The sequence below is a fragment of the Pogoniulus pusillus genome, chromosome 13 (assembly GCF_015220805.1).
Source record: "Pogoniulus pusillus isolate bPogPus1 chromosome 13, bPogPus1.pri, whole genome shotgun sequence".
NCBI lineage: Eukaryota > Metazoa > Chordata > Aves > Piciformes > Lybiidae > Pogoniulus > Pogoniulus pusillus.
The window spans coordinates 25,060,565-26,138,470 of NC_087276.1; the positions used below are offsets into that span (position 1 = coordinate 25,060,565).

The 1,077,906-nt window shown below is 44.6% G+C and overlaps 12 protein-coding genes, 4 long non-coding RNA genes and 1 other non-coding gene across 42 annotated transcripts; 7 read left to right on the top strand and 10 right to left on the bottom strand.

Annotated features, from left to right (window-relative positions):
- The first annotated feature begins 539 nt into the window (after positions 1–539).
- Positions 540–58,535, top strand: TNRC18 (trinucleotide repeat containing 18). Of its 4 annotated transcripts, none has more exons than XM_064153626.1 (28): positions 540–816; positions 18,698–18,823; positions 19,203–20,999; positions 24,128–24,230; positions 24,917–25,122; positions 25,327–25,473; positions 25,970–26,154; positions 26,911–27,334; positions 27,853–28,800; positions 29,440–29,615; positions 30,418–30,554; positions 31,055–31,183; positions 33,055–33,229; positions 34,276–34,639; positions 37,155–37,442; positions 44,910–45,149; positions 47,437–47,879; positions 48,659–48,823; positions 49,661–49,802; positions 50,171–50,288; positions 50,584–50,659; positions 50,980–51,088; positions 51,996–52,112; positions 52,372–52,536; positions 53,045–54,339; positions 54,650–54,886; positions 54,985–55,059; positions 55,588–58,535. In XM_064153626.1, the coding sequence occupies exons 1-28, from the start codon at positions 615–617 to the stop codon at positions 55,792–55,794; spliced, it is 8,796 nt and encodes a 2,931-aa protein (XP_064009696.1). In that variant the 5' UTR covers positions 540–614; the 3' UTR covers positions 55,795–58,535. The 4 variants fall into 4 exon arrangements, with proteins under 4 accessions (XP_064009696.1, XP_064009698.1, XP_064009697.1 ...); XM_064153628.1 differs by having other exon boundaries at positions 48,662–48,823; XM_064153627.1 differs by having other exon boundaries at positions 25,973–26,154.
- A 2,359-nt stretch (positions 58,536–60,894) lies between these two features.
- Positions 60,895–70,626, bottom strand: SLC29A4 (solute carrier family 29 member 4). Of its 3 annotated transcripts, none has more exons than XM_064153630.1 (11): positions 70,451–70,626; positions 67,108–67,310; positions 66,339–66,473; positions 66,112–66,225; positions 65,903–66,031; positions 64,976–65,050; positions 64,325–64,590; positions 64,109–64,244; positions 62,880–63,067; positions 62,378–62,618; positions 60,895–62,302 (listed from the first exon to the last, which is right to left on the bottom strand). In XM_064153630.1, the coding sequence occupies exons 2-11, from the start codon at positions 67,298–67,300 to the stop codon at positions 62,160–62,162; spliced, it is 1,620 nt and encodes a 539-aa protein (XP_064009700.1). In that variant the 5' UTR covers positions 67,301–67,310; positions 70,451–70,626; the 3' UTR covers positions 60,895–62,159. The 3 variants fall into 3 exon arrangements, with proteins under 3 accessions (XP_064009700.1, XP_064009702.1, XP_064009701.1); XM_064153632.1 differs by having other exon boundaries at positions 66,339–66,470; positions 67,141–67,310; positions 70,451–70,625; XM_064153631.1 differs by having other exon boundaries at positions 67,141–67,310; positions 70,451–70,624.
- Positions 70,627–87,995: 17,369 nt separating this feature from the next.
- On the bottom strand, positions 87,996–113,566 carry WIPI2 (WD repeat domain, phosphoinositide interacting 2). Of its 2 annotated transcripts, none has more exons than XM_064153633.1 (12): positions 113,286–113,566; positions 104,510–104,592; positions 99,810–99,979; positions 98,501–98,597; positions 97,856–97,953; positions 97,329–97,421; positions 96,001–96,071; positions 94,710–94,817; positions 93,531–93,695; positions 92,441–92,548; positions 89,553–89,683; positions 87,996–88,742 (listed from the first exon to the last, which is right to left on the bottom strand). In XM_064153633.1, exons 1-12 carry the CDS (start codon positions 113,357–113,359, stop codon positions 88,630–88,632), a joined length of 1,311 nt encoding a protein of 436 aa, XP_064009703.1. In that variant the 5' UTR covers positions 113,360–113,566; the 3' UTR covers positions 87,996–88,629. The 2 variants fall into 2 exon arrangements, with proteins under 2 accessions (XP_064009703.1, XP_064009704.1); XM_064153634.1 differs by having other exon boundaries at positions 89,586–89,683; positions 113,286–113,563.
- A 1,727-nt stretch (positions 113,567–115,293) lies between these two features.
- On the bottom strand, positions 115,294–125,634 carry LOC135180849 (uncharacterized). Of its 3 annotated transcripts, XR_010304571.1 has the most exons (5): positions 125,400–125,634; positions 123,157–123,224; positions 119,819–119,879; positions 117,433–119,674; positions 115,294–116,514 (listed from the first exon to the last, which is right to left on the bottom strand). It is a non-coding gene; the product is annotated as an uncharacterized LOC135180849 (long non-coding RNA). The 3 variants fall into 3 exon arrangements; XR_010304573.1 differs by lacking the exon at positions 115,294–116,514 and having other exon boundaries at positions 117,197–117,788; XR_010304572.1 differs by lacking the exons at positions 115,294–116,514; positions 117,433–119,674; positions 119,819–119,879 and adding an exon at positions 120,871–121,717.
- On the top strand, positions 116,795–150,694 carry MMD2 (monocyte to macrophage differentiation associated 2). Of its 2 annotated transcripts, XM_064153639.1 has the most exons (9): positions 116,795–117,254; positions 132,052–132,133; positions 132,782–132,942; positions 133,039–133,113; positions 133,421–133,522; positions 134,709–134,778; positions 146,346–146,428; positions 147,303–147,407; positions 150,607–150,694. In XM_064153639.1, exons 1-9 carry the CDS (start codon positions 117,208–117,210, stop codon positions 150,614–150,616), a joined length of 735 nt encoding a protein of 244 aa, XP_064009709.1. In that variant the 5' UTR covers positions 116,795–117,207; the 3' UTR covers positions 150,617–150,694. The 2 variants fall into 2 exon arrangements, with proteins under 2 accessions (XP_064009709.1, XP_064009707.1); XM_064153637.1 differs by lacking the exons at positions 146,346–146,428; positions 147,303–147,407; positions 150,607–150,694 and adding an exon at positions 135,692–136,546 and having other exon boundaries at positions 116,799–117,254.
- LOC135180850 (uncharacterized) lies at positions 142,693–153,678 on the bottom strand. 7 transcript variants are annotated; one of them, XR_010304579.1, is made up of 5 exons: positions 153,522–153,678; positions 152,666–152,854; positions 151,865–151,933; positions 144,873–145,013; positions 142,693–144,247 (listed from the first exon to the last, which is right to left on the bottom strand). It is a non-coding gene; the product is annotated as an uncharacterized LOC135180850 (long non-coding RNA). The 7 variants fall into 7 exon arrangements; XR_010304578.1 differs by lacking the exon at positions 152,666–152,854 and adding an exon at positions 153,057–153,183; XR_010304576.1 differs by lacking the exon at positions 152,666–152,854 and adding an exon at positions 153,057–153,186.
- RADIL (Rap associating with DIL domain) lies at positions 147,319–174,481 on the top strand. The gene is made up of 15 exons (XM_064153635.1): positions 147,319–147,407; positions 150,607–151,165; positions 160,591–160,889; positions 161,957–162,616; positions 162,769–162,806; positions 163,796–163,956; positions 165,242–165,354; positions 166,234–166,471; positions 166,986–167,158; positions 167,428–167,578; positions 167,891–168,081; positions 168,877–169,270; positions 169,584–169,723; positions 170,514–170,653; positions 172,084–174,481. The coding sequence occupies exons 1-15, from the start codon at positions 147,372–147,374 to the stop codon at positions 172,187–172,189; spliced, it is 3,399 nt and encodes a 1,132-aa protein (XP_064009705.1). The 5' UTR covers positions 147,319–147,371; the 3' UTR covers positions 172,190–174,481.
- Positions 174,246–185,570, bottom strand: AP5Z1 (adaptor related protein complex 5 subunit zeta 1). The gene is made up of 17 exons (XM_064153636.1): positions 185,468–185,570; positions 185,081–185,218; positions 184,544–184,730; positions 182,993–183,137; positions 181,847–181,959; positions 180,519–180,687; positions 179,971–180,111; positions 179,553–179,590; positions 179,312–179,474; positions 178,872–179,050; positions 178,256–178,398; positions 177,610–177,759; positions 177,298–177,409; positions 176,807–176,904; positions 176,403–176,535; positions 175,568–175,782; positions 174,246–175,243 (listed from the first exon to the last, which is right to left on the bottom strand). The coding sequence occupies exons 1-17, from the start codon at positions 185,506–185,508 to the stop codon at positions 174,973–174,975; spliced, it is 2,436 nt and encodes an 811-aa protein (XP_064009706.1). The 5' UTR covers positions 185,509–185,570; the 3' UTR covers positions 174,246–174,972.
- A 10,286-nt stretch (positions 185,571–195,856) lies between these two features.
- Positions 195,857–248,062, bottom strand: FOXK1 (forkhead box K1). Of its 2 annotated transcripts, none has more exons than XM_064153641.1 (9): positions 247,550–248,062; positions 220,226–220,423; positions 209,096–209,252; positions 207,688–207,834; positions 205,744–205,937; positions 203,729–203,895; positions 202,752–203,033; positions 199,757–199,984; positions 195,857–196,890 (listed from the first exon to the last, which is right to left on the bottom strand). In XM_064153641.1, the coding sequence occupies exons 1-9, from the start codon at positions 247,939–247,941 to the stop codon at positions 196,670–196,672; spliced, it is 1,986 nt and encodes a 661-aa protein (XP_064009711.1). In that variant the 5' UTR covers positions 247,942–248,062; the 3' UTR covers positions 195,857–196,669. The 2 variants fall into 2 exon arrangements, with proteins under 2 accessions (XP_064009711.1, XP_064009712.1); XM_064153642.1 differs by having other exon boundaries at positions 199,757–199,981; positions 247,550–248,056.
- Positions 248,063–283,632: 35,570 nt separating this feature from the next.
- On the top strand, positions 283,633–297,353 carry LOC135180350 (cytochrome P450 3A29-like). The gene is made up of 13 exons (XM_064152713.1): positions 283,633–283,703; positions 286,710–286,803; positions 287,222–287,274; positions 289,016–289,115; positions 289,690–289,803; positions 290,062–290,150; positions 291,116–291,264; positions 292,412–292,539; positions 293,166–293,238; positions 293,586–293,746; positions 294,638–294,864; positions 296,508–296,670; positions 296,888–297,353. The coding sequence occupies exons 1-13, from the start codon at positions 283,633–283,635 to the stop codon at positions 296,984–296,986; spliced, it is 1,521 nt and encodes a 506-aa protein (XP_064008783.1). The 3' UTR covers positions 296,987–297,353.
- Positions 297,354–334,443: 37,090 nt separating this feature from the next.
- LOC135180854 (cytochrome P450 3A29-like) lies at positions 334,444–353,104 on the bottom strand. 2 transcript variants are annotated; one of them, XM_064153650.1, is made up of 13 exons: positions 352,978–353,104; positions 351,101–351,194; positions 348,911–348,963; positions 347,582–347,681; positions 347,063–347,176; positions 346,417–346,505; positions 345,743–345,891; positions 345,140–345,267; positions 344,713–344,797; positions 343,339–343,499; positions 342,352–342,578; positions 340,236–340,398; positions 334,444–336,844 (listed from the first exon to the last, which is right to left on the bottom strand). In XM_064153650.1, exons 1-13 carry the CDS (start codon positions 353,046–353,048, stop codon positions 336,749–336,751), a joined length of 1,530 nt encoding a protein of 509 aa, XP_064009720.1. In that variant the 5' UTR covers positions 353,049–353,104; the 3' UTR covers positions 334,444–336,748. The 2 variants fall into 2 exon arrangements, with proteins under 2 accessions (XP_064009720.1, XP_064009721.1); XM_064153651.1 differs by lacking the exon at positions 351,101–351,194 and having other exon boundaries at positions 352,978–353,057.
- Positions 353,105–369,855: 16,751 nt separating this feature from the next.
- SDK1 (sidekick cell adhesion molecule 1) lies at positions 369,856–880,420 on the bottom strand. 7 transcript variants are annotated; one of them, XM_064153643.1, is made up of 47 exons: positions 880,127–880,420; positions 878,189–879,592; positions 730,695–730,854; positions 723,573–723,679; positions 717,202–717,349; positions 625,857–625,990; positions 553,906–554,017; positions 552,743–552,933; positions 542,398–542,481; positions 535,787–535,981; positions 534,544–534,660; positions 534,116–534,283; positions 532,005–532,107; positions 530,729–530,905; positions 519,051–519,187; positions 511,702–511,849; positions 510,703–510,843; positions 505,510–505,691; positions 496,469–496,584; positions 492,794–492,986; positions 488,304–488,402; positions 482,437–482,628; positions 479,169–479,290; positions 467,805–467,914; positions 464,548–464,698; positions 461,778–462,015; positions 454,360–454,475; positions 453,918–454,107; positions 450,981–451,079; positions 441,085–441,279; positions 436,733–436,934; positions 434,642–434,745; positions 432,866–432,936; positions 426,567–426,702; positions 424,042–424,101; positions 421,668–421,769; positions 404,523–404,638; positions 402,904–403,090; positions 401,985–402,122; positions 397,819–397,980; positions 396,526–396,651; positions 385,330–385,494; positions 381,371–381,508; positions 379,287–379,407; positions 378,930–379,059; positions 378,495–378,581; positions 369,856–370,630 (listed from the first exon to the last, which is right to left on the bottom strand). In XM_064153643.1, the coding sequence occupies exons 2-47, from the start codon at positions 878,658–878,660 to the stop codon at positions 370,358–370,360; spliced, it is 6,915 nt and encodes a 2,304-aa protein (XP_064009713.1). In that variant the 5' UTR covers positions 878,661–879,592; positions 880,127–880,420; the 3' UTR covers positions 369,856–370,357. The 7 variants fall into 7 exon arrangements, with proteins under 7 accessions (XP_064009713.1, XP_064009714.1, XP_064009715.1 ...); XM_064153644.1 differs by lacking the exon at positions 880,127–880,420 and adding an exon at positions 879,868–879,975; XM_064153645.1 differs by lacking the exon at positions 424,042–424,101.
- On the bottom strand, positions 565,236–565,339 carry LOC135181001 (U6 spliceosomal RNA). The gene has a single exon (XR_010304641.1). It is a non-coding gene; the product is annotated as a U6 spliceosomal RNA (small nuclear RNA).
- LOC135180855 (uncharacterized) lies at positions 685,371–695,749 on the bottom strand. Of its 2 annotated transcripts, none has more exons than XR_010304582.1 (3): positions 695,659–695,749; positions 688,605–688,711; positions 685,371–685,510 (listed from the first exon to the last, which is right to left on the bottom strand). It is a non-coding gene; the product is annotated as an uncharacterized LOC135180855 (long non-coding RNA). The 2 variants fall into 2 exon arrangements; XR_010304581.1 differs by lacking the exon at positions 695,659–695,749 and adding an exon at positions 688,835–688,895.
- A 323-nt stretch (positions 880,421–880,743) lies between the features above and the next one.
- Positions 880,744–898,546, top strand: LOC135180351 (uncharacterized). Its single transcript, XR_010304405.1, has 4 exons — positions 880,744–880,923; positions 893,215–893,346; positions 896,925–897,038; positions 897,631–898,546. It is a non-coding gene; the product is annotated as an uncharacterized LOC135180351 (long non-coding RNA).
- A 44,411-nt stretch (positions 898,547–942,957) lies between these two features.
- Positions 942,958–1,007,706, top strand: CARD11 (caspase recruitment domain family member 11). The gene is made up of 25 exons (XM_064153653.1): positions 942,958–943,034; positions 951,756–951,881; positions 980,264–980,476; positions 981,090–981,227; positions 981,849–982,174; positions 983,583–983,762; positions 985,727–985,879; positions 985,973–986,098; positions 986,592–986,789; positions 987,254–987,433; positions 988,453–988,507; positions 989,782–989,897; positions 992,151–992,254; positions 995,752–995,804; positions 996,500–996,632; positions 997,202–997,403; positions 998,226–998,352; positions 999,448–999,688; positions 1,000,066–1,000,162; positions 1,001,216–1,001,311; positions 1,002,255–1,002,387; positions 1,003,211–1,003,390; positions 1,004,553–1,004,677; positions 1,005,518–1,005,633; positions 1,006,177–1,007,706. Exons 2-25 carry the CDS (start codon positions 951,869–951,871, stop codon positions 1,006,379–1,006,381), a joined length of 3,510 nt encoding a protein of 1,169 aa, XP_064009723.1. The 5' UTR covers positions 942,958–943,034; positions 951,756–951,868; the 3' UTR covers positions 1,006,382–1,007,706.
- Positions 1,007,707–1,033,780: 26,074 nt separating this feature from the next.
- GNA12 (G protein subunit alpha 12) lies at positions 1,033,781–1,077,189 on the top strand. 2 transcript variants are annotated; one of them, XR_010304583.1, is made up of 5 exons: positions 1,033,781–1,034,605; positions 1,047,085–1,047,300; positions 1,069,430–1,069,480; positions 1,070,316–1,072,604; positions 1,075,739–1,077,189. XR_010304583.1 is itself a non-coding variant. In XM_064153654.1 (4 exons), exons 1-4 carry the CDS (start codon positions 1,034,285–1,034,287, stop codon positions 1,070,883–1,070,885), a joined length of 1,158 nt encoding a protein of 385 aa, XP_064009724.1. In that variant the 5' UTR covers positions 1,033,781–1,034,284; the 3' UTR covers positions 1,070,886–1,077,189. The 2 variants fall into 2 exon arrangements, 1 of the variants encoding a protein (XP_064009724.1); XM_064153654.1 differs by having other exon boundaries at positions 1,070,316–1,077,189.
- The last annotated feature ends 717 nt before the right edge of the window (positions 1,077,190–1,077,906 follow it).

A 1,077,906-nucleotide genomic window follows, 5' to 3' on the forward strand; every position in this document is an offset into this window, starting at 1 on the left:
AAAGAGTGAGGAAAGTGAAAACGTGAAGGATTTTTAATCGTTTTGGTTCGGTCATGTTTGTTTTGTTTTCTTGCTTTCTCCGGGGAGGAATGCCGTGCCGCATCCCCGCCGGGTTCGTCCCGCTGGAGCCGGGCTGCGGGCGCCGCCGTGGGCTCTCCCCGCTGTAGTAGGGGAGACACAAATTTGACACCCCTGCAGAAAAAATAGCTTTTTAAAAATACTTCTACTTTTTTTTCCTTCCTCCGTCCTTTCCCACAAGTTTTCCGTGGATTGTTATGTTGTTACCTCCCCTTTCTCCCCCTTCTCCCCTTCCCCGCCCCAGCGGGGAAGGTGCCCGGTGGGTTTTGAGGGATGTTTTTTTTTCGGGGAGTCGAGGCAGTTTGGCTCTCACCACCCCCTACTTCTCTCTTGCAGGCAGCACCGAGACCGCCGCGCCGGGGCTGGCTCCCTGCACCGCGCCATGGGACGCTTGGACGCCTTATTTTTGAAAACCATCTGATTTTTTTGGGGAGGAGGAGGAGGAGGGGGGGTGGGGGGCGGGAGGGGAGGGTGGGGGGGAAGGCGGTGGCGGGCACCGACAGCGATCCGGGAGATTCCTTGAAGCCGGCGAGTGGATGATGGATGGCCGAGATTTCGGGCCCCCCCGTTCGGTTCACGGCCCCCCTCCGCTGCTCTCTGGGCTGGCCATGGAGAGTCACCGTCTGGGAGCCACCGGCCGCTTGGCCCCCGCCGCCGGTCCCATGTCCGCCGGGCTTCCCGCCGCCCTTCAGCCTGGAAAGTTCCTCACATCGGGCATCAGCCTCCACTCCCACCCGGGTAAGGCTCCGCGGACCCCCCCTACCCCTGGCAGACCCCCACTTCCACCCTCTGCTTTCCCTCCGCTTCTCTCCGCATGTGCTGCCGACTCCCGGTACCGTCGGGGCTTTGAACGCAAGAAAAATAAGAAGTATGGATGTCTGCTTGCAGCTTTTTCGTGTGCTTTCCCCACGGGTTTTGTGCTTCGCCTGGCTTGATTGGGGAAAAAAAATAAGGGAATGGGGAGAGCGAATGGAGAATGACAGGAAAAACTAGAGAATGGGAAAAACTGAAGGAGGGGAAGAATAGATGAGTAGAGGAAAAATAGGGGAATGGAGGAAAATAGGAAGAAAGTAGAGGAATCGAGGAAAAGTAAGGGAATGAGATAAAAAATAGGGCAATGGGGAGAAGAGTTGCGGCTAGCCGATAAAATTACTCCCTCCGATTATAAGGTCTTGTTGGCACCGAGGAGAATCCCCGCCGAGGCGGCTGCGGGTGTTTTGTGGAATAAATCCCGGGGATAAATAGGAATTTTCGGGAAAGCCGGGCCGATCGGGATGCGGAGGGGAAGAGGCTGCGCTGCTCCACTGGGTGCCTCACGGCTGGGCACAAAACCATCTCCGCGGGCTGGGAAACGGGGCAAAACGGGGCAGTTTTCGATGCTTTTTCGCTCCGCGGAGGACGGTGCAGCCCGAGCCCGGCGCAGTCGCCGTCAGCCCCGGGAGCGCTGCCGGTAGGGCGAATTCTAGTGTTTTTTTGAGGTTTTTTTTTGGCTGGTTGTTTTTTTTTTTAATTTCTTTTTTCTCACCCTTCGCTAATTATTTTTTAAGCCTACAAACAAACTTACATGCAGAAACTGCCCTCTCCTTACGTTTTTATTTACCCCTTTTCGCTGTGCTCTATCCCCCGGGCAGTCCCACGACTGCCTTTGCGTTTAAAAAAAACCCCAAAAACAGACATTGGAATGTACGAAGTTTATTATTACCCTCCCCCCCGCCCCACACACACAGTCAGTTTGTTATTTATTTGCTTCCACTGCAGTCTTTTTTCGAGAGATTTTTATTTCTGACCCCTTTCCGAGCTGCCTTTGCCAGCGACTGGCAGGCTGCACTCTACCCGCTCTGCTGCTCGCTGTGTTGCCGGGAAGCTGCCGAGCTGCTGCCGAACTCTCTCCCCGGGAGGACGCGAGTGATTTCTGACCGTTTGATTTCACTCGCTGGCTGTTTTTTTTTTTTTTTTCCCCCCTCTTTCTTTCCCCTGGGCGTGGAGAGGTGACTCGGAGTTTACTTTAGGCGTTGGGAGGGTGACAGGTTTTGCAATAATAAACCTGCTTTTCTCCCAGCCGCCCGGGATGAATGACTTTGAAATTTGCAAACCTGATTGCCAACATCTGCAGAGAAGGAAGCAGCCCGAATCGAGGGAAAAAGATTTATTAGTTTTAGACTAGGTGGCAGTGCCAATTTCCCAGGTGCTTGGAGCAGAGGTGTAAAGCGAACGACTATGAAGCCAAGCACATGGGCAAACACCTTCTTTTTCCCTTCCCTTTTGTCTGTCTTTTCTTTTTTCTCCCCCTCCTTTTTTTTTTCCGCGGGGTATCTCCCCCCCCCCCCCCCCTTCCTCCACCTCCTGTTAAAGCTGAATACAATCACTGCAAAAATCTGTCTGGACAATCTCAAGCCAAACCGAGCATAGGTTGTTGTACTTTTTTTTTAGCTGTTTTGTGTTGTGGGTTTTTTTTTTCTTTTTTCCTTTTTTTTTTTTTTTTTTCCTTTTTTCTTTCGCCTCCCAAAGTTTTCCTTTCTGGTGCTTCCCTGAAATCCAGGCAGCCCTGCAGGGAAGTGATGAGTTCTTGCGAAGCTGACAAAGCCCTGCTCTGCGCTGTTATCTGCGAGCTCTTGGGCTGGGAGCGAGCCTCAGATTGGGGGCCTCTCACAGAGGGAATGAGTTTTCAGATCTCTCCGATTATATTTCAATATATTATTTTTATTTCCCTGAACTCTTTGGAAAATCCTCCCTTATTCCTGACAGCTCCTCCGGGTGCCCAGTTCTCCCTGCATGCTCCCTTGGATGATCGCTCCCAAAGCTTGTTTGGTGCCAGTGGCTTCAATTCACAGCAGGGTGAAACTACCATAAAAAGATCCTTGCAATTAATCAAAATTCCCATTATATCCCAGCAGTGGGACAGGCTGGGATTATTAATATTACTTTTTATAGAGCTTTAGCAGTATTGTTTGCAATAGGGATTGTTTTCTGCTAGGAGGGGCCCTTTTGTAGGTTTGCGTTTGCAGTGTTGATGTTGCCGTGTGGAGTGTTTTTTGTTGTTGTGGGGTTTATATTCTGTTTTGTTTTAAGGAGGGGTTTGGATGGCTGGAAAGCAAAGGCTTGTGCAAGGGGTTAAGAAAAGTGGGCAGGAGGCAAAGCCTTTAAATAGTCAGTTCAAACCGATCTTTAAATACCGACCGAGTTGAAGAAAGAGGCTGTTGAATCTGTCCCAGCATTCTCCTAAAATAAATACGCCCCTGTAAAAATAGCAGGATTGGCTGTATTTGAGAATCCTGCTATCGTCGGCACCAATTCCTTGTTTTTTGCAGACCTTCTGCTCATGATGCCAGTCCAGCCTCTGCCCCAGTACCAAAACACAGGCATTGGGCTGTGTCCGGTGACCCCCAGACCCTTGGTTTCTCTCTGGGGGGTTTCTACTCTGTGGTAGCGTTTCATCTGCTGCCGTGCACGCCGAGGGGATGGGGACAGAAGTCCCTTTGTTGGAAGCACACAGCGGTTCAAGTGCCCCTCTCTGTGCTCTCACCCATTTGCCGTCTCCCTGTCCTCAAGGTGGGCAGTGGGGCTCATAGGGCTGGGGAGCAGCAGAGTGCTCCCAGCGGACTTTGCTGTGGGAGGAAAGTGACTGTTTGAAATGGAATTTCATCCCTGGCAGCAGTCGAGCTTGCTGGGAAGCCCTTGCCTAAAGAGAGGCTGCAGTCCATGGAGCCAGGCAGCCGAGTGCATTAAAGCAGAAGCTGGCTTTGCTCTGCCGCTTGCAGCTCAAAAAACAGGGGTTCATCATTGTGCTCTTTCTCTACCCCTCCGACTTTGGGTCCAAGTGAGTGTCCTGGGCTCAGCTCCATCCTGTGGTGGTTGCAATGTTCTTGGCAGCTTCTGTGTTTTGGGGGCGGTGGAAAGACTCCCTCGGATGTAATTGTGAAGGGCTGCTATGGGACCATGTCCCTGCCAAGCAGCGGGTCTGTGTGTGAGCAAATAGCATCCTCGTGCCAGAAAGGCTGAGTTTAAAACGATGGTAATAAAAGCCTGCTTTTTGCCATGTACCGAGGTATCCTTCTTTGAGTGGGATATGTATGCTGGGGGGGGTAGCTACTGGATCAGATCTGTATTTGGATAGAAGGATGCCCAGCGTCTTCCATTCAGACGCGTTTCAGAAATGCTTTTCAGTGCCCCGGAAAAGGGACACACCTGTACGAGCAGAGCTGACTTTGTGTTAAATTGAGCTCGGGAGTGCCGGCTGGAAGGAAATCGGTCAGGCAGAGGGGGAGAGATTTGGGTTCGCTAGCTTGCCTGCTTCCACATTAGCATGTGCATTCAGATGCAGGGATTTAAAGTGGGTTGGGGACCATCCCCGCTTCCAGGCCTGCTGTGCCCAGGGAGAAGTTTTCCAGATATCTGGGTCAGGTAGCAGTGTAGGGGAAGAAAAGATATCCAAAATACCCTTCCCCCTCGCTCAAGGGTAGCTTTGCTGTGCCAGCAAAATCTCACTGTAGCCATCCTTATAATGGCAAAATGGTGCTTCTGCTGAGCCTGCAGATTTTGCAGAGGAGGCTTTGCCGTCGGCAGTGCCAGCAGAAGCACAATTTGCTCATGAAACTGCATCCGTGCTAAAATCTCTTGGCTGGTAGGAGACCCCAGGATAGCACGGACACGACGCTGTACCGAGCCGTGCTCGGGGCTGGGAAGGAGCAAGGCTTCCGTACCAGTGATGGGGTTTTTGGCTGTGGTTTGACGCGGCTCTTTTTGGTCACGTTTTGATGCTGCAAGGAAAATACCATCGGTGTTTAATGGCCCTTGAAATCGCGGTTCCCCTCCATCCCTGCCCGCCCAGAGGGTGGTGCGAGGGGCTGAACGCGGGGGTCTCTTTGGGGCAGGGGCTCCGTGCGTAACACCGGCAGGAATGCGGCCGCGGCCAGAGTCCTGCATGCCGAGGTTTTTTCTCCTCCCTTGGGGGCCTGGTGAAATGAGATGCTTTTTGATACGCGTTTTCAGGCAGAGCAGCGAGCGCGCTTGTCCAGCAGTGCTCGGGGAGGTGATGCTGGCCTGCGCCGGGCAGGGCTGTTGTGCTTGGAGCCGTCACACTCTCCCGTTTACAGCCGGCATCCCCGGGGGCGGGGGAAGCGCTCGGCCATTAAGCGATGCCCCTGCAGCTCCCGCGGGCCTGCAGCCAATTCTGTGAGCAAGGCAGGAGCAGTCTTTTCGGATTTTGCTCTGGGGATGAAATAGGAGGAAGAACGGGATTTAGGTATTTTATGGAGTCATATGCTGTGTGTTCCTGGGATGCTGGGAGCATGGTTTCTCTGCTGTGCTGGCGTTTTCTCAAGGTCCCGCTGGTTGGATGGGTTGTGGGGTGGCATCTCCATCCCTCAAGACAGGTGGGAAGGATTTTCTACTCTGTCTTCCAGCGCCCATTGAAGTTCCCATTTTAACTAGTGGTAATTTGTGGCAGAGACGCTGGGCTTGGACTGCGGACAAGAGCCCAAGGGCCAATGTGGTGACGTAAACTTGCTCAGAGCAAGGTCCTGCGGGATCCTCCACTTTGTTAGGGTTTTTAATACCTTTCCCAGCTGAACGGGCAAGAATCTGCCCCTGCCGCTGATAACGTGGTGCTGGTCAAGATGTATTTAATCAGCGTGGGTTCTGGCACCCTTCTGCCCCCCACTCAGCAGTGAATCTCCTTGGTGGGGCTGGACAACCGCCATTCCTAGTTCTGACTGATGGTGTGCCAGGGAAAATTTGATCTGGAGGATGTACTAGTGCTAGAAATTCTAGCTGGGGGTAGCATGGGGCACCAGACAGGTCCCCAGCGCTGGGGACAGGCTCTTGCTCTTTCCCGGCACAGCAGCTGTTGGAGAAATGGAAATCACCGGGAATTAATCTTCCTGCAGACGTGGTTAGCAGAGCAGGGCTTTCGTAAGGGAAATTTTAGATCTCCTTCTTAGGATAACCCAGGGTAAAGCTGAAATTAGTTTATAATTATATAGTAAATAACCCCCCATCTTGTCGTTTCACCATCTTCTGATGAATATGGAAATGAACATTGTTAAGAGGAATTAACGTCGTTACGGCAGCCTTCCAGGTGAGCCTGGCGGCTCGGCCGCGGCTGCTGCTGGCTGTCGGATCACCTCCTTTAACTGGGGTTAGCGCCCGACGAGTTGAAACAAGGCCCTGTGTGTTTTCAGCGTGTACTAAACTGGTCCAGTTAAGGCTTGGGGCGGGAGGTGGTGCAAGGGATCGGGGCCAGCCTGGCATGTGCTGACACGAAAGCTGCCTTGCCGGGACGAGGAGATGTTGGTCTGGGTTAGGTAACGCGATCCAGCGTTGCCTGTTCAAGGTGCTGAGGACAAGGGAGTGCTTTGTTCTGCCTCACCGTTGAAACGGAGAGCACAGCGGGCTCTGAACTGACCCCGAAGGGCAGGCGGCGTTGGGGTGGGCAGGGAGCCGAAGGCGGCCCTGAGGTCCTTGCCCGTGGGGCTGGTGTGAGGGACCAGCACTGCGTCCAGCTGCGGCAGCCCTTCACTGGCTTTTCCAGCTCTTAAAAAGGCAATGTTTCCGAGGGGAGTGCTCCTTTCCCTGGCTGTGGTGATTTGGGGGTTTCCTCCCATCTCTGTGTTCCAGGATGGCACAGCTGAATGTCTGCAGGCATCATGACTCTGGAGAAAACCTCGTCCCACTCTGCTCTTTATTTGCTTTGCTTATCATTCCCCACTCTGCAGCTCTTAAACACTAAGGGGACAGCAACCACGCCAAGCCCTTGTCCCCGTCCCCGCGGGCGCTGGCCGGGGAGCCCGGCGTGGCGGGAGCCGTGCCGTAAGGCGCTGCCGCGGCACTGACAGTTGGGCTCTCCCCACGCCGTGAGGATCAGCTGTTGGGTGCACAATATGCTCCGCTTTTCCTCTCCAGCTGTTGTCGCTGACGGTGATAGGAAGCGAAAGGTAGTTGAGATTTTGGTATCTGTAAGGGAGGTGATGGGCAGAAAGGAGGGCGGTGAGGGAGGGCTGAGTTTATCTGAGGCTGGGTTTTGTTTAAATCCAGCCGGACTTGGAATAACAGCAAAAGGATTGAAGTGACCTTGGGAATAAATTTTATTGGCGGTGTAGCAGTGGCCAAAGAGCCATTTTGAAGGAGGTGGATGCAGGCAGGCAAGCTGAATATGGTGGGCTTGGAGTGATGTGGTATGTTTTTGGGGAAAATATGCCCTTTTAGGGGAATAACAGAGATTTTAAAGGCACTCGACCCCATCTGTCTGGATCTGTATCCCCAGCAACTTCTGCAAAGGTTGTTCTTGCTTCTGCTGCCATCCATCTTCCCCTGCCGCGTTACTGCGAGCAAAGAGCCCTTTTTACGTGTGGTGGTTAGATATATTGCTTGTGCTTCCCTTTCTGCCCCCCATCTCTTCTCAGCAGAATTCCCTGTGGCTTGAATATGCTTTTAATACGTTAAGTTTAATTGCTTTTAATTAAAAAAAATATAAAAATAATAATTGAAATGGCCAAGCTGCTTGGCAAGGGAGGGTTGTGTAAGGATTCAGCTCGTGGCTGCTCGCAGGCAGTGCTGGTAGCTGTGTGTGAACGGAGTAACCCTGTGTTATTGCCACGCCATGTGTGTGATCCTGGTGATTTGTGTCCTGGTCTGGGTGGGGAGACGTCCCACATGCCATGTCACATGCAAGCCAAATGAGTAGTACTCCAGTGAGTAAAGATCTGAGCAGGCGAGTACAGATGGGTGCAGGCACCTTCCTGGGCTGAGGGTGAAAGTCCAGCGTGCCAGAAGCTAGGCGGGAATACCAGGAACCAGGCAGGCACACCAGGAGCTGGACAGGCACACTAAGAGCTGGACAGGCACACCAGGAACCAAGAAGGCAACCAGAAGCTGGGTAGGAACACTGGGAGCCAGACTGGCACACCATGCAGGGCTCCCGGCGAGCGCAATGCACTGCTGGGGCTTCCCTTTGCAATCCCAGTGCTGCAGTGGGGCTTTCTCCTTAATGAGATTAGTGACACAGAAGTGGTGATTCTTCTGCTGCTTTTAATGGATGTTCAGGTTTGTGTGGGATTGGAAATTCCTGCTTTCATCAGATGAGCCCTCTCTGTGACTGTTTTATGGAGAGATCTCCCCTTCCCTGGCTTCAGGGCTGATGTTCATATTGGCACAAGCGCTTCAGGCTTTGCCTCCTTGCTCCACTCTGCCTCAATTCCTTTCCAGCCCCAGCCATGGTGAATTTTATTTTGATCCCTACCTTGAATCTCACCATCAACCCAGGCCACTTTTATCTTGTGGAGGACATGAGAGCTCTGTATCTTTCCCTGGTCAGGCAGGGAGGAGGAAGAAACACAGAAGTCACTCTTGGTTCATTCTTGCAGGTGCTGCTTGGTTTCCCTGGTTGAGATGTGCAGTGACATATGTGTGTGTAGCTACACATATACAGGGCACCTGTTTAGGGCTTCACCTGAGGGGGGCTGGCTGTCCCTGCCTTATGACATCGAGGCCAGGTTGGCAGTTTGTCAAGAGCCCAAGGGCTGTGCTTCAATTTGAATACTGATTTGCATAATTCATCAGGAGTTAAACCTCACCGCCATAATATTTGCCTCTGCATTTATCTCCTGGTACCGTCCGAGGTGTGTGGTGTTGGGCGTTTGCTGGCTGCAGAGACCCCTTTGCCTCATGGTTTGGTGCTGCATCGGTGCAGAAAAAGTGGTATGGGCTGATGCTCAGGAGGATGTGAGGAGGGCGGGAGCCTCTGGAAGGAAAAAAGGCTGACTGCAGGGTTGGAGGGAAAGGCTGAGCACAGGCTGAGCTTTTTGAGGTTGGTTTCCTAACAGGATCATGCTTCATCTTTGGATCTCGTTCTTCCACGCCCAGATGTCTGTAGCCCACTGCTGAATTTCTCCTGGGCTGCAGAATCCATGGCAGTCAGCAGTAGGCTCTGGGAGAGGGATGTGCTGTCCCCATGGCACACGGAGCGATACGTGCGGGCACCTCTGGCTTCACCTTGCACTTACACCGTCCTAGCCATGCTGTGTGTCCAAGTGGGAATGGTGAAGCCAGAGCCCATCAAGGACAGCTGGGTCATTGGCAGTGCTTTTGCTCCTGCGCTGGGGGTTTGCTTGCAGCCAGTCCTCTCGTGCTGCCTGTGTTTGTGTGGTGGTTGCTGGCTGTGTGCTGAGCATGTGCATGTTGGTGTTGGGATGTTCAGGTCTGATCCAGCTACTGGGCCACTCTGTGCCTCAGTTTCCCTTTGCAGGGCCACCCTCCTTTGCAGAACTCTCCCAGAGGTGCTGAGCTGTGTCAGATGCTTTGTAAACAAGAAGGTTTAACATAAGCAGTGATGGAGAGAGGTTGCATCTTCCAGGGCATTGAGTCATCCTGGCTCGTGCTGATTGCGCCTGGCAGGGGCCTGGGCGACAAAACAAATCCGCATCCAGATGTCACCTTCCCACCAGATGTTAGTGGTATGGTGACTTGTTGGGTTTTGGTGGTGGACCTACTGACAGCGCAGATCGAAGTGCTGTGGGGAGGTGCCACCTCTCTGGTGGCCCTGGTGAAACCAGTGGCGTGGCGCAGCCTCCAGCTTGGGCACTTGCAATTGGGCCACCTGTTTGCTGGAGGAAGGAGTGAGATAAGAGTCCTGGTTTGGCACTGTGTGGACTTGGGTTTGCAGAATAGGACCACGAGGATAATCAGAGGGCTGGAGCACCTCTCTTATGAGGACAGAGACTGAAAGAGTTGGGGCTGTTCAGTCTGGAGAAGAGGAGGCTCCCAGGCGACATTCTTGTGGCCTTCCAGTATCTGAAGGGGGCTACAAAAAAGCTGTGGAGGGACTTTTTAGGCTCTCAGGGAGTGACAGGACTGGAGGAATGGAGGAAAGCTGGAGGTGGGGAGATTCAGACTGGATGTGAGGAGGAAGCTGTTCAGCATGAGAGCGGGGAGAGGCTGGAATGGATTGCCCAGGGAGGTGGTTGAGGCCCCATGGCTGGAGGTGTTTAAGGCCAGGCTGGATGAGGCTGTGGGCAGCCTGCTCTAGGGTAGGGTGTCTGTGCCCGTGGCAGAGGGCTTGGAACTGGATGATCCTTGTGGTCCCTTCCAGCCCTGACTGATTCTGTTGGAATGGGGGGTGCTGAGACTCCTTCTAGCACTGCTGGGTTTGAGCATGGTGTGGACTGTCCTGACTCTGAACCTTCACCGTGCTGGGCAGCAGGTCAACCAGGGATAAACCCTGGGAGTGATCTCACAGCAGCCCCCCACTCACCACCCCAAGCAGAGGGGACACAACCAGGGCAGTGGGTGACCAGGCCAGCCGTGGGAAGCGGAGGGAAGAAGAGAGCAGATGGCACTTCCCTTTTGGTGGGCATCCCCGCATGTGTCCGCAGGGCTGACTGCTGCCCGTCAGGCAGCGGTGTGTAATTTCTCAATGGGAGGGCAGGGAGATAATGCTGCACAGGCCCATTTAACCTGCTGGTGACCTGGTCTTAAGTCATTGTGGCTGAAAATAGACCGTGCTCCCTCCAGGGCACTGCTAATGGCGCTGGGAAAGCTGGGATCACTCTTTGAAGGCTGATTTAATTGCTGCTGGCAGGCGCTCGGTGCAGGTGATGTGGGGCACCAGCACCCCGTGCCAACGCACAATAACCTCCCCCCCCACAGAGTGCCTCTAGTTCTCGGGGCCCTGCCAGTGATGGATAAGGAGCTCTGAGCTCTTTGCTAACAAAGGCACGGGACAGTGGTTCAGAGCCACAAAAATGGGGTGAGTCACATTTCTGTGCCTAGGAAGGAGTAGAAGCACCTGCAGTGGAGGTGTGTGGCTGGTGCTGGGAGCAGAGTAATCCCCAGGGCCCCTGTGCTGGCCACCAGTAGCTGGAGGGTCTTCACCATGATGAAGAATAGACCAGAGAAAAGGCTGTCCTAGAAAATCAGGAGAGGAAGGGAGGTGAGACTACAGTCTGCATTCCTGAGGGTTCTGCTAATCAGTTTGAGAGTTAAAATTACTCTTTATTAATTTCCATACAGCATCCTCAGTAAACGTAGAGCTGAAGAGCTCACTGAGTTGATTCCTGCTATTTGAGGAGAGCTGTGTAAGTGTAGTGAGAGCCTGCAGGTCTTGGTGGACCCCTGTTGGGGTGTCAGGTGTAATTATGCCAGCAGAAAAGGCAAAGACAGCCAACGTGGTGGGGGATTGCAGGCTGGGGACACAGAGGAAAAGCTTCTGCTGCAGCAGCCAGCAGTGACCCAGAAGTGTTGACACTAGTTGGAGTGTTCACGTGCCAGGATTAGTGTGGGACTGGGTTGGTGCTTCCCAGACTGCCTGTTTTGGGCTGGCTACTCAAGAGTCCCAGTGAGATGATTTCTGTCCTGGCCCCTCCAGAAGAAGGAAAAGCCACCTACCCTCTGCCAGAGGGATTTGTGTCCCCACCTTGGTAACTTCTCACTACCCTCTGTGAAGATGCTGCCAGGAGGGAGGTGGTGGGTAAACCTGTGGGAAATCTGGGTGCCCCAGTTCAAGAGAGACAGGGAGGGAGTCCGATGGAGGGCTGCAAAGGGCCTAAGGGCCCTGGAGCATCTCTGTGAGGAGGAAAGGTTGAGAGACTTTTGGGGCTCTTTAGCCTAGAGAAGAGCATCCTGAGAGAGAATCTTCTCAGTGTTGAGCAAGAGCTAGAGGGTGGGGAGCAAGAGGATGGGGCCAGACTTTTTTTCAGTGGACAGGACAAAGGCCAACGGGCACAAACTGGAACCCAGAAGTTCCATCTGAACATGAATAAAAAGCTGTGCTATGAGTGTGCTGGAACCCTGGAGCAGGCTGCCCAGAGATGTTGTGGAGTCTCCTTCTCTGGAGAAATTCCAGACCTGCCTGGACATGGTGATCCTGAGCAACCTGCTGTGGCCGCCTGTGCTTTAGCAGGGGGGTTGAACTAGATGCTTTCCAAAGGTCCCTCCTGACCCCCCACCGTGCTGGGATTCTTCGATCTTCAGGACATTTCACCGCTGTCCTTCTCCTGTGACCCTGAGCCCTGAGGCACTGATGCACCTGAGATTGCAGTTGCTTTGTTGCAGGATGGAAACTAAGTTTGCAGGATACTGGGGCCAGAGGTGGGGCAGGAGCACCTATCCCTTAAACCCTTGCAGCCACTGCTTTCCATTTCCTCCTCCTCTACCATCTCTGGGGCACTGGGGCTGTTTCAGCTCCCAAGTGAGGAGGAGGAGGAGAGCAGTGGGGCTCAGCCTGATGACATTTATTTCCCTGGAGGCAGGGAACCTTGCTTGCTCTGTGCGGTGTCCCTAGGCTGCAGGAGCCTGGCAACATGCTGCTTCACCATGAGGGCAGGGGGGGCACTGAAATCATGGCATGGCACAGCACTGGCACAGGGTAATAGCTGCAGGAGGGCTTGTTGGAAGCCCGGCACGGTGTTCCTGTGCTGACACAGCTGTGAGCAGTAGTAAATATTGAGCAAGAGCCACTTAAAAATAAAGGAGCCTGAACATGGATTCCCACGTGGAATAAAACAGAAGAAACAAGGGAGAGCTGCACGGAGCTGGGAGGAGAACTCGGCCTTGGCTTCGAAGGTGGTGATTTCTGCAGCTGGAGGAAAGCAGCATGGTAGTGTTTGAGCTGGCAAAGGCTGGGAGCGGAGGATGTTTTCCCTGAGCTCACTGGGGCTCTTAGGAGATGAGGAGTTAAATCGATCTGACTGTTCTGATCTGAGGGGTGTCGATTTTCCCTCTGTACTTGGCACTGGTGAGGCTGTGGCCGAGGTGCTTTGGTTGTGTCCTGGCGTGTTTGAGGGCTTGTGCCAACGCGTGTCTCGTGCGTGGCACTGAGTCAAGGCAGCTCCAGTGCCTCGGGTGTCACTAGAGCTGCCCCAGCAGGCAGAGATTCACACTGTCAGTGCTCCTGAAGCTCGGCTGCTTGCAGACATAAAGGTGTGCAGAAGAAATAGCTGCGGCTGTGTCTTGCTGTGCTGTGTGCCCCCGCGTCATGGGGCAGGGGTGGGAAGCTTTGTGCTGCAGGAGGGGTCTCTAAAAGAGTATCCTTTGGGAAGCTGCTTCTGCAGGGAGAGAATCAGGGATGCAGTGGTGATGGTGAGCATGGGACAGCTGGTACTGGTGCTGGTACTGGTGTGGTGGCTATCCTGCCAGAAGTGGGAGGGAGCCAGTGGGTACTTGCTGTGCTTGGCCTTCTGGTTCTCTCTTGGCTCGGACAGGGAAAGGGAACTCAGGAGGACAAAGGCATTTATCCAGCTGTTTGTGGCAGGGACTCATGTCCCAGTTGGCTGTCTGTAAGGCTCTGTGGGCCGGACTGGGGAAGAGGTGACTGTGCTCCCAGCCAAGGGCGGCTGCGGCTCCTGCTCCATGCCAGAGCCCAGCAGCCAGCTGAGACCCTGGCTGTAATGGGGCTGTAAATCTCCCTTGGGTGTCCAGAGTTGAAAACATCCCATGGAAATAAACCCCAAACCTCCCTGCTGTGTTTCCCAGCCTCTCTGGGCTCAGATCAGAGGGACTTTGGGGCCAGGCTTTTCCTCTTGGGCCCCTCTGTTGCCACAGCCCCTCGCCCAGTGCTGCATGGTGACAACCTGCTTCCTGGCAGTGCCCATCCATCGTGGCCCACGGGAGATGGGGCGAGATGCTGGCAGTTAGAAATATTGCATAAGAGTCAGAAACCTGTAACGGGCAGATGGGGCTGAGGGGGGAGAGTTACTTCACTTCTCGTGGGCTGCTGGAGGCTGTCAGTCTTGTGGTGACGGGGCTGTGGCTTATCAGGCAAAGCTGGCTTGTTCCCAGGGCTCGGCTTTGGGGTGTGCTTTGCAACTGGCATTGCACGTGGCCAGCATCTTGCCTGTCCAGGCCACCAACGCTGTCACACAGCTGTGTCCTATTGTGTGATTGCCTTTGAGGTGGGGGTGCTCTTTGCATGAGCAGAGACTTTGTGGATGCTGCTTCACCCTGGTGTGTTGGTGCTGCCAGCTGGTTTGGAGTGAATTTGGCGTTAAGTGGTGTCTCCATGTCACCTCCCACTTGCTGTCCTTCACCCTTTGCGGGTGCCCGAGTGAGCCATCACCTCTGTGCTGGGTTGGCAGCCAGCATGGATGGCAGCATGGGAATGCTGTGAAGGTGCCAGCCAGTCGCCTGCAGCCAAGCTGGTGTGGAGCAGCTTTCCCAGCGCTGTTGCACCAGGCATGGCTGGCTCATTGACCAGTGCTGTGTCCATGGGGGAGATATGTTCAGCCCTAGCCTGTCCCCATCCTGCCTGGCTCTTTCACAATGCAGTCTTGGCCAACTCGTCCAGCTAGGGCTGAATTTCAGGCCTGGGGACCAGGGGGGCTGAGATGGAGAGAGCCTGCAGGTTATGAGTAACTGGTGGCAGGCAGCAACCTGCTCTGCTATGGGCAAATCCACCCACCTACCTTCATCACCTTGTCCAGGCAATGCTTTCTGGTGGCTCCCTCCACCCAGGGAGTTTTGGGCAACCCCCAGCAGGCTGAGCACGTGGGGCTCGTTTACCTCCCACTTCCTCTGGTGAGACCTCTGGCCTCCAGACGTTTGGTGTGTGGTTTGTGTGGTTGCTGGTATCTCATCTCCCCATCAGTCACATCCCCTCTTGGTAGTGAGTCACCCTGCCATACCTCTTCCCCTGCCCCGTGCCATTTTGGAGAGCTGGGCAAAGATGAAGATGTTTTCAACTGAGCTGGCACATCTGCACCCGCCAAGTTCCTCTCATAACAGCACTTAGTGATTTATGTCTCACTTGTGTGAAGCAGGTACGTTGATTGTGTTGGAACTGGGAAGGAGGGCATGGGTGTGTGCATCCTCACTCCGTGCCCATCCACTGCACCCCCTGGAGCATCACAGGGGGATGGGAGCAAAGGTGTGCTGGTGCCTGTAAAGCGTCTTACCCTCTGAGCTGGGCTGCTTCAAATGGTGTGTGCCAATGCTGGCAAAGTGCTTGCATGCAATTCATGTCGGTGCCATTCCCAGGTGGCCAGTGGCCGTACTGATGGGCACGCTTGCTTGGTGTGGCAGGAAAGGGAAAAGGGGTACAGCAGGTCTGATGCTGACAGCACTGCCAAACTGCACCTCCGTGCCTGTGCTGTGGTGCCAGCACACCTCCAGGCAAGCAGTCGGCTGGAGGAACGTGGCTCAGCCTGCTGAGACCTGTTGGCATGTCCCTGGGTGAAGCAGATCTTGCGCTGGTTCAGCAAACGCTCTGGCCCCAGGCAGATGGAAATGGTTGTGGTTTCCCCCTTTCCCCTCCCTTTCTCCTGGCAGAAGCCCATGGTTGGGGTGAGCTGTGCCTTGCTCACTGCAGTAGAATTTCTCCCCTTGGCATCACTTTCTGGCACAGAGATCCAAGGAGGGAGTGACTTGCCCGCGGCTGCCTCCTACAAATGCAGCTGCTTGTTGCTCGGAGGAGCAGCTTCACCTCCAGGTCCTGCCCAGGGGAGCAGGGCAGCGAGTTTTGGGCTGTGTGTGAGGCTTACGCCAGCCCATCAGCATTGCTGCTGGAGGAAGGGATGCTCTGGCAGTGCCTCCCGGTTGAATTTACATTGGGCTCATCCTCGGGAAGGCTGTGGCTTGAATCTCTCCTCCCTGCCCCAGCTCTGGTTCCTGACAGGGAGCAAGCCAGGTAAACACAGCCCAAACAGCTTCTCCAGGTGGCAGTTAGCAAGAGAAAATGCTGCTGCTGGTAAACCCAGTGGAGAGATTCATGCATCTCTCTGGCTTTGCTGCCGGTCAGCTGGGTGATGCAGGGAAGTCTTTGTACCTGCCCATGTCTCAGTTTCTCCACCTGCAAAGCTTTGGGATGTGGTTTGAGCCCCCATGCTGGGCTTACATGTCTGCCACGAGCAGCACTGCTGCTGTGGCACCAGGAAGGGGTGTCTAGTGCCAGGTGGCTCTAGTGCCTGGCTGATGGCATCAGCTCAGTTCTGCTGCTGCTGACCAGCTGGGGAGGTGACACTGCCCCGTAGGGTCCCCAACCTGTCCATCTGAACCTGTCTCTAGGTCAGATTGTGTGTAAAGCTGCTTGTTACCACTGTGCTTCCTGTTTCAGCACAGCAGCTGGAAAACCTCTATGACAGCTTGTCTTACACTGGGCAGCTGGAAGGAGTTTCATCTGCCCTTCAGACACTCTCAGCCCACAGTTCCTCATCCCTTCTGCCAATCTTCCCTTTCCTCTTCCTTCTCCTGCAGTCCAGGGCTGGATGTGTTCCTGTGTGATCTGGTATAGGCGATCCTGCTCTGGCAGGGGTGTTGGACTAGATGGTCCCTTTCAGCCCCTAACCTTCTGTGATTCTGTGAGGCTGGGTTCCTGTGGTGGGCTTTAATAATTCTATTTGTGGAGGAAACTGCAGAGCATTTGGGACTGAGGCTGACCCTGGGTAGGAAAAGATATCACAGGCAGGGAGCCGCCCCAGTACGACAAGGAGTGTAACTGGTACCAAAATGCTTCTTTGAGTGCCAGTAGCTTAAGCTGTGCAGGTGTCCCTGTGATGGATGGCAGCCTGGATCGTGTCCCCTTCATGGAGCTCTGCAGATGTCTTCGTGTCCTTATACCACAGGCAAGTGGGAGCTTATCATAGGCATCTGTGGTCAGTGGTGTCTGCAGCGTTGGATGTGTCTTGCCATGATCTCCGTGCCGGTGCTCTCACTCGCTGGAGTGTCTGTAGCCAGCATCGAGGTCTAGCTGGAAGAAGGGGCTCATGTGGGAATGTCTGGGGCTGGGACTGCCAGGCTGGTGTGGCACAGGGTGCTCCAGGGGATTTTACTATGCTACAGCCATGTGCTCTGCCAGATGGGACTCGGGTTCCCTCGGAAATGTGTCGCTCCTGCTCCAGACTCTGGCTCATCGCCAGCCCAGCCGTGCTGAAGCGGTGCAGTGGAGGTGGCGTGGCTGAGGCAAACACACTGTGGAGTGGAGCTGCTCACAGCTAAGCTGGGGTAGGTGCTGCTGGGTGCTACCCAGCACTCTACAGCCCTGGAAGAAGAAAAATTGTTTGGAAATGCTCCAGCCTGAAGGTTTTGGGGTTACCAAGGAGAAGTGCGAATGTATGTGTACACTCAGTGCCGTTCCAGCAGCCTGCACAAGATTAAATAGCAGGTTTTACCTGCTGGCAGTGGGCTTTGCACTGAATGTCATGGGCACAGCAGTTGCCCTGGTCCTGCCACTGGAGGGTTGGTGTCTGCGGGTGATGGGAGCTGTTGGGTGATGGATGCTGGCCAGGAGCTGTGCGGAGCACCGCGTCGGTGAGGCACATATGCCAGGATGCAAACATGTATGCGAAAGAGATCCTGGCTGTCTAAATAATGTGAAATATTGACTAGCTCTCGCAGATGGTGCTCCACGTGCAGTTTTGGGGACTGAACTTCTCTTGTTTCCTCGTGGATTTTGGTGTGATGTTGTTTTGATCCAGAGGGATGCCGGACTCCTGACAAACTTGTTGCCTGGTTGCTTGCGGTGGCATCATTGCATTTTGGGGAATTTGGTGGGCTGGTGGGGCCTGAGGGGAAGGGAGGAGGGTGGCAGAGGGCTTGACTGCCTCCTTCAGACTCTTCCTGATGCCTTTTATGCGTTTTGTAAATGACGGCACCGAATGAGCTGGGTGCTGGTTCTGGCAGAGCACTGTGGTTTGCAGTGTTGAGTGAGGGCCGTTTGGTGGCACTGTTGCAGCGGAGTTGCTGCCTGTAGCCAGGAGCTTGTGTTGTTAGCTCTGTTGTGGTGATTTGTGTCCACTGATGAAATGCTGCTGATGATTGTTTGCGTTGCTGGGGGCTTCATTCTTGGAGGAGGCCCCAGTGTGCAGGACATAATCCAGACCACTGGCAGCAGGGCCTTAGGGATGTGCTGCTTTCATTTCAGCTTGTGGATGAGTGGCAGATTTTCTGCTCTGTTTCTCCTTCCTCTGGGATAAAATGCTGAGTTTGGATATGTGAAACTATGTTTTGTGTGAGCTGCTGGGAGAGATGCTTAACAGGTTGCAAAGAGATGGTAAAGTCTCATCCCTGGAAACATTCAGGGTCAGGTTGGGTGGGGCTCTGAGCGACCTTCTCTAGTTGAAGATGCCTCTGCTCGCTGCAAGGACTTGCACCAGATGACCTTTAAAGGTCCTTCCTATGGTTTTATGCTCTTGCATTTCCCCAGAGGCTGCCACTGGAGCTGGGCAGATGCAGCGGGGCTGGGCTGTGTTGGCAAAGTCGTGCTGGTGAGAGGATCCTATTGCTGCTGGGGAAGTGTGCTGGGGAGGGTCCTTGCCCATAGGTCACTGTACTGGTGATAACACAGCTTATCAGCCAGACAGCTTGGTTGTTTAGCCTGCAGATTGAATGCTGTGCTCAGAAAGCAGCACACTCCATGTGGAGTCCACCCACTGCAAAGTTAGAGCCCTGCAGAGACGGGAGGGCCGAGCTGGGAGAGCCGCAGTGAGGGATCTGTACTTGAGACAGGGTCCCCAGGCAGCGTTTCCCACCCTGGACCACGCATGATGTGTGCTGTCACTTGTGTCCTCGCAGCCATCGCTCTTGGCGCATGAGGGACCGACAGCCACAACAGTCTGTGCTCCTGCGAGGCTTATTCCAAGGCAGCGTGCTGCTTGGGCTGAAACTTGTTTCCCTCTTCTCTTCCCATTTTCCACAGGCTTTTCCCATCTGCCTAATGGACTCTATCCCTCATACATTCCCCTGAACCACCTCGAGCCCCCCAGTGCTGGCAGTCCTCTCCTGGCCCAGCTGGGTCAGCACAGCCTCTTTGAGTCACAGAAAGGTGAGTCTGGGTCATGTGCCTTTCCCCTTCGTCACCCCTGGGTGCTTACCCCGATCTCCTAGCTGAAGCTACTGGATGCTGTGATGTTGAGAAACCCCCCTGAAGAGCAGGAACCCTGTGGGGTTATCATCCAAGGGTATTTCCTGGTCTTAGCAGCACCAAGGTCTTAGATGAGGCTTCTGAAAGCTCCCACATCATAAGGCACAGCATGCATCCAAGACAGGAGTATCCTGCATACCACCTGGTTTCTTCTGTCCTGGTCCTTCCTGGCCATATCTAAGAAACCCTTGAAAGCTGTTCTCTTGACATCTCTTGCCTGTCTGTGTAGGACTGAAGGGATAGGAAGCCCATGGTCTTATTGTTTGCTTTTGCTCTGCAGATGGGTTCTACCTGCCCGGCCATGCAGGACAGTCCACTTTGCACCCACAACCTCCCCTCTCAAGGACTGCAGGCAGCCACACATCGAGCACTTTGCTCCGGGAGAAGGACCTTGGGCAGCTGCACAAGAGCTCAAAGGAAGGCCTGAAAGATCCTGGTGGGAAGGAACGGGTATGCCGGAGCGACCTCTCCTTGCCCTTCGCCAAGAAGGAGAGCAAGACGAAGGAGGAGCCCCGGCCCCGCAGCGTGGTAGACCTGACACAGGACACCAAGCCCGACAGCGACCGGAAAGTGAGCGTGGTGGAGAAGGCGGTGAAGGTTGGCGAGCGTCTCTCACCGTTCCTGGCCGAGCACATGCCAAATCGGGGTGTGGCTGGTGGGGAACCCAAGTCCAAGAACCCGCTGCAGAGCTCTTCCCTTAGTAACTGCAACGGTGGCGGGGACCCTATGCTGAAGGTCCTGGGTGCCGAGCAGGACCGCTGTGCCAAGGACCCCGCTCGGCACGATGAGAACATGAGGCCTTCTGCACATGCCCATGCCGAGCGGCTGAAGCGAGGGGAGCCCCTGCTGCCCTCCATGGGCGCTTTGCACGTCTCCTGCAGCTGCCCGTCCCCGCATCCTTCGCAGCCGGGGAAGATGACGCCGGCCACAACATTCCCTCCGCAGCCTGTCCATTCCAGCATGTACACCATCTTCCCACCGGCCAAGGAGCTGGGGAGGGAGCACAAAGTCATCGCCCCCACCTTCGTGCCTTCAGTGGAAGCCTACGACGAGAGGAGCGGGCCCATCCAAATCGCCTCGCAGGCCCGTGACAACAAGGTGAAGGACAAGGACCTCGGCAAAGTGGGGGTGCTGCAGTCACCCACGGAACGGTGCCTTGCAGATGCCTCCCGCACACTCTTGTCCCAGGACTTCTCTTGCCACAGTGATGCCAAAAGGATGGAGGCTTTGAGGGAGAAGGGCTCGGTGATAAGGGCAAACTCCATGGCACTAAAGAGGCAGGTCGCTTCGGAACCCTTCCTCAACCGGCCAGGGCTGGGCTCTCCGGAGAGCAGGGAGTTCCTGGCCTCCAAGGACTTGCTCAAACCTAATCCAGAGGCAGAGCATCGGCCTTGCGAGCGGGACCGCTTCCAGCGATCCAGCTCCAAAGAAGCAGCAAAGGTCTATGGCACTTTGGACTCCTCTCGGCAGCACCTGGACCATGGTCAGCTGAAGCCGCCTGAGCAGAAGTGGAAGCCTTTTGAGATGGGCAACTTCGCCACCACGCAGATGGCGGTGCTGGCTGCGCAGCACAACCATGTCACTCGGGCGGAGGAGGAAGCCAAGAAGGTTTACCTTGACCCCAGTGGCTTGCCACGGTCCTCAGTGGTGGGTTCACGGGGTGCTGCAGACGTCCTCCACCCTGCTTCCCATGGTGAAGGCTCAGCCATGCAGAGCCTTATCAAGTACAGTGGCAGCTTTGCCAAGGAGACCACATCCCGGCAGAGCTGTGGCAAGAAGAGCCCCTTTGGTGGCTTGGGCAATGTGAAGCTGGACTCATCGCAGCTTGGTACCTCCAAAGTGCAGCAGCTGCTGTTGCAGCAGCCAGCAAAGCAACTGAAGAGGGACCCTGAGAGACCTGAGAGTGCCAAATCCTTTGGCCGTGAGAGCATTGGCTCCCAAGGTGAGGTGGAGGTGAGGCACTTGCCCGTTGGCATTGCTGTGGCCGTGGCCCGGCAGAAGGACAACAGCAGCAGCAGCAAACTGGGACCCAGCCTGGCAGACCGGGATCGCTCTCTGTCTCTCAGCAGCATCAAAGGTATGTTCTCCAGGACATCTATCTCTGTGGGATCTGTTCTGTAGGGAGAACAGTCACTCAGTGCAGGCTGTGTGGCGTGAGCTGAATTTGGCATCCTCAGCTCCCTTTGCTTCCCCTTCCCAGCCAAGGACAAGTTGTAGACAACATCGAGGAGCAGGACTCTGCAAAGAGAGTTCCCTTTGCTGTCCTCACCTCTGAGGACAGCCCCTCTCCGTGTGCTTGATCCTAGAGATAGAGGGAGGTGACAGAGAGCCCTGAATCCACCTTTCTGCTGGTGGTTTAACTGCACCTGTTTGATTTCAGCCCTGGTGCTGGCAAGAGGGGGATGGCTCTGGTGAGATTTTTGGTGCTCTGCTTGGCTTGTGTATGTAGCAAGATAACATTTCGGGGCTGCCCATCGTGGGGAGGGTCATTACTGGTGTCCCAAAGGGTGCAAGTGCCTGGTGAGCAATGCTTAGCTTTCCATCTTTAGTCTTCACCGTTCCCATTTTTCTGTCTTTGCCCTCCTCTCCTAAACCTCATCAGCAAGAGGCAGTTTCTCCCAGCCAGCAGCTCCTCTCTCCCTGTTCCCATCGCCCTCCCTACGGCCGGTCGGGAGCCGACCGAGAACCTCGTGGGCAGCACAGGGAGCTGTTTGTTCAGCCGTTCAATCGTCCCAGACCCTCCCAGCTTGCGTTAAATGTAATTTACTGAGCCGAACTAAAAGGCTGCAAACAAGGGTTGAATTCTGGCAGGCCTCCGGGCTGGTTGCTAAGTGATGCAGTTGGCTTTCAGACAGAAAACAAGACTGCTTTTCTCCTCCTCTCGCCCCCCAAATGCTGCCTCCCCCCCCCCCCCCCCCACTTTGTGTGCCAGGAGATATTCGTCTAATAACATTAGCTTGCTTGCGCTGAGTGGACGGTGCTTGAATGTTTAGACCTTTTAAGAAGGAGAAAGCAGGCTTTAGTTGGCTAATCTGTAGTATTTGGCAAGTAAAATGCAAGTATTTAGTGCTGGGCATTGGTTGTCAAGGAGACTGCCCTAAGCCTTTCCTCCATGCATAACTGATTGAATTTTTCTGTGCGGGCCGTGCGTCATGTTCATATAGAGAGACAAAATGATCATTCAGCGTCGGGACAATCATCAGTCTGTACAGCAGAGGGGCTGGCCAGTCGGTGAGGTGGGGGCTAGGCAGGAATGAAGAGGAAGAAGAAGAAAAGTGTGTGTGTGTTTGGGTGAGGGATGAGAAAATGATGATAAAAAAGGCCGGCTATAAATAACAGAGCGCGGGTAATGTGGATGGGAGAGGGGAGGAAGGGAGGTGAAATAACAAAATAATGTGTTTCTAATAAAAGGCTGGAGGCGGCTGTCAGCTCACCTTGTGCCAAGGGAGGGACGGAGTGGGGAGCTCCACAAGGGCTTGTTCCCTCTGGCTGGCGCTGAAGAGGGTTTCAACTGGGGAAAATAAATAGGAAGAGGGGCTGCAAGGGAGGAAATCCTGGGATGGAGGGTGGAAGGGAGCTTGTCCGTGAGTGGGAATGCTGGCAGAGAGGCAGGGAGGGATCCTGGGGCTCCAGAGGGATTTGTGAGCCCCTGTGCATCGTTCCATGGAGGTTGGGTAGCTTAAATAAGCCACAGAAGCTGAGTGGAGGGCATCTTTCCATGAGACAGGGAGGGGCTGGTTGGGGGCAGCCACTGCATGCCATGTCCTGGTAGGTTGCAAGGGCAATGTAGTGACCCTGAGAAGTCCTTTGGGAGTGAGAGGTGTGTGCTAGGCTTTAAAGCAACTTTGCTTTCTGCCTGAAGCCTGTGGAAGGAGCCTTGGGAAGAGGAGCTGGGAGAGATGTTGTCTTGTTCCTGAATTCCTTCTGACAGTAAAAGCTGAGGGAATCGGAGACTTGACAGCAAAAAAACCCTCATGGGCTGTCCAGGTTTGTGGCAATACACAGTGGAGCCCTCCTTGAAAAGCCTTCCTGTCAGCAGAGTAGACTTGACATTCTGAGATGCGTTCCTGTGTGCCAAACCTTACCCAGACAGGAGAGTGAGGGCCCTGGAGAGGGTTGTCCCGGGAAGTCAGAGTGCAGCTGTGCGAAGCTGTGCTGCACTGGAGAGCTCTATGGGGTGCAGAACGTTGTGCAGGCAGGGAAGGAAAGAGGGAAAACAAGCACCTTCCTCCTGGCCCCTTAAGACTGGCCAACTGGTGACTGCAGGACTGAGATTTAGGGTTGGATCATGTCACCAAAGCACAACATGGAGAGAGGCAGTGGGGGAATCTGTTAAAAATGCATATGCAAGAAAGAGGCTGGGTAGAAGCAAGCCTGAACTCATGCAGCTCTGGACGAAGTAAGAAAAGGTTGGCTCCAGTACCTGGTCCTGGCAGTGCCAAGTTAGGTGCTGCTCTTCACTCCTGTGAAGGTGCTTCCCAAACTCTCAGACCCAGTTACTGCTGCACCAGGCTGTATTTGCATGAGCTGTTCCCATTCTGGACAGGCCGTTTCTCCAGCTAAACATCCAGCCCCCTTTTTTGGACTCTTGCCCTTGTCTGCTGTATGTGTCCCTGCCTCACCAGACCCTTTCTCATTGTATGGCTCAGGGCAAGGAGGTAGGTTCCAACAGCTTGATTGCAGAGCAGAGCATGCTTGTTGTGAGGGTCTGCAGTGCCAGTTCTGCCTGTTGCAGCCATACCCAGCGCTCCCAGACTGCTTTACAAGAGTGGACATTGATGCAAAAGGTGCAGAGAGAAAATCCCCACCCTGTGAGATGTACTAAGTAGGATTGAATGGTTTGATGCAGGGATTTAGCTGGACTTTATCCCCTTCTGAGATGGGAAACCTCGGCTTCAGCAGAAATGGTCCCTCTGATCCTGTTGCTCCTAAGCTGGTGGCTGTCCTGGGACAGCCTGGAGACTGGGTGCCTTGATGGTTTGGAGACACAAACCTCAAACCACGTACACGTGGGTGCTACTAGAAGCCACTTAGTGAGAGTATCTTGGTCAGACTCGCCCAGACCTTTAGGACTTGAACTTGATACAGGCTTGGGGACAGCTTTGGGTATGCTGTCTCTCAGGATACTGCCTCTCCATGCCCAGAGGAGAGGGGAAAGCTTTCCCAGACTGTTTCTTGTGTCTGATGGTGCTGGGCTTCTCTTAGGGCATGGTCGCTCAGAAGATGACTGTGGGGATGAGAGGAGCCGCCACCGGGACAGCCACCTCCTGGCAGGGCGCTTGGAGCGGGATCAGGAGAAACTGCTCAGGTGAGGATGGGAGGGAGATGCTATCTATTGCCACAGTGCCACAAGTCCTGCTCAGGGACAGCCTGTCTGGAGAAAGGGACAGGACTGCACCCATCCCAATGTAGCTGCTGGCACCAGCCTTGCTGGAGAGGATTAGATGACATAGTGTCCTTCTCTGGAGATACACAAAAGCCACCAGGATGCAGTCCCATGCAGGCTGCTCTGGGTGAACCTGCTTTAGCATGTTGATGATAATGTCCAGAGGTCCCTTCCAACCCCCACCATTCTGTGATTCTGAGTGGGATACCAAGGGCATATAGGCAGATCCTGAATCCATAGCAGAGCAACTGTGTTTGCTGCAAATCCATACCTGCGCCAAAGGGCTGGAGAAATGGGCTGGGTTATTGTGGACATGATGTTAACTGCCTCCATCAGGAGGTCTCCTTCTCTGGAGACTTTCCTGGGCCTGTCTGGATGTGTTCTTCTGTGACCTGAGCTAGATTATGGTCCTGCTCTGGCTGGGGGGTTGGGCTCGATAGTCTCTTTGGTTCCCTTTCAACCCCTAACTCAGGGCTGTCCTGGAGTGTCTGAGCCTGGTTTGCAAGCACACTTGTTCTGCAGACTGGTCCATACTTCCAGGCTCCTCCAGCCTTGCAGTGACCTGCAGTGCTTGAACCATCTCTCCCTCTTGCCTCCTCCATCACCAGAGAGAGCAAGGAGCTGGCAGATTTTGCCCGGATACACCCCTCTGGCTGCGCCACGAATGGTCTGAACTCCAACCTCATGGTGACAGGAGGCCCAGGCTTGACGGGCTCTGGGCGCTGGTCTGCAGACCCAGCTTCGCACCTGGCAGCCCACCCCTGGCTCCCCAGGACCGGGAGCCCCTCCATGTGGCTGGCCAGCCATCCCTACGGTGAGTGCCCCAGCAGGGAAGTGATGTGTCTGTGCTCTGTCCACACCCATGCAGAGCAGGGAGAGGTGCTGCTGAGCACCCAGTGAGACTGCTGCCTGATCACAGGGGAAAGAGAAGGAGATATTGGGAGATGGTAGACAGCTTCTCACGTGGGTGTGTGTTGTCTGCATCCCTTGAGTCGTGACTGTGTGTTTCTTCTTCCAGGACTCGGTCACCCTTCCCTGCACCAGGGCATGACTCCAGGCTTCCCCCCTGCCATGGGGGGAGCAATCCCTTCCGCCTACCAGTTTGCCAGAGACCCGCAGTCGGGGCAGCTTGTTGTGATCCCCAGCGAGCACTTGCCACACTTTGGTAAGGCTGTGAGTGTGTCCCCGAGGACCATGCTTTGGCAACTGTGGGTTGAACAGTCTTTGAAGGGGCCTGGATAGGAGTGTCCCTAGCTCTGGGGTCCAGCAGCCACAGCTCTAGTGTGGATGTGAGCTTACATCCTTAGGTGTGTTTCACAGAAGGAAATGTTGAATCTTCAATGGTGGCTTCTCATTCCCAGCATGACCCTGTAGAGTTTGAGTCCTTGGCTAGGCGAATCTACTCATGGGCTCAGACAGGGATAGTCAATCCAAGGGTGCCAAGCAAGTCAGACAGCCCCAGGAAGCATGGGGTGGTGGGAGGGTGGGTGCTGGCTGCTAAGTGGCAGCCAGCAGGTTTCCCCTCTGCATTTTCTGGTTGCATTTCTGCATAGCCCAGTGTTTGGCATCCCCCACCCTGGGACTGAGTTAGAGACGCTTGAATGATTCTGAATCCTCCAGCCATTCCCATCCTCTTGACTGCATCTCTGCTCATTCACCAGCAGAGCTGATGGACCGGGCACCCCCGCTGTGGCCTGCCATGTACCCCCCGACCAGGAGCTCCCTGCAGCATGCTCACCAGCTCCAGCTGCTCTCTCATCAGCAGCTGCTGCGGCAGCATGAGCTGTACATCCTGCAGCAGCAAGCGGCCCACGCCATGGAGCTACAGAGGAGTGCCCAGCTTGTGGTAGGTGTTCAGTAGCTTCTCACTTGGATGTGAAACAAGTCTGAAGCTGGGGTGTTTGGGAGGGGGGAGAAAGCAGCTGTGCCAGTGCAGCAAGTGTGTCTCAAGGGTATGCGTATGCTGAGTGATCCTACCCTGGTCGCTGGGATATGAGGCATTTGGTGAATCCTGCACAGTTAGGGTGGGTTTTGATGCAGAGCCATTGAGCAGTGTGCAGGGGAAATGCTCAGCAACAGTCTGGTCCTTACTTTAAGGATGTCTCATTGTAGTTGAATGGGTTCATCCCTGGTCACCTCCTGAGTGGCTCAGTGAAGCAGCTGCAATACTGGAGGCAATTACACTGCATCCCAGAGCCAGCTTCCACTCATCAAACCATCTTGGAAGTCATGAGCTTTCATTTGAGTGTTTTACACCCATTTAATTTTTATAGTGGTCATCTGGTTTTCAGCCTTCATTTTGCATCTATGCTTGCTAGGCTGTAGGCTTAGAAATAGAAGTGGTTTGTTCTGGTTGCAAGTGAAAGCTGAACCACCCCTCGTAAGACTTCTGGAACTGGGAGTTGATGAAGGAAGCTGATCACAGATGAGTGTCACTCTCCATCAGCTTGGTCTTAAATTGATGTTGCACTGGGGAATGTCCACCTTATTTCAGTGTGCATTTGCTAAGACCATGTCTTGGTCTTGCCTGGTGGTAGGTCTGTGCCTCTTTTCCAGGAGGAGCAGAGATGCCATGCTGAATTTTGCTGTGTTCTTTTTGTAGGAGGGATTGAAGGCAAGCGAGCAGCGTGCGGATATGGAAGAGAAGGTGACAAAAAGGAGCCTGGACAGTGCCAAATCAGGACTTTCTTCCTCTGCCCCTGGACTAGTGCACCGAAAACCACCTGTGCTGTCTCCTAGCACCTCCACATCCTACAGCAAGTCTGTGAGTCCACCTCCCCTCTCTCCCAGGGCCTCACCCGTGTCTGTGCTCAAAGCTGAGGTGATCCAAAAGATGGAGGAGCCACCTTCGCAGCCAGCCTACTCCTACCCTGCCACCCCCAGCTCCCATCCTTCCAGCCCACCCCCTGCCTCTCCACCCCCTGCCCCTGCCATCCCTCCAAAGGAAGAGGCACCTGAGACTGTGGAGAAGAAAAACCTGGAGCTGGAAAAAGAGGCTGCTGGTCCATATCAGGCCCTGTTCCCAGGTAAGAGAGCCCTGCTTTGTCAAAGTCCCATTGTGTTTGTGCCTGCTTCCCTTTTTCTCCTTGCCTCTTTCCTGCTTCCATCCCTTACCCTAGAGAAAACCATGTAGCTCCCCTAAAAGGCAGGGTAGAGGCAAGGACCAGGGATGGCATGGTGGACTGGCATCAATGCCTGGGTCATAGGGCACCTGGGGCTGTAGGCTGTCTTCTTCCCTTGGGTTGAGCCTGGGTTAGTTCCTCCAGGGCTGAAGGCTAAGTTCCTCTCAGTGGGAGGAGGATGCAAGAAGCAGATCTCTCTCCAGTTGCAGGAGAGTGCTAGAAAGGTACAGAAGGGACCTCTGGGGTACTGCTGCCTGTGGCAGCTTGGCCAGGAGAGAGGTGCCCAAAACAGCTACTGCTTGAGAATGGGAACATATGAAAGATGATGGAAGCAAAGGGAATGCGTCTCTGTGCCTTAGTGAGAGAGGAGGAGCCATGGAGGCTCAGCCACTACACAGCCTGTCCTTTCTGATACTTTGCAGAGATCCCCCCAGGATATCCATTCCAGTCCCTGCCTCCCTCCTTTGGAAGACATTATCCCTACCTCCTCCAGCCCACCGCAGCTTCTGATGCTGATGGCCTGGCCCCTGATGTCCCCCTGCCTGCTGAAGGCTCTGAGCACATGGAGCTTTCCCCAGAGGTCAAGCCCATCCACCTGTCTCCGTCCAAAATGCTGGAACCCATCCAAGCAACAGCAGAAGAAGAGTCTTTGGAAGAGCGGGTGAAATCAGAGGTGCAGATGGAGGAAAGCCCAGAAGGCATCTGTGAGCAGGACATGGGGACTCTGAACATCACGGCTTCTGCAGCCATCCCAGTGCAGAATGTGGACAATTGCAATCTCCTCTTGCATCAAGGTGAACCCCTGGGTGCTATGGAACAGGACCAGGAAGACCTCCAGAGCTGCCCTCCTCCTTACCAGGTTGTGCCCTGCCCTGCAGAAGCAGAGGCTCAAGCAGAGACAAGGAGTGGAGCAGAATCCTGCTCCATGCATATGGACTATGAGAGTTCACTTGTGCATGTAGAGAACGAGCCACCTGAGATGGATTTGACACCCCAACGGGAGGAGGCCTCTGTAGCCATGGATCTGCAGAGTGCTGATGTGCCTCGGGGAGGGGATTTTCCCAACCTGCCCACTGAGGAAGGGGAGCAGGGGCCAGAGATTCCTTCTTACACAGAGGAGGCAATTTCTTGCCAAATCCCAGCTCTGGACATCAAACCTGGCGACCCACTGGCTGGGATGAATGCTTTGGTGGCTGCCACAGAAATGCCTCAAGCTTGTTCCATGTTGACTACCACCAGTGTCACTCCATCCCAGATGAAGGTGGAGGTGTTACCTGACCAGGCTTTGGAGCACTCCTTCCTGCAAGGGATCACTTTGTTGAGTGAAATTGCAGAAATGGAGCTGGAGAAGCGGAAGCAAGAAATGCAAAGTAGGTTGCTGGGTGTGGGTTCTGGCCAGCTTTGGGCAGCTTGGGTCTCCCTGCACATGGTCTCTGTGCAGGCAGAGGGGCAGAGGCACAGGGTGGGAATCTCTTGCAACCTCAGGCAGCAAGGGAAGCACTGCCATGACTTGCAGGAGCGGCTGGTACTTTGGATGGGGTTGGGGCAGGGGTTTTGTTGCAGTAGGCTGAGGTACGTGCGGCTTTTGTACTGCTCTCCCCTTCCAAAGGCCCTCACCATGTCTAGACAGTTTGTGGTATGCGTAGCGGAAACGGAGCCCCACTTGCTGAGTGCTGCCAGGGTAACACCCTCTGGCAGGCACTGAGCCTACAGTCTGTCAGGGTTTGGCACAAGAGGCCCCAGTAGCTCCAGATGATGCTTTCCAAGAGCTTGGCAGGTCCTGAAAAGATCTCACCTTCCAGTAACTTCCTGAGGCAAGACGTGATGGGAACTGCCAGTTGCACCATGGCTGGGTACAACACGAGAGCTCGAGTCAAGGCCAAGGGTGGCTGGGACACTCCTTGAGCTGCCATGGTCCAGAAAGGGTCATCAATGTCTCCTTGTGCCTGCTGGAGGAGCAATCTTGGAAGGTGAGCTCCTATGGACGTTTTTTTTCCTGTCCTTCACAGCAGGTCCAGAGAGTTTCCCTGTCCGGCCAACACTGGAGAGCTTGCTGGCTGCCAGCACCCACATGCTCATGGAAGTACTTTCCACCCCCTTTATGGAAAGTCTGAAAACCATCCGGCTGCCTCGAGAGCTGAATCCCAACAAAAAGTACAGCTGGATGCAGAAGAAAGATGAACCTGTAAGTAGCTCTTAGCGTGGCAGAGCCTGCGAAGCATCCTCTCACCACCGCCTGTTCTTCAGCCCCGGTTTGCCACTGGCTTCAGCTGCCCTTCTGCGTTGGGCACTTGTGTTTGTAGCTGGGCAGGAGTCTGTGAGGGGCAATTTAGCTTCCTCCCTTGCTTATGAATCAACACTGTTGAGTTGAGCAGGACCCTCGGCAGCCCTGGAGGTGGTGTTGGTAACAGAAAGCCATCAGGAACTCCTGTGTTAGTGCTTTGACAAGGAAGGATAATAAAAGATAGTGGCAGGAGGGTTCTTTCTTGTTTTTATCTTTGCTGACTCTTGCCCATGGGAGAGTGTGACAAATTATTTTGTACCCAGCAAGTTAGAGTTCCAAGACAGGGAATATTTTCATGTGTCTTTTTAAATTAGGGAAAAGAGACTCCATAGGTGTATTGTGTTCTGCAAGTTCTTTCCCAGGGTTGCTCTGCCTCAAATCTGATAACCATCCCATGTGTAAGCCACAGAGCACTCAGGTGGTTTTGCTTGGGTACTGCTGTGCTTCGTAGAATCTGGAATGATTTGGGTTGAAAGGGACCTTTAAAGATCATCTAGTTCTCACCCCCTGCAGTGAGCAGGGACATCTTCAACTAGGTCAAGCGAGTGTTGTGGGCAAGGGTGCTCTGCTCCACTAAGCATGGAGGATGTCTCTGCTAGGCTGCAGATCTTGCCCCCTGCAGATAACCTCAGGTGCACACCATGCCAGGTGAGGGCCTGGATGTGTCCTGACCTTCTTGCTTTCTCTTGCCTCCCCACTCTAGATGTACTCTATCAAGTCAGCCATCGAGAACATGGACGCAATGGAGCTGGACTACAGGATGAGGCTGGCGGAGCTGCAGCGGCGATACAAGGAGAAGCAGCGGGAGCTGGTGAAGCTGCAGCGCCGCAGGGACTCTGAGTAAGTCGCTGGTTGCTCACTCGGTCTGTTTTCTTCCAGCTGGGCACTTGCACTGCCTCTCAGTCCGGGAGAGACACAGGAGCCCTCCATCTCTCCCTGTCTCCTCTCAACTTCTTCTGGTACATCCCACCAGAGCTTTGCACAACACACTCTTAGGCTGTGTGACGAGAGAACCTGGTCACTGGTGGATGCGGCTGGGAGACCGCGTTAGAGTCAACCTCGGCTTCAGCAGCTCAGTTTAGCAGTTTGGTGGCAGGCGAAGGTTCTGGGTTGCCTCCCGTTCTTGCTTGCTTTCTTTTCATTTTGTTACTTTTTTCTTCTTCTTTGGATTTATTTGCCTTCTTTTTTTTTTTTTTTTTTCTTTTTCCCCATTCGTTTTGCTTTTTGGTTGCAAAATTTGCTTTTTGCCTTTTTTTTTTTCCTCTTTTCTTTTCTTTTTCTTTGCTTTTTTATTTCTTTTGTTGCCTTGGTTAACAGTGAAGCGTGTGGTTTTTTTAAAGGGAAAAGCATGACGAGAAAAGTAGAAGCTTGGCGAGAAGAGGCCCTGGAAGGCCCAGGAAGAGGAAACTTGGATCAAGCGCTCTGTCACCCATTAAGGAGAGAGGGAAGAGTGACAGCAAGAGTGGAAAGTAAGGCTGGAATTTGGGGAAGATGGGAAAAATGGCAGGGTCGCTGCACCAGGGTCTTACTTGGGGAGAGCGTCTCGGATGCAGCGGGGACCTGCCGTGGTGTTGCATTGGCAGGCCAGGCTCTGGCAGCTGTGGAAGCGTGTGTGTGTCCTGACAGTGGGAATATGGTGCCAGTGTCCTCCCTCCCTGCTGGTAGAGCATGTGTCTGTGGCGTTGGGTGCAAGCAGGATAGGCTGAGTTGGGCAGCAGTGAGGTGATAGGAAGCAGCTGGCTGGGCAGGGACCTGTAGGTGTCGGGGAGCGCGTCCTCGTGTGTCTTCAGGAGAGCAGATGGTGCAAGCGGGTGTTGCAGAGCTAGTTGCAGGGATGTTGGTGTCAGAACCTGGAAGGACAGTGCTCTTCCAGGTGGTCTACTTTTTAGGACTTCCTCTTGTGTTTCTGCTCTTCCTCTCTGTTCCCTTAATCAGTGGGAGTTGGTTTCACCTGACCTCTCTTTCAGGTATCTGGATCATTCTGTCTTCTGCTTTTTTCTCGTTTGCAAGTCCAGCTGCTCTTGTTTGGATGCCTGGATCTGGCCATCATTTGCCATTTAACCATCTTTAGATAGCCAAGTCTCTCCAATGGGAAGGCACCACCAAACTGACTATCCCATGTGCTACATCATTTTACAAGTGTCCTTTCAAGAGAACAAATTAGTCAGGTGCCCAGCTCCCACTGACGACGTGCTTCTGAAACTCTGTCCTCTTGGTGGCTCTGTGTTTTGCTCTTTGTGTTTGGATGGCTGGACAAGGCTGTGGAGGCATCTAGAGGTGGCTGGAGTTGTGCATGTGTGCGTGCATGCTCCTGTTGCGTATGCATGTCCCTGCTTCACCGGAACGCTCCAGCAGCCTGGTGTAGGAGGTGGAGATGCAACCTCAGCCAACATCTAGGACCTGAGGTGTTGGTTTAGCTGTCTGTGGAGGTCAGTGGAGAGGATGGAAGGGAGGAGAAGTGCCTGGAAGCTGAGGAGGCTGCTCAGTGTCAGTAGTTTTGTGGTGGTGACGTGATTTGGGGCAGCAGGCTTAGTGTGAAGGAGGTGGCATTATGAGAGCTTTTAGTGGAGGCTTGGTAGAGGTCTTGAGGTGTTTCCTGACCATCCATTGGGTAGTTACTGGAGGCAGCTGGAGAGCAATGCAAGATGTGCTTTGTAGTCTCACCTACTTTGTTTTTTGATTTTTTTATAAGTTACTTATTCACTCTCTCCCTTCCCATCAAATCCCAAAGCAAGACTGAAGATGTAGGTCACAGATACCTCTCACATAAGGGCCAGGCTCGTAAAGCACTTTGCCTCTCCTTTGAGCAAGCCAGTTCGTACACTGCCCTTGTCCCTCTGTGTCACCTTGTGTGGCAGTTTCTTATCATCTCCTTGCTCATACCTCTGAGCAACCAGAGCAGGTGTCTGGGCAGTGAAGCACCTCCCTGGGCCTCAGGAATCTTTCTGCACCTACAGAGTCCATGAAAATAGAGGTGGGGAAAGACCTACAGAGCCAGTTCAGCTGTCTGTGCTTCCCTCTGCTGCTCTGTGCCAAATCAGGCACTTTTGGGTGGCTGTTGCTCAGGACACCTAATAAACTTCCTTTCAGAAACCACCTTGCAAGGTGTCTGATTTCAGGCACCCTCCTCTGTGCTGGTGGCCACAAGTGTGCAAGATGGAATCCTTGGCTCTCCTGTTTGGTGGAAAACCTTGTCCAAAGTGCTGTCACTTCACAGTGGACTTGGCTCCCACTGAGGATCTCCACTGTCCTAGAAAGTATTTAACCTCACTTTTGAGCTTGATGGGGATCACAAGGAGGAAAGCCCCCCACCTTGATCCATCCTGTGCTTGGCTTGCAGACTGAGCAAGTCCTTGTTGCTCTCTGAAGATTCTGAGACTGGTGAGGGCATGAAGAAGAGGCACAAAGGGGCTCTCCCAGAGGAGGATGAGGAGATGGAGAGCGGCAGTGGCAAGATGAAAGGGAGGAACCAGAGCTGGGAAGAGCATGATGCGACTCCCAGCTTCTCAAATGAGGTCAGTGCCCTCATGGGGAACATGGAGCCACGGGCCAGATCTGCATCGCTTTCCTGCTTTGATAGTGTTGATTTGCTCTGGATAACTACTCCTGATTTTAGAGCATCTGCTTCCAGTTCATACAGGTTTAGAGGCAACTTGTGAGAGGACTGTCCATGCAGCAGAGGGGTGTTTGCAAAGGCTAACGCTGGCTTATGGAGGTTGAACCTCTTTGGTAGGCAGTGGAGAGCCTCTGAGCCAACCAGAGCATTGCAGTGTTGCACTAGCTCTGTATCCAGAGCCATGCTTGCCTTACCCCTTTGCCTGATGAGATAGTGGAAGGGAATGGATTTCCTGAAGCAAGGGAGGAAAGGGAACACAACCTTGCTATTTTAAATGCAGGGTTTTCTTCTGCTCCTGTTGAGGCAATGAGATACTTACTGGAGCTTTAAGCTGCTGATGGAATCCAAAATGCATGTAGGCAGAGCCCTGAGTTACAGCTGCTGTTATCTGGCTGTAGCACATGTAAAGTATATTTGCTTTTTTCAAGAAGCAAGAAAAGGATGTAACAGCTGTAAAGCAGTGCTGCTGATGCTCTTGCTGAGAGGTATTTGGGTCTTTTTGGCAGACCAGCCTCTGGTAGCTAGTTGATTATGTGGAAATCTGTATTTATTTGGCTGCGGTTTTGGGTAAAGAAGATTTTTAATCCTCATGATGTAGAGTAAAGCTTGTAAAACCAACCCAAACCTATCCTAAAAACCAGGTGGTGGTGAGTAAAAGCAACTCCAGAACATGCTGTTTGAGGAACTTACTTCTTTGGGAAGAAAATTCAATTTTTCTAAGTTAAGCTTGTGAATTTGTAGTGCTCAATAAGGGTAAAGCCATGCTGTTCACTGACATCTTCCTCTTCTTCCTCACTGGAACCATAGTGGGTTATGGCAACTGGGGTTTGAGACCCTAATTTTGAGGCCTTACTAAGTAACGTGTATGAGGGGTAGTAAAGTCCCTCGGGTCTGCCGTGATGTTTTGTCTGTGTTCACCTGCGTGTCTTCCTTTCACCTCGGCAGTTAAAGCTCAAAAAGAAGAAGGTGCCATCAGATCAGGAGCAGCTAGCCAGCAAGCTTGACAAGGCCCTGTCACTCACCAAACAAGACAAGCTGAAATCCCCCTTCAAGTTTGCTGACAGCTCTGGGGGAAAGCCAAAAACTAGTGGAGGTGGAAGCAGGTATCTTCCACCCCACGAGGCTCTGCCGAGCAAGGAAGAGAAGAAAAACCTGGCCAAGAACCTGGGCCTGTCACTGAAAACCACCAAGGAAGGTAAAAACAAAGTGGCTGCCAAAATGAAGAAGATGGAGGTGGGGTTAAAAGTCAAAAATCAGCTGAAGGTTTCCCATTCACCAGCAATATCTGAAGTTAGCAGCTACTCTTACAGTAAGTAACTTCTCATTTGTCTCTTCTTACAGTGGGATCTGTTGGTGGGGGGTGGCTTGTGGTGGGGGTTTCTGGGTCTTGGAGATGGATCTGGTTTCGCTCGAGTGGAAAGGTGGCTGATGAATGCTGCTGGGTCTTTGGGATCAGCACAAGTTGTCCCTCAACTTGCCGTCTAAGAGGTAGCCAGTATCAGGGTGTCTCTTTCTGGCCTGTGATCGTCGATGAGGAAGAGTGTTTTAAATAAAGAGGTTGACCCACATTCTTGCTTTTGGTGGGAACAGACACACTCCTTCTACCTGTCAGATGAGAACTCGCAGCCACTGCTCCAGCAGGTGGTTAAAATTTGACTTTGGAAGTCCTTGTTGAGGTGTGTGGAATTGGCTCTAGTATTATGCCATGGAGTCAGTTGGAGAGGGCAAAGCCTGCCAGAGGGCACTGATGTTTGTGAGCTTTCTCCTGCTCTTCAGTGTCATGGCTTGGTTCCTGGCTGACTGTGCTCAGCCTTCCCATCTGTCTCATCAACGTTCATCTCCACCTTGGCATCCTGTGTAATGATTGCCATATTTGAACCCAAAGTGCACCTGAGGCAAAGGTTCCTGCCAGCAAGCAGAGCTGGGGACCCCTGCAACAGAAGGACAAATCTGAGTTGCAGATGGTGTCAGGAAGACAGCAGGACCAGAGGTAGAAGAACCTTTAATGGTTCAGGGGGACAGTGAGGCAGAGATCATGTGAGGGACGTGGAGTTTATGGTCTGAGGTCTGGTTGCATAAGTGCCTTAGCTCACTTGCATACCCATCTTTTCCTTTGCTTGCAGCTATTCAGGCCCTTGCAGGGTGCTTGTGTGCATAACAAATACATTTCTCGGCACAAAACCGGTTTAGGAATTCCACTGATGGGGAAGATGATGAGCTAGTGGTTCTCCAACGGAACAAATGTTTGGCATGGAATTAGCCATTTACGTGGCCAAATAGGAGCGCTTGTGTCCAATGGACTTGAACACAGCCTTTGGCTGATTGCGCTGTGTGCACCACCCAACGGTTCTTAATGCTTGATTCTGCTTCGCTCCCAAGGACAGACACATGGCTCCTAAACTCTGGAGCTAGCAGGATGAGGAGGCAAGGGCTGTTGCCGAAGCTAAAAGCTTTGGCTCATGGCAGAGGGAGGTTTTGCAGTGCCCTGGCACTTGGTACTAAGGTTTCCAAAACAAGAACTCCCTTCTGGACCCAAGGGAGTTCCTGTGTGACCCCTCTCCTCTCCAGCAAGCCTCCTAGTGAGTTCTTTGCCAGCTCAGGAGGGTTGTTGTCACTGAAGAGCTGGTTCTGAAGTGGCTCAGCTTTGGTGTGTTGTTGTTCAGCTGTGTGCAGGTTCAAAGAAAGGGCTTTAGCCTGTCATTTGGTCACTGAAGCGTGATGGATTTGGGGAGGCAGGTCGAGCATATGGCAGCACCTCCCATGACTGGTGGGGCTGCTCTTGTGGAGGAGGAGAAGCGGGACTGGGGCCAAGTCCTTCTGCCTCTTAACCTCATGATTTTCTAGCTGGAGTCCTGAAGACCTTGGGTGTAGATCCAAAGGCAAACTGAGCATCCTGTTCTCACAGAGTTGTAGCAGAAATCAGATGCCCAGAATAATTTGCATATTTGGCCTTTGGGCCTCCTAAACTTCCTCGTTCCTTCCTCTTCACAACCAACGCCATAGAGGCGAGGAGCGATGCTCGACCTGAGCTGGCACTGGAGGGCATCTGCTGCTGCTTATAGGCTGGGACAGTCCTCACCACGATGTCCTTAGCGTTGTAGTTGGTGGTGCATTCACAGGCAGGAGGGTGGTGGTTCATACTTGCTTTCATTGCATCTGGGGTACCATATGCTTTTTGGTACCATCATCAGATGCCAGAGGGGTAACTTCTCATCACCCACAGGGCTTGGCAGCTTTGTAAAGCCATAGTCCACAGAGCAAGGAGCAGGTCGGTCCCTGCTCTGTTTCAGTGTACATCTGAGGGGGCATGTTGGAATTAGACATTTGGAGTTAGATGGTGTCTCCCTGCCTGGCAGCTGGGCTTGCACTGGCTGCCTGTGGTGAAAACCCCTTGGAAGAATGGGTTCACATGGGGAAGGAGATAGAGGTCACGGCACCGAGCCATGGTTAAGGCTTGATTCAGGCCAGTGGCGTGGTTGGCATTTCTGTGCCTTTGGTGGGCATCTTCACAGTGGAAATGTCTAGCTTAATTTTCTGCTCCTGAGCTAAAAACACTCCTTAGGTCTTGTCTGGAGGGAGTCACTTGGCGTAGGTGGAGAGTGCCTGTTCCTGACCAAAAGAAGAAAATGCCTCTTTCTGTGTTCACTCAGCTCCCACTTGCTGAGCCCCAGACTTGCGTGACCCACGCGGGCTGTGGAGAACGGTGGCGCACAGCCCCTCCCGCGGCCGTTTCCCCCTCCCGCTTTGCCACCTCTTCACAGAGAAACACACCCAAGCGCCCCCGAGCCCCGGTGTAACGCTCTTCCCACCCGCTTTGACCGCAGATACGGACTCCGAGGAGGAGGAGGAGGAGGGATCCCTGAGGGACGAGTGGCCGGCCAAGCCCCCGTCCGCCCCCAAGCCGCGGCCGCCCAGTCTCTACAGTGCGGCGGTGGCCCGGAAGGCTGGCCGGGCGGCCGGCGGCCCCAAGGCAGCCCCTCGCAGCACGGCGGCTGGGCGGCCGCTGAAGCCAAAGGCGGCGGCGGGCCGGAAGCAGCCCTTCTGCCTGCTGCTGCGGGAGGCCGAGGCAGGATCTTCCTTCAGCGACTCCTCGGAGGACTCGTTCGATCAAGGTTACTAGCTTAATAGCACACGCAACCCCACACGCACCCCTCCGCCGTGGCTGTGTGGGAGGGCGGGCGGGAGGGCGGGCGGGCCCGGGGGGCGAGCGAGGGGCCTGGCGAGTCGGGGTCAGCCATTTTGATGGCCGGAGCCAGGGCGGCCATCTTTGTTCTTGGCAGCGTAGCCTGCTTTATCAGCCCCACGTTTCATTTGGCTCTCCTTTTGTACCTGTATCGCTGCGGTATTATCACCGGCTGGCTCTTTTGGAGCTTTTATATCGACTGGCTTTTAGTGTCCACCTCTCCCTGCTTTCCTCTTCCCTTCCTCCCTTCAGTTTTTCCCCTCACTTTCTCCCTTGCTACCACCACCACCACCACCATTATTATTATTATTATTACCATCATTATTATATTCTTTCTTTTGATTTTGGCATGAGCCTTGTAGAGGTTTGGAAGGTGCTTTTTCTTTTCTTTGTTTGTTTTTGTTTTGTTTTGCCCTTTTTTTTTTCTTTTAATTATTCTTTTTCCTTTCTTTTTTCTTTTTTTCCTTTGGTTTTTAATCCCGGGATACTGTTGTGTGGCCGTGTGACTTGATGTTTGTACTGCGATTTGGTATTGCCAAGCTTTATTAAACATACCGAGTTCATTTTTAACTAAACCTGTGTACCTTGTCTCTCTTGCTGTGTCTCTTAGCAGGCGATTAGGTTACCGCTTCACTTCATCCTGCTCTGCATCCCCCTCCTGCTCCCCCCACTCCCCATGAGTAGAACTTGGAATTAACCTAGTCTGGGGTACTCTCTATTATTCAAATATCCCTGCTGCTGTTGTCCAGATAAAGCCAAGGCCTTTCCCCTCCCCACCCCACCACCCCCCCCCTTTAATTTCATTTAATTGTTGGTTTCTTTTTCTCATCCTCATTTTATTTTCTCTGTTGATAGACTGTCTCCAGGCAGGTAGATAAAACAATGAGGCACTTGCTCCTAGTTGTCGCTGCAGGGTGGGTGCTGGGTGTAAAGTCCTCATTATTTTAACAGCCAGGAATTACTCTTGTTTTGTTTTGTTTTGTTTTGTTTTCCCCACTGGCAAGTTTTTTTTTTTCCGTCTCTTTTTGGGTGGTAAATGTTTTGTTTGTTTGTTTGTTTGTTTGTTTTTTTTCCCCCCAGATGCTTAGATGTAACCCATGGCGTTCAAGGATGTGGCAATTACTGAGTTAGATTTGACTCTGCAGTTCCCCTCCCTCACCCCAGTTTTTTTTTTATTGTCAGCCTGTCATTAGTACTTCAGTGGGAAAGGAGATTACTTGAGACTTTTCCTCCAGAGACACAAGGGGTTTCTGTTTTAGAGCGCACTCATTAAATAATAATCATGGGGAAAGGTCATTTTAATGAGCCCTCAGCTCCCAAAAGAAAGTAGCTCGTCTGGGCTGAATGCTAAGCAAGAGCATCCCCAGTTGTTACCATCTTGAGTTGCATGGCAGATCTGGATGTAGCACAACACAAGCCCTGTAGCATTTTGCCCTGCTCAGACGGCTGTTAATTGAAAATAGGGCTGGGTAGTTTTGCTTTTGTTTGATTTTTGCCTAGTTCCCCCCCCCCCCCCCCCATGTTAATTTCCTTCATGCACTTGTTTTGTTTCTTTTTCCCTTCCAAACCCAACCTCCAAAGAAAGGTAATTTCAGCTTAAAAAGAAATAAATTACCTAACACCAACAGAAAACGCTGATTTGGTTTGATGTGGCTCTGGTGTGGACCCACCAATGCATTTCAAAGAAAAGCCAAAAATAAAGACATGTTAAAAAAAAAAAAAGGCAAACAAAATAACCCCCACAAAAATAAGAAATTACTCTTTGGAAGACCCCATAAAACAAAAAGTTCTGGGGATAGTGGATTTTCTGAGAGGGTGAGATTGCCACATTTCCATGAAGAGTCTGTGTTAACTTCCATTCTTGCCTTCCCTCTTCCCTTCCTGCACCTTTTCCTGTGTTTATTTTGCTGCTGTTGGAAATCTTGAGGATATCAATCCCATTTAGGTGCCAAGTTCTCGAGGGGGTTTTGGGGTTTGCTTTTTTTGGTTTTGCTCCAGGTGAGCAGATAGGTAACTTGTCCCTAATTGGCTTTGTCTCTTTTCAAGTAACCTGTCTGCTTTAAAAAAAAAAAAAAACCAACCAAAACAATTAAAATTTTAAAAATCCCAGTTTTGTGGGATAAAGTCTGGGAAGGGATATGGGAGGAGGTTGGGGAATCTGGAACAAATGGGAGAAAATGCCTTGTAAATCCCTCTGAGGTGTCATTTAATGGTGGGGAAACCAAAGATGCAAAACCTCCTGGGGTGGGAGGTGGTCGTGGAGGGGGGGGGAGGCTGGGAGGGATTATTGGTTACCATTTGGTTTGCTTTGGAAAATGTTTTGGTTTTGGTTTTGTTGTTTTGTTTTGTTTTGTTTTGTTTTTAAGTTGTTCTTTCTCAGAAGCATTATTTGAAGGGATATTTGGGTAATAGGGTTTCTAATGGCTTTCCCTGATACTAAACCAATTAATAACCTCAGCTTTTCTAGAAGTGCTCGCTTTCTCCTTGCAGCTGCTTGACCAACCCTTTCACCCCTGCCCCTATCCATGATGCTTTGAATGTCTGTGTCGGTCTCTTGCATTTGCTCTCACGCTGCACTAAAGAAGCAAAGTGGTTGGCTGGTTGTAGGGCAGACACTTCTCAGCGAGGGTCACTAGCCATGAACCTGAACCTTGACCATTGTTATGTAGGTAGGCAAAATAACTTTTCTTTATGTCATCTGTCAGCCTCAGATGTTTCGGTGTTGCCTCCATGAATAATGACACTTAGCTCTTTGCATTCTCGGTTATTTTGATTTTGAAGATGGTTGCTGTCCACTTTTTGACTTTTCCTCTGTCCATGAAGAGCCTCACATGGAAGGTTGGCTTGTGCATGTGTGTTTGAGGACTCCAGAAATGCTTTGCTGTTTGCAGAATGCCCCGTGGAGAATCCCTTAACCCAGCAAAAAGGAAGGATTTGCAGATGGGTCCAAGATGAGAAGCATTGGCCACTGCCTGCAAAGGCTCTGCCGCCATCCTTAAAGGTTTCTGGGCTGCAGTATAGACTGCAGGGTAAATGCTTGGCCACAACCCAGCCAGCATCGCTGTCAGAGGTAGAAGTAGCTGCAGGAAGACCTGATTTCCCGTGGTTTGAGGCAGAAGAGGTAGGCACATTCTGCTTTCTTACGAACCAAACACCACTTTGCCGTTCCGATAATGGGCAAAGCTTGAGGGTTTTCATCCAGTGAGCCTAGGAAGGTCCAATGTGGGCTAAAGCCACCCAGGACTTTAGAAAACATCAGGATAGGTAACACCTTGAGCTTTCTGAACGTTGCATACTTCTTCTTCCTCCACACTCTCTTCTCACAGTATCACAGTATTATTAGGATTGGAAGAGACCTCACAGATCATCAAGTCCAACCCTTTACCACAGAGCTCAAGGCCAGACCATGGCACCAAGTGCCACGTCCAATCTTGCCTTGAACAGCCCCAGGGATGGCGACTCCACCACCTCCCCGGGCAGCCCATTCCAGTGTCCAATGACTCTCTCAGTGAAGAACTTTCTCCTCACCTCCAGCCTAAATTCTTCCCTGCTCTCCATTCCCAGACCTGGCAGATGATTTTACCCCACTGAAAAGAAGCAAACAGTGAGGGCCAACTGGTTCCCTGCAGTTATTCCCACGTGAGAGCTGTAATATGTTAAATTTTTCATAAGTACTTCTGGAGTCAGCAGCACAGCACATATAGGGGGGAGGGGGAGGAAATCTTTCAGTGACAATTGGCTTGTTTGAAAAAAAGGAAGGGGAAAAAAAAAAGAAGTACAATTCTGAAATTGGACATTCAAAAGTGAGCAACTTCCAGAATTTGGACAGATTTCACAAATCAGATGTCAATGACCCAGTAGCTGTCTAAAGTCTGCCTGTACTTAGCCTGCTTTGTATGCTGTAGGCCTGCTTGGTGTTATGAGAAAATCATGCTATTTTTTTTACAATGTGAAATGACTGTTTTTAAGTGTGTGGTTTTACTCCCCCTCCCACCCTCCCTCTTCCTAAGCCTTGCCTTTCCACACCCTCCTCAACCCGTCTTGTTACATCAGTCTTTGTAAACCAAACTGCTTAACCAGTTTCTGTTCATCATTAACAAATCTTCATTTACTGCTCTCCTACAGCAAAATAACCACGGCAGGTTAGGTGTGCAAAGCAAAGAGAACATTTAGTGGGTTTAATTGGGTTTGGTTTTTAATTTAATGCAGGTAAGAATTACAAGGAGAACAAAAAAAAAAGGGAACAGAAATAAACCCCAGAACCTTCTTTGACTTCAGTTTATCTGGCATCAGTAACATTTAAATATGAATTTATTGTTTGTTTTGGCTGTGGAGTTGTATGTACATGTGTGGTTGAGTGTGTGGGCATATATGCACATATACATGCTCTTAAAAATGCCAGTGAGATAATTTTAACTTTGATTTTTTTTTTCCACCCCTCTCCCTCCCCCCCCCCTTGCCCTTGCTTAGTTTTAACACAATTACTGTTGAAGAAACTGCTTTAATGTCTTGTTAACTGAAAAAAAAAATCACCTTTTCAGGTGCTTAGTTTTAACACAATTACTGTTGAGGAAACTGTTTTCTTTTAATGTCTTGTTAACTGAAAAGTCACCTTTTCAGAAGGAAAAAAAAACCCGAGGCTTTAATTGTTTAAATGCATCTCTCTTCATGCTATATGTTAAACCAACCCACGTAGAGTTTTTGGGTATGGTAGGAGTCAAACTCCTGCTTCACATTAAGCACAGGCATCGTGAATCTCTCCAAGACACTGTGCAGATGGCCACAGAGCACCAGCAGCTTCTTTGCCACCATGACCATAAATCTGAGGGCTTAGTTTAGAAGCATGTGGGTTTGGAGCAGAACCTCAGATGTGTTCTTTTTCCTTTCAGTTGTTAGGTTTTTTTGTCCCTTAGAAAATCAGGAGGAAGAAGAGCAGGGATTGTGTAGTGTGGAGTTAGCGAGATCTGCCCTTGCCATGAGAAGGTGGAGGAGGAGAGATCTGTGAATGTGTTAAAATGTGTTTATTTTCAGGCTGAAAATTGCATCTCATGCAGATAAAAAAAAAGTGTTTTGCTAAAAATGCTGACAAGAGACTATCTTCAGTTGTCTTTTCCGTGGTGTGACACCATCTATTTGAAAGAGGTTAGAATAACTGCCAGGTGTGTTATTGTATTGCACGCTTGCTGTAGTGTGAGTAATAGCCACTTTCATCCTGCCTTTTAAATCTGTTTTACCTTGCTGCATTTGAAATACTGGAGCTGCTGGGCACCTTTTTTTGCCCTCATAAGTGCACAGTCTTTAAGTTCTGGGGGATTCATGGGGCAGGTCATGGATTTTCCTGCAGGGTTTCCCTTTTTTTTGGCCGGTTTTCCTCCCCAGCTCCTCAGTGAGCCCTTCTCAGCTATAGCTTTGGCTGTACAGGTTGATTCCTGTCTCCCCCTGCCCTCCGTTTTTTCTTGTTGTGCTGAGAATTTGCTGAATTTTGAAGCCAAATGGGGTGTGTGGAGTGGGTCTCAGCACCCTGTGGTGTGTCATTGAGCTCAGGCAGAGTTCTGCTACGTTTTCAGGCAGGTGGTTTCCACATCTCAGAATAGCTGAGTTCATCTGGATTTGTTTTCATCTTGGCAAAACGTGGTAGAAAAGCAGCAGTTGTGCCACTTTATCTGGTAGGGGGAGAAATCTGATCCTAATTTGCTGTGGATTTTATTTTTTTCTTGCATGTGGTTTTTATGCAAGGAGTGAGCAAGGCTGTGGATTTCTTGGTATTTACTGTAGAGCTGTAGGTTTAGCAGTATTTTTTTTTTATATCACAGGGATCCAGCCTGGGTGACTGAAATGTGGAAAGGGTTTTTATGCAGTTAAAAATTAGTATTCTGGGACTATCTGATGTATGCTATGGAGATAAGCTGTCCTTGTTAAAGGGAGGAAAAAAAGATAAATAAATAAAAAAGCAGCTGGCCATTCCTTCAGCTGGTCAAATGCAAGGCTGAAAATGCTGGGGTTTGATATTCCTGTGATTTCTAATGTCACAGAATAACCCAAAGTGCAAAAATAACACTTGTGCTACTGTAATTTTTTTATATACATGTATTTTAAAACAACCAAATGTTGTTGAGGATGGTTTTTATCTATCCCAGAGGGCATACATGAAAAGAAAAGGATTTTCGTGTTCATTCCAGCTCATTTTGAAGGGATCTGGCTTCTCATTTGGCTGGCTTTGAGCCGCAGGGGCTGGTAAGGAGCTGAGTGGGCTCAGGCAGGGAGAGCAGGGCTCCTGCTAGTGGTGGAGATTTTCCAGCAATCTCGGTGATCCTGCTTAAGCCTTCAATTTCAAGAGAAACGAAATACCTCTTTCCAGACCCTTTTGCAGTTATATATATCTTGATGAGTATATGTGCTCATATATGTGTGTGTGTGATGTGTGTGTGTGTGTTTGTGTAGTGTCTCTCGCTCACATCACTGACTGGATGAGATGCTGTTAGAATTAATTGCCTCTGAGCTGATGACAGACTCTTGGGAAGTGCTGTAGGGAGAGAGGTGCCACTCTCAGAGCATCTGTACCCCTAAAATACCTGCTTTATGCACACCATAAAGGAAACCCCCAGCCCACTGCTCTTGGTGGGTGTCAGCTGCCGCAGGCAGCAAGGCTGATTCCATTGCCAGAATTAGACTTTGGTTGTGGGCAGCTCTTCCTGCCTGTGCTGAGCTGGGTTTCCCTAGCCAGAGCTATAGAGAGGGAAGTGAAAGGCATGGAAGAGTTTAGAGGCAGAGTGTTTAAACACTCCTCTTTGTCTCCAACACTACCAACACCTTCCCCCCCCTTAGGCGTTCCAATTCCATTGCTTTCAAATTATTATTTCCTCCCCCTCCCTCCTCTGCATTTTTGCCTCCTGCCCCTTCTCCTCTCTGTGTCTTCCTTGCCTCCCGACATGGTGCAGGCTGCTCTCTGGTATTCCCCTTCCATGCTGATCTCTGGTTCTGATTATGCTAATGGATTTCATTATGGAGGAAGAGGTGGTGGGCGGGAGGGGAATCCCACAGCTCCGAGGTTGGGATTTTCAAAGGAATTAAGCTTTTAATTCCTCTTGAAAGCTGCAGGGAAGGGGTGCATGGCATCCTTTTCAAATCTCTGCCAGCACCCTGCTCTTCCCTCCCTCACCTTGAGTGGGTCCTCTTTGTCATTCCCTGTTTTGCTGTGTCCTTCAGGGGTGGTGGTAGGCAGGATGATACCAGGTACATGGCTGTAGACGCTCAGGTGTCCATGGCCAACATCTTCTGGCTCAGCTCCATTTAGCTGAGCACAGAGCAGCAGGAGAGTTACCAGCTCAGGGTGGAAATGTGGCTGATGCACAGCTCTGTGAGATTTGTAATGGGCTTCCTCTTTTCTGCGTGCTAGATTCTAGCTCAGAGGAGGAGGAAGAGGAGGATGAAGAGGATGAGGAGGAAGCAGAAGACTATGGGATGGATGGCACCGACAGGCTTTCATCATCTGCCCTTGACGAGAGTGGCCTGGGCCTTCTGGCGAGGTTTGCTGCCAGTGCAATGCCCAGCCCCATCGTTCCCCCTCCGCTTTCCATCATCCAGTTGGAGGCCAAGCAGAAGGCAAAGAAGAAGGAGGAACGGCAGAGCTTGATGGGTGAGCTGCGTGGTCAGGGTTAGTGACATGGGGACACGATGGAATGTTCAGAAGCTCTCAGCTTTTCTACCAGAGAGCAGGTTGCTACCCAGATGCTGTCTTGCCCTTTCTTTGCTTTCGGCTGCTTGGTCCTGATGGTGGAGGCAGCTGGAGTTGCCCAGCAAGGGGACAAGAACCAGTTGTGAGTATGGCAGGTTTAGCAGCTGCAGACATGATTTCTCTGGAGGACTTTCTCAAAGTTCCCTCTTTTCCAACCTGCTGGGTCCTTAACATTTAACATTCATGCTGGAAAGGCAAGTAATGGGATGCTGTGTCCCCTTTGACAGAGTGCTGAAGGCAGTGCAGTGCTGTTAACATTTTAGGGAAGAAAGTGTGGGCTAAAGGCAGCTGATCTTAGATACCCAAGAGAAGCAGAGACACCCAGCAGAAGACGTGCCCCTTCAATCAGCCCATCCCATCTGCTTCCTCCTGGAAACAAGACAGTGAGACTTGAAATCAGGACCCTTCCCCTGCTGTTGTTTGCAGTGCTGGACCCTATGTTTCTGTCCCTGGCTCAGATTTACGCATAATTGGGAGCTTCATTTCTTTCCCTCTCTGTGGCGTGCCGCACAAGTGCCCATTGGTGGCATTGTTCCTGGTCAGACAGATCTATATGGGCTCCATTTATAAATTCTCTATTAATATTTATTAAGTGATAATGGAATTTATAGCATGCTTTAGAATGGAAAATGATGTCTTCATGAGAGCCTGGCTTGTTTTAGCGCTGTTTCCATCCTATATTAGGCTTTAGCCAACTTGTTCCAACAGCCTCTGTTAAGAATTTATCACCTTGTAACCTGCCCTCCTTGAAACTGGAAGCATCTAGAAATTGCCTCGTGTGGCAGTTGGAAAGGAGAAGGAATGCTGCCATTTCCAGTGTGTTTTTCATTTTGAGCCTTGCCAGCTTCAATTTTGACAGCCTTGCTCTTTTCCTGTTTGTTCTGGGACTGTCTCAGGGGAAGAGGCTTGGGTAGAAGATGAGAGCAGGGTCCTACAGCCTAAATGATCTCAGGGAGGTGACTATATTTGAAAGAGGAGGACTGAGAGGAGATGTGTGTTGTACCTTTTCATTTTCCCACATGGGTGTTGTTCAGTCCCTCATGTCCTTTGTCAAGGATCTCCTGCACACTGAGGTTGTCGCAGCAGGGGTTTTTCACCTTTGGGTTTGAGAAGAGTTTCTGCCAACCTTTCTGGCTTAAAGCGAGGCTTGATCTCAGGTCTCACTGGTCTGAAGGCAGGGCTGTGCAAAGAGGGCAGGTCCACAGCACGTTGGAGGAGGATACAGGAGAGACCTTTGGCTGATGCTCTGTGTTGAAGAGGAAGAACCAGGTTCTGCTGATGTCTATACACGTCTTCAGTGGTGTTAGGCCACTTCATGAGGTCTAGTGACCTGGGAAATAAATAATTTAGAAAACTTAGGCTCAGTCCCTTGTTCTGACACAGCCTCACTGTATGACCTTGGGAGAGGTTCTTCCAGGCTGTTTGTATCCAGTGCTTTGCCTGCCTCCTACCTGTGTTGCTGGGTCTGTGGGTACTGCCTCAGTTTCCCTTCTGTCCCTGGAAACATGAACTTACTCTGGTTCATCAAGTTTTGGGGAAGGTAGTGAACAACTTGGCATTACTGCAAGGTTTCAGGCCTCTGGCTGCTGCTGTGCCCATGGTGCTGAGCAGAGGCCAACGTGAGGGGATTTCCATTTGCCACAGACAAAAGATCCTCTCTTGACTTCGGGGTGATTACCTGAGCCAATGAAAAGACCTGTGCTGTCTGTGGGCCAATGGGAAAAATTAAGCTTACATTATGAGTTTGTTAAAGAGATTGTTCTCCTGAAACTAAGGTGAGACTGGAGAAGACTCCTGCAGGGAGAGGTGGAAAGCTCAGCCTAGGGGTTCTTACTTGGCTTCAGCTGAGCAATTTCTTTCTGTGGAGAGGCAAGTGTTCGAGTATCTTTTCTCTTAGGAGCAGGATTTTGTTATGGCAGAAGGGAGAAGATGGAGGCAGGGAACATGCTGGACCACACTGAGTGGGTTTGGCTCTGTTTTGGGATAGGGAGATTTTTTTTTTCAGGGAAATCAGTTTATTATGAGGCCAGAATGCATCTTTGAGGGATGTGCAGATTGGAAAGGGGAACAAGCAGGGTCTCTGTTAAGCAAGCACAGCATCTCCTGTGGAGTCCAAAAGCTTACAGTGAGATGTGGTGCCCCTTGGCTCAGCCAGGGCTTTGACTGATGGTTAAATCTTTGCACCTAGGGACGGAGTTTGAATACACTGATTCCGAGAGTGAGATCAAGATCAGGAAGAAGTCACCTTCAGGACTGCTGCGGGGGAAGAAGGGGCCACTGGAAGGAAGCAGCATCCCACCAAGCCAGACCCCCAGCAGCCTCGACTCTGGATCTGGGGGCGCTGACAAGGCCAAGCTTGGGTCTGAGAAAGGTCGCAAGCTGAAGAAATTCAAATCCCCCAAGGACCTGAGCTTTGAGTTTGGGCTGGAGGCCAGCGATGATGACCTGTGGAACCGGCGCCGGAGCGAGCGGATCTTCCTCCATGATGCCACCATGTCCTCAGCCATGCTGACCCCTGCAGCACCCCCCAGCTCCACTCCCGTCTCTAAGCCTGGGCGCTGTGGCAAGGGGGCACCCATGAGCCCCAAAAAGGAGGGCAGCAAGGGGAAGGACAGGAAGGAGCTAAGCAAGGTGAGGAATGTGCTGGCAGAATCTATGTGGGACCTCTGGGAGCTGAGGGTGAAAGGAGGGTGATTAACTCCCCATGGCCAGGGGACAGTTGAGTCCTGACTCAGCACTTGCTCCAGTGCTGTTTGACTGCCCCTTGCCAGCCCTACATGGGCTGGAGGACCTGTCAAACTTGGCTCTGACTCACAGGGAGTAAAGCCTGTTGTGTTTGAACAGGGCAGGTTATTCCTGTCACCCTCCAAATGCATCCAGTTGGATTGGCCAGAGTGGGCAATCCTGCAGCAAACCATGAAATCTCTCTCCCACTCTGCATGGCCTTAGCTGCATGCTGAGCTGTGGCCCCCACACTGGCCTTTAAGGCTGTGTCTTTTGAGGGCTGTCCCTGGCTGGTGGTGGCAGTGTTCTCTGGGTTACAGGCTCTTCATCTTGACTGGAAGCTTAACTTCCTTCAGCTCAGTTCATAGCAGTATCACAGAGGAGCACGGATTGTGGGGAGGGCTAGACAAGTTAGTTGTGACATGAGGCCAGCTGGGATCTTCTTGGAGCTCGCTGGGGGAAGGTTTGATGGGCAGGAATTGCTCTCCAAAGTAACAAAAAACTCTTTCCAAAATGGAGCCTGGAAGCCAAGCTGGAAGAAGAAGGTTGTGGTGTGGTCAGAGGAAGGTTGTGCTGGACAAATGTCATCCTACCTGTGCATAGCCTGCTCTGCTCCACCTTTTCCCTCTCTGGGCTCAGATCTTCTCCAATCCTGTCTTTACTGATGGGAATGTTTTTAATTTTAGCAGCGCAAGAAGGGTAAAGAAACACCTTGCTGCTCCTCCTCCTCGTCCATGTCTCCTCCTGGCATCCCTAGCTCCCCATCTGATGTTCGTGTCAGCCTGGCAAGTGCCCTGAGCTCCACTAAGAAGAGCAAAGCCAAGGTGAAAGCCAAGGAGGTGAAAAAAGAGGTGAGGGACCGGTTCTAGTCTTGGTGAACTGGAGGGTCGCTGGCAGAGCCCCTGCTCCTTTCCTGGACTGTTGCAGCATGAGGGAGGGAATACAGCTGGACAGATTTTGCTGGGTATGTTAGAAGGAAAATGCTTCTCTGAGAAGCCTAAAATCCAAGGAAGTCGTATCAAGTAGTACCTGCTGCTACCATCTGGCGTTCGTTTGCTTTCATCCCCCAAGTTTAAGAGCAGGCAGGATTTTCTCTAGGGCTGCCACAGGGTGGAGGGAAGAGCTGTCATGGATAGCAAGGACCAAGGAGATGGTGATGGACCTGGCCTTGCTCAGCACTGGGTGAGCCAGATGAGAGCTGCTTTCTGCTCTATTGCTGTATCCTGTGTCTCATAGCACATATTACTGCATCTTCTCACATCGCTTCTGAACGCAGTGTCTCTGTGTGACAGATCCCAGAAGTGGATCATAGTGCTTGAGAAGAGGAGCAGTGCCTGCTACCTGCTTAGCGAAGTCAGGGTCTCAGGAACACTGTGCAGAGAGATGGCAAATGCAGAGCAAAGCTGCTGCTGTTTGCTCCACAGCATCTCCTTTGCCTTCCCAGAGAGAGATGGGGCTATTGTGAAATAGCTTTTGGTCAGCTGTCAACGATGCTTGGGGTAAACCTAAGAAAACAAAGATCCTTGTTCAACTAAAAACCAAGTTTGAGTACGCTTACTGAGCTCTGCGTGATAACATAGCCAAGGATGGAGACAAGTTTGTCTCAATATCCTCAGGCTGATTGTTGCTGGAGGAAGGTGAGGTGGGATCAGCCTGTTGCCTCTGACATGCTGCTTGCTCTTCTGCAGAACCGAGGGAAAGGAGGAGCTGTCAGCAAGCTCATGGAGAGCATGGCAGCAGAAGAGGATTTTGAACCCAACCAAGACAGCAGCTTCTCAGAGGATGAGAACATCCCACTGAGCATGCTGGTTGAGCGACCGCCCACACCAGGTGAGGGCAGGAGAGACTTTGGGGCTAATTGTACAGGTAGAGGAGCTGGGCAGGCTTCCCAGTGCTGCTCAGTGGAGATCTTTGCTGCCTTTACACATTCCTCATCCAAAGGCACGAGTCCTTGGAGTGCAGATACCACTTTTCCAGTCAATTTGGCTTGCCAAAATTATTGTTACATATTATTACGAAGAGGGGAAAATTTTCCTCTGCCAGGAGCCATACAGAGAGAGCAAGCCCTGTCTACAAAGGACTTTCTAGCCTTTTCCTGGGGGAGGATGGTGCTGGGGTTGTGAGATTCCTTTCTCTCTTACTGCCACTTCTTCGTGTGTGCTGCTCACTAATCCCCACCTTGCTCCAATACTTCACAGCTCCCCGCTCCTGCATAATTGACAAGGATGAACTGAAAGATGGTCTGCGTGTCCTCATCCCCATGGATGACAAGCTGCTCTATGCTGGGCATGTTAAGACAGTGCATTCACCAGACATGTGAGTTGAGAGGCTACACTATCCACTCAGGGACCACTCTGAGTGGGGATGTGGAAATGGGGATTCCAGCTGATGCAGGGATTGATTTGAGGGTGTGTAGAACCGGCTGGAGAGAAGCTGGCAGTCTGGCAGGGAAGGAAGCGCAGTTCACTCGGGTTTAGCAGCACTGAGGAAAATCCAATTACATCTCATTAACTGCTCTCAATTAAACTAATGGTAGGACTCAGAGGGAGGTGTCAGCTGATGGGGATGATGTCTTCCATGCCCCATGTCTGACCAGGCCTTTGTGTTTCAGATACCGTGTGGTGGTGGAAGGTGAGAGGGGAAACCGACCTCACATTTACTGCCTGGAGCAGCTCTTGCAGGAAGCGGTATGTGAGGCTGAAGGGTGTCTGTCCTTAGTGTCTGAGCCCTGTTTTGGGCCTGCAGGGGTGCTTGGGTCCCCTGCCTTCATGGCCAGTCTGGGCAGAACTCCCTTTGATGTGGGTCACTGCCATGTTGTTGAGCTCCTCCACTGGCAGTGGACACTAGGCCACTTAATGCTGTGCTGTGGGCAGACAGGAGGTGATTTCCCAGCAGGGAAACCTTCCCTTGCCTTCTGCAGAGCTGCTTTGCTACATGCCAAGTGTGGTTGGAGGGTCTGTGCTGGTGCTGAGAACGTCAGTGATCGCCTTTCTCTTGTCCCAAACAGATCATCGATGTGAAACCACCTTCTGTGCGGTTTCTGCCTGAGGGCACCAGGATTGCAGCCTACTGGAGCCAGCAGTACCGCTGCCTCTACCCAGGGACAGTTGTCCGAGGTAAGGCCACGCTGACTGCTCTGCGCTGTGATCCAGGGATGTCTTAGTCCTGCATGTCCTTCGGGCTGTCAGCCTTGTCTGGGGAAGCCCTGACCTCTGCTCTGGAAGTCAGAGCTTGGCCCTTTACTATAGGTCATACCGAGCTCAGTCATGATGCTGGTTTAGTAACAACTTGTTGGTCTGGGAGATGTGTTCTTACTGGAAGAGGTCTGAGCAATTTAGGAGCTTAAATCATCATGGAAATTCAACACACTTCAAAAAGCCAGAATTAACTCCAGGCATCAAAGCTTGCTGTCATTGTGGTGATTTCTAAACCACCTGCACACTCACAGCTTTGCCTCTGACACATCAGCCTGGTCCCGTTTAAAACCCAGTGAAGAGCCCTAGATATTTCTACCACGGCTGGTCTTGCTTTGGGATTCTGGGTTGCCACTGCATGCATGTAAGGAGAGAATTATTTGTGAGTTCTAGATCGGGGATGCTGCTGCAAGAAGAGAGGGTTGGAACATAGGTTATTGTTCTTGGAGAGAAGGTGAAAAGCAGCAGCTTGTGACAGCTGCGAGTAGTTACCAAATGCAGATCAAGAAGATACTGCGGTGAAAACAGAAGTGAATTTTGGCAAGGATAGAGGTAAATAGGGAAAAGAGATGGGAAGTCAGACAGGAGTGATGGTTATGCTCTTGGAGCAGTGCTTCTAGCTGGGAAATTTTATGCTTGGTGGACTGGTTTGTTATTACCAGGGACACTGTTGCAGAGCAAGCCTTCTGTGCTCTCCCTGCACACCCTAGGAAGGTTGTAGACAGCATGGTACAGGGCCTTGTCTTCCCCTAGATCTCCACTTCTCTGACAAGGGGTTGGTATTCTGATGTTTGTCCCTAATCCCATCTTCTGCTCTCCCAACACACAGGAGCTCTGGATCTGGAGGAAGATGGTGATCTCATCACAGTAGAGTTTGATGATGGGGACACAGGACGTATCCCACTGTCTCACATTCGGCTTCTCCCACCTGACTACAAGATCCAGTGTGAGTTTTGCTTTGCATGACACTTCTCGGTGTGAAAAACAGAGTTTCAGGCCACTTGCCTCTGAAATTTTGGGATTCTCAGACTTTCAGTCAAAAAGGCTGCACCATCAATTATGGGCATGCAGAGCTGGGGTGGGATATAACCCATAGAGGAATGTCCCAGTCCTTGTTGCAGAATTGCTAGAGGCATGTTCCCTATATCCCTTCTCTGTTGTGTGTCTTACTTGACTGCATTTGACCATCTCTTTGCCTGCTCTAGGTGCTGAGCCTTCCCCAGCCCTCCTGGTGCCCAGCACTAAGCGCCGTAGCCGTAAATCCAGCAAAGACACTGGAGAAGGAAAAGAGGGAGCTGCACTGGGGTCAGAGGAGCCTGTGTCAAAAGGCAAAGGGCGAGGGAGAAAGCCAAACGTCAAGGCAAAAGCTGGTAGGTTGTCACCACTGCTAAACCTGAACTTCTCCGTTCAGTCCCCTACTGCTCTCACCAAGAGCTCTTACTTGGGGCAAGATTTGGAGGGGGGAGTGCAGATGCATCAGCTTGCACTGCTGTGTCTGTAGCTTGCAGGAGGCTGCCTCAGAAGCTGTCCTGTGCTACAAGAGCCTCCTTCTCTTGGTCACCACTGCAGAGCAAGGTCTGTTTTTCAGACAAGCATCTCAGCAGCCATCAGCATGCCCATGTGCGGTTTGATCCCTCTGCAGTTGAAGCAGCATTGCTGGGCATTGCCCATCAGCTGTTCACAGGCACTGGTGTCAGGCCAGGCTGCTTAGTAAGGTTGTTCAGTGAGCAGTGAGGGCCTCTGCCTCTTTGCTGGTAGGGTAACTAAGCAGTCTGGAACAAGCCACCCTTAGAGGCAGGTCAGCACTGGTTGTGTCTGAGGTAATAAAGCCCATCTGGATGTATACGATCATGCCTTTGTGTTTTCTTCCCTCTACAGAAGAGGCTGCCTTGCCAGAAGAGAAGGATCAGGCTGAGTCCTCACCTGTTAGCTCTGCAGTCCCAGAGAAGCCAGCTTGCTTGAGCAAGCCAAGCATGAAGGGGTCACGAAAATCACAACCACTGTCAACTGGAGGCTCTCCTGCCCCACCAGAGGAAAAGAGGTCAAAAGCCAGCAAAATGAAGATCTCCACTAAGCTGCATAACCCCCCACAACCCACCTACCAGCCTGCTGTGTTTAGCAGCATCCTCGGAACAGAACCCTACAGTGACCTCCCAGGGACACTGGCAGCTTTTGGCTCCAGTGACACTTCAGTGTCGAAAACCAAGGCCAAGAAAGGGCGGCCCACAGAGGAAACACCGGAGTTTGGCACCATGGTCAAGGCTCAGAGGAAGCATGACAATGAAATCCTGATCAAGCTGGACCATGAGGGTGTGATGTCTCCAAAGACAAAGAAAATGAAGGAGGCGATGAGGATGTTGGAGGACTCGAACCTGGCCAGTCGCAGAGATGGCAAGAGTGTCTTGGGGCTGGGCTATTCCCCTGCGGTGGGTGCAGAGGGAAAGCAGAAATCTTCCCGAGCCAAAGCAGCTGAGGGAGACCCTTCCCCTGCTAGCTTTGGAGGAAAGTTTGATGGCTCAGTGGAGACCCTCACTGCTTCGAAGGACCACGAAGAAAAGGCAACGGCTCCAGCAGCTGCAGAGGAGTCTGAGAGCAACAGTAGTGACAGCAGCTCCGACTCAGAAGGAGAAGAGGAGGCCGAGAAGAATCGAGGAGAAGCCCAGGACAGCAGCTCAGCCAGCTCGAGAGCATCCACCCCTCTCTCTTCCTCCAACTCATCATCCTCCTCCTCTTCTAGCAGCAGCTCCTCTTCCTCTTCCTCTTCTTCCTCCTCCTCAGCCTCATCAACATCTTCTTCATCGAGCTCCAGCTCTTCTTCTTCCTCTACTACAGATGAAGACTCCTCCTGTAGCTCTGATGACGAAGTAGCTGAGGCCCAGCCAAGTTCCTCAGTGCAGCCAACCCTCCCACCTAAGCAAACCAAGCAGGCAGGGAAATCCCGTGCCTCTTCCCACCCCCAGAGCCAGAAGCAGCCTGCGCAGCAGCCGGCGCAGCAGCCGGCACCGCAGCAGAGTGGCAACAAGAGCAGGCCCAAAAAGCGTGAGGGCATCCACCTGCCCACCACCAAGGAGCTGGCCAAGCGCCAGCGGCTGCCGTCAGTGGAGAACAGGCCCAAAATCGCTGCTTTCCTGCCTGCACGGCAGCTGTGGAAGTGGTTTGGGAAACCCACGCAGGTAAATGGAACCTCTCCCACTGCGCCGTAGTGCTCGGTGCTGGCCTTTGCCTTGTGGTGCCTCTGAACCCACACCCTTTGCCTTCTCCTGGGTGGGTGGTGAAGTTCTGTTGGCCTGGCATCTCCCGGTTAGTGAGCAGATTGGGCTTGGCCTGCTCGGCCTGCATCGCTCTGCCCAGTTTCCTGTGGGAGTGCCCATAGATGCTGTGGCTGTGCCAACAGCAAAGGGTGGCGTGCGGTGTGAGGCAGGCAGGGATGGGAAAGACCCTGGTGACCCCTGGCTGCTCACCTGTGCAATCCTCTCTTGGCAGAGACGAGGGATGAAGGGGAAGGCCAGGAAGCTCTTCTACAAGGCCATTGTCCGGGGCAAGGAGATAATCCGCATTGGAGACTGCGCGGTCTTCCTCTCAGCTGGCCGCCCCAACCTGCCCTACATCGGCCGCATCCAGAGCATGTGGGAGTCCTGGGGGAACAACATGGTGGTCCGGGTCAAATGGTTTTATCACCCAGAAGAAACCAACCCTGGCAAGAAACTCAACGAAGGCAAGGTAGGGCAGTCACCTGTGCTGAGGGAGGTGTGAAGCTGCTTGTTCCCTTTTGTTTCCAAACACACAATTCTCTTTTTCACTCTTCCTCTTGGGCACAGCGCTGGGATCAGAAGTCAGGCAGGAGTCTGTCCACAGCTTTGCAGGCGTCCAACCAGAGGAAGGACTTCATGGAGGTTGGTGAGGTTGGGGGAGGTCTGGGAGGGGATGTTGGGGACTCTGTTACAAATGCTGCTGGAGAAAGGCCTCCCGGGCTTCTCTGGGTTTTACTTTTTGCCTCTGCTGTTAAGTCTGCAGTGCCCAGGACTTTGGTTGGGTGTTTCTGGAAGGGTGGAAGTGCTGCAGATGGTGGATGGATGTTGGGAGGAACAGAGGGTTGGTGTCGAGCAGCTATCTTTCCATGTGCATCTTTGAAGTGTGGATGACAAAGCTCCTCTCTTGGCAGCTGTGGTGTTCCCATCAGTGGCTTCAGGTTCAGTGCATGGCACAGATTGTGTCCAGGCTGACCCTGTGTCTGCACATTCCCAGTGTGCCTGCCCTGGGCTGGCACTGGGCGATGAGCTGGGAGTTCTGCCTGAGCATGAGCACAAGCCCAGACCAGATGTGGTGGACATTGTTGCTGCATATTGAAGCTGATGCTGTAAACATTGAGATCTAATTGCTCTTTCTGTTTCCATCTCCCTCCCTCTGTTCCCATCCTGCAGCGAGCCCTCTACCAGTCCTCTCACGTGGATGAAAATGATGTCCAGACCATCTCACACAAGTGTCTTGTTGTTGGTCTGGATCAGTATGAGCAGATGCTAAAGACAAAGAAATACCAAGATAGTGAGGACCTCTACTACCTTGCAGGGACCTATGAGCCCACTACGGGCATGATCTTCAACACCGATGGGGTCCCTGTCATCTGCTGACCGCCCAGGGGACGCATGCCAGCCCCTGGGAAGGGACAGGACAAACCTGAGGACGTGCCTGTTCAGACGACATGATTGTTTCTTTCAATGCTCATAACTTCTGTGTCACACTACAGATAGGAGAGCGCGAGAGACACGAGGAGGAAGGAGAGGGCTAAAGAAAGCGTTTGGAGAAGCAGTTACAGGACTTGAGGAAGATGCCCTTGTGGGGGTGGTGGTGCTTGAACCCCAAGGCTCTTCTGGAAGTGGCTTCAAGTAAGGCATCATTTGTCCGACTTCTCCCTTCCTCCTTTTGGTCCAGGAAAGCACATGGGTCTTGTGATCATTTCACCAGCGGGGCCCCCCAGCAGGAGGGGTCCCTTTTGTGTCATTTGCCCCCGTCAGTACCTTGGAAGCCACCTGTATGTGGAAGGCCACCTGCTAGCCTTCTGCATATGCTGTTCTCCGTCCTTAGATTCCCTTTCCTGCTCAGTTTCGCATGACCCTTTAGGAAGGACAGGGTGGAAGAGAAAGGAGATGAGTCTCTCTCAGCACCTCGTCTCGATCCTCGCAGCGCCTTTTTGCGGTTCCCTTTCCCTGAAGACCCCCAGCTGGGAGTGTGGAACATCCAGTGTAGGATGGTGCCTTCCCACTGCCTCCAACAAACAGCCTGAGCCCACTTCCCTGGCACACTGTGTCCCTCCTGCCCTGGAAAGGTGCTGGAGGGGCAAGTGTGTGGCAGAGTGGGTGAAGCTTGGCAAACAAAGGACTCGTCTTGGAGTGTGCAGTGAAGAGCGCCAGGAAATGACTAGGAGAAGCTGCTGCTCAGTGCTTGGAGCATAGGAAACCACAGGCCATTGGATTTTGGCATTCCTCACCCAGCTTAACCCCCTTTGCCTTGCCTGAGCAGAGCTGTGGAGCTGCTAGAAAATCCTCACCCACCATTTGAAGCGAGCAAAGACAGAGTGTGAAGCTTGGCTGTGCCCACCAGCAGCATTTCCACAGCCAGAGCCCCACTGTCACCTTGGGCTCAGGTCATTCAGCTCCCTCCTTCCATCCAGCCAGCCACCCCATGGCTCCTGGAGAGCCACCACCTTCACCTCCCTCCCTCCCTCCCTCCCTCCCTCCCTCCCTCTGCAGAGCTGACCTGCTGTTTCACTCTCGCTGGGCGCACACTGAAGCCATGGCATCACCACCACCACCACCTCAGCAAGGTCACCCATGGCTGGTGGGGGACACCAGAGGAGAACCACGCAACGATGCAACATCCTTGCACTTAACACAAAAAAACCTCCAAGAGACGCACTGATTTTTGCAACTACCAACTGGCACTACAGATCGCTGGGACGCGGAGCAGGGGCCGGCTCAGCCGGGAGCCAGGGCCCAGCCTCTGGGTGGGGAGAGACAAGGACAGATTGGAAGCTATCCGCCCTGGTACTCAGGGCTACCAGCTGAGTACCAGAGACTGGAGGCCAGGGCTTAGGGGAGGGGGACACCCTTGCAGAGCTACCCCTCCCTCCTTCAAATGAACCACATGGTGCTGACCTCCTACCATCTCCAGCCCCCGGGGGCCTCCAGCGGATAGCAACGGTTCTAAGCCTGTACAGTTTTAATGTACCAAAAGACTCTTTAAAGCCCCTTTCCTGTATTATAAAGTCTTTAAAAATGGATTCAACTTTTTAATTATAAATATAAATATAAATATATATATATAAATATAAACTTTTTAAAACTGTGAAAAAAAATAATGAAATTATAAAAAAACAGAAAAAAAAGGAGGAAGAAAAAGGAGGAAAAAAAAAAGGAGGAAAAAAAAGGAAAGAAAAAGGAGGGGAAAAAAGGAAAAAAAGGAGGAAAAAAAGGAGGAAAGAAAAAAGGAGGAAAGAAAAGGAGGAAAAAAAAAAAGGAGGAAAGAAAAAAAAGGAGGAAAAAAAACCCCAACAAAACAACCAACAAACAACAAAGCACCACAAAGAAAAACAAAAACCCCAAGCAACAACCAACCCGAACAACAGAAGGAAACAAGAAGCAGAACGACGACAGAAAGGAAACACAGTCTGACTTTTAGAATATTATTTTTTATTTCCTGTTGGATTGTGATTGTAAATGAAGCTGGGAACAGGCACACACACACACACATAACCCTCCCCCTCCCTGCCCCCCCCTCCCCACGCTCAAAGTGTACTGTACTGTACTAGAAGCAAAATTGTGTGAGCATATTTTAAAGGAGTGAGAGAGAGAGAGATTGAGGATGCAAGCAGAAGAGAGAGAGAGAAAAGATTTTATGCTAATGTTAAATAGAAAGCACTTAAAACCCACTGCCTTCTATGGAACACAAGGATATTTCAGACAATCGAGAGGAAAGGAGAGCCAGGTTTTTGTCTTTCTTTCTTTATTTTTTGTGTTTGTTTTGGTTCTTTTATTTTTCTTGGTTGGGTTTTTTTTTTCTTTCTTTTTTTTTTTTTTTTTACATTTAAACCGATTTTTTTTTTTTTTTTTGGTTGATGTTGTTGTTGTTTTTGGCATTCTGTTTGTTGGAGAACTCCGTGTGATCTTTTTTCATAAAAAAAAAAAAAGAAAAGAAAAAAGAAAAAACCTAAACAAACAAAACAAAAAAAATGAATTGAAAAAAAAAAAGGCAACCCAATGAAGTGTTTTTTTTTTCTTTCTTTTGGGGTTTCTTTTTGTCTCACCTGTTGTGATTCTTAAGGGGTTTGTCTTCTCTTGTGGGCAACAGAATCATTAAATGGTGGGGGTTGGAAGGGACCTCTGAAGTTGTATCTAGCCCAAACCACCCCTGCCAAAGCAGGTTGGAAGGGACCTGTGGACATGTTCCTAGCCCAAACCACTCCCCTGCCAAAGCAGGTTGGAAGGGACCTGTAGAGATGTATCTAACCCAAAGCACCCCCTGCCAAAGCAAGTTGGAAGGGACCTGTGGAGATGTACTTAGCCCAAACTACCCCCCTGCCAAAGCAGGTTGGAAGGGACCTCTGGAGATGTATCTAACCCAAACCACCCTTGCCAAAGCAGGTTGGAAGGGACCTGTGGAGATGTATCTAACCCAAACCACCCCTGCCAAAGCAGGTTGGAAGGGACCTGTGGAGATGTATCTAACCCAAACCACCCCCTGCCAAAGCAGGTTGGAAGGGACCTGTGGAGATGTTTCTATCCCAAACCACCCCCTGCCAAAGCAGGTTGGAAGGGACCTCTGGAGATGCATCTAACCCAAACCACCCCTGCCAAAGCAGGTTGGAAGGGACCTCTGAAGATGTATCTAGCTCAAACCACTCCCCTGCCAAAGCAGGTTGGAAGGGACCTCTGGAGATGTATCTAACCCAAACCACCCCTGCCAAAGCAGGTTGGAAGGGACCTCTGAAGATGTATCTAGCCCAAACCATCCCCTGCCAAAGCAGGTTGGAAGGGACCTCTGGTGATGCACCTATCCCAAACCACCCCTGCCAAAGCAGGTTGGAAGGGACCTCTGGAGATGTATCTAACCCAAAGCACCCCCTGCCAAAGCAGGTTGGAAGGGACCTCTGGAGATGTATCTAACCCAAACCACCCCTGCCAAAGCAGGTTGGAAGGGACCTGTGGAGATGTATCTAACCCAAAGCACCCCCTGCCAAAGCAGGTTGGAAGGGACCTCTGGAGATGTATCTAACCCAAACCACCCCTGCCAAAGCAGGTTGGAAGGGACCTGTGGAGATGTATCTAACCCAAAGCACCCCCTGCCAAAGCAGGTTGGAAGGGACCTGTGGAGATGTATCTAACCTAAAGCACCCCCTGCCAAAGCAGGTTGGAAGGGACCTCTGGAGATGTATCTAACCCAAACCACCCCTGCCAAAGCAGGTTGGAAGGGACCTCTGGAGATGTATCTAACCCAAACCACCCCTGCCAAAGCAGGTTGGAAGGGACCTCTGAAGATGTATCTAGCTCAAACCACTCCCCTGCCAAAGCAGGTTGGAAGGGACCTCTGGAGATGTATCTAACCCAAACCACCCCCTGCCAAAGCAGGTTGGAAGGGACCTCTGGAGATGTATCTAACCCAAACCACCCCTGCCAAAGCAGGTTGGAAGGGACCTCTGAAGATGTATCTAGCCCAAACCATCCCCTGCCAAAGCAGGTTGGAAGGGACCTCTGGTGATGCACCTATCCCAAACCACCCCTGCCAAAGCAGGTTGGAAGGGACCTCTGGAGATGTATCTAACCCAAAGCACCCCCTGCCAAAGCAGGTTGGAAGGGACCTGTGGAGATGTATCTAACCCAAACCACCCCCTGCCAAAGCAGGTTGGAAGGGACCTCTGGAGATGTATCTAACCCAAAGCAGGTTGGAAGGGACCTCTGGAGATGTATCTAACCCAAAGCACGTTGGAAGGGACCTCTGGAGATGTATCTAACCCAAAGCAGGTTGGAAGGGACCTCTGAAGATGTATCTAGCCCAAACCATCCCCTGCCAAAGCAGGTTGGAAGGAACCTCTGGTGATGCACCTATCCCAAACCACCCCTGCCAAAGCAGGTTGGAAGGGACCTCTGGAGATGTATCTGACCCAAAGCACCCCCTACCAAAGCAGGTTGGAAGGGACCTCTGGAGATGTATCTAACCCAAACCACCCCCTGCCAAAGCAGGTTGGAAGGGACCTCTGGAGATGTATCTAACCCAAAGCAGGTTGGAAGGGACCTCTGGAGATGTATCTAACCCAAAGCAGGTTGGAAGGGACCTCTGGAGATGTATCTAACCCAAACCACTCCCTGCCAAAGCAGGTTGGAAGGGACCTCTGGAGATGTATCTAGCCCAAACCACCCCCTGCCAAAGCAGGTTCAGTGATCCCTTATTGGTTTGTATTTGGGGTGGGAGCCAAGTCAGGCACTGTGTGGCTGGCTGGGGAGACCTCATCTCTGACAGTCACCTTGTGAGGTGGCACTAAGGAGTGGGATGGATGATGAGTACACCTCCTGGAGCGGATGTCTCTGATCACTGGGGCCTGTGCGGTAGAAGGTGTAAGTCTTTCCCCTGGGACCATGTTCATGGCAACTCCTTGAGTCCTGCACAGATGAAATGCTGGATTTGTTGGTTTTGGTGTGAGCTGCACTTCAACCGTCTGGGAGCTCAGCATGGTGCTGGTAGGGCCAGGTCAGGGTTGCCAAGCCTGGTGCCTGCTGCCTTCTGTTCCCACTGACTCCAGCCCTTGGGAAGTGGCACCTACCAGCCGGCACAGTGAGGTGCAGCAAGTCCCAAACAGCAGCATCAGCCTCTGCTCTTTATACCTTCTCGAGATGATTTCTGCTCTGCTCCGCCCATTTCCTCTCCCACTTGCTGCCCACAGAAGTGTAGCACTTGAGGCTAGCAGGGGTTTGGTGGGACGTGGTGGCAAGTTCAGCCATCTGAGGTGATAGAGGGGACTATCGAGATGGGGAGCAGGACAAGGAACACCCCAAACCCTCAAGAGACAATCAGCAGGCATCACTTTGTGCTTGCTAGCCCAGCCCATTGCCAGCAGTCAAGTAGTTTTGGTTCCAGGGCCATACCAGTGGCATGGCTAATGACCAGCCATCACTGCAAAGACATTTCATGTGGCATTGGCCTCATCTGTGTCCCTTGCCATAAATTCTGAAGCTCATCCAGTGGTCCATGAGTGGCATCTGCACTGCTGTGGCCTCAGATCCCCTTCTCTCTGCCCCGTTGTGGTGGGACAGACTCACAGTGTGAGGTTGGAGGAGGCAAGACCCTGCCTTGCTTGCAGTCAGGGGCAGGGCAAAAACAAGACACAAGCAAAAGGTTTTTTTTTTTCCAATCAGCAAAGCTGAATTGTGTCTTTTTTTTTTTGGCATATTTGAGTAGGGATTACAATTGGAAGCCAGTCTTGGTGAAAACCTGCAGCACCATTGATGAAAGCTGAGGCTCCTCTTTCCAGAGCCACAGGGGACTGAAGGTGTGCTTCCGTCCTCTCTTGCTCCTCTTCTTTCTCACTACCCCTCCACTGCCTTCCCCCCACCCCCAGCACAGTTCCTATTCCCTTTGGGATTTGGCAGTATTTTCTTCCTCCTGGCAATGGCTTGGCACAAACAGAAGACACCCCCTCCCCCCCAATGAACAGCTGCACATCGCTGATGGGGAGCCCCCCAAGAGCAACAGGACCCTCTTTCAGGGTGGGAGGAATGTCACGGCAAGAAGTAGTCCTTCTGTGCAGCATCTGATCTGGTTGGGCAGCATGGGCTGTGTTGAGATGCCACAGCCCCATGCCAACACAGTGCCTGTCTCTGTCTGCCCTGGGACAGCTTTCTGGCTCCAGGCTCCCTCCTCCAGAAGGGACAAAGGCCAAGAGGGGTGATGGGGAACCAGAGTGGGAGGTGGGTCCCATCATGTCCCCATCACCCCACCCCAGAGCTCAGTACCCTGTTGTAAAGGAGCCGTTGGAGATTTCAGTGTAGAAACAGCTACTGTGGGACGTACTGGTGAGGCTGTAGGCAAAGTATGCCACGGCTGAGCCCAGCGTCAAGCCTGTCATGTAGGACACAGTCATGGTGTTCCCTGTGGGAAGGGACACAGGCTGTCAGGGTGCTGTGCCCACCCACCATGGGATTCCCAAGGAGGGCTCAGTCTTACCTGCCAGCTCCCGCTGCTCAGGACTCACTTTGCCAGCAGCCAGGATCATGGGCACGCTGCCAAAGTAGCCATTGGTGATGCCCATGAGGAGGGAGAAGATGCAGGGCCAGGCAGGGTGGCCGAAGGTGGGCTTCCCATTGGGGTAGACGCACATGATGAAGAGGGGGATGAAGACCACACGGACACATGAGTAGATGAGGAGGTGGGTCCCTCTCCAGTCATAGGGCAGGGCAGCCAGGATCTGTGGGAGGGAGCAGAGATCATCCTGGGGAGGTTTGAGGTGGGGGGGGTGTCACACCTTGGTGCTCAAAATGGAGCAGCAAGGAGAAGGAGACAAGATGGTGCAAAGACCAACTGCTGCAGGAGCCCAGCTTGGGCTGTGCTGGTGAGCAACCTCACACTGGTTAGATCCCCGTGGGATAGAGGTTGGCCTTGGTGGCTTTGAAAGTGGACACAAAAAGGAGGCAAGGCCACACTTCCTTGGTGTTGACCTTTCTCCTACCTTGCCGACAAAGTCGGAGAGGTTGAAGATGGCCATGATGAGGATGGGGAGCCACTCCCCCAGAGTGCAGTTGTGGATCTCTGACTCCAGCCCAGGGAAGAGGCACAGAGTGATGAAGTAGGTCATGGCGATGGAGAGCATGTAGGCCCAGATGAGCCGGGACACGACGTAGCGGTGCAGCAGCATGTCTGGTGGGGACAGGCAGCATGGCTCAGCTGAACCCTGCAGCCCTCCCTTGCTGGGGACAGGCAGCACGGCTCAGGTGAACCCTGCAGCCCTCCCTTGCTGGGACAGGCAGCGTGGCTCAGCTGAACCCTGCAGCCCTCCCTTGCTGGGACAGGCAGCACGGCTCAGCTGAACCCTGCAGCCCTCCCTTGCTGGGACAGGCAGCACGGCTCAGCTGAACCCTGCAGCCCTCCCTTGCTGGGGACAGGCAGCGTGGCTCAGCTGAACCCTGCAGCCCTCCCTTGCTGGGGACAGGCAGCATGGCTCAGCTGAACCCTGCAGCCCTCCCTTGCTGGGACAGGCAGCACGGCTCAGCTGAACCCTGCAGCCCTCCCTTGCTGGGGACAGGCAGCGTGCCTCAGCTGAACCCTGCAGCCCTCCCTTGCTGGGGACAGGCAGCGCGGCTCAGCTGAACCCTGCAGCCCTCCCTTGCTGGGACAGGCAGCGCGGCTCAGCTGAACCCTGCAGCCCTCCCTTGCTGGGGACAGGCAGCGCGGCTCAGCTGAACCCTGCAGCCCTCCCTTGCTGGGCACAGGCAGCACGGCTCAGCTGAACCCTGCAGCCCTCCCTTGCTGGGCACAGGCAGCACGGCTCAGCTGAACCCTGCAGCCCTCCCTTGCTGGGACAGGCAGCACGGCTCAGCTGAACCCTGCAGCCCTCCCTTGCTGGGCACAGGCAGCATGGCTCAGCTGAACCCTGCAGCCCTCCCTTGCTGGGGACAGGCAGCACGGCTCAGCCGAACCCTGCAGCCCTCCCTTGCTGGGCACAGGCAGCACGGCTCAGCCGAACCCTGCAGCCCTCCCTTGCTGGGGACAGGCAGCATGGCTCAGCTGAACCCTGCAGCCCTCCCTTGCTGCCGAAGGGGAGCTCGCCCCGTGGTTTTGGGCACACTGAGAAAGGCTTGACCCTTCTTCAAAGCCCTGGGCCAGCAAGCACTCCTTCTGCCCAGCAAATGCTCGAAGCCGCCCTGCTGGCACGGCCTGCCCCTCCAAGCCCACGCTCACCTCTGAAGCTGGGCCAGCTCCTCTTGATTTTGGGCCGAGGGACGTCGAAGCGCACGTAGGTGCCGCTGCCGGTCAGCTCAGCGTCGGGGCCTGGGCTGCCCCGGGGGGAGCTCGGCTGCCCCCGCTGCCGGTTCTCCTGGGGAGAGGGGACAGCAGTGCTGAGCTCCAGGGGCGAGAGGGACCCGGGGGCCAGCGGGGAACCCGCCTTTAGCTTACGAATCGTATGTCCTCGGCAGTGACGTCGTGGTGGACGCGGTAGCCAGCCCCACGGCCGCTGGGCGCCCGGCTCTCGGGGAGGCCCTTGCGGGAGCAGGTGGTGTAGTAGCGGACGAAGCGGGTGCGCTTCACCAGGAGGTGCAGGACGAAGCACGTCAGCTCCATGCCGATGGAGATGAAGAAGAAGATGACCGTGTTCTCCTTCTCGTCTGACAGCAGCAGCTTGGTGAAGATTCGGCTGAGCGAGATGATGACCCCAGCGGTGCCTAGCGGCAGGGGAGAGCTACCGCTACTGGGGCCTGCTGAACCCCGCAGCTCAGGGTCAGCCCCCCCGACTGAATGGATGGGATGCAGCCAGGTGTGGAGGAGCTACTAGCAGTGATTCTGGGGCAATGAAGCCAGCTCCTGGCAGACATCCACGCCTCATTTTGGCATGGCAGCACAGTAGGTCTAGCAAATGATACAGAAACCATTAACCACCTCAGTTTGCCTGGAGTGATCCGCTGGCAACCCAACTGAGCTGTGCTGGGGACAGCAGGGCTCTGGCTGTGAGTCCCTGGAGCTCCAGGAGAAGGTGAAGGAGTGACCCCCCCAGCCCCATACAAGCCCGCGTGGTTGGGCATGGAGGAGGGCAGGGGTGCAGGTACTTACTCTCGCCTGTCATCACGCCCTGCGTGTAGCGCTTGGGCAGCAGCCCTGTGTAGCCGTAGAAGCTGGATTGCTGCACTTCAGGAGGATGCACCGAGGGGAGAAAGAAGAATTACTGCTGCAGCCAAAACACTGGGGAGGGGGCAGAGACCTCAGGGGGACCCCACATGCTGTGCCAGCTGGGAGCTGTGTCCCTCATAGAATCGAGAAGGTTGGAAGAGACCTCCAAGCTCATCCAGTCCAACCTATCACCCAGCCCTATCCAATCAACTAGACCATGGCACTAAGTGCCTCATCCAGGCTTTTCTTGAAGACCCCCAGGGACGGTGCCTCCACCACCTCCCTGGGCAGCCCATTCCAATGGGAAATCACTCTCTCTGTGAAGAACTTCTTCCTAATATCCAGCCTATACCTACCCTGGCACAACTTGAGACTGTGTCCCCTTGTTCTATTGCTGGTTACCTGGGAGGAAGAGGCCACCCCCAACCTGGCTACAATGCCCCTTCAGGTAGTTGTAGACAGCAATAAGATCACCCCTGAGCTACTGCAGCACCCAAGGCCTGCTTGCCCCTAAAGTGGAGGGGCTCTTTGCCCTCTCTCACTGCCCCACCATGGCTACTCCCACCAAGAGTGGCCACCAGGAGTAGAGACTTGAGAAGTCCTAGTGGTGGCCCACATAGCAAAGCCATCAATGGTGGCTCAGATGGGTGGTGTCTGGGGAAAACACGTAGCTTGGTGCTGGTGCCCTTGTCCAGTCCTGCAGTGCGTGGATGTAGGTGAGGGGGACAGAACAGGGATATGAGGGTCAGCTTGTAGTGATCAGAGCAAGGAATTGTCCCCAGACCCCATGGCTCTCGGGGATGGGGCTGTTTTCCCAGTCCCTGTTGGAGGGGCTGTGCTTGCCACAGTGCCAGCAGCTGTCTCACATACCTGTACAGCCAAAGGCCACCACCCCGACGGCGACCAGGTTGATGGCATAGGCTTGCCTGCGGCTGAAGAGCTCCAGCCAGACATCGCAGATGCTGACAAAGAGCAGGGGCCCCAGGGCAAAGAGGTAGCCTGCAAGCAGGAAATGGAGGCAGGTGGTGGTGAGACAGCAGGAGCTGGCACTGCCAAGGGGCATGGGGACCCTCACTCACCCACGGAGATCCGTGTGTGCAAACTCAGCAGCTCCACCAGCGCGTTGTTGAGGATGACAGCCACCAAAGCCACCAGGATGTAGGTGAGGCTCATGTCAAAGACAATGGAGGTCCCTGCAGAGAGGCAGGTGATGGGAGGGTGGCAGGAGCCTAGCTGCCCTAGAACTGGGGCCAAGCTCTCCCCAAGTTTGGGGTGTCTGGAAGTGTTGCAGCTGCTGGAGTGCTACCTGGGTATTTATGGTGCAGGTAGTCCACATCGGTGATAAAGCTGTTGTATGGCAGGAGAAACCCCACCCCAGCCAGCAGCATGGCAAAGTAGATCCCATGGTATCGATCCTGGGGCTCAGGATCCTCAGAAACTGCTGCACAAGGGGAAAGAGAGAGAAAAAGTCTGAAAGTGGCACCACTGCACCCGTGGGATCTGCAGCAGGGCCCAGCCTTGGGGGGATGAATGGTGGTCCCATATCTTTTATGGTAGATGAGAGGGTGTTCACCCACAAGAAGCAGCTCAGCACCCTTTGGATCTCACAAACAAATGATCCCAGTCCTGAGAAACACCCTCCCCTCGATGAAGGAATCCCAAAGGAGAGGTCCAGGAGGTGGGGGGGAGACCCAGAGCTTTGCAGGCTCTGGTGAGTTTTAACAGTAATTGAACAACCTAAAAGCCAGAAATAGCCAATGTCAGGATGCAGGGGGGGTGGAGTTGGACAGGCCTGCCCCAGGATGTGGAGCAGGGCTGGGGTAAATTCCAGGAGCATCCCTGAGCCCTGCATGGGAAAGATTGAGGCTGCAGGCTGGGGATGAACCATGCAGGAGAATCAGGGCATGAACCACCAACTCCTTGCCAAGCTGCAGAGCCCACTGCTATGGATGCTGTGATGGCTCACATGGGCACAAATAGGTCCCCAAAAAGGCTGTTTAATGTCATTTCAGGCCACTCGTGGCTATAAACTTATCCCAGGAAGCTCCTAATAGAGTGGGAAGCCATCAGGGAACCTGGCTGTGGGTTGGGGCTGTGCCTGCCCTCACCCGGCTCCATGAAGGTGAGGACGCCCTTGGCCTGGCTGCCCCGCTGCAGCTCATCCTCCTCCAGCTGGTAGCTGTCGAAGCTGAAGCTCATCACCACGTTGCCCTCTGGCGTCCCCACCGGGCTCAGCTCCTTGAAGCGCTCAGTTCCCACTGAGCCCATCGTGGCCGACCTGGGAGGGAGAGTAGTGACACCCCTGGGACACATGGCTCCTGTGTCCCCTCCTGGGGATAATCCCCCAGGTAGTGCCAGGGACAGATGGCAAATGGGTAGCCTGGAGCCTTCACCCTGCCAGCCACAGATTCACAGAGTGGTGGGGGTTGGAAAGGACCTTGGTTTAGTTCATGAGAAGGGTTAGGTGATAAGTTAGACTTGATCTTAGAGATCTTGTCCAACCTGCTTAATTCTGTGGTTCTGTGTGACTGCTGAAGATCACCTAGTCCAAAGTACCCAGGAAGACATCAAGGTAGCTTGTGAATGCTTCTGGAGATGGAGACTCCACAACCTCTCTGGGCAGCCTGTTCCAGTGCTCTACTACCCTTGAAGTGAAGAATCTTCCTTCTGTTTACCTGGACCCTCTTGTGTTCCAGGTTGTGTCCACTGCCCCTTGCTGCTGGATGCCACTAAGAAGAGGCTGGCTCCCTCCTGGCACTCACTCTTCAGCTGTTGATCAGCATTGAGAGGATCCTCCTCCCACCCACTCTCCTCTTCTCCAGGCTAACCAGCCCCAGCTTCCTCACTCTTTCCCTGTAAGGTAGATGTCCCAGTGCCCTCTGCTTTTTCCACCTGGGAAGATGCTTTCCCTGATGGCAGCAGGGTCCCTTGGATTCGAGGTGATGAGCAGTGGTCGGGGGGAGGTTAGCCTAACGTGAGCCACCCCAAAGCACAGTGCTCAGCCCAGCTCAGCACCTCGCTGGGATGATGGCACCTCTGAACACCACTGTGATTTCCAGAAGCAATTAGAGAAATTAAGGAGTGAAAGCCACCCACGGTGGGCGGCTGCCGGGGAAGAACCCAGCTGCCTCGGGCAGCTCTGGCTCTCAGCAGGCAGCACATGCTTGCTCTGATTTATGGCCTTTCTCAGCATCTCTGCTGCTCAGGGCTGGGGCAGAGCCACCAAGCCCTGGCTGACATGCTCCTGCAGCCTTTTCAGTGAGAGGATGGGATGTGAGCAGAGTTTTAAGGTGAGTAGTTTGGATCTGCATCTTCGGTGGACCATGGCACACAGGAAGACGCTCAGAGAACCACCAGAGAGACTCCAGTAGCTATCCAAGAGAGTTTTCACCAGATGCATCCAAAAAATGAGCTCCTCAGACACCTGGGGACCTTCCATCAACCCTGCTCAGATCCACACAAGTCTCTTCTGGGGCCAGCTCAGCCCAGGCCAGGGCAGGGTGGGTCTGCTCTGTATTACTAGTGGTAGTTGGTAGATGCCAGCCTGGCTCTGTGCCCACCACCCACAGACAACCCGTCAGAGGGGGTGGGGGGGGGGTGGTGGGATAAGAAAGCCTCCTCCAAGGCAGCAGGCTGAGGCAGGCAAGGGAGCAAAAATCAATGGCAGTGATTTGTCTGGTCTCCCTGCCAGACACAGCGTTTGCAGGAGCAGAGATTTTCCAGCATCTCTCTGGCTGCCAGGATGGGTTAGATCCTGGGGGGGCCCTAGGGTGGGTGGCAGATATGGAGGCCACAGATCATGAGTGGAAATGTGGAACCTAAATGCCTGCTTGCTGCAGGGACTGGTGAAAACAGAGCAAACCTGCCATGACCCCCAGGCTGTGCAGATGCCTGGACAGGCCAGGCTGGGATCCCTGCTCTGTGCCCTGCTAGGATGGGCCCCAAACCCCCATCCCAGAGCACCACAGGCAGGACAACCCGTCGGGGCATGTTTTGGGTAGGGATACTGCTCCATCCCATTGCCTGCGCAGGAGCTGGTTGTGATTCTCTCTGCTGAGCACTGTCCTGCTCTTGATGCTATCCCCCAGGCAATAAAACCCAGTGTGGAAGCATCTTCTGGGATGCTGGGAAAACCTATTGCAAGGCTTTTCCATAGCAGAGGTCCCATCTGGAGAACATGGAATTACAGAATCATTTCAGTTGGAAAAGCCCTTTAAAGATTGCCAAGCCAGACCATTAACCCAGCACTGCCAAGTCACTGCTAAACCATGCCCCTCAACACCACATCTACACAGCTGAATCTCTCCAGGGGTGAAGACTCCACTACTGCCCTGGGCAACCTGTTCCAGGTCTCGACGTTTCTGAGGAAGAAATTGTTCCTCATGTGCAACCTAAACCTCCCATGGTTAAACCTCCCTAACTCCTCAGCTAGTTTTGTGCAGCCTGTGTTTGTGATGGTTAGTTCACTCTGCATTTTTTTTTGGGGGGAGCAGATTTCCTGGCTTGCCATAAAGAGTTTCAAAACCATCTACAAGCTCCAAAAGCCTGAGCACAGTTTATACAGAAAGCAAATACCATTCTGGCTGGAGATAACCTATACCCACTGCAACCCAGACTTCTTGAGGCCCCTGGGATGCTCTGCACAGCCTGGGTGCTGGACCAGCATCCCTGTGCCACAGTCAGTGGAATTATGCCCTTCCTTAGGCTTGACACTCCTCTACACGAGGAGGGATTTCGGTCCCAGGGTGGGAGACAAATACAGAATCACCTGACTGGATAAGACTTTAAGATTATCGAGTCCAGCCACAACCTAACATCTCCCTGTAGACAACTGTTAGACCACGTCCCTCAGCACAGCATCTGAAGGTCTTTTGGACACCTCCAGGGATGGTGTCTCCACCACTTCCCTGGGCAGTCTGTTCCCGTGCCCGATGCCCCTTTTGATGAAGAATTTGTTTATAATCTCCACCGTAAACCTCCCTTGGTGCAACTTGAAGCCATGAGGAAGAGGAGGAGATCCCTCCATCACGACTAGGGTGGGAGGTTTCACACAGCGATAGGCACCCGCAGGACCTGGCGGGGGACGACGACGACCCCAAGTTCCTAAGGGCGCCCAGGCGCTGCAGACTCCCCGTTCACTGCAGATCCCCAGGCACCGCAGAACCCCTGCCACCCGTCAGGGCACGGAGACGATTTTCCCTCCGGCGAAGAGTACCCGACATCTTGCAAGCAGAGAAGTTGCAGTAAAGGGGGGGGGATTCGACACCCCTAGTCCCCGGGCTCCTCGCTGGCAGGGAGCCCAGCGCCCGGCCGCGCCCGCGGGAAGGATGCTCGGAGCCCGGGAGGACAGGGTGGGCTCGGCTGGAGGCGGCTCCCCGCTCCCGCCCGTGCCCAACAACAGGTTGCGGCGGTCCTTACCTCCCTCTGCCGCGGCTGCTCTGCGACACCGGCCCCGGCGCTGTGCCCGCTCCGCCCGGCTCAGCTCAGCCGGCTGCCGGTCCCCGGCCCCGCCATGGCCGGGGAGCGGGGTTGAGCGGGGGGGTGGGGGGGCACGGAGCGGAGTGCGGCGGCTGCCGACCAGCAGCGGAGGCGGCCCCGGCTCTGTCTCCCGTCCCCCCGCCTCCTCCCGCCTCCCGCCTCCTTTCTCCCCTCCTCCTGAGCTCCCTCATGGGCCCCCCCAGCCCTGGGGCGTTCCGAGCATCCCCTCACTCCACCAGCCCCGGCTCAGGGGAAGGAGGCTGGGTTAGCCCCGGGGGCCGCGGGAAGGGTTTTTCCAACCAACCAAGCACGATCATCCCCCTGCCTGTAGGTACTGCCTAGAGGTACTTCAGGGGGATTTGGGACGCCTGGAGCTAATTGCAAAGAGAGATCGATTAGGGACTTGCATTTAAGACATGAGCTTTGCAGGGAGAGGTTGTAGTACCCTGCAAATGGTTTTGGCATCAGAAGGACTGATGGGGTCAGCAGGAGTTGCCCCTGGGGTGGGTGGATGGAAAGGAAGAAGGAAGGAAACCCAGAAAAATAGATGGATGGTCAGAAGAATGAAGGGATGGATGGATGGATGGATGGATGGATGGATGGATGGATGGATTGCAGCTCTGGCTAGCAGGACACAGCAAACCCCCAGGGGTTTAGGGAAGCAAGTGAGAAGGTTCTGCTCCCCATCATAACCAGGGGAGAGAAGAAGGGAACCAGCATAGGGCAGTGGGGATATCTGTATCATCTGTAGACGCGTATCCCTGAGGAAGATGCTCCAAGCAGGGACACTACCTGAAGGGACAGGCAAGGACAAAGACACCATCTTTCCCCACCCTTCCTGAGCTGAGTGAGCTGGCCAAGGCTGCAGGCAACATCACAGGGATGTTTAGAATCATAGAACCTTTTTGATTGGAAGAAACCACTCCATCAGTCCAACTGCTAACCCAACGCTGCTAGGAAGTCCACCACTGAGCAAGGTCCCTCAGCATGTATGTGGCTTTACAATCCCTCCAGGAATGGGGACTTCAGCACTGCCCTGGACTGCCTGATCTGGTGCTTGACAATCCTTTTGGGGAATATTTGTTCCTAATGTCCAACCTAAACTTCCCCTAGTACAGCTTGAGGCTTTTTCCTTTTGTCCTATCACTTGTTCCATGGGAGAAGGGACCAACTCCTACCTGGCTCCAACCTTCTGTCAGCCTCCTTTTATCCAAAATAAACAACTCCAGTTCTGTCACCTGCTCCTCACAAAACTCAACTTCCTTGCTCCTCACAAGACTGTTCTCCAGACCCTTCACCAGCTTTGCTGCCTTTCTCTGGACCCACTCCAGCACCTCAGTGTACTCTTGGAGTGAAGAGTCCAAAACTCAAGAAGCAGCCTCACCCGTGCCAAGTACAAGGGTTGAAGGCTGTGAGGAGCCAGCCCTTGCTATGCTCTTCCCACTCAGAGCACAGGAGGATGTCAGCAGTGGGAAGGAGGAAAAGCAGCATCCCTGCTCTCACGCCATGGTTGCAAGGCAGCAGGCTGTGAGTGACAATCTCCTGGCAGCACTGGGTTGTACGAAGCAGCGTGGGGCCGGTGGGATGCGCGGCAGCCGCTCACGCCAGAGGAAATCAGAGCCCAAAGTGGCTGTGCCTCCTCAGCCACCTTCTGCTGGAAGCAGGGCTGGGCCAAAGGTCCCCTGCAAACCCATGGCAGGAAGGAAAACAGGCCAGGTGGAAATTTCCATCTCTTCTCCTTGGCTGAACTGGCCTGAGTTTGGCTCAGAGCAATGCAGGCTCTGCGCTGAGCTCTGCCCTGAGCCAGGGGCTCAGCTTCCTCTGCTGCTCCCTGGACTGAGCACCTGCACAGCTCCATGCACTGCTGCAAGGGCACTTTTTGAGCTGCTTGTTCTGGATGGGTTTGTGCAGCCCTAATTTGACAGTGCCATTCAAACAATCTCCAATCATCTTGATCCTCTTGAGGTACAATCATCTTGCTTCTCTTGTCCCTTTGCCCTATGCCAGAGCCTGTCATGCCCTGCCAGGTATCCTGAAGATGTATGAGAAAGGGGCGACTGGGGGGTGGGGGTGGGGGGTGTCCCCTGACAGTGACTGCTGCTGATTGGCACCCAGAGGGTGGAAGAGTTCTGCCAGGAGAGCAGGAGAAGCTGCAGCATCTGTGCATTTGCCTTTTCACAGCTTGCCAGAGAAGCTCTGCTGCCTTGGGGCTTGCCAGGCAGCATTACCCACTGCCTTCTGCAGGGATTCTCCCCATCAGCTGCTCTTCCTCATCCCAAAGGGATGGGGCTGCTGGGGCTGGGGGTGTGTTTTAAAAGTGACTGAGCTCAGCAGAAGATGGGGAACAACTCAGTTCCTGAATGTGCTTTGTGTTCTCTGAGCAGAGGGAGATGACTGCCACGAAACACCTCATAGCAGCCTTATGAGGAGAGGCTGAGGGACCTGGGGCTGCTTAGTCTGGAGAAGAGAAGTCTGAGAGGTGATCTAATAATGCGTACGGGACGGGGACACAGGCTCTGCTCACTGCTCCCTGGGATAGAACAAGCAGCAATGGGTGTAAGCTGCAGCACAGGAGGTTCCACTTCAGCACAAGGGGGAACTTCTTTGCTGTAAGGGTCACAGAGCACTGGCACAGGCTGCCCAGAGAGGTTGTGGAGTCTCCTTCTATGGAGTCCTTCAAGGTCTGTCTGGATGTGTTCCTCTGTGATCTGTGCTAGATTGTGTGGTCCTGCTCTGGCAGGGGTGGGGTTGGACTCCATGATCTCCTTGGGTCCCTTCCAACCCCTAATATCCTGTGATCTGTGATCCTGTGAAGAACAACTCCTGACTTGTACAGTCCTGTCTAAAAATCACACAGCCTCTCGATCCCCACTCTGGGGGACAAGGGGGATTCCCTGTCTGCCAGCTCTGCTGTGGGTGCAGTGGCACCATGATGGGCTATATGCTGTGGCTTAGAGTGCTATGGGGGGACCACAGGGAGAAGAATCCATTGGAGTGAGCTTCTTCAAGTGCTTTGCCTCTGCCTTCCCAAGCTCCAAGGGCAGTGTTGGACCCAAACGACACTGTTCACCGTCTCAAGGTGCCCAGCGTGCCCCCTGAGCATGAGCAGGCAGAGCTACCTCTGCCCAACAGGGAATGTGGTCCCTTGAGCTGGGCTCTCCCTGAGTTTTGCTGGGCTCTTCAATTTTTTAAGCTGGCCCTGAATAATTCAGCTTTGATGTAGCTGGCTCTGGGTTGGTGAGCTTGGATGCTCCTTGGGTTTCTGCTTGACCCACTTTAACAGCCATGAAAACCTGTCAGGCGTTACGTGCTGCGCCCAGTGGGACAAAGCTGGCCCAGGCACCACAGTCTCCGTGCAGGAAGGACATCCTGCACACATAACCCCATCCTGAGATCTCCCCTTGCACGCTCACATCCAACAGCATGGCCCACAGAGCATCCTTCACCCAAACCACAGCTTTTTGGAGGCATTTTTGCCTTCTCTCCCGGTCTCTCCCTGCTGTCTCGCAGCTCCCAGCACAAACTGGTGCATCCCAGTGCCCAGTATTTACTGGGTGATGAGGAAGGATTTGTCCATCTCCATGAACTGGCTAACACCCTGAGGCTGCCTCACCACAGCTTCTTGCTATGCAGAGCCTCACCTCATGTTCCTGGAGCCTGGTGGCACGCTGATGAGTCCCGCTGCTGGAGTGAGACACTGATGATTCATTTGGCTGAGAGCTGCCAGGTCAGGATGGTCTCCAGAAAGACCCTGTATTGGGGTTTTTCTTGTCCTTCCAGCAGAGGTAGGTTTCATGAACTGTTGCTGCTGCAGAGGTGAGAGAAAAGAAAAACCTTTCAGGTGTCTGCACCCCATCACACTCCTAAAAACCGCAAGCCGTGGCTTGGAACTCTTGGGGAGCACAGGAAGTGAATGGGATGAAGGTCAACAAGGTCATAGGTGCTGGGTTCTGAACTTGAGTCACAACAACCCCATGCACTGCTACAGGCTTGTTGAAAAGTGGCTAGATAGCTGCCTGGTGGGAAAGGACCTGGAGGGGCTGGTTGACAGGCAGCTGAATGTGAGCCAGCATGTGCCCAGGTGGCCAGGAAGGCAAATGGCATCCTGGCTTGCATCAGGAATAGTGCAGGCCCCTGTCTACAGCACTGATAAGGCCACACCTTGAATATTTGGTTCAGTTTTGGGCCACTCACTCCAAGAAGCAATTTGAGGTGATGGAGCCAGTCCAGAGAAAAGCAGCAAAGATGGTGAAGGGTCTGGAGAACAGACTTGTGAGGAGCAAGGAAGCTGAGGTTGCTTAGCCTGGAGAAGAGGAGGCTTAAGGGAGCCTTCTGGCTCTCTACAGCTCCCTGAAAGGAGGTTGGAGACATGTGAGGGTTTTCTCCCAAGTTAAAAGTTGTAAGACAAGAGGAAATGCTCTCAGGTTGCACTAGGGGAAGTTTAGGTTGGACATGGGGAATACACTCGTTCCCAAAAAGGTCGTCAAACCCTGGAATAGGCTGCCCAGAGCAGCACTGAGGTCCCCATCCCTGGAGTGCTTGAAAAGCTGTGCAGATGTGGTGCTGAGGGACATGGCTTAGCTGTGACCTGGCAGTGCTGGGTTAACAGCTGGGCTCAACGGCTTCAGAGGCCTTTTACAACCAAAACCACCCTGCAGTTCTATGATTCTAAGTGTGCCCCAGGGTTCCACGCCCAATGCCATGTTCCCTCTGCACCAGCCAGGCTTAGTGACATCTTACCTGTGACTGCTGAGCAGGAAGGAGCAGGCAAAGGGATGAGTGCCGGCCCCTAAAGCACCCTGGGCAGAGCCGGCCCCGGGAGCACCCTGGGCAGAGCCGGCCCCAGGAGCACCCTGAGCAGCGCCGGCCCCGGGAGCACCCTGGGCAGAGCCGGCCCCGGGAGCATCCTGGGCAGCGCCGGCCCCGGGAGCACCCTGGGCAGCGCCGGCCCCGGGAGCATCCTGGGCAGAGCCGGCCCCGGGAGCATCCTGGGCAGAGCCGGCCCCGGGAGCATCCTGGGCAGAGCCGGCCCCGGGAGCACCCTGAGCAGCGCCGGCCCCGGGAGCATCCTGGGCAGCGCCGGCCCCGGGAGCACCCTGTGCAGCGCCAGCTTCGCACGCAGGCAGTGGGGATTAAGCAGGGATGTTGTCTCTTGGCTGGGGTCACACTCGGGGGATTATCGGGGCCCACGAGAAGTGGGCAGCAGCCAGGGAATTCGTCGAGTGCAAGCGGAGGGGTTTGCTGCAATCCGCTTGCAGGCAGCAGAAATCCCTGGCGGCGGCGGGAGCTCGGCGCTGGAGGCCGTGGGGATTAACTGGGTTTTCCCCAGGCTTTGCACCAGCGCTGGAGTGGGAGGAGAAGCCGCTCTGAGCCCAAAGCGCTGGGCTGAAAGGCTGCAGGGAGATGCAAGGGTTGAGATGAGCATCAGCTTTGGGGCACGCAGCCTTCAGCTCAAGGCCAAGAACCAACTTCTTCCACGTGGATGCTTCGATTTTCCTGCTGGGGGTTGCTCTCTGCATCCCTCCAGCCTCCAGCTCTGCTAAACCAGCCTGGGAGAGCTGGAGAAACCCTGAGAGGATACCCACAGCCTTTGCATTTCCTCCCCCAACACCATTTCTTTGTTGGAAGAGATTTGCATCCATCACTAATTAATCCAAGATGAGCTGCTAATTCAGCTCCTTGATTGCAACTTTGCATAATTGCTGCACGCACAGGCAGGACGGGATGAGAAAGGAGACAATCAGCAGCGGGTGCAGAGGAAAGCAGGGCCGGGAAGGGCCGGTTCAGCTCGCTCCCACTCACTGGGCTATTTAAAGACTCAGGTTGAGAGAAGAGGGTTTTTTTTTCCTGTAGAAGGAGAATTTGGTGACAGTCAACCTTGGATGGGTTTTTTTTTTTTGCCTCTCATGCTGGGCTGGAAAAGGGCTTTGCCAGCAGCCACAGAGCCTGAACCACTCTGCCAACGGGGAAACTGCATAGAGTCACAGAATGGTTTGGATTGGAAAAGACCTTAAAAATCATTGGGGTTGGACCTTTGGAGGTTCCTTCCAACCCCTAACATAGAATCATAGAATCAGTCAGGGTTGGAAGGGACCACAAGGATCATCTAGTTCCACCCCACCCTGCCATGGGCAGGGACACCCTACCCTAGATCAGGCTGCCCACAGCCTCATTCAGCCTGGCCTTAAACACCTCCAGGGATGGGGCCTCAACCTCATCCCTGGGCAACCCATTCCAGGCTCTCACCACTCTCATGCTCAACAACTTCCTCCTCATGGCCAGCCTGAACCTACCCATCTCCAGCTTTGCTCCATTCCCCCCCAGTCCTGTCACTCCCTGATATCCTGAAAAGTCCCTCCCCAGCTTTTTTGTAGTCCCCCTTCAGATACTGAAAGGTCACAAGAAGGCCACCTGGGAGCCTCCTCTTCTCCAGACTGAACAGCCCCAAATCTTTCAGTCTGTTCTCACAGCAGAGCTGCTCCAGCCTTCTGATCATCCTTGTGGCCCTCCTCTGGACATGCTCCAGCATCTCCACATCCTTCTTGTAATCTTGTAAACTAGTTCCACCCTTCCTGGAGTAAGCACTGCAGGCTTCTCCCCCACCCCTGGGCACATTAGGACCCTGTAGCCATAGAAGGCTGCTAACCCCCCAGCCCCCCAAAGTAGACTCAAAGAATAGAAAACTGCTCCTGCCTGTAATCTGCTACCTCCTCCAAGAGCAATCCAGCCATGCAAGGGAGTCCAAGTAGGGTCACCCAGTACCATGGCAATGGGCAGAGTCCAAGTAGGGTCACCCAGTACCATGGCAATGGGCAGAGTCCAAGTAGGGTCACCCAGCACCATGGCAATGGGCAGAGTCCAAGTAGGGTCACCCAGCACCGTGGCAATGGGCAGAGTCCAAGTAGGGTCACCCAGCACCGTGGCAATGGGCAGAGTCCAAGTAGGGTCACCCAGCACCGTGGCAATGGGCAGAGGCCAAGTAGGGTCACCCAGCACCATGGCAATGGGCAGAGCTGCCCTGGCAGAATTAAGAGGAAAACCTCTGCTTCTCCTGCCGTGATGTGCAAAGTCGTTCCCACAGGGTTCTGGGGAGTGAGTGGGTACCCAAGAGCAACACACCCTGCACATCCAGTGCAGTGTGGGCAGGTGACATGCAAGCAAATCAATGCTGATACTGTCTCTGCTCCTGTGCTCACATCCTACCCACAGACATCCCCCCCCTTCCCAGTTTAACACCTCCACACCCACCTCCAGCACCCCAAAAGCTGAGCGACAGAGCAGCAAACAGCTGCAGACAGCTCAGCCCTTCCCTGCCCAGTCACACTTCGCCCTGTAAGAGAAAAAAAATCACTTCAGCTCCAGCCTTTTCTCTAGAAAAATGCAGCTCCCAGCCTGGGGGCCCCTTCCCTGGCCCCATGGCAAGGGCTGAGAAGGGGGCTTGGCCCCCCTCCACCCCTTTTAATCAGGCAGGGCATGCATGGAGCCTAATGCCGCGGTGAAGATTTGGGCACTATTGACACACACGGCGCGTTAAACGCCTTACGGGGGATTTGCATAAGCTTGGGGAGGGAGGAAGAGTGCGGAGAAAAGTGTCGACAATGGGAAAGTAAATGCATTAAAGTGCTTAGGGGAGAAAAAAAATATCAGATAAAGGAATAAACCAGTTAAGGGAATATATTACTCTTCGCCCAGTTGTACAAATCCTGCCTTATAGGAAATCCTCTTAAAGCCATCACCTGATTGTGTGTTAAATTCCTAATTGAATAATAAAAGAATTATGCATTTCTGCCATAAAGGCACCGAGATGGGAGCCCGCCAGAGTGCTTTGCTAAGGGGGAGCTGGAGGCAGAGGAGGTGCAGCGAAATGGGTGCTGAGGCAGCATCACCCAAGAAGGGAAATCAAAGGCTGAGAGCAAAGGGAAGGCTGAAGTGCCTGTGGGGGCAGTGGTGGAAAGCTCTGTCGGGATCAGCTGAGGATGCTCAGGGGAAGGAGAGAGATTTGATTGATCTCCTCCAGTCGTAGAATCATAGAATCAACCAGGTTGGAAGAGACCTCCAAGATCATCCAGTCCAACCTAGCACCCAGCCCTGGCCAGTCAACTGGACCATGGCACTAAGTGCCTCATCCAGGCTTTGCTTCAACACAGGGTTGGACTTGATGATCTGTGAGGTCTCTTCCAACCCTGATGATATTGTGATACCTCCAGGGATGGTGACTCCACCGCCTCCCTGGGCAGCCCATTCCAATGCCAATCACTCTCTCTGGCAACAACTTCCTCCTAACATCCAGCCTAGACCTCCCCCAGCACAGCTTGAGACTGTGTCCCCTTGTCTTGGTGGCTGGGGCTCACAAAGGATGATGCTGCACCAAATGGGACTCCTGCCCTAAAGATAGAGAGAGCACAGCAACTGCAGCCATCTAGGATCCAGGCAAAGGGGATTTAGGAGATGGTTATAGCAGCTGCTGAAGCTGCTGAGAAGCAAACAGGGGCCCGTGTCCAGCTCAGGGGTAACCCTACTGCTGACACAGGTCCTGTACGGCCCCCATCTTGCACCCCATTTTCCCAGCTAGAGCTGAGAGTGATGCCTGCATGGCCTCTCCTGTCTGCTGCTGCCCTCCCCCCTGCCTCCATGCCATAAATAAGATGGGGAAAAAAAAACCCGCTAAATAAAAGCCTCACCTGGCACTCAGGAGGTGAGGGAGAAGAGCGAGACTGACATGCACCAAACCCACAGCCTGCATGGGGCGGAGAAAGGGGGGGGGAGAAAGAGAAACAAAAGAGCTAAGAATAGCCCTGGGAGCTGCCTTCTTCCCGGAGATCATTTTTTTACCCGGCTGTTTCATTTCATAAACAGGATTATTTATTTATTTCTAGATCACTTTACTCCACTTTTTTTACTTCTTTCCCCGCCCCCCCCCCATTATTATTTTATTCAACACCACCACTTTACCCATCCCCATATCTCTCTTAAAAGCAACTCGAAAAAAACCCCAACCAAAACCAAACAACACCCCCCCCTCCCAAATCCCAACCCGACAACAATACCTAAAACCAAGATAAAAAGCAAGCCCCAACCCCCTTGATTGCTCCGGCGAAGCTCTTGTGCTGCTGCAGCTCTAAGTAATTGAATATCCCAGAGTGCATCTGCTAATGCAAACTCCAATATAAATAAGAGGCAGCGGTGAGCTCAGGGAGGGCAGAGGCAGCAGCTGAGAAAACAAAGCCAGCAGTGCCCAGCAAACCCCAACCCAGGCCAAGCTTGGGGCTGCCAGAGGCTTTTTATTAGGCAGAATTGGATTGCTGGGGCCAGGCTGAGGTCCCGCTCCTGGGCGAGCGTGGGAGCTGGCAGGGAGCAGGGAGGCGCTTATTGAGTTATCCTCGCTGCAGCTCCCCTTCTAGAGCCAAGCTTGTGCATGGCAATGGGGTGCAAAGCCACCCGCAGTTCTCAGGGGACATCCCTGTCCCTCTTAGCACAGTAGATCCCCTATAGCCAGAGCAGCTCCAGCCATACAGAGAAGCTGCTGGTTTCGCACCTTTTGCCTCTCCAGCAGTGCCCTCACCTCAGCATCCTCCAGCAGCAGCCAGGGAAATCAGGGCTGTCAGCAGCAGTTAACTTGAGCCCGCAGAGGCCGCCTTTCATGTGTGTGTTGTTTTGTTTTCAAACAGACTTTTAATTCCTAATTTCAAATGGTAAAAAGAAAAAGGACTAGGTACGTCCTGACCTCTTGAAATGCAAATTGCCTTTCAGCCCGGGAGAGAGATGAAGGGCTGGTTCCTATCTGAAACGCTAAAAAGCAGCGAGATAACGTCTCCTGGCTCTGCCTCCTGCTTTCATTTGCAAAATTGTTTTGGGGTGAGGGGAGGAGAGATGCTCTCTGTGATTTCTCTGGGCTTGCTGCCCGTACAGAGCAAGCACAGGGCGCTGAGAGGCCCGGAGGCTCCCCCGAGGCATGTGTACCCAGATGATACACAGGGAGGGGTCACACCATAGAGTTCGTATTTCCCTACAAACCAGACCTACGCCAGACTTCAGAGTTGTGGAGTCAGGTGAAGCCCCAGAGTTTTGCTCCCTTTGCCATTGGCAGGGGCTGCCCAGGGAGGTGGTGGAGGCACAGTCCCTGGAGAGATTAAAAAAAAGCCTGGATGAGGCACTTGGTTCCATGGTCTGGTTGATTGGACAGGGCTGGGTGCTAGGTTGGACTGGATGATCTTGGAGGTCTCTTCCAACCTGGTTGCTTCTGTGACACCGTTTCAACAGCTGCAATATGATTTGCTCAGGAAAACATGGCAGAGGGGTGGTAGGGTCCCTGGCTTAAAGACACAGCTGAAACCACCACTTTTGTGCTATGACCTGGCCCCACAATCCCACCAGCTCAGCAAAGTTGCAGATAAGGCTCCTTTAGCCTCTCAGCAGCTTTCCCACACAGGAGGTTTGTGGCAGCCAAGAGCCCTCTGCCTCCCCGAGCAGCTTTGGCTCAGTGGCTGGGTGAGGGCAGACAGAGACCATTATTATTGTTTTTCTGTCTTGTTCTGCTCTGACTCACAGAGCAGCAGTGCAGAGAAGGTGCCCTGAGCACGCACTGAAGGTCTCTGCTGCAGAAGTAGCCAGAGGGATGTTCACGGTGGGGGAAAACGTCTGGGAGGCCGTTGAAGCAGGATCGGCCATGCTCCAAGGGCAGAAGGCTGGGATGCTGCTGAAGGAGCAGCAGGGATGCTCCAGGGGCAGCAGGCAGGAATGGGTCTCGAGAAGAGAGGAAAGAGGATGAATGTTCTAGGGGCAGGCAGCCAGGATGCTGCGGGGAAGGAGCAGGGATGCTCTGGCGGCAGAATGTTGGAATGGTTCCAGGGAAGGGGGTTAAAAACATAGATGCTCCATAGGAAGAAGGCTGGGATGCTGCCGGGGAAGAAGCGACGATGCTCGGGGTGCTGAAAGCTGGAATGGCCCCAAGCAAGGGAGGGAAAGAAGATGGATTATCCAGGGGAAGAAGACTGGGATGCTCCCGGGGAAGATGCAGGGATGCTCTGCGGGGGAAAGAGCCTGCGACTGTCTCAGGGAAGGCAGGAAATAAGACGGATGTCGCAGGGCAGGCGGCCGGGATGCCGCCGGGGAGCAGGGACGCCTCGCACCACCATCTAGTGGCTGCGCGGCGGCGGAGCGCGGCCCCCGCCCCGGCCCCCTCGCCCTCAGGCAGGAGCCCCAGGCTGCCACAGGGACATCGCTCCCGCTGCCCGGGTCTGGAGCTGCCCAGCGACTACAGCGAGGCATCAGGTTCTGCTGCCCTGAGGAGGCAGGAGGGGAAAGGGGCGCCAAGGGAGATGCTGAGCAGGTCTATGCCACACCGGCACCTAAAGGTTACAGGCTGTAGCCATGGTGTGGACAAGGTAGGTCTGCTCCTGTGTCCCTAAGCACAGCTCCATCACAAATACAAGTCTCTCTTTCTCTCTCAGCACCCTCCTTGCCCCTACAAAACATATCCAGAACATCTAAACCCTGTCACAGCCCTCCAGCCCGTTTTATGGCCACAGCTGCACTTAGCCATCTCCAAATCCTTTGTAATAACCTTTAACTTAATCAAGCTCAACGACTGAAAAAAACCCAAACCCAAGCCATAAGTAGATGCTGGAACAGCAGGGATCAATTTCCTCAACTCCAGTGGGTTGGGCAGAAAGGCCTCATTAGCTCACATTGCACCATTAATTAGTAAAACCTTCTCTGCCAAGGGCCTGGCTGGGACTTTTTCAGGGCCAGGTTAGCTGTGAAAGGTGCATGTTCAGGGACAAGGGAACATTGAACCAGGCATGGGTGCTGCAGGAGAACAAGCTGCTCCCAAGCAGAGGATCAGAGAAGCTCTGGTGCTCACCTGTGCCTGTTGCTCCCTCAGCACCACCCCAGCATCTGTTTTCTACCTGTTTGCTCTAAAGGATCAGTGATGCTGCAAAGGAGGCTTGCTGCAAACCAGCAATGCTGAGGTGGGGGGCAAGCAGCACGCTCGGCACAGCCCATGAAATTGGGCTGCTTACAGCAGAGCTGGCCTCTTGCTCCAAGTCATTTCTTCTTGGACTTGAGCCCTGCATAGCAAAAGGTCTCAGCATATGGGCACACAGTGGACAACCACAGCATGGCTAAACCCAAATTCCAATCCACTTCCACGAGAACCCTGGGAAGGGAGATGGGTGTGGGTCGGTGTCTACACTTGTAATAAGATAAATAATTGGAGATGAGATTTCTCAGTCCCTTCCCTGGGAATTCAGGCTTAATGGGCCACTCAGCAGGAGCAGACAGATGAGATTGCCAGGCTGAACACAGCAGGGCTGGCTTTCAACCATTACTGACAACTCCCCCCCATGCTTACCAGCAAGCACTCTGCTTTGCTCTCCTAGGGCAGCAGCAGGGGAGCACCGAGACCCTCCCCAGAACATCAATGGGTCTGGATGATCACATCCACTCAGGGTATGAGGGACAGTTGTTGGCGTCACCACTATGGCTGGGAGTTGCTGCCACTTACCGAAGCTGCCAGCAGCTCCTCTGAGATGTTCAGTTTGCTGCAGGCAGAAGACGGGAGATGTCACCAGCAGCCGAGCACACAGTTTAGAAACACTCATCTGAGCTAACAGAGCCAATCTTGCCTGGAGCGACTGCAGACACACAAACGGCACTGACAGGGCAGCATTGCCCTCCAGAGCTAGATCAGGAGAGGAGACGTCTGCAGTTTCACAGCTGTGGCCTCTCCATGAAACAGGCAGGCAGGAGAACAAGGGGAGACTTCATCACTGTGTGCTCCACCATTGCCAGCAAAAGCAGAAAGGCTTTTTCTCTTCTCATCCACCTCGATCAAAGCATCTGCCGTGGCTCTGGAAAAGGAAGAGGACACACAGAAGCAGGAGATGCCGCCTCACTCATCTGCATGGGCTCACTCCTGATCTTCCTTCCAGGCTTGAAGTTGAGAGGCAGCAAGCTTGGAGTGACAGCACAGCAAGGTGCCTGTTTGAAGGCACTACTTGAGCTGCAGCCCATAAAAAGAAGAGTGAAGCAAGTTATCCAAACTCAACTGAGGAGCAGGAGAAAAATGCATGAGTGCAAGTCCTGAAAAGAGCAGCTTTTAAGAAGAAATAAGAGAGAAAACTACATTTGCAAGCCAGATGTGCCAGGAGAAACTCATCTAATCTTTTCCTGGTCCCTGCAAAGTCCAGGCTGACAGTGCCTGGTGAGAGCAGCCACAAAGCACAGCTCAAACTGAGGGCTCATTACTGCTGGCATGTGGGTTTTGGGCCACAGCGTACAGAACACACCAAGCACCACTCTGATCTTATCCAGCCCCATCTCCAAGCAGCAAACAAAAGGAATAAGACACAGGATACTTATCACAACACAGATTTAATTTCTTAGGCAGTTATAAAATTACAAAGAGCAATGGGCTAGCAGTGAGAGCTGGACACTTGGTGAGGTGGAATGTTAAGACAGAGTTTCCCACTTATCAACACAGATATTGAACAGAGTAAGTGAGCACTGCAGGATGCAGGGGATTTATTCCAGGCGAGGAAGCAAATGCAAGAGCAAATAGACCCAGGTAGACAAAGGGTTGAGTCAACACCTCGTAGCAACCTGGAGCTACAGGTTCAGGAACAAGTCCCCACTCCTGAGAAAGGCGCTGGACACATGCAGAGGCAGTGCAGGGGAGGGGAGGCAGCGCACAGGTGGCTGCAGCCGCCTGGCCCAAGCCACGGCACTGAGACATCTGGAGGGAGCACAGCAGGAGCTATTTGCAAGCCAGAATAAAAACTTCTCAGCCTTTATTTTCAAGGCAGTGCAAGACGAGAGTTGCCAATTGGAAGAGTGTTAACATGAAGGCATGTCATGGTTAGAAAAACAGGAATTTGCTGAATTCCTTTGGTTGTGCAACTGGAATCTGAACAGATTTATTTACAGCCAGAGCCTTGCTGTCTTCACCGCAAGCCCTTTGTGGTGCAGCAGATTCCAGAAGAAGAAAGGCCTGCTCTGCACGTGTGGAGATCACACTCTGCCTTGCCCTCAGATGTTAGCAGGTTAAGGTTAAACCAGGGTGACTGGCAGCCCTGACAGCTAGAGCACAGAATAACACCCCTCCCAAACCCTCTGCAGTGATTAATCCCCACCAAAGCTCTGGACAGAAGACACTTGTTGCTCTGCAAGCAGCAGCACCTGGCACACTGAACGGCTCAGCTACCTAGAAGGGAAGAAATTCTGCATCTGACTGCATGTTGCTCTGGTGATAATGCCATTGCGAGAGCCAAGAAAGCAGAGCACAGGCTGCAGCAGAATGCTCTGCTGATCAGCTTCTCAGGGCTCTTTGCTAACCTGCTCACGAACTGCTGGCTCTTCATTCCTCCCTTTTTGCTGTTCACAGAGGAAACTTGCATCTGACCTGTGTGTGACATCTGTTACTGCGTTGAGTCTTCTCAGCTATTCACATGCATTCAGGCAGGTTTGAAAGCCACCACCTTTACACCAGGCCTCTGCAGAAACAGGTCCAAGACTCACTGGTGTAGGACCCGCAGCAGCCAGGTGCATGCACAAGTCTGATCTCTGAGGGAGCACTCCCACCCATGTCTTGCTGAACAGAGCCTCCCAAGACCCAGCTTTTACTAACCTCATTATGCTTTTTACTTCCTCCTCCTCTGCCAGGCCCAGCCTTTTAACTGCTAGATTTGTATCTACTACTTGTGTTTTGGAAACAGTGACATAAGAAGAGACCAGAGCAGATAAAAGCTTTGTGCCTCTGAACTAGAAATACAAAGTAGGTAAACAGACAGATGCCAGACAGCAGCACACTCACTACCTAATTGCACATCGAGAGAAACAGCTCCTTCCCTATGGAACTTGTTGGGAACAGATCCCACTGCAACCTGAGTTTAGGATTCCAAGTTTGTAAACACTTCCCCCCTCCCCAGCTTTGGTTGTTTCAGTTGTCTATCTCTGCCCCATACCCTATACAGAGCTTGAAAAGTCTGTACCTGGAGAGAGACAGACACAGGACAAACACTGTCCTTCCAAGGAAGGTCAGTCTAAAATCAGAGGGGCTATGTAAGTGTTCCCATACCCTGTCTGGAAGCCCATGGCCACAGCCTCCTTGGCTTCCCCTGGGGAACCCAGGGCTGTTAGAACATCAGGAGATAAATGTTTCAATGCCACCTGACCCACAGAGTGTAACAGTGCAATCATATGCTCCATACTCAAGTGAGGATGCAGCTGCAAACAGCATTTCTGGTATGTTTAAAACTAAAGGAAACCCACAAAATAAAAGAACCCAAACCCAAGCAGACAACTTTGTGTTACTGGGATAAAATCGTAACCTGAAAGGTTTCCAGCTTTGGTAGCATACCACAACAGGGTGGTTACTGAGGGCCTAAGGCCATCAGAGGGAGATGGTATTTAGTCATATCTTAATCTGAGATAAAAGTTTATCTCCTCATGCAATGAACTTAAGACAAGCTACTGTCACTACTCTTAAACACAGTCACAAGCCACCTGCTCCACCCTACTAGCTCTATGCTGGTCACTAATCCCAGAGTATTGATGATTTTTGCTCTCCCCAGTTACAACAACAAAAAGATGCTTCAACTGGCTTCCAGCTTCTACTTAAGAGTGAACCAGGCAGGGCACAGCAATTCCAGTCAGTGAGTGATTTGGGAGCAGGCTACTGCATGTGGAAGACACAAACACAGTGAATGTGGGACCTCCAGCTCACCTGTGGAAGGTAAGGTATGAAAACTAAGAAGGGGGTGAGATTAGCACAATAAACGATCTCAGTTTTCAGCAGTAAAAGCTAATGACATTAAAGGGTCTCTCTCACTGTGTAACATGGCTTTTGTTACACCTGAGTTGCAAGACTTGTGTGCTTATCAGACCTGGGTTGCTTACATGTGTTTACTGCTAACTCTGCTTGTGGAGTCTATGCCAAGCCTCCAAGTGTGTTATCAGGAATGTTACCAGCTTTAGTTTGGAAGGAGCAGACATCTGACAGCTCCTGGGTGGTTCAGTTTGCCAACAAAGCTCACTGAGCTTGTGTTTACTTTGAGACTTGCATTTCACTTTGCAGTTAGGAGCTCCACATCAAAGCTGATAGCACTTCCAGTAACAAAAAAAACCCCAACCCAACACAATTCCAGACTACAGAATTTAGTTGTCAGCCAAAGCTTAAAGTCAAGAGACTAGAGGAGATGTTGGCATGGCCCAGTGGTTTGCTGTGAATGTGCTAGGCTCTGGAGAGGACAACACAAGCTACTCCAGCCAACTATTCTGGACAGCCAAGGGTTTTCAGTGAACAAACAAGCCTGATCCCTTCTCTCCCATACGTGCTCATGTAAAAGCATCTTCCACTTAAATGGTCTAACAGGAGCTTCCCCAACACAGGCATCTCTCTTGGCAGGGGCTATCACATGCTTCTAGAGGAAGGGGAAGCTCACACAAGGCTTTGAGAACAAAGAGCACAGCCTGCTATTCCTCAGGAGCCTTGTCAGCAGTACCAAATCCTAAAAGCACACCACTGCCTGGTTGTGGTAAGGAGTACACACAGAGTTTCCATCCTCCTCTCAAGATCCACCATTTCCTTGCCTGTTTCTGCTTTTCTTTCTTCACAAGCAGTCAGTAAAGGAAGCAATCCACATTGCCACACCAAAGGCAAAGCAGGCTCATTTTGGCAAAGGAAAGTAACACTCGCTAAGCACTTTGCTCATCACTTGCTCACTGTTATCCAAAACTGAAGAGAAGGCACATTACAACCCTAAAAATAGTCTGCAGCACTGCTCAGCCTTGGTGAGCCCTTGCCAGGGTCAGGGCAGTTGAGGATTTATCCCAAAACTGCCGAAAGAGACAACCAGTCCTTGGAAGGTACCACAGGAGTTACTTTGATGAAAGGGGAAATAAAAACCCAAAGCAAACATTAAAAGCAAAGCACTATTATCCATCAGAGGAGACCCTGAAGAAAAACTCACCTTTCAAAATCATTTATATTTACATAGGTAACTGGAAAACAAAAATCAACAACCTTCACTCTTAGAGTAGTTAACTCAGGCCCAGACTGAAGGGAAGCAAGAAGTGAGAGCTATGCCTTCCAGCTGAGAACCTTCGGGCTGTGTAAAGAGCAGGGCTTGCCACACTCTGTAGGGACTTCCCTCCAGCCTGACAGAATCCTTGATTTGCAACATTCAAAACAAGTATAAAAAATGGTTATTGCTACTCTGCCAAGGAAATGAGACAATCTACAGGAGAGAAAGAAAGTGCATTCCAAGTCTTCTCTAAAGAGTCCCCACAAGCCAACATGGACTTTGGGAACCCAAGCACTGAAGGTGCACACACACAAGAGTCTCTCAATGCCTCCTTCCTTCCAGCTTTCTTCCTGCAGCAAATCCTTTTCTTCCCTGTAAAGGCACTTTCTATATTCTAGATCCTTACGCAGGGCAACACTTTCAGTTTTCCATCCCAACAAACAGAACAGTCCCACAAGTACACAACAACATTCAGAAGGAATTTTAATTAACAAAATGGTCCAGGAAAGGGGAGGGAGAACCCAAAAAAAACCAACCAACCACCACCCAAACCACCAGGCCATTGCATTTGAAAAGCTGCATGTCAGTCACTAGGTATGCCTGCAAGCCCATGCACAGGAAACCATTTGGACCTTTGTCAGTGCAGAACTCATCTCGGCTTCAAGAACCACTTCTCTGCTCCTTCCTTTATATAAGCTAAATATTATATACATATATAAAAAAAATACAAACTTGGGTTTGTTATAAAGTGGCTTCTCTCTCTCTCCCCCTCCTATGCTTGCTTGGCACATGAAGGCATGCAAAGCTAGTAGGCTCTGAGGGCTGCACAAACAGTAGGTTTTGGCAACAAAACAGAGAAATAAAAAGAAAGAAAGAAACACAGCTAAAGTAGATAAGCAAGATTAAAAGCCACTGAATTGAAAACCATGTATTTGTCCAATTGTATAGAACTACAGCTACGACTTAAAACTGTAAGAGTCTGTCATCCTCTCTCCCAGCTCATGTCAAAGTTCATAGCAGCATAACACGAGATTCCTCAGGAAACATCAAGCCAGTGTTCTCTGCTTCAGGAGTGAGTTCACAGGTCAAGGTTTAGTCTGTCCGCAGGATCATGGGAGGATGCTCACTGTCTTCATCCAATCGGAGCGAGCTGGTTTCATCTTCCAGGCATGCTCCACCCACGGCACCCAGGTCATCACTATAGGCTGGGGAGAAAGGAACAAGCAGCTGGGAGATCAACGGCACAAACTCGAGCTTGGAGCCAAAGCCAGTGATTAGAGCTGAAGTAATGGACACTGCCTGCAACGCTGTCACTGCCACCCTATGACTGCTTTTATCATGACCACAGTGCCCCAAGCTGAGAGCAGTTTATGCTCCAAGTTCAACTACCCTGCACGTGCACAGCACAAACCCCTGCTTTAGGTAGGCTGATATTCTTCTTAACCCTACCCATGCACTACAGGAGCAACTGCAGCACTGATGCTACACGTGCAGGCTGTTCTTCCTTTGCAGCTGAAGCACTGACCTGACAGCCACACAAGAACAGCAGAAGCTCCACTAACAGCTGCAGCACTAAGTAAATTCTCATCCTCTCAATTTCACAGAGCAGCAAATCAAGCTAAAAGGTCCCATAAAGGAACTGCAGGTGTACTTACCAAACCCTGTTTAATAAACCCAAGGGGTTATAACCCAGGTGCTTTGATCAGGTTTGGATACAGAACTCCTGTATGAAATAATTGTGTGAGGGCACCTCAAGAATCACGTGGCAGGTACTGCAACCATCACTTAACCACAATTTGACACAAACTTCTACTCAGGAAGTAGCAGAGATGAATGATCCATCTAAAGGAGGCTACTGCACATCACAAGTGCTCTTTTCCTACTGCTCACCAGTGCTCCACATCACACCTGCAGTTATGAAAAGCCCAGCGTCGAAGCAGACGAGCTCAAGCAGCCATCTAGAACGAGGCAATGGGCAGAGGTGCCCTCTGCCCTGTCTCCAGCCTTCTCCTTACCATGCCTTGTGGGTGAGGAAGGCACATATGTACCTTTAGTCACAGCAGCACTGTACGTCTGTGCTACCAACGGCCGGTCATGAGATGCGGACTCCAGAATTTCGTTGGCTGGCTCCATACTGCCATCGAGCCTGGCAAGCAGGAGAGAGGGGTTAGATGGAGAGGTGACCTGCCTGGGTCTACTACACCTTTAGTTGACAGCTATGGGAGATTATCTCATTAGATGTGCAAAAATAATATATACACACACACACATAAACACATACACACACAACATGAGGGCCCTGGTCCCTCCAACCTGTCAAGAAGGCATAGAATCAACCAGGTTGGGAGACCTCCAAGATCATCCACTCCAACCTAGCACCCAATCCTGTCCAATCAACTAGACCATGGTACTAAGTGTGCCTCATCCAGTCTTTTCTTCAACACCTCCAGGGATAGTGACTCCACCACCTTCCTGGGCAGCCCATTCCAATGCCAATCACTCTCTCTGGCAACAACTTCCCCCTAACATCCAGCCTAGACCTCCTCCAGCACAACTTGAGACTGCATCTCCTTGTTCTGTTGCTGGTTGTCTGGGAGAAGTGACCAACCCCCACCTGGCTACAACCTCCCTTCAGGTAGTTGTAGACAGCAATGAGGTCACCCCTGAGCCTCCTCTTCTGCAGGCTAAACACCCCCAGCTCCCTCAGCCTCTCCTCATAGGGTTTGTGTTCCAGGCCCTTCACGAGCCTTGGTGCCCTTCTCTGGACACATTCCAGTATCTCAACATCTTTCTTGAATTAAGGGGCCCAGAACTGGACACAGGACTCAAGGTGTGGTCTGACCAGTGTTGAGTACAGGGGCAAAATAACCTCCCTTGTCCTGCTGGCCACACTGTTCCTGATACAGACCAGGATGCCATTGGCTCTCTTGGCCACCTGGGCATGCTGCTGGCTCATGTTCAAACACTATCTACCAGTACCCCCAGGTCCCTTTCTTCCTGGCTGCTCTCAAGCCACTCTGTCCCCAGCCTGTAGCACTGCTTGGGGTTGTGGCCAAAGTGCATCCGACCACACTTCACATTTAACACTGAAGAATCATCAGCAACACGCTTGCCTCTGACATAGCATCAGCATCTAAATCCTAGTAGCTAATGTAAAGAAAAAAAGGACTCAAGAGTGTGATTAAAAACCCCACAAAACCATTATCAGTAGTCAACATTATAGACAGTCTCTTGAGCTCTGTTCACAACAGAATCACAAAACTTTAAGAGGTTGGAAGGCACCTTCAGAGATTGAGTCCAACCCACCTTGCCAAGGCAGGATCCCCTAGGGCAGCTCGCACAGGAGTGCATCCAGGTGGGTTTTGAGTCTTCAGAGAAGAAGCCTCCACAACCTCTCTGGGCAGCCTGTCCCAGTGCTCTGCCACCCTCACTGTAATGAAGTTTCTCCTCATGTTGAGGTGAAACCTTCAATGTTCCAATTTGTGTCAATTGCTCCTTGTCTTATTACTGCTGACCAGCAAAAAGAGACTGGCCCCATCCACTTGACACCCACTCCTCAGACATTTGTATACATTAGTAAGATCTCCTCTCAGTGTTCTCTTCTCCAGACTGAAGAGTTTCAGGTTTCTCAGTTTCTCCCCCCGGTTTCCCAGTGAAAGTCGAGGCATAGGAGGTTCCATGTGAACCTGAGGAAGAATTTTTTCCCTGTGAGGGTGACAGAGCGCTGGAATAGGCTGCCCAGGGAGGCTGTGCAGCCTCCCCCTCTGGAGATATTCAAGAGACATCTGGATGCATTCCAGTGTGATCTGCTCTAGGTGATCCTGCTCTGGCAGGGGGGCTGGACCAGATGCTCTTTCAAGGTCCCTTCCAGCCCCTGACATTCTGTGATTCTCTTGAAGCAGTTGCTTCATCCCTATATAGTAAAAAAACCTCTAGTGAAGATATTAGAGCATTTCAGAGATGAAGTTGATAACAACTTCCATCTGTGACTTTACTTCATCTACAAATGTAACTAGAGGTCGTACCTTAAAACATTCACATAAAGGCATGATTTCTGACCAGTATTAGAGAGACTGACCAAGGCTGCAAGCCTGAATTATCATCATAGTTATTGGCTTTAATTCATAACTGATCAGAAAAGTAATTCAACTACAGTACCCCAGCTCTGCCTGCCAAACCTTATTAAAAAATAACAAGGCCTTGTCATATTTTCCTGAAGTGTTCTGCAGTGCTGCTACAGAACATGAGCTGGCTGCCCTATATGCAAGGAGGCTTAATAAGGACACCAGTACAGAGAGAATCCAGAAAATTTAGCCAGAGTAACATCTTTATCCTCTCTCTAACTGCTTCATTTATTGATGAAGAGGATGGTGTTAGATGTTTCAGGTTCTTCCCTAAGTGACTCGACTCGAACTGCCAAGTAAGAGGAGCCAGGATCAGAGAGCTGACAGCGATTGATCCTGCACTGCAATCAGACCCCGTTCAGTTCCTGCTGATAAAGTGGTGCACAGTGCAGTAGGTACTAGAAAGGGCAGGCACAGGGGGATTCTGAAGTTACTCATTCATGTCAGAGGTTTGGTAAAAGATTCATTTAAAGATGTGAGCTGCTCCAAGTTAGACTTCTGCAAAACAGTACTAAGCTTAAGAACAAAGCGGATTTTGTGGGGAAAAAGACCCTCAAAACCCACACATCACAGTATCACAGTATTATCAGGGTTGGAAGAGACCTCACAGATCATCAAGTCCAACCCTTTACCACAGAGCTCAAGGCTAGACCATGGCACCAAGTGCCACGTCCAATCTTGCCTTGAACAGCTCCAGGGACGGCGACTCCAACCCAAACAGCAACAAGATCACAAAAACAAAGCAAAACCACCTCAGCCCCAAACTAATGTGAACTTACTTGTGCTGCTTCATTAATGTGCACTCTCCTCCTTCTTGGGGATCTAGGTTGTACATGTAGAGATAGCCATCAGCAGCTCCCACCAATAAACGAGGGATCTTCTGGATTCTAGGAAGGTTTAGGGGAGAGCAAGAGACTAATAAGGACTTCAGTTCTGTATCAACACATGCTATTGACCTCCCATGATTTTAAGGCCTTATTTTCCACACTCATGCTTCTAAGACAGGGGAACACTGTTAACAGACAGTGCATCTAGGAAAGAACTGTGCACAGAAAAAGCCCAAACCAGAGTAAAGCAGAACCACACTTTGGGGCTAATGGGGCACCATAGGAATCGAGCATCTTCTACATAACCCAGTTAAACAGGGCAAGAAGTTACCACCCTGTCATCAAGCTTCATGCACCTCCAAAGGCAAAACATTCCAACGGGACTGTTCCTTATTTCAGGAGTGTTACAAGGCTTAATTATTGCTTAAAGGATGCCTTGAGACAGAGGAGTGACAGCAGAGACATTAAGTCAATTTAGCACTAAAACTATAAACCCCCCACAGAATCAGTTTACTAGCACTCAGTTTATTGCTTTGATAGCTGTGCCAAACGGGACCTGCCTTTGGTAAAGACTATTATAAAGATGAGATTTAGTCCTTAAAATTAATTTTCATGTATGCTGTGCTGGTTTAGAGACCAGCACAGCATCAGCTTGCTTTCAAAGGCTACTTTAGGCTGGGCTGCCTGATTTTGCAGTTCACTACACACACCACGCTGTATCACTCCCCCCCAGCACTAACAGGAAGGAATGTTCTCAACATTCACCTTTCAAAATGAAACACAAACTTTCAAAACCACTTTAGACTATCCTCCTCCAAATATTGCACCTTTCCCCCGCTCCCCTCACATGACTGCAAGCTGTTGGCTCTAACACATTGCTCTTCACTTGGGAGAGGCTTTGAAATGATTACAGGATAATCCATTGCTCTGTGCACTGTCTGCTCTAGGGAAGATGAAGCTGTGTTCTACAGTGGCAGCCTCTCCACAGCCCAACGTGGCAGCCCAGTGGGGTGGTGAACACGGGCTCGGTTTCTGTACTCACGTGGCAAGCGCACAGATGTTTTTGTGCCCGCAGAAGGGCAGACGGACTGTAGCAAAGGCTCTACCCTGGTTGAACATTTCTGTTACTTGGGAGGGCAGATAGCTTGTGGAGGCCATTAGAACTTTTCCAAAGTAACCTGTCCAAGTTGTAGGCTCTTCCTGAGGTCTAGGAGTCAGAAGGAAAAAACACCTGTGACCGACTTTGCCTTCATGTTAGAGAGAAAGGTGTGTAAACACTTTGAAACAGCTTCTTGTTTTTCAAGGCACTAAGCAGAAACAACAGCTTTGAGAATCAGAGTGTCAGGGGCTAGAAGGGACCTCAAAAGATCATCTAGTCCAATCCCCTTGTAGAGCAGGATCACACAGGAATGTGTCCAGGCAGGTTTTTAGTATCTCCAGAGAGGGAGACTCCACAACACCCCTGGGCAGCCTGTTTCAGTGTTCTGTCACCCTCACAGTGTTTACATGAAACTCTAATGCAGGCCCTTTATGCTACAGGGCACTGTGTGTCCCACCATACCCTCAGCCTTTTATTTAAGCATGTTTGATTGCAAAGTGATACTTCTGCTTATAAAACTGCATAAGGTTCATTATACGAGAGCAAGACCTACTGGGAAGTGCTACACTTGAAGACTTTATTCTCCTGTTCATCACTAAACAGATCACCCTTTCCAACGCCTTCCACAGAAATGTAAGACTGTCCTCTTGAATCATGAATAGAATCACAGAATTAACCCGGTTGGAAAAGACCTCTAGGATCATTAAGTCCAACCTATCACCCAACCCTTCTATTTAACTAAACCATGGCACTAAGATCCTTGTCCAGCTTCCTGGAACATTTTAGAACCTGGTGTCTTTTAAAGCCCTACAGGCAGCTGGAAGGCAACGCTGAGATAGCTCTTCCCATCATGACTGTCAGAAGAGGTGAAACACAAATGTAACTGAATGCTGAAACTGCTGCACATTCCTCTCCAGAGGATGGGCAGTTTCTCTTTGGGATCTTTTCTAGTCCCTGGAAGAACAGTGTGTAGCTCAGCTACAACTGCTGATTCGTAAATGACTTCTGCCCTTTACAGAAGCATTCAAAAGAAGTCCGTCCATGCTTTGAAGAACTCATCTTGAGTATCATGAATTTTAAAGCCTTTTCCTTCACAAACTCTAAGGGACCTCTGAAACCTACTTTTCTTTCACAGTCTCAAGTTTGAAGATATGCACCGTCTCTGTGTTACTGGATGCAGACAGAAACATGCCATCCATGCTGAAAGCCAATGAACAGATGCTCACACACCTAAGGGAGGGAAAAAAAGAGAAAGGAAGCCAAATGAAGTATTATTTTTGACATTCCAGTACTGCAGCAATTGGTGTAAGAAAGCCAGTCTTAACTAACTCATGGGCATTGGCTTAAAGAAGAACATTACTTCTCTGTTTTGATAGGCAGGGGCCTTTCTGTACCTTCTCCCCTAAGGAGCTCCATACTGCTCACAGAAGCTGCACTGAGAGAGCTGTGGCTGCATGGTAGACTCACCTGCTCCTCTTCTCCTGTCAGAGATTGCAGGTGACTCGCAATTAAGCCAAGTATTTGGCTCAATTATTAATTAAGCAGATTCCTCAGTCACCACTGCTTTGCAAATAAGAAAAAAAAAAAGAACATTTCCACAGTAAGCATTCTGAATTATCTGAAACCTTCCTAGAGCACCTCAAGAGCAACATCTCCACTAGTGACATGACATACACCAGGTACAGGGGTCAATCAGCAACGATCTGAGCTCAAGTCTTACCTCTGCATCAAGCACAACTACAGAGTTACTCCTACCACAAGCTATAGTACTGTTCTTCACAATGGCTATCAACGATCACAGGACTAGCAGGATTTAGAGGAGAGAGACAACATTAGGGGTACTGCCTCCAATTGCCCTAAGAATACAACATACAGATCCTACAGAAGGTGGCCTACTTTAAACAAGTTCCCTCACCACTACATTTTTAACAGGTAAGAGGGAGCATGATTGTGGCCTTTCAGTATCTGAAGGGGGCTTGGACTACCAAAAAGCTAGAGGGACTTTTTAGGCTATCAGGTAGTGATAGGACTAGGGGGGATGGAGCAAAGCTGGAGATGGGCAGGTTCAGAATGGCCATGAGGAAGAAGTTGCTGAGCATGAGAGTGGTGAGAGGCTGGAATGGGTTGCCCAGGGAGGCGGTTGAGGCCCCATCCCTGGAGATATTTAAGGCCAGGCTGGAGGAGGCTCTGGCCAGCCTGATTCTATGATTCCAACAGGATTGATTTGTAGAACAGCTTGAGTCCAAAGGAGCAAGAACTGGAAGCTGCTCTAGCTGGAACTGTTATAAGCCTACAGGCAGGGATAAAGGAAGATGAAAATAGGCAAGACCAAGGATGCCAGCTCAACTGCAGAACACACTGGAAATCTACCATAAGAAATATGCTTCAGATAATTGGCCCAGGTGAACCTTACCTCTTCACTCCTCTTCGGAATTCAAAGAGTTTCTGTCCCTCTGGAATGGAAAACACTCTTATTACTGTCCCCTGGAAATGAAAATAGAATAAATTAGTTTTTCATTCCAAGTTTGATCACTCTATTAGATCTACTGAGCAGAGTACAACTGCAAACAGCAAAGCATTATGCTGTTAACTTATTGCTGTTGATGCACATCACACACTGGCATGAAATATTTATGGAGCATGTTCGTAGGATGTGTGTGAAGAGCAGAGAAACAAGAGGTGGGAGCTCCTAATGCAGGGAACAAGCTATGCATCAGGAACAGCCCTTATCTCTGATGATGAAAATGACCACACCAGACAAGTACCACCAGTACAGTCATCTGGAGGTCTCTGTGCCATTATCAGATGCAATCAGTTACACCTTTCTAATCTAAGCTTATTACTCAAAATGCTGAGGCTTCAGACTTTCTAATCTACACAATTTAGATGGGCAATTTGTTACTGTGTGCCAAGGGCTGGCAAAGCACTGCTCTCTATGCTGACTTTAACTGCCTTGTTTTCATTAGGAAGACAGCATCAAAACAAGACAACTAATTTCTAATAAGCATCTTGCACTAAAGGGAGAAACACTTAGTGGATTGCCCTGATTACTGCCAGATCCAAATGTGTTTATTAAAATAACCTTATTATCCAATGATTCACAGCATGGAAATGGTGTCAAATAGCACTAACAGTTCTTAACTTAGATCTGCAAGCCACCTTTTTTGGCACTTGGGTGTGGAACTGTGTGTGCTTACAACTTAATATCATAGAATCAGCCAGGTTGGAAGAGACCTCCAAGATCATCCACTCCAACCCAGCACCCAACACTGGCCAATCAACTAGACCATGGCACTAAGTGCCTCATCCAGGCTTTTCTTGAACACCTCCAGGGATGGCGACTCCACCACCTCCCTGGGCAGCCCATTCCAATGCCAATCACTCTCTCTGCCAACAACTTCCTCCTAACACCCAGCCTAGACCTCCCCCAGCACAACTTGAGACTGTGTCCCCTTGTTCTGTTGCTGGTTGCCTGGAAGAAGAGACCAACCCCCACCTGACTACAACATCCTTACAGGTAGTTGTAGACAGCAATGAGGTAACCCCTGAGTCTCCTCTTCTCTAGGCTAAACAATCTCAGCTCCCTCAGCCTCTCCTCACAGGGCTGTGCTCAAGGCCCCTTACCAGCCTTGTCACCCTTCTCTGGACATGTTCCAGTATCTCAACAGCTCTCTTGAATTGAAAATGCTTAGAAACAAACAAATTTAATTCTTTATCTCTGTTAATAAAAAGCCACCTTACCTTTTCTGATGCAGTGGCAAGTTTAGTACCACTTGCGTCAAATGCCAGAGCAGCCAAGGGGCTATCATGAGCTGGGATCATATTAGCAGCTCTCTGCAGGAGTAAATCAATAAAATATAACCTTAGCACATGAAAAAGCTACGTGTCTGCAGCTCAAAACTGCACATTTCAGAGTATTCAAGGCAAATATGGGCCTTGCATTACAGAAAACAGCTTCAATATTTGTTCCAGTAAAGGTTATGAACATAAAGCGATCAGTGAAGCATGTACGTGGAGAGTACAAGCAGTAGAAGGATACTTAAAAGACAATTCAAACAGAAATTACTTTGCTTCACTCGTTTGCCTAACTCTGCTCATCAAACCTGAGTGTCTATTTTCTCTGCCAGCTGTCTGTGAAGCCAAGCTGTAAGAGGTGCTGCAAACAGATGTAGGGGAGCCTAGCCCAGTTCTAACAATCCTTCTCTGAGGAAGTGGTTTCCAAAACCTGCACATTTAGAAGGGGAAACAGCAGCCACAAAGACCCTTACCAGGTTGATGGTGTCAAAGACCTGTACTTCTCCAATAGTTGCACTTCCTGGATAGGCCAGGTAGCAGTTGTCATTGTTTATTGATAAAGCACACAAGCCTAGAAGGGAAGCAGAAACTGAATTGGAAAGGAGCAGATTTCCAACACTGAGGCAGCAAAACTTTCTGATGCTATGTTTGAGTATTATAAAAGCAACTCAGGTTATCCTCACAACACTATGAGTAAATCTCAGAGTCAATATGTAACATTTAATATAGAGTAGAAAAAGAACACCAACAGAGCTACAATAACTGATTAAGTAGCTGAATTGCCCCTGTCCCTCATGACTCTGAAGCTTGATAAAGCCTTCAGCCATACCAAGTGCTGGCAAAGTCAAGTTTATATCTCTGCTACTTCTTTCTAACACTTCAACACATTCACTCAAGCAGACTAAAACCCTGGGAAGATGCAGTTCAAGGCACAGCCTGCTATTTGTTCTCAAGAGCCCCACCCGGATTTTAAACAGGTGGGCTTTAAGACAACTGCTTCTGTGCTTCTCACTTTGATTTCACAGTGGAGTTAATCTTACTGTTCCCTGTAGGAAATGTCACAGGCTGACACAAAATGCACTTTTCAGAGCTATGCCAGCCTCTGACACCTCACTTACCTGCAGGATTGGGAGGTGTCTCCCTGATTGTATGTAATACCTTCATGTCTCGTATGTTGTGTATATAAAGAGACTCTTCCAGACATACTATCAGCCTCTAGACGTGGGAAAGAGGATTAAATGTTGATGTCAGAGTGGAGTTTAATAATAATTTACCATTCCTAAAAAAAAAATGCAGTTTGTACCTTTCAAGAGAGAAGGGGTTTGTACCTACTTGATAGGAGGCAATGAGTCTGATAGAAGATACACAACAAACACCTCTTGAGAAGGCTTTGACAGTGCAACACTACACTCAGCCACTTGAACTGACCTTCACTTCCCTCACCCACACCAGTGCAAATTGATTCCAATGAAAATGATTTACATTACCAGTTCAAGTCAGCAAGCCAGAGACTTTCATTTAAAGCTTTTTAATTCTTATTCTGTACCTGCCCTTATGTATTTCCTCCCCTCAAGAGGCCAATTCACACATGGAAATAGTTTTTTTGCTTTGGCTAAACAGAGGGAAAAAAAGACACAAGAGTTTTTTAACCATTTATGGTGCCTGTTACTTAAAATTATTTGTGAGGGGCTGTTCTTTTTAAAAACTGATTTCTTCAACATCTCATTTACACTTCTGTAAGCTACATCTGGAAGACTAATTTTACTCATTTAATGTTACCTCACCATGCCAGAAATCAAATCATAATCCCATATGATTTTAAACATGAGTCTCATCCTCCCACACTTGAGTTGTGACACAGGAATGGACACTAAAGAGTTTTTTTTCTTCCTTCAGATGTTGTTCTCTTCACTTTGAATGAATTGGTTGAAGGCAGAGAAGTCTGTACTTGCAAAAAAGCCTAGTAATGATTTAGTGAGACAGTAAAGTATGGGTTCAGGTATTTAAAAACCTCACCAGTTCAGTGATTTTAAAAAATAGCAATTCAAATTGTATGGAAAAGCATAAAAAGTCACTATGTAAGTTTTAAGTTTAGGTCTGAACAGAAACTGCCAGTTTCACAAACTTCCACATTTGGGATCATAGAATGATTCACACTGGAAGGGACCTTGGGAGATCTTTAGTCCAATCTCCTACTCAAACTATACCCATCTTACTCAGGGAATTTCTTAAGTAGATACTCAAAGAGAGAACCAGAAATACGAGTACTGAGATGGCACACAGAAGCTACAGCTGGAAAGGCACAAGTTCATGTCAAATAGCAATTCTGTCACCAAAAGGAAGAGACAAAACCCAGCAGAGTAAGTGCCAGAATCAGATCCGCAATCCCTTCCCGTGTTCAACTCCCTTGTCAAAGTTACTACTCACCTGTCTATTGAGTTTGACAGCCAAGATGGTGTTGGAGTAACTGTAGTTGCAAATCTCTGTCCCCTTCTTAAAGTGACAAACTTTCAGCTTGCGTGGAGCTTTAAGGCTAACTATGGCCACCAGACTACTGGAGAACAGCCTCTCCACAATGCACACATCTTCTGTGTCAGCTAAGGAATCACAATAATGAGGGGAAGAAAAACACAGAGGGAGATTTCAGGGAAGAAGAATGAAGGAAACATTGTCTAAAAAAATTTAAGAGCCTAATGCCACAAACATTGTCACAACAGCTCAAGCTGGGATGTGGGAGAGGTTTTTAAAGCAGAAAAATCTATACAGTGAATGCTGATTTAAAGATCTCCCCTCTCTTGAGGCATCTTGAAAGTTTATGCTTGGGAACAGAGCAGCTAATCCTCCTCCCCAAGATTCCACAGCAAAAAAAAAGAAAAAGGCAGCACAAAACCATCTCACTCCAGCATTTTACAGTCATATCTCTGCAGAAACCCAGAACAACAAAGGGGGTTGAAGTTTTGGGGGGTTGTCTGTGTGTGGCTTTTGTTTTTCAAGCTATACTACGCATGGAAGAGCTTTCAGATGACCAAAACACCTCGGGATTTCTGCACACCTTTTGGTGAAGAAAGGCTGTTGCACTCAAAAGAAGCTGGTAAACTCATTGTTGTAAGGCTGCTCCAGTCACTGAATAGTATTTTCACACATACCATAGAAAAGACTGGACAGTCCCTAGAGCCAATCTGCACAGGAATCGCAGAACCCAGCACGTACACACAGCCGTAACCCAGCACCACTATGTCAAGTGTTCTACTGTGAAAGCACTGGAGGCAAAAGGAGGAACATGTCACCATTCCAAATGTGGAGAAGACAGCAGGAGGGAGAGCAGTCCAGGATTTCTGGCAAAGCAGCACTCTCACAGAATTTGATTACAGTACTGTATAGGACCAAGCTGGTAGGAGTCCAAGTCTCCTCACCAGTTACTCTGGCATGTGCACCTCCCCCTCCCACCCCCTGAAGCTGCCCTCCAAAAGCTTCAGGGACACAGTGGACATAGCTTCCACAGCAGGAGAAAGCTGGAGAGTTTCACCACACATTGCAGCTCTCCTGCAGCTACTGGCTATGCCTGTCCTTGCATTACAGGACTGAATCAAGACAAACAACTTGGGACTTCTGGCCTTGATCCACCAAAACAACCAAGAAGTTCCACAGAAATCAGTGTCTGGATTAGCTCAATGCTTAATACAATCCGAATCATAAAGCTGCCAGTGGAAAAAAAACAATAAAGCTTATTTCTGAAGGCTTCTGTTTTGGCCAAGAGACATATTAAATAACTAATGGGCACTGTTCTCTCCTCACAAATGACAGAAATTCCCTGAAAAAAAAGTTCTGTGCAACATCCTCAGCATATGACAGTGTCACCACCTTGTGACATGTCTGCTTTGAAAGTGCAGTTATTTCAAGGAAAATCTCAGAATGTGTTTAATGCTCTGTGCTCTTCTGAGAGAGAAAAAGACAGAGAAACAGCCTCCTTATGGAAACAGAGCAGGTCTACACCAAGCATTTGCAGTATTCTACTCCGCATAGTTGACTTCTACCTATGTCTGCTATTTACTGTGGTGCTATTTACTGTGGTACTTCTGGGAAGACAAAACAGCTTGCAGAGGCTTTGGATGTTCAGTTTGCTCACACAACATTTTAGCAATGACTTGGTTTTCAAGGAATTGTTCTCTGTTTTTCTGATGCCTCACACAAGACATGAAAAGGAAATAAAAGAATTCAATCTGCTTCTCTGAATTCGTGCATAGACTTTCAAATGCAGGGGTCCAGGTTCTTTGAATCAGACTAGTAACACAAGAAAAGATTCTCAGATATGTTACTGTGTAGGTTATCAGCTTTCCATCTAAGCCTGGAGTCCTTCATAATGATACAATCTTTTTATAAGGCTCAGAAGACCTGCACAGAGACCCAAAAACCACAGTCTGACTGCTTCTTGCTCCTGGGCAAGCACAGCTTCATTCCTCACACAGCTTCTGGGATTTGTTAACTCTCCCAGGCAGGCAGAAGAGCTGGTATTTCAGAGGAGGAACAGCAGGTAGTCAGATGGAAAAAGTTCTGCTCCCATGCTGCTTTGATGGGATGTGTAGGCACACAGGGAAGAGCACTTTAAGAACTAAGCAGTCAGAAGGAAAAAAAAAAAACAACAAGCAAAACAAAACCCAGACAACTTTCAGCAAGGAAAACACTTAAAAAGGAATAGAAAATCCTGCAGCCTCACAATAAAAAGACTCACTATAATACAGTTACCTTTAGAGAAAAGCACTCTGATGGGCTTTTAATTAAATTCATTTAAAAAAAATACAAGATGCAGCTCTGCTCCTTTGTCTTCTCCTAGGAGGAAGAAGTGATAACATCTCTTTGCAATTGCCAAGTCATGTATGCTTCCTGAGGAGCAACCATTTGGGTGCTATACCAGGCTATACTGTACATCCTGCATGCAGCTGTCCCAAATTAATCATGTGTAGCAGCACAAGATAAGTCCTATAGCAATGTTGTTAATCACAAGAGGTTTGGGTTTTTCTTCTATTTTTAATCTTCTCCTTTACACCACACAAGCAAGCATTGCCAGAAACTCAGATTCAAAACACAGAAAGAACAAAAAGAACAACAAAACGAGTTAAGTATCAGCAGTGAGGAGAGAACAGCAAATCCATAACGAGATTACAGTTGCATAAACACAGGTATGAAGCATAGCAGACAAGAGCTGATTAGAACTAGCTACATGATGATCAGCTGTGCTTTTATTCCATTTTCAATCCAATAACATGAAGCATGTTAGAAGCTTTAAAGCACCCTCCAATCTGATAGTCATTTTTACCAGGAGATCAACTGAGCAGGTAGTTAGGAGATGGTACAGTCACAAAAGTCAGGGTTTGGGAGCAAAGAAACCTCCCAGACCTTTCAGTTGCTCTCTCAACCAGACAGCTAGGGCATATTCTGCAGTTTACTTTAGATACCTACATCTGGCAAGTCAAATCCTACAGAAGAGGGGGAAGGGGTTCTCAAAAGCACTCACTGAAAACAACATGAAGTCTTTAGACCCACTGGAGGCAGGAGGCACATGTCTGGGAGGCTTCAAGATACCTCTCCTTGCAGAAAAGGAAGCACCTAGTATACAGCATTCCTTCCATTTGCATATCAAGTTCTAAACAGACATGGTTTGAGAGCCCCAAACTGAAAAAATATTTAACTTCATACAAGAAAAAAACCCCACCCTAAACATTTAAGAACTTAATTTTTAGATCTGCTGCATGTTACCTGCCCCATGACCAAAGGTCAAGACAGGCAGGTAATACACGGATCAGACCACTAAATCTAGTGTTACCTCACACTCTGTGTTCTGTGTTTACAGACTTAATACCCGTGGAAAACTGACAATATCAAAGAGGTTAAGTCCATGCAGGCATCCCAGAACAGTCTGAAGTCTGGAATCAGCAGGGCTCAATTCCAACCTCATCTGCTCTATCGGCTGATTGCAAGACTCTGAGCAAAGTGCTTTATCCAACCTGTTCTTTCAAAGACTCTCTAGAAGAAGCAGTCCTGCAAGGTTCAGTTGAGTCTCCCTTGGTATGTTTCATCAGTGTCTCGTGTAACAGGAGTCATCTTCACTGAGTCTCCTGGGTTGAGATCAGGGTAGATACTGGAAGTGCCTAACATACTACAGAGGTCAGGTACCTAAACTCAACAGCATAAAATGGAGTTCAAGACACCAACTAACCAGTACAACCAGACCGTGACTCACACAAGCAGAGGTAGCTGGAATACAATATAACCTGTTCACAGGTGCCTAATTTGAGCCTCCCAATTACTCTTTTCCATGGACTGTATGTAGAACCAGACTATCAGCACAGGTAAGAGGTGATCTGAATCACATCATGTTCAAATGTCAGATGCCACAGGGTCAGGTTTGCTTAGAGAACGGAGTCCAAGGACAACTCTGTTGTGTTGCATGGTACACCAGGATCCTACTACAAAAGCTGACATCATAGCTATTGGTACCACCTGTTCATGTGGAGTTTACATAAAAGCAAGGATACTCTGCATAGCATTCATAGTTTACTCATTAGCTCCTCAAAAAAAGTCTGAATTGCTGGCAACACAGGATCTCACTTCTCCCTGAAGCATCCCTCCATTTCATTATATCCTAGCCAGCTGTGATCAGTACTGAGAAGTTATGGGAATTTGGATCATTACATCTGTCACTATCACATTAAAAGTACTTTAGCATTAAAGAAAAACTTAAGAAAGGCTTTGCTTTCTTATTTGGGAAAGGTGTATTTGTGGTTTCCTGCCACAATAATCAGTGTAAAAACTCAAAAGACACTCCCACATCAGTAGTTTCTATTTTTAATGCCCAGTTGTTCTATAACCTGGTTATTTGATGTAGAGTTTAAAAAGCAAAGAGTTCTCATAGCTGCTACCAAATTTCACAACCTTCCAGCTCAATTTCAATACAAACCACTAACATATAGCTTTACCCTGCCAGCAATCAATTGTTTTGTATTTGTGTGATATTTCAACACATGCTTAAGGTTCCTCTTATGTCAATTTCAAATAACCTGTGAAAAAAATGAAGCAGGTCTTAGTCTTCCCTAATTAAGCCAACTTGAAAACGAGAAAAACATACTCACTGCATTCATAGATCTGCTCTAATTTGTCCACAGATGAAAGAGAGAAGAATTTGTAGCCTGATTTACTGCCAACTGCAAGGGACCTGAAAAAGAAACAAGGCAGTCAGGAACATAAACCAAGCCAGCCATGATTACCTTTGGACAGATTCTTATCCTACACTACCAACTCCAGTTGGGTCAGCTCAGTAAGAAAAGCATTAAAAAGCCAGACCAGATACAGATAGGTTCCTCAACTCTGGAAAGGGCAAACAGCTTCTCAACTATCCCAGGTGTGGAATCCTGCTTCACAATGATGAAATAAGAGATCACAGCTTAACATAAGCCTACTGCCCAATTTCTGCTGGGGATTTCTCCACACAAACTAGAAGCTTTAGTGTGGAGAAAAATATGATGACTTGAAGAATGCAATGCAAACCAATTACATCATTGCCTCATCATTAGAGGTGACCTCCAAGACCTTATAAACTTGGCTGTCTGGGGATTTTTTGCTCTTTGTACTGTAACCTTCCCCTCAACAACCCCAAAAGAGCTTTCATATTAAAAAGAAGGGAGAAAAAAAAAGCATTAAAGACTGCCAGCTCTACTTTTCTATGCTTTTATTTGATGATATTCTAGCACCTCCTAAGAACATTGTTAGGTCTCAGTCTTACAAATACTCCTGCTGAATCTTTGATCAGAGGCACCCTCTTAAAAATGCCAGTCACTGACATTAAACAGATTTTAACAATAGCAGAACATTAAAAAACTGACTGCAGAGCCTTCTTTCCTCCATTACTCAATTTTCACACTTAGCTCACAGACCATTTAATTGCTTTTCCAGTCAGATTCAAAGACAGGTCTTAAATTTTAAGCTCCAAAAACCTTTAGGCTTGTCTTGCTGGTCTTTACACATCAAGGCAGCAGACAATGGCACATTCTTATTTTCCCCTCCCCGTGAGGAGGATGATTTTATGCCACTGAAAAGGAAAATTAACAGTCAGCTGGGTTGTGCAGAAGTGTATTAGTCTGCTTATAGTTCATATATTTCTTACTGTCAGGATATATGCAGAAAACTTAATTAAATTCCAATAAAATGTACTTCAATATGCCAAGTTGTGGCAAGGCTCAAACCCAGCCCTGCCAGCCAGCCTGCCAAAATGCCCTTCTGAGCTCAGCAAGACCATTGTCTACAATTCAGAAGCATTAGTAATTAGTTCTGCATTTAGAATACAATACAGATTCCTAGAGTTCTTGCTTTTTCTGTATTTTCCTCTCATGGATCCAAAGGGAGCCCTTTTTAAACTCTTAAAGTATCCAGAAGATGAGAAATTATTCCTCCAGTGGCTTATTCTCCGAAATTAAGATCCCAAGCTATAAAACCAGCTTCTGTATGACCTTCTCCTCTAGGAAAAAAAAATACAACTGGCATAATCTGGTTAAGAAATTCTATTTGAGAAGGTTTAAACCTTCAAATTAAAATATGCACCATCCAGGCAAGAGAAGTAAGTCTCCCCAGATTCAATAACTGAAGTATTAAAAAAAGCATATTAGGGTTAGAGACAGAGGAGCAACTATAAAACAAAATTTTGTTGCTGCTCCTCTAAGTCACCTTAGAGATGGTGAATCTAATTTTACTCCAGACAAAAATCAGTGTACAGCAGACTGAATCTGATTAGTCACCACAGTGCTTCAGTGTCTTTCCTCAACTACTTTTATACAACTCAATGAAAATCCAAATTTCATTAAAAAGAGAAACTGTAATTTGGAAAAAAAACAAACAAACAACGACAAACAAAACAAAACACAAAATAAGTTCAGCTGCTTCCCTCAAAAGGTTTAACAAAGAATGACATTAAAACTGTCACTTCATAAAGGTAAACAAGCACTCTGAGTTAAAAATAAATGGAGTCACACGACTCCTTGCAATATAAACCATCTACAAAAGACGCAGGACGATTGCCTCATGCAGAATTCCACGTAGCAGCTATTTGTGAATGTATTACCAGGCAGAATTGATTCTTGCATTGTACTCACAGCTTTAAATACAGAATATTGCTGTATCACTGTTTTGCTGACACCAAAAATAAAGCCCATTTTTCTTATCCTACCCACAGCCCCATACCTCATCTAAATAAGCTCCAGACAATGGCAAAAGCGAGCTGTGTACGAGATAAAAATCATTAGACTGAGTAGCAGCCAAATGAAGAAGCATCGAACAGACCTTTCTATCCATGGCAACTGCCTTTTGTTATTTCTTTCAGGATCAAGGTGATGAAGCCACAAATCATTTGTTTACATAGAACAGTTCAAGTCAGTATAATTAAAGCCATTTCAGCACACAGGCAGAACTGCAAAATAACCCATTCTTCTTCTAGGGCAGCATTCTTGCTTTGGAGGGTTTGTTTTGCTTGGGTTTTTTTTGTTTGCCCCCTCCCCCTTTTTTTCTTAATGCACTCTCAAATTACTTATGAAACTATTGGAAAAATCTTTTTATATGTAATAAGAGAACTCACTAAGCTGAGTTATAGCACTGTAATCACAGTGATTTAAATCCCTCATCTTCCCCCACACCAATATTACACTTAAGCCCTTAAGATACCCAATAGCTAAACGACCAAATCCACAAAAAAAAGTTTCTAACCAAAATTACCCCATCTCTGAAAAAAAAAAAGTGGAATCATATGAGGATGAAATATGATCAATAAGCCATTCAGCTACTGCTCTGATAGACAGTGGCCAACAAGAAGCTTCTGTAGTTTATCAGACGCTCCTTTTACAATGTGGGTGTTACGCTTTATCATCACCAAATTTCAGAAGCTGATGAGAGGCTTAAATTGAAAATAAAATCAATATCCCCCAAAATAGCCTCTTTTTCCCTTCTAACATTATGCTACACACAGGTGGCTTTTTAGCTCTATTATGTGTAGCCCCTATTACACACCTTAGACTTTGAGCTATTTCATCATCAGGGTTGTCTGCTCAGTGCAAAATTACCAATATAACCCTGATTTATGAAACTCTATTTAGCTGCTTTTTTCAAAGATAATACTGCACTCTGAATCAAGATTACATGAATCCTGAGAGTATTTTCAAGAGCAGCTGTCAAATAATTAAAACTAACCTCATCAAGAGAGCAGTCTTAAGAGATATTTCACAGCTTCCTTTCAGGATGCTGATGCTCGCTGTGAGTGACACTCACCTAGAGTGGGAAATCAGCTGCTTCAATCTCTCTGGCTTCTCAGAAACAAGTTAGAAACAAGTTTTTTCAGAAGAGTTAGAATTAGCTTTTCTTTTCCTCCTTTAATATACATAGAGAAGGAAGAAAACCAGTTCTTCCCTCTCTGTATCATGAAGAACCTTAACTATTAATCAGAAATATTCTGCATTCATCAGAAAGATCCTACTGAGGGCAGCGCTCTCAAAGATTAAAATCAATTGCAGCTGCAGTATAACCACAACTCCTGAAGTCATTACTATTTTAAATAACTGGTTAATTAAACCTTCTTTCATTATGATCCAGTCTCATTACACTAATGTTCCACCTTGTTTCAAAAGCAATGTAAATTTCCAAAGACAAAACATTTTGTGAACAAAGGGTTAGGATGAAGAGGGAGAAAATAAACATGAGAGAATAATCAATGAAATGACACAAGAAAAGAATTACTAAGGGACTTACTTTGCTTTATTCTCCTGTCCCAAACCTCTGCTGAAACTGAAGGTGCAACATCTTACAGATATAATAAGAGGTCAAGAATGCCATAATTCTGGACAAGTCCTAAGTTCAACAGATTTGTCAGCAATGCTCTGACAACCTGCAGGAGATTTTCCTATTGTTCTTATATTTAAAAGAAAATCTCCAAAGAATTGCTACAGCAAAGGGAGATCACACTTGCTCATCACTTAATGTGCAGCAATAAACTGGGACAACAGAAAGTTCATAATCCAAGTAAGTATCACTACTTTCAGGCTAAATTCCTGTGCAAGTTGTTACATGCTGAGGAACATCCCACTGGCAAGCCCACCTAGGCTGCTGTCTCCTCTGCAACCACAGCAAGCAAGATGATGTGTGACTACTTCACTACCTTGCCTGAGCACCAGAGATACACAACCTTTTTTTTTTTTGGGTGTCTAATCAGCTTTAAAGCCTCCTTGCAATAAAGAGCTCTCCTGTCCTCAAGGATCATGGGTGAATGACACCTGAACATAGTTAAAATACAGGCAGAGGAGTGAATACTCAGCACAGGAGTGAATGCTCAGCACCTAACTGTCTTTCTCAAACAGTTTACTACAGAGATCCAAAGATCACCTAGTTAGGGAACTAAAAGACAGTTTCTCCCACTGCACAACTTCAAAGCACCTGCTCAGAACACAGAATGAAATTGATTTATGTGTGGGAAAAAAAAAAAGGGCAGAATTATATCAGGAAAAAGAGATAGGAATTTACACCTACCACACATAAATGAAAGCAGAGACTAAAGAAGACCTTGCAATTAAGGCACACATCAGTATTTTCATCCCAAGTCCAAAGGCAAGGCATCCTTTTTGCACTTCCATCAGCAGTCTGTTCCAAGTCTCTAGTGACTACTGTGTTCCTAAGTGCTGTTACATGATTCTATGATTCTAAAAAAGGTGATTAAAACTTGTTTATAGGCTGCCCACCACTGTTATTTCACAAGCAGGTTCTTTGGGTTGTGTTTTTGTTTGGTGTTTCTAAGTTGAATCTGAACTCCACAGAAGGCATTTCTCTGGAAATATTTGTGTAACCATGTAAAGACTGAAAGTTTAACCCATTTTATAGCTACACAGAAGCCTTCAGATCTTGAAGTCATGCTTTGCTTAAAAAAATAAAAGTCACAAACTTCTGTTACCCCCTGCATTGCCCTTAAGGGTTTTGAAGCTTGTATCAGCTTGTGAAGAGGGTTTTAATTTTTCATCAAGGTATCTGTGCTCAGTAGTTCTTCCAGAATTAATATAAGCAGCAGTCAGGTTTAAGCAGTGCTTCTTACCAAATATCTCTTGTTATCTAACTGCTAAAACACAAACAGCACTGAAATCACCCACAAGCATCTGCTGCCCGGTTTTGTTGGGATACCCAAGTTCTGATCAGTCACTTTGCTCTCTGCAGGCTGAAGCTCCTGCCTCTCAGAGAATGCCAGTCATGCCAAGTTGTGCAATGATTGATTCACTGGGGAAAAGGGCTAGGTCCAAAACAAGCACACCAACATCATCTCAAAATGACCTTCTCTGTGTTTTTACTTAATGAAAACATACTATATCAAAGAGAAGCCACAAACCAATTGCTTCTCCTGCATTATAGGTGGAGTGTTTTCAGGCAGAGTTCCAAACCCAGCCAGTAACTCAAAACTCTCATGTAAATAAAGCATAGGGGAACATGGAATGAAGAGACAAGACAACACTTGCAATAACGTAGACACTGTTCCAAGAGACAACGTCACCACATACAACATCCACGAATGAACTTCACAAGAAAAACAAACAACTAAAGGCAAAACAGAGGATATCTGCTTCAGTCACCAGGGACTGCAGCAACTGGGAAGTGGAACAGCAACTTGGAAATGCAACAGCAGCTTTTGCATCGACAGCATTCTTCTAACTACCAGCAATCTAATTTCCCAACAGTAAAAGATCACCTCCTTCCTACAGGAGACAATAATTAATTAACAATCCTTAATTAAGCCTAGAAAAAGTTAGCTTGTACCTATTTTTACCATTACCTTGTACCACTTTTACCATCAATAGTACCATCTTTTCTTAAAACGAGGCACTTGTCTCTGCTGTCTAGGTAAGCAAGACACACTGAGCATGAGTGGAGCTGGCACCTTGTTAAGTTATGGGTATAAGCTTTAAATGCAGTAACAATGCATCCATGTCATTTATTTTCCAGTTTTGACTGTCAGCAACTTTGCTAATTACCAAAGCACACCTTAAAACTGACTGGAAAGACATAAACAAAGCTTGCCTTTCATATACTGGCTGAAAGAATACGCATTTGTTTACTTTACCTGTCTGGAGTTACTTGTAATATAAGTTGAAAGCAAGTAAGTGTTCTGAGGGCCAGCATGGGAAAGTGTAATTCACTGCTAATAAGTTCTCTGCAGCTCTTCTCACCTGGTAAATGGTGACCTTCTAGACATATAGAATAGTATACAAATAAATCCAGAGAGCTGTCTCCTTGTTTCTCTGTTCAAACAAGAAACTAAGGTAGATTACAGGTGAGGACAAAGAAAAAACCTCTAACTCCAGTTTAAAGAACTTACACAGCCACTAAATTCTACTGAGTTTAAGAACTAGAATGCAACTTGGTTTTTTTTCAGGTCACTTACCACACCAGAGAAGTGTTTTAGTAAGAACTTGCTTGGAAAGACATCTACAAGAATTGGGTGTTTTTTTCCCATACTACTATTCTCAGAGAGATTTCTTTGAGACTCTATTAGAAGGAAGAGATACTTACTCAACATCACCTAAACCATCTCTTTTGTCTCCAAGTAAGTGGCTTTAAAATTATTTTGAGACAAAAATATGAACAGAAGCCTTTTTTATAGTTATGCTGCTCTCCTAACATTACAAAATACATTACACAAAAGGCTTATCCCAAGACTCCAAACTATGAAGATATATGAGCCAGGTCTAGATTACATAAAGATACATGACCAAAGGTGCTTTGCATATATAGAAATAACACCTAAAAATTTAATCTTCCTGCACAATGGGCACTAGAATGCTGGGGAAACAAAAATCAGCTATAGGATAAAGAATGAAGAAAATATTTTTTCTATTTCTGAAAATTAGATGGGTAAAGTAGCAAAGCAGCACACACAGTTCAGGAAAAAAAATCATTAGTCAGCTGTCTGGTTTGTCCTCCTATACCTCAAAGTTAAAAAGAACCATACTTTATCCTGAAGAGAGATTTTAAGGTGGACAAGTCAAAGAAGGCCTAGACAGATTAATACTACCTTTCTTTTTACTTCTGTCTTGGGTTTGCTCTCAAATCAAGCCTGCAGCTCTCTCGTTCAAAAGAAGTTTTGTTTGGTTACAATTCAGCAATCTCTAATTCTCTACAGCTCTCCCCAAAGCTAAGCTGCAATTGAAACCAGGCAGTTGCTTGAAGGAAGGAGAAACATTAATGTTTTTAGATCACAGTGTTGGACAGCACAGTTCTAACGTCAAAAAACTTGCCATAATGACCTTTATAAACTTCAAAATAAACAGGTGGCAGATTTCCTAGTTATGATGACTTATTTTGTCTAGTAATAGGTAAAAAATGGCTGGTTTCTGAGCAAAACCAGAGTGTGATTTCTGAGCACAACGACAGAGAGAGCTCCAGGCAGTACTTGACGAAAAGTGTGAAAAGTAGTTGCAAAAGTCTCTGGCTTGAATCAATATATGGATAATGATTTACTTACAAATACATAGAACACTACTGCTTCCCCCTCAGCATTTACTGCAAGTTACTGTTAAAAAGTGTCTTGTCTCAAGTCTATCCAGCTCCACTTGTTCATCTCCTGAACCCCACCAAAACCTACAAAAGCAAGCAGAGTATTTTCCTCCTGTGATGTGATCTCTCCTCGATCTGCCAGTTCCATTAGTCACCTCACCTTCACAAATACCATATGCTACAGCACATGCTGAAGATAGTCAGAGATCTCTCCTGTGAGGACAAGATACTGCTGTATGTAAAACAAATAAATAAGTTGTTAAAAGAAAAACCACCACCACCACACACGTGGGCTATGGTGTGTGATGCCAATCTGAGATCATTTCCTCTTACTCACTTCCTGAACAAAACTGACTCCTTTCTCAAGTACAAGTTCTCTCAGTTATTGTCCCTCGTTTCATCTTTTAGATGTTTAAAACAGTTGTAAAGGATCTTTAGTGCTTGAATTTTGCTATTAGAGATGTCCTAAACTGAAAAAATATACTGCTTTTTAATACTCTCTGTAAGAATTGATATGCACTAATCTAAACACGCTGCAACAGCTAAATCACTTGAAACACGTCCAGCACGAACTGACCATTTCTAGAATGGAAACACGAATAAATGCAATTTCACAGACTACCTGAGAAAGGCTTCTAGAAAAGCCAACATCAAAAGAAGCACGGGCTCATAAAAATACCTCTAAGCCAAAGGCACAGTGCCTTTGCTGTCTGAGCTGCACACAGGCAGCATGTAAAAACAACACAGCTCTATGAAAAGATAGCTATAATGAGCTTTCTGGTGAAGTCTTTGCAACTCCTGGAAGAATTGGGTCTTCTTGCTACCTCAGGCACTCCTAGCAGCTAGACATCAAGAAGGTGAAACAGCCCTGCTTCACTTTCTCAAGGCAAGAGCAAGCAATGTCTCTCAGGTATAAGGCGGCGAAGCTCCCCAAGGCAGCGGTCTGGGGGAGGGAGAAGTCAATACGCTGCAATCACAGCTCAAGCCGCCCATTAACCCTCTGCTACGTGTCCCTAGGAGCGCGGCCTCACGCCGTGCAGCTCCGCACAGAACCTGGAGGGGACAGTGGGGCTGCTCCCCCGCCTCCTCGCTGCAGAGGTGAGGATGACCGCGGCGCTACTCTGTGGCAGTGAGGACACAGACCGCGGCAACGCTCCCTTCCATTGCAAGAGAGGGACCGGGGGAAGCAAAGATCCCGCCACGCCCCCTCCCCCATTCCCAAGGCCCAGGCCTCCTCCTCAGGGTCCCTCGGCAGGCCTTTCCCAGCCGCTGCCCCCTTCCCGCGCCCGGTCCCCCCGGGCCTTCCAGGCTCGCCTTCAGGCCGGGCGCCGCCCCCCTTACGTGTTGTCCTGGTTGAAGTTGGCGAAGAGCAGATGGCCGCTGCCGGCGTCGCCGCTCTGACTGGCCAAGTTCATGGCGGGACGGCCCTCGCTACCCCCGTCCGGCGGGGGAGGAGGAAAGAAACGCCTCCAGCAGACGGCACACACCTCAGCCGCGGCGGCCCCGGCCCCCGCCGCACGCCCGCGGCCTCCTCATCCCCGCCAGCCCCTTGTTTACGCTGCGGGCAGCGGAGCGACCCCGCGCCTGCGCCGCTCCGCCCGCCCCTCCCGGCCACCGTACCGCCGCCGCGCGTGCGCCCGCCGCGCTGGGAGGGAGGGGCCGCGCGTGCGCCGCTCCGGCGGCGCCGAACTTGGCTGGGAGGGGGCGGGGCAGGGGCGGGGCGGTGGGCGGGGCAGGGGCGGGACCGTGCAGCTGAGTGGGGCCCGGGGGGGCGGCGGCTGGGTGGGAGATGGTCAGTGAGGACGGTGGTCCCCAGCTCAGCTGCGCCCCCAGCCTCCAGCGTGGCTGCCACCTTACCGGCACGGTCCCTCCAGACACCGCCGGCTCAGACCCGGCGCCGTGCCCGCCCCTGCAGTTCTGCTTCGTGCCACGGGAGGTCCCCAAGGCATAGCAGATGCGGCAGCAGGGCTCTGCTCCCGAAGGCCTTGTGGTGATCTGCCTTTGGGTGACTCCAGCCTGCAGGACAGCTAGAAGCGGGCAGGAGGCAACTTAAGAGCGGGACTCGTCCCGGGCTGCCTGATCCAGGGAGCCGCTTGCCAGGAGCCAATATAAACGGCAGGAAAAATAGCCTAGGGCTACTGAATTGGGGATGTCTGGGAAGGGGATGGGCATCAAGGGATTTGTCCTGAAATCAGTTAATCTCCGGGAAATGAGCTGCCCGGGGTGCTTGAGTTCATACCCCTGGGGCCAGCTTCCCCAGGAGTGCTCATGCGTAATGCACAGGGAGTGGTGGGGAGTGATGGAGCTTCAGCTCTTCGGTCCCCTGATGTGTAAGGGACTGTCTGGGCTCCCTCACATTTAACCACTCTCCAGCTGCTGGTGAGGAGACTACTCCAAAAGTCTTAAATCCAAGCAGCCCTGCACCAGCAGCCACACTGCCTTCACAGATGGGCTGCCCCGAGGGGCTCTGGGTTCTCCTCCACTGCACACTTCCAAAACCTGCCTGGATGTCTTCCTGTGCAACCTGCCCTAGGTGCACCTGCTTTGGCAGTGGACTTGTATTAAAGGATCTCCAGAGGTCACTTCCAACCCCTACCATTCTGTGCTTCTGTCCACTCTGCTACAGTGGTCTACAGCAACCTCCAGGCTGGTCCTGCCCCTTGACGCTGCCCTACATGCTCACCTCTGCCTCCGCTACAGCTGCTGCCAACCCATCTGTGCCCCATAACTCCTCCTATCCCTTCCAGTTTCTTTTATTGAGGAGTGCTTTTTCCAGCTAAGAGAAGGCAGATTTTTATCTCAAATCCTCTCTTAATGCTCAGAGAAACCTTTCTCCCTCAGGAAATGCAGTTATGGGGAGCAAGGTGCAAATACACTCTTCACAACTGGGATGCACAGAGGTGTCTCCAGCTATGGAATTCATGCAGGGTTTGGGACTTTGGGGAGGAACCAATCCTGAGCTTCATGACCCATTCCTCCTCTAAAGAGAAACTCTGCAAGATTCTCCCATCCCATTTGGGGGCCATCAGAAAAAATGTCATTGCAGTCAGGGTAGCCTGAACCTTGGAACCTCTCCTTACCATCATTAGAATTAATCCAGATCTTTGAAGAGGAAAGAAAAGCAAGGCCCAGAGCCAGCCAATATGTGAAGGGAGCTGCCATGCACGGAGAGCACATGTCCTAGTGGGATACAGGCGATGGGAGCGTGGACATCTCTGCATCCCACCATCTTGCTGCTCCTGGCTGTCTGCAGTTCTCCAGCCTCCAGGTTTGGAAGCAGCACTGAGGCTGGAGCCATTCCCCAGCACCATGCACGAGGCTTTGGTTGCCATAACAACTGGATTCAGGCTTTAAAAATAGTAACTTATTTTTCATTCAATTTGCCTTTTGCCCTCTGAGGCAGATCTATTTCGGGACTGATGGTTCACTTCAGGTGTCCCTCACCAGCACCCCCGGCTGCAGACTGGGGACGTTGGGGATGGGGGTTATGCTGTTAAATGTGGTTTATCATCGTTCTCTCTCCCTTCTCTATCTGGGCTCTGAGAAAAGGTAAAGCAGGGCACAGGCATCATGAAATAGCCTTTGCCAAAGCCTCGTCATCTAGCAAGGCTGGGGAAGGAACTCGAAAAAAAATCTTCCCAGCTAAGTGGCAGAGCGTGGGAGAGGTTCTTGGAGATGATCTCACTCTGCATCTCGGCTTGGACCTGCTGCTTTCAGCCAGGGCTTGACTGTCCCAGATAGACCTGTAGGTCCTGCCAAAGATGGGGGTTATTTTGTTCCTCTTGCCCCTCCTGGATCCCACTGTCACCAGTCTGGTTCCTGAAGGCATCTTCCATCCGTGATGGGAAATGTGCAGGAAGGCTGATCCTGCTGCCAGCTCTTGGCCTTGGGGATTCTTCTTGAGGACACTCCACAGTGCGGCAGGCACCTGGAGCATCACCTCTTTTCCATCCCCTGGAGGGATGAGCTGCTTTCTGAAGAGGTTGCAAAGGGCACTAGGATTCATTCATGTTTTGAATGGGGTTCTCTTTCTTGTCTGGTTTGGCTCTTGGAAGATGTGTGTGTGTGAATTCCCATGGAAATGTGGCCTTTGTGTTGAGATGTCATCAGCTTTTCCACCTTCTTCCCATCAACCTTATTAGAGCATCACCACGAGGTTGTACTGGGGACATCAGGGCTTCAGTGGCTGCTGGCCTCATGTCACCTTTCTTGTCCCTTAGCTGCTCACTGAGGGTACCTGTAGCCTTTGGCACAGGATGGGCATGGATGATGATGTCTATCTGCCTGCAGACAAGCTTTCAGCGTCTTTTATGTTCCCCTCTCTGATCTGCCCAGCCTCAGGTGCATGTCAGGGTCTCATTTTCCTGGTGGTATAGAGGATGGAGGAGTGAAGGCTTAGGATGGAGATGGGGTGAGTATCCTCCTGGTGTCTCCGGTCTTTGCCTTGCTGTCCTCCTGCATCTCCTGATCAGGCAGGGATGATGGCATGCTGGTGGGAGTCGTTTCCCCACCCACAAGCATCCTACAGCGCTGGGACTGGGGGCAGAGCCTCCCACCCCTGCCAGGGCCCCTGGAAAATAACGGAAAACAAAATAAAATCATTAAAAATCAAGTAAATAAAAGCGAAGCCAAACAAAGCAACTCCCTGGGGATGTCGGGGCGGCCTGGCCCTGCCCTGGGGCAGGCAGGGATGCAGGCAGGGACATCTCGGTGCCCCTCCTGATGAGCCCGGCCATGGGCAGCGTGGCCGGGGGGGCGGGCAGGCTGCCTGCACCCTCCCTCTCTCCCTCCCTCCCTCTTCCTCCCCCCCCAGATCTTTAATCACATTCTCAATTCCAATCTGCTGCTATTTGATCCTCCGGGGGTGGCAGCGGGGAGGAGTGGGGGAGGAATATTTTTAGCTGAGCTTAAAGCTGCCGGGGAGACTACGGGAGATCGTGCAGGTTGCTGTGGCCGGGTAGAGTTGGACGGGATCTCCCTCCCCTCCTTTTTTTCTTCCTCCTCCTCCTCGCACATCCGAGGGCGGCAGCGGGGCCAGCCTCCCCATCCCAGAGGTCGCCTTTGTTTTTCCCTGGCCGCTCTCTCGAGCAGCCGGGGCGGGGTGGGAGGGGGCCAGGCTGGGCTGGACCAGCCGCCCCTTCTCCTCCTCACCCCGCCGGAGCCTGCGGAGTTGGTGCGGTTCCCCCGGGAGCTTCTTTCCTCCCCGACCCGGGGCTGAGCAGCCACCGCCCCCTACCCCGGGACCCTCCATGGCACCGCCGCGATGTTCGTGTCCCGGCTGCTGGATTTCCAGAAGACGCGTTACGCCAGGTAAAAACCCTCGGTGCCGGTGATCCCCGACCCCTCCCCGGGGGCTAACAGAGCCCCAGGACAGTCCCAGCCCCTGCCTCGGCTCCGGCGGGGATGGAGCCCTAAAGGGACCTTCAAAAGCTGCTGAGTGCCCCAAAGCCCGGGGCAGGTGCGGGCTGGTCTGCTGGGAGAAGGTTACCTGCTTTTCTGCATCCCTAAGGGATTCTGAGCATCCTCTGCCTTTCTCTGGGTCTAACTTCACCCTTGCTCACCCGCTGCTGAAGGACCAGGAGCTCAGCACCTTTTAGGGACAGAGCCCACTGCTGGCTGCAGACTGTCCCTGGAGAGTCCCTCTGTGTCCAAGTCTCACCATGAGCAGATGAAGTACCCTCCAGGTGGGTCCTAGCCTGGACCCGGCTAGATCCATGAAGCTTCCCATGGGATGCACAGGTGGTGGATCCTTCTCCCCTTCCATGAACTACGCAGGGAGAGTTTTCCAGCAGCAGGGACTCGTTTCACCAGCTCAAGGTGTGTTAGGAAACCTCGTGATGTTGCCTGCATAGGGGGAAACCTGAGGATCGCTGGGCACAGGTCAGAGGGCACTCGGCCACACGCTGCTGTGGGATCAGATGTGGCCTCTAGCAGGGAGCTGATGGGTGACGTGGGGACAACAGCCTGCAGCTCTCTAGCATGCTGGGTGACTGAGGATGAGTCAGATCACAGAGTGCTGGACATTTCATGGCCAGACAGGGCTCAAGGGAATTCTGGAGGGGGGTGTAGTGTCAGTCATGTGCCAGGGACAGGCTTTACTCCCAGCTCCCCATGATTGTAGTGGGGATGGTTGTGTGGCTGTGGAAGGTCCCACAGGCTAGCACAGCTCCTGGAGGCACAAGGCTCTGCTGCTGCCATTGCCAGGCTTCCAGTGGTCCTGTTAGAGGCAGGTACCAGAAAAAAACTTGTCTGAAAACAAGCAGTGAAGGGGTTTCTTGCCTACTCCAGGCATCAGCATCCCCAAAGGATGTTTGCCTGAGAGACTTCTCTCCTACCCCCACAAGCCACCAGCACCTCTCCTTCTAGCTGTTCCATGGAGAAGATCCATACTTACACCTCCAAAAGCTGTCTGAAACATGGAGACACCTGCTCAAGGACTATTTTGATGCTGTAGCTGCCTAACCACCTTTGCCTGGGAGAGATGCAGGAGGTGCCTAAGTCTGTGCAATGCATGTGGTGCAAAACTACTTCTGACAACAAAATTCAGAACTTTATTTCCCCACTGGCATGCAGAGGAGAGGGCCAGGGGGAGATGGGTCTGGGCAGAGCTCTACACTCCCAGAGCAGGAGGGAAAACTATACCTTTGCCCCATGACAGCAGTGCAGAGGCTGGGGAGCAGAGCAGGGGTTGCCTCTCCTCTTTAATTCTACCCCAGCAGAACCCATCTGCCAACCTGTTGCTTTGTTTATCCCCAATCAGCACATTCAAACCTTGTCATGGTCCTTTCTGGAGACTTGTTGAATGGGGACAAGGTGCTAGGGAGTGCAGGGCATGGGAAGGGTCAGGTCTACCTTGGCATACTTCATCTCTCACTGGGTGCCAGGACTAGCAGGTATTCCCCTGGCTTTCACCCAAAGGCAGTTGCCAGCACATGATGCCAACCCAGAGCTTCCTACATCACTGCAGAGATCCTCTTAGCCTAGTGCTTAAAAATAACAGTTGCTAATCTCTGTCCCCTGCTGTGCTCTACACACACCAGCTCTTGTGCCCGAGGAAATGCTCTGCTGTGGCACATCCCAAAAGAAACCCTAAAAGCTGCTCTTCCCTTTGTGCTGGGGATGACCTTTTGGTTTAACTGGACTGCAAGTTACAGGAACCAGGCTCTGTGATGGGGACTGGGGTGAGCAGGCACCACAGGGCCCACAGTGGCACATGCCTTTCAAGACATCAGAAGCATCTTGCAATGTCTTTTGAGAGGATGAAAAACTCACTTGTGTCCTTTCTTAGGAAAAAAAAAAGGCAGAAAAGTTTACCCTGTGGTAGAAAGGCCTGGAACAACATCACTTTTAATGTTGTTTCATCTAATTGAGTGAGGAGCAAGGAAAGAGGAACTTGGCCATACACCCACCAGAAGAAATAAATAATGTGGTGATGAAAGACCTGTTGTGTGAAAGCTGCAGCAAAGGCACTGGGCTTTGAACAGAGAGATGAAAGGCAGCAATCAATGTGGGAGCATTTTGTGATCTGCCAGCAGAAAACTTGGGGTTGGAGTTGCACCGAGGTGTCCCCTCCTCCTGGCTGGGCTTTGGAGATAGAGCATCACAGCTGACGCAGAAGGGAGGAAAAGCAAAGAGAGGAGGCTGTTGCTGTGGTGGAAACAGGGATGCATGGCAATGCTGTTTGAGTAGGTTGTGGCTAAAAAATTAGTCTCTTGGTGGTTTCTCCTTTCCTGTGAGGTCCAAGAGACTCTTCTATCACTTTCCACCGTGGGGAAAGGGAGCTGAAAAGCACAGTTCTGCAAGACTCTCCCTGTCATTCATAGCCTGCACTGCAGCAAGTGATAGCCATCACCTGCCCATTAGGCCAAACTCACCCATGATGCTGGCAGCAGCCCACAGTCCATCTGCTACCAGATGTAATTCCTCCTGCTTTATCTAGTAGTAACTATATGAGATATTAATAACAACTAGATATTAGATTATTAGCAACAACTAGATATTAGATTATTAGCAACAACTAGATATTAGATTATTAGCAACAACTAGATATTATTTACTAGGAGTAACTAGAATAGGGCAGCTATTCCTCCACTATTTCTTCTCCTCCTCCCTCCTTCCTCCCAGACCACCAAAATGATGCTGGTTTCTCCCCAGCACAGATCAGTGCAAATAGCATCTTCGTCACTTAAACTCATCAGCCAGGTTACACCAAGCCAGTAACCAATCCTTTCCTTCACCTCATCACCAGCTTTAACCTCCTTTTTATTCAGACAGGGTCTGGTTTCCCTTGTCTACACAGCTCAGCCCCAGCCTCCCTGTTGGAATACAAAATGCTTCCAAGACTTTGGCCATTCAGACCTGTAATTGAAAGGAAACATGATTAAGTGGGGAGCTGCTGTATCTGGCTGTCTCCAGCAGCTCTGGAGCAGCTGGTGGAGAGGGGTTTGCTGGGAACTGCAGGCTGCACAGGACACAATCATCCTAATAAATTGATAACAGCTCAAAATCTGAGCATGTAAAAGGCTCTAAATCTTACAGCATTTGCTCCTCTTGCCCTGCGCAGAGCAACAGACTGGAGAAGCCAGGAAAAGCCACATTGATTTCTCAGTTATGGAGAGCAAGAGCCTCTGTAGGTGCATGGTCCAAAATTGTCCTCATCATCTCAGCATCTGCAGTGTAGACGCTGCCACCTCCTCACTGGCACAAAGGCACAGAGATCTGAACTCTATAATTCCAAGCCTGGGGAAAGGCAGCTGGGCAGACCTTCCTCCTTGTAATTACTAAGCAAGGAGACATTTTCTGATGACTCCTCCAGCATCTCCAGGCAAGAAAGGGAGAGAAGAACCAAAAGCAATAGGAGAGAAATGGGGGTGCTCAGACCCCAAACACGAGAAAAACAATACCAGGTTGTCAACCTGGTCCCCATTTGCTTTGCAATGAAAGTACAAGCAGCCCTTGCTCACACATGCCAAGATGCCTTCTAAGAGCTCTCCTTCCCCCACAGCCCATGTGGGGTGAAGCACTGAGAAGGGAAATGCTTTCAGCCTTGATGTTGCAGCTCAGAGCTGCTCAAGAGGCAGGGGCTCCTCACTGTGTTGCTGCCACCATCCTCAGTAAGACCTGCCAGGCTGCCCCCAGCTGAGCTGCCCCAAGAGATGGAGAGGCCCCCAAAATACCTAGGGGAAAACCAGGATCATCTGATGGCACTGACCAACTCTGTACCATTTGCTCTCTGAGGCCAGGTTGACTCAGATACCTTCTTAAGATGAGATTCATCTCATGTAGGTGCAGTTATCCTTTGAACCAGGTATCTAGGAGACAAGAAGTATTCTGTGGTCATGTGCAATGGGATATTCCCTAAAACTGCCCTTTTTCCTCCTCTGGGAGGCTTGAGGGACCTGGCAAGAGAGGCTTAAATGGGGATCACCACACTGGAGCTGTGCAGCAGCAGGCAAGCCAAGCCCTGCACCTTATGCTTTTGGGGCAAGGAGAGGCTGACTGGGAAATGGATATATGATGGTCTTTTCCCTCCTTCAGCTGGTGTTGGATGTCAGCCTGATGTGATTCTTTGGCATAGCTTGCTGTGGCCAGCTTCATGAGGTATCAGCCAACAGGGTGCATGGGAAACTCGAGCTGCTGCCCAGGGTGGCAGGTCAGTGAATGCAAGAGGCGAGGCTCTGCCAGCACAGCTCCCAGGCTTGCCTTCCCTCCTCCTCTCTTCCCACAGCCCCGGCTCCACAGTGAGACAAAGAGATGCAAACCAACTACAACTCCTACAGGAAGAAAGGCACAAGAGCACAATGGTTATTTCAGTTCATTGCTCTCGGGGTAGTGCTTGGCTGCAGCTGCTAAAGGAGATTGGTGAAGTACCCAGAGTGATGCTGCAAGGGGATAGTTGCTTCAGGCAGGAGCTGAGCAAGGCAGAGAAGACATGGCCAAACACACAGAGCTCAGGTCTCCCTTTGGGGTTATCCAGGTGTCAAAATGTTCATGTAGTGAGGATCCAGATTTGGATGGACTCAGTACCACACACTGCAAATTCTTGTGCTATTCAGTGGTGCCCTGCCATGGGATGAGGGACAATGGACACAAACTGGAACCCAGGAAGTTCCATCTCAAAATGAGGAAGAATTTCTTAGCTGTGAGGCTGCTGGAGCACTGAAGCAAGGTGCCCAGAGAGGTTTTGAAAGTCTCCAGAGAAGGAGACTCCACAATGTGCCTGAGCATTTGCCTGTGTGGCCTGCAGTAGGCAACCTTGCTCTAACAGAGAGGCTGGACCTCCAGAGGTCCCTTCCAACCCCTACCATTCTATGATAACATGATACCATGAGCATCAGATTCTTGATGTTTGCCTCAGATGCCAGCTAACTGATCTGAGCAGGGCTGACCTTCAAGAGTTTGTATCCTAGTCTATGCTCCTGTCCAGGTTCCTAGTCTAGGCTTGCTGTGACTGAGGAAAGGATTTTATGCAGAGAAAGATCAGTAAGTTATATACAAGGAGTCAGCTCCTCTGCTGTGCTGAGCAGCACCAGCTGGTACACAGCTCCAGACACAGCTCTCTTGCAAGTAATATTAATGGGAATCCCAATACTTGCTCTCTCTTGCCAGTACTACTAATGGCAATCCTGCTATGCACTGGCCTGGCTGGTGAAATCCATGATTCTCCTTCCATGCCTTCGTGGTCCAGACAGCTGCTGAATAATTTACAAATAGCATTTGTACTTGAGTAGCATCCAGGAATCCCCAATGAGAACCTGGCTCCGTCTCAGAGGATGCTATGGGAAGCCTTTATGGACCTGAGAAACTGTGTCGTGCCCCTGTAATTTAACAGTCACAGTGGCAGCCAGGGAGAGAGGCTGGGAAGGCTGCAGCCCCCAAACTGCCCAAAGCCTCTGGCAACAGGCAGAGAGGCTGCTGGTCACACTCACTCCTGCCCAGCCTGGGTGATGGCAGAGTCTAAGCAGGCAATCTAAGCACTAAGTTCAGTGCCCAGGGCAATGCAGGCAAGGGAAGGGACATTGACAATGACTTTTCAGAGAAGCAAAGGGTGAATAACAGAGCATTTTTAGTTCTGGAAGCAGCCCTTCTAACACTCATGGAACACCTGGGACATCAGAGTCATATTGTGACTAATCAGCTGTTGTTGGAGGTCTCATGAGTAGCAAAGGAAACAAGAAGTCCCTGCTCAGAAAGCTATTTGGGAAGCACTCACCAATCCCATCTGCTGTGAATAAACAAACAGCTCTGCTGTAGTTGCCTTGGAAGAGTTAGAGATGCCATCTACAAAAAAAAACCAAGTAGAAGGCCTGCTGGAAAGAAAAAGAAATCTCCCTTCACAAAGGATAGAAATGTGGACAGTTATGGCCCTGGTGGGAATTACCTGCTGAGTTTCCACCCACCAGCTAAACCCTTCTAGCTCTGTCTGGGCTCTCATGGGTGAAGAATTGGTCTATACCTGCATCCAGTCTGGCTTGGAGCCTCTCACACTTGTCTCTTCCAGATTGAGAAGCAAGGAATGGGAATTTGGTACACTCTTAGTATGGCCAAGGAAACAGGGGAATACTGGAACAGGCTGCACAGAGAGGTTGTGGAGTCTTCTCTACTCCCAGACAATGAGCAATAGAACAAGGGGACACAGTCTCAAGTTGTGCCAGGAGAGATCTAGGCTGGATGTTAGGAGGGAGTTGTTGGCAGAGAGAGTGATTGGCATTGGAATGGGCTGCCCAGGGAGGTGGTGGAGTCACCATCCCTGGAGGTGTTCAAGCAAAGACTGGATGAGGCACTTAGTGCCATGGTCTGGATGACTGGACAGGGCTGGGTGCTAGCTTGGACTGGATGAGCTTGGAGGTCTCTTCCAACCTGGTTGATTCTATGAAAACCTGCATGTGATCCAGGGCAACCTGCTCTGGGTGACCCTGCTCTAGCAGGGACATCAGACCAGATGAACCCCAGCACTCCCTTCCAACAGCTACCATGCTGGGACTCTGGGATATTGCCTCCTGCCAGGCTTGGCCCCTCGTGTACCCCACTGCTCTGGCAGCAGGATATGCTGGGAGCTGCCTTCCCTCTCCCTTCGTGGAGGACATCTGTGCCTGCATTTTAGAACCAAGTACAGCATGGGTGCAGCTGGGCACATGGTCCCTGTGTTGGAGCATCTCTAAGTTGCCAAGCAGACTCATTCAGCATTTCTCAAGGCATGGAGGCTACATAGTGCCAGGGGATGGTCTGCAGCCACATGTTAGGATGCTGGGAACCAGCTAGATCAGGATGAGGGCAATCAGAAGTGATGAACAATACTCGATCTGCAGCTTTGTGGAAGCAAGGCTTGCGCTGGGGCATCTGGGCAGGCTACTCCAGCAGTGTGGTGATCAGCTAATTCAGCCAGGAGAAAGGTTTAGATGAAAAGCCTTCCGTGCTCAGCTCTTTACCCAAGCTGCCAGCTCTTTGCACGGTGCCAGGAAGCAGTACGGAAAACACTGCGCTGTCTTGTTCCATCAGTCCTCCTGCCCCTTCTCAATGGGATGGGAGGGAGTCAAAGCAATAAACCCACGGAGCCAGCTTGCCCCAGCTGTCCCTTTTCCCTCAGCCCAGGAAGCCAGCCTACAAGCTTACAGCACGCACAGCTCAGCTTTCCAAACCAGGAGCTCCATATGCCTGCGTAGGAACACGCAGGCACTGAGGAGCAGGCATGGAAAGAGAGGTTCCAGCTCCTGCTGGGATGCCACACAGTTACACACGTGCCCATGTGGGTGGCTCTGCAGATGGCAGTGCTGGGCAGCATTAAGCTGAGCCCTTGTGTTTCTGCTTCCCAGTGGCAAACACTTCCATGCCAATGGGTAGGAAGGAAAAACAGGATTTGTTGCGTGCTCCTGAGCTGCAAAAAGCAGCTTTTTGGTACTACAGAGTCTGGGGGCTCAGCACTGGGAGCTGCAGCCATGAGGACAGAGGGAAGGGCTGATGAGCCTTTCCCACATTATCACATTGAGTAATTGATGACCTGGACTGGAGGGGGGACCCTGAGTGGTCCTACTCTGTCTCTTGCCTCCTGTGATTGTGTCCCATGAACAAGCAATGCTTTGGGTCCTGCACAACAACATCACACACTGCTCCCAAGGACTGAGAGCATTACAAAACATAGAGAAACTTAAAAAGGAATGAAGCTTCTACCAGGGACTGCAGCTGGAGCATTACCAGATCGTGGGTCAGAGGCAGAGCACACAGTAAACCCCATCTGACCAGGGATGCTGCCATAGGAGCTCTCACGTGAGCAAGCCCCAGCATCTACACTGTGTGTGCAGCCTCTGGGCTCATTAGAGCAAATCTGGACCATGCACTGGAGAGGAATGAGGAGCCAGCCTGCTCTGCAGGGACACAGCTGCTCCAGCACTCTCACCTCAGGCATAACAACATTTGCTCTACCAAGCAACAACTCCAGGGGCTCCAAGCAGGACTTACCACCACTGCCAGTCAGCAGCCAGCAAATGCTTCCTCCATCCTTCCTCTCTGGCAAGACATCTTCACCAGGATACAATCCTCCTCCATCACTCTAAAATCAGTTATGATACCCAGTCACAAAGAGAAGGAGAAATCCTCTCATTTTGCAGTCAAATTCCTCAGGGGCAACACAGCCTGGAAGTGCCTCAGTCTCCTGGGCAGGAGAGTAGACAACCAACAAATCACCACCCCACTTGCAAAGGCATCAGCCAGCTGCTGGCCCAGCCCAGCACCTTTATAAGTCATTCACAGGTGAAACCTGTAGACATTAGCTGGTCTGGGGTGATTCACATCACCTGGGAGCAATCTTGGCTGTAGAATCACAGAACTGCTTTGGCTGGAAGAGACCTTTCAGACCATCGAGTCCAACCACTAACCCAGCACCACCAAGTCACCACTAATCCATGTCCTTCAGCAACACATCTACACAGCTTTTCAATCCCTGCCTCCATGGACAGGGACTCTACCACTTCCCCAGGCAGCCTGTTCCAGGGTTTGACAACCCTTTTGGGGAAGAAACTGTTCCTAATGTCCAGCCTAAACCTCACCTGGTGCAAAATGTTGTTGTTCCCTCTTATTTTATCACTGTGGTGCAACACACAGCTCTGGCATTTAGTGCTTCACAGGTTGTGAAAAGGATCTGCTCTCTCTTCAAGGGACATGGCCATGGCTGTGGCCTCAGCACTGTGCAGGGGGAGCTCAGTTCCCCAATGCACAGGCACACAACCACGTGTCATATATATGGCCTGATTCACAGCATGGTTTGGTTGGACCAGCTCTTTCCAAGGACAGGGATGAGCTGCTCAGTGGGAGCCCAACTCATGCCTCTCCATCCATATCTTGGTGATTTTCCACCCTCACATTACCCTACCACTAGCTTGCCTAAAGGATCTCACCTGGAGAAGAGGAAAGGGGCTAAGGGAGAAATGATGTGGCAAGGGCCAGTCAGAGAGTCAGTATTGACTCAAGCTGCAGACTCCACCAGGGCTGTTCTCCCTCCATGTGTGTAGAGGACATCTTCCCTCCAAAGTGTCCCAAAGGCTCTGCCCATGTGAGTGCATGGTGCCTACGGAGGGGGTGATGCCAGCTTGTCTTGGTGCCCCCAAGACATGTCAGATGCTCAAATGCTCACACAAAGGCCACTCCAAGTGTGGCCAGCAGGTCATGGGAGGTGATTCTCCCCCTCTACTCCGCTCTGCTGAGACCCCACTTGGAGTACTGCATCCAGTTCTGGAGCCTCCATTACAAGAAGGATGTGGATGTGCTGGAAAGTGTCCAGAGAAGGGCCACGAGGATGCTCGGGGCTGCAGCAGCTCTGCTGTGAGGACAGACTGAAAGAGTTGGGGCTGTTGAGTCTGGAGAAGAGGAGGCTCCCAGGTGACCTTCTTGTGGCCTTACAGGATCTGAAGGGGGGCTACAAAAAAGCTGGGGAGAGACTTTTCAGGATATCAGGGAGTGACAGGACTGGGGGGAATGGAGCAAAGCTGGAGGTGGGTAGGGTCAGGCTGGACGTGAAGAGGAAGTTGTTGAGCATGAGAGTGGTGAGAGGCTGGAATGGGTTGCCCAGGGAGGTGGTTTAGGCCCCATGCCTGGAGGTGTTTAATGCCAGGCTGGATGAGGCTGTGGGCAGCCTGCTCTAGGGTAGGGTGTCCCTGCCTATGGCAGGGGGCTTGGAACTAGATGATCCTTGTGGTCCCTCCCAACCCTGACTGATTTTATGATTCTGTGATTCTGCCTTACCCTGGCAAAGCATCAGCATCCATGATCTTTGGGGTCAGGACTTTGTTCTTGGAAAAAAAGTCTTAAAACTCTTTAAAAACTCTAAAAAGTCTCACAAAGTCATAATCCTGCCCCCCATGAAAACTCCAACCAAACAGGGTGGGAGAGAGAGAAGGAGAAAGGAACAAGCCTGGGAAGCCAGCTCTGCACTTTGCCCTGGCTGCCTGGGACAAGGGCTCTTTGTTTCCTTGGCCAGAGCCTCATGCACTGGATCTTTTCTGTCTCTCTCCCTGGGAAAGGGGCCAGGGGGAAACAGGCACAAGCAGGGCAGCAAAAACCCTGGGGCTGCAGTGAATAACCCCTGCTTGGACCCCCACCAGGCCCCCCATCTTCATGTAGTCAGTCTGTATAGCAGCTGCCAGAACCAGCACTGGGAGAAAAAAAAGAGGTGCCTGGGAGCTCCTTGGGTCTCTGCTTCCCATGCACCATCCCTGAAGAACAACACAGAGTTGGAGAGTGGTTTGAGTTGGAAGAGACCCTCGAAAGGTCACCTAGTCCAACCCCACTGCAGTCAGCAGGGACATCTGCTGCTAGAGCAGGTTGCTCAGTTCCCCAAACAACCTGACCTGGAATGGTTTCAGGGATGGGGCATCTGCTAGCTCTATAGGCCACCTGGGACAGTGGCTCACCAGCCTCAGGGTGAAAAATTCCTTCCTTAGATCTCCCTCCTTCAGTTCAAACCCATCACCCTTGTCCTTTCACAAAGTCTGTCCTGCTAAGAAGTCTGTCACCATCATTTTTATTGGTCCCTTTAAGTGCTGAAAGGCTACAAGAAGGTCTCCCTGGAGCCTTTTCTTCCCTTGGCTGAACAACCCCAACTCTCTCAGCCTGATCTGACAACAAAGGGGTTCCAGCTGATAATTGTTGTGACCTTCTCCAGATCTGCTCCAACAGGTCCATGTGTTTCTTGTCCCGAGGACTCCAAAGCTGGACACAGCCCTTCTAAACATCTTTGTATTCCTGATGTGCAGGAGGCTTGGCAATTCTCTCTGTCTTTTGGACTTTGTAGTCCTAGAGCACCTTCCAAAGTGCTTTGGAGCACCCAGCTGGTATGTAATCACTTGCCTGTGGCTTCACAGACTTAGTGTGTTGGGTGAGCCACAGCACTGCAGCTTTGCTTGGTCCCTGGGCTGGTGGCAGCATAGGCTGGAGGCAGTTGGGAGAAGTTGCTCTTGTCTGCTCCCACCCCAGGGGCGCTGCCAAGGTGTTCCCAAGTGTGTGAGTGCAACAGCACGGAGCTGGCAACGGTCCTGGATTCAACCAGCCACGCAGGAGACTTTTTCAGGCATCAGATCTAAGTCTGGAGAGGTGCATCCCTTCTTCTCCTTATTTTCCTGCTTTGAAAAACCCTGGCTGCCAGCAGCTCCCCTTCTCCCAACCCCAGTCACACAGGACTGGGGCTGAGAAACACACAGCAGCCACTCCCAGGGCTCTTGGCTTTCATCAACTCTAATAAGTGTTGCAGGTGCCCTCTCCAAGTGTGTCTGTCCATCTGTCTGGGCTAGAGCTCAGGGTTGAGGCTCATTTTACACACTAATATGGCAAGTTTCTGGGACTGATGCAGAGCTCTTTGTACTCTGCCTTGCACCCATGCCAACATGCACAGGGATGACATGAGCTGGATTGTCACTTGGCATGCCAGGGTGGCCTGGGAGATAAAATGCCAGGAGAGAAGTGATGGTGAGTGTATGATTGCCTTCTCACCCCTGAGGAGTGAGGGGCTGCAGGGAGCCAGGGACTCATCCTGTCCTGCCAGGAGACGTGCAAACACTGGCTGCTGTGTGCCTGTTTGCACAGCACTGCTCCTCAGCATAGAGGAGCACAAAAATGTGTCAACCTAGCCCCAGAATGGGGCTGCTTCAGGAGGGCTCTGCTGTACCCAGGCTGGCTTAACACTTCTAGCCAGGTGCCACTTGTGTGATGCTCCGTTTCCCATCCTTCATGAGATGATGCTCATTAGAAAGCAGGCCTGGAAAACAAGAACAGGTTTTTCCCCAGGTCAGACAAAAGTTCCTTCTGAGGGCTACTTCTCCCTCTGGGAAAAAGCAGGTGTTGGGTGTGGGGCACACATGCTCTGTGACCTCAACCTGTGCAGAGAGCTGGGGTGGCCCTTTCAGGCTTCTCCATGCCTGTACCAGAGCTAGGGAGCACATTTGCACACCAGGGACCCCTTCCCAAAGGGTCTGAGCGTCCCTCACTCCTAAGGGAGGAGGCTGTGGGAGCTGGCCCCGCTGCTGCTCCCTGTTACTGCTCTGAACAGCGAGCACCAGAGTGGAGAGGAGCTGATGCGTGGCTTTGTTAGAACAAATACATTCAAGGAAGGGGCCTCGAACAGGTTTCCTCAGCAACCATGACGTCAGGCGGGGGGTCTGGCCCTCCCCTCCCCTTATCATTTAGGGGAAAAGAAAGGGAAGCAGAAAGCGAAGGGGAGCTGGGGACGGTGTCCTGGCAAGCCAGGGAACAGCGATGTTCTCCTGCCAGGGAGATGTGGCTTCAGCACTGGGAGCCTGGCCAGCTCTCACGGCTGGAGCAGCAGGACGGGGTGGGCATCCCTGGTGTCTCCTGGGATACAGGTGATAGCATGCTGGGCACCACTACATCCCCAGGGATGCCTGGCTGCTTCCTTGCCACAGCAGCCTTGCTAAGCTCTGGTTTGCAGGGCAGTGGGAGTTTGACCCCTCTATGTATCCCCTCTCAAGATCTTTTTGGGTGAGGATGACCACGCTGGGTCCAGCAGTGCCAGAGTCCAGCAGCAGGCAGGGCAGGGACTGGGTGGCTGTATGGGTGGTCATTGGCTCGGGAGCACCTTGCACACCTTCTCCTTTTGTGGCCATCCTCCCCCCCAGCTCAAACCCTTGCCACTTGAGGGATTCAAACCATCCTGGGCTCACTTTCAATGTCTGAGTGGCCCAGGTGGTGGGGCTGAGCAGGCAAGTGGAGACAGGTGAGTGCGTACGGATGTGGGTGGCTTGGGGAAGGGGAGAGGGGACTTCTACTGCCTTTCTCAGTGTCCCAGACTGAGACAGTGTCCCAGGGGTCACTCTGTGCCCAACAGCAAGGTCCTGCCAGGCCCCGAGGCCCTTCGCTGGGCACAGCTCAGCTGTGAAACATGCTGCAGATGGTGCCAGGGCTGAGAGCAAACAAGGTCAGGAAACAATTAGCCCAGGTCCTGCAGGACAGCCCCATCACTGCCCACTTAGCTTGGCTGTCCTGATCTGAGCCACATCAGAAGTCTTCAAAGCCCTCAGTGCCAGGGGCAGTCAGGGAAGGATCACTCTATTTTCCTATTTCTTGCTCCCTTTCACTAAGGCAAAAGAGGACGCTGGGCAAGGTAGCACTTAGCTCCAACCTGTTAGCATGGAAGCACATTTAATTTGCCTCTTAATAGAGCATTATGTACCCAGCAGCATCCAGCCAAGCCCATGCTATTTTTCATTGCTGTGTGTTGATCTGACAGGGGCAATCGATATGTTCCTGTGAATGCCAAGAGCAAGCTGATGCCACAGACTGAGAGAAGCAGAGATAAAAATGCAAGCTTCCAAGGGGGTGTGGAGGGTTGTGCTCCCCAGCACCTGTCTCTGCTGCCAGGAGGTAGATGCATGTGGGACCCAGAAACCAAAGACATCACAGGGCTACAGCTGTCAGAGCTGTATACTTCTAATGAGTAACTGCTCACAGCAGTTAAATATTTGTGCCTTGTCTCCAGTGTGTCTGCTTTCATAGAATCAGCCAGGTTGGAAGAGACCTCCAAGATCATCCAGGCCAACCTAGCACCCAGCCCTAACCAATCAACTAGACCATGGCACTAAGTGCCTCATCCAGTCTTGAACACCTTCAGGGATGGTGACTCCACCACCTCCCTGGGCAGCCCATTCCAATGCCAATCACTCTCTCTGCCAACAACTTCTTCCTAACATCCAGCCTAGACCTCCTGTGGCACAACTTGAGACTGTGTCCCCTTCTCTTGCTGGTTGCCTGGGAGAAGAGACCAACCCCACCTGGCTATGGCCTCCCTTCATGTAGTTGTAGACAGCAATGAGGTCACCCTGGAGCCTCCACTTCTCCAGGCTAAACAACCTCAGCTGCCTCAGCCTCTTCTCATAGGGTTTATGTTCCAGGCCCCTCACCAGTTTCGTCACCCTTCTCTGGACACATTCTAGTATCTCAACATCTCTCTTGAATTGAGGAGCCAGTGTCCCTGCTGGATGGACTGGGGACAAGCAGCAGGTCCTCTCCGTACCCCTTGTGGTAGTACAAGGGACAAAGGAAGCAAACTAGAACACAGGGAGTTCCAGCTCAGCATGAGGAAAAACTTTACTGTGAGGGTGATGGAGCACTGGAGCAGGCTGCCCAAAGAGGTTGTGGAGTCTTCTCTAGAGACTTTGAAGACTCATCTGGACATACTCCTGTGTGACCTGCCCTAAGTGATCCTGCTTTGGCAGGGGAGTAGGACTTGATGATCCCTGGAGGTCCCATCCAACCTGTACCATTTCATGATTCTATGACACACCAAGTGTCTTCTCCACTTCTGGGGCTTCTCCCACCACTGCTGTTGTCTGTCCTCTCCTGCTTGCAGCAGAGGGCAGAGCTGGCTCCTGTCTTCTGCTCTGCAATCAATGGCAGCTACTGGGAAAGGCTTCAGCCAGAAATGCAACTGAACAAAACCAGAGGTCCTGGCATCTAGGGCCAGTCAGATGGACAAACCATGTCCAGTCCTTGGGTGAAGTGGGGTCCACTCTGGGGGGGCTGGTGGGTGTTCAGTGCAGACTCCTCCAAGAGGACTTTCCCCCACCCTGTTTCCTGAGAGTGTTCCTCTTCTTGCCTCTTGCTGCAGGTTTATGAACCACCGTGTCCCATCCAACTGCAGGTACCAGCCGACCGAGTACGAGCACGCAGCCAACTGTGCCACCCACGCGGTGAGTCCTTGTCCACATCCCAGGCAGAGGGAGGATGGTGTTCAGCTCTCCAGAGATCCCCTGAGGAATCTCAAGGGGCACCTGAAAATGCCTGTGTTCAGCCATGGAGCAGCTGCTGAGCCTTCTGGGGCTGTGATGAGGCAGATGTGCTCCAGGTGCTCCCAGGGGATGAGGATGCTCTCTCCTTCTTCCTTTCCGGGGTAGCTGGTGTGCATCTCACCATGGGCCCGTGACCCCAGAGGCTGTGGGCTTAGTGGAGCAGGAGTGGTTTGCAAAACTCCCTGAAAATGGAGTTTTTTCCACAGAGGAATGGTGGCAGCCACCCCATGCGGCTGCCTATGTGGCAGAGCAAATGAACACTCTCCACATCAGGGTTTCCCCTCAGGACCTGGCAGCTCCCACTTCAAGCCCTGGGAGATGGCCCAGAGATAGCCATCCTCCTTGTGCCTTCCTCCTCCTTTCTACCTCCTCCTGGGGAAGCTATGTTGGAGCTGAACCACACAGGGAGAGAGCCTGCCTGGGCAGTGCAGGTGGCAAACCTGCCCCTTATGGGTGGAAATTTTGAACAGAAACACCTGAGAGCAACAACAGTTGCTAGCTACTCACTAGAAACACAGGCCAGGCAGCAGATAAACTTCTCCCTTCCAGTTCTGGATCCTGCCCAGCATCCTCGGCAGCTCCATCCTCTACATCCTCTCTGATGACCAGTGGGAAACTATCTCAGCCTGGATCTATGGTTTTGGCTTGTCCAGCCTCTTCATTGTCTCCACCATCTTCCACACCATCTCCTGGAAGAAGAGGCATCTCAGGTACCAGCTGTAGTTACTCAGGGCTCAGAAAGAGAGGGTCTAGAGGCCGGCCCATAGTGCCACAGGGAGTGACTCTTCCATCTGTCTGTCCTGCAGGACTGTGGAGCACTGCTTGCACATGTTCGACAGAATGGTGATCTACTTCTTCATTGCTGCCTCATATGCTCCCTGGTGAGTTGCCAGCAGGTGGGGGCCATCACTTGGCCCCAGTGGTGGGGTGAAAATCAGCCTGGTTCCAACAAAGAGGGTTTTTTCCCCCCTGGCTTTGGCTCTGCTTTGAGGCAGTCCCCTGCCCCTTTCCACAAAAACTTCCTATCCTAGAGACATCAACCCCTTTAAGCTGAGGTTACAAGCTGGGAAGACCCATTGATGGGACAATCATGAGGGGGAGGGCAGCATTTCCTTGGCACCTGGCTGCTTGCAGCCTGGACCAGAGTGCTGCCCTAGACCTACCTCACCACAAACATGGATCCTGCAGGCTGAACCTGAGGGAGCTGGGTCCTTGGGCCTCCCACATGCGCTGGATCATCTGGATCATGGCTTCTGTTGGGACTGTCTATGTCTTCTTCTTCCATGAGCGGTGAGTACCTGCACCGGGCGCTGTGCAGGTGGGTATCGCGGAGCCCAGCTCAGCTCTGCCAGCCCCTCTTACCGTCTCAACAGTAGCTTAGGTGCAGGAGAGGAGGATGGGGATAGACAAGCACAGGTTAACCTGCAGTGGAGAACTGCTTTGGAGCACATCTTGCCCCATCTGCACGCTGCCTTTCGGAGTTTCGGTGGCAGGGATGCGGCAAGAGAGCAGCAGGAGCAGGAGGCGCTGCCATGACTCTCTTCCTCCACACGGTGGCACCAAAGAGGGAGCGAAGGGCCCCAGCCGCCTGCCCGGAGCCCTGAGCCCGGCCCTGAGCTGGCACCGCCCGAGTCAGCTTTGGGGTCCAGCGCCCTCGCACCTGGGTGCCAGCACCACAGCAGTGGTGTGGCTTACGCATGAGGACATGCGACCTGCTGTGCTGCTACTTCTACCCCTTTTCCTAGAACATGGCAGTGGACATGAGCGAGCAGAAAGAAGCAGCAGAAGACTCAGATGAGCTCAGCCTAAATAAGGAGGCACAGGCAGCATCCATGAGTGATGTTAGAGCAACCATCAAGCCTATTCCTCCCTAACCGGAGGGCCTTTAATCCCCTTCACCAACCACCCAGTGTGCACCATGGGCACTCACCTGTGATGTTGGGAGAAGGATCCCTCTGCCCAGTTGGGCAAGCCTGGAGCTTTCCTTTCCTGGGGCTGATTATAAAGGGGAGTGGGCAGGGAGGGCAAAGTGGTCACACCTGGGGTGGGAGGAGACTCCAACAGCACCCACGTGCTCTGTGTTTGAGGGATAACAGGAAGATGTGGGATGGGAGGTGAGGGGGAAGGGGCAGGTATGGTGGAAAAGGGGAGGTGATGCTGAAAGGAAGGAGATGGAAAGGAGGAAGATGGGGAAATAGATGGTAAGGAAAGGAAAGAGACGGGGGGAAGAGGAGATGGAGAGGAAAGGAGGGAGATTGGGGAGGGAAAGCAAAGATGGAGAGGAAAGGAGGAAGATGGGAATTAAAGCCAAAACTGGTCTGTAAAATAGAAAAAAGGTGCTCCTGCTCTGGCAGGGGGGAGTTGGACTGGATGATCTTTTGAGGTCACTTCCAGCCCCTGACATTCTGTGATTCTAAGCATAAAACTTGGCCCTCCCTCTGCATCTGTCTCCAAGCAGCTTTTCTGTCCACCGCAGGTACAAGCTGGTGGAGCTGGTGTGCTATGTTATCATGGGCTTCTTCCCTGCCTTGGTCATTCTCTCCATGGTAAGCCACTGCTGGGAAGCACATGGACCCAATATGAGGGACAAATCTCAGGAGGGTTGGTTTGTCTCCAGTGTATCGGTGTGGTCCAGGCTGTGTAGTGGATGAAGCCATCCTCAAATATCATGTGGCTCAGCTTGGCTTTGCAAGTGCTTTGGGTGCCCAGTAGATACCACCTGTGTCTCCAGCAGACCTCCTGACTGGGCTCCATTGCATTGAAATCCTCCTGGCAAAGCTGGGCTGCTGGGACCTTGCTGCCTTGCTGGAGGGGAGGGCATAGCAGAAGGCTTGTGTCCAGTTCTGGGCCCCTCAATTCAAGAAAGATGTTGAGGTGCTGGAACATGTCCAGAGAAGGGCAACAAAGCTGGTGAGGGGCCTGGAGCACAAATCCTATGAGGAGAGGTTGAGGGAGCTGGGCCTGTTTAGCCTGGAGAAGAGGAGGCTCAGGGGTGATCTTATTACTGCCTACAACTACCTGAAGGGACATTGTAGCCAGGTGGGGTTGGTCTCTTCTCCCAGGCAACCAGCAATAGAACAAGGGGACACAGTCTCAAGTTGTGCCAGGGTAGGTATAGGCTGGATGTTAGGAAGAAGTTCTTCACAGAGAGAGTGATTTCCCATTGGAATGGGCTGCCCAGGGAGGTGGTGGAGGCACCGTCCCTGGGGGTCTTCAAGAAAAGCCTGGATGAGGCACTTAGTGCCATGGTCTGGTTTATTGGTTAGGGCTGGGTGCTAGGTTGGACTGGATGAGCTTGGAGGTCTCTTCCAACCTGGTTGATTCTATGATTCTATGGCAAAGTGAGAGTCTTGTCCACACCCTGCAGCTGGGGCCACGCTCCCGGTCGTGGTGGAGTGGTGGGGAAAAGGCAAGCATGCCATGAACATCACTGAGTCCTGCCTCCCTGCCCACTCCTAGCCCAACAGGGATGGCCTCCCAGAGCTGGTGGCTGGTGGATTCTTCTACTGCCTGGGCATGGTCTTCTTCAAAAGCGACGGCCGCATCCCCTTCGCCCATGCCATCTGGCACCTCTTCGTGGCCATCGGAGCTGGCATCCACTACTACGCCATTTGGAGGTACCTCTACCGGCCCGGTGCGCTGGAGGCTAAAACGTCCTGGTAGCTGCCTTAGAGACATTTGTGCCAGCTGGCACGTGGAGGCATGGAGGGGAAGGGGGAGACAGCCAGAGCCGTGGGCTCACCCTGAGCCATCCCCTCACTGCATGGGCAGCAGGTGCCGGTGCCCTTCCCGCACAGCCAGAGGAGCCTGGAGGTTGATTTTAAGCAGCTCTTCCTTTTTTAACCTCGGAACTGTTCATCTTTCTAGGCAAAGCTTTCAGAAGGTGGTGGTTGACTGATGGACTGCAGGCAATAGGGGAGCGACTCCTCCTGGGGGGGCTAGGGGAGGCTTCCCTCACCTGCTGGCCCTGAGCATCCTATAGGACCAAGGGTCTTGGCCCACATGCCTCTGGCTAAGAACACGCTGGGTTTGGCTACCAAAGTCCTTAGTGAGGGCCACACAGAGGTCTGGAGGTGTTTAGGTTGGGGGAGAAACCCAGCCCCTTTGGTCCTCCCTGGGCATACGGCTGCCCCAGCTGGGAGGGGGGCACAACAGCATCCCCACACCACAAAGAGTGGTCCTAAGTCCTGTCAGCATCAATTGCCTCCCTCCCAGGTTCTTGATGGCAAGGTCCAGAGTCAACAAAGCCTAACATGAGATTAAAACTTGAATCTCTTCTAGGGCTCCACAGAGTCTGGAAAGCTCTTTCTCTAAGCCTGTATTAAGTGCACAGTTTGGTACATCCCTCCTAGATGGGCCTGTGGACCCCCCCTAGGCATTTTCTTCCTCTTGTTTTCATCTCCAGTCCCAGTGCCAGCAACAGCCCTGAAGCACCCTCCTGCTTCCAGGCTCTGCCACATGTGTGCCTTTGGTGAGGAGCAGAGCAGGGATCTGGCTCTTGGCATCCACCTCGCTGGGGTTAGCCCATTGACACCAGAGGATTTTCTTTCTCCTTGAGGGAGGGAAGTGAACCTCCTTAGTCTGAGATCTCAGGGCAGCCTTCCTTCTCCACTCCTGTTTTGATGAGGAACCTCTTACTCAATAGCAGACTTAAATTCACCTTTGGGAGGAATTCTGACATTCCTGGGAATGCCAGAGAGAAGTCTCTGTGTGATCTTCAGATGAGAGCTGTGATGGGAAGGTCCTTGATGCTTGTTTTTAAAATGCCTAACTATGGCTACACAGTGCTCCTCCAGGCAGGAGAAAGAGCCATGAAACAACAGCCAGCCACCAGGAGCAGCTCCAACACTGATGGAATGGGAAAACCACACCAGATCCCACTCCCCAAACAGAGCTGCTGGAGCTGGGATGGTTTTGTGCCAGACTTCAGTGCATGCCAGGGTCTGTGAGGGGAGCCAGTAGGCTGCTCTCAGCCCTGTCTGCCCTTTCCCCAGGAGCCCCTCAAGGCATTGATTTCCTATCCTCTCTCTTTGGCATCTTGATTAATCACAACTGCAGCAGTCTTGTCATGACGTGGCTAGTGAAGGAGATTTATGGCCACCATCACACATCTCCTGTCTCTCCAGCAGTGTGCCAAGGAGCTGAGCTCCTGGTACTCCCTTAGGGTTCCCCCAGCCTGCAGTGGTCCAAGACTGCCTGTCCAAGACCAGGCCATTTTGCAGCAAAGAACCAAAGAGAAGCATCCAGACACTGGACACCTCCTGGCAGAGAGGCTGTGGTCACCAGGTTGGCAAGAAAATCCAGTGGGATTTCACTTCCATAAGGGACTCTGGACACCCAAGCCTGGCATGGAGCTGCTGGGAGGTCTCTGTCCAGGGCACCACAAAGCAGCTTTTGGGCTGGGACATCTCTCAGGACAATGGGCAGTTCTAGGGGCAGAGATTAAATGACTCAGTGCGAGCCCAGTCGCTGCTGCTGCCTCTGCTAGGCCCTCAGGTTCCAGTCTGTCACCTAGTGCAGATGGGGTGGGGGGTGGAGAATGCCAAACTGTGAGTAACAAGCAGTTGGTGGAGTATATCTGGGGTTAAAATAGTGAGATATGGGGTCCCAGAGCAGGAGATGCCATTTTTCCCACGTGGCAGGTCACGACACTTGCCTGTGCCTCAGTTTCCCCATCTGTAAAATGGGGATGAAGACATTTCCATGCCTCACAAGGCTCATGTGAGGACTCTGTGAGGCACTTGGAGGACAACCAGTGCTTTACAAACACGTGCTTCAATTTTCCCTGAGTCTGGGGGACCAGATTCCCAGAGCCACCACAGGCTATGATGACAGCTGCAGCTCATTGTGCCGAGGTTCCCCCCCCCAGCTTCTCCATCACTAAATTCCACTGGGGAACCACCCTGGAGACAGACCATCAGTCCCACTCACTGGGCACACACACCCTGTCAGGGGCTGAGGGTGCTCAGGGTCCACCATCATGTTTTGTCCATGGGTTTCATCCCAAGGGAGTTTTCTTAGAAGCCATTATCCCATGGGAGGCTTTTGGCCCTAAATCCAACCTGGGGGCTCCCAAGGCTCAGGGAGGTGCAAGAAGGACCTTTCTGAGGCTTTTTCATCTCACCCTCCTGCTGAAACCCAGGGCAGGGCAGACACCCAGGTGGGAATGAGTGGCCAGGCTCTGTTGGAGCCATCACCACCCTGCCTTGAGCCCAGATTTGCCAAGTGGGCTCCTCTGTGATAAAGAAGTCCCCATTCTCCTCTTGCTTCCTAAACCCTTCCCTTGCAAAGCAGGGCGGGAGGCAGGGAGCAGGTGATCAGATTGTCCTCCTCTTTTATACTAATTTTAAACAACTCCTAACACTGAAGGTGTCTGTGGAGAAGGGTCTGAAGGATCTTTTTAGACTCTCATGGGTTTTTTTTTCATCACCCATTCTTGTCCAATCAGTGTTTTGTATTTAACAGAGCGTTGGGTCAGATAAACACCGCGGTAAGGAAGGTAACGCTAGAGAATATTGTTTCCTGTGGACTAGGACTGAAATAAAAGCTCAAGATACCTCACTGCTGCCTGCTCGTTAAATCTAAATCAGTTTCCCCGCAGCCTCTGGAAATAAACTCGTTTTCTCCCTGTCGTGCCTCGCATGGCATCGCTCCCCGGTGAGGACGGGAGCCGCTCGACAGCTGCAGCCGCGCCCCGCTGGCGGCGATGCGGCGCTGAGCAGGGACTCACCTCGGTGCGTGGATGGGTCCTGCCATCTGCTGGCTCCTCTAGCCGCGGGGTCCAGCGCTGTTTTGCCTTTCACACCAGCTGCACGGTGGAAATTCAGGAGGCTGGGGGTGGGTTGAGCTTCGAGCTGCAGAGTTTCCTGGAGAGCTGGGCACAGAGGAACCAGAGGAAGTTCAACAAGGACAAATGCAGAGTTCTGCACCTGGGGAGGAACAATAAACTGCACCAGTACAGGCTGGGAGGTGATCTGCTGGAGAGCAGCCCTGTGGAGAGAGACCTGGGAGTGCTGCTGGATGACAAGTTAACTATGGGACAGCAAATGTGTCCTTGTGGCCCAGAAGGCCAATGGCATCCTGAGGTGTGTCAGGAAGAGTGTGTCCAGCAGATCAAGGGAGGTTCTTCTTCCCCTCTACTCTGCCCTAGTGAGATGTCATCTTGAATACTGCATTCAGTTTTGGGCTCCCCAGTTGAAGAGGGGCAGGAATCTGCTGGAGAGGGTCCAGTGGAGAGCTACAAGGATGATTAGAGGACTGGAGGGCACTGCCTGATGAGGAGAGGCTGAGGGACCTGGGGCTGCTTAGTCTGGAGAAGAGAAGACTGAGAGGGGATCTAATCAATGCTTATAAATATCTGAGGGCTGGGGGTCAGGAGGTGGGGACAGGTTCTGCTCACTGCTCCCTGGGATAGGACAAGCAGCAATGGATGTGAGCTGCAGCACAGGAGGTTCCACCTCAACACAAGGGGGAACTTCTTTGCTGTAAGGGTCACAGAGCACTGGCACAGGCTCCCCAGAGAGGTTGTGGAGTCTCCTTCTCTGGAGACTTTCAAGGCCTGTCTGGATGTGTTCCTCTGTGATCTGTGTTAGATTGTATTGCCCTGCTGTGGCAGAGGGGTTGGACTCAATCTCCTTGGGTCCCTTCCAACCCCAACATCCTGTGAGCCTGTGAAATGCACTGGTGAGTGTGCCCACAGCAGCCCAGTGCTTAGTGGTGCTGGATGAAGGGCTTGCCAGAACCTCCCCAGAGCAGTTTTAGCATAAAGCCCTACTCGTTCTGGCATTGACATTTTTCCTGTGGTGACCAAGTTCATGGCTGAGGTGTCAAGCCCCAGGGCTGCCACTTCCAGGAGGAAGAATGTGTCCAGGGAGAAGGAAAGCCTGTGGCAGCCAGACCGGAGGGTGAGAACTTCTGTCTGACTGCAGAGAGGAAATCGACTATCGGCTCCCACCAGCCTCTCTCATAGGCACTAGCTTCTCTCGAAGAGGAAGAACTTGCCTTCATCCATCGAGTGTGCCATCCCTGGCCTCTGCACAGCCCCAGCCTGTCCTCTGCCTCACATCTCTCCATCATAGTTAGACCAAGGCTGGGCTGTTTCCCCCAAGGCTGTAATACTCAGCAGCTTTCCCAGAGAGCCAGATAAAGTTCCCTGCTTCCACGGGCAGTGGAACTCACCCTGAAACCTGACCCACAACTTCCACCTCGCCCATCATTTCTTTGCCCCTAGTGATTGGTCTGGCCTGGGAGGCCTCCTGGCTTCACTTTGCTTTTACACTGTCGCCCCCAGAGGGTGTCTGGCTGACTGTCTCACCTTCCCTCCCAAAGGGAATCCCCTTGGGCTGAGAAACCAAGAAGAGAAATTCTGACCAAGAGGCAGAGTATCAGTGCTTACCTCTTCTGCAACAGCTCCCAGGTGCAGCCACAGAGTCACAGAACTCTGGAAAAGATCTCTAAGATCATTGTGTCCAAACATTAACCCAGCACTGCCAAGGCCACCATTAAACCATGCCTCTCAGCCACACATCTACACAGCTTTGAAAGCCCTCTTGAGATGGGGACTCCAGCACTCCCCTGGGCAGTCTGTTCCAGGGCTTCACAGCTCTTTGGATGAAGAAACGTTTCCTAATGTCCAACCTGAAAGTCGCCTGGTGTGACTTGAGGTCTTTTTCCCCTTGTTCTATCAGTTGTGATTTGGGAGATCAATCTCCACCTTACTGCCACCTTCTTTCAGGTAGCTGTAGAGAGTGATAAGGTGTCCTTCCAGCCCCCTTCTCTCCAGGAAAAACCACCCCAGTGTCCTCAGCTGCTCCTCACAAGACCTGTGCCCTAGTCCCTGCTCATGATCCACCCCTGCCTGATTTCCACCACAGCCACAGCAACCTCTAGGTCATCTTTGGAGATTGCTCTCTAGAGTTATGGAATCACACAGTGGTTTGGATTGCAAGGGGCCTTTCAAGGTCAACAAACCCAACCCCCCTGCAGTCAGCAGGGACGTTGGCAACCGGAGCAGGCTGCTCAGAGCCCTGCACAAACCTCAGCTGGACTGATTCCAAGGATGGGGCATCTTCCACCCCTCTGGACCACTTGGGCCAGTGTCTCACCATTCTCAGTGTAAAAAAATCTCTTCCTTAGCTCTAGCCTGAATCTTCCTCTTTTAGATTTAACCCATCACCCCTCGTCCTGCCCCAACAGGCCCTGCTAAAAGGATTTTCTCTCTGCTTTTCCTCTCCCTGACAGGCTCTGCAGATGATCAAACCTGTTCAGCCAGCGCCAGCCGCTGCCTGCACAGCCCTGCCCTCTTCTCTCCCCAGCAGTTCTACCGATCGCCGTGCCCTGGCCCGCTGGGAAGAGCCGGCCAATGCCACCCGTGTCCGTTCCTCACACGGGCTGGGGAGGCGCAGCCCTCCCCCCCACCCGTGCCTTCTCCGCCCGTGGGCCCGTCCCGGGGATTCTCGGCGCGGCGCGGCGGGGCGGGAGGTTCTGGAGGCTGGCCGCAGGGGGGCGCCACAATGCCGTTTGGCTGCGCTCCGCCGCGCTCCGCCCCGGCGGCGGGACCAGCCGCACAGCCCCGGCGGCTCCGGGCGCTGCAGCCGCCGGGGGCCGCGCCGAGGCTGCCCGCCGAGCCCCGACCGGTGAGTACCGGGGCGAGAGATGCGTGTCGCGGAGAGTGGCTGAGACAGACCCTACCCCAGGTACCCACTTTTTTGGGGAGGGATGTGGGGAGGGCAGATCTCCCGTGGGGCTTCCCCGAGACACCACCGTCACTCGCTCCGCGCTGACGCCCCACACCCGGGAGCGTCTCCCCGGGATGGGGCCATCAGGTTTCACTCCCCTACCTTGCTTTCTCGGACTGGAATGTTTGTTTCTTGTTCCCTTGGAAAGTGGAGCCAGGCGAAAAGCGGCAGCTTGTCTGGTTGCCGTTGGAGACCCAACCTGCTCTGCCGCCTGCCGAACCGCACCGGGCAGTAAGGGCTGTGCCGGGGACGCGCAGAGCCTCGCGATCCTTGTCCCAGTGCCAGGCACCTGGGGAACCTTCTCCTCATTACATACACGTAGCATCCTTATCCCACTGTATATCCCATGGGGTCCTTGACCTATTGCACATCCCTTGAGATTCTTCTAAGTGCCTACCCCTTGAGATCCTTCTCCCCGTAGCGTGCCCCTTGGCACCTCTGTCCCATTACTCACCACTTGAGATCCTTGACCCATTGCACGCCCCTTGGGATCCCACTGCTATTCTACAAACGCAATTTCACCTGTCTTCAGCTGCTTGTAACTGTGGTGGCATCGCAGGCTTTAGCGAGGTGGTGCTGGGATGGTCTGTCCCCGTGAGGCAGGAGCAAACAGTTTCATGCTGAGCTGTAACTTCAGCACAGCAAACTCAGGGGAGTTTGCTACTTGCTGGGGAAGTGCTTATTTTCGGTGCTCTCCAGGATCACTTCATTATCGCTGGAGAAAAAGAAAATGATTGCTCAGATCTTATAATTAGGCAGCCTACGGAGACTCTGCTGCATCAGAAAGCAAATGCTCTTTGTGAAATGGTTCTTGTGCGTGTATGTGAATAGAGCTGCCTGGGCAGAGGGCTGGCATTTGTACTTGTGCATTACCAGGGAGCTGCTGCACGTTGGCGGCTCAAAAAGACCCTGTGAAATAATGAAGGGGGAAAAAAAAGGCAAGAAAAGAAAACCTGCTAAAAGGACTCCTGTTGTCCTTGCAGAACTGTGTCCTAAATTGCTGTAATCTGGTTGTGGAGCTGTAACCTTTAGGACAAACAGGGAGTTCATCTTTGCAGGACCAGGACTAACTTTATATCCTTTTCGTCTGGTCTCTGGGCCATGGAGTCCAGGGTCCTCCTGCACAGTGCCTGCTGCTAATAATAACGTGGTAAGGAGTTTAGTGGCTCTGATCCGGCTAAAGACGGCAGTGGGGCTGACATTGACATTATCAGCCTCTGATCTGCCCCTAGATTAGGTGGATAAAAATCCCACAAGAAAAGGCCAGGCTCTGAAGTGAAGCCTTGATCCTGAATGGAAGGGAGCAGGGACTCTGGTTCAGAACAGAGAGGGTTTTGGGCTCTGACCTGGCAGCCTGAGCTGTAGGGATGGGATCTGCAGAGGGGCAGGATTTGGAGCTGAGGAAAGGACGTCAAAGCCACCGTGTCCAGGGTGTTCTCATTTCCTTTGCTTTCTGAGTTATAATTTGTTCCACATTGCAGTGCTGGGCTGGCCTCTCCCTCCACCTCCCAACATCCAGGCTGTGGCTGCTGCCATTAGATCAATGCTGCCACTTGAGTGGTTCCCACTGAAAAACCTAAAACCCAACAAAACCACAACACACTGCAAAAGAAAACTAAAGGAGGGGGGAAGCAAAGGAAAGGAAGAAAGGAGGGGGGAAGCAAAGGAAAGGAAGAAAGGAGGGGGGAAGCAAAGGAAAGGAAGAAAGGAGGGGGGAAGCAAAGGAAAGGAAGAAAGGAGGGGGGAAGCAAAGGAAAGGAAGAAAGGAGGGGGGAAGCAAAGGAAAGGAAGAAAGGAGGGGGGAAGCAAAGGAAAGGAAGAAAGGAGGGGGGAAGCAAAGGAAAGGAAGAAAGGAGGGGGGAAGCAAAGGAAAGGAAGAAAGGAGGGGGGAAGCAAAGGAAAGGAAGAAAGGAGGGGGGAAGCAAAGGAAAGGAAGAAAGGAGGGGGGAAGCAAAGGAAAGGAAGAAAGGAGGGGGGAAGCAAAGGAAAGGAAGAAAGGAGGGGGGAAGCAAAGGAAAGGAAGAAAGGAGGGGAGGGGGGGAAGAAAAGGAAGGGAAACATTTCAAATGGAGATCTGGGGGGACAGATTTTCTGTTTGCTGTTCTGGGATGGTTACAGCTGAAGTCTCACCACCCATCCATGCAGAGCTGTGTCTGCACCAGGACAGACCCCTGGGAAATTCCAGAAGATTAAAAAGTGTTTTAATAGCGTTGCTGCTCTTCCCAAAGGGGAGTAAGATGACCTGGTAGCTACAGGTTGATTGGCTTGATAGCATCCCCTGGGGGAGAAGAGAGAGAGAACTGGCTCAGACTTTAATTGATTAAAGACTTCAGCACCAGGAATAAATTCCTGCTATCCAACGTGGCTATATGGAAAGTAACTCCTGGCAAGGAGAAATGATTTCAGTCTCCAACACAAGAGGTGACTCTCTGGCTGTAATACACTTTTGTGAGGCATTTGAGTTATGTGAGGTGATATTCTTGTAAAAACCTGCACTTTCCAGTATTAAAAAAGTCAGTCCAGGCCAGTATTTAGAGCTGACATTAGACAGTGTCAAGAAAGGCAGCATTAAACAAACCTGATTCATTTCAAAGGCAGTTATCAGAGGAGATTATCACTGCTGGGCACTGCTAGCTGGTAGCATGCCCTCTGTGTTTCAGTGCTTTTATCACTAAGCTGAAAGGAGATAGAAATGATTTCTGGAACAACCTGGGGCTGCTCCAGAGCAGCACACCATTAATGGCTTGTACAAATCTGGATGCTGAACTGGGTGAGCAAAAGCTCACCCTAACTGGAGCAAAATGGAAAATGGAACTCTTTTTGTACCCAAAAACAATAACTGGAGCTGTACATGTTTTCCTGTCCCTAATCTGGATGATAAATGTTGGTCTGGAGCTACTCACAGATGCTGGGAGAGGAAGCACAGGGGCTTGTTGGCTCCCTCCTCCAGTGGGAGCTGCCCTGGGGCGGGTGGAGGCTGAGTGTTTGTCCTGATTTTCTGCACTGAAGAATTGAAAATTTGCAGGGTAATGGGAAATTTTGTTCTGAAAAAGAAAAAGTGGGGGAAAAGAAGAAAGGAAATGAAAAAAAGAAGGCAGTTATTAGTATTTCTGATCAGGACCCTCTCAGAAGGCTTATGACTGCCAAACCCAGCCTTTCCATTTCAGTGGAGGGGATGTGGGAACCGAGGGGCTGCAGAAAACATCTTAGAATGACAGACAAGACAGGCAGACAGTTAGTCTGGTCATAAATCAAACCCAAGAGGAGCAAGGGGGACTTAATTTAGGCCTCTAAATACACCCATGGAGGAGACAAGACATGGTAGCCAAAGGCTCATTAATTGAGGAGAGAAAAGCATGACCAGAGTCAATGTCTGGCAGCTGACATTGGAACGAGATTTAACAAGGCCAAGAGCAGGGATCTGCACTTTGGCCACAACAACTCCAAGCAGCACTACAGGCTGGGGACAGAGTGGCTGAGAGCAGCCAGGAAGAAAGGGACCTGGGGGTGCTGGTAGATAGTAGCTGAACATGAGCCAGCAGTGTGCCCAGGTGGCCAAGAGAGCCAATGGCATCCTGGCCTAGCTCAGGAACAGTGTGGCCAGTAGGACAAGGGAACTTATTCTGCCCCTGTACTCAACACTGGTCAGGCCACACCTTGAGTGCTGTGTCCAGTTCTGGGCCCCTCAATTCAAGAGAGATGTTGAGGTGCTGGAAGGTGTCCAGAGAAGGGCAACAAAGCTGGGGAGGGGACTGGAACACAAACCCTATGAAGAGAGGCTGAGGGAGCTGGGGGTGTGCAGCCTGGAGAAGAGAAGGCTCAGGGGTGACCTCATTGCTGTCTACAACTACCTGAAGGGAGGTTGTAGCCAGGTAGGGGGTGGCCTCTTCTGCCAGGCAACCAGCAACAGAACAAGGGGACACAGTCTCAAGGTGTGCCACAGGAAGTCTAGGCTGGATGTTAGGAGGAAGTTGTTGGCAGAGAGAGTGATTGGCATTGGAATGGGCTGCCCAGGGAGGTGGTGGAGTCGCTGTCCCTGGGGGTGTTCAAGAAGAGACTGGCTGAGGCACTTAGTGCCATGGTCTAGATGATTGGCTAGGGCTGGGTACTAGGTTGGCCTGGATGATCTTGGAGGTCTCTTCCAACCTGGTTGATTCTATGAAGGCAGACACTGGAAACAAGGCACAAATATTTAACTGCTGTGAGCAATTACTCATTAGAAGAACCAGTGAGCAGCAGAGGTGGGTTCAACATTGCCTCGTGGAAGTTTCTCCTGTATCCCCAGTGCTGGGCCAGCAAGAGGGACTGGATTGAAACCCTCACTGAGGCCCTGATTAGTTGATTTAATCAGATGCTTTGTTTGTCTTTAATCACAGTCGAGCCAGGCAAAAGAACCTTTCTTGTGCAGTGCCAGCTCCTTCCTAGAAACTCGCAGGAAATCACTGCAGGCCCTTTGCAGGTACTTAATTTTGCTTTCTTTTTCGTTTACCACTGGTCACAGTCCCATAGATCTGTGGTGAAGGGGTGAGGGGATGGTGCTTGGTGGCTCTTCTCAGAATTCAGCTGAGATTCAAGAAGAGAAATCTTGGTGAGCATCCCTGCATACTGTGGTTGCAGAGGGGAAGGAACTTGTTGTTGACTTCTTGTCCACCCTAGGACAGGAGGGTCCCCAGACTGGCATGAGTGGGTCACATAGAATCAACCAGGGTGGAAGAGACCTCCAAGATTATCCAGTCTAACCTATCACCCAGCCCTGGGTGATACTCATCCCAGCCCACATATGCTTGGGAGAAGGAGATAAAGGTCATGTGGTTGTTGCTGGTCCCATCTCCTCCCCTTTACCTTTCCTTTACAGTAGCCTTTCTTTTCCTACAGCTCTTCTCTTCCTGTCTCTTTGTGATGGGACAGATGTTCTTGGTGGCCATGACCATGGCTGGGTTTCCTCCATCTCTTCTGCAAGGCTGTCACATTCCTGTTGTGGTGGAGCCTGAGCTTGAGGCCAGGCTGGTCTTCTCCTCCTACAGACTGTGCCTGGGTGAACACATGCAACTACAGGCATAACCTGCTAAGTGTCCCCTCTGCATGATGTCCCCCTTCCATCCTGGGTGTCAGCACCTCTCACCTGCAGCAAGTGTTTGGGCTGTTGGGTTTGAAGCAGGGGGAACACAGTGAGAAGTTGAGCCCTAGAGGGTATGTGGCTTAGTAGCCTGCATGCAAACCTGGTGCACATCAGGAGCAGAGTTGCAGCATCTTTGAGCCCTCCAAAGCCGCTGTAGTGTGAGCAACTGATGCTGGTGAGCAACCCAGAACCACTTCTTCTCTTCCTTTTGCAGAGACGTGGCAGACACCCAAGCAGGACAATACACAACATGTGGGAAGGTCCTTTCTGAAGAAGGCTATGAATGGAAGGCAAAAAGGCCCGTGAGAAGAATGGCAAGGTAAGGGGAGGCTTTGCATGGTAGGAGTGGGGACCTTGGTGCTCGCAGGGAAGTCCCTGGGCATGGCAGAGTTGTGGTGATGGCAGGACGTGTGGTGGCCACGTGAATACCAAAGGTGTTCATCATAGCTCTGAAGAATAAATATAGGCAGTGCTGGCCAGGGAAAATAACAGGTTTTGGTGTGATGAGGCGCAGCATATGAGGAGGTGGAGGATACCTGATGAAGATCCTGCTGGGAGGCAGTCACAGGCTTTTGGATAATTAGCTTGTAGTCATTAGCAGAGGTATGACTGAAAGCTGAAGAAAGAGACACTCTGGGAAGTCTGGATGTGCCTCCATAGCTGCAGGCATATGTCCTCCAGTGACACAGTAAGGGAACGGGGCTGTGTGTAGTGAGGAGGGGGCTTGGCCAGCCCGGGGAAGTCCAGGAGCTGCAGGAAGATGTGCCCAAGTCATGAATGCCCTTGCAGGCTTGTCCACAGGTAGCTGGGTCCAACTGGAGTATCCCTGCTCTCACCACAGGACCCAACAGTATGGCACATGCCACTGTTCTCTCTTTAGCCTCCTCAGAGGTGCCCACCACAGGCAGTGTGCCTGAATGCATGGATGCAGGCAGGGCCAATCTTGTTATCATCTTACCACATCCATTAGAGTCCCCAGGGGGATTAAGAGCGTGGGTTACACTGTCTTCAGGAGGAGGTTGTGATTTCTCATGTGACCTGGGCTGATGCCTGATGAAATCACACCTGTGTTGCTCCAGATGTTGAAAGAAGTGAGGTGACCAGGCTGGAAGCTTCTCCTGATCCAGGCTTCATCTATTTTCCCCTTGAAACATCTTTGCACCTGCACTCTGTAGAAGCTGTGTTTCAAAGAGAGAGCAGGAAAATAGCTGAGCTATAAATAACACATTCAAAACCAGGCAAGGACCTGGGAGAACCAAAGATGGTGGCCCCACCTGTGATGTGGGCTTGGAGAACGTTAAAAGATTTCCCACCAGCAGATGTTAGAAGGTTTTCTGTCTGTGCTGGAGGTAGTTCAGGGCACAGCAGATTAAATCCATGAAACAGAAACAGTGGTTTGATGACAAAGTGTTATCTTTTGCATCCTTGATGGCAAGGTCTCATAGGGACATGGGGTAGTTTTACTTCTGGCCAACGTTAATGAGGGCTGATGGGGCCCTACGAACAGCCTGAGGAAACTGCTCTCGAACCTGACTGTCTGCCAGTGCCCTGACCTGCTCCCCAGGTCGGGTCTGCCCTGGTGCTCCTAGGATGTCACACAGCAGACACCCAGGGATGTTCCCAGGGGTGTCCCCAGCAAGAACAATACCTGTGGGCTCAGCTGGAGGAGGAGCAGCAGCATCGAGAGAGCCATAGCTCTAACTCCATCTCTGTTTCAGTTTCCCTAGTTGCAAGGTGGGAGCATGAAGAGCCTTCCCCAAATCCAGTCTGTTGCAGTGAAGGTCCTGGGGGCTGTGCTTGGCTGGCTCAGCAGCAGATTGCAAGCTCTAGGCAAGTAGTTGGCCCTGATGATCTCAAAGGCCTCTTACAGACTCAACAGTTGTAAGGTTCTGTGTTTCTAAACCACAAGACACTAAGCTCTGCTTTCCAGGTTGATGGCCAAGCCCAGTATCTGTAAGCCAGGCAGCAGTGATCTGCTGGGCCTCAGGGGCTGCCAAGTCACCTTTGTGCCCCACAACACCTGGACAGCCACTTTTAGAGCCAGTGGGTTGGGCAGAAGGACAAATCCCACTGCTTTCACAGTCCTGGTGGGCAGAAAGGAAACGACTTGGAGTGTAGCATCACTGCAGGATTGCGTGGTTCCCAGGAGTGTCCTGCAGCCTCAGTGCTTCCTGGTGCCTCGGTTTCCCCAGCAGCAGCCTCTGGTCCTGGGATGGGGAGATGCACACCCTGCAACAAAGTTGTTTCGGGGTTAGAAGGTGACCTCTTCCATTAGCACCAGGGACACTTTTTCTTCCTGAATTAGATGGTGGTTTGGAGGCTTTCCAGGGCCAACATCATTCTGCCTGATGGCGCTGGGGTTGCTCTGGTGGTGAGAACCTGCCTGGGATCTGCAGGGCTGCAGACGCAGAAAGCTGCTGACAGCCTGTGTCTTCCTGGCTGTGCACAGCTGGATCACTCCAACAGCTGCATCCAAGCACTCTGCTAGCTGCTGATGGGACATTTTGGGTCATCTGTGGATGCACCAAGTCTCTTGCCAGGCCTTTTCCTTGTTCACGCTGTAAATCTGGAGGCGAGGGAAGCCCCCATGCTGTCCGAGTCAGCAGTGCTCAAGTTCCCTTTCCGGCCCTTCCCCGGCAGCGGTCGGTGGTGCAGCTGGTGGTGTTATCAGCGCCGTGCAAGCACCAGGTGCCGGTGCATCCAGCACGCAGCTTCAGGGCTGGCCCCAGATGCTGCCAGTGACATCGGGCAGGACCACTGTCTACCGAACAGGGCCACTGTCATCTACCTAAAGCCAGGAGAGCATCAGGATTTCCAGCCCGTGCGTGGGGACTGAGGTGTGCCGGGAGCTGTCGCACAGCCATGACCACCTCTCCTCCGGGGGCTGCCCACCCAGCACAGCCGTGCCCTGGCTGCCACGACAAGGGCAGCCTTGTCAGCGATGCCACCACGTGCTTCAGCATCCTCCGCAAACGGGCAGCAGCCAAGAGATTTGCCAGAGTCAGGACATTTTTAGAGTGGCTAATTAAAGCCTGTTTTCACCCCGTGCCTCTCGGTGAGCATTTAGCAGTGACCTCAGAGTGAATTTGCTCTTGAGCTTTCTGTTTCACCTCTAAAAAAAATGGGATTGCTCCATAAACTCGTTAGTGAAAGTAGCTCCTGATGTCTTGGCTCCTGACCAGGATGGGCCCCGCCAAGTCCTGCTGGGCTCTGCTCTCCTCCTGCTGCATTTTCCTTGGGAAAGAGGGACCTCGTAAGCACATGACAGAGAAATTTTGGGGCTGCTCTAGACTACGTTCTCAGGGACAAAACCATCTGGGCTAACAATGCTGATGCCAAGGAGCCCAGCTGAGCTTGGCTGCTGGTGTTTTGGGTCGCACAACGAAAATGGCCCTCCCTTGGCGCTGTCCCTTTCCATCTTGGAGGTGACAGCGGCTCCTTCACAGCCCCCAGCTGGTTCCTGCTCAGCACAGCTGGCCTCCAAACTGCTGATCATCTCCTTTTTCTTCCCTGCCCAGCTGTGCCTGATGACAACCTCACGCACAATGTTTTATGGGTCCTCCTCCACCATGGCTCCACCATCCAAGAACCGTCTGAAGCGCCAGAGCCGGATTTTATCCCAAGTCTTGTACCGGACCCTGAGCTACAAGGATCGGAGCTCACCCTCCGCGTCCCTGGCTGCTGGTGAGGATGACCCAGCTGAGCTCTCCACCCAGCTCTCAGCCCCAGGTGTCCTGAAGATCTTTGGAGGCAACATCTGTGCAGGCACCAACTACAAGAGCGTGCTGGCGACAGGCAGCTCGGGCGCACGAGAGCTGGTGAAGGAAGCCCTGGAGCGCTACGGGCTGAGCCAGCTCAGCGCTGGGCAGTATGCCCTGTGCGATGTCATTGGGAGGTTTGAGGGCCCTGAGAAGCGGTGGCAGACAGAGGGCCTGAGGGTCCTGGGTGACCATGAGAAGCCACTGCTCATCCAGGACCTTTGGAAACCCAGGGAAGGCTTCTCGCGGCGTCTGGAACTGCGCAAGAGGGCAGAGGTGGAGGAGCTGGCAGCCAGAGATGTGGACACCACTACCGCAGGTCAGAGCTGGATGTGGGGCAGGGAGAGTCCAGGGAGCTGCCATCTCCCTAAGCTGCCTGTGGGAGATGCAGCCCACACCAGCTGCTTTTACATGTGCTTTGGGCAGGCAGAAAGGGGTGCGAGGGGGAGGGTAGCTGCAGTTTAGCTGCAAGGCTTTTGGGTAGGCGGTGGCGCTCAGCGCCCCCCTGCAGCATTTTGGTACCTGCAGCCTCAGAGATTTCCCCCAGCCAGTCCTAGGTCCATGCCAAATCCTCACTTGCAGTTGGGCAGCAGCAGGCAAGACCTTCAGCATTGCCCACTCTTGTCATCCCTGTGAGCCAGCATCATGGTGTCCCACACCCCAGCATAGCTTTTGTGCCTGGCAGAGCACTTCCCCACTCTCCTGCGCCCACATCTCCCTGAGGGCATCCCCCAGGCCAGACACCTCAGGCAAATCAGCAGAAACAATTAAGTGAAATGAGAAGCTAATGAAGAGAGAGCAAAGTAGGGCAGGAGAGCTCCCTCGGAGGTGTCTGACAGCCCAGGGCCAGCAGGGTGAGATAAGTGCATCGTTAGGAATCAGCAGGTTAATAAGTGACTCCAGTGCAGAGTAATGAAGTTTTCTTTCCCCCACCTTCAGATACAAGCCCCACAAGGGTGAGGGCAGAAACGCCTTAAAAAGCAGATTTTAAATTGTGTGATGGTCTTGTGGCTCTTACCTGCTATTGAAGGGGTCTGAGTCAGGCTCTGGAGGTGTTATCTAGGAGGCTTTGGGAGGTTCCCCACACCTGTGATTGTCAGAAATAACCTCATCACGATGCAGGATTACCCCAAGTGCTCAGCAAACGAATGCCAAGGTTACCCCTCCACCTGCAAAGGAATGAGTGGCCCAACCTGTCCATCACCAGTGGGGGCAGGGCTCCTTTCCCACCCACTCTAACAAGGGCTGATTGTGAAGGAAACCAGCCATGGGCGTTTTGGGGGAGAGCAAATGCTCCTAGGGTCCCACCAACTACAATTTGCATTTGTGATCTTGCTGGAGTGCCCCAAAGTCAGACTGGGCAGCTTTGGTGGGTGTAGGCAGGTCCCCAGCAGTGCATGGAGGCAGGAATGGGCTCACTTCCTGCCGTGAACTCAGAAGGATGGAGAAACAGTGGAGAACTGCCTCCAGCCCTTGTATTAATGCTGTGCAGGGTGGGTGCGTGGGCACCTGATGGCAAGACAGGGTGCCCCCCATCCCTCACTATGCCCAGTCCTTGTGTCCAAGGAGGGGATGCTACAGGATCAGTTCCAGCCTGCTGCACGTGTGATGCAGAGGGAGGGAAATGGGCTTGGAAAGGATTTGGAAAGGTAGATGATCTGCCCTTCTCCGTGGCTGTTTCTCCAGCTGGGATCAGAGAGCCACAAGCACTCTGGGAAAGCAGTGACTAAAAACAGCTTCTTTTTAAAGGAGGAAAGGGCAAGAGCCAAGTCTAACGCTTTCAGTGCGCAGTGGGGAGTGACACGTGGCAGCTCCCTACCTGAGCCTGAGGCCACAGCGAATCTCAGGCGCACATACTCCCTCTTGGATGCAGGAAGCAGCATTTCCACCCATCACCTGGGTCCTGGGTGGGCTGAACGAGCAGCAGGCTGCATGCTGGCCTGAGCCTGGCACCCTTCACTCATTTCCGATGGAGGACCGGTTCCTGCTGGGATCGCATGCCCTGGGTCTGGAAACAAGCCCATTGTGCTTTCAGTGTAGATACCACTTCATTTGTTTCAGCACTCCTGGGTGGGGTGGTGGAAATTCTCCATTTTTTAAACCTTTGAGCATTTTCCATAGCTGACTAAGCTCTTCCGAGACAGAAAACCTACACCCACGTTTGTTTAGGCTGCCTGCTCTGCAGACTACACAGCTCTTGTTTGTCTTACCTGTTAAAATCTCACCCCTGCAGCCCTTTCCTGCAGTGGCACCAGAGGCTCTGCCACCCTGGGCTGGTGGCACTGCTTGGAGGGATGCTGCAAGGCTGGGTCCACACTTTCCCACCTCATTTGGAAGCTGCTGGGGATGGATAGGAGCGATGCAGCATGACTAGAGGACACATCTGCTTCCCCCTCATCCAGCACCCAGAAAAGACACAAAACACCTGGGGTGGTAGGCATTGATTGAGTGCCCTCCACTGGGTTCACCCTTGTCATCAGCCTTGAGCTGGCAGAGATCCCCATGCCAAGCATCAGCTGCCTGCCAGCGTTGTGGGGTGCTGGTGTGGAAAATGAAGCATCTGTGCAAAAAAAAAACCCAACCAACCAAAAGACTTTGGGCTTATGGCTCCCTGGAAAGGAAAAAACATATCAAACAAACTCCAGGGCTGCAAAGCACACTCACCAGGGACATACCTCCTCTGCCTTTCCCCATGCAGGGTGTTGTTGGAGCTGTATGACTGGGAATCACTGGTGTCAAGCAGGCTGGTGCAGTGCTGCCCACCCTGCTGCTGAGCTGGTAGCTGAGAGAAAGGCTCCACACCCATCTATGGCCTAACAGCAAATTGCTTTGGAGTTTTATCTGCTCAGTTACCCATTATCCTAATTAGTTTAATACCTGTTTCCTGCTGAGGAGGAAGGTGCTCTCTCCACATGCTACCAATTAGCAGCACAGGTGAGAGCATCTCTGCAGTAAAGAGGCTGATGTCCTCTCTTGCTGCTACCCCCAGCCCTGACCTTTTGGAAAGCAACAAGGCAGAGGTAAGGGAGCATCTGAGGAAAATACCCACAAACTGAAGGGTGTTGGGACAGAGGTACAGCATTTGGCATCCTTATGGCATTCCATCTGCCCCAACCAGCCCCATTTTACACTCTGTCTTGATCTTGCTGGGTCTTTCCTGGAGGCTGAGTTCTGTGCATAACTCCAGAAATACAGCAGTTAAGCTTATTATACTAAAAGATGCTCTGGCAGGTACCCCTGAGGATCTGGCTTTGATATGCCTCAGCATGACTGCATCTGTGGAGGGCTCCCTGCAGGGTCTGCAGAGCAGTTACATTAGGAAGGACTAGCCAGCACTGTGTTAGCCTCTCCTGGGTAAATTCAAAGTATTTCTTATTTCTTGGGGCCACTGGAATCATTTATTGTTGATTTCCCAGCCAGGAAAAGGGATTACCTTTCCTGGCTGAAAAAAAAAGGCAGATCCCAGCCAGGATCCCCAGCACCACAACTAGCAAGTTTCCCATGGGGATACTGTTGCGGAGGGCAGAAATAATTCGTGGCCGAGTCGAGAATTTATCAAAAATAGATATTTTTTATTTTTACAAAACCCGCCCCCACAACTATATATACAAAGATTAATTTCGTTTAATAAACAGGTTAAGTTGCATGAGAATTCTACGAGGATACCATTAATAATCTGACTATATATATTTAGAAGTCAGTTTTTGGAAAAGGATTCTGCTATTAATTAATAGCGGTTTCTTACTAAATTAAGCTAAGCCAAATAACTCACTCAGGCTGGCTCGTGCAGTCGGTCTTCCTCCTCCAGCGGCTACAGGAGTCGTTAAGAGTCGTTAAGGGTCGTTAGGCAGACAAAGGTGTGCCTAACACCAAGGCAAGTCCTTTGGTCTCTCTGCAGTGCAGGCACAGGAGAGTGAGCGAACTCGTCCAGGCACACGTAAAATCCAAAAGCGGGAACCCCAAAGGCGGGAAGACCCCCAATATTTATACCCTTCGCTAGACAAAGGGCAGAGTTACCACACTTTAGGCGCGAAAGCGCACGGCCAATCCCAGCCTGGCTCCAGCGCGGGAACTCACGGGGCAGTCGCCGCCCCCTTCTCGGCTGCAGGGCAGGCGAGGGGGGGGGAAACCAGGCGGCTTTTCCCCTTTCCCCCCGAAGTCCGGGCAGGAGAGGAATTTAGGGGTACAGGACTCCAGGACATCCCACCCCGGTGGTAATGAGCATCTTTGTCTAGAACTTGAGTGAGAAGTGATCCCCCTTCAATTTAGGAACCTATTAATATATATATATGGCTTAGCCTTTTCCAACATTAACAATAGGTAATACATTAATCGCCCCAACAATATTTAACAATACTTAACAAGGCTTAACAATAGCCCAAACAGTATTAACAAAGCTACACAGTCCATTTGAAGATTGCTCTGTTCCTGGTAGAGCAACCAAGTTCATGGCAGAGCCTTAGATGCTCTGAGTCCATGGCTGGAGGTCACAGTCCGTGGGTCCGGATGCCATCATCCACTGGCCACCCCGGTGATATGACTCCGTCTCTCGTGTAGCTGGCTCTCCTTTTCCCAGGTGCTGGTCAGGTGGTCAGGAACTGGTCCTCTGCCTCGACCTTAACCTGTAAGGAGACAAAATCTGCCTCGGCCTATAAAGGCCAGGCTTAGCAATTAATAATTGGGGACGATCCACCGTGCACTGATCCGGTGGCCTTTTCCATTTGCATCTAGGGCTTCCCAGGCATATAAGCCTCTGGGTTTACCCCATGCCATTGGCACTACCCCTATAGGTTGGCCTTTTGTACTGGGGCAGGTGGTCAGTGACCACGTGGCTCACCTAGGCAGCAGGTCTTTATTCTGGGGGCTTCTGTAGCTCTCCCCGTGACTGCTGACCATTAAAAGCTGCCGAGCCACTATTACAGTAATTCAGTGTTTTGCCTCCCGTGTGGGAGACGAGAAAGGGTTAACCTTTCTGTCTGGGGACGAGCTGCAGTTCCCAGCGGGGGGGCCGCCGCTTCTAGGCGAGCCACTCTGGGAGCCACCGCTGGGCTTCTCGCGGCTGCCTCTGGGTTTTGCAGCCGATTTCTGAAGGCACCGCACTAGATCCTTCAGCTGCCAATCTGCCAGCTGCCTTAAAACAGTTTTTGGTACCCCTAAAGTCAGGGCTTGTCTATACCAGCTGTTTTTTCCTCTGGGTCTCCAGTCACTCTGTGGGTCTCTGCCCCTTCCCCTCGGGGAGAAGCCTGAAGGACCGGTCCCCCTGGGGGGGCAGTCCTGCACTGGCCGGACCTGCCTGCGCAGAGTCCTGGGATTTTCTGGGGGAGAAGCACGAGACTGTCTCTCCCCAGCCCCTTTTCCTTCAGGAGACCCAAACCCAAACTGCAGCCCGTGGGCATTCAAGTCAGTTAACAGTTCAGCCCAAGTCATTACGTGCTCTTTAGCACCATCGTTCTCTGCATTTTCTCCAAGCACACGTTCAATTTTCTCAACATTCTTCATTAGTTGGATTTGCAGAGTTGCTGGCAAACCCTTCATAATAGGGTGCAGTCTCTCCGGGTCCACAGGGGCATAAAACGGGCAATCGTAATGTCCCTTATCATAGATAGCCTGGACACAGGCAAGTCTGCGGAGAGCAGTGATGAGCTCAGAGGAGCTGGTGACCTTTAGTTCCGTCGGCTCCCCCCGGTAGGCTGGGCGGACACTGCTTGCCCAGTAGGCTATCCGAGCGGTGAGGCTGTGTGTCCCCTCGGGTTCACGTGTCAGGAACACATCGTCCCCCCAGTCTCCAGCAGCTTCCTGCGAGTCTAGAAGGACCCGGTCCCCACCGGCTCGGGACACTCGATACACATAGTCAGCGACTGAGTCCTCAGGATCTCTCGCATATTTGACTTGTAAGTCACTGAGCTGTGCGTCTGTGAACTGTTTTTTGATAATGGTGGTCCCTGCACCGCCTTTTCTGCCCTTCACGGACTCAATTCTTATCACAGGTAACACGTGCCTCTGCACCGTGGCGCCCTCCTCACCGGAGCTCTCTTCGCCGCTAGCTACGGGAGAGTCCGGTCGGGACCTGCGCTTTCTGCGTGGCTTTGAGGCTTTCTGCCGCGCAGAGGCATGTGCAGAGGAATTCTCTGAGTCTCTGGCAGAGTCTTTTGTGCCTGGTTTCGGGGAACTCCTCTCCCCCGAAGAGCCCCTCGGGGCATTCTCTGCCTTTCTCCCCGATTCCCGCGAATCACTCCATTCAAATTCAGACACGGAGACCGAAGAGGTGGTGTCTGCAGGCGTTACAAGCCTTTCTTTCATCTGGGCAGTCAGTGCCGCGGTCAGGCTCTTTGTCTGCGCCAGCATGCTTTCCCATATACTTTGGCATTTAGCTTTTTCGGCTAATAAATCCTTTTCCAAGGCCTGAATTCTTTTTTCATAATTTTCAAATTCGGCCAGAGTCTGGGTCACGACTGACCCCAGAACAACAGAGAAATGCTCCGTTGGAGACTCAGAAATCACAGGGTCTGAGCGCTCAGCTAATTTCTCCAGGATTTTCTCCGGATTTTTACAATTTTTCTGAGCCCAAATTAAATCAAGCCCTGTGATTAGGCATCCCTTTTCTTGTAGAAATTCTATGATTGAACTACCCTGCATACACTGCGCCATAATGTTGCGGAGGGCAGAAATAATTCGTGGCCGAGTCGAGAATTTATCAAAAATAGATATTTTTTATTTTTACAAAACCCGCCCCCACAACTATATATACAAAGATTAATTTCGTTTAATAAACAGGTTAAGTTGCATGAGAATTCTACGAGGATACCATTAATAATCTGACTATATATATTTAGAAGTCAGTTTTTGGAAAAGGATTCTGCTATTAATTAATAGCGGTTTCTTACTAAATTAAGCTAAGCCAAATAACTCACTCAGGCTGGCTCGTGCAGTCGGTCTTCCTCCTCCAGCGGCTACAGGAGTCGTTAAGAGTCGTTAAGGGTCGTTAGGCAGACAAAGGTGTGCCTAACACCAAGGCAAGTCCTTTGGTCTCTCTGCAGTGCAGGCACAGGAGAGTGAGCGAACTCGTCCAGGCACACGTAAAATCCAAAAGCGGGAACCCCAAAGGCGGGAAGACCCCCAATATTTATACCCTTCGCTAGACAAAGGGCAGAGTTACCACACTTTAGGCGCGAAAGCGCACGGCCAATCCCAGCCTGGCTCCAGCGCGGGAACTCACGGGGCAGTCGCCGCCCCCTTCTCGGCTGCAGGGCAGGCGAGGGGGGGGGAAACCAGGCGGCTTTTCCCCTTTCCCCCCGAAGTCCGGGCAGGAGAGGAATTTAGGGGTACAGGACTCCAGGACAGATACAGGGAAGGTTTAGAAGCAGCAGCTTGGTGGGGTCCAGTGAGTGCTGGCCAGGGGTTGACCAATGTCCCTGCTTAAGATTCCCAGTTCTCCCTAAGGGACAGGGTGTGACCTTGTTGTAGAAACATAGAATGGTTTGGGTTGGAAGGGGCCTTAAAGATCATCCAGTTCCAACCCCCCTGCCTTGGGCAGGGACACCTCTCACTAGACCAGGTTCCCTGTCCAAGCTGGTCTTGAACACTTCCAGGGAGGGGACATCCACAATGCCCCTGGGCAACCCGTTTCAGTGTCTCACTGTGCCCTGTTCACCATTCCCAGCCCTGCCCCATTCCCACCTATGCTGCCATGTGGCTTCAGCAGCTGCCAGCTCTGACCACCCTGTGCTGGAGATGGTTGGGCAATGTTTTGAGTGGGCTGACTTACACATGCTGAGAAAACAGTACCAGAGGGGACTGAAAAAATCCTAACTCAGTTTGTGGAGAGACTTTGTTATGCTCAGGAAAAGAGCTGTGTTTATCTTTCCAGTGCAGCTCTGGGGTTAGCCAGGAGCCTGTGACAGGGACTCTATCAGCAGTAAAAAAGCAGGTTTTTTCCCTACACAAAATAAATACAGAAGCTTCCTTTCCCCTAGATAAGGGACCAGTGATGGCATGTCTCTCTGGGCAGTGGGACCCCAGTCCCAGCAGCTCCTGCTCCATCCCTGTGCAATGAGCTCCAGCAGTAGCTGCTTCCCAGGATCCAAATGATCTTCCTTCTCCACTCCCATGGGCTGGGCTGAGATCTACATTGTCCCAGCTGCCCTTCAGCCCTTCGGCTCATTTCCCTGCTGTGGTTTGGGAATGAGGCTCCTGGGGAGGGTCAAGGCCTTGTCACTGGCAGGTTTGGGGCTGGCCTTTTGCATTCATCATCAGGCAGGATTGTTGCACCTCCCCCTCCCAAGATTTTCCATCTGTGGGGCACAGGCATCCCGTGCTGTGCCACCATCCATGATGGCAGCAGAAGCAGGGCTGATTGCCTTTTTAAGAAGGATGCCTAACACTGAACTGCTTGGGGTGGCTTGGCCATGCCTTGCCCTAATCCCAAGGCATGTAAACAGCAGGGGCTATTTTCTCCCTCTCCCACCCTCCTCTTCATCCCAGTCTCTTTTCGTTTTTCCAGCAAAGGAGTGCTCCATTTAAAACAAACAAACAAAGAAATGTATTTCACTGGCAGGCCATTCCTCACCAAATAAGGCAGATGACATTTTTGCCTGGGTCTGAACTTGTGAGTGTCCCTTTAAGCAGCCCCGGGCACTGGGCTCTCTGCTGTCACCAAATCCCGCTGGCTGTCCCCAGATCCTGCCGGCCGAAGGCTGCTCGCTGGTCGGCTGAGCTGAGCCGTGAGCAGGGCTCTGGCACCGTGCTGCACCGACATCGCTGCAGTGCTGCTCCCACAGGCAGAGCCTTTAGCTTTTTCCCCCCCTTCTCTTCATCCTCTTTGAATGCCAGTGACCTGCTCCCAGGAGGCTGCCCACCCGAGGTACGAGCATCTCCCACTGGACCCACAACTTCTCATTTCTCCTGCGGAACTTGAGCCACACTTGCAGCACGAAGGAAACCGGGGACCCCCCTCCCCCCCCCCCCCGCCCCTCCAGGGATGAGGATGCCACAGGAGAGGCTGCTTTTGCAGCTTGGCCAGGCCTATTTACTTACTAAAGCTCTCCCATTCATCTTGCAGGCAGCTCTGCCTGAACTGATGCTTAGGAGAAGTTAATTACAGCTTGCTCTTGCTGCAGGCTCCACTGCAGCTCCCAGCTCCCATGCCTGGCTGATGCTTGGCGGGGACCGGGAGGAAACCCTCCCTGCAGCTCCTGCTTCCTGCTGGCCACTGAGTACTAAAGGCCTCAAGGCAGCACCCAGGCTTTTTCGTTTGTGTGGGTTTGTTCCTTTCTTTCTTCCTTTCTTTCTTTCTCCCTTCCTTTCTTTCTCTCTTTCTTTTTGTGTTTTTGTTTGTTTGTTTGGCAGAGATTGAGTTAAATTAGTTTTTTAGCAGAGGTTTCCTCTTGCCCCCTCTAGACCCGGTAGTGTGGCTGTGGTGGGTGGGGGATGCTGGGGATGCTGCCCGGCTGCTTCCCAGTCAGAAGGTCTGGGGACAGGGAGGGCTGGCAGCACCCCCTTTTTTGGTGGTGTCATTGGGGCAGAAAAAACTGCCCCATCTTGGTGTGCTGGTGTCAACCTTCGGGGAGGGCAAAGGAGCGGCGGACATCAATCCAGGGAGGGTGCGTGGTCCTGGGGAAGCTGCAGCATCCCTCCAGACGCGCGGTGCTGCGGCTGCGGGGGGGCGCGGGGGCTGGGGGGGGGGGCCCGCTGAACGCTGCTCTCCCCCCCTCACTTCTCCGTCTCACCCCCTCCAATTCCCCGCAGGCATCAACGCCCAAGCACGGAAGCTGCAGCGGCACCGGGCGCGGGGGGCCCGGCGGCCAGCGGCGGGGACTGAGCGACGCGGGGCCCCCCCAGCCCCGGCCCTGCGGCGCAGCCTCAGCGAGACCAGCCTGGGCAACCCGGTTCGGCGAGGTGGGAGCGGGAGCGGGAACGGGGAGCGTCTCCAGCGGCACTGCTCCACCCTGCCCGGCAGCCCGGCGGCGCGGAGCAGCGGCAGCATGCGGTACTCTCTCTACCAGTCCCCGCACCTCCTGCTCTTGCAGGGCTACAGCCAGCAGCATGTAAGCACCGCGCCTGCTCACCCCCACCACGGCACCCCCCGGCACCCCTCTGCTTTCTTCCCACCACTCCCAAATTCCCGGGAAGGGGGGGCTGCTTGCATGGCCGGAGCTGCTGGGGCAGGAGGGGGTGGTGGTGGGCGGCTGGTGTGGAGGGAGCATCTTTTAGAAAATGAGCGGTGCCAGCTTGGGACTTTGCAGCCTTTTCCCCAAGTCTGTCCTCGAACCTGTCCTCAAGCCCGGCAGGGTGTGCAGAGACCCCCGAGCAAAGTCACAGAGGGGCACGGGGAAATCCCCGGAGGAATGCACCCCCGGAGCAGCACCCCTGCCCTGGCAGAAGGGACACCTGGGTTTGCAGGTGATGGCTGAGCTACCCCATCCCTTATCTGGCTGCTTCGTTAGTGGCAAATGTTAATGAGAAGCAGCAAGGAGACAGCGAGTCTGGGAGCCTCCGCTCCCCAGTGCTGGAGGCACCTGGAGAACTGGAAAGGACTGGGACAGCCCTTGTAGTTAATGGTTATTTCGCCCCATTCAGCATGTAGCTGTTCCAATCTTTCTGGCAGGGTGACACTGGCACTGCAGCCCTCAACTATCCACAGCCATCCAGTACAGCTGGGGAAACTGAGGCACGGGATGGTCATGTGAGCTGCCTTGGGGGAGTGTGGGCAGGCTGGGCAACAAGACTGGGGTCTCACCGTTGTCACTCAGGCAGGAGGATGCAGACATTGCTGTGGTCTAGGGAGAGAAAATGGTCAGGAAAAGCATCTATGGGAAGTGGGGGGGTGAGAGGTGGAGGGAAGGCTCCTTCTGCCCGAAGCAGCCCTGTTTACTGCATGCCCAAAGTTATTGTGCCTGTTTATTAGTGCACCCAGAGCTGGAAGTGCTGCTTTGCTGCTCGGCAGCGAGGAGAATAAAGAGAGAAATGTGTCTCTGCTGTGCAAAGGTGCAGCAGGAGGGTGGGTGGCCAGGGGACAGTGAGGTACTGCAGCACCCACTGCACTGCAGAGAGGAAGGTCTCTTTTCCCCCCCACCCTGCTCCTTGGTTCATGCTGAGTCTCCCCGCTTGGCAGGACAGCTTGGTTTACCTGCTGAACCGTGAGCAGCACACAGTGGGGCAGAGGACGCAGGCCAGCAAGCCCAGCATCAGCCTGTCAGCTCCTGACATTCTGCCCCTGCACTGCACCATCCGAAAGCTCCGACCTTCCCGGCACCGCTCAGAGGAGAGGCTGGTGCTGGAGCCCATCGCTGGTGCCGGCATCTCCATCAACTTCGCCAAGGTGGCCCGGACAGTCGTGCTGCGGCACGGGGACCTCCTGTCCCTTGGTCTCTACTATTTGCTCCTCTACAAGGACCCCATGAAGGCGCAGCCGCTGCCGGCACAGACCCTGCTGAGGCTGCGAGCCCTGCACCCTGCTGCCCCCGAGGGTCCTCCCGTCTGCAGGGCGTGTGGCAGCCTGATGAAGGAGAGGGACTCTGCCACCAAAAAGCAGGGACCCTCCAGTGGCCCCAGGCCACCTCGCAGGAAGCTGTTGCTGGAGTTTGATCCATCAGCTGAGGATGTGCTGCTGCAGCGCATCATGACCCTGATCGAGCCAGGGGGCGACGACCACAAGCTGACACCTGCCTTCCTGCTCTGCCTCTGCATCCAGCACTCAGCCACCAGCTTCGAGCCTGGCGACTTTGGGCAGCTGCTGCTGAAAGTGGCCAAAATGATCCAGAGGACGGTGTGGGTCAGTTGGTGGTGGGGTGGGGGCAGTGGTGGGGTGGGTGTCTTGCTGGGTGGCACCGCGGGTGCTTCCCTCAGCCTGGCTGGTTGGGGTGGTGCTCGTCCTGCCCCGTCCTGCTCGTTTACGTTTTGCTTTGCCCTTCTCTCCCTGCCCAGGAGCGGACACGGGAGCTGGCCGAAAAGCAGTCCCAGCAGTAAGTGCAACATGCCACCCTGCCTTGTCTTGGCCCAAAACAGGGAGAATTCAGCCCAGATCTTCCTCCAGGAGTGAGGGGCATCCATCTTTGGCTAAAGCCACCCTCCCAACCTGCTGGCATGGCTGCATGCTGAGTTCTTTTGCTCAGGCCCACGTTTGGCTCTCTGGTCCATGCTTGCAAGGCTCCTCTTTGGGAACATGTGAAACTGCAAAAGCAGGCACACTCAGGACCTGCAGTAGCTCTGGGGAGCTTGTCCAATCCAAAACCTGGTCAAGACTTCATCATCCTCAAGAGATGTAGTGGGGATGGTCCTGGTGTGGGCCTCCAGTTTTCCCACACTGTAAAAACCCACCTGTGGAGCAGGAAGGGGACTGGTCTTGCATGTGTGCATCCAGGGATGGTAGCATAGGGTGTTCCAGGGTGGAGAGCACCACTGTGGTGGTGCAGGGAACATGGCCTCCCAGCCCTTTCCAATATCCAGGCTCCAAAGCAGCATCTGGAGAAGCAGTTGGTGCTTGCTGTGAGCTCTCCTTTAGGACAAGCTCCAAGGATACTTCTCAGTCCTTTCCTACAGCAGGAAAAAGCAGTTCAGCAGTTGAGAAGCTTCCCAGATGCTTTTTATTTATTTTGCTTTATTTTTGAACAGCTCAGTGCAGGCAGGCTGGGTCTAACCATCCAGAGCTGGCAGGAGCAGTGCATACTTCTAGCAGAGAGCTGCTCTTCAGCCACGAGTACTTACTGCAATTCGGCTGGCTAGGGGGAGCCTCACCCTAAAGTGGCACCCCACAAGGGACAGATGGCCCTTTGCCATCCCACAGAGCAGGAACCACCAGGTTTTTGCTTGAAAAGGGTTTGCCCAAGAGGAGTGCTGGGCTGAAGGGATGCAAAAGCTCTCTGGCCTTGCCCCAGGTTGGCTATTTTCTCCCCAGAAGCTTAAGTGGGGATGCTGAGGAGCAGTGGTCATAACGCCTGCTGTATCTCTCCAGCCAGGACCCTGCCACCCTGTCTCGCTTCACCATCACAGACCTTCTGCCAGATCTGCAGCACATCCTGTTCTGGATGGCCAATGCCATTGAGGTCCTCTACTTCATCCAGCAGAAATCACCCACCTACATCCAGAGCATGGAGGAGGAGCTGGACGTCAAAGGTAGGGCTGGCTGCAGCTCCCTGCTTGCTTCTCCAGCTGGAGCGACTTTGCTTTGCTAATCCCCAGGCACAAGCTGGGGTCAGTGCCCCTGGGATGCTCCTTGAACATCCTCCCCCCCCCGACACACACACTGATAATCCTTACCAGCAGGGACATCTGTGTGGTGCAAGCTGGGCTAATCAATGCAGGAGGGGCAGCCTCATGTCCTGCCGTGGTGGTGCTTGGCTTTGGGGACAGGTTCGTTGGGTTGTGTTTGGGCTGGGCTGTGTTTGCAGCCAAGCCTCCCTTTTCCACCAGGGCGTCTTGTGGGTAATGCCTTGGGGGTGGCTTTCGGCTTGCCTCCACCTGGCTGCAGAGCTGGGGCTTGGGTTTGCAGCCAGCCCTGCAGAGCTGCTCGCTGGTGAGCCCATGGTAGTGCCAGCAAAAAAAACAAAGAACTCAGCAAAGAAACAAAAGGTATTAAATTGGCCTCAGAAACCTTCTGGTTGATGCAGCAATTGAAAGTGTTCGTAGGCCAGACAGGCACATGGAGGGCTGTGACAGAGGCCACCTGGCTGTGCTGCCAGTGGTGCTGTGAGCTGTGGGAGGTGAGTGGTAGGTGGTCTGGGATGAGAGGAGCCTCTTTACTCCTGCTGGGGGAATGCCAGGGTGGTGATGCCAACCCAGGAGCATTAATAACCCCCGCTGAGGGGATGGTGTCCAGCTCTGGTGTCCTTAGGACAAGAATGATGTGGATCTGTCAAAGCAGGTCCAGAGGAGGTCACAAAAATGATGTGAGGGCTGGGAACCCCTTTGCTGTGAGGAGAGGCTGAGAGAGTTGGGGTTGTTCAGCCTGGAGAAGAGAAGGCTCCAGAGAGACCTTCTTGTGGCCTTTCAGTACTTAAAGGGGCCAATAAGAAAGGTGGGGACAGACTTTTTAAGCAGGGCCTGTCATGACAAGACAAGGGGTGATGGTTTGAAACTGAGAGAGGGAGATTCAGACTAGAGAGAAGGAAGACATTTTTTTATGCTGGGGGTCATGAGACCCTGGCCCAGATTGCCCAGAGAGGTGTCAGATGTCCCACCCTTGGAACCATTGCAGGTCAGGTTGTTTGGGGCTCTGAACAACCTGCTCTATTTGCAGATGTCCCTGCTGACTGCAGGGAGTTGGGCTGGATGCCCTTGAAAGGTCCCTTCACACTCATACCAGCCTATAATTCTATGATTCTATCCTGTGATTTGGGAAGTGAATTTGGCCTACCTTGCTGCTGCAGGCTTGCTCCTCCCTCTCATCTCCACCCCATAGGCTCCAAGGAGTCTCTGTTCTCCTCGACCATCACAGCCAGCGAGGAGGCGATGACAGTGCTGGAGGAGGTGGTCATGTACACCTTCCAGCAGTGCGTCTACTACATCTCCAAGGTAGGTGCCTCCTGAGGATGGCAGCAGCATCCCGCGGGGCCAGGACAGCATCCCCAACCGCTCTGGGGCTGTGCAGGAGGTTTGATTAAGCTTTCGCTCCTTGGCAGTTGCATCACACCGAGGTGTGTTCCTTTGGGCTGGAGCGCCCTGAGTTTTGGTCGCGGACCAGGAGAAGTATTGAATTACTGCGGCGTGTTTCCCTGCCTGCAGTGCAGCGGCTCAGGGGAGGCGTTTGGGGAGGGCTGCTTGGCTCTGGCCCGTGTGGCAATAATGGTGCAATTCAGGGCACGATGGAAAGGGGCCCCTGGACCGTTGCCGTTGGACCGCGAGAGCTGGGCGGCATCGGGAGCAGGGAACAGAGCAGGCAGTGTGAGGCAGGAGAAAGGCTGCTGTGTGCACGGGCGCTGGCATGCGGGGATGCAGGGGATGCTCCTGCACCGCTCTGCTGGAGCAGCATCCCCCTCCCCAGCGCCCCTGCCTCCCCGTCAGCCTCCGCACAGCTGGGTGCTAGGTGCTTCTCTCCCATTTAAGCAGCAGGGAAAGATCATTCCCATCGCTCCTGGCTTTTCTTTCACCCTCGTGTCCAGCTGGTTGTTCACCGCCCCAGTTCAGAGCAGTTTTCAGATCCCTTTAGCTGAACATCCCACGCCATCACCTCCAGCTGCTAAAAGCAACAGATACGCTCATTTGCCTTCCTTTTCCAACGACTGTGCAACACCAGAGTGCACAATGGCAGGGGGTAAGCAGGATCAGCCCCTTGCTGGAGCAGAACCAGCAAGCTTCGCTTGGCTTGCGGAGGTGAGGGGGTCGAAAGGGTTTGGCTCATGAATAAAAAGCAACCGAAATCAGTCTGCAGTGAACTTGCTGCTCTCTCTGCAGTGTCTGTACGTATCACTCCCCGCCCTGCTGGAGTGTAACCCCTTCCAGAACGACTGCCGGGATAGCTGGCGAGCGTCCCCACCGCTGCCCGAGGAGCTCCGCAGGGTCGTGCTCATCTACCAGGCAGCACTGGACCTGCTCCGCCAGTATGAGGTGCACCCAGAGATCACCTCCCAGATGTTTGCTTACCTCTTCTTCTTCTCCAACACACTGCTCTTCAACCAGCTCCTGGATAAGGGTCAGTCGTCCTCAAACACCCAGATTAGACTGGGTAACTCATAGGGGACTGACCCTTAAGGAGACCCTCCAGTCCATTCCAGTGCCACCTCAGCGGGTACAGGAGGGAGGGTGCTTCAAAAGTGGCTGGAGAAGAGGCAGGTATCAGGACTGTTATGGGGAGGCCAAACACAGATCTGGCTGTCTCCAGCGTCCCCAGTCCCAGGAGGGGTTTAACCCTGCAGGAGCACTGCCCTTTTGAGCCTGAGCAGAGGAGGCTGAGAATATTTGAAGAGCAGCTCATGAATAAACTGCAGCCTGCTTTGTGGCTGAGGTGCTCCATTGCCTGCTGTTAATGCCAACCAGGTCCAACCACCAGCAGGAGTTACAGCTGTAGGATGCTTGGGACATTAACCTGGATTTATTTTGCTGCCCTGTAGCAGCTTTATCTCTTGGGCAGGTTGAGCTCTGGCTGAATGACTGGGGACTAAAGGACTGTTCTCCAACACATGCTGATGGGTGCTTTATCTCCACAGGTTCCTCTCTTGGCTGCTTCCATTGGTCTCAAGGGGTGAAGCTGCGGACCAGTGTCCGTCTGCTCCTGGAATGGTTGCGTGGAGCTGGCTTCGAGCAGCTCGCCCAGCAGTTCTTTGCCAAACTTGCTTGTGTGGCTAACCTGCTGGCCATGCCTGGCTCCCAGCTGGTCCAGGTGAGAGATGCTCAGCTTGGGTCTCCCAGCATTTAGATGGGCACTGGCAGGAGGTGCCCTGCTTGGTGTTTGGGGGTCCCTGCAGTGATATGCCTCTTCTTCTGCAGCCTGCTGCCAGCTGCCCCTTCCTGGGGCTGTGGATGGGCAGTAGTGAGGAGGGGATGCTCAGGCTCACTCCATCTTGCCCAGCCTCACCCTCCCATCACCTGCCTTCCGATCAGGAGAACAGCTTCTCACCTCTGCCGTTGCCTTGCTATCTCCTTGCTCAGATGACCTGGCCATCCCTGCGAGCTGAGTTCCCAGCGCTGAGCCCTGCACAGCTGCACCGGGTGTTGAGCCAGTGCCAGGCAGTGATGGATGTGGGCTGCATCGCAGCGTGGCAGCCCGGCGAGGAGGAGAGCCCAGCCACCTTCCAGCCTGGTGAGCCCCTGGCTTCACAGTCAGTGCTCCAGTTACCTGCAGGCTCCCTGCAAAGATCTCATGCAGAAAACAAAAGAGGCAAATGCCTTCCCCTCCCCAGGGCTCCTGTAGAACATTAGGAATAACCACAGGCCCATGATCCTGATAGTGCAAAGGATGCAAAGTGCCTTCTGAGGGCTTGGGCTCTCTACATGCTCAAGTGAGGGATGCTGCTACCTCACAGCTCGCTGCTCTCAGCATGTGGCTGAGACTGGGAGGCAGCAGCAGGATTCAGCCCTGGCCATCACGAGCCACTCTCCCTCCACCTTTCAGATGAGATGCTGGAGTCCTTTGACAACCACCCGCCCATCATCCTGCCCAGCGGGGGCTTCAAAGTGGACCTGGAGATGGAGACATTGGATGACAACATCTACCGCCACCTCCTCTACATCCGCCACTTCCTCTGGAGCCTGCAGAGCAAGAGCCCCAGCACCAGCGAGGGGCCAGGCTCAGCACCCCCAAAGGTAGCCTGTACCAGAAAGAGGGGCTGTTACTCTGGAGACCTCTGACTCAGTGCCATGGTCTCACTGCCCTTGCTCGCAGCCTGGAGCTGCAGCAATGCCCTCAGGTAGAGCTGAGGGAAGGATTAGTGCTGCTAATCCACCAGCCTGGGAGGAGTGGGAAGGTGAGCTGGAAGAACAGGCTGGTCCCAGCAATCTCATTAGTGGGTGGAAGGGAGAAAGGAAAGGGGGATGTCTGCAGGCAGCACTCCCCTTCTCTCTGTGCCTTCCCCCGTCCTCCCTGTCCCTACCTTGTGTGAAGCACTCATTAGCTAATGCCTGTGAAACACGGGCAGGGCGAGACGTGCTGTGGGTGCTAAGCTCAGACACCATTCATCTCCAGCTCACTGGGGAAGACAGCCCTCCAGCAGGTCCCCTTCTCCTCTCCTGCGCTGTCCTCATCAGCTGCAGCACCTACAGGCACCACTACTTCTTCCTGTCACCCTGGGGCCACATAATCCAGCTCTAAGGCCACAGGTGCTCTCCCTGTGTCCCCTTCCAATGAGATCCCTCAGCATGGACATGACCAAGAGTGCCCTCCTGGCTGGCTGCAAGCATCCCCAGCATGGCCCTGGCCACAGAATTGAGGTGTGGGAGCTGTGCTGGGAAGCCAGGACAAGGCCTGGCAGTGTCCATATTGCCAAGGCTTTGACTGGGCCCAGCACCTATCCTGCCTGCAAAGCAGACAGGGTGGTGGGGTGCAGGTAGGGTGTGAAAAGCACATGCAAAGGCCCACAGAATGTTTTTCTCCTTCTTAAGCAAGAGGCATCCACGACGGCAGATGTCCTGGAGGTGAGCAAGAACCCAGCTGTCACCCTGGGGACCACCAGCACCCAAGAGGGCTACTGCTCCACGGGGGGCTGTGCTGAGGCAGAGAGGAGCTCCCCTCTCTGTCTGGCCAACAATGGCTGCACCTGTGAGCGCCCCACCGGTGAGCCCCAGCTCCAGGAGAAGCTCAAGCAGCTGCAGCTGAGCAAGAGTCCAGCTCCCAAGGCCAGCATGACACCTACAGACCCCTCCTGCCTGCTGACACCACCCACCACCCCCCTGAACTTTGACTCTGGAAGCCCAGAGTCCCCACAGGGCACTGGCAAGGGGCTGCAGGACCCTCGGAGGAATGGCATGAATGGCACCAAAGGCAGCACCCCCGAAGGTACTGAATACTGGCACTGTTTTGCTGTAGGGGTGCAGGACTGGGGCAGAAGGACTGGGGCACGAGGGTGTTTGCTGCCATTCTGCACGGCCCTGCCTGTACACAGGATTCCTGTGGGGACTTGTCAGTGCTTGGACAGGGCAGTTGGGAGCAAATGAAGCATCTTACCCAGCTCCTGCCCTGGCAGAGAACCAACCCTGGGGCTTTCTGAGGATGGCTCCCATGGGGCTTTAGGGGGTAGTTTTCTGTGGGAGGTTGTGAGCCTGGCTTTGGGCAATGCCAGAGCAGTAAGCTGGTCTCTCTCCACTGCCAGGATGCTCACCGACCCCCTACGACTACCCCACACCAGAGTCTTCTAGCCGCAGCTCTGCCACCGATGACTTCTGCTATGTCTTCGTGGTGGAGCTGGAGAGAGGACCCCTTGGGCTAGGGATGGGGCTGATTGATGGCTTGGTGAGTTCTCCCCAGTCATGGGACAGGGCTGATACCTCTTTGGGTAGCTGGACCTGTGGGACATGTTTTATGCCCCAAGAAAAGCCAGCAAAGAAGGTGACAGCTTCCTACAAGAGCTAGGCTGTGTCTCCTAGAGAAAATGAGGCACAGTGAGCTGTCAGGAGGAGCAGATCTCTGCTCTTGGGTTGTTGTTCTGTGCATGCAAAGCCCATCACAGCTGTCCTGCAGCTGGAGACAGCAAAGAAGCTCAGCAGTCTAGTGGAAGGAAAATGACTCAGCTGAGGTCTTTCCTCCACCCTTCAGTGAGTGGCAAGGGAAGCAGAGGGGAGCAAGGAGGCTCACAGAGTGCCAGAACTGCCCTGCCAGAGATAGTTCTCGTTGCATAAGGTGACGTTGCAGCCTGGTTTAGTGTGGTGGATCAGCTCACTGAGTGGCCTTTCATGGCTATGCATTAGTCACTAGGAAACAGGGCATCACCGAGCCCCTGGGACAGCTGGGAGGAAAGAGGTCCCATCCCAAGGCAGCTGTAGGCTAATGATGCTTTACTCTTAACTAAATGGAACAAGAAAGATTGCCTTTCCCTCTCTGTGTATGAATTGATATAGAACTCAACTATTAGCAGTGCTGTCTCCAGCTCCCATCCATCATGTTCCCCAGTGCCTTCAGGGTCGCACCTGGCATCAGGCTGAGAGCCACCAGGGAAAGTCACCCTGCCTGGGTCCCTTTGGGACTGCCAGCCTTGTGTGTCTCCTCTGCCTGGCTAGTCACTTAGCAGCTTTCCCTCCAACAGCACACTCCTCTCTGCTCCCCGGGGATCTACATCCGCACCCTGATCGAGGACAGCCCCGCGGCCGCGGACGGCAGGCTCTCCATCGGGGACCGCATCCTGGCTGTCAACGGCACCAGTCTCATTGGGGCAGACTACCAAAGGTGAGTGGCACCTTCCTGGAGGGCCTGGTGTGGTATCAGCATTATGAGAGTTCCTGCTCAGTCCAGGTTGTCAGCTGCTTGGCAGCAAAGAGTTGAACAGGGTCTCCAAGTGTCCATTGGACACTCCAAGTTGGTCCGAGTCAACACACAGAGGATGCTGTGGTAAGGACAAGCCACAGAATCATAGAATCATAGAATCAACCAGGTTGGAAGAGACCTCCAAGATCATCCAGTCCAACCTATCACCCAGCCCTAACCAATCAACTAGACCATGGCACTAAGTGCCTCATCCAGAGAGGGGAGAGACCCCTGCAGGATACTGGGAAGTGGGGAAAGCAGCTGTTTGGAGGGGTTGGAAGTGCAATCAGGGAGCAAGAGCACATTTGGGAAAGAAATGTGAGCTCTAGAGGTGTGTCTCTGCAAGGCAGAGTTGCTCCAGCCCCACTGCAGGGTTCCTCTCAAAAGCAGTGGGATGGGGCAGCTTGCATGCTGCCAGTCTGTACAGGTGAGGGGCTGACCTCCTGGAAAGCAGCCTGGTGGAGAAGGACCTGGGAGTGCTGGTGGACAAGTTCACCACAAGCCAGCAATGGGCTCTTTTGGCTAAGAAGGCCAATGGCATTCTGGGGGTGCATTAAGAAGAGTCTGGCAAGCAGGTCAAGGGAGGTTCTCCTCCCCTTCTATTCTGCCCTAGTGAGGCTGCACCTGGAGTACTGTGTTCACATTTGGACTCCCCAGTTCAAGAGAGACAGGGAACTACTGGAGAGAATCCAACAGAGGACCACAAAGATCAGGGGACTGGAGCATCTCTCTTACGAGGATAAGCTGAAACCCAGGGCTGTTTAGCCTAGAAAAGAGAAGACTCAGAGGGGATCCCCTCAATGCTGATCAATATCTAAAGGGTCAAGAGCATAAGACTGGGTGGGCTCTTCTCAGCGGTGCCCAGTGATAGAACAAGGGGCAATGGGCACTAACTAGAACACAAGGCCTCACTTAAACTCCTTTACTTCGAGGGTTACAGAACACTAGAACAGGCTGCCCAAAGAGGTTGTGGAATCTCCTTCTCTGGAGACTTTGAGACTTGCAAAAGGCACCTGGGCACATTCTTGTCCAACCCAATCTAGACAAACCTGCATGGACTAAATGATCTCCAGAGGTCCCTTCCAACCCCTATCATTCTGTAATTCTGTCTGAGGCAGAGCTCAGCTGCCCATAGGCTCAGGGCTTGTCCTTGTCTGGGCAGCACTTGTGTGCAGATTCAGCTCTCTGTAAAGCTACAGGCAGAAGAGAAACAGACTCTGCTAGTAAGTAGGCACAGAGCAGAGGGTGCATGTGCTTGGCAAATGGGGATGCTTTGCCAAAGGTCAGGGTCCTGGGGAGCTCCCAGCCTGTGAGAAGCCACAACTCACCTCTCTCCCTGTTGCTCTCTGCAGCGCAGTGGATCTCATCCGCTCTGGAGGGAAGAAGCTGCGGTTTCTGGTTGCCAAGTCGGACATAGAAATAGCCAAAAAAATCAGTTCCAGCTCTTCTTCCTCCTAGTCCTTGTGGTACAAGAGTGCTTCAGCAGCAGCTTGCAAGTGCAGTTCTGGTTAAGGCTGACCTCGGGGAGCCTGGAGTGCAAAAGGGAGGACCAAGTCTCCACAACTGCCCTGGCTGTGCTTTTCAACACCTTGCCCCTGTGCTGCAGTGGATGAAAGGACAGACAAGGGTGGTGCATGCTTCTCCCACACTGCACCAGCTGGGAGCATCATTCCTGATCTATTGCCTGGGCAAGCTTCTGCTGTCCTCCTCAGAAGCTTTCCTGGTCCTATGTCCCCTCTGATAGGAGGCAGGAAGGGGATGCTTCCCTCGCTGGGACTTGCAGGCAGGCTCCTCTGTTCCTATGGGCTGGCAATCCTGCACGATATCTCATACAGATGGGCAGAAGGCTTGAAAATACCTTTTGGATTTATATAGATTAGCCTGTGGGGCAGGCTTAGGCTTTACTGTGGCAGTGGCCACTTGAGGTGCTGGCACACCAGGCTGGAAAAAGGTTCTGGGGGTGAAGTCAGTACCTACAGGCAGGACTCTAAGTAGGATGCATTGCTAGGAGTTAAGTTCCCTGGTGCCATACCCTCAGTCAGGTGCCTTTCTGTTACTGAGCTGCAATCACACTGCCCTCAGCCCTGCTTTGGGATGGGAAGCAGCTACAGCAAAGGGCTGACACCACCAGCAGTTCCCTGTAAGTCTTGGGGAAAGCCCCCTTGAAGAAAAGGACTCTATGACCTTTGCTCATACAGCAGATTTATTGTGTGGCTCTTGCACCACGAACCTGGCAAAAGGCCCCCAGGACTGACCCAGCAGCTCAGGGCATTCACAGAATTTCTCCCCGACAGGAGCTGTTTCCCTCTCCAAGGGGCTACAGCCAGGTTAGTGCTTTTGTGCCTGTTCCTGGTCCCTGCAAGCTGGGAACGGCGTGTTTATGCCACCAGGAACCTGAGCAAGCCTTGGCAATGTGCAGGGCCAGACCCCATCTGTGGCTGCCACTAGCCCAGGCAGATGAAGGACATCTCGGCGTTGTGTCATGGTACTCTCCCTACAGCTTTGCAAAGCCACCCCATTTCCTGCCCAGCTCGGAGCATCTCAGAAATGCATGCTGCTGCCGTGCCCATGCGTGATGACAGGCAACAAACGTTCCCTTTCAATGCCCCCGGACCAGCTATGCTGGAGTGGCAGCTCCACCATGCGGCTGATGGATCCTATGCACACACGACCTGACTGCCAACTCTTCCCTGTGTTTTTAGCAACCTGAACGGGATAAAGCCAACCTAATTTCCACATACAGACAGATCCAGAGACCTGGTTTAGCTGAACCCTATTAAAAGAGCCTGCTGCAAAGCCCTACGTCACCTCCTGCACTTGAACCAGCACAGTCTGGGCTCCAGCAGCAAATCAGACATTCATGAGACATCTCACAACAGCAGCATGCTGAGGATTGTGATGCTCAAAAAACTGGATGCCTGGCAGGGCCGGCTTTCAGTTTTGGCTCCTGTGCTTAGCCTTGCACTTTGCAGAAGACAGATGTCCAAACAATCCACCCACAGGGAAGTGCTCCACTGCTGGATTTGAACGCAGCATGGTCTGCCAGATGGACAAAGCACCTTCAGCCAGACACCAGTGCCTTGCTTCTCTGCTAGGCCATGCTCACACAAACCGGCCTGGGGTGCTGCCCCAGCAGGGACTGGGAACAAAACAACCCTCCTGCCACTGACTCAGCCATACCAGGCAGGTGAGCAAGGGCTCAGGGCCCCACAAGGCTCCTGGTGATTCACTCGACTTTGAACCAAGCAGGTATGCTGGCCTGTCATCTATGGAGCTCAGCAGGTTTGCAGGGCAGGAAATGGGCTGCCTGCAGCTCCTGGGAAAACTGCATGTACTCCTCACTCCCCTCAGCCTGGGAGCCTGGGCTTGGGGGAGGCTTAATTTGCACTAGACAGGACTGGGGCTGTACCCTGGCAGTGGCACCAGCACAGCTCTATGCTCCCCAGGAACCCATGGGGGATGAAACAGCCCCAGAGCTGTGTTGCTCACAGTGCAGTCAGGTATTGAAACAGACTGTATATATACTATTTACTAGTGTGCATGAGGGTTTGTTTCTCCTGGAAGGAGCAGCAGGACATATTCAGTCCCCCCACTTGTTAATACTGTACAGCTCCAATGTGTACAAACTTCTCCAGTGGATACAGAACCCAGCATGGCTCCTGTCTGACACCAGGCTGATGTATATGGAGAAATGCTCTTGGTGTCAACAAGAAACTGGATCAATAAATCTCTCTAAGCTCCTATCTGGTAGCTGTCTCTTGGATCTTGACATGTTCACTCTGACCGCAAGACAGAAGAGCAGTGATGGCTTGCAGCAAACTTAATGGAGTCACTTCTGCTTTCTCCACCTCACGCAGACATTTGCTTGGCTGATCTGCTGCAAGGAGAGGCAATAAAACCAGCACGTCCAAGGCCAGGGTGTTGTGAGGGCAGGCGGAAGGGAAGAAGCACATCTCCTAAGGGGCACAGCGTGCTAGCAGGGTAGTAAATGCATGCCGTCACTCTCCTGCCACATTCCCACAAATCCACTGGGATTCCCAATCCATACTGGCCAGGGAGAAGCAAGACAAGCTTAGGAGACAGAAATACAAACAGCCTCACATGGGAGAGCAGCCTCAGCTCTGCTTATTCCTGTTCTTGGTTTCATTCACAAGGGTTTGTTCCTCATTCCTTGGCTTTGAGTGTCAGCAGGGTCCAATGAGCTACCACAGAGGCTGCAGCCTCTCAGCAACCTCATGTCCTCACCCTGGCATAAAGCCAGGAGTTGGCTCTAGGAGCCGGGTGACTATCCTGAGGGCAAAAGGGAGGGAGTCATTCACCTCCCTCTGAAACCTCGTACTGGCCACGTCCACAGGTGGTGTGAACACGAACTGAGCCACGCTGGGCATTTTGAGTAGGTTCATGAGTTCAGTTGCTCGGATAAGGATCTCCTCTAGGTCCTCCTTGTGGTACACAGAGGTGACAGCAGGGCTCTGCACAAATGTCCTCATCTTGGACAGGAACATGGACACTCTGCAGGAGAGAAGGACGTGAGAATCAGCCAGCAAAACCTCTGCACTCTGCAAGGTCACTTCCTAAGCCTGCATAACCCAAAAGACTCTGCTGTAGGTGAACACCAGATGCTACCCACCCCCTTCTCCTCATGCACAGAGCATTAGTCAGCAGATGGATCCCACTTCCCCAAACTGCTCCTCCACAGCTCACTTCCTCTGCCCTATTTCAGTTTTGGGTTCCACCAGTTGCCAACCTTGATAATTTCACACTAGCAAACATCTGTCTGGACCCACAAGATCTGCAAATCTCAGCCCCTTGCCCTTTCCTGCTGTCTCTCCTGACCTGGGGATCAGGTCCTGGCTACGAGCTGCCAGCTTGGTCAGGGTGGCCATGAGGACAGAGATGGCACGGGGCGCGTAGCCGGGGGTGGCGGGCAGCGGGCGCAGCTGGGTGATTTCAAACAGCACAGCCTCCAGAGCCTCGAAGAACCGAGTGACCTGCTCCACCGTGCAGCGCTTGTCGTAGGACACCGACAGGTACTCCCCAATGGCCCACACCTGGAGAGAGGGCAGAGGTGCTCAGGGGCAAGAGAAGAACGTGTCCAGAGAAGGGTAACAAAGCTGGTGAAAGGCCTGGAACACAAACCCTATGAGGAGAGGCTGAGGGAGCTGGGGGTGTTTAGCCTAGAGAAGAGGAGGCTCAGGGGTGACCTCACTGCTGTCTACAACTACCTGAAGAGACATTGTAGCCAGGTGGGGGGTGGCCTCTTCTCCCAGGCAGCCACCAACAGAACAAGAGGACACAGTCTCAAGTTGTGCCGGGGAAAATACAGGCTGGATGTTAGGAGGAAGTTGTTGGCAGAGAGAGTGATTGGCATTGGAATGGGCTGCCCAGGGAGGTGGTGGAGTCATCATCTCTGGGAGTGTTCAAGAAAAGCCTGGATGAGGCACTTAGTGCCATGGTCTAGTTGACTGGCTAGGGCTGGGTGCTAGGTTGGACTGGCTGATCTTGGAGGTCTCTTCCAACCTGCTTGATTCTATGATTCTAAGGGCAGCCCAGTGATTTCTAGGGAACAGCACATCAGAACAGATGCTAAGAGAGGAGAGCAGGAAAGGGGACTGACAGATTACTTCACAGCTGGACCAATGCGTGGCAGAAGCAGGTGGACCCTACGTACCACGTGGGTGAAGATGGCCTCCTTGTTCTGGATGTTGCTGATTGTTCCTGAGAACTCCAGAATCTCCGTGGATAGCTCCACAATGAGTGCAGGGTGCAACCTGCAGAGCATCACCAGCTGTGAGCTCAGCACCCTGGAGGAAAGATGGGTAGAGCTCAGACCACACGCAAGGTGGCCATCACCTCATCACCAAACTAAGGAGGTGGTGGCAGTGCCCAGCCATTGGCACAGTTGTTGTACACTCGGGATGCCTCCTACAGGGCTGAAGATGCAATCCCTGTTTTGCACTCTCCAAATGTGTGTCGCAGCAGGGACTGGGCCCCACAGCTGAAAAGGCTCCTGGGCGGACCTGCACTGCCAGGCTGCAACCAACAGAATTAGCTGGGCCTCCTGTCCCATCTCACCTGTACACATCATCTTTAAATGCTGGGATGTCACAGAGCTGGTCACTCCTCTGCAGCAGCAGCACCACCAGCTGGTTTATCAGTGGCCCATCTGCAAACTGAAAAAGAGCCCTTGTTTCAGCAACCCCAGTGACTTCCAGCAGCCAAAACCCAAACGAACCAGCCAGGTAAGACAGCTGTCACAGAAACAGCCTGAGCCAGCAGGAGGGGAGCACTGCATACAGCAGGTACCAAGTGCTCATTGTGCTCCTCTCCACCTCCTTTATAGCTGGCTGAGAGAACAACGTGAAGCCCAAAATTGCACCAGGGAGCCTTTCTGCTTCTCTGGATGAAGTAGCCAGCTCAGTCCTGGTTCATGCCAGTGTTAGACCATCTCACCCTCCCCTCATGCACCCCTCTGTGGAAGCTGTATTGTCTTTTGCAACTGCTCTTCACTTAACCAGACATGCCTGTGGTATGGCTGGGAGCCATACTCTCCAAAAAGGGCCTACCTCTGCCACCACCCTGAAAAAGAGCTCCAGTAAGACAGGGACAGCCTCTGCACACTGCACAACCCTTGGGCTGCTGGCAAGGGATCCCAGCAGCTGCCGAAGTGGAATCAGCCTGTGGGCAACAGAAAAGTTACTGCTGAGGGCCTGTTCCCAGCCACTCTCCTGGCTGCCCATCTCTATCCCCCTACAAGGCCTCTGAGCACTTGGCAAAGCTAACACAGGGAAGAGAGCAGGGAGAGACCTTCCCTTGCAATCCCAGAGCTAGACAGCTGAACCAAACTCTTTTGGCAGTCTCCTACAGCAGCTTCCTACCTCTCTGGGGCATCCTCTGAGGTAGACTTGGCACGGAGAAGATACTGGAACATGCTTCTGTAAAGGGGATGGCGAAAGGCTTCCAGACAGGTGGTTGGCTTCACAGCTGGGTCACTAGCAGCCTTCTCAGAGGTAGGAAGAACAGCTGACCTGGCAGGGGGCACACACAGAATGAGCTGCATTATGAGAATGGGACAGGGCACAGCTGGAATCCTGAACAATGGAACAACTCCCTCTTCATAGAAACAGGGACAGCAAATTGGTCTAATCCAGGCCCTCTGAAAAACAAAGAATCAGGATGAGAGAAAATCATGAGCTGATCAGATGCCTCAGGCTCAGGCAATAGCTCCATAATTTCTTCTGTATCACTCCTAGGAAAGGAGAAAATGGTGCTCTGTATCCCTTAGTCACTGAAGCCCACTACTGTCTTGCCTCTAGGATGAGTCTCTTTTCTAAGCACTCCAGAGAGATCTGCTCATGTCAGGGAAGACAAAGAAGAGTAGAAGGTACAGCAGTGAGAGCTAGTCCCAGTCCTATCCTATCTTTCTGGAGACTCACAGTTCTTAACAGACCTCAGGAAGAGACCTCTGCATGCCCACAGGAGAACAAGAGCAGGGAAGAAATAGGGAAGAGAAGGTAGCATTACCTCAGCTGCACATCCAGAGCTGCTGTCAAACAGGGCAGGTCGAGAAGCAAATGGAAGATCTCAATGGCTGTGTCTGCACCCAGCAGAAATGGGAGAAGGTCCACAAACTCAGAGATAAGGGGTGGGCTGTTCCATGCTAAGAACTGCAAGGAACAAGCACAAACTGCTGCAGTAGCCCTGCTACTCCACCACACCCCCAGACAGTTCTCACACTGTGAACAAAAAGTGTGGGGGAGGGAAAGTCACTTCTGAAAAGCAAAACCAGAGAAATCTGAGAGTTTGGTCAAAACCTAGGGTGCTGCTGGAAACTCAACACAGGAATCTGACAGCTAGATTAGTGGCAAGAAAGCTGTAACTTATTAAAGCTTTCCAGAAACAAAGTGCTGTATCCTGTGTTCACTCTGTCCCAACCCACTGGCAGCAATACTGGCAGTGCTAATCAGACCCAGAATTCTCTTCCCTCCTCAAACTCACACTGGCTTTTGTAACAGTCCTCCTTGCTTCTGCTCTCCCTAGCACTGCCACAGAGGCATGTGAAGGGCTCTGGGGTGCAAATAGAATGTTCTGGGACACAGAAAGCAACATGCAGCAGGTTCTCTACTCCAGCATGCTGTACCTTGAAGAGATTTGGGAAGCTCTGCCTGAACACACTGGAGGTCTCAGTGAAGAGCTGGCTGTTGTCCTTGCAGAACTGGACAAACTCAAAGGCCAGTGATGCATTGTGGAAGAGCTGAGCAGGGATATCAGTGAGCAAGTGCCTGTAGATTGCATCGGAGTCCACAGTTGCCATTTTGCCTGGGAAGACACAGCATGTTACTGAGCACAGCCCACCCAGCAGCTCTGCCAATGAGGGCTCCAGGGGCTAAGCCAGGCCTGGGTTATGTTTTTCTAAAGAGCACAGGATGTCACAGCCTCTGGGTCTCCTGGAGTGGGATCATCTACCCCAAACTACAGCCATGGCTGAATTAGCAGCTCTGGCAGCCAGCAAACGGCCATGATGAAAGGCTGTGCAGAACATACAAGACCTTGGGGGAGAAGTAAGAGGTGATGACTTACTGTGGTTCAGGAAGAACTGGGCAATGGGCAGCAGTGCCCTGGCATAGGCAGCATCCCCACAGATTCTGCCATGCAGGATTTTCAGGAAGGAGACTGCACGGTTCACGTAGGAGGAATCTTGTTTGCAGATGATGTCCATGATTGTCACTGCCTCAATGAGACACTGCAAGACAGCAGAATCAGATTAGGGTGGGGGAAGCCACAAAGCTCAAGAGCTTCAGCCTCACTGCTGTGTACTTACAGCTTTCTGTAGGTCTGCATCATCTTTCTGCAGAGGTCCTGTCAAAGAAGAGTCCAAGTTAAAATCTGAGACCAAACAGGAGCATCAGGCTGTCTATCTGAGCTCTAAGTCACATTTCAGGACAGATGGGAACACATACTGATCCTGATTCCAGGCTAATGAGAGCCAAGTTCTGCAGCTCCCCCCTGTAAGTCAAGGATAGGAGGCAAAACACGGCCATTGCCTTCAAATCTCTCCCAGCATCCCAGTTCAGGGCTGATCAATGACGTGCATCAGCAGGTGTAGCACGTCCCATGCCTAGAGCCTGACTGCAGTCTCCAGGGAGTGAGATCCCAGCCTCCCACTCCCAGAGAGGCAGTGAAGCAGAAACATATGCAAGAGCCAGGGAACTCCAGGGAGGGTTCAAGGTAAGACTCACGCCGGTGGCTCTGCTCAATCAGCCGCTGGCAGTACTCAAAGGCTTTCTCCCGCAGACGCTCCTTTGGGGAAGGCAGGCGACTAGACGTGGACAGAGTTGAGACCATGGGCATAACAGACTTCTCCATTCCTGATCTGTCAACTACAGAACGAAGGTTATCATGTATCAGTTCTCATCACAGCCCATCTAACCCACACAGCTGCCCGACAACAGTAAGGAAGCTGTCTGCCCCCAGCTGCACTGCAAAGAAAATGAAGCTGGGGAAGAAGGGAGCATGACAAGAACCCCATCACCCAGGACTTTTTTCTCAGGGGCCCATGGGGTGTTGTTTGAAACCAGAGACTTACTGAACAACCAATTGCTTGTGGAAACATTAGTAAGGATCAATTGGGCAGTCCTGTGATACTCCTTCCCCAGAGTTTCCCATCTCCTAGTCCTGGACCTCTGAATTCTTGCCCATATTCCTGCCCTTGCTGAGCTGCTGGTGCAGCCACCATAATCCTCTCAGGGCTGCAACCCATGCTGGCCTGTAGCACTTCAGTGCATACCTGGATTGGGTGTCTTCAACCCCTTGCCCCCATAGCAGAGCAGCCAATTTCGCAGCATGGAGAAGGCTTGGACATTGAGCCACTGGTCTTGTGTGTGGTACTGACCCACTGAGAGCACGGTGAAGAAGTCTGTGGCAATGGCACCATCCACCTCTGTGATGGGTCCAGGCTGTGAGAAAAGATGCAGAAGGTCAGATTCCCAGGGAAAGCCCACATGAGAAGGCAGGGAAGACTCCACTGCACCCAGAGAGACAAGCAGGCCTGCAGGGGCTGCAGGGGGGCAGTTCTCCAGATACACAGCCCAGCTGTGTTGGACTCTTTTCTCTAGCTGGAATGCTCCAAACTCTCCCCCTCTCTGACAAAGGCCTCACTTCCAATTGACTTTTACTCCAACATACATAGAATCAACCAGGTTGGAAGAGACCTCTAAGATCATCCACTCCAACCTAGCATCCAGCCCTGTCCAATCAACTAGACCATGGCACTAAGTGCCTTATCCAGGCTTTGAATGAACACCTCCAGAGATGGCGACTCCACCACCTCCCTGGGCAGCCCATTCCAATGCCAAACACTCTCTCTGTGAAGAACTTCCTCCTGACATCCAGCCTAGACCTCCCCTGGCACAACTTGACACTCTGTCCCCTGTTCTGTTGATGGTTGCCTGGCAGAAGAGCCCAACCCCACCTGGTTATGGCCTCCCTTCAGGTAGTTGTAGACATCAATGAGGTCTGCCCTGAGACTCCTCTTCTTCAGGCTGCACACCCCCAGCTCCCTCAGCCTCTCCTCACAGGGCTGTGCTCCAGGCCCCTCACCAGCTTTGTCGTCCTTCTCTGGACACCTTCCAGCACCTCAACATCTCTCTTGAATTGAGGAGCCCAGAACTGGACACAGTACTCAAGGTGTGGCCTGACCACTGTTGAGTACAGGGGAAGAATAACCTCCCTTATACTGCTGGCCACACTGTTCCTGATCCAGGCCAGGATGCTGTTGGCTCTCCTGGGCACACTGCTAGCTCATGTTCAGATACTATCTGCCAGCACCCCCAGGTCCCTTTCTTCCTGGCTGCTCTCCAGCCACTCTGTCCCCAGCCTGTAGTGCTGCTTGGGGTTGTTGTGGCCAAAGTGTAGAACCCTGCACTTGGCCTTGTTAAATCTCATCCCATTGGCCTCTGCCCACCCATCCACCCTGTCAAGGTCCCTCTGCAGGACTGGTGAGGAACAACAGCACTTCTAGGTTAATATTTCCCAAAAGACACTGATTGTGAGAACCCAAACCAGCAGGTAACTAACAAATGCACCACAAGGTGACCATGGCAACCTAGCACTTACCTGCTTGGTCCTGGGACTGGAGAAGAAGCCTCCAGAGGGCTGAGCCACTCCTTGCTGCACACTGGCATACCTCAGCCAGTCAGCCATCTTCTTACTGACTACATTGATCTGCTCTGAAGAATAGAAGTCACAGGGTCATTGCCAGACTGGGCAGACAAGCAGTCTCTGCTACCCCTCCATGACTGTGCTTCTCCTCCAGCCTAGATCACTGTCTCTGTGAGCCAGCAATTACTACACTGAGGTGGACGCCCTATATTCCTCCTTATACTACTGCAGGTCCAGGATTGCCTACACTCATGTCAGAGCTCTGTGTCCTTTCCTCACTCTCAGCCACTGGATAAGTTTAATTATTGTTTTGCCTGTTTCCTCAGACAAAAAGTCAGGGAGTGAATGCTGGAACCAAGGACTTTTGGTACCAGCAGAGTCAAGAGGTACTTGTTCCTTTGTTTCCACCCACAGCTGCTATTAAAAGGAAGATTCAAAATCATTGCCATTATCTTCAGGCAGTGGCTGGCTTCAGCTCTGCAGACAAAGGCATAAATCCCTTGCAGAGGACATGCAGAAGCTAAGGCCTGCTCAGCCAGCCCATACACCTTGGCCCAGCAGCCTCCCCACAGCTTTGTCCTGCCTGCAGTACATGGCACACAAGCCTCACAGGGAACTTCCAGGAACAGGCTCTTGTTCACAAGACCTCACCCTTTTAAGCCTGGAATGTCTCCTATAGTTTACTCACCAGTCCTGCCTCTCTGATGAAGAGCACCTCTAGTTGTTCTGTGGCTCTTCTGAACAGTTACAAAAGCATGTCTCTCATCTCTCTCTATTTCTGTCTCTTGCGTTGTTTGGTGCTCTTCTGTATAGCTACAACTTCACACTTCTCCTGCATCTGGAGACCTTGTACATGTCACCCTGACACATCTATACAAAACACACTCTGCACACTGCAAAGGGCCAAAGCAGCTAAAGGGCCAACCCCAGCTTTCAGTGGTGAAAAACATCTTGCCTAATAAGTCTACTTTGCTTGTGGCAGAAATGTCACTTCTAACAGCAGTTTCCAAGTTCTACTCTGAGCCAAAGCCTTCAGAGAGCCTTCTGATCACTACACAGATCACAAACAGAAGGTTATCTCAAGCCTTCCTGTATATTTACCTTCAGTTAGAGATTCTGGTGAAAGACTGATGACATTTGACAGGACAGGAAGAATGTACCGAGCATTTTGACCCTCAGGCAGTCTTCTTTCAAGGACTTTTACAATACGTTGCCCCACAGCAGACACTTCACCTTTCTTGTTTCCCTTAAAGATGAAGTGCAGGTAAAACTAGTCAGACAATCATAGAATAGAATCATAGAATCGACCAGGTTGGAAGAGACCTCCAAGATCATCCAGTCCAACCTAGCACCCAGCCCTAGCCAGTCAACTAGACCATGGCACTAAGTGCCTCATCCAGTCTCTTCTTCAACACCTTCAGGGACAGTGCCTCCACCACCTCCCTGGGCAGCCCATTCCAATGCCAATCACTCTCTCTGTGAAGAACTTCCTCCTAACATCCAGCCTAGACCTCCCCTGCCACAACTTGAGGCTGTGTCCCCTTGTTCTATTGCTGGTTGCCTGGGAGAAGAGGCCACCCCCCACCTGGCTACAGCCTCCCTTCAGGTAGTTGTAGACAGCAATGAGGTCACCCCTGAGCCTCCTCTTCTCTAGGCTAAACAACCCCAGCTCCCTCAGCCTCTCCTCATTGACTTGTGCTAGAGATCAGGACCACACAAACTCTTTCATCAGCAACAAACACAAAAAAAACCCTGACAGCACAGTCTGATTCTACAGAGGTCTGCAATAGGAATTCAGAGACCCAGGAGGTGGAGATGGAACAACAGGTTTGTGGACAGCCATCATCTGAAGTGGAAACTAACAGCTGCAGTGGGTGCCTTCAAATTAAACACCACAATCCATCAAATCTAGAGCATAGAGTACTGACACTAACTGCTCCCCGTGTGGTCAGTCTGCTAGCTTGACTGTTAAATTAGAAATGCATGAACAGAAAACGTAATTCTAGGACTCTCTGGTTAGTTCACAGCCTCACAACATGGAAAATAAACCAGCTTACTCTTTTGGAAGTAGTAAAAAAAGAATAAATACTACAATTCCAGCTTATCCCTCAGAGAGCAGTTACTGTGGGCAGCAATCAAACCCAAGAAGGTTCTCAGGTTTCCTCCGTGGAGAATCTACCATCTTTGAAGTGCCAACCACATTTACAGCCCAAGGTGTTTTATAGCTTCTCTTTGTTTTATGTTTGAACAGGAAAGCCAGGACCATAAAATTAGAAAAGCAGCAGCAATAAATTAACTTGCAAATCTTTTAGCTCTCCAAGTTCAAACAGCCCTGGCTTGATGTCTATTATAGCAGCTAGCACTAAGTCACTTTTCTCTTCCAGTTAGTTACAAGCCTGCTTGATGCCCTCAGTACATCAGTTTTAAGCAGCTTTTGTTTTCAAACACTACCCATACAGAAAGCTGTCACTTTCTTCCTACCAAAGTAAAATAATTAGCTCCTTAAATAAACACAGAAAAGGTTTCTGGTTTTGTTTTTTTTCTAGATACTTTCAATTGATTTTTGTGTTCCTTAAGCTCAGCGAACAAGGAACAATCAGAAAACAAATCCATATTGACAAGGGAAGATTTTGGCCTTGGCAGATCATTTACCTGAGCCAAAAGGATGGAAGACACCAGGCTCAAGAGCTTTGTATCTGGAATCTCATCGCAGGAGAGGATCAGATCATTACAAGGCGACATCTCCCTCAGGATGGCAGCACATAACATCTGAATCTGCTCAGGGCACTTGGATGAACACAGCACCGTCTGCAACAGTTCCACAAACTTGCCATCCAGCCTGCAAGAGTCACAGGAAAGCATCACCAGAAGGCAAGAAATGATCCAGACATTTATTTCCTGCACATTCTCGAGATGATCTCCGTTGAGGCTAATGCCATTTGATCACCTTCACTTCTGAGTTTTGCTTCTCAGCACCGCTCGAAGAAGCACTCAGCAACACAAACACTTGTTACTTTTCACTGCAAAAGGGGACAGGCAATAGCGGGGAAGAAAGGCAGAGAGAGGTTTGACATTTATCAGGCACTCAGTGTATCACTACTTAGTGCTAAGTTTGGGGATTGGTTCGTTTTTTCCCCATGAAAGCGGTGCTTTCCATTTTGTGCGCATCAAAGCCACGAAGCTGCTCACCTGCGTGGGTATTTAGTGGCAGCGACGGTGAGGTGCAGCCTCTGGAGACAGTCCACGGCCTCGGGGCCCAGCTCCGGGCCGCGCAGGAGGGCGGCGACGCGGGAGACGAACCTCCGCAGCTCCTCCTCCCGGATCTCCCTGCCGGGGGAAGCGGCCGGCAGGACCCCTCCTTAGAAAGCATGGGGGTTGCACCTCACTCCACTCCCACCCCCGGACCCCCACCCCAGTGAAGCCAAGCCCTGTCCCGGCTGCCCCTCAGCTCCGGCTCGACTCCCGCCAGCCCCAGGCGCGGACCTTCCGACGGCCCCCGGCCCGCCCTAAGGGCGCCCTGTCGCCCTCCTGCGGCCTCTCAGCATGCACCCCGGGACGCCAGCTCCCCGCCCGTACCTCGCCTGCTTGAGGAAGCTCTCGGCCGCCGCCGTGAACATGCCGAACGCTGCCCTGCGCCTCCCGCCGCGCTCCGCGGCCCGAGCGGCCCCGCCAGGCAGGTGCGGTCCGGCAGGGCCAGCTCCGGAGGGACGCGGCCGCTGCTGCACGAAGGTTCCGCCTGGAGGGGAAGTTCCGGGAGGGCTGGAGCGTGGCTGGTCGCAGCCTGGAGCCATCGGGAGCGATGTCCGCAGGGAGGAGGGAAGAAGGGGTAAGGGCAGAATCCCCTCCCTTGATTATTTCAAGAGGGTGCTGCTGTTTTGGTGAAGCTTGTCCCTGGTGCCATCCCACACAGCATGGAGAGCAGCTCTTGGGCTCAAAGCTCCGGGAAACTCCATCTGATGGCAAAGGCAGAGCAGGACCGAGGGCTGTGAGAACGCCATAAAAGATGCCACATTGGCTTTTCCTGCAGTCCACCCACAGAATGCTTGCAAAGAACGGCAAGAGGTGTTAAAAACAGCTTCTCAGCAAGCGGGCTCCAGAGCTTCCAGGAGGTTAAGCAAGCATTAACTGCCATCAGAAACGCTTCTCCCCCTGCTTGCTAACACACCTGAACCTCCCCTTGCCATGCTGCTCATCACGCTGCAGGCAGAAGATGTCATGAGAGGCAACTTGGTGCTCTGCCTTTCGGTACTTCCCTGGCATTAAAAGGTCATTAACATTGCTCCCTGGCAGTTAGCCAGCAGAGCATCAGCTCCTTTTTGCCCTCCAAGGACAGAACTGCAGCAATGCCCCAGAGGCGTATCCGAGCAGCAGGTTTCCCCCTGTGCACCTTCTGTGTTCAAATCATGCCTGATGTATGGGCAGAGCCAGAGATGTGACCATGCTGAAAGATGCTAACCCCCAGTCATCTGCTCTGGCTGAATACCTGTGTACACTGTGTGCTATTTGATGAACTTTTGTTTACATGTTAGTCAAATGCAGCTACTTTGCATTAATGGATATCTTAAAAGATGTTCCTACTTCATTTTGGAGCTCTGAATGGCTTTTAAGTTCAGGGTTTGTTTTAATTAGAAGGTTAGCTCAGGAGCACAAGGGAATAAAAGCCTAACTACAAGGTAGGTGGACAACCAACTGTTTTCATAGAATCATAGAATCAGGGTTGGAAGGGGCCACAAGGAGCATAATCTAGTTCCAACCCCCCTGACATGGGCCCCAGCCCTAGATCAGGCTGCCCAGAGCCCCATCCAGCCTGGCCTTAAACACCTCCAGGGAAGGGGCCTCAACCACCTCCCTGGCAACCCATCCCAGCCTCTCACCACTCTCACGGTGAAGAACTTCCTCTTCACATCCAGCCTGAACCTACCCACCTCCAGCTTCGCTTTTCTGACCTCATGTGCTTAAACGAAGCTATTACAGGGAACCAGACTGAAATAGTTAATCTTTCAGAACAACCACCTTTCCCTTCATGACAAAACGAAAGCTAGAGCTGGAGGAGTGCTTTATAATCCCCAGGGGAAGCATTAGGGATCTGAAACACACACTTGTACATATGTTCAGTCTGCTGTGAGTTACCAGCTTCCTAAGCAACAGGAAAGTGATAAAAAGCAGGATATCTGTAACTCTAAAGCAGTGCACAGTGTCCAGACATAGAATCATAGAATCAACCAGGTTGGAAGAGACCTCCAAGATCATCCAGGCCAACCTAGCACCCAGCCCTGTCCAATCAGCCATGGCACTAAGTGCCTCATCCAGTCTTGAACACCTCCAGAAACAGCAACTCCACCACCTCCCTGGGCAGTGTACTTCTCTCTTACAGAATTTAATCAAAATAACAGAAGGGAAAAAACCCAAAACCACAACTAAACCAACTCTGTCTCCTCCCTTTGTGAGAAAGGGAAGCTGCTGCAGAATCTTAGCCCCAGCCCACTGCTACAGCTGAAGGATTCAAGCCTGTCACTCAAAAGCAGCAAGCAATTTCAAGGTATTTTCTCTTTCATATATAATTTTATTTCTGGTTATAGAAATAGATGCTAAGAGGAGAAGCAACATTCCCCAACCACATACATCAAAATTAAGGTAACAAACAGAACAGTCAAAATAAAAAGAGAAAAAAAAAAGTATAAATTTAAAACTTTGTTATAGCTTTAAAATATTAATGTCCTTGGTACATTAGAAATCACATTCAGAGCTCAAATTACTGTAAAAAAAAAAAAGGTATGGCTCCATATTGAAAAAATCCAAACCCACTGTATCCCATCTGATGTGGAAATGCAGGTCCTGCTCCTTGGATGCTCTTACTTGCCATCTCCTCTGGTGAGCAGCAGCCTCCTCAGCATGGCCAGGACACGCTCCCACCCCTTGTGAGAGAGCCAAGCCATGACCTGCCTGTGCAGTCGAGCATCTCAGAGGAGCAGCACTGCAGCATGGATGGATAAAGATGAACTTCCTATCCCTTGCCCCAGACAGAGCTTTCCCCTTTGGGATACACACCTGCTTTTTAAAAAAGCACTGATACTGGTAACAAAACCAAATCACAACAACAAACCTCACAACCAACCAACCAACAAAAACCTCAAAACTTTTGATATCAGCTGTAAAGAAAACCCAAACCAAACACAAAATGCAAACCAGCTGGCTGGATGTGTCTTGTACAGGCAACACCAGGAACTGAAATGCAAGCATGGCTTTAGTGTCCCCCCCCCCCCCTCCATCCATCCCTATCTTTAAATTAAGTGCCAAATCCATCTGGGGGGGGGGGGGAAGGCTCCCCCAGATCTCTGTAGCAACACGTTTCCATTGAGTCATTGTATTTCAGGTCCTTGCCTGACTACAGCCTTCCCCCCCAAGGACTCAGGGGGAATGTGTACATGCAGAACGGGGGGAGATTCAAATGCTGAATTTCTGCTTTTTAAAAAGCAAATGTTCAGAGCTGGATCTGAATTTCCAGCTTTACCATCCACTGCTCAAGGACATCTTTTGATTTACCTCTGACAGCTTTTAACAGTCCTTCGGATCGTTACAGACTTCTTCAGTGTTCTTTTTGGCTACATGGAGGTTGGTTGGCAGGCTGGGCAACGTCAGTCTCAGCATGGTACAGATAGCACATCCAGAACCCAAGACAATACAATCTTGTAAGATTTTCATATTTTAAAGCCATCCCATTTTCTACATCAGTATACTTGAATGAAATGAAAAACCCAAACATTCTGTCTTCTTTTCCATCAAAGCAAAAATATCTTACAAACAATGCTCTGGGAGTCTCTGTACTTCAGACCCACTTGGAGGAGAAAAAAGAGAAGAGATAAAACAAGTTTAGGTTTACATTTTCTCCAGAGTCCACTTGCCTACTTAGCAGCCTGTCCACCTCCAAGGAGTGGCATATAAATCAGCAGAACATTACGATGTTCTGCACCGTAGACTTTTAGCAGCAAGGCAGCAAAACAGAAGGAAATCTCACTTTTTCTGCTCCATTTAAATCTCATTTTTCTTCAGCTAACAGACTTATTTCTCCTCAAATTTGCCCTTAGTTTCAAGAAAGGCTCTGTTTCAGACTGCTTTAAGTGGAGCTGAGGTGGAGTAGAAGCGGGACTGAAAGGTCTACATCACAGCAAAAGTGCATTGCTTAGTTCAGCAGCAGACACAAAGCAGCAACCAAGTACTAGAGGAAGCCTGGTTTTCACACAAGCTGTTCTCTGAGGAGGAGGAAAGCTGTTGCCTTTCATTGCTCCTATTCTGGTTAGCCTTCTTACCAGCAATCCCATCCTCCCTTAAGTAAACCTCCCTAATCACTGGAGAGCAAGTACTGGTGTGAAGCACTCACGCAGAGAGAAAGAAACTCCTACCTATGGAAGAGAAATTCGGGTTAGAGGGACAGGTATTCTCTGGTTTTAGGAACAGTTCCCAAAAGGCCTAAGTAGGTCAAAACAGATGCTTCTGCAAATGTAGGGATCCCTGTGGGGTTAAAACCATGACTGAAATTTGGCCAGCAATGTAAAATTTACTCCCTGCGAGTGATGTTAAACTCATGTTTGTTTTTAAGGGGACTTACACACACCTCACACCCCATGAAGAGATAGAAGCACCATAAAAAGGAGAATAATCTCACCACAGAGGAAAATAAACTATTTCCACTAGTGCCCCAGTGTTAACTTATCCACCTGACAGAGGCAGGCAGGAATTCCTCACCTTAAAGCATCCTCATGGATCCCATTAGAAATAAGGTCCCATTAGTGACAAAGCAGAGTCTGTAAAGAACTCCCTGATAACACATCTAGGGATAACTCGAGGCAGGATTCCAGCTTTCAATAGTGCTAACTGGGGGGATTTTTTTTGCCAGACAAGGAGCACAGACTACAATTGCTGAAAGCCTGACAAAGGCAGAAGTAGGGCTGCTACACAAGATGCAAGTACCAAGTAATCTCTTCTGCTCTGCAAGAGGAACGAAAGCAATCACTGAAGTAAAGCTGCTTCTCTGGGCTGTTCACACTCCTTACAAAACACAGGTATGCTGTTCTTTCAGAATCAGTGCCTGGTGCATAAAAGTCCTTGTAAAGTACCACTGAAGAGAAAGAAATACAGGGACTATTTATATAGCTATATTCACACACACACACACACACACACACACACTCACACATTAATAAATATAAATAGCATGTTTACAAAGATCTGATTTAATATTCTCTGGAAAAAAAAAGCAACCTGAAAGGTTTCTTCCTTAGCTGCCACCTTTAAATTGTCAATACTTGTGGTTTTTTCTACCTTGAGAGTCAAGGGGTAGATCTAGCACAAATCTTCTAGGCTCTGAAACTTAGAAGTGACACGGAAAGAGGGGAACAACCATACAGACTCAAGGGTTTTAATTCAGTGTTGGTAAATTGAAAAGGTATCAAAGGAATTGTCTGAACATATAAATACAGAGCTAAAAAGTTGATTACAAATTTGGAATTTAAATAGAGTGCTCAAAAAACCCCCACCCAAACCCCACCCCAACAAGTATTTTGCTCAGGCCAAAGTGAAATGCTCATTGCTGAGTTACTGCTCTGTGAAAGAGACCTGAACAGAGGGAAACCACTGTCACAGCCAGGTTATTTCCCACTGCTGCTTAACCATGTATGCACATACCCACACCTGTGTGCACAAACACATGCACTGCCCGGCAAACCACACATCTAGCAGCAAGAGATGCTGATCTCTTCACAGACCAATGGCCACTAGGCACTCACAGACAGTCACAGCTGAACTTGCATTTTGATCTGCACTTGGAGGCATCACTTCCCAACCCCATCAGCTCCAGCAATCCAGATGACCTTGTAGTGTAACTGTTTTCTGCAGCACAGCTGGCTCCTTGGTAAGCTACACCTTACAACAGTAGTGTATGCTACGGTGGTAGCAGCTTTGGCATCATTTTTCACACAGAAGGAAGCATAACTGCAACTGAACATAGAGATTCTCACCACATGCAGACCTTCAAGCAATGGCATTAAATTAGGAGTTGCATTAAAAGGACTCTGGAGTTGACAGAAACGACTACAAGTAGAGGGAGAAACCCACGACGTGGAACAGAAAGAGGAGCTTCCCAAGAGACCAGCTGACAAGGGAAGACAGATCATATGCTGCAGGATGGCATGTGCCAACTCAAAAGCTCACTGTGCAAGGGCAAAGTTACAAAGCTGGTCGTGCTCCTTTAGAGGTTTACTCTTAATGCCCTAGTTCCACTTAGTAGCAGCAAGACTGGAAAACCTGAAAGATTTTGCATCAAGGCAAGTTCCACAATGGATTGAAACTATCGTTTGATAAAGTAAAGCAGAGATATTTTAAAAAGCTATCAAGATCCTTCAGGGCTGCCTCCTGTTCAAGAAGCTCCAAGACCCAAGCTGCCAGTCTTCACTGGAAGAGAGGGACAAGAAGGTTGCATGAGGACAAGAGCAATCCAAGAGTGATTCCAGAATGCTCTGTGATTCTCATTCCGTACACTTACGCTTGTCTTGCAGCAAGAAACCAAACAAGCTGTGAGCTGTACTTGCAGAAGTGCAGCTAGCAGGCCAAGGAATGGATTCTTCCACTCCATTCAGCATGTTAGATCACATCTGTAGTATTGTGTGAGGATTTTGAGCTCCCAAGAACAAGATAGACATGGACTTTTTGCAGCAATACCACCTGATGTCTGAGGGGTTGAGCAAGCGATGCACAAGAAGAGGCAGAGACAACTAGGCTGGCTTGGCCTTAAGGAAAGGAAGCAAATGGGGGGGAAAGAAAAATCAACTACCTATATGGAGATGCAAAGAAGGCAGCACTAGGCTCTTCGTAGAGGTGTAATGAACAAGAGGCAACAAACACATGCCCAGGACATTTTTAGCTGAGAAAATATTTTCACCTCTTGGGTGAAAATAAAACTCCAGTTATGGAGTCTCTACCTCTGGAGACCACCAAGCCTCAGGTGGACAAGGTCACAACAGGAGATTACCTCCAAAGGTTTCTTTCAGTCCAAGTTATTCTGTAATTTTAGGCAGCTACAGCTGGCTGATAGCACAGGCAACAAAGAGATGTGACCTCCCCTTACACTGCAGTTTTATGTGACCTATGTTTATAACAGTGATAAACTATAACTTAAATAATAGTCTAAACCTCAGAAATAAAGATGGGACAATCAACCAGGTGGAATTTAATGTGTGTAATAAGCTTGAAGAAAGAGCTTTTGATCCTCTATGAAATGATAGAGAGCTATTGCTAGACTAAATCCTTGTCATCCAAGACCCCCAAACCTAGGCATGGCAGGGAGACATTTCTCCTCTCACCCTGCATTTTGACATTTATACTCTAGCACACAGAGTGATATCAAATGTCTCACTGGGAAACCCTCTTGCTAACATAGAGGAAAAGCTCTAACATCAGTTTAACATCCCAAGTGGTCAGTGAAAAGTGTTCCACACCGTATGAAAGCTCAGATGTAAGTTCCTGGCCTTCTGTGCTCCCAAGTTTTATTTTAGTGCTGGCATTTCCCTACTGGAAAAGGAGAAAAAAGTTCAAGTTAACTGTGAACAACAGTTCTAAGTCAGTACACAAGACAGTTGTCCAAAACATGCAAAAGAGAGTTTACTCCCCTCAAGACCTGAAGCCAGACCATGGCATTGACTGCAGAAGCACTCTAGAGCTTTAACCTGTCTCTCAAACCACACTTTTGAACAAGCTGTGCCCAACAGTCACATGTCTAAAACAACAGCATGAAAAACTGAAGTACAGGGTATCAACACTGATCTTTCTCAACCTGCTCTGGAGCTCCACGCTTCCAAGAGGTATCTTTGAATCCTTGTGCAGAGCTTAATGTAAGGCACTGCTCCTGTCAGTGAATTAAAATGGCTGGATATGCTACAGGGGACAGCATTAATAGCGTGGAGGGAGGAATATGGGAAGGAAAAGGCATTGAAAAGAATATATGAGCTAATCATGAACTTCAATTTTGCACTCAGCACTGTGTTATCACTAAACCAGATTAAACTGATCTCACTGTAAAAAGCTTCGTGTTATCACAAGAGCCAAGGTCAAGACAACACAATAACTAAGGAATTCCAGTGGCATAAACCCAAAACCAACTGTATTCAGCTTTGAACCGAGGCAGCAAAAGGTGATATAAACTGATTGCCGTCAAAGCAAAATTAATCTTTGCCATTGCCAAAGATGAGAACAAATCAATCAATAGGGAATGGCAAAAGGGAAATTCACACATTGAAAACTTTGGCTTATTTATTTCCTAGATGTAAGTTATAGCAGGTTATATATTAAACATGTCTTGGCTTTCCTTACACAGACAGCAGAAGATTCAGTGAAGCCTCCTACTCCTCTCCCTCTCAAACTCCCTTCAGTTAATATAATTGAGGACATTATATGCAACTTTTTAGATAATAGAAACAAGTTCAGTGACCAATCTGAAAGAATCCATGCAGAACCATGGGAAACATTTTCCTTCTAGTTGAAGACTTATTTTCACCATCACATTAACTTTCATTCCTCTGCAGTGCTCAGAACTGAAAGCCTGGGGAAATCAGGGCTGATACGTAAAAATAGTCAAGCTGCCTTCCAGACTCAGCTGTGTGTGGAAAGAATTCACCTGATGGCGTGAAACAAGATGTCCCCTTCTCATGTGTTCCAGATGAGGACCACATTGTTCCACAGCTCTCAACAGGATTAAGGAAGAACTGTTATTTTAACTAGTATCAGGAAATGATACAGGCAAACTTACAAAGCAAATGTTTTCAAGTGGCATGGCTGCTTCCTACAGTAGCAGGGAGATGCAGCAGACCGAGAAAGCAAAAATCCCCTGACAGAGCAAACTGACAAGTTCCAGACACCTCAAGCAGGATGGGTGAACAGATCAAAGACATTTGCTTACCCTCAACTTGCATTTTTAGTAGCAGGCACGGTGAGCCACAGAAGGCAGAGTGAGAAAGTGTCATTCTGTTTGCAATACTTAGGAGAGATCTACACATGCAAGCTGAGGACGCACTTTCAAGAGCTACACTAGCAGCAGCTAGTGTACAAAACTGTCATTCAGCTGATGTACTTCTATGGTGCTGGACTAGTTTACACAAGTTTAGGGCCTAATTATTTAGACTTTCCAAGAGAAAAAGCAGCAGTAAAGAAAAACCCACAAGATCCTGGCACCTTCACATCCTCAGCAGTATTCCATTGGTTGCTCATCTTGCGCTGACTCACCCAACGTACTGGAAACCTCAAGACTCCTGTTTCAAGGAAGTTTGCCAGCCTCAGGGCTGTTTCAGAGGCGTGCCTCTATCTAAATCAGCAAGTTGTGCTTCATCACAGAAACTGTGATGAACTTTCACTTGTGCATTCTTCCTTGAAGTCCATTTTATTGAATGCTGGCTTTGAAAAGGTGACAGAAAACACAGCTAAGCCTTGTTCTTCTCTGCTATGCCACACCTAGCCTTCCTAGCAAGAAAGGTGACAGCTGGAGGCCAGCCTGCTTCAATTACTTTGTGCTCTGTAACACTCCCCCTTCACAAAATCGTTTCAAAGTACTAAAATCCAATCACTAAACTTGTCACTAAAGGGACACACGTAAATTATGACAGCCTAGCTGAAAAGAAATGAACTGTCCTGAATATCTTGTGTGCCTGTAACTGCTGAAGGTAACCACAAATCATGAGTCCAAGAAATTCTTTCCCTCTTTCTGAACTGCTTCTCACAAAACAACTGGCTTAAGACTAATACACGTCTGGGTTTTATTCAAGTGGTGGGACATGGCTATTGAACAAGATTTGGCAAAGAGAAAGGAAACTAGAAGGCAACAAGTAATGCCAGCTGTTACCTTGGGGATTTCCTCCCCTTCCCCAGATTCCAGCAGACACCGAATGGCTGTGCCTCACCCCCTAATCCCCACAGACATACTGACAGTATCATTTACTGCACACTGGCAAAGTCTTCTTGTAACATTTTCTGCTGTGGGATTGTCTCTCTGCTCTGCAAGAACATTGTCAGACCATGCAAGACAACAACCTGACAATAAATCAGGACAAATGGGAGATAACCTAGCAAAGGCAGATCCCATCCCTCTGAAGTCTCTTTTGCCATTACCAAAGCTATGACATTTTCTCAGTGAAGAGATCTCTGCTGTGCTGCCAGAAGACACATTAACCAAGGAGACTGGAAACAGCCATAAACCCAAAGGCTGGAGGTATGCAGGGGTGGATTTCTTTGCCAGTCACAAGGCATCAGAGGCACTCACTGTTTCATGTGGTTGAAGTGACTCAGATCTGCTTTACTTGTAAGTCATACTTGTAGCACGTGAAAAGCCTGGAATACAGTCTGGGTAAAAGCCTCCTCCTACCGGCCAACCCAAACAGTCCTTGAGGGAAGAGAGATGGGAAAGGCAGCCAGGCAATGAAAGGAAACTCCCAATTCCTTTTGGAAAACCTGTTTAAAGAAATCCAGTGACTTTTGCCACATGGAAAGTAAAAGGCCTCTTTTGCCTTAGCCTCCACACTCTTGCAGAATTTGCATTAAACACTCTTTGAACTCTGCTGCCTCTCGCTCCAGCTTTCAACCTCCCTCTTGGAAGAACTCACAGGAGCTTTGTGGTTAGTCACGGTAGAGGATTAGTGACAGACCCCTACGTGGCCCTGGACTCCTGACCACTGTCCATCTAGTTAAGGACTACACTACCAACAGGAGGTAAAGGTGGACTGCTTTAGTGCAGAGGACCAAGTTCACAGAAACAGTGGCTGTGTCTTCACTTACAGTGCTATTCTGAACAAAAACTGGTTCTCCGGTACAGGATGTGACCAAACACACAGAGAAGATTTTGGAGACAGCCCTCCCCATGTGATCCTCAGTCATCAAGATATTTTGGCTGTTGTCCAGAGCAAGGTGATGAATAACTGTAAGAAATCATTGAAGGTACAAAACCCTTTGTTTTTAATATTGTTACAGGAACCAATTTAATACAGTTCCTCTGTCATCTTATTCTCCCTCAGAGGGAATGGAGAGAAATTGCATCTGGAAATCCAGGTGGCCGAGCCCTGTAACTCTTCCTCCTGAAGCTCCACATAAATAAATGTTCATTCATATGCAGAATTTTTCTGGTTTAAAACACAAAAATCATTTTGCCTTTTTCTTTAAGCTTGGTACCATGTTTCTTTAATGTTGCTGTTGTGAGATACTGCACCCATCTTTCAGCATCTGATTGCCTTAGATGGCCCTTTAAAAATGGTCCTACGTTTCGAAGCTCTGAGAAGCACAGTATTAAGGCATAGAAAATGAGGAGTTTTCTTTCCAGGGAGCAGATCGTATTTGTGTTACATTCCTTTAGATGCTGAACTGCAAATTCTATCCCCTTGGAGCCAAAAGGGGAAAAGACAGTTAAAAATATCCCAGCAGTCATACAATCAGTTGTCTTTTTTTTTTTTTTGTTAGGGTTTTTTTTTGAAATTTTTTTTTAAAAAAGGGAAAAAAACCATCCCATAGGTAAAGACAGAACAGAGTTCCAGATATGGGTTCTTGGGAGGGGTTTTTCCATTCTTTTTGGCACCTTGTGATTCTAACAGCTGTTGTCCTCCCATTTAAAAAACTCTGACTTTAAAAAGAGCTCTTTATTCATTAGGTTTTGAGCTGTTACAGTTGTGGCTTGTTTTCTTTGAAAGCTGCTTTAGGGCTCTTGCATTCCCATGCCCACCCCACATTTCTCCAGCTCTTCCCACCGGTTCTTCATTCACTGGTTGCCTGTCCTTGTGGCATGGTAGATGTGATGACTCCAGTTTGGGCTGGGACTGCTGCACTGGACTCTTCTATTCGGGGTCTCTTGACTTCAGGTTCGCTGGAAGAGGCTGACGCTGTCTCTTCGGTTGCCGTCTCACACACCCGGCTGACTACAACGGGAGTGGATGAGCTGGCCTGGGCTGCAAGAAGCTGCAATGGGTTTGTGAGAGCTGGGAAACAGGACAAGAGAGAGAAAGCATTAATGTGATGAAGCAGCATGAGTGTTTGCTATTCCAGAAAGCAAAACATCACAGCCAAAGGTGATAGCTGACACATACTCAAATGATGTTTTCAAGCCCATTTTGAAGGGCTTGCTAGCCTTGCCTCTCCCTCTTCTCCCACAATTTCAGCTTTGTGCGAGTTTAGCAAACTGGTAATAATCCCTTTCACAGGAGAACTTCCTTCTTCCTATTCATTGTCAAACAAGGCATTGCCAGCTAAGCATTCGCCTACAGAAAGCAAAGGTCAATCCCCTGTCAAAATCGCAGCACACCTCCTCTTTGAGGGGTGGTAGTTCTCTGGTCACCTACAACCAGAGCTTCTTGGAAGCCACAACATCCACGTGCTCTCTCTTCAGTCTTGAGGGCATTCTTTAGCCCTCCTTGCACACTAAGAGCAGCCACTCTGTTGGGAAGCTAGAATCCAAGTACCAAGTGTACTGACACCTCACTTGTAAACGGGGCAGGAAAGAGTTTATTCCAGATAATCAAATGTGTTCCCATCAGAACACAGGAATTTCTGGCTCCCAATCCAGTATTCCAGTACTGACACAAGATCTCACCCTCTCATTAATAAAAGCGGTGAGAAGAAAAAGATGATTTAAGTAGTGACCCTCCGTAAAAATGTCTACAATTCCTAGTTCCAGACAGAGAATGTGCTTACACACTGGCTTTGGCACACAACGCTGCTCAGAAAACAAAACACATGCAGTTTCTGGAATCTACATCAATCAGAAAGCCAGCCAAAAGGGACTCGGGAGACAGCACATCCTCTGCCCTCCAGACTGACTTGCAAAGGATGGAATGACAGAACATTAGCGGTGCGTTCACTGCTGAATGCGTCAAGAAAGGAGCCCTAGGATAAATAAACAAAGCAAAAAGAACAAAGGTCTTCAAAGCCCAGCAGCTTCTACCACAGCATGGGAAGAAGGCTGCACAGTATCAGAAGGAACCAAGGGGAAAAAAAAGGGGAAGGATAAGGTTAGTCATCAATTACAGTTCAGCGATTTGGAGAACCTAAATCATGCAGTTGAAGTCAACTTTGTCCAGAAAAATAAAGGCTCAGGCTCTGTTTTGTGAACCACAACATTCACTATCACTTGTGAGAAAGAAACCAAACCACCCCTCAGACTCAACTAGAATACTTTCCAGTTTGATGAGAGCACTAGAAAAAAATTAGTCAGATTAGAATATCTTAATACTGAATTGGTAAAAATCTGTCTGATTCAACCTAAACAGAAACTAATGCTGGGTAGAATCACAGATTCAGCCAGGTTGGAAGAGGCTTCCAAGATCATCCAGTCCAACCTATCACCCAGCCCTGTCCAATCAACTAGACCAGGGGTCCTCAAACTACGGCCCGTGGGGCGGATATGGTCCCCCAGGGTCCTCAATCCGGCCCGCAGGTATTACAGAACCCCCCTGCCTGCCCTCTTCCCCCCCGCCAGTGGTTGGGAGGGAAACCAAGCAGCCACTTGCTGCCACTTAATCCACTGGCCGGCGTCCGCAGCCCCCAAGCACCCACCGGGACTAGGCTGGAAGCAAACCATAGTCCATCTCCTGACACTACTGGGCTGGAACCAAACCATAGTCCATCTCCTGACACTACTGGGCTGGAACCAAACTATAGTCCAGCCCCTAACACTACTGGGCTGGAACCAAACCATAGTCTGGCCCCCAACAGTGTCTGAGGGACAGCAAACTGGCCCCCTGTTTAAAAACTTTGAGGACCCCTGGACTAGACCATGGCACTAAATGCCTCATCCAGTCTTTGATTGAACACCTCCAGGGACAGCGACTCCAACCACCTCCCCGGGCAGCCTATTCCAACAGCAAATCACTCTCTGTGAAGCAATCCATTTAGTAACTTGATAACCCACTCACATAAAAACCTTATCACTACCATTTTTTATTGATCCAGTAAGTGCCCTGCAATTCAAGCGCAAGCCAGCTGATAGCGCAAAGAGATGTAGCAGAACATCCTGTAGAAGCAGTCCTGCCTTCATGAAAGCCACCAGAATCCCCCCAATGCCCTCCATTTCAAACACTCTCATAAGCAGCAGCCTGGGAAAGCAGAGGTGCTTCTCATCTCATTGAATAGGGCTGTAGGAAACCTGGATATTATCCAGTCATCATCCTTAGCTGAACAAAACCTGAAGTGCTGAGCAAGCAGTAAGAGGAGGATGCCAAGACACTGCTAGTAGGGCATTTTATAAGTCAGGCTTGACAAATGACTAGAACACATCCTGTATATAAAAAAATCCTCTATCTCCTCACCTGATAAAAGAGATCTTGTTCCTCTCAGGCTCTAAGACCTTAAGAGGGGAAAGTATGTTATTTTCCTAATGCTCTATGGAGTCGTATTTCACGAGATCTGAAGAGCACCGTGGAAATGTTGTTATTTGGCATGCTGAAAGCAAAAGCTGTTTGTCAGAAGAAAACAAATGAAAGCAGGCTATACAAAAGAATCACTAACACTTGCAACAAGTAACTCTCAAAAGGTTACCAAAAAAACCTCTGGAAAGAGAGGCTGAGTAGTAATAAACACACAGCCAAGGACAAAGCAAAGACTGGACTTTTCAGAAGCAATGCCAGATAGCAAAACTCTGCCGCTAGGCTAAAAAGAAAACAGAGGCAGACAGAAGGATATCTACCACTGATATTTACAGCCACAGAAGAACTGGAATATCTTTGCTACTGAACACACGGAATAACTTGACACAGACTAAGAAAAGAAAAACCCTTGCATCTGTGCAGCAACCAAAGTGCTAAGCACAGAGGGCAGTCAAAGGCCAGGAAGCAGTGGGAAGACGCCTACCATAAGCGCTGCTGGCGATGCTGTTGGTGGGGATGGCGTGCTTCCCGTTCTGAGTCACGGCCCGCACGGGCAGCTGGTGCTGTCCAATGGCCACTGGAGCTGCCTGCTGAAGGATGGTGACCGTCTGGCCTGGAACGCCCTGGGCCATCTGACTGGCAACTGTCTGAATAACACGGCTGGCTGTGGGTATCGTGGCAAATGCAATCGTTGGCTTTTCATCCATGCCTGCTTAAAAGGAGAACACACAACGGTCAAGGAAGCAGATCTTTATTATAAGAGTGGTGAAACATTGGAACAGGTTGTCCAAGGAAGTGGTGGAGGCCCCATCCCTGGAAATGTTCAATATCAGGCTTGATGGAGCTCTAAGCAATCTGCTCTATTTGAAGATGTTACTGCTTACTGCAGGGGATTTGCACTAGATTATCTTTAAAGTTCCCTTCCAATCCAATGGATTCTATGATTTCCTCTGTTCTCAGTAACATTTTAGCAGTGATACTTCCCTAGCCTCATGAATGTTCTGCACCTGGATTGGTACAAGCACAACGTCAGGCTGGGTGGTGAATGGCTGAAAGCAGCCCTGAGGAAAAGGACCTGGGGGTCTGGGGTGATGAAAAGTTCAACACGAGCTGGCAGTGCGAGTGCAGTCCAGACAGTCAACCGTGTCCTGGGCTGCATCAAGAGCAGTGTGGTCAGCAGGGCAAGAGAGGGGATTCTCCTCATTCACTCTGCTCTCGTCAGACCACACCTGGAGTGCTGTGTGCAGTTCTGGAGCCCCAGCACAAAAAGGATATCGAACTGTTGGAGTGAGTGCAGAGAAGGGCCACGAAGATGATCAGAGGGCTGCAGCAGCTCTGCTATGAGGATAGCCTATGACAGTTGGGACTCTTCAGCCTGGAGAAGAGATGGCTTCGAGAAGACCTTGTTGTAGCCTTCCAGTACCTGAAAGGGGCCTACAGAAGGGCTAGGCAGGCACTATTTACAAGGTCTTGTAATGACAGGATGAGGAGTAATGGGTTTAAACTGGCAGAGGGGACATTCAAACTAGATGTTAGGAAAGGGTTCTTTCCAGTGAGGGGGGAGAGACAGTGGCACAAGTTGCCCAGGAAGGATGGGGATGCTCCCTCCCTGGAGGTGTTCAAAGCCAGGCTGGATGAGGCCCTATGGCAGGGGGTTGGAACTGGATGAGCTTTGAAGTCTCTTTCAACCTAAACCATTTTATGATTCTATGTGAAAAAACCTCAGCACCACAGAAGGTCAAAGATGAACATGTGAATACTCTAAAATATTTTATATTGCACATACACTCTAGCACTATTAAAAACATTCTTCTTATAGTATATCCCATTCAGCCACCACCAAAAAACCAAATCTAGATTGGAAACTTGACCCTTTGTCCTAAACAGGCATCATCTCCCTTACTGGCACATTACAGCTGTTACATGGACAGCAGTCACTGCAAATCTCATAGCTCACTTTGCAATTACAGGCCTGACTCTCAATACCACACAGCAGGAGAAGGCATTAAGATCTTAAACAATGCCTGGAGCAAAGAGTCTGCAACAGCTTGCTGTCAGGGCTGCACAGAGGTTGATTTACAAGGAGGTCTTCTCACAATTTTGCCAGCTATGCAAGTATAAGTGGGAGTTAAAAAAAATAAAGAGGAGGAGGGTTAAGTTCCTGAATAGAGATAACTGTTTTGAGAGCACTCAGCCACTTATCTCACTGCCTAGGACAAGTACTGGGTCAATTCAGGAGGTATGTAACAGGACAGCATGCAGAAAAGATGACCACTCTTCTCTAATAAGGCCTCTAAGTATTTCATAGAAGAGGCAGGCAGTAAGCACAAACTTGTTATTCCTGTAGGAAGAGAAAATGTCTCCCATTTTAAGATTAGTAGACAACAAGAGTGGAGTTAGATAGCAAGCGCTGATCTTACTTGAAGGATAAGGTGCTGGTAAGCAAGGACAGAAAAGGCAAGGAAAGTAGAGAGATTAGGAAAAAAAAGGGAGAAACCAGGAAAAATAAAGAGAAGAGGTTAGGAATAGGAGTGAGAGAGGAAGAAATAGGGAAAGAACAGGTGACAACAAGAACTAGTGAATGAAAGAAAGAGGCAGGTGACAGATAGGCAGCTGCAAGTGCTAGTGCTTCAGGAGTATGTATGGGATCCAGACAGGAATTTGTTGAGAATGCAAGTGAAACTCAAGCAAGATAACCAATGCTAAACTAAAAATGCCAGTGGTCCTGCTGTTGTGGGAGGGGAAGGTTTCTGTCTTTTCTCCTCCCCCCCTTCCTCTTAGAGACCATTGCCTCAATGCCCACATGAAAGCAATCAGAAAAACTAGTCTTGCTGCTGGTACAACACACATCTATCCTGCAGCACCAAGCCCTTCTGAAATGGCAAGCAGACAAGGTGTTGTCTAGATTACAGCAAGAGAACTTTTAACTCAATAAATCCCCCAAGGCTGGAATTTCCATCTTAGGAAAAAAAGAGACCTTTGTTGTAACTAGTTTTTGGAGACTGCTTTAATGGGGCACTGGCTGCACTTCCAGAAGCACATGCTTTCCTTGAGGAATGCAGGCCTGTGAAAACGAAGGGCTCAATCATTTATTTACAATCCCATCCAGAAGCAGAGAGTTTCAGCCTTTCCCAGGTCATCTCTTTGGGCTAGAAAAAAAAATACACATTTCTCTAGCACATTCAGCTGACCAATAAACAGGAAGAATATTGATAATGAGGATAATAGAAATATTTCAATTCCTTCACATTTTATCAGCCTCCAAAGTCTGTTAAGAATTGTTTGTCACAGAAGGCAAGGGAGCACAGCTGTCTTGCTCTTCGGTGGAGACAAAGGGGTGAATTCTTATTTGCTTTAAGTTTTACCTGGAGAAACATCTTTTATTAAGGGCTAAACACCCAGTGAGTGAAAACAGTGTTTGACTGCCCATAATGCTGCTCAAGATTAGAAGAGTAGAAAAGGAGATGAAAAAAAGCTACCTCGATGGTCACCAGCTAAGTCCAACACAGCTCCTGCAGCTTCATGAGCTCCTCCTGCTGTGCCCTGATTTGTGAGGATGTATCCATTGGCAGAGTTTGCAGAGGAGGTCACAACTCGGACCATTGTAACAGTAGGAGCTTGCTGAACTACGTGAATGGCGTGACATGGAGGCTGTTGGGAAGTCACTATGGATGCTGGCATGTACGCGACTGGTTTTGCCACCAGAGTAGATGTTCGTGGAGGAACAGCCATAATCACCGGCTGGGCACTGACTGGAGATCCTAAACAAAGGAGAGAAGCCCACATTAGCATGAGAGGCAAAAGGCCTCCATTCATGTCACATGCACGCTTCTAACTTGCAGCACTCAGACCTTCAGCATTGGCAGAAGTGGAGTAGGCAACAAAAACTAGGGCTTCAAAAATTGTCACTTCATTTTTCTCTTTCCCAACTTACCAGAACCTTGCCTTCCATCTCAGCACATTTCTGTGGTTAAAAGCCACCATAAGTACATACACAAAAAAGCTTGAATGAGCTTTGCCTTCCAGCTTCACCAGGAACACTCTATACATCAGGCCAGTTACAGCACAGCTGACAAGCAGGTATTTAACAAGGCTTAACGAATTACCAAAGCCCTGGCCATGGCACCAGACCTCTGCACAGCCAAGCTGATCTTCTTCAGAAGGCTGGTAAATCAGTGTGAGCAAGCTACACACTACCGTGGCTACTGTGCTTTAGATCCACCTAGATCAAGGTTAGCTCACATATTTCTACATATTCCTTTATCTCCTGCCCACTCATCCAAAGAGTAGTAAGAACAACGGTCTGAAGTTGCATATGCATCATTAATCCCCACCAACAGAGTGGAAAGACCTAGATATTCCTGTAACACACTGGCAGAAGCACTCCTGCAGTGTCCTCAGCGTGGCACTCGGTGCAAACCAACAGCCACCCTCCTGTGAAACAAGAGCTACTCACCAGGTGCACTCTGTGAATATCGATACTCTGGAACTGAGGCTAACTTTGACCCAAAGTCATGATCATGTGGAATGGGTGAGCCCTCCCGTGATAGGCACTCTGGAGTCTGTAGGCCACTAGAGTGAGGGGACAGCAGTCCAGGGTGAGTAGGGGAGGCAGGAGCGCTCCTGAAACAGCAGAAGGTAGTGTTGGTACACGTAGATGCCTTTTGACCACAAGACAGCAGCAGAGACCAAGAGATATACTTGGCTACAGGATTCTCTAGCAGAAAGACAGCCTTTCTTCCACACTACCCACTACAGCCTCAGTGAGAGGAGGTGAAAGCCACACAATAGCCTCACAAACACTTTAGCACCAAATACTACCTCATTATTACTGGCTGAAGGAAACTGGGCCCTTCAGATTTGTTTAACATTTCATCTTAAGACCCACTGCTGGCAGAGAAGCTCCCAGCTGTCTCAGGTTCAGATCAGTATAATAATTTCAGTCCATCCTCAAAGGATTTTAGTGATGAGGAGAGGAAGAAGAAGAAAGACGCAAGCATCTGCTTCATATATGCCCACAGAACAACTGCTGCCTCTTCTCCCCATTGCTTCCCTCCCACCTCTGGTCCCATGCAGCCAAACACATGAGGAATGAAAAACTTATTTAATGACAAATGAGTGAGAAGGTGATCAGCTGAAAACCTCTCCTGTTTCCCTGCTCATTTTAACGAAAAACAAGAGGTGTGGGAGGAATGCCACAGGAAACTGCTCCAGCTAGCGCTGAAACAACCCCATGCAGAGATACAGGCTGGGGTCGGAGCGGCTGGAGAGCAGCCAAACAGAGAGGGATCTGGGGGTGCTGACTGATACCTGCCTGAACATGAGCCAGCAGTGTGCCCAGGTGGCCAAGAGAGCCAATGGCATCCTGGCCTGCAACAGGAATGGTGTGGTCAGCAGGAGCAGGGAGGTCATTCTGCCCCTGTACTCTGCACTGGTTAGACCACACCTTGAGTACTGTGTTCAGTTCTGGGCCCCCCAGTTTAGGAGGGACATTGAGATGCTTGAGCGTGTCCAGAGAAGGGCGACGAGGCTGGGGAGAGGCCTTGAGCACAGCCCTACGAGGAGAGGCTGAGGGAGCTGGGATTGGTTAGCCTGGAGAAGAGGAGGCTCAGGGGTGACCTTATTGCTGTCTACAACTACCTGAGGGGTGGTTGTGGCCAGGAGGAGGTTGCTCTCTTCTCTCAGGTGGCCAGCACCAGAACGAGAGGACACAGCCTCAGGCTGCGCCAGAGGAGATTTAGGCTGGAGGTGAGGAGAAAGTTCTTCACTGAGAGAGTCATTGGACACTGGAATGGGCTGCCCGGGGAGGTGGTGAAGTCGCCGTCCCTGGGGCTGTTCAAGGCAAGGTTGGACGTGGCACTTGGTGCCATGGTCTAGCCTTGAGCTCTGTGGTAAAGGGTTGGGCTTGATGATCTGTGAGGTCTCTTCCAACCCTGATGATACTGTGATATGCAAGTCCTGTCCTCACAGATACAGGGCCTAGAGAAGGCTGTCACTGCACACAGATCCTCTTTTGTAGTTACACCACTGACTTGAGCAGCTACACTGAGCAGCCCCCATTGCTTCACTGCTGACAACCACGATCAACCTGATCTTCCCTATAGGAGAGGGTTTTAAATACCACAAGATTTATTCCCACTATGATCTAATCCACATCTAAACACAGCTTTCCTGAAATGCGAGATTGGCATCTTAAAACCGCTTACTCCAGCGATAACTGCTTTGAACATCTCTGAAGTGATGCCAAAACCTATCTGCTATTTGATGCAATTTTTGTAGGTTGGTTCTGGATTTTTTTTTTCTGGTAAACGCTTAAGAAGTCAGAGCAATTTTCAGGTTATGCCTCAGGACTAATTATATTACCTCTCAAACTATAAACACAAGTGAAGGTTGCTCACTGTACTTCAGGAGAAGTTTGTTTGTTTTCTTTCTAATGTGTTTGGCACAGAGATTAGAGGAAATTCAAGTTACCTGGAGGACAGAGGCCCAAAAGGTGTTCGGAAGCAGGACACTCCTCTTTGCCTTCGTTTTCTAAATGCTTGCTCTACTAGTTTGGCTTCAGAGGCAGGGTCAATTCGCCAAAAGGAGCCTTTTCCAGGCTCCTCCTGGGAGCGTGGGACTTTAATAAAGTAACGGTTCAAGGAGAGGTTGTGCCGAATGGAATTCTGCAGGAAGCAGGGGAAGGAGATGATTATTTTGCCATGAGGAAGCATGTAACAAAGATCAAGGGGCTTTGCCACACAGCTTGGAAAAAATAAAATCCATGCCACCAGAATCAGTGTTGAAGACAGAAACAAGTCACTCAACTCAGACAGCTCCAAAGCCACTGCAACAGAAGAACTGGGGAAACGTGTCAGAGCTTCTACTAACAATGCTGAAAGACTGTTTTGCTTGGTCCTACCCCATCACTTCAATACATCTGGAGCCAGGCAGTGCAGTGACTCCCCTGTGGAAGGCAATGAAAGCAGAGCTTTTGCTGAGGCAGGGGGAAATCACTGTAAACCACATCAGAACTCTCTCAGAAGACAGGCTTTATTGTAGGCAAGTGGAAAAAACTGCCTGAGCCTGTGCTAACTGCTAACCTGACAGATTACTGGGGTGCCCAAACATGCCCTAAAGAACACTGCACCTCATGGCAATTGCAATGCAAGTCAGCCAATGTGCCCCCAGACAGCTGTTTCTCAGCAGAATCCATTACCTGTGTAGCACAAGACTAGCACAGCACTCCAGACACTGACAGGACTATGGCTCCTTTACTCTGCAAAAGTCCACCTCTTTCTGGGTGTAGTACTGTCTTTTGGGCTTGCTGAGCCTTTCCCTAGCCCAAGTATGCAAAAACCCATTCCTTTTCCACTTTCAAAACACAACAAGAGCTTCTGTAGCAGCTTTAGATGAGCTCTTCACATGTGAATGAAGCCTCACGATGCTACTGGGAGGGGAGGGGAAAAGGCAACTTCACTCTCTACTGAAACGTAGCTCTCTTTGAAGCAGGACACAGCGACTGGTTTCCAAAGCCCAATTCTGCTGAGCAGGTTAAGGCAGGAAGTGAATTCCACAATTAATTAGAACTGCAGGGAAAAGCCAGGGAGCCAGAAATGTATTTATTCCAACTGTACTCAAAGTGCACCAAGCAGCTCTCTCCTGTCAGTTGGTCACAACAATATCAGCAGCTGTGAGAGGCCTTCCAGCTGCATTAGTGTATTATATTTAAACGACAGCACCCATTTAAAAGGTGTGATGCCAAGAAAAAGCCTGAAAGCAGGTGGAGCTGAGGTTTCTTGAACTTTGAAAACAGCCCTCGAGTGAACATTTAAGCTTGATTTAGCATGTGTTAACTACATCCAAACTCTCCTACGAAGCTGGTCAGATTTCCTCTAATACCACAAGGAAGGCCTAGAGTTGTAGTTTCCCAAGCTCTCATTTTGAGACTCAAATTTTGCCAGCTCTGACTTGGACAATGCAATTGGTACACTGAGAAAGAGACCAACTGTGATTGGAGGTATAATAATTAAAAATTCGGGCTCAGTTTTAGGCTGGACATCATCTGTTTGGACAGATCATACCAAAGAGAAGGGGAAGGAATAGGGAATATTCAGGGAAGTATTTGGACAGAGGAGTAACTGATAGAACAGATGTGGAAGAATAAAACCAAACAAAAATGAAAGGCACATGACCACGGCATTAAAAGGGTTTCAGAAACCAAAGAGCCCAATGCTAACAGACTACATTGCCTTAGAAAACATTTTAAAAACCCAAACTCATCACTCATAAACAAAGTAGTTATGTTAAACAAATTCACTCTGGGAATAGTCAAAGCAGCTCTATTCCCAGTGCCCCAAATCTTTAATAAATGCATTTCGAAGCAGATAAACCCTGTCAAAGTAGTTTAGAAGCTTGTCAGTATCAAGAACTCACCTGCCAGCCTTTGTCAGCAGTCCTGTAATATGGATAATGCTTGGTAATGTGGGCATAGATCCCACTTAGTGTTAATTGTCTGTCCTGTGCTGAAGATATAGCCTGCACGATTAGCTGAGCGTAAGAATAGGGTGGCTTGGACTCATCCTAAAGAAAAAAGAACAAGCAGAAGATTAGTCATTAATAAGGAATTCCTGCACTAGAGTGTAGCAGCAACCCAAACCAAAAACCACACTGGGCTGTAGTTTTCACAGATACTAAAAGAGCAGCAGGGACAACTAAGAGTGGCACCATCCTCTTCCCTTTCACTCCTGTTTTAGCACTGCCAGCTTCCAAATTTCACACAACCAAGTGCATGCAAAGAGGACTATAGGACTGAGCCACATGAAACAATCTCCTTCCCCCTGCCCAGAAACACACACCCAAAAAGCTAACTTGGATCAGATTCTGTTTCACACTGATTTTACCACACATGCTTACAGCAGATATAAGGGATAGGATCAGAACAAGCAACTGGAAGCAGAGTTAGAAGGTGCATGGTTGTTCACTACAAACTAAAGCCCAGCTACAACTGCACTTTGTCAGAAAGCCTGCTTGCATGAAACCTATCAGCTCTCCTCCCAGCAACAAGCCCGAGATGAAACTTGATCCTGTCCCTTCCCCTCTCCCTCTCCATCAGGATTTGTTTCATTCTAGGAACTTTAATTTGTTTGCCAGATCTCGTATTCCCAGCTCTTCGTGTTACTTCATCAAGAACAACCCTTCTTGTCTCAAGGGAGAATTCAACATACAAAAAAAGCCATTTAGTGTTGTGCTCCTCCTCCCAATCCCAAATCAGGTGGTTTTGGATCTAAAACTCTAACTTTGATCTGAAGATCAGCTCACCAAAATTAAATTTTAGCATTATAACTAAGTTATTTTTTAATCTGAATCCCATTTGCTACTCTCCTCATTTAGTGCTTGCTTGACAGGCCTTTGTGTTTGCTTCAAAGTCAGACTACAGATTTCTAATGACAAGGATCTGGTTTCTCTCCTTGCTTCCCTTTTCTCCAACTTGCATTTTGCAAAACACCACTAAATTAAAAGGAGAAAAGATGACTCAGAGCATTAATGCACCTCTGTATAGGTTGATTTATCAAACAAACAGAAAAATTATTCTTGCTTACCCATTTTTGTGAACAACTTGAATCTATTTTGGGCAGCTAAGCAAGCAGATTCATCATCTAACACTAATAAGGGGATGGTTTGAAGGCATGGTCTCAACCCCCTGGAGGATACTGTATACAATGTCCTTATGGCCAGGGTATTCTTAGACCCCTTTTAACTGTATCCAGCACTGGCAATAAACTGCCAGGTCTTAATAACCCTCCCAGTGAGCATGGTTGGGTAAAGTAATGTTTCTCTGAACCTTTGGGCTGTCCCCGCCAGATGCATCTGCCTGCTGCTCTGATGCTGCTTTTGCAGCATACTCTGCTGCCAGCTGCAGATCCGAGGTAATGTTGTGAACAAAACGATATCCTGAGGATCCAGCACCACGTGGACTGGCTGGGCAAGAGTTGGGAACACTGGAGACACAAAAAAGAGGAAACACAATTATTCATTATTTCACTTATTAACAAGACACACAGTTCTTACTCTCTAAAGTACAGTAAAGCTCACAGGTCACAGAAGCAGATATTCACTAGACTTGGTTTTTGTCCCTGTGGCTTATCCAAAGCTGAGACAGACTGAGAAAAAAGGAGTAAGGGATAAATTGGAATTTCTGCAAATCCTGACACCTGCCACACACACACTTTTGGCAGTCACAAGACAGCAGTCTCAAAATATTGAACAACTCCTGTGTTCAGAGAAACACTTAAACCAATGCAGAACTTAAACCAACATGCCCTGTGTCAGGGATGAATTCTTTACTAAATAGCTTGCTATTGTAACTTGTGAACAAACACTACTCCACTCTCCTTGTACCACAGGTAATACTTAATTAATCCTAACAGATGCAGGCTACATTCTTTTACAGCAGGCATCTGCCGTGAAGGGCCCTATCCAACACAACACTTGAGCTTTAGAAGACCATACCCTGATCAGTGCCAAAGAGACATCTCCTGGATTCACCAGCACACAAATGCAGTTAACAAAAGGGAGCTGTAATCACTAGTATGCAATACAGAAATGCAGTTAACAAAAGGGAGCTGTAATCACTAGTATGCAATACAGAAGGCAGCTTGTGGGAAGAAGACAATATTCAGTCAAAGAGCCACCACAAGATGGCATGACAGGAACAGCAACCGAGGAGGACAGCGGTGCTAGAGCAGATCAAAAGCTGCACAAACAAATAAAAGGTGGCTGTAATTTGCAGCAACACTCAGGCACACAGAAGTGAGTGCTACGAGATGAGAACTAATCAGAAAGGCCGGTCTAGGGGTCACACATCTTTGATTTACAGGGTGAAAGGATAGGAGAAAAGGGATTATCCGGGAATTGTCTATCTCTGTTCTGTGCTGCCCAGCATCCAGGGGTGCCACGTCGGAACAGCAAGGCACAGGTGAGTCCCAGGATGACATGTGTCTTCTGCGTAAGAGCAGAGAAACAACGAACAAGAAAGCAAAACAATACACAGAAGATTTACATAGCAAAACATGCAGTTCAAATTGTATGAGAAGATGCAAATTGAAGCCCACAGCTGGGAACTATTGAGTTCAGTAAAACTGGCATAAACAAACTTACCAGTCAAACGCTCAACAGCGGTGCTAACCCTGACACAAATAAACGCAGCCAGTGATGCTCAGCAGAGCACTCTGCTAAACGCTGCGCAGAACGACCCCCCAGAAAAGAGTCCCTTCCTCTAAAAGGTGATTGGTTAAATAGCTTCCCCCACAAGCACCTACACATGTGGACGGCCAACCCTCCTTTGCTCCCTGGGCAAACCGTTTGTGCACAAGCACTGTGACAAGGTAAGGAATGATCGTGTCCTAGCAGGGTCCAGCCTGTAAGCTGAGAAGTGCTGCTTCTCCTTGTGGAGTCCTTGCAAATGGCTGCAGTGCTGAGCTCAGCACAACACAGACTGGTTCCTTTTAGAAGTGAATTACAGGATGGGGGGGAGGGGGTAGGCAGGGGAGAGGAAAAAGGCAACAGAAATATTCAGCCACAACAAACCCTTGCAGTAGGAAACACAACCTCGCCCATCTCCCGTATACCAGCCGTGCACAGCGTTGCACAGCATCTGGTAACCCTTTCAGCACGCACCCATAGTCCCTGGCATTCAGAAGTGCAGCAGGGGGTGAAGCTTTCAGGAGGTGCAAAGCATCTAATTGTTGCTGAGCCCCTGTGTGTAAACCTCTCTTTGCGAGAGATAAAGGCACTTCGTACCTCCTCTTTCAAAAGCAAGAAACCTGTTTGTGCAGGAAAATGAATCAAAGTTTGCTATTACAGGCTTTGTGCCTGCTTTGGAAGTGGCTAACGCTAAACCACAGAAGACACTCTTGATGTCTTAGTATTCACATGGGGAGCTGGTGTGAATTTAATTATGCTGCTGTCATTTTTCAATAGCTTCTCCACATACACACTTCTTAAAATGTGTAGATAATTACAAATGAAAAGGCATTTTCATACATGAAACAATGACAAACCAAAAACACAGCAGTTCTTTTTATCAGTGGCTTTGGCACTCGAGCAATTATTGTAACACAGGGACTAGAAATGGAACAGGATGAAACAGAGTTTTCTGATTTTGGTCTTCAGCTGCAAAAACACACCAACAGCAAATCACAGAGCAGCAGCCAAAACTCAGGTCAAAGATATGGAAGAGAGAAAAAGTTAAAAAGTTCTTCAGTACTTCTTTGCCTGTTCTATTTTATTTTACATGAACAAACCTCCTCTATTGGTATGGCTTCGAAGACTGTCCCATGCAGCTCAGATAAAAGAATTGATTAATGTTTTCAAGATCAGCAAAGGAAGCAGGTTTTCCACTTGTTCAAATTTTAGTTTCTGAGGCTGATCATGAGTTTGAAGTGTGTTTTCTTGCCCCTCCCCTCCATTTAGTAAAAAATGAAATAAAAGCAGAAATCACAGCCTGGCAGGGTAAAGGATCTCGAGTGTTGACCGAGCCCTGCCAACCTAAAGTGTTGTTAGCTTTCTGAAAAGCCAGCCTCTCCCAGCAGACAGACACCAAAGAACATGAGCAGCTCCCTAAAGAAACATTCACAGCCATAGATTTGGAAGTGATACTGTTTCTTTTCTACCAGGACAGAGCACTTTTATCTAGGTAGATCTGCCCCTTCCAGCCTGGATCAATGATCACATCAAGAGGCGTGGGTACGGAACTAATACCACAAACTTTCAGCCACGCCATGCAAAGCAACAGGGTAACATATGTTAAGTGTTCAAGCTTTCAGTCAATCATTCATAGGGAAGGGAGAAAAAGCTGACAACTGGAAAAAACAAGGAGACATAATCAGTTCCACTGACTCCCCATGGAACAAGAGGAGTGAAGAAACAGTTTTACTAAAAATAACCCTCTGAGGGTTAAGTTAAAATTAAACATTAATGCAGTCAAAAGAAAACAAGCAAATACAATACAGTGACATCAGTTTCCTGGAGTTCCTGGAATTCTCCTCACCACCCAGAGACAGGGATGCTTGCATGCACTAACATCCCCTTTAAAAGTATTATGGAACAAAAAGGTTTTCCTCCTACAAACACCTATTTGTGCTATAGAACAAACATTAGGTGTGGGGACAGTGATTACTATTACCTGGATATTAATATTGCATCATATTTGGTGAGAACTTGATCTGTTTTCATACTACAACCCACTACTGAGAAAGGCATAGCTCTCAGAACCCCTAACTCCCTGCTGGGATCCATGCCTACTGTGCATGCAGGCAATCCTGGCTTACAAGCAAACCAAGGTGACTTGGGTTAAGCTTGTTTGTTATGGAAAGAAGCATTCTGGAAAGGAATCAAGTGGTTTATACCACTGGAAGACTCACAGAGCACAAAGACAAACCAGCTGCAGTTACCTAGTATCTTAATCCTATGGCACCATGGCTAATGCCTCAAGTCCCAGAGATCTTTGATATCCACTGCAGAGTCAGCATCTCAACTTGAAACTGCAGGCAGTCAGTGAGCTGCAGTTTCCCAAATACAATGCTGAGACTCAGCTTTAGAATCAGACTACAACCTTGTAGCTTGTTCTCCATTTAACACTTCACATTTCTTCAGCTGCAAGGCCAGAAAGAGGAGGGCTGAACGCAGTGACTGTAATACACTCACCTGTGTTAAGGGGCAGGATGTCTTTCAAACACAGGGCTCAAGTTCTAGCTATTGAAAACGAAACAGCTCTTTGTAGAATCACTTTCAACTCTTGCCAAAAGGAATCTAGTCTCTTAAGCTCAAAGCACTTTCTAGCAACAGTCAAATCATTCAAGATCAGCTGTGGGAGAGTATGTACAACTTACTGCTGAAATGTTCAAAATAGGTTTGTTTTAATGAAGATGTACCACACTCTGTGTGTGTGGTGTGTCCACAATCAGGATACTCTGAATTACTTGTCTCTTCCCATTTCAAAACATGAAGGATGCAGCAGACCCAGAGAATCTACTGACAGGGATAACTAGAATGATCAGAGACACAGAGCAGATTCCATACAGGAAACAAATAGTTCAAGATGGAAGATGAGGAGCAAGGTGACTGAGCCTATAAAAAGAAAGCCAAGAGGTGCTCAGCTCCTGGCCTCTTCTGAGGAGATATGGTGAAGCACAAAGTGAAACTAAGCACATCCAAAACAACAGAAAGTGATTCTACAGTTGTTGTGGCATGCTGTAAGACAGGGCTGGTGCTTGAAAGTCTGTGTGAATGCAAGAGGTCTTGGGGAAAGGAGTAAGATAGGGAATCCACCAATGGCTCTGAGAGACAGATGGTTGGGAAGTCCCAGCTCCTGACCCAAGAAAATGGTGGGGGCAGACTGCATCTCGGTTAGCATTACTCTGTTTTTTTTATGTTCTTGCATTATCCCAAAGACATCCATCTGATGCAGAATACTGAGCTAGAGGGATTTGCTGCCTGAGCACATATGAGATTATGTAAAACACTCTTGACTCCCTCAGTCCTAGCCACATTTGACAGAATGGGGAAAAACAAAACAAAAAGCCTCAAAACAGCAAAGGGTTAAATGGTTTATTTATGGTCACATTACAAATCTATGAACTAGCTGGGAACAGAAACACTCCCAAACTCCAGCACCAATTTCCCCCAGGAGGAGAGGCAGTACAAGAATGCAGGAAAGTTGCCCTATTAATTTCATTCTTCTCTAGAAGAAAGTTATCTGTAGGGCTCAAGCTACAGAGGCTTAATGTAAGCCAGGTATATTGATAAAGCACCTATCCTCTCTATGATGAAGAGGAAAGATTACCTGAGACACATAATTGCTCACCTAAATTGGAATCTGCACTGCTAAAGTGGGAAAAAACCCCAACTATTTCCAGCTTTGTGGGTTGGGATATGGTGGGCAGTGCCTCTGCAAAATGTCTGAGTGCACATCTGTGAAGCAGGTACAAGAGACATAGCAGGGATAAAAGCTGCAACCTTGGCAACACGGCCAATGCACAGATTGCTGCCTGAATAGGCAGTTTGTCTGAAGGCCCTATTGTGTACAAAGGAAGAATCCCTGTTTCTTAACATCTTCCCCAGTCTCCTCCCCAAATACAAATTGGAGGTGTGTGGCCATGCACGAGAGCACTATGGTTAGAGAAATGGCACAAACCTCAGACTAGCCCTATACCCCTTCCAAAGGTCTGTGAAGAGGGGCACTGAAAGAGACAGGGAGGGTTTTTACATGCATAGGCAAGAACCAGGTCAAAGTACAGCACTTCAGCTTGCGAAACGAGCATTTCCATGATACGTCAATCAGCAAGAATGGGTGAGAATCTCTCCTTCCCCAGCCTAGCCCCAAAATTCACAACTCAAAGAAAGGCAAGTCCTTGCATGTTTTACATTTCAGGTTTCAGAAACAATCACAAGTGGTGAGACTGCCAAACCAAGCTGTATTTTGATGTGAAAGGAGAAATCTGAGAGCTACCCTGCCTGCACAATGCTAAAGGAAAACAAAGCTGTCGAACAAGCCACAGTTGGAGAAAGTTGAAATCTTTTATTACTTGTGTCTGCTCCAGCAGTTCCCCTCTTTGAAAGGAAGTGAGCTCACTCCAACTGTGGATTCAGTGAGCATTTTATACTGATGGGGGGAAGAGGAAGCGCTCATGTAGCGGGTGACATCTGCAACCTTTCCTCCAGCACATGGCTTGGCACATCTCTTCCAACACATGGTCCATTATCTGAAATAAGCATGAGTAGGAACTCCCAAGCCCAGTACAGACTGCTGCTTTCCTTACATGATGTATATGCATCACACGAGTTGGCTTGTGGTTTAGAGACAAGGGTGATTAAAAATAATCACCGGTCTGTCCAATTGTGGGAGTTACCCAAGCCATATATTCTGTGTGAGTGCAGGAAGCAATGGGTAACAGAGACAATGCAAAAGAGCCTGCAAAAAAACCTGCCTTGGAGCTCTTCACTGGCTTTTCAGTTAAATAGCTAATAGGGCTATGCGAAGCTGGGAAACTGGAATGGAACGGAGCAGGCAGCATTAATGTAATCCTGTTCCAGTGAGTGAATGCATCCACTGAAGTCAGGGTTCAGTCAGCTCCCCACCACATACCTTTAGAGGAAATGTACAAGTTCAGATTAAATCCCAAGTGTTCTGAAACAGTGCTGTTAGGCTGTCCTAGAACCTATTAAAAAAGCATTCCCTTTTTCCAAGCCCAGTCTGAATCAAAGCAGAGCCAGAGCTTGCAGGTCGACTGTAACACGGCTCAGACACACACAGCCTGTCACGCTTTACGGAATAAAAGCTCAATACATAATTTATCTACTACACACTCTTGGAAAGTAGTAATTACACTATGCATGCATAAAGATCAGACAATGAATTTAAATGACCTGTTAAAGGCCACAAAACAAGTTGGTGGCTAAGCCAAGATAACTGCAGTTCCCGGAGCGCAGGCCTCTGAGTAATCCGCTACTGGAGCGTGCAATGTGCTGCTGAACTAATTTTGCCCAGTGAAAATAAAGAGAGAAGGAAATAAAGTTTAGAGAATATAGCTTATAAAAGCAGAGTAATTCAGCTCACATCTTCTGGTTTACTATTCAAGCTTATAAAACAGAAGGTGCAGAAGGATACTCTGTCATGAAAGGCTGAGAGAACTGGGTTTGTTCAGCCTTAAGAAGGCTTAAAGAAGACCTTGTTACCACATACCAGTAGATAAAGGATGGCCACCACGAGGATGGATTCACATTGAACAGACAAAAGGTAATGGGCACAAGTTACTCCTAGAGAGGTTCTCAGACTCCAGAAGAAAATGTTTCACCATGAGAACAGTCAGACATCGGAATCACTCCTAAGGGAAGTAGTGGATTCCCCTACACTGGGCAGTTTCAGGATTCAGTTTGACAGGGTGCTGGGCCATCTCGTTTAAACTACACTATTACCTAGAAAGGTTGGACCAGATGATCCTTGGGGTCCCTTCTAACCTGGCATTTTGTGATTCATGCCATTAACTTAATTGTAACTCAAGTACTCACCCTTCTGGCAATAGCTGGACATGGGTGGGCACATGAAATACTAATAACTGCCATACAAACTGGGGTCCACACACAAACTAGTTATCAGCACTGAACCTCACCACTTTTCAAGCAGAGGTTCTCACAGGGTTCCAATGGCTCCTCCTCCTACATGCCAAAGAATGTCTGAGGTTTTTTGTCTTATCAACTGATAAAGATTGTATGTGATCTAACTATCTGGTGCACTTTCACTGAAAACACAAATGAGTACAAGACAAAGTGTTCAGACTCACAGTTGTTCCGGTGCAGAGATAAGCTAGAAGCAGCAGCTGTAAAATATGAATAATGGTACAGACCTCCATAGTAGAGCATTGAGTATTTCTTTGTTGTAGCTTTGTATGTTCTCACTGGTATGTGTGTATGTGTAACTGCTGTTTAGGAACAGAGAAAGATGTACAGAGAAATAATTTCATTTTCATAAATACTAAAAAACCCAACCCTGAGGGGCAGTGCTGGAGAGAGAAGCTATTTGGAAAACTGAGTTAGACTGCTACTTACAGGGGCACTAACACCAAGTGAAAGGTAATAAAAGGGAAACTCAAGCACTGTAACTCTAAACTCCAACTCAGCATGACTTTGAGACTGGGAATAGGCTCCTACATCACATCTTGTCTCTGTGGATCTGTTTTATAATCCAAGCCCAAGCCACTCTGGGGACTACATCGCACAACACATCCACATTGCTAGAAACACTAAGCTTTGCTTGGATTTGCTCTAACTCCACAATATCAGAGGTGAGGAACACTGTGCCACTAGTGTCATAGAATCAGAATCAGTCAGTTGGAAGGGACCACAAAGATCATCCAGTTCCAACCTCTCTGCCATAGGCACAGGCACCCTACCTTAGATCAGGCTGTCCAGAGCCTCATCCAGCCTGGCCTTAAACATCTCCAGAGATGGAGCCTCAACCACTTCCCTGGGCAACCCACTCCAGCCTCTCACCACTCCCATGGTGAAGAACTTCCTCCTCGTGTCCAGTCTGAACCTACCCAACTCCATCTTCGCTCCACTCCACCGAGTCCTGTCACTCCCTGAGAGCCTAAAAAGTCCCTCCCCAGCTTATTTGTAGGCCCTCCTCAGATGCTGGAAGGCCACATCCTGGGAGCCTCCTCCTCTCCAGACTGAACAGCCCCAGCTCTTTCAGTCTGTACTCCGTCTGTGTCATTCAAAGAGTACCCTCCAAAGGCCAACTGCAGAACCAAAAGACCATCCCTTAAAACTCCTGGAAGTGTGACTCAGTTTTATATCCCAAGGGGCAGAGCTGAATTTAACTAAACTACACATGTTTTGCAACACAGCATTCCAATGTCCTGGGATCCAGTGGGAAGAGATTTGGTGCTACTCTGCCCTTTCCCAGGTTGTGTGAAACAGCAGCCTGTTCCTACCAATTTCTTACAACCACAGTGGCCTTTTCCTTTCTGGAACATGCAAGTCTAGCTTTTTTAAAAGGGAATTTTGAACTCAAAGCAGGAAGAAATAAGCCATGCCTGTGTGTAATCCTCACAGCATGCTGCCAGACAACATTTTCCCTTAAAGCTGTACAATGGCATTCAAAACACATCTGCAAATGGCCCCTCCTGGAGATAAAGCACCTAGCTAAAAAAACAGTGGACACAATTCTCCCTAGGAGTAAGCAAGAATCTTGCTTTGCAAAGCTGCTGAGGGTGGCAGGTTTGGTTTTGTTTAACCAATGCTCATTCTCTCTCCAGGTGGTGCACTTTGCAGAGGGAAAATAAATAGGCTGGAAAAGGCCCAGAAGCTTGCAGGGGGGAACCTGCAGGGAAGCAAGTTGCAGTGTAAACAGGGAGGTACAGCAGGGCTGGGGGTCAGGAGGGCAGGGATGGATCTGATGGGAGCACAGGTACAGCCCCTGCCCTGCGGCAGGGTGGAGGCAGGAAAAAGGGGCCAGGAGCCACTTTCCAAAAAGGAAATTTCACCCTGCCCAGGATTTCCAAACTGCAATAATTTTCCATGGGCCAATCAGGGAGGAGCAAGGCAAACGCACCAAATTAGGAAAGTAAATACTAGAAGGGGGAGAGGGAGGAGGAGAAGGCAGCTCATGCAACCACTTCCCAAAGGCAGCAATGGGAGAGGTGTGTGGGTCTCATGATGAGCCTCTATCAACCCTTCCTGCTCTGCTCTAGGGAGGGGGGAGAGGACAACGTTCCAGTCTCACCCACCACTGTGAAACCACCAAGACAGAAGAGAGCTGCTCTGAAAGACAGATGGTCAGAATGCGTGGCTAAATGCTCCCCAAAAGCATTCCCTTTCTCCAACTGAAACACCCAAATCACTTCCCAGAGCCTGGCCCACGGTGTTACCAGGGTTGCAAGACCCTGCCAGGGGAGAGAGGAAGGCTGAAGGGGCTGAACAGGGATGTTTACAAACGTGTCAGCCCCTCCTCTGCAAGAGCAACTCGGAAACGAAAGGGCTTTGGCAAGTGAAACCTCAGATGCCTTTTGAGGTTTTCTGTGTCTTGGCTGGATTAGCTTCTGCTCAAGACAAACGGATGCAATCATTAATCATCGTTAGTAAACACTCCGTTAGGGGCTAAGCACAATTCAACACTACTATTTCCACTTTCTCCTTATGCAAAAGAAACATTCTTGGGGAGTCAAATATCAGTTGCAGACATATGCCAGAGTCGAAAGATACAGCCTCTGTTAGTAACACAAACCACACTGCACTGCTTTGCGCAAGATGACTGAATGGAAACTAACTACCATATGTTGGCAAAGAAACCATCCCCCTCCCCTCCCAGCAACAAGCTTCATCTAAAAAGAGAAGGTTAAATATAAACTAAAAGCAGTGGCTGAACAGAGGACTAAAACCACAGCTACCTCCAGCCCCCTCTTTCTCGAATATCTGCACTGCACATCTGTGCAGCTCTGCAAGATGGGTGGAAAAACCCAAACAAGCAAGCGCCTCCAGATCTATGCAAAACCAGACTGGCTTCGCTGTGACACTGAAGTCATTCTTAGCCACCTACATTTGAATACTACTCCCTGAACTAGTGCTAACTCCCAGAAGATATTTATGTATTTTACCTTTTTACAATTTACAGACAAGAAAGCAAACCAAAGGCTGCTGCTATTACCAGGCACACTTCAAATACTCTGAGGCCTGCACATTTTAAAACTCACCCTACACATGAGTTTTCTGTTCTAAAATTAGTTACACTTCAAGTTACAGCTTTAATGTTAAAAGAACTGCACTTCTATTATGCCAGCTCTTCACTGAGAAAACCAGAGAGCGCTGCAGAAAGTAACTTAATGTTCAGGTTATTTCTGCTGCACGTTTGTGAATCAGATAATTTACCAAACAGGATACTTGCCCAGATGGACGCTCAGATTGTTACAGCCCCTCAGTACATGGTCAGCATCCTAGCCCCATTTCCTTCTATTCCCAGGAAACCACGTGCCAATGGCCACCCTTGTCCCTAACTCCAGAGAACACCAGCACCACCCAGCAACAACAGAGTATTATTGAGATAAAAATAAAACAGCCAGTCCTAACATAGAAAGGAAGAATTTGCTTGCTTTCTTTTCCCCATGCATATAGGTAGCTCTTCATAGATATTCCCAATTCCACTGCCAAAGATAGACCAGTAATTCTATAGTGTGAAACTAACACTCAAGTTCACCCTTAAACCCCCTGAGCTCACAAAAGCAGCCCATGTGCCCTACTTCCAGCCACCACAGCAGGTTTTTTTGCAGCCGTCCATCGTTTCTCACATTAGATATTTAACTTCTTGTTTTTCGTGGTGCCCATTATGCCTCCCAAACAGAACAGGGCTGACAAGACCGATGTCATAGAACACAGAAGGAGTTTCCAAAAAGCAGTCTTTGGATAGTTAATATCTCACCTGATGGTGCCTGTGGGGGATGGGAGGGGACTGACCACGCTCCGGAGATCCGGCTCCGGGATGTGAATCTTCAGAGGCGATATTTGAGGGTAAAGTGGCCGAAGGGGAGGTGATGAGGCTTCCTCTTTTACTTCCACTTTATGGTACAAAGATGTGAACTGAATCTTTATAACCGTGCTAGGGAATCGGAAAGTACATCTGTAGGGGAGAGAAAGGGAAAAGTCAATTTCACACCCAACGCTAAACATATTTAAGTGCATTTATGTGCAACTGGCGAGTCATTCATTCATTTCCAGCAGAGCAATCCACCATTCTCTATAGCACCTTCCTGCTCAGTGTCCTAGCAGAATTACTGATCATTCATAAATCTCTGTAAACATATCATTGTGTATCATGTATGACCTAGGGACTGGATGCAAACTGAAGATCTGAGTAAGTTAAGTGATTTCCCCAAGGCCATGCGTTCAGTCAGTGACTATGCAAAATGCAGAACTATAATGACAAACACTTGAGTTCCTGCTCTATCAAGGACTAGGATTTACCTTTTATTAGCTCCTTGTGCACAACTCAGGAAGATACAAGTTACTAGAAAGAATCGAACCACAGGCAACATGGAGCAAAAGAGCCATAAAGTCCAGACAGCAATAAACAGACTCCATGTAAGAGCAGGCAGCGCTATTGACAAACTGGCCTCTACATACTGTATAGCTGAAGAGCAAGTCTGTACATGTTGTATAACTAATACCCATTTATATCTCTCCAGATGATGCTAAAGAATTGTCTAACAGGTCTCAGATTAAAATCCATTCATTTAGAAATGCCTCCCTTTAGAGAATGTGGGTAATAGCTAGCAAGCAGGGTCAGAATGAGGCTCCTACAAGGCTACAGGGCCTCGTTTCTTCTCCAAGTAACACTTTTCCCAATTGTTACTGAGGAAGAAAAGAAATAATCACACACCTACAAGTACAGCCTTCAGAAGACATTGTGAAATTCAAAAGGAAATAAGCATTGCCATTTTCCATACATGAACAGAAAGTGTTCTAATTTATAGTGTCTGCAACAGGCACAGAGCTGTAAGAGCGAGTGTTCTGCAATTCTTCTATTGCACTTTAATTAGACGATAATGTGCAATCAATAAAAGCTTTCTAGGGATCATTTCACTGACACTAAGGTTAAAGCAGCAGGAAATAAAAAGCAGGTTTCACCGTGGGAAAGGCCAGCAGCGCACAGTAATTGTGCTGGCTTCCAGCACCTCGGCTATAGAAGGAAAAGCAGTGGTGGTGTAGGCTGAAGGCAATTCTTTTAACCAGTGTGGCACCAAATCCTACCAGGTGACAAAAGAAGGTGGGCAGCAAATATATCTGTATGTGTGACAACCTCCTCTTAATGCTGCAAGTGGTACAAATGCAGAGAAACATAGAATCATGGAATGGTTTGGGTTGGAAGGGATCTAAAGATCATCTAGTTCCAACTTGTACATCCCTTTCAGGTGCTGGAAGGCCACTATGAGGTCTGCCCAGAGCCTTCTCTTTTCCAGGCTGAACAGCCCCAACTCTTGCAGCCTGTCCCCATAAGGGAAATGCTCCAGTCCTCTGATCATCTTTGTGGCCTCCTTTGGACCCACTCCAACTGTCTGATGCCCTTCTTCTGCTGGGGGCATGTCTTATTACAGGCTTGAAAGCACGCTCTCTTGCTCTCAGTTCTCCCACCCTAGTGAGATCTGCTGCAAAGTAATGTTCAGAAACCTGCCACAAAGAGTACAGAATTATCATTGAAGCAGGGGAAGCTCAGTCCCATCTCCCACCTCATTTCTCAAATGAGCTGGCTCAACAGTCAGTGGCCTGGACTCAAAACGGCTCTGCTACGTACTGCAGGAGTTTGCATTGCATTTAATTCACATCAGAGGTCCTGCCACCTGCACTCATTAATGCATTAAATAAGACCATCACTGCTGGCAATGAAGCTTGATTGTGTTTATCTAACCCTGCAGACTCACCAAAACACACAATTCAGAACAGCAGTCGCTGTGCCTTGCAGTGTCTGCCAGCAGCAGGCACTCTGCTTACCAAGGTGAATCTGAAGCAAGGCTGTTCAACCACCACACTCTGGATGGATTTCATACTGCTGCATGGATTTGTTTGTAGGAAAAAAGCAGAGAATAAATAAATCTGCAGTAAGCATCATACAGATCAAAGCTCAATACCAGTATGAGCAAAGCTCAAGCTCTCAGCAGGTAAAAGATGAGCTTTCTTTCACAGAGTACTGGAATTCTCTGCTGTAGCCAGGTGCTCAACATTTTTCAACATCTGAGTCAACGACAAGTAAGTCCTTGTTTAACAGTGTTCAGTGTGGTACCAACCTACTGCTGATCTCAACAGGTCTGACCACACAGAGCCTAAGGCTATTTAGCAGCACTGTTGAGACCAGATTTTCACTTCAGTTTCACACTAGTATGGAACTTTATCCCAGTGCCACTTAAGTCTTCCTTTTCAGAAGGACCAAGTAGTAAAATATCCACTCCTTCATCTTCTACACGCTACTGCCTCCAGGTTATGGTGTAACTAACTCTTCACTACACTTACTGATGTTGTAACAATGTTAGGGTGCTAGCTGCACCCTAAACCCCCTGAAGCAGCCCCTTCGGTCTGTGAGCAGGGGCAAATCTTAAGAAAAATCTTTCTCCAAAATCGTGACTCAGCCTGAAATACAAAGTCTAAAGTAACCCAGCAAACGTGTACTGAAGAGGCCCATCCAGCAATGCTTTTCCTTGAGAGCCTCCCACAGATATCTGATCCAGCCATGTGACTTACCCACAATCTCGGACTGGAAGAGGGAAGAGAAACAGAGAAGCTGGGCTGGGCTGACTACACAAGCAAACAATTACTTGGCTGATGTAGCTTTGTTTTTAGAGACAGGCTTCGCAATCCACTGAAGCAGAACCCAGGACATACAAGCAGCATTCACAGATGATGCCAGCTAGTATTACATGGCCGTTTTGTAAGCAACTGGTCCCAGAAAAAACAGAGTTAAAACACACAAAGGTGCTCGCAGCTTCAGAAAGTTTCTGCAGCCTGGTCTGTGCCAGTTTTCGGTATTGACATGGGTGGCAAAGTCAGGGTTGGGGTAATTTACTTGAATTTATGCTTTCACTGCTGTAAAAACCTGGGACTAAACAAATGGAAACGTAATGCAAAACAGACTGTAAATTCCTGCAGAACTCCTCCCCTCCCTCAGGGGTGAGAAGGTGCCTGGGGCTAGCGTTATTGTTCCAGGCTCTATCGCAACCACCACAGCAAGGCAAAGTGACAACAGCACAGCCCAGACACTGCCTCAAATCAGCAGAGTAATACTGGGGAACTGTGTCAATGAGAAATCAGAAAAGCACGATTTCTCACTCATCTTGTCCCAGGCTCACTTTTCTTTACACTGAACCTGAAAGCAGCTTTAATGACCTTTTCTAATTGTTCTCTTAATTAACCTCTTTCTGACCAAAAGAGGATAAAAGCAAATTATATCTGGCTGCTCTAGTGGGGAGTGAGACACATCGGCAAAGGAGTTAAGCCTATGAGAATTTTACTTCTACAGAAGATAAACAGGACAGGACAAACAGCCCAAGCCAAACTGAGCATGCATTCCTCAAGATTACTGTGCATATTTCAAGCTATTTAAACTGAGTTAGACTATTTGATCCATGTTGCATGATCACTATCAGAGATGCTTGGTAATTACTACCACTGCTTAGCATTTCCATCATGAGAAAAAGATCAATCTGAAAGCACAGATTAGACTGAGCACAAAAAGCATAATGAAGTTAACTGGTGTTTCTAAGGGTGCCCAAGAGGCAACTCTTTTAAGCACTTCTGAAATTTGCAGCTGATTAGAGAAGTAAGTTAATGGTCTGCAAAATCCCTTGGTCTTGGTATAGGCAGGAATCTTCAGCTCCAGAACTGCCGGGTTTAGCTTGATAACCTGCTACAGACAGGGACATCTTGCACTCCCTGGCTACATAAGCTGTGCTATTATAGTATGTTGCATATATGAATTCCTTGTGGAAAAAGATTCCCTTTTTTAAAGGATGCCTTGCAAGACAGTGAAAATAGAAAGCTTTTTTTTAGTTTGTGTTCACATTAACACCACACAAATACCTCCCCCCGTCCTCCATCAACTGCATAGAAAGAGTTTTTGCTTTATTATATTACGGGCAGAAGAAAGGAAAAGAAAATGGGTTGCTGGCTCCCCACTGCATGCTTGGGTTCACAGAGCCTATAGCAGTTGCTGAATGTATGCTATATATACATTGGAGACCATGGGGAAGAGGAGGAGTGCACATGCCACGCATGGTTACAGAGATATAACAGATATTGCTAGAATGTTTGGTTTTTAAATAAGATCCATTTTCCAAAGGCTCCCTGGGCAAACTCTTCACACTGACACCACATCACCTATGCTACTGGGCATCTGTCATGTGGGGAACCAGTGACAGGGACCACAAGTATTCCATTTACATAAGGTTTGAAAATAAAGTGCTAGGAAACACCAGGCTTTATGTAAACAGTCAATGCTAAAGCAGACTTAAAGAAAAATGTTAAAGTAAAAAAAAAAACAACCAACAGAATGACTCCATGCCCTGCATGGCTCTACAAAAAGCAGACATTCACCCCCTCCTCAAAGCATCTTTTACTCACTAATGCAGAGGGCACAGAGATGTCTTTGCCAAAACCTAGTACCAGGTTCAATAGAAGCTATTACAGTCACCGACTTCTTTGTTAGAGCACCCTGACTGCTGTTCAGCAGCAAATGAATTCTGCTAAGATCTGCTACATAAGAGAAAGTAAAGGCTATTTAAAGATTCTGAAAGGAGACAGCAAGCTGTGCTGGATTTATGGCTTTACATTTACAGTATGGATAAGCACAGTGACAAAACAGGCAAATCATGAAAAAGCCAAGGTGAAATATTTAAAACAGACCACACACAAAAAACGCATACATAAACCCAGGAATATAAGTGACATATTATGCACTATATAAACACATAATATATATTGCATTATATATGATCATGATTCTAGTTTATCACACAAAAAAAGGAATAACCAGAAAAGCAGGCTGGCAGATGGATAGACATGTGCTGTCACCAGCAAGCTGGTACCATCTTTGTCTCTTACAATGTGCCACAATTTAGAAAATCTTGTTATTCCTGAATCACAGAATCAACCAGGTTGGAAAAGTCCTCTAGGATCATCAAGTCCAGCCTATCACCTAACCCTTCTAATTGACTAAACCATGGCACTAAGTGCCTCATCCAGCCTCCTTTTAAACACCTCTGCCATCTCCCTGGGCAGCCCATTCCAATGAGCAATCACTCTTTTCATGAGGAATTTCTTCCTAAAATGTCCAGCCTAAAACTGCTCTGGTGCAGTCTGAGGCTGTGTCCTCTTGTTCTGTCACTGGGTGCCTGGGAGAAGAGACCAGCCCCCACCTGTCTACAACCTCCTTTCAGGTAGTTGTAGACAGCAATGAGGTCTCCCCTGAGCCTCTTCTTCTCTAGGCTGAACACCCCCAGCTCCCTCAGCTTCTCCTCACAGGGCTGTGCTCCAGGCCCCTCATCAGCCTTGGTGCCATTCTCTGGACATCTTCAAACACCTCAACATCTTTCTTAAACTGAGAGGCTCAGAACTGGACACAGTACTCAAGTTGTAGCCTAACCAGTGGTTAGTGTTGCAGGTGTAAATGCACCAGCAGCATCTGCTACACAGATCTTTCCCTCTGCCACTCTCAATTTGTAGCAGCAACAGGATGGTCAGCAGAACCAGGAATAAGCCTTGTTTGGCACTGGTGATGCTTGCAACACAAATATTTGGTTTAGTTTTGGGCTGCTCACTACAAGGACAATGAGGAGCTGGGGCACCTTTAGAGAATGGTAACAACGCTGGTGAAGAGTCTAGAGAACAAATCTTATGAAGAGTACCTGAGGGAATCGGGATTATTTAGCCGGGAAAGAATCTAGCCCTGGAAAGGCAGCAGCTCTTGGGAGACCCTCTCACTACAGCTCCCTGAAAGGAGGTCCAAGTCAGGTGGAGGTTGGTCTCTTCTCCCCAAGGAACAAGCAATAGGACAAGAGAAAATGACCTCCAATTGTACCAGGGTAAATTTAGGTAGGACATTAGGAACAATTTTGTCCAAAATGGTTGTTAAGCCACAAACAGGCTGACAAGGGAAGTGGTGAATTTCCCATCCCTGGAGGGATTGAATCGACAGTGTTGACGTGGTGCTGAGGGACATGGTTGAGTGGTGACCTGGCAGTGCTGGGTTAATGATTAGGTTGGAAAAGACCAAGAACAAAACCAATGATTCCATGATTGCATGTGAGGGGACAGCAGCCCAGCTCTTAGGAATTAGACAGTTATCTCTACAATCAGCAAATACCTTGGATTCAAAGGGAAGTAGCTAGAGCTCTAATTACAGCACATGTCAGAATGAACAACTATGTCATTTCTAGCTAGTTTGACCAAGGATGCCCACATCAAAACCCCTTTAAAAAAGATCCCAAATGACAAATCCCAGACAACAGCTCTTTGCCTGTGCCCTGCATTGTCTCTGAAACCAAACTGTTGTGTGTCAATTACATATAGTTCACCCAGAAGAATTCAGTGTTATTCCCATGCACAATATTCTAAAACCACACTAAGTTTCTCAACTCAGTGAGAATTTGCTCTCGGACACCTTTGTCAGGCTATTATCATTACCAGTCATTTCAAGGTGCTTGACATGATTTTCCTGGAGGGCAAGGTGGATACTTCTCACCTTTTCATTCAACCTGTAGGCTAAATACCAAAATTCCAGGCTACAATGTGCAGCTACTGTATACAGCAGCCCTTATAGACAAGTGCCCAAATTACCTCCTGTAACTAATTTTCTTTGCCTTCTATAGTCAGCTAAGGGAAGAAGCACATGCATACATCTATGAAAATTCAGCTCCCATTAAGTCATAAATCCACTCCCTATTCCCATAATACTTTGAAGAAGTCTGAAAGGAGGTGCCTCAGATAACATAAAAGACTCACTGGGAAAGTTTAAGCATTGGTGCACCCAATAGCAAACTGAATTTGGTTAGAAAAAGATAAGAATTTGCTTCACTTAACCAAACAAGTATCTAAGCCCTGAAGGTCTGCCCATGGAGAGATAAAAGCAAACCCAGACAAGAACTACCACCTCAGATTTCCATTTCTTCAAAAACAAGGCTGTGATAACTGCTGTGACCACTGTGAAACAGCTGAGCGGGGAACACTGACTGATCGAGGAACACTTACTGACCAGGACTTGTTGCTTTGTGGTGCTGCAGTCTACCCAGGGGCAGCAACACTCTTCCAAACTTCCAATACAGTTCCACTGCAAAATATTTAGAAGGATTTCTCATCCCTCTCCTTTTCAGCAACCAAAACAGCCAAAGCAATCTTCTCCATCCTCACAAAAAAAAAAACAAACCCAAAACAAACACTAGACCCTTAGACCCCAAGAGAAATAATCATCAGAAGTATTGTGCTCAAAATGGTTGTTTTGCTGGAACTATCGATGTCTGAAGCAGCAAGGTGGGAAAAAACATGAGTAACAGAGCTACCTTTCAATCACAAGTGAATTAAAAGGAATTTTAGTCTGAATGAATGTCATAAAACCATACAAGCAGCTCTGAAAGCTGTCTGAGCTGTCACAGGAGATTAGGTACTATTCACCCCTCCTTCATAATAAAATAATAATAAAATCATCCAACATTTCCTGTTCCACTCCCTTCTCTAGGTTTTCTTTTCCCCTAAATAACACTTTGTAAGAAATATCAATAAGAAACCAGTTATATCATCCACTTGGCTAGTGCTATCTGCATTCCAAATGGAAAAGTTAATTGCACTGAGAATACAGAAAGAGTTCTGGAGGAGAGAAGACAAATAGATCTTATTCTCTTAAGTCTAAATACACATTGCAAAACAAGCATGTACCTATCACTATAGCAATTTAAGAGTCATTATAATACTTTTCTTTACACATCTCTTTAGGCTGGGGACACAGACAGCATAACTGCTGGGTTTTTAAGAGTGCTTTGTTCATTTTGGAGGTTACCACAGTCTTAAAAGTAAGGAGTTTTCAACATTTGCTATTTCCCTTTCAATTGCTCTGCTGATCTGAACAGATTTAACACAGAAATCCTACTGAAGGCCTACCCATAAAGTCCATTATCAAACCAGAAATATCTGGTTGATAAAATAATTTGTTGCATTCATGAAGAGGTAAGCAAAAGGCCTGCAAATAAATGGTGAAGAATGGAATCCACATTTGTTCTTCCTGAAATGAACCAACTCAATCTGAAGACAAGCAAGAGAAGAATGTTGCCAGACATCAGCAGGACAAGGAAATAAACTGCAGAGCTCCCTGTAAAGACAACTTTGGTATTATCCACTGTTGTTTAATTAGAGGAAAAGCTGTAAAAGCTGCCGTTTGTGTTTGTAACAACTGAAGGAAAAGTAGATTTAGAAAGCACCAAGATGATCTACAAATAAAGGAACAGTGCAATCTCTTACTGCTGAAAAGACAAAGCGACCCACTGAAATGTTTGGTCATATTTATTCTCTAAGACACAATGTGAGTTTAGATCAAGAGTACTGGTTTCTAACCTCCCAGCTCCCCTGAGCTCACAGATCACTTGCCTTGCATGCTTTATAAACACAATCTCTTTATTTAATATACACTGTCATGCCCAACGTGGCAGATACACCAAGAAATGCATACATCAGCCCTGACTGAACTAAAATTGTGTGCATATGTGAGCAAGCTCGGGTTTGATATAATTAGCTGAATTCAAGAGAGAGTGGCCTGTCTTCTACTTCATGAATTTTCATTTTCTTCAGTTGGGAACTTTACCCAGAAAAAGTATTAGCAACTATTTCCATGTCCCTGTTACACTCTATGCACAAACAGTTCAGCTTCAGTGTACTGAGGTCTCTGGAATAAACCACTTCCTAGATGCTGTTTCTGGACTAGAGCAAATGTAAACCTGGTTTTAGTAAAGGCAAACTCACGCTGAAGCCATCCTCATACCCTGTTCAGTGGAATTAGTATCAATTAGTCTGCGATTCCACATCACTGGAAATTTCTTCTGTTTGTCCACTCATATGCATCTGAGCTGACTGGAATTCCTTCTCTTTTCACAGTCACCCTGAACTCACTGGGATGAGTATTTGGACAACTGAGTAAACCTCTGGAGCATGTGTATACTGCCTGCTGGCTTCTTCTCCTTCAAATCTCCACAAAGAGAGAACAATTAAATCTTAATCTCATGTAGATTTATTTTAACACAATTTAGATCTATTTCTCTCTGGTGTAAGAGGCATTTCTTTTACCCTTGCTGCCACTGTTTCCCTTCAGCCATTTCCTCTCAATAGTACCATCCAGATCACGGCACAGCAAGTCAACCCAGAGAGTTGAAGTAATTTCTTTCTCTATTTGTGGCAACACAAACACCAAAAGAGAAGGTGGAAGGCACATGTCTCAAGGAGAGAAAGGAAAGGAGGAGGAACCAGCAAAAATGTGGCAGATTTATATGATCAGAACAAAACAGCCATGGACTGGGATTTAAGCATCACATGATCCAAACACTACCTTCTCCTTTCAGAAGAAAAGGAAATGCAACTCATTCGTTCTGAGAAAAGCTCTGGGTCTTTCTCAGGTATATCACATCAGCCACCACGTGTCTTAAAGATGGAAACTTTCCAAAGTTCCTGAAGTGGGAAAGTCACAGTTTTAGGGGATTCAGCATATTTCAAGCCCAGAGTTACTCAGCTGTATGCAAGAAGACCAAAGACCAAAAATGTTTCCTACATTCCAACAACTGTGTCCTGGGGTCCCTTTCCCATGGTAATTCTCCCATAGCAACTGCCAGGTCAGACTGCAGGAGCAGCAGTGGGTTTGTGGCCAACCGGGATGTGATAACACAGGCTGTACATGCTGCAAAATCAGTTCCTTTTATTCCCACCATGCTTTCAGGGTTTATTCACTGACTGTCCTTGAGAAAAGCAAGCATGGTAAGATGGCTGAATAAGGACAAGGCTTCTGAAAAAAATTACATTGCCATTGCTTTGTCACAGACAAGATCTTTTCCTTAAGCTCCCTGATACTATTTAGGTGGAAACATGCACAAGAGGAAGGATTTTTCCCTTAATGAAAAGGCTCTACAGGTTACACGGAGATTTGCCTAACATGGCATATTACTGTGTTTCAAACAAGGTTTCCAACACAGCCTGACAAGGTTTCAGATGGGCGAAGAGCGTGTGCAGGCAAGTGTATCTATTTAAAACAAATACTACCAACAGCATCAGGCAAAACCACAACTTATGAATAGCTATGTCTCTTAAAAAGCATCAAGTAAATTAGCTGTAATGAATGTTTCTATTGAGCTCAGTTGCACAGGGCTTCCCTTTATGCCATTTCATCAAGGTTCTAACACATTGAGAAACACTTCCACGCACAGGCGGATTTTCAAACAGGTATTTTAGCAAACTCCTTTGAAGACAGCAAGGTTCACAGAAGAGTTTGGGCAGACTCCAGGATTTCTCTGCCTGCCAGCATCATGCACATACAGACATATACAAAAATTTTTTGTTTCTTCAGTCTCTCAAGCTTCTGCAAACATCCCACCTCAGAATGCTGACTAACAGCTGCTGCCCATCCTGGAAAAGGCAGTGAGTGAAACTGAGCCAAGGAGGTGGTAGAGCGAGCAGAGTATAAATCCCCCTAGGCTGATCATGAAGGCTAAAAAGGAAAAAAAGATACCAGAAGCCCCACTCAAAGAACATCAGAATGGTGGTTTGGTTCATATATGACTTCTTTTAAAGTGCACAGGAGAAGACAGTCACTATTTCCTTATTTTTTTTCTTTTTTAGGATGCAATAACCAGATGTGAAAAGCAAAACATTTGGAAGCTTGCACCGTGATATCATGCTGTGAAACGTCAACAATCATTTTCTTCTACACATCTTCCCTACAACAAACCTTTTAATTGCTGTCACTGAGCAAACCAATAAATCGATCAAACACCACCGAGAGAAACAGTTCATTGTTCAGGCAAGTGAGACTATTCAAGGCTGTTTCATACAGGAGAATCAGTAGTGTGAAGAATAAAGAGCTCTATTTTTATTTATAATTACCTTACATCTCTTAAATATTGTTCTGGTTTTACTCTTTGACTTGAGACTGACTCAATTATTAGAGACATAAAGCATAGCTTTCACTTACAGACTCTTCCCTTTGAGAAGTAAAGCACAGTGTAGAAAAAGAGAAGGAAAAAAAACCCCAACAAACAAACCAAACACCAAACCACATAAGATATCGTAGTTGTAATTTTTTCAGTGTAATGAAATACCACAACAAGGTCCTGGAATAAATTCAGAAATAGCATCTGACAGAAGAACAGGAAAGAAATGACCAAATTGCTGAGAAAGGTGTTTCCATCAGCTAATGGGAGAGCCAGCAAGAATAGTTGGAGGTTTCTTAGAAAAAGTCATTACCCTGTCTGGGAAATTCACATCGTGGACAGGTCTTTTCCACATCCCCAGCTTTGCAGCATGGGTCTGTAGTAATGCTGCTCACTTGACTGCAAAGAAAGCTACCAGAAGCTGCTCTGGCGGTGTTCAAGAAAAGACTGGATGAGGTACTTAGTGCCACGGTCTAGTTGACTGGATAGGGATGGGGGATAGGTTGGACTGGATGAGCTTGGAGGTCTCTTCCAACCTGGTTGATTCTATGATTCTATTGAGAGTACAAAGGGCCAGGAATGTGCAGTTTCAAACATGACCTTTCTGAAAGCACTCTAAGCCAGTCAGTAGACCTTTTGCATTCATTGCAATGCCTAAAAACCCCAAACCAAACCAAACAAGGAAAAAAAAAAGGCAGCTGAGGGATATTCTTGAAATTATCACCACGATCACCACTTAGTTACAAACTCAGTGGAACACTGGTCAATCCACACCTGATCAGGAACTCATTCATTTCTCCATTTAAAACAGAAAGAAAGCCCCAACTATAAACACTTATGTTAAAATTAACCCAGAAAAATCCTGATAATTGTTTCCAGGCAGATTATAAATATCTGAGATGATTTCAGAAACCAAACCTTGGTATAATCCAAATATTATCATTAACAGGCTTTTATAACATATGACTTTGTAACAGAGTTTTGGTACCTTGATCATGGACTCTGTAAAGCCCACCATAAAGGCCAATCTTTAAAACGTGCATGAAAAGACAACGTGGTAGTTACTTGGTGCCCATCAACCAAGCATAGAGAGACAAAGAGGTGCTGCTATAATGGATACCTCACTTAGCTTCCTGTTTTAACACAGTGGAGTCAACTTGAAAATATGCCATTCACTCCAAATCTGGGCACAGGGCTCGCTATCAGAAGATGAATTCTTCTTCCCCTCCTTTACAAACAAGGAAGCTGCAGTTCAGCAGTACGTAGAGCAGAATATGTGGAGTGCAGCCAACCTGAAGCATTGCAAGCTCTAACAGTTTGCCAGTGTGTTAACAAGCACCTAAGCCTTGAAGGTCTTACCTATACCCACAAAAATCAGAGGGAATTTTGCATCAATATAAATTCATCTGCAGTATCAGTGACATTTATCTTTTAATCAATATTGGTTGAGGGTTTTTTTTGCCTTTTAAAATTTATTTAAGTCTCAAGAAGGTGAATTCTGGCTCTACTTATACCACATCATTACAGAAGCTTCTCTGTTCTCCTGTGTAGACCTTACTATAAACAACTTCATGTGTCTGAGCAAACATAACATACAGTGAGCTTTTTCCTGTGTGTCATATGGTAAGCCACGTCTTAACCCAACACCACTCTGCCAGCCAACTAAAGTCTACCTCATATATATCAACCCTTGCAGTATAATGATAGCAAAGAAAAACCTCGCGGTTGCATTTCCAGAGATGTCAACAGCCAGCTACCTGTAGAGAACATTCAGTAAGCTTTCCTTGAAGCCTAAAATGAACCATAAAGCTCCTGTTTATTTTGAAGCTTGGAAACAGGAAGGTGTTTGAAGCATCAGAATGAGAGGCCTGACATTAAAAACTTGATATGAAAGTTTGCTACTGAAGAAGTGGCCTGGCACAGAGCAGACTATGCTTTTGTTTAAATGATGTTGGCTGCCAACACAGAGAATTTTGCTATCAGCACTGCAGGCATTTGATATCATCTGTAACACACAGCAAGCCCATTACATTATTTTGTTGTGTGTGTGGTTGTATACATAAAAATAACAACAGTTAAGAGACTCTAACACACATCAGGCTGTGTACCACCGCTGCTCTAATCAGGTATTCTAGCCTCTACAGGTCTGGATCCTACCTTAACCATTTCCTCATTGAACAGTAAATATTTGATCTTCAGAGAAAATGTAAATGAAGTGTAACATTTGTGTGTTTGTGTATCTCACTTTCATCATCAAGTCTTGTAACTGCAAAAATCCCTTTCCACGTTTAGGCTGATCAATCTGTTAATTTTTGTTAGTATATGGTCAGCATTGCAGTTTAATTTGTAAATTTTTCCATAAAGCCTGAAAATTAGCAGTATCTGTGATTTTAAAATAAGCAAGCAAAACCCAGCATACTAAATAAAGACCACATAAAGCTAAACAGCTATTTAGTATCTCCAGTTTGCATGTAACAGGGCCAGGAAACCAAATTGCTTTAGCTTTGGAGAAGATGGAGGGTTTTTATAACTTACTCTCTTCCTAACTCTGATTAATTTCAATTTATTCTCCTAAATGGTGCTAATTTTTTCACCTTGAAGCTTTTTGTCTTCTATATGACACCTTTTAAGGTGTCTGCCTTTTTTAAAAGGATCCCTGCTTAAAAACTCCTGTAGGTGATAACCCTATTACCATGTTTCAAAGCCTGATCTGCCTCCTCAGTGGTGTGCAAGCCTCTCCCATTGAGAGTAGAATAGCGGTCCTATGCTCAAGAGCCATGGGATGTTTTCAGAAACCCAAGCTCCAGAGAAAGCTTGGACATCACTCCAAACACTCCCTTGCTTGAGCTCCTCCTGTACTGCACAAAGAAAACAGGGCTGCTGACAGGGATCAATTCCCTGCTGCTGTGCTTTTGGGCAGCAGCCTGACACACCACAGCCTTTGCACAGGCACACATACAACTTCAACATCATCACTATAGCTGGAAGTGAACGCAGATGACCAGCCAGCAACTCCCTCCTCTCAGCCTCCTTTATGTCAATAAATCTTAACCTGCTTGTTTAAGCAATGTTTAATGATAAACAGTTTAGAACATTCTCCAGAATATAAACAAAGGTGAGCAGAAGAAAAACCGAGAGTCCAGTTACGAGAATTGCTTGCCACTTGCTGCTGAACCAGGTAACAGAGAGCAGAGAAACACAAACTGCTAAGGAACAGAATACAAGCACCTGGTGTTAATTTAAAGCAACTACCATCCAACAACATTAAAGAACCCAGAATTGAGACCACAGAAGGATTTCAAGGACTAAATGCATTAGCATTCTTGGTTCTCCTAAAAACAAACAGAAAAATTGCTCAGAACACCCACTTAGATACATGGAAATAAATTACCCTCATTGATCTCATCCCACTGCCGTTTACAATGCAGTCATCTTGATTCCCTTCTGTGGTGCTAATCAAGCTAAAATTACCTCCCCTCCTGCTTACTGCATGTGCTAGCACCATGAAAATCAACACAGAGGCAGGGTCAATTGTCCCTCTCCACAAGAGCAGCCCACTTTGCTGAGATGGCTGATGCACACTTAAGACGTGCAGAACCTCACATAAGATTTTTAACTGTGTTCATGATGGGACTAGAACATTTAGACTGGGTGACAGAATAAGTACCTCTTACAAACCTAGTTCAAGTACTTCAGAATGCCTAGTCATTGTTGCCTTCTACAGATCTCTGTAAAATAGGCTCTCTGAAAGTAGGGATTTCAGTCCTGTTCAGCTAGTGACTGTCTTAAAAGAACCAACACCACATTTGTCACCCCTGCTTTGACAGAGTGAAGATGTGTCTTATGCCAGCACTTCCACAAAGCTCTGGGGGACTCTTCATCAGCGTAGCACTTAGTTAAGTCTAGGGAATATTTAAAAGACACAGAAATCCATTTTATGTGGTTGCCACTCTGACAACACTGGCGAAGAACTACATACCATATCCTAGTGTTCAGTTTTGAAACTGTTCCATTTTAGATCCTAGTGAGATATTTCAAAGGAAAAAAAAACCCAAAAGCAAAACAAAATCCCAATCCTACCAAATAATACCCATTACACAGAGCTAAAGTACAGATCAAATTGGTGTATCTGTGGAGTGGAACAGAAGAAAAAGGGAAAAAAAGAAAGTAGTCTGTGGAGATAAGTTTTCTTCAAGTGTGTGCCTGACAGCAGCCAAGGTTTTATGCTATCGAAAACACACAATATGCACCAGAGTGACAAGCAAGGTTATTCCATCCACCCCCTTGCTAACTCACTGTCCCACTAAGTTAATTCAAATGCAGAATGAAAGGCAACTTGAATGAAACAAAGTGGGATGACACTTGTTTCTACATTCTGCTGTCACCACCCTCCTCCCACACCCAGTCTTCAAGAGATGGTGACAAACTCTCCTCTGGCAGACACTACATACGGTCTTGGATCAGGAGTAAACTTTGCTTGGCCCTTGCCAAGTGCTTATAGGTATGAAGCATCTCACTTTCCTGTAGGACTTTTCATGCCCTGTTTTCCCCAGTCCTAGGGGAGTACAGCCAAACCACAGCACTCTGCCTCAGTGACGACAGCATTCAGCCCCACTGGACCCTGGACCATGGCTATTCTGGCAGCAGCAGGCAGTGAGCACTCAGTCTGACATGCTGCTGGTATTCCAGACATGTTACAGCAATGACCAATATACATGGCTCTGTAACACACACATTTGCCCACAGTTTCTACACCAGAAAAGGCTGCCTAGCCCCAACTTGCAAGACACTGAGTATTCCCCCCCTCCAAGACCAACTTTAAGATAAGAGCTAAGTCTGGCCTCTATTCTACCACACCAGAGACCACAAGTGACTCAGCAGAGCATGGCCACCACCAGCATCACTCACTCCTCTCTTCTGTGAAATTTGAGAGCCTTTCAGAGAGGCTTTCCAAGCCTCTGCTTCTCACATCGATATTGGTGCAAATTTAAAAAGATCAGTATTAACCATTTTCCTTCTTTGCCCGTCTTGGTAGAAACATTTACCTAATTACATTTATCCTTCAATCACAAACCACAATTAACACCTACCTCAGTGCCAAAAAAAGCACCACCTGCACCCACACTCCAGGGAACTTCCCTTTTAACAGCTTCTACAAAGGGTTCCTTTTTCAATAAGAAATTAAGCAATACACCAAGAATTAAATACATAGTGACAGCATGGAACTAAGTGCAGTGCCACAGTTGGTCTCTGCAAGCAGCACTGGTTATTCATTTCCACACCTAACTCAACACCAAACATTTTAAAACTGCTCAGCACATGGGGAATTTCCAGCCTGTGGCAGATCCTGCCCCTTTCACCACAGAAATGTGGCCACAGCTGCCACAGGCAACATACAACTTCAGTTCCGCTCCTCTTTTCACACTACCTTCCATCTTCTTGGGAAGACTCTTCCTTTATTACTACAAGTATTCAGAAACTTTGGGATTTTTTTCTGCTCTTGAGGAGGAGGAGAAATTAACCATTTGAAAAGATCAGTTAATAAAATCTAATAACCATCAAATAGGGACATTTGTTTTAACATCTTTGTTGGATACACTACAACAGTTTAATTCTGCTGTAAGCCTCATTTGCAATGCCATCAACTTTCTTTTAATGGGCCATTCACCACCATAGGATTTGCTTTCAAGGAGCCAGTCCATCTCCTTGAAAGGTCTCAGAAGCCATCTAGAAGACTTTCCCTTTCAAATCCAAGTAACTACCTATAAACACATTAGCAAAGGCTATGCAAAACAAAATTACCTCTGTAAGGCTCAGGAAAAGATCCTAATTCCCACATTCACATGCCAGAAGAAGCTTGCTTGTGGGATGCTCCTAACCTTTGAATTCAGTCAGACTCTCTAAGAGTGCTCTAACACACAGAGCATGACTGTGATGTATTTTCCTTGGAGGCTGGTTCAGTTCATTTAGAAAGTGATTTGAAAGAGCTAATGTACTATTTATGTACATTATAAAAAATGATCCATATGGAGTCAGACTTTGCAAAATGTTCGCTCCAGTCCATTCCACTCTCTCTGAAGACATTTCACAATCCATTCAATACCCAATAGAGGAAGCCAGGACGACTGTTTTAAAAGTGGCTCTGAGGGCAATTTACATGTTTTAAAAGTTGACATCTTTTGGACTCTAAGCCAGAAAAACATTTGGGGTAAAAGAGCATCTCTCACACAAATGTCTACAAAGCGACATCTACCTACAGCCTCCAAAATACTGATATTGAAAAGAAATGTTAGAAGAGAATCCTAGGCACAATCCTCCTACTAAAGAAGAGGAAAAGAAAATCATTTTATTGCTCTGGCAGGGGGGCTCTGGACCAGATAATCTTTTGAGGTCCCTACCAGCCCTTGACATTCTATGATTCTATGATTCAGAAGATGTGCTGGATGGGCTTATGAAAGACCACCTAGCAGGAAATGGCTAAGATTACAAATGATGTAAAACAATCCCAAGATTATTAAGATATTTTAAATGCTGCCAGCATCTACAACCACACTGAGGGTTTTCTTCCTGGAAAAGAGTTTAGCCAACTGACTTGACAATGATTTTTGCACAATGACTACATATGGAAGCTGCTGCTACAGCGGTTTCATTATTTTTAAACCAGGGAATTTTAGACAGTTAACTTGTTTTATTACTGGCATATTCTAATACTCCCCTTTCTTTGTTTCAGTACAGTATACAGATTTAAGGAAACATTTTAACAGATATACCTTACCTGGAAGCCTCGTACAAACTTCATAGTTTGCTATATCAGCTTTTTGGGGACTAGGATTCTAGCCCTTCCCTGCTACAGGTATTCTTTTAATAGGAGTTCTCATACTCGCAATACTATGTGGTGGAGCACAAAGCGGGATGAAACTAAGAAGAAACTGTGAATCCCTTGAATAAAAAGGATGCAACTGCTTGTCACTAAGAGATCTCAGATCTGGAATCACTGTTCAGCAAAACAATTTTTTCCCAAGTTCACTCTGTGGCTCTGTCTGCAGTGGAGCACTGATCCGGGACACGCAATTGTAAACAGATGATGTGCGAGTCTAAACTACTTGATTGCGCCTATTTCTAACAGCTGGGTTACATATACCTTGTTTATACAAACCAAAAAATGCTAGCAATACTTTCATTCAACTACTACACATCAGAAATTTTCTCCTAAGAATTCCTATGCCTGAGGCAAACTTCAGTGCTCGCCTTAATATTCCATAAAGGAAGACATTAGAAGCAAAGCATGTGCCAGCCTTTGCCTTCCCCTGCAGGTCTGACCAGTGCTAGAACAGCTTTCTTACTGCTTGTCTCATTAGACAGTGTCTGAGGGCCACATGGTAGGAACGAGATAATAATTATACAGCTGAATGGACAAGGTAGAAAGAGGAAAAGTCACCCAATTGCTGGGCTTGTTGACAGTCAACACCCCTTTATGCATGGCGGGCAGGCAGCCAATCCAAGGTACATCAGGTTATGCAAGCCGTGAAACAATTAAAAAAAGAAAGAGATCAATAAATAAATAGCAGCTGGCACACCTCCCACACCAAGAGTCTACCCTTACTAGTTTGGGCTACGCCTCAAACTGAATATGAAAAGCAAAAACATTTTTGGTCTACCCATCGGGTGGAAACACCATTTGCTTTCTCTGTCTAGTCCTTTTCTCCTCCCACACAATCAGGATTTGAAGTGTTTAAGAGTCCATAGTTCTTATGCCCTCAAGAGAGGAAAGGCTTTTAGTTGCTCAAGAACAATTCCTTTAGCAAGTGCACAAACTGGCTCTGCAGGGAGTCCACTCCTGCTTAGTCAAAATGTTGGTGGCTTCTGTTTGTGGCCTTGAGGGAGATAGAAGATTAAAAGAGTTTGTGTGGGAACACTTCCTAAGGCGCTTTTTGAAGCTGCATGAAGCAGAAAAAAGGGTCCAACCATGATGTTGTATTTCACAAGGGGAGGGATGTCCTTGACCGTAGTGCTTAGACAACCTCTGCAAGGCTTTTGTCTCCTCATTCTGCTCCAAATGATGGAGTGAACTTGTACATGAAAGTAGCCTCTCGTGCTAGAAGATTCTTAAATCACGGTAGCAAGTGGTAACTGTGCTTAAAGTTTTCTTCCACTTACCCTATCCCAATCATGCAGCATATACTAACAGAACCAGACAAAGTCTGTCCATCTTTGCTCCCTCAGCTAAGGCAAAGCTCCCAATTAATTTCTACATTATTTTTCCCCAAAGTGTCAAGATGTCCTCAAACAACATGAAAATTACATATCTGGTACACTGAAAAGAGGGAGGAAATCCACTGAAGTCAATCACGCATACATAACAAACGAGAACCCAAGAAATTAAACTCGCTTTTAAATTACTAAAAATAGATTGGGTAGGGAGGGAAGGGACTATCAATCAAACCTTACTTAGAGCTGCTGAATATTCAAAAGAACAGGCTTCTAACAGGCTGCTCTCTCAAGATAGCTTGAAGTTTTTATGATAAAAAATGCACAAGGACATGAAAAAGGAGCAGCAGGATAAAAAAAGAGCAAAATACACAAGATAGAAATGGATACAGAGTATTAATTAGGCCATTAAGATGCTTAAATGTTTTACTGTCCAATAAAATACATATTTCACAAAAATTAAGTGCCATGCAGAAGGAATGCAGACATGCATTTTGTTGATCTGTTTGGAAGAATCTGAAGACATGAATTACAAGCAAAAACCATTTGTAGACAACAATGAATGCACATTAGTGAAATTGTATCTGTGCTATGAAAACAAAGACTATGCTATCAGGTAGAAATTTTTACTCACATTTAACTGAGAAATTCATCTGCTCTACAAGCATCTCAATCTGCTTTTATATGGATCTGCAGTTAATTGAAATAAGCAGATGTATAAATAACTGAAAAAAATATTCAGTGATTAATACTGAATTATTGACTGAAGTGAACACATTAAGACCCCATAATAATTTGTATTCACAATCAGTCGATTAACCAAGTCTGGAAGTACATTAAGATGTCTTGTCATAGCCCACACTCAGAAGACACACATATAGACACAAAAAGCTTCAATCTTTTAATTTTGCAGATTTGTCCAAAACAAATTACTGCAAAATGACACCCAGAACTCTGACTCCCTGTGTTTCTTGTGTCAGTCTGGTATATTAGTGCTCACCAGCCACTTAAAATGCACAAACCAACATTTAAAAGCTACCAGTTTCAGCAGTCAGAAAGCACTGCACAAGCTCAGTGGGCTTCTTAGACATTTACTGCCTGTCCTAGACTAATGCAGTTTTAAGGCAACAAAGACTTTAACCACCCAACACACTATGGACTATGCCCTACAGCTTATTCAGCTTTCCTACTTTCCTTTCTTTCTAGTAGGAATTCTGAATTGGATACCCTAGCCATGACTCTACAATCTCAGGAAAATCCTAGAAGCAACCAAAGCTGGTGTCAGGTATGGCTCCACCCGAGAGAGGTTTCTGTGCTCTGAACTGCTGTGTAAGAAAAAAGAGATGAAAGAATCTGCAATAACAAATGAGATAATTCCTCTCCTTTTTCATTAACGTTGCCAGCTCAGAAGTACAATTTTTTTTTTATTAAACCACATTTCCACTTGGATTGGGAAAGGAAAGCTGGCTCATCCACATTTAACTGGCAGTAAGGTGAAGCTGGGTCTGTTCAGCATTTCTGGTTGTGGTGCTTTTTGGCTCTGGCTGCTGAACACCCAGATGCTCCTTACTCATCAGGAGGACTGACACAGAGCTGAGTGCTAGTAGAAATCCACCCTGAATAAGAAAGCCAGCTGGAGTCAACTGTCAAATCTCAAAAAGTGGTTTAACAGCCACCTAAGCAGCTTGTGTACCCTCTGTTACCCCAGTATCAGTGCAGCACCCCTCCAAAGCACACATATGAAACTCCACGCTCTGCAACTGCTTCTGTCAACAGCAGAAGTCAACACTGAGTTACTACACGTGGGCTGGTAGTAAGACTTTATTTGCATGGCGTAAGTAGCAAATTCAAGTAGTTTCCTGTTCTTTACCAACATCCTGTTGCCACATCTACTCCTCCAGGAAACTGCAACACCGAGCAAGAGAATTTGGCATTCCACAGAACAGCTCTGACGCCAAATGGCTATCAAAGCACAGTTACTAAGAGCTTGCTTACAAGGAAAACAATCACATTAATCTGTTTGTCATTTATGCTTTCAGTTACTCAGTGCAAAGTGTGTCCTGCTTTCTGGAGACGGGGGGGGGGGGGGGGGATAAAAAAAAACAATAATAATAATAATAAAAAAGGATTTGTTACCAGAAGTCAAAACAGACACTTTGAAGTAAGGATGCTCACACAGCTGGCACCAAAACAACTGAGATATGAATTACTAGAGGTTGTCTCATTTTTATTCCTGTTTTCATAGAAGGAAAGACTCTCATGCTCATTCATCTCCTAGATTTTATATAAAACCACAGCAGTACCAACTGGAAGAATCCCAGAGTAGGCTAAGCATACATGCCATGATAGAGAGTTTGTTAGCACAAAGAAATTATACCAGCACAACTTGAACCTGTATTTAAGCATTTATAGCTGAGACTCTGCACAAGAATGTACAAGTGTGGCATGTTCTGGTTAATCTTTTCATAATCAGCACATCAGCTACACTGAACTAAGCTTGGTTTAAAAGAACACATAAGTGAACACACACTGGGTTTTGCATAGCTTAGTTTATATTCACAATGTGACTTACAGCACAGCTATTTTTAAATCAACAAATGGAGTAGTTTCACATAATGAGGGAAACTTTCTTTAAACGTTTAATATAACCCATGACAAATTGAGCTGCTTTGCCAAAAATTATTACTTGACATAAATTCTGCAATTAAAATCAAGTAATCCTTTATCACCATCTCGCTGTGCATCAAAAAAAAACCTGTTCTCAAAGACAGACTCTGAAATCAAATAAGAGCATGAAAAAATACGAGGAAGCACTAAGATAGCAAATCTTTAAAGAGTTTCTAGTGAGAGCAGAACATCCATCCACAAGTTGTAGCAAAGTGAACGAGGCATTTCAAACAAAGAAAATGGTTGCAAGTGCAGATGATGCAATATTTAAGAAGTAAAACTACACAAGGAGTTATGAGATTCAACAGACATATGCAGCATTTCAGAAACAACTCTGTAGCCGTGGTTATGTGGTCAGAGTATTTCCTTAGCATGTGTATGCAGGGCTTGCAGTTCCCCCCGAGATGTAAGGATACCCGTACTCACACACACCATGATCGCATCATTCTAACCACAAGAATGGAGACGAAGTGGTTACTGAGGTCACCAAAACACTGCAATACGATGTACATATCCCCGTTTTCGTAGATTATGTCCACTTTTTGAGCTTTAATTGGTGCCTTGAGTACTGGCTTACAGACTGTACAATCTCCCTTTGAAAGGGAAATGAAAAGGCTGTTGGATCCAGCTCTCAGTTTTCTGCTTGGTTACTAAACCCTAATTGTGGAGACACTCCAACTACTCAGACACTGAAAGGAATATATATACTCACAAAGCATAAAAGTTAATACACACAAAATGTTGTAGGGTCAGCACTTTGATATGCATTTAGGGTACTGGACTATTATTTTTGTCAAATTTGTTAAGCACCCAGGAAAATCCCATTAGAGCAAGCTCTTAATTAAACTTCATATTCAAAGAAACTTTCCATTTTTAACGGGGCTCATATGAATAAATTGAAACACAGAGTTAAAACAGTTGGGCTCAATCTTAGATGTCTCTTCCAACTGAAGCAATTCTATGAAAATCATAAAACTATTAATTTCATGTATCCATATATTTACTTCCTTTGTATTTTATGCTTAAGGAACGCCTCCATTTCCTAAACCTTCAAAGAACTGCAGGTTTAAACACTTATTCTTACACTTAAAAATCCCATGTTAAAAAGTATCCATTTACACAGAAACCCACCAACTTCAGGCTCCATTAATAGCATTATTGCAAAAATACAAAATGGGCAGAGAAGCAATAAGCAAATATCCCATGAAATATTCACGGAGAAGCACCGTTTTCCAACCTATTGAGCTCCCAGTTCAGAAGGCTCAAGTGCTATTATCAGGCTACGCTCAATCAACATTGGCAGTTTTTAGTCAATAGAACTTTTGTACTTAGGACCATTTGAAAACCTGATCTACAGCTGCTTAAAATTTGGGTGAGTAGGCTTAACTTTCAACTGGTTCAGGCCCTCTGCTTTGAGGGATGTGTGTGTATAAAGTAGAGGCTTATTTTAGATACTGGAAGTCTCTAACTTGTTATTGTCAAAATTTTTTTTTAAAATTGAGTCAGTCTTGAAGATAACAAAGAAAACTTTAATAATTCAGGATTAACCTGACCCTGTAAACATCAAATTATGCTGAAAAACAAAATAATGTCTTCAGCAGGAAAACTGCTCCAGCTAATGGTTCCTGGTGTATCTTATGTTTTTTCTAGTATGAATAGGTTTTAAAATCCTGTGCCTATCCTACTGATAGTCTTGAGTTTCTCAGGTGGCTTGGGTTTTTTTAATAGAATACTAGCCACATATTTATCTAGAAATTTCCATCTCCAAGTAGCACAATCAAAAAAGAGAGTTTCTACCAATCCTTAATTTGATTTAAAGTACCTACTTTTTACATGCTTCCATCATTTTGTCCTGATTTACACTTGCAGTGCCTGCTACAGCATGGTTCTCACATTAATTAAACAAATTAAGTGGTCTTGAGCTGCAGTGCAGACCTTCCACTTTTCCACCTATTTTGTTTCTGTCACTAACCTTCAGGAAATGCCCTCCTTGTTGGTCATTAGTGTTCAATTATACTTTACAGTTAAGTCATCACATCTGTGAAACATAGTCTTCCCTGACAACACAGGTGCGAAACACAACAATCCTGCACAGCATTGAAATTCTGGTTATAGCAGATGATTGATAAAGAAATTGCTATGAATTTTTTCAAAGGCCATTGACTTTGTGTTAGGAAAGATGCAGTCTTCAAGAAAGCTCTCAAAAACTCTTCCTCTTCCCTCCCTTCACCACCTCTGCTGACAAAATCCTATGTAAATATCAGGAACAACTACTTCTAAATGTAGAAGAGGGCTTATAGCAGAGAACTTTCATACAGGAAAGGCAAAGCAAGAAGAAATCTCACAAAAAAAACCCTACAAGCCCAGGACCTTTTTTTTTTGTTTCACAAATTATATGAATTATAGCCAAAAGACACTTTTTTTCTCCCCTGGAACTTTCTGTTTCCATTCACGATCTCAAGATGCACAAGCATCTCCTTTCCTTGTAACGTAACAGCAGCAGGGACTGCATAGGTCCGACAGAAACCACAATTTGCATATTTCTACTGTCTCTTAGAGCTGGGGGAAAAAGGGGGACAGTTATTCAAACAACTGGTTTGTAGAAGACTACTACCAAGAGTTCCCCACATCACAGGGACCTCTCATCTAAATCATTCAGTGGCCATCAGTTCATGAAATTGAACAAAAACTGTGTGTTCTGCCAGCACTTGGAGAAGCTGTGGCTGTGTCAAACTGACTAGTAAGCATTACCATAAAACAACATTCAGGAAGAAAACTGTGGTTTGTAAAGTCTGTGTACCACAACCCATCTTCATTTTGTTCTATGTGTGGCCATTGTAGTTGTTTGGCTATAAGCAAAAAGGCTTCTCTAAGGAAAAGAAATAGCACCAACCAGCACTTCATGTTCTGTTTACTGAGGGTGGAGGGAGGATTTGTGTACGTGTTTGTGAGTGTAGGGGGGGATGATTGGGAGAGAATTGACTGAATTTTCGAGAGTGGAGATAACAGAAGACAATGGTTTAAAACCTCAAGCAAAACTGTGTATACCAAGCTTTGACACGATTTTTTTTTCCCCTGGTGTGGGTTAAAAACCTTTGACTGGCCAGCCGAAGGGAAGGAGTTGTTTACCTGTTAGAAGCAAGGGGGCAAATTCCTTTAGATTGATGCAAAACATTTTCCTACTCTGGAAGTTAGAAAGGGAGGAGCATCAAGTTTATTTATGTAGCTCGAACAGTGGCCAAGCAAAGAGGATGCCTTATTGTGCAGACTTCATAACTGTACATCAAACTCCTCCTCTTTAAAGTGCTGAAGGAAAATTGCCAATCTCACTCCAGAAGTCACGAGCAAATGGGAGTGAAATATGCAACCAAGTTGCTGCTTGAGAGAGTTTTCAAGCACAATGCTTATGATTAACCAAGTGAAGAAACAGAACGACAGGGAGGAGAGAGCTCACAAAGATAAACCTAGCGCCCGAGGGACTGACAACAGAAATGCCTTGGGCTTTGGGTGGTCTTGTTTTACCAAGCAATATTAATTAGACACTAAAGGACATCTCTTTTAGAAAGCGAAACTTTACAAACCAAAATGCCTCAGAGAGTGAGCAGCTAGGGACTTATAACTAATTTACTAAGTACAAAATGAAGCAGCCTGCAGAGGAAATGAGTAATTAAAAAACCCTCCCTTGAGCAACAGGCCAGTGAAAAAGGGATCACTCCAGGACCCTGGTGCAGGAGGTAAACATTACCAAAGCCAAAACCTGCCAGATGAAAACAGATGTTTTATACAAACAACTAAAAGCCCAGTGGGACATCGTAAGAACTCGACCTCCTGCCTTTGTGGCATGTCTTCACTTAGAGATGGCATTAGACACAGCTAGGTATGACCTGAAGAGATGCATGCTGGAATTACATCACCCACCACTACCATGCTGCTGCCCCCGGGGTGAAGCTCTGCAGACGTTAGACAGCAGTCAGCAACCATAAACAATGTTTTCAGGGGAAGAAATAGATTAAAGTCAACCTCATTCCTCTTTCTCAGGAGAGTTTATCTGAAACACAGCACAGCCACCTCCTTTATAGCACAGAAAACACTTCGGCAGGCCTCTCCCCTTCCTCAAAGAAGAAAAAGCACCTTGGCATCTGCTTTCAGGAGGTACTGGTAAGCAAGATCACCCCTGACCTGGCCCAACACCCTCTTTTTTCTCTTGCCCCACAGAGACATCATGAACACCACCTGTCTTGCCAATCCTGAAATAAGCCTGGCAAAGTGGTTTTCCAACTTTTTACACTAGATCTTTTCCAGGGAAGACAAGCCCTGGTAAAGCAAGTTTTAGCACATTGACAGGAGTCCTCCTTCTCTCATGCTTTTAAAACTTCTTCAGGACCACCTGGTGAACTCTTGGCCGGGCAGTATGGAGAGGATGATGACCATGGGGAACAGCCTTCTGGAGAAGGATCCTAAGGTGGTGGGCTCACACTTTTTCCCAGCCATGGTTTCCTCAAGAGGTGCACCCATAGGCCTAGCCCTGCTGAACATCAGCCCCTTTCGAAGTTGCTAACGGCAGGAAGGTGAGGACGTCCCTTGCTGACGCTGAGGCAGATGGACACCCCTCACCATCAGCGCTCTCCAGCAGGTGAGGCTCACTTTGTCATTGCACAGAGGGTCCCTCACCCATTATGACGAACTTCAAACAAGAGACCTCACACCATCCTCTCAAGGCTGTGATCTGAGAAGGGCCTCAAGGCCACGTTCCTCAGAGGCTGTCTTTCATCATCCCCTTAGGCTCTCTGTCCTGTGGGGAGGGCCTCAAGACCACCATCTTCAGAGACAGTCCTTCCTCGTCTCATCAAGGCTCCCTGCGGGCACTGGGGACCCCTCACCGTTCCTTCCATCATCGGTGGGCTCTCAGGTCCTTCTGGCAGACCCAGGCCACCTCTGTAGGGCAGAGGCACCTCACTGCCTACTCAGTGAAGCCGGCAGATCTCCCACCGTCCTTTTCCTCCTCCTCGGCCCCTCTCTACCCAGATCCACGTTGCCTTCCCGGGATGGAGGGGTCCCACTCCGCCCCTTCAGGCCCTTCGCCGGGTCCCTCCCTATAGGCCGTGGGCTTTCTCGTCTCCCTTCGGAGCCGGCCCAGCCCGACGAGCCCCCGCCGCCTCCCCGCTATGCTGCCGCCCCCGCGCCCCCGGCCCGCCTTGGCAGCCACTTACTGCGGCGGGAGCTGTAGGGCCGGGCCGCCGCGGCGCTGGAAGGCGCCGTCCACGAAGACGCCGTTCTTGCCGAGGCAGCGCAGGTAGAAGTGCGGCTCCTGGAAGCTGAGCTGCAGGTGCCGCCGAGAGATGAAGCTGGAGTGCCCCATGTTGACGTCCACCGAGCCCTGCGAGGAGTTGCGGCCTATGGTGACGGCCGGCTGCCGCATGAGGAACTCGAACTCGCGGCCCTGCAGCCGCGCCAGCACCGGGCCGGCGGTGGAGGCGGCGGCGGCGGGCGGCCCGGCCGGGGGCGGCGGCCCGGGAGGGGGCGCCGCGGCGGGGCTGCAGGGCGCCGAGCGCAGCGCCAGCAGAGCCCGCGCCCCGCTGCTGTCCTCCCCGACTTCGGCCATGTTCCCAGGCAGGGAGCGAGCCAGCGTGCCGGCCTCCGGGGCGGAGCCGGCGGGGGAAGCGGGGCGGAGCGGGAGCCGAGCCCGCCGCCGCCTTCCCCGGCAGCACCGCCGGACCCGGCCGCTCCGCAGCGGTTTACGGCGCGGGGCGGGGGCTAGCAAGCGGCTGGCTCCACGGGGCCGCTGCGCCGCCTGCAGGCTCAGGCTGAGGGCACCGGGCCTGGGCCATAGTTAGGCTCTTCGAGCCGGTGCTGAGGGAATGACACCCTCTGAAGGAGGTGCCGCCGCCTCGCCTCTTAGCCCAGCAGGGCAACCGTTTAGTGCCGGGTCCAGGAGCTTATGGCCTCAGCAACTGTCGCCACTATGAGCTGGAGAGGTGTCCCTGGTCGAGGCTCTCAATGGGACACATCCAACCTCAATCGGTCCCTGCTCGGGAATCTCTATGGAGCACTTCCACCCCGAAATCATTCCTGCGTGGGACCCTCTATGGGGCACATCCACCCACAACTGTCCCAGCTTGAAGCTGTCTGCGGGGCACTTCCACCCCAAAACACCTGCTTAGGGCCTGCCGTGGGGCACATCCGCCCTATGGCCAGGCCCCAGAGCATCATTGTTTCAAATCAAAGTCCAGTGAGAAGACATCTCACTGCCTATTCATATCATCCCACCAAAACCACACTACTTTGTTAGGCAGGGATTTAATCACAATACGACCTTTGTATCCCTGGGCTTTGCAAAGGCTTGAAGAGGGGAGGGAGGGGTTGTCCTATATCCTCACATGTATATCCTCATAGAGTGTTTTTGTACTTGGATAGCTTTGTCTTATAAGGGAGTGTGTGTGTGTTTGGCTTGTATTACTTCAAATTGCTAATTGTTTTAGTGTAAGCTACTTACCAGAATGATAAAGATGAACAACAGCATGTTTAAAAGACAGAGAGGTGGTGCTGAGGGACGTGTTTTAGCACCAGACTTGGTAGAGTTCAATAACGATTGGACACTAAGGCCTTTTTCAACCAAAATGATTCCATGTCTTTGGATCATGTATACTCTACTGCTTATTATCCAAATGAAACAGAAACAAAACTTTTCTGTATAGGTGAGCCATTGGTACTTTGCAGAATCCTAAATTATTAAGTAACCAGAAAATGCAATGGGTTTGAGGATCTTTGTAAAAGGGAGCAGCAGTAATTGCTTCTTGCTTCAGCTCGTGTGGGGAATGCGGCAGCTCACAGCAAGGCTGCTCAACGTCTTACAGGAGATGGGGAGAAAAAATCCCCTAACTGGCCAAAAGTGCAAAGCAAATTTCAGCTATGAAGACTTAATTAAATGAGCTGGAATCAGTCCAGGATCAGAAGGTTAACATCCCCGTTCCTGGAACATCTTCCCTGAGATGTTTAATGACTGCTGGGCAGTTGAGACCCGAGTTAGACATCTCAGCCGAGACATCAGCTTCAGTAAGAGTGCTCTTTGCCACTACAGGTCAATACCAACTGAGAGGAATAGAGAAAAGTACTGGTTCATGAAACACCAATGCCACTTCCTGCACAGCAGTGTCTGCTCTCTGGTGAGACTCAGCCAAACCAGGCACAGCAGATGGTTGCAGTTCCCAGAGCGGGAGAAGAAGAAAAAGCATCCCCAGAGGGTACATGGGGAGAAGAAATGTGGTCACAAGAGTGGCCATCCTGGAGGCCTGGAATGAAATTACAGCTGAAAGAGTGCTCTCAGATGATGTGGAGCAAGAGTACACAGCAGCAGCATAACCTAGGTCCCAACCGGGAGCTGCTCTGCTTGCACCCATCTTGCATGAGCTCCTGCCTTCCAAATGCTCACGGCCAGAAAGTAAAATGTGACCACCTGGTAGGTGAGAGCCAGAGGTGCATGCTGCCTGACAGGAGAGCTAGCTCAGGCCTTTTGCCTGTTCACACCAGCATGAGAGTGCTGTTAATGTGCTTTAAAAGGGACCCAAGTGGTAGGCAGGTGTGTGGGAGCAGGTGAGAGGTGAGAGCTCATATCAGAGCGGGGTGTGATCTGCCGATAAAACAACAAAAAAGAGAGAGCGCAGCTCCACAGAGAGTTTACTTCACGTCTTAAGGCTTTTCTAAACCTAAAATGGTGTCATTTGACCAGAAGGACCCCAAAACAATCAGAAAGAGGGTGAGGCTGGTACCAGACGTTGTCAGGAAATGTTTCCTCAGCTGCATGGCAAAACACGCTGCGGGCGGGAGCCAACCCCGCACAGGCAGGAGCAGGGCGGCGGTTCTAAACGCAGCAGTTGCAGGCAGCCCTGTGGACCTGTCTGATGTGGAGCCAAGAGGCGTGTCGCTGCCAGGGCTGGGTCCCATTACCGCTCCAACGCTGGATACAGGCTACGGATTTCTGCAGCTCCAGTCAGGCAATAACCCCAGGGCTGAACGTGAAGCTGGCTGCGAAGGTCCTCTGGCTGCGCAGAGGCTTCCTGAGTGCTTGGGGTGAGCACACACAGCCTCATTGCTTGAGGACTGCAGAGCTGGAGATGCCAATGGACATGTTCACATGTGTCACAGTCACTATGAAGCCAGCAAGACAATTTTGCTATACCAATCGATGAGATTTTTTTCCCCTAGCAAGTATTTTTCTTTCTGTCTGGACATTTCTTCTGAGTGGAATTTGCTGCTTAAGCCAGCACCACTGCCGAGATAAATCCCAGCTTCATGCAAAATGTGATCAAGCGGTGTACAGAAACAGGATTCCTGCAAGCTGCTTGATGGGTTGTGCTTAGCATCGTGTCTCACCAGCCCATCCGCCTGCGGCATCCTAAGCTCCTTGCGCTGTAAGGAACAGAGAGCTCTGCTCGGCAGCCTCCAACGCTCTGCTCGCCTCTAATCCACCCTGCAACAGCATCAAACCAAGGGCCCTTCAGACAAGGAAACGCTTTGCGCTCCTCCAGTCAGCTAATCCTGCTTAAAGTCAAGCCAGCTGCCCCAGTGTAAATGCCTGATGTAAATGCACTCAAAATTGTTTGAATTAAATTAACCTTATCCTGTATGGCTGGATTGACTTTAAAGTGGTTCATTTTCCTCGCCAAGGTTTTAGATGGATACATCTCTAGGTGTGGCCAAACTTCCTGACTCTACGCTACCTACCGAAATAATTCAGCTGCCGGCCAGGTATTGTGACCTACAGGGGGCTGAGATGGGGAGCAGCCCTAATGGAAGCTGGGGCCAGGATGGGGGACACAGCAAGTTCCATGTCCCATCACTGTGATGTGCCCAGGCACTGGTGCAATGCTGATATCTAGGAACAGCACCTTGGCCATTCCTGGCCACCTAAACTGGCCAGCTGTCAGCTCGATCTAGCCAGGGCTGTGCTTAGCCTGGTGTGACACCAAGACCCTGTAAAAACATGGTATGACACCAAGACTCTGTAAGAGCACAGTGTGACCCCAAGACCTTATACAAGGATGAAGTTCTTTACAGAGAGTGATTTGCTGTTGGAATGGGCTGTCCAGGGAGGTGGGAGTCTCCATCACTGAAGGTGTTCAAAAACAGACTGGATGAGGCACTTAGTGCCATGGTCTAGTTGATTGGACAGGGCTGGGTGATAGGATGAGCTTGGAGGTCTCTTCCAACCTGGTTGATTCTATGAGTTTATGATTATCTCTCCTGGCAGCTTGTAGAGACCACCTTAAGCCACTTCAAGATGCTGCTGTGCTCTGCTGCATCTGTGCAACAGGACAACCTGCACTGGGAGGAGAAATGAAACATTCAAAAAGCAGCTGGGAAGGGGACAGGAAGAGCAAAAAGTAACTGGGCTAGAGTCGGCATTACTCAGAGAGCAGTGCAAAACCTGCCTGTCCTTTGTCAAATATTTGTTTGGCAGCCTGTCATTGCTGACTGTCTCAATACAGCGATAGACAGCAGGAATCTGTTTTGCACTATCGGTTCTGGGCAAATGAATGCAAAGGGTTGTTATGGTCACCCAGATACCACTGCACTGGGCAAACACAAATCTTGCAAAAACAGTGATAAAAGGGTACATTTCTGCATTTACCTACTGGATGGCATCTGCTTAAAGCCACTCAGTTTCTGCCAGTGAAATGCTCCCTTTCTTTAGCATTTTGTATGGCCACTGCTCACTATTCTGATACGTGAGACTGAATACATATTTATCAAGCCTCAATTTAGCAAAGAAGCTGCCTGGCTTCAACACCACAGGAAATCTGTTCTACTCCTAGACCAAAGCATAATGGAAAGGCAGCTTCGGCAGAAAGGAACAGTGTGAGCTACGCATTGGATGTGAGCTGCTCGATGTATTTATCTGGCAGCTAGACAACACATTGATGACCACAATGAAAACCATCCCTGACCTGGAGAAGGAGGAGGAGAAGAGTGGAGGAAAGCAATTACTATAAGGAAAAGAGACTGCTGTCTCTGTGCAAGCTTGGCCCAGCATTTAAATGGAGATTGGTGCCAATCTGACAGGGTTAAGGGTGATAGGGCTTCCACCAATGTAAAGTGTTCATCGCTAGCAAGCAAGCAGAGATGTCAGGACCTACATCAGATAAAAAATTAGCTAAAATAAAAGAGAAGATGGCAGTGTTCCCTCAAATTCCTGCCTAGCTCCCCACAGTGCTTTCCCCTGTCCCTTTCCTCATCCATCAAGTAGGTTTTAAATGCTAGTGTGGGTTTTTTTTGTCCAAACTGATTTGAAGCAACGTAAATGATGAACACTTTGTCCTGTATCTATGCACCTGTGCTCGAGAGCAGCCTCATTTCTTTCTCCAGCTGGGTGGGTTTTAATTCTGCTTTGTGTCTCAGGGAAATCACAGTGCTGTGACACAGAAACAAAAAGGGGTTTGCACTTAAACGTGTCTGATAGGATTTTTCTTCCTAAGCAAGCAGCTGCAAGAAGTTAAATAAAATTTGTTGTTTTGAAAGATATTCAGGCGCGTGATAGTATCTGTCTCACGCACCCTCGCATGGTCTCCCGTGAGATTTCTCCCTGTTTTCTCAACTCTGTTGCACAATCTGTGCTTTTAACCTCTATCCTTACATCTCTCCAGTGACAACCTTAGGTCCTGATCCGGGGAAGTTTGTATAAATGTGCCTGCCTGCAGAGGCTGCACCCACATCATGGGTTTCTGATCCAGGAGCAAGGCTCGCAGTGGTATCGAGGATGCAACCGGCTGCTGAGGGTCTGGGGAGCCCAGCAAAGTCCTAATCCTGTCTGGGACACCCATAAATACCTCTCTTCAACCAGAACAGCTTTATAAATTGTTCACGGTGGCTCCGAGCCAGGTTTTAATCCAGATGGCCTGATAAGAAAGGATTGGCATGTGAAGGAGGTGATACACTGATAAAGGCATCCTTTCTTCTCCCGCACAGCTTTTAATCAAAAGAAGGCTGAAGAAAGCGACACCAGTGAGTCAGAAAAGTGGTGGGAGCAGTCATTGTCCCAAAAGCTGACAGAGAACACAAACCCTCCATTTTGCCGCCGTGCTGAAGGGAGCAGAAAAAAGCATGCAAATGGTGGGACCGAGCACTTAAACCCTGCTCGGTCACAGGGCTGCCTCCTGCAAGGTGCTGCCTGCTCCGTGCTGGGTGCTGAGCACAGCCGCCCCAGTGCCTGGTAGATGGGGGCTAAATGAGATGCTGCATCTGTTAGCTCCCTCCCAAGAGCAGCACAGCCTGGGAAGATTGTTCTTTCTGTAGTAATGAATTTTTTTCAGTTTTGAATCAGCTGTGATTTTGTTTACTGTAAACTCCAGCATGCTGGAAATGTTTCTATCACACTTTATTTAGGTTTCACAGGCATGGTTCCCCCCCCCTCCCCAAATCACACTTATCAGGAATATATTTTCACAGCAAGTTCCCTGAAATACAATAAAGACTTAGGAACATCTGATGCCCAGACTCTGTCATCCCCTAAGATATTATATGATCAGCTCATTCCCTGTGCAGAAATGCTGTCGCTTTTCTAGAAGCCAAGCCAGAGCCTGTCTGATGTATGAGAGCCCATTTTGGAAAGCCTTGAACAAGACCATTTGTTGTCAAGATAATTTTACCAAAGCAATACCATTTCATGGGCTGCAGTTAAAATAATTCATAAAATTTACACTGGCTCTGTGTGCTTTGAGCTTTAAACCTTCTCAGCGAACTTACTTTCATTTTGGCTTGAAACTTACACCTGGGTGAAATACATGGCACGGGCCAGGTGTGAATTATTTCCTTCAGTCATTTTTGAATGATCTCATTTTCTCACTTTCCATCGACGTGAACAGTAAGAAAAACAACCCATACACTTCTCAACAGCTAAAAACTATTGAATCTATAAGTATAAAATCTGATATCAAACATGAGGCATTTCAGCCCAAAAGGAATATGGGTTTGGACTTTTATGAGCAACTGTAGCATATACTGCCTGTCGCTGCTGAAATCAAGCTCTATTCATTGGCTGGAGGGCTGGAAGCAGCTGATCTTAAATATTTTGCTTTACAGCTTGCCTGAGAATCTAGAGGAGCCAGTAAAGCTAGAGAATTTGCTCTGTATTATTACCAAACATTTAAACCAAAGCCACGGGACCTGCGTGTTTACTGTCTTAAACTTTATATCATGATTCACGTCTCTGATAATTGTATCTGTCGTGATACACAACCTGTGTGACATGTTGCCAAAACCCACAGTGGTCACTCCTGATCCCAGCCTGCTTCCTGTATTTTCACAGGCACAACCCCCACGGGGAAGGTCAGGGCAATCTGAAATCAAATCCATGACCAGCAGGTTATGTGTGTAAACAGCCTCCTGGCTACATCACCTCTATGCCATGACCCAGTAGGCTGGAGCCTGCTGTGACCCTGGCCACCAGTGATGGCTGTGTTCAAGTGCTTCCCTAATAAATTCCCTCTCCAGAAATAGACATCCTCCTTTTCTCTTTTAATCACTTATCAGCCCGATGGATAACAAAAGCTTTCATTCCACATAGGAAAAAAAAAACACTTGGCCAAGTCATGCCAGGAAAAATAGAAAAGGTCTGGGATGCAGCCTTTCTTGCTCTGCTCAGGGCTCCTGGCCTGAAGCATCCCAGGGGTGCATGTCCATAGTAGACACTCTCCTATCAGTGTTAGACCTAGAGGAAGGATGTGGTGTCTGGTTGGCATGTGGCTGTGGCTTTTTTCAAGCAGAGGACAGGAGACTGAGGGCAGAAGTGAAGAGTACAGTGCCCCAACACAGACCCAACCAAGGTCTCCAGGGACTCATGTGGGAATAACCCTGGCTTTCAGTGACTACACAACATCCCATTGGAGGAAATTTGAAGTCACTCTGACTTATTTTTGACTTTGGCTATCAATGAGTTATCCTTGAAGCAAGGACTAGCAAAGGGACTTGTAAACCATATTTGCTTTCACTGGGTTCTGAGCATCCTTTGAGATCACGGAGCCTCTCAGCAGGGAGCAGATCATAGAATCATACAATCAGCCAGGTTGGAAGAGACCTCCAAGATCATCCAGTCCAACCTGTCACCCAGCCCTGTCCAATCAACTAGACCACAGAATCATAGAATCAGCCAGGTTGGAAGAGACCACCAGGATCATCCAGTCCATTCTATCACCCAGCCCTGTCCAATCAACTAGACCATGGCACTAAGTGCCTCATCCAGTCTTTCTTTGAACACCTCCAGGGATGGCAACTGCACCACCTCTCTGGGCATCCCATTCCAATAGCAAATCACTCTCTCTGGGAAGAACTTCTGCTAACACCCTCCTGTTTTGCAGAAACCTCTAAAGCACTGAGCAAACCTAACCTTGGATTACATCTCCAGCACTAATACTGGTTCCCAGTAAAATCCTGGCTGAAGTGGGAAACTCTCTCCTTTTCCCATTCTGCTCTCCAGCTTTGTTAGTGCCGAAAGCAGTGGAAACCTCTGGATTTACAATCACTGTGCATCACTTTAAGGGCACATTGCCAGCTTCAGAAGAACATCTGCTATAAACAGTATTACTTACATTACTAATAACACCAGACAGTATTAAAAGTGAAGGATTTTAAAAAGCCAATTTACTTGTCCTTCAGCTTGGCCAGTGGAAAAAAAAAATCAATGAAATGCATCTCACTTTAGTTTGGAGTAATTTTCACTTACCAGTTCTTCCATGCTAATGCTTTTGCTTTACAGGCAGGGTTGGGGGTGGGGGGAACGACTACACAGGTTTACCTGCATAGAAAAAACACTGTAGCAGAAATTAATGATTGGTTATGCATGATGACTGTTAATTTCTGTATGAATATTAAGTTTTATTATTAATATTAATAAAAAACCCAGAGAAAATTCCCTGAGGTTCTTTGGATTTTCAGTTGACAGGAAGCAATTGCACAGAATGAAACAGTTCAAACCATCAGAACTACCTGAGGGGTGGTTGTGGCCAGGAGGAGGTTACTCTCTTCTCTCAGGTGGCCAGCACCAGAACAAGAGGACACAGCCTCAGGCTGCGCCAGGGGAGATTTAGGCTGGAGGTGAGGAGAAAGTTCTTCACTGAGAGAGTCATTGGACACTGGAATGGGCTGCCCGGGGAGGTGGTGGAGTCGCCGTCCCTGGGGCTGTTCAAGGCAAGGTTGGACGTGGCACTTGGTGCCATGGTCTAGCCTTGAGCTCTGTGGTAAAGGGTTGGACTTGATGATCTGTGAGGTCTCTTCCAACCCTGATGATACTGTGAACTTGGAAAACAATAACGTGAGAACAGGGAAAATTCTAACTGATGCCTATGGAGTCTTGGCATTCACCCCAGCAGATGTACTCACGGCTCTTTGGGCCCTGAGTGAGTCTCCTGTATCAAAAGACACTTTCAAACTCGCAATGATGCCAGGGTAAAACACAAATATTTCAGGCAAAGGGAAGAGATGCTGCTAAGCTGGCCGCTGGGAGCTGCACACACGTGGCCGGCTGTTAATGAACCACAAAGGAGGGGAGGCTCAGTACAGACAAAGGCTGAATGAAGAAAGGCAGAAGGAGAAAAGCAAGTGTAGAAAGGCACGGTTTCTAAATCATCCCTTCATATACTTGATTTGAAAATCAAAAGCAGCTGTCTACAACTACCTGAAGGGAGGCTGTAGCCAGGTAGGGTTGGTCTCTTCTCCCAGGCAACCAGCAGTAGAACAAGGGGACACAGTCTCAAGTTGTGCCAGGGGAGGTCTAGGCTGGATGTTAGGAGGAAGTTGTTGGCAGAGAGAGTGATTGGCATTGGAATGGGCTGCCCAGGGAGGTGGTGGAGTCGCCATTCCTGGTAGTGTTCAAGAAGAGACTGGCTGAGGCACTTAGTGCCATGGTCTAGTTGACTGGCTAGGGCTGAGTGCTAGGTTGGCCTGGATGATCTTGGAGGTCCCCTTCCAATCCCTGCTCAGTATCTGAACTTTGCTGGTGTGTGGAGATGTCAATCAGCCACCCAGGTGGGACTGTGCAAACAACAGTGCCACTCCTAGCTGCAGTGAATTTTACCAGAGGTATCCCATCCAGGTTGAGCCACTTCAATGCATCACCTTGAAAAGTGCAGACCCTAAGGGTTTCCTGCTGCATGCCCTAGGAGACCACAACCCTGATTTTGAGGAGCTGCACATGTGCCTAGGGCTTTACCAGGGCGGAGATGTGTGACTAGCCCAAGCAGAGAGGGAGCAGAGGGAGCACATGTGCCTAGGGCTTTACCAGGGCGGAGATGTGTGACTAGCCCAAGCAGAGAGGGAGCAGAGGTCATGGTTTCTCCCAGGCTCTCTCACCTGTGCTGGAGCCCATGATCCCTTCAGCCTATGCCCAGCATCAGTCACTTTGGACTGCTTCCCTGGAGGCACTGAATATTGGGATGGCAAACTGGTTGTACTGATTTCTTTCTGTCCCATTCCAAGAGAAAATGGACTCAAGCTGTGCCAGGGGAGGATATTAGACTGGATATTAGGAGAAATTTCTTTCCTGAAAGAAAGGTTGTGAGGCACTGGAACAGGCAGCCCAGGGACATGGCAGTCACTGTCCCTGGAAGATGTAGAAATGTGGTGCTGAGGGACATGCACCAGTGGTGCTTGCTTAACAGTTGGTCTTGATGATCTGAAAGATCACCTCCAACCAAAACAGTCCTATGATTCATCCATAAATTGCTTTCCCTCATTATTTCTTTCCAGAAGCCTGCAGTAGGCACACTGGCCAGCAGCAACCAGTTCCTTCCAGATGTGCCTGTTTGGAGCCTCAGCACATTCACAGATACACATTTGTGTTGCTCCAGCTGATGGCATGGGCACCACCCCTGGCAGCATGCTGGCTCATGGAGTCTGATGCAAGACCTCATTGCTAAATGTCTGCCATCATAATTTGCTATTTTACTTTTTGTCCTCCTGTCTTCTGGCTCTTCTAAATCAGTGAGATGCTATCTCATGCTTCCTCCCTGCTTCTCCTGGAGCTTCCAGCTAAAATTCAGCATTAGCAAACTGTGCCTCTGGAATAAGGCCTCATAAAATATTGTTAGGATTGCTAGGCAACCTGGAGACATGTTGGGAGCTGAAAGGAGCCTATGTGGGTGTAGCACTGGAGTCTCAGATGAAAAAGAGAAGGTATTCTTTGTGTCTCCATGCTGGAAACACTTGGCCTTTGATTTTCTTTTGGAAAGAGGCTGAGATACACTGCTTCAACCTTACATACCTACGTAATTGTTGGTGCAGTGGCCTCTAACCTCAGATTAATCAGCTGGATGAGAAATGCACCTACCCTGGGCTTTTCAACAGTGAGAAAAGGAAGTTTTTATGATCATGAATATAGCCTTATTCCAGCTACTTGGCTCCTTTTGCAAAAAGGAGAGGCTGTGCACACTAATTTCTTCTGTGTGCCCACCAAGGTGGTGCCTCAGCCCCCTCTGCACACGGCAGTGGTACTTAAGGCAAACTGACCCTGGAAGGAAGGGAAGCAGATAAAACCCACACGATTTACTAGCAGGATCTAACACAAGTAATCAGCTATTTGCAGATACATGGGTAAGAATAAAACCAGAATTGAACTGGGCTTGCAAGAGCAAGGGGAGGAATGGCTATAGGTGCAAACAGGTGAGGTTCAGTACTGATTTTGCTAGCAAAGAGGCTAAAGTGAACCTGCACCTCATCTCTCCAGAACATCTTGGCTTCCCCAAAGGGCTTTAGTCCAGCAGGTTCCAGCCCTTCCCTGGGAAAGCCTTCTGCTTTGAAACATAGAATCAACCAGGTTGGAAGAGACCTCCAAGACCATCCAGCCCAACCTAGCACCCAGCCCTAGCCAATCAACCAGACCATGGCACTAAGTGCCTCATCCAGTCTCTTCTTGAACACCTCCAGGGACAGTGACTCCACCACCTCCCTGGGCAGCCCATTCCAATGCCAATCACTCTCTCTGTGAAGAACTTCCTCCTAACATCGAGCCTATGCCTCCCCTGGCACAACTTGAGACTGTGTCCCCTCCTTCTGTTGCTGGTTGTCTGGGAGAAGAGACCAACCCCACCTGGCTACAGCCTCCCTGCAGGTAGTTGTAGACAACAATGAGGTCTGCCCTGAGCCTCCTCTTCTGCAGGCTGCACACTCCCAGCTCCCTCAGCCTCTCCTCATAGGGTTTGTGTTCCAGGCCCCTCACCAGCTTTGTTGCTCTTCTCTGGACGCATTCCAGTACCTCAACATCTCTCTTGAACTGAGGAGCCCAGAACTGGACACAGAACTCAAGGTGTAGCCTGAGCAGTGTTGAGTACAGAGGCAGAATAACCTCCCTTGTCCTGCTGGCCACACTGTTCCTGATGCAGGCCAGGATGCCATCGTCTCTCCTGGCCACCTGGGCACACTGCTGGCTCATGTTCAGCTACTGTCTACCAGCACCCCCAGGTCCCTTTCTTCCTGGCTGCTCTCCAGCCACTCTGTCCCCAGCCTGTAGTGCTGCTTGGGGTTGTTGTGGCCTCAAGCCAAGCCTCCAGCAGTCAGCCCCATGCCATACCTTCCTTAGTGGAAAACCTGGGAAAACATACACACTTTGGCAGGAAACACAGAGCCCAGCTGAAGCTGTGCTTGCTGCCCTTTTGCTCCATCTGTCCAGTGCTGCTAGAGGCAAAGCCTGGTGGCAGGTCCTGCCAGAGGTGGACGTGCCTCCACTGAGAAGAGCTGTCAGTGCCAGAGGCTGGCCTTCCAGCCAGGCTGGGTGCATGATTTGTTTCTCAGTGCTTGATTTAGCATATAATTTTCTGTTAAAACAGCTAGAGGCCAAGCTGGTTGATGCTTCCATCTGCTCAGAGCCTGTCCAGGTCCTCCACATGACGGGCTGCTCTCACCAAAGCCTTTTCACAGGTCATGCATGGTTCACTGTCAACATCCAGTGTTCTTGGGTGGCTGAACCCCCTTATTCAGGAGGCTCCATCCTGCTTTCCTCCCATATCTGCACAGGGCTTCATCTGCTCCATGTTCCCACTGGGAGTAGTTACTTGTGCCAAACATTTCATCAGGTCAAATAGGGGTCACTGAAAATTCAAGGTGAGAGCAGGAGCTGATGGTTTTGACCTATCAGCATTTCCTGTTGCCAATGAAAATATTGGCCAAGCATCCAATGCTCCTGGATATCCCATACGACCCAGAAAGGGGCCCTAGTAAGCTGGATATGCATTTCCCAAAATCCTTAATGGAAGGTTGCTGGAATCAGGTGTCTTGTACCACCCTTCTATTGGAAGCTTCTTTTGAGCTTGATCCTGAAAACCAAAGAATTGATAGGAACAAACATTGGATTTCTGCAGTATGACCAGGTCTCTTAGGTAACCACATATGGCATGCATATGATATAACTACACTTTCTCATGTCCCTTTCTAACTATATTTAGGTCAGGAAAGCTACCTGTGAGATGTTTATTCATTCCCGGTGGTGACCTGGATGTGTTTTTTCCTCCCTGCTCTGTTATCATCATAGGTTTCATGATACATATTCCAGTACCAAATGGCCCAGACCAAACCACTTGATACTGCTGTGGCATTCCTCTGCTCTCCTCCCAAAGGATACTGGTGGGCCATGAGCAGCACAAGAGGGTTCTCCTGATTTAGGACTCCTCAGCTTCTGCGACCTACATCTTCTTTCCCAGTTTCTCAAGTCAGTTTCGGAAGCACATGAAATTGGGCCAAACCTGGGCTTTGTCATCGTTTTCTCAGACTGTGCCAGAGGTGAGCTGGTCCTCAGCACTATTTTAGCAGGTTATTTTAATAAAAAATGTGGCAGCTGGAAGTGTAAGAAGGATGGGAGCCAGGCACCTCAAGAAATGATAATTGCAGACTTGGAGCAGTGCTAAGAGTTAACAGAGAGATGTTTAATCCAATTCTCGACTTCTATTTTAGGATCCTTTTAACTTTTTAAATGGAAAAAAAAAAAGGGGAAAGAGAGGAAGGGGGAAGAAAAAATAATCTCCATCACAGTGCAATTTCTTAAGCTTGTTCGCAGCCCAAAGGTGAATTTTTGTGTGTGTGAGGAGTTTGAAGAAAATCCATTCAGCTGTTTCAGAGGTTTCAGAGCATGAAAGCAACATCTGGTTTGAAAATCAAAAATAAAGAGAAATTCCCCTTGCTCATCAGAGTCAAAATGGGTTTTGGTTTCATGCCTCTGATTTAGTATATTTTGAGCTGTCCCCTGGAGAAAGCTGGTCATTTCTCTATTGTTTTGGAGGGAACAAAATTGTGTTGCAAGCACAAAAGAGAAAAATCAGGAATGCCTAGACAGGAGGACAGGTGGGACCCACACCCCAAGCTCCTCCACTCTTGTCCAATCCAACGCAGCATGAACCATGCTCCCTAAATTGCCCGATTTAATTGATTGCAACTAAGGTTTCTCACAGCCTGCTGCCTCTGTTGAGGTTTCTTTTGCCTTCTGGCCCGCATTTGGCAGTGCTGTTTGCTGTGCTATAGATGGCAGTGCAGGATGGAAATTGCAGATCCTTTGCTCTCGGATAACAACCCTGAGCTGCGATGGCTCCTGCAGCTTGTCCCGGTGGAGGAGACCAACCTCAGATCCCTGCTTTGTGCAGATCAGTCTGCAAATTGCAATCAGTAATTATCTTTCTAAAAAAAATGTTTAACCTACTTATTAATAACAACACAAAATTCGCCCCCAGAATTTAGAGTGGGCAAAAGTGACAAGAAAGCTTTCTGCAAATCAATTGCTGCTTCTAAGAAAACACAAAATTGCTCAGAATCACTGGCAGATTTGGCCGTGGTGTTGAAAAGCAGGAATATTTTGCATTTCAAAGGGAGCAGGCTGTTGATTTCTCAGTGTGAGATCCCACCTATGAAAAGACTTGGCTCATCCTGGAGTTCTGCTGCTGCAAATGGAAGTGTGCACCTTTTCACCACCCCATCAGTATTTCTAACAACATTAAAATCTACCCAAACGTAACCATTTGCAACAAATTTTGCTCATGTTTGCTCTCCCTCTGTGCAATTCCCTGGAGTTGTAGGATTAAAAGTAAGGAAAGAAGCAAAACCCAACTCAGGCCTGCAGTAGGAGATGCAATGCTGGCAGGAATAGGGATGCTACCAAAGAGATCATGATGGGAAGTGAAATCTACCCAAACTAAATCTACCCAAACATAACCATTTGCAACAAATTTTGCTCATGTTTGCTCTCCCTCTGTGCAATTCCCTGGAGTTGTAGGATTAAAAGTAAGGAAAGAAGCAAAATCCAACTCAGGCCTGCAGTAGGAGATGCAATGCTGGCAGGAATAGGGATGCTACCAAAGAGATCATGATGGGAAGTGAAACCTACCCAAACTAAATCTACCCAAACGTAACCATTCGCAACAAATTTTGCTCATGTTTGCTCTCCGTCTTGTGCAGTTCCCTGGAGTTGTAGGATTAAAAGTAAGGAAAGAAGCAAAACCCAGGCCTGCAGTAGGAGATGCAATGCTGGCAGGCATAGGGATGCTACCAAAGAGATCATGATGGGAAGTGAAAAATATAATAAACAATTACAGCAAGATGCTTTTGAAAATCCCTCCAGGTACCCAGCTGCATCTGTTGATGCTTAAACACCTTCAGGAATCTGGCCAGCAGCCCACTGCTCAAGATGTTAAAGAGGAAGGAAAAAAAGGAGAGAGAGAAGAGTAAAAGGTGTAAGAAAGGCAAATTCCATTTGCCATTGGTAAGATGAAAGGAAAACTCCAACTTTGTTATTGCTTAGGCTGGAGAAAAAATGGCAAACAATAAATGCCATAACAGTTGTCCTTCTCCTCCTATGGAAAATGGAGCTGGATCAGAATTAGGGCTTTTTTTGTTTGGTTCACCTTCTGCAACTGGTGCAAAGAGCTCCCCTCCACCTGTGCTGTCCTGGGGCTGGATGGATGAACCGGTGTAGCCCTCTCTGACAAGGAGATATGCAGCACTTTTCTCTTACAAGATTTTAATGTGATCTTACACATCAAGAGGATTCAAATGACAAGAATGAATGGCAGTAGCCAACCTCATGGCTTGATATTCTGATGAAATGATGCCCTGGCACATCCATCACACTGTTCTGCTGTCAAGAGAACTCCCAAATCTGGAAGATGAGTGTGTTTTGCTTTTACAATGTTAAAAAAAAAAAGAAGCAAGGAGGAAAGAAGAAAGCATCTGTCCTCAAGTCTAACTACTACAGAAATGTAACTTTGAGATAAGACATAGCCAGAGACACAGGATCTGTGGTTCAGCTCCAAACAGGGTGGGTGCAACTGCACCCAACTCCTTCTGAAGGCGTGTGCGTGGGGTAAAGCGCACACTGCCTGCAAGCGCATACCTGGGACTTTGCAGAGCACAGCAGATGAGACGAGCTGAAAAACTGAAGATTCATTTCTTGCCAGCAGCATATGTAGACATCTTGTGCCAATCCCTGCACATTCACCTTGGAGAAGCAGATGCAGACGTGAGAGAGAGGGAGGAAGGTGTCAATCTGAGTGTGCCTGGAAAGACCACAGTGAGGATATTTGCTAAGCACAGGGCTGGAGAGATGCAGGGATTAGATGCTGATGTTTCCCAGGCAACACTCACCTTTGCAAGGTGCCCCTTTGTCTCTCCTGATTTTTAAGTACGATGTCTTCTCTAAAATGCAGATTCTCCAAGCTGTTAATGTTGTTATTATCTCCTGCTGCTCTTAACTTGTGTCTTTTCAGAGCTCGTTACCAGCAGCACTGCTTGTGGCCAGGTAATGCAAGAAAGTGAGAGCAGCTCCCCAACTGTGGCTTGCACAGAGTGGGAGAGGAGATCTCTGGAGAGAAGTATAGATAGGATTTGGTGCCTGGAGCCAGTGAGTGCAGGACATCCTGAGCTGCCTTGCCCACCCTGCTGAATAAACACACTGACTGTGCAGTTAGCAGGGAGAGGATGAGCCTTAACAAAAAGCCTTGAGTTTATCCTGCATAAAACCCTTATTCCAACTTTGAGAGCCCCTGATAAAGTTGCAGATTGTGTTGCTGCTCTTGCTCTGTGCTGACTGCAAGGCTTTGTACCCAGAGTGTAAGATTCAGTACTGCACTTCCTGCAAGCTGCATTGCTGTGCCCTCGACCCTGCTTTGAAACCTCAGGGTTGATGTCTCCCAGGAAGCACTGGGGATAGTCAGTATTTTCTCACTGTCTCTCATGCAGCACCGTGGTTCACCCTATTTATGAGACCCCGATCATATTAGTATGGAGCAAAATCACCAAGTGTTGGGAAGAGCACACCAAAACCCCGTGGAGTTGCAAACGTGAGGTGGAAGTAATATCTGCTGTGCACAGGAGGACCAGATTTCCTAATTGGATATTGCTGAGGTCAGCCAGGTGGAGCAGGGAGAGGATGAAGTTACCCTGCCTGACGAATGGGCAATGCAGGAGGCTTACAGGCTTAGCGTGAAGACCATGCCCAGGGCTTCACCACTGTGTGCTGCCTTGAGCCAGATCAGCCTGACTCATGCTGCACTGAACCTCCTAGATGTTGCACAATGTGAGTAAGTACCTTTGAGTGACATCAGGGCCCTTGGTGACTGCTGTCACTGCGCAATGGTTTGCAGTTGCCTCATTTCTCCATAGATGGGTGCAGATTCTGTCATTCAGCAAAGAACATCAAGAGCTTCAGTGCTGCTGAGAAATTTGCTTTGTAAATCTTCACAGAGTGAGTTCACATGTCAGGCTTGTCTGATTTAGGATTATCCTAACTCATTAAATGAATGGTAGTCATCATAGAATCATTCAGGGTTGGAAGGGAGCACAAGGATCATCTAGTTCCAAGCCCCCTGCCTTGGGCAGGGACACCCTACCCTAGAGCAGGCTGCCCACAGCCTCATCCAGCCTGGCCTTAAACACCTCCAGGCACAGGGCCTCCACCACCCCTCAGGCAACCCATTCCAGCTTCTCATCACTCTCATGCTGAAGGAACTCCTCCTCACATCCAGTCTGAATCTCCTCACCTCCAGATTTTCTCCATTCGCCCTAGTCCTGTCACTCCCTGACACCCTAAAAAGTCCCTCCCCAGCTTTCTTATAGGCCCCCTTCAATTACTGAAAGGCCACAAGAAGGTCACCTGGGAGCCTCCTCTTCTGCAGACTGCACAGCCCAAACTCTTTCAGTCTGTCCTCATAGCAGAGCTGCTCCAGACCTTTGATCATCCTCGTGGCCCTTCTCTGGACACACTCCAGCATCTCCACATCCCACTTGTAATAGGGGCCCCAGAACTGGATGCAGTACTCCAGGTGGGGTCTCAGCAGAGCAGAGTAGAGAGGGAGAATCACCTCCCTCAGCCTGCTGGCCACACTTCTCCTGATGCAGCCCAGGCTCTGGTTGGCTTTCTGGACTGCAAAAGCACACTGAAAGCTCATATTGAACTTCTTGTCCACCAGCACACCAAAGTCCCTCCCCTCAGGGTTGCTCTCAAGCCAGGCACTGCCCAGCGTATATTGGTCCTTGGGATTGCCTTGACCCAGATGCAGAACCTTGCACTTGGTCTTGTTGAACCTCGTAAGGCTGGCTTGGGCCCACCTCTCCAGCCTGTCCTTCTGGATGGATCCTTTCCCTCCAGCATGTCAGCCACACCACACAGCTTGGTGTTGTTGGCAAACTTGCTGAGGGTGCACTCAATGCCATTGTCCATGTTGCTGACAAAGATGTTAAACAAATAATCTCTCTTCCCCACCCAGCCACAAAATGGGACTCAAATTTACTGAGAGAAGAATAGCAGCAAGCAAGAAACCTCTTCACTGAGTGTGGAGGTGGCACAGGAAGAAGTGAGGCATCTGAAGAGATGTATTTGCATTTGAAGGTGTGGGGAAGAAGGAATGGAGAGCAAAGGCACAAGCGGCACTGCCTTGTGTAAAGCCTCAGAATCATAGAGTCAAGCAGGTTGGAAGAGACCTCCAGTCCAACCTAGCACCCAGCCCTATCCAGTCAACAAGACCATGGCACTAAGTGTCTCATCCAGGCTTTGCTTGAACACTTGCAGGGACAGTGACTCCACCACCTCCCTGGGCAGCCCATTCCAATGCCAATCACTCTCTCTGGCAACAACTTCCTCCTAACATCCAGCCTATACTTCCCCTGGCACAACTTGAGACTGTGTCCCCTTGTTCTATTGGTGGTTGTCTGGGAGAAGACAACCCCCACCTGTCTAGAACCTCCCTTCAGGTAGTTGTAGACAGCAATGAGGTCACCCCTGAGGCTCCTTACCGTAGTCCAGGTAGCTGCCGCGGTCCTCATGAATACAAGAGCCCCTGCAGGCAGCATGATGTGTCCTGAGCATGGGGTAGAGCAGGCAGTAGTCAACTCATTTTTGCTGTTACATGGCCTTTGGCATCCCTATTTTATTGCCTCCCCTTTGTTTCAAGGAGCCTGTAGGGAATAAAGCTCAGTGGGAGATTGCTTACGTGCTTTCTATCCCATTAGTTTATTCTATTGCCTCAATGAAAATAATAACAACAGCAAAAAAAAAAAAAAAACATTAAAGGAAAACAATCAAGGAAAAAATAGTTCAAGGTGTGAAGAATTCCTATGGCAGGAAAATATATAAAATGTTATTTGCTCTGTCCCCCCTGGCTCCAGCCTCAATTGTCTCACCACGCTGTGCGCTTATCTTTCTGTTATTACACGTAATGAGAGGGAAATTTTAGCTAGTTCTATGCAAAAAGGCAACCTGCTCCTCTCCCCTCCCCGATGAGAACTATCCTGGCTTGAGCTCACATCACTTGGCATCTGATTTCAGCCTAGCAGGGTGTTTCAGTACCAATAAACATCTTGTTTTCATGTGACGAGCTCTTTCAGCTACATTCTTTGCCATCTTTTGTGAGCATCCAAGGCTCCGTGTAAAACTTTTTATTGATCACATAAATAGCAGCTCTGCTTCCCTACAGGCCTTGACTTCACAAAGTGTTTTGATATCTGGAGAGTGAAAAGGTTCAATAGAAAACGAATTCCTTCAGCTTCCCAGGACTGTGAACCTGGGGCTGTTGGTTTCTCCCCTCCCTGGCAGAGTGTGGTCTAAGATAGGGAGCAGGCAGATGCAGTTTTGTTTGGTCCCGGACGCGTTTAAAGGGGTTTATGCATGAGCATGCAGTTGGTCTGCAGCAAAGGCAGAAGTGAAGCCACTGTGCAAAGAGCTGAGAGGCAATCATTAAAGATTTAATTGGTCTGAAAGCTTCCTGCAACACTAAGGAGAGATTTAAACCACAGGACTTTGAGCAGAAAACCTCCCAAGTTGGAAAGCATGGGTGGTTTTGCTGCCGGCACTCTGGTATTGGCCTGATGGGCAGTCATTTGCACAGCTCTCATGCTAAGAAATTCTTCAGGGGTGGGATGTCCAGGCCCCATGGGTGAAAATAGGTCCCTTCATCCTTGGAGGAGTTGTCTCAAGCCACCATATCCCACAAGCACCAACTGAGACCTCTCTCTGCAGCTGCGTTTCTCCAAGGCAGCGTTGAGAACATGACAAAAGGACCATTGTGAAATCCGTGGCCTGAAACCCAGACGAGATCCTTCCCATCCATATCCTGTCAGACTCGTTGCACCATCACCTTTTGTGCAAATGAGTTGAGAGCAAACACAAAACCTCTTCAACTGCAGCCATGCGGAGCTTGCGGGGAGGAAGATTAATGGGAGCTACCGGGGAGCCTCATCAGTCCTTGTTCAGGAATCAGAAATCCCAATCGAAGCCTGCCGTGACTCATAGCTATGTGCTGGCACAAATTCGACCTCTTTTGGATAACAAAGGGCAGATCCTGTTCCAGACTGTGTTATAAAACCTTGGTGACTGTGGTTTTTATCACAGGAGTCTAAAAGGCACTAGAAACTTTGCTGACCTTGCTGCTTGTGCAGATGGCAGTGCCGTGACAGCCCTAAAGCTGACAGCGTGATAGTGGTGGCTGTTGGAAGAGATGTAGTGGTACAAGAAATGCCTGAACTTCTCTTTGGATGGAGGGTCTCAGCCCAGACCACCAGCCTAGTTACCACCAGATGTCCCAAGTCAGCATAGCTCTTGGGTAAATCAGTGCTGTCTTCTTGCATCTGAAGGTCTAGCCTGTGGTGACAGGAGTGGAGGGCACAACTGTCAGATGGGTGGGAGAAAACATCCTTTGCAGACAAAATCTCTGTTCATCATGAATCATAGAATCAACCAGGTTGGAAGAGACCTCCAAGATCATCCAGTCCAACCCAGCCATAGCCAGTCAACTAGACCCTGGCACTAAGTGCCTCATCAAGTCTCATCTTAAACAACTCCAGGGACAACAACTCCACCGCCTCCCTGGGCAGTCCTTCCAATGCCATTCATTCTCTCTGTGAAGAACTTCCTTCTAACATCCAGCCTAGACCTCCCCTTGCACAACTTGAGACTGTGTCCCCTTGTTCTGTTGCTGCTTGCCTGGGAGAAGAGCCCAATCCCACCCCACCTTGCTACAGCCTCCCTTCAGGTAGTTGTAGACAGCAATGAGGTCTGCCCTGAGCCTCCTCTTCTTCAGGCTGCACACCCCCAGCTCCCTCAGCCTCTCCTCACAGGGCTGTGCTCCAGGCCTCTCACCAGCTTCATCACCCTTCTCTGGACACCTTCCAGCACCTCAACATCTCTCTTGAATTGAGGAGCTCAGAACTGGGCACAGCACTCAAGGTGTGGCCTCGACTAGATGCTGCTCTCTTGACTAATGAGAACAATTTGAATTGCAGCAATTACTCAAGACCCACGCGCCTTGAGAGAAGGGAAGTTCTCAGGCATCTGTGTTCAGCTCTTGGAGCCAGAGTGCGTTTGTCTCTGTCCCTTGGTGTCCTACCAGATCTTCTGCAGGCATCTACTATTAAACTGCCATTGTGCATGAAGAAAAAATATAGAGATGAATTCACAGGCTGGAATTTGATGGCCAAGCCAAAATCCAACACCTCTTTCACCTCAAGAACCCGATCATGAGTACTCAGACAACTGCTTTCTAAAGCCTCACCTACAGGAATCATAGAATCAACCAGGTTGGAAGAGACCTCCAAGATCATCCAGTCCAACCTAGCACCCAGCCCTAGCCAGTCAACCAGACCATGGCACTAAGTGCCTCATTCAGGCTTTTCTTCAACACCTCCAGGGATGGTGACTCCACCACCTCCCTGGGCAGCCCATTCCAATGCCAATCTGTCTCTCTGTGAAGAACTTCCTCCTCACATCCAGCCTAGACCTTCCCTGGCACAACTTGAGACTGTGTCCCCTTGTTCTGTTGCTGGTTGTCTGGGAGAAGAGACCAACCCCACCTGGCTACAACCTCCCTTCAGGTAGTTGTAGACAGCAATGAGGTCTGCCCTGAGCCTCCTCTTCTCCAGGCTGCACACCCCCAGCTCCCTCAGCCTCTCATAGGGTTTGTGTTCCAGGCCCCTCACCTGAGGAGGTGCTGATGGTGAGTTCTGGGTGTTTTGTGCCTTGTTTTGCATTGCTAATTTTTGAGAGCTGCCATCATTTTTTGTTTCTAACAGGGAAAGGCCTGGCACAGACATAAAGCTGAAGCCAGTTTCCACACCAATGTTTTCCCTTCTCTGCCTCTCATACAGCTTTATTTGTAGGCTGGTGATAATGAGAACTCCACTGCTATTGATTTAAAAAAAAAACATATATAACTTTGAAACCCTGTAGATATTGCATGAACTTTGGAACAAGATAAGAAAAGGTAATCACATTCACAGCCTCTCCAGCCCTTTAATTAATCTGGACAGCCAACCCTTGCTCTACTCCTAGAACTTCTCCTGAGTAATCTCATTTTATACAAGGATGTGTAGCTACTCGAGGCAAATCAGCACCCCTCAGGGATCTAACTCCTGACACAATATTTCTGTAACTGACAGCAGAATTGACGTGGCCCTGCTTCTTTAAGACCAACTGCTGCATGGCTCTGTGGAATGGGCTGGAGAACAGAGAAATGTTGGCTGAACTCCTGCTAAAAATGGCAAATGCTCTTCTCTTTCTCGGTATGGCCTTAAGATGGAACAAACCAGCTGAGCTGTAAGAACATGCTGCAGAGGGAGAATAACAGCAAGAAGGAAATGAGAGGGTTACAGTCCAGCTTCCCAGTGACCTGATTTAGGGTCAAATCTTTTATTCTGGAAGAGCTCATCCCAGTATTAGGTCCTGGGGTTTGTACAAGACACCAGGGGCTGAAATCCCCTGTGTCATCTCCTGGGGATGGCGCAGCGAGGACAAGAAGGTCCAGCTGAGCTGGTGACCTGAGCTCTGGTCTGCAGGGCTCACTGCTGCCTTCCTCCTCACCCTTAGCTCCAGTGAAATCAATGGGATTAAATGAGCACAAATGAGACAGGAGCTGGCTCCTTTGCTGCTGTGGTAAGTCAGCGTGGAAGCTGGCCTCGATACATCTATCTAAAGCTCTGTATTGAATCTCAGCTGACAGCTCCAATAATGGTAATAGATGTGGCCAAAGCTGCTTTGTATTTTCTTTGGAGGAGGCCAGGTTCCTCCCTCCTGCCTGCAGACAGGCTAACAGCTCTGCCAGTTTGGATCTCACAGGCATTCTGTGGGTTTGATAAGCAAACTGCGCTCCTCATGCTGCCAGAGACCAAAAGGATCAAAGAGTCATTGAATGGTGGGGGGTGGAAGGGCCTCTGGAGATCTTCTAGCCCAACCCTTCTGCTAAAGCAAGTTTGCCTAGATCAGGTTGCACAGGATTACAATGCAGGCAGGTTTGGAAAGTCTCCAGAGAAGAAGACTCCACAACTTCTCTAGGCAGCCTGGTCTAGTGCTCCATGACACTCAAAGCAAATATGTTTCTCCTTAAGTTCAGGTTAAATCTCTTGCCTACTGGTTTGTGCCATTGCCCCTTGTCTTATCACTGGTCACTACTGAAGAGAGTAAAAGCATGACAAGAGTTGACTTCACAACCCTGCACAATTAACCCAAGCCATTGCTGGGTTTTTGCTGGAATCCCCCTGGCTTCAGTACCTTGCTGGCACCCAGAGAATCCCAGGCTGCACTTTAAGTTTAGTTGAAACTCTGCTGACTTGATTTAACCAAAGAAATGGCACCATTGAGATGCCCATCAACCTCTTCCCTTGGAGGGAAGCCAGCTCCCAGCCCACAGAGTCAAGAATAGACAGGGTGTGGACACGAGGACACAATGTGGGTATGACTATGCTTGAACACATAAAGCCAGGATGAGGTAACCCGAAGTTCAGGAACATAAAGTCAACCCCCATCAACATGAAAGGCTCCAAGATAAAAACCTCAATCCTACAGGAAAGTTAAAGTACCTGGACTGCATTAGGACACTCTCACAGAATCAGAGAGTTGTAGAGGTTGGGAGGAACATCTGGAGGTCACCTAATCCAACTCCCCTGCTAGCACAGGTTCACCTAGATCAGGTTGCAGAGCAATGCATTGAGATGGGCTTTGAAAGAAAGTTCACAGCACTGTCACCCTCAAAGCAGTTTTTCTTAATGTCAAGTGAAATCTCCTGTGTTACAGTAAGTGAAACCTCCTGTGTTATAGTTTATACCCACTGGTACCCACTGCCCCTTGTCCTACCACTGACCGCCACTGAGAAGAGCCCAGCCTCATTCTTATGGCCTCCATGCTTTAGATATTGATCATCACTGAGAAGATCCTCTCTCAATCTTCTCTTTTCTAGGCTACAGAGCTCCAGATCTCTCAGCCTCTCTCCCATAAGAGAGATGTTCCACTTCCCTTATCATCTTTGTGGCCCTCTGTTGGACTCTCCCGTAGTTCCCTGCCCTTTTTGAAATGAGGAGCCCAGAACTGGCTGTTCAGATATGTCCTCATTAGGGCAGAGAAGAGGGGAAGGAGAACTTCCCTTGATCTGCCAGCCACACTCCAGAATACTGTTGGCTGTCTTGGCCATGAGGGCACATTGCTGTCTCTATCCACCAGCACTCCCAGGTCTCTGCAAAGCTGCTTTCCAGAACACATTATCCATGGACACATGCTGAAAATCACTCCTGACACTTTGCCCCTGCAGCCAGCCATGCCCAGTTAACTGTGCCCAAGCACTGTGGCACTAGCAGCAGGGTTTAGCGAGGCGCAGGTTTTACCCCATCTCACAGCCCCCACTGAGATTGGCTCTGCCGGGGTCGTGTCACTGAAGCAGCTGGGTCAGGTAGCAATAGAGTTGCTCAGGGGTGTTTATAAAATCAGGGGAGATGAACCCTACAGGAGAAGCCATCCCATGTGTTTGGGGAAGCTAAGTCAGCAGGGAATAAATTGGCTGCCTGCAAGGAGTGACGCTTCAGGGAGGCATAAAGCAGGGAAGCAGGCGGGGCACGTGTGGCCGACCCTGCACGGGGTCTCCAGCACGTTCTGTCTTCTCTGGGTTTATGGTGGTGACTGCAGGCTCTCCAGAGCATCATCAGGTTTTATGGCGTGTACGCATTATTAGTGCTTCACAAGTAAATAATGCCATATTTCACTGCTTGCTGCTGGAAACGCGCAGCAAAAGGCTAAAGCCTGCAAAGTGCAGAAAGTAATTTATGTGGGAGGAATGAATTTCCCATCATGTCAAACCACTGCCAGAATTTATCACGATGCCCTTCAGTTTGGGTCTCTGTCCAACATTTTAAAGGTCTGTCTTTGTCATACGTTTAGGCTGGGGGGGGGGGGGGGGAGCTGAAGGTTATTGGGAAGAGCGGGAACTGATGTTAGCCCTGGACTGAGGGAGAGGAAAGCGTATCGTGGGAGGTCCAAAGGGCTCTTGCCTCACTCACACAGAAAATGAACAGCACATTGGCCACCAGAGCAAAGCATACTGTGGGAGGTCCAAAGGGCTCTTGCCTCACTCACACAGAAAATGAACAGCACATCGGCCACCAGCCACCGTCCTGGTGAACTGGCAGGAGGGCCAGCGCCAGCTCCAAGCTGCTGAACCTTATGCTATTTCTGCAGCTCTTACAAGGCATAAATCAGCACGAGGCTGGAGAAGGGGCACGAGCTGAGCTGTTTGTAGTGATCACAGAATTGTTTTGGTTGGGAAACGTCCCTTAAGAGCATCAAGCCCAACTATTATCTGACTCTATCAAACCTGATCAATACCTCTCAATTAGGGTTCCTAGCCTTCTCCAGAGAAGGGCCATTGGGATGATCAGAGGGCTGGAGCAGCTCTGCTGTGAGGACAGACTGAAAGAGTTGGGGCTGTTCTGTCTGCAGAAGAGGAGGCTCCCAGGTGACCTTCTTGTGGCTTTCCAGTATGTGAAGGGGGCCTACAAAAAAGCTGGAGAGGAACTTTTGAGGGTATCAGGGAGTGACAGGACTGGAGGGAATGGAGCAAAGCTGGAGGTGGGGAGATTCAGACTGGACACAAGGAGGAATTCCTTCAGCATGAGAGTGGTGAGAGGCTGGAATGGGTTGCCCAGGGAGATGGTTGAGGCCCCATGGCTGGAGGTGTTTAAGGCCAGGCTGGATGAGGCTGTGTGCAGCCTGCTCTTGGGTAGGGTGTCCCTGCCCATAGCAGGGGACTTGGAACTAGATGATCCCTGTGGTCCCTTCCAACCCTGACTGATTCTATGATTCTAGGGTCTGATTCCCACTCTTTGCTCAGACACTCAGTACCAGTAACTCAGGTCACAGATGTGAGGATTTCTCAGGTCTTTAAAGATTACAGGACAAGGGCAAGAAACTCCAGAAACAGGTTTTGAAACTGCTTTCCCCACCGCTGCTTTTTCCTTGAGAACGTGCTGCACTGCTGGGCAGGAACATCCACCTAAGGGAATAATTGTGTTTTAAAGCCACTATTTCTGGCCTTGCCGTTTATATATGTCTTGTCAGATTTGCACCTGAATTCACCTTCCAGGCAGCAGCACCACCCAGCATGGAACTGCAGCTGGAGGCAGCGAAAGCACCACAGCTCTCCGATGAAAGCACACCCTGCCAATAGACACTTCTCTCTAAATTAAAAGAGCAGCAGGAGCAGCCTGCAAAGCTGAGGGCAGAGCAAGTGTCCTTGCTGTAGAAATAAGCTCTCTGCTCCTCAAAGCTCCCAAAAGGTTTGGGGCTTTGGGGCTGGAGATGCTCTCATTAGCCAAGCCAAGCATTTCTGCATACAGCCAAGATACCTTTTACTAAGGAGGGGAAGCTGGTGTGGATAGGTCTAAAGCTGAAGAGATATAACATTACATATTAAAACAGAAAGATCCAATGAAGATCCTCTTGTTTGGAGAAACTAGTAGCTCCTACTAAGGAGGGGGAGCTGGTGTGGATAGGTCTAAAGCTAAAGAGGCACAAGATTACATATTAAAACAGAAAGATCCAATGAAGATCATCTTGTTTGGAGAAACTAGTAGCTCCTACTAAGGAGGGGCAGCTGGTGTGGATAGGTCTAAAGCTAAAGAGGCACAATGTTATATATTAAAATAGAAAGATCAAATAGAGATCCTCTTGTTTGGAGAAAGTAGTAGCTCCTACTAAAGAGGTGAAGCTGGTGTGGATAGGTCTAAAGCTAAAGAGGCACAATGTTATGTATTAAAACAGAAAGATCCAATGAAGATCATCTTGTTTGGAGAAACTAGTAGCTCCTACTAAGGAGGGGCAGCTGGTGTGGATAGGTCTAAAGCTAAAGAGGCACAATGTTATGTGTTAAAACAGAAAGATCCAATGAAGATCATCTTGTTTGGAGAAACTAGTAGCTCCTACTAAGGAGGGGCAGCTGGTGTGGATAGGTCTAAAGCTAAAGAGGCACAATGTTATGTATTAAAACAGAAAGATCAAATAGAGATCCTCTTGTTTGGAGAAACTATTTTTTTGTGGACAGGTGGAACTTTTTCTGGTGGAATTCATCCTCTGCCACACCTCCATTAGGGATTTCCAAGCTCAGCAATTTGAATATCAGCACACAGTCTAGGAACTGGTTAAACATTCAACAAGGTAAACTGCATGGGGAAATCAGGCAAAGGGAGATGGTTTTCACATGCAGTCCTGGCGTCCCAAAGGACTTAATTCACACAAGCTACTGAGTTCAGATAACCCAGTGCCTTTGACCTGGGTCCATGCTACTGAGTACTTCAAACTCCTTTCACCTCTCAGATTCATTGCCAATCTGCAAGAGAGATGATGCAACTTTTGCTTCTCTTTCTTTTACAAGTGCATACTAAGAAAGACTTATTGCAGAGTGATCCAAACAACAGCCAGTATAGCTGATATGACCTAACTGCCCATGTGTTTTGCTCACTGGGCAAAGGGACTGGTTCTCAAAATAATCCTATTTAGTTTTAACAAAAAACAAGGTCTGCCTTAAAGCTGAAACTTTAGACCCTGAGGCAATGCTATTTAGAAAACAGAGGAGAAAATGGATATATCAGGATGCACTGACATATGATGTGAAAACAACCTTGAGATAATCCTTTTCTAGCATTACAGGTAGCTGGGAACAGATCAGGTGGCTAGCTGGAGGGAGTGGGGATGAGGGAACTGCCATATGGAAACACTCCTGTTTAGGTGAAATGCATTAAAAGCCAACCACCTTTGTTACCACATGCAGCCCTTTCTATGAGCCTCCATGCATGCCAGCCCTGACATCAAGCACTTCTGCACATCCTCAGCATGAGAAGTTGCCTCTCACATCCATCAAATGCAATGAAGAAAGCAAAATCACAGAATTAATCAGGTCGGAAAAGACCTTCAAGATCACTGAGTCCAACCCATCACCTAACACCTTCTAATTAACTAAACCATGGCACTAAGTGCCTCATCCAGTCTCTTTTTAAACACCTCCAGGGATGGTGACTCTACCACCTCCCTGGGCAGCCCATTCAAATGCCAGTCTTTCTTACTGTGAAGAATTTCTTCCTAATATCCAGTCTGAACCTGCCCTGGCACAGCTTGAGGCTGTGTCCTTTCATTCTGTCAATGGATGCCTGGCAGAAGAGACCAACCCCACCTGGCTACAACCTCCTTTCAGGTAGTTGTAGAGAGCAATGAGGTCTGTCCTGAGCCTCCTCTTCCCCAGGCTGAACACCCCAAGCTCCCTCAGCTTCTCCTTACACGGTGTGTTCCAGCCCCCTCACCAGCCTTGTTGCCCTTCTCTGGACACATTCAAGCAACTCAACATCTTTCTTCAATTGAGGGGCCCAGAACTAGACACAATACTCAAGGTGTGGCCTAACCTGTGCTGAGTACAGGGTCAAAAGGATTTCCCTTGTTCTGCTGACCACACTATTCCTGATACAAGCCAGCATGCCATTGGCCTTCTTGGCCACCTAGGCACATTGCTGGCTCATGTTCAGTACCCCCAGGTCCCTCTCTGCCTGGCTGCTCTCCAGCCACTCTGTCCCCAGCCTGTAGCACTGCAAACCCCTCCTGGTGAGGTGCTGGAGGGGCAGTCTGAAAGCACACCAAGAAATTATTCTGTCTGCTTTTATTACAAACACTGGAGCCTCATGATCCTTACTAAGCAGTGTAACTGCAAGCCCAGAGTAGCTAAACCGAAGCAGGTCACCCCATGGCAAGCTGTGCTGGTGGCAGGGCCCCTGGCTGAAGACATGACGTTATTGCTGCTTTGGGTGCAGTCTCAGGCAGCGCTTTGCATAACAAAGCATGCTGCGGGTGAGCAGTTTGATTTGCCACCCTTTGAAAGACTCATCGCTCTGAATGAGTCAAGTGTTCTGACTTCACCAGGTTGTGACATGCCATTCCGGATGTCTTCTTGTAAGTGACATGCACAGACACTTCTTGGAATGATTTGTGCAAGAATCCATGGCACAATGAAGCAGCACTCAAATGCACCAGCCCCATGGAGACATCCTCCTTAACGCGTCTGGGGAAGCACATGAGCTTACACCTCGGGCCTGAAGTGTCCCTCTCCTGGTTTGCATTTGTCCAGGATTGTTGTTGCTGCTCCCACGTGGGATCACAGAATCACAGAAACATTCAGGTTGAAAAAGCCCCTCAGGATCACCACACCCAACCAATATCCCTACTATACAAGGTTCACGCTAAACCATATCCCCAGAGCACCACATCCAAATGACTTTTAAACACATCCAGGTTTGGTGACTCCACTACCTCCCTGGGCAGTCCATTCCAATGCTTGACCACTCTTTCCATGAAAAAGTGTTTCCTAATGTCCAGTCTAAACCTACCCAGTCTCAGCTTGAGGCCATTCCCTCTTGTTCTATCACTATGTTGCCACACCTGGAGGTGTTCAAGAATAGACTGGACGAGGCACTTAGTGCCATGGTCTAGTTGATTGGATAGGGCTGAGTGATAGGTTGAACTGGATCATCTTGGAGATCTCTTCCAACCTGGTTGATTCTATGATCCACCTGTGAGAAAAGATCAGCACCAACCTCTCCACAACATCCTTTTAGGAAGCTGTAGACACTGATGAGGTCTATGAAGGATGTAACCTTCCCCTTCATTGCATCACGTGTAAGAAGTCGTGTGTGTGGTTAGCAGGATGCTTCATTCTTTCTTAACTCCCAAGGTTAAAGTGAGAGAACCTCAAACAGCCATTTGTTTTGGGTTGAGCAAAAGAAGGCAGTGCTCAGAGTTAATTACTCATCCAGATATCATAAAGCTTTTGTAGCTGTCACTTAGAATGAAAAGGAATATAATGATATAGAGATTATGAAGGAAGATTGGTATGTATCAGGGATATTACTTTATCTGGAAAAAAAACCCCATCAGAAAAATGTCCTAGTTTCTGTGTAGCTCCAAAGCTCAGTATATGGAACAAAACACCCAAGGGAGTTAATTGCCTTTTTTTTTTTTGGTGCAGGGTTTGTTGTTTTTTTTTGGGTGAGCTTTTTACATCCCAGGGAAACCTGCATGTAAGAGGGTGTCAGTCATCTATACACAGAACTAGGTAAAGTATCATTAGAGACCCCTCCAAATACATTGATCTGTCATCTTTACACAGAACTACATCAAGTATCATTAGAGACTCTCTACTCTGCTCTGGTGAGACCCCATCTGGAGTACTGCATTCAGTACTGGAGGTCCCAGTACAAGAAGGATGTGGATGTGCTGGAGTGTGTCCAGAGAAGGGCCATGAGGATGCTCAGAGGGCTGGAGCAGCTCTCCTATGAGGACAGACTGAAAGAGTTGGGGCTGTTCTGTCTGGAGAAGAGAAGGCTCCCAGGTGACCTTCTTGTGGCCTTCCAGGATTTGAAGGGGGGCTATAAAAAAGCTGGGGAGAGACTTTTTAGGAGTGACAGGACTAGGGGGAATGGAGCAAAGCTGGAGGTGGGGAGATTCAGACTGGCCGTGAGGAGGAATTCCTTCAGCATGAGAGTGGTGAGAGGCTGGAATGGGTTGCCCAGGGAAGTGGTTGAGGCTCCATGCCTGGGATGTTTAAGGCCAGGCTGGATGAGGCTGTGGGCAGCCTGCTCTAGGGTAGGGTGTCCCTGCCCATAGCAGGGGGTTTGGAACTAGATGATCCTTGTGCTCCCTTCCAACCCTGACTGATTCTATGATTCTAAATACATTGATCAGTCATCTACACACAGAACTACATAAATATCATTAGAGAGCCCTCCAAATACATTGATATTAAAAAAAATTCCAGGAGTACTCTATCAATATTGTAACCACTGACAACAAAATGTAGCCTTCATGATGAAGTATTTTTCCTGTATCAGGGAAAATAAATAGTTGCCTCCCCACATCTTCAGCCTATGCAGTAAGTGAAAGGCAGAAGAGCATTGGTAAATGTAATGTATTTCTTCCTCCTCCTACCAGTAGCTGTCTTATCTAGTCCCATTTTACATTATCTGAGCTTTTTTTGTCTCTTTTAACCTCATGATGGGAAATCTCCTGAGCTTTCCAGGCCAGGGCTGTGCTCATTTCCAGCCTAGCATTTATTCATGGCTGGGTTATACCCATTTGTCTCTGCGCCAACATCATAATTTGATTAAATAGCTCTTCTACCTGGCATTTATCTCATAGCAACCTCCTTTCAGCCCAGCTATCATTTAGCTAGACTAAACAAACAAAGGGTTTTGGGGACATGTCTCCAAGGAGGCAAAAAGTGCTACTGATATGCTGGACCCCATCCCCTGAGCTGGACTTCAGTGAGACAGGATGTTGAAGTACTGGGCTGCTCCAAGTCAGGCACAGAAATGAGCTCACATCCCAAAAGGTTTCACAGCCAGAACATATAATAGTATACTCTGAACTACAAAATAACTGGGGGTTTTACTTATTATTTTTTTTCTCTCTCTCTACCTCCTGCCTGGTTTATTTATTGTGATCATCCTTGTAAACATAGCTGTTCAGGCAGTTGGGTACAAAGAACCTTCCTGCAAAGTCTCTTGGCATGCAACTGCATCAGGAATGGTGTGGTCAGCAGGAGCAGGGAGGTCATTCTGCCCCTGTACTCTGCACTGGTTAGACCACACCTTGAGTAGTGTGTTCAGTTCTGGACCCCCCAGTTTAGGAGGGACATTGAGATGCTTGAGTGTGTCCAGAGAAAGGCGACAAGGCTGGGGAGAGGCCTTGAGCACAGCCCTATGAGGAGAGGCTGAGGGAGCTGGGATTGGTTAGCCTGGAGAAGAGGAGGCTCAGGGGTGACCTTATTGCTGTCTACAACTACCTGAAGGGTGGTTGTGGCCAGGAGGAGGTTGCTCTCTTCTCTCAGGTGGCCAGCACCAGAACGAGAGGACACAGCCTCAAGCTACACCAGGGGAAATTTAGGCTGGAGGTGAGGAGAAAGTTCTTCACTGAGAGAGTCATTGGACACTGGAATGGGCTGCCCGGGGAGGTGGTGGAGTCGCCGTCCCTGGAGCTGTTCAAGGCAGGATTGGATGTGGCACTTGGTGCCATGGTCTGGCCTTGAGCTCTGTGGTAAAGGATTGGACTTGATGATCTATGAGGTCTCTTCCAACCTTGGTAATACTGTGATACTGTAACTAGCTGATAATATTAGCACTGTCGATTGGAAAAGGAGGTTCGACAGATCTATTGAAAGCTCTGAGAGCTTCCACTGTTTTGTTTTATTAATTTGTCCTCTTGAAATAGAGAGCCTTGGTTATAAGCTTGGTTTTGTTTATACTTCCCCCTGCATTAAAGTGAAGGAGCACAATTTGTTGAGTCCAAGGTAATTTTACTCCTAACTGTACTTCTAGAATCTATTTTCAAAGACTTCTAGAATCTATTTTCAACACCAAGGCTAAACCACTTCCACTGCTTACCAGTTTAGTGCTTCCCCAATGCAGAAATCTGAGCCCTGCATGATTAGCAGCAGTTTTCATGGCCTGTATCTCTGGAGCTTGAAGCACTCCACAATGATACAGCTCCCCAATATATTTACATCCCTGGAAGCACTGCTGAGTCTCTGCCTCAACTGATGCAACTCTGGGAATCTAAAGCAAATTCCCCAAAGTACCTCAGGAGAATCTTCCATATTCTGCTCAAAAGTGAGTTAGACCTAAAGATTCAGGCTTACCTGGCCCTCCTTATTCCTGTGCAGTCCTTTTCATCAGGAACACAAAAAGTTGCCTACTGTGGCTTTTCTTTTTGTTGCCAATAGCTCTTTCTCTTGTAAACTGCTCTTTCCTCTCTACACCTGTGCCCCAGTCATAATTGCTATCTTATATGATTTGGTTTCACAGCTTGTGGAAGAAATACATGCTCTTCCATTTTACTGCCCAGTTCCCAGTCATTGTTAGACAGAAATCCCTCCTGCTCATCACACCTTGTTCACAACCTGGATTAGGAGCAGTCCTTTCATTATGTTGAAAATAATAACATGGTGTTATTTTGCTTTCCTGAAAGACATTAATCCATTAATCTGAGCTACTTAGGGGCTTTAGAAATGGAAAACCAGCTCAGTTCTCTGATGAATTTACTGCAAACTTTGGTTTTTAAAACCTCTTGCCCTCAGCCTGTGGCACCATGGGACTTACCATATGGTGCAGCAGCTTAAACGATGATGGTGAGCGTTGACTATTCACCCCGCACTGCACGGTGTATGTGACATTGTCATCCACAGGATGAGACTAGCAGAGCACTCCCAAGAGCAGAAATTGCACCTCCATCTGGGCTTGAACCTTCTCAAGAGGCGATGTGCCCACTTTTCCAGACACCTAGGAACACCAGACACCTAAAAACCGTGATGGGATACAATATACGTCAGAATTTCCAGGAGAATGAGAGGATGGGACAGAAAGACTGTGGCAGTAAGGAATAAGATCCATCTAAAGGATTTGGATAGGGTGAAGGGACAATTGGGATGCCTTGATGTAGCTGCACTCCAGGCAGGCAGAGGCCTTGGATGGGAAGGAAAGGGTAGGTTGAAGCTTGGCCTTATGGTTCTCTTACTTTCCACCATTTCTGTGAGGCAGAGTTCAGCCTTGGCCCCTCAATTCAAGAGAGATGTTCAGGTACTGCAATGTCTCCAGAGAAGGGTGACAAAGCTGGTGAGGGGCCTGGAGAGGCTAAGGGAGCTGGGGGTGTTCAGCCTGGAAAAGAGGGGGCTCAGGGGTGACCTTATTGCTGTCTACAACTACCTGCAACAGAACAAGGGGACAGTCTCAAGTTGTGCCAGGGGAGGTCTAGGCTGGATGTTAGGAGGAAGTTGTTGCCAGAGAGAGTGATTGGCATTGGAACAGGCTGCCTAGGGAAGTGGTGGAGTCAAAAGACTGGATGGGGCACTTAGTGCCATGGTCTAGTTGGTTGGATAGAGCTGGGTGCTAGGTTGGACTGGATGATCTTGGAATTCTCTTCCCACCTGCTTGATTCTATGATTCCAAACAGCTGATGTTTCTTCTTCTTCCCAAAGATGAAGAGCAAGAGGAGAATTCTCCCCTGGGTTCCCCTCTGAAGATGCCCAAGCCACCTCCCAGGCTCCTGGCTGGTCATGTTTGTCCCTTAACAGTTATGAGGACTCCATAGCTCTCTCCACATGTGGAAAGAGGTACCTTGGAAGAACAATCACTCTTGTGACAAGTTCCAGTTTAAACACACGATCTTTCATCATCTCTAAAACAAGCAAGGCATGACCCAACACAAGCTTATACAACTATGTCATGAACTTGCCTGTTCATGTTAAGCTGAAGTAGCTTGTGTTTATTCCAAAATAATATGCAACTGAGTTGCCTCTAACAGCAAAGCCAGGCCAAGGTGAAACGAGTTTCAAACACTGCTCAGTCAGATGGCGACTGTCAGGATGTCTCTCTTATCACCATGTGCACTGGGATCCACTTATCAGTCACCCCAGCATCAATCACAGCAACATCCCCGGAGTCACAGACATTTCATGTTCCAGCGATTTACAACCCTCAGTTATTTGCATGCAGTGAAGTCCCTTTAGAAGGCAGCAGCTCTGCCAATAGGAAGAGACCTGCAGTTCTGAATGAAGCTCTGCAGATCCTGCAGTACGCATCTGTAAACACCGCATAGCCTCATGCCCTAACAGTGTGGCCACTAACAAACACCCTCCAAGCAGCCCAGTTTTGTCTACTGTGGTAAACTTCTCTTGGCAGGTCCATAAATCACTTTTGTGCACCTCCCTTACAGGAGAACCATCACAAAATTTGTCTTTTCTCTCTGCTTTTGGCTCTTTGCTGGCAGCTTCAGAGGAGTGGGTGCTGTTTGTATTCATGAGTGGTGTTCTGCAAACGGTGATATTTAACTGCTCACAGTTGTGGAACAACAGTATTTCTCTTACAAAATACCTGACCACAAGCCAGCAGACAAGGTGGACCTCTAAAACCTTTACAGGGGAGCATCATCTGACCGTCACTAGAAGCTGCTTCTGAACCACCATAAAGCTTCCTCTGCACGACCCAGAAAGATACTTAAAACAAAATCTTACATTCTGGCAAAGTTAATTCAGCTGCCAGAAAAGATCTTGTCACGCAATATATGAATAACCTTTTCACTTCTCTTTCCCTTTTGTAAACCAACCCTGACGCCTGCTTTGGGATTTACCTTTTCACTGTAACTTGGGTTTATTTAGTTTGGTGTAGGAGCCCAGGAGCATTGCTCAGTAGGAAGTCAGTTATTACTAGTACAACAGCAACAAAAAAAAACAACCCAACAACAAACCCTAGCTGAGATGTCTGTCAACATATGCATCAAAGAATTTGAACTCTAGACAGTTCAACCAGGCATTTATCTGTCATGCAAGTTGTGTTTTTCAGATTACCTTTGCCTTCCACTCCTCCTCCTTGACGACAGCAGGACAGCCTATAAATAGCATGACTGGAGACAGAAGATTGCACACTGCAGAACGTTCCTCACGGACCTGGGACAAGCACATCAACAGAACTCAAAGTCAACCAGAGAAGAACCAAAATGAACCTTCTTCCCTCCCTCTCTATGGAGACATGGGCCCTTGTGCTTCTTTTCGTAGCCCTTTTGGTAGTGTGAGTAAAAAAAATATTCTTTACTGTGTTTTTTTTTCCTGCTTCTGCCATTATCTTCTTCTTGCTGGTGTTCATTTTCATGCAATTGGTCTGCTGAAGAGCAAACAGGTAGGTGTGGTTTCCAGATTTTCAGCCTTCAATTAAGCTGGAAATAGCAGAGGAGTCAGTACAGACTTGCTCCGAGATTTGGAGTGTTCCCATGCTCTGTTAACAACCTCGCTGCTAAGCATCAGAGCAATCATCAGATAACAATGCTGCATACCACTGGCACTGGGTACCAGCAGGGTGCTGGCTTCAGTCAGGATCGTGATCATGTAGGCTGATTGCCACAGAAATACAGCTGAAGGAAGGCTGTAACCTGACTGAGGTTACCTTATGAGTAGATGATCCTAATGTCTGACCTGCAGAGAGGGAGAGCAGCAAAAAGACACCAGAAAAAGAGCATTCATAGGATCAGTTCTTACTCCTCCTGAGGTGCCCAGGTAGGATGCTTCATGCACGGGCAGGTGGATCAAGAGGGATACTTTGCAGGAGTTAGATGTGCAACACACCTGCAAGGACAGCTTCCTGTGCCTGTCCCCACAACCCAACCATGCTGGGAGAGGAAACAAAGTCCAGAGCAAGGTCATCTCCCTGCCGATGGCTTTTCAGACAAGCTCCAGCAGGCAGGCAGGAGGATACCCTGCTGCTTCACAGGAGCCATGCTACTGAAGAAATGCTTTGTCTGCTTTGCTGATGCCTTTCTGTGCTGTAGCATAGCAGGGTTGGCTGAAAACCTCCTTCTGCTGGGACATACAGCGTCTCTGCTGGCAGCCCTTGCCAACAAGGCTAGGCTGACAAACTTTGTAGTGCTGACAAGCCCTTAGGCAGAGACAGCATGTTGCTGGCCATAAACCTTAACGATTAATGTGGTGCACATGAGCACAATCCATTTGTCTGCCCTGGCAGTGCTCCAACTGCAGCAGTTCAGTAAGCTCTGAACTTTTAGCCCTGTTTTGTACAACCTTTCCTATGATTTGGATCACTTAAAAACACCCCCCCCTCCCCCCCCCCCCCCCAAATCCAAACAAACCCAAACCAAAACCAACTCCAAATAACCCCAAAACCTGCACCTCATTTATTGACCAGAGTCCTCATACTTCAATAACTCTGTGGCCATCTAAGCTTGCTGGTCTCCAGACTCCTACCTTCTGCAGCCACTTGCAATTTTGCTGTGACAAAAGGGATGAAGTCCAGATATTTAGGCTCTGCTTTCTGAGCTCACATGGAAATTTCACTGCCCATTAGCACAGGGAAGTTGTTCAGATGCTTCTTGTCTGTCTGGGGTGATGCTGTGCCAACTCACACGTGAAGTGGTATCTGATATTTCTGGTTCACATCCGCAGTAAGAAGCAGTAATGATTATTCTCTGGCTTTGCACTGAATGGTCCTTCTCAGTCTGCAGAAAACCATGTCATGTTCCAGTCATAAGAGCATTAGACTGTGTTTTCCTGGCCATATTTCAAATGGATTAAGCCTAGCCTACGTTCCCATAGTGTTCCTGGGTTTCGTGGCCAGACCAGCCTGGCATTTCCTGGTCCTCCTGCAGCCCTGGCTGTCCATAAACATTACAAACGAGAATCCACAAACATTTTACTCCTAGTACTGAATTAACTTTTGACAGAAAAGGTTAAACATTGACAAACTGAGCTCTGTGAGACCTTTCTGCACCTGCAAACACCTTGCTCCCTAGCACCTACCTGCTTGTCTGGACCGTAAAATGAAGTTCTCCTTTGTGCCCTGGCAGAACCTGTGCTGGGGAGTCTGCTCTCACTTGGGTTCCCCCAGATTTAGGAAAGTATTATTTAATTGCAAGGAAATCCTCTCCTCAGGTCTCAGTCTAGACTCTGGCTTTTTCAGGAAAGCATCCCTGAGATGCTGGCTGAGTGGCTGCTGACATGGGGCCCAAAGAGGATCTCTGATAGCATCCCTCTGCCAAACCTCTGCAGTTTTACATCCCTTCTGCAATGAACCACTCGCTTGGGAAGCTGCAGCTACTAACTAAAACCAAATATTTTGAGGAGCTCTTTCAACACAGCCAAAGCCAAGCTTCAAAGGGCTGCAGCCCAGGCCCTTGTTGAGAAACAGAAGGCCCCGAGGTAGAAGTAGTAACTTTACAGCTGCCAAAAAAGGGTGCTTCAGAGGAAAGAAATCTGCAAAGCTGTCAATAAAATCTAAAGAGAAAAGCATCAAGACAAGACTTCCTGATGCACCACTGAGCTAACGTTGGGCTAAAGGGAGGGAGAACAAGGAATGAAATTAAAGTGCAGCTTGACAAAAGCCCTGTTTGGGACATCACTTCTAGCACTGCTTTGATTTCTGTTCAATAAAAACATGTAAGCTTGGTGTGCCTTCTTCCAGTTCCCTTTTCTGCCCCTCCTTTGGTTGGCACTGAGCTCTTCTTTTGATTTCTGCCAAAGGCTTTAAGGTCCTGTTTCTACCAGAGTACCTACGCCTTCAGCAGACAGCTGCATAGAATCATAGAATCAACCAGGTTGGAAGAGACCTCCAAGATCATCCAGTCCAACCTAGCACCCAGCCCTAGCCAGTCAACTGGACCATGGCACTAAGTGCCTCATCCAGGCTTTTCTTGAACACCTCCAGGGACGGTGCCTCCACCACCTCCCTGGGCAGCCCATTCCAATGCCAATCACTCTCTCTGGCAACAACTTCCTCCTAACATCCAGCCTAGACTTTCCCTGGCACAACTTGATACTGTGTCCCCTTGTTCTGTTGCTGGTTGTCTGCGAGAAGAGGGCATCCCCCAACTGGCTACCATGTCCCTTCAGGTAGTTGTAGACAGTAGTTTTTGCAGGGCAATTTTCTTTTGGGCCACGTTTTTTCCCAGCTCTTGGATCAGCCTCCTCTTAGAGCCAAAGAGAGGTTTGCTGCAGTCTCCACTTTTAGGAGAGCTCACAGCCCCAGTGCCACAGTGATACAGCACTGGTTGTTTTTTCTGCTCCACAGATATGGGATCTGGCCATTTGGTGTCTTCAAGAAGCTGGGCATTCCTGGGCCAACACCTCTGCCTTTCTTTGGGACGTGCTTGGAATATCGCAAGGTGAGTGAGTGAAGCCCTCCTGGCTGCAGAAACACACACCTCTGCTTGTGCAGCTGCAGCTAAGCAGATACATGGTGGTGATAACTTATCTCCAAATGCCAAGCTTCACTTCAGAGAACAGTCTGGGCAAAGGCCACGTGGGATAAGAGCTCAGTAAACACAGCTTGGCAGGTCTTGCTAAATGTCACAGGGCATTTTCAGGTGCCATGGGGCATCTCCAAACTCATGAGTGGCTGATTTACAGCTGCTCTTAGCATCCAAGCAAAGAGCTCATTCACAAGCACGATGTATATTTATGTTATCCATAATGTTTTGGAGAGGAAGAAGCAGCCCTGACCCTCAGTTTACAGATAGCTCTCATAATCCACCATCTCCAACACCCTCCCCTCTGAGATAATTTAAAAATTGCTTTCTACAGGGCTTCCTGGAATTTGACAATGAATGTTTTCAGAAATATGGGAAAGTCTGGGGGTAAGTATGAACCACTGAAATATGGGAAAGTCTGGGGGTAAGAATGAACCACTTAAATATGGCCCAGAAAGCCAACCAGAGCCTGGGCTGCATCAGAAGTGTAGCCAGCAGGCTGAGGGAGGTGATTCTCCCTCTCTACTCTGCTCTGCTGAGACCCCACCTGGAGTACTGCATCCAGTTCTGGAGCCCCTATGACAAGAGGGATGTGGAGATGCTGGAGTGTGTCCAGAGAAGGGTCACGAGGATGCTCAGAGGGCTGCAGCAGCTCTGCTATGAGGACAGACTGAAAGAGTTGGGGCTGTGCAGTCTGCAGAATAGGAGGCTCCCAGGTGACCTTCTTGTGGCCTTCCAGTGTCTGAAGGGGGACTACAAAAAAGCTGGGGCGGGACATTTTAGGCTGTTAGGGAGTGCCAGGAGTGGGGGGAATGGAGCAAAGGTGGAGGTGAGGAGATTCAGAGTGGACGTGAAGAGGAAGTTGTTGAGCATGAGAGTGGTGAGAGGCTGGAATGGGTTGCCCAGGGAGGTGGTTGAGGCCCCATGCCTGGAAGTGTTTAAGGCCAGGCTGGATGAGGCTGTGGGCAGCCTGCTCTAGGGTAGGGTGTCTGTGCCCATGGCAGGGAGGTTGGAACTAGATGATCCCTTCCAACCCTGACTGATTCTATGAAATATGCAATGCATGCAAAGGGCAGAAAACTATCAACAGGAAAGCTCCTTTTTCCCCCTCTACCTGCGGCCCTAATGGTCCCAGCATGATGACTACAGCAACAGGGTAGTCATGATGCTTTACACTAAAGCCTGGTGATTGCAGGGCTGTGCCCCTGTCATGCTATGTGACAGCTATTTAACTTATCCTACAAAAGCTATTTTAAAGCTGATAACAAAAGGCCCTCACCTGCTCCTAACAATCAGCAAAATTGTTATTTACTTAAGGGAGAACCTGGAACTGGAAGGTCAGGTTACTGTGGTTTATCAACAGCAGAGGAATGTGAGCAACTCCCAGTACAGAGTGAAGAAGCAGATCCAAAGCCCACCAACTTCCTTGTTTCTGCTGACTCTTACATGCTCTGGTGACAGCTACACTTGCTGCCATTGATCTGCTCTGGGTATCTCCTATGGCTTTTATCACTGCTGTTAGAACTTGGGCTAGGAACTTACATCTCCTCTAGGATGCATCCACTGGTCCCTGTAGCAGCTTCAGAAGATGGAGTCTAGATGAGCTACCTTTACATAAATGGAGAGAGCGCACAAATGTGCTTAATCTACATCTGTTCTGAGCGAGCATTCAGAGCCGGCAGCTTAGAAAGACAAAAACAAGGACTGAGTTTCATCTCCAAGGATATTTCAGTGCTGTCAGCCCAAGTCTCCAGACACTCAATTCAAGAGCCTGAAAGGGGTCGAACAAGTTTCCTTCTAATACAGTAATGTGTTTAAGTGTCTGGAAAAACACAGGGAGTCAGGGGAGAAAGTGAAGACACTTGCTTCATTTACTTAGCTGGTCCTTTGAGGAGCTGAGCCTTGCTCATTTCCCAGAGAATTCTGAAGGTGTTTTGTCCCCTTTACCATTTACAAAACCAGACGGGAGCAGGTCTGGGAGTCCTTTCCTGTACCTGGGCATCTACAGAAGAGCAAAGCTGCTGATGGAGAGCATCTGTTTAACATGTTTTGTTTCACGTGCCTCGGCCAAAACTTGCACTTCGACTACCTGGGGTTGTTTATCTGCCTCCTCTCCTTCCCCTTCCAGGATTTATGATGGCAGGCAGCCTGTGCTGGGTGTCCTGGACCCTCAAATCATTAAATCTGTGCTGGTTAAAGATTGCTACTCCACCTTTACCAACCGGAGGGTAAGAGCAGAAGCATCACGATGTACCACGGAGTCCAAAAAACCATGTGGCAGGGTTCCCACGGGGGATGAGTGTCTGTGCTATAGGGACTACTGTAATTGGCCACTGTATGTCACTGTTCCCCTGCCTTACAGCCTGGGGACTGCAGACCCAGGCTGGCAGAGAAGCTGTCTGCCTGCACGAATTCTGCTTGCCCATCTATGTATTTATGGATGAGCTGGAGTCCGTGTGAGCATGCAGGAGTCTGCGAGGGTCCGGCTAGCACATGTGCCACCAGCTGGGCTGCATGGCTAGCTGAGGGCTCACACACACATGTAGGGGTATTTGGCTTCTTGGGCTATTTGTTCTGGGTATGGAAATGACATCTCACAGCTGACTCAGGAAGGGGGACTATTTGTGTGTGTGTGTGTTTGTGTGTGTGTCTTGAGAGAAGCTGTTTGTAAGTCCTCAGCCTCCTGCCAGTAGTAAAAACAGCCCTGAAACAGTCTGGGCAGGGACTTGCATGCCCATTCCCATCCTTGCAAGGAAGTTACTATCTTTTCTGGGGTTAACACCTTGCCTTTTCCTCCTCTAGCGTGTGGATCTGGCAGGGGAGCTGCAACATGCTGTCTCACTTGCTGAAGATGATAAGTGGAAGAGGCTCCGTACTATGCTCTCTCCAACCTTCACCAGTGGGAAATTAAAGGAGGTAAAAAAGCGAAGCAGGTACAAACTAAACCAGAATGTAGGTAGACAGTGTTGTTTGCAAGGGTCTGATTTCTTTACTCATACCCTGGCAATTAAACCAGCCTGTTTAATTTATGCCTAATTTGAAGTGAAAAAGGCTTGAAGAAGGAGTTTAGCAGAAATATCTTATCTGTAAATATTCATGTACATTTTGTAGCCTTCATAAGCCTGTCATAAAGGAGTGAAAGACTTAAGTGACTATATCTGGTTCGTGTTACAGATGTTCCCTATAATAAAGCACTATGGGGAAGCTTTGGTGAAGAACGTTCAGAAGCGAGTGGAAAAGGACAGTGCTCTGCCTGTGAAGGAGTAAGTAGCTGCTAGGAGCAGAAGGCTAAGCTGCAAACCTTGTTAGCAAGCGCTCAGGTTCATTCGTTACTGGCAACACAGGCGGCTTGCTGAGTAAACCAGACCCCTGAAATGAGGAATGGGAACAGCTGAAAGCCTGGCTGGAAGTTTGAAAGCTTAAGCTGGAATGTCAGTGAGATTTTCTAGAGGCAGAAACCCAGAGAGAAATCTTTTCTTTCCATCTAACTCCCTGTAGAAATGCTCTGGCTCAGCTTTGTAAATCCACAGACCTAAGATAACCACAAATGCACCAGGAAGACCAAGGTTTCCCTACATATAGTCTCTGTGCACCACAGGACACTGGGGTTGCTGGCCGCTCTGCCCACCACAGCTCTGGAGGACGCTCCATCACCTGCTCCATTGCTGGGGACACTGGGGAGGGAAGCTGTGGTGTGGCCCCAGATGTGCCATCCTGTGCCTCTGAAACAAAATCTATGCATTTCATCTCCAATTTCAAGGCACAGCTGCAGAAGAGGCAGCTGCACACCAGGAGTCACACACTAGCAAAGCTCTCCCCTGCCAAGGAGAGAGCTTAAACAATTTGTAGTACTGTAGGGCTGCACAGGGTTGAACAAAGCCATTTTCATGGCATGTTTGAAGCAAGGTGTGTTACCACCTCTCTCCAAGAAGCATGCTCAAGAGCCACATGCTGTCCTTGCACTAACCTGTTTGTGTAGCCACATGCTGTTCCAAAATCCTCAGGAAAGCTGTCTGACTTCAGAACCCACACAGGCTTGAAAACAAAGCTCTCTAAAATTCTATCCCTTTCACTAGAGGTGCTTTGCAGCTACCACATACCCAATTTCTTTTTCAAAAGCAGGATAGGAAGCCTTAGGAGAAGTTATATTTGGATGTCACATAGGCCTTAGGGAAAAATATGTTCACCTGGTCCATACTTTTAACCTGTCTCTTCCATCTTTCCTCAGCATCTTTGGAAGCTACAGCATGGACGTCGTCACCAGCACCTCATTCGGTGTAAACACTGACTCCATGAACAACCCCAACACCCCATTTGTCAGAGAGATGAAGAAACTGGTCAAGTTTGACTTTTTTGACCCAATCTTCATCTTGATATGTAAGTGACTTTGTTGTTGAAAACCTCACTCAGGTGTCACAGTACTATTGCAGTATGGCTCTAGGCAGCATTGAACTGGTGCATCCTATACATTAACCAGACAACTAGTGCACAGATAACTTCACTAGCTAGGCTGGAAGTCCTAATGGCTCATCTCATGCTCTCTTCATTGTTACCTTCATGCTGAAACTCTAGGAATGAGATGGGTAGTAATTTCTTCCACCTTTGGCATGCTCAATGCAAGAAGCAGATGAACATCCCAGCCAATATCCAAATCAGTGACAGATAACTTCACTAGATAGGCAGGAAGTCCTAATGGCTCATCTCATGCTCTCCTCATTGTTACCTTCATGCTGAAACTCTAGGAATGAGATGGGTAGTAATTTCTTCCACCTTTGGTATGCACAATGCAAGAGACAGATGAACATCCCAGCCAATATCCAAATCAGTGACAGAAAATGATTTATGGATTGGAAAGCAAGTTCAGCTATGAGGCTTGAAGAGAATGGTGCTATCTGAAATTATTTTTCTGGGAGAGAGTCCTGAGTGTGGACTGTAATTAGATGAAATTTCCTAGCAGTGCAATGGTTTAGCAGTGGTAGTGATGGACCTTAAATGACTTGCAGCCTTAAATCAAGGTTGAAAATATGGGGGATGGTTGTGAACTGCTCACAAAGGTGGTTCTGATGCTGTAGACTTTTTGGATCCATACATGAGCTCAAGATCCAGCCTCTGTGGTGAAGGAAATGCTCTGAACAGGACCTGAAATAATGTTTGTAAGAGCCCAGCATGGCAGTGAATAGCTCAGCCTGAAGAAAAGAATTCAGCATCTGCAATATTTCTCTTGAGCCACAATGTGCTGAAGTGACCTGTCCTTAGAAAGAGAAGGTGACATAGGCTTTGGTCACCTCTTAAAGCATTGGTTATAGCCAGCTCAGTTGTGCCCATTTGACAGAACCTTGGGAGAGGATTGCATCAAGACAAATGATCCCAATAGATGCAGAAAGAGGGGGGAAAGGCAAAATCCAGTCTTTTGCCAGGTAAAAAGAAATAAAGAAAGGAAATAAGTTCTCAGTAGCATCTCTGGCTATTTTATGAGGTGAGGTTCGTTTACACCGTATGATTTTATTCTCCATTTATTTTTCAGTTGTATTCCCATTCCTTGCTCCTCTCATGGCCAAGATGAACTTCAGCATCTTCCCTGTCAGTGCTGTAGATTTCTTCAAGAGATCCATCTTAAAAATTAAGAAGGAACGTGAACAAGGCACCCACAAGGTAAACAACCATGAATTTGCTAGCAACTGGGGAATAAAATACACCCAAGGGAAACATAATTAGGGTGATGATATCAAGGGTGAAGCCAATGTGCAGAGTCTGGAATCCAATTATAGTGTAAATACTGTCAGAAAAGTCTCACCTGTCCAAGGAGCAAGTGGATTTTGTACATCCATGATCTGAAGCTAAATTCAGATAAAGGCTTGGTAGGATTGGACTAAGCTTGGGTCTGCAGAACTTGTAAGAAATCAGAAGCAAGAGACTCTGAAGATTAGGCAGAGGATGAGGGAGCAAATAACGAGATCAGCACAAAAGCAGCAATGCTACCTTTCAGGGTTGCTCCTTTCCTTCTCACTTGTCAAAAAATGAATCTGTTACCCAGCAAAATTCACCCGTTTAGAGTTTGGATCCCTTGGAATTAATTGCAGACGCTGCTTTCCCACCCAATGGCTTGAAAAAGACAGATAGTTTGCAAAACAAAAGGCAAGTGTTTTGTTTTTCAACAGGGAAGTCATCTGCATTTTGGAGATACTTTCAGTTTAAAAATAGTGCTTAGCCTATGAAATCTGCCTATCTGAGCCCTCCAGGGGACTCACCACCAAATACTCTCCTGCTTTTCTTCTTAGGGCAGGGTAGATTTTCTGCAGCTGATGATCGAATCCCAGAAAGGGGGCTTTGAAGAGAATCACTCTTATAAAGGTAACAACCTACAAATACTCATCATGGGAACAGGGGTTGCAGGATTGAGGAGACCGACCAACTTCATGCATTAGTCTCTGTCCCTCATTGCCAGCACTAGGATTAAGGGACGTACCCCAGGATCATTTGCCATGCAGGAGGACTGTTATGTCCACCATTTATACCCAGGAAACATCTGGCCCCTCTACCAAGTGACTTTTCCCATACACTTAGCAGAGAAGCTATCAATGTGTTATCAGAAAACAACCCCAAGGCTACCTCAGACCCACCTATTGCTACCTGCTCATGGCTAAGTGCATCAGCTAACACTGGTTTTGCTCATCAGCTTGTGTCCTCTCTCTTTGCAGCCCTGACTGACATTGAGGTCTTCTCACAAGCATTCATCTTTATCTTTGCTGGGTATGAACCCACCAGCAATGCACTTGGTTACCTGGCATATGAACTGGCCACGCATCCTGATGTGCAGCAAAAACTGCTGGAGGAGATCGACACAGTTTTACCCAACAAGGTAAGGGGATAGTGAGTGATGCCACTGCTGTCTTTGTTCAGTAAAGACAATGAGAAATCCTTAGCTCCTAAACACCTTGCCCATGGGCTTTTCCAAGAGCTCTAAGAAACACATACTGAGACATCTCAGCTTTGCAGTGGTTTTGATTTGGCAGCTGAAACCTTCCAGGCCACCCCGCTGCACAGGCCCATTTGCCATACTCTGCTCTCATGCACAACTGGAATCATAGAATCAGTCAGGGTTGGAAGGGACCACAAGGATCATCTAGTTCCAAACCCCCTGCCATGGACAAGGACACCCTACCCTAGAGCAGGCTGCCCACAGCCTCATCCAGCCTGGCCTTAAACACCTCCAGGCATGGGGCCTCAACCACTTCCCTGGGCAACACATTCCAGCCTCTCACCACTCTCATGCTGAAGGAATTCCTCCTCGTGTCCAGGCTGAATCTCCCCACCTCCAGCTTTGCTCCATTCCCCCTAGTCCTGTCACTCCCTGACACCCTAAAAAGTCCCTCCCCAGATTTTCATGGAGAGATTGGTCAGGGACTGGAATGGGCTGCCCAGGGAGATGGTAGAGTCATCCACCCTGGATGTGTTTAAGGGTCATTTGGATGTGGTACTCGGGAATATGGTTTAAGGTGAATCTTGTAGAGTAGGTTGGATTTGGTGATCCTGAGGGTTTTTTCCAACCTGGACGTTTCTGTGATTCTGTGGATGTGGATTTCGAGGCATTTCCATCACTCAGGGATGGAAAATGAAACAGAATGCTCAAGTTCTACCTTGGAGCTTGTCCTTCAGTGAGTCTGAGTCACTAAGGGGAAGGAGGGGTTGGAACCATTCCAGCCTCAGCAGTCGTTTTAGGCTGATCCACCGTTCTCCTGTTGGCCTACAGGCTCCTCTCACATACGAAGCAGTGATGCAGATGGAGTATCTTGACATGGCAATAAATGAAACCCTTCGGCTCTATCCCATCGGAGGACGGATCGAGAGAACCTGCAAGAAAGATGTAGAAATTCATGGAGTGACCATTCCCAAAGGAACTGTCGTTATGATCCCACCCTACATCCTGCACCGCAACGCTGACTACTGGCCAAACCCAGAGGAGTTCAGACCAGAAAGGTACACAAAAAGCATAGCACAAGGGAAGAAATACCCTGCTGCTTTTTCCTCACGTAGTAATTAAGTATTAATCTCTGATTAGCTTCCTAGTGGTGTTCTTCCTATCTTTTTGCAAAGAATATCAGTGGGAAATTGCAGGCTCTTGGGAATGTCGTGTTAGAAAATGAGCTTTGCACTTAAAGCAGAGCTTCAAATGTACTCTGATGGGCAGGACAATTCTGATACCTCACAGTATCTTGCACCATTTCTTAGGCTTGCTGGCAGAGGGTAGTTGGTGAGTTTCTGTAACTGCCAGCCATCCTTCTGTGTAATCTTCTCTGTTCAGCCTGTTTCTTCACACAGGCTTTGCTGCCAAATATACCAGACTTAATCCTTCCAGAGTTGCCTTCCCTGTTTCCAAGGCAGTGATAACTTTTCCCTAGTTGATTACTTCTATAATTGGTATAATAAACTCATAGAATCATTGGATCAACAAGGTTGGGAGAGACTTCCAAGCTCATCCAGTCCAACCTATTACCCAGCCCTATCCAATTAACTAGACCACGGCACTAATAGACTGGTTTGGGCTGGAAGTGACCTATAGAGGTTTAGTAGTCCAAACCCAACTGCAGTAAGCAGGGACAACCCTCAACTAGATCAGGTTGCTCAAATCCCCAGCAAGCCTTACCTTGAATGTCTCCAGGGAAGGGGCCTCTACCACCTCCCTGGGCAATCTGTTCCACTGTTCCACCACCCTCACAGTAAATAACTTATTTCTACTGTTCAATCTAATTCTATCCTCCTCTAGTTTTAAACCATTACTCCTTGTCCTATTGCCACATGCCCTTGTAAACAGGCAAACCCTTGTAAACCATTGTATCTACCTCACATTGTGAGCTAGGCTGAAGCCACAGGTTGCTCTTAAGCAAAATGATTCCTGTTTTCCCTCTTTCCAAATACAACAGATGGTGAATGTCAGTCACTTTGGGAAAGCCCAGTCTGGACAGGCAGAATTAAAAGAAAACACCAAAGTAGTATCCCACCCTGTCCTGGACAAGGGCTCAGACTGAGCCCTTGGTGAGACCCCATCTGGAGTACTGCATCCAGTTCTGGAGCCCCTATGACAAGAGGGATGTGGAGATGCTGGAGTATGTCCAGAGAAGGGCCACGAGGATGCTCAGAGGGCTGCAGCAGCTCTGCTATGAGGACAGGCTGAAAGAGTTGGGGCTGTGCAGTCTGGAGAAGAGGAGGCTCCCAGGTGACCTTCTTGTGGCCTTCCAGGATTTGAAGGGGGGGGCTACAAAAATGCCGGGGAGGGACTTTTTAGGAGTGACAGGACTCGGGGGAATGGAGCAAAGCTGGAGGTGGGGAGATTCAGACTGGACGTGAGGAGGAATTCCTTCAGCATGAGAGTGGTGAGAGGCTGGAATGGGTTGCCCAGAGAGGTGGTTGAGGCCCCATGCCTGGAGGTGTTTAAGGCCAGGCTGGATGAGGCTGTGGCCAGCCTGATCTAGGGTAGAGTATCCCTGCCCAAGGCAGGGGCTTGGAACTAGATGATCCTTGTGGTCCCTTCCAATCCTGACTGATTCTATGATTCTAAGATACGTAGCCTTTTTGGTTTTTACCTGCCTTCATTTCTTTCCCCCAACTGTATCATTATGCAGGTTCAGTAAGGAAAACAAGGAGAGCATAGACCCATATACATACCTTCCCTTTGGAACTGGTCCCAGGAACTGCATTGGGATGCGGTTTGCTACCCTGACTCTGAAAGTTGCCATCGTTGCCCTATTGCAACAATTCACCTTCCAGATCTGCAAAGAAACTCAGGTGAGTTACTGCATGATGATTTGAAACTCACATGAGAAGAACCAAGTGCCTGGTTTCTCACCATGGGTGCCTACACCAAATGCTTTACAGATTCAGGAGGTCCACTTTCAGGCACTATGGATAAAGTTTGTCCAAACCATGGCCAGGCCTCTTCCCTTTCATCTCTACTTACATAATTTGCCTATTTCTAAGCATGTTTTTCCTCTTATTGTTGCAGATCCCTATCAAGCTGACTTCAAGGGGACTCTTAAATCCAGAGAAACCAATTATTCTGAAGTTCGTCCCCCGGTCCAACACCTCACGTGCAGAGGCATAAACCCAAGATGTGTCTGCAATGTTCTGCAGCATCTGTGGAGTGCTACCAAAGGGATCACACGTTGCAGGAAATCTCTCCTACGTGCACAGGCACAGAAGAGCAGCTCTAGTTAATTCTGGAAGCAATTACTACATACTTACTAATAAACATAGCTGTCAGAAACCTAACGTGGATCACTGGGCAGTGACAATACACAGCCCCCTTAATTCTGATTGCAGAAAACAAGAAATAAATCCAAATGAGCACCTGATCATCCACTGACTTCTGTGGGGACTTCTCCATCTGGAGAGAAGGAATTACTATCTCATCCAAGAGAAATAAGGCGTGATGGAAATTCAAATCAGCAGACACCAAGCTGGGAGGCTTGGCTGATACAGCTGTGTAGTGGTTTGGGTGTTACCCCCCCCCCCCCCCCCCCCCCCCCTTTGGAAATCACCCAGCCAGCTCTGGAAATTTGAATGAAGCTTATATTTACAGTTTAGCTCAACATAGAAGCAGATATTTACACTGTACACAGTTAGATACAGAAATATACAAGGTAAAAGGTAATACAGAAACACAACAGCCCTCCCAGAAACCTGAGTCCCCAGGAGGGGCTCCCAACCGCCCTGCTGCCTTCTCTCACCCCTCTCAACCTTACCCCAGTCCCAAGGAAGAATGGAGGTTTGGCCAGGGGGTTAGGAAGCAAAGTGGATTAATCAGAGAGATGGCAGAGAGGCTAGAGAGAGAAATGCAGCTCTGAGCTCCCCAGCAGAAGAACGACAACTCCTTTATCTGTGTTTGGGTTCTTGTTCTTATACATCTCAGCAAGCCTATGAGTGAAGTAGACATCAGCACTGTTTCTCTTTCACAGCCTGTGATCTAATCCTTCTCACCAAAACATTCTAGCTAGCTTCAGACTAGCACAAGCTGAAGGCTGTGCAGCCATCCAGTGAGACCTGGACAGACTGAGAGCTGGGCACAGAGGAACCAGAGGAAGTTCAACAAGGACAAGTGCAGAGTCCTGCATCTGGGGAGGAACAATAAACTGCACCAGTACAGGCTGGGAGGTGATCTGCTGGAGAGCAGCCCTGTGGAGAGGGACCTGGGGATCCTGGTGGATAACAAGTTAACCATGGCACAGCAATGAGCCCTTGTGGCCAAGAAGGCCAATGGGATCCTGGGGTGTATTAGGAGTGTGTCCAGCAGATCAAGGGAGGTTCTCCTCCCCCTCTACTCTGCCCTGCTGAGACCTCATCTTGAATACTGAATACTGTGACCTTGCTGGGTGGGAGTGGATGACTTCTCTGTTTGAAATTTCATGTGTTCTAATTGAGCTGACTGGTGTGAGACTGCATCCCAGTCACCAACTCTCTCTTGTGCCATGTGTTAATTAAACTAAAGTGTCTGCAAATACTGCCGTTAGAAATGTTTGAGAGCTGCTCTGTGTTGTGTATAGTGGCTGATCACTTCCTATTTAAAACCTGTATTCAGCCTCAACCCTTGAAATTATCCATGTACACTGCTTGCCACTTAATTTAATGAATCTGATCCTTCATTTAGTGTGATCAAACCCTCCCATTTGTACAGTATTTTACAAACACTACAACTCCCACCTCTTAGTTAGATTAAGAGGTTGCCTTCAGTTCAGTGCTGGCCAATTCTTTTCCATGCTGGAGTGACAGAGGATGGATTGCAGAGAGCAGCAGGAGCAGCTTGCAGGAGCTGGTGACAGCATTGTGGGAAGGCTCCCGCGTCTGGAAAAATTGCCTGGATGCAACTTGTAGCTGAGCCTTACCTCCAGAGCCACGGGTGGGGTTTGCACACTGCCAGTGGTGGGATGTCATCCTGCTGTGAGCTGCTTTGCTCTTGAACTGTTCCAGGGCAGTCTCTGGCTTGGAGCCTGTAGGCTGGTCTTGCATAATGCTTTGACCAAAGTACCGATGCCATCCCTCACTGTTGAAGCAGGGAATATCAAAAAGCAGATCTCCCAGTTCTGAATTTCACATGTGGTTAACCCCTGCATATTGTGCTGCTCCTGACACCTACAAACCAAGAAGGAAGCCAGTAAAATGGGAAAGGTTTTTTAGAAGAGCTGCAAATGTGAGCAGGTCACTCCTTAAACTTTCTCCTGGCATCCTCCACTTGAAGGCAATATTTCCCAAATCATAGTCTGTAATTTTCTCCTATGGCTGTGTGCTCTTCTCTTCACTCTAGCAGACAAAACCACAACGTGACCCAAATGCTACAATTCAACATAGCACAGATTTATTCATGTCCCTTCTTTAACAGCAATGACCATGAAGGAATTTGGGAGTGATCAGCCATCACTGCAGTAGATCCCTGATCACTGGAAATCCCCACATCAAAGCTGTCCATTTTTCAGCAATGCTCACCAGGCTCTAATTCAATAGTAAGCAGCTTGTGCTCTCCCAAAAGGCAGATAAAACAATTGTAGTGCTCCCTTCTGATTCATCACCTGTGAAAAATGGTTTGGCTACGTACACAGCAAGGCAGTCAGGAGTGCTGTCAATAAAGCACTTCCTCAGTGTAAACTGTTGCTCATGTCTTACCAGGGGTTCAAAGCCCTCAGTGGAAGAGTTGGGTTTGTAAAGTTGGAGCAGCTCTGATGGAGAGAGTGCAATGTCCCTACATGGACACCCTGGCTAAAAATGCCTTTTCCCAGTGAAAAAAAATAGTGCTAGGCAAACCCAACTCCAAATAAAAGAGAAGGGAAGGGAAAGCCATCATAGAATCAACCAGGTTAGAAGAGACCTCCAAGATCGTGCAGTCCAACCTATCCCCTAGCCCTAGCCAATCAACTAGACCATGGCACTAAGTGCCTCATCCAGGCTTTTCTTGAACACCCCCAGGGATGGTGCCTCCACCACCTCCCTGGGCAGCCCATTCCAATGGTAAATCACTCTCTTCATGAAGAACTTCCTCCTAACATCCAGCCTATGAACACAGCAAGTCACTCCCGTGCCAAACAGCTGCTTTGAAGTAAAGCCATTTTGGAACATAATGAATGCAACCAAACTCTTTTGGATGGTGCTGAGAACCAGAAAGGGTTAACCCAGCTGTAGCCCAAGACAAGGCAGTGGCTGCCCAGCTCGTGGCATCTCCGGGAATGAAGTCATTAGCGTAACCGTACAGATCATTCCTCCAAATGTGAAAAATGTGACTAATTCTCCAGCTTCAGCCAATTATGACCTGCCAGGACTATCATAACAGCCCATAAATAACGTGTAACAAAATCATGGTAATGAGTCTTCTAGAAGAAAATTAGATCCTCTGTGTCTTAACTCCACAAAATTACTTTGCTCATAAGGGCTGCCTCCGTCATTACCAGCACTTTCCATTGCTTTGCTGCCCAGCCCTCAGAAGTGGCTGGGACCTGGCCAGGAGTCTGCTGATCCTGTAGGTGTGCATTCATCAGGTTTGTTTGCACTAGTTTGGCAGTCTCCTTTTTGAGCCAGACATATCACACCTTATCTTGATTTCCAAATGCTTTCTCTGATAAAACATTTACTTGCTGTAGACCTTGCCAATTCATGGATTCATAGAATACCAGCTTGGAAAGGATCTCAAGGATCATAGAATAGAATCACAGAATCAGTCAGAGTTGGAAGGGACAACAAGGATCATCTAGTTCCAACCTCCCTGCCATGGGCAGGGACACTCTACCCTAGATCAGCCTGGCCTTAAACACCTCCAGGGATGGGGCCTCAACCACCTCCCTGGCAACCCATTCCACTCTCATGGTGCACAACTTCCTCCTCACATCCAGTTTGAATCTACCCACCTCCAGCTTTGCTCCATTCCCCCTAGTCCTGTCACTGCCTGATATCCTAGATCATCTAGTTCAAACTGTCAGGGCAAGAATATAGTTTAAATGAGATGGTTTAGCACTTCCAACTCCTTTAACTGATTCAACAGATCCTTGGGAGGTCTGGGCTGTCATGTTGTCCCAAGATAGCTGGGTCTTTGTTAGGAACAAAGGGCTTCTAAAGACAGTACAAGATACTTCTGTTTCACCTCCTTCCCTAACTCATCTCAAACTTTAAGAAAGGAAGAAAAAAAAAGAATGAAGAAAATGGAGATTACATCAACAGTTAAGAAAACAAAACAGAAGAAAAAAAGAAAGGAAAAAAAAAAGAATCTTTTTTTTTTTTTTCAAAGATTTCACAACTGCATCCCATCAGAGAAGGGGAGATGTAATAGCAGCCTTCCAGTACCTGAAGGGGGCCTACAGGAAGGATGGAGAGAGACAAAGGCCTGCAGTGATAGGATGAGATGGAATGGCTTCAAGCTGGAGAAGAACAGACTTACATTGGATGTTAGGAACAGGTTCTTTACCACAAGAGTAGTGGAACACTGGAACAGGTCCCCTGGGGAGGTGGCTGGGGCACCAATTCCTGAAGATATTTAAAGTGAGGTTCTACAGGGCTCTGGATAACTTGGTCTAGTTGAGGATGCCTCTGCTGGAGATTGGACTAGATGACTTTCAGAGGTCCCTTCCAACACAAACCATTCTATGATTCTGAATCTATGGTTCTAAGTCACTGTCTCGTCACCCTGCAGGTGTAACGGACATGGGGATGCTAAGAGGGCTGCAGCAGCTCTGCTATGAGGACAGACTGAAAGAGTTGGGGCTGTTCAGTCTGGAGAAGAGGAGGCTCCCAGGTGACCTTCTGGTGGCCTTCCAGGATCTGAAGGGGGCCTACAAAATAGCTGGGGAGGGACTTTATAGGCTATCAGGGAGTGACAGGACTAGGAGGAATGCAGCAAAGCTGGATGGGGAGATTCAGACTGGCTGTCTGGAAGTTCTTCACCATTAGAATGGTGAGAGCCTGGAATGGGTTGCTCAGGGAGGTGATTTAGGCTCCATCTCTGGAGATATTTAAGGCCAGGCTGGATGAAGCTGTGGGTAGGGTAGGGTGTCCCTGCCCATGAGAGGCGGTTTGGAACTGGCTGATCCTTGTGGTTCCTTCCAACCCTGACTGATTCTATGATTCTAAATCACAGGCACAGCTCAGAAAGACATGCAGAAATATATTCCCCTTAATACAGAAAGGCTTTCTGAGAAGTTCCCAAAGGAGATGGATACCCCCTGATATGAGAACGGTTGTAGTGTCAGTCCTGATGAAAGACAAAGACAATCATAGGCTGGGGAATTTGTTTTCTGGTCCTCGGTTAACTACAGCAGAATAACCATCAATGCTCTAGCAACTTGCCTAAATGATGTAATACTTCCAGTTGATTGCAATGATCAAATGGATTTTATGAAAAACAGGTTTTCTGCTTACAGCAGAGGAATATTTCATGTGCCTCGCCAAGTCAGTTATTAGGTGTCGCAATACCGGGCTGAGCCCTGACACATAGAAGAATGGCCTGACTATTACCAAACTAAGTGTCCCTAAAGTATTGAAGTCTTTTGCTATTCCACTTTGCCTTTAAAGTGAAAAATGAAACATTTTCAGACATATTTCACCTGAAAGGAAGAATAGGCAGTGTTGCTCCTTTTACCTTACCCTCTTCTGAGATGCAATTTCTCTATTGATACTCTGGCATCAGAAGCCTACAAGTCAGAAGATACACAAATGAAAGAGCAAGGATGCAGAATTGGTTTAGCTCTCATGGTCCCTCCTTCCTCTCTCCATCTCCCTTTGGAGATAACAAGCCATGGTATGACAGATAGCTTGGGAACATGGAAAACCTGTAGGTGAATGTATGCATTGGCATCACCTTTGTCTGCTGTAATGGAGAGAATTAGGCATATTGAATTGCTCACCACACAGATATGGAATTTTGAAAGCCCTTACTAGTGCACAAATGTTGACAGGTGATTTTATTTACAGCATCATTAAAGGTTAAAGAGACTCATTCTCCAGAGGATTAATTTTTTTCAACCCTTAATATCAATTAAAGCTAATTTCAGCTCTACCCTAATGATTAACATAAAATATGGAAAAAACTCTAACTGAGCATTTCTGTTCATTACTTCAATTCTCTTGTATTGCTGCAGCACATCATAGGTACTGATGCAGCTTTATATCACCTATGACACAGTTAATTTTCCCCTCAGAGCTTCTTTTTTTTTTTTGTTACTGAGCACTTGAAGATGCTGCAAAGATGCACAAAATACCTTTGATGATCTGGATCAAAGATCTTATTCAACCAACTCACAGTCGATGATCAGTGATGGTCCCTATGGAATCCCCTACATGGCTGAACACAAAGCCTAGACACAAATTTCTGTTGTTGGATGACCTACAGCTTCCCTATCATACAAGGTGTAAGTGTTCTTTGGTATGTTCACAGCATCACAGGATGTCAGGGATTAGAAGAGACTCAAAGAGATCATTGAGTCCAATCCCCCTGCCAGAGCAGGACCATACAATCGAGCTCAGGTCACACAGGAACACATCCAAACAGGCCTTGAAAGGCTCCAGAGAAGGAGACTCCACAACCTCTCTGGGCAGCCTGTGCCAGTGCTCTGGGACCCTTACAGCAAAGAAGTTCCCCCTTGTGTTGAGGTGGAACCTCCTGTGCTGCAGCTCACACCCATTGCTCCTTGTCCTATCCCAGGGAGCAGAGCCTGCCCCCCACACCCCCCCCACCCCGACCCCCAGCCCTCAGATATTTATAAACATTTGTTAAATCCCCTCTCAGTCTTCTCTTCTCCAGACTAAAAAGCCCCAGGTCCCTCAGCCTCTCCTCATCAGGCAGTACTCCTGTCCCCTAATAATCCTTGTAGTCCTCCACTGGACCTTCTCCAGCAGATCCCTGTCCCTCCTAAACTGGGGGACCTAAAACTGAACACAGTATTCAAGGTGAGGTCTCACCAGGGCAGAGTAGAGGAAGTGGAGAACCTCCCTTGTTTGTGCAGCCAGAGATTCACAGAGCGGAGAGGCCAACAGAACTGTTAGAGGGGAAACAAAAAGATTTGGCTGAAGCCAGCCCAGTCCAGCTGGAGGCATTCACCCATCTTTGACTGGCAAAACACTAGTTCCATCAACACACCGTGGAGTGCCCAAAAGAACAAGTTATAGTCCTTTGGATTTTCAGGGCTTTGCACAGACCACCTGGGACATCACAATTGTGCTGCTTTGAGGCCAATTGGAATATTTTAATGAAAGAAATGAGATCATTGGCTGTGAAAAGAAAATACTAGTGATGCCTATATTGCCCATTCATCCTGCTGAGACATAGAAAAACAAAGACACAAACAAAGACAAGGTCAGTCTGCTGCTGCCTGCTTGCCATATTAACCCTTCTGCCTGAACCTGCATATGCCTAACTAATCGTTCTGCTTCTAACACCTCTTGCAGACCTTTCCCAGCTCACCTTGCACAGAAGGGGGATTCTCAGATAAGGGAGGGGATGGAAAGAAGGTGGGAGGTGGTTTGAAAAAGCCCTCCTGGGTGGCTCTGCTGCTTGGGAAGGGGTTTTATATCTCTGTATTACTTTGAACTTGTATATGACAGTCTGTAGTTTTAAATATCTCTAATATATTGCATATATATCACAGTATCACCAAGGTTGGAAGAGACCTCACAGATCATCAAGTCCAACCCTTTACCACAGAGCTCAAGGCTAGACCATGGCACCAAGTGCCACGTCCAATCCTGCCTTGAACAGCTCCAGGGACGGCGACTCCACCACCTCCCCGGGCAGCCCATTCCAGTGTCCAATGACTCTCTCAGTGAAGAACTTTCTCCTCACCTCCAGCCTAAATCTCCCCTGGCATAGCTTGAGGCTGTGTCCTCTTGTTCTGGTGCTGTCTGCCTGAGAGAAGAGAGCAAACTCCTCCTGGCTACAACCTCCCCTCAGCCTCCTCTTCTCCAGGCTAAATATATATATATATGCTTGCAAACTGTGCTAAGCTATAAATACAGCTTCATTCCTTAACTTCCAGCTGGCTGAGTTTAGTCTGGGTGAATTCCTAACCATGTGGTGGGGGGGACAGGTAACTCCCAAGCCTACACAATTGGTGCCATACTACAGCTTCTCCATCCTGGGGCTGCCCAGCTGGTTTTCCTCTGGAATTGTAGCTAATACATCCATCTTTGGAAAAACAGATCACACAGACCAACCACCAGCACGGTGAGCAGAGCCTTGCTCTAAGTTGCCCTGATCTCACCTAACCTTTTCAGAACTTGTCTACTGGCATCCTAATTTTAGGGTATTTATTGTTAACAAACACTAATCCAGGACCGATCTATATCCAAAGGTCACAGCCAAAGCCAGAGGGAAAGTGAGGAGCGGTACAGATGCTCCTAAGAAGGTCAGCTGCTGCCACTCAGGCTGCTCTCCAGTAGTAACCACGCATCAATCAGCCCACCAGTAGCCTTAGCAACATCCATGGAAGCAAGCAGATGTCTGATGATCCCCATAATTATAACAGACTCCAGCAGAAATAGGCAGGATGTGGAAGTGGGGCACATGCATTTGCACAGTCCCCTTGCCAAGAAATGAAGTGTTTCCCATGCTGGCTGTTGCACACCCGTGCCCTGTCACACAGAGCTCTGGCCCAGGAGCCCATGCTGAGCTACATACCTCTCAGCAAGGTCACTGAACCCACCATTCCCATCAGCCCTCATCTTTTCAACACTGCAGGTGGCTTTCTGTTTCTCCCTCCTCAGGGGTAACCTCACTGCTGTCCACAACTACCTGAAGGGAGGCTGTAGCCAGGTGGGAGTTGATCTCTTCTCCCAGGCAACCAGCAACAGAACAAGGGGACACAGTCTCAAGTTGTGCCAGGGGAGGTCTAGGCTGGATGTTAGGAGGAAGTTCTTCACAGAGAGAGTGATTGGCATTGGAATGGGCTGCCCAGGGAGGTGGTGGAGTCACCGTCCCTGGAGGTGTTCAAGCAAAGCCTGGATGAGGCACTTAGTGCCATGGTCTGGTTGACTGGCTAGGGCTGGGTGCTAGGTTGGCCTGGATGATCTTGGAGGTCTCTTCCAACCTCCTTGATTCTATGATTCTCCTGGAATTTCTCACCTAGCTCTCAGTGACTGGAATTCATTTGACTGGGAGTAAATGAAACTGCTCTCCTAAGTGGAAGAGCTACCTAATAAAGTTTTAATGGAAGATATTATTTCTGCTCTTTACATTACACTAAAAGCCAGCCAGGAAATGAAAGCCCAGGAGGATTAGGCATGTTGGAAACGCTCAGCAAGTTAGTCTTCAGGGAGTTCACAGTCTAAATGTTGCCCTAAGTAACAGAATGTGCAGCAAACACAGACAGCTTGTGCTATGGCAGATCTAGCAAATGTGTGTAGATATATACACACACACACACATATGTGTGCACACACACAAAGGGCAGAGGAGTATCTGTTCTGTCTTTGGAGTGATTCCCCAGTGCCTGGTCTGGTATCCATCCAAGGATTGGCTGAGGGGAGAAGCTTAGTGCCTAGACCTTGGCACAGGAGATCTATTTGCTCTGCACCACCAAGGTATACAACTGCTTGTTATTAGTGACATTTAAATACCCCAAACACCACAGTCTTCAGGGGGTTGTGTCACTTAAAATTGGTCAGTTTGGGCTCTTTGCTAGCTCAAAATCTGATTTTAAGAAACTTTCTCACTCCCACTTCCTAGCTGTTGCCTTCTTGCTGTGTTCAACTTCAGTGCAACAACAGCAAGAGCAGTGGCAGAAAGCTGTTGCAAGAGCAGTTGCAGAAAGCTGTTTTCAGTAGCAGCAGAACCGAGCAGTCCTCAGGCTCCCCACAGAGGGGCAGTGACATTCAAGCACATATTAGGAAAGACAATTAAAAGGGGTCAAAAGAGTACTAAAAAATTTTGAAACGTTGGCTTTAGAGTTTAAGATGTCAGCTTCTCCACTTTTGGTTGCCTGAGAGGGACTGCATTTAGTTATTGATGTTCAAGATGGTTTGGAACCAACTTAAAAGGAAGACTACTTTTCTGAGATGAAAAGCAGGGGTTTAAGCTATCAACAACACTGAGAAGTATAAAGTGCTATCCTCCTTCAAGTAAAGCAGCCAGGTACTTTCCTGGGATCTGGCCTACTGCAGATCCCACCCTTACATATACCTGTCCCTAACCTATGTTGCTAACCTTGAAAAGCATGATTCTTAACACATCCAGCCAGAACTTGGGTGCCAACATTCTCCTCAGACAACAGCAGGTTGAGTGAGCGTTGATCTGCTCATGAGTAGTCACTACAGAGGAATCTGTACAGGCTGGACCTGATGGCCCAAGGACAATCATACAATTCAACAAGACTGAGTGCTAGGTCCTGCACTTGGCTCATTAGCAACAACCCCATGAATGCTACAGGCTCAGGAAAGAGAGGCTGAAATGTTGCCTGGTGGAGAAGAACCTGGGGCTGTTGGTTGACAGCTGGCTGAACATGAGCCAGCACATGCTCAGGTAGCCAAGAAGACCAAGAGGATCCTAGGCTTAGATCAGCAAGAGTGTGCCCAGCAGGACTTGGCACAGTGATTGTCCCCCTGTACTCAGCACTGCTGAGGCCACACCTTGAATTATGAGTTCAGTTTTGGATCCCTCGCTGCAAGAAAGACATTGAGGTTCTGCCAGAGAAAGGCAACAAAGCTGCTACGAAGGGTCTAGAGCACAAGTCTTGTGAGGAGCAGGTGAGGGAACTGGAGTTGTTCAGCCTGGGGAAAAGGTGGCTGTAAGGAGATCTTCTCTCTCTCTACAACTGGAAAAAGGTTGGAGCAAGGTGAGGTTTACTCTCTTCTCCCGTGTAACAGATGATAGGACAAAATGAAATGGTCTCAATTTGTGCCAGGGAAAGTTTAGGCTGGACAGTGGGAACAATTTCTTCCCCAGAAGGGTTGCCAAGCCCTGAAATAGGCTGTCCAGACTGGTGGTAGAGTTCCCATCCCTGGAGGTATTTGAAAGAAATGTAGATGTGATGCTGAGGGACATGGTTTAGTGGTGACTCAGCAGTGCTAGGTTAACACTTGGACTCAATGACCTTAAAGGTTGCTTCCAACCAAAATGGTTCTGTGATTCTATAATCACCACCTCAAGTCAAATATATCCAAAGGCTGCTTTATGCCAGCAGACAGCAAACTTTTAAATGCCAGAGTATAAATCTTCACAGGGACCCAGCAGGCCCTGAGGTGGAAGCAATGAAGTTACTGCAACTAGAACATGATGCTTCAAAAGACAGGAATCAGCAATGGTGTCCAAGAAGAAGCCCTCACAGGGAAGTGGTTAGGCTCACTGCTGGGCTGACCCAGCTCTAAGGACAGCAAGAACAATAAGAAATTAAAATGCATAGGCACAGTGCAGAGTCACCCAGTGCACAACAACTTCTGGCACTGGTTTGGCTTGTTTATTATAAAGCCACATTGGCTTTGTGCTGGGTTTTGTGACTTCCCTCTGCTTGCTGGCAGCAGCTCTAGAGAAGGTCTTTGGCAATTTGCTAAGAATTTCAGATATTGCTTTCCTTTGCAGCACCTGCTCCTTCACAAGATGATAGAAGCTACCTCCAGGTTCCCTCCCTGCATATGAGCTGCAGTTGCACAGCTTATTTTTGGCCACTTTTACTCAGTCATTGAATTCCTTGGGGTTTAAACTTTGTTGCTTCTGCCCATCTCTGTAGTGGCTTCCAGACAGGCTCTGAGACACAGCAGCTAGCCCCACTGGGAACACCAGGATGGGAAATGGGGACCATTCCCATTCTCCAGTTCACCCCTGAATCACAGAAGTTTAGAGGTTGGAAGGGACCTCCAGAGATCATTGAGTCCAACCTCTCTGCCAAGGCAGGATCTCCTAGGGTACTTCACACAGAAGCACATCCAGGAGGGTTATGAAAGTCTCCAGAGAAGGAGACTCCACAAACTCTCTGAGTAGCCTGTTCCACTGCTCTGTCACCCTCACTGTAAAGAAGTTTCTCCTCATGTTGTGGTGAAACCTTCTCTGTTCCAATCTGTAGCCATTGCTCCTTCCTTATTGCTGCTGACCACCAAAAAGAGCTTGGCCTCAGCCACTTGACACTCATTCCTCTGATATTTGTATACATTGATAAGATCTCTTCTCAGTCTTCTCTTCTCCAGACTAGACTGCCCCAGGGATCTCAGTCTCTCTTCATAGAGGAGAAGTTCAACTCTCCCAATCACCCTCATGGCTCTTCACTGGACTGTCTCCAGCAGGTTCCTATCTCTCTTGAACTGGCGAGCCCAAAACTGGACACAGTATTCCAGGTGTGGCCTCACCAGGGCAGAGTAGAGTGAGAGAAGAAACAAGCAAGGAAAATAAATCCATCAGTCAGCCTCTCCTTCCCTCAGTCCTCAAGTGAAGAGCAATGCAGGAAAGAACACCAGCCCAAACAGCACTTGGCTGCACACGCGGCTGAGCGCAACCCACACGTGCCTCCATCCCAGGGCGGTAATTGCCCGGGCAGACTAATCTCCAAAGTCCTAAGCTTCCCCTGACAAATAGCTGCTGAAATTGGTGTCCATTTGAGTATTCATCTTTCATTTGTAATTTCATTTTAAATCCATTTTTGCAGGGTTTGCTGGCCTTCAACCAAAATTGCTTTCAGAACTATGGGGAATCTGAGGGTGACTATTTTTCCTTTGCCAGCCTTATCTCCCCGCAGCCTCTAAAGCACAGCAAACCATCCAGGTCAGAGGCTGTGAGCCCTGGGAAGGTCCATCAGAAGAAGAAATCTTAAAAGCACATTAAGGGCTTGCTAACCTGGCCTGCCAGGTGGGAACCCCAAGTAGTTCACATTTGATGGCTTCCACTGAAAATCAGCCCTAAAAAGAATCTGGGTTTGAGATAAGTGGGACACAAAAGAATTTAACACTCAGGTGGCTTCTCAGTTAAAGTTTTGGGGAAGAGACTGTGCACAGCCAAGGCTGTGCGGAGACACAGGGAAGACAGCAAGGCAGGGAGCAGCATCTAAGCTGGCTAGAAAGGATCCACAGCTTCAAAAGCACCAAGAGCAGTAGGTGGGCTTTTTGAATAAGGAGAAAATTCATTAACTTGATGTCAAAGATCACCCAGACCTTAACGAAATCCTTAAGTAAAAGATGCTAAGCATTTCTTAGGCCTCCTGGATCTTTCCTTGAAGATCTGCAAAGAAATGTGAAGGAACTGCTCCACTTTTAGTACCATGCTGTGAGATTAGATGCTATCCTGCTATACATTCTTTTTTTATAGCCCACTTTCTATTTTTATTCCTGCTCTGCTGTGGAAGTGTTTGCTAATAATGTATGATAGGATGCTTTGTCATGAAAAAACCTTGTATCATTTATCTGTTTCTGAAAAGAAATTCTCAGTACAAATCTAATAAGGAAAAAAAATCCTATTCTAGCTCCTGTTGGAGGAAAGGGATTGATTTATGGAGAGAGATGAAAAGCACTAAGTATGTATTGCTTGGCAAAATGAGGAATTGTAGAGAACTGTCTTTATGCATTTGAAGGGTGTAAACATCAAAGAGGCAGAGGAGCTATTTAGAGCATTAGGAGGAGGCACATCTAGGAGACAAGAGCTGAAATTAAATGAACATCGTTAACTTAAAAATCATACTTCTGCCTGCAAATCTATTTCCTGGTATTATTACTTGTAGCACTCTAATGAGTATAAATGAAGCTTATAGGAAAAAAAATCTAATCTATTTTTCATATCCGAGCAGCAGACCTTACTGTAAAGTTTATAGGACCCAGATCCTGCAGGTGTTCCGGAAAATTTGGGACAAGAGCATCCTTTAAAGCTTCCCCTCACCTTTTGACTGCCAGCAAGGCTTGAGGAGTATGATGGGTTATTTCCCTCCCTCCTTTTCCTCTCTGAGTGCAGCTTGTGTAAGCTGTCTACAACTACCTGAAGGGAGGTTGTAGGCAGGTGGGGTTGATCTCTTCTCCCAGGCAACCATCAATAGAACAAGGGGACACAGTCTCAAGTTGTGCTGGGGGAAGTACAGGCTGGATGTTAGGAGGAAGTTCTTCAGAGGGAGTGATTTGCATTGGAATGGGCTGCCCAGGGAGGTGGTGGAGTTGTTGTCCCTGGAAGAGTTCAAGAAAAGCCTGGATGAGGCACTTGGTGCCATGGTCTAGTTGATTGGACAGGGCTGGGTGCTAGATTGGACTGGGTGATCTTGGAGGTCTCTTCCAACCTGGTTGATTCTATGATTCTATCCAGGATCTGACTCACTGGAGCTGTGTGGCTGTAACAGCTTCTATCCCAGTGCACAGTTAAGGTCCCAACTATTTGTAAGCCTTCTGAGAAATAACAGCATCCTTGCAGCCCATACAGGATGCACAAACTCATCTGGCCTGACATTCAGTTCACTGCCCACTGTCCTGACACAAAGCACCAGAGGAGGAAAAGCTCTGTAGGAAATAAGTCTCTTTGCTCTCATCAAGGCTTTGGACTATGCTTCAAAACAAACCTGCTGAAGATCACGTAGCCCAATGGGGTAGAGAGATCTCAAAGACCACTTTTGCCCTCTCCATTAGGCCAGTATTTGTGATGCCCATGCCCATTTGCAGGAGCAGGATGGTGGCAGAGCTGTGCCAGGCTTGGTCTCAGCTGGGCTCGCCATCACTGTGGTGGCACAGAGCACACCAGCACTGTGGGAGGCTGCACATCCATATGGATGTGCTTAGATAATTGGAAATGTCATGCAGCTGGAGGTTCACAGCTGAAAAACATCTTTGGGTGACGTACTCCCTTTTGATTCCCACCAGCCAGCCCAGGATAGCAAGACCTGCCCCTCTCTACACCTTCATTTCTCAACAACCATTTACAGCTGGCTGATGCCAAGGTGACAGGAGAGGACTCCTCGCTCTCAGCCTCCCCAGAGAAACCCTCCAATCCTTCCAAAATTACAGATTCCCTTTATGTTTTTTTTTTTGTTCTCTCCAATCTAAGGGAGACACTGGGCTTTGTTCTTGTATTATCCATGAAAAAGAAGAGAAGAGCCTTTCTGTGCTCTCTTGCTACCTTCACCAGAGGCAAAACCCAGGGGAGCAAAGGCAACTGCATTGCTAAGGCAGAGCACAGAGGCTTGCAAGCTCAGCTTCCCAAACGTCCTGATCTCTTTGGTCAGAAAGAACAATTCATCATTAAACCCAGCATTTCATGTGTGCAAATAAAAGGAAAGGAAAACGATTGCAATAAGCTTCTGATGATAGCCAAGATTCACAACTAAATGTGTAGTGTTTTAAGAGAAAACATGCATTAATGTACAATAAATGTGATGGTTGTCAATGACAAGCTCTGATTTATATTCCTGATGTTTCCAGCCCTAAAGCATCATAAGAACATTGTAATGAAAAATGCTCACAAGTAAATAGGAAAGGATGAACCACTGTGTGTGTCAGAAAGGAATTGCACAGCTTCCCATGTCCCTGCCTGGGGGCATCAGGGTCCCACGCTTGTTCATATCCAAAAACATCAGCTCCTGAAGGAACTGAGTTTTTGATGCAGTCCCAGCTCTGTGTAAAGCCTGTGCAGCAGGCTGAGAACAGCTCATCTGAACCACAGGCTAAGAGCTGCAGTGCTCAGGCACGGTTCTGTGGCTGGGAAGGGGACACAGAGGGCTGGAGTGAGGCTGTCACAGCCCTTCCCTGGGCACCCCCATAAGCACTCTGCTCCCACACTGCAACCCTTGCATCAAGCTCACACACAGAATGTGAGTCACAAACTCCATCAGTTTGAACCCTCAAGCAAAACAAGGTTTTAACATGCTGGCATTAGGGAGAAAGGTTACTTTCTGAAGATGGATGATGGAGGTCCATGGCTGTGCTTGCACTGGGAGACCTGCACCTCACCAGTTGCACTCAGAAAGAGGACTGCTGGTTCCAGGCTGAGCTTAAATGTGCTCCTTGGTTGGGGTGGAGAGTCCAGGTGAGGCTGGTCATGGTTGTTATGACCTATCAATGCTTGGGCATGTTCATGCCCTGCCCAAAGCTCTGAAACTCTGCTTGCCCACACACAGCCATGCTAAGGCCAAAGAAGACTTCCATCCTCAACAAGAGGAAATCTTTACCTGACAATTTAGGGCCTGCCTAGTTGAGTTTTGACTGTCTCCAGGCTTGGTGCATGGGTAGAAAGCAGAAGAATATAAAGGCCCGTTTAAGGCCTTAAACACTACATCCTTGTTATCTTTTCTACCTTTTTTCCCTAGTGTGTTTGGATCTGACAGTCTGGATGTGGCACTAGTACTTCAGAATGGGCACTGAACAAAAATGAGCAACCCCAGCAACTCCTTTGTTACAGCAACCCCAGTAACCCCTTTGTCAAGGTAGGGAGCAAGTAACCAGTTAATTTTGAAGTTACTTTTCCCTTTTTCCTCTTAGAAGCAAGCAAAAAAAGAAAAAAAAAATTAAAGTAATACTTCAGCTTTCAGGTGGCTGGGATGGATGTTTGATTGATGATCAAATTCTATGATCATCCATACCCAGGCTTCTCTCGCTGCTTCCATTTAGCTAGGGAAGAGGTTAGCTTCAGTAGTCAGTGGAATCAATGCACAGAAGAGCAAAATCAGATCCACCTAATGTATAGCAGGTAGGAGAGATGGTAGCAGAGCAGTGGTTTGGTAGTGGCTCCTATGGTGTGGAATGTGAGAGGCATAGGATAATTCAATATGGTCAAACAAAGGGAAAGAGACCATCCAATACAGTGAGCATTCTCATGCTGGGCTTCCTATGTCCTTTCACCTCCCCTTAATGTGAGCACAACATTTTCACTGCAGGCTTTCATAAACTGCAGCAATAACTGGAGCAGAAAGGTAGTAACTCGGAGAAGGGCCAGCATGTAGCTGCACTGCCTGCAGGAGAGCTGCAGAAGAAATCAGCCCTGCTGTGCATTTCCTGATGCCGCAGGCTACCGCAGAAGATGCACCACGCCAGGGCATGTGGCTTTGTAACTGAGAGGAGTCCATTTATTTCAGGAGTGAATTTGGCCTGAGGCTGGTGCTATTTAGGATAAAGTTGGACTCAGTGACCTGTGGAAAGCACTTGTTCAGCACCTGGTTCAGTTAAGAGCCTAATTTACAAACAGTAAAATCTAGATGCTCTACCAACCAGAACATGTCCAAACGCTGTCGGTTTGATGTTGAGGTGAGGATTTTCCTGCCTTCTACCGAAATGGACTTTTGTCCACAGGGCATCGTATCCATTTCACAACACATTTCACTGTCTTCTAGGTGAATGGCCTTTCCTCAGTTCTTTCCTTAAAAGGGGGAGTGTGAATGTCTTCCCCAAACCTCTGAGGCTCCCCTTGTGATCAGTTAGTAAAGCAAAGCCTTGTACAAGAAACATCCTCAAAGATGAGGAGACCACAGTGGAGTAAGGAAAGTCTGGATGTGGATGTCCCCAGGAGAGAAGAAGGTGTGAAAGCCTGCCTTTCGCTGCTGGTTGCTGTGCTAGCAAGCTGTGGAGATCACAGTGGATCCCACGCAGAGCACCCAGACCAAAAAAATCCACTGGATGCACTAAACCACAGCCAAAATGAAGGGCAGACTGATGAATGAAGCCATTACAGGTGATGGGGACAGAGACACAAAGCAGAGGAGTTGAAGTGTTGCTTAATGACTTGTGTGGGTGTGTAGGAGAAGATGAAGAGACAAAACATCCCAATTATTGTCAGCTCCTAATGGGTACAAAATGCTCATCTGAAATCTAGCAGAAGGTCGATGGGCCCAGGAGAGCACAAGGAGGAGCCAGCAGCCAGCATCCCTTGTCCTCTGTGTCACCACAAATACTCCTGAACCATCTATACACAGATTTTGGTGCTCAGAAGCACATGGGGCTGTCAGTGAGTGAGAACAGGTTTGTTCACCTTCCTCCACTGCACTGTCTTGAACTGAGGTTTGCTAAATTAGCTGGGCCATACTATAGCATTAATTACCACCCAGGAAACATATGATGGGGATTCTGGAATCTCACTCACCTCTGCTGATCTTTTCATCCCGGTGACTGTGCAGTCATGGAATGAAGACGCGTGGCAGGACTGTTTGGGATGGCCTCCTCTTCCAACAGCTGTGCTCAGAAACTCTTGCAGGAACAAGTCTGCAGGGGGGCTGCAGCTCTTCTTTGCCCAGGGGTAAGCATCTTCCAGTTAATAACAAACTCTATGGGCTTGAACATGAGACAGCAAAGTAAAAAGCTAGGTTCTCATTACAGGTAGCATCACAAAAGGCTTCAGCATCACCAGTCTACTGAAGGGAGTGCAGCAGATCTGCAGCTGTTTACCCAGGTTGACTGCAGAGAGACTCTTCCATTGCAATGTGTATATACTTTTGCATCAGACGTTGCTGTAAGAGGAGTAATTACAGAAAAACGTGTCTCCAACCTGAAAGAGAAGGAAAGAAAAGAACAAGCACGTATGCCACCACCTGGGGCACATCAATCAGAGCAGACCAGTGAAAGATAACAAGCTGGGTAAACTCTTCCTGGGAGCTGCCAGCTATTTATCTAAGTTGCATTTCTTGGCATGGCTAAGAAACATTCCCCCTTTTCAAAGGAGGGATGAAAGTGGGAGCCATGTGATGTCTCTTCCCCTCATCCCTTTTCACACCTCCTCACCCACCTGGGAACTACTCTTTGCTCTGGGAGCACAGCAGCTGCCTGTCCAGCTGCCCACCTAACACAAACCAGGCTCTTCCCTTAGGACCAAATTTGCTACTTTGGTAATACCCTGGCCTCTGCTTTGGCAGTGATGGGCTAATTTGAGATCCAAACACAACTGTCTTGCCCTGGATTTATAGCAGGAGAGCAGGAGGACATAGGGGATACGTGCTCCTCATCGTCCCCTTCATCAGTTACACGTGGAGCTGCAGAATGCAGAGCTGTGCTGCATTCATCCACCACTTAGACCAAGAATGTTTCACCAACTGATTTAAGAGCAGGAGGACACAGGGGATATGTGCTCCTCATCACCCCCTTCATCAGTTAGATGTGGAGCTGCAGAATGCAGAGTTGTGCTGCATTCATCCACCACTTAGACCAAGAATGTTTCACCAACTGATTTAATTACATGAAGCTTATGCAGGAGTTACAGAAGGATTATCTGGGTTTTATCATGGTTATTATAGAAAATGATTATATTGTTACTATTAGAGAGTTACAAAAAGTAAAGAGGAATCACAGGAAACTTGGCAAGAGCTCATTAGCAGTGTGGTGCAGTCTGCAGGAGCTAATTAAAAATGCCTATACCTCATAATAGACATTTATCTCATCACAACCTCCATTCCCTATGTCTGTGTCTCTGGATAGAGTGAGAGGGAATGATTGCCTCTCACTGGTGAATGCATCTACAGCAAGACATACGGAGCATGGTGTTAATACAAATGGGTTTGTTCCGGGATGTGAAGCCACCACCTCTGCTCCTGCCTGCCTGAGCTGTGGGCTGACTGTCCCTGCCTTGTGCACAAGGCCACACAAGGTGCCTGGGGACGCACAGGGACAAGTGCAAGGTCCTGTACCTCTGTCAAGGCAGTCCTTGGTATTAACACAAGCTGGGAGAGAATGGGATTGAGAGCAGCCCTGTGGAAATGGCTCAGGGGGTGCTGGTGGGTGAAAAGTTGGATGTGAGCTGGTAATGTGTGCTTGCAGCCCAGAAACAGGTCTGTCCTGGGCTGCACCACAAGAACCACTAGCAGCAGGGAGGGGATTCTGCCCCTTTGCTCTGCTCTGTTGACACCTCATCTGCAGTGCTGGGTCCAGCTCTGGAGTCTTCAGCACAGGAGAGGCATGGACCTGTTGGAGCGGGTCCAGAGGGTGCCACAACAATGATCCAAGGAACCTCTCTGCTACAAGGACAAGCTGAGAGAATTGGAGTTGTTCAGCCTGGAGAAGAGAAGGCTCTGGGGAGACCTTCTTGTGGCCTTTCAGTACTTAAAAGGAGCTGGTGAGAAAGATGGAGACAGACTTTCAGCAGGACCTGTTGTGACAGGACAAGGGATGATGGTTTAAAGCTAAACCAGAGCGACTTAGACTAGAAGGAAGAAGATTTTTACAACGAGGGTAGTAAGACATTGGCTAAGGTTGCTCAGACAGGTGGTAGAAGCCCCATCCCTGGAAACATTCCAGGCCAGGTTATTTGGGGCTCTGAGTAACCTGACCTACTTAAAGATGTCCCTGCTGACTGCAGGGGGATGGACTGCATGCCCTTTAAAGATCCCTTTCAGCCCAAAACATTCTTTAATTCTATGATTCTATGATCTCCTAGAATCACTTCAAGTATTTCAGCCAACCATGCCAGCCTGAATGTGAGAAAATGGAGATAATTACCTTGGAAGAGATGCTGGTGGGGAGATGTGAAAACAGTATTAAAGCAGCATAATAACAGAAGCATTTACATTCACTGTGCTCAAAGTCTTACTGAAGTTGCTGGCACTTCTGGTGCCTCTGTTTCCAGCAGCACCTCGGTCTGAAACGCTCACCACAAGGGTAGGATTTTCTTAGACAGCAACTCTATCTGTAGGATTACTCCTTCTGCATACTTTCAAAGCAAACAAACAGGGGAAAAAAATGGCACAGCTCCCAGATAATCTGTGTTATCTGGAAAGATGAAATCAAGGTGAGTCTCAGTTTGTCAACAGGGGTGTGAACGTTGACAGGAGATGGATCGGAACAGGCGAACGCTAGCTGCTGTATTTCCCGACAAGTCATTTCTCATGCTGGTGATGCCTGGTTGCAGATGGATATTCCTGAGATGACATTTGATGAACTTGTTTTCCTTTGGAGTCTGAATTGAACAGGTCTGTAGGAAAAGCAGCAAAATAAATCCAAAAAGCCATGATGGTTGCGATACCATTTTCTATTCTGCTCTGTGGTAATGGCCAGCATGGAGGAGACCAGAGCTGGGAGGCAGAATCAGCCTGTCTCCAGGGAAAGAAAGGCACTTACATTTCTTAATCCATCCCAAAATATCAGTCTCTTGGAAACAATTTCCTCGTCATGTTTAATCTTTACACACATTTTCAGTAAAGGAGATGGAGTGGATGCTGCATAGCAAAACCCTTGAGCGTGCTCTAGCTGAAGCCAGATGTAAAATCAGCCTTAGCAGCACTGAGACTGTGATTCTTAGGACAGCGAGGACCAAGTCTGAAGTCCACAGGTCTCCAATGCAACCTGGCTGATCCTCAGTTCTCCAAGACTCTGCCATTGGAATTGGCTGCCCAGAGGAGTGGTGGAGTCGCTGTCCCTGGACGTATTCAAGCAAAGACTGGATGAGGCACTTAGTGCCATGGTCTGGTTGATTGGACAGGGGTAGGTGATAGGTTGGACTGGATGATCTTGGATGTCTCTTTCAATCTTGTTGGTTCTCTGATAAGACACTCTCCTCTGTGCATGAGCTTGTACAATCTCTTGGCCAACTGAAAGCTCTACCCCTTCTCAGCCATCTCTTTGACACTAACCATGGTTTCACAGCATTTCTTTGAGCAGAGGGAGTTCATGTTCATAACTTCAGGCATAAGTCTTCCAGCCTAAGGAGAACCTCTGTTAGATTTCCTATTCTTACTGTTTCTATTCTTATTAATGCATCTTAACACAGTTGATCTGATGAGTAGTGCCTGCTCTTAACCAGCATTTAGATCCTGGCCTCCTTGGCAACTGGGAACACTTCTTCTGAACACACAGCAACTAAGCCTCATGACCATGCCCCTTGGGCAGGCCTGGCTGACACTGCAAAACCAAAACCACCTACTGAAAATTCTGGAGCTCTCCCTTCAAATATCATTCCTCTATTTGAAAAGAATATGTAAAAATCAGGATTTTTTTTTTAAATGGCAACAGATTTCCCTGCTGAATTCCATCCTCAGATGCATTCCTGCCCAAAACTGCATCGTGTCAGCCTGTCTCCCTGACACCCTCAGCTTTCACAGGCAGTTTTTACCACACACAGCAGCCCAACTGCTGCTTCAGATGGGGAAATCTCTCTTTTTGCAACAGCAGCAGTCAGTAAAGGTTTTGATGGATGAAGTAGAATCATAGAATCAGTCAGAGTTGAAAGGGACCATGAGGACCATCTAGTTCCAACCTGCTTGCCATGGGCAGGGACACCCTACCCTAGATCAGACTGGCCAGAGCCTCATCCAGCCTGGTCTTAAAGTAGTTTATTCTCCTTACACTGTTATATTTAGTTTAAACTACAAGAAATACAATTTCATTTTTCCTGATTTTCCAAAAATGTGTGTTGTAGTGAGTTTACTCTGGGGGGGCAGGGATCCACCCTAACCCAGGACAAGTCTAACACCACCATGGCCATTAATTCATATCCCAGACTAGCTGTGTCTACATGTTTTTTGAACATCACCAGGGACAGTGACTCCACCACCTCTGTGGGCAGCCTGTTCCAATGCCTGACCACTCTTTCATTAAAGAAATTGTTCCTAATAGCCAATCTAAGCCTCCTCTGGTGCAACCTGAAGCCATTTTCTCTCATTCGATCACTTGATACTAGGAAGAAGAGACCAACCCAACACCCACCTCACTATAACCTCCTTTCAAGTAGTTGTAGAGAGACAGAAAGTCTCTCCTGAGCCTCTTCTTTTCCAGAGTAAACAACCCCAGCTCCCTCAGCAGCTCCTCCTAGGACTGATTCCCCAGACCCATCAACAAGCTTCAGTGCTCTTAAATGAACTATTGGAGTAGTTTTAGCATTATAGCAGAGATAAACACAGGGATGGAAGCTGCAATCCAGGCTAAGACAGGTACCAGTGTAATTGGCAGGGTTTTACCCTTGTCAGTGCCTGGAGCACACAGTGTCCTGCCACACAGCACAGTGGAAATCAGCTGCAAGGAAGAAAAAAAAGCACTGAGTGGCAAGAAATTAGAAGACAGAAAGGAGGGAGGGGGATTAATCAGCATTAGTGCAGCTTTCAATCACTGTGCTCCCTATAGAAATTGAATTGCTCGACTCACACCAAGCTTCCCATTACCAATACAGGCTGCTGCTTTCACTCCTCGCTTCCCTGGGCTGGTGGCAGCAACGTCCTTGAGCTGCAGCCTTGGCTGTAGCAGAAAGGGGTTAATCTGCTCTCACTCCCAGTCTCTTTAAACATAACTCATAAATTTGCTTGTTTGCTTGCTTTTATTACAATAGCTGGAGAAAATACACCTCGCACCAATGCACTGCAGTTTGGCAAAGTGAAGTTTAAGCTTCCTTCAGCAAAGGTAATGGTCTTGTGTTTTAAACCTTACGATGAAGGCAATAAGCTATTATTGGCCATGGCATAAAACTGCAACACCAACTCCCCCAAACTCAGAGCCTGAAGCTCCAAACTCTGGATGTAACGTGACAAAGATGTATAGATGTAACCCTGTGTGTCCCTGTCTTACAATACATAGAGAATCATAGAATCAACCAAGTTGGAAGAGACCACCAAGATCATCCAGTCCAACCTAGCACCCAGCCCTGTCCAATCAACTAGACCATGGCACTAAGCTGTCCCTGGGGCAGTTCAAGGCAAGGTTGGACGTGGCACTTGGTGCCATGGTCTAGCCATGGGCTCTGTGGTAAAGGGTTGGACTTGATGATCTGTGAGGTCTCTTCCAACCTTGGTGATACTGTGATACTGTGTGATACCTCCAGGGATGGTGACTCCACCACCTCCCTGGGCAGCCCATTCCATTGCCAATCACTCTCTCTGCCAACAACTTCCTCCTAACATTCAGCCTAGACCTCTCCTGGCACAACTTGAGGCTGTGTCCCCTTGTTCTGTTGCTTGGTTGCCTGGCAGAAGAGACCAACCCCACCTGGCTACAATGTCCCTTCAGGCAGTTGTAGACAGCAATGAGCTCTGCCCTGAGGCTCATCTTCTGCAGGCTGCACACCCCCAGCTCTCTCAGTCTCTCCTCACAGGGCTGTGCTCCAGGCCTCTCACCAGCCTCGGTGCCATTCTCTGGACACCTTCCAGTACCTCAAGATACATCTGGTGCTTGCATACACAGAATTTCATAGAATTTTAGAATCAATCAGTTTGGAAGAGACCTCCAAGCTCATCAAGTCCAACCTAGCACCCAGCACCTTAGACAATCAACTAGACCATGGCACTAATATAAATACGTGCACAGGCAGACATAGAGTTGAAGTAGCCACAAATGATACCTGAGAAAAACACTTCTCTGGTTTTCAGCACCACCTGTACTTCCATCCTGGCTCATTAGTTCTTCCATTGAAGTAATGAATAAAATAATCATTCCCCCTGTATAGGGTTAACACTCCTGGGGGAGTAATCCTGAACCTGACCCTAGGGGTCTTGGCCACACTCCAGGTGATGGTTAGCCCACTCCCCTCACTTCCTGTGGTATAAAAGAGACAGGAGCTGCCTGTCTCTTCCTCTTTTCCTTTGCTCCCTCTTGACACACACACTCACACTGCATACCAGCACAACACGTGGCAGCCACGAGGCAGAGACACCATCACACTACTCGGGTTGTATCCATCCCTTGGTGTATTTTGCTGTTTTCCCTTCCTTATCTTTTGTAAACTCCCCTACCTCCAATACCTTTTCTAAGTTATTGTTAAACTTTTCCTTTTTAACTTCTAAATTGAGTGAGATTGATTTATTTGGGTGTCCCTGCCTTTCTCTCTCTCCCTGTCTTTTGGGAAAAGGAGGGGGAAGAGGGGAGGGCACTCTATAAATTCTATAAATTGTCATTGGGTCTATTAAATTTATTAGAATCTCTGGGAACCTGCATTTGAACCCAAGACACCCCCTAAAATCTCCACTGTGGATCTCACAGTGGAATGGGCTGCCCAGGGAGGTGGTGGAGTCACCATCCCTGGAGGTGTTGAAGCAAAGCCTGGATGAGGCACTTAGTGCCATGGTCTGGTTGACTGGATAGGGCTGGGTGCTAGGTTGGACTGGATGATCTTGGAGGTCTCTTCCAACCTGGTTGATTCTATGATTCACTGCTTGAGCACCAGCCTGGCACAGCAAAGGAGTGCTGGGACAGGCATGAGGAGGGGTTAGGTCGCTCTGCAAGAGCTGAACTGGGTTTCGGCCTGGTGGTGTAAAGTTTTGGCTTAAGGAGGTTCTGTGCTAGGCCCAAACTGCAGAACTGGGCAAGGGTTGGCTATAGAATCTGCTCATTGTCATCAAACTAGAGAACAGCAGATTTATATGGGTGTTAGGAACAAGTTCTTTACTCTGAGGGTGGTGGAACACTGGAACAGGTTACCCAGGGAGGTGGTTGGGGCCCTATCCCTGGAGATATTCGAGGTGAGGCTCAACAGGCCTCTGGGCAGCCTGATCTAGTGAGGATGTCCCTGCTGACTGCGGGGGGGGGGGTTGGACTAGATGACTTTTGGAGGTTCCTTCCAGCCTGGACCATTCTATGATGGCCACAAAGATGATCAGAGGGCTGGAGCACCTCTGCTATGAGGACAGCCTGCAAGAGTTGGGGATCTTCTCAAGCAGACTTTAAGGAGAGCTTGTAGCAGACTTCCAGTATCTGGAGGGGGCCTACAGGAGAATCATAGAATCAACCAGGTTGGAAGAGACCTCCAAGATCATCCAGTCCAACCTAGCACCCAGCCCTAGCCAGTCAACCAGACCATGGCACTAAGTGCCTCATCCAGGCTTTGCTTGAACACCTCCAGGGACAGTGACTCCACCACCTCCCTGGGCAGCCCATTCCAGTGCCAATCACTCTCTCTGTGAAGGGAGGGCTGGGGAGGGACTATTTACAAGTCTTGTAATGACAGGACAAGGAGCAATGGGTTTAAACTGGCAGAGCAGAGATTCAAACTAGCTGTTAGGAAGAAGTTCTTTCCAGTGAGGGCAGTGAAGCACTGGAAGAGGCTGCCCAGAGAGGTTTGTGGCTGCTCCCTCCCTGGAGGTGTTCAAGGCCAGGTTGGATGAGGCTTTGAGTGACCTGTTCTAGTGGGAGGTGTCCCTGCCTATGGCAGGGGGTTGGAACTGGATGAGCTTCGAGGTCCCTTCCAACCTAAACCATTCTGTGATTCTATGAACTTTCCTCTCTACCCCAAGTTAAGAAGAAACTCAACAGTTTTGGGAGGTTTAACATTTCTTTTCATGCTGTACACCAGACCAGCCTGGATCAAGGGTGGGGCTGAAAGCATCTGGAGGTCTTCACAAAGCCAGTGCTCAGTACAAGTTGGAAACTTGTGTCCCTGAATAAGCCCCAAATAGTTTGTCCATGGGGACTAACTGACTTCTGTGCTCCCTGTGTATTTTATCTGATGGGCTTCAGGAGATTTCCTCTGATTATTTCAAATGCCTCTGGAGATACATTTAAAAGGACCTTGAATGCCTGCAAAACCTCTTTCCCTGAGAAGTCAACCCATGGAGAAACCTCAGGGAGGTGATGTAAATCTTGGGAGGTTTTACAGCAGCTCCTCCAACATCTGTAATTCCTGTATCAGCAAACACTTTACACAATGCTCTGGGAGCAGGATGTAGAGAAGGGAGACTTATTTCAGAAAGCAACTACTTAATATCTACAGCTCTACAAGACAGCCAAGGAAAAAAATGTAATCCCAAATAGCTTTTTAAATTCAGACTGTATTAAAAGGAACCTATATATAAAGTAAGAGCATCTCACTCACATGGTCATTTTCCACTGGCTGGTCATGGATAAACTCTCAATCATGCCCAGACCCTGCCGTGCTACCAGGAATGTTGTAACAGCCAAAGAATTAAAGGTTTCTGCTGGTTCTCTTCTAGTGGTTTTTCCTTCCCCAAAAGAGGAAAATGATTGCCCCACTCTGCATGCAAAGGAGGTGTTTGGGTTAAGAGCACAGAGCTGCACAAGGACTTTGCCTGAGCGATAACAGGCGGCCAAATGTGGATGAGGAATGAGGGAGCATGAAGTGGGGTTTGGTGCTTGTCAATGTTTTGATAGCACACTTAATTTGGGCCAGAATTAAAACTCAGGCTGCTTTAGTTGAAGCAAGGGCCTGGGTTTGTAGCCTACCCTACAAAACCTGAATGTGCTTTGTGTAAAGCCACAGCAACGAGAGGAATCAATAGAGAGATGCTTCTCTGTGCATGCTTTATATTAAGACTTAGTTGATGACTTCTCATCATCTGAAAGAAACGTTCAGCCTCAGTGCTTGAAATCATCCAGCTGCAGCATTTTCTATTCAATCCAATCTCCAGTTAATTTGATCCTTCATTTATCTTGAACAAAGCCTCCTAATAAAAACATTTGTATTACAAATGATACACTTGATCAATGGGATTGCTTTAGGCAAGTATTTGATAATTTGAGCACTAGCTATAAAAAAGTTCTCATTTAATCAATGTAGCTGGCCAAAATTTAGAGTGAGAGAGCCCCAAATCTGTACATCACCAAACAAGCCAGGGTATAATTAGGTATCAGGTTATTTAGATGTTCTTACCAACATTATTGTTAGAACTGGCTAGTATAATCTGTGTGATATTAGCCCTAATTATTTTCAGTAACATGATTAATTATTTAGCTCAGTCAAAGTGACAAGAATGGAATGACTCAAAATAAGAAGCTGGCTAGGCAGGGAACTCACAATTTCCTCTCAGTCCTGTATTTCCTTTGGTCAAACACATGGATGAAAGAAGCCCACGAACACACATGTGGACAGCATCCAGGTACCAAGCAGGTCCAGAGGTGACACAAACACACATGTGGACAGCATCCAGGTATCAAGCAGGTCCAGAGGTGACACAAACACGCATGTGGGCAGCGTTCAGGTCCCGAGCAGGTCCAGAGGTGACACAAACACACATGTGGGCAGCATCCAGGTACCAAGCAGGTCCAGAGGTGACACAAACACACATGTGGACAGCATCCAGGTATCAAGCAGGTCCAGAGGTGACACAAACACACATGTGGACAGTATTCAGGTCCCAAGACAGTCCATAGGTGACACAAACACACATGTGGACAGCATCCAGGTATCAAGCAGGTCCAGAGGTGACACAAACACACATGTGGACAGTATTCAGGTACCAAGCAGGTCCAGAGGTGACACAAACACACATGTGGACAGCATTCAGGTCCCGAGCATGTCCAGAGGTGACACAAACACACATGTGGACAGCATCCAGGTCCCGAGCATGTCCAGAGGTGACACAAACACACATGTGGGCAGCATTCAGGTACCAAGCAGGTCCAGAGGTGACACAAACACACATGTGGACAGCATCCAGGTATCAAGCAGGTCCAGAGGTGACACAAACACACATGTGGACAGTATTCAGGTCCCAAGACAGTCCATAGGTGACACAAACACACATGTGGACAGCATCCAGGTATCAAGCAGGTCCAGAGGTGACACAAACACACATGTGGACAGCATCCAGGTATCAAGCAGGTCCAGAGGTGACACAAACACACATGTGGACAGCATTCAGGTCCCGAGCAGGTCCAGAGGTGACACAAACACACATGTGGGCAGCATTCAGGTACCAAGCAGGTCCAGAGGTGACACAAACACACATGTGGGCAGCATTCAGGTCCCAAGCAGGTCCAGAGGTGACACAAACACACATGTAGGCAGCATCCAGGTACCAAGCAGGTCCATAGGTAACACAAACACACATATGGATAGCATCCAGGTCCCAGGCAGGTCCATAGGTGACATTATCAGGAGCTGGGAAGCCAGCCTTGGGAGCACTCAGATCTGCTGCATTTCAGACACAGCTTTCCAATCATACCAGCTCTTCAAGGTCATGGATTGCTCTACTATGGGTGGTGTTCTCCTTCTTCAGGCTTGGGTCTAAAGTAGGAGATACCCTGTGGCAGCCAAAGTAGATTTCTGCTTTATTGCATCTGTGGCTATCCCTGAACGCTTTGAGAAGCAATCATAGTTCTTGGAATTTTAGTCTGTGCTTATTTTCATTAAAGTTGGTATTAATCAACACTTTCCTCTGGTCTCCACAGGCTGCTTAGGGATGCTCTTGAAAAGGAAAGACAAATTCCAGGTCAGGATTGCTGTCGTTAGCTATTACTGTATGTGAAAACTGGAACCATTCCTATTTTTGCTCAGATTTGTGCATGAACACACTGAAAAGCTTCAAGTGTTCCACCCCCACATCCTGGTTTTGGGCTGATGAGTGCACTCAATGATCTCAGAGTTTTTTTCCAACTGAAACAATTCTATGATTCTAGTATCAACTGCCCCTCAGTGGAAGAGCTTTATTTTGACCTGGCTACCAGCAGGTATATTATGAAAAGCAGATGTGTTATGAAAAAGAGTCAATGGATGGAAGCTGAGGCATAAGAGGTTCCATGTGAACCTGAGGAAGAATTTTTTTCCCTGTGAGGGTGACAGAGAACTGGAACAGGCTGCCCAGGGAGGTTGTGGAGTCTCCCTCTCTGGAGATAGTCAAGAACCATCTGGATGCATTCCTGTGTGATCTGCTCTAGGTGATCCTGCTCTGGCAGGGGAGCTGGACCAGATGCTGCTGCCAGGCAACTAGCAACACAACAAATGAGCACAGTCTCAAGTTGTGCTGGGGGAGGTATAGGCTGGATGTCAGAAGGAAGTTCTTCACAGAGAGAGTGATTGGCATTGGAATGGGCTGCCCAGGGAGGTGGTGGAGGCACCGTCCCTGGAGGTGTTCAAGCAAAGCCTGGATAAGGCACTTAGTGCCATGGTCTAGTTGATTGGACAGGGCTGGGGGATAGATTGGACTGGCTGATCTTGGAGGTCTCTTCCAACCTGGTTGATTCTATGGTATGATCTTTCAAGGTACCTTCCAACTCCTGACATTCTATGATTCTATGACAAAAGCTCCTAAGGGCTAAAAAACATCCACAGTGCTCATCAGGCTATTTCCTTTTGTCTCTTCCACCCATTTTAAATCAGCATTTCTAAGACTTCATTTAAAATGGAAGCTGAGGAAGCAGCACAGTGAGGACTCTCTCCTGTCACATCACGCACCGAGCTGTACAACCCAAGAGCCTCAAATCTCTTTCAATCCATCACTTATTTCCCCCTAGAAACTTCTTCCTTCGCTGTATTGTCTTTGTTATTTATTTATTTGGTTAGCTGACTTCAAGGGACGTTTCTCCTGGCTGGATAAAGACATTTTACAAACAAATGCATGGAAACAGTTATTTTTTTTTTGGATAACACTGCAGAAAGAGCTGGGTCCCCGTGGGCAGGTAATGCTTTGTGTCATTCAGCAGCCACCGCTCTGCTCCATTAAGGAGCAGCATTTTTCACAGCCGGAGTGGCTGCTGCAACAACAGCCCCCAAGCAGCGGAGAGGACCAGAGCAGGAGGAATTAAAGGGCTGCTCCAGCTTCCACAGGGCTCTAAGGACTCTCCCGGGGAGGATAAAAAAGAATTAGAAAGGGCTTTTATTGATGAGGATGTGTTGCTTGGGCTTTGATATGCACACAAAGGAGAGTAATTGTAAAGATGGGGAGGAAGGTTCTCCGTGGCTCAAACTATCATTTTTACCCTGTGGGGAGTTGAAAAACTCCCTCAGCTAAGAACTTAGGAAGACACTCTACCTCTTGTACTGTTTCACAGGACACCCCAAAAGGCCCAAGGCCCAAACAAGGGTTATTGAATAGGCAGAAAGGATTTATAAAACAGCAGTAGATGAGAAATAACTCACCCCCCCCTTCCTGTTTCAAAGCAGCTCACAGAATGGTAGGAGTTGGAAGGGACTGCTAGAGATCATCTGGTCCAACTGTACTGTCAGAGCAGATTCAACTAGATCAGGTTGCACAGGAATGTGTCCAGCTGGATTTTGAATGTCTCCAGAGAAGGAGAGTCCTCAACCTCTCGGGGCAGCTTGGTTCAGTGCTCCAGCTCCATAGCTCCCATAGCACCTCAAGACATGGAGAGAGAGGCTCTTGCCTGGAGGAGGCTCAGAGGTGACCTCATTGCTGTCTACAACTACCCGAAGGGGGGCTGTAGGCAGCTGGGGGTTGGTCTCTTGTGCCAGGCAACCAGCAACAGAACAAGGGGACACAATTTCAAGTTGTGCCGGAGGAGGTCTAGGCTGGATGTTAGGAGGAAGTTGTTGGCAGAGAGAGTGATTGGCATTGGAATGGGCTGCCCAGGGAGGTGGTGGAGTTGCCATCCCTAGAGGCGCTCAAGAAAAGACTGGATGAGGCACTTAGTCTAGTTGATTGGACAGGGCTGGGTGCTAGGTTGGACTGGATGATCTTGGAGGTCTCTTCCAACCTGGTTGATTCTATGACTCTACATGGAGAGGAAGGAAAGATCACAGTATCACAGTATCACCAAGGTTGGAAGAGACCTCACAGATCATCAAGTCCAACCCTTTACCACAGAGCTCAAGGCTAGACCATGGCACCAAGTGCCACGTCCAATCCTGCCTTGAACAGCTCCAGGGACAGCGACTCCACCACCTCCCCGGGCAGCCCATTCCAGTGTCCAATGACTCTCTCAGTGAAGAACTTTCTCCTCACCTCCAGCCTAAATTTCCCCTGGCATAGCTTGAGGCTGTGTCCTCTTGTTCTGGTGCTGGCCACCTGACAGAAGAGAGCAACCTCCCCCTGGCCACAACCACCCTTCAGGTAGTTGTACATCACCATCAGTAAAGCCTGTTCTGCAAAAAACCAGCTGAGTCTGGAGCTGCTGCACGAGTGGCAAAGACAGTGGAGGCATCCACTCAGCATTTGCAGAGGAAAGCATCTGCTTTGAGACGCCCTGACGTTTGCTTTGAGTGAGAAATGGTAGCTCTGGTTGTAATACTTCATGAGTGAGACATATCAAGTGAATGGAATCCACACAAATGAGGTCGTTAGCATAACACAATGCGCTCTTCATTCCTTCAAGAATGAAAAATATGAGTAATTCCCTGGCAAGGCCCAATTACAGCCTGCCAGCACTCACACATGGGTTATATCTATTATGAAATAATAAGATAACATTAATAAGATTCCCAGAAAGAACATTAGACAGCCAATCTCCCAACAGCATACAACTGGTCTAACTATTCAGGCTGCCTCCTGCCTGCATAGCTCAACACTCATCAGGCTTTCCTTGTCATCTACAGTGGGAAAAGTTCAGGTCTACCAGCTTTTAAGCAAGTGGGAAAAGGGTTGAGAGCTCTGGGAGTGCTGAGGAACACCAAGTAGCTGCTTTCTTTTAAGGAGCTTTGGTAGCAGCTATAAATGCAAGAGCTACAGCAAACAATCCCAGGGCTCGTGAAACGTTACGGTAGATACAGAGCGGTGCAGGCAGCTGTATATTGGGTTATTAACCCGAGAGCACAGCCACAGCTCAGACATGTGCTGCCACTGCTGCCAGCTTCTCGCTCTCAGAGTGGCTGAATCATCTTTTTCAATCTCAGTTCCTTGCCTCCAGAGGCTCACGACCCTACCTGCACACACAGCATCCTGCTTCGCGGGTCTGTCAGCAAAGGCAAGGAACTGGGCTTGTGGTCTGACAGAGGATCATAGAATCACTAAGGTTAGAAAAGACCTCTAAGATCAACTGTCAACCCAACACCACCATGCCCAGCAAACCACGTTTGAAAGTGCAATGCCTGCAGAGTTTTTAAAGACCTCCAGGGATGATGACTCCACTACTTCCCTGGGCACCAATCTCCCTCAACAAAAAACCTTAACAAAACCAACCAACCAAACTCCCACCCTCCAAAAAAACCCCCCAGTAAATCAACCCTGATGTTCTGATGAAAAATGTAGATTTTCTTGTGGTAAATTACTGAAATAGTTAATGGCAGAATCAGGGAGTCACAGAATTGTTTCATTAAGCAAAGACCTCTAAGCCCATCATGTTGAAACATTGACTTACCACCACCATGCCCAGTAAACCATGTCCCAAAGCACCATGCCCACACACTTTTGGAACATGTCCAGGGGTGGTGAGTTCAGCACCTCCCTGGGCAGAAATTGTTCATAACCTAACATCCCCCCCAGTGTAATTTATGACCATTTCCTCTTGTTCTGTCACCTGATACTAGAGAGAAGAGACCAATCCCTGCTTCACTGCAACCTCCTTTCAGGCTCTCCTGAGCCCCCTTTTCTCCAGACAAAATAATCCCAGTTCCTCCAGCTACTCCTCACAAGACATGTTCTTCAGACCCTTCACCAGCTTTGTTGGTCTTCTCTGGACACAGTCCAGCATCTCAATTTCCTTCTTGGAGTGAGGGGTCCAAAACTGAACCCAGCATTCAAGGTATGGCCTTATCAGTGCTGAGTGCATTAGCATGAATCACAGAATGTCAGAGGCTGGAAGTGACCTCCAAAGCTCATCCAGTCCAACCCCCTGCCAGAGCAGGATCTCTTATACCAGATCACATGGGAACACTTCCAGGCAGGTTTTGAACATCTCCAGAGAAGGAGACTCCGCACACCCCCTGGGCAGCCTGTTCCAGTGCTCTGTCACCCTCCCAGGGAAAAAAGTCCTCCTCGTGTTTACATGAAGCTTCCTATGCCTCAGCTTCCACCCATTGCCCCTTGTGCTGTCACTGGGCATCACCCAGCAGAGCCTGGCTCCAGCCTCCTGGAACTCACCCTTTACATATTTATAAACACTGATGAGGTCACCTCTCAGCCTCCTCTTCTCCAAGCAGCACAGCCCCAGCTCCCTCAGGCTCTCCTCATAAGAGAGATGTTCCATTCCCTTCATCAGCTTTGTAGCTCTGCACTGGACTCTCTCAAGCAGCTCTATGTCCCTCTTGAACTGGGGAGCCCAGAATTGGACACAGTACTCCAGATGTGGCCTTCCCAGGTCAGAGTAGAGGGGCAGGAGGATCTCTCTCAACCTACTATCCACACCCCTTCTAATACACCCCAGATTGGCACTGGCCCTCCTGGCCACAAGAGCACATTGCTGGCTCATGGTCAACCTCCCACCAACTTAGAACCCCCCCTGATCTTTTTCCCCTTCACTGCCTTCCAACAGGTCAGTCCCCAGCCTATACTGATACCTGGGACAATGAGCATCACTCTCCCTTTATTGACATCCCTGTGGAAACAGGCTCAAAATAATACATAAATACCCAAAGACATTGCTTCTACCTAGCACAACATCACACATTATCGACAAACCTGTGGGAAGAGGCTGAAAAGAACAAATAAATAAATAAATAAATAACTCCCCAAAGACACTGCTTCTACCTAGCACAACATCACACATTGCTCAGGAGCCTGGCAGGGCAGGAAGCAGCTGCGATTCAGAAACAGATGCACCTCAGGCACCGATAGGGAGCAGCCAGCTCTGCAGGACCAAGGACACGTTGATACCAGCAGTCAGACACTGCAAGTTTGGCAGGTGGCTAAATTGGCTCCGCAAGCCTCAGCGGCACTTGGCGGGGAAGGGAAGATGCAGAGCCTCAGCACAGAGGGCTGTAATGAGGATTAATAAGGCGTGTGAAGACGCCCTGTAATTGTCCGGCTGGCTGTTTCCTTTGCACCTTATGTTATCATTTATGCTCGTGCAAAGTGGCTGTAAAATGCTCCAGGTCTGATTCAATATAACTCCGCAGACTCTTTGTGCAGGTGTAAATTGCTCTGTGACGTTCAGGGCAATGTCTAATCTGATCATCTCTGTTGTCTTGGGTTTGGGTTGTTTTTTTTTTTTCTTTCTGTAAACTCTTCTGCAGCCAATTGAACAATTTTAATGCCCAATAAGCTGCAAAATATCAGGTATTTCGTGCGTGAGAAACAGAATTGAGGTTGCTCTCTTCTCTCAGGTGGCCAGCGCCAGAACGAGAGGACACAGCCTCAGGCTGTGCCGGGGGAGATTTAGGCTGGAGGTGAGGAGAAAGTTCTTCACTGAGAGAGTCATTGGACACTGGAATGGGCTGCCCGGGGAGGTGGTGGAGTCGCTGTCCCTGGAGCTGTTCAAGGCAGGATTGGACGTGGCACTTGGTGCCATGGTCTAGCCTTGAGCTCTGTGGTAAAGGGTTGGACTTGATGATCTGTGAGGTCTCTTCCAACCCTGATAATACTGTGATACTGTGAATTTGCGATGCTGGCCCCAAGAAAGGCTGGAGCTGCATCAAGATGCCATGGCTGGACCACTAGCACCAAGTTCCTGCGGGCTGGCTACAGCTCACAGCTGTAAAACCAAGGAGAGTAACGTTCGGATCATAAACCTTGGAGGCACAGTGAGCCCAAACCTAGGAGTAGCTGTGAAAAATGAGGTATCGACATAACTTCAGAAGGAACAGGCAAAAAACGATGCCTGACCTTGCCCAGACATAGGGAAAAAAACCACTGCAGAGCTGTGGCAGCTGTAAAATGAGTCTGAACTAAAATGTATGAGCTGACATCACAGGGAATAACCCTTAAGAGATAGAAGGCTTTGATAGACGCACTCCTACAGGTAGCTTCAACCTCTGGCAGCTGCAAGGCTTCAGTAATGAATGTCAGACTGCTGGCCAGCTGTGAGGGGAATAAACATCTATTTGCCTTCAGTGAAAGTAGCATCAGTCTGACATATGACATTCAAATGATATGAACTTTAAAAGCGTGCTTAAATGACTGCTCTTTGACTTGAAACCTTGAGTCCACCAAAGCTGCCTCGTGGCCATTTACCTTAGCTCTGGGGAGGATTGAGCCACAGAGCTTAAAAATGAAAGATCAAAGTGCTCCTGCAAATTCAGTCCACGCTGAGTTGTGTGTCCAGATGATATTATACATGTGCCTGAGTGAGGAGAGAAGTAAAGATGGGTCCTCCAGTTGTGCCCTTTCTTTCTGCTGCAGGTGACTGCTGCTGACAAACACAGAACTGACAAACCACAGAGCTGTCACTGTGTGACAGACAGGTGGGGGAGAGGCTGGGGGTGGTGTATGAAGTTTAGGATGAGAAAAATGGGGCTCTCCTCACCTGGTCCTGTCCCACGGTCTGGCATGTCCTCTTGGCGTCCTCCACCTCCTCCATGCTGGTAGGCTTCTCTTTGAGGCTGTCCTTCATTTTGCCTTGCAGGATGCTAGCCCAGCCTGCACCATGTCCATCACCAGCTCATTTTTGATCTGTCCATGAAATCAGTACTGCAAAAAATTCACCTCTCTATTTTAGGAGACCTTGTTATGCTCCTGTTACATTAGCCTGTCAGCTTAATACCAGCAGTCATAACACTTTTATAACCTACCTGCTGATGTGCTCTTGCTTGCAAGCCTCACACTGAAACAAGAGCTCAGGACCAAAGCTGCTGCAGGAAAAAATCACTGCTCCTAACCTTTGGGTAGACTCCACGGTCTGATTATTCTGTCGATTTTAACTGAATCGAGCCTTCAATAAGGGTGTCTGGAGGCCTGCCTCTTTTCAGCAGCAGGTCCAGAACAGCACCAGCAGCAATAATATGGACAACTTCTGTGCAAGCCCAGGTCAGGGACAGGAAAACTACAAGCATCTTGACTGAACTTACCTCTAAGTGATGCTAAAACCTTTAAGGATGGGTCTTTTCTCACCTGCTTAATTCTGTGAAAACCTAAGACAAGTGGGAACCAGCAAAAGTGTGCACTTTCTGCTCTTAAGCATGACTGAATTCAGGAAGGCGAGTTTTGGCAGCCCCCAGTGTTGCTTTGTCCCTTGGCAGAACCCCATGCAGGTGCTGGCAGATAAAGCCATGCTGTGTCTTCGCTGGTTGGTCTCTCCATGGTTCATCTGCTGCTGGTTGCAGCTCCTGCTCACCCACTTCATCAGTGTGAGATGCCAGCAGGTCAAGATGCCTTTGAAGAGAGATGAGAGAGGCTGAAAGCCTTTGACACCTGCAAGCAAACTGTATACTACCAAAATGTTAAGCAGCTTTGTGAGAGAGATTATCCTGAAGGATGTTTTCTGTAGTGTTGACATTTGTATGTGAGTGATTAATTCCAATGCAGGCGTGGAGTGACGATGCAAAACCTTCCCTTGCTGCCACGGGCCAAGCTACAGCCTCTGCTTCCACAAGGTTATTAATTCATCCCTGACCTGTGATGCTGTGTGTGACTTTTTCACCCTCATCTTCTCGGTCATCTCTCAAGGCAGAGACCCGAGGCTTTTCCATGGCCCTTTTTATGAACTGCTGGGAGGATGAAGGCACTTTGTGGCTGTTTGTTCTCCAGGGGTCTGACTGCTTCTATATTTTGTCCTTCTCCCCTGAGAGGCGTCATCACAGTCAAACTCAGTGCCATGGCTGCTAGAAAAGGCACAGGATCAGCTGAAAACGAAGACAAATTGTCACTTTCCTACACTGGTGGCAGAAGGGAGCTGCACTGCAGCAGGTTTCAAAGCCAAAAAGAGAAGCTGTGGCTGCCCAAGCTCCTGGGAATTTTCTAGCCCTCTCACCCAGCTCATTGGTGCCTCTCTAGAGAAGCAGCCTTACTTCTTCCCTACACTTCCAGTCAAGGGTGTCTTTCACTGGGGAACTTAATCTGCTGCAGAAAGGCTACTATGTCTCCTTTGGGGTTTTCTACTCAGTTCCTAAAACACACAGAACAAAAGTATAAAAAGAATATATAATAATGTATGCATAATGCATCTACTTATATATAAAACAAGAATAAAACCTGCCAGGTAGCAAACAGTGTTCCTAAGGCAAATTTTGTCAAAGGGATGACCTCACAGAAGTACTGACTCTGCTCAACCATTTATTTCAGACTTCTGTCATTTTAAACTCTGCACCTCCAGAAGCAGCCCTTCCTATTGATGACACACAAAAGGATTCCATCAGGATATAATATTTTAATTTCCCAGGAATTCATTCAATCAAATCAATTGCCAGGAATCTCAGTTCAAGAGAGATGCTGAGATACTGGAATGTGTCCAGAGAAGGGCGACGAAGCTGGTGAGGGGCCTGGAGTACAACCCTGTGAGGAGAGGCTGAGAGAGCTGGGGGTGTGCAGCCTGCAGAAGAGGAGGCTCAGGGGTGACCTCATTGCTGTCTACAACTACCTGATGGGAGGCTGTAGCCAGGTGGGGGTTGGTCTCTTCTCCCAGACAACCACCAATAGAACAAGGGGACACAGTCTCAAGTTGTGCCAGGGGAGGTCTAGGCTGGATGTTAGGAGGAAGTTGTTGCCAGAGAGAGTGATTGGCATTGGAATGGGCTGCCCAGGGAGGTGGTGGAGTCACCCTCCCTGGAGGTGTTCAAGAATAGACTGGCTGAGGCACTTAGTGCCATGGTCTGGTTGACTGGCTAGGGCTGGGTGCGAGGTTGGACTGGATGATCTTGGAGGTCTCTTCTGACCTGGTTGATTCTATGAATCTATGAATCCAAGCAGCATTATATAGGGTAGTGACTGGGTTAGATGCATCCCATATACATGCAAGGATTTCACTCAGTGCTGGAATTCGAGAGCTTGGAAGCAGAATTCATCTTCCTGTGGAATGGTACAGCAAAGCAGGTATGTGAGGTGGTTAGGGTCCTAGGGAGGATGGAGAGCACTTGGAACCCTGCATGGGGCCAGCTGGTCTCATGGCTGCAAGTACAGACACTGCAATCAAACGTTTCTCTCACAGAAAGACAAACACTTGGCTGACACTAGCAAGATCACACCCTCAGTAGTATGTGGTGATACCAGATGATAGGGGAAGAATGAATTCTCCAAGAGATCTTCTACCATCGTGGTGCTGATTTTTTTTGAGGATCCTGCCAAATAAGTGTGGAAGGTGGGAGAGGTTACAGCACCAGGTTGTTGTGTGGTCACTAGCTTATGAGATTCACTTTTGTATGGAGGAACCACAGAATGTCAGGAGCTGGAAGGGACCCCCAAAGCTAATGCAGTCCAACCCCGCTGCCAGAGCAGTATCACCTAGACCAAATCACACAGGAACACGTCCAAGACTGGCATCAGCTGGTTACAGAAGAGTTAAGTGAACTTTATGCTGCAGTTAGCCCTCCAGTAGCACTTTCTTGAGGAATAATATGAACTGTGAGAATACAGACCTTCTGGAGTATAAAAAATGACAAAGTCTTGCAAGACTTTCCAGCTCTCAATAGCCAAAGGCAATACTTCTCTTCCAGACTAGGCTTCTCTGGGACATCTGAAGGATCTCAGTGCTGCACCTTGCATCATTATTAATTCAGAAAAGTTGGCCTTACAATGGCCTAATATAAATCAGAGACTAAAAAGATGTCATGGTACCAGTATTGATGGTGCCTGTGTTGACAATCCCTTCTATGAGAGATGGCTGCACGCCTGCGGTAAAATAAGCAAACAATTGGGAAACACATGTGGGGCACTTCTCTCCCACTCTGCCAATCTCCAGTCATTAGGGGTAACTGCTTGTCTCTGGGCTCCTCCAGTTAACTCATCTGCACTCTGAATCACGCAAAAGCCATCTAAAAATCACAAGGAAATCTAAATAAATCAGCATCAGAAAATCTGCCGCAGGCTCTCGTTCCTGCAAGGATGCGACCATTATAACACTTGTCAGGGTCACAGCACACAGCTGAGGAAATAGCCCTGGACAACTCTGCATTCCCAGGAGAATAAAACCAGAAGACATACAGAGTCACCCCAGCAGGCAGCAGGCACAGGAGAGATGGCAGCATTACTTAACTATGTGCAATTTGCTCTCCCTATCTTGATTTAAATTGCACTGCCAGAAGAGACTGACAGTGTCTGGAATCAAATTGCTTAGAAAAGTGCCTCTTCAGAGGGAGAGGGGAAAGAAGGGTGGGGGGGAAAGAAAGCCCAAATAACTTGAGTGCAATTGGTCTTGCAAAATGCCTATTGTGATGTGGGACAGTGGGACCTGAGGCTCGTTTTCATTAGGACGGTGCTTGTGTGATTATTCTGGGACAAACCCCTCATGCTCTGGTTTAAAGATGGGGAGTTGCAGCATTGACATTTCTACAGCACACACATCAGGCTGGGTCTTCTCTCAAGAGTTTACAGAAGGCACCATGAAACAAGAGTCTCTGCTTGCTTCACTTCTCCATATTGGCTTGGGATCTGGGGACCATCTTCAGGACAACGGGCTGCTTTGGTTGCATGAAACCTTTAGTGTCCAGAACAAGAGGGATCTTGAGCAGGAGGAGAAAAAAAAAACACAAAAGAAAACCACAGAACAGTCATGTAAGCTTGGAAAAAGGACAATCATGATACCAAGAGGACCCCTACAGCCCACATACATCTCAGCCACCCTCTGTTTCCAATGTATTTCCTAGCTTCCAGGTGTACTTATAGCAGGACTACCACTACTGCTCATGTAGCTGCAAGCTGGGATTTAACAGCCCTCAACTCTTGAAAAGGCTGGTTGGTGAATTCTGGCTTTCACACAGCATGGTCAGATGAGCTGTACCGATCAACATCCCAGCATGGAGAGAAAACCAGCCAAAAAATCCATCTGGGAGGCCACAGCTAAGGAGGGGCAGGCAGTGCCATTTTGTTTAGTGCCAAATCAGTGCTAAGGGGAGCTAGACTGAAAAGGGAGCTAGAGGAGTGCGGTAGTTTGAGGGATCCTAGGTCCTCCTTAAAACTATAAGGACCTTAGGCCGACTGAGGGTGGAAGGGTGGAGGATTCCAGAAGGCCAGTTTGGGCCAAATGAGTCTTGTACTTATTCTACCTGATTGTCTTTTGTGTAAATGCTCTCCTAAAGAGTGTTTCTCTGAAATCAACCAGGTTGGAAGAGACCTCCAAGATCATCCAGTCCAACCCATCAGCCAGCCCTGTCCAGTTATCTAGACCATGGACCATGGCACTAAATACCTCATCCACTCTATTCTTGAACACCTGCAGGAACAATGACTCCACCACTTCCCTGGGCAGCCCATTCCAATGCCAACCACTCTCTCTGGCAACAACTTCCTCCTAACATCCACCCAGCACAACTTGAGACTGCGTCTCCTTGTTCTATTGCTGCTTGCCTGGGAGAAGAGACCAAGCCCCACCTGGCTACAGTATCCTCATTCTTACTGCTGGAAAGGGCTACGAGTCGATTCTGTTCTCCAGAACCAGGTAAGCTCATGGCCCAAACTGGGACAAGGAGGAATCAGCTCTCCTGGAAGAGTGAAAGGGAGATTGCTGCTCAGCCTGAGTAGCAATGGAGAAGCAATGGGCTCTGTTGGCGTGGGCTGGAAACATCAGTGAAAAGAACATTTAAAACTGGTGCTAGAGGGAGTCATCTTGTGTAGCAGGAAGGAGTGTGTTACCAGGTCTCTCCCCATCAGTGAGGACAGACTGGAAGAGTTTGGGCTGTTCAGTCTGGAGAAGAGAAGGCTCTTAAGTGGCCTTATTGTGGACTTCCAGTATCTGAAGGGGACCCACAAAAAATCTGGGGAGGGACTTTTTAGGCTATCAGGCAGTGACAGGACGGGGCGGGGAATGGAGCAAAGCTGGAGGTGGGCTGGTTCAGACTGGATGTGAGGAGGAAGTTGTTGAGCATGAGAGTGCTGAGAGGCTGGAATGGGTTGCCCAGGGAGGTGGTTGAGGCCCCATGGCTGGAGGTGTTTGAGGCCAGGCTGGATGAGGCTCTGGGCAGCCTGATCTAGGGTAGGGTGTCCCTGCCCATGGCCGGGGGGCTGGAACTAGATGATCCTTGTGGTCCCTCCCAACCCTGACTGACTGATTCTAATTCGATGCTGCTCATATCCTTCTCCCCATCAGGAGAAGAGTAATATTCCCTCAGCCCAACAAGCTATATTAAACCCTTACATCCCAGTAAGGCTTGTTCCAGGATATTTAAGCAATGTGGCTTGGAGCCCAGTGTGCCATCAATGAGGGGAGTGAAAGGAGGCTGCAGCTTCCATATACATATTCTAAGGGGATGATCCAGCATGACTTTTTTCCCCCTCCTTCTCTGATCTGATGTACATGACATCTTCTGTAGAAAAACGGGCCGAAAGAGCCCCATAAACCTATGGGCACCAATAATACAATACATATTTAACTTGTCTCCTTTTAATTAAAGGCAGTTATAAAAAGAATCAATTTTATGGATTGCAGAGGACTAGAAAAATGTCATTAGACTTGGGGGAGGGTGGATAGGTCACTGCATTGTTAATGGACTATTACAGTCTTTCACCTCCAGGTTACTAGTTGAGCTGCAATCTGAATCTGCAGAGATTCCAGCTGAGCACTCGTGCCAAGTAATAATTTAATATGGACTTTTCTGTTTCTTACAATAAATGTCCTTTGAATACACTCGTTGTCCCCTCTGCTCTGATTTCCCAAGCTCATCTCGTGAACAAAATGTGTTAATGGCAATGACTTCCACAGCAGTCAGTCCAGAAAGTCAGGTTGGAGTTGGAAGCTAACACCCCTGTGCTACCTGTTTCTGAGTCATGGGGAGTTGCCACGTTCTCAGCTGGGTTTAACACAGGATTTCCAACAACCACTGCACTGACTTTATGTCAGACACCCCCATCTTGCAGGGCCTGACTCGTCAGCACTGCATGTGGCGTTTATTATAGAGATAAAACCCAGACCTGGCATGATCCCACATAGCCCCAAAGAGGGTGAGAATCATCAAGAGGAATTTAGCTCAAATTGCACTGGCTTGCAAATGACTACTTTGGAGGCTGCCCAGTGGCCCACAGGAGACAAATTCTGGTGTCTTGGGATCTCTCACAGACAGATATTTGTGCTGCAAGGTGCAGCTTTGGAGCAGACTGGGCTGGCTGGAGAGGTACTCCTCCTGCTCCCTGGAGCAGGGTCTTCCTAAAGTAGATCAAGGCAGGCCAACAGTCCACCATGGAGGAGAGAGCAACTGCTTTGGTGTGTCCAAAGAGAGGCAGAGGACTTTTGGTAAGGGCATTTGATGATAAGACAAGCAACAATGCTTTTAAATTAGAGCAGGGTAGATTTAAGTTAGACATTAGAAGAAGCTCTTTGCTATGAAGGTGGTGAGACACTGGGACAGGTAGCCCTGGGAGGCTGTGAATGCCTCATTCCTGGAAGTGTTTAAGACCAGGCTGGATGAGGCTTCGAGCAACCTGGTCTATTGGGAATTGTCCCTGCCTATGGCAGGGGGTTGGAAGGAGATGACATTTAAAGACCCTTCCAACTCAAGCCACTCTGTTATGATTCTATAACAACTTCAGGGATTTCAGCCTCACATATTCCACCAACATTAAAACTGCATCTGGAAAGGCTTTAAAAAAGTATCAGTAACTTGTGGTGAACTACTTAAATTAACTGAGGAGATTTAATTACAGTTATTCCCATATGATTCTCTACTCCACAGTGAGATCTTCTTCCCTGATCTCTGTGTGAAGTAGTAACACCTAAGTCTACAGATAAGGTTTAGTGGCCCTGAAGATAGCGGTCTCTTAACTCCATGGGGAAGAGAGGGATTTTATGGGCATGAGAGACAGTTTCCAGTTTGTCCTGAGATCTAGGCAACAGAGAGTGGCCAGGAGCACCTCAGTGAGACTAAAAGGCAGACAATAAAGCAGATCATCCCATATGCTCACCGGAGTGTCTTTGCAGGTTCTGAATGAGAAGTTTTGCAGCAGGATGACCACAGCCATTTTCACGATGATCAGAGCAAACCTCATCCCTATGCAGTTTCTGGGGCCAGCCCCAAATGGCAGGAAGGTGTAGGGGTCAATAGACTCTCTCTTCTCTTTACTGAACCTGATTAGAACCAAAACAAGAAGTCAGAAAAAGTTACTGTTTCAGGATGTGTCATCTTTCAGCTCTGAAGTGATGAGGTGTCTGGGAAGGCAAAACTTTTGTTGTGCATACTAGAAGAGCCCAGCCAAGTCCCTTACTTCTGTCTCAGCAGCTACCGTATGCCTTTGCTTTTATCCTGCTGCTTGGAGTAGGTTGTGCATCTCCAAATGCATCAGGTGAACAGGGAATACCTGAAATATGCTGATGGGTTTCATAACTACTCTTTCCTCAGAACTCCCTCTTGGCTCAAAAACTGAACCCCGATTTCAAACCCACAGGTCTACAGCTCCACGTCTTCCCTTTGCATCAAAGGAGCGAGTGAACACAAAGACGCTCTCCCCCTGCGTGACTAAAGGCAGGGCTGCTTTTGAGACCTGCCAGACATGCCTCTCCTCATCGTGAAAAACAGGGAAGAACAATCAGCTTCACAAAGAAATTTGCCACTGAGCATTTTCAGTAACGCTTCTTAGTGATCACTGAGTTTCCATTTCAGAAAGCTTTTCACTCACGGTGCAGGAGGTCTAGGTACAAACCCCAGCCATGCAGAATCAGCAGTGAAGCATTACATTACTGAGACACTGGAGTAAGGAGCTGCTAGAGTAGCTGGTGCAAGATGTCCATTGCCAGAGGACTCCCATTTCATCACAGAATCGAGCAGGTTGGAAGAGACCTCCAAGATCATCCAGTCCAACCTAGCACCCAGCCCTGTCCAGTCAACTAGACCATGGCACTAAGTGCCTTATCCAGGCTTTGCTTGAACACCTCTAGGTATGGCAACTCCACCACCTCCCTGGGCAGCCCATTCCAACGGCAAATCACTCTGTGATTTGGGTGGTTCCTTCTTCATTCAACTCAAGGTGACCATAGTGGTCCAGAGGTGCACTTATCTCCCTTCCTAACTTGGAATCATAGAATCAGTCAGGGTTGGAAGGGACCACAAGGATCATTTAGTTCCCACCCCTCTGCCATGGACAGGGACATCTTACCCTAGAGCAGGCTGCCAAAAGCCTCATCCAGCCTGGCCTTAAACACCTCCAGGGATGGGGCCTCAACCACCTCACTGGGCAACCCATTCCAGCCTCTCACCATTCTCATGCTCAACAACTTCCTTCTCATGTCCAGTCTGAGTCTCCCCACCTCCAGCTTTGCTCCACTCCCCCATGTCCTGTAACTAACTTCTGATTCAGCTGCTAGGTTTTGTCCCAAAGCTCACACTCTCACACTGGGGTTAGCTTCCAGGAGCATTTCAGCTCCTGTTGCAAGGGCACACATCTGGTCCTGCTCTCTCTGGGCTATCCCTCAACATCTTCATGGCCACCTGGAGGCCAGCAGAACCAGGTTCTCCCATTTCTGCCTGGGATTGTTGTCTCATTTCACAGGGTCTGACAGAGGGACCTAAAGCAGAACCAAAGTCTCCCATGTCTGCCTGGGGTTGTTGTCTCATTTCACAGGGTCTGACAGAGGGACCTAAAGCAGAACCAAAATCTCCCATGTCTGCCTGGGGTTGTTGTCTCATTTCACAGGGTCTGACAGAAGCAGAGGATTGTTTCATAACTGAAGTTAAAAATTAAGTTTTATTTCCTACCCATCTTTGTCCTTCCACTGCTGGTTTACCCTACATTGTGCCAGTCACCCAGTGGCTCTTGCTTTAATATCTGGCCATAAACCCCTGAGTGTTACAGCTGCTGGGAGCTGCTCTCACTGTCGCTGCCTTCAATGCAGTTAATTAAATTCCATGCACAGTTTATGGATGTAGATCATAAAACTCCCCTCACAGTAATGCTGGGACTAGATGTCAGACAATGATAAATGCCTAATTTAAATGTTATAATCATGCATTGCCCACTTTGGCTGCCATTTCCACTCCCAGGGCTGAGGTTGAGTGCGCAGCTATTCCCCCTGCCTGGCCCTCACCTCTCAGGCCTGAACTCGTCCGGCTCTGGCCAGTAGTCTGGGTGACGATGCAGCACGTGGGCTGGGATCATGACTGTCATGCCCTTTGGAATGGTCACACCATTGATCTCCACTGTCTTCTTGCAGACCCTCTCGATCCGGCCCCCAACGCTGAAGAGTCGCAGGGATTCGTTCACCACCATGTCGAGGTACTCCATCTGCAGCAGGGCGCTGTACGTGGGGGCAGCCTGAGGAGCACAACCAGGATGGCTACACACATGGGATTGCAACCCCCCCACCCCAACTGCCCCCCAGTGCTTCCCCTTTAGGCATCAGAGACCAGAGGAGAGGAAATCATAGAATCAATCAGGTTGGAGGAGACCTCCAAGCTCATCCAGTCCAACCTAGCACCCAGCCCTGTCCAATCAACTAGACCATGGCACTAAGTGCCTCATCCAGTTCCTTCTTGAACACCTCCAGGGACAGTGCCTCCACCACCTCCCTGGGCAGCCCATTCCAATGCCAATCACTCTCTCTGACAACAACTTCCTCTTAATATTCAGCCTAGACCTGCCCTGGCACAACTTGAGACTGTGTCCCCTTGTTCTGTTGCTGGTTGCCTGGCAGAAGAGGCCACACCCCACCTGGCTACAGCCTCCCTTCAGGTAGTTGTAGACAGCAATGAGGTCACCCCTGAGCCTCCTCTCCTCCAGGCTAAACAGGCCCAGCTCCCTCAGCCTCTCCTCACAGGGCTGCTGTCCAGGCCCCTCACCAGCCTTGGTGCCCTTCTCTGAACACATTCCAGCACCTCAACATCTCTCTTGAATTGAGGAACCCAGAACTGGACACAGCACTCAAGTACAGGGGAAGAATAACCTCCCTTGTCCTACTGGCCACACTGTTCCTGATCCAGGTCAGGATCTCCGTGCCTCCTCCACTGCTTTGTTTCCAAGCTGGCATTTTGTTCAAGGTCTCTAAAAGGTGCAGCATCTCCCTACACTCCTTTACCTTGTTAGGCAGGGTTGCATCAATCTCATCCTGGAGCTGCTGCTGTACATCAGGGTGAGTGGCCAGGTTGTAGGACATGTAGGTCAGGGTGGAGCTGGTGGTCTCATAACCAGCAAAGACAAAGATAAGAGCCTGGGCCAGGATCTCCTCATCACTTAATGCTGAAAAGAGGTATAAAAGCATATGAAAGAAGCTAAAAACCACAGTGATCAACCCTTGGGAATTCATGATCCTATTTCTCAATCTAGGCAATGCTGCTGATAACTAGCTAACAGTTGGTACAGGAAACATCCAGCTAACTCTCTGCTACCACAAAAAGGGGGATCTGGTACTGTCTAGAGCCACAAAACCCTTGTCAAGATCAGCACTGCTACACTGCTTTCCCTGAAGAGGAGAACCAGGGTGTGTGCAGCCTAAGCCTGCTTCAGAAAGTCTCTGCTGTCTTCCAGAGCTATCTTTTGGGAACATGCAAATCAGCCAAAAAGAACCCAGGGGCACATGCCAAGAAAATTTAGAGACAAAGAGATGTTCAGTAGCTCCTCAAAGCCATGAGGTGATCTTGTGCTGCTGAGGGATTAGCAGCCCTGAGCACAATGTGGCACCATAGGATTTAAAGCTGGGATTGCAGCACTGCACAGCAAAGTGCCACACAAAACTCTCTCTCCAGACATCTCAGATGTTTACAAGCATTCTGCCTTGACTGAGGTTGATGGACTGGGACTATGCCCTGGCTAAGACATTATTCTCTAAGTCTAACAGTTTACCTAAGGCAAGATGCTCAGAGATGAGCAGCTCATAGAGGAGCAAGGTATTTGCAGCATAAGTGATCTGTTTGCTTCCTGAAGTACAGCCAACATTACTGGCCTTCAGAAATCCAACAGGAAGTGGGAGTAAGGAGACAGTCACTCTGTTTGGTCTTTGTTGCACAAACTAACCTCAGGATTTATCCCCAGAAATAAGGGAAGAGAATATGGCTGATGGACAATGAGAATCATAGAATCAACCAGGTTGGAAGAGACCTCCAAGATCATCCAGTCCAACCTAGCACCCAGCCCTGTCCAATCAACTAGACCATGACACTAAGTGCCTCATCCAGTTCCTTCTTGAACACCTCCAGTGACAGTGCCTCCACCACCTCCCTGGGCAGCCCATTCCAATGCCAATCACTCTCTCTGCCAACAACTTCCTCCTGATATTCAGCCTAGACCTCCCCCAGCACAACTTGAGACTGTGTCCCCTTGAGTATCATTACAGCCCTACTACTAAGTCCTTAAATCTTCTGTAAGATTATGGACTAAACCCCTCTTCTGTTGCCTCTAACCACGCAAGGAACTACCCTGCTTTCTGCTGAGAGGAGGACAGATCTTGACATACTTTTGTACAAGTCTGTCTCAGCAGACTTGGAGCTGTCTTGTGAGTCCTGTGAGTCAATCATAAGTTGCAGGAAATCAACACGATCCTGGGGAGAAAGAGAGGCAGTTAGGTCAGAAAAGATGTGTGTTGGAGGTAAATCTTGCCCAGCACAAGCTGCTTGTTGAGATATCTGCTCTATTCTCAGCCTCAGAAGCATGCTCACGGCTTCAGTGCATGTTGGGGTTCAGACTGCAGATCCTCAATACCCATAGATACTTTTTCCATGTAGAATGCCAGGCTGGGCATGTTTCTGCCACTCCCGAGGTTTGTGAGCTGGGAGCTGTTATAGAGAGCAGGTAACACACCATAACTTCTGAAGACGCCACCAGGTCCCTCCTGCACTCAGAACAGCAGAGTGAATGCAAAAGGCCACCTGGGCTGCACTCACCACGGTGCTGCTATTTTCTCTTTCCTTCTTCATTTTTGTGAAGACATTCCTGAAGAATTCCATGACTTCTGAGGGTAAGAGAGTAAAATTCATCTTTTCCAACACTGGGGTAGTGAAGGGGAACAACACTAAAAGGAGAATAAAACACAACATATTTTAGCTCAGAGAGGACCAACAAACTAAAATGTGCCACAAAGCATGAGAAGGGGAGAAGTGAATCTGGACTCTGACCCAGAAAGTTGGTTTTTTTTGACTTCAGCTCTCTTTTTTACCTAACCATGGCTGGCATGCCATAGAGATTAAGAATCTCTTCTGTGTATCACTGTAAAGGCACAATGCCACACTAAGTGCAGCTCTCTGTGACAGGGTCTCTGCTTGTGGGAGAGAGCTGCAAAGATCCATGTGGGCTACAGAAACCTTGACTGTGGTCTTCTTGGAGAATCATTTCTGCAGATCTCCTAGGCTGAACCTAACCCTGAGAAGTGCTGAGCATCAGCTGCATGGCAAAGAAGACTCAAAGGCACTAAGGAAGCTACCAGGGATTGCAGGTGGTCAGCACCTCTGACACAGATCCAAAGCTGTACGAGATGAGCTGTATCCTACCTAAGAGCATGAACAGGGGGCTCAAGAATCTGAATTTGAGAAATTTCTTCATGTTGGTGACAAAGGGGTCACTGGGGTTGCTCATGGAGTCAATATTCACACTGAAAGAAGTACTGGTCACCACATCCATGCTGTAGGCTCCAAAAAGGCTAAGTGGAGAAGCAGAGAGAGTGAATGGGATGAACACAGAGCAGTAAAGAAGAATCCCTGTAGGAACAATCCTTGAGAGATCTATTTTACTCAAGAACTCAAGGCAGTCGTAGGACTAGGCCTGACTTGATGGTAACCATCACTGCATTTTCACCAAATTTCCCTGTTGCATTCATCCCCCAATTCTTCTCAGGGTCAAAACTCAGGCTCTGGTTGGAAAGCACTGAAATGCAGTCTAAGGTAACAAAAGCTAAGGCTCTACACCAATTTCCATCTCTAAGACTGTGAAAGTGACATCCAAATATACCACATTTCACAGGGCTTCTGCAACAGGCTTGGCACCTTCCTCAAAAAGCATGCTCAGTAAAATGAAACAGTGAGCAGAGCACCGCAAGTCCTCTGCTGAGGAACATACCAGGCCCATGACCACTTGCCTCAGTAGTTGACAATGTTGCAGCATGGAAAAGTCTCTCCAAAATGACCCTGCCCCCACTCTTTCCAGTCAGCTCCACACAGTTACTTACTCCTTCATGGCCACAAACTCATCATTAGCCACTTTCTTCTCAACGTTCTTCACTAATTTTTCACCATAGAGCTTAATAATAGGGAACATCTGAAATGCAAACCAAAGCAAAAGGCACCGTTGGCTCTTTCACCTCCAAAACACAAGGCTGGACAGTTCCACGCTGCCATCTGTGACTGGCCAAGGCTTTGCCTTGTGGAAAAAGGGCAGGCAAGGGGAAGGTTTCATTTCCAAGCCACAGACAGCACTTTCTCTCATCTTACAGACAGCTCTTATGCCCTCCTCCCCAAATCCACACAGCTCGCATTCTAGCTAAGCATCCACTCCAGCTAGGAGTGAACATGGCAAACAGGTCCCTGAGGTCTGAATGATGTGCTTAGCAAGAGGAAAATACAGGTCATATGCCCAACAGCTTCAGCTTGTGCTGCCTTGTGTGCCACTTCACCCCCCCATAACCTTCTCCTGGCTCCCTCCCCGTGAGTGTAGACAACCACTGTGTAGCTGAACTGTACCAAACAATGCAGATGCTACTGGATGTCATCTTGACAAATGGGGTGACCTCCTCATCTGAGAGGAAGATCTGTACCCAGAAGTGGCCCAGCCCTGCTCCAGCTACTGATGTAAAGTACCAGTGGCCTCTGCTTTACCTCCTTCAGCTTCCCACTGGTGAAGGTTGGAGACAGCACAGTACGAATCCTTCTCCACTGGTCGTCTTCAGCCACGTTGAGAGCTGACCCCAGCAGCCCATTCAGGCGGAAGTTCTGCACAGGGAGAACGTTACAGCAAGTGTGACATGGTGACATGGGAAGATGGGTGAAGATTTCCAGCCACCTTCCACATGACAGATACCAAAAACCCCACCACAGAGCGTTGCCTTGACCCCTGAAGTCCTATCAGCCCTACCTTGACCAACAAGCAACACAAACGGAAACAGAAGTATAAGGGTCACAAATAACATCCACCCTAGGGTACATCCAAGGCTGATGTCCCAGTGGCCTCTACAGCTCCCTGGCAGACTCTCATTCTTGGTGCCACCAATAAACTGGGACAGAGAGCAGAGAGCAACTACTTGCTGAAGGGCTCAGAAGAGAAGACAAACCAAGAACAAACTCTCTTCTTGCTGCATGCTCTGTGTGGCAGAGCAAAGCATGGCACAAGATACCTACCCGGCGGTTGGTAAAAATGGCATAGCATTCTTTCACCAGGACGTTTTTGACAAGGATGGGGTCCAAAACAGCCATCACAGGTTGCCTGCCATCAAAAAACCTAAGCCAAGAGAAACCCACAGTCAGCCCATTGCTCACGGTCAGTTGGAGCAAAAGCAGCCTGCTGTGTCTGCAGCCAATTGTCCACGTTGACTTCTGAAGCCCAAAGGGTCTGGGCCAGCTGAGTCTCCTCTTGACAAAACAGCCAAAATGATGAGGCTGGAACTGGTTTATTATGTAGGAAAAATGGAGAGCAGGAAAGTGTCTGCCAAACAGACAGTGTGAGCTCTTCTAGCAGTCGTCTGCGGCATTGAAGAGTGGTCACAGCAGTGTGGGCTTAGATAAAATACAGCTTTTGCCACAGAATTGAACCTCTGCACTTGAGCTATCTGAGCTCTGCTTCCACAACTGGTGGCTGGAGTCAGTAAGTTCACACCAAATAGTCTACCTGTGGGGTAAAGATTTCCTTGCCTGGCCTATGAGGCAATGAGGGGGGAAAAACTCATCTGTCTCCTCCATTTTCCAATCAACAGAGACAGAAGGACTTCAAAGCCATGGTGGGGGCTAAAGGGCTGGGAGCCTTGTGCCACAGCTGAGGGTAGCTGCTGCCTTCAAGGGGCTCAAGAACATTTAATCTTTGAAAAAAAAAAGAAGTGTCAGGTGTCATGAAGTCTCCCAGGATTTTTTTTGTGCAACAATTTTGCTTCAGTTTGAGAGGTTCTCAGTAGGAGCATGATTAAGAGGGCCCTGCACAAAACCGAGGCTGTGCAGGGAGTGAGGAGGCAGGTTGAAAGGTAGCTCATGCCCCGGCTCTGGGAGAAGCAGGGAGCAAGATGAAACACACTGCAGCAGCCTGCAGCTTGCTTTCTGCTCAAGACAGACAGAGGAGCAGCTTCAAAGGTGTGAGGCTCAGTTTGACACCGAGCAGTGGAGGCTATTTTCAAAGCTTACAGAGACAAACGACCCTTCAAACTGGCTGCCACCATGCCAGCCCTGCCCTGCACTGAAATCCCAACAGGAGGGAAGCCTCGGAGAGATGGCTGCAGACCTTCCCAGTGGTGCACCTGGACTTTCCACAGCTGGCACTGCTGGAATTACCATGCTGAGACACAGTGATAGCACACCTTTTCCCCAATCTATTTTGGGGCCATGGAGTACCCCAAGCAGACAGTTTAGATCACAGACTGACAAGACTGCATTGGGTTGGAAGGGTCTCTCAAAGGTCATCTTGTCCAAGCGCTCTGTGGTGAGCAGGGACACCTCCGACTGGCTCAGCAGAAAGAAACTCACCCCCAGATTTTGCCATACGTTTTAAAGCACATCACATCAAAATTCTGGACTCCCTGCAAAAGACCAAAGGAGAAATGAACAGTTAGCCAGTGGAGAGAGATCAAAGCAGGTCACAGCTGGCAGCGTGGTACGTCCCACAGACCCATTGTAAGTGGCAGAGGTTGGGGGGAGTGCATGGAAGCTCTCACGAGTCAGGCAGACACTTAGGGGACGTTTGTGCTGGAGGGAAAAAAGAGCAGAGATTAAAACCAGCAGCACTTTCAACTCCTCCTAGCCAACCTGAGTTAAAAATGTAATGAAGACAAGGTATGACAGGGTACACAGCTGCAGTGAGAGCAGAGTTAGCAGGCAGAACTAAATCCCAGGGCGTCCTTTATCTTCAGCTCAACAAGTTAAGAGCTGCTACTGCCTTGTCCTCATGAGATCTTCCACGGAAGTGGAGTGATAATAGCTATTTTGTTTTGCTTTGTTTCCATTAAGGTTTTAACTGATCTTACATCTAAGGTTGAAACTTATGGGACACACAGCACTCGCCATGCATCAACCAAGGGACGATGTGCATGCTGTAAACCCAGCAAACACAAGCTAAAACAGCTCTGTTGTTGAAGGCAGCATTTTGTGCTGTATTTACAGCTGGGACCAGCTACTACCCAGTTACTTGGTAAGGTTTGGGAAGTTGGTAGTGCTGAAGTTTTATTTTGAAGTGAATTTGTCTGGATTAAGTCTCAGGCTTGCTGGGCACTGCTGGGGCTAATTTAGCCTCTTCACGGGGATCATAGGAAGCACAAAGAAACAGCTCTCAGAAATTAGCAGTTTCAGGCATTTTACCATTTCCTCCCACCTTTTGCTAGAATCACAGAATTAATCTTGAAGGTCTTTTCCAACCCATCACCTAACACCTTCTCATTAACTAAATCATGGCACTAAGTGCCTCATCCAGGCTTTTCTTGAACACCTCCAGGGATGGTGATTCCATCACCTCCCTGGGCAGCCCATTCCAATGTCAGTCACTCTCTCTGGCAAGAACTTCCTCCTAACATCCAGCCTGAACCTGCCCTGGCTGGCAGAGCTTGAGGCTGTGTCCTCTTGTTCTGTCATTGGTTGCCTGGCAGAAGAGACCAACACCTGCCTGGTTACAGCCTCCTTTCAGGTAATTGCAGACAGCAATGAGGCCTGCCCTGACCCTCTGTACAGGGTTAACCCTCCAGGAGGAGTGACCTAGGGCCAGGTTCAAGGTCACTCCTCCTGCAGGGTTAACCCTGGACAGAGGTTCAGGGCAGGACTCATTGCTTGAGGAATCCTGACCCCTCCCCAGGGGTGGGTCTGAACACTACCAGGTGATGGTTAGCCCACTCCCCCTTCCTGTCTAAAGGTCCATGAAAGCAGGGGGGATTTGCTGTTCTCTCTCTGCACTCCCTGCCTCCCTGCTTACCAGCATCACCATCCTGTCCCTGGTTCTCTTCGTCTTACCATGTGGCCATCTCCCACGAGGCAGACAAACCCACTGCCATCAAAATTGGGTTGTGTTGACACATTTTGTATCTTGTTTTCCCTTCCCTGTACCTTTGTAACTTCCCTACCTCAGATACCTTGTTATTTATTGTTAAGCTTTTCTTCTTTTAACTTCCAAATCAGAGTGAGATTATTTATTTGGGTGTGCTCTCTACATCTAATTCCTTTCTTTGGGGGAAGAAGGGGGAAGAGGGAAGGGCACTCTATAAACTGTTATTGGTTCTATCAAATATATTTGAGTCTCTGGGCATTTAAATTAGAACTGAGACAGCCTCCTCTTCTCCAGGCTGCATACCCCCAGCTCCATCAGCCCCCTCACCAGCCTTGTTGCCCTTCTCTAGACACGGTCCAGCACCTCAATATCCTTCTTAAATTGAGGTTTCCATTGGAACTTCAGCTGCTGGGAAGTAGGTGGAAATTCAGGAAGAAACTAATAACTTAAATTGCAAAGTAGCTGAAAAGCACAGCACATCTCATTCAAATCAACCTGAATTTGTGGGTTGCCTGTGTGTCCAAAGAGCTTCCTACTCAAATGATTGATTCCAGTAGACCAATTCATAAGCAAAGAGATGCACAAAGGATGGGAAAACTAACAGCTGGTACAAAGGATGGGAAAACTAACAGCTGCTACAAGAAAGAATCTAAGACAGCTCCAGGCCAGTGGCTGTCAGTACTCACCTCCCTGTATTGCAGCAAAGTTCCAAAGAATGGCACAGGCTGTGGCCCAGGGATGCCTAGCTTCTTGAAGGTCTGGAAGGGCCATATCCCATAGCTGCCAAGCAAAGAGCATAGGAAATGTATTTCATAGAATCATAGAACCAACCAAGTTGAAAGAGACCTCCAAGATCATCCAGTCCAAGCTAGAACCCAGCTCAATCCATTTAACTAGACCATGGCACCAAGTGCCCCATCCAACCTTTTCTTGAATACCTCCAGGGATGGTGACTCCACCACCTCCCTGGGCAGCCCATTCCAATGCCAATCACTCTCTCTGCCAACAACTTCCTCCTAACATCCAGCCTGTACCTCCCCCAGTGCAGCTTGAGACTGTGTCCCCTTGTTCTGTCACTGCTTGCCTAGGAGAAGAGACCAACCCCACCTGGCCACAACCTCCCTTCAGGCAGTTGTAGATAGCAGTGAGGTCTGCCCTGAGCCTCATCTTCTCCAGGCTAACTTAGGCAATGAAAAGAGATCCTTCATCCTGAGCACAGTCAATAGCTTAACTGGTTCCAGCCATGAAAAGAAAGTTGAAACTATGGAGCAGCAGACCTCCCTAGGAAACTCTTCTTGCAATAAATGTAGGTTCACTTAGGCTGAACAAGACCACAGGCTCACGGGGGTTGGAAGGGACCCAAAGAGATCATTGAGTCCAACCCCCCTGCCAGAGCAGGACCATACAATGTAGCTCAGGTCACACAGGAACACATCCAGATAGGCCTTGAAAGTCTCCAGAGAAGGAGACTCCACAACCTCTCTGGAGAGCCTGTTCCAGTGCTCTGTGACCCTTACAGTAAAGAAGTTCCCCCTTGTGTTGAGCTGGAACCTCCTGCGCTGCAGCTTCCATCCATTGCTGCTTGTCCTATCCCAGGAAGTGAGCAGAGCCTGTCCCCCTTTCCTGACCCTCAGCCCTGAGATATTGATAAAGATTTACTAACTATCCTCTCAGTCTTCTCTTCTCCAGATTAAAACAACTCAGGTCTCTCAGCCTCTCCTCATCAGGCAGTGCTCCAGTCCCCTCATCATCCTCACAACCCTCCACTGGACCTTCTGCAGCAGATCCCTGTCCCTCTTAAACTGATCGTTCGTGGCACACTCTGATCCAAGCTCTGAGAAGAGCTACAGCCCAGCCTAAGCAAATGGGATGTACTAGGCACCTTGGGGGCCTCATTTTGTTCCTGAGCTGAGACAACTGTGACTGAAGAGAGGTGTCGTGGGGACTTAGCTCTCAAGCTGAAAGCCATCCTCGTGTTTGACTTTGCACAGACCTACACACCTACTGCGATGCTCAGGTGGCAGAGCTGCAGCAGCAGCAGGGCAGCCGAGCAGGGACAGCAATTACTACAGCAAAATGAAGCTTTTGCCTGTACAGCTCACTACAGCTCCCCTGAGCCACATCAACAAAAGGGCCATTTTGCCAAAAGAACTATTTGAACAGAGGCTTCTGCTGGCACAAGCACATGGGCAGACACGGACACACCCCACTGCCCTGCTCACAGCCCTGCCCCCCTTTGTGCCAGGCAGTGCTTGCCGGGGTTAGAGCCACAGAAGCCATTTCTCCTTGTGCTTCTGCTGAGAAAAGCTAAATAAACAAATACAGCCACAAATTCCTCTTTATTTCCCTCCTCGCTCAGCCTAGCTTCCTCCTTCCCTTCCAGCTGGCACAGGGAGGGCACACGGAAGCCTGCAGCCGCCCTTCACCAGCCTTTGGCTCTGCCCCGAAGGCAGCCCCGAGTGCTCCGTCGAGCGACAAATCATCTGCTTGGGCACCGCCCACCGAAGGTGTCGGTCCCAAGCCCACTCCAGCTGCGTACTCAGCGGGAGCAACCTCTACTTACAGCAGCAGGAGGCTAAAGAAAAGGATGAGCAGCAGCCAAGTGGCAGAAGAGAAGTTTGGGAGCAGATCCATGGCGTGCCCTGGGCTGCCGTACGCCGCTCAGCACCGCTCCCGCTTCCGCCGTTCTTTTCTCCCCTGACCTTTAAGAGCAGCCGAGCGCACATGACCAGGAAGAGGAGGAGTTGGCTCCTGGGCTGGGTTGCGCAAACTTTAACCCTTGGACACCTTCCCGCCTGCACCTCGGTGGCAATAAATTGCCCAGCCCCACAATCTGCAGGTGAGAAACTGCTGAAAGGACACTTTCTGGGAGAGGAAACGATAGCAAAGGGCATCCACTCCTTTCACCCCATCCGCCTGCCTCTGTAGTCCCCCATAGGAGTCCTTTACCCAGTGCATGGAGCTGATCTGTAGCCAGTTGAGATACTGGCTATAATTTGGTTCTGCAGAAATGGGTGCTGGGTGAGAAATCACACATCTAGCACCTCGTTAGCTCGAACACCACCAGTTCATATCCACTACAAATAACACATGTGGCTGGGTGACTTTACAGCATAGAAAGCTTTGCACACGTGCTCCATCAATTACCTGATCCATTACACTATCACATCACAGTATCTCAGTATCATCAGGGTTGGAAGAGACCTCACAGATCATCAAGTCCAACCCTTTACCACAGAGCTCAAGGCTAGACCATGGCACCAAGTGCCACGTCCAATCCTGCCTTGAACAGCTCCAGGGACGGCGACTCCACCACCTCCCCGGGCAGCCCATTCCAGTGTCCAATGACTCTCTCAGTGAAGAACTTTCTCCTCACCTCCAGCCTAAATCTCCCCTGGCACAGCCTGAGGCTGTGTCCTCTTGTGCTGGTGCTGGCCACCTGAGAGAAGAGAGCAACCTCCTCCTGGCCACAACCACCCCTCAGGTAGTTGTAGACAGCAATAAGGTCACCCCTGAGCCTCCTCTTCTCCAGGCTAACCAATCCCAGCTCCCTCAGCCTCTCCTCGTAGGGCTGTGCTCAAGGCCTCTCCCCAGCCTCGTTGCCCTTCTCTGGACATGCTCAAGCATCTCAATGTCCCTCCTAAACCTCATCCATCATGCTATCACCTAAGACGTTATTCCAAGGTAGTCCTACATTTACATTTAAGTTCTTCTCCTAGAAGTGGATTACTTTATTGAGAAGTATAATCAAGGGGTCCAAGGAACTGCTACAATCTCACCCAGCCCCAGCTCCTGGAGGGTTTCTGGCTTCAGAGATCCTCTGTGCTTCCCCCTTCCACCCCCAATTATTTTGTCCTCCTAACTCTTGTTTAGAGGCACAGTCTCTTCCTCATGTTTCCCAAGCCCACCAGTAGACCCACAGAGCCAAAGGAGATGACACCCAGCTAAGGACCGCAGATGTACATCATGCTTCCCCGCACCTTCTGCCTTTGGCACGCTCAGCCTTGAAGAAACCCAAATGCCTTTGCAATCATCTGCCAGTCAGCAGAGGCAGACTGTGCTGGCCAATGCCTACAGCATTTATTTCACCTCATAAAATGTGTGCAGTGGGGGCCAAGCTGCTGATAGGTCTAAGAGTCACCTCCACACCAACATGGGAGAGCCGAGCAGCTCTCTGCAGGAAGCATGGCCACGCTGGGCTTCACAATTCACCTAACTGGTTTATGGAGCCACATGCCTGATTCCCACTTCCCCAGGCTGCTCTGGACAGCTGAACCCCAGCAGCAAGCTACAGTAGAACCTTATTCTCCATTGTATGGAGTCTCCCCCTTATAATACACCTTGAAGCAGCCATATGCTGAAAGCTACCCTTTCCTGATGAGTTCTCCCCATTGTAGGGTCATCAAGAACATTAAGAACTGCAATCAGAGGCAGGAGAAGAAACCAAGTGCTGGGGAAGCAGCTCCCCAGCTGGGATTAGCTGTATTTTTTCCCCTCACAAAAACTCTTTGATTATCCAATAACCTGTGCTAAGAGCTGTTGTGATTTCTCAGTGGGAAGAAGGTTTATGCCTCAGAATTTTCCTCTTTCAGACAGAAACTGAGGCAAAGTTAGATTTAGAGGAGAACAAAGATGCTAGTTACTGCCCCTCTCCCTCAATTAAACTGCAGCAACTCCACATGTGAAGAAATAGCTCTTTTGTCCGAAACAGGTTTAAGTGGGAGCAATCTACTGAACCATAGGTGATAGCAGAGAAGAAGAAAGGATGCAGAGCCCTATCAAACCCACAGTGCTCCATCATGCAGCTCAGTGGGGTGCACAGTGACCTCTGACCCTTCTCACATCAGGAGCACTTCACTTCTCAGCAGTGACATGCTCTGCCAAGCTCCTCATGACCCTACAGTGACAGATGCTCCAGAGGAGAAACCCATACAGATGGTGGCTGGGATGTTCCTGCACAGGGCTCCTCTAGCTGGGCTCTGCAGCATCCGAGCTGGGAGCTGTGTGTATGTGTGACTGCTGAACTACTGCAGGCTCCTTTTTCACCTGAACTTTGTTTTGGTTTTTGCACTGGACCATGTCCAGAGAAGGACAATGGAGCTGTTGAGGGGTTCAGAAAACAAGTCTTATGAAAAGCAGCTGAGTGAACCTGGAGAAGAGGAGGCTCACGAGAGACTTCCTTGCTCTCTACAGCTGCCTTCAAAGGAAGCTGTAGTGAGGTGGGAGTTGGTCTCTTCTCCCTAGTATCAAGGGGTAGAATGAGAGGAAATGGCTAAAGGTTGCACCAGGAGAGGTCTAGATTGGATACAAGGGAATTTTTTCTTCACTGGAAGAGTGGTCAGACACTGGAACAGGCTGCCCTGGGAAGTGGTGGAGTCACCAGCCCTGGTGCTGTTTAAAAGAGGTGTAGAAATGGCACTTGTGGGACATGGTTTCGTGGGCATGGTGGTGGCAGGTTGGCAGTTGGATTTGATCTCAGAGGTCTTTTCCAGCCTGAATGAATCTATGATGCTCTGTCTCCTTAGCTCCACAGATTTGAGAAAATCCTAGTCAACAGCTGCAAATCAAACCACAGTCACCTGCCAGCCAAAACTGCTACCACAACTCACAGCTGCAGGTGGAGTGATCCTGAACACTCAGTGCTGCAGAATTTTGTACAGCTCGAATGTATTAAAGTGATGCTTTTGTACTTACACAGCTTTTGGACCAAATGTGATGGCAGAATGTGTTACTGAGGCCATATTTTAAATATGAACATCACTGAAATAGTTGATTGTACAGGGCTGGGTGATAGGTTGGACTGGATGATCTTGGAGGTGTCTTCTAACCTCGTTGATTCTATGAAATAGCATCCAGAAGGGAGCAACACAGGGGCAAAGCCTCTCCAGATCATATTTCCTGGCAACATATTAAAGATTCTAGCATTGTGGGCAAGCAGATCACATGAGAGTGCTGCAGATGAGGCAGCCACGGGGTCCCAGCACCTTGCCTGAGAGAAAAGAAGAAAGTAGCCCAAGTTTGGGCTACACAGCTCTTGCCTCTCCAAGCCTGATGGCCAAGGAAAAACATCTTGTGGCGTTGAAATGGAGAACAATGAGTGCTCCCCACCATGCTCATGCAGCAGATAGGCTGAAGTCACAAGTAACAGCAGCAGCAGACTGTGAGTTGACATCAAAGCTTCTTCTAATTTCTCCTCTTCACAAAATTGTCACTTCCCCCCCCCTTTCAGATAATAACTTTCATTGAAGAGGAAATGTCTGAGAGAGCTGTTAAATCTCATTGCTAGAAGTCACATCAATGAGCAGTGACCTCTTCAGAGCACTGAGTTATGGCTTGGCTATGTGTTAGAAGACAGAGGTGGTTTACAAATCTAGTGCTGTTCCTGGGGTTAATGATCTGTGGAGCACCCAGAGTGATCCAAAAGGAACCTCCTCCTCCTCTGGTCATGTGTCACCTTGGCCTCAGCCTCTCTGATGTCACCCTTCTTACTTGACACTGCCACTGCTTTCTCCATTAATAAAAACCCCAAAGATTCTAAGGGGGCTGGTGGGAGCCCTGGTGAGATGCTATAAGACTAGCAGATATCCTCACACCCTGGGGAGAGGGGGAGTGACTTGGTGTGACCCCAGCTTCTCCCCATAGCAAGGTCTCCTGTAGTGGTTCTGGACACAGCTAAAACCATGACCTCACAGGCTTTGCACACTCATCCACTTACCACACATCAGTGGCTGCTGGCGTGTTTGCTCCTGCCACCTCACTCCACCTCAGCAGCAATCCTGGTTCAATATTAACCCAGCTATCTCCCCCTCCCTATAGCACCAGCACCTGGCTTTCATTCATCAGGTACTTCCCATGAGTTTGTGATACTGTCACCCTGGAGCACAGCACCCTTCTGCTGTGCCCAGCACCCTGCAAGGGGACACATGGCCCAGCAAAGCACACATGTGGGGACTCAGAAGCTGATGGTCACCATGGGTAACACAAACAGAAGGTGATTGGAGCTGCGCTGTCTGGCTGCAGTGATTGATAGTGGCACAGCTATAAAAATGGGACAACACAGAACAACTGGGCAATGATAACCGAATTGATGGGACTTGGGAGATGATATTAAGCCTCATGAGGAACTTCAGAGGAGCAAGGCTGGCAAACAAACACCACCCCCCCACCCCACCCCCACCCCCGAAAAAAAACCAGCCTTCTGTTTGTAAAAACTCCTAGAGAAACAGAGGTATAAAACCCATCGAGTTATAGAATCCTCCTCAGAGCAGAGGTGATTTTACTGAACTTTCAGACACAAGTCCTGTGAGAATGCAGACCACTGGGGTACAAGACCACCTCCAGAAGCAACATAGAAACATAGAATCAGTCAGGGTTGGAAGGGACCACAAGGATCATCTAGTTCCAAGCCCCCCTGCCACGGGCAGGGACACCCTACCCTAGAGCAGGCTGCCCACAGCCTCATCCAGCCTGGCCTTAAACACCTCCAGGGATGGGGCCTCAACCACCTCCCTGGGCAACCCATTCCAGGCTCTCACCACTCTCATGCTGAACAACTTCCTCACGTCCAGCCTGAACCTACCCATCTCCAGCATGCTCTGCTGCACCCCAGCTTTTGCTTTAGCTGCTGTATTGTAGACTCAAAAGGTTTTCTTTCCTCCAGGTGCTATGGGAAAAGTCATGTTGTAACACAGGACAGTCTTCTCACAGACACAGCAAGACGTTGGCCTTGTTTAAAGCCAGGCTTTTGTTCACTGATTGTCCTGTCTTCAACAATATTCTTCTTAGGGTGCTCTCATCCCACAAATGGGGTCAGGAGCTGTTTATTTCTGGCTCTTCCTCACAAACCTTGCTCTCAAGCGAGCCTCTTGAAAGGACTAAATGGGAAAGCAGCAGATGTATGACTTCCTCCAAGAGCTCCAGTGGGCAGGGAATGACCGAGGGCTGGCACTGCCTCCTGCCTCCCTCTCACCGAGCCTGAGAGCACACAGTACTTCATGCCTAGGCATTTCTGAGACCTCTGCAGAGCAAAAACACCATGTTGCTCCTTTCATCCAGCAATGCTGCCGAATGCTCCTGAAGCATCAACAGCTGAAACCCATCTCCTGTTCCCTCCTCTATAATTTCCAAGCAGGGGTGGAAAATTATAAGCCACAGTCAGAGCACAGAACCAATTACAGAAAGCAAGGAAGGGGCAGTGCTGTGTGCACTCCCCACGTGCTCGGACACCAGCTTGGACAGCCTCTCCCACACTGTACCAGAGGAGAAGTTCTCCATCTTTTCAGACCTCCCAGCTGGTGGCTCAGGCTCGCTTGATGAAGCAGGCAGCACTTTCCAGAAAGTGAAGTGGCACTGCCACGTTTGCAGTGGTCTCAATTTCTGATGAGCTGCTTCCAAATTGGAAGTCAAGCTAGAAAAGAACAAAAACCATGACACAGCCCTGAAGACATCACCTCTAAATACATGGTGGAGCACTGCTTTCTACCATAGTCCCCTCGCCTCCAAACCCACCCTATCTCACAGTGGCAGATGCTAAAACCAGCCCAGGGGGTGTAAACCCTTCTAGAGCCAGGAGGTCTGCTCAGCCAGAGCCCCCTAGGGCAGAGTCTGGCCCATCAATTCTGTCTCTGCTGCCTGGGCTCTGGCCATTTCTTTCTAGGCACATTGCCTGCATGGACTAAGGTCAGGGAAGAAGCTGTTTGGTTTGTGTGTCATTCAGCCTTGACTCCCTATCGGAGGGTGCTGGATGTGAGCCAGCATGAACGTGTTTTGCTGTGTTCCTTCCTGAGAGCCCAAGCAGGTATGGCTGAAGGCTTCTCCTCAACCTCACCAGAAGGATTTCTCTACAGCAACTAAAGCCAGGCGTTTGGCTCATTGGATTAACCCTTGCATGCTCTGTGAAGTGCATAGGACAAGCAGCAATGGAGGGAAGCTGCAGCACAGGAGGTTCCAGCTCAACACAGGGGGGAACTTCTTTACTGTAAGGGTCACAGAGCACTGGAACAGGCTCCCCAGAGAGGCTGTGGGGTCTCCTTCTCTGGAAACTTTCAGGCCTGTCTGGATGTGTTCCTCTGTGACCTGAGCTAGACTGTATGGTCCTGCTCTGGCAGAGAGGTTGGACTTGACCTCTTTGGGTCCCTTCCAACCCCTGACATCCTGTGAGCCTGTGAAAATGGACACTTTGTCTGTAATTTCTTCCGTGGTGCAGGGACAAGTATGGATTAGTGGAAGTATCTTCACCAGTCACTCTGGATGGATTTTGTTGGCTGGAGGACTGAAATGCTGAATCCTTCCTCTGCCAGTCTTTTCCACAGCAGGGGATAGAACATTTCCTAATTTCCATCAGGTTACAAGAAGTTTAATCCTGGGGGATAGCCTCCTAGTGGATTCAATCACAGTCTCATAAATCAATCTCAAAATCTGCCCTGCTTCATCCCAAATTTTCTGTAGTTCTCCTCCTCCCCTGCCTCCCTCCCACCTCAGGGGTGTTTATACCCATCAGATGTACTTGTACTTACATAAAAAACATAACCCAACACTTGGAAGAAGGGAAAAGTTTGTATTTACAAGTTGAGTCTTGCACTGTTGAAATTAGACCCTAATTAGGTCAGTCATGTTCCCCTGGTAGGGTAAGAATGATAGTGCTGGAAAACAGACAATTTATAGAGACCCAAAAATAACTCAGCCTGCTGGTTTGTGAGAAGGATGTGCTTTCTTTACCCTCTGCATGAGGACTTTTGCAGCCAAGGCCACTTGGACACACACTGATAGCAGTCACACAAACTGTGGCTGATCCCACAGGCAAAGCTGGCCTGTGCCTCAATTTCCTCCTGCCAGAGGATGCTGGGATGAGGTCATCTGTCTTTGTTAGGCATTTAGTCACCCTCAGTCTGAGGCTCCAGGCTAGATTACACAGGCTCTTTTTCAACCTTGTCTTTTAGCCTTTTATGTACTGCCTGTTTAGTGTACAAAGAGCAGGCATTTGCATGAGCTCAGCTTATCAAAGCTTAGCGTGAAGACCATGCCCAGGGCTTCACCACTGTGTGCTGCCTTGAGCCAGATCAGCTTGACTCATGCTGCACTGAACCTCCTAGGTGTTACACAATGTGGGAAAGTACCTTTGAGTGACATCATGGCCCTTGGTTGCTCCTTCCTCTGGTGAACTGCTGTCACTGTGCAACGGTTTGCAGCTGCCTCATTTCTCCATAGATGGGTGCAGATTCTGTCATCCAGCAAAGAACTTCATCAAGGGGCTCAGTGCTGCTGAGAAATTTGCTTTGTAAACCTTCACAGAGTGAGTTCACATGTCAGACTTGTCTGATTTAGGATTATCCTAACTCATTAAATGAATGGTGATCATCATAGAATCAGTCAGAGTTGCAAGGGACCACAAGGATCATCTAGTTCCAAGCCCCCTGCCATGGGCAGGGACACCCTACCCTAGAGCAGGCTGGCCACAGCCTCATCCAGCCTGGCCTTAAACACCTCCAGGGATGAGGCCTCAACCATCTCCCTGGGCAACCCACTCCAAGCTCTCACCACCCTCATGGTGAGGAACTTCCTAACATCCAGTCTGAATCTACCCATTTCTAGCTTTGCTCCATTCCCCCTAGTCCTATCATTCCCTGACATCTAAAAAAGTCCCTCCTCAGCTTTTCTGTAGGCCCCCTTCAGATCCTGGAAGGCCACAAGAAAGTCACCTGGGAATCATCTCCTCTCCAGACTGAACAGCCCCAACTCTTTCAGTCTGTCCACTTAGGAGACCTGCTGCAGCCCTCTGAGCATCCTCGTGGCCCTTCTCTGGACACCTTCCAGTGCATTGTTTCCTTTTCACAGCCTACAATCTAATTCTTCTCACCAAAATATTCCAGCTAGCTTCAAACTAGCACACTTCCAGCAGATCCATATCCCTCTTGTAACAGTGGCTCCAATGAACATGCCAATGGATGATTTTTTCACTTACCTGGTGAGGTGGGAAGGTGAGCCCCAAAGGGAGCTCTTGCTTCTGGTGCCAAGCACCTGACATGTGCCAGGCACGACCTGCTCCGGGGACAGCAGCAGGTGGGGAGTTTGACTGGGGCAGTGAACCTGTCAAAGCGCAACGCAGGTGTCCTTAGGCGAGCTCAGGGAGGATGGAAACCTCCCGTGGAGCAGAAGGGCAAAAGCTTGCTTGATCTTGATTTTCAGTAGGAATACAGACCGTGAGAGTGGGGCCTCATGAGCCTTCTGGCTTTTTGGGTTCTAAGCAGGAGGTGTCAGAGGAGTTACCACAGGGATACCTGGCTTGTGGCAGCCAAGCGTTCACAGCAACATTGCTTTTTGATCTTTTGATGTCAGCTCTTCCTATCATTGTGAAGCAGAAGTCACAAAGCATTGGATTGTTCACCCACTAATAAGTTCTTCACAGAGAGAGTGATTTGCCAGTGGGAGGTGGTGGAGTTGCCATCTCTGCAGGTGTTCAAGAAAAGACTGAATGGGGCACTTAGTGCCACGGTCCAGTTGACTGGATAAGGCTGGGTGATAGGTTGGACTGGAGGAGCTTGGAGGTCTCTTCCAAACTGGTTGATTCTGTGATTGCCTCTACCAGCCTAAGAAGCCAGTGGCCACATTGCCTTGGCTGTAGAGGGATGTGCCTTGCACTTCCAAGGAGACAAGACAGCAAAGCAAAAGGACTCCTCTTGTTGGGGCGCTGTAAAAGTGAACAAAAACCCGACAAAAACATGTGTACAGATAAAGTTCCTTTTGATTTTGTGGGAAATGAAGGTTTGAAATGAATGTAATTGGCAAGGCAGGAGGAGAGAAAAAAACCAAATCTACCCACCATGCAAAACCATCACCAAAAAACCCCCAAGAGATAGGGCTTAAAAAAATGCAAATAAAAGGAGCGAGGAGAAAAATTAATAACCCTGGAGCAAAAACACAGAGGGGAGAAGAGGAAACAAATGAGGCAAATAGCAGGAAAAGGGTCAGTAATGAAAGCCCAGATTACTCAATTCAGCCAAGCCATTGCTTGTGCAGTCCAGGGCACGAGAGAAGCCAATCAGTTTTCTCTGGTGGTGTTTGGACCGTGGCAGATTTCCCATCCACTCCCACGTTTATGTCCGTGCTCCAGTCCTAACCACAAAGAACAAGCACTGAGGAAACATGTCCTGAGAAGAGCAAGGGCTGGAAGCAGGAGGATGATACACTTTGGAGCTGAATGGCCTTGAAAAAGCATTTCTGCATCTTAAGGCAATTTTGCAGAATTATGTCTTGTTCACAAAATTCTACAGCAGGAGGATTTTCATCTTCAGAATGGGTACACTGATACCTCTGGGTTATTACAAGCTCCTAGCCGCAGAGGGCTGCCTGTATTTATACAACACTGCATTATTTATACTATCCCTTCCAGAAGCAGGAGGATACCAGTTCTTTCCTCAGCAGTTTGACTTTTTTTTTTCCCTTCTCCCACTTGAAAACATTGATTCCTCGCCCTCTTTTCTCCCACCAAAGTTGTAGCTGACTTGACTCCCTAGTTTATTTCTCAAGGGCAGCTGCTCAGCCACCCTGCAATAAGAGAGCTGCCTTGGCTTCCACCAGCTAGGGTTGGGCCTGGCCTCCCCAGCATCACCGTGTCTGTGTCTGCTGCAACTTGCACCTATTGCTCATTGTCCTATCACAGGAACCAAGTGAGAAAGGCTGACCAGGAGAGTGGGGACAGGCTCTGTTCACTTGCTCCCTCTGATAGGACAAGGAGCAATGGGTGTAAGTTTCAGCACAAGAAGTTCTGCCTCAACACAAGGGGGAACTTCTTTACTGTAAGGGTCACAGAGCACTGGAACAGGCTCCCCAGAGAGGTTGTGGAGTCTCCTTCTCTGGAGGCTTTCAAGGCCTGTCTGGATGTGTTCCTCTGTGATCTGTATTAGACAGTATTGTCCTGCTCTGGAAGGGAGGTTGGACTCGATGATCTCCTTGGGTTCTTTCCAACCCCTAACATCCTGTGATCCTGTGAACCCATTTACACTGCTACAATGCTGCAGAGGAGAACAAATATTATTTGCAAGGGGACAAAGGCATACAAAATGGTGGCTCCAGTTGTTTTCATTTCTGGATGAGTTTTGACTCTCTTGTATTAACAATCTGAAGGCAGTTTAGCACTGCAATATAACAAAATATTGAATACTGCTCAGATGTAGGGTGGTAACTATGGATTCCAGAGTGTCACTCCTAGCACGGGGAGATGATAAGATTTTACAATCCAGAACTAACAAAGAAGAATTTCAGCCCCAGTTACATTTTCATTGCCCTGGGAAAGGCACCCAGATTTTTTTTTCAAGCCAAAAATAACAGAAGAGGCTGGAAAATACTGTTTGTTTTTCTTCTCCCACCCCCAAAAATAAATGTACCAAGGAGACACATCTTTCCAAAAAGGGTTCTTTTAATTAGAAGCAAGTTTGCAAAAGAAGAAGTAACTTTCTCATATAAAATAGTGGAGTGGTGAAGGTGAGGCTAACAAGAGGTGTGGAACAAAAATCCAGGGCAAATCCCCAAGGAGACACTGAAATAAAAGCAACGATCCAATAACCGTAGTACACCGAAGGGTAACTCAAACACGACTGTGTAAGGTGGTCCTGCCCCTCAACCGACAGCAGATACGCAACCAGAGGACAGACTCCATCCCAAGAGTGGCAAAGTGACCAGCTACAGACTCACCACAGTGTCGTGTCCTTCTGTGCTCCTGCTATCCGAGAGCTGCCGCTGCACTGCTACAGATCCCAGAACTGCCCAGGAGCTTGACACCAAAGGGACAGCTCTGGTGGCACTTGCCAGCTGTCTCACCTGCAGAACACTACCATGTCATGTTAGCAGATAGATACCATTCCCAGATCTAGAGAATTGGACATCAATGGGAAAACTCTTTGATTTAAAGCTCTGCAACCCTGCTCCGGTCTCTACAGCCAGCAGTTCAAGCCCCAGGAAAGTGCACAGTGATCAAACAGCATTAAGAGAATCAATTTCCTGCCAAGGATAAGGGTCCAGGGCCATTTAGAATGGGCAGGTGGCACCTTTGAGAAGATAAAGTTGTGAGTCAGAGTATTTCACCCCTTGTACAAACATATCTCATCTGTCCCACATGCGTCATGTGTGTGCTTATCAGTTGTGGCTCTCTACAACTATGGGTAGCAAACTTATCACCTTCACAAAGTGCAAGCCAGCTTTATTTGTCTAGAAGGGCTGGGGGTGGAGATGTTGAGGGGAAGAAAGGGGATAGAGAAATATGAGGACCTGCCTTGTCCGCTGTAACCCATGACCAGCTCAACATGGTCATGGGGTCAATGTGCTCCTAACTCAAGGGTGGTTTTCCACAAGGAGGTTTCCATGGATACTCTACAGCCACATTGTCATGCACCTGGCTTTGTGTAAACACCACAGCAATGCAGGCTTTGATGGTTTACTGTTAGACTCAATGCTCTTATGGATCTTTTCCAACCTAAATGACTCTATGCCTCTCCCCACGTGACCTCTAGTATAAACCCCACACATGCTGCCAAAATGCTATAGAACTCACCTAAGAAATGTGATTGAAGGAGCAGGAACTCTGGGTTGAAAGAAGCTGTTTGCTGTGGTGGCTTTTCCTCTCCAAACAGAACCCCTTGTTGCATGTGCCCTTCTGGCTGCTATTGATACAAGAGATCACTAAAGGTTATATTCAGTCCTACATGTCACAAGCTTCCAGGACTTGAGGATTTCTGCCCTGGCAAAGGTTGTCTTTGTTGTGGGTCTTTTCTTTCTTTCTTTCCTTTCCTTTCTTTCCTTCCCTCCTTCCTTTCTCTCTTTCTCTCTTCCTCTCTTCCTTTCTTCCTTTTCTTTCCTTTCTTTCCTCTCTCTCCAAGTTTCAATTCCTTTTCTAAAAGGATTTTTCCCTACAACAAGTTGCCCTGCTTATCTGAAAAGAGCAAGCAGAAGACACCAGTGCTCTGTATGTATAACAGGTTGTGTTCTTCTCCCTTTTTGGAGAGCAGATTGGGTAATCTTTGGCTGACCCAACGGATTCGTTGAGGGAAGCAGTGACAAGGATAATAAATGTATGCCCATGTCAAGACAGACTTAGATGTTTATTCCAAACAATTGCTACAGCAGCTTCTGGCAGAGGCCTGTGTATAAGCAGGGAAAATGAGATCTTGGCCCAGCTGCAAAGCATCACTGGCTTGAACACTCAAAATGAAGAGGGGGGAAAAAAATCCTATGGAGAAATGGATTAGTTTCTTTTTCTCTACGTTTGGTTTATTGTTGTTGTTGGGTTTGGGGCTTTTTCTTCCTTCCCTTTAATGATGCCAACTGCTTCCAAAAGTGAGATCACTGGCCACAGCGTGATGCCTTTAGTAAATGCTGATGAAACTCTCTGCTCTCTGACTCCCTCCCTGCCCTCCCCAGTCATGGGAGTGACTCCAAAGGTGGGGGAAATGCAACTGTAGAAGAGTGCCCTCTCCTGTCCTCTCTGATGTCCTTCCCTGTCCCTGATGTTGGTTGTGCACCAACATCAGAGCTGACACTCCACCCAAGAGCTCAGGCAGGTGTGGGCGGAATGCCAGGTGTGATGCAGACTTGTGGGGGAAAAGAAATGCTCCATGTAGAGCGGGTTGGAACAGTGCAGCTCCTGCACTTAGGTGCACTTCTGCATGTGATTTATGAGAGGGGCAGCCTGAGGATTGGTGCCAATGGGAGCGCAGGAAGCACTGCTGACAGTGGTGGCTCATGTCACCTCAGTCCTGAGAAGGGGGTGAAGGCTTGGACACTTTTCCTTGCAGGAAATTGGATATTTCCATGGCTATTGCATGAAAAATGAGATCCTGTTAAACTATTCCCTGAAATATCTCCCTTGGTCATTTCATGACGCTGTTTTTATTAACAGCCATCGAGGGACCTAAGAGACAGGGGGAAATAAATAACTAACTACAACTAAAATATGCCAGGCAGCTGTTTTAAATATAAAGCCTTCATTTTCCAAGTCAGCTCTAAACAGAAAGATGGAAATAGAAGTGGATTTGATGGGTGAAGTTATTGTAACACCACAACTAATGTTTGAAAGTCATATTTCAAGGCTGTAATTCCCAAAGATTACTGCTATGAAATAGCTCTTTCTTGCTAACTGATGGAGTGTTTCCTTCCAGATAGAACAATTTACCTGATACCTGAGGTAAATAAAACCTACCCATTAATCATATTTTACTGGTTAACATGGTGTACCTAAAGGCACAGGCATCGTGCATGTAGCTGTACAAGTGTGCCCAGGTGGCCAAGAGAGCCAGTGGCATCCTGGCCTGCATCAGGAACAGTGTGGCCAGTAGGACAAGGGAGGTTATTCTGCCCCTGTACTCAGCACTGCTCAGGCCATACCTTGAGTGCTGTGTCCAGTTCTGGGCTCCTCAATTCAAGAGAGATGTTGAGGCGCTGGAACATGTCCAGAGAAGGGTGACAAAGCTGGTGAGGGGCCTGGAACACAAACCCTATGAGGAGAGGCTGAGGGAGCTGGGGGTGTGCAGCCTGAAGAAGAGGAGGCTCAGGGTAGACCTCATTGCTGTCTACAACTACCTGAAGGGAGGCTGTATCCAGGTGGGGTTGGTCTCTTCTGCCAGACAACCAGCAACAGAACAAGGGGACACAGCCTCAAGTTGTGCTGGGGGAAGTCTAGGCTGGATGTTAGGAGGAAGTTCTTCATAGAGTGATTGGCATTGGAATGGGCTGCCCAGGGAGGTGGTGGAGTCACTGTCCCTGGAGGTGTTCAAGCAAAGCCTGGATGAGGCACTTAGTGCCATGGTCTAGTTGACTGGCTAGGGCTGGGTGCTAGGTTGGAGTGGATGATCTTGGAGGTCTCTTTCAACCTGGTTGATTCTATGGTTCTAAGATCCTGGGCAAGAGAGCACAAATCCTGTGCTCATTTTAGGGGTGAGCAGGGCAGTGAACTTCCATGCTCTGCAAATGCTAAAGTAAAACAAACCTACGTGGAAGGAAAGATGACTCCTAAGCAACACGTAACTGAGAGCGACCATAGTGTGGGCTGGACTGAGACAAAAGTACCTTTGTTTGGCTCACAGGTCCTAAGCTGTCATTTTGGCAGCTGTCAGAAGAAAAGGGCCATAGAGCAGGTGCTCAGGCTTTTTAGTTGCAGGTGGTTCTGGGCAAAATAACGAACAGTCTCTACCCTTGCTTTGCACAGATCATGCTGCTCTCAGTGTGGTCCTTCAGTAGGGCAAGGCCCACAGAGTCCATTTCCTCTATTCCCCCAGTTTCCTTGGTATCAGATCAGCCAGGGGGAGTAACTGCACCTTACACCATTTCAGACCTGGCAATATTCAGGAGAAATAGAACTACTTTCACTACACTTCCCTTTGGGGCAAAGTCTTCAGTGTTCCATCTATTTTCTCTTAACCTATATCCCTAAACCTTCAGTGGTCCCTTGAAAGGCTCCTCCTGTAGCACTACCTCTCATACCTGTTGGATACATGCCACTAGGATTCCAAGAGCAACTGCATTGCTATGTCACATGTATATGGAACAAGGTCTTTAAAAATATGTAATCAGATGCAGGAAATTACAAATGAGAAAGAAAACAAATCAGAAGGTCACGTGGATGTTTGTCTAAGGAACAGAAATCTCAAGACTGCAAACAAATTTTTGTCAGTTCAGTAATTAAAGCAAAGTCCATATGGCTTAAGAGAACAGTCAAAGTGCACAGAAGGCAGTGGAGGTTTTGTTTGCTTTGCATTCCTCTTCTCAGTCAGCTCCACATCATCCTCTTTGGAAGCCCTTTTCCATCCCACACACATCCTATTCAGGTGCAGAGAGGGGGATGGCTCACAGGGTCTTGGCTCAAGCATATCCCTTGCCATCTAATCAGCTGTGGATCATTATCTCAAACTCAAAAGCTCTTAAACACCCCAACTGGAGTTTTTGGTTTTGAACTTTTTCTTTCTGGAACCTTTGGAGAGGAACAGCAACCCAGTGCCAAAGCTATACAGAATCTGTATGCACCGAGAGCAGCAGTGCTCAGAGGCAGTGCCAAAGAGTAAAAGCAGTTCTGAGATCATTTGCTGTGTCCAAGAGGCACTGAAATGTGACAGGCAAGGCTGAGCTTGCCCTTGAGCCACAGCTGTTAAGGTGAGGTGCCACCAGGCTACTTCTAAGCAGCCCTCGTGGGCAGGAACAAGCAGCCACTGTAACCAACTCCAGGTTGGTTTCAGCAACCTGCCTTGAAGCCACCACCTCCCAGCACCACAGCTGTCCCACATCCCTCCAGAGAGAACAGGGACAGTGCTCACAGGTGCTCTGATGCAACATCAACAAGCAGCAGGGACACCATTTTTCCTGGCAGACCTACACTCACCTATGAGGAAATGCCAGATGCTGGAGTGGCAGAGACTTTCAAATTCACCTTTCTAACTCTCATCCAGGACTGTTGTTAATCCGAGGGCTGAACTTGGATTCTTTAAACTCCTGATGACTTCCTTGTGAGTAAACAACTTGCTGCTAAACACGACAGACTTGGGAAAAGGACAGGGAAGAAGAAAACAAAAAGGTAGCTATACAAAAAGGATGGAAAATAAACTACAGTTCCTCTCCCCTTTCCAAAAGCTACAGCTTCAAGTGCACAAAGCAGGCTGTAAACGTGCACAAGGCAATTCTGAACCCTAATGCTTGAAAAGACCTGGTTAGCTTTATTTGGAGACACTTTGTTGCTTCTCCCAGATACAAAGCTGAAGAATCAATAGAAGGCACCTGTGGACACCAAGCCTCACTCTGTCTGATGTGTCTTTGTACTAAAAAAATAAAATCAGATAAACCCAGCTACTCTGTACTGTTCCATAGACCAGTAAGCAGCATGGCAGAGGCTGAGCGAGGAAGGATACTCAACTTCCTTTGACAGGGCAGGATAACTTTGATGATCAAAAACTTCATCAATTAATAAACTTCTCTAGCTTGTCACTGCAATCTTAATTGAAAGATCCCTCTGGCTTGCTGGGTTGTGTCCTCTGGCTTTTTAGAAGTGATCCATTCGAATGGCACATGCAGCCCACAGGAGAAGATTAGAGCCACACCAAAAATAAACTGACCTTGCATCTGAATTCCTCCCCCTTGCTTCACCCACTGCCGCCTATGGTGCTCTTTGGATCCATCTCCTCTTCCAGAGGCCCTGGAGTCAGGAATGCAGTCGGTCCCATTTGAACAAGACACTGAACTGCTGCTGTTCAGTGTAAATGCACCAGTAGTGAGCCTAGAGCAGACACAGTGGCACATCTGAGCCTAAGTTGATCAGCCAGTGCTCCAAATGTGGGAAGCAGCAGTAAGAAGAGGAGAGAGGAGAGGTCTGCTTTTCACATAGAAACACGTCCCTTTTCTATGGTTTTTCTCCTTGACCTTGATGACAGGGGAAAATTAAAACATAAGTTAAAAAAACCCAAAAGAGTGGAGAAAAAGGAGCCTGGGAGGTTTTACGTTTCTCTTCAAATCACATCACAAAGTCACTCATTGCATCTAGGGAATTCACCTCCTTGTTTGGGAATGGGGAGACAAGAACAGGGGAGAGAAAGAAAGAGGGAAGAGAAGGGCATGGGAGCTGCTTCCTGAAGCAGTGTTACAAAAAGCAGTTTAAAAAAAACCCTTACTATTCACAAGTGGTTAAAATCCTCACTTTCCAGAACGCCTCTGTTGTTGCCCTTGCTGTTGGTGTTGTCCTGTCCTTTTTAAGCAAAGGTTCAGCTAGTTCAGCTCCATGGTTTCCCAGTTGATTGTCTTCTGAAAAAAGCCAAACACCAAACCACCCCAGCCTCATCCATGTTCCCCCAGTCCCGCTTCTACCCTGATAGAGAAGCTCCCCACAGTTCACCGCACCGCTCACGCACACACAGTCACTGCCACGGGGCTCTCCCGGTGTCGCGGGCGGTTCGGCTGTCGCCTCCAGCCCCGTCTCAGACGAAGGAGGAGAACCCTGTCACTGGAGTCCTGGACCCGGGCGCGGGCTGCCCCGTTGGGGTGTACACCCCTCCTGAGCTCTGTGTCGTGATGACAGTCTGGAAATAGGGCTCTGCCTCGCTGGCAGCACACTCCTCGTATCTGTAGGCTGTTGGGTGCTTCACCCCTTTCTGCTGCCGCTTCCAGGAGTTGTAGTACGTGGGGTCACTCATGTAGTGGTTCACAAAGGAGTGCTTTGGCAACTCGTCTTCGTAATCCGAGTCAGTGGCCTGGAACAGTGGAGGGGGGTGGGAAATGGAACAAAACAAATCAGCCATTAGCATTTTTGATTTAGCCTGCTCCACTCTGACAGAAATTAGGGACAAGTCTAATCTCGCCAGCTGACAGAAGCTGTAATTTTAGGGCAGGATGGTTTGTCGTCCAAGTGCAATAGATGCTGGCCTGTGGAAAAGCACTGTGCTCTGGATGTGCTGGTAGAGAGAGTCACCCAACAACCGCTGGTGATAAGAGATGCATAGAAAGCCCTTCTAAATTCACTGCAGAACCACGTGGTGGGAGCTAGGAGTTCTTCCTGGGGCAGAAGATGAAGGGAAGTGTAGAGGTGTCATAGGGGAACCAGCAGCTTTCAATCACAGAATGCATGGGGCTGCAACTCCATTTGCAACTGGAACGTCTCATTTTCCCTTTGACAAAAAGACAGGCAGAATGTCCTCCCTGAAAACACACTGATGTTAGGCAGACGTGCTGCTGCTGGTCGTGGTCAGACCAGGCCACCTGCACCGTGCTCAGATTTTGGCTTGTGAGCCCCATTAAGTACTGCAAACCAGTTGTACCACTGAAAGAGAATTAAGCAAAAGTCACTTTCACCCCCCCTTTCCTTCAGGCAAACAGCTCTGAATGTTCCAGCTGAATATTGGTGGTACAACAAGGCACACAACCAGCAGTGACAGAAGAAAGAGAATGCAAAATCTGGCAAAGCAGAGCTGCCAGGCAGGAGAGGCTGCTTCCTTGGGACAGCTCAGGCACAGCCCTGCGCTCAGGGCGGATCTTACCCCTGAAACATTTATGCACGGTGCTTGGATAGCTTCAAAGCTCCTATCAATATCAAACAGGAGCTCTACTGAGATGTAACCAGATAAGCTCTGCGCATCTGCCCCGCCTCTGAAGCACTGCTGCTGCGATACAGCTGGTGGAATCACAGAGGGCTCGTACATCTCCTTCCAGCGCAGGGAGCACGGCAAAGCCTTGGCCATGGTACTCAAGCGCAGATTTCCCTTCTGTTCCCACTAATGCTCCCACCAGTAGCAGCCGTATCCCATACAGCATATAAGCATTTACCCAATCGTTTCCATTTCTCAAGTCTGCTCTCAAAACCTCCGATTTCAGCCTGTAAAAACTTTTATTCCTTTCCTTCCCCTTGATAATCTGCATAGCTGATTCTAAAGCAATTAAATACCAAAGTAGTAGCTGCCTGAGAGAGAGATGGGTAAGTGCCGCTCGTAACTGTTAGTTGCTGCAATTAGTTTCGAAAGGTTGGTATCTTTCTAATCTATGACTCCACACAGCACACACACATCCTTCTTGATCCTGCCTGCCACACAACTAGTCCTTCCTCCTCCAAAGCTCCTTTTTAATGGTCTCTGAAGAACAATCCTCAAATGCCTTGCAAACCATCATTTGAAAAGGGCACTGCATCCATCATCCCACTTCTTTGCTTAGATAGCTGCTTCCCTACTATTCCGTGCCCATTTTCCAGTAGAGAGGGTGAGGAACAGAGCTGAGAAGTTTTTTTCCTGGAGTTTTCCAAAACTCTGAGCAAAGCAGCTCTTTGCAGCTTTGCAGAGTCTCCCTTCCACTCTTATGCAGGCTTTGCCTCTTTCAGAATTATGTCCAGGTTGGTTATTTTTGAGTATGCAAAGCTTCAGGTGCCTTGACACGTAATTAATATTACAACAAAACCCTGCCAGCATTTAATAATTATCCCAGAAGGGATTCAGGTCTGTCTCCTAGAAGAACTCTTCTTTGCACCAGCTGCCAGCCTTGTGAAGCCAAACCCAACTCCCTCCAAAGACCTTCCTGAACAGGTGGTTTTTGCAGCATGCCTGGAACACCCCCAGATTTGGACCACTTCAGAGCCAGTGGGTGCAGAGAGCAGCTCCAGAGCCTTGGCACCACTGCAGGGAACATCCTGCCAGCACTGCCCTGTCTATTTTTGTAAGGGCCTCCAACAAGAGTGCCTCTGATGACTGCAGATGTGGCAGCATGGCAGGATATGGCAGCAGGCAGCTCAGGCAAGCTGGTCCTCAGTGGAAGCAGCAACCAACTTTACCTGCAGACCAAAAGATCCCCAAATCCAGGTTTCCTCTGTTCTTATCAAGCATCAGGAGGGTTGCACCTTACCTCAGCCTTGTCGAGGTAGGCCTGATAGGCCCAAAAAAGGCTCAATACATGTCCTGGCTTGACCAGACAGGTTTTTTCTGCTCCGTGAGAGAGGCAACTGCAGGAAAGATGACAAAAGAACCTGGAGCCACTAAATCTAAGGACTCTGGCCTGCCCAGACTTGTCTTGGTCCTGTGGCAAACAAGGTAAACACACTTAGCTTGTGCCTGCCTTGTGCAAGGCCTATGCTTTTCCCAAATTTGGGTAGAGCAAGCCTATGGCTTCGCCTAATATGGTATGGTTTGGTTAACTGCCGTTCTGATTGGTTATTCTGTGTCCAAAGGGCAATTAATCTCAGCCCACATTGATAAAAGAGATAACACAGTGTGCTCTGCCATTGTATTTGTGCCTGCCGTTGCCTGCTGCCATTGCTTGCTACTGTTGTGAGTTTACCAGCAACAGACTCTAAATACCTCCACGCGATCAGCCTGCATAGCCAGCGAGACATCATGCCGAGACTGCACACCACAAGACGTCCTGCCTGCACCTGAAAGTCTCCTGCTAAGACTAGAAGTCTTGGAGACACATAGATCATCCAGAGAAGCCAGGAGACAAAGTCAGATACTGTCAGCCTCCTTTCCTCAGCAGCCTGGGAAGAATCAAGTCTCAGCGGCTGACAAGACAGAGTTCCCTGAAAGCATTTGGGTACTGTCTGAGACTGTGGCTAGCCCCATGTGCTAGTTTGAAGCAAGCTGGGATGTTTTGGTAAAAGAATTAGATAATGGGCAGTGAAAAGTAAACATGGTTGTGTCTCTTTGCTCACAGTCATGCTGAGAACTCTGGGAAGAAGAAGCAAAACATTCTCCATTTTGTCTTTTCATTCTGCCTTTGCCTTTAGACCTGGTCACATCTCATTAACCCTGCTCCCACTAACCTTGCTCCCTAACCTCTTGGCTGCACCTCTCTTCTTTCTGAGAACTGGGGTAAGGTTGAGAGGGCAAGGGGAGGTGTTGGGGTGGTTTGAGAGCCCCTCCTGGGGACTCAGGTTTCTGGGAGGGGAGTTGTGCTTTTGTATTGTTTATCCTTTGTATATTTCTGTATATAACTGTATATATTGTAAATAGCTGCTTGTATATTTGCTGCTGTAAAATAAATAGCTTCATTTATATACCCAGAGGCCGTCTGAGTTAGCTGGGGCAATTCCAAAAGTGTGGGGGGGTGGGTAAGAGCCCAAACCATCACACCCCACGAGTAAGGTAATAATAATTTTGGGAGTAAATACTTAAAAGCCTCTTTGTAATTCTCCACTGCCTTCTGCCATAAGCAGAAAGAGCTCTCTGAGCCCAGCTAGTGAGCAAGTGGTATACTGACCACAAGTGGCATTTGACCGCAGGAATCTCCTCTTCCAGTTAATGTTTCTGTATTTTGCTGGTTATGTCTACATCTGGTTATTAGCTGTAAAATGTTTCCATGACAGTGTGGAGAACTTATTAAAATTAGTGGTTGGGGGAGGTGAGAGCTCTGAATGTCAAAATTAATAAACAATATTAATTCAGAAAAAAAATCTCCTCACATTAATTCATTTCCCAAGCATCTCCAAGCATCCTGCTGCACTGTCATCATCTTATGCTAAGACAAAAACTGCCTGGGAAGCTGTGTGGGCATCCACAAGAAAATTTTCTATGACCTGAGCAGAGGCAGGTGGTTATGGGTCACTCACCAGAAGCAGCATCTGAATGCATCAGCTCCTCTAGCTATTGTGTATGTGCTCCCTCCATCAAAGGCACAACACTGCCATTGCCTTTTGCCATGGCTTCTGACTCCTTCCCCAGTCCACCATTACTCTCACAGAGTTGGACATGCTCAGCCACCCCACAAAGAAACAAGCCCCTGCTGAAAAGATGAACCATATCTGAATTGAGATGTCATAAGCATAAGGAGAAAAAAAAACCCACAGACTTCTGGTGGCTCCTTACTGGTCTTCCTGATGTCTCCACAGCCATACAGGAACATGCAGACAACTGGAATCTGCAAGAAGAAATGCTGAGAAGCAGCTGTATGAGGAAGGCTGACACATGACTTGATAGGTATAGTAATAGTGATGCAGCCACTTGATTTCTGTCCATTGCCAGCAGAAAAATCCTCACCCACAAAACTAATATAATTTCTGTACCTAAGCCAAGTTCTTTCAAGATTGCCAGAAGTCAACATAATAAAGAGGAGAAATACTTGGAAGACTTTTAGATGGGCTGCTGCCATTTGAAATACGGTGTCACTTGAACATACAATGAGCAGGAAAAAGGAACTGAGAACAATACCATCTGCTGATAATCTGCCTGCTAATTAGTTCATTATAGCAACCGAAAGAGAACACTAATTTGGTGTAAATAAGGCCAGTGCCTTTCAAAAGCAACTTCCATGAAACATATCCAGCTGCACTAACTTCAGCCTTTCACCACAATTAATAATGAAGCTGGAAAGGATCACCTGCTTGTCAGTGTCAACACAGCAGGTTTTCTTTGAGCTTCCTTTAGGACAGGCAGGAACTGACTGCTCTGTCCATGTCTCCCCATATCTTCTGAAGTCTGCTCTGTACAAGGTACTAATAACCAGCCCTACCAGCAAGAAATTCTTTAAATTGCCATCCCAGATCCCCCTCTGCCCTGATGAATATCAAGGAGGAGCAAGATAAACCTGTTTTGCATGACAATACAGACAGCTTCGACTGAAGGCTTACTTTTTAGTGGTTTATAAAATTATTGAGTAAATAGAAATGCTGCAGGGCTCTCTGCTTTGTTTTTGGCTTTCTCCCTTTGCTGCGACTGTGGCTTTGTTACCTTGGAAACCTCCATAGGCTGGGGTGTGATTGGGTGTGTGGTGGCACTACAGACTGTCAACCGAAGGTGCAGGGATGCCTATGAAACAACAAATGCAGCAAAGGAGAGGCCATTAGGTGGTTTATTGCCAGCATGAAATGCACAAGTGCTGGGCAGAGGCAAGTCAGCAACCAGAGCTGGCTAGATTAGCTGATGGGAAAGCTGAAAATACTTCCAATTATTATTCTTTAAAGTGACTGCATAAGAAACAACCTCATGAGGTTATTGTTAAAAGCATGGATAGATGCCAGCAGTTTGCTTTGGTTGACATGAAACAAATATGCTGTAAATCAGACAAGCTATCCTAGTGGGCAAAGTGGTTTCTCTGGACATGGAGAACCCTTGCTTAATGTGTCACCTGCAGCTGGTTTCCATGTGCTGCCCAACTTATCAAAACCATTGGAGGACTTTATTGGAAGCAAATTAAGCCCTGTTCCCTATAAGTGTGAAGTGGAAGTATGTAATAATATGTTCCTACAGAGCTCAGATAGCAGAAGTCAGACTGCAGAGAGCAGCTGGGAAGAGCAGAGCATGGCCAGCATGTGGTACTGGCTGCTAATGTGTGCAGTCTGGGAGAATGTTACCTCCTGAAAACTGTTTTTGGGAAACCACAAGGACGTGTGAGAACAAACAAACCAACCAACCAACCTCACCCTCCCCTCTGCTCCTGTAAAGCTGCTCTTCCATAACTGGATGGCATTGCAGATAAATCATCGAATTTCTGTACATGGTGAACACCCAATTTCTTCAGATTATCTGTCCAGAGCTTTGCCCACTTGACTCATTACCTAAAAGCCTATTATTATTATTAATCATTTAGAAATTACACTCTTAGCACTCACTTGCTCCATACCTGCCAATTAAGCTACTATAACCTCATTAACAGTACTGGTGCTTGGCTTTCATGACATGGAGTAAGTTAACCACTTGATTTATGAATATTAAGAGTACTGCCTGGTCTGCTTGGGTTTTTTTTCCCCTCCTTGTTTCTCACTTGCTCCCATCATCAGAAGGGAGCTTGGAGGAAGGCTCCCAGGCAGCTGGGTTGTGAGTGCAGTCTCACAGACTTCTTCATGCTCAGTAAACCCCACGAGACGTGAAGCCAGTGAGCTCCCTTCTTATCCATATAAAATCTTGACACCTCAGGCAAGGAGGGTAAGACTAAGCAGCAAGATGACATGCAAGTTGAAAGCAAAAGCCTAGGTTTTGGTCCTGCCTGCTTTTATATGCATCATATTAAGTAGATTTGAGATCTATACAAAGGTGTATTAGAGGAAACAGCATCAGGATCCCCTTTGCTGAAGAGGACCAAACCTGTGCGGAGTTCTTATGCAGAAAGGTATCTTTAACTCTTCACGTAACGGGAAACATTTCTGCCTGTTAAAAGAGATGGAAATCCTGAAATGCTTGGAAACAGCTGGTCTGTTAAGATCTCCTTTGAGGATAGAAGCAAAATAGAACAGCAAAGATAAACAGGAAGAGCTAATAGGTACAGAGGTACTTGAAAAGAGAGTGGTCAAACATCTATACCCGCCTCTCACCTCCTGTCTGTACCAGCCAACGTAAACAGCCTTTGCAGGCTGATCAAAAGGCAGCATCTCCTATTGGTACCTCTACTGGGAGCATATTAACATTTCATGTCTAAAAGCACTCCCCAGCCCCCCAAAAACCCCACCAAGCATCAAAGACATTATACAGAAGGACTGCATATCTAAGCCCCAAGGAAAAGCAGAAGCTGCAGTTCTGTGCACATCCTCACAGGCACAAAGAGATTCACAAAAACACCAGAATCTCAATGGAGAGCTTTGAGCTCCACTGTGATACACAGTAAATAAGTAATATTAGTAATAGCCCACGAAAAAAAGGAAATAAACCTCAGTCTCTTCTACATTCTGTGAACAGTGCATATATAGACAGAAAGCAGTAATGACACCCTGCAAGCAGACTTCTGAGCATTACCAGCAAATACCACACGGGGCACAGAAATTAATGTCAAAAGGTGCCAGTGCTAAATTCCTGATCATGCTCAGCAAACTGTTTTAATGACAGGTTTAATGCTGGGTTGATACAGTGACATGACCAAAGCACTGTGGGTTTAATCTGGAGGGTAACTCGCATGCATTGCAGAGACAGCAGTTTGAGCTGCACCCAAGAACGCTGCCTGCACAAGGGCTTGGCCACAGGGCAGCACAAAGCAGTGGGCTGTCCATGGTAATTAAGAGGAGGTGAGATGCTAGGTAGCCAGGAAAAGCAGCTGTAGCTGCAGGTGCAGAAAAGCTACAGATGAAAACTGTCATCTTCTTTCACTGCTTGCTGCTCTTGATTTATTCTTGCTGGAAGGGTCAGGTTCGGAGTGGTTTGGCCCATTGCTCGCTTCTTGCACTGTCAGTTTGGATTCGTCAGGATCTCAGCAGACAACACATGAGCTGAGAGACGGATTTACCTTTCTGGATTATCCTTTGAGGCCTGTCTATTAACCCCTGGTCACTGTTGGACTTTTACAGACCACAAACACTTTTTCTTCTCAAAGGGGAGATAAGACACGAGACGGAGCACTGCCAGATAAATAATGCCTAGCTTATGCCTACCTTCCTTGGCTAACAGAGACTAAAGGCAACCTGAGCAGAAGTCTCCTCTTCAATTAGTCTATGGCTGCAGGCTGGAGTGTTCAGAAACCTGAATGCTAGGCTCACACCCACGGCCATGTGCTCCCTGGCAACCTACTCATTCCCCACTTACTCCCTCTGTAACGGAGGCAGCAGCTATCATCAGTCCGGACCACTTGGAGTTCATTGCAGCTGTCTGACAAAAGGCACCGTGAAAACTTCTAACCACATCCCATACCTCAGTTGGTGTGCCAATCCAAAGAGTGTCTCACCTTCAACCCCATCCAGACAGCAGCTGGAGCCAGCTGGTTACTTTGCAGCACAGAGATGTTTTCCCAGAAGCGCTCCAGGTTTGCAGCCTGCAGGCAGAAGGGGATTGTGCAGCCCCTTCCAGAGAGCTCAGCACACACCAGCTGACTGCACTTGTCCTTCTATGTAATGCTGCAAAACCATGAATATCTGCCAAGGACAGGTCTGGAAGCTGCCCTGGCTGGGGCCTGCTTGTCATTCTTTCCTCTGACATTTTAGTTTTAAGATGTGATGGGAACAGCCTGGTGAATTGGACATTTAAAGTCCCCACGACAGACCAGCAGTGACAACACAGTATAATGCAGGTATTGGACTGAGACTTCAGAGGTTTTGCCAGGGTTCAGCAGTGAAATGAATGTCTGCAGTGGCTGGGCAACTTTGGCAAGGGAAATCCTTACCTCTGACTCTGACACTTCCAAGGGCTTTTCACTCAGGCCCAAGCCCTCGCTCAGCACAGCTCCGTTGTACTTGTTGCAGATATCCTCATCAGAGTAGTGCAGCCCCCCTGGGCTTGGGCGAGGAGGAGATCTGGGAAACATAAAGAGTGAGTGCATGGGAGGTTGTAATTTCTCTGAAATGGCACAATTAATTAAATCATGCTCAGCAGCCAGAATCACAGCCTGGGGCAGCAATTTGGGCGTTAATGTCCTCCCTAGATCCTCCAGACAATGGTCTCTCCTCTTTGCCTATTTAACTGGTGCTTGAAGCTAGATAAAAAAGCCATTTCCAAGAGTATGGTGTTCCCAGCTTGTTACCTGGTTCCATTCTTCTTTGAGAAGGTGCTCTTGATGTTCAGGTGCCTGCTGTTGAGCTCCAGAGCAGTGAAGCCTCCGTTATCCAGGGTGACTGACTCTTCCACGTTGGAGATTGTTTTACCTGGAGCCAAGCAATGAAAGATTCAGCTAAAATAGAGGCACTTCATCCCCAGATAAAACTGTAGGAGCTAACTTCCCCTTCTTTGCAATTTATGACATCACTGAGTATCTGAAAATCTCTTTAACTTTCTTACTGGCAAATGAGAACAATCAGAGTGAAGGAGAGTAGCTTATCAAGAGCATGAACGGGAAGAAGGAGCCAAAAGAGGGGGAAGGAGAGTCATGGATGCCTGCATTGCATTCAGAGGTATCTAAATCAGCACAGATTAACTGTGCTCCAAAAGTGCTTGTTCTTGTTTTTTGACTATAAATAGAAATCAGGTGACTAATTCAGGTGGCCACTGAAGATGTCCTAAATTGAGTGCTGTGAATCCTGTTCATGCTGACTGAAGCAAAGCAAGAGAAAGTAGAACTAGGAGAGGCAGAAAAAGAGGAAAAGGAGAGAAGGTTAAAAAGCAAGCAAGAAAGCAAGAGAAAATGGATGGAAAATGAGGAAAACACACAAGAGTTTTAATGAGGATAAGATACAGGTGTGAGAAATGCCTGGGCAATGTAAGGCAGGGGAAAGGACAAGGGACTGGCAGAAGAGGGGAAATACAGCAAAGTGTATTATTCCTTGGGATCAAATACAGCAAGAGCTTACTCTCTCCCATGCTTGTTCTCTGTAATCCCAAAGATGTGAGCTCAGCTCGTGTCCTGAGCAGGAGGACTGGTTGCATATAGCTGCTTTGCAGCAGACAGGTACTTTACCCTTGGCTTCAATTTCAGAGCTACATTAAGACTTGGTGTGAACACTGATATCTGACAGCACAGGTCAGACCTGTCTTTTCATGTCTGTCCCCCAAACACAGAGAGAAATGAAGTAGGTGAGAGATTTCCTATGGGCTATGCATACAAATATGCAATGGTATTGGCTCAGTAAAATGCCAAGGTTTGCATACATCTGATCTCTTGTGGGACTGAAATCTGATTTTTTTAACACTTGTTAGAAGTGAATTATAAAGAAAGAAAAGATCCTCACCCTGGGACTGAATTACTAAATACTGCCTGGAAGATTCCTTCTTTACATTAATCCCTATGAATGTGTAGTGCAAGAATCCATCCATGTCCTACTCATTAATGTGCCTTTTTTGGCATCTCCTGACACCAGAGCAATTGCTTGCTTGAGGTGGGGAAGGCTAGGAGAGAAATACACGTGAACAACCCTTCCAGGTCTTTATCATGTAAGGAGTAGAAAAGGTGAAAATATTCAGAGCTCAAGAAGTGGGTGTTTAGAAAGAGGACTATTTCAGCATTCCTAGCAGGTAGCTCCTGTTTCCTTTCAGAAAGGAGAATGGTAAAAATTGTAACTACAGGAAAATTCAAAGCTTGATGCTCACTATGCATTAAAGTCTAAGAGGCCCAGATCACCAAGACACCTTCTAGCTTCTTGGACCCTAGCCCAGCAACTGCAGCTTGGCTTAGGGAATGAATGTGAGTTGCAGGACACTCTATTGAATACAAAAGAGTTGTGACATAGTCCTCACAACATAGATTGAGAATATTTGCATTTGGTACAGCCATGGGAAAGCAAAATCTTTCTCCTTCTCCCTATCTATCAGTGAATGATGACAAAGCTAAATGAAATCCTAGTTCATCCTTTTTTGTGGTCTTCTGCCAGGCATTTGACCCAGACTCCTTGGCTTCTGCTACAGTCCCTGGGACTTCCAGATGCTGTCGTACTCAAGCTCATGCCTGGTTAGCATTCAAAAACTGCTAAGAACAGGCACTCTTTGCCCAGAATGCCTATGGGCTAAGGCCAATTCTACCAAACCAGACAGCAAAAAGATCCAAGTCTTCTGCCAAACAAAATACCCTTGAAGAGTGTCCATGTTGATGAAACCAGGGATTGAAGGGAAGACAATTTTCTAATGTCCACAGCTCTTGGGCATTAGTATGTGTGTGGCGTGGAGCTGACATCTTACCTGTGCTGCAGTTCTTGTACTTCTTGCTCTGGCCATGCAGGACCAATGCAAACACCACCAGAAGGATAAGAATCAGACTTGAGAGAGCCATCACCAGCAAAAACCACCACTCCTCATAGAAAGGGGCTTCTGTTTGTGCTGGAAGAGCAAAGAACAAATAACAATTCCACTTTATGATCCTCCAAAATTTTCTCTTGTTCCCCAGAGCGAATGCTGCATTTCTAATAGCATCCAGGAGAGAGGTGTTCAAAGGAGTCAGACTTTCAAGAGGCTTGCTGACACTTCTAAGAAGACAAAGGGAACGGGAGCTTATCACGGCTCTAACATCTCAACAAGCATCTTTCACACATCTGGAGCAGCATTCCACTTTGTGATAAGTTCTTAGCTGAGGAATTCTGGGGGGAGGGAGGTTTCTTCCCACAGCTTGGCACACCTGCATTTCCTGACTACTTTGGTATGCTTAGTACTCCCCGGGTCAAAGGAATCGCTAATATATCTGTCGTGACCTGTGATTATTCCACTTTTTAAGAGGCTTGGCTGGCCAAAATGCTGCTCAGTGGCAGCCTGAAAAATACAGCTGGTGCCAGGCAACAGAGTATACTTGGTTCAGTGCCTTTCAGTACCTCCATTAACTCCAACTTCCAACGGTTTCTGCTACTCTATATCATTCCCCATCAGCTTAGCCAAGGATGATGTGCAGCCTATGAGTATCAATTCAGTTGCCTAGATTTTGTTATCTCAAGTAATTTCACCCTGTTTGACCTTAACTGGAGATGCAAAATGATACTAACTTCCCCTTTCTAGGGTTATCTTGCCAGTCTTGGTCTAAAGTAATAAGCATTGTTATTTTCTTGAGCTTATATTCTCTTTGTCAGCATCCCTCAGCCTTGTGCAGAAATGCTGTTGCTGGAGCACTGGTCAGCAGCTTTATGGAATTTCCCTTTAGTCCATAAGGTTGAAGAAGACCTGGTAGGAATGGCTAGTGCCAGAGACCAACTTCAACTCCTCCCTATTACTAAACCCAGGCACTCTCCCCAGCTGTCCTAAGCCCTAGATCTGAACACAAGTCTGTTGTAAGCCTGACGATATCAGCTCAAATTTGTTCCAGATCACTGGGTATTCTGCAGGTGCAAAAAGAAGCCACACTCTTGCTTTGCTAGGAGGCCAGGCCAGGCTAATAAAGTCCTAAAGGCAAACTGCACAAGCCATGAGGGGCTGAGCAGAGTCAGTACAGCTTGTACCTCCTTGTGCTAGCTGAAGTGGCCAGCCTAAAACGCTCTATACTTTTACGACTGTGAATCTCAACAGAAGCCTCTTACTTTCACGCAGCAATTTGAGACCAACACTGAAGCATCAAAAGGAGGTGAACTAAATAGTTCTGTTCAAGTGGAGAACTCAGAAACAAGCGGGTTTATTGATAAAAAGCAGCAGAAGGAGATGTGTGCCTAGCTTCAGCAGAAGAGTGTCTTTCAAGAGTGGAAAGACTGACGTGCTTACTGACCCTTTACACTGCATTACAACCCCTGTGGAGCCACAGATAGGAAAAGCATTGACTCTGGGTGTCTGAAGTGGGTTGGCTATGCCCTTGTCCTGAAGGAGAAAAGCAAGGGTAGCACTCACACGGAAATCCATAGACAGCTCTCACAGGCTAAGTGGTTAATTGTGTAAGGACAAACGCAGTCGGGAGGGCGATAGCAGCATTTACTACTCTTGCCTGCTGGGTAACTGTTGAATGGTGTTTATGCTTTTCACTGGAGAAGCAAGGAGATAAAAAGCCACTCCAGATACTGGAGCATTGCCAAGTTCTCAGGACTCTCTGGAATTTTGAATCACAAAGCCACTTTATCAGGTTCTTTTACTCCTCTTGTCTCTCTTTGCTGACACAGCAAGGATGAAAACCCTTGCTCGAAAGAAACCTGTCCAAGGGCAGGCTCTGCAAGGGTAAAAGGAGACCTGAGCAAAGCTTTTAGGGCAAGCTCTCCCACTTGGCAACAGGATGTTCGACTCAGGCTGCTCTGATGTGGCAAGCCCAGTGAAATTTACTTTTTGAGGCACTGAAACCAAAGTGCCAGGCTGCTTGAGAGGGATTTTAGAATCATAGAATCAATCACGTTGGAAGAGACCTCCAAGATCATCCAGTCCAACCTAGCACCCAACGCCATCCAGTCAACTAGACCACGGCACTAAGTGCCTCATCCAGTCTTTGCTTGAACACCTCCAGGGATGGTGCCTCCACCTCCTCCCTGGGCAGCCCATTCCAATGCCAATCACTCTCTCTGTGAAGAACTTCCTCCTAACATCCAGCCTAGACCTCTCCTGGCACAACTTGAGACTGTGTCCCCTTGTTCTATTGGTGGTTGTCTGGGAGAAGAGACCAACCCCCACCTGCCTACAACCTCCCTTCAGGAAGCCTCTTTAGGCCATAGTCCTGTTTACTGAGCATAAGCACAAGGGAGCAGGGAGGGTGGGAAAAGCCTGAGAGCATCACTGATGAGCTGCTCTGATGAAAGGAGACTGAAATGGAAGTGCCACCACAGAGGATACCAGGAATAATGTTGTGAAGCTACATTTCTATATTTTTGAGAGCTAAAATAACACAGAAAATGTTTATCAGAGAACCTTGGGTGAGGAGGGGCTATGAAGGAAGCAAAAACCCCAACAGACTAGGAAAGGTGACAAAGCAAACAAATGGTAGACTGTAAATTAGTCTTAGGGCAAGATATCTCACATGTAAGCACTCATTAAATTCCTGAGAAGGTTTTTTGGTCACACTTTTAAATGGCACACACACATCTTTCCTCTGGACAGTAAAGCATGCTGTGATAACAAGTCTTGGTTCACCACTGTATCACAGTATCATCAGGGTTGGAAGAGACCTCACAGATCATCAAGTCCAACCCTTTACCACAGAGCTCAAGGCTAGACCATGGCACCAAGTGCCACGTCCAATCTTGCCTTGAACAGCTCCAGGGACGGCGACTCCACCACCTCCCCGGGCAGCCCATTCCAGTGTCCAATGACTCTCTCAGTGAAGAACTTTCTCCTCACCTCCAGCCTAAATCTCCCCTGGCGCAGCCTGAGGCTGTGTCCTCTCGTTCTGGTGCTGGCCACCTGAGAGAAGAGACCAACCTCCTCCTGGCCACAACCTCCCCTCAGGTAGTTGTAGACAGCAATAAGGTCACCCCTGAGCCTCCTCTTCTCCAGGCTAACCAATCCCAGCTCCCTCAGCCTCTCCTCGTAGGGCTGTGCTCAAGGCCTCTCCCCAGCCTCGTCGCCCTTCTCTGGACACGCTCAAGCATCTCAATGTCCTTCCTAAACTGGGGGGCCCAGAACTGAACACAGTACTCAAGGTGTGGTCTAACCAGTGCAGAGTACAGGGGCAGAATGACCTCCCTGCTCCTGCTGGCCACACCATTCCTGATGCCGGCCAGGATGCCACTGGCTCTCTTGGCCACCTGGGCACACTATTGGCTCATGTTCAGGAGGGTATCAATCAACACCCCCAGATCCCTCTCTGTCTGGCTGCTCTCCAGCCACTCCGACCCCAGCCTGTATCTCTCCATGGGGTTGTTGTAGCCAAAGTGCAGCACCCTGCACTTGGAGCTATTGAACCCCATCCCATTGGACTCTGCCCATCTGTGCAGGCGGTCAAGGTCCCGCTGCAGAGCCCTTCTGCCCTCCAACTCAGTCATATCTGCCCCCAGCTTAGTGTCATCTGCAAACTTGCTGATGACTGACTCGATGCCCTCATCCAGATCATCTATGAAGATGTTAAAGAGGATGGGGCCCAGCACTGATCCCTGAGGGACACCACTAGTGTATGACTCTGGGTGTATCCGAAAACAAGTGTAACCAAGCTGCCCTTGAGTATTTGTTGCCAGTAGGGAATCTGAGTTTTTCCCATGTCCCAGCCCCAAGAAATTTCAATGGAAAAGATGATATTTAAAATTGCTGATTACCTGATACTGGTACAGAAGAAGCACTTGGTTCTCCATAGCCAAATTCATTGACGGCCACCACCCGAAATTCATAGGTCACACCCTGCTTGAGTTTGTCCAGGCCAACCGTGTAGGAGGTAGCACTGCGAGGGATGTCCTTCACAAACATGTCCCACAGCCCTTCATCTAGGAAAGCAGCAAGGAGAGAAACAGCATGAACTGGGTGACTTGGCACTTCCCTCTGCCCCTGACAAAACCAAGCCATTCATTGTGTGTCTCAGCCACAGGCACTGGATGTGCTTACCTGGGGGTTGCTCAGTGATATGCATGAATGTCAGAATGCCCTGCAAGACTCAATCTGTAGAGGTATTTACTCATGGTGGGGTCTAACAATAGCCCAGATGCAAGAGGTCTCCTTCAAAATCTGGAGCAGCACCCATTGAGCTGGCTAGAACAGCTGCCAGCCATCAGGGTCCCTCCTGATTAGGTAAGGCCACTGTTATCAGCTTGACCTTTATTTGACAAAGCAAGTAAACCCAAAGCAACCTGCTACATCAGTGAGTCCTTACCACACACATCTTCCCTGCTGTTTACCTTGCTAAACTGACTCTTCAATCATAGAACCACGGCATGCATTGGGTTAGAAGGACCTTTAAAGCTTGTCTAGTCCAACTGTCTTTGCAGTGAGCAGGGACATAGAATCATAGAATCAGTCAGGGTCAGAAGGGAGCACAAGGATCATCTAGTTCCAAGCCCCCTGCCATGGGCAGGGACACCCTACCCGAGATCAGGCTGCCCACAGCCTCATCCAGCCTGGCCTTAAACACCTCCAGGGATGGGGCCTCAACCATCTCCTTGGGCAACCTATTCCAAGGTCTCACCACTCTCATGCTCAACAACTTCTTTCTAACATCCAGGCTGAATCTATCCATTTCTAGCTTTGTTCCATTCCCCCCAGTCCTATCACTACCTGACAGCCTAAAAAAGTCCCTCCCCAGCTTTCTTGTAGGCCCCCTTAAGATATTTAAAGGCCATAATAGGGTGACCTGGGAGCCTTCTCCTCTCCAGACTGAACAGGTGCTCCAGCCCTCTGATAATCCCCATAGCCCTTCTCTAGACATCTTCCAGTGCATCCATATCCCTCTTGTAATAGGGGCTCCAGAACTTCAACTCAATCAGGTTGCTGATGTTCAACTGGAACTGGTTGCTGATGTTCAGTCAGGTTGCTTGTTCAAATGGAATTGCAACCTGAGCCAGTGTCTCACCACCTTGCACATAAAAGAATTCTTCCTTATATCTAGTCTAAATCTCCCTCTCTGAGTTTAAAGCCATCGCCCCTCACCCTGTCACAACAGCCTCTGCTAAAAAGCTTTTCACTGAAGTGTGTAGGCTTTGCGAACTAACAAAAGGTTTGGGTCCAGGCAAGGAGTCCTGTGGCCTCATGTGAAGTGGTGCCTGGTGGATTGGTGTCACTGGGGTGCTGTTTGTGTCACAGTGTCAGTGGTGAGCTGTCCTTCACGTGTGCTGGCCTGCAGGCTGGCACCTCCTGCAGAGCGAGACAGCCAGCACCGCGCTCCTCTGCCAGGCATTTTTAAACAGCAGTGACTTTTTGCTTGTCTCATAAACCCCTCAGACTGGCTAGACACACACAATGCCATTCTGTTGAGGATGTTTCAGCAGGGTAATCTTGGTTCTCAGCAGCCATACTGACACTGATCCTGATGCACACCCTGAGAGGATCCTCTGGCCCCTGATCCATACCCGTAAGCTTGTATTCTCTTCACTACACTGGCACCACCTTTGAACAAGATGGATGCTGTTAGCAGTAGGAACCAAGCCACCTATAATTAAAAATGCCAGTCAATAATGTTGAGTGCAGCAATCGAACATGAATCCAACCAGAATGCAGTGCTGTAACAATTGGTAGCCAGCAAAAGGGAGTCGCTGCCGGCGCATGGGGCCAAACTCTCAACTAGCCTAAGCCAGCATAGCTCTCACAGACCTGACCACACAAGAATCCCACTGGGCTTTTATTTTTGGTTTCCAGAGCTGTTCAAGCAATGTCTATTTTTCTCTGCATGTCCCACAGCAATGGGAATAGAGTGGCAACCTCTGCATGGAGATGACTCCAGCACAGAGGTTGCCTGCTTTGAAAAGAAGCCCTCTGCACTGTGAGATTCAAGCACCAGCATGACTTCTGCAGCTTGAGGTGTTATCAAGGTAACAATAAAACAGGAGGCAGCAGCACTGCCCTCAGTGACTTGCTCTGCTGCTGCAATGCGAGGCAGGAATCTGTTCTCATTTGCTTTGCGTTTACCTGAGCGTAAGCTAATTGAAGTCATCGCAGTGATTCCAGAATTGTACTGGTGTAACAGAGCAAAACTTGGCCCAAGGCCTACTGCTGTGCGACAGGGAACAGCAGCAGAGATGGATTGATTAACACTGCAGGTGCATTTCCATGTGAACGTTTTAACTTTGGCATCAGTAAATATTGGCTCAGTAATTTGTACTGTGCTGCACATCTAGCAACACACACAATGACTAACAACTCCCAAACTACATCTTTTCTGATCAGGAGGATTGGCAGTCTCAGTGGATGCAAAAAGCAGGCTGAAATGTTATTGTTCCAGCTACATTTGAGAAATGCCACAGAACAATAAAAAAATAGGTGATTTTTCTGTCATGCTTAAAATTCAGACCAATGCATTATTCACCAGCATGATCAGAGTATAATGAAGTTATCATAATGCACCATTGTTATGTATTAGCTGGATATTACAATGGCTATAAAACAAGAGATAAAATATTGACTTCCCTTTTACAGGGCAATAGAAGGCAAGATTATTTCTACCATGTAAACTGACAATGTAATAAAAAGGGAGCCTGGGATTTAGTTTCTCTGAAGAGGGTGGGGTGAGGGATGCACTTTCAAAGTTGGATTGTTGTAACCACCAATACCAGGAAGATGTATCTCAGACTATAAAATATTGCCATAATTGCTAGAATTGCCTGAGCTTTCATAAACACATTTGTAAACAGCAATAAGAGAATTTGAGCCCATTGTGAATTGTCTGAAAAGCAATTTGTTTGCATTGAAAGCCACTTAAATGGGGAAAGAAAAGGCAACAATAAAAATGAATGTTCAACACTCATTGCAACAAACACAACTGTTCACTTCCTCACTCATTTTCTCAAACCTATAGGGCTACATGGTGCAGAACATCCAACAGACCAAGAAGTGCAAGTTGAGCCACTGTGTAGAGCATGCAAAAAGTTGGGAACGCCACCCTGCAGAAGCCAGCACTGCATTTCCACATCTCTGTCCCCTTGGTTATGGCAGAGATGGTAGATATTTCTTGGGAAGGATTCCTGTCTCACAGGGACCCAGAGATGATCCAACTGGTGGCCATATCTTCCATGGTCTATCCACTTCGATTCACTGAAAAAATCTCTGCCATAATGTCTTTGTGGGACAGGAAACAGAGCTTGGCCACGATTGCACCAGCATGCGAGCCTTGGCGTGGCAGAGAGTCGCTCATGCAGCTACAGCGGTCAGAAATCTGCAGAGTGGCAGCCTGGCAACAGGGACTTCTTTACGTCTGCCCCATTGCTACTGCACAAGTAGAATCATAGAATCAATCAGGTCGGAAGAGACCTCCAAGATCATCCACTCCAACCTAGCATCCAGCCCCATCCAGTCAACCAGACCATGGCACAAAGTGCCTCATCCAGGCTTTGCTTCAACACCTCCAGGGATAGCGACTCCACCACCTCCCTGGGCAGCCCATTCCAATGCCAATCACTCTCTCTGCCAACAACTTCCTCCTAACATCCAGCCTACATCTCCCCTGGCACAACTTGAGACTGTGTCCCCTCCTTCTGTTGCTGGTTGCCTGGCAGAAGAGACCAACCCCTACTTGGCTACAGCCTCTCTTCAGGTAACTGTAGTCAGCAATGAGGTCAGCCCTAAGCCTCCTCTTCTCCAGGCTGCACACCCCCAGCTCCCTCAGCCTCTCCTCACAGGTCTGTGCTCCAGGCTCCTCACCAGCTTCATTGCCCTTCTCTGGACACGTTCCAGTACCTCAACATCTCTCTTGAATTGAGGAGCCCAGAGAAATCTGCAGAGCGGCAGCCTAGCAATGGGGACTTCCTTATCACAGTATCATCAGGGTTGGAAGAGACCTCACAGATCATCAAGTCCAACCCTGTACCACAGAGCTCAAGGCTAGACCATGGCACCAAGTGCCACATCCAACCTTGCCTTGAACAGCCCCCAGGGATGTCTGCCCCATTGCTGCCTCCAAGCAAATGCTATGCCTGAGTACAGTCTGTGGCTTCCCAAATCCTGTCTAACAAGGTTTTAAATTCCATAGCCCCAATTAATTTATCTTCTCTCCATCTGGAATATCCAGGCTCCACTTTGTAGACAGAAACTGCAATTGGATATATCCAAACTTAAAACATTTTTTATTTCAGTGATGAGCTTAGAGATGAAATATTGAACACAAACACACACACAGGGACTCTTCTAAATTCATTCACTGTATCACTTCCCTCACCCCTCAAAACTAGGTTTGCTCTAAATGTTAGAAGTTCTGCTGAAAGAGAATTCATTAGAAGGTCACCTGTGATAGGAAAGATTGGCCTTTACGTTCAGTAGAAAATCATTAGCACACTGCATGCAGTATTTTCCACTCAGTTTAGGGATGCACACACCATGGCTGGGATATCAACTGGGTATGAACTCACAGAAACTGCTCAGAAAAGCAAAGCTGGCAACACAACTCCTGCGGTGAGGTGGTAGGGCTCAGCCAGCCCCAGCTCACACCTGGCTAATACCCAAGAGAGGTAGCACAGCTGGCAGCAAGCTCACAAATGCTTATTCTTCAATAACATCTGTCCCTTTATCTTTTGGTATGGCTTTGCACTGGGCACTCAGCTTCTTTACAAAAAACCCTGTCCTAAATCCCAGGCTCACAGGATGTTAGGGGTTGGAAGGGACCCAAAGAGATCATTGAGTCCAACTCCCCTGCCAGAGCAGGACCATACAATCCAGCACAGATCACAGAGGAACACATCCAGGCCTTGAAAGGCTCCAGAGAAGGAGACTCCACAACCTCTCTGGGGAGCCTGTGCCAGTGCTCTGTGACCCTTACAGTAAAGAAGTTACCCCTTGTGTTGAGGTTGAACCTCTTATGCTGCAACCTACACCTATTGCTGCTTGTCCCATCCCAGGGAGCAGTGAGCAGAGCCTGTCCCCCTGCTCCTGACCCCGAGATGTTTATAATAATTTATTAAATCCCCTCTCAGCCTTCTCTTCTCCAGACTAAAAAGTCCCAGGCCCCTCAGCCTCTCCTCATCAGGCAGTGCCCTCCAGTCCTCTAATTATCCTTGTAGCTCTCCGTTGGACCTTCTCCAGCAGATCCCTCTCCCTCTTCAACTGAGGAGCCCCAAACTGAACGCAGTATTCAAGATGAGGTCTCAGCAGAGCAGAGGAGAAGGAGAACCAGTGGCTGATGGAAAAACAGCTTCTCAGCAAAACACACTTTTCTTTACTTTTTGCTGCTATCAATGCTTCCCCAGACCCTCCCCCAGCCCTATTCCCTGCTGAGATTTGATCTTTACCTCCCAGACTTCTGCATCCAGTTTGGGAGTGAGGCACACACGTGGAGAGAAGAGCTGAATGACAGGGGAAGATGAAGTCACCTCTGCCCTACCATGATGTCCAGCCTGCCCCAGCCATCCCGTGTCGGTGAGGAGCAGCACGGCGTGGCGCAGCCATACACAGCAGCCACGGGGCAGCCTGCCTTCACAGGCAATTAATCGAGGTCTCCATGCTGAATGAAACTGTCAGGCAGCAGCAAAGGCTCCTGGCTCTCTCCCGGCTCTGCTAACTGGGGCCACTAAAACACAAGTGCCATGCTGTGGCTGCGGAGATGGAAAGCTGTCAGCTAGCGGGGTCTGAACCGGCAGCCTTCCGCTCTTGGATTAAGACACAGCCCTGCTGTAAAACTTCCTCCTAGTTACTCACTGGGAGCTTTATGAGGGGAGAAGCTGCTGAGAGTTAAGCACCAGCTGAAGGCGAGCGGTGCTCCTCCTGCAGAGGACAAAACCAGCATGTGGATGTTTGTGTCAGAGGCAAAGGGCTGGATTATCATGCAAACTTGCGAGAGGACAGGAATGGGAAGTGAAGGCTGACAAACTGTCAGCCTCGGCGCATCGTCTGCGAGCAGCAGCCAACCAAAGGCCCCATGGCAGATGCCGGCAATGCAGCTGCACCCTTCACTTTGAATTTACTGACTTCTGCTGGTTCCTGGCCACGTTTGACACTGTGCTCCCTCATTTGGTTAAAAATAGAGAAGGAAGAAAACAGAAAAAACATTCCTCGAGACACCAGAAGGGAAACTGAAGCGAGATCTGCCCTCGAGGTGTGGGAAGTGAATCCCAGCGCTTCTGGGAAGGACAACCCCCACTTCAAGTAGATGAGTTCTTCCCCAAAAGGTTTGATCATGGCATTGATCATCTTGGCCACTGATTTAACAAGGCCAAGTGCAGGGTTCTGCACTTTGGCCACAACAACCCCAAGCAGCACTACAGGCTGGGGACAGAGTGGCTGAGAGCAGCCAGGAAGAAAGGGACCTGGGGGTACTGGTAGATAGTAGCTGAAGATGAGGCAGCAGTGTGCCCAGGTGGCCAAGAGAGCCAATGGCATCCTGGCCTGCATCAGGAACAGTGTGGCCAGTAGGACAAGGGAGGTTATTCTGCCCCTGTACTCAGCACTGGTCAGGCCACACCTTGAGTACAGTGTCCAGTTCTGGGCTCCTCAATTCAAGAGAGATGTTGAGGTGCTGGAACATGTCCAGAGAAGGGCAACAAAGCTGGTGAGGGGCCTGGAACACAAACCCTGTGAGGAGAGGCTGAGGGAGCTGGGAGTGTGCAGCCTGCAGAAGAGGAGGCTCAGGGCAGACCTCATTGATGTCTACAACTACCTGCAGGGAGGCTGTAGCCAGGTGGGGTTGGTCTCTTCTGCCAGACAACCAGCAACAGAACAAGGGGACACAGTCTCAAGTTGTGCCAGGGGAGGTGTAGGCTGGATGTTAGGAGGAAGTTGTTGGCAGAGAGAGTGATTGGCATTGGAATGGGCTGCCCAGGGAGGTGGTGGAGTCACTGTCCCTGGAGGTGTTCAAGCAAAGCCTGGATGAGGCACTTAGTGCCATGGTCTGGTTGAATGGCTAGGGCTGGGTGCTAGGTTGGACTGGATGATCTTGGAGGTCTCTTCCAACCTCGTTGATTCTATGATCTTGGTGAGCAAAAGCCCACTTTTCTGATTTGCTTATATCTTAAGCTTATGACTTGTGGCTGATCTGTGTTTAACTGGCCTGTCCACGCCAACCAGTGTGCTAAAAATATTATTATTGGATGCATGTGAAGATGCAATTCTCTCTGGGCTAAAGTCATCACCTGCTTGGAATAAAACAAACAAACAAAACTCAAAATGTACGAAGTGGAGAGGAAGCAGAGGAGGAAATATCAGCTCATCGGGCTATGAAGTTGATTGACCCAGTGAAGTCACACTTGGTGTATTGTGCCTACTGGGCTCTCCAGTTCAAGAGGGCCAGGGAACTACTGGAGAGTGTCCACTGGAGAGCCACATAGATGATTAGTGGACTGGAGCATCTCTCTTTTGAGGAGAGGCTGAGTCACCTTCTCTGAAGACATTTAAAGCTCATCTGGTTGCACTCCTGTGTAACTTGCTCTAGACAAATCTGCATCAGCAGAGGGAGCAGACTAAATGATCTCCTGAAGTCCCTTCCATCACCCTACTGTTCTGTGATTCTCTAACCAAATACCTACACAGCTGCCCTGCAGCTGAAGATAGCTGAAGCAGGCCAACACAGGCACAAAGGTCTCATGCTGGCAGTTACTTATCCACAAGCACTCCTGGCAGCATGGATCCCTAGAACCCTATGTGGAAACACCTCACTTGTAGACAGGGGTTAACCGGGAATGCAAGTGGGTGTGAAACTGCTTGGAACTTTGCAGGTCCTGTGCCCATGATTAAAGCACAATGCAGAGAGAGGAGCCTTGGATGTGGCACAGGGATGAGAAAAGAGAGGGAAAAAACAACTTCTCTACTCCTTCCAGCAGCACTGGGAATCTTAACATTGTTGTGCCATTTCTGTCCTTTCCTCTGTATAGGAGGACTGAGGATGCGATCTAATACCCATTCCTTAGACAGCCTAACTGATGTCTGGGGAGTGCTTATCGTGGCAGTGATGGAAGCTGCTTAATTGTATTTCTTACAGTGCACAAGGAGCTAAACTGGAACCTTCTCCAAGGATGAAGAAGCTGAAGGAAAAGAAAACCTTCTCTTTCTGAATTGTCTTCTTCCTCCAGCATTGATCACCCTGGGAAAAATATTGGTGTGCCTGCTGCATCCCTATGTCTAAGTGTACTGAAAATGCAGAAGAGACAGACAGGCTGGTCACCTCCCATAAACCTGAGAAAGAAATGGAGAGATCAAATGAACGATCTCAGCTGCTTGCTGCTGCCATTGCTAAACCCATCTGGGCAACTGGAGCCCTGGGAGACACAGCAGGGCAGTGGAAAATTCAAAGGGAAGTGACAAAAAGGGGGAAGGGTTTGCCATTCCTGACAGAAAGGCACCCTCCTACTCTTATGGAAGAGTCTTGGCAGGGAGCTACAGCAAGGAAAATGAGATGATACAGCATATAACGTTTGGGGTAATGAGGCCTATAATGGATGACACTTGAAATGTGAAACACTAAGGTAGTGGTATTGCATTTAAATATTGGCAACAAGCTAAAGCTTTTCATCTGTCTGCTTGATGCTCCTTTTTTATCTCAGAAGGGTGAATATCTTTTCTTTCCTTGATATTATGTGAAGGGCACAAGTCAACTGCTCTTCTCTTGGACAACTCCCTGAAAACAAAGGTGGCTCCAATCCACAACCTGCTATCTCCATAAATCAATCTGCAGAAACAAATTCTTAGAATTATATTAAGCCAGAAACTGCTCTGAATGACCAGACCTGACAGGAGGAATTAGTTCCCTGCTTTTGTTAAGCTCGTAATTTAGATTTCAAGCTCCTCCTTGCAAAGATGAGGAAGAAAAAGTGGCACAGAAAGGAAGCCAAGACTAGAGTGAAATAAGCAAACGTTCCAATTAGTCTGTCTCCTCTCCTGGATCACATTTCACGCTCCCTACAGCTGCAACCAGGATGAAGGATGAGAATCCAGCATACAAATGCCTAGTTCATTTGCTACAGCAGCATGAATAGGATTAAAATAATCTGAAGAGGAATTAAATGCCTCGACAGTCAGGTTGCAAGAGCAGGAGAATAAGAGCTATTCTGTGTGTTTCCAGGATCAGTGGAGTGGGGCCAGCAGAAGTGACCCAGGGTTAATGCAGCTCAGACCTGCCTTGGAGGGACTATTTTCCTCCTACTTAAAAAGAGTGGGCCACAAATCCTACATCCTTAGCCACGAACTGTGACATGTTTGTTCACATCCAACGATGAGACAAGGCCAGGAATATCAGATGAGTCTGCAATGTCACCGCTCGCACGAGTTGAATTTCCAGCTTGCAGAGAACCTGTACACGAGCTGCAGCTTTCTCTCCAAGAGGGTCTTACTCAGGAAGCCCTGTTCAGGCAAATGCAGCCTGGTAAGTGAACTTCAGTGATGAGCTGTTTGAGTTTAATCTGCTATCTAAACCACACTGTTGAAATAAGACAGGATATTTTCCACCTACGAAGAAATAAGGGCAGAAATCAATAAGCTGATGTAAGAGAAACAGAAGCGTGGCCCTGTCATGCCTCCAATTAAATCCCCCCCTTGATCACTCTGTGAAGCTCCAGTGCTTGGAGAAGGCACACATTGTCCTTTGACTTTGTTTTGAAAACAATTGTCAAGTGAAATGACAGAAATAGGGAAGAAATCTCAAGGTCCCAGCAGAGCTTCACTAGGGAAAATATTCTATTAGATGCAGGTATGGAAATACACATCTTCAGCAATGACCATGGAAATGCAGGCAATGATTTTGTTACTGGTCTGGTTAAACCTAATTAAAATAATTGGTTTGAAATGCCACCTTGCATTCCAGGCACCAACGAGAAGAAGGATCCTTTATATAATCAAACAGATAAGCATTTATTTAATCAATATATAATCATGCAACATGCAAGCACCTAGAAGTAAAAAAGGAAAGAACAAGCAGCCAACACGGATATGTCAAATATAAATCATGTCTAATTTCCTCCTGTGACAGGGTAGCAGACCTTGTCAATAGAGGAAAAGGAGCAGGCATCATCTATCCTGACTCCAGCAAAGCTTTTGACGTGGTGACATTCAAACGTGGCCTACGTGAAACAAGTATCTGGTAGATGCATCACCAGCTGGAAAACTGTCCTGAGCGAATGGTTATCAACAGCCACTGTCAGAGTGGAAGGAAATTATCAAGTGAGATTACACAGGGGTCTGGCAGCCTTCACTGTTCTTTCTTAATGACTTGGTCACCAGAAAGTGTGCACTTAGTGAGTTTGCAAGGGGAACCAAGCTGGGAGAGGCTGCAAACAGGCTGGAGCATATGCCTACTTTTATAATGACCTTGTCCAGCTGGGGAAACATTCTGGGAAAAGCAGAGTGCAGCTTCAGTAAGATGCAAATCCCAGAAGTGAAGGAGATCTGGGAAAGCACTGAGCAAAACTGTGGTGATGCAGAGATTCCTTCCCCGCCTGCTAATGCCTTCCCTGTAGAACAAATGGGGGAAGCGATGTGTACACGGTGCTCAAGTCCTTGCCCTGTTATTAACAGTAAAACAGTAATTAGCTGCTGTGCTCTGCTGCAGGGAGAGGACAGATTTCTATCTGTGGTCCTCACAAAGCAACTTTGCAAGCACTTATTAGCCCTTGTGCATGAAAGATGCAGTAAGCATTTAAATGAGTTTTAATTATTAACTATATTAGCTCATCAGTCGGATGATTTACCAGCGATAAAGCACAGTGAAAGCCAGAGCACTCAGCCTCATTTTCTGTCTCTTCCTAAACAGGAGACAATCTGCTAAGCCACATATTAATCCAGCTGTGGTTTAATACTGGTTGGCAGTAGCATTCTCTCACAAAATCCCATGATTTTACTGGGATGACTGAAGGAGGAGAGCTCATGTCACCAAGCTTTCTACACTTCTTGTGGCTTACCTGAGGGCCGTGCCTCTATAATGTAGCCCGTTGTAGGTTTTTCTCCTGCATCTCCCTCAGTCCATTGAAGAGTCAGTCCAGAAGCAGATTTTGTCACCAGAATTTCCTGAGGGGAGCCAGGTGACCCTGAAGGATGAACCAAAAATAGCAAATGGTGGTGGTACCGCAGACTGACTGCAGTGTTCTCCATTTCTTCTACCAATTCAGGAAGCAAAAAATAATCTAGACGTGTTGGTCGACATAGAGGCAACATAAACCAGCTCAGTGGGCTGGTATCAGCAGCTACACATAAATTGCTGGGGTTTACAGATACCTGTGTTAAGAAGGAAAGAGAAAAAACCCTCTCATTTTAACTAGTAGCATATCTGCAGTGTTTGCATATTGCCACTGCTATTTCTGACTTCAGAGTTTGAAGGCAGCCTCTGAGTATCAGGGAGAGGTTCATGGGGCCAGCTGCATCCCCATTCACTTGGGAAGATGCCACCATCACACTAGAGAGGATTCCTGCTTTCTACTGTCTGTGGTGGGGCATGAAAGTTAAGCTGTGAGTTCACAGCACTGCTGTCCCAGATAATGGCTGTGGAGGGTGAGGGTACTGCGATAAAACAAAAGCTTGTTGGCATCAAGAAGGGTGGAACTGCCAGAAGCGTCTCTGATGGAAGACACAAATATTCCCCAGAGCTGGAAAAGAAGCAAAATCAGAAATGAGACCATTACTTTGATGTGCTGTGATTTACTGGGTAGGCTTGTATCACTGGAGGGCATTTACCTTGTTAGATGATCTGTTTATCAAAATTACTGATCAAATAGGAAAACAAACCCTTTTGGTACACACATTGAACCAAGCTGGTGTTCAGCCTCGAGCTCCTCTTGACATATCAGGAACTGAATGAGCCAAAGTATCAGGAGAGAATAACTGTGAAGTCTTTCTGGCTTTACATCCAGGAACCTCTGCTGGTTTCAACGGAGTCATTCCAGTTCTGACTCCATGGCATAGCAGTACCATCAGAATGATGCACCACGCTGTCAGGCTGCAGCTCTCAAATCCCCAGCTAGCCCATTTGTGTTATGATTTATTCACACTGCTTTGTTTATTCACATCAGACTTCTAGATTATAGGAAAAAGGGAAACATGTTTTTCATGAGCAGTTGTGAAACCCACTGAATCATGTCCTGAGCTCCTGTGACTCAATTTCTCCTTGGCTTGGAAATTCATGCAAAGCCCTGAGTGTGCTATTCCCCACTGTTGGACCTTGTTTGAATAAGTGATCTGGCTTTTATGGTTCCACTTACCTTCTGCTGGCCCAGCTGTGACGTTGGCTTGCAGTTCAGGACCGTAGGCGATGGTTCGGGCTTGCACTCTGAATAAATAGGTCATGCCCTTGGTGAGATCTCGGACCTTCAACCAGCGCTGCCAGTTCCCTTTGATGTCCACAGTCACCACCTTACTTACCCCTGGAGAAGCCACACAGATAAAAGAATCGGAAGATTGCAGTGCAAAAAGAGAAATAAAGGGGAGCTTTTTACATCTGGATGGTAAGTAAAATTATCTAACAGTTTGCTAAGAAAGTATTTCTTACAATTAGCAGGAGTTTAAGTAGTGATAATAGCCAATTTTCAGCACTGATAAGTATAATTAGAGTTTAAGCTTGATAAGTGGGTACTGACAAGGAAAAGAACCTTACAACACAACGGGGAAATTACCAAGAGACTTCTTGCAACTTCACTAATTACTCTGGGAAGAAAGGAGGAGGCAAACGAAGGCGACTGCATGTTGCAGATCACTTTTTAAGCAAGCATTTCTCCGATGCTCCTTTGCCTCCTAACCTGCAACATTGCCTGGAGGAGAAAACAAGGGCCAGGTTCTTTCCTTTCATCTCCTCCTGTCATTCCCACCATTACCAAGTGAATGCAGAATGAAGGATGCCTTTGTCACAGGGATCCTGGGGATATAGATGCCACTGCAACAGGAGGTGCAATCAAAGCACTATTAGCTTGGACAAGGCTGAAGTCATCACTTGTGTTTCATTCCCTCTCTAAGGAACTTTTCATACATGGATGAATTAAAACCCGGTGCTGTTTTCTTCATCGAGGTTCAGAGATGGTTCCACATTTAGTTTCTCAGTGCTGCACTAAGGGCAATGAGTGCTTTGTAAACAAAAACGTGGCTTTCATTGAAACCTCCCAGCAGTAAGCCAATGGGAAGAATTTAGTTTATAAAATATCTTCCAGGATGAAGCTGGAATTTACAGTCTTTTTGCCATTCTTCTGCTTCTCTAGACATGCATAACACATTTCAAACCAAAACACAGAGCAGAAGAACGTTTTTCCCACTGGAGAAGCTTTCCTGCTCATTTATCTTTCGACAAGAATGTAGAGGAAAGATGTTTTTCAATCCAGATGCTTGCTTTATGCAAATCAGGAGGATGCCTTCAGTTTTTATCAGTTAAATAAAGAAAAATGTCTGAGCGATTTCTGTTCAAAGTTTTCTCTCAGATACAATTTATGTCTCGGGGAATCTTTTCTTGGTTAACGAGGAAGCAGTAAAAGTGCCCCCCTCCTTCCCTAGGTGTACTATTTCATTTCTCTGAGACAAATCAGGAAGCATTTGTCATTTTGAAGTCTTGTTCAGCAAAAAAAATAAAAAAATAAAAAAGGAACTGTTAAAAAAAAAAAGCTCCAGGGCAATTTTGTTGTCTATTATTGTGTAAAACATAATGCTGGAAAGCTTAAACAATAAAAGGTCAAACAGGGAAAGGACTGTGCTAAAGAACAGATCGCTCTGTTAGCAGAATCATAGAATCAGGCAGGTTGGAAGAGACCTCCAAGATCATCCAGTCCAACCTAACACCCAGCCCTATCCAGTCAACTAGACCATGGCACCAAGTGCCTCATCTAGGCTTTTCTTGAACACCTCCAGGAATGGTGACACCACCACGTCCCTGGGCAGCTCATTACAATGCCAATCACTCTCTCTGCCAACAACTTCCTCCTAACATCCAGCCTAGACCACCCCTGGCACAACTTGAGACTGTGTTCCCTTGTTCTGTTGCTGGTTGCCTGGCAGAAGAGACTAACCCCCACCTGGCTGCAGCCTCCCTTCAGGTAGATGTAGACAGTGATGAGGTCAAGTGAATGTGAAGGTCTGAAGAGGTGTCTTGGGAGTGGGAAGGCAGGAGGTGTCATCACCATGGTGAGGATGCTGGAGATGTTCAAGAAAAGACTGGGTGAGGCATTTAGTGCCATGGTCTAGATGACTGAATAGGGCTGTGTGCTAGGTTGGACTGGATGATCTTGGAGGTCTCTTCCAACCTGGTTGATTCTATGATTCTATGAAAATCATGACTGAGTGTCTTCAAATGATGCAAGAAAAAAGCTCCAGAGGGTCTGGTCTATCTGTGTTGGTGCATTGTAGTGTTGGCATGGAGGAATGCAAGACCTAGGGCTGGAAGGACACTCTGGGATTGTGGAGTCTGGCAGCTGCCTGCATTCAGCACCATTCTGTGCTCCATCTTCAAATGGACTTGGCTTTACCTTGCTCCCTAACTGAAGGGAGCTTCTCTATTGGAGGAAAACCGTGACACCAAGGGAGGGATTACAAGCATGGTGAGAGAATAAACGTGTTTGCTGAAAGGAAAACGCTGTCACAAGAGCAAATGGGTAGAAACTGGGGAATAAATTTAGGTTAAAACTGAGAATCTGAGGAAAATCTCTCCATAACCTCCCCACTTGTATCAGAAATCTACAGGGAAAGGAAAGACAAACTGGAGCCAGAGATAGCAGAGGCGAGGAAGAGAAGAAAATAAAGGAAAGATTCTGAGGGTGTTAAGTCAAATGCACACAGAGAAAACATGATCTGACACGTCCATGTTTTCAGAGGGGAAAAAGTGTATTCTTAAACATTGTGTAGGAATGAATAAAAGGCAGGAAATGCCCAAACTGCCTCCATCTCCTGCATACCCTCTGCACATTTCCTGGTCACAATCAGAAATGCTTTCTGCATTAGCTCTTTGTGCTCAGACCTGCCAGTCGTGAAGGCTGAAAGTGCTTTTATTCCTGTGTTTTCATTCTTGAATATAACTTTCTCAGTGCAGAAGATATGGATATTCAGGCAATATAGATCTTTATTCTTTACAGGAGAAGCAAATACGAGTGATTGATAACCTTATTTCTTCGGAAAAGAGTTTAAAATGGATTGGCAATGGCTGAAATTGCTCTCCCTGCTGTCACACTGCCAAAAGTTGGACATCCTATTGAACTATTGGCCATCTACCAGGAATATAAAAATACTAATAAGACCATCCACAAACTTTGTAATCTTTTCTAATTCACCTTTGGCATGAATTTGCATTTGTTTTCAGAAAATGGTCAAATCCTTCTATGCTGCTGCTCTGGCAAAATAATGAAACACTTGTGGCCACTCCATTGCTCTGCTCCAGCCTAAATCTAGAGTTGGGTTAAAAAGGTGCCTCCAGGCAGTTTAAGAGGGACAGGGATCTGCTGGAGAGGAGCAGAGGGCTACAAGGATGATTAGGGGACTGGAGCAACGAGTGATGAGGAGAGGCTGAGGGACCCAAGGCTTTTCAGTCTGGAGAAGAGAAGACTGAGAGGGGATTTAATCGATGTTTATAAATATCTGAGGGCTGGGGGGGTCGGAGCGGGGGACAGGCTCTGCTCACTTGCTCCCTGGGATAGGACAAGGAGCAATGGATGGAAGCTGCAGCATAGGAGGTTCCAGCTCAACACAAGGGGCAGCTTCTTCACTGCAAGGGTCACAGAGTGCTGGCACAGGCTGCCCAGAGAAGATGTGGAGTCTGCTTCCCTGAAGACTTTCAAAGCCTGTCTGGATGTGTTCCTCTGTGATCTGTGTTAGATAGTATTGCCCTGCTCTGGCAGGGGGGCTGGACTCAATGATCTTTTTGGGTCCCTTCCAACCCCTAACATCCTGTGATCCTGTGAAAACTCCACACAAGCAGACACAACCACATTCCTAACACAGTTATTTTCACCTGTCAGTGGTCCCACTGATGACTAGTACATCTGATGCCTGGGCAATCTTTATGATAACAGAAGTGACACACGATTTGATAAGCGACACGAATGCGTCTGACGACTATTCTGGGACAGAGCCTACTCAGCAATTTCAATGCTGGGAGACAATCAGGCACTCTCAGAGCTGAGTTTCCTCTTCACCCATACCAGGTAACGACGACCACAAAATGGCTTTTCAAATCACACAGAATATAGTTTGTGTGAGAAAATGAGAGAGGACAGACAAAAGCTATATTCCACAATATTAGAGTTTTGGCAAAAGCACAATTGTTTTACTTACCCTCTGCCACCTGGCTTCTCTTGGAAAACAGCAGAGAGCAAGTAGGAAATTGGGCAGAGATAAAAACATACTACAGTACTTTGCTGTCATTTCCCCATGAATATGTATGATCAGAGGCCTTTCTTACCCTGGACGGGAGCCAAAGGCTCGTAGACTACTCGATATCCCTGCAGGACTCCATTTGCTGCTGTCGGCTCACCCCAAGACACATTGAGTGTAGTGCAAGTGATTTCAGAGAAGGCCAAGAAGCTGGGAGCACTGGGTGCTGAAAGGATTACAAACAGATCGAATTGCAGCAGGGGTTGTCAGCCTGATACGCCTATATATTATAAAACATTGGTTCATTTACCCAGGAAACAAATTGGGAATGGGATTTGTCAATTGTATCCAAACATCCTCTGATCCATCAGAAACCCAGCCTGTCCTTAAAAACCCAGACACTCAGCTGCAAAGCTGAACCTCAAAAGCAAGCAAGGAGATAGACTACAGATTAGAGGGACCCTCAGAAAGGTGCTGTGTGTGCATACAGTTCAAGAGGTGCACCTCTTCACAGCCACCAGCAAGGGCATTGCCTTCATGCTGTGATGAAGCCACAGTCACATCCAGCAGAGAGGCAGCTCAGTCTGACTGGGTGGCTGCTGAGTCAGCTGAACAAAACTGAGGAACTGAAAAAAGCACATCAGTTCTCCTCAGGACTCTTTGGGCAACTCTCAGGCACTAGAGATGAGAGTTTCTTTGGATTTGCAGATGCAATTGCAGAGGCCAGAAAAAGACTCAAAGACATTCTTGTTCTGGACCAGCTTGTGAAGGCCCTGTCCCTTCTGCCAGTCAATTCTCCTTCCCTCTGTGCGACTCCCTTTCCCACACTGTCCCCTTATTTAAAGGTAGTTTTTCCCCTCCAGGACCACTACAATGTAATGACCTATCCAAAAGCTCAATCTAAGCACCAGTACCCTCCTGCATCCACCCATTTCCCTTAGCCGCTGCCTGGTTACATGCTGGTCGTCACCAAGTCTGTGCTTGGAGACAAAACAAGGGTCCCATACCTGCCTGGTGCGTCCTGCCCTGCGAGGGGCTGCTCCTGGGGCCGTCCCCAGCTGCGTTGAAGGCGGAGATGCAGACCATGTACCGCGTGTGGCTGGTCAGGTTTTTCAGACGGACGGTCGTCTCCGGGAGGAAAAGGACCTTCACTTTCTCTGTGTCATTTTGGGCGTCACTCTCCCAGTAATAAATCTGTTGGAACAATGAGGTGAGGTGGCACATCCCACACATAGAAAAGATCTGGTTGTCACAGCCATGAAAAAGGAGGAACGTGGCACAGCCTCGCTCTGCGCTCCCCCGTTCAAAGGAGACACCAACGCTTTTCAGCACGTGCCAAATCCCTCCGAGTCCAGTGACCCCCATGGCTGAGTACATCACTCAAAAATCAAGCACGAGCTAGAGAATGCGATCTAATGACAGCAGGTACAAACTGCCAGGGTTGAGCAAGGGGAGGGTCAGGTTTTTAATTCTCCCTGAAACACTCACTGCCTGTCAGCACTGGCATCCCGATGCAGCTGTCCATAATTCACCTCTATGTGCACAACAGTTACCCTGTTTGTGTTTGCGGGACACAAATGCCTTCCTGAAGAGGGTAATAAAGACTTTCCCTGAAGTTCCTTGAGGCACTTTTCTCTATTCTTCCCTTACATAATTTTCATCCTGATGCCATAAAATTAGGCTTTGGAGAAGTTGTTTCCAAGAGGAAAAGTGGTGCCAGCCCTACTTATTGGACAGGCCTGGCAGCAAGAGCATTACAACAGTCCAATGCAAGCCAGAAAGTTGAGAGAATGAGCCAAGGCAAGACTCCACCTTGGCTCTACAAGCCAAGCTGTTAGAGCCATCTATATGTGTACAAAAGGAAAAGGACATGAATTGATATATAAGGATGCTTGTTACTGCCAAGAAAGGATGCCAGATTATTCACATTGGCTTGGCTTTTCTTCGCTTATGGACTTAAATTCATGGTCAGAGGCAGAGCCAGACACTGAACCCAAGCCAAGCTCCACTGTTTGTAGACTTGCCCATTTCCAGTCTCTGAGGGTCCATTCTCATGCTGGAGAAGCTAAACAACATGCTTCTGCAACGTGCTTGTTGCCTATGAACCAAATGCAATTAATGTTATGATTTAATTTTGTTAAAGTTAAGGAAATGAAATAATTCTCCCAAAATCTGACCTGGCTCAGGCTTCTAGCTTGGAGAAAGTTCTGTTTTTCCTGATGGCTTGTAACATTTGATAGATAGAAAGCTCAGTTAATTTTATTCAATACATTTCTTGCCCCTAGGTCTTGTGTGCCTGTTGCTTTTTGGAGCAGATATGTCGCCTGCGTAAGTGGAGCTTCCTCCTTATCTGCATACCCTGTTTCCCCATGCTCTCCTACTCCACAAAGAGCAAAACACTTTCTTTTTTATTCCAAGCCCAAATCTCATCCCCTCCCTTCCCCCCACCCCCCCTTCTTTTTGTTTTTTTTTTGGTTTGGGGACTTGGTGCCATTTCTGTACTGCAGTCTGAAAGCTGTTTTAATTTGCCTTATGCAGCGAGGGCAACGGTAGCTTGTAGAGCTATCTCACAAGTAACAGCAACGCCATGCAAGATAAATGAAAGCAGTGGAAACAGGAGGATTGCCTTGTAGCCTTGGATGTTCCCATTTTGGCTGTCGGCAGGAGGAGGGTCCCAGGTGAGCTCTAGCTGGCTTGCAGAAAGGGAGTTTACTTGGATGTTCTGTGGGGCCAGTGCTGGTGCTAGAGAGAAAACAAAAGAGAAGAATTAATAGTGACAAGCAGAACTAGTTCATAACCAGGTTGTAAATTTCCATTTGTGGAAAAACCCAGAGCAGACTCTGTTTATGCCACAAGTCAGCTGCCAGAGCGAGCCCGGGAGGTGTCTGCGCCACAGGAAAGTCTCGGTACACGTGGACTGAGAACCAGCTGAGCCTCTGGTCCTGGTTATGTTCTGTCCCACACAGACTGGGTTAGACATTGAATCAATTCAATTCCTGCCAGCAGCTCTGGGAAACAAAAGGAGAATTTTGTCTTCATTCTATTGTAATGTCTCAGGCTTGCCTTTGGCAGTGACATTGTGCTCCTGACCAACCATTCCTGAAAGTACCTGGGAGCAAGGAAACCCTCTGGCCTTTATCAGCCTGGTCTCCTCCTCAGCATCAAGGCTTTTATCATAGCCTGTTTCCAAGGAACCAAGCAAGACTCACGAGTCAAAATACTGTCTAAAGTTACCTCTCCATACCTGGAAAGATTCCAGGTCATACAGACTGGGGCCTTGAGCAACCTGCTCTAGTTGAAGATGTCTCTGCCAACTACAGGGAAGTTGGACTAGGTAACCTTTAAAGGTCCCTTCCAATCCAAACCATCCTATGATTCAACAGCTTTCAGTGTCCTGCTTTGATTACACCTTCCCAAATATGTGCTGGCACTTTTTGACTCCTGATGGCATTTCTTCTTTGCATTGTGCTGTCCTAGAAAACTAATCGTGGAGTGCACCTGGGTCACACCATCCTTCCCTTTGTCAAGCTCCAACTTGGTGCAGGTGGATTTTCTTCCCCGGCGGCTAGCAAGGACAGTCTGTTTTCCCGACCTGCTGTCTCTGCCTCCGGCAGGTCTTAACAAAGCAGCACGTGTTCTGCTTGCAGAAAAGGTGCCCAAGTGTGTCCTGTTCTAACTCCAGGAGGAGGAAGAGAAAGGCAGGGCAAAAGGTACACTTCTCCTTTCTCTGCGTTCACGGTGCTGTAGCCTTCACCCAGACCACCCCAGAAAGCTGCCTCTTTTCTCACTGCCCCTTTAGGGGCCATAAATAGAAGTGATAAAACATTCACCACTCGAGTTAGATAGCCCCGGTTATCTGTTCCTCTGGAGACTTCTTTCTTGTGGAGAGAATGACCTTCATAAGTCACATTTTTTTTTCCTACCAATTCTCCCTCCCCTCAGAGTGATAAAATAAAATAGTAATTAACGCCCACTCAGCCTGACACCAACTATTTATTTTGTTCTAACTGTGTGGTTTCCATATTATCACTGCCCACCCTGCCGTTAATGGAAATGTTAATAACCGGCGCCAGGTTGTTGTGACAGATGCTTGGGCTCATTATCAGAAATTCTTATTTACCGCTCCATTAAACGACAGAATCGCACACACACACACACAAAAAAAACCACCCTACCCAAAAAACAATTCAATCAAAACTAACTGGAGGAATTTTAACAGCCACATTAATAATCCAAAACATAAATAAAGTTAATGTCTTTCTTTTTTTCGCACGCTTGCCACCGGCAACTCTGTTGCAAAGTTACTGCCGTGCAATTAAAACGTGAGAGGTGAACATCAAAGATAGCCTCTGTGCCAGTGCTTGCTTAAAACTGTTTACTGGTTGGTGGGTTTGGTTTTTTTTTTTGTTGTTGTTCTTGTTTCCTTTTTTTTTTATAGTTGGATGTAGCAAATGCAGGGAGCTGGGGTTGTTTAGCCTGGAGAAGAGGAGGCTCAGGAGTGACCTCATTGCTGTCTACAACTACCTGAAGGGACATTGTAGCTAGGTGGGGGGTGGCCTCTTCTCCCAGGCAACCACCAATAGAACAAGGGGACACAGTCTCAAGTTGTGGCAGGGGAAGTACAGGCTGGATGTTAGGAGGAAGTTCTTGATAGAGAGAGTGATTGGCATTGGAATGGGCTGCCTGGGGAGGTGGTGGAGGCACCGTCCCTGGAGGTGTTCAAGAAAAGCCTGGATGAGGCACTTAGTGCTATGGTCTAGTTGACTGGCTAGGGCTGGGTGCTAGGCTGGACTGGATGATCTTTGAGGTCTCTTCCAACCTGGTTGATTCTATGATGCTATGACAGCAACCATCAGTAAAATCCCAGTCATTCACAGAGGTGCGCTTGGCTCATTGCTGCCCTGGCTCCTGCGCTTCACACAGGACCAAATCACAGAATCCCAGCATGGGGGGAGGGGGAATGGGGTTTGAAGAGATCACTTAGTACAGGCCCCCTGCTAAAACAGGGTCGCTAGAGCACATTTGTCCAGGATTATGTCCAGGCGGGTTTGGAATGTCTCCAGAGGAGGGGACTCCGCAAGGTGTGTAGGCAGCCTGCTGCAGCGCTAGCAGAGGCAGCTGGCTGTGCTGAGTGTCACACTGTGCTGCTCTGCTAAGGACCAAAAATCTCAAGATTTTAAGACTTTCACAGCACGCATCAGGGTGTGAGGCCAAACTGATCACACAGCACAACCTGAAAATACACCTCGGAGATTTGCAGATGATGGCATGCTCAGGGAAACAGGAATAAGTACAATCACAGAAGAAAATGGATCACTTTAGCCACATATTTTCTCTCTAGGTAGTGACACTACTGACTGACAGTGTCCCGAGCTGACAGCTTCAAAGTGCTCTCAAAACCCGGGTCAGAAGCACTATCTGTAACAGCCTTTTTCTTTGGATCCTGCCTGCCAGCCTGCAACAATTGCTGTTTCCAAGATGCAATCGTTAGAATCATTGAGTGATTTTGGTTAGAGAAGACCTTTAAGATCAGAGTCCAATCATTGGCTTAACACAGCCATTAAACCACGTCCCAGAGTGTCACATCTAGATGTGTTTCGAACGCCTCTAGGGATGGTGATTCCACCACCTCCCTGGGCAGCTCCTTTCCATGCCTGATCACTCTTTCAGTAAAGAAATTGTCCCTAATATCCAATCTATGTCTCCCCTGTCACAATTTGAAAACTGGCATGTGCAGTCCACTGCCAGAAAACCACAGCTTTGCCTCAAACCCTTTTTGGAGCATGCTTAAGAAACATACTGGTCAAAACCTGCCAGTGATCATTCCTCACTGACACTCTCACTGCTGGAACTGTGCTGTTGCTGGCATGGCAGTAGAAAATGTGATGGGAGGAAAAAAAACAACGACGCAGAAAAAGACATTTCTCTTTGCTACCCCAAGCCTTGCCGAGATGCAAATTGTTTGGTTTTGTGCCCTGTGAGCCTGTCCCTCTGTTCAACTTTCAAAGCTTGATGTGTCCCTCCTCTTCCAAGCACAGATTTCTTGTTGACAGCAAGGGACAGCAGAGCAGTGTTGCTGATGCTTGATGTGGCTCTGTGCAGACAGCACATTACATTAAGGGTGAAACGAAATACTTCACAAAGAAGGAAACACATCCCTAAAGACTCTACCTGTTTGAAACCCCAAACCACACTGAATGTATGGACAGCCTGTGCCAACAAAAGCAACTGCATTTTAAAGGTGAATGCAAAAGCCTTTTTTACCTTCTAGGAATGCTCTTCAAGATTACCTGAGCTCTGATTTTTTTTTTTTCCATGGCTGTTGAAAGCACAACTACATAAAAAGCAAGGTTAAAGCTGCATACCTCACACTGCTTTAGGTCTTAGTGACATTATCAACTATAGCAGGATTGACACAGACCCCCCGAGGGTCCAAACTCAGCTCTTAGCAGGAGGAAAGCATTTCACATCCTCTGATTAAAAACACCCAGATATGCATTCATGAAATCAAATTCTGTGCACGTATCCTACCTTGGAATCTCATGCAGATATTTGTAAACATTTATTTTCTTATCTGATTTCCATTCACCTTTGAGTTTGTCTCCTTGAAACTCTCTCAGCCAAAACACAAGGAGAAAGGCTGAGAAGGTTGAGTAATTAGTGAAAAAAAACAACACCACACAGCTCAAGATTGGATGATGTTGGCAGGATCACATAAAAGCAACAACTCTATCTGGAAATGGGGAGTGTCAAAATGAGCTCATGAATACAGCTACATATCTAAATCCACGTTTAAACCCATCACTGTCCTCATTTTCCACTTGTACTGCGCAACCTCTGCTCACACTGCAGTCAGTTTGAGTTTGCAGATGCTTATAACCTTTAAAGAGAAGGTGCTTAAAATCCCCCGTGGCCTGCCCACACCAGAGCAGAGCTCCATGCATTGCAGAAGCTTCACCTTAGTTTTTCTTGCTGCTTCCTTGGGATATTTGCTCTCTGGGCTGTGTGGCACTGAGAGCTTCTAATCAATGTGAAACTCCTATTCCTTTTCTCAGTGACAGTTACCATGATGCTCTGTAGCACAGGTAGGCTACAAATCCTTGTGATTCATTGTGTAAACTTAGTCACTGTTTTTATGGAGCATTCCTTGCTGCTCTTAACATCTGCTCCAATTTCTGGCTAGCAAAGGATCTCTCCTCTCCTGATTCTCTAATTGTTTCTTGTAATGCCAATATCATGTCAGGAAATTCACAGACGAGTTTGGAACAAGATTCCCTCATACACAAACCACTTCAAAAAATATGCAGGCAAAAAAAGGAGAAGAAAAAAACGCAGTGAGAGAGACTGAAGATTTTTTGTGCATCAGCTTGATCCCACAGTTCCAAACAATCCCAAGCAAATTTCTGTTTTGTAGAGACCTCTGCTCCTCTTCTCTCTAGCAAGCATTTCCCCACCCCAGTTCAGCAAAGCATGCTTTTGTGAATATGCCTGCTTTCATTCCCCAGTAATCAATATATTTGCATTTTGGTGTTAGCACCTAGAGGTCAGAACCTCATTGCACAATGTGTTGCATAAACACAGAACAGAGAGGCAGCTCCAGGACTAAAAAGCCTCTAATCTGTCTGTCTACACATTATAATGGAGTGGTGTCTGGAGCATGTTCTGACATATCAGCGGTAATCTTATCTACCTAGTGAGTAACAACCAGAGAGAAGACGCAGCAAGATTCAACGTTGCATGTGCTGAAAATTCACAGAATCACAGAACGTCAGGGGCTGGAAGGGACCTCCAAAGCTCACTCAGTCCAACTGCCCTGCCAGAGCAGGATCTCCTATACCAGATCACACAGGAACACATCCAGGCAGGTTTTGAATATATCCGGAGAGGTAGACTCCACAGCCCGCCTTGGGCAGCCTGTTCTAGTGTTATGTCATCCTCACAGGGAAAAAAGTCTTCCTCATGTTTACATGAAGCTTCCTATGCCTCAGCTTCCACCCATTGTCCTTTGTCCTGTCATCAGGCATCACCCAGCAGAGCCTGGCTCCCTCCTCCTGGCACTCACCCTGCACGTATTTATGAACATTGATGAGGTCACCTCTCAGACTCCTCCAAGCAGCACAGCCCCAGGCTCTCTCAGTCTCTCATTGTAAGAGAGATGCTTCATTCCCTTCATCATCTTTGTGGCTCTGCACTGGACTCTCTCAAGCAGTTCTACGTCCTTCATGAACAGAGGTGCCCAGAACTGAACACAGTACTCCAGATGCAGCCTCACCAGAGCAGAGTAGAAGAGCAGGAGAACCTCTCTCGAGGTCACACATGCAGCATCTCTGACCTTTACACACAGCTTCCTGGCACACACAGTCATGGAAAACAGACTGGAAAGGATATGGGTAGGGCTCAAAGCCATCTTCCCACATCACAGCAGGATCACCCTGCCTGGTCAGATGTTTGGGAGATCTTGGTCACCAAGCTCTTCACAGATTGTTCCGCTATCCTCTCACAAGCTTTACCAGTTTATTGCTGTTTTAATAACACTGAAAATACCTCTCAGATTAATATTTACTTTGCCAATGTATTGCTAGATTAATAACACTTAAAATACCTCTCAGATTATTATTTAAATGTCTAGCCTAGACCATCCTTGCCATATTAAACTTCTGTCCCTACAGTGGCATGGAGAACAGATTGTTCCTTCTCCCATTGCAGCCACTGCCCTCAAGTTACAGCGTAAAAAAGCAACAGTTAAGTGGCTTTTAAAAGCCAAACTCAACACAACAAACCGAAGGTCACAAGATAAAACAGTGAGACTGCTCTGCAGAATGGGCAGAGCAAAACACAAGTAGTTTTCTTGCAGTATGGGCTTAGAGAAGGAACGCAAGGATGGTACCTCCCAGGAAAGAACAAAAAGGTGTATCTGCAGGTGTTTGCAGTTACTCCTTCCACAAAGCAAAAAGCAGCATGAAAGAAAAACGTTCAGCTTTTATTAGCCATTTTCTCACAATGCCTACAAAAAAGAAGTGGGAGTGGAGAATGCTTCCCCAGTGCAGCAGAACCTCAGTGCCATCAGGAATGCTGCGCGAGCGATGCTGATTAGTTCAATAACAATTAGTTAATTGTGCTTTAAAAACAGCTACTGTGAAGCTGCTTTCTGCTGTGACAAAGCAGCACAGGCTATATTTAGAATGCAAAAGATGTTTCCCACCAATTTCTGGCTGTTTTAGGCCAGGCTATGTTTTTGTGCTGGAAGTAAGTGCTTTTTCCAAGGGCTGCAACTTCTGGGGTTACTCAGTTGTATTTCAGATCTCACATGAAAGGCAGACCCACATACAAAGGATGTGGGTCTAGCCCTCTCCAACACAACTCCACATGCTAACACTGGACCAAAGCACTCCTATCTCTTACTCAGGCACAATAACTGGGCACCAAAACCATGCAAATCAGATTTGTGTCACCCTAAGACTCGAAATGAAACTCAGCAAAGAAGCAATCTGGTCTCACCCATCTTTGAGAAGCTTGACCTCCTACTGGGTGGGGAGAAGGTTAAAGCAGCTGGAATAAGCATGTTTTTAGCAGGGATGTTGACCTATGTGATGTATGTGTTGATTTGCATGGTTGCATAGACCAGTGCCAGGGAAACTGATACATCCTACCGTAAAAGAGATTAGTGGAAGCCAATACAAGAAGAACTTTAACATCTCTCTTATCCTCATGGACGCTGATGAAGAGGGAACAATCTGTGAGCACAATCTAATTGATAAAAAGATAAAAAGATAAACATAGACTTAACTTGGCAGAGAAGAAGGAGTGGAGAAAGAGAAGAGCTGTCTGGAAGAGGCTTTGGGAATCCAGCACATCCACAAGTGTCATATTTACCTGGGTAGGCAAACGCTTGCCCCCCTCCCTGTATACTACAATTAGCACAGTAGCTGTGTTTTTGCCATATCAAATTGCTAAGGGTACTAAAGTCATGAAAAAGCATAAATAAAAGCAGCTGCAAATAACAACCAAATGCAATATCCTCAGATTAGCACTGGAAAGCTTCCCAACATCAAGTTGGCATATCTTCAGCATCTGCAAGAGGTATGATTCTATGAGAAGGAGGCAGGGCTAGAGGGAGAAGAGGGAGAGAGGACATTCATAGCACATATCAGGAAAGCACTGAAGTGAAGAAAGGACTACAAATGGAGTATCCTTTCCACAGAGCCAGGCTCTAGGAGGTTGTCTGCCAGTGCCATTTCCTCGAACCGAGGAGGCAATCGTGTTCTGAGGAAACCTTGACGGATATGACTTATTCATGAAGAGCCTTCATAAAGTGGCAAGTGACTCAAGCAGAAAGAATTCTTATCCTGTCCCTCACCATCTCCCCTCCAGCAGTGGTGAAAACACTGTTGCTGTGATTACTAATCTTTTAATAGGAAGTTCAGATTTCCCAAGGAGCCAGGTTGTGTGGTCCAGGATTTTCTTGGGAAAGACATGGTCTGAGTGATGGAGAAGAATTTACCATGATTGCATTGCAATGCCTACAACCAAAGTGAATCTGTTGGAGCAGTACTGTGGAATGGTTAGAGCCTGCAAACAAACACTACATTTGTTATTTTTCCTTTTTTTGCTGAAGCCTACAGTTCTACTTAGCTATTACAAACCTAAAATAGACTATCACATTGCATACTCAGATTATCCATCAAGGGACTGAGAATGGCTGGCCCCCATGTAAAAGCCCTTAGAGAACTGTCAGACTGCCTCTGGAAAGGGCATACAGGTGGTTAAAACAGGAAGGGGGGAAATAATAATAATGGCTTTTCCCTCTATTTCTTTTGTGTCAACAAGGATATGATCACACACAGGCAGGCAGCCCATCAGTCAGCGGAGATGGACCCATGCACAGGAACAACAAGAGCCTGACAAGCATTAGGTATGCGCAAACAAACACACAGGCATAAACCTGCAAGTCAAATTCCCCTCTCCCTTACATCAATGCAAATCAGGGTTAGAGCCACTAAAGCCAGCAGAGCTAACCCAATGTGAAGGTTGTGTAACTGAGAGCAGTGTCAGCTCTGATGAGCGCAGGATTCAACCCCAGGAGGTAGTGAAGGTTGTTTAAGGGTGCAAGGAATGGTGAAGAACTGCTGAGTGTTTGATACTCTGGCCTGATCCTCCCTCATGTGCTTTGGGAGGGGTGAGAGCAGCACTAGGTGGGAAAGTACAGCTCTCAATGTTCTTAAATAAGCCTGCCCATTGGCTGGAGGCAATATTACCCAAGTCAGGCTCTCTGGCTTCAAGGCTTCATTCCTCCTCCATTTATAGTCATGTTTCACTCCTTATGACTTGTTAATCTCACACTCTAATATCTCAGTACCACGAGTTCATGGTAGCTGACAGAAGCACCCACTTAAAGTTCACTAAAAGCAATAGCAGCACCTACTAAAGCCTAATAAGCACAAACAGCTCCTTAAGCTCCACTAAAGCCAAGAGAGCGTGTCAAATAATTGGGGTGAATCTCCACTGGGTTTGCCATATACCAAATGTTAAAAGCTATACTGGGAAAAAGTCAGACTGGGCAGGTGAGATCTGCCACTGTGATAACCTTTTGCTGTGCCTTTAATGCACCTTTGGGTAGCTGACCCCCTTGTGGGATTAATTTATGACTTACAGATTGCAGTGGTCAGGGAGCTCAGGGAAGGCTGTGACTGGGGAGGGAGAGATTAAATTTACATTTTATCATCTCTGAGTGAGAGTCTTCTATGTTTTGTGTGTGTGTATTTTCCAGTCATCAAAGCATCCCTGAGCTCATCACTGTGGTTCTTGTGCTTCCATATCATCATGGTGTCCAGACAGCTGTGGTCAGAATGTTTTAAATATTGCTAATTCATGCTTCCCTGAGAAAAAAAATAACAACTTTTTTTTTGTTTTCAGGCTAGAACAGGCAACCTGAAATGCCTCCAGTTCCATGATTGACGATGGATACAGCAAACAGATGTCAGGAAAGAAAACCAACTGTGTTTCTCTACAGCTGGCTTCACAGCAAAGCCATACAGAGGAGGCAAAGCCACGGGAGTTGAGACCCATATGAAAATACTTACAACGTTTTGCTCACATATCCCAGGATGACTGAAAACAAGCAGAGCAGGGCTGCACAATTAAGGGAAATAGAAATTTGGCTGCAAGTGTAACCTTTCAGTCAAAACCACTCAAACTCCAGCCTGTGTCTGCTTGAATATGGAGTTATCAGCCAGGGGCTTCCCCACTTTTTTACCAGTGCAATTTATGGTCCATTTTCCCTTGCCACTGATCGCTCATGTTTTTGAAAGGAAGGTTAATTCCTTTGCTTTTAATAGAGTAGCTTTGCAGTTAGTTTAGTAAGGCTTTGCATACACGATCAGGCTTTGCGTGCCTCCGCCCTCTGTGTACTGCGCAGGGATGTCCCTGCTCTCGGTTCTTCACAGGCCATATAACACTGCAGCAGAACAGCTAATTTGTCCTACCACTCCCACTGCTGCTTGCACCAAGAGCGGAACAAAGACAGAAGTCTTGATGATGAATTTGAGCACGGAGAGCCTGTCCGTCTCGGGCTGCATTCGGTACTGCAAATCGACATCAAATGGTTGGGTTTGCGAGACGGAGGTTCATCATCTGAGCAAAACATTGCATGGCAATTGCAGCCCAGCGCCACCCACACCAGCAATAGCGGTGGCAGAGATAAGCAAGCGCAGTTGATCAAAAGCTGATGATATTTTCGCTTGGAGAGAAGCATCTTTCCTACGTTGAGACGTGATAAAAAGAGGCAATTACAGCAGAGCTAAGCAGGAGCTGCCGCACCGTATAAAGCACTCTGCTGTACCAAAGGCTGCTTATGACCAATATTAACAACTTAATGAGCTGTTAATGAGGCGAGCGTTCAGCTTTTACTTGCAGCATGAAAACACTGCAAATCATTTTAGGGAGCTTCTGGATTGTCAATGGAGAATTAAAGATGTCAAATAAGCCCATCAAATCTATGTCTCAATCTGGACACTGCTTTCCAGTGCATTCTCTTAAAACTCCTTTTCTTATATGGTAGAATAACTTGCTTTGACAGCAGTACGGCTCTTACTTAGACTTGCTTCCTTCTGCCTTGACATTAGATTTCAGTCTCCAGAGAGCTGCAGGGATGTCTTTTTGACATGTTGACATTAAGGACACTTCTCCCACAGACTCACACTGGCACAGTTACTTTCTGGCTTGCCATTATAAGAGCAGCTACTGAGCTAAGCTACCACTTTTGGGAAGTTTAGTTATGAAATCTTTGTGCTCGTCTGTAAACAGATTAGGAATGTAAAACCACCCTGAAAAAATAAAAGCACCGGTTTGAATAGGAAAGGGAACCAAAGTGTATATAGAAAATGTGTAACCATAACTCCCCAGCACTGCAGCAACACAAGGAACACACCAGGAATAACTAATGCTCTAATGTAGGCACACTTCAGTCTGTTATTTTTTACTGTCCTGTCACAGCCCTGCAGGATTAGATAATGCAGCCGAGTGCTATCTGTACTGCTATTACCACCAGCTGCATTGATGGGAGTGACAAATCCACACTGAACCTGCTGCAGACAAGCCCCAAGTGGAAACCACGTGTAGAGTGAGTCTGGAGGAGCTTAAAATCCAAGAAATACGGATGGGATGTACCCAGTGACTAATGCTACTCCCAGAAACAGAAAGCTGTTGGGATACTGGCATAACAGGTTCCAGCAATGCAAGAGAAACTGAAAGGATGTTTATCTCCCAGGTCTCAACCAGGAAATGTCTCACATTTCTTTTTTTCCCTTTCTTTCTCCGACCTTCCATACCTTCCCTTTCTTGCTCTGCTCTGCCTTTACGCTCCCTTTTAGTGTATTGCTGGAGCACCGTGGATGCTCCCTCCCTGGAGTTGTTCAAGGCCAAGTTGGATGAGGCCTTGAGTGATCTGTTCTAGCAGGAATTATCATTGCCCATGTCAGAGGTTAGAACTAGGTGATATTTGAGGTCCCTTCCAACCTAAACCATTCTATGATTCTATTCTAATGTGTCATGCATCTCTACCTTCAAGCTCAGAGGAAAACTCTTTCCTCAAGGAGACAGACACTGGAAATAGGGATGAAATCCCAGTCCTCCTGGAGCAGGGCATTCCAAGAAAGGCTGTAAAGCTAACTCACAGTTGAGCATGATGTTGAAACAGACCTGCAGATTCATTACATTTGAAGGGGAGGACAAAAAGAAGATCAATGTTTCAGACACCTGCCAACCCCCAAAAGTAGCCTTTTGCTGATGTTCAGAAGTGTAAACAATTAAAAGGGAAATATCTAATACTTCAGAGGCTTGATGCTTTTAAAGTGCCAAAGAAGGGCAGCTCCTTTGTTTAAAGTTTGAGCAAGTGAAACCAATAATTTATTTATTATACTGCTTTCCAATAGCTTCTCTCCGTCCCCTTTTGTTTACCAAGAGAAGGCACTGTCCCTAGGCTGACAGGTTTTAGACTACTGCAATGTGAAATGGCCATGATAATCCTTCTCTTCTTTCCTCCAGTGGCATCTGGGATGGAAATGCCCACCCAGTTCTTCTAGCTGTGCCAGCAGCAACTCATTCCCTATCTGCATAGGCACAGCCAGTCACCGGGAGACACAGCCCACGTGTCCCACACAGATAGGAGAAAACAGCCAAGGGGGCCACTGCAGACTGATTGAAGCTGCCAGTCCTGAAATGTTGTCATTCCTCTTGTAGGCTGTTAACAAGGAGGCACAGGGGACTCCTCGGCACAGCATCTTCTCAGCTACATTTGGGAAAGGGAAGGAAGGAGATAAAGCTGCTGTGCTGTAAGAGAAAGGGGGCCCAAGGTAGGGCTGAGGGACTCCCTTCTCCAGAAAGTGAGCTTCAGTGGGGAGGTGACACCACATAAGGAATTTTGTATGAACATATGAAAAGATTGAGGTCTGCAGAAAGAGATGAAGACACTCAGAGACAAAGAAGCCTTGTTCTGAGAACCTTCTCTGGCATTAGCAAGGGAGACATAGGGACACTGCCTGAGCAGAGGTAACCAGGTAAGAATGGACAAGAAGTCTTTGCTAGAAACAGTTTATAAAGGGGAGCCAGGTGCCTGGAGTCAAGTCTTTACTTCCTTACAAGGCTTCCTTCTCCCTAGCATGTTTCTCTCTACATATTTTGTTTCCTCTTTCCCAAAACTAAATCACTGTGGTCTTGGAACCTTCCAAATAGTTTCTATTTCTTGCCTGTAAAACACTGGAGATGGCCAGACTGGAAGAGCAGAACTTCCCTCCATGTGTCAACCACGGGTGGACAAAATAAAGTGTGTGACCTCCAGGAATACAATTGGAGCCACAGGCAGGAGGGCAGATGAAAATAATTGCAGACAAGAGTGGGAAATTTGCTTTGGTGTCTGCTAGCTTTCCACCAAGAGGCAAATTGAAGCTTTTGAAGAGGGTAAGAAACAGTAATCTCTCTGCTGCATTTCTGTTCGTTTTCAAGCTGCAGTTTCACTTGGAAAAAAGTGAGACAGCCAAGAAATAATTTCTTAAAGATAATGGCACAACCAAGGCAGCATTTCAGTAGAGAACATCTAAGAAGGGGATCTCTGCCTCCTAGCTCTTTTTACTCTTTGCCTTTCCCATTGCAGAATCAGCTCTCAGAGATCATTATAAAGAACAACATCAACGAGCCAGCCTCATCAGTTCTTCTGAACTCTGAAGGTCACCAATGCCACCATCATTTATAATGACACACATCACTCCCCTCTTCACACAAATGGATTTACAACCTGTTTAAAGGCTAGTGTCTCTCTGCTACCTCCTCTCCACAACACACGTGCTCTCCTCCAGCAGCAGCTGCTAGAAGAAATTATAAAGTCCATTATTCTTCATCCAGAACAGCTTTGTTGTATATGTGAATAGCACTGGAGGCTGCAGGCTCATTAGCACAGGATTTGTGTTGCCACCTTCCATTTCAGTCACCTTCTCAAATTAGGTGAAGCATACCTGCCCCAAATCTGTGATTTCTGTGTAATTAAAATGCAGGCAGTGGAGTCTTCTTCTCAACTCCAGAGCCCACCACACAATCAGATAGTGACAACGACCCAGTAGAATAATGGACTTGATATAGTGGTTGCTCTAACAGAGTCTTAATTTCAGCTGAGCAGAACAGCACCTCTGGTAGCAGCTGTATTTAGGGCTGGGATGAATAGCAGTACCCAGCCTCTTGCTGAACACTCACTGCCTTCCCAATCAATGCCAGCATCCCTGACAGCTCAGCTGTTAAATGAATTAACAAGGCAAGAAGGGGGCTTGCCGATGGGGCTGTGGCTCTCTAATTTCTGCAAGTGGCGGCTTTCAGTTTTGCTGTCATTCATCTGGAGATGCACATAGTTCTCTAATGAGTAGGGCAGAGCTGCAGCCAGCTCTAAAAAGATGACATTTTGAGGATCTTCTGGTCTGCAAAGAAGAGGGATCCAGCCACTGGAGGCAGATCAGGGAAGGATGACAGCTCTCTTCAGACTGTACTGGCAGTGCATCCTTCCCAGCTGCGCTGAGCACAAGGACTCCTGGCCTGTGCTCCTGGCATGAAGAATTGGTCTCCACACCAGGAAGTACTGCAAACATCCCAGCAGATCTCAAAACAGAGCCTTTGATCTTATGGGCTACTCTAACAGCAAAAAGGTTTTGGTCAATTTGTGGCTACAACATCCCCCATAACAACCAAACCCAAACACCCTCAAAGGACTGCATCCAGTTCCCTATTCCCCAGACAATTCAGTAGGCAGAGGTCTGCTCCTCTAAGGTCTGGGCTTGTGTGGCTGTCAGCTGGAGTACAGCTCACCATCACTCCAGGGCATGAAACTTCCCATTCAGGTGCTTTTTACTCATTTGATTGGCAAAACTGCCCAAAGGTTGGGTTTTACAGCTTTTCTTTTATAACTTTGTCAGGGTACTCCATTGCCTACTGGAGTTTTTATAGCAGAAGTCCAGACACCATGATAGGAAAATCTACCAGGGGAGAGTACAAGAGAGAAAGAAGGAATAACAAATATTCTTCCTTCTGCATTGGTTACCTTGGCTGTGCCAGATGTGGAATCATAAAACCATTTTGGTTGCAAGAGACCTTTCAGATCAAATCCAACCTGGCCCTGCCAGGTCACCACTAAACCACGTCCCTCAGTACCACATCTACACAGCTTGTAAATCCTTCCAGGGATGCAGACTCTGACCCATTCCCCTGGGCAGCCTGTCCAGGGCTTGACAATTCTTTGGGGTGAAAAATCTACTCCTAATATTCAACCTAAATCTCATTTGACACAACTTGAGGTAATTTCCTTCCTCTCGTCCTATCACTTGTTGCTTAGGAGAAGAGACTGACCTCCACCTTACTGCAACCTCATGTCAGGTGGTTGTAGAGAGTTAAACACTGCATCAGCCATCCCAGGTGGCCCATGTTGTATGAAACACCCACCAGAACTGCACAGAACTGGGTACTTGGACTGAGCTGGCCTAAACCCAGCACGTTTCCCCAGAGGCACATGCTGTATATTCCTTTTTACAACCAAGAGAGGAATGTTCTTGCACTTACCATAATCACTGCAACCCTTAAGGCAGAACAAAACACTATTCAGCAGTACTAAGACATAAGTCACCTGGGGCCTTCAGACCAGACACTGGTGCCCTTCAGTCATTTTGTGTTCAGTGCTATGCCTGTGCTGTCAGCATTTATTGTTTATTGGGAAGGTTTTCTCTGTTTCTGACATGGATGCTCCATTGCTGAAGCCAAGCAGACCCATTTTTTTCCAGCTTGCTGCCTAACTGCCTTTACCATGGGCAAGAACACTGAGCAGACAATAACAACAAAAAGTTGTCTTTTCACAGCACACTTTAACTCAAAGGTGTCACAAATCAATTTAAAACTTAAATTGCAATACCAGCTCCAATCACTTCACTCACAGTATAAATCACAGCCAGTTCTGGAGGTGGAAGAGGCAGTTATATAACAAAGTGTAATAACTTCACACAACAAGAGTGAAAATCGGCAGGAAGATCCTACATTCATCACTTCTACAGGGTGAACCTGGACTGTCCCTAACCACAGGTAAACCCAGCATCTCTAAAAACCCATCTGAGTTGCACTACAACTTCAGGCACATCAGCTCTGCTTGGGGAAGAAGGTCTCCTGAATGTCTCAGTTTCCTCTCCACTTTGGCTCTTTCCATTGCCCTGTGTTCCCTGTCTGAGTTATGATAACAAAGACCAGGACCCTGGGATTAAAAACCATGATTATAACAGCATTTCCTTGTTTTCCCCAGCTGATTTTCTGTGCTGTGAACATGTGTACAAATGCATGTGCTGGCTCTGTTTGCGGCAGTGAGATATTTAGCTCTGAAACAAAAATGTGCTTTGAAGCCAGATATAGTTGGCCCCACTTGGGGCTTTCTTTGCTGCAGTTGCAGAAGTAAGTTGGAGCAGCAGTAAGCTGGGGAGGGGGGGGGAAGTCAATATTGCCAGCTGTCTCTCCAGAACCATGCTGCTCTGATTAATTTATGATGTTTTCAGAGCAAGATAGTGAAATGAAAAGGTTAAGCAGAGTTGAAAAAAAAATGTGCAGTAGAGTTAAAAACATTTAAACCAATTGTGCTTTGCTTGGTTTTGAGCACTAGAATATTTAATGAAGAATAATAAAGTAATTTAACACTGATTTTGAGATCTTCTACATCCCAGCCTTGAGAGAGAAGAACAAAAGTGTCATGAGATTGGTTGGTGGTGGCAGACTGAACAACAGGAGGGTGCATGTTGCCTCTTCTTGTTCTAAGCCTCAAAAGATGCTGCTGCAGAAATTGATACCATAACTAACAACTATTTTGGTGCCAGGCTCTCTCCAGCTGAGGTCACTGTAAATACAGCCCCACTGCCGTGGCTGGGAGGAAGACATCAGCTATATTCCAGTCCTGCTGTTCAGCTGGAGTTAGTGAGAAGAACAGATTTGGCTGTGGGTTATCCGGGCTCTGCAAAATCACCTGTCTCATGAAGCAGTCAAAGAAGTGGCTGAGCTGTCCTGCCCTGATTTCTGCCTCCAGATTTCCAATGGAGGGATTTACAAACGATCAGCAAGTTACATTTCATAAATACAGCCTTGATCCATGATAAGTAAAGGTATGAATTGATGCCCTGCCTCAGCCGCTCTAGAGCTGTGGATGCAGCTATAGAGTCTGCATGTTCCTGAGGGTAATCATCGCCTGTGCTCCAAAGCTAGCATTAAACTAGACAGAGTGTCTTCTTGACTTGCAGAACATAAAAATACAGCAAGGTGTGGTGCACAGGCAATGTTTCTACACAGAGAGCTATAAAATAAAGAACCAGCTTTCCAAGTCTCCCTTGTTTTGTAGTTTTGTTTCTTTTCCCTCGTGGCTTTCCTGTGCTCCACTTTTCACTTCTTTAACTTGAGTCAATTTTTCCCTCAAGCTAATTTGGGATGAACAGTCATCCTCCTGCAACTCCAAAAATATTTTCTCTTCTTTCTTTCAAATGCCCTTTCTCCCCTTATTCCTGTAGACCAGCTGGCTTTCAAACAGCAAGAAACTGCCAGTGCAAACAGATTCCAGGAGAGGACACCACAAAAAACTGAGAGCGATCATGTCTGGGGAACCTTTCAAATCATCTCTGTCCCAGACAAATATTAAACATTAGCTGGAGATTACTAAAATTTGATGGCTTTAATGAAAACAACAACAACAACAAAATCAACTAAATAAACTTTTACTTACCTGCTTCACCCACAAACACTTCCACGGGTGTGCTGGTGGGGCTCTCACCAATGACATTATATGCTGTCATCAGTACTTCATATCTCTTGTATTTCTTCAACTCTGAAAAAGTAAGATACTATCTCTTATTATTTGTACTACATTACAGCTATTTTTCAGACTCCATCACCTCTTGACCACCAGACTTCTCTCTCATGAAATGCAGCATGAGAACAGTACAGTAGTGCAATGTCCAATTCCATCCTTTCTTAATTCATACACCACAGCAGGATTGGCATAATTTTGGAGGAGCTTTGAGATGGAATGGCAGGAGGGCAGGAGCTTCCATCGGTTGCTCCAGTAAGAGGAATAATTGCTGATGGGTAACAAGGCAAGGGAACATCTCTAGGTCATTCTTAGTGACAGAAAAAGGCAGGGCTTTGCTTTGAATGTTCAGCATAAGGGCTCCTTTTGATCTTTGCTGGTGGGAAAGGATGTGGCTCCAAGCTTTTGTTTAACCCCAGGGACTTCCATCTAGGGAGTCATTTAGCAACTGCACTGCTCAGCAATATCACTGTTGAAGCAGGGTGCAGAAGAAGACCTGCAGCAGGGAATCTGGAACCCCATTCAAAGTACTGCATGGGTACATTTCTCCTTCCAAGTGACCACAGGCCTGAGTATCAATCACAAAGACAAAGGAGAATTTGAAGTCTGGACTCTGTTTGGCCACCAGGCAACCAATTTCTTTGCTGACATATAGAAACCACTCTGACAGATGAGGCAGAAGTGGGAGTGCAGCACGACAAAGATCTAGAAATACTCAGTTATATGAGGGTAATTAACAGATGCAAATGAAGGTGGAGCAGAATCATGTCAACGTCATTAGGAGAGGCAGTGCCTGAGCGATTTCACTTTGGATTTTGCATTTTCAGTATGAAACAAAAATCAATCCCTACAGAAATCTATCTAAAATATATAACAGTGAAATTAAGAGTAAGAGAGTGATCAATAATACACATTGCTGTATTTAAATGAGCACTGAAATCAGACACACATATCCAAGGGTCCAATTTTCTCTCTGTCTCTGCTCTCTATGGACAGTACCCTTAAGTCTGTGGCTGACAGCAAGCCACTGATTTGGTAGGATTCAATAAGCCAAATCATGGAATCAACCAGGTTGGAAGAGACCTCCAAGATCATCCAGGCCAACCTAGCACCCAGCCCTATCCAGTCAACCAGACCATGGCACTAAGTGCCTCATCCAGTCTTTTCTTGAACACCTCCAGGGACGGTGACTCCACCACCTCCCTGGGCAGCCCATTCCAATGGCAAATCACTCTCACTGTCAAGAACTTCCTCCTAACATCCAGCCTAGACCTCCCCTAGCACAACTTGAGACTGTGTCCCCTTGTTCTGTTGCTGGTTGCCCGGGATAAGATCACCCAGGTTTGCCTAATTTTTGCCTAATTTCAGTTTCACAGAAGTGTTTATGAACATTGTGCTCCTGTATCTGACTTCGAGTCCAGCAGCATTCCCTAGTCTCAGCCATACTATAAATGATACCAGATACATCCCTAATTTTTGGATGTGACATCACAGAACTCAGGATGGACTGCAAAACACATAGCAAGCAGATCATTAATAACAGTGCTAGGTTTGTAAACAAGCAAACAAAATATAGCGAGATATACAGAATCCAGCACTGGGCAGCTTGTACAGGGAAACTTTAATTGCTGCCCTGAAAAGCCACAAGGGAGATGGATGTGGAAGAAAATGGGACGCGTGAGAGTTCATGCATGCAAGTTTCAGTGGGGATAGGACTTTGTTTTTTATATATCTTTTTTTTCCAGCCCATCACAATCTGTGACTCAAAAGCCTTGGGCAAAACCTATCTAGTGAACCATCACCACCACAAAGCAACTTGCCTTTTAACTCTGTCGAATGCTATTTTATTCATTTCCAATTGAAAACACCTCTGGAGATGCACATGAATTCATTGGGTCCTCTCTAAACTAGCCTCCTACTCCATGGAATGCTTGAGCATTCAAATGCTTGAATCCTAGGACTAATGATGTGATACAGCTCAACTCAGATGGACTGCAAAATATGTAGCAAGCGAATCAAAATTCATTTAGCATCAGCAATACTGAGTTGTTACAGTCAATGATGTTTTACCTTCCCAGCAGCCAGATTTTTACAACAGCTACCTACTTGCATCATCAATGTCTCTTGATGTAGGGAAAGCAAAAGCTTAAAGGAAAAGAAAACTCCAGAAAGCAGAATCATTAATCTACGTTGATTTCTGCTCGATCCACTGAGGAGCACCATAGGAGTTTGCCTATAGTCTATGCTGAACCATTACAAAGAGTCTCATCTAAAGGCAATGTGCACTTACGTGTTAATTCATACGTCGTTAATGCAGAGCTGCTGTTCACTGTCTTGAAGCTGCTTTGGGCTATTCAGGGTAAGCAAAGCAGAAAGCTTGTTACAGTGCAAGGAAATAGTTATTGCAAATGATGTACAGCAGAGACAGAGGCAAATGATGCAGCACACACACAGTTTGAGCTTTAGGACTATACCTTGAAGGGCAATAAAATCACATCACTCTCTCGTAACACATCAAAAGCATCTCGCTCACACGGGACTGTTTCATTTCCTCCTCAGACAGAGGAGCTCACAAATATACAACACAGAAACGTTCTGATTTCTAGGTTATGTAGAACAAACAAGTTAAAATGAAACAATTTCTAAGAGGGGGCACACACACACACACACTCCCGACACCATGTACCATCCTTATTACTCAACATGCAAAACTCAAAACCTGAGAAGCTGCAGGGTAAAGACCTGGAGCATGAGCTGCAAAGAGCAAACACTTACAAGAGGACAGGACTTGTTTCTTTAAATGTGTGTTAGCTTTCCCAGGGTTTCATTTATAGAATTCAATATTCCTGCTGTGAGTGAATTGTAATAGTATGCTAAGCTGTGCAAAACCGCAGGTCAGCGAGGAACAGAGGTGTTCTAAGGTGAGAATTGTCATATTATGAAGAGAAAGAAGGAAATTTCTCTTAAAATACACTTGTCTCCACCTTTTCCTCTCTCTTGACTCCCTGGAGAGATACAACATGTTGGGCTTTTTTCCACTCTACAGCTATTAGGAACATAGCTGCAGGGTCAAGAAGAAAGAAGAGAGGACACTGGTCGATTTCACAGGCTCCCTTGCTTGTGAGGCTAGGGAACATTTCATGATAATATAGAGTCAGTCATTCAGTTTTTGTCTAGGAAACCACCCTTATGCATATCTAGATGTATAGCAGCTTTACATCTCTATTCTGTCCTGGTCAAAACTCAGTACAGTCTGAGAAGAGTCACCATTCACCACTGCCCATGTAGGTGAGGTCAGAGTTAGGAGCTTACATTTAACATTTGAAGCATCCACTTTTCCCACATCCTCACAAAAACCACTCTTGCTTTTGTAGAAACCACTTTTATGGGTTCAGACCAATAGGGAAGAGGATGTAAGGCATTAAAATAGTCTCATTTAACCTGTGCTACTTTGAGGCTACCTAGAATGTTTTGGTGAGAAGAACTAGATTACAGGCTGTGAAAGGAAAACAGTGGTGATGTCTACTTCACTCATAGGCTTGCTGAGAGGTATAAGAGCAAGAATCCAAACATAGATAAGGGAGTCACTCTGTGTCTGGGCTTTGAGCTGCCTTTCTCTCTAACCTCACCTTCCATCTCTCTGATTAATCCACTTGCTTCCTAACCCACCTGGCCGACCCTCCATCCTTCCTTGGGCACAAGGCAACATCTGGGGTAAAGCAGAAGGGTGGGAGAAGGTGGAAGGGCAGTTGGGAGCCCCTCCAGAGGACTCAGGTTTCTGGGAGGGCTGTTGTATTTCTGTATTACCTTTTACCTTGTATATTTCTGTATATAACTGTAGATATATTGCAAATATCTGCCTGAATATTATGTTAAGTTGCACATATAAGCTTCATTCAATTTCCAGAGCTGGCTGAGTCTAATCTGGGTGATTTCTGAAGTGCATGGAGGGGCAGGTAACACCCAAACCACCACATAACCCTATTCTGCTGCTCCTACAGTAAGTACTCTCATAATGTGAATATTCCACTGGCAACAAGCAGGATGAAATCTGGTCCCTCCTTGCACGCATCTCATCGCTGGACCAAATTCTCTCAGGCTACTGACTGCTCACATCTTTGCCTCCCATCATTTTATTCTACCTATCCTTCCCTCTGATTTCCCTTCCAGCCTTTGCCTAAAAATCCTTTTCATTTTTCTATTATTCCTCTCCTCTCTACATTCTTTCCAAGTAAGCCCAAACCCCCAGTGACTAACATGGCAAGTGTGCACCATAAAATTCTTGCTCATTTTTGTTATTTTACTCCAAAACAGGGACAAGCAGTTTGCAACTGTACCAATTCTATTTAATTTTTTTCCCCCTCAGCTGCTTTCTTACACTGCAAAAAGAAAAACAAAATGTCAATTATAAAAACTATTAACAAAAAAAATAGCAAGAAAGAAAAAGGTTCCCAGCTGAGGAAAATGAAGTCTCTCTCTTTTTTGTGTGTGTGTCTAATAGCAGAACAAAGTATAGCAGGGTAATCAAGAAATGGAGGCAGTGGAAAGCAGGAAATCAGAGGATACATGGGGGACAGAACATCAATTCAAGCATGCTGGCATAGATTAGCATGTACCATTACAAGTGATGCTGATCAGAAAGAATTTATTAGCATTTTTCAGCATCTTCACTCTGATTGAGTTAAAAACTAATTTATCCCCAGCACTCTTAGACACAGTTGTGTGTGATTTCCACGGGGCAAGAGAGCAAGCAGTGTGTGGTATACTGATGGATTACCATTCTGAGGTATGAGAGAGCCCCAGATATAGGCTTACGTGTGAGCTCTGCTCTTAAAGCTGAAGGGTTTTGGATGGTTTTGGATTCTGTTCCAGGTCCAGTGTCGTAATCCAGCTCCCGATAGTAGATCCGGTAGCCCAGCAGCAAACCGTTTAGACTCTCAACTTTGGGGGGCTGAAAAACATTAAGAAGGGGCTTGTTAAGGTGTGCACTGGAGCAAAACGTTCACCACAACGGGTAGTAGGCGACAGCAGCTCTCTGTGAAGGGGCACAGAATGATAGGGGGTGGTAAGGCACCAACTCCCCCTGCTAGACAGATTCACCTAGAGGAGACTGCACAGGATGGCATCCAGGAAAGTTGTGAATGACTACTATCCTTCTGGGCAGCCTGCTCCAGTACTCTACTGCCCTCAAAGTGAAGACATTCCTCCTGCTATTTAGATGGAACTTCCTCTGTTCAGCTTCATGCCTGTGACCTGACAGGCTGTGCTCTGTTGAAAACATCCATTAATAATACAAATGAGAGGCAACTTTGATGGTTTCACTCAACTGTGGCAATTACAGAAGACTCTTTTACTCCCAAACTGCCACCTGATGCACGCACTATATATAAGCTAAGCACCTTCCCTTCTTTGTTCATAGGAACTTGTGGGTGATAGAGAGCATGAATAAGCATTGTATCAGGAACAGTGTGGCCAGCAGGACAAGGGAGGTTATTCTGCCCCTGTACTCAACAGTGGTCAGGCCACACCTTGAGTACAGTGTCCAGCTCTGGGCTCCTCAATTCAAGAGAGATGTTGAGATACTGAAATGTGTCCAGAGAAGGGTGACAAAGCTGGTGAGGGGCATGGAACATAAACCCTATGAGGAGAGGCTGAGAGAGCTGGGGGTGTTAGAGAAGGTTCAGGGGTGACTTCATTGCTGTCTACAGCTACCTGAAGGGAGGCTGTACCCAGGTGGGGTTGGTCTCTTCTGCCAGGCAACCAGCAACAGAACAAGGGGACACAGCCTCAAGTTGTACTGGGGGAGGTCTAGGCTGGATGTGATGAGGAAGTTGTTGGCAGAGAGAGTGATTGGCATTGGAATGGGCTGCCCAGGGAGGTGGTGGAGTCACTGTGCCTGGAGGAGTTCAAGAGAAGGCTGGATGAGGCACTTGGTGACATGGACAGGGCTGGGTGCTAGGTTGGACTGGATGATCTTGGAGGTCTCTTCCAATCTGGTTGATTCTATGATCTCCCTGAAAATGCATGCGTTGGCCAACAGCAGTGAACAGCAAAAGAGTATTTTACCTCTTCTGAGAGGAAAAGAAGTAAATTATTTTGTCAAAGGCAGCATTTGTTTAATGACTGTTTCCCTTGGGGACTGCTCAGAGAACATTCTTCATTTGGTGTTATTTTCCTGAAAGACTGATGAGAAAATAACAAAGAATTGGTGTGTTCTGGCTTTAATTAGGGAGATGAAAATAGGTCTAATAGCCTCGAAGAGGCATTTAGAGAGGAGTGAGAGGCATTAAGAGAGGAGTCACAGCATGATGGACTCTGTGTTGCATAGGTCCAGCGCCACAGGCAAACCCAGGTCTGAGCAGGACATTGTGTACAGACATTGGGCTGGCTCAGACACAAGGTCTTTTTCCTTCTGCAACATGCTGGATGATGCTCAGCAAGGGTTCTTGAGCAGACCCTCTCAGCTTCCTTCAGATGTGCATATACAGCCAGTACCACTGAAAAGGGGATTTCTGTCTGGATGGCTTGCTTAAGTAGAGACAAGCAAAGGGATTCTTCATGTTTGGGGAAAAAAAAAAGACACTTTCATGAGTCTGATACAGGCTAAGAACTGCAGAGAAGAAAAGATGCCCTGAGCCATTTATCTTCTAAAGATTCTTGTACTGAAATTTAAGGGGCTGAAAGTATAAATGAAAAGGATTTTAATGATGATCTTCCCTTTAATCCAGCAAAAAAATCCCTGGCAGTCTTTAGAACTTTACCTTCTGTCCATTGTGCAAAACTTAACCACTGTTTTCAATTGCTGTTGCAATGAAGGTACTGCCACATGCAATTTTAATGGAGAAAGAAAGGAGATTTTTACAGGAAAGGAGGAAGATATTTGGTCATAATCTAACATTCTGCTTCCAGAAATGACAAGAATTTTCCATTACTTCATTATGGTGGTAAAAGGAGAGGGAGGCCTGTCCTGTCTCCAGGCAAAGGACTTTGCTTTGGCTGAGGGCTGAAGGAATTAAGTGGAAAAAATGTAGTTTATGGAAACCAAAAGAAAACTGTGAACCAGAGTATACAAAAGCTACCCACATACTAGGAAAAGAGCACAAGTCACTCCTGCAAGAAGCCAGCTTCTTTTGCAGCTGTCTTGCCTAGAGCCTGCTGAAAGCAATCCAAATAGTCCCATGATCTTTCTGTATTTGCTCTGCGTGGTTAGAGAATCTTGTTCATCATGGTTCCGTGCTCATTGTTATCCTCCATCCTTTGCAGAAACTCTGACCACCTTTCCTATTACTTAGCATCTGCACTACAGAATGATCTAGCAGTACAGGATTGTGAGGAACCTGTAGAATCATCAGGAAGAGGCCCTCAAGACTGCATAAAATCAGCTGCTTGGCAGCAGAGCAACCTCCACCTGAGAAGCAACTCACTTTTCTGTTTTCCTACTGTATTCCTACTGGAAAGCTGTTTCAAACCTCACTACTTGGACACTCAGGAATCTTCACTTAATTTCAAATCTAAATAATTCACAGCTAGTTTATAACCATTTGCTCCTCTGCTAACATTGCCTTTTGGGTTAAATTGTTCTTTTCCCTGTGGGGTGTTTACTCCTGTGATGTATTTTAAAAAGGGCAATCATATTCCCTTTCAGACTCTATTTTACAAAGCAAATAAATCAACCTCTTGTAAAACAGACTCTCCTAGCCACAGTTTAAGCCTCCTGTTCAAGAGACTGAGCAAAGAGACCAAACAAAGCAACAGACTCCTCCAGAGCTGCCTGGTGGCGTGATGTTTTGTGGACCAGCTGAAATGTTCTCCTCAGCAAGGTAAAGATGAGCTACAGAATCATAGAATTAGTTAGGTTGGAAAAGACCTTCAAGACCATCTAGTCTGAGCATAATATGATTTAATGGCAATTACTAATATATTTTTCAGGATCTACTTTTTGGGTTTGTTTGTTCCCCCCTCTCCCCTCCCCCCAATCTTCTGATTCTCCTCTTTTGTTTTCTCTGTTATACTGAAGTTGCTTAGCCCTGAGGATGCTCTAGCAGAGAAGGGCTCTGTAACATGGTGGTGTTCTTGCTTCCTTTTGTCCTGGCAGGGAGAAATCCCAATGCAGAGCATGAGGATTATCCTCTTCATAGGCAGGGTAGAGGGAGGCTCTGTCACACCAAGAAACATTTTGAGTGCATCACTATGAAGAGAAGCTGCAAAACCCCAAAGCCTGTGTTCACTCACACAGTGAAAATACCACTGTGAGCATTGCATGGATTTGTATTTCAGTAAATCATTATCTAGAAGGGAAGTGCTCTTGGAGATATTCAATGTATTTCCCCATTTTAACCATTACCTTTCTTTTCTCCCATGAAAAAGAAATGTTGATGTAGAATATCCCACAGAATCTTAAAAGGAAAGCACTACTGAAGAGGTGAAAAGAGACTGTTACTACCTACTCTGTCACATAGCTTAATATAAAGAGGATAAAGCTTAATTTGTCATTGTGATACAGCACTGATTTGTTGATAGCAAGCATTATTTTCTTACTATTTCATGTGATTCTCCATTTTGTCCTTCTTCAAATTGAAGACAGGAAAGCTCAGAAAATAAATGGCTTGAAAACTGTGCTCCTTGCCATGGAAATGATGATTCTCCCCTGAACGGGGTACTCTGCTAAAAGGTCAGGTCTTCCCCTTCCTATCTGTCTTTCGTGGACAAAACCCTGCTTTTGATGTAATGGATTATTTAGGATTTTGTAGGAGGGCCTTAGGGATCTGCTGAAATAGGTAAAAATGATTATGAGTGGCAGCTTATGATGTTGGACTGAAGGAAAAGAAACAGGGTTTTTTTTTGGTGCTGTTTAAAAACAATAATCAAAAAGAGACTAAAATGTGCACTTGAATAATTGTCGTCTCTAAGGTCGAAGCAGAGCTGAACACGATCATGATGTTAACTGTAACATCCCCCCCCCACCCAGACCATTTGAAATAACCTTGCATTATTGATACAACAGACCTCAATGGAAAGGACTTCTTTTCTTCCTGCTTTAAATTTAAAAATAATGGACTGATTGGACCAAGCAGCTGAAAGCAGAGATAGTGCATCTCGAGTTTGTTTGGTGAATTATTAACACAGCTCAAAGTTAAAAATTTAGCTCTGCTTGGAAATCTCCTCTTCCATTTAGCCTGACTGCTGTTTTCAGTTTACATTATTTCTTAGACACTGCTGTGAACCTTCCTCTTAATTGGAGGCTATTGTAGGATCTGAAGATTTTTTTGTTTATTTGAAAAAAAAAATATATAGTGCAGCTAAATTACCAGGACCTATTAATATACATGTAGTAATGACATATAATCACCCACAGCTCCCCTGAGATGGCTCTGGCACAACCACCCCATTTCATTTTCATGAAATAAAAAGCATCCAATTACCTAAACAACCACCTAGTACACATTAACTACACACCAATAATCAGTCAATTGGGGGAATGTTTATTTCTGCAGTACATCCCGCCTTGCTTCCTCTTTGTCCTCTCTCTCTCTCTCTCTGTATACCTCTGGTTGTTTTTCCCCTCCTACCCCCCTTCGCTGTGTGTTTATTTGGAGGTGGGGCAGTAGATTTACATCTCTCCTTAATTCCTTTGGTAAAACTGCTCAACATGTCTTTGATTTGTTCAACATGTTGGAAGTGATGTTGTTGCTTGGTATTATGCTTGCGTGAACGTGGGCCAAGCAACCCAGCAGTAGAGCCAAGCCTATTTTTAAAGTGCTGCTGCAGAGCAATAAACAGAGCCTCATACATATATTTTTTTCCTCAAAATTCAAGGAGCCCCATCTGTACTGTAAACTCCTATGTGCATTTTTCACCTCAATGCAATCTGCCCAAAGTTATCCTTATTAAGTGCGTGGGACATTGTCTTGGGAGCAGGGTGGGCAGCAGCGTTCCAGGATGGGTTACAGATAACGGGCAGTACCCCACTGTGTTCTCCCTATTAATGCTCACTCCACAAAAAGAAGCCTCAGGTACTGGGTCACAAAATGTTCCAGCATCTCCCAGGAGGCCAGTGCTGAAAGATAAAGGAAGGCAGAGGAAATGCCTACACAAAACGCAGAGTTAGCATGAATGCTTTCACATCCAACTCAGAGCTCAAACTTCCTTTCTTTTCTCTGAAGACATCTCAGTTTTTAGCCCTCAAAGAACCAAAAGGGCACGTGGAGCTCCTCAAAGGTATGAAGAGGATCTCAGGCACAGCATGTGCTTCTGATTATTTCAGCAGTTGAAGGAGGCAGCATGTGATGCAAACCAAAGTGAGCTTTCGATTAGCTGATCTTCACCAACACCAATCTCTGTGGAATGCTTTCAATGTGAAGATGCACATCTCTTGATACCAGTGAAAGGATGGGGGAAGCTGTACAAGTAATGATCTTGGGCATTGTTACAGAACCTCCTTTACCTCCCAAGTTTTCTCTCGTGAGGCATAACATAAAGGCAACTGCCAGCAATTTCCATCCATCACTAAAATATATGCTCAGATTGAGAACATAAGGAAGCAGCTGCAATCCTTCAACTTTACTACAATACTGCCAGCTCAGGAAAACAGAATCACAAAATCACACAATCCCAGGATGGTACAGTTTGGGAGGGACCTCTGGAGATCATTTAGTCCAACCCTCCAGCTACAGCAGGCTCACCTAGAGCAGGGTGCACAGGAGAAGACACAACCTCTCTGGGCAGCCTGGTCCAGGGCTCTGGCACCCTTAAAGCAAAGAAGTTACTCTTTAAATTCAAGTGAAACCTCCTGGGTTCTAATCTGTACCTGCTGCCCCTTGTCCTATCACTGTACACCACTGAAAAAAGTCCAGCCCCATCCTTATAACCTCCCCCCTTTAGGTATTTATATGCATTGCAAAGACCCACTCTCAGTCTGCTCTTCTCTCTGCCAAACAGCCCAAGGTCTCCTCAGAGAAGAGACACTCCAGTCCCCTAATTATCCTCATGGCCCTTCATTGGACTCTCTCCAGTAGTTCCCTGTACCTCTTGATCTTGGGGAGTGCAGAACAAGGCCAACAAGTCAAAGCAACCAAAAGTGTTCCAGAAACATTGGAATCTTTCTTTTTACCTACCTGCCACTGCACAAGGACAGATGAAGTGGTGTGGGGAGTTACTAACACAGAACTGGGTGGTTCACCTGGAACTAAAGAAAAGAAAGCAAACCAGTTACAGCAACAGGGTGGGAAACTGGCAGCTTGTTCATCAAATTCTCTTTCTTTGTTACCAAAGAAAATCTTCTATTCCAGCTGCTACATGGTAGGTCTCAAAAGCAATGTGGTGGACATGAATATTGCAATGCAAGCAGAAGCCATCCACTTCTCATACATCCCTTGCTCTACCTGTGGCCTTAGCAACTTGAGCAGGAATAAGAGAAAAGCTGAGGGCATAAATCTGGAAGGAGCTGCAGCATGCCAGTCCTGGATGCACATCTGAAAGGAAGTTAAACCAGCAGCATGTGTGCTTGAAAGTGCCTGGGATACCTTTGCTACAGCTGGGGCAAGCCCATCTTGTTTTATGAGTCTCTGTCACATAGTCACAGATTATTTTAGTTAGGACAGCTTGATGTACCACAAGTTAACCCATTGCTGTGCCCACGGCCTGTAGCACACATACACACACTCTAGCAGCTCAGACATGAAGAATGGAAGCCTTATCAGGAGCTGACAGCCCTCCACAGTGAAACGCTCTGGTGGTGGCACCAGGTTCACTCAGCGGAATAAACGTTCAGTTTGTTAAGGAGGTGAGAAGCTCTCACAGTGTTCCCCCATTGTATTGTGAGGAGGTCAAGCACAACTCTGGATTCACTGCAGCTAAATTCAAAGAGAACTGGAAATTAAATTTTCAATTCTGAAAGGTGAGCTGGGGCAGACTCAGCAGTACCAGTTACAGGCTGCAGTGCCAGTTACAGGCTGCACGGATACAGCAGCCCCTGGTGAAGAAGGTGGAGAGTTAGAATGTCTTTAAAAGGCTGCCAGGCACATCACTCAGGTATTGCACAGGCTCTAGTTCAACTTGGGATACTCCTAAGCTCTGTCTTCTGCTTTTCTGGTTTCAAGATCAGACTTTTTAGCCGTTGATTTGCAGAATGATTTCCTAATTTTACATCTCTTTAAGTTGTCATTCATTGAGCACCATATCCCCAGCATCATATATATGTGTCCCTGTATTGCTTCATTTCCCAGGCTGAGGGTAAACACTGATGCTTTTTTATACTTTGCAGAGTTCCTTTCCCCATTCAAAACATCAGAGCTACTTCTGCATTCAGACAGTGACTTTATACAATCAAGGAATTAGAAGCTGATCTCTAAGGCTAAAAATAAAAGCCTTGTCAATGTCATTCACAGTTTATTAGCCCTGATCTGCAGGATTAAATGCTTGTGTTTCCAGGAGCTTCCTATTATTTCTTACTTAGACCTCAGCAATTTTGCCATACTTGCAGACTGATGCAGACTCTGAGTGAAAACAATTGAAGAAACTTCTTCAAATTTATGCATGGTTCTACATTTATTTTTAATGATCTCTTGTAAATTATTCAATTTCTGCAAAGATAATGGTTAGTGCAGAGTTTGGAAGCCAATCAAATGGAGTTTAATTCCATTTTGAGACTCCTGAAAGTATGATTCATTATCAGAGGGCACAGCAGGACACTTAAGGCTGCTTGTTTTAATTCAGCTTCATCTCATTACTACCTGTATCAACCTCCTTTGAGCAACATTGCACTGGCTGTTGAATTTTCACTCCACAGGCCCAGTGGAGAAGATACTGCAGTGGGTCCAGCAAACCCAGGAGCACTGGCAAGCACACATCCCCTGATGATGCCCCCCAAAATGCCTCCTCTCCTCACTTACCATCCTGCAGAGTTGTGACGGCCTCAGTCTCCGCGCTGAAGTCACTGTCTCCGATGTCATTGGTTGCTTTCACTCGCAGTTTGTAAGAGGTGAAGGGGTTCAAGCTGTGCAATACAAAAACCAAAAAGGATGAGGGGTGTAATCTTCACAGCTTGCCTTGGACAAGCCTCTACAGAGAGCTCGCCCACTGGCAACTAAAATCATTGAGCAGCTTGTCTCTTCTCCGCACTGCTTTTAATTTGCAGCCTCTCTCAGCTCCCCATGGCATGGGGGTGTTCATACTCCTACTGCTATCAGCATCTCCTCAGGTTCCCAGTGGCCTGAGTTCTTGAGAACACCTATGGATTCTCAGCTGTATCAGGCTTCTGAAAGCAGCCACAAAGCAGAAGTTGTTGGATCAGCTTGTGACTGGGCTTTGTTGGAAAGGAAAGATGATACTGTTATGTGAGCTCTGCTCGGCTACGCAATGCTTGGCTTTCAAGGTGCTTTGCCTGAGAGATCCTCCACACATCTATAGGTGAGCTCGTTGTCAGGATGGGAGTAGCAGGTAGAGAGGAGGCAGGTAGCATGCCCAGCAGGCACTGGATTCAGAGCTCCAGCCTTCTGCCTTATCCTCTAGACCACACCGTTTGATCGGCATGTTTTATTCCTACAGAATTTCTAATTAATGCTATTACCTGGATTATTTAATAAAGACAGTAAAAACAGGTTCCCTGCAGCTCTTTCATCTGTGCAATGCTCTAAGATATGCAAAGAGTGACTTCCAGCTGACATAACCTTTGCAAGGAGTCTTCTGTCTTGTCTTGGCAGGGGAAGGTGTGGGGGAGGCTGCCTTTTGAGACACACGCAGAGGCTAGAAGTGCAGAGCTGTAAGTTACAGGGGATTTAGCTAATTAATTGGTGGTGTCTAGCCATCAGCTGGCAGATGTAGCACTGACTACAAACCCAAGTAAAGTCACTTGTAAGGAATGATTAAACACCACAAGACAATGGATTCTGATGGGCAGCACTCGTGTCATGCACGGATTGCTCCTCTGGACGTTCATGCTTTCAGCAAGGGGAGAAGAAATCTGTTTCAGTAGTGCCACCTCTTAGGGCACTGTTACTTACCCGGGGGAATTTGAATAATGTGAGTCATCTTGATCTTTTGTTTTCAGTAATTGCAATGTGAAGTTTAAGTGACACAGCTGGTTCCCTTGATTTTACAGGTTTTGACTGGAAAGAGGCTGGGTGTAATTCAGGGTGGGTATAACACCCCCAAGTTTGAGGAATTGGATCTATATTTGCCCCTATAATGGCCAAGTTTTCTTTTTGCCCTGCACAGTTAGAGGAAACGACAGCAATGGATCTCTATCTTCTGGCAGAGGACCAGTGAGCTGCCATACACTGTAGCCATTGATGTTTTTATAACAGACCTGAACAATCTGTACCTGAATCTTTAAGTACTCAATCCTCCAGAAGCTCACAGCCTTTCAGAAATAATCTGATTTGTACTCACTTGTCAACAGAGGAAATGGACAGCAAAACAAGTACCTTCTGATAGACATTCAATTGCTTTCACAGATGTTACAAGAAACTTTAATTACAGCAGCAATGCTGAGGATATAATGAAGCCTGAATAACAAAGTTTAAACATCCTGATGCTATCTATAAACTTCAGTATGGAAACTACAGATAAAAATGGTTCTCATTTCATCTGGAAAAGCTTATATAGAGATAATTGCAATGCAGCATCCAGAGTGGGTTTTAACATCAGTCACCACTGAAAGGATTTTTAACTAGCTGAATTTTACAGAGCATTGTATAGTTACACATAGTTTAGCCTGGGTAGTGTTATCTACGGTGCTGAGCTTCCAGGGAGGGCTTCAAAAAGATGTGTTGCAATCCAACTTTAATTAGATTTTTTGCATGACCTTCAGCAAATCTCTTAACTGCTGCTCCTAACATCACCTCTAAAATGGGAGCAGTGACCTCACTTAACCCCTCTCACTCAAACAACACTGTGAAGCTGAGGGATGCCTGCTTTGGTTTTCTAACAGTCAGGAGTGGTAAGTGTGGGAATTTCTCCACTAGCCTGGGATCAAATGGTACCTTTCAATAATGCAGGAGGTTGCCTCGTGGCTGATGGAAGAGGAGTAGGTTTGCCAGTCTCCGTTTGGCAGCTCTCGCACTTGCACAGTGAAATAGCGTATTGGTGAAGATCCATCACTTCCAGGGACCCACTTCAAGAGCAGGCTCCGTGATGACACATCACTCTGCGGAGTCACCACCAGCCTGGGAGGTGCTGGTCGTTCTGCAATTAAACCAGAGTTTGCTACTGCTTTGAGAGGAAGGTCAAGCTAAGACAAATTATGACAGCCTGATCACATTTTCACAATAGTAATGCCACAGGAAACCAAACTTCTGGATTTGCCCCATAGAGCCTTTCCCTAGCCTTTCACTGGAAAGAGCACTAAAAATGGATTCTTATTTCTCTGCATAAAAGGTCACTATTGAGTATACATCTTCCTAACAACAGATCTAGCTGGCGTGGGAATAAGCCTAGCAGGTTAAGGAAGAATCATTAAGACCAGCAGCCAAGCAAACCAAGGAAATCTTTAATGAAACTCAACCATGCTTCTAGCTGTAATGGGTCTTCTGACAGAATCTGCCTTAAACTAGTTCACTTTTTGACCTGTGCACACTACATTCATCCCATGCTATATACAATCCTCTTCTACCAGCTGCTCCACAGTTGAGGCATGAAGAGAAATAGAAGAGCTGGAACAGTCTATTGTGTAGCACGGTCCAAGGTAGTAGTTAACTCCTGCACCAGCTCTGTCTGGCAAGGATCTGGGAATCATCATCAGCTCCTGCTGTGGCCCTTGCTCCCAAATCTCAGCTTAGAGATAGGGCTTTAGTACCTACTGCAGGTCACTTCCAGATCTCCCCAATTCTTCCTTCCATAACCACTAACCTTGAACCTCCAAAGTCAAACCAGCCACTGTCAATGCTGAGGGAGATCTCTCTGGAGTAATTAAGCACAGACCTTTAGATCAGGCAGGGAATAGTAATGCAGGTGTAAGCATGCCAGTCCCCACCTGCTCCTATACAGATCTCCTTTCCCATCACTGTGTCTCCGCACTCCATCGATTTCAATAGAGAAACTCTATAGAGTGAGGAATAATTGTTTAATTGTTTATCATGAAGATTATTGATTCTGATTAAAATGTGTGGCATGTAATAAAGCAGAAATTGATTGGAGACACCGCAGTGACTTGCTTTTGAGAAGCAATTCAATTCAACTTCATCAGCACTTGTTTCCATAAACACACCTCTGCCTGCCCAACTCCTCTTAGCTCTCTATGGCGAGCACTTCATTTCCCTGCCATCCCCTGAACCCATTTCCTATATATTTTGGCATTTCTCTGCAGCATGCTCTCACTGACATCAGTGCCCAAAGATTTGTAAGCTATTAGCTGGAGGAAGCCCTCAGTGCCAGCAGCCTACCAAGTCCACGTACAATGCAAAAGGTCAATGCCTTGCGCTGACAGGCTGAGACAGGTAGTCAGGGTTATTCTATCAGAGGAAGAGAGTGTCGTGCAGGGATTTAAAACTCTGCTGATAAGCTTTAACCAGTTTGCAGTTTTGGGCAGGTCAGATCCTGCAGTCAGTCTCCCATGACTGGGTTTCCTCTTGTTGCTAATGGAAGCTCTTAAAATCTCCTGTATTGCAAGATATACTTCCTGACTGTTTGTACAAAACCATTAGTATAAAGAGTTTATTTATGGGAGTTTAGCCACAGGCAAGTGCTAAGGTGAGTGTCTGTGCAGGAATGTAAGGCCAGGCCATGTGATTCAAGGGACTACTTTAAATTTCTTGCTGCATTTATATCTTGTGACTCAGTTTTGCTCTGATCACTGTTGGTCGCTATTCTGGAGGTTACCACACCACTACATAGACTCAAAGTACTACAGAAGTCTCTCTAGAGAATACACCTCCAGTACAACTTGGCACCTGCACATCACAGGTATTGTAAAAAAGAAAGTGTTATATTAGGATTTGCCAGGGAATTTAAAAGGACAAGAGAGGCCAATTTTGCTGTTTTTCAAGGGAATTTTTGTGCCTGTCTCCCTTCATATCAATGACACTATATGCACTTCTATTTGTGGAAGTTAAGCATCTTTTCACTCTAGAATATCTACTGTCATGTATACAATTTTCAGGTTTATTCAACTGTTTGTTAGCTAAATAGCTGCCCTGGGTAAATGTCTTTATCAGCCTCTCATATTGGCCTTGCTGATAGAAAATCACACCTTCTTCTCCCTACACTTTACTACCTATAACATCACTTCATTTAAAGCTCAGTGCCTTGGGGACTGGGCTCCATAGCACGCTAAGAGACACAGCATGCAAAGCCATCCATCACAAAGAGAAAGGGTTCATTTTACACCATGACTATTCAAGATAACCCTAAAGCACTGATAGCAACCAGGGATCGTTGTTCCTGCAGTGGAGCTGGGAGTTTTGCCTTGAGCTATTCTCTATCCAGCAACAGCTTGTGCACGGTCTGGGAAATCAGAGCACATTTTTATTGCAAAGGGGAGGCACTGAAATGTGAGAATTCACTTTACTGGGCAAAGTGGGCTTTTTAGAGACTTCCACATGTTGGACTTCAAATGTCCACCCCCTTTGACAGCAGTCAGACAGAGGTGGAAGAAAACTTGTGCTGATAAATGTTTTTGATGGACAGTATCTTTAGTAGAGGCACTTTAAGTTTCTTAATAGAGCTCCAGAGGTTCTTTTCCTGAGGACTGCACTGTTATGCTCTGGGAAGGCTGCAAGTGACCTGGGGAGTGATGCCAGTAGGTATTTTAACAGCAACCAGACAGGCCAGAAGCAGTTGAAATGTACCCCAGAGTTCCTCACTGATGTGGTTGATCATCAGGATAATGCTTGCTCTTCTAAGAAAAACAATAAGGAAGACATTGTGAGCATGGGAAATTCTTATTCCTGCACCATATTATTTGGAAGATGTAGGAAAGGCTTAAAACAAGAGACCACTTAGTAGGCACATTGTAAGCTTTAGTACATATAATTGGTTGTACTGTAGTGCAAGACTTGGGCATGAGCCAAGGCCAGGCACAGAAGAACATGCAGAAGTGCCAATAGCAGTTGAAAGCTGTCTATGGAGGTCTGCCCTAGTTACTGCTGGAGTCTGCTTCTTCTGAACTGTGACTCTTCTAAATCACAGAACTCACATGGTTCTAATTTTTGAGGGAGAGAGGCTTTTCTCAAGATCAATATGCAGGCAGCACAGCGAGTCTGAGTGGCACATGGCACAAAATCCAGTGAAGGACAAGGGAGTGATGCTGCTGAAGTTACCCTGGCTAGTTTTGACTTCGTCAGCTCAAGAGAACTGATACATATGTATGTTTTGCAGTGGAAGACGGTGTATGGTGCAAGACCAGAGGAAAACCCACCCTCCTGTTCTCTACCCATACATTTTCTCTCAGCTCTGAATTAAAAACAAACAACAAATAATCCTGCTCTAGTGGGAGGTGCCCCTGCCTATAGTGGGGGGGGGGGAGGGGGGGTTGGAGCTAGATGATCCTTGAGCTCCCTTCCAACCTAGACCATTCTATGATTCTATTCTAATCTTCATGCTCAAGCAAAAAATTATCATTTTTCTAACTGGCAGCTCTAGAGATCTGTCCTAAGACTGAAGAACTGAGCAGTTACTTGAGCCAAAGCATTAGAAACAAGCAATGATGCAAAGCAGACTCTGTAATACCTTCTGTGTCTTTCACAGTTTGATACGTTTGGTATCCAAGCATCTGCTTCCATTTATACACAATGTAACCCCTGCTTCCTTCAAGTAGGTTCCCTACAGAACAGAATTTGACTGGAAATTCAGAAGGTGAAAAAAACATTTTATGGCTGATGCACGATGCAGAAAACAGTTCTGAGCGATCCAGATGCAAACACTCCACTTGAGTGTGCAGCAGTGAAAGGCCAGAATAATTACCCACACATTAGGTCAGGACTGAGCTACAACGGAGGAGCCGTGGAGAAATTCTGCAACATCACCGCCTCTCATTTTGCATTCCCTAATCAATATAATTCATCCATCACTTAGTTTCTTAAGATTGCAATCTTTCTAGAAAACGAGAGAGCTGAAAAAATGGTCTGACTGCAGAAGGAGACTGCATATGGCCAATATAGTAGCTGATGGAAAAATCAATCTCCAGCAGCCCGGCAGGTTAGAAGGACCGCGTCTCATAAAAGTCTGTCTTGCTCACCCAGTTTCTCAAATCATGGTGTTGCTATGGTTTGGGGCAGGTTTATGGGGTGAGAAGGAGGTGATGTGCAGGCTGTAGCCTGCTATTAAAATTCCCCCAAGTGCAGCACAGGCTGCAAGGCATGCAACAGAAAGCACCACAACCTGTGGCTGCAAGCGTTACCTCTTTTTTCTGTTGTGATCACTGTGGCTTCCAGAGGCTCCCCCCAGCCCTGCCTGGTCTTGGCAGATGTCCGGAAGATGTATGCTGACTCAGGGGTGAGATCTGTAGCAGTAAACTGCCTGACTGTTGAGCCAACTTCCACTGTTGTGAACTTGTTGGGGCTGCTGCTGGCCAGGCGGTAGGCAATCTGATACCCTGGAATCACAGCATCGACCAGAGAGAGAAGAAGGGTTAGGAATTTTTTCTAGCAAGGACAAAAGAGCACCAGAACTATTAGTTTATCATAATTCATCTCAGAAGGGCCAGGAGGATGCTCAGAGGGCTGCAGCAGCTCTGCTGTGTGCACAGACAGAAAGAGTTGGGGCTGTGCAGTCTGCAGAAGAGGAGGCTCCCAGATGATCATCTTGTGGCCTTCCAGTATCTGAAGGGGCCATACAAAAACAGCTGGGGAGGGACTTTTTAGGATATCAGAGAGTGACAGGACTAGGAGGGGTATGGAGCAAAACTGGAGATGGGTAGGGTCAGGCTGGACATGAAGAGGAAGTTCTTCACCATGAAAGTGGAATGGGTTGCCCAGGGAGGTGGTTGAGGCCCCACCCCTGGCAGTGTTTAAGGCCAGACTGGATGAGGCTGTGGGCAGCCTGCTCTAGGGTAGGGTGCCCCTGCCCATGGCAGAGGTGTTGGAACTGGCTGATCCTTGTGGTCCCTTCCAACCCTGACTGATTCTGTGATTCTATGATAATTACTTCCTTATCTGAGACCCAAACAAAGTAATCTGCTTCCTTTAGTGCTGTAAACCCCAGCTTCATGGCAGTCGTCCCGGGTCAGCTGCTGCACCTCATGAGGGAAATCATGCAGAGTGGTGCAAAGAAGAGTCTACCAAATATTATCTGCCATGAAACTGACTTCACTCCCCATCCTTTACACTAACAAGATACAAAGCCAGTTTAATCTTTCATGAGCATAGCGACAGACTTTTGGAAAGGCAGAAGAACAGAGTCCATGCAATTAATGGCAACTGGTTGAATCCAATCACAACAACGCTCTCTTTTTCAGCTTCCCACCCAAGCACACACATTTATGTGTGCACACACCCTCTCACACACTGTTCCACCCTCTTGTAGTTTCAGCATTGTCTAAAACTAAGGGTCCTTCAGCTGCAGAGTAGCTTTTATAAAGCTCAAGCAAAGGCTTGCTCCTGCTTTGTGCACTTGCTGCCTCCTCAGCTCTCCCACTCCCCTGCAGCTCCAAGTACCAGACCTGTCAATAGAAACATCCTTCTGTCTTTCAACACTGCTGCCCTTGCCCGCAGCTGAAGGAAGAAGCCTGCAAGCTGTGAGGTCCTGCTTCAACCATGCAGCACTTAATAATCAATTTTCTTGATTCCTGTAAGTGATAACCCCCATTCCAACCTGCCTGACAATTAGGAGTTCACAGTTTAGCCTGCATTATTAATGATCCAACTGTGCAAAGGAGAGCTTCCAGAGTTCTCACGCACCACTAGCAACAACTGTCCCCTAAAGAGGATCTGCCAAATGTTCAGATCCATTCTGTAAACCCTGCAATTGAATCAGGCTCTCACTTCTGGAGCTCAACGATAACTTGCAGTCCAGCTGCTGATTTCCAAAATCAATTAATACCAGAACTGGTGTGGAGCTTTACTGCCCAAGCTGAATACAGTTGTGCGATTAAATGCTTCATGGAGTTACCCAGGGCAGAGGGCAGCCAACAAATCCAAATCAAACCAGCTGAAAATAAAAGTCATGACATGATTCTGCCAACCCTCTGCTTGTCTTCTGAATAACAAAGGGGTCTGCAGCACCTGGGACCATCTCTTTTCTTGGAATTAACACCCCAACTAGAGTTTGACCTCCCACCACATTTTGGTTGTAAGAACAACAATAGGAGCCAAACCTGGCATACTTCATTTGTGAAGGTAAGTGCATGAAAACTGAGCTTTTTCTCTTACCTGTGGCTGTGAGACACAATCAATGACATTTATTTCCCACTGTGAATATGTACCAACCGCCACATGCCTGCTCACAGAAGAGGCAGAGTCAAGAGTTCCTGCAGTCCCTTGAATGCATGCCATAGTTGTGTGTGGTGCACGCCGTCACAAACAGTGGAATTTAATTGGGATACAGATGGTATCCATTTCAGTATCTCACAGTGCTGCTGACAATGCAGCAGCATTTCCTTGTCCTTCTTCCTTCAGCAGCTGCTGGGGGATGTGGCGCAGCAGCCACAGCTGCCTTACGCGGAACAAATCTGATTGCACAGACTCCTCGATGAGTGACTTGGATTTTCCCAGCACCTGTGGCTTCAGCCTGAGCTCTTGTAGGCTGAGGTTAGGTTTGGGTACAGAGCTGACTCAGTGCAGTGCCTTAAAGCACTCCAAGCTCCATGTCTGAAGACGGGCATCAGCAGCAAAATGCTCCCAGTCCCTGGAGCAGGCTCAGCCCATGCTGCTGGGAGGTACCCTCACACTCCATTGTATCAGGCACATTCCTATGGCAGCATTTTCACAGCTGATGGACTGGTTTTTCAGAACATGCTTAGATCCCAGCAATGTCTTAGGGGTCTTAAACTTTGAATACTTCATTTTTCCACCTGCAAACAACAACTGTTATCCTTGGTACCAGCTCTGCCATGACTGGCTTTAGAGTGAGAGTGGTGAGACACTGGAACAGGTTGCCCAGGCAGGTTGTGGATGCTCCCTCCCTGGAGGTGTTCAAGGCCAGACTGGATGAGGCCTTGAGTGACCTGCTCTAGTGGAAGGTGTCCCTGCCTATGGCAGGTGGGGGGTTGGAACTGGATGATCCTTGAGGTCCCTTCCAACCTAAACCATTCTATGTTTCTATGATTCTATAAAGTATCTCTGCATATTTCACCAAAGTATCTCTGTTTAGTACTAGAGTGTTTTGATCTTTTTAAAGCCTACAGAAAGCCAGCTAGCAACGGGGAGAAGGAATGGATACACTATAATCTTTTGGTTTGTTTATACAGACATGAAGAATGTGGAAGCAAAAACCCTGGTGCAGGATCTCAACAAGGGGGAAAAAAAAAAAGGTCAGAGGAAAGCATTGGGGAAATTTTTACAGCAGCAGGAAAGATGAAGGAAGAAGCAACTAAGATGGCTAAGAAAGTTTGATAAAGGGACATAAGACATAAAGAACAAGACCTGGAGGGAAACAGATAATATTGGAAGAATAGAGAAGTTGATTTATCTAGTTATTAAGAGATAAGTATGATATCTGGGACACATCCTTGTTGAGCAATTTCCTCTCTTTTCTAAACCTTTGTAAAGTATAAAGTGCAGTTAAAATGTAAGGAGGGAATAGAATGATGACTATTTACTGCTAAACAGTGGCACTTGTGCTGGAAAGCCAATTACAAACACGCTCAGATTAGGCACAGGAACATGTACATATCTAGGCCATTGTAATAACTTACACAAGAGTGGTTCCTTGGATAGTGTAAAAACTAATTTAGCCATCAGAAAGAAGAAATCACTTGTCACAGGCAGTCTCTCTGACAGGCTCCACGAACTCCCTTTCAACTCATCCCTGTGAAAAACAGTATCAGCTCTCACTGTCCTCTCCTACAGCTGCTGTGTTCACTGACAGTCTGGGTAAATATCTATTTTCCTGGGTATCTCAGGCAGAGTTTACACAACCACAGCCATCACCTTTACATGTTTCCTCAGAAACTGGACACCTCCCTCAGTTTGATTCAAAGCTACTTCTGCAGCTGAACTCAGCTCACTCTTACTGCTACCCACAACCCACCCGAGAGCTACCCCGGATCTTAATTTTGATCCTCTCCATCATTTTCTCCTATTAGGCAGTTTGGGACAGCCAGGATATAAACTGGCAAAAAAACCCATGGCTTTCCTTTTTGATGAGTGACACAGAAGACACAGTATTTAAACTACAGCTTGGATAATAATTAGGGCTAATGCAAGATCAAAAAGATAAAATTATTAAGTTGATGAATTTCAGCAACAAGGGATGGGAGAAGACAGGAAATGTTAAGTGAAATCAAACGAGGCAAATCAATAGAGGTAAATGGAAAGTGTTCAAAGAGAAATTAATGTATGCTTGAGGGCTGTAAGAGGCAGTCACTGCAATTGCTGCAGTGGAGGAGTAAGGAGCCTTCCTTTCCTTACTAGATTCTGACAGTAAGATGATGCAGATACCTTAGATAAAACCCAAAACTAACCAAAGGTTATGAATGACAGCAAAATCTCTAAAAGGTGATCAGAGCAAACTTCTTGGGGAAAGGGAAGATTTTACAGAATATCAACTATCTGAATGGTCAATAAGGAGAATTCCTATTGTTTTCTTAATTTTCCTTTCTTTTATCCCCCCCCTCCCCCCCCCATACAGCGTTCGATCCCAACTCTCTTCTGCTATTGTGAGTTCTGTGCTTCTCTGGTCCAAAACAGCACAAAGAAAGAGAAGCCTTGAGAGAGGAACTCTTCAGGAGTTCATTTATTCTTTGAAGCTAGGCTTATTTTTTGCATTAGCATCTTTTTAAGTCTGCATTTTTGGGGTGATTTTAAGCACAACTGTGAGCATTTTCATGAGCTACGCTTCCTGAACTCAATAAATGGCAACAGTCTGAACTGCCTGTTAAATGTTAGGTCATTGTAACACAACCAGTGGAGTCCCCAAAGCAAACCGGCAGGGAAGATGACAACACACCATGAATATCAAAAAGCTTTCAAGCTCATCACCATACAAAGCCCTTCAGAAGTGACAGCACCCGTTCATGCAGGCCATGGTGCAGCAGAGATACAAGCACTTATTAATTTGTCACAGAACTTGGGGGAAGCCAAACGCTATGGGGAGGTTAGAGGCTGCCGAGTGCAGCAGCAATCCAGCTTGTTGATTTTACTGCTTATCTGTTTAAGGGCCAGTGGGTGTGCAAATGCAGTCTGGGAGCAAAATATGAATCTGCAAGCATGGATTACATCCAATTTTGGGGCTAATTCTCAGTGGAGTTCTTATAGTCTTTTGCAGCATGCTTCAGGTAAATGCTAAATACCAGGGTATGATGAGGAATGTTAACCAGGGCCCAGGAGGATGTAGCCTGAGCTCTTGTTTTCAGGGGAAGTCACAGCTGCAAGTTAAAGTATGCACATTTCTCCTAATTTGAGCTAGAACAGATCTGGTTCTATTCAATGATTTAACTTCACAGCTCAGTCTCCGATCAGTGGCAGCACTTTGTGAAGTTCAGGACATGTTTACATAGTGGCTGCTTCCAGCAGTGATAGCACTGATGTTTAGAGTTAGTACCAGGGATTGGTGTGCACAAAGGCCTTTGCTTATACTTGCCTCTATAAAGACCAAGGTCATTGCTGAGTCTGGTGTACAATATTGAGGAGGGTGTAGTAAGAAAGACATGGTACATGTGAGGATGTGTGGATAGGACAGGTGACCCTAAACTGGCTAGCAAGAGATTACCTCCCAAGGACATCATCTTCTGGATACAGCTGAGGGACCAGAAGGGATCACAATCCCCTCTTCTTCAATGGTGAGAGTCCAGGGAGGATTCACTCTTTCAATTCTGTCTTTGAAACTGATCCAAGTACCCCTGAATGCAGTTCCCATCTGCCACCAAATCCAGTCTGGGACTTGCCCAGTGCCTGCCACAGCATCAGTGGTGACAATGGCATAATTGCCATCAAGGGGTTGATTATATATAAGATATATTTGTATATATTTCATTATGTTTTCATTAAAGCTCTTCTACTTTTCTAATCTCTAAGCCTCTCTCTCTCTTACTCCCTTTCTCTGTTCCCTTGGGAAAGAAGAGAGGTTAATAGAGAGTGTCTGCCACTCATCTAATGGCTGTCCCAGCTCTAACCCTTGACAATATTAATGCATCCTTTTCCTTTAATGGCATTTGAAGGAACTATATTGGGTGCTAGCTGAACTGAGTGCAGACAAGAAGACAGAGTGAGGCCTCAGATGGTTAGCATAACATTCCCAGAAGGAGAAATGGAAATATCTAGCAGCCTTCCACAGTAAAATATTTAAACAAACAAACAAGTGGTTTTCCCTCTGTGTGCCTGCCAGTATTTCATCCTGCTAATCTCTCTCTGAAATGCTAGAACATGTTTTGATATAGATTACAAAAATGTTAGCTGCAAAGGTGCTTGTATACTCCGAGGACAAAGCTAGCAGAGCAGGAACATTAGTTCAAAGGCTCTGAATATAAGTTGCTCTTGCAAAGCAAGTATTTTTTCTTTCCAACCCCACTAGAGAGTAGAAAGGCACTATGCAAAATGATGTTAACTTCTTTTTTTTAACAACAGCTCTACTTCAGTGCACTTGACTGTGGGGGTCACAATGGTGTTTTGAAAGTTCATTACAGTAATGAGTTTTAAAAGGTGTACAGGAGAAAAAAAACAACAACTTGCAACCTTTACTTAGAATGCTAGACGTTGGGTTTTGTCTAGTTTTGAAGCACACTTCGCTACCTAGGAAAGATCACAGAATCAGCATGAGTAATTTTCACTTTCCCACTCCGACACTGGCAGCTACCCAGTTCCTCCAGGAACCTCACTGCTTCCACTAGCAGAAAAAAAACAGTAAAAGAGAACCGTTGAATAAAGACAACAGACTTCAAAGAGGTAGACTGGGGGAACCGGCAGGTAGCGTCCCCCTGGGAAGGAATTCTAAGGGAAAAAGGAATTCAGGTTAGCTGACAGCTTTAAAGGAGACAGTAAAAAGGTATGACTACCCCAATGCAGACAAAAGATGTTAAGAGGCCAATACGTTTGCCTTCAGAACTCACTAATGACCTGGAAATCAAAACTGAACCGGACAAAAACTTGAAGCAGGACACATGTCTAAGGGAGAGTATAAATAGCCAGCACAAGCAAGGGACAAAACCAGAATGGCTAAAGTGCAAAGTGAGTTATAACTTAAAGGGCATCAAAGGAAATGAGAAAGATTTTATAACTACGTTAGAAATCTGAGAGACAAAAGTTGGACAGGTCAACTAGTCAGAAGAAAAGATGAGCACAGGACAACTGAAACAGAGTGATTTGCCATGGGAGTGGGCTGCCCAGGGAGGTGGTGGAGTCACCATCCCTGCAGGTGTTCAAGAAAAGACTTAGTGCCATGGTCTGGTCGACTGGATAGGGCTGGGGGGTAGGTTGAACTATATGATCTTGGAGGTCTCTTCCAACCTGGTTGATTCTGTGATTCTATGATACCTCTGATGCTTCAGTTTCACACACACACAAGTTGAAGTTGACTAGATACTTAACACAAATTAAATGTGACAGCATTGCAAGCAGGGATGCAATGCTAGAAGAGAGAACAGGTTAACAGATATTTAGTTAAGCTAGATGTAATCAAGTCAGAAAGGCCCGACAAAATTTGCCCTGCGGTGCTTAGATGACTAGCTGGAGCCATCTACAAATAATTAGTGCTCATCTTCAACTTGTGGAGGACAGGTGACATCCCAGAATATTACAGAAAGGCAGACAAAGCAGCCTGTCTTTTAAAATGGGGAAAGTCCAGTCAGACAAACAGATGAATCAGGTTTAAATTTAATACCCAAAAAGGTCCTGGAAAATAAATAAACACTCAACATCAAAACATCTATAAGTGTAATGAGGTGCCAAGGAACAGCCAATATGTATTTGTCTGGAGCAAACATCAAATACCAAATAATCTATTTTCCATTCTGGCAGTCTAATCGGCCAGGTGGGTAGAGTAGATATGATCCACACTGGCTTTAAGTAAGGGCACAGAGCCCTTTGAGAAGCCAACAAGAAAAACAGAATCTTCAGAAAAATGCTACACATTTTGACCTGAACACTTCTTAAAACGAGTCAAAACGTTGTTCTCAGTAGCTTGCTAACAAGCAGGGAGGACATATTAAGTAAGCCCTCATGAGAGTGCATGAATGACTCTGGTCCTGTTCAATATTCTCATTAATGACCTGGCTGATGGAATTGCCAATCAACTTGCAAAATCCCAAAATGGAACCAAATTGTGAATGGCTGTGTGCACTTTAGAGGACGAGAGTGCCATTTAAAGTGATCTTGATAATGAGGAGAGATGGTCTGGAATCAGTAAGATGAAATTCAATAAAGGCACCTGTGAATTATCACACTCACAAAGGAAAAAGCTTAATGCACATATAAAAGAGGGAGTGACTGACCTGGAAGTGTACTGCAGAAAAAGGGTAAGAATTAATAGCAAGTCATAAACCTACTTAGTCACACCCTCAGCGTTGCAAAAAAAAGTCAAGTCAGGACAGTATCAATTAACCTGGAGTGTGCTACTTGGGAATGGACTGTGCAAGACATCAGAAACAACATTCTGCATGAGAAGCATGCCAAACGTTCTTTAGGGGATGCTCTTCCCCTTCCAACCTGCATTTGTACGAATTTATCATCAACACAGGGGTGAGTAAGAAGCAAGAAGAGGATGCACCACACAAAGCATTCTGTGAAGGCAAAATCAAAGAGACTTCCCACTCCACTGGGCTTGCCACTTCAGCAAATAAGGCTGACAAAGTGCTTCAACGTCAGACATTGGAACACAGATGGAAGAGCAAAATCTCTTCTGTGCTTTCTCATGACTCCTATCAAATGACTTTTTCTCCTTAACCACATCCTTTGATTCGAATCCCAGGCTCTACCGAGAGCCAGTGCTACGACACACAGGTCCTTAAAAGAAAGCAACAAATCAAACCCGTAAGACAAGCTGGAAGCCAAGCTTCCTTGAGCTGCAGAGAAGCCCTGCATGGATCCACCTCTGACAGCTAACTATTGCCAAGCTTCACACAGACTCTTTCTCATGCTCAGAAGCTCCCTGCAGCGTACCCCTTTGGATCTCATTTGATGATTTCTCTACACCTGCAGGTGTCAGGATCACTTTGGGAAAGTCCACACCTGAGTAAACACCTTGAGCTCTTAACTCTAGCTTTAAATATAATGCAGGACCTATTCTTTATTTAAAGGGATGCCACCAATACAGCAGCATTGGAAGCAGGCACCCTCTGCCCGATAAGGAAGGCTTTAGGAAATATTGCTACCAGACTCCAAAGAAGCTTGAAGGATGGCAGTGAAGTTAGAAGCAGAAAGGGCTGGCAGACTGAGAACTAAACAAGACCCAGATGCTTTTGCTTCTGTTTTCGGAGTTGAGAGAAAAATCTTTAGTCACCAGTTAGAACTACTGCAAAATGTGTTTAACGCTAGCAGAGAACACAAAATTGCTAGATAGCCATTAGCTACTTTAATTTTAGAGGTAAGAATGGATTCTTACATCATAAAAGACTTTAAGTACAAGTAGTGGCTGGTGTACATCTTGCAAAGGCAACCAAATTGTTACGAGAGCAGGGAGGTAGGAAGATTTGTCACCAACTCCTGTTGTGCTTTGCTGCCTCTATTTGCCTTGCTGAAAAGCCAAATGAGTTAACTCTGTGCAACATGCCAGACAGTATTATCTGAAGGAAGTAATAAAATGGAAGCACATGTGGAACTGAAATGTTGGGCATGACTAGCAGAGGTGAGTTGGGAGAAGGTGGGGAAATCCAGCCCTTCTTTGCTGCAGTCCTGCAGGCAGTTTGCCCAACAGCCAGTCAAACAGGTTACAGACCTAAATGCTGACAGGAATAGAGATGACAATTCAAACCCACTGCCATGAATGGCATGGAACTGTGGCTCAGGACAGCACACACCGGCCAGGCAGACTTTTCCTCCTCAGCACAGGGCATCGTGTCTCAGCTGACATCCTTTTCTTTAGCCCCAGATAAGCTTGCATGTGGTTTCTAACCCAATATGAAAGGGAAGGGAAAGCCCAACAGCCAAAGCTTGCTCTGGTCCCCAGCCCTTTCCTCCCAGACCTGGGTTTGCTGCTCCCCCTTACCCAGAATGATTCCATTGGGCTCCTCCGGCGGCTGCCAAACAATCCGTACAGATGTCAGCCTCACCTCGGGGAATACCAGTCTCACCGGTGGCCCAGGGGCTGGAAAGGAAAACAGAGCTTGTGCTAGCAAGCATTGCATGCCAGAGCAATTACACATTTCCTGCTCACCTTGCACAGAAGGCAGCCAAGAGTTAGTAGATGGTTACGAGTGCCTGTGTGCCTACATAATATACATTGATTCTGAAGAGTCCTGTCCATGGCCAAGTGCCTCCAGCACCTGTGGACAACACAGAACCAGTGTGCCCTGCAGTGTTTCACTGCAGCTGTGAAATGCATTTAGCAGCATGTTCTGAGAAAGAAGCTTGGACCTTTCTGAGAACGATCTCCCAGCAGAGTGCTGGGGAGTTCTGTGAGCCAACCCTATCAGTGCTAACTGATGACAGACCATGCAGCAAGTCACCAAGCTGCCCTTATAGAGAGTTATGTGTGAGCTTAATTCACTTCATACCTGTTGGAATGGAATAATATCTCCTCTCTGTATCATCAGTGCTAGTTTTGAACTGTCTTCTGATTTTACATGTGCATTTTAAGCACTTAGGTCTGAGCAGGAGAACCTGAGGCAGGTGACCTACACATTAATACACACAACCGGTGGCTGCGCTGACCATCCCAGGTTCACAAGGGCAGGAGATGCTAATTCATACATTAGCATCTGCAAAATTTCCCCTTCAGCACAAATTCCACCTGCATTACCCCTGATGATACTTTTAATTAATTTGAGCCCAGAGGAGACACAACACATTTGTGTCGGGGGTACGGAGATGGAAGAGCAATTTGTACTATTTGCCAACATGCACTTAAGGAGGGAGCTGCTACAATGGGGTTGTCCAAAACAAACAGTTTTGAATATTTCTCATTATAGTTTGATATGTACATTTCAATGAGTGCTTTTTCCTCTCCCTGCAGAGTTCTCTTAGCAGTAATTTCTCTTTGTTTCCTTTCAAAAACAAGCCAAGTCCCAACACAGGCAGTATGCTGAGAAAATGGCTTAAAAAAACCCGGGGAGCTGTGGTCCCTGCTGCCATCCCCGTTCTGTCTGTGCATGCTCTTACTCCTTCCCTGCACTCCATAGGAAACATCAGAGTGTCTGCTCAGCAAGTTTGCAGATGACACCAAGCTGGGAGGCTTGGCTGATCCAGCTGAGGGCTGTGCAGTCATCCAGAGAGACCTGGACAGACTGAGAGCTGGGCACAGAGGAACCAGAGGAAGTTCAACAAGGACAAGTGCAGAGTTCTGCATCTGGGGAGGAACAATAAACTGCACCAATACAGGCTGGGAGATGATCTGCTGGAGAGCAGCCCTGTGGAGAGGGACCTGGGAGTCCTGGTGGATAACAAGTTAACCATGGCACATCAGTGAGCCCTTGTGGCCAAGAAGGCCAATGGGATCCTGGAGTGTATTAGGAAGAGTGTGTCCAGCAGATCAAGGGAGGTTCTCCTCCCCCTCTACTCTGCCCTGGTGAGACCTCATCTTGAATAATGTGTTCAGTTTTGGGCTCCCCAGTTTAAGAGAGACAGAGATCTGCTGGAAAGAGTCCAGCAGAGGGCTACACAAGGATGATTAGGGGACAGGAGGCTTATGAGGAGAGGCTGAGGGACCTGCAGCTTTTTAGTCTGGAGAAAAGAAGACTTAGAGGGGATTTGATAAATGCCTATAAGTATCTGAAGGCTGCCAGGAGTGAGGGGACAGGCTCTGCTCACTGCTCCCTGGGATTCGACAAGGAGCAATGGGTGTAAGTTGCAGCACAGAAGGTTCCATCTCAGCACAAGGGAGAACTTCTTCACTGTAAGGGTCACAGAGCACTGGCACAGGCTGCCCAGAGAGATCGTGGAGTCTCCTTCTCTGGAGCCTTTCAAGGCCTGTCTGGATGTGTTCCTCTGTGATCTGTGTTAGATAGTACTGTCCTGCTCTGGCAGGGGGGTCGGACTCGACGATCTCTTTGGGTCCTTTCCAGCTCCTAACATCCTGTGATCCTGTGACCTTGTTAAGCCAGAAGTCTGAAGGTGCTCTCAGTCCAACCAAATTACCTCAATGAAGCTGCTTACAGAAGCCAATGCTTATTCCATTGCTGTTATGTAAACATTTTGATTAAAAAAAAGAGACTTTGTTTTTGTTCACCTTCATTGGGAGCCATAAAGAGAAGGCTCTCATGCTGGTGTTAACCTTAATAATGAAAAGGCAGTGAAACTAAATGTAACTTGAATATTTGCAAGGCCAAAAAATGTTGAGAGTTGCCTAAATTTCTGCAAAGCACCACCAGAAGGAATGCTCCCACCACATCAATGTGTTCAGACAGTAGCAGGGAGAGGGGCTCCCTCAGGTTCCTTCTCCTTCAGCACATCAAGCTATGCTCACAACTCCAGGAGGAGGCAGCTGCAGAAGGAAGCTGATGTGATCATCCTCCAGGGTCAATGCCTTATTCTTTCAGGGGAAAAAAATGGATTATTGAAGTTGCAAGTTCCAACTCTTTCCTTCAGTCCAATCAGACTCAGATTTGTTTATTGCTTTCAGTTGCAGGACTATTTTTTTTTCTTTAGAGCATGATTGAACTTCAATAGGAATTTATAATTGGGCTCTAAAAACTGTCTTCAATAGAAATTGTCTGCACTGAGCTTCAGAGTACAATTTTAGCAGGTTTTTTCCTCTTCATCAACTGCAGCAAAAGGGGAAATGGAGGACTCTGTTTTTCTGTGTTTTTGCCCACGACTAATGGAAAAAGGCTGAGTTATACAAGGCAGAGAGCAAGTTCTTTAGGTGCAAAGGTTAAATAAAAACAGCAACAACCTCACCCCAAAATAAACCCTTGCATCACTGAAAGAATGCACTGTTAAAAGGCTGGATTAAAGGAGCTATTTATTTTGGTAACCTTAAACTTACCATCATCTTTGGTTCTCTCCATAACTGCAGGAGAGCTGGGGACTCCGTCTCCAATACGAGTGAATGCCAGTACCTGGATCTCGTAGAGCATGTATTTCCTCAAGCCAGACAGCAGGCAAGACTGAGTGTGGTTCCCTCTTACTATTTGGCTCTTTGGTTCAGAGCCTACATCTTTCGCTTTGAAAAGTATCTGCAGAATAAGTGTATGAGGAATATAGAGAGGAAAAGGTTGTTAGAGAAGGGCTGAAGAGAAGGGTAGGCATTTTAGATGTCTCCTTTTCAGAAAATATAAAATTAGATTATAGTCACCTATCTCACCCAGCTCCTCCAGCTGACTTATGAATAATATAAATACCCAGTGGGTGAATAATAAATCACAAATGCAAGAACAGATCCAGGTAATGCATTAAAAACTAAATAAGCATGAAACTCCATTGCATACCTTGTAACCCAGGATGAGACCATTCTGCTCAGACTCAGGGACTGCAGCCCATGTCAGAAGGATCTGGGTTGAACTCACAGCTTCGGCAGAGATGTTCTCAGGAGGAGCAGAAGGAACTGGAGTCACACAGAATTGCCAAAACAAAAACAGGAATAGGTAAGATGTACCAGATCATTTTGCTCCATCTCCTTATCTGCTTGGGATTGTTCCAGAATCCCATAGAACCCATTCAAACCCCAGATGACCAGAATAGGTCCTAGACAATCCGTTCTTCTCTTGAATTCATTCTACATCTCTGTATTTCAGCCTGCTTTGTGATTTCTTGCCAGTTCATCCTAGAAATCACAGTGTTTGTAAAGAGCTAAACAATAACTCAGTATCTACAGGTAGTAAATATAGAGAGATATGAATAGAATCATAGAATCAACCAGGTTGGAAGAGACCTCCAAGATCATCTAGTCCAACCCATCACCCAGCCCTAACCAATCAACTAGACCATGGCACTAAGTGCCTCATCCAGGCTTTTCTTGAAGACCCCCAGGGACGGTTCTATATATTTGCTGCAATTAGAACGAAGTTTAAATTGCTGGACTTTCACAGAACTCCATCCCCTAATATTTCTTTTTCCATACATTTTATTTCCCTCTGCCAAAAGCCAGAAATCTTTATGAATGGGAGTTTATCTTACGGTACGACCTGTTCTAACAAGAACTTTTACGCCACCCTGGCTTCCTATATTATCTGGAAGGAAATTATAGCATCTTGTCTAGAGTTAGCAATAATTTCAAGCCCTGGATTGCACTCCCAGTTCAGTAAGAAGTTCTTTAACCTCTAAGCCTTTTGATTATGTGATAGTGCTCAACGTTTGCAATCCATCAATTACAGAGGGGTCTATTAATGCAAGGTGTATTTTTAGGGACCGATACGGTGTAAATGAAAGATATGCCCATTTCATTTATGTCGCAAAATTGGCTCTTATGAAACTGGAAACATCATTAGGACTGATGGCACAGGAACACTGTAATTTTCTCTGACTCGAGAGAAGAGCAAACTTGCATTTTCTCATGCCATTAAAACTCTAAACTGCTGCAGAACAACCACACAACTGCAAGCTTAATAGCATGCCGTGTTAAGCAAGCAGAATTTGAGGCTATTTTTAAGAGTTCACATTTTATGCTGCCCTTTTGCATTAGTTTTTTTGTTCTCTTCTTACCCTGTGGCATTTCCAACATCTGAAGGGTACAGTCATCTCTAAAGCATGATACACCTGTCAGACCCCGAGAGAACATTTCACCAAGGTATGTTACACAAGTGCTTATGGACAGTGAGGCTTGATTAGGTCCTGAATATATCACACACACAAAAAGAGAGAGCACAAATCTCTGCCAAGAGTAATGCTTTCCTGGCTGTCCAAACGAAAGAACAGATCTGCTGTTTTGAAGGCAAGCTCCTGAAGCTCCTAGCAACATGAGCAAGATAATGAGTATGACACCAGAATTAATATCAATTGAAAAAAAAAGAAGACACCCCCCCCACCCATGTGCACTCAAGGTTAACCACAGAGATAGTAATTTCTGAAACAATTTCCCTGTTGCCAATTATTTGGGGCATGAGAAACAGAGCACCACCGTTCCACGCTGCAGCAGACTAAAACCCAATTTCCCTCCCCCCCTCCAACACTGAAGTGCCTTTTTTTTTTCCTTATTTAAGAAAAAAAATCTTCTAGATTTATCCCCCACAAGGATATAATTATGTTAAAGTAAAATAGATTGCCAGGAGCCATGAATGTCTTTGGATAGCTGCCATAACTTTATCTGTAGATCTTCACAAAGAGCTATTCCCATATGAATCACTTCTGGAGGGAGAAAGAGTGGAGGTGGGTCACAGGAAAGCAGGATGCATAAAAGGAGAGGAGCCCTTGCCAGCTATGTTTATTTATATTTTATCTGGTTTGAAGCCCTTCAAGAGCAAAGAAGTTTCTTTATTTTACAAATATTTGCTTTCCTCCTCGATCAGCAGCCCTGAGATTTCCTCAACTCCCAAAAGGTGGAGGCTGTGCCCAACTGGCCCTGCGTGCATGATTGCTTTGAGGTGCGTGCGCGATCACGCTGCTGGCAGGGGAATTTGAAAGCTAGCAAAGGAGAGAATGGTCTATCTGAAGATTTATTAGCCCAGACTCTTCTTAATTGCCAGTGACAGCCAGAGCAGCTAAATGTCCCCTCTAGCTGGAAAGGAATCTAAGTCCAATGCCTAATGGCAAAAATACTTGTGTTCATCGAGTGTGCTTTAATTCTCCAGTTCTCAGATTAGTGTTGAGAATTTTAGTCTAATATGGATGTCTGAATTCAGGACCTGCAAGTGATATAAAGGATCTTATTGTTGCCAGTCTTTTCTTATGTAACAGAATTTGATCGACCCTTTGATAGTGAATTGAAATGTAACCTTCACTTCTCTGACCCCTCTCCTCTCTCAGGATATTGTGACTCAAAGAAATTACAGCTTGCTAAGACTAATTAGTGGCTCGAGTGAGGCATACAGATCTCTTTTTCCTCTGAGAGGTCCCTTCTCTAATGCTGCTATCCTTAACTGTTGCACTGAAAACTCTGTTGTAAGTTCCAAAGGCGAGCTCTCATTAGTAACCTGCAAGACCAGTATAGAAACCAAGCAACAGAGCCCCTAAAAAATCTGAGAGCTTTAACGAAATGAACCAGAAATGCTGAAATTAAATGATGAGCTAATCCAGCAAACTGCCAGCTGCACGATGTACTTTAGAAGATCAAACGTAAGAAATTACAGAGTTACTGGCACTTTGCACTGAGACTTCAATAAGAACTCAAGTTTTTAAGGTTATCCATGTTGGCATCTAAGATCATGAATTTTCTTTCTGCATCTGATGTAGCTGTATCTGATATATAGCAAGCGATGCTTTTTTATGTCTCCAACTGGGCCGAAAGAAGCTTTTAATAAGCTAGCCTGTGTTCTGGCCTTCTAAGAAAGATAGACAGTGGCATGCAGTGGTTCTCTCCACTTCTACATCCATCACTGTTTTTGAAAGCAAAGCCAAAGCAGCACACTGCACTTGCGATGCCAATTAAGAAGGGCAAATTTAGAGCAAGGTTTGTGGCAAAAGTAGCACAGCTGCAGCACCCAATCATAGAATCAACCAGGTTGGAAGAGACTTCATCCAGTCCAACCTAGCACCCAGCCCTATCCAGTCATCTAGACCATGGCACTAAATACCTCATCCAGTCTTTTCTTGAACACACCTCCAGGGACAGTGACTCCACCACCTCTCTGGGCAGCCCATTCCAATGCCAATCACTCTCCCTGTGAAGAACTTCCTTCTAACATCCAGCCTATTCTTTTGCCTAATAACATTAGATACAACAGGCCAAATTCTCAGCTTCTATAAACTTGACAAATCTCTACAATCACACCAGACCACATCTGAATTATTAAGTGATGTAACTGCCTCATGAAGGTCAGCTTCTGAGCCACCAAGATTGATTTTTATCATAGATATGGAATCACAATTGGAGAGCAGCTGAGTTTGTAAGACAAGCATACACACGTTCATTGTAGCTGCCTACCAGGAGCTCCCAAAGCATTAAAGCACCAGGTTAGGTGTCTTTGAGACAGAATCATAGAATCAACCTCCAAGATCATCCAGTCCAACCTAGCACCCAGTCCTATCCAGTCAACCAGACCATGGCACTAAGTGCCTCATCCAGTCTTTTCTTGAACACCTCCAGGGATGGTGTCTCCACCACCTCCCTGGGCAGCCCATTCCAATGCCAATCACTCCCTCTGGCAACAACTCCCTCCTAACATCCAGCCTATACTTCCCCCCACACAACTTGAGACTTGAACTGAAGAGGGTTTGTAGCTAAAAGGAAGGAGCTTTGTCAAGGTTATTCAAATACATTAGAGGTATTTCCCACTTTTTTTTGCCTGCTCTGTATCACACCTACAATTATTGTCAATTTATTGAGTGGAAACTGAGCTTTGCAGTCACTTTACACTGTAAAAGGCAATTAATTATTTATTTTCTAGCATAATAAAAACATTTTGGATTGATAAAACCTGTCCCATTTAAAAATCCTAGTTCACCCCTCTCCAGCTGCTTGTGGTCCTACTCCAGATTTTCATTTTACAGTTTCCCAACTTGTTTTTTGAGCCTCAGTTAGCAAAACCCATGGCATTACTTATTCTCTCTAATTTTCTTTGGTTTCAATATCTCTTCTATTTAAGAGCTTGAGAAACTGGAGAGTACCTGTAATGGCATACTCTTTCATTGTTAGCATGTGTGCTCAACTATCAGTGATGTGATCACACACCCTCAAATAAAAGGAATGGCTCAAGTGCAGCTTTATTTCAATAAAGGTTTTGGTCTCCAGTGGCTGCACTGTCATTAGACACTACCAGATGATTTAGTACCCAGGATCTAAATTCTTTGGCTCCCTGGCCAGTGTAAAACACAAAACCCTGAGTTCTGCCAATGAACCACTGCATGATCCTGGCCAAGGCAGCTCTGGCCAGCTGTGAGGGATGTCTACAATCTGCAGCACTGGGAAAACCCAACTTCTCTGAAGAGTCTCTATCTACAGCACAGAAAAAGAAATATTTAGGACATCTGCTTTTAAAGTACTTTGAAAACATAAGTGATAAATAGAATTTTTATTATAGTTTAGGAGACAGACCTAAAATTACTTTGACCTTTCTCCCTGGCTTTAGATATCTTTTATTTGCATTTTAACCCCATTTGACTGTGCATGCAGGTTAACTGCAGATTCCCTGAAGTTCTCTCATGGAGCTTGCTGCTGTGCCAGCACTTCTTGTGTACTCTAAATCTAAGGAGATAGAGCCAAGAAGTCTGAGCCCTGACTTGCTCTAGTCAAGAAATCAGATGTTACTATCAAAGGAAACACATGGAAAAAAAAAACAACAAATGAGTCGTTATGGCCTAGATCAGAGTTTTGTGTTATTTTGATCCCTCTTTCTGTATGTCTCCTGAAATCAGTTTCAAGTCAACCCTCTTTTAATATTGCAAGAGAAAATGCCAAATACACATGTAACCTCTGATCTTCAGATGCTGAGCCAGTGCCCTATAATCCTCAGGTTTTATGAAATCACTTAATCTTAGTATTTAACACGTATCAAAAGAAGTGCTTGAAGAGCATAGGAAAGGAGAAAGTGGAGGATACTGTATCCTTTTATTATGATACAGAACACTTCAAGACTATTTTGTCTGGGTCATGCTATCTCTAACTCCAGCACAGGAAAGCCTTGTTTAAAATACCTCTGGCAATAGTGTTCCAATTAATCCTTCCCAAAAAGCCACACTCTAACAGAGGGGGATGACTCTGCTTAGCTTTCTCCTCGGCTAGTTCAAAGGACAGTTTTCTGAACCAGCAGACCGAATCCTGCACATTCAAGCTTTCCACCAAGTGACACTGAATGATACACAATGCTCAGACATGCATATCAGGCCATCAGGCAGTGACAGGACTGGGGGGGAATGGAGCAAAGCTGGAGGTGGATAGGTTCAGGCTGGACAGTGAGGAGGATGCTCTTCACCATGAGAGCGGTGAGAGCCTAGAACGGGTTGCCCAGGTTGGTGGTTGAGGCTCCATCCCTGGAGGTGTTTAAGGCCAGGCTGGATGAGGCTGTGGGCAGCCTGCTTTAGAATCATAGAATCAACCAGGTTGGAAGAGACCTCCAAGATCATCCAGTCCAACCTATCACCCAGCCCTAACCAGTCAACTAGACCATGGCACTAAGTGCCTCATCCAGGCTTTTCTTGAAGACCCCCAGGGATGGTGCCTCCACCACCTCCCTGGGCAGTCCATTCCAATGGGAAATCACTCTCTCTGTGAAGAACTTCTTCCTAATATCCAGCCTAGACCTACCCTGGCACAACTTGAGACTGTGTCCCCTTGTTCTATTGCTGGTTGCCTGGGAGAAGAGGCCACCCCCCACCTGGCTACAATGCCCCCTTCAGGTAGTTGTAGACAGTTGTACCCCTCTAGGGTAGGGTGTCCCTGCCCATGGCAGGGGGGTTGGAAGTGGATGATCCTTGTGGTCCCTTCCAACCCTGACTGATTCTATGATTCTATATGTGTGTCTATAAGTGTAGGGCAGGCATAGGATTGCACCTGTATAAATACAGATCATGAGGAGCTTCTATGATTGGACTTTTGAACTGTATCTGTCATCCATGTTGTTATTCAATTGCAATATAAATTTTAATGCATCAGTTGAGTGTAGGGAGGTTTGGAAATAGGTTTTGTGGAAGTTAACAGCTAGAGAGCAGCTCTTCAAGAGCTGTCTTTCCCGTTGCTACTAAGCTAACAATAATTAACTGCTGCCTGAGACCGAGAGTTTGCTTCTGGTATTTGAAGTCTCTGTGCTAGTGTGTACAACTCAGCCAGGCAACTCAGTCCTTGTGCTCTGAGTCCACAGGTAGGTTATGTCTATATGCAGGTTATGTCTATATAACCTTGTACACACAGTTTTGAGAAGGCAGTTTTGAAAATGTGCCATCAAAAGCCCAGATAATTATTTCATTCCTACATGGGTAATCAGCTCTCTAAAATAAGTTGTGCCCTTTCAGAGCCATTTGGTGCTTGAAACAAAACCTCAGCCAACCGTAACTGTGAGAAAATCTGTCTGAGCCTAGAAGCAGACAGGGAAAAGGGGACAGTGAGGGGCAGTGGGTTACTGGGGAGGGAGAGGAAGCTTGAGAGACCTGTTCAGTCAGACTAGACTGTATGCAAGCTGTTGGTACATTATCCATGCTGCTGCCAAAGGAGGCCAGGAATGGGGTGAGGTTGTTTTGTTTACTTCAAATAAATACCCTGCAGGTTCATGCATGAAAGCAGGGTAGGAATAAAATAAATCATTCCCTCAAATGTCTTTACGTCATTTTGCCTTTGGTGCATTGAGAGATGGGGTCAGAAACTACTGAAGTTCTCAACAGAACTTGTTGAGAAATGGTTAAAGGATAGGGGACATGGGTCCCTGGAAGCCTTGTACAATCCAAGCCTTGATATGAGTTCTGAGTATATTGGGATGCAGTAGCCTGTAATGGTGTATGTGATAAAGCTCCAGGACACTCATTCTCGAGCTTTCAAACAAACAACTCTGGCATGACTGTGTCTGGGAAGAAAGAGAGACGAGTTTTAGCAAGAAAACACACGTAGGAGGATCATGCAAACGTTAACCCTTAGATGCACCAATCACTGGATAGCAAGAATGTGCTCGTGCTTACATGCATGCTGATGCTTGGGGTATACAAGCCCGATGCCTGCAATGAACTTTGGACTGTTTGTAGCTAACTCATATTGAGTTGTCTCTTGACTCTCCCAAATCCTGCCTCCGCAGCAACTTTCACAGCAGACATTGGTGCTTTGACTCACCGGACTCCCGCGTACGACCTCTCACTACTTCACTCCACGGTCCTGCCCCGATGGCATTGAAAGCTTGGATCTGCAGCTCATACTCTGTCCACTCCTCCAGATCTTCAACTGTGTACTCTCTCGCCAATCGGTCATTGACAACCTTTGTCAGGGTGGGAGACTGCAGGTCCACACGCCAGAACTTTATCCTGTACCCCACCGACTCTGGATTGCCGTTATACTGCGTGTCAGGGAGAGGCTGGCAGGTGACAAAGGAAAGGACAACATTCAGATCTTACATACAGACCACACTCACAATACCCAGAACACATCGTCAGGGCTTTCCAAGCTACATGCCACCAAAGCTGTCTGAAGTAGTATCAAGCCACAGGAAGACAAAAAAAAAAAAGGCCAAGAGGTTGATTTTCTCATTTATATAGATTTGGTGATCTTTAAATTTCCTCTTGTTGCTTGAAATTGCCTCTGAAGTTTTACCTCAATTTTCGACCAAACAGATAGGCTGCCAGAGCTATGCCGATTGCTGTGGGCGTACCAACAGAGATGATATGAATGCAATGTATTGCAGAGCTTTGTGATTAATTATGGAAATGAAGGATAAATTGCTGAAGCATGTGACAAATTCATTTATCGTACTTCTTCAACTTTTTGCCTTTTACCAACTCTCTGCCTACTCATTTATCAGCAGAGATTTATTCTAGTATTCTAATTCCCCAAGCAATTCCAGAGATTAAAATATGAAATAATTAGCCTACTTGACAAAGTTTAGAGGTTCCCCCCCCACCACCACCATAAAACTAACTACGTGATGCCACAGATGGCTGAGATTCACTTCTGAGTCGCTGGGAAAGTTTGATACACATTAACACCTTGAGTACTGTGTACACCTTGAGTACTGTGTTCAGTTCTGGGCCCCCCAGTTTAGAAGGGACGTTGAGATGCTTGAGTGTGTCCAGAGAAGGGCAACGAGGCTGGGGAGAGGCCTTGAGCACAGCCCTATGAGGATAGGCTGAGGGAGCTGGGATTGGTTAGCCTGGAGAAGAGGAGGCTCAGGGGTGACCTTATTGCTGTCTACAACTACCTGAGGGGTGGTTGTGGCCAGGAGGAGGTTGCTCTCTTCTCTCAGGTGGCCAGCTCCAGAACAAGAGGACACAGCCTCAGGCTGCGCCAGGGGAGATTTAGGCTGGAGGTGAGGAGAAAGTTCTTCACTGAGAGAGTCATTAGACACTGGAATGGGCTGCCTGGGGAGGTGGTGGAGTCGCCGTCGCTGGGGCTTATTCAAGGCAAGGTTGGACGTGGCACTTGGTGCCATGGTCTAGCCTTGAGCTCTGTGGTAAAGGGTTGGACTTGATGACCTGTGAGGTCTCTTCCAACCCTGATGATACTGTGATACTGTGAACATTTCACAGCTTAGAAGACTGCATCCTGCATGCAAGCAGGGCTAGAAATGTGACCCTTATTCTGCAGGAAGGAAGGAATTCCCAGCTCCCAGGAGGACTGAGATTTCACCTGCAGGTCTTGGAAAGAGAGAGATTAAACACTTTTGAAAACTGATGTTACTAAGCACGAAAAAGATCTGTCAGGTCATTTCTAGCTGTGGCTGTTGCTCCTCCTGAACCCTGCACAGTTTGACTAACGACAAACAGCCTTCCACAGCTAAGAAACATCATCTTAAAAATGTTTTAAAGTCTCTTAAAAGAACCTGGAGTTAATTTTGATGGAAGATATGTAGTTCTGGATATAGTGCTAAAGGTTTAACAACATGGGCATGCTTCTCACACAGTAAAAGCACCAGTGGGTTATGTGGGTGCTATCAAATGAACTGCAATGGCTTTTCTATGGGTAGTGAGGCCACACCTTCTACTTTGATTTTTATTTCTTTTTTTACTTCAAGGTTTGGAATTTAATGCAATGTCCCACTGAGAAACTGGAATTTTTTCCTTTATAAACAGGAGAAAAACTCCTTTTTATTATATATACTTTTTTAAAGCCCAATTTTGAATTCCAGTCGTAATGAGTTTATGCACAGAAAAGCCAACATTTGGGCAAAAGGAAACCTGTGCTTCATCAACTTCACAGTGCAGTAACCCCAGTGGAAAATTCTGCCTAACAGGGGAGAAGAAAAACCATTCTGGAGCAGGTTAATTGCCAAGTAAATCCCAACGTGGCAGCTCTGCAGGTAACTGAGACAGTCAAAGGGGCACAACAACGTCATCAATCACTGCATCTTCACAATTAATCATTTCCTGCTATGTTTCATCACATAACTCCTCAGCCTTTCCCATAAATATAACCTTCCTCCAGGGGTGTAATGTGCAGGCATTGCTGCCTTCGAACCATGGCTGCTCAGAGCCTGCAGGATGATTGCCAACGGCCGCTCTGCACCTTCTGGGGGCTGCTTTGCGCAAAGCAAACAACTCAGCCCTAAGGAAACTGCAAATTGGCTCAAGCATTATATTCCTGTCCCACATATTGACCCAGACTGTGATGCTAGAGAATCTCAGAAGCCAAGGTTTTACACACAGGCATATATTCCCCTGCAGAAGCGGCAGAAATAGTGGCAGTAGGCAATTTACGTGATTAATAAGGTACTTAAGGTAAGTCTCGGATTTCCGCCTCTTCGGAAAAAGGAAATTATTTTGTTGTTACTCCTCAGGCTGAACGTAAAGAAAAGGCACTCTGGAGAGCTGCCCTGAGACCCTGGGGAAGCAGCCGCATCCCAAGCACCACCACCCAGCTCCACTGGGTCCCCTGGTCCTTCTCACTGGCTCACCACCCATCGCAGCCACAGACTGGTCTCGCTGGCCGTGCGCACGGTGACGCTCCCAGGAGCAACGTCTGGTGGAGCCTGCAATGTCTGGATGACACGGGAGGGCTGGCTGAGCGGGCTGGGACCCACCACGTTCACCTGCCGCATGCGGAACCTGGAGCAGAGGAAAGATGCAGTGCATGCTGTAACAGCTGAGTGAGTGGTGCCTTTCTTTCCAGAACAGGCAAAAAAAAAAAAAGAAAAAGATGGAAAAATACAAATTAGGTCTTTCTGAACATTCCACAAAGGTCGTTGCATGCAGATCCCCTCTGTATTCACTGCTGAATGCTTGATGGTAACAGCTTTCAGATCCTCTCAGGTATTAAAAAAATGAAAATGAGATTAGCTTAGGGTCTATTAGAAACTTAGGTATTTGTGAGAGAAAATTATGTTAATTATACCAAGCCTGATGAGCTTATGCCAGCAGTAAGTGATTTTCTTTTGCAGTGCTCATACAATACATCCAGAAAGGTATTAAAATATCAAACTTCAGATATTCCCCTTCCCTGTCAATATAAAAAATACACCAGTGATAACATTTCCCCTCAATTACTGGTTGAAAGAAGCTGATTTATCCCTGTGCTGCATTTTCACCCTTCCTGCAGAAGAAAGATTAAGTTATTTAATATGGATATGTGTCTTGAAAAAATACCCTGTCTGCTTGAAACCATCTCTGCTGCAACAGAAATCCCTACTGGGTCACAACAGATTGAGAGAAATCGTTTTGTTGTTGTTTTTTTTTTGGGGGGGGGTTGTTTTTTTTCCCCCCCACTTTTCCAGGAAGCAGAAAATAATTAAGATGTGCTGCACATTTCAGACACTCTCCCCCCGTCACAAGCAATTAGAGGTACCCAGCACTAGCAGACAAATACATGACCTGTTCGTACTGAACACTTAATATTTGGACCTAATGACTGTGCTTGGGAAAAGGGTGAGTAAGTCAACACAGTTTATTTATCTGCTCTGATCTCCCTAAGAAAATGCATTAAAGAAAAGACATTAAACAAAGACTGTCCTTGATTTTGGCCTCTAACATTGGCACAGAATACATCAAAGAAGGTGGCTGATAACGATGTGGTCCGATAACAAGCTCTCATGATGTGTTTCCTCAGTGGGCAGCGACTATCGCTGACCAGAAGACAACAAATCCACTTGGCAACAACTTTCTACATTTAAACATTTGATCTAAAATTGTTCTACACTGAAATGGCATTGGAAAAGCTCAGATCTCTGCATGTATTGGGGGGGGGGGGGGGGGGAAGCCAAACAAAAAAACCAAGGCAAAATTCAAGGAGCTGCTTTGCCACAGAAAAAAATAACTGGTGGAGAACTGCTTGTGAAAGATGCCAGCACAACCTCAATCACTCCAGAATTCAATGAGTACAGGAGAGTAATGGGACATACAATCATAGAATTATTTTGGTTGGAAAAGACATGGACATGTCTTTTCTTTGTTTGGAAAAGACATGGAAAGCCATGTCCCTCAGCACATCATCTCTATATCTTTTAAACACCTCCATGGATGAGGATTTCAACCACCTGCCTAGAGAGTCTGTTGCAGTGTTTGAGAGCCCCTTCAGTGAAGAAGTTTTTTCTCATGTCCAAACTCAACCTACCCTGGTGTAACTTAGAATCATAGAATCACAGAATCAACCAGGTTGGAAGAGACCTCCAAGATCATCCACTCCAACCTAGCATCCAGCCCTGTCCAATCAACTAGACTGTGGCACTAAGTGCCTCATCCAGGCTTTGCTTGAACACCTCCAGGGACGGTGACTCCACCACCTCCCTGGGCAGCCCATTCCAATGCCACTCACTCTCTCTGCCAACAACTTCCTCCTAACATCCAGCCTAGACCTCCCCTGGCACAACTTGAGACTGTGTCCCCTTGTTCTGTTGCTGCTTGCCTGGCAGAAGAGACCAACCCCACCTGGCTACAGGCCATTTCCTCTCATCCTATCACTTGTTACTGGAGAGAATAGACCAACACCCACATGCAGTAGTAAAATAAACCCATAAGTTTAATTACACAAAGAAACCAACCACCTCCAATTCTTCATATACTTCCTCACTTTTTTTGTTATCCCAAAGACCTTTCTTGATACACCTGCTAGATATTGAAGTCTGTCTTGGTTTGCATGGACACTGAATATCGAACCCAGGCATGACCTATGCTTCACTATTTGCCTCTGCCTTCGCAGCTTTGAGGATCCAACAGATGATTTTCCTAAACCTTTGCATCAGAAATCTTTGTTCAAGTTCACATTTTTTTCCAAGAGCTTTTAGCTCTTGAGGATGACATGTAAATCACCTCAGTGGAGAGCTTGTGAGAAATGAAGTATCTTCCCAGGCTTCTGGCTAAGGGAAGAAAATTAGCATTCGGGCACTGAATTAGTCATAAATTCTACAAGCTTTACTTGGCTGAACCAAGTAATTGTTGGGGGCATAGCCCAAAATCCCCAGAGAAATGCTTGTGCTAGCTCACAACAGCACCCAGCCTAGCTAATGGTCCCTTCAGCCTGCTCAAAATGGACAAGCTTCTAGTAAGCTGATTTAACACTTGCCACTCTACTCCTTGCAACCAGCCTTTGCATTAGCAAGCTATTCCAGGACAGTATTTTTCATTAGGATTGAGTATCTCAAATTCTCAAACCTTGTCTCTACTAAGGCAACGCATCATTTCCATTGAATTGATTCAAAAAAATCAATCTTGCTTAACTGGGGTGGACCCATCATGTAGATTCACTCCAATCAGTTTGAGCACTGCATATATCTATTAAGCTTAACTTGGTAAATTCTTATAAACAAAGGTTTCATGTAGCTGATGTTACCAAATTAAGCTAAATCAATGAAATGATGTTTCAATTGATGTAAATATGTAATTACAAGTCTCCATCAGTTTAACTACAATTGATTTGTCACTGAGTGATGTTAGGCTGGTACATCCTTTAGATGAAGGAAGTCACAGGGTATCAGTTACTCATCAAAGCCTTTCACTGTGCACTTGGATTTCCTCTTTAATGTTACAAGCTGCGCTGTATGTAAATTACAATTAACAATATCAGACAGGTAATTTTCAGCATAAACTATGAAAACAGCAAACCTTTTCCCTTTTGTTCAGATAATAAAACACAGCCAGCTGTTCTTGGTTAGGAAAGCTGTTCCATACTGCTAGTGACTTTTTTTTTTCCAAGCTGCAGCTAATTACCTGCTGTTCTTACCTGTAATGAGTATAAGGAGTAAGGTTGGGTACTTCCAGCATCTGAGCATCACGTTCATTCTCCACCTCATGAAGGTTTACCCACTCTTCTTCATCACCCAGTACACCAACCTGTACATGGGAAACACAGAAAAGAAAGAAACCAGATTTAATATGTATTTATTTAATATGTATATATACACACACACACAAATACAAAAGAACTATATAACCTCTTTTGCAATGTGTGTCATTACAGCAGAGGAAGGACAGATGCTTTTAAATGCATATGATCCAGCTGTTATTATCTTTTATATGACAGGGCACTAATTATTTGTTAAGCAACAACACAGCCAAGTCAGGCAAGTTTCTTTGTACTTGTTTGGACTTCACTGGGATCCTCTAATAAGATCCATTCCAGAAAATACCACGAGAGCACTAATGCCCTGTTCAATCTCACTGCCACAATACAAAAGCATCAAGTAGTAATATAACAAAATGAAAAATAACCTTGATAATAACTCTCAGGAACAGATGCATACTAAGCAAGTCTCAATGGAGGTAAAATGCCACAGAACTGAAGACAGAGAAACATGAACAAAGTCAACAAATGAAAGTGTTTTAACCTCATCTGCTGTTCTGCACTTAGACCAGACTTTGCCATGTACAATCCTTTGTATTAATTAATTTCAACATGCTGCCCAACAGAGTTTCTCAGTTCTGGAACTGTTAGAAGGGACAAAATGGTGATGAGCATCGAGAGCATTTTCCCATACAGCTTTCTGGAGATAAAACGAAGATGAATCAGGCCATAAAGGGAAGTCGACAAGGCATAACAGAAATGCCAGAGTCTGCCCTGGGACCCTGGAAGATGGCAGCATCAGCAGGTAGAGTTGTGTGCAAGAGCCACAGTAAAAGAGTGGAGAAGGAGACAGCAGAGGTGACAGAAGGCTGGGCTTCACTTTGGAGATTCACAGGTGCTGAAACACAGGGGATCTCAGCCAATATTCCCCGATCCCATGCCCTAGCACTGTGCTCATTTTCTCTGCTGTGTCTGCCCTACCACATAGGGCAGTTCCTGCAGTCCATATCCCTCACTCTATCCTGGTATTCACAAGCACAGGCTGAAGGCTATTAGAGAGTCCACCCGCAGCTATTCCCTTCAGTGTCTATTTACAGACTTAATATCCATGAAGATGCCTAATCCTTTTTTAACCTACTGACACTATCTACTCCCACAGACTGCTGTAGCAACAAATTTCAGGAGCTCACAACCCACTGTGTAAAGAGCTATTTCCTTTAATCTTTTTTAAACAGATCCCTTACGAGTTCTGTATACCAGCAACAGCCATAGACACTGTCAAAGCACTCGATGGGCAACATAGCCCAAAGTGTCTAACATACCCCAAGTACTTCAAATAGAAAATTAGGTTTCATTCACTTTTTATTTTGCTTGTTTCCCCCTTCAGGAGAAGCAGCCTGATTTATTTATAGATGTTTTAGTTCTTGGCTCACCCAGGACTCCATGTGCTGCATATTTATGTTTGTTCATGAAGAAATGACACAAGGAAAATTAGGCCAAAGAAATAAGTTCTGCATTGCACTGTGGAAGAAAAGAAAAAAAGCCTCTGTGATCTTCCATGCAGAGAACTGCTTTCATGGAGGGATGAGGCTCTGGCCAGCCTGATCTGGCTGAGGGAAGTATAGGCTGGATATGATGAGGAAGTTGTTGGCAGAGAGAGTGATTGGCATTGGAATGGGCTGCCCAGGGAGGTGGTGGAGTCACTGTCCCTGGAGGTGTTGAAAAAAGCCTGGATGAGGCACTTAGTGCCATGCTCTGGTTGACTGGGTAGGGCTGGGTGCTAGGTTGGCCTGGATGATCTTGGAGGTCTCTTTCAACCTGGTTGATTCTGTGATCTAGGGTAGGGTGTCCCTGCCCATGGCAGGGGGGTTGGAACTAGATGATCCTTTTGGTCTGACTGATACTATGAGGGTTTACAAGTCTTAATGGGCTTCTTCAGTTCTGTTGGTTATCGAGGACACTGCCACACATCAAACGACACATAAAACAGATGCCAGTGAAGATTATGGACCTTTTAAAATTCCCAGTCCCAAGTGACTTTCATAAATTTTAGGAAAACCCATGGATGCAGAAGCTTAAAGGAAGCAAGCTGAGACAGGTCTGCAGGGTTAAAACAGAGCAGCCCTAAACTGAAACCTGAGAACAAAGAGAGTTTCAAGAAACTAAGCCTAGATGAACAAAGAGAGGAAGAGAAGGTTGATTTTAATCAAGGAAACAGAGAACACTTTTGTATGACTAAGAGGTTTTGATTAATACTATAGAAAGTCTACAGTAAATACCCTTTTTTTTTTTTTTGGTAGAATTCCTTGCTCTTACCAGCATCACCTCCTGGTGCTGCAGTAATTGTATAGCAACAATCCACAGTGCTTTGGAGGCTGCAAATAATCTGCAGTAGTGAGTGAGTTATCTTTTTGTATTCTAGGGACAGCAAGAGCTTTTAAAAATATTTCTTGCATAGCCAAAAAAATAAAAGGGATAAAAAAAACCAGGGGGGAGACAGGACACGACCACAGGAGGAAAAAAAAAGAGGCCACAGGTTTCAATTGTTCTGCAGCAGCAGGCAGGTCATTAATACACATTAAGGACCACATGGTTCAGACTCAAAGGCCCACAGGGCTGTGAACAATTGACATTGAGTCAAGCTTGAGAGGTGTCCAAAACCCCCTGCCTGTTTTGCAGCTCTACATTTACCAGCTGGCTGCAAAGATGGAAATATTAAGGTTCTTTTTCTACTGACTGAAAAGCAGGAAAAAGCTTCTACACATCCAGGACTACAGCAAGCCCCTCAAAAGTTACATCCCAGGAGACAGCTTTCTGGTTGTGAATGCTCTCCCTGGTAGGAATGTTGGCTGTAGCCAACAAGGAAATGGCCTGGCATGCTGGTTGCTTCCAAGCTCAGAAGCCAGCTGGTAAGCAGGTGGCCACTACCTGTACGGGGAGATGAGGGACCCTGTGCAAAGCAGCAGCACAGGCAGTCCCAATTAACTGCTTTCAGACTCATTTTCTACAGAAAGGCAGCGACAGAGAAGCAGTAAGAAAATCTACCACAGGCACAGCTCCGTGACTCAGGCAAAGACTTTAAGGAAAATAGGTGAGGAACTTGCTTGAGTTACAATAAGACCTTATAATGCTGCCAGCATTTGGGAAGCTTAGCTCAAAGGGTTAGATCTGATTCTGAAATCAGCAGTACATTCAAGGGAGTGCTGCTGGGTTGTTTTTCCAAAGAGATGATTGAAGGGTGAAGGGCTGTAGGGTACCCCAGTGAACAGCCTGGGGACTTCTGCATGAACTCTGACTTGTGCAGCTGAGCAATTCTAAGCTGGTGTTACTCAAAACAAGTTTCATTTATTTAGCAATAACCTCAGAAATGTGTCTGCAAAGCGAACCTTCAGTGATGGGCTCCTGTATTTTCAGCTGCTGCAAGATCTGTAGTAGATTCCAAGTTTCAAGCTCTTGAAGGAAAAAGGAAATTATTTTTGCTGAAACACTCTGATGTCAGATCAGAGGAAACGTATCAGTTTCAAGAATCAGAGTACAAAGAGATTCCCACAGGGCGAAAAGAACTACGGGCAGTGGTAAGGATAAAAGAATCCTTTGAGGGGCAAGAGAGTCCACTACGAGCTGCTCTGCATAAAATAAAGTTCATTTAGAGGCTTCTTTCTTGTAGGTGATTTTTGGTTAACAGTGTATGCAACCTTCAGAGGAGGACTGGGCTTGTTGACAGATGCACCTGTACTCAGGTGTGCATTGCTTTAGGAGTGTCATGGCTCCACTCCAGCCACCAACCAAGCACCATGCAGCTGCTTGGCTCACTCCTCCCTGCTCCCAGTAAGATGGGGATGAGAACTGGGGTGGGGGGGGGAGGGAAGTGTAACTTTTGAGTGGAGATGAGAGCAGTTTAATAACTCAAATGACAATTTTAATGGAAAGGAAAAAAAACCAACAAGAAAAGCCTGGATGAGGCACTTAGTGCCATGGTGTAGTTGATTGGACAGGGCTGGGTGCTAGGTTGGACTGGATGATCTTGGAGGTCTCTTCCAACCTGGTTGATTCTACTTTATTCTACCTTAACTTAAATAATACAAAAATAGACAAAGTAATACAGCCCAAGGAGAGACAAGTGATGCACAACACCACTGCTCACTACTTGCTGACCAATGCTCAAGCAGGAATCTGTCCCCCTCCATCCCCAGCCAACTCCCTCCAGTTTATATACTGGGCATGATGTTCTGTGGTATGGAACAAGGAAGCTGAGGAGGGACTTTTTAAGACATCAGGTAGTGAGAAGACTAGGGGGAATGGAACAAAACCAGAAATGGGTAGATTCAGATTGGATGTTAGAAGTTGCTCTTCACCATGAAGGTGAAGACCCTGAAGCAGGTTGCCCAGGGAGGTGGTGGGAGCCCCATCCCTGGAGGTGTTTAAGGCCAGGCTGGATGAGGCTGTGGCCAGCCTGATCTAGTGTCAGGTGTCCCTGCCCATGGAAGGGGGGTTGGAACTAGATGGTCCCTTCCAACTCCAGCTGATTCTATGGTTCTGTATCACTCTGGCTAGTTCAGGTCAGCTGTCCAATGCTCCTTCCCAACTTCTGATGCACCAGCTGGCTTGAAGGGGCATAGGAAACTGAAAACCATTAACTTATGGCAAGCACTAATTAACAACAAGTAAACCATGAGCATGTTATCAACATCCTTCTCCCACTAAATACAAAACACAGCACTGTGGCAGCTACTAGGGAGAAAATTAACTGTCCCAGCCAAAACAAGGACAAGGAGGCAAATGAGAACATCAGCTGCTTTTTTGTTACCATCGACATAATAACTTAAAGAATGCACTCTGCATCTTAACAGTTCTCAATAGAACAGGACCACAATCCCCAGGAGACCCCAAGACTGCCACAATAAAACCACCTATGTCTACTGAGACACTTCATATAATCCTCAGTAATGATCAGCCATCACAAGTTAGCACATCTTCATTCCCATCTCTCTCAACTGTTCCCAAGGCATTATGTGCAATTAAAGGGCATATTCATTTATTATTACAAAAATGAGACAGTATAAAGCAAAACTGGAAGTGATATGTCAGCTCCCTTCACTTCCCTGTGCATTACTTTCTCCATTTCCAAAAAGGAAAACAGGACATATTTCATAAAGTCACTTAGCATTTTCTAATGGCATGCACTATAGGAGCAAAGTTGCAGAATTGTGCCTGAAAGTAAACCAAGACTAGAATCATAGAATCAACCAGTTTGGAAGAGAACTCCAAGATCATCCAGTCCAACCTAGCACCCAGCCCTAGCCAGTCAACTGGACCATGGCATTAAGTGCCTCATCCAGGCTTTGCTTGAACACCTCCAGGGACAGCGACTCCACCACCTCCCTGGGCAGCCCATTCCAATGCCAATCACTCTCTCTGCCAACAACTTCCTCCTAACATCCAGCCTATACTTCCCTCAGCACAACTTGAGACTGTGTCCCCTTGTTCTGTTGCTGGTTGCCTGGAAAAAGAGACCACCCCCCACCTGGCTACAGCCTCCCTTCAGGTAGCTGTAGACAGCAATGAGGTCTGCCCTGAGCCTCCTCTTCTGCAGGCTGCACACCCCCAGCTCTTTCAGCCTCTCCTCATATGGTTTGTGTTCCAGGCCCCTCACCAGCGTCATTGCCCTTCTCTGGAAACGTTCCAGCACCTCAACATCTCTCTTGAATTGAGGAGCCCAGAACTGGACTGATTAAAATTCACCATAATTTGCTGCAGTATTTTGGACCAGAGAGTGATGCTTGCAAAATTTTGAGCAGTTATGAAGCCCTAAGTGCAGGAAAGGAAAACACAACGTTTCTGTGCATTACAGAGGTACCCTGTGTCCCACTATAGTTCACCATATGTCAGAGTTTTCATTATAGCAGTCCATAACTCACGCATTTGAAACCGCTTTGGGAGAAATTTGGTTGAAAGGATGTCAGCCTGGGTGCAATTTTTTTTCCTTACAAAATCCTTAAATCGATTCAGCCATTTTTGATTTAAAGATTGGCAAAGGCATAAAATTGTCAGAGTTTCAGACACTTTATTTACCAGCTCTGAAGTAAAAACGACACCGGGAGAATCACCTTGTACAATGGATGAATCCTATCTGGGTCACTGGTTTAACCCACAAAACCAGATAAATTTGTGGTTAAGGTTACAAAGACTTTCCCAATTCACAGCTGTGCTAGTTTGAGCCTAGCTAGAATGTTTTGGTGAGAAGAATTTGATGACAGGCTGTAAAAGGAAAACAATGCTGATGTTTACTTCACTCATAGGCTTGCTGAGAAGTATAGGAACAAGAAATAAAAACATAGATTACCACTCTCACTGGGGCTGCTGGCTGAGCTGCATCTAACTCTCTAACCTCACTCTCCACTTTGGACTAATCCACTTTGATTCCTAACCCCCTGGCCAAACCTCCATTCTTCCTTGGGACTGGGGTAAGGTTGAGAGGGGTAGGGGGAAGGTGAAGGGGTGGTTGAGAGCCCCTCCTGGGGACTCAGGTTTCTGTATTACCTTTTATCACATATATTTCTGTATATAAGTGTATATACTGTAAATATCTGCTTGTATATTGTGCCAAGCTGTAAATATAAGATTCATTCATATTCCCAGAGCTGGCTGAGTCTAGTCTGAGTGATTTCTAAAGTGTGGGGTGGCAGGGAACACCCAAACCTTCACAACAGCTTTACAAGTGAATACAGTGATAATTTAAAGGATTCACTGCTTGGAAACTCTGCTACTACTCACCATGACACTCATACAAAATCTCTCTAAAACCAGCAGAAAGGCTTTAAACAAAATCTCTCCACAATTAGCCCATACACTCAGGGCTCCATGATTTCTAATACCTTCTCATAATTTGCCTTCAACCATTCCAGAGATCTTTTGCTGTCTGCACACTATATTAATCACCAGACAAAAACCCCACCAAACCTGGCAGAAGTTAACCCAGCTTTTTTAACCACCCACAGCAATGTTCGATGCTGTGGATCAAGTAGCCAAGGTAGTCATGATCATGTCACTTATGTACTCCTCCTGACAAAACTCAAGGCAAAATCCAGTGTGGGAAAAATAACTTGCAACTGGATTGCAGCAGCCAGCACAAACATGAAACCACATGACTAACAGCATGGATTCATAGTCATTCTTGGTTGCAAATTTCCAGAAGAAAAATACAGTATGTACTCTAACTGCATCTGAGAGTACAGCATGATTAGAAGTATGGAGTGGAATTCTTTTGGGGATGAACACTTTACCTGTGGGTGTCAATGCCACAAGACAGTTCCTTCTGGTCCCTCTAACCAAGTGTCACCAGAACCTTCATATTACCTTATCTCCTCTTCTCTAGACCATAGTTCATGCCATGAAAAAACAGTGTCAAAACTATTGTTAGAGCACCATTGGTACATTTCTGTAGTTCTCTGCTTGAAAGTTCAGTTTCCTCCAGTCCTCTGAGACCAAATGTGAAGGTGGAAAATACACAGCCTAGTGGTTTTTAAGAAATCCCTTGAGAGTAGCCTCACTAGAAACACAGGGATGAGAGTTTTAACACTTGGTACTAGTGTCTGCCAACACTAAAACCTTAAAGACCTGATTCTCCTCTCATGTTCGCTGACATAACTGAGAATTCTTTCCACAGTGGCCCCCAAGAATTTCCACCCCAGCACAAAATGCAGAAGCCAAGGCCAGATGTACAAAATTTCATGTCAGCTGGAATTCCCAACTGCATTTGTCATCCAAATCGTTCCTGAAGTCTCAGACTTCAAAAATGGCACTTAACCAAAATGGAATACTTGCAACATTTTCTAGACCTGTCCTTATCAAGGAAGCTTTCTGCCATGTAAAAGACCCAAAAAGACCAAAAAAAGACCCAAAAAGACATTTGTGGCAGGTTGCTTGTGTGTGTGTATATATAAAGTAGCTGATGTTTTTGCTGTAAGGATATTCAGAGTAAAGGGTGTAATCCCTGTAGAGATGGAAAAGAAGACACAATATAAAAGTGATATCCAATGTAAAGCCATCACCCAGATGTACAAACAGAGGAGGACGCAGATGAAGAGCATGGTAATGGCACGACTTCATCAACAGAAGTACAACACAGAGGGAATGGATCTGTTTGGGAGATCAATCCAGTTCTTCACCTTCCAGGAGGGATCATGCTGTACAAGGTCTTTGTAAACTGCTACATATTCTTTTCCCAAGCTATGAGCTGTTTTCAGCTACTCTGCACCTTTTTGCAAACTTAGAATCACAGGATGTCAGGGGCTGGAAGGGAACTCGAGAGATATCTGGTCCAGCCTCTCTACCAGAGCAGGATCTCCTATACCAGATCACACAGGAACACATCCAGGCAGGTTTTGAATATCTCCAGAGGGGCAGACTCCACAACCTCCCTGGGCAGCCTGTTCCAGTGCCCAGTCACCCTCACAGTATACAAATCCTTCCTCAGGTTCACATGGAACCTCCTATGCCTCAGCTTCCACCCATTGCCCCTTGTCCTGTCACTGGGCATCACTGAGCAGAGCCTGGCTCCAGCCTCCTGGCAGTCCTTACATAATTATAAACATGAATGAGGTCACCCCTTAGTCTCCTCCTCTCCAAGCAAACAAGCCCCAGCTCCCTCAATCTCTCCTCATTAGGAAGAGGTTTGACTTCCTTAATCATTTTTGTGGCTCCATGCTGGACTTTCTCAAGTAGTTCCCTGGCCTTTTCAAACTGAGGGGCCCAGAACTGGACACAGTAACTCCAGATGAGGCAGAGTAGAGGGGAAGCAGAACCTCCCTCAACCTACTAACCACATTCCTTCTAATACACCCATTTGACCATTGGCCTTTCACAAAGACAAATGGTTAAATACTTTTGCAGGTGGGTGGAGATGTAGTGCCTGCACCTGAGTAATTGTAAAGCACACCAGAACACAGAGATAAGTATTTTGTAGTTGAATGTGATGTTATCACTTGGAAACATTACCTGGTTTAAAAACATAGTATGCAAAACCGCACCTTAAGTGGTTTTTAATTTGATGTTAAGGCTTGAAACAGTTAACAGTGCTATTAAAAACTATACATGGGCCAGTGAATGGAAAGATCCAGAAGGAAAAAAATAATCCTCCCAATATTTTGTGTTTGGAAAATACTGTTTTAGTTTTGGCATAACTACTGCTGTTTAATCCAACATAGTCCTGAGAAACAATTATGTATGGTTGTCTGCACTAAAATAGGGATGTTTCAACATCAGTCTGCATCCCAGCACAGACATATTACTGCTTAGAACAGACTACAAGAAAGGCAGGATTGGGCAGAAGCAAACACTGGTCAGCATTAGCAGCTGTTCTGTGACAAGTTGTGTGCATTTAGGCAGGAAAAGCTGTGAAGTCTAGAGGGCAGGTCCAAGTGTTAGATCCAAGTCAGGATGGAGGCTTTCCTGCCCTCACCTCTTCTCTTACTATCATGTTCTCATCCCCTGTTCTTGTAATGATGCTCTTCTGATCACACAAACAGTCTGTGCAGAGTTGATCTGGCTGAGTATGATCACAGCAGAATCAGTGTGTGCAGAAGGCAGGAAGTTAGAAAGTCTTGTCAAGAGTGATAGGGACGAGGAGAGGCAACAGGAGCAGGACAATGAGAGCTCTAGTTTAGATTGACTAAAGGTGCTGTGAAATTGCACTTTAAGAGAGAAAGAGTTTGAGTGAAGTGCTGGCAGAAAGGGGCTGTGAACAAAGGATTATATGCAGCTGTCATCCTGGAAACAGGATTTGCTATATCCTTGAGGAGTCACCAATTCCTCTGCATCCTGAAAAAAGATTTTTGTTAATCATGTGAGCAACAAATTTTTATATGTTTGTTTTTCAAAATCCACTTGGAACAGCATTTGTTGTTGTGCCAAAGCTATACAGTGAAGTGTGGTGCAGAAGAAAGCTGCAGAGTAGCTACGTGAGAAGAACTACCCAGACTCCACAAAGACTTGGGCTGTGCTTCCTCCTGCAACGGAGCAAATATTCCTGGACCCAGGATCTAACCCTTTGACTTTTCTAGCAACGAATGTGATGTTGGTGAGGGATTGTGAACATGAAGGAGCCTCCCTTCTCTCCCTACACACCAAGAACCCTTCAATCACTATTTGTAACCAGGGCTCTTCAAGGATGCAGATGAACTTCATGGTAATTACTACCATGAAGAAAAAGAAGCAGTTTTAAAGCATTCAAATTTATTTCACTTCAGTGGGGGTTCTGCAACTGAGAAATAAATTCCTAGAAATATCAATGTGGTGCTTCAGCACAAAAATGCTTCTCAGGATGTGCCAAGCTACTGTATTATAGGATTTGAGTGTTTAATTCTGTAATATGCAATAATGTGTATGTAAATGGCACAAAAATGTACCAACTTGTTCACAACAATCTCATTACTAAGTGAAGTGATTGTATCAACATGTCTAAGTGGTGCTGGTGATTTAAGAAGTCCAACAGTTGGTCTGAAAAAACAGATTATATTATTTATAAAGATCTTGTGGGTGGAAAGGAAGAAGCAAAGCTCATCTGTCAGGAGAACAAATGAGGAATATGTAACTCCTTCAAGGCACAATGACAGCAGAAAGAGGGATATTGTCTAAAGCTGATGAAGAAGAGAATTCATCCTATTCATATCTAGAGGCCTAGATAGAAAACCTCAGTATATTCCAGTATGAGATAGAAAAATACACTCCACCTCATGAATAATGGTAGCTCTGCTGTTCAGCGACTTCTTCCTATACTTCCAGCTCTCAGATAATGATTGCAGGTTTGCATCTGGTTTGAAAGCACACCTAGCAGAACCTAAACAGGTTACAAATCCTTTTGTAAAGGAACAGATGGACTTAGCTCTGCTGTATGTGCTGCTTATGACACATCTGGTGTTCATCTGAACATAAGCAAAGCTGCTTTACTAAAATCCGTGTGGATTATTTAAGGGATAAGCATTCTCTCACACACACATATATATATATACACACACTATATATATATCACATTTTAGTTTTGTGCCTTTGAATAGAAGTTACAGCATTCCTGTGACCCTTTCCTCACTGGCTACTGCACAGACATTTCTCAGATGAGCCTCTCAAGATCCTTTGCATTCCATCCTCTCCAGAACCTCCCCCGCAAGACAGCTACCACCAGGCCATTTAATGAAGAGTTTTGATCCAAAGCTAAACAAAAACTGCAATGCAAACAACAATTCACTATTTAGACTCTTTTAAAACCACTCAGAAACTTTATTAAGAGCTTTTTTGTCAGGGACCTACCTGGCCTTCAACTATCCACTTGGAGATGGAAGTTTTGCCATCATACCCCGGCCGGAACTGAAGCGTGGCAGAGCGAGGGCTGATGTTGGAAATCACCAGGTTGGATGGAGCACCTGGAAGTTCTGGAGAAACAGAAACAAGAGGTTGAGGCTTAGTGTTTTGGCATAAAATATACCCTGGTAACAATTACAGTATAGCAAATAGCTGTGGGGTTGGGTTTAATTTTTGACAGAGTATCACATCCAGCATCACTACTTCTGCTGCTCTGGTGAGGAATTGCATTTTCACAGATCAAAGAGGAAAGAAAAAGGCCATCTACAGAATTACAGCTACTGTTGCAGAGAAAATGCATGACTGACAAAGTGTGGTGGCACAGCAGGGAGGTACTTCCCAGCTCCAGATCTGCCAGTCACTGGCCAAGTCACCTAATTCCACTGTTACTTCTGCTTCTCTGGAATTAAATGACAATAATGGTGACTGACTTCTCAGAGCATATATGATTTTAATGTGTCAACAAGAAAGGACTCAAACTTTTTAGTAGTCTGCAGGGAAGATCTTGTGATTTATTCACAGAATCACAGACTGGTTTGGCTTGGAAGGGACCTCAAACATCATCTAAGCCCAAACCACTTTTCACCAGGCAAAACCTGCAGCCCCAATTGGAGCTTTGCCTCACATCAGTCAAGCTTACAACAGCATTTACATTTTTAATGTTATCTGAATTCCCAACAAAAGCAAGCCTGGGAAAGAGATTAAATATAGATTGTTTAGAACAAATTTCCAATAGAACCTGATTCCAAAGTAATGGAAATGACTATTATAATCAGCAATCATTCACAATGTGGTGCTATGAGCAAATGCAACAGGTAAAAATTGAGCAGTTTTTTTGGCAGATATTTCAAGCAGGCACAGACACACAATATTTCTTGATTCTTACTTCACATTTGTGGGAACTATGATCGATAAACTAACCCTGACCAAGTAGGATAATGCTCTTATCTGGCTAACAACAGGGAACATAGCATTGATCTGGTCTACAGATGGTCACAATTACCTATGATTAAGGAAGAGTAAGGCAAACATGTTTCAAGGCACATATAGAAAAGTTGAAAAACAACAGAAAGGAGAAATACAAGTGCAAGCTCCTGCACCTGGGTCAAAGCAACCCAAGCACAAATCCAGGCTGGGCAGAGAGTGGCTGGAGAGCAGCCCTGAGGAGAGGGACCTGGGGGTGCTGCTGGACCAGAAGCTCAACATGAGCCAGCAGTGTGCACTTGCAGCCCAGAAAGCCAAGCAGAGCCTGGGCTGTATCAGAAGTGTGGCCAGCAGGCTGAGGGAGGTGATTCTCCCCCTCTATTCTGCTCTGCTGAGACCCCACCTGGAGTACTGAATCCAGCTCTGGAGCACCTGGGACAAGAGTGGAGATTCTGGAGTCTGTCCAGAGAAGGGCCAGAAGGATGCTCAGAGGCTGCAGCAGCTCTGCTGTGAGGACAGACTGAAAGAGTTGGGGCTATTCAGTCTGGAGAAGAGGAGGCTCCCAGGTGACCTTCCTGTGGCCTTCCAGGATCTGAAGGGGACCTACAAAAAAGCTGGGGAGGGACTTTTTAGGCTCTCAGGGAGTGACAGGACTGGAGGAATGGAGCAAAGCTAGAGGTGGGGAGAGTCAGACTGGATGTGAGGAGGAAGTTGTTCAGTGTGAAAGTGGTGAGAGCCTAGAATGGGTTGCCCAGGGAGGTGGTTGAGGCCCCATGGCTGTAGGTGTTTAAGGCCAGGCTGGATGAGGCTGTGGGCAGCCTGCTCTAGGGTAGGGTGTCCCTGCCCATGGCAGGGGGTTTGGAACTAGAAGATCCTTGCGGTCCCTTCCAACCCTGACTGATTCCATGATTACCATCAGTAATGTACATTAGCTGCTCCTCTTTAGAAGATTCTATTTCTATAACCCATAAAGTAATGGAATCTGCCTGTTTGAGGTATGAATTGGCTTTTTAGTTTGCTTTCTATACTGGATAAGGAAAAATGTAGAACTTTAAAACCAAAATACAAATAAAAGTAAATTTAGAGGTGACCAAGTGGTTAACTCAGACAATGCAGCACAGGACTACCTCCTTCCAAACCTTTCTCAGGACACAGCTCCCAAATCTTGTAAATAAGATTTTAGTTTCATTACACAAGTGTCCTCTCATAGGTGACATAAGCCATAGTACTTACAAATGAAAAAACCTTCACCTTTTAACATCATCCAAACTCTATTTTCCCCCAAAAGCAACATTTTTTCAATTGGCTCAGGCTTCATTCTGATGTCACTTTGTAAATGTCAAGAGATTCTGTATTGTATTCACTTTATTACTTTGTCCATGCCTTCTGCCCTCCCTACAAGCTTTGTTTTTTGGTTTTGTATTTGTATTAAACACCTCAACTTTCTGGTGATTTCCAACTGCCAGTGAGTTTAGTAATATTTGTTAATAATATTAAAGATACTGTTTAGGCAGTTGACATGCTTATTTGCTCAACATATGAAAACATCTCAAGAGAGGTGATTCTCCCCCTCTACTCTGCTCTGCTGAGACCCCACCTGGAGTACTGCATCCAGTTCTGGAGCTCCTATTACAAGAAGGATGTGGAGATGCTGGAGTGTGTCCAGAGCAGGGCCACGAGGATGCTCAGAGGGCTGCACCAGCTCTCCTATGAGGACGGACTGAAAGAGTTGGGGCTGTTCATTCTGGAGCAGAGGAGGCTCCCAGGTGACCTTCTTGTGGCCTTCCAGTGTCTGAAGGGGGCTACAAAAAATCTGGGGAGGGACTTTTTAGAGTGTCAGGGAGTGACAGGACTAGGAGGAATGGAGCAAAGCTGGAGACGGGGAGATTCAGAGTGGACATGAGGAGGAAGTTGTTGAGCATGAGAGTGGTGAGAGGCTGGAATGGTTTGCCCAGGAAGGTGGTTGAGGCCCCATGCCTGGAGGTGTTTAAGGCCAGGCTGGATGAGGCTGTGGACAGCCTGCTCTAGGGTAGGGTGTCCCTGCCTATGGCAGGGGAGTTGGAACTAGATGATCCTTGTGGTCCCTTCCAACCCTGACAGATTCTATGATCTCAACATGATTTAGAACACACTAAAATAGAACATTCTCCTTAAAAATTAAACGTCAATTGTGTCCAATGCTTTATACATCAAATCATTTTGATTGTTCTGTGATTCCCGAGCCAAACCAATTTGTCATCTTTGGAACACACAAGTATGAAGAATCAGCCACGTTTCAAGCAGCGTCACCAACCTGGGGGCACACCAGATGAGATGGTGGAGGACGTGACCCATCCGCTCCCTTTTGCGGTCACAGCGGCCACCTCGATGGTGTATGTGGTGAGAGAGGCCAGCCCTGTGATCTTGTACTCCAGCGTCGTGTTGGGTAGTGTGCGGGCGAGCCGAGACTCGTTCCTGCTGTACACCTCCCAGGAGATCTGGTACCCTGAAACACAATTACAAAGAAATCAGGAGGCCACAGCAGTGGTGGGCTCTGGTTTTTCATCTAAAGCACAGTTATACACGAACCCAGAGACTGGCAAATCTGTGCAGCTGCAAGCTTTGCTGGTGGTCAGTGGTGGTATGTGTGACTTGCTTCTTACACTACTGGGCTGGATGTTAGGAGGAAGTTCTTCACAGAGAGAGTGATTGGCATTGGAATGGGCTGCCCAGGGAGGTGGTGGAGTCACCATCCCTGGAGGTCTTCAAGAAAAGCCTGGCTGAGGCACTCGGTGCCATGGTCTAGTTGACTGGATAGGGCTGGGTGCTAGGTTGGACTGGATGATCTTGGAGGTCTCTTCCAACCTGGTTGATTCTACGATTCTATTCCATTATGGTGTCTGCTTTTAAGCAGGAGAAACAAAACCCTAAATCAACACTGGCTGAAGTACCCAACTAGTTTTCTAATGTCATTATTTCTGATAACAAAATGATGTAGCTACTCCATGGGATATTGTTGGCCCATAAGACTACAGATCATAGGTGGAAGAGGACAAGGAGCTTCTCAGTCTTCGTTCTAACCACACTTGCTATGAAGTAATTAGGAAACCCAAGGCTAATCTTGCAGAAGGGTGGATTTCATCCTGTGAACTCTGTGAAGTCAATGGAAAGAAATGCTGGAAAATATAACATCTTCTCACCAGCTGGAATATGTAATTAAAAGTCTCTATCTGCTTAGTAGAGCTACTCCCTTTCCAAGCTGGAGTAACCTTCACTGCTGTACATCTAGAAACCCTTACAAGTATGGCAATAAAATCAGGCAGGAACATTGTGGGAATCTTCTAGGAACTGAAAAGCCTCTAACTCCCCACTGCTTGTTCCTCACACAAATCCTTTAGCAGGGTGAATCATTATCCTTTCTTTCAGAATCATAGTGTAGCCCATGTATTGTCCGAAACTGCACTCACCCTGACCTCCATGTTACTTTTCTTATCACAACCTGGCTCTCCTTTTCATTGCTTTTATAACCATTTGCCTTCCAAGAACTTTTGAAACTTTCCACTGTCTGATTTGCTCGATTTTTACCTCCAAAAATGCTTGTCCTCCTTCCGTCCAGTCCCACTTTATTCTCGCTTGAACCTATTTGAACCTCACTGTGCCAGTCTCCAGAGAGTGTGTCTGAAAAGTTTGCTTGATTGCAGCTTTCTTTGTGATTTGACTCAGGGGGGGAGAAAAATACACATAGCTCTTGAATGACTGTGAAATGGAAGTGAGTGAAAAGGACTAACAGAAAGGAACCCTACTGAGTGAACCATGCACTGTCTAGAGAAATTCCCTACTGGGTTCCTGTTCCCATCATCTAAGATAAGGAATTCAGAGCCCTTGGGGGGGGGTTAAGGTTTTGGTTTGTTGGCTTTTTCTTTTCTCCTTTATTTATCTATTAACACTAGGAGTCAATTAGTAGCAGTAAAATGCACTTTTCACTGGAACATAAAGAAAACCATTTTTACTCCGAGGGTGACAGACACTGGACCAGGCTGCCCAAAGAGGTTGTGAAGTCTCCTTCTCTGGAGAGATTCCAAAGCCGTCTAGAGATTGTAATCCTGGGCAACCTGCTGAGGACGATTCTACTTTAGCAGGAGGGGGTAGAATAGATGATCTCCAGAGGTCCCTTCCAACTTACCTCATGAACTAAAAGCGTGAGGAGACAAATATCCTGCAAGAGTCTGAGAGGTGTGAAATGATCTCCTTCCTTTGGTGCTAGCTTCCATCAGTGACAGAGATCCCTGTTAACCTGTTTTTGCATGAAAATGGGCTCAGAGTGCTCACAGAGTCACTAATTATGTTTGAGGTCAAGGGGCCTTTATAAATAGAGGCCAAACAGAAATGTGGAGGTATTTGATGCTCTGTGAAGATGTATGAAGGAGCAGCAAACAGAACAGCCATCACAAACAGCCCTTTCTCTCAGAAAACGTGGGTGCTGTTTCTTCCAGACAGGGCCAGGTAGAAGAAAGAGGAGTCCAAACAAAGTTCAATTGTACCTCTCCCCACTTCCCAACAGAGGACACTCTGAGCAGCCATGTCCCCAGCCAGCAGAATGTCCACGTACAGCCACAGCTGGAACAGAGACCAGGCAAGGGCCATGCTGTGGCTCATCTGTCTGCCCAGGAGCTATGGGCAACCCTGCTATGCCTGCTTTGAACCTTACACATAGGCTGGCAGCAGTATCACCTCAGAATAAATTAATATTCATTGCTCAAAGCAAGAAATAACCAAAAGAGGACAAACAGAGAACTTTTAATGCTCCCTCTCTCCATTTGTTGCTTATAAACAACAGGGTGTTTTATACCCACCACGCACAAGGCACTCTCCCATCCAGATAAGGCTTGGATGTGCATTAATTATTTTTGGAACATTTTATGTCTTCTCTCTTGTGACTACAGGAATGAAACACAGCTTTCCTGTCCATGAGGCACATAGCCTCTGCGTATTTATTCACTCAAAAATCGCCCACCAGGAAAGAAAAATATCCTGGATTCACATGCAAATCGAGGCAAAGAGACAGCACTTAGTGTTGCATACCTCACTCCCATAAACACAGTTAAATTCCACTCATAAAAAGATGCAAACAGAAAAATAGGCACACACACCCACCCCTGAGCAGACACAAAGCCAAACCTAACCATGGGTAACAAAGAGAGATGGAAACCTGCTGAAGGAGAGGAACAACACCCACCGCACCCCAATAGAATCATAGATTCATAGAATCATAGAATCAACCAGGTTGGAAGAGACCTCCAAAATCATCCAGTCCAACCTAGCACCCAGCCCTGTCCAATCAACCAGACCATGGCACTAAGTGCCTCATCCAGTCTTTTCTTGAAGACCCCCAGGGACAGTGCCTCCACCACCTCCCTGGGCAGCCCATTCCAATGGGAAATCACTCTCTCTGTGAAGAACTTCTTCCTAACATCCAGCCTATACCTACCCTGGCACAACTTGAGACTGTGTCCCCTTGTTCTATTGCTGGTTGCCTGGGAGAAGAGGCCACCCCCCACCTGGCTACAATGCCCCTTCAGGTAGTTGTAGACAGTAATAAGATCACCCCTGAGCCTCCTCTTCTCCAGGCTAAACAGGCCCAGCTCCCTCAGCCTCTCCTCATAGGATTTGTGCTCCAGGCCCCTCACCAGCTTCGTTGCCCTTCTCTGGACATGTTCCAGCACCTCAACATCTTTCTTGAATTGAGGAGCCCAGAACTGGACACAGTACTCAAGGTGTGGCCTGACCAGTGCTGAGTACAGGAGAAGAATAACCTCCCTTGTCCTACTGGCCACACTGCTCCTGATGCAGGCCAGGATGCCATTTAGCAGCACTAAAGCCCCAGTGACCGACAGATGGGCAGAACTTTAGGACATGTGGTCAGTAAAAACACGCTCGCTGCTGCACAGACACAGTCGCTGCCAGGAGGGCGCACAGGGGAGCCCAGGCTGAGTGGCTTCAGCGGGAGAGCAGGAAAGGCGCCGCGGAGCCTTCCCGTGCGCGGTGGCACCGCAGCCTGGCCGCAAAGCGCTGCCTAACGGAAACTAATGACCGGAGGAGCTTCAGAAATCATTTTCTGGTGATCTGGAGTAAATTCTCTACAAGAGAGCAATACACCCAATCACAAACTGTCCGTCTACATCCAGGTCCTCATAAATCAATGCTTACTGAGAGAAGGAGGAAGACACTGAAATTTACAGCAAGAGTAATGGGCAATTTCCCAGAGCGGGCTGGCTGCTGGCACCCTCCCGCTGTGCTTTTCTCCTCCCAGCTCTGATGCGCAGACAAGAAGGTCCAGTAAAGATATCAATGAGCAGAAATGATGAATAATTACCCCCCTAAGCACTCTGATCTCCAAGCAGTCCTCTATAAACCTTTGAGGTACTCAGGGCACGAACAATTTCGCTATTTTTCTCTTCTATCCCAAATGCAATTTGCATCATTAAGGATAAAGGTTTTTTTTACCCTTGTAAACTTTGCTGAGCATTTTAATATTGATGTTTCTTCATGAACAATAGACCTCCCTGAGTTAATTCTTTCTGAAACAATTTGTCCCAAATACCATATGCTTCTTCTTTGTGCTCCGCCAGATTTCACCCCATTCTAGGATGCAGCAGCTTGTTTCTAGCAAATCAATTCTGCCACACGAAGCACAGTGCTGCTAACTTGTGCTTAACAAGGATGAGTATTACATCATGTGGGAGAGACAGACTTGGATTTAGGTACCTAAATTTAAGCACTCGGTCTTGACAGCTTTGGCCATCTTCACTGAATCAATACTGCTCTGCTTTCAGAAGTCATTAGTTTCTGTCCTCAAATTGCTTAGATCAATGCATATTTCAGGAAGGTTACTTTGGTATAAAGGTATAAGATGATCTGCATGAGGACTCCACATTTACCATAAACAGCGTGGAAGACACACATATAAATGGTGCTGATACACAGAAGCACTGACAAGTGTATGCTCTATCAGAATAATTAGGCCTGCCCAAAGCTAAAATGCTTCAGGACATTGGACTGATAGAACATCCCTGAAGATATTTAAAGTGAGGCTCAAAGGGGCTCTGAGCAACCTGAACTGGTCGAGGATGCCCCTGCTTACTGCAGAGGGCTTGGAGTAGGTGACCTCTGGAGGTCCCTTCCAACTCAGACTATGACTCTATTATTTCAATATTCAGAGGCCAGAAATTCTGATTGTTTTTAACTCCAAAAATGTGAATGGTTTTCACAAATTATAACACATTCTAGAAAAACAAAATTTAAGCAGTCAATGCTTCCAAGCCAAAATATTTTGATCCACGTGAAATGATCTTCTCCCTCCCCAGCTATGACTTTTAGCTCCAGCGATTTAAACCTTGGGAGCTTTCTTGCACTTCAAGCCCTTGAAAGCCTTTGTTAAGTGGAATGTCCATCCCGTGCAGCTGTAATAGTTTTCCATCTGAAAACAATATTGCTTCTGTTGATAAGAACTAGAGTTTTCCTCAACTATTTATAGCTTCCTTTATGAAAAAATAATGAAGTTGCTGATGTTGTATCTACACTGGCATACAGTAAATAGATAAATAGCTTGTCAAACAGCAAGCTCATCAAAGAGAAACAAGATAGTTCTGAACCCTTGTGTGATGGTTTATACAAAATTAAGTAATGACATGCAAATTCTGTCACGCAGTCCACAGCCAGACCACTTGATCACAGATGAAGGATACTGCTGATTTCAGGCTTGCTCTTGATTGCAGATCTCAGCAATGCCAATCTAGACTTTGCAGCTCTGAAGACCACATAGGAAGCCCCCAGCTTTGGGGCAAAGGCCAAACACTGCCTTACAAAGTTTCAGAAACGTAGTATCGCAAGTGGAGGTCACAGAAGATTTAACAAGACCAGAAACTCTATGGGGAGCTGATTTCTATCACAGACTGCCTTTTTCAGAGACCACAATCACGAGCTGCCAGTAATTGGACCTGTACTTGCTGTAACGTGCCCTAGCTGACATTTCAATTACCCAAAAGAGGGACCAGGAAACCGGCGCTCGCAGTTGCCAGTCCTCTCTAAATGCTCTATTACGCAAATATTTTTCCACTGCAATGATACATTTCACCTGACACAGTCTTAAAACAACCCAAGGAGATAGCAGCTGATACTTGCCTGTAATGATGCCATTTTTCTCCACAGGTTCTTGCCAGCTGACCTTGAGAGACGTGTCCAGAATCTCAGTGAAACTCAGGTGTCCCACCGCTCCCGGCTCTGGCAATCAGAAAAGGAAATCTGTTAACAGGAGAACCCCACTTACTTCTGATCTGATTCTTGTGGCAAGGTTAGGCCTGAAGAAATAAAATACTCAGCTGGGGCCAAGGGAAACCTGCTGGAAACATCAGTGAGAGCTGCAGGGGAGAGGGGAGAACACAAGGTATTAAGAAGCACTCTGGCTCTCATCACATAAATTATTTTATCCAGTCATCATCCTAACTGTGCAGGGAACTAAAGAGAGTGGCAGCAGGAGACTTGCACGCAACTTGTTCTCTCCCTCTCTTCTTGATCTAATCTAATTAGAACAATCAAGCTGGCAATCCTGGAAGCAATTGTATTTGCTGTTTCCCCTCAATGACAGCGTGTGGTGTTTACCTGTGCTGCTGCCTGTAGCTTGTCTGGCCTCAGGTCTGCAGCAACACCGCCAGCAGTCCCCTCACTCGGAAAGTCTTTTGCCTATGCAAGGTCAAAGCAAGGGCAGAGTGGCCAAGCCACTGCTTGGACAGATTCTCTCAAAACAACTCTAAAACTGTCTACCATAATGGCAACTGTCTTCTGTAAAATGAATACAAGTGTGTGAAACTTTTAAAGGATTTTTATGATGTAGCTCAAGAGCTCTTAAAAATTTCAGCTCCCTAGTGTGCAATGAAAGAGCATAAAATGGAATGACTGTCAAGAATATGCCATCCTCCCTCAATTTTGATCTTCAAGGAAGACATCCTGACTGATTTTTGATCCAACTGCTGTTCTGCCTTCAATCGATGTGCTGGAAAAAGGAGTTTTTGTTCACTTTATATTCACTGTGCTTCTGTCATTGGATCCCTGCCCGAAAATGCTCCAGCTCCAGTGACATCAGTTGGCAATTTCTCGTCTGCAATTTCATATTTTGTTTCCTCCTCACTTTAGTCCAGTTTCTCATTCCCCTCCAGCTATGATTAAAAAAAAAAATAACAAAGCCTGCCAGTAGGTCGACTACAACCACATTTGCAATTCTGCAGTCCTAGTGAGGAACAGCTCCAACTCCAGCCTGCAGTACCTAGCAGACAGAAACATTACAGAAAGAACTGCTGATCTGGTGGAGATCTCAGGAATACCCAACAAGAGCACAGCAATTACGCACCATTTGAGACCACATATCTGCAGACATGCAAACTGCATTCTCACAAAGCTTCTTTCCAATCAGCTCCTGCAGTCGCAGTCCAATTTAGTATCATAATGAAAAACAGGTGCAGGTTACTCCAAGCCAGGATGCAGCACTTCTGACTGGATGTCAGATTTTATGTGACCTACAGTTCATCAGCAAACAGATCTAATTGCAGCATTTCTTTTCTAAAGGATTGCCTAACTTTGCCATACAGACAGAAAATTATCACCTGAGAACATGAATGACAGTCCTTTTGACTTTTTTTCTTCCACCCACCCCATAAATCCTGAAGCAACTTCAAGTCAATGACTCCTCCACAAAGATGCACTATACCATCCTGCACCTCACTTCTGAGTTGCCATGAAAACCAAGGAAAGCAATTCTGAAGGATTAAAAATATAAATCCCTTCCATCTCTACTGCTGAGGCTCCTTGCAGCAGACAGCTGCTTACACCCAGAAGTGTTTTAAATGTTTGACAAAATACTAGTGTGGCTTTCTCTCATTTTATGTCTAATGATGGAATTTTCTTGTGGTTAAAAAAGGCAAATGTTGCAAATATGTCCCTGAGATACTCTCAACATCTTCACTGTGCCCCTTGTCTCACTCTGTGCAAAGTCTTTAAGGTTCATTTCTGCAGCCCTTCCTTCAGCAGAAATAGTAATAGTCTCTTCTTGCTGTCTACAGCTACCTGAAAGGAGGCTGTAGCCAGGTGGGGTTGGTCTCTTCTGCCAGGCACCCAGCAACAGAACAAGGCGGGGGGTAGTCTCAAGCTGTGCTGGGGGAAGTATAGGCTGGATGTTAGGAGGGAGTTGTTGCCAGAGAGAGTGATTGGCATTGGAATGGGCTGCCCAGGGAGGTGGTGGAGGCACCGTCTCTGGAGGTGTTCAAGAAAAGACTGGATGAGGCACTCAGTGCCATGGTCTGGTTGATTAGCTAGGGGATAGGTTGGTCTGGATGATCCTCGAGGTCTCTTCCAACCTGGTTGATTCTATGATTCTTCCCATCTGATTAATTTTCATGCAATCTTAGGAGTCTCATATCTTTGGTTTCTTACTCTTCGGTACTCAGAGACATTATCTACAGGGTTCAGGTGTCGGAGGGAGAGAGATAGATGGACCCAAGACAGACAGCCAAATACACTTACATTGCCAACAGCTTCATTTGCTTCAGAAAACAGGTAAAAAAATTAATACTACACCCAGGAACCTAATGTATGTGTCTCTTTGCTCCATGCTTTTTGCTTTAACTGAACTCTGAATTCACATTAATGGTTCACAGATTTCTGGTAGTTTAATCACTGTCTCTGTGATGTAACAAGCCGAGGTTTAAGTCTACAATCTGCTCTTGGGACACAAGCCTAACCTATGGAAGAAAATAACTACAAAAGGAAAAAAAACTCATGGGAAGGTATTTCTATTTCTTAGTTTTGGGTTGATTTTTTTTTTCCAAGAGTATCTCATAAGAATTGGATTAGCACTTGAGATTCACTTCCATGGATGTTAATGATTTTGCTTTACAGGAACACTGACTAATTTCAAAATTCCTATTAATGCAAAGAAGTATCTGTAAAAAAACCCCAATCCCTTAATGGATGCATTAGGCATTTTAACAATTCACATTTGGATCTGTAAACATGCAGCAGCATTTATGATGTGCAGTGACAGGAAGACACTGAAGCACTGCTCAGAGTCATGACCACTGTGGACACTCAGTTATCAGTGAGGGTCAATGCAGTTTAGTTGTTATCAGCATCAGACACATGTCAGACTTGTTAGTCTCAAATATGCCTTAAGCAAACACTTCCAAGGAGTCACAGAGGCCAAAACATTTTCTGATGCAGAAAGTGATTTATATGCTAAACTATCCATCTCGTTCTACTTCATCCTGACTCCAGGTGTGCAGAACAGAAGTTACTGCATTGTTATGATCCTGGTTCTTCTGTACAAACACTTGCAACATAATACAGACATTTTCAATATATTGAATAACAGAAGGAAACAACTGTAAATTAATCATTGACCTCCACAGGAAGTTTCAGTGCTTAGTTCCTAAGGAGATCAATTCACATTTATTTGGATGCCTGAATATGGATTGAAGAGCAGAAGGGCTCACAGACAACAGCAATGTGTTGTGTATAGAATCATAGAATCACAGAATCAACCAGGTTGGAAGAGACCTTGAAGATCATCCAGTCCAACCTAGCACCCAGCCCCATCCAGTCAACTAGACCATGGCACTAAGTGCCTCATCCAGGCTTTGCTTGAACACCTCCAGGAATGGTGACTCCACCACCTCCCTGGGCAGCCCATTCCAATGCCAATCACTCTCTCTGCCAACAACTTCCTCATCACATCGAGCTATACCTCCCCCTGGCACAACTTGAGACTGTGTCTCCTTGTTCTGTTGCTGGTTGTCTGGGAGAAGAGACCAACCCCCACCTGGCTACAGCCTCCCTTCAGGTAGTTATAGACAGCAATGAGGTCACCCCTGAGCCTCCTCTTCTGCAGGCTGCACACCCCCAGCTCCCTCAGCCTCTCCTCGTAGGGTTTGTGTTCCAGGCCTCTCACCAGCTTTGTTGTCCTTCTCCGGATATGTTCCAGTATCTCAACATCTCTCTTGAACTGAGGAGCACAGAAGTGGACACAGGACTCAAGGTGTGGCCTGACCAGTGTTGAGTAGAGGGGCAGAATAGCCTCCCTTGCCCTGCTGGTCACACTCTTCCTGATCCAGGCCAGGATGCCATTGGCTCTTGGCCACCTGGGCACTCTTTTGGCTCAAGTTCAGCTACTAGCTACCAGTATCCTCAGCTCCCTCTCTGCCTGGCTGCTCTCCAGCCACTCTGTGCCCAGCCTGCAGCACTGCTTGGGGTTGTTGTGCCAAAGTGTAGAACCCTGCACTTGGCCTTGTTAAATCTCATCCCACTGGCCTCTGCCACCCATCCAGCCTGTCAAGGTCCTTTTGCAGGGCTAGAACCAGACTATGAAGTTTTCAGTCGGTGTAAAACAAAAAAAATCATCCAGGTTTAGTTCATAAGGGAAAAATATCAAGTATCATTCTTCTGCAACAGACTACAACAGACAACTGGCTGGGGTCATCATCTGATGGGAAGTATCTTGACAAGAGATTGCAAACTGATTGTGAAGTCAAATATTAAGCACCCAGATTAGAAAACTTTGGGTTAGATATTCAACCACACAAAATCCAGGCAGTGAGATTCTCTCTTTACTGGTGCTGACTACTCACTGTCTTCAAGGGTGCGCAGGAGCTGGGGTGTGCTTCGTGGTCCATCACCAGGCGTGGTGAAACACAGAACTGATGTGTAGTAAGTTGTGTATTTCTTCAGGTTGGTGATGCAGCCGCTGTGAACACCATGGAAATCAGGAGCAATGGTGACCACAGTCAGTGCCTCTGGAGCATCCACTGGCCATGCTAGAAGCTGGAAAATTTAAACATGGATGAGCTCTCATTAGAAGTTGTGTCTATTTGGAATCAAAGTATGCTTGGCTGCCAAAACCATCTTAATCTGATTGTAAAAGACCAAGCAATGCTGTTAAACTACTGTCAGCTCTGATGCTGAACAGATGGATAGAACACTCTTACTATGATAACTGGAGTGATGTGGATAATGCTCACTACTGATGGGGGATATTCTGATACCACAGAGGTATTGCAGTTCTCAATGTCTGCTGCTGAGCACTGCCAACATTGTGGCACATTATTACTTGTATGACATGAATCTTCTGCCTCTCTGGACTGCTCTGGACCAGCCTGGACAGCCTCTGCTGCTGAAAGGAAGCTGAAGGAAGAAAAGTGCTTTCAGTGCTACTCTGAGACAAATAATTTATCTCATTGTGGGGTTCTCTAAAAGGTCCCACTGGCTGGGCAGGTTAGTGGGACAAGGAGGAAAAAGAGGGACAGACACACATACTCCTCCCCCTCTCACAGGTCTCCCAGCATCCCACTGACCATCCTAGCCTAAGAGTATCACAGCATTGAGTACTCTGGGGATATCCACACTGAATGCTTCAAATGGTTCTGGAACTACAGAAAGAATGGGAAATGGTTGTAAAGATCATTACACACATTTTCCACACTCAGGTCCCAAAAGTTAGGCTCCTGAAGGCATTTTCATGCAATTAAAGTGCTCTGATTGTCTGGTTCTGTTTGACCCATTCTGTCCTGATTTAAACCACCACATTGTCAGATGCGCTCAGCTCTTCCAGGTTTCATTCATCTCAAACGGATCTTTTGGGTGATGAATATTGGTTTTAGAGCAGAGTAACTTGCGTGTAGGTATCTAGATGAGGACTTAAAAAATTCATTTTTGGCAAATGACTTTGAAATTCTAAAACAATTTTGGAAATTGCCTTAACAGCTTCGGAGTCTAAAGCTTGAAAGTGCTCATCAAATTTTTATTTAGGCCAGAATCCTTATCGTGTGGTTTAGAGGAGCAGGTTACAATTCCAGGCCTTACTCACATCTGTGTCTTATTTGTATTGATTTCAGGCTCATAGATGCCTGGAATTAATGAGCTGTATTTGCCACGTTTAGCCAATGTCTATAGTTTCCGACAGTCAGAGAGCACAGTTAGAGAGCTATAAGGAGTCATTTTATTAGGAACATTTTCCTCTTTGAGGAGGTGCACTTTACAACTTCTTGAAATGCAAATAAATTTCCAAGAAAGGATAAAAATGGAAAAAAAAAAATCTTTGATGGGATAGTAAGTTTTATTTTCTTTTCTAAATCACCTTGGGGGTTTACAAGTGGCATTTATAACTTTAGAGAAATTAAATTCTCTTTCTTTTTTTTTTCTTTAAGTATATTTTGTTGGAATTTCTTCAGGAAGTGTGCAGAAAATAAAGGGGAATGATTCTGACAGTTAAAGGGGGAAAAAAAAGGGTTTAATCCTTAAGGAAGTCAAAGGCCAAGCTTTGACTGTTAGTAATTTATAAATCATACAAAATAAACTGTTGTAGAAATAACTGGCAGATATGTTCTCATGTAGACTTTGTGCTGCAGTGGACAATCCCTGTGAGAAACAGGAACAATAAAGCTGTTGCAGTCATAGAATCATAGAATCAACCAGGTTGGAAGAGACCTCCAAGATCATCCAGTCCAACCTAGCACCCAACCCTAGCCAGTCAACTAGACCATGGCACTATGTGCCTCATCCAGGCTTTGCTTGAACTCTAGGGACAGTAGAACAAGGGGACAGTGTCAAAATGTGCCAAGAGAAGTATAGTCTGAATGTTAGGAAGAAGTTCTTGACAGAGAGAGTGATTGGCATTGGAATGGGCTGCCCAGGGAGGTGGTGGAGTCACCATCCCTGGAGGTGTTCAAGAAAAGCCTGGTGCCATGGTCTAGTTGACTGGCTAGGGCTGGGTGCTAGGTTGGACTGGATGATCTTGGAGGTCTCTTCCAACCTGGTTGATTCTATGATTCCACCACCTCCCTGGGCAGCCCATTTCAATGGGAAATCCAAAAGTTTTCACTGACCACTGAGAGATACAAATTACAGTTTTAGCTGTTTTTTACCATTGCTAAAGAAACCAAAACATAAATTAGAGGCAGCTCTGTGGTGAGGCTAAGGATCTTTAGACTGAAACTCTGAATAAAGCAAAGATAAAAACCTGAAATATGACTTTTGCAAATCTGACTGAGCTCACCATGCTTGGACTTGCACCAGGAAATTACAGTGCACTGCAGTCCATTGAGCCCAAAAAGTGCTTTTATTCTCCAGAGTCTGGACAGAAGCCAAGCACTACTCCTCTACTGAGGTTTCAGGATGTACTTCTGCAGCCCTGTCAATCACTTAGTCATCAGAGATGATTCTATCTCTGGGGAACACAGACATCCACGTTCCACATGTATATAGTATTTCTGCAGTGGGATTCTGAAACCACCCCTGTTCTTCACAAGGCATATAGATCTGGGCAAAAAATATCAGAACTCCCATACACAGCTCTGTACCATCACTTTCAGACATTCTTAAAGAAGGATCAACTCCTCCAAAACTTCTTCAATCCACCTACAATCTCTCAATTCACAGCTTGGCTTCTGAACTCCACACTCTTCTCAGCCCACTCAACGTTTCTTCACCCAACACCTAAATGAACCTTACTCCTCCCTCATAAAGTGTACCTGTCTCCCCTCCTCTTGCTCTGTGCTTCCTACAAGGCTTCTTTTTGTTCTTTCCACAAATGCTTTCAAACCCTGCATTTATTATTCCCCTATTGCCAAACCACTGAAGGAGTTTCTGTTAAGTAGTTCTTTCTATGAGACAGAAATAAAACACTCCAGTTACCTTCTTAGCATACACTCCACTGGCCAAAGTACCAACAAGTGTTCTGTTAAGCACTCTCTACTCTGCATACTCTAACAGATATTGCCAGTTGCCCCATCAGCAGGGACTTTCTCTGCTAACTGTGTCATCAAGCATGATTAATAAATGTTACGTTCTTCTATCACCCAAATCATCACAGAGAGCAGGTTAAGACAAATATTTAGTGTGATGCCTTGGTCCCTAATGAAATGAATGGGAATTTTGCATTAGTGCAAATAGAAGTCTTGAGGTTGGTTTTCAGTGGCACACTGACATATCTCCCCTGCCAATTTTCCCAAGCCGTTTGATACTGAGCTACGTTTTGGCTTTGGAAACTCTCCAAGTAAATGCCAAAGATCTTATGACTTCTAGCCTATGACATATTCCCTTTTCAGAACTTACATAAATTGCAAATGTTAGGACCAATGACTACTCACTCCTCTTTTCATCTCACTCATGTAAGATACCCCTGAAAACACACAGTCACTTTGGAGAGTCAAGATTATCAGATCTAGCTGTTAATTGTTACATACAATAAACTGTTGTTTGTTAAGACAAATGTCATTTGAAGTTACTGAAATCTCATTCCTATTTACCTTGTACCCTTGGTTAATGCCATTGATGAACTGTTGGGGTGGAGGGTTCCAGAGGAACTGGATGGTGGTGGAGTTCACAGCTTCGACTTGCACATTCTGCGGTGGAGCTGTAGGCACTGTTCCAGTTAGCAGAGAGGGAAACAAAATAAAGCAGAGTGGAAAAGGGGTGAGAGGAGGGAAGAGAAAGATGAATGCAGCACCAGTGACTGCCACTCTTGAGGCACAAAATAATAACAGCCTTGAGAGAAGGATCCACTTCTTCTGAAACAGGAACCAGCAATGATTTGGAAAAAAGGGTAATTGGGTTAATTTCTCATTCTGTACCGGAGATTCTTTCAAGGGGAGGGGATGAAATGATTTCTGCAGCTTATTATTCCACACATGAGTTTCTCATAGAGACAGAGGCTAGGTAATGATAGGTGAACACATCTCTTTCAATTATCCATGACTGCACAGAGAATGCACAGGTACAGAACGAAATTTCTTGAGTCTGTTAGTATCACACAGTTCCCCAGATCAGACAAGCAAACACTGAGTATGCACAATTAAAGTTCTAATTGTGAATTATAATCTGGCAACAGCATCTGTTTATTATTTACTCCTGCTTAAAGAATTTGGACCAGTCATACCACATGCAGTAAGGCTTTCTCTTGGCAGTTGGAGATGTTGTTTTATCTTGATATGATATTCATTCATGTATATTGAATTGATTATATATATTCCAAGCCAATACATCCTCTAATCTACTAAAAGTTGCATAAACATTTTATGCCAAGGATTCAATTAGACAGATGTTTTCTCCATACAAAAGAAAGCAGAGAACACAAAGGCATACTGCTTTCAAACAACAACTGAAAAACAACCCCTCAATATTTTGCCATTTAATGTAACATCTCTTTAAATACCTTCCAGGCAATTTCTTCAGCTTTCTGCTTGTCATTTCCATAGCTCTCAGAGGAAAGAATACTAATAGATAGATCTATGCTTCTGAAATTACCAAGCTCATAGTAAATGTTAGTAGAAAACTGTTACTGGGGTATGCAAATGGACTAAGACCCTTTGCATCCTAGAAAATAAATTCAGTAAAGCTTTCTATCAACACTATCACTATCAACAGTCTATCTATAGCTATCCCTATCTATAGCTATCCCTATCTATAGCTATCCCTATCTATATATCACTACCTGAAGGGAAGTTGAATCCAGGTGGGGGTTGTTCTCTTGTCCCAGGCAACCAGCAACAGAACAAGGGGACACAGCCTCAAGTTGTGACAAGGGAAGTATAGGCTGGATGTTAGGAGGAAGTTCTTCACAACGAGAGTGATTTGCCATTGGAATGGGCTGCCCAGGGAGGTAGTGGAGTCACCGTCCCTGGAGGTGTTCAAGAATGGATGAGGCATTTGATGCCATGGTCTAGCCTTGAGCTCTGTGGTAAAGGGTTGGACTTGATGATCTCTTCCAACCTTGGTGATACTGTGATTGGCTATTCCAACCTTGGTGATACTGTGATTGGCTAGGGCTGGGTGCTAGGTTGGACTGGATGATCTTGGAGGTCTCTTCCAACCTGGTTGATTCTATGATTCTGTATCACTATCTATATCTATCAACAGACTATCAATATCACTATCAAGAGACAAATGTGCTCTATGAAACAGCAACTATCCACAAGTAGTTCTGAAGCCTGAAAAGTCTTACTCCTCTTGCAACCAAGGGAAAACTTCTACCAAAGCCCAATGACCTGTGCTTCTAAAAAGAATCCACAATTACCAGAGAGAAACAGTGGTGTGCTCCATACTTTGCAAAAGCAGGTCACAAACTTTTAGAGCTTCAAAGTACTTTTGGAATAGTAGTATCTGTATGGAGAAGAAATCAAGACATTCACTTCCAAAAAAAAAAAAAAAATAATGCTCCCTTTTTCCACTAAAAGCTATGTTTGTTTGAAAGAAACATAAAGGGACATTATTCTTAGCTGGTGTACAAGCTATACTAAGATTGTGGCTAACAGAGCTAGGACAGCGATACCTTTATCAAAGGCATCCACAGCCTAGAAATATACACACAGAAAAATGGAGAAATCCTCAAAGATGTCAGATTTCAAATGACAAGAACATCCACTTCCATGCCCTGTGTCACTAAAACTCCCTGCTGACAACAGCATGGCTTGAAAATTGAGCTCTGCACATATTTTTTTCTTTAACCTCAGAAAAAGGATATATTTGCCCTAATTTAAAACCCCATGTCAACATTTATGTACTATACATAATTATCGAGCTCCAAACCCAGAATAATACTCTAAGTTTTCATTAGAATCTGAGTCCTACTTCCTGCCATGTACCATAGAATCAACCTAGTTAGAAGAGACCTCCAAGATCATCCAGTCCAACCTAGCACGCAGCCCTATCCAGTCAACTAGACCATGGCACCAAGTGCCTCACCCAGTCTTTAATTCCCTGCATGCTTTTGGAAGGTTATAATACTCTCTTAATGACCTGTAGACATCATAAAGTTTTTGCAGTTAAGAGATTGACCAAATCATCCTGATATACAGTCAAAATGAGTCGCTCTGGCTACAGTCCCCTACTTAATGTGGTTTTTTCTTCTTAATGTTCTTTCATCAGTGTTTATTATGAGAGCCACAGGATCTACTTTGATGTGCCCTTTTTTTGTGCAATTAATGCTTTGTATGACTAAGATTATGTTTTGCCTGCATATTTGCAGGTTCAGATATTGTAATTGCTAGAGAACTGTTATTGCAGGAGAAGCTTGTATTAGAAGCCTTCAAGATGGTTTGTGATCAGAGTCACCTGGATATCGATAGATTAATCTCCTCCTGTCAGGAAGGCTAAATCAGCTGAGCATCATCATCTCCACTCATTCCTCTTCCTTCTGTTGAACTGCTATGTCTCAACTCTATTTTTAAGTGCCAGGTTGATTTTGTAACACAGTTATTGTACAGGAAATCTATATATAACCCATGTGCTGCCCACTGACAGCCACACTTAAAGGAATGAAGGACATGGGCAGAGGTAGGATGAGTCTGTTTTTCTCAGAGCATAGAAAACATATAGAGGTGGGCTGAGAATTACCAATATAAGCACTCCCAGCAGGACACTTCCCTGCCTTCATCCTTTGTCTGAAGCCTAGATTAGCATGCACATTGCTGCTCCATTTCTGTGGGCATTATTTTCTTTAGTGGAGGATCCTATGGGTGCTGTACAATGAATAGCAAATTTCCTGTGATTTCAATATCACAAGGATTTTATTCAAAGGGTCTGATGAGTCTTTTAGATACAATTCAAAATGTTGCAGATTTTTTTAAGAGAGGAGAAATACTGCATCAGCAAGCTCCAAATTTTCATTTACAGTTCTTAGAGCCCTCAAAGAAGTTCAGGCAAGCACTTGTTCTTACTACAGTTCTACCCTAATGGGTAAATGATTTCTTTTAAAGAGGGAAATACTTTTCTTCCATTAGAGGATCATTTCTCAAAACAAGGCAAAAAACCCCCATCATAGCACAAAATGTACCTGCTACAAAAAAGAAAAATAGTAAAAATGATGAACATAAAGCAGGAAAAAAACTTCAGAATGTTTGAAATAATAATTTATATTATCAGTTCCCTCCTGGACATCTTCCTTGAAAAAAAAAACACATCTGCATCTCAAGGAATGCACTGAAAAGGTGGAAACAACATGGCCCATCTGATATGCAGAAGCTTAATTATACTGCAGAAGACAGCACACATTTTCAGCTTTTTAATCAGTAAAATATTGGCATTATGATCTCAAATTTACTTCAAAGTGCCAGCATAAAGTTCTGCTTTTATGTCCTGATATTGAAGATTTTTTTTTACAGTATCTGAACAGTTTTGCATTTAAAAAAGAGAAGTTTGAGAGAAGCTAAATCAGAACTGACCTGGTCACTTCAAAACTCAAATACTTTTCCAAGATCATAGCTGACAACTTACTGAAACTCTGAGTGTCCAGAGGAAGGTTTTCCTTGTTTAGTGGCTACACTAACTATCCTCTTGCTACAAGTTTCTTGTTGTCAAACAGTACAGAAGCTACCAGGGTCAAGTAGGTGTTTCAAGAGTAATCCCCAAGTACTTCCATGCTCAGTTTTTAAACCTGTTCCTCATCATGTTTGCAAGTATTCCTAAGCCATCTCACAGTGAAGACACATCTGGGAATCACCTCAGAATTGCAGATCAAACTGGTAAAACAAAACCAGCTCTTCCTTTCTTCCCAATGAAGTTCACACAGCTGCAAATCTGTTAAGAGCTCAGCACCCGAGACTGCTGCAAGTTAACGTACGGCACTCTAAGCAGAAAAGGTCATGGAAGCAGTGGAGATAAAAGCCATTAAAAGGGTTTTTCTGATGAGATAATTGAGAGAAGAGAAGGCATTAAGGTGAAGCATGTGTACACGTAATTACTCTGTCTCTAGCTATGTGCAGATAGCATGTAAACCCTACAGAGATTCTGACAGACAGACTACTGGTCTTAGATACAGATCTTCAACAGAGGCTTGTAGAAAAGGCTTCCACTCCTCTGGAGCTCCTGACCTTTGAGATGGCAGCTTCCCTATCTCAACAAGGCAGGCTGGGGAAAATGCAGGTTTTTCTCTGTGTGAGGGTTTGGTTGTTCCTTTAATGTACTGGTTTGGGGTGCTAAGTTGTGCAACCCCAGTGAGAACAGTGGGAGGAGTCCACTGCAGAGGCAGAGATTCTTTCTATGAACCCCAATCCCCCTATGCTCCCACAGAATGGCAGGGGTTGGAAGGGACCTCTGGAGATTATCTAGTTCAACCCCTCAGCTAGAGCAGGTTTGCCTAGATCAGGGTACAGAGAAATGCATCCAAACAGGTTTCCAGAAAAGGAAACTTCACAACCTCTCTGAGCAGCCTTCTCCAGTGGTCCAGCACCTTCAAAGTAAAGATTTTTTTTCCTCAGGTTCAGGTAGAACCTTCTGTGTACTAGTCTGTGCCCACTGTCCCTTGTCCTATCACTGGGTACCACTGAAGAGAGCACTGCCCCACCTTCATAACCTTTAGATACTGCTCAGCATTGGTAAGAGTCCCTTTCAGTATTTTCTTTTCTTGGATAAACAGCCCCAGGACTCAGCCTTTCCCCATAAGAGAGATGCTCCAGTCCTGTGTCAGCATTTTCTACCTAACTGACATCCTTTGCTATGCTGTCCAGTGCAGCAGGTGCATAGAAGTGGTCTCTGCAATTCTGCATGTGTTGATATTGGAAATTTGGTAGTGTGAGATTTGACACTAAATTGATGAGTTTTGCTTCTTACTGCTGGGAAATACCTTCTTTCTTTCTTGCATGCTTCTCACAAGGACAGGACTTATAATTAGGAGCTGAAGGCTTGGGGCCTCACAGAGACAATTTCTCATTTCACAACCTTTGTGAAATCATTTAAAACACAGAAGAAAGAATCAGATGGTAAATGACACCTATCAGTGATAAAACAGAGATACAAATTCTAGCCACCACGACTTTACAACTTCAACTTGCTTCTGCACAGAGGCAGCTGGCCCTGAAATTGCCATGGATGTTCCAAAGTTGTTGGGGAGTTCCCCAAAGGAAGTGAATTTGGATCTTTAAGATGCTGTTGCAAAAGGGAGCCTAAGGGAAAGTTCTTCTCACCCAGATAAAATTGTATGGTTGCAGAGCACACTCCTTATTCAGAGACTCCTTCTTCAAGATAATTTCCTACATCAAGCAGGAAGCTTTCAGTTAACTCAGTTTTCTCTAGCTCTTGTCAGTCTTATACATTTCTCTCATTGACCTCCTGCTGCCTGAGGAAGAAACTACTTTGGATCTGGCTGAAGAGACTCATCTTGCTTTTGTCCTTCTCTCCACACCATCAAGACTCACTCATCTGAGATTCCCACTCTTAGTTAAGGAAGGGCCTGCTCTTCCACAGTGTCCATGCACAGCAATGAAGGGATAAAACCCTAATAGCAAACTACATGTTGAGACCTGTAGTATGTAAGACTGGCTTTAGGGATATGCATCATACATAGCAAACTAGAAATAGAAGTGGGTTAATGTCAGCTGTATTATCAACCTCTCCTTACAAACCCTGCTTTGTCTAAATCTAAGGATTGGTGGGAGATTTTCAGAGAGAGAAACTCAGATGTGTTCATTCTAGCGAGATAAAAGCTTTCTCAAGTCAACCTGCAGGAAAGGGTAAACATGTCCAATGGTACAGAGCACAGACAACAATGTCACCATCCAGAAAGATGTTTATACATCTCACAAAGCTATTCTTATATGAAAAGATACTGGGAAACTTCAGTTTTTCATATGGCAATAAAAAGTCCTGCCAGACACCGTTTCAATAAGTAAAAACTGCCCTATGCAGAAGGCTGGCACAAATCTCTGTGAAAAGTAACATCAAAGTAAGGAGCAGTTGGAGAAACTCTGATGAAGAAAGACCTGTATATACAGAGCATCAAAGGATTAGGCTGAATATCACTCTGAAAAGACTTTCAAGATTTAGAGACAGTCAAACTATCTGACCCTAGTGCTAGGATGTTCAGTGCTTTGCCAGTAAGTCTTTCTGACATTTTATCTGACTGACATTATGTGTCACTTTCCCTACAAGTTTAGATCTTTCAGCATCCCATGAGTTTGGTTAGATTCTAGAAGATGGTGACTTTCAAAGAGCTCTGAGTAGCTGATAGTTATCAGTAGCTAAAGCAATGCCAGAGGACTAATAAGGGATTAATAGACTGGGTTCTGGTATAAATCCACAGCTTATAAGGATGCCAATGTGCTGATCTGCTCCTGCCAATGGGTTGGTCTGCTCCCAGTGCTCATTTCCTGCCAGGCTCTGACTGCATAGCATGCTTGATTAATATGAGGTGTTGCAGGTATTTTTCATCTCTGGACAGACAGGTTCTTGCCAGCACAGCTCACATCATTTAATGCGTGTCAGAATAGAGGCAGTGGTGGTGGTAGTAGGAGAGTGGGATGGATGGGAGTGTATGTCTCTGACATTTATCTCTGCTCATATTAAAATCAGAATATGATTTACAAGGCACATTTACACGTGGCTTTTTCTTACTCCTGCTGGTTTGGTTTAAGAAGGGCATTCCAGAGCAAGAAAAAGCTACTGGCTTTTCCTGTCATTTGCCAACTGCAAGAAAGATAAAGGGACAGAGTTTTGGAGCAGAGTGGCCCCTTACAGATGGAGACTTGACAACAAGCCAGTTTCAAATGATACTGATATTGATCAGCCTCCCTTTGCAATTCTAAACGTAAAAAGGCTTCAAATTGTTTTTGGAACAGATCACATGCCTTAGGTATGCACAGAAACCCAGCATGGCATTCATTGGAGATGGCAGCATCCATGCAGCAGTTAATTGCTGCTATTATTAAATATTGATGTAAATTACACAAGAAATACCCCCTTTTTGTTGGTATGTCTACCTCCCATTGAGCATTTCAGAACTACATAAAGACAAACAGGCCACTGCAGATTGTCCTGCAGTCTAAATGCTCTTGCTGATTAATATGAATGCAGGACTGACTATACTTATTTATATAACAGAGGATTTATATCCTTATACATGACAACAGACAGCCAATCAATAAAGCATGATAATAACAGTACATAATATCAAGGGAAATTAGAGTCAATTGCAAAGTTTAAGAAAAAAAGAGTGTGAAGTCCAAACCTGAGCCTTAATAGATGGAAGATTAAGCTGCTAGGATAGCTTAAAATGCACTAATAAACAAAGTAATGAATTAGAAGCATGTTCACAAAAGAGATTCAAATTCTGTGTGCAAAGCAACTCTCAGCAGAAATCTGGTCTTTAGTGAGATACAAAACATTAATCCTGGCTGCAAGGAGAAGACTTTAAGGAAAGCATTTCAAGGTCTGTGATAAATATTCCTAGAAAAGGGTTGAGTGTGTCTAGACTCCTCTAAACTATGAGGCTTTTATATGCCCTAGGACAAAATATAGAGAGCCTCCCTCTTTAATTGTTGTGGTTAATTAGTGTTTCTTAAAGAGATCCCTTACACCTCAAACTGTATCTAATCGTGTTACAATGTACTCCTGGTACCAACTAACAAACAGGTACACATTCTTCACTGGTAGTAAATTAGCTGATGCAGTGTAAATCTGCAGGGTTTTAAAACAGTTTAGTTGTTTTAAGACCAATGAAGGAGAGCCCAGGTACTGTCCAGTGCTCAGAATCCAGCACAACCCTGCAATTATGGGAACATATGAAAGCTTTAAGGGCCTGGTACTTAATTATCCTACAGATTTTTATACCAATCCAGAGGTGTAAACATGCCTTACACTGGTTGTAAAAAGTAATTACATATCCTTTTGTTGATGTAATTTATGCTCTTCTTAAAGCACTTACCAGAAAGGTGTGGAGGAGCTGCAGCATAAAAATCATGGCTTTAAAGATCATTTTATCTTCTTCTTTGCAAGTACCAGCACCATTCCTGAAAGGCTACAAAACACCTTCTCCACAGGCTGTATTTCTCTCCTTGGTTTCCTCACAATTTATTCCATGTTTCTGACACAAGGTGTTCAGTGATTATCAGAACAAGTGCAGCTGGTTTACTCAGCTTTGTCACCTATATTGCATATGTGGCATATTACCTATCTTGACCACGATAAACCCAATTCCCTGCCATGCTCTCCCTGTCTCTTCCAGCAGAGTAACCTCAGCCCTTGCCTGTCACGCCTCCTATAAATCCATTCCATAGGACTTCAGCTCTCCTCAGCATTTCTATTTATTACTTATGATGCAGTTGACTCTGACCTGCAAGTGTGGCAACGTGTCATCAGGAGGGTCAACAAAAATAGATAATTTCTGAATACACTCAGCTTTTTCTACAGCAGAGATAGCAGCAGAGGCTTGGCTCATCCCTGCTTAGGCATTTGAAATTTGTAGGTGCTTCCCACCTTGAGCTGTCTATCAAATTTGACTGAAATGACCATTCATTTTACAGGTTATTAGGTGCCATAAACTGAAGCTGTAAAGGACCTCTTGGTCCGATTTGCTTACCTCCCTGCAAGGTGTACTCTGTCACAGGTCTGCTGAATGCTCCCAGCCCAGCTCCATTGTATGACGCCACCTGGATTTCATACTGGGTCCAAATGATCAGGTCTTTCACTAAGCAGTAGTTAATTTCTGCACTGGTGATGTTCTTATATTGGTACTCCCCAGGGAGGCCAGCCAGGCGATACCTACCATATGGGAAGAAAAACTTGATAGTTAAATAGGTGGTATCAATTATAGTAAATAACCTGACTAGCAAAGCTGCTTCCTTTGTGAAGAGGCAACATGCAAACTTTGATACAGAATCATACAAAGAATAATGAAAAATAATCAGGAAGAGCAGACTAACTCTTGCTAAGACCATGCACATCATGTTGGGACTGCTGTAGCGCTTATAATCTGGGGTTGTTTAGCCAAGAGAAGAGGAGGCTCAGGGGTGACCTCATTGCTGTCTACAACTACCTGAAGGGACATTGTAGCCAGGTGGGGGGTGGCCTCTTCTCCCAGGCAACCACCAACAGAACAAGGGGACACAGTCTCAAGTTGTGTTGGGGGAGGTCTAGGCTGGATGTTAGGAGGAAGTTCTTCACAGAGAGAGTGACTGGCATTGGAATGGGCTGCCCAGGGAGGTGGTGGAGGCACCATCCCTGGAGGTGTTGAAGCAAAGCCTGGATGAGGCACTTAGTGCCATGGTCTAGTTGACTGGCTAGGGCTGGGTGCTAGGTTGGACTGGATGATCTTTGAGGTCTCTTCCAACCTGGTTGATTCTATGCTTGGGCAAGCACTGCAGTTTCAGAAGTAGAGCTGTACTAAATACAGATGAATGGTAAACATCCTGACAAACTTTCTGCTGATGCATGGGAAGCTGAAACACTTGAATATGTTTCTCCACTCTTAAAGACTGTACTGCAGAAAACAGAGCACCTTCAATGCGTTTCTTTAGGCTAAGAAACCATGGCGAAGAAGTGAATTACAGTGAACAAACAAATCTTGCAAATCTGTGAAGGTGAATACTATTATTTGTTTTCTCTGCTTCAGGGAAAGGGTACAACGGGTGCTTACAATATGCTAATTCACCAAACCCTACAGAGGCCAAGTAAGGGGCACAAGGCATTCCTGTGCCATGCAAAAGACAAACAGCAGAACACTCCTATTTTCATTCACCACACAGCTTTTATGCACTCTTATTCATGGTTTGCCTCACAGTAATCACCCAAAGTTTATTGGCACAGAACAATTTCATTGACGTCTTATAGAGTCTGAATTTAAATCCATCCAAGTTAAATTGGTCCAGTTTTTAACGACTAGACAGTTTGGGGGTTTTCAGCTAGAAGTTTTGTTCTGAAGTCTTCTTATAAAGAGACCAGTTCTTAACCACTGACAACTCCTCTATTTTCTGTGGAGGAGCTGCTTGCCTGACCCTATTCTGGCATGCTTCATATTTGTAATGCTACACTGGTGTGATTCTGTGGTGGAGGGGCAGCAGCCCCAAAACTGAAGCTTCTCTATGCCTCTACATGCCTGGACATGTTTTTCTGCCAGGAGCCACGAGGCAGTAAACAGGTCGTGCAACACACACACGCCCAGCCCGTGTGCCCCTGGGGTCTGCCCAGGTAATCCCCTATTGGGAGGGTCCAGGCAAACAGCTACTGCCTATTGGGGTAAGGTTTGGCTTACTGCCAGCCTGATTGGTCACTTTAGATGTCCAAATGTGCCACGAATCTCAGCCCAGAGTCTATAAAGAGGGGTGCATAGCAGCACCACGTGGTCAGACGGTTCAAACCATTCAGAAGTTCAGGCTCAGCCCTGATCCACAGCAGCACCCTGCTGCCCTGACCTGCTTGCATGGCCTAGACACAGGATCAGGCTTTACTCACTTGCAAGCATTACTGAGGCTCAGACCTCATGCATTGATCTCAAGGCACAGTTAAGCTGTCTGCGAGCCCTTTGAGAAGCAGAGCGCATGCACGCCTGCACTTCATACATATATGGGGAGCTGAGAGCCCCCTGCTTAAGCTCAAGAGCAGCCATACACACTGGCTTGCTATCCTTGCATTTATCTACGGAGCTCGCCTCCCTGCAGCTCGGCATAGACCCTGCTTGCCAGCTTATCTGCAAGTCTGGAAAGATCCAGAGCCAGCAGACCTTCAGATAGTCTGCAAACCTACAAACACAGCCTGCTAGCTGTGAGATGACTGTCAGAAGCTAAAAGCTGCACGGACAAATCCTTCTCCTGCACCTGGAAAATCCTGCCAGCTGATCATCCCTGGACACGGCTTCCAGAAGCAGCAGCATTGAGGCAGAGGCCACATCAGGAGAGAAGGTTAGAGAAAATCCTGTTTAACCCAGAGACTGGGAAACCTTATCATTCCCCTGCAAGCCGGGACAGACTCCAGCCTTCACCAAGACCCCAAATACTGGGCACACGCTGTGACAATCCTGGGAGGGTGATTAATGATTAATACTTGAGAGCAATACATCTAAGCAAGCTTTAATTCCTTTGTAATATAAGTTACCTCTCTCTGAAGAGCACACACAGTTTCAGCCCTTGCTGGGCAGACAGTATAGTTGTTAAGAGGCATTAAACCTAAGGGAATCTTTCTCTCTGTCTATAGTTGTTGATAATTTGATATTTCCATTCAACAATCAATCCCTGTAAATATATCCCAAGCTGATTTCATAAACTTGCATAACGAACCTGATTTCATAGTGGTGGGGGGTGGTACAAATTTGTAAATATTAATTTTAATAAATAATTTTATAAAAAATGAACACCACCACAAATTAATTTCTCACCTCCCCCTGACAGGGAAGGAATAGAGAAAACCCCTTCACGACAGATTCCACTTAGGAAATACACATGGAAACAAAGAACTGTTAGCCCTTGGTTTATTGAATGTCTTCATCTTTTTCTTCTCTATGCGATATCTAACTTTTCCCTTTGTCTCCTGGGAAGGCTGTGTGCTTCCTGGCAAGGTAAATTCTTTGTGCAGCAATGTTCTAACACCTAGCAGACAAGGTGTAGAGTGCTCCTGTGACTTCACCTATTATGCTGTTAGCATGGCAGTCCTCTAAATGCAATACTGCCAGCGAGAAAAAGGGCAGAGGAAGGAGGCCAACTCAGAAATGTCATGTCTTCATAATTTTTTCTCACTATGGACTTTGATGTATACTCCATATGACTTGTGCAGTGCACCTTCAGTTTTAAAGATCAGGTGTTCCATCGGTTTAATATCTTGCATGGCTTAAGCACTGGATCTCTGGGATGCAGGGTGGTTTTCATCTTGTTTTACCCTAATCCTACAGAAATCAGTGCAGAAAGTCTTTGCTGCAGCACACACGATTTGACTTGGAAGAACAGCCTGTTTTATTACCTGGGACAGTTGTGCTTTTATATCACAGTATCACAGTATTATCAGGGTTGGAAGAGACCTCACAGATCATCAAGTCCAACCCTTTACCACAGAGCTCAAATATGATAATCTTAACTTCCTATTAAATAGTTTCTCTGCTCTGTGGGCAAGACAAAGTATCTAGGCATCAAAAACGTTCACAGATTGAGCATAATGAATATGATTGCTCCCTATTAAAATGAAAAGAGATGCTGCAGTGAGGACAGGGATCAACTACCCTGATAGATGTTGAAGAAAACACTTAAGTTAAATATTATTGAAAGTGCTATATAGAGAAAAATGAACAGATTGGCAGGAGACCATAGGATGGCTTTCAAAGGACTTAATGCTGACATTGGGCAAGAGTCATTGAGACTATTTTGGGAATCAATACTATCATCAAGTAGAGCAGTTTGAAGGAAAGAATTGTACAAGCAACACTTGTACACTGTGCAAATAGATGTCCAAGTTTTGTGACAAGATTCTAGCTATAGACAGAAGTTAAAGTACCTTTTCCCACCTGTCACTGATGACTGGAACAGCTTTCAAACTGAGTGCAGCTCTTAAAACTGCAGGCACTTGCACAAGTGGCTCACCACCATGACAAGCTCTGTGCAGGTGACAGGGAGATTAGCAGACTTCAACTCTGCCTGCAGAGAGAAGGAACTTTCCAGCACTATTTTGGGAGCTCACCAACACTCTTAACATCACAAAAGCATTTCCAGCCATGCCAGCAAAAGTAGGAGCACAGCATGAGCAGGATGTTGGCATTTCAACTGTAGCATTTTGTTATCTTTTAACAGGTCTGGAGGACATTGTATTAAAAATGTCAGCAGCCTGCCTACAATAGGCTGTAACCATCACTTGGAAAGATGGCAGCAGTGGGAGTTTCCCACAAAAACTCTAACTTAGATAATGCCTCTTACTAAAGGTGCAGCCCTACCTGGTTGCTAGCACTGCAGGATACACAAGAGCACTGCAGGACACGCAAGATGCCAAATGAGCAACTAAGCAGCAGCTGAATGGGGTAGGAGTGAGTAACTGAGTCCCAAAAAACACAGAAGGAAAATGCCCTGCAAAGTCTGTCGGTGTGACAACAGCCCTTCCAACAAAACAAACCCTGGGTAAGCAGAAAAATTGGATGTATTCACAACTCCCAGTTGCCTGCCTGAACCTGTTTCTCATTTAACAATACAGATGGGCCTGAAAGAATCTGAACTTGACTGATTTTCAAAACAAATCAAGGTCTGCCATGAAGCATCTGACCTGTCACTCCCTCTCTCCATTTTGTTTGGCACAAAACTGAAGTTTATTGATTCTGTTTTTGCTCTTCCACAGTGCAGGAGCCCTGTTGTGTCTTTGATAAATCTAATTAACCTTTCTAGCAGGAAGCTGAGATGGTAATAAACAAATATACATCTGCAATGCATAGCTTGCACCGTACCCATGTCCCACATGAACACTTTTAGTATTTGGTGCTCCACCTCACTTGGAAAACAGAAAAAAAAGCTATCTGAATGCTGTCTTCATAGCCAGCCTACTCAGAGGAGCTATCAGGCATCCCAGCTCACTGATCCTCTGGTACAGACAGGTTAGAATCTAAGTGCCCACACCCTTGTGACTACTTGAACAGAGTCACTTTCTCATCTATAAGAAGTCAGGGCAGCCAAAGCATTTATAGATAATAATTAATATATTTAAGGGAATGAGATACAGTTTTCAATAGGCTTTTAAGTCTCATTGTTTTGAATTCCCTCGTGCAAACATGGATCCATCTCCAGACTTCCCAGGTTAGGAAATTACTTACCTTAGGATGTACCCATGAAGAACTCCATTATGCTCACTCTCAGGAGGAGGCTGCCACTGGACCATGATGGACTGATTGGTGCGTCCACTGGCCACTATGTTTTTAGGTGGAGCACTGGGGGGCTCCTCGGGTAGCATCAACCTAAGCGCAAAAGAATATGACGGAGATGTCGAAATCAGTGACAGGTAACATTTCTATGCCACGTATCCATTCTGTGTTAACCAGTTTCTTTTATCAAAGACTGATGACTAGAAAGAAATATAACACTGATCAAACTGCTGAAGACATGCAGGAGACAGTTACAACAAATCAACATAATAGGAAATCAGTTAAGCAAGCAACCAGACAGACAGCTGAGGTAACCTTATTCTCTCTGAATCACCCAGGCTGCTACAACTCTTTAAAAACATTACAAGCCTGAATGAGCTAGAGCTCAGGTCCAATGTCTGTGACTCCTTCCAAATTGTTTCTTTCAGCTCTTTCAATATTTTTCATATCAAACTCCTACATTTTGAAAAAGCCATTTAGAGTTCAGCTGTTCTGCAATTCAAGCTCACAGCAAGCTCTGGTTCACCAAAGAAGCGGGCTGCATTTGAAACTAAATATGATGAAGCCATCCTTCTATGTCGTATCTGGGTGAACTCCAGGAGTGACATTGCAATGATTGGGCAAATGCCCCACTCCTTCCTGGGCTAACTGCTGTGGCTTAGCACAAGCCTAAAAAAAAGTATTTACAAGATTCTGCCCAACTAATACTCTGAAACATGAGGGCATCTAGCCCAGCCTGTGCCGATACCCTGTGCTGCCTAATTGCCATTATCATCAGTTCCTGATAGCTGCAGGGTACTCTTCAGAGGTCTGGGTAATGTGATCTGCTCCAGTCCCCAACTGTCATGCAAAAGACAAATTTATTTTATCCGCTGACAAACTACCACCAGGTTTATTTCCTCAAAAGAAGATTATTGTACTTTTAGTGCAGATAGTTATTTTTTACTGTACCTGCTGGTCTCAGAGCTGTACTGGCCCTTTCCCACCTGGTTAACTGCACACACCCTAAACTGGTAGGTTCGGGCTGGGGTTAGTCCACTCACAGTGACACCGGTCACCTTTGGGTCAAGATTTGATAGGTGAACCTTCCAGGGAGAATCTGTTGGAATAATTTACACGTGGAAAAAAAAAGAAAAAGAGAAAAGAAAAACTATGAAAGCGCTTGTTAAAAGCCCTGCAGAAGTGCAAACCCGCTTCTGACTGCTCAGAGCTCTTTGTGCTTGTTTTCCCTCAGAGGAACTTGGGGAAGAAGTTTCTTTTCAGCAGAAGAAACCTTGCTGTCAGCCCCCACGGTTATGCAGATTGCACATTTGTCTACTGGAAAGTGATGCGGCACATGTCACGGCATAATAAATAAAAACTATATTCATTAACATTTTAATAAAAGAGGAAACAAGCATGATAAAGACAGATGGGCTGTGTATTTCACAACCCATCTGTTTGGCAGGCCATTACAGCACCACACCCATGAGTGGCTCTGGTGGAAGGGCTGTAATGAAATTCAGAGTCAGTTTGGAATATCTTCCTACCCAGCTTGCGAGCAGGTGTAGAAACGTGACTCTCTCTGCCAAATCAGCCCTTTGCTGTAAGACCTGAGAAAGCTTCTGCTGCCTATTCTACATGTCTGCAAATTTATTTATTTATTCTAGAGATATAATATTGGATTGGGTCTAATAATATTCTAGGAAGACTGGCTGGTGTAAACAGCCTTGGCAAACCCATAAACCCCTCATTGTCAGCTCACATACTCGACACACCAAGCTCCTCTGATGCCCAAATTACATTTTCAACTTTTCAAAGAGGTCAGAAATGAAAACACACTGAAAATTAAACATCCTGGCTTCTTCTCTTCGTAGCCTGGTGTCACATATTCTTCCCCAAGTCATGATTGACATAGTCAGGGAGAGGTGACATTTGGTCTGTGCTACAACAGTACAGAGATGGCATCAGCCAACTTCAAGATTTGTTCAGTTTTTAAATCATACCAGCTGTTTTCATGCTCCCTGCTCAAAATTACTAACACTTCTGGAAATTACTGAGGAGCTAGCTGTAGATTTTGGCAGTGTATCTGTGCATGTTGCTCATCAGAAGAGCATTGCAGCTCCTGGCAGGTCACTTAGACGTCTGCCTGAAAATGAAGATGAGATGTCCCAAATGTGGAAGGCTGCTAAACTTCACACCAAGATGTAAACCACTCATTTAGTGCTTTCCTGGCAGATTCCTTAGCATGTTTAAGCCCTCTAGAGTGTGATGCCAGTTGGGCTATAAACACTGCATCTTCAAATTACTCAAAATGTATTTATTCAAAAAATGGTATTCCCAGAACAGAGACTTTTTTTAACAGGAAAATTGACACAGCAGAATGCTGGGAATGCTGGAGAGGGACATTTGCACAGCAGTTAAGTTCTCTAGTCACTAGTTGTTGATGATTTATCATCATGCACTTCAGCTGCAAATTCTTGATGGCAGTTCATCTTAGCTGAGTGTTGAGCTTCTTCTAGAAAGACCTTAGAGAGGAAGCACATCTATGCTGTCTAGAAAAGCATGGTTAGGAGGTTTTTGCTCCCTAACTCCTTTCAAATTTTATCAAGTTTCTCTTGAGATTTCTCAAACAACTGCTCACCCTGTTCCAGCCAGAGAGCACAGTAACAAATCAAGGTGTGACAAAGTTAAGTCATGGCTGACTTAGAACGTTGCCTGAAGCAGCTTCCTGTGGAAAATGGAAGAGCAGACACCAACAAGAGAGTGAAATACCTTTGGATGAGCTACTTGGGTAGTGGTCCATTTCCTAGAGCATTTAATTTGTTTACTGCTAGTGTAAACACCACCTGAGAGTGCTTAACCCAACCAGCTCAATGTAGTGAGCAGTTTGATTCAACAACAGGGCCTATTAATCTCTTCAGCACCTTGGGGCTTTGCTCTGTTTATATGCTGCATCTGTAGAATACTTTATTTATTCTTTTTCCTCTCCTGGTAGAAGATAAAAGATCTGGCAGGAAGAGAGATTAAACTGAAAACTAATATAAATGAAGCCTATTCATCTCCTGGGTGCTCGCATTCGTAAGGGAATGTGGTTTGGGGAGGATTTGCTCTCTCATGGAGCAGTGGATACAGAGAGTGTGCAGAGTATCTTTAAAATTTAAATATCAAGCCTTTTTTTTTTTTCTTTTTTGGACAATCAATGAGCTAAACATTTCAAAAGGCTGCTCTCCTTCCTTAAATACACAACAAAATCTAGACTAGCACAGAAGCTTGTACCGTAGAGAGGAGCATCGGAAATGTGCCATCAAACTTGCAACGCCGACTCTTCTCCTGCAGGGATGACTGTCACTTGCCTGTCCCAGGAAGCCTGGAGAAGCTCTGTGGTGACAAAGGACTTGCCAGGTCATACTATTAAATAAGTCTCTGTTAGATTGAAAGGACTGTGCTAATCCTTCATTTAACTTAAGCTGCCCAGGCTGTACTGTGGGCTTTGCTCGCTCGCTTGCTCTGCCGCTGTAATTGCTACTGTTTGAAAAGCATTCATGTTTAGCTGGCTGTCGTCTTAAGGATATTGGGTACTTTGAATTGATTGCCTCTCTAAGTTAATTTATTGGAAATGAACAATCTTATGGCCTGCTCTCTAGCTTACAATGTGATTTTGGGGGGGTCTAGGAAATACTTTTGATCTACCATGAATTTCTTGATGCACTTAGGGATACGTTTAATAAACAGCAGTTATTCACCAAGAGACCTTTCTTCTTTACCTGCCTTACATTTCATGCATTAACTGCAGGTTTCTCAAAAGTCATTTATAATATCATATTGCAGATTAGCTATATTGCAGAAAGATGATTTTTGATGTTTTGAGTACATTTCCATCTCCTTCCCTCTCCAGGGGGGTTTTGCACAAACAGTAATATTGGATTTGGCAGTTACTACTGGAGTTTACCAAATTCATCTCTCAAATCTTCATGACAAGATGATGTTGTAAAAAAGTTCAAGCAAAAATTGAATGGCTCATCCTTTGTTTGGCAGGACTTAGACAAGGTCTACCAATGGCCTGAGAAAAAGTTCTCTTCCAACACCACCATATATAAAACGGAGTCACAGTCATAACGAGCAACATAGTTTCACTTTGCCTTTTGTAAAGGCTTACCAATGTGTTCAGTTTTCATCAAGCAAATATTCCTACCCACGTCAGGATGACAAGTCAGAGGCTTTAAGTTAAGCATGTACAGATGCTTTTCATATGAGCTTTTCTCATCTTTTCATTGGCATAATGCATTATATCATTGCATCATACAGCACAGATATCCCAGAACACAATAAAACAAAAAATAGATTTTTATCTTAATTGTGCACAGCCAAATTCTTTAATTATTAATTAATTTATTCAGTTAAAGGAATATTCTGAATTTTTTTTTTTTTTAATTAATCTCTGACTCTAAACTTCTTTGGAATGAAATAAGCATATCCCTTTCTAAGTCCATGAAGATACTAAGAAACATAGAATCAACCAGGTTGGAAGAGACCTCCAAGATCATCCAATCCAACCTAGCACCCAGCCCTATCCAATCAACTAGACTATGGGCTGTCCAGGGAGGTGGTGGAGGCACTGTCCCTGGGGGTCTTCAAGAAAAGATTGGATGAGGCACTTAGTGCCATGGTCTAGTTGATTAGATAGGGCTGGGTGCTAGGTTGGCCTGGATGATCTTGGAGGTCTCTTCCAACCTGGTTGATTCTATGATTCTATGATTAAGTGCCTCATCCAGACTTTGCTTGAACACCTCCAGAGACGGTGACTCCACCACCTCCCTGGGCAGCCCATTCCAATGCCGATCACTCTCTCTGCGAAGAACTTCCTCCTAACATCCAACCTATACTTCCCTTGGCACAACTTGAGACTGTGTCTCCTTGTTCTGTTGCTAGTTACTTTGCTAGAATTCCCAGTTATGTCACAACAGGGATTGAACAGGTCACCAAACACCCCAAAACCACATTAGTGGCAATGACAGCAACGCACAGAACTATTTATTTGAAAACCCTCTTTGAAATTAAGGGTCACATTCCTGCCTCTGTGTGGGCAGGAATACTTAATGACTGTGTTTCCCTCAAACTGTGGCTTTCAAATTAGATTATAAACTTGTCCCCAAATGTTTAAGGCCATATGGCTCAAGCCACCCACGGACACAGTCTAGTGTGAACACTTGTAATCTGTGACTTATTGCACTCAGCCAAATACATTCATTTTAAGAATTAGGTGACTAGGTTGATTCATATTTCCAGCAATTTATGTGCATGATCAGCCACTGGTTCCCCTCCCCCCCACGCACACTATCTAATTAAGGGGTTTATATCTCTTCACTGAATTGATATTAATGAAAAGGAGTTCTAATCCATGCCAGGTGGAGTGACACACCTCTCTCTAATGCAGCTAGTAATTAGTCCCCTGAAATTTACACTCATTATTTTGAACCCTCTTCAGATATTTTTTTCTGAAGCAGATACTCTTATTATGTATTCATTTATGGTGCATGCTTCAAAATGTACAATGTATCCTACAGCTATTAGAAAATCATTCCCAGCCAAAGAGCTACAAAAATGGATAAAAATGAACAAGAACTAGGGCTACATTTTGGTACCTGTAACTGCAAAGCAACCCTTACATATTAAAACTCCACACAGCTAAGAACAGTTTCCTGTGCACCTTTGCTAACTGGGAAATAAATCACAATTTTGATGTCTCCACCTAAGCTTTACATGTCTAAAAGCAAAGAGGGATTAGGATGTTCAGCATGTTGCACTGGTGGTGACAAGTCAAAGAGCTACAGATGAGCTCATGGAGGGCATACACAGGCTCCCTGACAGTTGCTCTTTCTACAGCACGGAACAGGAGCAACAGAAAACCTGAAAGGAAATTTTCTTTGAAAAGTAAAGAGGGATTCTGCACAGTCATATCAGACAAAACTGTGCCTATACAGGATCAAATGTCAGTTTCCTTCACGAGTGTCACCTGGGACAGGTGGGAACAAAGGAAAAGTGGTGTTTGCCAAAGGAGCAGGAGGTCTGTAGAAACTACATATTAACTACACGCTACTGAGATCAAACTAACTCCCCAAAACAAACACCTCAGGAAATAAAAACCAAACCAAGAAAGTGACAATATGCAGACATTAAAGTGTGCTTTCCAAACTGAAGTCACCATTGACACTGTTCTGCTCTTCTGTTGGCATCCATAAAGCTGAGCAGTAATATATGAAACGAGAGAACACTGCAACAGTAGAATATTCAAGGGCTTAGATTCTGTCCTTCTTCTGTAAGTAACAATTTAGACATTGTACATAAAAGCAAAATAAACAAAGATGAAAACTGAAAGGACGGCAAGAGCCCAAATATTTCTGTGAGTTAAGATGCTTGATTCACAAGAAACCCAGACTGTGCTTGGCTGCTGCAGCTGCAAGCTCGCTGAAGTACATATACCTGTGATTTGGGATAATGAGACTCTCTCAGTGGTAGATTACAGTGCCATCAGCCAAAATCATTGGATCTATCACGGAGCAAGCAAGGGTTCATAGGACCCTGTGGAGTTCTGAGGGACTCTCTGCAGGACTTCTGGAGAACTACTGTTGAATTTTGCTGAGACTTCTACAAATCTCAGTGAATAAATGACAGCATTTTCAAAATGATGGCACATTTTCCCCACTCCTGTACTGGGCGACTGCAGAATGTTTCTGCTAGAAAGGAACTTGAAGACCTTTCAGCCTTCTGGCACCAAGTGAGATGCTCTTCCTTTAGTCACTCTTCCCAACCAATACAGCACAGTGCAGGACCCAAGTGGATACACTCTGCCAGCTACGTGTTGTCTGCAAGTAAATACAGTTCTAGTGTCTTTGCATCATGTTCCCAGACTGAGACTTCACTAGCTTGTCATTGTCGAAGGGAAACTTGAAAGACAGGGGCAACGAAGACCCTTGGGTGAAAGAAGAGGGAAGGAAAAGCAAAAGGGCAGTTTCTGGTTTGTATCCATAGGAAAGGAAAGAGAGAAGGGAGAAAATAAAAAGGAAGGTGGCAATAAAAAGGTAAAGAAGGGGTGGGAATGTAGAACACTGAATTTTCTCAGTCAGTTGTCTCAAAAAGATCAGGAATTTTGCACAGAAATAAGTGGTTTAAGGGCTGCAGTCCTGAGCATGACTTGGGATTTCTACCTGGACTAGAAAACTGCACTTTGCTTAACAGATGTCGAGATCACCAGTTCTGGGACCTCCACATCAAAAACCTATGCACTCCAGGACGCAAAGCAAAAGGGTTGTATGTGACCAGAAGCTCAAGTTTCATCTCAAGCTCTCTGTGTGGCAAAACAAAATGCTACTCTCTAGATAATCAGAAATCAAGACTGCTTCACATTCAGTTATGCAGTGGCTAATTTCCACATGTCAGAAAAAGTGATGCTCTTAATTTTTTCATCAAGAATCAATTGTTAGGCTTAGCTTTCCAGCTCCTAGGGTGATAGAGATTAGAAAGTATTGCCAAGGTGACCAATTTCCATATAACCTCATCCTTCCATCAACTCGTAAAAAGGCATTAGCAATGTCCCTGAACAACCTTGCAGACTGAGAGCCACAGAGGAGCAGACATGCAGTATGGCAAAACTGTGTGAAGTGGCAATTCACAGCTACCAGCTTCGTAATCCATGAAGGTAGATATGAGGATATCTTACAGATAAGCATCCTCACCCACCTGCCTAAAAGACAGGTGTCAAATAGTGACCAAGGGAACATGAAGAAAACACATGAACTCACATACAGGTAAGACAGCAGCTCCTATTGACATCCAGGTTTGTTCCTCTGACAGATCAGTTCATTATGTTATCTTACTGTCTGCAGCTTTCAGGTGAAATTTGGTCTCTGAGTGCATCTACATTTGTAGTAGAATGCATCTACATAATGCAGCATGTTATCTACAAAGAGATAACTGCAAACACAGAGCAGAAGACAACAATGTGAAGAAAAGAAAATAAGACAACTGCAATTTTACAGATGCTGAATAGAAGGACTGGAGAATGAGCTGCTGTGCCTCAAGTCTGGCTGGCAATGCTAGAGGTGGAACTAAGACTTTCCTGCATGACAGTTCCACCATCTTGAGCTTCTTTTTCTTGTTTAACCCTTTCAGCATGCAAATAGTTGACCACAAAACTCAGGGCCTCGTTCAGCACTATGACAATAATAATTTGTTGGTAGCTCTGGGGAAAAAGGTGAGTCTGAAAGAGAGCTGAATAACTAAGGAAAACTTGAGGGTGAAGCATATTTGACTTTACTCACTGTTCTCAGAGAGCTCGACCATGTAGTAGAGTACAGGGCTGTTTCCATCAAAGGGGCGCACCCAGGAAAGCATCACGCTGCGGCTATAGGAGGAATTCAGAGTGGCCAGAAGATTCTGAGGGGGATGAGGCAGTTCACTGTTAAGGAAAAGAGAAAGAGAAAGGGGGAAAAAAATAATAAAGCACAGAAAAATCAATCTACATTTCATTCAGCTACAATCTAAGAGGCAGTTAAAGGCAAACGACATCAGATTGCCATGATGATAGATATAAAACTACCAGCAGCTATTGTACAATTAAATGAAAGGCATCTCTGAAATCTTCACAATTTTATCCTATTTGGGGGGGGGGGGGAATAAATTATGCTGAAAGTCCCAAGGCTGATGCCTAGCACAGCTAATGGAAGTGTTGCTAAATCTGGAAAAAAAAAGCCAATTTTCATACTGGTTTTGATGGAGATAAGTTGGTCAGTAAATTTCCTCTCTCGCTTCCCCCAACCCTGCTTCTTACTATGATGTCCTAGCAATGTGACAGCAGTAATGCATATAAACACTAAAACACATGGGAGTTATGATTTAGCATGGAATTTTTCATACTCAAGGAAGCAGAAGACACTGACACTATCCATATAGAGCTACTAATCAAAATTACCATATGTATTCTTAGGCTGCAGAACAGCTTGATTTACTCACAGATTCAGGCTTATCCTGTCATGGGTAGAAGCTTTCCCTCCTATAATAAGGATTTTTTTTGGAGGCACTCAACCAGAAAATGTAGTGAAATGCCTCCAGAAACCCTTTGGAAACACAAAATGAAACACCAAAACCCGAAACTAAAAAGAGCAGCTCAATTAAAATGTGTAATTTCTCCTCACAAAGGCCACTTGTGGAAAAACATTTCATTCCTACTCATTGGCTGGAAGTTGGAGGCTGCACGGCGCAGGGAGGAAACTCAATTCCACTGCATCCCTTAAACGCTGATCTCTATTAAGGCATAAGAGCCCTTCAGCCATTATACTGGAACCTGATTTCTGCTCTTCACCATTCTGATTCCTGAGCAGGACAAGGATCTCAGAGTGAAGGAAAAAACAAGGAGAGCCAGGTTTCAACTGTTCTATCCACTGCTCCACCCCAGGAAAGCTGAGGGTAACCCTTCCCCAGCAAGCCCCACCACTAATCTGCTCTGGCCAGAGCAGGAAGCCACAAGGGTGCTTCACATGCTTAATTCATAAAGGCAGCAATTTCTGGTGGTAATACATCATGCTACTGAAGGCTTACAGTTATTTAAAAACCACAACTCCTTAGCCACTCACAAAAGCAAACAGAGACTCTGGCTTTCTGCCAGCACAATAAATATGTCCTGGATTTTGGGTTTCTACTGAAAGACTGAGGAACATATGGAGAGCCAGAAAACAGTTCTATTAGTTTTCTGTTAACACTGTGAATGCTTTTGTTTACATGTTTATGATGGCTACACACTGTGGAGTTAGCATCAAAAGAATAGAAGGTTGCTGGAAGAGCCAAAGAGTGGTAAAGGAAACACAGAGATAATAATACATGTAGAAGACATTCGCCTGCCCACATCTCTCAAGGCTATAAAAGGGCTGATGCTTCCTAAGGCTAAATCTGAGACTTCTGAGTCTTGTCTCGTCTCATTTCACTTGAAACGCCTAACCAAATTAGCAGCATAGTGACCCCAGGCCCCTTCTGTAGTAAGCATGGAATGACACCTCAGGGTGTGATCCAGATCTTCGTTAAATCGCCTGCCCGAGATGTTTTGAGTGTGAGCAGTTTAGGCTGACAACGTTCTCACTTTGGTCTGGGCACACACTGGCCAGGCTCCAGATTTCTGATACACAGACAGTTGAGTCTTGGGAGCTGGGGTTGTTTAGTCTGGAGAAGAGGAGGCTCAGGGGTGACCTCCTTGCTGGCTACAACTACCTGAAGGGACATTGTAGCCAGGTGAGGGTTGGCCTCTTCTCCCAGGCAAGCAGCAACAGAACAAGGGTACACAGACTCAAGTTGTGCCAGGAGAGGTCTAGGCTGGATGTTAGGAGGAAGTTCTTCACAGAGAGAGTGATTGGCATTGGAATGGGCTGCCCAGGGAGGTGGTGGAGGCACCGTCCCTGGAGGTCTTCAAGAAAAGCCTGGATGAGGCACTTAGCGCCATGGTCTAGTTGATTAGCTAGGGCTGGGTGCTAGGTTGGACTGGATGACCTTGGAGGTCTCTTCCAACCTGGTTGATTCTACGATGGCTTTTGGGCTAGAGGAAGCATCAGGCACAGGAAGGAGTACATACGGGGCCAATGGATGGAGAATTTGAACACAGCATGGAAACACTTCAGATGAACAAGTTTATTGTGCTAGTTTGAAGCTAGCTGGAATACTTTGGTGAAAAGAATTAGATTACTGGCTGTAAAAAGGAAATAATGGTGATGTCTACTTCACTCATAGGCTTGCTGAGATGTATTAAACAAGAACATAAATATAGATAACAGAGTTGCTTTCTCTGGCCCTTGCTGCCTGCCCTTCTCTCCCTAATCTGCTGTCTGTGTAACTAATCCTCCTGATTCCTAACCCCTCTGTCTGATTCTCCAAACTCACCTTGAATGTAAGGCAAAGTCTGGGATAAAGCAGAATCACATAGAATCATAGAATCAACCAGGTTGGAAGAGACCTCCAAGATCAGCCAGTCCAACCTATCACCCAGCCCTAACCAGTCATCTAGACCATGGCATTACGTGCCTCATCCAGTCTTTTGCAGCAGTGGAAGAGAGGTGGGAGGGTGGTTGGGAGCCCCTCCTGGGGAGGCTGGTTTTGGGGAGAGATGTTGTGTTTCTGTATTCCTTGCTGAACTTGCATCTTTCTGTCTATAGCTGTATATATTGTAAACACCTGCTTATATACTGTGCTGAGCTGTAAATATAAAGCTTCATTCTATCTTCCACCTCAGCTGAATCTAGTTTGAGTGATTTCATCGGGGGGGGGGGGGGGGGGGGGGGGGGGGGGGGGGGCGGCACAGGGCAGGTGACACCCAAACCATCACACTTAGCAAAGAGGGGAAGCTGGGAACCCAGTAGGAGTGCAGCTGGCCTGCAAGACAAAGCCAGCAGAATAAGCCTGCCACTGAAAACCACGGAGTGGGGCTTTAGGATACAGCCACTTACCCAGGGACTACAGGAGCGTGCTACCTAAGTTTGAATGACACATTACATTGTAATAAACGTTAAAGCTCCTCTACGATTTATCATGGTGTCCTAAGCAAGCTGGTTGGGAAAGTGTGGGTTTTTTTTTTTGTGATTAAGCTGGCAAAGGAAAATAATTAAGGTAAGGGAGTGAAACGTCTTCTTGTGCCATGGCTCATGGAAGTCCCTGCTTCATTTATTACTGGGCCCTGTAGGGAAGAGCTCAGAGGTGTGCTATGGCTTCAGCTTCTTCCAGGAGACAGGGAGCAATGTAGGAGACGTGGCTCAGGAGGAGCTCAGAGCAAAGCTATCCTCATGTAACTCGTTATGGGAACCCAACACTCCTGGTATGCATTAAGGATATCTTCAGGGTGCACATTTACTAATCTTGTTTCCCCATACATTTAGAAGGGCTGAATTAACAGTTCATTTGAGGACAGAGGCTATATGACAAAGAAAGGCTTTACAGCTCAGTCTTTTAGTGCACAAGTCTGAAAGGACTTTTGGAGGAGAGGAAACATTCCCTTTCTCATGGTTTTTAAGCACAAACTGAGTTTAAACATGGGGTTTTTTTTGCTTAGGATTAGGGTTTCATTGATTATTCCCTTAGATTGACAGAAAGCAGTAATCAGTCAGCTGCATGAAGGGAATAGACACTTTCTGTTCAGAGAGGGAGCAGGATGAGCTGCAGCAGCCATACAGTGCACCTCTCTCCACTAATACCATATTCTTTAGCCATGTGTCCATACCGAACAGCAACAGATGGTGCTTACAGACTTAAATCCCTCAAGGCAGACGTAACAAGTGCCTAAGAAACACACCTGGGCAGAAATAGATATTTAAAACTACAACACTATCCTACCACAGAACTGTACTTCCCTCTTTGTAGCATACAAAAGCAGAGATTAATAAATAGTAATTCCTGCTTCAGCAAGCATTTACACTTTGTCTCCTAGTCATTTGCTACCACATACTGTGCGGAAGGATGATAAATGAGACCTGTACCACCATCATGAATATTCACATTCCCAAAAGAGATAATTGCCTTCCCCCCCCCCCCCCCCCCCCCAAGAGAATTACTTTTTCCTTGCTCCTAATATCTAAGAAATCACTGCAGGGAATAGTAATTTCAACCCCTCTTCAAGATGAGAAGGACCTTGGACTAGACCTATTCAACCTCTGATACACCAAGAAAGTGGATGAGGTTTAGGACAGTAACACACATGGCATAGAACAGCCCTTGATCAGACACTGGAAGTTTAACTGAAGCATTATAATCTTTCTTATGCTTGCTGAAAAAGCAAAAAGGAAATATATGAAGGGTTTTCAGTATAGAGTATCTTAAGACCTCACTCTTCTAATGCAAAGAAGTTGCATGGAGGCAAATTTTCCATAACTTAGGTTGTATGACAGAAAAATATGTATGTGGACACTTTCAAATCTGTAATTGATAGATAAGCCCAGGGTTAATGGCATAGCCACCAAAGTGACCCGAGGGGATTCTGACAAAGCAATTAAAATAGCAGATTTACAAGAAAAGAACATGAAGTCATTGTGACAATCTAGGAGAGAAATATTAGCTAGTTGCAGATGATGCATGTTCAAAACAGAAACCCTAATGTTTTGAGTCAGCTCATCCCTGCCAGAGGGCAGCTGAAAAAATTCACTCTGCAAACACATAGAGTGTTTTATAAAATTAGCTAAAAGCAGACTATTTGCTGAGGGAAATAAACCAGACATGGTTTGGAGAGATTTCTGAGGAAAAAATGGTCCAACAGCAGGTAATTAGAGAGACTGTGACTGAAGAGGGGATTACTAAAAAGGCAAGGGAGATTAAGCAAGTTTTCTTGGTGGTTTATTAAACATCCCACTCCTATTTCATAAATTATTTCCTAAATCAGGTCCACCATACCAGTTTTATTCAGGAGCAGGTGGTTCATCTGCTGGCCCTGATAATGTGGTAAGAAGTTGAAGCAGGACACCTAACGAAGAGCTCAGCTCTGATGGCTTTGCTCATAAAAGTCTGCAATGTTTTAAATGAAGAAACTTGTCACCTGTTGCTCAGGACCTTTCAGTTTTGCTTGCTAAAGAATCCTCTTCAATTTCTAAGCACAGGAATGATTCTTGCAAAGCACTCCTAAAAGTTTTGAGGCTTTTTGTCTCTCTTAGGCCCAGGAGTAGGTGGATTTTTGAAATGAAAAGCTTGCTATGTTAAAGAGGGGGAAGATTTACTCATTTCATTTTGGCAGTCACCACAAGCTGAAACCTACAGACGACTGAAAGGGTTACTAAACACTGGAACAGGTCTCCAGGGCGGTGGTTGAATCCCCATCTCTGGAGGAGTTTCAAAAGACACAGATGCGGTGATGAGGGACATGGTTTAGCACTAGACTTGGTAGTTAGATAATGATTGGACATTCACAGCAAGAGTGGTCAGGCATTGGAATGAGCTGCCCAGGGAGATGGTTGAGTCACCAACCCTGGATGTGTTTAGAACTTGTTTGGATGTGATGCTTGGGGATATGGCTTAGGGTGAACCTTGCAGAGTAGGGTTTTGGGTTGGATTTGGCGATGCTGAAGGTCTTTTCCAATCTGAATGTATATGTGATTCCCTGACTTGATCTTAAAGGTCTTTTCCAACTTTCTTCCAGCTAAACACATCTACATTTCTGATAGACGTCCAGTGACAGACAGACACAATTCCATTGCCCCCTGTATTTCTGGGTACTCTTTCTCTTTTAGATATCAAGTGCATTTAGACTCAAGCAGTGAATGTTCCTCCTTAGATGACAACTCAATAGAGAGCTTGGAAAAATAAACAGAAGCTTTCTTTCTGGTAAGGGAGGAATAACAGATTTGCAAGTTTGACATCCTTCCTGTTTGCACTCCCTGCAGAAAAGACAAGACAGGAGCTATTGGAACAAAGTGATATGAGATCCACGTGAAGATAAGTTTGCAATAAGACATCACTTTGATTTGTTCCACTGCCTTGGTCCTACTGATTTTATTTTTAATATCTTTTTATGGGATGTATTGGGAAGAAATTGGAAGACAGAGCAATTACACACACTTTAGTAAAAAGGGAATCAAAATTCATGTATCAGTGATCGACAAAGGCAATGCTCTGCATTCTTAGCAACCCGCTGGGCTTTATTATAAGTGGTTAGCTCCCCTCTCCTGCTTTTGAAGAAGACAGAACAATAATAGTTCTTTCTCTAGTGAAAGAAGACTGAAAGAAGATGAACTTGCTGCCAGGAATAAATTGCCTATTTTTGTATTACTTTGTCCTCCCCATATTTTTGCATAAAGAGCCTAAAAGATTTTACTATGTGTTGTGACATAACAGAGGCTTGCACAGGGCTTTGATTTTCCAACAATGCAGCATTACCATACTTTTCAGTCACATTCAGACAGCAAAGAGATTCTTCAGTATGGACTGTAGACAGGCTGATATTGAGCAGCAGGTATCATTAGGCACAGATAGTGGTGATTCTGCATATTTTAAATACATATGAAGAACCCCCAAGGTACTTTGAGCTGGAATCAGCACAGTTCCCCATCAGGTGAGTGATACAATGTGATAACCCAGTTTATGCAGCTTTTGGAACAAGCATTTTTTTTTTCTTCTCTGCATATTTCAATATGATATTTACAGGACTATAAAAGTTAGCCAGATGAAGCTGGGATGTTTCATAATATGTAATTATTTTCAGGATCAAATGCTATGGCTTGGAGGAACACGAGAGAAGTCATCATCAAAAAGACCTAAAAATGTTGTGGGTTTTTTTTCCTCCTAGTAGCAGCTCTACTAAGAGAAGAAGAGGAGGGGGAAAAAAAAGTAACTATAAAATTAAAATCTATCTCTTGCAGATGAGAAACATCACTGGCAAATGTTTTACTTCGTGCAAATCAAATCAAGTGATGTACATGAAGAATAAACACATTTAGAGGGAAGACAAATGAATGAATAGAGTATCTTGACTAGCAATTAGTTTCTGTGCCCAAGTACCATCAGTACAAAATTGATGAGCAAGGTAACCTTTGGCTGCACTTTAGCAAGTTCTTCATTAGTTTTCTGGCTTTCCTTTTCAAATATTTTATTTCTTGGTAGACATGCTGAGAGAAATGATCCATCCTGCTTGCTCCACCAATGTGTACCATGCTGTGCTGTCAGTGTTTCTTCTACAAGGAACAGTGCTTTTTTTCCCCCCGAGCCTGTCTTCCAACAAGGGAAGACAAAGGCAGAAAAAGTTTTCTCTCCTCCTTTTCACAGATTAGAAAACCAGACCACTCAGAGATTAAATAACTGAAGGTCACCCTGAAGGTCAGCAGCTTTGAATTGAATCAGTTTGAATAGAAATCAGTAACAAACTTATTTGTGCCTTTGGAAATTTCTCTTGACATGCCTGGAGTTAGAGGAGGTACATGCTGGTTCCTGGGGGAAAAAAAAGGTGGTGAGACAATTGGAGTTGTCAGATAAAGCTAGCTAGGATACGATATTATCCGTTGGTAGACTGCTCCAGCCTGTAATTGGTTGAGAGGCCTCCTTTGAACATTTGTCTGACATTAGTGCTACTCAAGGCACTGAAGTGTAAGTGCTCATCGATGGAAATGTACATGCCCTGTTTGTTAATGTTCTGCACTGGAGAATTATCTGGGAGAATAGGGAATGCTATAGATCTGTCATTCATATATGAGCTAGAATTTAATTTAAGCTTTACTTCAGACATTTCCTTTCCACATATTTTCTTCTTCATTTCACTTCTGTTGTATCATGTATCTCTACTTCTCACAGATTTGTGCTACTGAGCCAAACGATAATGATGAAAGCTGCAAAAGGAATGCAATGGGTTTTGGCATTATTGCACTACCTGCAGCTCTACTTTGAAATAAAATGTCACAACTCAATGTATGATTGAGTGACTTATCACTTACTGAAGTCCTTTAAAGGAGTGGGGCTGATATACAGGTGGTAGGCGATCAGCAACAGAACATGAGAGGAAGTGATGATTAGATTAAAAGCCAGCCCCAGCACATGGAGAGCCAGCAAACGTAACTGGGACAAGCTGAGATGCAAGAAAGGCAGCCTCAGCAATGTACACAAGGTGTGCTTCTCCCAGCTGATTTCTAGCCCATATGTTATGGAGAATGAAACTGTTCTGCACTGGTCAGTGGTGAACTGCAAGTGAACACATCCATGGTGCTGTACTGGTTTACCTAGGGCAGCTTGCACTATTTAGGATTGTAACTGGAACAAGCTGAGATGCAAGAAAGGCAGCTTCAGCAATGTACACAAGGTGTGCTTCTCCCAGCTGATTTCTAGCCCATATTTGATGGAGAATGAAACTGTTCTTCACTGGTCAGTGGTCTCAAGTTGTGCTGGGGGAAGTAAAGGCTGGATGTTAGAAGGAAGTTCTTCACAGAGAGAGTGATTGGCATTGGAATGGGCTGCCCAGGGAGGTGGTGGAGTTGCCATCCCTGGAGGTGTTGAAGCAAAGCTTGGCTGAGGCATTTAGTGCCATGGTCTAGTTGACTGGATAGGGCTGGGTGATATGTTGGACTGGATGATCTTGGAGGTCTCTTCCAACCTGGTTGATTCTATGGTCTAGTTGACTGGATAGGGCTGGGTGCTAGGTTGGCCTGGGTGATCTTGGAGGTCTCTTCCAAGCTGGTTGATTCTATGATTCTATGAACTGCAAATGAACACATCCATGGTGCAGTACTGGTTTGCACAGGGCACCTTGTCCTATTTAGGATTAAGAGCTAGTCAGGCTCTGAAATGTTTAGCACATATTTATAGCTTTGCTTCAAAGTCCAACATTCTTTCCAGTCTTTACTCCATAATTTTCTGCCCTCCATTCAAAAGCTGCCTCAGAGAAAAAGGCAAGAATGGTTATATAGTAGCAATATATTTTGAATTGTCTTCTGCTCTTGGATTCCAACCAGCAGTGAAATGCACTCCGGGTGGAGAGCTGAGGAGTGCTTAATTAGAGAAAGAATGTATGACCGCTCTCTGAAAATGGGCATCTGATCTAGCCTTGGCACTGTCAGAATACTGCTGTACCAAACAGCCCTCTGCATAGCTAATCTCGGAGGTGAACTCATTACACTGCCAACAGTGGAAGTTGCCATCTTCTCAGAGAGATCAGGCATGACCAGCAGAAACAGTTGCAATTTTAGTTAAAGCATGTGGCGCTCCTCAAATAAATAAATAACTAAAGACTCTACATAAAACATTACCTTCTTGTTCGTTTGATGTGCTCCACACATGTACCAAAACCACAGTTGTTGCTTTTCAGAGACAAAAATAAAATGGATGTGCACTTCACCCCAGTGGAATGACAGAAAGAGGGAAATATGGAGCCCCATAATGACATTTTTATAATCCTTTTTCACAGCTGAATTGCACCTTAAACATTTTCTGCTTTTTTGTATTTTTAAAGATCTTTAGGAATAAAAGGAAGACATACATAAAAATGTTTGCCTCCTGTAAAGCTGTGTATAAAGTGAATGCAAGAGTAAGCAGCTCCTGTCCAGGGACCAGCTATTCTGATATATGTTTAGCAGAGAAAAAGAATATTAAAAGCAGGAAAATATTTTCTTATAACCTTGGCATCACAGTGCAGCACCTGGGCTTTACAGGAACACAAACCCTATGAGGAGAGGCTGAGGGAGCTGGAGGTGTGCAGCCTGGAGAAGAGGAGGCTCAGGGGTGACCTCATTGCTGGCTACAACTACCTGAAGGGACATTGTAGCCAGGTGGGGTTGGTCTCTTCTGCCAGGCAACCAGCAACAGAACAAGGGGACACAGTCTCAAGTTGTGCTGGGGGAAGTAAAGGCTGGATGTTAGGAGGAAGTTTTTGGCAGAGAGAGTGATTGGCATTGGAATGGGCTGCCCAGGGAGGTGGTGGAGTCACCATCCCTGAGGGTGTTCAAGAAAAGCCTGGATGAGGCACTTAGTGACATGGTCTTTTTGACTGGCTAGGGCCGGGTGCTAGGTTGGCCTGAATGATCTTGGAGGTCTCTTCTAGCCTGGTTTACTCTATGATCCTATGAAAGCCTTGCAGCATGGGATGACAGAAGGATTCAGGTTGGAAAGGACTCAGGAGGTCTCTAGATCAACCTCCTGCTCAAAGCAAGGTCAGCTGTGAGATCAGATCACTTTAGAATCATAGAATCAGAATCATAGAATCAAGGTTGGAAGGGACCACAAGGATCATCTAAATCCAACCCCTCTGCCATGGGCAGGGACACCCTACCTAAACTTGCACCTAAAGTGCCAGAAACTCAGCAGTAGGAGATGAGCTTTTAAAAGATAACCCAGAACACAGCAGCCAAGAACATCCCCAGCTCACAGAATCACCTATTCAGTGGTTAGCAAAACACTTTAGGCACTCAAATTGCTGCATGTTAGTAAAGAAAAAAAAGGATTAAAATAATCACAACATAGATTCAGTCTGGTCTTAAAAATGAAGACAATATTCCATATGTAGACTTTCAGGTGTCAAATAGAAGGGGGTGATTATGTCCATCAATCTACTCATGTTAATACAGCCCACAATGCTGTTGGCCTTTTTTGTGAGCAGGGCACATAGCACATGTTCAGCTGTTGTCTACCAAGATCTCCAAGTTCTTTCCAGCAGAGTTGTTACCAACCAAGCAGTGCCCAGACTGCATTACTACAAAAAGTTATTTCTCCCCAGATGCAGGTGTTGCATTTGTCCACATGGAGTTTCTCAGGGTTCCTGTTGGCATGTTTCTCAGCCTAATTCTCTCTGAATGATGGCCCTGCCTTCGAGTGCATCAACTGCCCCACATCCATTTTGTGTCACCGACGATCTCAACCAGAACCTACTCCAACAATCCCTCCAGTTCAGTGATAAAGATGCTGAGCAAAGCATACCCTGCTTCAGTCCACTGTGGTAGTCCACTTGGCTTCAAGCAGGCTACCATCTCTTAATCATTACCCTCTGAGCTCCATCACCCAACCAAATCATAGAATCACAGAATCAATCAGGTTGGAAGAGACTTCCAAGATCATCCAAGTCCAACCTAGGACCCAGCCCTACCCAATCAACTCGATCATGGCAGTAAGTGCCCCATCCAGTCTTGAACACCTCCAGGGATGGCAACTTCACCACCTCCCTGGGCAGCCCATTCCAATGGCAAATCACTCTCTCCATAAAGAACTTCCTCCTACCATCCAGCCTATACCTCCCCAGCATGTACACAGAGCGATCTGGAGAGATGCAGTTATTTGAAAGTAACTTCCAGAGCTCTGGTTATCTGGAAGCCCAAACAGCACAACATCGTGCAAAAAGGAGCACATTTCAAGGACAGTTACTTCAGAATGAATCAGGATTAACTTCTGCTAAGAAAATCAGCATGAAAAATGAATCTTACAGATTGCCCAGACCATCTAGTTTGAAATGCCAGAAACATGCCCAAAGGGTATCTGTATCTAGCACAGCACACATTCGAGATGGAATACTCACATCACTTCTAGTCGAGCCATTCTGGAGTCGTTTCCTCCAAAAGAAATGACCTCACAGGTGTAGTCTCCAATGTCACCTGACCATGTCTGGCTGATGAAGAGGGTTCCATCTTTCTCCACTGTGATCCTGGAACTGCTGGATGGGTTTATCACAACACTGTCCTTCTTCCAAAGGTACCTGAACATTACAATGTTTCAGTTATTAATTACTCATAAGATCAGAATAGATTTAATTGAACTGTGCTGTATGGTATCAGCTTCTGCAATCACACATTCAAAATGAGAGGTCTCCTTGGGTACTTTCAAGAGCAGTACCTTTTACAAATTTAAGAGCAGTGATCAGGATGAGAAATCTAATGGCAATCAGAACACTCTATATTTTATAAACAATGTTACATATTTCACATGGAAAAGTTGAAGTACTCATAAATGTCCAAGTTCTCAAGTCCACCTTCATTAGCATTTTAAACCAGAACACCACAGCCTGCAACTAACAGCTGAAATATTGGTCTCTTCCCTGCAAAGGTTGTACTAACAACAGACTGCCACAGCCAGTAACATCTTAAATCCACTGTGGCAAGGTTTTCTAGAGCTCATCTAGCAAAACAGACACTCACCAACATGTCAGAGAGATGAGCACAGCTCATAGTCTTGCAATTAAGTGAAATTTTTATGCCTCAATTTCTCTTTCTGAAGTTCTCCCAGTAGTCCATCCTTCCAACACCCTCCATCCATTCCTTGCCTTTGCATTGCTTTCAGACTGCATCAACTTCTGTGGCAAATGTACTTTCAAATGATGAACTTCCTCTAAATTCCCTAGTGCAAGTTTTAATAGTTCAGACATATTTTGCTTTCCTTTACATGTCTGAAGCAGGATACAGGCCCTAGTTATTTAGTTGTTTCCAAGAAAATGGGCTCTCATGCACCCCAGTGTAAACATGCCTAAAATCCTATTCCATCCCTCTGGCTTTTACTCTCATTAAGTATCAGCTTCTGACAAGTTGGTTTTATTGATAGTGTATTAACCTTGACAGTAAAATCATGGAAGGCTATATTGAAGTCATGAAGTGGAACATAGCTCATTGTAAATAATACATAAGGCTGCAATGGAAGATGGGATTTATATGATTAATGATACGGTGTACAACCTTATAATGCAGCAATCAGGGGTCTGGTGCTAAAACCTGGGGTCCCAAAACTTCTCACCTAATGCTATTCATGCAGCTTATAAAATTAAGCTTGGATAAACCACACAAATAAGAGCTGGCACCACTAACCTGATTGAAATTCTGGGATCATGAGTGGCTTCGCAGCGCAGAGTGGCTGTGGTTCCTTTGATCACAGTGCTATTCTCAGGAGGCTGAACAATGGAAGTGCGATCTGAAAGGAACACAAGCCATAGTTCAGGTGAAATTACAGCGTTTTGACTTGGGCTTTCACTCAGAGAGCAGGCAACTGAGCATTTGTCATTCAAAGCAAGCAGGCCGTTCCTCTTTGCTGTGAAGGTTCCTCTCCCTCTAATGTCATTGTGTCAAGAAGAGGTGGTACACTGTGGGGTGCAGAGAAGCAAAAGCAGCAGAGAGCATGAGTCCAAGGCAGCAGTGATCTGAGCAGGAAGAGTGCTAAAGCTGCACTAACTCTCACTTAGCTTGTGGCAAGCATCTATGGCAACTCTCTGAAGTCCTGAGGCAGCAAGTAGGTGATGTGTTATGAATGAACCCAAACATACAGTGAGTCAGGAAACAGTCACCCTCTTTGAAGCATGAAAAGGAAAATTTGCATGCTAGAGAAACACCCTGAAAGAGGAAAACTTAAATGGCACCCCACAACCTCATCAAGTCCAGGAAAGAGATTCAAGGAGGAAGAGCTTCTGGGATTCTGAATTTCCCATGTAAGAAAGATATGCTGTTTACTCAAATATTACAGACCATTTTTCTTTAAGCACCTCCTAGAGACCCAGAACACAATAATTGCTGTAACTACAGCAACCAGATTTGGTGTGAAAGATCTCTAATATGCTTAACACCCAGCAGCAGCAGCAGGTAGCATCAGCTGGAGCAGGAAGACAACTGAGGTGAGCATAGAAGATACGCAGCTAACGTTAATCAGTCCCAAATCCCTATGGAGTTATCAGTGTCTACAGAGGCATGGCAAACAGTCACAAGAAGGAATCATCAGCAAAATCAAAAGTTAATACTAATAGCATAGTGTGGCCATCCTAGTGTTGTTCCTGATCTGCCTATATGTACCTTCTAGCCTCACAATGGTGCTCTTGCTACACTATTATATTCACTTCTCTTTCCCCCCTCCAACACAGACCAATGAAGAGGAACTATCTTTAATACATATAAGATCCATGTCTTTAAGAATTAGTAGGATTCACCTCCTTTACTTAGGTATCATTTAATTAACATCATCCTGAGATGTACACCGACTCCATATTGCCACTAAGACACAAATATGATGGCAATATGACACAAGGACATTGCATTTACTGCCAGCATTGTTTTCAGCCCCAAGTTCAAGGGGAGAAATGCTGCTGAGTTAACTTGCACAGATTGGAGATTAACAAGTGCCAAATATGCATCACACATCAGCAGCATAATCAGTACTTCAAGTACAGGAAAGGAGAGAGGGCCACAACACTTCTGTATGTATTCTAATCATCTTTGTTGGTTTTAATTATGTTTAGTCCTCAGGGATCATTATTTCCTACCTTTAGTAGGAGAAACCATGTTATACTGAAATTTAACTCACTCAGGAGTAACACAGGTGAACCTGCTGGGTCTGACTCTCTTCCCTGACAGAATAAATGAACAAAAACAGAGATCAAGAGCAAATGCTGAAGGGCAAAATCATTCCTTGGCTTGCCCTGTGCTGTGCCAATCTGTAGCACAAGAGACTAGCTGAAGTCTACTGTACTTTGGTTTGGCTTCCAACAGTGCCCAGGGCCACAAAGTAGTACAAAGGCACAAGGAAAATCATACCCATTGTAACTGCAGCCACAGGCTCAGTAACAACGTGGGCTGGTCTATACTGCCTGCAGATTCCTAGAGGCAGAAACCGACCAGAAATAGCCAAATCTACAATTTAAGAGGTTTTATTTGCAATGCAAGATTCACCAAGCCAAAACCTGAACAAAACTGTAATTGTGGTTGGAGCTCTATTTAAATTTCACAGAATATCACAGTTTGTAGGCATAATTTTACCAACAAGAGGGGCATTTGTGATAGGCTTCCTAAAATAAGATACATTATTCCCATTAAATCATACAAGTATCTCTATTAACTAGAAAAGCATAATTACCTATGAAAATTTCCTGAGCATACAACAAAAAGTGATTAATACTTGATTAAAGTTAAGACTTTAAACAAAGCATTATCCTTACTCCACACTGTCAGCATCACAAAAGCATTCAGAGCTCCTTCAGAGTTGACTGCACAGCAAGTATAATTGCCAGCATCCTGGAGGAACACGGGTGTTATCTGGAGCCCTCCAGACTCAAGAAGGATGAACCGAGGAATCTGAACCGAGCCACTGGCTAAGATCTGGTTTCCTGAAAGGCAGAAGGGAAAAAATCAGCACAGTTAGCATCATGTAGCCTGCATGGATTAAGCACTGCAATTCTGTTTCTTCCAAAAGGCTATTAGAGCCTATCTAGCCCACTGGCTCACAACAGCCCCACCACAAACCCTTCACTGGCAGAAGCAGAGAAATAGAGAGAGATGCACTAAATGGATCTACAGATTCTCAGTAATAGGAAGGGATAAGAAGTGTGGATTATGGCTTTTCTACAACACCTTAATAACAGGCTACCTTTTTTCCACGTGATGGCAGGTTTTGGAGCCCCTGAAACTTTACAGGTTAGCACTGCGGTCATCCCCTCGGTCACAGTGGTATCCTCTGGGGGCTGTATAAATTCTGGTTTAATGTCTAGAATCAAAAAAATTTAAAAACTCAGTGCATCTGCTACCAAAAATGATCCTTTGCCTATTATTATGGACTACTTTACATCCACTTTTATAGAGCTGATCACGGAGAAGGACACGACGGTAATACACGAAAACCTTTCAGCAGTGACTGTAACCTTTCATTATTCATCTCATAGGAATTGTCTAATTCAGTTTATTACCTAGATGGAAAATAAAGATCTATCAGTGCTTGTACATGTACAAGATGGCTTACAAAAAAACCCAAAAACAATAAAGGGGGGTGGGGGGGGAGGAGATATAGCTCAAAAAGAGTGTTTAAGGGGAAGTTGAGAAATCTAGAGAAACAAACTATTTTCTTTCATCTGTGTAACAGAGTTCTTTAAGATGAAAAGCAACTTGAGAAAGGCATTAACTTTGAGATTTAAATGTCAGCCAAAAGAGTTTAGAACCTGAGTTCCATCCAAGACATTTTCCAAGTTTCTTTCTCTCTTATTTTCCCCTAGCTGCATTTTATTACCTTTTTTTTTCCCCCCTTCCACAGTTTCCCAGGTATATGTTGAACTTCCATTTTCTGAGGCTAGTGGAAATCCTGGTCAGTATATGTGACCTGCCCTTGGGCTAAAAATCAGCTTTCCAAAGAAGAGCCAGTGTTAGAGAAATGCCTGTTAATAATTGCTTTCAAAAGAGCCTACTAGGATTAGTAATTCTCCCACACAAAAGAGTGTACTTTCATTAACAAAACCATTTAATCAGACTTATTGGCCAAGAAAAAAAGACATTTGAGTTGAACTTGCTTTCCCTTACTAAATATAGCTGTAGACAAAAAGCAGATAAAAAGATACAGTGCACACCCATGACGCAGTAGCTCAAAATCAGAGCAGAATTATGTTAGAGAAGAAGTAAATTATTAAGTTCCTAATGTCATGGGAAAGTTTTCTACAGATTGTGCTCGGGCCACAGAGTACATTTTGGGGCAGCTAAGAGCTGGGGCATTTAAACTGCATGAGAATCAAGGTTCTGTTAAGTCAAAGTGAACAAGGACAGCACGGTGGAGGAATCAGATGGATGTGGGATCACCTACAGAAATAAGACAGCTCATCGATCTCACGTCACAACTGCTTACTCACTAGTCACATCCAGGTAGGTGTATGTCTGTATCTCCCCAGCCTTATTACTAGCAAAACACTGGAAGATTCCAGCATCCTGAGGACGCAGAGCATGGATCTTTAGTCCACCACTGAGCAGAACTTTGTAGCGAGGATTTTCCAGCTTGCTGAGGGGAACAGAGTCCTTATACCAGACCAGGGTGGGAAGGGGAACACCTATTCAAAATTGAGAATTAAAAAAAAAAAAAAAAGAAGCTCTATTAGTCTTTGCAAAACATATTTTAGGTCATCAAAATATGCAGCACTGTTCTGGTCCTATCTCTTTTTTCCCATCCTTCTACACAAATTAGTTCTATTTTTTACAAGCTGCTTTGATAAATGGAAGCTGCATCTCACATTATCAATGGTAATAATACACTGCAGGACATGTGGGAATAAAACCAGCAACCAGTGAAAGGGGGGATGTTGAGAAAACATGTTATCAAATTACTTTCTTCACCCAATCATATTTCATGCTACTACAAAATAAGATTTACAGCAATTTCATGTTGAAAGCCAGAATCATGCTCCTTAAACAGCAGTGCTGTGGCAATGCAGCAAGTAAGACTGTTCCGTCCTAAATAGGATTCCTCTAAGATGTCAACATAAGAAGGAAATGGCAAATTGCACATAATGAAACGCTCACATGGTTGTATTTGAGTCCTAATTTGGCAGCTTGTTTTGAGCTGATGTACCAACAACATGTTGCCAACAATGGGAGAGCTTTAAATTATTATCATTTGTATCCATTCTCAAGCTTTGCCTGTTATATGAAAAACACAGGCATTAGGAAAACAAGAATCCTACCCCAGATGTAAGACAGAGTCCCATTTATTGCTGTTTACTTTCATGTGTGTGTTCTACAAACCCTGATGCAATTATTTCACACATTTTTACTGCTGCCATATCCCAGTCAGCTGAGATGGAGTGGCTGGAAATGCTGTAGATACAAATAGTGTGGGATTGTCTTTTCTTTGAGATATGTCAGGGGCCTAGGACAGTCACACACAGTAGTATGACTGTGTTCCTGATCCACCACTTGTATCAGACAATGTGTTATCATTACATCCCAGAAATCCCTGACTAAAGCTGAGAGCTCTTAACAGGGATCTGAAGTGAACCAGATATTTTAGTATGCGATCAGACAATCACAGGACCACAACAAAGGCATCAGGCTGATTTAAGTTATCTCAGCCCCAAACATGGCATTTTCAAACACATCACTTAAAATCTCCAGAGGTTCACACTCCTTTGTAAGAAACCGTAGACTTAAATTCCTGAGTGAGAGAAATCTGCCCAAGTGGAGAAAAGCAGGGTAGCACAGAAGCATCAAGGATGGGATGTCACTGATCAATTGAGCATCTGCAGACAATGAATCTCAGCGAGGTGTTGGCAACGACTGAAGGTTCAGAATGCAAGTGCTACATGATGATCTGTATTATCATCATGACCACTTTTAAAAGCTCCAAGTTAAATACCATTGTAGTATTCCAGTGTACTACTTCTCTTTACACAGACAAAAGCTGTATTAGCTCCTGGAAAGAACGCACAAACAACGGAGGGAACGATTGAAAAGCAACATTCAATTGCTGCTGCTACTTCCATAAACATGTAGCATTTACTACAATCACCTCTGATGCTTTTGTGCCACTGATGAAATGAAATGTACTCATAATCTAGAAGCTAATCATCTCAGGAAGAGATCCACTACATAGAGTGCATTGTCTGATAAAGAATAGCCATAGTGTCTTGTACAAGAGCCCATATACAGAATTGGCATCGATATCAACGCTCAGAATTCTCAGTGAGAGTGTTATTCAGCCCTTGAAAATTCTCCTGGGCAAATACAAATTATCACTGAGTAATGAAGAAACAGATGATGCAAAATGGAATAGTTCTCCTGATGCTGAGAAGCCTGAAAATGATTTCAAGTTTAAATAATAGCAGCTCCATTTCTCCACACATTAGATTTGATAGGCACCTAGGAAATAATGAAATTCTGCCTTCAGTACTCTCAAACCTTTAACATTGGTGTCATTCCATAAGTCCCATTCTACTAAAGGTATTAGCAAACCTTCTAATCCTATAATCACTGTGAGATACACCTTCCTATCACCAGCCCAGCTGACAAACTGAATATTACCATCTCTATTTTTCTACATTTCAGTTACAGATATCTTCCTCTACTCAAAGTTATGAGTCTGAAAAATAGGATCTTATCTAAGTACTCTGATGCCTGTCAGCAGCATTCATTTGGGCTTCAGTGATCCTCCCAGAGAGATTTGTCTTCCAAGTTGGACACATTTTCTTTTATCATTTTGCTACCTCTTTGGCTATAAACATGGTTTAAAACAGCTTCCTTTCTTCTCCCCCTTTCCTACCCCACAGGCTTTCCGCTCCCCACACTCCCGAAGGAGTTTTGCTTCTTTTCCTCTCTAAACACTTCTGGTGAAAAGAAAACCCTTTAAAGACCTTTCGGTTTAGACCTCTTCCAAACAATATCAGTCCTACCTTACTGGTTGAGAGATTAGAGAGTGGCCTGAAAGACTGGCAATAATAAACAAAATAAGCTTATTTCTCAGCATGTGTGCAGCACTTTTCATTCTCCACAGACAAATAAATCTAGTGTTAGGGAAGAGAAGGAAAGGGAGGGAGGAAACTGGGACACTGGTTCTGGCTTTGCCACTTTCTCTGTAACCTTGGGCAAGTAATTCATGCAACCTGAGGCTCAGTTTCCCCATCTGTGAAACAGATGCTTGACTCTTTGCCAGGTTCAACTTTGTGAAGAACCTGGATAAAAGAGTCAAATTATTCACTCTGTCATTTTGGTTATTTATTTTTTACAGCCTTCTCTACATCCCAGTGGGCTGCTGGGGAATCCCAAAAGCACCTTTCCATCTACTTGTCTAAACAGGTAGAACTAAAGCCCAATTAACTGCACTCCCTAGACACCACCACTACTGCCTGCAGCTCTGGACTTTCTATAAGCAAACAAGAAAAAGCATTTAAAGGAACCCCATTGCAAATGCAGGCAGCATCAGTGTCTGCTGAAAGATACAGAGCAGAGCATGGTTACCTGGCAGTTTGATACACAAACTCCATTATGGGGAAGTCTAAAGCTACTCTGTGCAAGCTGCAATTTTATTTACAGTTAATCTCTGCTTATACTGTGAAATTAATCTGTCCCTCACACATTCAAAGTGCACCAAGAGTCAGCAAATGGGCTTTGTGCACGGAACTTGTTGGGGCCGTGGGAAATACAATCTGTCTTCCTATTTGCAGCAAAGCTACAGGGCAGACTTGGCGGTTCCCTCCGGTGCTTTATTCTACCTCCTACCCAAGACCTGGGAGACAGCAACCTTCAATTACCTTCTTTTTCAAGGCTGGCAGTTGCCAGATTTGTATGACAATGGATCAAACCTCTATGTTCAGCACTAGCACCTGCCCTTTGCCAGCCTGTGTTACAGATTCTCAACAAAACAAACCTTGTGAAGAGGAGGTTCCAAGCTTCTCTATTTCTGCTGGAATCTATTGCATATCTGATTTGCTGATGAATGTGATAAATTCTTTTTCTCTAGGAAACATTCCCATGTCTTCAGGAAGACCTGATCTACTTGGAATGATTGTGAGTGATCCTCTTGGGAGCTAAGCAGCTCAAGGGAAGTGTTAGGGTAGAAGAATGAGTTAAAAGTTAACCTCTTTTCTCCCTGATTCCTCCAGGGCCTTGATTTTTTTGTTGGGTTTTTAACACATCATTTGAGACAGTGGCTAGTTGTTTTTTTTCAGTGACAGTGAGATAATTCAGAGATCTGTCAAACAGTTGTGCCGAACTGAGACACTAAAAAAAACCCAAACCCGGATTTTTTTAAACTCCAGTTCAGTTCTGCTACTACAAAAAAATCTCCAATAAAAACTGTCGATATGTTTGTCTTAAAATACTGAAAGTTGGTGGCATATGGCTTGAATAAATGCCTGTCTAATCACTTCTCCCCTTGAAACTGTCCTGTCTTGGATGCTCAGGCACAAAAATGCGAGAACAGTCCAAGGACAAAATGCTATTTCCACCTTCTCAGCTCCAGTAATCTGTGCTTCAGCTATTTCCTGGGCCAGGGGCTGCATACACACAGCTGTGTGTTTAATAGCCCTTACTGAATTTTCCTTCCATAAATTTTGTTTGGTTTATTTTTTTTCCTAAATATTTTTTATTTCTTTATTTCTGATCTTAAATACTGCCTGGACCAATGACCTCAACACGTTATGTTTGCTGGAAAAGTATAGCCTGTACCACCTACCTGTAAATTTAGCTGGGTGCCCTCCTCTGCTTCTTGCACTGAGCAATACAAAAGTCCTGTTTCTCCTACTCACCTTCCCATGTGGCACCTGCCCTTCAGTCATTTCTTTCACAAAGTGTTCCAGTCAATTTAATTTTCCATTACTCAAAGCCCATGGCAGACTTCTAATTATACCATTCCTGCTCCTGTGTACCTCCTCTAGTTTTTCTGCATCAAATGGAATGGTTACAATTTGTGAAGTATTTGAGATGGGCTGCTCCACTCAGACAGTGGCCTTCACTTATGTTTTCCCTAGCCCTTTTCTCCTCACTACCCAACATTTTGAACCAGAGCTTGGCACTGAATGATGTCTTCAGTAAGACATGAGTTTTTTCTGCATAGTAACAGGAAATTTCACCTCTGTCAATAATTTCATCTGCTAGTTTATAGTCCAGTCAGATCAAATCAGCAGAGCTGCAATTTCTTTGCAGTCGGTTTTAACATTGACTGTCTTGAATGATTTTATAGAGTCAGCAAATATTATCTTGCTCTTCACCCTCTTTTCCAGGGCATTTATGAGTATATCGAACAGCACAGGTTCCAGAGATTCCTGGGAACCTCACTGATTGCAAGTCTCACTGTATTTTGTTTAAAAAGCTATTAATTAACAATAAGAGCCTGTCTCTTACAACCTGGTAACTTCATTTCTGTAAGAGCCTTTTGGTAAGAGACCTCACCAAAAGCTTCTAAAATCCCAGACCAGTCGGAGCAGCCTTAGACATATCCTTGCTTATTGCAGTAGTTGCAAAGCTTCCTTCTAGAGAAGCAGTGTTGGCTCTTTCCTACATAAAGCATTAAGAAAATACTTAAATCATAGTGGAAATAATATAATCACACAATAATGGAAGTCTTCATTGGCTCTGATCTGAAGAGAGAACAAATCCAAAAGAGCTGTTAGTGAGGATTGGGTGGATTTTGATCAAGGCTGTGCACTTTTTCCCCAGGGGTCTCATGACATATGCATTGCTTGCTAAACTCAGCACCAGGGAAAGTGAGACAACAAAAAAGTTCAGTCACTTGCCAAAATTGCATTCCAACGTGGTGACACAGATGAACCTGCTCTAATCACAAGACTCTTGCCTTGTCTAACCTGCTTTGTCTTATCACATGCCTCCTGTCAACTAGAGCACTACAATAGGTGGTCTTTCACAGACTCATTGAATGGTTTGGTTGGAAGAGACCTCCAAAGATCATCTAGCCAACCCCACTACAGTGAGCAGGGACATCCTCCACTAGATCAGGTTGCCCAGAGTCCTCTCAAGCCTGACCTCTAGTATCTCCAAGGATGGGGCCTCAGCTACCACCCCGGGCAACCTGTTAGGAGTGGTTCTACCACTCTCATGGTAAGGAAGCTGTTCCTAACACGCAATCTAAATTTCCTCTTCTCTTGCCCAACAGGCAAACATGAATGTGGCAGCATTACTTATGTCTAAACTAAAGTACAAGGACCACCCAATTATCCAAGGGCAAAGGCCACTATGTCCCCTTGTATCTAGGACCTGTGATAATTCACAATAATCACAGGATCATAGCATGGTTTAGATTGGAAAGGACCTCAAAGACTACCCAGTTCCAGCCCCTGACATAGGCAGGGACACCTCCCTCTAGAACAGGTTGCCTAAAGCCTCGTCCAACCTGGCCTTGAACACCTCCAGGGAGAGAGCACTCATAACCTCCCAGGCAACCTGTGCCAGCGCTTCACTACCCTCATTGTAAAGAACTTCCTAACATCTAGTTTAAGTCTTCCCTCTGCCAGTTTAAACCCATTACTCCTTGTTCTGTCATTACCAGACCTCATAAATAGTCCCTCCCCAGCCTTTCTGTAGGCCCCCTTCAGGTATTGGAAGGCCACTATAAGGTCTCCTCCAAGCCTTCTTCTCTCCAGACTGAAAAGCCCCAACCCTCATAGCAGAGCTGCTCCAGCCCTCCAATCATCTTCACAGCCTCCTCTGGACTTGCTCCAACAGTTCCATATCCTTCTTGTGTCAAGGGCTCCAGAACTACACACTGTACTCCAGGTGGGGTCTGATGAGAACAGAGTAAAGGGGGAGAATCCCCTCCCGTGCCCTGCTGGCAATACTTGCAGAGCCACAAAACATTACAAGCTCATAAAAGATACTTGCTTTAGTGCTGAATAAATCTATCCATATATCTATTTATCTCTATATATTTATATCTCTATTTCTATATATTTATATCTATATTTATCTCTATTTCTATATATTTATATCTTCCCCATTTATCCAGGTTTGGAAGACTCACCCATTGCCTGGCACAGGATGTCCACGTCTTTCTCCACTTCAGCCAGAATCATGCTGTCAGGTTCAGCCGTAAAATAAGGTGGTTCTTTAGAACAAGGAAAGTAAATGAAGTAAATAAGCAAAGCCACAGCAAAATGACAAACAGGTGTTGATTTAAAGATATTCATCACATCATATCTCTACAGGCACTGCATTTAGTACAGCATGTTACAAGCTCCTTAGTTTCTTCAGGTTTGTCTCTGCTTGGAGATGCTTTTCCAGGTAGTCATAAAAAAAGCCAACAATCTTTTGCTGCACTGCCTATGAATTCCAGAGACTCAAGTCAACATGAAGTAAGATTTAGGGGTTTGCTCTGCAAATGAATACTCAGATCTCGGGCTACTTTTCATTTTATAGGTCTGAATCATGGAACAGTTTTAATTCTTTGCTCAAAAAGAACCTCCCAAGAGGTTTATAAAGGTTTATATTTACAACATAGCGTTTTATAGGATAGTTTGCTTCAGTATCTAAACTAAATTCCACCTCATGAAGGCATGAAGCATGTCAAATAAAGTGCCATAGCCTGTCAGAGAGCCAACACCAAAGGACAAGTGTGGCATAATTAAAAAAGAAAAAAAAAATTCTTCTCAACTGTTTTATTTCTTGAAAGCAAACAGATTTAATGCTTTAATTGAAGTTCTAGCAATCATCATAACCCCCCACACTTTATCATTAGGACTAAAGAAAAGATATTAGATGTTTAATTAAACAAAGACAAGATTCCAGAAATTGTAGAGTATTCTGTCATGTAACTCTTTCTTCTAGGCAGCATAAAATTGAAGAGCATCATGTCAAAGTCCCACAGGCATTAAGGTTGCAGTAATTATCATGGTAACTAAAAACTGTCATAGTCTGTTCAATTCAATTATCATCTGAGTACTGTTTTTAGAAGCATTTTATTTCATTAGAACTTGAGTTCTATTGTAGCACAGACAAACTCACTGGGAAGTTTTGGAGAATACAGAAAAGACAATATAAGTAGCTTGTGAAAACATAGAATCATAGAATCAACCAGGTTGGAAGAGACCACCAAGATCATCCAGTCCAATCTAGCACCCAGCCCTATCCAGTCAACCAGACCATGGCACTAAGTGCCTCATCCAGGCTTTTCTTCAACACCTCCAGGGATGGCGACTCCACCACCTCCCTGGGCAGCCCATTCCAATGTCAATCACTCTCTCTGCCAACAACTTCCTCCTAACATCCAGCCTAGACGTCCTCTGGCACAACTTGAGACTGCATCCCCTTGTTCTGTTGCTGGTTGCCTGGCAGAAGAGACCAACCCCACCTGGCTACAGCCTCCCTTCAGGTAGTTGTAGACAGCACTTTACAGAGATGGTACAACATGTCAGCAGGAACACATCAGGATGCATCTGCTTAGAAAGCAAAATGCCCTTTCCCAGCACTCCATCCTGCTAACTACAATAAAATACTTGCTTGAGTGTACAGAACTGGGGTCTCAGTTGAGCACCAATGGTTATTACAATTCTGTATTCATTCCAAATAAAGTCAATCAATAATACTCTTGGAAATCTTGTGCAGAGGAGGAGGAGGAGATGTTGCAAAATAGCCTGGAATACTCATTTAACCCAGCAAAACCAATAAAACAAGCTACCTGATTTATTATATTCTAATAATATACATGTGTTAACATTATTGATCCTCAGTGCCTAAATATAAAGCTATTAATAAACACCTATAATAGGTTGTGATTTATTGTCTATGATCTCATGCGTTAATCTAAACCCCAAATTGAAAAGCTGAGCATTTAATTGAAATTCACTGATGGCACACTGACATGTTTGATCAACTAAGTTGCTGAGTCCTCTGCAATTCATCTAAGTCCATGTTTCAGCTCTGAGTAAACTCTTTCTCCTCCTAACATCCTTCAAGCCTTGTCTGATGCTTTCCACGCACACAATACTTGGCTGAATTTTACCTTTTCTTTCCACACCTTTAGCACCTCTCTCTGTCTGTGGACACAGAGGTACTTGTCCTTCTATTTCATCTCTCAAAACCATTTTTTGTCCTATGACAACTTAATTTGATGGTGAGGGGGAGGAAAAGGGGGAAAGTGGCCTGCAGATGGGATTTGAGAAAGCCACGAGACGACTCAGTATGAATCATAGAATCAACCAGGTTGGAAGAGACCTCCAAGATCATCCAGTCCAACCTATTACCCAGGGGCAGCCCATTCCAATGGGAAATCACTCTCTCTGTGAAGAACTTCTTCCTAACATCCAGCCTATACCTACCCTGGCACAACTTGAGACTGTGTCCTCTTGTTCTATTGCTGGTTGCCTGGGAGAAGAGGCCACCTCCCACCTGGCTACAATGCCCCTTCAGGTAGTTGTAGACAGTAATAAGATCACCCCTGAGCCTCCTCTTCTCCAGGCTAAACAGGCCCAGCTCCCTCAACCTCTCCTCATAAGATTTGTGCTCCAGGCCCCTCACCAGCTTTGTTGCCCTTCTCTGGACATGTTCCAGCACCTCAACATCTTTCTTGAATTGAGAGGCCCAGAACTGGACACAGTACTCAAGGTGTGGCCTGACCAGTGCTGAGTACAGGGGAAGAATAACCTCCCTTGTCCTGCTGGCCACACTGTTCCTGATGCAGGCCAGGATGCCATTGGCTCTCTTGGCCACCATGAGTTGGCTTGCAAGGCAATCCGAGGTTTATTGAGAGCATCAGGCTTCAAGTTACAAAGCATGTACTTTTAGGTCAGGGTGAGCAAAGTGAGTGTGAACCCAGCATGCAATGCAGTACATCTAAAGATTGGAATTTGCATGTTCCTCCTATTTTCCTCCTAATCTGGACACAGTCCCACACAAGCTGTTTATCAGAAGGCTCAAGGACAAATTCCCTTTGAGCTTCTTCACATACACTGCTGTGGCTTAACTGTGCTTCAGTACTCAGACCTCACGTCAAGGGCTTGATTGTACAAGCTTCTAGGGACTCATGTCCCCTCTCCTTCAGCCAGTTCCCAACAGTGGCCAAAGCAATGCAGGAACAAGACAGTATCCAGACATACAGCCTGACACCCAGACTTTCACTTCTAATTCTGGGCTGCTTCTATAGATGTCCATTCAGTCAATGAGGTTCAAGTGTGTCTTCCTGTGTTTAGGGAATTCCTGATTGCACATCTTCCACTCTCCCCTTCATAGGGCACTCTGACCTTAACGGGCCAATTTCTCAAGCTGGCAACCTTCAGCTGCCAGCTCTCAAACTTTCTCTTAGTTCAGCAACATATTCACACACTAGTGATAAATTTGCTGATTTATCTTCAACATGGGCCTGCAGTCCAGCTGCAGAACACTTAATGTGACCTCAAAGATGCTGTGGTTCCATGACTACTGCTTATGTACTATCACTACATACAGTTTCTGCAGTTACACTTGGCATATTTATACAGCCTTCTTTCCCAGTGCCTCTCCCTAGATCCTGTCCTAGTGTCTGTGCTCCTTCCTTTAAATCCCACACAGGTCATTATGCCACCCTCGAAGAAACTTATTACATTAAGAGATGCTTAGGTGAGCAGGTATCAGGCAATGAATTACCTGACAAGGATCTTGCAGTCAGTGACAACTGTCACTTAGCAAATGGGATGTGATGTTATAAAAGGTACATTCACATCAACCTTTTTTTGAAAGAAGCAGGAAGAAACAGAAACAGACAAGAAAAAGAGCAGGAGCTGCAGAAAGATGTAATCTAAAGGCCACAGGCAACTCCCAGGGGACTTTCAGGGCGTAAGTGTGCCAACAGACATGATTTCCAGTCTTCATCAAGTCCAGACTCACCTTTTCCCTTCCACTAAAGCCTGCTGAACTCAATTCCAACAGACATTCCAGCAGCTGGAAGCCCTGCCAAATGCTACAATTGACATAGAGAGGTCAAAAGGCTGAGCCTCTAACTGCCTATAGAGAGGTGAGATCTTATTCTTGCATGATAAGCACAAATACAGAAAATCTTCCATAAGCCATGCTACAATTTACTGATTGCTAACTACCTGCTTCTGCTGCTTGGAGTTAAAGATAAGCCTGAATGTGAGGAAAAGACTAATTCAGAAGGGAATTCTGGAAGATTTAGAATACTAAGTGCACAACAGCACTGCGGTTTCTCAAGTCTAATAAACTAGAAAATTAGTCTTGGTGATTTAAAATGAGAGAATCACAGCAGATTGGTGTAGGGATACTCTTGGGGCTTCGAGGGCCATGAAGTAGTGAGTTCTGTGCAGCATGGATGTCTCTTACTCTAGCAAGATGAATGCTCAAAATGGTCTGTCGCAGTGAGGCTCTATGGCATCAAAACAGCTCAGGCTGTAGAAGAAAAAGCTCTAGTTATAGATGTTAGAAAACTCAGATCTAGGCTCCTCACTGTTCAGATCAGTCAGATGTATCTCCTGCACATCAGGTGTGTGCCAGAGAGCCTGGAAGCCCAGGATAAATTGCAAGGGTAAAATTCAGCGTGTCCCACTTTGGGTGCTAAACTGCACCCAGTGAATAACCATCAGAAAGAGGCCACAGAAACGCAGCAATATTTATAGGGGTCAGATGGCATTCTGAAGGGACATTCTGAAGGGACATTCTGACTGTCTCTATATAGGACTCTACTGCATATTTATAAAGCTTGGTTTGAATCACACAGTTTGAATTTGAATGTTCATTGTTGTAGCCAATAATCACGCAGTGAAATTACAGTGTCTTCCACACTATCTAACAAGCCAGACGTGGTAATGTCTAGATATCACATTAGTCAGGTCAAACATTTAGAGGTTTGGTTTTTTTTCTTAATGACAGAATCACACTGGTTAGAAGAGGAAAGGATCCATTACAGTGAGTTTGGGCAGCTGGCAGTGCAGCACACTGCACAACGCAAGGGGTCACCTCGCGTCCCCGACTGACCGAAACAGGTACAGTATTGTTTCAGATAGTGTAGTGGTGTTTGAGTGATCTTAACTAAAAGGTCGAGAACAAGCAAAGGGGAAAAAGACTATTTGAATATAAAGGCATGCTTATAATAGTTGTTGAGGGTTTGAGGGGGTTTTTGCACTACAGACATCATTGAAAAGATAGCCTCCCTGCAAAGCCCTTGGGAGTCTGCACAATTTGATACTGTTCTAACTTCCCCCATGCAGAGTTACATGGTGACTGATTTTAACATTCAAAAGATAGCAGTCAGCATCCATTACGTACCCTTCAAGCTGCACTGGAGATATGTGACCTAATCCTAGACACATACATGAAAGTCAGAAAGAACAGAGAAAGCCCCAGGGGCTCCTCCAAAGCTGAAATTCCTGCATCGCTCAGAATTTTAGTCCTGCATATTTAAGAGGAAAATTGAGCCTTAAACATGGAAACCTTTCTCTAGCATTACCATAAACTAATTTATTTGCTGAATGTCCTGTAAAGAAGGGGAACTGGAAACTTGAGAGCCCTTTGTAGCTACAAAGTCGTAACTCCAGACAGAAGATCAAACTGTCCATGCTGGGAGGAAAGCCACATTATATATGCAGGTATAACTGGCTCCTTGAAACAGGAGATTTTTTTGCATGAATATCAGGTTGAAACAAAAAGAGATGAAAAGATGCTCTTAGTTTCTTGCTACTGTGAGCTGCAGTCTGTGTGTTCTAAAGCCTTGTAACAACACAGGGAACATATCTCCTGTTTGCAGAACTGAAAGGGGAGCGTCTCCTGAACGTCAGAGACAGAACTGCACTGTGGCATAGGTTTTGCGTGCTTCTGGGGACAAGGTGACAGGACTGTGTCCATCTCAAGAACCTCAGAAGCTTGCCAAATTAAAGGCTGTCAACATTTCTCTGTCTGGAGCCCAAACCAAAGTTTAGGCAAGTCCAAAGGCATTTTATGTTACAGATTTCCTGACCATTCTTCTCTCATGCACAGCACACGAACACGCTCACGATGGGCTTTTCTTACACACCATACACGATCACAGTCATCAGCAAAAAATCCCTTCCTGTGCCTTCAAGACATCATTTTAGTGTTGCAAAACGTCTAAACTAGAGCTGTGCAAGCTATTTCCAGAGGTCTGAGCACAAGGTATTAAGGCAGCCTGGATAGCTAGAGAGAAAAATAATAAGGGCTCTTTTGTGTCTCAGCACTCCTGGAGAAGCACAGGGAATGAGGAACAGCTGTAGAGCTCATCTCAGAGCCCAGCCAGGTGGGCCCTGCATGCTACTCTTATGATTTTCCTCATGTGTTCCTGAAACCCATGCCCCTATGAAAGCTGTATCCTTTGTCCCTAATGAAAACCAGGGTGGCCTTTAAGAAACACACAGACCTACATCACCTCCTTATTGTCCTATTTTCAGAAAGAAAATCTCTCCAGCTGAGATGTAGAAATTCTCCCTAGGAAACACCAAGGTGAGAATAATGTGTCTGTTAATGCAGTTCTTTGGGGGAAAAAAACTGCTCTAAAAAGAAGGGAAGCCCTCTACTGTCATTGTGCTTTGTTCCATCCTATAGAGGGACCTGGACAGGCTGGATGGGTGGGCAGAGGCCAATGGGATGAGATTTAACAAGGCCAAGTGCAGGGTTCTACACTTTGGCCAAAACAATCCCAAGCAGCACTACAGGCTGGGGACAGAGTGGCTGAGAGCAGCCAGGAAGAAAGGGACCTGGGGGTGCTGGTAGATAGTAGCTGAACATGAGCCAGCAGTGTGCCCAGGTGGCCCGGAGAGCCAATGGCATCCTGGCCTGGATCAGGAACAGTGTGGGCAGTAGGACAAGGGAGGTTATTCTGCCCCTGTACTCAACATTGGTCGGGCCACATCTTGAGTAGTGTGTCCAGTTTTGGGCCCCTCAGTTCAAAAGAGATGTTGAGGTGCTGGAACGTGTCCAGAGAAGGGAAACAAAGCTGGTGAAGAGCCTGGAACACAAACCCTAGGAGGAGAGGCTGAGGGAGCTGGGGGGGTTTAGCCTGGAGAAGAGGAGGCTCAGGGATGACCTCATTGTTGACTACAACTACCTGAAGGGAGGCTGTAGCCAGTTGGGGTTGGTCTCTTCTGCCAGGCTTTTCTCCTCATTTTGTTCAGATTTTACTTTCTGACTGCATCTAATTTAAAGAGTTGTATGGATTTCATGTAGTGGAAGGGTTTCATCCCTCATTTTCTTAAGCTTCTAAAATTCATAATTTCCTATAGAGCAATCACTTAAAAATGACTCTCACAATTTGGTGCTAACAGAACTTGCAGAAATAGAGCAGAGAATTTAAGATTAGTTCAGTTTTCAAATTGGTTTGTTCATGAGAAGACTCCTTAAATTACTTAATCTTCAAACTGTTAGTGATAAAACGAATGTGCTCTTATCTAATCTGCAACAAATCTTTCCCAAACTGTTACTCTGCCAACTGAGGGACATGCTACCCTTTAAAAATTTATAACAACTGCAGCTAATAAAACCAAGGTTTGGAACCACCTCAGTTTATCTTTGTTGAAACAATATGAAGATGTCAGGAAGCTCTTTGCCACGTTTAGGAGAAAACTGCAGCGCAGCCTGGGACTCTGGGATTTTCTTCTTGCTTAGGAGGTATAACTTTATTAGGTTAGAGATTCAGATTTTTCAAATACTGTTGTGATTTTAATTTACAAACCAAGAGTTACTCCCAGAAAGAGTCAGGAAAAAAATAACCTCAGAGATAATATTGCAGACTGAGTACATGCCTTTGCCCTAAGGGCCACTGCCTTCTAATAAAGTTCTTGTCACCATAGAATCATAGAATCAGTTAGGTTGGAAGAGACCTCCAACATCATCCAGTCCAACCTAGCACCCAGCCCTATCCAGTCAACTAGATCATAGCACCAAGTGCCTCATCCAGTCTTTTCTTGAACACCCCCAGGGATGGTAACTCCACCACCTCCCAGGGCAGTCTATTCCAATGCCAATCACTCTCTCTGGTAACCACTTCCTCCTAACATCCAGCCTAGACCTCCCCCGGCACAAGTCTGTGTCCCTTTGTTCTATTGCTGGTTGCCTGGGAGAAGAGACCAACCCCCACCTGGCTACATCTGAGTCCTCACTTCAATTGTGCTACTTTCTTTAGGTGTGACAAGCTAGGACTGATGTATTCATAGAAAAGCTTTGATTAAATCAGTATTTTTGATCTTTGATGCATCTTTCTAGCACTACCCCAATTCTACCTGCTACTGGCAAAATATTTTTCTCCCTTAATCCACAAAAGCTCTCATTATCATACTACTGAAGGTCTGTGTTTGATTTATTCAAATCACTGTGAAAACAAACCACTTCTATTAACACAATTTCCTTTTTCTGTTAGTCAAGACTCTTATTAAGTCCAGACTATGTTTTTCTCCCAAGAAGTAGAGCTCATCATCGCATCACTATCAACATGTACACACTACAAGTATCTTATGCATGCAAATGGACAAGCATACTTCATTCTCAGTAAGTACCACTTTAATAGACTGTGAGGAATACACCACAAAAATCTTTAGGTTTCAATTTTGTCTGTGCTTCCCTCTAGAACCTGTCCCTCGACTAATTAAACAACGGCCAGATCCATCCAAGAATTCAAAGGCAGAATATAAGTTATGCATTAACTACTAATCCTTTGATTTGGCTTCCTGTTTAGAATTAGAGCTCCATCCTGCAGCTCAAGAAACTCATAAATAAAGAAATCTATCAGGCTTTGCTGACACACTGAGTAAACACCTGCAACTCAAGTGTCTTGTTCCATCAGAAGGAAATAAAAGTAATTGGTAACCAATTTGTTTCTGCTTTCTTTCATCTGCTTGTTCTTATCTGCAGCCCTTTTCATAACTTCATAGCCTGACAGCCCCCTAAAACTGGATAAGACATCAATAAAACGTTTAAAAATAAGAACAGATAAGCTACTAAAGAAAGGCAGCCCTGCTAGTTTAATATGATTGCCCAACGATTGTTTGAGTTTTACTGTAACCATATTTAAGAATCTTTTACATTAGGCTGCTCTAAGTATTGCATTGGACTGGATCTGACAGCAGAGCAGCAAAGTTAAACCAGTTACAATAAAATCTTAAGAATAAGGGAGAGCTTAAATGCAAACTATAACTAAATGGAATCCATCTCTGCTCCTTAAAGGCAAGGGAAGCTGCAAAGTAATAATCCTAAGAAACAGAGTATGAAGAAAAAGACTGGAACCAAACTTCATCTAGCAGATAATAAATCTAATAGAGACACAGTGACACAAATGAACCTGGAGCAGAGATCTGTAGAGAAGAGCTGTTTTCTCATTTAGCATGAACTACTATAAATTGCTTTAGCAGAATACAGACCATACAGCAGTCTCTAAAATTGTATTTTCAGAGGACTAAAACAGTGTAGAGAGCTGCATGCCGAGCTCCCTCCGCACTGCACTACAGAAATGCATGTGCATGAATTCTGATCAATGCAGAGGGTTGTATCATTGCCAGAGCAATAACCTCTCCTGAATGCTTGCACAGTTATTACTGGGACTATCACAGTAAAGCTAGACTTTACACAATCAGTTCTGGTTTAAAACAGATGAATGTCTTTGTTCTAAAACGTCTCTTTTATTCTGAAAGCCATAAACCCCTCTATGCTCTGTGCAGTGTGCTAATTTGTGTTATTACGTCAGGGTATGACATGCATGGTAACTACCACTTACAAACAACAACCTCCTTGCTACAGCAAAACTGCAACGCAGAGGTGATGGTGGAAACAAGCAGCAAAAGGGCACTGGTGTCCCTTTAAAAATACTAAATCCAAAGCTCCCCTTCGAGTAAAGGTCTAGCACACAGTACCCATTTTAATGGCATTTCCTTCTCCCTTTTTTTTAACTTCAGTAATGATATTTGTCTGCATGCATGATCAGGAACGTCCTTGCCCTCACAGCTGACACTGGCAGCAGACAACGCACAGAAGTGCTCCTAAAAGGCTTCTTTCAGAAATACAGGCACTTGACATATTAAAACTAGATGTAAGCAGGCTGGGAGTTAATCAGGATTTAATGCATCTAAAAGCCAAGACGTGGAAGCTGCCCAGTAAGGATCTTAACTACTGTATTTCCCAAACTTCTGATTAAATATATAGTTTCATGGGGGATTCAGAATCATATCAGTGCTAAAAAAAATAATCTATTTGATGAATTTATATTCATGTGGAAGAATAGCTGAATTAATTTGGAGGATAACCCTCCTTCACCTCCTTTGTTCTGCTCTCCAAAGAAAGGTTCAAATGTAAGGTCAATGAAATATTAAGATATCAAATTGATTTCCTATTATGCAGTCCAGAGCCTATTTTACCAGAAAACACATTCCCTTGAGAATTACCCATTATAGAAAGGAAGGCTTTTGCTCTTGCAGGTTCTTCTGTGCTGTTTCTCAGTTTGGCTTCACAGAGGTACATCCCCACATCAGCAGAGGTTGGGTTGGCGATGGTGAGTCGTCTTCCAAAACTGCTAATGCCACTGGTTATTTTTACTCCATTTCTTTTCCAGGTCATGCTTAGTCTCTCCAGAGGTCTAAAAATATAAATAACAACACCACCACCACCAAAAGCACTGCAGTGATAAAACATATGTACTGCAGAATAATCTTATCTACAGTTACATATAGAATATAAAACTTCCATAAGTCTTCCTCTATCTCAGATCTTCACTAATGAAAGATAAATGCATACATCACTTCTACACATCAAGGCTACAGACTACTCACTACTCAAGTGGCATTATGGGAGTACATCTAATTGATACAGCAATAGAACTGAAGTGCTAATAATTTGATTTCTCTAAGCAAAAAAGAGTAAATACTGCTATGGGAATCAGCTGCACGGCAAGTGCTTGCATTACCACTCAATTACCAAAACAATATTAATCATATCAAGAATATCTTTGCCCTCAGAGAGGAAACAGAATCAGTTGGTTGTCTTCTCATCCAAGGGCCTCAGCTATTCACTTCTGCTGGAATCCAATGCTATTCAAGGCCAACTAGATAGAAAGGTAGAGGGAACGGAGTGAACTCTATATTATGGTGTGCTATGAACAGTTGAGCAATAATCATTGTAAAATGAGAGCATCTGTAATAAATTACTTCATGGGAGATCACTAATTTATTTACTGGGAAGCACAGAGTGTTCAACAGTATCACCTTGCGTGTCAACAGGCAATGCAGCTGAAGGAAGTATTATTAACCCTTAATGTGTTTTCCTTCAGATAATCTCTGCTGACTGAACAACACTTAGATGCTTTTTCCATACCCCATGAGCAACACCTGGGGAAGCAACTCTGCCTATATCCTTACTTGGCCAAAAAAATCAATATGTTTAATTCAGTAACGTTGAACAAACAAGATTCATAAGGTTACTCTGAAGAGCAAGCATTCTGCTTCAATCATGAAATTAATAACCAAAAGAAAATAACTTCCTATGTCCTTCTCGGGAAATGACAGTGCATTAAAATCGGTTCCTTGCAACCCCGCTGTGGCTTTTACACTACCTTGCATTGGCCACACACTCCAGCATGACTTCACTGCTCCCTGCTACAACACTGGTGTTCTGTGGAGGGATGACAATGACAGGAGCCACAGTGTCAGACGGGTCTATGGCACCTGCATGGGTAGAAAGAAACCTCATGAGCACTCGTTACATCTGTGAACAGCGAGGACTGACACGTTCCAGGTAAAGGATCTTGTCAAGCAACACAGCTGCAAATTTCACTCTTCAACCTCACCCTGGATTTTAATCTCCTCGTTAAGGGGGGGATCTTCAGCTAGACCATTTCTGATGGCTTTCATTATACTGTACAAACACACTGTTTCAATGTACCCAGCTTGGTACCATTCAAAACTCTTAACACAGGAGTAGTACTCCCAGGTGGAGCGCAGGGGCCGTTCTCAAAGAGAGAGCAAATAAATTAAGCATCCTAAAGGTTTTCTATTGTTGAGCACTTTTATTTTTATCAAACACTTGCTGACTTATATTTTTAAGACCTTTTCATGTTTTGTTTAATCTTACCACTTCCATGCCATTTCAAAAGAGTCTGCCAATACTCATGTTAGTTCTTTAAAAAGATTTTACACACTAGGGAACAAATATAAAATTAACAAAGCAGCATATCACAGCAACTTCAATCCCTTTTTCTTATCAGGAAAGTAAATAACCCAAATCTGCTACTCTTTTGTGAGACATCACACTGTAAATAATTTAGCTTATGCAACAGTCAGCAGACACTTAAAAAATGGTAAAAAGACTGCTTGTAAATTTTCTCTGTATACATTTAGTAAGTGAATTAAAATACCCATGTATTCATAGGTACTTTGCTTCAAGCAACTCATTTGGGAAAGAAAAATTAGCTGTTTTTTAGCTTGAATAACAGAGTAATAAAATTTTCTGAAGATACAGAATCCAATAAGCAAATTATAGAGAAAAGTAATGAAAATAAAACCAAACTGATGGAAAAAGCAAACCAGTTCATCAAATTGTTTCTGCACAGGAAGCTTGCCCATTATGCAGAATGGGAAACTGGCAAATGGAAAATACAAACCTTGACATCCTTCTTTTAAGACAATTCCCTTAAGACTAGAAAATGGGTAGAGGATTCCTTGCTTTTCTTATATCAGGCACGTGGAATAGAATAGAATCAACCAGGTTGGAAGAGACCTCCAAGATCACCCAGTCCTATCCAGTCATCTAGACCAAGGCACTAAGTGCCTCATGCAGTCTTTTCTTAAACACCTCCAGGGATGGTGACTCAACCACCTCCCTGGGCAGCCCTGTAGAAAGCCATCTGACGTTTGACTTTGCCTGGATAGATAAAGGTTGTGGTAATGGGGCTTCAAATGTTCATAAAGTTAGTAGATTTCTGAATTAATGAATGCCATCATTTTTACCTTCTGATGTTTTTGTAACTGAGAGCAAATCATGTGCTATGGGAAACGAAAGTATGTAGTATCATTTTAAGAACACCACCCACACATCTGAACAAATTCAAGGACCCAAGTACCTAAGGAAGGAGTAAGCACATGGTTATTTCTTCCCTGTTGAACTGGCATAGTGTCTGTAAGCAACTCACATGGGATCTCCAAAACTGTAGTGGATTTTACCTTCACTCAACAATATCCCTGAAAATATGATGCTCTCAGGGGGAAAAATCTATTTCCTACAGAAGATTTCCATGGTGGTCTGATAGGTATTCATGGCAGCAATCTCACAAATAGTAATTGAAATAATAGAAAATAAGCAGGGATCAGATTAGTAGCTTGTGGCTGATGAGAAGAAACAACCTCAGTGTGACTGCTCACCACTACTTCTGCACAAGCTGAGGTTTACAACAGTAAATGCAAAAAGAGGTCCACAAATGAGTTACTATTTTGACAGTAACCATTTCCTCTTTTGCAGATAGAGATAAGAAAACTTCTTGTTTGACTTGTCAGCATCCCTGAAGAATAACTCAACCTCACCAAAACCAGTTGAAGCTCTAAGAGTTGACCAAATGCAAGCAGTTCTTCTTGCAGAGAGAAGATAAATGGGGGAAAGAAAAGCAGATGTGACTCTGCAGACAACCAGGAAAGCAAATGACTTCTTGGACATTCTCACTGACTGTACCAAGAATCTAAGCAATGTACAGGCTTATTTTCACTTCATAGCATCTCTGGAACAATTCTATTAGGTTGAAAAAACAAAGCAAGGTGTTGATGCTTTGAGCAAATGAACTAGTACTGATGTGATAGAGAGGGCTCATGGAAATGGTAATACCATAGCAGTGTCAGGTTGATGGTTGGACTTGATCTCAAAGGTTCCAAACAGAATGTTCCTATGATTCTATGATTTTAAGTAATATATCTACAAGGGTCAGCTGCAGATGTGCGGTAGTTTGAGGGATCCTAGGTCCCTCTTAACAAAACCATAAGGACAGAGGCCCATCCCAGGGGGATGGACCTGCTCATCCCAGGATATTATAATACTGTTATTCTATTCTGTCTCCTGGTATCACAGCCTGACTGATCTCTCTCCTTCTCTTCCCTGCCTTTCCCTCCTTCACTTCTCCAAGCATCATGCTCTTAATTCCTGGTTCATGGTGGGCAGGGAGTTGAGCCACTGAGACCTTGTAGGCCCCAGCTGGGGAGGGTGGTTTTAGACTTATTCTACCTGATAGCCTTTTGTATATATGCTTTTGTAAATAGATTTTCTCTTTGAACTTCCACTCAGTGTGCAGTATCCTCATTCTTACACCTGGAAAGGGGTGAGAGTCATTTCTCTCCTCTTGTCCCAGGTAGGCTCGTGGCCCCAAACTGGGACAAGATATCACAAGCACATATAGGAAAAAGAAACCAAACTTTCCAAAGCATTACCTAAACTGCAGGTAGACAGCACAAATATTCCTGTTTCATATTCAGAGACAGTTTAAGTTTCTCTTTACAGCACAAGGAAACCGCTTGCTGCAATGCACCCTGGCCCCAACCCTGCCAAACAAAACTTAATGGGGATATACCCATGACTCCTTTTGCAAGGGGAAGTTGACAGACTTGTGTCTGGCTTGTGTCTGCTCAAAATATTGAATAATAAATTAAGTTTTACTTTAGCCTGTAATGTGAGATCTGTGTGTCCATCCTATCTTTTTGGAACTTCACCTCTGTAAGGAATCCGCAGGTTAGAATATCAGAGAAGGTTTCCAACCTAGATAAGGAGGAACACTGTGATTTTGTTTTGATGATGTGACACAGTGAATCAGACTTCAGTCAGGCTGTGGAAGGCAGAGAGTTATTTCAAACAATCAGATAATGAAAAACTACCCAGACTCTCCAAGTTTCTTATCCTACCTGTCAATAAAGCCACTCCATCCCTCTCCTACCTCCTAATGCACTACACTGACATGATTTCACTTGACTGGTGCTGCACTAAAATACGATGCAGAATGTCATTGTTAGTAAACAGCCATTTCCTCTGAAAAACCTTTGTAGAAAACAATTGATTTTTTTTTCTTTTTCACTGTTCCTTTTTTTACTTCATTATGTTCCAGTTTTCTAGGTCTCTGCTCTTTCCTTCTGCCTTTTCACCACCTCTCCCTCAAGCAGCTTCTCTGCATTCATCACTAGCCATTAACCCTCCCTGCCATCCCATGGTCAGGGGATGTTTCACATTAGTTAAGCTCATTTTCCCATGTATCCTTTATTTCAATGATTGAGCTTCAGTTTCTCTGAAGGAACTATTAATTGCAGACACTGAAATGGGAGAGCAATACCAATGCAGACAAGAGCACAGTCACAGTGAGATGAATTTGCTAATAGGGGAGAACTCTTCACACCAATATTCTATCTTTTCTGCAGGGAACTTGCAAGAAGCTGCATGGACAAGTCTGAACAGTGCTGAAGAACACTTCAGAGGTGTGCTTTTAACCTGATTCTACTCCTTAACAGAGAACTGGGCAGGAGGACTGCCACAGGCAAGAGTCCTAATTCAGGGACTTATCCTCAAAAGGAGCACTCTGTCTTAATTATTACCAGTATCTACTAGGGCTCAGTAACTGAAGTGCCTTCAGGATCAGTCCCAGCCCACTTTCGAGGTTTGACTACCACAATACCAAAGGCTCTGACTCAGGAGCTTATTTTGGAGCTGTTTCAGAGGCTCCCATTCACAGCTTTTCATGAAGAAGATGGTCAACTGCTTCCATTTACCATTCAAAATACTAAGATAAATTAGTACCAATGTTAATTTTTCCATCTTAGGCATTTAAAGCAGAAAAGAAAAAAAATAGAGAAAAAAAAAGAAAGAAGATCTGGGGGAGTTTCTATCTCTCTAAATTAAACACCTCTTCAGACTGTGGAATTCAAGAATATGGCAATCCTGCACTAAGCAGAGGAATACTGAGACAGAAAGAGAGTGAACACCTCTTGCATGGTCTATTTGTAGCTGTGTATGACACAACATGGATTGTGGATCACACTTCTTTCCTCCTGTCTACTCTTCTAACCAAGAAGAGTACCCGTTCCAAATGGTCTATGACATTGATATTTTTAATGCTGATGAGCTGTGTAATTATAAATATATACTAATAAACAGTAATTATGCAGACTACCCTATCATCTCTGAAAAGACAGTGTTTTTCTTTCTCTACATATAAAGGTACAGGCAATTTAAACATTACAATTCACAGCTTATAAAAGATCATGGACTTGACCAAAGACTTGGGTGCTTAACTTTCCCAACAGAGATGAAATCTCACTCAGGCCATATGAATGAATATACAAAAGCTATTTTTCCTCTTCAAAAACGCAGAAAGATTGGGTTCTTTCAGAGATTTTACATTCTGGCATGCAAAGTTGATCTGTGTTTGCAGTGCAGAATGTTAAGAGTATTACTTCAATGGCTGCTCAATTCATCTCTGAGAGATATGGGGTAAACCATGCTTAACAGAAGGTGAAAGAAAGTGTTTATCTCTCAAAAAGAAGTAATACTTTGAGTTCAGCCTCAAGAAAAACAACAAATCTTATTTTTCAGGCTGTATGTAGGTCCTAACCCTCCGAAGACACTTAATACAACTTAGCTATGAGCAGGAGGAGGGAGGGTTGCCTAGATAATCACTCAGAACACCTATGTCTACTTTGTACAAGGTAGAGCCTGGAATGTAATGTTGGCTGCCAGTCACTCCTACCCTTAGTGTTAGTTACTATTGCAATTACTTCTCACTGTTCTTTTTTTAGTGAAGGAATCCCACAGCAATAAGCATACAAGAAATGGATTTACTTCTTCACAGCATGAAATTTGTCTGTAGGAGAAAAACACTTCACAGGAAAGACCACCAGTACACCACCTCAAGCTAATGGAATACTTTAACAGACTTTGGAAACCATTTATAAGTTGTCCTGGGAGAAACAGATTAGAAAACCTTCATCACAAACTTTCTGCAGACTGTCAGACTTGTAGAGCATGCAGAAATGCCCTTGCAGTCACTCTGCAGGATATGTGCAAAGCTTCATGTTACCAAATTAGGAATATTTGTATTAGGAGGAAAAAAAAAAGTAGACTAGGAGATAAGAATCCAACACAAACAGCAAAAAAATCACCTATAAATAGTCTGACATTATGGCATCAAGACTGTGCAATCTCTGCCCGTGTAACATGCAATATGAGAAAAGAGGAGGAATGACAATCACACAGCATCTCGTGATTGCTCGAGGGAAATAAAAGACCAGGCCTTACAAACACAAACTATCTAATGGAACATAGTTCACTTTTTCAATGTATAGTCTGCAGATGGCTTAGACTATCAACCCAGAATGGATTAATGCCCCTTCCCCTTCCCAGTGCAAGACACAGGAGAGGAATTGAATCCCGATCAATCACAGACTAATTTCCCTTCCCTTTGCAATAAAAGCTGCTCAACAGGAATTGGAGCCTGATCGACAAGAGCAGCAAACTCTGACAACCACCTGCAGGCACAAGAGAGAAGCATTATGCAAATAATGAGGGGAACAAAATTATTTCTCAATCATAAAACTCTGTGCTAGGTGGCCAGGAGAGCCAATGGCATCCTGGCCTGCATCAGCAACAGTGTGGCCAGTAGGACATGGGAGGTTATTCTGTCCCTGTACTCAACACTGGTCAGGTCACATCTTGAGTACTGTGTCCAGTTCTGGGCTCCTCAGTTCAAGAGAGATGTTGAGGTGCTGGAATGTGCCCAGAGAAGGGCAACAAAGCTGGTGAAGGGCCTGGAACACAAACCCCATGAGGACAGGCTGAGGGAGCTGGGGGTGTGCAGCCTGCAGAAGAGGAGGCTCAGGGGTGACCTCATTGCTATCTGGAGAGAGGTTGTAGCCAGTTGGGGTTGGACTCTTCTCCCAGGCAACCAGCAATAGAACAAGGGGACACAGTCTCAAGTTGTGCCAGGGGAAGTACAGGCTGGATGTTAGGAGGAAGTTCTTCACAGAGAGAGTGATTGGCATTGGAATGGGCTGCCCAGGGAGGTGGTGGAGTCACCGTCCCTGGAGGTGTTGAAGCAAAGCCTGGCTGAGGCACTTAGTGCCATGGTCTGGTTGATTGGCTAGGGCTGGGTGCTAGGTTGGACTGGATGATCTTGGAGGTCTCTTCCAACCTGGCTGATTCTATGATTCAAACTGGAGATGAAAAGGCTCTAGGGAAACTTTATTGTGTTCTTTCAGTATTTAATGGGGGTCTAGGGGAAAACTGGACAGGGATAATTACAAGGGTGTATAGTGATGGGACAAGGGGTTTCAGCTTTAAACTGCAAGAGGGTATATTTAGATTAGATATAAGGAAGAAATCATTCACTGTGAGGATGGTGAAACTCCGGAGCAACCCACCCAGAGAAGCTGTGGATATCCCATTCCTGGAGCTGTTAAGGACAGGTTGGTCAGGGGTTTGAGCAACCTGGTCCAGTGGAAAGTGTCCCTGCCCATGGCAGCAAGGGGATTGGAAGTAGATGATCATTAAGGTCCCTTCCAACACAAATCTTCCCAAAAAGGAAAAAAACCCCTGTATTAATTATGCAAAACCTCGGCATGAAGATATTGTGTGTGCATGGAGATTTCTGTTTACTGTCTTTGTTTGCACAAGCTGAGGTTTACAACAGCAAATGCAAAAGCAAAGTCCACAAATGAGTTACCATTTTGACATTAATCATTTCCTCTTTTCCAAATAGAGGTAAGAAAACCTCTTGCTTGACTTATCAGCATCCCTGAAGAATAACTCAACCTCACCAAAACCAGTTGATGAAGAGAAGCTCTAAGAGTTCACCAAATGCAAAGCCATCCTGGGTCTCCCTAGTTCCTTATCTGACATCTCATCATTAATTTCATTTCTGAAAGTACTAAGTTATGTGGTAAAAAAATCTTTAACTTTCTTTTTGTTTAATGCCACTTTTCTGATTGGAAAAAAATTCCCAGTGCTTTGTTACTCAGCATGTTAAAAACACTCCTAATTTCCACCTTAAATGTATTCGTGGCCAGTGTACCCCATTTGTTCTTCTGCCAAAGCTGTCCTTTAGCTTTAATAGTTTTCTCCTTCTGTGATGTTTGTGTCCTAAAGTATTTATCAAAAACAATCATACTCCTTCACAGTCTTAATTTTACTTAGCTAAACAAGCCAAACTTGTCTTGCCTGACAGGTTTGAAAGGATTTGCTGAAATATATACAAAACAAAAGAGTAGGGGCAGGGGTTAAAAAGAAGGGAGGGGGGAAAAGGGTACCATCAGACTAAAAATGTTTCCACATGTTTAAACAGGTCACAGTCTCTTTAGTAACAGCTTCCCCCCCTCACCACACATAAGGACTTTTACACAGACTGCAAGAGCTGATAGCTTTAGCCCTAGGGAAAGACTAATGGAGAACTCAACTCTATCCACGAGATGACTTACAGCTTTTTCATAGAATCAGCGAGGTTGGAAGAGACCTCCAAGATCATCCAGGCCAACCTAGCACCCAGCCCTGTCCAATCAACCAGACCATGGCACTAACTGCCTCATCCAGGCTTTGCTTCAACACCTCCAGGGTTGGTGACTCCACCACCACCCTGGGCAGCCCATTCCAATGCCAATCACTCTCTCTGCGAAGAACTTCCTCCTAACATCCAGCCTAGACCTCCCCTGCCACAACTTGAGACTGTGTGCCCTTGTTCTGCTGCTGGTTTCCTGGCAGAAGAGCCCAACCCCACCTGGCTACAGCCTCCCTTCAGGTAGTTGTAGACAGCAATGAGCTCTGCCCTGAGCCTCCTCTTCTGCAGGCTGCACACCCCCAGCTCCCTCAGCCTCTCCTCACAGGGCTGTGCTCCAGGCCCCTCACCATCTTCTTCACCCTTCTCTGGACCTGTTCCAGTACCTCAATGTCTCTCTTGAATTGAGGAGTAGATGCTACAGGAAAGAGGAGCTGTATATATTTTACCAGAGAAAATAGCCTACAAAACAGGTTGAGAAGATTCTAAAACTTTCTAGAGAGCTTTCAGTGCTTATTCCTGGGTATGAGACACAGAGACCCAAGTACAGTTGATTTTTGAACAGAAAACACACTTCTGTAAAGCACAGCTACACACTGCTGGTACAACACTGCAGTGCCCACGAAGGGGAACCACCAGTGGGGATGGCTAACAGCAAGACAGTCTCTCCAACTTCTCTCTCATCAGTTCTGCCCCACAGACTGGGACAAACAGGGGAGATGTGCCTCTTCTTTTTTTCCTGATATTGCCCTTTTTCTACAGGCCACTAAGTGCAGGTGACCCAGAAACTGCCGTTTAGGGAAAGTCCTTCACAAAGACCTGCTCCTCCTCTTTTCTACTACCTGAGGTCTGCAAATCCACATCACAATTTAGGACTTACCTCAGAAATAAAATCCTAGTTTTGTCCCATGTCACTGTAAGGAAATTAAGTCACTGCTTAGTTACACAGCTCCCTGGGACAATTCAGCATCTAATTCAAAAGCAGACCAGATTTCTGCTCCAACACTGAAAAATCCCTTCTCACAACTCCTTGTGCAAAAAGAGCAATTTGGAAGTTCAGTCTCTGTCACTGACCTGACCTTCCCCATGCACAGCGAGGGGTTCCTTTCTGCCTAGAAACTTATCATCCAGCACATCATTAGAGCTTTTATCATGAAAAAATATACAGCCTCAAGCTATTCTAGCTAAAGAACACTCAGGTGGCTTTTCAATTCACCAGATAGCTTTAATATCAGCCATATAAGTGGATAGAGTGTGTAATCTTATTCAGCAGCAGTTAAAAGGGGGGAAAAAATATCCATGGTCTACCAGTGGAATCTATTAGCCTCAGAGTCATCTTCAAAGTGATGTGAGATACAACAGGTAGAGCAGCCCACTGCAGGCATCTGGCAGAGCAAGCAGTGCCTCTGCAGCCAGCATCCAGAACTTGTGGGTCTTTAGCAGTGTCATCCAAAACCTGCTTATGCTTTAGAAGATTTGAAAATAACTCATCAGTGGAAACTATTTTTAAGAGGTTGTGTATTTTTATGAAGTGCTTTAGTGCATCCTTTTCAATACAAACAGGCATACATTTTGGGGGAGGAAGCAGGTTTGAGGGATCTGTCAGCATATGTGTGGATTTCTGCAGGAGACAGCAAGAGCCATCTTCTCCTGAGGGGAAAAACCCAAACTTATAACATCTTGAAACCTTGGTGCTTCATGTATCTGGATATTACTGCTTGCTTTCTTACTATAAGTAGATTAAGTTAGTAAACCACACATCAGGAATTGGATGTTAATTAAACTACAACTGTCAGCTAATCACAATATCCAGAAAAACAAAATTCAGAGGGGAAACATGAGCTGAGAGAAGAAATTAAGAAGTAAATTTGAGCTGGGGACGTGGCTGTGACACAGGAATCGGAACTGCTGCTGTTTCAGGTGCTTCAACTCTCACCAGCAGATTCTGCTTTCCTGTCAAGCAGCAGGAAAGAAAGAAATGGGAGATAACAAAATGCTGCCCTCTATTTTCAAATGTGTCTTCATATGTGGCTTTGTTTCCATGCTATAACTGCATTCTCAACTGCTTTCTTCAGTACAATTCACACAATTGACAATCTAGTTGCTGCTTGTCCTACTTGTAACTCTTCTACTTGGAACTGAAAGGGTGACAACCAAGCAAGAAAGAGAATTTAAAACCCAACAACATTCTCATTTATCCCTCACTGGGCTTAAAGAAAAGCATCTGCAGGGACTTTGGGGAAAATTATTTAAGCAATGCCTTCAAGAATTTATTTTATGACAACAGTAATCGAAGCACTACATTCACAGGGAAGATTTAAGATTAAATACGCTCCGCAGAGCGTAAAACCAAATTGGTGCAATTGATCATGTGTGAGTTTGTGAGATCTGTTTCTTTTGTAGCATTGTTTTAAATGAAGCTGATATTGTGGTGCAGTGCACTGGAAGCAGACAGTTGTACTCCTGTACACTGAGGAGCTGACAAGCGGTCCTGATAAAGCTATAATTAATGCTAAATCTCAGTGAGGCTGCAAGTTGACAAAAAGTTGGGAGTATTCTAGCATCAACTTCAAGTCAGGAGAATGCCACTGTATGCCTAGCAAATACATGGAAATAGTAATTAATGGTGGATTTGGGGACATTTTCTTGGTCCTGGCTATCTACTGTATCTAACTGCTTGTTTAAAAGTCTGTCGCCTTCATAAAAGATTACAGATTTAAACCTGCCCTCACTGACAGTAAAGCAAAAGACAAACCTGGGAGTGCTCAACAGTTGATCTGCCCTTCATAGAATCAGCCAGGTTGGAAGAGACCTCCAAGATCATCCAGTCCTACCTAGCACCCAGCCCTGTCCAATCAACTAGACCATGGCACTAACTGCCTCATCCAGGCTTTGCTTCAACACCTCCAGGGATAGTGACTCCACCACCTCCCTGGGCAGCCCATTCCAATGCCAATCACTCTCTCTGACAACAACTTTCTCCTAACATCCAGCCTAGACCTCCTGTGGCACAACTTGAGACTGTGTCCCCTTGTTCTGTTGCTGGTTGCCTGGCAGAAGAGCCCAACCCCACCTGGCTACAGCCTCCCTTCAGGTAGTTGTAGACAGCAATGAGATCTGCCCTGAGCCTTCTCTTCTGCAGGCTGTACACCCCCAGCTCCCTCAGCCTCTCCTCACAGGGCTGTGCTCCAGGCCCCTCACCAGCTTTGTTGCCCTTCTCTGGACACCTTCCAGTACCTCAACATCTCTCTTGAATTGAGGAGCCCAGAACCGGACACAGCACTCAAGGTGTGGCCTAAGCAGTGCTGAGCACAGGGGAAGAATAACCTCCCTTGTCCTGCTGGCCACACTGTTCCTGATGCAGGCCAAGATGCCATTGGAAAAATATGGAACACTTAATGAATTTCCATGTCATCCTTGCATGGGACCATGCTAATCTTCTCTGTATCATTCCAATTTCAGTATATGCACTGCCAAAGCAAGCACAACGAAAGGAAGGACTTTTGTGTCGCAGACATTTGGTGCCAGTCAACACATACAGGCCACCAAATTGGCCACCACTATCTAAGAAGTGTCCACAAGAGACACACAGTTGAAGCCATGCAAGTACTTTTTTGCAGTTACAGGATAAGCAAGGTCTTGATGAAAGCTTTCTCGAGAAAATCCACTCTAAGAATAGGGATTAAAACTCACAACATAAAACTACCATTTGAACTTTAAAGGGGGGAAAAAAAAAAACCTCAAACACCTCAAACCAAATCTAAATCCTACATGCTACGAGCATGGAACAATTTATGAAGGCTTAAAGGACAGCACTTCTACACATGTTTAGAACATTGAACTAAACAGGCACTTTTGTTCTTTGTTGCTGAGTTCAAACTAAGACACACACACACTAAGCAGCATTTTAAGCTCAAGGTCAACTCTCACAGCATTCTATTTATATATATATACGAGAAAGATGTTTTGGAATCCAGATTGCTACCTTGTTCCCAAAGGTCTGCTATTTCCAAGTCTTTACACGAAGAAAGCAGATCTGAAAAACAAGATACCCCTCAGCCTTCTTCCAACAGCTAACTCAACCAAACATATGGAATGACTTGTCAGAATAATATTTTGAGAAATAGGTTATCAGGGGCCTCAGGTCCACTCCATATGGTCTTAAGTTCTCCATCTCCCTGACCATATCATGCTACTTTTCCCACTTTGGCCAAGGAAGAGATACAATCCTTAATAGAAGTAGAGTTGTTTAGGTCACAGAGATTCAGAAACAAAGAAAAGCTTCATTTATGTATTTACAGCACTGTAAAATAAATAAGAGAGACAAAACCACTCACACAGCAGAGCTCAGAATCCAAAGAAATATTTTTCTATCCAAAGAAAGAATTGTACTTCCTCTTTATAGCACAGATGTTCTTCTAAATAAAGTGCAGCTTTCCCTTTGCAGCCTTTGTGATTATCAATCTTTGGTTATTTTATAATATAAGGTTGCCTCAGACCTCAGCAGGGAGAAAAATACACGTTGCTGTATTTCCTCTGTAGCAAGGAACAAAACAACTGTGAAAGCAAAGAATGTTCCAAAAGAACAAACAATAAGCCAGCTAAAGAAAGTCTACTAACTTAGTCATTCAAGAATAATTCCACAGATGGATAAGCATTTAATTTTCTGAAGTGAGAATAAACCAGCGCCTCTCTTCTCTGGGAGATGGAATGGGTTTTTGTATCTGCCTATTTATACACAGTACATAAATGCATGCTCAGAGAATGCTGCAAGTACTGTAAAAAGAAATCTAAGGGGAAGTTATTACTCAAGGCTCTTTGTTAGTATTTCTGCAGAATGGGTACTGTCAGCATTGTTAAAAATAAATTGTTAGTTGTACCTTACTTGGCTGGTACAAATGCCATTTGCATTAATGTACTTATGATTTCCTATCTGCTGCTCCCAGATAAGAGAGGAGTTTAAGAGTATGATGCCTCTTCGATCTTGCATTGACTTTTCCCCCTCTCAGCAAAGGGCTGGGTCACTGTTTTCAGCTGTAACGGAGGGTAAACAGCCTCTGCTGCGTATGACAAGGACTCATTGCTTTGATGGCGAAAAACAGAGGCTCATTTCCACAGGGTGCTCGTTTCCCAGCTCAGCCAAAACTTTGCATTCGTGCTGCTTCTTGTTTGAAATTTCTATCATAACATGACACTCAGATGTCACAACAGAATTACAGTCAATAAGGAAAATCAGGGAGAATAAATGCAAGCTAAAACGAGACGACGGCACGCGAGGAAATGTACCATTGTCTCGGACGTGGATTTTGGAGAGATATTAAGTGACAGCCATTGGGGTTTGTTTTAAAAAGAAAGAAATTCAGCCCTAGGTTAAGCAACATGCCAGCACTATCCAAAATGTCCTTGGGTTATCCATTTGGAATTAATTGGCACCGTGTGATTAGGCAGAACACAACAACATTGCTTAGATTTAATCAGCCTGTTGTATTCAGATTTGCCCTGAAAAGAACACTTAACAATAGGATTCTTCTGTCTAAGTGGTAATGAGCTGTGGTAGTGCTGAACTATCAAACGTCAGAGTAACTGAAACACCAAGAAAATGTTGCAGCATCCACTTGACAACAAAACAGTGCTGCTTGCTTTCTCCCATACACATACAGTCTCCTAAAACTACTTAGAATGAAGAAGGATTAATCACTTGGCTTATATATACAGGCATAGAACGCATCTAGGAACAGATACAAATTATACTAAGCAGTAAAACCAAATCTGGAAGCCAGAATGGGAAGAGATGGCTGTAGTCAGCCCCTGCAACCTGAATTCTGGGGAGGATTGCCTGGTAGCCTACAATGCAGAGCTAGCTAGCTTTGCCCTGTTCTGCTTTGTGACATCTGTCCAGCTTTTTGACTGTGGCATTACCTGTTCAAACAGGGCATCCCTACCTGTCTTCAGTAAAAGAAAACAGTAAATCAATCACCTACAATACCAAACACTAGTGCTGGCCTCTACACAGGCTACTGAAAACACGTTACAGTGTGTCACATAATTGATCCATGTCCTCCCCCTTCTCTTTCTTTAAGAGTAATTATGATGAAGAGATGAAGGTGTGTCAGACCATTTGGCTATTCAGGAGTCAAAGAATTCTACAGCACAGATTCACTTTAAGACAATAAAATGTGTTACCTACACAACCACAGGAACTCTGAGAAACTCAGAAATAGAAGCAGCTTTTTGAAACAAACCATAATCTCTCCTTCCTTCTGCCTCCAAAGCCTGTAACCCCAGACAAAAAGAAACAAACAAACAAAAAAACCCACCCCAAAGTCTGGTGGTAGCTAAAAATAAAAGTACAACTGAAGCATTTCTGACATTTCTCTATCACTCTTAAAAATAGTAATAATCTTGAGCTATTGAAGTTGCTGAAAGAAAATAAAAATCAATGCCTTTTCACTTAGGGCTTTTGGAAAAGAAAAGGATTACTTGGTATTTCAGCAAAATGCTTTAATGCAGCTTTGTAAGAGAGCCCACCAGAACTTACAGATAAAGCTCTTCACCCTCAAGCATTTACTGCACCCCACAACTCCATACTTGAAAGGGAACATGGGCATGACTCCCAATATAAAACAGGCAGAACAGTTACTGGTAGCAGTAACTTGCCCAGGCTACACAACCTGCAATGTCCTGAGACTCTTTAAAGAGTTGTCCCATGCTCTCATGGGGTATAGATGCAAGACAAGAGACATCAGACAGATCTACTGAGGATTTTACACATATAATAGAGCAATTTATTTCACACAGGGTGGAAATGGCCTTGGGTTTATGGTTTCTGTGCTCACAACCTAGCCTCAATCCATCAAGCAATGATGTGCAAATTGGGAGTGAGGGGCTTGCTGTTGACATAAGGGGTAGAATTATGGGGTTTGCTTTGGGATTTTTTTAGTAACATAAATGGGAATATTTACAGGCTTCAACAGTGATGGGTGCCCAAAACTCCAGAAACATGAGCTTTGAAGCATTTCTCTGTCTCCTGTAGCTTTTCAGTTTGTAACCATGGGCTGGATCAAAAGGAGCAGATTTCTGATATCAGACATTAGGATCAAAATGAGCAGATTTCTGATATCATACATTAGGGTCAAAATGAGCAGATTTCTGATATCAGACATTGGGATCAAAATGAGCAGATTTCTGATATCATACATTAGGGTCAAAATGAGCAGATTTCTGATATCAGACATTGGGATCAAAATGAGCAGATTTCTGATATCAGACATTAGGGTCAAAATGAGCAGATTTCTGATATCAGACATGAGGGTCAAAAAGAGCAGATTTCTGATATCAGACATTAGGATCAAAATGAGCAGATTTCTGATACCAGAGATTAGGGTCAAAATGAGCAGATTTCTGATATCAGACATTAGGGTGAAAATGAGCAGATTTCTGATACCTGACATTAGGGTCAAAATGAGCAGATTTCTGGTATCAGACATTAGGGTCAAAATGAGCAGAATTCTGATACCAGAGATTAGGGTCAAAATGAGCAGATTTCTGATACCTGACATTAGGATCAAAATGAGCAGATTTCTGATACCAGACACTAGGAATTTTCTGAAAATCATTTAATCTACTCAAAGCGATCTTTGAAAGTGGTAAATGGTTGAAGTTTCCCTTAGTACAGGCCGGGTGGACATGAAATTGTGTCTTTTATAGTGAATCACATCTATATATTATCTATATATTATAGGATCATAGAATCAATCAGGTTGGAAGAGACCTCCAGCATCTCCCAGTCCAACCTAGCAGCCAGCCCTATCCACTCAACCAGACCATGGCACTAAGTGCCTCAGCCGGGGTTTTCTTGAACACTTCCAGGGATGGTGACTCCACCACCTCCCTGGGCAGCCCATTCCAATGCCAATCACTCTCTCTGACAACAACTTTCTCCTAACATCCAGCCTAGACCTCCCCTGCCACAACTTGAGACTGTGTCCCCTTGTTCTGTTGCTGGTTGCCTGGCAGAAGAGGCAAACCCCCACCTGGCTACAACCTCCCTTCAGGTAGTTGTAGACAGCAATGATGTCACCCCTGAGCCTCCTCTTCTGCAGGCTAAACACCCCCAGCTCCCTCAGCCTCCCCTCATAGGATTTGTCTTCCAGGGCCTTCACCAGCTGGATGTTAGGAGGAAGTTCTTCACAGACAGTGATTGGCATTGGAATGGGCTGCCCAGGGAGGTGGTGGAGTCACCATCCCTGGAGATGTTCAAGCAAAGCCTGGATGAGGCACTTAGTGCCATGGTCTAGTTGACTGGCTAGGGCTGGGTGCTAGGTTGGACTGGATGATCTTGGAGGTCTCTTCTAACCTGGTTGATTCTAGGATTCTTTTAACAGCCAGAAGTGGTGTAAAAGACATGAGGAAAGAGCATCATGCAAATAAATGTTTCTCCTCTCATAGAGGAAAGCTTGAGTCACCAAAAATGCTTTAAAACAAACAATTTCAAATGCCAACAGTTCTTCTGTTGCTTCTGATTCTTCTCTGTGCATACAAATGCACGTAATGTAAAACACAGCAATCAGGGAGAGTGGAACATTTAAAAAAAAGCTGATTTAATTCTGCACAAAACCTTTAGTCCTACCATTAAAAAGTACAATTTATTATCACTGGAAAGTGTAAGAAGTAGAAAGTGCTCTTGAAAAATAATAACTGCTTCTACTAGCACACCAGAGACCTCTCCAGAAGATGTAGGAACCATTATCTTCATCTGATGTGTGGTGAAAATGAGGCAAGGACAAACATTACTGAAATGAGGCTACAGCAGGTAGAAGTCTGACCTGTCTTTTACCACCTTTTAACATTTTAGGCTACACTCGAGTACAGGATGGTAAACTTTTCTTTAATCTCTTTCCAATCTCCAACTGGAAGAAGATGCTACACAATATCCACAGGGACCTTGCAAACTCTAAAGCTGTCTCTCCTCTTCTCACATTGCCTTTGCAGGTCAGTTCTCAGTTGAAAGATTTCTTCAAGTGACAAGGTGGTCGAAATTAAAACTCTAGAGCAAATTTTCAGAGTTATTCACAGCATCTCTGGTCTACAGCAGACAGGATAAGTGAAAAAAAGACAGTGTTCTCTCCCAGGTTTTATCCTAGGCACTGCCATGCAGTATGAGAACAAAAGCAGGCAATCTGCATTTCTCAGAGCTACTGTTTCAAGCTGCCTGCAGACTCTGGCACATGTCATCACACCAATTTCACTGAGCTGTAGCTACTACAAGCATTACAAATTAATGTCTAAACCCTAGATCGTAGCATCTATTAAGGCCATTCAAACAAAGGGTTGCATTCTAGTGTTAAAAATCTGCTTTCCTGTTCCTCAATCTCCAGAGTTCTTTTCTACCAAATCTTTGTCTTTTTTTTCCCCTTTGGTCCTTTTTCAAAGAGATCAGACCTATAGAGTCAACATATTGAATTAGTTTTTCCAAGAGCCAAAATTAAACCAGGCTGAAACGCTACAGAAGATGGATTCAGTTGCTGTGCAATTCTGCTGTTAGTGAGCCCTTTGGCTGAGCCAAGAAAGGAGTCTGGAAAGGAGACACTGCTGAAATGAGTCCCTCCAAGATGTAAACCAACAGCGTCTCTTTGCCTTCTCAGTTTTCCTATGAACCAAGACACGATCAGTGTAGATGGTCAGCTTCTGGCTGCTATTTATTGCCATAGTACAGCTGGAGGAGGAGCAGCCTCAGCTGGAACATGGACTAGTGCTGCCAGAAGGCCACTGCTGAGTTCCTGGAGTCCACCAGTAAGCTCTGCAGCCTTTTCCTCTCTCCTTGGTGTCACTGCCTAGGGTCAAGGTGTGCTCTGATGTGGTGTAGCTGGATAACCTTAGATCAGGCTGCTGGCAGAGGAACTAACTTGTGAGAGTTGCATGAGAAAAAGCCATGAAAAATCCCATCCAGGTCCTCCACCCATTGGCATTGATCTCTCATGTAACTAGTGACAGCATCAGCAGAAATGGCTTCATATTGTGCCATAAGAGGTTTAGACTTGGTATCAAAAATCAATTTCTTTAATGTAAGAGTGGTCAGACATTGGAACAGGCTGCCCAGGGAGGTAGTGATCACTGTCCCTGGAGATGTTCAAAAGCTGTGTAGGCATAGCACTTTGGGACATGGTTCAGCAGCCATGGTGGTGTTGGGTTGGTGTTTGGACTTGATTATCTTAGAGGTCTTTTCCAACCTTAATGATTTTACAAAGAAGCTGTACTGAAACTCAGGACCTTGGTCCTCACCTGAGCTATGTTGTAGGTATGTTTGCACCTAGCCTTGTTGACTTACAGAATCATAGAATGGTTTAGGTTGGAAGGGACATCAAAGATCATCTAGTTACAACCTGTCACTAAGAATTTGTCTGGTGATTGGAATTTTGGGGATATCTCTTCTTCAGACAGTGCAGGACTCTATCAGTGAGACTCTTACCTCTACCTTGCTGTTAAACTCAGCTCCCAGTTAACCTCTTGCAACAGCACCAGCTGTCCCAGCAGTTCCTTGACTGCCCACAATTAAACAGCAGGCTCAGGATTTGGGACTTCCACAAGCCAGCAAGCCAGGTTAATGCACTAAAATCTGAGTCCTTATTAACTTAATGCTCAGGTGTAGCCTGACCTGTAACCACTTGGACTTGAATCTCAACACCATTAACCAAAACAAAAATGCAGAAAAAGGGTAAACTACCTGAGCCCTGGAAAAGCCTAAACCTGACTTGTAGTAGCCAATGGCAAGCAATAACTCCTGCCTCAAGGGCTATTCTTTTGAAAACTAAAAAGGGAAAATGATCAGACTCAAAACTGGGAACTTTCAGTTTATTTTCCAGTCTGTGACTATCATTATGAGCAGTGATAAACTGTGAACCAAAAGGATTAAAGGAGATGATGGGTAAATTGATGTTGCTTCACTTATTCTTCAGTCTATTATTGTCAACAGCTGGATGAGCATATTGAAAGCGGGAACATGGCCAGAGAAGGGCGACAACGCTGGTGAGAGGACTGGAGCACAGCCTTATGAGGAGAGGCTGAGGGAGCTGGGGGTGTGCAGCCTGCAGAAGAGGAGGCTCAGGGCAGAGCTCATCGCTGTCTACAAATACCTGAAGGGAGGCTGTAGCCAGGTGGGGGTTGGTCTCCTCTCCCAGGCAACCAGCAACAGAACAAGGGGACACAGTCTCAAGTTGTGCCAGGGGAGGTCTAGGCTGGATGTCAGGAAGAAGTTGGTGGCAGAGAGAGTGATTTGCATTGGAATGGGCTGCCCAGGGAGGTGGTGGAGTCACTGTCCCTGGAGGTGTTGAAGCAAAGCCTGGCTGAGGCACTTAGTGCCATGGTCTAGTTGATTGGCTAGGGCTGGATTGGACTGGATGATCTTGGAGGTCTCTTCCAACCTGGTTGATTCTACGAATATAACAGAGTAGGTGGACAGGGCTAGCAGCCTGTATCTGGTGAGCTACACATACTAGTGACAGGAGACACTTTGAAGTTATTCTAGGGAAGTCTCCTGGGTAGGAAATCAATATTTTCTTACTATTATTTGGACATAAAAAATATTTTTGAAGACAGAACTTAGGATGAGTTTGTTTTCCCCTAATCACTTTACTACTACAACCAAAAGTTGGAATTGGGGCAAGACTACTTAGAGAGCTTAAACAAGATGTCATCCCATTTCTGAAGGGATGTTAAGGGGAATTTGAGAAGCGATATGCCTGTCTCTTTAGAAAGAATGAAAAGTAAATTGAATTTTCTCTATGTAACCTTTATGAATCACAGTTTCTCGTTTGTCTGTGGTGACAGATTCCTCTATTTCCCAAAGGAAAGCATAATTTTCCTTGAGGAAGTGAAAGTAGAAGAGAAAAATGAATCAAAATGTTTTGATTCTTTCAGTTCTTTGGAGGACTGCTTTCCAAGGAAGCAGCTTGCTGAATTCATCCACACAGCCAGCCCTTCCCATGAGTCTTGTACCTACAGATGTGTCTGCAGGGTGAGATTATGTTCCCTAAGCCACCAGAGAGAAAAGAGACACCATTAAATATGTTACTAGTTAGTGCATTACTCTTTGACACAGCTTGGAAGACTTGATTTAGGAACTTATTAAAAAATGGTTCCTTCTAAGAGTGGAAGTTTTACATGAATTGGATCTAGAAGGTCTCCAGCCCTCTCCAGATGTTCTTCTGACTGCAGTGTTTCCTCTGCTCACTGCCAGTTCACAGTGAGCTGTCTCACTGAACACATGTGCACCTCTGTATATATGTGGACAGCTTTAGGGTGGGGTTTTTCACTAGATAAAGGACTAAGGAAATCAGAGTAAGCAATACCCTAAAACAATACCCCTGAATATTGGGAATGCATAGAACAAGCTTCATAAAATCTCTTCCCCTTCACAAATCCCCCTGGTCTGGGGGAAAAAGGCTCCTGAAAGACACATTATTAACTTAGTAATTTCCATAATTGAGGCTAGAATCCTCAATCCTTCTCACAACATTACAGGAAAGGCATCCAAAGCTGAAAGGTCACGTTCAACAAAGCACAAATAGATGTTACCATTATTTGATGATCAGCTTCAGGTTAAACCTATCTGCTTGGAGACTAGAGATTAACAGTGATAGCTTCTTTTAATGACTGTAGAAATGCCACAGTGCCTGCCAATAACAACCTGAGCAATGAATAGGTTGCTATAGAATGTATTGTTTATGCACCACTGACTGCAATCTCTATACAGAAAATTTAATAGACCCTTTTTTTCCTCCTCTCAGCAAGCTTATGTGGTTGGGGATTTAGAACTGCATTATTCCTTATGACCTGACTTATTTATCATGTCAATCATAGTAATGATGTGTCAAAATTATCACAATTCTGAAGCTTTCCCTCTATCATCCTTTGGAGAGTGTTCTTTCTCAGCATTATAAGTACATATGACAGAAGAGACATCAGAGGCATAGATTTCATGCATGGCTCTAACAAAATCACAGGGTTAAATAGCTACTCCTAGAGTCAAAACACCATGGAATAGCTTCTTCCATTTTTCTAATTCAGCTCTTGTAACAGCAGCTAGACATATAGCTGCAACTGCAATTAAAGAGAAAAGATGGGGAATAAAACTGCACAGAGTCAATTGCCAAAGGTCAAACGGAGATGCTGGGATTTGCAGCTTCTGACCTACATAACACCATGCACTTGGCCTTCTGGTACCACCAGTCAGACTTAAAATTACAGCTTCAGCAATTAGTAAGACTGAAGAATTAGACAAGCAGGCTACTTACCAGTGAGATTGCCCTTCCCTGTCTAAAGGGAAAGTCCTGTCAAGGACTCCAGTTAAGGAAGGGAAAATAACACAACTGGATGGATTTAGCCCTTGCTGAAACAAAAGTTTCAGACAAGTGCACATGCAAGGTCGCAGGCAGGCTGATGAAGGTGACTGTTGCAGCAGCTCAGGTGTACCATTCCTCAGAGCAGGTTTCTAAAGAAAATACTGGACTGCATCAACAGCAGGTTACTGACTCAGAGAAATTAAAGGATGAGAAATAGTTAACCACAGGAGTTTTGTCAGAGGTACAACATAGATTCTTTTGGTTCAATTTTCTAAGGCCTGAGGTCTGAAAGAGATGGAAGCCTCTTGGAAAGGGTCTGGACAGCATTCTAAATTTCATGTTCCATAAGTTTCTCTCAGTCACAGAAGATTAATTCACCATTTATTCTGTAGGCAAGTAAGAACTCAGGAAGCAGGTAGAGTGTGCTGTCCTGGAGGAGAACGACAGCAAAGCTCTGTTCCCTCTGGGGCTTGTACCTCTGGCTGAAACCATTTTTAAATGTACTTACAATCAAACAGAGTTTTAACAAGTCTGAATGCACACCTAACATTGTTACATCCTGAAATATGGTTTGTCTAACCAGTAGCCTGTGTTGCAGTATAATTTGTGCTACAATAGCTGTCTGAAATGATACTCAAGCCAAGCTAACTCTAGGCAGAGTGAGAAAGATCTGTCAAATACAGTTCCAGCAGCATCGCCATGAAGCCAGTTTGAAGTGTCCAACCTACAGATCAGCAAAATACACAGCTTAATAAAGACTAATAAAACAGCAACAGCTTCTTCTGTGGAAACTCTGCTGGAGATGCAGGATGCTTGCTGTTGAATTACAAGGGTGAGCATGTCTCAGGGGATCCTAGAATCAATACCATAGAAACGATGTGACCTTAGACCAGGTAGAGGTAAGACAGACAGGTCCACCAAAGGAACTGACAACAGCTGGCAAGAGTTCCTCAGTTAGAAGTAAACTGTAGGAACAGTTCCTTCCAACAAGATTTGAGTTAGCTACATGAGGTAATGTTATATTTTAAAGTATTTAAAACCAAGCAACCCTAAGTGAGATCCAAAACAAGAACAAATTGCTTTGAAAGAAATTAAGATTTAGGCTGGAATAGAACAAAGAGCTCACAGTTTATTATTTGTAGAGTATTTTGGGGTGCTTCCTTTGGAAAGTAACAGTACAAAAACAGTCTTGTGACACATATTCACTGCATTTGCAAGCCTCTAAACCAATCCATCCTCATCTCTGTGAAACCCATCTCCTTAGACTTCTTCCAATATTTGGGATTGTAAATCTTCAAAGATAACCAAGGCACTCCTGGCCACCTCTTAACTAATGGAATGCTTAATGTAACCAATAATTACTTCAGTGTCGAGGACAGGAAAGGAAATCCCACAACTGCATTTCCAGTTAAAAGACAATTTTAAGGTTTGTTTGGGCTTTTTTTCTGCACTCACAAAACTGTATTCAGAGAATCACAGAATCACAGGTTGGAAGAGACTTCCAAAATCATCCAGTCCAACCTACCACCCAGCCCCATCTGATCAACTAGACCATGGCACCAAGTGCCCAATCCAAGCTTTTCCTGAACACCTCCAGGGACAGCAACTCCACCACCTCCCTGGGCAGCCCATTCCACTCTCAACCTTCCACAGAAGCCCAGATTTGCACTTTGTCTCTAGGTTTAGAACTGCACTAGTAAATATAGAACCAAGAATATGATCAAGTGGTGCACCTTCCCTATGATCACAGGCTAAGAGAGATGAGGTTGTTCAGCCTGGAGAAGAGAAGGCTCCAGGAAGACCTTACAGTGATATTCCAGTATTTAAAGAGGGCTTACATAAAAGATGGGGAGGGATCCTTTATCAAGGAGTGTAGTGATGGGATGAGTGATAACACTTTCAAAACTGAAAGAAGGTAGAGTTAGATCAATCAGAAGAAAGAAATTCTTTACTGTGAGGGTGGTAGTTGTGGTTCCTCTCTGTCTGGAAGTGTTCAAGGTCAGTATGGACAGGGCTTCAAGCAACCATGATCTAGTGGAAGATGCCCCTGTTCCTGAGAGGAGAAAGGAACTACATGACCTTTAAAGGCCTCTTCCATTCCAATCCTTTCTGTGATGAGTAAGATCCTCAATCAGAATATTTTGGTGCTGATACATTTAAATTCAGGAGACAAATTTACCCTGTCGTATGATTTGGCAGGCATCTATACCTGAACAGAAATCCTGTCATAGTAACTCCACATCTTAATGAAATGTTGCTGTCCAGAAGTGAAGGAATGGTTTGCTAAACGACTAATGCCTGACAGAAATGACATTTGTTCAGGACATGATTTCTACATCTTAGAATCATAGAATCAAGCAGGTTGGAAGAGACCTCCAAGATCATCCAGTCCAACCTATCCCCCAGCCCTATCCAGTCAACTAGGCCATGGCACTAAGTGCCTCATCCAGCACCAGTCCTTGGTTGGAGTTTTCAGCCTAAAAGTCACAAGCATCTGCTTCACTGTAGAAGAGTTCCCAAGTGCAAAAGCTAGCAAAGACCCATGAGACTACATGCCACAGAAAGAGTCACATTTGGAAGGTCACAGCAGATACTAAAGCCACAGCATGAGACCACAGGTCTTAAGTTATGAATTCAACTTCACAGGTTACAAGAAACAAAAATGATATTGAAATGGTGTTCAAGTGAGATCAGTCTAGACCTGCCCAGAGCAGTTACCTCTTCTCCTAAGGCCAAAGGAGTTTGAGAATCATTGTTACAGTTACATTAACTGTATATACAAGCTCCAAAGACATCTATAAAACTACATTACAAAGCACATATTGCACCATAATTTTGTGGCTATGAAAATATCAGCTGCCTGAAAACCTACAGAAATGCATTTTAATCTGCTTTGTGGCACCACACAAAACCCCTCCCTCTTTCTTTTCTTGTGGACTTGTCCAATGATTTGACAACAAGCTTTAATATTTGTTGTAACCATGATAGTACTAAGATCAATTTTCATTACTGGTGCCATGATTACCTTTCATTCATCCCCTGAGACAGCCTTTCTACAGGGAAAGTATTTGCAAAACAAGTTCTATTATCATACATTTGTGCCTTCTGGATCAAAAAAGCAGCTGGAGAGTTAACTTTTAATAGCTCTCCAACTCCTTTCAAATTGATTTTTGCAAATGAAAGCTGCAGCCTCTCTGTTTCCCTACATTAATCGAGACCTGATAAAGTTGACACATATATCTAAATCTACTTAAAGAAAAGGTAAAAATCAGTCAAAGTCTCTGCAATAATACAATCTGGAGCACAAATTTCATCTAATTACCTTCCTGCCATTGGAGGGTCCTTAAATGTACTTGGTGTCTTGTGTTCTGTTCTTTAGCCACATTCCCAATTAATCACTCAAAGACTGAAGTACTTTGGTGCTGTGCTCAATATGTGGTATCTCAGTGAAATATAATGACCTGTTATATGCAGAAGGTCAGATCAGATTACTGTGCACTTTCATTTAGCCTCAGATTAAGAAATCTACCATCAAAAGAAATGCTTCAATATCTGTAGAAACAGCCCTGCAATATCTACAGAGACAGCTCTACAACATCCTCACCATTTGGCACTATGGTCATAAAATCACAGAATCAACGAGGTTGGAAGAGACCTCCAACATTATCCAGGCCAACCTAGCACCCAGCTCTGGCCAGTCAACCAGACCATGGCACTAAGTGCCTCATCCAGGCTTTTCTCAAACACCTCCAGGGACGGTGACTCCACCACCTCCCTGGGCAGCCCATTCCAATGCCAATCACTCTCACTGCCAACAACTTCCTCCTAACATCCAGCCTACACGTCCCCTGGCACAACTTGAGACTGTGTCCCCTTGTTCTGTTGCTGCTTGCCTGGCAGAAGAGACCAACCCCACCTGGCTACAGCCTCCCTTCAGGTAGCTGTAGACAGCAATGAGCTCTGCCCTGAGCCTGCTCTTCCGCAGGCTAAACAATCCCAGCTCCCTCAGCCTATCCTCATAGGGTTTGTGTTCCAGGCCCCTCACCAGCTTTGTCACCTTTCTCTGGACATGTTCCAGCACCTCAGCATCTCTCTTGAATTGAGGAGCCCAGAACTGGACACAGTACTCAAGGTATGGCCTGAACAGTGTTGAGTACAGGGACAGAATAACCTCCCTTGTCCTGCTGGCCACACTGCTCCTGATGCAGGCCTGGATGCCATTGGCTCTCTTGGCCACCTGGGCACACTGCTGGCTCATCTTCAGCCTATTATCTACCAGCACCCCCAGGTCCCTTTCTCTCTGGGCACTTTATCCCCTGCCTGGAGCGCTGCTTGGGGTGTACAGAGACAACGAGTACAACAAAAGCAAGTGGCAGTGAGGGTGTCCCATTTACTTCTCATATTCTCAACCCAGCCCAAAACTAAGCCATACTTTGTTACAGCGTAGGGAATGCTCCTCAATGCGTGTGCTGTATCTACAGGTACACCTCAGCAAGGGATGTGCCCTCATAGTGTTAAGAATGGCAAGTAACCTGTGTTGTATTCCCCAGAGAATCCCAAACAAAATACCCTCCCCATTAGGAGCTGAGTGGATGACAGAAGTGTGAAATTATTTCATGGAACGAAAATAATACACAGAAAACTCACAAACAAAAGAAAGCTTGAAGTCTTTCTCAGCATCTGATTGAGGCTGAATGTGGTTTCATGGTGGTTTAAACAATATAAACCCTCTTGAAAAAAAAAATATATAAAGATATCATCTTGAGTGACTTAAATCTACAAAAGGGAAGGAATTAGCCAATCCGATTGTACGGATCATTTCTCAACGTTCCATTTAGCTTTTAATTACCCAACAGACTGTAATAGCTGCTTTGGAGCTATTACACTCCATCGTGTCAATTTGGCTGCTACAAATGCACAGCACAAAGTCCTCCAGCTAAAAATCATTATGAAATTATTGTTGGAAAAAAAAAAAAAGATTGCTGGGCATGTGCAAGAGGTAGCTTTTAAACTTCTGTGGTTTACAGTTTCTCTTTTTATAAATAGCTAGAGCAATTAGATGCTGTTATGGAGCGATTCAAAACCTCCTGGTTTGGAGATCCAAAGCATTTCTTGAGTTATGGATCTGTAAAAAAATCCAGTTAAATTGGGAAAGTTCTGTTTGCAGTCTGTCACAGCCCTCGTATTTTCTCTTTACTTCTGTATGCAAGTCATATTTTTAACATAATGTTCTAGCAGATAAAACACCAGAAATATCTTGGAAAGTAAATGCAAGAAATGTTTGGGGGGGGGAGAAATCACTGCTACATAACAGCAAAAAACAGATGCACAAAGAAATGAACAGAATTCAAAGCATTAAGTAACAAAACTACCTTTCCTGCACACAAAAAAATAGAGGAGAAGGGGAAGATTTAGGAATGCAAGAACACAAAGATAAATGAGGCTTCATATAAATCACAAGCCTAATATAACAAGGAAATTGTGTTGATGAGATTTGCAGAGAATGAGTAATTAAATGGTTTATGGGGTTGAGAGAAAGAAAGATGTATCTAGGTGAGGCATTTTCTCAGCTGTGCTCCCCAAACCATGGAAATTCCAGCTTAAACCACAGGATAAGCGCAGGCTGGAATGGATACTTGTCAAGGACACAGAGCAGGACTTCACAGAGCAACGGTTCATCAAACAAAATAAAACAGACTGTCACTGTCTCAAACATCCTGCAGTGCAAGTGTAAGACAGAAGTCCCACTCCCAAAGACAATACAGCCAAAGAAAGCAGAAGGAAATTATTCAGCTCTATTTGATGGCATATTAACTTGCTGGAGCATGCTCAAAGTTTCTTGTCGGCATCCTCATACAGAAACACTTCCAGAAGGCATTTTGTAGTACTAATGAGGTAGATTTACAGGATTAGTTTGTTTTTTAATTGAGCACAAGCCAGGTGCAGCATAGAAATTAGCACAGGTGGGACTCTGAAAGCAGACCAAGAAGGTAACTGGCTGGCAATCTGCAGGCAAGCCAAGGACTGGTCTCTCTCCTTGATGCCTGCAGAATGGGAAAGGTCATCGGCTACCTCAAAAGTAGGGAAGAGGGAGACAAACTTTGGGACACAAAATAGGAGTGTGAACACCAAAGCAATGGTTCAGAGCAACTTTCTGAAGTCTTTAGACAAAACCAGCATTGCAGTAACTGAAATATGGGTTGTTAAGGGCTTCAAGAGGAATTTTTTGAAGGCTGTCATTACAGGATGATTAAAAGAGGATTTTGTAAATATTAGATCCAACACAAATATGAGTGATCTAGAAAGATGACAAAGTAATTTCCAAGCAATGATATCCTTTGGGACAAGCAGCATGTTTACATTCCCCAGGGAATTGGAAAAGAATGAGGGGAAGAGGTGTGGCAGGATCTGCAACAACTGCCATGGCAAGATAAACCTGAGTTTTCAAAAGTGGTTGACAAATAGTTGATGAATATCAAAGAGATTAAGAGGAAGGGCAGAAAAAAGATACTCTGAGAGAGCCAAAGAAGGATAAGATGGGAGCTCTCTGAAACAGTGATTAGATCAAGAACAACTCAAGCAAGGGTGGTGTCAAAGAAGTCAAGATTTCAAGGAAGATATGTGCTAAAGTATCAAAAGAGATTTTGTTATTCGAACTGATGTAAAGGACCAACAGCAAAAAGTTAAGCCTCTGTACTATCAACTTCTACACAAAGCTACTGAAATTAAATATCTTCAATAAACTGCATAGTCAAAACACCAAGAAATTGACAAAATTCCCCTTTATTACTTCAGTATTTGAGTATTAAGAAAACCAAGAGGAGCATAGAAGGTTTAGAGAAGAAAGGGACAGAAAGCAAATCCTTGTAAAGGGCTCAAACAGTTTTGAAACGGATGCAACACAACCATAGGAGGAGAAACTGGCACTGGTAGATGAGAAGCTGGACGTGAACCAGCAATATGCATTTGCAGCCCAGAAAGCAGGCTGTATCCTGAGCTGCACTGAAAGAATTGTGTCTAGCAGATCAAGAGACATGATTCTGCCATGCTGCTCTTGTGAGACCTCCCTGGAGTAGTGTGTCCAGCTCTGGAGTCCTCAGCACAGCAAGGACATGGACTTGCTGGAGTAGGTCCAGAGGAAGGCCACAATAAACAGTCAAAGGGCTGCCTCTTACAAAAACAGGCTGAGACAGATGGATCTGTTCAGCCTGAAGAAGAGAACACTCCAAAGAGACCTCATAGCAGCATTTCAGTATTTGAAGGGACCCTCCAAGAAGGCTGGGCAGGGACTGTTTACAAGGGCTTGTAGCGACAGGAGAAGAAGCAATAGTTTTAAACTAAAGCAGGGGTGAATTGGGTTGGACAATAGGTGGAAGTGCTTTACAATGAGGGTAAAGAAATACTGGAACAGGTTGTCCAGAGACGTGATAGAGGTCCCATCTCTGGAGACATTCAAGGTCAAACCTGATAGGACCCTGAGCAACCTGATCTAGCTGTGCATGCCCCTGTTGACTGGAGTGGGGTTGGACAAGATGACCTTTGAGGGTGCCTTCTAACCTGATGCATTCTTTGATTCTATGAAACATGACTGGGGTGGCAGCGAAATTTAATGAAATACTTCCATTTTACAGCCTAAAAACTAATGTTAGGAGAAAAAATGGAGACATCAAAAGTTTTCATTCCTGTAGCCTGGCATTTCAATGATGCTGACTTTCTAACATGCAGATTTATTAGCAGCAAAGTCAGCTCAGAAGAAAACAGAGAATGCCTTTGTAGGTGGAGAACAATTTGGGTGTCTGTAACTCTGCTTGAAAAACAGCTTTTTACGAGACGTGGCTACGGAACGCTATCGTCGGGGAGCGAAGTAACAGCAGAGGATGATGGTCTGTTTTTGTACTGCCTTTAAAAATGTGGGGAAAACTAATCCTGCAATTCTGCACATTGTTTGCTGAACACAAAGTGTTGCACGCTCCACAGAAACCTGCTGATGCAGCACAGTGCCAAAGAGCCGAGCACGCAGTGCGGGTGGCATCGCCTACGACAGGAAAAAGGAACAGTTCTTCCACTGCTCCTTTCAGGAGAAATTAAAAACATCCTTAGACAGCTTTTCAGCTGCCCCAAATACTCATTTTTAGCAAGCTGCTCTCCTTGCTTTCAAAAGAAAGTCTACCAGCTTGCATAGCTACAAGACACAGTTTGGGATGTACATCAGAGAAATATCCACAACTTAACTCTGCATACAGCTCTGGGGCCCCAGTTGCTGGGGTTGCCTAGATCATGCAGGGACTGAAACACCAATGTGATGCATAAGTTGAACCTTTATTGCAGCTAAGAGTCGCGCTCATATAGAGAGCTAATACAAGCTGTATAATTCTGACAGGTTACAGAACAGAGTAGGGGCTGTTCACATGCCCCAGGAGCAAATCTGGCTGGCTGGCACCCCCCTAGCCCTCTCGCTCAGCTACCTTTGCAGCTTCTTTGCCAACTTCTCCAAGATTGTGTTCCTTGAAGCTGCACTCCTTATCTCTCATCCATCCTACCCTGTGTCCTAACTTTACCCCTCTTGCTTTCTAATTTCAGATCACTCAGCACTGCCCAAACCCCGACATCCACTGTAGGGCAGGCATAGATATGCTAGATTGAGTCCAGAGGAAGGCCACAACAGATGACCAGAAGGCTGGAACACCTCTTCTGTGAAGACAGAGATTAGGGTGTACAGCCTGGAGAAGAGAAAGCTGCAGGAACAGTCTTCAGTACTTTTAGCCTACCTCCAAGATCAGCCAGTCCAACCTAGCACCCAGCCCTGTCCAATCAACTAGATCAAGGCACTAAGTGCCTCATCAAGTCTCTTCTTAACTCCAGGGACAGTGATTCCACCACCTCCCTGGGCAGCCCATTCCAATATCAATCACTCTCTCTGACAACAACTTCCTCCTAACATCCAGCCTAGACCTCCCCTGCCACAACTTGAGACTGTGATCCCTTGTTCCATTGCTGGTTGCCTGGCAGAAGAGACCAACCCCACTTGGCTACAGCCTCCATTCAGGTAGTTGCAGACAGCAAAGAGGTCAGCCCTGAGCCTCCTCTTCTGCAGGCCGCACACCCCCAGCTCCCTCAGTCTCTCCTCACAGGGCTGTGCTCCAGGCCCCTCACCAGCTTCTTCACCCTTCTCTGGACACATCGCAGTATCTCAACCTCTTGATATACAATCTTGTAGTACAATTAGGGCAATTCCAGACTATGAGTGATACACAAACCATGCAATAAATCATACACACCATTTTCAGATTAGCACTGCTGACAGCATTTAACTTCAGCACTTCTGCAAGACTTTGATCTAGCATCAATACGACTGACTGCAACCCCTGTGCTTAATTGCCATTTATAGAAGAATCTAATTAGACCACAAAATATTAAAATAGTTTTAATGGCTAACATAAAGCTTCATAAAAACAATCACTGCTGGTTCAAGGACACAATCAATATCCTTTAGTTTGAAAAATATTGTGGTTACAATTATAACTAGACTGGCATTCAATCCATCCTCTCTCCTTTTTCATAAGAATCAGTATCTTGAAGAATGTTCCTATGGCACTCCATGCACTGTAATTTTTCACTCTTTCTCTAAATCTCAGAAAATGTGCTGTAGATGGCCCCAGGAGCAAACACAGCAAAGATGAAGTAAAACTCGAAAAGGAGCTGTCTGGTTTAATCTATGAATGTTCACAGCAAGGGCTTCGTGTAGAAATTTGTAATCAGGATTCCCACAAATGATGGTGCCAAAGTTTCATTGGAACTGGTGTTCCTGTCGTCTGCACAGCCTGTCACAGCAACCTGCAAGCCTTTGCTGCTCCTCTGATTTGAGAATCCCCAAGCATTATGTTTCTCCCTAGTGCCCAAATGCACATACTATATCTTTCTGTTTAGAAACCACCCTGGCTTAATAGCCACGCATTTGTTATGCTCTGCAGGGAGAAGTGCAATATATACTCAACAAGCTTCTGTAGTTTCAAAATGCTAACCAAAACCCTACCAAACTCCATCTGTCCAGCACACAAGTCAGTGTGTCAATTAGGAGGGAACTCTGCCTGGGTGATGGGTAGGTGAGGGAGCAGGGGAATGCCTGGGAAGGAACACCAGTTGTCAAGAGTTTCTAACAAAGATGACTTCACTGCAGGTAAACACATAGCACAGAGAATAGGGGGTTGCTTTCTCAGGCACATTCACAGGATAAAAATACCTTGGAAGCAGGAAAACAAAAAGCTGTCTTCCAGTTACCCCTTTTCTCTAAGTTTTTACTCAAGTTGTAGACAATTACCTCAGTGTAGTCATCTTTGAGAGAAACAGAGTGGATGTTTCACAGAAACTACAGGTAGTCCAGGCTACCTCAATACAGCACTGTGTGGCAGCAGAGAAGGGCAAAGAAGCTGGTGAAAGGCCTGGAAAACAAACCCTATGAGAAGCTGAGGGAGCTGGGGGTGTGCAGCCTGCAGAAGAGGAGGCTCAGGGATGACCTCATTGCTGTCTACAACTACCTGAAGGGAGGCTGTAGCCAGGTGGGGTTGGGCTCTTCTTCCAGGCAACCAGCAATAGAACAAGGGGACACAGTCTCAAGTTGTGCCAGGGGAGGTCCACGCTGGACGTTAGGAGGAAGTTGTTGGCAGAGAGAGTGATTGGCATTGGAATGGGCTGCCCAGGGAGGTGGTGCAGTCACCATCCCTGGAGGTGTTCAAGCAAAGCCTGGCTGAGGCACTTAGTGCCATGGTCTAGTTGATTGGATAGGGCTGGGTGCTAGGTTGGACTGGATGATCTTGGAGGTCTCTTCCATGATGGTTGATTCTGTGAAATGGTGACCTACACTTAGCCATGGCCATCCCACAGAATCAAATCCTGATACTGATGCTCATCCACAGTACCAGAGATTAAATACACAGCTTGAAAGGTTACCTTGCTGTGCAATTGTAAGACCTCGAACAACAGCTAGCCCAAAAATATTCTCTATCAAAAAAAGCAACTCAAACGTGCATAATCGTTAAACCGGCACAAGAACGAGGAGAATCACTTCCTTGCTGTCCTTACACCAACCAAACCCTTCAGGCACTTTTCAGCCTAGTTTTCAGTGATGTTTTCTCACCTTTTATTCTTTCCATTTTCATATTTGTCTGGCTGACAGCACAGAAGTGAACAACTGTTCAGAAGCATCAGCTCTTAAAGCACACTCACCACAGGGGCTATTTGCAGTGTTTTGATCTAGAGCATCATCTCACTATCTGAGGTGACTCTTCTCAATCTCATATTTACAGAATCATAGAATTGTTTTGGTTGAAAGACCTTGAAGACCATCAAGTCAAGCATTAACTTTAATGACTTTTCCAAGTTTGAACTAATGATACTTAGTATCATCCTAATCATGAAGGGTTCCCAACAATGAGATGGGACCAACATGGTGAAAGGCCTGGAACACAAGGCCTGTGAGAAGAGGCTGAGAGAGCTGAGATTGCTTAGTCTGGAGAAGAGGAGGCTCAGGGGTGATCTCATTGCTGGCTACAACTACCTGAAGGGAAGCTGTAGGCAGCTGGGGTTGGTCTCTTCTGCCAGGTATCCAGCAAGGGAACAAGGGGACACAGTCTCAAGTTATGGCAGGGGAGGTCTAGGCTGGATGTTAGGAGGAAGTTGTTGGCAGAGAGAGTGATTGGCATTGGAATGGGCTGCCCAGAGAGGTGGTGGAGTTACCATCCCTGGAGGTGTTCAAGAGAAGCCTGGCTGAGGCACTTGGTGACATGGTCTAGTTGACTGGACAGGGCTGGGTGCTAGGTTGGACTGGATGATGTTGGAGGTCTCTTCCAACCTGGCTGATTCTATGACCAAGGTACTCACAACTGTCGCAGTATGTACCACACCAGTTGGCCCTACTGATATGAACACTGGAGCAAGCAAGAGGTGCATGTAGCATAATTCTGTGTGGATCATTGCATCTTAAAGAACCAGAGGAGAAAAGCATTTGTGCTATAACATGAGACTTGGCTGAGATTTGAGCTGAAACCTCCATGGGGCAATCTTAGCTTCCACAACCAGATCAGACCAACTGAGGTTAACACAAAAAAACACCCACCACTTGTGACCTCTTGCCCAAAGGGTTTGATGTGAATATTATAACTTCACTCTCATGAGGCATTAAAAATAAGTCATGTATCTGCATATCAGGGATGCTGAATAGGAATCAATACTTTCTCAACATTTCTTAGAAACAATTAAACAGAACCGCTTGCAAATCAAAGTGCAACCACTTCAATAGCACATAGAAAATGTTCCTCCTGGTAATTTATTTGTATTTGGCAATTTCAACAAGTAATTTGTGTAGGGAGAATGGAAGGGTGGAGGACAGGGTTGGGTTTTATATCAACAATGCCCATTATCATTGATGGGAACTGCACCCATAAAAACTCTGGTCGTTGGTGTTGTTCTTTACTCATTAGGTAGCTTCCAGCTTATTATTTTTCTGGTTTATGTTCTTTGCCGTGTAATTTCCAACATAATACTTAGCTTCTGCCAGAAAGTCTCACTGTCAGCTAGCTGCCTCTTACAAAGAAATGACAGTGTGAGAAACTTCGAAGTACCTATTTCTCCCATCATTGGGTGGTACCATTCAAAGTAGTGCAGCAACAAGGGGAAAAAAAGTAAGAGAAAAATACACCACAAAAAAATTAACTGATTCAACTTCCTAAAAACCATACATAGAATCAACCAGGCTGGAAGAAACCTCCAAGATCATCCAGTCCAACCTATCACCCAGCCCTATCCAATCATATTTTACTATGTATTTTACTACACTTTCTCATTATTAGCAAAACATTAAGAATCATATTCTTGTAAGGTTCTATGCCATCCTAACTGTCTACAGCTTAAAAACTAAGGGAATGAGTTCTGTATGCATGCTGATTACTTTCTGGTAAGGGAAATCAAGCAAGATGTGTCTTTTCTCCTCTTTCTTTCTCACATCATAGAACAATCAGAATCAACCAGGTTGGAAAAGACCTCAGAACTATGGTTTCTAAGTATTTGCAGCTGCTGTCTAATTTCCAGGAGTGACTACAGGTTCACCTACCAACAACCTGGTGTTGAGTGACCTTGTGGACAGCACACCAGGCGTGGTACCCACAGTTCATTTGAGGGTCCATAATATAACCTTTTTCTGCAATGAAAGCTGTGAACACCATTCATTTTTCACTTCTGTGTTTATTTTTAATGACTTTGACCCACTTGTTAACTGTTTCTACATAAGTGCCTAAGGCACTGTGTCATATGGCAGGGATTAGTGGATCAGGGAGGAAGAGACTGTTCCTCCCAAAATACTGGATGTTTTTCAGGATGGAAACACAAAAAATCCAAGGTAACATGTTCTATGTGCAAATTCCACTGATCTCCCAGGATCAGTGCATCTGGTTTTTAAGTATAGTCCCTAGATCAAGTCTCAATTGCTGCTGATTATCATGCTCCAACTGACCAACACTGATCAGCTTTCATCTGTCCAGGGCTTCTGCCTTACCTCATTCGTAGAATGAAGCAGGTTGGAAGAGACCTCCAAGATCATCCAGGCCAACCTAGCACCCAGCCCTGTCCAGTCAACCAGACCATGGCACTAAGTGCCTCATCCAGGCTTTGCTTGGACACCTCCAGGGAGAGTGAATCCACCACCTTCCTGGGCAGCCCACTCCAATGTCAATCACTCTCTCTGACAACAACTTCCTCTTAACATCCAGCCTGAACCTGCCCTGGCACAACTAGAGACTGTGTCCCCTGTTCTGTTGCTGGTTGCATGGCAGAAGAGACCAATCCCACCTGGTTACAGCCTCCCTTCAGGTAGTTGTAGACAGCAATGAGGTCTGCCCTGAGCCTCCTCTTCTGCAGGCTGCACGCCCCAGCTCCCTCACCTCTCCTCACAGGGCTGTGCTCCAGGCCCCTCACCAGCTTTGTTGCCCTTCTCTGGACACCTTCCAGCACCTCAACATCTCTCTTGAACTGAGGAGCCCAGAACTGGACACAGGACTCAAGGTGTGGTTTGAGCAGTGCTCAATACAGGGCAAGAATAACCTCCCTTGTCCTACTGGCCACACAGTTCCCAACACAGGCCAGGATGCCATCATACCATTGTCCCCTAAAACGCCTCAGTATCTGTCATCTTCAACAGAAATAATTTGACATGGCTCTTAAAAAAAAAAAAATCTGTAAAATAATTATCCTTGTGTTGTCTGTGAGTCAATTTTGTTAAGCAAGAAGAGCAGGGGGTTGGGAATTACAAAATGTGATTTCTAACCTTGTTTCTGCCCCTGATTCTAAGTCATCCCAGGCTAATCACTTTTATCTTTCTGTGCATCAGTTTCCTCATTTTGATAGCGGAATTTATGACATGCAGTGTGGTAAAGACTTTTGAGGAATACTGATGAAAAGCATTAGATATGAATCAGGCCTTATTATTAATAATAGTGAATTGCTTTGGGATCCTTGGATGATAAGTGCTATTTAAATTCAAAGAAAATATTAGTACTTTAATTGCTTCATCTTTCAGATCTGCTTCAGTTTTACTTACTCACACAGACAGGTAAATTGAACTGAAATTACTTCATAGCAGATGCACAAAGTTATAAGTGTAAAAGAAAATAACAATACTAAACCCCTTGCATGATTACTGTTGCAGCTTCCAAAGCTTTAGAATATCTACTTTGTACTGAAGAGCTCACGTGGCAAACATCCAAAAGTTCTGCTGCTGGGATATTTAATATTAATGAAATCTCCACAAATGCTAAAATCCCCAAATTCCACTGACAGTCAAGATTCAAATCTTCTATTTATGCAACATTTTATCAAAGTCATTACAACTGTGATGAAGCCACTATTGTTTTGAAATGATATACTGAACAAAATGTCATTATCAAGTAGTTTCCCCTGAGTGAGTGGAGAACAGAGCCATGGTCTATTAATGTATTGCCATTGATTTATTCACTAATGTGTCCTATATTTTCATCAGCAAAAGCCTTTGGAAAATCCAGTGTCTATTAGTGCAATTATCCAACATAACTACTCTGCAGGGCACAGCTCATTATGTTTCTTTTGCTGCTTTTAGTGCTGAATACTGCCAATAGCATCCGGGCTATAGGAGAGCAGACTTCAACATGTGATGGCAGTGAGAAAAGCAGCACAGGCTTCCTTCTGCTCTGAATGGGAGCTTCACCCACTGCCTTCATAACAAACTGCAGAGAAAACAACTGTAAACTGATATTAGGTCCAATGGGAGCTTCACCCACTGCCTTCGTAACAAACTGCAGAGAAAACAACTGTAAAGTGATATTATGTCCCCTCAGCAGTAGCCATTGATAGAGGAAGAGGCAATGGGGATAAGCTAACATGAGAAACTCTGTTTAAGTGCAGCAAACTCTTATTTTGGGGTTTCTTTTACTGGAAGAGTGTTAATACACCAGAAAAAGGTTGCTCAGAGAAGCTGAGGACTCTCCATCCTTGGAAATGCTCAAAACCTAGCTGGACTTGATTCTGAGCAATCTGCTTCAGGTGACCTGCAGGAGGGTGGAGTCCAGAGAAGCCTTCCAGCTTCATCCATCCCTGTGACTCTATGCTTATTATTAATTCCTCTCAGAACACCAAGTTGCTGATATGTGAACCTGTATTCACTCCTGGAAATTATAGACAGCAGCTGCAAACACTTAGATGCCTCACTGGCTGTAAGAATATATCCTCTTGTCAAACACTGCAGAGAAAACTTTCTTTTTCCTGTTTACACATCCTCCACCTGAGTCAAGTAAAGCATAAACACAGCTCCTTTTAAGCCAGCCTGATTCAGGCAGGAGAGCAACACCACCCCTTATTAATAACCAGTTTGCATCAGAATTTATCAGCCCAAACCCAGAGTGCTGTATTACTCCTGCAGTTTTCATGTTCAGTTTAATACAGCCAGAACCAATTTTTTTGTTTGCCAGAAATATCTCTTTTCCCCAAAATTATCTAGCCAGAAACCATTACCTTACTGTAACGTTCCCTTCCAGGAGCATTATTTCTTCATTGTAACCCAAATTCCAGGTAGAACACGAGCAGAGGAAAGCTGACTGGTTGCCTGAGTGCCTATTAATTATTGAAGAGTCCCTACCCACCCCAGTGCCATGTTCAGACAGCTTGTCTTTGTGCTTCTCAGGAGCAAGGAGAACTCCATGGGAAAACACTGACATGGTTTTGTTTTCTTTAATAACAAAACAAATCAATTAGATGAGTACCGATGGCCCCGGTCCCTGGCTCCTCCGAGGACCTTGCTGGGGGATTTACAAGATACTGGCATTTATGGCCTAAAGCAAAACTCCTCTAGGAGGTAGGGATCTAAATGGGTAGCTTGATTTTCTCTAGTGTTTGCTTCACAAGAAGGAATGAAGTCAGAACAACTAATCAGAGAACTTAGGTATAAGAAACAGTTTTTCTCCCCTATCAAACAATAATCATTAGCCCCTTTTTATCACTGCATCTTTTCCCCCGTATCAAAATGATGACAGCAGGCTAAGCAGTTGTCATTTCTCTTTCAGTATCTGAGGGGGGGGCTACAAAAAGCTGGGTGTGCTAGACTGAAGCTAGCTAGAATGTTTAGGTGAGAAGAATTAGCTAGAGGGGAGGGACATTTTAGGATGCCAGGGAGTGACAGGACTAGGGGGAATGGAGTGAAGCTGGAGATGGGTAGGTTTAGACTGGAAGTGAGGAGGAAGTTGTTGAGCATGAGAGTAGTGAGAGGCTGAAATGGGTTGCCCAGGGAGGTGGTCAAGACCCCGTTCCTGGAGGTGTTTAAGGCCAGGCTGGCTGAGGCTGTGGGCAACCTGATCTAGGGTAGGGTGTCCCTGCCCATGGCAGGTGAGTGGGGCCTGGATGATCCTTGTGGTCCCTTCCAACCCTGATTCATTCTATGATTCTCTTCAGTACAACTTCTGTACTTCAGTGGAAATGATTTTGGAGTTCAGGACTCGCACACCTCTCAGTTTAAGGTACTGCCACAACAAACCCAGCAAACCAAATGAAGCTAAGCATGCTCTTCAGGGCTGCACATGCCCTACACAAGATTTCAGGTATTGCTAACATCCATTTCATTCTCCAAAGCAAATTAAAAAGAAAAAGGTGTGGAGAAAAAAGACAAATGATTTCCAGTGTCCCATATAGAAGGATATGGGCAAGGAGAAGTGCATTATTTAAAAAGCAAAAGGGTTATGTTCCAGCCACAGTCAGGCACTATAAATATTTCAGCTACTTTTATAATTGGGTTCATTTAAAATACTATCTACTCCCCAAACATTGCATTCAAAATGCATTGTGTGGAGTAACTACCATTTGTTTTGGTCACATCAAAATATCACTCAAAAATCCATTACAGTTTCGTCTGGGATTTTCCTCCCCCCCCCCCTTCTTTCTGGCTGTGATGCTGTAAAACACCATCTTCTCCCAGAGACAACCAAAAAATACAATGCTGTAGAACATATAATTCATCTTGTCTCTGGATAAAATGACTGCTATGAAACAACTCAAAAAACTTTCACTGTGCAGATAAAACAATCTGCGTTACTGCAACAAAATCTAAGTTCCTTGACAATCCCTTCTCTAAACCCAATGGTTCAATCCCAAAAACTCTCTCCCCTAATGATTTTCTTCAGCCTCCTAAGAGTCAAATTATGCAATATTATAAACCTAAGATTCTCTTAAATAAAAGTTTTGTCATCTGTGTCTTAGAAGCTTTTACTTGAGAGAGGCGATTACATATCTCAGCAATTTCTGGGTGAATCCCTCTGCCCACAACAGGCAGGATGATGCCACAGTAGATGCAGCACCAAAGATAATAAAGTGATGCCACAAAAAAGCCTTTTCCTTTGAATTCTTGGATTTCAGTGGATTAAGAGAAAAGTCTTAGCACGGATTTTAGCCTGTTCTGCTTTAGTACTTATTTTGAAGTCATGTTCAATATTTTCATGTAAGAAATGAGCAGTGAGAGAGATTGGTGTCCTGAGGATCTGTGTGAAATGGAGTTTCCAGTGGTAGGGATTTTTTTGTTAGGGTTCTTTTTTCATTTGTTCATTGGTTTTGGTTTGTTTTTTAACTCCCAAAGACTTTAATATGGAAGCTTCATTTGGATGCTCTAGATTGCAACATAGCAACAAATGAAGGGGGACATTGAACTGTTGGAGTGAGTCCAGAGGAGGCCACGAAGATGCTCAGAGGGCTGGAGCAGCTCTCCTATGAGGACAGGCTATGAGAGTTGGGGCTCTTCAGCCTGGAGAAGACTTCAAGGAGACATTGGAGTGGCCTTCCAGTATCTGAAGGAAGCCTATAGGAGGGCTGGGGAGGGACTATTTACAAGGTCTTGTAATGACAGGACAAGGGGTAATGGGTTTAAACTGGCAGAGAGATTTTAAACTAGACGTTAGGAAGAAGTTCTTTCCAGTGAGGGTGGTGAGACACTGGCACAGGTTGCCCTGGGAGGTTGTGGCAGCTCCCTCCCTGGAGGTGTTCAAGGTCAGGTTGAATGAGACATTCAGCAACCTGTTCTAGTGAGACATGTCCCTGCCTATGGCAGGGGGTTGGAACTGGATAAGCTTTGAGGTCCTTTCCAATCTAAATCATGCTGTGATTCTACGATTCTAAGTTGAAAGCAATTCCTCACAGATGCTTCTAGAAAAAAAAAAAAGGGGGCTGCTCTGCAGAAGGCAGAAGTGTTAATATCCTCTGCACACTTCTTAACTTTCAGATGTTATGAACCATGAATGTGAGAAGCAAGAACACAGAATAATCTCATAGGATTAACAAGAATGCTGGCTACAGGGACAGAACTGAAAACTCCCTGACGCTTCTTTCTTCAAACACAAAAGCAGCTGATACGTTTTCTCACGAGAGGAGCCCACTATTAACATCAACTTTTGTGCCACTGTCAACTCCACCTTTTTAGCACTTTTAGATGTGCCTCGGTGACAGACACATCTTTCACCATTTCTCATCTTGAAAGCAGTGCTGAATCACATTAAGGAAGCAGCATTGTTTACTGTGTTGACTTTTTAGGGTGCTCAGAACATCAGCTTTCAGGAAACAGCTGAAAAGATTCCTCACCTTAGATTAGAACAGGGCAGGGGGGGGAAACACTGTCAGAGCATGGTTTGGTGGTTTTGCTTGTTTGGGGTGGGTGGTGTTTGTTTGAGGTTGGTCTCTTTTGCCAGGCAACCAGCAACAGAAGAAGGGGACAGAGTCTCAAGTTGTGCTGGAGAAAGTATAGGCTGGATGTGAGGAGGAAGTTGTTGGCAGAGAGAGTGATTGGCATTGGAATGGGCTGCCCAGGGAGGTGGTGGAGTCACCATCCCTGGAGATGTTGAAGCAAAGCCTGGATGAGGCACTTAGTGCCATGGTCCAGTTGACTGGCTAGGGCTGGGTGCTAGGTTGGCCTGGATGATCTTGGAGGTCTCTTCCAACCTGGTTGATTCTATGATTTTTATAGAAGTAGAATTGTGGCAGATTGAAGTTGCACCAGAACATATACTGAGGGGTCCACTTGTCCCTCTCCAGCTTGTGTGTTTCTCTGGCACATCCAGGCCTAATGACGAGGGCCATATGCTTTCACAATTACTTCTCACAATCCTTCTGCCCTCCTGTTCACCTGCTGATCCCCAGGAGCAGCCTTTCTGTTGCTGTTGTATAAGCCCTGGCTGTCCGGTGGCACTCTCTCTCCCTCAGTATTTTTCAAAACAGCTTTTGTCTACTGTGGCCACCCCTGCTGCCCTAACCAGCTGTTAGAAAATGATCAAAATGGGCTAATTATTACTCTGACCACGAAATATTCTTCCACCAGGAATAAGAAATCACCGACCAATTGCCAGCCCCAAAGTACGCGAGGAAAATTACGTTCATTAAACATCTTTTCATAATGACATCTTTACTATCAAAAAAAGCTCAGGGATGACTGACCTTGGTGGCCAGGATTAAACCAGCATTATTTTTCTTGATTACCAGCAGCAGAATAGCGGGGAAATTATAAAGCCATTGAGAGGATTAATACAGCCCTGATCTCCCTCTCCTGGCTCTTTATCTCAAGCGATTAAAGTTCTCTAGATAAAAAAACAACCACCACCACATAGCCATGTAGCATACTCCTGCTGCCACGGAGAGATACACTATCAGCCCCATGCATCAGCTGCCCATGACAGGCAGGGCAAAGGTTAATTCTGCATTCTGTATATAGTTTTAATCACTTTAATCATATCACCGCTCTGTTCCATCTCAGGCTATAACTTTTTTAAAAGCAGAAGGGTTTTGAGTATGGCAAGGTTTGTTTTGAAGAAGGGGAGGGGAAGAAAGAGGAGGAAACATGCTACATTAACCCCAGACAGGAGAAAAAAAAAGACAGCACAAAAACCTATCAACCGAACAGGATGACTGAGCCTGATCGCTTGTGTGAACGGAGGCAGAGGGGCACGGAGCGGTCAAACAGAGGACGCGAGGTCCTCTTCCAATTTAGAGATATACCCAGATAGCTTTCTGCGACACCAGAACAAAGCACATACTCAACACACAATCTTCATGCTTCTCTCCACCTTTGTCTCTGCTTTCAGAGCCTTACTCCAGCAAAGGCAAAGAAAAACCAGTGGAATAATTGCACAGTAGCAGGGAAAGCCACGTTAAAAGAGACGGAACTAACTGGTTGGAAATCACAGGAGTCCAAGCTCTCTGCTCTGACACAGGAACAAAGGACTGCTCCTTTGAAAACTTCTGCTGTGATTATTACAAGCTCTATTCAGTGGTTCCTGCTTACATCCTACACAGACAAACCTCTCATTTGTGGGCATTTGAGAGGAAAGAGTTGAATAGGGGCTCTGTTGGGTTTTGTTTTTGTTTCTTTTTAATTAAGGAATATTGTCCCTCCAGACGAAAGGAGGAAGAGCCATCCTTGGAATGAAGTGGGAGAGAGAAGTTTGCCTTTGTTCCCTTCAGAGCTCACAGAGACATTGTTAGATTCTATTTAAATACTTCCCAAACGGTTGGTGTGAGGAGAGCCTTCAGGCTTCTCACCAGCAGCCAATATTTATTACAACACAAAAAAATGTCAAACAGATTGGCTCTAACTTTTAACAATGTGATGGCCAAGCCAAACTTATCCTCATCACAAGGCTCTTTCACATCACCAAATACCAGTTTAATACAAGACCACATCTTTCCTGGCAGACACTTTACTGTTATATCACTAAGCAGAATACCAACAATATTAATTGGCCCCAAATAAGCTTCTTTTTACAAGAACATAAAAAATATTTCACATTTCTCATGGACCCAAAGCTTTTGCAGTGTTTTATTAAGCAAGGAGAACCCTTAAAAGTAATTTATTCCCCTTTCCTTCACAACAGCCCATCAGTTCTTCTCTGTATAATGCTTTGGATATACCTGGTTATTAGCAGGGGACTTTTAAAGATAATTTATTAATTTTATTTTTAAACCCAGCCATCTGGAGCTGTGAACACATTTAGTGAGTTATGCAATAAGACCTAACAGAATCCTCCCATGCCTGCCCAGAGAAGAACTCCATCATCCTATAAACCAACTTGCACGTAGTCCTAAGGCTGTCACTTTCTGTTGGTCCCAGCTTTTTCCCCAGGTGTGTGTAAAAGCTCACAGTTCTTTTATTTCTGCCTGGATTTAGTTTTGTTTCCATAAGCAAGGACATATACATTATATATATATATGTGTGTATATAGATACATAGACATATAATGTATATATATAGTATGATGCAAACAAACAAGAACAAAATAATTAATCTTTTGTGAGTCAGGAGACAGGAAGGAGAGATACCAGAGATATTTTCCAATGCCTATTTCTAAAGGGAGTTTCAGTTCTTTGACCTTAAACCTTCACAGCACGATCTGGAAATGGTCTCTGCACCTTTCTGCACATGGATGGAGAGTTCGTTCTAGCAGTTACTGAGCGTGCAGGTACCAAAGGTAACTCATCCTGAATACTGTGTTCAGTTTTGGGGTCCCCAGTTTAAGAGGGACAGGGATCTGCTAGAGAACCATAGAATCAACCATCATGGAAGAGACCTCCAAGATCATCCAGTCCAACCTAGCACCCAGCCCTGTCCGGTCATCTAGACCATGACACCAAGTGCCTCATCCAGGCTTTGCTTCAACACTGCCAGGGACACCAACTCCACCACCTCCCTGGGTAGCCCATTCCAATGCCAATCACTCTCTCTGCCAACAACTTCCTCCTAACATCCAGCCTATACTTCCCCCAGCACAAGTTGAGACTGTGTCTCCTTGTTCTGTTGCTGGTTGCCTGGCAGAAGAGACCAACCCCACCTGGCTACAGCCTCCCTTCAGGTAGTTGTAGACAGCAATGAGGTCTGCCCTGAGCCTCCTCTTCTACAGGCTGCACACCCCCAGCTCCCTCAGCCTCTCCTCATAGGGTTTGTGTGAAGGTCCAGTGGAGGGCTGGCCATCAGGAGGGGGTCATAGGCTCTGCTAACTTGCTCCTGGGGTAGCAGCTGCAGCACAGGTAGTTCCACCTCAACACAGGAGGGTCACAGAGCACTGGAACAGGCTCCCCAGAGAGATTGTGAAGTCTGCTTTTCTGGAGATTTTCAAGGCCTGTCTGGATATGTTCCTCTGTGACCTGAGCTAGACTGTATGGTCCTGCTCTGGCAGGGGGGTTGGACTCAATGATCTCTTTGGGTCCCTTCCAACCCCTGACATCCTGTGATAAGACAAACCGTATCTTCTTATCATCTGACCAAGCTTGAAATGGATGTCCAGAAGAATACATAGCCCTTTAGCAGCACCTCTTTTTCTACACAGGCTGTCACAGTTATGAGGCAGGATGTTCTGATCAGTTTTGAAATAGAGTTCTTCACTTGTGTATTGCTGAAGTCAAAAACCTCAAATCATCTGCCAGTGAAAGATCTAAAAAGTATTTTTCTGACATCAGTTGATAAAAAACAAACAAACAAAAGCCCCCAAACCACATTTAATTGTCCAAAGAAAACTGTGTGACAACAGCATTGATCATGTCCAATGAATGCTGAAGTTTATCTCCAGAATCTAGGGGAGCTGACAGAATGACAGCAGGGTAATTTCAGGGTTCTGTCAAAAGTGGAGTTAATAAGGGCAGGGTCAATTCCAAATGTCACCATCTCTTTATGCCACAAGCACTATTGCAGTTCTAAGATAGAAAATGCTGCCAGCTCAAAGAGTTTGCCAGTTGATATTATCACTATCAGAAAGAAAAAAATATCACTTTAGAGCTTAGCAAGAAATGAAACACCTTTCAAATGCAACTTAAGAAGAGGGGAGGAAACAGCAGGGAAAACAACTCTGTTGCTCTGGAAAGATACTGTTCTCAATAAATAAAACAAATGGCAAAACAAACCAAACCCTGTTGCACAGAGAATGACCTTTAAGTGAGCATAACCTTAGTTCAGTGTAAAGGAAATTAAAGTCTGTGGTACTGATGCAGACATAGTCAAGAGCATCTTGTGCTGGCAGCAAGAATTCCCATTGCTGCTTTTCTTCTGACCTTTTGCTTCTAGGAGGAGGATTGAGAAAAGAAAGGAGACCATCTGGACTGACTGTAGACAAGATGTCTGTTAACATACATTTTGATCCAGCCAGTGAAGAAACCTTAGGATAGTTTTGCTAAGTAAAATCATGTACTGCTTGTGTTACTGCACCAGGTGAGGCAGTGGCTCTGCATAGCTATACTCAATAAACTGCTCGTTGTGCCTGGGGAAAATGAGATTTAACATTTACTTGCCCTTTGGTTACTAGAGGAGCAGGCTCACTGTACACTGTCCTTTTACCCAGGTCATTAAAAAAAGAGGCAGCTTTTCTAAGCTTATTCCTCTAAGAAACTTGTCCTTCCAACTCTTGAGATGACAGTTATCCAAAATGCTGTCCACCCATCAGTACATCAGAGGAAGCCAGCCCTGGAAAAAGAGAAGACCTCTCACCAGTTCACCAAGCACTGCAATTTATTCTCTTCCTAAAAATACAACCTCTGTGATCTCATGCAAATGTCTTCTCTTTCCATGCTTCAGTGTGTGAAACACTAAGATGGCCAACCTGCCCAGAGAGATCCTTTCCATTCCTAATACCTGAATCTTATGAGAAATGACAGTGATGAGGAGGAAGAAGAGGATTTTTTTCATGTTTTCAAGTTGTGATCAGTAAAAATTCCAAGCCAACAACCTAAAGAAACACACAATGGATTCTGTTTTCTACTGAGAGGTTTTTTTTAAAGAAGATTCCCCAACCACTTTGGTTTCTATATTAAGAACCTGCCTGGAAGACTGCTAGAATAACCTGAACTACCTCATCCACAGAACAATTCCACTGCCACATATTTATCTGAATTGTCCAACACCTAACAGAGACTTTGGATAAGACTAAAATAAGAGTGATATTACAGCCACAGACCTGCTGACTCTCATCTCACATGATACCTTCAAACTGCTCACTCTTTCCATGATCCCTTCATTGATTATGAAGTATTGACAAACTTGTGGTAATACTCAATGCTCTCGAAGCCACCTAACAATAAAGCACATCTGTACTGCAGATGCCAAATTGGGTTACAGTCTGAAATTTACTCACTCCTTTGAAGGCATGAAGAAATCTCTGCCCAGTTAGACCTCAGGGTGCAGAGAAAGTGGACACACAGTTTGTTGACAGCACATGCAAACCTCAGATGAGTTTAAAATAATTTAAACTCTCCTGCACAGTCTTACAGATAAGAGTGCAGCTTTGTTTTGCAATTCCTATTTTCCTCTGTGATTCGTTGTTCTCTCCACTCTCCTAATCACAAAATACTTTGTGGGACACATTTATGTAAGCCTAGAGATACATCCATGGCCTAATCTTCACATTTTCAGCAGGCTACACAACATTCCACAAATGCAACACATTTCCAGTTTCAAACAAGGGCTCTGCTAGATTTTGTGGAGCTATGCAAGGAAACCTGACACTGATGGTTATCTGTCCTGCTGCACTCTGCAAGTTTATACAGCCAAAGATAAACCAGCTGTCATTTCTTCTACCTACACAAGTATCTCTCTCTTCAGAATATCATCCTCTTAGAAGGCAGTATCCTCTTCATGCCCTGCACTGGACTTGGCACTATTAATAGCTCCAGTGATTTTTTTTTCTTGCAAAAATGGACTTACTCAGCCAGCCAGACTAAGTAGCAAAGGCAAATAATCTAAGCAGAGTAATTTCTTGTCTCTGAAGAAGGCAGTGTTCAAGGAGGATCATAGAATTAACCATGATGGAAAAGACCTCCAAGATCATCCAGTCCAACCTAGCACCCAGCCCTATCCAGTCATCTAGACCATGGCACTAAGTGCCTCATCCAGGCTTTGCTTCAACACCTCCAGGGACAGTGAATCCCTGGGCAGCCCATTCCAATGCCAATCACTCTCTCTGACAACAGCTTCCTCCTAACATCCAGCCTATGCCTTCCCCAAGCACAACTTGAGACTGTGTCCCCTTGTTCTGTTGCTGGTCATCTGGGAAAAGAGACCAACCCCCACCTGGCTACACCCTCCCTTCAGATAGTGGTAGAGAACAATGAACTCAGCCCTGAGCCTCCTCTTCTGCAGGCTGCACACCCCCAGCTCCCTCAGCCTCTCCTCACAGGGCTGTGCTCCAGGCCTCTCACCAGCTTCATCACCCTTCTCTGGGCACATTCTGGTATCTCAACATCTCGCTTGAAGATCCTACCAGAATTAACCTTAACTACCAACTTTAGAGAGCGTACAGCACTGAATTAAAAGAGTATTAACACTAAGGGTCCTTAGGAAGCAGCACTTATTGCTCCCAAACACATCTATCATTGTAGATTTTCTTAATTTAAAAATGAAATGCAGCAGACAATACCAGTAATAATTACCTTTATGATAATGCCATAACCCATTTTATTGCTCTGAAATTCAAATATATTTATGAAATCTGCATAAATTACAATAGTATTAAACTCTAATTTCACATGACACTGTGGAAATGGAGAGACTGCTTTGGCCTTCATCCTCCTGTGTTCCAGCAGATAAGATGGAATTTTTATTTGTAAAGTGACTGTACTTTCAGTTTATTTCATAATAACATAATTCATAGAATCATAGAGTAAATCTGGTTGGAAGAGACCTCCAAAATCATGCAGTCCAACCTAGCACCCAGCCCCGTCCAATCAACCAGACCATTGGCACTAAGACTTTGTTTGAACACCTCCAGGGACAGTGACTCCACCACCTCCCTGGGCAGCCCATTCCAATGCCAATCACTCTCTCTGACAACAACTTCCTCCTAACATCCAGCCTAGACCTCCCCTGCCACAACTTGAGACTGTGTCCCCCTTGTTCTGTTGCTGGTTGCCTGGGAGAAGAGACCAACCCCACCTGGCTACAGCCTCCCTTCAGGTAGTTGTAGACAGCAATGAGCTCTGCCCTGAGCCTCCTCTTCTGCAGGCTGCACACCCCCAGCTCCCTCAGCCTCTCCTCACAGGGCTGTGCTCCAGGCCCCTCACCAGCTTCATCAATTGATGTTTCCAAATTCAGCCTTTCAGTATCACCATCAGTACAAAAAACACTCTCCTGTAAAGCAAACATGAATGAAGCAGCCTTATCTCCTGTTGCCTAAAGTCGGGTTTAGTTAAGGAGACAGTTTGCATTTCAGGTGACTGAAATCTTTGTTCCACAGTATTTAACAGTGCAGTATTCCTAAGACATATACAACACAGGAATTCTGCCATTTACAAGACTAAGTTACATGGCACATTTTTCAAATCAGTGATTGGTGCCAGACCTCTTTATTGCTCATTAATAAAAAAACAACCAGGAGGCACCACTCCTGATGGATACTACTAAGGTTTCTTGTTCACTTTCCCTTCCAATTACTGTAATTGACCTATAACTCACCCGGGGTCTGGGCGTTTATTCTGAACTTTGCACAGAACACAACACCAATCCTTCAGTGTGGCAGCTAAATACATCAGGATTAACATTCTGCTAAATATCCCAACACCAGTGTTGTAAGCTCAGGGTTTATGAGAGGTTTTATGCAATTTGTGGATTCTGGTCAGATCTGGGATGATATAAAGGGCAAGTAAAGGTCTGTCACAAATCTGTATTTATCTCTTGGCTAAGCTGAAAATATAAACCCTACCAAACCTAAATGTCTGATTTGGAAAGAAAAAAGAATGATGTAATACTTTTATTTCTATAAGTTCTTCGAATCAGAGAATCAATGAGGTTGGAAGAGACCATCCAGCCCAACCTATCACTCAGCCCTATCCAGGCAACAAAGTCAAGCTATATACCATTATCTTACAGTAGTTCCCCTCTGCACAAGGAAGACTCCACCACAGAAAAAAGAAACCATTAGTTTGATCACCCAGAAAGGCTTCTTCCCTCCTTGCTTTGTCTTCACATAGGAACTTAAACATTATTCCTGGCTTCTAGACACTGCAAGATTTTTTGGTGAACACTAGATACAAGCACCTGACACATGCTAAGTCAAGTAACTGCAGATGAGGCTCTGCCTTGAAAACCCAACCATATTTTAAGCACGGGAAAGAAAATTACTCTTAGTACTAGATCTTGTCTAGTACAGCACAGAGCTGTCAGGCAATGGCCTCCAAAGCTCGATATACACTACTTGCATGGCAACTGTTTACTACAAACCTCCCCCAAACCTGTCCTAGCAAACAGCTACATTGCACCCTGCAAACCAATGGCAATTTAGTAGCTGCATCAGATTGTTTTTCAAAGCAGATTCCTCCTTTTACGTAGCAATGGAATAAACACAAACTCCTCTAATTCAGTAATCAGGACAGATAATTACATCCCCTTAATTGTTTTCTTTTTCCAGCTTAGGTTCATGTTGATAGGAGATGATAAAATTAGTCCACGAGCCATCTGAAGTTTGCTGCTTGCTGATTAAAGCCTTAATTGATTCAGAATGTTTTACAAATCAATCTCTGAATTACTTCAGGATCATGGTGGCAATATTGTAAAAGAGAATTCACACACACACACCCCCACACCCCCCTTGTGAATGAGAATCACATTCCCACAAATCCTTCACTGCATAAACAACTAGGTTATGTCATTGTCAAAATCCACTGCTTGGTAAAATCAGAGCAAAATGAGAATGACTTACAATAGTAACCTGTTGTGACTTGCAGAGCATTCTGATTCTTTCCTAAGCTTCCTTTGTCATTTCTGAATGGATTGTGATACATTCTTAAAAAACCCACAAAAAAACCCCAACAAAATAACACAATCCCACAACCAACATCCCTACTACTCCCCCACCCCACCAAACCAAGCCAAACAAACCAAACGGGCTGCCCAGGGAGGTGGTGGAGTCACCATCCCTTGGAGGTGTTCAAGCAAAGCCTGGCTGAGGCACTTAGTGCCATGGTCTAGTTGACTGGCTAGGGCTGGGTGATAGGTTGGACTGGATGATCTTGGAGGTCAAGATCAACCAGGTTGATTCTATGATTTAAACACTTCCAAAATCCAACAAAAACCACCTGCTCTCATCTTCTGCAAAGCCCATAAAACTGTGATGCCCAGCCTGATGGAAGCACTGAAAGCTAGCTGTGTTTCTGTGGGCTCCTTCCCTCAGTCAAGAGCTGCACTTCTTATTGTGACTTTCTATTCCCTAGCATGCAGTTTCGGTGAGCTTTGCACATTTCCAGTAGCTATTACCCGAGATTCCTTTCTGAAATACAGATTTTAAAGTTCCCATGGTGACCAAGGATGAAAAGGAGAGATATCTTACATTGTTCTTATGCCTCATCAAAAGGAACAACTCTGGCTCTAAAGTCCAAGTCCCCCCCCACGCACTCTTTCATATTGCTGAATTTGCAGAGCACAGAGTAAGCACAAGACTGAAGCCTCTCTGCCTTCTGAATAGATTGCTCAATTCAGTTCACCTTTACCTCAGTTCTAACTACAAGCCCACGATTGCTAACAATGTGGACACCACTTAAAACACACCAGCCTATCCTTAATAAAGAAGAAGAGTGCCTTCTATCATCTGTTTCAAAAGCTGAGAGATTTCACAGACAACCTATTCTTTACAACACACACACTGGCTATAATAACTCTGTTTTCCACCTTTTTTTTTTTAATAGCTGTGTCTGAAAAACATAATAGGATGCTAAAATGAGCTAAATTGCAGAGCTATTTCATTATAGGCAGTGGGGTTTTTTTTCCAGAGACCATTCCCTCTGGAGTCAGAAGGGTCATCAGCACAGAGAGGTTGGCTGGTTTCCTCTTTGCACTCATTCACACAACTTCAAATAAACCACATAAATCATACAGCTTAGGCTGCACCCCGAAGGTTAAATTTACTTCTGAAAAGTCTTATTAAAAGATGTGACTGACAAACTTTTGCACCTCAACTACTATTGTTTGTGGTAAACCATGTTAACTCCTGAAGAACAGCTCAAAAATGCCACCCAGTACACTGTGATGGTTTAGGGTGTTACCTGACACACTCCACCCCCTCCTTCAGAAAATCATCCACTTAAATTGCATTCAGTTTTGGAGCTCCTGTCACATGCAGACATGCTGGAGAGTGTCCAGAGAAGGACCACAAGGATGCTCAGAGGGCTGGAGCAGCTCTGCTGTGAGGACAGACTGAAAGAGTTGGGGCTGTGCAGTTTGGAGAAGAGGAGGTTCCAAGGTGACCTTCTTGTGGCATTCCAGTATCTGAAGGGGGCCTACAAAATAGCTGGGGAGGGACTTTTCAGGCCATCAAGGAGTGAGAGGACTGGGGGGAATGGAGCAAAGCTGGAAGTGGGGAGATTCAGACTGGATGTGAGGAGGAATTCCTTCAGCATGAGAGTGGTGAGAGCCTGGAGTGGGTTGCCATGGGAGGTGGTTGAGGCTCCATCCCTGCATGTGCTTAAGACCAGGCTGGATGAGACTCTGGGCAGCCTGATCTAGGGCAGGCACTGATTCTATGATTCTATGAGAATCACCCAGACTAAACTCAGACAGCTGGAAATTAAGGCACGAAGCCAGAGACCAGACCACCAGAAAGAAGGCACAGCCCAGAGTGAGAGCTGAGCAGTGTGTGTGGTGCCTGTCTTAGCCATATTTTGACTAGTTGAGTTTCTCAGCAGAAGAATGGTGATACAGGGCACATGTTGTTTTTCTTCTTTCTTTTCACAGCTAAGGATTTAATTGATCTCAGTAAAACTTAGCCTCAAACCAGCACATACACTAAGTACCTTCAGCATTAACACACAACAGAGTGCTGTGCTTCTCTTGCCACCAGTATACTGCATTGTGAGGCACATGTAAACACTGGAACAAGATACTAAAAAGTCATAAAATCTCAGACTGGTTTAGGCTGGAAGGGACTGCAAAGCTCATCCAGTTCCAACCCCCTGCCATAGGCAGGGACACCTCCCACTAGAACAGGTCACTCAAGGCCTCATCCAACCTGGCCTTGAACACCTCCAGGTAGGGAGCAGCCACAACCTCCCTGGGCAACCTGTGCCAGTGTCTCACCACCCTCACTGTAAAGAGCTTCTCCCTAACACCTAGTTTAAATCTCCCTTCTGCCAGTTTAATCCCATTATTCCTCATTCTGTCATTACAAAGCCTCACAAATAGTCTCTCCCCAGCCCTCCTGCAGACCCCCTTCAGATACTGGAAGGCCACTCCAAGGTCTCCTTGAAGCTTTCCCCTCTCTAGGCTGAATCATAGAATCACAGAATCAACCAGGTTGGAAGAGACCTCCAAGATCATCCAGTCCAACCTATCACCCTGCCCTATCCAATCAACTAGACCATGGCACTATGAAGAGTCCCAAATCATCGATGTTGCTTTTGACACTACAAAGTGAAACTGAAATGAAGCCCCTGATCAACACAAAACTAAACCAGGGTAATGGACTTGTTAAAACTTAGCAGTAAAGTCTGTTAGCTGACTTCACAAGCCTCTGTTTAAACCAGAGTCTTCTTCTCCAGAAGAGCTCTAGTGCTTCCAAAGTAGCAACACAACAGTTGTGAAGAAAAACTGCCTTTAAAGCAACAGTTTGCAAAGCCTGCAGGAAAAGCAGCTTGCTTGATACTCACAGTAAATTCCCAGCTTGTGTTTTTTAAGCTTTACAATTCTGAAATATTTTGACAAAATGAAAACCACCTCCTCTAGCATGTACAGTGTGAGAATGAACCAAGAGAAACACTATCTACCTGCATCTGCTAGCCATAAACCCCAGATAAACAGTGTTGTTTCATCCCTCTCCTTTGTGAGCGCATATGCCATAGCATCTCATACCACCACAGTAATTAGAGGCCTGTCACATCTTCCATTACCAGCACCCTCTGAAAGCATTTATAACAAGCTTGTGAGGGGAAAATATATATATATAATCTGTGAACTTTCAACATTACATTGCTTTTTCCATCTTTAAACCATTAAATAAGCCTTCATCTAGCCCAGATTACTAGTTCTATGACACTGGTTATGGCAAGGTATTGACATCATTATGAGCTCCAACTCCAATGTTTAACTGTCCCAGATTTTGGGTTGGTTTGTTGGAGTTTTTGTTTGTTAAGTCTGCATTACATTCAAGACAGCAACTCAGCAGTCCTAAAAGGTCTGTGAGATGCCATATTTCTCATCATTATTCCCTTTGTCAATGACTATAACAGATTTAGCTGGGTTAAAAACTGGCTAGATGGCCAAGCCCAGAGAATGGCAACATAGCTGGTGAGGGGCCTGGAACACAGCCCTGTGAGGAGAGGCTGAGGGAGCTGGGGGTGTGCAGCCTGCAGAAGAGGAGGCTCAGGGCAGAGCTCATTGATCTCTACAACTACCTGAAGGGAGGCTGTAGCCAGGTGGGAGTCAGTCTCTTCTCCCAGGCAACCAGCAACAGAACAAGGGGACACAGTCTCAAGTTGTGCCAGGGGAAGTATAAGCTGGATGTTAGCAGGAAGTTGTTGTCAGAGAGAGTGATTGGCATTGGAATGGGCTGCCCAGGGAGGTGGTGGAGTCACCATCTCTGGAGATGTTGAAGCAAAGGCTGGATGAGGCACTTAGTGCCATGGTCTGGTTGATTGGCTAGGGCTGGGTGCTAGGTAGGACTGGATGGTCTTGGAGATCTTTTCCAATCTGGTTGACTCTATGATTGACCACAAAATTCAGCTAAGCAGAAACATGGTCTGAGGGAAAAAAACAACACACTTTAAACGATGAAACAAATTATTCTTGTAACACTAAAGGTACAAACAATAATTACAAGATACATTTATATAAATCTTCACTATAAACCTCATGGTGGTTTATAGCTTAAGAGCAGATTAGATAGGCCAGTGTGAAGTTTGAGATCAATACAATAATATCTTGAAGTATAAGCAACCATACAAAGTTGTTCTATTGGAAAGCATCAAAATTGGTCTGAAAGTGACGAGTCTGTAATCACAAAATGCACAAGGAGACAATCCCTCAGACTGAGCTCACAGCCCATTCAGATATATGTGAAAGCACAGAGGCACTTGTACGAACATACACACATTAGCAGGGCTCAAAATGAAGACATCTATTTCTCAGCTTTCTCCACCCTCATATTTGTTTGCATCTCAAGTTCCCATTGTAAATTATAGAATCAACCAGGTTGGAAGAGACTTTCAAGATCATTCACTCCAACCTAACACCCAGCTCTAGCCAGTCAACCAGACCATGGCACTAAGTGCCTCAGCCAGGCTTTGCTTGAACACCTCCAGGGATGGTGACTCCACTACCTCCCTGAGCAGCCCATTCCAATGCCAATCACTCTCTCTGTGAAGAACTTCCTCCTAACATCCAGCTTATACTTCCCCCGGCACAACTTGAGACTGTGTCCCCTTGTTCTGTTGCTGGTTGCCTGGGAGAAGAGACTGACTCCCACCTGGCTACAGCCTCCCTTCAGGTAGTTGTAGACAGCAATGAGGTCACCCCTGAGCCTCCTCTCATGAAACAAAATGAACCACAGATTTTTTTTTCAGCTAAAACCCCCCAAAGATTCCCACCTAACCTTTGCTTTGTCAGATAAAGTTCATCAAATGAAATTAAGTCACTCCACAGTAATTCTTGGCCTTGTTCCAAGGTGATGTGGAAAGGAACATTTGTCATTATCACTTACAATTGGAAAAGAACAGGGAAAGATCACTGTGAATGACACAGCATCGCATGGCTCTGGGGACTTTGCAGACCTATCACTACTCAGTGATGACAGTGAGAGATCTGGGATAACATTCTCCATAAAAGAGGAATGAGATGCAGTAAGTTCTCTGCATAGAGGGAATGATAGCCCCAAAAGGCAGATATTTAGCTCCCCCCTCTTTGATGCAACAGGTTTACTTGATTTATTTTGCTTCTTGGGAGTTTTTTTGGTGGGTTGATTGATTTGTTTGGGGGGTGGAGGGCATTGGATGGGCACAGCACACCCACAAGATCCTCTTTTCACGCAATTATCCTCAGCATATTCACTTTTCAGTTCCATGGGCCCTTTTAGCTAGCTTTTAGAGACTTGATTTAATATTCATAATCACCTTGAAAAGGCCATCTGCAATTTTAATCACTCACTACCAATTACTTCCTTTAATAGCTATGACAGTATCACTCACAGCGATTGGATAAACCCACACAGATAGCTGCAGGCAGCAGTGGGTGTGCAGTTTCTTGCCCAGCACTTGCAGAAGGTACAACACCATTAACTTTTTCAGCCTTCCCTGTCTTCACTAAGTCACATTTATGAGCAGATAGCTTTGCAGAGCGGATCGAAGCGTAGCCAACATGGAGTAAACAGGAGAGCTTTTCTCTTTATCCCTCCTTAGTGCCTAAGGAACAAGTGGGGAATAAAAACCCCCACCAGGCACAACTTCTCTTGTCCTTCCTTCTTCGGAACAACATGCTGTCCACTGCAGTATTTCCCCTGCACACCACAGCAGTGAGATAATTGCCCTCAGCCTGTGACCATATTTAACAGCAAATAGAGCTGGACCAAATTTAATAACAGTTTTGCACAAACAGGGCCTTTGAGACCAGGACATTGTGTGCACCTTCCTGGCTGCTGTATTCCCTCATTTTTATCACAGAAAGCTTACAGTCCTTTAAATATATACTGTTTAAAAACGATGTTCCCTTAGATTATAGAAGTTGTAACTTTGTTCCCACGTTCCACAGCTAAAATGATTTACCCACCATAAAAAGACAGAGTTTGGGATTATGGATTATTTTTAAAGGGGCTTAAAAGCTTAGACAATAGCCTGCACATGAAAAGAAATCAAATGTTTCTGTCACCTTACAGCACAGTCTGTATGGCAAAAAAAGCTAAATCCTAACTTGTGCTACCTAACCACTGCCCAAATGCAAATGACAACATCTGAAACTGAGCAGTACAAAGACAAAGGATAATGAGCATCCCGGAGGTTACAGCTCCCACGGTACAACCAAGTGGACAATAAATTGATGCAGCTTTTATGTACAGCAGGTGAAGCAACTCAGGTTACAGCTGAGTGTGAATTTATTAGAATTGGGGTAGGTAAAACCAGCTATTCTGTATGACTCCAAAATTCACAGCAAGTCCTTACTAAAATCTCAAAAGGGTTCCAATATTAATTCTGTTTGGGTTTTTTTGTTAAAATCTGGAGCAAAAAATTACTGAAGTGATTTAAAATCCAATCCTAGATAGACAGTGTGCATGAAGTACTTAATAAAACAACAGTAACAATCAAATAATTCATCATGTGGTGCCTACTTAATAAAAAAAGAACATTTAGAGATGATTTTAAGAATTGCATACCCTGACTCTCCAACACCAGTTGCAGCCACTGTTGTTTCATTTTCACTGTTCCTTCTCAGGTTGTTGTCTTTGCTTTCAGAATTACTCAGACAGATCACATCTATCTGGCACAGGCATGTGAGAGGTTTCTAACCTTATTCAATTTTCCTCTTCTCTGATGTGTATTAAGAAGAAATTAAAAACATCTTTAGTATGAAGAGCTTTTAAACTGATAACCCTCAAGCAACTGTACGCTTGTGAAAGCTTGAGATGAAATTGAGTTTTTGTAAATGGGCTGCGGGGAAGAAGGCAGTTCTGCCATGCAGACCTTTAGCATGTGTCATACAGCCCTTAGGATATAGAATCAGTCAGGTTGGAAGAGACCTCCAAGATTATCCAGTCCAAAATCAATCAGAGTTGGAAAGGACCACAAGGAGCATCTAGTTCCGAACCCCCTGCCATGGGCAGGGACACCCTACCCTAGGTCAGGCTGGCCACAGCCTCATCCAGCCTGGCCTTAGACACCTCCAGGGAAGGAGTCTCAACCACCTCCCTGGGCAACCCATTCTAGCCTCTCATCACTCTCATGCTCAACAACTTCCTCCTCACAGCCAGTCTCAACCTCCCCACCTCCAGCTTTGCTTCATTCCTCCTAGTCCTGTCACTCCCTGAGAGCTTAAAAAGTCCCTCCTGAGATTTCTTGTAGGCCCCCTTCAGATCCTGGAAGGCTACAAGAAGATCACCTGGGAGCCTCCTCTTCTCCATACTGAACACCCCCAACTCTTTCAGTCTGTGCTCACAGCAGAGCTGCTGCAGCCCTCTGAGCATCCTCGTGGTCCTTCTCTAGACATGCTCCAGCATCTCCACATCCCTCGTCCCAGGGGCTCCAGAACTGGATGCAGTACTCCAAGTGGGGGTCTCAGCAGAGCAGAGTAGAGAGGGAGAATCACCTCCCTCGACCTGCTGGCCACACTTCTCTATACCCAGGCTCCTGCAATAACTGAGTGCAGAACTCAGTCTATTAAACATCTGGTTTGAGCACGTTTATTATTCCTTATCTGGATTGCTTACGAGACACTTTAAGCTTGCCTAATAGAATGATAGTTTAAAGAACACCATCAAACAGTTGCTAAATTACCTATTTTCTGAACTGAAGAGTGAGGCCTACTCCTGTGAACAAAACACCTACATGCTTCTAGTTCATCCTCTTCATCATACAAGAAGATGCTCCCCACTACTGGCTCCTCAACTCAAGAAAGATGTTGAGGTGCTGGAGTGTGTGCAGAGAAGGGCAACGAAGCTGGTGAAGGGCTCGGAACACAAACCCTACGAGGAGAGGCTGAGGGAGCTGGGGGTGTGCAGCCTGAAGAAGAGGAGGCTCTGGGCAGACCTCACTGCTGTCTACAAATACCTGAAAGGAGGCTGTAGCCAGGTGGGGTTGGTCTCTTCTTCCAGGCAACCGTCAATAGAACAAGGGGACACAGTCTCAAGTTGTGCCAGGGTAAGTGTAGGCTGGATGTTGTTAGGAAGTTCTTCACAGAGAGAGTGATTGGCATTGGAATGGGCTGCCAGGGAGGTGGTGGAGTCACCATCCCTGGAGGTGTTCACGAAAAGACTGGATGAGGCACTTAGTGCCATGGTCTAGTTGGCTGGCTAGGGCTGGGTGCTAGGTTGGATTGGATGATCTTGGAGGTCTCTTCCAACCTGGTTGATTCTATTATTTCCTTCAGCAAGAGCTATGTTTTTCTGTCTTTTTCACACTTCAGGCAGGACAACCTGGCTCATTCTAGGACAGCACAAAGTTTTTCTCTAACTGCATTTTTTTTACCCTTAAAATAACATGTTTAAAGTAAACCTCACTTCAGTAAATTGCAGAGTCTTACTTCCTTGGTAAAATGCACCTTCGGCAGGGTTTAGCAACTTTAAATAAATGAAAATTACACTTTAAATGCACCCAACTGCGTAAAGACAGGAAACAAAGCTAAGAGAATTCAAGTCACCTATTCAGAATACTCCAGGAGCATGGCATAGGAGAATGGGACTCATAAGAGATCAAAAGGTAATGTTCAAAAGGGATAAATTGATATGTAGGTCTCCCGTAGATTTTTCTTTTAAAGCTTTAGAATTATGATACTTACACAAACTTAAAGGCAAATCTCTTGACAAATGGCTGCACTTCTCCTCTGGAAGGTTTCAGAAAGTGCAGTTGCCTTGGATGTAACAGGATAACAAAGAAATAATCAGTTCTAGAGAAAAGATTGCCAGGATGTGGCCAACACTGGATGTTGCTTGACTGAGAGCTGGGGCTTCTTCAGCCTGGAGAAGAGAAGGCTTTGAGGAGAGCTTGGAGTAGCCTTCCAGTATCTGAAGGGGGCCTACAGGAGGGCTGGGAAGGGACTACTTCAAGGTCTTGTAATAACAAGAGGAAGAGTAATGGGTTTAAATTGGCAGAGGGGAGATTTAAACTGGATGTGAGGAAGAAGTTGTTTACAGTGAGGGTGGTGAGACACTGGCACAGGTTGCCCAGGGAGGTTGTGGATGCTCCCTCCCTGAAAATGTTCATGGTCAGGTTGGATGAGGCCTTGAGCAACCTGTTGTAGTGGGAAGTGTCCCTTCCTGTGGTGGGGGGTTGGAACTAGATGAGTGTCCCTTCCAACCTAAACCATTCTGTGATTCTATTTTATGATACTATGAAATCTTTTGAGTTTTTCTATTACTGTCATTATATTACTTATCTATATAATAAGTACTAATTTTTGTCATACCTTTTTTTTTATAGAATCATAGAATCAACCAAGTTGGAAGAGACTTCCAAGATCATCCAGTCCAACCTATCACCCAGCCCTATCCAGTTTGTTCTCAACTAACTGATTTGAATTGTATAGTTCTAATGAAGTGCCTGGTATTTGCCATCTCTTTTTGATTAATCTTGAAAAGATATTGGAAAGCAGCATTCCAAGGGGTTACTAAAGTAATCCAGTCATCAAAAGATACCTGGTCTAGTTGAGGATGCCTCTTCTTCCTGCAGAGGGGGTTGGACTAGATGACCTTTGGAGGTCCCTTCCAATACAGACCACCCTATTACAGAATCAACCAGGTTGGAAGAGACCACCAAGATCATCCAATCCAGCCTAGCACCCAGCCCTGTCCAATCAGGCAGGCCATGGCATTAAGTGTCTCATCCAGGCTCTGCTTGAACATCTCCAGGGACAGTGAATCCACCACCTCCCTGGGCAGCCCATTCCAATGCCAATCACTCTCTCTGGCAACAACTTCCTCCTAACATCCAGCCTAGACCTCCTCCGACACAACTTGAGACAGCGCCCCCTTGTTCAGTACGAAGTATTCAAAGTGTGAGAAAATTAGTTTACTTCTGACTGCAATAAAATAGAAAAGAAAGCAAATAGAAATATTTTCATGGTAGAATGTGGTTAGGCTGGAATTGGACATCCTATCAATATTCAGCCATGAAAATCTAGAGTAGCCAATATCATCTTTTTATGTCTCTTTTCCCAGGAGAACAAGGAGACACAGTCTCAAGTTGTGCCAGGGGAAGTATAGGCTGGATGTTAGGAGGAAGTTCTTCACAGAGAGAGTGACTGACATTGAACTGGGCTGCCCAGGGAGGTGGTGGAGTCATCATCCCTGGAGGTGTTCAAAAAAAGGACTGGCTGAGGCATTTAGTGCCATGGTCTAGTTGATCTGACATGGCTGGGAGCTAGGTTGGACTGGATGATCCTGGAGGTCTCTTCCAACCTGGTTGATTCAATGATACTACGTCTGATCAAAACTATGTTTGTTTCAGCAATTTGCTTTCATCTCATTCCACGTTACAATATCAGCAGAAGATGGACTGAAGAAGAAACACTGATCCAAAGTGATACATTCTTTGTAAATTCTGCAGTATGATTTGGAATAGTAAATAAAGGAAGTAGGTGAACCATCAGGACTGAAAAGCCTGTCTGTTGAACTGGCAATACTTTTCTGTCCAGAAAAGTTTCCTGGCATTTTTCTTATGTTGGCCTTCCAACAAATCATCCCAGTTTGTTCAAGATGGCATTTTCCTGGCTGGCATGTATAATTGATGTCTGTCACATTTTATAAAGTGATTGCAAGGTAAATTCAATTTTCCCTTTTCCTTGTTTGTGTCCTCTAAGAATCTCTTATCTCCACATATCAATTACAGAGCAGTGACAGAGATAGGATACAAATCACTCCGATGAATGTAATAGCAGAAGTGATTAGAGATAGGGAGAGATTAATTGCATGTGTCAGATATAAATAAAGGGTTTAGGAGAGAACCCAGGCTGGTGAGAGCGAGTGTGTGTGTGTGTGTATTCCAGATCTCCTGCAGACACAAAACCCCAAACCTCATAACCAGACAAGTGTGACAGGAAGCTATGTTAGAATAATAACTTAGATTTTAGGAACTCCAGTGTTTGCCATTTCTTCAGAGGGGTATGAATGATGTTATGTACATGTGCCGAAGGACCCAACTCAGGTGCATTTCACCAGTCAGCCATGAGTCCCTAACAGAGTTCTAGAGATGAAACTGGGAGAAAAGGAACAAAAAATATTCTCTCCATAAACTTAAACTCTTACTACTTATTGATGCAACATGATAAAAATAAAATGATAGGTATTTCAGTATCATAGAACTGACAGGACTTAAAGGGACCTCAAGGATCACCTAGTTCCAACTCCCCTGCCATGGGCAGGAACACCTCACACAGGATCAGGTTGCTCAGAGCCACATCCAGCCTGGCCTTAAACACCTCCAGTGTCTTCTACCACCTCCCTGGGCATCCTGTTCCAGTGTCTCACTACTCTCATGGTGGTTTACTCTCTTTTATTCTGATTTTGCTTAAGTTCTCTTGAAATAATAACATTGTAAAGAAAAAAAAAATACACACAACAAACCACAACCCCCAAAAAGACAAAGCAAACAAACAAACAAACAACCAACCCCAATAAAAAAAAAAAAGAGAAAAAAAACAAACCAGAAACAAATGACAACAGACCCAAAATCTTCATGTTTAGTATTATTATCTCTCCATTGCTAAACCTACTAGCAGAGGAGATCCTAGTTGCCTGGGACAGAAGTCACAGCAGATGCAGAAATGCACCACGAGTGCCAATAAGTGTTAGCAAAAATAGTCCTGAGGAAGAAGAAATTGAAGACTAGCCAGTATTTCTGCTATTTATCAGAAAGAGCACTGATAGAATATTTGGGAAGAGCCAAAGAAAAGCTCAAGCTGCCACAAAGGTTTCTTGGCTCATCTTTTTTATTCCTGCAGCTTAGCAATCTATCATTTCAGCCACAGATTTTCCTCTATATCACTATAGTTGAAGTAAGTAAAGTTTTCCTTTAAGGAGATGAAAAGTAGAGAATTATGAAACATATCTGGCTGAAGATTACAAAAAAAGAAGTTCAACAATGAAATCTGGAGTCCAAGAACGCCAATAAATCCTGAACATCATCTGGTATTTCTTTGTAATGCATAGAAGATGATTCTACACCGTGATACAGTATCCTCTAGCAGCAGATCATCGAGTAAGTCACTGAGAATATCAGCCCCCACTGGAACTCCCAGCTTGGGACAAAGCTTAAACTAACATTTGCTCCAACACTAACTCAATTCAGTTCATCATAGAATCAACCAGGTTGGAAGAGACCTCCAAGATCATCCAGTCCAGTCTATAACCCAGCCCTGTCCCACCAACTAGACCATGGCACTAAGTGCCTCAGCCAGACTTTGCTTGAACACCTCCAGGGACAGCCCATTCCAATGCCAATCACTCTCTCTGCCAACAACTTCCTCCTAACATTCAGCCTACATTTCCCCTGGCACAACTTGAAACTGTGTTCCCTCATTCTGTTGCTGGTGGCCTGGGAGAAGAGACCAAGCCCATCTGACTACAATCTCCCTTCAGGTAGATGTAGACAGCTGGTTTTGTTATAGCTATAATTGTTACTAAAGAGTATTTGATTTAAGCACAGCATCTGTCTTAACAACCTGGTTAATTTATTCTCACAATAATAAGAAGAAACTAAGATTCCCATTTTCAAATTTACACCCTCTAGTATTAGAGCAGGTTGGAGCTGCTACTGAAGAGAAAGTATTAAGACAGACTATATTTTACCAGGGTGTTAAAAACAGAATTCATACAGAATTTCACCTTAAGGTTCAGTTTTAAATCCCAAACACTTTCATAGCCTCCTTTGAATCAACTTTTTGGATAACAAAACATCAAGTCACCATCGTAGCAAAGGTGCAGCTTGACTCATGAAACCGTAGGTGACACAAGAAGTCACCATTATAGCAAAGGTGCAACTTGACTCAAAACCATAGGTGACACAAGGAGTCACCATTGTAGCAAAAGGTGCAACTTGACTCATGAAACCATAGGTGACGCAAGAAGTCACCATTACAGCAAAGGTGCAACTTGACTCATGAAACCATAGGTGACACAACAACAAGGATCTCCTTCCTAGAAATTCTGTTGACAAAGAGAAAGCAAAGCCCAAGCAGAAAATGGGAAAGGAAAGAATGAATGACTTAAAACAAGTGCTCAGAAGGCTAAGCTGTGCTACTCTGGATAGTTGGAATCTCAGACAATTGTGTACAGTCATAAGACAGAAATGCAATTTCTCTCAATCCAATATTCCTTGTCCTTCCCCCCACCACGAAAAGAGGAAAAGAAACATAACTGGAGAATAATTTCACTTCAACAGCACTGGCCCAGAGAGGCTAAGCAAAGTAAATTCCCATGGCAAGAACTACAAACAGTTTGACAAGTTTATAGAGCTTGCGTGAATCTGACCTCAGAACAGAAATATCCATTCCCCGGGGATGCCAGCCCACCACTCTGTTTCTGTTTCCCTTGCCTGCACCTGAAAGCTGGAACTAGCTATGAAAAATTCATGCAGTAGTATGCTTCAAACACACCCATGAAGGATCCTCAACATCTGCTGACTTGAACAAACCTTGATGGTTAATATGAAAAATTACATCAGTGAAGTGCTCTCTTCCAGAGAGGGAAATGTCTGCTCCGAGTTTTCTGAACACTTATCCTCTTAGCAAAGCTGACAGGACAATGGCAAAAGGGATATTCTACCAAATACACCCAGAGGTATCACAGTACTTTTCTCCCTACATTCTTTCCTAACCTTGTAAAGAATACTTCATTTTTACAGATGCTCCAAGTGACCTTAGCACCTCATGCTATCACTAGAACCCTTCTTTACAGCACAAAACCAAACAAAGTCTTTTTGTGCTAGTTTGAAGCTAGCTGGAATATTTTGCTGAGAGGAATTAGATGGTTCTATGATTGGCTGTGACAAGGAAGCAATGGTGATGTCTGCTGCACTCATAGGCTTGCTGAGATGTATAAAAACAAGAACATCAATACAGATAACAGAGTTGCTCTCTGGCTCCCCACACTTTTCCCCCTAACCTGCTAATTCTTCTGCTTTCTACCCCCCCCCTAGCTGGCTCTCCAAGCTCATCTTGAACGTAAGTCAAAGTCTGGGATAAGGTAGAGGGGTGGAAGGGTGGTTGAGAGCCCTTCCTGGAGACTCTGGTTTCTGGGAGAGCTGTTGTGTTTCTGTGCTACCTTTTTAACTTGCATATTTATGTCTATAGCTGTACATATGGTAAATCCCTGCTTGTATATTGTGCTAAGCTGTAAATATAAAGCTTCATTCTAACTTCTAGCTCAGTTGAGTCTAGCTTGGGTGACTTTCTTAAGGGGGGGGGGGGGGGAGGGGCAGGTTACACCCAAACCATCACAGTCTTTCAGTGCAAAAATCAGTGCACTGTGAGTCTGAAATGAAAGTCTTCCCTTCAGTCAAATTCACATTTTGATATATTAAATTGAAGAAAATAAAAACAGGGAGCAGAGACAAAGAAAGTTTGCTTAGCCTCCTGGTAATTTCTGCCATAATGGAATAAAACCCTGGGTGTTGCAAGGGGAAGCTGAGCAGCACAGCGTGCCACCCTTGTATTTTCAAGTGATTGCTATGTGTCCAAGCCAGGAGTTGAATTTTCAGTTCCCAACTTTTCTTTTTCCCCTCACTTTTTTTTTTTAAAGAATTGCCAAGGCTCAAGGGAAAAAAATTTATCTTTGTTAAATGATAATTGACTTTATTATCTTTGACTCTTCAGAAATGCTGCCTGGCAAGGTTTTTAAAATTTCCATCAATCTTGTTTTCTGTTTTCACAAAGGCTGCATCAGGAAAAGACGTCAGCCTGCAGAACACTCTGTATCTCCTAGGTTCCTCAATAGGTCTTGAGACTATCTAATTTGCTAATAAATCTACTGAAGTGACGTGCACCTCACTATTTCACAGCTTAACAAGAAGGTCCAGAAGCGAGGTCCTGAATTGCAGTTCCAGATGATTAGCGCTGCAAAACCAATCGAGGCAGGAGTATCTCAGCTGTCAGAACTGCTTACCCATACCCACCTTTTGCAAACTTGCCATTTAAATCATTTACTGGGGGACAGTTGCTCAACTTCTTTTTTTCATACAGCGTTCCAACTGAGGGCTGCATTTGCAGTGCAGACTGCTAAAAATTTCTCTGACTGGGTGTGGTGGAGAGTTCCAAAGGTCACAAAATGGGCTTGAGCATATCATGTCTTGTCCAGACACATTTACCTGCCTGCCTGCATTGCAGCCAGAGGTGGGAAAATAGAATCATAGAATCAACCAGTTTGGAAGAGAGTTCCAAGTTCATCCAGTCCAACCTAGCACTCGGCCCTATCCAGTCATCTAGACCATGGCACTAAGTGCCTCAGACAGTCCTTGCTTGAACACCTCCAGGGACGGTGCCTCCACCACCTCGCTGGGCAGCCCATTCCAATGCCAATCACTCTTTCTGCCAACAACTTCCTCCCAACATCCAGCCTAGACCTCCCCTGGCACAACTTGAGACTGTGTCCCCTTGTTCTATTGCTGGTTGCCTGGAAGAAGAGACCAACCCCCACCTGGCCACAACCTCCCTTCAGGTAGTTGTAGCCAGCAATGAGGTCACCCCTGAGCCTCCTCTTCTCCAGGCTAAACAACCCCAGCTCCCTCAGCCTCTCCTCACAGGGTTTGTGTTCCAGGCCCTTCACCAGCACAAAAGAAACCCAAAACATTTTTAGAGGACAGCTTATGGGTTCTTCCTTTTTTGGGTATATTGGGGTGACTGCCAAAGGGTGATTGGGTAGTATCATGGCCAAAGAGACCATTAGTCTTGGCCATTATTGTATAAAAAGGGTCCGAGAGGTAAATAAGGTGCTCTCATGCTTGTTTGCTCGCCTTTCCTCACTTGTGTCTGCTGCTGCACGACACTTTGCACAGCCTCAAGCTGCGCCAGGGGAAATTTAGGCTGGAGGTGAGGAGAAAGTTCTTCACTGAGAGAGTCATTGGACACTGGAATGGGCTGCCTGGGGAGGTGGTGGAGTCGCCGTCCCTGGGGCTGTTCAAGGCAAGGTTGGACGTGGCACTTGGTGCCATGGTCTAGCCTTGAGCTCTGTGGTAAAGGGTTGGACATGATGATCTGTGAGGTCTCTTCCAACCCTGATGATACTGTGATACTGTAACAACTCTGTCAACCCACAGTTTTTGGCCCGCCACCTCAGCCTGCCATGCCAGCCCAGAGAGGGTCACTGACCCCTAGTGTACCAAATCGGGCTACCTTAGTCTCCATCCTGAATTCTATTCTGCCCAGCCAGCAAAACGCCTGATGACCTTCTGAGAAGCCACAGAGGGACTGTGCCCATGTCCATAAAGTCTCCTCAGACAGGGTGCCCTAATATCAATCCAGCAGCTTAGCCACATCACAGCCCACATGGAATTCACCACTGGACTTCTACTGTATATTTTCCTGCAGACGTTTTGGAACACAGACTTTAGGACTGAGGACCAGTGAGTATTCTGAGTTCTCTTTATTCAAGTTGCTAACAGAATTTGCTTAACTTCACAAGGGGTGAATTAAGCCGCAAGACTCTGTCAAAGACATCTCTAAAACCCTTTGAAAGGTTTTAGACATCCTGTAAGATAGTTCTGCTCACATCATCCACAAATTTGTGTGGACAGTTGTAAATAAGTTTGGGGAAATTCTCTTTGTATATATTAATAAGTTATTTAATAACTTTTACATTGGCCTCATTGCAATTCACCCCAAACTCAGATTCAACTAGCTCCCCCTTCATAACACTGGGCCATTGGTGCTCACAGCTACAGCATCACATTGAAGATAATGACTGAACAACCTCAGCAGGACTTTTCAAACTTCTGAAGCAACAGCAGAGTCTTGCCACATTGTCATGTAATAAAGTAACAAGGACAGGCATTGCATACCCTGCAGTGAACAACACAAGTTCCCTACAGTAATAGAAAGCTCCCTGTGAATCTTCCCCCCTTGGAAAAAAAACAAAAACAACACACAACTCCTCAAACTCTCGAATTCTCCACCAAAAAACCTTTATGGCCTCATTAAGCAGCTCTCAACACCCCTTCTTCCCCTTTCCATCCAAACCCACCTCCACACATAAGTGGTATGGCATACGACAGAGTTTCATGTGTCAGTCCTTATTTATGGGTCTATTTATGGCTACAGGCTGGAGACAGAGAGGCTGGAGAGCAGCCAGGCAGAGAGGGATCTCGGGGTGCTGGTCAACAGCTGACCGAACATGAGCCAGCAGTGTGCCCAGATGGCCAAAGAGGCCAATGGCATTCAGGCCTGTATGAGGAATGGTGTCACCTGCAGGACCAGGGAAGTCCTTCTGCCCCTGTACTCAACACTGCTCAGGCCACATTTTCAGTTCTGTGTCCAGTTCTGGGCCCCTCCATTTAAGAAAGATGTTGAGGTACTGGAAAGTGTCCAGAGAAAGGCACCAAGGGTGGTGAGGGGCCTGGAGCACAGCCCTGTGAGGAGAGGCTGAGGGAGCTGGGGGTGTGCAGCCTGGAGAAGAGGAGGCTCAGGGCAGAGCTCACTGCTCTCTACAGCTACCTGAAAAGAGGTTGAAAGCAGGTGAGAGTCGCTCTCTTCTCCCAGGCACACAGTGGCAGAACAAGAGGACACAGTCCCAAACTGCACCAGGGTAACTTTAGGCTGGACTTTAGGAAGAAATTCTTCACGTAAAGAGTGATTGGCATTAGAATGGGCTGCACGGGGAGGTGGCAGAGTCACCACCCCTGGAGGTGTTTGAAAGGAGGCTGGATGAGGCACTTAGTGTTTGTGGTTTAGTTAATTAGAAGGGTTAGGTGATAGGGTGGACTCAATGATCCTAGAGGTCTCTTCCAAGGTGGTTGATTCTGTTTGTTCAGATTTGGGGTTTGTATTTTTAAAGTTCTATACTACAACCATAAGAGGTTTGGTGTGGAGTTCCAGAGAAATTTAGCTGATACACAATGGATGGTCCTTAAAAAAAAGAAGAGCTCTACAGTGTCCTTAATGAACACTTAAATCATTAAGTGTCCTGCCAACACTGGTAAGATCTAAAGCCCATAACTTTATTCTCCTGACAAGCTAGAATCTTTAGGAAGAGATCTGACCATCTGTGCCACAGTATACACCTGTCTCTGGGAAAAGGAGCACAAAAAGCCTCCAGAATTAAGAACTCATTTGAGATTTTGTCATCCAATTTACAATAGATAGAAACTGAAAAAAACATGAAAGATTTCCCAACTGTTTTTATAGAAAAGCAATATTTGCATCTATGAAGCTTGCAAGAGCTGTGTGATAGATGCAAGTTACCTCAGCCATGTGGGGAAGTTAGGTACTTCTAGCAATGGAGCTAACATGGAAACTCTCCAGAACACCAATAGCAGATTTTCATCAGAGAGTAAATGATGTATTTGAGTCAAAAAGCAAGAAGAGTTTTGTTACTCTTGCTGTTGCCAAGCAATTGACTTGCAGACTTTTTCATTTTCCTAGCCAAAATTTGCTGTTATTTACATTGGGCATATGGTTAAAAACAGCCAAGGTTTTCATTAGCTCAGTTCTACTGATTTTAAGGCATTTTAAACTCAGGATTAATTTATGACATCTCACACTAATTTCAGCTGTGATGCTGTGCCAAATATGCTGCCTGTTGGACCTCATTTTTGTTGTCCCAAGGCTTATCACCTCAGGAATCATCTAACCCCCTTGAAATCAGTGGAAACATGTCACAGAATTGCTTAGATTGGAGAAAACCCTCAAGATGATTGTGTCCAATCATTAGTTTCACACTGACAACTGCTTGACTAAACCAAATCCCTCAGCACAACATCTCATCACTATGAGTAGCTATGGCTGGAAAGCAACACAAGGATCCATGTCCACTTGAAAGAAACAACCATTACTTTCAAGCATAGTTGCACTGGATCTCATGCAGTGTCCTGGGCTTTCAAATGTAGGCACATGGGTTTTGAGGGCAGAACACTAGTGTTTAACCAAGCTAGGGACTCAGCTGTGAAGGAAAAATACTGCTCAGTATTTGGATCCTTTCAAAGAGCAGCCATAACTATTGGCTAGCATATCCTCAGTGCACAGGGTATTGAAGGAATGAATCACTGCAGTAATGTGTTCTGAGTATGCATCTGAAAACACCAACTTGTCCCCAAAATACATTCATTTTCATTAAAACTAAGCATCCTCATGCCCATGTTTTCAGTGTCTCCCCAACCTTCAAATGTAGAGAGAGGCAAACCCAAGCACAGCAGAAGCAAGGCTGGTAAGCTAGGAGGGTTTCTTCAGAAGCTGTTTTCCAGCTTCACTCCCTGTTTGCAATTGGGGGGAGTATAGGTGAGTGTAAAACTCAATGCAACTCAATGAGCTATAGGCCAGACTGACAGGAAACATCTTTATGGCTAATTCTCAGAGCCCTATTTGAGAGAGTGGAATGGGCTGCCCAGGGAGGTGGTGGAGTCGCTGTGCCTGGAGGTGTCCAAGAAAAGACTGGATAAGGGACTTAGTACCATGGTCTAATTGACTGGACAGGGCTGGGTGCTAGGTTGGACTTGGAGGTCTCTTCCAACCCGGTTGATTCTATGATCTCATCACAACTGAGGCTTCAAGACTGGATTTTTGAAACATGTTCAACATCCTTGAATATCCTCCTTCAACAAGCACCAAATGCAGTTGTTAATTGAAGGACAGTTTAGTAAAGTCTCCAGATGTTGCTCAAACTCCAATTACTTCCTACTACAATTCAAGGCATTGACTGTAATCTGCAATAGAAGGCCACATCATTCATCCTCTGCTTACCTCAGGGCCATACCTTTTTTTCTCCTGCTGTCAGTCTTGTCTTTCCGACCAGAACAGGACAGCTTAGAGGTTTCTCAGCTGCTAGACTGATTCTGCAAATGTGCTTTTCCTACAGGCAGGAGGAAGTCTGACACCGATATCCTTCAAGGAATAACAAGCTATGCATATCTAACACTGTTCTCAGTGGATGACTGCCCTGGGAATTATCTACAGCTTTTTTTCCTTGTGCCCTCAATAAAAGTGGCGATGGGCACGCAGAGTCAAGCAGCAAGGTTGTACTCAATAATTAATATATAATCTAATCATACAGAGATGGGATATTTCACTTGTGGTTTTATTTGATTTTGATTAAACTGTTTTTAAATTTTATACATCCCCTAATGGAAAAAGACAAGTGGCATCTGATAAGATTCAGACAGTGACAATTCAGTGTGCTGTCTTCCACACCTGCATGTGCCTTTAACGATCTGTTTCCAACCACTCGCTGGAATTCCTTCTAACTCTCACAAAATACATCATTTTTCTCCCACCATTCTCTGCATTTTGCTTCAGGATGGTGTTTTTGAACGATTATTTTCTGTTACTGGACCAAAAAAAAAAAAAGTGTATTCACTTCTACCTAATGTATCACACATGCTCTTCCCTCAGATCAAAGTTCAGAATGACCACGTTAATCTCATTTTCTTTACAGAGACTGTAATGCCTTGCAGCAAATGCCTGCCTTCAGGAAACACACAGCATTAATAATGCTGGATATCAAGATGACAATTCAAAACCTCATTGGCTGACACTCATTTTAACAAGCAAATCCAATTTTGCCTTTCCATCTTGTCTCATGCTTCACTTTCTTTTATCCATTTAATCTTTCCTATTTTTTCTCAGTCTAGATAGACTTTGCATCCATAGTATCAAGGCTGAACACATTTTGAAGTGTTTTCTTTTCCATATGCCCATATTGCCTTCTGCTTTGCATAGCAGTTGTTGTGCATGCATAATCACAGACTATTTGCAGCATTAATTAAGATATAAAATTAAAGTGGGAAGTACATTATTGGTCACATTACACAAACAATAAGAATTTGCTTTAAACAATGAGATTACTAAAGTGTTACCAACCCTCCTCATACTGTCAGAAATAATGATGCTTGCACATGCCAGAGGACAGCCAGAATTCACAAGTGGATTTAGAATATTATTTCCACTTCAGAAAAAATACAGGTAAAACCCCTGAGAAATTTGTTTAGTTGATAAACATATCTGGGAAGAAAAAAGAGGTTTGTTTCTTCTGCTGTTCACTGGCATTCAGCTTCTGCCCTCTGTGACCTCTGATCCCACCAGTTGGGGTCCCATTGTCTGTACAAAAACATCTTTCCTTGGAATGTGATTGGGAATTGTAAGTGTTTGACAGGAATGTAATGCTTTTGATGAACTTCTGACAAACAAACAGCATGGAATTTCAAGAGCTATTTGCCAGATTTCCTGCCCAGAAACCCTGACTCTCAAGTTTGCTGCTGTGAGCAAACAGCCATAGGGACTGTTTCAGATCAAACAGTTTCCAGGATCAAGACAATTTGGGTATCTCATCAGGCCAGATGAGCTACAGCTGAAAGTCTTGCACCTTGTGGCAGCCCAAATCCTAAAAGCAGCCTGTCAGCAAAGCTCCCAGAATCAAGATTTTCCCCAGCCATAGAATAGTTTAGGTTGGAAGGGACCTCAAAAATCATTTAGTTCCAACCCCTCACCATAGGCAGAGGGACACCTCCCATTAGAACAGGTTGCTCCCTTGTCTCCGCAATCAAAATCAGAAAGCTTCATGCTCACACGACACATTCCTTATCTTGCTGCCACATTAAAGACACCTTTACTAAAAGCCCTCAGAGAAGGAGTCAAACCATCTGATGTATTTAGAATATTAGTCTTTCCCACAACCACATTTGTTTTACAGTAGCTCTTTAAGGGCATCCTTTGCTGAACGTGCCTGTGAGTATTTATTGCACAGGCATCTTCCTGACCCCATCCCTCTGGCTTCCCTCCCCTTTGCTGTAACACCCAGTCACAGAACACCTCTGCAATGGCAGCTGTTAATACCACTGGTGTAATGTAAAATAACAAGTAATAAGAATGAAATGCATGTTCCATGGGCCTCTGTGATAACTCCAGGTAAAAATAATGCCATAGTAGGGGAATAGACTCATTAATAAAATTGCACTCAGAGGAGTGACTTGTTTACTTGTGCACAATGGGAAACAACACATTGCAAAGCCTGGCATTAAAAAGAAATGATGATCACAACTTCACAACACACAGCAAGGGATATCATCATGTACCTGCCTTGCAACGAAATAAACTATCATACAAAAGGCTTCGAGGGTGATTTGTCGAGGGCATAGACTCTCTTAGGTCCCTCTTATTATTGCACAAGCAGTTCAATGTGCTCCGAAACAACCAGCACAAGTTGATGTCCTTTAAAGATCAACTCCTTTGTTAGCAAGACTCTGTCTATTAGGGTATATTTTAGTGAATATTGTCTGCAGACTCAGTAGTGACAGCACATTAGCTGAAATTTGAATACTCACTTGCAACACCAAGATGAATAAACGGACTTGTCTTGTTCTCCCCGTTCTTTTCATTGACTGCCTGGACGTAGTAGCCTCCTTCATCGGTCACTGATGTTGCAAGGATGACCAGCTGATTTTCCAATGTGATTGCTCTGTTTAGGAAAGAGAAAGATCATGATGAAAACAGAAGGATGGTATCTATTAGGCAAAACCTGTCCAGCACTTCAGAATGATAGACTGCCGTGATATTCGTTAGACAACTAAACCAAGGTACTGCTGAACCAAAAGCAGATTGATGTCAAACACATTCACGAGTAACACTTAAGATCTTTGATGCTCTCTAGAATGTTTCTCTGTTTAGATTGTGCAAGATGTTTATGGTGACATGCAGGAAGCAACAACATATAAAACTAGAACAGTTTAAATGGCAATAAGAAGTTACACATGAAACAGCAAACGACAGGGGAGACTGATAGTCTGCAAACCACATCGTTATGGGCTGAAGGCAGTCCAGACAATCATCAGCATGCTTATGAAGTCAGTTTTATTGAAATGCTCCTCAAGAAGTGAAAGACAGCCTATTAAACACTGACAGCCAGCAAATAGCAGAACTCAAAAAAAAAAGTAAAAATCAAAGGCAGCAGAATGTCAGAAGGTAAACTTTCTGCACCACTAATTATCACAGCCAAGAACACCAGCATGTTAGAGCCCAACTGATATACACAGGTGACTTGTAAATAGGGAGGGAAGCCTTTCCATTTAATCTTCAGCAGGTAGGAAAGCACAGCCCTGGAGAAGTCTATAAACGTCATTGTATACACAAGCCTACTCTTTCTGCTACACAGCAAATACCTCTATGAACTCCCTTGCAGGCAGCATTCCTTTGGCACAGCAATAAGGTTGGTTACTGCACATTTCACATGATTGCTCTTCATGATAACGGTGGTGAGACCCTAGAACGGGTTGCCCAGGGACATGGTCAAAGGCCCATCCCTGGAGGTGTTTAAGGCCAGGGTGGATGAGGCTCTAGACAGCCTGATCTAATGTGAAGTGTCCTTGCCCATGGGCAGGTGGGTTGGAACTAGATGATCCTTGTGGTCCCTTCCAACCCTGACTGATTCTATGAAATGGTTGTTTTTTAAATAGTACAAGTTTAATCTAGAGATATCATTTAAAACTTTAAGGTCTTAACTGGACAGGACAGGGAAAGTTCAAAAATGAAGTAAGAATAAAAGAGCATATAAAGTTCCAGAGAAAGCCTGGGGAGCAATAAATTCGTACACCAATAAGCCTCAAAAAGAGCCAGTATTAAGTCAAAGTATTTGGACATGAATCGATCAATAGCAAACAATCCTGTGTTTTTCCCTCCTGTTTTGGCATGGATTGGTTAACATTAATAGTTCACAACTATCTTGCCTTTGAAAAACCATTTAAAGCAATAGGGGAAAAACACATATTTCTACTACAGCACACCAGCTTTTACACCAAAGAGGGGGGTAGAGAAAATTACAGAGATAACACAGCAATGTGCAAAGCTTTGTGTGTTTTATTTGTATCACTTCAATTTTCCAATATGGATTAAGAAAAGAAAACCTGAACTTTACATAAAGCCCTCAGTAGATATTAATCTGGGGACAGAGTGGCTGGAGAGCAGCCAGGCAGAAAGGGACCTGGGGGTGCTGGATAGTAGCTGAACATGAGCCAGCAGTGTGCCCAGGTGGCCAAGAGAGCCAATGGCATCCTGGCCTGCATCAGGAACAGTGTGGCCAGTAGGACAAGGGAGGTTATTCTGCCCCTGTACTCAACACTGGTCAGGCCACACTTTGAGTACTGTGTCCAGTTCAGGGCCCCTCAATTCAAGAGAGATATTGGAGGTACTGGAATGTGTCCAGAGAAGGGCAACAAAGCTGGGGAGGGGCCTGGAACACAAACCCTATGAGGAGAGGCTGAGGGTGTGCAGCCTGGAGAAGATGAGGCTTGGGGGGGACCCCATTGCTGTCTACAACTACCTGAAGGGAGGCTGTAGCCAGGTGGGGTTGGTCTCTTCTGCCAGGCAACCAGCAACAGAACAAGGGGACACAGTCTCAAGTTGTGCCAGTGGAAGTATAGGCTGGATGTTAGGAGGAAGTTGTTGTCAGAGAGAGTGATTGGCATTGGAATGGGCTGCCCAGGGAGGTGGTGGAGTCATCGTCCCTGGAGGTGTTCAAGCAAAGCCTGGATGAGGCATTTAGTGCCATGGTCTAGTTGATTGGCTAGGGCTGGCTGCTAGTTTGGACTGGATGATTTTGGAGGTCTCTTCCAACCTGGTTGATTCTATGATTCTAATAAAAAAAGTCTCCTGAAAAAAATATGAGGCTGTATTTTCAGCTCAGAAATCACTCATTATCCTTCTGTTTACATTATCTTTATTGACAGTTTTTATTATAAAAACTACTTCAAAAAATCACAGTATGATTTTTTTTGAATGAACCTGTACTCATTTGACTTAGAAAATTAATCAAAAGAAACTGTGATAGATTTACAGAGTGGGGATACAAAAAAAAAATGCAATTAACATGACATTTGATAACTCAAAGATAAAATTCTAATGAAGTGCTAATAATAGAATATTATAAGACAATGACATTTACATCTAGTTCTGATTTAGTTCAAAAGAAAGTAGCATTAAAGAGGCTGTGTGAAAATGCAGAAATACATTTCAAGCTGCTTTGATGCCAGCTGCAACTGTGCCAAAAGTTTTAAAGGTGATCCTTGAATACTGGTGGAGACGCACACTGCTGCTACCTGTATAAAGCTGGCTCAAAATTCTGACAATTCCTAGAATCAACCAGTTTGGAAGAGAGTTCCAAGTTCATCCAGTCCAACCTAGCACTCAGCCCTATCCAGTCATCTAGACCATGGCACTAAGTGCCTCAGCCAGCATTTGCTTGAACATCTCCAGGGACAGTGACTCCACCACCTCCCTGGGCAGCCCATTCCAATGCCAATCACTCTCTCTGTGAAGAACTTCCTCCTAACCTCCAGCCTAGACCTCCCCCAGCACAACTTAGTGTCCCCTTGTTCTGTTGCTGCTTGCCTGGCAGAAGAGACCAACCCCCACCTGGCTAAAATGTCCCTTTAGATAGTTGTAGACAACAATGAACTCAGCCCTGACCCTCCTCTTCTGCAGGCTGCACACCCCCAGCTCCCTCAGCCTCTCCTCACAAGGCTGTGTTCCAGGCCCCTCACCAGCTTTGTCACCCTTCTCTGGACACATTCCAGTACCTCAACATCTCTTTTGAATTGAGGAGCCCAGATCTGGACACAGTACTCAAGGTGTATTAACAGCATTCAAAATGTAGATGATTTTTTAAATTAAAATACACCCCTGTGTTTATAAGAAAGTAACATTTGTGAGGGGAAAAGTAAGTGACTTGTAAAGATGAAATGTACATAAATATACTTGAATCTACAGATCAGTGCAGAGGGGTTAAACTTCATGAATTTCACATTCTAAATAGTGTGATGCTATTTTGTTCAAGAAAAAAAAAATTAATTAGATGACAAAGAAACTACGGAAGACAACTTTTTGGGGTCATCAATTACATAGTCAAATAAATGTTGAGTAAGGAGCTCCAAAAATGAGTTATTGATATCTTCTTAATGCTGTGAAAAATATCCTGTTCCAATTTCATTAACTAAAGATGGGTACAGAACAAGAAAGGAGCCTTCAGAAGCTGCAGATTCTGGGAGTTTTATTTAGATCACACATGAGCCTTGTGCACCAGGGGGAAAAAAAAGAAGAAATCAATTAGTCACATTTAAAGGACTCATTAATTCCAATGTTTCTAAACCATCTGAAGATTCCTACTCCAACCCTTACCAGGGTTGCAGCCACTTTTTGCACAACAGCTTCACGGAGTGCCCTAAAACTGGCTCTGGCTCAACATGTTTTCCTGGGTTTATTGCTTGTTTTCATTGTCTGATACAACTCTTAAATGATGACAGCACCACGCTGATGTTCCAAGGAAAATCTGATTCCCGGCTGCTCAGTTTACCAGCGTATTTGAGGGAAGATGACTGCAGCAGATGGAGTGGACCTGTCAGTAATGCATACCCAGCACAGAACTTCTGAAACATATAAATACTGCCCTTTTTTTTTAATAAAAACCAAACCACAAACCAGTATCAGTCTTCATCTAATGATTTCAAGACAGGAGAAACTGCCAAGCAAACTAAGCAGACTGATCCTTTGGGATTCCTTATGCTTAGGGAAAGGAGCATACAAGAACATAAGGGGCATTGGCTAGAGAAGAGTAGATTTAGATTGGATGTTAGGAGCATACCTGAAGGGGTAGATTCAGGGAAACCAGTGGATGTAGTCTACCTTGACCTTAGCAAGGCCTTTGACACCATCTCCCATGACATTTTAGTGAGCAAGCTGAGGAAGTGTGGGATGGAAGAGCAGACAGTGAGGTGGGTTAGGAACTGGTTGCTAGTTAGAGTTCAGAGGGTGGTGATGAACGGTGCCAGGTCCAGCTGGAGAGCTGTTCCTAGCGGTGTCCCCAGGGATCAGTGCTGGGGCCAGTCCTGTTCAACATCTTGATCAATGACATTGATGAGGCCACAGAGTGTCTGCTCAGCAAGTTTGTCGATGACACCAAGTCCGGAGGCTTGGCTTATACAGCTGAGGGCTGTGCAGCCATGCAACAAGACCTGGACAGACTGAGAGCTGGGCACAGAGGAACCAGAGGAAGTTCAACAAGGACAAGTGCAGCGTCCTGCATCTGGGGAGGAATAATAAACTGCACCAGTACAGGCTGGGAGGTGATCTGCTGGAGAGCAGCCCTGTGGAGAGGGACCTAGGGGTCCTGGTGGATAACAAGTTAACCATGGCACAGCAATGAGCCCTTGTAGCCAAGAAGGCCAATGGGATCCTGGGGTGTATTAGCAGGACTGTGTCCAGCAGATCAAGGGAGGTTCTCGCCCTCCTCTACTCTGCCCTGGTGAGACCTTATCTTGAATACTGTGTTCAGTTTTGGGCTCCTCAGTTTAAGAGAGACAGAGGTCTGCTGGAAAGAGTCGAGCAGAGGGCTACACAAGGATGATTAGGAGGGCATGGCTTATGAGGAGAGGCTGAGGGACCTGGGGCTTTTTAGTCTGGAGAAAAGGAGACTTAGAGGGGATTTGATAAATGTTTGTTAGTATCTGAAGGCTGCCAGGAGCAGGGAGACAGGCTCTGCTCACTGCTCCCTGGGATAGGACAAGGAGCAATGGGTGCAAGTTGCAGCACAAGAGGTTCCACCTCAACACAAGGGGAACTTCTTTACTGTAAGGGTCACAGAGCACTGGCACAGGCTGCCCAGAGAGGTCGTGGAGTCTCCTTCTCTGGAGACTTTCAAGGCCTGTCTGGATATGTTCCTCTCTGATCTGTCTTAAGATAGTATTGTCCTGCTCCAGCAGGGGCGTTGGACTTGATGATCTCTTTGGGTCCCTTCCAACCCCGTTACAATGAGGTTGCCCGGGGAGGTGGTTGTGGACCGAACCCCAGAGATATTCAAAGTGAGGCTCAAAAGGGCTCTGAGCAACTTGATTTAGTTAAGGATGCATCTGCTGACTGCAGAGAGGGTTGGATTAGATGATCTTTGGAGGTCACTTCCAAGCCAGACCTTTCTGATTCTATGAAACATGCATTTTAACAGATTTTTTTTTTTTACAGTTTCTCTGGAGCTCAGTGGAAGCCTGGAGGGAAAGAGCAGCCCATGTGCAAACAGCCATGTACTTGTCTGTGACAAGCAAGCATTACAATGGTGGATTAATTGAGCAGCCTACTCTGCTCGAAAATGTCCCTGTTCATGGCAAGGGAGTTGCAACTAGACAACTTTTTGAAGTCCCTTTTCACCCCACACTACTCTGTGATTCAGTATTACAATATCTTGCAAGCATTTCAGTGATACCTTCACCACAAAAGCAATCAGAGACTATGATGGATGGATCTGAAAACAAAGATGAGTTGGTACTTGGGAACTAGAAGTCAAGTTTATGATGTGCTCCCTGCTTAAAGACTACCGTAGAATCGACCAGGTTGGAAGAGACCTCCAAGATCAGCCAGTCCAACCTAGCACCCAACCCTATCCAATCAACTAGACCTTGGCACTAAGTGCCTCATCCAGTCTTTTCTTGAACACCTCCAGGCACTGCAACTCCACTGCTATGGTGGAGACCACACTATGGTCTGACCAGATGCAAAATGGCAGCAAAGATTAAAAGAAGTTATTGTCTATACCCAGTTCTTCTACATATCTGAACACGAAAACAGGCACCTAATGAGTTTTACAATCACTTCTATTTATTGAAGCCAGAATTCAGCACTTGGATACACTCTCAGGTTTTTAATTGCAGCCTTCTGAATTGTCCAAATACTGTAAAAAGTTCTGGTGCAAATAATCTGTGTGTTTGATCTAAAACTTAGGGAAATTATCATGTTAACATCAATGGAATGTGAATTAGATCTTTAGAAGTAAAGGGAATTTTCTAAAGGGGATACCATTAGTGAAGTGTGTAAGACAGTTTTGGAGTTAAATACCCTTTTTTCCAGCACTGGAAATTGCATCATTTATCAAAATGCTGCACGTGGACTCTGCAATACCTTAAATAGGTGGATTTCCATTAATAATGGTTGGGATTTTATGTGGAAGTACAGAAATCTACTCTGCAAGTGGGTAATTCCCAGAAGTTAGATATTTGTTAGGTTATTAGTCTACCAGATTACACAATAAATAGATAATACTAGGTTATAAAAACATCATAAAATGAGAATCATAGAGTAACCTGATTAGGCTTCCTCTTAGAAGGCTGCCATCTGCTCATGCACTAGCGTGCAATACTTGAGCACAAAGGCCTCCATAAAGCCTCTTTTCCCATATTATCTCCAGCTAATATGACTCTCAATCCTTCTTTACAAGGCAGGGTTTTTAAAACACAAAAACCTCTGCTCCCCTCTTAAAAACTTTTGTTCACCCTTACACAGCAAGTACTGATCTTTCTCCACAAGCCAGACACCACCCAGCAACAGCGACTGTCATGGAAAAGGGAGAGATTATGGAGTAATAACAACATCATTACTGAAAGACTTCCCCCCTGGATTTCCCCTTTTAGGAAAACATTCACATGTGCTGCAGTTAAAAACCACAGCTGTTCAAGCGAAAGCCTGACTCCGAGTAGCGCATGCATGGCTTAACAGAGTGAGCATTTCGCCCCCCATGTGTCTCCCAATTCTGATGGGGAATTATTCATCAAAATTATTTGAATGCTTGTCTCTCATAAGCAGTTCATGGTTTTCAAGACTCAGTCACAGAGCAAAATATTAACTACTGTGCTACGGAGCAAAACGTCCATGGCAACAAAGCAGGAATTGCCGTGACTGGGTGCCAGTTTCACAAGCTACTATTCAGGTTCCAGGTACTTTGTTACTGCAAATCAACCATCTATTAATAACACTTTACACAGCCACTGAATATTAATTATAACTACCCAAATTAATGCATTGATTTTACACTGTAATTATGCCACGGCACAACATGAGTTTCTGGGAAGTGACTGAGATTTCTAGCCATGAAAGCATCCCAAGGTGACACAAGAATAACTAAGACAGTCCTAACTGCCAGGCAGAGGCTGAATACTATCATGATCTGGTGTCAACTGTCCCTGCACATGGCAGGGGGGTTGGAACTAGCTGATCCTTGAGGTCCCTTCTGGCCCTGACAGTTCTAGGATATGAAGGAAGACAAGCTACAGACAGGTTTAGCAGATATATTTCCAGCAGAAAATAAGAGAAATGGCAAAACTTCCACATTTCAAGCTTGGTCTCCCAATTCTCTAGTGCTATTTTTGAAGCTTGCAAGGTCTTGGTTTAGTAAAGCTATAGACATTATTCCCCATGTTTGTTCATGACCACATTACAAAAAATCTGTTCTGTGTAAGACAAGGGTAAGGCTGGAACTGAAGTGAATGGAAAACAAATCATCACTGATCCACTACCTGACTGTAAAGTTCTATCAGGTAAAAACTGACAGGGTCTGTCTTTGGCCTGGCATTATTTCCTATTTCTGCTGGTGTTTGTTGACTGAATACAGATTTCACACACTAAAGCTGCAAAGTCCTAAAGACTGAAAGACACAATTAGAATTTCAAATGCAGAAGACCCGTTGAAGCTTCACCGCAAGACTGAGGTTTGCCTCTCAGTGAACAAGTCCAAAACACTGTATTTCAGGACTGACTGACTGCAAAGCAGGCAAACCTCACAAAAGGGGTGTGCAAACAGCAGCAGCAGTGGAAAATTTAAGGAAGGACTCTGTCTCTTAGCCAGTATGGCTTCCATTCACTTTTGGCTATCAGATTTAAACATGCCAAGATGAATCAACAAAAAGACCCACCCCAAAACAATCCACTCCACACCCTCAACCACCAAACCCCAAAGAGGAATCAAAAAAAATGTGGCATGCAGAATGCTAAACTGTCAACTGTCTTCATATATGCATAAGTCTGACACAAAAAAAATCTCAGATTTAAGCAGGATCATCAAATATTGAGTCTTGTTATAAAAATCTTAGCAGTTCGCCCTCGGAAATGCTTATTTTTAGTCTTTGGAGATAGAGGCTCCCAGAGAGGATGCTCAGATGAATTATCCCAAATATATATTTAAAATCATGTTCATACCAAGCAATTACTGGTCTAGAGATTAAAAAAACCCACAAAACAACCCCCAAGATAATCACTACATAACTGATCATGAAAGAGATGTTTGCAGGGAGAGACAATGCTACCAATGCAGAAGCGAGCAATTACAGTAATAAACTAAGGAACAATACTCAGAAGTGGCTGCTGCTAAAATGTTCTTTTTCTCCCTCCAGATTTTCATCAGCTTTAGTTCTTATTTAATGCAACTTAATTATTATCACATAACTGCCTCCCTGGTTTTGAGTTTTCTTGGGTTGTTTTGTTTGGGTGTTTTTTACCATGAGATTTGAAGCCACAAGACAGCACAGCTAATATAAGCACCTACATGCACTTAAATCACAGCTCTCGGGTGTTATCCTACCAAAGCACACTGATGTGTGCCTGGATGTGCTGCTCCATCAACAGCACTTCCCAAACTAAAAGAAAAAGCCAGACTTTGAAGATGAAATATGCATCTCAGCCAACAACAGAAAGCAAAGATTCATAATAAAATTGGTCAGTTTGCTCCTACCTCCTTCTCTCATAAAAGTCTTCCTGCATTCAAGATACTTGTAAACAGAGTATCTATTTTCATCTCTCTCCAGTTTATCATATTATCAACACATTGAACTCAGCGTGTCACATCACTATCTGTCGCTATGGACATAGCTAGCAACCACTGGAAAGAATAATAGTGGAAAATGTTTTAAAATAAATAGGTTATTTAAACAAAAGATTGCAGTTAGAGAAGTATCACAGGTTGTTGATCTGCACAGCTGGCTGACTTCACTGATGGCAAAAGCACAAACTGCTTGTAATCATTTGGGATTTTACAGTTCAAATTCCAAATAGAGACAGACATGAGCATTACTCCACTTGATGATCTTTCCTTTCTCCCAAATTGATCATGCAAGGTGCTGTGGGTTTTGTAAAACACTGATTTTATTCTCCCCCTTCCTTAGAATCATAGAATCAACCAATGTTGGATATAGTCATATTAAATGCAGTGATATTATAGAATTGTGTGACTGTGGTGCAGCCTCTGTCCAGCCATAGACAGGAGAGAGTTCAGTAAGTGCTGAATAGAGATTAAGTGGAAGGTTGGAATGACCTTAGAGAATGGTATAACAAATGTGAGCCTGGAGTCTGTGGTTTTCACCTATCTCTGCCAACTTAGAATTGCCAGACACAGTATACATGTTGTTGAGAGAATATGAAGAATGTCTATGCCAATTAGTGTGTAATCCTAACATGGTCCTAATGTAGGTGTGTGTAACCAAGCACAGTCTGAGATGATTTGTAACCTTCTTATGTAGCCTTCTAATAGAAAGTATATAAGCCCATGTTTGGGGTGCAGTAAACAGATTGGATTGGAACTCACTTATGTCAAGCTTTTTCCCCTGTCTCTTATTACCCACTTTTACCAATGGCAAACAGCCTGTGACAAACCAGGTTCGAAGAGACCTCCAAGATCATTCAGTCCAAGATAGCACCCAGCCCTATCAATTTATGTCAAAAAGTTTTTCAAGGATTCCCAAGTACCACTTTAAGTTCCAAGTATGGACAGGAACTACTCCTCTCACATCAACAATTACAAGTGATCATCAGAGAATCATAGAATCAACCAGGTAGGAAGAGACCTCCAAGATCATCCACTCAAACCTAGCACCCTGTGCCATGGTCTAGTTGATTGGACAGGGCCAAGTGCCTCATCCAGTCTTTCTTTAACCATCTCCAAGAACAGCAACTCCACCACCTCCTTGGGCAGCCCACTCCAATGCCAATCACTCTCTCTATGAAGAACTTCCTCCTAACATCCAGCCTATACCTCCCTCTCCACTCTGAAAGGAAAACTTCTGTTATTAAACTCTATCTTCACTTCTGTTAAAGCATGTCAGCATAATGGTGTGTGATAGAGTGCTTTGCAGTCAAGTATTAAAGAGCTTCCTACTGAATATTGTATCTTCATCCCATTATTTCACTAAGACATATACTACAGAATAAAACAAAATGTAAGGCACAACTCTGAACTGCACTAACAGTAAAACAAATTAGCAGTGGTACAAACCTGTCACAGGGCAATGCATTGAAGAGATAAGTAATTCTATGAAAATGACAAAGGAACTTTCAACCCCTTAACAGCATATTTAACAGATAGATTTAGATATGCCACAAGTGTGCAGCCTGTTTATTCACGTTCCTGAATCTGCCTCGGCACCATTGTTGCCATTTTATTCCCAGCTCCACACACATCTCATTTGAAACCAGCTCCATTTTCACATAGGTGGAGCTGAGAATAAGATTTGACACAGCTGTTGCTGTATCAACGTCTTGAGTCTCCAGGTCTCAAAAATCACTATCACAGCACCTGAAGTGTTCACAGAGTTTGGAAAGAAGACTTCAAATCTTGGACAGGTCAGCACAAATTTCTCTCCAATACATTTGGTCAGTTTTCTCAGCTGAAACAAGTCCTTCTTCAGTAGCTCAATGCATGCACATGAGTGTATTTGAGACTGATGCACTCAGCAGACAGAGCCATGACAGAAATCATCTGACTGAAACCATGAACCCTAACAACAGCTGCATATCAGTGAAGGTGGAACCGCCCCACACAGGTGAAAGACTTCAAGAGAGCAGCACACACAATGACTGTAAATTATCACAAGCCAAAGGCTTAGTTTTCATTCCAGTGCCAGAAAATGATACATTCACCTCACTAACTACATGCAAAATTACCACACTAGCCCTACAAGGGAGAAGAACAGCTCTGAACACCCTGCTCAACAAGTTTAGGTGATGTAAAACACAAGTACATCGAAACAAATGGGAGAGTTTTAAGGGATAGGAAATTCTGTACAGTCATAACTTATTACACCCTTGTTTTGAGGAGTAGTAGGGAATGTTATGCTCCAGAACTAACAGCCTAGGAGTCCATTAGTTTTTAGATGCATTACTTCTCCTTTTAATAGCACCAAATCTTTAAACAAAAAGCATGGGTATGGCAAAAAGTAGCAAATGCCTGAAGCTGCTGCCATCCATAAAAAGAGCAGCAGCACTGGGTAGCAACAGAGCAATTTATTTAGACAAGTTTTACTATGAAAGATAATTAAAGATTTAGTGGCCTGGATCAATACAACAGCTAAAGCTACGTACAGTACTGCAGCTTGCTGAGACTAGCATTTGTGTTACTGCTGCAAATTCATTCTACAGTGTTATTATACAGTACCTTGAGTTTGCTGCCTGCATCAACAGCGGGATTTGGTGCAGGCACTTCTACTCACACACCATTAAAACATACACTACTGCTGTACAGCAGGAGCTTAGCACAAGCCTATGAGCCAGATGGGTCCATGTTTTGCCAGTGACATGAATTATCGCCCTAGGTCAGTTATTTAGCCTTTCAGTTTGTATGATTTGCCAAGAGAGAAAAAGGATAATACATCTATATATTTCTTTTTATGCTAGAAAACTTAACTAGAATCATAGAATCAACCAGGTTGGAAGAGACTTTCAAGATCATTCAGTCCAACCTAGCACCCAGCCCTATCCAATCAACCAGACCACAGCACTAGTGCCTCATCCAGGCTTTTCTTGAACACCTCTAGGGATGGCAACTCCACCACCTCCCTGGGTAGCCCATTCCTATAGTTAATACCTCTGGCATTCAAAACATGCAGTGGATTATGCAAGTGCTAAACTTTAATACGCTACTTTTCTCCTTGCATTTCAGTTTGATTATCAGGCATTTTGTTACAACTTAGGCAAAGCAACTTCTTGCAGGTGAGGGTCGGTCCCTTCTACCAGGCAATCAGCAACAGAACAAGGGGACACAGTCTCAGGTTGTGTCAGGGGAGATCTAGGCTGGATGTTAGGAAGAAGTTGTTGCCAGAGAGAGTGATTGGCATTGGAATGGGCTGCCCAGGGAGGTGGTGAAGTCACTATCCCTGGAGGTGTTCAAGCAAAGCCTGGCTGAGGCACTTAGTGCCACGGTCTAGTTGATTGGACAGGGCTGGGGGATAGGTTGGCCTGGATGATCTTGGAGGTCTCTTCCAACCTGGTTGATTCTATGATTCTAAGCTGGTGTTCAACAAGTTACTGAACTCTAAAACACAGACAGTGAAATTAAGAGAAACTTTACATAGGAGATCGAGAAGCTAAATGCCATTACACCTAAACCTAGCCATTTGATCATCCCTTTCCCAAGCAAAGTAATATTACATACATCAAAATCTATGAAACTACAATGTGAACATTAACATCATTTAAAACAGAGTGTCCTGGAGAAGTAAAGCTCCCTTTTGAGATCATTTGTATGTTGTATTTGGAATGTGGCTGTAGCTCTTGACCCCAAACTCTCTATAAAGAACACTTCAGTGGCCAACTAAAATGTAAATAATGCACGATTCAGGGAGCAACAGACCATAAAGATTTTTTTGCTTTCAGCCTGGGTGGTGTTGTCAAAACCAAGAAGATAGGCAAGTCATCAACTCCAGTTATTTTTAAATTACTTGAAATCAATAAGTGGTCTGCTTGCATGACTTACTGCTCATTTGACTTCTGAGTCTAATGACCCAAATTTCCTTGTGGTAGGGCAGCAACATATAATCAGGACTCCTGGTTGTAAAGCTTAAGAAAGTCAGAAGGGCAAAACTCCTGTAGTAAATCTTGCCAGTCCACTGGTAGAACCTCAGCAACTTCTACTTTAGAAACAGTCCCAGAGGCAACATAGGAGGCAAAAAACTTCAACTCCCTTCCTTCCAATACCAGAGCTGTAAGCACCACATCTGCCCTCTAATAAGGAGCAATAGAGAGCAAGCATCTGAGAGCCTGCCTTGTTTACATTTGCTGGATGATCCATAAACACTCTGCCTATTGAACAGGCAAATGAAATCCCCAAGTGTCAGTGGGTGCAATTTGGTTTCTTTGATTTTATGGCTACAATATGCTTTGGAGAGCATTTTTATTTTCAGTGTTGAAGAAAAACTCTGCTATGAGTTGCCCAGCAAAAGAACTCACAAATCCTGGGAAAGACGCATGCGTAAAGCCAGCCTAGCTCACATTCCCGTGGTTGTGAACGGAATGCTCAACATCTTGCCAATGCCAGTAATTCTACAGAATAGTTAGACCAGAACAGAAAACCTCCAATGCCCCCAAAGTCTTCCCTGCAATCTGTCTTCACATATTTATCTCCTTACTTGCAGACATTTCTGCTGCAGAGGTTTTAGGGATTTGCTCCTGCAACGCGGCAAAATGCTGCTCCCTGCGATTCCCCTCATCTGGAGAAGAGGTGCTATTACCGAGTTAATGGACAGTAGACACAACAGTTCCATCACCTCCAGTTACTGACTCTTTTATCCACTTCACCCTGTAATGAGGATCTCTCCTTGCTCACATTTACGTAACAGCAGCATCAGCTATCCCCTAATCCTGCCACACATTAAAATGGGAAGACAGATGCAAGGAAACATTAAAATGCCCTTATCACTTGGCTGCAGGGGTATAAACTTAAAATAGGAGATTGTTTTTCTGTGGAAAACAAACTAATACATTTACTTAATTTTCTTCTTAAATAATCCTTATGAGTGTTGGAAGTAGGATTTGATTATTACTGTGAAGATAAACAATGAAATATTCCATTATATCTTACCCAGGTTAGATAGAAACAAATTCAATTCCTTTCTGTGAGTGTTTTTCCCAGGTGCATCAACACACTTCTTTACATTCAAGAACCAACTTTTATTACAAGCTGAGTATGTAGGGAACAGGGAGATAGGGAAAGGAAACAGAATGAACAGAATGCTAATGAAAAAGAAATATGCAACTCCAACAGCCAATCCCTTTAATTAGACAGACGTCTACATTTTTAACTTCTAAGTTCTTAATCCTCTTGTTACTGATTGGAAAACAGAAGCAAGGCTCACATAAACACTGCAGGCTACTTTGCCAAAGGAAATGTGCAAGTTAACCTCTTAGCTTCTAAGACGAAAATATGATACAAAAGAACAACGAAAAAGGGTTGCATGAGAGCATCGTAGGTTGAGTTACATCTGCTGTAGATACTCAATACCATGCTGCCATCATGCCAGCTTAGAATCAAAGTGTTGGTTGGAGCAAAGTATCAAAGGGTTTGAAGTTCAGATAAGAGGAGAAGCTTCTTGTTCCAGTTGCTGCTGCCACTTTTCAAGATTTTGGGGTGCTGGTCTTTGCAACCAGGCTAACTTCTGCATGCCTGGGTGGGGGGAATCTGTTTTATTGCTGGCTTCTGCTGGTGCATTTTGCTGTGCTTTTGTGCAGAAAGGCTAAGGTCACTGTGCATTGTATCAGTTCCAGCAAAACTCTTCATCGTAAAATCATAGAACATCAGGGTCTGGAAGGGACCTCAAAAATCATCTGGCTCAGCCCCATCGCCAGAGCAGGATCACCTAGAGCAGACCACATGGGAGACCACAACTCTTGATCTCAATCAAGAGGCTTTGTTTGTGTTACCTTTCCTCCTCTCTGTGTAGGGAGAGAGAGGGGTTTGTGGGAGCAGGTTGTGTTAACCCAAGATAAAGAGTCAGAACTATGAGGCCAATGATAGTAACATATAAACTTCAGCATGAAATCGAGACATCAGAGCTGGTGAATCATAGAATCAACCAGGTTGGAAGCTCATCCAGTCCAACCTAGCAGTCAGCCCTGTCCAATCAACTAGACCATGGCACTAAGTGCCTTATCTAGGCTTGGATTCAACACCTCCAGGGACAGTGACTTCACTACCTCCCTGGGCAGCCCACTCCAATGCCAATCACTCTCTCTGTGAAGAACTTCCTCCTAACATCCAGCCTAGACCTCTTCCAGCACAACTTGAGACTGTCCTCCTGTTCTGTTGCTGGTTGCCTGGGAGAAGACACCGACACCCACCTGGCAACAACCCCCTTTGAAGACAGCAGTGAGGTCACCCTTGAGCCTCCACTTCTTCAGGCTAAACAACCTCAGCTTCCTGAGCCTCTCCTCATAGGGTTTGTGTGAATAGGGGATACAGAATGAGACAGTCACATGGGATGGCAGACTTCTCATTTTCTCCCTATATTCTTTACCCCAAACCTAAGTGCTACAATGTGTGTTTGGTTATACTGCAGCCCTTCCTAAATCACATAAGACAACTGGAAAAACTGCCTGCAATAAGTCTTAAGTTATTAATAGTAAAGAAGCAGACAGACTTCTTCCTGTGGGTTTGTAGTACTTATAGAAATTTTAGTGATTGATAAGAATCTTTACACAAAGGACAGAAATACTTCCACGTAGTGGCCTTGTTTTCAGGTAGCAAAAGCACATTGTATAAGTGCTTAATATTTAACATAGAAGCGGAACATGGATCCAGGCACTGTAACTTTTGAAGCTAAAACAGTTATGCTCAATACATAGAAGGCTACAATTTGTGCTCAATACACTCTCTGCAAAGTTAGAGATGCCCCTGGGAAAGCGAAAGTCATGGCATGGCTCATTTCTAATTGAGTGCTCCTGTATGAGACAGAGCAGAGGAGAGGGCACACATCCGCACTAAAACACACAGATATGCATCTCAGGAGATGTGTCAGAACTGCTTCTTGATTGATCCTTCTGTCAACTGAAGTTCCTCCTTCAGCTCATTCAAGGGTCCGAGTTTTTGAAGTAGACACTTTAAACTCTGCTCCCCAGTGCCCTATATGAGCAAGCAGTGCCCACATAAAGGTAGGAATCGTTATAATCACAGAATCAAATTTTAAGATCCAATGATACTGCTCTACAGATAATTTCAGCACTCTCAGTTTAGATGGCTTCATCCAAAAGGTCAGGAATATTAAGTGTACTTTTTCCTCTCTTGTTCTTTACTTTTCCCTACAGAGTGGCAACTGTAAAGGAGCATTTGAGTAAAGAATCCAAGTTTGCCTGCAGTAGCAGAAGCAGCACCAACACCACTAACACCATACCACTGGTTTCCCTCAAAGCAGCAGAGACTGTCAGTTTAAATAAACATCTTGATCCAAAAGCACTGGAAACACAAGGTAAAAACATCTCCACCAAAACTGAACACTTCAGTAATGGATTTCCTCCCTCCCTCTCCCCCCTCCCCCCATTGCTTCTCAAAAGCAGAATCTGTTGATGTCTCACGGATGTATGAAAATAATATTTGTCAGTAATCTCTATGGCAAAAGCAACATTAATAGAAAGCATTCTGAGAAACACAATTATCTCCATATAAAGCAGCTGGAGGTTTAGTGGAGTTGCTGAGCCACCTGAAGCACTATGCTTCCACTCCATCACTATTTTCTGCTACACACACTTCCACTCCACAACACAGTGGTGACTCTATAAACGTACAGCTCACATGTGTTACATGTCATAGAACCATAGAGTCAGCCAGGTTGGAAGAGACCTCCAAGATCATCCAGGCCAACCTAGCAACCAGCCCTATCCAATCAACTAGACCATGGCATCAAGTGCCTTAACCAGTCTTGTCTTGAACACCTCCAGGGACAGCGACTCCACCACCACCTTGGGCAGCCCATTCCAATGCCAATCACTCTGTCTGGCAAGAACTTCATCCTAACATCCAGCCTAGACCTCCCCTGGCACAACTTGAGACTCTGTCCCCTTGTTCTCTTGCTGCTTGCCTGGCAGAAGAGACCAGCCCAATCCATCCATCCACCCTGTCAAGGTCCCTCTGCAGGGGTTTCCTACCCTCCAATTGATCAACACCTGCTCTTAGCTTGGTGTCACCTGCAAACTAACTGATGCTGGACTAAATCCCCTCACCTAGATCATCAATAAAGATATTGAATAGGATTGAACCCAACACTGATCCTTGGGGCACACCTCTAGTGACTGGATGCCAGCTGTCTCAGCTCTGAGAAACTGCCAGTGAACTCTGTATGGGCACCTGCAGCAAGATGTAAAGGGTAATGCTCAGATGACCTGTGAAGATGGATGAGCTAACCCCAAAGCTCCAAACTTCTGTCTTCTACTGCTTTAAACCATATATAATCCACTTAATGTAAACTTAACCCAGGTCCTTGAGACTGCTTACAACCACAAAGTATTTTAAGAAAATAAAATTAGGGGACATAAAACATTTGCTGAACCACAGCTGTGATTGTACATGCCTAACATTTTCACATTGCTGTTATTTTCTGCAAACACTTTCCTCATAGCACCAGCAAACACAACATTATGCATGTTCCCTGTACAACTGAAGTTACCCGACATGGTGAAATGGTGCAGAGCCCAACCAGGGAGCTCCGGCACAAGAGCTGCTCTACTGCATTGTTCTGCAGGAGCACAAATAGACTGCAGTACAAAGCTGCACTTGATGCTAGAGAGACAAACACAACAGTTTGAGCTGCAGAACTAATGAGGAATCTTGCCTTGTAAGTTGTTCTTATGCACTTAAATCTTAACCTCCACCACAAAACAATAAAAATGGAAAGAGAACCATTATCTTTTTAACAATGATCCTACAGCCCAAATACCCTCCTTGGCTACCTCCAGACAGAAAGGTCTTTTCCAACCACAACAGCTCTGTGATTCTGTGAACAAGAGTTTCTGCTCCTTTCAATCCTCTCTCCAAGCAGCACTTCTCTGTCTGGCATTAAGCCCTGTGGCTGGTTTGAGGCTAACTGGAATATATTAGTGAGAAAAAGTTAGATTATAGGCTGTGAAAAGAAAACAATGGTGATGTCTACTTCACCCATAGGTTCACCAAGACATATCAAAACAACAACATAAACATAGATAAGAGGGTGTGAGAATATCTGTTAGAGTCAGTGCCTGTGCTTTTACTGTGTAACCCAACTAATCATTCTGCTTCTACCCCCCCTTGCCGATCCTCCAAACTCACCTTGCATGTAAAACAAACCCTGGGATAAGTTAGAGGAGTGGAAAGAAAGTGGAAGGGTGGTTGGAAGCCCCTTCTGGGGACTCTGATTTCTGGGTGGGTGTTGTGTTTCTGTATTACTTTCAAATTGTATATTTCTGTATATAGCTATATAGATTTGTAACATATATTGTAAATACCTGCTTGTATCTTGTGTTAATCTGTGAATACAAAGCTTCATTCATTAACTTCCAGCCAGCTGAGTCTAGTCTGGGTGATTTCACAAGAGTAGGGGGGTAGGTAACTCTCAAACCACCACAAACCCAAACCCTCTCAAGTCTTGTTTCCTTCATGGCCTCTGACTGTGGAGGCTGCATGGGAACATAAAGGAAAACCTTTTCACTCTGAGGGCAAAAGAATGCTTAGACTGCCCAGAGGGGTTGCAGAGAGGCGATTCTGCTCTGGCAGGGGAGCTGGACTACATCACCTTTCAAGGTCCCTTCCAACCTCAAACATTCTGTGATCCTGTAATTCTTACAGATAACACAGAACAGAGCTGCAATTGACCACTCAAAGGTCACATTTAGTTTCCCTGAGGACAAGATGGTGGTTTCTTGTTTCAGAAGTACTGAAAACTGGCATGCAGTGGCTGTAAACAAAGACACTTTCCAAAGCTTTGAGATCTAAATTTGCTGAAGACTCACAGAACGCTGTCCACCTATTTCCACAGCAGATCCTTAGAACAAAAATTATGTGCAATTTCTTCTTAATACATGAAAAATACCTGTATTTTAAGGACATTAAGGGCTCTGAGTAAGCATATAATCATTAAATATTCAGAGTGTACAACATTTAATGTGCACAACATTGAATATGGCAAAGAATAATGCCATAATTATAGCTCCTGTAATAATTATATTTTATTGTGGTTTCAGTATTCTTTTTATCCCACAGTTGGTACAAGCTTTTAAGCAGATGCCTTGGTTTTGCCCTTTGCAGCTTATAGGCAGATCACTGCTGTGTTGATTCTGCAGTTGTTGTCAGCTATTCAGCAATCTCATTTTTCTTTTACTGTTTTGGCAGAGATGAAATGCAAAGTTTTTAACCTTCCACTTCCCTGCTACTTATTTGGCTGTTGGAAGCAAAGCTTAAATAAGAGAGCAGCCATATCCTCAACAGTAACACATTTTTCTTCTCCCTTGAGTTCTTGAAGCAACTGTCTGTTTAAAGAATGAAGCAGAGTCAGTGTGAAGACACAAATAAAAAGACTGGAGTAAAATATAATTTGAGTGGTGTCTTTTTAAATTAACAATAACTTAGATTCAATAACTCAAACCTCCAACCAGAAACTTGCTCCCTAGATAGAGAATATATTACAGATTTCTTATTATAGATACAGACTATCTATAGATATGTTCTATAGATACCAAAATCTTTCTGTATATCTATTCCATAGATATAGAATATACCTTCCTCTATATTCCATATGTGTAGACTATATCCTGGAATCAGAAGTTTATGTGGAGCCATATCCAGACATGGAAAAAAAAAATCCTATAAGCATGGATTTCAGTTCTGGCTCTTTCTGCTCCGAGGCAATGGAAGCACTGGAATTTGTCATGAAAAGAAAGATTATTATCCACAGAACTCGATGCAATTCTGTGCAAAGCAGTAGAGCTACAAAGAAATAAATTGGCTATCTACAAGAGTTCCTCCTAAAAGACTGAAGCTTATAGAGTGTTGTTTATGCTCTTTGTCCACACCTGCCTCTGGTTTCTTCCTGCAAAACCTTTTTGAACTTCTGGGACATAATTAGCCCCACTGAGCAAAGGGTGCAAATAGAATCTCCCCACAATCTTCGAGAGAATCAAATGCTGGGTTAGAAGAAAAAGCTCCAAAGTGGTACCTCGTTGCTAGAAAGCCTGATGCCAGCTGGTCTTGGCTGAGCTCAGAAGCTCCCAGTTATCTCCAGATGAGCTGCAGCTGCTACCACTTGTTCGAAGCATGACAGAATTGTTTTGGTTGGAAAGACTTCTAAGGTCCTCGGGTCCAACTGTCAATCTAATACCACCATGGCCATTAAACCATGTCCACATGTTTCCTGAACACCTCCAGGGACAGTGACTCTACCACCTCCCTGAGCATCCTGATCCAACATCTGACCACTCTTTCAGAGCTCTCTTAAACGGCTGTGGCTGCCTGCCAGAGCACACTTGGACCACATTTCTTCTGCTTTTAGGGTGCTTCCCAGTGGGAGAAGTGTCTGAAGGAAGGCTGAGACTGACCCTTCCCAGAAAGCAACTGGCTACACTTGCAAGAGGCTTGTTGAGTTGCAGACGGACACACCAACAGCAGGAGATACATAACCTACATAGCACAGCAGAGATCAGAAGATGCAGTGTGTGGAACTGACACACAACCAGCTGCCTGTAATACACAAAATGGTTTTGGACTGGAAGATCCTGGTGGGTCTTTCCAATCATAGCAATTAGATGCTGTGCTGAGGGATTTGGTTTAGTCAAGGACTTGTCAGTGAGAAACTAATGATTGGACTCACTGATCTTGAAGGTCTTTTCCAACCCAAGAAATTCTGTGAGTCCAACCCTCCCTGTCAGAGCAGAATCACCTAGACCAGGTCACACAGCTATGCACCCAGGTGAATTTTCAATGTCTCCAGAAAAGGAGAGCCCCCAGCCCTTTTGAGCAGCCTGTTTCAACATTCTGGCACCCTTGCAGCAGAAAGGTTTTTCTCTATCTTCCTGTGGAAAATTACCATAGAATCAACCAGGTTGGAAGAGACCTCCAAGATCATCCAGTCCAACCTAGCACCCAGCCCTAGCCAGTCAACCAGCCCATGGCACTAAGTGTATCATCCAGGCTTCTCTTGAACACCTCCAGGGACAGCAACTCCACCACCTCCCTGGGCAGCCCATTCCAGTGGCAACTACTAACTACCTGCAATTACTCTCGTTACAGCATGTCTCCAAGAAGTTTAAAAAACTTTGGATCCATGCAAACATTCTTCAGCAGAAACAAGCAAAAGATTTATTTCTGTAATAAGAAATAGCAGGAAGCACAATTCACTAACTGTCAAACTAGCATAAAACATAGTCATGTCTAGTAAACTACTATAAACCATGGATCTAGTAACCATTTAAAGAAGACAGATTTTAGTATGCAAAGTAGTATAACAAGGCCTGGACATTTACTTTTCAGTGTGGTATAAAGCTATAGATGAAATATTATTAGACTTTTCTAGTACGCATTGAGGCTTCAGTACAGTAAATGTTGGCAATGGATTTATTACATTCTGCACCTTGCATCCTTACCTGAATGGAGAGCACTGCAATTTCATGTACCTGCTTTTTATGCCATGAAAAAAACCCTGACATTTTAAAACAGCTTACTTTTTTTTGTCATCACTTTGGGCTGCTATAAGAGTGCCCATGGCTTTGCTCAAAAATCTGCCTTTCTTTGAATCATAGAGTCAGTCAGGGTTGGAAGGGATCACAAGAATCTTTTAGTTCCAACCCCCCCTGCCATGCCCAGGGACACCGTACCCTAGAGCAGGCTGCCCACAGCCTCATCCAGCCTGGCCTTAAACACCTCCAGGGATGGGGTCTCAACCACCTCCCTGGGAAATCCATTCCAGCCTCTCACCACTCTCATGCTCAACAACTTCCTCCTCACATCCACAATGCTACCCTTCTGATCATGCAAACTCAAACCAGAAGAAACCAGTTGCGAGACTACTGGTTGGCTCATCCCATCAGGATGGAATCTTGCACTCCTTTGCAGTGAACTGCTGATAACTCTTCTCAAACTACAGTGTTCCAGTTTTCCATCCCCTTCCTAGAACCTTCTGGTAGACCAAACTTTGTTACAGCTTAGGAAGAGTACCCAAAGGCTTGCTGAAATTGAGATGCATGACATCTGCTGCCTGATTTGTACCTACAAAGGCTGCTACCAAACCAAAGAAGGGTGCAGCAACGCAACCCATTGCTCCACTTCTGACATATATGTAGGTTGTTAAACGACCTTTCTTTTTTTGTTTAGGATGACAGAATTAGTTCTTTGGTCGCTTATTACCATGTTTTCCCAGGAATGGGAAGGAAGCTGACTGACATTTAATTTTCAGGTTTCTTTTTCCCCCTTCCTAAAAATAGGCATGACATTTCCCAGCATTTTGCATCCCAAGCTCACATTCTGCTTTCATTCCCCTGGACAGCTACTAAAAATTCCAAAATTGTTCAGTGGGTTCTGCACATAACCTAAATAAATTTCACCTGGCCAACTGATTAAAAAAATATTGAAGGCATGACATCAAACAAGAAGGATGATTATGTACATAATAAAGATGAAATATTGCTTGTTTCCCAAAGCACTATGATGTTCTCATGTTTTTTTATTATTACTTATTTCCCATTTATTATCTCAGCCATACCAAAGGCTCCATCGTTTTAGGTAGCTGGAGAGCACTTCTGATCCTCAGGATCGAGTTTGTGGCCTTCAAAGGATAGTGAGTTAAAAAGAATATTAATATGAACTAAAGGAAGCCTCTCACTGCAGACCTTACATTTGAAACTGAATCATAGAATCAAACAGGTTGGAAGAGACCTCCAAGATCAGCCAGTCCAACCTAGCACCCAGCCCTATCCAGTCAACTAGACCATGGCACTAAGTGCCTCATCCAGGCTTTGCTTGAACACTTCCAGGGACAGTGACTCCACCACCTCCCTGGGCAGCCCATTCCAATGGCAAGTCATAGCAATGTCTGGGGTTTCTTGACCACAAACTTCCAGTTCTGAAACTTTAAAAAAACTCCTTTAGAGTTATAAAAAACATCCAATCCTGATAAACCTCCACTACAGCTATATGCAGAAAAGAACAGCAGGAAAGAGGAGCAAATGCAGCCCCCCCAGAATACCTAGGTAAATTGCAGGCTAAATATTAATCAAATTCCACATACAGAGAACCATTCAGTAGAACCACATAAAGTCATTAAACTAAAGAGATAATTTACACAAGCCCAGTTATTTGTAGAATTCCTTCATTTAGCATTCAATAAAGTTTCAAACAATTTAGGGCCAGGAATTGGAACTGTGTTAAGAAATGTGTCAGCAGTGTGCACTTGCAGCCCAGAGGACCAACCAGATCCTGGGCTGCATCAGAAGTGAGGCCAGAAGGTCAAAGGAAGTGATTCTCCCCTCTACAGTGCTCTGCTGAGACCCCCACCTGGAGCACTGCATCCAGTTCTGGAGCCCCTGGGACAAGAGGGATGTGGAGATGCTGGAGCATGTCCAGAGAAGGGCCACAGCAGCTCTCCTATGAGGACAGACTGAAAGAGTTGGGGCTGTTCAGTTTGGATAAGAGGAGGCTACCAGGTGACCCTCTCGTGGCCTTCCAGTCTCTGAAAGGATCCTGCAAAAAGCTGAGGAGGGACTTTTTGGGCTATCAGGAAGTGATAGGACTAGAGGGAATTGAGTCAAGCTATAAAGGTGGGGAGATTCTGGCTGGCCATGGGGAGAAAGTTGTTCAGCATCAGAGTGGTGAGAGGCTGGAATGGGTTGCCCAGGGAGTTGGTTGAGGCCTCATCCCTGGAAGTGTTTAAGGCCAGGCTGCATGAGGCTGTGGGCAGCCTGCTCTAGGGTAGGGTGTCCCTGCCCATGGCAGGGGGGTTGGAACTGCATGATCCTTGTGGTCCCTTCCAGCCTTGCGTGATTCTACAACACTAAAAGGATGCTGATCATGGCACTGAAGAACAATCTTCCTTACCATGACCCTCCACTTTCCCACCAGTCCTGATCCCTGTGGTCACAAGGTGTGCTGTGTTTGGTGGATAGGCTATTGCAACACAATGACTGGTTTAACATTTCCTAACAGTGCTAGTTGCAGTACTCAGTTAGTACACTACACATCCTTAGTTAGTACACTACACTATTGAGTTCTACCACTCAATACTGAAAGGCTTACAGGTAATTGTAGAACATTCTGCATATTAGTTGGTAATATGCACACTGCTCATAAATATGTATTACCTGCTGCAGTCTGTGTACCATTCATAAAAGTTTAACAGATCTCAGCATTACCTGAAGAAGTACAGGAATTGTACTACATGCTTGTGCATTTATGAGCATATATATACTCTCCTTGTAAATATATTTGTAAATGAAAATGAAATAGAATGGAAAAGGGATTTTCCTAATCATATCTTTGACAAAATAATGGTATCATTATCTTTCCTACAACATGCAACAGTAGAGTATTTCACTTTTAATTATGTATCTCCACTGTTTGATTCCAAAAAACATTTTCTTATACCTGACTGAATTGCATAAATGTTATTTTAGAACTCTAAAAGACTGTTAATTTGAAAATTTAGGGCTCTAAAAATATCTCTGTTATCAGGGCTTTCCAGGAAGTAGATGTAGAAAACAAGAACTGAGTCTGAGATTATGCAGTTTACTGATACGAAATCCAATTGATTAAGAATATAGAAAACCTATTCCTTCACCAAGCCATACATTTGATTTGTGTCCTACTCCCAGTTTGGAAACTAACAGCTCCAGCTTGTTGCTTCACTTGAGCCTCTTTCATGCCTCCAAATCTCATGAAAAAGAACGGTAGGCATCTGAAACACACCATTTGTCACCATGCAGCATGCTACTGCACTCAGACTTCAAAGCACCAGGACCGACCAAACCAGGATCCCTCTTTTTCAAAATCACTGGCTCTGTGAGATAAGAAAATCTTCATCAGCTGCTTGCTCTATGGAGATGATAAATCAATTAAGCAGATCTAAATTCATGCAACGAGGAGCAATAATTTGAACATACACACTAGATGACTAACAGCTGTAAAACTTCCCATGGTTAGATACAACCAATTCTCACATCAGTAGTATGAGAACTATTTGCTATACTGCAGTCTTCGAGGTTTGACTGTCATCGACTAAGCAATGATGTATGGCTAGAACCCAGACTGCTGCTTTTGTCCTTCTAGATGTTTTGGTTTTGTTTTTTTTAAGAAGACTTGGAAGAGAGTTTTTCAATGAAATATTTCACAGAAGAGAAAAACTCGAATGATGTATGATAAACATTTGTATTCCATCGAAAGCACCTCATGTGATAAGATTGTTCTCAGTTTTCATGAGTGGAAGCATTTCAATTCACTTTCTACTGTTTGCAATTGAGCTGCTGAAAAGATTGCCCTCAAAGATTCTTACTGTGGAAAAAAGAACCATGGAATCAACCAGGATGGAAGAGATCTCCAAGATCATCCAGTCAAACTTAGCACCCAGCCCTAACCAGTCAACCAGACCATGGCACTAAGTGTCTTAACCAGGCTTTTCTTGAACACGCCCAAGGATGATAAATCGACCACTTCCCTGGGCAGCCCATTCCAATGCCAATCACTCTCTCTGCCAAAAACCTCTTCCTAACATCCAGCCTAGACCTCCCCTGGCACAACTTGAAACTGTGTCCCCTTGTTCTGTTGCTGCTTGCCTGGCAGAAGAGACCAACCCCTACCTGGCTACAACCTCCCTTCAGGTAGCTGCAGACAGCAATGTGGTCACCCTTGAGGCTCCTCTTCTACAGGCTGCACACCCCCAGCTCCCTCAGCCTCTCCTCACAGGGCTCTGCTCCACGGCCCTCACCAGCTTTGTTGCCCTTCTCCGGACACATTCCAGTACCTCAATATCTCTCTTGAATTGAGGAGCCCAGAACTGAACACAGGACTCAAGCTGTGGCTTGACCAGCATTGAGTACAAGGGAAGAATAACTTCCCTTGTCCTGCTGGTCACACCTAAATAGTTCATTTTCTGAAAAGGCTTGAGTAAGTAGTTTTCTTACACATTTATTCTTTGAAATTACTTAGCTTACTACAGCCAATGCCACTGTTCTCTTGTTCCTATTTTAAATTTGTTTTTAGTACCAATATACAAAGCACTGTGCTATAAAAACCACAGGCTGATTTCACTTGGAATTAAGAACACACATGGTTCATGGGGGCAAACAGGAAGGTATTATATTTGCCTCACACACACGAAACAGGCAGAAAAAAACCAGGTTGCGTTAGTTAAGTTTGAATGTAGACATGATACTACAGCTGTAGCATTTCACAATACTTATTAGCTTTAATAAATACAACAGCACTGCCTTGAGGCTTCTAATAAATCCACCAATTAGTGTACTCCATGCAAAGCTGACTCTGTGTAATGCTTGCAGAGGTTCAGCTACTGGATGAGAGAAAAGCCTATTTAGAAAAAAAAAAATACACCTTTGCAAGCTTTTTCCACAAAAGAACTGTTACTCCTAAAGACACCCATTTGGGCCAGAAAACCCAAGGTCAAAGTGTTGTCCCTTATCTCCTGAAACTCTATTACCAAGGAGTCACTGCTGGGAATTTTCCATGATGTGCTGGTTTGTGCTGGGACAGAGTTAATTTTCTTCACAGTAGCTGGGATAGGAGTTGTGTTTGGGATTTGCTATGGAAACGGTGTTGATAAGACAGAGATGATTTAGCTACTGCTGAGCAGTGCTTACAGAGGCAAGACATTTTCTGTTCCTCACCTCATCCCCCCAGTGGAGATGCACAAGAAATTGGGAGGGAGTGCAGCCAGGAGAGCTGACCCCAGCTGACCGAAGGGATGTGCCATACCATATGAGGTCATGCTCAATATATGAAGCTGGGCAAGAAGAAAGGGGAGAGGGATGTTTGGAGTGACAGTATTTGCCTTCAAGTGACTGCTCAGTATGATGAAACCCATCTTTCCTGGGTGTGGCTGAACACTCTCATCCTGCCATGGAGAGAATCACTGTGGCTGTGTGAGGCTCAGCTGCCTGAGGTTAAACTATGACAAATGGGAAAGGAATTAACCTATTTGCTATAAAGTATTACAGTGTGATAAGAAAAGTTCTTCTGGAACAACAAGAGAAAAGAGAAAGGCTTCCTTTTTTTTTTTTTTTTTACAGTATGGAAGAATAAATGTTGTTTTTTCCTGAATTACAAACCTGGATTAAGTATCTAACAGAGCCATAATTATTCTCAAAATCAGATTGAGCAAATATATGATCAATGCTTCAGGTTTTTTAGCCACCTTCCATTGTGCAGACAAGCTGACAGCAGTGTGCATATGCATGCAGTCTGTGTAAGACTGCATAAATTCATCTAATTCCTCACTGAACACAGATATAAAAATGGAAAATTGCAACACAAGTCTCATGGACTACAGAAAACACCACTTGTATTTTCTATGATTAAAGCCAGATTTTGGTTCTCCTGACTGACACTGGCCCAGCCTCATTTGACCAGTCAATACACAACAGAAGAGTCCGACAATCACAGGAATAGATCTGAAGCGTGACACACATGAACAGATCATTTTGCATTCTCTTTATAAAAATCAATTTTCCCAGAACAAGTCCTAATGGCTTCATTACATTTTTCTTTCTTTGATTTTTCTGCTTTAAACTTCATTTTTTTTTCCTTCCTTTGCTTCCAGCTTTAAACTTTTTCAGACAAAGTTCTAAAGCTTTTTTTTTAAGAGCTGGAACAATTGCTGGAAATACACTGCAGCTTATGGGACAGTCACATCTTCTCCACAGCATGAAACAGACTTGCAAACACCTGTGCATTTTCCTATCAGCCTAGAAAAACCATCCAAACACTCCCAAAATGTCTGGCCAGTACTTTCTTCTTAAAAATTAGCATTGTAAATGTACAGCACTCGGTTTCCAATAGCAAAAATGGAGTTGTGGCTGTCTGTGAGTAATGGAAAACCAATTAATGAGGATTTATAGAAAGGCTTTAAAATGTAAATAGTAGAAATTAGAAATTCTGTGAAAGTTGTCATGGAAAAGAAAAAGTCCTCAATCTCTGAGGAAAGAGGCAAAAGACCACCCATACCCATATGCAACCCCTGTGATTCAGTTATTAAAGGTGCCGAGAGGAATTCAATTTCCAGGCTGGAAGCAGAAACATCAGGCATGAGAGGGGATTTCTGCAGAGAGTCAAGTAACTGCTTTGGCTTACAGATATTGATCAGAGCATGCAGATGAAAGGCAAACACATAGCTGGTCTTACAGACAAGCCAGAACGTTATTACTGTGACACAAATCAAGCTATCTGCCTTTCCCCCTTTTTAATTAGATACTTCAAAAGGGACGGAGCGTACAGACTCTTCGCATTTCACCAAGCAAATTTTCTCTTCAATTCAAATGCAGGACTAATCCCACTGCTGAATCAGCTCACCCTGCCTCCAGAAAAGCTCCGACTGCCACAAACATGGAAACTACTTTTAGATGCAGAGTTAGTCAGAATAAATCCTGTATCCCAGTTCCCTCCCTTGCCAGCTCTTTTAGCTTTGCTTTCAAGGGACGCAAGCAATGAATTGCACTAAGTCAAGCTTTCTATGTTCTCTTAACATTTATTTTCTTCTCCTTACTGTTGTTTTGAAAGTAACTTTGCCACAACAATCTTGCCAGGAATCCCCAGATGCCTATCTGTCCTCTGAACACATCTGAAAAGCAGACATTTGTGCTTGACTCCAGGAGTTACTTGGTCACACTCGTCATATCCTGGAGGACAGATAAATATAGTGTGATAGAAAAGGGCAGAGCTGGGAAACTAAAGATAGGAGCATCACTTCACCTATGTCCATATGGAAAGAAATGAACACATTTTGGCTTTCCTTACATACATATTTATGCCTTAACATTATAGAAGTATAAGGAATTTTTACTGCAGACAATTAATGTCCAAATATGCAATGTATCTGCCACAAACAGCCTCTCTCAGCAGATTCTGAAGGTGCTTAGGTACTGTGCCATTTCATTAATCAGTCTTTGCCTGAGGCACAGCACATGAACTTACCCAAATTGCTGCCAGGGTTCCTAGATCATCCTTTGGCTTCCTAGTAGGTTTTGGAATGAGAATTACCCTTCAGACACTATCCTATTATCACATCCATTCATGCAACATCCAAATGTATGCAGTACGCACAGAACAGACAGCAGGCAGTTGCCATTCTGTATGTAAATTTAGTATCTTAAGGCAAGGTGCAAGAGAGAACATGACTTGCTATAGACAATAAGTGGGGAAGAAGAGGTTATGACAAAGGAGACTCAGTAAACATTATTTTATTCAAAATTGACTGTAAAGTGTCATTCCTTTAAGGCAGAGTTTGACAAGAATTCTGCAAGTGCTGTTGGATAATTAGAGGCAGATGCTACAACTCCTGATTTTAAAGGAATTTAAGAATGTTTAATATTTTGCACAATCAGGATATTAAATCTGATGAGAGATGACTGTACCATATTGTACAGGCTTTAGTTGTATCTTTACTGTAGCTCCACTAAAACAATCTTGTTTGATCTAGGTAGGAATATTCAAAAGATTCAGACTTTACACTTCCCAAGTGTCTGCTCATCAAACCTGTGTTTTTATGCACTGCAACGAATGAACAAATGAGCCACATCAACTGCAGGTATTTCAAGGATGTCTTAGACTGAAACTTTGTGTCCTTCTCATTTTTTATTTGAATTTTAAACACCCCCCCCTTTTTTTTTTCTACAAAGCATACATCTTACATACACACTCTACACAGCCAGTACATTCAGGCACAAGTGTGCATGTGAGGAAGTCTTCCAGCACTGCCACTTATGTCTAGATCTTGGAGACCTGATCACAAAGATCCACCTGGAGTATGGCATCCAGTTCTGGAGCCCCTATTACAAGAGGGATATGGAGCTGCTGGAGCGTGTCCAGAGAAGTGCCATGAGGATGATCAGAGGGCTGGAGCAGCTCTGCTGTGAGGACAGACTGAAAGAGTGGGAGCTATTCTGCCTGGAGAAGAGGAGGCTGCCAGGTAACCATCTTGTGGCCTTCCAGCATCTGAAGGGAGCCTACAAAAAAGCTGGTGAGGGATTTTTTAGGGTGTCAGGGAGTTACAGGACAAAGGGGAATGGAGCAAAGCTGGAGGTGGGGAAATTCAGAGTGGAGGTGAGGAGGAAATTGTTCAGCATGAGAGGGATGAGAGACTGGAATGGGTTGCGCAGGGAGGTGATTGAGGCCCCATGCCTGGAGATGTTTAAGGCCAGGCTGGATGAGGCTGTGGGCAGCCTGATCTAGGGCAGGGTGTCCCTGCCCACAGCAGGTGATTTGGAACTAGATGCTCCTTGTGGTCCCTTCCAACCCTGACTGATTCTATGATCTGTTAAAATCACCTCCCACTGCTTCACATCGTAATCTTCACTATGTTATATGGCAGTTGAATGAAGATTCCATTCAGAAACTAAACCAGGATTTCACAGAATCAAAGTATTGACCAGGTTAGAAGAGACCTTCAAGCTCATCCAGTCCAACCTAGCACCCAGCCCTAGCCAGTCAACCAGACCATGGCACTAAGTGCCTCATGCAGTTGTCTCTTGAACACCTCCATGGATGGCAACTCCACCACCTCCCTGGGCAGCCCATTCCAATGCCAATCACTCTCTCTGCCAACAACTTCCTCCTAATATGCAGCCTAGACTTTCCCCGGCACAACATGAGACTGTGACCCCTTGTTCTGTTGCTGGTTGTCTGGCAGAAGAGACCAATCCCAGCTGGCTACAGCCTCCCTTCAGGTAGTTGTAGACAGCTATGTTCTTTAGACCATTTAAGTCATGTTTAAGGAGGCAATGCAGTATGAGTAGAAGGCTGAGACATCCTGAGGAGGAGTATCAGAAGGGCTAATGACCACTACACAACTGCCCATCCAAGCAGTAAAACAAATCCGCAGTTAATTAGGAGAGGAAAAAAAAAGATGCCAAAAAAAAGAGGAAAATTCCAGATGTTTTAGAGAAGACAACTTGATCTTTACATAGCAGAAGAATGAGATGACTTTTGACATCAGCTCTGTCTACTCAAAAAGCTTTTTGTACTGAACCTGCCGAAAGAGCTCTCAACGATGAGTTACATCCCTAGAAAGTAGTATTTTGAAGTATGATAAAAAGTCATCACCTCGTTTGATAGTATGGTAGGGAAAATGGCTTGAGCAACACTGAAGGCAGCTCACTTTGAAAACTACTGCAGTAAGGAAGTTCCACACGGGGGAAAAAAAGTGTACTTTTATTTATTTTCACACATTCTCTCCCACAAGCGTCAGACTGCTCACCTTCTGGCACAGACTGAAAGCTCTCACTGAGTTCATAGACATCAAAAACATAGTGGTTTCTGACAACTAGCTTATCTCTTACACATAAGAGTATTTTATAATCATGGAGAAAAACTACTAGCAAGTGACCATACTTTACTCACCTGAAAGACTCTGAGATCTTCTCAAAATTGCCAAGATCTTTTCAGAATATCAGTTGCAGTTTCTAGAGCTTAGCTTGAATTAAAAGCTGTCACAATGCTGCACTGGTATACCCAAAATCACCAGCTACATACTACTTTTGATGCCTACAGAAGCAGTTGATGTTATCTCCACTTTTTGCCCCTCAGGATCGTTTATGGTCCCAGAGACCCTAACAGGGCAGACAGATTTGACTACAGCAGTCGCTCACACAAGAGCAGGGATTTATTGCAGGTTCTTCTTAAACAAGTGCAGACCTAATGCAATTCACTGCTCCAGCCTAAGACAGACAACCTGGCAGGCTTCACATCTGTGCTTTTGCTATTCAAAATCTACTTCAGTGGTGGATGTCAAACCACACTGCAAGACAGAGGGGATGTTTATTTCATACAAGTCAATAGACAGGATAACTTTGGGCAGAAGGACAGAAAAGGGAGGGAAAGAACATTAATAATTTAGTGTTGTCTTTGTTAATTTAATAGTACACCGAGGCATTCTATTAATGTGTCATGTACTAAAAGCACCTCTTCAAAAGCGATGCCAACTTCTCCTTGGTGTCAAGGATGTTAAGTCTACAAAGCAAACACCTTTGTCTAAGAGCATCTAACTACTTTATCCTCCTGCCTGCTGTCTCCTGTGGCTTGTCTTTAGCGGTAAAATTGTGTCTGCAATATGCAAGCGTAGCAGCACTTGCAAGTAATGAAACCCAGTGGACACTTCAACCTTATTCTGTTTATGTTATGTAATTATAATCACATTATTTTTCTATAAAATGCTATTCTAATCTAAACAAAGCTGATACAAGACCTCAAATCAAACATATATCTATCAGCCACACTTTGATGACAACTGCTCTGTTTGGAATGGAGAAGGTATTTGTTTTGGGATCATGAATAGCAAAATTCATCATCAAGCTGAAATTTAAGCTAAGCTCTTTCACTGTCTCTTTTTCAACCTCACTAGCAATGAACATTGATACCTAAGCCCTGCTTACTCTCAGCTGAGCAGCACCACTGTTTGCAGAGCATGCTGCAACGAGCTCTGGCATAACCACAGAGCCATCATTTTGCTACTCCTAGTAATTCTTCACATCAGTCCAGAGCACAGAACTCTTCTTTCTCTTTCAGCACTGATTATCATCCTCTTTTATACTGGTATTATCTAACTTTAAAGCGTCATTACCATGTATGTATTCAAATAGTGATTTTTTAATATGTATTACTTCCCACTTACATTTCACTATATGCTACTTACAGGCACCCCCTATGCTATTTTGGCTAAATTAGTAAACAAAATTCTAAGGACTGTATTTAGTTGTTTCTATCTCTCCTCATTGCAGTCACTCTTTGAAGAAGAACCTTACATCACTGAGATTTCTTATCATATGTGTAGTTTTGCTAGAAGAATGACTATGACAGTCACCACCAGAGTCATTACTATGGTAGTTAAGGATCAGGAAGAGAATCCCAGCGTGCTCTAAGTTTGCATTGCATAACAAAACAGATAAAGCAGAGAAGTGCCTAGCAGTACATTCACTGTATCACAGATAACTGCATCAATGGTACAAGACGTATCAGTACTAGGAAATCTATTTTCAAGGCAGCTGGAATCTTGCCTGTGAAATCCTTGTTCATTCCTGCAAGGGGTTGTGAATTTTCAGGAAAATGAAAGCTATTTGTGAGGGGGGGGAAGTTTGTCTAGGAACAAATTAAGTGTGCAAGACAGCAAGAGAAAATACAAAACTTAAATTACATGTACAGTATTACTACAGTCAACACTGATGATGTTTTTTATTTGACACAAAGGTTTGTGATAAAAGACTCTACCTTGCTTTAAATATACAATAGAGATTCACAGAACTGTTTCAGTTGGAAAAGAGCTCTAAGATAGAATCCAGCTGTTGACCCAACACCACCAGGGCCATTAAACCATGCGCCAGAGTCCCATATCTACACACATTTTGAACACTATCAGGGATGGTGACTCCAACACCTTAGGCAGACTGTTCTGATGCCTGACCACTCTTCCAGTACAGAAAATTTTCCCAATAACCAAACAAAATTTGAGACCATTTAGTCTCATTCTATCACTTGATACTAGGGGGAAGTAACCCAACTCCATGTTACTACAACCTCCTTTCATGTGGTTGTAGAGAGCAACAGAATCATAGAATCAACCAGGTTGGAAGAGACCTCCAAGATCATCAACCTAGCAACCAGCCTCAGCCAATCAACCAGACCATGGCACTAAGTGCCTCAGCCAGGCTTTGCTTCAACACCTTTAGGGATGGTGACTCCACCATCTCCCTGGGCAGCCCATGCCAATCACTCTCTCTGGCAACAACTTCCTCCTAACATCTAGCCCAAACCTTCCCCGGCACAGCTTGAGACTGTGTCTGTTTCTGGTTGTCTGGGAGAAGAGACCAACTCCACCTGGCTACAGCCTCCCTTCAGGTATTTGTAGACAGCAATTAGGTCAGCCCTGAGCCTCTTCTCCAGGCTAAAGCCCAACTCCCTCAGCCTCTCCTCATAGAACTCCTCAGCCTCCTGTTCTGCAGACTAAGCAACCCCAGTTGCCTCAGTTGCTTCTCACCAGACCTTGTGCTACCACCACCATAAGACCTATCGGTGCAACTGCTCTATTTAAACCTGCTGTCAAAGCACACTGACAGACAAGCCTCAATGCAGAAATAAGGAAAGAGACAGTGAAGACACAGCTAACACCAATAAATTAATTCTTATTTGGAAGCTTTAATCTCGCAAGCATTTGAAAGTTGTTTATTTTTATGATGTTCTATTTGTTCAGCTGAGTACTGCTTGGGCACAGTGTCCACACTTCAGTTAATATAGAGTAATCCTGTTACACAATACAAGCCTGAATTCTCCAGAGCTTGAAAGTAACAGCTTTTCTGTTCAGACTCCAGAAGATATTAGGTTTCCTCTGCTACTGTTCACACTTCCCAATGCTTTGACAATGATAGTATTTACAACTGGGAAAAAATGGTTAATAAAATTACAAGTATCTGCTAAAGAGGGATTCAGACAGTAATGTACTGTCAGCTTGGTCTCACTCTGACACAGAGGAGTCATCTTTCTTCTGGAACCAAAGTCCTGAGGGAAGTCAAACTACACATTTCCAATTCTGCCTGGCTATTCACGTTTGCTCCTCATGCTGCAGACAATTCTTTTTTAAGACAGCATGTGAATCAAGTGCAGGAAAGGACACATATGATCTGAAGGAATTGCCTCACCTCTCACACCTTAATTAATCAAATTTCCATTTTTACATCGTGTCCCTAGGTCCCTTTAATAATGACTGAGCACTGGAAGGTAAAAGCTGCACTTGCTCCAAATGCATAGCAATGTTGCATTGATAAGATTAGTTTTCTGCTTCCAGTGTCACGCAGAACTGTGTCCTCAAGATTATGGTTTGAAGCAATTTGCAATAAAGAATGTATGTGTGGGATATAAAGCAAAATCAGCCTCTAATGTCTTTAATCCCAGACAAATATAATTCATGTTGTAGTAAGAATATGAGATGCACCCACATATGTCACTGTACCTATTAAAGGCTCTGTTTTTAAATAGCTTTTTTAAATAGCTCTAGCAGAAGGTCTGAGATCTGGAGAAAATATTAAACTCTGAGGACACAAGAGCAATCATTGCCTGCCTCGTAGGCAAAACCAGCAGGTAGGAGAGATCTTAAACACAGGGAAACAGCCTCAGTCATTTCCAAGTACCTTCAGCCAGCCATACACAATTAAATCTGGACAGCGCCGCTAAACCTGGTACTCAGAAATTTCAGTTGCTTCTGGCTGGACTTTGGGTCTTGAGGAGAAAATGAAAGAGAGGCAAAAGAACAGAGGGAGGTCTTGGGATAGAGTTTTAATTTTCAGTCACTGGCTGGGAAGACTGAACCATGGTGCACATATCAAACATATGTTCATGTGAAATTGATAGATAAAAATACACTGGGACATGGAATTGTATTTCACATACGTCCCAATGTGTTTGCTGTTATATACAAACATCAATAAACACCCCAACCCTACAATCATAGGACTGTTTTGGTTGAAGAAGAGGTCTAAGATCATTAAATCCACAAATCAACACCACCATGGCCATTAAATAATGCCCTGAAGTGCCACATCTAAGCAGTTCTTTGAACACCTTCAGGAGTAGCAACTCCACCATCTCCCTGGGCAGCCTGTTCCAACGTCTGACTCTTTCAGTAAATCATTTTTTCTTAATATCCAATCTAAGCCTCACCTGGACTATCTGGTACATCTAACTAAATGGATTTCTAACTTGCTATTTAAAAGCAAAAGGTCTTCTTGCATTCTTAATCCTCGCTATGAGTCCAAATCTCTCTTTTGCTTCTTAATATTTACCAAAGTAGATTTTAAAAGTAGCATTTGATAAGCAGTGTGTTACAATGACTTTACTCTTCCTGGACACAGTTCCTGTTCTGAAATCCAAACAACAAGACAACAAATGTTTTCCAGCCATAAATTTCATTTGTCAGTGTCTTGTTCTCTAATCAGTCCTATTGTCTCATAAACAATGGAGTGGACCTAGCCTGTGCTCCAGACATTTTTAAGGTCAGTTTATATTGTGTGTATCTTCTCAGCACAGCTTAGCACTCAAGAAGATTTCTAAACAAGCCCAATCAGTCTTTGGAGAATGTTTAATTGAGATCATTTCAAGTCTCAGTAAAGAGTAACTTCAACTGACTTGCCTGATGGCACTGTGGTATACTCCTTCCAAAGTGCCCTTTTCTTTGAGTTTGTTCTTCCTGTAATGAGCATCCTTGCAGTGATCTTATCACTGTCAATCAGGATGAAAATATTAACTGGGAAAAAAATCCCATGCCTATTTAGACATCCTTTAGTTTCATCAACTCTCTACATTTTAATTATTAATAAAGTTAACATGTAGGCAGAGATTTATGCACTGTGGGAATAATACATACAGGTAACAAAAGAAGACAGAATCAATAGTCAACTAAACTACAGGGGTCAGAAAGACCTTTTCAGGAAAGCTAAAATAATATTTACTCAGACACTTTACAGTGATCACTTCTGAATAAATTCACAGTATCACTAAAAGCAGGATAATTTAGTTAGAACAGGGTGGAAAGGTAAAAGACATAAACCAGCGTTCAACTGACAGCTCCTCGGAACAGTGTGCTTTGGACTACAACGTACTTTGGAAAAGGCTTTCAAGGATAAGAAAGCAAGTTTTTAAGGTTGAAATAAATATTTGTAGAGATGATAGTACACCCTGAAGAGTTCCTGCTTACATATCAAAATGTACTTTTGTCAGCAGAGCAAGACTTACTAAATAAAGACTTGCTTGGTTTTGCCACTATTCACTACTCCTGCCAAGCGTACAGCTTTCAAACCTGATCAAAATGTACCAGTAAATACCCGAGTTTCATACTCAATCTCATCAAACCAAAGTGACATTTTCCTTGTGATAAAGATCACTGATGTACACAGAAGCAACCTACCACACTGTGTCCCACTGTATGGGACAGAGATTGACCAGGAGAACAGCAAAACATGGGGGTTGTGCTCGTAAGGTTGCTATTACTCAACTACAGAAGCAACAAAGTAAAACACATTAGAGGTGAAATTAAACAATGGTTTTTCAAATAAAGCCCCAGCACGAAGTTAGCTCAGTTTCTGCCTCCTGAGAACCCATAATCACATTCATATCTTTCTCAAAGTTCTGACAATAGTTCCTCCACTTCCAAAATCCTGTCTTTCAGAGCACAAGCCAAGCAGGAGGTGCTTTCCCTTGTTCATAGAATCTACCAGGTTGGAAGAGACCTCCAAGATCATCCAGTCCAACCTAGCACCCAGTCCTAGCCAGTCAACCAGACCATGGCACTAAGTGTGGTCTGCTTTTAATTCATGATCATTGAAAACTCCTTTCCTTTGTGAAACCTCACTCCACTATCTATGCTGCCTGAGCTGCTGCTTCTTTCATACAAAATGTAGTATCAGACCCCAAACTGGGTCAAAAGATGGACAAATATTTTCTCCCCAGTGGTTTACAATGCAGCCATCAGGAAACAGCAGCTAAAAGGAGACAACTTTCAAAATGCAGAAATCAGATTTAAAGACCTGTAACTTTTCTATTTTCCTGGGATATTTTAGTGCAAAAGAGAACTAAAAGAAAGCAGAGATAAACTCCTGGGTCAGACATTTCTAGTCCTTTCTCACTATGAATTAGGTGAGGCAAACAGGGAGGCAGTTTGCAAAAAGAACCGATTCTGAAAAAGCTTTCATCAGCTACACTGGGAAAAGCTCTTTGAATTTCAAAAAACCCATTTTTCTCCCCCTCTGCAGCAGCAGCTAACTCTCTAATCTCAAATCTTTAAGATAAAACATCCAAGGAACAGGAGGACGTGCAGTTTGCAGGTAATGATATTTGGACCGTAAGTCTGAGATGGATCAGATTATTGAAGCATGACTTCACAAAGCATTCAAACTGAGGTGGATGAGGAATCAGTTTGCATATTTTATATTGCCAATGTATAGGAAACACCAAAGAAGTACAGCTGATCTTATTACACACTGACAGGATTTTCTGTACATGGGAAGTTCTGGTTAGCTTGTTCATACAATCTAAGATGCCAGCCTTCAGGTACAGAACAGTACCTCTGCCACTGGAAAACATCAGTGACATCAATCTCTGAATCTGTACCACTGTTACCATCTTTCATAGTCACCAGAAGCCTAAGGGGTGCCAAACACCCACAAGCCCTCTTGAAGTCATGTCACTAAACTAAGTATGCAGTTCAAATGAAGTTCCAAAGCAACAATCTCATATCCATCCACTTAATTCCTCCTAAAAGTTCTAATCCATTAAATGGTACATTACCTTTCTACACTTAAAATTTCAACTCCTTTAAAGTTTGGAGAAGTTTTTTTTTTACTATTAATTACCATTTTATCTGCATGGTAAATGGATTTTTAAAGCTTCCTTTAGTCACTGAGAGGGCAACGTGAAAGAAATTGCTGCAAGAAAATACATCTGTGCTAATTAGAAGAGAATTTATGCACCTCACCTTTAATCCTCCAAAGCCAGTGGTTATCACTGTCTTCTGCTCTGGCACAAGAACTGAAAATGGGAAGTGCTACACAAAGCCAAGACACATCCACAAACACCAAACATTCCCCAGAATCCTGCTGCATTCTTCACTGTCACTTTTACACTCTGGGACAGAGAAGTGCATAAGGTCCATTTTATTGCTGTATTTCCTTTGCTGATGCTGAAGCCTTGTGTAGGATGCTCTGAGCTGTTGCTTATTCTAGAGTTAGAAGATGACAGAAACCCCACAACAATCTCTCATGTGGTAATAAGAAGCTGTACCAATAAGTAAAAACTGACAAAGTGAAGACCTTTTCACACAAAAAAAATTGGTTTGTACAGTTTCAACCCACTCATTTACCACCACATTTCAAAACCTGATAGGACCACAGATGTTCATAGCTATGTGTAGTTACTGGATTATTCTGTTTCAAACTCCTTTCAGTTCCTGTTGCACTAATCCTAGAATATTTCAGTTGCTTCTATGAACCTTCTTGGGCTTTCTCATCTGCCAGTGTCTAATTTTTGACCACCCTAATTTCTGGTTGTCTAAAAAGACAACTTTAGTTTAGGATGTACAGAGAATAAAAGAGGGGGGGAAATCAAACAATTAAATGCTAAAACAAAGAACTAAAAGTAATGTCCAAGTCTAGGTTAAAGGGGACTAACCAGCTCTAAGCAGAGGAACAAATAAAGCCCTGTCTCTTCTCAGATTGTACCTTCAGGCTGAGCTCCCATGTGGATACTTTAATGTCTAAAAAGGGCTGGAGCTTTTCTCACACTAGATGCATTATTGGTCACTTTCTTCCATCCAGCTTCACATTATCATCAAAACTTTAGAATTCAAGACATCTCTGTCAACTTCCATTGAAATCAGCCACAAACTTCCAGAGGGATTCTGGAGGCCAAGAGCAGAGTGTCAGAGAGGCAGAAAGGTGTGAACCTGAGTGAAACCAAACAGAAAGGACAGAAGACAGGGGAAGCTTGAGGGAATTTTTAATTACTCTTATTTCTTCTCCATGTTCCCCTTGGATGTTAAATCCAGTTCACCATTCAGCTTCCCTATTGCAAATATAAATCAATTTACTTAAGTTTCCAGCTTCAAGTTTTGTAGATAAAACAGTTTCTCCTCAAATTTTTCTAAGAGGTAGCTTAAAGAGCAATGAATTGGGAAAAGCTGGTAGCTTATTATCCCTGTTTCATCTTTGCCATGCAGTACACACCTATCACTACTTTGTTTTTTTCATTCAGTCTCTTTGCCTTTTTAAGTATTAAAAGAAAAATCAATGAGAGAGATTATAATATCTGGGTGGAAGAGTGCTCTTCTCTACACTGCTTCATTACATACATGTCCATAGCCTCTAGTGGGAGTTGAAATATCTTCTTAAATATTATTTCTTCAAGACACCCCATATCAAAAACTCATTTATCAGAGCTTACCAATCTGTCAATATATGTCTATGATTGTGGTCAGTTAGAGCTTGGATTAAGTTTTGGCAAATGACTAGAAGTAAGATGCCCTCTAAGCACCTGGCTCCCAAGCCTGAGCGCTATCAAACTTCTTTCATGGGCCACCCAGTCTTCTTAACTAAATTCTATTAAGGTAACACTGCTGCTGACTGATTAACTCATTTCCATATCATTTCCCACTGTAGCATATGACTGTTGCTTTATTCTTCCCTCTGAATCTTTTCATTTTACATATTTTGCTTCCCCACTGAGTTGCTTCTGTAATTTCCCCATCTTCCCATTTCTTTTGCTGTACATTGCTTTCATGTTTCCTCCTGCTTCTCCAGTTCTCAGTCTTTTGAATCATTTCAGGCCCCTCTGTACATGTTCCACTTTTGTACTGCAAGTTACTTCCCTTCCTCCTTTTGCCTTTCCTCAGTCCAGAAGATTAAGGATTTACTAACCTTTGACACAAGCAGTGATAAGCAGCAGGACACAAGTCAAGGTATCAGGCAAATGAGATCACTGGCATACCTGGGGGAAAGTCACTAACTGAAACACTGTGGCCAACAACATAATCACCTTCTCATTACACACCACAGGCTTCACCTAGCTTATTATAATTCACCTTGTCAGATGCGTTCAATACAGAACAGACTGTTTACTTCAGACACACAAGCCTGTGCGTGTCTGCAACTATCAGCAGGCGAGAGCAGAAAGAGATTAGGAGCAATAAAATCATAAAAACTGGCTACCCAATACATAGGAGACATAGCAGCCCAGCTCTGAAGAGGGAACTAGTGACGGCTCCCTGTGCTGCAATTCGCTTTCAAAGTCACAAAAACCCTTTTGAACCTCTTGTATTCCCCTGACTAATGCCATCATTATTTCAACACTGGCTGTTCAGAGCGAAACAGGTGCTATCTTGTCAAATGAGACTCTCCTGCTTTCATCATCCTCCAGTTATTCATTGTGTATTGTTACCGCTGACAAGGTTTTGGGTTGCCTGGATACCAGGTCATGCTGATATAACTGCTAGTGATCTCTGCATAACCAAACTTTTTTGGTGAGAAGCAAGCAAGGGGAGGAACGGCGCGGGAAAGAATTGTTTTATTCCCATATGTCGCCTTCCCAGCAAAAGAAGTTCCATGGGCTTCTCTCAGAGGGCTGTGGGGAGAGGGCTGGTGGAAAGCTTCCAGTGCCTGATTAAAATGATTCACTCTATAATAAGCTCACATTTCTAGCCTCATTTCTAAAAGCTTTTCTTCCTCAGTACTTACAACAGTCTGCTAGATTCCTAAATAGAAGGGAAAGATTAATCTGTGCTAAATTACCTGACGTGGGTTTAAAATTATTCTGACAGAAAAGTAGAACAGTTTGCCCAAGGAAGTACAAAATGTAGTATCCACCCCGCTCAGTTATGAATACCACATGAGCCACCAGCACCATCCAATTCACAGCAAGAGTTACCACCAAAAAAGTAGTTCAATTCACTTGAATCAGATTTTTTGTTCTCAATTTTCTTTATCTTTCCTACAGCAGATGGCTTTCAGAAATAAATGTTTTTTTTCAGCCACATGCCTGCCTAAACTTTCCCAGGAACTTTCTTTTCCCTGCAAACGTGGTGCATGCAGAAAGATTGTTAGAGAAGATGTTTTTTTCTTTTATCCAGACTGCTTTTTGTTTCTCATAGCAATTAAGTTTTATTTATAAAGCATTGCTTCCCACTGAGATGCTGGAGGCTCATCTTGTTCTTGTCCTGGGCCAGGAAGGTTTTTGACAGTATCACTTCAGATGGGGAAAAAAAAAAGAGCCTGATCTCACTTGCAATTTCAGCACAAAAAAAAAAAGAACTATATTAAAAGAATTAAAAATTCCCTAAATCAACTGGAGTTTTTAAAAACAATTCAGACCTTGAAGACACAAATTACAAACCTCCAAACTTCTGAAGACATCCACAACAGGGAGATCCATCTTAATCAATGGCACTCATTCTCACAGAGCCAGGTAAAAAGGTTTTGCCTAAATGATACACTTTGGCAGCTTACTCAGGAATACCAATTGAAAGATTGAAGTTGATTGAAACGCTCCTCAAGCATTTAGTGTTTTAAGTTAATGTTATATAGAAGCCATCATCTATCACACACAAGTATAGAGTGAGGCAGGATTAGCCAACTAACAAGTTATTCTTGGATGATGCCCTGATGATTTGGGGCAGGTAGGATTTGAAGAAGTCATGAAATGCACCTGCTTTGAAAATGGAGAAAGAGATGTCCAACCACACATATAGTTAATCTAGCCTGCTAATTAAAACAAATCTTCTCAATATCTTCAAGAAAGTAATTACTAAACACAGCAATCAAAAAAATATGGATAAATGATTCTGACCACAAGCAGTGAAAAGAAGATAGGGAGGTAGCAATAAAAAGAACTTAAAATATGCTTTAATTTCCAACCAAGCAAACAAAACATCTTTGGAGTCCTGGATACCAAAAGAAAATTGAATTTACCACAGATACTAAAAAGAGGAAGGAAGGAATAGGGGAAGGAAGTATAAAAAGGAAGCAAGAGAGCTGGCACATGGTGGAACGGACAGAAATTATTAGAATCATCGAATCAACGAGGTTGGAAGAAACCTCCAAGATCATCCAAGTCCAACCTATCACCCAGCCCTATCCAATCAACTTAATCCAAATAAATGGGATTTTATACACTTTAGTGTAATGAAATTGCATGGAAGTTATGGGATAGGTGATCCTGCTCCAGCAGAGGGGCCCCTTCAGAGGTCCCTTCCAATTCCCTCCATTCTGTATGAGTGCTTTACAAATCTTCATCCATACTGAACAGGTTACATTTGCAGATGACATTCAGCTGAGTGGTGCAGTTGACATACCCAGTATCCTCAGCAGCATGGGCAGCAGTTCAAGGGAGGTGATTCTGCCCCACCTTGCCAAGACCCTACCTGCACTGCTGGGTCCAGCTCTGGAGTCCTCAGCACAAAAAGGACATGGATGTGTTGAGCACCTCTCCTACAAGAACAGCCTGAGTGAGGTAGAGTTGTTCAGCCTGGAGAAGAGAAGGCTTTAGCGAGACCTTCTTGTGGCACTTCAGTACCTAAAGGAGACTATAAGAAGGATGAGAACAGAATTCTGAGCAGGGCCTGTTGTGACAGGTCAAAGGGTAATGGATTTGAACTTAGAGAAGGGAAATATAGAACAGATACAAGGAGGGAGGGGCGGAAATTACAATGTAGTGCTGAACTATTGACTCAGGTTGCATCCCTGGAAACATCCCAAGCCACATTCAACGGGGCACTGAGTAACCTTCAACCAGGCTGAAGAGGTCCCTGGCTGATTGCAGGGGAAGTTGAACTACACAGTCTTTAAAGGTCCCTTTCCAGTCTAAACCACTCCATGACTCTATGATATCTACTCACAAATAAACCATTTTATTCTTATGTTTTCAATAAAACACTGCATTATTTCAATTCAGAAAGAGATGTCCAAGTATAGAAGTACATATAGAACATGTACAGTAAAGTTGTGGGCCCCTCAATTCAAGAGAGATGTTGAGGTGCTGGAACATGTCCAGAGAAGGGCAACAAAGCTGTTGAGGGGCCTGGAACACAAACCCTATGAGAAGAGGCTGAGGGAGCTGGAGTTGTTTAGCCTGGAGAAGAGGAGACTCAGGGGTGGTATCTCTGCTGTCTACAACTATCTGTAGAGAGGTTGTAGCCAGGTGGGGTTGTTCTCTTCTGCCAGGTAACCAGCAACAGAATAAGGGGACACAGTCTCAAGTTGTGGCAGGAGAAGTAGAGGTTGAATGTCAGGAGGAAGTCCTTTCCAGAGAGAGTGATTGGCATTGGAACGGGCTACCCAGAGAGGTGGAGTCACCAGTGGAGGACTGGCTGAGGCATTTAGTGTCATGGTCTAGATGACTGGATAGGGCTGAGTGACAGGTTGGACTGGATGATCTTGGAGGTCTCTTCCAACCTGGTTGATTCTGTGACTCTATGATAATGAATCCTACAGAAGGAGTTCATTGGAATTCCTCCTGCTATAGCTCCTATACAGCTGTAAAACTAAAAGCCCATGTAGGAAAAACTGCGATGATGCAACTTTGTAGTGCAGCAGAAGATTCTTTCAGACTTAAAATTAAATGGGAGGAAAAGAAAAGTTAAAGAAAATACTCACACTGAGTGACTTCCTGCCAAAAGTCTTTCAGACTTGCTGAATGTAGACCCATGACTCAAGCAGAGCCATAAAACTCCCTGAGCCCTGATGGGTGATACTAATAGGCATGCAACTTGCAACACTTTTTAACATGTATTTTTAATTTAATCCATTAGAACCACAAAGGAATAATGTATTAAAGTGATAAGTCTGTACATTCAGTAAATAAATATCAAAGTGAAGTCATGAAAGCTTTGGCAAAAAAAAAACCACCACCACAACAAAAAACCCCACACAGGCAGAAAAGAAAAAAAATTTAAAGCCCTTGAAGGAATACATCACAGAAAAAAATAAATTGATCTACTAAATTAATTAAGTAAATTGATTGTAAAAATTTACTACCCTGTGCAATACAGAATAAGTCTCACGGGAGGCAAGTTAGCAGAGTCAATCTGAGCCTTTCAACCATGAGAAACTTGTAAAGCACCTCATAAACTCTTTCAGCAACACTGGAGATGAAAAATAAAAACTTTCTATACATGCTAAACACCTCATGCCACAATCTACAAGGTACCTCTCTCATGGTAGGCCTGATGGATCAGAAATAGGCTTATATATGTTCTGGCTTGCCCAGGGATGCTTTTCTCCTGGGGTAAACAAGGTACACAGACTTAGCTTGCAACTGTCTTGTGCAAGGCCTATGCTTTTTGCAGATTTGGGTAAAGCAAGCCTATGGTTTCACCTAATATGGTCAGGCTTGGCTAATTGCCATTCTGATTGGCTACTCTGCATCCAAAGGGCAATTAATCTCAGCTCACATTGATGAAAGAGATAAGCAGGTAAACAATGTCCTCTGCCCTTCTACTCATGCCTGCTCTTGCCTACTGCCTTATTGTTTGCCTGGAAACTCCACTGTCTCAAGTTTACCAGCAACAGATTCTAAATGCCTCCATGCGATCAGCCAACATAGCCAGCGTGACATCGTGCTGAGACTTCACAGGGCAAGACATCCTGCCTGCACCTGAAAGTCTCCTGCCAAGATGAGAAGTCCTGGAGATAGCAGATGGCCAGAGATTGTCTGCCTCCTTTCTCCAGAAGCCTGGGAAGAATCAAGTCTCATCAGCCAACAAGACAATGTTCCTTGAAAGTTTGGGTACTGTCTGGGACTGTGGCTAGCTCTACAAGTCAGGTAATAATAATATTGTGAGTAAATATCTAAAAGCATCTTTGCAATTTTCCCACTGCCTTCTACCATAGGCAGAAGATGCTGCTTGAGTCCAACTAGCAGGAAAATCACATATTGACCATGAGCTGTATTTGGCCGACAGAACATTCTCTTCCAGTTCATCTAAGGCTCATGTATTTTCCAGGTTATTACTAGAACTAGTTATTATCTGTCAAATGTTTCCATGACTGTGCAAATAACCCATTACTATTAAAATTAGTGGCTGGGGGTAGCAAGAACTCTGGATACCAAAATTAATAAACACTTGTATTCAAATCAGAGTAACAAAATATGCATTGGCAGAACTTGTATTTAATTATGCTCACAGTACATGAAAGTTTCTATATAAAAAGTATCTTCTCCTTTTATACAATCACAGAAACAACCAGGTTGGAAGAGACCTCCAAGATCATCCAGTCTAACCTATCCCCCAGCCCCATCCAGTCAACTAGACCATGGCACTCATCCAGGCTTTTCTTGCTTTCTTGAGCTTTTTCTTCATTAGACATAACTAAAAGGGTAACTTCAGAAACTCACCAGTTTTGGGTAGCAAGTACCTTCCTAAATTTCCTGTCCCAAGTTTTTGACAGAAGAATTGCCTGTGAATAACAACCCATTCCTCTTAATCACAGAACCATAAATCAAAGACCCAGCTATTTCTAGAGCAACCGTAAGAGGTCATCTAGATAAATCCCCCAGTTCAGGGCATGACAGCAACACCTAGATTATTCCAAAATGAAATGTGTCTTATCATACTTAGCAAAATTACACATATAGAGTATGTCAAAAGCTCTTCTCACAGAGAAGTATCAGTATCCACTTTCCTCTTCTGTTTAGAAAAATCTACCTCACCTAGTCAATTATGCTGATCTATTTTCTAGTTCTACCTCCTTTCCCCACCAGCTGTCCAGAAAAATTAATCCCCAAATTTAATAATCTACTGTGTGCTAGAAAATGTTATCATGTTCCTTGCTAATCTCCCAACACTAAGCAAATCCCATTCCTTCATCTTTTCATCATTTGCCAGTTCTTCTGGGAGAACTGCTTACTCCACAGTGACAACATCTCACATCTTCAAGGAGATTTGATCTTTTTCCAGTTAACTCAGGCACAGACTCAATGAAAGAATTTCTGAACTCATAAAGAATTGGTTGTGATCATGAAAAGCACTTCAGTCAATGCTCCTAATAGATATGCTAATGAACAGAGATAACCAGTCTTAATCAAACTAATTACATTACAGATTAAAGGTATTTCAAATTTAACACAGCTTCTTCTAAGTACCTACATTACATTGTAGTGACCTTAAGCAGCAACCTGGAATGAATATGTTAATATGGTTCTTAAATTATGTGTTGAGAATTCTTTAAACTGCAAAATTTAAAAGGGGGAGGGGAAAGAGACAACATCACAGATTTTGCGATTTCCGCTCTTGTTTAGAACTTTGGGGAGAAAAAATGACCCTGTCAGCCCTGGTAAAGATCAAGATATTTCTCAGCATCACTGACTTGAATTTCAGTTTCTGGTTATTGATTCATGGCCTGTGCATGTCAGGCCAGTGCAATGGCTCGCAGACAAGGGGGAGCTGGAAGCGATGCTGGGAATACATAACTTGTTGTACCTGGGCATCGTGGCTTGACTATCGGCATTGCCTGCCACCATGGCACCCGCGTGTCGTGCAGCTTCAGGGTGACAGATGATGAGCTCATCCGAAGGAAAGACAGAGGCCATGCATCCCAGCAGAAAGGGCTGAGTTCAATTAAGGCAGTGCCATCGCTCTCCCGAAAATGCGCCATCCTTTACGCTGCTCTGAAGGTTTCAAAGTGCACAACAGTGGCAAAGGAACAAGAGACTACAGAAGGTTTTTGTTCAGTTGCAGGGTAAGTAACCCTCCTCACAGCTCTCACTGCTAGGTTTTTGTTCGATGGAGGGGTATGTAACCTTTTTCACAGCTCTTGATGCCCATCTAGAGGGTTTTCACCTGAAGCAGGCATTTCCTTCTCACAAAACAGCTGGCATCTCTCAAACTGCCCTGCATAATTTTTCCCCTAGGCAAACTGGCCCAACAAAGTGATTCTTACTCCTTCAATGCATGAAATCACTGTCTGTGCTGTGAAAGGTACTTTATTTATTAACTTGGTTGCAAAAATCTAACTGCTCCTCTTAGGCTGCAGCTCCTTTGCTCTTCTCATTTCTGATATGGAGTGGAGTCCCCCTTTTTGACCTTCTGTACCAGAGCTTTACCTGAAACCATCTAAGGTCTGAGGTGCAGAGTGATAAAACTGCAGGCTATAAAATATTCTCCTTACTCACTTTTTGTTGTTGTTCTGCATTATATTTTGTTTGGCTTTGCTTTTCCACAATAATAAATTCTATGACAGGATCACAGTGTCATTGATGCCAAGAAGTTTGCACAGTAAAGAAAAGTAGGGACATAAAACTTCTAAGTGTCTGCAGAAGCTGGAAGGAAAGCACTGTAGTAGTTTTGTTTTAATTGCTATCCACAAGGCAGCTCATAAGGTCAATTTGAAATGCATATATTTAAACTAATTAACCAACTTCCTTATAAACACTGCATTTGTTCTTCTTCTGCAGAGAAGAAGATTTGAAAACTATAAAGAAACTACAGCTTCTCTGTAGCACGTAAATTAATACATGCACATAGATACGCATGGAAAAACAAGTCAAGGAGAAAGGAATGGTGCAGGAATCCTCTCTGTATATTTCTATTACACTAGTAAATCAAGTGAAAACATCAAATGCCTCTCAGTATTCTTGAGGCAGCTCTGGTTATCAGCACTGAACTGAGCAAATAAAGTTTATTTCAGATGCAAATGAGTAACGAGCCCATTGACACTTACACCCTAACTGTGCCTCTAAGCTGGCTGTTGCATGCTCTGTGGAGTGCTCTGCAGGCACTCTTATGACTAAGCTCTCTTCTCTCCAAAGACAACATCATATAAACTGGAATATTAAAGGCATCACAAGCAATCAGTACTGAAGTGCTACCAATCACCTCCTCAAAACTGCCCTCCAACCTTTTTCACCTCTAGTCCTTGCTTAAAATTACACCCAAGAAAAATTGTTTATTTAGTTTACTGCTTTGTGTCAAGAAATCAATATTATAGGTCCCAATTCTGAAAGAAAACCAGCAAGCACTTCCCGGCTGTCTCTGTTAATGCCTTTTTACTCCATTGATTCATAAGCAAATCAGGTTCTTATCTAAACCAGACACAATTCTGAAATGAAATCGCACCTCACAACACCTCTCAATATAGGCAAGGAGGTGGATGAAGACTTATTCTGATCACATAATACAGTCTATTGATTTGAATTAGAAATGGATGATTGGTGTGATAATAGCTCCTCAACTTTTTAATGTTATTATGCCAGTTGAGCCTTTCTTAGTACACTGTGAGACCACAGACTGGTTTAAAATACTCAATTCATTATGAGCCCTATACTAAAAGATACACATTCCTTCCCAGAAGGAACCTTTAAGCACACATCAGAGACTATATGTAATGCAGTGTAAATTGTACCCACTGAGATTTACTTTGAGTCTTTAGGTCTACTCACCCTGCTCCTTGTGAGATGGCTGCAACACAGGAAATGAACATGTGAAGAGGTAATTTAAATGGATACACCGTCATCAGCCAAGTTTACACTGCAGACACTTACATTACTTAACTTCCTTTAGATCGATTTCCCCCCAAGATTTGAATCACTTGCATAGAACTAGACACTGTGCGGTAACTTATGGCACTCAATATGGTAGAGTACACACAACACAAGACATAATGGAGATCTATGTTCTCCTTGAGCTGCAGACAAGTGGGACAGTGTAGGCTGGCTAAAATGGCACCAGACATTACCTCCAGGCAATTGACTCATAACTTGAGTCACTGGCAATGCTCATAAAACTAGAAGACTTGGAAATAAACAGCAAGAGACCAAGTACCGAAGGCCGATCAGATGATGCTTTTCTAGGCATCAGAGAGGTTCACATAGGCACTCTCAGTTGTCAGTGCAGCAGGGCCAAATCTAATCAAGCATAGAAGGGATTCTAATAGAAGCAGAGAACAATATCAGACAGCCATAATTTCTTCATTTTGTACTCCAATTCAGTTTTTCCTGTAAATGGCAGGCTTTTGGAGTCTTTATAAAAAGCATCAGCACTAATCCAAATCCTGTTTTCCTGTAAAGGTTCTTCTAACAAGCAGGTAAATTTGTGAAGTCTAACTCAAAGCATCAATCGAACTTTTTTGCTGGCTCAGAGAATGTTTTTATTCTATCCTTTCATTTGTTTAAAAGAGCCTCTGGCTTGAACATTCTTGTGAGCCAAAGAATCTGTTCAGAGCTATTTTCTAACAAACCCAAGAAATTACAGCCTTTTTCTTTTTCTAGGTGATGGTGTGACATCAAGTTGTGCTGGGGGAAGTACAAGCTGGATGTTAGGAGGAAGTTCTTCACAGAGAGAGTGATTGGCATTGGAATGGGCTGCCCAGGGAGGTGGTGGAGTCACCGTCCCTGGAGATGTTCAAGCAAAGCCTGGATGAGGCACTTAGTGTCATGGTCTGGTTGACTGGATAGGGCTGGGTGCTAGGTTGGACTGGATGATCTTGGAGCTCTCTTCCAACCTGGTTGATTGTATGATTCTAAGATGGAAACTAAGTTCATAAGAGAATGCTGGAACATTGTTATGGAAGGATAATTGTGAGATAATATTTTCAAACTTAATATTGTTTATTAATTTTGATATTCAAAATTCTCACTGCCCCTGACTACTAATTTTAATAATAATTCAGTTCTTAAGCAATGGCCATGGAAACATTACAGAGAGGAATAACTAGATCTAGAAATAACTAGCAAAGATATATGAACATTAATTGAACTGGTAAAGAAGGTTCCTGCAGTCAATACACCATTTGCCCACTAGATAGACTCAGGAGACCCTTTTCTGCTTATGGCAGAAGGCAAGTGCTGAATTACAAGAGGCTTTAAGCATTTACTCACAAAATTATCTCCCAACTCACAAGGCTAGCTACAGCTTCATACAGTACTCAAACACTTTCAGGGAATTCTGTTACTGTCTTATTATCCACTGAAGCTTCTGATTCTTCCCAGGCTTCATAGAGTGTTGAGAAAAGAGGCAGACAATCTCTGACCTTATCTCTTGGCTCCTCTGGATGATCTGCGTGTCTCCAGGACTTCTTGTCTTGGCAGGAGACTTTCAGGTGCAGGCAGGATGTCTTGCCATGTGTAGTCTTAGCACAATGTCACACTGGCTATGCAGGCCGATTGCATAGAGGCATTCAGAGCCTGTTCCTGGTAAACTCCAGGGAGGCAGTTTCCAGGCAAACAAATCCTGAGTATCAGGGCTTGTTACTTTGTGGGAGAGCTAGCTTATAGCTCAGCATGGCAGCAGCAGGCATGAATAGAACAGCAGAGCACGCTGTGTTACCTGCCCATCTCTTCTTAACAATGTAGCCCAAGACTAACGAGCCTTTGGACACAGAATAGACAATCAGAACATCAGTTACCCAACCTGACCACATCAGGTGAAGCCATAGGCTTGCTTTACCCAAATTTGGGAAAAAACATAGGCCTTGCATGAGATAAGCACAAGCTGAGTGTGTGTACCTTGTTTACCACTAGCACATACAAGTAACCTAAATTTTAAGAAAGTAGCTGAACAGCTACAGGCAGCAACAAAACAGAGCAAAATATGACACGGGAGAGACACTCATGTTCTCATTCTGTGTGGCCAATAAGAACCTGGGAGTATGGCGGACTCTCTGGAGCTAGCTACTTCTTCCTTTGCCTCCTAGATAGAGGTTATTAAACACAGGTCAGCTCTCTTACTTTTACAATGTCAATTCAAACTTAGTAGTTCAAACCTTCCTCTGCAATTTAAACCAGGACAACAGATCTGGCCCTCAGGCACTTGGGCAGCGTTCCTACGGCCAGCTCTGCTCTAGGATGTCAGCCTCCAGCTGAGTAGGGACATTGATAACAACAAGTTTAGTAAGTTCCTCAGTCACCTCAATCTATCTAAAATGAATACCAGCCTAAACCCAAAGTGACCCTGTTGTATTTTCTGAAGCAGTTGTCTCTTGTTTACTGGGAATCTGGGCAAGCCACTGAACATGTGTCTGTCTCTGAGGAGTCATGTTTACCAGCAAAATTACTCCAAAGAGAGGTCAAGTATAAAGTCAGTGTAACAAATACTCCAAAAATACAATAAATAAGAATATTCCTATTTTAAGAGACAATATTTCTTCTGACCAACTGTCCCTTCTGTATCCAAGTCCTGAGTTTTGGAAGGATGGAGAATAATGAAGAGGCATTTTCTATGACACCTGGGCTGACTGAACTCTAATCTATTTATTACTTCAGTGAATTCTGCTCCTGCTGATTATATTATTGGTGACTAGATGTAACTACTATAATAAACTAACCACTATAACATACTGACCTTTTTGTTGATACAAAGTTTCATGCACAGAGCATATTTTTCCATTATCTGACATCATTAGTAATGACCTGCTCTGCTACCCTTTAGTAAGCTAAAGCAACTCTACAAATGCTATTTTTCTTCTATTATCCTGATTAAAAAAGGGTTCTACATGGGAAACTGCTAGGCTCCCTCAGCTTCTAGACAGAGCTGAAAGCATTCAATAACTTGTAGGAGTGGCCTATAATGAACAGCCACCAGACAAAGATTAGTAAGTACTCCACAGCTGCTTCAAACTGAAAAGCTTTAACCTTAAAACTAGACAGGAACTCAAGTACTTGAAATGAGAAAAAGCCAAATGTTTTTACAAGATGCAATGGCCTGCAAAGAAAGCTGCAGTTCAACACAGCTTCATCAACTACAACTCTGCTGAAAACATTAATGAAATTTTGATTTTGTTGTATTTATTCCGAATGGCAATGAATTTGGAACACAAGGGAAAAAATTACCATCCTTTTCCATGGTTTGTAAGTGTCATTAGAAGAAAACTCACACAAAAAAATCTGCTGTAATTACTAATCCAATTATGGGTAAACAAACCAGTTATAAAAGTTTACAAACAGTCCAAAGTACTCAAATTCTACTCCCACCGCAACAGTAGCATCTTTTGAAGTATATCTGTATTGCAGCACTCCAAAAGAAGCAGCAATTCATGTATTTCTGGCAACAACATAGGAAGTGTTAACTTCTGTTAGGTTGCCACTGTGAACTGGTAACACCAAGCACGAAGAAGATAAGGACTAAATGCATAAATGAATAACTGAGCCACTTGACTATTGTGTTTTTGGAGTCCTGTTTAATTCAAGCCATAGTCTGAACGAGCTCTCTTTTCTCATGTTAAGAAATACTTCACTTCTGAATAGTCTTCAAGACGCTGTGAAATCTATTCAAGGTTTCTCCAGCCCTGTGTCATAATCAGCTATTCTCCTGTTAGATGTTACTATAATTTGAGATTTATTATCCAACAATGGCTAGCAACACAATACCTGATCCGCGCAGATCATCGCTCTTCGACTCTGTAGCTGGAGCCTCTCAAACTTCCTGCAACCTTTCCAGCCTTCTACTCCAAAGCCTACTTGGCAAATGCTTAGGAAAAACTTCTCAGTACAGATATTTTGTCTCCACAATCTTTTACTTCGATCAGCTAAAGACACAGAGTTCAAATTGTATTTACAGTCTTGCAATTTCTATTATCTTATTGTAGGAGATGACAGCTTGACTGCAAGATGTTGAATTTATCTACATAAAGCCCTTTGTGAGAGTGCCTAGGAAAGTGAATCTCAGTTACAAAGTAAATTAAACATACTGCATTTGAGCACAGCAGAATTGTGACTGAACACGTCTGGACACGCAAAGGAAAACCAAAACCTGTCATTACGACAACTGTAAGTCTCAAAGGGGCTTCTTTTCATTTTATTGCATTAACCACCATGAGCAGGAGGGAAGAAATTCTCCAAATAGTCACCATTTTCGAGAAAATGAGATTGAAATGAAGTAGATTGTGTCAAATTGACCTCTAAAATTACAGAAAATGGTTGCCTTTGAGTCGCTTATGGCTTATGCGCCTTCTGTAACACCTGGTAAAGTCATTTATGTGTTGGTCTGTTTCACAACACAATAAATCCAACTACATTAAAGAGAGATTCTGTTTTCTAAGTATATCAAATAACATTCATAAGTATACCCATCAGAAAACCAGAAACAACTGTAATGTGATACAGGTACCAGCAGTTTTTCATCTTTGATATATTCATTATTTGAATAGAGCTTCATCACTGTATTCTGCTGGCTTGTGTAACTCCCTAGTATTAATCTTTCTAAAGTTACAACAGGTTTACTCTGTTTATTTTAAACCCTCTCAGGACAGGTAGATTTCCAAGAAGTCATTTTACATATCACTATATTTATACTGTCATCATGAACCTGCCATGTTTGGAGTTCCAGTTTCAATGGGATGGGTCACAAATCTCTCAGTGTACAGACAGATGTTCTGAAGTGACAAATTACTGCATTTTAAGGAGTCTCTGTAGTCACCTACACTTTATATTCTCTTAATCAGCTTAATTGAAGAAGCACAACATATAAACTTCTCTATCTTCAAGATAGTCACTGAGGTCTTATAATTCTGTAGAGCAAAAATAATGCAACACATTTTAGTTTGCAATTGGAGTAATGAACAAACAAATAGTTAAAAACTAAAGGCTGCTGTGAAATTTGTTTCAGATATCTAACAAGCAAGGTCTTTCCATTGTTTTGCATCTGGCAGGGAAATATGTTCACAGTTTGGGACTTGGAATAGCTGATAAGATACTCGATTTAAAGCGTACCAAGGGATTTCTCAAAAGCCAGAGGTCACCGTGTCAAAAGTGCTGCTGCTTCTAGGATCTGTGCAAACCAAACATTGGGTGCTGGTGACTCTGCTCAGGATGCCAAATTAGGTCACAGGACAAGACACTAACTCTGGAAGACCAGCAGCCCCTGATGAAATCACAGCATTAATCTGCCTGCAATGTGAAATAAGGTTGAGCAAACCGCTCTTGAGGGAAGGTTTCTTGAGGTCTGCCCTGTATGTGTGCCTGTACAAGCTATCTCGAGCAATTCCTCTACTACAGTTTTGAGAGGCTTTTGTGTCTGTCTTGTCAGTGAGTTAATAAGATCAACTATGAACTGAGCGACGTGACAAGTGAAGACAAGTTCCAGGAAAGACTGAGACTTTTTTTTTTTTGGAGTGGGGAGGAAGCAAAGAAGAAGAGAAAAAAAAAAAGACAAACCAAGTTGATAACCACTACACTATGCCTGCAGCTGCTTTTCTGCTATGAATCAACTCAGTGCAAACTTTGAACAATACAGCTCCATGGATAAAAGCAGTTTGGGGGGAAATGGGGTGACTGGCAGGAAAGCTGGAACATCACTACTCAGGTATCACAATGGTGAGGAGTCTTATAAAGATACTCAGTTCTTTTGACTTAGCTGGGGGTGGGGGGAAGGTAGATGAAGGCAAAAAAAAAAAAGAGGTCTGTGCAAAGATGTGTAGCAAAATGAATGCACGGCAGGGAACTCCCTGCAGAGCCAAGGCCTTTGCCATTTCTTCTGCACTGATTACCACAAATATGATCTAATACTCATGAAGGCCTTCTGAAAGAAAGGCAAATTTGTGGATCCTAGTTTAAAAATGGGCAGGGAAAGATGAACTGAAGAAATGACAGATGGAAAGAACTAAGAGAAAAAAAATATGTGGAAGGCACAGGAAAAGCAAATAAAGGAAAACTGTGACACATAAAAATCAATAGGGAAGTAACAAGGATTTAAAAGAAAGAGCTGGAGATGATTAAAGAGAAGACATCAGTACTAAGAATTAATCCTCGTATTTCCTCTTGTCCCTCCATTTCTTTAAGTCTTTCTAGCACATCACCTGCCATTATAATTCTGAGCTTTTCTCCTTTAATGCCAAGAAGCCTTGCAAACAGGTTTCAACTGTTTACATCTCCCATCTCTTTCGTGGTTGCTCACTTTCAGTTTTTTATTCCTTCAGACTCTGTCCTTCACTTATTTTTATTAGGGAGAACTGACTGACAATTAATTCAGCACCCTTATCATATTTGTACCAGCCAGATACTCTCCAGGGTGCCAAGTAGGAACAATTATGCTCTCCATGAGGGTAAACCTACCATTTTTGGTGTGACAAGAACACGTTATTAAAGAAGGGAAAATTCACAGGCTCACAGGATGTCAGGGGTTGGAAGGGACCCAAAGAGATCATCAAGTCCAAACTCCCTGCCAGAACAGGACCATATAATCTAGCTCAGGTCACAGAGGAACACATCCAGACAAGCCTTGAAAGTCTCCAGAGAAGGAGACTTCCCAAGAGGTTTTAAATCACAGTAAAAAATTGGTTGAAATAGTAAATCACCAAAAAATTTATTGGAAGTTCTGTGTATTTTTTTCTCCCTCAGCAGCATAATTCTGTGCCACTACTTGATAATGAATCTGACTACAACGCAAACACTTACAGTGATTAAAGCATGTAGATGAAAAGTCTCCCTAATCTAAGAGGCATTTTTGACATGAAATTTTCTGCACCCAGTATTGAAGGGGGAAAAAAAAAAGCATCAACACATCTCAGAAGTCTCATTTCTTTGTCACCAGACTGTTGAACACTTCCAATGGCTATTTGGATAAATTAAAGGCAAGTTTTAACTCACAGTTCTGAAGACAAATCTTATATTCCCTGCTCCTGTAAAACAATGGTGTGACTCTCTGTGCTCCCTGTTTAGTGATTCTGATTATACATCAGAGCTGTATGCAGAAACAAACAGCAGTCAGATAAAATCAATGCAGCAACAAGATGCCCTTTCCGAATGAAAAGCATCTCAACTCGTTTGCCATGCAAACAATCGTTGAGTGGTACTTTTTCCTCAATGTCTATTTATGATGCAAGCCCAAATGAAAAAATCAATGGCCTTCAGAAGGAGCATCAGTGTCTCTTTGTAACCACAGCAAACGGCCCGTTCTTGTTCCTTATCACAGCCATGCCACTCTTATAAAGCTTAGAAAACACACTTCCAACAACGTCACTCAGAAGAGGAAACCTCTTCAATGATCCTTCACTAGCAAAGAGGCTATAAAGCCCTTAACAAACAGTTCTTATGTTCTGCCTACAGGTTCAGAATATCACCCAGGATATTGATTAGTTTCTTGTATCAGAAAGCAGAAAGTTAAAAAAAGATGTAGCACATTGGATTCTAGCAGTGTCAGAGTTTGGGTTTGTACTTTAAAGCGGGATTCCAAGCTGGAGCATACAGTTAATCCTTATTTCTCATGAAGAGTAACTTTATCTAGATCAAATGAAAGGGCAGGAATAAAGTTGTGCAGGATGTTTCACTAACTAAATTTGTCCAAAAATGTCTTGCATCTGGGGCTTAATCATAGAATTAACCAGGTTGGAAGAGACCTCCAAGATCATCCAGTCCAACCTAGCACCCAGATCTAGCCAATCAACTAGACCATGGCACTAAGTGCCCCATTCGGGCTTTGCTTGAACATCTCTAAGGATGGTGACTCCACCACCTCCCTGGGCAGCCCATTCCAATGCCAATCACTCTCTCTGCCAACAACTTCCTCCTAACATCCAGCCTAGACCTCCCCTGGCACAACTTGAGACTAGGTCCCCTTGTTCTGTTGCTGCTTGCCTGGGAGAAGAGACCAACCCCACCTGGCTACAACCTCCCTACAGATAGCTGTAGACAGCAGAGAGGTCACCCCTGAGCCTCCTCTTCTCCAGGCTAAACACCCCCAGCTCCTTCAGCCTCTCCTCACAAGGTTTGACAGAAGATACAGAACATACATACTTGGCTCTGATGGTCATCATTTTCTGTAGGACATCATGCTGATCCTGACTGCATTTGTAAATGAATGGTGTAAGCCAATCCATTTTATCTCTAGAGTCATTACCTACTTAAGACTCTTCAGAAAACTACTGAGAGTGTTGCTAAGATTAAACCCAGAACAATTTCCTATCATTTTCAGCATCAGTATAGAGTGCAAAATCACTGAATGAAGGGTTAATTTGCACTAGCAGAGAAAGCCAAATAAAAGATGACACTTGGGCTATGAGCCCACCTTCAGGCTGGGGGAAAAAAGCAGTATATATTTTCTTATAGCCCTAAGAAGAGCTTCCAACTGAAACATCTCATCTAATCTTATTGTTTATTTATAATCTGCATTTATTATCCCCTCTGCTTTTATTTTGCAGCTCACATCCTCCCACAGAACGCTATTTATCTCCAGATGTTAATTCTTTTTGCTCAGTGTCTTCTGGATCTAAAGCCTTTTTCTTGCCAGGATTTGGTAGTGATAACCTTTTCTATCCTGACTGTAAGCTGACTCCTTGCAGGAACATGAAGTGATGACACTTAGTGGAGTTAGGTGTCATGCCAGCACATGCTACGGAACTTTTCCGTACGAGACTTTGCAAATGTTCTTCACAGCAGCATTCTGCCTGGCAAGTGAAATGAAAAATTTACAGCGTGTTCCGCTCCTTTCCTCACTCTTGTCTAAGTATGTTCCCAAGCAGACTCGACTTAATGTTTTATGAAATTGAATTTTGACTGCTGTAATTCCAGATACTTAATTGCAATTACAAGCGCTGTTTTCAAAGGAACTGCAATTCAGCACAGCCACATGGTTCAAAAGGTTTCCTACTCAAGAAAATAGTTGTGGTTACTTTTCCCAGAAATGCTTGCCCAATGAGATCACAGAATCAGCCAGGTTGGAACAGACCTCCAAGATCATCCAGCCCTAGCCAATCAACCAGACCATGGCACTAAATGCCTCAGCCAGGCTTTTCTTCAACACCTCTAGGGATGGTGACTCCACCACCTCCCTGGGCAGCCCATTCCAATGCCAATCACTCTCTCTGGCAACAACTTCCTCCTAACATCCAGCCTAGACCTCCCCTGGCACAACTTGAGACTGTGTCCCCTTGTTCTATTGCTGCTTGCCTGGGAGAAGAGACCAACCCCACCTGGCTACAGCCTCTCTTCAGGTAGTTGTAGACAGCAATGAGGTCATCCCTGCTGTTTACCATAGAAGGTAATCACCAGGCATGGAAGTGTCAGACTCAGAAAGTCTTTTATAAGGAAAATGGCATTTTTGTGTAGTTTTCTGTTTTCACCACCTCCAAGGAGGTTTCAATGGTCAGCAGTTCCACAGCTGACATCCAAATAACCCAGGAACCTGCTAAGGTTTGGAAACTCTGCAACAGAGGGAGAAACTGATGAACTGTGTTTTAACCCAAGAAAATGTTCCATGCTAAACATGACTATTTAGTGCTATTAGTGTTACTATGGACTGATGCATGGCTAAACCCCATCTCAAGTGGAATGTCTTTATAACATATTAAACCTTAACCAGCTCAATGCAGTAATGACAGGGCAGATTGTGAAAACGCTTCAGCAGCAAACTGTAGAGTGAAAGAGTTCAGGACTTTTCCTCCACTTGTATTAGTAAAGGCTTAGAATTTTTGCCAATGCAGTAAATTCCGTTAAAGATTTAAAGACTTTCCTGTATCAGCAAAAGCCATGAATAGCTCTATCACTAATATCTGCATAGAGACAGATGAAATCTATCTACAGGGAAAAAAGGTAGGTTTTTAGTGGTTAAAGGACAATTTATTTCAGGATAGAGATATAAGCATTCCCATATTACTAACACTGCTGCCAGCATAACTCCCAGGAAACCTCTTCTAACTGAGCTCTTTGTGAAAGAGCCTAGAAGATGAAACAAGTAAGAGAAACATACATTGCCCTCTTTCCAAATCGAGTTTAGAGTCAGATGAGCAACCTGGAAAGCAACACAAAAAGTTTTTAGTCATTTTTTTCCTCCCAGGACTCTTGGGCTCAAACTCTCTTCCTCTAGCAGAGAAAGTGCTACCTCTTGATTATTAAAAAAATCACTGAGCAACTTGTTTCTTTCTTTCTTTTCTGTAAAGAGCCTCCATTTTTCAATCAAATATTACCCCTTGAGTCCTGTATCCAGTTCTGGGCCCCTCAAGTCAAGAGAGATGTTGAGATACTGGAACATGTCCAGAGAAGGGCAACAAAGCTGGTGAGGGGCCTGGAACACAAACCCTACGAGGAGAAGCTGAGGGAGCTGGGGGTGTGCAGCCTGCAGAAGAGGAGGCTCAGGGATGACCTCATTGCTGTCTACAACTACCTGAAGGGAGGCTGTAGCCAGGTGGGGTTGGTCTCTTCTGCCAGGCAAGCAGCAACAGAACAAGGGGACACAGTCTCAAGTTGTGCCAGGGGAAGAATAGGCTGGATGTCAGGAGGAGGTTCCTTACAGAGAGAGTGATTGGCATTGGAATGGGCTGCCCAGGGAGATGGTCAAGTCACCATCCCTAGAGGTGTTGAAGCAAAGCCTGGATGAGGCACTTAGTGCCATGGTCTAGTTGACTGGCTAGAGCTGGGTGCTAGGTTGGACTGGATTATCTTGGAGGTCTCTTCCAACCTGGTTGATTCTATGATACTAATCTTCACTAGGAAAGATATTTTCATAGACCTCTGTTGTCATATTGAAATTGTTCCCTGTCTAATATTAAATTTCACCCAATTTTTTTTACTAAGGCTACATTTTTTAAGAAAAAAATCATAATGTTGTGAGCATCCTACCCTCTTGCTTTCTGAAGGCACCAAGTACCCAGTTCTTAGTTGTCTATAATGCTGCTTATGTAACCTGCTAAAGAATCACATGTACAATTACATAAAGCTGTGTATTAATTTACAGCTTTTTATTCCATATTGTAAATATAACTGTACTTCCATGTGCTATTGTACTGCGAAGAATCAAGTTACTATTCTAAGAACAGAAATAAATAGTACATTTCTGGAGGCAGACAACAGCAGCAGGTTGGAAAGACAGTTACTTAAACTCATGTGCAGCAAGTCTGTGACCAGACACTGAAACAACTGGGAAGGAATGAATCCCCCAGCACACCTAATCCAAGAACTCCAGATGCTGGAGGAGAAGGGAAAAGAGCTGCATGCTTTCCCTAAAGAACACCACATTTTGCTAGTGGCAAGACAGAACATCAGCCTTGATGGACCATTACTCTGAGCCAACAGGGCATTTCTTATGTACTAATGGAAAAACCTATCTTTGCTAAAAGCCAATTAGACAGATATTATCATCAGGTTAGGACAAACCGCAGACGGAGACTCAAAGTTAGTAGCAGTTAGAGAAATGTAACCCATGTTAATTGGGTGCTAATTATATGTGCAATTATCTTGGATTAGACTAAGCAGTAAGCCACCATGTTAAGGTAGTGTTCTGTGGAAGTCTGCAGTTTAAAATCTGAACAAAAATGGGTAGATCCATTTAGATATGTTTTTCTTTAGTTTTTCACACTGCATGATTTAAGTTCATGTACAAAACATCCCTCCCACAACCTGTATGTCAAGGACAACTATAGTGAACATGCAGAGGTGGAGATCTAGTCTCTTTCTACCTTGGGGGGTTGCAGTGTACGAAGTAGTAATGCTGAGGGGAATTCCCAAGGTGCATAGGCAGATGGGATACTCATCCTACTTCAGGTATCATAGAAACAACCAGGTTGGAAAAGACCTCCAAGATCATCCAGGCCAACCTAGCACCCAGTTCTATCCAGTCAACTAGACCACTAAGTGCCTCATCCAGGCCTTTCTTGAACACCTCCAGGGACAGCAACTCCACCACCTCCCTGGGCAGCCCATTCCAATGCCAATCATTCTCTCTGACAACAACTTCCTCCTAATATCCAGCCTAGACCTCTCCCCCAGCACTACTTGAGACTGTGTCCCCTTGTTCTGTTGCTGGTTGCATGGCAGAAGAGACCAACCCCACCTAGCTACAGCCTCCCTTCAGGTAGTTGTAGACAGCAATGAGGTCACCCTTGAGCCTCCTCTTCTGCAGGCTGCACACCCCCAGCTCCTTCAGCCTCTTCTCACAAGGCTGTGTTCCAGGACTCTCACCAGCTTTGTCGCCCTTCTCTGGGCACATTCCAGCACCTCAACATCTCTCTTGAACTGAGGAGCCCAGAACTGGACACAATACTCCAGGTGTGGCCTTGAGTACCATTTTACAGAACTATCTGAAATACATCCTAAAATTACTAACTCATCATTCAGAAAGGAGGAGTAAGTTCTTTGAAACAAAAGGGTCAAACTTTCACGATGCCTACAGTTGTGCAAACACAGCTTCAGCAAGAGCACAGAACACCAGAAGCCTTATGAAAGCAGCTGAGGTCCTGAAGTTGCATAGTAACACAATCTGCATTCCATGGTATGCATCTAAGCAAGAGAACTTCTGAAAACCACCTACAAAGGTAAGATACTGATTTATGCAGTAAATAATGAAACCTACAGTCTGTTGCAAATGAGAGAAAATGGAAGGAACAGCAAAAAGAGTGAAGAAAGGGGAAAAAAAGCCCACTTCATATTTCTACTGTTCACAGCTTTGCTTTTCTAGTCTGAATCATTTCATTGAAGTCAGTTTAAAGGACAATATTTTCTCACCTTTGTCCTAACTAAATTTCCATGCCTAACAATTTGAGTGGGCTTTCACCTGTGAAAATATTATCCTTTACACATCTTATTGCTATTTATGTTATTTTTTTTTCTTAAATTGAAATAGAAAAAAAAAACTGGTACAGATTGACCTGATATACTGGAATTAAAGCTCCATATGTCAATTTAACAACTTTTTCACAAGTTTCATTGATCTGTCTTTGTATGAGGAAAAAAAAGAAAAGATGTAAAGGCTTTATTAATCCTTAGATGATAGAATATGGCATTATCATAACAGGGGAGGAAAAAAGCCCAAACAACCAGTTACTGAGCTGTTTAATGCTACAGAAAAGGCAAACAAGAAATAGATGTTTCAAAGAGGTATTAATGCTAACCATTTCTGACAACACTTTCAAACAGTTTCTTCCTCAGTCCTGCTTCACCGGTAAGGCAATGAGAGAAGCAATGAATCCAAGTGCTGTAGCTTCAAGACTCACATTGCCTAATTGGTCAGAGGAAAACCCACATAATAAGTTGCTAAAAAACAATGTGATTACTGTTTTCTTTCCTAGAACATTATCATCTTAGAGTTGGGCCAAAGGAGGCTTACAGGGAGGTAATTTACCTGGTACAGCCCTGGTCCAGCAGGGAGAAAAAAAACACATGGAGTGACAGTAACATGTGCTCTGGTCCCAGCACAAGAGCAAACATCAGGCAAGAGTCAGGAAAAAAGGAGAGAAAAATTACTTCAGCCCTTCTACATTATTTCCAGAGTCTATCTCATTCCCTGAATCTGCATATGCAGAAACAAAACTCAGGCAGAAAGAAATCAGTAAATGACACTCTAAAGAATTAAAGCAGAGAGAATTTACCCATTTTTTTTTGTTGCTACAGTGCCAAGAGTGCCATGCAGCTACTCTGCCCAGGACTGATGTCCTCTAATGAGACTGCCATTTGAGACAGTCTCTTGCGTGGCTTTTTTAAGCTTGGAATTATACTGGCAGTCATAAACCTGTGGATTTTACCAGACATTGAAGGATTGTTTTGAAGACTAATGTTGGTAGAGAACCACCAATCCGCTGGGTTCTTTAACACACTTATAATACATCACCAAGTACATCTTCTATGTGATCCATACAGTTGTGGGGGTTCTGACTATGGAAGCAGATGGATGGATAGGATTTGTTCTAAATATAGAACATCTACATCTATCCTAAATCATAGAATGCTTTGGGTTGTGCCTCAGTCCTAGTTTAAATTTCCCCGGGACTGAAATCTAGTTAATAGAACCAACAACAACTTATAGGATGCCTTTCCCTCTTTCCTTTTTTTTTTCCCCAAAGAAAGGAAATTGGATGTAGAGAGGAAAAAGTAAAACACACACAAATAGTCTCACTTCGATTTGGAAGTTAAAAGAGAAAACTTTAACAATAAATAAAAGGTATTGGAGGTAGAGGAGTCACAAGCAGGTATAGGGAAGGGAAAACCAGACACAAAGTATCCATCTACAACCAGACTGATGGCAATGGGTTCATCCAGCCTGCAGACTGATGGCCACAGGGTAAAACAAAGAGCAGCAGGAAGAGGAGGGTGGTGCTGGCAGGCAGGGAAGCAGGGCAAGAGAGAACAAAACAGAAAGTTCCTCTGTTTTTATAGAGGGCTAGACAGGAGGGGAGAGTGGGCTAACCACTACACCTGGAGTAAGGTTTGGATGCACCCCCAGGGAGCAGTCAGGAGGACCTGGGGTCAGGGTCAAGACCAATCCCCCAGGAGGGTTAAATCTTTTACAGGTTGGAAAGCACCTGTAAAGGTCATCCAGTCCAACCCCTCTGCAGTGAGCAAGGGCATCTTCAAATATTTCCAGGGATAGCAATGTCCCACTTGAGTGGTCATAACTCTAAGTAAATATCTCTAGTTTGCACCCAACAACAGATCCACACTTGATTTAGTTCAAATTTGCCGCAGCTACACTTTAAAGCTTTTGCATTATCCAGCAGCTTGAAATGGAGTGAGATATTAGTTACATCAAAAAGTTCTCCTTCATCAGAGCCACCAGTTTGCAATTTATATGGAGGAAGCATCTCCTCACATAATTCAGTGGCACATCAGTGAGGACTGTAACAGCTTGTGATTCTCAGGCCATTTTTGTGGAACAGTCGAAATACAGCAAAGTAGGTCAGCACCATCCCCCCATAATGTTTAGGAGTAAGTTCTCTAAGAGGAAGCTCAAACGCTAGATCAAAGGCACACCTAGGCTAACAGACTCAAGGAGCCCTCCAGGATGAGCTTCCTTAGGAAAAACTCTTGTTAGGTTCTGCAGGAGCTGAAAGCCTGCACAAATGAAACAGTAGCATTTCCTTCTTGTTGTACTTCACAGCTCCTTGAAACACGCTGTTATACTCTCCAAAGACTGTAATTGAAAGTTATAAGTTATAAAAACTGATTTATTCTGGCTGAAGGACAATTTAAAATGATCAGAACTAACTGAAATTTAAAGTTTAAAAACCACATCAATAGTTCTATCCTCAACATTTATTTAGAAGAGGTTTCGAACAGAGCAATATGATATAATTTTAGAACTGATTCAACAGTTGTTTTTACTCCCTCAGAGAACAGTTATTGCCTGTCATATAATTAAGTGAATATGCTGGTGACAGAATACACAAAGCAGCAGGGAGCAGAGGAATATACTGAAGCTTCTTGCAGCCTATGAGATGTTGGGCTCACCACAGTAAGAAAAACCTGGCTAATACCTCAGGAAAAGAGAGCTAAAAGACATGGTCAGAAAAATAAGACATTGTCAGGGAAACACTCCAGCAGTAGATTTCGTATTGGGTGTGAATGAATCCAGACGATGCTCAATGAATCTTGTGACATGTTACAAAACATACTGTAACACTTTATCAATTTTAAATAAGTATTTATGTGAGATAAGTCACTTAAAAGTAATAATATACCTTGAACAGCTACATCAAATGAATGGAAGGTGTTTGTGGAGCCTCAATCCACACTAAGACGGTGCAAGCAAGAATTCATCTACTCAAATCAGGCTGTTGTACATGCATAGCTGTAGACATCTTGGATATTCTTTGTCTTTCAGTTATGAGACTCTTTAAACAATAGTTATGTCATATATATTAACATACATTATTATTGTATCATGCATATCCTCTTATCTCTATATATGAAACCCTCTGAAAAAGGAATTAAAAGCTTCTTCCTCATCTCAGGAACAAAGTGGACAGGAATTTACAGACTGTTGACTTTGGCTTCTGAAAGAGATGCCCTTAAAAGTTACTGCTCTACAGATTCAGATTCCTCAGCACAAGACAGGAACCTTCCCTATGAGATACAAAACTGGCTTTGGCACACCACATTTTGGACACCATAGCAGCCAGCGATGCTTCCAAGAATATTTCTTAGCCTATCTCAACTCCCTGGCCTGGTGACACCACATTCTGTTCTTAAGCAATGCCATCAGAGACCACTCAGACTAAAACCACACATGTTAGACTGAAATATGTCAGTAAAAAAAGAAATTTAAAGAAAATAACTTATTAGGACTTTTTCCACAGATGTGGGTGAAACTTGGCTTCATTACATTAAAATAATATAGTCAATATTCAGCTTACTCAGACAACCACACTGTACATCATTTCTTTTTTCTTATCTTCATATATGACAAAAGGCATCTGAGGCCAAAACCCAGACTGCTTTTGAGGAGGGGAACTGATCCTCAGGGAAATACTACCTTCCATCAAAATTTTCCACAGTCTATGTGATAAGAGGTTGCTTGCCTTAAACACTGAGTGTGGACATATATATCATGTTACTGGCCTGAACTCAGTCTATGAAAATTGTGAAGGATGTACCAGGAGCTCAGATTGCACATTGGTCGACTTCTGGCAGAAATGCTTCCCTGAACACCAAGTGAGCTCTAACCAAGATTCATGAGCACTATGGAAAACAGTTCCTGAAAGGAACTAAAAGAAGAAAACTCAAAGTAACATCAAGACAATTCATCACAACAACTGACATCCAGGTTAGAAGGATAGCACTGCTCTGTTAGCACTGCTTGTTCCCTTCCTTTCTGGCCATTTCATCTATTTAAGTCTCTGAAATCCAGGACAAGTTTCTTCCTGTAGCAGAGGACACGATTTGAACAAGTGGTCTGCTCAGTAGGGTCAATCAATACAACTGCCAGAGCTGCTGGCAGCCCTGTGACTGCAGGCTGAGCAAGACAAGGGAATGGCTGTGCCCACATGCATTTATAGGAGCCATAGAGAAGGTAGGTACAGAGCCAGCTGCAGGTATTTCACACTGTCTTCCACTTCAGGGCCACTTCCCAGGGGATATTTTTCCCATGGTGATTTCACTATGACATTATTTACTGCCATATTCTGTAAATACATATATTGACTTTTTTTAATCAACTGTGGAAAGTTCTGGAAACGGTTCATGAGAGAAGAAAAAGCTTCCAGAAGCTTAGACTAAACTAAATGAAATTATTTATTGCCATATTCTCTAAATAAATATATTGAATTGCTTTAGGTTTTTATATCAACTTTTGAAAATTCTGAAAACATTTAATGAAGAAAGAAAAAGCTTGGACAAAAAGAAATTAAATTATATTTCATTAGAGAATATGGCAATAAATATTCAATTGTTTGGGGGTTTTATTAATCAACTGTTGAAAATTCTGGAAACATTTCATAAGGGATTAAAAAAACTTCCAGAAGCTTAGACTAAAATAAAGGAAATTATTTATTGCCATATTCTCTAAATAAATATATTGAATTGTTTTGAAGTTTGTTTTAATCAACTGTGGAAAGTTCTGGAGACATTTCATGAGGGGAAAACAAAAAGCTTCCAGAAACTTAAACTAAAACAAATGAAATTATTTATTGCTATATCCTATACATAAATACACTGAATTGTTTTGATTTTTTTAAATCAACTGGTTGAAAATTCTGGAAACATTTAATGAAAAAAGAAAAAGCTTCCAGAAGCTTAAACAAAAATAAATTCAATTATATTTATTTAGAGAATATGACAATAAATATTGAATTGTTTTGGGGTTTTATTAATCAACTGTTGAAAATTCTCGGAACATTTCATGAGGGATAAAAAAAAACTTCCAGAAGCTCAGAATAAAATAAATGAAAGTATTTATTGCCATATTCTCTAAATAAATATATTTGATTGTTTTGAGGTTTTTAAATCGACTGTGGAAAGTTCTGGAAACATTTCACTGGGGGGGGGGGGGAAGCTTCCTGAAGCTCCGACTAAAATAAATGAAAGTATTTATTGCCATATTCTCTAAATAAATATATTGAATTGTTTTGTTTTTTTTAATCAACTGTGGAAAGTTCTGGAGATGTTTAATGAAAAAGAAAAACCTTCCAGAAGCTTAAACTAAATTAAATTATTTATTGCCATATTCCCCAAATAATTATATTGAATTGTTTTGGGTTTTTTTTAAAATCAACTGTGTAAAGTTCTGGTAGCTTCCCTCCTCCCCCCCCCCCCCCCCCCCCCCCCCAAATGTTTCCAGAAGCTTGGACTTAAGTAAATGAAATTATTTATTGCCATATTCTCCAAATAAATATATTAATTTGGTTTGGTGTTGTTTTAATCAACTGCTGAAAATTCTGGAGACTTTTCATAAGGGGGGAAAAAAAAGCTTCCAGAAGCTTAGACTAAAATAAATGAAATTATATTTATTTAGAAAATATGGCAATAAACATTGAATTGGTTTGGGGTTTTACTAATCAGCTGTTGAAAACTCTGGAAACATTTGATGAGGGATAAAAAAAAGCTTCCAGAAGCTTAGACTAAAATAAAGGAAATTATTTATTGCCATATTCTCTAAATAAATATATTGAATTGTTTTGAGGTTTGTTTTAATCAACTATGGAAAGTTCTGGAGACATTTCATGAGGGGAAAACAAAAAGCTTCCAGAAACTTAAACTAAAACAAATGAAATTATTTATTGCTATATTCTGTACATAAATACACTGAATTGTTTTGATTTTTTTAAATCAACTGGTTGAAAATTCTGGAAACATTTAATGAAAACAGAAAAAGCTTCCAGAAGCTTAAACAAAAATAAATTAAATTACATTTATTTAGAGAATATGGCAATAAATATTGAATTGTTTTGGGGTTTTATTAATCAACTGTTGAAAATTCTGGGAACATTTCATGAGGGATAAAAAAAAAAGCTTCCAGAAGCTTAGAATAAAATAAATGAAATTATATTTACTTAGAGAATATGGCAATAAATATTGAATTGTTTTGGGGTATTATTAATCAACTGTTGAAAATTCTGGAAACATTTCATGAAGGATTAAAAAAAAGCTTCCAGAAGCTCAGACTAAAATAAAGGAAATTATTTATTGCCATAGTCTCTAAATAAATATATTGAATTGTTTTGTTTTTTTAAACCAACTATGGAAAGTTCTGGAAAGCATTTCATAAGGGAGGGGAAAAAAAAAAAAACAACTTCCAGAAGCTTAGACTAAAATAAATGAAATTATATTTATTTAGAGAAAATTAATTGTTCTGGGGTTTTATTAATCAACTGTGGAAAGTTCTGGAAACATTTCATAAGGGGGGGGGGGGGGAAGCTTCCAGAAGCTTAGACTAAACTTAGTTAAATTATTTATTACCATATTCTCTAAATAAATATATTGAATTGTTTTGGGTATTTTTTTTTTATTCAACTGTTGAAAATTCTGGAGACCTTCAATGAAAAAAGCAAAAGCTTCCAGAAGCTTAGACTAAACTAAATTAAATTAATTATTGCCATATTCTATACATAAATATATTGAATTGTTTTGGGTTTTTTTTAATCAACTGTTGAAAACTCTGGAGATATTTAATGAAAAAAGAAAAAACTTCCAGAAGCTCAGACTACAACGGAAGAAGCTGAAAATGCAACCCCAGCAGAAAAGTTAGCACGTGAGCAAAGTTCATAACAGACTAATCACTTTTCAAGGAGGGAAGCAATTCTTTATGGTCCTGCCAGGGGAGATAAGCACTGGCACAGAATGCTAAACTCTGACACTGATCTAATTGGGCCACCAAAGTCATTGCCACTCTCTGTGTGTGGCCACATCCTACTGGTGAGGTAGCTGGAAACAAGAATTTATTTTGAAGCAACATATGGCTTATGACAGAAATTAGACTCACAGAATCATTTCAGTCAGAAAAGACCTTTCAAATCATCGAGTCCAACTGTCAACCCAACACCACCATAGCCATTAAAGCACATCCCAGTCACCACGTCTATATGCTTTTTAAACACCTCCAGGGACGGTGACTCCACCACCTCCCTGACCACTCATTCAACCGAGAAATTCCAACCTCAGCCTCCCGTGGTGCAATTTGAGACCACTGCTTCTTGTCCTATCATTACTTAGCAAGGAAAAGAGACCATCACTTACCTCACTACAGCATCCTTTCAGGTAGTTGCAGAACGCAGTAAGGCAGAGGATTGTAGAAAGCCTCCTCTTCTCACCCCAGCTCCCTCAGCCACATCTCAGAAGACCTTTTCTCCTGCCCCTTCACCAGCTTTATTTCCCTCCTCTGCACATGCTCCAGCTGCTCATTGTCCTTCTTGCATTGAATTCAGGTGTGCTTCCCTGGAGGTGAGCTGCACTTCTATCACCTGGGATGAATTCTACTAATTTCACCTGTCACTCACTGATGCAATGCTCCACACATGAGAACACTTTTCTGGAAGCTTCCAGTTACCACAGAATTTTTCTTAGGGATTTTTTTTCCCCCACCCTGAAGCACTGATTAAAGATAATCACGGAAATAAAACTATGGCTACTAATTGTTGAAGTTGTAAAGGAATATATTGAGATGATTATCAACTTAATGAAGCTGGCATTGAAATGCATATTCCTGATCTGCTTACTCTGTGTACTGTGTCTCCTAACTGGATAATACACTGTGTTTTTACTCAGCCTCTGTAAATAACAGACTGATCTCTCTTGTTTGCAAATGACAGCAAACACAGTTCCAGGAAAAAATAATAAACCAAACAAGCACAACATGCACTGCAAGTATCAACCATTTCAGTCACAGCAAAAATAAGCTTTATAGAAAAATGCTCGATGCCAATTTGTAATTACAAAGGTAGTTCTGAGCTATATGCTAACTGAAAACAAAACAAGGTGTAAATTCACAGCTTCACAGGATGTTAGGGGTTGGAAAGGACTCGAGATCATCGAGTCCAACCCCCCTGCCAGAGCAGGACAATACTATCTAGCACAGATCACAGAGAAACACATCCAGGCCTTGAAAGGCTCCAGAGAAGGAGACCCCACAACCTCCCTGGGGAGTCTGTTGCAGTGCTCTGGGACCCTTACAGTAAAGAAGTTCCCCCTTGTGTTGAGGCAGAACCTCTTTTGCTGTAATTTACACCCATTGCTCTTTGTCCTATCCCAGGGAGCAGTGAGCAGAGCCTGACCCCTCACTCCTAGCCAGCCTTCAGATACTTGCTTATCACATCTCCTCTAAGTCTTCTCTTCTCCAGACTAAGCAGCCCCAGGTCCCTCAACCTCTCCTCATCAGGCAGTGCCCTCCAGTCCCCTCATCATCCTCATAGCACTCCACTGGACCCTCTCCAGCAGATCCCTGTCCCTCTTAAACTGAGGAGTCCAAAACTGAACACAGTATTCAAGATAAGGTCACACCAGGAACATGTCCTTTTTGTTTTCTGTAAAGTGGAAATCCACACAGACTGATTTACAAAGCTAAGTTTTGCACACTTTCTGGGAGTTAAAGCAGTCCTCCCTTCCTCTCATTGCAGTAAAAGTTACTGTCCCTGAACAAGTTTTTTCAATGCATCTGTTCTTGTTGTGTCTTTATTTACTGTGTGTACTGAGAATAACCTTTTCCCACTGAATGTGCAGGGAGAGGAAACTGGTTGGTTCGGACTTCCTACCACCCAACTACCACCCTACTACCCTTCAAAACTTGGCTTATGAGCATCCTTTTTTTTACTTCCTCTATATATTCCATCTTCAATTCTCAGTTCTCTAACATGAATCCTCCTTCCTCTGGAAAATCTGCAGCACGCATACACTAGTTTGAGGCTTACTGGAATATTTTAATGAGATAAATTGGATTATAAGCTGTAAAAAGGAAACAATGTTGATGTCTGCTGCACTCATAGGCTTGCTGAGATGTATAAAAGCAAGTACACAAACATAGATAAAGCAGTGTGTGTATCTCTGTCTCTTGGAGTTTGTGTTTCTCCCCAGACTTCTTCTGTGTAACTAACACTTCTGCTTCTAGCCCCCCTGGCTGATCCTCCAAACTCACCTTTCACAAGAGGCAAACTCTGGGATAAGGTAGAGGGGTAGAAAAAAGGCAGAAGGGTGGTTGGGAGCCACTCCTGGGGACTCTAGTTTCTGGGAGGGCTGTTATGTTTCTGTGCTATTTTTAACTTGTATATTTCTGTATAGATCTGTATATATTTGTAACATACCTTAAATATCTGCTTGTATATTGTGCTAAGCTGCAAATATAAAGCTTTATTCCTTAACTTCCAGCAAGTTGAGTCTAGTCTGGGATATTTAATAAGAGTAAGGGGGGACAGGGAGCTCCCAAACCATCACAACACATTATAAACCACCTTGCAAGAAGACACAATGAAAGAGCAGAGCTCTAGATCTAAAATACTATTGGAAGGTCCAGTGTGAATATAAAACATTTAAGGGTGCTTCCTGCAGCTGATCAGAAGGCTATGATCTTACATGGACATAGCCAGGCTGGTTACTTCCAAGTTGTGCCATGATGAGTAAACTAAGCATCACAGGCTGTGTTTTAAACATACTGAAGGTAGCATTCTGGTACAAATCTCATTAACAAATAGAGATGGCTAAAAAAACCTAATGCTGTTCTTAATTTCTACAGTGCATACAGAAGAAATTAACTCTTGGGTTCCACAGATGATCAGCCTGTAGGAGTCCTTGGCATAACTTTAAATTTACTAACATTCTAAATGCTGTACACACATTAACTAATTAATCTCAGAAAACATGAAGTAGATTTGTAAGTATTAGCATACTCCCCGAAGCATGAGATTTCATTACCTTTACCATTATTCTAGCTTTCATAAAGATGAGTGTTAACAGTAATACAGAATGATCCAAAGGGGAAAAAAATGAGGTAGTTAACCTAGAGCACTTGATTTTAAAACCTTCCAGGAGCTCCAACATTCCAAAGCTCAAGTGCAAACACACAAATAAACATTTCTGCAAGTCTACTGAACATATCACTGCTGCAAGTAGTGGCCAAAACCAAAACCAACCCAAACAAAACCAAAACACAGACATCTCCCATATGTCTTTCATGATTCAAATATCATGCTCAATAAAGCTTTTCTAATGCCACTGTAAATGGCTGCAAAGTCTGTTCCAACTGCCAGGGAAATAACTAAACTGCAGAATGTACAAGACATGGTACAGTTGTCTTTCCATGTTCAGAAAATAATGGGACATCTTCCTTGTCATTCTCTGGATTACTTCTGCTTCTGTATGCTGCAGAGGTTTGATTCATTACATTCAACAGTTCTGTGTGAGGAGATGTAAATAGATACCTGCAATGGCATTGTAATATTTTTTGTGTCCTAATACTAACCTCACTGTTAACAACATTGATGGGCAGATGTCTGCATTATCAAAGAAAGGAAAGTAGAGATTAAAGTTCTGTGCAGCATTCTGAGTGGGGAAACAGTTTGTTCATGACAATGTTAAGTTAGAAATGAAAGAATTGTAGAATCAACCAGGTTGGAAGAGACTTCCAAGATCATCCAGGCCAACCTAGCATCCAGCCCTGTCCAGTCAACTAGACCATGGCACTAAGTGCCTCATCCAGGCTTTGCTTCAACACCACCAGGGACGGTGACTCCATCACCTCCCTGGGCAGCCCATTCCAATGCCAATCACTCTCTCTGTAAAGAACCTCCTCCTGACATCCAGCCTAGACTTCCCCCTGCACAACTTAAGACTGTGTCCCCTTGTTCTATTGCTGGCTGTCTGGCAGAAGAGCCCAACCCCACCTGGCTACAGCCTCCCTTCAGGTAGTTGTAGACAGCAATGAGGTCTGCCCTGAGCCTCCTCTTCTGCAGGCTGCACACCCCCAGCTCCCTCAGCCTCTCCTTACAGGGTTTGTGTTCCAGGCCTCTCACCAGCTTTGTTGCCCTTCTCTGGACACCTTCCAGCATCTCAACATCTCTCTTGCATTGTGGGGCCCAGAACTGGATAAAGTACTTGAGGTATGGCCTGATCAGTGCTGAGTACAGAGAAAGAATAACCTCCCTCATCCTACTGGCTACACTGTTCCTAGAAAACATAATTACAATGATTCCAGTCTCTCAAATCTTTGACCACTCTACACAGAAGTCCTTGTAGAAATAAAACTTCTTAATGTAAAAGTAACAGCCCGAATTTTACAAATGCAGGAATCTAATCTGTGCTTTAAGCAGCTGATATTTATAACACAGTTATTTTCATCTTGGTACCTGGAAGGGTAGTTGAGAGATCTGTAGAAATGTAAAACACTAATTCTAGAATGTACTATGAAGAGACCAGTCAAGTGATTGTGTCATAAATGCCTTTAAAATCCACCACGTTGCTTCTCTTCACTGCTTAGCACCTATTTCAAAGAACTGTTGCATGTAGGAATGAAGAATTCTTACAGACATTGTTTATTCAATTAAACAATGCTTAACTAAGATACACTTTAATAATCTTCAAACAGAGATTGGATAAATATTTATGCAAACATATGCAGTAAGCACACCACAGGCTTAAAGAAAAGCACAGGGTTTGGCAGTGTCCCATTAAAACACTATTCAGGGATCACGCCTGCAGTACCACAAGCAAAGTGTGTCCTTGAGTCATAAAGTGCCCAAATCTCCCAGGAATACCACAAGAATTTCCCTTAAAAGCTGAGTTTTCACAATATTTTTTTAAATTAAATAAAGGTATGCTACACCCTGACTGATTTTGCTGAATTGTATCAACCCTTCACAGAGAGAGTGATTGGCATTGGAATGGGATGCCCAAGATGGTAGTGGAGTCACAGTCCCTGGAGATGTTCAAGAAGTCTGGATGAGGCACTTGGTGCCATGGTCTAGTTGATTGGACAGGGCTGGGTGCTAGGTTGGACTGGATGATCTTGGAGGTCTCTTCCAACCTGCTTGATTCTATGATTCTAACCCTACATAGAGTCATACAATCACAGAATCATAAAATCACAGAATGGTCTGGGTTGGAAGGGACCTCCAAAGGTCATTTAGTCCAAACCTCACAGTGCTACATTAGAACTTGCCAAAACTCAAATAATCTGGTATTGATACACACTGAATTCTTATAGAACAAGATGCAAAGTAGCAAGCTGGATTTGCATTTTGACTGAGGTAAAGAGAAATTTTACATACAAACTGTCAATTCAGAGTCTGGCAGGGTTAATTCTGGACAATCCTGATGATGTTTCCATAATTGGCTGATGTTGAATGAATTGCGATGCAGCAAAATTGCAAAGCACAAAGCAGTATTTATCTGCTCATGACAATCAAATAAGGAATGTTGAAAGGGGAAAAAAAGTGTTAACTGATGTAAACCACTATAGGGTTTTGGAAAGAAAAACAGAAACCATTTGCATAATACAGAAACGGCTTAGAATAATGCTGATATAAATTAGCTGGCAATTAAATCTTCTCTTCTGGCTTGTTCTATTTTAAGCTGTTCTAGAAAGGTTCCTATTTTTATTGTCTTTATTTATATTGCCACTGATTCTTCTCTCTGCATTCACCTCAGGTAAAACGCCCCTGAAACCACAGAATAGAGGCTGACTCAGCAGATCTGGGTTCTTGACATACACAGCACTCTACAAAGAAGCACCTAATGGCTGTAGTGGGTCACAACGCAGTTGGGGAGGCAACACTTCACGTCTCTAAAGATTGTTATTTCCCCACCTGAACACTCTATAGCCTCTGCATACCTTCCTGGCCACTTTACATCTAGCACAGCACAAGGCAAAGCAATCTGCATTCTCCTGCCTCAACATATCTTCCTCTCCACTTTACAGCTAGCACAGCACAAGGTAAAATAATCTGCATTCTCCAGCCTCTGCATACCTTCCTTGCCACTTTACAGCTAGCACAGCACAAGGTAAAATAATCTGTGATAGATGAAAGATTAAAGTACAAAGAGCTTTTGAAGTGTGACTATATTAAAGGAGTGGGGAACTGATAGAACAGAAAGTAAATGTCAAAGCGAGAGGGTGCGCCTTTAAAGCTCACCCAATGCACCATACTTAAAAATGTAAATGTAAGGAACTTATTAAAATACTAGATTTGATATTAGCATTTATAAAGCACAAGCTCAGAGTCCTTTTCATAATTCTGCTAAGTCCCTCTTGCAGTTTAATAAGAGAGGATATTCAACATTTGCATGTCAGTAAAGAGTCGATGGGCTTTTTCTTTTTGAAGGTTCCACAGGCGAGTGAAAATGCAACTCTCTGGAAAGCACTTTGACATTACACAGAGGAAGGGTTTATTATTATTATGTTATTTCAGATGAATAAATTAAATTGTGGAGAATTCAAACAAATTAAACTACCAGCAAATTATAAGGCATCCAACTTGTTAGCTCTAGATCTGCTGTCATATCGCTTGACTGGATGTTAGGAGGAAGTTCTTCACAGAGAGAGTGATTTGCCATTGGAATGGGCTGCCCAGGGAGGTGGTGCAGTCACTGTCCCTGGAGGTGTTCAAGAAAAGCCTGAATGAGACACGTAAGTGCCATGGTCTAGTTTACTGGATAGGGCTGGGGGATAGGTTGGCCTGGATGATCTTGGAGGTCTCTTCCAACCTGCGTGATTCTGTGATTCTAACCCTACATAGAGTCATAGAATCCCAGAACCGTTTTACAGCAAGGATATGCTTCCATGGTACACAAGTTACACACAAAACCAAGGCACAGCAAATCAAGTGTGACACCTTTGCTTTTGGTACAAAGTAATTTGTCTGAGCTATCTAACACAAACCTATCCAAAGAACAACAAAAAAAGTACATCTATATTTTACTGTAGAAATGATTAAAATTCCCACTCACCAGTAACAGAATGTATTAGAACAAATTAAGTGAACATCCCATTGGGTGCAGCAGGCTTCAGAGCTGATGACAGCAGTCTCAGAGATCCCAGGATTCATTAGTGCCTCCCAGTGAGAAAAAGAGAACACTAAAAGGTATTCCTCAACCAGAAATTTTTGTACTGATGGATGAAATAATTTTGCATAAATAATTAAAGAACATCAGGAATGATGTTCAGATTCTTCATTCATCCACTACTTTCTCTATAGGCTTTATGAGAGAAAACAAGACATATTCTCCACAAGTTTTTCCACTACATGCTTGGTATTCTTTTTTCTTTTCCATTCTGGAATTGTTTCATGAATAAAAGTGTCTTCCCAAAGAGACAAGAGGATGACAACTGAAATTGTACCTTTATGGATCTTGATTAGTGAACCTTCAACACCATGAATTTTTCTTATTTAGCGAGATTAAGACTGACAGCTTTGGATTGGGAGCTATCAGGCATTAAAATATTAAATCCCTTCATTGAAACAAGAAGATGTTGCTAACTCCCTGGTTTTATTAAATCCTTAGTGGCATATTAGCTAATTTCTTGGGCTGGAATTTTTAAATCATCAATGTACAGTAAAGGTCTATTTAGAAGATCTCTTCAAAATATTTGCACTACTTTTGCTTTAAAAAAAATATATTAAACAATAAATTTACTTATTCTTTGGGTAATGCTGTTGAATCCATAGTTGGATTCAGTTAGCACCACATCTAGGACCCAGCAAAGTGGTTGGACAGGATTCTTTGCTCACACTCTCTTGCCATGCACTCTTACCCATTGCTTAGCAGGTATTTAGCATCTCCCTTGTTGCAGCCTGTTTTTAACCACATGTGTGTGTGCAGATAAACTCATCTCTTCAAGAACATAGGTGGATTTGATCATAATTACATCAAATGTGAGTTAATTATTGATAAACAAGCCAACACAAAGATGTCAGAGCAGATATCTCAGACTGGATGTGAGGAGGAAGTTCTTCACCATGAGAGAGGTGAGAGCCAGGAATGGGTTGCCCAGAGAAGCAGTTGAGGTCTAATTCTTGGAGGTGTTTAAGGTCAGGCTGGATGGAGCTCTGGCCAGCCTGATCTAGGGTAGAGTGTCCCTGCCCATGGCAGGTGGTTTGGAACTTGATGCTCCTTGTGGTCCATTCCAACCCTGTCTGATTCTATGATTCTATGATTTAGTGCAGAAAGTGGGTGTTATGGTATATATCGCTACAGTGAGTTACATGAGCCAAGATGAGTTCCTGTGAAAGCAAAGACTGCACACAGTAAGAAGAACTGAGATTTTTCCATGCATTTCTACTACCTCCAAACACTCTAGATGTGAGATAGAAAGAATCTGTGATGAGAGGTACAATCACAGCTATGAAGACTAGCCAGGCTTGCAGCAGGATTAGCACTGGAGTGCCTGTATTTTGCAGCCATACAACAAATCCAGGAACTGTGCCGTTGTACTAGAGAACAGTTAATTTACCTAAATTTGTCCCAGGTAAGATCCAGTGTATTAGTAGCTGCCAAAAAAAAAAAAAGGCTAGGGAATGCTTTTGCAAGTCTCTACAGTAGTTTTATGGGATGCTTCACATTAATGTAAACTCTTTAGAGATAGTTTGAGAGCCTAGGGAAATCGACTTTTCTTCCCCTTGTACCTCAGCACTAGATGGAACATCTAACAATTTCCTCACTGCTCCTATTCACAAGACAAATAATTCTTCACTTCATTCCATCATGCTTATTAGTACACGTGATCTGTTTTGCCCCAAAATACACCCTTGTAAGCCAACTTCCAGCTGTGATAACAAAAATGGTATTAGAAGATGGGAGAAAATGATAGGGTTGGTTGTTTGGTATAAGGTCTTGCAATAGAACAGCTTTTCAAGACTTGAGATTCATCTTAAATGGCTGCCTTGCTTCTGAACCAAACTAATGACAAGCCACAAAAGGAGTGGTTTCCATTCTAAAACAGCTGAAAGAAAACAAACAAAAAGAAAAGCTGTCTAGATATGCATATTAATACTACATTCAATTAGTCACCCAATTATTCTCTTTGATACTCAGATACTCCATACAAAACTACAGCAAAACAGCATATTTAAATCCACACTACTACAACTACTCCTTATTAATTTGCTAAATGAGTTTTACAAATGGTGGTGGTGTTCATATGACTACCATTTCTCTTGGATTTGTCTCCTTTTCTTTCTCTCAGACAGCTGTTTGTGCTGCTTCATTATCAGTGCAAGCTCAATCCAGATTCACACTTCTCTTCCAGAATCAAAGCTAATGCTTCCATTACGCAGGGAGCAGGATAGGAACATCTGGCCACACTCACCAAGGGGAGGACAGTAGATGGGGCTAACAGCAGAGGAAGGGGACAGGAAGAAGCAGCAGGAACTGAGCAGCAAGTGTTGGACTCCTGAGTTAGGAGGTGATAGGGAGAGTAGAGAAACAGTGGTAGAAGATTTAGGCACGTTTTGGGTACATAAGGCAACTGCTTCAATGGGAGATATTAATGGAAATACAACAAGGTGTCTAAGTGGAGAGATCAGAAGGAGATATATCTGAGCTGGGAACACCCTGAAACCAGAAATAGTTAGGAGACAGGAATTACAGAAAGAAAAGTATCATGGAGCTCTGAAATAAATAAGAATTAGGAGTATTTGAGCTCAGGAGTGGGGAGAAGAGCTGTAGACTGCAGTAAATTGTTGCTCTGAGGAAAAAGTTATGGAAGAAATAAGACTTTGGAGAGCAGAATTCCAGGATAAGAATACCAAGGGATAATGTTGTACCTGGCACCCTTAAAAGCAGGAGCCTCCACCTATCTTTTGCACCCTCAAGGCAAGAATTTCTTTAAATCAGAGTCCTAGTTAAGGGAAGAATAAGGACATTTGGTGGAAACCTCCAATCTTGACTGCATATGCTAGAGATTATTGACATTTTTCTCTTGCCTTGATCATAACATTTCTGCCAAGCTGTGAAAACTATGAATTAAAAAAAAAAAAAATCTAAATAAATTAAAATTAAATGTACATAGAATTTTGAAAGTGTGTTAGAAGGTTGCTGCTGCAATATCTGTTGGGTAAACAGAAAATGCAGCTGTCTAACAGCAGCTATTGAAATGTATAAGTATCCCAATAAACTCTGTTTCTCGGTGCTGCTGAGGCCGTTTTCAGTTGCCATGGAAACAGATGATGGATTGCCAAAAATGAGATTTGATGTTTTAAAATAATCAGTGATTTGAACTAGTGATTATTATGAAAGTATTGCACGCTCTCTCCAGCAAAGGAAAAGAACACATGGCAGCTGGCAGCCAACAAGAGAGTTGTTCAAATGCTTGCAAATGCTACTGGTTGCTGAATGACAAAGGTAAATCTGGTTTCTTGGGGGGGGGAATCAGTGGGCAAAATCTAGCAGAATTCCATTTTGAAAGAGTGAATAGCCTTTGAGGTTTTGGAGAAAAATACCTCAAATGTTGCTATAGCTCAATCCTTTCAAGTGCTTTTCCTAAATAAGGTCTCCTTTATACCTCTACTTTGAGAATTCAAGAAGAAAGGGCCATACAAGTAGAAAATGCTGGATATTTCTCCTCCTGCTTTTTCAGCTAAGAGTTTATTTGTCAATTACACATTAGGTTCCAATCCAATAAATAAGCCACTACAAAAAAACTCAAAATGTTGGCAATCTTCAGGTTTGCAGTGACCAGGGTGGGGCGTAGGTCCAGAGGGCGACAAGGCTGGTGAGAGGCCTGGAACACAAACCCTATGAGGAGAGGCTGAGGGAGCTGGGGGTGTGAAGCCTGCAGAAGAGGAGGCTCAGGGGTGACCTCATTGCTGTCTACAGCTACCTGAAGGGAGGTTGTAGCCAGGTGGGGGGTTGTCTCTTCTGCCAGGCAACCAGCAATAGAACAAGGGGACACAGTCTTTAAGTTGTGCAGACCACAGTCTTCCCAACTCCTTACCTGCCCACTCCATCTACGATTTGTAACCACTTCCCCAGGCCATGTCATCCTCTAAGCTTCTCTCTCTACCTCCATCAGGGTTAAACACCACAGTCCATCTCTCTCCTAGTATCTACATGTGCTAGTTTAGAATCGTAGAATCAACCATGTTGGAAGAGACCTCCAAGCTCATCCAGTCCAACCTAGCACCCAGCCCTGTCCAGTCAACTAGACCATGGCACTAAATGCCTCATCCAGTCTTTTCTTGAACACCTCCAGGATGGTGACTCAGTTTGAAGCAAGCTAGAATGTTTTGGTGAGAAGGATTAGATTACAGGCTGTGAAAGGAAAGCAATGGTGATGTCTACTTCACTCATAGGCTTGCTGAGATGCATAAGAACAAGAATCCAAACATAGATAAGGGTCTTCTGCTTCTTCTGCTGGGGAGCTCAGAGCTGCATTTTTCTCTCTCCTTAGCCTCTCTGCCATCTCTCTGATTAATCCACTTTGCTTCCTAACCCCCTGGTCAAACCTCCATTCTTCCTTGGGACTGGGGTAAGGTTGAGGAGGGTGGGAGAAGGTGGAAGGGCAGTTGGGAGCCCCTCCTGGGGACTCAGGTTTCTGGGAGGGCTGTTGTGTTTCTGTATTACCTTTTACCTTGTATATTTCTGTATCTAACTGTATATACTGTAAATACCTGCTTGTATGTTGAGCTAAGCTGTAAATACAAGCTTCATTCAAATTTCCAGAGCCAGCTGAGTCTAGGCTAGGTGATTTCCAAATGGGGGGCAGAGGAGGGCAGGGATCACCCAAACCATCACACTACAGATTTCAGACCTACATCTGTCTTGACCCAGTGATGGATTTATTCATTGTGTTCAGCCAGGTGGAAGGGGAGAAGAGGCATGGGCTTCCTTCCATATCCATTTCTTCCCCTTTCCCCTTGCTACTGCTATGATGAATACTAAGCTGATCTGTTCCACTCTTTCCTCACTCTAGTGATGGGAGGTTAGAGGGAAAAGCAAAGAGGATAAAGCTGAGCAAGTGATGACTGTGATCACCCTCAAAAACAGATGCTTTGTCTATGTCTAGAACTGCTCCTGACATGAAAAACGACAGATTGGTGTAATACCCAAAAATAGACAGAGGCATGTAGTAAGAACTAAAAGGTAGTGCTAACATGCAACAGACAAATAGATTTCATAGGCATATCGGCAGAGTTTGACTGTTGTTTTTTTTCTCACTTCTGATTGCAAGATGTCTTTACAAAGCTTCACCAGAGCCAAAACTCACCTCACTCACACAGCTCAGATAGACCCTTGAAACCTCAGACAGGGCATTTACAATTTATTTACATTCACTTGGAATCTGCTAGGTGAAGGCCAAACATAAAACAACTAAAGATTCCACTCACAACTAAGGATCAGAGATAAGCCATCGGCAGGCTGCCAGCTTCTTCCTCTCACTGCAGCATTAATTAATGTAAGGTCTGCTTCACATTTGCCTCCATGTAGCAAATTCTCTAAACTCAAGTTGAACACTGTCAACAGAGTAGACTTGATGCAAATCAACCACAAAAGCCACAATACATCCCCAGAGTGCAAAGTTCTGTCATTGATAGTTGGGGTTTTGTCTTCTTGAATCACACAACAGTTTTCAATATGAAAGGAAACCTGCCCAAGCCACAGGCTTTTAAAATGATTCTACATAGATCAGTATTGGAAAATCACAAGCTTGTATTTCCTAACACCTCTGCACATCATATACCAATCCATTAGAATCATGAGGAGAAAGCATTTGTCCCTTTCTGCATAGAAGGAGCATTAGTAATCCTTTGCAGTATACAACCAGAAGTACTGGTAGATACATTTTACTTCAGTCAGTTTTGATTAATAAAAGTTAATTGGTAAACACAAGACATCACCTTCTGCTATATTTGATAAGTCACAAGCATTTTGCATCTATTTCCATAAAAATAGAGATATGTGAGGGGTCACAGCAGATAAATTGTTCCCAGGGATTTGTGAACAATTGACACTTTCTAAGCATAAAGTAATAGCTTCCTTTTTTCATATTTGCTTTTAAGAATGACTGCAAACCTTTTAAACAGCCTTAGAGTGGCTGCATATTAAAATATTGTAGACAGAGCAATTCAAAGGCAGACAGAAAAATGTTTTTTTTTTCTATAAAAGCACATTAGTTGTTAAAGGATTGTATTCATGATTTGTCTCTAAAATCATAATTAGTTCTGGTTAGGAAATGCAACAGAAGTGAGCCCCACAGTACAAGCAAAATGAGTCTTCATATCTACCCACCTTTAATTTGGCTATGATTTTTCAAATGTAGTCTATAGTTCATTTTCAAAGACTAATGCTACAAACACTTCTTTCATAGTCCATATTTCCTCTCTCAAAGTACATGTGTCCCCAGAAAGCAACAAACTCATAAATCACTTTCTACTGCAAGCTGTGATAACTAAATCATACTTAGAGCAAAAAGGTTTCCTTCTGGTGACGCTTCCATTCCCTTTGTTTTACAAATTCCAAATCTATGATTAATAAATGTAGTGGCACATAAAATGACTCTTTTCTCTCAACATGATCTTCTTCAGAAAAATAATATCCAGCAGTCAGATTGTCTTCTTAGACAATGATCTTTAAAGTTTTATTGAAATTCAGAGCTGCTGAAGATTGTGCTGAAGGATACTGCGAGCAGCTGAAGCCCATTAAAACACAATATTAGTTTCGAGCATCCACTCTTTTCTCAAGTGAAAAAAACAGGGATTTTTTTTCAGTGCTAGCATAATGGTAGCAACTTCCCCTAGCTTATAAAAAAAAATATATATTAAAAAAAACAACCCTCTGTGGTTTGTAGGCCAAATTTGTAATGAAACATATTGGTCGAATCCCAAAATGTGCCACACATCTCATCAGCTGGAGTGTCTCTCTTGGGAAGAATCCACTTCCAAATGAGCTTTGCTAAAAGACATCTTCTTTGCAGCAATTTTTTTTTCTACTGTGCTTCTTCCTCCCTTTGATGGGCAGTGCTGCTCCTACACGCACTGCATTCAGCACACACATAGTTGCCAAATATGACTCATTGATCAGGACTCATGTATCAAGAACAGTGTGGCCAGTAGGACAAGAGAGGTTATTCTGCCCCTGTACTCAAAACTGGTCAGGCCACACCTTGAGTACTGTGTCTAGTTCTGGGCTCCTCAATTCAAGAGAGATGGTGAGATACTGGAAGGTGTTCAGAGAAGGGTGAAGAAGCTGGTGAGGGGCCTGGAGCAAAGCCCTGTAAGGAGAGGCTGAGGGAGCTGGAGGTGTGCAGCCTGCAGAAGGGGAGGCTCAGGGTAGACCTCATTGCTGTCTACAACTACCTGATGGGAGGCTGTAGCCAAGTGGGAGTTGGTCTCTTCTGCCAGGCAAGCAGCAACAGAACAAGGGGACATAGTCTCAAGTTGTGCTGGGGAAGGTCTAGGCTGGATGTCAGGAGGAGGTTCCTTACAGAGAGAGTGATTGGCATTGGAATGGGCTGCCCAGGGAGGTGGTGGAATCACTGTCCCTGGAAGTGTTCAAGAAAAGCCTGGATGAGGCACTTAGTGCCATGGTCTAGTTTACTGGATCGGGCTGGGTGCTAGGTTGGCCTGGATGATCTTGGAGGTCTCTTCCAACCTGGTTGATTCTATGATTTCTCTCCTCCATCTAACCAACACATGAAATTTCACCCTAAAAGCTACCAAGTCTGAATAAATTAATTTTTGAATCATATGCATAAAACCTGTGGCAAACAAATTATGAGCAACGAGAAAAACAGTGAGGCTGAATCTAAAGAAGTCAAACAGCTTTAGAAAATAATCCTGGGATTTGCTTACCCTGAGGTGTTAATGTTTTCCTCTATTGAACACGGTAGACAATAATGCTCACCACAGTCCACTGACAGCATCCAGGATGACTCAAACTGAGTACTTGAAGAGATGATGGAAGATTTCCCTACAGTCTTTCATATGCATAGGGGCCTTGGGGATAACAGTAAAATTTGATGTAAGATGATTCCTGGTGCTGCCTGTTCCTTCAAATGGAAATCACTCAATGCAGAAATCTGGTCCAATAAATGGATACTGGGGTACTAATGAATTTCAGTTTAAGGAAATAGTTTAATTCTACAAAATATTCTTCAAGTACTGACTTGGAAATTAATCACAGAATGGTTGGGGTTGGAAGGAACCTTAAATTTATCAGCTAGTTCCAACCCCCTGACAGGAGCAGGAATACCTTACTCCAGCTCAAACCCCCATTCAGCCTGGCCTTGAACACAAGGAGTGTGCATCCACAATCTACTCCAGAGCCTCACCATCCTCAACGTGAACGGCTTCTTTCTAACATCTAATCTAAATCTACCCTCTTGCATTTAAAGCCATCCTCACTTGTCCTATCACTTCATGCCCTTGTAAAATGTCCCCCTCTGGCCTTCCTGTAGTACCCCTTAGGTACTAGAAGACTGCTATAGGTTTTTATTGTGGTGCCTGTAAAAGGTATAAACAGACAAAACCAGCTTATAGACTTTCTGTAACATCTCTTACTGCTGAGAGGTGTCACTCCATAACGTTAGCAGACATAGAATCCCTGCAAACTGTGGAGTTTTTAAACCATTGCTCAGTTAATACACTGCAGAGTTGACAGTCTCTGAATTTATTATTCGCTAATGCTAATCATCACAATTTTAATTAAAGTATTATCCAGTGTATGTGGAAAGTAATTATGTGCAACTAACAGAAGTTGTATGACAGGCTAGTATTTGTAGAGCAATGCATTGCTGGCACTACAACTCCCTCCTATGAAAATGAAGTGCTGTTTGTTTTAGAATGAAAAATATGTGTGGCACATTCAGTGAGCTGCCATCATCAAGGCAAAACCTCATCTAATGGTAACATCAACCCAAAAATTGCAGCATTCTTCCTAGATATTTTCATCTTTTAAAGCCTAATTAGCTACAGCTATTTTTTTGTTGGTTTTTGGGGTTTTTGAGACTGTAATTCATGTATTTACAAAATTGCTTTAACAAATGGCTAGTGAATCTGGACCAGCTTTGCTTGTTTGCAAGGTATTGTGAGTGTTGAAAAGCACAGCAAGTGGTATTTGACAGTTGCTTGTGCTTAACATATTTTCATTCCACAATATGTCAGCACATTCATTACCTATAAGAGTTGGTAATGACCATGCACGTTCAAATGCATAATGAATTGTTCTTACTGCAAAAATAGATACTGAACTCATGGTTAACTAAAGGCAAGGCAATTCATCTTCTCTCTCTAGCGGGATGAAATACATTTGTGAAGTGTCTTGGTTCATTAACAGTTAACTAAATGGCAAAATGTCCATCCAGTTGAAAGGGACATTCCAGATATACCTCATATGCCAAAAATTACCTTTCCTATTGTCCTGGAAGGCTAATAGGTCTATTAGATGTTCTGGCTTGCCCCACCTTTCTGCTGATGAGGGAAGCAAGGGCAGGAGGAAAACAAAGGCTTGGGCCATTATGTCCCTTCCCAAAGTGATAAACAGGTACCCACAGGTGTTTAGGTACTTGTTGGTGTCTTGCCCAAATAAGGGTGAGCAAGCCCTGGGGTCACCTAATATAGTCAGTTTTGCAAATGCCGTTTTGATTGATGAATCTCTGTGGCCAAAGGAGCCTTTGCACTCAGGCAAAGAATATAAATTGAGCTAAGTTGCTGTCAGTTGAGCTGCTTCTATCTGGCTGCCTCTGCTTCGCTGCCCTTGGACAACGTGTTCTGTTCTGTCTCATGCTTCAGACCAGCTTAGCCCTGATATTTTGGGCTTGAACCACCTGGAAACTTAAGCACCTCAAATTTCCCCAGGAGAAGGCATTTAAGTGCCTCACAATGTGGCAGGAAGTGCCACCGCCATGGTGCTCTCTGCACATCTGCAAGAGATGCTGCCTGCACCTCTGCAAACCTCTGTGTCAGAGGAACCAGGATCAGGTCAGAGATCCTCTGCCTCCTTCCCAGCACCCTGGGAAGATCTAGAAGCCTCTCAATGGCTGAGCAGTTCCAACACTGCCACAAAGGAGCCAGGGGGACAGTCTCAAGTTGTGCCAGGGTAGGTATAGGCTGGATGTTAGGAAGAAGTTCTTCACAGAGAGAGTGATTTCCCATTGGAATGGGCTGCCCAGGGAGGTGGTGGAGGCACCGTCCCTGGGGGTCTTCAAGAACAGACTGGATGAGGCACTTAGTGCCGTGGTCTAGTTGATTGGATAGGGCTGGGTGCTAGGTTGGACTGGATGATCTTGGAATTCTCTTCCAACCTGGTTGATTCTATGATTCTATGAAATTCCTACTCCACCACAGTGAGCAGCACAGACTTGCCCTGGGGCTCCAGGCTGTCTATTTATAAGTGAGGCAAAACCATTTTTTGGCTAAACTTTTCCAATTCTTCCGATTCTCCTAAATGAATGAATTGCCCATAAGCATCTTTGTGAAGATTTTCCCAACTGAATTAGAACCTAAATGTAACTATTTAGCATAGAGTTGTGAGTGGGGCTTGCCAGAAATAACATTAACTACATATTTTATAATTCCTGCCTTAATTGCCCCAACTAAATCACCTATTTTTATATCAGACATAATTCCACTAACAAAAGACATGAGATAATATTTATCTAGCTGCAGCTTACTGGGGGAGGGAAATATCTTCCCCATAAAAAAGTTAAGAAGACAGCAATGATATCTTCATAGTAGAAGTTTTCTTCTTAAAAAGGAAACCAACAATAAATGAATTGATGGTTAGCACAAATCCTTTCAGTAAAAAGTCCTTCACTTAGAAAAAGGTAAAACAAAAATACTCAAAGAGTACTGAGAATTTACTTCTTCAATATCACAACTGAAAGGCAATTGTTGTCCTTGATGGTGCTACTGTCCTTTTTGCCTCTCTGAGGTACTATATACACTCCTTGTGTAAAGAAAGTTAAAAGTGCTCTGCTTTTAAGTTTGATGAAGTAGACTCAGGCAAGGCAAGCTGAAGACTTGACATCTCAGAGTAGCAATTCTTTTTGATGCTGTTACCTTTAGAGAAGCCATTGTTTTCTGTAAGACATGAGGGTAAACAGGCAAAATCATCCCATCAGTCAAGCCCCTGGATAACAGGGCAGTTGTAATTGCACGTTGGCCTGCTCATGTGTTTGGAAAGCATTAATCTGTCTAGGTGTAACATGAAGTCTTTCCTAAAACTTGAGTAATTTTCCTGTAAGATAATAATAAAGACCATCCCAAACCCCAAATCCTCTCTTTGTCTTTTGTTGTTGATCTTTTGGTCTTCTCTCTGGGTTACCATTTCATCATTTTCTAGCACATACATGAGCCAGCAATATGCTGTTGGGGTCAAGAGGGCCAGCGGTCTCCTGAGGTGTATCAGAAGAGATTAATAGGTCAAGAGAGGTTCTCCTCCTCTGCTCTGCCCTGGTGAGGCCATATCTGGAATAGTGTGTCCAGTTCTAGGCTCCTCAGTTCAAAAAGGGCCTCAGGGAACTGCTTGAGAGTTCAGTGCAGAACGACAAAGATGCTGAAGGGAGTGGAATTTCTATGATTATTATTCTGAGCAAAAAGAAAAGAAGTAAAACCTAAGCTATACATGAAATTTTGAATATGCTTTTTCCTAAACAATTGGTATTTATCAGACTAACGACCAGTAGCAGAAAAAGCAGATCAGACTTTTTTTAGACCTGACCATCAGAATTCAGGAATATCTGCTCTGGTGAGACTCCATCTGGAGTACTCCATCCAGCTTTGGAGTCCTCAGTATGAGAAAGACAGAGGACCTGTTTTGATCTTTCATATTTCTCACATGAAGACAACTATGCACACTCTCTGTTTCCACATCACTGAAGCGAATCCATTCTCCTGGTGACAATAGCTCTGTGTAAATCAGGATCAGCGTTGTAAAAATGGTGCAGTCTTAAGCACATGTACCTTAAGGTTTTCACATGAGTAAGAGCTAACTTAGCCAGCTGTTGGAGTCAATTGCACTATAACCACCACTGCTGTCCTCATTTTTCCCACTGCTTCCTTCTCCAGTCTGCAGACACAGCAGCAATGTCACTCTCAGCCATCATTAGAGCTGACAGAGCAGCTGATTGATCTAGCCAAATCATTTTAAGCTTGTTTAAGAAGATTAAAAAAGCTTTATATTGATTTAGCAATATGAGGTACTTTTAATCACTTTAAAGAGCATCCATACAAGGTGGTTGTATCAATTTAACTGATCAGTTTAGCAGGTGATCCAGTTAGACTGATGCATTGGTCTAACCGGATCACCTGCTAAACTGATCAGTTAAATTGATACACTTTTGCCTACAGAAACAAATGTTAAATGCACAATTTGCTCCACAGATAAGAAAGAGCTTCCCTAGATACTTAAACAATTCTCATGGGTTTATATGCATCCTCTCCATATCTCAGGCTTCCTGTGGTTACAAGGCTGCCATATTTACTTCCAGAACTTCACAGGCAGCAATATGTGAGTGGATGCTATATGTTTTTTCCAATACTTTGAGGGAGCAGCAGACATACTGCACAAAGAATGCCCTGATGATTGGTATGTGTGCCACAAATCTGTCACTTCCTCAACTTATCAGCCTTTCTATATGACAGATAGCAAGTGACTTATGGAAAATGAGACCTCACAACACACGAAGTGTTATCAGGTAAGGCATGTTTAATCAACACCAGGTGACAAGTGGAGGTCATCATCCAAAGCCCCTGCACAACCTCACCTTGTTCAGGCAAAACATTTATGCTACAAAACCATACCCATTCTGTACAGGGGTAGGGTTATTACAATTAGTTCTGGGAATAGGTGGAGCTATTCTAATCAGTTCCTGGAACTCATTATCATAATGCCTCACCTCTTTACACATGCTCATGGTCACCTGGTGGTCACCTTTTGGGGTCTTTGGGAGGAAGGCTGATGTCTTCCTCAGTCTGACCTCTCTACCTTTTATCCACCTGGCATCAGTTGTAGGTCACATTCTTGGCTGGAGTCTCCAATGTTCTCATCTTTGAATACAGTATTCTTCTTCTCCATGAGAGTGTTTCAAGACCCTCTCAAGCTTAACCCACCTCCTTTGTGTTTATCTGATTGATGATGCTCTGTATCAGTGCTCAACTAGTTAATCATTTAACTAGGTCCCTGCACTCTTTCCCCGTATCACAAGCTTGCAAGGAGGTTCACACTTTCAGCCTCTGTACTTTTACTGCAAAAGCATTCAGAAATTCCTACACAGGCCAGACAAATGTCCTCAAAATCCTTTCAGACAAAATTTCTGACCAGGGAAATAAAAGAGATGCAGAAACCTTTGGGTATATCTCACCCCTGCTACTGAGCTGAGTTCCACACTTTTCCCATTTGTACATATTACTACAGTGCTAGGAATTTCAAGTGATTTTACTCAGGCCCATCAGGGTAGCAGTAAAGCACATGAAAATTAGGATTTTGTATTAATGCCTAACATCATTTATACCACTCTTTGCAATTTTCCCAAACTGTAAGAGAACTCAAGACAAATCTTATTTTTCAGACACTGTGCTTGCCGAGGCCACTCTCTTCTCTCCTCCCTGTAATAGATCCCAGGAAACCGATACCTGGATAACAAGGATTTTTCACCACCTGCAAACTTTTCATTTGTGTATTCTCAGCACTGACAAAAAAAAAAATTTGTAATGTGGTAGGAGTGGAGGAAGTAGATTCTTAGTGGTTAATAACTCAGGATTTGTCATTTAGCTCTCTTCAAGAGATTGCCCAGAAACTCATTGTTTCATCTTCCAGCTGTTTCCCATCAAATTACTATTAAATTATTCATAAATTATTACAGAGTTTCTTCACATCCTTGCAATACTAATTTTAACAGCCTGGAATAACAACTTTCAGGTTTAAGAAATGCACATAAGCAGCAGCAAACTGTATAGAGTACAGATTGATAACGTTCAAACCAAAGACTTTCACCTTTCCAATTTAAGCTCTACAGACTCACCACCCCTTGCAGAACTTAGCGTTATCCCATCACCACCAGCTGCTAGCACATCTATCCCTTTGAACATGCAATGTATGTTCATGCAAATGTCATACACAAATAATCACCAAAATTCTTGGCATTTCAAGAGTTCATCATGATCCTCATGAACTAAGCAAGTGGAAAAAAAACAGATTTTATCTATATTTTTTAATATTAGAGTTAACCTCTTCAACCTCTGAAGAAGACTGAGCAGGTAAAAACACAGCATGGCTTCAGAACTGTTCCAGGAAAGGATAAATGAGCAAGCCTGGAGATAATAACTAATCAAAGTGCAAGTACCATGTTATTAGTGAGTGAGCTGCTGATTAGTCAAAAAGAACTAAACCTTTCATTTTAGGCTAAAAAGATAAGTTAAAAATAAGCAGTACTTGGAAATTTATGAGGAAAACAGTATTAAGCATAACTCCATCTAAAAGGAAAAATAATTAGACATATTAAAAAAGAAAAATCTCAGTAGTTATTAGGTTTGTCCACTCAAGTAAACATAATTGAGAGATGAGCATTTACTTTTCCATAGTGCATCATGAAAATGAATAGCATGAAGGAAGCACAGACACTTCGCACATCTCGTCCCTTATGCTGCACCAGAACCATTAAAACCACATGAATTATTTTGTCAAACTGCTTAGGAAGTTCACAGATGGTCTTAAAATAGTCATTTATCTCAAACTTAGTATGAACAAGGCTACTTTATTCTCTTTAAACCTTAATTAGTGTACTTAAAATGTAAGTTGCGTTATCAAATATAATTAATCATATTTTCAGCTGTGTGTATTTTGAACTTTAAACTGACTTACATTCTGCTGCTTGGTATAATCTTGTGCCCGTCTCTAAACCATGTCACTTGTGGCCTTGGATAGCTGACTATCTGTAGGAAGTTCAGGACTGCAGCTTCTCCTTCTGTCACTGTTTTTCTCTGGTTTGTGTCCATGAAGTTTCCCATGTCTGCAGGAAAAAAAAAACCCAAACAAACAAAATTTCTCTAAGAGCCTTGGAATTTCTTGTCCCACTTCCCATTTCTTTGCAGTGGACAGAGAAATAACTGTGTTTTACAACAGTCTCTGGCACTGCTGTAATTAGTCAACATGACACTACAGATGTAGAGAGTTCTGATTAAGAGATTTGGATGAATACAAGGCAAACCCAGTGCAGCAGGCAGTTGTACCGCACAGCCTCAGCCTTCTTCTGACAGTGACCTCACCTGACAGTGACATTTCAATGGAGATTTTGTCATGGGTGTTTGAAAATAAATTATGGCCCAAAACCCAAAAAAGTCCTGTGCAACACAAAGGAATGCAAATGGTTTATATCATTCTGCTAGGCAACCAGAAACAGAACAAGGTGACAGAGTTTCAAGCTGTGACAGTCGCTGTCCCTGGAGGTATTCAAGAAAAGCCTGGATGAGGCACTTAGTGCCATGGTCTGGTTGATTGGCTAGGGCTGGGTGCTAGGTTGGACTGGATGAGTTTAGAGGTTTCTTCCAACCTGGTTGACTCTATGATTCTAGGATTTTACCAACGTTTTGGTCATCTATTGTTTGTTAATCCTTTTATCCATAGCTACTCAGAGGAGCAACTGTATCCCTTGGAGTCAAACCAATGGATAGTCAAATGTACACAAATAAACCACTAGACCCAAATGGCTTTCAAAATGACAAGGCTGTAGTTGTGATGGTAGCTATTAGTTCTTCCGGCACTACACTATGATTTAAATAACACATCTCTATCTTTGACATTTACAAAGGCATCAGCAGTATTAGAGAGCAGCTTTAGCAAAAACTTTAACAGAAGGAAGAAAGCCACAATTGTAGAACCTCTGCCTCTGAAGGTTTTATTTCAAAGGATCATAGAATTAAGCAAGTTGGGAAAGATCGTGGAGGTCACCAAGTCCAACCTATTATCTAACATCATCTAATCAGCTAAACCATGGCACTAAGTGTCTCATCCAGTCTTTGCTTCAACACCTCCAGGGACGGTGACTCCACCACCTCCCTGGGCAACCCATTCCAATGCCAATCTCTCTCTCTGCCAACAACTTCCTCCTAACATCCAGCCGAGACCTTCTCTGGCACAACTTGAGACTGTGTCCCCTTCTTCTGTTGCTGGTTGCCTGGGAGAAGAGACCAACCCCACCTGGCTACAGCCTCTCTTCAGATAGTCATAGACAGCAATGAGGTCAGGCCTGAGCCTTGTTTTCTGCAGGTTGCACACCCCCAGCTCCCTCAACCTCTCCTCACAGGGCTGTGCTCCAGGCCTCTCACCAGTTTCATTGCCCTTCTCTGGACATGTTCCAGTATTTCAACATCCCTCTTGAATTGAGGAGCCCAGAGCTGGACACACTGCTCAAGGGATGGCCTGACCAGTGGTCAATCACTCTTTCTGTGAAGAATTTTTTCCTAACATACAGCCTAAACCTCTCCTGGCACAGTTTAAGACTATGTCCTCTTGTGCTGTCACTGGTTGCCAGAGAGAGGGACCAACCCCCACCTGGCTACAACCTCCCTTCAGGTTTCATTGACAAGTTCATATATCTTTGTAGTCTCTCTAGAGATGTCTTCTTCTTCTTCTTCTTGTACTTCTTGTTGAAGGCCAACAGCATCTTGGCCTGTATCACCCAGTGTGGCCAGCAGGAATAGGTAATTGATCATGTCCCTGTACCAAGCACCTGTGAGGCCACATCTCAAATAGCAGGTTCAGTTCTGGGCCTCTCACTGCAAGGATACTGAGATGCTGGAGCAGGCCCAAAGAAGGGCAATGAAGCTAGTGAAGGGTCTTACAAGCAGTGACTGAAGGAACTGGGATGAAGTCTGGTAAAAAGGAAGCTGAGATCTTATTGCCCTCTACAACTCCCTGAACGATTGGAGCCAGGTGGGAGGCAGTCCATTCTCCCAGGGAACAAGTAATAGGACAAGAGGAAATGGCCTCCAATTACACCAGGGGAGGTTTAGGCTGGTCATTAGGATAGGGCTGGGTGCTAGGTTGGACTGGATGATCTTGGAGGTCTCTTCTAACCTGGTTGATTCTATGACTCTATGAAATTCTTCCCTGAAGGGGTTGTTGAGCTCTGAAACAAGCTGCCCAGTGAAGTGGTGGAGTCTCCATCCCTAGCGGGATCTAAAAGCCCTGTAGATGTGGTGCTGAGGGACAGTTCAGTGGTGGCCTGGTAGTGCTGGGTTAATGACTGTACTACACAGCCTTAAAGGATCTTTTCCAACCTAAATGATTCTACGATTCCTTTGCTTTTTGTATTACATTCCTACCCACTAAAATAAACAGCACTGTAGGTTTCTACTTAGTTACTCTCCAATGAATGCCTATGCACTTTGTTTTAAACCAAGACAGCGACACACACACAGAGCTGTTCTGATTTCTGCCACTGAATTCCCTTTTCAAAGACCACAGCATTCATTAAAAGTTCTCTGCTGCAGAAAGGGATGCAGAAGACACCGAAACACAGAATACTACTACCAGGTCTGCGGATGGCAGGAGATGTGAAGAGACAGAACAAGAGTAGAAATTAAAAGCACATGCTATATTAAAGAAGCTTTAATCATCTTTGTGATGTTCAAGTTATTTATTCAGACATAATCAGCATTGTACTTCCTCTGTTGCTCCATGTTTCTTACAACTGTAATCAGATCATGTACTTGAAAAGAAGTTTCAAACTGCGTAGGTGGATCTAATTAACTTCACTGTCATATGATTATTTTAGTCTTCACAATCCAAGAGTTTTTAAGCCCATTCTGTAATTAAGATTTACTCAGCAGTTTTCTCACAAATGTCTGTTCCCATTCAGCTAAGTAATATGCTAGCATGTCTTGAGAACATTTTTTAACTATTTAACAAGTTCCCTGCCTCCTCAGAGCTCTAGGAGATGGAAAATACCTCAGATCTTTCCAGTGCACATTATAATTGTGCCATTCCATTTTTCACAAGGAACCTTAAGTTTAAGTGTACTTGAGGAATATTCTCTATTCAGTGGCAAAACTAGTTCATGTGCTCTGCAGTCTTCTGAGTTAAACAGCTAACGTACAATATGGTGTTGGGACCATAAAATCATAGAATCACAGAATCGTAGGATTATAGGATCTCAGCACTGGTCAGGCCACACCTTGAGTCCTGTGTCCAGTTTTGGGCTCCCTGATTCAAGAGAGATGTTGAGGGAATGGAACACGTCCAGAGAAGGGTGATGAAGCTGGTGAAGGGCCTGGAGCACAGCCCTGTGAGGAGAGGCTGAGGGAGCTGGAGGTGTGCACCCTGGAGAAGAGGAGGCTCAGGGCAGATCTCATTGCTGTCTACAGCTACCTGAAGAGAGGTTGTAGCCAGGTGGGGGTGGGCCTCTTCTCTCAAGTTGTGCCAGGGGAGGTCTAGGATGGATGTTAGGAGGAAGGTCTTTACAGAGAGAGTGACGGGCATTGGAATGGGCTGTCCAGGGACATGGTGGAGTCACCGTCCCTGGAGGTGTTCAAGAAAAGACTGGATGGGGCACTTAGTGCCATAGTCTAGTTGATTGGATAGGGCTGGAGGATAGGTTGGGCTGGAGGATCTTGGGGATCTCTCCCAACCTGTCTGATTCTATGATAGAATGGTCTGGGTTGGAAGGGACTTCCAAAGGTCATCTAGTCCACCCCCTCTGCAGTAAGCAGGGGCATTCTCAACTAGACCAGGTATCTTTTGATGACTGGATTACTTTAGTAACCCCTTGGAATGCTGCTTTCTGATATAGTTTTAGGAATCATCAAAAAGGAAGACATGGCAAATATCAGACACTGCATTAGAACTATACTACTTAAATCAATTAGTTGAGAACAAACCCATTAAAACACAGAAAACATAGAGTAGCACTGTCTACCCTGGGCAGAGAGGACATGGAATAATTAAAACTTATAGGGCACTTTAATCTGCAAGAATAAAGTGCAAGTTTGCCAAGTTTCACTAGTGAAGCCATAGATGTCGTATCCATCACTGTAGATTCAAGACCAAAAGTCTCCCAAGTCATGTATGATCTGCTTTGTTTTGTTTCAGTGTCCCCATCAGTGAAAATAAATAACTCAATGAATAGATTGCTTAGACAGAGGTGTCTCAAGAGATGGCTTTTTTGCCTTGCTCAGCAATGCAGAACTACAAATTAAATGGGAGAAAAAGAAACCCGAAGTAAAACAATTACACTTCTGTCTCTTTCAAGAACAACCAAACACACACACACACCAAAAAAAGCCCAAAGCAACAAAATACTTCACTGCAAATCTTTCCCTCATTCAGAGGGGAATAAAGCTGCATTTTCAGCAGACAACTTTCTTTAGCAAGGTAGCTAAGGTAAAGTCTTCTTTGTCCCTCCTTCTCGCTGTCATTCCCACAAGCACTACCTCAAGAATTGCTCCCTGAGCTGTGCCAGTACAGCTGCCTGTACAGCTGCAGAGGGAACTGGATGGAGGGGACAGAGCTAGTTTAACAAACCTTACAAAATAATTGTTACTTTTTTTAATATTTTGGAGAAGTCTCCCAGTCCACAGCCACACAAACAAGTTCTGCCACTGAGCCTAAAGGGACAGTGCTCCACACTGCAATACAAGACTGGGAACAATTAGCGGGATGGAAGAGAAAATGGGTACATTTTTCTCTGGTAGTACTACCAATGCCTTTTTTTCCCCTGCAACCACACCTGTAGGTGCAACTCCAGAGGCACCCAGGCTAATCTATTGATGCTAACTCGCTGCAAAGCAAGAAGCATCTTACCTTCATGTTCCCCTGCTCCATCTTTCCCTTCTAACCTTGTTGGAGGTCACCCACCCCACTCACAGTTATACTCACTCACTTTCACTAGATCCTCTGAGACCTGATCTAATTCACTAAACAGAAGGAAAATATTCAGACAAGTACTTGCAAGGTTCTGATACACATCAGAGTGAGCAGAAGGTCACCAGGAGCTGTACACAGCGCGGGCAGAAAGGTTGGCAGAGGCAAGGAAGGAAAACCTGATTTCAGTAGCAGTTGTTTTTAACATTAGTTCCCAGCACCTCTGAGACAATACCAGTGACAGATCAAACATCAAATTACTGATATTACTGACACTACAGATCCAGTAACATACTTACTGCAAGACAGTGAACTGCTAAGCATGACACCAGAACTTAAACAGAATCATTTGCAAATACTTCTAATTAAAACACAGGAAATGCCATATAATATCCCTCACAACAGTGATTAGCATGGATCATGTCCTTGGAATTGGGTTTCCAATAAGTCATTCAATTTATCTGAATTCCACTTACCAAGTGACATTTACCTATAGTGAATTTTCAGTCACTGGCCACGAGGAAGAGAAATTTTCCCTATGTATCAAATTACTTACAGGCAGTATATACATCTGGGTTTTTTGAAAGGTTCTTTTTTACATTGTAAAATGATTAATTTTATGATTAGTTTCAAATGAGTTATTTGAATTTACATTTTCTAAACAACTAAAATGAAGAAAGGAAAAGGAAAACTGGAGTACAAAATAATTTATGTCATGTTAACTGGCACTAACTCCTGAGAGAATCACCTTAAGCTTTCCATGTGGAAGGCAGATATCAAACCAGAGGTCAGCTCAAACATTCTGCCTAGTCTGGACCGAAGTGGTACGGGCTCTGGAGGCATTGGTTCAGAAAGGTGTTGAGAACAGACTTTGAAAGTCAGCAAGGTTCTCATTGTGAAATCACTAACTGTTTTGTATCACAAGGATTATGATCTCAAATCTTCATGGAGCTATCTCCACTACACAGTTTTCTTTCACATATCTTCTGCTGTCCTCAGGGAAGTATTTTGGGGGGGGTTAAATTGTTTTGATTGATTGTTTTGTGCTGCAAGGTTTTTCTTAATCCCTGCATATTCAATAAAAGGTATAATAGATTCCTCATGCTACAGCTATCTCTAAATGGTCTCTTTGACGGCTTTCAACAGCTTAAAGCTTGCTCAGAAGGCTTAAAGTTGCACTGCTTTGAACTGCTTCCCAAAAGACAACTAGAGTAGGTGTGAAACTTCTTGTGATGCAATTATAGTAAAGTCTATTAATTACGATACCTAACAGCTTTTGAGAGTGCCAAATGTTATTGTTGTGTTGACTTTTTCACCCATCAAAAGAATCAGCTAGCTAATGAAACACTGAGATAACTCCCATTCAGACATACATGCCACTTGAACTTCAGATCTTCTTTGCAGCAGTGCACCCATCCTGTTTCGTACAACGCACTGATAAAAGCCAGCATCAGACCTCTGTAAAGCTGGGATGATGTACCTGCAAGACAAGATGCAGAATTAGAATGCATTCTTCCTTAAAGGCAGGCCAATGCTACTGTATGCATTTCTTACTTTGTCTCTAATATTTCCCACATAGTCTCAAATGCTTACTGGGTTTTTTCCCCCTTAACAAACAGAACTCTTATACAATCTCTGGTATTTGGCTGCAATATTGGCTGTATTTTATAGAAGAGAAGAAAAAACACTGAAATGCATAAAACATTTCAGTCTTTAGACCAACGTTAGATAAATACTAATTATTTCTCCACAAATACTCTTGAAATGGACTGAAATGTTTTCCTTTGTTGGGTCCAAATGATGGCAACGAAGCTGGTGAGGGGCCTGGAGCACAGCCCTGTGAGGAGAGGCTGAGGGAGCTGGGGGTGTGCAGCCTGGAGAAGAAGATGCTCAGGGCAGACTTCATTGCTGTCTACAACTATCTGAAGGGAGGCTGTAGCCAGGTGGGAGTTGGTCTCTTGTGCCAGGCAACCAGCAAGAGAACAAGGGGACACAGTCTCAAGTTGTGCCAGGGGAGATCTAGGCTGGATGTTAGGAGGAAGCTGTTGGCATAGAGAGTGATTGGCATTGGAATGGGCTGCCCAGGGAGGTGGTGGAGTCACCGTCCCTGGAGATGTTCAACCAAAGCCTGGATGAGGCACTTAGTGCCATGGTCTAGTTGGCTAGGGCTGGGTGCTAGGTTGGCCTGGATGATCTTGGAGGTCTCAACCAACCTGGTTGATTCCATGATACTACACTGCTGCAACTCAGAAGAATGCTGGAAAAGACACAGTGCACTCTACATTGTATTTGTTCTGCCCTTCACTACACTTAAAAAGTCACTTAGTCAACTACTGCTCACCTCCCTTATTCAACTACATCTGATTACTCAACATGAAAATGAGCTGATAGGCACAGTTTTAATGTGAATAAAACACATGAATAATATAGATAATCCTGCATTAAACAAACATTAATCAAAGCGCGTATTCCTCCGGTCACCTTCGGGAGATATTATGGTAGGATTAATGAAAGTCTTTATGAAAAGATAAGGAAAAATAAAACTGCTGAATTTTAATCTTCACATTTTAATTCCACTAAAAGAAAGTATCTCTTCTCATGCTCACTCTCATAACGCTGTACACACCCACGTACAGAGCTTAATATCTGAACAGGATCAGACAGCAGAAAGACAAAGGAGGTGGAAGAAATATAGTTTAAGTGATAAATGAAGACTATAATCACTGCATTATAATTACAATGAAATACTCTATAGGAAATAGGTCAGGCAACCAAATACAGTGAATTAAAACAGGGCCGAACAGCATGGACAAATTTTAGTCATCTCTTACGATTTCTAGCAGACCCTGGGCTTCCTAAGGATGTGAGTTGTGGGCAATTGTGTTGTCTGGGAGCTGACTCCACCCGACCTCCCTTGGAGCAACTGGTGAATTGTGCCCAGTGACTACAACAATTTGTCTTGGGAAGATAAGGAAGACCCAAACCAGTGCTTTGATTGGAGGTATTAAACCTGACAACAAGCACACAAATATTTGCTGGCCAGCGTGTATAAAACTCTGAATTAGTCATGTTGTCTCTTGTTTGATGAGTGTGCTATAGGAAATAGAGTGAGAAAACAGGTGAAAATACAGGGTATGGGGTAGAAATCAGTAGGACATAAGGTTTCCCTCATTCCTTACAGAATAATTTTCTTCTCTGCCAGGGAGATGATTGTTGCAAAACATCATTACCAAAAAAAAAAAAAAAAAGAGAGAAAGATTCTAACAAATAACTACCAGCAATTCATTGCTACAGCTCATTTTTACCAAATAGCTTAGATCTTAACAAACTTTCCTTCCTCCCATAAAGATTTAGTATTGTACCTGGCTAACATTTATTCCTCTACTCGTCTATTAGAACCAAAATTAAAGGCCTCTTTCTTCAGTATTCATCTTACTAAGACCATAATGCATAGTTAGTTTATTCTGCCACTAGGACAAAACAAATCAATTAGATCAGAAGTGTCCTACTTTGCTTTTCTTTACTGACTTATTAATGTTTCAGCAGGAAACATTCCTACTATGTTGCCTTGAAGAGAAGAAAATCTTTTAGAAGTTCACAGTGAAACATCTCATCTACCTTGGAAATTCCAAGACAGCCTAAACCTACCGAGCAGTTGGCTTCCCAGTGAACCTGCTGGGTAGTGTGCAGGTAGGGAAAGCAAAATTAGAAGGATTAAATAACTACATTATTAAACAAAAAAAATACTTAGTGCCATGGTCTGGTTGATTAGACAGAGCTGGGTGCTAGGTTGGACTGGATGAGCTTGCAGGTCTCTTCCAACCTGGTTGATTTTATGATAGAACACATATATTATTTGAGACTAACTTGGAAATTACAGACTTGGGCATGTGATAACCAGATATTAATGGAAAGTCTAATTCTGTGTTTACTATTTTAAACAGTCTCTATGCACCTCATATGTCTGATCAGCATTTTAAAATGTACATCCTTCATCACTGTGATTGCAAGGAGTTAAAGGATGAAGAAGTATTAAATGCCTAAGGAGAAATGCTAACTAATGTTTATATTTAATTCCTAATTTCAAATTTACATGCTTATTTGAATTTTAAATGCTTTATGAGTTAAAAGTAATCCTATAGGCTACAGGTTTTTAATAGTCATAATGATGGAGACAGAATTAAAACCAAAAGCAGGCATATAAGTTATTATCTATTCCAACTTAACAAAGGACTTTTATCTGTGAACTGACCTAACTTTTTCTTTTTTCTAATGCTGGAGCAGCTCTGCTATGAGGACAGACTGAAAGAGTTGGGGCTGTGCAGTCTGGAGAAGAAGAGGCTCCCAGGTGACCTTCTCGTGGCATTCCAGTATCTGAAGGGGGCCTACAAAAAGGCTGGGGAAGGACTTTTTAGGCTCTCAGGGAGTGACAGGACTAGGGGGAACGGAGCAAAGCTGGAGGGGGGGAGATTCAGACTGGATGTGAGGAGGAAGTTGTTCATCATGAGAGTGGTGAGAGCCTGGAACGGGTTGCCCGGGGAGATGGTTGAGGCCCCGTCCCTGGAGGTGTTTAAGGCCAGGCTGGGTGAGGCTCTGCCCAGCCTGATCTAGGGTAGGGTGTCTGTGCCCATGGCAGAAGAGTTGGAACTGGATGATCCTTGTGGTCCCTTCCAACCCTAACTGATTCTATAACATTAAAACGTGTCCAATGTTAAAACCACAAATAGAATACATATTTTTAAGCAGTTTGGGAGGAACATGTACTGCTGCTTAGACATAACTTCACTTTCTTTGATTCAAATAAAGATCTTCAGGTCACAAAAGCAAATATGGAAGACACAGCTGGTCCAGAATATAGTTCAAAAGAAAACAAAGAGAGAGAGAAAAAAATGCCAAAGAAAAAGTCATTGCTTGAACTGTAAAGACTGTAACTTATAGACATAACCAAAATTGCTCCTGCAGTCAGCAATATTGATTCATTCCATGTATCTCAGATCACAAAGAATTTATAAGGCTGTTTTATAAATTCTTAATGGAAAATGGTGTATGCACAATCACTCTAAGAGGCAGGCTGTGCACATCCTCAGCATCGTTACACAAGAAAAGCTGTTCATTCAGGGTCACCAATGTCAAAAATGCAAAGGCTCCAATTAGTTCTTCACTCAGTGTGTTAAAATAAGCTTTGAATATTTTCAGCTTGTTGAAATACAGACATTGCTTTCACTGAAACACACTAAGTAATATCAATTACCGAAAATCTTTGATTGATCATTCAAATTGCAGCAGAAGCTGCTTACGTAGGAAAGATTCATGCATTTAAACAGAGTATTTACCCAAGAAAACTGCAGAGCAAAACATTATAGGGTCAAAGTTTAAATATTTCAACTTTTATGTTTATGTCTAAGCATATCTTTGCCTTGATTTCATACATCCTAATGCACCTATGCCATATAATCCTTTTTGGAAGCATAAAGCTTTGCATTTCTATAGAATCAAAATCTGGTTTGGCTTATCTCTAACTGTGCTATAGTGGCAGTAGTGGTAGCTGGGCTTTAACTTCTAAATTACTATTTTCTATCAATGTTATTTTATCACATCTTGAGTGCTGTGTCCACTTCTGGGCTCCTCAATTCAAGAGAGATGGTGAGATACTGGAATGTGTCCAGAGAAGGGTGAAGAAGCTGGTGAGGGGCCTGGAGCACAGCCCTGTGAGGAGAGGCTGAAGGAGCTGGGGGTGTGCAGCCTGCAGAAGAGGAGGCTCAGGGCAGACTTCATTGCTGTCTACAACTACCTAAAGGGAGGCTGTAGCCAGGTGGGCGTTGGTCTCTTGTGCCAGGCAACCAGCAACAGAAGAAGGGGACACAGTCTCAAGTTGTGCTGGGGAAGGTCTAGGCTGGATGTTAGGAGGAAGTTGTTGCCAGAGAGAGTGATTGGCATTGGAATGGGCTGCCCAGGAAGGTGGTGGAGTCACTGTCCCTAGAGATGTTCAAGCAAAGCCCGGATGAGACACTTAGTGCCATGGTCTAGTTGACTGGACAGGGCTGGGTGCTAGGTTGGACCTAATGATCTTGGAGATCTCTTCCAACCTGGCTGATTTTATGATTCTATTATGATAAATCAGTAGCTGCCTATTTTCTTAATCACCTCTGCAGAAGATGCTTTAATTAGAATTAGAAACAAGAATAATGATATTAAAAAAGGGTAAAATGAATACATATAATTTATGTAATTCACTAGCCTACATTAAGTTAAGTATTAAGAAGTGAGGTCCTGTATGCAGCTACATATACACACAGCTTGGGAAAGGTGTGCCAGTATAGTGATTCTAACTTACATTGCACTACAGTCTGAAATTAGCACTTTGAATTAGGATGTGCACTTATTTAAGACACACCAGAGCATTCTGATCTTACTTTCAAAGTGTCACATGTTCTTACTCAGGTTTCTGCTGGTATCATCATGAAATCTGAGTCTCTCAGCAACTAGTACAAAGCTTGAGTTCTAATCTTTGCTTTCTGTTGATTCTACGTTGTATGCATTTTGTCCTTCCATGCCGTTTCGCTGTCTTACTTTCTCAGCATCTTAGGTGGTTAAGAGCTGTTGTCAGCTCCTACCACCAAGAAACTACAACAGACTCCGCTGTTGTTGATCAAAAGAGGTGACATTTGCACAAAGTGACACTCAGACCTTCCGTGATTAATTGTGTTATTAGAGAGTTGAGGGGGTTTTCTAGAAAGCATTCGCAAATCCCTTCTCTGTGTGTCTGTGGCTCACTCTGAGGTCTCACTGTATCTCGAGGCAATCATTAATAGATGGAATTCCTCAGGACTAAGCAGTGTCATCCAAATTAAAAAAGAATTCTTTGCATTCTAGGAAAGTTCACCTAGAGCTGTATGTTTGCTTGCAAACATAGTTGCTAAATACTTCATGTACTGAAAGACCAAACCCACGTTTTTTAATGTTTTTAAGGGACTTTTTTCCCTACTGTTCTGTATATGTAAATAATATTGAGATTAGAACTAACCTTAGGTTACAATTTAAAACATCTTTGAGAAAAGTCATTCTGGATTGCCATGTGTAACAATAAAGGACTTTTTTTTTGTCATTATCTGTCTTTTTATTCTAATCTATACTGTAACTTCTGACTGTAGTGATGGACCTGGCACTTAAGGATACGATTTAGTGCTGACCGTTCAGTGCTTGATCAAGGTTGAACAGGATGATCTTTGAGATCATAAAATCATAGAATCAAACAGGTTGGAAGAGACCTCCAAGATCATCCAGTCCAACCTAGCACCCAGCCCTGTCCAGTCAACTAGACCATGGCACTAAGTGCCTCATCCAGGCTTTGCTTGAACTCTTCCAGGGACAGTGACTCCACTACCTCCCTGGGCAGCCCATTCCAATGCCAATCACTCTCTATGCCAACAACTTCCTCCTAACATCCAGCCCAGACCTCCTCCAGGACAACTTGAGACTGTCCACTTGTTCTCTTGCTGGTTGCCTGGCACAAGAGACCAACTCCCACCTGGCTACAACCTCCCTTCAGATAGTTGTAGACAGCAATGAGGTCCCCATGTCTTCCAATTGGATGCATTCTGTTACCACAGTTTTTCCCTACTTTAAGCAACGTAATTACAGGGGTGCAGCATTTAGTTTTGTTTGTTAAAGATGTGTCTGTCACACCCCCTTTTTCCTTGTAGATTTTGAATTCATTAGGTCATTTCAGCAAAATTTGAAAGCAATGAGTAAGCTGCATAAATATTAATTTTCTATAAGGTTACAGAAATTATCACTTGCATAAAGGAGACCCTTTTAATGATCCCATTAAAGACAAGATGACAAAACTTGGCTGTTTTACACTTTGGTATTTGGCCAGCCATCTGCTGCCTATCAGCAAAATGTAGCTCTCATTAGCCACAGTATGTTTTTTCTCTTGCTTGATGTCTTGTGGAATGGGGTATAGGAGTTAGAGAGGACCTGAGAGCAAAGTACATCATCATGCAACAGTTTGTTCAACTATAAAATTATTTTTTCTGCTCTCAGAAGTGAACCCAAAAGTTTCATGTGCAAGTTAAGATCGACCATGTTCTTCTAGATCTTATTGAAAAGAACAGTCCTGTGGAGCTTAGGTTTGTTCAAGGGGGAATAACGCAGCGCAGGGAACATTCAGCTAAGGAAAATGCCCACTCTTTATCATCAGTACATGTAAGGTTACATCTCCAGTAAAAAGCACTTTTGGTACTTGAAACTTCCATGCTAGGTCTTTGCTTTGAAGTGTGATACACTATTTTTAGCAAAGGAGATTCTCTCATAGAGACCTTCCTTGTTTCCAAAAAACAGTCTTTCAAGACAAACATTATTGTCAGTGTTATCAGTATCTACACAGCTGTTCTGGGGCACTGGGGATTTGGGGGGGGTGGGGTGTGCTTGTTTTCGAGGTTTGCTTTTTTGCAATCAGACTTAAAGAAGATTGTTATATGGTTCTTATTTACTTATATTCACTCGAGTAGGTGGTTATTTCACTGTCATTGTGCAACCACTTGAATTCCAAGGGCCAGCTGCCTTCGGCAAGGCACGTAAGCACAAGTCGATTTCCTTCCAAGTGTATCTGGGGCAAGCCTGGCTCGGTCTTGAAGTATGGTGCAACATCACCTGGAATACAAAGAGAAGATGGGTTTGTGAGCTATTTCAGTCAGTCTAGTACAGGCCACAGACATGTAGTTTTTTTCTGGACAAAACAGCCATTGTAAACCAAGAGACAAGATGATTCAGTAGTGAAGGCTTATACTGTTGCATTCATAACTACGCTTTAGAGGCAGATTTCACAAGATCTTGATAATCCTAGTCCTTGGCACTTCTTTAGAAGAGAAGTGCCCACTCAGACAAGCTTTTGTCCATGTTTTACTGCTTATGCATATGAGAATTTCAGCACTGTCTGCTGTGGCAGGCAGTGAAGAGCCCTCTTGGATTTCTTCCACCCCCACCCTGCCCCAGGAGGAATAAATCCACTCAAAGCTTCTTTTTTTATTATTTTTTCCCCCATTCTTAAAAAGAAACCAGAAAAGTAATCTTGGATAGAAATGATTATCACAGCAGGAGAAGTCTCAGGGTAAATGAAGAATTTTGATAGAAAAAAAGACTTTAGGGAAAAAAAAAAAAAACAACCACCTCACAAAATGGCAAGATTAATGTGTTTTTCAACATTATTGCCACCAAAATGCATTAAATTAGAATACCTGAAACCACTAACAGATTTTGAATTAGGGTACTTCAGTAATGTTCAAGGTTCACATCCAGTCTCAAACTTGTTCTCCCGTGGATCACAAATGCTTAAAAATACTCCAAGCAGCAAAATTCTCAACTGGTGAATTGCCAAAGCTCTGCTCAAATGCAGATTTATTACAAGTCTACATCTGCTGGGGACCCAACCCTCATCACCTCTGGAAGATTTAGATTTTCACACTTTATGCAATTTCTACTTTTAGCTATGTAAGAACTACAGACTTACTCCTAGAAGTTCTCCTATAATCAAAATCAGCATACTTATGTATATATTACAAATAACCAAGTTAAAAGTCAGGCATTTAATTAGAAAAGTGGAATAATATTGAATAGGTAGCCAATTGCTGCACTCTGCTTTTTAGGATTGCAGGGTGTGTGTATTTTAGTCATAGAATCAGTCAGGCTTGGAAGGGACCACAAGGAGCATCTAGTTCCAACTCCCCTGCCATGTGCACAGACACCCTACCCTAGAGCAGGCTGGGCAGAGCCTCCTCCAGCCTGGCCTTAAACACCTCCAGGGATGGGGCCTCAACCAACTCCCTGGGCAACCCATTCCAGCCTCTCACCACTCTCATGATGAACAACTTCCTCCTCACATCCAGTCTGAATCTCCCCACCTCCAGCTTTGTTTCATTTCCCCCTAGTCCTGTCTCTCTCTTAGCCTCCAAAGTCCCTCCCTAGCTTTTTTGTAGGCTCCTTTCAGATACTGGAATGCCACAAGAAGGTCACCTGGGAGCCTCTTCTTCTCCAGACTGCACAGCCCCAACTCTTTCAGTCTGTCCTTATATATATGTGTTTTATATATAAACCAAAAAAGAGACAAATATTGCTGCAGTGCAATTGGCTGTTCAGTGAAATTGTTGATCTTTCTTTTAAAACTGATTTCACATTAAGCTCCAGCAATTTTATATATGCTATATAAAGAGTTTAAGCTGTCTTTTATCATTTATGGGGAAGCAACCTTATGTTGTATTCAAGGCTGTCTGCTCACATACTGTATAATCTTTACTAGCTGATAGCCACAAGGCAGCAGCCACACTCATTAGAGCAGAAGGAGCTCAAGACAAGGGGTACCAGAGGCTTCCATGGTGCCCCAGTGTCCTGCTGCAGACTGGGGGCATGGAAGCAGGTATGCTGTTAGATCTGGTCATGTCAACCTTTCTAAGCCCTTATCTTTCACTTTGCCTCTTATCAGGGAATTTTTATTACTTGGCAGCCCACGCAGCTACACAGAGTCATTATCAGCCTAATTGTCCAGTCCCAGGGTAGCAGCTGCGCTTCGGCTGAAGGCAGCGAAGGAGTCACAGGTTGACTGTTGCCAAACTATTTGCTACAATTGGCTATGAAGTCGAACATCAGCTGCATACACATTTGATGATTTGTATTGACAAATTGTCTCCCTAGGTTTTAGAACTGAGCTTCAGAAAGATATAGTTGTTTATGCAGGAAAAAAAAAAAACCAACCCAGCTCACCATCCTAAAGCAATGCTTACAAACTATTACACCAACAGAACTAAAGCCAAATGAAATGCATTTTGAGGTAGGGGCCCTCTCTGGTTTGTAGCCTTTTAAAGAAGTTGCTGTTTAATCAATTGATTAATGACCACTGCAGATCAGTAATATTTTCTTTAAATTGGAAACACAAAAAGCTATGACAACCCAATACATGAGAAAACAGGAGCAATTCCAAACTAGCAGATCGTCCCAGGCAAAACCCAGATTTTTGATGGGCTGGTTTTTTTCTTTGTACTTTTTCATTCTATTACTTGGCTGAGATTATATTCTGCAAAGCTATTTTTTTTTTATTTTAGTGATTGCATATACTGTGTGAAGAAATCTTATCTCAAATCCCATTTTCTTCTAACTAATAAAATCAACCAATATTTTAAAACTCCATAAAGAAAAAAATAGGTCAGACAATTTTAAGTGTTTCACCCAAAACAAATATATATAAATAAATATATATATCTTTTTTTTTTTTTTTTTTTTTTAACAGAGGTATTTCTAAACAAGTGAGGAAATGTTAAATCTTATCACAGATATTCTGGTGAGTCCCCAAAGGAGTTACAAGACAGACACTCTACCTTTGCAAGATTAAAGGTACCAGACTTCCTCTGGAGATGAAAAGGCAGTGGCAGGCAGCTGTGCTGGTATATGGGGGAAGGGGTTGTAACAGAGTGCAACTGGTCACTTGAAATGCTTAGTCCCCTGACATGATGTGAGTAAATGACATTGGCCTGTGAGTACAGAGACACTCATGAAATGAGGTTGTTAAACTATTCCTTCTTGATGAAAGTCGAGCCATTCAGGGAGATTACAATGAAACTGGTGTCTGCACTATAAACCTCTACCCAAGCAATTTGTTGATCCTGTTTTTCAGTGATTTAAAGACTCAAACAGTATAACCTCCTTCATTATTTCACTCTGAATTATCCTCTTATTCCTTCTAACTTACTTCTTTCCAAGAAAAAAAATGGCTTATTTGAAAGACAAAGACGGCTTCCCACGGGTCTATCATACAGCCTTACATTTCCTACTCAAATATTCCAAAGCCAGTGACACTGCAACCCACTCAAAGCTATCTCCTGTTTAAAATATCACAATCACGCTGGTATTACATGAAAATGATTCTCAAAACACAATCCAATTCTGGCAGAAGCTAAAATTTAATAGACCTGGGGGAATATTTTTATAAAGAATATAGCATGGTTTATAAATTGCCCCAGCTCTCTGGAAGATTTACTTAAATCCTTGAAGTAATTTTATCTTCTAATCTTTTATTCCTGACTTTTTCATCAATCACATGCCATCAGTTTATCAAACTCAATTATGTAATCAGAGCTCACTAAATATTCACTGAAAGCAGAAATGAAAATAAAATACTGAGCAAAGATTCCATGAAGAGAGGTAGCAGTAAAGCTTTGATGACTTTGGCATTTCTGTGGCACAGGGCTGCTCACACCTCAGACATGATCAAAACAGTGCTGCATCCGAAGCTTTACATCTTTAAGCTGTAATGGAAACCAGAATCTTAAATGAGACCTCTAATGACAAGTTCAGCTCTTATAGAGCATCCCAGGGAAACAGGAAAACTGGCAGGAAAGCTGAAAGCCATCTCAGGAAGGACAGTGGAAGAAAGGTGTAACTGGCTAAAGGATGCAAGGTATTAGGTGGTCACTTGAAAGGTACAAGATAATTGCACTTTATTAATTAGAGGATGGGCTCACCATGAGGCTAGCTTTAGAATCATAGAATCAATAAAGTTGGAAAACACCTCTAGGATCATCAGACCCAACCATCAACCCAACACCACCATGCCCAGTAAACCGTGTCCCCAAGTGCCATGTTCCACTTATGGAGCAAAGCTGGAGGTGGGCAGGTTCAGACTGGACATGAGAAGGAAGTTCTTCAGCAGGAGAGTAGTGAGAGGCTGGAATGGGTTGCCCAGGGAGTTGGTTGAGGCCCCATTCCTGGAGGTGTTTAAGGCCAAGCTGGAGGAGGCTTTGGCCAGCCTGCTCTAGGGTAAGGTGTCCCTGCCCATGGCAGGGGGGTTGGAACTAGGTGATCCTTGTGGTCCCTTCCAACCCTGACTGATTCTATGATTCCACGTCCACATGTTTATTGAACACCTTCAGGGATGATGACTCCACTACTTCCACCAATGGCTGATCACACTTTAAGTCAATGTTTTTTTCCTAATACCCAATCCAAACGTCCCCTGGCACAAACTCATGACAGTTTCCCCTCATCTCTAGCTACATGGGAGAAGAGACTGACACCCACCTCACTACAACCTCCTTTCAGGCAGCTGTAGAGAGCAGTAAAGTCTCCTCAGCCAAGAGCTTAGAAGCTATAAAAGCATTTCTGATTTATTCTCTTGAAGGATGGAGGAAAACAAACTAATGAAAAGCCTGAGTCCTACAACAGAAATAATAAAGCATTGGAATTAACATTCTTATATAAAACAGTTTTCCTCCTATTAAAAAAATTAAAAGCAAGCCCTGATGCCATCCACTATTGCTTTCTTTTAAATGCTAAACGTGTTAATTCTTCCAGCCCCCTCTGGCTCTTCAGAGATGCTGATTTAAACATAAAAATTATAATAATAAAAACATTTATCCAAGTTGCAAGGAGCAGTGAAATAATGAGGTGCCAAGTTGTTGGCACAGGTAGACACCTTCAACAAATTTTCATTAAATCTGCTTACCAAACTGACTAACAGAATCATAGAATTGTTCAGGCTGGCAAAGACCTTTAAGATTGTCAAATTCAGCCACCAGCATCCTGACTGCTATCCTTAAAAGGATGATACAGAATTATTTTTATGCAAATCTCCAGAAAAAAAAATAGGATTGAATATGCCAAAATTGTCTGGAATTTTGCTCCAAAACAGATCTGCCTTGCTTTTGTGCATCATTAAAGTGCAAGGGCTCTATTACACTGCTGGGTTAACCCAATTACTTTCCTTCTCTGCTACATGCAAAGCTTAGATGGATGTTATCTCAAAACACAATTTCAGGACCTAACACAGCAACACCCACACACTTTTATTTGGATTAATGCTGACATCTAAATACAAAAATGGTGCTACATGCAATTGTGATCTACTTTGGGCTTCTCCCCAGCCCTAGCAGATGCATCACAGCAAAGGTGAGAGCTTGCTTCTGCTCTGTTTATGCAGCTGTGATCTACTTGGGGCCTCTCCCCAGCCCTAGCAGATGCATCGCGGCGAAGGCAAGAGCTTGCTTCTACTCTCTTCCTCCTGAAAATCATGTTCAGGCATGAACTTACAAACACGATCTGTAAGAAGAGAAGGCTGCCTGACTGCACACCTTTGTACTGAATGGAACGGAAAGGAAAATTCCAAGAGTTGCTACCCATTAGTTAACCAAAGAAACTTATCTCCGAAGAACAGCATGAGTGAACATGACCTCAGAAACTGAAAGCATCATCTCAAGGACCTCTAATGTGCTCTAATAAATACATTAACAATGTTTGGCTAATGATTCTTAGCTCTTTAATGGCTTACATTTATAAAACACATAAAGAAAAGTCATCTTCCACTTACTACAGAGTGGTAGATGATCTCGAAAGCAGTTTTGTTGCCCTAGCCATTGGGAGCTCATATATTGTAATTAAAGATGCAACTTAAACACTTTGTTACCATACTCCAGAGAAGCATAACATCAATGGAAACATTCCAACAACCCTGTTGAAGTCTCAGCATTGTTTTCTTCAGAAACATTGAATATCAGCAATTACAGGTAAAATCCCATGCTCACATCTTGAGAAAATCAGTCCTGAACACACTCAGAGGAAGAACAACATCATGAGAGCAGAGAACAAGAATCCCCACTGTCATTGCTGTTTGCCTTTGTTATGTATTTCTACTTTGAAGTCATTTTTAGGTGAGCCAATATTGAATATTTAAAGTAGATTAACCTGCTCATAAATCAGCAAGTCGGAGCAAACACACAGCTCAGTCACTAACAAATATCATTACAGCAGCTGTCTTTCCATTGCTCAGTTCACTCAACAGATAGGATATTGAGAATATATTTTTCACTGAGATACATTTCTCAACAAATCCTAACAAAAATACGACTCTGGTTTATTAAAAAGCATCCCTATATTGAGCTTATTAGTCCCTAGTCGAAGCAGGATGCACAGCACCTTTCCCTCACACGCATGTCTAAAGCTACAATCGGCAGACAGAAAAACAAACAGAATGTCTCTGAGGAATTTTCCAGGAAAAGAAGACTAGATAAATAAATTACAGAGGCTGAACAATCAACCCAGGAGAAGAGCAACAACACAGAAATGTTTTTGCTCTCACTGTTTGCAAGGAAAAGGGATGCAAGCCATCTTCAGGTAGGTTAATGAGAACTGCCAGGGAAAAAAAAGGTATTTTGAAAGATCTGTCTGGGGCATTGAATTCATAACACAAAAGAACAGTTACATTAAAAAGGCAACTAGAGTCAGGAAATCCAAATTAAAGAGAGGAAGAGCCTTTTCAGTAATCCAAAGAAGGCAGGTACACCTATGGACAGCAGAATCCAGTCAAGAGCAGGAGAAAGTTCAGCAATGGCATCACAAGCTGATGCTTCAGACGACATCCAGGTGATTACAAGCTCCTCTGTACTGATTGACAGCTGATAACTTCAACCTTCTGGGGAACCAGGACTATTTCCTTCTTATTCCCAACTTGGATATGGAAAAGATTTTTCTCTTTTTCATTTTCAAAAAGGGCCTTTTCATCTTACTCTCTTAGTTTCTGACATGCCTGCATATACATGCCAGCTCTGGATGCAAGTTGTATTCTCTTGTGGAAATGAACTTCAACAGCTTCTGTGCAATAAGAATTTAAAATTATTACATAGTAAATGCTGGGAAATGTATGAGGAAGTCAGATTGAACTCAGATATATTTGAATCCATCCTCTTTTGAATTCAAACCTTCTAAAAGGCATCATCACAATGCTGTGAAAGTTAGTATATGATCCATTCATAAAATGTCAACAACATCAAACGTACATTAGACCATTCAGTCACCTGAACTGTATTGATTTGCAAGAAAGCTATTCTACCCAAAATACTGGATATTTGAGATCTAGGTTTTCTTGGCTGGAAATTTGATATCAATCACCAAGAACCAACAATTAAATTTAAACTGCATTTTACTGCCTCGTTCTGAGCCTGGACTGCAAAGGACTGATGCACCACAGTGAATATTTCATTAAAATATCAGGTTGTTTTTCACATAGAGTGCTGTAGTTAAGAGTTTTTTCACAATGGTATAAAGCATTTGCTTAAAGTGGATTTCCTGAACTTTGATCAAAGATGATATCTGATTTCATATTGGAATAATACTGAAGTGACTGTTTGAATCACTCTTCCTTCCTCCATTTTCTATGTAAATGAGGCCTCACGACTCAATTCTGCCTTCCTATAGATAAGAAAGATAACCTACTTGTTGGATACCTCTGCTAGAATCTCTGAATGCAAATATAGTATCAGCTGAGGTTGATGGATAATGCTTTTAAGGGTTTAATTTGGGATGGAATTAAATTGTTTTAGGACTCAGCAAGTTTTGTGAGGAAACCTACATATTTCTACAATAAGTGACATTTATTTCTTTTAAATGCAGACTCACTGAGAGACAAAATTTCAGTGGATAACTTTTTTTTCCCCTTCAATAGGTCAAATAACTAATTGGCAAGTTAGCTATTGGGTAATTGCCAACTGGATTTATGATTGGGATGGAAGAAATATTGAACTTTTTGAGTGCTATACCTGTTGCATGCTATCCCAGGAGGAAAACTAAACATTCTGTAATGCACAGTTATTATTAGCTTCCAAGGATTCAATAGAATAGGAGTCCCCAGTGGCAGGAGTGTTGCATCCCAATACTTGAATATATTTAATTAAAAGTTCTCCCCCCTCTCCCTTTTTTTCTTTTTTTGTTATATTGATACATCAGTTCTCTATTTCAGAATCACTTAAGTGGCACAGCAGATTCCATTTTGCTTCCAAGCTCCTCCTTTCTGGATGTAAACAGATATATGGTTTTCCCAATTCTTGACTAAGACTAATGTTCAAAAGAACAAACATCACCATTTATTCCCTTAGAACCTTCTACAATCCAAAAACACTCAGGCCACACCTTGACTATTGTGTCCAGTTCTGGGCTCCTCAATTTAAGAGAGATGTTGAGATACTGGAACATGTCCAGAGAAGGGTGGTGAAACTGGTGAGGGGCCTGGAGCACAGCCCTGGGAGGAGAGGCTGAGGGAGCTGGGGGTGTGCAGCCTGCAGAAGAGGAGGCTCAGGGCAGACCACATTGCTGTCTACAACTACCTGAAGGGTACAGAACAAGAGGACACAGTCTCAAGTTGTGCTGGGGAAGGTCTAGTCTGGTTGTCAGGAGGAACTTGTTGCCAGAGAGAGTGATTGGCATTGGAATGGGCTGCCCAGGGAGGTGGTGGAGTCACCGTCAGTGGAGGTGTTGAAGCAAAGCCTGGATGAGGCACTTAGTGCCATGGTCTGGTTGATTGGACAGGGCTGATTGATTCTGGTTGATTCTGTGATTCTGTAACACACCCCAAGAAAGGACTTGCTACAGGATTTTTTTTTTTTTAAATTTCCACCCTTTCTACATTGCTGTAAGGCACAAACACTTTCTATTCTCTCTAGACTTCTTCCATCTTCCCCTACAAAGAGCTTTAAAGGAATCCCCCCCCCACATATATTTACACGCTGTGCTACAATAGCGGAAAACACAATGAAAAAGAAAATCTATCACCAGTTTCTTGAAAGTCCTTAAGCATAACCTATTCCTAACACCTACTCCCTAACACTGTTATCTATTTAAAGCCCACTACAGGATCACTTCTTGAGGAATAATTCCCTTTTGAGAAAAGACTTCTCAATTTTTATTAGAAACACTCAAAAGAGAACTGAAAGTAGGAGGGTCCACAGAAGCATAAAAGAGTTTTTTGGAGGACCTAGATCCTAACAGAAAAAAAAAGACAGTGGTCAGTAACATCACTCCACTTCAAAGTCAACAAAAAATGCTCTTTGTTATTCCCCAATCCAATGAGAAAGATTGTCTCATACACAATTGTATCATTCCTGTCTTAAAATTGATTTCTGTAGCAGACCAGATGAGGATGGGGGGGAAAAAAAACAGTTGATATTTTAACTGAGCTTCAAGCAGCTCCTGATGTATTAACCTAAAGGTCTACTAAGATTTCCTTTTCCTGTTTAACTTCTACACTTTTTGTTTAAGTTTCACTTTCTGACCTTCTGTAATAGTTCAGTTGAGTTAAGGAAAAGAAACACCTGGGTTTTTCTTTGCATATTAGAAGGCAATCACAATTCATAACTTCAGGAATGCATGGAATATCTACTGTAAGGTAAAACCCAAGGTGATGTTCTTAAGTTATGTTGAGTGTATTTCATCCACCAAAAAGGCTACAGAATTATTTTTGGGAGAAGCTATGAAGATATCTTAAAGAGAGTTACAGACTTACCAAGAGGAAAAGGCATGACAGTGTACGAAGCCAGCAAATAAAAGAGTCCATTAAGTATCAAAATCAACCCAAAGTCTCTGAAGAAACCTAGAACCTCTCTGGGCTGAATGGGGTATCAAAGCATAACCTCCCTACTTTCTCTTTCTATCTAGTGATGCTTACAGAGACTTGCAGAGCTCTCAAGGAAATAAGTTGTTACTGCTTAAATCTCAGCACACAGCAGGTAGAAAGCAAAAGTGCTTTAAAGAAAGAAAATCCAAATATAGAAGGATTACTTTCATTATTGTAACTGTAAAGGAAGCCACTGTTGCTACTGTATGATCTACAATCTCCAACTGCTGTAGGCTCAGTCTGACCGCACTGGTATCTATCCATCAATATCTATATCCACTAAATAACTGACAGGCAAAAGCAAGACGAAACCCTTCAGAACTTTCAAGAGCAAAGAGAAGCTAAAACCATAAATGTGCTTTCCACAAGTTCATGCTTAGCACCAGGCATTTGCAGTTGGTTGTTTTGCAGAAGATAAATGGAATCAAAGGTAAACAGCTGAGGAGTGTCTGGAAGTACCAGAAGAGAAACAGGAGAGCAGCAGGAAGAAACAATGGCATGGCAGAGGCACTGCCAGACTTGAAAAGCTATGGAAGGCCACCTATTTATTATTTCAAGGAGAAAACTATTTCCAAACAGCAAAGCAGTTATGAATATCCATAAAAGACATAAACACACCTCTTTTGATGAACAGGACTGAAGGGGAAATGATTCATGCACAATCCTTTGTTACAAAACAACTCCCACTCCTTAGTGTTATTGTTATTTTGTTTATGTGTTACTTGCAGTTCTTTTTGCCCTTTAAACTTGAAAAATGTAAATAGGTTTATAAATTGGATAAAGCCTGCCTCAAACAACTCAATTCAAAGGATCTTAGTGGCGCTACTGAATTCAAGGGTGGTAAGCACACAATCATATGCTTTACTGAACAGAGACAGGGCTGTTCACATCCTTATGCAATGCCGAATTCGGACAGAACCACAATCAAAGCACAGTCCAAAGGTCAGAGACTTTAACTGAAATCTTTGACATCATCTTAAACAAACTTTGTAACAGGCACCTGGTTAGCACTTACTTCAGAAGCACAAAGTCACCCTTGCAGAGCTCTCAAAGTATCTCAGTGTGTAATTTGGACACTACACTCAATGTACAAAGAGGAAAGCATACCTTGCATACTTGGCTGCAGAGGAGCCGCACTATTTAAGGGCTAGATCAAAGGCTGCTTGAAAACCTGATGTAAATTAGCTACCTCAGTTTCCACTAATATTGTCCCTTGTTTCTGCATTTTTCACACTGAACACTTTCAAAACTCTCCAAGTGGAATTCTTTCTCCAACTCGGGGTTAAGGCACAGATTTAGAGACTACAGAAGTATTTTCAACAATACTGATGAAACACAGAATTTCTTCTTGTCAGAACTGGAAGAAACATATCACTGTTCTTGAGAACATAACTTAGGTTGACATATCTAAAGGCAAAACAACAAAAAAAAGGGGGAGTTAGTTTATTAATCTGGATATTTTATCTCATTTTCTTTGGGTTATAAATAAGCAGCAAGTTAATACCATTTTCAAGTTTTGACAGTTCTAATGTTAATTACACACACTGGATTTCATAAATCAATACTTCTTACATAAAGTGTTATTTAACTTGCCATGTGCAGCAATAGATCAATGCATTTACTGTTCTTTCTAACGTTGATGGATGACATACATCAAAAGGACATGTAAAGAAAAATAGAAGATTTACTTCTAAGTCAGACAGGGTTAAACCCCAGTTAGGCAGAGAGGGAACTTAAATAGTGTTTTGAAAACAACATCATAACTTCATTGATGTTTGAGAGGCTTGGCTATTGTTTGAGGGTTTTTGGGGGGGCGTTGAGGGTTTTCATTTTGGCTTTGTTTTGGTTTTAATGCCAAGCCTTAAGCTAGCACAAGAAGATTCTCTGCATGCACAACTATAACTCTGTGCATCCTACAGGATGTAGGAAGCAATGAATTTGACTTCCCAAACTTTTAGGTACATTTTTGCTGAAGCATCATAACCCTATGTTCAGGGCACTGTGCCTCCACCTAAACATGCTACTACATGATGAAAATAACTCCAGCATGGTTGGTAACTACTCTACTACTTGCAAACATGCTGGATTTAATGTGCTTACAATTTAAAAAGATGAGTGAAATTTTGGTCATAAATTAATTTCAAAGATTGCATTCACTGCACTAAGAACTGCAATAAAAAACAACATTCAGTTACAAATCATTCTAAGAGCTAGTACTAATGCACCTGAGCATCTTGAAGGGATAAAGAGCTCACAGTGTTGCTAATAGTCATTATTTATTTGAGCCATTTGTAAAGAAGACATTAAATGTCTTAAAATTAGGAAATTCCAAAGAACTGAAAGCTATTACTCTGTGTGCAACAAGAGTGAATCAATAAAATATTGTTTAAAATCCATTATAAGAAGTGTGTATATATAAAAATTTGTATAATTATGTATTGAAACAGAGAGGATTTTTGTTTTGCTTCTAGTATGAATAGATTTTTCAAGACAAAAGAAGTAATTACACAATATATTATGTATTATGTCCAAATCACAGAAGAGATAAAAAAGTCATTTTACATTAAAAAAAATAGATATTGTATAGAGAAGCTTTTTAAAGTTACAAAAGGTTAAGGAATGTAAGCTTGAAGATGTGTTATCCTTTGGAAGTAATTCATGTAATCATTGTCTTGCAGTGCAATTTATCTGCCTAGAAAATAAAAAGAGTCTTCTGTGTTGTATTACCATAATGTTAAATTTAGCCCAAGCAGACTCTACTGCATTAGCAATATTAGTCTGGACAACAGTCATGAGAATTAACAAGCAGCAAGTTGTACTAGTCACGTTAGCACATTTATGAAACAAACCCTAGTAATTGCAAAAGGCTTGGCGAGGCTAAGTCAGAGGAAGAAAAAGACCATGTATAATAAACTTCCCCACAAACCCAGTTGGAAAAAGATTACCTTCTATTTAACTACATTTTTAAAGCCAAACAAAACCTAAAATAGATAAACCCAAACCAAACAAATAAAAATTTGAAATTACTTGGTCTAATAGTTCAGGCATTCTTACACAACAGTGCAATACCTTTAATAATACTGACAACTTATGCAAGAGAAGTTGCCAGTGTTGCACCCCAGAGTAACAATTCAAACACCAATATAGTTAAATAATTGTTCTCCAGATAATCCCCTTTTATTGCAGTGATACAGCCACTTAATCAGCAATAGAACAAGGGGAGACAGTCTCAAGTTGTGCTGGGGGAAGTATAGGCTGGATGTTAGGAGGAAGTTCTTCACAGAGAGAGTGATTGGCATTGGAATGGGCTGCCCAGGGAGGTGGTGGAGTCACCGTCTCTGGGGGTGTTCAAGAAAAGACTGGATGAGGCATTTAGTGCCATGGTCTAGTTGACTGGATAGGGCTGGGTGCTAGGTTGGACTGGATGATCTTGGAGGTCTCTTCCAACATGGTTGATTCTATGATTCTATATGCCAACTTGGAAGAGACATGCATAGCTAGCTTAGTTAAGATTGCTACATGTGGAAGGAACAGATAGGTTTAAGGTTATGCGTGAGGTACAGATAGGTTAAACCTACATAAACAACTCGTAGGGTCAGCCTCCTGCGGCCAAGAAGTGAAGAGATTGTCATAGAATCAACCAGGTTGGAAGAGACCTCCCAAGATCATCCAGTCCAACCTAGCACCCAGCCCTATTCAGTCGACTAGACCACGGCACCAAATGCCTCATCCAGTCTTTTCTTGAACACCTCCAAGGACGGTGACTGAATGTTTTGTCTCAAACACACAGATAAAAGATCATCAAAAAAGTCATTCTAAATTGGTAGAAGGAGCATGGTTATAAAAGAAAAAAATGAACAACTGCTTTAGGTAAAGCTTGGCTTCCAAGCTGGGTAGAATTTTGTGTGAGCCTTCAAGTCACTTCACAGAGATTTGAAAACATTATCTAAGTGATAGGAGGGAATCTGCACATGTAACCTTTCTGTCCAACATTAACTCAGAGTCAGAAGACAGGAAGGGTGCCTGAGTGATTGGCCAACACAAAACTCAGAAGACTTACAGCAATGCAACATAAAGCTTACAGAAAAGCAACATAAAGCACCTCACTGGTGCATAATGCACAAGTTGTCAAGGAGAAAAACAGCCACCACAGTCCTACATGCTGCACTTATTATACTATATCATAATCCTACTCTCATGCAACCCAGCTCATTTCTGCTGGAGTCTAATTAAATAAATACAGTCTCGCTAAATCCTGCTTAGCAGCGTCAAACAAATGAAAAGCAAACCTCTACTCTTCTTTTTGAACCTACACAACTTTACACTAATGAAGATGTACATTCAAAAAGGAATATGGAATAAGCCTGAACTTCAGTTCAGGAGAACTCCTGTATCCCGTTAAGAGTTAAGCCCTGGGTGGGTTTACCAGCTCTGTAGAACTTTTCACTGGGGGAAACAATCTGTCGGCTTCATTCTCAGCAGGATTCCACAAGTCCCTCCAGTCATCTGTCTCTGCTGGATACATTCACATACATCATCGAGCTGACAATTCAGGAACCGGACCAGATGCATGTATAAGCCAAAACTGTGTTGTTGTTTGTTAAAACTAAAAGCTATCATTCAAAATATTTTCCTTTATTAAACTACAGGAGAGAAGGGACACACATAGCTGCTGTCCCACGCATTCACTAGGAGTACAGAACCAGGACAATACAGACTAAGGTTATTTTCACCAAGCTCCACCAAAGAAAAAAAAAAAATGTCGATAGCAGAAATGTTCTTCCTAAAAAAAAAAGCCAATTATTTCAGGACAAAGAAAGCAGGAAAAGGGATCCTAAATGCTTTCCTTGAGTAGATAAGCTATGTTATTCTTTTTTTCCCCAGAGGAAATAATTACATTCTCTGAAAGGACTGGCAACTTCAAGTTATTTTTAAACAAAGAGCAGTTCTTTGTCTAACATCAGCACTAACTTGTTTTAGGAAAGCAATGGGTGAGACTAGATCAACAAAGCTTGCTTCACCTTTCACCAGATACTTAATGCCAACCCAGCCCAAAAAGAGCTTGGGCTATTTGAGCTTTAAAAGTCACACACAATACCCACTGTTCTCTTCTGACTCTCAAATTCCTCACATATTTTGATGCAGACCTAAAAGATATCAGTGCATACTTTCTGGTTTTCCAATCCAAAGCTTTACAGTGAAATCATTTACCTGAAGTGCTGTGCTAGTTTGAGCCAAACTATCACAAACCATCACAAGTGCTCACAAAACCATTCTAATTCTACCGACAGAAAAAACAAACTTGTACAAACAACTTACAGAGAGTCCTCTAGAAATACCTGGAAAATGGTTTCTTAAATATCAAAAAGGGATTTACAAAAGAAAGATAAGCCTGTATCTATTTGCTTAACAGGAGGAGGTCTCTGAAGCAGAACACAGTTGTAATCCTTTAGTGATACTCTGATACTTTATTGAACAAACATCATTCTGCAAGTTCTAATTGCCAGGCAAGAGCACATAATCTGGCAGAGGAGAAATTTAAGGGATCACAGTAAGCAGTCAGAGGACAGCCTTCTGGGCACTTCCATTCTTTACTTCCCATCATGGTGTTACTGACAAAAAGAAGGGGAAAGTGTCCGTAGTGGATCTGTTCTTACTCTTGTAGGAATCAGCATGTAATGTACCTGTTCTATTCTTAAAGCAATCAGCATCTGAGCAGAAGGATTTAGCCAAAACAAAACTTCACTTCCTGTGGTATATTCCAAATACTTTGTCATCTAAATACTCCTCTTTATACATTTTTTTCCCCCACAATCAGAGCTTTCATTAGTGTGGTTTATGAAAATGTCTTTAAAGAGCACAGATTTTAAAAGGCTTGTTTATGGAGGAGATCTTCTGAAATTCAGCTCAACCAGAAACCCTCTCTGACTTAAAAGTAAACAGAGTGAAATGCCAGCACATTATTACTGCCTCATTAAGAAGCAAATTAGTTGTTTTTCTCTTTGTTTAGCAATACTCAACAGGTACTTATTTTGACACCGTTTTAATGTGAAAACACATTAAATTAACATGTTCTGTGGTTATGGGAAATGTTTATTGGACAAAGACCAATCCAGCAGACTCTCAGTAAAAATTATTATTTCTACATTGAAGTAGCATAAGTTAAATGACCTAAGACACTTCTCTACGTGTGCTTCTTACCAACTCATTGTATCCGACAAAAGCTGATGATTTCTATCCTTCTACTTCATGTTTACAATGTACCTCAAATACAACTATGAAAATAAATAAAACTAAGGAAAATGCTATAGATGAGAAGAACCCAAGCAGAGACCTGACCTTCTCTTCTGCCCATGCAACCGGATCATGAAAACCCTGCATTCAAAGTTCAACAACAACTTCTGCTGTTTCTCTTCACTAGGGATAGAAAACAAGTTCAACTAATAAACAGTCAGCCTAAATTAGCATTAACATAGCAGTTATTTAACTCAGACTCCTGGCCTTTAGCTTATATCAGAAGTAAAAAGTGCAATAATAGCAAATAAAACAATGAAGCAGTAAAAATAACACGAAGATGGATCAAAATACATTGTTCTGGTTGGAAGTCAATAGGGCAAGTGCTTTATAAAAATTCTTTTTTTTCCTTTGACAAAATCAGTACAGTACTTGCTGGTACAAGCAATAAAAAAACCCCAACCCTCCCATAAAACACTTCAGACTTCGCTTTCCATTTTAATGGCCGCAGGCAAAATTCAGAATACATTTGTCAAGTTGATATTATCAACACAACAGGGGCATGCCTGACTTGTTCTACATTTGTTCTGAAAGTTCACTTTTAGAGGCCATTAGCCAAGAAAGGAGAGCACAGGAAACGAAAATCATTCATACGAGGCAGACACAGAAATGTACTTTCAAATATTTAAGAGAAGTTTCAGTAAACATTAGCACATTTCACTCTGCAAGGCATCAATCACATTCACTTTAACATTAAAGACCAACCAATCTGAAAATTAAAGGTGATTCGCACTCTCTTTGCTCAGTTTAATGAGACATCCTACTCTGATCTGTGACAACTAGTGCCAACATCTTTAACTTTCGGCCTGACATCTGAAATTGATTTCAAAGACAGATACTTGAGAAGGTAAGAATACTACAGAAAAGGACATAAGAAATGCATTGTAAAAGACAAAAGCAAAGGTGCAGTCCTAGGTTGGCTTCCCTACCCCCCCACTTTGGTACTTAAAAACCTTATGCAGCATGAAGCAACCAAAAGCAAATTACATTAAAGATTCCTACATGTACCTGGATCTTATTTTTGTGCCTTCGAAACGAATTCCAGCCAACTATATTAAGAACAATTCTTTGCTGTTACACATTGAGCATGTTCTATTTCTGTTCTGATAATACCTGGACAAGGGCTTTTTTTCCATAGTGAAAACCAGCTCTTTCATGCAAGTCCATGCCTTTATGAATTCACTATTTTGGGGTTGGTTTTTTTTCTGTTTTAATGCTTGAAATGCCTTCTCTTCCAAACTAAAATTTAAATACAGATAACAAATATATCCCTGCCCAGGGCAGAGGGGTTGGAACTACATGATCCTTGTGGTCCCTTCCAACCCTGACTGATTCTGTGATATTACAGAGACAATAAATAAATAAATAGTACACTGAATAAATAAATCCTTGTGACATTTGCCCATAGATGGCATAGATGTTTAGTTAGCCTGATAAAAACAATATACAGAACATTATTCACATGTTAGAAAAAAGGAAAGCCCAACTTCTTAAAAACAGACCGATTGAAAACTTAATGATCCCTAAATGTTGAGGATCTAAAGCAAGACCCTAAGTGTTGAGAATCTAAAGCAAGACCCTAAGTGTTGAGAATCTAAAGCAAGACCCTAAGTGTTGAGGCTCAAAAGACCCTAAATGTTGAGGCTCTAAAGTAAGAACTGCTACAGAAGACTATTGTTGTACCAGGAATTACTGTATCATTTAATGGATTGCAAGGATAACATAGAATAGGTTTGGGCTGCTTATTTTTAATGAGGGCACAATGATATTAGGGCAAGAAGCTTCACTTTGGCACCAATACAATGCTTGTAAGAGAGGGATTTCAACAGCTGTCCTGTACAGATGGTTGCTTTTACTTATAAAGCTTTGAACTGAATAAAGATTAAATCTATGGATGAGAGACCTTTACCTTGCTGCTTTGCTTGCAGTTGGCAGAGAAAAAAAAAAAACAAACACAAAACAACAACAAACCAGCTAAGATAGATTGTAATAAATGCCTTGTTTATATTAAGCATGCAGTATTTCCTCAACATACACAACACAATGTTTATTTGAGTTTAGCAGCATGCGGTTTTCCACTGAGCATCCTGGAATTCTTCTGGGAATAAAAACTAAAACCTAAAATTCAGCTTTCCTGAATTCCTATCAAAACGTCCAATAATAATAAAAATGGGGGGGGAAACCAACCAAACAAATACAAATTACACAGAGGAAAAGATTTTGAGTCCGAGTCAGAAGAAACCATATAAAAGCAGAATGCCACGCACTGCATGACTCATGGCACATGCCTTTGTTCCAAGGTAATTAATCCTGTTTTTCATTTAAGATCTTGAAAGAGTCATTCCCGAGAAAAATGCTGGTTTCCTTTAAAATGAGGTATAACAGTGAAGGATTTGATTTGCCATGTTGGCATGACCTTAGCAAGCAGCAATAAACACTACTCAGTGAAAATGTGTTTGTGTCAAGTTCTCAGAACCCAGAAACTACTGTGCAGATGTGACCTGAGGTTTCCTTTCTGAAAGCCACTCTCCACACTGACTTTGTAAAGATCTTGGTGAATTCCTTGGTTTACTACAACTGTTTACTGCAAATCATTGTCTGATAAGAGCTATTCACATGTCACAAGAACACCCACATCAGTAACAGAGGTGTTTTTGAGTCTTAAAATTGAATAACAATATACTAGATAAAGAAACTACAAAATCCATGGCAGCTATCACACAACTTCCAGCCTTTTATTTCTAATGTGTGCTTCTAATGCATACTGAGGTTCAAAGGAAGTATTAGTTAATTCTATTCTGGCATCTATATACTATTTGGAAGCCAAAATGGATGGAAACTGTGAGCTTCTAATGTGAAAATTTATTTCAAATTGTACAGGAAAATTTGGAAGCTCTAAATTCTCCCAAGACATTTCAAACTAAAACTGATCTTTTCATTTAATCAACTGCATTTATAAGAGAAATTTAGGGAACTGGGGCTGTTTAGTCTACAAAAAAAGGAGGCTGAGAGGAGACATGAAAGAAGGCTGTAGAGAAGTAGGCACTGGTCTCTTCTCATAAGTAACTAATGATAGAGCCAGAGGCAATGGCCTCAAGCTATGCCAGGGGAGGTTTAAACTGGGAAAAGTTTTTTAATGGAAAGGGTTGTGAGGCACTGCAATGGGATGCTCTGGGAGGTGGTTGTATTGCCATGCCTGGATGGGTTTAAAGCTGTATAGATCTGATGCTTGGGGACATGGTGTAATAACAGACTTGGTGGAGTATGGGAAATGGCTGGACTTGATGACCTCTGGAGATCTGGTCCAACACTCCTGCAGTCAGCAGCTGCACCTACATGATGTTGCACAGGGAAGTGTCTGGTGGGTTTTGAAAGTCTCTGGAGAAGTCTCCGCAAACTCTCTGGGCAGCCTGGTTTGATGCCCTAGCATCCTCAAATGAAAGGGTTTTTTTCTTAAGTTCAGGTGAGACTCCCTGTGCTCTAGTCTGCACCCATTGCCCCTTAGCCTATCACTGGGAACCACTGAAAAGAACCCAGACCCATCCCCATGGCCTTCACCCTTCAGATAGTGATCAGCATTTATAAGATCCCCTCTCAGTCTTCTCTTTCCCAGGTCTCTCAGGCTCTCATAGAATCAACCAGGTTGGAAGAGACCTCCAAGATCACCCAGTCCAACCTGTCACCCAAGCCCAGTACAATCAACTAGACCATGGCACTAAGTGCCTCATCCAGGCTTTGCTTGAACACTTCCAGGGACAGCAACTCCACCACCTCCCTGGGCAGCCCATTCCAATGGCAAATCACTCTGTGAAGAACTCCTCCTAAGAGCCATGTTCCATTCCCCTCAGCATGTTGGAATCTCTTCAGTAGTTTACTGTCCCTCTTTAGCAGTTTACTGTCCCTCTTTAGCTGAGGAGCCCAGAACTGAACACAACACTCCAGGTGCAGCCTTACCAGGGCACAGAAATACTTTTTTATGATGGAAAGTGAAACACCAAACCACTTCTGAACCACAAAAACAAACACAAAAAAACCCTTAATTAACGAAACAAATAAATAATCCTGGAATTCAAGGAAGTTGAGCTATTTGAGTATTCTTTGGAATTACAAACTTTGCTGGAAACTCCAAACCATATGTTCCTGGTCTGCTTACAGTAAACAAATGCAGAATGTGCCAAACAAGTAGAAAGGGAGAGAAGAGCAAAAGCCCTGAAGTACTGAGTGTTTCTCTGTCCCAGTGGGTCAAGATATTGGCCCAACTGATCTCTATCTCTAAACCAAGAAACACCACCAATTTCTTTGCATGTGACCTGATTCTGGATAGATTGTTTTTATGGTAACTATCAAAGGAGGCCACATCCTAGCTTCCTTTCTTGTTTGAAACACCCCAGGAGGACTCAGTTTGTGGTATCAGCCTACTGGGAAATAATCTTTGAAAATCTGACAGGTTATGATTACATCTTCATGTGTACCCTTTAGCACACAAACTTCCAAAGATGACATTTCTCCTCTCCTTCGTCCCACAATGGAATGCAACTCCTTTCAAGATGGCCTGATGGTGAACGTTGGGGGTACAGCCTCCAAACTGAAGCAATTTGAAAATATGAATTTTTCCTCATTGTTCAGTAAAAGAAAACTGTATCAGCAGCTCCATATTTTCATTCTGTTCTGTTTAACCCAGGGCCCAGGTTTTGAGCCACAAGCTGCCCAGGGCAAAAGGACAGAAATGCCTTTTATCTCTTCTCAAAGGAGTAGAATGAAAAAGCTCCACATAAGATCGAAAGTTTAAATGGAAACACTATTCACAGAACCACAGAGTTAATCAGGTTGGAAAAGACCTTCAAGATCATTGAATCCAACCTATCACCTAACCCTTCTAATTAACTAAACCATGGCACTAAGTGCCTCATTCACCCTCCTCTTAAACATCTCCAGGGATGGTGACTCCACCACCTCCCTGGGCAGCCCATTCCAATGTCAATCACTCTTTCCCTGCAGAATTTCTTCCTAACACTCAGCCTAAACCTGTCCTGGCACAGTTGAAGACTCTGTCCCCTCGTTCTGTTGCTGGGTGCCTGGGAGAAGAGACCAACCCCCACCTGCAACAGCCTCCCTTGAGGTAGTTGTAGACAGCAATGAGGTCACCCCTGAGCCTCCTCTTCTGCAGGCTAAACAACCTCAGCTCCCTCAGCCTCTCCTTGTATGGCTGCGCTCCAACCCCCTCATCAGCTGTGATGGTTTGGGAGTTACCTGCCTCCCACTCATATGGAATCACCCAGACTAGACTCATGGCTGGAACTTAAGGACTGAAGCTTTATATACAGTTTAGCACAATATTCAAGCAGCTATTTACAATACAGACAGGAATATACAAGTTAAAAGTAATACAGAAACACAACAGCCCTACCAGAAATCAGAGCCCCCAGGAGGGGCTCCCAAACACCCTTCCACCATCTTTCCACCTCTCTACCTTACCCCAGAGTATTCCTTACGTGCAAGGTGAGTTTGGAGGATCAGTAAGGGGGTTAGAAGCAGAATTAGTTGGGCTACACAGCAAAGGCCCAGAGAGAAAAAGCACAGACACTGACTCCAACAGATAGAGATTCTCTCTCTCACACACACAGAGCCTTATCTATGTTTGTGTCCTTGCTTCTATACATCTCAGCAAGCCTATGACTGAAGTAGACATTGCCATTGTTTCCTTTTCACAGCCTATAGTCTGATTTCTCTCATTAAAATATTCCAATTTGCCTCAAACGAGCAGACCAGCCTTCACAAGCTTATACAGATATATAAAATACACAAATTCACTTTCAGCTTCAGCCCAGTTCTCCAACCTGGGCTTTTCTAAAAGCCCCCCTAGGCCAAAACCTTTCCCTCAATCTAGGCCAATCACCAGGCCTCAGTGCCCCCTCCCCAGCCTCATGCCTCCCTGCTTCTGCCCCCATACCAGGCCCACACTGTACAGCAAAAATTAGCTCTACCTAGGCCTGGAAGAAGCCTGCAAATCTCCCTCACATGAGATAGAAGTCCATAGAATCATAGAATCAACCAGGTTGGAAGAGACCTCCAAGATCACCCAGCCCTGTCCAATCAACTAGACCATGGCACTAAGTGCCTCATCCAGGCGTTTCTTCAACACCTCCAGGGATGGTGACTCCACCACCTCCCTGGGCAGCCCATTCCAATGCCAATCACTCTCTCTGCCAACCACTTCCTCCTAACATCCAGCCTAGACCTCCCATGGCGCAATTTGAGACTGCTCCCCTTGTTCTGTTGCTGGTTGCCTGTGAGAAGAGACAGTAAATACCTGCTTGTGTATTGTGCTAAGCTGTGAATATAAAGCTCCATTCTTTAGCTTCCAGCTGGCTGACTCTAGTCTGGGTGAACTGGGAGGGGGGGGGGCCGGTAACTCCCAAACCATCACAAACCCAAACAGGCTTTTTGTAATGCCGATGTGCCACCAGACACCAACCACCATCAATGCAGCCATAGGATGTACCAACACCTGCAACTGCTTTACCTACTGAGGGTGAACCACCTGAGTACAGATGTCCACATGTGGCATTTCCGTGCCCCTTTTGAAAGCAAACTGAAAGACACCAAAGGTGCCAGAACAAAACACATCCATAGCAACTGCAAATAAAAAGAGCACCTCCTCTTTTATTTTGAAGGTGTCACCAGGGATAAGAATTATCAAGTATTTATATCACACACTTCTAATAAACGGTGCTGGATCATTAATGAAAATAGCTTCATGAGTTCAAAAATAAATCTTCATATACACATTCTTTTAAACTGTTGTACTTCATCTAAATCAATGCAGCTTTTCATTTTTAATGGCAATAGTGATTTTGCTATGTATTTCTCTGTGAAAAAAAAAGACTTCTACTATTAATTTTTGTTGAAGCCTTCAAAAAAATTTACCCTTGAGCACAGATCAGCATAAAATATTTCAGCTCAACACTCAAGCAATTAAGAAAAAGTTTTCTGTAGTCGTACATGCACTATGAAAAGTAAATATGCACAGGCCAAATAAATAGGAGTAGCTACACCATAATGATACAAGGGTATGTAACAAGATACACTTTAATGCTTTCATTTTTCTTAACTCTTACTTTCTGTTCATTACCAAACATTGGATCAGGCTTTTGTCTTTCTATCCTGAAAAATTAGACATTCCAATCACTACGTTATAATTTTCATTCAGCTTATTCACTTCTTTGATGGGAATCTTTGCTGCTCCAAACAAGCCATTTAAGGGAAAATAGACTAAGAGTGTAGCAGCTCATCCTTCTCTTTATTGATACAATGATTAGATGTTAAACACATACATCTCAATGGACACACCAGGAAACTATTTCTTATCAGGGTCTGAAATTAGATACTCATTTCTGTAAAGAAATAAATCTGCGTGGATCAAGAGAGTCCAGAGTATGTAGTACTGTCAGTGCTTTAAAGAAACCAGTAGGAAGCCAAAGATGTGTAAAAGATGCCATGCCATGTAGGAATGCTGCGAGAAACCAGCTCCATCAGTTTAAAACTCCAAAGACAAAGAGCAGCAGAGACATTGAGGATGTTTAACACGAGAAAGGTATGATGAGGGGAGTAACTGTGAAAGATGCAGGCTACCTCAAGACCAGTGCAAAGAGGAGGCTCAGGGGTGACCCCACTGCTGTCTACAACTACCTGAAGGGAGGTTGTAGGCAGGTGGGGGTTGGTCTCTTCTCCCAGGCAACCAGCAATAGAATAAGGGGATGCAGTCTTAAGTTGTGCCAGGGCAGGTCTATGCTGGATGTTAGGAGGAAGTTCTTCACAGAGAGAGTGATTGGCATTGGAATGGGCTGCTCAGGGAGGTGGTGGAGGCACCATTCCTGGAGGTGTTCAAGCAAAGCCTGGATGAGGCACTTAGTGCCATGGTCTAGTTGACTGGATAGGGCTGGGTGCTAGGTTGGACTGGGTGATCTTGGAGGTCTCTTCCAACCTGGTTGATTCTATGATTCAAAGATGGATAACAGAAGGAGAATGATTAGATGCAGTCAGTGTCCCAAAGGATGTATTCACATCTGAGATGGAAAAGGATCAAGAAACAAAATTTGAATTCTTAAAGGAACATTGACTCAAATACTGAAAATATTCAAAACTAATTATGAGTGTCACTGTAAATCTTAGGAGAATTAAAGACAGACAATCAAAATACACCATATGTAAACCTAGTTTTGCTTCCCTGTAACCTGAGACCCAAAACATTGCATGGGAATTCCAAAATCTAAATAGGGTCTACTAATTCAACTACATTTTGTTCATGGTGTCTCTGGTTAGTATATCTCTAAAACAGAGAAAAATAAGCATGCATGGAATCCTCTTGTAAATCCATATTTTCTCATTTCTTCACACTTTGCTGTCAGATTACATATGCAGACATCAATTAGTAAGTACTTTAATGGTAACAATTAAAGGCAAACTTGCCCCACAACTACCACAGCCCCTGGAAGCTACTATGACCACTGACTATTCCTCTCTCAGTAGCACACAACCTCCAAATCTGTTCTTGAAGAAGAATTTCCTGAGTGACTGTATATTATTTCTAAATCAAAGCCACAAACAGCACTGATATTAAAAGTTCATTTCTTTGACCCTGCTTGAAAAGCAAACTTTTCCCCCTCTTATCTCTCCTTGCTACCCAAATAATAGACAACAGTCACCTGGTTTATGTTAGACTATCATTCCCAGATCTCTCATGCTGATTCATTCTCAGCTTTCATAGCACAAGCACAAATTGTCAGGAGGAACTATGCTGTCTTCATTTCCCATATGGAATCCAACAGCTGGAGCTCATTCATTAGAGCAAGCAAAAAAAAATCCTGATATAAATTAAAAAGAGCAAAACGACGCAGTGACAAACATCTTCCAGTGTCTCAAGTACAGCACTGGAAAAGTAAAGCAAGCACATTGTTCTGTCCAGTATCCCAAGTACAGCACTGAAAAAGTAAAGCAAGCACATTGTTCTGTTAGCCAAGGAATTAGTAAGGTCCCATTATCTTTGGACATGCTTGTGTCTACAAAATCCTCCCATTTTCAAATTCCAGTAGCCACAAAGCCTCCCCCTTCATTCATGACTCCAGCCCCTCACACAACACCAGCTCCCCTCCAACATCCCTGTACCCTTTGTACTTGGGAGGCTCAAATCCTGGAAGTGCTCAAAGCCAGGATGTATGGGGCTGTGAACAATCTGGTCCAGCAGCTGTCCCTGCCTATGGCAGTGGGGTTAGGATCTTTAAGGCCTCTTCCAACCCAAACTGTTCTATGATTCACTCTTCATCTACATTTAGCTCTGTCTTAAACCTCAACTCATCCCATTAGCACCTTACTAGGCTACAGAACTTATGAGATGCAGGAGGAGGTTCCTACTTGCCCTGTTGCCAAGTAGTACCAATACCCTGTCTAAGCAGCCCACTCAGCCAATCATAAAGGATAATTGCTTAGACTGTATTTAATGGAAGCAGTAATTTGGATCTTCAGTACTACCCAACTACCAATTTTCAAGAACTTACAGAAAATTAGAACTGAAACTTCTACTTTAGACAAATCCTAATCAAATTATACTCCTGTCTCTAGGTTATTCTTAAACAAATTCAACTATTTAACTAGATTTTATGAACTATCAAACTTTAGCAGCTGTGTTGAATCAGCTGCTATGAGAACTCTTTCACCCTCAAAATCAACTTTCTGTTAGCAACATTTAAACACAGCCTGAAATACATCACAAGTGATAATGATGATTTAATGGGCTTATACAGTGGCACAGTTTGGATTGTGTTGCTTCCCTAAAAGCTTCTATTTCCATACAGGATTCCAGAAATGTAACTATTAGCAAAATGATGAGCATTAGCCAGTTTCAGAAGGGAAAGCTGCATAGGGTAAGGAAGCTTATTTAAAAGGCCAGGAAGGTTAAACAGCAGGGTATAGAAGGCTAGAAAGAAAAGGTCCTTCAAAACATTGAAGTTCAAATGACAGAAAGAAAAAGCTAACACAAAGCCTTGTGTGGTAAATGTAAAAAAATACAGTGAGGGCACCACCACCACCACCCTCCCCCAAAAAAAACCAACAAAGCTTTCAAGAAAAACTTTATAATGACCAAAAAAACCCAAAAAAAAAAAAAAAAAAAAAAAAAACAAAAACCCAAACCAACCAATAAAAACACCAAACAAAATTTTTCATGTCCTTTAGGAAACACGCAGAGTGTGTGATTTGCAATTGGAATGGGCTGCCCAAGGAGGTGGTGGAGTTGCCATCCCTGGAGGTGTCCAAGGAAAGCCTGCATGAGGCACTTAATGCCGTGGTCTAGTTGATTGGCTAGGGCTGGGTGCTAGGTTGGAATGGATGAGCTTGGAAGTCTCTTTCAACCTGGTTGATTCTGTGATTCTCTGTATTGTAGAACGGAATTCAACCACCAGTTAAAGCTTCTTGTGCAATTGAAAAGGACTTGAGCAGAAGTCATGACCATCAACTAAATCTTGGATGCCACAGAGCAAGTCGCAAGACTAATCAAATCTTTTAAGAGAATTATTTAAATGTAAGTATTTTTTAATTGGTGAGCCACCTGCAGATTTAAACCTTGTTCACAGACACAACAACAAAAACCCAAACAAACAAACAAAAAAAAAGGAATCTCCCATCCTAGTTTTAGTTTGATTGTCAAGAATTTTGTAAACTTGCAACCCACAGGTTTACATCATCTGCCAGGACACCACTAAAGGTGGCTGACAGGACTGTGCAAGAAGCACAGCTAATGCTATTTGCTCCACTGAACATAAAGAATCAACAAAATTACTTTAGGTAGTAAATGGGAACAGTTTTAGCTTTAAATGGCCAAAAGAAGTAAAAGATAGCTTGAAGATTGTCTGTTAAGTTCAGAAGCCACAGAGCAGACAATATTGTGTCAGTTTTTCACTCTGATCTTCAACATAAAAGACATGTCTGTGTTTTAGCATCAAGAAATTCTACTGTAGTTCTATAGCAACTATTCCTTCTGCTGCAATAATTAATACATCCACATGAAAAAATATAGTATTGCATTGACAGTTACCATACTCAGTATTGAGCTCCTTGTCATTTTTAGCCTTCTTCATGAAATGGACCCCTAGGTTTATTATAGAAGCAGCAATCAAAGTATATATGATGTAAATTTTGTATATGTTGCTTCCTTTTGTTCCAAGACCATGGATATTAAAATTCCATGCACTTATATTTTATTTAGGTGGAATAATTTGAAGTGGGAGATAGCATTAAGAAGGCAGAGCTGTTAGATGAGTCATAACTTTTACCTTACCTGAGCAAAAACTAACAGTGCTGTGTTGCCAGGCAGATTAAATAAGTGGGATGGAAAAACCAAGGAAAAATTAGGATGGTAATGCAGAAACAAACAGAACTGTGCTCTAAATATGAAATGGAGGAAAGGAGGGATATTGATCTTTGGAACACTGACAGCAAAGTGTCCTAGTGTCTTTATTTAAATTGCTGGTCTGTTTTTTTTAAATTAGAAAAAGAAGCTATGAGTCCATGTGTGATGAATCAGAAAAACTTCTGATGGATGCTGCATATGCTTGTGGATCAAAAGATTTAATGTAAGAAGTGTAAAACAGTAACTCAGATAAAAGTCAGACACGCCAACACCAGATACAACAGATCAGATTTACCACCAGCCTCCACCCTCATAATACATCTCCTTTGTCAAGGTTTAGAAATGACTTACCATTAGGAGAGCCTTGGCCTTGAAATTACATTAGTAATCAGAGGTGATGCTGTGAGTGGCAAAGTTGACTGACTAGAAAGCAAACACACGGCGAATGGCAAGCCCGAGCCAAGCAGTTTACTACTTCTGGAACAAGGAGGCTCAGAGGTGACCTCATTGCTGTCTACAACTACCTGAAGGGAGGCTGTAGCCAGGTGGGGTTGAGCTCTTCTGCCAGGCAAGCAGCAACAGAACAAGGGGACACAATCTCAAGTTGTGCCAGGAGAAGTATAGGCTGGATGTTAGGAGAAAGTTCTTCACAGAGAGAGTGATTGGCATTGGAATGGGCTGCCCAGGGAGGTGGTGGAGTCATGGAATCATGGAATGGGCAAGGACATTTCTCACCAGCCCAGGTTGCTCAAGACCTCATCCAGCCTAGCCCTGAACACCCCCGGGCAGGAGGCAGCCACAGCCTCCCTGGGCAGCCTGGGCCAGACTCTCACCATCCTCACACTCAACAACTTCTTCCTCAGCTCCACTCTCAGCCTGCTCTGCTTCAGCTTCAACCATTCCCCCTTGGCCTTAGGCACCTTGTTCTGGCTGCAGCAGGGCAAGCCCTGGTGAGCAGCCAGCTCCAAGCTCTGCGCAGAGCTGTGCTGACATTTAACAAAGTAACTGTGTCCAACTCTGCAGTCCTCAACAGAAGACATCCTGGAGCTGATGCAGTGGGCCCTGAGGAGCACGAAGACGGTCAGGGGCTGGAGCAGCTCTGCTGTGAAGGCAGGCCGGGAGCCGGGACAGGACAAAGAAACCCAGGCAACCCAGGCTGGTTTAGTCCGGTTGCCTCAGAGGGGTTCCATGGGGCCCACGCCCCTGTCGCGTGCAAGGCCTATGCGCCCCCCATTTTGGAAGACAACAGCCTGAGGGTTCTTCCAGTTTTGGGTCTACTTGGGTGATTGCCAGAGGCGACTGGGTGATTGTGTGGCCAGTGAGACCATCAGCCTCGGCCATTACCCTATAAATGGCGGTGAACAGGTGAAGAAGCTGCTTGCGTGCTCGTTCCTTCCTCACTCACCTGCCGCTCGCCCGCCCCTCGCCTCAGCCGCTTCAAGCTGCCTCAGCTGCTTCAAGCTGCCTCAGCCATGGGGATGGTCGCAGTGGCTGTGGCCCACACTGGCCTTCTGGGCACTGAACACGTTGCTGGTGCTGGGGGCGGTGGTGCGGCTCTTCGTCTTTGGGGAGCCTGTCATCCGCCCCCACTCCGAGCCCTCTGTCCTCTTCTGGCGACACCGCCGGCAGGCTGACCTCGACCTCGACCGGGTAAGCCCCAGCCCCTTCCACACCATTGTGCAGAGTGTCACCGTTCTTTGCAGTGAGGGTGGTGAGACACTGGCACAGGTTGCCCAGGGAGGTTGTGGCTGCTCCCTCCCTGGAGGTGTTCAAGGCCAGGGTGGATGAGGCCTTGAGCAGCCTGCTCTAGTGGGAGGGGTCCCTGCCTGTGGCAGGGGTTGGAACACAATGATCTTTAAGGTCCTTCCCAATCCAAACCATTCTATAGTTTGTCCCTTCGGTCCCACCCCTGCTGCTGTCCCCTGTGACCCCTTTTCTCCAATGCCAGGGAGACTTTGCCCAGGGTGCCCAGCACCTGCAGATTCCACTTTGCAGCCCATGTGGAATTTGCCACAGGACTTCTGCTGAATATTTTCCTGCCTACGTTTTGGGCCACGGACATTAGGACTAGTGAGCATTCTGAACTCTTTGTTCAAGTTGCTAAAGGATTTGAATCACCCTCACAAGCAGCGAATTAAGCCTCCAGACTCTCTATTAAAGACACTTTCTGAAGCCTTTCACAAATTCCATTGGACAGAGACATTCTGTAAAATAGTTCTGCTAACCACATCCAAGAACTTGTGTGGAGAGTTGTAAATAAGTTTGAGGGAATTATTTTTTGTACATTAATAAACTATTTCATAACTTTTAAATTGGCCTCGTTGCATTTTACCCCATCTCTGGAGGCGTGCAAGAAAAGCCTGGATGAGGCATTTAGTGCCATGGTCTAGTTGACAGGATAGGGCTGGGTGCTAGGTTGGACTGGATGATGTTGGAGGTCTCTTCCAACCTGGTTGATTCTATGATTTTATGCCAGTTGAAAATAGTTTGCTTAAAGGAAAATCAAAGAAAGAGTATGGTGTGAGAAAGACCTGCTTCTGTACATTCCTTTATGCTCCCTGTTTCTTGCTGTGTGAGCTTTGTACCATTAGGAAAAAGAGTAATTAATGCTTTGCTTTGGTGATGCTGGCTTTCAGTCATAGAATCATAGAATCACAGAATCAACCAGGTTGGAAGAGACCTCCAAGATCATCCAGTCCAACCTATCCCCCGGCCCTATCCAGTCAACCAGACCATGGCACTAAGTGCCTCATCCAGGCTTTGCTTGAACACCTTCAGGGACGGTGCCTCCACCACCTCCCTGGGCATTTTCATCATGTTGCTAATAACAGACCTAAAAAGTGAGTACCTTGCAGATGTCCAAAACAATGGTCGTAAAATGGTGAGAATGGGCACATGGTAGTAAAATAGTGAGAATAAAACATCCAAAATATCATGTCTAGGAAGACAGATATGCAAGTTTCAATGGGAAGTGAGAAAAGTATTACCCAAGGTATGCAGCATGGGGAACCTAAAAGCCTAAGAAAGTTTCACCCATCGCTACTGGACATCTGGTAAGGAATTACCTGGAGCTGATGAAGTAATTTTTTTCTGTACTACAGGCAGAGAACTATTTGATATAGAATTATTTTAGGAAAATAGGAGATCTAAAGCACATCTTCCCCACCTGAGTTACCAAGGGGGGTAAGAAATGCTTAAAATGGCCTGGGGGCTTCCTAGCCCAATTTAATTCAGTTTGGTAGCACAATCTTTCCCAGGAAGATATGCTGCCAGGACAATTAAGTAAGTCACTTTTCCTAGTTTATTATTTATGATTTTAATAAAAGGCTCACACTTGTACTCTATCATTGCAATCTCTAGCCCTGTATCATTCTGTCCTATGAAGCAAAACTGTTGAAGTGTTTAGCAATTTACCACTTTGAATTATGTTACAAATTCGCCTGGAAGTTGGTTTTTATACTTTGATCTAAAACTATTACCCAAGCCTTGTACAATGTAATTAAATAAATTAAACCAGCCCTTGGGGACCTTTTGCTCTGAAATGAAATTTCAGATCCAAAGAGTGCCTGTAACCTTTACTGTAACCATGTCTAAAATGCTACTTGTAATTTCACAACTAATCAGATCTTGACAGAAAGGCAGACACTTGTTGATGGAACTCCTCCTTCCTGATATCCCCAAGGATAAATTCACCACATCATGATTGAAACAAATTGTATTCCATCAGAGCCCATATTTTAAACAGGGCATTATAAACTTTGAAGCAAGGCTTCTGGAACACTGCAGCTCAGTTATAACCCATGGGTATCACTCACCCCTCGTCCCTGCTGCTGGGCTGGTCAGCTCATTGGAAAAAAAAATCATGTTTTGTGGCATATAACATTTTGCTTCCAATTCAGACAACTTAAAATCAGGCTGATTGCAACACCCAAGTTAGTAGTGATCAGCCATTATAATCATAGAATACACTGGGTTGGAAGGGACCTTTAAAGACCATTTAGTCCAACCCCACTGGCATACACAGGAATATCTCCAACTAGATCAGACCAACATCAAGCCTGACGTCAAATGTCTCCAGGGATGAGGCCTCCACCACCTCCCTGGGCAACTTGTTTCGAAGTCAGTACCAAAACTAGTACAGTTGAAGCACTAGTGTAAAAGCCTAGCTTTAAACACAGATCACTCACCTTGTCAATGAAGACAATTGTTTTTTCTTTAACCCTACCTCTCAAAAAAAAAAATCAATAATCACTAATTGAAAAGCAGTAACTTACTGAACAGGCAGCAGTTTGTGTCACTGTGAAAATATACAACCAAAATTCATGTTATATACTCAATCAGTGCAAGCACACAGTCAAACATTGGCTCAACGCAAACACAAGAACCAATCACAAGGATTTTTTTTCACAACAGTTGAAAATTTCACCTCCTTCTTCCCTAAGCTTATTAATCAGGGTGCTTAACACAGTTGTGCTACCATGTGCAGGGTGTGTGATTTCATCAGCTCGTACCAGGTACATGACAACACACCAGCTGAGTGCAAGCATGCTGCCTTGATTTCTCCCTGTAGAAGTACTTAATCACAGAATCGTAGAATCTAGCAGGTTGGAAGAGAGACCTCCAAGCTCAGCCAGTCCAACCTAGCATCCACCCCTGGCCAATCAACCAGACCATGGCACTAAGTGCCTCATCCAGGCTTTGCTTCAACACCTCCAGGGATGGCGACTCCACTACCTCCCTGGGCAGCCCATTCCAATGCCAATCACTCTCTCTGGCAACAACTTCCTCCTAACATCCAGCCTAGACCTCCCCCAGCACAACTTTAGACTGTGTCCCCTTGTTGCAAGAAGCCCCAACTGAACTCGGAGATTAACCTGGAGCTAGAGTACCACACACATTCAAATGTTAGTGCATCCTCTGATATTATCTGCTGCTGCTGACACATTAGAGTTCAATGGCTGTCAGTGGCTATTGATCAAACACACACTTTTGTAAATCTGGATATTATCAGCCAGAAAACTGCAAGAGTAAGTAATCACTGCTCCAGATTTTGCATACTTCACTTCACATGTTTTCCTTCTCATCAGAATGCCTTTTGTACAAATGACATTGAGCAAGATAATGTTCTGCCACCTGAAAAATTTGTAATTTGGTCCAGCAAAATAGGATCATCGTCTCTCAAGGGTACCTACCACCTTCCTCACCACGCTTACGTGCCCTGATACCAGCAAAACACTTGCTGCCTTCAAGGTGTTCCTAGTCAAGGTGGCATCCTAATTACATAAGCATCAGTTGCACTCCTTGAAGCACTGTAGGAGTAAGAGCTGGTTTCTCACGTAGCATCCCGCCTTCTTTTCTGCTAACTGGGCAGGTTTGAAAAGCACAACAAATAGTTCTCTTGCAGTCAGTTGGACAGCTCATATGTTTTAATTTAAGCACCCGCTAAGTACGTTGCTAAACTGATTCTTCAGTGATCAGCTCATTGTAAGCACAGACAGAATTACGAATACAAAGGTATTGTACAAAGAGAATCCTTTTGGAGATTCAAGGGAAGTGTTCTAATGCAGGTATTTGTGTTCTTTACAGCTGCAAAAATAACACACTACCCACCCTGAAACACAAAAGGAAACCATAGAAGCATTATGTCCTTTGCAAAAGGTTCATTTCACTAGAGCAAAGTGGTTTGTTCTTATTATTCAATTTCAGTTACTTCTGTATATTTTGGCTTTGAAAGCAATTCCACACAGCCTCAAAACAGTTCTGATGAATAACAAGCCCGTAACAAGAATTACAAATGAGGAGATATTAAGAAAACATTAATTCCTCCATAAGAGCACTTTCAAAGGTCATCCTCTTTTCTTGATTTTCCCCCCCCTTTTTTTTTGTTTTCTTTTTTCATTTCTCCAAGTATGATCCTACCTGGTCCAAAACACCTCGGGCACCTCTCTTATTTTATTTGGTTTTGCAGCAGACTAGGAAAATTTATAACACCACAGTAATTTGCTCTCCCTAGCAGATGAATCAATATGTCTGAAAAGCATCACTAATTATAATAAAAGCATGTTCATTAATAATATTACTCATTTTCATGCATAACTGAATTTTAATTTTTCAAACACATGCCCCCAAAGAACACAGCTACAGAGCACCTATCTGAATACCACAGCGTGAGGTATCAACCCATAACCTCCAAGTGCCTCCGTTCAGGGGAGGCATATCCAGACAAATAGATTTGTTGCATTACAGGCAGAAAACTACACCGTCAGCATGCAGCAAAACAACACATTCAGGGGAACAGGCAATTTCTGTCAAACAGACCAACAACAGCAGCCACTCATAACCCCCCTGCCAAACAGCTGATTATGCCAGTCACTGTGTTTAACAGCTGGGGGGCACAGATGATCACACTTATTTTGCATCTTCCAATAAAGAAACAGAAATCATCCCAGTTTCTCCACTGCTTCAGTCTTTTTGTCTCCATAGTGAACTAAAATCCTGAGCTATACCAAATGTAACAGGAAGAGTTAGAAGAAAGCTTTTTGATCTCCCTGCTCCTTGCAGAGCAAAGCACCAGAAGAATCGACATTTCACCCGAGCACCAACGCGCCAGGCTGCACCTGCACTTGCAGTCTTCTCTTTGTAGATATGATTCAATAATATAAGCATGCTGCCACATAAAAACCAACTTTACCGAAGGTCAGACACAAGGTAACTCGTTAGGAATTAAAGACCTGGTCAGACACAAGATAACTCGCTAGGAATTAAAGACCTGCATGAAATAACTGCTGCTTCTTACGTGCAAATCCATTAAATGGGTTAAAAGTTCTCTAAAATATTGAGTCTCAGAGGGGTTTTATGTATCTTCTAGGTGATCTTTTACTCACCTGGTAACAGCAGGTAACAAGATGCAAAAATTTCTGTGTCTGTTCCGTTGTTCTCCAGAGGCCTTGTGCCTCTGTGTGACTTTGCACAGGTTATAACCTCTTTGGATTTCATTTACCCATCTCTAAAATGTGAATAATGCTTAACTTCCTCCTGGGAATTGTGTGGAGGCTTAGAATATTAATCCTGGTAAAGTGCTTTGAAATCAGCGAATTGAAAACAGCACAAAGCACCAAGTCCTATCTTCTGAATCCATTTCTTATTGCCTTTGCCTTGTCAAGCTCTCATGGAATTAACCATAATCACTTAAATCAGTATAGCTTCTGCAATAATAACCTTGCCTACTTCAAATTAAAAGAAAAAAGAAGAAGGTGGTGATGATAAAGGTAAAATAACTTAAACCAACACTTCAGGCTCTTCTACTTACAGACATAATACGTACTGTGGTATCACATACTGGGTTTCTCTTGTGCCAGTGCTGTGATGGACACTTAGAAAAGCTTCTCCTCCCTGTCTTCACTATCTAGATGAACAGTGCTTAAGGAGCCTTCTAAAAGCAATAATCTGTTTCATTATGAAAACTCACTTTAAAAATGGTTGTGAAGTGGCCCTAGTCGATGATTTTCTGTGTTGATACCAAAAAGCTGTTCCTTATATCTTTTTCTGCCTAAAATACACAAAGTATCTCAATTCAAAGCAAGATAAAACATTTTCTTTCAAAAATGAGTAGACGTCACTATAAATCTAAACTGTTTGTCTAGTTCCTATATAAATTAGCAGAGCTAAAGAACAATAAAGCCCAACGTTTTACTAAAATTCTGCTGATGTTCATTTGTAAAGGTTAACCCTCCTTGGGGATTGGTCTTGACCCTGACCCCAGATCTTTCCAACTCCTCCCTGGGGGTGGATCTGAGCCTTACTCCAGATGTAGAGCTTAGCCCACTCCTACTTCCCATCTAGCCCCCTATAAAAACAGAGGAACTTACTGGTTTGCTCTCTCTTGCTCTGCCTCCTTGCTTGACAGCACCACTCTCCTGTTCCTGCTGCTCTTTGTTTTACCATGTGGCCATCAGTCCATGAGAGACAAACCTATTGCCATCAATCTGGTTGTGTGTATATATATATATATATAGTATCTTATTTTCCCCTCTCTATACCTCTTTGTAACTCCCCTACCTCAAATACCTTTTATTTATTGTTAAAGTTTTCTCTTTTAACTTCCAAATCAAAGTGAGACTTGAACCTTTTCCTCTCTACATCCAATTCCTTTTCTTTGGGGAAAAAAAAAAAGAAAAGAGGGAAAGGCATCCTATAAATTGTTATTGGTTCTGTTAACTATATTTCAGTCTCTGGGAAATTTAAACTAGAACTGAGACACAATTACACATGAAGGCAGTGGGAATCTGGTAGGTTTTCTTAAACAACCAAAAAAAAAAAGAGGTGGGGAGGAGGGATCAGAAAAGCTTAGAACTGACAAGAACTATTCACATTCTGAAGTGAATTCAAAGGACTGTTTAGGCTCTCAGATAGTGTCAGGACTATGAGAAATGGAGCAAAGCTGGAGGTGGGGAGATTCAGATTGGATGTGAGGAGGAAGCTCTTCAGCACGAGAGTGGTGAGAGCCTGGGATGGGTGGCCCAGGGAGGTGGTTGAGGCCCCATGTCTGGATGTGTTTAAGGCCAGGCTGGATGAGGCTGTGGGCAGCCTGATCTAGGGTAGGGTTTGAAACTAGATGATCCTTGTGGTGCCTTCCAACCCTGACTGATTCCATGACAAGGACACCTGGGGTTATTTCAGAAGAAGTTCTTGTACTATATTTATATTAAACCAATCCAATTGAATGTGGAACCCAAAAAAAATCCAGCAAAATGAGGGGAAAATCCAGACTTAAGCCAAATATTTGCAATATGTATGTACAACTAGCTAGAAAGAAACTTAATGGGCCAAGCAAGCATCTAAATGAGCAGATGACTTTTCTAAGGCTTATTTAAACATTTTTGTAGTTCACTTTCACTTCTATCACACCTCCTTCTGCATGCATGCAGAATTCTTGTGTTTTCTGCATGAACAGGTCACTAAACAGTGGTTTGGTTTTTTTATGCACTTACATCAGCCAGGCCTTGATCATCACTATTTTGACATCAGGAAAATTCTTATAAGTGGTCATGAAAGTTAACTCCATGCTGTACCCTTACTCCAGATTGCTCTCATGGAATTTCTATTCCTGGTTTGTTGGCTTGGGTTTTTTTGTGTTTTGTTGTTTTGTTTGGAGATCACAGAATCAACCAGGTTGGACAAGACGTCCAACACCATCCACTCCAACCTAGCACCCAGCCCTAGCCAATCAACCAGACCATGGCACTAAGTGCCCCAGCCATGCTTCCTTTGAACACCGCCAGGGATGATGACTCCACCACCTCCCTGGGCAGCCCTTTCCAATGCCAATCACTCTCTCTGCCAACAACTTCCTCCTAACACCCAGCCTAGACTTCCCTCAGCACAACTTGAGACTGTGTCCCCTTGTTCCGTTGCTGGCTGTCTGGCAGAAGAGACCAACCCTACTTGGCTACAGCCTCCCTTCAGATAGTCATAGACAGTAATGAGGTCTGCCCTGAGCCTCTTCTTCTCCAGGCTGCACACCCCCAGCTCTCTCAGCCTCTCCTCACAGGGTTTGTGGTCCAGGCCCCTCCCCAGCCTTGGTGCCCTTCTCTGGACACGTTCCAATATCTCAACATCTCTCTTGAATTGAGGGGCCCAGAACTGGACACAGTACTCAAGGTGTGGCCTGAGCAGTGCTGAGCACAGAGGATTTAAAACCTCCCTCATCCTACTGGCCACACTACTCCTGATAGAGCTGCTATTCTTTATTTTGTTGTTGTTTGGTTTTGAATTGGGTTTTTTGCTATTGGTTTTTTTGCTTGTTTGCTTTGTTACAGGTTAATCTAGATAGTCCTCTTCAAATGTTCTCCAGAATATAAACATAAGCAAATATGATTAAGTCCATTTTGAACTACATCATGAAAGAAGTTTATCGGTTATGACACCGCATTAGAATCTGGCTGGCTGACAAGAACAACCCCCAGAGTAGATGAGGCAGTGCAGTAAGGTATTTACTGTAGAGATAATCCCCTGTGTAAAGGTGATGGATCGAAGGGTTCTGCAACAGATCGTTCTCAACAATTGTATTATTTGATCTACCAATAAGCAGTATCTGAGCTATGTTTTGACCACTGGTGTCATCCACTACACTAAAAAAATAGCTCTTCAATCCAAACCTGCCTTTATGAGGAATGCTATGAAAGAAATCAGGAGAATTTTAGAAACATCACGACCACAAACACGGAAGAATTCTTGCTACAAGGTCGTAAGTTCGGACACTAGACTTACTAATAATTTGCCAGATGGACTACTTCAAGAATGAAAGAAAATAATCTACACATTCATCCTCACAAAACCACACAGAAAGGCATTCATCTAACTTTGCTGTAATACACTTTAAAAGCAGGCTCAATGGAATGGCAGTTAAATCTCCCAGAAGCTACTGCACATTGTTCTATATTGTTTTACTGAACCCCTGGGAGTTTGTCTTTCGGTATGTTTGAGAGATGCACACAGCCCTGACGACACTTCAATTATCTCTGCCTGAAATTGAATCTGTTAAGAACACTGTAAACCGAATAATCCAATTCCCTCTAATACAGCAGGCTGAATCCCTAAGCCCTAATGAACATTTTTCCTTTTGCATTCCCTCTCCCTAGGGCTAAGTAAATTGTTGAGTCAAGAACCTTGCAATTACGCATCATTTAAGTATTTTCAGTTTCGATGCATTCATCAGTTGCAAGTGAGGGCATGATTGCAGTAATCTGCCCAACAATGCCATGTAACTTTAATTACCAGAAATCCAACAGGGTAGGTGAAGCAGGGACATCAATATCTGAAACAATGCACTGAAGGTGGCTAGCAACATTTGAGCCATAGGAAAACCAGCTTTGTAGAACAGCATACATCAGAGTCTGTCTAACTAATGTATCTTTATGCTCTCTGTACTTTGTATATAAGCATTTTTACTAAAAAAAGTGGGGGGAAAAATAATCAATGCCTCAGACTTTAAATTCCTGACCACTACATAGTGTCCAACAAACCTGAGAGTCTTTAATACAACACAGCATTGAAAACAAACCTGAGAGTCTTAAATACAACTCAGCGTTGAAAACTTTACCTACTTTGTAGGAAGTAATGAGTAATTTTTGAGCAATTCCTTGTGACTCAAAAATTTCCTACAACTCAGCAGGACAAAATAAGCACAGGATCAGGGGTTGGAAGGGAGCCAAAGTCCAATCCCCATGCCAGAGCACACCATACAGTTGAGCTCAAGTCACACAGGAATGCATCCACACAGGCCTTGAAAGTCTCCAGCAAAGGAGACTCTACAACCTCTCTGGGCAGCCTGTTCCAGTGCTCTGTGACCCTTACAGTAAAGAAGTTTTCCCTTGTGTTGCAGTGGGACCTCCTATGCTGCAGCTTACATCCATTGCTCCTTGTCCTATCCCAGGGAGTTAGTGAGAAGAGCCTGTCCCTCCCCTCCTGACCCCCAGCCCTCAGATATTTATGAACAACTGAAAAATAAGAAGACTAAAAATAACTCAACCTGTGATAGGATCTTTTCTTGTGCAGTAAAAGAACTTAGTTTAAAATAATAGGGTGAGCTAGTGATCCCAAAATAGTGATCACAGCACATCTCAGTGTGATCTTGATGTTAGGGAAGAAAGTCACACGTGCTTCAGGTTTCCAGAAATACTCACCAACCATTAGCAAAGTAAAGGCACATTTAGCAAGTCAGTGTAATCTTCATTAAGCATTATCAATACTTATTTATCTCTAAAAATACACTGTATACCCCAGTAAGTAGCTCTTCAAATCCAAAATGCATGGCATTTAGAGTAGAGCTTACCTGAGGATACTAAAAGGCATTTTAAAAAGATGTGATCTCAAAAAGCATTAAATTCAGCTCATCATTTTCACTCTTCCAAGTTTTAAAGCACTTTGCAGTGTATTCAGCCTGAGATGTAGAAGTCAGTCATTTTTAAGGTAAGTATCAATCTCGTGTCTAGGAGAAAAAGTTGGCTACAAACTGCAACATCCTGGAAGCCAAACTTGAAGAGTGAGAAGGCTGACAGGAAAGGAGCTCTCTTTACTATTAATTTTCTACTTCTAAGCAATTATGCAGTAGCTCTCCTCAACTAATGAGATCAGCAGGATGACAAGACCCACCTGTTACACCAAGCCTGCAACACATCCACAGAGTCAGCTTCTGTTTGAAATTCAGCCAGAGTCAGGCAATTAAACGGAATTGCTCTTGAATGGTCTGGTATGGCCACGGTTTGGAGACTCCTCCAGACTGCTGTGGGATTTCAGGTTATTGGTTAGCATCAAGGTGATTCAGTGATATAAATGACTGTAGTTTCTCTGAGCCTATTGTAGATTTATGCCAGAGCAAGAGCAAACTGCACTATTAATTTGTAAACAAGCAGTATTCTTTTATTGATCAAAATCTGCTGGTATTTTAAATACCTAAATTAAGCTTTTCTAGGGAGTAACTCCAGTCAGTCTGGAGACTTCTGATTTACAAAGTTGGATCCACAGCAAGGGAAGTATACCCTCTTCCCAGAGTTATCCTTTCCATACTTTGACCGTTTAAGACCTTCAAGATATTTTGATGCCTTTATGCCATGTAAGTAAGCATCTTGCTTCTAAGAAGAGTAGAACTCCTGGCTTAACTTTGGTGCCTGGATGGCCTATTTCTCCATAGTGAGGTCTCCTTCTCTGGAGACTTTCAAGGCCTGTCTGGATGTGTTCCTCTGTGATCTGTGTTAGATAGTATTGTCCTGCTCTGGCAGGGGGGTTGGACTTGATGATCTCCTTGAGTCCCTTCCAAAGTGAACATCCTGTGATATTCCAGAGAGTGCTTTATCTTGTCTTGAACTCTTCATTCTATATCACCTCTACAATAGAAAACTGCATAACAAAATCATTTTAAACCAGTCCAGAGAAGCCTCCACTTTCTTCCTCTGAAGCAAACTGAACTATTTCCATTTCTTTTATTTAGTGCTGCCATTGGGTAGTTCATGTGAATTTCATGTTAGCTTAAATTATCCAATCACTGGGACTAAAACAATGCCCTTCTGCAGAAGAGCTTTAACAAGTATTTTTCTACTCTTTTTTTCCAATGGCCAATTTAACAGTTAATCTGATGACACAGCACAAGCAAAACCAAGTGTCACAGCATGTGGGTATTACTTCCAAGTTTCACAGAACTAGGGAACCTTGAGTACAGGCAATTACCGGCCACTGAGGACAGTCAGAGAGCCTTGCTATATGCTCCTTTAGACAAATGAGTAATGTCAGTAATTTCCACAAGGAGGCATGTATAACCTTCTTCAGAAAGTGGACATCTTAATGTACTCTCATTTCTCTTTACCTAGAGGTAAGTTTTCCTAAGGTCTTAATTCTTCAAGTGAAAAAGGAAAAGAAAGAAAAAAGACTAATCTATACAATTAGATGATTTTCAAAGGAGTCTGGTATCCAGTCTGCTTTTGTATTGCCATTAATTCTCTGCCTTTCATACTTTAAGTAATCTGCTTCCTTCCTAAAACCTTTCTCACTGAAGTCACATAAATGCTTTTCTTCCAGCCATTCCAGCAAGCTCAGAAACTAATACTAGTATCTGGTTTGCAGTTATTTTTGTACTTTGCTGGCAAGTTTTACTCAGAATTTGTTTCAGTATCATTGCCTTTCATACCACTCCCATTGACACTACAGTAGGCAAAATTTCTTCTTTTCTTTTTTCCTCCCAAATGATGATACAACACAACACTATTAGAGGTAATTTTTGGCTTAGGCAAAGCAGATAACAGACATTTAGCAACTGACTGCTTGGGGTGAATTAAAATACCATCCAGTATATGCTACCCTAACCACCTGCCTGTGCAGGAGGCTGTGCAGCAGTACATACTTTCCTGAACATGAATAAACATCTACAGCACAGGATTCTGTTCCCACTTTTTATAAGCTGACTCTTCATTTCCCATGTTTCTTCTTTTGACAGCATCTTAATAACCCACCTGACTACCCACACCCACCCTAAAACTCCACTGAGATCACCTATTCCCCATCTTACTCTCACAAAGAACTTCTATTTTGCAGAAGTACATTGTGTCTACACTTCTGAGAAGCCTTGAGACACCTCAAAATTACATCCTTTAGGACTATCCACTCCGCTTTCACCCTGTGTAGGATGAAAAATACTTTCAGAGGTTTCCCAGGTCACTCCATTCTCCATTTCCTAAAGAACTTATTAAGCAGCAATCAAAGGACTGTGTTGTCATTTTTTGGATGAGACTGGAAAATTAAGCCCTAGAAATTGATATTCATTCAATAGCCTGCAAGGTGGGGAGATCTTGTAGGAGGGTGGTATCCTCATGAATTAATATTTGGTGTGTCTAACTCTTCAGAGTTTATCCAAAGCTCAGGATGCAAGTCTCACAGAGGTAGCAAGCACTGCTCTATGCTCTAATTCACCACCTTCAGAGCAGAGGGTGCTTTGTAATTGTCATATTGATCCTGATTCATCCACAGCCTCGTAATGTACAATTAATGCTTGCTTAATTACTTTCACTTAAGATTCTCAATATGTGCTCTAGTCATTCAATTTAGGTAAGCCAAGTGCTCAGCGTGACTCTGTAATGGCTTCACCTGAAGCAAGGCATCTAAGATACTTAGTTGTGATATTCCCCAAACATCTTCCCCTCCAAACCAGACCTGATCTGCAAAGGACCATACTGAAATGTAATTTTGATCACTGGACCCTGTGACTCTAAACTTTCAATTCATCAAGGCTTCTTTCATTTCTGTTTGCATTCATCCTGGAGCCATCCATTCCTCATCTAACCTGTTCCCACTACGTCGCTGACTAATGATTCCTTTAAAACATAACAATTCATCACACACATACTTAGGGTGTGCAACATTTTCATGCTGCCTTCTTTCCCTTGAGAGGACACACAAAGCACTTTTTAGACAAAGGACACAGAGTGTTGAGTTATTTTGCTTTAAAATGGTTGAACCAAAAAACCTCCCTTTCAACGCTTCTACCGCACATCACAGAATCACACACTCTGAGTCCCACTCCAGTTTTTAAAGATGCTCAAAAGATAAGGAGGAGAATTGAGTCTTCCCCAGGCAAGTCTGCAAACCTTCCCTCTGGAATTTCTGAACAGTGCTGAACCCCTGGATGTTAAAACTTTTCATCCCCAAAACAGGCACAAGCAGCAAAACCCCACAAGTTTCCTTAGACCTGTCCTCCTAGTGAACTTGGAGAAATCATCCTTAGGAATGAGAACACCTTTCAGCTCCCATGGCTGTTCAGTTCTTGAGTTATGCTGGCTGCTCAGCTACTTCAGCCAGATACCACATTCTTCAGTTTCTTTGGCAAACCTCTGGTATAGCTTCACTGTACGAGAGCAGCAGCCCCTGGAGACAGCAGAGTTCTAGTTCTCAGTGAAGCGATTCTTATTTACTGCTTAGGCATATTTCAGCAGAGAGACAATTTATCTGCTCAGCATTCCGTGGTCTCTCCGTTACTGCCTCTGCTCTACATATGCTGCACAATTTCCAGCGTGGGGTTTGTGCTTTATTAAAAGCAGTACTTTTGTTAGGGAATTGTCAGGTAATCTTACTTAAATTAGGCATGTAAAAGCTTAAATACATGACTAGGTTTTAGTGTCAGATAGATAATAAATGTGTAAACAGCCATTTATTTACTTCTGCTTTGAAAAATAAAGGGAAATGAATATGCAGCCAGTTTGTGCCTGTTAGACCTACTGAAATACCACAAGATGCTGTCAGATTGCAGACAGAAGTGTCTGTATCTACACACATCATATTTACATGAAAGCAGTGACAGTTGGAGAACTGGATAAAATATTTATCTTTCATTTGGAAACAGGGTTGAAAAGATCCTGTCACTCTTCAGGACCAGTGAGCAGTCACTTGCTATCTCAACTGCAAGCCAACTCAAGGTCTGTTCTTATCCTTCTGAAATTTAAGTTGCCTCAGACATCTGTGGATGGATTTCTTGCTAACAGAGGACACGAATTGATAACCATGGGCAATCCATGCTGCGAAGTGTCCTTGAGCTCATCCCGGAGGCAGGAACTAAGTCGGTGAAAACAACCCCCCACATGCAGCTGCGAGGAGGCAGGGTCTGCTGGCCGCAGGAGGCTGACCCTACACGTTGTTTATGTAAATTTAACCTATCTGTACTTCACACATAGCCTTAAGCCTATCTGTGCCTTCCACATGTACCAATCTTAACTAAGCTAGTGATGCACGTCTCTTCCAAGCTGGCATATAAGTCGTTGCATGACAACAATAAAAGAGATTATTGGAGAACAATCATTTAACCGTATTGGTGTCACAACTGTTACTCTGGAGCAGATATCTAAGGCAATGTTTTGGAAAGACAATAGCACTTTACCACCAGAAGACACATTTGCAGATTATGTTGTACAAATCAGACTGAAATAAGAGGAGGAGGGGGGAAAATAGCCTCCAACAGCCTAAAGGTTAAAGTCTCCGAATAAAAAGTCTGTTTAGCTGTGGGGTACAACAGCACCAAGCTTCAGAGGATCACTTTCTTTAAATCAATTATGATCAATACAAGCCAGATGGCCAGGCTGTCACACTGGATAGAGCTGTCTGGATGATAAGGTCACTGCATCTGTCAGTGGGAAACCGCTGCAAAGGCGTCACATCCAAAACTCCCCACGCTCACAGCCTATCTATTTGAGGAGAGTGCATCAGGGATTAAGACGTGCAGCGAAGGAATTAGCTGAGGTTACCACATTTGACAGCGTTTGTCAAATTATCTTTTACCACCTTTGCAGAGAGATATGAGGAATAAAAACTGCTGCCTTACCCCTTTAGTCAAAAAAAAACCTCCACCATTTCTAACCATTTTCGCCTGTGGGGAAATATTTTCTTCCCTTCCATTTCCAAACAACATTTTGATGTCATTTCTCACAGACAGTGTCATTTTAATGCACACCATACTGAGTATCAGCTATCAGTAAAGTTATTATCATAATTAAATGTCATCTCTTTGAAGGGGACCGAAATTGCGAGTTCCTGCTCTATCATAACTGGTATTGTACAGCCACTTGTAAAACACTCTCTCCTGCTGCTCCAGAAACTCACCCTGGAATAACAATTCTATTACACTACTTTTAGCACTTCTGCCACTCTGTAGATGGTGAGACACACACTATAGCACTGTAAAGGGGGGAGGGGGGGGGAATTAAATTAAGAGGAAATTAAACACTTTTAAAACCAAGTACTAAGCCAGAGTGTCTTTAAATAAGGTTCAAAAAAATCCAGATCTTCTGTGACGTGTGTAAATGTCAAGTTTTGGTTACATACTTAAAATTATGGCAGAATAAAATCTTTTCCTTTTTTTTTTTCCTTGTTCTCATGGCCTCATTTAAGAGTTTCACTTTGTCTCCCTAATACCACAATTAAAAATAACAGAAGCAACGTGAATCAACTGAAAGAGATGTATCTGGTTGTTTTGGTTTGGTTTTTTTTCCCCTGAAGATATGGTTTAAAATAAGTAGCTCTGCACTGTTTAATAGCCTGAGTACTGATAAATAATTTAGGACAGAAACACTTCACAGTATTCAAAGATTGTTTGAATGGGACACTTAGTCCATAATTTACATAGAGTAAATTACTCAATAAATTTCTTTTCCATTCATGGCTTTACCTTTTTTTTTCTTGTTGGTTTGCTTTTCTGTTTCAAAGTACTGGGCTAGTTTGAAGCTAGATAGAATGTTTTGGTGAGAATAATTAGACTATAGGCTGTGAAAAAGAACCAATGGTGATGTCTGCTGCACTCATAGGCTTGCTGAGATGTATAAGAACAAGAACATAAATATAGATAACAGAGTCTCTATCTGTCTGGGGCTGCATAAACTTCTCTCCCTAACCTAACCTGCTGTCTGTGTGACTAATCCATCTGCGTCCTAACCCCCCCTGGCCGACCCTCCAAGCTACCTTGAGCATAAGGCAAAGTCTTGGATAATGTAGAGGGGTGGGAGGAAGGTGGAAGGGTGGTTGAGAGCCCCTCCTGGGGACTCAGGTTTCTGGGAGGGCTGTTGTGTTTCTGTATTACTTTTTAATTTGTATAGTTATGTATAGATTGTAAATATCTGCTTGCATATTGTGCTAAGCTGTAAATATAAAGCTTCATTCAATTCCTAGAGCTGCTCAGTCTAGTTTGGGTGATTTTCCAAGGTGTGGGGAGGGTGGGTAACACCTAACCCATCACAAGCACACAAGAAACAACAAAACCAAGAAATCTCAACTACACAGCCTCTGACATTAATACATGTTCTCATCATCTGTGAAGAAAATTAGGGCTACACTTGAGAAGCATATGGGTGCAATATCACTGCTTAAAAAATACAGGAATATTTCTCTGATTGGTTTTATATGTGTTCCAAATTGCCATATATTTATTGAACTATGTAGTTTTAAAAGCACCTTCAATACTGAATGTGTTTGCAACACAAAATTTCTCAGAGTTTCTGATACTGCAAATTTAGTAGATCCATAATAAGCAATAAAGCGTGGCCGTTAAGTCCTGAGACATGCAAATCACACAGTTTCAGGGGGAATGTGTGAGCTAGGAAAGGTTATTCATTGTATGCCCTAATCTCATTCTAAATCATTGTTTAGATCTCATTCTGTGTTGAGCAGGTTTCTTCCTTGCTCATGACAAAAGCGTGTTCTTCAGGAAAACACATTCTGAGGGTCTAGTTTGGAGCTCCCAGCAGAAAAACATTGACAAGACATTTTTGTTTTTAATTTCTTGGAGAAGAAAATATCCATTTATCAGTTAAAAGACAACATCTACATCCTAACTACTACAGTGGTAAAAGATTTAGGCACCTTTTTTGACTTGTCTGCAAGAATGATAGCAACACTTTGGTTTAACTTCAGCAAGTTGTTCACTTTTACACAGTCATAGAATCATAGAATCAACCAGGTTGGAAGAGACCTTCAAGATCATCCACTCCAACCTAGCACCCAGCCCTGTCCAATCAACTAGACCATGGCACTAAGTGCTTCATCCAGGCTTTTCTTGAACACCTCCAGGCATGGTGACTCCACCACCCCCTGGGAAGCCCATTCCAATGCCAATCACTCTCTCTGCCAACAACTTCCTCCTAACATCCAGCCTAGACCTCCCCCGGCACAACTTGAGACTGTGTCCCCTTGTTCTATTGCTGGTTGTCTGGGAGAAGAGACCAACCCCACCTGGCTACAGCCTCCCTTCAGGTAGTCGTAGACAGCAATGAGTTCACCCCTGCTGAATTAGACCAGCAATATTTTTCATTCCACTGACTTCAAACAAAGTTTAAAATATCTGGATAAGATGAAGAAAAGATAGCCAAATAAAGCAGAAAGTGTTAAAGTTCACTGGCAGACAACAGAATGTCTTCTAGTGTATTAGTAGCTCTATACAACTGTATTCATCTTGTATTAAAAGAGATATGAGGAAGTCAGGGTTCCTCAATTAAGAGGTTAAAAAATCAACTCCTTTTATCACTGAACTTCTATAGAATTCCAGAGCCCTGGAGTTTGATAATAGAACATCTAAACTTGTTGCTCTAATGTCTCTCCTAATCCCTTAGTCTGACATCAGACTAGCTATTGGCTGCTTATTGCTGAACACTTGTTTTGCATATGGAATTAATAGAGATATATCTGTTCATAAATAAATCCTGAAGGTATAAAATTGTGTATAGAAAGCTGTCACATTCCATGCACACAGACATGCAAATTTCACAGAAGCCCTGCTCTGTATTTCTATTTACAGGTTTTAAGTTAGGATTTTTTAAGTGAACAAAAGACTTTCCACTGATACATCCTCCTACATAGACACCTTCCTGAAGAGCATCCATTAAATTAACAAATGAGTCTAAGGAGTCTTCATGGGAGCAGGGTAGAGACAGAGAAGATGATTAACAAATTCAGTACTGAGGATACAAACCAGAGAATACCTCACTGACATCTTCCTTTAAGCAAAGGCAGACATCACAGGAAAGCACTGAAAGTATGTAGAGCATAAAAGTCACTCCAAGGAATTTAGGAAGACTATAGCAGAATATACAACACTGTTAAATTCACTAGAAAGGTTCTCCTTCAATTTTATGGCTTTGAAACATAAACTGAACTCTCAACAAAGTGGATAATGTGCTGGGGGCTCCACACAGCACAGACTTGCAGCACAAAGAAGAGTCCTTCTGGCCACTTACATGCATTAAGTGTGGTTGAGATCCGAAAAGAACAACACATTTTGTGCTGATTTCTATCACCAAATTAAGTTTCTGGTTCATACAATTATGGCCATTAATTTTAGCCAAATTTGTGTCAATTAAGGCTTCTCTCCTGTTATTTTGGAAATAACTAAAAATAGCTACTTCATAACCTTGAGAGCATACATAAAAACCTATTATTCCACTTCATATTTCCATTAGCCATCCACACAGTATTAAAGCAGTAATAAAGAGTTGTTTTTCTTGTTTCTATGTAGTTCCCACCAATTTGTTCCACTCACCCTGAACAAAACAGTGTTCTTTGTTCTCCCATTTCTGCATGTATAGGCTGGATGTTAGGAGGAAGTTCTTCCCAGAGAGAGTGATTTGCCCATTGGAATGGGCTGCCCAAGGAGGTGATAAGAGTTGCCATCCCTGGAGGTGTTCAAGCAAAGACTGGATGAGGCACTTAGTGCCATGGTCTAGTTGACTGGATAGGGCTGGGTGCTAGGTTGGCCTGGATGATCTTGGAGGTCTCTTCCAATCTGCTTGATTCTATGGTTCTATTAAAATAAGTCAATAGCTGAGTAATAATATGAGGAAGTGTTAATCTTTTTCCCCTTGAGAAAGAGTTTTAAGGAAGAGTTGAGGGCTAGATAATGTTCAGAGGATACTAGGGACTAGACAAGCCATCAGTGTTAAGATATAGCATCTAACTAAAAGGCAGAAATACATTTTTTTTCCCTCTTAGTTTATGCTCAGGGAAGACAACAAAATCTTTAAAGTATTTCAGCTCTTCAGCAGTTACTAATGACAAAAAGTTGTCATAGGGGAAATGCTATTCTTTTCTGAGTTGATTTCCTAGTGTAGTTCTCTCTACGGGATTGAGAAGCAAAGCTGGGATTTAAGAAGAGAAAAAAAAAAAAAGAAGGTGTTTTTCTGTGATACATGAACAAAGAAAAATGCTTTTGTGCTCATTCACAGGTGGAGAGATGAGTTTCGTACACAAAAGATAGTTTAACTTTTATTAAGTGGAGAGGTTGGGGATAGGTAAGCTATGCAGGGGAGAGAGAAATGAAAAAGAAAAGAGCATTTTCTAGTCAATAACCTTATTCCCTTGTATTCAGCAGGTAAAATGCTGAAACACTGCTCAATAAATCAGCAACTTATATTAAAAGACTGATGGGATCTTGACATTTCAGGAAGGCTATGGGACAAAGCCAGCAGCTGGATCTCAGGCAATCTGAAGGTGGGCAAAACATGCACTCAGTGTCATGGCAGAAGACATCTGGAGGAGAAATTGCTTTGAACACGACTGAAGGGACTTCTCCATACTCTGTCTCTCAGTTTTGCTATCTAAGAGGTGATTTACAAGCTGTAACTGAAATGCCAAAGGACGCTGGCAGTACTGTTTATGTTTGTGCTACTGTGCTATATATGACAACAGCTTTTAACTTGCAAGCTTAGGTACCAGGAACAGCATATGCACAGGAGCACAAAGCTGCTGTGACTGAGAAAACCTGTGAAAGAACTCGATGAAGCAGGTTGGTGGTTGTCTTAGGCAAAGCATTGGGCTGCTGCAGCTATTTATGGCTAAACTAGCATCTAGTTACTGTAACACTGGACCCAAGAACTCTTTACACGCTGTGATGTTCGTCAGATCCTATTTGTAGTGTAGACATATCCTTATCTTACCTTCAGCTTGTATTTGGTAAACTAAACATACAGCATGTCTTTGATACTCACCTTGCTGTATTTATTCATCCATCAGCTCTGTAGCTTCAACAAAGGACTACTGGAAGATAGTAGCAGAGCCCTGCTTTAAATACTGCTTTTCTTTGGCTCAGTCTGCAGAGGACAATAGTATGATACTCCTTGGATGGTCTGCAGGTAAATGTTTGTATCTGGCTGCTTTGGAAGACCTTCCTATCTCTATTTAATTTTTTTTACATATATACTAGGATATGTTTTTAAGAGCAGATCTTGTGAGTAGTTTACTGTTTAGGAGAAAGGGATGCCAGCTTGTAATTGGGGTATGGAGCTTGACAAATACAACAGGGACCCTTGATGGCATGGAGACATTCATTTTCTCTCGGAACAAGGACTTGGGAACTTTGTTAGTTTTCAGGAGCAAAATAGGGCTTAAAAATACAACCTACACGAGGTCCTTCCCAGATGGCAAAGAAAACAGGACAACTTTGAGTCATTTCTTTAGATCCAACTAAGCAAGTGAATAGATCTAAAAATAGTAACACAATACTTATTTTCACATTGAGATGTGATGACGCAAGGAAGCAACAAAGATCTTTCAACAACTCAGCAAGACAGTTGTCCTCTGAAAGATAAAGGAGAATGGGTGGGTGTAAACAGAATCATTATTTTTCCCTCTAACTGCCATTCCATGATGAGGTATATTAACCTAAATTATTCCTAGTCCCTTTAAGAGACATTTAGTATCTCAGTTACTAAGCCTAGCTAAGGCAATGTAGTAGCTCTATAATTGAGCAGCTAGTGACAAGCCCATGTCACGCTTGTGATAATTTCACTGAGGGCAGATTTCACAGCTAATTGGAGCCTAAACCCAAATATTAGGGGAAAAAAAAAACCCAAACAAAGAAGGAAATGCATCATACATCATTCTTGATTATTCCTTCAACACAAATAAAAACCCAACAGCACTTACAGGAAACCATCCAGCAATTAGATCTAAGTATATTAACCTTTTGGTGCTTCATACCCAATGGGTGTAATTGGCTTTAATGGAAGAATGTTTTTCAAGCTTCCTGCTTAGCACATTCATGGAGGAAAACATTTAATAGCACTACTTACTCTTACAAAAGCTTTTGTTGTACATCTCTGGCCAAAAGAGAGATTAGTGGCAGATTTTAAGCATTCATGGTTTGCTTCATCTTCAGCAGCTTATTCTTACCAGGCGAAGAATTAAAGTTGCTTTTCTAGGATTTTACCTACCTTTTACTTCAACAAAAACTTGTTTAATAATCAAAATCTTCAAACAAGGGAAGGTTTAATCGAATACTATTAGGTATTTAGACACTCATTTCTGAAATTGTTTCTTCAAACTCAGGATGAGGACTTTCTTGAGAACGTTAGGGACAGTCTTCCTAGCAAGGTCCGTTGCCATAGGGTGAGGGTTAACAATTTTAAACTAAAAGAGAGGAGAAATATTTTACACTGAGTGGTGAAACACTGGCTCAGGTTACTCAGAGAGGTGGTTGATGCCTCCACCCCTGGAAACATTTCAGGTCAGGTTTGATGGGGCTAGGAGTAACCTATTCCATTTGAGCATGTCCCTGCTCACTGCAGATGAGTTGGACTGGATGACCACTAAAGGTCCCTTGCAACCCAAAGCAGTTTGTGATTCTTTGGCCACGTATAAGTGCAACAATTTTTGGAACAGAAAGCAGATTTACCAGTTCTTTGACCAAAACAACCCTCAAATCAACCAACTTGTCAGAGGTTTCAGTGTCGACACCTAGCAGACACAAAATGTACAGTACCATTTGGAAAGAGATTACTTACAGTGACGGACTGACACTCAGGGCATTTTCTCAAGGACACCACCAACATCCTGTGACAGCTCTGGGCATTCACTTCAGAACAGGCTGTCTCGTTCTCACCTGAGCTATTTAGTGTGAAATCTTGCTCTGAAAAATGGCTGTACAAGGATAAGAACATCTCCCTCCCATGTGTCTTAATCAGTTAGCAACAAAAGTAAAGTTCATAATTCCATTAGAGAACAGTGTCGTCGTGCTATGTAAATCTCTTCCAATTATGAGGAGCAATGCCAGTGTGTCATGACCTCAAAATAATTTTTATCTGTTCTATAGATACTATAAATGGTAGAGTATTACAAGATATATCTGCCTACATCCTTAGTGCAAGCCCTTTAAGCACACAAATTAAGGGAGAAATAACTTCTAAAAAATATTAATATATATTTGAGTTTGCATACTGAGATGTTGAGGTACTGGAAGGTGTCCAGAGAAAAGTGACAAAGCTGGTGAGGGGCCTGGAGCACAGCCCTGGGAGGAGAGGCTGAGGGAGCTGGGGGTGTGAAGCCTGCAGAAGAGGAGGGTCAGGGCAGAGCTCATTGCTGTCTGCAACTACCTGAAGGGAGGTTGTAGCCAGGTGGGGGTTGGTCTCTTCTCCCAGACAATCAGTAATAAAACAAGGGGACGCAGTCTTGAGTTGTACCAGGGGAGGTCTAGGCTGGATGTTAGGAGGAAATTTTTCACAGAGAGAGTGACTGGCATTGGAATCATAGAATCATAGAATCAACCAGGTCGGAAGAGACCTCCAAGATCATCCAGTCCAACCCATCACCCAGCCCTATCCAGTGAACTAGACCATGGCACTAAGTGCCTCATCCAGTCTTTTCTTGAACACCCCCAGAGACGGTGCCTCCACCACCTCCCTGGGCAGCCCATTGCAATGCCAATCACTCTCTCTGTGAAGAACTTCTTCCTAATATCCAGCCTATACCTACCCTGGCACAACTTGAGACTGTGTCCCCTTGTTCTATTGCTGGTTGCCTGGGAGAAGAGGCCACCCCCCACCTGGCTACAATGCCCCTTCAGGTAGTTGTAGACAGTAATAAGATCACCCCTGAGCCTCCTCTTCTCCAGGCTAAACAGGCCCAGCTCCCTCAGCCTCTCCTCATAGGGTCTGTGCTCCAGGCCCCTCACCAGCTTTGTTGCCCTTCTCTGGACATGTTCCAGCACCTCAACATCTTTCTTGAATTGAGCTGCCCAGGGAGGTGGTGGAGTTGTCGTCCCTGGAGGTGTTCAAGCAAAGCCTGGATGAGGCACTTAGTGCCATGCTCTAGCTGACTGGCTAGGTCTGAGTGCTAGGTTGGCCTGGATGATGTTGGAGGTCTCTTCCAACCTGGTTGATTCTATGATTCTACCCACTAAATTCTGAGCATGAGAAAAACATCTAAGTTCATCTTAGCTTTCCTGAGTGCACTTAGACTGTAGCCACCTGTATCTGTACTGTGATACAAAAGTTGGTCATTTTTATCTCCAAGATAAACTGAAAAAGTACAATTACAATTTCCTCCAACTTAATATCAAGCAATATCTTCACAGTGACCTTCTCTTACATCACATTTATTCATCAGAAAAGCTATTTTAATTTCAGGGGGCTGGCATTATTATTTTGGCATAACGATGGGCAGAATCCCTTTGCTAGACAGCACACAAGAACTGTATGCCTAAGAACACTGTGCCACCTCTTCCTCCTACAAATCCCTCCTGCATTTCTTCCTTCAATAGCTCCTGCAGCTGTTACCAAAAGCTGCCTTTCCACCCACCCAACCGGCAGCATCTTAAATGCTCTCTGATAGCTATTCCTGCATCCAGAAAGCTTTGCTGCGTTCTGAACATGGTCCTACCCACAGACAATCCTTCTCCTACTTTGCTCCAAATATTAGCAGTTGTATGCCTCACTGGTTAAGGGTGGCTTAAGTGTAAAGGGAAGCACACCATGAAGAAACAGAGAAATAAGGGAGCATTACTTGTACAGAAAGGTACATTTCAGTCGAGTTACCACTGCACAGCTAATGGAGCTAAAAGACACTGATTGCAACTCCACTCCTTGGAATGAAAACTTTTATTATTATTCTTACTGTAACATGAGGCAATTTACTGAAACGTAAATAAGAGGCAATCAGCATGAAACCTTATTGTAACATAGAGACCCAGGCAGAGAAAGAGCAAGAAAACACAAGATGTGCACTTCATAGAATCATAGAATCAACCAGGTTGGAAGAGACCTCCAAGATCATCCAGTCCAACCTAGCACCCAGCCCTGTCTAATCAACCAGACCATGGCACTAAGTGCCTCATCCAGGCTTTTCTTGAAGACCTTCAGGGATCACAGTATCACAGTATCACAGTATCATCAGGGCTGGAAGAGACCTCATAGATCATCAAGTCCAATTCTTTACACAGAGCTCAAGGCTAGACCATGGCACCAAGTGCCACGTCCAATCCTGCCTTGAACAGCCCCAGGGACGGCGACTCCACCACCTCCCCGGGCAGCCCATTCCAGTGTCCAATGACTCTCTCAGGGAAGAACTTTCTCCTCACCTCCAGCCTAAATTTCCCCTGGCGCAGCCTGAGGCTGTGTCCTCTTGTTCTGGTGCTGGCCACCTGAGAGAAGAGAGCAACCTCCTCCTGGCCACAGCCACCCCTCAGGTAGTTGTGGACAGCAATAAGGTCACCCCTGAGCCTCCTCTTCTCCAGGCTAACCAATCCCAGCTCCCTCAGCCTATCCTCGTAGGGCTGTGCTCAAGGCCTCTCCCCAGCCTCGTTGCCCTTCTCTGGACACGCTCAAGCATCTCAATGTCCCTCCTAAACTGGGGGGCCCAGAACTGAACACAGTACTCAAGGTGTGGTCTAACCAGTGCAGAGTACAGGGGCAGAATGACCTCCCTGCTCCTGCTGACCACACCATTCCTGATGCAGGCCAGGATGCCACCGGCTCTCTTGGCCACCTGGGCACACTGCTGGCTCATGTTCAGGTGGGTATCAATCAGCACCCCCAGATCCCTCTCTGTCTGGCTGCTCTCCAGCCACTCCGACCTCAGCCTGTATCTCCGCATGGGGTTGTTGTGGCCAAAGTACAGCACCCTGCACTTGGAGCTATTGAACCCCATCCCATTGGACTCTGCCCATCTGACTCCACCACCTCCTTGCACAGCCCATTCCAATGGCAAATCACTCTGTCTGGGAAGAACTTCCTCCTGGCCATAAGAACAATAGATTCAAATCTGAAGTGTAGAGAGTAAGGAAACATTTGACTTCATTTACACAGTGGCACTTGAACTACTAAAAAAGTGTTTGAACTACTAAAAAAGAGACACAAGCTACTCCTCATAAACCTCATCATATAAATAATGCAAACAGAATGAACCAGAACAGGGGATGTGAAGCTGTTGTTTACAGAAAAAGTGGATTTTAACGAGCTATTAATCTATCATTGCATATCACAAGTCAGGCAATTTGCAACTGAACATGAGAAAACCTTGTATAGGTCACACCTGCTGCTTACAAAGTGTTGACATTCTTGCCGTGCTTCACAAATATATTGTCAAAATCTGCAAGTAGAAGACGAATTTATGCAATTAAGGTTTTGTTTGGATTACTAAAACAAGCCATAATTGATTGCTCATATTCTTTACTTCATTAATGACTCTCTAATTAGCAAAATCTTATCGGTATCTGTGGCTGGAGGGTTAGCAGTCGCTGATAGGAATACAGGTGTGAAATAACCCAATTTACATTATCAGATGATGTTAATGGTTTCACACAAAGAAGTAAGGTCCCATGAAATATACTCTCAATTCCTATTACTACCTACTGACAATCATAGTTTTATATCATGAAAAGATTACTATACTTATCTTCTCATTAGTAGCTAATTTCAGCCATTCCTCTTGCCAAACTAATTACAAGAAATTTTTTCAGGCTGAAATGAATTAATAGGGCATTTGGACTCTGCTCATCCTTCTCATGATGTAACAATTAATAAGCACTTATACACAAAAATCAAAACAGTTGGGTTAACTAATTACTAACACTAAAGACAATAAAACCAGTCATACATTAGAAGTAATAAAACCTCCTTTCAGCGAGCAATACTCATCACATTTCCCCTAACTTACAGTTGGATTGCAATGAAATCAGAGAAAGGGAAGCAAAATGCAGCTATTGTTATACAAATCTTTCCTTTTCAAAATCTTCAAGTCATTTCTCAAAATTGAAAGTGTTGCTGTTACCTGCCACCCTACACTTAAGAAAAACACCCAGGCTAGACTCAGCAGCTCTGGAAAATTGAATGAAGATTTATATTTACAGCTTAGCACAATACACAAGCAGGTATTTACAACATATACAGCCAGAGACAGAAATATACCAGTTAAAAAGGTAATACAGAAGCACAACAGCCCTCCCAGAAACCTGAGTCCCCAGGAGTGGCTCCCAACCACCCTTCCACCTTCTTCCCACCCCTCTACCTTACCCCAGACTTTGTCTTACGTTCAAGGTGAGTTTGGAGGGTCAGCCAGGGAGGTTAGGAAGCAAAAGGATTAGTCAGGCAACAAGTTAGGTTAGAGAGAGAAGTGCAGTCCAAAAAGCCCAAGAGAGAACTCTGTTATCTATACTTATGTTCTTGTTCTTACACATCTGAGCAAGCCTATGAGTGCAGTAGACATCACCATTGCTTCCTTTTCACAGGCTATCATCTAATTCCTTTCACCAAAATATCCCAGCTAGGCTCAAACCAGCACGGTTAGGAACCTAAACCAGCTTAGAGCTGGTTGATTAAGGTGAGGTAGACTTGTTGGAAGGTGACGAAACTCAGACTGATACATTAGAGCACAGAAAATAGTGGATTGAATGGATGGTCTGTAAGTGCCCAAACTGATTTTGTATACTGTCTTAATATGTGCCTTTTCATAAGCCTTAAACAGAGGTCTGGTGTCTCTACACTCAGAGCTGGACTCATTTATGTTTCTGAGATAGAGCAGTGATTAAAGCAAAAAGAGATAATGAATAAAGTGTGACCAGTAAGTCACCTATGGAATGTGAAAACAAAAAGCAAATATTTCAGCTTACACAAAGCATCTCACAACAGCACAACTGGAGGACCCAACCCTGAAATGAAATGTGCAACTGATATCTGACTGACAGTGGCTACATTGCTGTGGTGGTTAAAGTCTCTTATATTTATAGGCTGCAATAACATTTTGGGATTTTTTGGTAAGAAAAATTCCTATTTTCAAATTATCCCAATTAAGTCAATCACATCATTGCTGTCTATGACTACCTGAAGGGAGGCTGTAGACAGGTGGAGCTCAGTCTCTTCTCCCAGGCAAACAGCAACAGAACAAGGGGAGCAGTCTCAAGTTGTGCCAGGGGAGGTCTAGGCTGGATTTTAGGAGGAAGTTGTTGCCAGAGAGAATGATTGACATTGGAATGGGCTGCCCAGAGAGGCGGTGGAGTCACCATCCCTGAAGGTATTCAAGCAAAGCTTGGATGGGGCACTTAGTGCCATGGTCTAGTTGATTGGACAGGGCTGGGTGCTAGGTTGGACTGGATGATCTTGGAGGTCTTTTCCAATCTGGTTGATTCTATGATTCTATGATCTGGAAATCACCAAACATATCTGCTGCTTATCCCTGTTGAACAACAGACAAATGGCTGGCTAAGTTACTTGGAAAATCCATCTTTCCCATCCTCAAAGCAGATATTCAGAACTCCTGGATGCAGAGTGACTGTTTTCAGGAGGCTAAAGAGGAGGGCAGATTATTTCAACCTTCAATACGTCACAGGTTGAGTTGAATTTGTATTCAGTCTCATGCTGCCATTGTGCCAACTTCAAAATGAAAGTGCTGGCTGGAGCAAAATAGTTGCTTGAAGTTCAGATGGTAACATGAGAAGCTTCTAGTTCCAGTTGCTGCTTCTGGTTTCTGGGTTTGGGATGTTGGTGTTTTCAGCTGGGCTGACTGCTGCACACTTGGGTGAGTGAACCTGTTCTATTGTTGGCTTCCACCCCTGCTGCTGCCTTTTGCTGCTCTTTTCTGCAAATAGGCTAAGGTCATAGAGCATTATATTATTTAGAATCATAGAATCATAAAATCAGTGAGAGTTAGAAGGGACCATGAGTCCCAAAGCCCTGCCATGGGCAGGGACATCCTACCCTAGAGCAGGCTGCCCACAGCTTCATCCACCATGGCCTTAAACACATCCAGGGACGGGGCCTCTACCACCTCCTTGGGCAACCCATTCCAGCCTCTCACCACTCTCAAGATGAACAACTTCCTCCTCACATCCAGCCTGAATCTCCCCACCTCCAGCTTTGCACCATTCCCCCTAATCCTATCACTCCCTGAGAGCCTAGAAAGTCCCTCCCCAGCTCTTTTGTAGGCCCCCTTCAGATCCTGGAAGGTCACAAGAAGGTCACCTGGGAGCCTCTTCTTCTCAGCCCCAACTCTTTCAGTCTGTCCTTATAGCAGAGCTGCTGCAGCCCTCTGAGCATTCTCGTGGCCCTTCTCTGGACACACTCCATCATCTCCACATCCCTCTTGTCATAGGGGCTCCAGAACTGGATGCAGTACTCCAGGTGGGGTCCCACCAGGGCAGAGTCAAACTCTTTATCTCAACTTTATATCTCAACTCAGAGGGTGGCTTTTTTTTTTCTTTTAGTTTACCTTCCCTCCTGTGTGTTTTGGGAGAGAGGAGAGCTTGTGAGAGTGAGCTGTGTTAACACAGAACAAATAGATGATCTCAAAGGAATCGAAAACGTAAACACACATTTCCAAACTAAAGGCATTGGATGTGCCCAGTGAAAATTTAATTTAATTTAATCTAATTTTTTGTTTCATTTTTATTTTGCAAGAGCAAATTTTGTTTATCTGAACATCGACACCTCAGTGTAAAGTTAAGCTCAAATTACTTAGAGACATATTCTGGTTTAATTACTTTATTGGAATCAAGCCCCTTGTAAGTGTGTTTAAACATAATTTTTTCCAGAGGGTATTAGATTCATCATCCCTCTGGATTTTAACAAGCATAAAATGTTCCACAGAGGTCTGGCTTGAGGGTTTTGTGGTTTGTTTGTTGTTTTTTTTTATCTCCTTTCCAAAGGCCACCACTCATTCATGTCATTTGAGGTTTTGCTTTAAAAATAACAACAAAAAAGCTGTGTTCACAACTCCAAGTTTTGATTCCTTAAAAACCAAACAACCCCACCCAAAACACTATCTGACTGGAAATCCTAAGCAGTATTTTCATTGGGGAAGGGAAAAAAAAGGCCTGATAGCTTTCTTTTTAATCTGTCTTTACAAAGCTCTCTTTACAAAGATCAAAGAGGTTTCGCTCAGACAGATGCACTTTCATGCCAATGGGCAGCAGAAAGAATAGCCTTCAAGGAAACTGTTTGCTCAGTGAATCCCTAAGCAATCAGGCAGCAGAACAGAGTATAAAAACCTTCAAGAAGGTCAACGGATATGGGAAAAAAATAATCTTCACTTAACTTTTCATTTGGGGTTTTTTTTGCCTTGTTTAACTCTACTACTCAGGAGTTAACTATTAACTGTGGAATTCAGCCATATTTGGCAGCAGTTTCTCTAAAATAAAGAAACATGTTAATGAAAGCAACAACTGCTGAGAAAGAGTAAGAAACATGCAAAATTCAGATCACTGCCCTGTTTCTGTTCAAGATAAAGTGTCCTTTGTTTCTTATTTCTAGCACCACTGCTTAAGCAAATATTTAAAGAGCAACAGTAAAAATCCCTCAGGATATTAAGAAATCAACTGAGCAGATGATTAACCTCACTATGCATTTAATATAAACAATTAACAAAATCTAGAGAGTGCTTCAGAAGTATCAAGTTAAGTAGTCCTTTTGTAGTATAATGGGAATCTAACAAACTCATCACAAACAACTACTACAATCTTATTCTGCTACAGCTCTTACTCTGATCTTATACTGCACTATGATTTAGCCTTAGGAGCCTCACTTGTGTTGTTTATCCACATCTCCACACAGGATTTCCTCGTGAGCATTTATGCAACACTCCTGTCATGATTTTCTACATGTCTCCAACTCATCAAGCCAATGGCAATTGCACTGCCTTAATGGCCTGGTCACACTCAGTAATTCTGAATCAATTCTGCATGTGCCTTGAAGTTGAACTGAGCGTGGCCAGCTGCCAAAATCCTTTTCTACAAAAACACAATTTCCAACTGGAACAAGAGAACCAGTGCAGTACAACCAAGCATGCAGAATGCTAGAATGAGTCCATGCCCTTCATATGCAGCCAACAAAACAAATGACATTGAGATTATCCTTAAGAAGCTTATTAGCTTTCTCTGCATTGCATATATTGTATGGCTGCTCCTCAACTGAAATCATTTACAACTTTTCTCTTTGATTTGTTGGTTTTTTCTTCCTAATTCTTTTCCTCAAAGTGAGTTCACACAACATACATGCCTGAGATTTATTGTAAAGCTCTGTTGTGATAGAAGGTGACCTTACACCTTCAAAACTAGCACAAGCACTGCAGTCACACTGGCACTCGTCAGCTGCTTCCTCCCACCGCACCTTTCCCGCTCCTATGTATTGTGAAGGGTCTTGCAGAAACTTTCACTGAAACACCATAATTACTTCCAAAACACTGAAGCAACACCTGATTTATGTGCAGAAGTACTTTCTCTAGCACCATTTAAATTGAGAGATGGGAGGATAGAGCTCTGCAGGATCCCTGGCAGATCTCCTTGAAACTCTGCACTAAGGGTTTCAAATGAAGCCAAAGCAAAGTGCTTACCTAGGATACCTGGAGTTTCAGACTATTCTGTATTTAGGTCACAATGTACTTGATGAGGTTGCAGTTTGTTATCTTAATCCTAAATGTTACAAAAACACTCTATTACACCAGGTTTAAATCAAACTTCCTAAGCTCACATCCAGAACTTTAAAGCAGTGAGTTCACTCCTCATTCCACTGCCCATAAAAGCTTTAGAGATGAACAAAGCATGAAGAGGATGCTTTTGGTGAATGTCAACCATGTAAACAGCTTCTGTGGCTTCTGCAAACTCTGGTCTTCAGATAAAACACAAGACTTGACTGCTACAGTAGAATCCAGCCAGATTTATGTCTGGGAGCTTAACCAGAGGGCCAGGTCTCCTTTCTGGCTGTACTATTAAAAGAGAATGGTCCAGGGACCACAGCCCTGAAGCAAGGTGACAGGCTGGCTCATATCCCCACTGCATTGACAACACATTTCTGGAGCAGAAGGGTTGTTACATAGTCCTGGGCTCAGAATCTCCCTGGGCCTATTGTAGGTGCTTAAAAATACAATTTTCTGTGTATTTTTCCTGGTCAAAGTGTATGGAAACAATTTCAGAGTATTACTTTTAGGACCTGGAACACAATTGATTTTTGCTTGCTTGATGTTTGAAGTAAAGACACAGTTGTGGACGTTTTGAGTGTTGTACTGCCTTATTGCCTTTTATTCTGTTGTGTCAATAATTTGGGACAAGCCAAGTTTGGCACAATGTGGGAAGGACATGAGGAGAAAAAGGATTTAAACAAAACCACTGCTTGTAAGTATTACAAGGAAAATTCCTCAAACTGTATACGATGATTCAGAATTAACTGCAGAACTACTGTTTATAACACAGCAGTCATCCTAGATGCACTCCTACATTTCAGAATAGACCCAAAGTTAACATCATGCTTCACAGCTGACTTCAGTGGCAAGATTAACTTCATTACTGGAACAGCACTCAGACTCAATCACGACCCACAAAACACAAACACTGTGGCTGCTAAGAAAAGTTTAGGTACCATTCAGTCTTGAAAGGAAATCTCTTTGTGTATCTAGCATTTTGCACCCCTTTTCCAAAATACTTCTTAAATCCAAGATCACAGAATCATAGAATCAACCAGGTTGGAAGAGACTTCCAACCTGATCCAGCCCAACCTAGCACCCAGCCCTGTCCCATCAACCAGACCATGGCACTAAGTGACTCATCCAGTCTTTGCTTGAACACCTCCAGGGACAATGACTCCACCACCTCCCTGGGCAGCCCATTCCAATGGCAAGTCACTCTCTCTGTGAAGAACTTCGTCCTAACATCCAGCCTATGACATTCATCACCCTCAGAGACAGTTCACAGAGTTTGCATATACCCTATAGCACTGGGAAACCAGCAGGGCCTCTCCAGCTGAAAGGTTCTTAGCAAGACTAACCAAAGTTTTAAGCAAAGAGAACCTGTACCATATGCATGGTTGACTTTGTTGTTCACTTTTTAACATTATAGGTTGACACCAGCTCTGCAAGACAGTTTGCATCCTTGTTCATATGCCAGCAAAGCAAAGGAGAAATTAAAGCAGATGCTTAATGAGTGTTCTCAAGTTTAGCAAGGACATCACTGATATTTATGTTACCTTCCAAATACTGTTCCCTAGCTGTTGCTGCCTCAGGGTGTGTAACACTTGTTCTCTGACAGATTGGATGCTGTGAGGTTCAGAGATCTTACAGGCAAGAAAAGTTGCCTTGGACAACCCTCTAAGTCTGAAGAAACTAACACGGACTGAGCTGAGTCTTTGAGATTCTACCTTCTGTCTAGTTCCCAAAAGAAGGAAAAAATCCAAACAAGACAGAAAGAAAAAGCACAGGAGAGAAGTTCCTTGACTCATCCAGTTTGACATGCTCCTTCTGCATTCCAATAGTGAACTAAGTCTTGAAGGAAAGGATGTTAGGAGGAAGTTCTTCATATAGACAGTGATTGGCATTGGAATGGGCTGCCCAGAGAGGTGGTGGAGTCTCCGTCGTGGAGGTGTTGAAGCAAAGCCTGGATGAGGCACTTAGTGTCATGGTCTGGTTGATTGAATAGGACTGGGTGCTAGGTTGGACTGGATGATCTTGGAGGTCTCTTCCAACCGGGTTGATTCTGTAATTCTATGATTCTGTGATGTCACAGACTTCAACCAGGACAACAATTCTTCCTGGGCTGGGAGAACAGGGAGGAGACACTCTGAGCTTTCAATTTCTTTAAATTAATTGAAGTTGAAAAAAGCATAGAAAAAAATTCTTGACAAAGTGGGTTAACCAAATGGATAAGTCACTTGTATGGTTTTTTTCTAGAATAACTTGGTTTATGCTGAGAGAAGAATATATATATATATATATTTTGGTAAATTACTCTGATCATTGCAATCCCATTACTGCTGAGTCAGTGTCACCTCCCAGTCCTTCTCAGCTAAGCACAAATAAATGAATCTGCAATGTGTAAAGTAATTGAAAGGAAGGAAACACATAGAACCATAGAATCAACCAGGTTGGAAGAGACCTGCAAGATCATCCAGTCCAACCTAGCGCCCAGCCCTGTCCAATCAACCAGACCATGATGCTAAGTGCCTCATCCAGGCTTTGCTTGAACACCTCCAGGGACGGTGACTCCACCACCTCCCTGGAGAGCCCATTCCAATGCCAATCACTCTCTTCTCTGGCAAGAACATCCTTCTGACATCCAGCCCCGACCTCCCCTGGCACAACTTGAGACTGTGTCCCCTTGTTCTGTTGCTGGTTGCCTGGGAGAAGAGACCAACCACCACCTGGCTACAACCTCCCTTCAGGCAGTTGTAGACAGCAATGAGCTCTGCCCTGAGCCTCCTCTTCTGCAGGCTGCACACCCCCAGCTCCATCAGCCTCTCCTCATAGGGTGTGTTCCAGGCCATAACAGCATGGGAGTGGAGTTTACTGTTCTCACCTAGAATTCTCTGACATCATTTCTCTATTTGTTGTGCATTAATTGTGTGTTTTCTCATTGATCAGAAATGGAAAGAAAATACAACCTTATTTACTCAGTAACTCTCTTGGTCACACGTTTACATTCTTAATAGCATGCTACCTTGTCTGAGCCGTGTGATGAGACACACACACACGCTTCAAATGAACTTGAACTTTTCCTTCAAACATCTTGTAGCTAGACAGATTCCTTTGTTGGGAATCAAAGGCTTCCCAAAGATCAATGAACTCTGCACCAAGCTTTTGATTTGGAGATATTTGCCTCCTTATGAAGAAAGGGAAATAACACAAAGCATCGATCAGCAGCAGCATACCAAACACCCAAAGCCAGCTTCTTCATCACACAAATAACACAAGTCTTCTAATGCTAATGTTTTCTCAGATAAACAGCTTTCTACACAGCTTGTTTCAACATCATTAAAACTACTAAGATCAACTGGCCCTAACATCTAGGGTCAGTTATTTCACACTCCTTGTAAACTGGAATGATGACATTTACAACCCACCTTCTAGGAAAAGAGTAAGGTCTTACAACCTATCGAAGTAAGTCTAAGACACGTTTCTGTTTTGAACAAACCCAAATCCTGCCAGCTACAAGACCTTTGCATCTTCCCTGAGGCAATTCCAGTCAACTAGACAACAGACTAAATATATTACATGTGCTCTTGCTGATACTTACTTATTTTGCTTCTAAAAACCAAACTGATTTTGTTGGTTGGTTGAGGGAGTTTTGTTTTGTTTTGTTTTACACTTACTGCATAGAATCATAGAACCAACCAGGTTGGAAAAGACCTCCAAGATCATCCAGTCCAACCTAGCACCCAGCCCTAGCCAATCAACCAGACCATGGCACTAAGTGCCTCATCCAGCCTTTGCTTCAACACCTCCAGGGATGGCAACTCTTACCACCTCCCTGGGCAGCCCATTCCAATGCCAATCACTCTCTCTATTAAGAACTTCCTCCTAACATCCAGCCTAGACCTCCCCCGGCACAACTTGAGACTGTGTCCCCTTGTTCTGTTGCTGGTTGCCTGGGAGAACTGTAGATTGAGTAACCCTCAATGATGAGTTGAGTGTCTCTGACAGCACTTAAGCACCCACACAGCCACTTGTTCTACTTCCCCCACAACAGGATGCAGGGGAAAATGAAGTGAAAGTGAGAAATCTCATAGAAGAAGATAAAGATAGTTTAATAAGTGAGGGAGACAGACAGAGAGAACAAACAAGTGATGCAAAACAACCACTCACCACCTCCCACAAGCAGACTGATATCCCCCCCAGTCTCTAAGCAACAGCTACTTTGGAAGGCACAACCCCCCTCACACATTGTTTGGGTTTTTATGGTTTGATTTTTTTATGTTGGGAGAGGTTATTGCCAAGCACAATGTTTTAGGGGATGCAGTGTCCCTTTGGCCAGTTCAGGTCAGCTGTAAGGAAAAGCTCTGCCAATGGGCAAGCACTGCTCAGCAATAGCCAAAACAGTGGTGGGTTATCAACACCCTTTTAATCATGAATTCAAAACACAACACCATATGGGCTACTATGAAGAAATAAACTCCATCCCACTACCCAAAAGGACAGGGCATAAGTTATTAATACACAACACCAAATATAAGGGTAGTTCTGTTCAACAGTTCTCTTTCCATCTGCCTTCTCTAGACCAATGCCAGTATCTGCTGTGAATTCCACTTGTCATGGCCAAATTTGGTAAGAATTTCTTACACCCCAAAAAGAAAAAAAACAACTTAGTTTTAAGTGAAACCTTCTGCTTTATGAACAACTCCCAGTGCTTGTAAAACACCAGGGATTCTTTCTGCTATCCCTCTCGTTGTACTCTTCCTACCAATGCAGATTAAAAACATTAATTTCTTTTTGCACCCCAAATAACAACAATAAAATCCTCTCTCATCACCAGAGGAACCACAAATTTTAACATTCATGAAGAAGAAATGTGGACACCACGGCACGGAGTCAGTTACATCATATTTATGCTAAGCCATTAAAAAGCATTTGCTGTATTTATTTCTGCCAGCATCCTGCCTGCCTACACTTTATGCTCCCATATGCAGGAAATGTATGTAAATAGAGTATCCACTGCAAAATACTCATTTTCTGCACTTCTCATCTCTTTTCTTGGTTGGGGAAAGAGAGAGGAATTGAAGATTCTATCTTCAGATTGAGACAGAACTATATATGCTGGGTTATCCTGAGGAAGTAAAATGTCCCTGGGTTATCATATTCCAAACCAAAACCCATTACACTTATTCTGCATACCATCTGAAAGTTTTAAGTCCCATCTGGCATAAATTCAATTAATTCCCTAGAAGATGGTTGTACAGGTAACAGAATGACTCATAAAGGCGTTTAAAACTTCATTAAGGGATACAGGTAAATTGTATTAAGATTTATTCAGCTCAGCATTAAAACAATTCAAACACACTCCTTAACACAAATCATGTTAGCAGACTAAATCAGGGCTTTCTAAAAAGCAAAGGAAATGTTGGGAAGTGCCCAGTTTTTACAGTTCCTTTAGGATTGTATTGCACACAATCTAAATGGCCTTATTCTGGAGGCAGCTCGCAGTGAGGACAGAGAAGGTACTGTCAGAGAGGTGCTGTATGACACAGAACCATAGAATGAATCAGATTCAAAAGACCTTCAAGATCACCAAGTCCAATTCGTCACCTAACACCTTCTAATTAACTAAACCATGGCACTAAGTGCCTCATCCAGACACTTTTTAAACACCTCCAGGGATGGTGACTCCACCACCTCCCTGGGCAGCCCATTCCAATGCCAATCTTTCTCATTGTGAAGAACTTTCTCCTAACATCCAGCCTGAACCTGCCCTGGCACAGCGTGAGGCTGTGCCCTCTTCTTCTGTCACTGGGTGCCTGGCAGAAGAGACCAACCCCACCTGGCTACAACCTCCTTTCAGGGAGTTGCAGACAGCAATGAGGTCTGCCCTGAGCCTCCTCTTCTGCAGGCTGCACACCCCCAGCTCCCTCAGCCTCTCCTCACAGGGCTGTGCTCCAGGCCTCTCACCAGTCTTGGTGCCCTTCTCTGGATACCTTCAAGCACCTCAACATCTTTCTTAAACTGAGGGGCCCAGAACTGGACACAGCACTCAAATTGTGGCCTAACCAGTGCTGAGTACAAGGACAGAAGGACTTCCCTGGACCTACTGACCACACTGTTCCTGATCCAGGCCAGGATGCCATTTGCCTTCTTGGCTGCCTGGGCACACTGCTGGCTCACGTTCAGTCACCTGTCCACCCCTAGCCCCAGGTCCCTCTCTGCCTGGCTGCTCTCCAACCACTCTGTCCCCAGCCTGTAGCACTGCTTGGGGTTGTTGTGACCAAAGTGCAGTTCCTCGCACTTGGACTTGTTAAAACTCATGGCATTGGACTGTGCCCATCTATCCAGCCTGCCCAGGTCCCTCTGCAGAGCACTCCTGCCCTCTAACTGACCAACACATGCTCCCAATTTGGTGTCATCACATCAGCCACACTTCCATCTATCAAGTCCTCACACACCCAGTACCTCATTACTAACAAATGCAGCACAGTTTTTGAGAAGACACTAAAAAAAGAAAACCCACAGCACTTTTGTTTGTAATATACACCCTGTGGGCTGGCAGTTGAGGACCTGTATCATGGGAAGTAGTTTGAATGCCTCGGAGCCAGCAATTGTCCATATGAACAGGAACATGAAGAACATGGTTTTGCAAAGGTCATGAGAGAAGTCAGATCTGTGCAGGTTCCTCAAGGGATAGGTCTCCTGGTTTACATGAAGACTGAAGGGGAATGCAAGTCTAACCCCACGCCCCAGACAGGAACGATCAGCATAGGCACTGAATATTATGTAGTATGTGAGGGACTGGCAGTCAGATACAGACAACAGGATGCCAAAATCAGGATAATCATTTCAGTGAGTTTATACACTGGCAAGTGAGGGAGATGGGCATCACTAGTCACTAAAAAGGCTAATTGCTATCACTAAAAAGGCCACACCTTGAGTACTGTGTCCAGTTCTGGGCTCCTCAAGTCAAGAGAGATGTTGAGATACTGGAACATGTCCAGAGAAGGGCACCAAGGCTGGGGAGGGGCCTGGAGCACAAACCCCATGAGGAGAGGCTGAGGGAGCTGTGGGTGTGCAGCCCGGAGAAGAGGAGGCTCAGGGGTGACCTCACTGCTGTCTACAACTACCTGAAGGGAGGCTGTAGCCAGCTGGGAGTTGGTCTTTTCTCCCAGGCAACCAGCAATAGAACAAGGGGACACAGTCTCAAGTTGTGCCAGGGGAGAGGTACAGACTGGATGTTACGAGGAAGTTCTTGACAGAGAGAGTGATTGGCAGGAGGTGGAGTTGCTGTCCCTAAAAGTGTTCAAGCAAAGACTGGATGGAGCACTTAGTGCCACGATCTAGGTGGTTAGACAGGGCTGGGTTAGGTTGGACTGGATGAGCTTGGAGGTCTCTTCCAACCTGGTTGATTCTGTGATTCTAAAATGAATTGAGAGATTCATTATTAAGTGACCAAAAACAAAATGAGAGCACATCACATTATCTATGGAAACTACAGAAACAAAGACAGAAGTGCTTAGGGCACAAACAGATCTCATCTGCCTACAGTCCAAAGGACGAATCAAGCATATAAACCCAACCCCAAACCTCCTCCTACCTCTGAGAAAAGCATGATTTACAACATTAACTTTTAAAGACTAGTCTAATATTTCCTTCAAAACACAACCAGTGACTTCTAAACCTGAAGAAAAATCATGTTTGTGATCCTTCCCTTTGGAAAAATAAAACCCTTTCAACACAACCACACATTACTGAACAAGATAATCTAAATAATGTCACATATACATACAGTGAGTTTGGAAAGACTTTGAAAACAGTTATGTTCTCTTTAACCTGTACACAGAATCTAAACAAACTAACTTAATCCATGAAGTAAATCACTCACAGAACACCCTTCTCTCAAAAGGTGGCTAGTTTGACAACTCTGCTGAGGTTTATAAGCAAGTACTCCATTACTTTAAACACAGTCACTGGTATGTTTAAACATTTATGAACACATTTCACTGGCAGTTCAGGATACTTTTCCATCTGTAAAGATAATATATGGATTAACTGTAACTTGTTATACAAGAAACATTTTTTTTTTTTGTTGAATCTAAGCATAGCCTACATCTTATCCTCTTTAAAACCAAGAGTTTCACACTTGTTAGCACTAAAATAAATTCTGATTAAAACAAAATCAGAACAATGACAACAGTTACGGTGCTGGGCTCTTCTCAGAGGTAACTGGCAAAAGAACAAGGGGGAATGGCCTCAAGCTGAGACATGGGAGGTTTAGATTGGACATTAGGAAAACGTTTTTCAGAGAGAGAGTGGTCAGGCACTGGAATGAACTGCCCAGGGGGGTGGTGGAGTCACTGACTCTGAATGTGTTTAAGGGTTATGTGGATGTGGTGCATAGGGATATGGTTTAAGATGAATCTTGCAGAGTAGGTGTGATGGTTTGGGTATTACCTGCCCCCCCCCCACTTTGTCGTTTTGCATGTCAGGAGCAGTTCTAGACATAGACAAAGCATCTGTTTTTGAGGGTGATCACAGTCATCACTTGCTCAGCTTTATCCTCTTTGCTTTTCCCTCTAACCTCCCATCACTAGAGTGAGGAAAGAGTGGAACAGATCAGCTTAGTATTCATCACAGCAGTAGCAAGGGGAAAGGGGAAGAAATGGATATGGGAGGAAGCCCATACCTCTTCTCCCCTTCCACCTGGCTGAACACAATGGATAAATCCATGACTGAGTCAAGACAGATGTAGGTCTGAAATCTGTAGTGTGATGGTTTGGATGTTCCCTCTTCCCCCCCCCCCCCCCCCCCCACACACACACTTTGGAAATCACCCAGACTAGACTCAGCCAGCTCTGGAAATTGAACGAAGCTTATATTTACAGCTTAGCAGAATATACAAGCAGGTATTTACAGTATATACAGTTAGATACAGAAATAGACAAGCTAAAAGGTAATACAGAAATGCAACTCCACTCCCAGAAACCTGAATCCCCAGGAGGGGCTTCCAACTGCCCTTCCACCTTCTTCCCCCTGCCCTGAACCTCACCCCAGTCCCAAGGAAGAATGAAGGTTGGGCCAGGGGGGTTAGGAAGCAAAGTGGATTAATCAGAGAAACAGCAGAGAGGCTAGAGAGAGAAATGCAGCTCAGAGCTCCCCAGCAGGAGAAGTGCCTTGTGTAAGTTTTGATTCTTGTCCTTATACATCTCAGCAAGCCTATGAGCGAGGTAGACATCAGCCTTGTTTTCCTTTCACAGCCTGTAATCTAGTTCTTCTCATCAAAACATTCTAGCTAGGCTCAAACTAGCACAGTAGGGTTATAAGTTGGACTTGGTAACCCTGAGGTGATTTGATTTGGTGATTTCCTGATAGAAAGTTCAAAGCAAGAAATTATTTTCAATTGTCTTATATCTGGATGCATCCAAATATTGTTTGTAAACAAACCCAAAACTGTGCCTCCAGCACTGATGCATCCTTTTCTTAGAAGCTAAAATAAGCTCAGGTTTTTAATTCAGTTCTTAAACAACCACAGCAATAACGACAACAGATGCATCCTTTATCAAGGCAGAAGAGGCATCCTGCTGTGTCCAGTCAAGAATATGAGACTATTATAACATAGATGGCTTAAACCTGTTAAGTTTAGTCTTGATTAGTGTCACAGATTGAGCTGAATCTGCTGATGATACTCGATGCCATGCTACCACCCTGCCAGCTTCAAAATGAAAAGTGCTGGCTGAAACAGTATCATAGGGTTTGAAGTTCAGCTTGTAGCCTGAGAGGCTTATCATAGAATCAGCCAGGTTGGAAGAGACCTCCAAGGTCATCCAGCCCAACCTATCACCCAGCCCTAGCCAATCAACTAGACCATGGCACTAAGTGCCTCATTCAGGCTTTTTTTAAACACCTACAACTACCTGAAGGGAGGTTGTAGCCAGGTAGAGGTTGGTCTCTTCTGCAAGGCAACCAGGAACAGAACAAGGGGACACAGCCTCAAGTTGTGCAGGGGGAGGTATAGGCAGAATATTAGGAGGAAGTCCTTCACAGAGATGGTGACTTGCATTGGAAGAGGCTGCCCAGGGAGGTGGTGGAGTTGCTGTCCCTGGCAGTGTTGAAGCAAAGCCTGGATGAGGCACTTAGTGCTACGGTCTAGTTAATCGGGTGGGGCTGGGTGCAAGGTTGGACTGGCTGATCTTGGAGATCTCTTCCAACCTGGTTGATTCTATGACTCTATGAAAACAGCTCAGAGAAGCTGAGGAAGGTGGATTTGTTGTCCAGACTGGGATGTGATTCCTTTCCTCAACTACCCAACAGGTTTTGGACCACACTACAAGGACTACCTGCAGTACCTGCAGTGCTTGTAAAATTCCTGGAAAAGTCAGATCTGCTGAGACAGTGAAATTTAAAAAAAGGGTACCTATTGTTGACTTCAGTATCATAAAGCAGCTCTGCCTTAACCTTTTGAACAGCCACTCCCAGAGCACCAGCTAAATAAATGCTCAGGAGTGTATATTACCTAGTAAGCAGGAAACGCATACACAAACCTTTTGTGTGTGCCCTCAGCAGCCACAAAGGTTAATAAACTTGATCTTCAGTGGCATCATTAATAAAAAAGGGTTTTCCTCAAAGTAGAAGAGAAGGTTCACTAGTTCCTGTCCAAAAACTCATTTGATATTTATCTTTTTGAAAAGGAAAAATAAAACCCCTAACAATTCCATTTCGATGGCAACAGATCTATTTGCCACCAAAGGAAATCAGGGAGAAGCAGCGAAAGATTTAGATGTATTCAACACCTGAACACAATTTTGTCCAGTCTTTTTGGCTCCATTTAGTAAGCAGGATGAAAAGAAGCAGAACTCTTATTAACAGCACAGAAAGCAGAAGGTTCCTTGAAAAACTACTGGATAGAGTTAATTACTGAGAATGGAAAATGTCCGCTTGTTTATTGATTATGCTATTGTATTTAAGAATACCCTTACATATAAAGTACTAGTCTGGGAAAGTGATATTGATTTTAGGTTGATAATTACAACCTGAACAGTCCCTTTGTAATACAAAGCTTTATTCAATAAAATACTTACCATGAAGTTCTTTGGGCCATACAGTACAATCAATTACCACCCACAATCTCTTACAGCAGAAAAAACATTAACATGGACATCTGAACAGATCTGGGTTAGGGTTTTTTTGCTGTTGTTCATTTCAGGGTTTTTTGTTGGCATGTTTTGGAGGTTTTTTTGGGGTTGGAGGGTAAGGTTGTTTGGTTGTGTTTGTGGCTTTTTTGGTTTTTGGAACATGGAACTGGAGAAGGTTTTCTATTTGCTTTAACAACTGAAAGCATGAATAAATTACCAATATACCAGTATTGTTTTTCATCATGGCAGAGCAGGGAGGTGGTGGAGTTGCCGTCCCTGGAGGTGTTCAAGAAAAGACTGGATGAGGCACTTAGTGCCATGGTCTAGTTGATTGGATAGGGATGGGTGATAGGCTGCATTGGATGATCATAGAATCATAGAATCAACGAGGTTGGAAGAGACGTCCAAGATCATCCAGTCCAAATTATATATCACAGTATCACAGTATCAACAAGGTTGGAAAAGACCTCACAGATCATCAAGTCCAACCCTTTACCACAATTCTCAAGGCTAGACCATGGCACCAAGTGCCACGTCCAATCCTGCCTTGAACAGCTCCAGGGACGGCGACTCCACCACCTCCCCGGGCAGCCCATTCCAGTGTCCAATGACTCTCTCAGTGAAGAACTTTCTCCTCACCTCCAGCCTAAATTTGCCCTGACGTAGCCTGAGGCTGTGTCCCCTTGTTCTGGTGCTGGCCACCTGAGAGAAGAGAGCAACCTCCCCCTGGCCACAACCACCCCTCTTGGAGGTCTCTTCCAACCTGGGTGATTCTATTCTATGAGAGCACAATTACATATTCCAAGCTTACTACTTGCATCCAGTAAATAATCAGTTTTAAACATAAGAGTCTTCCACATTTGCCACTGAAATGGGCTGCCCAGGGAGGTGGTGGAGGCACCATCCCAGGAGGTGTTAAAGAAAAGCCTGGATGAGGCACTTAGTGCCATGGTCTAGTTGACTAGATAGGGCTGAGTGCTAGATTGGACTGGATGACCTTGGAGGTCTCTTCCAACCTGCTTGATTCTATGACTCTTTTCAGATTAAAAGGTACAATTAACATGTTAAATGCTTAGCATTTTATTTCCCTGTAGTCTACACTACGTTGCCTTTAAATGATATCGCACTCAGTACAGTGGTCTAAGTATGTAAAGCAAGAAAAATAGAGCTACAAACAGAAGTAGGCAAACATTTAATTTTATCAATATTTATTCCTATTACAAAATCCTCTTCTGAAAGAAGAGTTGGTAATCTAATTAGAATGCACTAGAAAGGGATGATTGATAATTCAGCCAAAAGCTACCTTTGCCTTATCGTCATTTGTTTTATGATTACCTGTAATTAGAGATGACTTTCAATCAATTTAAATAAATCTGCAACCACTTAATGAAAAAATAGTCCAAGAACCTTCCTCAGTCTCTGTTTCTCTGTAAGGAGGGTCAGCAGGCCATCAGAATCCTAAAGCTGAATGGCTATAAGATAGCATGCAGGATTAGAAAGCATATTTTATTTTTATCTAGCATACTGACAGTGGAATGGAAATACAGTCAGTATATTAATTCTCATTTAAAATTGAAATGAAGTTTAAAAATAATATATTCTAAGATAACCCTTTCCATTATAAGACAGATGCACAGGTCAAAATAATCATTTCTTAGATACTATTTGTCAGAGTTCACACGAGGTTAGTTACCATCAATCTTTCTGGCATGAAAATATAACCCTTTTTTTTTTTTGCACTCAAGAATAAATGTTTCTATTACAGATGAATACTTTTTTTATACAACATAATTAATGTACAATAAAAGCATAACATGCTGACATAGTTGCTCCAAAACATAATCTTTGTCTTAGGAAGTCAAAACTTGGGTTTTTTTTCTCCTTCTCCTTAAATCACTGTATTCCACATTACAGAGGGCAATGTAATGCTACAGAAATAAAGCAAAAGGAGGCCAGGAGAGCATTTATACCTCCATGGTCTGCTCCACTATGCTAGGGAAAAACCTGGCTGAATCTTTGAGACCACACATAGTCAACCATTCTCCTGAAAATTACATTGAGCAAAGGACTGAAGCTTGCTCCCTCCTGAAACCCCTGTTCTATACATTGCTAAAACTGAAACCTTAAATCTTTTTTTTTAATAGGCAATATTTTGAAGTCTGTCACTTGCTGTCACCGTAGGAGTAATTTTAGCTTTCACCAGAATATTGTTGGCACCCTGAGTTCTACCCACAGGAAAAAGAAATACAATTTGTGGCAGAAACTAATATTTCTAAGTCAAAAATAATTTTATCCCAAGATAGTGGCATGAAGTAACATCACTATGCTTTAGCTTATAATATAAATCACTTGTTAAAGATCAAATTGGAATGGCATATGAAGTATCTCATGGCTTCTAAACAGTATATTGACTATTGCCCTGACTTATATACTAAGATGAAATGCTAGTGATGGTCATGCAGAGATCTGTATCTGTGACACCAGAAAATCTTTCAGCTCTAATGGTCACATGGAATATTCTCTGCAAATACACATTTACAGGTAGCAATTGGAAACTAGGAATGCACACAGTAGAAATGCTCAGCAAATAGTTTGTAGAAAAGTGGCACAAGAGTATTCACTTATGTTTTATTTCATAAATGTCAGTAGTACATCTCCTGAACAACAGGACAACTGTCAACAGAATCAAAAACTACTTAGAATCAGAGAATCAACCAGATTGGAAGAGACCTCCAAGATCATCCAGTCCAACCTAGCATCCAGCCCTAGACAATCAACCAGACCATGGCACTAAGTTCCTCATCCAGGCTTTGCTTCAACACCTCCAGGGATGGTGACTCCACCACCTCCCTGGGCAGCCCATTCCAATGGCAAATCACTCTCTCTGGCAACAACTTCCTCCTAACATCCAACCTAGACCTCCCACAGCCCAACTTGAGACTGTGTCCCCTTGTTCTGTTGCTGCTTGCCTGGCAGAAGAGACCAACCCAACCTGGCTACAGCCTCCCTTCAGATCGTTGCAGACAGCAATGAGACCACCCCTGAGCCTTCTCTTCTCCAGGCTTCTCTACGCTACTAGCAAGAGTCTGCACAAGATCACGGTATGTTCTTCCACTGGACAGAAACATCCAGACCAAAGTTCAGAGGTTATTATTTCCAACAAACTTCTGTTTTCCCAGATCAATGGATGCAGTTTGGAACAGAAGAAAAACAGTGACCTTATCAATTATTTTTATTTCTCTTTCTATTTTTATAGCCTGGACTAATTTCATTGAGGTACATCTAATGTTCTAGCAGACAAATAATTTTAGCATGGATCTTTTTCTCTCACATCTACTAAGCAAGGCAGGCTATTAAAACGACCACAGAAGCTTGCTCACTGGTTAGACCACACCTTGAGTATTGTGTTCAGTTCTGGGCTCCCCAGTTTAAAAGGGACGTTGAGATGCTTGAGCGTGTCCAGAGAAGGGCAACGAGGCTGGTGAGAGGCCTTGAGCACAGGCCCTATGAGGAGAGGCTGAGGGAGCTGGGATTGTTTAGCCTGGAGAAGAGGAGGCTCAGGGGGGACCTTATTGTTGTCTACAACTACCTGAAGGGTGGTTGTGGCCAGGGGGAGGTTGCTCTCTTCTCTCAGGTGGCCAGTGCCAGAACGAGAGGACACAGCCTTAGGCTGCGCCAGGGGAGATTTAGGCTCGAGGTGAGGAGAAAGTTCTTCCCTGAGAGAGTCATTGGACACTGGAATGGGCTGCCTGGGGAGGTGGTGGAGTCGCCGTCCCTGGGGCACTTTAAGGCAAGGTTGGACGTGGCACTTGGTTCCATGGTCTAGCCTTGAGCTGTGTGGTAAAGGGTTGGACTTGATGATCTGTGAGGTCTCTTCCAACCCTGATGATACTATGATACTATGATACTATGACAGGTATTTCACATGTGTTCAGAGCCAAACATAAACTAGCTCCAGTTTGGAACAACACAGGCAGACCAAGACAATGCAGACTTTCAGCAGGTTGCCCTAGCTCAGATACAGCAATACGCTAACACTGTGCATGGTTTACATTCTGAAGCTGGAACATAAAGATGTGAGAATCTGCTCTTAGACACAGCAATTGTTGCACAGCTAATATTAAGGCAAATTATTTGATGTGCATCCATAGTTTAAATATTTTAGTGTTGTGTGTCCTGTGACTGGCACTTTCTTTTCCCTCTGACTGTCATTTACACATGAAACCTTCTTTTGTAGTCATGGATTTATACAGGTAAATTAAAAGACATTTTATTGTGCATTAGAAACCACAAAACTCTTAGAGAGAAGTAACCTCCATACCTATATTCAGTTAACATTTAAGAATAATTCCAGAGAAGCCAATAACTTGATTGAATGAGTTCATTTTCACTGCTCCTTATCTTAGCTTTAACCATAAAAGAGCATGTCTTCCTATGACACGAACAGCTCTCACACCTTGAAGCTCCTATAATTCTTCTTTGAATTGCCATCACTCTTTAATATGTCCTATCTTATATGCCTGAGGCTATACAGTATTAAAGTACCGTTTTAAAAGTTGGAATTTGCCATGTGTATTGTACTCAGTGTCTGCACTAATGTGCAACCTTTTCCCAAGGAAATCACAAATACAAACGATCAGCTTATACAACTGTATCAAGCATCAGTATTCTGGACATAAAGACAGCCAATATTTATTCTGGCAACTCGAGAAGAAAAAGAAAGTGGCAGAGAAGTCTGACTGAGAACAAAGATAACAGAGGCACTACGTTGATCTTCTTTCCACTCCCGACAATCCAATCAAAAAGAAATTTAATTTTCTATATTAAAAACCTTAGCTGAGCTGTTGCTTACTCGACCAGTGCTTGGATCATGTATCAAAAGTCTATGAGATACACTTCACCAGCTGCTGCCAAGGTCTTCGCACTAAGTTTGGGGAGTTTTATGAAACAGACTCGGTTGCTGCATGGAATTTAGTGCTGTTATTTGAATGTATCACAGCACACTGTAATCTGTCTGTTTTTCCAATGTATTAGATTAACACTTATCTCTTTAAGCACACAGCTTATCTGTCAAAAAAATCCTCTACAGTGTCTGGAGCTACGTCTCCAAACAGAGTGTCCTAGTTCCGCACAGACTGTTATTTAGTGTCCCAATTTTCCTCACTTTGATAAAGAAGGAAACTATCCAGTTCTGACAAGTTGATTAACAACAATCAGCATTATTTTCAGAAAAAAACAGATCAGCTATTCCCAGAAAAACTGCACAACTATTCTCATCTATTTTTGACGGGGCAGACACGTACATCAATTCCAAATATGAATGGCAGTGGTAAAGTCAAAGCAGAATTAAAGTAGGGTTACTTGTGTAAGAATTACACCTGCTAGCAAGTATTTTTGTGCTCCAAATGTGTGACTTGACCCCACCATGAATTATTTTCTACAAAATCTGAAGCTTTCATTTTAAAATAAATCTTTCTAACCTTATAACCACAAAAATAATCTCCAAAAACTAGGTTGAAGCTGTTTTTCTATATTAGCAGGAGTAAAAAACATAACATTTGTCTTCTCCTTTCCTATTTCTCTTCTCTTCTAGCACAATAATGTGCAACACAAATCAGCCAATCTCTGGAGCTGTGCCTGTTCTCATCTGCTTACCTACGTTTGTTTTTATTGCTGCATCATGAATTATTATGTCAGTTTTGACTTCTACATCCCCATACGGCTCCACTGCTTTCTCAATTAATCCTAGAGCAGGATTCAAAAGATGTGCTGCTTCACAATAAAGCTGTTTCAAAAGGGTATAGCTCTGCACTCTCAGGTGCTTTTCTGTCTAGCTGATAGAGTTTCTCCCCCCAAAATTGGATATTGAAGTTGTAAAGGCTCCTGCACTTGTTATACAGAATCATCTGCACACACACAGAGGCACAGTTACAGTATCAGAGTAGATATTTTTTAACAACCATCTAATATTGTACTATTAGTATTAAATTGCTATACATATCATTAATTAGATTAAGGCTATTGTTGCTGACAAAGTAGAACAGCATTAATGGTAAAGTGAGGAATATGAAGCATATGATTTCTCTTTATGGAACTACATATTTGGATTGAAATGTGGGCAATTGTTATCAATGTGCATTACACCACAACCTGTGTGAAGGCTGATAAATTCTCATTTACTGTGGCATTCCTGAGTCTAGGTTGAAAAAAACAAAGGATTCTAGGGCAGGAAAGAAAATCTGCAGCCATTTCTAGTCAGGAGGAGCAGACAGAAGTAGACAGCTTATGGTTTAACAGTGTGATTCCTTTGTCATGAACAACTGATGGTGTTCTCCTACGAACAGCATTCCCGGATGTTTTATACTCATTACAGTGATTTGTCCACATTAATTCACAGCATAATACAACCTTCTTGGTAAGCAGTGTGCTTAAATATTATTCTAACATGTCCCAGTTGGGTAGAAATGGAAATGATATAGCACTGGTGCAGGAAGATTTTAAGCCATGGCACCAAACTGAAGGCAACTGCCATTAACCAGTGTACACCTTCTCCGTGTGAGTGATCACCATAATTCAGTTACAGCTCAGCTGGCACAATCAGTGCCTTAGTCTATAAATGGAAGTTATTATATGATCAATCCAACCAAGAGTCCTTATTATCTTTCTTCATTTCATGTCTGCCAAAGCACTTGCAAATAATTTTTTGTTGAATAACTATATTTCAAAGGAGTAGTCCCAACACATGGGGCAAGATTTATCTTCTAGACCTCCTATAAAAGCAACTTTGAAAGGACAACAGAACTCAATATACCTAATCCTGCATTTAAAAGTACAACAAATTCATTTATAAATGAAATCACACAATAAAACAAGAAGTAAATCTTGTACAGTATTCCTAGCACACTTCCACTGGGGTTTTTACTAAGTAAGTGAGAAATACTCAATACATTTCTTAACATGGAAGTAAAAGTACACTGATGTAAACCATCTCAGGTTCAATGATGCCAGACCCCTGCCATAACCCTGAGGCACAAAAATTGCAATTCCCACTTCAAACAAGCAGACTCTCTGGTCTTGCCAATAACAAACTGAACAATCTTGATGGGAAAATAAAAGCAGTTACATTAACTGGTAGGAACTTACTAAACAAAGCAGAGGAAGCTCACCTCTGTTTACAGCTGCCTTTCCTCCTGTATTAACAGCATTAGCAGAACGTTGTGGCTGTGGGGTTTTAAAGCAACTGGATGCTCTACACAGGATAAAAACATTTTTCTGCCAGTAAGAATTTCTCTCATCTAAATCCAGTACAAATGAGAAAATGAACACCACATTACTGACTTAAACAAAAATGTTTTCATTCAACTTCCCCTTCATTAGCTTATGAAACTGGAGCTGAAATCTCTTGCCAGCTGAACCACTTTTCATATGACTATTTTTAATACTAAGAATTCACAGAAATATGACATTTAAACTGACCAAAAAACAAACAACCCAACCCCACCTCCTCCTCCCTCCCAATTTTAGCAGCATTATGCAGGTAATCTCCTGGTGTCTTTTGTTAGCCTCATACCTTTGGAAAAAGAAAAGGAAAAAGATAGAAAATATTCATTATTTTCTATCTATACTGATATTTCTTTTCCTGAAAAACTGAAGATGTTCAAGGAAAGCCTGGATGAGACACTTAGTGCCATGGTCTAGTTAACTGGATAGGGCTGGCTGATAGGTTGGACAGGGTGAGCTTGGAGGTCTCTCCAACCCAGTGGATTCTATGATTCTATGAAATGCCTGCTCTCAGAATGACATCTCTTAAAGTACTAGCAAGAGAATGCTCTTTTGAGAAGATAATAAAAATAAAGAGGTAAGTCATCTTTAACTTCCTCAGACACTTTATACTGCAGAATTCATTGCATGCAACAGATTGCAAAACCAGTTTCTATAAACAAAAGGGGGGGAATAAATCCTAGAATCAACCAGGTTGGAGGAGACCTCTAAAATCATCCAATCCAACCTAGCACCCAGCCCTATCCAGTCAGCCAGACCATGGCACTAAGTGTCTCATTCAGGCTTTTCTTGAACACCTTCACGGATGGTGACTCCACCACCTCCCTGGGCAGCCCATTCCAATGCCAATCACTCTCTCTGACAAAAACTTCCTCCCAGCTTCCAGCCTATACTTCCCCCAGCACAACTCGAGACTGTGTCCCCTTGTTCTGTTGCTGGTTGCCTGGCAGAAGAGACCAACCCCACCTGGCTACAGCCTCCCTTCAGGTAGTTGTAGACAGCAATGAGGTCTGCCCTGAGCCTCTTCTTCTCCAGGCTGCACATCCCCAGCTCCCTCAGCCTCTCCTCACAGGGCTGTGTTCCAGGCCCCTCACCAGCTTCGTTGCCCTTCTCTGGACACCTTCCAGCACCTCAACATCTCTCTTGAATTGAGGGGCCCAGAACTGGACACAGTACTCAAGGTGTGGCCTGACCAATGTTGAGTACATGTTAGAAACATCATGTAAACTAAACTGAAATAGAAAAAGAAGTTATGTGGAACATCTCCATTCTTTAGATCTGAAGTCCTGCAATTAAAAATGAGTCAAAGACTGTAATCTGCCTGTAGCATTTGCAGCAGAATCAAAGCAAGCCATGAGATGGCACTTCCCACAAAAGAAGATTCCATCAGAGAAGAAACAGGGCTTGCACACTGCCTGGAAGGCATGTAGATATTAGACAACATTTTTATTTCAGTATGATTTTTGTTCTTTTATGTTTATAGACTCTCAAACATTCATTATTTGGGAAAATGAAGTATCAGTGAGTTATAGCACAGCCTGGCCACGTGCAGAAATTCCTTTTATCTGACTCCAGCCATCTCCATTGCATGTTTTTTTTTCCTCAAATACCAATTTCCACAAGTCTACTCTTTTCCAGAAACAAAGAGGATATGAAGAGAGGACAAAATAAAAAGGGACTGGGGGGGGGGGGGGGGGCGGAATAAAAAATTTCCCTTACCATGAAACAGAGACACCAATAAACATTAACTGTATTCAAGTGGGCAGCATTATCTGTGGAAGATTTTATGTCCAGTTCTGGGCTCCTCAGTTCAAGAGAGATGTTGAGGTGCTGGAATGTGTCCAGAGAAGTGCAACGAAGCTGGTGAGGGTCCTGGAGCACAGCCCTGTGAGGAGAGGCTGAGGGAGCTGGGGGTGTGCAGCCTACAGAAGAAGAGGCTCAGGGCAGACCTCATTGCTGTCTACAACTACCTGAAGGGAGGCTGTAGCCAGATGGGGGTTGGTCTCTTCTGCCAGGCAACCAGAAACAGAAGAAGGGGACACAGTCTCAGGTTGTGCTGGGGGAGGTCTAGGCTGGATGTCAGGAGGAAGTTCTTGCCAGAGAAGAGAGTGATTGGCATTGGAATGAGCTGCCCAGGGAGGTGGTGGAGTCACCGTCCCTGGAGGTGTTCAAGCAAAGCCTGGATGAGGCACTTAGTGCCATGGTCTGGTTGACTGGCTAGGGCTGGGTGCTAGGTTGGGACTGGATGATCTTGGAGGTCTCTTCCAAACTGGTTGATTCGATGAGCAGAAAAATCAAGTAGTGATGGAATGCAGAACACTTGGCTCTGCAAAGACAGAAGCAGGTGCTTTAACAGAGCATCTTGCAGTGGTTAAGAGAGAAAGGATCAAAGATCATGCAGCAGCACTGTCTGTGTCCTCAGGATGGTGGTTTTTATTCTGCTCAGAACACTGCAGATCTGATGTATCCCAAAGCACTAAACTTCCAGAGGAAGCTGTAGAAGGCTGCATCATTTGCTTAGAGGAGGGGAGCACCTGATGCATATGACAGCACAGTGCTTAAAGAGGCCATTTCATTTTTTTATGAGATTATTAAAGACCATGAAAAAAACATCAGTCTTCTTCCACAAGGACAACTGCAGCCATCACTTTTTAAAGATTGTTTGGGTTTTTTTTTTTTTAATATCACAGCATGTTAAACACAACTGGTCAGATTGCCCAGTCCCAGGGGAGCACAGCAAACTGAAGGATTGGCACGGGAAATTGTTTTCTGACCACTGTGGAGTCTCACAAGTTACAGCATTTGAGAGACAACACTGAGCCAGGCACCAGATGGAGTGCAACAGACTTCAAAAACATCATTTTTCACTTTATTCATGATCTTCCTTAACTGCCCAATACAGCTTGCTTGAAAGCTGCCAGGATTAAGGTGGTATGCACACCAGCAAGTCTTTGCTCCCTCCACAGCTCTAGAGCAACCTAGTAAGAGTCATCCCAGCTCCCTTTATCTTATGGGGAACTGAACTCTACCAGGATCTTGCTATTTATTCTCCTTTAGGCTCTAATGCAATGCTTTAAGAAAAATCACACAAACATAATTAAATTCAGTGAAAAATTAAACATGAATAAACCCAAACACATGAGGTCAGCTTCCACTACCAAGTTATAATAACCCTCACTACTAAAAGTAAGACTGCAGAATCACTTAATGAATACTAGAAGCACATGAAGCATTTTTGAGACTAATTCATAATGATACTGAAAGCAGATCTTCTATATTTATGTAATGTGCCTGTTAATGTGTAGTTAATAGACTAGCATCTTAATTTATCTAAGTCAGCTATCATTAACTTTCTGACAGTATTTTAGTAGAAGAAATTCAGTCATTTCCTGTCTTAAATTTTTATCTAAATGATGTGGTTTGTGTTCCTAATGAGATGTGCTCAGCTAAGCAGTATTCCAGGTTAACAGTTTGAGGGAAGCCAAGTTGATAGCCACTGCGGTGAGATGCAGCCCAGTGCAAAAGAGTGCAGTCCAGACTCCAGTGACATACAGGAGAAGTCTACATTATTTATACCTGCTTGACAGTACTGTGTGGAATCTGACTGGCAAGAATGCAACACTGTGATACAAGAATTCTTTGAAATGCCCCTGGTTTTTAATCATAGAATCAACCAGATTGGAAGAGACCTCCAAGATCATCCAGTCCAACCTAGCACCCAGCCCTAGCCAGTCAACCAGACCATGGCACTAAGTGCCTCATCCAGGCTTTGCTTCAACACCTCCAGGGACTCCAACTCCACCACCTCCCTGGGCAGCCCATTCCAATGCCAATCACTCTCTCTGCCAACAACTCCCTCCTAAAATCTAGCCCAGACCTCCCCTGGCACAACTGCAGACTGTGTCCCCTTGTTCTGTTGCTGCTTGCCTGGCACAAGAGCCCAACCCCACCTGGCTACAGCCTCCCTTCAGGTAGTTGTAGACAGCAATGAGGTCTGCCCTGAGCCTCTTCTTCTGCAGGCTGCACACCCCCAGCTCCCTCAGCCTCTCCTCACAGGGCTGTGCTCCAGGCCCCTCACCAGCTTTGTTGCCCTTCTCTGGCCATGTTCCAGTACCTCAACATCTCTCTTGACTTGAGGAGCCCAGAACTGGATGCAGTACTCAGGGCATGGCCTGACCTGTGCTGAGTACATCTTAGTCATAATGGTATCCTCTGAAGTGAGGACTACCTGACATTTTAATCATTACTGGCAGTGGCTTGCCATCTTGGCAAGCAAACTACCCACTCCACCAGAATCACATAAAATACAGAATCATAGGGGACTGGTGGGGACCTTGAAAGATCATCTAGTCCAACCCCCTTGCCAGAGCAGAATCACCTACACTAAATAACACATGAATGCATCCAGCCAGGCTTTGAACATCTTCAGAGAAGGAGACTCCACAACCTCTCTGGGCAGCCTGTCCCAAGGCTCTGCCACCCTTACAGGAAGAAGTTTTTCCTTATGTTTATGTGGAACCTCCTCTGCTCCAGCTTCTACTCACTTCCCCTTGTCCTACCACTGGACATACACTCGTGCAACACAAAGAACTTCAGTTCTTTTATCATTTCTTCTCTAAAACCCAAACTTGCTAGCACATACCCAACCAAGGCCAGAAGTTTACACACCTTTCTCTATTAATCCTGTCAGTAACACTTATCAAATATTAATTCTAATACACAGAGCAGAGACCCTGAGTCTTTTTAGAGATGTAAGAGTAAAAATTCTCAGTTAATTGTTTGTTTTGACTGTCATTAATCTTTAGTTTTGGTTGAATCATTTTGGCTGTTTTTTTCTCCCCCCTTGGTTTATTTCCACAGACCATTGAAGGATTAGCTCAAGCTTATAAACCATTTTAAACAAAAAGGGATTTCCCTATAATTGCAAAGTAATACCATTACTGATGGCTTGCTTCAGAACAGTGAAAAAAGGAATTCTTTTGAACAAGAGTTTGCTTTTACAGTGGGCTTGTTCTGATTATAGGTTTTTATGGCCCAGAAACAATAAGGCAAGCATTAAACTGGCTTTACCACTTATAGTAAGTATTTTTTTATTATACATAATGCATAATTCCTTGGGGTCTAATTTAGTTTTCTAACTTAAAAGTACTTGGAGGGGGGAAAATAAAATAAATCTTTAAAAGGCTTACAGTAGGGATAAAGGCAACCAAAAGATCTAAACCAACCAACCAACCAATCCTTGTTGTAACATAGGCCAATGAATCATAGAATCAAGCAGGTTGGAAGAGACCTCCAAGATCATCCAGTCCAACCTAGCACCCAGCCCTAGCCAGTCAACCAGACCATGGCTCTAAGTGCCTCATTCAGGCTTTGCTTGAACTCCTCCAGGGACAGCGAATCCACCACCTCCCTGGGCAGCCCATTCCAATGCCAGTCACTCTCTCTGACAACAACTTCCTCCTAACATCCAACCTATACTTCCCCCAGCACAACTTGAGACTGTGTCCCCTTGTTCTGTTGCTGGTTGCCTGGCAGAAGAGACCAACCCCCACCTGGCTACAGTCTCCCTTCAGGGAGTTGTAGACAGCAATGAGGTCTGCCCTGAGCCTCCTCTTCTCTGGGCTGCACACCCCCAGCTCCCTCAGCCTCTCCTCAAAGGCCCAGTTTTCCCAAGGCAGATTGTTTTTTTCAACTTGCTTAAACAGGTTAACAACTTTTTTTTGGTCTGAAATTCATTCTATATCTTCAGAAATATTAGCAGTGAACTGCGACTACCACTAAGGTCCAGTTCACTGTGTAGCAACAGCAGAAGAGCAGCTCTCCATCTACTTTATCAGTCATCTTGGCAGCCACGACCTTACATCTGTGCCAAACAATTAACATGGAGAATCTTCTGCTGGTTTCAGGTAAAACCTAGGTGAAGGCACATGGCAATAACAGCCAAGTAGAAGTGCAGCTCTGGCCCATTTCTGAAGAGCAAACCAAACTAAAACAGACTCTACTTGATGAAATAGCAATGCAGTTCCTCATTTAGTAGAGGTTAAAAAAGGGGGGAAAAGAAAAATGTGAAAATAAAGAGGAAAGGAGAAATAAAACAACTTCTGGGCGTTATGATCTTACCAATTGCTTAGAACAGTTTCTCAGTCAATATAAGATAGGGATTTATTTAGGCTGTTGTGACAGTTTGGGTGTTCACACACACACACACACACACACACTTTGGATTCATCCAGACTAGACTCAGCTGGCTCTGGAAATTGAATGAAGCTTCTATTTACAGCTAGCACAATAGACAAGCAGATAGTTACAGTGTATACAGTTAGATACAGAAACATACAAGGTAAAAGGTAATACAGAAACACAACAGTCCTCCCAGAAACCTGAGTCCCCAGGAGGGGCTCCCAACCACCTTACACCTTGCCCCTACCCCTCTCAACGTTACCCCAGTCCCAAGGAAGAATGGAGGTTTGGCCAGGAGGTTAGGAAGCAAAGTGGATTAGTCCAAAATGGAGGGTGAGGTTAGAGAGATGCAGCTCAGCCAGCAGCCCCAGTGAGAGTGGTTATCTATGTTTTTATTTCTTGCTCCTATACTTCTCAGCAGGCCTATGAGTGAAGTAGACATCAGCATTGTTTTCCTTTCACAGCCTGTAATTTAGTTCTTCTCACCAAAACATTCTACCTAGGCTCAAACTAGCACAGCTGTCAGGTAGTGATAGGATTAGGGGAAAGAGAACAAAGCTAGAAATGGGTAGATTCAGACTGGATGTTAGGAAGAAGTTCTTCACAATGAGGGTGGTGAGACCGTGGAATGGGATGCCCAGGGAGGTGGTTGAGGACCCATCTCTGCAGGTATTTAAGGCCAGGCTGGATGAGGCTCTAGTGTGAGGTGTCCCTGTCCATGGCAGAAGGGCTGGAACTAGATGATCCTTCGTCCCTTCCAACCCTGACTGATTCTGTGACTCTATAAAACAGAGCAGAAAATCACAAGAGAAAAGCAGCACTTCTATCAAACAGTCTTGCTCTATTCCCTCCAACAAGGAGTGTAAGACAACAGCACATGAGGAAAACCAAGAGTACTTGGGGGAAAATTAATTTTGGCAAGCTCTTCCACAGACTCACCTTTTGCATTGCAATTACTTTTAAGCTACCCAAATGGCACGAACTCCTCTACATGAAATGAAGACAAAAAGGTACTGCAACAACATGAATTGTAAAGGTATTCCAACCCTTCCACTCTCATCCCACACAGTAAGTAGCGTAAAAGATAAAATATACTCTCAAATCAAACAGACCTATCATTTTACACGGAACTTGAAGCCTAGCAAGCACAAGATAAATAACAGGTTGTCAAGACTTGTAATAAAACTAAAATACACTAAAATACAAAAGGCAGAAAAACCACAGGAGGGGCTCACTAAGGATTTCAGCTGCATCCAAAAAAAAATGATTACTGCTTTAGCAGCAACTAATGAGTTCCAAATAAAAACACAGAAAGAACACAAAGGTATTGAAACTGCCCGCACTGTGATGCCCTTTAACATCCCAGTCCTGGCAATTCATCTAAGAAAAAAGAAAATACCAGTTTAGCTACTCCCCATTAGCTCTGCTTGTTTAACATTTGTTAAGTTCAAAAAGTCAATTGAATGTACACCTTTGGAGTTCAAAAATCATAGACTTTATGTAGTTAAGTAATTGATAGGAGAAACCTTGATATACTCACTGAGAGTATCACTTAAAACTTAACATTTCACAAAGACCTAATTTGTACATTATTGACACTTTTTTTCTGCTCCTAACATGCATGGTCTCCTTTGTTCATCAGATCAGCATAGAGCTGTTGTCATTTGACTTTAGACAAGTACCAATCACAGAATGGTTTGGGTCAGAAGGGACCTTAAAGATCATCTATGGGCATAGACACCTTTCACTAGAGCAGGCTGCTTAAGACCCTGTCCAACCTGGCCTCAACTGCATAGAACATCACTTAGAATGAGAGAATCAACCAGGTTGGAAGAGACCTCCAAGATCATCCAACCCAACCTATAGATCATCCAACCCAACCTACAAGGTTCTTAGGAACTTAGGTTCTACCATTCACAAATGTAAAGATAATTAATTCCTTTTGAGTCAATTTATGACTTCCAGAGACCCCCAGGATCATCCAGTCCAACCTATAGATCATCCAGCCCAACCTATAAAGTTCTTAGTTTCTTAGGAAGTTAGGGTCTACCTTTCACAAATGTAAAGACAATAAACTCCTTTTGAGTCAATTTATGATTTCCAGAGACCTCCAAGACCACCCAGCCCAACCTACAAGGTTCTTAGGATCTTAGGTTCTACCTTTCACAAATGCAATGATAATGAATTCCTTTTGAGTCAATTTATGACTTCCAGAGACCCCCAGGATCATCCAGTCCAACCTATAGATCATCCAGCCCAACTAACAAGGTTCTTAGGCTCTTAAGAACTTAGGTTCTACCTTTCACAAATGCAAAGATAGTGAATTCCTTTTGAGTCAATTTATGACTTCCAGAGCAATGAAGATCCTCTCAAAAAATCTGAAAACTAAGAACTACGTTGGGGTTAAATATGTATATACATAATTTATTTTAGAGAGCCTTCATTCACTGTTTTAAAAACAAGAGATTTCAGCTAAAGATTGATTTATGCTCCCCTGCACTTGTCATTTCCTTCCTGCCACATCAGCTCATGGCATGCACATGCTTGCCTTATTGCTATGTTAACTTCTAATTACAAGCAAACTTTCTTCTAACATGAGTATGAAGACATATTAAGGTATGAAATGCAATTTTGACTTTTCTTCTCCTTTTATTTCTTTTACCAGTTGATGGTTATCTTTTTTCTTCCTGTAGCAGACTAACAACATCCTAACCTTGCAAAATGTCTGAATACCTTAACAATTAGATTTAATTTTATTGTGTTAATCTATTTCATTCACAGATATCCCCATGCACAGCTGGAATTCCAGGTTTCTATGACCAAAGCAATGTGTCTCTGGAACAGCACCTATTTTTCCCACTGTTTCATTGCAGGAGAAAAGAATGGGGGAAATAGTCTGCTCTGTGCCTCGCTCACTGTGCACTCTACAAGAACTGGCAGTGTACATTGCAAGAACATTACAAGGCCAGGTTGGATGAAGCCTTGAGCTACCTGTTCTAGTGGGAGGTGTCCCCACCTATAACAGGGGGTTGGAACTGGATGAGCTTTGAGGTCCCTTCCAATCTAAACCATTCTGTGATTCTAAAACCTGGATCTAAGCCCATTTAAGGTTCATGCCTTTAGTGGTTACTTCCTTCTCTGGTTCTTCTAGCAAGCCAAAAAGAATCTGGATCCTGACCAAAGATTTACCCATCTTGGGGCATCTTGCAAACAACCCATGGGATCTGTCTAGAATGCAGTGCTTCAGTGCTCTTGTGGGATGGAAAACTGAAATCCACAAGTGCATTAGCAGTATTGTCCTCCCATACACATTGTCCTGGGTTACATTTCTTCACCTTACTGGAAGGGCAAGTGTTTAACAGAGTTTTCTAACATATCAGCTCCTTTTATTCAAGTTGAACCACAGTGATTTCATGTGAATTCCCTCTGCTGGCAGATGACAGCTGCAAGTTAGTATCTGGTGTCTGTCTTTCTATTCAGATGTGAATAGTTCTTTGTAATTCACTCCATTTATTTGGGGTTGGTTCTTATCTGACCAGCATCTCTTAACTTCTGTGTTCTCCTTCCCCTTATTCCCCCACAAAATTCCCTGAGCCTTACTCAGATACCACTGAATATGTAAAAAGTTGGTGTTTGGTTTTTTTTCCTTTTTGCATAGGAATTTCTGATATTATCCATACAAATAGATGCTTTTTCTTCCCAGGTTACTAAGCAGATCACCACATCTGTGATTTGGTAAGCCATAAGCTTCCTTATAAACCTCCAAAACACCCATCAATGGTGCATTTTTTAAGTCAACATTACAGAATCACAGAATCACAGAATGGTTTAGGTTGGAAGGGACCTCAAAGATCATCTAGTTCCAACCCCCTGCCATAGGCAGGGATACCTCCCACTAGAAGATCTCCTGGAGCCAGGATGGTGATGTCCTGGCCCCACACACACTACAAACTGACTAGAATCAGAATGATTTTTTCTGAAGTGGCCAAAATAAAACTCACAAAAGAAGTGCAAAAAAATCAGTTTGCTTCAACAGGGACCAATAGATTTACTATACAACAGTAGGAGCAATGCCATGGCAGTAGAGCCAAGCTGTCTTGCTCCATCAAAAGGCATGTCTAATTGACATTGATCCACCACAGCACACCAAGAGCCCGGGGAGAGTAAGGTGTCTCTCTCATGGAGCTGGCTGCACATATTCAGCAGAGTTCTGTAGCAACAAGGCACATCTGAAAACAGAAACTGTGATTAGCTATGGACTGTCTTTGCTGCTTCATAGTTGTCTGTTGAAGTTGCAGCAGTGTGCAGACATGTTTGAGGGAGCTGGTGTGACTAAAACCAGCAAAGTTTCTACTCAACAAAAAAATTACATGCTGGCTCCTTGCAATTCTCCATTTGTTTTTTCCTCCCTCAGCTGTCTGCTCTACTCATTGGTGCTGCTAGAAGAGATGGGTCTTGACAGATAGATAGAATCTAATTCCCATTTAAGAGCCTCTTACTACATCACTCATTTATTTATTTTTATAGCAAGTACTATTCTTTATCGACAGCTCTCCCAGACAATTCTCCATCCAGTTTTTGACTATATAATATCTGAGGATCAATAACAGCAAGCTCTTGTATGGTAGGAAGGTAAAACATTTAGAAGCTGAAAAATAGAATTGGAATGAGATGACTGACCTGCTTTCCTCTACTGAGAGCAGAATTTGGGCAGACCACACTAAGTGTCAGGCTTTTATATAAATGAGAAGCAGTACTGAGATCAGCTTTGACACAAGTGATGGGTTAATGGTTAGACTCAATGAATCTTAAAAGTCTCTTCCATCCTAAATGTTTTTATGATTCTATGCACCCAAACTGATTCCACATCCACTTCAATTCAGCAGCCAGAATATAACTGGACCAAAAAATAGCAGAGCTAGTAGTTACTAGCCACACTAATGAACTGGGCTCTCCACCACAGTAGGGATACCTGAACCTGGCACCCACTTCTCTTTCCTCTAGAAACTGTCCATCACAGGATAACAGATGAGTATGTGCTCTGTGAATCCCATCAAGAGCTCGGTGATCAAGGAAAAGAACAGCTGGGCTTTCAGCAGAAGATAAAGCTAATGGCAAGTGTCTCATTCTGGAAGTGTAAATACACTTTAGCTTTTACATCTACTTAAGATAAAAAACATAGTGATAGCTGCCTCAACATTTAAAGGCCTCAGACAGGGTGTTGCTCAAATTCAGACTATTTACTGGGTGTGCAGTTACTACATTGCAGTCATTGATCCCAGTCATGTAATGGCACCAACAAAAATGAGTTCTTTTTCAGTCTGCAAACCCATGGCTCAGCCCCTTACCATTTTGCTTGCACACATGTTACTTCATCTACAGAGGAAAAAAAGTACAACTCTAAAACTGCATTTGTGTTACATTTTAGTACAGGCCATTAAGAAGCTTGAGGTGTCCCTGCCTAGGGCAGGGGGGTGGAACTGGATGACTGTGCTAGTTCGAAGCTAGCTAGAATGTTTTGGTGAGGGGAATTAGATTACAGGTTGTAAAAAGGAAACAATGGTGATGTCTACTGCACTCATAGGCTTGCTGAGATGGGTAAGAACAAGAACGCAAACATAGATAAGAGAGTCGCTGTCTGGGCTTTGGGCTGAACTTCTCTCTCTCTCTGTCCTAACCTGCTATCTGTTTGACTAATCCATCTGCTTCCTAACACCCCTGGCCAACCCTCAAATCTTGTTTGGGCATAAGTCAAGATCTTGAGTAAGGTAGAGGGGTGGGAGAGAGGTGGAAAGGTGGTTGAGAGCCCCTCCTGGGGGCTCAGGTTTCTGGGAGGGCTGTTGTGTTTCCATATTAGCTTTTAACTTGTATATTTCTGTCTGTAGCTATATACATTGTAACTACCTGCTTGTATATTGTGCTAAGCTGTGAGTATAAAGCTTCATTCAATTTCCAGACCTGCTGAGTCTAGTCTGGGTGATTTCCAAAGTGTGGGGGGGCAGGTAACACTCAAACCATCCCAATGATCCTGAAGATCCCTTCCAACCTAAACCATTCTATGATCTTATGGATACAAACTACTGAATTTGTTTTGCTTTTCCTCCTTTTGAGCAATATAACATCTGCTCAAAACATCACGATTCAAAACAGTGTTTTCACAACACCCTAAATCATAATTAAGGTAATACCTCGTACTGCGACATGAATGCAAGTAATGACCTGCTAACAATCTTAAATCTGAAATTAAGAAACATGTAATTGTGGCTGTTAGCTGTAATCTGTCTGAACACCTCACAATCCCATGAATAACAGTAAATCTACAGTAATAGCTCGTGTCCAGAGAAGGGTGACAAAGCTGGTGAGGGGACTGGAACACAAACCCTATGAGGAGAGGCTGAGGGAGCTGGGGGTGTGCAGCCTGCAGAAGAGAAGGCTCAGCAGGGACCTCATGGCTGTCTATAACTACTTGAAGGGAGGCTGTAGCCAGGTGGGGTTGGTCTCTTCTGCCAGGCAACCAGAAATAGAACAAGGGGACACAGTCTCAAGTTGTGCCGGGGGAAGTATAGGCTGGATGTTAGGAGGAAGTTATTGGCAGAGAGAGTGATTGGCATTGGAATGGGCTGCCCAGGGAGGTGGTGGAGTCACTGTCCCTGGAGGTGTTCAAGAAAAGCCTGGCTGAGGCACTTAGTGCCAGGCTCTAGTTGATTGGATAGGGCTGGGTGCTAGGTTGGACTGGATGATCTTGGAGGTCTCTTTTAACCTGGTTGATTCTAGGATTCTTTTTTTCTTTTCTTCCTCTTCACTTTGTCCTTCTTTAAAAATCAGAATCCACTTTATACTCTAACCTGAAGAGCTCTTTCTTGTCTTTCCAGCATCAACATAAACATTTGCTTGTGAAAATGTCATTTGGGGAACTTTCGTTGCACACTTCCATCGTGATTTATTTCTGAAGGAAACCAACAAGCGAAGCAAGGATAAATCGGTGCTGACTTCCTTCTATCTGCATCACCCTGACACAACATCTCAAATCAGTATGAAATTAATTGAAAGCTGTTATTGACTCTGAGACCTAAAGATGGCAATTTAGGTGTCAACATTAGCTAACTTGATTCTAATGTTAACATACAACAACTATGACAAATGAATTGATGGCATGTACAAATTTCTGACATCTGTAACTTTGGACAGAAAATGGAGTTGACAAACGGATCTGATGGCAAATATTATGTGACTCTGTAATTAAGGATGTACTGAGTTTTGCACTGAAACTGCACTGGAATCTCACATACTAGGTAGTTATTTTCAGGGGTGAAAAGTACGTGCATGTTCAATCATTAAAAACCCTGCAATCCAATTTAGTGTTGTTCTTCACCTATTTCATATAGGTGCAAAGCAGAAACAGACACTGACTCTCATTCTAAACACAGAACGGTTGAGGCAATTCCTAGCACAAATCCAGGCTGGGCAGTGAGTGGCTGGAGAGCAGCCCTGAGGAGAGGGAATGCTGCTGGACGAGAAGCTCAACATGAGCCAGCAGTGTGCACTTGCAGCGCAGAAAGCCAACCAGAGCCTGGGCTGCAGCAGCAGAAGTGTAGCCAGCAATTCCAAGGAGGTGATTCTCCCCCTCTACTCCACTCTGCTGAGACCCTACCTGGAGTACTGCATCCAGCTCTGGAACCCCTGGGACAAGAGGGATGTGGAGATGCTGGAGTGTGTCCAAGAGGAAGATCTTCCCATGAGAGTGGTAAGAACATGGAATGGGTTGCCCAGGGAGGTGGTTGAGGCCCCATGTCTGGAGGTGTTTAAGGCCAGGCTGGATGAGGTGCTGGCCAACCTGGTCTAGGGTAGGGTGTCCCTGTCCATCACAGGGGGGTTGAAACTAGCTGCTCCTTGTGGTCCCTTCCAACCCTGACTGATTCTGTGAATACTTGCCTCAATTATACCAGGTACTGACTAGAATCAGTTTCATGAATATTGTAGAAAAATAAGAACTTATAAAACCTGTTTGCCAGTTTATTAAAGTAATAATTTCCATGATTGAAAAGAAATATGACAAATATTTAAGTAATTCAGTTCCTCACTAAGATATAATACAAATAGAACTTGCCTGCTATACCTGAGATTGCTTTTCCTCATTTCTATAGCTTGTGTTCTTCTTGCACATAAGATCTACCACCATAGACAGAGAACTTTGCCCCACAGTGTAAAAATAAATAACATAAATTAGGCAAAGAGCACACTTAGAAATTGTAAGGAGTTCCTTGTAGGTCCATTTTCAAAGATGCAAGTTCACTAACACTTCAGCATATACCTTAAGTCAAACCATCAATCAAAGTTTTCATCAAGTATTTAACTCCAGCTGATTTCCCCAAGACACAAAGCACCATTAGACAATCCTAGCACAAGTTCAGCTTTGTATACATTGTCATGGGCAGTACTGAGGCATGCAATAGGCCTTCAGCAGGGGACTCAAATTTGGGCTACGATAAACATTCCAGATGCTCTTGTATTCCAGTTTGCTTCCTTAAACAGGTAGGGTAGTGAGGCTGGAAAGTAGCCACAATGCTACAGCAGGAACAGAGCTGAAGGGCAGGGAAAAGGGAAGCAGGGACTCATTTGGAAGGTTTATGTGCCTTTAGCTTCTCTTTAATTCCAAAGCTAGTCTTAAGTACAAATTTAAATAATACCATGAACTGGGCAATAGTCCTTTTGAGTCTATAACAAACCCCAAAAGTCCTATGAACAGACATTTCTCTGTCCCATTTTTGGATTTCACAATTCAATTTGCCATTCCTAAACTCTAATCAGAGACTATTTAGCTATAAAACCATCTCCAGTCAGTGCTATTTACATACAGGAGGAATCTTCAGCTACAGAATTCTGATCCCTCTGTTTCTAGTAGCCATAATAACTGTACTTGAGTTGGGTCATCAGAATTCAGCAAAGAAAGAATATGGTCATGAAGCTATTGTCCATCCTGCTTTTTGCAAACATAATAACCAAATACTACAAGCCAACATTCTGCTGGTTTATGATTAGTAATCCAAAGAGGTTTTTCTAGAATAAGAACTTCCAGAGCATGAATCTCTGATAGATGTTCTCAGTTTCTGGACCTTTGGGAGGAGAGAAGTGCACTTTTCTGAGGACTACGTCTGCTAAGGGGAAATTTTGGATTACAAGGTCTCAGTCAAATTTATTTCAGATTTCTTGGAATGTGAAACAAACATGACCAGCATATAAACATTAAAAAAAAGACAAATAAACACCAAACAAATAAAACCAAATAAACATAACCCATAAACATAACCAGCACAACCCACCCAACAGATTGTTGTTGATTCAAGTTTTGGACCTTTTGACTTCTGTGTCTAACAGACCATAAAGGGGGAAAAAATTGCTTGAAACTAAAAATAATCTCTTTGATTCCTTTAGGAATCATAATGGTCATCATGAATTATCCCCCTTTTAAAAAGATAACACTTCAAACTGGCTACACAGAACATAGTCTTGTTTCATTTGAAGAAACAGAATCATGCTCATTTAAGACCTTTACAACCTCTTTGTCACAGCTCAGTAACAGCTTCCTGGTAATTTCTTCCCACACAACATGCAAGCAAGAATATAATAATGGAAAACTTCAGAAATTCATACAGACAATGGAATTCTACCAAGTGTTTGAATTAAGCTTTTTCATCTCTCAAACTAATACTAGACTTGACTTTTAAACCATTCAATGTAGAGAAAGCAGAGGCAGCCTAAGGTACTGAAAACACCCAAATTTTCAGGGCATTAACAATACAGCCACTCAAACACTACTCAGTCAAGTTGCATCTAACTGATAATGATATTTAATAATTATAAACTAATTTGCTTTTGTATACATTATAGAATCATAGAATTGTCAGGAATGGAAGGGACCTTAAGGATCATCTAGCTCAAATCCCCCCTGCCATGGGCAAGGACATAGAATCATAGAATCAACCAGGTTGGAAGAGACCTCCAAGATCATCCAGTCCAACCTAGCACCCAGCCCTAGCCAGTCAACTAGACCATGGCACCGAGTGCCTCATCCAGGCTTTTCTTGAAGACTTCAAGGGATGGTGACTCCACCACCTCCCTGGGCAGCCCATTCCAATGCCAATCACTCTCTCTGTGAAGAACTTCCTCCTAACATCCAGCCTATACCTCCCCCAGCATAACTTGTGACTGTGTCCCCTTGTTCTATTGCTGGTTGCCTGGGAGAAGAGGCCACCCCCCACCTGGCTACATCTGACACTAGATCTGCTTCCTCAGAGCCCCATCCAGCCTGGCCTTAAAGACCTCTAGAGATGGGGCTTCCACCACCTCCCTAGGCAACATGCTCCAGTATCTCACCTCCCTCATGTTGAAGAACTTCTTCCCAGCATCCAATCTGAATCCACCCACTTCTAGTTTTGCTTTTACCTTACCAGAAACTGCTAGTTCAAAGCGTCTAAGTGCTTCACAGGATTCAATCCATCCTTTTAATAATAAGAATAAATCTGTAAATCTCCACAAAAATCAGGAGGAAAAACTACATTAACCTGTGGTAGAGGTTTTTTTAATCACTGGTGTAATGGGGGGGGAGGGAAGTACTGTCCTACACATAATTCATCTTTGACCAGAACGACAGTGTGAAAAGGCTGTTAACCTTACTCACAGATATCTCCTTTTCCACAGGATATGTGCTGCAGTCTTGTGAATGAGCTCAGAGAACATGTCACTACTGAAAGAAGCTGTGCTATTTAAAATAAGGATAAGGTTTCACACACCTTTTCTCCAGTAGCAACGCTGACTTAAGAGGTTTCTATTCCTCCTACTCTACTACTCATCCTTGTCCCCATTCTGCCCCTTACTTGTACTGCGTAACTGTTTGTAGGGCTGCATTGTAAATGTGACTGGGCAACTAATCCAGGTTGGGAAAGGAAAAGAAAGGGGAAAAAATAAGAAATGAAGGAATGATTAAATCAAATCACTTCCCTGATTGAGCTCAGAAATAGCTATAGGAACACATCTAAAGGGACAAGGTGAGTACAGATAGGCATAAGCAGAATGAATAATAACATCAAAAGAAACATCACTCCTTAATCCAACTTATGGTAAAATTATGATTAAAAAACCTGGCAGTCATTCCAAACACCCTACACTTCAAACTTCTGGCATTTTAATTAGAGAGGGGTGGTGTGAGTTTTGTTTCTTTGGGCTTTATTTATCCTGTTGTGTTGTTTGGGGTTTTTTTTCTCTTTAGCCCATAATAATCACAGAAAAATTCCAAATTGTATTGTTGTCATTATTCCTGCTGAAAACAAACATGCAAACAAAACCCCCGACATTCTCAACCCTCTCCAACAAAATACTTGTGTGTGAGCATAATGTGAACACCAAAGAGGGACTAGAAAGAATCATAGAATCATAGAATCAGTTAGGGTTGGAAGGGACCACAAGGATCATCTAGTTCCAACCCCCATGCTATGGGCAGGGACACCCTACCCTAGAGCAGGCTGCCCACAGCCTCAGCCAGCCTGGCCTTGAACATCTGCAGGCATGGGACCTCAACCACCTCCCTGGGCAACCCATTCCAGCCTCTCACCACTCTCCTGCTCAACAACTTCCTCCTCACGGCCAGTCTGAATCTCCCCACCTCCAGCTTTGCTCCATTCCCCCCAGTCCTGTCACTACCTGATACCCTAAAAAGTCCCTCCCCAGCTTTTCTGAAGGCTCCCTTCAGATACTGGAAAGTCACAAGATCTCTTCTGCAGACTGAACATCTCCAACTCTTTCAGTCTGTCCTCATAGCAGAGCTGCTGCAGCCCTCTGAGCATCCTCATGGCCCTTCTCTGGACACACTCCAGCATCTCCACATCCCTCTTGTCCCAGGGGTTCCAGAGCTGGATGCAGTATTCCAGGTGGGGTCTCAGCAGAGCAGAGTAGAGGGGCAGAATCACCTCCCTCGCCCTGCTGGCCACACTTCTGCTGCTGCAGACAAGACTCTGGTTGGCTTTCTGGGCTGCAAGTGCACACTGCCGGCTCCTGTTGAGCTTCTTGTCCACCAGCACCCCCAAATCCCTCTCCTCAGGGCTGCTCTCCAGCCACTCACTGCCCAGCCTGGATTTGTGCTTGGCATTGCAGAAAAGATTACTTATCTCTTCCTCTTCTTCCTTCTGTAGACATACACAGCTTAAGACCCCTTCCCACCCTTCCAAAACTATTAAATAGAATGGATTACAATGTCAGGAAAGCTTTTGCCAAGTTTTTCTGCCTGACCAAAATTCCTTTTATCACACAGCTGTTTATTTTATTCTCCAGAGCAGATTGACATTTCCAGAGAAAGCCAATATTTAAATAATAATTAAAAAAATAATTACAGAATGTGATTACAATTTGCCACGAAAGCAGGGACACAAAACATAATATTTTAATATCTAGAAGGTCAGACCTGCAAAACTATACCAAGATATGCATGTATTTTATCATGCCACTGTATTTTTCTATGCATTCATTACAAAAGCCTTGTGCAGGTCTAACTGTGCAACAATGGTTTCTGTAATTATCATTTTTTTGGTAATGCAAACACTGTCCTTTAAAAAACAACATACTTAATGGAACAATTATCAGTCAGTGTTCAAAACAAAAGGCAAAGTTGTAACAACAGAGAAGACCAGGAGACCCTGTGCTTCATCTTTTGAGTTACCAAAACATGCTGCCGATATTGTTGTAGTATCTACTGTATGAAAATGATGGTTGATTTGGACCATTACAAATAAACACTAACAAAAATTATCTCCATAAAAGAGCAACAGATCAGAGGTCATTGTAGAAATATAGAAAATAAGCAAAAAATACCCTCCCAAACCCTTTAAGTATGTTTGTTTTCCCAGATCTGAGTTCAGTGTTCATGTGCTTACCAGTTTGACTAGTTGAAGGATCAGACCCACCATAGAATCATAGAATCAACCAGGTTGGAAGAGACCTCCAAGATCATCCAGGCCAACCTAGCACCCAGCCCCACCCAATCAACCAGACCATGGCACTAAGTGCCTCATCCAGGCTTTTCTTGAACACCTCCAGGGACAGTGACTCCACCACCTCCCTGGGCAGCCCATTCCAATGCAAATCACTCTCTTCTCTGGCAAGAATTTCCTTCTGACATCCAGCCTAGACCTCCCCTGGCACAACTTGAGATTGTGTTCCCTCTTTCTGTTGCTGGTTGTCTGGCAGAAGAGACCAACCCCACCTGGCTACAGCCTCCCTTCAGGTAGTTGTAGACAGCAATGAGCTCTGCCCTGAGCCTCCTCTTCTGCAGGCTGCACACCCCCAGCTCCCTCAGCCTCTCCTCACAGGGCTGTGATCCAGGCCCCTCACCACCTTCATTGCCCTTCTCTGGACATGTTCCAGTATCTCAACATCTCTCTTGAATTGAGGGGCCCAGAACTGGACACAGGTCTCAAAGTGTGGCCATGCTGAGTACAGGGGCAGAATAACCTCCCTTGTCCTGCTGGCCCCACTGTTCCTGATCCAGGCCAGGATGCCATTGGCTCTCTTGGCCACCTGGGCACACTGCTGGCTCATCTTCAGCTACTATCTACCAGCACCCCCAGGTCCCTTTCTGCCTGGCTGCTTTCCAGCCACTCTGTCCCCAGCCTGTAGTGCTGCTTGGGGTTGTTGTGGCCAAAGTGTAGAGCCCTGCACTTGGCCTTGTGAAATCTCATCCCACTGGCCTCATTTCCATAGACATTCTGGTTCATAGTTAATACAGTGGTGTCACACTCCTACAGAAGTTTTCCCTGACTCATAGCAATCTTTCACCTCGATTAACAATTTAAGATGTAAATTATGTGGGTCATATATTTATATTATAGATCATAGCTGGCTCAGTTAAGCTATAGAGAGCCTTCCAGGCAAAAACATGCAGGCATCCACCACAGAAAATATATGCAAGAATTTCAAAGCTTTCTAGAAATCCTGAGCTTGCTCAATATATGCAACTCAAACCTAGACCAAACTCCATAAAGCAGTTTTCCAAAACATTAGACATTTTACACAGCAAAAACTGAAGCAGCACAGAATGTCCAGTGGTGTCCAAAAGCAAATTTACCTTTTCTAATGCACACAGTGAATAGGTCTGGGATTGTCCAGTATGCAGCAGCCCAGCTCTGATTACCCAGCAGTAGCTGTCTGCAGAAATACTGTGAGACATACACAGAAGCAGATGTGGACTTTTTCATATGTAGATAGATACCTTTCTGGGAAAACAAAACAAAATAAAACAAAACTGCCCAGGAAAACAGCAAAGGAGGACAAGCTGAGGAATGCTGATCACACATAGCACTATATTGACACCACTAAGACTTTTACCCTCTGCAGCTAATACAGTAACTTAAATTTATATTTACCTGCCAATTTGTTTTCTGAGAATTAGTACCTGTTCAAGAGCTGAATTAAGTTCCTTCAAGGCCCTAGAGCACTCAATATGTCTAAACAAGGGTAAAGGAACCCAGAGAGAGTGTTCATCTAAATTTAATATGTCTATGAATACATAATTTAGCACATCATATAGTAAACTGAAGAACTAAATCTTGTAGCTAACATTGTTTTCAAAGAGAATTTAGAAGCTGCATACATAATTATGTGAAGATGACATCTGGCTCTACAGCAGAAGATGTCATCTGCTTTCTAATTTGAAAGAAATCAATGAGATTACATTGAGCAACTGGAGACAGCCATAAAACTAAACATGATTTTCTCTTTGCTGCCCTTGCTATTAGTTTCTATTAAGTTGATATTTTATTACTATTGTTTTTCATATATATATATATATATATAGCAACTTCATAGCAAATTCTGCATCTGGGATCTACTATGAATGTATTTAAGTTTGCTGTTGTGCAAAGAGCATTCTGCAGAAGATGGATCAAACATACACAAAGTTTAACCAGCCCAGTAAATAAAGTTTCAGTGAGAGACATAGACCAACTTGGACAAAACTCAACCAATTCATACTTCTAAGGGAACTTGTGCAAACAAATTCTCAGGAATGGTAAAAGTCTCACTATCAGAAAGCTACTCTTACAGTACATGAAATTACAGTGTGGATACATCTCTCCAGTGTGTCCCAAGAAAGCATTAGGAACAATTGTACAGGAAGATAAAGCATGATTGTGGAATACACAGGACCACTCTGTCAGTTTTAATCTAGATAACACAGTTGTTGGAGGCACAGGCTACTTGGGTTCTATTAAACTGACCTGAAAACAAAGAAAATAACAGAACTGCATGGCTTTTCTTTGGAAAATTAATTGGCTCCCATGCTAAAAGCAGAATAGTCCAGAAACCTGTTCTGGAAGAGTCCATCAAATCAATACACTCACTACTGTGTGGCAAAAATGAGTGCAGAAACCTTTTGCTCAGGGTGACTGTCCTCTGATAGGTGTAAGAGCACTGTACCACTGCCTGCTGCTTGCTCTGTGAGGTGAGAACCAAGTTCACTGGTGTTAAGATATAGAATTAAAATCACAACTGGCTTCCAGCTCAACTTCTTTGATAGGTACAGTGGCAGCTACATTATTAAATAGCCTCTCCCTCCTGTCCCTTGATTGTTTTATCATAGAATCAGCCAGGTTGGAAGAGTCCTCCAAGATGATCCAGTCCAACCTAGCACCCAGCCCTATCCACTCAACTAAACCATGGCACTAAGTGCCTCATCCAGTCTTTGCTTGAACATCTCCAGGGATAGTGACTCCACCAGCTCCCTGGGCAGCCCATTTCCCCTCATTTTGTCCCTCTATCCCAGACATCTTGCTAGTACTATACAGTAGCATCTCTGTAGTATTACCCAGTTCATTGCAATAGTAAAGACAATAGAAATATAGAAATAGAAATATAATTTTCCCAGGAACCAAGAATGGGATGGGATTCAATATTGTTGTGGTAGACCTAAGCAGGCCAAAATAGGCTTACACACGTCCTGGCTTGCCCAGACATGTTTTTCTGCTCTCCCTTCCTCTGTTTTGGGGAGAAGCAACCACAGGAAAGATGAAGAACCTGGAGTCACTGCGTCTAAAGTCTGTGGCTTGTTTTATGTCCTGTGGTAAACAAGGTACACAGGCTTAGCTTGTGTCTGCCTGTCTTTTTCCCAGTTTTGGGTAAAGCCAGCCTATGGCCTCACCTGATATAGTCAGGCTTGGCTAACAGCCATTCTGACTGGCTATTCTGTCTCCACAGGCCCATTAGTCTCAGGCTACATGGAAAGAAAGAGATGAGCAGGTAACACAACATGCTCTGACGCTGTATACGTGCTTGCTTGCTGCTTGCTACTGCCTGCTGCCATTGCTCACTGTGTTATTGAATCCTGCACTGCCTGGGGTTAAGTACAGGGCTAAGTATTTGCAGCAGTGGTGGTGATGGAGAAGGCAGCAGCAGCCCGAGCGCAGACGGTTCTGTCCAAACACTGTTGGCGCAGGCACCCGCTGGGCTCAGCTTCGCCGTTGTGCTGGAAACTGCCTGCCTCCAGTTTCCCAGGAAAATGCTCTAAATGCCATCATGCAACTGGCCTGCAGAGCCAGCATGACACCATGCTAAGACTGCACACCACAAGACATTCTGCCTACATCTGAAAGTCTCCTGCCAAGATAGGAAGCCCTGGAGATACACAGATCATCCAGAGAAGCCAGGATAAGGCCAGAGACTGTCTCCTTTCTCCAGCACTCTGTGAAGCCTGGGAAGAATCAGAAGCCTCAGTGGCTGACAAGACCAAGAGAATTCTCTGAAAGTGTTTGGGTACTGTCTGAAGCTGTAGCTAGTCCTGCGAGTCAGGAGATAATGTTTTGTGAGTAAATACTTGCACCCTCTTGTGGTTCACCAATTGCCTTCTGCCATAAGCAGAAAGGAGCTCCTTAAGTCCATCTGGTGGGCAAGTGGTATAACTACCCACAAGCAGTGTATTAACCACAGGAACCTTCTCTTCCAGTTCACTTAATGTTTATATAATTAGCTAGTTATTTCTAGATCTAGTTATTCCTCTGGATAACACTTCCACGACTGTGCAAAGAACAGATGATTATTAAAATTAGTGGTCGAGGACAGTGAGACTCCTGACTATCAAAATTAATAAACAACATTAATTTGGGGAAAAACATATAATCTCACATTAATTAATTACCCCCTTCATTGCAGATATCCTCTACAATATTTTGCAACTGCATTGAAAGGAGTACTGAAATGCAGGAGAGCAGTAGTTCTGTCAGAAGCTGCATTTGAAAGTCCAGGTGGCCAAGACAGCCAATGGCATCCTGGCCTGGATCAGGAGCAGTGTGGCCAGCAGGACGAGGGAGGTTATTCTGCCCCTGTACTCAGCACTGCTCAGGCCACACCTTGAGTGCTGTGTCCAGTTCTGGGCTACTCAATTCAAGAGAGATGTTGAGGTGCTGGAACATGTCCAGAGAAGGGCAATGAAGGTGGTGAGGGGCCTGGAGCAGAGCCCTGTGAGGAGAGGCTGAGGAAGCTGGGGGTGTGCAGCCTGCAGAAGAGGAGGCTCAGGGCAGAGCTCATTGCTGTCTACAACTACCTGAAGGGAGGCTGTAGCCAGGTGGGGTTGGTCTCCTGTGCCAGGCAACCAGCAATAGAACAAGGGGACACAGTCTCAGGCTGTGCTGGGGGAGGTCTAGGCTGGATGCCAGAAGGAAGTTCTTGCCAGAGAAGAGAGTGATTGGCATTGGAATGGGCTGCCCAGGGAGGTGGTGGAGTCACTGTCCTTGGAGGAGTTGAAGCAAAGCCTGGATGAGGCACTTAGTGCCATGGTCTGGTTGACTGGACAGGGCTGGGGGACAGGTTGGACTGGATGATCTTGGAGGTCTCTTCCAATCTGCTTGATTCTATGATTCTAAGCGAAAACTCCCCAGTTAAACTGCAGAGTAGCTGAATGTGTCAGTTCTTTATACTGAAACAGGCAACAGGATAGAATCATAGAATCATACTTCTCTATTCACAAATCCATGCTGCCCAAAAGGCAATTACTCAGGACAGCAAATGCTTGGTGAAAAACATCACTGTTACTATGGGTTTACTATAAAATGAAAACAACAACTCATGACCTAAACTCTTCAGATCTGCACACCGAAGCATACAGACATTGTCCAAAACAAAGATTTCTTTCTATGACCTGAATTAACTGTGGACAGTTGGAAAGGGAGCATTCCACACACTCAAGATCAGAAACACTGTGTAAATATTTACAGTCAGTTGAAGAGCAACAGGGGGGGGGCAGACCTCACCACCTCACAACGTAACTAGAAAGCATCATGTTACAGGCACAAGAGATTATTACAAGTGGTGGGGGGGGGGAGAGGGGTAGTGAGGCTTTTTGCAGTTTGCTTTAAAGATTTGAAAGGGAAGATTTGATACCAGAAAAAGCCTACAAGAAAGGAAACCAGCTGAGGCCTTCACAGATTTGAAGTGCCATTTTTTCAAGCCTCTCTGCAGAACTGAAATTCACGGGGGAGAGAAGCAAGCACCGCTTAGAGCTCATTAGGGAAGTATTTTAAGGATGAGCAGACTTTATTTTTTTAAGAACATAGAAATTTTAAATTATCCATTTTTACCTTACAGGAGCAAGGAAATTTTTGGGATATTGCCAAAATAACAGTACAAAAAATGAACCAAAAAAACCCCCACAGACCATAACACTTAAATGTTACTATAATGAAAACTGAAGCATCAACTCTACACACGTTTGCCTGAGAAAACAATGCTTCAGTGACTTGCTATAGGACTTTTGCTCCATGGGATATAAAAAATAACATTTGTAGTGTGGTTTATTATTAAAAAGGACTATCTTGCTATCAGTTCTTAGTTGAAAAAAATAAAATACAAGACAATTTTCATATACGTTGATTTTCCAGCCCCCAAATAAAACCAACAATTCCGAAAGGTCGGCGACTGTCATCTTCTGTTTTGCTGGTTATGTTGTTCATTTAAAGGTTAGGATGGTAAGCTCAAAAAATATGATAGGAATATTGGCCTCAGGTTCTTTTAAAGTTAAAAACCCCATACTCCATCCAGATTCGTTAAGGAACTAAAAATCACTCTAATCTGAGGCACCACTACGGCTCGTTCCTTAAGTAGGCAGTTCAAATTGACTTACAGAATCACAAGTAAGGAATTACAATTAGTGTGCTACAGGAAAGATCCAATACCCTCACTATGCTTCCAACTGAACAGAGAAATTTTTCTTGCAGTAAATGCTCTGTGAAATGTTTTGCTGAAAGGCAATACATTCTGAACTTAAGTTTATTCCATGACCTTTTGGAGTTTGCCTACATCTGCTTATTTCATTACCTCCATTTCCTTTGTCCTACGAACATAACCAGACCTGACCCTGACTGTGTCTTCTGCTTTTTGTCCTTGTCCACTTCATGAAATGCCTATCAATACCTTACTGATAGTTACAACAACATAATTTTTACTTACACTTCAGCATACTATCAGGTAGAATACTTTCTGAACAGGAACTCTTTGCAGAGGCATCAAAAAGAATTTCTTTACCTCTTAAAATAAGAAGTATTTATACATAAAATATATAAATATTTATATATAAAATACATAAAGCAATTATTTCTTATAAAGTAGTACTAAAGTCTTCCTTTGATGACTGATGGTGTTTTGAGTGTAAGTAAATCACATAATCACATCACAGAATGGTTTAGGTTAGAAGGGACCTCAAAGATCATCCTGTTCCAAGCCCTCACCATAGGCAGGGACGCCTCCCACTAGAACAGGTCGCTTAAGGTCTCATCCAACCTGGCCTTTAACACCTCCAGAGAGTGAGGTGTTCAAATGGTAAGCAACAACAACTCCCTGACATGTTTAACACAGTTTGTCACTACACTGTCATCAAGTTAAGACACTGAGTTGAGGAGAAATGATTGCTAAGTTCAGAACAAAACACTCACTGTAGATTTTCCACATTGGAAACGTGATTTCCCTTCCCCCAAATCTAGCCTTAAGATTTGTTTTTTAATCACAAATGGCCAACTAATGTTTATGTAAAGCCCTGAAGTGTCTGGATCAGTGCTATCATAGCCTCTTTGCTGCCCTTGTAGAAGCTGATGAAATTTATTCATTTTTGTATATTCATAAATGTAAAGAATGCCAAGGCAGAAAGCCTATTTCATTATTTTCTTAGAATACAAAGTACAATGCCAGCAGGTAGTAATCAGCAACTTCATACTCCTATGAATTCTTAACTACTTCACTCTAGAACAAACACTTTTAACAATTTGTTTGCTGTGATTGCGCTGAACTCAACTATTGGCCTCCTTTCTTGCATCTTTAAAGCACCCCAGGGCACAAACTTTGGTTTAATTTAGATCAACTTAAAACTAAATTACTAAAATGTAGAAAAAAATGTTTATCATTTATTCAGTACTGCCTTCAAAAACATCACAGTCAAATAATTAATGTCAGATGGTCTCAATCAAGTATTATAACCCCTGTCAGTCCCAAGGCACCTTCATAGCACTTTTCCTTTCAGCTACATAGATTCATTTCACTTTGTTTAGAGGCCAGCAGCATTCACAACTCTTAAATACTACAACTGATATGTTTGGAATATTCCTTTACATCTGGAATTCCTCGATGACTGATGATGTCTTCATGTCTTGTATTGAGGTTCTTAGCTTCTATTTAGCACAAACAAGTTTAATGAAATGCTGCACTGGAGAATTTATGCCTGTCCTCTACTGCACTGATAGAAAGGAATGAAAAGTGGGAGAAATGAGTATAGAATTTTCAGACAGCTTTCCTGGGTTTCTATTGATCATAAATATGTTTCTTGGACTACTGTGTCCCTGACTGTACACTCAAAACACTTCAGAAAGGAAAACGACTTTGCCTAGCGAGACTGTTCCCTCCTTGGTGAATTTCTCTGTTCTGCTTCTCTGCTAAGGACAGCTCTGACTGTAAGAACAAAGCACGCAGCTTAGGTGAATCGATTCACTGCCTGAAAATGAAGTGTCTTCAAGATCTCCCTTTTTAAAGATGCTTTGCTGCCAAAGTCTCATGATTCCTCCTCAAGGATGAATTAATTTTCTTGTCAGATTGTGCTTTTCAGAGGAAATCTTCCTCTGCACAAATATCGTTGCATCTTTTGCTGAGATTTAGCGACTTCATTTAATTTCTTTTGCACTTGAATAAAACAAGTGTTTTCATTTAGAAACCTGGGACATTTTAAATATTCATAAAGCCATCTTTTTGTGCCAAACTACTGATTCAAAACTCATTTTTGCAACACTGCACTCCAAGAAATAAAAATCTTCTCAAAGAAGGAGGGAGGATGCTCTGCACAATTGCACATTTTGAACCTTGCCTTGGATTCTGATTTTCCTTGAGTCATTTGAGCTTCTGCTGGGTTTTTTGTATGGTTTCAGGGTTTTTTTGGGGGGAGGAGTTGTTTGTTTGTGTGGTTTTTGTTGGTTTTATTTGTTGGTGGGGTTGTTGGGTTTTTTTGTGCTTTTTATATGTTTGTTTTTAAAGCAGAAGCAAAGTCTGAGGGAACAACCAAGGAAAGCCAGAATGAAGTATTCAGATTGATTATTTAGGGACGAATCAGAACACTGCACAGATAATGGGGAAATGTGTCCCCCAAGACTACCACAAGTATTCATCCAAGGATACCTGGCAGCAAGATTCACTTCCTCATCCACTGCCTCCACCATTCATCATAAAACTTCAGGAGCAAGTATGTGGATCTAGAGCCAGTAAAACTGAAGAGCTATTAGAACTGACATTTTCACTTCCTCCAGTGGTATTCTGTGATGTGTCTAGCTCCTAGCTTCTCTACAAGATATTTTTGTTGGATATCTTTTTTTTTTCCCCAAGCAGTTGTATTTTTAAGAGGTCAACTGTTGCTCAGAAACAGCCTTCCTTTTACCATTAACATTTCAGAAGACAGGTAGAAGTAGGAAAATTTCCTCCTCAAAAGCATTTCTCTCTGTGTAATGTCAAAAGTCTAGAAGTTTAGCACAAGATGACATTTGCTCACAATCGGAAGCTTCACCTCACTTACCAAAGTGAAACCTCATTAATTGGGAAACTGCATGGATTTCCATACCTTCTTATTCCTCACAGAAAGTTCAGAACAGGAAAATAAACAAACCCAAAAAAAACCCAAAACCCACAACACAAAACTAAACTAATTTAGAGGCAAAAATCAAGCCTATGGCAAACCTGAAAAACCCAGCAGTAGGAAGTGACCAAACTCTTGAAGTTTGGATTTATACTTTTAAGACCCAAAGTTTAGATGAAAAATTTGGTCTGTCTGCTGTCTAACATCATCTGATGTTCAACTTTTTGGACCCTTTTGAAAGCAGTTCATGCTGAATGATTTGCTAATTCAAAGAATTCTAAACATACTTATCATAGACCAACTTGACCTGGATGATCCTAGTGGTGCTTTCCAACCATAGCAATTCATAGTGATTAGATGCTGTGCTGAGGGATTTTGTTTAGTCAAGGACTTCTCAGTGTGAAACTAATGATTGGACTTGATGATCTTGAAGGTCTTTTCCAATCAAAAAGATTCTGTGATTGAGTAAAAAATTCCATGAGCTTACACTAATATCCAATGAAAACAGATAGTTTTCTTGAAAGACAGTGGAGTGGACGCTACTCTTATTCCAAGACCCCTACCAGTCTCAAGTTGTGCTGGGGGAGGTCTAGGCTGGATATTAGGATGAAGTTCTTTACAGAGAGGGTCATTTACCATTGGATTGGGCTGCCCAGGGAGGCAGTGGAGTCACCATCTCTGGAGGTGTTCAAGCAAAGCCTGGATGAGGCACTTAGTGCCATGGTCTGGTTGATTGGACAGGGCTGGGTGATAGGTTGGACTGGATGAGATTCTATGAGTCTATTAACTCTGTTACAAATCTTTAGATGTTTTCAGTAAAAAACACCCTGGGACAAGAGCTGTCCTTTGCCCAGGAGAACATTTCAATTCACTTCTTTATTTAAGAAAAAAATTAAACTCCCTTTACATTTATCAAAACTTGGTCTGTTTGCAATAAAGAAGTCAGCTCATCATCTCTTGAATCACAGAGTCAACCAGGTTGGAAGAGACCTCCAAGATCATCCAGTCCAAGTGTCTTAAATAAAGCAGTACAAAAGAGATTTAATATCAAATTATACAAATAAAGTGAAAACATCTATTTAACAACCGAGTTATAGAAGAATAAAGGTACTGGACAAATCTTTCATTAGTGCTTTGCCAGTTCCAGAGTTATTTAAAAGATATCACACTGGCTTGGTTGAAGGTCAAGCCTTCTTTCTGGAGGGTATGAGGGTAGTATTTTTTAGCTTTTTTGCTAGCTGACTTGCCAGTAGAGTGAATTAAACTACATTTTCTCACATCCAGAAGTACATTAAAAGCTAAGCAACAGCCTTAATTCCACACTGCACTTAGATGTCAAAAAAAATGTATGTTTTATTTCACATAATAATCAACCAACATTTGCTGCCACGATACTTGATCTTTATAACAAACAAACAGGCAACATGCAAATGTATGGGATTTGAAACTCTCACATGTATCCTAATGACTTTTTAACCAAGCATCTGAGAGAAAGTGTTCTTTCTCATTTCTGTTTCTCAGGCCTCTCTGCCAGTGGCATCAAAGATCACAAAATGGAGAGAATCTTGGTAACAATCACACAGCAAAATAAGGTAAGAAGCCTGACCTGTAACAGGGAACACTTGAAAACACATGGAACTCTAGAAATCAAAGAGTCTGCAAAGGCAACTGAAGAAAGCCAACCTCGTGAGGTTTAACAAGACCTGCAGCTGGATTGAGGCAATCCCAAGCACAAATCTAGGCTGGGCAGTGAGTAGCTGGAAAGCAGCCCTGAGGAGAGGGACTTGGAGGTGCTGGTGGACAAGAAGCTCAACAGGAGCCAGCAGAGTGCACTTGCAGCCCAGAAAGCCAACCAGAGTCTTGTCTGCAGCAGCAGAAGTGTGGCCAGCAGGGCGAGGGAGGTGATTCTGCCCCTCTACTCTGCTCTGCTGAGACCCCACCTGGAGTACTGCATCCAGTTCTGGAGCCCCTATGACTAGAGGGATGTGGAGATGCTGGAGCGTGTCCAGAGAAGGGCCACAAGGATGCTCAGAGGATGCTCAGAGGGCTGCAGCACCTCTCCTATGAGGACAGACTGAAAGAGTTGGGACTGTTCAGTCTGGATCTTCTTGTGGCCTTCCAGGATCTGAAGGGGGCTACAAGAAAGCTGGGGAGGGACTTTTTAGGCTCTCAGCAAGTGACAGGGCTGGGGGGATTGGAGCAAAGCTGGAAGTGGGGAGATTCAAAATGGATGTGAGAAGGAGGTTGTTCATCACGACAGCAAGGAGAGGCTCGAATGGGTTGCCCAGGGAGGTGGTTGAGGCCCCAAGTCTGGAGGTGTTTAAGGCCAGGCTGGATGAGGCTGTGGGCAGCCTGATCTAGGGTAGGGTGTCCCTGACCGTGGCAGGGGGGCTGGAACTAGATGCTCCTTGTGGTCCCTTTCAACCCTGACTGATTCTGTGAATACTTGCCTCAATTATACCAGGTACTGACTAGAATCAGTTTCATGAATATTCTAGAAAAATAAGAACTTATAAAACCTGTTTGCCTGACTGATTCTATGCAAATGCTTGACTTTCTTTTAAATATAATCATCTCAGTAACTGCTGAAGGTGCCAAAATTATTCTTCCAGGCACAGAAAGTTATGCCAATGGCATTTTCTGTACACTGCTCTGTCACTATTCACTTCACTAAAAAACTGGCCTAAACAGAATATAGTTCCTGTATCTGCAGCATTGGAAGAAAACCCACAGTTCTAAGTCTGGAATGAAAAAAAACCCACACATAAATTAAGAGTAATACTTGGTGTCACTCCATCTGAATTTTTATTTTACTGTAGCCAAGACCAGGAGAGAAAAGCTCAAGTGTAAGCAAATTGACACAATTTGATCCTAAAAAGGCACTTTTACAGCCAGCAGGTCTAATGGATACAGAGAAAAACTGATTAAGAATCAGAGAGAAACAGAGAAGGCTGGCTACTGGGTACTACTACCATGAAGTTAAATCACATTCAGAGTATGCTATCACAACACCCTGACAAGCAGCTTGCAGAAATGATCTGCACAGTAAACAAATATAAATAAAAGCAATGAAAAAGTGGCTAAGCCAAAAATAATGTCAAGTTAGCTGCTTAAATAATTTAACAGAGTCAAGCAGCAACGTCCAAAATAAGAGGTTTCACTGATTCTTGAAATCTTTTGACACCACAAAGCTATCCAAAAAGAAAACCTTATTGTGGCCTTTCATTATCTTAAGGGGGGCCAATGAGAAAGCTGGGGAGGGACTTCTTAGGCTATCAGGGAGTGATAGGATTAAGGGGAATGGAACAAAGCTAGAAATGGGTAGATTCAGACTGGATGTTAGGAAGAAGTTGTTCATTATGTGGGTGGTTAAGACCTTAGAATGGGTTGGCCAGATTGGTGATGGAAGCCTCATCCCTAGAGGTGTTTAAAGCCAGGCTGGATGAGGCTCTGGCCAGCCTGAACTAGCGTGAGGTGTCCCTGCCCATGGCAGAGGACTTGGAACTAGATGATCCTTGTGGTCCCATCCAACCCTGACTGATTCTGTGACACTATAAAAACTGCCCCACAACACATTCAATTTTTTCATGCTCATAAGCTACTCCATTCTTTTGAGTGGGATAATGCATAGTTGTGTGTATATATTCAGGGAAGAACAGAGTCATATCCAAAATATAAACAGTTTGACTTGAAATATTTGCTAGCAGAAGAAATCTGAGTATTTAGAATGTATCTTACAGTAAATACAAACACACAGTTGTAAGTAATATATCCAACTAAAATTAGAAATGAGCTAATGGAACTCTTAGGATTCATTTCCTACTGAAGTAAATTAAAAACATATAAACTTAAAAGGTAGAGAAATTGCTGTGGTTACAGTGTAAAAAAACCAATCACTTGTACTTACCTCAATATAAAATATCTGTCATATATTTTGGGGCAAATTGTTACTGTATTAAAGAAAAGCATCCAAGAAGATAATTCACCCTTCAGAGGTGTCCTTTTCTCCTCCTGATCTTTGTCTTCTAATGGGAATATTAGACACTGCCACAGGAAAGGAAGAATTGCAGAGTGTTTGCATAGTCTCAGAGCTATGCATGGCTTCTCCCACTATTTAACCTGCTCTGGTGCTACACAAGTAACTAATTTGTTTTGAAGCAGAATACACTCCACTTCAAAAAACCCAAACCATAATCAAAGCTCCTTTTTTTAAAGCTAATTAATTCCAAAGAATTAAGGATACAGATGTTGAAGGTGGAACTGCAGACATGCACTGCTCATGCTTAGCAAAGGAGGAAAGTTTGAGAAGGACTTTAATGCAACTTATAAAGTTCTGGTGGGGATGGTGCCACTCAATAAGATACCCTGGTTGATAAAGAAATAAACAGCAATATGTTCTAGGATGTGTAAATGGAAAGATGAAATGCAGTCAGGTTCCAAGTGAGCCTAATCCTCAGGTGTCTGTGTTCATTCACTTCCCTCACAAATCAGGAATCCAGATTATCCAAAAGCTGGCTGCACAATCCCAGGGCTACGCATCACACCTGATGTGCCTTGGATGTTTGAACCACTTTAAAGCTACAGGATGAGCTCCTCTCCTGCAAAGCCAAGAGAGTATAAGAGGAGGTGTAAAGCAAGCACTGCAGACAGGCTTTAACAACACAAAAGGCTCTCAATGTTTAAATAATTGGCTAGATTTCACATTCTACCCCTGTCACCTTCGATTAGTACCACACTGTAAGTCATATACTGCTAATTCTTAGACAGTAATGTACATACCCTGCTAGTGAGGCTAGCAGAATCCAGAGGAAAAAAAAAACAGCACAATGAAAGGATGGAAAACTTAAATGAAACATTAAACCTTAAACCTAGGCACTAGTGAGGAGGACATTTAAACTAAGAAACATACTGTTGAAAGCAGAAAATCCTCTTCTATGCTCTGTACTGCTCACATTTTCTGTAAATAAGGTTTTAATAACCAGATTTTTTTAATTTCACCTTCCAGACAAGTTTACTGCATACATACATAATGTAATTTCAGTTTCCATCCAAATCATTAGACAATAAACACTCCTCCCTCACACTAATAGTAAACAACATTTCTGTGAGATTATTTTGCTATGTTTCCACACCGTGTTAATTTTTTTCCCCAGCATTTCAAATTTAGCTGTTTGCTGTGAAATAACCTTGAAGAGTTAGCTGGGGCTACTTTTGTAAGCTTAGCAAGACCTACACTTTTCCTTAGCTTGAAAGAAAAGGAAAAAAAAAAAAAAGCCAAGCTGACTCAAGAAGCAGAACTCTGATACACTGACCCCACCTGGAGTACTGCATCCAGCTCTGGAACCCCTGGGACAAGAGGGATGTGGAGATGCTGGACTGTGTCCAGAGAAGGGCCATGAGGATGCTCAGAGGGCTGCAGCAGCTCTGCTATAAGGACAGACTGAAAGAGTTGGCAATGTTCAGTCTGGAGAAAAGGAAGCTCCCAGGTGACCTTCTTGTGGCCTTCCAGGATCTGAAGGGGGCTACAAGAAAGCTGGGGAGGGACTTTTTAGGCTACCAGGGAGTGACAGGACTCGGGGCGGGGGAGGGGGAATGGAGCAAAGCTGGAGGTAGGTTGGTTCAGACTGGATGTGAGGAGGAAGTTGTTCATCATGAGAGCAGTGAGAAGCTGGAATGGGTGGAATGGGTTGCCCAGGGAGGTGGTTGAGGCTCCATCCCTGGAGGTGTTTAAGGCCAGGCTGGATGAGGCTGTGGGCAGCCTACTCTAGGGTAGGGTGTCCCTGCCCATGGCAGGGGGGTTGGAACTAGATGCTCCTTGTGGTCCCTTCCAACCCTGACTTGATTCTATGGTTCTAACTCAAAGATATGCACTTCCAATTAATTAAACACTGAAACCAAATAAAGGATTAACTCCACATCAACAGAATTTCTCATTTGAAAAGTCCTGAGGTTAGGGTTAGATTGGAAACATTTGAAAGGGTAAATATTTACTTTGTTTAAAGGCATGACATTTGTGTCTGAATAAAGAAATAAGAACTGATTCATCCTGTGAAGTCTATCTTTAAAATATCTGAATTAATATGCAATTGCTCCAGGAGATAGATAAAGAATGGAAATTGAATAGGCTAATATATGGAATTCTTATTACTTTGCTAGTTGTCTGGTAATAAGACTGATACCTACTCAAGCGAAATGAAAACCAAGGAAGCATGACTGCAAACCCATCCAGCTCTAACTGCTCTCACATTTCATTCCAACTTCCAAAGTTTTGTCTCTCACTGGGGAATTTAAAGCAAATCATTCTGTGTCCAAAGGATACAGGGTGGGGAATTCAAACTCAATAGAACACTCAAGAGCACACTGCAGCTAGCTTATTTCCAAGCAAAATGAGTGCCTGCTAAAAATCAGGAAGGAATGTTATCTATTTATCAACTGCTGTATACAAAACCCTGTTATGAACCACTAAACGTTGTATCAGCCTCTGTCTGAATCATTTTCCTCTCATTCTGTTTCACAAATAAAGACAAACAGCATCTGCTTATTCTGTCTGCAATATCTCAGACTTCCTTTTCCTCAACAAGAAATTACATTTCCCTGGTGCTCCTGCCCCTGTCCTCTGCCCTAGTGAGGCCACATAGAATCGTAGAATCAAGCAGGTTGGAAGAGACTTCCAACATCATTCAGTCCAACCTAGCACCCAGCCCTGGCCAATCAACCAGACCATGGCACTAAGTGCCTCATCCAGGCTTTGCTTCAACACCTCCAGGGACAGCGACTCCACCACCTCCCTGGGCAGCCCATTCCAATGCCAATCACTCTCTTCTCTGCCAACAACTGCCTCCTAACACCCAGCCCCTGGCACAACTTGAGACTGTGTCCCCTTCTTCTGTTGCTGGGTGCCTGGCAGAAGAGACCAACCCCTCCTGGCTACAGCCTCCTTTCAGGTAGTTGTAGACAGCAATGAGGTCTCCTCTGAGCCTCCCCTTCTACAGGCTGCACAACCCCAGCTCCCTCAGCCTCTCCTTGTAGGGTTTGTGTTCCAGGCCTTTCACCAGCTTTGTCACCCTTCTCTGGTACTGCGTACAGTTCTGGGCCCCCAAGTTCAAGAGGGACACTGAGCTGCTGAAGAGAGTCCAGTGCAGAGCCACAAAGCTGATGAAGGGAATGGAACCTCTCTCTTACGAGGAGAGACTGAGGGAGCTGGGGCTGTGCTGCTTGGAGAAGAGGAGGCTGAGAGGTGACCTCATCAGTGTTTATGTAAAGAGTGAGTGCCAGGAGGCTGGAGCCAGGCTCTGCTCAGTGATGTCCGGTGACAGGACAAGGGGCACTGGGTGGAAGCTGAGGCAAAGGAAGTTTCATTTAAACATGAGGAGGATTTTTTTCCGTTGTGAGAGTGATAGAACACTGGAACAGGCTGCCCCGGGGGAGTCTCCCTCTCTGAAGACATTTAAAACCTGCCTGCATGTGTTCCTGTGTGATCTGGTATAGGAGATCCTGCTGCGGCAGGGGGGTTGGGCTGACTGAGCTTTGGAGGTCCCTTCCAGCCCCTGACATTCTGTGATCCTGTGATTAGTCAAGCCTCTATTATTCAAATAAAAGCCCACCTAGAAATCTAGGTAAGAAGAATATAAGAATCACAGAATCACTACTTTAATATTTTCAAAACCAGAAAAACCAGCAACATCCATTTGAATGGGCACAGAATAGCATCAGAAAATTATTTTAAAGGTCAAAGAATTTCAGAGAATTCAAGTTTTGGTTCTAAACTACTGCACCTCACAGAGAAAACTAAACCTTGCTACTCAGAGGTACCTTCTACAATTCTTTAAATGCTCTTTCTAAAATTACAAGTTCCCAGGTCTGCTTCCTAAGCCAGTTATTTTTAGGCAACAGGCTTCAAACTTTTCATCTTGGTAAAGTATGCAAAACAAATGAATTAAAGCATCAGAAAATAAATCTAATCCATACTTGCCCATGCACAAATCAGTTTTGCAGCAAGCTACTAACCACTCCTTTTAAATATATATTAGCATCTTCACGATGCTGCAACGGATACGTACTTAACCTGAGGCAAATGTGGTTTTTTCATGCTTCATTATCTACACAACCACATGTTAAACACCAGCTAATCATCTGCATTCTATTTCTAAACATGGGTGTTTGTGAAAAGACAAAGTTTGAAAACTGGCATTTAAAAACACTGAGCATCTTTCAGTAATTAGATCAAAATTGCTGGTTTGCTTTTCTTTACAAAAGGATGGGGAGAGGAAGTGTGTGTGTGGGGGGGGAAAGATTGACAGAGATTTCTCTATCCCTTAGGGGTTAACATTTGTATAGCTGTCTCTCTTTGTTGGCACAACCCAATTTGAAAAGAAAGAACCATCTGCCCAGCTGTCTGGAATCCAGCCCTGTCTGGTAATTCCCATGTTGAAAAATAAACACTTCACAGAACCCATTCGCTAAGGAAAACACTGCCCTTTTCTTACTGCCAACAACTAGGCTATCAAGAAACACCTTTAGAAGACACTACAAGAAGGGCATTGAGGTGCTGTTGCATGTTCACAAAGCTGGTGATGGGGCTGAAGAACAAGTCTCATGAGGAGCAGCTGACGGAAATGGTGCTGTTTAGTCTGGAGGAGGCTGAGGGTAGACCTCGTTGCTCTCTACAACTACCTGAAAGCAGGTCGTAGGGAGGTGGGTGCTGGTCTTTTCTATCAAGACACGGAAGAAGAAGAAATGGACTCGAGTTTCACAGGGGAGGTTTAGATTGGATATTAGGAAAAAGTTCTTTACTGAAGAATGGTCAGGTATTGGAATAGGCTTGCCAAGGGAGGTGGTGGAGTCACCATCTCTGTAGATGCTAAAAAAAAAGACAGACATGGCACCTGAGGACATGGTTTAGTGGGCATGGTGCTGTTAGGGTGACAGTTGGGCTCAGACTTAGAGATCTTCCTCAAGTGAAACAACTCTACACAGTGGCTGGAGAGCAGCCAGGATGAAAGGGACCTGGGGGTACTGGTAGATAGTAGGCTGAACATGAGCCAGCAGTGTGCCCAGGTGACCAAGAGAGCCAATGGCATCTTGCCCTGGATCAGGAACAGTGTGGCCAGCAGGATGAGGGAGGTTATTCTGCCCCTGTACTCAACACTGGTCAGGCCACACCTTGAGTACTGTGCCCAGTTCTGGGCTCCTCCATTCAAGAGAGATGTTGAGGTGCTGGAACGCATCCAGAGAAGGGCAACAAAGCTGGTGAAGGGTATGGAGCACAGCCCTGTGAGGACAGGCTGAGAGAGCTGGGGGTGTGCAGCCTGCAGAAGAGGAGGCTCAGGGCAGACCTCATTGCTGTCTACAACTACCTAAGGGGAGGCTGTAGCTAGATGGGGGTTGGTCTCTTCTGCCAGGCACCCAGCAACAGAACAAGGGGATACAGTCTCAGGTTGTGCTGGAGGAAGTCTAGGCTGGATGTCAGAATGATGTTCTTGCCAGAGAAGAGAGTGATTGGCATTGGAATGGGCTGCCCAGGGAGGTGGTGGAGTCACCGTCCCTGGAGGTGTTCAAGCAAAGCCTGGATGAGGCACTTAGTGCCATGGTCTGGTTGACTGGCTAGGGCTGGGTGCTAGGTTGGACTGGATGATCTTGCAGGTCTCTTCCAACCTGGTTGATTCTATGATTCTATGACATAAAAAGCACTGAAACGTCAGTTTCAGTTTGCAGCTCTGATGTTTTCCTTTATTTTCCTATTGCATACTAAATTTAGACATTGCAAGTTTCCAGTCTGCCTCATAAAAGAGAGCAATTACATTAAAAAGATTCAATTAATGAAGTTGTTCCAGTTTGCTTGATTAACACCGGCACTATTATGAGTGCTCCCTAGGAAAAAAAAGTGATACAAGGATGATATTTTAATAACAATTCTGGTGTGTAAAAATTAATCCAATAAAATGCATATAAAGTGGTAGCAGTAACATGTTATAGAATGATTATTAGAGAACTCTATTCTTCAATAACTGACTTAACTGCTACCACTGGGGTTTTTTTTAATCCAAACATTTCAGGACAAACCAGTTCAAGGAGGTAGAGGACACTAAGTTAAATACATGTTCCTAAACACTAAATTAAGGACTGAACTAAGTGTACATTTTTGCCATTCTTTTATAAAACTCAACAATGAGCAATGTTTTTCCAGATTCCAGGAAAAATATATGAGCCAGAGACATACAGCTTAGCTCTCAAATTAGCCATGTCACTTTGTCACCCAGGCCTGGACTTCAGGAGGTGTTTTCTGTTGTTTCAGTTGTGGTTACACAGAGCACTAAGAGCTTCTTCACTCAGACAGAAGTCTGTGAGAGGCTGAGGGATCTGGGGGTGTTTAGCCTGGAAAAGAGGAGGTTCACAGGTGACCTCATTGCTGTCTACAACTACCTGAAGGGAGGCTGTAGCCAGGTGGGGTTGGTCTCTTCTGCCAGGCAAGCAGCAACGGAACAAGGGGACACAGTCTCAAGCTGTGCCAGGGGAGGTCTAGGCTGGATGTTAGGAGGAAGTTGTTAGCAGAGAGAGTGATTGGCATTGGAATGGGCTGCCCAGGGAGGTGGTGGAGTTGCCATCCCTGGATGAGGCACTTAGTGCCATGGTCTGGTTGACTGGCTAGGGCTGGGTGCTAGGTTGGACTGGATGATCTTGGAGGTCTTTTCCTATCTGGTTGATTCAACGATTCTATGACTGTAAAGGTTCTCAATCCAGGAAAAGGACTTGCAACTGTTTTGTGCTAAAACAATCTCTGTGACAGTGCTTTAGGATGTCTCATGTATTCTCAGGTAAATTAAATTTAGAATGAAATTATAAAGTTAATCTATTTAAGTAACAGAAATTATCCATAAAAGGGCTATTATGTTTGCATACTGGTTCAGAAAACTGTAGATAATCTAGTTAAAAGGCTACTACAAGATTATTTCTTTCCTTTTTTCTCTCACTGTAGTGTACAGACTTGGAATTGTCCTTTCCTACTAATTTTTAGATCTTTCTGTCAGGACTGGACACATGACATACTCTCAGATTTCTGCATTCAGAGGCTATGTCCTCATACTCAGTGGAAGTCAGAGGAAACACAGATAGTCATTAAATCACAACAAACCCATTCTTCCCATGCGGATGTTTGTTCAAACCAGAGACAGAGTATTACTGCCCCCTTTGCCTATATGGTTGGGCAACTTTCCCTAGCCATTGGTTTCTGGCAGAGGGAAGCAACTGCTGAGATGAGTCATTTATATTTGTGAAGCAATTTATCTTTCTTTGTAATTGTAGCCAAGTAAACAGCCAGTAGGTATGAAAAGGGGGTTTAGCCAATAATTTTCTTCCAAGGGTGTTTTGTCTAGTGCCCATTCCAACATACTGTCCCACCCAGCTTAAGAGGGCACTTACTGCTAACATACAGGATGAAAAACATCTCAGAATTGTGAACCAAATTTCTTACTTAACTTTCCTTCCTCTTTTAATCTCAAGCTATCATACTATTCAAGACTACTTCTCCTCGTCTGCATCTCTAATCTCTTCTCCCAGGCACTCAGTGACAGAACAAGAGGACACAGCCTCAAACTGTGCCAGGGCAGGGTCAGGCTGGATGTTAGGAAGAAGTTCTTCACAGCAGGAGTGATTGACATTGGAATGGGCTGCCTAAGGAGGTGGTGAAGTCACCATCCCTGGAGGTGCTAAACAGAGACTGAATGAGGCACTTAGTGCCACTGTTTTGTTCATCAGAAGGTGCTGGGTGACAGGTTGGACTTGATGATCTCAAAAGTAAAACCACTGAACAATTTGTCAGGAATCTCTGGTAAGAGAGAGGTTCCATTCCCTTCATCAGCTTTGTGGCTCTGCACTGGACTCTCTTCAGCAGCTCAGTGTCCCTCTTGAACTTGGGGGCCCAGAACTGGACACAGTACCAGAGAAGGGTGATGAAGCTGGTGAAAGCGTATCCTTCCTACCGCAACCCGCTTTTATCTACTCCTCTCCATCTTCAAACAGCAAGTGGAAATTTTAGTGCTGAAATATTAAATTTTCCTGGTCCAACATTTTATGTGCTCTGTCCTCTGATTGCTCAGTCCTACAGTAGCAGTGTGCTCACATTAGTATGCATGAAAAATTCACGATATAACCTTACCATACCACATGAAAAGGGAGACTGCTCTCCTCTCTGACGTGATAATTAAATAAGAGAAATGTAACTGTGCTGCTCCCAAGTACAACACTATTATATATCATCATATATCCAAGATTAATTCTTCACTTGAGTGGATACCAGACTAAATTCAGACAAAATATAGTAAATTAGCTTTTGCACTTCATTAATACTGTCAGCTTCACTCTCTCTGTCCAGTACATAAAAAAGACACGAAGCTTATGACTTCAAAGCCAAAGAAAATCCCCAAGGCTGCACCACACTGCCATAAAAAAAACCCAAAACAGACCAAAACAAACAAGTAAATAAAAATAAGGGTGAAAAGAACCAACCAAGCAACCAACTCACCCCAAACCTCTAGATGTCAAAAAGAAAACAGAAGGTGTACTGCATTTTAAATGCATCATTTTTACAGAAAAAGAAAGGCATAATTTTCATAGAATATCATAGAATCAAGCAGGTTGGAAGAGACCTCCAAGATCATCCAGGCCAACCTAGCACCCAGCCCTAGCCAGTGAACCAGACCATGGCACTAAGTGCCTCATCCAGGCTTTTCTTCAACACCTCCAGGGACAGTGACTCCACCACCTCCCTGGGCAGCCCATTCCAATGGCAAATCACTCTCTCTGTGAAGAACTTCCTCCTAATATCCAGCCTAGACCTCCCCTGGCACAACTTGAGACTGTGTCCTCTTGTTATGTTGCTGGTTTTGAATTGCTGGATCTTAATTCTTCACTGAATAATGCTTTAACTACCTGTCACAGCTCCAAATTCAAAAGCATGCAATTTGACAGCCTTTTAATTGGTACAGCACTCTCTTAAATATCAGGGGGGAAAAAAATTGTGTTGATTCCTGACAAATTGTTCAGTGGTTTTACAACAACACAAAACTCAAAGAAGACGTGATTAAAAAAAAGGCAGAGCATGATATGTATCTAGGATGTTGAATTCTATGGAATATTGTCAGCAGAGGCAAGAAATTTAGAGAGAGGTAAGCAAGGCAGATAAAAAAATCTTACCCAGAAGTTCCAGAGGTATGACAGTCAGTCAGAAATGTGAAGTAAAAAAGCAGAATGCCTGTTGCAGGCCACGCTGCCTATCACTGCTTGCTGCGGGACCGCATTAAACAAGCCCATAGAGCAGTATGGTTGTGGGCCAGCCATGAGGGTCTCCAGATGATTCAATGTGAATTATGCAGAAGCCCATTTTATTGATGATAACAGCCCAAATATACATACTCAGCCAGTAGAGCACATTAGCATAATTAGTCAGGGACAACCCACCACATCTGCATACATACACACCTTGTTATTCTCGTTAGCGAAGGTCCATTAGCTACCCCTTCTGAGATAAGGTGGCCAGCTGCATGTGAGAACCAAGGTCTGTTATTACAAGGATCTGCCTGTTGCCATTTCTCTTCACCTCCTTTCCCACAGCTCTCCTGCACCTGCATCCCACAACTCTTCTGCATTCTGCATTCCCACAAATGCTGATACAGAAATCTTTGCATCACGGATACCAGATATCTATTAGCAATCCTCCCTTTTTTCAGAAAGGTAAAAAGAATTCCCTAACATTTGAAAAACACCAAAGTCTGGCTGCCATAAATCACTTTCCTGCAAACACAGCTAGAAAGCCACTGCACACTTTCCATTTCAAAAATAAAAGAGGAGACTATGGAGGGTGGGAAAGCATCGACACAAGATAACTTTTGGAATTTTCCTAAGCAGCAACCAAAGTCATGGTATCACTGATGAGTCAAGCTAAACTTTGAAAGATATGACCCAAATAGAAACCATGCAGAGTGTGATCATTATCACGACGTTGGTATCTTAGGAGCAGAACTTTTTGGAGTTGTCGGTTGAAACACAGACCAAAAAAAAAAAAACCCAGCCTACCCACACTGAAGCAGCAATTTGTCTACCAAGGTAGAGCTCTAATATCATTCATCCTTTTAATAATGTTTACAGATGGATGTAAAATACATACCTAAGCTCTATAAATAAATAAATCACTTGACTTGTGCTAAATGACAGAAGCATTGAAAACATGCCTGACCACTTTGTATACAGCTATGGGAAGAGCTGCCTTGATACATCAGTTCCTTGTACAGAAAATCTGTCTATGTTATTTTATTCAGGGACCAGCCAAGATTCATTAAAAGAAACTGTGCTGTATACTATAGCCTAAGTTTTCAAAGACACACAGGGGAACAGGCTGCCCAGGGAGGTGGTGGAGATGCCATGCCTGGAAGGGCTCAAGAAAAGCCTGGCTGAGGCACTTAGTGCCATGGTCTAGTTGACTGGATAGGGCTGGGTGCTAGGTTGGACTGGATGACCTTGGAGGTCTCTTCCAACCTGGTTGATTCTATGATTCTATACATGGAATTAATGTTGATATATACATATGTCTAAAAATGGCCTTTTGCTGCATAAACTACCCTGGAGAAAATTAGGCTAAACAAAGTAAAATGTGGCAATCTTGTTAAAAATTTAAACTATGTTTTTTAATTAAAGATTTCATTTCTTTCAATCGAAGGTTGCACTAAAGGTTTCATCTATTACAATCAAAAAAATCCTCCATGCTCCTTTTCAAAGTCATTCTGACTAACTGGAGAGTACAGAAGATTTTTATCTTTGATATGTCAGGGAGATATAATGCAAAACCAGGCATTATTAAAAAGCTGACAGCAAACCCAGGCATTCTTCCTCTTTTCTCTGTCAAGAGGAAAAGCACTCAGGTTAGATATCAACAGAATCATAGAATCAACCAGGTTGGAAGAGACCTCCAAGATCATCCAGGCCAACCTAGCACCCAGCCCTATCCAGTCATCTAGACCATGGCACTAAATGCCCCATCCAGTCTCTTCTTGAACACCTCCAGGGACAGTGACTCCACCACCTCCCTGGGCAGCCCATTCCAATGCCAATCACATTCTCTGTAAAGAACTCCCTCAGCCTCTCCTCATAGGGTTTGTGTTCCAGGCCTTTCACCAGCTTCACCGCCCTTCTCTGGACACATTCCAGCAACCTATTAAAAACAAAAGCCTCCATAGAGAGAAAGAGAGAGAGAAAGAGAGAGAGAAAGAGAGAGAGAAAGAGAGAGAGAAAGAGAGAGAGAAAGAGAGAGAGAAAGAGAGAGAAAGAGAGAAAGAGAGAGAGAAAGAGAGAGAGAAAGAGAGAGAGAAAGAGAGAGAGAAGAAAGGAAGGAAGAAAGGAAGGAAGAAAGGAAGGAAGAAAGGAAGGAAGAAAGGAAGGAAGAAAGGAAGGAAGAAAGGAAGGAAGAAAGGAAGGAAGAAAGGAAGGAAGAAAGGAAGGAAGAAAGGAAGGAAGAAAGGAAGGAAGAAAGGAAGGAAGAAAGGAAGGAAGAAAGGAAGGAAGAAAGGAAAGAAGAAAGGAAAGAAGAAAGGAAGGAAGAAAGGAAGGAAGAAAGGAAGGAAGAAAGGAAAGAAGAAAGGAAGGAAGAAAGGAGGGAAGGAGGGAAGGAGGGAAGAAAGAGAGAGAGAAAGAGAGAATGAGAGAAAGAAAGAAGGAGGAAACCTTAAAGTGAAAGCCTTGAGGACCTCAAGAAAAATTCCCCATACCACAATAAAGGCAAAGTGAACTGTTTACTACATATGAAACAGGACAAGTCTTGTCGTATGGAAGGGTCCTGCCAGCAGGCTAAATTACTCAGCCTCCTTATCCACCAAAGCTAAGTAACTAACCTATTACTGTTGTTAACAAAACAACCAACCACACAAAAAGTATTGTTCCACCTTCCAGTAGCTGGAATGCTAAAGTCTATCATCTACTAGAACTATTTAGAGTGAAGTGCTTCAGATTCCCTTTACCAGAAAGGAAAAAAGGAAAATAGAAAAAAAAAAAAAAAACAAACCCGTATCATTTGTATGGGCATAGCTGGGGGAGGGGGGAGAGGGTGGGAGCAGGAAGAACTGAGATTTCTATCGAACCATTTCATTTGACACTAACAAAAAAAAATCTGGTACAAGGCAGGAGGCAGGTTGGATACTTGGAGAATACCTAAGAAACAGAGGACATTTAGAAAAACAGACACACTCTGGATAAATGCACAGTTTCTCATGGTTGGCTCACTTAAAATTGATGTTCATCTATAACCCGATCTCTCCCTAAACTAATCGAACACCTTCCAAGCACAACAGCAGCTTTGCTCATTTTGACACCACTAGGCAGGTAAATAAACTGCAATGTATATCCTTCACTGCTTCTTCCAGACAGATCTATGAAGGATAATACATCAGACAAGTTCCAATAAAACCCTGACCCTGTTAAAGTTCCTGGGACTTCACCTAGCTATTGAAATAGTCGAGGATCTTGCACGAAACATTGCCTTTCTCAAAGCATAAAAAACATTTCCTGAGATCACTTTGTCTCAAAAAAAAAAAAAAATGTTATTAGCTACCCCAAAAAGCACTCTGTAGTAAAGCTCCTCACATGCTTCAGCAGGTTGAACATCTCCCTTCACAAATCATGTATGTGTTTTTATGCCGCGAATCAGATGGATTATGATAATCTCACATTGGTGGATTAGCCTGTGTTATTCTTTGACTCAAAGTAGAAGAAATATCCATTCACAAGTGGAAAAAAAAGAATTTGAAAGCATTATTTTAAGAGAGATCTTTCGAGTTTTGTTACTCGTATGTGAAATTAGACGATGGCCAGTCTTCCTAAATTTAAAGATGCACAGCCTCCCACCGTGTGTTGGGAGCACACTGGATAGTTTGTGCTAAAGACATTCTGCAAGCTCTTGAAAGGATGCTGTGGTCATTTGGGCTGGACCAAACCTGGCTCCGCAACACATCCTTTCAGGTGCGCTAACGGAGGCGAGGAACGAGACGAGCGAAGCTACTCGCACGAGGTGTGGTCAGTCTGGGGGCAAAGCCTACAGGCTGCTGGCAGCCGACCCCGCACAAGCCTGGCCTCAGCGCCCCGGCGCAGCCGCCGCCCGCCTTGCGCTCTGGCGCCCTCTGCTGGCGATGTCAGCCTGTCAGGAGCCGTCTCCCGGCCCGCACCTCCCGCGTTCAGCCCTGCTCCAGGCAGGGGATACGCGGCTTGGCCCTGGGCTCTCCTCATGCTTCTGCTTCGCTGCCTTCGGCTGAAACACCCTTCGGGTTGCCTTCTACTGTTGAAGCACCAGTGCCGGGTTTTCATTTTCCTCTGGCAGCTCAGAACTTCGCGATATCTTTAGCAGCGCCCTGTGGTTGGCAGCCAGCGCAGACCTCCCGTGGGCAGCAGACACTGCTAGCACCGCAGACACTCCTAGCACCGCTCTCTTCCATTGCGCTGCACCTGTAAGCGCTCTGACACACAGCTCGCTAACTCTAGAGCTAGAGTTGAGAAATGCAGCACAAAATAAATTCATTTCACAAGAAATTACTCTGAAAAGTGTATGAGATATGAACACGTAAACAAACAATTATCTTTCATTTGTCAATTCCTCAGCACTTATCTCCTACCCTTGCGTGTTCAAGGCTTTAGGATTTCAAACTTCTCTTTTGCTTCCATTTCATTTGTTTAAACCTCACTAGGGTATCTGTTTTCTTCCTCCACTGCAAATGACTCCTACTCCCTGGAGATAAAACATATCCAAACAGTCTTCTTCCAGTGTCTTCTTGAAATGAAATCTCTTTACTATTTCCTTGGGGAAAAAAAAATCCCAAACCTTACAAGTCTACCTAACAAAACAATGTCATTTTGCTTAAGCTACGTGTAATATTTTATTAAACACTGATGTCTCCTATGCTATCTACACTTCAATATATTTACTTTACAGCTGGCCTGCAAACATTCAGTCTTGCAGAAGGCAATGCTTAATTAAATTACTACAATGCAAGAAGGAAGATAGATTTCAGGTTCTGGAAGCTGAAATTTTACATCTCAACTTTACCTTAAGGAGTAAGTTTACAGTTGCTTCCTCCCCAGCTGAGCAGCCCTAAAGTGTACGGGAAGAGCTACTGAAACATGTCTGATACGTAGCAAACAAACTCAGAACTAAAGGATTCTGAGGAGATATCCCTGAAAAATGACTTGTCTAAACCATGAGAATATCTCAAGAACACATCAGGCTGAAAAAAATCAAGTCTGAAAGGAACACAAAACATCACCACCATTTCTGACTGAAGGCTGCAAAAGTACAACTGCCTGCAGAAAGTTGGGGGGTTGTGTTTTTTTGGTGGTACTGGATTTGAGATTTCTCCAATCAAGGCCCTAATTGCCAACTTTTCCCCAGCACTCCCACAACTTCCCAAGTGGATTCCCAAAACTTGGCTGAGTGTTCTACTAGGGACACAGTTTGGGTATTTGTTTACTTCACTAACACAAGAAGTTGAGGACTCTTCTAATTCCAAAGCAAGAACCACAGGCTCATCAAAATGATGAAACAGAAAAGGATTATGTATAGCAGGTGTCGGAAATACCATCTACTTTAGCAATCTGGAGTACTGGTAGCAGCAATAGCAATTAGACTCTGAACTCAGGAAAATTTTGTCTTTACAGCTCAGATAGTTAAATAGTGAACAGATTGACAATGGAATCTCTGGAATCTCCCTTACTGAAGTGCTTAGAAAACAGATTAAATAAATATCTGTCAGGAATTGTGTGGCTGTGATTGATCCTGCCACAGCCCAGGAGAATATACTATTGAACCTCTGAAGCCTCTTCCAGCCCCTCAGCCTTTTTCTTCTCTTTGAGTCAGTCAATTGCAGCATCTGCATCATTGTATTTTAGCTAAGTTATCTTTTAAAAGCACACTCAAGCATATTTAATTCAGCCATGAGGCAGCAGATGATCACAAAAAGCCCCCAGCCTTATGGCAGGGGTGGGGAACACTTCAGAGTGTAATTTCAGCAAGGCAAGGTAGGCAAGATGGGCTGACGGGAAAGGGGCTCAGAAGCAGGTGTGAGGAGGCGGAAAGGTATAACTCATGCCAGGAAATTCTATCTGAGCCACAGAGCTGTGTTTGCTGTTCCTGCCACTAATAGAAAAGGGCAAGAATAAGGATACTTAAAGTGCAGGCATGCCAGGCAGCAACCAGCGAGAGCAAACAAGAAGCCAAGGGTGACCCTAAGCACAGGAACTTGCCTCCACAGGTGCAGTCCTACAACGCTTGAACACCGCAGGCAGAGGGAAGTGCTGGCAATGTAGTCATCCACAGACAGTCTTGGACTATAGTAATACCTATATATACCAACCATAAGGAAAAAGAAATGGATACAGAGGTGGTTGTTGATTGGACAGGGCTGGGTGCTAGGTTGGACTGGATGATTTTGGAGGTGTCTTCCAACCTGGTTGATTCTGTGACTAAATAGAAGCTACAATACATTTCTGAGGGGCCCACTTAGGAGCTTTCAATGAGGGTTTGAGCAATCTCAACCTATCTTTTAAAACAGTTGTGTGATTTTTTTCCCCTTTCTTTCTTTCTTGACAATGCTCCATCCCCCTAAGAAAATAATTACTTCTGAGTTAAACATCCTTGTTTTATATAAAACTATTTAAAATGTAAAGATATCTTTAGCTGAGCTCTGTTCTTTTATTCACAAGTATTTATCTGCAGTTTTTCCATCAGCCCAAATGGGCCCAAAAGAAATGCTGTCTGAAAAGCAACAATTAAGAAAATCTACAAGTCCTCTTCAAACAGCTGTCTACTTACAGTGCAGATGAATATCCCAGATACTTTGCAGAAGTCTTGTAAGTATCATGCCATTGAAGATACTAATTTTCCCTGCCAATTGTACATTTTTGTGTAACAGTAACTAGGTTGATGTCAGAGAATTGAAACAAAATTATATACCATATGTCATACCAGAAGCAGCTTATAAAGATTAGCATATTTATAAGACAAAAAAAGTCATTGTAAGTAATGCAAGTTTGAAGAAACTCCCATTTTTTTATTTGCAAGAATTCTTCTTTTGTCTCTTTTTTTCCAAATCAATTTCAAGTATTGCTTTTCTACTTTATTATTGCTATTTACAATTATTTACTATGGGGACATAGTCTCAAGTTGTGTTGGGGGAGGTCTAGGCTGGATGTTAGGAGGAAGCTCTTCACAGAGAGAGTGATTGGCATTGGAATGGGCTGCACAGGGAGGTGGTGGAGTCACTGTCCCTGGAGGTGTTCAAGCAAAGACTGGATGGGGCATTTAGTGCCATGGTCTAGATGACTGGATGGGGCTAGGTGCTAGGCTGGACTGGATGATCTTGGAAGTCTCTTCCAACCTGCTTGATTCTATGATGATTACAAAAATAAAGAAATTAAATTCCATCCTCTAGGAAAGATCTTGGAGAAGATAACATCTGGTACTGTGCAAATTGTCAACAATCAATAATTTAACCCCTTCAAACTGCAAAGTTAGTATCTAAAAAATTGCCATTTTTGTCCAAGAGGGAGAAGTCAGTCAATTTGGTAATGGTCCTAATAGCCCAAAGTATTCCAAGTTGAAAGCCATGTATGAGCAAGAACATATAGTTCTGTAAGTTTCCAACTAAAAAAAACAGTATTTTTTGACATAACCCTACTTCTGCACATTTCTAATTAGGTACCTCAATTCATTTAGACCAACTTTTTTTTTAACTAGCACTTCTAAAACTTTTTTAAAACCCCATTTGAAAAATGTGAAAAGCAATGCTAACTGCAGATGAGCATTAAAAGCAGCATCTGTTTTCAGCAGAAGAACGATACGCAAATTAACATGTTATTAAAAACAAATCCAATGGATAATCAGCAAGCTATACTTACCTTTATTATGGTCACTAACTCTCAAAGCAATAATAAAGTCAGAATAATGTTTGTCTGCCTCCTGGAGACATAGTTCTCTACAAAAGTCGATGGACTAACATTCCTCAATGTATTCCATGTGTATTTTGTTATATTGCCTTTGGGGATAAGATGTATAATTTAGCTAACTTAATTTAACGTCAGCATCAAAATAGCTTGCCAGAGGCAACTGCATGCTAGTTAAATATATATTTGGCCCGGTAGGAACAGAAATTGTTGCACAAGAAAATCCTCAGGAAGAGGAAAAAAAGTTTTCTGACAAAGTTTTCAATTTGGGAAAATTGACTAAAAGTAACTTCAGATTAATAATGATAACTACCAAAAAGCTGACGATGAAGCCATTTTTTTCCCATTACCGTAGCATTCATTTTAAGGATCCAAAGCCGTGAATAGCAGATTTCTGTGTTATTAACATTGCCATATGAACCAGTAAACTCTGATCAAGCCATCTTCAAAGCTTTGGTTCCCCTGTCTTGATGATTTTCTCCAGTTAGATGGAGAGTAATTTCATCTTCATACACACTTTATGATGCGCTACTAATAACATGCAATAGAATTAATAGGGTAGTTTCCAAGAAGTGAGAGTACAGCTACAAGAATATCTTTGTCTCACAGTTCTTTCAACCTGCTGTACAGTACTTCAATTTTCCTTAATGCTGTTCAGAAGTATAGATATATGCTTATTAAAATCTTTTTTTCCTCCCTTAAATTATGCCATATTGTAAAATAGACTTAAAAAATGAATGAGTGAATGAATGACATTTGCGATATCAATGCAATATTGATATGGTTCAAATGCTTCACCAGCAGTTGCTCTGATAATTTTGCCTCGAAAGAGTTTGCATAGGTTAATTGTTCAGAGCTTAATAAACAATTCTGTGGATGATATATGAAGAGAAATGGGATCAAAAGATGGTCAAACAGCCATCAAGACACTAAAGAAGATAAATGCCAAAGGATTCCTCTGCCACTCTAATCACAGCAATCAAATAAAACTCTTCTCCCTGTCTCCAACCTTATAAACAACACAGATCAGAGGGGATCCAGGAGACAATATTTGGTAAGTAAACAACCTGTTTTTTAAAAGTGATGGAATGTGCCATACTTAAGCACCACAACACTGATCCTTGTTTGATGTACAGAAACTTGTGGCTTAGGTGCAAACCCGAGTTTCACTCTTCGTTTTGATAAACAGGTTAGACTAACTGGAACCTGAGACACTGAAGGCAAGAGAGGCATAAGTGCAGAGGCGTCAGGATTACAGCAGAGCTCTCTGTTCCTCTGGAGTCCCCAGGAACTGCTGCTCTAGGAACACCCTCGGCAAAAGTCATCAGTTCTTAGCTGGTTTTGCCTCTGAACTTTTTTCCTGTACCTTACAGTTTGTGAGATATGCACTCTGTTCCCTGCCTGGATGAACAGTATCAGGAATTTATAGATAAGACCTCAAGAAAGAGCCTTCATCTTCCAGTGTGGAAAATGCTGCCATTGATGCAGTATCTCTGTTGTCACCCACACACAACATTCTTTCTGCTTTTAAAAGTGCTTGCACTAGCTACAAAGAGAAAAAACCAACAACTCAAGCAAACAACAAAACACCCAAACACAAACCCCACCACAACAACATGACCAAAAAATTACTAAACGACCAAGTGCAGGTGTAAAAAGTAGCAGGGGTATGGGGAAGGCTCTTGGCAATATGGGATGCTGGGGTTTATAGTAAGGAATTTCTACAGGAAGGAGAAAGATACATAAGGAAATAAAGTATCTTGGATTCTATCCATGATTTTTTGAATCATGGCAATTAGAGGAAATCCTTCTGCTTAACTTACTTGCCCTTTTTTTTTTTCTTTTTTTTGCCTGAGACTCTGCAACACCTAAAAGCAGGACACATGTAAATATCTGAGTTACTGAGGAGACATTTCTTTGGATCTAGTGAAAGGAAAGGACAGAGGTTAGAATAAACATTGCCTCCTTATGGCTGGGGATCTACACATCTAGAAAAGCCAAGTATGGTACAACACAATTCAGTGTGAGGATCTACACATCAGGAAAAGCCCAGTACAGTACCATACAACTCACAACTCTGTACTGCTGTTTCTGTTTTCTGTTTGAGACACCTTCATAAGCAAATGTAAGTGCTTAATCTCTCTGAGGGTGGTCTGCACCTGACCCCAGGTGTAGTGGTTAGCCCACTCTCACTTCCTCTCTAGACACCCTACAAAAACAGAGGAATTTCCTATTTCTCTTTTTCTTTGCCCTCCCTGCCTGCTTGATTGTACCACCCTTGTTCCTGTTGCTGCTTTTTTCCATGTGGCCACCCTATCACATGATGGGACAACAACCCCTTCCTGAATCCACCTCCACCCATTGCCATCAATCTGGTTGTATATCTAATTTTTTGTATCTTGTTTCTCTTCCCTATACCTTTTTGTAACTCCCCTACCTTAAATACCCTTTTATTTATTGTTAAAGGTTTCTCTTTTCACTTCCACATCAAAGCAAGACTATTCTTTGGGTGTTTTACCCCTTTTCACTCTCCACATCTAATTCCTCTTTCCAAAGTGGGAGAGAAGGAAAGGCATCCTATTATTGTATTGTTCTGTTAGGTTTCTGGGAAGCTTAAATCAGAACAATACATTGGAAGAAAAAAAAACCTCTAATCTTACTAAATATCTCACACCTGCTCCACAAAAAAAACCCTAAAGTTTCTGTCTTTCACTTACATGTTGAGCCACTAGACTGCTCTGTGTACCTTACAAAGCAGCATTAGCCAAAACGTACTGATGAGTTTTTTTGCCTACTAGACACGTGAAGATAGAGTCTCCTGGCTTCTCTTTGCTTGCTTCAAACAAAATTTCTGTTTAAAAACCTTTCATGGTTTATAAGCATTTAATGGGTTTGATCTCCTGAAAAAGCTCAAGCCTCTTAAACAGAGCCAATACATTGCATGGAAAAAAAACCAATACAACCCACAAAACCAAAATATTGGACTCCTCAGTCATACTATGGTGCTTTGAAAACTACATACCCAAAAAGCCAAGTATTTACATCATTGAATACTTACATTTAAGCTAACTTTTCACCTGGGAAGGGTATTGGTTCCATTACCAACCAATCTGAGTGAGAGGTCAGACTAATTGCTCAGTTCCTGAAACCTGCTGAAGCACTTCCTTTTTCACACAAAAAAACCCTCACGTTTACTCACATGCCAAGCAACTAGATTGGAGCAACAGAAAGAAGCAGTTTACACCCTGACATTAAGGAATTTCATTGGCCAGAAGGAATGTGTGCAATTTGAGGAATACTCCTTAGGAAACCTTGCTGTATACATTAATTCCTCTACCACAAAGTTTTAAATTCATCACAGTGAAACAGAAGCTTTTAAATGCCTAAAGGAAAACAAAGAATTCCATAACAGCAGCACAAATGCTTAAATCTTTTAACCCTTGGAAATATTTTAGACTAAAAATGTTCCTTGAAACAGAAGCTTTTAAATGCCTAAAGAAAAACAAAGAATTTCATAACAGCAGCACAAATGCTTAAATCTTTTAACCCTTGGAAATATTTTAGACTAAAAATGTTTCTCAAAACAGAAGCTTTTAAATGCCTAAAGAGAAACAAAGAATTTCATAACAGCACAAATGTTTAAATCTTTTAACCCTTGGAAATATTTTAGACTAAAAATGCTTCTTGAAACAGAAGCTTTTAAATGCCTAAAGAGAAACAAAGAATTTCATAACAGCAGCACAAATGTTTAAATCTTTTAACCCTTGGAAATATTTCAGACTTAAAATGTTTCTAACACCTAAGCTTTACCAACTAGAGGCTAAAATTGAAGTCACCTGCTTTTATACATCACATTATCAGTAAAATTGCATTAGTTATCATGTTCAACCAAGCCATAGAAATATTAACCTTCCTTCTTATGATATTAATTTACATGGTCTGTAGTTTCCTCCTACAGGAAGGATTCATTGTAATTAGACTAATAACTTTTGCAGGTTCTGAAATATAGATGTGTCTTAATTAAGGGGGGGGGGGGAGGGGGAAGACCTTTTTTGTGCTACATGAATAGAGCACTTCATTTTGATCCCCACAAATTTGAAAGCACACTTAATAAATGACCAGTAGTGATGACAGAACATCCTTTACCAAGGACTCAAAGAGACAAGGTTTCAAAGAGCTTGAAACCTGTTGCCTTTAGCAGTTTCTTCAAAGATGGCACATCTGAAAGAGCTGAACTCTTTGTTTCTGACAGAACCGCTGCACGCAGAGCGATATGAAAAAGCACAAGGAAGTAACTGAATAACCACAAGTGTTTGGGCTCTAACATGATTACATTTCACAGTGCAGATTTATGAGATTTGAGATCACTGTTGAAGATCAGGCAATTTGGTACAGCTTTTTCTCAGTCGATAGTCAAGGTACAAAATGAGTCCACGTTTAGCTGCAGCCTTCATGCTCAGAAATCTGAAATTCAGCAATATGTGCATTTAATCACAAAAATTAATTTCAGAACCTCCTCTAGTGAATTATAGCACCACACACAGCACAAAATGCTGACATTGACGTCTCTGTCTGAAACAAAATAGAAGTATTCCACTCTCTTTTATGTGATTTGGCTGAAGAACAACATCTTAATGTTCATTATAGAATCGTAGAATGGTCTGGGTTGAAAAGGACCTCGAAAGGTCATCCACTCCAAGTGCCCCTCAGTGAGCAGAGACATCACAGGATGGCAGGATGGCAGGGGTTGGAAGGGACCCAAAGAGATCATTCAGTCCAATCTCCCTACCAGAGCAGGACCGTACAATCTAGCTCAGGTCACGCAGAAGTGGAACGTATCCAGACAGGCCTTGAAAGTCTCCAGAGAAGGAGACTCCACAACCTCTCTGGGCAGCCTGTTCCAGTGCTCTGAGACCCTTAGAGTAAGGAAGTTCTCCCTTGTGTTGAGGTGGAACCTCCTGTGCTGCAACTTACATCCATTGCTACTTGTCTTATCCCAGGGAGCAAGTGAGCAGAGCCTGTCCCCCCTTTCCTGACCCCCAGCCCCAAGATATTTATAAACATGTATTAAATCTCCTCTCAGTCTTCTCCACACTAAAAAGCCCCAGGTCCCTCAGTCTCTCCTCATAAGGCAGTGCACCAGTACCCTAATCATCCTCATAGCCCTCTGCTTTACCCTCTCCAGCAGATCCATCCTCCACTAGATCAGGTTGCTCAGAGCCCTGTTGAGCCTAACCTTGACTGTCTCCATGGATGGGGCCACAACCACCTCCCTGAGCAACCTGCTCCAGTGTTCCACAACTCACAACATTTTAGATAACTACAGTATCATTGTTTTCACCTTGTATCAGACAACTGAGAAAGTTTCTAAAGCAATACTATCTGTGTAACAGCTCTGATCTAAATGTGAAGCTGAGATTCTTAAGTTATATTCCCATACTTCACTAAGACAAAGAAAATAAATAGCCAGATAATTCTGTGGGTGAAAACAATAAATACATTTAAAAGGCCCATATAATTAAACATGGGCTGACTGCACATAGCAGAATGAGGTGTTTTTTTTAACTCACTGTACAAAGTTTGCTTCTGATAGTCTGAAGTCTATTTTAGAAGGAACATTGATAAATTGATATGAAATGGTAAAAAATAAGCCTCAAGAATGGAGAGAGGAGACCTCCAATATGAGTATTTTAAAAACTGAGATGCTGTTAGATGGTCTTCGTTAAGGCTCGGCCCCTTTCACACCATTTCTGCAGCTTAACTCCATGTTTTCTTTGTTTTATCACCCCAACAGAATTCAGAGGAGCAGGGGAAGGCAACTGAGTATGGAGGGAAGGAGCTAATAGTTGAAATGACTGCAAGAGAAATATTTTTCTCCTTACACTGCCCCCCGAGGGTCACAGTTCTGAAGACTATAGGGTGCAATTATTTAACTGAATGCCAAATGACACAAAGCATTCTATGCTAAAATAACCTGTTAAAAAAAGAGTTATTAAAAACAGGGCAGAGGCATTAAAAAGTCATTTTGGAAAATATAATTATGCAAAGCGCTAATATGCCTAATAATAGTATGTTAATTTAAGACTTCTATGTAGATGTAATACTTTGTCTATGTAAGTCAGAAGAGAACTTTGGACCTGCATCAGTGTGCTAGTTTGAAGCTAGCTAGAATGTTTTGGTGAGGAGAACTAGATTACAGGCTGTGAAAAGGAAAACAGAATGATGTCTACTTCACTCACAGGCTTACTGAGAGATACAAGAGGAAGAATCAAAACATAGACAAGGCACTTCTCCTGCTGGGGAGCTCCGAGCTGCATCTCTCTCTCTAACCTCACCCTCCTTTTCTTGAATTAATCCACTTTGCTTCCTAACCCCCCTGGCTGAACCTCCATTCTTCCTTGGGACTGGGGTAAGATTGAGAGGGTAGGGGGAAGGTGCAGGGGTGGTTGGGAGCTGCTCCAGGTTTCTGCTAAGCTGTAAATATAAGCTTCATTCAATTTCCAGAGCTAGCTGAATCTAGTCTGGGTGATTTCCATAGTGTGGTGGGGCAGGTAACACCCAAACCATCACAATCAGTAATAGGACTTTAGAGGGATGGAAGAGAACAAAGGCATCCAAAAATCCCCAATGTATCAGCCACTATGGGCAGCTCTTTACATGTACAGCTCTTTCTTGTCAGCTTTCTATGTGAACTTAAAATAACTCTATCTTGCATTTTATTAGCCTTGATGCAGCACCTGAGCAAGCATGCATGCACACAGACTCTTCAGCATGTAGCCACTTCTCCAGAATTTCAAGGCAGCTGAGACTGCTGGCTATCAGGAAAAGTGACTGAGCGCTGCAAATATGTATGAAATTGACATTTGCCTTTCACATAGAATGCAAGATTTGACTGAATTATAAAAAGCCCATCTCTGGCAACTCAAACACTGGGTTGGGAGCTCTATCTTTTAAAGGCAGTTGTGTCCTTAGAACAGCACTAGCTATGGCCTTCTAATAAAGCAAGAACAACAGATGTTTTCTTTCTTTCCCGAGTTAGATTAATACCCATTTTATCACATGTCAACAGTTCAAACAGAACTCTTCTGGTAACCACACAGGTATAGGTGCTAACTAATTTCAGCTCAAGTGTGTGAGTGACAAGTAGATTCACTGCACGTGTCTAGCACCAGCACTCACTAATTGGTTATAAAATATGTGCAATACGCCATAATTTACCAAAGCACCAATGCCTAATCACTTCATGCCGCAATGAATTTCAAGTAAACATGAGTAGTTATGCCATTAATTCTAATAAAGTGACAGCTAACACTTACTCTACTGCAGTGAACATTTGCACAAAAGCCAACTTAGCAGTATTTATGAAGTCCAGCAGCTCTAGAGAAAGAGATGCAGAACAGTAAGAATCGTTCTAAAATGTGAGAGTATTTTTTTTTCAGATGTGAGTATAAAACTGCTCAGCATTTTATTTTTCTTTGTATAGCATATGGAAACTTTTACCTCAGTTGCATTAAATCACAGAACAAATACTAAATAATATCATTGATCATTTATTAACCAAGTAACTTTTCTGACCAGACTGCATGCACACAGAGTGACAGCGTCTCTTTTTTTGTTTGTGTGCTTGCCAAGTCTTCAGAGTGATCAAGAGGAGCTAAATCTGGGAGGTGGCAGAAGCCCCATTCCTGGTTTTTTTTTTTAAGGCCAGGCTGGATGTGGCTCTGGGCAACCTGATCCAGTGGAAGGTGTTCTTGCCCATGTGAGTTAGAACTAGATAATTCTTGAAGTCCCTTCCAACCCTGACAATTCTGTGATTCTGTTAACTTCTTTTTATCCCCCAGCTGGACTTGCACATGATAACTGAAAACTTCTGGGGATTTAACTTAGGCAGGGATCAGAATCCACCCTAGCAGAGGTCCAATTGCAAATCAGTCTTGTGTTCATAGAATCATAGAGTCAATCAGGTTGGAAGAGACCTCCAAGATCAGCCAGTCCAACCGAGCACCTAGCCCTATGCAAAGAACCAGACCATGGCACTAAGTGCCTCATCCAATCTTTGCTTGAACACCACCAGGGACGGTGACTCCACCACCTCCCTGGGCAGCCCATTCCAATGCCAATCACTCTCTCTGCCAACAACTTCCTCCTAACATCCAGCCCCGACCTCCCTTGGCACAGCTTGAGACTGTGTCCCCTTGTTCTGTTGCTGGCTGCCTGTTGGCTCACTGCCTGCTGCACTACTTTTTTTTCTAGTGGAGATGGACAATTTGAAACATCACATAGGTAAGTTTTTGACTTTACCTGGATTTGTATAGCAGAATTAATATGATTTGTACTCTTCACATTTTAACTGGCCCAATGGTTATGACTGGAGATTTTTATTGACACCAATATGTTGTAAATATGTCTGTTCATTTTGAGGTAGCTACATCAAGTATACAAAAGCTGAAAATTACACTCATGAGGAACCTGAATGGGACTGACAAGGCATCATTTTAATTATGATCCATTTACATATTGAATGTAATGCTGAATTATCAGCACTTCAAACTTTTGAGTTTGACACGACTGTCATTAACTCAGAATTGAAATGAAGATTCAGATAAATATGCATAAATATTTGACTCATTAAATGCTAATAATAAATCATATAAAATGAAAATAAGTCTGAGGAAGATTGGTGTCAACACTAGCATAGATGAACTTGAAATAAAGATGTAGGTGCTACCTAAGTCACTTTAAGATAAGCTGTCATAACACACAGGAGTGAAACATACCTTGCTTTGTTGTTCATTGCTATTTCAAACTTAGAATCAACCAGGTTGGAAGAGACAACAAAATCATCCAGTCCAACCTACCAAACTTGTGGAGAAACTGGAGATCTATCCTCAGAGTCAACTGAAATGTTTTTCTGATGATGATGTCATTAAATAGAATCACCTGCCTAGTTAGTTAATTGAATTAAGGTAGAATCAAGTAACCTATTTACCCATTTCCATGTGCAGAAATGCTTCAAGGGGAATTTTAGCCTCATTGTACAGATAACAAGCATGAGCATCATCAGGGTCTGTGAACAGGAAGCACCTTATCTTCATCTACAAATTTCAAGAAGTGACTATATAATGTATTCTTTTCAAGAGGGAAAAAAAACAACCCACAGACCACTCCGTACTTCTTAAAAGATAACACACTAGTTCCATGACAGAAGATAGCACAGAACTTTCAATAACAATAATAATAGTAATAGTAACAATAATAATAATATATTTGTAGCTTTAAAAGATGTCATTATAAAAAATGATGGGTACACATGCCAATATAAGAAATTAATTTAACAATACAATCCACATGTTTTTCTCCAGTGAAGACACATCCAACGCTGCTCATGCCGAATCACAGAATCAACCAGAATCACAGAATCAACTAGGATCATCAAGTCCAACCTATCACCTAACCCTTCTAATTAGTAGCTAGTTATGTTGAAAAGCAATTTTAGAGAGAAATGGGGGATTAGTTAATAGCATTCACTTTAAAATCTGATGTTTGCAGTGCCATGAATTAAAATGGATTATAAAAATTACTTCAGCTGCTCCCTCTGTAAAAATAAATCTGACTTCTTCATGGCATTAAAAACAGTAAAAGGTGAAACTCAGGAGTTGTTGTTCTTATCTCATGCCTCTTATCTAACATTTCTGAAAAATAATGCCTGGGATAATCTACCATTCAACAACCTTTCTGATTATCTGTTGTGAACAGTCTTCCAGCATGACAGCAACCCTGCTTCAGATAATGTGAGTGGCCCTCAAAATCTATTCTGTGTTCAGTTACAGGGCAACTGAGGAATCTGTTCTATATTTTGGACACAGAATCAGAATTTCTAAACGATTGCCTCTATCTTTTACTAGCAGTAGGCATTATTTGTATTACAATGGCATGTAGGAGAGACTAAAAGCACATTGTGGCAGGCAGTCTACCGATCTGGGACAAAAAGCTAAAGTAAAAATGTGGGGAAGGCTGTGGATGTAGTCTACTTGGACTTCAGCAAAGCCTTTGACACTGTCTGCCACAAGAAGCTCCTAGCCAAGCTGGCAGCTCATGGTTTGGACAGATTCACTCTGTGCTGGATCAAGAACTGGCTGGATGGCAGAGCTCAGAGAGTGGTGGTGAATGGTGCCACATCCAGTTGGCAGCTGTCACTAGTGGTGTTCCTCAAGGATCAGTGCTGGGCCCAGTCCTGTTCAATATCTTTATTGATGATCTGGACGAAGGCATTGAGTCCAGCATCAGTAAGTTTGCAGATGACACCAAGCTAGGAGCAGGTGTTGATCTGTTGGAAGGTAGGAGAGCCCTGCAGAGGGACCTGGACAGGCTGGATGGGTGGGCAGAGGCCAATGGGATGAGATTTAACAAGGCCAAGTGCAGGGTTCTGCACTTTGGCCACAATAACCCCAAGCAGCACTATAGGCTGGGGTCTGAGTGGCTGGAGAGCAGCCAGGAGGAAAGGGACCTGGGGGTACTGATAGATAGTAAGCTGAAGATGAGCCAGCAGTGTGCCCAGGTGGCCAAGAGAGCCAATGGCATCCTGGCCTGCATCAGGAACAGTGTGGCCAGTAGGACAAGGGAAGTTATTCTTCCCCTGTACTCAGCACTGGTCAGGCCACACCTTGAGTGCTGTGTCCAGTTCTGGGCCCCTCAATTCAAGAAAGATGTTGAGGTGCTGGAACATGTCCAGAGAAGGGCAACAAAGCTGGAGCACAAATCCTATGAGGAGAGGTTGAGGGAGCTGGGCCTGTTTAGCCTGGAGAAGAGGAGGCTCAGGGGTGATCTTATTACTGTCTACAACTACCTGAAGGGGCATTGTAGCCAGGTGGGGGTTGGCCTCTTCTCCCAGGCAACCAGCAATAGAACAAGGGGACACAGTCCCAAGTTGTACCAGGGTAGGTATAGGCTGGATATTAGGAAGAAGTTCTTCACAGAGAGAGTGATTTCCCATTGGAATGGGCTGCCCAGGGAGGTGGTGGAGGCACCGTCCCTGGGGGTCTTCAAGAAAAGACTGGATGAGGCACTTAGTGCCATGGTCTAGTTCACTGGATAGGGCTGGGTGATGGGTTGGACTGGATGATCTTGGAGGTCTCTTCCAACCTGCTTGATTCTATGATTCTATGATTCTAAGAGAAGAACACGTAGGTGGGCACATAAAAACAATGAGCAGTCTTCATCATGGCACAACAGTATTCCCTGTCCATTAGCAGCTGAGCTGCTGTAAAAGGGTTTTTTTATGCATCATGGGGTTAAAGGGTTAAAGACTTTAAGGGATGTATTTATTGATGGATGGAGTTTCTGCCACACAACAGGGACAGCAGGGAAGAAAGCATGAGGATGCTATTTTGCAAATGCTATGTCAGCATGATAGTTTAAAATCTGAGTTTGTTCAGCCTCTTGATATTGAAAGAAAACAGTCCTGAATAATCTGCAAGAAAGGCCAGTTGTACCTTTGCATGCTCAGATTCTGGAGGGCTTAAAATGACACTAGTCAGCACAGACATTTAGAAATATCAACAGAGAACTCCCCTTGCCTCCTCCCACCCACTGCAGTACTACAGCAGCATGTCACTTGCCATGTGTTTCATGTTACAATAACCGCATTATCTTTGGATTGCATGTCTGACAGAGCACCATACATTTCCTCTCCAATCACCACATATCATTCAGCTATTTCAGAAGTATTTAGTCCTGAATGTCCTTTGCACTTCTTGACAGATATGAAGTTAAGAAACAACAGCCATTCCCCAGTGTGTAAGGAAGACAGCGATGCCTGAGCCTGTGTTTAACACAAGTGTTAGGCAAGCAAACAGCACTGGTGTAGCAAAATGTATTTCTTCTAAATGTGTAAACAGTTGAAATATTTGCATGATAGTTCCACTACTTTCTTAGTACCCTGCTTTAAAAGGCAACATTGTTGAGTAGATCTCTTAACTCAATGCCAAAATCACACACCAAAGCCACAACATTCTCTGCTGATACATACAAAAAGGTAGAGAAATAGGAATCTGAAGGTGGAAGCAGTGTCTACCAGATCATCTGCTTCTTTGTTCATAATCAGTTACAAACTTCCCATTTCAGGTGGGACTATTTTGGCAACATGTACTGGAGATACATATCATTATTTTCTACTTGCTGGTCCAAAAGGGCTATACCCAACAAATTATTTTTTAGATAACTTGTTAGACACTGGAGTTTATTAGAAAAATATATGGCTTATGGCTTGAAAGACCATAAAGCGGTTTAAAGACACCTAAGGGACAATGATTTATCTACCAGAATCAACTTTCTCTTCAGGCTGCCGCACTAGAGCATGGAAATGTGAAAAACAGGATTAAAGATTCAAGTTATCAGCTTAAAAACTGCAAATGCTTTCTCGTTTATCACAAATGACACTTCAAAAGTTATCTGGATGGTGTGACACAAGATTGTGCAATCCACTTCCACATTTTGCATGAAGTGGTGGTAGAGACTTCTTTTTATCAGAGCTGTTGGAGCTCATACCACCATTTTAACCTGCTGAATCTGGGTATTATACACAAATATTCAAAAGTAATATCTTCAGAATTTGCAGCTTCAGTTACAAAGTTTCCTTTCTTAAGAAAAAACAAAATATTGCTCTCCAGAACTGAAATCTAAAGGGATTGGGGAAAAATTGATATTACCTAACTTTAGCACGTACCTTAAAAAGCTTAGGGAGACTTTCTCCAAGAAGACTCCATCTAATGGAGGGAGAAACTCACTGGAAGGGATTTTCAAAGAAGAAATACAAAGTTAGGTCTTCTAAACTCGCCCCCTTTAAAAGCAAGAAGTTTTGTGTTTTCAAGTCAGGAAGCGTCTTCCACACGTTTATAAGATGGAAGGCAGCGTGCATGCCCTTGCCTACCAGCAACTGATCTTAGTGCTGGCTGCCAGGGTCATACCTCGGCCATGCATTCCCATCACCTCCTTTACATCGTCCCTGATGCTTGTGTGACCCCAGTTTGAGCTAGTTCAGGGAGCTAAACAGATAAAATTAGCTTTAAAAACACTTCCCTTGAAAAGCCCAGATGTATGTTTTAATATCAGTAAGGGTGTCATTTGTATTACACCTCAGGGTCATTTTACAGCTAAAATAGATGATTACCCATAGACTAGTATCTATTCCAGTACCAGATTTGTTGTTTTTCATACCAAGGGCTGAACAAAAAAATCTTTTAGTAACCCAAAGCTAGTAATGCTGTAGCTACAGTATACAAATACCATGTATATCTAGAAGCCAAGAATTTGTATAATGAATAGATCTTACACAAACAGTCAGAGATATTTAAAAGGAATTAATTATGCTCATGCAAATAAAAAGTTCTTTCCTTCTCAGCCATGTAACCCCTTGAATTCAGACCTCTAAGTGCTGTATAACCCGATTCCTACAGAATCTAATGGAAGTTTTGGGGCTGTGACATTTCAGAGACCTCATCTATAAAGGAATTAAGAAGTTTTGCTTACATGAGAAAAGATTTCACTGCATGTACTTAACACCTATTTATAACCAGAAATCACGCAAACTACTATGCATCTCCAGTTTAATAAACTGAACTAGGCTACATGAGAAGTCACTGAGCAGAAAACTCCCAGGGAATGAAAATTACAACATTGTCTGAAATAGTCTATAACAGGACCAACATCAACACTGGCAGCAGAAACTCCAGAAACCAACTTCTTCAGGGACAGACCTTTCATGGAGTTATATTCTTGTTTGGCATGAGCTATATGGGTGGTGAAGGGTCATCTTTGAAGAATAGAATCATAGAATCAACGAGGTTGGAAGAGACCTCCAAGATCATCCAGTCCAACCTAGAATAGGGAGTGAAGAGTCTTTATTCACTAGAAAATGCACACTCAATAGTGAGAAATAGAAACCCAGTGTCACTAATCCCCTGCTTTCCAGCTGTAACAACTCTAAGTAGTCTACTTAGATCTACAGATCATAGAATCAACCAGGTTGGAAGAGTCCTCCAAGATCAGCCAGTCCAAACTAGCACCCAGGCCTATCCAGTCAACTAGACCATGGCACTAAGTGCCTCATCCAGTCTTTTCTTGAAGACCTCCAGGGACGGTGCCTCCACCACCTCCCTGGGCAGCCCATTCCAATGTCAATCACTCTCTCTGTGAAGAACTTCCTCCTACCATCCAGCCTATACTTTCCCCAGCACAACTTGAGACTGTGTCCCCTTGTTCTATTGCTGGTTGCCTGGCAGAAGAGACCAACCCCACCTGGCTACAATGTCCCTTCAGGTAGTTGTAGACAGCAATGAGGTCTGCCCTGAGCCTCCTCTTCTCTAGGCTCAACAACCCCAGCTCCCTCAGCCTCTCCTAACAGCTCTAACAGCTCTTCCTTCCGAACATACAGAAGTCTTCTTATGCTGAACTTAAAAGATTTGGAGTAAATTAAAGATGGAGCCAAGCACGGACAAGAAAACAAAATACTGAAAACTGATCAGTAAGCAGCATTCAGTCTTGGTTCTGACTAATGCAGACTGCAACATATGTATTTAATCTTTATCATAATACACGCGCATGAAGAATTCAGATTCAAGATGCTGAGTTCTGTCATATTCTGAACTCTGCACAAATCTTATGAACCACAATTTTAGAAACATCAACAAAGCATTAATTTGTTCATAAAAAGCTATTTAAATACATATTATGCATGTACATATGCAGAGGGAGGAAGAAAGGTTTATTTCTGCAATGAACTCAGCAGGAGTAAGGCTTTGCACCACGAGGAATCTAATTGCCTCCAGTCTGCCCACGGACTGAGTACAACGAAAAGTCCATTCAGAATTTGATGTTCAGGTATAGAAAGTTGCTAACCTTATGAAAATCTTTTATTTAAATCAAAGTGCATTCAAGTCATGCATTGATAAGAACCATAAACAAACTACAAACAAAATCCCTCTGAGACATGTGAGAGCTCAAGCCTTTCACTTAGCAGTTTCCTAATAATTCACTTCAAGATTGTTTATTATCAATAAGATTGTTTCTGTGCTTGTTTAATCAGATAGAAAATCTTTAAAGTATTTGTTTGTTACTCCAAATATGTCGCAGAGATGACAGAAACTTCCAAAACAACCTTTCAAGGACTATGAGCTGTGGACACAGATTGCCTTCTGTTCTGAAGTGATGTGAAATTCACGTGACCTAACTGTCACAACCTCTCTCTCCATACCTAGGTCATTCCTGGTCTAAGTATGTTCTGATAATGCATGAAAACAACCCTGATAAGCACCTATTACATATGGTCTTCCCTCACTTCTAGTAGTACTGTTACACTGTAGTCTTAAGAAACTATCTGAAACATGTTCAACCTACTTTGAGAAGTGTTGAGAATAAGTATAATTATTATCATTATATGCACAAAGAATTCACCTGTTTAAAAACAAGCACATACTTAAAACGTCCATCTAAAGAAAGGGAGCACAAGAGGTAAATCCAATACAAATTAATGAGTTTCCAATAAACAGCAAGAGAATCTTTTGGAATTAGAAATGCATCATTCTACATTTAATTCAGAACACTTTTCATTCTCCGATAAGTATTGCCCTCACATTTAACTGTTCTTTTGTCTTTCCAACAATTAAATACTCTGTGCAGGTTGCTTCTCATCTCTGCATCTAATGCAGTTTAAAATTAGCTTGAAAACACTTCCTGCACTTATTGTATTTATATATAACAGCAGGTCAAATACTTGAAATTTAAAATTTGGGGCCCAGAAACATTTTCTTCTATCTTCCATGTCACAGTGTCTGTCAAAACATAACAGATATCAATACCACCTTAAATACATATTCAAGTAGATGTAGAATTCTCAACTACAGATTTGATCAACTAACATAAAAAGATTACACTTCCATTGGTGTAAAACTAAAAAAAAACCCAAACAAACAAAATCAGATACACTTCTCTTTCTTAATATTTAAAGATACTCATCTCTTGCTGGAGAAGCTTAAAGCTTTGCACTGCTTTTATCTGTTTTAAAATCATTCTGAACATCAGCCATCAATCCAAACAAGTATGTTTTCCAAGTATTCTTCCCCTCTCAACAAAAACAAGGCATTGGGAAGGTACTTAAATCCATTTAGATGCATGTAGAGTATCATTTTGTACCTCAGTAGGCATCAGTGTTTGTCCATCTCTTACCTAACTAATCAACTCCAATCCTGCAATGTGCTCTAGGTACCCAACAGGCCTATGCCCAGGCATGCTAGATCACTGAGCTAGAGGTCACTGCAGGACAATGTTCTTCCAAGTACAGTAGCACGTTACTGTGTGGAAGTGACTCACTTCTACCATCGCCTTGTAAACTCTAATTTGATAATTATAGTGATTATCAATTAGCATCTCATCACTACTTGATGACACACAATGCCTTGAGGCTAGCTAGCACCTAATACTCAAATTTAGCAAAAATGCCATGAGAAGAGGCATCATGGCAGAGCCTAGCAGGCACAAAGAACCCCGTACACAAAGAAATGTACAACATTTTTCAAGTCTCTAACAAGCTGATTCTTCTGGCAGGCTTCTCATTCACAGATGGACCACTGGAGAAGCCCTTGTGAGACACATACCCGATCTGAAAGGCATGTGTGCAGATCGGCAGCCACCACAGAGTGAGAGCACCCTCCTAGCATTCTAAGTTCACGGGACAGGCCACAACCATTGTCATTTGTATGTTTCCTCCACCCAGAAAATTACTGCTACGCTGAGAAAGCATTAACAATACCACAGTTTGAAGAGAAAGCTTCACTGTTCAGTACAACAACCCCTGTTTTACAATAATTAAACTCACTTTGAGAAGGGAAAGGCAATCAAATCACTATATCTAATTATGTAACACAACTATTGGAAGAGAGAATTGCAGAGGAGCTAAGTACAAAATGAATTTACAAGTGGTTTTGTCTGCAGTTCACCTTTAGACCCACTTTCACACTGATGACCATTCAAGTCTACCAAACACTTGGCCAACCTGTGGCAGCTTCAAACCTTTTCTTCCATTCATTTTACAGCATAAACTACTTAATCTCAAAGACATTATCTAATCTGTTTCCTATGAACTAAGAACCTGCATTTCAGTATGCCTGAAATACTTCTCTGTCTTTAATGCTGAAATAGTTATTAGAGAAACATTAGCTCATCACAGCATAGTATTATGATTCATTCAAAATAGTGAAGACCCATATATTTAGAATGTTCATTTCTTTATCACGTAAAAGGACTGAAGCCATGTAATTCTCTCATGCATATGACCACATCATTCCATTAAAAACTTTCTGTAGCAGGATTTCCATTTTCATGAAGGACTTTTATAAAAATTGTCATCTTCTCTCTAAAGTAAATTTTTTGCATAGAAATGCTGAATGCATTAGAATCCATTAAAATTCAGAGTGCAGAAAGAACTGTAAGTTATAAATTAATACAAGTTTTGTGATAACCCAAGAGAAGCACTCTGCTGCATTAAGACCTCCATGCTGGTTTACATGTCAAAAAAATTTAGAGGACTAACTGGAATTTGCATTTTATGCACTTATATACAAATTAACTCATCTTTTGTTTCTGTGTTACAGAATTCCATTGTTTTACACCTTCTGAACTCAATACTTTTATCTATTTCTTAGAAATAATATACCTTATTCTCTTTGCTTCCCCTCCCCCTCTTAAATACTGATAAGTAAAACTTAACTTGGTGGTAGGACTTTTCTTCAGGACAGTTTGTAAACACTGCATAAGCCCCTGAGAAAAACATTACCTAACACTGATGCTACTGCAAATGCTTTGTAATCTGAAATGTGCCACTGAACAAATTTTCCATACTATGTGCTAAACAAAAGTTTCAAATCTCTTTTTAATCCCATCCAAGAGCTAGCTTACTACTAAACCATAGAACACTGTCTTCCATGGCATCTAAAGTAATGCCTTTATCACTTAAAATTGCCTTATATAAAAATATTTTCATTTTAAATGTAAACAGTAAGAATCATCAGCAGTTGTCTTCCAAAAGGAAGCATTGCTTTGGCATCTACCAACAACTACCAAAAGGGGAAAATACAAACAACAAAAAAAAAGTGGCTTGAATGTGAGCTTGCACAGTGAATCATTTCAGGTGCGTCTTGTTTCAGAACAAAAATACCCTGTTAGGGCTTGCAGGCCTCAGCATAAGTAGTTTGTGAGTAAGAATGACAGCATAAACAAAGCACTGAGAAAGGTTTATGAGGGTGGAGCCCATTATTACACACTGGACTGAAACTCTTTTGTATCCTGCGGCTCCAAACTTTCCAAGGATACAGCAGTAAAGCCTGAGGAGACAAACTACAGCAGACTTGGCTTGTAACCCCTCTTCCTCAGCACACAAACCCATCCAGTTATTAAAACTGAATGCACCGTTGTTCCCTATGAAATACTTGAAAACAAAGATCTAAAACACAAAGACCATTCCCCTTCACAGAGCATTAACTTCCGCTTTTAATAACTAAGTCATGAGCCCACACGACACAGCTCTGCATTGTCCAACACATACCACTTCAGGCAGACAATGCACACAGCAATAAAACTCAACACAGCAAAGAAAAGTGAAAGCTGCGCTTGTTCAGCGTGTTATTTGGCGCAGCCAACTGTAATGCCGCTGCCTGCCATTGATTGTTTACTCTGTCAAAGGATTATTAAGAATTAGGCTACATTTGGCAATTTTTTGAGAAGGGAATTTACATGCAAAGTGACTGACACTTGATATTTAAAATCCATTGGTCGACTCTGACCCTTCGTTTACAAGTGACTCATTTGACTGCCAGGAGCTCTGATGTGGAAAAGCTCAGATACGAATCAATTGCAGTTTTTGTCTCGGGTAAATGTTACTTGGCAATCCAAAAGCAACGAACAATGCTCGAACCAAGGTTCACATAGAATAGTACTCGTATGTTTAAAGAATTCCTTTGACATGCCTGATTTAGTTCTAGTCGGCGGATTTATGACTCCCCTTCTCCTAATAACTTATCTCAGTGCACAGTGTTTTTAAACACACACACAGAGACATACACACACAGAGACATCCAGCAGTTAACTCTTTTGCTGCCTACAAGAACAGAAATGCAAGGATGCATTAACTAATTTTTTTAAAGCCGGGTTGGTCCCGATAGGGCTTTTGATTCTCTGTGGGTGGTTGGGATAGGGGAAGGATAGGGTGAGAAAAGGAGAGAAACACGTACATGCAGTTTGCAAATCCCTGTTCCATAAAGAAACGATTGTGTGAAAGAAACGACCATTCCTACATGAAATCAGCTCACTGTGAATTCCGCAGTTTACCTCTGATAAGGATAATGTAAAAGGGTTTCTCTGTACCCGAGCGAGAATCCCTTCCTCTCACAAGGCAGATGCAGCAATTCTATAAACAAAAACGTCTCTAGCCCTACCTTGTGCCAGTGCTTGCAACATGTGGAGCTGAAGCAACAGAAACGCCCACCATCCCCGACAGAAGATGAAGCAGAAGTTTAACTTTATCATCATTCCGCCTCGCTTGCTATTCCTTCGGGCAATGATTTCGCGATCCACCTTCTTTTCAACCGTTATTGCCTCACTGATCCCCATCCGATCCTTGTGCCTGCCACTCCTGACAGCGCTCCGGTCATTGCTCATTCCGCACCCCGCAGCCGGGCGCTCTGCGGTGGGGTGGGCACATCGTCTGCTGCCTTTGCCCCGGAGTTTAGGGGGAACTAAAGCCCCCACTTCACAGGAAAGGCGGGCTCCTTGATTTGTGCTCACTTTGCATGCAACCCGAAGGCAGCCCTCCGTGTGCCTCCCGGTATGATCATCGCCACCTAAGTCAGTATTTCTCGTGGAGGCATTGATTGCACCAAAACAACCAGTCAGAAATGTGAAACACATGTTTCTCTGCACTGTCACATCCAATGCTTTCAGCAGAGAGGGAGTAAGTTTATGGGCGTTAGTGTTTCAGTAAATCCGGATCCTTCAGCACATCGCGAACAGAAACAGAAAGAGACTGATCCATCTTAGCCACCAGCAGACAATCCAAAGAGTACCTTTCATACCGCAACGATGATGGAAACTGTTACCCCCGCGGCTTTCATGAAGCGTGGTGAGTTTTCCAGCATGTGTCCCATCCTCCTGCAAAAGCCTTGCGACAGAAGTGTTAAATTCTCGTAGAAGAAAGAAGAGGGGGGTGGGGGAAAGGGCACCGAGGAAAAAAAAAAACAAAACCCCCAAACCCACGAAACTAATTGAAAGTGTCTCGCTATTCCTTGCGCTAAGGATTTACTTCAGACAATTTCAAGATTAGCCATGCAGACAGGATAGTCTCCAGATATCCCTGCAAAGCTCTGCATAGTTTATATTAATCCGATTTTCCTTTGGATACAAATCTCTACCGTCAATAGAAGGGTTTGAAGGGTCCTCGACCAGGTAAACTGAGCAGCTCTGGCTGTGATTCCAGCTCGCTGTGCAGTCAGTCAGCCACAGGCCAGTGCCGATGTCACTTGAACTCTCACGTTCAGCCGGAGGTAGGGAAAACCTCAGTTGATCACATCTCCCTCCTCCTCGAAGACTAGTGCTGAGCTCGCTCTTGCAGGGAGATCACAAAAATCACCTCTAACATGTAAAGCTCACTACTCCTAGCCGGCTGTGGACGCAGCAATGAAACAAGCCCTCAGCTGGATAGTGTCCGAGGCCGGGGGAGGGAGGGAAAATCTCCCCAAACAAACAGCAACAAGGTGAAATCCTTCCAGCTTAGTCTAGATGGACTCCTGCTTTCCTTGTTTATGCAGCCCAGGGATCCTCTGAGCGTCTCTCCCCAACAGAAGCTGTAAACACAAGAGGGAAAGCGCAATCACAACAGCAGCAGCGGCGGCGGCAATAAAATGCTACCGAAAAAAAAATAATAATAATAATAAAAAGAAGGCAAAGCGCTGAAGGTTTCACGCTTGAGCAATGCATGGGGTATTGTTTCAGTCCCGCCTTCCGCAAAGGGAAAAAGTTTCGTGGGAGATTCCCTCCCCCCTCCCTTATAAAGCAGAAAGGATACAAGTAGTTACAAAAGAAGTGCACCCGGGATAAACGCAAGTTAAAAACAAAGCACCTAAGAGCGAAGTTAATGAAACAAACGTCCTCTCAGCTCTCCACCCTCCTACCCCGAAAGCCAGCCTGAAGTTTTCTCGCCTTCTCTCCGCACCAGCACGGGTTTAAACCTTCCCCTGGCAGCCGACTCGCACTTCCCCCCCGCAATCTCTCCCGGGCTCCCACCTCGCCGTCTCCGCCCCGCGTCCTCGCTCCCCTCTCACCTCCCTCCACAGCGACAGACACACTTCCCGCCCCGGCCGCCGCGCTTGCTGGCTCACCTCCCATCTCCCTTCGTGTCTCTCCACATCCCGCCCCGAGCACACGCCGTGCCTCATCCCACCTTCCTCTGACCTACAGCTCAATGGGGCTGGGGGAGGCACTTCCTTCAAGAGACTGGGGAGGGAGCTCCTGGATGGGAACGGAGGGGTACATGTGTGTAACAGTCAAGACTGGGGATGGAGTACGACATGTATGTAGCCGCCTGCAGCGGGAGTGCGGGGGACGCTATTTCAACCCAGGTTTGCCCGCCGGCTCTCCACAGGCGCCGGACGAAGGACCTGCTCAGCACGCGCACACAGACACAGGCGCTGCCCGCGCGGGACCTGCCCGCAGCCGCCGCGCGAGCGCTTCTTCGCTCCTCCCCCACTGCAACCAGGCCGCTGATTGGGCGGCAGGCGCGCGCGCGGAGGCCGAGGCGGTGTGGGGCGGCCGCGCGTGGCAGCCGCGGTCGCGCGCGGCGAGAGGGCCCTCGTTCGCCGCTGCCGCGATGGCTACCGGCCGCGCGCCCGCCGGCCCGAGCTGCGGACGCGGCCCCGGGGGGAGCCCGCTCCGCGCGCGTGCGCGCCGCGCCGAACGCTCTCCCGCGCTCGCGGCGCCCCCTAGGCTTGTGAGGCGCCGCAGCCTCTGCTGCTGTCGCTGTCTTGGCGGCGGCGACTGCTGCTGGCAGGGGGCACGCCAGGCACGCCCAGGAAGGCTGGGGTGCGGTTGCCTCGGGTTGTGCGTTCCCAGCAGCTATTCTTTTTGTTAGCGAGCGAGGGAAGTTAGGAGGTGTATGATAAAACCAGGGAGCCCGGAGGTACGAATTAACACCCCCACCCCCCCAAACTCCTGTCCTTTGTGTGGTGTGTGTAATTCAGCCTGCGAGGCTGGCAGGGCTGCAAAGTTTCTGAGCTTGGTGCGGTGGTACTACTGAATGAGTTTAGGGAGTGTTGAGTTGAAGACTGGCAGCGAGCTTCTGCTCGCTCTTCCTCTTTGACAAACTGTTTCTTACGATAGAGTTACGCGGGCGAACGCAGTAAATTATCACATGGAATCAAGGTCAGTTTTGGGTTTATTAACGGCTGGCATTACAGGTTTCTGATGGAGGTATATTATTCAAGAAAGAACCGGTTTTTTCCCCTCATGCCTTTGATATTTTAAGGCATAAAAATGATAAAGCTCCTTCGCTGTTTCCGCACCACCCCAGTACAGGTGACAACATTTGTTAGTGCTGTGGTGATTGGTGCATGTACCACAAGCACCTCTGCTCTACCCACTTCTGTGCAAGCCATTACATTCACAAGAAGCACCAGTCAGGTTTGTCTCTTGACTCTGGCTTTGTGTCTCACTGGTAAATCTTGCCCACCAGATTCTCACCTACAGTGATGCCTGCTTCTAGTATCTAACACATGGTTAAGGTTTGCAACATCCATTTTCTGCTCTTTCCTATGTGGCAAAGCATGTTGCTCCGATGCTCAAGAGGTTGCTGTACTGAAATTCTTCCCCTGTTCTGTCACCTTTTCCTGGTAACTACAAGATACAAGATGTACTTGAACAGCCATCTCTTCCTTGTGGTCAATACAGTGTAAATGGTGATTCTGTTGCATCTCTTGCACCACACTGTTCCTTTTTCTGTGTGTAGACCGCATGAGCAATTATCTGCAGCTATCAGGACCCAGTGCTTACGATTTTTCCTCAATGTGTCCGTTTTGAGAACAATGCTAAGTGAACCCAGATTGTTCTCAACTGTACGGAGAGATGACCTCAAGGAAGTAACAACCTGTCTGTAACTCCCACTGCGCCATTAATATTAGCTAATTTACTGCAGCATTTTTTTTAACTACTAATTTTGAGTGGGACTGAAATAACTGGAAATGGGAAGCCTGTTTTATTGTGTGTGTGGTGATTGGGTTTTGTTAAGTCCTGTTAACAGAGGAGCATAGGGCTGCCAATGGAGATTTTAGTTTAAGATTCCAAGTTTAGTTTGATCTCTAAGAAACTCCTAGGTACTCCCCATTCTAAGGGAGGTAATTTGCAGTGATCACGTTGTTATTGTTTAAAGTCCGCTGAAAGAGTCAAACTGTTAAGTTACAAACCCAAGATGCTACCAGAGTGCTAATTTCTTTTCCCTTGTTTAACGTTAGTGAAAGCTTGTTTCCTTTTGAAATTGACATGTTTTCCTCTAGCACTTTCAATGTGTAAACATGAGAAAAGGAAACTAACCTGTTCTCATCTTTCACGCCTCGGTTTTTAAAAGCTATTTAAATATGGTAGTATCTTTTGTAGTAGCCAACTCCATATCCTGGGTGAAATATTTTCAGCCTGTTATTTCCTTATTTTTAACAAGACTGGTGTCTCTCTGACAGAGTCAGAGAGGACATTTGTAGTGGTTTTTTTTTCCTTGGTTGCAATAACTGTGCTTAGTAGTGTTATAACCAGGAGAAAACAAAACAAAACCCACCAAGGAAACAATCAAAAGTCTTGATATCTAGTAAAAACATCTCACCATTTTACTGTCTTGCTTTTGAATATGCTTCTTCGCTTTTCTGCAAGCATGTGACAAGTGAGGAATTAAACTGTTAAAACACTCAGAAAAAAAGACTAGTAGAAAAACTCTCCTACCAGAAAAGGCAGAAATAATAATCTGATGCTCATAAAGACATAAGAAAGGATAGAAGGGTTTTCAGGAATTTTAGAATAAAGGAAGAACCAATTTAGTCAGTTCTGTTTAAAGGTGAAGAAAACTAGTTTAAAGAGTTTTTCCCTAATGACCTGGGTTCTGCAATGAGATGCAAATGCAATGAGTCTTCTAAGGACACAGACTTTGTTCTGGGCTCCCCAATTAAGGAGAGATGTTGGAACGTGTCCAGAGAAGGGTGATGATGCTGGTGAGGGGCCTGGAGCACAGCCCTGTGAGGAGAGGCTGAGGGAGCTGGGGGTGTGCAGCCTGCAGAAGAGGAGGCTCAGGGCAGACCTCATTGCTGTCTACAACTACCTGAAGGGAGGCTGTGGCCAGGTGGGGGTTGGTCTCTTCTGCCAGGTAACCAGCAACAGAACAAGGGGACACAGTCTTAAGTTGTGATGGGGGGAGGTACAGGCTGGATGTTAGGAGGAAATTTTGTCAGAGAGAGTGATTGGCATTGGAATGGGCTGCCCAGGGAGGTGGTGGAGTCACTGTCTCTGGAGGTGTTCAAAAAGGGCTGGATGAGGCACTTAGTGCCATGGTCTAGTTGAGTGGATAGGGCTGGGTGCTAGGTTGGACTGGATGATCTTGGAGGTCTCTTCCAACTTGGTTGATTCTATGATTCTGTGATTTGATATAATTGGTACAGGATGAGGGAACATTTTATGTAAGTGGTGAGACCTGAGACAAAAGAAAAAGGTATATAATGGTTCACTATTCAAGACAGGCCACTTAATGAAAGACAGCTTTCTTGTCAAGAAAATGTAATCATGGAACTACTTCCAGAGGGGTATCTCACAAATATTTTATGACCTTAATTTTTAGTTTTATTTTACAAGACTTTATATCATCTAGGATATAGTTTATTGACTCTTTTTAGCATTTGGAGCTACCTATACCCCTTTAGAGAGAGCATTCTCCAGTAGAAATCATTTTATATGCCATTTTGAGAGATACACTAGATGAAAACAACTGCTGCATCTCCTGATGCAGGCTCTGGTGCTTACAGTCATCAGTGGGTGGTACCCAGCTGGAGTGTAGATTGTGAAGTTTTTCATGCAGGTAATTGCTATGGTTTGCTTGCCTATTTCAGTCCTGTAAGCCAATTAATTATCTTGTATTCATTCTTCTACCAAACAATAAATAGGTCACTGATTAATCTTAATTTATGTGGTATTTCCACTAGTGCACTTTCTTGGGTGATGACTTTACCTGAAAAATGCAACTGGTAAAGAAAAAAATCAGAGCCTTTGCAAATGAAACCTTGAGACACACACTTTAACATATGAAATCATAATATACTACTGCAACCTTGAAGTTAATGTTCTAGTGAGATGTTCATCGTAAGTAATGTAGAACAATTAATATTTCCTTGGATAGAAGAATTTCCTGTTAAAAGTATAGATAATGTGGGTACCCTGAAAGCACAATTTTGTGGTTTGTTCCTATGCTTCCATTTTTCTTCACTAGAAAACAAAGTGCAACCACCACCACTAAAGTGCATTGACTACCACATGGTTCTCCCTGAAGATTTTTGTATGGCCTTTACTTTTCTCCCAAGGGGGGCAGAGCTTTAGAAGACAAAGACTATGTGAGCAGAAAGTAATGTATTTTCAAACAGGATCGTTTTTCAGCTTACTAAATCATCCTGAATGCAGTAAACTACTGGGAGGGCCTAAAATCTTCCTTAACATGGGTATATTCCCGTGGGTCACTAGCCAGCTGCTTTGCTTTTATGGTGTAAATATGCTTCTACATCAATAAGAAACATTGGAAGAGAAGACAAAAAATATCACATTACATAGCTTGGAAGTCTCAGGGGAGGCATTAAACAATGACTTCACCCCACTTCTGGAAGTATCTTCTGCAGTGAACACTGTTGCAAGAACAAAAATAACTCCCATTAAATTTTACTGGGCTTAAATAACTTAATATGGTGTCAGTTATAAAGCTCAAAAAACAAATAGAATGAGAGATTTTTGCTTTCTCCATGTGGTTTGAATTTACATAAAAGAAATTAGAATTGGATTTATATACCTCTTAGGTCTGATTTTAAATTCAGAAATGCTAGCAAATTCAAAGTTAAATTCCTTCATTTGCTGTTTAATAGGATTGTGCTTGGGAGTCCAGGAACAGACAAGGTACAGTTCTAAGGCACAGTGGTAGAAGTTAAGGGAGAGGATGAATATATTTGAATGCTTCACAGCTTTTACAAGTCTGAAGATACCCTGATAGAGCTGTAGCACAGCTGTGTTTATGTTCAAATACAGTAAAGCTGCTATGGACAATGTGTGTGCAGTTAGGAGAAGGGGCTAGTGTAGTTTCTGAATTATCCCAACGTACAATAGACTTTCCTATTTAGCTATTAGAAGACATTCACAATGACCTCGCCAAGTTGCCCTGCTGTGTTTTATGGAGTAAAGAGTTAGCGAAGTAACATAAAGGATCAAGACAACAGGTTCTGCGTTTTTGAAATGTAGGCATTTGAAAACACTCTTAGAGCCTCCCACAGGAAGACTACAGGGGCTGTAATGATTCTCCTCCAGACAAGTTTGGCTAGAGCGTAGAGAGAGATCTTATTTTAAGAAGTCAGTGTCTTCAAACACCAGCCAGTCTGGCTATCCAGCCATGGGTTGCAGGGATTGCCCTTTCATGATTCAGATGACGCCTCAGGCATTAGTGACCTGGGCACTTTGAGGAATGTCTGAAATGGCCCCATAAATAGTAGGGAGGACTTTGGACAAAGACTAAATCTTTCGTCTGTACCTAACCTTTTACTTATGAGTGCCATCATGGTAACTTTCTGAACCTTCCAGCTGATCAGTGAAAAAACAAATAAAGCAGAACCTGAAACCATAAGTACAGAGGGAACCTACTAAATTGCAACTGAAATTTACTACTGAAATGCATTAATGCATCAGCTTACACTTGATCACACTGGGTAGAAGACTTTCAGAGGATACCATTAGACTAGAGGGAGTGTGGTGGTAGCTGCTTGCCTTTTGTTTTTTTAACTGAACCAAACCCCATCTGCAGCTTTAAAAAGTACTGCTTCTGCAGGTTGTGTTTCAGGTAGAATATAAAATGTTAAGCACTTTGAAATGAGTTTTGATCTCATGGTATTCTCCATTTTGCAAAGCACAGTTTCCATATTTAAAAGAAAAAAAAAAAACAACCCTGAACTCATTGTATACCAAGCAAGGTCTAGTGTGAGTCCTGTTTCTTAATTTCCTGATCTTATGGTGCTAAGATGCTTTAATGTGACTGTAGTTCCACCCAGAGAGGATACTAGTTCAATGGTTAGTAAACCAATTATTGTCTTCCATTTGCTTCAGCACAAAGATCTTATGAAGACTTAAATGAGATTCTTGCACCCCCTCAACAGTGTCATAGAAGACTCTGTGAAGTACAGAGGTTATTTTCAGGTGCAGTATAAACAACTTGTCTTAAGTAAGCAAAGACATCTGTTGAGCTTTTGTGATGAGATTACATTATTAGTGAAGAACCATGTTAAATGTATACATGCAGATCATAGTCCAAAAATAGCATATTCTTGAGACTGTAATTCACTGAGAAATGCAGCATAATAGATGTGGTGAGGTACTTCATTATTACAATCCTGCATGATTGACATGATTCTAGTGGAATAACCTTACAGGAAAATCTCATTTATTGCACTGTGATAAACAGATAACAAGGAGGAAGATGAGAACAATTACCACAAGGGCTTGAGCAATTACACTTACCGAAGGGGATATAACTGAACATCTCAGTGACATTACTGCTGTCACAGTCTACAATTTGCCCATCATGCAAAGTAAGCGGGTCATGAAATGAGAAAGTAAGCCTTAAATAAGACCTAGAGGGGTATTTACAGTGATTGTAGCACTGACTACTGTAGTTACAAATTATTTTTTCTCCATGGGACATGAAAAGGTATTGATTAGTAGTGTTTGAAATTAAGATACAAATCCAGAAAAATCTGCCACTATGAGGACTTCAACAGAGAGTTTTCTGCCATAATGAGACTGTTGTTTGTCTTTTAATGTCACTTTGGCTTTATTAATCTTTTGGGATTCCACACTTGTGTATCCAAGAATTTTCCAGATATATTGATGACTGCAGTTGAGACGTCAGGCTTAGATACCATAACTCCAGTCTGGAAAAATAAAAAATGGACCAGACTCTGTCAGTTCAGGGAGATGAAGTAAGAAGGTTACCATGAGTGAGTCAGTGTGCCAGCTGCTTTTAACAAGCACTGCTATTCTGGCATAAAATCAAAGTTGCCCCAGAATATTTCTGCCCAGTTATTTGGTGCAGAGAATCTTCTCCAGCAGGTTCCTATCTTTAGCAGATAAAATGATTTGTCACCACTGTTCTCCTTGGCTGCTTCCTTGTGTACGTCAACTCACCTCTTCTCTTGACTGTCTATAATTCAGCTGGTATCTAATCAGTGCTTTGCTGCTTTTCAAGACTGGTTCTTCTTAGTGCTGTGATTCTTCCTTTCCTTAGGAGCTTTTTTTTCATTTTAAGGTGATCAAAAGCAATTATATTCTATCTTTGAATCTGTTCAAGATGGGACAAGGGTCCAGATTAACACTGAAGAGCTTTTTTTTCCACAGGTCTCTTATCATGATTCTGTGAACAGAATTTAATTTTGTTGAAATCCAGGCTGTACATTCTACCATTCTCATAGCTTTAGCTCAAGGTTATTATTGCTGTTCTGTGCTCTGAAGGGTAGAATGCATACTAATTACAGAAATGTTATCTTAATTTCCATAGCAATTAAATGTTATTTTAAAAGGCTAATCTGAAATATTTTCTAAGCAATCCACTTGGATGACACTCTTGCACCATTTTTAGAAGAGCTGTGAAAATGTGTTTAATGTATGCTAAGGTCTTTTTTACTTGGTTCAGATTCAAACTCTGACTTTTCAGTAGTAAACACAAGATTAAGTGCATATTTCTTGACAAAACCACTCACAACAAAGGAGATCACCTCAGTGGTAAATTTAAACAGCAGAAGAATATTATGCTAGCTTTGACTGCAGTAGCTGAAGTAAAAGAGAAATACTGGATTAAAAATAAGATAAAGCAATCTTTATTTTAAAAAAAAGTAAAACAATGTTTTAAAGAAAGTGCCAAAGTTTTGTGGTTATTTACATAGAAGCCACTGATTTTTCTTAACCACTTTGTAATGCATCTATGCAGTAATTTGGAATGCTTATACTTAAAACAGATGCCAGCATTATTCTTCAGAGAGTACTCAGAGCAGAGTGAGTGTGAGACAGATGGATGCAGAAAAATCAATAGTTCAGAGAACTAGATCAGATGCATGCATTTCACATAGGTCAAGTTTGATGAAACCTAAGACTCATGAATCAACACTTCTGATGTAAATAATTCACAGTAATGGAAAAAAACCCACTATGCTTATATGAGATGAATGTAAATACACTCTTAAAATAATTGTTAGTGAGTTACAATGTGATCTGACTCTTGTAGTTGTTTTATACATACATATGAGTCTAACAATACAGGATTTAGGGACAGCAAAAGATTTGAGATCTTTGTTTTAGTAATTAGCAAGATATGGAAAACTTCATGAAACTTAAACAGAGTGGCAGTTGCAGTACAGTAATGCCACAGATTTTTGGCCTTTTTTAATGAAAAATGAATATATTGTGAAAAGCTCTGTAAATCTTCACATTAATATTTAAATCTGATCTCATTCCTAACTTTGTATGCATGTCATCCGTTTTTAAGTATTCCAAGATGACTATAATATGACCTTCCTTTGGGAGCAGCTCCACAGCGCTCTCATGGGTACAAGAGGAAAATGTAAGTACAAACTGCAAGGTGAGATGACATGCTATATAAAGCACTCAGTAATCAGGGCAGGACTCCTGTTGCCTTAACAGCAACATAAAGCAAGGCTCAAAGAAACAGAACTTAATTCTGATCTGGCTTGTTAGTAGAACTGATGCAACTCTGCAAATATGGATAGTGTTACATCCGATTTATACCAGTTAGGTGAAAAAAACCCCATGGAAATCAATGTAACTATTTTTCCCAGAACTACAGTAGATTCCAGATCACACACTACCTAAGATCAGAATAATGACTAGTTTGTTTTGCTGTTCATGATAGTCTTATAGAGGAGCCTCAACATCTATGAAACTGTGACAAGTAATCCCAGATATGCTAACCAAAGATGAGTTTTCATGTACCAAAAGACTGGTAAGAAACAGAATTAACGATCAGTGAAGATCGATAGGATTTTTGCAGAAAACAGATACCAAACAAGCTTACCTTGCAAGGAAAGGCTGAGAGAGCTGGAGCTGTTTGGCCTGGAGAAGAGCAGACTGAGCAGGATCTCATTAATGCTTACAAATATCTAAAGGGCAAGTGTCAGGAGGATGGAACCAGACTCTTCTCAGATTGTTGCTTTGGGGACAAGAACAAAGTCAGCAAGGAAGGATACTTACAAGTAAATCTTAAAAGCAAACAAACATATTTCCAGTCAAATTTATCTGTAAATCTATTGGGAGGGTGGGGGAAGGAAGCTATCTTGGAGCCTCCGTGTTTCTCTTATTGGACAAGAGAAACTTTGCTTTCTGGCATTCTTTGCACAGTGCCTGCATCCTGCTTTTTCTTTCTCAACTCTTGAAGTCATCCTTAAAAAAAAATATATTTCCACAACAGCTTGGACATCTTACAAACACAGATTAATATAAAATAAATTGGCCTTGGATGTTGGTGAATCTCAGACCCATATGTTCTGAGAGTTCTTTCATTCAGTCATAATTAATTTTTTACAATATGAGTAGCTTTAATCATTTCGATACCTGGATGGAGTCTGAATCCTGCTCTGGGTGTTTGAAGTCTCAGGGAGTTGCTTAGATTAAGAAAAGCTTTCATAGATGTGGTCTTTCTCCTTTCACTATATGCATCTGGTCTAAATAATATTGAGACTAATTCTACCCTTTGTCATAATGGTATAAATTCAGAATAAAGCTTTAACACTGCAGGGGCTTAGCTTATATGTTCAACTTCAGGCAAGGGGCAAATCCTATGTATTACAGCAGTAATATACACATGCTTAACTTCCAGCAGATGAATATCTCTGCAGGATTTAATTTAAGTAGACTCCCCTAGTTTCAGTGAATGTCACCTAGAGCAGAAATTGGTGCTGTAGTTGGAGACATTGTGCCTTGCTTACTGTTATTGGTTGATCTTGCTAACAAGTCACAGGGGCTTACAGTCACTTAGCATTCATTATTTCAGCAAAAATTCATTAAAAGAGATCTTTTAAAATGCTGTAGCATAGCTGATTATAAAAAACTCAGGGAAAAAAAGAACAATGCATTTTAAATTGCTACTTAAAATACTACAGATGTAGATTTTTTCAATTACAAAGTATTTTTAATTATTCTATTTTTAGCTACTTAACTATATATTTTTAAGTAATGTACACAAATATATCCCTAGAGGAACATCAAACGGGTAGAAAAGAACCCTTGTTTTAGTCACACTCCTGCGCTGACTAGTTACACTTTGCATTGGCTCTCTGATAAACATTTAAGTGAAGAGTAATTCTGTAAAAGAAAAATGAAAGAGAAGCTTTCCCTCTAGCACATTGCAGTATATCGTCTTATGACACAGCTAAGTATAGCTAATTTATTTGGAGCAAAGGAGTTATTAAGATGAAGATTAATGCACAAATAACTCTTATTCCTGGAAGCTTACTGTGATGCATAAACTCACAAAATCTGTTGCATGGGAGGGTTTAAAACTCTGCTCAGTGTAGCAGTGATCGTTATATCAATGCTATAATACTCAAGGTACTCTTCCAGAGGCTTATGCAGAGTAAAGGGGGAGGGCCTGGAGCCTGTTTTATCACCACAAACATGTTAAGTATGTACAGTGGAAGAAGAGTAATTGTATCTGAGGCTCAAGATCATTTATGATTGCAAGAGGCATTAGTACCATGACTCCATGCTGATAGGGACAGCATATAGAAGCCACTAAGCAAGAAATGGGAATTGTTGTGTCTTCTGTTAACTGCTTTATGAATGGCTAGATCATTATGGGGCACTCTTGTTTTGTTTTGCCTTTCTTTGGATAACTGGGTATTAGGTAGAAACAATATTGTGAGTTTTAGTAGATCTGGGATCTTGTCCTGAATACCCCCTCCCCAGCTTTCTGCATGTGTCTTACATGTATCGTGTGTAATATTTCTCAGTGGTATACCAGGATGTCCCTCTAGTAAGGTTAGGGGTAATAAACTGTTGTTAGTAGTTCCAAGGTCAAACATCCTTCTTTCTATGAAAAGAAAAGATAGCACTGCATTACCTTGTCAAGTTAATACAGTGTGATAGAGCATCTCAGGCAGCACATCCTGAAAGACTGTAAATGTCTGATAGGTTTAGGGAAACTGTACCTCAGGGAACATATTAGGAAGAATTCATCAATGGATCAAAACTGTCTTGGAGCCTTACTTATTGGGGACCAGCACAGTTTTAAATTACTACTTTCTTAAGACAAGCCTCAAGACAAATTGTATTTCTTGGATTAGCTTTACAAGATCAGGTCAATAATTTCTATTGGACAGTTTCTTGGGTTTTGTGTGGTGGTTTGTGGTTTTTTGGTTGTTGTATTTTTTTTAACACTGGCATGAGCAATTTCAATAATTTGAACTCTGTAATTAAGTTCTGAGCTTTTTCCCAAATGATTTTCAAGTTGCTTAATGTGCTGTTTATAGTCTGTCATTCTGTGCAGATGAAATTGGACATATTTGTGAAGTGTCTTAGCAGTATTCCTCTAATGACAAAGAACTTTAATTATAAAATATGGGTTTGCAAGTTTTGCATTAATTAGACACAAAATTAGCAGAGGATGAAGCTTGTACACTTGTGCACACATACAGATCATCAGCAAGTTTTCATCCATAGGCGTGTCTCAATGTATTTAAACATTTGGAATCAATACTAGTTTAAAGGTAATAGCAATTAATAAGAATTCTGCTATGCTGTGTGCTTTGGGTTGTTCCTTCTACAACTGGTCCTTACTCTGTATTTACCATGTGATCAAAGTAGAAGAAACTGGCCTGTATTTATTTTTGGTGTATGATTGTCTTAAATTTTCTCACGCAATTAATAGGGATTTCAGTTGTTCTGACAAGTTCATTCAAAGCAGCTGGCCCAGGACTTTACCATTCCAGACCTTATTCTCCATTTTATTTGCCAATGAAATTTCATTGGACTCCACTAATATCAGTGGAGTCTCACCAACATAAAAACGCTGCAATGAAAGGACAGTTCATGCTCCGTTACCTTCTAGGATGTCATGCAACTAGAAGAGGAGATATAACCATGCACAAATGTGAAATAAAGAGTGTAGCCTCAGATAACTTGTAGGCTAATAAATTCTATATTAATTGGTTTTCCCAGTTTCAATTTCCCCCAGTTCTGAAGTGTGGTCTTCCAAAGTGTGGCTTCAGGTGCATGAGGTTTCTGCAGTAAGATCTGCACGACATTTTCAAGTTAGGGTTTCTTTTGTATGCCTGGAAGTTGTCACTCTTGAGCTTGATCAGGATCTTTCTTGATCTTCTTGACATGGGACAATTTCACACCTCCACAGGCTGCTTCTTGAATTTAAATATTTATTGAATGAAATTCATAAACATTCCTTGAAACAGAGGTTGGAATTCCAAATCCAGCACCCAAACTAATGCCAAATTCTGTAGCAAAGTTACAGAATCCTGCTCCTTTTTGTCCTCTCTAACAGGATTGATCATTTTTTATAAAGTTGTGTAGCTTCAAAAGCAAAGAAAAATGCCACACCAAAAAAATCCTGGAATGTTAAATGTTTGGATTTCTTCAGGCTAGTCCTTCTGCGGGTGCTTCACCCATTAGTTTGTGGTGCTGTGGGTATCTCTTTCCAGTAGCATTTTAAGTTGAATCAGGAGTGGGATTTTGAAGTGAAACCACCAGGTGTCCATAGTTAGCATGTTTTCGGTTTCATTATGGGGTAGTCTTAGTTCACATGAACTGGACTGATTTCAGATAAAACACAAAAACCTAAAAAGATGCTTAAGTGTTCAATTAATTGGATCAGACAAGGCTAAAATAATTATGTGTGAAATGTGTAGATGTTGAATCCTCAGCATTACTGATTTAATTGTGTTGATCTACCCCGATGCATTGCACTGACCAATTTTTGCAAGACACCTTTTAAAAGAAAAGCAGTGGCATTTCTTCTCTCTCTCTTTTTTTTTTTAAAGGAATAGCAGTTAGGCTTGGAAAATACTGTAGGCTATAAATCCTAAAGCAAGATAAGCATATTCTGGAATCTGCAATTAAAAGTCTAAAACTTGGAAAGAGATGAGATTTATGACACTCCTTTCCTTAATATTTTGAACAGGCTAGGTTTGGTGCTTAACCTCTCAACTCATTGGTCGTCCAAAATTCCTTGCTGAAGTGCTTGATTTTCTTCTGAGCATTGTTTAAGTGATTGAAGCAGCCAGCATGCAGTTATGGATTCTGCTGGTTTCTGGTAAGTAAAGCAGCTGAGCACTGCAATGCCAGACTTTTTTTGTGAATATAGTCTTTAATTCAGATTTTGCGTTTAGTAAGAATCCCTTAACGGCTGGCCGTAGGGTAACAATTTGTTACTCTCAGGCACACTTCTCCTTCAATACAAATGTCACCATTAAAGCCTTATGTATTGACACTCAGCTGTATTAACCCTGTCATGTTTATGCTGTTTGAAGCCATGGTGGACTCATATGCACTACCTGAACAGGAAAGCTTTATACTGATGGACAGATAAAGAGGATTACATTAATAGTTCTGCAGTTGTGGAGTAATTGCTATTTACAAAGCACAAACTGTGGTTTACTGATGACATCATTAGAGACTTGTTTTAATTAAACTCTATATTGCCTGTGTTTTACTATGACTGCCTCTCACTGTAATTTGATTTGTGTAGGGCACTCATTTGTAAACTGGATATTGCTGTAGAATAAGCCTTGCTTATAGTTTTGGTGGCCTATGTGCCACGCAGTAATTAAGTACAAGTTTAAAGTTAAGCATGTGATCAGCAGTTTTGTTGAACTGTTGCTTCTTTTATTCCTCTTCATTCAAATTCATGCCTCAAATAGAGATACTAAGGATCTGATTCTTGCAGTTTTACTGATGTTGAGTAATGGCTTAATTGCTAGACAGTCATTTTGACATAGACTATTCTAATTTCAGAACAAGAGGGGGAAAAAAGGCAGGTTGTTTAGCAGCTGTGTTCAAGCCTAGAATGAAAATGTTTTGACAGTATCACAGAGAAGAAATGAGGTTTTACATTAGTTATTGTGGTCAAGTATAAGCTATGGTTTGCAGCTCATGGAAAGGAATGGATGTGACCTCTCTATCAAGTAAGAGGAGTGACCAACCAAAATTAATTTAGAGGAAAATATCCCAAAAGCCTGATACCTGCAATTATCAGGTCTTTAATTTTGTAGTTCCCATAACAGCATCCAAATGACTGAAAGCTCATTTGGCACGTGCTTTGGGAAGTTGACTTCATGTTTTGCTCTAGAAAACAAACTTTATTGCTATTTTCTGTCTGTATTTTCTCACCTAGAAAAACAACAAACCCAAAATCCCTACTGTCGGGAAATTCTTACATGCCATTTACAGTTCAAGTCTTTGTTCTCCTCTGAGAAATACAATACAGCTATATATTTGTTGCTTCAGAATTATGGCAGCCAAGAAATACAAAGACTCTCTTGGTAAATAACATTTTATTTCCTATTAAGTTGTATCAGCTTAGGCAGAAAGAAAGCAGAAGCCAACACTATTTCTTTTAAATAATTTTAACTCTTTGGGATGCAAATTAATTAAGAGCATCATGTATATGCTTTAAAATAAGGAAAAATATTTTTTGTGGCCTGAAACTTTGCTAAGTTTCCCCAAATCCTTTTTCTATTCTCCAGATAATAAAGGAGGAAGTTGCATGAAGGAAACTGAAGCTGTTATTCTGAGCTCTGTTTGAAGAGAGTAGTTTAGTCCAACAAATTGACAAGACTCATACTCCATCTAGTATACTGACAGTACGGCTAATTCATTCTGCCTTGAATTTGTCAGGGCATAGACACAGAAGGGATTTAAAGGCTAAGCACCATTCTTTTGTTTATCCTGCTGGTGATGAAACTAACCCTCTATATATCTGATGGCAACCCGCTATTTCAGAGATAAAAAGTGCCTGAACAGCCTGTAAAATAGTGAATAGCCTACTCTGCAAGTAGTGATGATCTTTAATTTATTTATTAAAGTTATTCTCATTGAATGTCTATGTTAAACTTGACAGCTTGATTGCACTGGGGTCTTGCCCCAAGGCAGCTATTTGGATGCATCATGGACACAGAATATCAACAAGAAATAATTTTGCTGGAATGAAAAGTCTGTCTATCATGCTGTCCATATTTACTGTCTCAAGTGCACAATTCACCAGTTTTGTAAAATTGAATAGTATGTGCTCGAATTCTCTCTTGGAATGTTGTGATGTTGGGAAACTATTGTATTTCTGTGCAGAAGGAGATGGATCTTTATTCCATGGCAAAGCCTTGCCTAGGGCGCTTAGATTTTTCCCTACCCATACAGTTAATATGTATTCCTATATACAAATTACTGTTGGGCCAGGCCTCTTCACAACTAGCTTATGGCTATCCCTTGCAAGCTGTCATTATGTTAATCAAGTAATCGTTGTTTCCCTCCCTGTAATAAACATTAAGCCAGGAAGGAAATAAGTTTGAGAATACATATTGCCTTCCTTAAAGTACACACAGAGAGAGGTACTTATTTATGTCAGGGAAATGTAATAGTTATTCCAGAAACAAGAATTACAAACCTAGAAAATTACATTAGTGTGTTTGGACTTGAATTGATCTAAGAGGCATGGAAGCAGTTAGAGGACTGTGTAGCCTGTTGGCAGCACCATTCACTGAAACTTAGGAATGCCAACAAAGGGGGAAATATATCTAGAGTTTTGCAGCCTGCTCCAGAGTGCTAGGAAACAGCATTGGCACTCTAGCAAGCAACAAAGAAGAATCTCTGCATTAAGTACTTAATTACAATAAAAACAGGTTTGTATGTTTGTAGCACTAGTTTAGATAAAGCCAAGTTGTAAGCCTTCTTTTTCTATCTAATATAGTGTCTTCCATGTCAGGGCATGCCTGCAGCATGTATTAGAACGAAGAACAGGGAAGGCTAAGACAGCTGTGAAACCAGAAATAGCTGAGGACCTGAAATGGTCTCTTCCAGTTCTGCAGAGCCCCATACTATTGTTTTAGCTTGGACTGTCACCACCTCAGGTATTGATGTATGGTTCCCAGCTGTCTTCTGCAGCATTCCATTGCTGCCACAGCAACAGCACTGAGGCAATTCATGTCCAGATCTTAGCACATTTGGATTTGATTTGGGTCTGATCTTTACTGTTACTAATGCTGAGATTTATAATGCTGGATGTTATAGTTGAAATTCCTCTCTGAGAGTCTGAAGCTTCAACTGCAATTTAACAACAGGTGTGTACAGTCTAAGTTACATTTTAATGTGGAATTCAATTTTCAGTGGTTTTCAGTCAGTTTTACTTCAGAAAATAACAAATTCGTTTACTTGCATATTTTAAAAGAATTCACCTTTTAAATGTAGTAAGCAGTTGGAATCCTTCTAACAACTGCAAAATACAACTCCATCTTAACTGTGAAACTATGACCTGCTTCTCTATAATTAATAGTTATCCATATGTCTGCTCTGTGCTTTACAAAATACAGACTTCAGCTACATGCCTGCTGCTTTTTCCCCATGGGCTTCATGCTCCGTTCAGCACAGCAGAGTGGTCACACTTGCTTAGAGCATGTCTGGGTAGCACAGTAACTTGGTGTGCAGAAATTCCCATGCCAGCTCTGGATAAGCATTTCTGCCTGAACTTAGATGCAGGCAGTTCATAGCAGCCAAGAGCTCAACTGCATTGGGAAGTCCAATTAGGTTTGACTGTAGAGTGTTTAATGCATCAGTTGGATTAAATGATTGTCGTAGGTCCCTTCCAACTGAATTATTCTTAATGTAGATTGAATCTTGCAGGCATTGGCAGCTAAAATTGAAGTCTCCAGTGAGCTATACAAACTCATTTTTCAAAGATTTACAGCAAGTAAATTTGGGCAAATTTTCAGAAGTGGCGAAAGCCAAATCCCCAAGGTGAGTAATGGGTGCTTGCCAGTATCTCAGTTCCACATTCTAGTCCATGAGGCTTAGTGTTGCTCCTTCCTCATTCAGTTTCTCTTATATTTTTACAACAAATTGTACTACCTATAAATTGCTCAACAATCCTTTATTTTTCTTGCCTGAACCAACAAAATTCATAGCCTAAAAAGAGCAATGAAAGAAAATCTTCTAATATAGATCTATTCTTCAGGTTTTCAAACTGCAACCCAATTGGGAACTTCATTGCAAACTCTGCTTGAAGTAGCAGTGAGAGTGCACCTGTCTCTTTTAGCTGACATTGGAATAATTAATTTTATGAAAATGACTTCTATTGGAGGTTAATTTATTTTGGCTGACAGTCACATACATTAGTAGACATATCTAATGCTGCAGTCAGTCTGAACTTTATTTAGAATAGTTTATTTATATCTTTTGGTGATTTCATTGCAAAGAAATGGAAGGCATTTATTTAAGATCATTTTTCCCAGTTTAAGAAACCACAAAGAAGAACTCCCAGAATTTTGACTGCTTGAATGTTTTGACCTTCTTCTGTAAAAATAATTTCATTTCTTAATTGCTTAAGCAGTTCCTTCAGATGATGCAGCTGAGTTCTTTGTACATCAAGATAACACCACGTCTCTTTCCTCTAACCCTCCTCCAGTGTGGAACAAGGAGATACGTGGCATAAACGCGTTACATAAAGTGTTTGTATGCAACTCAGATGATGTACCTGTTATTCTGGCCATAATTTGGTGTTTACAATTTTCTTACTTGTAAATATTTTACTGACACAAAAATGGCCAAGCACAGCAGTATAGCTTAGATGTGGTAAAATAGAATGGATCCATACTTTGCAATGCAGAGCATGCCTGAGACTATTTAATGGGTTTATATACTATTCAAATCTGAAGAAAAACAACTGTAGATAATAAGCTGCATGTCCATTTCTAATGTATTTTTTGAAAGTATGTGTTATAATAATTTCCCAAGAGGAGAGTTACTCCTTATGATTTTTTTTATGCATTGGGATAGAATCTAACATCATTTTGAAGGCTTAGTTTTAACCTAGTTTATCCTTGTGCTCCCACTGACCTCAGCTAAACAAGGAAACAAAGCTGTTTGAGTCTGTATTTGTGTAATTAGGGCAATGCTTGGCTTCCTGATTTTGTGTGAAGAACAGGTTGATGATGTTTATGAAGAGAAAGAATGGACTTAGAAGCATGCTTCTTTATAAACATATAGATTTGGATAAGTTGCCTGGTTTGACCATGTTGTCCAGTTTTCTCATGCACTGAAAATCTCCGTCTGATGTCCTTCCCGGAATAGGAAGTCTGATGTTATGTTTAGCCTTGGGCATTTTGTAGAGTGGAAAACAATGATTCTTCCTACACTGATATATGAATGACATGTGCTGTATCATTCATTTTCATAACACTTTTCTGTGGCTAAGGTCCAACTGTTTGATGGAATTTATTACATTTAGTGACATCAACCCGTTAAAAGTGACAGTGGTACAAAGTCAAATAATCTTTCTATGGAAGCTGGATTGAATGATGTTTCCATTGTTCATTCTGCATCCTTCAGAAAGACATTTTGAGGCAAGAAGATTAAATAAGTGAAAAAAAAAAAGCAAGAGCTAGAACACTATTACATAGTATTGTAACCATCATTGTACTCTCTCTAAATATGAGGGAAAGATGAACAGGGGGATTTTAGTACTAACAGTGACAGTGATCACAGGGTGAGAATAGCTCTCTAAACTGAAGAAAACTTAAACATAGGCCATTCCAGTTAGAACCTCAGCATTTATACCAAGGCCAACTCACTGTTATCATCATGGAGGCACATAGAAAGAGAAATGCTTGCTCAATTGTCTTGGAGCTGTATTATTAACCATATATCAAAGTATGTTGTGTTAGGGTTAGGTTTAGGGTAAGGTTTAGGGTTAGGGTTAATATTAGGGGTTAGGGATTATGGTTAGGATTGTTTGGGATAGGGTTTGGGTTCAAGTTTGGGTTTGGATTAGGGTTAGGGCTAGCATTATAGTTTCTGTTAGCTATGTGTGTGTAAACAGAGTATTTTCTGAAGAACATGAGAACTGCAGCAGGTTTAATATCTGCAGATAATAATAACAACTAATTCTTCTGAGTCATTGCTGTCTTTTGATTTCATAGCCATTGACATCAGTGGAGGGTAGGTTTACATACTGAGAGAGAGATTCAGTGGAATCCAACAGAACCGTGGTATGCAGCCTCTTACAATCCATTTTGCACCCATGTATCCGGCAGTAAGAATGAGGTCTAAGCTATTTAGAATCAGATTTATCTTGATTTAGGTATAAATTTATTCTCCTTCTGTGGAATACCTGAGATATTTAAATGCAGAATGTCTATCCTGACTGTCCTTACATTTAGGACCAAATATCCCTATAGAACATATATCCCTACAGAAAATTAACCAGAGACATGTATTTCCAATTACAATTCAGTAGGTCAAATGATGGGTCAGCTGTTCAGTCTCCTCAAAGACAGCTAAGATGAATGGAGCTGAGTATAAAGTTTGACTAGTGCTTTCCCCTTTAGAGGCACTTGAGGATAAAGGCTGTGGCTCCCATTGCTCCTGCCACCATGCTACCCACATGGAGTTAACTTTTGTTTCCCAGCTATCCTTCAATTTCTCAGTTGCAAGAGTCATACCATCCATTCATCATGCATCCTCCCTGGTTATTAATCTGAAGTAAGAATCAGTTGATATTCAGAGAAACTTTCTTTAAAGCTCTGGGGATCACAGCTCTCAGTGCAGTCCCCCTTTCTGTAGATTTTGCAGGTTCTGTCATAAGTGTCCAAGGTCACAGAGAAAGCGAGGGTAAGAGATAGACAATGCTAATTCTGCTGCTGTTGAAGTGTTATGTTGGAATTGACCTGGAAAAAATTCCCTGAAGAGCAGTGGGGTGTCATTGCAAGCGCCTAAAATAAGCAAACAGTGAAACCATTGAACTGCACCAAGTGCCTTCTTTTGCACTTCCTCTAACCCTTACAAGTTTTTTTTATAAAGGCCTAACTGCTTTTTCTTGCTTAAAATGTGTTCATGCAGCAAGAACCCAGAAATCCTCTCACTAGAGGCTCCTCATTAGAAGAATGGTTATCATGGTAGTCATCTAGCAAACCTAATGTTTATTTATAAACTCCACGAAATCTATAGAAACTATAGTGACTATATGACACTGAAAGACTTCTGAAATCCTCACCCTCCACAGCAGCCCTGTGGTGTCAGTTGGCAATACCATGATGTATTTGCCAGGAGGCTGATGTTATACATGTAACAGAACATATCACACTCAGTGAACTTTGATTGTTTGAGGAGTTCTTATTAAAAAGAAAAAAAAATCAGTGGAAATAAATTGTCATTTTCTTCTTCCCCCTTATCCCCCCTCTTGTCACTGTTTTACATTGTTTTTCTTCTTTTCCTTGTTGACCTAATTCTTTTACACTGGTTTCCTTTAGTCTTTCCCTGAACTTGTGGGCATATGGTTTTCCAACTGTAATTTTATGCCAGATATGAAAACTAAATATCATAGAATCAACCAGGTTGGAAGAGACCTCCAAGATTATCCAGTCCAACCTAAAATGTGCCTTTCACGTGTCACATGAAAACACTCCTTCATGAGAAAGGTGCTGGCTTACACTGCAAGGCTCACTAGAATTCTGGCAGCCTTTTCTGCCAGTACAAAATAGAAGATCCTGCAAGAGCAATAAAAGGAATGTGACCTTTGATCTAACATTTCTTTTGTCTAGTTTCTGTTAGGTATTAGACTTTAGGTATAAGGTAAGTCTACCTGCCTTTCCCACATCTCAGCCTGCTGAAGTGCATCAGCAGCTCTGTCCAGAAAGAATATACCCCTTCTGGGTTAACGTTTCTGTGGATACTTCCTTACAGTCCTTGCACACGGAATAATACAAGTTGTGTGTCTGATTCCCATTCTGTGTTTCTAAAGAAGGTGTGATGCTGATGTCATAAAAGCTGGAGCAATTTATAAATGGCAGCAAGGCCTGCTGATTAAATTACAGCCTTACTCTTTAACCATGAAACTCTATATTGTTATTGGCCACGTGTGTTAAGAGACTATCAGTAGTTAGTCTCCAGAGGCTATAATTTATAATTTACTTGCAGGTGGAAAAAAAGTTTGCAGTTTGAGAAACTCTGTGTGTGTGAAATCATGTTTGTGCCATTGTGTATGAAGGAGTGGAGGAGGGAGAAAGCAAGCCATCAAGAGATTGTTTAGTTTAATGGAAAAATCTGTGGAGTATATGAGTAGAAGGTAGAAGTCTTCTCTTTTTCTCTTTTGTGTTGGTACAGTGTGTGGTTATCTGCATAATTCTGGAGCCGTCAGAGCATTATGCACTTTTGCAGAGTAGTCCTTCATCTGTAGTAAGGCAGTTTCATGCTTGAAAAGATGCAAAAAGGCTTCCTATAAATTTTTCACTCAGCATTATTAAAATATAGATGTAGCTCAAAAAAAAATATACAGTACACTGAAGAACACTGAATGAATGGCATATTAAAAGTTTTGTGTGGTAACATGATGATTGTGTTTAAGCTACCAGCTAAGTAAAAGTGAATGAAGTGTGCTGCACACAACTGTCAAGTTTAATAATAAAGAAATCAGATTAGAAATTCAATCAAGTTATTAACACTATCACTGCTACTGCACAGTCATTTAAAGCAAAAATAATTACTGTGCTACTGCTTGATTCCAGTTAATCCAGGCTTTCACAGTGAATATTGCAAAATCTTGTCTACGTTTAAAGGAGCTAAGAGTTGCCATGACAGATCAAACTGGTTTTTCATTTAAGGCTCCATCCCATCTGACATTTGCAAATCTAAAACATACTGGTAATGGGTAGGGAAAAAAAACCCAGGTGTTTGTGATAACAGACACCAAATTGGCTTAAATGGCTGAAGGATGGAGGAGGTTGTATCCCTGATAATTAGCCTTATTCTATCTGATGTAATTATGGTGTTCTTGTGTGATCCTTTATTTGACATCTACTGAATTTGTGGCCTCAGATTTCTGAGGTGCATGAATTCATGTACCAAGTGATTCGCTGTAGCAATGATTTCCATGTGTTGTCATGAAGTCCCTAATGAGATTAATGAGAGTTTCACAGAATTTTATTGGGATTTTGTGCATCTTTATGCATGCTAATCCAGATACAATGCACATGTAAAAGCAGAGTATTTCAGGCAGTTAGATGAGTATTTAACATAGTTATGTGAGCAGTACACTTCATCATGGAGAGGAATCAACAAGCAGGTTGTGATAAGATAAACAGTTTCCACTAAGCTGGGGTGGACTATTCCACAACTGAAATTCTATTACATTGTTAAAACATGCTTGTGTATTTGTCTTGCAGAATCCACAGCTTTAAATAGAGGAGTCAGTGATACTCTGACAGGGCAAGGGTTATAGTGTCATTTCTAACAGTAAATTATTCATGAGGATCAATTAGGCAATGTTTGTGCTGTTCTCTGGAAATGTAAAGCTTTGTGGAAGTACCAACTCCCAGTATTAAGCCAGGAATTTTATTTTTCTGAGATCTATAAATCAATTCCTATCTGTAGGATTCTTTCCTTTTTATGATGTGATTTTTCTGTTCCGCTCCACAATTTGTAGTCTGTTTTCAAGAATAAATAGCCCATGTTTGCTCTAACCTCCACAAGATAACCCTGACAGGAAATAATAGTACTTAAATAGCTTCTTGTCTGTGTTGGTGAACTGCTTTTCTTCCTTGGGAGCCTGTGTTTCCTACAGGTGAGTTGGCAGAGGATAGTCAGGTGGAGAAAATCATGTAATCTGTTGTAGGAATGATGGCATTGTGTGATATGCTGTAAGACTACAGCGTGCTTTTGGTACGGCGTAGTTTGACATAACATATAACACAAGCCAGTGCCAGTGAAGCAGAAACCCCTCAAAACAGTGTATGAATTTTAGATGGGATGCTGTTGTGGATTAGGCTGAGGGGGGAAGTTGTTTGTTCTTTTTATCATGTGCATTGTCTTTTTATAGTGGTTGCTGTGGAGGTGGTCAGCTAAGTCGCATCTGAGCATATCATCCCCTAAGACCTGTGAATTGCAATGGTTGTCCCAAAGGCTTAAACGTTATGGCCATAAAAAACATTGCTCTAACACCTACATGTAGAAACTAAGTTGGGAATGTCTCAAGAGTATGACCTTAGCCCACAGATTTGTTGACAGAAATGTTAGAAACTAAGCCAACTTCACTTACTTAGGAAGATCATGTTTTTAGCCCGTTGCTGTCCCAGATCACCCATGCACTTATAAAACAACAGCAGATGGTTCCTTGTGTTTGCACAGCTGCCACTACCACTGGTAATAACAATACTGCTTTTCACTTCTGTAATGCCTTCCATATGACAGTCTCATAAAGGTGCACAGGTTGCTTTGTGGGTTTTGTGCTGTCCTGGAGAACATCCTTTTGAGACATAATTTACCAAAGGCTCCCAACAGGTTTTCTCTGTTTCGTGTCCCTGTGCTGAGGCACCAAGGCAGTCCCTGGCTGCAGCCCTGCTTAGTATTTATGGCTTGCTGTTCCCTGGTTGCTTTTTGCTCATACACAATCTTCTGATTGCTTTTTAGCAGTGTGTTTTGATCATACCCTCTTTAGAGATCTCAGGATATATTAGATGCTACTGAAATGGTTAGAGGGGTCATCGGCAGTAAACAGGCTTATAATTGAAACTGGTGTTTTAACTGTGTCACTGTACTGCATGTAATAGGCCTGGTTTATGATTTGCCACTGCAAACCAGAAACTGCAGGTTGGCAGATCCTTATAAGTTTGGGACTTTAATGTTGTATAGGAGAAGAGTTTAATTTTAAAAGTTTGTATGAACTCTTGTGTTCCCCATTACATAAATAATGCATGAATGCATATTTATAGATATACACAAATGTCCATGGATATAGGTGTATCTGTAAAGACACCCTGTGCATGACACGACATATGTCATACATACATATCTGTAGGTATAGCTAGGTGTACATGATTTCACTTGTCCTCTGCAGAGATATGTATGCATCTGTGGTTGATTGCCTTTTCTGTCCTATCTTCCCTTCCATTAGAGAGTGTACAGCTCTGCCCAGCACTGCTATCAGTTAGCAATACCCTGTTCAAAATAAGACAAAATAAGAACAAAGCACAGTATGTCTGAGACCTGTTGCTGAAATGATCACCTGCCTTCTTCAGGAAAAAAGAGAATTTGGCACCAGGTAGAGAGATCAGTGCAATGAATGGGAAATGAATTCCTACACAGGTGCATTGTGGAGTACTGGGAACACCTGGCTGGTAAAGAGTTCAACCTTAGCTCCAGTGGAATGCTGTCCATACTTTGTCCCACGGTGTACAGCTGGGAGTGGTTTTGATGTTGGAAGGTACTCTTCTGTGCCTAAGTACTTCATTTTCACTTTAGTTTGCTATGGTAAAAACATACCTTACAAACTTTGCATTGGTAGTTGGAAGAATATTAATATGGAAGTGGCGATCAATAGATACATTACTATTGATTAATAGACATAGATCTGAGGATTCATGTCTCTACTTCAACTGAAAACTTTGGCATGGGTTTGTCTGGGGTGTGTCTAGTATAACTTTATGGAATTTGCTAGAAATGTATTTGATTTGTATCACTGGAGTTTAATTATGATGTGATTTCATGTCTTTGGCACCGACTGGACTGTTTTCATATACTTACTAATCTTACCAGTCTTCCTCTTCTCCCTCTCCTTTGCATAGAAACAAAGCAATTTGCTGAGATCTGGGATCCTCAGACTACTCCTCAACCTGTCCATCATTTCCAATATTTAGTAAATAAGAATTTACTAAAAACAAGAAAGAAATATGTATGAAAATAATATTAGTATTTCTAGTGAGGGATGCTGAATGTTCAAGGGAAAACTCCAGCGTCTAGCTTGAGAGTAAATAAAATACTCTAAGTAGGCTTTCATGACACTCTATAAATGGGAACATGTGGAGAGAATGGGTTTTATCATCCACTTTTTTTTTTTTCCCTTTTGTTCCTCTTATTTTCCTCCTTCTCAGCTGACTAAATTTTCTATCCAGTGAGCAGTGTCCTGGAGTTTTGTTTTGCAGAAGTCCAGCTCCAGTTTCACTCTGCACTGTAAGCTGAGCGTCCTGAGACTTGCTAATTGGACCCTTTCAAAACAGACATGCTTTTTGGTTGTGTTGTTTGGTGGTTTTTTTCCCCACTAAAAAGCAGTCCTGCTAGTGTCAATGTACAGAAAGCCTCTTTAAAAAAAAACACCTAAGCCATTTTCAGTCACATGAGCATTTTTGTTTTGTTTATTTAATGAGGTTAAAATGAATGCACCATTATTTAAAAAAAAATGTGCACTATAGCTGTAAACCAACTGTTCTGATAAATGAAAAAGCTCTGGGCAGATCAAACATAACAAAAGCCAGAACCTACCTTTTACTGTGACATTGCTGGAAGGCTGCCCAGCTGTTATTTCTCCCCTTTTCACTGGCTCCAGGCTCATACATACACTCTTATTTTTCTACATCTACTGTCTTTTAAAAATAGATCTGTAATTAATAAGAAACAGCCTACATACAGAAGCTAAGAAAGTTCAGATGATGTAGCTAACAAGCTAAATAAGAGTTTATTTTCATTTAAAGTAAACATCATTTAGTATAGCTACAGTATCCCTCAGTAAGAGGAAAGTGTGACACAGAAAAAAAATCACCAAAAATAGAACAAAGAGTAGGGTAAGGCAAAAGAACTCTGGTTGACAGAATTCCACTTGCCAGTATATAAAAATGAACAGGCCATACATTCTTTTGAGAGTGTATGCTGTAAGTCTTATTAAAGAAGGAAGGGGTTTACAGAGCTTTTAAATATTCCCAGAGTCCTGGAAAAGATCCTGGATATAGATGCTTTTCATCCCAGGATCTCAAAGTGCTAGGCAGAGTGACTCAGTATTAATATTTACTTTCTCAGTTGAGAAGAATTCTGTGATGCTTTAGTGATCAAGAACATCCGACATCTATATTTAGACACGCAAGGGCATGACTTTCAAAATTGCCAAAGGCCTGGTATTCTTCAGGCAGGAGTGATTTAGGAGTCTAACTACTTAATTTTTAACATTTTGGGCAATGCTTTGTCAGTCACATAGCACAGAGCTATCAGCAGTAAATGGCAGTTAAGCAGGACTCACACTTTAATGAATTAATTTGCTCTTCAGAATGCTTCTGTTGACAGCAAAAATATTTTTTTTCTCAGACTGTTTCTTTAATGAATCTTTTGCTAAATTTTGCAGCATAAACATTTTTAAGCATTCAGTAGTTATAGAATCATAGAATCAACCAAGTTGGAAGAGACCTGCAAGATCATCCAGACCAACCTAGCACCCAGACCTATCCAGTCAGCTAGACCATGGCACTAAGTGCCTCATTCAGGCTTTTCTTGAACACCTCCAGGGACGGTGACTCCACCACCTCCCTGGGCAGCCCATTCCAATGCCAATCACTCTCTCTGACAACAACTTCCTCCTAACTTCCAGCCTGTATCTCCCCCAGCACAACTTGAGACTGTGTCCCCTTGTTCTGTTTCTGGTTGCCTGGCAGAAGAGACCAACCCCACCTGGCTACAGCCTCCCTTCAGGTAGTTGTAGACAGCAATGAGGTCATCCCTGAGCCTCCTCTTCTTCAGGCTAAACAACTCCAGCTTGCTCAGCCTCTCCTCACAGGGGTGTGCTCCAGGCCCCTCCCCAGCTTTGTTGCCCTTCTCTGGACATGTTCCAGCACCTCAACATCTCTCTTGAATGGAGGGGCCCAGAACTGGACACAGGACTCAAGGTGTGGCCTGACCAGTGCTGAGTTCAGGGGCAGAATAACCTCCCTTGTCCTACTGGCCACACTGTTCCTGACTGTCCTGCTTCATCACATTCTTTTGCTGAGTTTAAGGACAGCAGTTCTTGCTACAGATATCTCTGTCTTTGCCATTTCCAGAATCAATTGTTGATGTGTGCTCTGTATTGGAGCAATGATAAAAGATCACTCTGAAGTTTCAGCTAATGTAGAGTCCTGCTTTCTTGCTTCTTAGTGGGGCAAATTATCTTTGTTCTTTTTAGGTATAATTGGCTCCTAGATCGTTTCTAGATAAAATTTAAACTGTATAATATTTGTAGAGGTGACCTTTCAAGGTCACTTCCAACTCAGGGCATTCTATGATTTTATGATAACCTTGGACCATTTTTCTTTAAATCATATCTATTCATTTGAAATACCCTGAGAAGCAAAAATGTATTTATCAGGAGTCAGAGACTATTTTCTACCGAGGAGCAATTAATTTATTTCCTCAGTCCATCAGAGCCTAAGTGCCTTAAGCTTCACAGCATCCAGTAAACCTCTGCTTTGTCCCAGGGGCTGGTTGAAAGACAGCACAGCAGAGTCAGTGGATTTCATATTGAGTGAGAGCAGATGTATTGTTTTCACTTTGTATACAGCATGCACACATTCTAGCTATTGTAGATTACCAAGATGTTCATCAGCAAACATGCTAAGAAATTAAGGAAAACTTGCTTCCCAATTTAAGAATTTAAATAGTTGTTGTGATTATTTGTGCCATCTTTTTAGTTTCATGACTGGAGGAATATTATGAACAGGTTTTTTGGATTAATCTCTGACTGGAGGTCTTCAAGAAAAGACTGGATGAGGCACTCGGTGCCATGGTCTAGTTGACTGGATAGGGCTGGGTGCTAGGTTGGTCTGGATGATCTTGGAGGTCTCTTCCAACCTGATCGATTCTATGATTCTAATTGCAAGCAAGCTTTCTATAGGGAAGTGTAGATTACAGGATCACAGGATGTTAGGGGTTGGAAGGGACCTCCATAGATCATTGACTCCAAGCCCCCTGCTAGAGCAGAACCAGAGAATCTAGAGATTGTAGGGCCTTACCTAAGGTAAACAGTTCAACAGAGCCTGAGAGAGAAACACATATTGCATAATAAACATAGAAAGCAGTTAAATTCAAACATGATGAGTTTGTTCATTTATTTTTTTCCTGTAATCGTTTTACAACCATGTTCTCTGGCAGTAAGGCAGCTTGGCAGAAACGACAACACTGGAGGGAAAATGGAAAGCAGTAATCCATAGGATTCAAGATGATAGTCCTGGGCAGTGAAAAGCACACAAATGCTAATTACATAGGGAACAAACACAACTGCTGATCAGGATTTATTAGTGTTTGTTTTGTGGTCAAATTAATATTGCTGTACACATGGCATGCTCTCAGGGTCATGGTATCACTGGAATCATGCAGACACACGCTTTGCATCACATAGTTCCAGAACTGTGGACCTCTGCCATACGTCCAGAGTTTTGGTGCCTTTGGCTCTTTTTGGCCTCATGTTTTATTTCTAGAACTGTCACTTTGGTGTTGTGATGGCCCACTCTACTTCCAGAATTATTGTAAAGCAGCAGTTGACAGCTTTACAGCAAAATTCTAAAATACACTTGGAAGAAAAGAGCACCTGTAACCAATCTGAATGTGTGTTCAGAGGGAAAAAAGAAACCCAAAAGAAGCCCCACAAGCCAACATTCTTATACTGGCAGTGATCAGTCAATTTCTTCTTTCTTTTTTTTCCCTTGTAGTGTGATCTAATGAAACCTATAACCTGCAGTAAAACAGTTTCCACTGGAAAAAAGGTTATGAAAAGTTTTGTTTTTTTTTTTAACTGATTAATCTAACCATTAATTAATCTAACCACTGGTTAATCATAGGCAAGTGCAATGTGATAACTTACATCCAAGTTTATAGAATCATAGAATCAACCAGGCTGGAAGAGACCTCCAAGCTCATCCAGTCCAACCTAGCACCCAGCCCTAGCCAGTCATCTAGACCATGGCACTAAGTGCCTCATCCAGTCTTTCCTTGAACACCTCCAGGGACAGTGACTCCACCACCTCCCTGGGCAGCCCATTCCAATGCCAATCACTCTCTCTGCCAACAACTTCCTCCTAATATCCAGCCTATACCTCCCCCAGCACAACTTCTGATATTTTGTTAACTAATTATGAGGCACTATGAGTGACTGTCCAGCACATGACAAGTTAGACTGTAGTACAAAAAGAATATTCCCTCTCCAAAAGTATAAATATTGCTATTAATTATTTCCTGTATCTTTTCAAAATGCCAATAATTTTGAGAGGCATGGAGGAAATGATGAAATCCAGTTGAAAAAGAAAGTTAAGTAGTTTACATCATACACATCAGATTCAGTAAGTGTGTGTGTGTGTGTATATGTGTGAGATACAGGACTGTTTGCTGTTGAGGTAAATTTTCTTGACATTGTCAGAAGGGGTTGTTGGGGGAAGCATGGGAGATCAGGGCAAACTGCCAAGGGTAGGATACCACCTTAAAAACACATCCACTGTCTTTCAGAAAGTAACTGTTGGGCTCTGTATTGGGAAGATCCTCCTGCCATTCCTTCAGCAAAATTAAGCCTTACTCTGTCATGGTGTAAAATCTAAAGGCTGGTGAACAATTAAAATGCATTCCACTGAAAGAAGTATGAGATTGCTTGTTAAAACTTCCATCAGGATAAGCTGGCTAACACAGCAGCTTTGTTCAAAGGTGTCTAAAGAAGCTAGGCTCCCAAAGGAACATCAGAGGAATGGTGAGATCAAGGTAGATAAGCTTGCTAGCAAATACTTGATTTCTTGTCTTACAAAGTGATCCTATTGCAAAGAAGGAGGAGCACTTTGCTTTATCAGGCCCATATGGTGCAATCAATATATTAATGATCACACCCTCCAAAGGACAGGCTCATGGATTCTGAATCCAAATTAGGCCTGTTGAAGAGAATACACAGGGGATTATAATCTGTATTCTGTTCTAATGGTGATTCTGTTCAAAGAGACATTTTGAGGCTTGTCATCAGTGGGACTGGACTCAGGTTAATTTTGAAAGAAGAGAGCAGTTTTTTGTTCTGACTTCTGGATAAAATGCTAGCACCCTTGCCTTTGCCTGGCAGGAGAAGATGGCAAAGCCTCCTCAACTAAGAAAGCTTACTCACCTAAGACCTTTTTATTCACTGCCTGAGGGAGGAACACTTCTGATTCTAATCTAGTTTGTCCAAATTTTTGTTCCACTTGCATGATGACATAAGCCATTCTAAAAATCCAGTAGGTCATTAGAATGTTCAGCAGTAATTAATTCTGTCTTCCCCTGCACATCTTCAGAAACTCAGTGATGACTTGCAATTTTTAATGAGGCACTTTGGTTCAGCCTTTTTTCTTTAAAAACAAAACAAAACGCATCCAAACATGATGTTCTTTGGAGCTTCTGTCTGCAAAACACGACTGAAGATTTGTGCATTGCTCCTGGAATGGAATTGAGGAGAGGCTGAGGGAGCTGGGGTTGCTCAGCCTGAAGAAGAGGAGGCTCAGGGCAGACCTCATTGCTGTCTACAACTACCTGAAGGGAGGCTGTAGCCAGGTGGGGTTGGTCTCTTCTGCCAGGCAACCAGCAACAGAACAAGGGGGGGGCAGTCTCAAGTTGTGCCAGGAGAAGTATAGGCTGGATGTTAGGAGGAAGTTGTTGGCAGAGAGAGTGATTGGCATTGGAATGGGCTGCCCAGGGAGGTGGTGGAGTCACCGTCCCTGGAGGTGTTCAAGAAAAGCCTGGATGAGGCACTTAGTGCCATGGTCTGGTTGACTGGATAGGGCTGGGTGCTAGGTTGGTCTGGATGATCTTGGAGGTCTCTTCCAACCAGTTTGATTCTATGATTCTACAACCCTGTGGTAATGCCTGAGATGACCCCCTGAGAAAAAGAATAGAATCCCTTCTTCTGCACCTTTTGGTGCAGGTCCCCCTGTCATTTGGAACATCTGAAGTTATGACTATGTGTTGAGTAAGATTGTATGATTTAGATCAGCATCTCTCTCCAGCAAGTACTTGTTAATGAAACATCAAGTCTCAATTTCTCTAATATATTCTAAATTTTCCTAGTTACACTGGTCAGAGCAATCAAAAATGATTTGTCACTGTGAATGCTTATGAAACATTTGTAGTCATTCTGCATTTCATGACTTGATGGCAGTTTTTACTAAAGTATGAATTAACTGAGCACGTCAGCATTGATAGTAACGGGAATTTGTCAGCTTTAAAATGTGCAAATCCTCCTTTTTTCGCCTCCTGTAACAGATAGACTTCTAAGACATTATTTGTTCTGCACTAACTGAAACATTGCCACATTTGTTTTTAAAATGTGTAAAGTGGAAATTGCTGTCAGGCTAAAAAAAAATATATTACAAATCTCTGCCTCCAGCAAATTTTTACAGTTAAATTAAGCAAAGCTTATAATTTAAGCACTGATAGACTTTTTATTACAGCTGTACCAATGTGAGACTCCCTAGCAGAAGGTACCACTGAACTCAGAAGACTTGCTTCTGTCCAGCTTAGTTTCTAAGAGCTGATCAGCTAGGCACCGAATTCCACTGGTCATTCTAAGCTGGAGCTTCTGTGTCTTGGTTGTGCTCATATAAGAGCATCCATCTCGCCAGGGATAGTTTTCTATTTGAGAAAGAATTGAAACTAATCTCACTGTTTTCAAACATTTACATTTCCAGGGGAAATTAAGAGACTGCAAACATAGACTCTTTCTTCCTTAATTAATCTTTATCTAAGAACTTTTGAAGACCTTTATAGGCAAATTTGCAGAGATGCCAGGCAACAAGAGCTGACTTTGGAAAGACCTTTGGTTTCCAGATGCCTATAATAATTTCAACCAAATTTTAACCAGAAGTGCTATGACTGTTTTTATAGCTCAAGTTTTCCTGTGCCGTCAGTTGTGGCAAAACAGAGAGGGATTGCTCCATAACAGTGTAGCAGTGGGAAGCATGGAAAACCCTCATGGCAATAAATACACTTTGAATCACCATCCCTGGTTTTCTCTGTGAAATTACTGGGCCACTCATTGAGGTGCTTGAACGTGTCCAGAGAAGGGCAACAAGGCTGGTGAGAGGGCTGGAGCACAGCCCTGTGAGGAGAGGCTGATGGAACTGGGGGTGTTCAGCCTGGAGAAGAGGAGGCTCAGGGGACACCTTACTGCTCTCTTCAACCATCTGAAAGGAGGTGGTAGCCAGGTAGGGGTTGGTCTCTTCTCCCAGGCACCCAGGGACAGAACAGGAGGACACAGCCTCAAACTGCACCAGGGCAGGTTTAGGCTGGATGTTAGGAAGAAATTCTTCACAGAAAGAATGACTTGCATTGGAATGGGCTGCCTGGGAATGTGGTGGAGTCAACATCCCTAGAGGTGTTTAAAAGCAGGCTGGATGGGGCACTTAGTGCTGTGGTTTAGTTGATTGGAAGAGTTGGGTGATGAGTTGCACTCGATGATCCTGGAGGTCTTTTCCAACCTGGTTAATTCTGTGATTCTGTGATTTGCAAGAGTCAATTACAAGATTGAGGTACTTGGATTTAAGATTTGGGTATACTATACACAGCAATTATTTCAGATGATTACAGTTAATCACTGAAAATCTCTAAAGCCTAATTGTAAGGGATCTAAGTGGAATTTTGGTTTGGGTTTGGTTTTTTTTAACTTGACCAGAGGCTGAACTCTCCATATCTGCTTTCAGTATAACTCAAAGTTCAAAACTATTGATTTCCTTGCTCAATTTTTTTATGCAGAGAAAGCAAACTAAAAAGCATTAGCTGTAAAATGCCAGCTGTGAATGGATGATGCTCTTTAATGAGTGAATAGTTCAGATTCTGTGCTTCTCTTTCTGTCCCCTAAACCTGTTTTCATTAACCAACTTAAATTCGCATGGTTTGCAACAATATAGGCTATCTTTGGTTAGTCAGATTTATATTAAAGGAGTCAAATACTATTAAGAGCATAATGTGCAGAAATGGGCAGCATAAAGATGTCCAGTAATGAGACTTTGATATGTACAGTTCACATAATTTGTTTCTTAACTAAGCATTGAAAAACAAACCTCTGAATTTTAACTTGGACATAAGGAACTGATCTCAACTGTTTCTTTACATCCACATCAGTTCTACAGTTGCTTCCTGCAACTTAGCTCTCCAGGTTCCTCAACCACTCATCACCCTTTTATTGCTTGTCATTGATACAGTGATGTTAGCTGTACACAGTGATTTACAACAGGTTGACAAGCACATATAAAAGTAAATCCTCACTTCAGGGGATTTGCAGATTAAAGGCTTGAGTGGTGCCCATATTCTGAATTTATAGGAACCAGAATATAGAATAAGTACTATATATTACCAAAAAAGTCTTCCAGAGTTGCATGCCATGCTGCCTTTCCATATCTGGGATCATTTCTTCAGGTTCTTTGCTACATCCCTGATCAGTTGCTTACCCTCTGTACGGCACATTGGTTACTTACCCTCTGCTTGCATCTAGCTTTCACAGCTTTATTATCCTGTGCACACAACCTTTCATAGAACTTGGCTGGCTGTGTCTTCTTACTGGGGATCCTGGCTGAGAAGAAAAATGATAATGAGATGAGAATATAGATATCACATTGCTTTGAGTGACTGCATGGCGACTGCTTTTGCCAAGAGCTGATTGTGAACACAGCTCTTGGTCGTTCCAGAGCAGGCTCAGCGATGGCTGACAGAGTGAGATTGCTGCCAACTGCAAATTTCGTGAACTAAAACAATGATTATATTACAATGGACTGGAATTCTAATTGCAGCTAAATGCGTGTTTTCTGTGCCCTCCTTCTGCTCTGGCCTTGTCTCTAATTCTTAAAGCAGGATCTAGTATGTACTGTTGATCCTTCTGAATTGTGCTGAGGGAGTAAAGCTGCCTATTGATGTGTTTCACTTCTTTGAATGAATGATGTTTTATAATGAGTGAACAATGCAGCTCCCTTTCATCTCCTTCCATGCTAGGTTTTGATATTCAGCATGTGTATTAAAGCATAGTGCATCATATGAAATGGAATATTATCACCAACTTCTTCACATTTGGGAAGGGACAGCCAAATGGTGGGATTAGAATGGCTGCATCCCAAAGGCAGGCTCAAACTGCCTTTATATGGTGCTCCATGTCAATGACAGTAGTGTCTAGGTAGCAATTTTCATAATAGGCTAATCTTGGTGAAGAGGAAAGCAGAAGAATAAATTCCAGGTTATAATAAGAAGTTACTCAAACAGAGCAATTAGCTTTCTCCAGCATATAAAACAGAACAATAGAATTTTGTCTTTACCAAACCCAAAATGCAGAGGTCTGGGAGTGTAAAGCAGCCAACTGACAAGAGAACTAGAAAGTAACGAGGAAATATTGAAAGTAAACCATTTGTAAGTTCACCCTGAGAAAACAGCATGTTTTTTTTTCTCAGTTGTTTTCAAGCATTAGGGGTCAACTGACAGTTAATGTGGTTCTTCCCGACAAAGCTGCCTTCATTCTTTGAGGAAGGACCCTTCACAACATGCAGCTAAGAACTGGCATCATTCACTCAACTGTTGTGTTCCTCGCTTCCCCTTCTGGCACGGTGTGGGCCATATTCATAAGTTTACTAGGAAAAGTGATATTGAGTGTTGCATCTTCCATGCTTCTAACATAACATGAGAGCAAGAGACACTAAAAGCCCTCGCCTTTGTTCATTATTATTTTTTTCCTGGCGCTTGCTAATTAAATCATTAAAATTTTATCTTCACTTAGCCATGGATAAAGCCTTTTGAAACATTTAATTAGTATGCTGCAAGAGATATGTGTGAAACCAAAAGCATTTATATGGTGTGAATGACTAAGAAAGACAGAGAAAAAGAATATATGAGAATGCATTTCCTTGCAACAAAGCTGCTCATACTTCCAAACGAGCTCTAGATAAAGTTATACCCTTGTCAGTGGTGGCAGTTCCAATTGAGATAGTGGCACTCAGATGAGAATACTAATGGTTAACTCATAGATTTAAGTGCAAATTTATTATAAATGTGTTTTGCCTTGCCACGTGTTGTGGTTTTCTTCAGTAACATGATGAGAAAAGTTACAGCCTCTCATGGAACTTGTGCCCCTGAGTTAGGAGTTGCAAAGCTTTTCTTTGTCGTTAAGTTAAACAGTGCAATGGAGTTGAAAGCCAAGATGGTTTCTGTATGCTGTCCTATGGCAATGTCCAATTTTGTTTGGAGTGCTAAGAGTCCAACTTCACTGGGGCAGTTCAAGAAGGAAATGTGAAGAAAGGCTTGTTAGTCTATAGCTGCTTTTCCAGCTCTTCTCAAAGGAGTGTATTTTTTATTTTCTTTTTTAACTGCATCTCTGTTCTTTCCATAAATAAATTTCTTCCTGGCTGTTTTGCTGACAGACTGGCCTCCTCCAGGCGTTTCTCATATGTCAAAAAGTTGCAAGAGTTGTGCAGGCAACAACATTAAATTAGAATGAAGAAGGAAAAACACTTCTGTTTTTGCTCTCCTTTTCCTCATCTAACCTAAACACTACCCTTAGTAAAATCTTATAAGGTCTGCAAATATCAAAACATCATTGCTGTTATTGTGTGAGGTTATAGAAGTGTTGTAATGGGGATCTGTGCCTGTCAGCTCTAACAATGCATAATAATCCAGTACTCCATTTAGAAATGGCAATGACAGCTATTAACCTATTCTGTTTGTTGTAGGGTAATAGTAGAGAGTAATCCCTTGATTTTGGTTAAGCACCACAAGAGTTTCATGCTGTTCTAGAAGATAAAATCATGTAAAGGAAAATGCAAAATATTTTTTTTGCCTACATCTTGATTTTTAAAATTCAGCCCTCAGAACAATAGTTCTGCAGCTCGGAGAAAGATTTAAATACACAGGTGAAAAAGAGGGAGCTTAGTTTTAGTTGATCTGTACTTTTCTGTTCCTCAGTTCAGATTTTCAGGGTTTTTTTTCTTCAGTGAAATTTGAATTGCATTTAGTCCTGAATTCTCCGAGTCTTAATTAATCAGTGAAGCTGTAACTCTGGAGCAAAAATGCCTGCCTGGATTTCTTTTTGCTCTTCCATACTGGTGGTGTTGAAGTCAGGAATTTGCAACCAATCTCATTGTTTTCCCCATTGATCTTGCAGGTGGATCATGCATTGCTACTGCAGAGCAGGTAACACTGAATTTCCACTTTCATTTAGTCTTTCTTTTCTGAAGCTGTATACAACAGTATTAATCTGTGATAACTTGCTTTGTATTTTAAAAGCCTTTTCATGTGAAAGGAGAAGTACTTTGCCTAAATTTAAGGCAGCTTTTCCTTCACTGACCCAGTGCAGGCTGCTGGTTTTGAGACTACAGACAGCATTGGTCAGGCATAGATGTTTTATCAGCTCTACCCATAATCTGAGTTGGGCTGTCACAGACATGCTGTCTCAGTTCACCTAGAAGGGGTGATCAGATGGGAGCCTGGGAACAAGAGAAACACCCACACCCCTCCGCGTGTCCAAGTGCCTCTGGATCCCAGCTGGTTCATTATGCATCAGACAAAGGCTACTCAGTACATGATTGTCTGCAGTTCACTGTTAGACATGTCCTATATTTTCCTTCTCATGTATAGAATTAGCTAATGATCCCACGCAGTGTATGGGTCTGAACTCTAACAATTGCACTGGAGAAGGTCATCAGTGACTCTGTTCCCATCAGCCTGGAGAAGAAAGATGTGACTGGCAAAAACTGCAATATCCAAACCCTTCTTCTTTATTATGCTTTTATTTTGTTTCTGCCACAAACTTCATCACATCTACTCTTCACAAACATAATTAGTTAGTGTGATGTAAGTGTAATTACCTTGCATTAAGCTGCCTGAAAATTGAAGTCAGATAGTATTTCCATCAGGTTCTTCCGTATTCTTCCTCCCCAAAATCCTTTGTTCCAAATAAAGGAGATTGGAATGATTAAAAAAAAAGCCAAGCAAGAAAATCCATTTTCAGTCCCCCTGAGATTTCCCCTGCTTGTGCAGTCTTATTGGTGTATTTATTCATATCAGAGTCAGAGGCTCACAATAGAGCAGCTAAATATCAGCACAACACAGCTGCAGACTTCAGCAGTATGTATGATCATTTATAAATTGCTGATCAAATTCTACCCAGAGTTACATTTATGCAATACTATTGACTTAAAACGAGCTGTCTGAAAGTATTAAGGACAGAATGTACCCCCTCAAATCTTCCATAATGTTGAGAGAGTTACCCTTTCATAGAATTGTAGAATCAGTCAGAGTTGGAAGGGACCACAAGGAGCATCTAGTTCCAGCCCCACTGCCGTGGGCACAGACACCCTACCCTAGATCAGGCTGCCCACAGCCTCATGCAGCCTGGCCTTAAACACCTCCAGCCATGGGGCCTCATCCACCTCCCTGGGCAACTCATTCCAGGCTCTCACCACTCTCATGCTGAACAACTTCCTCCTCACAGCCAGGCTGAATCTTCCCACCTTCAGCTTTGCTCCATTCCCCCTAGTCCTGTCATTCTCTGATAGCCTAAAAAGCCCCTCCTCAGCTTGTTTGTAGGCCCCCTTCAGATCCTCTGAGCATCCTCGTGGCCCTTCTCTGGACACACTCCAGCATCTCCACATCCCTCTCGGAATAGTGGCTCCATAACTGGATGCAGTACTCCAGGTGGGGTCTCAGCAGAGCAGAGTAGAGGGGGAGAATCACCTCCCTGGCCCTGCTGGCCACACTTCTGATGCAGCCCAGGCTCTGGTTGGCTTTCTGGGCTGCAAGTGCACACTGCTGGCTCATGCTGAGCTTCTCGTCCATCAGTACCCCCAAGTCCCTCTCCTCAGGGCTGCTCTCCAGCCACTCACTGCCCAGCCTGGATTTGTGCTTGGGATTGCCTCAACCCAGATACAGGACCTTGCACTTGATCTTGTTGAACCTCATGAGGTTGGCTTGTGCCCACCTCTCTAGCCTGTGCAGATCACTCTGGATGGCATCCCTGCTCTCCAGCCTGTCTGCTGCACCACACAGCTTGGTGTCATTAGCAAACTTGCTGAGGGTGCACTCAGTGCCTCTGTCCCATTGGCCTCTGCCCACCATCCAGCCTGTCATGGTCCCTCTGCAGGGCTCTCCTACCCTCCAACAGATTGACACCTTTGGTGTCCTCAGCTCTCCCACATGGAAGAAGTAGTCATTATTAAAGCAGCAATACTAAACACTATTCTATATTATTTTTCAGGACATAGATCAAAAGACTATGTTTGGGTTTGTTTTGTGATGTAGTTTGTTTCTGACAAATCCCATTGTATTAAGAGAGCTCTTTGCCCTTTCCCTTATTTTCCTGAACCAGAATAAACTCTTGGGATGCACCAAGCCTTTATTTCTGAAAGAGGAGCTTCCTGCTCACCCATCTGGCATCACTTTTCTGAAGACATATCTTCTTTCATTTCTCTGATCATCCAATATCAGCCTAATGCAAACAGCTGCTGCTCAGGATTCATACCCAGACTGTCCTGAAAGTAACATTGATTTCAATACTTGATTTATACAGAACTAGAAAACCAGGGCACCTAGAACAGAGCTGGTTAGACTGGGTGCAGTGTCATTGCAGCTCCCGAGTCTTGGGAGCTTTCTGGATCTCTGGCTGTTCTAAGACAACACTGCCAAGCATTTCTCCTGCTCCACAGGCACCATCTGCTATTGGTAGCAAGGTACTGTCCTTTCTAAGCAGACAGGAGCAGTCTGCAAACACGGTCATGACTCATCTTCCCTGTCTGTACCACAAAGGCAGGATAGGGACAGATGAACTAACTATAGGACCTTTAGATAACCTTGAAATGTGCTGCAAATGGAAGCTTTCTTGGGATCATTTCAAACATGAGTACACTTGCCCCCTGCCCAGGAATCTCAACAAGGTTTTCCCTGACTTAACCACACAATATTCTTGTAAGCCAATGGGAATGGAGCTTTTCTTACTCTTCCTATCCTGCTCTTTACTAACAGTGGCTACTGACAGAGCAGTGTAGGTGCAGCCATGTTACATGCACACAGGCAAAGTTTATGATTTCAGTATCACCACGAAAGTGAAAAATGCTTTACAAGTTTCCTTTCTTTTTCAAACCAAGATGCTCAGTGTATTCCACTCCAGGAAGTGCAGCCTTGAAAGGATCAGGAGGCTCAACAAGCCCTTGTGTTTAAGCAGGATTCACCCTAAAGTACTAAAAAACTTCTTTTGGAAATGGTTTTTGAGCTTGCAGGTCACGTTAGGATGAGTAATATTGACATGAGCAATGTGAAAGTTTACAGCAACATTCTGTAATTGCAAATTCTGTTCCACTGAGCTAAACCTGGATTATTCAGATAACAAGATTCTCCAACTTCAAGATCTGTGGAGCATGATAGAGAAGGAGGAAAATCTATGGACTGCTTGTTGTTGAGAGGAAGACATCTGGACCTTTCCCCTGCCCTGGCAAATATGCCAAATTTGAATTATTCACCTGTTTTAGTGACTTATTTTGCCATGAGTTCAGAGCCATCAGTGTGCAATTACCAATTCTTCTCTGCACGCTTAAAATACTGTGTTTTGCTTTGCATCATCAAACTTTCTGAGTCTGATAAGGAAAACACATTCCAGCTTTATCTATTTGCAAGTTTTGAAGTGCCCTCCCTCTCATCCCAGTGAGCAGGCTGTCTTGCTAACAAGTGACTACCTAGTATAACAAAGCAAACCAAACCAGAACTTTTGCAGAGCCCATACACATCTGTGGGTTTCCTGTTTATTTAATTTTTTCATTTCATGTTCAGAATGAGCATTTTACTGGTGAATTATTTATATGACAACAGGAAATGAGAGGGGGAGTGGTGTGAAAAATTTCCATAAAAATCTCATGTGGTTTCCAGTAGCATTCAGTAAAAGCTTTTTTTTTTTTTTTCCCTTCCTTTTCTTTGCAAGTTTGATTTGTATTTCATCACTAGAGAAAGCTGCCACTGATTTAATTTAAATATTTATACAGGATTGCAGTCTTAAGATATATGCAGACATTATGAAAGCCATACATTAAGGAAGCTTATCTCCAAATAAAGAGTGGGAAAGGCTGTGTCTACAAACACCACCTGATTTCCTCCTTGCTATTTACCAACACATGCAATGGGAATAGCTTTCTGCTGAAACTAACTCCTTTGGTCAATGTTGGTTGTAATGAGGTGAAATAAACTCATCTTCTGTTTGTTAGCAGAATATACAAGTGATACAACACAGCAAATGGAGTATGGGATGGGAAGCGGGGATGTCTTGTTCTTCTTTTCAGGATAGGAGCAGGTGTGGATCTGTTGGAAGGTAGGAGAGCCCTGCAGAGGGACCTAGACAGGCTGGATGGGTGGGCAGAGGCCAATGGGATGAGATTTAACAAGGCAAGTGAAGGGTTCTGCATTTTGGCCACAACAACCCCAAGCAGCACTACAGGCTGGGGACAGAGTGGCTGGAAAGCAGACAGGAAGAAAGGGACCTGGGGGTACTGGTAGATAGTAGCTGAAGATGAGCCAGCAGTGTGCCCAGGTGGCCAAGAGAGCCAATGGCATCCTGGCCTGCATCAGGAACAGTGTGGCCAGTAGGAGAAGGGAGGTTATTCTGCCCCTGTACTCAGCACTGGTCAGGCCACACCTTGAGTGCTGTGTCCAGTTCTGGGCTCCTCAATTCAAGAGAGATGTTGAGGTGATGGAATGTGTCCAGAGAAGGGCAACAAAGCTGGTGAGGGGCCTGGAACACAAACCCTATGAGGAGAGGCTGAGGGAGCTAGGGGTGTGCAGCCTGCAGAAGAGAACGCTTAGGGCAGATCTCATTGCTGTCTACAACTACCTGAAGGGAGGCTGTAGCCAGGTGGGTTTGGGCTCTTTTCCCAGGCAGCCAGCAACAGAACAAGGGGACAGAGTGTCAAGCTGTGCCAGGGGAGGTCTAGGCTGGATGTTAGGAGGAAGTTGTTGGCAGAGAGAGTGATTGGCATTGGAATGGGCTGTCCCTGGAGGCGGTGAAGTCACCATCCCTGGAGGTGTTCAATCAAAGCCTGGATGAGGCTCTTATTGCCATGGTCTAGTTCACTGGATAGGGCTGGGTGCTAGGTTGGACTGGATGATCTTGGAGGTCTCTTCCAGCCTGGTTGATTCTATGATTCTGTGATAAGGGAGGCATTATTATAACTCCACAAATTACAGCCATTTGCAGTTTTATTGTAGCTAGCTGTAGAGATGTGGTCAATGGGCTTAGGTTCTGAGCTTCCACCTTGGAAGTCAAGCTCTCAGTTGTGCCAGGGGCTGTACATGAACCACAGCTTCTCCTAAACTTCACTTCTCCAGATATACCTTGGCTGTGACTCAATTATTTTTTTGATATTTTCTGTCTTGATTTTCCTTTTGTTGTTTTACTGGCAATTCTGAGATGAGAAATTGTGAGATAACATCCTGTCTGTTTGGCAGCCTGTCAGAGTAATGAGATCTGAAATGGAAAGAACCTTGCAGCCCAGGGCAGGCAGGGTTAGATAGCTCCATGTGGAATTATCCAAGCATGAACACTGGGAATTGAGGAAAACAGAGGTAAAAATCCAGGTATCTACTACTTAGGTTTTTGTCATCTGCTCTGACTCAGTTCAGTCTTGCCTTATCCTTCTATTGCTGTTGTCTTAGGCAACGTGCAGTGTTACACCAGCTTCATCATTATGGCAAAAGAAATCAAGAGTTTACAGGAAAAGAGAAAGAAATAATTTCCACTGCACAGCCTTCCTCCTCTGACCATGATAGCAAATGGAGAAATGATAGGGAAATAGCTTCAGCTCTTTTCTTAGAAAGGAAGACAAGCATGTATGACTGTCTCTCCTTTGCACAGTGCCTACTGTTTGCTTCGATGAACAAGTTCAGTTCTGTACAGTGCAGGCAACTCCCAGAAGGCTTCCTGAGTGGAAATGAAATCCCATGGTACAGAGCAGCTTCGTTCACAGTGGGAGGCTTAGAGTGTCATGTTTACTTGAACATTTGATAGGAGGTTGTTTCAGGAGTGGCATGCTTAGACTAAAGGCCAGAAATCTATCCAAAGCACCATTTTGATGGCTTCCCATATGCATTCCTAGAGCAGCCCTTTCCACTGGAGTCTGTAATCCCAGCATGGCTGGCATAGCTTGCTGGCTGCTAAACAAACAGGCAGCTGCAAAGAAGTGTTTGTTTAGGTGACAGTTGCATGAATTTATCTATGTATTGCATGGTCTCTAAATAGCCCAGTAAATACACTCCCCCCCCCCCCCCCCCCCCCCTTTTTTTTTTTCTTCTTTCTTTCAGGATGTCTGAAATCTCATCTCAAATTGTAACAACACAATCTTTTTTTCCCCAGAACTACAGTATAAACAGAGAGAGGTCACTGTATCTGAAATCCAGGCATCTTTTCCACCAGTTGGATTTCAAACCAAGTGGAAAGGTGGTGTTGTATCTAGAGTGATTTCTGCCCCCACTGCCCCCGAGAGTTCCAAAGTATGCATAATGATGCTAGACTTTAAATTAGCGTGTGTGCTTCGACATCTGCAGAATGGATAATGCATACACTGGAATGGGACTGGGACGTTTGTACTTCACATTGTACTGCACCATGTGTGAAGCTCCACTGCATCTCAGCTCACAGCAGGCTGTGGAGAGCATTCTGCACACATTAGCGTTTCCTTATTGCTGTACTTGTGTCACTGATATAGTCAAGACACTTCTTCAGTAATTGTTCCTCCTAAAACACCATAGTTATGTATCACAGAGATATTCTGTAATGTTACAGCTCCATAAAGCAGATACAATTGTTCTGTTACTACTGTTAACATTAGATAAAGAGAAAGTAATCTTGAGGCATGAATTAATTTATCAGAATCAGAAGGTGCATACAGTTCATCTTGCCTAAAGTAAGCAGGATAGTGAAGCAGAGCTTGGAAAGAAAGGAACAGAATTCAGCAATGTTTGGAAATAAAAGGGGAATTATGTAAGTTATTCCAACATAAATAAGTACTGTCTTGCCACATAGTTTTGCATCTGACAATATTTAGATATAGATTTTACATTATGAGTTAATGCTAATGAAAGGGAAGCATTGTGTACATGTGAAAATAATTTGAATGTCAAGGAGTATTTTCCATCCCTTGTTCATCTGCTGGCATTCTGTGTTCATAATAAATCAGGAATCCCATTCTAATGTATTTTCTGAATCTTCTTTTCAAGTGGTAGAAAACAGAGATTGAGAGTAAGCCATTCTAAATCGCAATGTAAACGTAAATCCCAAACCTCTTTCCTAGTGTTCCATTTCAGAGCATATAACCAACTAAGTTACTTACTTCCTGAACCCACAGCCACTGCACCACATATGTAATGCTTACTTTTGTGAACAATAATAAAGTAGCTGTGCTTCCCAATATGAAATGTCTGATAAAGTAAATTGCATCTCTGTTTCTCTTTTTTATTCCTCTACAGTATTGTAGGTGGATAATATTTTTCAGAGCTTAGACAACTAAGTTCATTAGTGTATGTTCCTGGGATACTTCTTCTATAATGCAGTTATATGCCCTTTAAGTTCATATATATCACTATTGCAGATGTTGTTCCACAACTCCTCTATGCATGGTCTTTTTCCTGATGCTTCTGAAGGCACCCAGATAATCCTGACTGTAGAGCTGCATTGTTAGGCAGATGGTATCAGCTAAATTGAGCTTGCCCTGTTTAAGTACTCTAACATGTAAAAGAAACAACACATTTATTTAGCACGATAGATCTATAGCTGCTACTCACCACAGCTTCATTTGAAACTGCAGACATTTAACAGTGAGAATTGGAGTAGAGGCAACCACCACATCAGAGTCTTTTGGCAGCTTGTAACCTGTGAGAGTTTGACTGTGAGGTTAAAGTTACACAGTTCCTTTACCTCATAGCGAGAGTCAGATGCCTACTTACCAAAAACCTAGGAAGTGCTTTAAAGAAACCATTTCATCAGACCTTCAGAGTTAGATATGAAACGTAGTGGAGAGGTCCTTCGGAAAAATGGCAACGAAACTCCACCTTAACAAATGAAGCTTTGTTTTCCATGTTAGCTTTTCTTTGCTCAACTACCAGTAGAAATGCATTCTTGACTCCGGGGCCATTAGGTGGCACACTTGGGCTATGGGTTTGGCAGGGCACAACGTGAAATTGTGTGTGGAACCCAAAGGACAGGCGATTAATCATACACCTTTTAATTTAAAGGGAATGAGGCAGGAAGAACGCAAGGAAATGACATTTGGAAATGAGGCATTGTAAATATTCTGTCAATTGGAAATCAATGAGCTTTCTGTGTCTTTCTTTTTAGGGCATTAGCAAAGTGGTGTCTCCAGGACCTTATTCTACTCGTATGGATTTCATTTCTGCCGTAGTTGAATTCTCAGGTGTGCTCAAGTGCATAGCTTGCAGTGAAACCAGTGTGGGTTAGATGGGCAAATACTTGTCAGGATGTCAAAATGCTTAGAAAAAGGCTGTTGGGTTTGTTATTCAAAAACCAAATATGCCAACAAGAACTTAACTGTTTACATTTTATCCAGGTAGAAAGTTTATTTTTGGCATGGCTGTGCCACTGGAGTTACATAAACTGTAGAAAAATGCATCCTTGGCATGACATGGGACTGTTATAGAGGGTCTAGTATTTCTAAACTTTGTGGAATTCAAGTGGAACAGTTTCTGAGTTGAAGAAACTAAGACCTTAATAAAGAATAACATTTTTCTTCTATCTGTAAAACCTTTTGGCCAATCCCATCCCAACTGCTAATGATTTCCAGAGATCCAACTCACATTAAATTTCAGGTTCCTGTTCTCACAAACTTCTTTCAGCTGACTTGACAGTTTCTTTATTCCAATGGGATATAGCTGTCATTTGAAGTCCTAATTATGGGTAAATTAAGTGTCATTATTACTTACTCAACCTAGGTGAGGAATGTGCATACAGACAGTTTGTGTAACCCAGCTTTCAGATGGCTAATGTCAAACTAGTGCAGAACTGCTCTGAACACCAGGGCACCACCTGGGATTTCACAAGCACATACATTTTTTATTCTCTAAGCAATGTGGCACCGAGAGCAAAGCAGAGCTCTGGGTTGACATCTTCATGATACCCTGCATCTTTTGAGTTGTGATGCTTTGCCCTAGATGGGGTTTGTCCTCAGTTTTCATTAATAACAGAATGAGCTGCAGAAATGACATCTGAAGGACAGAACTGTTGGCCTAGGGATGATTTTTAAGGTAATTGAAGGAAGTGTGCATATTCCTGGAATGTCATGGGGAGCATCCATTTTTATTAGAATGAGGAAGAAGTCCAAAGGCTTTAAGTTTGTTTAAAAATCTAGGGGATGAGGCCATCCATAATGGGAAAAGTCAGTGCTGGCATACATTCTTTTTAATTCTTTCCACCTTATGCCAGAATTCCTTTAGCTTTCCTCTGGCTTAGTTTTAAGCAGCTGCTTTGTGTTACATGACCATACAATATCTCGAGCTATGGCGCTGCACCCAGATGTGACTTGGTAGTGCTGCTGTATTAAACAAAGAAAGAAAGAAAATAAGAATAAAAAATACAGTAAGTCAGCCTATGTGCATGACTGTGACTCTGAGTTTCCATTTTGTCTGGAGAGAGAAGCTTGAGTTACTCCAATTTCTGCATTTGGCCAGAACTCTTCATTTAAGGCTTTAAATCATCTGAAATTCCTTTTGGATATGATTGCACACACACTCTCACCTATCTGCATTCTGATGTGAGAATTAGGTGCTCTGCTTATATGGGCTTTGGCATATTTACTTACACTTAAAATTGCATGTTTCCAGTGGATGTTTGTGCCTGACAAAACAAACAAACAAACAACAACAGCAGCAAATCAAAACCAGAACACCAAAACCACCAACCTCCCCCTTCCCTTAAAAAAAAAATCCAAACAAGCAAACAAACAAAACCCCCACAAGTGGTGTTGCAGTTGCTTGACAAAGGTATAACACAAGATTACTTAGCATGGATGTTGCATTATGATTCAAATTATTTTGGCAATAAGAACCTGTTTCCAGGGAATATCTTGATGGGGAGTGTAAACAAACATTAAGTATACAAATAACTTGGCTTTGCTGCTCATTGGTAAGGGAAGATTTTTAATTCATGATCAGGTTACAGCTACTAATTTAAAGCTCTTAAAACATTTAGAAGGAATTCTTTGGGATATTAAAATCCTTGAAGAAACAAATCTAGAAAGTGGTGGCTTTACTAATTCACCATTGATAGTCTCTCTGATACTTCTGCCTTTATTGGAATTAAGTAGCGTTACTGTAGCTAAGGGGGCACAGGCTGAATAAGGCAAGGATCAATAAGGACAAGAACAGTGTCCAAATGATAAAAGTTTTCATCTAGTTGCTCCTTTCTTCAATTTCCTTACTACAAGTAGCCTCTCTAAAAGAGGTAATGGTCCAGCAGTGAAGTATGCTATAAGCTTGAAAAAGATGAATGATTCTTGTAATTTCTGTCATCAATCTGCCATGCACAGAAACAGAGTGAAATTTAAGTTCTGGTTTTAACCAAAGAGGGAATCTGCAGGAGTGCCAGGTATTTGGATTTTGGTGTGCTGACGAAAGGCCTATGACTTAAGTAAGTGGCAAGCTACAAATGTCAGTCCCAAAACATATTGAAAAGTATAAAAGTTAAGAAGTAGCACTTTAGGCCTGAAATAGAAGTGAGTGCTCCAGACACAGAACGAAGGACACTGCTAAGCAGGCTGGGTTTGATTGGTACTGCTTAAGATACCTTAGCAGGGCTGATGAAGCTCAGACTTAGAGGAGTTTCAAATCTTAAGGAGTTTTAGCAGAGCACCTGAGAACCAAACAAAGTTATTAAAACTGTAACAGAAACCATCGAGGGAAACAAATTTGAAGCTTTTCATTCTAAACATGAGAAATGTTACCTTTTACTCTCTTTGTATGAGAAAAATAAAGAACATCAACTAATTGGTATGCAAATAGTGATTGATCCTGACCCAATTCCTGGCTGTCACTTGTCGTCTTCTCTAACAATTAAGCCATTGTTCTAGTTCACACAGCTAATATTTACAGAACCTGGGATGACAGCAGGAGGGAAGTTCATGTAATGAGCTCTTGCCCTCCCCCAGCCCCTTCCGTTTTAGCTCAATGCCTTTTCACACTTCTGCACCTTCGCTTCCAAAACTTTTCATGTGGGCCTTTGTCCCACGAACTCAACAGCCCATGTGCTAAAAACACGATGTGTGTTCTCACCACAGAAAAGCAGCTTCCTAAGGAATAGTAATTGTCACAAAGCGCTGCCTTCTGGTGTGTTACAAGACAGGCACAGCTAAGAGCGTTGGTTTTGGTTTCCTCGGATGCAAAGATAGGATCTTGGCGATTCAGATAGTAGGGAGAAGATTTGTGCTGTATGAGCTTCATTACTTAATAATGTGCTAATAATTTTGATCACCCTCTGAGAAATTTCTAGCAGTGTGCCAGTACCGCGGTGCCACAAGAAATGTGACAGCATTTTCTTTTCTTTTGAGACCTGCCAAAGGATATTTTAGTGAATATTGTCATGAAGGATGTTACATGGACAGTACCGACTCTGTTTCTGATGTAAATGTTCTGCAATCAGTGGGCTGAGAGTAAGGATAAATTTTGCCTGCTCTTTCAAGAGGTGAAATCCGCTCTGCACTCAATGTTTGTGCTGAGGATCAGGGCTCAGGCACCAGTGGCCCTATAATGACTGTGTCAGAAATGCTGCAGCAGCTTCACCATAGTGTGGCAGAGCAGAAGCTGCTTTCACAGAACTTGGGGTTGAGAAGTGCCTGGTTGGAACATACACATTTCTTGATATGAAATATTTGTGTCTTGGGTTTTGTCCTTTTTTTTTTTCCAGCATGGAAAGAAGGAGTCTTTATTTCAGTGACATATTTCTGTGGCATATGCCATGGCATTGTACCACAGATGCTATCACCACCATGTTATAAAAATACTCATATTCAAAGCTCTGTGACTGCTCACAAGAAGCCCAAACCTCTTGTAACTATTCAAAGAGATTTGTAGAGGAAAATCATACTGTTATGCTGTATTTCAAAGAAGTTATCATTGTGCAACTCCTCTTCTGCATGTTCATTTCGGCTTTTAGAAGTTACATGCAACAGTTCCTTCTAGCATTGATGCTTCTGAGACATAGTGTTGTTTCATGACTGAACCATAGTGCAGATCAGTGTAGTAATGGTACAGCATCATCTCCTCCTATGATTCTATGATCCTATGATTCCTATGATTCTATGATTCATTCCAAGCACAGCCAGCTAAAATGCGCAAGAGAAGGCAGCTGAAAACAGCAAACTTGCCACAGCTAAAAGAAAGTCCTGAGCTGTAAACAGCAGGATAGATGCAAGATTCTCACCAATCGCTAGCAAATCATCCAGTTTATCTCCATGGGCAGCTGCCATGCACAAAATGGGCATGCCCACACAGTGCCTCAGCATTTAGAAGCAACTGAGTGTTTTCACAAGTCACCAGGAAAGATGCACAATGATTCTATGATTCTATGGTTCTCCACCTGAAGGGAGGCTGTAGCCAGATGGGGTTGGTCTCTTCTGCCAGGCAACCAGCAACAGAACAAGGCGGGACAGTCTCAGGTTGTGCCAGGGCAGATCTAGGCTGGATGTTAGGAGGAAGTTGTTGGCAGAGAGAGTGATTGGCATTGGAATGGGCTGCCCAGGGAGGTGGTGGAGTCACTGTCCCTGGAGGTGTTCAAGAAAAGCCTGGATGAGGCAGTTAATGCCATGGTCTAGTTGACTGGATAGAGCTGAGTGCTAGGTTGGACTGGATGATCTTGGAGGTCTCTTCCAACCTGGCTGATTCTATGATTCTGTGATTCTATGATTCTCATGTATTGCAACAGTCAGTCTACCAACAGGACAAGTTACAAAAGTGCTTCCTTCTTTGCTTTTTGTGTGTATGGACAGACACACAAGCAGCTTGTACCTTCTGCATGTCCTGTATTTTAGGTGCTGTAGCTGTACATATTGTGCATCTGTAGCCATTTTAAGCTATGGCTTACAAAACAACTATGCATGAAGAAAACAACTATATTTGTCCCAACAAATCTATGTGCAGCAATGAAGCACATAATATTCAAATAATGAGCAAAACTGACTGTACTGATACCTAGTAGTAGAGCAGTTGTTGCTTCCCCTGTACTGTGTTGCAGTGGCAGAGGGGAAACAGTGATGAAGATAAGGATTAAAAGTAGTGGCAGTGTATCATTGCTGATGCACTGCTTGAGGGCTGATAACAGGTATGGGTTTAGAATTAGTAGAGAGAGTCTATAAATCAGACAAGTGCTTGGAAATTCTGATCTTAGACATTTGGCCACTGAGATTTATTTTTGTTGTTTTGGGTTTTATTGATTTACAAACAGTTAATGGCTTGCTGGAATTTACTCTTAGTCTGATGTGGGATGTAGGGACATAGTATAAAGGAGATACCTTCTCCTTTCAAATCTCAGAGTTGCTGGAGGTTAAAACCTTGTAAAAAATGTGCAACAAAGGAGGGCTAGGAACAAATTCCCCTCCATTTTCTGATCTCTGTCACCCAACATAGATCCCAGTTAGACAAACTGAATGTCCCACGGGGAGATTATTATCCATGGGCTGGAATGGTTGCTGTCACAGTCTTACTCATGATTTCCTTTTCCAAATTTCCATTTCTTTGTTTTAGAAAATGAAAAGTGTTTATGCTGAGCATAGGCATTTATTGTGTAGCCTACATACTAATTCATAAATAACTAAGAAAAAAGTTGACTTCCACATTTGGATTCTTGTCATTATGTGCATCCTTATATTCTTCTTCCTCTTTCCACTTCTGAGTCCACTTGCAGTTCAGAAAATGAAAATGCTGAGACATGAGATGTTTTCCTCTTTCTATGTGCAGATATTATTTTAAAGTAAACATCACACCGCATCAGATCAGATATTCATTACAGTCTTACTAAAGGAAATGGGTTTTAGGGATATACTCAAAATTAAGAACTTGATTACATTTGCTCAGACATGACTTTAGTAGGCACCATCTATCCTTGAGTAAGACAGAAGGACTGGATAATTAAATACAGTAAATGATACTTTCCAACAGTTTCTGGAAGAGCTACAGAGCTGCATCCTTCAGAACTTCAGTGAGACCAGAGCATCCTATTCATTTAGTTGCCTTTGAAACCTGCAGTGTTGTGGATGAGGGGCGATACGCATCTTCACATGAATCAAGGATGCAAAGGCAACCTCAGCTGTGTCATTCTTGGGCTACGAGGAGATTAGTTTTACAACCCTTCCTTGTGCTAGCATGGGGAATGGAGCATTATTCATTGCAATGTTGTGCACATTACAGTTCCAGAAAAAGCCCTCATAATTCCTGGGTATGCCATTATCCACCTAAACCAGCATTCATCCTAAGGATATGCTCATTGATTGCAAAGTGTCGCTTAAAAGAATATAAAATCTCTCTAGAAACACTTGCAAAGGAGCCACTGGAAGTCAATGGACTTGAGTATGTCTGGGGTATGTTACTGAGGAAGCAGATTAACTGCAGGTAACTGCCCAATGATTGGACAAATAGTCGGTGTGAAATATAAAGCAGGTCAAGTTTGAATTGCAGAGCTGAGATTTATCCTTTGGGTTCTGTTGATGGCACAATCCACTGGATTCTCTTTGCCATAGTTTATGATGCTATCAGCAGCCCTGATGGAAGTAGAGCCCTTCACAGCACCTTTGATGTGTACACACATACACAATTGTTTATTAATACTTAATATAAAATTGCTAGTGGAATTAAGACCCAGCCTGAAACTGAAAGAAGTTCCAGTGACAATAATGGGTAATACTGACAGTACTTCATTAGAGTGGAATTTCTTGGTGCCTATAGATTCAGACATATACTTTGAGAACAATGGCAGTGCTAAATGATTGCAGTGTTTCCTTGTGTGTAACCTGGAATTAAAAATCCAAACAGAAAATTATATGCTTTGAACTAAACATAGAGAAGTGGACTTCAGGTAGGGAAGGGTGAAATGGAACCTTGTTGGTTTTGAGGGAAATTGCTCATCTAAGTGTGAAGTAGAATAACTGCTGCTTCCTAAATGTGTTAACATGACATATATCAATCCTAGCAGCTAAGTAAGTGTGGTTCCAAGGCATGGTTTCAGTGGTTGCATAGCTGGTGAGTAGGGGAACCCAGTGTGAGTTCCACAAGTCTTTGCATGTACATGACAACCAGTCACACAATAACTTATGTTCAGCCTATACCATAGTATTAAAGTGAAGATTTGGCAAATGCTGATTCTCAGCTCTCTGTGAGGTCAAAATGCACATTTTGAGATCCCATGCTTTGCAAAACAGTAGATTTCAGACCTGTCAGTGGTTCAGCCATTTAAATAGTGAGCTCAGTTTAAGAGGGACAGGGATCTGCTGGAGAGGGTCCAGCAGAGGGTTACGGGGATGATCGGGATGATCATGGGACTGGAGCACTGCCTGATGAGGAGAGGCTGAGGGACCTGGGGCTGCTTAGTCTGGAGAAGACTGAGAAAGGATTTGATGAATATTTATAAATATCTGAGGGATGGGAATTGGGGGGGGTGGGGGTACACAGGGACAGGCTCTGCTCACTTGCTCCTGGGGATAGGACAAGGAGCAATGATGTGAGCTGCAGCACAGGAGGTCCCACCTCAACACAAGGGGGAACTTCTTTACTGGAAGGGTCCCGGAGCACTGGAACAGGCTGCCCAGGGAGGCTGTGGAGTCTCCTTCTCTGGAGACTTTCAAGGCCTGTCTGGATGCATTCCTGTGTGACTTGAGCTAGATTGTGTGGTCCTGCTCTGGCAGGGGGTTTGGACTTGATGATTTTTTTTAGTCCCTTCCAACCCCTGCCATCCTGTGATGCTGTGAATTTGGTTAAGGAATTAACTATGCACCATTCCTGATTAAATAAAAAGACAGCAGTGTGGAAGCACTTTATGTCTTAGCAGATTAGAAATAGCACTATTGGTTATACCTCAGTAGTTGTGAGGATGAAGTACAAGAAGGAGTTTGATGGCAGAAATATGAGAATGTATGCACTTATCATCAAGTATACAACCAAAACTGCCAGTGATCAGCACCAGCTTTGATTTTCACAGCTTTTGTCAGTTTTAAGTTACATTTATAAAGATGTTTTAACATAATTTTCTGAAAGTAATAGAGGAAATTATACCACATGTCACATAAACCTGGATGTGAGAGGTACAATACTGCAGTAATGGGACATCCAACCTGCTGGGATACCTTTGTTAAATGGAAATTGATTTTCTCAAGGATTCTTTACTGAGCGAAATAAATTAAATATATATTTAGTTTTACCAGTTTAAAAACCTCTTTGTTAGAATAAGAACAGTGATATAGAGGCACATTCTAATAAATTAAAGGAAGATAAATTACTTCCAGCAGCTTGCTGAATACCTGCACTTAGGAGGTTTTTTTGAATCTGAAGAACACAATAGAGGCCTCACAAGAAGAGAGCCTGCAGATGTCACTGAAACACTTTGACTACTTATAGATTATTTTAGCTTTGATGATGTAACCATGTGTCTAGGCTCTCTTCTTCCCTTTCTCTTTATGCTTTTAATGTGATAGGATTCTTCCTGTGAATATCTGACTTGGAGTCAGTTTGATTTAGGTCAGTAGGCCCAAGTATGACCTTAGAAATAAGACAGCGAACCTCGAAATGCTTCACAGTTTCTACTCAGACACTTAATAGGTTTTTAGGACACAGATGAAACTGTTGGACTCATTTTGCTGGTATAATTTACTACATTAATGATTAAAAAAAAAAAAGGGAGAGAGTGAAAAAAAACCCAGAGTAAAAATGTTAATTTCAAGCACCATTACAGAAATACAATACAATAAAATAAAAAATCAGATAAATGTTCATTTGCTGCAGACTGACAGTTGTTAAGAGTCCATTGCCCTAAAGCAAGTTATGCTTGTAGCAGCAGCAGACCTAGGTCACTATCATTTGTGAAATGCAGATTACTTAATTGGGGATTTTTGTTAATGTTTTAATAGAAAAATGGAGTGATTTAAGTAGTGTTCCTCCAATAATGAAGAGCCATCATTGCTATGGTGATTGGGTTAATACGCTGCTGCCTTTTGCTTTAGTGGCTGAGGCGTTCTTGAATAAATAAAAACAGACTAAAGGCTCAGTGTCACTCAACAAGGCCTTTTTCATCCCAGCCTGGTGCTGGGTAGCAAGTCCTCCAGTTCTGGTTGCTCTTGCTCATGGTCCTACTTCTGGAGCCCTCCCACTCAGCCCCTGCCTAGGCTAGAAAACGAGATTTGAGGTGTGCTTAAAGGTCAGCCCTTGTTTAACACATGCCCATCAACTGACTCTCCCCATTTCCTGGTGGAGCTGATTCTCTAGCTGATGATAAAGAATCATAGAATCAACCAGGCTGGAAGAGACCTCCAAGCTCATCCAGTCCAACCTAGCACCCAGCCCTATTCAATCAACTAGACCATGGCCCTAACTGCCTCATCCAGTCTTTTCTTGAACACCTATAGAGATGGTGACTCCACCACCTCTCTGGGCAGCCCATTCCAATGCCAATCACTCTCTCTGCCAACAACTTCCTCCTAACATCCAGCCTAGACCTCCCCCAGCACAAGTTGAGACTGTCCCCTTGCTCTGTTGCTGGTTGCCTGGGAGAAGAGACCAACCCCACCTGGCTACAGCCTCCCTTCAGGTAGCTGTAGACAGCAATGAGGTCATCCCTGAGCCTCTTCTTCTCCAGTTTGCACACCCCCAGCTCCTTTAGCCTTTCCTTATAGGGTTTGTGTTCCAGGCCTCTCATCAGCTTTGTCGCCCTTCTCTGGACACCTTCCAATATCTCAGCATCTCTCTTGAATTGAGGAGCCCAGAACTGGACACAGTGGTATCATCATGTATTCTGCCTTACTTATTACTAATTTAAACATTGTTGCATCATTTAACCATCCCAGTAACATAACTATGTTTACCCAAGACCAAAACTGAACTTCAATCCCTAAGTTCACATGCATAAAAAAGTTCCAGTACTCAGGTGACCACAGTAGGTCCTTCTGTAGCTGCTTCCCTCTGATGAAAATTAAATATAAAGTAGAAAGTAGGCAAATATAAGGGACATTCAGGGTTAAACTGAGCAGCATTTGTTGAAAAAATGGACCCTTTTGCAAAGGTTTCAGGCTCTGCAGCCTTAGCCAAAAGAGCTGGAGGGCACCTTAACTATTCACATCCATTTAAAAACTCAGGTATGACAAACTCGCTCAGGTTCAAGCTGTTTGCATCAAAGTCTGGATGCAAGACTTGTTAATCGTTTGCTTTGAATTACCCATAAATATCTAAAAATGAGTCAGAACACTTTTTTAAAGCCAGTTGTGGAGTACTGATGGTGTAGGAGGAGAAATGGAATTTGAAGCAAATATTTTCTGTTAAAAAATAAAATAACTTCTTCAGTGCTCTTCTGCATACCAAACAGGCCTGGTGACACTTCTGATATACTTCATGCATGCTGACATTTTTACATTTTCAGCCAGATAAACATGCAGTACACAGCAGAAGTGATTGTATTAGCTTCTTAGTTTCTGCACTGCCTATTGTATTAAATAATGGCTGAGAAAAATAAAATAAATCCAGCTCATGCATAAAGATGGTTGGAGCAGAATAATAATTGCATGCATAAGTTCAGACCTTGAATGTAGTACTTTATGGGAGAAGCTAGGTTCCATGTTCAGTAAATGCCTGCTCCTATCCTCTTGAACACAGGGGAAATTTATTTCTGGCATCTGAAGAGAACTCCATCATGGTCCGTCTGTGGAGGTGTGGACAAAGGTATTTGTGCGGACAATCGGTCAGGGTTGGAACTAGATCATAGAATCATAGAATCAGCCATGGCCAGGGACATCCTACTGTAGATCAGGCTGCCCACAGCTTCATCCATCTCCTCCAGCGAGGGGCCTCAACCACCTCCCTGGGCAACCCATTCCAGCCTCTCACCACTCTCATGCTCAACAACTTCCTCCTCACCTCCAGCCTCAGTCTCCTCACCTCCAGCTTTGCTCCATTCTCCCTAGTCCTGTCACTCTCTGATATTCTAAAAAGTCCCTCCCTAGCTTTTTTGTAGGCCCCCTTGAGATACTCTGAGGCCTGGGAGCCTCCTCTTCTCTAGACTGTCCCCATAGCAGAGCTGCTCCAGCCCTCTGATCATCAACTGCTCTTCCTTTGAAAATGGAGGCTGTGCAGAAGTTTCTCTCTTCCTATGAGTTGGAGTAGATGACCTGCTTCCTTCAGTCTCCTTACATCTTGTCACATGCTGCTTTGGATATCCCTGCATGAAGCACCCACTGCACAGCAGAAAAGCCCCATTCACTGTGGAGCATTTTTACTCATGTCAGCAAGGACTACATTTTTCTCAGAGTCCTTTCTATGCAAGGCTGAGTGCACTGTGCAGACCTTAGCCTACCTGTGCAAATAGCCACTCTGGGGAGCACTGCACTTGTAGTTGGTAATTTTCCCAGGTATCAAGGAACCAGGACACATCATGCATGATAGCAAGTTAAAGGGTATGGTAGCTAATTTTGCATCCTGCTTGTTTTTATAGGTGACTTTGCTGTGAACAGGGAGCAGGATTGAAGTCACTAATTTCTGTGGGGCACCTGGAATGCAGGTAAAGATATACTGCAGCTTCATGAATAGGCAAACTACTTGGAAAGTGCAATATGACTTGGCTCTGCAAACCTCTCCACCTCCAGTGCTGTGAAAAGCACAAGAGTAAAAGAGAACAGTGTAGAATAGTACAGAATAGAATATGTTAGAGCAGAGCCTGTGTTTTCTTACCTCTTCAAATCCATTTTAACTTCTGAGGATGTATTTCCACTTTAAATGCCAAGAAAATAGGCTGGATATTAGGAGGAAGTTTTTCACAGAGAGAGTGATTTGCCATTGGAATGGGCTGCCCAGGGAGGTGGTGGAGTCATGGTCCCTGGAGGTGTTAAAGAAAAGCCTGGATGAGGCACTTAGTGCCACGGTCTGGTTGATTGGACAGGGCTGGGTGCTAGGTTGGACTGGATAATCTTGGAGGTCTCTTCCAACCTGGCTGATTCTATGATTCTATGCAAAAAAAAAAAAAATCCCAGAGAAGCACACAGAAAAACTAGGAAAGAGTTAAAATATTCCATCTGTGAAACTGTGATTAAAATGTCAACACACAATCAATAAACCTATGAAATTTTACCAAAGATAACTGTAATAGTTGCAACATTTTGTAGAATAATTAGTATTGGAGCAGCATGAACTCATTTGGCCATGGTATTAAAAGCTAATGCATAGAATTTGGGTTTGTTTTGGAAGAGAAATAAGAAAAGACACTTAAGAGAGATGAGTATTCTTCTTCCTTATGATTCTCATAACTTTCTTGAGCATTCTTCCAGTAACTAAAACCCAACTGAGCTCTTTTTGTACAAGAGTCATTGCTGTCAGGGACTGAGCTGCAAAGAGAATCCTAGATCTGTGATGAAATGAAAGGAATTGGAAGGGTCCAAGATCATTTCAGGATTTTATTTTGTCACAGGTGCATGTCTATTTGTTGTAAAATAGTCTTCAGTAGAGTTTTCAAGCTCATTATGATTTTGTTAATTTTGAGGAATTGAGTGTTTAGTGTCAGGATTTGGCTGCAGGTTTGCAAATGCCTCCACTCAGAATCTCTTTAAAGGTGAGATGAAGCAAAATAGTAGAGTTTTTGCAGTATGACTTTATATTGCTAATAGTAGTTCTGAGGTGATATGCTGAATTATCCTCTCCTATATTTGATCACACCTTTCTTGTGATATATGTCAGTGATACAGACAATGGCAATAGCACAGCGATAAGGGAAGAACGTCTGATCACCACTACCATAACCCAGACCTCAAAAGAAATGCTCACCTTGTGAAACACAAACTTTCAAAAGAAGCAGTGTCATTGATGGTGCTCACAAACAAGCACACTGGAAGTCAGGGAGCAGCCAAGGTAATATCACTCCCTCAAGGTGTAGACGCTAGCCATAGCTCTATTTAAAATTCTTTCTAATTGGAGTGTGATTCTGCATATTTTGTACCCCTATGCAAATGCAAAATGCAGATAAGGTTCTTAGAAAGAGACAGTGAGAGCAGCACACACTTGGAAAACACAGAATGTGAAATCCAGAAGCAACTGGTTGTTAATTTTCTCTCTTCTGTCTGCTTTCTTATTAACTCAAAGTGATCTGTTCCTTTATAAGCCCAAAGAGAAGACACAACCTCAACTGGTATTCACTAGTGCTTTGAAGACCCACTCTGTGTGGACTGCTGGGGTTTGTGAATTAACAAATGCTCTGAATGAACGCAATAAAAATAAATCAGGGATGCTGCATTGCAAAATGAGCTTTGTTGATTTATTTCTGACATGAATGGTTTAGTTTTAATTATTTATAATACTTCACAGTGCCTTGGTAAATGTGCTGCAACATATTCTGTAGAAGTAATGAAGTCTTTGAAATAAGCAGAGCACGGTACAGCTGTCACACACGGGTGGTACAGTGGGGAGTGACCACCGCAGCAGGGGAGAGAGAGAAGAAGGTAGTGTTTGCTTTAATTTGCTTGTGGTTATGGAAACAACTGCTCCCACAGACGTTGTGATCCAGGCATTTTGTTTCTATTCACACTGGCAGAGAGAACTGGCACATCAGGTGCAAATAAGAGCTGAGGGCCTTGTGCTGGGGATTATGCAAGTGTTTTGCTTCCGAAAGAAGAGCTGCTGCTAGCCCTCCTAGCCCAAACTATGAAGCACGTTCTGTGGCTGAATAAATCAGTGTCACACATACAGATGGTAGAAAGGAGCAAGTAATACCAAGGCAGCTGAGACAGTTGTAGTGCTGTTTTTTGGGAAGGCTAAGCAGAGACAGCAAATGCCGCGAGTGACAGGGCATATACGGGAATAAGAAGTGTGAAATTGCAAAGTGTGTACATTCTCTGGCTTCATATTTTCAGATCGTTGCCTACTCTCTTAAGTCAGTATTGAGAAACAAATCCAAACCTTGTTTGGAGGCAAAGTTACCTTAAATAACCCCGGTGCTCTTGCATAGGATTTTGCATATGAACTAAGGAATTGAATCGTCTCTTTCCATGCAGGAGCAAGGAAGAGCAGGGCAACTGAGGAGGAGGAAAAAAAATCTCAAAGAGAGGCAAGTGTAATAATTTAATGTACAGTAAATACAAGAGAAACGAGCAGGAGTCCATTTTAATTCAGCTTTCAATTTATACAGAGCCTGAAAGTTCACTTTTGATTCTGACTCTGCTAGCTCCTATGAGACTGTAAACTCTCAACCCATTCCATTTAAATTTTCTAAGAATTATTTTTTAGTCCTTTTTGTATGTTTGAAGTCATTAACTATCTGAGTAAAAAATTAATGTATGACATGACCTGCTCTGCATCCGTGTGGAGGTAATGGAAGGTATCTGGTATGCAGGGGGGTTTAACGAGACTTGCTTGAGGCAGTGCAAACAGTCACACAAGCACACCATGGAAGGAGTCTTATTTTTACCTTTCATGTGACAGAAACTAACCCTGAACTCTTTCCTTTTCTCCATCTCTGTTGTTGCACTGCTAATAACGTGGCTAATGCCTCACTCTGGATGGGATGAAATGCTGGATTTGCATAGCTATATATCATGTATGTTCCTTCTCCTTTCTCTCCTGCTTTTACCTTGCTTTTTTCACACTACTGATATATTCAACACTGGAAATAATGCAGAGAAATTAGGATCTTCTTTTTATCACTTTATGATATCAGAAAAATCAACATAAATATGGACTTGCCATACAAAAGCAATCAACTTCAGTCTGGATTTATATGTATGTAAATATTCATCTTCTCAACAGTACTTGCAGCCCTTTGCTGCAGCAGTCATGTTAATCTCTGATGACTTCAGGAAAGACCAGAAATTTTAATGAGTAGTGCAGCTTCTGTAGGCAGTAGGATCTTAGAATTTATGGAATATGCTTTGCAGGATACTTTATTGCAACCTCTTTCTCTTGAAGCCATTTTCCTGAATTAACGTAGAATTTAAGATAGAAGCTTCCATCCTGATCCTGCAAAAACTTATTAATGGCCTTAATTTTATGCACTAATACTTCAGTAGGACTGTTCACAGCATGGAAGGGCGAGAACCTCCATGAGACTTTGCAGAATTGAGATCCAGAGTGCTAACTTTGTCCTACTCTTCTTTGTTAATTATAACAGTGCATGATTTTCAAGGACGATTGCCAGCTACCTCAATTAGATAGCTGCAGAGCAGCAGGTTGTTAGTGCATTGATCCTATAATCCTTGACTTTACAACCCTGGTATCATCCAGTCACTGAACCTAAATACAATGCTTATTCTTATTTTCTTTTTCTCTTTTTTTTTTTTTTTTGTACCACGGCAGACTTAATTACCCTTTGCTTCTGACCATTTCAGCAGCACAGCTGGGTGCTGACTCCTCTTTTGCCTTTTCCCTTCCACAGGAATGCTGAGTATTCACTGGAAAAAAAAAGAGAGGTGCTGTCATATCCAAAGGTCTCTCCTCCAGCAAAGGACCTACAGTGGGTTAATCTAAATTCTGTAATCAAAAAGAAGCAGTTGGCCTTTGTAGCGCCTCTTCATCTGCTCTGAGAGTCAGGCAAGAAAGAATCCTTCCTTACAGAATGCAAAGACATTCTGAACTCAGCTAAGAAGCTGTGCATGTCTCATTCCAGAACTAAGACTTGCCCTGTGTCTTAGACCACATACACGTTCCACTGCCTGTCCTGATACTTCTCACCCCTCCTCTCTTCAAGGTCATTCCTCCTCTCTTCAAGGACAGCAAGTTCCTACCAAATCTTCTGTGAGGATGATGCTTTCCTTTATGTTTGTCACAGCAGACATTGTGTTCCTGCTTCCCTACTGTAAAATCGTGGAGATTTATATAAACAAAAGTAGCTGTCCCTGGTGCACTGATTCATCCAAGTGATGTAAAGCTAAAATGTTACAGATAAGCCTGCAGTAGTTTTGTAGGGGTACCATGTAATGGGCCGATAAACCACACAGTTACTGCATCCTCAGATGTCATTTACTTTCTCCAGGGCAGGGAAAGCCAGTATGGGGTGAGCAATAATGGTCTCCAGAAACTATAAAAGCAAAATGAAAAGTGACACTTTTCAACTCAGCAAAAAATAAAAGTGAGCTCTCCTGCTCCACTCCTCTGAACACTTGAGTTTTAGCTTCTAGCCAGGGCTGTCACTTTAGGCTAGACTCAGCAAAGTGAAAGCCTCTGCTGAAAGCATTGTATCATCATCTTAATCTTTCTCATCACTTTTTCTTTTGTGTTAATTCATCTTTACTGGGACTTTATCTACTTACTCTCATGTGTGTTTTCTATCTTATACTGAAGGCACATCCACAATGGTTTCCCACAAGGAAAAAAAGGTTAGACCTTGATTTTAATGTGATCAGGATAAAGCTGTGCTGTGTCTTCTAAGGGCACTTCTTGATGCTTGTAATGAAGTTCTCCATGGCTGTTCTGTAAAATTTCAGCTCTTGTTTTTTCCTTCATGTGTAGGTCAGTGTTATTCTTTGGGGAAAATAGGAGCTCTTGAGAACCTCAGATGCAGAGCTCATACAAGTGTACAGGACCCTTTCATAGAATCATAGAATCAGTGAGGGTTGGAAGGGACCATAAGGATCATGCAGCTCCAACCCCCCTGCCATAGGCGGGGACACCCTACCCTAGAGCAGGCTGGCCAAAGCCTCGTCCAGCCTAGCCTTAACTCCAAGGATGGGGCCTCAACCACCTCCCTGGGCAACCCATTCCAGGCTCTCATGATGAAGAACTTCCTCTTCATGTTTCTCTTTCCTCCTCCTATTTCTAGGAAATGTCTGGTACTCAGTTTTTGCTGAAAGCAGAAGGCTACCACTTTCTTTAGAATGTAAACTAATTCCTGTTCTGTTTCAGGAAATCAGTCCAAAATCTCCTCCATTGTCTGCATAGCTGTACTTCCACCAAAAAGTGATTCTTCTGCACCTGCTCAGCCACACATTCCAAACTCTGGGTTTCTGTTGTATCCTTCCACTTCACAATCGCAGGTATGACTTTCTCACTCCCTGCAGATTCCATATTTAGAGCTTTCCCTTCTTCCTTGCTGTCATCGCTACTAATTTCTATGAAGCTATCAACTACCAGAGCATTTTACATCCAGGTCTTAGGCTAGTGGCTGATCTAGAATTTTTGGACCAGAAGAGTGTTCTGTATGTATGAAATTGTTATAAGACAGTTTCACTACTCATCATTTTCCATGACTTTTTTTACTTTGTCTCTACAGAACTATGGAGAACAATAGCTTTTGGCCAGCAGATCTTCATTTGCTGGCTACTAATGGCTTGCACATTTGTCTTGGAAAAGAATTCCTTTTCTGAAACTTATGTACTCATCTTCACTGCTCCTCTCTTGTCTCCAAATCCTGCCTGTTTGCTGCATTATTACCTGGCTATTTTGCTTGTATTTCCTTACAGAGCCTGTGTCCAAATGTGAAACATTTTCTAAAGCTCTATTAAAAAAAATTAATTAAATGGGATTATAGCCCTATGTGGAGGATTACTCACCCTCTTTCTCACCCTCCATTAGACTCCAGAAAATTGCAGTCTGTTTATTTGTCACTGTCATGTGCTGGGTTAACTCTCAGTGCAGAGAATATTTTATGTATGCTCGCTATTACAGCAGGATATTATTTACCAAAGTCAATTTTGCTTGTACTACAGCAGACTCAAAAGTAAATATGCAACCTCTAAAAGTGCATAGGGATTCTTTAATGAGCAGTAATTTTAACTAAGTTACACATGTTCAGAAAGTCCAGTCACATATTAAAGAGCTGAACTGGACAACGATGGATTCAGATATAGGCTTATACCAAACCACTTCTCATGGGAGGACATCTGCTGATGCTTGAACAAGGTTCGTGTAGAAGTTTGTTTCAGTTTCAAAAGCTGGTCCCAGTTCTGCCATCTGTCTTATACCTCTTGCAGGAAGAACCAAAGATAGTATCAGTGTAGAGGTTTCCAGCCTGTTACAAATTCAACCTTATTTTGTTTCCTTCCCATTTTACCATTCCCACTTCTCTTGTCTGCACATGGTCAAAGGGCTGGGTGAGGACTGCATGTTTTCATGCAGCATTGTGCTTCCTGAAAGTGGACCCTGAGGTGCTTAAGTTCTGCTGGACTCTAACCCCTAATCACATGCCCCAAAACAGTTCAGTTTAATTGCTTCAGGACCCCACCTTTCCCCCTTTTTATTTATTTATGGTTTAGTTCATTCCTCTGTTGGAAATAGTATCATCTTCATTCAAGAATGAACTGAGATAATTTTATAATGAAAGGACAACTTCTAAAACTCTGTCTCAACTCCTTCTTCCAATATTTTATAAGCATCCTACAGCAGAAGTCCACAGAGTCAGGCCCTGTAAGAACAGAATAGGACAAAGATTTCAGAGAGCACTTACTAGAAAACTAATTCCCTAGTGTGTCAGTATAACACTGATAGGTTTTTTTGAACACCTGAGCTCTCAGCCTTTCTGACAACCTGTCAGCAATTTGTTAGTCTCTCAAGACCCAAACCATAGCACTGTTCAAACACTAGGCTTTTTCCTTGGGAAGCTGGCACAGCCAGAAATGGATTACTGACCATTCTTGAAGGAAGTTTTTCATCTTGTTTCTTAAGTGGATGATTCTAAAGAAACCTTGAATCGCCTATTAGTGAGCTGTTAAATACAGTGAAAGCAAATACACTCCCACTACACTCATTTGTCATGATCAGAGAAATACAACCACCTGCAGGATGAGACAGCATGACTTGTACTCAGAAGAAAGGAAGGCAAGTCTCTAACAACAGGTATGTAATTAGTGGAAGACTGTTTGGTGCTATATTCTGAGAAAGAACCATTTAATTGTGAATAAATCCTCGGGATTAGTGTGAGTAACAGTTAAATTCCTCAATTATATTGGAGTAGAGGAAGAGCTCAGCAGATCCCTGAAAGAATATAGAATCTAGTTTGTTTCATCATGTAAGGATAAGAACTTGATGCTGTGGTTGTGAGGGGAATACATAATTCCCTAAATCCTAATCTTAAATGGTAGTTCCCGCTTTCTGTCGGTACTCTTAAGATCATTGCTTCTTTGTCTCATCAAAAGTCCAATGTAAGAGCCACTAAGATTTCTTTACATTTACATCTCTTACAAGAAGCTTAAGCCTAAAATTTTCAGAGAAATTGTTCAGATTTTGGTGAGCTAAACCAGGAAAACTGCACTATTTGTTGTCTTCTCAGAAACAGACAATGTTTTATTCTTGTTTTATCCAAAGCTTGTTGGACTCATAAAGGACACTATTAATTTGAGACAAATATGGTTCTTTTTCTCAGGTTAAACTCTTACATGAAAAGATTGTTTCCATCTCTGTGTCCTTTCCTTCCCACAAAATAGAACATAGGCATATTTCTGGTCTGGCTGTATCTTGTGTACTGTGTCCAGTTCTGGGCTCCTCAATTCAAGAGAGATGTTGAGATAATGGAATGTGTCCAGAGAAGAGCAACAAAGCTGTCGAGAGGCCTGGAACACAAACCCTGTAAGGAGAGGCTGAGGGAGCTGGGATTGTTTAGCCTGGAGAGGAGGAGGCTCAGGGCAGACCTCATTCCTGTCTACAACTAACTGAAGGGAGGCTGTAGCCAGGTGGAAGTTGGTCTCTTCTGCCAGGCAAGCAGCAACAGAACAAGGGGACACAGTCTCAAATTGTGCTGGGGGATGTATAGGCTGGAAGTTAGGAGGAAGTTCTTGACAGAGAGTGATTGGCATTAGAATGGGCTGCCCAGGGAGGTGGTGGAGTCACTGTGCCTAAAGGTGTTCAAGCAAAGCCTGGATGAGGCACTTAGTGCCATGTTCTAGTTGATTGGACAGGGCTGGGTGCTAGGTTGGACTGGATGATCTTGGAGGTCTCTTCCAGCCTGGTTGATTCTATAATTCTGTGATTCTCTGGATGAATGGAAGTCAGTAAGCTCAGCACTTGTGTGTGTTTTACACAAGAATCAGGTGATTTACACATTGAACCAGCTAATTAGGGCAATGTTTCATAAAATCAGAATGACATTTTATTAGAGATCATTAGCTATTCATGTAATACATTTAGGAAGTTATTAAAATCATGGCAATTTGGATCTACAGACAAAACCCCAGATTCAGCCTATCTTGTTTAGTTTCCATTATATATTTACATCAGCTGAATCAGAAGTAACTCGGTGAACGAGAAGTGAATTATGTTTATTGCAAAGGGTATGGTCTGTAATGTGTGTGGGTATATAAGGACTGGAACAAAGTGAAATAGAGAGATGTAGAAGTATTTAGTATTCTAACAAAGAGTTGTCATACAGTGAGTAAGCCTTGCTTTCAGATATCTCTTACCATTGTTTCAGAGAGAAGGATTAAAAATTTCTAAGCCAGGTATTCATTTATAGATTAATAAATAGCAGTCATATATTTTTATGGCTATGTTTAATCTCACATATGAAAAACCTTCAGTGATATATGACCACTATTTATACACATTTTAAGAGCTCTTCTGCAAGAATGCTCAGTGTCCTTCCCTCAGGAGAGGCACAGTTAAAAGGAAAATGAACATGAAAGCTTGGAAGAGCAAATATAGCCAAAGATGAACAAAATAATTTATAAGTAACTAGTCATAGAGAAATCACACAGACTGATCGAGTATGACATCAAGATTTTTATAAGCTCAAGGCTGTGCCAGGACTGGCCAGTTCAGCCTAACAGGCTGTTAAAATCCACTCAAGAATTCTCCACTATCTCCTGCACCTGTTCTGCAGTGCTCCTGCTTCAGTAGGCATTCCTATCCTTATTTGGAACACGTCTTCTGCTTGTAACCTGCCTCTGAAACCTCTGCTTTCAAAAGGGATCATTCCTGTTCTGGCAGAATACCTGTGCATATGATGTAGGCCAACTCTTGTTCTCTTTTAAAGACACAATGAGGATAAGTAAGGGATAACACCATGGTAGTGTCTCGGGCTGACCTCTGCTCTCTGATAGCTTTTCTGTTCAATTACCGAGTTAGGCTAAGTTCTTTTTGGCAAATCCCTGTTTCTTAACCTTATCCATGTCTGCTCTGTAATGAACCAACTCATGCTCCTGCAGTGGTTTCTCTGCAAGAGAGGAGGTGAGTTTCCTCAGGGATGGGGAAGATACAGTTTCTGTTCTCTGGCAGAGACGGATGGTTGGTTTGACTCAATATAGTAATTCTTGGGTTTCTAACATTTACTTACAATAGGCTGACGTGGGATTTCATGCTCTGCTTTTGACATGTCTCATTTATATAACAGTTTCAAGTTCGAAGACATTCTGGTTCTCTTTACAGATGAGGAAAGAGAAGCACTCTTAGCTTATGTGAATCACAGAGGATGTCTGTTCAAGACCTGTAATTGAAGTTAAAATGTCCTTAGCTTCCAGGTCTGTGCTGCATTCATTCACTGGGTATTTAAGCTATAGGAAATGACCGCCCACTATTCAAACTCTGTGGATTAATCTATAACTCTTGTTTTAGATATTGCATCATCTATATTATTAATTAACCTTAATATTCTTTCTGTTCTGCGAGGTGTATTGACTCTCTGAGGATAGCACTTAGCACAAGTTTTCCTCCTTCTGACCTTTTAAAGGAGCTGTACTGAATTAAAAGGGAGAAAATATTGAAGCACGCAAACCATTAGAGCTCTGCAGTTGTTTTCCATTTGTCTCTATTAAAAATATACATACATTTATAATTAGAATAAATGTTGACCTATAAAGAAGACAAGAAACCTTCCCATCTAAAACAAACAAGGAAGAAAAAGTAACTTGCCTATTCCTGCATTCTACTATTATTCTTCAGATTCCAGGTATGTTAAATCTTTCTGTTGAAGCTTTTGCACAATAGTGGTTAGATTTCCTCCTGTCCCCTTTTATTGTAAGCAAAAATGTGAAGGGTTTGCCTCAACTTTTAAAATGTTGCCTTTTTGGTTTTTTTCTTTTAAGTGGTCAATAAGATTTTTTTAAAATAACTATACTCTGTGGGAAAAACTGTAATTTTATCACTTTTAAGGGGGAATAAATATTCCTTCCTTATCTTCCCAATACTTCCTCTCATCATCTGTTGAGTATGGATAGGAATACCTAACTCACTGGTTGCTGTGAAACTACATTATTTGTCTGGGAGGTTTAAAGATCTTTGGATTTTAAGCCCTGTGGACATATAATTAAGAACATAAAGAACAGGATAAGGACCTGAGCTATGGCTCATACCCAGTTTTGATGAATTATACGTGCAAGGAAAAGAGCGTTATGGAGTCTGGAGCTTCCTTGGCCCCAAGAAGAGGAAGAGCAGATCTGAGTTCTTTGCTTCAGTGGAGGGAAGGTCTTTTGGCAAGGCACTATCCACTGTGCTGTGAACCAGCTCCTGGAATGGATCCGAACTTGACTTTTCCATAAAAAGAAGGGTGAATATGCTAAGAGCTGACACAGACAGATAAATCCCATAATACTGTGGAACTCGGCAGAAACTGTACATTTTGTACAAAAATACCTAAGCCCCAGCACTGTCAAACGAAAGAGAGAGTTTTATACGACCTGTTCCCCACTGATATATGTTTGCCTGTCATCTTATTTCATAGTTCAGGCAATTGAAACACTGTTTAAATGTGTATCATAAACCTATAGATGAGAACATTTCCCCACTGGATTTAAACCATTACCCCCAAAGGTGTTAAAGAAGCCCTGCTGTGTGTCACTTTTTAAGATCAAGGGGCATTTTTGATGTTAATGCCTAGAAAAGGCAGATGAACACTAACAGCTGCTTATCCACAGGCTGCTGAATTGAATAGGGAAATACTTCTGTTCTGGAAGTCAAATCTCCAGAGGAAAATGATAAATTGTGAGCATCTATAAGTAGGAGTGATAGTCTCTAAGGATAGTTGAGCAAGGCTGATAATATAAAATATGTAAAACGTGGAAAATATTTAATACTTCTGTTTCTTTGCTCTAAAGAGTTGAAGGGGTTGTGTTAACAATATATACGGGGCTACTGTGCTCAGCCGTGCAGGAGAAATGCAATACATTAGTTCTCAAATCAGTAGTTTGTGAAATGCCTTTCTGGTATCCAGGGATTTTCAGGACTGTTACATTGATAAGGAGCCAAGGGCAGCCTCCTCGCAGGCAGGGCTGGCTGTCTTGGGAAAAGCAAAGAGAAGAGATGGAACAGCAAGATGAGAGCTGGACATTTTAGTATTTCTTTGCTTCCAAATGCTGGTTTGTTGGTTGGTTTGTTTGTTTTTCCCATCTCTTCAGTCTGTGGCTATTTAAAAGCTATTTAATTGCTGAGTGATGGCCTGCTCTCCAGAGCAGGGGTGAATCAACGCTTTGAAAAGGTATTCCACAGGAAGTCACAAATATGCAAGGAGAACCTTCCTCTGGATGGCCAAATTTTACCTAATTCCTGCGGGACAGACGGAAAGAGAAACTTCTTCTATAGACTCCAAGAGCAATGTGCAGGTATGAAAGTGACTATGAGCAAAATACTTCAGAGGCCAGCAGCTGTGGGGAGGAATATCTAAGATGCCAAGTCTTTGCTATTTGATCACCCTCACAGAATAACAGAATCACCTTGGAATTTGCTGGCTTTTTAATGCAAAGATCCCAAAGTAAAAGCCTGTAGGAAGGGAAGGCACAGAACCATCAAAGGGTTTATGATGCACTTGTCATTCAGGTTTTACCATCAGGGCTCAGATCATGCAGAATTAGAGCAATTGGAAGGAACTAAATACGCTCTCTTTCTGAAGTCTTTTTGAAAGAAGAAGACAGCAAACATACCAAGTATGTCCTGCCAGGTGACTTTCATGCGAGGGCAGCTCCTTTGCAAGTAGAGGAGCAATTTTTTTCTTTCCTGTACAAGGTTTAATGGAAGAAGACTGAGAAGCTATAACAAAATTCAAACAAACAAAAGCATTGTTACCCCTGAACTGGGCAGCTAACCAAGCCAAAGGTTCCAGTGGACATTTGCAGTTGTAAAATAGGTGAGAGAAACACCTACCTTCTTTCAGGCAGTTTTAGCCAAAAAAGAAAAGGAGGAAATGTCTTGCTTTCCTGAGTGGATTTTCTTGAGTTTTCTGGTTGCTTAACAGGACATAATTCTACACTTACATTGTGTGAAACACATCACTTCAGTCTTCCAGCCTCAAGGAACTGTAACTTCAACCATAACATTTTTATAACTGGAGACATTTATAGCTTGAGAGTATCTTTTAAAACTGAAAACTGGGATTAAGATTGTAAATTCTTGTAGAAAAAAGTTGATACTGGGTTACATGTGGCGTTGTGATTGATGACTGGATTCAGCTCAGCTAATCTCAGTTTGCCAGTAAAGCCTTTATCGGTAGGAGAATTTTAGGTCTTCTGAGATTCAGACATGTTCCTTAAAGCTGCTCAGTTTAAGTTCAGGGAAATGTGGGGTCTTCTTTAAAACATATATTGTGCTTTTGGAAAGCTGTTTGTAATCTACAACATTTAGTAAAGCAAAAGTGGAAAAGTGGAGGAGTGGATACAAATGATATCTAACACCTGGCTTGGCTCTGGAGAGCAGTTTTGTAGTCCACTGTCTGATACTTTTTTTTAGCTGAAGAAATCAAGGACAGAGGAGAAAGCTACAATGAGACCTAGAATGATAGAATCAGTCAAGGTTGGAATGGACCACAAGGATCATCTAGTTCCAACCCCCCTGCCATGGGCACAGCCACCCTACCCTAGATCAGGCTGTCCAGAGCCCCATCCAGCCTGGCCTTAAACACCTCCAGAGAAGAGGCCTCAACCACCTCCCTGGGCAACCCATGCCAGCCTCTCACCACTCTCATGATGAACAACTTCCTCCTCATGTCCAGTCTGACTCTCCCCACCTCCAGCTTTGCTCCATTCCCCCCAGTCCTGTCACTCCCTGAGAGCCTAAAAAGTCCCTCCCCAGCTTTTCTTTAGGCCCACTTCATATCCTAGAAGGCCACAGGAAGGTCACCTCAGAGCCTACTCTTCTCCAGACTGAACAGCCCCAACTCTTTCAGTCTGTCCACATTGGAGAGGTGCTGACCTGATGAATTTTGACTTGAATTTCTAGCACTCTTTTTTCCTTTCAGGGTAGGAACTGTGTGTGGAAGATCTGTGGGTTTTAAATCACAGTGAAGCCAGAAAGCCTCCTGCTAGCAGAGCTAATTTCTCTGGTTGTTCTTATAACGATTCCTTTGTTGCGTGCACAAATCAGCTTCCTCTGTAAAAGCAGCAGAAAGCTTGGCACATACTGGCTTGGATGGAATAATTGTGGGCAACAATTCTTGTAACTACATTTCACAGTTTTTCTCCCAATTATTGCTGCCCTTCTCTGAGTCAGAACCTGCAGAACTGCAGAATCCATGCAGTTGTCACATGAATTGGTTTTTGGCTGCTCAAAGCAGGAAGCTTTCCTGCATCTTGCCACATGGTACTCACCAGTTTGTTCAAAGGGAAACTAAAGTTGCACAAGAATATAAGCAGCACATGACAGTGTAGTCTTCACTGGAAAAGAATTGGGGGAGTGAGGATACAGAAATTCCTGCCATACTTGATCTCTGAGGTCTTGAATTAGGGAATTGAAATCCCTTCCAGAATCCCTGTCAGTATCATCCTTATGACTGAACTTAGATCCTTACCGGTCTGGGCACAGGTGCAAACACATGAAATTATAGAACAAGAAGCAGAGCTGCCCCACACATTTTGCTGCCTGAAATATATTTGCTCCCTCACAAGTTTCACAAGGTTCAGTTTGGCAAGAACAATTTAGAGTGTTATTGTAAGGACACTTTGAGCCATGTATTTTCTCCTTTATGTTTCTTCTTTTCGCTTTATCATCTCACTTCCTCCACTCTGTTGTCTGTGATGCTGCTGTATCCTTTGATAGTTTTTCCACTGTACTTTTATTCTTACTTTCCATTCACCGTGTTTTCCTTTATTATCTACTTTTTTCCTTTCTCCTTCTTTGTTTCATTACCATGACCATGATTTTTCCCTTCCCACATTCCTAAATTATCTATCATTGGCTTCTTCCTAGTGTTTCTGCTTTTGGACTTTGGGAAGAAGTTCTTTACTATGATGGTGACTGGAACACTAGCACAGGTGGCCCAGGTAGGTGATGAAAGTCCCATCACTGCAGACATTCAAAGTCAGGCTTGATGGGGCACTGAGTAACCTGATCTAACTGAAGACGTCCCTGCTGACTGCAAGCAGGGTGGACTAGATGATTTTTAAAGGTCACTTCCAACCCAATGCATTCTATGGTTCTATGATTTCACTTAGTTTCTCTCATGAGATCAGACACACCTATGCACATGTATATATAGCAGCTTTCTTCTAGCTAAGATCACCCTTGCAAATATGCATCTCTATTACAGACAGGTCCTTCAATAGGTCTTTCTTTAGATCCTCACATATTCAGGATTTAGTGCTGGCTTCCATGAGGCTTCACTTGAGTGCATCTGCCCAGTGCAAACTGTAAGGCCTGGAAAGCACTGGAAGCAAAGCAGTATTTCTGCCTTTTTTCCCTCCTGGAGGTGGAATGGGCAACAGCAGAACAGAAACTAGCACATCATGCAACTGATTTAGGCTGAGGAACTTCAGCAAGATGGCAGCAGCATTGAAGGGTGTTCATAGCAGTGGTTGTGACTCCAGGTCCTGCAGGACTGGGAAAACAGTAAGAGAGGACTGTCTCCCTTTGCTCCCCTTCGCTTGTCAGCAGAGACTCCCTTCAGAAAATACAGAGTTGAAAGTACCATTCAACGGTAGAATAATCTAATGCTTGCATAAAGGAAACCTTGTTGACTGCTTTTTAAATCAAAAGCAGCTATTAATATAACAGATGTTTTCTTGAAAAGCCTTTGAAAGCATGGGAAAACCCAGAACTCCTTCTGCCTGGAACTGTTATTCTTGAAACTGTTTTGTTCAGCCCCTTTGTTCTTTTTCCTTTCCTGTTCGCTTTCTAGCCAGGGTGTGCGCTAAGAAGCAAAGGCTGCCGCTTTGTGTCTGGTGAAGCACAGCACCAGTTAGGCTGGCATTCAGCATGTCCCCTTTCGCCTGAGGGAAACATTCACTAAAGGTCTGGAGAACTAGACGTGAGGCAGTGGAAACAGCTTCGTTTTTCTGTCTGAGGCAGTCGCTTGAGCTGCTGCCGCCTCTGCCCGCTGTTCCTCCTGGGGAAGGGGCAAAAGTGCCTCTCTAGCTGCTCACAGTGGTACTTCAGGCTCTGCTGTCACCTGCGTGCAGAGTCATTTGCAAACAGGCTGCATCGTTAGGGAGCAGAAATGAGGGTTTTTTTTAAACCCTAGCAGATTTATAGTCTGGTTTCCTGTCAGATCTTTGCATTTTCCTTCTCCGCCCCTCCCAGTCTCTGACACACTTTTTCTTACTTTCTGTGTGGCTCTTTGCACGCTGTGACACCAGTGCACTTGCTTCCTTCATTCCTCATTCTCCTTAAACTTTTACTCCTTCTGTTTCCTTTACTTTTAAACAGCTGCAAAGCACAAATAACCTTTCTGAGACTCCCAGAGAGACACTGACAATTGCATGGAGGCAAGATAGAGAGTTTCAGCGTGCAGCAGCTGCAGCAAGACAGCCCGGTCACTCATGAGCACCCAAGGTAAGGAAAGCAGCTGTCGAATCAGCTCCACCTCACTGCTGGCTAGGACAGCACTTGACTTTAATCGCTACAAGTTCCACTTTCACCTTTCACCCTTTTTTTGTGTTCATTTTCAAGAGTAGATTTCTTTGAAAATGATTGTGTCTGCACCCTCCTTGCTCTCAACAGGTCTCTGTGTACTTTGCACGCATTGGTACATGGAGCTCGGGGTCAGCGAGATAAACAGGCTGCAGCTGGAGGTACAGACGCGTTCTTAGAGGCAGGGTGCGCTGGGAAGGAGCTGACATGGGGATCTAGACTGGGGAGATGAAAGCACTGATCATCAGCTCTGGTACCTAGGGAATTTCTGATTCTACCCATAGTGTGTGGTGCCCTTGCTTTTCTTTAAATCTCTTGTCAGGGAATTTATGGTTTCTGCTAACTAATAGAGTCTTTATTTTTTTTTCCCTTTTAATTTGCTCTTATCACTTCCTTTATTCAATCTCAACCCTAATGTATTTCTTATTTTTTCATCATCTTTGTGAGGCTGGTTTTCATCAAACACATTTTCTAAGTAACAAATGTTTCCCTTGTCCATTCCTTCCCTTTCTTTCCACTTTCTCTTTCTTGCCTGTGCAGTAGACTGTGCATCCTCGCCCACGTTCTTAATCTTTCTCTCCTTCCCCTCTGTCAGTTCCTTCTCTGTGTTCCTCTTTCCCTCTGCTTCTCTAGCTTCTTACATGACTCCTACTTCCTGCTCCATCCAGTTTCCCATGCCCACAGCATACACTGCTGGCCTGCAGAGTTCATTCTGCGCACACAGTGGTGTTGCCTCTCCACTAAATCATCCTTCCACATGTATGTTGCTTTCCTGTCTGCCCCTTATGTGTGCAGGATTTGCATATTGACAGGTTTGGGGATGCATTCCAAAATACAGAACTTTTACATTTGCACAACTTCCTTCCAGTTCTCAGACTCGAATTCGGTCTCTTTCTTTCTGTCTCACAAACAGAATTTCCTAACACCTCTAACACACCATTCTAACACTCTAACACAGTGGTGTTGCCTCTCCACAAGCACAGCCTGCCCTGACTCTCTTCTGTCCCTTCTCTTTCTGTCATCCCACTCTTTCTAAATTCCTGGCCTCAACTCCTCACTAAGTTTCTCTCTTTGTTTTTGTCTTGATTTTGCATTCATATTGGGAGGAACTACTTGTGCAGATGGTCTTACTCTCCTCTGTCTTAGCATCCCCACTGAGTACCTGTAGGGGACCTGGAGGAAGTATTACAGTTTTAGCTCCTCTTCCCTTTGCAGAGTGTGCAGGCTGCAGCAGAGTAAGAGCTTAGTGATAGGACTGAGAGTAGGTAAAAGAAAGAGGAGAGCATAATCCATGTCTTTGCAAAACTGTAAAATAGTTCTAGTTGATCATAAGCCTTTTTATTAAACTTAAGAAAGCTTTAAGCTTCTTGCCCTACAGCAGAACTTTTGGCCTTGTGCTGGCATAGTTTTTGTCCTGTTGATTCCTATGGGATTTCACATCTCAGAGGTAGAGGTTCTCAGCTCTAATGCTGTAGCTGGAGTTTCTTTGACTGTAGAATCTGAAAACAGTTCCTTTCTTTTACACCAGTTACACTGGTGAGTCACCAAGATCAGGCACGGCTAAAAGCTGCATCCAAGGACAATATGTGGTATTATTCCTTGATTAAGTTTGTAAGCTTTAAGCCAGATATGACAAATAAGAATATTTTCTCTCATAAAGCCTTTCACCTCACCTTCTTAAGCAGGACTATTGAGACTGAGGATTTATTTCCAGGGAGGCTCCGATGTGGGCTTTTGGGAACTGAATAAGGATCGCTTATTAAACTCAGCTGCATTAATAAGAAAATTATTATGTGGGAGAATTCTCTAAGAGATCTATCCTGCTCCCTCAAATTGTCCATCTCCTTATGAGTGAAAGGAGTTTAAATTTTATGTTTGCAATTATAATATATCCTTTCTGATTCAGAGCTGGCAAGCAGTGGCCTTTGAGCTGTGAGCATTCTCTTCTGAATACAGAAGTAGGTACATTAAAATATCTTTGTCTTTTGGATCTCTGAAAAGTCCACAAGCCTAGAATAATGAAATAAGAGATGTTCATTTCATACACACAGGTCTAATATGACTCTTTCTTACTCTGTTACAACTCATCTTGTGATGTGAAAAGTACTTGTGTTCCTTTTAGTCATCTTGCAAATCTTGTATGATGATTTTGTGCTTTGTTTTTTTCAGTATTCTGTCTCTGCTACTCATTCTTTTTGTAAGGTCTTGATGTCCCCCAGAAATAAATTGGCTGAGACAACATCTCTTCTTTCTCTCTCTCCCTCCCTCTCTTCTTTTTCTTTTTCTTCCTGACAGCTTGCTGTATGTTGAGTTAAAAAGGGGCATTGTCAAAGCTGGGCTATGACAGCTGTAAGACCAGGAGCCAGAAATGGGTTTTGTGTGTATGGCTAATTTCTTGAGCCACATGTCTGGCAGAGGAGAAATTTCAGCTGGAAAGAGGCTGGAAATTCTCCATTCTACCCAGCAAATTGCTATATTGAGAGGGCCGACCCCAGAACAGAAATTCAGAGCCACATTTGACTCCCTGTTCTTATGTGAATAGTTTCTTCCAGTTAGATTGAGCTCTGAGCTGCAAGAAAAACAAACTCAACATGGGTGAGAAGAGAACCATCTGACTGCTTATATCTTAAAGGCAACATGAACCTTTTGTAGAAGGATGCACCCCAAATAATTGAATTATGCCAAGGAAATCCAATTGTGATATGCCACATGACCTTGTTTTATCTGTTGTTCCTTGGTGACGTTTGTAATCAGCTATATGGGAAAATTTCTCTCAGAGGATGAAGTTTATAGAGATCCTTATTTCTTCCAGTGTTATGCCTGTAATATCCAAGACAGAGCAAGCTGCCTACTTTTTAGCAGATGCCTCCACTCTCTCTTTGATATTGAAATACATCTGTCATGAAATATGAATGTTTTACTCAGATGTGGTCATTAAGGTTCTGTAACTGATGGTGAAATTTGACCCATGGCAGCTTTCTTTGTAAGTAGCCTCCAGAGCCATCTAAACTTTCAAGAACAAAGAATATGGGCCCAGGTTTTGTGACTTTCAGACTGGAGGGTAAAGCCATAAACTTCACCAAGTTTAGTCAAGTTTTGTACTGGTTTCTTGTCACTGCTGTCTGCAGGATTTGCTTTCTCAGAACACTGTCAGTTTTGCTGAGCGTACAGCAGCTGCAGTGAATCTGCAATTCCTTGTTCATAGCAACTGATGGGGTTTTCTCAGGTGTGCATGTTGTAAGATTCTCTGTCTCCTCCCTTCCCTCAAACCCTCTCTAAAGTGTTGCCTTCACCCCATAGTCTGGGTCAGTTATTTAATGGCAATGAACATTTTCAGGCAGGTAACCTTTCTGCTTGTGATTTGTTCAAGGACTCTGGAATTATAATGGTTGCTGTCAAATGTACATAATTGGTCTCCGTGGCATGCATCCAAAGAGTGATAAAAGCTTCTTTCTCTCTACTTCTTTAGTGACTATTCTCTCCCTCTATTACTCTCTCACTTTTGCTCCTCTCAGGCAAGAGAAGAGGACAGTGCCAGTCTGTTTAAAGTGCAATTTGACAAACCATATGCCCCATCATGGCGTGGCTCAGCTGCAGGTAGCGGATTACTCCTTGGCTGGAGGTTTTCACATTAACTTTAGTTAAACATAAAGGTCTTTTCTGAACTTTGATTTTCGAAGACCTCTCTTCCTTCATAATCCTCTACCAAATATTTAGCCTCTTGGAATGGTGATAGTTTGTGAGTACCGTGAATTCACAGGCTTAATGATCCACAGGGCATGTGTTTACCATTTTAGCAGTGAGTCCAGCCTTTGTAGTTTTTTATACAAAAGGCAAACACACAGGGTTGGGTTTTTTTACAGCTCATGAAAGTACTATCAACACCAAAAGTTGGCAACATGTTGTGCATTGTCTCCTATCACTGATGAACGTGTAGCAAAAAAACCATGCTTCTTAGGTTAGTCCTCAGTGCTGTATGGGGCATTGCTTTCTAATGCTGTCTACTTCAGTGAGTCTGTTTAGCAGCTCAAGAGGAAAGAGAAATTTGTCAAATCTCAGTGGAAATCTATCAGAAATGTCAAACAAAATGCTGTAACGTTCTGATTTTGTCAGAAGAATGAATGGATGCACAGCTGTGTGTGTGATATTATTTGTAGTAATTGTTGCCTCAGTGAATTTGTCTGTGTAAAGAAACATTGTGTAGTATTAACAGATATGTTTGTTCTGGTCCCTGAGGCCAGTTTGGCCTTACACAAAGATACTTGTTATTTGCCCAAATCTGAAAGTCAGCTCTAGTTTTTGTAGTTCAGGGGAGGAACAGAGCTTTGGCGTAACCCAGGGAAAGATTCCCACTTGCCTCCTGCGTGCTGGCTGTTTGCTGGCAAATCTTTCTCAGGTTGTAATTGAGGAGCTGAGGAGTAAATCTGAGGTTTTGTTTAAAATGGGATAAATATTTTCTTCCATTTGCATGTAGAAAAAGCTGCATGCTAGCAATGCATATATGGTTCTCATTAGCAGCTAATGGATTGTTTCCACTTCATTTTTTACAGCTCTATATGTGTATAAACATTTCTAATCTAGCTGTGTGCGTACTTGAAATCGGTACTGAATGTGTTTAATAGGTTGATGCACACATTTAATGTATCTGAGCACAAAAGCAAGTTCCTCCAGGGTTCGAAACACCATTAAAGAAACGTTTGGAACATTTGCCTCTCTGAATTCTGAATCCTGAGCAAACTGGGAAAACACCTAAAGGTTGCTTCAACTCTTTTCCTAAGGATTGCACCAAGTGCACTTCATTTCCAAAGCGCAGTGTGACTGCTGATGGAATCTTTTCACCTTGATAATGGACTGAAAGATTATCACATTTATGAGATCATCTGATGACTTTTGGCTTTTAACATCCCAGTGAAAATACAAGCCACATTTACAATTCACTGCCCAAACTGGTCTGTTGCATCAAGTCTGTGTTTAAAAGAATGCGTCCTCTCTGGTTGCACTTTGCCATGGATCCTCTCTGAAGTCCCCTGGTGCATCCCTGTCTTTTACAAGACCAAGTCACAGTGTCTGTCCAGCTACTGCTGCTGCCTGCATCTGTTTTGGGGCTTTTCTGAAACAGAGCATTATTTAGGTTGGAAAAGACCCTTAAGATCACTGAGTCAAATCATTAATCCATCACTGCCAAGTCCACTACTAAACTATGTCTCTGAGCCCCGTGTCAAAGTAGTTGCTGTTCTGTAGTTTAGTGTGACATAGTGAGGTCGTCAGACTAATTATAACAGTCCTTATTTTTTTTCCCACCTTTGTTACTATTACTGAGCTTATTTTCCCCTGGACCAAAAAAAAATACAAGCTTAAGATAAGACTTCTCTACTCTTCACAGTTCCTACCAAAACAAGTCTGAAAGTGAGCTCTGTTTTTTTATAGTTGAGGGGAAGAATACTTCTCAGTCTTTAATTGTTGAGGACTTTGGGTATGTCTCATCCTTTCAGTAACATGTTCATGTATTTCCAGTTACATATCTTTCAGGAAGACCCAAGACTAAGATGGTTTATTGTAGAAGATTTAAGTTCCATCTGTCTTTTATTCTCTCCATTTATAGCATAAAAGATATCAATGAGGTATGAAACAAAACACCTTTCAGCTTTTGTGTGTAGGACAGACAAGAGTGTGGTTTTCTTCTGCTTTAGTTGTTAGAAACAAGTGAAGGAGTATTACATTTCCTGTAAGGCTGGAAACACTGAATCAGTTGTTTTTTAATCTGCCAGTCTGTGGTCTGAAGGAAAAGTGATACCTGGGCATCTTCATATGGAGTGTTATGCTGCAGGATGGTGTTATTGTGGCTTGCCCACATTGATAGTGAAAGCAGTAGCCAGGCAGTTTTGCTGGATTAAATGCTGTCCACAGCATTTTCCTTGACTGGCTGAACAACCAGGCTTGAACACCTGGGAGAGGATGGTTTGGCTCTCTAGTTATTTTAGAAGCCATGTGAGAATATGGTATCAGGAAGGACTGAACTATGTTACCTGCAAAGAACAATTGGGAAATAGTAAGTCTAAGACTGAATTTGTTGACATGTTGAAGGCTGTGACGATTATGAGGCCCTGATACAAGTTAGAACTTTATGCAATGAAACCTGAGCAAAGTCTCTGCACAAAGGGATGGAGCAGTAAATACAATTTGAACATTCAACTACTGTGAGGAAAGAACGTGAGAAAAGGCAGGAGGTGGTTTGTTACTGCTATTTTGGTCCTTGGAGGACATCTCATGTTCTCTCTACGTTCAGTCTGACTTGTTTGTCTGATTGGCCTCACTTGTTTAGTTAGTATCTCCTTTCCTCTTCCTCTCTGGTTCTCATTGCCATCCCATATACGGTAGTGTCAGCAGGTGAGTGGATAAGGAACAACCTTCTCTCTATACAGCATACTCTAGAACAGAAGGTAACTGTTCCCTCCAGTTTGTGACTGAACCTAAGGGAAATGAATCAATGCATCAAGCACAGCAAAGGGGAAAAAAAAGGATTAGAGGAAAGGCAGAGATAGGCTATTTTCTTTAGCAAGGTTTCTAGACATCACTAACTAAAGCATATTTTGATCTGGGAGATTCTTCCACTTCTTTTTCTTCTGTGGAGATGCTTAATACATAGCTCTGGCTGCAATGGTACAGGTTGCTCAGGTTGTTGCACTTTGTTTCAGACAACGTGGTCCAAAATTGGTCCTCTGGTCCTGTATGTAGAGCTGCTGTAAAGAGTTAGATCAGAGAGTCAGACTCTGTGGGCTGTGCAATGCCACATCCTGGCATTCTGTATTACACCCTACGTGTCTAGAAGTGGGCTGCGTCTCACATTCCTTCACCACTCACGTGGAGGCAGGGAACTCTGTAATCTCGGACCAGACATTTGTTCTGCCATGAATTTAGTCTTACATAAGTCCAAGAGGAGGCAGTCTGCTGCCCAAACCAGCAATCCTTATTTGCTCCAGAGAAAAACACAGTGAATGGAGCTTTCTGAAGGTTGGATGTGGGTTAAGAGTCACCAGATGGACCGTTCTGCCCTGAAAAGAAATGGCATCTTTGTGGCTAAGTGCTAAAAGTTTGCACAGAAGAATCCAAAAGGAGCATTTGGTTATTGTTTTAAACCTGCTTTATTCTTTGAAAGGAGACTTCACCAGAGCTATCCACTTCATCTCCTCAGACCATGGAGTGAGAAAGTTTCATTCCCACCCTGTATTTCTCTTGCTAGAGTGGATGACATTATAAATATTGAAAAGAAACAAAGAAATTGAAACTGGGATAAGTCTGATTTAGAGATTGACATCTCCACTCTGCTGAAGGCAAAAGGGACTGTGCATTTTGGTTTGAAGAAAGTTGTTAGTCCTCACTCAGCTCACCTCAACTCTACGATTCACCTCCTCCACCAGCTGTTTTTACAATCACCAGTGCTTGCCAAGTCAGTCTTGACAGTAACACCTCAGCGCTGGGGCTGTTTGCTATTGCAAGCACAACAGCAGTATAAAATTCTCCTGATAGATATGAAGCTGGGCAAAATAAAAATTGATTGTGACTTTAGACATTTTTGGCCTTCCATTTTGAGTAAAGGTTATCAGAGGAAAGAAAGTGGCAAAATTCTGTTTCTAAACCACTTTTTTTGTTGTTGCTGCTTCTTATAATTATTTCCTCTTCTCCCAGGCAAGCAGCAATAGAACAAGGGGACACAGTCTCAAGTTGTGCCAGGGTAGGTATAGGCTGGATATTAGGAAGAAGTTCTTCACAGAGAGAGTGATTGGCATTGGAATGGGCTGCCCAGGGAGGTGGTGGAGGCACCATCCCTGGGGGTCTTCAAGAAAAGACTGGATGAGGCACTTAGTGCCATGGTCTAGTTGATTGGATAGGGCAGGGTGATAGGTTGGACTGGATGATCTTGGAGGTCTCTTCCAACCTGGTTGATTCTATGATTCTATGATTCCTTTTAGGTCAGATTTCAACTCAGTACAATTAATGCTCTGTAGAACTTTGCTGAATTTTCTCTTTCTGACAAGATTTCTATTTCTAGTGATTAAAAAAATCGTTGAATTTGTGGGACAGTTCTAGGAAGTAATCTCTGAAGGTTGCAGTGTATCTGTTTTTCTTTCAGATTCACTGCAACTGCTGACTCACTGAGTCATCTGGGACAGCATTCCAAAAATGCCTGAACAGCTCCAGCTTCTGTGGCTGCACATCTAGCAGCAGCCCTGCTGAAGAGCTGGCTTTGGCCACTTGCTGCTCTTGCATGTACCTTTGTGCCCTGTTGACACAAGCATTTGCAGAGTAATGTGATGAGCTGGATGAAGAAATTGATCCAGCTGAAACTTAACCATGCAATAAATTAATTTTATTTTCCACTGGACCACCTTCCTGCACTGAGGAGCAGGAACAAGCACCCAGGATTAGGCTAAGGACTCTTATGACTTCTAAAAGTTGTAAAACTCCCAAAGTTGTCAGAACTGAATCCTTAATCTCCTGTCAGTTCATGAGAATGCAGGCTTCTGTGTATTTTTATCACTTTTGAAAGCAGAACATAGGTAAATTGGGCTCTTGGTGAATTTTTTAGCATTAATTTTTATATATTAAATATATTTTAAAAGACAACATGAAGCCTAGAAAAGGTGAAATATCAACCTTCCCTCTCGTAGCTTCTTTCATTCTCATAGCTTCCTTCCTTCTCTTAGCTTCCTCCCTTTTCATAGCTTCCTTACCTCCAGGCAGACAGGGGTACTAAAACAGGAAGGGCTAATTGTAGGGGAGGAAAACAATCAGGATGTGAAAATAAGGTGTATGGCTCTCCTGCCATAATTTTGCTTTCTCCAAGCCAACGTTTTTTCCTGCTGTTTGTAAAGAGGAAAGTAAAGACAGAATTTAGGAAATGAACTGTTTCTAAAGAGCCTTTCACCAGAATATAGACTGTTGCTTCTAGTAGAAGGCTTTCAGATGAAAGATAGAGGATGATGCTCTAGGTATGGCAGCACAGCTGATTGTACATAGAATCAGCCAGGTTGGAAGAGACCTCAAAGATCATCCAGTCCAACCTAGCACCCAGCCCTGTCCAATCAACTAGACCATGGCACTAAGTGCCTCATTCAGTCCTTTCTTGAACACCTCCCTGGGCAACCCATTCCAATGCCACCACCTCCCTGGGCAGCCCATTCCAATGCCAGTCACTCTCTCTGTCAAGAACTTCCTCCTAACATCCAGCCTAGACCTCTTGAGACTGTGTCCCCTTGTTCTGTTGCTGCTTGCCTGTCAGAAGAGACCAACCCCACCTGGCTACAGCCTCCCTTCAGGTCGTTGTAGAAGCAATGAGCTCCCCCCTGAGCCTCCTCTTCTGCAGGCTGCACACCCCCAGCTCCCTCAGCCTCTTCTCACAAGGCTGTGCTCCAGGCCTCTCACCAGCTTCATCACCCTTCTCTGGACATGTTCATCAGGACCTGTAGACTGTGCCCTTGGATTTGGGAACATGGATATGTGAGCATCATTTACTTGCTCTGCTGATCCTTACAACTGGTTTGCAAACACTGCTGCACTCACCAGTGGCTATCCTGAAAACTGAACAGTAATTTTAAAGCATTATGAGATCATCAAGACGAAATTAGCCTGACAGCATCCAAGAGAGCTTCACTGTTCCCAAATTGCTTGCTACACAGAACACTGCTTGATGTATAACTTCTGGTTTCCATTACTGATAATGCAGAAGAGCTGGCTTTGTCACGTTGCAAAGCTTTCATAATGCTGTGACCACATTCTTGAGTGTTTCCAGCTTTCAAGTCACATCAGGAAGTGTACAAGAATTCAAAAGTTTCCCACCCATAGGTAACCAAGGCCCTTTTACCCTAGAGAATATTGTCAGTGCAGCAACCAAGGGGCATGCCCACATGCAGTTACTCCAAAAGCTTTTCTAGCTATCCAGGAATTATTAATAATTACTGACTCTCAGGACAGGTCTTGTAAACACTTCCTCCCACACTAACTTGCTGTGAACAATTTCAGTGTGACTATAAGGAGAAAGTAGAGTTTGTGGTTACTGTAGTTCATCAGTCCTTTAAGAGCTCTCCCACGGTACTTGCCCACTCTAGTTCATCAGTCCTGTAAGAGCTCTCCCACAGCACTTGCCCATTTCTCACCAAGTCCTCTCCTCTGTGGTGGTCTGTATTTTGTGCTCCCTCACTCTGGCATGTCATGGAGCAACAGTGGGAAACATCTGTCCCTGCCTTCACTCCAGGTAACCATCTGCATTGCTGTGCAGGGAAATATTCTCATGTAACCCTCTCACACAGGCACAGGTGGGCAAAGACAGATCAAGAGCTCCTGTCCTCTCTAGAACTCTGGAGAAAAGATGTTAGAGGTCACTCTCTATAAGATGTTAGAGGTCACTCTCTATAGAGAGAATTTCACTCAGTAGTGCCAACATCAGTGGTGATGGCAACCTAGGACACATATTCTAGGAGTGCTAATGATGGAAGGGCTGGACATGCTGCCTGTTTTAAAGAGGCTTTTAAAATTCTCCATATGCTTCCTTCAAAAAAAAATCCTTTAATCTTTCTGCTGTTTGCAGTACCCTGGAGAACAATGTGAGTCCTTTCCTCAGTTGATGAGTGTATTGCTTTTATAGGATTTGAAACACTTGCTGACCTGGGTAGCTCACAACAAAATAGGATTTTAAATTCAGATCCAACTTGCTCTGTATCACTTCTGTTTCTAATCTGGAGTGAGCCTCATCTGTTGTTACTTGAGATTTTGCATGATGCTGTATCGTGCTGGAGTAATTGCTGCCATAGAAGATGGAAGTGCCTTGCAATTAAAGAAGGAACTATGTAAATACAGCACATAACTCTGAAAAGATCTGAAACCTGAGTAGAGGAAAGCTTATTGGACATTAATAACTGTTATTAAATATGAATATTAATTTCTGTGTGCATATTGATTTTAATTAATATTCAAAAATCAGGAAAACTCCCTGAGATTCCTTGGATTTTGAGTCGACAGGAAGTAATTGCACAGGATTAAACAGTTTCAACAATCAGAACTTGGAAAATAGTAACACAAAACCAGGAAAAATTCTAACTATGCTTATGGAGTCTTGGCATTCGCTCCAGCAGATGTACTCATGACACTTTGGTCCCTGAGTAAGTCTCTTGTGTCAAAGAGACTTTCAAACTCAGAATAATGATCCCAGGGTAAAATATAAAATATCCCAGGCAGAGGAAGGAGATGCTGCTGAGCTGCTAAGCTGGCGGGTATGAGCTTCATACACGTGGCTGCCTTTAACGAGCCACAAACAGTGAGAGGCAGGAGGGCTGAATGCAGAGAAAGGCTGAATGCAGAAAGGTGAGGTTTTCTAAATCATCCCCCTTTAAATGCTTCATTTTGAAAATCAAACTGGCCAGTAGGCACTAGCATCCTTGTTCTGGCCAGTGAATTCAAAGCTTCATGCTTCATTTGACTGCGCAGGCACATTGAGTCACCGTCCCAGGAGGTGTTCAAGAGAAGACTGGATGAGGCTCTTAGTGCCATGGTCTAGTTGACTGGATAGGGCTGGGTGCTAGATTGGTCTGGATGATCTTGGAGGTCTCTTCCAGCCTGGTTGATTCTATGATTCTATTCTGTGATTGAGGGCAGCACAAACACCTGACACATGGTGCTAAGCCCCCTAGAGCCCTCAAGGCTTTGCTGAGGCCAAACCCTTATTGTTTTCTCATCTAACTCGACTCTTGGACCCCACAACAGGAGGAGGAGAGCAAGAGTTAAACTAGCCTAGCAGGATTTATGCCCTACCAGGACAGAAAGCAGGAGTTAAACTGGCTCCAGTGTAGCAGTAGCTTTGTTTTATGCTTGTTGTTCCATCCCTGAGCCTAATTTCTCAGCCTCGTCTTCCATGGTGACTTCGTTAGCAGTGAGATGCTAATTAAATTTCATATTTATGATTGGCAAATAAAATCATTGGACCTTTTTTAAATAGATTTTTATGAGCTCAGTTAGGGGTTTTGGCTCAGTTGGTTGAGTCAGCAGGATGGATTCTGCAAGGCTGAACTTACCAGCTTTGAAAAAAGAGAAAGAAAAGATAAATAGAGCAAATGATGGTGGAAGGAGAATCTAACCTAAAACTTCACAGAGTGTCTACACTGTATTAATTTTTAAGCATAAGGAAAACAAGTTTGGTTTTGTTCTTTATAGAAAGAAATATTATTAGTCATGTAGAAAGAACTCTTCCATTATTATGTCTCAAGGGGTTCAAAGCTTAATATTTAATCTGATTCTTAAAATCTCAATTACACTTGGAGACAATATGCTGAAAGGAGATGAATACATCAGCAGTGTTTGCCACCGCCTGTTACAGAACCATAGCATCACAGAATCATAGAACTGTCTTGGTTGCCAAGGACCTTTGAGGTCATCAAGTCCAGTCGTAGACTTAATGCTACCATGTGTGTTGCGTGAGCAGCAGGTTGAGGGAGGTGATTCTCCCCCTCTACTCCGCTCTGCTCAGACCCCACCTGGATACTGCACCCAGTTCTGGAGCCCCTATTACAATAAGGATATGGAGATGTTGGAGTGTGTCCAGAGAAGGGCCACGAGGATGCTCAGAGGGCTTTTGTCGGGGTACGGAGGCTGGCGAGAGGCAAGATCGGGGTACTGACGACTCAAGACAGCAGCTTCTAGGCATCTGTGCATCAGTACATCAGTACGGCTTTATTAGGGTAGTGCAGCGTCTTATACAGTGCTCAGAGGAGGTGTTTCCAGCCAGCCTGGGGCTGGCAGAAGTGGACAGTACAGATTGGCCCCAAGTTATGTGTAAGGCAGAGATAGGTTACCTGTGGTAAACAACCTGTGAGTACCACCCAGGGGGGCTGGCCAGGGTCAGCCCCCCTTGGGGCTGCGTCTGCCCCGGGGGCCGGCAGATTCCACCCCCTGACAGCTGTGCATGGGTTGCTCATGGTTGCCAGCTTAGGCTCCTGGGAATCAGTAAGACCCAAGGACACTTCCCATCGCAGGGCCTGATGTTTACATTCCATACCTCGTTGCAGGAGAAAGCTTCCCACAGGCTGCAGCAGCTCTGCTATAAGGACAGACTGAAAGAGTTGGGGATGTTCAGTCTGGAGAAGAGGAGGCTCTGACGTGACCTTCTTGTGGCCTTCCAGGATCTGAAGGGGGCCTACAAAATAGCTGGGGAGGGACTTTTTAGGCTATCAGAGAGTGATAGGACTGGGGGAATGGAGCATAGCTGGAGGTGGGGAGAGTCAGACTGGACATGAGGAGGAAGCTGTTCATCATGAGAGTGGTGAAAGCTTGGAATGGGTTGCCCAGGGAGGTGGTTGAGGCCCCATCCCTGGAGGTGTTTAAGGCCAGGCTGGATGATGCTCTGGACAGCCTGATCTGGGGTAGGGTGTCTGTGCCCATGGCAGGGGGGGGTTGGAACTAGATGATCCTTGTGGTCCCTTCCAACCCTGACTGGTTCTATGATCCTATGACCATGATACCATGTCCTTATGCACCACGTTTCTTAAACACCTCCAGGTCTGGTGGTTCCACCACCTCTCTGAGCAGCCTGTTCCACTCTTTCAGTAAAGTCATTTTTCCTAATATCCAATATTCATGAACTCAGAAGGGTTAGAATTAGCACAGATAATCACTGACACACAACATCTGCTCTCTTCCTTGTGCAATGTGTACTATTGGAGGGTTTACACAATAGGGGAGGACCAGGACTGCTTGAATACTCCTCAGCTAGATGTATGGGTGCTATGTAGAGTAGGTTTCCTACCCATGTCAAAATTAGCACCTCTCAAAACAAGACCCTTTTTTCCAAACACTTAGTATCTGAATTTCAAATAGTATTTGAAAAATGCTCCACTTGTGAAAAGGTTTTTGAAAGAGCTCAGCTTCAGTATGTGTGAGAGAGGCCTGAGTTTTAAAGGTGCTTAAGACTCAGCAGCTCTGTGATTCATAGCACTGCCTTCCCATGCACTCTGAGGCAAGTCCTGCAAGAATCTGCCCATTTATTTTGATGCCTAAATACCACCTGTTCTCTTTGAAAAGCTGACCCTAATTATGCCTTGTGCCCTTGAGCAGGAATGAGAAACAGGGGAAATCAATCCTCCCGTGTGGGAGCCATTTACTAGTGCTCATATTGCATGGCAGCTTACTTCATAGGCAAATCCAGCAAAGGCTTTTCTGCACATTCTGCAAATGTTTTTGTTGTTAGCTCCTGACACTTTGTGCTGCGAGGTGCAGTTAATGCAGACAGCACATAAGGAATTGTTATGCTTCAAGGCATGTTAGGAACATGAAACAAAACTTCCACTGACTTTAGTTGGTTACCACCCTTTGTACTGTAAAATATCTTCTCCTAAACACCATGATTTGGGTATGTGTAATCCTGCAAATCTTGCTTTGTAATGTTGTTTGTAGATGCTGTTTTAACAGCACTGCCTGTGCTCAGAGACTGGGATGCTCACAGACACAGAATCTAATTCTGGCATCATTTTGCAGGGGCTATTTTCACAAATATTTCTATCCAGAGTCAGCAGAGAGTTCAGTAGAATTCTCATACTTCTCCTTATGTTGGCTTCTTCTCAAGAAGCACACCCAGGTGAAGATGACTGACAGATTTCTTGCTAGTTTAATACATTGCTTCTTTGATCTTTTCCATTAATACACATTGGCCATGAACCACACTGACTGCAGTTTCCTGGTGCAACCAGAGTTTTATCTCTTCCAATGCTTACTTAATTCTTCTGGGATAAATTTCCCCCTTGAAAGCTTTACAGCATGTTAATCTGTATCATCAGAGCAATGGACTTAGCTATGGAGAAAGCAATGGGAGATTGCTGGATGAGGGATTGTTCTCCTTCCCCTCTGCTCTGTCCTGGTGAAGCTGCAGTTGGGGTATTGTGTCCTGGCTTCTCCAGTTCAAGAGACACAGGGAACTACTGGAAAGAGTCTAATGGAGGGCCACAAAGATGATTAGGGGACTGGAGCATTGTTCCTGTGAGGAGAGGCTGAGAGATCTGGAGCTCTTTAGCCTGGAAAAGAGAAGAGAGGAGAAAGGGGATGCTACCAATGCATATAAATATCTGAAGGGTGGAGATTATGAGGATGGGATTGGGGGTTTCTCAGTAGTGCCCAGTGATAGAACAAGGGGCAATGGGTACAAACTAGGACACAAGAGCACTAGTACACACTTGAAGGAGAAACTTCATTACTGTGAGGGGGTCAAGGCACTGAACCAGGCTGCCCAGAGAGGTGGTGGAGTCTCCTTCTCTGGAGACTTTCAGAACCTGCCTGGACATGTTGCTGTGCAACCTGATCTAGGCAAATGTGCATTAGCAGGAGAGTTGAACTAGCAGATCTTCAGATCAGAGGGTAGACAAAATAAAATTGCCATGTATTTGGAATTGTCTCATCCCCAAGACAGCAAGACAAGGTCATAGAGAGGTTACTGCTTAGAGAAATAAAGTACAATCCTGTTAAGTAAAGAATCAGACAACTTTGGCTTTAAATTGCCACAGAAGTGACTTAAGGAGCCCTCCTGCAGGGTGGAAAGTGAATTGTCTCTCCATTTCCAGAGATTTCTCCCCTTCTCTTAATTGGAGGCCTTAGAGCCAGGCTTCTTTGATCACACGGAACTGTTAATGAAACTCAGCTGTATTACCTGCAGGAGAGGAGGACTTGTTTGAGGTACTTCTCAGGTCTTTCGTGTTCCATCCAGAGCAAATGGCTTTCTGTGGCTGTGAGAACACTTCCTCTAAGAATTTCCTCTGCAGTGGTATCACATTTGAAAGCTACCCACAACCTCTGTTCAAAAGAAAAGGGAAGTAAGGCAGCCCCTAGCACCCTTCTCTGCTATATATAGACAGTAAGTTTGAGAGAGAGGGTGGTGGGTGTATGTTTCCAGAGCTACATAACCTGTCCTGTGACACTGGTACACGAAGAGAGAGGACATAGAGCAAGAAGAGCAGGAGGTGACTAGAAAGTTTAAGTGGGAAAAATCTATTCATAAGACAAATAGAACCATTTCCATGTGAAAGGCCAACTCTGATTTCCAGCAGTAAAACAGCAAGCTCCTTCTGATTCCTGGTGAGGTTTTGTCCTTCCTGAGCCAGGCTGCTTGTGATCTATTGTAGACATTTTCTTGCAGATGGCATCCAGTTGTCTTCTGTGTTTTGTGCTCCACTGGCTGCAACGTTCATGTGGCTTTAAGCAAGATTACAGAGATAGGAGATTTTGTTAAAGAGAAGAACATCAAGGACTATGTCAGTCTGTGACTAAGAGTGGAGCATACTCCTTCCAGTGACTCTGAAGAGGAGAGAATACAGGTCTTTGTTATGTAAAACATCTCTATCATTCTTCAGCTGCAATCAAGCCAGCATGTGCAAGACAGTGCTCTGTGCTTTAATATTAGAGTCTACTTTAAAGTAACAGGAAGAGGTCACAACCTGGAATAAGGTAGAGATATCTGCTCTATATATGTGCAGTTGTGCACGTACGTAAAATGAACACAATGAACATGTGTAGAGGTCATCACTCTGACAAGACTGGACAGTGATCCAGCAGAATAGACTGTTAGAAATTAAGAGTTAAACATGAATGTATAGGTCTTCAGAGAGCTAGGTGGGGAGCTATTATATCTTTGCATTAAGATATTTAACCAAATTGTGCTCTCAGCACACCCAATGCATGCTGCTGGTACAGTGGAGTGAGCAGCTTGCATGTCGCTTATTTTCCAGGTGTTTGGAGCAATGCTACTTGTTAAGGTACTTGTTACTTGTTAAGGTTAAGGGGACACAGTCTCAAGTTGTGCCAGGGGAGGTCTAGGTTGGATGTTAGGAGGAAGTTGTTGGCAGAGAGAGTGATTGGCATTGGAATGGGCTGCCCAGGGAGGTGGTGGAGGCACCGTCCTGGGAGGTGTTCAAGAAAAGACTGGCTGAGGCACTTAGTGCCATGGTCTGGTTGACTGCATAGGGCTGGGGGATAGCTTGGACTGGATGACCTTAGAGGTCTCTTCCAACCTGATTGATTCTATGATTCTAGGGTTGGTCTTTGTGTGAAGGGTATGAGAGTTATGTCCTATTTGATAGAATCATAGAATGGCTTAGGTTGGAAGGGGCCTTAGAGATCACCTACTCCATCCTCCCTGTCCGGGATGGATTTTTGTCTACTTTGACCAACTATAGGATTCTTAATACAAAGTTCTGTCTCATTTTCCTGCCATGTTACATAACCTGCTATGTGAAATATTGTTTTCAGTCTTTCTTGGGCCACGGAGAATCACAGTGAGATTATCTGACAGTGTTCAAGAGTGGTGTGTAACCTTTCTGTTGCCTACACATCTACGGTCAGCTGTTGCTGAATTTGGAGACTGTTAAACTCAGTCCTCTAATGTGTTCTGTGTTATCGTGGTGGAGTCGCCATCCCTGGGGCTGTTCAAGGCAAGACTGGACATGGCACTTGGTGCCATGGTCTAGCCTTGAGCTCTGTGGTAAAGGGTTGGACTTGATGATCTGTGAGATCTCTTCCAATCCTGATAATATTGTGATCTGTGATCTGTGAGAGCATCACCTACAAGGTGTTATTATCTAACTGCATGGAAGATGTTCTTCTCTGAGTACTCTCTGTTACTTTTTTATACTCAAGAAAGTGTCAGTTTAATAAATGAACAGACTAAACAGCACTTTTCAGTGGCAGAGCTGCACTTCTCCCACCTTTCCTGCTCTACGTGACTCGTTGTATTAATAGAAGTGAAGCATTAATAACGCTGATGAGCGTCAGGCTAGCTGCGCAAAGGTTCTGCATGTATCAGCTAATGAATCTTTGTCCTTACCAGGTTCTTCTGTAGCTCAGTCTATGCAAATCCCTTGTGAACACTGCTTCTCTCTACCAAAGAACGTGGTGGGGTTTGTAATGTGAACACAGCTTTACTGGGACCCGACTTATGATTGTCAAATTCATTTGCATGTTCGGACAACTTGAATTGTGAATTCAGGACTCCTTCTAATCACAGTACCCCTGCCCCCAGCTGTGCCTCCTCCACCTCTTTCTAGTGAGAATCTCATTATCAACTGTAAGGCCAGAGTGAGGCAGTCTAAAGAAAAAAATCAACCTGGGACCTGGTAATGACTTCTGAAGCATTCGTTGGACAAGTGTTCTCATGAGGCCTTGGCACCCCAAGGATGACAGCTTCTTTTTTACATCTTGGCAGATGAAAGGAAATGCTCATGTTGGTGGCTAATGCTACACTCAAGAAAAAAGGCCAGCTTTAGAAACGGATTTGTACTATGCTAACAGAGTGATTTCTGTTGCCCTCATCATCATCATGCCTAACAGGATGGAGGATGTGTAGATTAAAGCATTTCTTAAATGTCAGGCTCACAGTTCTCCACTGCTACTTTGCAAACCCTTTAAAATAGAAGCACTGAATTCCCATGGTAAATTATTTATTTAAATTATTGTGCCATTATCTTGATTTGCATGCTCAGAACTAACACTAATTTCCAATGTGTCAGGATCTGTGGCAGGGCCTTCCCTGTTTCTCCCTTCATTTGCTTTACCCTCCACACTCCTTCCCTTTGCCTTGACTAAGGCCTTCCCTCAATTCTGTCTCGCTTCTGTTCCTCATTTCCATTCTGTTTAGTTCTTTCTTTCTTTTGCTGTTTGCTTTTTATGTTTTCTTTTCCCTTGACTTCACCATTTTTCATCCCAAATCTTGTCTTTCTCTCTTCTCTTAATTTTTTTCCTCCCCCTCTCATTGCTTACCTCTCTCATTTCTCATTCACTTTTACACCTACTGTCATTTAATAGTGGTAGTACTAACAGTTTCTGAAATCTGGGTGTCTGATTCATAAGCAGTATGAGTGATATGGAGTGATATGGGCAGAGGAATCAAGTGCACCCTCAGCAAGTTTGCAGATGACACCGAGCTGTGTGGCACAGTGCACTTGCTAGAGGGCAGGGATGCCGTCTGCAGGGACCTGGGCAGGCTGGAGAGCTGTGCCCAGGACAACCTCATGACATTCAACAAGGCCAAGTGTAAGATCCTGCACCTGGGCCAGTGCAATCCCAAGCACAACTCCAGGCTGGGTGGGGAATGGCTGAAAGCAGCCCTGTCAACCTGGGGGTCTGGGTTGATGAAAAGCTCAACATGAGCCTCCAGTATGAGTGCAGCTCAGATGGCAACTATGTGCTGGGCTGCAGCAAGAGCAGTGTGGCCAGCAGGGCAAGGGAGGGGAATACTGTGTGCAGTTCTGGAGGCCCCAACAAAAGAAGGACATGGAACTGTTAGAGTGAGTCCAGAGGAGGGCCACAAAGATGCTCAGAGGGCTGCAGCAGCTCTGCGATGAGGACAGGCTGAGAGAGTTGGGGCTCTGCAGCCTGGAGAAGAGAAGGCTTGGAGAAGACCTTGGAGTGGCCTTCCAGTATCCGAAGAGGCCTACAGGAAGGCTGGGGAGGGACTACTGACAACGTTTTGTAATGACAGGACAAGGGGTAAAGGGTTTAAACTGGCAGAAGGGAGATTTAAACTAGATGTTAGGAAGAAGTTCTTTGCAGTGAGGGTGGTGAGACACTGGCACAGGTTGCCCAGGGAGGTTGTGGCTGCTCCCTCCCTGGAGGTGTTCAAGGCCAGGTTGGATGAGGCCTTGAGTGACCTGCTCTGGTGAGAGGTGCCCCCTGCCTATGGCAGGGGGTTGGAACTGGATGATCCTTGAGGTCCCTTCCAACCTAAACCATTCTGTGATTCTATAAATATAGGAAACTATAAAGATCCCCATCTAGTCACCAGTGTGGACAATGGTGGAAGGACAAATCTCTGCTGACCTTGGCAACTACTGATGGCTAGAACCCAATCTTTAGAAGGCAGAAGTATAAAATGGTGGAAGGAAGTTTGGAACACAGCATTTTCCATTCATTAGGGAAGAAGTAGGTTTGTAAGTTAAACTAGATGCCTAACTCAAACTGGTGAGAGGAACCCCACCTCTGGATTTGCTCCTGCATCTGTAGTGCTTAGATAGTATGCTACTGAGGGAGCTGGAGGCATCTTCACTGGATGTAGGGAATAGTGAAACAGAAAAATGTCATTAAAGCAGCATTTAAAACCAGTGTAGAGCAGGATTTTTCCATTCTCTTTGTTTATTATTTGCAATATATGTTCTACAACCCAATTTGATTGGATGTTGCACGTTCGAGGTAGCACAACTTGCTGTTGGTTTGCTATTGAGACAAAATTAGTCACTTCCTTCCTGGGTGATAAGATGATAAGAGCTCTGAAGTTGTAAAGCTGGCAAAGTTGAGGAAGACAAGAGACTTTAGATATTGTCAGCAGAAGGAGTGTAAAACAGGAAAGCATAGCTCTCAGCCTCTTGTGAAACAGAGATCATTATGAGATCCTGGTAAGTGTTTCTGCAGTGCAACAGTTTTTCATTGGGCAAACCAACATTCTCAGTGTGTGACAGGGATTTGCTAGAATATGGCATTTCAAGAGCAGACAAGTGCTCAATATCATAAAGGAGGAATACAGTGCAGAGATTGTTCAGCTCTTGAGCATTATTGTCCTGCAACACTGACAAACCCTAGAGTCTTTGTGTTGCACTCTGTTTTCTGGCCTAGGTGGTACTAAGCAAAGCATTGAGTGAACTGCCTAACAATACTGACGATTGATCTGTGCCTTATGCATGCAGTGCCCTTGCTTTTTTCTGTGATGGATCTGTGATGGAGTTTTCTATGGATCTGTTCTTAGGAGAGTAAATAAAGAATCATAGAATAAGCCAGCTTGGAAGAGACCTCCAAGCTCAGCCAGTCCAACCTAGCACCCAGCCCTAGCCAGTCAACTAGACCATGGCACTAAGTGCCCCATCCAGGCTTTTCTTGAACACCTCCAGGGATGGCAACTCCACCACCTCCCTGGGCAGCCCATTCCAATGCCAATCACTCTCTCTGCCAACAACTTCCTCCTAACATCCAACCTAGACCTCCCCTGGCACAACTTGAGACTGTGTCCTCTTGTGTTGCTGGTTGCCTGGCAGAAGACCCCAACCCCACCTGGCTACAGCCTCTCTTCAGGTAGTTGTAAACAGCAATGAGGTCTGCCCTGAGCCTCCTCTTTTCCAGGCTGCACACCCCCAGCTCCCTCAGCCTCTCCTCACAGGACTTTGTTCCAATCCTTTCACCAGCTTCATTGCCCTTCCCTGCGCCCTACTCTGTTGTTCAGCTCTTGAGCAATATTGTCCTGCAACACTGACAAGCCTCAGAGTCTTTGTGTTGCACTCTGTTTTCTGGCCTGGGTGGTACTAAGCAAAGCATTGGGTGAACTGCCTAACAATACTAATGATTGAACTGTGCCTTATGCATGCAGTGCCCTTGCTTTTTAATGTGTTGAAGTTTTCTATGGGTCTGTTCTTAGAAGAGTAAATAAAGAGAAGGGAAGAGGTGAGTAAACAGAATTTCTAGAGTATTAATTCTTCTGCCCCTCTTCTGTTAGAACAGGAATAATGATTAGAGAGAAATCTCAGATCTATTCTGATGCAGTCTTTTTTCTTTTTTTCGTAGAGCAGGGATGCTTAATAAAAGTAACACGATAGAATTCTTCATTTCTTCTTGTCTCACTTGGTTGTGGAGCTAATAGGTATGGAAATGAGGGACTTTTCTTTTCCTCTTCTGCTTGTAGAAGCAGGATGCATATGACTCCAGAGCTCCTTGAACCAGTTAGGGAGTTCTGTCTCTCTGCTGTTCAGTAAATGTGAGCAGTATTTATGACTATGGCTATCATCTGGTTTCACTGAAGATCTGGCTTTACCTCTCTTAAGCCTTGCAGGTCTGATAGTGTTTGAGGTTGGGTTTTTTTCTTCTTTCACAGATTGTGTGTAACAGGAAATTGACTCAATGGAATTGAACAGAATACTTTTGTGTGGAAATAATCCTATTTTGTGTTTAAAGCTTCCAACTCTTCTATTACTTTGGTATCTCTTATTCTGTATCTTTCTTTTTCACTTTGTTGAAACTGTGGCATTCAATAAGAGGGGAGGTGGTGTATACAGAGTGTTTCTTTCTATATGCAGTCACTGTGACCTGGAGCAGAAATACAGCTCAGGCCATTTGATGGTGCTGCTGGCTTCAGAAAGTATTGTAAGCTCTGCAAAATCTGAAGTAATAACACTGCACTATTAATCAGAGAATCTTAAAACCAGTTTGGTTGGAAAAAACCTTTCAGCACATTGAGTCTGACCATTCTCTAACTTTAGCAAGTCTAGTGCTAAACTGTATCCCCCAGCACCACATCTCTGTATCTTTTAAACACCTCTAGAGATAGGAATTCAACCATCTCCCTAGGGAGCCTGTTCCGGTGTTTGAGAACCCTTTCAGTGGAGAGTTCTGTTCATACCCAACCTAAACCTCCTCTGGTAAAACCTGAGACCATTTACTCCTGTTCTATCACTTGTTACCAGGGAGAAGACACCAACACCCACCTCACTACAGCCTCCTTTCCGAGAGTTATAGAGAGCCAGAAGGTCTCACCTCATCCTCCTTATTTCCACACTAAATAATCCCAGTTCTTTCAGCTGCTCCTCATAAGACCTGTTCTGTAGGTCTTATGTTTTTCTAGGGCCTTCCCATTTTGGTGGCTCCAAGTGCTAAGTAATGAGTCCTGCTTTGTGGTGAAAGTACTTCTTAGCAGCCTTGTTTTCACATGAGGATACTGAGGTAGAAAAAGAGTATAATGTGCAAATACTTGAAGGCAGACAAAGATGCTGTCTCCTCTCCTTTGGTAGTCCAGATTCAGGCACCCATATAGAAAATAGTGCAAGTAGAGGTAAGCAAATTTAGTCTTCTTAATCAATATTTAAGCCTTTTAGAAGTAGTTTTCAGCACCATAGTGGTTTCCAGCAGTGCAGACAACATAACTGGAAACTGCTGGTATTCAGATTTCAGAAAGCCAATGCAAACAGAGCTCTCCTGTCCTTAAGCAAAGGGATATAATTCCCTTATCACACTTTAAACTGTGACTTTCCCTTAAAATTAAAAATAGCACTAAATCCCTTTGTGGTTTTGTGGTTCTCTGATACTGCAAATCTGCACACATAGCTACAAGCAGCTTTTGAGAGAATCACTCTGTTGTTATACCTGATCTGTATATGGTAGGTGCTCCAGGAACTTGAGGGAGAAAGTGTATTGATCCCTGAAATCCACGGACATGCACAGAAAGAGTACCCTCAGAATGAGGAGGATGATCATAGAGGGGTTTATAAAGTGCTGTTTTACTCTTTGTTTTTGTTTTCAAGTGTGAGAATGTAGATGTAATCCTTTCCTGGTTTATGTACACGTTTAATATTTGACATAAACTTCTGTTCTTACTAACTTATGATTTGCACAAACGTTTTGTGTGTCACAGGATCACAGGATGCTAGGGGTTGGAAGGGACCCAAGGAGATCATCGAGTCCAACCGCCCTGCCAGAGCAGGGCAATACTATCTAACACAGAACACAGAGGAACACTTCCAGACAGGCCTTGAAAGTCTCCAGAGAAGGGGGACTCCCTCTGGGGAGCCTGTTCCAGTGCTCTGTGGCCCTTACAGTAAAGAAGTTCCCCCTTGTGTTGAGGTGGAACCTCCTGTGCTGCAGCTTCCTTGTCCTATCCCAGGGAGCAGTGAGCAGAGCCTCTCCAGCCCCTCCTGCCGCCCATCATTAACTTTGTTTAGTCTTAACATCCTCTAATGGGAATTGGGGTCTCATTCCCAACCGATTTGCACCATGCCAGAGGATAGGCTCCAAGATCCACCTGGAGGGTCACATTTCTTTCTAAATACTCCAGTCTGTGAACATCTGTGACAAATGCAGAAGTCCAAAATGTTGAAATAAACCTCTTCCAAAATAAATTTCTTCCTGCTTCTCAGCATGAGGACAATGCCCTCCCCCCTTTTTATCCCCCCCCCCGCCCATATTTCACAAAGGAGCTATCAAGAGGTCAGAAAAGCCATCTGATGCTCACATGTGCAGTGGTGATTTCTCAGTATGGACAGCCTGACAAGAATTCAGAGCAAGGGGATGCAAATAATGAAATGGCCGAAGGGTTAATTTGTGCACCATCATGAAACGAGTCACAGAAAATGAAGCTTTAGATGTGACCTGCTGATGAGCACTTTATGGAACCCCTGGATCTGAGCCTGCAGGCTTTATATTCCCTTGATCAGTGGAGAATGGCACTGACATGTGAAAGTGTGGAGTCTGAGTGAGAACAGAGAACAGCTTTAACTGCAAGGTGATTTGTTCAGTTGAAAAACATAACACACAAAAACCCAGCAAACATGCAGACAGATTCTTGTGTGTACCAGTCAAGAGAAGGATAGTCCCTGAGAGAGAAAAGGAGATGAGGGCAGCAGAATGTTGCTTCCAGTGTAAAAAGGGATTCTCTCTTGTATTTCTTTGCATCTTTGAAATAGATGGGACGAGCTGAGGTTTTTACTGGATTAACATCTCCTGCAGTTAAGAGCTATTTTGTGTACTAACTACTGAAAAGAGCAGCAGGAGAGCGATTTTTTAACTGCTGTGGTGATTCTGATTTCCCTTCGTTAATGTCTGTTGAAGCCAAGCCAAGTCTGTGACCTCACGCCTGTGATTTGTAAGGGACTCCGGAGTATTTCTGTGACACATCACAACTTCTGAAAGTGCTAGATTACAGCTGAAGAGGTGCTGGAATCAGACACTGGCTAATGGTAATAAAGATCAGATTAAATAAGTGCTTACACATTTGGAAACATTTCAAACCTGTCATTTTTCATTTTGTGAGTGAAAACAACTTTTCCGCTGTACTATCACAGGAAGGAAGGACAGAAACAGGAAAAAAGCTTTTCTAAATACCTAGAAAATGCATGTGCTGCCTAAAAGCCTTTTAAATTAAAGCCACTAATTGGTTTCCCACTGAGTTTCAGTTTTAACATCTGTGTTTTGTCCAACCCCTCCCCAAAATTTCACCCAATCACAAGTATTTTGTGTCCTAGTTGATGTTATAAAATAGTATGTCGAAGAAATATTTGCTCACTGAGAGGAGTGCTGCACTCATGTCAGCTGTCCATTGCTGTTGTCTCCAGAATAGCTCCACAAGACAATGGAATTACTTGGGAGGGTTATATTCTCAGACCACCCTGGCCAAGAAATGAAGCAATGACAAAGGAGTGCTAGCCATCTGTGCTAGTTTGAGCCTAGCTGGGATATTTTGGTGAGAATTAGATTACAGGCTGTGAAAAGGAAACAAGGGTGATGCCTACTTCGCTCATAGGCTTGCTGAGATGTATAAAAACAAGAATACAAACATAGATAACAGAGTTGCTCTGTCCCTTCTCTCTCTAACCTGCTGCCCGTGTAACTAATCGGTCTTCTTCCTAACCCCCCTGGTCGATTCTCTAAACTCACTTTGAACGTAAGGCAAAGTCTGAAATAAGGTAGAGGAGTGGAAAGGAGGTGGAAGGGTGGTTGGGAGCCCCTCCTGGGGCCTCTGGTTTCTGGGAGGGCTGTTGTGTTTCTGTATTACCTTTTTGATTTGCATATTTCTGTCTATAGCTGTATATATTCTAAATACCTGCTTGTATATTGTGCTAAGCTTTGTTCTAATGTCCAGCTTGGCTGAGTCTAGTCTAGGTGATTTTCATAAGAGTGGGGGGGCAGGTAACACCCAAACCATCACACCATCAAGCAGCAGGCATCTCTGAGAAGTGATGAACAGCAGAGTGAGTTAGGAGAGACCTTAGCTGTTTGCCCTATGTAGGGCATCGCCAAGGTGGAAATCTGAGATAAAAGGAGAAGGAACCTTCTGAAATCTATACACAGGACCCACACTACCAGACATTGTTTCTGAGGGCTTGTGTCTCTTAATAGACTGTTTAAAGGACTTTGCCATCAGAAGTCTCCTTTTAAAATTCTTAGCCACTCATGCAATATCCTTATTACCTTCCCTTTCAGCATGATGTCCCCAAAATAACAGTATGGATGTACTATGCCTACACACAAGGGACCTTTTGATAAAAGTATTTTTAATGTCAGGTAAAAAATGTATTCATATATCAAGAATTACACTGATGAGAGAACTCTTCTTTGAATCATTTAATGGAGAAATCCCTTTCTAAGGTCCTGAGGGAGCTGCTGACAGTGTGTAATAATTGTGGTTCAGTGCAGCAGATTCCAAGATATCTTCCATTTTATGGAATTCAGGCACGTGCTTCCTTTGCACTCTGAGGTCCATCTGTGAGCTTCTTGGTACACTCCCCAAAATTAAGGGCCTGCAACACACCTTTTTTTCCCAGATGTAATAGATAGCTGTGGCTGTCAGATAACTAAGGTACCATGTGACCTTCTGCTTTGCTGCCTTCTGCTCCTGAAAGTTCAGCTTCTCCAATTATATGGGGTTTGTTAAATTCACCTTTGAAGTGAAATACACTTGTTTCCAGAGTAAGTCCTGGAGATGAAAGTTCATGAGACTGTGCATGTACTTCAGACGAAGCTATTTCACCTTTAGCATTCCTCCCACTGCTACCTGCTTTATATAGCTTTTCCTATTGTTTTGCCTTTGTGCTCTCTCCCTTATTGCAGGCTCGTCTTTATCACATGTAAATACTGGCATTCAGTAAGAAATTCATCCAGCTACTGAGGAGTTCATAAGAACAGAGAAATTTTCCTATAGCTACAGCCATGTCCCCATCATTCTGGATCCCACTGTGCAGACCTGATCTTCCTTGCCCTCTGAGGACTGTTGTCTCTCCCAGACCATTTAGTAGTCTGCTGCTAGCAGCAGAGCAAATGCTAAATAAGTAGTTCCTAAGGTGTCCAACTATAAAGAAAAGAGCTCTGGGAGAGTACTGGAGTACAAGAGAAGAACAGCCCTGCCCTGAAACATTCCCCTGACCTGTCCATAGTAGGAGGAACCCATCCAAATTTTTCTCATAGAGATACTGAACCCCAGCCTAGGATTTAGGAGAAATTGGGAAGGCCTTTGAAAGCAGCAAGTGAAGAACACACATTTTCATACTGCTATTGTGTATTTCACTATGACAGAACACTGTCAAACACGTTATTTAGCAGAGTAGCACATTTGTTTTCAGTTTATAAAATGAGGAGTTAATAGCCCCTGGCTGTACAGATTAATAGCTGGTTTTGCCCAGGGATGTTCAGTGTAAGGCAGGCTGCTTTGCAGTTTCTGAAGTTAGAAGCTGTGGAAATTACACCATAATAGAGAGAAGTCTTCTGGTCCAAGAAAAACATGTTGCTTTTGAGGTCCTTAGTTACTGATTAGCAGCAAAGTCTCATAAAGCACAGCTCTTATCTTGCATGACTTAAGAACTGCATGTTCCTTTTATACCACGGTCTCTGATGGGGTAAAATAACTTCTGAAACAGAATCTTATCTTTCTTGTGCCACCTGGATCACAAGATCTTGAGAAAGCTTGAGTGCAAAAATAAGACTTGTTTCAAGTCAGTGTTACTAAGATTGCAAAAAAAATGACAAAGTTCCTTTACTCTTTAGTACAGGTTTCCTCACCTCACTCTTGGCTGCCTTGTGACCTTCTCTAATGAGGTGGTTACAAATTAGGAGTTGGCAGGAAACTGCTTAGCAAGCACTCAGAAATCATGTGACAATATTTGCATGAGTCAAGAACATTTTCAGACTGCGGTGGTGCAGAGCTTAGCCACTCACGCGGGGAAAGGCAGGGTCTGAACTCACAGGTACCTGCGTTCGTGCCCACGCATCAGTCTGTTCGTGCTGCAGAAGGCAGACAGACACAGCTGCTTGCTTCTGAGTTAACTATTCCTGTGGTGTAATCATTTACATGTGTTAGCTCATCACGTATATGCAGGGGGAAAATGCAGGTTCAAAGCAGTACAGCTGAGAACAAAGGAGGTGAGAATGAAATCCTTAGCTGCCTGCGGTTGTCTTTGAGCTCTGCAGGTTTGTGCCCTTTCTTACACTGCACCATGTCCCTTACCATTGCTTCTCTTATGAAGAGGGATTCTCTGGCTTGTAGAGAGCTTCATGGAGTTAGCTGATCTACAGATTCATCACTAGAGAGCAATATGCAATAGTTCATAGACTCCAGATAGTGCTCCTCTGAACTGTCACTTTCCAGATGAGCTGTGGACAGGCTGCACTTCAGTTCAGGCAGCATCAATATAGGGCAAATTCAGCATTAGTCAGAAGCGATTCTAGGCACATGCTGTGTGCCATGGAAGCACAAAAAAAGCAACAGGAGAAAAACTGTCCTGTTTGATGTTCATTTGCCAATTGTTTCCCTTGCTAAGGAGGAGAGCCAGAGATGGATGACTGCCTGGAGACACTGAAAGATGAGGAGGAAGCTTTGTGGGAGAACGTAGAATGCAACCGGCACATGCTGAGCCGCTACATCAATCCAGCCAAACTGACCCCCTACTTACGGCAGTGCAAAGTAATCGATGAGCAGGACGAGGATGAGGTGCTTAACTCACTTATGCTGCCCTCCAAAATTAACCGAGCAGGTAATTATTTTGTGAGTGGCTACATCCACATCCCAACCTGAGCAGTATTTTATTGCTAAGTCTAGAGGGAGCCTGTATTAAATTACAGATTATCAACTGTATCTCATTTACAGGAGACTTAATGTAAAGGAGGGAATCTGCTGCTGCTATTCTGATAACAATGGCTCTTTCCAGTGCTGCACAGATTGGAGCTCTTGGGGTTCATATTCCCATCAAAGCCTTGGCAGATATTTCAGTTAACACATGCAGCAGCCAGTGCCATTGCAAGAAGAGGTTTTCGGCTCTCTTGCCGTGCTCCATGATTTGTCACCGAAGGGGCTGCCATCCTCGTGTCTCAGCAGTGCCTGGTGAAGGCTGCACTGAGTAACATGTCTTTTGAAATTTCTGTTCCAGAGACCAATTTGCAGCACTCCCTCAGAATAACGATCAGCACAAACATAAAGAATACATGGCATTGCTTTATGAGTTCACCTGAACTCAATTAATCAGACAGATTTTCCCCAGCGCGTTGCTCTGGCAGAGATGAACCTTAAGCCAGTTTGACTTTGGGGAGTCAGTATTGCTTCTGCTGCTCATAGCACTGATGTGTCACCTCTCTGCTCCCTGTCCTTAGGCCGGCTGCTGGACATTCTCCACACCAAGGGCCAAAGGGGCTATGTAGTTTTCTTAGAGAGCCTAGAATTTTACTACCCTGAACTCTACAAACTGGTGACAGGGAAAGAACCCACGCGGAGGTTTTCCACTATTGTTGGTGAGTAGAATCAATCCCAAAGGAACCTGTTGAAATAAGGGCTGCCTTTAAGACTGGGTTTGATTTTTCAGGCAAGAAATAGAAACAAAAGCTATTCTTGCAGTAGCATTCTGCAGTTTTTCTGTCCTCTTCAATGCAAAATGTGCAAGCAACAGGTAATGTATAAAGAAAAGGAACATCTCAGCTGCCTGGACAAAGCAGAAGAACTTCAATTTGAATGGCAGGCATTAATAGAAACCTCTAGAGAAGAAACGTTGGAACAGTGGACTGAATGAGACTGGAGACCAACACACATGCAGCAAATTTGAAGCATTCAGAATAGTTGTACTTGTTCAGATTAATTTTACTATGGTTTGTGCTGTTTCCACAGCTCAGCTGAAACAAGACCAATGCTTGATGTTCTACCCAGACAAGCTGTATGCATATGCATTGTGATTCTGGTGCTGGTGTGCTGGGTAATTTTTGTCCTGATTCTGTTAGAAATCCAAATGTGTGTGTGTGAGTGTGTGTGCATTCTGCATTTCTGTACATATCCTAGGACATCTGTTTCTTACTTCTGCTGATCCTACCTAGTATAATGTTACTTTATTAGACACTGATAAGCTGTTCAAACATTTTCAGTGGAGGAGGGGCATGAAGGCCTTACCCATTTCCTCATGAATGAAATCATTAAGCTTCAGCAACAAGTGAAGGCAAAAGATGTGCAGCGCTGTGAACTCTTGGCTAAGTCTCGCCAGTTGGAGGATGAGCGAAAGCAGCTAAAACTGAACAAGATAGAGCTGCTGACCTTCCAGGAGAGATACAACAAGATGAAAGAGGAGAGGAACAACTACAATGATGAGCTGGTCAAGGTGAAAGATGAGAACTACAATCTAGCCATGAGATACGCCCAACTGAGTGACGAGAAGAGCATAGCTGTGATAAGAAGCAGAGACCTCCAGTTAGAGGTGAGATAAATGTGCTGGGCTGCTTTAATCAGGAGCAGCCACAGAGGATGCCACTGGCAGCTGGCAAAGCAAGACCCTCTCTCAGAGCAGAAAAATCTAGAGTTCTCATTTGCTCTGCTTATCCAGATGAGGGGGCTCCAAGCAACCTAATGTAGTTAAAGATGTCCCTGCTGACTGCACGTGGGTTGGACTAGATAACCTTTAAAGGTCCCTTCCAACTCAAAACATTCTGTGATTCTATTATGAGAGGCATTGCTGTACAGAAATTCCAGCTGCAGGGATGTGTATTAATGGCAGATAATTTACATACTTGTACTGGATTAACAGAACATAACACACTTAACAACATTTTTAAAAACATAATTGCTTGCTAAAGATATCATTTTAGCTTTCCAGGCTCAGTAATATCTTGCAGCAGTTTTTCCAGGTTTGCACTACAGATGCTGGTGATGTCTCACACAGAGCATTGAAACAGCTTGAGGCCATTTAGGAAATACAGAGAAATGCTTCAAGTGGCATAAAGCTCATGCTTGTGTGTGTTCCACAGATGAGATGGAGTAAACAACTACCCAGAGTGGATGTGGGCGCTGGGGTTTATTTTAGAACCAATGATACCAGATATTTTGCCCCATTTTGTGTTTTCACACAGTTTGCTTACTCCTTCATCCCAGTGCTGCCTTCCCTGGGGCTCAGCATCCCTTCCCCTCAGGTAGATCACTGCTGGTGCAGTGAGTGTTGGGTAGAAAGTCCTATCTGCATCCAGTCACAGGCAGTACTGGCTAAAGTCCCTGCACATCCCCTGATCTTCATCCTCATGCATCTCTGTAATCTCCAGGCTATCTTCTCCCTTTCAAATGTCTCCTGCAGCCAGGATGATGATGATGATGATGATGATGATGATCATCATCATCATCATCATCATCATCACTTTCTTCTCAGGCTCCCTTCTGTCTAAAACCACTTTTTGTTTTGGGGAACTCTTCTTTCTTATCCAGAACTCAAAGTCCCAATCCAAATAATCTATGTGCAAAAGCACAGTTATGGTCAGCGTCTTAATTGTCAGTTCTGTTTCACATCTCTGTATGTATTGGAGGATTGAGGATATGCCTTTTCTTTTTAGTCCAGGTGTTATCAGAATTTGCAGCCAGCCCATATCAGTTGCTATGGCCTAGCAAATAGCAGGATTCTGCCTCAGAGTTCAACAGTTCAGCTGTGGACATTCAACACAGGAACATACACCCAATTATCTGCTGCTTGTTAGCATTCAGAGTCTAAGCTATTTTTTCCACCTGTGACAGTATGTTTTCACCTGGAAGTGAGAGGTATTTTCAGAGGAGTAGATATCCGAGCTAGGAATGATTGCTTTCCCTTCCTCTTTCTCCATTTCACTGCTCTTGCGCTGCTCTAGATTGACCAGCTGAAGCATCGCTTGAACAAAGTGGAAGAGGAATGCAAGCTGGAGAGGAACCAGTCCTTGAAGCTGAAAAATGACATTGAAAACCGACCCAAAAAGGAACAGGTTTTGGAGCTGGAGAGGGAAAATGAAATGATGAAGACTAAAATCCAGGAGCTGCAGTCCATCATTCAGGTATATAAGCAGAAAATTCCAGCTACTTCAGTTTACCCCTTTTGTTCACCCAAATAACGGACGCATCGGGCTTCAATCCCTCCTTGCCTCCAGGCACCCCCACAATCTCCTCCCATAGCGTCTCACATAAACCATGCCTCCTCACAGCCTGCCTTGGCACCTGCCCTTCAGGATCTGAGAGTCTGGAGGAGGCTGTGAAAGTGGGACAGAGAAGCAGCAGGTGGTGATAGCTCCCATGTGTTTTCAGTAAGGGACAGGGAGCTGAGTACGTAACAGGGCATCTGGCAAATATGCACAAGAGGAGATGGCATGATCTCTGCTACTGCTCCTTGCCTCAAATCAATTCACTCCTGTTACAATGCTAGGAAGTGCTGGGCAAAACCTCTACCTGCAGGGCTGCAATAAACATAAGCATAAAGTTAGAGAAACAGAAGGTTGTATATACACCTCCCAGCTGGCTGTGGTACACCTTGTACAAACATATGCACAAGGAGGAGTGCTACCCAAAACTCCCCCTGTCATCTAATAAATCAAGTGTACAGGAGAGCCTGGCTCTTTCAAGGTGCAGAGTGCAGCTGTTTAATTGCTGAGCATTCAGCAACGTGGTTCAGCCCTGCTGTGGTTCTTAGTACCAGTCTGTTGCTACATCTGTGTTAAACAGCCAGCCCAGAAATTTCCAACAGTGGCTCTCTGTACCCTGTTTCAGGCTGTTGTCATAGCTGTGCCAAAAGGTCTCAATGCAAATAATCAAAGTTTCTCTACGTGGGTGGTCCCTAGTTACCAGAATGCCCTGGAGAAGGCTGCTGTAACTTGTACAGGCATCTTCACTAACCTTTCTTTGGGCAGACTGGGGAAAAGGATGACGTGCAGCAAATTAGCACTGTGTTACTCTCTGAAGAGCTTAGCCTAATGTTAGGATGTGAGTGAGAGTGCTTAGTTGGCACTTTGCTGGAAAAGGCTTCTGGCATTTTAAAATGACACTTAAAAAGTTATCAATAGAATGCTTTTCAGAAATGTCTGTAGCCTCCAGCAGTGCCTAACGATTCTTCTTTCTAATACAAATCCAATTCAAAGGTAGAATAATGGTGTAGGACAAAAGGTTCTGGGAGTTCTGATCCATGTGGAACCTCTTACATTAATTGAAACCGTCTTACAGCACCTAAAGAAATGGAGAAATAATCCTGGAGTAGCTAAAAATAGGACTGAATTTTTCCTAACTGAAAGGATAAACCCAAAAAAAAAAAGGCAGTTTACCTTAGAAATACTTAAGTGTACTTAGAAATATTACCTAACCAAAATGTCACTGAAATCTCCAACTTAGTCCAGGTATTTTAAAAACAAACATGCATGTTATTTCCTTGTATTTCATGCCTTTTTCTTCTTCTATTTATGGTTAATTTGGGATGGCAGTTTATTTCTTGGAACCTGCCTTGGTAATCTTGTTAAATTTAAATCTGAAAGAAAAAAAAAACCCATATGGCTGGACACTCTAGAAAATGAAGCAGTGATACAAGCTACTCCAGGCATGTTTAATATTCTCCAAGTGCAGCCCTGTAAAGCCTATGCATGCTTTAAATATTCCCCTGAATGTTTTCTTAGGCCCTGCTCTTTGGCAATGGGTGATTTCTGTGCTCAGTGGGAGCTGATTAATAGAGAAGAGTTTTGAATGCGGGGCTTGGAGTGAAGAATCGTCACTGCATCCAAAATGGATCAAATTATAGCCAGTACAATAAACCAGTGAAACAGATCCTTCATCAGACTATTCTGACAGCAAGACAGCCTTTATTCATCTTTTCTGACACTATTTTAAAATATGAATAAATGTCCATCTCTTCTCCTGCCTTCCCATTGCAAACCCATGTTCATTTTCTATTCCTCTTGTTTGTTGCTGTCTCTGTTACTTTTCTCCCTGAGATGATATTTTCTCTTTCCCTGGACTGTCTCTGAAAAATGCCTTTCCTCAGGCTGACAAGAGAAGTTTGCCAGATTCAGACAAAGCCATTTTGGATATTCTGGAACATGACCGTAAGGAGGCACTGGAAGATCGTCACGAGTTGGTCAACAAGATCTTTAATCTCCAGGAGGAGATTCGTCACGTGGAAGAACTGAGAGACAAGGTGAGAAACGGAAGGATGGAAAGATGGAATATCTCAGGCTAGTGGCCAAAAGACTTCTGAAAGCAGTGGTGATTAACAATGTGTCATTTCCAGTACCTTGAAGAGAAAGAAGATTTGGAGTTAAAGTGCTCAACACTAGGAAAAGACTGTGAGATGTACAAGCACCGTATGAACACTGTGATGATACAGCTAGAAGAGGTGGAAAAGGAGCGAGACCAGGTATCTAAGAGTTAAAGCAGGGAAAATGAGTACCAAAAGCTTGTATCTCATGTGTGTCACTTTGGGGAATTGTGGGGAATTGGACCCAAAACACCATTAAAAAATAAACAGCTACAAGAAATTGCTACTTGTTGGAATTTGCATGGCAGTAATTAAACACAGTGTAATATTGGGTTGTTTCCACAGCATAGCATCTGGCAGGCAGGACCAAGATCTTAACAACAGCTATTGCAGGCTTTATATTAGTGTCAAGTCATTCCAGTTGCACTCTGGAGCATTTTGGTACCAACTGAGAGGGAGCTGGAATTGAACCACCCTCATCATCGTAATTTTTAATGGTACTACTGTGGCACATCGAGGTCCTAACTGCTGTGCTAATTGGTGAATGGTTACCAGTTCTCAAGTCTCCATTCCAAACACCTTACAAACAAACCCTGCAACAGAAGGTGTCTGGTGCCCTGGTGCAAAAAGAGGTTTCTCCTCTCCGCTGCAGGCATTCCGCTCGCGCGATGAGGCTCAGACACAGTATTCACATTGTCTGATTGAAAAAGATAAATACAGGAAGCAGATTCGGGAGCTGGAGGAGAGAAATGATGAACTTCGCATCGAGGTGGTTCGGAAAGAAGCTTGCATTGTAAACCTGGAGTGCAAACTTCGACGGCTCTCCAAGGACAACAACTTTCACGACCAGGTAGGACTGAGGAAGACGTATAGGAGTTCATGCTTTAAGGCTTCTTTTAAAAGTATTTTGGCATGGAAGGGAGGTTTAATCCCCTCTGTGAATTAACTGAAGGCAAAAATAACCTCTTTGCACTGAATGTGTTTATGAGTTCTTCAGTACAGTGGGGTTTGAGCTGCCTGTCATGCACAGAGCATCTCTACAGCTGAAATTCTCTTCATTTTAAACGGGAGGGAAAGAAAAGCAGAAAGACGCTAGGGTAGAAACTACAGATAGCTTTGAGGAACGTCTCCCTGTGAACAGAAATCCCCACAAATGTCAATCTGAATTATGGATCTGGCTCTGAAACCACATTCTGCATAAGCTTCTGAAGCACTGAAGTCATGGAAAGTTCAATCAGATTACTCTAAAGGGAGGGTCATGAGGAGTTGTACCAAAGTAGTCTCTGAAGTAAAGTATTTTCTTCCGATCTTTAGAGCTTGCCACGGAATCTACCAATTACCATTATCTCCCAGACCTTTGGGACTTCTAGCCCAAAAGCCAATGGTCAGGAAGCAGATGACTCCTCCACTTCTGAAGAGTCTCCAGAGGACAATAAATTCTTCTTGCCTGATCAAGCTCGACTCAAGAGAAGATTGAATCTAAAGGGAATCCACGTATGTCTTAATAGGAGGCTAGAAATGTTACAGTGCAGGGACTGTTAGAAGTAGGAGACATAACATATGTTGCAGTCATACCTCTGCAAGTGTTGTGTTGTAGAGATAAGAATAGATTTGTATATGACAGTGAGCTGTCAGGTTTCGCCCTGTGGTGATTTGCATCTTGAAGAGCAGATATAATCAGGCTATTTTCTGCCCCTTCTCCCCATTTTATGTATTCTCCTTGCTTCTGCTCTTCATTCGCATTCTTGGAGCATTGTCAATAAATTGATTCTTCCCCTTTTTAACAGTAGTGCAGAAAAATGACATAATGCCCAAAGTCCAGCACACAAGAAACTGAAGGTGGAAAACAAAGCATTGGCAGAGAAGCTCACATGAGCTGGAAGGAGTAATAGAAAGGAAAGGACACAATCTAGAGCAAAATTAACTGCCTAATTCAGAATTAAATGATGGCAATTTCTTCTCACTTAGGAGTAAGGGGTAGCATGAGTTAGGTCCATGAATTCCCCAAGTAGCTGCATTCACACAGCTATTACCTGATGCTATATTCATGAGTTGTAAAAAATATACAGTCTAACATTCAGGAGTTTGAGCTTCTCTGTCCTTTCATCTGCATTTGAATTATCCCTGCCCCTCATAACCTTTCTGAGCTCTGCCTGTCATTATTACTTATGGCAGTAGTGCTGCATTTCTTACACCGCACACTCCAAAAGGATGCCTGTTGTATTCACAGCTGCCTGAAACCAGTCCCAAGGCACCCACGTCACCTTTTGCCTCTTTGTTCCCTCAGCAGAATCTGGAAATTGCAATGCATTTGGCCAGACTTTTAAAAGTAGTTAGGTAGCTAACTCATTCACTGCAGTGACATTTAGACACCTAAAGATCTTCTCAATTTTGGGTCCTGTTGTTTAAAGGAGGGCAAATAAACTGCAACGTAACAGAGAAAGGGGGTGAAAGTATCAGTCTGTGGCAAATATTCTTCATTTGTGCTGTTTTTTGCTGTCCTTTTCCTTTAGATAAATCCAAGAGCTAAATCCCCTGTCGGCATGAACAAAACATCAGAGTTTCAAGGTCAGAAAAAGCACCCAAGTCCTTATTCCTTTTCTTTTGCTTTGTCTCATTCCCTTAATCTCTTTAAGTTGTTTTAACAAATATGCCAACCAGGGGAATTTCAGTTTCTCTTGTAGTTAACAAGTGAATGCAGCCAAGTGTTCTACCTGAATGTCCTCTCCATCCAAAGATTCTTCAACAGACACCTCACAGCTTATCTACAGTTTCTGTTTGCTCCATTTTCCTTTGAGTTTACAAAAATGTTAAGGTCATCAATGTACCACCTGTACTAAAAGTCATGGCACTATTCTCTTTTTGCTGTAGGAAAACTCTTTCAAACTGAAAAGACCCTAATCTGGTGACTGTCTAATCATAGAATCATAGAATCAACCAGGTTGGAAGAGACCTCCAAGATCATCCAGTCCAACCTATCCCACAGCCCTATCCAGTTAACTAGACCATGGCACCAGGTGCCTCATCCAGTCTTTTCTTGAACACCTCCAGGGACAGTGCCTCCACCACCTCCTCTGTCCTTCAGCAGAAGGGCATTCATTTTAAATCTAAAGCATTGCAAAGGCTGGGGGAAAGGAGTGGACCCAGCTGCCATCTTACCAATTTGTTTCTATATACTTGTGTTTGAGCTACTCTTAATCCCTCTGATTTATACTATTCTTGAACCAAACACCATCTTAGGCAGCACTTCCCTTATTTGTTTTGTGCTGTGACATGCTCACTGTTGGACAAAATATGATGGCAGACGTGGTTCCTGCTGCAAGATATTACATGTTAAGCAGTATGTTTGGTCATTTGTGCAGATTAGAAGTGTTGAGAAAGGGAAAGTGCCCACAAAGGCATCTATGCTGTGCTTGCTAGGGCTGCTGAGGGTCCCTATTGCAAGTGTTTTGTTGTTAAAAAATCCTGATTCAGTGGGCCCACCTTACTGCAGACTACCAGATTCAGAGGATGAAATGAATACATAAGAGAACCCTTCTTTAATTTGTCAAATAGGTATAATAAAAATGTACAAGAGACATGAAGGAAAACGTTGCCCAGAGGCATCCAAAGTGGTGTGGGCTTCTGCACTTTGCTGGGAAGCTGACTGGGAAGGCAAGGGAGCAGTAGCTGGAGGGCACAGAGTACTTCCTGGAGCCTCTGTCCAGTACAGAGGAGTGGCAAGATAAGCTGAAATGGCAGGATAACCTAAGCCTTGTTGCAAATCTGTGAAAGACTCAGTATTGAAAGTGATCTGACATCATTTTCTCTGCTGTGTTTTTTTCTGTTATCTGGGAGCGCAGCAGTCAGAGCACAAGATGAAGATGGGGCTGATGCCAGCAATGGCCGCACAGACACGAGTTCCTCTAATTCTGTTTCCATCAGTAACTCCATCAGCAGCTGTGAAGTCAGCAAGATTGTAAGGAGCCTTCATATACCCCTTGCTCGTCTACAACCGTCTCTACTAATGTGGTTCAGAGCTTTCACAACCCAGTACTAACATTTCAGTAGCATCCCAGCTGTGATCGCATTCAAGGCCTTGTCAGAGGCTCTCTTAATCCTTTTTACTAGCATTTTGTTAGAACCATGTCATTAGCCTCTTTCAAAATCACAGAACTGGTTTATGTTTATTTAAAGGTATTTCAAAGGCATTTATGACCTCTCGCTGTCTCCTTATTCCACTTCACATTTACTCTTAGAAGGAAGAGATTTGCTTTAAAAGCAGCTTTGTCATTTAGTTAAGAAAATATTCAGGGAGGGTTTGGGTTTTCTTCTCTTTTTTTTTTTTTTCCCTGTCTGTAAGTAACAGTGAGTGAGAAAAAGGGTGCAGATCACAGCTGGAAGTTTCTGCATACCACAGCCAAACCTTTTCTTTCATGCCTGCTGTATCCCCATAATCTTCCAAGGTAGATATTCCATTATACGTATGTGACCACTGACACAGCAGGACAAGCAGAGAGGGAGAATGCTCTTGCAGAGTGTTAATAACAAAGAACAAAACATCTTTCTCACACACTGTGAAAAATGCTGCCCCCAGGAAATTAAAATTATACCCAAGAATAGCCAGGAAAAAAACTCCCTGCCACTCGTAGCAAGATTAGTTGGGTTAGGAATATTGGGAATACCTGCTGGATGTTTAGACAATTGATACTGTCTTACTACTAATACAAATCAGTGTTTATTCTCCAGGTTATTAGATTAATAATTCAATGTCTGGAGATCTGTATTTTTCTTCTTCATTTCTACTGTTTATATAAGTACTCATACATTCTGTTCTTCATCCTCTTTCTCCTTTAAGTCAGCTATGCAACAGATGTGCCACATATCAAGGGTAAAGTTGAAGTGGTTTGGTGTAATGAAGGGGAAATTAATTATTGCAAGATTATATCTTTCCAAAATTAATATTACTAATTTTGATATTCAGAACTCTCACCACCCCCCACCACTAATTTTAACAATACTGGGTTCTTCACTTGGTCATGGAAACTTTATAGAGATAATAACATAGGATCTAGAAACAACTTGCAAAAATATGTATACATTAACTGAACTGGAAGAGAAGGTTCTTGCGGCCCATACCGCTTGTGGTCAATACACCACTCGCCCACTAGATGGACTCAAGGAGCACCTTTCTGCTTGTGGCAGAAGGCTATGGTGAATCCCAAGAGGCTTTAAGTATTTACTCACAAAATACTATCTCCCAACTCACAGGGCTAGCTACAGATTCAGACAGTACCCAGGCGCTGTCAGGGAATTCTGTTACTGCCTTGTAAACTGCTGGGATTTCTGATTCTTCCCAGGCTTCTAGGGAAAGGAGGCAGACAATCTCTGACTTCCTGTCTTGGCAGGAGACTTGCAGGCGTAGGCAGGATGTCTTGCCATGTGCAGGCTTAGCATGATGTCACACTGGCTATGCAGGCTGATTGCGTGGAGGCATTTAGAGCCTGTTCCTGGTAAACTCAAGGCAGGCAGTCTCCAGGCAATTCAGGATGCACAGAAGCAGTAAGCAATAGCAACAGGCAACAGCAGACATGAATACAGTGGCAGAGAACAATGTGTTTACCTGCATAGCTCCTTTTATCAATGTATCCTGAGACTAATGGACCTTTGGACACAGAATAGCCAGTCAGAATGGCAGTAAGCCAAGCCTGACCATATTAGGTGAAGCCATAGGCTTGCTTTACCTAAATTTGGGAAAGGCATAGGCCTTGCACAGGGCAGGCACAAGCTAAGCCTATGTAGCTTTTTTACCACAGGATGTAAACAAGTCTGGGCAGGCCAGTGTCCTTAGACTTCGTGACTCCATATTCTTTGTCCTCTTTTCTGAGGTTGCTTCTCCCCAAAACAGAAGGAGGGAGAGCAGAAAAACATGTCTGGGCAAGCCAGGACATGTGTAAGCCCATTTCTGCCTATCAGGCCTACCACGACATTGGGTAAAGCAGACAGTGAGATGGTCACAAGAAAAGGGACTGTGCCTCTTGCTAAAATACTGGGATATGTGATTATGAAGGCTCTTGGGTGTGGCATTCTTGCATCCAGAATCAGTTTTCCTCAGTGGGGTGCACGCCTCGTGATGCAGAGCAGCACCAGGGGGCTAGCTGGCCAGCGCTCTGTAAGTTAGAAATGACAGCACGTTTCAGGCAGTAACCTTTCTCTCGCTTCTTTTGAAAAGCAAACACTGAGAAGTCGCAACGACAGCATCATGTCCACCACTCCTGAACCCCCAGGAAACGATTCCATTGTCCGACGCTGCAAAGAGGACGCCCCCCATTGCAGGTCGGTGGCCATGCTGGTGATGGAAGTCCAGAACCTCTTAACACAAGGAGGCAAAAAGGACCTTAGATGTCCCTGTGTCTGTCTTTTGTTGGAGAGCTTCTGCTGGCCAGCAGGACTAAATTGCTAAACTTCTCAAGGCTGCAGTCTTTCATCCCTCATTTTGTCAAAAGCACTCAGGAGTCTCAGGTAGTTCAGCTGGGATGAAGGGCACAGTGGTACCACTGCAGCAAGGACTTCTGCAAAGTACAGAAGAAAAACTATTCAAATGCTCTCCTGCACGATGTGCTCTGCCTTAGTAGACTGATCTGGCATCACATACTGCCAGTGTCTGTGCCTCTGTCCTTTCCCCTACTTTTAAAACCCCTCTTTGTGCTTTGTAAGGTACCAAAACAGAGCTGAGTTGTGTGAATGTCTGTGAGAAGTGCTGGGGAGAAGAGGAGGAGGGAGGTGGGTTCTGTCAGGCTCAGGGCTCCATATCTCAGCATAGCAATGAGGGGAAGAAGATGCATTGCCCTCTGCTTCACCTCCTGCTGCAGCTTCCACATCATGTGGACTTCCCCTGTGAGTGCAATTGAACCAGGTGGGAAATGAGAAGTTCGTGGCAGGAAGGAGAGAGCCCTTCCTGGCCGCATTGTCCCCTTTTCTCCAAGGGTTTATAGCAGTGCAATACATGCCCATGCTGTTTGCTGGTGAAGTCAGCAGCAGCAGTAGCAGAAATATCAGGAGATAGCAATTCCCTGAAGGTCCCAAGCAGAAGGAGAATAGAACAAAGCCCAGGCAAACCATTTTAGAAGAAAGCAATATACGTAGAGGGTTTAAGTCTTTACTAGATTGGATTTTTAGACCTAATCTTTATCAGAACTTTATGTAGATTTTTTTGTGTGCTTTTCAAAGCAAACTCACCTCTGGCAGACTGCCTCTTTTGCCTCTCTGTGTGAAACTCTGCAAGACAACTTTCCTTTAAGGGTATCCTCAGCTAGTTTTCTAGGCTGCTGAGGATTTAGACAGGGTTTAGTCTCCCTTAGCTTCTCCTAGCCCTTTTGGAAGGACTTCTTAGTCCTCCAAGCCCTTTTTTTGAAGTGTATTGTGCTCATTAAAGATGGAGGGTCATTTTATTAATAATCTGAAATGTCTGATGGTTTAGGTGCTTAACTTGAAAAGCTTTTGGCATGCCTGAACATTGAAATATTTGCAGTATATCACAGAATCACAGAATCTCTTAGATTGGAAAAGACCTTCAAGCTCATCGAGTCAAAGCGTTAGTTTCACACTGACAAGTCCTTGACCAAACCAAATCCCTCAGCACAACATCTAATCACTATGAATCAGTATGGTTGGAAAGGACCAGGATCATCCAGTCCAACCTCATCCCAGCATCCTTCATCACTAGACCATAGCCTCAAGCACCACATCCACTCTCCTTTTAAACACCTCCAGGGATGGTGACTCCACCACCTCCCTGGGCAGCCTGTTCCAGTGCCTGACCACCTGCTCAGTAAAGAACTTCCTCCCAATATCCAACCTAAACCTCCCCTGATGCAACTTGAGGCCATATTACAGAATGCAGTAAAGATTACATGGCTATTATTCATCTTGTGGGCTTATTTCACTATGGCTCTGACTATATCCTGTTACATATGTTAGGGCTTTGGAAGACAGAGCTGTACTGCAATCTGAACATTTTCCTTATATTAGGGACTCTTTTTCCCACTGGTGTGTGGAAGGAGAAGGTACCCTGGAGCAAGGTCTGCATGTGGCCTTTGCTGAGCTAACAGCCACTGAACTCAAGTATCTCAAGAGCATGCCCAAAAGTTCGCTGTAGTTTGCAACTTTATAATTAGCCAGCTAAGGTTTTTTTTTATCTTGCTCGTGAACCTAATCCAAAATAATTGCTGTTTGCATGCCAAGCTGCAGGTTTCACAGTTCATTCGATCATGATTTGTGTGGAGAAAAAAAAAAGTGAGATCATAATGTAATGTGGGAAAAGTTATATTATTTCCCTGATTATAGGTGGCATAAAAATAGCTGACTCTCCCCAGACTGGCTGCAAAAATTCACCCTTCACTTGAAGCCAGATATAAGAAATATCAATTCCACAGAGGACCTACAAATAATTCTGAATGGGAAAACCAACAAGCTGTTATTTAAACAGCTTTGCAACCAAAGCACATGCTTTAATGAAGTCCTTCTAGTGAAGCAGGCAGATCAATCACTTGGCTGAGCATCCCCAATATCCCTTGAAGAGCAAAGTTCTGGTGAATCTTAATGGTTTGTTTATAAGGCAAACCACTATCATAGAATCATAGAATCGGTCAGAGTTGGAAGGGATCACAAGGAACAGCCAGTTCCAACCCCCCCCTGCCATAGGCAGGGACACCCTACCCTAGATCAGGCTGCCCAAAGCCTCATCCAACCTGGCCTTAAACACCCCCAGGGGTGGGCAACCCATTCCAGGCTCTCACCACTCTCATGCTCAACAACTTCCTCCTCATGTCCAGTCTGCACCTACCCACCTCCAGCTTTGCTCCTTTCCCCCCCCAGTCCTGTCACTCCCTGATAGCCTAGAAAGTCCCTCCCCAGCTTTTTTGTAGGCCCTCTGCAGATCCTGGAAGGCCACAAGGTCACCTCGGAACCTCCTTTTCTCCAAACTGAACAGCTCCAACTCTTTCAGTCTGTCCTCACAGCAGAGCTGCTGCAGCCCTCTGAGCATCCTCATGGCCCTTCTCTGGACATGCTCCAGCATCTCCACATCCCTTCTGTAATAGGGGCAGTAATATAGTAACCTTTAACAGGAAAGGTTGTGTCAGTGGGAGTTGGAGCAGGAGCAGACCTGTGGCCCAACAGTTTCTGTGAAAACCCTGGGACACTTTGCCTTTCTGTTATTGTAGGTATCTCAGTTACTTATGCAAGGTGCCATTAAGATGTTATAAAATACTTCAAGTGCTTCAAATCAAGCAAGTAAATTACTGCTTTGCTGCACACAGTCACTTCTCTTGCACTCTGTCTGTCAGTGAGCTTCTGACATTTTTGATCTATCATGGGAAAAAAGCCACCATCCTGCAGTATATACACAGCAGATATTATGCAACCATTTTTCTCAGGGCTGAAGCAGGTGTGGTGTAAGTCACACACATGAGACCATCAGTCAGCAGCTTCCCCTGGTCTTCAGCAACATCTTCATTCCCTCACTGCAGTTAGAAATTCTTCCTTCTGAACCTTCTTGCTTCCCATGTTGGCTGACAGATATTGTCTTCTTGATACAAACTGCCTTCGTCCTGCATCTTCCCTGAGCCCACAAATATGTTACTTATTTTTTGCAGCCACTCCAATGCCAGATGCAAAACCTCCCAACATCGTCTTTTCTTCACAGAAAAAAAGTTCCTCCTTTAGAACTTGATGAAACCTGCTGAAGTTGGAAATGAGCTGAAAACTAGCAAGTGAACAGCTTTCCCCCTCTCTCTGTGTTCCATTATCTCATGTTTTGTTTTTAATTCCAGCCTGGTTGAAGAAGACAATGACAGTTTTGGATGTGATGCTTTGGAGCTTGATGGTAAGCAAGAGAATATCACATATATGGTTTAACTATGAGATCAATGTGATTAGCTCACCAGCTACAGGTACTGCCAAATAAGCAACTCCTGGCCTAAATAAGATGGGACACGTAGTCTCAGAAGAAATTGAGTCTGTTCATCACAACAGGTAAACAAAGAGTCAGCTAGTGGTGAGAATAAGGAAACAGTTAATCCTGAAGAACTGGGCAGGGAAAGGATTAGACTGAATGAAGAAGGCTTTAAAATGAGGAAGGCATCAAATTCACAAGGGCCAGATTCTTCTCATTGCTACTCAAAAGAAGAGGCAATGAGCTCAAAGTAAAGGATGAGCAATTCCAGTTAAACAGGAAAAAAAAGCTTTTTTACTGTGAGGGTCTTCAAACATTGGAACAGGGCTGTTCAGAGACAGTCTCCAACCTTGGAGACAATCAAACTCCAGCTGGACATGCCCTAACCAATCTCCTGTAGCTGGCCCAGCTTTGAGCAGCAGGTTTGCTGTTCTGTGAGAGTGATCAGCTAGGTCCAGCAAGCATGGCTGGCATTCCTTGCCATGGCCTGTGTACATGTGTCACCCCTCTGCACCAGGAATTTCCTCCTTCAGATTTGGCTAGGACCAATCAAACATTCATTTTCCTCCCTTTCCATCTTTGTTCCTCTCTCCAGGCCTCACTTTCAATTTTGTCTCTCTTTTCAGATGACAGTCATGATAGGCAGTCACATGGAGCTCCTTCAGTGCATTCTTCCTCTTCTTCTCATCATTCAGAAGGCCTGGATGCCTATGAGCTTGAGCATGTCAACTCCATATTTAGAAAGTTCTCTCTGGAAAGGTAATTGAGATGCCACTTCACCTACCTTAGACAGAGACCAAGAAAAGGCTACTGTAGTACAGGTCCTCCATTAAGCTATTGGTTGCTAGAGATATAATGGCAGGAATATGGTGTCACAAGCTGCTATGTGACACAAATATCTCATGACACTGTGCCTAAGTCTTTGCTTCTTTATGTCAGCAGCAGTATCACATGTTATTCTGGAGCCCTTTCATATCCTATAAACCACTTGAGGACATCCTAAATTTCACAGACTGCAAGGCAGGCAAAATGTTCTAGAGGCTTGATTTCATGCTAGTGATCTCGTTATTTTGCTGCTAGAGGTTGCTAGATGAGGCACCAGTACACATCTGATGATTCAGTTATGGCAGAGCAATTGAAGCCCTCCAGAGGATCTTCTCCAGAAGTTATGCAGTAATGAGAAGGTCTTCTTTGAGAGTCTTTACATCCTAGTGCTTGATTAACGCTAAGTTTGCTAATCTGTCTCTCGTTGATCATGCAGATATTTAATTCTGGAGTGCCCCCTAAAAGCTGAGATCATTAACTGTCACTTCCTTTGCTGAACACAGACCTTTTCGTCCCTCTGTCACATCTGTGGGTCGCATCAGAAACTCCTGCCATGCCATCCAGCGCGTGACACTGAATGGAGACAGCCTCAACTCGGAAATCACTCTGCTTGGGGGGAACGATAAAGGCAGCTTCATTAGCTCTGTCAAGATAGGATCACTTGCAGAGAAAGCAGGTCTTCGGGAGGGACACCAAATCCTACTGGTGAGCATGGTCAGCAAACAGTATGGCTGCCTACTTGCATGCACATCCACTGCAATATTTAGTTTCTTCTTTTGTGACAAAGCATTTTGGCTCACGATGAAGAAAATCTGCTATTGGCTGTGAAAATGGTGATCCAACACAGAGACACACTTTTGCACTTGGCAGTAGTTCTGTGTAGAGCTAAAAGATTAGAGCAACCAATGTTTTTCTTACTGCTGTTTTGTCTAGTTCAGCCCCTCTGAAAAGACTGAGATGGGATTTGCTCTCCAGCTTCCCCATACTTTCCTGCCTGAAAGGAAGTTCAAGCTACTGAGCTTAACATGAGGACTCCTAAACCATTCTCTAGAGTAGCTTGTCTTGGGACTGGCCATGGTATGAACAGGAATGGATACAACTGCCATAGGAAGGAGAAGAAGGGCTGCATAGCTGTGCAGCTGTCCCTGGTATCACATTAGCAGGATTTCAACTGGGCTTCTGTTAAGTTGCTCTTTGCTTAGTTTTGTCTCAATTGCCAACGTTCCCAAACTATTTTCTTATTAAAATACCTCCAAGGGGAAACAAAACCCCCACAACTTATATTCCTGCACTACTCATTACTGGAAAGGCTGGGGTTGTCAAAGAACTGCAGTTCTACTGACTTCTAGCACTCCTAATTTGAGGACAAAGAAATGAAATACTGCAGAATGCTACCCACATCCTGATAGTGAAGTATCTGCATTGTTTAATCAGAAAAATGTTAAAGAAAGGTTAAAAAAAAGAGAAAGGTATAATTGACTCAGAGATTGAACCCACACTGGAGAGTGCTATTTCTTTCATATCTAGTTGGAGGGCTGCATCAAAGGGGAAAATCAGAGTGTTCCTTTGGATACTTGCACAAAAGAAGAAGTTCACTGGACAATTCAGAGGTGCAGTGGTCCAGTCACACTCCAGTATAAATCAAATCATGAAGGTAAGACCAAAAATATATCTCATCTCCTCTTAGTCCCAGGTCTATTATACTAACTTGTCTGGATGAGAATGACAGAACCAGAATATTCCTTTGTATTGGTATAAATCTGAAGCATGCCCACTGGTGTTAATTATAACTACTCTGTGTAACTGCTCCAGCTTTTAGCTTTGTGACTGAGAACAAAAGGAGCCCCATATGCTTGTCTCTCCAGGACTCTGAAGAATTTACATGGTGGGCCAATAATGACATGGCTCACAAAACACCTTTAAGCTTATTTTAATGTACAGTTTTCTGTAATACAACGTGGAGAGCTGAATCATCTTTATCCAGCTGAAGTCGATTTAGCACTTACCTGATGGAGTTGCCTTGTTTATTACCTTTGTGCCTTTATCTTATCTTTAACAGCTGGAGTCCATGTGTGGTGAACTGAATTTGATGTTAGTGTTCATGGCCTGTAATGATAATTTCAGGGTATGGATTAAATAGTACATTCCAAAATCCTTTTTACACTAGTGTATATAAATTTGTGTTGCTTTAGTTTTTAATGCTGGTTAGAGAATTTCAGCTGCATAGATCATACAGGAAATGATGTCTTTGATTTTCTTTGATGTTTTCAAAGGTAGGGAAAAAACTATTGAAATATTTTTCTTTAAGCACCACTTAACTGCAGATAAAGCATGATATAGATTGTGGGAGTGCCAATTAGAGCTAATAATAAAAGGAATAGCTTGTCATTAAAGTCAGTGGCAGAACTCAAAGTGTACTTACAGAGTAGAGCTATAGCTGTATCTGTATCTTTGATAGGAAGTTCTGTTTCACAGGTCGTGTGTGCAAGACTGAAAATGGAGTTACCTAAAGGTGTCATCACAATGAAAAACTCTCACAGATTCTGATTCCAGCAGCATGAGCTGTTTCTGATCAATGCTCTGTTAGTGTCTTTTAGGTGTAGGCCTGTAAGGAACCTTGTTGTAGCCCTGCCTGGGATTAGTGTCCGAAGTTTGTGCTGCGTGCTTGTCCCAGAGGATGCCCAGGAATGCAGCAATCCTCAAGTGTGACCATCAGTGATCATGCTTCACCCTTCCTTTGCTACTGCAGGTTATCAGAAGCTGCTGTTGGAGCTGGAGGAGGGGCTGATCACATCCGGGGACTCATTCTACATCCGCCTGAACCTGAACATCTCCAGCCAGCTGGACTGCTGCTCCCTCTCAGTCAGATGTGATGAGATTGTTCATATTCTTGACACCATGTACCTGGGGAGGTGTGAGTGGCTGTGTGCCAGAGTGGACCCCTTCACCGACAGGGACCTGGAAACAGGGACCATTCCCAGCTACAGCAGGTGAGGGCAATGCTGAGTGGCCACCACTGTAAACAGGGAAATAAGTTACTGCTGTGAGGAGAGAGGTATATGGCTTAATTGCTGAGATATGGCCCGATGATGTTAAACTGTAATAGGAGCTATAAAGCTTTAGAAAGGAGACTCCAGATGTTACCTGAGAGAATAACATTGGTTTCTCAAACAATATCATGTCATGAATATTCTTTAATCCCTAACTGCTCTGCAGCCCTGCTCTTTATTTGGTTCCTGTGTTGTTCAGTCAGTCTCCACTGCTGTTTCTATTTAATCTTTTCTGTAGGCACAGATCCATTGCACTCTAGCTTTCTTCTGAGTGGTCTCAGATAGCTTGATCTATGTGATTCCATCCTTTCTTTTAGAGCCCAGCAACTCCTTTTGGTAAAACTGCAGCGGTTGATGCACAGAGGGAGCAGAGATGAGACAGAAAGCTCACATAATACCCTGCGGGCACTGCGGGTAAGTGTCTACAAACAAGGTCACTGTAGCACCTAAGCTCCACTGCTACTTGTTCACTGTCTTAATTTTACAGAAAGTCTTGGATACACCCTGTGTAGGGTTTTGGTTATGCCAGGCAATGGCCACCTATGTTTGCTTTAAATAGTGTTGCCACGCTCTGGCACGCTATTAACCCTTCCAGCTATGAGGGGACTCTAACATCCATTTTGTGTTTTAGCTAATCCTTTTCATTCTTCTTTACCCATAAGCCTCTAATGCATCTTCATATCCACACGAGGAAGAAGCTGTGTCCTTGGAGTTAATAATCAGAATTATTTCTCTCCTACCGTGAACAAGCATCTAATCCACAGGGCTATCATTGTCCCATAGCAGAAAGACCTGTCTGTTCCAGCCTATGGAGAAAAGTGGGATTATCAGCTCCTCATACACAACTGTGCTGCTGATTTCTCCTTTTCCCTCCGTGAAAGTCATTTGTTTTGCCTTTCTTTAGAACCAAGAATTCCATCTTTACATAAAAACTGACTTCCTGGTATGTTAGGTATGTTAGTTACAGTAATGTGTTTCTCGATCTGGGGAGATGCACATGCTTCTAATATGTCAGAGACACTGTAGCCACTGCTTGTGCTTGATTTCAGTCAAGGTTAAGTGTCACACATTCCTTCTATACTCCAGTCCCCACTGATCAAAGAGACAGAGATCACTGGCAGAGATGCCAATGAAAGCAAAAGCTTTGCATACTATTTCCTGGTTCCAAAATTACCTCTTTAATAAGCTGTGGAGAGCTTATAGAAGTCTCAGGAGTCTCCTGTGAAGAAAGGAATGTGGAAGAGCAGTCACAGAAGTGGTGTGTCTCTGCATAAGCCATGCTTCATCTACAGCTTGTTTAGAACCTTGTCTTTGGGAGAGTTATCAATCAGTCACCATCCTTTTTATTGAAAACATACAGTATCTGCTTTCACTTGTTCTGTCCCTTGAGCACTGTGATTTAGAAAGAAAAGAAAAGGAAAGAAAATAGGAAAGTAAAGAAGAATGTCTGTGTTCTTTTTTTATTAGAATACATTGCAGCCAGAGGAGCCTCCCCCACAGCATGACCCAAAAAACAGCCCTCGCCTGTCCAGAGCAAGCTTTCTTTTGGGCCAAATATTACAGGTAATAGTAATAATAGTAATAATCCTCAGTGCAATGTCTGGCAGTGGATCTGGACAGCAGATATTCTTGGCTTATCCTAATTTCCCCAGAAAGCCCACCTCAGGTACAGAGGTGGTATCAGGATTTATTCCAATCAAAAAGAGGTTTAATATATGACAAAGATGAACAGGTTGTGTGCTCTTGTGATAGAGATGTTTATTTTTAAGTACACACTTTCCATTGCTAATATAGCTTGATGAATCAAACATTTCTGCCATCAGAAACTGAAATGTGTTTTGCTTGAACCACATAAGGACAAATCCATTGGGCTGGACCAACCCCCAAGTCTCTCTGAGATAAGGTTCCATCAGTAAACAGTCATAGAATTGTAGGTCAGTGACTCTGAGCATGACAGAGACTGTGGGTGAAAGATAAAGTCTTGTGAAGGAAGATGGTTGCAAAGGTTAGCAAACATACAGGAGGAGGAATTAATATTTGGATAGAGGAATAGGTGGGTGGATGAGGAATGAAAGCATGAAGCCTGCTTCTCAGTGTAAAAAGAATCCCATTTGGGAAGTTTTAAATCTCTCTGGTACAGCAAAGAAGAGGCAGAGTTTTGGGTATATCCTGTGACAGTTTTGTGCACAGTTATAGTGGGTCTGTTACTCTGCTGTGGACACATCAGTGCTTGCACTGGTGGTAGCAGGGAGCTCTGTGAAGAAGAAAACATGCTGCTTAAGAGCAGAGAACAAAATAAGAAATCTCAGAGGGGATTAACAAAGGCTCTGAATCGGATCTATGATATTTAAAGAGCCTTAGAATTCAGTCAACAGATCCATGGGGTCTTGTCTTTGATAGACACAGGTAATTCAGTTCTCCTATATAACAAGTGTGGGCTGAGGAATACATGGGAGAATAAAGAATGTAAGAACTGAGGGTCAAATCTCTTTTTTTACCTTTCCAGTTTGTCAGTAGGTCTGAAAACAAGTACAAGCGTATGAACAGTAACGAGCGGGTCCGTATCGTCACTGGCTGGCCCTCTGGTCTGGCATGGACCTCATCCGAAGCAAAGAAGCCATTGCCTGAGAAACTGGAAGGTATGAATATATAAGAGTAACAGCTTTGCACACATGGCACTGAGATAAAGGCCTACAGGAAGGTCTACCTAACAGCATGGCTGTGAAAAACACTACAGGTCTTTCCTCTTACTACCATCTGTGGTCCACCTTGTGCAAGAATATAACGGCATTTGTGACCAAAACTGATTTTGCCAAAAGGACTTGAGGCACCAAGGATTCCTGAGCAAGGTTAGGACACTGAAACTTTGTGTTTGATTGGCAGTCCTTCCTAAAATCATAGAATCAGCCAGGTTGGAAGAGACCTCCAAGATCATCCAGGCCAACCTAGCACCCAGCCCTATCCAGTCATCTAGACCATGGCACTAAGTGCCTCATCCAGGCTTTTCTTGAGCACCTCCAGGGACAGTGACTCCACCACCTCCCTGGGCAGCCCATTCCAATGCCAATCACTATCCCTGCCAACAATTTCCTCCTAACATCCAGCCTATACTTCCCCCTGCACAACTTGAAACTGTGTCCCCTTGTTCTATTGCTGGTTGTGTGGGAGAAGACACCAACTTGCTTTTTATCCAAAATCCTTTAACTCAAAGTAAGTCAAGTGAATAAGCAGAAAGATTCTCCAAGCAAGAGTCTTATTCATTTATTACATCATCTCTTGAAAGCAAAAGGCATTTTGAAGTATCTAGTATCAGGTTGTATATAGTGAAGACAATCCTGGCAAAAGAGAAGGGAGGACCAGTATGATTAACCATGTTGTTTCTGGTTCATGTGTTTCTCCTCCTTTTTCACCAAGTGCTGATGGAAAGGTAACCAGATGATAAATGTCCTGTTCTTTACTCAGATTTGGATTCTGAAAGTGAAATCAATAAGAGGCTCAGTCTGATCCCTTATAGCTTGGTGAGACCAATCCACTGTGAGCGCAGGCGCCCTGTACTTTTTACTCCCACCATGCTTGCCAAGACCTTGGTACAGAAGCTTCTCAACTCTGGAGGTGCCCTGGAATTCAACATATGCAAGCCAGGTAATGGGATAAAAGAGGAGCATGACTGTTGATCCTCAGTGCTGGGCACAGGAACTTACATATGCACACATATGCAGAGGCATGCACGTGTGATAGCTGCTTGAGGTACTTCAAGTCACATCAGAGTTAGAGAGTTATTTGTAGTTCTAAATTCTGCTTTTTGAGAATATCTGAGATATTTGAATGTTTTTGAGACAGCCAGTGAACATGCTTATGAGATTCTGTGTCTGTGAATATTATCCCTGTGTATGCTGTGTGGTTGCTAGGATGCCCCTGAGAGACTGAAATGCTGCGAGTGCTCTTTCTGTTTGCATACTCTTTGCATACTGCATATCTAGGCAATGTGAAATTTTGATTAATTTGTTTCTAGTATTTGCTATTATGAAGAATATCTTCCCTAGAGCGACTTTAGGTTTATATCTCATCCAAGGTTGTGAAGAATGTGCATTTGATCTACTCAAAAGACTGATTTTCTTCCATGCTAAGTATTTACTATTAAAGCAATATGCAGTAGCGCGATTGCTGTAGGGCAGGATTGTATACAACACAGCATTAAACAGAGCTGACGTTTCATTTTTACACTGATATTGAATACCCACCACATAGTTTGGAGGCTTACAGTCATCCAGACTGAGAAACTGAGAAGTTAAGTGTTATAATAAATATCCCCTGTCTTGCAACATAAAACAAAAGCTTTGATGTAGAGCTGCAATTCACAAGGGGGCCAGTATCACACACTGCAACCTAAGCCAAAATTTGTTAAACTTTAAACACAAATGTTGGAACATTAAATCCTTCTTTTAGGAGCCTTACTGAAGGCCTTCTTTTTTTTTGCACTTCTCAGCATCCTGCAGCCCTGCAGTGGTACTGTATAACATTAGGTGCTGGGATTGTATTTACTGTTTTAATTTAATGCCTTCATAGTGTCGTAGTAATTGCCCAAGGACTCATTGGTGCAGGATATAGCTGAGATGCTCATCTGTGATCAGATTAGGCTTTAATTGAATTCAATGGAAGAAATGAGGCAGCTGTTACGACAATTCATTGCTCCTCTTCTCTCCCTGAACCATCCTTAGATCCCATCTGAAGTACTATTGAATAGTTTTCTAGGTGTTATGTTGCTGTAATTTTGATTTTACTCCTCATCCACATCTCTTTCTAGATATTGTAACAAAAGAAGAGTTCTTAAGGAAGCAAAGAACAGAGACTATCATCTTCAGCAGAGAAAAGAATCCGAACACGTATGAATGTATTGTCCCTGCCAATATCGAGGCTGTCACTGCCAAGGTGTGTAGTGTGCTCTGTATGCCTTTGACAGGCTGACTGTGAGTCTGTCTGCAGTGTCTGTTTCTTCCTGAATAAGAAGCTGACCACTTTACAGTTGCATGTTCTCTCTCTTGCCTGCCTTCAATCTCAGATTTGTATTTATTCTCCCAAAATGGCTTTTATCTGTGCTCTTGCTTTTCCTTTTCTTTTTCATCCTCAGCCACATCCTTTTATATATTAGCTCATTCTCTGTGATGACCCACATTGATGCAGCAAAATATCCTTTCATTTTCTATGCTCCATCCCTTATTCAATTCCTTTTCATTTCGTAAGTACATATGAATGTGCAAGAGAGTAGGAGATACAAGGACCTAGACAAAAGAAAAGACAGCCTAAAACACAGACACGGGGCTGTAGAGTACAAAGATGGTGATGTCAAACACAGAGATCTTCTATCATGTAGAGTAGACCTGATGCACAGCATGGGAAAAAAAGAAAGAGTGATGGGTTTTTCTTTCATAAGTACTTGCAGTAGATGTGCTCTCTGAACAAAGAGCAAGTATGTGTGTTTGTGTACATATGTAAAGCTGGTATTTTATCTTGCTCTTCATCTTTAGATCAATCCATTTCAATGTAAATCCTTTTCAGAGAGCTATTAAGCTCAGCCACTATGTGACTGACCAATTTTAAACCAGTAGGAGGAGTCTGAACTTTAAATGTATATTTGATTAATAGGTTTTAAATCAGTGCAATGGCAAATAGAAAGCTTTTCAGCTGACCCCATAAGGTCTGGATACCTTTATCTCCAGACTCCACAACAGTGAATGTTCCTTTGTGACACTGTTATGACTTTGTTTTTAGAACAAGCATTGTCTCCTGGAAGCTGGAATAAGCTGCACAAAGGATTTAATCAAAGCCAAGATATATCCTATTGTTCTCTTTATCAGAGTCTCAGAGAAAAACATCAAGAGGTTCAGGTAACATATCAAGCCTTCTGCATATTTGATATTCTGTCTTATTCAGTGAATAATTCTCAAGTCCAATTATGTTCTCACTGAGAGAAATAACTTTTCTCTCTTCATCTGGTGCTTCCATATGCACCGTTTCCTGCTGTTACTCCTCCCTGAAGCCTTACAAAGGGAGAAAGTAGGAATCCACTATATCTAGCAGTCTTTCACTATCACCGATAGCAATGAGCACTGTGGGAGGATGAGACTCAGGAATATGTGGTTTTCTCCATGCTCAGCACTCCCACAACCTTTCTTAAGCTGGAAGAAGAAAGGTCATAAATACTTGCACTCTCCCTACATTCATTCTTTTAAATTGTTTCCCCATTGAAAATGCTTTTTCCTTGGGGCCAGTGTGAAGGTAAAGGAAGGAGAGACCTGGAGACCTGTATTCTCTACGGCTTTTATTGCTTGTATATAGTCAGTAGAATATAAATTCCTGAAGGGGCAGCTGGGTTCCAGAATTAACATTAAATAGAAGACATTTATTTTTGGTCTGCTCATCTGATACAGGAAACTGCTGCCAAAGCCAGAGACTGAAGAAGAGTTTTTACGTATGTGCCGTCTGAAGGAGAAGGAACTGGAAGCTCTGCCATGTCTTTATGCCTCTGTAGAGGCAGATGCTTGGAGCAGCATTGAAGATCTTATCCGGACAATAAAAGATAGGATTGGAGAAGAACAGCATAAAACCATCTGGATAGATGAAGATCAGCTATAAAAACCACTAAGCAAAGTGGAGTTCCTTGGTGACAAAAGGACATGCCCAGGCGGAGCAGGTGCTGGCAGAATTCTCTGATCAGATGCCCGGTGCTCGCTCCTGTTTCGCTCTTGCTGGCTGGAGACTTCCTTGCTGGCAGAATGCATGTGTGGAATGGAACTGGAGCTATGCTGATTAGCCAGTGTGTCTCAGGTGCTGGGGATCTAGGGTGTGGGTCAGACCACAGTCATCACCACAACTTCTGGCCCACCAGCATCTCTTAAAGGACATCAGATTTTGAACATGTGAGAAGGACAAAGATCTTGAGAGGCAGCTTGGGGTATCTCATTATATTAAAAATATGGATCTCATTTGGCTCATTGAAAACTTCTGATGGGACCAAAAAAGTGGAATCTAAGAGGAACAAAGCAAAGGGATCGTGCTAAAGGACACAGAACTAAGATCTGTCCCACACACAGCTTGAGGTGAATTTCTGAACACAGGCAATTAAGGAAGCTGAGGGCTGGTTGGCAGCGACAAGAACACTACCACTGGTGGCCACAGGAGCTCTGTAGCTCTCTTTTTCCATAACCATTTCAATCAGAAGAAAATAGCTATTATTCCTGGCATTAATTGAAGTGACATTTCCCCCTTCCTTTTAAAACCCTTTTAATTTAACAGTTTTGTGGGTTTCCTTTGTAGTCTTGGCACTTAGAGGACAATAGACTCCACTGTCCCAGCAGCACATCAGATCTTTCCAGATCTGCCAACGTTTCATTTAGTTTATCCCTGCCTTTGCATTGTATTCATTTGTACATCTTTCAATTTTCTACATTTTTTTACTTTTGGAAAATACCATGGTGCCTTTTCCAGACAACAGGTTTCTCTGTTTCTCCACTGAAATCTATATTTCTCTACAACATCATTGCCTGCCAATACGCCTGCTCTCAACAGGAGGGACTGTTCTGAGAAGAAGAAAAGGAGAATTTCATAAGCCAGTAATTGCTGTGAGCTAGTCAGTCCTTGACCTTTCTGCTGTGACTGACAGCAAGGAGACCAGCAAGCATCACATTGTGCTGTGGCCAAGTAGGATAATATTTTCAACACTGTGTACACGACTTCGAAGATCACATCCCATTTTCGAAAGCACTTAACTCCTCAGAGCATTTAAGTTCCACTGATAATGAGTGGGACTTGGACTCCTAAATCTCCTCAGTCTTCTGCATTTTTTTTCCCTCTATACATTAGACACTGTGTTGAGACTGCCAAATTGATTCAATAAAACTGACCAGATAATAATGACTTGTGCAATTGCTGATCTGAAATGCAATAAAAATTGACCTAGAGATGAAGAGCTGTACATCCCATTATCCTCAGATCCTTCATTCCTTGCCATATTCCTGCCTTTCAAGATTCATTTAATAACAAATTTACATTTGCTTCTGTTGTCATCCCATCTCGAGGCTTCAGGACAATGTGCAGCAGCTGGCAATAAAAAGACAATCAGAATCCAAGCAAAACAGCTGGCCTGGTGGCCCTCCATAGATTAACTGCTACATTGTCTTTGCAGTGAGCTTCTGATGTTGTGGTGTCTCTCAGACAGGTTGGGTCGGTTCAGGTTGGCTTGTGTGGTTGTGCTCTTCTGCTCTTCTCTGTTCCCCCCCCCCCCCCCCCCCCCCCCATCATTTTTTAACTCCTGGTATCTTTTAGAAGTCATTTATGTCACTTTACATCTAATTTCTGCCGCTGTGTTTCTCAAATTATTAATGTCTGAAAGACTCTCCTTAGCTTGCATTTCTCAGAGAGTAGCTCTTTACCTGCCCAGTGCCATCTGTTCGGACCATGCAAGCAGGGGATGATACTGTTTTGCAACCTCTTCTCAAAGTACAGGCTGCACACACAATCTGCAGCTCCCTCCAGGGCAAAGAATAACAACCAGTTGAGGTATATATAGAACAAATTGGATGTTCTTCAGAGATCCTCTGTAGCTCAAGCAGAAACAAGAAAGTATCGGTTGGAAAAGCTGAGCCTTCCAGAAGCATTTTGCATTCATTCCAGACGCCCTGATAACACAACCTTCTGTAACAGCTGCCTGAGGTTTGTGGCTGCCCCTCTTCTGATAGTTTTTGAGTCCAGAGCTGAGCAATGGCAGAGACTGTAAGAACATTTCTCAGCTGCTTCAGCAAAAAGTTCAGCCAGGTCAGCGTCAGATCCCTTCAGGAGTAACCAGCTGAGTGCTCAGCAGACAGGGCTCATAGGATGCCCATGTCTTGCTGACGGTGCCACAGGGATCTGCAGCGTCTGGTGGAATGGCTAGAACAGATGGCTAGTGGGGCAGAGGGGATGAAGTATCTCAGACTGCCACAGTTGTTTCTGCAGATATCTTCTCTCACCACAGCTTTATTTCTGAGCCCTCTTTGCATGAACAACAGCCGCAGATGTGATTTATCTCACTTAACTTTAGGCATAGGAAAGGTACATGCCAAAGTCTAACCAAGGTTCCTTTTACAGTGAATGGAGATCTACCTCCAAAGAGCTATTCATCTAGCTTACTGTAGATAGCTATGTAAAGGTGAGGTGAATTGCCCTCTGTGCTGTCTGTGGGGTTTTTTTCATGCACTATAGGGAGAAACTAAAGAATTAATCTGGCCTTTAGCATTTAGCCTTTTGATCTGTAATTTGGGACAGCTAAAGCACCTTATGGGAAAAGTGGAACAGGAGATTGAGGTGAAGAACAAGAGATCTAATTATTTCTGTGAAACAAGAGTGAATACGTGGAACAGGCTTCTTGGTGTCTGAGAGCATCTCCTGCACATTCCCAGGTCTGCAGATATTTTAAGGCATTATGGTTGTCTACTCAAGTGGTACAAAAAACCCAGACTCTTGTCAGGTGAAGGTCACTGACAGAGCTGTGTGCTGTAGCCTGCACAACCTTCATCCCTCAGCTGGTGGGGAAGGTCTGAAAACTGTATTCCCCCTTGACTTTTGGGTGTGAACTCAAAGAGCAAATCTATAGCTGGAACACATTCCCAGAAGTACTACAAGAGCAGAAGGGGCCACTGTCACTTACACTAGCTGAGGAGATGCCTCTGATCTGGATCCAAATGCTGTCCATCTGAACTGAAAGAAATCAACCTCTGCATCTTTTGAAGTATATTCAAATCTGTGAGCTTGAAAAGAGGCCATGAATTTCCTTAAATGTCAGTGCTGGAATCAGCATGAATTCCAAGTCCTGAACTGGCAGATTTGAAGTGCAAACTTGGACCTTGGGCTGCAGATTGTTGCAGTATTATTCATACTGCTGTCTCACTTGCAAGCGATTGCTTTAAGCTAGCAACACATGTGCAAACACCCATTCAGGCACAGCCAGCTTTGTGTGGCTGAAAAACTGGAAGAAAACAAAATGGAAATGAGAAATCTTGTAAATCATTGTCATAAATTGCATCAGAACTGAACCAAAGCAGCCTGAGCTCATCAGAGTGTAAAGATGTGATGAGTTTTATGTTGGATTATTCTTTTGTGTTGTTAGGCAGCACTTTGGTGTAAGTGGGCTGCCCAGGGAGGTAGTGGAGTTGCCATCCCTGGAAGTGTTCAAAAAAAGCCTGGATGAGGCACTTAGTGCCATGGTCTAATTGATTGGACAGGGCTGGGTGATAGGTTGGACTGGATGATCTTGGAGGTTTCTTCCAATCTGGTTGATTCTATGATTCTATGAAGTCTTCTGATCAATAGGTGGACTTACAGGGACCACTGAAATTCAGATGAATTCTCTAACTAGTCTAATAGAGTGAAAAATTCAAGCTGCAGACCCAAGTCTGAACTGGATGCTGTGCTTGGACACCAGAGCTCAGACCAAGCTGCCTGACAGAGACATGTCTGGATGCCAGTTGCTTGTGTCCCTCTAAGGTGAGTAATGTTCATATCAACCCACTTCAAAATCAGATCACTGAAGGCTTTTAACTAAAGTCTGGGAACGTTTCTCAGAAGTTTGTGTTTTAAGTTTAAAAAGGAGCCTGGGCAATTGCCCCATACTTGGTCTGCTACTTTATCTGTTAAAAGGGCTAAAGCCTAGAATGGCAACTGCCTTTAAAATGCATGCTTGGAACACAATTGCTCCTTTCCTTTAAAAGCTCACCAGAGCCTGTTGAAAATATTTCAGATGTAGATTGTTCTTTGGATTTGGAAAATGTCACTGAAGAATTGGCCACTAGAAAAAAGCAACTGGTAAATTTCTCAATGGAATATTGTTGTGTTAGAAAATGTGTTTGCAGCCAAATCCATTGTCTGTGGAAATGTTTCCATTCTCAGATTTCAATGGGGGGAAAGAAAACAATCAAAGTATTTCAGTAATACTGAGGCAACCCTTTTTCAGTATTTGCCATGCTTATCTTTAACTTAAAAACATTTTTTGTCTTAATTTTTTTTTTTACATCTTAATAGTTGAACTATTTTTAAGCCTACCTCCAGGAGTCACCATCCCTGGAGGTGTTCAAGAAAAGCCTGGATAAGGCACTTAGTGACATGGTCTAGTTGATTGGATAGGGTTGGGCAATTGGTTGGACTGGAGCTGGGGTTGTTTAGCCTGGAGAAGAAGAGGCTCAGGGGTGACCTCATTGCTGTCTACAACTACATGAAGGGAGGTTGTAGCCAGGTGGGGTTGGTCTCTTCTGCCAGGCAATCAGCAATAGAACAAGGGGACACAGTCTCAAGTTGTCCCGGGGGAAGTCTAGGCTGGATGTTAGAAGGAAGTTGTTGGCAGAGAGAGTGATTGGCATTGGAAGGGACTGCCCAGGGAGGTAGTGGAGTTGCCATCCCTGAAGGTCTTCAAGAAAAGACTGGATGAGGCACTTGGTGCCATGGTCTAATTGACTGGACAGGGCTGGATGCTAGGTTGGACTGGATGATCTGATGATCTTGGAGGTCTCTTCCCACCTGGTTGATTCTATGATTCTATGATTTAAACACTTGATTGGTCTGACATGCTTGTTGAAGGAAATTTTGTATTTGATGTGTATCTCCTACAAAATAATGGCAGGAAGAGCCTGTATGTATCAGATGTGACAGGATGTCTATGATCACGAGGCAAAAAAATCAAACTGAATCTGGCTTTGCATTTTGTTTAAACTCTGCTGCTAAAATGATGTCTTCTGTAAGTCGGTATCATGCAGTTCAGCACGTTGGGGAATTGTTGCAGGTAAAAATTTCATGCAAACTTTATTAGACAGAATTTGATATTCGTTTGAATTGGGATTCTGGCTGGAGGCTACGCTGTCAATCGGTCTGTCTGCAACAGACAGCTCTGGCAGCACAATTTGCAAGGGAGTAGGAACACACACAAAACAGGCTTTTGCCTATGAACTTTAAGTGGAGATCGTTGCCAAAGCTGGAAAAGTGCCTGTAAACCTGTTAGAGGGTTCTGTAGTCTTTTATTCCAAGCTATTTTCATGGCCTAGGGTTTGAAAGGTCTGTAGCAAGGGTTAAGTCAGAGAGAGGCACTCTTCAGGTAGACTGACTTCAGCTCCGAGATGTTCAGATTGTGTGAACCCCAGAGCTGTCACGGGCTTACTACAGGACTGTGTGGGCACATAAGGCTGAGATCATTAAGCAGCAGATACTATGCTGTCCCCTGGAGACTGGAAAAGGAAGACAAATTCAGGGGCTTGGGACTTCTCGGAGAGCAACATTCAAGGATTTTGCAATTATTTGAATTGAGTACTCCAAGTCATTCAGCATTAATCAGCTTATACTGTGAAGCCTATCAAATGTGTTCCCCTCCAGTGCAGTTGCTATCTCCCTTGCCCTTGTTCACTTTTGAGAACTGAACAGTGTTAGCATTATTTTATGCTTTATTCCATTGAGAGGCACACAAGATTTCAACCAAGACATTGTGATTCCTTACTTGTAAGTTACTTCATTTCCCCCATTTCTCATGTTGCTCAGTTTGCAGAGTTCTCGTTTGCTCTCCTCTCCATGTAACGTGTGGGCTGATTCAGGGATGTAGCCCCAAGATCCTACATCAGGGCACTGCTCTCTGCTGTGGCTTAGTGCACCAAAGATTAAGGGAAGTGTGTAAATCGAAGTTGCAATTCCAGACAACCCTTGTGCTTTACCAGACTTGTCAAGTAGAAGAAAAAGGAAGCTCTCCCATGGGCCCATGCACAGTGAGTAACGTTGGTTTGCTCTGGGAGCTTGGATGACAGTAAGGTCACTGCCTAGGACATCTCTCCTGGCACAGCAGGAGCCACACTGGCATTGCAGGAATCCTGTGCCCACAGTTCCTAAGGAACTGGGTAACCACTCTGTCTGACACATTCCTGAACAGAAAACCTAATTCAGCCAATGTAGTCCTGACAGACTATGACACAACATTTACCTCTTCTGGATACCACAGAGTCACACTTGATGTAGCTGCAAAATTCTCTGTAGCCCTTGGGGATGAGTCTGGACCCAAACACTGATGAGTCTGTGCCATTCTCATAGACATTTCCCCCAGCTCTTTCTAGTGTAAATGTTGATATCTGTCTCTGAAAAAGCAAACTGAAGGCCTCCCATCCCAGCAGTTTTCATCTCTAGAACTATTGCTTCTCTGTGAGGAAAGTGCTGTTAAGGTCTTTGTACAGACAGAACAAGTGGACAGATTGCTGATGTGGCTTGTCCACACAGGTCAGCAACACGGTCTGGCTCCCCGTGGCTATGCTGCCTCTAATCTCCAAAGTCTGGACAAGAGTATAATGCAAGTCTGGCAGCTCAAGGATTTGACTGGTGGCTGCCTTAAGCAGTGAGATTTCTAATTTGATTTGAGAACCCTACCAGTAAGCCAAGTTAGAACAACAGGAAGCTGATCCACCCTCCCTCCTCCACCTCCTTTTTTTCTGTTCCTATGCTGCAGAAACTTTCTGATGTTCAGATCAGAAGCTCTCCGGGGTTAAATGCACCATTAGTCACTGGAAAGAAAAGGGAAAAAAAGACCCTTTTAAAAACAGATGGTGGGTGATAGAGAACCTCTTTGAGAGTAAATATCTACAACAGCATGTCGGCTTCATCAGATATTAGCATCAAAAGCTGTCTGACAATTTAGCAACAAACAGCAATATTGATTTTCTTCCAAAGTGCAGCTACAGAAAGACAAAGATGGAGAGATGGCTCTTTCACAGGATCCCCAGCATGCCTGGGCAAACAACCAGGCAGCAGCGCCAGGCACTGAAGCGCTTGCAACACCCAGTCCTGCCGGTGTGGCAATAGCAGCCTGCAGGCTAGGGGTTGTTAAGGGATACACGAGATAGCTCAGCTCCAGGCTTGTCAGGAGGGTGTGCAGAATGGAGTGTTACCGTCCCAGAGGTGAAGAAGTGGGACTGGGGCCAGGACCTGGCTCTTCCTGCCAGGACAAATAAGAAGTAGTGGAGCCGGGCTGGAGTGTGGAAAAGCTCTGGGATGCAGCTTGCCTCCCTTGCTGTTGTCAGAGGTCGAGTGAACGAATTACTGCAAAGAAATCTGAGCAGTAATAGCTGCCACTGTCCCTCCCTCAGGTGCAGCAGCCCTCCTGACTTAGCAAGGCACTGGCAAAAGAACCATTTTGTCACCTTGAAAAATGCCACCTGAGAACTAAGATGTGCCCATTTTCTCCTTTACTCTTTGTCCCATTAACTTCTTTTTCACAAGCTGGTAGAAAAGCCTCCTTGTGGCCAGCAGTCACAGCTTGGAACCATTTCTTAACGAGTGTTTGGTATATCCAGTCCTTTGGAGAACAGCTTCTTGCTCCTGATTTAAATTCACTGCAACCAGTGGTCTCACATCAATTATGTACACTTCTCTTGTCTCTCTGTCTGAAATGTCAGTGAATCTGATAATTTTTGCTCACAGAAGAAGTGGAGAACTAACAAGGATCTCAGGCACAGCCTGCAGTGATTTCATCTACCACAGCATTAGCAAAACAGCAAGGAAACACAAACAGGCACTGAAATTCGCTGAAACTCAATCCCCTGCTCAAAAGCTAGTACTGAAAGAGTGACTCCTAACATAGTGCTTGAAAGGCACCAGGGCATGTCAAAACAGTGCTCAGGAAGGGCTACACAAGGCAGTCTCTACCCATGGTAGCAGGAACATCCAGAATGTTCAGGAAAGAAAGAAACATGGAGGAAATACAGAATAGTTCAGAATTAAGCCAATTTATTCCTGGCATAAATGGACACAGTTCCATTACCTTTAAGTTCTGTCTAAGTGTGCACCAAAAGGAACTAAGCTAGATGTCAGCTCTGACCTAGTGGGAGTTCTTTATAGTAACATGACTGTATTGTTAAAATACCACTTTAAGAGCCAATTTTTGGTTGTTACCTTCACTTTTGCACCCTAGAGAAAGCCAGTGGGTCAACTTCTATTCAATGAGTGTGAAAAATGATGCCTGGTTCTAAGTGCACATTGACAAATAGAACATCCAATCCAGGGGTTTACAGCAGCTTCTCTCCCAACCAGCTCTGCTGTCCAAGCACTGCCTCCCTTGCTGCAGCAATGGTCTTTCTCTGGCCAGCCTCCTGAAACAGTCAAGCAGTCTTCCAGAGACAGCCTCATGCTGGTGAGATTTAGCTTTGTCATTGCAGCCTGTCTGCAGCATTTACTTCACTATATCCTGGTGCTGAGCTGATTTGCTCATTATCAGATTGCTGTTTATTAATCAAAGCAGTAACAATGGGACAGAGAAGCTGGGATACAGCACAGACAGTGCTTCATTTGTTCCAATTGATTTTCCTATCACATTTTATTACTACCATTTACTTTGTATGCCTCAGGAAGATTGAACTGCACAGTGCAGTAGGGGTACACACTTGAATTTCTTTTCTTTTTAGCTCCTGCTATTTCTATTATGATAGTCAGTGCAATAGGTTCCTCCAGCAACTAAGCCATGACCTTCTCTGCTATAAAACAGCATATGGAGATTCTGTGATAATTAGACTCTACCCGTGTGTGAAGTTCTGCAGGTGGAGTCCTAAAGAATTCCATGAGAATCAGGGATACTAAGCACAGTTGAAAATTACATCTCCAAGAGGACACCTAACAGATTTTCAACACTACCAGAAGCACTGCTGAAGCTAAAGCAGCTGGAAGATACAATGGAAGAGCTTGCAGAATAGGCATGCCCTGATGCTTAGGGTAGGACAATTTGAGTGGTTTCAGGATGAGGTTTTGTTTTGCAGTAAATTTAATGGAGATGATTGTGACAATGTTTTTCTCTTGCTTCTTCCTATCTCTCCTCTAATATCTTAAATCACTGTTCACAAGCTGGATCATGCAAACTTTGGCCATCTCATCCAAAACATGAGTGAAGACCAGATGATTACTATCAGGAGGTATGTGATGCTTTATAGAAGTTGCCACATGGGTCAACAAAATGACACATGGTGTAAAACTGCATCAATCCTCTCCTTCCCATAAACGAGGCTCACTGAGAACCAAAAGGAACTTAAAAACTACCTGAAAAAAAAAAAAACAACCAACCAAACCACAAACCAAACCAACCCAATAAAACTCTATGTTGAAGCTCCTATTTTCAGCACAACTAGGATTTCACTCTAGAGATTCATAAGTGCTTGAACTATATTTGCTCTGAAATTACCCCATTCACTGAGTACAACAGGAAATCTATGCCTGACTGCAGCTGTAGGTGTGAGATGCAGTTGTGTGGGAAGGTGATGAGAACATATATAGTTTTTTTAAGCTTTGTTTTCTACATTAATTTTGTAATTAGCCTAAGCCAGGAGTGAGGAGGCAGCTGGCAGGTGATGGCATGTGTCATAAGTTCTTCACTGAGAGAGTCATTGGACACTGGAATGGGCTGCCCGGGGAGGTGGTGGAGTCGCCGTCCCTGGGGCTGTTCAAGGCAAGATTGGACGTGGCACTTGGTGCTATGGTCTAGCCTTGAGCTCTGTGGTAAAGGGTTGGACTTGATGATCTGTGAGGTCTCTTCCAATCCTAATAATACTGTGATACTGTGATAAGTTCAAAACAGAAACCATAACTAGTTAGCAGAGCTGAAAGTTTCCGTGGGTTCTTCACTGTTACTGGAAACGTGAGAGTCCCTCACGCAGGAATTTCTTCCCTATCACATGCTTTGTCTTGCTGAGATGCTGGCTTGTAGCCTAAGCACAACATGTGAATAGTGGTGTGTGTGCATGTGCAGGCACACATCTGTGTGCACAACAGAACGAGTCCACACAGGCATGTGCAACGTTACCCTCCTTGGGAACACGCTACAAGACATCAAGCAGAATTACTCTTTCCCCCTTATTTTTTGTACTGGCAGAACTGCTTCTTTTGTTCTGCTAGCAGAAGCTGTTGGGTTTAGAGCTGAGCTATCATGCCCTGTCCCTCTCTCTGAAGTACATGCATACACTTGTCAGCTGTCCAACAGTGTCTGCATAGTACGACTCGGAGCTTGTCTGATGGTTCCCTATCCTCCCGCAGCTGATGACCTTGAGCTGCACCAAATAATTATTTTCTCCCTGGATTTTTGCAGCAGCAGTAGAGGTAATTGAATGATTGTAAAATAGGACACTAGGCCACTGGGGGTTAAGTGGAAACTAAAATAATGCCATCTGCAGGAACATTTTCTGGTCACATTTAAGGTCACAGTCAGATAAAGGGTTAGGAAATATCAAGCCTGAGACTTTAACATCACAAATGGTTTTCTGCAAGCACAGCTTGTGAGTGATGTGAGCCAGGGGGGAGGAAGAAAGGAGAAGAACATACAGATACTGGTGGTGGATTTAACCTGACTAAGATCAGATGCCTGGATAAGATTCACCTGAGCAGCATTGATCAGAGTGGAAACGTTAAGTCTCTCTGTTAATCTGGCACTGTTTTGTTCATGCTGTATTATTATTGTTATTAGAACCTGTGATTTACTGTGTCCAGCCTGGATCAAATTCAACAGCTGTATTTCTTGAGATGATTTTTTTTCACTTTCTTATTGAAGTGCATTTATGGCAGCAGAAGTTTTACAGCTTTTTTAGAAGAATGATGTCTCCCTCCAGTGGTGATGTGTAACAGCTCCAAAATCGATCAGGCCCTGTGAGTATGACTAAAGGTGTCTGTTGTCGTGCACTTTGATGTGAAATGAATTTGTGATGAATAGAAGAGAACGACCCTTCATTATTAGCCACCTATTTTTACACTGTTTCGCTCGGTGGAACTACTATCCTATCTCTTCAAAAAACCCCCACTTGTACAGCAAAAGTCCTTTTAATGCTGCTTGTTTTAAGAAAACAGTTTACTTTGCACCTAGCAGTGAATTCCCACTCAACTCGCATGTTTTGCTAGTTGAATAGTAACAGTTTCTAGCAGCTGAGTCCTGAGTTGCACAACAAAACACTGAGCTAGATCCCATCACCCTGTGGCATGAGGTAATGAAGTGCTTTAGACATTTTGTAGGGAAAAAAAACCCTCTGGATTAAGCTGTTTTCAGTTCAGAAGAGACATGTTGGAGCCCTGGTCACCTTGTAACAGAAAGCCATATGGTACAAGTGCACTGGGGTGAAGAGATATTGATTTGCCTTCTATAAAATAAATGTAAAGTCAAAAGCCTGAGCATTTTTCAGCACCTCTCCAGTCCTCTGCCTGATTTGTGTGACCCTTGCTGCAAGCCCCAAGTCTCAGACCTTCCACTACACATCTCACACCTTTCTAATCACCCCTGAATTGTGGATTCATATTAGGAGCTGCAAAACTCGTGTGGCCTGGGTTGCAAGCTGCAAGTACTCCCTTACTCATCCATTTTGTGCTCCGAGTACTCTCTTACTCATCCATTTTGTGCTCCTTATTCAAGTACATAAAATCAGAGAATAGGTTAGGTTGGAAGGGACCTTAGAGAGCATCTACACAGATCTCTGGACACACTGGATGCCTTCCCTCACTGCATTCAGTTGCACCTCCTGGTTCAGGTGGGCTTGCTCAGAACCATATTAAACATCCCTACAGGTCTCCATTATTGCTTTTATTGTTATTAAGTTCTCTGTTTTTCCCTTCTCTCTCCTCAACATTTCCATATCAGAGATGAAGCTCCTAAACCACTTTCCTCAACTTCCCTGTGCCTTACTCTAGTCCCAGTAGAAACAGTGCAATATTAAAAAGAGGACTGAAATAGCAGAGTGATACCTTAATGTGGGAAACATCAAGGACCATTATTCTCTTTAAACCAGTATTTAGTGTTTCTATTTCATAGAATCATAGAATCAAGCAGGCTGGAAGAGACCTCCGAGATCATCCAGGCCAACCTAGCACCCAGCCCTGTCCAGTCAACCAGACCATGGCACTAAGTGCCTCATCCAGGCTTTGCTTGAACACCCCCAGGGATGGTGACTCCACCACCTCAATGGGCAGCCCATTCCAATGGCAAATCGCTCCCTCTGTGAAGAACTTCCTCCTAACATCCAGCCTATTTAAACCATTATTTGATGTTAATGATGCTTTTCTGTCCAACAGCAAATAATCACTTGGTGCTGAAACTGGAAGGCTTGCTCAGAAAGGTTTCCATGTCATCATTTGATTCTAGTTATGTCAGTGGTGCCTGTAGTCACCGTTCTGCTGATGTCATGCCAAAACAATGGGCCGTGATGGCTTCAGAATCTGCTGAACAGTTCCCCTCCTTCCAAGAATCATAAATGGATTGGAGAAAACATATTTGAGTATTTTCTCTCTGAGTTCTTTTATCATCAGAGCTGTGCTATACAGTAGCTGTCCTCAGTGCTTGCTCTATCACAACCACTTGCTACAATTTGATTATACTTTTTAAGATAAAATGTTATCTTGTCTCTTCCAGGAGAATGCATTTTCCCTCCATTTATTTTGGGCTCCTAGTTGTACTTTCGCTCTGCCATCCACAAACATTCATTCTAAGTTTCTTCCTCCTTTTCTATCCAAAGTTATAAATTAGGATTCCATTTCATTAAAACTGTAAGCAATCACTCTCTGGCTCTCATTAGGAAAGATTCGATGCAGGGGGATCCCGGCTGCTCCCACAACTGTAATTCAATTGGGCTCACCAGCTCTGGTTCACAAATCGCTTGAGCTGCACTTTCTTCACAAATTTATGGCATCAGCACTGTCCAGAGGTTGAATTACAGCTGCAGGTTTGATCAGGGACTGCATTATTCTGCATCTAATCCCTGCGTTCTGACAGCGGCAGAGGGAGCACCGTTGTTTTACAGGAACTCTGCATTGTTCTTCTGCTTTATGTCAGGGGCTGAATTGCCTTTGGAATCAGGGAACTGTCAGCCCAAAGCTACAAGAAAACAACAAGCTCAGAATGACATGGTGTATAAATAACAAACATGGAGACAGTCAAAAGCCTGCACTCCTTCTTCTGCACTCTCCTAAATTACTGGGATGCTGATTGACCACAGCCTGTGCTCTTGCATCATCAGATGCTTTTGGAATATATTGTGGCAATGTGACTCCCAGCTTTTACCCAAAATGAGGAATGTTAATATTCACTGGTGGCAGAAAGTCACTTAAACATTGATTAAATATTTCAGCCAGAAGCCATATTCGTGCATTCATTCACATAGCAACCTTTCCTCTTGAGCAGTGATCTGCAACTTGCTGCATTCTTGGCAAAATGGGGCAGTCAGCAGATCTGGAATGGCAGCAGGACCCGTGTCATTCTTCACAGAGGTAATATGTCACCCATCAGCTAACAGCCAGGACTTTGCCTAATGCAAGGCAATGTGACACCAAATCCACTTGCACCCACAGTTTAAACCCAGTGGAAAACAGAATCCCTCCTAAAAACACAGTATAATGTTCATAGAACCACAGAATCAATCAGGTTGGAAGAGACCTCCAAGATCATCCAGTCCAACCTAGCACCCAGCCCTAGCCAATCAACTAGACCATGGCACTAAGTGCCTCATCCAGGCTTTGCTTCAACACCTCCAGGGATGGTGACTCCACCACCTCCCTGGGCAGCCCATTCCAATGCCAATCACTCTCTCTGCCAACAACTTCCTCCTAACGTCCAGCTTATACCTTCCCTGGCACAACTTGAGACTGTGTCCCCTTGCTGATTGCCTGGGAGCTGACTGAAGCAGGGACTTGGGGCTTTTCATCTGGAGTTAATTTTCATTAGGGCTACAGAGGTCCACACCCCAAGGACATTTAACATCATCTTAGAATAAGGGAAAAAGGTGCATTGCCTTTGGAAGTTTCTCTTGCTTTAATGTATCCATACGCCTGTGTGCCAGCAACGCTGGGCAGATCCAGAGCTAGCATGTGTCAGTATCCACCACTCATTTAATTGAGCTTTAGTCTTAAATCATTAATGGAAATCACTGAACATGGGGCAATAAGGTAGCTTCATTACCATTCTGCTTTTTGTGGCTTCTGCTAATTTTCTTGTATAGTTTTGCTTGCTTAATAGCAAAATCTATCAGGTTCTGGTTTCACACAAATCCTGGGAGGCAACTTACAAGTTATGTGGAGAAATTCCTGTTGACTGTAATGAGGAGTTGTGTTTTCTAAAAACTACTTTGAAACTAAGGTCATAGAATCATAGAATGTTAAGGGTTGGAAGGGACTTCCAGAGGAGTCCAACCTCCCTGCAAAGCAGCACCACTTAGGGCAGGTCACATAGGAACATGTCCAGGAGGGTTTTGAAGATGTCTAGAGGAGATTCCACAACCTCTCTGGGCAGCCTGTTCCAGGGCTCTGTCACCCTCAGAGCAAAAGAATCTTTTCTCACACTGAGATGCAATTTCCCGTTTATGTCCACTGCTCCCCACCCTACCTCTGGGTACCTCTGACAAGAGACTGGCTTCACCCTTCTGAGAGCTACCCTTCAGATATCTGCAGAAATTGATAAGGTCCCCTGTCAGCCTTCCCTCCTCCAAACTAAACAGCCCCAAGCCTCTCAGTCTGCTCCTTTCATTTCTTTATGCAACTTGCCTTTTTTATATGCTTTGTTGTTGGAAAGCCTCTGACACAAGACAGGGTATGGGAAATGTCTGCTTTCATATGACAACTCGGAGCAAGAGCATTTGGCTACTGGATTGCAGCTCTTTGCCGAGCTGTCTGAATCACCTGTTGTGTGCAGTCCCCTGTGGCTGCAGCCTCCCAACGCAGGATTCTCAGTCACTGTTTCCCAGGTGTGTTCCAACGTGCTCTCGGTGCATTTTACTTCCCTCATTTGCTCATTTTTTATTCCTTTGAAAACCGACATATATTTTTTTCCCCCCATTCCTAATTAACTCCCTGCCACCCTACTTGTGGCAAAACCTGATTTATTTCTCCTTCTCTGCATGGAGAGGACAGGATACTTAATCTCCTCTGGGTGGACGCTGAAACACTGTCTGAATAAAATGCTGATCACTCATCTGGTTAGTTGCTGCCAGCTCTTCTCTGCGTTCCTGCCACCTGGGCTTCGCAGCATTTGCTATTGCTCCTTTGAATGGTGCAGCCTCTTGCTGCTCCATTTCTGGAGACTAATAATTCCCAAATTAGCTAGCAGTCACACTGCAGCGTGTGTGAGTGTTTATTCTTTCATGTTATCTGTAAGACCATGAGTATTCACAGGCTAGAAAGGATTGTTTGGATAAATACTTTGAAAGAGTGTTAAGCCAAGGGCTTCAATTTATTGCACTTGCAGTTTTGAGGGCCTCCCTTCCTTCCTCCCTTCCTTCCTTCCTTCCTTCTTTCCTTCCTTCCTTCCTTCCTTCCTTCCTTCCTTCCTTCCTTCCTTCCTTCCTTCCTTCCTTCCTTCCTTCCTTCCTTCCTTCCTTCCTTCCTCCCTCCATCTCCCTTTGACCCTCCCTTCTTTCCTTCTTCCTCCTTCCTTCCTCCCTCCCTCCATCGCCCTTCATCCCTCCCTTCTTCCCTTCTTCCTTCCTTCCTCCCTCCCTCCATCTCCCTTCGACCCTCCCTTCTTTCCTTCTTCCTCCTTCCTTCCTCCCTCCCTCCCTTCTTCCTTCACCCATCCCTTCCTTTCTCCCTTCCTCTCTCCCTTCTTCCTTCTTTCCTTCCTCTCTCTTTTCCTCCCTTCCCCTCTCCCTTCCTCCCTCCCTTCTTCCCTCCCTCCCTTCCTCCCTTTCTTCCTTCCTCTCTCTCTTCCTTCCTCTCCTCTTTCCTCTCTCTCCTCCTTCCTCTCTCCTCCCTCCTCTTCCTTCCTTCCTTTCTTTCTTTCTTTCTTTCTTTCTTTCTTTCTTTCTTTCTTTCTTTCTTTCTTTCTTTCTTTCTTTCTTTCTTTCTTTCTTTCTTTCTTTCTTTCTTTCTTTCTTTCTTTCTTTCTTTCTTTCTTTCTCTTTCTTTCTTTCTTTCTTTCTTTCTTTCTTTCTTTCTCTCTTTCTCTCTTTCTCTCTTTCTTTCTCTCTCTCTCTTCCTTCCTTCCTTCCTTCCTTCCTTCCTTCCTTCCTTCCTTCCTTCCTTCCTTCCTTCCTTCCTTCCTTCCTTCCTTCCTTCCTTCCTTCCTTCCTTCCTTCCTTCCTTCCTTCCTTCCTTCTTCTTTTTTCTTTTTTCTTTCAATAAGGACCTGGGTTTTGTATGAATATCCACCTGGAAACCACAGAGGACTAAAAAAGGCCTGAGATTCTCCCATTCAGGGAGCAATGAATAAACACGTTCTAGAAACAAACAAACATAGCAGCCCAGCGAATTAGCATTTTGAAAGCCTTTGTGTTTGATACCCCTCTGCAAAGCAAAGAATGAATATCAGATGTATGTGGATGCATGCATGCATGTTTGCAGTGGCAAGCTCTTTTGGATGGCAAACACTCACTGTGAGTGCCAATGTTTTTGCACATCTTGAAAATGTTTGTGTAAAACTGGAAAGAGAAGATTGCCCATCTGCAATGTGCAGTGGAAAATGATGTGGGCAGAATGTACATGTGCTAAGTGAAGGAAGTCAGCCGGTGAAGGAGTGAAGGAGGTGAAGAATCAAGATTTTTCTTCTTCACACTGAAGCCTTGAGAGACTCATTTAGTGCCATCTCTAATAGCACTCTTCAAATGTGCATCCATTCTGCCTCTCCTTTGGAACTAACCTAGGCTGAGAAACTTAACAATGAATTCAGCCAAAGCCTTGGATGCTTGGCCTGCCAGCCCTTAATAGTCTCAGGCAAATACTGTGGCCTCTCTTCTACTTATTCATCCTAAAGTGTAGGTTGTTAAGAAATATGAGGCTGGCAAGTGGGTGACAGGCATCTGCAAGCATCACCTCCACAATTCAGGTTAGCAGAGAGTCTTGGAGTAGGGTTGTAAAAATTGCATCATTTGTAACCTTTTCAGCACCAATTTTTTTCCTTAAAAAAAAAGAGCCTGTAACCAACAGCTTTCCTTTGGACATGAAGAGAATAACTGAAGAGAACATCTGTTTCCCCTTTAGATGTGGAACTGCAACAGCAAGCCATGCATACATTTTATTAAGACTTGCTAATTTCCTAGGAGTTTAGGGAGCTACATGTTACCCAAGGAGATATTTGGCTCTGCACTACCAGACAAAAAGTCATTCTAAAAACAATGCAGGAAAAATGGACAGAGCAAACACATTAGGTTCTGTTCTCAGGGAGCTCCATTTTCATTAGCTTTGGGTTTACACTGTATAGATTTGTGCCTGTTTTCCCCCTCTTAATGTCACTCAGCTTGTTTCCCGAAGACTTTTTAGGGCATAGATGACTAAACAAAAGGCACACCTGAACTGACAAAACTGCTTACTACTTGTGTCTTTTGCACCCAAAATCAGAGGTACAAACACTTTCAGGACTTTGGTCTGCTGTGCTCTAGGAATACCTACCCAAATTTAGAACTCAGAAACAAGGGGATACTGAGATGCAGTCCTGCTCAGATCCTATGGGCCAGGTTTCTGTGCCCTCCAAGGATACACCCTTGAGTAGAATCTCACTTTCTGATTTTTCTATACTCTCTGAACCCAGGTTCTCTATTCCTGTGTGTAAACACAGTAACTAAGGACATAGACCTGCAAGGGGCTACTGAGATGTAGCCCTGCTCAGATCCTATGGGCCAGGTTTCTGTGCCCTCTGAGGATACACCTTTGAGTAGAATCTCACTTTCTGATTTTTCTATACTCTCTGAACCCAGGTTCTCTATCCCTGTGTGTAAATACAGTAACTAAGGACATAAACCTGCAGGATGCTTGGAAGGACATGCCTGGAATTACACAGACCATGCTTTGTTGCAAAAAGCAAGAAGAGGAGTCACAGGCTGGGTTAAAAATATGTGTGTCTTCTGTCAATAATTAATTGTTTGGGAATTAATATGAGGTTTTGTGTTTTGAAAGTCAACTAATCTACTTGTTGGCTGGTGTGTAATGAAGGAGAACAGGCTATTGTCAAGCAGTCTGAAAAGAGTGAAAATTAGCTCAGAGACGTGACACAACTCACATACTTTATGTATATGAGCAATGCATCCTCTGTCTTTATGAAATGGCCTATTGCCAGCTATTGCAATCCTCCAGTCACCTGAGTTGTCCCACCACATTTCAGTTATTCCTGTGGCATCGTAGCTTTCCAACTGGGCATGTGTCGTGGTTGACCTAAGCAGGCCAAAATAGGCTTATATATGTCCTGGCTTGCCAGACATATCTTTCTGCTCTCCATTCTTCTGTTTTGGGGAGAAGCAACCATGGGAAAGAGGACAAAGAACTTGGAGCCACCGAGTCTAAAGACTGGCCTGCCCAGACTTGTTTATATCCTGTGGTAAACAAGGTACACAGGCTTAGCTTGTGCCTGCCTTGTGCCTGCTGCCTGCTGCTATCGCTCTCTGTTCCTGGCAGTATACTGCCTTAATGCCTTATTGCATCCTGCCAGGCTATGCTAAGCTCTAAGCTAGCTCTGCCACAAAGTAACAAACTGATGCTCTGAGTTTGTTTGCCTGGAGGCTGCCTGCCTCAATTTTACCAGGAACAGGCTCTAAATGCCTCCACGCGATCAGCCTGCATAGCCAGCGTGACATCATGATGAGACTGCACATGGCAAGACATCCTGCCTGCACCTGAAAGTCTCTTGCCAAGATGGGAGGTCCTGGAGATACACAGATCATCCAGAGGAACCAAGAGATAAGGTCAGAGATTGTCTGCCTCCTTTCCTCAAAAGCCTGGGAACAATCAGTAGTCTCAGCGGTTCAGAAGACAGTAACAGAATTCCCTGAGAGCATTTGGGTACTGTCTGAAGCTGTAGCTAGCCCTGCGAGCTGGGAGATAATATTTTGTGAGTAAATACTGATAGCCTCTTGTGATTCACCAATTGCCTTTTGCCATAAGCAGCACTACAGGCTGGGGACTGAGTGGCTGGAGAGCAGCCAGGAGGAAAGGGACCTGGGGGTACTGATAGATAGTAAGCTGAAGATGAGCCAGCAGTGTGCCCAGGTGGCCAAGAGAGCCAATGGCATCCTGGCCTGGATCAGGAACAGTGTGGCCAGTAGGACAAGGGAGGTTATTCTGCCCCCGTACTCAGCACTGGTCAGGCCACATCTTGAATACTGTGTCCAGTTCTGGGCTCCTCAATTCAAGAGAGATGTTGAGGTGCTGGAACATGTCCAGAGAAGGGCAACAAAGCTGGTGAGGGGCCTGGAGCACAAATCCTATGAGGAGAGGCTGAGGGAGCTGGGCCTGTTTAGCCTGGAGAAGAGGAGGCTCAGGGGTGATCTTATTACTGTCTACAACTACCTGAAGGGGCATTGTAACCAGGTGGGGGTTGGCCTCTTCTCCCAGGCAACCAGCAATAGAACAAGGGGACACAGTCTCAAGTTGTGCCAGGGTAGGTATAGGCTGGATATTAGGAAGAAGTTCTTCACAGAGAGAGTGATTGGCATTGGAATGGGCTGCCCAGGGAGGTGGTGGAGGCACCGTCCCTGGGGGTCTTCAAGAAAAGCTTGGATGAGGCACTTAGTGCCATGGTCTGGTTGATTGGTTAGGGCTGGGTGCTAGGTTGGACTGGATGATCTTGGAGGTCTCTTCCAACCTGGTTGATTCTATGATTCTATGATTCTATGATAAGCTGGAAGGAGCTCCCTGAGTCCATCTAGTGGGCAAGTGGTGTACTGACCACAGGACCCTTCTCTTCCAGTTCATTTGAGTTACATTTTTTGCTAGTTATTTCTCGATGCTATGTTATTATCTGTATAACCTTTTCATGGCTGTTTCAGAAGAACTAATTATTATTAAAATTAGTGTTTGGAGGGGGCAAGACTCCTGAATATCAAAATTAGCAAACAATATTAACTTTGGAAAAATATCATCTCGCATTAGCATGGAGCTTCAGTTCCTCCTGTGTGTTCTTCAGGCTGTGTGCAGGGTATATGTGCACCTCAGGTTATCGGTCTTCTGGATGTCTTCTTGAAAGGCATCTAAGTAACATTAGTCATAGCTCTGGTTGGCCTGACCTTCTCACTGGCACCCCCAAGACATTGTAGTCTTCCTTGATTCTGCCCAGGTTCTGACTTGTAGTGTCATTTGTGTCCATATGAAAGAGTAGCAATGGTCTGTGCTCTTAAGTTGTGGCATCCTCTTGTCAACGTCTCAGACCTTAGCTCTCAGGAGGTAGCAGACCTCTTGTGACTTCCTGTCAGGCTGGCAGATAACCACCTTAGTGTCTCTTAACAGACAGTCACCCACCACAAACACTCATTGTTTCTTTCTGCAGTACCCACATTGTGTTGCTGGTGTAGTTTCTCCTGGCAGACCTTGTTCAAGAGTGTCTACAGCTGTTAAAACTTCATATCTGGTTATAATTACAGTGCTGGAGGCTGGGCACTGAAGCAGAGTCCTGGGGTCACCTGGGTCCAAGGTGCCTCATTCTCTATGGTGTCTGCCATAAAAGCATGGTTATGAAACCATTTATCTATCTCCATCTCAGTCCCTCTCATACTAGACACAGCTTTGTAACTCTTCTCATTTCTCTTCCAGTCCTATCACTACAAGGCTGCTTGTGGGTCTCTGGCTCTTTGTCTGGACCTATTATTTAACATCTTGATGTCAATAGTTAGAAGCTCAATGAGTTTAGGCAAATTAGATCAAGATAAAAAGGACACATATCCCAAACAAGTGTATATTAAAGCAATGTTAAAAGGGACAAGGCAAATATAGGATGCAAATTCACTAGTAAATGGATATTTTCTTGAGAGATGCCTAACCACCTCAGTTTTCTTCAGCCTCACAAGGAGATAAGACTGCAATCACTTCAAAGAACTGGGATCTCTGAGAGAGAGGATAATACAACAGGGATCATAAAGCCTTGCAGAAAACATCCAGCCAAGGTCTCTGTACCTATAGCAAACCCCAAATATATTAGTACTGGAAGGTTCCCGTATACCTAGTAATGTTACTAGAAAACAGTTGATCTCTTTGAACTGTTCTTGTTTCATTTCTCCACAGGAGAGTATTAGCCTCTTTGTCTCTCTCTACTTTTTCATTCTGCTACAGGGAATACACAGGAAAAGGGCCATTGAAAAAGCCACATAAAACCTCTGAGAAAGCAATAAGCAGAACATGGCACTTTCAACATAGCAAAACCACCAGATTAGGTAAGAGCTTGAAGTGCATATAAACTCCAAGACCTCCTCAGGCAAAGAGAGTCACAGTCTCAACTACGAAGAAGCAGGAAAAGGAGTTGAGATCATAAATCTTCTTCAGATCTACAAGCTTTGCTATCTGAATGCACAAGGAGCAATTCAAGGGCCCCAACATCTTTAAATAAGTGGCCTAAACCAGGAGTGCATCTGCCCTGTGGTAACAACAGTTCAATATTTTGACTCAGTTTGCTCATTTAGCACAGTGGTCAGAAAGGACACGGAGGGTGATTTATCAACGTGGGTGATTCCATTAGTGCATACTTTCTCTTGTGGTTATCTTAAGGTTGCCAGGGTTTTGCCTAAACTCTGAAGTTTAAATTGCATTAGTGCAAGCTCTGATATGGCTGCACAGTGCTGTACTGCAAGGTGGTTGGCATATCCTCCTTGTTATTTGCTTCTCAGTTTTACTGAGCAAGATATTCGTGCTGGCAATGAGAGTGTCTGGTAGCAGTCAGGAAAACAACGCAGAAGGGCTCTGCAGCGGGACCTTGACCACCTGGACAGATGGGCAGAGTCCAATGGGATGGGGTTCAATAGCTCCAAGTGCAGGGTGCTGCACTTTGGCTACAACAACCCCATGGAGAGATACAGGCTAGGGTTGGAGTGGCTGGAGAGCAGCCAGACAGAGAGGGATCTGGGGGTACTGATTGATACCTGCCTGAACATGAGCCAGCAGTGTGCCCATGTGGCCAAGAGAGCCAGTGGCATCCTGGCCTGCATCAGGAATGGTGTGGTCAGCAGGAGCAGAGAGGTCATTCTGCCCCTGTACTCTGCACTGGTTAGACCACACCTTGAGTATTGTGTTCAGTTCTGGGCTCCCCAGTTTAAAAGGGACGTTGAGATGCTTGAGCATGTCCAGAGAAGGGCGACGAGGCTGGGGAGAGGCCTTGAGCACAGCCCTACGAGGAGAGGCTGAGGGAGCTGGGATTGGTTAGCCTGGAGAAGAGGAGGCTCAGGGGAGACCTCATTGCTGTCTACAACTACCTGAGGGGTGGTTGTGGCCAGGAGGAGGATGCTCTCTTCTCTCAGGTGGCCAGCACCAGAACAAGAGGACACAGCCTCAGGCTGTGCCAGGGGAGATTTAGGCTTGAGGTGAGGAGAAAGTTCTTCACTGAGAGGGTCATTGGACACTGGAATGGGCTGTCCAGGGAGGTGGTGGAGTCGCCGTCCCTGGGGCACTTTAAGGCAAGGTTGGACGTGGCACTTGGTGCCATGGTCTAGCCTTGAGCTCTGTGGTAAAGGGTTGGACTTGATGATCTGTGAGGTCTCTTCCAACCCTGATGATACTATGATGATACTATGAACAACCACATTGCAGCTGCTGACAGATGTTTAGTTTTGTAATACTTACAGGGTCCATCACCTACCTTCTCAGATGAAGTGGTAGCACCTCCTCCACAGCAGGCCTCTTCTGCTGGTGTTGGCAATCCACTTTCAGAAGAAATCACAGCGAGATGGGTCACATGTGGGCCATAATCCAGGGGGAACTTGGGAAGACTTGGAGATGAGTCAACTACGAGCATCAAGATGCTGAAATGATAACTCTTGTGGCCTTACCAAGGGTAAATCCACACATTGTCTCTGTACTTGACCCAGGTACAAACAAGTGGTGCTTGAAGCAGGTAGAAAGAATCAAAGTCAGGCACCTCAGCAATCTTCATTTCACACACTTTGTGCCAGCATTCATCAGTGAGGCCATGTCCTCTTCTGGCCTTTGTGTAAGCAGAAAATACGACTTCCTTACTGGAGCTCACTATCTGTGCCTTTTCTGCATCTTCTTCATTTACCAGAGCTGTCCAGATGTCATTCCCATCTGCAGTAAGGTACAAGCAGCCTACTGGCTTCTCCAACTGCCACACAGCTTTTCAGCTTTAATCTTCTGTCGTCTGTTTTCAAAGCCTCAGAAGTTCATGCTCCAGCCTTACCCTCAAGAGCTCCCTGTCTTTCAGCTCATAACTCAGTTGCTTTTTCACTGAGAAGGGAAATGGAAATAATGTTGCCCTCGATGCCTCTTTCTATCCTCCAGTCCTCTTATTCTCCTCCATGTTTCATTCTCTTTCTCTCTCTGTATATATATATATATGGGAGATGAGGGAAAGAGAAATAGAACCAGTTGTACAAGTATTTCTTCATCTCAGCTGAAAGAGAACAGGATTTAGCAGAATAAACAGAGACAGTGAAAGGAAAAAAGAGTAGAAACAGAACAATTCAAAAGCTGGAAAACTGAGAAAGTGAAAGAAAAAAATGAAGTAATTGTTGTTTTTATTTTATATTGGTATAAATTGCTTTAATTTCGCTCTAAGCCCAAAGAAGGGAGCATAACTGAAAATACTGAAGCACACTGGGCACAAAATGGAGAAAGGGGAGGCAATGAGACTGAGTACAAGCCTCTCTTAAAAGCTTTTCCTGGGTTGCTTATACCTCTTGCTTCTGCTCACAGTAAAGTATCTGCAGATCGGTGGGGATCAGCACACGCTTTTGAGAGGCTCTGCCCTGTCCCTCAGCAGAGCAAAGGCAGCAGCGCTGCAGCAGCAAACATTCTGTTGTGTCTTGTTTTCAGAACAGCTTCTGTATGCTTAGATGAGGAACAGTGCTGAGGGGAAGAGAGGGAGGGGTGGACCTTTTGTTTTTGACAATTAGATGTAAGCTGTTGAAAGCTGCTTTCATGGATGAATGCATAGAGAACCAACGACGTCTGGCAACTGATTTGATTCCTTTGTTGTCTACCGTAATTTCGCTTTCGCTTACAGATGAAGTGGCCCTGTTGCAGGGGCTGAACATCACAACTTGCCTGAATTCCCTGCCAACACCTTAGAACCTCAGAAGCCTGAAGAGGACCTCAAGAGAGGCAGAAGTAACTGAGCTAATCAGAAAATCTGAGTCTGGGCACTTGACGGTTCCATGGAGCCTGATTCGCAGGCAGCTTAGCATCTGCGGATTCCAGCAGGTCCGGAGTGCTCAGCTGTTCCGAGAATCAGGCCTGAAGAGTCTTGGGGGGGGGGGTGGGGGTGGGGGGTGATGGAGGGTTGTTTATCTCCACCCTGCTGGGCTGACTGGCTTCTTGTGGGCAGATGATGACATCCAGTGGGAAAACTCGTGAATTACAACAGTGGTTTAGACGTGGGATGAGCTCCTGCCACCCCTAAAACTACAACCGGAGAGTAAAGAGCCTGGAAGGGGGAAAAAAACCTTCTACAGGAAAAGTTCTGAGCTTTAGCGAACGGCTCGGGACTAAGAATCGTCTTCTGTTCGCCTCCTGACTTGTCTAATACCTACAGGTGGTTTTAAGTCTCTTCCTCGTGGTCCCTTCCAACTCTGATGCTATGATTCTTGCCCCTAGCCTTGCTCTATGGGGAAGTGTTTACAACAGCGTCTCAGTGCAAGCAGCACACAAAATTCTCACTGCCACTACAGGTTTGGCTTCATTGTTTTGGGGTCGATTCTAAAACTTCGACTCCCTGACCTTTTGGAACTCTCCAGGCTTCTTAACATCCCTAACTTTCTGTGAAATCCCAGTCACTGTAAGTAGTTCCCCTCAAGATGTTACCTGAAGCTTAATCTGGATTAATGTTTACAGCATAAATAATTGGAAGCACAAACAAACGAAGCAGTGCAGAAAGGACCCGTGTCATCTCCCAGAACTCAGGACACATGCTTGTCATTTCTGCTTTCACTTTGTAGCCAGAAGGTCTGGGATCCCAGCCATTGCTAGGTGATCACATACCAGCTGCTTCTGAAAATATTTAGTTTTCCTGCAGTACCTCATCAGCAGACCGAGGGGATTTTCTCTCCAATGTGGGCTTTGATACTTTAATCCTCGCCTCATCATCAGCCCAGCACTAGATTGCTTCAATATGCTTTACAATGAATTACACCTGATGTCAATCAAGAAATTAAATCTCATGCAGACAAGCCCCAGGTGCTGCAGCGTGTCCCAGTCACGGGATCAGCCCTTGGGCCGGCTCCATGCAGGCCTCTGCCACTCTCCAGGCAGCAGCTGGATGCTGCTGCCAGTACAAGCTGAAGCCTCTTGGGAGCAACTCCCAGGGGCAGCAGAGCTTCCAGCTTCGGCCTGCAGACAAACCCTGCCAGAGTTTTAAACACTGAGTTAGTGAGACACTGCTGATGCTGAAGCGCTCTGACTGCATGTACTTCTGGCATCATTCAGGCTGTGTCCACTTCTGGGCTCCTCAATTCAAGACAAATGGTGAAATACAGGAGTGTGTCCAGAGAAGGGCAACGAAGCTGGTGAGGGGCCTGGAGCACAGCCCTGTGAGGAGAGGCTGAGGGAGCTGGGGGTGTGCAGCCTGCAGAAGAGGAGGCTCAGGGGAGACCTCATTGCTGTCTGCAGCTACCTGAGGGGTAGTTGTGGCCAGGAGGAGGTTGCCTCTTCTCTCAGGCGGCCAGCGCCAGAACGAGAGGACACAGCCTCAAGCCACACCAAGGGAAATTTAGGCTTGAGGTGAAGAGAAAGTTCTTCACTGAGAGAGTCATTGGACACTGGAATGGGCTGCCCGGGGAGGTGGTGGAGTCGCCGTCCCTGGAGCTGTTCAAGGCAGGATTGGACGTGACACTTGGTGCCATGGTCTGGCCTTGAGCTCTGTGGTAAAGGGTTGGACTTGATGATCTGTGAGGTCTCTTCCAACCTTGGTGATACTGTGACTCTTGAGATCATCAGGTCCAACCATTCACCCTACTCGAACAAGTTCACCTCTAAACCATATTGCTAAGCACAACATCTAAATGACTTTTAAGCATACCCAGGGATGGTGACTCAACCATGTCCCTGGGCAGGCTGTTCCAAAGTCTGACCAGTCTGTCAGGGACATATTTTTTTCCTAATGTCTAGCCTAAGCCTACCCTGGTGCAGCTTGAGGCCCTTCCCTCTTGTTCTATCACTAATTACCTGTGAGACCAGCACCTCTCTCTCTCTATTGTCCTTTCAGGTAGTTGTAAAGGGAGATGAGGGCTCCCCTCAGCCTCCTCTTCCTCAAACCAAGCAGTCCCAGTTGCCTCAGCCCTTCTTCATAAGACCCTTCCCCTACTCAGTTGTCTTCTTTGCACCTGCTCCAGTGCTGCAAAGTCTTTCTTGTGGTGAGGTGCCCAAAACTGACCGCAGTGCTCAAGATGTGGCCTCAGCAGCGCCAAGGGACGGGGACAATTGCTCCCCTGCACCTGCTAGTCACACTGCTTCTGATGCGTGCCAGGATGCCACTGGCTTTCTTTGCCCCCTGGGCACACTCCTGGCTCATACTCAGCCACTTGTCAATTCGAATCACCAGCTCCCTTTCTGCCACACTTCCCCAAGTCTGGCCCGGCATCGAACGGGGCTGTTATAGCCCAAGAGTCAGACATGTTTGATGATGTCACCAATGACGAATCACTGCACGGCTTCTGCAACTTGACTGATGAATCACTCGAGTGAGAAATAACCGCCCGTGGTCAGTTTATTACCCAGCACGTTACCAACACCATACCCGCAGCTACCGGCGCCAGTTGGCGACGCCGAGCCGGTTACTGTCGCACCCTGAACCGCCCCAGCAGCCCCAGAGCAACGGCGCGGGCACGCCGTGACGTCACACATGCACCCTCCTCCCCGAAGGAAAGGCCTAACCCCGCCCCTCCCGCGACCACCTCGCTCGCGGACCCACCCTCTCACCTCTGATTGGCCGCTTGCCCCGGCTACCCCGCTGCAGCTCCGCCCCCGGCCCCGCCCCAGTGCCGTCCCTCCCGGCGCTGCCCGCCCTGCCTTGCCTGGAGCTCTGTCGCGCCCTTAACCCCGCCTCAAGTGTAGGACTCCTCCAATTGGAAAAGGGAAGAGCTGACCGACACTGCTGTTTTCCAATGAGAGTCAGCATGAACAGGGTGGAGGGTGAAGCGGATCCCTCCCATCCGCAGGCGGCGGCGCTCGCGCTCCCTGAGTGAGGGGGCCGCGGGGGCTCTGCGTCCCCCCGCCGCGCCTCCGGGGGACCGGAGGTGGCCACTGCTTGAACCCAGGCCGAGGGGCCTGGGGCCGTCTATCCTGCCGCTTCCCGACAACTCGGCGGCCTCTCATCGCTCGGAGGGGAGTGGGGCGGCGGTGCCCCCTCCCCGGGCAGTCTGTGGGCCGCGCCCCGCCGCCGCCACCACCCCTCCCCCCGGCCGGCCGGCCTCCCCGGGCCGCACCCCGCCTCCCCTCCCTCCGCAGCGTCGCCTAGCCGAGCTGGGAGAAGGGGAATGGGCGGTCCCGGCCCTTAGCCCCCGGCTGCGGCGGCTGCTCCTCCTCCTGGGTCCCAGCGTCTCGGTGGCCTCCGCTCGATGCTGGCGGAGCTGGCTGGGGTCTCCGCGGTGTTGTGAGCGTTACGGCCGTCCCGTAGTCGCCATGTCCGGCGTGGTGCGCACCCTGAGCCGCTGCCTGCTGCCGGCCGAGGCCACGGGCCGCGCCGGGGAGCAGACGCGGCGGGAGGGCAAGGAGCGGAGCCGCGATGCGGAGCGGGAGGCGCGGCGGCGGAGCCGGGAGATCGACGCGATGCTGGCCCGGGAGAGGCGGGCTGTCCGCCGCCTGGTCAAGATCCTGCTGTTGGGCGCCGGCGAGAGCGGCAAGTCTACTTTCCTCAAGCAGATGCGGATCATCCACGGTCGTGAGTTCGACCAGAAGGCGCTGCTGGAGTTCCGGGCCACCATCTACGAGAACATCCTCAAGGTGAGGGGCGGGAGGGGGCCCGGGCTAGGGTGGGGGAGTGGCGCCTGCAGCCTCCTTCGCCCAAAGCAGTCGGTGGATGGAGGCCGGCGCCGGCACATCCCGGAGTTCGGGCCGTGCCCGGAATCGCCGTCGGAAAAGGATGTGAGTTGGGCCGGGCGGCAGCGGCTGCTCCCCCGGGTCGCTCTGCCCGCACCTTTCGGATGCTCCCGCACTTCGGGGACGAAGTTTCTGCGGTGCAGGTGTTTCGGAAGAAGTGTATCTTTTGTGCGGGCTGCGGCAGACGAGGCTCTGCGAGCTTTCAGCGTTATCCATCAGAAGGCCTCGATGAAAAAGGCTCAAAGAAAACTTCCCTGCAAAGGAGATTGAGAAAAGCTCTGTGGAAACACAGAGGAAAAAGGATATAGGTGTGGCCTGCGCTCTGGAAAAAACATTATGGGAGCATCCTCGAAGTCTGAATTGGAGAAACTTAAATATTTGAAGAAACAAGGAGGAATCCCCATGCCTTTGTCAAGTGCCCTGAGTCCGTGTACCTCGAGATGGAAAAAGAAATAGATCCTGTGGCTACAAGTGATTGTTACTTGGTGCATCTTTAGAAATGGGGAAGCATCGGCCTGTAGAGCTGGGTAGTGTGGGATGTGATTAAGGAAGTAACTTTTTTTCAGAACTACCAAAAATAAAGTTTTTGTTCAGTGTGTGCAGGCATTATGGTGCTGGTAGTATATTTCACTAGTGACTGGAGAACATAAAGGCTACAGGTACACTGTTTGGCCTACAGACAAATAGGGAAAATCAACCTTGACAAATCCTGTTTCTTCCTGGGGAAACAAGCTTTGAGACTCCGTGCAGATACAAGTGATCATATTTCAGAGAATATATAAAGATGAATGACAAGTCCAGTTAAGAACATATATGTCTTCATAGAATCATGGAATGGTCTGCATTGGAATCAGCTGCTTTCTTGTCTGTGGTTTTCTGAATGACTCTCCATTATTATACAGGCATGGGTTTGTGAGAAGAATAAAGGGAACTGTGCAAGTTAAGGATAACGAGAGAGAGTTACTTCTGATTTTTCAGCTTGGCTTTTAAATGGAAGCTTTATAATGCACTTAAATGCATCCATACAGTGACTCTTGTTTAAGAGAATGCCACTGTTCCTTGAAAGGCGTTTGCTTCTGTTAGTAAACAGGAAAATTGTTGACTCATTTTTTTTATCCATTTCTGGGACTGCAGGTGCCCAATAATTGCAAGAGAGTTGAAGCTCAGAAGCTTTTCTTTCATTGTAGTTATGTGAGCAAGGAGAGTGTGAGTTCATCTGTACACTGGAAATAAGCACTCAGATTTTTGAGGTCGTAATGCTTATTTTGACTCTGCCAGTGATGTGTTACAGCCACTGTTTTAAAGAAGTAGCAGTGGCTTTTAAACAGTTTGTGAAAATGGAAGGAATCTGAGACTCTTTCCTCTTGTCTAAGCAATACTAGTGAAAATGGAAGGAATCTGAGACTCTTTCCTCTTGTCTAAGCAATACTAGTATGATAAGATGTCATATTTTGTGTATGCAGAAGGTGTAGAGCTTTCAGCAGTAAAACTTAGTGTGCTTCTGAAAGGCAAGTGAATGTTTCCACCTTTATTAGGGGAGGGATAGTTACTCACTTGAAGCACTTGTCCTGCCGGATGGCTTTGGGCAGATGTGCAGAACCTAGAGTAGAATTCAGGTCCTCAAGGTAACAATCAGGTATTTTGATTTTAGGACTGGTAGTTAACAATATTTCTTGGGCTGTTGTCAGCTGAACAGTTTTTGAAGCCTCCTAATCATCAAAGTAAAAATGGGAAGTGCTTTTAAGTTGATTTCATGTGGTTCAAGAGATTGCTGTTTTGGCCTTGAAGCTCTTGGTGAAGGGATGTTAGGTTAGGCTACTCTTCCGCATATGCAGACCACATCTATCTCACTCTCTTCTTTCTCTGGGTGACAGAGATGGTTCTTGCACAGAAAAACACAGTTCACTCTTCATCCGTAGGTTTTGGAGAATGGGTTGGAGGTGGTCGATATGGCAAGAGCATGCAGAAGAAGAGCAAAGAAAGGGAACTGAGTCTCTGGTGGGAGGGAGTTCTGAGTCTGGAGCATGAGAAGGCAGCAGATGTCTCTGCCTATGGCAGGGGGTTGGAACAAGATGATCTTTGAGGTCCCTTCCAACCTAAACCATTCTGTGATTCAATGTCCTGTTGGTGTTTTGCTTGTCTGAAAGAAACAACACCTTGACCTTCTGCCATAATTATCAAGAAGAAACCAAACACTAAGAATTACAGGGCTTTCAAAACAAGGTGATGTCATTAGTACATTTGTTTTAGAGTAACTGTCTTAATACTTTCTTGTATTAAACTTTGTGTTGTGGATAAACAAGATTTTCCAAGTAAACTCTTTTTGGTTCTTTGACCTTATAACTTGTCAAATGAACCTGATTGCTGTCTTTCTGTATGAAAGTCTTCAGTCTTACACATTCTTTCCCTTTTTCAGGAAATTCAGACTAGGGTGATCATCTGTTATGATTTAGAGTGGCCATCACTATATATCTGACTTACAAGAAAAAATATAAGATGAATTTTCATAATATGATGTGGACAATGTGAAATGAAAATGATCTCCCATGTAGCATAGAAATCTCTTTGACGTCAGGAAGTACAGCTGCAGCAACCTTAGCCCCTTTTTCCACACAGTTCTCAGCATGGTCAAACAATGGTTCTGTTAAGCTTCCACAACACTGAGATCTGAGTTAGAAATGCACTGTAAATCTCTGGGATTAAATGGTCAATTTTCATTTTCCAACCATGACTAAACTCCTCTGAAGGAGGAAGATTACTGCTCTCTCAATAGTGCTTGATAATTCTAGAGTACTTACTACAGTAGCATTTAGGCAATCTATACAGCTTATGGAGAATGAAGGAACTGCTTTGGGGAACAGAACCTGAAACCTCTTTGAAAATAGCAGTATGAATTGACATTTGTGTCAGCTTCCACTTAGAGTTTTCAACTTCTTGCTTTTCTTGTTATCTTAATACTGAGTTCTTCCCTTACCCTGTTGTCTCTGCTTCACATCCCCCACTTCAGGAAACCCTAGTTAGAAACAAAATGCTGAAATGAAATAAATCCATGATACAGGATTTACTTTTCCATTTAGTATAGGTGATGGTTCAAGGCCTTGCTAGCTTTTTCTGGCATTTGTGGGATGGTCTTCAAATACATTAGTTTTGCTTTGGTTGAAGGTAAATAGTCATTGGTTAACTAGGGTTTTGCTTGTTAATCGAGGCTAAGTTTCAAAGTAACTTTTTAGAACTTTTTGATGATTGAAGTGAAAAGCAGTAGTGTTAATGTTCTGGTATGAGTACACAGGCTTCATGACTTCAGCACACCCACCTGGAAAAGGGAAGTGGACAGGACAGGGTCTGCTGCTGCACGTGGATTTCAAGGCGACTCTTAGGTATATAGAGACACTTGGAAAAGTTTTGTGTACCTAAAGTTTCAAATCTGGTGGTGGTGTTACATGACTCTTTTGATGCCTTCCAACTGTAGCTGAAGGAATTTGTTGATACCTTCCAAAACAAATGGGTTGGCCTTGTTACTCCACTTGCTTCCTTTGATAACAGTTAAGGGGCTTAGATACTTGATGAATCATTGCTCTGATGTTCCTTGTCTAAATGTTTTTTGTTTCAAGTATGAGAATATCATGCTGCTTGAAAAAACCCAGCCTAGCTGCATAAGAAAAATACTCATCTACAAGCACTAGAGTGGTACTTGCACCAGCTTGTTTGAGAGATTTTAATCTGCTGAGACAAAAATAAAGGCAGCTTTTAGAAGCCTGAAGTATAATCTGATGAGGTTTTTGGTAATGCTGGTTTCCATGTTGAAAATGGCAGGACCAACTCAATGCTTCAGTATGTCTGTGAGTGTTTTCTTGTGTGTGGCCTGAATTGCAATGATTGACTAAGGAATTGAAAAGCTTGGAGTTGCAGAGGATAGGGCCACTCAGGAAATGATGTGTAACTTTGTGGGCTCTGAGTGGGAGAAAAAATAACCAAAGATTTTGAGTGAAAACTTCTTGAGGATGTATATTTGGGACTTCCAAGTTAAACTGCAATACGTATTGGTATGCCTGAGAGCATTTCTCCTTGACAACTTGAAAACAAGTGACAGTAAAGCAGGCAAAATGGGTATTCATTTTAAGAACTTCAGACTTCTGCAGTTACTACTAGTCCTAAATTGCTGCTGCTTGGTTGTTGTAGGTTCTGTGTGTACCTTGAATGGCTTATGTTGTGTTTATGGTCTCTGATTATCAAAGTAGTTTTACCTTGCCTGGTTGAAAGGCAAAACAAGAAAACTCGCTTGCAATTTGCAGGTTTCAGTCAGGTACAAATACAAGCTCTGGGAAGTGGGAATATTCCTCAGTTTAGTTGGGAGCTGCGCTTTGAGTTACCAATTTACCTAGTCATTTATAATGCAAGGATATAGCATCTAATAGCCTACAAATGAGGAGAGAATACATCTTTCTATTGTATGAGCTCCAGTTACTATTTAAATGTAGTTGACTTCTCGTTTCCGTGGATTTACATGCAAATACATTTGGTAACCCATTAGGAGGTGATAATAGTAACACACCATCTGTACTTCAGAGTTGGGATCTAGCAGTACTTGAGTAGTCGGTTACAGGACAGTGACAATCTCATTTCTGCTGGGAAAGCTTCTTTTGAAAGGAATGAGGAGGAGAAAACTCTGTAGGAAGTGTGGCTAATTAGGAGTTTTTCCATTAAATCTAACGTACCAATGTGAAAGTGCCATGATAGAACTGGTATTTAAATCGGATTATATTTGCTTTGTATTTTTACCATGAGTGGTTATTTTGCTATGAAAAATATCCATAAAACTATGTAGAAAAGAGAAAAACAACCTCTGAGCCTTGTTAGCCTTCCTGTTCCAGGTTTATTTAATCAATAATTCTCTTATTGACTTCCAGTTGATGTATTTTCTGCATCTTCAATATAAATTCTGTCAGCTCTGGTGGTCTCTTTGAATTTGGAGTGTCTCTTGTTTGAGCAAGGAGAGAGCAATCTGTCTTCGTCATGGTGGACAGTGCAAGAGGAGTAATGGTCAATAGTAAGTAATAAATATTCATTGTTGCTCCAAAATAGAGCTTATATTGCTCTTGTGATGTAGTCATTAGTATTGCAGAACAGGAGTTAGTCCCTGGAGACTGTAGGCACATACTTTGATGTTTTCCAGACAAAAATTTAGTGACTTGGAGCTTGCATTATATTCAGTTGGTTCAGTATCCATATATTTTTATAATTAACTTTGAAACCGTTTTGGCAAAGAAATGAGCAAATTGTGCTTCGAGCAATGTTTACAAGAAAACTTGGAGCAAACCAGCATGCATTGTTTGAAAAAGTACGTTCAAGGCAAACGGGATAAAACCTTACATGTGGGGTTTCTCATTTTTGGGGCAGAGATGTTTTTACTGGTCTTGCCCCAGTGTTGAAGACCTTTTTCTCTCCCCCCTCTTCTGTCTAAGCACATGTGCTCATCTGCTTGTGCTCTGGCAATACATGTATGAGGGCAGCAGGACAGGATCTCGCCAAACTTGACAAGGGGATGCTTTTGGAACTACAGATGCTGCTTCTGCTTCATTGCAAGCATAAGCTAATTATGATCTAGGTATTCGTGTGATGGTCTCAGGCAGTGGGGGAAACTGGTAATGTCATTGCAGAAACATTAACTTGAAACTTTAAAGTCCTTCATGAGTTGTCCCTTTAGAGGTTGTCATCTCTCGACTTTGTGCCTAGTGCAAGTAAAGCTTGCAGTGAGAGGATTTTTCTCCTGCTTCATTTTGCTGGATTCAGTCAAAGACTCTTTTCAGAGTTTCCAGACAAGCAGACATCCCTGCTGCTCCCAGTTCAGAGATTCAGTGGCTAATCCAAATGTTTCTTAATGTTTGTGTTCTTGTGGACTGAGTAAATGACACTTCCCCTTTGTTCCCACTTTTTACTTGTGTGTTGTGCTGGAAGGTAGGTCATCTTTACTGTTTACCCTGCCCTCACCTGGGTGGTACTGGAATATGTGAATGGTGAAAAAATGTGCATAACCAGTGAGCCTTTTTGTTGTCAAACTGGGTTAACTGGTGCTGCTCCTGCCCTTGAGTCTGTCTCGCCTTACTGCAAACTAATACAGGCAGTAGAAACCACTTTTTAAATAAATGACTAGAGTTTTGGTGATGTTTGCTCACTGGGCTGGCTTGTGAACTCAGGCAAATGAAAACCCATCAGACAGAGGATGGAACTGCACTGCCAGGAGAGATACCCTCTTTGATAAGTTCCTCGTTGTTAGACTGCTCTGTAATGCGAAACCTTATCCTTAATGACATTGGCATCTTTGCTACTGCTGGGTTGTAACGTTCCAAGGACACAGATCAAATACAAACACCGGTAATGCTTTTACGATGGTGTGCTGTAGAAGTCTGATTGTCTTGCAATCCCTGTGTCGTAGTTGATCACCTTCTCCCCGCCGTGCCAGACAACAACTTGAAAAGTGCATGTGACTGTATTTGCAAACACTGACAGATTTACTTTTAAAAACTCTTTGAAAATGTCTTTTTTTAGAAGGTTAAGGGAGGTTTTCTAAAAATACATGTAGGCTACATTTTATCATCTTTCTTTACTTGCCAGTAACTCCTTCTGCTGAGAAGTCCAGTCCCATCTATGGCTGTGATTCAGCTTTCTCTGTTGGCACCAGTGATCGTGGAGTTGTTGCCAGGTTTTGGTACAGTTAAACTTGCTGATCTAGCTGACCTGTGTTCATATAGCTGCATTGCTTTGCACTGCTCCACTGGCACAGAAATATTTTGCTGAGGTGGGAGCACTCCTTTTGGCATTAGTTCAGATTTATATTGGTCTTTGTGAGTTGTGATCCCCAGACTTTGCCAGTTCCTTGTCAACAACAGTGAGGAAAAGCACACAGTAGGAAATGGGTTTGGATTTCCCTGTTGCCTGCAGTGTTTGCATGGGTTTACAGCTACAGGAGAAGACAGTGTTGCCTGTCGTTTGCAGCTTGGAGATCCCTGATTAACTATTCACTAGTCATTTCTGGAAGTGATATAGATGCTGGGGATGTAGGGCTTTGTATAAGGCTGAGCAGTATGTTGGTGGTAAAAGCTTGAAGTCAGTGCTGCAGCATTTCATGTAAAACAGTTCCTCTGCTGACTGATCTCATACCCAGTTCCTTAAAATTATTTTGAGGAAATGCACTGTAGGACACTTTCTTGTTTGTATACAAACTCTAAGTAGTTTTGCAAGTTCTCTCTAGACACTTGACTAAAATAATCAAATATTTTGATCACTTGACTGTTGGTTTGTGCGTGGAAGAACCTGCCCTTGCTTGTGACTGGACAATCTCCAAACCTGCTGTTTCTATTGTGTTTGGTGCTTAACCAGAGCAGCATGTTCACCAGGCCTCTGAGTTGGTCCATCTGGCAAAATGTGTGAGATTCAAAGGATAACAAATCCTTCAAGTACTGGAGTATGTGAATAATTTCAGATGTCAATGTCATATTTTATGTAGAAGTGTCACCACTGATGTAAGATTGTTAAATCAAGCCACAGTTTAAATATTACAACGCTTCTTTTCATGTATTGGCAAGCATCACAGGCTTCAAGTGACATTAGCTGGTGACAGCCTTTCTAATAATTCCCACAAATTAATTATTGCTTAAAAATGTAAGGCAACCTGTTTTTTTTTTTCAAAGCTAGAATGCTTTCATAAGTAAAGGAGGAGAAATATACTTGAGCCATCTCTAGTGATGAGCATTTGTGCAAGTGCTCCTACACTGTTCATACTGCTGGTGAGCAGCAAACACTCTGCTTCGTGCCTGACAGCTGTCCTCTGCCAGACCAACCATCTAGTGCTTTGTCTGACAAGAGAAAAGCCACAACCAAAAATGGTACAAGAACAGAGTGATGTGATACTTCGGTGTACTCTTCTACTTATTGGCAGCCTTTGGTTTCGGAAACTTCTTGAGCCAGGAATTGCATCTGGAATGTAATTGAATAGTCCTCTTTGGACCTTTCTTCCATCAGTTTGACTTGATTTATACTTTTGGCCAACATCCTATGTAAATGAGCTTGTCTTATTGGGAGGTGTATGGGAAAGCCCCTTCTTCGAGTTTAACCTTTAGTATGTTGACTGTGTTCTGTACCATTCATACTTGTGTAGCAAGGGATGGAGAAAAGGACATTTTCTACTCCCTTTCTCCAAGTGCTTAGAAATTTATGTAGATTTCTAATGTATCATGCCTTAGTCATTTATTCTTTTATTAATCTGTGGATTTCTAGATTTAGTGTTTTCTTAAGATACAATACTTGATGTCACACTCTTGTACCTTTGCTTGTTCGGCCCCCCTTCCATTCAGGTTTTGTGCATGCCAGGGCTTTATGCAATGACTGGAATATGCTAAAAGTTATTAGGAAGTTAATGAATGGAGCTTCCCGTTTTCCCACACAAATGGGTACTTCCAGTATGGTCCTGTTTTGCTGTTTTCTGATGCCTGGCACTATGCTTATCTGGGACTTTTAGTGCTTTTGACTCATGTTTATTCTTTGTTGTGCGTTGGTTGCAGCACAAAAGCTTTACATAGTTGAACTGTTCATAAGTTTATTTCATATCAAAACTTGTTGCCACAGGTTTTTTCTATCTTCCAAATCTGAAAGCAGAATGGTAATTGACAGTATTGGGTCTTTGGCATTTCCTATAGTAGCAGAAAGTCAGAGAAACTCTCACAGTGGAAGGTTTATTGTGAAATGAGCCTTGCTAGAAAGTCATCTGATTTATTCTTCATCTACAAAGTCTAACCTTCATTGTTACAACTCAGAAGTCTTGTACTTACAATAAAACTTAGAGGTGTTTTGTGTTTGTTCCAGTGGTATCTGAGTTTGAATTCAGTTTTCATCAATATAGTTTATTTGGCCAGTAAATCAAAACTCTAGAAATCTTAATTAAATTTAATCTTCCAAATTAAATCCTTACCTCTGGGCACCAACAGTACCTATAAAATTTAAGCAGTTTTCTGTGCAGATAAAAGTGACACTGGCCATCTCCCATGACAGCCTTTTGGGAGGAAAGAGGCATGCAAAGTGTTTAGAATGTGTTTTCAGAAAGGAGGGACCTTTCGTAGGGTGACTTGTTCTGCAAAGTAATGGGGCAAGGACTATCAAATGCTCTTTGTGGCTGCAGAAAATAGTTGTTACCAGTAACTCTGAAATGTGAGAATAGCAAATACATGGGATCTAAATTTGGCATTTTCTCTTTCCCCTCATCTTTCTGACATCTGCTTGCTTCATTTATAGAACTGTTTGGTGGAGATGGAGAAATGTTGAGCTTAGATTCACTTTACTGGAGATCTTGCTGAGTCACAAATACTTTTAACCACTAAGCCCTGGGGGAAGAAACAACTGTCTGCTTTGCTCCTTGTGTAAAGCTTTTACTCCTGACGTGTTTTAGGTGTATATATCTCAAAGCTCATTTGTCCTACAAATTCTGATTGAGTTTTTTTTGAGCAGTGCTGTTCCTCTGCATATGCATAGGACAGAATTCCTCGTAGTCCATATCCTATTTCTGATATTCCTCATCGAATTCTAGAATTTACCTTCTCTGTATGTCTGTTTTGTCTGTGCTAGTGCTGATGTTTCTACATCTCGATCTGTCACATTGTCCCAGGTCAGCCTCTGTGTGTGATTTTATGGTAACTGTTTCACTCTGAAGCAAAGGAAGGTGCTGACGCTATGTGCTCCCATGGGTGACCTTATAGTAGTTAATGCACTCACATAGGGTCTGTGAGGTCGAAGTTTAGTGCCCTCTCTTGCCCCAGGGAGTTCTAAACCTGCATTTTCAAGGAGCAGCAGCCAGCAGATAAGTAACTATTCTGGGACTGGAGCGGTCTCTGTCGTTTTCTTCAAACAAATGGTGGAGCAGTCCCTAACAACAGTCTCTAGAAATCCTTTGTGTATCTCCTGGGGGAGCAGGAAAAGGCAGAGTGACAGTGCTGGGGGGTTCGTTCTGAGCCTAAGGTCCTGGTGCTGCTTTATCTGAACCAAGAGGAATCCTGCAATCTCGCCAGCCCTCTGTAAGGGCTGTGGTAGTGGTGGGGTGGGTAAGGGTTAAGCCAGTCCCAGAGCTGTAAGATAGAAAAGCTGGAGCTGAGATGGTTGCAGAGGGCTGGAGCCGAAGCAGGTGAAAGGTCAGAGCTGGCCTGTGTGGGCTGGGAGCTCTGTCCCGAGGAGACTGGAGAGATGGTGATCACTGGCTGATACACAGCGCTAGTTAACTGTTTCTGTTCATGAGCACTTCTTGCTGAAGAGAAGCAAACCTGGCATTCACTACCTAGAAACACTCACCTCACCTCCCACCCATCTTGGTGACCACAGTGTTTGGAGAAAAACTCGATCTTCAAATTCTTGACTCAGAGTGCAGGAGAAACTGACATTGCCTCTGAACTGCACCCGGGATGATATTCTGCACAAGTGTCTTTAGTTCATGAGACATCATGCAAGCATTTGCAATTCAGAGACACAACCTTATAAGTGTTTGGTGGTTGTGTTGGGTTTTTTTCCTTCATGTCTGCGTTTGTTAACACCACTCAATGCAGATCTAAAGGCTTTTGTTAATAAAGGGATAAACTGTAACTAGGAATAAAAGTTAGCTTTGGTCTGTATGACATAGTTACTAGATAGTTATTTCTGGAATTTAAAGCAGCAGTTTGTAAATATATTCAATTTTAGTCTATCCATGGTATTGTGGAGAGGGATTCTCAACTTTATAAAGAGAAAGTAACAATCACTAAAGAATCATAAATATTTACATTTCTGGGAAGCTGCATTTCAGGAACACTGTGGCATAGTGACAACCACGATCCTTTGCTTTGAGTTCCTGTGCTGTGACACTCACACTAAGTTGCTTCTCACTTTCCTCTCCAATCTTTGTTTCCATTGGGAAAGTTACTGTTCTGGTTGCGTGGTGCTGTTAAAGGGCCGGAGAGGTGAAAGGTCCAAGTGTTAAGAAAATATGTGCAGTCCTGATACCTGAAAGTATGCAAAAATCAGACCCACAATGTGGAGGCTCATGTGAATAGCTCTGGAAACAGAACCTCAGTTTTGTTCTTTTTTTCATTTTTTTAATCTGCTTTCATAAACTGTAAACTCAAAAGAACACCACAATGAGAAAAGTAGTTTAATATAACCCACAGGTTTTACTTGTGGATTAGATGACACTTGAGATGCTCTGCCACCATTAACAGATGTATCCTTCAATACCATATCACTCACTATGGAGAAATAACTATTGACCAACCAAAGCTAGTTCATAGAAGTGTAGCTCATCATAAGTGAGGTTTCAAAGTTACTTAACCTCATGTGTTTGACTTGGTGCCACAAATATGCAATTTTTTCCATAAAAACTGCAATATGTGAAATTAAGCAGTCTTGGAAGTCCTGGGTTGGATTTGAGAACTGCATAGCTTTCCTTTCAGATTTTCTTCCACAGTTAGAGTAGCTAACCTACCTGTCGTTACTTCTTAGAGTAAATGTGTGGCAAGTTTTATAAGTGAACTGATACTGATGGAAAACTGCACCTGATTTCCTCTGCTTAGTAGCTTGGTGTTTATGCAATGTCTTCAGTCTGCTTGCTGCTGGGCTGTTGTGCTGTAGGTAACCATTTTCATGAAAGCATCTCAGTGGAAGATGCTCAATTGAGGCAGATTTCCAAGACATCTATGAAGTTGGGTAGCTGCATTGCGTAGCATTGAAGTAGATCATGTCCAAATTGTGCTTTACAGCAGTATGCTGTTGGGATCTTGCTAGTCTGAAATTGCTGTATTTTTTTACACAAATGTTTGACTAGTTGGTGGATGCATACAGCACTGAAAGTTACTAAGTTTTCTCATTTTTGGCTGCTCAATATACTTTGCTTCACCAGAATACGCAGTATGTTCCTTCAGCAATACTTCTTAGTGGTCTTCCAATCTGCTACTGCTTGAGAAAAGCTACTGTGGCCTTTTTTAGTGTCTAAAATCCAAATGCAGAGAAGGAAGAGTATGATTTTGTGCATGGTGTTACTTTTAAAACTATGGCTGTGAGGATTATCGGTATTCCAAGCCACTTTTCTTAAACATTTAATGTTTATTATTATTATCTGTTGGTAGTATTGCTTGTTACTGATAGTACTTTTTTCTACCCAGAAAAATATATTGTGGATGAGTTGTTTGAAGAAGCAAGCTCTTTATATCTTATTTCTGTCAGAGATGTCACAGTAAACAATCTTCATGATTCTTTGAGTTCAGTCTCAACAGAATAGTGTCCCCAAAAAAATAATCTTCAAGTATCTCTGAGTCCTCCTTCTTTTACACATTAGTTTTTTTATCACTGACTTTCTTATCTGAATCATTCTCTAGGGCTGCAGGGTTCTGGTTGATGCACGGGACAAACTGGGGATCCCTTGGCAATACACCGAGAATGAGAAGCATGGAATGTTTTTGATGGCTTTTGAAAACAAAGCTGGAATGCCCATAGAGCCTGCCACCTTCCAGCTGTATGTGCCCGCTCTGGGCGCGCTGTGGAGGGATTCGGGAATCAAGGAAGCCTTCAGTCGTCGCAGCGAGTATCAGCTGGTGAGTATGTTCTTCTCTGTGGTGGGAGGAAAGCAGTTCCCTGCTGAATAAATCTCTCTTCAGTTGAAAGACTGCTTGCTACGTGCAAGATTTAGCCATCCTATGAGCTCTTTGCAGTAAAGCTGTAAATCCGAGCACTTCAGCAGCAGAAGCAAGTGGTAATTGGAGCCAAACTTGAAAAACTACATGGCAGTAAGAGGGAGTGGAAAAGTGCACATGACTGGATAAACTGGAAGAGCAAGAGGAACCAAAAAAGGCAGGAATTGGTCGAACTAAAAATATTTTAGCAGCTCAGTAGGTCTGTTCATAGTAGGTCACTGATGAAGGCACACTTAATTTGTAACTTTCCAGTCCTGCCAGCTTGCACTATATTGATACTGGCAAACTATTCCTGCATGCAGATCTTTTGAAGTGAATGCAACACCCATTCCTGCTGCTGCTATTTGACTGTTTCTTTTCATCCTGACGTCTGCAAGTGAAGCTTGGATAAGCAACTGAAAGATGACAGTGAGCATAAAAATGTGCTATCTTCCTTGCTTTCTTGTTACTTGGTTTTCATATTCTTGTGCCAAAATTGTTGCATTTCTGGTATGGAATATGTTTCTGACAGCTGTTAATAATCCACTCCTTTTTCTTCCTATGTGCAAGATGGAGATCTCTTCCCCCCCTCCCCCCCATTCCCTGTTTGGTGAAACAAGGTAATGATCTATGCAAACTAATACTACAGTTACTAGTTCTGGGAAAATTCTATGGAATGATTTCCTACTTGTCCTAATAAATTCATCTGTACAATTCTAACATGATTTATGCATCACTCTGCAGTTAGAATTATTTGGGTTTGGATATTCTGTCCCCAGATTGCATTCTGCTTTTTACTTTGGAAAAGAGACAGTTCAAGGTGAAATTTTTCATGCCTGGATGTTTTCAGTGTTTAGCAGAAGGGCTAGGCAGAGAACAGAAAAATGCCTTTCTGTAGTCTCTTGCAAAGGAGCTCAATATAGCTAAAGGAAAAGCAGAGAAATTGAATGAAATCCTCATTTGTTTCCTCATGCAGCTCATCTACACAGGTTCTCCAGTGTCTAATATTGTAGTTAAACTCATGTTACAGCCCTTAGGTACTCATCTGTCTCCACTAAAAAGATGTCTGTTTGAGTCTCATTGTATATTCTTGAAATCTGCCTCTGAAGTATCTTGAGCCTGCTAAATGGCTAGAGAATAAATAAAGTAGCTAGGTAAAACTGTCGCAGGATGATTGTATAAACCTCATTTCCTTAGGCTAAAAATGGAACCATTTCCCATTTGACAGCACATGGGGATGGGTGGGAGGATGTGCACGGGAGGGAGATTGTTCCACAATTCCTAGCATCAGTAGGCACTGAGATTTTTGCTGTTCTAAGAGCTGTTTAAAATCAAAAGATAGTTCATGCCAGGGGGACCTTGAATTTAACATGAGACAACTACTAAGAGAATCCAGTACAGTAAGCAATAATTGCATCAGCAGGCTGTTAAAAGGTTTTTTTTCTGGGAAATGCTGTGATCAAGCACAGGGGTTGATTTTTTGGGGGGAAATTTAGATTGCGGTCATGTGGGATGTTCATTCTTGTACCAGTTAGCAGTAAAATTGCATCAAACTGGAAAAGTCCCAATTTGTTGAATAAATAGCATTCCAGGACTAGTCAGCCTACCTCTGCATTCTCTGGCCTTGAGGATTAAACAGGAAATACCAAAATATAAAAAAGCCTCACAAAATCCAGGCATACAGGCACGCAAGTGATCGTGTAATATGCTGTCATCCCCAGCATCATGGTATAGTTCCATCATGCATCTTTTTGGATGGCAGTCCTGTCACCTGTTTAATGTTGCTGGGGCAACTGGAACTGCTGCAGGCACCAGAACTGTTAACTTGTGAGTGGTGTCACTCAGTCCTGCTGTATGCATCTGTGGCACCACCTCCTTGAAAATTCTGAGTGCTGTTATTTTACTGTGCAGGCTGCATCACCAGAAGATGAGCTGTAAATAAAAGGAGTAAAACTTTTTTATTCCTTGAGAACAATCACTTAAATTCAAAAATGCTTTCTTCTGGTTGATCACCAAACAAGTTATTAACACCTAATAAGTTGAACAAATTTCCATGCCTTGCTTTTAGATTCAGAAGAAATCTTATTTCCTGAGGGATTAGCAGCAGTGCAATTCCTTTAACTAATAAATAAATATATATTGTTTTTAAAGGCTTTAAACTGCAGAACTTTGTACAGAGAGCAGGTGGTTTGAGGAGGTGCCTTATTTATAATTGCATCTGATGTGTATAAACCTATGCCTTCATTTAGTTTAAACTCTTTCTGGATATAGACTCATGTAAATAAATAGAAGCCAGATATAGCAGACTTCTGAGAAAATAAATCTTTTTCCTCAACCAGTTTTAACTAAGGCTAAAGAAAACCTCTGCATCATCACTTCCCTTTTTACTTGGGGCAAGTCAACTATTAAATGAGATATGCTTGTTTTGAACTGGATTTATTATCATCATATTACTTGTTAAATAATTACCCTTTTAAAAATAATATAAGTAATTTTAAATCATTGGCAATGTTTTGAAGTTTTACATTACTGGGAGATTTCTGGATACTTCTCAGCAATGTTTGGAATGATAACTTTGCTTACCACCTGCATTTTCTTTGTCCTGGTCTCAACAATCAACTGAACAGAAGCTTTGTTATCACTACTAGTTTGGATTCTATGCAACAGGATTATACTGGTCTGCCTCTGAATTCTATTTCTCCAGGAATTCGTGTGACTATTTAAAGGCAAAAAGTAAAATACGTTGGTTGGTGGGTTAACTAGAGCTGCAAATTGCTTTGTGCAGGTGTCTTCCTATGGTCTGCAGTGCTGAGCTCCATCACTGACTGGGCAGTAGCAAATTTGCTGAAGGAAATGGCTCTGACCATAATCCTGTACAATCTGAAAGCTTCTCTGGAACCACAGAAGCTGCCTCTGGGCAGCTTTGTGTTTTCTGCTTCATATTCAGTGCCTAGAAGTGCTGGCTGTTAAGTGTCTGGGTCTTTGAGCATTTCAGAAGTGAGTGGGTGGATTCTACAATAGCAGGGTGGGGTTTTTTTTCCTTTCATTTTTTCTTCACCCTCTTTCTTAAAGCGGACCAACCAATTTCACTTTCTTTTCACAAGCATCAGCCTCTCGCTCTTCCCCCCGCCTCAGCTTGTCCCCACCGACCCAAGTTCCTCTGTTCCTTGTATGCAAGCCAAGTAGTTTGGAGACAAAAGCTTCATTGTATGTTTGGTTACATTGTCACATCTCTGTCCTCGTTTTTTAACTACTAGGATAGGAATTCCTTTGTAATCAGTATGTGATTCTTGTTTCTTCTCCCTTGCCCTCATTATCCTACCCCATTTTCTGTCTGTATGTTAGAAAAGAATACATTGATCGTGCCTCTCAATGTCCTGTAACGTTTGTTCTTCTGAGGTTGCCCAGAGGTTGTTCTGAGGTAGTTTGGGCAACTGGGTGTGAATTCCTCACTACCAGCAGGTGGAGACAAATTCTATTTTGCATGGCTTCTTGGGAAGAGGACCTTGGAACTTCTCTTCTCTTCTATCTTAAAGGGTGGAAGCTTCAGTTACAGCCTAATGACAAGTATTTGGATGTATTTGGGAGTTCAGGTATCTGCAAGATTTTTGCACCATGAAAAACATGTTTCCTTTTATATCAGAAACCATGGAGACTGAGGCCAATGTAGGAGTTGCTTTGGTCAGGTGGATTCTGTTTTGTTGAGGTCTGGTTCTTCCTCCTGGGTTTCTAGTGGGAGAGCATGAGAAGCCATTCACATTTATTTTAATGAGTCTAGAACAAAGTCTAAAGTGGGATTAGGTACTTTCTTTGACTTCCAGCTTGGCATGCTTCATGTTTTTGTGTGTGAAGATGGGACAAATAGGGCTTGTCAGGCAAGAAAATGATACTTCTGTCACGGGCAGGACAGACTTCATATTGTGTGCTAGTGCTGTTACAGAGCTGGAGCTAACAATGAGCAGATCTGCAAAGGCTGTGTTCTGGCTTCATCAGTGCTTAAGCCAAAATTGGCATTGTTTTATCAGTATTTTTAAATATGCATGATGAGGGTTTGGTTTTATATTTCCATTGTAACCACTCTTAGTTAAACATCTTTTGATGCTTCTCTTCAAAATACCAAGTTTTCAAGCCTGTAACTATGTATTTCAAGAACTTCTGAACTTCTCCTCTGGTGCACGTCATGTTCCTCATCTCGTCAGGATTGGTGGAGCTGTTTAATGTGAACTCCAAAGCCTGTTTGCAGTTAAGGCAGCTGTGCTGAGTTACTTGCAGCCAGACTAGCTTCTGACTTTTGGTTATGGCTACCCATTCTTCTTGATACAGAAAAGAGCATGGCCATCCAGAGAGGCTGCAAGAAGCATCTGATTTAGTGCAGCTATTATTAAAATAGAGAGTATATTAATGATCCATTGCTGGGGTATCCATTTAATTGCTGTTATTGATACTTTAGTATAGTTCACTGCACTGTCAAAACAATTTGTAATGTTTTAATAACTCCTTCCAAAAAAAGTAAATATCAGCATTAATGACAAGCAGTGGCTCCTGAGAGGGAATAAGAGGATTGCAAATACAGACAAAAATTTACTACTGTGTCCATAGCTATTTTTAGCTTTGTGCACAGGGAGTTGTATGGAACACTTCCAGTAATACTTCAAATACTAAGAGCCTCTGAAGCCTTGGATGTGGGAAGACTCTGGAAAATGTTTTAAAGACCCTCTTTTTTATATCAGTTTACTTTTTCTGGTGTTTTGAGGTGTGGGGTTTGGGGGGATATTATTAATAAGACTTTAACCATGCGGGTGGGTTTTTGTGTGTGCTTGATTTTGTTTTTTGCTCTAGGCAGACACTTGAGTCAAATCAAAGTACTTAAATTGTGCCTGCCAGAGCAGACAGTGAGCTGGAAGCGTTGCTTAGCGAACAGCCTGCTCCTTGTGTTGGTACAATTTTGTTGTTACATTTTCTCATGTAAAGAGATGAAGGCTTCAAAGCCTCATAGGCAGCCAGCTGCATTTTGGGCAGCATGGAGGTGAGACACGAGTCAGTTGCACCAAGTCATGATTCTGAGTGGACAAACTCTTGCTTAAATGTCTTTACTTTGGTGTGGAATTACTGGACATGACAGTGATGTAAGAGGATCAGGAGCTGGGCTATATACCAGCTGTTGTAGCGCATGGAGGTTGTGTGGCAGCGTTTGACTGCTTCTAGAAGCCAAGTGAATTGAGAGGCTGGGCAGCAGAGCACTGACTTGACAAGTAGATGACTTCTAAAGTGGCTTGCTAGTAAGTCTGCAGGAGTGGGCTCTACTTTGTCAGAATACTTGGTCACTTTAATAGTGATTTCTTGAATCCTTAAGTAAAATTTTCCAACCGATCATTTGTCTTTCAAACACAAGAGCAGAGAAGAGTTATCCTTAAAAGCGTGTTTCCAAGCTTTTCACTCTTTGAAATGCAGAAGCACTTGTGCCTGGTATTGACAAAATGCACTTGCTAATGCACTTCCTCTTGAGGAAATAGCATCAACTAAGCTCCAACCTGTACTGCTGGTCATGGCACAAAAATGAGCTCCTCTTTTTGCAAACTTCTGTTTGAATGAGCTTACACAAGGGGCTGTGAACGTTGCTTTTTCTGTGAGGATGACTTCTATTCAGAGCTGCAAAAGTTTTATATTCTATCCATGAAATCCACTGGGGCTTGGCCAACGCTGGTGAAATGTACAAAGGAAATAGCCACAATGTTCAAAGTGCCAGCATGGGAAATCTTGTTGCCATTTAATTTCTGTAACTGGGACTAGGCAGCAACTCCTTGCCAAATTAATGTTGAGCTTTGCTTGGGTACTCCTAGTTTGCAGAACTCCTGTGAAATGGAAGTATTACTAGGCAGGCTGTGTTGGGTTTTTTTGTTTTGCTAGATCTGGATGGCCTGCATCACTCTGAACCAGAACATTTGTTAAAAAACAGTGGATGGAGACTAGTGCCACAAGCCAGCCACTCAGGATTGCTGTTGCTGAGCCTTGCTAATTTGTAATTACATGGTGTTAGCGCTGAAAGTCAGGTACGCTGTCTGCTGTGTATAGTACATAGGCCTGTTGGAACTGTTGCACTTAAGGAGTGATGCTGTTATGTAACCAAAGCTTCCCTCAGATTTGCCACTTGTTTGTTATATAAATAGCAGTAAGCCTCAATTATAGTCTGATTTTATGTTAGAATTCTGAAACATTGGCTAACACTGACATATTAACTTAAAAGATTGTTAACTTAAAGACTTCATCTGTGCAGCTCGAATAATGTCTTGCTCTGGACTTGTGTATCAGAGTGAGTTATGGAGATGTTTCTTTACTTGGTAAATATCTAAGCAAGGTTTTATGCCAGCACTGTGGCAATTGAGCACCAGAGCTACAGATCTAAATTCTTGGTTCTAGCTCTGTCCTCTGATCCCAAGATGGTCAAGTTATGAAATTTGACTCATCATTGAATAGAAAAATAAATTAATAGTCTATTTAAGTATGATACTACAAAATGTCATATCTGGTCAGTAGGAGGGATGAGAACTTGAAGTCCCTGACTTCTAATCTTGTCTTAAGACCCAATATGAAAAAAAAAACTAACAAAGTCCCAAGTAAGAACTCTTAACAAAATGCCACTTTTGTTTCAAGGAGGTGAATGATAGTTTGAGTTTTATTTAAAATTGAGAAGTAACATAAAGCAAAATGCAGCTAGGAACCTTTGCACATAATTCTGTGTCTATTGGCTAGCCCTGTAGAATTTGTCAGTTTGCATCTACAGAAGCTAAATGCTCAGGCTCACATTATTTGCAATTTTTTAAAAATAAGTGCTTATATGAGATGTGTTAATAGGACAGCTGCCTCCAGAACTCCTTGAGCAGTACAGTGTTTGGCTATGCCAGCACTAGTGTGTCTTGACAGTTACTGAGACTCAAAGTGAGGACTAAGCTGGAGCAGGAGGCAGTCACATTGTCTGTCACCTACACCAAGGAGTGCTTCACTTGGTAATCTCAGTTTTGCTTTAAGTGCCACTGAGAAGAACTTTCATTTAAAGTAGGCTGGATTCAAAACCACACAGAGAATCAAGGGTCATAAATCATTTTACACCAGAAATCACTTTGCACAAGTGGATTTTGCTAGAATTCAATCTCTTTTTCAGTGACAAAAGCTGTTCCCTCTTGCAGAGCCATCCATAGAAAGCTTTGTGATGGGTAAAATGGTTATTAGCTCTTCTTACATAGTTTCTACTATTAGAGAGAAATAAGATCCAGAAAGGTCATGAATTTATGACCTTTTCAAAGCAGTGGAAATGGGAAAGTGTTGGAGACTAGCAATTTGTTACAGTACTGACCTGAAGTCTTGACCAAGTATTAAAGCCCTCTGTACTAAGTGCTCTGTGGGAAAATAAAAGGATTCCTGCCATGAATTTCTCCTGGTCTTAAGTTATGATAAAATGCAGCAGCTGGATGAAATGTAGCCTATATGGAATTGGGAGGGTAAGTTGGAAAGTAATGAGCAGATCATACATAATAAATAAGTGGATAACAAGAAACGGATATGCCAACCATACGGGAGCTGAGATGGATATGAACACTGAGAGCAGTGCTACTGGCTGTTCTAGGACTCTGTGTAGTCAATTCCTGGCACTCAAATTTTTTAAAGAAAGAACGATTGTTAAGATCAGAAACTTAGGACAAAATCATTTCTCAAGGCTGTAAAACATACTGTGCATTAATGCCTTGCTGTCTAAGGATGCCAAAAGGTTGAAATTCAGACTTTGTGTGGTCCTGCTTTTTAACTTGTAGGTTCCTGGAGGTACATTAAAAAGCCTTGTATTTTTGTGACACTGTGTAAAGCTGCCTGTAGGAGTTTTTTGCTTTTGGCTCTTGGATGCCAATAAATCTTCACTGTATATTTGGTGTGGTTAAGGTGAATGAGAGAGGCAACTTCACAGGTACAGCTCCCATGCTGAAAATTCATTATGAGCATTTACATCTTGCCTAATGATTTCCGATTTTCTGTTTGAAAGCTGATTTTTTGGCACTTCTATTTTATTAAGAACAAATATTTTGTTGCCTTTACCTCTTAGTAATTGAGCCCATCAGAACTGTCTGGATGTCCCAAGAGATTTACAGAATCAATACTGTGCTTATCCTTAGCTCTCTCTGTATGCATATGGTAGCAGTTACAGTTGCATGTCTTACCTTCAGCAATAGCACTGAAACACAAAATTTAATGTTCTTAGACTGGAAACTTTTGGCTCCCAACTCTTCAGAGTAAATGCCACCCTGCTGCTGGAAAGAAGCTTTAATTTTATTAATGCATAAAATAATTAGAATAAATACTCAGTATGTCTTTGCAGAATTGTTGTTCTAAGCCCTAATTAGTGCTACTCTAAATCTTTCAGGACTGTATTGAATATAAGGATTTGTTCAGAGCAAGTACAGCTGTAATTAATCTTTGCATTCCCATCAAGAAATGCTGGCACATGCTGTGAGAAACAAGGAAGGAAACTTTCAGTTCAGGCTGTCTAAGCCAGTACCCAACTGCTGCTAAAAACCACTGGAGTAATCTCTTTATCCTTTTCTGTGTGCAGGAAAGTTCTGTGCAGAGACAAAGCCAACCCAGTGAGCAGCCTTTAGCTTTTGATTATGCTGTTTAATTTCATGTTCAAAAAGTTTCTAATGGATCTCAGTAATTCAAGAGACTTCAAAATTGGCAACTAGTACCTCCATAGAGATTCCCAGCAATGAGAATATATTCCAGAAATCTGAGCAAGTTAAGTACATTTAAAGGTGTACTCCTTGTATGACTAAAGGAGTATAATAAACAGTTCCTACTGGAATTTGGTGGAGGCAGGAGAGAGCTATGTTAAATAATGAGCACATGCATAGGTCAAAAGCATGGTAGCAGAAGGGGACAACTTTTATTCTAGTTGCAAGAAAGTGCCAACATTATTCAGACAAAAGTTAATATTTATCTGTTTGCTCTAAAGTCTGGAAACAACCAAACAATACTGTTTCACTTAACTTGTCAGACTGGTTTCAACCCTTCAGTCTCAAAGATCTAGCTGAAATGGAGTCTAATATTTGTGTTCTCATAATAAGGATATTCAGATTTTTTTTGGTGTGTTAAAGCTCTGTGCAGCACTTGAAAATTCAGCCAGGACTGGCTTTGCTGTGTAAAAAGAAAAGTGAGGGTTCATGCTGCCTGCTGTTTGCTAATAGCAGATTTTTGACCCTGTGTCTGGTTTCAGGAAATGAGGACAAAAAAAAAAACCCACAACAACCCACTGCAAGAGAAGGTGAATGGTTTTGTTAAGCCCATCTTCCTGCCACGGCTCACTCTGTGCTCAGAAGAGCAGTGCTGACGATGCACTTGAAAAAGCTCCAGTTTTACAAGTCAGCCTTTTGCACCTCATTTGTGTGCTCTCTGTAGTAACTCGGCTTTCTTTCATAATGGTCTGGACCTTGTCCGCTCCACCTAGAACTGGGACAGCAAGCAAGGGTGATCTCGGGGTCTTCCAGTAAGAGGTTAAGGCTTAGATTTATGGAAGGGGGCCACTGAATTTAATAGGATAATGGATAATGAATGCTTTCAGGCTTTCTTGAGTAGGATCAGGAACAAGTAACAAGCAAAAACTTAAAAACTAGGTCTGTTTTTATGAGGAAATCTTGGCTGTGTGAGAACAGATAATTGAATTTGTTCTTAATTTGTCACAGTGACAGTGGGTTACTGTTACTGAGTCTGTTTTCTTTAAAAGAGGAGGGCCAGGCAGAACACTGGAAAGGAAAAGACAGGTAGGACAACTAGTGATGACTTGCACAGTGGGCTATAATGCCTTCTTGCTAGCTATTCAGATCTTGATCCTTTTGCAACAAGTTCTTGAAAAGACTGTAGTTTTCTACATAGCTCATTGCTGTACCTTCACAAACGACTTCATGGCCTTCTTGACCTGGGAGCCCAGGACCAGACACAGTGCTACAGATGACTCTCATCAGGGTGGAGTAGTGGCAAAGGAAAACCTCCCTCAACCTTCTTGCTACACTCTTCTTGTGGCACCCCAGAATGCACAAAGCTGGCTCATGGTCATTCTGCTGTCCACCAGGACTCGCAGAAGACAGCGTGGTCTCCACCTTTTCTTAAGTTTGCAGCTGTACTTAAAGCAGCTCTGTGGAATAAACCTATTTTGCTCTATTCTTGACTTAGTATTTGGGGGAGGGGAGGGAAACTGCTTGGAAACATCATGCAAGATTTTCTGTTTGAGAAAGTGGAAAACATGTTGCTCTGAGAAGTAATTTATTGACACCTTTCAAATGTCTCCTCTGTATACAACACAGATTCCTGTAGTTCAGACTGTGGCAGACTTGTGCTTCACTTGGCTTTACTCCTGAACAAACTGTTGGTGTTTGTCCTTAGAAGGTCTGCTTTCCACCCCACCCCCAGAGCCTCTTCATTTGACTTGCTTTCCTTGATATTCACTTCATTCTGCTTTGGAAAACCCAGTAAAATCTCAGACTTGAAAAATAGTGTTTTCTTGATGGAACTCTTTCCCATTTAATTCCACCTCTGAATTCAGCATATTTAAGACTTTGATCCATGTAGTTTCATTCTGGTTGGAGCACAGCAGTGAATCAGTAATGATGCTGGATGTGAGCAGAAGGCAAAAGAGCCACCTACTGTATCCTCTCTTTCTGTCTTCTTTGTCCCAGTCCAGTACATGCATTCTAGTTTGCAAGGAGTTCAGATGTCTGTCCACGTGTCTGGACCATTTCCCTCTCTGCAGATCAGTAGGATGTGACCGGAGCCTTAATTAGGGTTGTTTTTTATAGGCCATTTGCTCAACAGCCTGTAGAAGTTCATTAAACCCACTTCAGTTTCCACTGTGTCTTGATTAATTTATATCTGTGGATGAGGCCTTAAGGTTTGAGCTAATTTACTTATTTCAAACTGCTTATTTCATCTTTAGGTTTGTTTTCAGATACTTAATTTGTATAAAGCAGATGCACATGAGGGGGAATAACATTAAAATTTTCCATTTGGTACAAGATCTCAGCAGTACTTGCAGGTTTTTTTCCTCCATCTGAGTACTTTCTAATAGACCTGAGGTTCAAGGTTTGTAGTAATTCATGGAATAACTTAGGTTTGAAGGGACCTTAGAGATCATCTACTCCAACCTCCCTGCTGTGGGCAGGGATGCTTGTCAGCTAGATCATGTTGCTCAAGTTCTCATCCAGTGAGGCTTGGAACATTCCATGGGAGGAGACATCCACAACCTTCCTGGGCCGCCTAGTCCAGAGTTCCAACACTCTCATGCTGAAGAACTTCTTCCTAAGATCCAGTCTAAACCTACTCTTCCTCAGCTTAAAACCATTCCCCCCTTGTCCTCTCACTAGGCACTCTTATGAAAAGTCCCACTCCAGCTTTCCTTCAAGTATTGGTAGGCAGCTCTAAGGTCCCCCTTGGAGTCTTGTCTTCTTTAGATTGAACAAACCTAGCTCTCTCAGCCTATCCTCATAGCAGACGTGCTCCAGCCCTTAGGTGAACTTTGTGACTCTACTCTGGACACCAGAAATGGATGCAGTATTTGAGATGGGCTCACACAAGAACAGTGTAAAGGGGAAGAAAAGACTCAACTGTAGATGCACATGGAATTGGATGGAGTTGCACGGGAACATAGATGTTGTTCATTCCCCATCTCACTTTGAGTCTTTGCTTGGGGATGTTTGGTCTTTTAGTGAATCAGCACCTGAGCAGCTTTAATTTTCAGCTCAGGTAAATCTATTTCAATTTTAGTTTCATAAGTGAAAGTAATGATGTGAGTTGTACGGATTGAAGTGAAAAATGCAGGAAAAGCAATCTTGAGTGTTTTGACAGAGCAGCTTGTCAAGTAACTTTAGGTTACTTAATCTTCATACTGAAGCATCAACAGTGCTAAGGTTTAAGTGAAAATTTGGAAGAACTTCCCTTTCTCATGCCAAAACAACCTTTAGCACAGGAGAGTATGTTTGGAAGAATTGCTATGTTGTGGCTGGATGTGAATAAATTAAGTGTTTTGAGATGTCTATAGATCAGATCAGAGAACACTTGACTTGATTACACATGGAAACTGAAGTTTATTTTGGATCACCAAAAGTTGCTTCAGGTTCACTATCACTTGTGCTGGACTCAACATGCGATGTTGTCGCTGGCACTGGAGCAGGAGAGATGAGGTTACAGGGAGGGCACTGCTTGGGTGAGACTTTCTCACAGACCCAAAGTACAGCTGTGAAGTAATGAATGAGGCAGCTTGACTGGTAGTGATTTAGGAGGGTTAAAAATGTCTCTAATGGTCAGACTTTGTAGAAGGCAACACCAGTCTCAATCATAGAATCAACCAGGTTGGAAGAGACCTCCAAGCTCATCCAGTCCAACCTATCTCTCAGCCCTGTCCAATCAACCAGACCATGGCACTAAGTGCCTCGTGCAGTCTCTTTTTTAACACCTCCAGGGACGGTGACTCCTCCACCTCCCTGGGCAGCCCATTTCAATGCCAATCACTCTCTGTGAAGAACTTCCTCCTAACATCCAGCCTATACCTTCCCCTGCACAGTTTCTCAGTACTGAGAGCAGGATAGTATGCATTGTGACATTCCCCTGGTTTGGGAAGTCTCTGGGAGAGCAAGCACAGTGACAGCTGGCTGAAATGGTGTCCTTCATAGCTCAGAGCTGGTCAGTCTTCAAGAATTAGCAAACACTGAGCAACTGCTGGAAATGGAAGGGTTTATTTCTAGGGCAAATGATTTTTGAAAGTCAGACAAGGGAACTGCCTTGAGGAATCCCTCAGACTTGTAAGCCTCGTGTTCTCTGTAGCTGAGTGCTGAGATAGTGGGAATGGTGAAAAACTTTGGACTAATGTAAGCAAGGTGGAATTGAATTACTTTGTTCTGCAGTTTCTTGCCTATGTGCTTTTATAGGAATTGAAACTACTGAATAGCACCCTTGAGTGCAACTGGGACTTCACCTCAGTCTGAGTTCCACCTAAAAACCTGACTTTCAAATATTAAGTAGCTTTTTTGACTCTTGCAAGATACAGCCACCATGAGAACATTTTTAAAGCCACGTTTTTAAATGGAATGATAAATGACTCTTTCCAATCCTTGTAGTCACCTTTTAACAACAGATGTAGAAAAACTCCAGTAAAATACACCTGAGATGATGTTTCCATAGAAAGCAGAGCATTGGAGCACTCTGCAACAGATGCTTTGATGTAGAAGTAGAGTAGGAACCATTGTACTGCTAGATACTCAAGGTCATGCCTGTTGTGAGTGCATTCAAGCTGCTTTGCTTTCCAGCTGGCTACATGCCATGGAAAAGTCCAAGCTCAACATTCTCTCATAGCTGGTGTTAGCTGTTTTTTCAGCCCACAAGATCTAAGATATTTACTTCCCATCTCTTGATCTGATAAGGTTTGAAAGGGAAACTCATTGGTAAACTTGTGACTTAGTCTTGATCAGATAGTCAGCACTGTTGACTGGTTTAATTCATAAGGTAATATTTTAATTGTTTTGCCAATGTCTATTCTAGTGCTGCAGATGTCTTCTGTAAACAAAGCCAAGTCTCAGGTTTGCATACTGAGCTGCTGAAAACAGTGTTGGACTAGGGTCATGTAATGTCATTGTGCATCTTTCCTGATGACTTGTGAAAACACTCAGTTGCTTCTATTGCTGAGGCACTATGTGGGCATGCCCATTTTGTGCATGGCAGCTGCCCACGGAGGTAAATTGGATGGTTTGCTAGCGATTGGTGAGAACCTTGAATCTACCCTGCTGTTTACAGCTCAGGACTTTCTTTTAGTTGTGGTAAGTTTGTTGCTTTCAGCTGCCTTCTCTTGTGCATTTTAGCTGGCTGTGCTCGGAATGAGAAGTCAAGCTGGCGTGTGTTAGTTCAACTTCACGGAGAACCTCCGGTGCTCGAGATGAAAGGGTTCTGGCAGCAGCTTTAGACAATGTATTCGCTCAGACAGTTGGCAGGGAAACAGGAAGGAATCCTTTCATGGGTTGCTTATGACTAGATCTGTCGTCCACTCGCGCCAGGATGAGTGTGTGTGTGAGCTGGGTACACTGGTGATGCTTCTTACAGTCATCAAAAGGGGGTTTGGTGTTGAAACATAACTGTGATTCTTCCACACAAACTGGGTATATGTCCCCTTGCACCTCCTCAGATCTTGCTAGCCTCTGGTCAGGGAAATCTTAGGAAATGTGAAGTCTAGGTAAGGATTTTTCTGGAATTAGTTTAAAAAGAGACAATAATTTAACCTTTTTGCATTGTGCTCTGCCTTTCTGTTTTGCTGGTAGCCAGTACTGTTTTGCACACCTGCTTTTCTTCTCCTCTTTGTAAATCTGTGAAACAGAAAAATCAGTGCTGAAGAGACAGTAAGTAGGAGTAAAATCAAAACAATAGCAATTTCTGTCCTTGTTTTGTCAAGCTTATAGTGTAGGATGAGCCTGCCTTAGTCTGTAACAGAAAATTCCTTTCCTTCTTGAGGCACTGTTGCTGGTCTGCCTATTTGAGACAAATGGACAGAACTATTAACATAGTATCAGGAGTCACTTAGCCCCTCGGTGTAGAACCATCAAGCATTTCAGTTTTCAAAAGTTACTACTTTTCCCTTGCAGCACTTTCAAAGAGTTGCTGTATTTTGTTGCTTTGAGAAGCTAACACACGTAGGAGTTGCTTTTCACCACAAGAGCTTTGCTCCTCTTGAGAGTGTCTCTTAACTGTGAGGTTAGAATTTCACTCAGTCACAGGGATCCATGAATCTTATCACTGATGTGGGAGCTCAGCTTAGCCCAGACCTTTTGATTAAAATAAAATATTTATCACTTTTTTAAATCCATCTGCTGTGAAGGATACAGTTTGGCCATTGTGTCATGTAGGGTGAGTTTATAGAAAGCCATCCTGACTTGGACAGGCAGAGGGTTTTTTTCCATTGCCTGTTTGTGCTGAGCTGACAAATAATAAATGTTAAAGACTATTCTCAAACCATAACATCTGCTACCTACACCATACAGCTAGGCAGTAGAAAGGAGAGGTCATTTTTAGAAGAAGCTTGGAACCAAATGGTACTTTTTAGTAGTTGGTATGTTTGCAGGGTACAGATAGCAGCAACTTGGATAAGCACTGGAGCTGCTGGATGGGAGCCAGTAGCTCAGTCTGTTGTTAAGGAGGAAGTTAAATAACACCAGAGAGATTTGCTAGCTAGAATTCTGTATGACTTAACTACAGAGAAGTGGTTAGTCTCTGCCTTGAAAGTGGTGATTGAATGAAAAATTAATGTTTGTCTTGTGTCAATAAATGTCAGTGCCCAGACAGGATGTGGAATATCTGTGGAGCAGAGCTGTGGCACAGAATGGACATCAGCATTTCAGGGCAATTTAGGCTACTTCAGCATCCTTCTGACTGGATTCTTAACAAGCACAGACTTGCTTATCTCCTTGGAAAATAAAACTGAATTCATCAGCTTTCACAGAGAACACACTTTTGGCTATAATGAGTCTGTGCCCTGATACCCGTGGGGCTGAATGGAAGGGCAGATTTAGAAGAAGTTTGTTTTAAGAGCCCACAAGTTTGGGGAGGGAGAGATGTGTGTAGGTGCCAGCCATGAGAATGTTCACCCTAGGCCTTCAGGGTTTGTGAAGGATGACTACTTCTCTTGGACAAAACCAGGGTGCAGAGGCAAGAGCTGTCTTGGTGCTCACTTTGAAAGGATGGCAGAATGTTAACCAGCTGCTTGTCCAGTAGGTCTCACTAAGAAAAATGTTTTCTGTCTCTGGTGAGGTTTTGGGTTCTAATCTCATTACTCAAAAACTCTGCTGACCTAATGTCTCCAACATCTTGTAAATAACTCCTGGTTATTTTACCCTTCTGCGACACTATTCTTGCCCTTCCCTTGGGGCTTTGCTCTTCGTGTCTGATGCTGTAACATTCAAACCCCTTATAGCCAACAGGTGATTGGCATCCCAAGAAACCTGGAAAAATTAGGTCTTACTTGTCTGAAAAACAAAGATTTCACTTGCAAGTTTGCATTAGCATTGCATTCTGTCAGCTAGTGTCACTGCCAGTCTTAGTGGCGTAGTACATGGCCAGCTTTGGGTGAAATTGTGTCAGTGCTTGACCTCCATCCTGTTTCTGATACTTCAGTAGTTGAAGGCTAGGAGAAGCTGGGATTCTTTCTGGAATGTCCTGTGTTTCCTCTGTTTTTCAACCCTGCTCCTAAATGTTTTACCACTTCTGGATGAGGAGTGGGATACAAACATGGCTGCTCTTTTATTTGGGTCACTTTTGCACTGCATATTCACCTGCAGTTTCTAGTAGTTACAGTGCTGTTTTCTCCACGTGCTTTGCTGTAGTTGTGGGAATCTCGTTAGATCTGTAGTACATGCTTCCTTGAAGTTTAGCATTTCCTTCCTCTGTGGATCAGTTCATCATCTGAAACAAGCTAAGACTGACATCTCTACCTTTGATAGTGTGCTGCAAATTTAGCAGCCAGAGACAGAATGATCAGGAAGGGCTAAATTAATATTATGTGAAGAAGGCCTTGAGATGACAAAGGGAAAAAAGCCAATTTAGAACAGAGGGTTCCCTTTCAAGTCTTTTTAGTTCAAAGCAGGACTCAGAGGAACTGCATTTTAGAAGGAAAATGTTGAAACTAGCTTGTGTTTTAGAGACTTGGACAGGGGGATATTTCACTGTCATTTGGGGCCTGACCAATTGCCACTTGGAATAACTGGCTGAGGGTTAAAGTGACAAGTTGACAAATTCAAACCTTGCAGAACATTTCATGTGACTGAGTTTCTGTGAGTATTTTAAAGCAATCTCCACATGGTCTGTTCTGCATTTCTTTCTTGGGATCTCTGCCCAAGTGTTTTTTCCTAGCTGTATGCAATGAGGTTATCAGTGGCAAAAGAAGTGATGCCAGATTAGTTACAATGCAATATTTCTATGGGAAGAGGTCTTATGTTCTATGAGTCTTGCCTGAGGGGATGTGAAATTCATAGTGAGTTTTTTCTTAGTTATCTTTTGGAGCTAATGTTAAGATGATGTTCATATGGTACAAAGTACAGAGAATAAAAACTTCATCTCTTTTGTGCCTTTCTCTTCTTGAGAATGCTGTTTTCAATATAGCCTAGCACATAAGAGTTGTAGTGCACTATTTCAACAGTATATATTTGTATTTTCACTTTACTGCTTTTTCCTTCTACTAGTCAGCTGCTAACCAGATTGTACTCTGTTCTCTGGCTTCACCCAAAGTTATACTGCAGATAGGGCAGTTTAAAAAAAGATAATCCAATAGTGATGCTGAATTGTGGAACTTGTGGGCTCATTTTAGGCCTTCTGTTTGTGTTTCTTGATTCCCCCAGTTCCCAGATGTGCAGTGACTCATCCTACTGAACAATGGGAACAGCATCTCCTATTCCTTCACTTGGTCCCAGTTGGCAAAACTGTTACTCAGAGGATATGTATTGCAAAGAGAGATGAGATTAGCAGTGAGAAAATGAATCATCCAAGTCCTTGTGGTGGCTCTTATGTGGTGAGCATGAAGTTAAGGAAGGCTAATGGTCTGTACTATGCTCTGGTGTGCTAAAAAGGACTCTCTGAATAATGTAAAATTCATAGCTCAGAGATCACTCTTCCTTCTCCCACCACTGTCCTGGAAAACATAGGACATGGATGGAAGACAGCACTTCAACTGTTTTTTTTTATCCTCCTTGCTAATAAATCACAAACAATAAAAGCTAGCTGATTTGTACCCACAGCAAAATAAAGGATGATCATTGAGGGCTGTGTTGGTAGAATCTTTCAAATGTCAGTACAGTTGACCTTCACTGACACACTTTGCCGTGACTGACAGAGTGGTGCTCTGCATCAAAGTACCGTGCCAGGTGAAGTGAAATAAAGGCTTTCAGGATTTAAGAGTGTTATTTATTAATATTGTTAGAATATTTTTAGGGGGGAAATAGTATACTAACAAGGAAATACAAGAAGATTTGAGTCTTTTAAAATCTGAAAAGACAGACCCGTGACAGTCTTTTGTGAATGTAGTTGATCTGAGGAAGTTTCTTGAGCTGCTGCAGTTTTTTCTTGACACAGCCTGTAAAAGATTAACACATCTGACCTGGGTCTTTTCTGTTTGTTGGTTTGGTTTGGTTTTTTTTAAGTGAAGACTCCATGATCCAATTATTTTTTTAATATATTTATAAATAACTCTGGCTTTCATTTCTGTTGCATTTCTTGCAAGCATCATTGAACATAGATTGCAGTGTTCAAAAAACTCAGCTGTTTCTTCACTAGAACCATTAAGATAGTGTGATTGAAGTCATCAATCTGCCTAAAGGTATTTTCAGTATCTGATGAATCAATTGCAAATATTTGCTGCTACTTCTGTAGGAAATCATGGTAGTGAACCAGAAATAAGTGGCTAAGATCTGGAAAAGGAGAGCATTTGAAGTGCTAAGCCAGCTTTTGAATGTAGTTGAATGGCTGGAGAAACACTAAGAATTTGTGCTGAGCAAGCTAAACCAGTTTGTTTATGGTCTGTGTCTTCAAGAGAGGCAATACAGAGAGGGGTAGCTTATACTTCTATTTTGGCAATAATTTTCCCTGAGTGGAAAACCTTTGAACAATTCATCAACTTCAAAACATGCATACAGGTAGTTATATATACACACAAACACGTGCATATGTTTGTGTGTGGGTATAATACCCAAAGCATGAGAGAGCTTTGGATAAATAGCAATTCATTGATGGCATTCAAAATTGCATTGAAGTGTGGCTTGATATCAAGCTAAATAAATTTGGTTTCTAATTAGTATTGCAATCTATTTTTCTTGGATGATAAGGCAGGAATTTAAAGATGAGGCAACAATCAGCTAATACAATTATTCTGATTAAGAATACTAACACAAAATAGTCCTAACACCTGGACCTTCCATATTTCCTTCATTTAAATACATGGCAGTTTGTTCACCAAGTCAGCTGGTGCTGTCTGCAGTTGTTCTCTGCTGCCTGCTTCATGAACTGAAATCCCCCAGGGGCTTCTCATAGGCAACTATGTTTTCTGTGAATCACACTGAGATGTAGGACAAGGTTGTGCAAGAAGTCTTTGGAGCAGCAACTGAATCCACACACTTCCATATGCCATAACGCAGGACTTAACCCGGGAATCATCCTTCAAGTAGGGGAATTTTGAGTGTGTGATGTGGGCTTGGGAGTTTGGTTTTGTTTGTTTTGGGTTTTGTTTTTTCCCCCTTCAGGTTTGTGTGCTCTGAATGTTTGAACTCTTCTTAATATTTTGAGCTTCTTTCAGGAGCTTGCTGGGGATTTATTGTTTTGACTGGAAACATTTGGATGTAAGTAGGGGATGTCTTTGAATTCTGTGCTAGACAATAAGGTTCAGGCATCTTTAGATCTGTCAGACCATGCATACAGTGTTCACACCTGTTCCAGTAACCTGACTTGTTTACCCAGCTATCCATGTGTCTTGTCATTATCTCTTAAAATTTCCCAGAATGAATTCTTTGGTGTAATGGCAACGTTAGGAAGAGCTGTAGAAGAAACTAGAGAAATGTTTCCCTAAGGCACTGCAGAAATGAAGATGCTGGGGTTTTTTTTCATTAACCAGATTGTTTTCTTACCTTCTTATAAATGTGCAAAATGTTAAACTGATTGATGTGTGGGGCAGGAAATGGGGGGAGGCAGAAGCTGTAAATCAGGTAAACTCACTTGTGTGTCCCAGCAGTTTACATGCTTACAGCTGTTTCCTGCTCAGCGTGGGAGGGTATCTGGACAAGGCAAGGACTCTGAGAGCAACTGGGTAGAAAACAGAAGCAAGTTGTATCAGACACAGCCATTTGCAGTTGTGCTGCACATCTAAAGGCATCATATGGACAAAGCACAACAGAGAAAGAGGCATTTTATTTTTTATATATATATATATGGGGGTTTGTTTCTTTTCAGGGGTGTTTTCATGGTGGCTTCAAGTGACCTTTCTTTTTGGGCTCTCCCATCTACTAAACATGACTAATGCTGTACAGGAAGACCTTTTCTCTTATTCATGCAGTCTGTGGTATCTCGTCTGATCAAACAGAGTGCCAAAAAATACAGGAAATTACTTTCACCTTATGAAAATTCATGATTGTAAGGAAGCTCTTAGAGCAATTGTTCTTTGGAAACCTTCCCCCCTCTCCAAAAGTAATTTTTTTTTTTTTTTTTTTTTTTTTTTTTTTTTTTTTGTTGCTAGCAATCCACTGTAAATCTTTTGCCATACATGGAAGTTTTTGGCAAATGTGTGTCCTCTCTCCTTTATGAAAAGACACCTCTGGTTTTGGATGTTAAGAAATAATAAGCTACAGCTCTTTCTTGTCTATGCCTTATGCTGAAAGTATGTATTTGTGCAGGACATTGAATCCTCTGGTCTCCAGTTTGATGCTCCCAAATGAAATGTAGAATTAGTATCTGTTTACAGTTGTACTGAAGCGGAATAATTCTGCTCTCCCAAGCCCATGGTGTAGAGGAGATCAGATGGTTTGGATTCATAGAACCAGTCAGGGTTGGAAGGGACCACAAGGATCATCTAGTTCCAACCCCCCTGTCATGGCCAGGGGCACCCTGCCCTAGATCAGGCTGCCCACAGCCTCACCCAGCCTGGCCTTAAACACCTCCAGGCATGGGGCCTCAACCACCTCCCTGGGCAACCCATTCCAGCCTCTCACCACTCTCATGCTGAACAACTTTCTCCTCACGTCCAGTCTGAACCTCCCCACCTCCAGCTTTGCTCCATTCCCCCTAGTCCTGTCACTACCTGATAGCCTCAAAAGTCCCTCCTCAGCTTTTTTTTTTTTTTTGTAGCCCCCCTTCAGGTACCAGTGTAAGAATTTACATCTTGCTCTTGGAATCTGAGACAGTGTTTTGAAACTGTTCTTTTTCTGAATTACAGACTTGGTGATGGCAGTTTGGTTGTTGCTGACACAGCCCTGATCTTTGACATATGAAATGTGGTTTTCTGCCTAAAAACATTGAAAGGCAGCAGGATTTTCTGGTTTATCATTCTTGTGACATGGTTACAACTGTAGGACTCATGTCCTCAACCGTGAAGAATACTTTCATCTGAAGAAATGAAAGGGAAGTGCTTGAAGGAGAATGGGCTCCTGCCAGAGATATTTTCACTCCAAAAGTAAAGTATGTGCAGGGCTCCTCATATCCACTAATGTGAAGTGGCACTTGATTTGAGTGTGATACACGAGCAGGATTGCTTAAAAAAAACAACCCAGCCAACAAAACACAAACCCCACAAAACCTATTAGGCATTTTCACACAAGAATAAATGTTCTTTGTTAGCATTACTGATTTTCTTCGCAATATAATTGCTAAAGGATTTTGTAGGAGATGAGAAAATCCATTGTTAAAACTCTTTGAGTCTAAAAGAGAGTCTTTCATAATGTTTCCTTTTTCTTTTTTTGACAAGCAAGTCTAGCTTAAATTATCACAAATTGTGGGTGACTTAAATATTTCTCTTTTCTAAAGATATGCCAAGCAGCCTAGGATGTGCTTTTGTTCACTGTTATGAATTTTAAACAAAACATACTGGTTTCTTTATAAATGTGTTTCATTTTCACTCCCACCCGGTGTCAATTAACTGCATTCATCATAGAAGGAGGAAAAAAACCCTAGTTCTTTAAGCTAAAGGACTTATTTCAATAGCACTTTCTTTCCATTCTAAAGATTTACTAGATTTGGGTGTTTATTCTGATCTTGTTAGACATAACAGAGTTGCTTTTAAAAGAAACACTACTTTACTACATGTCAATGGTTGATAATGGCAGCTCCACTTCATTATCAGCAGCTCATGTGCATTAAACTATGTAGTACTTCTGTTGCAGCTCCTGAAGCATATCAGGATGTTGTCCAAGCCTCCACTTGTGATCTGCTCTATTAGACCTCAGTGCATGGTGGGAGCTGGACTTGCTATCCTAGAAACCAGCTTAGTTCCCATCTCTTTCCTTTTTCACAGGGTGAATCGGTGAAATACTTCTTGGATAACCTGGATCGAATCGGTCAGCTGGTAAGACCTACCTTCTCTTTCTGAACCCAGAGATAATGGAGGCCTGGGTGTGCTGTCATTAATGCTTTTTGGTAATGTAGGATTTGGAAGAAATGCTGGTTGTGGAAGTTGTATTTCTGCATGTGTTTTATCAGTCCTTCTGTGCAGTCTCCGGATCTCTTTGTCTTAATCTAAAGGATGATGTTACTGAAGGTAGCAGAATGAAACCTTACTAAGTCAAAAATGCTAGTGCTGGTAGGATTCAAAATCTGTGGCGAAAATAACTCTCAGGAGATGTGCAGGAGATAAAACAGGAGATGATTTTCCTAAATAGCAACAGTGATAAACTTCCGAAGCACAAGTCACTCTGCAGTGGCAGGCTGGGCCACAACCTGCATTAGAACATGTTGCTGTACTTGCTGGTCATAGAGCATCAAACCTGAAAGAGGTGTTTCCACTAAAGCTTGCAAGATAGCCACTGTGAGAACAATGAGCTGTGGAAAAAATTAAATTAAAAAACCCAAATGCTTTCAGTAGTGACTTGATCTGCTTTACTGAACACAACTTAAATGGCTATAACGCTGGAGTTAAGAATGTCGGAATGAGAATGAGAAGCTTGGAGGATCAAAATTTGAACAAAGGCCACAGCCCTGTATTTGTAGTCTCGTATGTCTCTGGATCTCCTCTAGCTGTTTACCACTGTGGTGAGGGTCAATAGTCCATGATGTTGAAGCTGATAATTCATCCATCACTCGTTAGTTAAAAAATCTTGATGACTTTCCCCATCGCTTCATTGTTCTGCCATTAGCCAGCATTGGTGAAGGACTTCTTGTGATGCTTCTCCTTTCTTTTACAGAACTATTTCCCCAGCAAGCAAGATATTTTGCTGGCTAGAAAAGCCACCAAGGGGATAGTAGAGCACGATTTCATCATTAAAAAAATACCTTTCAAGATGGTGGATGTAGGTGGACAGAGATCTCAGCGTCAGAAGTGGTTCCAGTGCTTTGATGGAATAACTTCGATTTTGTTCATGGTCTCCTCCAGCGAGTACGATCAGGTGCTCATGGAAGACAGGCGCACAAACAGACTTGTGGAGTCCATGAATATCTTTGAGACAATAGTCAATAACAAGCTTTTCTTTAATGTTTCTATTATCCTATTCCTCAACAAGATGGATCTTCTTGTAGAGAAGGTAAAGACTGTCAGCATTAAGAAGTATTTCTCGGACTTCAAAGGCGACCCTCACAGGCTAGAAGATGTTCAGCGTTACCTGGTGCAGTGCTTTGACAGAAAGAGGAGGAACCGGAGTAAGCCTCTCTTCCATCACTTCACCACTGCCATAGACACTGAAAACATCCGTTTTGTGTTCCATGCCGTGAAGGACACCATCCTTCAAGAGAATCTGAAGGATATTATGTTGCAGTGAAGGAGAGCAGCCCGTGTTCTGTTAAAGTTTGCTGGAGGGTTAGATCAAAGTTTTTGTCCTTTCTTTATGGCCCTTGCATGTGGTGTAGGACCCATGCTAATTACTTGGCTCAGGAGTGCTGTTAACTAGCCAGTCCAAACAGAGGAGCTATAGGCCGAAGGAGTCAAATGTTGATGTTAGCTACTGAATCATTTGGACTAGAAACACTACTGAAACATGGCCGTGGTGGGTTCTGTACCTAGGTTGGAACGCTGAATAACACAACCACCTTCTGCCTTCTTAGAAAAAAGAAATCTCTGACAGACCATGTGTGGAAGACACGTTGTTTTACATGAATATGCTCATTTTTCAGAGACACTGGTTGTACAAACTGCCTTTTTTTTCCTTTTTGTAGTTTGGAGGTGCTGAATTGATCAAACTAATCTTAACAGTATGTGGTTGGAAGCTGTATTAGAGAATGTTAATGGAAGTTCCATTCTTAATCTTTAGGTCTAAGCAGATTTTTTTTGGTGCGTGTTCAGCTTCGCTGAGGGTCTGGAATCCACTTATCAATGTGGATGCACAGCTCTTGTCTGAAGGTTTTGCTTGAGTCTTCTGAGGCAGAAGTCCAAAACTGTGTAAGGAAATCCATGCTGGAGTAACTTGGATGAGAAGTTGAGGCCTCGCTGAGATGGTGAAGGGTTCATTTTGCACTATGTGAAGGGGCATCACATCACAGGGAAACTGATCTCCTTGGTGAAGTGGCCTGTGCTAGAACACAGTGGGTGCTCGAGAGAGATGTACTTTGGGGAAACTCAGCACTGTTCTCACACCCACAGCTGGCAGCATTTGTGAAGGTTCAGTGTCTCTAATGACAGGGCTTTATCTATAGTCAAAACTTGGAAAGCTGATTAAACTCTTAAGAAAAGGTTTTGGTAGCAGAGCAGCTGCTTGATTAGTTCCCAACAGCTGACCTTATAGGAAGACTGAACACCCTAGAGATCCCAGTTTTACAGCTGCACTGATGTATTTGGACAGCAAGACCTTGCTGTATAATTAGCCTTTAATCTGTGTCTTAATGGGATCTTTAGCCTGTAGTAATGCACATAGAATTCTGAGTACAGTCAGGTTTGGAGTTGCTCGTTTTGGGCAATGGGTTGTGTGTAAAACTGCAAGAGGCTGTGAAAAATGTTGATATGAACTGTTCATTTCCTAGCTCTGTCTGTAACTAACTGTCAGGTGCCTTTTACTGTGTACAGACACATCAGAACTTTTCTCCTGCAGTGAGGTACATGGACAAACTGAAGATCTGCCTTTTATGTCAGCATTGTAGCGCTATCTTCGAGGTAACTTTCACAGATAATTTACTGTGCAATTTATATCACAGCTTTTATCCAAGAATAAAACCTGAAGGGCTGTTTGTACCCACAAAGAGTCAGCAGATTCCCTGGAGTTCTTCTCCCCTTTGAGTTTGTGATGGCAAACATCAAAACAAGCAACATTTGACTTCAGCTGGTAACCCCCTGGGAAATGCGCTCAGAAAAAAGCCCTGTTCCGTTGTCCTTTCATGTTCATTTGGATAAAATCTGGAATCTTTCTTCCCCTCTGAAGCTTGCAGATGTTCATATCAGTATTTTTGTGTCATTTCCTAATGTATCAGTCTCTTGGCTTTCCTTGTGCAGGCTTCAGAGTGGCAAAGATGTGTCCATTTCAGTGCTGCATAACACACACGGTATCGAGGTAAGGAGCAACTGAAAAGTTGCAGATGGGGAAAATCTAACTTAAATTTGAGCAAACTTAAACAGGAATTAGCTTCCTTGTACAAGTCTTACTTTTGCCAGGACCAACTCTTGTCTTTTAAATATTTATTCATTTTTAACCTTGAAGGGGAAGAACGCTATGTGACTCGAATGTTCAGGTGGGGCAGAAACTCTTAGGAGTATTACGTTTGAGAAGGAGAATGTTTCAACAGAGTGATGCAACTCATCAGGTTTGTTTTTCTTAGCTGGATCCACTTTTTGAGCTGAAGATTAAGACTATTTTCAAAGCTTTCAGGTATTCTTGGAGTTCTTTGTAGTGGTTTCCACTTCACACAAAGCTGGGAAAGGGGAGGCAGTTGATCTGACTTGACTTCTAGGTTGACTTGGCTTTATTTCCTAGCTTGTCATGAGCTTTGGTCTTTCACTTAATTTTCTAGATGGGTTAGTAGTTGTGCTTATGTTCCCAAATGAGTTAAAGATTGCCTTTCAACTATTTTTTTTTCTCAAGAATTACCTCAGTTTTGTATCTGAATCTACTGTAGTTTTACCTGGGAGGCATGGAATTTCCTCTTCTGTTTTTCTCTTCATGCTCATCCATGAGTTTGTATTCTTAGTTACCTTATGGAGCTAAAACTCTGAACAGAGCTAGTAATGCAGCTTCAACTTAATCTTCACCTGGAAAAGAAACAGCATGAAATATCTCATATTGAGCTCTAGAGCTTTTTTTGTTGTTGTTTGTATGATACAGCAGTTTTGCACAGTAAATCAGTTTTATGGAACCAGTTTGATCACCTCTAGCCCATTCTTGCCTGCCTTTTTTTATCAATTAACTGGGCCCTAGTGTGATGCTGTAGACTGCAGATGAAAATCAGTAGCTTGGCTCTGTGGACTGTCTTCTGTCAAACTGACAGTGATGATTCACACCAGGAACCCAAGATGAGGAAACTCTTGTTACAGTCAAGCACTTCTTAAGTTTGCAGAGGATCTGGCCTGTGAGTAGAAAGGGCTTTTAGTGGCACCTTTCTCTGCAAAATATACTTCACTTCTTGCCACAACTGAAAAGCTTTGTGTTCAGTTCTTTCCAAGGTAAGCTATAGACTAATCAAGCCAGAAAATCATGTTATGGTAAATCAGTTAATTACTAAAACAGAACTTAGGTAGGTTGGGTTGTACATCTCAGGACAAGCTTGGTCAGTTGCTTAGTCCTCTTAGAAGAAACAAATAGAAAACTTTAAGTGACATCCTGAAGAACATTGCAGGTAAACACAGCTGGAGAGAACATCTTTTTTTTTCTTAACTTTGTAGGCTTATTGTTCATTTGGCTGTTCAGGAAATAGGTCACAGGCAGGATGATAATCAGATGGAGACCTTGAACAACTACTCTATTTAACAAAAAAAAAAAAGGCAGCCTTTTGCTGTCCCTTCTCTGACACCCACAGGTCAATGACCAGTGATGGGGTGTTGTAACCCGGTTGTCTGGCAGGGACAAAGAGAGGAAGTGCTTGCAGTATTTGCTTGCAGAAGAGACTTATGTAATCTTGCCATTTAAGTAGAAAAAATAACTGGGAGTGATTTCTCAAATACTGGTTTTATTTGTTGTCCTCAAAACAGGCTTTAAGCTAATGTAGCTTGTCAGTCAGTACTCCTTCAGATTACAGTGCTGTCACTCTGAACACTTCTTAGGTGGCATTACGAGGTGACACGGTGAATTGGAACTCAAAAGGAAGAGTAGTTTTCTGTATGTGTCACATTTAATAGGCAGTTGTCACTTTGAAGAGGTTAATTAATTCTTACTGTTGAAAATCAATTAATCTCAATTACAGAATGGAAGTTACTGACCACTCAATTTTACAGCGCAGCTCAAAGATGCCTCCAGTTTTGCACGAAGAATTGATCTTATTTTATTTACTGTGGCAGTGTAGATTTGACTTGATAATGTATTTAGGTTATTTTTTTTACATGCTGCTGTGTAAAACCTAGAGGTAGGCATGTTGTAAGCATGAAGCAGCTCCTGAAGACGATTGTTCACAGGTTGAGCCAACTGAAGCCTGCATTTTGGATAAGCACAAAGTGGAGAAACTAATGGGGGGAAAAACGTAGTTCAGTCAAGTAGGAAGAGTTCATCTGTGTGCCCTGCAGACAAATGTAATTTCAGTAGCACAGCCATAGTATTTTAGATGAAAAACAGTACATCTGAAAAGCATGTCCCATCCTGTTTGTGTATCATCCCCTTGTCCCCATCCCCCTGGATATTCACCAGTCCTGGTTACTGTAATGTAGAATGAACAGAATAGGCATGGAACCTCTGAAGAAACCAGCAGTTTTCTTTAGTGACAGCAACCTTCCACAGAATATCACTTCAGTAGAAAAGCCCTTTGCTGCCTTTGATGTCTGTCTTTTCTATGTATGTGCCTCTAGTTCTCCTGGAAGAACATCATTCTGTTGTGTGCATCTCCAGGATTCCTGTAAAAGGCCCCTGTGATTTTTCAGGTAGTGAGTTTTGACACCTAACTTAGCTTTGCTTGTATCATCATCTCTTCAGGAGTACTTAACCAGGTTGATAGACCATTTGATGCTTGCCAGCTTGAGACACAAATATGATATGCAAAACCAGATCCACACAGGGCAGCTTGTCATGTAAGCCAAACACTGATCTCTCATGATGAGCAGTACCTTGATTCCTCTTAAGTTTTAATAGAAGCCTCTTTTCTATGTCATTTTTCCTAGTATCAAATCAGATGGTGTAGTCAGGGAGTTTAATATAGCACTGCCAACTCTTTACCTCAGTACACTCTTAATTCTGTAACACAAAGTGGTGGGTAGGGTGTTTCAGTAGCAGCTATAAGACATCTGTGCCTACTTTTGTAACTGAGTTTTCAACAGATTTCTAGGGAGTATCCATTATGGAAGACTGCCATGTTCTGGGACAGACTTGTCCTGAGTTCATATTGACTCCATACACTCTAGATGAGGGCTGTCTAGCCTAATGAGGAAGTAATTGGCAAGACCTAGTGCTTTTTTGATATTACTTGTTTTGTGATTAGCTGGAGTGATCTCTGCTTTGTGCTGTGAAGTGGGCACTTTGTTTTAACACTAATCTGTTGTTTTACATAGATGGAAATGAGTGAAGCCAGGATATTTGGAGCTGCAACTGCTGCTCTGCTCACCAAGCGATGCTGTCTCTTTGCTCATCTTGGTGGCTGGACAGTTCAGCTTGATTCTTGACATTTTTATCTTTCCAGTGGCATTTGGAAAGCAGTGTTGGAGTTTGTGTGTTGATATGGTTGTGTTCTTACTGGGTGGGGAGTATGGAGGTACTAGATTGTCAGTGCTAGTGGTGCTGTGCCTGTCTTGACCGACTGTATCACAGTCAAGCTCTTAGCATATGACTGAGGGTCATATCTTCCATCTGATGTGAAAGTATTCACAGTCAGAGAGAAAAGAGCAGCAGCACTGACTGCCAAGGTGGGCATTCTGGTGAAAAAAAGCCAAAGTATGTTGGTAGAGAGCAAAAGAGGGGAGCTATCTTTAAACAGATCCCAAAAGCTCAAAGACTGACTGTATTGAAGTGAAATGCCATCCACATTAACCCCAAAAGCTTTGGGTGGCTCCAGAGAGCAATTGGCTGTGAATTAACAGCAGCAGGCTGGTCATGCTGGCCCTGCTGCAGCCGCACACTCTTTCTTTACAGGCTCTCTTCATCTGTCTATAACCGGGTGCTAAACTCACTTTCTGCTAAAGTACAATATGCAAACCCCTGGCCAGACAGTGCATCTTACTCCTTTCTAACAACTGCCTGATCTTATTCATGATACCAGAGCAAGAGAAGTATTTGGGAGGGAGTGGCTAGGTGAGAGACTGTTCCCACCATTTGAAAGAAAACTACAACTGACAGAACAAAATCTGGGGGTAAGTAGGACTTGGGAGAGCATCTTCTGAGAGAAGTAAAATATGGGATGTAGCGCCGCCCCTCAGCTGAAGGCCTCCTGTCAGTCTCTTGTGTTGAGCTTTTATGCAGGTGGTTGGGCACAAAAGCTGGGAGAAGATAGGAGGAGAAAGGGGATGTGGAAGAGAAATGATCTGGTAGCTCATGAGAGTTGAAAGGTGCAGTTGGTGGACTTGTGTTTGAAAACGTGTTCAAACTCCCACTCACGCTAAAGCCATTAACTCTCTGGGGTTATGAGCATGCTTCCAGTGAACAGGTTTTGTTACCTGGGATGTGTATGAGCTCAAACTGATGATAGATGTGAAAAAGCATTTCTGGAGACTCCACTTGAAATGGCTAGTATTTATTGCTCTTGTGATGAGTTGTCTTGTTTATGGAATCAATATGTATGAAAGCAAAGTGACAAAACACAAAAGCTATCTCATGACACAATCATGTAGCTAGGAAGCCAATTAATGTTATCTTTTCTCCTGCAATGTACTTGTTCTCTGGTGCCTATGCATTGTAACACACACACTATGCAATATCAGTCTTTTTTTAAAACCAGTTCACTGCACTGGGCAAGAAAGGCCTGAGTTTAGCCTTAATTTTCTAACAATTCACAGGAAAGTACTTAAAACAGTGACAAACTAAAAGAAGGTGACAAATACATAAAGTAAAAGCACAGTTCCAGACTGCTCACATAAGTGTCTTCTAGCACCAAAACAGCATCCATGATAGAAGCAGCTACTTGCTGTAATAGTTTCAATTTATGAAAACTGTGTACTAGATAAAATTATATTGTGATGTGTAAAAAGTGTATTTTATAGCTTTGGTGACTTAGTTTACTGTTTTGTATATATGAATTTTATAAATCTATTAAAACTTGACTTGTTATACTGTTCTTTATGGGGTTTGTCTTTCAAGAGAGCCTAGAGTGACATGTTTTGCTTCATTCAAAAATTTTCTGCAAGAGAGATGAGTTTTGAACAACTCACAGTCTAGACTGCATGAAACTACAGCAGACATGCAATCAAAGCTCGTTCTGTTATCTTTACATAGCTCCCACCTCTCCAGTTCTGGTCTGAGTCAGTCTTTGAGTGTGTCCAGGAATTGAGGTCTGGTGAAACATTAACCAGTACAACTTCTAACTCATTCCTTTGTAGCATTTCAGTAGTGGACCCACATGGTGATTAGAAATAATGGGAAGTGGGAGAGGAGACACCAATTTGTGCTGCTGTATTTTAAGCTCAGCAGTAGAAGAAGATGAAGCCTGTTGAGCTGGCAACACCTGTTTATCAGATGCTACACTGAAGAAGAATAATCTCTAACAGCCTTGGGAACTGTTTGCTGCTTT

Excerpts from the sequence above, each read along its gene's own strand:
- MMD2 (XM_064153637.1), top strand. The coding sequence starts at position 117,208 with ATGTTCGTGTCCCGGCTGCTGGATTTCCAGAAGACGCGTTACGCCAG. Across the intron at positions 132,134-132,781 it reads CCAACTGTGCCACCCACGCG|TTCTGGATCCTGCCCAGCAT; the intron begins GTGAGTCCTTGT and ends TCTCCCTTCCAG. Across the intron at positions 133,523-134,708 it reads GTCTTCTTCTTCCATGAGCG|GTACAAGCTGGTGGAGCTGG; the intron begins GTGAGTACCTGC and ends TGTCCACCGCAG.
- SDK1 (XM_064153643.1), bottom strand. The coding sequence starts at position 878,660 with ATGTGTTTCACATTTCTGACTGGTTGTTTTGGTGCAATCAATGCCTCC. Across the intron at positions 534,661-535,786 it reads CACCTACCTGGATGTGACTA|ACATTAAACCAGAATTTATA; the intron begins GTGAGTAAGCAG and ends TTTTGATTCTAG. Across the intron at positions 404,639-421,667 it reads AGTGTTTGTGGGTGAAGCAG|CACCAGCACTGGCCCCACAG; the intron begins GTAAGTAAAAGT and ends TTTTCTCTCTAG.
- WIPI2 (XM_064153633.1), bottom strand. The coding sequence starts at position 113,359 with ATGAACTTGGCCAGTCAGAGCGGCGACGCCGGCAGCGGCCATCTGCTC. Across the intron at positions 104,593-113,285 it reads AACTTCAACCAGGACAACAC|GTCCCTTGCAGTTGGCAGTA; the intron begins GTAAGGGGGGCG and ends TTTCTTTTTCAG. Across the intron at positions 92,549-93,530 it reads AACATCTGTGCGCTTGCCAC|AATCCAGAAGATCCCTCGTT; the intron begins GTGAGTACAGAA and ends AAACCTTCCTAG.
- SLC29A4 (XM_064153630.1), bottom strand. The coding sequence starts at position 67,300 with ATGGGCTCAGTGGGAACTGAGCGCTTCAAGGAGCTGAGCCCGGTGGGG. Across the intron at positions 66,474-67,107 it reads CAGCCCCAACCCACAGCCAG|CAGTTTCTGAGGATCCTGAG; the intron begins GTTCCCTGATGG and ends CCCCTTGTGCAG. Across the intron at positions 64,591-64,975 it reads GGGCGTGATGACAGGCGAGA|GCACCGCTGGGGTCATCATC; the intron begins GTAAGTACCTGC and ends CCCTGCCGCTAG.
- AP5Z1 (XM_064153636.1), bottom strand. The coding sequence starts at position 185,508 with ATGTTCACGGCGGCGGCCGAGAGCTTCCTCAAGCAGGCGAG. Across the intron at positions 183,138-184,543 it reads CTTCCATCCTTTTGGCTCAG|GGAAACAAGAAAGGTGAAGT; the intron begins GTAAATGATCTG and ends TTCATCTTTAAG. Across the intron at positions 178,399-178,871 it reads GCTTCCCAAATCTCTTCAAG|TTCTTAGCATGGAACAGCCC; the intron begins GTACAGCATGCT and ends TGTTCCTTGCAG.
- CARD11 (XM_064153653.1), top strand. Across the intron at positions 980,477-981,089 it reads CTCCAAAATTAACCGAGCAG|GCCGGCTGCTGGACATTCTC; the intron begins GTAATTATTTTG and ends CCCTGTCCTTAG. Across the intron at positions 985,880-985,972 it reads TGGAAGAACTGAGAGACAAG|TACCTTGAAGAGAAAGAAGA; the intron begins GTGAGAAACGGA and ends TGTCATTTCCAG.
- FOXK1 (XM_064153641.1), bottom strand. The coding sequence starts at position 247,941 with ATGGCCGAAGTCGGGGAGGACAGCAGCGGGGCGCGGGCTCTGCTGGCG. Across the intron at positions 207,835-209,095 it reads CTGGCGGGGACAGCCCAAAG|GATGAGTCCAAGCCACCCTA; the intron begins GTTCAGAGAAAC and ends TTTTTTCTTTAG. Across the intron at positions 203,034-203,728 it reads ATATTCACAGAGTGCACCTG|GATCTCCAGTCAGTGCCCAG; the intron begins GTGAGTAGCTCT and ends TCCTTTGTTTAG.
- LOC135180350 (XM_064152713.1), top strand. The coding sequence starts at position 283,633 with ATGAACCTTCTTCCCTCCCTCTCTATGGAGACATGGGCCCTTGTGCTT. Across the intron at positions 283,704-286,709 it reads TTCGTAGCCCTTTTGGTAGT|ATATGGGATCTGGCCATTTG; the intron begins GTGAGTAAAAAA and ends TCTGCTCCACAG. Across the intron at positions 293,747-294,637 it reads ACACAGTTTTACCCAACAAG|GCTCCTCTCACATACGAAGC; the intron begins GTAAGGGGATAG and ends GTTGGCCTACAG.
- RADIL (XM_064153635.1), top strand. The coding sequence starts at position 147,372 with ATGGAAGGCAAAAAGGCCCGTGAGAAGAATGGCAAG. Across the intron at positions 163,957-165,241 it reads GGAGGAGCTGGACGTCAAAG|GCTCCAAGGAGTCTCTGTTC; the intron begins GTAGGGCTGGCT and ends TCCACCCCATAG. Across the intron at positions 167,579-167,890 it reads CCCAGCCACCTTCCAGCCTG|ATGAGATGCTGGAGTCCTTT; the intron begins GTGAGCCCCTGG and ends TCCACCTTTCAG.
- TNRC18 (XM_064153626.1), top strand. The coding sequence starts at position 615 with ATGATGGATGGCCGAGATTTCGGGCCCCCCCGTTCGGTTCACGGCCCC. Across the intron at positions 817-18,697 it reads CAGCCTCCACTCCCACCCGG|GCTTTTCCCATCTGCCTAAT; the intron begins GTAAGGCTCCGC and ends CATTTTCCACAG. Across the intron at positions 48,824-49,660 it reads CCAAGGAGGTGAAAAAAGAG|AACCGAGGGAAAGGAGGAGC; the intron begins GTGAGGGACCGG and ends GCTCTTCTGCAG.
- GNA12 (XM_064153654.1), top strand. The coding sequence starts at position 1,034,285 with ATGTCCGGCGTGGTGCGCACCCTGAGCCGCTGCCTGCTGCCGGCCGAG. Across the intron at positions 1,034,606-1,047,084 it reads TCTACGAGAACATCCTCAAG|GGCTGCAGGGTTCTGGTTGA; the intron begins GTGAGGGGCGGG and ends ATCATTCTCTAG. Across the intron at positions 1,047,301-1,069,429 it reads GTCGCAGCGAGTATCAGCTG|GGTGAATCGGTGAAATACTT; the intron begins GTGAGTATGTTC and ends CCTTTTTCACAG.
- LOC135180854 (XM_064153650.1), bottom strand. The coding sequence starts at position 353,048 with ATGGATCTGCTCCCAAACTTCTCTTCTGCCACTTGGCTGCTGCTCATC. Across the intron at positions 347,682-348,910 it reads ACGTATGGCAAAATCTGGGG|GTTTTTTGATGGCAGGCAAC; the intron begins GTGAGTTTCTTT and ends CTCTTGGCTTAG. Across the intron at positions 345,892-346,416 it reads GAGTTTGTGGCCATGAAGGA|CCTTTTTGGAGCCTACAGCA; the intron begins GTAAGTAACTGT and ends TTCTCCACTTAG.